This window comes from Schistocerca piceifrons, chromosome X (genome assembly GCF_021461385.2).
Source record: "Schistocerca piceifrons isolate TAMUIC-IGC-003096 chromosome X, iqSchPice1.1, whole genome shotgun sequence".
Classification (NCBI taxonomy): Eukaryota; Metazoa; Arthropoda; class Insecta; order Orthoptera; family Acrididae; genus Schistocerca; species Schistocerca piceifrons.
In genome coordinates, this window is record NC_060149.1 from 230,615,573 (window position 1) to 231,529,471 (window position 913,899).

The 913,899-nt window shown below is 42.4% G+C and overlaps 2 protein-coding genes and 3 non-coding genes across 7 annotated transcripts; 3 read left to right on the plus strand and 2 right to left on the minus strand.

Annotated features, from left to right (window-relative positions):
- The first annotated feature begins 91,886 nt into the window (after positions 1 to 91,886).
- Positions 91,887 to 618,754, plus strand: LOC124721210. 2 transcript variants are annotated; one of them, XM_047246062.1, is made up of 9 exons: positions 91,887 to 91,975; positions 297,380 to 297,523; positions 454,028 to 454,135; positions 529,980 to 530,096; positions 576,325 to 576,500; positions 583,571 to 583,724; positions 587,673 to 587,773; positions 613,039 to 613,270; positions 614,699 to 618,754. In XM_047246062.1, the coding sequence occupies exons 1-9, from the start codon at positions 91,921 to 91,923 to the stop codon at positions 617,188 to 617,190; spliced, it is 3,579 nt and encodes a 1,192-aa protein (XP_047102018.1). In that variant the 5' UTR covers positions 91,887 to 91,920; the 3' UTR covers positions 617,191 to 618,754. The 2 variants fall into 2 exon arrangements, with proteins under 2 accessions (XP_047102018.1, XP_047102017.1); XM_047246061.1 differs by lacking the exon at positions 91,887 to 91,975 and adding an exon at positions 234,133 to 234,350.
- On the plus strand, positions 265,358 to 265,432 carry Trnas-cga. The gene has a single exon. It is a non-coding gene; the product is annotated as a tRNA-Ser (tRNA).
- Trnas-cga lies at positions 493,897 to 493,971 on the minus strand. Its single transcript has one exon. It is a non-coding gene; the product is annotated as a tRNA-Ser (tRNA).
- On the minus strand, positions 590,891 to 590,965 carry Trnai-uau. Its single transcript has one exon. It is a non-coding gene; the product is annotated as a tRNA-Ile (tRNA).
- Positions 618,755 to 823,055: 204,301 nt separating the features above from the next.
- On the plus strand, positions 823,056 to 848,828 carry LOC124721443 (myosin-2 essential light chain). 2 transcript variants are annotated; one of them, XM_047246424.1, is made up of 5 exons: positions 823,056 to 823,184; positions 823,280 to 823,307; positions 837,001 to 837,141; positions 846,273 to 846,437; positions 847,407 to 848,828. In XM_047246424.1, the coding sequence occupies exons 1-5, from the start codon at positions 823,182 to 823,184 to the stop codon at positions 847,511 to 847,513; spliced, it is 444 nt and encodes a 147-aa protein (XP_047102380.1). In that variant the 5' UTR covers positions 823,056 to 823,181; the 3' UTR covers positions 847,514 to 848,828. The 2 variants fall into 2 exon arrangements, with proteins under 2 accessions (XP_047102380.1, XP_047102379.1); XM_047246423.1 differs by lacking the exons at positions 823,056 to 823,184; positions 823,280 to 823,307 and adding an exon at positions 823,427 to 823,584.
- The last annotated feature ends 65,071 nt before the right edge of the window (positions 848,829 to 913,899 follow it).

Below are 913,899 nucleotides of genomic sequence, written 5' to 3' on the forward strand. Positions count from 1 at the left end.
TACCACTGCCCCTCCCTGCTTCCTTTCTCCTTCCCCCCAATCATCCTCACTCCATTTCCCCCTTCTGGCCCTCTTCCCCCCTACTGCCCCTCTTCCCCCCTTTCATCCTCCCGTCTCGCTTACCTCCAGCAGATACTTGTTTAAAACATTGACTACAGGTGCAAAACACAGTACTCAGAAATCAGGATCTGAACAGAAAAGACGGTTTGCTGACGCAACTAATTAGGTAAAGCCTACATCTATGTACAGTTCTTTTCTACTTATTGTTAAATATTAGGCAGTACATATTTAGTTTTACTGCGTTTTAGATCTGAAGATGATCCAGAGTGATCGAAACATTTCCTGCAATTAAAAATGTGCAACTGAGACTGAAGAATAAAGAAGAGTCAATTTAAATATTCAGTATATTTAAAACATGTGACATATATTTCTGGAGGAGATAGTAAGTAGGTCACTGACATAACAATCTTATCTCCAGGTCGCTGATAAAGACTTCCAGTGTTAGGCTACATAATTGTGCCAGTTGTGTTTTGTGTTCAATATCGCCCCCCCCCCCTCCCCACACACACTCCACCATCTCCAAGCTCATCCTCCTGGGGAATCACTGGCAACTGATCAAGGTCACTCCCAAACCTCCACTCCTTCTCCTCTCATCCTCTCACCCCCCCCCCCCCTCCTCCTGGGCCAACAGAAAGACCGGACCAATAGGAGTCGAGTTCTCCCTTCCCCTCTCCTCTATTCTATTATGAATCCAGCCGCCTGAACTCCCCTTATTCGAGGTCTCATCTTCATAGTGACAGGATGAAGCGTCAGCCAACGCCCTCAGCCATGAGAAGAATAAGAGTGTTAAATTTGAAAGTAAGTATCTGTTAATATTATAATTTCTAATATTGTTATTAATAAATATATTCGATTATACTGTACTTGTGGTTTGTTATTTTTTTCCAGCAGCGTAACGCGCCCTCATCCGGTAGTAGCAGAAGTGCTGGACAAGGACATTCACATACTTTTGGGAAACGTTACAGCAGCAGCCCACTGGTGGTCTTCCTGGTCTGTCGTTCAACTAAACTGTACCGCAACCGCCGCAGCGGCGGTAGCAGTAGCTCCGTTGTAACTACCGCAGCTCACGGAGCCGCAGGCAAGACTGTCAAGAGTACTACTGTTCGCCAGCACTTACAACTTGACTGTGAGTGGATCTAAATTAAAGCATTAATGTGGGCCATCACTGGACTGTGATTTGATGTGGTGGCTGGAGCTAAACGCGTCAGTGTCAAAGTTCAGTATTCATGGTACGAGGGGAAATATCTGTGCAGTATCTAAACCTACATACCTATTCCGCAAGCCGCTGTACTGTGCGTGGCGGGGGGAACCACCTAACACTACTAATCATTTCCTTTTCTGTTCAAAAATGGTTCAAATGGCTCTGAGCACTATGCGACTTAACTTCTGAGGTCATCAGTCGCCTAGAACTTAGAACTAATTAAACCTAACTAACCTAAGGACATCACACATATCCATGCCCGAGGCAGGATTCGAACCTGCGACCGTAGCGGTCACGTGGTTCCAGACTGAAGCGCCTTTAACCGCACGGCCACACCGGCCGGCCCTTTTCTGTTCCACTCGTAAATAGACCGAGAGAAGAACGACTGTCTAGAAGCCTCCGTACGAGTCATAATTTCCAGCATATTATCTTCGTTGTCCTTACATTTTTCTACATTTACAATAAGCTGCCATTCATCACACCAACTAGAAGTTCTGTCTAAGTCTCGTGGCATCCTTCTACAGTCAGTGACGACACTTTCTTGTACACCACAGTGTCATCAGCAAACAGCCGTAAATTGCTCCTCACCCTGTCCATAAGATCATCTATGTATATAAAGAACAGAACGGTCCAATCCCTCTTTCCTGGAGCACTCCTGTCGATTCACTTGTCTCTGATGAACACACACCATCGAGAACAACATACTGGATTCTATTACTTAAAAAGTCTTCGAGCCACTCACATATCTGGGAACGTAATCAGTATGCCCGTCAACAGTCTGCAACAGGGCACCGGTCAACCGCTTTCTGGAAATGTAGGAATATGGAATCTGCCTGTTGCCCTCCATTCATGTTTCGTAAGCTATCATGTGAGTAAAAGGCTAGCTGAGTTTCGAACGAGGAAGCCTTTCTAAATCCGTGCTGATTTGTGGACAGAGCATTCTCTGTGTCAAGGAAATTAATTGTACCCTACTGGCCATTAAAATTTCTACACCAAGAAGAAATGCAGATGATAAACGGGTATTCATAAAACAAATATATTATACTAGAACTGACATGTGATTACATTTTCACGCAATTTGGGTGCATAGATCCTGAGAAATCAGTACTCAGAACAACCACCTCTGGCCGTAATAACGGCCTTGATACGCCTGGGCATTGAGTTAAACTGAGCTTGGTTGGGGTGTACAGGTACAGCTGCCCATACAGCTTCAACACACAGTTCATCAAGAGTAGTGACTGGCGTACTGTGACGAGCCAGTTGGTCGGCCACCATTGACCAGACGTTTTCAGTTGGTGAGAGATCTGGAGAATATGCTGGCCAGGGCAGCAGTCGAACATTTTCTGTATCCAGAATTTAGGGTTTCGCAGGGATCGAATGTAGGGTTTCGTAGGGATCGAATGAAGGGTAACGTCCGCTGTGCAAAGTGCCGTCAATGCGAACAAGAGGTGACCGAGACGTGTAACCAATGGCACCCCATGCCATCACGCCAGGTGATACGCCAGTATGGCGATGACGAATACACGCTTCCAATGTGCGTTCACCGCAATGCCGCCAAACACGGATGCGACCATCATGATGCTGTAAACAGAACCTGGATTCATCCGAAAAATTGACGTTTTACCATTCGTGCACCCAGGTTCATCATTGAGTACACCATCGCAGGCGCTCCTGTCTGTGATGCAGCGACAAGGGTAACCGCAGCCATGGTCTCCGAGCTGATAGTCCATGCTGCTGCAAACGTCGTCGAACTGTTCGTGCAGATAGTTGCTGTCTTGCAAACGTCTCCATCTGTTGACTCAGGGATCGAGACGTGGCTGCACGATCCGTTACAGCCATGCGGATAAGATGCCTGACATCTCGACTGCTAGTGATACGAGGCCGTTGGGATCCAGCACGGCGTTCCGTATTACCCTCCTGAACCCACCGATTCCATATTCTGCCAACAGTCATTGGATCTCGACCAACGAGAGCAGCAATGTCGCGATACGATGATCCGCAATCGCGATAGGCTACAATCCGACTTTTATCAAAGTCGGAAACGCGATGGTACGCATTTCTCCTCCGTACACGAGGCATCACAACAACGTTTCACTAGCCAACGCCGGTCTACAGCTGTTTGTGTATGAGAAATCGGTTGGAAACTTTCCTCATGTCAGCTCGTTGTAGGAGTCGCCACCGGCGCCGACCTTGTGTGAATGCTCTGAAAAGCAAATCATTTGCATATCACAGCATTTTCTTCCTGTCGGTTAAATTTCGCGGCTGTAGCACGTCATCTTCGTGGTATAGCAATTTAATGGCCAGTAGTGTATATTGTGATATATAATGAATAAGAAGGATGAAGATGAACCATCCCATAATCCGATACACGTTCATATGTAAGGGTGTAAAGTCTCCGTGGTTGATATGGATGGTGACGAAGTACTACAAGATCGCAACAGAGAGATTGTGCCGCTGACTCCGTTGTGTAAGAAGGACGTACTATGAGTTTGCTGACTGTCTGGGCAAAAAAGGTACAAGTATGTATGAGGGTTGGAACTTTAATAGTGGCAACTATTTATTTACAGCTCGTACAAAATAGATACGTGTTTCAAAGTTTTACTGACCTTCAAAGTAGTCACCAGCATTGTGTATAACCAGCTGCCAGCAACGTGGAAGTCATAGGATACTCTTAGCAGTGTCAGATGTGTTGAAAGTTCGAGCGGCGCGGTCTATTGCCCGACGAGTTTGTAGCAGTTCTGAAGCGAATGCCGTGAAGTATTTCCTTCAGTTTATATATCGAGCTGAACTTACAAGAATTTGAGTCAGGGGAGTGCAGTAGGTGGTACAATAAATCAGTAACTGCTTACACTGTACGTACTTGAGCATTGTCCTGCAAAATGATGGCCAGGTCCTGCAGAAAGTGTCATCGCTTCTGTCTCTATGCTGTTCATTTTTGGAACACAACCTACGACCAGCTTAGAGACAGAAGTAATGACACTTTCTGCAGGACCTGACCATCATTTTGCAGGACAATGCTCAAGCACGTACAGTGACTGATGGGGCTGCTAAGTGCTATACCACCTACTGCACTCCACTGACTTAAGCCCTCATAAGGTCAACTCGATTTCTAAACTGAAGGAAACACTTCACGGCATTCGCTTCAGAACTGCTACAAATTCGTCGGATAATAGACCGCTCCGCTCGAACTGTCAACACAAGTAGCACTGCTAAGCGTATCCGGAACCTCGCTGCTGCTACGGTCGCAGGTTCGAATCCTGCCCCGGGCATGGATGTGTGTGATGTCCTTAGGTTAGTTAAGTTTAAGTAGTTCTAAGTCTAGGGGACTGATGACCTCAAATGTTAAGTCCCGTAGTGCTTAGAGCCATTCGAATCATTTAAGAGTATCCTAAGACTTCCACTTCGCTGGTACGAGTTATACACAATGCTGGTGACAACTTTGAAGGTCAATAAAACTTTGAAACACATATCTATTTTGTACGAGCTGTAAATAAATAGTTATCACTATTAAAGTTCCAACCCTCGTATTAATTAGAACAGTACCAAAGTTTATAAGTGCAGAACTTGTCAAGTCTGTAGAGGCTGAGTTCACTGGAGTAATTCCTGCATATGAGGGGAGATCAAAAGTGTCTGTTCGAAGACCGTACAGTCCAGAATCAGTACGCCAATCCGGCGAAATCGCCTGTAATTCTTGCAGCCAATGTCTGTAATTCCTTTGTGTCCTTCTTGATATACTTTTCCGTACAGCTTCGCATATAGGGGTTCCATGGATATGAGAGATAATGGAGACACACAGCTTCTTTCAGTAGCTTTCGGGAAGTGCACTGCGACTCTGTGAACATAAACTGTTGTGTTCAGTGGTAGCAGGGGAACAGACCTGACAACAGCTGTGAAGACGCATCAGCAGGTGTGCTTCACAAGGCACTGTACAGTGCATGGAGGATGGGAACCCGTACTTACATTAGTCAGCCACTGTCGTATGACTATCTCCTTGCCCCCGTACTCGTCCTAATATTTTATTGCTAGTTATCACTATCTCTAGTATCTGTGTGACACATAGTATGGAGGTAGCGGAACTATTGCATATTCTATCTTGAATACCGGTTTTCTGAATTCACGTATAGGTTTTTGCGTGAAACGTCTCCTTTTTGTAGTGACATAAAGTAGAATGACCATATGAAACAAGTAGTAGGAAAAGCAGGTGCCAATTTGAGGTTCCGTGGGATAATATTAAGGCAATTTTATTCATCCAGGAAAGAAATGGCTTACAACGTACCCGTTCGACCAAAAGGACCCTTACCAAATAAGATTAACAGGAGAAAAAGAGAAAATACAAACAGGATCGTTTACTCTGCGAGAGAGCGTTGTGGAGGTACTAGAAAAACCCCAGTGACAGAAGCGGCAAGAGGGGCGTTGTGCACCATGGAGAAATTTCAAGAGGTTAGTTGGTTGATTGATTTGGGGGGAGGCAACCAAACAGCGAGATCATCGGTCCCATAGGATTTGGGAAGGATGGGGAATGACGTCGGTCGTGCCCTTTCAAAGGAACCGTCCTCGCATTTGCCTGAAGCGATTAAGCGAAAGCACGGAAAAACTATCAGGATGGCCGGATGCGGGTTTGAACCGTCGTCCTCATGAATGCGAGTCCATTTGAAGAGTTCATAAACCAAGAAAAGTCGGACAACATATTACTTCCTCCCACATACGTCTCGTGCAATGATCACGACGAGGAAATGAGAGAAATTAGATATCATACGGAGCTTTGCCGACAATTGCTCTTTCTGCGCGCCATTGGTGAGTGAAACAGGAAGGTGGGAAAATCTTATGGCACCAGAAGTACCCTCCATCGCGCCGGCCGCTGTGGCCGAGCGGTTCTAGTTGCTTCAGTCCGAAACCGCGCTACTGCTACGGTCGCAGGTTCGAATCCTGCCTCGGGCGTGGATGTGTGTGATGTCCTTAGGTTAGTTAGGTTTAAGTAGTTCTGAGTCTATTGGACTGATGACCTCAGATGTTAAGTCCCATAGTGCATAGAGCCATTTGAAACCATTTTTTTACCCTCCACCGCACACCCTAAAGTGGCTTGTGGAGCATAGCTGTAGATGCATAAAAGATTTTCAATCAAAATGGCTGTGCATTTCGGTTGCAAATTTAGCGTGTATCATACTAACCTTTTACAATACTATCACTAGCAACTCGCCACTGAATTCCTTCGCTGGCTGCTTCCAGGCCTGCGATTAGGACTTCATACACTGGAACAATGCTGCAGAATAGATTGCGCAAATGTGTATATTTGGTATTTTAGCACATGCACTGCTGTCATCCAGATTTCTTCCAATAAATTTAAGTCTTCCAGTCACATTGGTGTTCCTCCTCCTTAGCTGAATAGTCAGCGTGTCTGACTGTCATGCGGAGAACCCTGGATTGAATCCTGAAACTGCCAGGAAGTTTTTCTTGTTGGGAGCAATGGAGCAGGATGCACTCAGCCTGTTGACGGCATATGAACTACAGTGGCTTCAAGGTCTGGAAAGTTGACAAAAGCAGCGAAAGCGATGTGTTGACACTGTGCTGCATCATACCGCATTCAAATAAACCCATACGACAGAGGATGACACGACTTCTAGTCGTCGTAGAGCGGTCATCTACAGGTCAGTCAAATAGTGATTCTTAGAGTAAAATTTTGTAGAAGTTTTTTTTTACAATCTTTCTATATGTTTTAGGGGGTGCTGAATCTGAATTTTTGAATTCCAAACAAAATATCGGCCCGGAAGTGGGCCAAAAATGGAAAGAACCACGAAAAAATGGGACTTTTTGGGGTTTTCGAATATAACTGGGAAAGACTTATTTATGAAAATAAAGGGAATAAAATTTCCGATAAACTAGTTTCGAATGTCTCTTTTCGTCAGACCAACCGTATGGCATGTAGCGCATGTTGAAGCTAGCGTAAATCCAGACGCAACCACTAAAACCCAACTCGTCATCTCTCAGTATGCCACGATGTTCATTCAAACGTCAATTAAAAGGTGTTTAAATAATTTACATAATTTACATATTTATTATGCTTTAGTTTGCATTTGGTAACGACAATAACAATTATCATAATATTACATTATTAATATAATAATTTTAAGGAAATTCAGACATGTTTCATCCTCTTAATGCTTCGTGCACCGCTGCCTCTTTCTTTACTTGACTCAGTAGGAAAATGAGATAGTGAGCTGGGTGTAACAAAAATGTACTGTACAAATTGCAGGACACATTCCCCGCATGTAGACGAAGAAATTATGTTATATGAACATGGGTCTGGAAACGCTTTGTTTCAATGTTACAACTCATTTCCTCCAACTCATTAATCTTGGGTAACACACACGAACAGAACGCCGCGACCACAAGCAATACTTTTTCACAGGAGATGTCCAGTATGCCCTCCGTGGGCACTGATACATACATCAACCCACCGTCTTAGTGAATCTCGGATAAACTGATGTATCCCTGGGGTATTGTGTATGGTTTCACAGCCTTCCACAATACGGGCATGAATTAAAAAATGGTTCAAATGGCTCTGAGCACTATGGGACTTAACATTTGGGGTCATCAGTCCCCTAGACTTAGAACTACTTAAAACTAACTAACCTAAGGACATCACACACATCCATGCTCGAGGCAGGATTCGAACCGGCGACCGTAGCAGCAGCGCGGTTCCGGACTGAAGTGCCTAAACCGCTCGGCCACATCGGCCGGCACGGGCATGAAGATTCTAAAGATCTCACACTGGGGTTTCATACACAAGAACTCTCAAATACCTCCACTAATAAAAGTCTAGTGGGTTAAGGTCCGGAGAGCATGGAGGCCAGGCAATTGGCCCATCTCTACCTGGCCATCTGTCACCGAATCCGTTATTTAGAAGCCGACGAACATTAGTACTAAAACAAGGAGGGGCTCCATCGTGCACGAGGTGCATGATTTCTCCCACAGCTAAAGGCATACCTGCTAATAGATCAGGTAGAACAGTCTCTACGAAATTATGAGAGCCTTGTCCATTGAGCCTGGGTGGAAGAAAGTGAGGCCCTACCAAACAGTCCCCGCCGCGCGGGATTAGCCGAGTTGTCTAAGGCGCTGCAGTCATGGACTGTGCGGCTGGTCCCAGCGGAGGTTCGAGTCCTCCCTCGGGCATGGGTGTGTGTGTTCGTCCTTAGGATAATTTAGGTTAAGTTGTGTGTAAGCTTAGGAACTGATGACCTTAGCAGTTAAGTCCCATAAGATTTCACACACATTTGAACAAACAGTCCCCAACAATGCCGGCTCAAACATTGACAGAAAATTTTTGTTGATGACTTACTTCAACGGCTGCTTGAGGATTGCGTCTGTCCATACATGCCAACTGTGGAATTTTATAATCTGCTCTCGTTGAAACGACACCTCATCTGTGAACGGCACAGTTGCACTAAAATTAGGGTTGACACTTTGTTGAATATACCATTCGCAGAAGAGTAGCGCAGGAAAATCATCTGCTGATAGTGCCTATATTCTCTGTAAGTGGTATGGATGCAGCTGGTCCTCGTGCAACACTCGCCAGACAGTCGTGGTCAACATTCAGTGTAGCAGTTACATGTCTTATACTGACACTAGGATCGTCGTCAACTGTATGAAGAATTGTGGTGTCCCCGTCCCTTTTGGTCTCACCCAGTTGCGAGTATCATGATTAATTGTCTCATGTTCCCTAAGCCGATGATAATGGATTCAAACCTTTTTCTGTCAGGGCACCTTCGTCCTGGAAATCTCTCCTGGTGCAAACGCAGAGCGCGAGTGCTATTGCCGTCAGCTAAGCCGTACATCAATGGGCGTCTGGCATCTCTGCATCTGTGTACACTACCACTGCACGAGCCAGATGTCTGATCACCTCTACACAGTAACCCGTGTGTTTGTAACGGTGGTGCTGATCGCTGAACACTAACAGTTACAGGTAACATATCTGTTAGCAACCAATGACGAATCTCGCGTGGTAACATGGAAATGTGAAACAAAGCACTGGCGGTGCACAACGTAACCAGACGTCACCAAGAGTGCATGTTCCCCATGGTTCTGACGTTCTGTTTTTGTGTGTTTTCCATGATTAATGAGTAGGAGAAAATGACTTGTAACATGGAAACGAAGCGTTTCCAGACTGATGTTCATGTAACATAATTTCTTCAGGAATGTGTCCTGCAATTTGTGTCACACGTCTTTGTTACACCACGAATAGTTATGTTACAGCTAAGTAAGATAATAGATGGCTAATTTCATTTCATACCAGGTATTAGGTAAATAACTAGGGCTGATACCAATGTATGTCGTTTCTTACAATAATGACTCATGAGTTTCACAGTGGGATATTATAAGAGCAACCATGTGAAATATGGCTTACCTTCGTGTGGTGTGGTACACTGGATTCCCCCCATTACAGGGGAACTCTTGTTTCCACCAAGAGTTTGGGTGCTGTAGTCGGTACTGTCGAAGGAAAATTAAAATGATACAGATGGATCAAATTCCAATCCCTTTGCCGTCATTGCTGACACCTCAAAACGTACGACTTCTGTGTAGGAGGCACTATATCCTAAGGCAGTTTCTGAGAGTTGTACCTCTTACAGATGAATGTGGCCAGGCCAACAGGCAGTGGTGACAAAAGAGTTCAAGTTCCTCGCTTCTTCTTCGTCGCTAGTCGGTTATCGAATTTTGCACAGTATCAGGGATGAGGACGTCGTTCTCTGTAAGAATCTGGTGTGGAGGGAATATTTCGTTGTGTTGTAAACCTGCGATCGAATGTGTCTGCTGTTGTTTCAACCACATGCCGACGATCTTCCTCTGGAGATGACCATCTTGGGTGATACCAATTACATGTAAGAATTTTGTACCAAGCGTTTTTGAAACAAGCAACAGTTCATTTCTTCACAGATGAAGCAGTGACTACATTACTTTCACAGTTCAATAGTTGAACTTTCAGTCTTGACATCAGGACGGTAGTCACTGTGAATCTGGTCTGTTAACTACCGAAGGGAAAAATTGACTCTCCTCATCATTGTCACGGAGGTAGTTGAAAATTTTCTGCATAGCACCATCAATTTCTGTAGCATATGGACTTCACTGTTTTTTTTCTTTTTTTCCCTACCTGCTTACGATTACAGTGCAGAACCTTCATGCATTCGATATGTTACTGGACAATTTGCCGTATCTGTGTCAGGAAATGGTCCAATACGACGTATTATTGAGAGTCCTAATTCATTGTTTTGTCTCTCAGCAAGGTTCGGAACAACCTCTCACAGCCCCAGCTTACCCATACAATATATCGATTGGCGGGGAGTTGTTTTGTTGAGCCAGAAACTCTGGCCTAATAGCCGACTCACAAAAAAATAGTTGGTTTTGCAATCAAAATCCGGTTGAGCAGATCGAGTTTCTTTCTTGCTGCAACCAGCCGCAACCGTCCTAGCCTCCGCATCAATTAAATTTTCATCGACGTAGTTAAAGAATCTTCAACATGTAGAACACACGTTTCACTTGTACTCAATACATACAACAATTTTATATACTTAATTTACCAACCACAGATACGTTCTAAGCAGCCATCTGAGGGCGAACTCGTAAACAACTGCCAGCGCAGGATACCAAACACAAAGGACCGGCCTTCCCCCCTGTCAGGAGTGGGGACGTCATTGAATCTCACAAACATCTTACCCATCCACCACAGCAAGTATTAACTACTAACCACTCCAATAACATCGTGATACTACTGGAGGATGGAATTTGGCAATGGATGTGCCCATCTCCTCGGCAATAGAAGCGCACTAACGTCAAAACGCCCTACACGGCATATGGTTCATCTGACGAAAAAGTCACTGAGAACTATTTTGTGGGAAATTTAATGTTCTTTATTTTCATAAACTAAACTTTGCCGAAAATTACGTCGTTACGGAGTTGTAAGCGAAAAACCAAAAAAGTCCCATTTCTCGAGGTTTGTCCATTTTTGATCCAATTCCACTCCGATATTTTGGTGGGACTTCGAAAATTCTGATTCAGAACCCTCGAAAATATAGAAAGCTTGTCTTAAAGAAACTTATGCAAAACCTTCCGCTATTTGGTCTTTTTGAGCATTTGACTGACTACTACGTATGATCGCGGAGTTACTTTGTTTGTCTTCAGGATTACTAGTGTTATGTTCAGCTTCACATCATTTCGTAGGAATACTCTCACATATTTAAACGAAGTTTGCCGATAATCTTGTATTTCTTGTGATAAGTTAATATTGTGTCCTTTCTCTTTGTCATGCACATTATCATTTACTCACATTTAAAGAGAACTGCTATTTAATGCACGAAGTGAAAATAGTGTCCAAATTAGTTAACACTTCCTTCCAATCATTCATCGATGATACTCTCATCAGAAAAATAATCTGAGGGTGGCTTACACTATCAGTCATATTGTGACACTTTTAGGGTTCTATTATGCCTCTAGTGAACACCTGATGTAAGTTTCGTTTGTCTTGAACATCCGCTGCCTAGAATATCATATGGGGAAACAAAGTGTAGGTGCCACGTATGATCGTGTGTTATCTGGCAGCAACTTCCAAAAGTCTCAAGCATCTTTCGGAAATCCTAATGTTCATGGTAAAGTTTTTGTTATTAATTGTTCTGCACGATTATTTAATGTTTTTGCAATTAGTTGGTGCTATGTTATAAATATGGAAGAGAATCCTGCAGAACTGAACACCGTAACTCCTAGAATGACAATTTTATTTTATTTTAAGCTATGGCCGTTTTGTACAATCATCCTCTTTCAAGTGATAGGAACAAGTGCGTAATTATGAAAAAGCATATTCTTTGTGCCAATGAAATGAAATATGGACTTCGAAAACTTCGTTCGTCTTCCGATGGGGCCAGTAACGCATAAAAAGTAACAATCAAGCTTTCCTTAGATGCGAGATTAAAAATGTGTTGTCAATTTTAAATTCCGCCAAATGTGATTCGTTTTCTGTTCGCGAAGCGGGCAATAGTTCCTGCAATTTATTGCCAACGCTTTTCCAGCTATTGTGAAAACTTTATGAGGGGACGAGACAGGCCAAAGCGACCTTGACACTTTTAAGGGGAAGTAAGGGAAATTCAAGATGAATAAGAAGAGGGAGATTATATGTAGTTACTGATAAAATCATTGAATATTTTGACGAAACCATCCGATTGACATGCGTTTAACCATCAATGAACTCCACGAACGAGTCCATGAATTAGCGAGAGTTGTCTACTAACAGACTGGATTATGTGAAATTGTGAGTAAATGATAGAAATGAAATCGACTGATTGTGGTGCTGATATGAGTGTTATGAAGAACGAAGAACCGATTCACAGGACAGCGAAATACTTTTGTAGACGCCGACGACTTTCACAATGCGGTGGAGGTTTAATAAAGGAAAAAAAACCCTGTGCACAGCTAAAAAGTGTACATTATGACTGATTATGCAGAGAACTATCTAAATGTGTGTTTCAAAAGGATATCAAGCATATACAAAAATATCACTTTTCATAAATATTTTGCTTACTTGCATCGTTACTTACGAATAACCCTGAAATGATCCTGCAAATGGTATATGTCTACATCGATTCGCAGTGGAGACAGTCCGTAACTCAGATTTTCCGTTTGAGAAACTGCATTGGGCATCTCCTCTACCACAGGCGTGTCTTCCCTTTCGACGAACACAACAGCTCTGCCGGAATCAATAGCGATTTGCCTGCTGCGGTGCCCTGGGGATCTCCAGTCCGTGTAATACTTCCTTAAGTGGGGCCACACGTGCCCAAACGCCGCATAAATACTGCGAGTTTCGTGCTTCGTCTCTGTTTTAGTCGACTGCAGTATATCGTTGTACACTTTGGGCTCTCTCATTTACAAGGAGCCAATTCGTCGAGATAATTGAGGACCCCGGAAACGTTTTTATTCGCATGAAAAACGTCTTCTGCCGCGCTGGAGAATGGTTTCATGCAGTTTTCTCAATTGCAGCTCCAGATAAGACTTGTCACTACTCAGCAGTAGTATGACCACTAAAACCCCCAAAACTAACTTACAGAGGCTACATATTTTGTAACGAACTACTTTCACTCATCGTTACGATTTCACACATGGTCGGCGCTAGGCTTTTCGGGCCCCAGGTAAGCATTCTTAGGACTCTACATATATTTTTATGTTCTGCATATATTTTTATGTTCCAGAAGATTTTAATGCATAAAAATCACACAATGCCTTTTTAAGAAACTTTTTTAATGCTCGCAGTTGACATATATTGGAAATTTAACGCAGCTATACTTTCTTACTAGCGTTTTTAAATGTGAACTCTTTTATAATCCCGTTCTAAACTAATGAGGAGGTTAAGTGACTGTTGCAATCATAGACAATCCAAAAATCCGCTCTCACCCTGTTGTAGTTATCAAAAAATTCTTACCTCTTGTAAAAACGCTGAATGACCACTCTGCTTGAGCAACAGTAACATGCAAAGTGCAGAAAATTCGTAAGACTACCACTATATTTAGAAATGTGTTATTAAAATTCTACTTATGAAGAGCATTGAGAAGGCGTGGAGCGGGAAGTGTCTCGGACCCAAAATTAGCTTCATGAATCTTTTTTAACTGCAAATAGTCCGGCCCCGGTAGCTGAGTGGTCAGCGTGACCGAATGCCAATCCTAAGGTCACGGGTTCGATTCCCGGCTGGGTCGGAGATTTTCTCCTCTCAGGGACTGGGTGTTGTGTTGTCCTAATCATCATCATCATTTCATCTCTATCAACGCGCAGGTCGCCAAAGTGGCGACAAATCGAAAGACCTGCACCAGGCGAACGGTCTACGCGACGGGGGGCCTTAGCCACACGACATTTCATTTCAACTGCAAATATTTTTCTTTCAAATCCTGCTGATTAACGTCTACGCTGTACAAAGAATCATGTTTACTGATTGCTCTGATAGTGACGAATCGTCTAGGCTTAAATAGTTCCGAAAAATATCAAATTTGGCCATCATGTTGTCTATGGCAGCTTACGTTACAATGTCCGCTCCCGATAACTGAGTGGTCAGCGAGACAGAATGTCAATCCTAAGGGCCCGGGTTCGATTCTCGGCTGCGTCGGAGATTTTCTCCGCTCAGGGACTGGGTGTTGTGTTGTCCTAATCATCATCATCATTTCATCCCTATCGACGAGCAAGTTGCCGAAGTGGCGTAAAATCGAAAGACTTGCACCCAGCGAACGGTCTAACCGACGGGAGGCCCTAGTCACACGACATTTACATTTACCTTATAAATAAGTTACTTACAACTGTATCTAAAATAACATTGAACACATTTAGTTTAAAACGTCCTCTTGGCTCATCTTCTTCTAGTGTTCCATCTACAAAGCATTTTCTTTTGCGTTTCAGTTTTTCTGTTCCAAGAATCGTTATACGTAATAAGGCAGGGGATATTGCAATACTTTCTGATACCTTGCAACTTCTTGCGTAAACAATATCCCAACTATTTCTCAATTTATTTTATGCTTCCTCTAGACTCTTAATATTAGCATTTTCAGTATGCATTTCGGCTTTCCTTGTTTGAAGTATAACGTTGCTTATGTTTAGTGCAGCGCCACTATGAGTATGCAGATCAGGTTTTCTTTACATACATGCTATAACGGTGGTGAGTGTTAGTTAGCCTCGAGACTGGACTTGGTGAGACGAAGTTAGTCAAGAATGCCTTTACGGAGATAAAGACGCCACCAACACATCATTGAGTTTGAACGAGGTCGTGTAATAGGGCTACGAGAAGGTGGATTTTGCTTCTACGATATTGCAAAAGACTTGGCAGGAATGCGGGAATGTAGCCACTGCACATGATTGCTGGTAGCGGTGGTCGCGGTAATGTACGGCCGTAAGAAGACTGGGCTCCGGACAGCCATGTGGCACGCCATGTCGGCGTATGACTGACGCACCGTACTACATCTGCAACAGCAGTTTCAGCAGCAGTTGGCACTACTGTGACACAACGAACTGTTACAAATCGTTAACTTCAAGGACAGCTGCCAACGAGATGAGCTGTAGCGTACATTCCACTGGCCCCAAACCACCACCATATGCGACTGCAGGGGTGCCAAGCGAGAACCCACTGGAGTTAAGGGTGGAGGTCTACATCTATATCTACATCCATACTCCGCAAGCCCCCTGACGGTGTGTGGCGGAGGGTACTTTGAGAACCTCTATCGATTCTCCCTTCTATTCCAGTCTTGTATTGTTCGTGGGGGCTCTAATCTCTCTGATTTTATCCTCATGGTCTCTTCGCGAGATATACGTAGGAGGGAGCAATATACTGCTTGACTCTTCAGTGAAGGTATGTTCTCGAAACTTCAACAAAAGCCCGTACCGAGCTACTGAGCGTCTCTCTTGCAGAGTCTTCCATTGGATTATATCTATCATCTCCGTAACGCTTTCGCGATTACTAAATGATCCTGTAACGAAGCGCGCTGCTCTCCGTTGGATCTTCTCTATCTCTTCTATCAACCCTATCTGGTACGGATCCCACACCAGCGAGCATTATTCAGGATTCTTCCAATTAATCTGAGTCTGGCATCTGCTTTACCGACGATTAATTTTGTATGGTCATTCGATTTTAAATCACTTCTAATGCCTACTCCCAGATAATTAATGGAATTAACTGCTTCCAGTTGCTGACCTGCTATATTGTAGCTAAATGATAAAGGATCTTTCTTTCTATGTATTCGCAGCACAATACAATTGTCTAAATTGACATTCAATTGTCATTCCCTGCAACACTGCGTCAATTCGTTGCAGACCCTCCTGCATTTCAGTACAATTTTTCATTGTTACAACCTCTCGATATACTACAGCATCATCCGCAAAAAGCCTCAGTGAACTTCCGATGTTATCCACAAGGTCATTTATGTATATTGTGAATAGCAACGGTCCTACGACACTCCCTGCGGCACACCTGAAATCGCTCAAACTTCGGAAGAATGGCTCTGAGCACTACGGGACTTAACTTCTGAGGTCATCAGTCCCCTAGAACGTAGAACTACTTAAACCTAACTAACCTAAGGACATCACACACATCCATGCCCAAGGCAGGATTCGAACCTGCGGCCGTAGCGGTTGCGCGGTTCCAGACTGTAGCGCCTAGAACCGCTCGGCTACACCGGCCGGCACTTCGGAAGACTTCTCTCCATTGAGAATGTCATGCTGCGTTCTGTTGTTCATTCTGGTGAAAGCTAGTCCTGCCTTGGAGTCAGTGATGACCGTTCGTTGGTTGGAAGGAGGGCAGTCGAGGGCCTGCAACCAACTTGTCTGCATGTTAGACGCAATGGACCTGCACCTTGAATTATGGTCTGGGATGCGATTTCGTACGGCAGCAGGAATACTCTTGTTATCCACGCACCCTGACTGCAAATTTGCACATCAATCTGTTAAATCGACCTGTTGTGCTCCCATTCATGAAAATCATTCCACGGGGTGTTTTACAACAGATAACATTCTACCACATACCACTGTTGTAACCCAACATGCTTTACAGAGTGTCGACATGTTGGTTTGGATTGCTCGATCGACCCACTGACTTAACTGGTGATGAACTCACAGAACAGCTAAAGACTGCGAACAAATATTTTCTTTGGTTTTCCTTGGCAATTGATGAGAGTAGAGATAACGAAGACATTGCACAATTACTCATTTGTATCCGTCGAATGAATGAAAATTTCATCATCACAGAGGAACTACTTGGGCTAGAATGAGTTACAGATAGAAGCACTGGTCAAGAATTGCTTGGGTATGCTGTGAATTCTGTGTAGAAAAGTGGCTTGTCCTGGAATAACATGGCAATTCTGAGGTCAAAGTAATTTATAATTTTGTTACCTTCATTCTCTACTGCGAATTTTATATTTTTGTGGCTAGAATTGTATCTTTTGTGCCATCATATACTACTTAGCAATATACCATCACCATGACCCCAGTAATATACTTGTTTACTTTTGATCCTATTGTTATCTTTATAAAATTATTTTCTAAGTGTTTAAGAATAAATCTGCCAGGAAGCTTGATCTACTGCTGCCCATGGCAAGACCCTCTTTCTTCTGGTAAACCCTCCCATTAAAAGTAAAGTAATTATGTGATAACTCCAGTTGTGCTATTTCAAAGTACTGAATTATATTTTCCGAAACTGTTTCACTGAAGACGAATGAAGAATGGTTCGTCCTTTCGATCATCGTACGAGCGGTGAAATTACAAAGCGCTGAAGCGACAAACAATAGTGTCCGTTGATTTTTCTGTTATAGTGATAGACAATGTCGTGGCGGCTGCAGATGTTGCTGCTGGTCATTCAACCACCAAGGGCAAAACCGATTAAACTGTCCCGACAACCTCTCTCCTTCGACATTCATAGTGTACGTGTTGCGACCAAGCACTGAAGCCCCAGCTGCCGGTGTCTATCCCGGACACCAGTCGACATTCACGTCAGGACTGTAGCATGTAAGCTGGGCTTGTAAGCCAGTCCACACTGTAGGATGGGGCAGATTCACAAAGGATCAAGGTTGATGCATTTGCAGAAATTCTGCCGCTCTTTTCCCAATGACTAGTGTGGGTCTGCAATTAGTAGAAATAGTCTACGGAGGCTTTTCACGGAGATCGCACTAACGTTGTGTTTTATTTGAGTCTTGAACGTGCCGACTAATCAAAAATAATGACCGAAACGAGACTCATTTCAGTGGTTACCAGTCTCTTGGGCTTTATCTATTCTACACGTCATGGAGATGCTCGTAGACATGCACTTTTGTTTAAAAATTTGATTCCACCTGGAATCTAACCTAGCTCCCCCTCTCTCTCCAAACATACACACCCACAGCCAGCGAGCGAGAACTCTACTGCAGAGTCACACTGGTCGTCGAAAAATGTGTACCGTTTTCAAGCGTGTTTAACATGGTTGGAAAACTACAAAGCCTATTTTCTCGAGAAGTTTTTAGAGTACAATAAATATAAAAAATTACAAACATCCGGTTTCCTTGTGGTCATCTTCTAAGTCGATATCCATCCACTACACACGTAATGCCTGACATGACCCTTTATACAGATGATACCCAGTGACCCCTTTCTAAGAGTTTGTCTTTCATGACCCAGAGGCCATACAGAATGATTACGCGTTGGTCGTCGTTTTCGTTAGTTAGTCGTTAATTGTGGCCTGTCATCTGCTCTATTAATAGAAAGTGAACCACAATCTTCATTAAAACATTGTCTTTGAGATTTTAGGGTGTTTTATGTTTTTCTGTTGCAAGAAGAATAATCACTGATAATCACAATCTGACCAAAGCTATCAAGACAGTCCAATGTAATGTGGAATTCGCCGCAATGTGCCACGAGAGACAGACCCGCCAGTGTAAAAGAAGAAAGGGGATATTGTGCCGTCAGTAGTGTAGCGTTAACAGTAGAAACGGTCGGTCAGGAGACCTCAGTGATTTCTAACGTGCAATAATCATTAGATGTCACTTCAGAAATAAATCCACACTGGAAATATCAACCTTTCTAAAGCTTCCCAAGTCGGCTGTTGATGATGTGATTGTGAAGTGGAAATGCGAACGATCAGCCACGGATAAATCAAGACCAGGCTCACCTCATGCATTGGCGGACAGGAATTATCGAGCATTGCATTATAAAAAATCACATGAAATCAGCGGAAGGAATCACTCGTCAGTTTCAAAGTGCTACCACCAGTCCATCCAGCACAATGACGGTGCGCAGGGAGGTGTTAAGCGACGGCACTGGACAGTGGATGACTGGAAAGGAGTGATTTGAAGTGATGAATCACTGTGGCACTCGGATAGAGGGATATGGGTTTGGCGAATGCCTGGAGAACGTTACGTCATGCGTAGGGCCAACAGTGATGTACGGACGATGTGGGGTTACGGTCTGGGAATGGCCCGCTTATTGCGCTGAATAAAATGCTAAATTCAGGAAGATATGGACACATTTTGGAGCACTGTGTACTGCGTACAGTAGAGGAACAGTTCGGAGACACTGATTTCTGGTACCAGCATGACAATGCACCCCATCATAAAGCAGCATCTGTGGGGCAATTTTTTGTGGACAATAAAATTCTTGAAATGGGCTGGCCTGGCCATAGTCCCGACCTGAACCCAATGGAACAGCTTTGGGATGCGGTAGGACATCAACTTCGCTCTGCAGTCCAGGGTCCATCACTACCTTCCCTAGTTTCGGCTCTAGCGTAATTATGGGCTGCCATTCCGCCACAGACATGGAAACACCTCAATTAAGGTGTCCTCAGCAGAGTTCAAGCCGTTATAAAGGCGAAGGGTGAATTAGGTTAATAAAAATGGTTCAAATGGCTCTGAGGACTATGCGACTTAACTTCTGAGGTCATCAGTCGCCTAGAACTTAGAACTAATTAAACCTAACTAACCTAAGGACATCACACACATCCATGCCCGAGGCAGGATTCAAACCAGCGACCGTGGCGAACGCTCGGTTCCAGACTGTAGCGCCCAGAACCGCACGGCCACTCTGGACGGCGATTTGGTTAATACCGAGCTGGTGTCCACATCCCGTCTCAGTTACACGACTGCAAACATTTAGAAAAACGTTCGCACACTTTCACACGGGATAACATTATTAACATTAGGCGCAGACGGTTGGGGTACACAAAATATCCGTCCTGGGTGAGGGATGGGAGTAGGAGTGGGGGGCAGTGTAACTGTTTAGGGTTTTTATGTGTTCTTGTTGTTCTTAACTAAACTGAACTTTTTTCCTATTCTTAAAGTTACGAGTGTTGAATGTGAACCTGAACAATGTAAGGGGTGTGATTACATAAACGCTATCTGATAAAAAGAGCTCTCAGGTCCACTGAAACTGTGTACGCTGTGGCCGAGCTGTTCTAGGCGCTTCAGTCCGGAACCGCGCTGCTGCAACGGTCGCAGGTTCAAATCCTCCCTCGGGCGTGGATGTGTGTGATGTCCTTAGTTTAGTTCTAAGTCTAGGGAACTGATGACCTCAGATGTTAAGTCTCATAGTGCTTAGAGAATTATTTGAACCATTTTTGAAACTGTATAACTGTACCGCAATTAAATTTTACAAAGTAATTACAAAACGTAAAACTGTATCCTAATGCAGTTCCGATTCACAAAACTAGCAGAATAAAAACTCTACACAAAATCATAAACCGCGTTTTGAAAGAATAAATGACCACAATACTTCTATAAAATTCGCTGTAAATTTACGAGCCAAAATTGACTACATACAATTCCAAACATTAAATGATACACACGCTAATGTGACACTGCACTAGAAGAATAAAACTGACAAAGTAAATGAGACCTGAACTAAATTTTACCTAAACTGAACCCGATAACAATTTTGAAATGCGAAGCTTAACTATAAATGATCTCGTAGTGTCCTAACTGTGATACTGAGCTAGCCTTAACAAATTTTCATGTTACTTGTGGCAGCGGAAATTCGATACCTCTTGTAAATGATGAAAATAAGAATGCAGCGCATCAGGAAACCAGCTAAGGAAAAAATTGTCAAATGCAAAGCGAGGGAAGAACGGCTACTCTAAGCACATTGATTTAACTTTTGTGCAACTGTGTTCCGCTCAGTGCAATGCGGCGACAGACAATTAGAAAATAAAACTTTCTTGAGAAGACAGCGACAGAAACTCGACTTGTTAAATGATCGAAAGAGACTAACATTCAAAAACTGTATTTCGAAACTCTGATTCCTTAACAATTACAACCATCCTTATAAAAATTACTTCCTATTAGAAAAATATTGCTCCACCAAGAGACTAGTTACTGAAATAGTAAAGGAGTAGTGCATCTATAGCTCTGAGTGCAAGTCCTGTTTGGTTTGTGGGGCGCTCAACTGCGCGGTCATCAGTACCCGTACAAAGTCCCAATTATTACACAGTCCAATCTAGCCACTGTCACGAATGATGATGAAATGATGAGGACAAACACAAACACCCAGTTTCCGGCAAGCCATGTGAACAAATATTTTTACTTGGACTCGTCTCGACAGTCAAAGCGACTAATCTGAACTAAAGAGTATTTGTCTTTCTCAGAGTCATGATAAATTAACAGCGATCAAACACTTCACGCTTCTCAAATCGATCTTTACAAAATCATATTTACAAAATTCAACATCCTCTGTATTTGTATCGATGCGCTCAGACCGCACACTAGCGTATGCAACACCCGACTCCCTCACCTACTTCTCACCGAATGCTATTGGCAACGACAATGCTACTGACAATCAAAGATTAAACTGCCTGTAGTCAGAAACTCTGTGGCGTAATATGTTGACTACTCAAGACTTTCTGTTTGAAAAATATCCAGTGGACAGCTATCAAGTATGACGTATCGAATGAAACGAGAGCTCACATCACTTTCTTTGAATACCAAAAATAAGCTAGAAACCTTACAGCAGAAAGAGCATCTGACTACCTTCTATCACTCACATTGGCACAACCGGAAATTAACAAATTAACCTGCCAGTCCAGTGAAGATACGGGATAAAGGCCAGGAAAAATAAGAAAAAGATATGTATTTTTACGCATTTATGTGGTTTACTTTCAGTCGCATTCCTTATTAATGTGAACTGCAGTGCATCATAGCCTGAACTGGCGATTCCGGAATTTGATTTTCTTGAGTTAAGATGTTAGTCTTTCGTTAGTTCCGATAGGTATTTTCCGAAAAAGAGAGCGCTTAAATAACATATCTATGACGGACTTGTTTTTGCTGTCGAGCACTGAAATGTGCTTCTCAATTGCAGGCGCTGTCACATGTATGTACCCTATGGGCCAAGCATAGAGAACAGCAACTCCAAATAATACTTTTGTTGTAAATAGTCTTCACGGTTGTGCCGCCGGATGACGTTGTGCAAATCCCACAATATTTCTTCGGAGCAACTGTCCGACATCATCAGGTGGTTGAACCTCGCTGGTGGCTAGGTACGACTGACAAGATCCGCATGTCGCCGCCGCTATATATATATATATATATATATATATATATATATATATATATATATATATATATATATATACTTTTGTTTATAAAACTTCTTACGTGTGTTACTTTCCAAAGCAGTCTATTGCTGTTTTCTATTTTGTATACTGACAAGTAGGTAACGCATGGTGTTGTTAATTCAGTTGTAATACCAAATTTCCGATAGGAGGATGGTCACTCAGGAATAGGAAGGTTATCAGTCTGACGGAGTTTTCGCAGACGATTCTGCTGTTGATTTAACGGCACTTAAATCTCTTCACTTAATTCGGGATAAGACAAGATTAATACAATGACAAAATTTGTAACTGGACTCATTTCGTCGTAAGACAGAATAGGAATGGACGAGCAAATATAGCTGGTCAGCACGATGATTGGAGGTGTTTCTCACTCTACTTCGCATACGATACAGCCCTACGACGAGTGGTTTCTTGTACCAGCGAGAATACACTCTAAAGTGGAGTATCATAAGGGCTGTTGTACCTTTGAAAACTTCTCAGGCTCTCACCTCTATCCAACTCTGTAATAAAAGTTTACACTATTTCCTTATTTCATTTTAAAATGACAGCACTCATTTTGTGCATTCTGCAGACTCTTTCTGAAATTACAAAAATTACTTCGGAAAGGTAAGGTATTTCCAAATGCGAAAAAACATTCCAAGCTGCAACATGGTGATATACCTAGGAATAACTATTCTACTGAAATCTGAAAGTGCTGCAGTTGAGAAAAATCTTGTAAGAAGTATATTTAATAATGCATCTATTTAATTATTACTCTATTAGCCTACATACCAATGTAGATGTCGTGTTACTAGAGCCTCCCGTCGGGTAGACCGTTCGCCGGGTGCAAGTCTTTCGATTTGACGCCACTTCGCCGACTTGCGCGTCGATGGGGATGAAATGGTGATGATTAGAACAACACAAAACCCAGTCCCTGAGCGGAGGAAATCTCCGACCCAGCCAGGAGTCGAACCCGGGTCCTTAGGACTGACATTCTGTCGCACTGACCACTCAGCTACCGGGGGCGGACTACATACCAATAATCAGATAACTCGAAGCATTTATATTTTTATACATACTAGTTCACAATTTTTTCAGACAACTTTCAAAGAATAAAGTGGGCCTCGAAGGTGAGGAGTTCTAGAGCATTACTATTCTTCACACTGGAAACTGCCTGAAGTCTAGCTGACGCGGATGGGCTTCCCGTCTCACCCGCTAAGGGAAACGTTCCCGCCAGGTAACGGCGTCAACTCAAGGACTGCTGACAACAACAAATCCGTCACGGTTGTTAAGTCTACAGGTAGGCCCACAGGTCATAGAAGTAATTAGAAGGCCCTTACCCGTGGCGAAGAACCGGAGGCCGTGTACCCGATCCCCCACACCATGGGAAAGTACCGCTCCTAGCACAGCTTCAGTCACGCTACTGTTTTCCCTGTCTGCTTATTTACTCACTGCTTTATCTCGCCTTCTATCGGGTTTGCTTTAGATTTATTCGTTATCAAGTAATTGTCTACGGCAGAATTCGGAGGTAAACTTTCCTTACGTACAGGACGCCATTTTGTCATTGTTTGTGTATTAAAACCATTACAGTATTTGAGAATATATTACTTTAGTTCTGATTATTACATTTTACCAATTTCTCAAATGTCTCCTACCCCCCCCCCCCCCCCCCCGTGAAAAAAATCCGGCGTCCGCCTCTGCCACTAACGTATACGACGGAATTTGCTAAGTGCCTCTCCCTTATGGATTAATGAGTTTCACCTATCTTAACGTATACAGGGTGTTACAAAAAGGTACGGCCAAACTTTCAGGAAACATTCCTCACACACAAATAAAGAAAAGATGTTATGTGGACATGTGTCCGGAGTGTCCGGAAACGCTTAATTTCCATGTTAGAGCTCATTCTAGTTTCGTCAGTATGTACTGTACTTCCTCGATTCACCGCCAGTTGGCCCAATTGAAGGAAGGGAATGTTGACTTCGGTGCTTGTGTTGACATGCGACTCATTGCCCTACAGTACTAGCATCAAGCACATCAGTACGTAGCATCAACAGGTTAGTGTTCATCACGAACGTGGTTTTGCAGTCAGTGCAATGTTTACAAATGCGGAGTTGGCAGATGCCCATTTGATGTATTGATTAGCACGGGGCAATAGCCGTGGCGCGGTACGTTTGTATCGAGACAGATTTCCAGAACGAAGGTGTCCCGACAGGAAGACGTTCGAAGCAATTGATCGACGTCTTAGAGAGCACGGAACATTCCAGCCTATGACTCGCGACTGGGGAAGACCTAGAACGACGAGGACACCTACAATGGACGAGGCAATTCTTCGTGCAGTTGACGATAACCCTAATGTCATCGTCAGAGAAGTTGCTGCTGTACCAGGTGACGTTGACCACGTCACTGTATGGGGAGTGCTACGGGAGAACCAGTTGTTTCCGTACCATGTACAGCGTGTGCAGGCACTATCAGCAGCTGATTGGCCTCCACGGATACACTTCTGCGAATGGTTCATCCAAATGTGTCAATCCCCATTTCAGTGCAAATGTTCTCTTTACGGATGAGGCTTCATTCCAACGTGATCAAATTGTAAATTTTCACAATCAACATGTGTGGGCTGACGAGAATCCGCACGCAATTGTGCAATCACGTCATCAACACAGATTTTCTGTGAACGTTTGGGCAGGCATTGTTGGTGATGTCTTGATTGGGCCCCATGTTCTTCCACCTACGCTCAATGGAGCACGTTATCATGATTTCATACGGGATACTCTACCTATGCTGCTAGAACATGTGCCTTTACAAGTACGACACAACATGTGGTTCATGCACGATGGAGCTCCTGCACATTTCAGTCGAAGTGTTCGTACGCTTCACAACAACAGATTCGGTAACCGATGGATTGGTAGAGGCGGACCAATTCCATGGCCTCCACGCTCTCCTGACCTCAACCCTCTTGACTTTCATTTATGGGGGCATTTGAAAGCTCTTGCCTACGCAACCCCGGTACCAAATGTAGAGACTCTTCGTGCTCGTATTGTGGACGGCTGTGATACAATACGCCATTCTCCAGGGCTGCATCAGCGCATCAGGGATTCCATGCGACGGAGGGTGGATGCATGTATCCTCGCTAACGGAGGACATTTTGAACATTTCCTGTAACAAAGTGTTTGAAGTAACGCTGGTACGTTCTGTTGCTGTGTGTTTCCATTCCATGATTAATGTGATTGGAAGAGAAGTAATAAAATGAGCTGTAACATGGAAAGTAAGCGTTTCTGGACACATGTCCACATAACATATTTTCTTTCTTTGTGTGTGCGGAATGTTTCCTGAAAGTTCGGCCGTACCTTTTTGTAACACCATGTATATTGCGAATAGGAGTGAACCTAAGGTCTATCTAACTGCAGCAAATATTTTTTTTTCTATACACAGAGACTGCATCACTGTGCTCATTAGAAGCGAAAGAAATTTAAATGTGTTTGAAGACAGAAGCGATTACAAAATATAAAATAAGTTTTACGATAACGTTTCACCTGCACGTGGAAATATAAACAATTGCAGACCGAATACATTTTCTTCATAACTTATCAGCGGTTTGCTCGCTAAAGTAATGAATCAACATAATTCATTGTTTTACCCTTACATTAATTCTTACTTTGGCAGGTCGATTGCTTGAAGAAAATGTATGAGTTGAGACGTTATCCATTTGTCAGGACGACTGGACTTCTTTTATGTAAGAAGGTCAATTCGGAAAACGAGAGAGCAGAAGAATCGCCGTCTACACTTAGAGTTCCATCTCCCACTCGTAATGATTATCGTGTTTATTGTTGTGATGCTGCAGTTGAGAAACCAGGAAAAGTCGGGCCTAGCTTTGTTTCTACTAGTAGTAACGGAAACGTACTGCAGTAACAGTTTGATCTTCCAGATTCATCAGATACAGGATGTCACATGCATCAGTGTGACATACCCAAACGAACAAAACATGGAAATATGATGTGGGAAAACCGTTGGCATTCAGACAGCTTCCAGTCGTCTCGAACTGGATAAGTAAAAGTCCTGTATGTAATTCTTCATGCTTTCCCGGCGATCTGTTGACATCTTGGATATTCGGGAATCCAGCTGGGTGTTCGCGTCGTTCTCGCACGATATTTCAGCAGCAGCAGCGTGCCTCGCTGTCTTCTTCAGGTGCTACCTGAGACTGGTCCTTGGGTCGTTTTTTTTTTTTTTTTTTTTTTTTTTTTTTTTTTTTTTTTTTTTTTTGCACTTTTCATTCTCTGCCCAGAGGGGACAGAGCGGGCTGTTTTAGGGCTTGCTATTTGCCCTTTTCAGCCATGGGTTTGTACATTTTATTTTTAAACAATTTTTACATTTGTCTTGCTACATAGTGCAAGTTTCCTTTTGGTCTTTAACAGTTACAATGATCTTTAGATATTTTAACATTTACTTTGGGATTTTAACAATTTCAATGATATTTTAGCAGTTTTAGTGATATTTTAACGAATACAATGAGATTTGGACAACTACAATAGTATTTTAGCAATTTCAGTGGTATTTTAACAATTTGGTTAATATTACATTACAGTTTCGTTTTTCATCAGTTTATTTTACAATTCATTTATTCTTATTCGTTAATAGTTTATAATTACAGATATCTTGTAATATGGGCAACTGCTTATTCTACTATACATATGCATTTGTTTTGTATTTCTTATTTAGTGTACAGAGCGAGGGAGGGGGAGTAGAGGGAGTTGGGTTAGGTGTATTTTGGTGGTTCTTTGTGAGCCATGTTCGTGTGTGTTTGGTGGTGTTTGTGTTTTATGCTTGAGTCCTTTCGTCTAGGTGTGGGGGGATGGTGGTGTTTACTGTTAGTGGTGCTAGGATTGGGGCGAGATCGGGGTACATCTTAGCTGTGTTGTGGGCGATTGTGTGGGTGGGTGTTGTGTATTTGTATTTGGGTTTCCTTTTTGTTTTGTGGTTGACTGTGATTAGGTCCTCCATGTCCGATCTTTTGTTTAGGTTATGATTTCCGTATCTGGCTCTCATATTGGCTAATCTGGTTTGTAGTGGTTCCATTCTGGTTGTCTCATATACTTCATTGCTTGGTGTCTGATACGGCAGCCTTGCGATACTTCGTATTAGTCTGCGTTCTGTGCTGTACAGTCTTTTTGCAATCGGTGCATGTATGCCTCCCAGGGGGGCTGCCGCATACTCTAGAACTGGACGAATGAAGGTTTTGTAGGTATGTAGTGCCGTTTGAGTGTTGCAGCCATGGAAGCATCCTTGTCGTATTAGGTTTTGTCTGAGTCGGGTTTTGTTAAGGAGGTACGTCAGGTGGGTTTTCCAGTTGAGATGTTTGTCTAGGTATACTCCGAGGTATCTAGCTGTGTTGTTTAGTTGTAGGGGGCTGTTCCAGAGGGTTAGTCGGATGTCATGTTCGTTCTGTTGTTTCTTTTTTGTTAAGTGTGGGATGTCATACATTGGCCAGACCACCAGAACTGTGAACATCAGGTGTAAAGAACACCAGAGACATACCAGACTCAGGCAGGCAACTAAATCAGCCATAGCAGAGCATTGTCTGGAACTTGGTCATTCAATGGATTACAATGACACCAAGATTGTGACACAGAGCTCAAGATTTTGGGACAGTGTCATTAAGGAAGCCATTGAGATTAAGGTCTCAGACAATCTAATCAACCGTGACTCGGGATACCAAATCAGCACTGCCTGGAATCCAGCGCTTGAGCTTGTGGAAACTCAACGCAGGACACTCCGGGATTCTACAAGAAATAGAAGTGGAGACCGAGAGAACAGCCGTGAGACAAGGTGTCTGTCATTGGAGACCAGATCTGACACACCCCAGACCATGAACTCGACTTCAGAAGATGGCCAGGCCGGGCGCGGACGGCGGAGGGAACATCAGCGACCAGAGAGGGACAATGTAGCCGCGTCTGGCGGGCGCGGACCTCAGACGGAACACACGACGCGGCGCGGACCGATTAGGGAGCGCCCAGCTCGAAACAGAAGTGGAAATCATAGTAACAGTCAGGAGATAGAGTACCCAACATCTCAGACCGGGTCTGACACACCTCAGATGATAACCACATCCGTTGAGGACGGCCAGAACGGGCTCCGACGGCAGTCGGAACATCTGCGACTGGAGGGGTCCGTTGAAGCCGAGTCTGGCGGGCGCGGACCACAGATGGAACACTCGACCCTGCGCGGACCGATTAGGGAACGCCCAGCTCCTCCCAGGCATAAATACTGGACTCGATCGACCCAAGGACCAGTCTCAGGTAGCACCTGAAGAAGACAGCGAGGCACGCTGTTGAAATATCGTGCGAGAACGACGCGAACATCCAGCTGGATTCCCGAATATCCAAGATGTCAAAAGTCCTGTATGGTTGCCAAGGGATTCTTATACCATTCCTCCTGCAAAATGGTGGCAAGGTTAGGTAACTAGGATGGAGGATGAAGAGGAACACTCTAAAGTAGACCACAGGGGCTCAATATTGGTGGCATCTGGTGACTGTGTTGGCCAGAGGAGATGCGACAGTGCTCACAAAACCAGTTCTGGAAGATGTCAACTGCGTGAAGAAGAGCCCTGGCGTCTTGGAACACAGTATCACAACTGGTGAGCAAACGTTGTACCATACGATGGACCTGTTTAGTCAAAAGGGTCATATAATCCTTGACAGTAATGAGAGCTTGCAGCAACATTCATCTATTGCCTCATAGTTTTATGGTTTTGGTGCCACATTTTCCAGTTAAGGGCATTCGCATCACTGATTACTGGTTTTGGAATTCCAGCTATCCTGCAATTCCATGCAAATGGAGCTGTCTTCGTGTGCTTTCGGTGCTGACAGGGTTCGCGTGTGCGACAGTCAATTCTGATCTGACTTGCAGCTGTCATCCTCTTCTTTTTCGTCACAGTCCTCCTCAATGACCGTCCGCCAAGATCCCTGAACACACTCTTTCGATCGTGTTGTGGCTTAGCTACCTACGTCACGGAGTCACAGACCATATGAGCACCAAAAATTTGTCCACTTTTCAATGTAATGAGCTCCGACATAATACGCTCTCAGTTATACAGAACGCTGTTCTGACCATGCCAAACGGCCGCGGTGGCCGAGCGGTTCTAGGCGCTTCAGTCTGGAGCCGCGCGACTGCTACGGTCGCAGGTTCGAATCCTGCCTCGGGCATGGATGTGTGTGATGTCCTTAGGATAGTTAGGTTTAAGTAGTTCTAAGTTCTAGGGGACTGATGACCTCCGATGTTAAGTCCCATAGTCCTCAGAGCCATTTGAACCATTTCTTGACCATGACAGGCACTTGCAACGTACTGAGGACATCACACAGGTGCCATTCGTGGTCAGATACAACAGCGCAACCTCCACGATTGGCTAGCATCTGCATTTACGTTCAAGCATGCATTTCTCGCGGTGTTTCCATATTTTTATCCAACTCCTGTAGATGATTACCCTAAGGATACGCTACTAGAGCGACACCGGCCATCTCCTTCCGAATACGAATTTCCTTAGTATGTCGTTACACAAAGAGAGAAAAAAGTCAAAAGTATTTGTTAAGAGATCGCATTCGAAAAAATTCCAGTAGCTTGTAATGCCACATGATGATCAAGGGGTTTACTGCAAATACTGCACTGTTACAAACGCAAGTTCTAGCGGTGGTTTTCATACGAATACGCCTTTAAAGCAACTGATCGGAGAATCTCTGAAAATCTTGACGATTTGCGTGGAGAAAGGGAAATCGTTTTCACCAGAGGTACAAATATCACCAACTGGTTGTCGAGGCTATCAAGAACTCTCTCCTTAATTTTCATCTTCCTGACATCAACGTTACTAACCAGATTTGTTCACAGAGAGACGCTCAAGTTAAAGAGAGCAGGAAACGGTTGCGTCCAATTATCAGCAGCATAATCGTCTACGGCCATCAAAATATTTACGTTGCCGAAGAGATTACGGGATGTGTACAAAGAAATACAAAAAGTGATGCTCATGATTATAAGACAGAAGACGTTGTATTTAGCAATGATAGGAATTTCAGTGATGTGTTGCTCTTCGGAACTAATTCGAGTGATTCAAATCTATGTCTTCATTTAGAAAACAACTCTTCAAAAGACACAAACATTAGCCAAACGCGCCGGTCGGAGTGGCCGAGCGGTTCTAGGCGCTTCAGTTCGGAACCGCGCTGCTGCTACGGTCGCAGGTTCGAATCCTGCCTCGGGCATAGATGTGTGTGGTGTCCTTAGGTTAGTTAGGTTTAATTAGTTCTAAGTTCTAGGGGACTGATGACCTCAGAAGTTGAGTCCCATAGTGCTCAGAGCCATTTGAACCATTTGAACGATAAGCCAAACTTCGCAAGAACAACTCATTGACGTATGCACAGAAAAAATTCAAGACAAATTTTATCTAGAGTTAGAGAAGCAAAGTTTTTCCATTATGTTTGACGCAACCAGCTATATTTCTGATATTAAACAGCTCTGTTTATCTGTCCGTCACCTTCACAAAGAAATTCATGCGGAAGATATTATTATATTTTGTCATATTTGTGAAAAGATTAATCCCAAAGATAGAAATGAAGACCGTTGACCAACTGGATTCGCTCTTGCTCATATAGTGAAAGATCCTTCCAAGAAATTTAATACTGATACGAAGATTTGTACTGGAATTGACACGAGAGCTATTTACCGGTATTTATGGTTTATGAATCGAGGAGTGTCAGTCAAGAGCTTACGAAGACAGCAATTCACGCAAATCATTTCTCTTCTATCAATCATTTACTGAACAATTGTCTCGAAAATTCTTCCAAGATCACTATTTATCACAAAGCACCGATAACAATTATGAAGATCGTAGCGTTTGCTAAAACCTCTGCAAACAGATACAGCGTTTTTAAGCAAGTGTTTGGGAGAAAAGCAATGCAGGGAATCTGCAACACACATTGAATGGCAGGGAATCTGCGACACACATTGGGTGGAGAGACATGACGGTCATCTGCGGTTTGAATGTGGCAGTTTGGTGAAGATATGCTACGTCCTCTATAAGATATGACTGTGGCGTAATAGCAAAACGAAGTCCGAAGACCAGTCAGTGCCTTCTGCGGGGTTCACGCAGCCCTGAATTCGTTCTATCAGCTGTCTATTTGAGTGACGTATTAGGTATGCTAGGATGTATACTACTCTTTTTTTCTTTCCTTTTTCTCATTTATTAGTACACAAATTACTATCATTGTTATTGTCTTCAGTTTTTCGTGTTTATTTTCCTTATTCATACTATAAAGGTAACTGCGTCACTCAACCGTTTTCTTTAAATCATCAACTACAGATTTAAAGAGAGCAGTGAATGCTGTGAAGGACTCCATAAGCGTTCTAGAACAGAAGAGATATATGGATTTGGTTTTCCGGCAGCTGTTCCTAAAGCTCAAGAAGTCACTGGGCAATTGTAAGTGGAAATGAAAGTATCGCTTATGGTTTCTCGACATATATAACAAGGAAATCACTGAAGGGGAGCCTTTGCCCAGATGTGATGAATTTTTGAGGGTTTTCTGCTTATAGCGAAGAAAACATTGCTATTGCGAAAGAAACACCGGAGGTGTACAAGCCGCTTCTGGGTGCTTCTATTTCATTTTTAGTACAAGAAATCAGACCATTGGTCGTTAGGTGGAAGTGAATGTCGCGGCTGGTCTTAAAATTCCGGAGTCTCTGCTTGATATCAGGATGTGCGACAGTGAATTGCATCCTTGCATTGGAAGGATTCTAAAAATTTTATCAACGCTATCAGTTAGTGTAATAACAGCAGGAACGTACGTTCTCAACCCTTCGTCGCCTCAGTACTTGGCTTGGGGCAGAACGACTGACTGGTCTTGCTTTATTGCATATCCACTGGGTTATTAACATTGATGCAGTTATCACGAGATTTGCAAAGATTAAGAAGAGACGGCTTGAGTTTGTCCTATGAATTGTATACATTAGCGTCATAAAATGTCATATTCTCTGATACTATTTTTATAAATATTACAATCCTATGAAGCTGTGGCAAATTATATTTGCTCGGGGGGGGGGGGGGGGGGGGAGATGGAGAAGCATGAGAAACTAGAATAAGTGTAACCAATACGCTAAAAAGGCGTTATTTCATTCCCCCTTCGCCCACGTCTTACAGCGAAGAAAACCATCGTAATTGTGAAAGAAATGGCAGAGGTGTACAACAGCTTGTGGGTGTTTCTATTTCGTTTGTAATACAAGAATTCGAACTCCCTCTTCGCTTGAAAAGAGATGTCGATGGTCAAACGTTCAGAAAATCATCCTAAATCACGAACAATTTTGGACCTCTGTAATCGAAGCCTGGATTTGCTCCTGCTTCCGTTTCAAATTACAAGATGGTGTACGACCAACGAAGTGTGACTGACCGACATCGCATTGTACAACTAGTTTTAAAATTTTATAGTATTTTACTCGGCATAAAAGTCTGAAACTGAATAATTGACAATAGCAATAAACTGCCTTTAATGCGTTACACAGCACTTAAATGTGCAGAGTCAAAAATATTTACAAATGCTAAACTCAACCTCATGTCTCACAATAACAGGAGCAGCAGAAAATGCCAGAATCTGCTTATGGCAGTCTGTAGCACACACTCCTTATGATTCAAAGCTCGCTCACACCAACAAGGAAATATCATGGTTCCCTTGTTACACTATTCTCAAGGTGCAACACTCTCCCATGCAGAATACAGTGCGCCACATTTTACTTGACCGTGTTTTGTTTTCAGACAAGAGGGCAACTGCTCATTTGCTCAATTTCCCTAGTATTATAACAATGAGACGAATCTGGTACGACTTTTAAGATTCTGTGAAATATGCGAAATGCTCCTTAAAAAAATAGGGAGGATTTTTTGATGTGTTATTATCAGGGTTGCTGGCTTATCCTTGTTCTTTTAAAGTGTTCAGCTTGCCACACATCCGTTTGTGGCTATTTTAGCTTCTCTCTAGTGTTATATATGTTTTAATCGTACATTTTTGAAAATTTGACTGAATGTGCAGGAATTTAAAGCATGCGCAATAGTGCTAAGTGCAATTTTAAGTACTTATTATCTTTTACTTCTGTGTAATGTTTTATACGTTTTAACCACATTAATTTTTTCTTATTTTAGTCAGGGTGCTAATGATCTTGTCGTTACACACACACACACGCACACACACAGACGGTGGACGGGTGTCGTCCAAATGGATGGTGGAAGGATGAGTACTAGGCAGAGAAGAGCATTCAGTCCTTTCTGTAGCCCCTTGGCAAACAATATGCTTCAAAATGTGTCGTACAGAAAAGATACAATTCCTGGTACGGCAATTCTTTTTACCAGATACGCCAATTAAGATAAGTACAACTAGAGAGCAAAGGCGGCTCGCTAACAGTAGGAGGAGCCTGTGGTCGCGTGCTGTTTCGCCAAGCTGCCGCCAGAGTCCTCTGGCATGCAGAAGCACTGCACATTGCAAGGGACGAACACTTCCTGCTCGTTTAGAAAGAACGCGCAGTGTCGTGCCTGAGATCTACACCACCTTAAAACTAGAACAGCTGATACCTGGACATGCCTAGAGCCGCGCTTGGGTCACTAATGACCCGCGTATCTTTTCCCTTGTATTATCCTGCATCAGTGGCTTATGAATCCATTCTTTGTACTCCTGGAAATTTTATTATGAAATCAACAAAAATAAAGTAGATTTTTACAAATTATCTTTTATTATTTTAAAAAAGCACACGCATTTGCTGGGTGCCTTTACTGGCTACCATCACACAATGAGCACAAATAATAGTCTTCTGACGTACATTTGTTCAGACAATTTACTTGCACATATGACACTTTACAAATGATTTGTTTCGTTCACAATTAGACTTAACAAGGTAACGTGTCCGCTTTTCTTGTCTCTCAGGAATGTCTTCGGGTGTGACGGAGGTGGTAGTCTTCTTGGTAGCTATGTAATTTTCAGCAACCTCCTCCCCCTCTGCAGTATGAAGTCTCTGTGTTTTAACTTTCTCCCGTTTAGAGCATTGTACAATACGCAGGCATTTATACCAGCCAAAACCAGCAAGTTGTAAAATGTGTGAACAGGCCAACGTCTTGATGGAGTTTTGACAGCGTGTTTGTGAGCCATTTGATCGACCACGTCCACTCCATATTTAGAGCCGCTATGAGATGTAACTGTATTGACTTCTTCAATTTTAACATAACGGTGCACAGTGCTGAAAATCAGAACATTCTTGTGGCTCTTTCCATGTCAGTATGGTATCATTCTTCTTCAACAACACTTTGCTGTATAACACTTCTTTTGCCCTTTTGATACAGACTGGGATTTCCGTACGAGATCGATGTATGGTGCCCACTACACTTGCAGCATTTGCTTTCAAGATTTCCGGGAGAGCCAAGGAGATGAAAAAATTGTCACAGGTGACATTTCTTCCTTTATTGAGGTCAGGTTGCACAACAAAATCGCTAAGACGCTCGTCGCTAGGCCTAGTGTCATTCTTTTCTCTACAAGGGAAAGTATTCACAATATATTTGGAGTCTTTATCTACTGACATCCAACACCTTTGCCTGTTTTTGTTCAGTTGTGAGGCCATCAACTGTGTGAGTCTGCAACGGCAGTTTGAAGAAAAAAGCTGTATGTCGATTGTCATATACGGACCCGGCATGTACCTACATTGTGCGTTCGCAGTGAACTCATACCAGATTTCTGATACCAAAGCAAACTTGTCTTCTTTTGTCGTTCTGATTTTGTGGATCTAATGTCAAACCTGAGGTAACGCATTATCTCTCTGAACCTCCACGAACCATTGTTGACTTTACAAAATTATTTCTCCACTTTATTGACCACAATGTGTCTATTTCTAAGCTCTTCACTCATATAGCACCATGGGCGTTGAACATAGTTATAAAAGCTTCCAGTTCTTCAACGTTCGTAGTACAGTCATCTGAACCCTATACTCGACGTGCTTTGGTCTCAGTGCATTTTACAATGTGTTTCGGGTTTTGTCCCTTATCATAAGATGCCAACCACTGCAGCAGGTCTCATTCACGTTTCATTTTGCGAGCTGAGATGGTCCTGCATGATATTTGAAAACATTCCGTTGTTCACGTCTCCCAGTTGAACAGTGCCCGCCCCTTGTAGCTGAGTGGTCAGCGCGACGGAATGTCGTACCTAACGGCCCGGTTCCGATTCCCAGCTTGGTCGGAGACTTCCTCCGCTCAGGGACTGGGTGTTGTGTTGTCCTTATCATCATCTTTTCATCCCCATCGACACGCAAGTCGCCGAAGTGGCGTCAACTTCAGACTAGCACCAGGCGAACGGTCTACCCGACCGGAGGCCCCAGCCACACGGCATTTCCATTTCCATTTCAACAGTCACCTATAACTCCCATTTTCCAGGTCGTTCCATCTGGTGCTACAATATTTCTACCTGAAGGAAAATGAAATAGTCCACAACCTTCGTCATTTCGTTGTCCACGATGCCCACGGCCACGAGTTGACCCAGCCTTTTTGGCTGTAATACTACTAATTAGTATTAGAAAACGTATTGGTATCCAATTGTGGAATAATAGAAGAGATAACACGCCTTCATAAATGTAATGTAAGATTTCTAAAAACTCAAGAAAGCAACAACCTATAAACATAAGTGTTGCAATTAAAATGTGTCTCTGCAGCACATACATAAACAATAATTATTATAGAAACAAACACATAAACATGTATACCTTCCTCATCAGTATTCAGTAGAACATACTGAGATGTAACATCAGCTTCTGATGAAAAGTCTGGAACTACAGGCGAGGGTTATTCTTCCTCAGATGAAAACTCCAGCAGCTCGCCCTCAGACTGGTGATTCACAATCTCATTTAGCGCATTTATAATGCCCTCTTCTGTTCGTAGACGTTTGGCCATAATAAATTTGTATGTTGCACGCACTGTTTACATAGTATTTCATGAAACAAAACACTGGCTGCTCACTACTTGCATACACAGTCAGACGTGTTTTAATCTGCTCTCCCTCTCCTCCCCTGGGAAAACTGCAACATCGTCAGGCAGTGAGATAAATGGGAGTTTTGGGATTGTTGACAAAACACAATCTAACAATAAGCATGAAGCTACACGAATAATGCAGTTGTTATAGCGGCTACAGTAGAGGGGTCAGAGCTGACCCATCCGCGGTTCTAGGTGAATCTTCATATTTCTCTTTTAAGGTTTTCCCGTAAAGTGTAAAACTATTAACTACTTCATTTCATAAAAAGTGAATTCAACAATCTACGCGTTAATGCAAGAGAGTGACAAACGAAAGAATTAAGAAACATCGGCAGTTCTAGTGTTAAAATGCTACTACTACTGCTATTATTATTAGGGCGACCAACATCTAATCATGGTTTTAAAGGAAATGACCAACATCAGAACATTATTGTAAGGGAGATTTATTGTGACTAAAACTGCATTTTCTTGTAACGGGTGACACAGACAAACGTCCATATATTTTGAAGAGGAGTACTTCAATAGCTCCATTTAATGCATCACACGTATGATTTGTTGCTTTACGGAATATGTGATTTGAGCATTTGGTTTTACCAACTGTTTTTTGTTTTCTTGGCACGGTTTGAACACAGAATTATGCTTCCCGTAATTTACATTTGCGTTATCTGCACAGTATGCAGTGAGGTTATTTACAACTAAATTATGAAAATTCAGTAAAGAACTGATCAGACTGTGAACATCAATATTTGTCTCATCAACCTGTTCAGTGAAGTCTCTGAGCCTGTTTCTTATTATGTGTTCACTGTCAAAATACATTACAATTAGAGAGAACATCTTCCTGTTTTTGTGCTTAGAAGCATCATTTGAAATAGAGAAAAGTTGCTTGATTTCGCTGGATCTTTCACGATCTCTTTGAGGTTCTGAATACTTTTTGGAGCCAAAATGTTTTTCACGAGTACTTCTGCCTTAGTTCGACCACATGTCATCATCTTCACCAAATTAGAATCATGGAAGACATCCTACGATAGCGTACTTCCACAGTTCATACTTCTGTAGCTGATATTATGTTCGACAGTATAAAAAGCTTTTTCTAGCTAACCTGTAACGTTTTTTATATACTTACTGCCATTATCAAAATATCTGAGTAAATTTGAGGTTTCCTTTACTTCTTTTTCTTCCTGACTATAAAGCTGTATACAGGGTGTTACAAAAAGGTACGGCCAAACTTTCAGGAAACATTCCTCACACACAAGTAAAGAAAAGATGTTATGTGGACATGTGTCCGGAAACACTTAATTTCCATGTCAGAGCTCATTTTAGTTTCGTCAGTATGTGTTGTACTTCCTCGATTCACCGCCAGTTGGCCCAGATGAAGGAAGGTAATGTTGACTTCCGTGCTTGTGTTGACATGCGACTCATTGCTCTGCAGTACTAGCATCAAGCACATCAGTACGTAGGATCAACAGGTTAGTGTTCATCACGAACGTGGTTTTGCAGTCAGTGCAATGTTTACAAATGCGGAGTTGGCAGATGCACATTTGATGTATGGATTAGCACGGGGCAATAGCCGTGGCGCGGTACGTTTGTATCGAGACAGATTTCCAGAACGAAGGTGTCCCGACAGGAAGACGTTCGAAGCAATTGATCGGCGTCTTAGGGAGCACGGAACATTCCAGCCTATGACTCGCGACTGGGGAAGACCTAGAACGACGAGGACACCTGCAATGGACGAGGCAATTCTTCGTGCAGTTGACGATAACCCTAATGTCAGCGTCAGAGAAGTTGCTGCTGTACAAGGTAACGTTGACCACGTCACTGTATGGGGAGTGCTACGGGAGAACCAGTTGTTTCCGTACCATGTACAGCGTGTGCAGGCACTATCAGCAGCTGATTGGCCTCCACGGGTACACTTCTGCGAATGGTTCGTCCAACAATGTGTCAATCCTCATTTCAGTGCAAATGTTCTCTTTACGGATGAGGCTTCATTCCAACGTGATCAAATTGTAAATTTTCACAATCAACATGTGTGGGCTGACGAGAATCCGCACGCAATTGTGCAATCACGTCATCAACACAGATTTTCTGTGAACGTTTGGGCAGGCATTGTTGGTGATGTCTTGATTGGGCCCCATGTTCTTCCACCTACGCTCAATGGAGCACGTTATCATGATTTCATACGGGATACTCTACCTGTGCTGCTAGAACATGTGCCTTTACAAGTACGACACAACATGTGGTTCATGCACGATGGAGCTCCTGCACATTTCAGTCGAAGTGTTCGTACGCTTCTCAACAACAGATTCGGTAACCGATGGATTGGTAGAGGCGGACCAATTCCATGGCCTCCACGCTCTCCTGACCTCAACCCTCTTGACTTTCATTTATGGGGGCATTTGAAAGCTCTTGTCTACGCAACCCCGGTACCAAATGTAGGGACTCTTCGTGCTCCTATTGTGGACGGCCGTGATACAATGCGCCATTCTCCAGGGCTGCATCAGCGCATCAGGGATTCCATGCGACGGAGGGTGGATGCATGTATCCTCGTTAACGGAGGACATTTTGAACATTTCCTGTAACAAAGTGTTTGAAGTCACGCTGGTACGTTCTGTTGCTGTGTGTTTCCATTCCATGATTAATGTGATTTGAAGAGAAGTAATAAAATGAACTCTAACATGGAAAGTAAGCGTTTCCGGGCACATGTCTACATAACATATTTTCTTTCTTTGTGTGTGAGGAATGTTTCCTGAAAGTTTGGCCGTACCTTTTTGTAACATCCTGTAGAATAATGTTGGGTGTAGTCGGAATCACCCCTATGAACGATGCTGAAGTCACGCTTACAGAGCGGACAGTAAGCTTGTGCAAGGCAGTTGAGAAGTAAATAATCTAAAAAATGTGTTTAAATCTGAACTTCCCTATAAGCCACTTTCGCGAGCCCTTATTACTTCCATGCCTTATTTATACCATAGCTGCCGTCGGCACGAGGCAAGCGCATTTGTCGATTGCCAGTACTGACCGAGAAACAAGTAAACATACTCCTCTCAAGACCCCTCTAGACGCGTAGGCTACGTCATTTTTTCTCCGCTCCTCGATTTGCCTTGAGCCAAATCGTCATATTTCCGCAGAACCACGAACAGAAAAATAGACTCTATCGACAATAGTCTTCTTCTTTAACTAGTGCCTTTGTCCCGGATTTTGCGCAGGGTCGGGCATGGTTAAAGTCGGATTTGGCATGGTTAATTTTAAGGGGTGGCCGGATGCCCTTCCTGCCGCCACCTCATACCCCCAGGACAGAATGAGTGTACCCCAGCTGTCTGCGTCTAGCGTAAACCATGAAATGTCTGCGAGGCGTGTAACTGTCGATAGTAGTGTCGATTATTAAAGGAAAATATTTCGAGATTTTTCTGTAGGGGAATTTGAACTATAGATAGTACTTCACGGGGTTAATACTGATAACAGTGATCCTGGGCGGAACATACGGGAGAAAGAGGCGGTCAATAAGGGAGCCGAGAGGATTAAAGAAAAACTGCTGTGATTACGGAGACTCCGGGAAATACGGGAGAGTTTGCGACCCTAGCTACTGTACACTCGAAGCCTGAAAAGATCGCATTGTTTTAGCAACTTTTAGTGTTTTCCATTAGTAGAGTACTACCGCATTAACATGCTGCTAACTATAAAGGACCCACAATGAATTATATGCACTCACACTATCCTTTCTGAGTGTAACCAAGTCAGGTGGTACAGGGGTTAGCACATTGGACTCTCAATTGAGAGTACGATGGTTCAAATCAGTGTCCGGCCATACAGGTTACAGTTTTCTGTGATTTCTCTAAACCGCTCGAGGAAAGTGGAGGGTAGTTCCTTTGAAAGGGTACGGCCGATTTCCTTCCACATCCTTGAACCATCCCGAGCTTGTGCTCCGTCTCTAATGACCTCGATGTTCTACGGGACGTTACACCCCAATCTTCCTTCCCTTCTATGCGTGCAATAAAACGTGTTTACACTATCTGGCAGTGTAACGTTTAACAGAAATGCACATCATGTTGTAAATGTGTTCCTGTACAGTAAGTATAGCGAAAATGGGCACAAGCCCAGCATTCTAAAATATTTCCTGCCGGACGGTGTGACCGAGCGGTTCTAGGCGCTTCAGTCTGGAACCGCGCGACCACTACGGACACAGGTTCGAATCCTGCCTTGGGCATGGATGTGTGTGATGTCCTTAGGTTAGTTAGGTTTAAGTGGTTCTAAGTTCTAGGGGACTGATGACCTCAGGTGTTGAGTCCCATAGTGCTCGAAGCCATTTGAACCATAAAATATTTCCTGTAAGTTGTGTTCCATAGCTCCCAAACATTTGAAGAACGACATAATTAGCTACTGACACTGTGTTGAAAGTATATATTGTCGAAACTAATCTCACTGGGCAAAAATTTAGTCACACCTACAGAAATCATTACAAGCATAATTTAATACTGTCTAATGCCGCCGCTGGACTTGATAACCGCGTGTATTCGGTTAGGAAGTGCATCCACAAGGCTGTGGAGATACGTTGCTTCTAGGTTAAGCCACTCGTTAAGGATCTGGTAGGGCAATTCCACCAAATTGTGAGGATGCTGATGTCGACGTCTTACCCACTGTTTCAAGGTGTCCCACAGATTTTGTGTGGGGTTCAAGTCAGGTGATATTCCAGGCGAATCGAGATGTAATAGAGTGGGGCAGTCTTCATAAAACCAGTCACATATTCTTCCAGTCCGATGAACTCGGTTGCTGTCGCCTTTATGTACATGTGTGAGCAGTGGCCTCTTGCAAGGTGACCAACTCCAAACGTTCACTGCTTTCCGGTCACATCGCAGTGTTCTCTTGGACCGTTATTCACTGCCTGGAGCAGTTCCCGTCGGATTTGGATGCGATTTTGATTCCGTGAAACGCGTCTCCTGCCCCTCTCGGCCAGAACCTTATTTCGACCTCAAGTCTGACGTCGTGTACCATGGCGACGTGCATTACACGAGTGCTTGTAGACACGCTGAATAGCCAGTCGCGAAACACCAGCAAATCCAGCAACTTCATACACTGCATGGCCGTGAGCATGGCCAAACACGATTGCTCTTTTCTGCCACTCTGTTACGTCCTTACATCTATGTCTGCGTACGATGTCCGCTTGAAACACAAATGCGTCACACGTAGAGGCAGTGATCGCAAGGTTGAGCACGTGACTAGATCGCTGCGCCACCTGTAAAGGTTTAGCAATTCGTCTTTGCGTGATCTCTTGGGCGACTAATTTTTCTCCGGTGAGCTTAGTTTAGATCAAAGCATCAACTTCAGTCAGCCTATGCATACAGCGAAACACATGACTTAACATTATCCGGAAAGGTTGTAAGAATAAGTTTCTAATGTTAAGAACACACATGCAGGACTCCTCGTGTAAACAGACGTCAGCCGATTCAGCCGTTAGTTTCGGTGCGACTCTGGCCAACCGCCTTACACGTTTGACAGGCTTCTTACTATTATGTCGTTTGCAATTGCTAACGCTACGACTCAAATATGCAGGGAGTTACAAAAAGGTACGGCCAAACTTTCAGGAAACCTTCCTCAGACACAAAGAAAGAACATACGTTATGTGGACATGTGTCCGGAAACGCTTACTTTCCATGTTAGAGTTCATTTTATTACTTCTCTTCAAATCACATTAATCATGGAATGGAAACACACAGCAACAGAACGTACCAGCGTGACTTCAAACACTTTGTTACAGGAAATGTTCAAAATGTCCTCCGTTAGCGAGGATACATGCATCCACCCTCCGTCGCATGGAATCCCTGATGCGCTGATGCAGCCCTGGAGAATGGCGTATTGTATCACAGCCGTCCACAATACGAGCACAAAGAGTCTCTACATTTGGTACCGGGGTTGCGTAGACAAGAGCTTTCAAATGCCCCCATAAATGAAAGTGAAGAGGGTTGAGGTCAGGAGAGCGTGGAGGCCATGGAATTGGTCCGCCTCTACCAATCCATCGGTCACCGAATCTATTGTTGTGAAGCGTACGAACACTTCGACTGAAATGTGCAGGAGCTCCATCGTGCATAAACCACATGTTGTGTCGTACTTGTAAAGGCACATGTTCTAGCAGCGCAGGTAGAGTATCCCGTATGAAATCATGATAACGTGCTCCATTGAGCGTAGGCGGAAGAAGATACTGACGAAACTAAAATGAGCTCTAACATGGAAATTAAGCGTTTCCGGACACATGTCCACATAACATCTTTTCTTTATTTGTGTGTGAGGAATGTTTCCTGAAAGTTTGGCCGCCCATTTTTGTAACACACTGTATAAGACAACAGGCAGTACATCACCACGTGTTATGTTTCCACCTGCATGTTTTTTTACGTTTTTTTACTCATCTACAGCTACGTGCTTACTCTGCTATTCACAATAAAGTGCCTGGCATAGGGTTCAATGAACCACCTTCAAGCTGTCTCTCTACCGTTCCACTCTCGAACGTCACGCAGGAAAAACGAGGACTTAAAATTTTCTGTGCAAGCCCTGATTTCTCTTATTTTATCGTGATGATCATTTCTCCCTATGTAGGTGGGTGCCAACAGAAAGTTTTCGCAATCGAAGGAGAAAACTGGTGATTGAAATTTCATGGGAAGATCCCGTCGCAACGAAAAACGCCTTTGTTTTAATGATTGCCACTCCAATTCACGTATCATGTCTGTGACACTATCTCTCCTATTTCGCGATAATACAAAACGAGCTGCCCTTCTTTGTACTTTTTCGATGTCACCCGTCAGTCAAACCTGATGCGGATCCCACACCGCACAGCAATACTCCAGAATAGGGCGGGCAAGCGTGGTGTAAGCAGTCTCTTTAGTAGACTTGTAGCACCTTCTAAGTGTTCTGCCAATGAATCCCAGTCTTTGGTTTGCTCTACCCACAATATTATCTATGTGATCGTTCCAATTTAGGTTATTTGTGATTGTAATCCCTAAGTATTTAGTTGAATTTACAGCCTTCAGATCTGTGTGAGTTATCGCGTAATCGAAATTTAGCTGATTTCTTTTAGTACTCATGTAAATAACCTCACACTTTTCCTTATTCAGGGTCAATTGCCACTTATCGCACCATACAGATATCTTATCTAAATCATTTTGCAAGTCAAAGCAAACTTACTTGTAAACGAGTGACATAACGATAATTTTCATCTGTGTTTTTGACATCGCGAACTTACGTGTACAACTTTTCAGATAATGTCATTATTTCTTTATGGACCGACTAAAGATGCCCTTTTGCGAAACTAGTCTCGACACTAAAGAGTATATCCTTGCATCAGGTATTTTGTGGTTAATAGAGATGCTCTTACAAAATTGTTAAGGATTTCGTGTCCACTTGTTGACAAATTGTCTGTTGACTTCTGCCTCGTGTTCTTTGGCCGACGATTTTTGGATGATTTTTATGGTGTTTCGCCTGCTCGAGTGCCTAGCATTGTCGAAGTTTCACTCTTCGTTACTGGCGGTGGAGAAAATTCATCAAACAAACGTCACCCGAAGAACCCGAGACAGAATCCAACAGGCAATTAGTCAATGAGGTTCTTCTTGGCATTCTAGTTGAGAAAACTAAACAGTCAATAAAGAACGCTAGAATTAAGAGACGTGTTTATAGCATGTAATGTTGCTCAGGTCCCATCATATCCTACATGTACCTCAACTGCCCTAACTACTAATTGTTGCATAATTATTTAAGCAGGAAGTAAAATATATTGTTATACAAGAATAATTGGTAAAACTGTCATTGTGTTTCATATTTAATGTTGTTCTTGCTGTGGTCTTCAGTCAGAAAACTGGTTTGATGCAGTGCTCCAAGCTCGTTTATCCAGTTAAAACATCTTCACCTCTGCATAACTTACGGCATCATACATCCACCTGAACGTGCTTACTGTAGCTAAATGCGCCTCAGTAGTCGTGACAGTGTGGTGGTAATCCGTCCGTCGTGTGGACTCGATGGAACTTGCTGCCATTCGAGAGGAGTAGGCTATGTACCGGCACCATGTTTCACCCTCTCCTTTCCCTTCGTCCATAACAACACAAACGCGACACTAAACTATACAAGCACTCATCACAAGACACAGATACATACTCGACTCGTCATAACAAGTCCGAGGAAGGCAATGACAAACCACATCCGTCAGGGCGTTGCTACGAGCAGGATTTTTGCATCTGCTCCCCTCCACTCATTCTTTGAGTATGAGACCACTCTGATTTTTTCTTTGTACATCCATATTTAAATTGGATGAAGGTGGGACACAGCTGGTATAATTTTTTTTGTTAAAAATGAAACTCCTCCAGCTGTACTTAAGATTTTATATATACTTGGTTACTAGTTTTGACGTTGCATCAACGCAATCTTCAGGCCCTATATAAAAACACCATACATAAAACAAACAATGTGAGACATCAGTGGTCTGTGAGCTAGTGTACACAATAAATATATTATAAATATATTATATATATGATGAATTCATTAAAAGCAGTTACATTTCGTTCATTTTCACTAAGACACAATTTACCTTGACATTAACAATTTTTATGACACAAACAAGTACAAATGATCTTAAATATACACGGTTATTTCCGTTATAGATCAATACCAGACATTAGAATAAAAAATGTGGTATATATAAATCTAAGTGACATTCCATTGCTCAGAGATAATAATATAGGAATGAAACAGTACTAGAATTGTGTTAAAAACGAATAATAATACCCTAAAAACTCTTCTTTGTGTGTACAATTTAACTAACAGAAAGGAAAATATGCATTGCCAATCAGACCTTACATATGTACACTAGCTCACAGACTACTGATGTCTCACATTGTTTGTTTTATGTATGGTGTTGTTATATAGTGCCTTAAGATGGCGTTGATGCAACGTCGAAACTAGTAGCCAAGTAAATATAAAATCTTAAGTACAGCTGGAGGCGTTTCATTTTTAATAGAAAAAACTCTGATTTTTTGTCTGTAGACAAGCCTTATCTCCTTCATCAATTTTTACCCCCATACTTCACTCTATGGACAAACTGACTACTGATAGCAGAAATACTCCGACTGCTACACGCCTCTGACTAAAGATAAACACATCGGATAAAATGCTAGTCAGCGCAGAAAAAAACATAGTGATCGCTTTGAAGCTCCTTCAAAATTACATCCACAAACTTCGAAGTGTATCGTGAGGAACAACATGAGGATAGGAAGCGTGTCCGGAGACGCCATCCGACGATGCTACAGAGCGTCGAAACCCTACGCTGAGGTGACAAAAGTCATGGAGTACCTCCTTCCATCATGTCAGACCTCCTTTTTCCCAGTGTAATGCAGCAAATCGACGTAGTATGAACTCGACAAGTCGTTGGAAGTCCCCTGCAGAAATATTGAGCCATGCTTCCTCTATAGTCGTCCATAATTGCAAAAGGTGTTACTAGTGCAGGTGTTTGTGCACAAACTGACCTCTCGATTATGTCCCATATACACTCCTGGAAATGGAAAAAAGAACACATTGACACCGGTGTGTCAGACCCACCATACTTGCTCCGGACACTGCGAGAGGGCTGTACAAGCAATGATCACACGTACGGCACAGCGGACACACCAGGAACCGCGGTGTTGGCCGTCGAATGGCGCTAGCTGCGCAGCATTTGTGCACCGCCGCCGTCAGTGTCAGCCAGTTTGCCGTGGCATACGGAGCTCCATCGCAGTCTTTAACACTGGTAGCATGCCGCGACAGCGTGGACGTGAACCGTATGTGCAGTTGACGGACTTTGAGCGAGGGCGTATGGTGGGCATGCGGGAGGCCGGGTGGACGTACCGCCGAATTGCTCAACACGTGGGGCGTGAGGTCTCCACAGTACATCGATGTTGTCGCCAGTGGTCGGCGGAAGGTGCACGTGCCCGTCGACCTGGGACCGGACCGCAGCGGCGCACGGATGCACGCCAAGACCGTAGGATCCTACGCAGTGCCGTAGGGGACCGCACCGCCACTTCCCAGCAAATTAGGGACACTGTTGCTCCTGGGGTATCGGCGAGGACCATTCTCAACCGTCTCCATGAAGCTGGGCTACGGTCCCGCACACCGTTAGGCCGTCTTCCGCTCACGCCCCAACATCGTGCAGCCCGCCTCCAGTGGTGTCGCGACAGGCGTGAATGGAGGGACGAATGGAGACGTGTCGTCTTCAGCGATGAGAGTCGCTTCTGCCTTGGTGCCAATGATGGTCGTATGCGTGTTTGGCGCCGTGTAGGTGAGCGCGACAATCAGGACTGCATACGACCGAGGCACACAGGGCCAACACCCGGCATCATGGTGTGGGGAGCGATCTCCTACACTGGCCGTACACCACTGGTGATCGTCGAGGGGACACTGAATAGTTCACGGTACGTCCAAACCGTCATCGAACCCATCGTTCTACCATTCCTAGATCGGCAAGGGAACTTGCTGTTCCAACAGGACAATGCACGTCCGCATGTATCCCGTGCCACCCAACGTGCTCTAGAAGGTGTAAGTCAACTACCCTGGCCAGCAAGATCTCCGGATCTGTCCCCCATTGAGCATGTTTGGGACTGGATGAAGCGTCGTCTCACGCGGTCTGCACGTCCAGCACGAACGCTGGTCCAACTGAGGCGCCAGGTGGAAATGGCATGGCAAGCCGTTCCACAGGACTACATCCAGCATCTCTACGATCGTCTCCATGGGAGAATAGCAGCCTGCATTGCTGCGAAAGGTGGATATACACTGTACTAGTGCCGACATTGTGCATGCTCTGTTGCCTGTGTCTATGTGCCTGTGGTTCTGTCAGTGTGATCATGTGATGTATCTGACCCCAGGAATGTGTCAATAAAGTTTCCCCTTCCTGGGACAATGAATTCACGGTGTTCTTATTTCAATTTCCAGGAGTGTATGTTTGATGGGATTCATGTTGGGCAGCCTGGGTGGCCAAATAATTTGCTCGAACTGTCCAGAATGGTCTTCAGGTCAATCGCGAGCAATTGTGGTCCAGTGACATGGCGCATAAAAAATTGTTGTTTTGGAATATGAGGTCCATGAATGGCCGCAAACTGGAGTGGCCGCGCGGTTCTAGGCGCTGCAGTCTGGAACCGCACGACCGCTACGGTCGCAGGTTCGAATCCTGCCTCGGGCGTGGATGTGTGTGATGTCCTTAGGTTAGTTAGGTTTAAGTAGTTCTAAGTTCTAGGGGACTGATGACCACAGCAGTTAAGTCCCATAGTGCTCAAAGCCATTTGAACCAATGGCTGCAAATGGTCTCAAAATAGCGGAAAACAACCATTTCCAGTCAATGATAAATTCAGCTGGACCAGAGCACTCAGTCCATTGCATGTAAACACAGCCCACACCATTATGGAGCCACCACCAGCTTGCACGGTACCTTGTTGACAACTTGGGTCGACGGCTTCGTGGGGTCTGCACCTCATTCGGACCCTACTATTAGCTCTTACCAACTGAAATCGGGACTGATCTGAGCAGGCCACGGTTTTCCAGTCGTCAAGGGTCCAACCGATATGGTCGCAAGGCCAGGAGAGGTACTACAGGAGATGTTGTGCTATTAGGAAACACACTCACGTTTGTCGTTTGTTGCTATAGCCTATTAACGTCAAATTTCGCCGCATTGTCCTAACGGATACTTTCGTCGTACGTCCCACATTGATGTCTGCGTTTATTTCACGCGGTGTTGCGTATCTGTTAGCTCTGACAACTGTACACAAACGCCGCTGATCTCGGTCGTTACGTGAATGCCGTCGGCCGCAGCGTTGCTCGTGGTGAGAAGTAATGGCTGTTATTTGGTATTCTCAGCACATTCTTCACACTGTGGATCTGGGAATATTGACTTTCTTAACGATTTTCTAAATGGAGTGCCCCTTATATCTAGCGCCAACTACCATTCCAAATTCAAAGTATGGTAATTGCTGTCGTGCGGTCATAATCACGTCTGAAACTTTTTCACATGAATCACCTGAGTACAAATGAATGCACTACCGTTTTACACCTTTTGTCGGCGATACTACCGCCACCTGTGTATGTGCGCAAAGTTATCGCATGACTTTCGTCACATCAGTCTGTAATTCTTGCTATTCTTTACAAGCGTCAAGAGGAACATGAGACACAATGTCCACAGTAGTAACTATTGAAATTTTGGTATCACTGAAAACTGTGGAAGACATGGTTGTTGGTAAATTAGCAGTAAAATTTTTCAAAATGGCTCTGAGCACTATGGGACTTAACTGCTGAGGTCATCAGTCCCCTAGAACTTAGAACTACTAAAACCTAACTAACCTAAGGACATCACACACATCCATGCCCGAGGCAGGATTCGAACCTGCGACCGTAGCAGTCGCGCGGTTCCAGACTGTAGGGCCTAGAACCGCTCGGCCACCCCAGCCGGCAAAATTTTTCAGATGGGTGTATGTCTCCGAATGAGTAAAACTAGACGCTATTCAGGTTTTTTACCTTTTTAATCTTATTTTTTTTAACATTAGCTACTCAGTGGGTTCCAGATCCTCCTGTAACATCTACACTGAAAAGCCAAAGAAACTGGTACATAGTATCGTGTAGGGCCCCAGCGAGCACGCAGAAGTGCCGTAACACGATGTGGCATGGACTCAACTAATATCTGAAGTAGTACTGGAGGGAACTGACACCATGAATCTTGCAGGGCTGTCCATAAATCCGCAGGAGTACGAGGGGGTGGAGATCTCTTCTGAACAGCACGTTGCAAGCAATCCCAGATATGCTGATAATGCTCATGGCTGGGGAGTTTGGTGGCCAGAAGAAGTTTTTAAACTTATAAGAGTGTTCCTGGAGCATTTTTGAAACAATTCAGGACGTGTAGGATGTAGCATTGTCCTGCTGTAATTGCCCAAGTCCGTCGGAATGCACAATGGACATTAATGGATGCAGGTGATGAGAGAGGATGCTTACGTACCTGTCACCTACCAGAGTCGTATCTAGACGTATCAGGGGTCCCATATCTCTCTAACTGCACACGCTTCACACCTTTACAGAGCCTCCACCAGCTTGAACAGTTCCCTGCTGACATGTGAGGTCCATGGATTCATGAGGTTGTCTCCTTACCCGTACACTTCCATCCGCTCGATACAATTTGAAACGAGACTCGTCCGACCAGGCAACATATTCCCAGTCATCAACAGTCCAATGTCGGTATTGACGGGCCTAGGCGAGGCGTAAAACTTTGTGTCGTGCAATCATCAAGGGTACACGAGTGGGCCTTCGGCTCCGAAAGTCCATATCGATGATGTTTCGTTGAATGGTTCACACGCTGACACTTGTTGATGGCCCAGAATTGAAATCTGCAGCAATTTGCGGAAGGGTTGCACTTCTGTCACGTTGAACGATTATCTTCAGTCGTCGTGAGTCCCATTCTTGCAGGATCTTCTTCCGGCCGCAGCGATGTCGGAGATTTGACGTTTTACGGGATTCCTGATATTCACGGTACATTCGTGAAATGGTCGTACGATAAAATCCCCACTTCATCGCTACCTCGGAGATTCTGTGTCACATCGGTCGTGCGACGACTATAACACCACGTTCATACTCTCTTAAATCTTGATAACCTGCCATTGCAGCAGCAGTAACCGATTTAACAACAGCTCCAGACACTTGTTGTCTTATATAGGCGTTGCAGACCGCAGTTCTATATTCTGTTTGTTTACATATCTCTGTTATTGAATACGCATGCCTATACCAGTTTCTTTGGCGCTTCAGCGTAAATTTACAATTTCCTTAGATTTCCATATAGTCTTACCAAATTCTTCATAGACACTTCATGAAACATTGGACCGTTGAATTTTTTGTGAATTGCAGCGGATCGGTGTAAGCAGTCTGTTAGGTGATATAGTTAGGAGCTTTTTTTAATGAACAATCCAAGCCCTTTTATACGTGGTTTTGAATATAGTCCTTTTCCAATCGTCACAGGCGCAATCATCCTATTGAGTCTTTTCGCCTCATAAACTTTTCTTGAGCTCTTTTTGCATATTTCAGTTTTCACGCAATGACAGCTGCTCCACCAGTTAAAGACCTGATAGCCGGAAGTCCTACTAGTTTTGACATTATCTGTGGGGAAGGGATTCATGTCGGGTGATACAGGTGGCCAAATCATTCGCTCGAACTGTCTAAAATGTGCTTCAAACCAATCGCGAACAATCTTGTCCGGCGACATGGCGCATTGTCATCCATAAAACTTCCGTGGTCTTTTGGGAGCATGAAGTCCATGCATGGCTGCATATGGTCTCCAAGTAGCCGAACATAATTATTTTCAGTCAATGGTAGTTTAAGTTGAACCAGAGGACCCAGTCTATTCCATATAAACACAGCTTACACCATTATGGAGCCAGAACCAGCTTGCACAGAGCCTTGTTGAGGACTTGGGTTAATGGCATCGTGTAGTCTGTGTCACACTCGAACTCTACCATCAGCTCTTACCAGCTTAAATCCGGGCTAATCTGACAAAGCCATGGTTTCCCTCTGGTCTGGGGTCCAATTGATATGGACACAAGCCCAGTAGAGGCGCTGAAGGCGATGTCGTGCTGTTAGCTAAGGTACTCGCGTCGATCGTCTGCTGCCATAGCCAATTAAACACCACATTTCTCCGCACTGTCCTAACTGATACGTTCGTCTTACTTTTCATATTTATTTCTGCCGTTATTTGGCTCAGTGTTTCTAGTTTGGAAGGTAGGAGACGAGGTACTCGCGGAATTAAGGCTGTGAGGACGGGGCATGAGTAGTGCTTGGTTAGCTCAGTTGGTTGAGCACTTGCCCGCGAAAGGCAAAGGTCCCGAGTTCGAGTCTCGGTCCGGCACCCAGTTTTAATTTGCCAGGAAGTCTGACTCAATGTTGCTTGTCTGTTCGCACTGACAACTCTAGGGAAATGTTGCTGCTCGCGGTCGTTAAGTGAAGGCCGTCGGCCACTGCGTTGTCCGTGGTGAGAGGTAATGCCTAAAATTTGGTAAATTAGGCACACTCTCGAAACTGTGAATCTCGGAATATTGAATTTCCTGACGATTTCCGACATGGAATGTCCCTTATATCTAGCGCCAATTACCGTTCCACATTAAAAATCTGGTAATTCCTGTCTTGCGGCCATAATCGCGTCGGAAACCTTTTCACATGACGTACCTGACTACAAATGACGGCTCCGCTAATGCACTGCCATTTTATACCTTGAGAGCACCAGCCTCTAGGCCTCCTCTGCGCCTACAAGCCTGACGCTGAATGCGAAAAAATTGCGGCCAAGTCGAGATCTGTGATTTTTTATATTCGTTGATGGCGACCAATTGCCACGATCGCCAGTGGAGATAGTTGCACAGGCCCGCCTTGTCTCCAATGAATGTGATGCTCTGTTGCCGTGGTGGCTATCAGTGTCAGACACAGACTTCTATCAACATTGTGTTGTCCCACGGAGTGCCCTATACAGTCTCCGATATTTCGCGATGTGGTGTACTGGATGTCACAGACAGAGACCTCCAGCGTCGAAATTACATGGGCGAACGTCGACCTACGCGGCAGCCATCTCTGTCTACTAGGTTGGAGTATGCGGCAATCGGCCGCATTACGTGAATAGCGCCAGACATTCCGAGACCTCGGCGCCTTTATTGAATTTACAGGACAGGAACCATGAATGAAAGGAAACGGGGATGAAGCATACGTGTAGACACTGTTGGCAGATATCAGACAACAGGAGCCGAGGAATGTATATTAGCATATACTCCGCTGGCACAAGAAATTAAATACGCTGTACAAAGTAAGCAATATGTGAAATATTTTCTCCACTTGTTTAAATTAGTTTATCGGATCGCTGGTACTCCTAGGAACAATGCTTTCACCACTTCCGAATAAAATACAATTACAGTAGCTGCTCAAAATGCCTGTCTCCTGCGTCGCTTTTATCTACATATCATTGACTGCCGCACTCGCTCAAAGCTATCCGGCGTGGTGTGAACCTCACACAATGGATGTAGCCTCGCCACTAGGGCTTCCGCTGACTCCAATACGGTTTTGCATACCACGTTCTTCACGTGGACCCACAGGAAGAACTCCGAGGGGTTGAGGTCAGGCGTCTGATCCCCAAACATCCGTCCGATCTGGGTTCTGGCAGTTTGAGTGAAGTGTGTGGGTGACCCATCGTGCTGGGACCACATACATCGACGGACTACAAGTAACACCTCATCCAGTAATTGTGACAGCACTTCCCGGATGAACGTTGTACAGCTGTCGCCTGTAATTATGGAGGAGCGTTTCAAGTAAAGGTGGTCCACACCACCACAAACATCGATGGTTCAAGTGTTCAAATGTGTGTGAATTTCTAAGGGACCAAACTGCTGAGGTCATCGTTCCCTAGACTTACACACTACTTAACATAACTCAAACTAAGTTATGCTAAGAAGAACACGCACACCCATGCCCGAGGGAGAACTCGAACCTCCGACGGGAGGGGCTGCGCAATCCGTGACATGGCGCTTCAAACCGCGCGGACACTCCTCGCTGCCAAACATCGATGGTGAACTTTTCCTGATGACCTTGTTTGTGTGTGGCATAGGGGTTCGCCTCAACCCCTCCCCCGTTAAACACAGTTGCCCTGGCGAGTGAGGGACGCCTCGTACATGAACAACACATACACAGCGTAGTACGGCTGCGTTGCGCAACACAGCAGAAACCATTGCCCGAACTCCACACGCGGAGCAAAATCATGGGCCCACAGCCCCTCTGCCTTCTGGAGATGGAATGTATGCCTTCCCTCCTCATCCAGTACCCGCCAAACCGTTGTGTGAGAGCTTCGCATTGCGTGTGCCACAGTGCGGATGCTTATGGATGGGTTTGCGTCGAATCTCTCTAGTACGTCCTCCGCAAATCATGTCATGTGTACCCTTCCCGCGCGACCTCTGTCGTGTCGACGCCCTGTGAAACCACCAGTTTCACCAAGACGTTGATGGATTGCCGTAAACGTAGAATGGTGCTGCTGACACCTATTTGGATATACGAGGGTCACTCCAAAAGAAATGCATACTATTTTTGTAACAATACAGTTTTCATTCTGCATGTGTGAAAGTCTTACAGTGTGTAGATGCATCCTTCCCACTTGTTTTCAAACTTAGTTCAACCTGTTTCTGAGAGTGGCGCCGTCACAGCATGTCTTCAAGATGGCTGCTACACTTGACGTTCGTCAGAAGCAACGTGCTGTCATAGAATTCCTGTGCTGTGAAAACGAGACGGTGGGAAACATCCACAAGAGGTTGAGAAAAGTGTATGGAGATGCTGCTGTCGATCGCAGTACAGTTACTCGGTGGGCAAGCAAGTTACGTGATGAAAGCGGACACGGCAATATTGAGGATTGTCCTCGCAGCGGCAGGCCTCGTACTGCACACACTCCAGACAATGTGCTGAGAGTTAACGAAATAGTGACTGCTGACAGACGCATCACAGTGAACGAATTGTCACGCTACGTTGGGATAGGGGAAGGAAGTGTTTGCAGAATACTGAAAGTGTTGACGTTAAAAAAGGTTTGTGCAAGGTGGGTTCCCAGGATGTTGACAGTGGCTCACAAAGAAACAAGAACGAACTTTTGGAACAGTACGAGAATGGTGGAGATGAATTTCTTGGAAGAATTGTGACAGGTGATGAAAGATGGCTCCATCATTTTTCACCAGAGACGAAGAGGCAATCAATGGAGAGGCATCATGCAAATTCACACAAGAAAAAAAATTCAAAACCACACCTTCTGCTGGAAAAGTTATGGCTACGGTGTTTTTCGATTCCGAAGGACTCTTGCTTGTGGACGTCATGCCAAGTGGAACTACCATAAATTCTGATGCATATGTGACGACACTGAAGAAACTTCAAGCTCGATTGAGTCGTGTTCGACCACATCGGCAAAAGCAGGATTTTTTGCTGTTGCACGACAATGCACGGCCACATGTCAGTCAAAAAACCATGGAAGCTATCACAAAACTCGGATGGACAACACTGAAACACCCGCCTTACACTCCTGACCTGGCTCCATTTGACTATCATCTCTTTGGGAACCTGAAAGACTCTCTTCGTGGAACAAGATTTGAAGATGATGACTCCCTTGTGCACGCTGCCAAACAGTGGCTCCAACAGGTTGGTCCAGAATTTTACCATGCGGGTATACAGGCGCTAGTTCCAAGATGGTGTACGGCAGTTGAGAGGGATAGAAATTATGTGGAAAAATGAAAATATTGTTCCTAAAGGATATATCTACACACTGTAAAACTTTCAAACATGTAGAATAAAAGATGGATTTTAAAAAAAATAGTGTGTATTTCTTTTGGAGTGACCCTCGTAGCTGTCCACACATGCGTAACGTTGAGTGCCTATTGTCTCTCGCCCCACCATATAAGAAATGCACGTTGCGCTGCTCAACCCTGGTGAAAGCCTCCATGATGCTGCACACCAGCACGCGACAAACTACGACTGAGAGCTGTGTTTCTATTGCACATGTTTGTCGTTCCCTCTGCCGTTACTGCTGTTAGCGGTCTGTAAAGTGTTGGCGTGACAGGCGTGGCCGCGCTCAGCGCCATCTAACGTCCAGATTGCTGTCTGGTATATTGCGAGACGTTCTGCCCGCGACCTGCTCTCGTACAAAGTCACGCCTACTGCAGGTTCCTAGCCTCATTTTGTTCCTCGAAGACTGTCGGTGTAATTTCGAAACACCCTGAAGGTGTGGGTCATGTGACCCTCCACCGCTGATGTAAGACATTGAAGTGATATGTATGTGTCAGTCGGTTTGTATGGAATCAGCGCAGTGAGGTGGGTCGACGTGGAGACGTGGCAGAATGGCCCAAACGAGCTATTGTGTTTGGTTGGGACTATGACTACACCGTCAATAAAGCGGCCCGATTTGTTGGTGTATTAACATGTTTACAAGGAGATGGGTACCACTCGCAGCCATGTAACGTGGTGCAAGAACGGTGGTTGTAAAAAAATTCTGACCGACGGGCACATGAGATGAGTGTCACGCCTTGTCAATAGCAATTGGTTTCAAACCCAACAGGAATTGCTGCTGTCAGTGAATGTAGGTCCAATAAAACCAGTTTTCGAGAGGACACTGCGAAGAGACAGGTACAGCGCAAAAGTCCAGTCTTCACAGCAGCACATAAGGCTTTACGTTTTCAGTGTGCCATACACCACAGAAACTGGGCAGCAGCTGACTAGAGGCGCTTAGTGTTGTCCGAGCTGCCGCGATTTTGCCTCTTCTCAAATGGTGTCGGGAGTGGAGCGCACCGACTGCCCAGTGAGGAATTTGACGTGCAGTGTGTGGAGGGCGTAGTCCAGGATGAGGCGGTTCTGTGGTGAGTTGAGAGTGAGGCCACTCATTCAGGATATCGTTAACTTCAAGCAGCATGTTTATTACGACATACTTGGTGCCCACGTTTGCCCTTGATTTTACATCTTAATGATGAATAAGTTGTGGACACTCCTGTCTTCCGAGATGACAAAAGCTATCTTCACAGGGCTTTACGCATATCTTCCAGGTTTGACCAACACTCAGCCATCCTATCGCATCTCGAGTGGCCTTTCAAATCACACGTTCCTAATCCCATAGAAAATGTGTGGGACTATTTGGAACAATGGATGAAAAGGAGGAATCAGTACACCCGAAATATGGGAGCATCTCATAGCATAACCATCGATGAGTTGCTTCAGTGGTATGAGGCATACCTAAAGGAACCTGCGGGCACTCTCTCGTCGGATTGAGGCCGTTATCAGCGCTAGAGGCGGTGATGATTTCTAGGGGTGACTAATTTTTCTGTTCGGTGTGCTTATACCGTCCGCCTCTGTAGTTGAGTGGTAAATGCGGCTGACCGCCATGTGGAAGACACGTGTTCGATTGCCGGTGCTGCCAGGGATGTTCTCCTCGGTGAGAGGAGTTGTACAGTATGTTCTCCGCCCCGGAAGGCCACCTTCGAATCTGATAGAACGATTAATAGCGGTTCGAAGCACAAGAAACCCAACAAGGAACGGAAGAACGGTGTGCTGAGCACATGCCCCTCAATACCGCATCCGATGACGCCATTGGCAGAGGATGATACCACGGTCTGTCGGGCCCAACTGGCCCATCAAGGACCAGGGCGAGGAACTTTTAACATTTTGAGTATAGCGGGTGTCTTTCTTAAGAGTCATCAGGCATGATGATTTAGCATATACATGCACTGGCGTTTTTGCAAAGTGTAGCTGGAGTCAGCTCAAACAATACCGCTCGTTACGTATTTCGTGCGACGTCCAGTGTCGACGAAACGCGTCTGACTATTTCCCCGTTGCTAACAAAGTGATTTTTAAAGCGAAGTTTTAAATGTCCATACGATAGAGCGGTCTCAGATTAGTCCAGTGTGATAATCGTGATGCCGGCCAGTGTGGCCGAGCGGTTCTAGGCGCTTCAGTCTGGAACCGCGCGACCGCTACGGTCGCAGGTTGGAATCCTGCCTCGGGCATGGATGTGTGTGATGTCCTTAGGTTAGTTAGGTTTAAGTAGTTCTAAGTTCTAGGGGACTGATGACCTTTGATGTAAAGTCCCATAGTGCTCAGAGCCATTTGTACCATTTGATAATCGTGATATTAATGTGTATTAACAGTGACTAAAACACCAGCACTCCAGCAGAAACTGAGCAGCGCTGCTGCATGGCGGTAAGAGTCAGGGCGGGCCAGGGTGGTGCTACGGTTTCTTGAATACTTGTTGTTCATCATCTTTTAATGTCCCTGTTAAGACATATAGATAAAGCGAAAATCGCACTAGACCAGACGTGGGCAAATAGCGGCCCGCAGACCGCATGCGGCCCGCTAAAGATTTTTGTGTGGCCTGCCAAATCAGAATTTTTATGTAACAATTTATACCTTTCCTGAAATGCAAAATTGACTAATGCATGTAATCATTTTAAAAGGTGCGGCTCTTCGATAACCTCTGCTTCCACTAAGTGGCCCCCGAGCCAAAACTATTGCCCACCTCTGCACTAGACTAATTTGGGTCCGCTCTGTCGAATGGGCGCGTAAAATTCCGCTTTAAAATTATTTTGTTTGTAACTGCAAACGTACCGAGGCTTTTCGTCGTCTCTGGGCATCGCGTGAAAAACGTGTTGAGCAGTATTTGCCTGAGTTGATTCCAGCTGCACATTGCTATAACGAAATTGTAAATATCTGTCGAAACACTAGAGGAAATGCGCCTGGTGACTCTTAAGAGTGACCCCTTTACGTGACAGAATACTAGAATATGGCACCCTGCAAATAACATTAGTTTAAGAACAGCCATAAAATATCAACTATTTCTAACCCATTTAGCGATTAAATGCACTGATTTTCAAAGACGAAGCGAACTTCTAAAAGGAAGTCTATGTATGTTCCAAAAAAAAAGGAAACTTTTATGTTTTATAACACTACCATGGGACGTTAGACGGAAAAGCAGACAAAATACAAGAAGTAGAATCAAGCAAATTTTTGTAGTGATTTCGTCGTGAAATGTCTGTATCATTCCCGAGGTACTCTCGGAGATACCTGATATGTTTTAGGGTTTGGCTTATCTTCTGTCATTAGTTGGTGACCCTTAACTTCGGTTGCGCTACGAGACATTTCCCCATTTCCAGAAGCCAATTTAAAATTTATAATTTGTTAGCGAATATCTCATTTTTTAGTACAAAACACATTTTTTCCTGTATTGTTTGTTGTATTCAGCTATAGCTTGACAAAATGTGGTCTGTGAAATTGTTTTCGATATCCAGGCGCTAGTGTATGCTCATAGCATTATCCAGAATCCATCCTTTTCCTAAACGATGTCACGTTTCAACCGACAAATCTTCATTTTTAATGTAGTTGCGCCTCGCGTCTTGGGGTCCCTATGTCATTTATTTAAATACGTTTCTATTGTCTGAGTAATGAGCAAAAGACCTGTAATACTATTTCCTCGTGTGCAACTTTCACAAGGTCCCTTTCAAATGGGCGAAACTAGAGAAGTTGTACTAAGAAAATATTTATTGAAAAAAGAGCGGATTTTTTTCACTTGAATTGGTGTCACATTTCGACAAAGACGTGCAATTAATTTAAATACACCTTCACACTACTAAAATTCTTATAAAAGGTACATCTGCTGTAATGAATAACTGAGTTGTCAGTCCCCTTCATTATATTCTTGTACACTGAAAGACGTGAGTTGAACCATGGGTAAAGAAGTTTGTTTCCTGCAATAATATTCGCGAGGAAGTTGTACTTCGTAACTAGCGCAAATTATTTGATAAACAATGTCGTTAATGATCTGAAGTAGCTTGCGGATTGCGCCGTTGTTTATCCAAATCATTCTTGTTGTAAAACTTCTACAGATATGGGAACAGTCTAAATATTTTTGCGTTTGCTTGAAATGTGGTCAGAAATACGAAATGATTTTTAAAGCGAAGGTGGCGTATTCTAATATATCGGTTGAATGACATGTTAACTGTGAAGAGTGTTACAGTAACCAAAATGAAATTGAAACTGACCATCCAGAACATAAACACGCAGCCGTTACTAAATTTTATAGATATATCTTATAGTCTCATGAAAGAGACGCCGGAGTGAAATAGCATTCTTCTGACAATAGTTTTTACCTTTCCGTAAGTTTGAATCCTAATTTACAAGATCGACGCATGAGTAATACCGGCTCATAAAAAGTCATTTTCTCCGTTAAAAATTCATTTTCAGCGTAGAATAGAAACCGATCTATACTTGTATATAACTTTCTATGTGATGCTCTTGAAAGTAACTTTCGCTGTCCGAACGGAATATTTCGTATGACAGCGCAGACTGCTAAAGAATATTACGGTCACTGCCGCCAGGAATAACGAGGTTGGAGTTTACAACAGAAAACTAAAACATGGAACTCATAATCGTTTAGTTCTTTACGAGAATCAAAGTAGAATGAATACGGAAATAAACAAAACTGTTCTTTCTCCGACACCTTACACGCAGTTCAACTTCTAGGCGCTTCAGTCCGGAACCACGCGGCTGCTACGGTCGCAGGTTCGGATTCAGATGGCTCCAAGCACTATGGGACTTAACTTCTGAGGTCATCAGTCCCCTAGAACTTAGAACCACTTAAGACTAACTAACCTAAGGACATCACACACATCCATGCCCGAGGCAGGATTCGAACCTGCGACCGTAGCGGTCGCGCGGTTCCAGACTGAAGGACCTAGAACCGCTCGGCCACTCCGGCCGGCGGTCGCAGGTTCGAATGCTGCCTCGGACATGGATATGTGTGATGTCATTAGGTTAGTTAGGTTCACGTAGTTCTAAGTCTAGGGGACTGGTGACCTCAGATGTTAAGTCCCACAGTGTTTAGAGCCATCTGAACGCAGTTCAAAGTGGAGAAATGAGGCCAATGTTAGACGAATGCAGTATCTAGAAAGGTGACTTGGTAGCATTTGTCTATCACGTCACATGTTGGTTTATTCTTCAGCCGTTGACATTTGAAGTGAATTAGCATAGCTACGATTACTATTTTTGACTTATAGGAAACCAGTCAGAAGACTCGATAAAAAAGGACTGGATTACACCAGTTTTTCCAAAAAGGAAATTATTCTTAGTTTTCTTGCCCGAAAATGTCTCACTCCATCCGTGTCCGCCTCGATAGCTGAATAGTCGGCTCAGCAGAATACCATGCAAGGGGTGCGGGTTCTCCACTCAGGGACTGGATGTTGCGTTATCTTCGTCATCATATCATCTCCATCGACACGCAAATCGCCGAAGTGGCGTCAACTAAAAAGACTTGCACTAGGCGACAGGTCTACCCGACAGGAGGCTCTAGTCACACTACATTTCTTTTCACCACATCTGTGATTCTGTGATAGTAGCTTGTAGTCGAGGCTGTACATGATTGGACAGGAAACTGCCTTCGATTGGGCATAGTAACCAAAGACGTAAAAAATTAGATGTAGAATGAAAGTACTTACTGCCATACCCTGTTCACTCACATAAATGTAACTACCTGTCAAGAGCCTGAATAACCACCTTTCGCAGCGCTGATCGCTGCGGGACGTGCAGGAAGACAATGAGTAACATTCTGAAAAGTATCGGCAGGGATATGGGACGATACGGGCTTCAGTGCCGTGGCCAGCTGCATTACGTTTCTCGGTTGAGGATCTCCATGGCGCGAACGGCCCGATCAAGGTGGTCCTGCAGATTCTCGATCGGGTTTATATTCGACGAGTTTGGTGGCCAGGAGAGTACGCTAAACCCATCCTGGTGCTACCGACGGGCAAGTCGCCGAAGTGGCTTCAGGTCGAAAGAATTACACCCGGGCCGGCCGTTGTGGCCGAGCGGTTCTAGGCGCTTCAGTCCGGAACCGCGCGACTGCTACGGTCGCAGGTTCGAATCCTACCTTGGGCATGGATGTGTGTGATGTCCTTAGGTTAGTTAGGTTTAAGTAGTTCTAAGTTCTAGGGGACTGATGACCTCAGATGTTAAGTCCCATAGTGCTCAGAGCCATTTGAACCATTTGAATTACACCCGGCAAACTGTCTACCCGACGGGAGGCCCTAGTCACACGACATTTCATTTCATCCTGGTGCTCTTCGAACCACAAAAGTTCACTGTGAGCTGTTTGACATGTTGCATTGTCCTGCTGGTATATGCAAGGTGCCTAGGAAAAAGAAACTGCACGTAGGGGTGTGGTATAGTTTCACACTGGTGTTTGTCCATTGTGCCCTCCAGAATGACAATATCGCCCAGGGAATGCCACGAAAACATTCCCCAGCCCATAACGCACGCAGAGTGTTTGCTTCCAGACGTTTCACGCCGTACACTCCAACGGTCTTCTTTCCGATGAAGCATAAAACATGACTCGTCTGAAAAAGTCACATGTTACCACTCAGTGGACCTCCAGTTGAGGTACTGTCTTGTAAATTCAAGCCTTCGTCGCCTATGAACAGCAGTCAGCATGGAAGCATGAACAAAGGGCCTAATGCAGAGGCCCATACGCAGCAACGTTCGTGGAATGGTCGTTGAGGAAACACTGTTGGTAGCTCCTTGGTTCATTTAGGCGGTCAGTTGCCTCAACAGTTGCATGTCAATTCCGCAGCTGTCGTTCACCCCTGTCATCTACGGCCAATGGTGCACCACAGATGCCTAGGTGCCAGTTTCGGATAGCGCCATTTTGCCATGCACGGTGTACTGTAACCATGGCGGTATGCGAAGAATTTACAGTCTTAGCCGTTTCGGAAACGCTTCCACCCTTGACCTGAAAGCCAATGATCATGCCCTTTTGGACGTCAGATAAATGTCCCCGTTCCCTTATTACGACAACGACTGTACTATTCGCTGCATCCCCCGATATGCTTCATATATCCTCCACTGCTAGTGTTGTCACTTGCCGTTTGTGAGTGGTTATTGCACATTGACGTAGAACATAGACGATGGTCACATTATTGTGATTGGACCGTGTAAAATGGAAGTCGTACCACAAAATATATTAAAAATATCTAGAACTGTGTAAATACAGCATTAATATAGCGAGTCTTGTCTACTAGGTATCGTACTTTGCGTAATAACAACAATGAATAAAATGAATGTATGAGACTTGATATCACACATGCTTACTCTTTTCGATTAGTACAGGATCTCGTTAAATAGCTTAAAAATGGGTGGTAGCTAAATCCAGTGTCGTGAAGTGGCAGCGCATAATGTAGGGTGGCTACATATCTGCCATCTGTCTTGAGTTTGAGCAACATTTTGGAATAAATTTACAAGAGCGGTTAATTAATTGTTGGTAACATCTATTTAAGCTGAATGATTTATTTGTTAGTTTTGAACTATATACCGAATTTAAAACAATACATTTAGTATAAAGACAATTTGTAAATAGCAGACGGCATCGACTTGGAATAAGCATCATAGGGAAGACCCACTGTGAAGACAGATATGTTCGCAAGGAGGGCCAGATCCAGAGTTGTCTAGAAGCTGCAGCTACTCGTAACACTGACAGAGGCTGCTGGCACGGAGCCGCTGGCTTTGCAACTTGCTGAATGTGCAGTCGACGTAAATTCTTATTAGGACTGGAAGCCAAAATTAGCGACGGGTTCACTAGCTGTGATCATTTCCTTACTGACGACGAATGAACTACCCCAATCGAGCAGATACCAGTGAAAAGAGCCAAGATGTCTTAGTTTTGGCGATTCAAAGGAATGATTATTCGGGTTTAACGTCCCCTCCATGACGAGATAATTAGAGACGGAGTACAAGCTCAAGGAATGTGATGATATCGCTATATAGTCGTCGTTTATTATCAGAACACCTTTTAATCTCCTGCCTGTCAATCTGACTGATTTTGAAATTAAAGACTGTCAGCTTGAAGTTGTACTGGTGTGTAGTGTATTATTTTCTGCGATCAGTATCCACTTCTTTAGTTGATTGCCACATTCTCGTTATTATATTAGTAGGTTTACTTAAAAGTGCTTCAAATCCTTTGCAGTCATCAACGGTACCTGAGGACAGTGTTAAATATAAGAGGGTCGTTCAATAAGTAATGCCCCACATTTTTTTAAAAAAGCCATTAATATACATAGACAAACGTCCTTGTTGGTGCTTCACATTTGATGTTTGTTCTGTGCGCCGGTGAAGGTTCGAACCGTTGTGGCAGATGGCAGAGCCGTAGTACAGCGTCAAAATGGCGTCTGCATACGACTCACGTTACAAGCAGTGTGCTGTTATTGAATTCTTGTGTGCAGAAAAAGAAACCGTGATGAACAGCTATAAACATTTGCAGTGTATGGCGATGTTGCAGTCGATAGGCGTACAGTTGGGCGATGAGTAAAGGAAGTTACAGTCTCAGGCAATGCAGAAACAGAGCTCCATGATCAGCCACGCTTGGGATGTTCTAGCACAGCCTCTGCTCCAGACATGCTGAATCGTGCCGATCGGCGCATCACAATTCTACGAGGAACACACTTTGAAGATGACGAGAGTGTCCGTCATGCAGTGAAAACATGGCTAAGTCTACATGACAAGAGCTTTTACCAGCAGGGAACACACTCTCCTCCTCAATGTTGGCGTAAAGCCATAGAACATATTGATGTATATTGTCACCAAATTCTGACTCGTAACAATAAATATGTTCTGAAAAAATGTGGGGCATTACTTATTGAACGACCCTCCTATTTATATACCTTACTCCCCTTGCAATTAGAAACATTTCGAGTCGTTAAAGCACATAGTTTTATGGGTGTGTTGAAAGAGAGTGCTAATATGAAAGAATGCATAAATAATTATTTTACTTCAGAAGCTTCATGTCACGCTGAGTTGCATTATTATAAATTTAATTCCCCCACAGGCTCACTTCAGGAAGTACTGTAGCTACTCTGATATGGTTTTCACTAACAGATAGACTGATTCACAAGGAAGGTTTATGTATATAATTTATTGTTTATAGTAATGATGAGTGAGTAATATATGTATTGTTATCTGCTGAATATTTAATTCGCTTTTGAAGTGACATCTTGTAGTAGTGATGGGAGCTATGAGCTGGTCAGCTGTAGAGGAGGCTGTGTCTGGCGGGAAAAGCAGTAAAGTAAACAGCTGCCCAACTCCAAAGAGCAGTGAAGCTTGACCAGAATCGATACATACCATATCTACTATAAATTAAAATCTCCTGCTACATTTTTCTGTCCGTGTGTGAGGATAAACTCACGAAATACTGTAGGTGTAGTGCCGGACGAAAAAAAAACAATTGAGACATTCACGACGGCGCTGTAGTGGGCTCTAGTAAGTCGAGATTTACTTCTGGAGGAGGTCGAGCAGATTCCAAAACACACACAAAATACTAGACCACTTTATTAAAACTAGAACAGTCTGAAATACTTAACTTGGAAACAATCCATGTCCACAGAATGCCAAATGGACTTGCTACTGTCACTGTACACTACAGTTCATCACTTGATACTCTCAATGTGCAGAGCCGCGCGGAGTAGCCGTGCGGTCTAGGGCGTCTTGTCACGGTTCTCGCGGCTCCCTCCGTGGGAGGTTCGAGTCCTCCCTCGGGCATGGGTGTGTGCGTTGTTCTTGACCGATGACCTCAGCAGTCTGGTCCCATAGTCCTTACCACAAATTTCCAGTTTCTCAATGTGCAGTTGAGGACAGACAGTTCTGGCTTCTAATACAACTAGCGCTGCTAAATATGAAATAAGACGGTACTGTCGTCGAAGGGACGACTGCAGACTGGAATTTAAGCGGCGCTGCGCTCTGACGTAAGAACTCTTCCAGCAGCGGTGGCGTATGCGTATGGAGCCTCTTGAGCGTGTGTGTACGCCGACGTCTCTCATTCGTTGCTGCGTTAGGCAGCGACATTCCTTAGTTGTGGTTCCGTCGTGAGGCACCATATTTGCGATGAGACCACGTTCTTCGGATGACACCCAAGTAGGGATTTTGATATGATCTTCACCAATACTGATTCACGAAGAAGGTTTGTATGTATAACTTATCATCACTACGCCAGATAAACCGTCCAGCCGGCTTTCGAAGCCGGGCAGATCGCTAGTTTCGTATAACTTTCCAGTAGTGAGTTTCACTGCCTAAATTAATATTCTGGTTGTGATTTGACCAACAGTTGAGCTAGACAGGATAAGAATACAACCCTTGACTAAAGTGAAATTTAATGGAGATTTATTTAATGGGTGTACTGTGATTGTGGAACACGGAGAGTTCGATCGTACTTTCATTAATCTAGGTCGTACCAGTCCAATTGCCAGATTAAACCTACGATTACAGAGAGCTTACGCTATTTACGTGTCCTAGCGTATTTTATAATATTAAAACTGTGCGCCGGAAATATCATCACTTGCGTACTCGAAGAAAAAGATGGCCCTAGAAAATAATGGTTCAAATGGCTCTAAGCACTATGGGACTTAACATCTGAGGTCATCAGTCCCCTAGACTTAGAACTACCTACACCTAACTAACCTAAGGACATCACGCACATCCATGCCCGAGGCAGGATTCGAACCTGCGACCGTAGCAGCATCGTGGTTCCAGACTGAAGCGCCTAGAACCGCTCGGCCACAGCGGCTGGCAGAAAATAATAGTCTCTTGAGTAACTATAAGAGTCGCCCCATTTCAGTACCTCTCGGTACGTGTCCTGGGATGTCCTCTCTTGAAATTCTGATGTTAATACTTGCCATCCTAATACGATCACCCACTGGTGTTTTTTGAATATTTCTGTGACGCTTTCGCGCTGACTACACAGGTCGTGGTGAATCGCGCGGCTTTAGCTTGAAGCTTTTCTTTCGTTGATTTAACACTGGTCAGGATACCATTCTAGCTAATAATACTAGAGTAGAGAATCAGCCAGACTTTGATCCTGTAACACGGCCTCCTTTGTTGATGAATTAGACACTGGTCGGGATCCCATTTTAGCTAATAACACTAGAGTATCGACCATACTTGGATTCTGTAACACGGCCTCCTTCGTTGATGAATTGTAGCTCCTTGGGATTCTTCCAAGAAGAGGCACTACGCTGCAAATGATTAAAACTCAACATTCAAGCTCAACTGGGCCGAAAGAACCAAGAGAAGCTCATCACTAGTGTCACACAGAATTCAACCATAGCCTTTAAGAAGGAAAATGACAGAATAGCAACCTTCCACAAAATTAACTAAATTATTTAGAAGGTAATTGGAAAACCATTCCCAGCATACAAGAAAAGAGAAGAAGCCCTTACATGTACCATTAAGACTAAATTAAACATGAGTAACACAATAACTATAGGATCTGAGAAAGGTAATACAACTGTTGTAATGAACAGGGCAAAATATATAGAAAAAACTTTAGACTTCTTCCAAGCCAAGAACATAACAGAAATACCAAAAAATCCAAAAGCCAGAATATAAAAAGAGATTAAACACATTTCAAATATCATAAACTTCCTACTCATCATCCAAGAAGCAAGAAACATTGTAACAATCAGTCCACAAGCACCTTGTCTTAGATCTCAGCCAAAGATACACAAAAATAGTACGTACATCAGGCCTATAGAGAACTGTAGAAACATGTCAACATTCAAACTCAGCAAAATGCTCTTCAAAATTCTCAAAGAAGTATACACATTAGATAATAATAGAAAACTTAAAAACACAGTAGAATTCACACAATATGTTAAAAACCTAGAAGTTCCCGATGGAGCCACACTTGCCTCATTTGCCATACAAAACCTTTATTCCTCTGTGCCAATAGATCCCACACCACAGATAATTGATGCTAACCTACAAAAGCAACAAACAATCCCTTCAACTCACATTACTGAATTATGGAACTGCTCAAATTCACAGTTTTACACAACTATTTCAAATTTAACAGTAAACGCTACAAACAAACAGATGGCCTGGCAATGGGCTCAAACCTTTCCAGATTGTTTTCTGAAATATGTATAAGCAATTTAGAAGACAAAATCCGGAATTCCAGTCACTATCTCCCCAAAAATATCATCTACTACTAGAGATAAACAGATGATACCACCATTTTAATCAATGGTACATAAGATGACATTAGTGAGTTGAACCAGTTATTCAACAACTCTCAAGAAAACATAAAATTCCCAGTTGATGGTTCAAAATGGTTCAAATGGCTCTGAGAACTATGGGACTTAACATCTATGGTCATCAGTCCCCGAGAACTCAAAACTACTTAAACCTAACTAACTTAAGGACATCACACAACACCCAGTCATCACGAGGCAGAGAAAATCCCTGACCCCGAATTCGCAGTTGCACACCAGACAGGTGACAGTATAAATTTTTTGGACCTTACCACTAGAATAAAGAATAATAGACACCAGTTTGAAATTTATTGCAAGCCCACCACAACATGTAATACAATCCACAGCTCCTCCTTTCACCCCACAGCGCAAAAATGGCAACATTCCGGTACATGATCAATAGAGCGATACAACTACCATTCTCTGAAGAAAAGTGTGAACAGGAAATTGAAATAATAAAACAAACAGCCATTGCAAATTGTTATAACAGCTCCATAGCAGACACCCTAAAACACACAATAATGGCAAAGCAACCACATTACAAAAAACAAAAAGAAAACAACATCTTCCACACAATTCCATTTCTAGGTAATATTTCATATCAGACTGCCATTACCTTCAAACGGAAAGGCATAAACATATCCTTTATCACAGACAAGAAGATCTGAAAATATTTGCCTCACAACAGCGACACACGAAACCCACTTCACCACATAGGTCTGTATAAAATTGAGTGTTTGGTCTTTGACTGCTTCTACATAGGCCAGACAGGTAGCTAATTTGAGATAAGATTCAAAGAACACATGACAGCACCAAAAAACAAAAAAATTGCCACACCTTAGCAATAGCCACCCACCTGCACGAAACAAAACACCATGTTAACAACACTAACAACACAAGTATCAGCATCCTACACGTCGAATCTAAAGGCAAAAAACTAGGCATCCTTGAAACATTCCAAATATACAAACACCAATCAAAACAACCTGAATCCATCTTAAATGACACAAATGACAATATTTACAGGAGTATCATCTCTGTTTTCAGCAACTGCCTACATTAGTAACTTTGCAATGCACACACACACACACACACACACACACACACACACACACCTACCTTAATATCTACCATAAGGATTTAGTTATGATACCATGACATCCCTCAAATATCAATGGACTGACCTCATTTACAAATATACCATCACACCAACAGCGTATACCCCCTGTCAGCTAGAAAGTATACGTACATCAACTAATGACACAAATTGTACATCTATCTGCATGTTTTAAATCAATAACCAATGTATTACCCTAACCTTTAGTTAGTTATTACACGTAACAGATATAATCTTAGGAACCCCCCGCTTTGGAAAGTTTGATCTTTCCACTCTTTCTTTCACTCTATCTTTCCCTTTCTCTTCCCCTCCCTCGGCCACCAGCCGTTCATCCTTATCTCTGAACCCCAGCCAAAATTGATATTTAAGTATAATTTCACCACTGTAGCCATAATAATTATTGTACTTAAAGTTTGCAACATGTCAGCTGATTATACACTCCTGGAAATGGAAAAAAGAACACATTGACACCGGTGTGTCAGACCCACCATACTAGCTCCGGACACTGCGAGAGGGCTGTACAAGCAATGATCACACGCACGGCACAGCGGACACACCAGGAACCGCGGTGTTGGCCGTCGAATGGCGCTAGCTGCGCAGCATTTGTGCACCGCCGCCGTCAGTGTCAGCCAGTTTGCCGTGGCATACGGAGCTCCATCGCAGTCTTTAACACTGGTAGCATGCCGCGACAGCGTGGACGTGAACCGTATGTGCAGTTGACGGACTTTGAGCGAGGGCGTATAGTGGGCATGCGGGAGGCCGGGTGGACGTACCGCCGAATTGCTCAACACGTGGGGCGTGAGGTCTCCACAGTACATCGATGTTGTCGCCAGTGGTCGGCGGAAGGTGCACGTGCCCGTCGACCTGGGACCGGACCGCAGCGACGCACGGATGCACGCCAAGACCGTAGGATCCTACGCAGTGCCGTAGGGGACCGCACCGCCACTTCCCAGCAAATTAGGGACACTGTTGCTCCTGGGGTATCGGCGAGGACCATTCGCAACCGTCTCCATGAAGCTGGGCTACGGTCCCACACACCGTTAGGCCGTCTTCCGCTCACGCCCCAACATCGTGCAGCCCGCCTCCAGTGATGTCACGACAGGCGTGAATGGAGGGACGAATGGAGACGTGTCGTCTTCAGCGATGAGAGTCGCTTCTGCCTTGGTGCCAATGATGGTCGTATGCGTGTTTGGCGCCGTGCAGGTGAGCGCCACAATCATGACTGCATACGACCGAGGCACACAGGGCCAACACCCGGCATCATGGTGTGGGGAGCGATCTCCTACACTGGCCGTACACCACTGGTGATCGTCGAGGGGACACTGAATAGTGCACGGTACATCCAAACCGTCATCGAACCCATCGTTCTACCATTCTTAGACCGGCAAGGGAACTTGCTGTTCCAACAGGACAACGCACGTCCGCATGTATCCCGTGCCACCCAACGTGCTCTAGAAGGTGTAAGTCAACTACCCTGGCCAGCAAGATCCCCGGATCTGTCCCCCATTGAGCATGTTTGGGACTGGATGAAGCGTCGTCTCACACGGTCTGCACGTCCAGCACGAACGCTGGTCCAACTGAGGCGCCAGGTGGAAATGGCATGGCAAGTCGTTCCACAGGACTACATCCAGCATCTCTACGATCGTCTCCATGGGAGAATAGCAGCCTGCATTGCTGCGAAAGGTGGATATACACTGTACTAGTGCCGACATTGTGCATGCTCTGTTGCCTGTGTCTATGTGCCTGTGGTTCTGTCAGTGTGATCATGTGATGTATCTGACCCCAGGAATGTGTCAATAAAGTTTCCCCTTCCTGGGACAATGAATTGACGGTGTTCTTATTTCAATTTCCAGGAGTGTATAAACGAGTAGTAAATTTGAGCTGTATGAACTTGATAGAATCGGATTTGTGGAGGTATGTACCGTCTGTGCAACAAAATGTAGGCAGTTTGTTTATTGCCATACGCGTTCCGCTTCTTTTATTTGGGAAGAATCATCAGTGGCCTGAAATACATGTTTCCTTTTATACATACAATAAATGTATTATGTGGTAGATGTAATATGCTGCTATATTACATTTTGTCGTTTTTCTCTTGTCTTTTTAGGTTAGAAGCAACTTTTGCAGCACAAGTACCGTACTGTGAATGTATCGTCTGCGTATAATGGTAGCAAATTTAAGTTCATTTTCATGAGACGCTTACAGTGACATACAAGCTTAAAAGTAATTTACCATTCCAGTGTATATTCCAGGATTGTTATTCGTTCTGGACGTTCACCTGAAGATGTGGCTTTTAGTGCCACGAATCCGGTAGTGATCCAATAATTAAGGACTAAATACAGCTGAAAAGGTTTGCTAATACCCAAGATGACTAGTCATAGCTGTGATTGCCTACCTACAAGGTTGTCTGCAAAAATCACGTTGTTTGTGTTTAGAGCATTTTGATAGAAGACATTTGCACCCGATTTTTCCATTGTGTCTTAGATTCTATCTCTGCCTTAAAAAAGTAACCAAACTTCTGCCAGATCGTGAAGTACACACTTCAAACATCATAAATAACTTACAGCTACGTATATCTCCAGGTACATGCTCATAATTTTCATGAAAGATTTGGTCTCAGCAACACAATGTCGATGTTGCGGGAAACGAAGTTGTAACTTGGAGCTTAAGACGGAAGCAGACAGCTGCACTGTAACTGCAAACGCCGGCCGAAGTGGCCGTGCGGTTAAAGGCGCTGCAGTCTGGAACCGCAAGACCGCTACGGTCGCAGGTTCGAATCCTGCCTCGGGCATGGATGTTTGTGATGTCCTTAGGTTAGTTAGGTTTAACTAGTTCTAAGTTCTAGGGGACTAATGACCTCAGCAGTTGAGTCCCATAGTGCTCAGAGCCATTTGAACCATTTGTAACTGCAAACATTCAAACAATGAAACTTCCTCTTTGCGGGCAAGTGCTCTACCAACTGAGCTACCCAAGCATGACTCACGACCTGTCCTCACAGCTCTCCTGCCAGTACCTCGTCTCCTACCTTCCAAACTTTACAGAAGCTCTCCTGCGAACCTTGCAGAACTAGCACTCCTGAAAGAAAGGATATTGCGGAGACATGACTTAGCCACAGCCTGGGGGACGTTTCCAGAATGAGATTTTCACTTTGCAGCGGAGTGTGCGCTGATATGAAACTTCCTGGCAGATTAAAACTGTGTGCCTGCAAGTTTCGCAGGAGAGCTTCTGTAAAGTTTGGAAGGTAGGAGACGAGGTACTGGCAGAAGGAGAGCTGTGAGGAGGGAGCTCGAGTCGTGCTTGGGTAGCTCAGTTGGTAGAGCACTTGCCGCGAAAGGCAAAGGTCCCAAGTTCGAGTCTCGGCCCGGCACACAGTTTTAATCTGCCAGGAAGTTTCATATCAGCGCACTCTCCGCTGCGGAGTGAAAATCTCATTCTGGATTCAAACAATATCTGCAGATCGCATCTTTTCAACCGTCATTACAATCGAAATGCGCTGTGGTTTCATGTTAATCACGTCAATCGCATGTAATGTAAGTAAATGCAACTCGTATTGCTGAAGTCCTTTAACTTCAGGCACAAATGGCTGTCTCGTTCGAATAAAACACAGCCAGGGCAAAAGCACTACAGGCCCAAAGATGAGAGCTGTTGCCAGTGCCATAGACTCGCCACTTGCGCGAGTTCCACCATCGCCGCGGGCGGCGCTGAGGATGAAGATATCGACTTCGCCTCGGCCAGTTGCCGGTCGAGTACAATCCGCCAATGACCGGATGAAGATGGACAGAAGCCTAGTAAGAAGACAGAAGAGCAGCTCTCACCCTCTTTGTTATAGATCATCGTTTCGGGCTGACTTAGACAGGGATCGTCGTTTAGTGAACACTTAGAAGTGAACAGACAGTTGTTGTAAATTGCATTTGCTATGTACTGTAAAATATACCTACGATTATTTGCTCTTAGCCATGGAGGACCTTTTTGTGTTATATTACATGCAGTGTTGCAGACTTCATTATTCAACAACTCACAAAGATACGTAAACATTTTTAACTCATCTGGGTGACTTTGTTACTAATTTGTTGGAATGTTGTAGAACCTTCTTTCTCCTATGCTGTTACCTGACCCTGGGACATAGCGTTGTAATAGTGGCAGGGAGAAATTGTCTCAGCGCTGTACTGCACCAGAAGTCGTTTCACTAACTCAAAAACTTGGCCTACGGTAACAACAGTAGCTACTCGGGCTCCACAGTAGTAGCGACGAGGCGTATGTGGGTTTGCAAAACAAATCTCCATAATTAGATCTGTGTAATTCCACATTCCCGCAGATGTCTGTCCATCTGCCTTAGCAATTGCTGTATTTTCCTCGACGTTTTGGCTTTTATCAATAAATGACATAAGACCATTAAAAGAGTCTCCGATCACAATTGCGTCAGACATTGTAATACCCTGTCGTGGTCGCTGTTTCACTGCATAAACTTTACAATATTACGTCTTTCGGCTGTGAATCCATCTTCAGAATCTGTCAGGTATAATGACAACAATGGGAGGTAGTTATCTCGCAGCACATATTATATAAATAAACCATATCAATTGATAAACATTTTGTCCGGAAAAATTCCAGCGTACAAGAGTACTACGGACTAGTGCTACTGTTTACTGATATAAACTGTCTTGACCAAAACAAGCTGTGACCGTCAGCTGTAACAAATTATAATGTAATGAGATATTTACAGCGAGTAGCTTTTGATATAGGTAGGCACTGAAAACAACCAAGATGGCTGAACGATATGGGCAGCGGTTACTGAAGAGTAGATATTTCTAGCGACAAAGACCCTATTATTTGCGATGTAACTGATGCAAAGAGTCTGTAAGGGAAACATGAAGGTTTCGAAGTCCTCTTTGGGCAACGGAAGAAATACTCTGCCTGGCAAAAACGTGAAGTACCCAGAAGAGGGGGAGGTAACAAAATGAAACTTCGCGGATTGACGGTATATGTGGTGTTATTTCCGTGACTACTAAACAGAGCCAAATTTACAAAGAGCTTGGAAGTACGTCCACATATGAGTACGACGTTGCGTCCTCTCTGACGTGGATGCAAGGACTGATTCGGTTGAGAGGGGCCAAAGAGAACTATTGTGCCCTCTCTTGAGGCAAGCTGGCCCACAACTGATACAACTAGTCTTGAAATCCTGGATAATGGGATTGGGGCGGAGTTGACATCCGAACTGATCCCACACATGTCCCATAGGGGACAGATCTGGGGATGCTGCCGTCCACGGGAGTTCCTCATCACCACACAGACAGTTCATAGAGACACATGCCATGTGTGTACTAGCATTGTCCTGTGGAGAAATGGTATCTTGGCACCGCGATACTGTCGCATGAAAGGCACCTATGAGGACGCAGGGTATCCGTGACGTAGCGTTGTGCCGTCAGAGTTCTTCTAATCACTACCAGTCGTAATCTGAAGTCATACCAGATGGCTCTACACGCCATGACGTCAGGAGTAACACCGGTATGTTTCTCCAAAACATTAGAAGAATGAGATTTCTCACCAGTCTCCGCCATACTCGCCGACGACGGTTGTTAAGGCCTGTGCATCAGTAGACACACCGTGACTCCTTTCATCCGTATTCCATGCTTATCAGCCATAGACGATTCCAAACGCGGCCGTTTTCGTGTTGTGGTGTTAACAGCAGCCTACGCATGGCACGATAATTCCCTAGCACGGCCGCTGAAACTCTTCGATCAAAGTGGTGGGGATGACACAGATAGTTGGAGGATGTCCATTACTTGCTCTCTAATGGCTGGTGCAGATATGGAGGGGCTACAGTGAGCTTGACGTACAACACGGCCATTGTCCCTTGGGGTGTTCAGACGTGATCGACCGGGAAGTCGGCGACGGATATACACTACTGGCCATTAAAATTACTACACAAATAAGAAATGCAGATGATAAACGGGTACTCATTGGACAAATATATTATACTAGAACTGACATGTGATTACATTTTCACGCAATTTGGGTGCATAGATCCTGAGAAATCAGTACCCAGAACAACCACTTCTGGCCGTGATAACGGCCTTGATACGCCTGGGCATTGAGTCAAACAGAGCTTGGATGGCGTGTACAGGTACAGCTGCCCATGCAGCTTCAACACTATACCACAGTTCATCAAGAGTAGTGAATGGCGTATTGTGACAAGTCAGTTGCTCGGCCACCATTGACCAGACATTTTCAATTGGTGAGAGATCTGAAGAATGTGCTGGCCAGGGCAGCAGTCGAACGTTTTCTGTATCCAGAAAGGCCCGTGCAGGACCTGCAACATGCGGTCGTGCATTATCCTGCTGAAATGTAGGGTTTCGCAGGGATCGAATGAAGGGTAGAGCCACGGGTCGTAACACATCTGAAATATAACGTCCACTGTTCAAAGTGCCGTCAAAGCGAACAAGAGGTGACCGAGACGTGTAACCAATGGCACCCCATGCCATCACGCCCGGTGATACGCCAGTATGGCGATGACGAATACACGCTTCCAATGTGCGTTCACCGCGATGTTGCCAAACACCGATGCGATAATCATGATGCTGTTAACAGAACCTGGATTCATCCGAAGAAATGACGTTTTGCCATTCGTGCACTCAGGTTCGTCGTTGACTACACCATCACAGGCGCTCCTGTCTGTGATGCAGCGTCAAGGGTAACTGCAGCCATGGTCTCCGAGCTGATAATCCATGCTGCTGCAAGCGTCGTCGAACTGTTCGTGCAGATGGTTGTTGTCTTGCAAACGTCCCCATCTGTTGACTCAGGGATAGAGACGTTGCTGCACGATCCGTTTCAGCCATGCGGATAAGATACCTGTCATCTCGACTGCTATTGATACGAGGGCGTTGGGATCCAGCACGGCGTTCCGTATTACCCTCCTGAACCCACCGATTCCATATTCTGCTAACAATCATTGGATCTCGACCAACGCGAGTAGCAATGTCGCGATACGATAAACCGCAATCGCTATAGGCTACAATCCGACCTTTATCAAAGTCGGAAACGTGATGGTACGCATTTCTCCTCCTTACACGAGTCATCACAAGAACGTTTCACCAGGCAACGCCGGTCAACTGCTGTTTGTGTATGAGAAATCGGTTGGAAACTTTCCTCATGTCACCACGTTGTAGGTGTCGCCACCGGCGCCAACCTTGTGTGAATGCTCTGAAAAGCTAATCATTTACATATCACAGCATCTTCTTCCTGTCGGTTAAATTTCGCGTCTGTAACACGTCATCTTCGTGGTGTAGCAATTTTAATGGCCAGTAGTGTACCTGCCCTCACGTTCCCATACAGTCCAACATCGGGCCTCAGTCACATCCGAATGCCCCACAAATATGGATATTACAGGATTCGACAAGCCGGCCAAATAGAGACCCACAATGAGACTCCTCAAAACTTTGTCACGTGTTGATAACGTTGTCTCATACGAGTACGTGGCACCTCCGTGTCCCTCACAGCCCTCACGCAGCATCCGACGCTGTTTATGCACTTTGTAAATCCTATCAGGTCTGGTATCAACACTAAACATGAACGACACTAATGCACTCTGGTGGCAGTTCTACCTGTCACAGAGAATTGCAACTCTCATCATTTACGTACCGGCCGCTAGCGTACGTGGACGAAGTTACATTGTCATCTGACCATGTTTTCTGGATGTTACTTTTTTTTGTCAGGCAGTGTATATAGAGTGGCTGTGATCTCTATTAACAAATTTTTCCGTTCGTTAAGGAATATTTGCTGTACGGTTTGATTCATTGGGTAGTGGTACGCTATGAAAAATTTCAGGCGGCTGTGTTGAAATGTAATGACTATGGAGCAGTGGTTAATACATTTTGACATAAGAAATAAATTAATTTACAGATCACAATCTTTTGACAACCGTCTTATCATACTTACACGTAATTGTAACAAAAAATACATAAAATGAGTTACAGTGGTAACTCAACAACATATAATTTTGTTATACCACTGTTGAACATCTGGCATCTTTTTGTATAGCAGTGTGACAATAGTTTAGTACGTCCCTCGTTATTGCCACATTTGCGACCGAGTAAGTAATGTGGTGACTGTTTACAATGATAAGATACACACTAAGTGTACAGTATCCAGACGTCACATTACACATTTGGTGTTTTCATAGCACTGATGGTTGACAGGCAGTTCTACCATACATGGGCCGTTAGAGTTGCTACCAGCTTAGGTACTGAGACACCTAATATAGGACTGCTACGGTCGCAGGTTCGAATCCTGCCTCGGGCATGGATGTGTGTGATGTCCTTAGGTTAGTTAGGTTTAAGTAGTTCTAAGTTCTAGGGGACTGATGACCACAGATGTTAAAAAAGTCCCATAGTGCTCAGAGCCATTTGAACCAACCTAATATAGAACAGATGGAGAGATAAAATGCTGAAATGAACCTTATGAAATTTTGAGGTTAACATCGTATTGGGTTATTGCGTAGATATACGCCAATCCTAAACATACCTTGATAAAAAAAAAGTTGTGAGCTATACTTTTCTGTGACTCTGGAAACAATAAAACACTGTAAATAATTCTGAATGCTACCTGGAAAATGCTCAGTTTCTCGCACCATACACATCAGAAGTAATGTGAGTACCGTTTGGCTAATTTACGTCTTTAGAGAGTTTACTGGTGAATAAAGACTTAAAGGAGTTTATGTGCATGTGGGTGTGGCATGTAATTAGGTTAAATGGTAGTTTATCGACCAAGGAAGTGGATGTTTCCGAAAGTCATTGCCTTACGTCGCTCTGGACTATGGAAAAAATTAATGACTGCAATGATTTTTTTTTTTTTTTGATAATCCAAGAAGCTGATTTTACGGGCACCAAGAAGTCGAATCGGGTCCGCATTGTGACCCGACAAGCATTTTATGACGAGAAGTATGCCACAGCAGCAAATTAATTTGTACCTACGCAATCTGACAACCAGGAGAGCAATAGTTACTACTGCCGCTTATCAGGGAGCTGTTGAGTGCGTTTGATTTTGACTTTCTGGGATCTACAACTGCACACTTTTCAGGCACTATATCAGGCATTTTTTCGATAACACTTTTGTAAAGCAACGTGTTATCGCAGTTTAGGTATTTCCTTTGGGTAACGCAGGCAGCCACAACACAGTTTTGGAGATCCTAAATCTCGTGCTTGGCTGGTACGAACATTCTTTGTTTTTGATAGGGATTGTCATTAGAGGGTTTCAATGAAAGAGCTTACTTTCGGATCGCCGAACACGGAGAATCATAAGACTGTATTTCGTCGTTCTACCCGCCGTACCTGGCCACAGCAGCTTGGATGGAGACCAAGGATGTCGGCACGTGTTACAATGAGAAACAGGAACTCCTCTTAGATTATCGAGTTTCCCTAAATGACAGCTGTTTGAAAACACACTGTACGCGGCTGGTACAGATAGATTCGCGACTCTGTATCAGTTCAGTTACATTTCTTTCTTAAATTAAAGCGGGTGGACTGGTGGGTGGTGGCCGAAAGGTTCTTACACAAGGAAGTAGATTTCCGGGACTATTCGCGGTCGCTGTCTGGTATGACAGGAAAACTGGTTGGGGTGGTACCCAGGGCCTGCTGTGCTTATTCTGAATTTGCGGTTGCCTGGCCGGAAGATGCCTTATCAGCATGGATGTCCACAAAATTCCTGCCTTTCCGTTCCCATAAAATGTGAAAAATTTAGCTCAATCTCAACAGTATTTCAGTTTGTCCAATCCTGTGTATTGTCGCCCCTTCTAGACACTGTTTATGCTTCGTCAACCAATAGCAAAGGACCGTTCAAACTCGGTACAAATCTTAAATTCTTTATGCGTATTTGTACGCATACCAAGGAAACGTCTGCAGTGTTTCCCTATAGTTTCACGCTTCGAGGCACTTTCTCGTTCTTAATATTGGCTGCAAGACTGCTGCCGCACCTCCAAAGAAAGCGGTGGCTGAGTAGGGAGAACTTCGTAATCTTATCATTCGTTTTTACTGGGAGTCGTCACATGCCGACTATCTTTCGCTTCCTGGCTGTCGTCCCATATTGACTTTGTAGTTTGAAAATGTAAGTGTCACTTTTTGCTATAGTATGAGGTGTTTGTTTCATATCTCAGAGGCCGTACTCTGATCAGCGGTGCTTCTTGGATGCAAAGTTCATTGGGTTATTTCTGTTGTTTATTTGAAAATGTGACTTGCGAATATGAGGGACTCATATTTGTTGTTTCAGCCTTTCTAACGAAGTCAATCAAAGTCTCACATTATTAGCTTCATCTTTTCATGTTGATTTTAGTTGTGTTTGTTTCCTAACAACATTGGAGTAAGATTTCATGTGCTTTTTAAATATGAATAAAATTTTAGTAATTTGTGAAATCGACTTCAATTTATGAACCCTGCTTCCTACAACTTCGCCCACGATTAGCCGACTCATATTTATTAGATATGGTCAGGAGTACACTAAGATGTTGTATCAATGTGATGATATTTTAATTGTATGCAGTGGCCAAATTAATAACGTAATCTTGCATAACATGCAAAGCTGTTTCTTGTGGTGACGAGTGGGTAGTGCTCGCAGGTTTTCATATCATATCTCAAATCGTTACTAATGCCGATTAATTTCGAGACTCTTTGTAATACGAGGGCGTGCTGAAAAGTAAAGCCTCCGAATTTTTTATTCTATTCTCAATACCGGCTGGGGTATTACATGTCATGTGTATTACTCCCAACATTCCCGCTTCGCTGAAGCAAGTTACAGCCCTCTGCCGCTAGAGGGCACTGAGTTGTTGCGTGTAACGTGACGGTGTGTGACGCAATTTTGTCGGTGCGTAAGGGACGCTTAGAAAACAAAGCACGAATTCGAAGAGTTCGTCCACACATCGAGCACCGAATCCTTCAGCATGACAAGCCAGACCAAACACAAGCGCTGCGACATGTGCAACTATCCGATGCCCTGGGCTCACTGTCATCGATCATCCTCCACAGTGTCCCGACTTGGCCCCATCGGATTTTCATCCCTTTGCAAAACTTAAAGAACACTTTCAAGGACTTCACTTCAATTTTGATGAAGCGGTGAATGCACAGGTGAGGTTGTGACTCTGTCAACGAAGCCAAACATTCTACAGTGACGGTATCAACAAACTGGTTTCTCGTTTGGAGAAACTTGTTCGTTGCCAGGGGGTGACTACGTTGAGAAGTAAATACGTAGACATGAAGAATACAGATGTACAATGTTAATAAAGTATGTTTTATCTAAAAAGGTTTTAGGGTTTCCACATAAAAGTTCGGAGTCATTACTTTTCGGAACACCCTCGTACTTCATGGGCGTTGCCTACATTTAAGCTGTGTACATTATTCGGAGCCACGAACGCTTAACGCACGCATAGTCATAAAGAACACACAGAACATGGTCTGCAGCCCCATAGAGAGAGAATTACAGTTTCAAGTCCTGTCACCATCCAGGTCTTTAAGGACAGAGGACTAGTTAAGTTAGATAAGGAGATTAGAAGGAATCAGATGTGATTTTATTGAAGGACAATCATGGCATTTCGATGAAGCAATGTAGGCTAACTATGCCCCACCAGAATACGAATCCAATATCTTAACCACTGACTCCCATCGTTGGGTTGCACGAGGTTACTTCCTCGGTCCATCTTCCCACTTCCATCTGTATATCTTGCCTAGCCAGGTCCATTTTCTTTTGATCTTTTTCCAAGGTCTGAGCGAATATAAAGGCACACGTGATTTAGAAAAGGCTATAAATACAAAAAAAATATGTTCAAATGTGTGAGAAATCTTATGGGACTTAACTGCTAAGGTCGTCAGTCCCTAAGCTTACACACTACTTAACCTAAATTATCCTAAGGACAAACACATACACCCATGCCCGAGGGAGGTCTCGAACCTCCGCCGGGACCAGCCGCACAGTCCATGACTGCAGCGCCTCAGACCGCTCGGCTAATCCCGCGCGGCCACTACAAATACATACTCACCTTGTAAGGAGAGGATTTTCTGCTCACTGACGGTTAATGTCAAAATTCCTTGTTGACAAGTCTTGAAGACCACATGATAAATGCAAACATACAATCTGAATCCTTAAACAAGTCTCTGGCCATACCAAAATGAAACGAAGACTATGAGAATCACTGGTAAGTGTTGCTGCTCCTGGGAAGGAACTGCACGCGATCAGATAAACTGTTTCGTTCTTCTTTAGTGTGCTGTTGTCTTATCGAATAGGTACTATCATCGTTATGAAGAGGAATACTAGATACCATTCATGCCTCATAAAAGATTCCAGCTACTTTCATTGGATGTTTCAAGACTTATGAATGATATTTGGAACACAAAATTTCTTACTGCCTACTGCTCCACGATTATGACGGATTGGCTGAGTCAACTCTTTTGGATACAGTATTGGAATCGTCGTTTTGCAGGCCGGTGTGGCCGTGCGGTTCTAGGCGCTTCAGTCTGGAACAGGGTGACCGCTACGGTCGCCGGTTCGAATCCTGCCTCGGGCATGGATGTGTGTGATGTCCTTAGGTTAGTTCGGAAAAAGCCGGCCGCGGTGGTCTAGCGGTTCTAGGCGCTCGGTCCGGAACCGCGTGGCTGCTACGGTCGCAGGTTCGAATCCTGCCTCGGGCACGGATGTGTGTGATGTCCTTAGGTTAGTTAGGTTTAAGTAGTTCTAAGTTCTAGGGGACTGATGACCTCAGATGTTACGTCCCATAGTGCTAAGAGCCTCGTCGGTTTCTGATGAGGAGGTCGACGTGAATAAATAATATTGTGACAAACAGTGAAACACCAAACGTGTGGTCAAAGGCACTTATCTAGCAGTAGATCCTTACGCAGAGTGGGCAAAATACAACTGGCCCGAAAAATATTTCATGCACTTTGACATACGTAATCCAACTTAGATTATCCTTACCCAGACGGATGATGAAAGATGGAATGCTTATTTTAAAGTGCATGAAATACACTATCTGGTCAAAAATATACGGACAACCCTATTTAATACGGAACTGACCACTATATACTATGTGATCAAAAGTATCCGGCCACCTGACTGAAAATGAATGCGGCGCCCTCCATCGGTAATGCTGGAATTCAATATGGTGTTGGCCCACCCTTAGCCTTGATGACAGCTTCTACTGTCGCAGGCATACGTTCAATCAGGTGCTGGAAGGTTTCTTGGAGAATGGCAGCCCATTCTTCAAGGAGGGCTGCACTGAGAAGAGGTATCGATGTCGGTCGGTGAGGCCTAGCACGAAGTCGCCGTTCCAAAACACCCCCAAGCTGTTCTATGGGATTCAGGTCAAGACTCTATGCTGACCAGTCCATTACAGGGATGTTATTGTCGTGTAACAAAAATGGTTCAAATGGCTCTGAGCACTATGGGATTTAACAGCTAAGGTCATCAGTCGCCTAGAACTTAGAACTGCTTAAACCTAACTAACCTAAGGACATCACACACATCCATGCCCGAGGCAGGATTCGAACCTCCGACCGTAGCGGTCTCGTGGTTCCAGACTGACGCGCCTAGAACCGCACGGCCACACCGGCCGGCTATTGTTGTGTAACCACTCGGCCACAGACCGTGCATTATAAACAGGTGCTCGATCATGTTGATAGATGCAATCGCCATCCCCGAATTGCTCTTCAACAGTGGGAAGCAATAAGGTGCTTAAAACATCAGTGTAGACATGTGCTGTGATAGTGGCACGCAAAACAACAAGGGGTGCAAAGCCCCTCCATGAAAAACACTACCATACCATAATAGCATCGCCTCCGAAATTTACTGTTGGCACTACAGACGCAGGTAGATGACGTCCACCAGGCATTCGCCATACCCACATCCTGCCATCGGGTCGTCACATTTTGTACCGTGATTCGTCACTCCACACAACGTTCTTCCACTGTTCAGTCGTCCAATGTTTACGCTCCTTACACCATGCGAGGCGTCGTTTGGCATTTACTGACGTGATGTGTGGCTTATGAGCAGCCGCTCGACCATGAGATTCAAGTTTTCTCACCTCCCGCCTAACTGTCGTAGTACTTGCAGTGGATCCTGATGCAGTTTGGAATTCCTGTGTGATGGTCTGGATAGACGTCTGCCTATTACACATTACGACTCTCGTCAACAGCCGGCGGTCTCTGTCAGTCAACAGACGAGGTTGGCCTGTACGGTTTTATGCTGTACGTGTCCCTTCACGTTTCCACTTCACTATCACATAAGAAACAGTGGACCTAGGGATGTTTAGGAGTGTGGAAACATCGAGTACAGGCGTATGACAAAAGTGACAACCAATCACCTGATCACGTTCGAAGTCCGTGAGTTCCGCGGAGCGCCCCATTCTGCTCCCTCACGATGTGTAATGATAACTGAGGTCGCTGATATGGAGTACCTGGCAGTAGGTGGCGGCACAATGCACCTAATATGAAAAACGTGTGTTTTTGGGAGTGTCCGGAAACTTTTGATCACATAGTGTATGTGATGTGAGGCAGACCCACCGCTATAAAATGATGGGAGTAGTATCATGGGAGGAGTATCATCATTGTATCGGCTACCTGGTTGTGTCATACTTTAAGAGTTTTGAGCACTTGCCCTTCTTCACTACTGTGAAACACAGCTCTTCTACCGAAGAAGTACTCATAGCACATAAGTTATGCGTTTTAGAGCCCATGTTTACCAGACAGTTTTTTCTTCTTTGATCTACACTACTGCCCATCAAAATAGCTACACCAAGCAGAAATGCAGATGATAAACGGGTATTCATTTGACAAATATATTATACTAGAACTGACATGTGATTACATTTTCACGCAATTTGGGTGCATAGATTCTGAGAAATCAGTACCCAGAACAACCACTTCTGGCCGTAATAACGGCCTTGATACGCCTGGGCATTGAGTCAAACAGAGCTCGGATGGCGTGTACAGATATAGCTGCCCATGCAGCTTCAACACGATACCACAGTTCATCAAGAGTAGTGACTGGCGTATTGTGACAAGCCAGTTGCTCGGCCACCATTGACCAGACGTTTTCAATTGGTGAGAGATCTAGAGAATGTGCTGAAATGTAGGGTATCGCAGGGATCGAATGAAGGGTAGAGCCACGGGTCGTAACACATCTGAAATGTAACGTCCACTGTTCAAAGTGCCGTCAATGCGAACAAGAGGTGACCGAGTCGTGTAACCAATGACACCCCATACTATCACGCCGGGTGATACACCAGTATGGCGATGACGAATACACGCTTCTGTGCGTTCACCGCGATGTCGCCAAACACGGATGCGACAATCATGATGCTGTAAACAGAACCTGATTACATCCGAAAAAATGACGTTTTGCCATTCGTGCAGCCAGGTTCGTCGTTGAGTACACCATCGTAGGCGCTCCTGTCTGTGATGCAGCGTCAAGGTTAACCGCAGCCGTGATCTCCGACTGATAGTCATGCTGCTGCAAACGCCGCAGAACTGTTCGTGCTGACGGTTGTTGTCTTGCAAACGTCCCCATCTCTAGACTCAGGGATCGAGACGTGGCTGCACGATCCGTTACAGCCATGTGGATAAGATGCCTGTCATCTCGACTGCTAGTGATACGAGCCCGTTGGGATCCAGCACGGCGTTCCGTATTACCCTCCTGAACCTACGGATTCCATATTCTGCTAACAGTCATTGGATCTCGACCAACGCGAGCAGCAGTGTCGCGATACGATAAACCGCAATCGCGGTAGGCTACAATCCGGCCTTTATCAAAGTCGGAAACGTGATGGTACGCATTTCTTCTCCTTACACGAGGCATCACAACAACGTTTCACCAGGCAACGCCGGTCAACTGCTGTTTGTGTATGAGATATTAGTTGGAAACTTTCCTCATGCTTCGACCATAAATATAATAGACTGGGCCTGACGTCATTTTCGTGGCTGCAACAAAAAAATGGTTAAAATGGCTCTGAGCGCTATGGGACTTAACATCTACAGTCATTAGTCCCCTAGAACTTAGAACTACTTAAACCTAACTAACCTAAGGACAGCACACAACACCCAGCCATCACGAGGCAGAGAAAATCCCTGACCCCGCCGGGAATCGAACCTGGGAACCCGGGCGTGGAAAGCGAGAACGCTACCGCACGACCACGAGATGCAGGCTGGCTCCAACAGCTCTGGGCTGAAGTCACGTGAATGTTGGCAAAACATGGTTGTTTCGTGTTGCGCTTATGGCTGTACTCAGCGTTTTGTCGGGGGAAATGGCATTAAATTTCACGTGTAAGTGTTTCTATGTTAGTGCAGATGCGTTTATTGAAATCTGCTGAAGTGACTTTTATATGTTTTTTACGCTTGAAATAGAGTATCAGGTAAATTAAAGTGCGCCGGCCGAAGTGGCCGTGCGGTTAAAGGCGCTGCAGTCTGGAACCGCAAGACCGCTACGTTCGCGGGTTCGAATCTTGCCTCGGGCATGGATGTTTGTGATGTCCTTAGGTTAGTTAGGTTTAACTAGTTCTAAGTTCTAGGGGACTAATGACCTCAGCAGTTGAGTCCCATAGTGCTCAGAACCATTTAAACCATTTTGAAATTAAAGTGTTGAAAGTGATGCCTGTAAAGTCAGACTCGTATTACATTTTGGAAAGTATCTGTGATAATTCGGTTAAAGAAGTAAGTATAATTGTTTCTCGTTCCTACTCATAGGTTCCCTAAGGATGAAAACCGAAGGCAGCTTTGGATATAGGCCTTGAAACGGAAAAACTTTAAGCCATCTGCACATACGCGCCTTTGCTCAAAGCACTTCGCGGAGAAGTGTTTTGATAGGTTAGTTATTATTTACAATGTGTATTTATAATTTATGTTTACAGTGTCTGTCATTTTTAAACCTAGGCTGCAAAACTATTTTCTGAAACTCCAAAGTCTCACCTTTAATCTACAATATCATTTTTTTAAGCTGATAGTTTAAACGTTTGTAAAAATAGTGGGAACTGAACCTTTGAAGTGCACCTAAAATTGATACTCTAAAATGGGCCTGCTCCTAAAGTCGACAATTTTGGCACCTATAGTTGACATAATTCCCATATCTCATTTCCTTTTATAGGTGACTAGAGCTCAAAACACGGCGAATCCAATGTTTAAAGTTTTGACACGAGCCCACTCTTACTATTTAAAAGAATTTTAACGACATTTTACTTTAATTGATAGTTTATAGTCATTTCGTCCCGCTGCCCCCCAAAGTGGCGTTCGATGTATTTGTTAGATTTTATAAATGGTACTGTGAACAAATCCAGGTCAAATGTTGTTCTGGCATAATTTTTCGCAAATAAAAAAGTAATAATTGTTGGAAGCGTTTGTCAGTCAATTGAGTAATGTGGGGAAAATACGATACAAACATAGGATGGCAGACCGCTGATTTGAAATCCCGCCACGTTTTGCCAACAGTCACGTGGTTTATGTTGGGGCCACACCAGCCCTATAGCTTCTGCACAGCAAGGCTAATCTACTCGTATCTATGGTCGAAGTCCTCATGTCAGCACGTTGTAGGTGTCGCCACCGGCGTCAACCTTGTGTGAATGCTCTGAAAAGCTAATCATTTGCATATCACAGCATCTTCTTCCTGTCGATTAAATTTCGCGTCTGTAGCACGTCATCTTCGTGGTGTAGCAATTATAATAGTCAGTAGTGTATATTACCTCAATCCCGAATATGGAGAACAAAGAGCTTACACTAGAGGAGATGTGTTTCACACTTGCGAAGATGAACAAGAGCTCATAGCTCATAAGATATGCATTTTACTAGCCGTTTTTTGCTTCTAATGATCTTTTCTCTTGTATCCCAGAATACTGACCATTCCTTCTGAGACACCCTATATGGCACAGGTGAGATGTGTACCCTACACAGAGCAAGCACACTGTAAAGTACAATACTGGCCATTAAAACTGCTACACCAAGAAGAAATGCAGATAATAAACGGGTATTCATTGGACAGATATATTATACTATAACTGACATGTCATTACATTTTCACGCAATTTGGATGCATAGATCCTGAGAAATCAGTACCCAGAACAACCACCTCTGGCCGTAATAACGGCCTTGATACGCCTGGGCATTGAGTCAAACAGAGCTTGGATGGCGTGTACAGGTACAGCTTCCCATGCAGCTTCAACACGATACCATAGTTCATCAAGAGTAGTGACTGGCGTATTGTGGCGAGCCAGTTGCTCGGCCACCATTGACCAGACGTTTTCAATTGGTGAGAGATCTGGAGAATGTGCTGGCCAGGGCAGCAGTCGCACATTTTCTGTATCCAGAAAGGCCCGTACAGGACCTGCAACATGCTGTCGTGCATTATCCTGCTGAAATGTGGAGTTTCGCTGGGATCTAACGAAGGGTACAGGCACCGGTCGTAACACATCTGAAATGTAACGTCCACTGTTCAAAATGCGAACAAGAGGTGACCGAGACGTCTAAACAGTGGCACCCTATACCATCACGCCGGGTGATACGCCAGTATGGCGATGACGAATACACGCTTCCAATGTGCATTCACCACGATGTCGCCAAACACGGATGCGACCATCATGATGCTGTAAACAGAATCTGGATTCATCCGAAAAAATGACGTTTTGCCATTCGTGCACCCAGGTTCGTCGTTGAGTACACCATCGCAGGCGATCCTATCTGTGATGCAGCATCAAGGGTAACCGCAGACATGGTCTCCGAGCTGATAGTCCATGCTGCTGCAAACGTCATTGAACTGTTCGTGCAGATGGTTGTTGTCTTGCAAACGTCCCCATCTGTTGACTCTGGGATCGAGACGTGGCTGCACGATCAGTTGCAGCCATGTGGATAAGATGCCTGTCATTTCGACTTCTAGTGATACTAGACCGTTGGGATCCAGTACGGCGTTCCGTATTACCCTCCAGAACCCACCGATTCCACATTCTGCTAACAGTCATTGGATCTCGACCAACGCGAGCAGCAATATCGCGATACGATAAACCCCAATCGCGATAGGCTACAATCCGACCTTTATCAAAGTCGGAAACGTGATGGTACGCATTTCTCCTCCTTAGTCGAGGCATCACAACAACGTTTCACCAGGCAACGCCGGTCAACTGCTGTTTGTGTATGAGATATCAGTTGGAAACTTTCCTCTTGCTTCGACCATAAATATAATAGACTGGCCCTGACGTCATTTTCGTGGCTCCAACATCTCTGGGCTGAAGTCCCGTGAATGTTGGCAAAACATGGTTGTTTCGTGTTGCGCTTATGGCTGTACTCAGCGTATGGTCGGGAGAAATGGCATTACATTTCACGTGTAAGTGTTTCTATGATAGTGCAGATGCGTTTATTGAAATCTGCTGAAGTGACTTTTATATGTTTTCTACACTTGAAGTTGAGTATCACGTAAATTAAAGTGTTGAAAGTGATGCCTGTAAAGTCAGACTCATATTACATTTTGGAAAGTATCTGTGATAATTCGGTTACAGAAGTAAGTATAATTGTTTCTCGTTCCTACTCATAGGTTCCCTAAGGATGAAAACCGAAGGCAGCTTTGGATATAGGCCTTGAAACGGAAAAACTTTAAGCCATCTGCACATACGCGCCTTTGCTCGAAGCACTTCGCGGAGAAGTGTTTTGATAGGTTAGTTATTATTTATAATGTGTATTTATAATTTATGTTTACAGTGTCTGTCATTTTTAAACCTAGGCTCCAAAATTATCTTCTGAAACTTCAAATACTCACATTTCATCTACAATATCATTTTTTTAAACTGATAGTTTAAACTTTTGTAAAAATAGTGGGAACTGAACCTTTGAAGTGCACCTAACACTGATACTCTAAAATGGGCCTGCTCCTAAAGTCGACAATTTCGGCACCTATAGTTGACATAATTCCCATATCTCATTTTCTTTTATAATCCAATGTTTAAAGTTTTGACACGAGCCCACTCTTACTGTTTAAAAGAATTTCAACGACATTTTACTTTAATTGATAGTTTATAGTAATTTCGTCCCGCTGCCCACCAAAGTGGTGTTCGATGTATTTGTTAGATTTTATAAATGGTACTGTGAACAAATCCAGGTAGTTCTGGAATAATTTTTCGCAAATAAAAAAGTAATATTTGTTGGAAGCATTTGTCAGTCAATTGTGAAATGTGGGGAAAATACGAGCCGCGCGGGATTAGCTGAGCGGTCTAAGGCGCTGCACTTATGGACTGTGCGGCTGGTCCTGGCGGAGGTTCGAGTCCTCCCTCGGGCATTGTGTGTGTGTTTGTCCTTAGGATAATTTAGGTTAAGTAGTGTGTAAGCTTAGGGACTGATGACCTTAGCAGTTAAGTCCCATAAGATTTCACACACATTTGAACATTTTTGGAAAATACGATACAAACATAGGATGGCAGACCGCTGATTTGAAATCCCGCCACGTTTTGCCAACAGTCACGTGGTTTATGTATGGGCCACACCAGCCCTATAGCTTCTGCACAGCAAGGCTAATCTACTCGTATCTATGGTCGAAGTCCTCATGTCAGCATGTCGTAGGTGTCGCCACCGGCGCCAACCTTGTGTGAATGCTCTGAAAACCTAATCATTTGCATATCAAAGTATCTTCTTCCCGTCGGTTAAATTTCGCGTCTGTAGCACGTCATCTTCGTGGTGTAGCAATTATAATAGCCAGTAGTGTATATTACCTCAATCCCGAATATGGAGTGCAAAGAGCTTACAGTAGAAGCGATGTGTTTCACACTTGTGAAGATGAGCAAGTGCTCATAGCTCTTGATGTATTGTTGTTGTTGTGGTCTTCAGCCCAGAGACTGGTTTGATGCAGCTCTCCATGCTACCCCATCCTGTGCAAGTTTCTTCATCTCCCAGTACCTACTGCTACCTACATCCTTCTGAATCGGCTTAGAGTATTCATCTCTTGGTCTCCCTCTACGATTTTTACCCTCCACACTGCCCTCCAATGCTAAATTTGTGATCCCTTGATGCCTCAGAACATGTCCTACCAACCGGTCGCTTCTTCCCGTCAAATTGTGCCACAAACTCCTCTTCTCCCCAATTCTATTCAATACCTCATCATTAGTTATGTGATCTACCCATCTAATCTTCAGCATTCTTCTGTAGCACCACATTTCGAAAGCTTCTATTCTCTTCCTGTCCAAACTATTTATCGTCCATGTTTCACTTCCATACATGGCTACACTCAATACACATACTTTCAGAAACGACTTCCTGACATTTAAATCTATACTCGATGTAAACAAATTTCTCTTCTTCAGAAACGCTTTCCTTGCCATTGCCAGTCTACATTTTATATTCTCTCTACTTCGACCATCATCAGTTATTTTGCTCCTCAAATAGCAAAACTCCTTTACTACTTTAAGTGTCTCATTTCCTGATCTAATTCCCTCAGCATCGCCCGACTTAATTCGACTACATTCCATTATCCTCGTTTTGCTTTTGTTGATGTTCATCTTATATCCTCCTTTCAGGACACTGTCCATTCCGTTCAACTGCTCTTCTAAGTCCTTTGCTGTCTCTTACAGAATTACAATGTCATCGGCGAACCTCAAAGTTTTTATTTCTTCTCCATGGATTTTAATACCTACTCCGAATTTTTTCTTTTGTTTCCTTTACTACTTGCTCAATATACAGATTGAATAACATCGGGGAGAGGCTACAATCCTGTCTCACTCCCTTCCCAACCACTGCTTCCCTTTCATGCCCCTCGACTCTTATAACTGCCATGTGGTTTCTGTACAAATTGTAAATAGCCTTTTGCTCCCTGTATTTTACCCTTACCACCTTTAGAATTTGAAAGAGAGTTTTCCAGTCAACATTGTCAAAAGCTTTCTCTAAGTCTACAAATGCTAGAAACGTAGGTTTGCCTTTCTTTAATCTTTCTTCTAAGATAAATCGTAAGGTCAGTATTGCCTCACGTGTTCCAATATTTCTACGGAATCCAAACTGATCTTCCCCGAAGTCGGCTTCTACCAGTTTTTCCATTCGTCTGTAAAGCATTAGGTATGCATTTTACTAGCCCTTTTCTGCTTCTAATGATCTTTCCTGTTGTTTCCCTGAATACTGACCATTCCATCTGACAATGGGAAGGCCTCAGACACGGCCAAGCGATTCAGCTCAGATTTGGCAGGTCGCTTGTGTACAACTTAAAACGAAGGACTGTAAGATATTTTGGGTCAACACCCCCACGTTTTTGAGAAAATCACCCCTAAATGTTATGACGAGCAATCGACTCAAAATTGGCAGGATCGATAGATAATTGTAAATAGAGCATTTTTCATCATCAGGTATTGGGTCCGTAAACGCATACTTTTCCAGAAATCGAGGTAAGAAACTTTTACAACTGCCCTGTGTGTACCCACATGGTTAACGGCTGTCGCCGACAGCGCCGATAGCGCAACGGCCAAGGTAACCGGCTGAGAATCAGAAAACCCGAGTTCGAATCTCGAAGAAACCTAGCGGATGTTATTATTCTCGTTTGTATTTTTCCATATCTCAATTGATAGGGATAGGAGGCTTAACAAGGTAAGTAAATCAATAAGGAATGATAATAATAAGGTAGGCAAACTAATTTCCCAAACACCGTGAGTAAAGTATTAAACTAGTCACATGAAAACAGCTCCGAGTATAAGCGCTGCGACTTCCTCACGAGGGATCGCAGATTTACAGCGAGGCACGGGATAGAATGCACGCGGGGAGAGTTATGTTGTCCCGGTTGCCTCTTCGTCATATCATAGGGAAGGAACAGTGTAGCTGTCGAAAGATTGATTGCAATCATTAGATGCTCTTGGTACCGTGAGTATATTTGTTTCGAATGCTTATATGACAAGTACCATACATCTAGTTGTTCGAAGAAAAGTGAGGACACGTAATAGTGACTGGAAGAGACATTGTAAAGTGACCTGGAGTAACATTTTAGTTGTTTACTATCCCAAGAGGTTTGACAAATTTATATGCCTACCTTATTATCATTCCTTGTTGATTTACTTACCTTATTAATCGTCCTATCCCTGTCAATTGAGATATGGAAAAATACAAACCAAAAGAATAACAACCACTACGTTTCTTCGAGATTCGCAGCTAGTTACCTTGGCCGTTGCGCTATCGGTGCTGTCTGCGAAAAGCGTTGACAGACGCAGCAGTTGTAAAAGTTTCTTACCTCGATTTCTGAAAAAGTATGCGTTTTAGGACCACATACCTGGTGATGAAAAATGCTCTATTTACAATTATCTACCGATCCGGCCAACTTTGAGTCGATCGCTCGTCATAACCTTTAGGGGTGATTTTCTCACAAACGCGGGGGTGTTGACCCAAAATGTCTTAGATTCCTTCGTTTTAGGTTGTACACAAGCGACCTGCCAAATCTGAGCCGAATCGGTTGGCCGTGTCTGACGCCTTCCCCTTGTGAGACACCCTGTATGGTACTGGTGAGGTGTGTACCTTACAGAGAACAAGCTCACCGTAAAGTAGTTCGCAGAGCACAAATGTAAAGCCGACTTTATACGGCTGAGGAGAGACGAGAAGGCAGTGCCGGGGATGGCGTGCAGTGGTTGCCGCGTAGGACTCGTCAGAGGAAGGCCCGGCGGCGGAGTCGCGGACGGTGTGGCGACGGAGCGTCTGGGCGCGTGCAAGAAGAGACGGTGTCCGCGCCGCATGGCGCATGGCCAAAAGAATTGAGCGGGAAGCGGGAAGCGGCGCTGAAATTGCACGGGGGGGCGTCGGCGCCAGCGAGTGGTGTGCGCGTGCGCGGAGCGGCGGCCGCGGCCATGTGACTGCGCTGCGCTGGCGCCGCCGCCGCCGCCGCCGCCGCCGGCGCGCACCAGACGCGCCGCAGCCTCCGCCTCGCGCACACGAGCATGCCGGCAGGCCCATGGGCAAGAAGGGCAACAAGCGGAAGACGCGCTGGAGGGTGCTCCCCATCTGCGGTGAGTAGCGCGCGCCTCTATCGATCACCACCTTCCGGTGGTCCGCGGCCCGACACCTGACGTCCGACACCCGCCTCCTTCCGAAAACGCCGTCCGCGCCGACTCCGGTCCGTCCCCCCGTTGTGTAACCGCGCGCCTCTTTACCTGCCGCTTACGTAACGTGGCCCGCGATCAGTGCCGCCGCCACTGCCGCAATCGATCACCTCGTCTCTCCGATCCTTTTCTCGCACTAGCTTCCGTGCTCGACTCTGGCCGCTGCACTCACATTACAGACCGTACTGACCCCGACATGCGGATCGAAGGTTGGGACTCCTCTTCGTGGCGAGCACGAAGGATTCCTGGGCTACGAGACTCTCACTTGAGCACGCTCTTCGTATTCCAGTTTCCTCTTCTACAACAGAATGTTGTTCCACCACACGGCATGTTTTCGACTCTGTATCTCTTCGAGTCCCAGGAGACGGACCAATTTTCTCATTGTACGGATAAACGAAATCGCATAAGAAACCCTTTCGCGTGTCCGTGATAAACTGAGGCTGCAGTTCGGTAACACGCGTTCGTCTTCCGGGTACGACGCTGAAGAGAACGCTGCTCTAGTCTTCGGAATGTGTGTCACGTTTCCAGCATAAGCGCAGAGGGCGTTTGAAGAGCAAACCTCTGACGCCACTGTGGCTGCGCTCCGGTGCATCGTGAACAGCCGTCCGCAGATATTTTACTGCTTCTGTCGTTTGGCACGGTTACCGTACAACGTACAGAGACCGACGGCTCTGCATGTGGCGTTTTTGTGGTTTGTTTCAGTTCCACTTTGTAGACGTTTACAGTGCGTTAGGAAGCTATAATGGATTTAATGCGAGGCGTCGTGATGGACTAACCTCCGCCAGCGTTTCCTTCGCGTCGTTAAGTTGTTTACCTGTCCTAGATCATCTCTGTTCGCTGGAGCTGCTTATGTAACCCTTGGCAACTATAAACACTCGGTAATTCGGATAATGTGTTGCTAGTTGGTATGATGTTGGTCAGAGAATGCCACGGTCTGTAGCCATATCTCACGCCTCTTTTCTGCTGCCGCCACTATCGTAGAGTGTCCAGAGATCAATACCATTACACATTTTATGCTTGATTATTTGATAGTCTAATAATGGCCGTAAATTACTTTGCCTTGCTCTTCTTTTCAGTAATCAGAAGTTATAACCCATAGAATTTGAAATGCTGCTTCTTTCAATGAAAAACACACGTTTACGCTCCACAGTTCAACAATTTTTTCCAAATTTTACTACTGAATATGTACTAGGCGCCACATTCAGTGCTAGCGATTTTAATCATTGTTGTTTCTCGAATTAAACAGTTTTTAAAATCATTCTTGCTGAAAGCAGCGTGTTGGAAAGAATGGCTTGGTCCAACATCCTAAATTATTATCTTAAAACGGCGGTATAGCTTCAGAGTCAGTGGTAATGTACCAGTAGTTTTGCTTCTAGTGGCACTGCTAATATGCAGTATTTATCTTGCAAAAGACCTATCGAGACTAGGATTCTCAAATCTTTGCTCTCTCAGTCGAGACATTCTGTAGTTTCATGCTTTTAACCTCAAACATCTAAGCAATTTCAAGCTATTCTAAAGTGTTACTTACTGCTTACATCAGTCTGCTTGCATTTAAATGTTAAAATGCGTTCGTGTCCATCACGGCCCTTACGCAAGCTTCTGGTCGCAAGTAAACGATCTTGTGGCCGAGCGTCCGACGCTTCAGACACGTTGGTTCCAGTGCTCGATCGTGCGCGGCCATATTGATTTCAGACGCCAACGTGCCTATTCCTGTGCACACGGTGTGTGATCTTACGGTTCTGGAACAATATCTCTTTCTTACTCGCATCCGCCTCCCATTCTGCGCCCACCTACTTAACGGAACAGCTTTTAGTGCTTCGTCTGAATTCTCAACAGACTCCCGTGTCGCCATGTAGTCAATGTTGCTCCTCGTGTAGTCATTCATTAGGCGTCAAATCCGTTTCTTCTTGTTATGTAAGGAATCTATAAAGTGAGTTATTTAAAGACAATACACTGTTTCCGCTGGTCTTACCCAACAAACTTATCGGACAGTGTGTTTATTTTGTAGCCAAAAATGAGTTCGATCCGTAGTCGTCCTTAGGGCAAGGAAGTAATGTGCACTACTTTCACTATGTTAACAAACCTGGTGTGTTTCACACATAGATGTTATATACTTTCACCTTTTAAATCACTTAACCATAGAAACGTAGCGTCATAGAAAAACAGTTCCCTGGTTAATGCAGCTACTGCACAGTATTAGCACCCTGTATCTTCTTAAAAAGGGAGGCCTTTTTCTGAAAAGTCAGCGCTTACTTGAATATGTCTGTTTAGTTTACGTAACCGATGTTGACTTAGCAATCACGATATCTCGTTGGCGGTGACGATCGACGTATTGCTTCTTCCGCCCCTGGATTGATGCAGAGGTGTGTAACACACCTGCGAGTTGGTGGACCACACGAGGCAGAAGATACCGTTACTCTGCGCGCTCAGCCATAAAGTGGCCACAGACTGCGTCGCAGTGGCACAGGTCATATCCGATTTATGGCTCGCAGAGAAATCTTGCTGCCATTGACTGTATTAGATGATAACATCGAACTTTAAGCGTCAGAAAGAAAGCGAAGTGAAAGCAAGGTCTTATATCCGTGGGCAGGAACAACTTGACGACGTTTATGGCGCTGATACTAGTTATGTACATGAAGAAGGGTCTTTTTGAAAATACTTTCGTAGTTTTCAATGAGTTAGCTTCCAGAGAGTGATAAGGAATTTTTCTTTCTTTTTCCTTCTTCACTGCCACCTGTAAACAAACAAAAAAAAACGAAGATGTTTTGCTATGTCTCGAAAATTCCCATTCTCTTAGATTACTCGATAAAAGTAGCCACTTTCGCCTAGTAAATTTATTTTCTAGCTTTTCACTTCTTACCTTTTTGTAAGCTCCAGCTTGCACGAAACAGCTTTATGCTCATATTCATGGCTTTCCGACAATTTATTTATTTCTCTTTTAAAACTATGGCAGAGTGCAACCCTTTTATTTCTGCAAATGTTCTATAAGTTTATTGAAAAAACAAGGTCCGAGTAGTGCGAGCCAAGGTCACAGAATAGCGTCGGCTCTCCCCCTCCTCCATTGCTATCTCAAGGATCGCTCAACGACTTTCTCCAACACTCGCATCTCTCAATATTTGCTACATTTCTCCATGTTTTCCACGAAATATACTAGATGAATATTTTTGTTGTTGTTGTTCAATCGAATCACATCTGATTACTTCCACTACTGATGCATCAAAAGCAATAAAACCGTTTTTCCTGATCTTGAGGATGATGTTACTGACTTATTAAACTCTACGTGAGAAAGGATTCGTTTTAGAAAATTTACCTTTACATTCACCATGGTCGGGAGCATTAATTAGATACGAGTTTACTTATATGTCCCATTAGCTATTTCCTGAGGTAATCGGACCGTGTAAAATGATGAAATATTTTATTCATTGTACACGTTAGTGCGAAAAGGAATTCCTCATTTTCATGATATCATCATACCTGTTCTTTTTCTTGTGTTCTCTAAACCACCTTAGACCAATTCCATGATGAAAAAGTGACGAATAATTTCGCGTTCCATGTTCCTGCATCCTAGCTAATGCCGTCGATATCAGGCCACTAACCCCAATCTTCTTCTGTTGCAAGTTTGTTGGGAAAATTAACATTCTAATGGAATTCTGTGTGATACCATTCAAGCTTACTTGCACTAAGTTGAATATTCCTAATCGGGCAAGTCGCCATTTTCTTATCTATGATGTACCAATGAGTTTCATGTTTTGTGTTTAGTCATGATTAAGCTGAAAAGGTATTTTAATAAGAACACATGATGTTGGAGTCTCGTACGTTTAACACGAATATAACAACAGTGTTCACTTATAACACGTGGAACGCTTTATCACGTCCTCATGGTCGCTTGGTTCTTGAACAACTTAAATTATGGAACAGGATGTATCGCCCGTGTCTAGTATTATTAGATGTCCACCGCATTTCATCTACTATTTCTAAAGCGAAGTGGCTCGCTACTGTTTCCACCACTATCTCCTTGTAGATCTCTTATCGATCATACGAGGCGCAAAAATTGTTAAGAAACCACTGTAGTCAACGGAAGCAGCGGAGTTTAAGTCTCCGTCCAGTAATTGCGATTTAAGTTTTCCGTGGTCTCCATAAAAAAACTACCAACGAATGCCATGATGGTTTCTTCTAAGAGGCCACTACCGACCCCAGGCTCCATCCTTTTCCAGTCTGAACTTACATTTCGTTATAAATAACTTAAATGTCGATGAGACTATAGGTCTTCCCTCTCTATCCATCTCCTCTTGCCCCCTCTATCTTCTCCTGACCACCTGCATCTCCTCCTGCCCCTCTCTCTGTCCACTGCTTACTCCCCCTCTCTATGTCCATCTCCTCCTCTGCCTCTTTCTATCTCTCTCTTCGTCCCCCTTTTTCAGTCCATCACCTTCTCCTCTCTCTATCTATGCCCATCTCCTCTTCCTTTTCTCCGTCCAATTACTCTCTCTGTCCACCCCCTCCTCCTCACTCTCTCAATCTATCTCCTCCTCCAACTCCTCTCTGTCTATCTCCCCCCGCTCTCTTCCCTTTCTCTATCCAGTTAGTTCCTCCTTCATCTCTCTCTGTCCAACTCCTCCTCCCCCTTAGGTACTTACATTTCGTTCTTACCCCTCTTTCTCTGTTCCTCTCTTCTTCCCCCCGTTCTCTCTCCGCCTTATCACCCCCACTCCAAAACGAGGTTGCTAGTTCTTATCTCCACAGTATTTCTTTGCAGATAGCGAGTAATATGTGTACCAAGTGTGGCTGCAATCGATCCAGTGATTTAGGAGGAAATTTTTGTCTTCAGCTTTGTCCACATAAGCATATGTCACATATTTTACATATATTTAATATATTTCACAAATATCTGCACACATATTGCACCCGTATCTCTAGCGAATTTCGACCTGTAGTTTCGTTTTCGCAGTTCAATGTTTATGATGTAGTATCTCCTGAACTATGAGTCGTGCAATAGTAGAATTTTGTAGCTGCATTCGGCAGCGTATGTGACTGCTGTCTACGAAATACGCTGCGAACACAGTTAGTAGCAAAGCGGTAACAAAATTTAAACATCATGCATGATACGCCAGTTTTTCACGCATCTCAGTATTTATGACGTTGTATCTTCTGAAATATATGTCGTACAATGTTAAATTCAGTGGCATATGTGACTAATGTCTGTGAAACGTGTTGTGAATGGAGTTTATAGTAAAGAAGTAATAAATTAAAACGTCATTCCTGATGCGGCATTTTTACTGCAACAGCAGTAAAAATGTACTAACAGATAAACTTTTTTTCCTTCGTAATTTTGTCTAGGTTTTCAGCGAGAATAATTTTCTTTACTGTTTGAAGTCGTGTGTAAGATTCGTTGCAAGTCACTAAGTGCTTTCAGTCTCAAATAATGCATCAATATAGTCTGACTATTTGCGCGTCATGAGCTACAGTACTTTCCCACCGCCACCCCTTTGAAAGGTAGATGGTTCTTACCCCCACAGAGATTCATTCCAGACAGCAAGTAATATGTGTACCATGTTTGGTCAAAATCGATCAAGTGGTTTACGAAAAGATGTGGGGCATACATACATACATACTTACATTTTTAGATCTATGGGTACCTTTTTATGAATAGCATAGGAAAGACACAAGTCGCTAAATAAAGTAATAAATATACCTCCCCTAGGGATTCGAACACAATAACAGATTTGATGAGAATGGCACAGATCCTGTATCTGAGGGAGAATCTTGAATCGGTTGAGCGTAACGCCGGAACTGGTGCGGTAAATTACGTAAAAGTTATGTTTATCGGTATCACTCACCCTTGCGGAAGGAACACCAGAGTTTAATGTCTTGTCTATGGCGATATTATCAGAGAAGGAGCAGAAGCTCGGATTGAAGAATGATGCGCAACGAACCGTCCGCGTGTATTCCGGAGGTCGACACTTCAAATTCCCGTCTGGCTCAACAGATTTAGGTTTTTCCTTGTTTCCATAAACTGATTGAGGCTAAGCAGTTTATGGAAATAACGGAAAACCTAAACCAGTTTGGCCAGACGGCGATTTGAAGTGTCGACCTCTCGAATACAAGTTTCTTGTCTTACCATTGTGCCATCCCTCTCGGTGCTCACCCTATTGGTTGAAAATTTATACACATAAGTTAACATAAATGAGTTACTTAATAATAATCATGAGCGTATGGCATTGGTGGCCGGGAGACCCCTCGCGGGGTGGTTCGGCCGCCGCTCCACAAGTTCTTTAACGCCACTACGGCGACTTGCGAGTGAATGAGGATGAAATGATGATGAAATACACACAACACCCATTCGTCTCGGGAATCGAACCACGAGCCGCGGACAGTTACTTAATAATCCTGCCCCATCCTTTGATGGCACGAGTCGTAAGAAGCGTGCAAAATAAATTTTAATTTTCGTGTGTTAAGTAGAAACTACGCCATTATCGTATATGTTGTAGAAAAAGGGAATTACCTAAAGTTATGAATATTGCTTATGTGATACATGTAGACAGCGGAAGCGTAGCAGAGTGGTGCCAGAAAGTTCCTTGTGCGTGTCATCATCGAAACCTGTCAGCTGACACCAAACAGCTGTACGCAGTAAGAGTCTTCCTTGATACGTCACCAAAGGCTCAACACGTACGCTATTGGAGCTAGAAAGCAGTCCAAAAAACTGTTGAAGCTAACAAGGTGGAGGACAATGAGAGAAGGAAGAGTATTAAAAATAGCCTTATTCAAAGTTCTTCGGAAACGAAAGAAGTATCTGTTCTCAAGAATCGTTTAAAATCTGGCGATGTATTTGAAACGCGTGCCTGTTGCGCTTGCCAGTAATCCGTTATAATTAGGAGGAAGTTGCAGAACTCTCACCAAGAGTCCGTTTTGTTGTCACAGTCTTTTATTTTCTTTAGCACGTTAGTTGCATGGTCGCAACACGGGGAGCACTCACGCATCACGCGATCTGGCATGAATTTCTTTGGCCGAATGCCCTTCCTCGCGTCACAACGCCACCTTAAAATCGGCTTGGTGGAAACAGCCTGAGCTATCTCTCTGTGGATCTTGTAAACCCTTTATCTGAACGTAGGAACTTAAGTTTCGCACCTCTTGTAATATTGTCACGTAAATGGAGAAAGAGTCTGGCCTTCTCCTTAACGTTTGGGGAAGTGTATGAAGACGGTGCTCAGGTTACGTGTTATGTCAGACAGTGGGCCGTTAATAGTTGCTACTCATTATACTATCGGAGGCGTTCTTCCTGTTCCGTCACAAAAACTGGCAGACCGATATTGCTCCTATGTAATGTGACAAACAAGCCGTTAGTAACGATAAGAGATGACCTGGTTGTGGCGAAAACACTAGTTCCCTTACGGCGGTGGCATAGCACCTTTCTGGTAACAAGAAATCCTTTTAGTTGACAGCAGTACGGTTTTTACTTTAATCTATTTCATCGACTGTGAGGTACGTGAAACCAGCTCACATGCGCATTTTTATTTTATTTTTTCTATATAAAGAACTAACAAGTTTCTCATATATTTTACTCCATTAGTGACTTCTTAAAAGAGAAATATATCCGTAACGTGTTGGGCGACCAGTTTATAATTTTCTTTGTGTGTGTGTGTGTGTGTGTGTGTGTGTGTGTGCATGAGAGGGGGAGAGAGAGAGAGAGAGAAAGAGAGAGAGTTGATCACGCATTTATTTCGCCTTAGATCAACAATCCTTCTGCCAGACACTTAAATGTGATTTTCAGAGTATCCATGTAGATTTAGATGAATCCTTACAGTAAACTAACTGAGAACTGAGGTAATTAACCCCCTACAAGCTCATCTCCCTAGCCGATACAGCTAACTTACAATAAACAGGTGGCGATCGGCATGGGGGAAATCTGTTTAGTGAGACGGCATGTGGTACAGTTGATGAAACTCAAGGAGTTCGTTGTCGATATTAGAGAGGAATATGGCATATGGCGTAATTCAAAACTCATTCTTAACAAAACAGATCAGACGCTACAATACTACATTAGAACTCGCCTCACCATCCTCACGGTACACATACACAACTGACGGTTCGTATCAGATTAGCAATGGCAATCCATCTGCACTAGGACCTTTCCCAGAACAGGAATGTGGGACTTCCGCATTGCTTCCAACGTTCACTGCCTCACTTTACTTTTAGATACCTTCCAGATAAAGGGATTAACTACGAGTGTTGTGATTATCATGTGTTTTTATACCTGTGATTCTGATTGTACGGATGTAGTCGACAACTATCTGAATTCACTAGTGTGTGTAACATTGTCTAAAATCGTGGTAATGCTGATGGCTGCCCTTTTTTTGCACGATATTCTGCGTACCACGGATGATTGACAACAAGTAGATTCAATTTTTCTAGATCTCCGGAAAGCGTTTGACACAGTGTACCAATGCAGACTGTCAATGTAGGTTCGTACATACGGACTGGGTTCTCAGATATGTGTGTGACTCAACGACTTTAAGTAACAGAACCCATTATATTGCCCTGGACGGCGACTTTTCATCAGAGAAAAGAGTATCGTCAGGAGCGCCCCAGAGAAATGTGACATGACCGTTCTTGTTCTCTGTAAACAAAAACGATCTGACGGATAGTGTGAGTAGAAATTGGTGACTATTTGCTGATGACACTATAGTGTATGGGAAAGCGTCACCGTTGAATTACTGTAGGAAGCTACAGGATGACTTAGATCGATTTTATATTTGGTGGTGGTGGTGGTTAGTGTTTAACGTCCCGTCGACAACGAGGTCATTAGAGACGGAGCGCAAGTTCGGGTTAGGGAAGGATTGGGAAGGAAATCGGCCGTGCCCTTTCAAAGGAACCATCCCGGCATTTGCCTGAAACGATTTAGGGAAATCATGGAAAACCTAAATCAGGATGGCTGGAGACGGGATTGAACCGTCGTCCTCCCGAATGCGAGTCCAGTGTGCTAACCACCGCGCCACCTCGCTCGGTTATATTTGGTGTTATGAATGTCATCTTGCTCTAAATGAAATGTAGCGGTATGTACGTTGAAGTAGATTAGTAGGTAAAAGAATGCAGTAATTTTCGAATGAAATATTTGTGGTGTGCTGCTTGACACAGTCACTTCGATTAAATATCTATACGTTACATTGAAACGTAATATAAAATGGAACGAGCACATGACATGGCGAATGGTCGACTTCGGTTAACTGGGAGAATTTTGGAAAAAATGTGGCTCATTTGTAAGGGAGACCGCGTATAAAACACTTGCGCGACCCATTCTTGAGTACTGTTCGAGTGTCTGGGTTCCCCTGCAGATCGGGTTAAGGGAGGATTTTGAAATAATTCAGAGTCGAGCTGCTAGATTTGTTACCGGTAGGTTCGAGCAATACGCGAGTATTACGGAAATACTCCGTGAACTCAAATGGGAATTTCTGGAGGGAAGACGACGTTCTTTTCACGAAAGACTTTTGAGAAAGTTTAGAGAAAAGACATTTGGAACTGACTGCAGAACGGTTCTACTGCCACCAACATACATTTCGCCTAAACAGTGCGAAGACAAGGTAAGATAAATTTCGGCTCGTACGGTGGCATATAGACAGTCGTTTTTCCCTCGCACCATGCGGGAGTAGAACAGTAACGGGAATGATGGCTAGTGTGTGTGTGTGTGTGCGTATGTGTGTGTGTGTGTGTGTGTGTGTGCGTGTGTGCGTGTCAATTACTAAGTGACCAAACTGCTGAGGTCATAGATCCCTAGACTTAAACACTACTTAAACTAACTTACTGTAAGAACAACACACAGACCCATGTCCGAGGAAGGACTCGAACCTCCGGCGGGAGGAGCCGCGCAATCTGTGACATGGCGCTTCTAACCGCGCGGCCACTCCACGCGGCGGAATGGCTAGCGGTAGGACAAGGTATCCTCCGCCGTACACCGTATGTAAGTTTGCGGATTATGCTTGTAGACATCAGTACCACAGAATTTTTACGATCCCTGGACGCGATTCGAAACACTTCACTGATGTAATTTAGCTAAAGCACAGAAAACGTAAATCAGGGCTTTGTAACATGGATTTGAAGCTTACCAAATACAAATCCAGCATTTCAGTTGTTGAGATACGTAGTTAGTTTGCTTCTAGTCGACTATTACAGGTTTAATATGAATAGTTTATTATTGCTTTGTATAAAGAAATCCATGTAGGGTTCCCTTCGACCAGGAAAGCCACAGAAATTGTATTAAAAAATCAGTAAAGCATTCGTTGGATCCGTAACTCAAAGTTTACAATACCTATAGAGCAGAACAAATAGATTTGTAACCGAACCAGTTCTCAGCAAAGACGACTTGGGAGCGATAAAAAAATAAATCCATGTCGGTTTCCCTCCGACCAGGAAAGCCACAGAAATTATATTAAAAAATCAGTAAAGCATTCATCGGATCCGTATCTCAAAGTTTACAATACCTATAGAACAGAAGAAATAGATTTGTAAGCGGACCAGTTAACAGCAAAGACGACTTGGGAGCGATAAAAATAGGACAGTTTGTAAACGTATCAATTCTAGTTAACGGAAAACATCTCAATACCATATCACCGAAACACTTGTATCTTTATCGTCGTTACTAAATAGAAAATGAAATCATCATTTACCGACTTTTTATGGCTAAATTGTAACCAACAAGTTTTCTGTGGGTTCGGCACAAATTATTCTTGTTCTGTGCTATTAAACCATAGCTATACATTTGACTCTACTCTGCGTTATCTACAAACAGTGCTGTAATGGCAAAAAAGGTAACTGAATTCTACTGCACTGTGAAAACCTAGAACTTTCAAGTTTTATTGTAGATTCTAAGTCGAGCTCTCATTAAGAAAACTGGTGCTGCAAATGAGCACGTCAAAAGCGACTGATACCTTCTTAATTCGCACACGAACGTTTACAGTGAGGTATTAGTCACATTACTCTGAAGACAAGAAGAGAAGAAAATTATCGATACACGTTATCAATAGAAACGGAAGTGACCAATTTAGGTAACCACATCAGTTTTAAAAGCTAAACGTAAACATGAAATGACATTACATGTTCTGAATTGGATGCCGGGAGCGTTACACAACAAAGAAAATCTCCATCAGAAGATATTTGCCTCAAACAACGTCCATAACACGCAATAGTTGTTGAAACCGAAAATACACATTTTATAAATAACAAAAAATTGCTAAAACGTGCTCACTACATCAAAACTTAATAGGATATACGATGACCTGTAGCTATCATACACGCTTGGCAGGCCCAGGGCAGGCTCTCTGTGAGGCAGTTCCAGAACTGTGGTAGCAGTCTATCACATGCCTGATGAACATCTATATTGGGAGTGGTGGTCTTATTAAGTCCTTTGTGGTGTCTGAGCCGGCCGGAGTGGCCATGCGGTTCTAGGTGCTACAGTCTGGAATCGCGAGACCGCTACGGTCGCAGGTTCGAATCCTGCCTCGGGCATGAATGTGTATGATGACCTTAGGTTAGTTAGGTTTAAGTAGTTCTAAGTTCTATGGGACTGATGACCTCAGCAGTTGAGTCCCATACTGCTCAGAGCCATTTGAACCATTTGTGGTGTCTGACGGGATGCAGTTCAACTACCCACTGTAACCTAAATTTGAACCGTAGAATTCAGATCCGGAGGGCTCATTGGCCACTCCATGTTGCCGATAGTCTCAACTTGCCAGAAATTCATTCACCGCAGAGGCTCTTTGTAGAACGGCAGTTTCGTTCATGATGAGGAAATCTCAACTCTGTACTCTGGGCGTTAACAGTATTCTTCTGGGTTATATCGTGGATGGACATAGGAACTTCGTAAGCTCATCCAACATTATGCTTCTCCACGCTAGGACTGCTTGCCGATGATGCTGTAGTCTACAGGAAAGTAGTATCACACGAAAGTTGTGAACAAATTAATGAGGATTTGCAGAAAAAAATGCGTTGTGTAATGACTGGCAGTTATCTTTCAATATTAGTAAGTGTAACCTACTGCGTATACCAAGGCGAAAATCCCCATTAATGTACGAGTACAAAATAAATGCCCAGTCTCTGGAAGCGGTAACATCCGTCAAGTATCTGGGTGTGGCTATTCGAAATGATCTCAGATGGAATGATCAGATTACAAAAGTAACGGGTAAGGCAAACTCTAGATTGCGATTTAATGGTAGAATCCTGAAGCGATGCAGTCCTTCAACAAAGGAAATAGCTTACAATACGTTAGTTCGTCCAGTCTTAGAGTATTGTTCGTCTGTATGGGACCCTTACCACCTGGGTCTGATTCAAGAGATTGAGAAGGTTCAAAGAAGAGCGGTAAGATTCGTGAGTGGTACATTTAGCCATCGCAAGAGCTTTACAGATCTCATAGAAAGTTTGAAACGGGACACACTTGCAGATTGACGGCGCGCTAAACGGAAGGGGCTGCTCACTAAACTCCGAAATCCGATCTTCACCGAGGATGTAGAGCATATATTATTACCACAAACATTCAAAGCGCGCAATGATCACCATTCAAACATAGCGGATATTAGAGCTAGTACTGAGGCGTTCAGACAGTCATTTTTCCCTCCCGCGATCCGCGAGTGGAACAGAGGGTGGCAAATATGACTTTGGCGATAATTGTGCCCTCCGCCACACACCACTTGGTGGCTAGCGGAGTATATATCTAGATGTAGATCCACCATTACAGTGATCTCTCTGCATGGTGTTCATGTTATTGTGCTACCTACCGCTGCACCTTCAAACGAATGTGAGACGGAAGTCATTATGAAAACCACATGAAATTCATTTGTGAAGAACACATCCCTTCAGTCATCCAGGGTCCAGTCTCGATGTTGTAGACTCCACAATAAATAGGCTCGTATCAACACTGCAGAGAGCGATGCAAACGCTGTCTGTCTTCAGACCAAGTGCTCCGAGCGTCCGGAGCGAAGTTTTCTGGAAAACAAACTTAAGACAGCTGTAAGCTCTGCAGACAATTGCTTTGCTATTGTCACTGGATTTTGTTACCTACTCAAGGCCAAGAAACGACCCGGCTATGGAGTGGTTAGTGTTGGACGGCCTTGTACAAACCGGTGAAAACGTTTCCTGTGTTTCAAACGTAACCAAGGTTTTTAAATGACACTTCGTGGAACGTTCAGCGCTGCTAAAACTGCAATCGGTAGCTCACCTGCTTCTAGACGTATGAGGATTCTGTCCCACAAAATATAGCCCAGATGGACACTCTTCAACATGAGATTACTGACATCGAAAGTGCAAATGCCATGAAACATTAATGGTATAAAGCACTTACCTTTAAATGACTTCCTTATCTGTAGATAGAAATGCCTCTTGCCTGTAACTATTGGGTGCTTGAATTAATTCTTGATGTTTGTTGAGCGGGAAACATATGCTCTAGCCGGCCGCTGTGGCCGTGCGGTTCTAGGCGCTTCAGTCCGGAACCGCGCGACTGCTACGGTCGCAAGTTCGAATCCTGCCTCGGGCATGGATGTGTGTGATGTCCTTAGGTTAGTTAGGTTTAAGCAGTTCTAAGTTCTAGGGGACTGATGACCTCAGATGTTAAGTCCCATAGTGCTCAGAGCCATTTGAACCATTTGAGCCAAACATATGCTCATTTTAGCAGAATGGCATGAGATAATTTACTGAAAGTAATGTCCTTCGGCAGCTATAACCTTTTCGGGTAGCAAATAGATTCCACAACAAAAAGTGCAGGATTTTTTGAGGCGATCCACTCTTGGAGCCTGTTTTCGACATCGCTGAAAGATTGAAATTTATTCAGAAAGGCCATACTGCATGGATCGAAACAAATGGTAATCGGAAGGGGAGATGTCTCTTGAATACGAGTGACGAGGTAAGACATCCCATCGAAGTCCCTACAAAATGTCCTTTACGCGGTTTACAACATGTGGCTTGGCATTGTCATGAAAAATAATGGCTTCGTCATGTTTCTGAGCATACTGTGGGCGTTTTTCTGCAAGTTTGCCTTTCAAACTGAGTAATTGTCCTTCATAGTGATAAGCATTCACCGTCTGACCAGGTTGCAGCAGCTCATGTAACACCACACCAACCGGCACACATTTTGTCACTCCCCTCAAAATCGTTGTCTTTCAATCGTTGAAACCAGTCTCTACGCGTTGTTTCCGACCGAGCCCGTCCTCCATACACTTCCAATAGCAAATGAAGACTTTCCGCTGCAGACTTCTTGAGATGAAAGCAGGAGAGTCACACTTCCCGCGAATTCTGTTTGGCAAGGACCAAACTCGTTATGTTCAAGGTTCTAAATAGGTCTGTTCTTTTCATCTTACTCTGAAGTCACACACAGCTCTGAAAGCCTAGTGTTCCTACTGTTAAACTGGTCTCGTGTCGCGGTCCGCTATGATTTGGTACAACAAATGGCTCTGAGCACTATGGGACTTATCATCTGAGGCCATCAGTCCCCTATAACTTAGAACTACTTAAACCTAACTAACCTAAGGACATTACACACATCCATGCCAGAGGCAGGATTCGAACCTGCGACCGTAGCGGTCGCGCGGTTCCAGACTGAAGCGCCTAGAACCGCTTGGCCACACCGGCCGGTTCTTCGTCAACAGCGGGAAGGAATTCAAACTACCAACATTGCACAATTTCGGTTTCTGACGAAACGTTGAGAGTCATTTACAATGACTGCTCACTGCTACTTTCTTTTTGATTATTCATAGCTTCTGGTCATCAACCGACAGGCTGACAATTATTGAATTATATAAAATAAAATCGTCATAACTTCTGAACGGGTTTGCGTTAGGACGTTGAAACTGCACGGTCGGCCTCGGAGCATGACGGGAATTAGTATGCGCATGTATGGTTTGGTTTAACGACGAAGCCTACTTTTATTTGAATGGGTTCGTCAATAAGCAAAATTGGCGTATTTGGGGGACTGAGAATCCGCATTTCGTGATCGAGAAGTCTCTTCATCCTCAACGGGTGACTGTGTGGTGTGCAATGCCCTGGAGGAGCGCTTCGGGGACCGCATTCCGACTCTGCGGTACCCAGAGACCACTGACATGGGCCTCGATTGGCCGCCATATTCTCCGGATCTGAACAAATGCAATTCCTTTTTGTGGGACTATATTAAAAACAAAGTGTGCAGCCATAACCCCAAAACCATTGCTGGGCTGAAAACAGCCATTGAGGAGGTCCTCGACTGCATCTTTTTTCCGACACTTCAGCGGGTCATGCAGAATTTCGCTATTCGTATGCGCCACATCATTACTAATGATGGGAGGCATATTGAACGTGTCATAACTTAAATCCAAATATTTGTAGTGACGTTTATATGCTGAATAAAGTGTGTGGGCCGTGCGCGATTAGCCGAGCGGTCCATGGCGCCGCAGTCATGGACTGTGCGGCTGGACCAGGCGGAGGTACGAGTCCTCCCTCGGTGTGTGTGTTTGTCCTTAGAATAATTTAGGTTAAGTAGTGTGTAAGCTTAGAGACTGATGACCTTAGTAGTTAAGTCCCATAAGATTTCACACACATTTGAACATTTGAAAGTGTGTGGACGCCGTAGTTTGTACCTACGTTACGTTTTTTTCATATAGTTCAATAATTGTCACCCTGTCAGTACTCTTAGTATTTGGCCCTATAGCCACGACTTGTGAAACTCTGTACTTTGTGTCGGAAGAGCGAATCACTAATCGCCCTCTAGCTTTCGATGAACACACTATACCAGCACACAGCAGTGAAACGCAATAACAAGCGGAACAGGACTGTACTATTCAAGGACAAACTGCTCAAACATTTTTCAACATTTGTAGTAGACAGGTTAAGGGGAGTTCTGACTGTACATTTCAGAGAAACACAATTATAAGCCGCCGAAGAAAACGCGAGACAAGTTATTAAAACGTGGTTCTAGTATATTCAATGAATGCAAAGGGGAAAAGAATGTACTAAAGTATTCGTACAAAAAGAGAAGTTTGAGTCGTGTAAACTGTAAGTGCGACATTTACTAAAATAACGTTAAAGCAGAGTTCAGCAGTAACAGGAGGCCGCCCCTATTGTCGTCATTGCTGCTCTCTCTCTTCCAATGGGACCCAGAACGATATTCAATTGCAACTTGCCAATCTAACGACTTCGAGGGGCAACAAAAATTTTACCATCAACATTTCGAGTAATTATTGACCGAATTAAAAAGTTTAAAATGCTGTCATAATTTACTCGTTAAAAGTGTAGGACAATATCACAAGCAGTACAGTTAGTAACTATGTGTTTGTCTTTCAGCGTAACTGCCGGCGCAAGTATCCGGACTTGATTCATTCAGCGTTTTGAGAATTGGAGCACTTAACAACTTACACATAATATACTACTGATTTAACCTGCAAAATTATGCCTACAACACATATTTCAGGAGATATGGCGCCATAGACATTTAGATGTGTGAAAAACTAGTTTCTGCTTGTAATGGCGCACGGTGAAACTTTAACATAAGTCATGTCGCTGTACTTTACGTTGTCGCTACGAACTCTATTCGCAGCATACTTCGCAGAGAGTATCTACGTGTATCATTGAATGTGCCAGCAAAATTATATCATTGTACGACATACATTTCAGGAGATACGACGTCATAAACACTGAGATGCATGAAAGACTAGCTTTTGCTTAAAAAGGAGAGCTAATTACCCAGATCATATTCATCCGGTGTTTCGTAAGGAGAGCGTTTAGCGACGTCAAACAAACTTTAAGCATAGTTTCAAATCTTTCATAAACTTTTTGTCGCTTACGTGCTTGATGTCAAAGATTTAACACATTAACTCATTCGTAAAGCCGGCCGGAGTGGCCGAGAGGTTCTAGGTGCTACAGTCTGGAACCGCGCGACCGCTGCGGTCGCAGGCTCGAATCCTGCCTCGGGCATGGATGTGTGTGATGTCCCTAGGTTAGTTAGGTTTAAGTAGTTCTAAGTCCTAGGGGATTGATGACCTCAGAAGTTAAGTCCCATAGTGCTCAGAGCCATTTGAACCATTTCATTCGTAAAGTAATCAGACGTTTGAGGCTGTTTTACACATGGGAGCTAGATTCTTCAAAGAATCGGTGGTTACTCTTTATATCTATAACATATCGTTATAAAGTGTAAATGAGTCTGCTGAGCACATTTCAAGTATAATATATAGCCATTCAGGGTGTTAAAAAAACTCCCTTTCTTTCCCGTCCGCGTTCATAGGTAACATGAGAAGACTACTCTTCAAGAAAAAGATAGTCTCTACCCGAAAGGTTTGGAATGTAGCATAAGGCTTTGGTGCACAGTCTGGTGATCAGAAACTATGTACGTCTTCGAGACTACTCCTATTGTATCGGCGACAAAATGAAGCTAAAAATTCGTTCCTCCATCTTTTTCCGAGTCACCCAACTTCATGTCAAGAGCCTAGTCCATTAATATGAGTTACATGGCACATCTAGAATGCTTACTCATATGTCTTGAGTAAAGCAGTTGTAATAAAACGAACAAGGACGTTGCAGATGGACGAGTAAATATCTATAGAGGCGATAACAGGGACGACTGTAAGTAGAAGAAATGTGTATAAGCATGCGACTAATTCTCAAACGCAGTGTATATCTGTGTTCTTCAGCTCATTCTTTAGTACAGGAAGTCCGCCCCCGGTAGCTGAGTGGTCAGCGCGACAGAATGTCAATCCTAAGGGTCCGGGGTCGATTCCCGGCTGGGTCGGAGATTTTCTCCGCACAGGGACTGGGTGTCGTGTTGTCCTAATCATCATCATTTCATCCCCATCGACGCGCAAGTCGCCGAAGTGGCGTCAAATGGAAAGACTTGCACCCGGCAAACGGTCTACCCGGTGGGAGGCCCTAGTCACACGACATTATTAGTACAGGGGAAAGACATTATCTGTCAGTTCACATGGTTTTACATGCAATTTATTTCTGGAAGACATTTACTTGAAACACACCCTGTTGGCGTCAAGTTATTTCCGGAGTGGCAAGACACAATTTAAAGTATTCCACCTTAAGAACAAGGAGGCGAGGCAGAGTTAAATCTGTAATGACGAGACGAACCGCTGCAACACTGGTCGACACCGAAATACCTTGGAGTGACCTTTCACCGCATCTTGACTGTAAAACCACTCTGTGCAAGATAAGATACTAGAATTGTATTCGGGACAGGGTGGTTCATTTGGAAGGGCAGGGCTGATATCCTTAGTATCCTTCACCATTTCGATCCTGTGTTCCATCTCAAATTACCTCGTCGTCTACGGGACGTTAAACCCTAATTTATATATTTTATTAGTTCGCCCCATTAGCTGAGTGGTCAGTGCGTCTGACTGCTATTCAGCAGGCCCGAGTTCGATTCCCGGCCAGCTCGGAGATTTTCTCCGCTCGGGGACTGAGTGTTGTGTTGTCCTCCTCATCATCGACACGCAAGTACCTCAGTGTGGCGTCAACTGAAAAGACTTGCATCTGGGCGATCGAACTTTCCCAGGTGGGGGCTCTCAGCCATCAATGCCATACGGTTATCAGGGAATCAACAATTTACGAACAGGCAGTTAATAGACGAGAGGCGCTGCATGTCAGGTGCGGTAAATTGAGCATTTGGATTGTATGGGACGCTGAGCTTGTCGAGATATCCGAGGCGGTTAAGACAACTCTTCTGAAGAAGAGAAGCTCTGGGTTCGAGTCCCGGTCTGGCATAAATCTTCAAATTTTGCCATTGCATTAACACAATCTCCTGTGCGTGTGAAGTCACTAAATCCCACCCATCTTTTCCCTCTCTTTCCCCATCGTTTCGGGGTCAGGGGTTTTCTCTGCCTCGCGATGACTGGGTGTTGTGTGACGTCCTTAGGTTAGTTAGGTTTAAGTAGTTCAAGTTCTAGGGGACCGATGACCATAGATGTTAAGTCCCATAGTGCTCAGAGCCATTTGAACCATTTTTTTCCCCATCCTTTATTTCATCTGAACCCATATTTTCATTCCTTCTTTCCTTCATCCTTCCTTCCCACTGCTGAAATTATACTGCTAAGCTCTCCTCTAGTAATAACTTTACGACAAAGCTCACTAGTAGAACGTAGGCAACAGAGCCACGTTCTCTCATAACTTAAAAAATTGCCCTTTTTGTAACTGCTGCTGAGAATACTGCTCCAGGTTTCCTCGTGCGCAAGTAAGATGGACGTTGCCGTCTACAAAAAGGTGAGATAGCGACTGGCTCCCGGTGACAAACTATACTAGCTCATTGGCATTAACCCCTACGCACTTTTGTAGAACAATTACAGTCGACTTGAAAAAATATGCTATTGCATGCGGCGAGGAATGTAGGTTCCGGGACCAGCTTTCCGCTCAAGACCATCCTTATGGGACGAACAAGGGAAGAGCGAAGCTTTATGAAACGAGAGCGAACTGGGGAAGCTGGGCATTCTGCCGACTGGGTGACGACATGCAGTTTTCGGTGTTTGAAGAGTAATTTTCTGAAGGGTGGCTCAGAGCTGCGAGGTGTAGACTCCTGTGCGCCAACGTGACACTCAGCAGCGGCGTCACCTGCTCCTGCGCCGCACGGTGTAAAACCCGTGCTTGTAGGAAGAAATTTTTGCATCGCGACATATGAGTTATTGTGCAAAAATATTAGCTGGTTGTGCTAAACGGATCTGGATGTACATCTACGTCTGTATTCCACAAGCCACATTATGGTGTGTGAAGGAGGGGACTCAGTGTACCGCTGTCACTTCCCCCCTTTCCTGTTCGAGTCGCTAATAGTTCGCAGGAAAAACGATTACCGGTAAGCCTCCTTGTGGACTTGAGAATTTCTCTAGTTTTATCTTCATGGCTTTTTTGCGAGGTATACGTAGGAGGAACCAATATATTTGCTAACTCTTCTAGGAAAGCACGCTCTCGGAACTTTAACAATAAACTATAACGTGCTGCAGTATACTTCTCTTGCAACATCTGTCACTGGGGTTCTTTGATCACCTTTTTGACGCTTTCGTGCTTACTGAAAGAATGCGATGCTCTTTTTTGGATCTCCTCTATTTCCTCTATCAGGTCTGTCTGGTACGGATCCCATGTTCACGGGCAATGTTCAAGTATTGGTCGAACGAGTGTTTTGTAAGATGTTTCCTTTGTTGATGGACTACATTCCCTGAAGATTCTTCCAATAAATCTCAGGCTGGTATCTGCCTTACGCGCAGTTAGTTTTATGTGATCATTCCGCCTCACATCGCTCCGTATACATAATTCTAGATGTTTTATGGAAGTAACTGCATCTAGTGACTGTTATGTAATCGTGTCATCATATACACTACTGGCCATTAAAATTACTACACCAAGAAGGAATGCAGATGATAAACGGGTTTTAATTGGACAAATATATTATACTAGATCTGACATGTGATTACATTTTCACGCAATTTGGGTGCATAGATCCTCAGAAATCAGTACCCAGAGCAACCACCTCTGGCCGTAATAACGGCCTTGGTACGCCTGGGCATTGAGTCAAACAGAGCTTGAATGGCTTTTACAGGTACAGCTGCCCATGCAGCTTCAACACGATACCACAGTTCATCAAGAGTAGTGACTGGCGTATTGTGACGAGCCAGTTACTCGGCCACTATTGACCAGACGTTTTCAATTGGTGAGAGATCTGGAGAATGTGCTGGCCATGGCATCAGTCGAACATATTCTGTATCCAAAAAGGCCCGTAGAGGACCTGCAACAAGCGGTTGTGCATTATCCTTCTGAAATGTGGGGTTTCGCAGGGATCGAATGAAGGGTAGAGCCACGGGTCGTAACAAATCTGAAATGTAACGTCCACTGTTCAAAGTGCCGTCACTGCGAACAAGAGGTGACCAAGACGTGTAACCAATGGCACCCCATATCCTCACGCAGGGTGATACGCCAGTATGGCCACGACGAATACACGTTTCTAGTGTGCATTCACCGCGATATCACCAAACACGGATGCGACCATCATGATACTGTAAACAGAACCTGGATTCATCCGGAAAAATGATGTTTTGCCATTCGTGCACCCAGGTTCGTCGTTGAGTACACCATCACAGGCGCTCGTGTCTGTGATGCAGCGTCAAGGGTAACCGCAGCCATGGTCTCCGAGCTAATAGCCCATGCTGCCGCAAAAGTCGTCGAACTGTTCGTGCAGATGGTTGTTGTCTTGCAGACGTGCCCATCTGTTGACTCAGGGATCGAGACGTGACTGCACGATCCGTTATAACCATGCGGATAAGATGGCTGTCATCTTGACTGCTAGTGATACGAGGCCGTTGGGATCCAGCACGGCGTTCCATATTACTCTCCTAAACCCACCTATTCCATATTCTGCTAACAGTCATTGGATCTCGACCAACATGAGCAGCAGTGTCGCGATACGATAAACCGCAAACGCGATAGGCTACAATCCGACCTTTATCAAAGTCGGAAACATGATGGTACGCATATCCCCTCCTTACACGAGGCATCACAACAACGTTTCACCAGGCAACACCGGTCAACTGCTGTTTGTGTATGAGAAATCGGTTGGAGACTTTCCTCATGTGAGCACGTTGTAGGTGTCGCCACCGGCGCCAACCTTCTGTGTATGCTCTGAAAAGCTAATGATTTGCATATCACAGCATCTTCTTCCTGTCGATTAAATTTCGCATCTGTAGCACGTCATCTTCGTGGTGTAGCAATTTTAATGGCCAGTAGTGTAATAATGGATTCTTTCTGTTTATGTATTCGCAATATGCTACATTTGTTCATGTTGAGGGCCAGTTGTCACCCCCCCCCCCCCCCACCACCACCCCCCGTCGTTAGAATTTTGTAGCGTTGCAACTTCTCTGTATACAACAGCATCGTCTGCGAAAAGCCTCGTGTAACTTCAGATGTTATCCACAAGGTCATTTATATATACTGTGAAAAGCAATATGATTCTACAACACTCCCCTGGGGCATGCCCGAAGTTACTTTTCTGTCTGAAGACTGCTCTCCGTTAACAATGACATGCTGTGTTCTGTTTGCTACAAACTCTTCAATCCAATCATACAGTTTGTCTGATGTTCCGTATCCTTGTGTTTTGCTCATTAGAATGTATCTGCAGAAATATATCGAATGCCTTCCAGAAGTGAAGGAAAACGGCAGGTATCTACCGCCTTCTGGGTTTCACATGATCGTTCTTTTCGTGACCCATGATGGTTGATACAGAGGATATTTTCGGCCGCCGAAAATGACATAAAAAGCGAGCATAAATCATATTCCAAAATTCTACAACTGACGGACAAAAGAGATACAGGCATATAGTTTTGGGCGTCTGTTCGACGAATGGAATGGAGTAAAAATTACCGTAATCCTGGAAAACGTTTGGAGTGCAAATGCTTTAGCATTTTTTCACAAAAAAAAATTAGTCCTCTTATCGTTGATTGCTCAACAAGCTATTTTTAGTGTTTTTGTGTTGCTCCCACATTATTTGAAATGAAATATCATGAATTGATACACTTATCTCAAGTATATTTGAGTTTGTTTTCAGTGCAAAGCATCAGATCTACATTGGGATGACAGCTTGTAAGCGTGTTTGTGAACGTTTTCTATAACAGTAAAACTCCTCGTTATGAATTCCTTTTAAATTATTGGAACTTATGATATTGTGACCTTCTCAATTAATTAATAGTATGATGGTAGTTTGAAGTCTTCGTGCATCATGTTATTAGAAAAGATTGATTCGCGCGGAAAAGTTGGCCAGTAATCTTCAACCAAAACTTAAGCTCTGTCATGTGAAAATAAGGACAAAAATTCGCTTGTGGAAGCCATGAGAAAAGAAGTCTTGTTTCCCTCGGTGTAGCAATGCTATCAGTCTTCAACACAGGAATCGGTGTCCTCGGTAAAACCAGCCCGCAATACGGGAATACTGAAGCCAGTCTAAGAAAGAACAGCCTCTGTCACGCTATTTTCTGGCTAACCTCAATCAATACGCGGAGAGGAAATATTAAGAAATGTCAATAGAAGTGACAAGAACGAGCCGCAGAAGCGGAGTCAGACATATAAGACAGAAACCATGGCTGTTGAGAACTATATGAGTAATCTGAATAGAATTTAATATCCTCGCATAAAATGGAGAACAGTAACAGCGACAAATGATGAAAACAAGCTGAATCTTATACAGCTAAGTTATAGTCTAGGATGCCAATGTATTTTGTTCTCTTTGATACTGATACCTTGCTATTCCACTAAGTGAACCACGAAAGAGGTGAAGCATATCAGTGGAAAAATTGAACCACTATTAATATATGGGAGCCTTAGCCTTTCTAACGATCGTGAATTGTTTAGACTTAGAACTAGTAAACAAACTTATAGGCTGGGATACTTGTGATTTATGAGCTTATAGTGACGCAAGATGTTTGTGTATGTGTGTGTGTGTGTGTGTGTGTGTGTGTGTGTGTGTGTGTGTGTGTAGCCCTAAAGTGTCCTTCGAAGGAAGCCTACGGTAAACCTCCAGATGTGAGCCTACTAGTTGAGAGTAATGCGGCCGCAATGGAGGAGGAGAAAAAAAAGCACCATTACCGGTATTGTAACGGATAAACGACCTCAGAAAGTTAGCACTATAGAAACTTAAGAAAAGACAGTTTATGCAACCTTGTAAATATGAAGGATATTCTTAAATAACATGAGAAAGCTAGCCTAGAGCCATGCTAGATATGTCAGGAGCCAATCGTCGTTTGGAGTAACTGTATACCAATAAGGACTGTGCCTGAGTACATTTCCTACGAAGTTTTTCATATTAATTTGTCACATTTTTGAACAGGCGAGCACACTTTCACTACGGTGACAATAAGAATGCGATATGTCGTTCAAAACAGACACAACGGCGCTGCTCCTCTATGCACTGCAACTAAGTAATGGCGCCTAGGTCGCCCTATCACGGGAGTCTAATACTCTGCTTCTGAAAGCGGTTAACTGTGATCGGAGACAATTGTCCCAGATACTTGTTTGTTTGCCTCCTGTCATGTAATGTTTCAGTTAACACAAAAAATATGAAGTACTCCATGAGTGGCGAACAGCTTTAAACAGCGCTATCAAAGGTTCCTGTAAAGCTCTCGGTGTCAGTGGGTTGTATGACTAAGGAAATTTGTAATATTTTTGTTTTCTCCTTAATTTGCTCGGCTCGCATTCTTACGCGAGTATCATAATATTAAAAGTTTAATAAATATTGTTACATACTATGAAGAAAGTCTTCCCCTTAATCGAGTTTCCCAGCTGGAACGTAAGTTACGAATATGTCAATGCTGCGTAATAAACAAATATGCAGAGACAATAGTAAGAAGTTATCTGTGTTCCACATCAGTGAATAACAGGTGCAACATAGCCCATTGCTCGTGGTCTCGCGGTAGCGTTCTCGCTTCCCGAACACGGGGTCCTGGGTTCGATTCCCGGCGGGGTCAAGGATTTTCACCTGCCGCGAGATGACTGGATGTTGTTATGTCGTCTTCATCATCTTCCTTAATCCCCATTACGGTCGGAGGAAGGCAATGGCAAACCACCTCCGCTAGGACCTCGCTTAGTACGGCGGCGCGGGTCTCCCGCATCGTCCCCTACGCACTGTCGAGGAGTATTGGACTTCATCATCATCTAAGCAACATAATGTCACCTGCAAAGTGTGCTACACAATATCGGAGAACTTTAGGTTTATTGTAGGCCCAGCACAAGATTATGAGCGTATGGATCACACATAGACATGAAATACTCTGCAGGCTGGCATCTGACGATTTCGTATATCTGTCGGGAACCGAATACAGGACATAACAGCCCAGAAGCATGGAATTTTATCGTATTGAAACCTTGCGTCAACAGTCCTTAGGCACTCCTCTTTGCACATACTGTCATAGTGGCTTTTTGTTGCACTGTTTGCATCTTTTGTGCTCACTTTACTCTCGTAGATTTGCATGCATAAGAACCTTTGACGAGTTCATTAAGGGTAATAACTGATGCCTTTATCACTCTAGCTACCGGTATTTATTGTTTGGAACACACCATTGAATGAGTGGGCTCTGTTAACATTAGCTGCGCATATGTTCAAAAATGGTCAGCGATTGGCTAAATGTCATGTTCCTAACTGCGGATATATGTATCCATAAAGACCACACATAAGAGAACAACGCTGGAAGAGCGAGACAGAGCGAAGTCTCGCAGTGGTAAAGACACTGGGAGCTCATTCGCGAGGAGTGAGATTTAAGTGTCTGCCCAGCAGTTCAGATGTAGGTTTTCTGTGATTTTCCCAAATCACTTAAGACAAATGCCAGGTTCAGTCCTCTGAAAAGAAGAAACCGATTTCCTACCTCATCCTTGCTCAATTGGAACTTGTGCTCCATCTCTTACGGCCTAGCCGCCGATGAAACGTTAAACTCTATTTATCGTCTTCCTTCTTCGGTATAATAGTTGGTAAGCCGTTAACGGTAAGTAAAGAAGGTGGAAATGCTGCAGAGACGCTGTTTGTAGAGCCCGGATAAAATATGTTACATGGAAGGCAATGGAAATGCTCGCTCAGTCATTTAATCTCAAATATTATTTCGTTACAGCAGATCATGTTATAGTTAGGTGGCGACAGTCTGTTGTGATTGATCGAACAAGCAGCGAGTACAGGAATAAAGAGTAGGAAGACCTGGATCGAGGATCCCTCAGAAGATCACGAATGAGACTGTAAGTGCCGCAATAAATCATTTAGGGAAGCTGGTGCTCGATGAAGCGACACGAAAGGGATCATCGAAAGGCAGAAGTGGAGGTCAACAGTGACATTCGGAAATGCAAAGTAGCGAGTCGCTGCATGTATAGTGACCGTATGGTTCACATCGAAGATCTGCGTTCGCGTTTCGGTACGGTACATTGTCATTGTATGTGATGAATATTCAGTCTAAATACTAAAATAGTACTTAGATATTCACCGAAAAAAGAACCGTTTCTACGTAGATCAGAACATAGATTCATTACTGTACTGGGAGGATATTCTTTCCTAAGAACCTTTATCGTAGCGCGTCAGCAATCGTTGGTTAATATATTAAAAAACTAAAAACCCGCCTCGATTGCAAAAAAACACTAGGTGCTTATTTCGCAATCGAGGCGGGTTTTTAGTTTTTTAATATATTCTTTCCTTCTTAAAACTGTGAGAGTGTGTTTGTGTCTGATTATTTTAGCCGGCCGGTGTGGCCGAGCGGTTCTAGGCTCTTCAGTCTGGAACCGCGCGACCGCTACGGTCGCAGGTTCGAATCCTGCCTTGGGCATGGATGTGTGTGACGTCCTTAGGTTAGTTAGGTTTAAGATGTTCTAAGTTCTAGGGGACTGATGACCTGAGATGTTAAGTCCCATAGTGCTCAGAGCCATTTGAACCATTTTTGATTATTTTGCTTTCACTGATGCCAAAGTGATTAGCTCCGAAAAACTTATGTAGGTCGTTCACATACGTTATCAGTGTTCTGAAATATCCACCTATTTCAGAGACAGGGTACTGAATTCTTAGCGGTTGATTTTTTCTCACCTGTAAGCCGTAAAACACAGAAATGTCTGTTGGAATCTATTTTTTTTTAGGTTACATATACATTACGTTCTTATACAAATTGAAGTGTGTCTAAAGTAATGAAGGAATCCACGCTCTTTACTACTTCCCCGTAGGGAATAGAATGGGTATGTATGCAGAGGTGAGTACATGCAAAACGTTTTCAGACATTTAGTCAACATGTAAGACGCGGAGAAATAAAAATAAGATATGGATTACGGAAGATTTAAGAAATGAGGTAGAGATTTCTTGCAGTGGCTATTGTGCTTACTGAACGTGGAGAAACGTAAACGCTGCTCTTCACTCGAAAAATTACTCATAATAAGACACAAAAATTGTTATGTACTTTTCTTCAAAATTGGATTTATCAATAAATTTAAGCATTAATAATAGCAGCAGTCAGAACGGAGGCTGAAAGCTTTCATATTTAATAGAATGCGGAATCGTACGGAGCTCCTAAACATATATCAAATGATTCACTTAGGACTGGGAAATCGGTTCCTTGCCTGTAGAGCTAGATTCACCTGCTTGGACAAGCGTTCCAAGATGGCCGCCGAGTAAGTGACGCCAGAAACCATTTCCAGAAAGTTAAGTGATTTAGACAGGAATATAATTTAGTTTAACGCTGACAACAAATTAAATACGTGCATTAGTGTATCGTTTAGTCTTGCCGTTAAAGGTTTGACTTTTATTTGCGTATTTTTTCAGAAAGCACGAAAAGATCGTAACTTCGCGAAGTCGTGCTTAGGCTTAAATTTTGTAAACGTGTTTGTTTCTTGTTTCAAGGTAATTTAACTAGTTTCTCGGTAACAAATAAGTAAACTACCGTAAATAGCGTATAACTTCATTGTTTTAATACAGATTTCAGAAAAACAGCGTAACTTTATATCAGAAACTTGCCTATATACATTTGTTTATAGGCCTATTCTCGTAACGTTTTTGGAGAATCAAAGTTAAAGTATCTCGTTTAATTTGCCCTTTTTTCATTCCATCGAGTGAAATATATAATAAATAGCGTATACCTTCGTTGTTTTAATACAGATCTCAGAAAACCAGCGGAATTTTAAATCAGAAACTTGCTTATATACATTTGTGAATAGGCTTAATTCTTGTAACGTCTTTTTTGATTTTCGGTAATTTAATTGATTTATTCTAGCTAAAGTATTATTTTTGCCATGAGTGAGAAGTGCCTGACTTGCCGTAGAATTGTTAGTTCCGGGGTTTGGTGTGATGGATGCAGTAGTTTTTTTCACTAGGGGGACTGCAGTGGCGTGGGTGTTGGGAAAGTGGATCAGGCTCATCAGTGGTTATGTAGGATTTGCAGCAGAGATAGGAAGATAGTGGAACAGGAGGGGAAAATTGCTGCCCTTCAGGCTGAGCTAGATCAGGCTAGGGAAGATCTGGACAGGTTAAGGAGGGAGAAGGGCAAAGAGAGGTGGGAAGTGGCAACAGGTAGCAGAAGGAACAGGCCTAGAACTAAGTCTGACAGTTTTGTGGTGAATGTCAAAAATAAGTTTGACCTGTTGCTTCAGTTAGAAACTGATGAGCCTCAAGCAGAGGTAGGTGTAGACAGGACACAACAAACTTTCAATAGGAAATTGAAAAAGAATGTAGGAAAGTCATCGAAAAGGAAGAAAGTTTTGTTGTTAGGCAGTTCTCATGCCAGAGGTGTAGGCCAACTTCTGCAGGAGGAATTAGGACCAGAATACCAGGTCACAAATTTTTTCAAACCAAGTGCTAGTCTGGATCAGGTGACAGAGGATTTAGGTTCACTCTGTAAAGGATTTACCAGGGAAGACACCGTGGTTATTGTGGGAGGGCCAGGGAACAGCATCGACAGAGATCCTGGGTACAGTATAGAGTGTGACCTGGTAAAGATTGCGTCGGCATCGAGACACACCAATGTTGAATTTGTATCTGTCCTGAGACGCCATGACCGGCCTCATTTGAACTCTTCTGTTGGGAGAGTTAATTTGGAGTTGGAACGGCTGCTTGTGTCGGGTGCGGGGGCTCATATTGGTGTGGTTCCTGTTGATTATCTCAGTAGGTGGGACTATACCAGGCACGGCCTACATCTCAACAGGAAAGGGAAGGGGAAATTGGCTGGGGTAATAGCAGGAAATTTAAGGGGGGGAGGCACTGCCATGAATGGTAAAATACCAGTGGTTACAGGTGTTGGAGCAGCACCTTTTTTTAGGATAGGTAAGACAGAAAGATGTCAAGTTCTACGAGAGGTCAGGATTGAAACAAATCTTCAGTTTAGGAAAGAAATTCAACAGCACAATTCTAGCACATTGGATCACCAATCACAGCTATCAATTATAAATTTTCATCAATCACCAGAAATTTTATCTCCACCAAGTTGTATCTCAGTCCTAGGTAATTGCATTGATGAACTAAAGTCACCCAACCCAATTGACATAATCTGCCTCTCTGAACACCATGTGACCACTGGTATAGGAACTAGGCCTAAGCACAATGAGAAACTCAGACAGGAGAGTACTGCAAATGTTAGAATAAGGAAAGGTTTTCATAAAAGTATAATTAAAAATAATGTAAGTATATTTCATCAAAATATTGGGAGTTTAAAGAATAAAGTAGATGAGCTTCTGGTTTGTTTGGAAGATTTAGAAGCTGAGAATGAAATAGATATACTATGCCTGTCTGAGCATCACATTGTTACTGATATGGATAAGGTAAATGTAAGTGGTTATAAGCTCTCTGCACATGTAATGAGAGAAAATATGGAGAAAGGAGGAGTTGCCATATATGTCAAAAGTTATCATTGTGCAAAAAGTATAGAAACAAAAAAGTTTTGTGTAGAGAAACATATAGAAGCATGTGCCTGTGAGCTTAAATTAAATAAAGGCACATTTATAATTGTAACTGTATATAGGTCCCCATCAGGAAATTTTCACCTATTTCTGAAAAATTTGGACTCCTTGTTGTGCTATCTGTCAGACAGGGGGAAGCAAATTATTATTTGTGGGGACATCAATGTAGATTCTCTGAAAGAGGGTAATAGGAAAAATGACCTTGAAGTATTACTTGGTTCTTTCAATTTGACACCCGTTATTGATTTTCCTACTCGGGTGGTAAAGGATAGCAGCTCACTGATAGATAACTTCTTTATAGACCAAGATAAGTTTAACCAGATAAATGCTCAGCCTGTTGAGAATGGTCTTTCTGATCATGGTGCACAGCTAGTTACAATATATGACATAGCTCCATTCACCAATACTAAACAGTCCTCCAAAGTAGTACGTTCAGTCAACAATTTAACAATTGCAAATTTCAGGGAAAGCCTACAGCAGTTAGACTGGGATGAGGTGTACCATGAACCTGATGCCAATTTAAAATATAATTTATTTCATGACATTTTTGTAAATGCATTTGAAAACTGCTTCCCCAAGAAAATAGTTAAATATACTCGTAAGAAACCTTGTAACAAACCATGGCTTACTAAGGGTATAAAAATATCTTGTAACCGGCAAAGGGAAATGTATCTGACAGCAAGAAAGAGTAGTGACCCAGAAACTATCAAAAATTATAAAAACTACTGTGTTATATTAAGAAAAGTTATTAAAAAATCCAGGAGTATGTGTATCATGTCTGAAATCAGCAACTCTGATAATAAAATTAAAACAATTTGGAATATTATTAAAAGAGAAACAGGTCAACCAAGAGCAGAGGAAGACAGTATTACCATCAAATTGAATGAAAACTTTACGAACAAAAAGTCAGAAGTTGAAAATATTTTTAATAATCATTTTCTAAATGTTGTGGATATAGTAGGATCCAGGTGTTCATTAGAAGATGCTAGGCTGTTAATGGAAGAGGCCATACCTATGCAATTTGATACAATTGAAATCTCACCCACTTCTCCCTCTGAAATTAGGAAAATAATAAACTTGCTTAAAAGCAAAAACTCACATGGAATTGATGGCATTTCCAGCAAAATACTAAAAGCTTGTTCTCAACAGATAAGTAAGATTCTCAGCCACCTGTGTAATAGCTCTCTGGAACAGGGCATTTTCCCTGATAGACTGAAATATGCTATTGTTATACCTTTGCATAAAAAGGGGGATAGATCTGATGTCAACAATTACCGTCCAATCTCCCTTCTAACAGCTTTATCCAAAATTTTTGAGAAAGTAATGTATTCAAGAGTAGCTTCACATATCTGTAAAAATGAAGTACTAACAAAATGTCAGTTTGGCTTCCAGAAAGGTTTTTCAACAGAAAATGCCATATATGCTTTCACCAGTCAAATTTTGAATGATCTGAATAACCGAACACCACCCATTGGGATTTTTTGTAATCTCTCAAAGGCTTTTGATTGTGTAAATCATGAAATTCTGCTAGACAAGCTCAAGTATTGTGGCATGAGTGGGACAGTGCACAAATGGTTTAATTCGTACCTAACTGGAAGAGTGCAGAAAGTTGAAATAAGTAGTTCTCGTAACATGCAAAGATCAGCACATTCCTCAAACTGGGGAACTATCAAGAATGGGGTTCCACAAGGGTCAGTCTTGGGTCCTTTGTTGTTCTTATTATATATTAATGACTTGCCATTCTATATTCATGAAGAGGCAAAGTTAGTTCTCTTTGCTGATGATACAAGTATAGTAATCACACCTGAGAAACAAGAATTAACTGATGAAATTTTCAATACTGTCTTTCAGAAAATTACTAAGTGGTTCCTTGTAAACGGACTCTCACTGAATTTTGATAAGACACAGTACATACAGTTCCGTACAGTGAATGGTATGACGCCATTAATAAATATAGACCTTAATCAGAAGCATATAGCTAAGGTAGAATATTCCAAATTTTTAGGTATGTCCATTGATGAGAGATTAAATTGGAAGAAACACATTGATGATCTGCTGAAACGTTTGAGTTCAGCTACTTATGCAATAAGGGTCATTGCAAATTTTGGTGATAAACATCTTAGTAAATTAGCTTACTACGCCTATTTTCACTCATTGCTTTCATATGGCATCATATTTTGGGGTAATTCATCACTGAGGAATAAAGTATTTATTGCACAAAAGCGTGTAATCAGAATAATAGCTGGAGTCCACCCAAGATCATCCTGCAGACATTTATTTAAGGATCTAGGGATATTCACAGTAGCTTCTCAGTATATATACTCTCTTATGAAATTCGTTATTAACAACCAAACCCAATTCAAAAGTAATAGCAGTGTGCATAACTACAATACTAGGAGAAAGGACGATCTTCACTATTCAAGATTAAATCTAACTTTGGCACAGAAAGGGGTGAATTATACTAGCACTAAAGTCTTTGGTCACTTACCAAATAGTATCAAAAGTCTGACAGATAACCAACAAGTATTTAAGAAGAAATTAAAAGAATTTCTGAATGACAACTCCTTCTACTCCATAGAGGAATTTTTAGATGTAAATTAAGAAAAAAAAAGAAAAAAACAAAAATATTGAAAAAAAATAAAAAATAAAAATAAAAAATAAAGAAAAACAAAAAAACACAAAAAAATAAAGTTGTTATATTAACTTAAGTATGTTGTTAAATTAACCTAATTATGTCATGTATTGGAAAATTCGACTCGTTCCACATCATTACGAAATATCGTATTCATGATCCATGGAACTAGTATTAATCTAATCTAATCTAATCTAATCTAATCTGTCCAACGAAAGAGGTAAACTTCGCTGAGTAGGAAGGGTTATCAAAAACATTTTTTTAGGAAGTTTTGTCTGCCTCACTCTATTGATTAGTTTAGTCTGGAATTTCAGCAGTGTCGCTATTAAATCGCTGAACTGGCAAGCGGCCACCGGCGATGAATGCTAAGCACTGCAGAATATTGCTGCGAGAACCGTCTCATCGCGAAAGCTGCCTCAATCGTTACGACTGCTTTTCTTTGCTGCTTCTAGTGCTTTGTTTCGCAAAAGGAAAACAGATCTTTCATGTTTAGCTATACAGATACAGGGGTTGGACAGAAATACGGGAACATCAAAAACACGACGCATTATTATGCCTAACACGGTGTAGGAAACACATTCGCATTCAAAACAGCTTCCAGTCGTCCCGGAATGGATAAATAAAGGTCCTTATGGGGTTTTCAGGGGAATAGTATACTGCTCTTCCTGCGAAATAGTGGCAAGCTTAGGTAATGAAGATGAAGGTGGATAGGGATTACGCACCCTTTTCTCCAAAGTAGTCCACAAAGACTCAATAATATTGAGATCTCAACAAACATTGTATCTTGGGATGGACTTCATCAGCCAAAATGGTTGCATAATCCTTGGCAGTTATGCTGCAGAGTACCCATGGGTACCATGGAATACCATGATATGGGTGTACAGATCATCACTGAACCTCTGCCATGTTTCACTCTTGGGACGTAAACCTCGGCCAGAAGTTGGAATCAGTGTGAAACAAGACTCATCCGACCAAATGACTTTCTTCCAGTTTTTATGGCTTTGCTCCTCTCTTCCACAAAAATGGTTCAAATGGCTCAGAGCACTATGGGACTTAACATCTGAGGTCATCAGTCCCCTAGGACTTAGAACTAATTAAACCTAACTAACCTAAGGACACCGCATACATCGACGCCCGAGGCAGAATTCGAACCTACGACCGTAGCAGTTGCGCGGTTCCGGACTGAAGCGCCTAGAACCTATCGGCCACCGCGGGCGGCTCCTCTCTTCCATTTACAGGAATTTGCATCAGCGATGTGTTTTGAAATTCTTGCTCGCCCTGCAATTCCCAGCTTTTGGAGACCTCTTCGTGTTATTTTAGTGCTGACAAGGTCTGCGAGTGCGAATTTAGGTCTGCAGTGACTTTTGCAGCTATCGTCCTCATATTTTTCCTCACAATCCTGTTCAATGACCGTCTGTCGCCATCACTCAACGCGAAAGTACGGGTCGTGATTTAGCGGATGAGGTTTCTCCGCTTTCCTTGTACGGGGTATAAATCTTCGAAAGTGTGCCTCTTGAAACACCAGACATTTGGGTACGGAAGCTCGTTGTTTAGAAAATCACGGAAAAGCTATGCTGGAATGGCTGGACGACGAATTGGATTCCACTCTTCCTCTCGAATACGAGTCTGATGTCTTACACAACAGACTAGCCAACTCTCGTAAAAGAGTTGCAGTATTGTCTATGACAGGTTGAACAGCCACGGGAATGCGTTGCCGTCGTTCGTGCTTAGTGTTGTAACCAGGTCTGGTACGATGTATAAGGGGCTTGAACAGCGTAAGATCTGGAGTGATCATTGTGAAGGACACGGAAATGCCGCCTGCTTGTGTGAGACAACGTTACCAGCACCTGAAAAAGTTTGGTTCAAATGGCTCTGAGCACTATGGGACTTAAATTCTGAGGTCATCAGTCTCCTAGAACTTAGAACTACTAAAACCTAACTAACCTAAGGACATCACACACATCCATGCCCGAGGCAGGATTCGAACCTGCGACCGTAGCGGTCGCGCAGTTCCAGACTGTAGCCCCTAGAACCGCTCGGCCACTCCGGCCAGCGACAAAGTTTGAATGGGGCCACATCGTGGGTTTCCATTTGGCCTGCTGGACGAATCGTACAGTATCCAGATTTGTGGGGCATTGAGATGTGACAGAGGCTCGACGTTGGACTGTATGGCAATGAGGCGGCAGACATCCTCGTCCTCAAGGTTCCGGTCCACCACGCGGGGCCGCCACAAGGGAGGATCGCTGTATGGTGCACCAAGCATATCGTAACGCCTTCACATCTGCGGCAGCCATCTGAGAACAAGTGATGGATTCCCTGCAACATTCTGTGTCATCTCGCACCCTTGATCCAAGACTAACAGGAGCCGGACTGGGGTGTTGCCTTCCCGACCGTAAGCTGCCGTTAACACCACAAAACACTTATAACGAAGCTTGTAGCTCTTCTTTGAATCTTTTTCTATGTATCCTAGCAACCCATTCCCACAGGAATAGTAGCACACTGTTTAGCACATTGAAATCATATTAAAGATCAGTGGAACAAAATCTGTTTTCGACCATCAGGGCCTGTGTTTTCAGTGTTTCGGTTGTTTCATTCAATGACACTGCAGAGATCCTCTACCAGCCCTGTCCAACCCACAGATTCCCTCTATGTTGTTCTCATTGTTGATGGATAATTAAACTCTAACTCTCTTTCTTCCTAATGGTCTCTTTCCTTTCTCAGCGCCCGAAAAGAAATACAGCACACTAAATTCTGCAAGCATTGGCTAATCCGACACGCTTGAGACACATTTCACAATGGAAACATATTAATGTACGCGAAGAAAGGAAACGTTTGCTAAATACTGTCTAAACACGAGCATTAGCGACAAAATTTCAGGTGCTCGTGAGAGGTATTTTCTTAGTATTCTGGTATAAATGACCCGTGGTTTCTGGTGGCTCGTCACGGACTAATTGTATTTCGTTTGATTTCTTAGCTCGGTTTTGTGACCGTATTGCGGTAAAGTTTTTACACAAGGATTCAAATATAGACGGTGCGCGGTGTGTGACTTACGAAACAAACTTGTTCCATTCCACTCGTTATACTTTCTGTTGATAACAGCTTTGTCTGCTTTACTCTTCACCGTCAAGCTTGCATTCAGTAGTATTCGCTTCTGTCGCGGGGTTTATTTTTGTGGCAATCTTAGTTGTACCTTAACAGAAACACACAGCAGTATGGACAGATTTACTAGTGAAGAGTTGGCCGATGTGCATCTTGTGTGTGGTTCCCTGAATACAATGGAAGAGCGGCGGGACCACACAATGCTGAGATATTCCTACAGCGACGACAACCACATCACAGGAAACAAAAGTAATTAGGGCAAAAGAAAAACAAAATCATAATTACATTGGTGAAAAATGGAAAAATTGGCCCCTTTCCTTGCGGATATGTAAGATTTGTGACATATCGCGCCCTGGAAAGAACAGTGACACAACCCAAAAATGCAGTACTTGAGAAAACTGGACTTAAAGAATTAATTCTATAAAACTTGCACTGAACTAGTATCCGCTTTCTTAAAATTTCAAGTGAGTAATGTGGGCAGTAAATTCCATTGTATTCTGCGTGCACATTCGGGCACTTAATACGTATTTTTCAGTGACGTAAACTAAAAATGCCGTGTTTCACTTGTATCACTTTTCTTGCTGGGGTGCTATATGTGTATTTTTACAGTGTGGGTGAGTGAAACAAGTGTGTATAGTGTAGTGTTGCGTTTGTGTTGTATGAGATGATGAGGGCAGGGAGAGAGAGAAACCTGATGCCGGCACATAGCTTACCCTCTCCCGATGATATACAGCAGTATGGACAGATTTATCCATGAAGGGTCGGCCGCCGAACTTAACCTCCCCATCCAACGAACGAATCAGCCTCGAGAGTGTCACATGCCTTCCCTTCATGCGACACTGCGGAGAGGCTTGGAATTTAACCCGGACATTTCAGCAAAGTCTGGTGATCAGGAACTGTACGCCCCCAGCTCTTCTTCCCTTTCTGTCAAAATACTGTCATTACCTCCGAGTCGAGCGTCACCACACCGGCGAACGTTAGCGATCTCGGCTATGGAGGGGGTAGGGAGGGTGCAATTACATTGTTACCCTGTAACGAACTACCAGAGAACACAGGTCTCAGAAAATATCCAGCAACAATTTCCGAAATTTCTTCGGTTGAGTTCGGGTTTACCCTGCGTATCCCCTCAGGATATGTTTACTTGGGGACTGATGACCATAGATGTTAAGTCCCATAGTGCTCAGAGCCATTTTAACCATTTTTTTCTATGTTTACTTGCGTACTGAACGACAGACGATAAAATATTACTGGTCGTTCAGCGCTATATATCACATGTTTTCAAGATATTCCTCCGAAATTTAAAGTGTAAGAGAATAGGAATTTGAATTTAGGATCACTTCAACATTTCCTGCCTCTACGACGCACGATGCTTGCCAGAAGAGAACACGTTCGACGAGAGTGGCTGACATTTGCTTCTTCATACTTCACTTGTGTCGGTGCCGTGATCATTACCAAAGGCCTCGAACGGGTAATAAGTCGGTCCAGACGGCGACTGAAGTACGAGAAAAGGGATTTCCCGGAGGCAGGCGGGCAGGTCAGGCGCTGCCAAGGCCGGCGTTGCGACAGCGCGGCCCTCGCTCCCCGCTTATCAGCGTCTCCGCGCTCGTGCCTCTGTACCACGGCTTAGCGCCAACATTGTCACATCTCTCCCAGAACCCGCGCACGCCTCGCGCGTTCCAGGCAAACATCTGTGCTTAGTATCCTCATCACGACTGTGATGCCTAAGCGACTGATGTCGTGGACGTGCTAAATGGCTAGACCTGTATTCTGTTTCAAAGCCCCCCCTCCCCCACTTTCCCCCCAATCTTCATTAGTACTTGGACAGCTCAGTCAGTAGAGCAATTGTGTGCGAAAGGCAAAAGTGCTGGGTTCGACTCCTGGTCCGACAAACAGTTTTAATCTACCCGGAGGTTCCAAATCTTTATTGGTTTCCCGTGATTTCCCTAAACCACTACAAGCGCATAATTTCTTGAAGAGGTCTTGGTCGCTTCCTTCCTCCATCATTGTATGACGGAGTCATTTCTCTAGCTTTAATGTCGACGATGTCCACGGATTGTAAAAATGCACATCTTCCCTTTTTTGTAACATGTCAGACACAGGTCTTATTCAGATACATGCTCATAAATATTTTCCACCACAAATTACCTTTCTGGTATATTGTTAAAAGTTATATGTTTGAGATATGATCGTCCGATTTCTGTAGTTGCTACGTTGACATGTAAGAAATTAATGGGACATTACTCTAGACTGAAGAGATATGTGGTCCTTACAAATAATGAATTTCGAAGTGTGGTGGCTAAATTGTGAACAGCAGTAAAGGGTTGTGCTGACTATCTTTCGACAATGTGACAATCACTGGAAATAATCCAGATTTGAAGAGTTAGTCAATGGTCTTTAATAGAAAGGAAAGGAAACAAAAATAAAATAGAAATGAAGGAAAATGTACAGGGTGTCCCATTAATCACGATCATCCCGAAAAACCTTTTGTCCGGAAGCAAAATAAAAAATAATCTTTCAAGCATTATTTGCATAGCTACCAGGGGGACATTAAATGATTGAATTTATTCTGACTTTGTTCGTTACGACGATATGAACAGCAGAACGTCTTTCTTTTAAAAGCACTCTCTTCTTTTATTCGGTAATCCACTAACTCTCCAATTTCAACGCGGATCACAATGTACCATTCACATAACGATGATGTTATTAAAAACGTAACATAAAACTGACTTTGACTCAGCTAGCACACAGAGCAGGTATCTGAGGTTACGTAAGTTGTCCACTTGATTGAGTCGCAAATGGAAACGTAAGGGAAATGCAAGTCGGTCATCAATCAATCTCATTCAGTTGACGGTTAGTGTGAGTTCACCAATGAAGAGGAGGTAGAAATGCTACTCATCTGCGGAGAATTTAAGTTACCAGAAGCATAACTGCAAAAATGTTTTCTTATTTAAAATATGGGTACCTGAGAGCACTGTGTGCTAGTGCAAGAAAGTCGAAGTCAATTTTGTGCTACTTTTTTAATAACATCATGTTTACGTGAATGGTAGATTATGACCCGTTTTTGAGAAGAAAAGTGGATTACCGAATAGAAAACGTAGAGCGCTATTTAAAAAAAGATGTACTGATGTTATATATTTTTAACTAAAAAAGTTACATAATGGGCAGTCATGGTGATTGTTGTCCCCCTGGTAGCAAAACAAGATCTGCTTGATGCGGTTTTAATTTTGCTTCTGGACAAAAAGTTATTTGGGGTGGGCACGGTACATGGGACACTGTGTATGTAAAGTATCTACTGTAGTTAGCGAAGGAGACCTGTCTAAAAAATAGGTGTTCTCATCGAAAATGATACTAAAACGAAATGGACAACATTTTGGGACGTGTGTAAAGTACCTTCCCTCAGGATTTTACCATGCCTTACACAAGGAAGGGAGAGCCGAAAATGGTACATCAAGTACGATCTGCCACACACCGTAAGGTGTATAGATGTACATGTTGCGTACCAACGACAGACGTACTCGCTCGTAGATGCCTATTACGCTGCGAAATTCTTCATGCAGCCAATTAAGTCCTCGTCTGATCTCATTAGTGTTTCAAAAGCCGTACTCTCCAAATGTCTCCGGAGAAGGCTGTGTAGTTGGTTTACGTTAGACGATCGGAATGACCAAGTATACGGTTCCCATATTTTCGGTGCTCTGTTTCATCATAGAAAATGCATTTTTTTTGTCCTCAAATATTTCCTGCAAGCGCCCTTTACAGCACCTCGGAATTTTACTGTTGCATTCTAAAATACCATATGTATGAATGCAAGATTTTCTGTAACATGCATCTGCCGCAGATGTATGATTATTATTTAAGCGACTGTAATTTTGTAGTAGTTTAGACAGAGCCCCGTGGGAATGTTTTTTTTTTTTTTTTGTAAAGAATGTAATATTGGTTTATCTTTATTTCATCTGGTGATTAGTTTGGAGAGTGCAGAGGGAAAGTAACGGTCAGAACTCAGGAGGCTTGTAAATGGCTATTGTAGCACTAGAACGTTTTGGGGTGGCGCAGCAACTATTGTACAGATGTGTATTTGCGAAGAGTGTAAGTACTGGTGAGGGTATCCTACTTTCGATTTATTAACATATACCTATGTCACTTCAGGTGAACGAAGGACTGATTTCGTGAATGGCGCCACCCGTCTCCCCAGACTGAGCCACAGTTCTCACTATTGACCTCGCTGCTGCCGGGACTGAAAACACCGGTGATTAAAGAAGTAAAGCGTCGGGGGTGTAATGCAGAGTCCGAATCCTTACTGAGTTTCATTCGATCTGATAATCAAGTCATTACTTGTTGCAAAGTTAGAGATTAGTGCGAGATTAGTTCATAATTGAGAGACTTGAAGTCGAACTGCAAACGACATCATTGACCGTTCATTCGGAAGTTCGACTTTAGAAGAACAGCTTCTGCCACAACAGTCTTTGAGCAGGCAACAATGACAGCAGTATCACTTTATTAGTGGACAACCAAAAGAGGTATATACTCAGCTTCGAATTTTTTTTGGCTAGTGTTGCGATCGCGGTACGCCGAATGAATGGCGGCAGGAGAGGTCGCCCGTGGAACACAGCCAAATGCGATGCATCGTGGAGAAGAGGAACGTTTCTGTGTTGTTTACGGAAAGCGTCGTTTCTAAGACAGATGTCCGTGCCACCTCGTCGGCAGGCGTGGCCTGTACCATTGTTTGTACAGGAACAGAGCTGGTCTTAATTACTCGCCATCCCAGGGAGTAGCCTTGGCACCTGCACTCAAAAAGAAACAACAATGAAGGACGAACGCAGCACCAGGCCCAAGCATCAAGGCAGCGAAGGCTCCGCTGAGCGGGAGTGGAAGTGTAATTTACCATGACTGTCCATCAAGCGTTGTAGTATGTTAACGAGCTCCGAAAATTTACATCTTCGATAATACTTTCAAATAAATAACCAATTTTTTCATGCTCATCTACATACATGTTCTGTAAAACACTGTGAAGCGCGTGACACAGGTTAAATAGCATGGTACCGCATATTAGAGCGTCTTCCCATTCCTATTGCCTATGAAGCGTGGGAAGAAATGAAAAATGGTTCAAATGGCTCTGAGCACTATGGGACTTAACATCTGTGTTCATCAGTCCCCTAGAACTTAGAACTACTTAAAGCTAACTAACCTAAGGATATCACACTCATCCATGCCCGAGGCAGGATTCGAACCTGCGATCGTAGCGGTCGCGCGGTTCAAGACTAAAGCGCCTAGAACCGCTCAGACACTCCGGCCGGCGCATGGGAGGAATGACTGTTAAATGACTGTGTGCGCACAATAATTAGTCTAACTTTTTCTTCGCGGCCACCAACGGAGCGATACGCAGGGAGGCTGAATATTATTATATATTTAGATTATTCGCTTAATAGCGGTTCCAGAAACTTTGTAAGTAGGCTATCGCTTCATAGTTAGCGTCTAAATTGAAGCTTGTGCAAATTCAGGTTTTTCGGCCTTCCCGTGACGTTCCCCTGCGAGCCATACAGACGTGTGACCATTCATACTGCCCTTCTGCGTATATGTGCAACATCTACTGTTAGTTACCGGCCGGTGTGGCCGTGCGGTTCTAAGCGCTTCAGTGTGGAACCGCGTGACCGCTACGGTCGAAGGTTCGAATCCTGCCTCGGGCATGGATGTGTGTGATGTCCTTAGGTTAGTTAGGTTTAAGTAGTTCTAAGTTCTAGGGGACTGATGACCTCAGATGTTGAGTCCCATAGTGCTCAGAGCCATTTGAATCTACTGTTAGTTCTATTTGATGTGGGTCCCACACACTAGAGCAATGGACCAGCATGCGCTTTGGAGGCAATTTGTGACTCGCACGTTGTTTCATTGACATAGTATGCGTTCCGGAGGTTTACCATTTACTTTCTCCAACCAACATATAACCTTAGGTAAACAAATACGCAACGATGATATCCGTAATGAGTAGCTGAGAAGCGTAGTGTACCATAGCGTAGGGTAGTATTGTTGGGCTTGATTATGAAATAAAAGGCACAAGACGTACCACTTCTCCCGTAAGGCTCCAAGGCCGACGACCTACAGCCTTTAACGGTGTCGTGATGGAAAGAAGAAATCTGCTTCACCTCCATTTGACAGCAAAATATTACGAATTAGACTTCTCCCTTCACCGGGCAGCTTTCGAGAAACGACGCGCTGGCACATTACTAAAATTTAATGACTTCGGCCACTGAAGCATTTCCGTACTGAAATGTAAGATTTATGATTAGCGTGGTCAGTCAGCACTATATTGACAACTGATATGATGTAAATAATTGTACAAGCGTAGTAACAAAACGTAATGTTTTATTCAGTTGATCATAGGTGGTAATTTCTGTTTACTGCAGAAAGTTTAGCGCATTCTTGGTTAACGGTTTAATTTTATTTCACATACTGGACAGAAAAAAGGAAGTTTAGCGTTTAAAGTTTCGTCGACAGATGGGTAAATACAGGAGAAGCAGGAACTTAATTGGGAAGGGATAATGGAAGAAAACAACTGTGGGGTTTTTGGAGGACCCATCCCGGCATTCGCCTGATGTGATTTAAGGGATCTACAGAACAGTTAAAGTAATATGACTGTGCGCCGATTAATCTCCTTGCAAAAGATTCTGTTTACTGTGGGTTAGCAAGAGGTGCGATTGTAGCAGAGACGGAAACCTAAAGCAAGCATTTGCCTGAAGAGAAAAAACGTCTTAAAACCACAATTCACTTCCGGAGTACTAATTCAAATTGAATAACATCGCAAACTCTTACGTTTATGCAGCTCTAACGGGCAAAACTGGTGAATTATGGCACCTGATAGAAGAAGAAGTTTCCCAGTAGATGCATTCTAGTTAACAAGTGTACCAAAAGACGAGAATTTAATTGCAAAGTAAAAGACTTCCTGAACATCTGCATGGCTACTCTGCACATCATACTTAAGTGCCTGGCAGAGGGTTCATCGAACCACCTCCAGACTATTTCTCTAGCGTTCCACTTACGAACAGCGCGGGAAAAACGAACAAAAGTCTTTCAATGTTCTGACTTCACTCATTTTTTTACAAACGTGGACGCCAACAATATATTTTAGCATTCAGAGGAGTAAGCTGGTGATTGATATTTCGTGAAAAGATTTTGCCGCGACGAAAAACGCCTTTGTTTTAATGACTGCCATCCACTCTCGCGTATCATATCCATGACACGTTCTCTCCTATTTCGTGATGATACAAAACTAGTTGATGTTCTTTGATCTTTTTCGATATCCTCCGTCAACCCTATCTGATCAGGTTCCCATACAGCGCAGTGATACTCCAAAGACGACGGACAATCGTGGCGTTGCACCTTGGTAAGTATTCCGCCAATAAATCGCAGTCTATGGTTCGCCTTCCCCACAATATTATCTATGTGATAGTTCTAATTCAGATTGTTCCTTATTGCAATCCCTTGGTATTTACTTGAGTTTACAGCCTTTAGATTTGTGTGATTTATCGTATAGCCGAAATTTAACGTATACCTTTTAGTAGTCGTGCGAATGACATCACACGTTTCATTATTTAGAGCCAATTGACACTTTTCTCACTATACATATATCTTGTCTACATCATTTTGCATATTTGTTTTGATCTTCTGATGAACCTGCTAGAAGGTAAATGACAGCATCATCAGCAGACAGTCTAACAAGGGGAGGCCGCCAATTGTGAAATTCAGATTCGATTCATACTGCGCATAAGAAAAGCTCATGGCCAGAGGTGTAATGTGGCAAAGCACCAAGATGCACTTCTCAGCCGTTGTCGAGAAAATCGACAGTTAAAAGAAACCGTTGCGGTGAAATACTCTCTACGATTAATTATTTTCTACAGCGTCGTGGCGCAGCGGTAAGCCCTCGGGTTCGTAATCCGAAGGTCGCCGGATCGAATCTCGCGCCATGCAATTTTTTTATTATTAGTTTTTTGTAATTCAAATATATATATATATATATATATATATACTCCAATTGTACCGCCTCCATTTTTCCGTTTTTTTAACAGGATGTACCAAAGCTCTCCCGTCCGCACTGATTTTCGACGATGTTATAAGTTGCGCTAGGGACCGCGTCTACCTTCTTTCGAAGTTAGCAGGCAACTACGCTGTTATGCGGCGGCTCGTTTCGGCCCACTCAACATCTGTCCTTCAAGTGTAGCGAGCGAGTAACGGAGTTTATATTTCATACATGCCGCAGCAAATTTGTGTTCGTGGAGTCTCTATTCTAATTCGAACGTTTGACTTCCGCTACACGTATTCGTTTCGGAATACCGTTTCTACGTCTTCCGTTAACTATACGTGGTTAACATTATGAAGACAATTAATAACATTTGTGAAATACAACTTTGTTTGCGGAAAACATAATGATGTTCGAAGTCGCCAGTTTTTGCACGACAAACGACTTTCAACAACTTATTATATGCATAATTGTTGCAACTGATTGCCGGGAATTATATATATATATATATATATATATATATATATATATATATATATATATTTGAATTACAAAAAACAAATACAAAAAAAGGGTTGCATGGCGCGAGATTCGATCCGGCGACCTTCGAATTACGAACCCGAGCGCTTACCGCTGCGCCACGATGCTGTAGAAAATTATTAATCGTAGAGAGTATTTCACCGCAACGGTTTCTTTTAACTGTCGATTTTCTCGACAACGTCTGAGAAGTGCATCTTGGTGCTTTGCCACATTACACCTCTGGCCATGAGCTTTTATTATGCGCAGTATGAATCGAATCTGAATTTCACAATTGGCGGCCTCCCCTTGTAAGACTGCTACTCACACTGTCTCCTAAATCGTTGATATTTAAGTAGATTAGGGACAGTAGAGGGCCTCTAACACTTCCTTGGGGAACGCCATATTCACTTCTGTTTTACACGACGACTTCCCGTCAATTACTACGAACTTTAACCTTTCTGACAGGAAATCACAAATCCTGTCGCACAACTGAGACGACACACCATACGCACTATGACTACGTATTAATATATCGTTTCCTTCCAGGTAATCCATAATGTTCGAACACAGTATGTATTCCAGAATCCGACTGCAGATCGACGTCTGTGGTATGGATCGGTAATTCAGCGGATTACCCCTATTTCCTGTCTTGAGTGTTGGTGTGGTCTGTGAAACTTTCCAGTGTTTACGTACGGATCTTACGTCGAGCGAACGCTTGTTAAGTGTGGAGCTATTATATCAGACTTGCCTTTACTAAGTGATCTAAGCTCCTTTGCTGCACCTAGGAAATGTAATTCTAAGTTATTCATGTTGACAGCTGTTCTTGATTAGAATTCTGGAATATTTAGGCCTACTTCGTCTTATATGGGGAAGGCATTTGAGAAAAACGTATATAGTAACTCTGCTTTAGTGGTACTTTCATCGATAACATTACTGCTACTATTGCACACTGAAGGTATTGATTTTGTCTTGCTGCTGGTGTTCTCTGCATACGACCAGAAGCTTTTTGGAATTCCTGCCAGTTCAAGGAAGAGTTTCGTTGTGGCAACTATTAAAAGCATCTCGCTTTGAAGTACGCCCTAAACCTGGAGCTGCTGTAAAATATCACCAATCTTGGAGATTTTGCGTTCTTTGAACTTTGGCATCCCTTTTTCGTTGCTTCTGCAACAGTGTTCTGATCTGTTTTGTGCACCACGCGGGATCACTTCCGTCCCTTATTAATTAATTTGGCATAAACCTCTCAACTGCCGTCGATACTATTTCTTTGAATGCCAGCTACATCCGGTCTACGTTTACGTAGTTAGATTGGAAGGAGAGGAGACGGTCTCTTAGGAAGGCGTCAATCGAATTTATATTTGAGCTGTATATCTTGCGCTTACTTTTCGTGGTATTTGGATGTTACGATGTTCAGTCTTGCTACAACGACCTTGTGGTCACAATTGCTTAGGATTATTTGTTGCTTAGAGGTCCACTATGTTTTCGCAATCATTTACACTTCGGTTGGGTTCTTTAATTATTTGTTTAAAATCATTTTCGAAGAAAGTATTTCAGTAAGACTTCGGACAATGTTTTATTCCTACCACCGACTTTAAACCTGTTTCAAATGAGACTCATGTTTTCTTTGAACCTTTCAGCAACTGTATAATCTGAGTGGAGGGAGGGATGGGGTTTGCAAATATAACCTCTACCCATGCTGACTCTGTTTCACAACAAGACAAACTACTTCTAAGAGCAATAGGAGCACTCCCACCAACTGTATTTAAGCTCTCCCTTCTCAACACCGTTATGGCCTTTGTAAAAATTTCTGGTGAACTTATCTCCGGTTGTAGCCAGCTTTCGATATCTATAACGATTTGAGCTTCTGTGCTTCCTATTAGCGCTTGGAGCCCTGATTATTTCCTAACACAGTTACGACAATTTACAGCTGCTATATCTGTTCTTCCTAGGTCTATTCTCGTTCTATATGTGCCGTGAATCCTTTGATAGTGAAGAATTTTTGTTCTTTTTGAGACCTTTTAACCTACAAAGCCGCCCAGTTCATTCCACACGGCATTGCTACCCGTGTAGATACCTCCTGTGCATAAAGGACCCCTGACCCATTAAGTGGAATTCGAAACCCCACCAGCCTATGGCGCAAGTCGACAAACCCGCAGCCTACATTGTCGCAGAATTGTCTATGCCTCTGATTCAGCCGGCCGCGGTGGCCGAGCGGTTCTAGGCGCTTCAGTCCGGAACCGCGCGACTGCTACGGTCGCAGGTTCGAATCCTGCCTTGGGTATGTATGAGTGTGACGACCTTAGCTTAGTTAGGTTTAAGTAGTTCTACGTTCTAGGGGACTGATGACCTCAGATGTAAAGTACCATAGTGCTCAGAGCCATTTGAACCTCTGATTCAGACCTTGCACTAGGTTCTGTACTGAAGGTCCTCAATCGCACCTGTCGACGATGCTACAAATGGCGAGCTCTGCCTCCTTCTGGGCAGCAAGTGTATTAACCTTTGTCACTGGAGTTAGCCGTCTGAAACCAGAGAGAACCTCTTCTGATACAAAGCAACACATATCATTAGTACTGACATGAGGCACCACATGCAATTGGCTGCTACCTATGCTCTCCATGGCATCTGGAAGCACCCATTCCACATCTGGGATGAATCCGCCCCCAGTATGCACACACAGTGCAGCCATATCCCTAAAGGAGCCAATTACACGCTTGACATTGGAACTCCTGACTACCAGTAACCCTCCCTCTGTGAATGCACGGATCTTGCAGGCCGAGAGGTTTCCTCTAAGACAGGGCAAGTGACTGCCTGGCTCAGTATTTTTATCAGCTACATATAGCGACCAAAACTTGTTTTTTAAGCGAACCTGTGAAGCCTTTCAAATCTCCCTCCTGGAAGTCTTTTACTAACTACCACACCTTGAAATTACCTGCCACTCGGTCACAAGTGAGTAATCATCCTACAGTGGACCGATCATAGGACACATTGGATGTTCCTTAGATCCCCACGTCCAGACCCCACAGTGATGCCCATTGGCAACAGCTTCAAGCTGCGTGACTGAAGCCAGCACCACCTGGAGCTGTAAGCGAAGGTCACCAACTCAACTCGTATCTGCCGGCTGGAGTGGCCAAGCGGTTCTAGATGCTACAGTCTGGAACCGCGCGACCGCTACGGTCGCAGGTTCGAATACTGCCTTGGGCATGGATGTGTGTGATGTCCTTAGGTTAGTTAGGTTTAAGTAGTTCTAAGTTCTAGGGGACTGATGACCTCAGCAGTTAAGTCCCATAGTGCTCAGAGCCATCTGAGCCATTTCAACTCGCAACCAATCACAGAAATCACAGACCTTATCCATACAAAAGACGGTAGAACTCTATAATTTACTGTCATTAAAACGCAAGAGTGAGCCTAATAAATGCACAAACACGCAAGAAATGTATGAAATTAAACTACTAAGCACGCAGCTAAATCAGTCACTTCCAGTTAGAAGCTCGTAAAATAATTCACAAACGAACGATGTACTCTTCCTGTGCGCTGCTGGAGCGAAAGCTGTCGCCTTGCTGTTTCTCTCTTTATTTTCTTTGCTTGGAGTGCATCAAAGACTTCGCAGCAGAAAAATTTTAAGAACGTTTATGTTTTTATGTCTATAAATTTCTTGGACCGAGATGTCTGTTAAAGACTACGAAGCGGGAAGTGCGTGCGCAGCGGTTTGGTCCAGTTTCGGGTGTCGGGCAGCGTGATGAACTTTTGTTGAGGCGCTACCTGGCAGCGCGGCCAGTCTAATTGAGGCGAGCCATCAGCCGCACGTGACTATTCTTAACACACAAAGGACGCGCCAACTGTGGAAGCGCGCTGCGGCTTCGGCACCGCTGGCAGCGACTCCTTCCCATCTCATACAAATATTCCTGTTTACGCAGAAAATATTGCCAGCAACAAGGCGACTTTCGCATTGTGTATAAATTGAGTCAGCAACTGACATAGGACACATTCTAGATAAGACGCGGATCCCTCCGCCGATGGGAAGGCTCAGCCAGCTCCCACTTGAACTGCTGACGTTTCCGCCTGTCAGTCTACACGAGTGACTTTTATACGAGCTGATACGTAGGTTAAGCTTGCTGCTCAATTCGTGTCTGTAGGACCCAAAAACAGTTTCATTTTCTTCTTCTTTTCGTGTTGCCGACATGAGGACCAAGTTAAGTTTCCTCGGTTTTGTTTCTTCAGGTCTTTATCACTGTCCAGTATTCGAACTTCGCAATCTTCTTCGCTCTTCTGTCCATCATGATTTTTCCCTGGGTATAATTCTGTCTCTGAAATGTGTGACAGCCGAATTTTTTGTTTAAATGTCGCCATGTTGCAAATCTGTTTCCTGCTTTCCCATTTTTCCCGATCCCTTTGTACCTCTTGGATTCAGCATACTCTTTTCCCCTTGTTTGAAAAAAAAAAAAGAAGCTATGTTATTGATGTGTCAACTTCCCCTGATCCAATCAAAGAATGGCCCAAAGCACACAGTCCTTTTCCTAATGGTGTCAGAGACTCTCTCTGTCTGGCTGCATAATCCTTCGAGGTCTCAACATACTCCTGGGAATCCTTCGTTTCACAAGTTCTAGCGTCAGTATTCTTTTAGTATTATCATAAATTTTTGTAAAATAAGTTATGTTTGTGATGGTAACAGATTTCTTCCGTAATTGCAAAAGTAGTTTGTACTCAAAAATATTTTTTGAGTGTTAAAGTAATCCTGTCCCAAATGGCAACTGTTACGTGTGTGATGTTCAAATCAATATGACTCGATAAGACGTCCTTTTACCTTAGCCACTTCGGTGGAATCAACTGCCAAGTTACACTTGCCAAGAATAACTTACTTCTTGAATACTCACCTTAGTGAACAACTCTGTTACTGATGCTGAGACAGAAAGTGATCGTAAATCCTTCTGATTGTGACGAATCAGCTTCTGAATGTGATGATCGAATGAGTAAAGTTTCTGAAAGTGAGGGCTTCTTCCAGAAATTATGTTATGGAATCGTTGCTACGTCTGCTTCTGAAACATATCACGGATCGAACTTTGTGCTTGATCTCACCAGCGCTCTATTAGGTCTGAATGTAACGTGTGACAGCTATTCCACTTCTTACGCTTTGGGACAGCAGTTGCTAAAAGGGAAGTGAAACTACCAAGAATTATACGGAAAAAAGGTGAACCTCCATAGCAAATAGCAAACAGGAAATTTCATAGCTCATTTTACTTTGCAAATGATACTGCTGTGGTCAATTACATCCCAAAGAAAAGTAACTTAACTTGTGAGTAAGATGCTTCAGGATGGGAAATTCAGAAAAAGAGACAACAAAAAGTCAGAAATGTTCTTAGATCACATTAGAACTTTAGGCACTGTTGACACACTATCAAATTAAAAGTACTTACATCTTTAAAATAAAGACAAATCGCTGGCCAAAGGCCTTTTTCTATATCAGTCTATGCATTTCCGCGTACAGTGCATGTATTTTGTGGACTTCAGTTGATCTCTTCCCGACTGGAACGCAACAAATTAAGAAGAAGGAAAGTATACTTGGAACAGCTTCAACAGTCACTTTTAAAGCAACATACTACATCAACCACACACCTTAGAATATTCTATGGAACACTGAGCTTCACGAGAGTATCAAAAAAATCAGAAAATACTATCTCATTCCTGGGTGGCTCAACAATAGGGAAAACTGTAAAATGTGCTCGCTTGCTGAGGATTCTGCTCAAGCACTAACAATACGACGAAACTGTTGTGCGGAAACTGTAACAGACGTGTTTGTAAAGCCTACGTCACCTACGTCTGTCCACACTGTACGCAATGAAAAGCAAATTATGGTGGAAATTTAAACACATACATGTCTTTGTCACTGTGATGTTACAATACAGACGCTTTACGTAACAAAAACACTGTGGTACTGATAACTACGTTATTATCAAAATACTGTATGCAGCTAAACACAGAGATTACAAATTCTCTTATTTTCAATAACTAAATTTTCAAGTATTTATATTCCAGTTTATGCTTAATTTTAACAGAGCGGGTAACAGTGGCCCGAACAGTATATATGAACATGTAGTAAATTAGGACACAACACACCGGGAGAGGTGGCGCAATGGTTAGCACACAGGAATTGCATTCAGAGGACGATTGTGCAAGGCCTATCTATGTTTAGGTCTTCCGTGATTTTCCAAAATCGTTCCAGGCAAATGACGGGATAGTTCCTTTGAAATGGCACGGCCAACTTCGCTCCCCATCCTTGAACCAATCCGAGCTTGTGTTCCATCACTAATGACATCGCTGTCGACTGGACGTTAGTCGTAGGAGCCCAATCATCAGATCTACCTTTTCCCTAGTTTTACCTAATGCAGCCTAGGCGAATGTCGTGATGGTGCCGTTTAACAGGGCACAATCTATTTATTTTCCAGTTATTGTCCGTCTCAAGTGCACCGTCCATCCCTGATGGTTTTGATATCATGCCCACCTCCTCTTCTTTGCTCTGATTTTGGGTGGCTGTAGCAATACTAAATACATCTTGACTGCTTGTGCTGTTGATACCATCAGATCCTACGTACTGATATGAAGCAAACATATTCTGCTTCTTCAACTGCAACACAGCCGTTACATAGAACCCCAACAATTATCTGTTAATATTCTAATCAAAGGAAGGATTTGGATAACTATAAATATTATATTAGACTAACAATATTTTGATAACGGCTACGACGTAATCAAACTGGTTACTGTAAAATGACTAACTCAATTTACTGCTTTCATGACCATTAAGGATGAAAGAGATCATTTGTCTGCTAAGCAACGAAATGATAGGGCTGTTCCGAATTAATCGACGCCTTCAATAAAGAAGAAGCAATTTCGCTCTACAATTTGGAGAAGGTGCTGCAAATCTACGTAGAATACAAATACAGGATCAGATTCTAGTCATATTGATTCTTACTTGTAAGAACGTGCGTATATTCTTCCGAACCGACTCTTATAAAAACTAAAACGTCATAGCGTTATGATTTTCACGTGATCACAAGTTTGAGTGCCAGGGAGCTTTTAACAGGGAAGGCCGGCCAGTGTGGCCGAGCGGTTCTAGGCGCTACAGTCTGGAACCGCGCGACTGCTACGGTCGCAGATTCGAATCCTGCCTCGGGCATGGATGTGTGTGATGTCCTTAGGTTCGTTAGGTTTAAGTAGTTCTAAGTTCTAGGGAACTGATGACCTCAGAAGTTAAGTCCCATAGTGCTCAGAGCCATTTGAACCATTTTTTTTAACAGGGAGGGGGCCAAGTCACAACGTCAAATTTGGCTTATCTCTAATGAACTCTCTGTCGACGGGATGTACGCCTTCCTTAGTTTGTTGAACCTTGACATAATCTGATAATCGGTGTAAAGTCCCGATTAAATGCATGCCTGTGTACATACAGATAAGTGTGTGTCTGTGTGTATTGGAATTTAGACGCAAGTTTGTACATAAAATTTACGTCCACGATGCAAACTACGTAACGAACGTGAAAATATAGTAAAAAAGGGCACCAGTACGAATGGTGTCGAGACAAAACGTTGTTGTTGTTGTTGGTGTTGTGATCTTCAGTCCAAAGACTGGTTTGGTGCAGCTCTCCATGCTACTCTATCCTATGCAAGCCTCTTCATCTCCGAATAACTACTGCAACCTACATCGTTCTTAATCTGCTCACTGTATTCATCTCTTGGTCTCCCTCTACGATTTTAAACCCCTCCCCTCCCCCCCCCCCCCCCCCACGCTTCCCTCCACTACTAAAATGGTTATTCCTTGATGCCTCAGAATGTGTCCTACCAACCGATCCCTTCTTTTGGTCAGGTTGTACCTCAAATTTCTCTTCTCCCCAGTTCTATTCAGTACCTCCCCAATAGTTATATGATCTACCTATCTAATCTTCAGCATTCTTCTGTAGCACCACATCTCAAAAGCTTCTATGCTCTTCTTGTCAAAACTGTTTATCGTTCATGTGTCACTTCCATTCATGACAAAACCCGTACAAATACTTTCAGACAGGATTTCCTGACACTTAAATCTATACTCGATGTTAACAAATATCTCTACTGCAGAAACTCTTTTCTTGCTATTGCCAGTCTACAGTTTATATCCTCTCTACTTCTACCATCATCAGTTATTTTGCTTCTCAAATAGCAAAACTCATCTGCTACTTTAAGTGTCTCATGTCCTAATCAAGTTCCCTCAGCATCGCCTGATTCAATTCAACTACATTCAGATAAAACGTCTCAACCTAGATAGTACGGATCCAATCCTATCCCAGCCTTGTTGTATGTGGCTACATAAAAAATTCCATATGAATGCACAGGACAGGCACGTCCAAAATTCACGACAGGTGTAAACAGCACGTAACAACAAGCCGTGTCGCAAGCTAACGTTGATCAGCCAGCTCATTTATAAAGAAATTCAAATTAATTTATGTAAGTTTTCTAAGATTTTTCGCTGTTGCATTTCCACAATTTTATCATCATGGATTACCGAGTAAAGCTGCTGTTCACCTGAAGACGAGTTATTTTGTAATTACTACATCGTATTTTTTGTGTAATGTACCTATTTTTAAGTTGTGGACGAGAAATTATAACTACGAGTCAAACGTGGCGACATCAGATCACTCGAAAAGCACCGAGGTTTCTTAGGAATCGAATTGCGCACGTCTTATTCTAATGATGTAGCATGAAGGCTGTGCCACTGATGACTCTGTTCTTCGTTCATTTTTTGTGATTTATTGGTATACTGCTACTATTTAACCTAACGCAATTTGAGACATATTTTTAGAATTAAAACTATGAAATTACGGGATTAAAATTTAATTAAAGTCGTTTGAAACACAGGGAATTTATTGGAAAATACTGGTGATGGTGTGTGGGTCTTATTGAAGTGTGATTGCCGATGCTATTGGCGGAAACTGGTCGTTGTATGCAGTTAGCATTCAGTGAAGGTAGTAAAGGAGGAAGGAGGAGTGATGAACTATGTTGGAGAGTATGAGGGAGGAGCCGTGTTTTCAGTGTTGGGAATTATACAAACGGGATGTGGAATTTTGGCGTGGATGGTGCTGTGGTAAGCCTATGTGAATGAGAGGTGGAGTAGTGGAGCCTTGATCCATCAGGACGATTTATGGGAAGTGAGGGCCTAAGGCTGAAAGGATGAGTAAGTGTGATTATCATTCAAAAATAGGGATCCGCAGGGGAGGCGCGGTGTTATCGCGATCGCTTCGGGGATAGCGAGACATGCCGGTCCCGGATCGAAACCTCCTGGTGGGTTAACGACGAGGTGTAGATGTGCCGACCGGCGTCGACGTGGTTTCTCACATCCCAATAGGTGAACACTGGGCTGGTTTCCATGTTCTGCCTGAGACACATGCTACGAAAACTTTAAGAACGCTTCCTGACGCTTGTACACAGATTTTATCTGTACGCTGACAGACTGGGTGCACTACTTGGGGTGAATAGGAATTGATGACTTAAGCTGTTTAGTCTCCTCAAATGTTTAGTCAGCTACAGAATCAGCATCTACATCTACAACTACATACATACTCCGCAATCCACCATACGGTGCGTGGCGGAGGGTACATCGTACCTCAACTAGCATCTTCTCTCCCTGTTCCACTTCCAAACAGAACGAGGGAAAAATGACTGCCTATATGCCTCTGTACGAGCCCTAATCTCTCTTATTTTATCTTTGTGGTCTTTCCGCGAAATATAAGTTGGCGGCAGTAAAATTGTACTGCAGTCTTCCTCAAATGCTGGTTCACTAAATTTCCTCAGTAGCGATTCACGAAAAGAACGCCTCCTTTCCTCCAGAGACTGCCACCCGAGTTACTGAAACATTTCCGTAACACTCGCGTGATGATCACACCTACCAGTAGCAAATCTAGCAGCCCGCCTCTGAATTGCTTCTATGTCCTCCCTCAATCCGACCTGATAGGGATCCCAAACGCTCGAACAGTACTCAAGAATGGGTCGTACTAGTGTTTTATAAGCGGTCTCCTTTACAGATGAACCGCATCTTCCCAAAGTTCTATCAATGAACCGATGACGACTATCCGCCTTCCCCACAACTGCCATTACATTACATGGTTGTCCCACTTCATATCGCTGTGCAATGTTACGCCCAAATATTTAATCGACGTGACTTTGTCAAGCGCTACACTACTAATGGAGTATTCAAACATTACGGGATTCTTTTTCCTAGTCATCTGCATTAATGTACATTTATCTATATTTAGAGTTAGCTGCCATTCTTTACATCAATCACAAATCTTGTCCAAGTCATCTTGTATCCTCCTACAGTCACTCAACGACGACAGCTTCCCGTACACCACAGCATCATCAGCAAACAGCCGCACATTGCTATCCACCAGATCCAAAAGATCATTTATGTAGATAGAAAACAACAGCGGACCTTCCACACTTCCCTGGGGCACTACAGATGATACCCTCACCTCCGATGAACACTCACCATCGAGGACAACATACTGGGTTCTATTACTTACGAAGTCTTCGAGCCACTCACATATTTGGGAACCAATCCCATATGCTCGTACCTTAGTTAGGAGTCTGCAGTGGGGCACCGAGTCAAACGCTTTCCGGAAGTCAAGGAATATGGCACCCGTCTGGTACCCTTCATCCATGGTTCGCAAGATATCATGTGAAAAAAGGGCGAGTTGCGTTTCGTAGGAGCGATGCTTTCTAAAGCCGTGCTGATGCATGAACAGCAACTTCTCTGTCTCAAGGAAATTCATTATACTCGAACTGAGAATATGTTCTAGAATCAAAACAGGCAGTCTCTTATAGTGGTCCTGGAACAGAATACAGAGTGTAAGGAGTTGAAGAGGAGGTGGAATATGTAGGATTTATGGAGATAATCAAGGAATTTGGAAAAGGGATGGAATTTTTTTAACTAGCAGAGGAAGAGATTAACTGGACAGGGAAGTTAATACGAATTGCATTGTGTTCAATCGTGTGTAAGGAGTGGTAGAATTCATGAGAGGCGGAAAAAACTAAGTAGCACTGACAAAAATAGTGCTTTTGTTGTTGCGGAGAATGGAGGAAAACTCTCCTGTGGAAAGAGTGGTACTGTTATAAGAAGATTCGTGCGCAAGCTCATAAAGCGATCAACACCTACAGTGCACGGTGCATCTTAAGTATTCAGAACAGCGCCAAGTGCAAAACAGATACCCAAGTCGCGAGAGCGGCGCACCGAGCCGACGCGCCACATTCCGTACGTCTATTTCGGACATTGTGCATTGTCGCAAGGCTACGGAAACGTGTCGCCTTTCAACGAGCCTCGCCGACTTTCAGTACCAACGGCTGTGCACAGTGCTGCAGCGAACTGTGTACTCCGCACATAATGCAACAACTTTACAGCAGAAACAACGAGAAATACTTCTCAATCAGGGAAGACAGTTACGTAATGACAAGCCTAAGAAAACTGCACAAAGACAAGTCACAGGTAATATCTAGGTATTACACACATAAATCTGGAACCGAGAAAAAAATAAAGTTACGAATGTAAGAACTGTAAACGAGGATTGTACAAGATAGATTAGCGTGAAGACCACGCCAACAACAATGTGCGATATAGCAGGCTCGGGGAGAACTGTGTGAAATATGGTATTTGTATCCTTTGGAGCTACGCACGAGAAAAATTGTTAAAAATTTTGCTGTCAGTAATGCATTTATAATGCCTCAGTGCTGAATAATATCAAACTTGGCACCACAAATTTGTGCTGGTGTCAGTAGTAAAAAATTACACGCGTACAGCGTTAGATAAAAAGGTTAACGATAGGAAAAAAACATTACCTAGGCTTAAAACAAATATCTCTCTGTCCCAGAGCGATGGACACTTGCCTCGGCAAGGTTTTGCATTTGTTTTTCTCTCCGAGACTTATAGACGAGAGGGAAAGTTATGTAAATACTGTTGTGTATGGATTTTCACGTTTCATCTGTTAGTGTACTCTGTTCTTTAAGCTTCGACGTGCTTGCCAGTGAACCAGAATATCGGTCGTTACTCAAATACGAATTCAGTCCGGGTCAAGTTCACCTCACGACCTCGTAAGTATGTGCGTTAAGCTATAGAGCAGATAGTGTTAGTGCAGATGATACATCCAATATTTTTTACAATTGGTTTTAAATCTTGAGCTTCAACCACAGAGTCAGGTGTCGGTGTCTTGGGTTATTTTTAACGTATAGTTCTGCGTAAAAATTCTGATTAAGCAGCAACAGGTCGCTCAAAACTTAATTCAGTGTTACCGATTTCGATTGAGAGACGCGAGCTTCATCGTATATGTAGAAACTGCATTATTTAATATCAACATTAAATGGAATTAATCATTAAATGTTGGCTTTCAACATGATAACTTACAATCATTGCCGTTGTGATAACACGTTAGGGATTAGAGCGTAAGTTACGGTATTTTAAGCCAAATTTTAGTGATTAGCTTTATCTGATGTTGTTACATAATGTACAGATCAGATAATATTCGCTTCTGGCGAGTGAAACTGGTAATAGTGACAAATTCTGCGTTAACCTGTATTTGAATATTAATTACAAAGGCCGCTGTATCCCCAGCAGGTGATACCCACGTTTGCTAAGTTTAATGCTGTCGTTAAACAATGACATCGAAGGAAGTTTGTGTCATAATGATTGTGCCGATGCCATAACTTGCAGCTAAAATTGACTTCGTTTTATACGACTTTTACTAATAGGGGGAGCCAGATTTCCCTTGGTTCTCCCATCTCGTATGGCTTCCGGTGAAGAGATGCGACGGTAGTGATAAAATTGCAAGTTTATTCGTGCGGTGTGCGTGTGCAGACGGCCGTAGTAGCTAGGTGCGAGCCGCGACCTTATTGGCAGCTTATTTCTGGCCGCACGTTGCCACACGCAGAGCTCTGCTCGCGACAACTCTACGCTTTCTCTATTGTTAAAGGACGAAAAATGGAAAGGCTCGTTGCCAATTATCTGTGACTTCCAGTGCCCCGACAGTAAAACACGGCTCTGGGTCGTTCTTGGCGGAACGTGACGCCTAGCTGCTTTCTGACGCCATTCGCACGACGCTTTCGTGATCGCGCAGCTTACGTCATCCCAAACTGCTAATATCTTTACTTCCTACTTCACGCGTTGTGCTCCGTCTTTGAGACTACTTGGAGCGTTAATGGATGCAGTTATATCGGTAAATAATTCTTAAGCATCGACTCGCGTGACGTAACAGATTATAACTGTCACGACTAGTGCATCTTCCGTGCCTCTGAATGCGCCTTCACATCGAGCGAAACGCGTTCTTTCGTGTGGGGTGTGTGACAGAAGTAAATTGCCTTTGTGGTTTGTTGTTTAACATCCAGTTGACATCGAAATCATTATCCATAATCCAGCAATAGCTGTGCTCCACCACTTTGGAAGAAGGAATGGGAATGCCATTCTTTAAGGAAATTGGAAATTTGTGGTAAGTTTGGTGGGACCAAACTGCTGAGGTCATCGGTCCCTAGGCTTACACACTACTTAATCTAACTTAAACTAATTTACGCTAAGGACAACACACACACCCATGCTGGAGGGAGGACTCGAACCTCCGACGGGGGATGCCGCGCGAACCGTGGCAAGACGCCTGAGACAGCACGGCTCATTCTAAGGAACATATCAGGTCACACATTAATCTGACAAGCGTAGTGGTTGCGTATTTCTTATTTTTTATTCTCTTTGCTTTCATTTTGTTCCGTACCATTTTATTAGTAAAGGGAGGGGAACGAGTACGGATGTATGTCTGTACAAAAACAAGATTCTAAGGTGTTCTTTTATTATTTTTTATTTCCACTATAAACGACGTGAAGTGAAGCGAGTTCTGTGAACTCTGGGATGAAATAGAGAGCAAGAAACAGTTACAATGTTTGTTACCAGACTGCAGAGCCTGGCGATAAATGCTACACGCAGCTTCTGATCAAGAATCAATAAATCCCATCGGTGGACTTTTTGAAAGATTCACACTGTCTGAAAAATAAAAACCCCAAGACCATATATAAGTGGCAATGTGTTGTAGGTCGAAGTGCAATGAATTTTTGTGAGCCTTATGAACATATTATCTGAACTTACGAGACTGAGTTTTTATGGAATGCAAGGAAAGCTAATTATTAACATTATTAATTTCAAAGAGGGTCTTTGTAGATTAAGTAAAGGTGACTAACGGAAACCCAAATTTATCATAGTTTTAGTTATTTAATTACGAGAGTATCGTTACACCAATGTTTTAATGTAAAATGAATCATAACATTAAGCAACTGAAATCTACCTTTTCATTTTCCTTTACAGTATTTCCAGTTCTGTGCACGAGTATAATAATAAGTGTCTGATTCAACAGGCACATACGACAAGTACATGTGGACTACTAACGAATACAAGTAAATACTAGTGTGGCCGTGATTCCTGCCATAGACAACACAATAAGGGACCATGCTGAGTGGAAATAATATTAACTGCTGAGAGTGTCACCAAGCAGTTTTGACACAGTAGGCCCACTAGTTAAGGAACAGAAAGTTTATTATTTTATCGCGAAACTTGATAAACGGAAGTCGTTTGACAATATTTGTAAATGGCACACTACCGCAGTGGTTAGAAATAGTGACTCTGCTTACCATAAATGTGTAGTTGTGCAAATTAGTTTTGAGACATTCGTGTGATGAGTACCACACTGACACTGAGATTTCGCAGAGTCACCGCAGAAGACCCCTGTCCAGTTGACATTGGATTCTTTCTAAATGTGTAGAGTTTCAAAGTGAGCAAATTTTACATATCTTACAGGTGTGCCTGTGAATAATGTGTCTGCTTTGTATCGCCATGTATTACTCCGTTAACAAACGATATCAGAAAGTGGTTAAAACGTTGGATTATTATTCAAAAGAATTTGGATTCAAATTCCGATTTATATTTTCCGTAGTTTTCATAATCAGTTCAGTCGGATACCAGGACACGTTTCTCAAGTCATGCCCTATATATCCCGTCGCCGTTCAACTGGGCTTATGTTCAGTCCCCGATGAAGGGAAAGTCGACAGATGTTTAACTGTAACCTCTCTGACTTCGCACACGTTATTTGACGAAACTGCATGTATCGAAACATCAATACAAGAAGTATTGTGTCCAAGAATAAGAAATTTGCAAAAGTAGCTTCTGTGCTGTGTGTCGATACTGAAGAGAAATATAGGTAAGAAACAGATTAACGAATTACATTAAATATCTTTGTACCATACTGTGCAACATCTTTCCTTCGTCAGATACTTTTAAAGTTTTATCCAACCATCACATTCAAGTTACTGGCTGCCTTATTTACATGTGAAACGAAATGTGCGTATGGCATATTTGGCCGAGAGACTCGTTCTATGGAGTTTGGCTAACTGGTGCAAGTCTTTCTACACTCCTGGAAATTGAAATAAGAACACCGTGAATTCATTGTCCCAGGAAGGGGAAACTTTATTGACACATTCCTGGGGTCAGATAAATCACATGATCACACTGACAGAACCACAGGCACATAGACACAGGCAACAGAGCATGCACAATGTCGGCACTAGTACAGTGTATATCCACCTTTCGCAGCAATGCAGGCTGCTATTCTCCCATGGAGACGATCGTAGAGATGCTGGATGTAGTCCTGTGGAACGGCTTGTCATGCCATTTCCACCTGGCGCCTCAGTTGGACCAGCGTTCGTGCTGGACGTGCAGACCGCGTGAGACGACGCTTCATCCAGTCCCAAACATGCTCAATGGGGGACAGATCCGGAGATCTTGCTGGCCAGGGTAGTTGACTTACACCTTCTAGAGCACGTTGGGTGGCACGGGATACATGCGGACGTGCATTCTCCTGTTGGAACAGCAAGTTCCCTTTCCGGTCTAGGAATGGTAGAACGATGGGTTCGATGACGGTTTGGATGTACCGTGCACTATTCAGTGTCCCCTCGACGATCACCAGTGGTGTACGGCCAGTGTAGGAGATCGCTCCCCACACCATGATGCCAGGTGTTGGCCCTGTGTGCCTCGGTGGTATGCAGTCCTGATTGTGGCGCTCACCTGCACGGCGCCAAACACGCATACGACCATCATTGGCACCAAGGCAGAAGCGACTCTCATCGCTGAAGACAACACGTCTCCATTCGTCCCTCCATTCACGCCTGTCGCGACACCATTGGAGGCGGGCTGCATGATGTTGGGGCGTGAGCGGAAGACGGCCTAACGGTGTGCGGGACCGTAGCCCAGCTTCATGGAGACGGTTGCGAATGGTCCTCGCCGATACCCCAGGAGCAACAGTGTCCCTAATTTGCTGGGAAGTGGCGGTGCGGTCCCCTACGGCACTGCGTAGGATCCTACGGTGTTGGCGTGCATCCGTGCGTCGCTGCGGTCCGGTCCCAGGTCGACGGGAATGTGCACCTCCCGCCGACCACTGGCGACAACATCGATGTACTGTGGAGACCTCACGCCCCACGTGTTGAGCAATTCGGCGGTACGTCCACCCGGCCTCCCGCATGCCCACTATACGCCCTCGCTCAAAGTCCGTCAACTGCACATACGGTTCACGTCCACGCTGTCGTGGCATGCTACCAGTGTTAAAGACTACGATGGAGCTCCGTATGCCACGGCAAACTGGCTGACACTGACGGCGGCGGTGCACAAATGCTGCGCAGCTAGCGCCATTCGACGGCCAACACCGCGGTTCCTGGTGTGTCCGCTGTGCCGTGCGTGTGATCATTGCTTGTACAGCCCTCTCGCAGTGTCCGGAGCAAGTATGGTGGGTCTGACACACCGGTGTCAATGTGTTCTTTTTTCCATTTCCAGGAGTGTATTTCCGAAACGAACCAAAATATGAAAAATCCAGTGAACCAGGGGTGCACCTATATCAAAGGTTCACACAACAGGCAGAAATACACAATCAATAGATGTAAGCAAATATCACTTTCAACACAAAGTTACCTTTTTTTAAATGGCACATGTATGTTTTTCCTACGGGAATGAAAACTAGTGTTACAATTAGTGACGACAGACTTGTTTTCATTATTCTAAATCACATACCTTCTCAAATATGTAAGGGTTGCCTACACCAGGCTTCAGGACAGTGCAGACAACACGTATTACGGCATTACAGCAGGAATTGTGGCATCGTTTCCATTATTTAAAGTGTAAGCGTTCCAGGAGGTATAAGGCTTAGAGCAGTGAAACTAAGTCTGCCGTCACTAAATACACCTCCATTTTTCATTTCGGTGGAAAAAACATATGTGTGCCATTTGAAGAAAACTTAACTGTGTGCTGAACATGAAGTTTGTTTACTTGTAAGGATTATGCATGCCTGCCCATTGTGTGAGCACTTGACATAGGTGCGTTCCTGGTCAATTGCATTTTTCACATTTTTTTTGCATTCAGGAAATATACGAGGTGGCAATGTTAGATGGGACTCCAGATATATAAGAAGCAGTCAAACGAGAACGAGATAGGTAAAAGAAAAGTTGGTAAACTGTTCAGTATTTCGAAAGCAACCGCCATAAGAATTAATACACTCCTGGAAATGGAAAAAAGAACACATTGACACCGGTGTGTCAGACCCACCATACTTGCTCCAGACACTGCGAGAGGGCTGTACAAGCAATGATCACACGCACGGCACAGCGGACACACCAGGAACCGCGGTGTTGGCCGTCGAATGGCGCTAGCTGCGCAGCATTTGTGCACCGCCGCCGTCAGTGTCAGCCAGTTTGCCGTGGCATACGGAGTTCCATCGCAGTCTTTAACACTGGTAGCATGCCGCGACAGCGTGGACGTGAACCGTATGTGCAGTTGACGGACTTTGAGCGAGGGCGTATAGTGGGCATGCGGGAGGCCGGGTGGACGTACCGCCGAATTGCTCAACACGTGGGGCGTGAGGTCTCCACAGTACATCGATGTTGTCGCCAGTGGTCGGCGGAAGGTGCACGTGCCCGTCGACCCGGGACCGGACCGCAGCGACGCACGGATGCACGCCAAGACCGTAGGATCCTACGCAGTGCCGTAGGGGACCGCACCGCCACTTCCCAGCAAATTAGGGACACTGTTGCTCCTGGGGTATCGGCGAGGACCATTCGCAACCGTCTCCATGAAGCTGGGCTACGGTCCCGCACACCGTTAGGCCGTCTTCCGCTCACGCCCCAACATCGTGCAGCCCGCCTCCAGTGGTGTCGCGACAGGCGTGAATGGAGGGACGAATGGAGACGTGTCGTCTTCAGCGATGAGAGTCGCTTCTGCCTTGGTGCCAATGATGGTCGTATGCGTGTTTGGCGCCGCGCAGGTGAGCGCCACAATCAGGACTGCATACGACCGAGGCACACAGGGCCAACACCCGGCATCATGGTGTGGGGAGCGATCTCCTACACTGGCCGTACACCACTGGTGATCGTCGAGGGGACACTGAATAGTGCACGGTACATCCAAACCGTCATCGAACCCATCGTTCTACCATTCCTAGACCGGCAAGGGAACTTGCTGTTCCAACAGGAGAATGCACGTCCGCATGTATCCCGTGCCACCCAACGTGCTCTAGAAGGTGTAAGTCAACTACCCTGGCCAGCAAGATCTCCGGATCTGTCCCCCATTGAGCATGTTTGGGACTGGATGAAGCGTCGTCTCACGCGGTCTGCACGTCCAGCACGAATGCTGGTCCAACTGAGGCGCCAGGTGGAAATGGCATGACAAGCCGTTCCACAGGACTACATCCAGCATCTCTACGATCGTCTCCATGGGAGAATAGCAGCCTGCATTGCTGCGAAAGGTGGATATACACTGTACTAGTGCCGACATTGTGCATGCTCTGTTGCCTGTGTCTATGTGCCTGTGGGTCTGTCAGTGTGATCATGTGATGTATCTGACCCCAGGAATGTGTCAATAAAGTTTCCCCTTCCTGGGACAATGAATTCATGGTGTTCTTATTTCAATTTCCAGGAGTGTATTTGACGCTATTCAAGCGACTTGCGCGTCGATGATGATAACACGCGCACACACACACACACACACACACACACACACACACACACACACAGTCTCGAGCGGAACAAATCTCCGACAAGGCCAACGCCAATCGCAAGACCTCGATCTGCTGACGCTTATATGCCAAAATCCCGGATCTCACAGATCAGGATGGCCGTATGAGATTCGAGCCTAAAAAAAAAAAAAAAAAAAAAAATATGGTTCAAATGGCTCTGAGCACTATGGGACTTAACATCTGTGGTCATCAGTCCCCTAGAACTTAGAACTACTTAAACCTAACTAACCTAAGGACATCACACACATCCATGCCCGAGGCAGCATTCGAACCTGCGACCGTAGCGGTCGCGCGGCTCCAGACTGTAGCGCCTACAACCTCTCGGCCACATCGGCCGGCTTCGAGCCTAAAGTTGAGTCCAACATCTTAACCATTGGCGCACGTCACTCAGTCTTTCGCTTCTTATTTTCCGAGAAGCTGACTTTTGCTGTTCTGATGATTACTTGCCCATAGAGGTTTATTAGTAAAAATCAACATTTTTTCAGAATCCCATGTCTCAAAACTGTTACATATCTAGTCTTTCCCCGATCTTTTGGAGTTTCCGTAGGCACAAGATCTGCTGACAGTTTTAAGTCGCCTCACTTGCCCGAGCGTCGGCTGACAGTAACGTCAGCTGCCACGTGCTCGTGCAACCCGTCACCGAGACAACCCCACTTGGCAGTAAATATTCTGCGTCAGACTTGAGTATTTTCCTCTGAGAGACAGCATTCATAAAGAGGTTAATTACTGCTGTAAGTTAGGTTCATAGTGAAGTCCTTCTTTTTTACTTTTTGTGCTTCTTGTCTCATAATTGTTAGCTTCATTCCAAGGACAGTTGCTTCACCTCTTCAATAAAATTTGTAGAGATTTTTTTTCTGTCAGGTAATCAACTACTGTTGTTCTTGGTCACAAGGGGTGGACAACACTCTAACAGAATCACTATTACTATCTGATATTCCCTCTCGATAATTCTTGTAAATACAGGGTATGGACAAAATTATGGAAACTCCCCGAGAAATGGATGCTTGAACGTAAATGCAGGTTCCTGCCAAGCTGGCAGATTGAGCCGTTGTATTTGACCACGAACAGCACCTGAGCGATGTCCTCAACGCGCTGCAAGTCTCAGTCCTGTTCAGAACAGTGTTCTGTGCAGTTGTGAGAGCATTATGTCGGAGCCAAGCGGATTCGTACGTGGGAACACTGTGTTCGTATGTTGGGTGCCTCCATAACCAAAGGAGCAGAAGTGTTTGGTGTTTCAAGGGGCACTATATCTATACTGCATACAGGGAAAGCAGAAGAAAATCGCCCGCTAAGCCACAGCGCAGACGAAAGTAAATGTTGAATAATCGTGATAGACGGTCATTTAAAGGGATTGTGGCGAAAACAGAACTATATGTCGCACTCGCGAACCCTGTCAGCACCAAAACAACACGAATGGAGCCCCTTAAGCATGGAATTGTAGGGTTAACTGGAATTCCAAATCCACTCATCAGTGATGCAAATGCCCATAATAGGAAAATATTGTACCGAAGCCATAAAACCTGGGTTATGAACCAATGGAACAATTTCATATAGTCTGAAGAGTCATGTTTCATACTATTTCCAACTTCTGGCTGAGTTTAGGTCCCAAGAGTGAAACATGGCGGAGGTTCAGTGACGATTTGAGCAGCCATATCGTGGTATTCCGTGGGACCCACGGATATCCTGCAAGATCGCGTTACTGTCGAGGAATATGTGGCCATTTTGGTTGATCAGATAAATCCTACGGTAAAACATTTTGTTGCTGATTGGTGATTCTGTGTCCCGAGACGACAGGGCCCCTGTTCATACAGCTTGAATCGTCTATGATGTGTTTTTTGAACAGGAGGATAATGTGTCGCCTCTTCCCTGGTCACAACAGTCCCAAGATCTCTATCTTATTTAGCGAAATTGGAAATTTGTGGTAAGTTCCTATGGGACCTTCATATTAAAACCGAAAGCTAGACTAGACCCTTGGGTTTCCTTGGGTACACTGTACAAACAGTCAACTGAGGACAGCAGTTTATCTATCTCAAAGTTGCAATCTGCCCGCATCTCTGAGCATGAGACAGTCGGTAATGAGTTGCCCGGGAATGCAAAAGTCCGTGATAAAGTCCAGGTTTAGTGCCATGTACGCATGTGCCAGGAAGTTCCATTGCAAGCCGCCTCAAATTAAAAGGTTTATTCAGATTTATTGTTACTTTGGATCGTGAGTACGCTGGTTGGCTGTTCATGTGCTACTTTTGTAAGTATCTATGAACAGTGGTCGAAGGACAGTGAAATCACACGCCTCATCACAGAACGTGAAGGTACCTGTGAACCTCTCTAAATCAGGATAGGCGGCGATCTATGGCAGATCTGACGACACAGTACAATGTTGGTCGTGGCACAAATGTGTCGAAGTCGATTTTTCAGCGCACATTGTTAAACAGACGACCACTGTGTTCCCATGCTGACCCAAAGATGTCGTCAGTTGCACTGCAGTGGGCACGGCATCATCAAACTCCGACCGTGGAACAATGGAAACGTGCCGCTTGCTCGAATTAACCACGTTTCTTGTTACACTATGTGATTGTCGTGTCGGGATACGTTGACATCCACCAGAACGAGTGCTCGAAACATGCATCGCGTCACGGACACAGGCCAGTGGGGGGAACTGTTATGCCATGGGGACATTCATCTCGGTTTCCGTGAGACCTGTGGTAGTAATTGAAGGTACCATGAGAGCTGTGGGCTACGTGAACGTTATTGCGTATTACCTGCATCCGTTCATGCTTGCTGTCGTCCCCGAAGGCGATAGCATCTTCCAGCACGATTATTGTTCGTGACACAAGGCCAAAATCGTGCTGCAGTGGTTTGAGGAATGTAATAATGAAATCACTTTATGCCGTGGCCACCAGATTCGCCCGATCTGAAATCGAGGGAGTACATCTGGGACGCCATGTGCGCAAGCTTCACGCCCACAAATCACGGAATTTAAGGGAACTGGACGACTTGGGCGTATGCAAATGGTGCCACATGCCCCTGGAAACCTACCAAGGACTTGTCGAATCCAGGCCACGCAGAATTTCTGTTATATTGCTTTGCAAAACTATATAACAATCTGCTATTAAGCGGGTGATTGCAATGCTTTGGTTCACTGGTGAATGCCGGCCGGTGTGGCCGAGCGGTTCTATGCGCTTCAGTCTGGAACCGCGCGACCGCTACGGTCGCAGGTTCGAATCCTGCCTCATGGATGTGTGTGATGTCCTTAGGTTAGTTAGGTTTAAGTATTTCTAAGTTCCATGGGACTGATGACCTCAGATGTTAAGTCTCATAGTGCTCAGAGCCATTTCAACCGTTTGACCCTAAGTAATGAAAAGCTTGAGGTCATCCTCATGCGTGCTAAAAGAAATCCGTTGAACTTCGGTTACACGATATCAAATCATATCTAAAGGCCGTAAATTCAAATAAATACCTAGGAACTACAATTACGAACAATTTAAATTGGAAAGAACACAAAGAACATGTTGTGAGGAAGGTGAACCAAAAACTGCGATTCGTTGGCAGAAGACATAGAAGATGCTACAGATCTACTAAAGAGAGTGCCTACACTACGCTTGTCCGTCCTCTTTTGGAGTACTGCTGCTTAGTGTGGGATCCTTACCAGACAAGATTAACGGAGTACATTGAGAAAGTTCAAAGAAGAGCAGCACGTTTTGCATTATCGATAAATACCAGAGAAGGTGTCACGGTCATTATACAGGAGTTGGGATGGATATAATTAAAACAAAGGCGTTTCTCGTTGCGGTAGGATCTTCTTACGAAATTTCGGTCACCATCTTTCTCCTCCAAGTGTTAAAATATTTTGTTGACGTCAACCTACCTATGGAGAAACGATTATCATAATAAAATGATGGAAATCAGAGGTTGCACGGATAATTATAGGTGTTCGTTTCTTCCGCGCGCTGTTCGAGAGTGGAATAATAGGGAATTTTTGTGAAGTGGTTCGAAAAAAATGGTTCAAATGGCTCTGAGCACTATGGGACTTAACATCTATGGTCATCAGTCCCCTAGAACTTAGAACTACTTGAACCTAACTAACCTAAGGCCATCACACAACACCCAGTCATCACGAGGCAGAGAAGTGGTTCGATGAACCCTCTGCCAGACATTTAAGTGTGAATTGCAGAGTACCCATGTTGGTGTAGATGTAGATGAAATGACACTGGTAAAAGTGAGGGTGGGGGAGAGGAAGGCAAATGATAATAAGTTTAATAAGTTTCTTGTGGAAAGGTGTTGTCGAACCGGTCACAGGCCCTGGGTGCAACGTATTTCTCTTGGCTTTCAGTTTTCGCACAATATTCTAATGCTTAATTTATTCACCGAGTATCCACTTCCAAGCTTCTGCTGCAGTTGCTGTTGATACTACTATGCTGGTTCCATTTAACGGTTAGGCCAGTTTGAATTAGGATGTACGAAGTATTAGTCTCCAGTCGGAATAAAACTTTTTGATATGTAATTGTAAACAGAACTGGCACGTAAGCCGCCAAACAGAAAGAAAAACTTACTTCGCCGTCGTAGGGCACAAGGTCATGTCTTCCGTCGCTTGCCAGTACGGATGAGCTTGAAGAGGCAGTAAGCCAACACATGGTCGGCCTATCTCTATACTGTACTTTGTTGCATCAGCGTACTTGTTTGCTGCCAATGAGGTTTATTTTCACTTTAAGAGTTAACTACGATCACTATCTGCTGCTGAACATTATTTTTTTCTAGTACTGGAAGTATTACTTCCTTCAATGAGTTGACAGAAAACTAATAAAGTTGCATCATAGAACGAAATACATGGCTACTAGTATTGAGAAAATATCTGTTTATTATTAATTCCTAATCTTGAAATGAAAGATTATGAAAGCTCTGTGACTGGAATGAGAATGAAACAAACGGTAAGGCTCTCTGACGTTCGAATTTTGCGTCAGTAGTATCTATAGCAGGTGAACGAGTAATAGCTAAACTGCTGGTGTACGATTAAATATTGTTTCACTCGGAAACGTTGGAGTCAGAGGCTTGTGAGCTCTATAGAACACCATGCACAGTTGACAGCGGAGAACAATTCTGGGTGTGACAAAAGTGTTTGGAACGTGTTATTCCCTGCGCTGTTTTCACAAATGGACTTTTCCAGCAGGAGGAACAAACCGTAACAAATTCAACGATATCGTTAGTAACGATGTAGAATTTTTGGATCCCCTAGACGAAAAACACTTTCTTTTTCACCCGAACTACTTTCAGCGATATTCCATCGTCCTTGATGGATTTTAAACGTCTTGCCATTTCTTCCACCAAACTGTTCGTGGTGTGTATTTAATATTACACAGAACTGTAAAATTTCTCATGTTTGCTATGAAATCCATAAGAAATCCACTGCTGATGTCTAAATCTTTTTAGTTTGTGTAAAATAGGTAAGGTGTTTGTCAGCAAAGTGGACCTCCAAATTCCGCATTGTTTTTTGCTGACACCAAGAATGATTGTTAGATACGTTTGCAGATCCACGCTAAAATCGGCCTTGGATGACGCAGAAATAGCGAGAATTGGCTCCTCAGTTAACTGACACCTACCATTGTTTCAAGTCGATGGCAATTTCACCAAGCATCATCTTCTGGAAAGCACTTCCAAGATGCAAGCAACACAGGACGTGCAGTAAACTAACAGTAAGAGAAGTGTGTGCTTCGAGCTACGATGTACCTACGAACAACGTTTTGTCGCGCAGCAACTGCAGTCACTTAAGCGGACACTGTTATTCCATTTGAGAATCTGCCACGTACGACGCCCGATTTGGCGACTAGGTGCGGCGTTTGACGCGATTATAGATGCGATATCTGAGCCGTCTGTTACAGACATTGAACGGGGCATGGCAACTGGGGGGAAACGCATGAGTCATAGCATTTTGGAGAGTACAAAAGAATTCGGGTTTCTGGATCTAGGATGAATCTTTAATATCGCAGAGATGACGTTTCAACACGCGTGAACCGCCGCACAGTACGGCCAAAAGTGTTTGACGAACATCAACCATGTGGTCTCTGCTTAGTCTTATGGGCCAATCAACGGTCTGCTGAGAATCAGATGGCCGACGATTTGAATGAGGGGCATGAGAGACATACGCTGTCCAATCACATTAATGTCAGCACCTGTCAAAAACCTGAATGACCACCTTTGTCAGCACGGACCTCTGAAAGACGACCAGGAAGAGTCGGTGAGGTTGTGGAAGGTACCGACAGTGATGTGGAGCCATGCCGCCTCCCGTGACGTGGCCAGCTGAGCTAGGTTTCTCAGTTGAGAATCCATGGCACGTACAGCCCGATCGAAGTGCTTCCACTGATCCTCGATTGGGTTTGAATCTTGAAGTTTGGTGGCCAGGAGAGTGCGGTAAATTCATCCTGGTGCTCTTCGAACTCCGCACGTGTACTGTGGGCTGTGTGAAATGCTGCCTTGTCCTACTGGTAACCGCCACTGTGCCGAGGAAAAACAAACTGCATGGAGAAGTGGACAGGGTCCCCAAGGCTAGATGCGTAATAGATGCATACTTGTGCTGATCGTAAGTCTTCCAGACTGACGAGATCATACAGGGAATGCCAAGAAGACATTTCTCAGACTATAAAACACCCTCTTCTGGCGTGGACCCTTTCGACGATTGTTGTAACGTGTTTGCTTTCAGACGTTTCACGCCATACCCGCCAATGACCATCTGTCCAATGGAGCATATAACGTGATTCATCTGAAAAGACCGAGCCAGCCGCTGTGGCAGAGCGGTACTAGGCGATTCAGTCCGGAACCACGCTGCTGCTACGGTTGCAGGTTCGAATCCTACCTCGGGCTTGGATGTGTATGATGTCCTTAGGTTAGTTAGGTTTACGTAGTTCTAAGTCTAGGGGACTGATGACCTGAGATGTTAAGTCCCATAGTGCTTAGAGCCATCTGAAAAGACCACCTGTCACTACTCATTTGACGTCCAGTTGCAATACTGTCTTGCAAATTCCAGCCTTCGTCGTCGATGAACAGCAGTCAGCATGCGTGCATGAACCAGGCGCTTCCTGCGGAGGAGGCCTATACGCAGAAATTTTCGCAGAACGGTCATTGAGGAGATACTGCTGATAGACCCTTGGCTCATCTGGGTGGTCAGTTGGTGAACAGTAGCATGTCTGTCCGCCATTACGCATCTCTGCAACCGTCGTTCACCCCTGTCATCTATGGCACTTGGTGCACTCACGTTTTTCGTTTTAAATCTTACATGTACTGTCATAACTATTAACAGTCCAAAAGTACACATCTTAAGGACAGTTTGTAGGGAGGTTAGGAATCTGTATGGAGCTAGGAGAAACTATTTTATACTTTTTAGTCCAATTTAAAAACGTGTTACATTGAAAATTTGTTTTTATTTGCATAAATATTTCCTGTTTCTAGTCTTCAAAATGTGTAAAATCCATCGTGCAATAAGACTAGAAACAGGAAATATTTATGGAAATAAAAACAAATTTTTAATGTAACACGCTTTTAAATCGGACTAAAAAGTATAAAATAATTTCTCCTGGCTCCATACAGATTCTTAACCTCCCTACAAACTGTCCTTAAGATGTGTACTTTTGGACTGTTAATAGTTATGACAGTACTTGCAAGATTTATAACAAAAAACGTGAGTGCACCAAGGGCTATATGTACCACATGTGTACATGGGAAAATCTGCAGGTAAACAGATATATATATATATATATATATATATATATATATATATATATATATATATATATATATATTCCCATGTATACATGTGGCACATATGCTGCACACATATAATCCTCAAAAATGGCTCTGAGCACTATGGGACTTAACTTCTGAGGTCATCAGTCCCCTAGAACTTAGAACTACTTAAACCTAACTAACCTAAGGACATCACACACATCCATGCCCGAGGCAGGATTCGAACCTGCGACCGTAGCGGTCGCGCGGTTCCAGACTGTAGCGCCTAGAACCTCTCGGCCACACCGGCCGGCCATGTAATCCTCCACCTCTCTCTCTGCATCTCATCTTTCCTCCTGCCTCTGCTGAGCTGTGCCTGTCCACTAGCCTACCGCCTAGAATGCATTCTGATACTATCTGCACAACACACCAGTTCTGCAGAGGAGTCAAGATGTCAGTCATTACCATCACTTTCGCTGCTGCACCAACCCTTAGCGAACAGACCGACAAGACAGCGAGTTAACATTGCACTGTCATCCATTCTGAGCTACATTTACAATTTCAAGCCTCCATCTCACAGAGAAGTTTGTGCAAAATCAATTACAAAATTTGTGCTGAACAGACAGAGAAACAAGATAGCGACCCAATAAAAAGATCTATTTGGCTCTATACATACCCTAATCTCCGTTATCTTATACTCATTATCCCTAGACAAAAGACTCGATCGTGGCAGCACAATGGTTGCATATTCTTCATCGAATACAGGTCCTCTAAATTTACCCAACAGTGTTTCTTCGAAATCTTCCTACTTAAGTTTGTCGAGCACTGTCATATGTGCTGTACCTTCCTGTTATACATAGTCCACTCACATTACCGCCTATGTTCAACGTCAATCTTCAATACCCACTCACAGATGGCAGATGGCACACTAGCAGTGGAGGGTGTATAAAGCATGTCGAGGGAACACGGAAAAACAATGCAGTCGTTGCCGAAGTGCGACAACAGTGCGATTTATCTGCCGTCCAAAAGGGCATGATCATTGGCTTTTGGGCCAAGGGTGGATGCATTTCCCAAACGGCTAGGTTTGTAAACTGTATGTATACTCTGCATGGCAAAATGGCGTATCCTAAACCGGCGCCAAGGCAACTGTGGTGCGCTTCTGTCCATAACATAGATGACAGGGGTGAACGACGGCTCCGGAGATGTGTACTAGTGACAGACGAGCAAGTTTGAGCTACTGATCGCTCAGATGAACCATAGGGGCACCATAAATGGCTACCCACCCAGCTGAATCAAGTGACTATCAACAGTCTCTCCTCTTCGGCTGGCCGTGCTGTTCTAGGCGCTTCAGTTTGGAACCGCGTGATCGCTACAGTCGCAGGTTCGAATCCTGCCTCGGGTATGGATGTGTGTGTTGTCCTTAGGTTAGTTAGGTTTAAGTAGTTCTAAGTTCTAGGGGACTGATGACCACAGATGTTAAGTCCCATAGTGCTCAGAGCCATTTGAACCATTTTCTCGACGGCCGTTCAGCGAATGTTGCTGCGTATGGCCCTCCACACCAGGCAACTATTTCATGCATCCATGCTGACTGCTGTTCATCATCGACGAAGGCTGGAATTTGCACACCAATACCGCAACTGGACGGCAGGGGGGCTTTTCAGATGACAGACGGTTGCTGGCGTTTACGGGGTGAGACGTCTGACACCTAACACCCTGCAAAAGTCGTGGGAAGGGTCCAGGCCTGAGAAGGGAGCGTCAAGGTGCAGGGAGTGTTTTTGTGACATTCTTTGGATGATCTCGTCACTCTGTATGGCACAATGGATCAACAAAAGTATGCATCTATCCTTAGGGACCATGTTCTCCTCTCGTGCCGTCTGATTTTTCCTCGGCACGATGGCGTCTACCAGGAAGACAATGCTAAGTGTCACACAGTTCGCAGTTCTCGTGCATGATTTGAGGGGCAGTAGGATGAGCTTACCACACTCCTCTGGACACCTTGATCGGTCTGTTGGCACCATGGATCTTCAACCGAGAAACTCAGTGCAGCTGGCCAAGGCAATGGAGTCGGCATACCTCCATATTACTGTTAGTGCCTTCAAGAATCTAAGCCTGCACGTGTCGCTGCAAAGGGTGGCTGTTCAGGTTTTTAAAAGATGATCATATTAATGTGACTGAACAGTGTAGTCCTGGCAGCGCACCTCTGAATTCGCTCGATGTCTGTTGTCTTGGCTATTTTATAAGGATTCCAAAAACTGGAACAATACTCTGGAATTTTTCGCACTAGAGTTTTGTACTGATTTGTTTACAGAGGCATTGCATTTTCCCAGAACCTGTCCAATAAATCTACGTCTTTCATTCGCCTTCCTTACTACTGATTTTACGTCTTAGTATAACAGCTAAATTTTCATACGCTGTTGTGTGCTCATGATGTTCACCACTAATCATGTATTCAGATGCTATCGAGTTCTTTCTCTTCTTTTATTAAAAAGAGCGGCCATGCACTACATTAAGTGAAGATTTTCTCCAAGTCTTTCTACAATTTGCCCAACGACGATAATTCACTAAACACAATAGCGAACAATATAATAATGCTGCTAATCCTGTCTGATAAATATATTTTAGTATATCAAAAACAGAGGTCCTATTAAGCTTCCTAGGGTTACACCTAGTGTCAATTTCGTTTCTGTGGGATATTCGCCGTCTAGTATAACATATTAGATTAGTCATCGAAACAGTCACATATTTCCGAAGATACATCGTATGAACGTATCATGTTTAGTAGTCCACAGTGTGGTACAGTGTATTGAGGATAAAACTGATGTCGTACCCAAATATCTACCCAACATCGTACACTTCATAGACGTCATTAGACTGCAGCTCACAGTTTCCACATCACCTACGCCTTAGTATATGGTATCATTTTTGATCACATACTGACAGCTTATGGAAAACATTGCACGACGAGTAGCAATGATTTTGAGTACCAAGTTCAACCAGCACTCAATTAGATGACATATCGTAAAGTTGTGATTGATTAGTGTAGCCTACCTCGCTTTTCAACAATTAGGTACTGATCAGTTACGTTTCGAGAAGTAGTAAATAATCGTCAGACGAATTAGTTTGCAGTATAGTGCGACAACAGCTTTCATGTGTATAACGAAAAATGTACGATGATCTTGCAAGTTTACAAATATGTTATTGGAGCTCCCTTTATTAACTAGGTCGTTAGGACATGGAGAAGTTTGCTTATTTACTCCGCTCTGGTAGGAGTGAATTTGTAACCGAGACCTGTTTACCGCACCCTTGTCTAGAGTAGCGCTATCGATTGCCGCACCCCGTGTCTCTCATTAGTTCCTAATTGCGGAGATGCGAATAGCTCGGACACGGATAATATAATCCTGTTGAAGTAACTCCAAAGCGATGACATGGATTTACTAACCGCCATTCTTTTAACTGTGTCAATAACTGATCCGTGTTTTCCTCCACGAGTTGTCTGTTCTTGGTAGTTGCTTATTTTGAATGTACTACAGGTTTCTTCCGCTGGACGCGTCTACGGAAGAGAAAAGAAAATGTTAAACTGTGTGCAGAGGAAACTGTCAGACTTGTTACGTGCCAGCATTTGGGATGTGTCGCGCAACTGCCGGGATTGCGTCACGCACGCTAAGGTGTCGACTGGTGAGAAGGAAGACTTGTACACACACACACACACACACACACACACACATACGGGAGCGCGAGTTTCTCGTTCCCACTACGTCTTCCTGCATATCTGAATACATGTCGTAGAACGGTTTTTTTTTTATTTCAGGAACACGGAATTTATAAACGCTTACAAGTAAGTTAAATTCCACTACGCGATAGTGTAAACACAGCATGTGCATCCTTGACCCCAGAGTTTAGTCTTTTTTCATGAAAATCACTCTGACAGCGACATAGATTTCTTTCATTCACTAGCAAGCAAATTTTTCTTGGACGTAGTAGGTCCTACTGACGCCAGAAACAACAGTATGCTTCAGGATCTCACCACACAAACTTTGCTGAACAATAGATCGCAAACAGAGCATATATATATCATTATAACTAAACTGTCGTTAACGGATTACGCGTATGAGCCATTCGTAAGGTTCTGAGATTAAATAACTCCATTCCATAAAAGTTACCGACGAGGATTTAGACCACGTTCATTTCAAAAGCGACGGAGGGCTGCTGCGCAATGGTTAAGACAACGAACTCGCATTTAGCTGGATGATCCACTTCAGCCATTCAGATATAGGTGATCTGTCGTTTCCTTAAATCGCTTAAGGCAAACGCTGGACACAACACGGTTTATGTTACAAATATAAATCTTGTTGTGAGGGATCCGAAAAGGAAGGCTTTTCCTTACCAGTGGCACATCCACGAATTGTAAATCTATGAGACGACGTTACTGTAGAGCGAAGTTTGAAATTTTCTTTCTTGTGCTTGCTTATGGTTCCTGACTGATTATTAAAGGAAACTTTCGTATGCTTATAGTTATTTTCTTGCATACTTAGCAATCCATCTTACTGAGATCCGACGCTAACTCAGCTACTGGGAGAGCTCCATAAATTATCCGCATTAACAGTCCTTATTATAGCCCTGAAATGAAACAGTAGTCAATAACAATTTTCGGAATAGAATCTCTGTATACCTATTCTACATCTTGTAGAGTAATACAGCTACAAACTTACCTCATATGTTGAAGGAAAGAACACTTAGGTATGTGGTGTATGTAAGGAATATACAAGCAGCTCAGTCTATTAAAAGAAGGCGAGATTATAACCATGGGAAAAATAGGCTTTGGATTACGGAACTATTATATATATATATATATATATATATATATATATATATATATATATATATATATACAAAAAGATCAAACACAGTGGGAACTCCAATCACAATATAAGCGTACACATGACCGAACGCTAAAGGCACACGTTGCATGAGCACTTGTTGCCGAAAATAGAAGTCTCACGAACTCTATCAATGGTTACAATTATCAAAAGGCATTGAAAAATCACATAAAGAACGAGTAGGGGAGACAAGAACGTCTGTGTGGACCAGAAAACGTGTCGAAATACCGGTTTGACGTTATGCACGCTAAGACTCTAGAAAACCAACTAATCTAAATTCTGCCACTGTAATACACCCAGGATGTGTCTCCAGTATTTATGGGTGACCCAAATAATAGGAATAATTAAAAGCCTTTGGTGGTACATGTGTAAGAATAATGGAGCTTCGTTATTCACAGATTGCAGCGCAGCTCATCATAGGTCTTCGCTGTGTCCGTTCCCACCAGAATTGGTTCCTGTGTTTCCGCGCAACCGGAAATCATCGTTGTATTCTCTGACCATCCTGACAAAGACGCACGTATTCCTTGTGTCAAAAGAGTTCCTGCTTCAGGAATATCGATGCTGACACGGTATCTTTGCTTCAGCAAGTACTTTGTCTGCTGAAGACAGACGAATCACTAGAAGCGTGGTGAAAGTTAGTACGGTGAATGTTTATTTCCGTACATACAGGCAACACAGCCAACTTTCAAGTTGAGTCTAAGGAAAAGTGGCAGATGATTTGCAGATATCTGTGCTGATGAGGGAAACAGTATGTGGCACATCATGACATATACTGATCGCAGTTAGTCTTTTAACAGTTGAAGCGATTACAGGAATGTCCTCAGCGCGTCGTGATGCAACTGCCGTCAGTAATGTGTTGATGTAGACTTACTTCCACTCCTGTATTTGGTCTGTGTGTCACAAGTGAAGACATAAATGCAGAATTGTAGCTATTCCGTCATTTGTTAACTTATTTACAACTTTGTGTTCTAATGGATACGCTTCACAGCAGAAATATATTGTCTCTGATAAGAACAGACATGACGTCATTTGACAGTGAACTCACCAGTTTCAACATAAATAATTCTGTTTAAGAAGCAAACTGGTTAGGCACCTTCTTTCTTTTAAGCCAGCATCCAGAATTCATTTCCATCAATGAGAGGAACAATACAGCGGAGACGGCAAAATGGTTCAAATGGCTCTAAGCACTATGGGACCTAGTATCTGAGGTCATCAGTCCCCTACACTTAGAACTACTTAAACCTAACTAACCTAAGCACATCATACACATCCATGCCCGAGGCAGGATTCGAACATGGGACCGTAGCAGCAGCACTGTTCCGGACTGAAGCGCCTAAAACCACTCGGTCACAGCGGCCGGCGCGGAGACGACAGGAAGTTATAAACTAAACAGTTTCTTCTTTGCTGTTAATTTGGGTAGTGCAAGAACAAGCCATGTGTCAAAATTAATCAATTCTATAATCATAATAATAATAATAATTATTATTATTATTATTCGTGGTGTTATCCCGCTGTCGATACATGGTCTGTCGAGATAATTGCATGCTTGTCGTCTGCTTGGCACTGGTTTCTGTGACCGAATATCCTTTTTGTCGGCACTATGTCATATCAGTCCAAAAGAAGAAAACCGTTTACGGACACACCTGCAAGGACCCTACATTTTTTATTCGGTACTGCATGTAGTCTCCTCAAGACCTGCTCAAAAACGTATTACAGTGCACTATTCACGTGAACTGACTTTGATTCTACTAGCACACCGCGTTTGGATAACAAGCGCAGGTGACTCCTATATATAAAAAGGCAAAAGTACAGACCTGCAAAATTACACATCTATATCCCTAACAGTGGTTTACTACGGAATTCTTATACGTATTCTCAGAGACGGCCTCTGTGGGCGAGCGGTTCTAGGCGCTTCAGTCCGGAACCGCGCGACCGCTACGGTCGCTGGTTCGAATCCTGTCTCGGGCATGGATGTGTGTGATGCCCTTAGGCTAGTTAAGTTTAAGTAGTTCTAAGTCTAGGGGACTGACGACCTCAGATGTTAAGTCTCATAGTGCTCAGAGCCATTTGAACCTTTTCTCAGTTGGAATATAATAAAATTCATTGAGACGGAAAAGCTATTGTCCACGAATCAGTATTGTATTAGAAAGCATCGCTCCCAAATGATACCCTCGCAACAATAGATGACGGTCAGCAGAAGATTCCATATTCCTATATTTTCGAAAAGCGTTTGACACGGCTCCGTACTACAGACTACTAACGAAGGTATGGGCATACGGGATAGGGTGAGCAGCAGTCTGCGACTGTTCGCTAGTGATTCTATGTGTCGTCTACGAGTGACTGTAGAAAGATACAAGATGACTTAGACAAATTTCTAGTTGGTGTGATCAATGGCAGCTAGCTCTAAATGTAGAAAAACCTAAGTTAATGCTGATGAGAAACAAGCCCGTAATGTTCAGATACAGCATCAGTGGTGTTCTGCTTGACTCAGTCACGTCGATCAAATATCTGGGCGACCCGCGGCAAAGTGATCTGAAATGGAACGATCAAGTAAGGAGTGTAGTAGTGAAGGCGAATGGTCGACTTCGATTTATTGGGAGAATTTTAGGAAAGTGGTTCATCTGAAAAGGAAACAGCATGTAGGACACTAGTACGACCTATTCTTGAGTACTGCTCGAGCGTTTGGTATCCGCGGCAGGCCGGACTGAAGGGAGACGCCGAAGAAGTTCAGAGGCGGGCTGCTAGATTTTGTACCGGTAGGCTCGAACGACATACAAGTATTACGGGGATGCTTCGGGAATTCAAATGGGAACCCCTTGGGTGCAGACGACGTTCTTTTCGAGGAACACCACTGAGAAAATTTAGAGAACCAGCATTTGAAGCTGACTGCAGAACGGTTCTACTGCCGCCAGTGTACATTTCGCGTGAAGACCACAAAGACAAGGTAGGAGAAATTAGTGCTCGTACGCAGAATATAGATACTCGTTTTTCGGTCGCACTATTTGCGAGTTGAACAGGAAAGATAGTGACTTGTGGTGGTAAAGGATACTCTCCGGCACCCACTGTACGGTAACTTGCGGAGTATGTATGTAGATATAGAAGTCCCCGGGGATTACGTAAGCCATCCACTTGTAACAGTTGGCAGTAAACAAAATGGTACACAAGGGAAGCGCACACCGCTCATTCAGTGAACCGCCTTCAGCTGAAGGTTGTTTCTACCTTCTCGACGTTGGTGTACATCGTACTCACGCAAACCTTCAACTGAAGGTGGTTAACTGAATGACCACTGTGCATTTCCTTGGTGATTCGATTTATTTACTGTCGACTCCGACAAGTGGGTGTGTTTGGTACCCAGGATACTTGCACTGTGTGACAGGACGGGAAACTCAATGTCAGTTTTGTGTTACGTTTCTAATAACTCTTCCCATTCTAAAAGGATATTTTTGGCTCAGAAACGGGCGGTTCGGGCAATAAGTGGTGTAAGTTCAAAAACCTCTCATCGACCCCTGTTCACCATTCTGGGTATTTAGACATTAGCCTCTCAATATATATATTCCTTACTGTCATTTCTTGTTAACAATAGCCGCAGCTCGTGGTCGTGCGGTAGCGTTCTCGCTTCCCACGCCCGGGTTCCCGGGTTCGATTCCCGGCGGGGTCAGGGATTTTCTCTGCCTCGTGATGGCTGGGTGTTGTGTGATGTCCTTAGGTTAGTTAAGTTTAAGTAGTTTTAAGTTCTAGGGGACTGATGACCATAGATGTTAAGTCCCATAGTGCTCAGAGCCATTTGATAACAATATTAGCTTATTCCCAAGAATAAGCAGCTTTAACTCGGTTAATACTCGGCAGAAATCAAACCTGCATTTGGTGCGGACTTCCTTAACTCTTGTGCAAAAAGGTGTGCTGTATACTGCTGCATCCATTTTCAATAAGCTACCAGTCGAATTCAAAAATCTTAGCAGTAATCCACGCGCTTTCAAATCGAAACTGAAGAGTTTCCTCATGGGTCACTCCTTCTATTCTGTCGAGGAGTTCCTTGAAAAATTAAGCTGATTCTCATTGTATTGTTGATTGCGTTTACTTAAACTTACGGAGTGACTTTTTTTCTGGTTCATAAACATTTATTTTTATCTTTTATTACTTTTATGTTGTAATTTCATGTACTGACACGTTACATGACTTCGGAGATTTGCTCCTTAATTTGGTCCTACGGCACTTGACGTGTAAATAAAATAAAATAACACTATGTTCACGTGATCTGTTGTTGAATGGGTCTTGAGGAGAATGAGTGGATTACCGAACTAAACTAACGTACGCTAAGAACAACACACACACCCATGCCGGAGGGAGGACTCGAACCTCCGACGGGGGGGGGGGGGGAACTGCTCGACCCGTACGAGGTGCCCCAGACCACGCGGTTACCCCGAGCGGCCAATAGACACGTCTTTCTTTCCGGCAGTCTGGTTACCGTCAACATACACGAAAATATTAGCTTTATGCTTTACGGACCTGGGACGTGAAACCTAGCAGGAGATTACTCACACGACCATGTATCCCACTTCTTTCGTCAAAAACTGATAAATAAAATTACTGCCTTTACAAGGAGAAAAATCACTTTGCGAAGACTAAAGGACAGCGGCGGTACTAAGAGATGGCTAACTACCGTGGCCACAAAGAAGAAGAAATACTTATACAGTGAGGTGACAAAAAGTCATGGGATAGCGCTATGCACATATATAGATGACGGCGTTATCGTGTGCACAAGGTGTAAAAAGTGTACTGGCTTTGCTCTCGTTTGTCCTGAGGTGATTCATGTGAAAAGGTTACCGACTTGTTTATGGCGGCAGGATGGGAATTAATAGACTTCGAACGCAGAATGGTAATTGGAGCTCGACGCATGGGACATTCGATTTCGGAAAATCGTTAGGGAATTCAATATTCCGAGATCTATAGTGTCAAGAGTGTGCCGAGAGTACCAAATTTCAGGCATTACCTCTCATCACAGACAACGCATTGGCCGACAGCCTACACTTAACGTCCGAGAGCAGCGGCATTTGCGTAGAGTTGTCAGCGGTAACAGACAAGCAACATTGCGTAAATAACCGCAGAAATCAATGTGGGACGTGCGAAGAACGTATCCGTTAGGACAGTGCTGCGAAATCTGGCGCTAATGGGTTATGACAGTAGACGACTGACCCGAGTGCCTTTGCTAACAGTACGACATCGCCTGCGACTCCTCTCCTGGGGTTGTGACCATATCGGTTGGACCCTAGACGACTGGAAAACCGTGGCCTGGTTAGGTGAGTCTCGATTTCAACTGGTAAGAGCTGATAGTAGGTTTCGAGTGTGGTGAGAACCCTACGCAGCCATGGACCCAAGTAGTCAACGAGGCACTGTGCAGGCTGGTGGTGGCTCCATAATGGTCTGGGCTGTGTTTACATGTAATGGACTGGGTCCTCTGGCCTAACTGAACCGATCATTGACTGGAAATGGTTATGTTCAGGTACTTGGAGACCACTATAACCATTCATGGACTTGATGTTCCCAAACAACGGTGTAATTTTTATGGGTGACAATGCCTCATGTCGGAACATTCTGGACAATTCGAGGGAATGATTTGGCCACCCAGATCTCCGGACATGAATCCGATCGGACATTTATGGGACATAATCGAGAGATCAGTTCGTGCACAAAATCCTGCACTGGCAACACTTTAACAATTATGGGTGGCTATTGAGGAAGTATGACTCAGTGTTTGTGAATGGCACTTCAAACGACTTGTTGAGTCTATGCCATATCGAGATGCTGCACTACGGTGGGGAAGAAGAGGTACTAGACGAGGCTGAGAGGTTCCCATGACTTTTGCCACCTCTGTGTACAGAATACAGCAGACATGTTTAAGTCATTAACAACTCACAAATAACATTCACTTCGTTTTAAGAATCGGCACGTTACACAAAGTTCCATGTCAGGCCCCTCAGCTCACTACTGCTATTTTAAACATTTGGTTGTCAATCATTCAAATGCTTGTAAAAGGGAATATGATCTTAGTACCGTTTGACCGTGATTCAACATAAGTACAGACTCCCACAAGGGAAAAAGTCTTTCACTCTCTGCGAGGGTAGTCAAGGCTATAGAACTGACACCTTCTGTTACCTAGTTGTACCATTCTGGAGCATCATCTACCATTGACATCTTTCTCCAGCCTCTTTCTCGGGGACGTGCTATGTTTGATCTAATTTCGCAGTCACACACAACACAGTCAACCGTACAGAAGGCAGAAAGCTTATTGACATGCAAATCCTGCATTTCTGTGAAGTGCAGCAAGGAAGAGCGACGCTATCTCACATTAAGCAGTTGGCAGAATTCCGAGAACAACTCTCCGACGTTATTGCGGCTTTCATATATGACACTGGCAGATAACGGTCATGAGGAAGCATACAAACAGTCGAATTATCCACAGTTGTAATAGCTTCAGCAGCGAAGGATAATGGTTTTACATCCTTTGCCACGTAGTTATATTTCATTTGTGGAGTAGCCCGTAGTAGTAATGAAGAAGGAATTTATATGGACCTGAATTCGCCGGAAAATTTCACGGTAGCCACGAGTTATATGCCTATAGATATTCAGGTTTCTTCGTCCGTGGTCCCATCATATCCAAAACAAAACAAGTTTCTTCTTCATTCATTTGGCGCTCCGTTAGTCATCACACAAACCATAGCTGACGTTATTTCGTGTTATTATTTGGCGCTTTGTATTCGTACATAGAGGGAGGGCAAAATCAAATAGTATGTGTCTCTACATAGGCCCTAATCTCCCTACATTGTTTTTATAGTGGTTACAACAAATGTGTAATGGCGGATGAATAGTTTTATAAACTGTCTCGAATACTAATTTTATGTATTTACACTACAGCTTTTACGATATAGCAGTCATCTCTGACCGAAAGATTGGCTTATGACTTCTCTGAATATTTTCTTAACACATTTCTAGTGAATGTACTGATTCGTTGTAACTGTAGCAACTCGTTGTTGATATCTTCTAGGTCCTTCCTTGAATGCGACTTGGTAGTTATCTGCCACGTTGAACAACATTCAAGAGAAAACTTGAATCCTCGTGCGGTCATGCTGATTTAGTTTTCCTGTGGTTTCCATAAATGTTTTCTGGTGAATGACGAGCTGATTTCCTAAACAAGCCGCAATGGCTTCTCCAGCTTATGTTTGGCTCCGTCTCTAGCGACCTAACGTTTACGAAACATTAGCTCAAAGCTTCTTCTGAAGTATAGTGCAGACAGGTTTCCCCTATTGCCGTATGAGTAATAACACGTCTCCCAAGACAATCCAAAACATCCTCTGTTGGATTTATTTAGAAACTAGAGCCGGTCACGCTACGCGTTAAACTGTTAACTGTCGAGATATTAGACAAGGAGACTGGCCTATTGTTGTAGAGCGTTATTGCTTTCTTGAATTAAATCTTCCTGTTCTGTACTGCCATAAGGATGTGTGTAATCTCCACCGATGTGATCGCTCGAAGGCTGTGCAGCTATAGTTTACATGAACTTTGTTAGAGAACCTTATTGTTCCTTCAAAAATCAAAAATGGCTCTGAGCACTACGGGACTCAACTGCTGAGGTCATTAGTCCCCTAGAACTTAGAACTAGTTAAACCTAACTAACCTAAGGACATCACAAACATCCATGCCCGAGGCAGGATTCGAACCTGCGACCGTAGCGGTCTTGCGGTTCCAGACTGCAGCGCCTTTAACCGCACGGCCACTTCGGCCGGCTTATTGTTCCTTCTTGGTTCTTGTACATACTGTGTATTACCAGTCTTCCCCTATAGCTTACTCCTATTTTTATCAGAATTTTGAACATCTTGCAACATTTGGCATTGTCGAACGCTTTTTCCAGGTCGACAAATCCTATGAACGTGTCTTGATTTTTCTTCAACCACAATGCTTGAACTGCCCCTCACACCACTTTCACCTTTCGTGACGCCAAAATGATCGTCATCTAAAAGATCTTCATTTTTCTTTTCCATTCTTCTGTATAATGTTATGGTACAAACATATAGCAGATACGCTGGTTTACGTTTGGTAGTTTTGCGCATCACTTCTATGCAACAAAACACTCAATTTTTGTGCTGCTTGCTTTAAGTTTTTCTAGGAAGGTCTTCTCCGTTCCACTTTGTAAGTAGGAACGTTTAGAGCTTTACGCTTCGTTCGACAATAGCATGCGTGGGAACAGAGTCGTAAGACACTGGACTCATATACGGGGGAGGGGGGGGGGGCGAGGGGGGGGGGGATATTCTCGTCCGGCCATCCAGACTGAGGTTTCCCGTAATATTCATAAAAGTTCTGAAGTGGAATATCGGGACGGTTCCTTCGAAAGGGCAATAACGACTTGCTTTCGCCACCTTTCCCACCAAACAGTTCCTAATGACCTCGTCGCTGACGGGGCGTTAAACCTAATCCGTTTTCCTACCCTTCTTTATGAGACATAAAGAAGAAATATCTGTTCGCAACTATTTTAACTGCGTATTGTTCGTCCAAGTGTATGGAACGAGTGCCACCGCAAAAATAGTGACAAATAAAACGAAGTACTTGAAACTGTAGAAATTACGGAGATCATAAATGAAGAATAGTAGAATATGCATTATTGCTGCTGGCTGCGTCGGGATATAAAGGCACGTGCGGCGCTGGGCCATCTGGGAATGTTGCTGGCAAGAGTACTAACCAACAGAGTTAGCAGGCGGTCGCTGAACGCTACAGCACACACCACTTTCTCCGCCTCCCTCTGGTTTAAGTCCTGTGGTTAACGAGCCAGCAGTCGGCGCAGTAGGAGCAGCGGTAGTGAATACCAACATTGCTGTCTCACCCTTCCTCGGCTCATTTCGACCGTCTTATTATTTTATATTCATGCGGAAGAATTAACTGTTGTGCTGGCGACTTCGTAGAAAGTAGTGACCGCTGTAGATACTTGAGACTGCCTGGAAAAGGTGATAATCGGTGATGGAGTAGGCCGCGGGCATAATACGTTACGGGTAAAATATTTTAGGGATGAAATTAGTAACCTTGAAAGTACTACTGCAGAAGGTCAATCAACCACGTGAAATAGGATTTTGAAGTAAGAGAAGTATAACTGCACCAATTCGAGAGGGAATAAGTGTACCTGAAGAGAAAAAGGCGGAAAACGATCTTATACTGCCCACAGGCAACTAGAAATGGTTCATGGCTGATGACGAGGGGGGTGTCTGATCGTTGAATCTACAGTCCTTGCTACTCAAGTGTGTGTGTGTGTGTGTGTGTGCGCGGGGAGGGGGGGAGGGGAACTATGTAGAACACCTGAACCAATAAAACCACCATCACAAAATTTCTCTATTTTTTTATCAGTCCAGTTTCTAAACCTTTTGGACTGACGGGGTTTGTTTAATGGGTCCATCCACGACTATGTTTAGAGTAAAAAATGCAACTGATAATAAATTTCAGTCTGTAGAGTTCGGAATACGTATTCATTGAAGAATGCTTGCAGTTTTTGTTGTAGGACCATGGCTGGCATGTTGCTCAAATCCTGCCAGGGAGGAGCAATTAATTTACTGGGGGACCGAGCAACCGATCGGCACATTCATTAACGAATCTCCATTGTGTTTATCCTGAGAGAGCTTGTGTCAAATCTGAATCGTCGTCCTCCTTAGGCGTCCCATAACACAGATAGCAGCACCCCGCTGGCCAAGATTACACAACGCCCTTCCGTGTCAGTCGGCGCGGGAAAAAAAAGTTTCCTGGGGAAGTCACTCTTCTCTCACACGTCGCCGTCGCAATGGCTGCCGCTGCTGCTTTCTAGGTATAGTGACCGTAAAGACGTTCATTTAGTTCAGTTTGACACGCTATTGCAAACTATATTTACAAATTTTTGTCAATAAAATCATCAAAAAACCGAGAAGCCGTTTAGATTGAGAGCAACCTACAGCTAAATAAGCGAAATATACCTAAGAAAGAAACGAAAAACTGAAAAGAAATAAATGTAGGAAAAACTAAAAAAGAAACAGCAATACAAACACAGTGGAAAACCCCGTCAACGACAAATTCACATGTTCCCCTACATTAAACCATAAGTTTGGTGCGGGCTGTTTAATGTGATCCTCGACTCGTCCACTGGGCTGCCTGTTCTCAACTATTCTTTACCTACATCTCCATACTGTACATAGTCCGCAAGTCACTGTATGGTACATGGCGAAGGGTATCCTGCACGATTACTAGTCATTTCCTTTTCTGTTCCACTCGCAAACAGAGCGAGGGAAAAACGACTATCTACATGGCTCCATGCGAGCCCTATTTTCTCTTGTCTTCGTAGTTGTTGCGTGAAATGTACTTTGGCGGCAGTAGAACCGTTCTGCAGTCAGTGTCAAATGCTTCTCCTCTAAATTTTCTTAATAGTGTTCCTCGAAAAGAATGTTACCATCCCTCCAGGGATTCCTGTTTGTGTTCCCGAATCGTCTCAGTAATACTTGCATATTACTCGAACCTACCGGCAACAAATCTACCAGCCTGCCTCTGAATTGCTTCGACGCAGTATTCGAGAATGGGTCACACTAGTGTCCTGCGTGCGATCTCCATTACAGACGAACCACACTTTCCTAAAATTCTCCCAATAAACCGAAGTCGACCATTCGCCTTTCCTACTGCAATCCTTAGATGCTCGTTCCATTTCATATCGGCAAAGTTACGCTTAGATATTTAATCGACTTGACCGTGTCAAGCAGCACATTACTAATGCTGTATTCGAACATTGAGGCTTTGTTTTTTAATCATCTACATTAATTTACATTGTTCTACATTTAGTATCTGATTTTGAGCGTGAGTGCCGTTACAAGTAGGGGAATCTCTGTGGTATCACGTTTTTCACCGTAATTTCTGGTCAAGACACTTGGTGTTTACCGACCTACTTGGAGCTGACATGGTCGTAATCAGCCAACAACGGACTACGGTCCCTAAAGTGCATAGACTTGTATGAAAATCGTGTCCATAAAATGACCAATCTATGTCATTTTAAATACTTTATTTGTTAGTCATCATCACCACTGCTTGAATATTCTTTACTGTAGAAAATGCATCCTGAATCGTTCTGGACCGTTCGCTGTCGTCTGGGTTTCGGTGCTTCATCTGTTCGCTTCTGAATGCCTTCTCGACCACGCAGTTTTCATATGCCATGTTCGTATACATGCTGCGATCCGTTCTGATTGAAATGTATTTCGTGGCACAACAGCCTCTTCTGTGTCGTTCCTCACAAGCTTCGTCTAACCAAACTGCGTGCCTATGGAATTTCGCCTCAGTTGTGCGATTGGATTCGTGATTTCCTGTCAGAAAGGTCACAGTTCGTAGTAATAAGCGGAAAGTCATCGAATAAAACAGAAGTAATATCCGGTGTTCCCTAAGGAAGTGTTATGGCCCTCTATTTTCCAGATCTATATTAACGACGTAGGGAATGTTGTGGACTGACAAGACAGCCAGTCCACAGTGACGGTAACCGAAAGGCACGCGCTTAAACTCATGCAGGATGGCGTGAGGTCTGAAACAGGATACGTAATTAATGCTATAAAGAAAAGTACGTAGCTTCTGGAATACTTAACTTTAATCCATCATTTGTATATCGCTCTTGACAATACAAGTTAGACTCTTTAGATACATGCAATATAATGCTAATGGCGCCTTGCTAGGTCGTAGCCATTGACTTAGCTGAAGGCTATTCTATCTATCTTCTCTGCAAATATGCGAGGCTTCGTCAGTGTTGCATCGCTAGCTATGTCGTCCGTACAACTGGGGCGAGTGCTAGTAAGTCTCTCGAGACCTGCCATGTGGTGGCGTTCGGTCTGCGATCACTGACAGTGGCGACACGCGGGTCCGACATGTACTAATGGACCGCGGCCGATTTAAGGCTACCACCTAGCAAGTGTGGTGTCTGGCGGTGACACCACAGGGAACAATCTGAGTAGCCATCTTAGATTGTTTGCAGATGATGCTGTCATTTTTGTAAAGTCATCAGATGACCAAAACAAATTCCAAAATGATTTACATACGCTATCTGTATGGTGCGAAATGCGGCAATTGACCCTGAATAAAGAAAAGTGTGAAGTTATTCACATGAGTACTAAAAGAAATTCACCAAAGTTTAGATTACGTGATAAGTCACACTGAAGGCTGTAAATTTAACTAAATACTTAGGGATTACAACTACAAATAACCTAGCTTGGAACGATCACATTGATAGTGTTGTGGGTAGAGAAAACCAAAGACTGCGATTCATTGGCAGATCACTTAGGAGCAGCAACAAGTCTACTAAAGAGACTACTTACACCACGCTTGTCCGTCCTATTCTGGAGTACTGCTGTGCGGTGTGGGATCCGCATCAGGTGGGACTGACAGATGACATCGAAAAAGTTCAAAGAAGGGCAGCTTGTTTTGTATTATCGCGTAATAGGGGAGATAGTGCCACAGACATGATACGTGAATTGGAGTGGCATTGATTAAAACAAAGGCGTTTTTCGTTGCGAGAAATGTGGAACTGATAATTGCTTGGGAACGCTGGGCGATCCTCAATGATTGCACACTTGTCGTCAAGCATGAGCTCTCAAGCAAGGACAGAGCACACACCAGCTGCCCACTTAAACTAAATTAGAAGCTACATCTTAAGTAATCGTTTTTCTTGACGCATAAGAAAAAAGACTGAAGTGTTTCTTTTTCATACCGTTTTTCTTAACCAAGGACGCTCTTTTACACGTTTTGTTTTCAGAATTTCATTCGAGTGCAAGAATCTTGGGAGATAATGCACTTAAAAGAATAGCGGTAAAATATTGTTTATTTAGAAGTCGTTACGATCATACAAGTAGGTTCAATTCCACTTCTGCGGTCGATGCCAACAGATCGCAGTTACGTGATGGTAATCCACGAGAGGGTACTCACGTCATATTCCTGCTTTGCTGAAAACGTAATTTAGTCGTTACGGGGAAGAACAAGTAGCTGTGTGTTTATCCCTGATCTCTAGTAGTGTGCTACTTTTCACATTGAATTTTCATAGCTCTCTAATGTATTTTAAAGAATAAGCGCCGGCCGCTGTGGCCGAGCGCTTCTAGGTGCTTCAGTCCGGAACCACGCTGCTGCTACGGTCGCAGGTTCGAATCCTGCCTCGGGCATGGATATATGTGATGTCCTTAGGTTAGTTAGGTTTAAGTAGTTCTAAGTCTAGGGGACTGATGACGTCAGATGTGAAGTTGAAAATGGCTCTGAGCACTATGGGACTTAACTTCTGAGGTCATCAGTCCCCTAGACTTAGAACTACTTAAACCTAACTAACCTAAGGACATCACACACATCCATGCCCGAGGCAGGATTCGAACCTGCGACCGTAGCGGTCGCGCGGTTCCAGACTGTATAGCCTAGAACCGCTCGGCCACCCCGGCGGACAGATGTGAAGTCCCATAGTGCTTAGAGCCATTTGAACCAAAGAATAAGCTTAGATTTCACTGCCCTATCGAAATCATGGTGTCTAGAGACAGAGAAGTAACTTGTTTTGCAAGGCATCTGCCGTCAGCCTTTGAGGGAAACATCCCTGCAGGTGTTTTATGTGGACTGTGCGAGCAAGGAAAATCAGGGGGGCTCGATGGGGAATCGAAATCCGCATCTCCCGAAAACGGGGTCAATAGCGAATGTTCAAGCTTCCGTGTCAAATGAAACACATCTTTGTGACAAACACTGATAGATGAGTTGTATTATCGAGAAATAGGGGTTAGAGTGTCACAGATATGATACAGGATTTGGGGTGGAAATCATTAAAGCAAAGGCGTTTTTCGTTGCGGCGGGGTCTTATCAAGAAATTTCAGTCACCAATTTCCTCCTCCGAATGCGGAAATATGTTGTTGACACCGATCTACATAGGGAGAAACGATAATCATAATAAAACAGGGTAAAGCAGAGCTCACACGGAAAGATATAGGTGTTCTTATTTTTCTGAGCGCTGTTCAAGAGTGGGATAATAGAGAATTAGTATGATTATGGTTCTATGAAGCCTCCGCCAGGAACTTAAGTGTGATTTGCAGAGTAGCCATGTAGATGTAGTTGTAGACGGAAGAGATTTAACACCCCACCATGGTACAGATTGTGGTGCCACTTCTGTTAAAGGATGAAAAAGACGAAATTTATCTTGTAATTATTCATCTTGATCCATCGTGATACGTTGTGTCTGCTGATTCAGCTATGTTTTCTCTGGTTGTGGTCCTGGAGTCTCCAGAAATTTTTAACGCAACGTCTATATATGCTTAACTGTGTGTATTTGAAGAACACTAGATTGCTGCATGGTTTCGATTGTACAGAAAACTGTAGATGCTACCGTGACTGCTAGCTACCTTATTAAAGAATTTTTCTTCTATTAGAGCCACGCTTAAGACAACACCGTACATAACCAACAATCTTGAGGAATATTTTACTTAATTCCACTATTTTTCATTTCAAACTGTGGTGTTCGGGGGCAAAAGTGGTCAGTTTACAGTCTTTAAAAACACAGTATATATCGTGCTATATCATCTGTTAACATCTTATAAAGGGCACGTGTAAGTCTGTATCAGGGGCTGACTTCTTATGCATGCAAATAGACGAGGTACGGGTCGATGACGAAGCGGAGGTAGCTACGGTGCAACGACCTTACCCATGCTGTGATTGTCTGAGTCTCCGTTTCATTTGCTGTTACTGAAGAGATCAAGGTTACCCAGCTGTAATTTATCGCTAGGAAGCATGTTATACTCTGAGTGTGGCTTTGCGACAGATTTAAACTCCATTCTGACGTGCAACTGATCGCTGTATTTTGCGTTCTGTATTATTGAATCTGAGCTATTTGGGAACAACTCACGGAAGCTCGCAAAGATTGAGTATGGCACTCACCTACTCATTGAACTTCTACAGATACTCTAATCCAGAATGAGATTTTCACTCTGCAGCGGAGTGTGCGCTGATATGAAACTTCCTGGCAGATTAAAACTGTGTGCCCGACCGAGGCTCGAACTCGGGACCTTTGCCTTTCGCGGGCAAGTGCTCTACCAACTGAGCTACCGAAGCACGACTCACGCCCGGTACTCACAGCTTTACTTCTGCCAGTACCTCGTCTCCTACCTTCCAAACTTTACAGAAGCTCTCCTGCGAATCTTGCAGAACTAGCACTCCTGAAAGAAAGGATATTGCGGAGACATGGCTTAGCCACAGCCTGGGGGATGTTTCCAGAATGAGATTTTCATTCTGCAGCGGAGTGTGCGCTGATATGAAACTTCCTGGCGGATTAAAACAGTGTGCCCGACCGAGACTCGAACTCGGGACCTTTGCCTTTCGCGAGCAGGTGCTCTACCAAAGAGCACTTGCCCGCGAAAGGCAAAGGTCCCGAGTTGGTAGAGCACTTGCTCGCGAAAGGCAAAGGTCCCGAGTTCGAGTCTCGGTCGGGCACACTGTTTTAATCTGACAGGAAGTTTCATATCAGCGCACACTCCGCTGCAGAGTGAAAATCTCATTCTGGAAACATCCCCCAGGCTGTGGCTAAGCCATGTCTCCGCAATATCCTTTCTTTCAGGAGTGCTAGTTCTGCAAGATTCGCAGGAGAGCTTCTGTAAAGTTTGGAAGGTAGGAGACGAGGTACTGGCAGAAGTAAAGCTGTGAGTACCGGGCGTGAGTCGTGCTTCGGTAGCTCAGTTGGTAGAGCACTTGCCCGCGAAAGGCAAAGGTCCCGAGTTCGAGTCTCGGTCGGGCACACAGTTTTAATCTGCCAGGAAGTTTCAGATACTCTAATGTTCACAACACAGAATTGTCGGCAGTCGGCAACATTTGTTTGGGTATTGATACAACTGAAGAGCGAGCCCTTTCGCTGTGAACCTACCTCAGACTGTAGCTAAGCCTTTTTTGCTCTGAATCCTTCTTCCACAGATGTAGCTGTAGAATGAGTTGCTAGACAAATTTTAAGGTCTATAACATTAAGAGGGAAATAAGAAAAGAGTCGCTTTGGTTTGTTGAGTGGGCGGCTCTTAGAGGCAGTTCAGCACCTAATTCCTGTGGTTTCTTTTCCTCACGAATTGTGTTGTGTCTTAGGAGTGTTTGTTTGGTGTAGATTACTGATGAGATATGAAGAGCATAGTATTTGGACAACGTAAGAATAATGTGAAACCGGGCGCCAGCCCAGTACCTGCTTGTTTTATAAGCATATAGCAACAAGGGCTCAGCTGAACTTAGTCAACCATTCGACGGACGAATCACCATCAGCAGAGCCACTTTTCTCTTATTGATGTAGCACTAGGAAAAAGTTCGGACATTGGCACATAACCTGGTGATTAAATGAACGTCACTACTTCTCGTACATTTGCCGGTCAAATATTTGTGGTGAGAATTTATTCCATGAGTACGAACTGGCAACATTGTCACATATTCTCATATATCAGGCACAGTGTAGATGTTTAGGTTTCAACCCAATGCATTACTACCCAGTCTGGTGCTTAGGAACTGTAAATGACAACCCCACTTTCGCCATCACACACACACACACACACACACACACACACACACACACACACACACACGCACACGCACACAAACACAAAATAGTACAGCGCAATGCTTTCTCAGCGCAGTCTGCCCACATTTCGAGGGCCAAAGCACTAGGGTTCTAATACCAGAGCTACAAGGGGTGAAATCAGCAATTGCAGAGATGTGTTAAAAACCTGAAGCTTTATCTTTAGTTCCTGATTTGTTTTACAAGCTTGTCGCCTAGTTTCAAAGACATTATTTGCTTCGCTGACATGTTGCTTCTCAGAACATTAGATCAGTTCTTCAAATGTCAGCTGAAATATCTTAGTATTATATCTTTAAATTCTGTTACTTACTTAATCAATTGTGCGTAGTAATGAAAGGTGACGATCAGGCTGATACTGTGGTTTCAGACCCCTCTTATCTCCTGTCTCTGGCGCTGCTGATCCATCGGATGCTTCTGACCAGCTGGTCTGTCCCTAAAAGGAGGTGAACAGACGAATATCACGGGTCTGTGAACGGAAGATGTACGTGACACGTCTGAACTTATACGCTTTAACAACAGATACGAAACGTTGACTTACTGCCAACGTGTCTGATCCAGCACGACTCACACCTTGGATAGTTGCAGAGTTCCATGGAGGCTCCGATAAGTAAGAAGAAAGACGTCAGTGATTAAGGGGACCCCAAAGTTTGACAGATAATGGCCCGCCAGAGAAACAGAAATACATTGTGCGTTCAAAAAACTGACAGAAATGGAAAGCGTGGAGCACCAGTCCGATATTTATCAAAGCAAACTTTGAGAAATAGATGATCATAACAAGTATTAGACGATTAAATTTTCATTACATTCGGAAATGATGTCAATCATCAACATCAGTATGAGCTGTCATCCTCACGGGCATGATACACTCTTGTATTGATTGTAGCATGGAAGCAATGTCATCATGAGGAACTTTTAGCCATGCCTGCAACATATGCTGTATCAGTTCATTAAGATTGCTGTCTGGAAGTTTGTATGATAGCGTACGATAGTATACGTCTTCCCATCGCATCCCAGACATGTTCTATGAGTGAGAAATCAGCGGATTGGAAATGCAAGTCAAAGATCCATACATTGCACAAATGGTGTGAACTGCAATGTGAGGTGTTGCGTTATCCTGCTGGAATACGCCATTTCGTACCCTGGTGATAAAGGACATGACAAGAGTGTTTAACATTCTTTCCCTACACTATCGAGCATTCAATCTCCCTTGTGCAATTACCAAATAAGTCCTGTTATCATATGAAATAGCTTCTCATACCACGATTCCAGGACTTGGAGACCTTTGAGTCTCGAGAATCGCTGCTTCCTGTGATTTTTCTCCAGGCCGTCTCTACGGACACTTTGGCGTCGGACTAACTGACTGAAACAGTTGCGAAATACATCGCTGAACATCACATCAACTGACCCTGACCATACGAGTTCCTGTTATGGCGTCAGCATTAAAGGACATATGGTAACTCGAGATCTCAACCCAGCTTGCAGTACTCTGTTACCGATCGTTACTGATGAAATTCCTCCCGGTTTTCAGCTTTTGGCATCCTCCTGTCTGTCAGAACCAGTCGAAAAATCCTACGATCTTTTGGTGGCGTAGTCCTTCTGAAAGGACCCGTACCCACCCATCTAGTTATACTGTTATCTTGAGTCCATTTCGTAATCAGTCATTCCGCCGTCGGTGCACTACAATGAACTATCTGTTCGATCTGTTGGTATTTAGCTCCCATGTTCCTGATACCAATGTTTGAATTTTCTGAAAGTTCGAAGGATGGCTGTAAGTTGCATGTGCACGTTCTCTGGGCATGCTGTGTAGCGATATCCACCTGAAGAGTTCCTGTAACGTAGAACACACCCAGTAGCCAATACGTACTCATAACATTAATCGTCTGAAGGAAAGGCTATTGTCTGTACTGAAAATAAACTCGAATAACGATGAAATTTTGATCAACATATCCCACAACCACAGAAATACTGGAGTATCCGTTTAGTAGCGATCGGTCAAGGTGTTTATGGTGGAACACTTTCTGTTTGCTCCAGTGCACTAAAAATATTTGCTGACTGTAAAGATGTTCTAAATTCTTCTAATATAAGTTACATTGTTTAACATTTGTAGAATACCTCCGAGACTGTCTCCTTATTTTGCAAATGCACTTGGAGATCGCGCCGTAGTCCAGGTGAGGAGGAGTGAGCTGGTTGCGATAAAGCGTTGCCCTAGAAAGCTGTTGACCTTTCGGAAATCGCCAGCATCTGCCAGCTAAATACGTTAGCACGTGCGCGGATGATTGCGGATGGCGGCGCGTCGCAGCTCGGATGTTGCTGCGTATCCAGGCGGCGGCAGCGGCGTAAGCGCACCTTGGGAATGGGAACAGCGCGTACGACTGTGTCCACGGCCTACGCTGTTGGCTCAAGTCAGCGAGTGGAGTAAAGGCCGCTCAAGATAGCCAGACGCGCCAAAATTCCTGTGTGAACCTCTGACAGGGGACGCCAGACATAAACAAGCAAAGCTTAAAGGCAAACACACACGTTTATGAACTAGATAGGGTACCGTTCTTATCAAGCCCTCTAACTTCGTAGCACCATATTTTATTTTGCTTTGAACCTAAGTGTTCCGTGTCGCCACGGTGCAGAACCCATAATTGCAGTTTCTGTTCGAAAGCAGACAAATATTAAAACATTCTGTGTGCGCGTTTGGGGCCCACGCCGTAGATTTTTCGCGAAAACGTCTTGATAAAATCATAACGAGTACTTCTTATTAATGTTCAAATTAATTATCAATCTCTTTAAAATAATAGTTACACCAAGGAGTATGATGGTTATACAGGGTGTATCATAAAGAAACATCCGATTTGGAAAGTCTATATTTCTGAAACTAATAAACATATACAATGAATTTTGTTTTCTGATGAACGGGACACTCAAAAAGTTTTTTATACTTTTTCATTGGTGTTCAATATGTCCCCCTCGAGATGCACGGCATATATCAATGCGGTATTAAAATTGTTCCCACACTGCAGCGACCATGTCTTGAGTTACAGCTTCCACAGCTGCTTTTATGCGATGTCTCACTTCATTCATTGTTGTTGGTAACGGAGCCACATAAACAGAGTCCTTTATAAATCCCCACAAGAAATAATCACAGTCAGGTCGGGTGACCTTGGAGGCCAGTAATGTAAGGCTGCATCATTTGGTCCAGTGCGATACATCCATCGTTCAGTAATTCTTTGATTTAAAAATTCCCACACTTCCAGATGCAAGTATGGCGGTGCCCCATCCTGTTGGTAAATGAAATCATGAGAAAAAAAGTTCTCAAGCATATAGAGATATGTGCTTCCTGTAACAGAGTTCTCGGAAATCTAGAGGACTGCATTTAATACTCATGTGGATGACTTTACTTTTTCGTTATTTAGAGTCAACTGCCACTTTTCGCACTGCACAGATATCAAATGGCTCTGAGCACTATGGGACTTAACATCTGTGGTCATCAGTCCCCTAGAACTTAGAACTACTTAAACCTAACTAACCTAAGGACATCACACACATCCATGCCCGGGGCAGGATTCGAACCTGCGACCGTAGCGGTCAGGCGGTTCCAGACTGAAGTGCCTAGAACCGCACGGCCACAACGGCCGGCGCACAGATATCATTTCTAGAAAATTTTACAATCGGTTTTGATCATCTGCTGACTTTAAAGGACAGTAAATGACAGGATTATCTACAAACAATCTAAGAAGACTGTCCGTATTGTCTTCTACATCGTTTATACCGGTTGTAACAAAAATGCATAGCACAAATTGCGGGAGATATTCCTCATATGTAGACGAAGAAATTATATAGTATGAACATGGGCCTGGAAACGCTTTGTTTCCATGCTACAACTCATGTTCTCCAACTCATTAATCTTGTGAAATACAAACGAACAAAACGCACCAGCATACGACATGCAACTCTTTCTCACAGGAGATATTCAATTGCCCTCCGTGGGCACTGATAGATGCATCAATCCGCCGTTGTAGTGAATCTCGAACGCAGTTTTGTATCCCAGGAGTATTGCGTGTGGTTTCACAGGCTTCCCATAATACGGGCAAGGAGACTCTGAACTTCTTGTACTGGGGTTCCACACACACGAGCTTTCAGATGCCGCCACAAATAAAATTCCAGTGGATTTAGGTCCGGGGAGCGTGGAGGCCAGGCAATTGGCCCATCTCTACCTATCCATCTGTCACCGAACCTGTTATTTAGAAGCCGACGGACATTAACACTATAACGAGGAAGTGTTCCATTGTGTCACGAAATAGATGTTTTGTCGTACAGCTAAAAACACATCTGCTGACAGATCAGAAAGAATATTCTCTACGGAATTACGATAACTTTGTCCTTTGAGCCAGGACGGAAGAAAGTGAGGCCCTACCAAACAGTTACCAACAATGCCGGCCCAAACATTGACAGAAGATCTTTGTTGCTGACTCGCTTCAATAGTTGCATGAGGATTGACGTCTGCCCATACATGCCGACTGAGAAAATTCACAGCCTGATCTAGGCTGAAACGACGCCTCATCTGTGAACAGCACCGTTGTACTAAAACTTGGGTTGACACTTTGTTGAATAAACTATTCGCAGAAGAACAATGCAGGAAAATCAGCTGCTGATAGCGCCTTCACGCGCTGTAAATGGTATGGATACAGCTGGTCCACGTGTAACACTGGCCAGACAGTCATGTAGTCAACATTCAGTGTTGCAGCAGCTACATGTCTTATGCTGACACTAGGGTCATCGTCAACTACGTGAAGAACTGCCGCCTCCCGGCCTCCCGTTGCGGTGTCCTTGTCCTTCTAGCCCCCGCCCCCCCCCCTCCCCCCCTCCTGTCAGCAGTATCAGGCTTAGATGCCCTATGTTCCCTAAGTCGACGATTGATGACTTCAAACGTTTTTCTGTCTGGGCCCTTTCGTCCTGGTAGTCTCTCCCGCAACGAACGTTGAGCACGAGCGCAATTGTCGTCAGCTAAGCCACACATCAGATTGGCTAAAATCATCTCTGCATTTGCACGGGCCAAGTCTGTGATTAAATCTACGTAGTAACCCTGTGCTTGCAACGGTCGTACTGATCGCTGGAACAGTTGATGTTACCCGTAAACAAGCAATGAAGTACGTCGCACGGCCACAGGGACATTTAAAACAATACACGGGCGGTGTACAATGTAACCAGACGTCACCGTAAATGAGTGTTCCCCATGACTCTAACGTTCTGATCTTGTATGTTTCCCATGATTAATGAGTTGAAGAAAATGTAACGTGGAAACAAAGCGTTTCCATACCCACGTTCGTATGACATAATTTGTTTGTCTACGTGTAAGGAATGCGCCACGCAATTTGTGCCGTACATTTTTGTTACTCCTGTATCGATCAGGAACACTAGAGCACCATAGTACTTCCTTGGGGAATACCAGATATCACTTCTGTTTTATTCGATGACTTTCCCTCAGTTAATACGAACTACAACCTTTCTGACAGGAAATCACGATCCAGTCGTACAACTCAGACGATACTCCGTAGCCACGCAATTTTATTAAAATTACTTGTGAGGAATGATGTCAAAACACTTCCGGAAATCTAGAAATACAGGATCAATTTGAGACACCTTCTCAATAGCAGTCGCTACTTTGAGAGAATAAACAGCTAGCTGTGTTTCACAAAAACGATGTTTTCTGAATTGGTGTTGGCTGTTTGTCAATAAATTGTTTTCTTCACGGTAATTCATTATGTTTGGGCACAGTACATGTTCCAGAATCCACTGCAAATAGAAGTCAGCGACATGGGTCTGTAATTCAGCGAACTACCCCTATTTTCTTTTTTTGGTATTGGTGTGACCTGTGCAACTTTCCAGTCTTTAGTTATGGGCCATTCGACAATCGAGCGCTTGTATATGATAGCTAAATAAGAGTTACTGTTTCAGGATACTCTGAAAGGAAACTAACTGGTGTACAGTCTGGACCGCAGGCCTTGCCTTTAGTAAGTGATTTAAGTTGCTTCGATGCACCGATAGTAAAAACTTTTCTTTGCAAAGAAACGTAAATTTTCGCCTGTGATTGAGGAAACATCTCGATATGTTTGCTAAGAAGGGAAGGAAAAGGTGTGGCAGAAGCTTGCCTAAATTATGACGGTCGCGACAGAAGCAGTCGGCATGATTCGGCAGTACTGGGAAAGCAGCTGCACCTCATCCCATCCTCCAAGGCAGCCGCAGAGCCGCATGCTCGAGCGATGCGTGGCGTGCGTCGATATCTGCGTGACACGCGGATGATGTATGAGAGCGGCCACTTATCTGTGCACTTTACACCGATCCCGTCCTCCAGCCGCTATCTCCAGCCCGCCAGCAGCATCGCAATCCTTCTCTTTTCCCTGCCATGCGTCAGAACGGCTAGGGAGGCCTCTGACGAATCCTTCAATATACACCAGACCCTTGGGCGCCTCTAGTACTTGCTTGCTTTCAACAAAATAAATATGATGCTCACTTTTCTTCGCCAATAATGATGTTGAAGGTTTCGTTTGCACCAACTTCCATATTTTGGCAAATGCACACGTAAACGTATTTACCGATTTCTTTCTTTTTTCAGCTCTTGGAAATTACTTTCGTTAATCACTACTGGATACTCGATCACAGCCAAAGTTTGTGGAGGGAATAACAAAAACGAGCCACAAAACTTCAGTACACATTCATCATAGACAGAAGAACGATATATATTTCTTCGGCATGTTTCCGGAAACAGTATATTTCCATCTTAAAACTTATCTTCCACAACTCTTTATAAGACATGAACTGTAGGAAACACATTCTCCAGACTTAAACCCATTAAAGTGTCATATGTGGGGCGATTTGAAAGCCCTTGTGTGTTGAACCTTACTACATGAAGCAGATAGTCTGCATGCCTGTACTGAGCATGGGTGCGATACCATATTTTGATGCGGTGATACATTAATGCATCCGCTATTCAGTGCGACGGCAGCTTGATTTCTGTATTAATACTAAGGATTATATTATTTTAGACGTACGTTTTGTTCGAATAGATCTATAGTGAGAAGATCCCCCAGGATGTAGACCACATAAGGAAACAAGAATATAAAATAAATATTTACGAACAAAAAGAGATACGCTAATATACCTTCCACAGAGTCCAAATGAAGTGATTCTCATGGACATGGAATAAGAAAAAGTCTTAAATATATTTTCATTTAGAAGGTAATAAAAAACTTGTCACAAAATATGTAATGTGGCAAGTTATTGAAAATCCGTGCTTCTGAATAATGAACATCTTTCTATATCAGAGCACGTGACTTTAAATCTTTGTAAAGACTATTCTTATTTCTAGTACTGATTACATGAACACTTGGTTTGAAAAAGAGATATTTTTAATGATAAATATTGGAAAGCAAAAGTTTGGTCAATCCCTTAATCAAGCCCCTGCAGGACTTTCTTCAGTTCACATCACAAATAATTCGTTTTACATGTGTCTGCACTCTGAAAACTTTAGCTTGGATTCCGGAGGACGACGTTTCAAGTCCCTTTCCGGCCATCCAGATCTATGCTTTCCGTCATTTCTCTAAACCGCTTAATGGGTAGTCCTCTTTGAACGCGTGAGAAACAGATGATTCCGCCTTACATAGGGCTGTCCGGATACTTTTGATCAGGCAGCGTATAGAGGCTTGTAACCAAACTAGGATGTAACAGCAAATATGGCGGAGAATATAGGATGCCTCAGTCCTTAACAACCAGTCGCTCATTGTTTTTTCTTGAATAAAAGCTACCACATTTGGCTGTAATTGTTGCGGCACGCATACAGCACACGCGCTGGCTGGTAGTCTGTGGCTCCGGTGGAACACCGTGCGCTGTCATCTACCCTCCTATAGCTTCCAGGACTCTCTTTGTTTACAAATCGCAACAGTCTCATTCCGCATTCCTTTTTCACCTGAATTTTGTATCACACCTTCCACTGGAAGCTAAACTCCCCCAGGTTACGTGATTTCCCTGTCCTGAACCTTCGTGTGGTTCCACGGCCATCCGCCTGCTCATTGGAGTGTTTCAAAACTTTCTTACATGTTCGTTGTTTGCTGGAGACCAGATGAAGTTACACATAGCCTAGTCGTCAGATTAGGTCGTACTGGAGCACAGTACGAAGTCCTGTCAACATGGCACATCATGTGGCTCCTTTTGTAGCCTGTCTCGATGCGAGGCCGTCAAAGATGGCCTTTGTGCACGCTAGGAATTTGATCTGTGAGCAAGAAGCACGTCATAAGAAATGAGACCAGCGCTACCCTGAGAAAAAAAGACATCGGTTCCTCTCCACTTTTGATGCGCCGCGTTCAACGACAAGAACTCAAATCTGAGTTTTTTTTATGCGAATTTCTGTTAACACCTCAGTAACAGAGCTTGCTTTCTCAAAGGTAACACGCTTCACTCAAACGTAACCTTCAGCTTCACTAAAACGCGTTAAATGCAGGAAGTTTAACTTCAGTATTCCCTAAAACAAACATCTGCGTCTCTCAAGATAAAGTCTAGTCAATCAGTGCTCACAGTCACACTGCTAAAAAGCTTCTTTGTTTCATGTTATGGTGGAGCTTAAGTAGCAGCGAGAAATACCCAGCTCCATCATTCAGTTAGACAAATGCATAAAAAGACAAAAAAATCGAAGAATAAACGAGCAACAACCTCAGGCTCGAATCTCGCGACGCCTCCCTCAACGCAGACAACTAGTGCGATAGCTGTACGCCACCGTGTCCATGTTACAAGACGTTTTAGCTATTAAAAACTTGTATACAGTCACTACGTTGATACACAACTGACCACAGACTTTTAAGTAATCATAAAAGTCAACCACAGTCTTGTCATTTTCACTTAGTACGAAGTTGCAGCGTAGCCTGTTAACTTTATATGTAACAATTTGTCGCGCTCACTGGAAAGTTACTTACTGGGTGGGTGGTTCCAATATAACTGGAAATGTACCCAGAATCTTTGAATTTTTGTTCTATAGGGCTATTTTCTCTTGCAGCCTCCGATCGGTTGTGACATTATAATCACACAGAAAACCCGATGAAGCTTTGCACAGATATGTTGCGCAGCGTCTTAGTACGCCGCTCAGTCACGTCTCGTCGCATTTTTCAGTTCTGAGCGCACAGTGAGCACAAAAGATGCTTAGAACAGTAGAGCTTCCCGCCGAGTGTGAAGTGCCTGCTGAGTGGTTCCGCCTGCTTTTATGCAGGCCACATAACGTAACTGCCACGCATTTCCTGCTCAGCTGCAGACTACAGGTGCAACGACGCTCCTACAGCGTTTTCGATGGGAAGTGTTTGATTGCCCACCTTACATCCCGGACTTGGCTCCCTCTGATTTTCATCTCTTTGCTCACATGAATCGCTGCATATGACAGCATTTTGGCACAGAAAACGAGCTGCAGTCTAACCTACAGAATTGTAGGAAAGCACAAGTGGCCGCCTTCTATGACGAGGGTACCGGGAAGTTGGCTCCATGCTACGATAAACGTCGAAGTCGGAGCGGCGACTACATAGAGATATATCTGGAAAGTGTAGCTGAAGGTTGCTGGTAAAACATTTTTGATTTTCACTGTGGTTTCCATTTCACGACTGATCGGAGATTGAAAAAAAAGGCTCGTAATACTAAGTTGCAGATACAGATATTAAAATTTGAACCAAAATTATCAGATATTCAAGAGTGTCGTATTTGAAAGACACATAAAATTCGGAGAGAAATATATTACCGCTTTTTTTTTAATCAAATGAAATGTAGAGCAGCCATTATTAAAATTAAGTATGCTGGTGGCGTGTTGTATTGTACTCCGCAGGAAAAAAATCAGTTACTTTTAGATTCAAAATGTGATTTGAAACTTTTTTCGTATCTCCTATCTCTGGCCAGAATGACACAAGAATCACTCCATGTGTCAAACATTTTACATCGACATGTTGTTACAATCAGTGTTCGACGTTACCGTAATTCCAAAAGATGTTTTGGAACGATAATGGTATTAACATACAAATTAATCTGTAACCTCTACAAATCGTGATGACAGAAGTATGACGTAAACATTAGAGAGCGTTCTGTAAGATACTAAATCTTACACAATCCTGAAGCTATGCTTCACTTCATGTAGACATACCTTCACATCATACGCACTCCATGTTCCAAAAATAACCGGATATCTTTACATATGGTATCGATAAATTTCTGACGAGAGTAATACGGGATAAAGGTAATGACAAATCCTGCATTAAAAGCTGGCGTGGACAATAGCATAAAATTCGTAAAATCAACTAAATTCTGTAGCACTATAGTGCTGTATGGCACTGGGCTAGTATCGTTACACTGCTGTAATGAAAGAGCAGGTGCTTAGCACACCGCTCACTCAGCCACCGATGATCGCTTTCGGAACCGAGGCCACAAGTTCTCTATAAAACATCACCTCGTCTCCACGACACCGAATAGGCTTTGTTTCAGATCACAAACCAAGGAGAGAACGTTATCGCAGACCTTCCCAACGTGTGGTCCTTAGGAGTCCGCCTGCTCTTTCTAGGGGGTCCGCGGCCACCTTTCAGCAAATCGTGTAAAATAATGAGTAAAATTATTGAATAAAAATGTGAAAATCAAATTCATCACTATTTTCCGTGTGAAAAACATGTGTACTTTTACTTCAGGTCGTATTCCCAAGCAGCATTTGCGGTTTCTATTGAGAACGCATACACAGTTTAGTGCCGGAGAATGCGGCTTCTCTGATCGACTGTTTCGCAACAATACGGGGGTCGTTTGTGCCCCGGCTCACGGAGCTAGATGCGCTGAAACATTTTACGCATGCGCGGAGCGGGCTTTGTCGACCACTCACAGCGCTCGCTGGCACGTATGCGGTCCCAGGCATCATTAAATGTTAAACTTGCTTTGTCAGTGCACTACCTATTTCATAAGTCCATTTTTGATCAGTTTATTACTTCTAATATGGATCGGTGGCTGAAGTCAGGATCATTGAAGAAGGGTGAAGTTTCTCCATCGCCTTCACGAAAAGGGAAGTTTCCAGTTGAAATGAATGAGGAGGGAGGACGACCAAAGGAACAACAATCACAAGAAGCTCACAGCCGGATTTATTGTGTGAAAACGCTGCAAGTATTCCATTGGTTGCAATATCCTGTGGAATAACCAAGAAGCGTAAGTACAACAAAAGCTATTTAGAAATGGGCTTTATGGAGACAAAGGAGGGTAAAGCTCAATGAGTAATTTGTACGCGAGTCCTTCCGAACAGTTCAATGGCTCCAGTTAAATTGCGCCGTCATTTTGTGTGTGTGTGTGTGTGTGTGTGTGTGTGTGTGTGTGTGTGTGTTGTCCTTAGCGGAAGTTAAATTAGTTTAATAGTGTGTAATACTAGTGACTGATGACCTCAGCAGTTAAGTCCCATAGACTTTACATACATTTGAACATTTTTCTTCGGATTTCACGAAATACAACACACACACACACACACACACACACACACACACACACACACACACACGACTGTTATGATATATGCAAGCTCCTTACACAACAGTAGCCAAACAGTGGAAGTGAACAGACCACAAGCGGCAGCTTGTCAACAGCGAACAGTTTGGAAGTGACGTTGACTGCACTTGGAGGAAGCCAGCTCCAACGTGTGAAATGTCAATTACCAAGTAATTTTAATCAGGCTACAGTGTGTTGAACAAAGTGAGTAATTCCATTAGTCAGTGTCTGGATGCAGTGGGAATTCAAATTGGATCGTTAATTTCAAGTTGTTTTCATTCATCTCTAAACCAAAGACTATTGATACTTCGGGAAGGGGGAGAGGGGGGGAAGGGTGATTGGGAACATGGCACTTGCATTAAGAATCTTTCAGTTCCCATGGGTTTCGCTCTGAATTTTGAAGTTACTGTGCTCTTGACTGACTAGGGGTCCGCCATGGATTTTTGACTGAAGAAGGGGTCCGCCAGCTAAAAAGGTTGGGATGCCTGCGTTATCGTGTGCCAGAATAAGAACTCTGTGTCAAATAAGTAGTCTCGTAAGGAAAGCCGTTTTCCTGCGTAGCTTGTTTTTTTTTTTTTTTTTTTAAATGAACACTGTATTTCAGCAATTAACTGAATTGATCTCCTTGGGCATTATCAGACTAAATCACAATAACAATTGCTTTTTCTTTCGGAAATGTATATTATGAAACGAAGATCATCTCATCTGCAGAAAGTTAAAATGTGTCCCGGACCGACACCTGAATTTCGCAGGTAGCGCATTGTGAGCAGAGCTCGCACCGTGTGTGTATGTGAGTGAAAGAGAGAGAGAGAGAGAGTATGTGTGTGTGTGGTTAGAGAGAGACAGAAAGGAAGAGAACAGCTCATGGTGATTTATGGTGCGAGCGGTCTCTGCTGGGAGCACCGTTGTGTAGCGGCGATGTTTGGCTGTCGGGTGTCCGTGTGTATCCAAGTGGCCACGCCGTGACTGGCGCCTTAACGCTCCCGTGCTCCACACAGCCGCTCCCACTCTACTAACAGTTCAGCTACACTGACTTCGTCGCCAGGTCGTTTTCCGTGTCCAGTCTGAACGCTGTTCAGAGACATTCCTTGAAACGGGGAACTGGGCGGGAGGGGAAGGTGGTCGAGGTTCAGTAGCGTAATATCCAACGCTTGAAGTACGCGAACTTTCTTATCGGGAAATTCACCTCTTAAGCCGCTGTTAGTAAAGTAAAATGGTGTAGAATTACTGTCTCTGAAAACCCAATGAAATGTCTGACTGCCTAATCGGAACGGTTTTTCTTACTCGTTTTTTGCGATGTGCAACTGTTCTGTCTTACGCATAAATATGTATTCTAGGTGAATATGATAAGTGTGTGTCGTGTTTAGGGTTGTGTTGTTGTTGTTGTAGATGATGATGATGATATGATGATGATGATGATGATGATGGTGATGATGATAGGGAAGGAAAAGATTGAAACCAAGTGTTGGAACAAAGCTTATTCTTCCCTCGAGGGAAGTGCGTGACATCTGTCTCTCAGAACCGCACGAAAATGTGCTTAAAATATAAGCAGCTCATCCCAAAACTGTGGCATGAAACATCCACATGCTAAACTGAGCATTCGAACGATCTCCTATTTATGGTCAAAGAGAGGAACTTTGTTACCGGTAGTTTGATCATCATGCAAGTATTACGGAAATGCTTAGGGAACTTAGGAGGCTTGTCCAGAAAGTAAGTTACGATCAGTTGCGAAATGGACACCACAGTGAAAACCCGATGAAGCTTTGCACAGATGTGTTGTGTAGTGTCTCTAGTATGACCGCCGACCGCATGAAGACGCTCTTTTCAGTTGTGAGCGCACTGTGAGCGAGTAAAGGTGCCTAGAACAACGATGTCTCCCGCCAAGTAGGAGGCCCCGCTGAGACGCTTCGCCTTAATGAATGCAGCCCACCTAACACAATTGCCACGCACTTCTCAGCCGCACTCTGCAGGAGCAGTAAAGACGCTCCTGCAGCCTTTTCGATGGGAAGTGTTCGATCACCCACAACACAGCCCTAATTGGCTAGTCCTGACTATCATCTCTGTTCACATGAAACGCTGGATACGAAGACAACACTTGGGCGCAGGCTACGCTCTATAGACCAGCGTAGAGAATTATCATAAAGCGTAGGCGACTGCCCTTTATGATGATGGTGTTGGAAATTTGGTTTAACGCTCCGACAAATGTCTAAGTCGGAGCGGCGACTACGTAGAGAAGTATCTAGAAAGTGTAGCTAACTCTTGCACATAAAATGTTTCTGATTTTCACTGTGGTTTCCATTTAGCGACCGATCGGAACTTACTTCCTGGACAACCCTCATATATGCGAATCCCTGATGGGAAGGCGGCGTTCTTTTCGAGGAACGCTATTGAGAAAATTTAGAGAATCGACATTCGAAACCAACTGCTGAACGATTCTACTGCCGCCAGTGTACGTTTCGCGTAAGGACAACGAAGATAAAGAGACATTTGGGCTCGTACGGAGGCATACAGACAGTCGGTTTTCCCTCGCTCTATTTGCGAGTGTAACGGGAAAGTAATGACTAGTAGTGGTACAATGTACCCTCCGTCACGCACCATACGATACTTTACGGATGTTTATGTAGATGTAGATGCAGAGAACACACGTATTTCAAAGTCATGACTTATTGCTATACTTCTCTCTGTTTAAGATAATTACTCAATCTGAAAACCTTTTTCTGCTGACCTGGTACTGCACAGCCAGTCAGTCTTCAAAGTGCAGGGTGGGATTTCAATGAAGTGGTCAAAGCAAAGTGAAACAGAACAATAAGCACATCTGATTAAAACCATAGTTTCACATTCAACATGCAAACAGTCCAACATCAAACGCCACACTAATTACAATTTCGAACGATGATATTGATATTTAAATGTCATAGCGTGCTTTTTGCCAAGCATATTGTACATAGGCTTGTATTTTGGTGCAGAAGTTGATTATATAGCACAAAGTGCAAGTCCGATGATGAAATGACGATTGTGTAGCCGGCTAGTGTGGCCGAGCGGTTCTAGTCGCTTCAGTCTGGAACCGCGCGACCGCAACAGTCGCAGGTTCGAATCCTACCTAGGCCATGGATGTGTGTGATGTCCTTAGGTTAGTTAGGTTTAAGTAGTTCTAAGTTCAAGGGGACTGATGACCTCCGATGTTAAGTCCCATAGTCCTCAGAGCCATTTGAACCATTTGAACGATCGTGTAACTCTGATTTTGATTTTTTAACGTTGCAATAAACTAACGATTCTTCTCGTTTCGAGCTTATATAACCTATAGAAGTACACAACAGAAGTTAGCAATATTTTGCTGTCTTCTACCGAAATCCCTGATGATGATGATGATGATGTGGGCGCACAACAACAATATCTTTAGCATCCGTAAAAAAATTTAAGGAGATGGGTGTGGATAAAGGGCGAAAAATTATTAAAAATTGTAACTATAAGGAAAATATAAGCAACTTCGTAAAAAGAAGCGCGCGACAACACACACACACACACACACACACACACACACACACACACACACACACACACACGACATACAGATCGAAAACTTACAGGAAAAACGAAAAAACGGGGAATGGGAATAAAATAATACAGTAGATAGCTGTGGCTGGCTGATCACTGAAATAAAAAGGATGAGCTAGCCACTATGCAACACACTAACATCTCCAGCCCTAAAGCTTGGGACGCAGTCCAGACACTTCACAAAACCTTTACCACACTCGTCTCGTTATTGGCTAAAATAAAGGGCAGATCCCCACAGAAATTCACTTTCGCCCTCTCATCAAAAAATAAACTCCACTCTATTAAAATATGGCTTACAGTAATTTGCAGACCAGGTACATTGATACTCAGTCGAGAAAGCAGTAGTATCGTACAACCACTTCTGTTTCTCTAGCTTGTCAAGCACTACTGATGAAAATTTCATTCTCCAGCGATATTCGAAGCGGCTACTCGAAAACACCCGTACTATCGTGCGTCAGCGATTTCGTCTAGGGATTTTAGTACTGTGTACGTGTTACGAGTGGAGTTAAGAACTTTTTGTGACCTAATAACCGCAAAGTATGCACAAAAACTGCTGTTATGGCCAAAGATTTACAAAAATATGAACAATAACATCAATCTGGGACCTACATCTTGTCAAAATGGAAGATGACGGTAAGAAAAAATCTGGAGCTGACAACTTAACTGCTGCAACATTTGCAGGGCATTCAAAAATACCTTCTTGACACGCCCAATAAATTTGTCAACAGTACAGAATTTACTGCGAATCTCTTCTGCAACACAGTGTAAAGCGTGAGCTAAACAAGTCACCATTTTACTGTGTAATGCATTTAGTGAATCGGCAGCTTTCACCATATAAGGAACAGAATTCGTTATGGTGGGCAGTACATTGTAATGCTTAACACCTTCGGGCAACGTCGCACTCGTAGATCTGTCGAACAGTTTACTAATGGTGAAAAATTTTACTTAAACTGAATGTTCTCAGTTTATTAAAAACTCTTTTCCTGGACCATCTTCTTCCAAAGTCCTCACAATGAAATTCGCAATATACCTTCCCACAGAGTCCGTGGTTTCATCAGCTGATACCCATGTTTTTCATTTGCAACTCGTTGTCCGATTTGATGCATTGATTTTTCATAGTTTTGGCAGATTTCATCCTTCCTTAATGTGGAAGAATCTGAAGTTTTGCCTATGTACTTTATTCACGAAATTTTGGCTAGCTCAGTTTATTAATGGCATGTCACCACAAAGGAAACCTGTAAAAACTTCTTCACAGATTGATGAATCTTAAATGATTTCTCCGCAGTTACTCGTACGTCGCACAATTTACAATGCATTATTTTACCATCAGTCGAAAATATTTTCTCATCATATGGAGACACGAACTGTTGTAATTTTACTCTGATACTTTGCTTCACTTTAGGAATTTTTCCTGAACTATACAGCCCATACTTCCGACTTTAACAATATTGCGTTACACAGTACGACGCTTGTTTGGAATTCTGCGTCCAGAATGGCTTAAACAACTACCTGTACATAGAGTAGCAATAGGCTACACAAATTCGCTGTTGTTTAAGGGTGAATTCAAACGAAATGGAGGAGGAAGGTAGATATCTTCTGTTTTCCAGGAAACAAAATGAAATGCGCAATTTTGAGAATTGTAACACGGAAGAAAGAAATTGCGTGAGAAAATTCCTTTACGTCTTCTGCAAATAGTGAAAATGTAATGAATATGTCCATTTACTTACTAAAATATGCTGTAACAGAGAAAAATGGCCATGTATGCGTAAAAATGACTTGACAAATTACAGTAATCTATTATATTTTTTCATAACAATCATTGATATGTATTTAAGGAACACGTCAGTCTTACCGAGTATTGTCGTACAAAACCGAGCCCTAGTTGTGACCAATGATACAGCTAAACTTTCAGGACATGTTCCTCACACAAAGAAGAACAAATCATGTCTAGTGGAAATGGGGACTGCAAATATGGCTGCAATCTTTTTTTCAAGCAAATGAATTACATGAAAATGCATTCCTGAATGCAGTATTTAACGCGCAAGTCTATATATATGTAGATTTTCGACGTGTGTGCGCTAAGGACATCACAAACATCCATGCCCGAGGCAGGATTCGAACCCTAGAACTTAGAACTAGTTAAACCTAACTAACCTAAGGACATCACAAACATCCATGCCCGAGGCAGGATTCGAACCTGCGACCGTAGCGGTCTTGCGGTTCCAGACTGCAGCGCCTTTAACCGCACGGCCACTTCGGCCGGCGAAAACTGGTCAGTAATGCAATATATGAGCCAATAAAGGTCAGTATGTAGATATTTACAGTCATGTTATTCAAAAACTAACGTAGTACGTGACCGATGATTACACAAGCACTATGCAGTCTCGAAATTCGGAGGGAAACTCATTAACCTCCTGGTATAAAAATGGTTCAAATGGCCCTAGGTACTATGGGACTTAACATCTGAGGTCATCAGTCCCCGAGACTTAGAACTACTTAAACCTAACTAACTACGGACGTCACATACATCCATGCCCGAGGCAGGATTCGAACCTGCGACCGTAGCAGCAGCGCGGTTCCGGACTGAAGTGCCTAGAACCGCTCGTCCACAGCGGCCGGCCCTCCTGGTATACTCAAGGAGAATTAAAACTGCAAGCACAACTACAGCCTTGCACAGTTTTCGCTATACTCTCAAGGGAAAGCAATGCTAAAGGATTAAGAAGGCATGTACACATTGCTTCTCCAGTAGTTCCAAAAGCAGTTTAGTGTAGCCTTTTCAGCCATACGCTTCACTCGCCCAAGCTATATCAGTTGTAGTTGGAAGCTCCGTGCGTATTGACATTACGGCTATTTCCAGTCAGTGTCAAGCTGTCACGCGAGGTGCGCAACCCTCACTTTGGAGCATTTACATGCAATCGTTCTTTGGTGTATATATTCTGAATGGAAAATCTATTCTAAAAATATCGCCTGAAACATATCACTTTTCAAGTATTTTTCTGTTTTTGAACTTTATTATGGAATTCATGCAATGTAACATAACATTCGAAAGATTCTGGACATTTCGCTACGTTTCAAACAAGTCACCGAAGTTTTCAGAGTACTCCCCCTCCCCTCCCACAGCACGCAGATCAGTGACAGGATCTTTTATAATGTCTAATACAGTATTCACTGCTCCCTACTTCAACATATTTATCAGAAAGAATACGTTAGATTGTTTTTGGTTTGTTGAGGTTTAGTTTCCTACGCCAACGTTCGACAGCGTCCTGAGCCGTTAGTTGAACAGCTTCCACATTTCATTTGGCATACTAGGATTTTCTATCCACTGACTGACCATGTAGTCTGCGAATTGCAAGTACTTTTCTCTACTTGACATTTCCTCCGTTGTTACTATCCACGCTTCATCAAAACTGATTAGTGGAAGATGCGCCACTGCAACATATACGTGGCAAAACAATCGGACGTCTCCTCTTTCCATGTATTCCTCCGTTAACTCCAGTTCTTGTATTTTTTTCCACAGACTTTGCTTTATGTGAAAATTGTAACCATACAGGGACGTTTTGGGGAACACTGTTTTCATAGCTTTTATTGTAGCCATTTCTAAGTTTAACACTGAAGTTTTCGGTAACCACCGAGATACCTCTTTTTTTCAATCTGGAGAAAAAATTTTCATGTATATTTTGAATTTTGTCTGGGAGCAGAGCAAATTGTAGCTTTGTGGTAAGATATTATGGGACCAAACTGCTTAGGTCATCGGTCTCTAAGCTTACACACTACGTAATCTAAGTGAAACTAACTTACACTATGGACAACACACACACACACACACACACACACACACACACACACACACACACACACACACCCATGCCCGAGGGAGGACTCGAACCTCCGACGGGTGGAGCCGCGCGGACCGTGACAAGGCGCCTGAGAGCAAATAAAACAAGAAATACCTTCATCTCCTCTTCTGTGTTTCCAACATCGACGTGGGTTGCGTATAATTGTTTAAATTTTTTCAAGCAAGTACCCAATGTCCCGTTGGTAAAAACATGTTCCATTATCACACAGGATCTTCTCCGTTTCCTCACAGCCGAACACCAGGATTCTTATGCCAGGAGCGGACCCAACATCAGTCTTCAAAAAATTATTACCTTCAGTTAATTTCAAAATGTCTTCGCTCAGTTGAATCTCCGAACTAGTGCCAGGGTTCTGGGACGTCCCAGTAGTTTCCCCTCTTGCTATTCACAATCCAGTTCTGGAATTCTCATGATTTGGCGTATCTGATACGAAATCTAAACCTTGGTCTTTCAAATCTGGAAACTCCCTTTCAAAAATATGGGGAACAGGCACCCTTTCTAGCAGTTACGCTTTCATTTTTAACCTGCACATCTCGATCAGGAGAGCAAGACTGTTGCTGTTCAACAATTATTCTGCCATATGCAATTTAATTAAATGACCTCGGCACTTACTCCGCTTGGTATTCACGTACAATCAGCTCGTGTACGCGCCACATTTTCTGTGCACCAAGTGGCGATGACTATTCTTGAGAAGTCACGGCTTTCCTTTCGGCCGGCCGGAGTGGCCGAGTGGTTCTAGGCGCTACAGTCCGGAACCGCGCGACCGCTACGGTCGCAGGTTCGAATCCTGCCTCGGGCATGGATGTGTGTGATGTCCTTTGGTTAGTTAGGTTTAGGTAGTTTTAAGTTCTAGGGGACTGATGACCTCAGAAGTTAAGTCTCATCGTGCTCAGAGCCATTTGAACCATTTTTCCTTTCGTTGTTGTAATTATGTCCAGTACTCACAGTGTGTAGAAATCAAGTAGCATACGAATTTGCACGGAAACGAAGGCTGTCGGCGAGGGCACTGCCTCACTGACGTTGACACATCCGCTGCTGATGAACGACTGATGTAAAGCAGCAGTTTGGGAGGCTCTGGCGTAAAACTGGTCGGTCGGAAGTGCCACGCTACCTGTGGCACCTAAAGTAGGGTCGGAAACGCCACGGCCGAGACATCCACGTACTCCGTATACGCAGAGAGGCGGTTACACCTTGGTTAAGAGTGCACGCTCAACTAACGCGTTAGAAGAAGAACCCGAGCAGGAGAAAAAACGGAAAAAATGACGAGTTTTTTTTTCATTTATTACTGAATTTGTTTGGGTGCCACCAAGGCGCGGGAATGATCAGAACGCCTTGCGAGAACTAAAATCGCAAAACTTAAACATTATCGTTTGCTTTTAACAATATCCCGCGGTCTAGTTGAGTGAGATCCTTTTCAAACTCTGTCAGGAGCTGATAACGCTGTCTCACTCGTGTACGTGGGGTCCCCGTGTCCTTCCGAGTGTGACTCAAAATCTGACGCTAGTAACGCCCATTATATATCCTGCCAGGCCTCATACCAACTCTAAATATGTGTAGCACTAAAGCACTCCAGCGCCCCTTCTATCTGTCGGATACAATACAATCATTTACATACCCAGAAATAGTAAGTACGAGTCCAAAGTCATACTGACTTCAGACTATGTCTTCAGGGTACTTCACTTTTTTTATCAGGCAGTGTACACCGTCGTCGACACGTTAACAGATAACTTCTCTCTTTTCTAACCTGAGAACGTGTATTCTTCGGCTTCACATTGTGAGAGGATGTGAAATATTCTAGCCGCATGACGATGTCTTTCAAACCAACGAAACGAGTGTCTGCTAATTACTGACTGTTCGTGGCAGGGTATAATTTCACTGCCTGCAATCACCTTAAATGTACGCCACGTTAGTCAAGAAAGGAGAGCCGTCGCTGGATTGACCTCAAAAGAATAAGTAGCTAGTTAGCGCTATCGCTATCGTAGTGAGAGAGATAGCGGGACGGCAGCAAGCGTTTGTAGTAGCGCCGGCCGTAGCCACGTGTGCTTCGGTCCCGTTATCTTATCGCCGCTCGCGAGAAACTTTTGGACCAGACCAGAAATTTCTCACTTGCTGCTTTCCTAAGCCACGTCTGCTTTTAAAGAGGACCTATTTCACGCCATTTGCGTTGTGGCTTGTATCTCACATCCAGCCACAGATGAATAAGATAGCAACTCATACTATTTGGAAACTGCTTCCGATATTAGTAAAGGGTGATCAGGAAACAGTACAGTGACTCTGCATGTAATTTCCTACATAAAACGTGCACATGAGCGCAGAGAGAGTAGTGCTCTCTTTCTGTCATTGTGTCTAGTGCATCCATGTCCTCTCACCAAAAAGGGAAGCGTACGCCAATGGATTCTCAAATTTGTTCATCGATCGCACGGATGTAGCACATACTTCTGTGTAACAACCGATACTCTGGTGTGTACGATTCTCAAGCGTTTTTGCCAAAGCTAGATTGTAAGTCTTAAGAGCCTGTTGGATATCAAATGAGAGCACTAGCTGTCTAGCAACGGCTATATTGCAACGGACTGCGGCGCAGGCTGAATGTCTGCCCGTAATGCTTCCGAGTCTGTTCAATTACACTGCCTGACCAAAAAAAGGGGTGGGGGGGAGAATGTACTAACTGAAACTTCTCGAGTAGAGAGGATATTTGATATTATTGTAGTGACAACAAAATCGAGTCAAACTGACAAAGAACTTGACAACGTGAGCCCACTTATCAGTATGATGTTACAAGAACGCAGGCTTGGATGTATGCACTGATTCGGTTGGCAAAGGTGTCATAAGCCGTTGAATTCTCTCCTGATGCAAGTTGGCCCCCAACTGTCGTAACTGCACCTTGATATCCTGGATACTGGGTACTAGAACGGAGTTAACGTCCGAGCTGGACCCACACATGTTCTATCTGGAACAGATCTGGGATCTCGTTGGCTACAGACGTACCTCGGTATCACGCAGACGGTTAATAGAGACACATCCCATGTGTTGAGGGCATTGTCCTGTTGAAAAATGACACTGCAATACTGTTGCATGAGATGTAACACATGTGGACTCAGGATGCCGGCGATGCACCATTGTGCCGTTAGAGTTCCCTCAGTCACTACTAGACGTGATCTGAAGTAATACCCGGTGGCTCCCCACATCATGACGCCAGGAATAACACCGATGTGAATCTCCAAAACATTGGAACAACGGGATCTCTCCGTAGATCACCGCCATAATCGCTGACAATGATCGTCTGGGGTAGCGCACAACTCGATTCGTCGCTGAACACAGTGGGATGCCATTAATCAGCAGCCCATCCTTCCCGGAGACGCGATCACTCCAATCGCAACCGTTTGTGTGGTGGAGTTAATGGCAGCCTATATATGGGACGGTAGTTCTGTAGTGCAGCCGCTGCTAATCTCCGAGTAATGATGCGGGAAGACACGGAATATTACGGAGAGTTCATTACGTGTTCTCAGATGGCAAACCCAAACGTGAAGGAGTTATGATGTGCTTTGTGCAGAATACGGCTACCCCCCTTTGTGGTGGTCAGACGTGGTCGACTGGAACCTTGACGACGAATATACTTGCCTTCACGTTCCCAAGAAATCCAACATTGGGCTACTGTCATATCCAAACGTCACACAAATGAAGATATTACTAAATGGACATCCAGAATGAGGCCTTCTTTCAAACGGTCAGGTGCTGATAATGCTGTCTCATACGAGCACGCGGCATCTCGTTATCCTTCAAAGTAATCACTCAATATCTGGCGATGTTCTCACCCCTTGTATACTCAACCCGACAGAGAATCGCAACTCTAACCATTTGCATATCCGATGATGGTGCGTACATGTACAAAGTTACATTGACTTCGGCTCATGTATTCTGCGTGGTTCACTTTTTTGTCAGTGCATTGGTTTATATTTTTCTAATCTTCCGTCAAGCGCTCGAACGATGGTTGTTTGCTCACTGTTGAAGGATGAGCTAATGGGTCGATTTCTAAAACACAGTAAAAATATCTTCACAGTGTACAGAAACTAACGAGCGTCTGGAGCGTCTATAAACCGTTGACTTACAAGTAGATCACTTCTAGTATCGAAATGTAGCAAATAGGAGAACAGACAACTCTGCTCAATTACATGTACAGGATGACAATTATTAAACTATTGAAAAAAAACGTAAATTCATTACAAATTACGGCGTGCACACACTTTATCTAAAATGTAAATGTCACTACAGATATTGAATTTAGGTTATGGCATGTTCGATATGCCTGCCATCATTGGCGATGATGTGGCGCAGACGAATAGTGAAATTCTGCATGACCAGCTGAAGTGTCGGAACATCGATACATCAATACTTTCGATGACTTCATGAATGGCTGTTTTCGGCTCAGCAGTGGTTTTGGGATTATTGCTGTACACCTTGTCTTTAATATAGCCCCAGAAAAACGAGTCACACGTGTTCAGATCCGGGGAATATGGCGGCCGATCGAGGCCCATGCCAGTTGCCTCTGGGTACCCCAGAATGCGGTCCACAAAGTGCTCCTCCAGGACATCAAACACTCTCCTGCTTCGATCGGATCGAGCACTGTCTTGCATGAACCACCGTCTTGTCGAAATCAGGGTCACTTTTGATAATGGCGATGAAATTTATCTTCCAAAACCTTCACGTACCGTTCTGTAGTCACTGTGCCATCAAGGAATATCGCACCGATTATTCCGTGACTGGACACTGCACACCACACAGTCGCTCGTTGAGGGTGAAGAGGCTTCTCAGTCGCGAAATGCGGATTCTGTCCCACAAATGCGCCAATTTTGCTTATTGACGAACCCATCCAAATGAGACAGTGAACTTCGTCGCTGAACCAACCATATTCACATCAAAGTCCTGTTCGTCAGTTCTGTGGACAATAGCGTTGACGAAACACAACTGCTGTTTCATGGCCCTGAGTCTTAATGGCTGATGGATTTGAATTATGTATGAGAAGAGACGCAGCTTTTCAACAACAATTTGTCGCAGTGTCTCCCAGTTGATTCCCACCTATTGTGCAGCTCGTCTCATCGATTTTCTGGGGCTGGTTTGAAACACAGCGCGTATCTTCTCGATGTTTTCAAGCGTTTTCACGCTTTTTGGACGACCGACATTGCCAACACTGTCATCACGAACACTACCCGTTCTCTCAAACTTACGAATCGAATTCTTTATTGTTAGCACACTTGGACCGGTTGTCTTCAGCTCGAACTCGGTCGCAAACTTCCTTTGAGCTGTAGCTGGGCTCTTATTGTTCGCACAGTAGGCCTTCACAAGCGCTGTACGCTCAGGCACGCTGTACCGTGACATTTTCATGTGCAAATGGCCGACAGCAACAAGGCGCGTGCGCCAGAGCATACTAAATCCCATCATGCCCCGCTGCCAACCTTGTAGTTTGAACGTCCTAAAGCAAACTGTTCAGAAGTATGACGATTTTATTTCATATAATTCAATAATTGACACCCTGTATAAGAGGCATCTGTTTTTTACTGATCTTCCAAAAGAAATAGTGTACCTTATGTGAAAAAAAGGAAAGAGGGAAGGAATATTTGGGTTTAACGTGACGTCGACATCGAGCTTGGATAGATTCCACTATGGGGAAGGAAACAGGCCGTGTCCTCTTAAAGGAGCCATCCCGGCATTTATCAGGAGCGATTTAGGGAAATAATGGAAAACCGAAATCAGTATGGCCGAACGCTAAGATACGTGAACATCGTGACTAATATCAGTCCATCTTCGACCTGTGGCAGTCTCGAATTGCAACCAGTCTCTCCCTTCGAGGGATCGGGTCACGAGGTGGTAAAATAAGGAACCCCTACAAGGAAGGTAGCATACTTGGTGCAAAGAAAAGGTACTAGGTTCCCTATTAATGAAGCCCAGCATGTTTTTATTGGTATTTTGGCACTGAAATTACTCCACCGTGCAACGGAATCACATTCAGTCAAATGGTCAGTTCTTACTCATCAAGCTGAAAGCAAACGTCACACTTAACTTCAAAGTACTTAGCACACTCGTTCACACTTCAGTGTCAGACATCACCCACAGTTAAGAGGAAAAGAATAGTGAACCACTAAGCTAAAAACGTAATAAAATAATGCGGTATTCGGTGTTTTCCCTAAAGCTTATCAGTTCTCCAATAATCAACAATCGTTACTTTCTTACATCACGCGTGTCTTCATAGCTGACTTGATCGTCCTTTGAGCTGTTATCACACACACTGGTTTTGCATATAAGATTTTTAGCAACTTTGAGTGAAACGTCATGACAGATTAACTGTGTGCCGGACCGAGACTCGAACTCGGGAGTTCGAGTCTCGGTCCGGCACACAGTTTTAATCTGCCAGGAAGTTTAAAATCAGCGAACACTCCGCTGTAGGGTGAAAATTTCATTCTGGAAACTTTGAGTGAGGTGTACTTATACTGAATATTTTCTATGCGATACCACATAGCACAAGGCATCGCAGGAGATATTTCTTCACCTGAGGAAAGGCGTATGTCGTATGAGTACATCGGAATCTGTAATTTGAGTTTTGAAATACACTCCTGGAAATGGAAAAAAGAACACATTGACACCGGTGTGTCAGACCCACCATACTTGCTCCGGACACTGCGAGAGGGCTGTACAAGCAATGATCACACGCACGGCACAGCGGACACACCAGGAACCGCGGTGTTGGCCGTCGAATGGCGCTAGCTGCGCAGCATTTGTGCACCGCCGCCGTCAGTGTCAGCCAGTTTGCCGTGGCATACGGAGCTCCATCGCAGTCTTTAACACTGGTAGCATGCCGCGACAGCGTGGACGTGAACCGTATGTGCAGTTGACGGACTTTGAGCGAGGGCGTATAGTGGGCATGCGGGAGGCCGGGTGGACGTACCGCCGAATTGCTCAACACGTGGGGCGTGAGGTCTCCACAGTACATCGATGTTGTCGCCAGTGGTCGGCGGAAGGTGCACGTGCCCGTCGACCTGAGACCGGACCGCAGCGACGCACGGATGCACGCCAAGACCGTAGGATCCTACGCAGTGCCGTAGGGGACCACACCGCCACTTCCCAGCAAATTAGGGACACTGTTGCTCCTGGGATATCGGCGAGGACCATTCGCAACCGTCTCCATGAAGCTGGGCTACGGTCCCGCACACCTTAGGCCGTCTTCCGCTCACGCCCCAACATCGTGCAGCCCGCCTCCAGTGGTGTCGCGACAGGCGTGAATGGAGGGACAAATGGAGACGTGTCGTCTTCAGCGATGAGAGTCGCTTCTGCCTTGGTGCCAATGATGGTCGTATGCGTGTTTGGCGCCGTGCAGGTGAGCGCCACAATCAGGACTGCATACGACCGAGGCACACAGGGCCAAAACCCGGCATCATGGTGTGGGGAGCGATCTCCTACACTGGCCGTACACCACTGGTGATCGTCGAGGGGACACTGAATAGTGCACGGTACATCCAAACCGTCATCGAACCCATCGTTCTACCATTCCTAGACCGGCAAGGGAACTTGCTGTTCCAACAGGACAATGCACGTCCGCATGTATCCCGTGCCACCCAACGTGCTCTAGAAGGTGTAAGTCAACTACCCTGGCCAGCAAGATCTCCGGATCTGTCCCCCATTGAGCATGTTTGGGACTGGATGAAGCGTCGTCTCACGCGGTCTGCACGTCCAGCACGAACGCTGGTCCAACTGAGGCGCCAGGTGGAAATGGCATGGCAAGCCGTTCCACAGGACTACATCCAGCATCTCTACGATCGTCTCCATGGGAGAATAGCAGCCTGCATTGCTGCGAAAGGTGGATATACACTGTACTAGTGCCGACATTGTGCATGCTCTGTTGCCTGTGTCTATGTGCCTGTGGTTCTGTCAGTGTGATCATGTGATGTATCTGACCCCAGGAATGTGTCAATAAAGTTTCCCCTTCCTGGGACAATGAACTCACGGTGTTCTTATTTCAATTTCCAGGAGTGTAGATGCGATAATATGACAAGGCATGTGTAACTACGAGCAGTGACACTGATTTAGATGAAGAGCTGTTATGCAGATATCTCGGTATGTAACGAACATCAAGCAAGATTAAAATTAATTTACGAAGTGTTTGAACTTTAAGAGCCGAATGCCGACTGATATCAGGGGAATTCACTGTCTTGTTATCGCGTCCATGTTCTCGTTTCTGTGGATCAATGAAAGTCTGTTATGAAACTCGTAACGTGCGAGGTAGCGCCGAACTTAATCAGTTATTCCCTGAGGTATCAAACATTATGGGATACCTCCTATCATCGTGTAAGACATCCTTTTGCCCGGAATCATGCAGCAACTTCACATAGCATGGACTCAATAAGTCGTTGGAAGTTTTCTGCAGAAATACTGAGCCATGGTGCCTCTATAGTCGTCCATAATTGCGAAAGTGTTGGTGGTACAGGATTTTGCGCACGAACTGACCTCTCGATTATGTCCCGTAAAGGTTTGATGGGATTCATGTCGAGCGATCTGGGTGCCCAAATCGTTCGCTAGAACTGTCCAGAATGTTCTTCAAACCAATGGCAAACAATTGTGGCCCAGTGACATGGCAGATTATCATCCATAAAAATTCCATCGTTTTTTGGGAACATTAAGTCCATGAATGACTGTAAATGGCGAGGTAGGCGAACATAACCAGAGGACCCAGTCCATAAGATGTAAACACAGCCCACACCATTATGGGACCATCATCAGTTTGCACAGTGCCTTGTTGACAACTTGGATCCATGGCTGCGTGGGGTCTGTGCCACACTGGAACCCTACCATCAACTCTTACCAACTGAAATCGAGACTCATATGACGAGGCCACTGTTTTCCTATCGTCTAGGCCCAACCGATATGGTCACGAGCCCAGGAGAGCTGCTGCAGGCGATGTCGTGCGTTTCAGATTAGGCACTACCGCCGGTCGTCTACTGCCGTAGCCCTTTAACGCCAAATTTCGCCGCACTATCGTAAAGGGTACGTTCGTCATACTTTCCACATTGATTTCTAGGGTTATTTCACACGATGCTGCGTGTTCGTTAGCATAAAAAAAAAGTCGTGTGACTAGGACCTCCCGTCGGGTAGACCGTTCGCCGAGTGCAAGTCTTTCGATTTGACGCCACTTCGGCGACTTGCGCGTCGATGGGGATGAAATGATGATGGTTAGGACAACACAACATCCAGTCCCTGAGCGGAGAAAATTTCCGACCCAGCCGGGAATCGAACCCGGAGCGTTAGGATTGACATTCTGTCGCGCTGACCACTTTTTTTTAAAATCCCATTTTGTTCCTTTTAGTTCGTTGCATCTGCTCGGGGCGGACGTCGCAAGACACCCGTTTCATTTCGTCGTTGACCCATTAACTCAGTTTTTTTATTACAGAGGGCAGCTAATCCTCTGACCGAACACGCTAAGCTACCGTGCCGGCAACTACTCAGCTACCGGGGGCGGACTTTGTTAGCATTGAAAAACACTACACAAATGCAGCTGCTCTCGGTCGTTAAGTGAAGGCCCTAGGCCACTGCGATGCCCGTGGTGAGAGGTAATGCCTGAAATTTAGTATTGTCGGCACGCTCTTGACACAGTTGATCTCGGAACATTGAATTTCCTAACGATTTCCGAAATGGAATATCCCATGAGTATAGCTCCGCGTTGAAAGTCTGTTAATTCCAGTGGTGCGGTCATAATAACGTCGGACACCTGAGTCACCTCAGTACAACTGACGGCTCCGCCAATGCACTGACCTTTTATACCTTTCGTACGCGATACTACTGCCATCTGTAAATATACATATCGCTATCCGATGACTTTGTCACAGTGTAATCGAACCATTCAAATTTAGGTAAAATATTGTTACCCTAAACGTCCTACGGTGATGTCCGGGACGATTGCTTTAAAAAGGAACGACCGATTTCATACGGTATTTTGTTCATCGTGCTAATGCTCCGTCTCTATTTACCCTAGCCCTCCTTTTCTAGTCTTTAGGAAGTGTTGTCACAGTCGGTGGAAAATTGGGAACTGTTGACTTCATAAAAGAAAAGAAAACGTCTGTCGCGTATCTTCAGTAAACGACGCTACCGTCTATAATGAAGACAGTGGACTGATGACGAGGGGCCTGCTCTTTTCTACAGAATATGCAAAGAATTTTTCTCCACAATGTCATTATAAGCAACATTGAATCAAAGACACTGGATTTAATAATATAAAATGAAAACACTATAGAAACAGAACTACGGCTGATTAATTTCCGAACCGATACTTGCGCAGTTTACAGTAATACATGTAATCACGCCACTCTTCCCATACAAAAAAGTCAGTGGGAAACCTAGTCTAGCATTAGTATTTTGTTGTCTGTTATCTTTTGTTATTATCCAATACATTTTAGAACATGTACAGCACATTATACTAGTATCTGTTAGACATTAATTTCATTGCAGTGCGTTTACAAGTTTTGTAAAACATACGCAGAAACAAAAAATTATTTTTTTTTCAACATTTCGCGGCCCTTTCAATTTCGTTAGCCGCACCTGGTTATTCATAAAAAATTTTGAGTTGAGGAGTACATGTTGGTACCAGTGTTAACAAGTACGCATGACACACTATCGCGCATGCGCTCTCGAGGCTATATCCAGTTCCAGTACAACATCCGTTGCTGCCGTACTGCGGTCGCGGAGTGGGGCCGAGGCTGTTTCCCAGATAAGTTATTGCAATATGACGATGTATTGCTATATTATAGTTTTTAGTTTTTGACGTTGTCCATTTTGGACAAATCGTAGCTCCTTTTATTCTGAAGAAGGTTGGGCTATCCCAACTGAAACCTAGGTAAATCTAGGCAAACATTGCAGCTGAGGCTGTTGTTAATTTAAAATTCAAAAATTGAAAACACAGATCCATGTCCGAGTCGGAGCACGAACCCATGACCTTTGCTGTTGGAAGTAACGACGCTACTTCGATCCCACGGAGGTCGACGACTTGACGTTAAAACAGGTCAAAGGGGAAAGTAACAACCTCCAAGCCCCCACGTACGTGCTTCATGCTGCCTATTCAAACCTACTGAACGCGTAGGCGCATGAGCAGAAATACCCGTGTGGCCATCCAGATCTAGGCTTTCCATCTTCTTTGTCTCTTATTGGCGCAGCGTGGGCCTGATTGTCAACGGACTTGGCATGGTTAATTTAAGGGTTGGCCAAATGCCCTTCCAGTCGAGACCCCGTTACTTCTCGGAATGGAATGTGTGTATCCAAGCTGTCTGCGTATATTCATGTGAAAATGAGTGACAGTTTTCCAAATGTTGGCAAATCGAGTAACTGAGGCGGGACTTGGATAGCAACCAGAGGCTGGTACATTTAAGTTTTCCGTGTTTTTCCTAAGTCACTTAAGGCAAATGCCGAGATGGTTCTTTTAAAGAGTCTGCCCGATCTCCTTCTCCACCCTTCGACAATGCGAGCTTGTGCTCTGACTATATGGGATTTTAAACCTTGATCTTTCATCCTTTCTTAGACAATGATAAACGTGGGTGTTGTGAGAAGGAATATTAGAGTTTTACGTCTCATCGCCAGTGAGATCTCTGAAGACAGAGGACGAATTTGGTTGAAGAAGGTAGGGGAAGCAGTTGGTAGTGGCTTTCTTAAAGGGACCATCCCCGGAATTCGCTTGGGATGGTTTAGGGAAAGCAACGGAAAAATTCAGTCAGAATGACTGGTAGGGAATTTGAATCCCGAACTTTTCAAATGTGAGGCCATTACTGAACCATACAGCAACCTCGAGAGGTACGCGCACAATCATTTGCAGTTGGAACAGCACCTTAATCTGGATGTCTTTAACCTTCGTTCTGTGCATCTTTCGTGAATACTCAATTGTTTTCTATCTGGAGGAAAATTGGAAGACAAATCCAATGTGTGCCTAAAGACGTATACAACGTGAAGAAAAATTCGCGCACTCGGACCTGGCAGCGCGATTTCTCACATACTGGCAATACAAAAATGTCTCCCACAAAATTTCGTCCTGCGCATATTTCGGGCACTTAATGGACGTTAAAGATTGGCACTCTGGCAACACTGTAATCACACGTACGGTATCTACCTCTGTCAGTAAATAGAGCAGTGCTGTGCAGTTGGTGCAGTGGATAGTGTTTTGGGTTGGCATTATTTGCTAAAAGTAGTCTGCATGGTACTGTATCTGGAGTCTTTATCGCCATACAGCGATTACAGTGGGTCTTCTACAAAACATGTGCAATTACGTGCTATGAACACAGAAATGGAAATACAATCGTATCATTGGTCAGCTTTTATAGAAGCCTTTTGCACGTTGTGGACACGAATTGATTCACACCACTGCATCTACTAGATTCCAAACCTGCTTTCTGTGTACCCTCCCCCAATGGCCCCATCGAAATTATGTGCAAAGCACGTTGCTGGCGCTACTGCTGACGAAAAGTCTTAAGGGACTGTAATGGACCTGAACGTGGCAAGAATAATAGTTGGTATTAATCGATGGGACCATTGGGGGAAGTCACATAGAAAACAGGTTTAGAACCCAGTAGATGCAGTGGTGAGAAACAATTAGCGTCCACGACATGCAAAAGGTTTTTTTTTTCAAAGCTGACAAACGAAAATGATTATATTTCTCTTTCTTTGTTCTTAATGCGTAACTGCAAATGTTTTGTAGAAGATCCACTGTAATCGCTGTATGACGATTAAGACACCAGATACCATACCACGCAGACTACTTTTAGCAAATAAAAACAAATAACGTGAGACCTAGATTCGAACACTCTACCTCCTACATACTTTCTCAAAACGTTATCCACGTGATTACAGTGTTGCCAAATTGCCGATCTTTAACGTCCAATTACGCCCGAAATATGCGTTGGTCGAAATCTTGTAACAGACATTTTTGTATTGCCACTATGTGAGGAATTGCGCTGCGGAGTCAGAGTGGGCGAATTTTTCTTCACCCTATATAAATACAAAAGACGCCACATACCTGCTGTTCGCTGACTCAACAGGCAGTGATTAACACGACTGAGGATAAAATGTATGCATGCCTTCGAGTGCTTTAATCCGTGAAAGTTGTCTGAATGTCATTCTCTGACGAGTCCCAGACTGAGTGACTAGATATCGCCATCGAAGCTTTGCGTTCTTCGGTGAATAACGGTTTCGCTGGCAATATATTGTGTTGACACCATGGACAGTCATTGCAGAGACATCGAGATTTATGTCCTGGCACTTCCTTGCTTCAGCACTGCTCGCGGTGAACATGCCGCCTGTGTATTTGCCAACACGAGTAGCGGCATTAAGAGGGACTACTTGTTCTCTGGGGTGCGTTCACCAGAAGTCTGGCGCAGTTTGCCGGCAGAAACTGCCTGATTCCCCCAACATTCACAGACTAAAGACGTAAGGAAGGCGTCCAGACAAAATTTCGATGCGGAGAACAAAATCAAAGTGAAATGGTAAAGAAGTTCAGCTTCAATGTTAATAACGTCCTTCTGGATGACAACACACATTTACAAGCCAAACACATGATGGATGTAAAATATATATTTTGTCGTGTACTGCTATGAACTACAATATTCGTACTTACTACGGAGGAAACTATGTGATAAGTTGTAAAAGCTTCTGTCATTTCCCTTTTGTCGACTAAGGATTGCGCTTCTCCAAAAAGACAACAGGAAAGAGAGTCCTGTCGCGCTTCGAAGCGTGGAACGAAAAATAAGAAACAGCTTAGGTGTAGGTGAAACCAAAACGTAAATACAAAACTAGCGCTCCCCCGGGTTGCAGGAAAAAATGCCGTGTTACGCCAAGCAATTATCTTAAACGTCGACAGTTATATCATCTTGTTCTTATTTCGTTGCTGTGAATATTTCTATTTCTCAACCTCTGAGTTTCTTCTCACATAACTGAAGCACTTTTCTTTGTTCAGTTCTTTGTCTCTACAGTTAAGAATTAGCAGGCTGATGTAAAGGTGTTGTGACTCTATACGGTTCTCTGTAACGAGGACGAAGTCGAAGCACTACTTACACGTGGTATATCAATTTCCTACTATTAACGTAGCTATCTACTGATATTGAATAAGCTCTGTAACTTACTGAAAATTTAGATAACGTTTACAATGGAATACTGTATGGATTATATAACGAGTATCAGTAGATAAGCTCACGAATGTAACTTTTAATTTATGACAAGGAACACTGCCATCATTAGAGATATTTCTCAACAATGACAGACAAAAATTTGTAGAAATACGGGCTTCAACAGTCATTGATGCCGTTCAGTAACATGGATTTCCTTTGACGGCTGTTTGGATTTTAAGCGCTGTATCTGATCTAGGAAGTACGTTATAAGTCGTTCTAAATTTTTCAGGGTAGACAACTTTTCAAGCATGATGGATATTTGTATTGCTTTTAAGCTTTTTTTCTTCAGATTACGCTTTTCACAGTAAGAAAATTTTGCTTTGCTTCCATAAGTGTAGTTTGTGATCTCGCACATGGTGTATAGCCGGCCGGTGTGGCCGAGCGGTTCTAGGCGCTTCAGCCTGGAACCGCGTGGCCGCTATGGTCGCAGGTTCGAATCCTGCCTCGGGTATGGATGTGTGTGATGTCCTTAGTTTAGTTAGGTTTAAGTAGTTCTAAGTTCTAGAGGACTGATGACCTCAGAAGTTAAGTCCCATAGTGCTCAGAGCCATTTGAACCATTTGAACCATGGTGTATAGGAGCGATACAGTTACTGTTAGTAGCTTAACTTTTAACAACAGTAACATCAAATGGTTTATTTTGTTTGTCTTTTCATGTCACGGAAGACATGGACTAAAGAATTAACCCCTGGCAGAGATGAAAAACTGTATATGGCGGTTGTTTTTAAAGATTTTTTTTTTTAATCGAGAGCACTGATTTCAAAGAGAAGGCCTGTGTTATGGCATATACAATACATTTTCATTCTCGTGGAAACAGATTGTTTTGATACGTTGTCATCGTTTTGTCATATGGTATTGTTCAGAGAAAAGGATTTAAAACTTCAAGACATTACAAATAAGTTACCTGACCACATGGAATTTGATATTCAGCTAGGTATTTCAATTTTTCTCATAGTGGGCCAACGGTTGTAGTATTAAATTAGTCTTTCAGTGAAAGCATCGAACAATGATAGTGCCATCAAACGCTGCAAAAGTTGACGAGAATGTTCTGTCGGTAGTGATTGGTAATAATTGTACAAATCCCCTTACTTCACACCGAAGGAAAGGCTTTCTAAAATGTAGTGCAGTCTCTCTCTTTCATGGCTAAACCTAAAACAAATGTGTGGCTTGACCTTTTAGGCGACTGATTGTCTATTCTGTATGTAAATCCCAGTATAAATTGTTTCTACTTTTCGCGATATTTCTAAAAAAGGATGATGAGAAATTTGTGATAAGTTGTAAGCGCAACGCTTTCGCTTGTAATTTTTGAGAACAAAGATATGTAGCACTGAATCAAGGAATGAGTTAAACTTCGTTTGATTTGCCGAGGAGGTCGCAACTACATCGATGAGCAAAAACATTATGACCAGTTGTTTAATAGTGTGTTGGTCCACTATGCAAACACAATATAGCAGGGATTCCGCTTGGTATGGACTCTAGAAGTTCTTGACAGGATTTCAGAAGTATGCTGCACCAGGTGTCCGCGTACAGGTCAAGTAAGTTCCACAAATTACGGGGTGGCGATTTACTGGCACGCAGCTGGCGCCCGATATATGTTCCAATGGGTACAGATCAGGCACATTTGCGGCCATGACATCAATGTGAGTTCACTATAATGCCCGTCAAACCACTGTAGCACGATTGTGCCTTGCAACATCGGACAGTTATCCTGCTGAAAGATGTCATAGCCGTAGCGGGAGACTTCAAGTATGAAGCGTTGCAGGCGCGCTATAATGACTGCCCAATCGTCTCTCTTCCGCTTACATTCTTTCCTTGCTGCGTCACGTGACCAAAACACCACCAGGAGGTATTCAAGTTCGCGGTGAGCAGTGGTCATAATGTATTGGCTCATCAGCGTAGTATTGGTTGCTTGCTTCTGACGGTATAACACAATAAGAAAAAAAAAACTGCTTCAGTAAAGTTGTAATTGTGGTCAGTTTTCCCCGTACTTACATATAAATGCTATTAGACTGAGACCACATTTTGATGAATACAATTCCGCATCTTATAACTAAAGTACGTTTCACCACACAAACAACTAGGGAAACTAACGCGGTTTTAAGTCGCAATTCTGTGATGTGCATGGAACGACTTTCGATGGTACAGTAAGTAAGAACAATTTGAAAAGTATGTGAACAAACGCAAGTAGTGTAATAGTTCTAACGAACATTAGTTTCGGAATCAACAGTGACATATGCATGGTGGAAAGCGTTTGACGAAAAGAAAATTTTTACAGTAGGTGGACCTAGTTTCCAAAATTAAATATCGAAGAAATTTTCAGATATCAAATTTTAAATATCTGCCTATTAATGACATTCACAATTATGTCGTAGTGTTGTTCTCATCTCGTCGTTAAGTGAACAGTGACTTGCTTTTTCAACTAGGACAATCGTCAAATAGCTGTGCGATTTGAGACATTATTTTATTTTATTTTCACAACCAGTTTCGGCAACTCAATATGCCTTTCTCAGGCCCCATATACACCTCATGAATAGACATTCAAACGTGTCGATATTGGCATACTGGAGCCATCAGCACTAGAGCTGGAAGTGGGGCCTGAAGATAGCATATTATATTGCCGAAACTGGTTGTGAAAATAAAATAAAATAACGTCTCAAACAGCACAGCTGTTTGGCGACTTTCCTTGTTCAATATTTAACCAGCTTCTGTCCTGCGTCCACAACGGTTCAACTGAGAGTTACATGCTTTGTTTATTACAGACAGCCTTTTCCAGATAATATCCAAATAACGAGAAGCTTCACATTACCAGACGCTGTAAATGGTTCTTCAGTGTCGACAATAGCCTGCAAGAAAAAGGAAATTTCTTTTATGTAGGACTTAACTTCCTATAAAAATGGTAGCATTAGAGTCGAATTACCTCGCAAAGAAGGGAACTATTGGAGACTCCGTACGATCATTATCCTCGAGTGATGCAGTGGGCTGAAGCAGATTCACATTTCGAAATCCTGTGCTCTCGATTACGAATCTATATTTTATCTCAGCGTCGGGACGGGTTATATGGCACACCTACGATTGCTATGCTGCCGCTCCCACACGCTTCGAGACTCCTCAGATTTCTGCTTCGTTGGCGCCCATTTATCTGTGTTTGCTTTGTGTCTGCCGGCGGCAGTGCGAACCCGGCCACACTGACTTGCAAACGTGTATGCGCCGACTGTCGATGCTGGGTTGCTGTTTAACTCATCACTTTTCAGCCTGTAGACGTTTAAAGTCTTGCTGACCAGTGCTCTTTTGATACAGAAATTAAGCTCACGTTTGATGATAATATGGGAGAGAATAGGCTGAGACCTCCCATTATTCAGCTACATTAGTTTAGGAGAACTATGCAAAAGTGATTCAGGATGGCTTGTTGCTTACTATTAAGACCACGTTGTTATAAAAAATTCACTCGCTAGGAGAGAAGGAAGATTAGGGTTTAAAGTTATTGGAAACGGAGCACAAGCTCTGATTCGACAAAGACGAGAAAACGCACATCTGGGTAACTGGTAGGAAATTTGGATTTTGCTGCAATTGAGTGCTAGTCGATAGGTAGGACTTTCGCAGTTCAGCAACGCAGAGAAAGTTACTTTTTCCACAAGACATCTGTTTCTAACAAATGAAATGCTTTGCGTATGGAGTCACTGCAAAGGATTTGCCAGACGCTCTGCTACACCGATATAACTAAGAACTCAGTTTCAAAATGAACGGTATATCTTACGAGTCACAAAAGCGAATGAATTTAAAAATATTCGTTTTTTCTTGTATTGTTAGTCTGCATAATTTAGCACTTTAATGAGAATTTTCTAATAATCAAGAATACTACTCTACCCTGTGTGAATCAAATCAAGGTTTCATACATGAGTTATTAGTTGTCGACAGAATATTAAGGAATGCTGTTTCACAATGAAGCTAATAAAAGTTTCTCGTAGCATCTGCCTATGGAGTTTGATGAACATCACCGATTTGCTTAGCGGATCCATGATGGAATACACCACTCTTATTTGAATATTTTTCAGCTCCTCAATCCCACTTGGTAAGGGACTTACTCTGCCGAGCGGTACTCAAGAACTGGTAGAACGAGGGTTGTGTAAGCTCTCTTTTTCGGTTTGAACCACATTTATTTAGAATTCTTGCAGTGAATCTCAGTGAAGCATCTGGCTTTACTGCAAGAAGTTTTATATGGTCGTTCCACTTTACGTCACTCCAGAATCAACAGCTAGATATTATCAGTAGTGATTGTTTCTAGTAAGCGATCATCAATTTCAATATAAAAAAGTAACAAGTCTGTCGGCCTACTTATGTATGCACAATACACTACATCTGCTTACAGTTAGGGTCAACAGCGCGCTCTTGCGCCAAGCGCCGATCCTTTACAGATCTTCCTGCATTTCGTTACAATTTTAACAATTTTATTTTGCTGTTACTTTCCAGTATACAAAAGCATCATCCACGAACAGCCCCATGGATCTTCCCGTGTTATCCACCTAGTCTTTTACATGTAAATAGAGGACAGCACTGGTTGGGTTGTGTTATTTGGAAAAGGAGACCAGACAGGGAGGTCATCGGTCTCCGCAGCTCGTGGTCGTGCTGTAGCGTTCTCGCTTCCCACGCCCTGGTACCCGAGTTCGATTCCCGGCGGGGTCAGGGATTTTCTCTGCCTTGTGCTGACTGAGTGTTGTGTGCTGTCCTTAGGTTAGTTAGGTTTAAGTAGTTCTAGGGGACTGATGACCATAGATGTTAAGTCCCGTAGTGCTCAGAGCCATTTGAACCATTTTTTTCACCGGTCTCATCGGATTAGGGAAGGACGGGGAAGGAAGTCAGCCGTGCCCTTTCAAAGGAACCATCCCGGCATTTGCCTGGAGCCATTTAGGGAAATCACGGAAAACCTAAATCAGGATGGCCGGACGCGAGATTGAACCGTCGTCCTCCCGAATGCGAGTCCAGTGCGCTTGCCATTGCGCCACCTCGCTCGATGGACAGCAGTGGTCCTGTTACACCTTCGTGGACTCTGTTAAGATCACCGTGCTGTATTTCATTCTAAACCATGACAGCGAAACAGCATAAAAAACTTATTTCGACAGAGGCCCAATTTCCGTAAATCACGCTCGATGCGTGATTGGTGTGGTCAATAGGACTGAGGTCACGGGGATCACACCTGTGGCGTGCAATAGGCGAACAGAAACGGATGCAGATGACCGAGCAGTAGATACAGATCACGTGGTTGCTAACTACCGGATGGTAATTCTAACTCCATTCATGGATATTTTTCATAAATATGCATTATAATAATTCCAAGCTCTGGTCAGTAATTGCGTACATATTACTAAAGCTTTTAGAAAATTGTCGTCTTCCTACCAACTAAGCACAAAAATGACATAGGGTATGAACACGTTACTTTGTATTCATTTTTTGAAAGACCTAAATGAGAATAGATGTAATCATAAGCAATATAATGTTCTGGCGTATGTTTGCGCCACGCAGCACATACACTGAAGAGCCAAAGAAATTGGTACACCTTCCTAATATCGTGTAGGGCCCCCGCGAGCACGCAGAAGTGCCGCAACACGACGTGCCATGGACTCGACTAATGTCTGAAGTAATGCTGGAGGGAAATGACACAATGAATCTTTCAGAGTTGTCCATAAGTCCGTAAGAGTACGAGGGCGGGGGGGGGGGGGGGGGAGGGGGGAGCTCTCTTCTGAACAGCACTTTCATCACTGGGGAGTTTGGTGGCCACCGAAAGTCTTTAAACTCAGAAGAGTGCTCCTGGAGCTACTCTGTAGCAATTCTTGTTGTGTGGGATGTCGCATTGTCCTGCTGGAATTGCCCAAGTCCCTCGGAAAGCACAATGGATATAAATGGATGCAGGTGTTCAGACAGGATGCTTTCGTACGTGTCACCTGTCGTAATCGTATCTAGACGTATCAGGGATCTCATATAACTTCAACTGCACACGTCCCAAACCTTTACACAGCCTCCACCATCTTGAACAGTCCCCTGCTGACATGCGAGGTCCATGGGTTCATGAGTCTGTCTCCATACCCGCACACGTCCATCAGCTCGATACAATTTGAATCGAGACTCGTCCGACCAGGCAACATATTTGCAGTCATCTAGGGTACACGAGTGGGCCTTCGGCTCCGAAAGCCCACATCGATGATGTTTCGTTGAATGGTTTGCACGCTGACACTTGTTGATGGCCTAGCATTGAAATCTGCAGCAATTTTGCGGAAGGGTTGCACTTCTGTCACGTTAAACGATTCCCTTCATTTGTGTTGTTCCCGTTCTTGTAGGATCTTTTTCCGGCTGCAATGATGTCGGAGATTTGATGTTTTACCGGATTCCTGATATTCACGTTACACTCGTGAAATGGTCGTACGGGAAAATCCCCACTTCATCGCTACCTCGGAGATACTATTCCCATCGCTTTTGCGTGGACTATAATATCACGTTCAAACTCACTTAAATCTTGATAACCTGCCATTGTAGCAGCAGTTATCGATCTAATAACTGCGCCAGATACTTGTCTTATACAGGCGTTGCCGATTGCTGTGTACTTGAATAAGCATGCCTATACCAGTTTCTTTGGTGGCTTCAGTGTATTCACGCTCAACTAGTGTTAGGTAACGTTACCGACATGCTGTAACTATCGGATTGTATGAGCAACACAAACTCCTGAAAGCTTCTCGTGGCGGGTGACGACACTTAGCCTTACACCTGGTTGTACTGCGCAACTATTGCAAGTACTTTTCTACTTCTTATTTTTCTGTAAGCGACTCTGTTATTGATATCTTCTTTTCTCCTCTCTATTACGTTGTTACCGAAAGCAGACAGAAACTTTTCGTCGAGTTTTGACAGCGTATCTATTTTCTCCAAGGAAGGAGGGCTAAAGTATAAAATAACGTCGACATTGCAATACAGGCTCATATCGACAAGAGTGGGGAAAGAAATCGTCCTATGCGTTACTGAAGGAATAATTCTACGATTCATGTAATCCGCTTTAGGGAAACATGGAAGTTCAAAATCGTGATGACCGGACGGAGATTTGAATATCGCTCCATGAGTATACGAGGATAGAGCCTTTTCACCGTTCCATCTTACTCGGTTTCTCTAGTGTCTAGACAATATTTGAAACTAATCATAGCTGCCAGTTAAAGGTGTTCTCATTGGTCTCAATGAAAGAAACTGAATACTGACTACCGACCGACTACTGGCTGTGTGTATTCCATAATCGGGTTGACATAGTGGTTAAGACAATGAACTTGCACTGGTCTGGAGTAGATTCTAAATACCTGTCGGGCTATCCAGAATAGGAGTCTCTGAAAACCTTGCTGTTGAGACTTTTTGTACAAAGAATACTACTGCGTAATTGGAAAAGAGCACAGGCCACTGCTGTTTACAAAAATGCGAAGTAATGGAAGCACATTGTTGCAAACCAGTGCCACTGAATTCCATCTGCTACAGAATTATAGAGAATATTCTGAACTCAACCATTATGACGCTTCTGGAGGGAAAGAAGAGTCTCTCAAAAAATCAGCACGGATTCAGAAAACCACTGGTTTAGAACACAGGTTGCTTTATTCATATCAGATATCAGACACTGCAGCTAAACAGCTAGAGACCGTCTTCTTACATGTCCAAAAGGCGTTCGGCACTGTACCACATCGCCCACTACTACCACCCAATATATGATAATACGGAGTATCTTCGCAGATATATGATTGCATCGACTGAATATTTGAGTAATAGAACCCAGAACGTTAAACCTGACATGAAAGGTTCACGAAACGAATGTAATATCATGTGTACCGTAATAGTATCTCTCATGTTTGCAATATACACAGACGATTTGTCAGATATGATCACTAGCAGTATCAAATAGTTTGCTGACGACTCTGTTGTCTACAGGAAAGTATCGTCGTTGGAGACACGTGAGATCTAGAATTGCACTACTTTAGGGGTAGGATTGCCACTGGGCGGTTGCTAAGAAAACGCGGAGTGGTTGAAAGGACCGAGTGGACGACAGAAAAAATTGTACATAAATCCGAAGGACAAACCGAGAGGAATCTAAAACGTGAAAGGGTACAAACAAAATCACAATAACGAACCCTGATAAAAAACCGAGAGCAAGCGAATAACTGTGTACGACTAGTAACGTGGACGATCAGAGACTTTTTGATACATCGACACAAATGGACTAGGAAAGCGCACACGCTTTCGTCGTAGCTTATGCCACCACAGGACCTTGCCAACTGACGCGAAGTCCGTACCGCCGGCGTTACGGCCACGAAACTTAACAATTCAGGATGGCCAAAGCTGGTGCGTTTATCTCAATATCGATGTCAAAGTCCGGCAACGATACTAAATAAGGAAATGGAGACAAGCTTGAATAAAATTTCTGCTTAGTATAATGAACTTAAGCTCTGTTTAAACGTAGATGAATGCAAGATAATACTTATAACAAGGAAAAGGAAGTGAGTAGTACCCGATTACAAGATTAATGTCAATTTCATCAGCAAATCTACGGCCACGAATGCTTTCCTTCAGGGCTACAGAAATATAGAAATCGCATGGGGAGGTATCAGTATTGTATAGAGGATGTGTAATGGCTTCTCAGTCAAACTTCGGCAGCGTACTCATAACCACCTTGTAGCCCGCATCTCGTGGTCGTGCGGTAGCGTTCTCGCTTCCTACGCCCGGGTTCCCGGGTTCGATTCCCGGCGGGGTCAGGGATTTTCTCTGCCTCGTGATGGCTGGGTGTTGTGTGCTGTCCTTAGGTTAGTTAGGTTTAAGTAGTTCTAAGTTCTAGGGGACTGATGACCATAGATGTTAAGTCCCATAGTGCTCGGAGCCATTTGAACCACCTTGGCAACATGCGGGCCAACGGAGGTTTCGCTGGAAAGCCCTTACACATCTTCCGTATAGTCCCGATCTGCCCTAATGCGATAACCACATTTTTGGAGCCCTGAAGAAAGATATTCGTGGTTGTTAATTTACTTGGGACGAAGACGTGAACGCCTGGGTACAATCATTGTTCCGTGGGAAACTAAAAACATTTTTCCATGAAGGTGTTGACTGTCTTGTCTCACAGTGGGATATATATATTAACAATTATAGCGATTACTTTGGAAATAATACAAAATTTACTTACTTTTTATCCACGAGCCTCGTTTTCATTTGACTGTCCCGTATATTTAGGCCATTATGAAATGGGATGAATACGTAGAATCAGTATCAAGGAAGGCGATTGGAAGGCTTAGAGTTGTTTGAGAGCCGCACGGGGTAGCCGTGCAGTCTCAGGCGCCTTGTCACGGTTCGCGCGGCTTCCCCCGTCGGAGGTTCGAGTCCTCCCTCGGGCATGGGTGTGTGTCCTGTCCTTAGAGTAATTTAGTTTGAGTTAGATTAAGTAGTGTGTAAGCTTAGGGGGCGATGACCTCAGCAGTTTAGTCCCATAGGATCTAAAAAGACAAAAAAAAAGTTGTTTGAGAGGTTCTAGGAAAGTGCAGTCCATATGTAAAGGAAACTGCATAGTAGACGCAAGTGTAACAAATTCTGGAATTTTATTCGAGCGATTGTATTCCGCATCAGGTAGGTATGTCAATAATGGCAACAGATATCGCATGAATTCAAAGATGCACTACTGGAAACGTTACAAATGGCTCTGAGTACTATGCGACTCAACTGCTGAGGTCATCAGTCGCCTAGAACTTAGAACTAATTAAACCTAACTAACCTAAGGACATCACACACATCCATGCCCGAGGCAGGATTCGAACCTGCGACCGTAGCGGTCGCTCGGCTCCAGACTGTAGCGCCCAGAACCGCACGACCACTGCGGCCGGCTGAAACGTTACAGGACGGTATAGTACTTATGGAGGTGTAACACAAATGTTCGAGGAGCTTAAATTGGAATTTCTGGAAGGAATACCAATATTCTTTCCAAAGCCGTGTCCTAAGACCTTTTTGGAAGTGGTAGGGAGGAATGACAAGCAACTGTTCATTACAGTGTTTGCCTTCCAAGATTTATTAATCGAGTTTTACTCGCTGTTGCAATAATTTTAATGATGGAAAGAGAAAAGTGAACATGGAATTTTACCGCAAAACTTTTAGGCTTTCGCTATGGAATACTGGAGTCGCTAATGACACTCTAATGAGGGAGTTTGGCATGTATACGTCAGCGTCGGCTACAATGCGTAGAATTTGGCTTTGTGGCCCTAAACCACGCAGTAGTTGGTAACATATCACCACAGAACACCACATTTAAGTACTTGCTACGTGCGAGGTAGCCGTGCGGTCTATGGCGCCTTGCCACGGTTCGAGCGGCTCTCCACGTCGGTGGTCCGAGTCCTCCCTCGGGCATGGGTGTGTGTGTTGTCGTCAGTGTTAGTTTAAGTTAGATTAAGTAGTGCGTAAGCCGAGGGACCGATGATCTCAGCTGTTTGGTCCCACAGGAACTTACCACAAATTTCAAGTTTCCTAGTATTTGCTAGCAGAATATCAACTTGGAGCCGGCTGTATGTATGTGCATGTTCTGGAGGACAGCAGTTAAAATCCAGATCCTACCACCTAGGTCTGGATTTTCCTTAGTGTCCGTACTTCGTTTGACGCATATGCCGAAATAGTTATTTTGAAAAGAACAATTACTATTTCCTTCCACACCCTTCCTCAAACATTGACGGCATACCTAATCATCTCGTTACCGATGGGACGTGAAACACAAATTATTCTTATTTATACTAACAGAAAACCACAACAGTTGTAGTGATACACATGCATTATGTAACGGCCAGTTTCGTTCAAAAGAACATCATCACGATACACAGCCAACAGGCTTCATAAAAAATCCCCATAGGGTTGGGCCAGTACCATGACTTACGAAGTCTAGTAATCTTACATAGCGTTAAAGGCAAATTTTGCAACACGCCATCATCAAACATTCCGTCAGCAGTCTGGTAGAAGCACGCTGAGCAGTAAGTGGAGGAAACTTGGCAATCTATATACACCGGAATCGAGTCTAACGTAAACAACATGCCAAGCTGTCTGCAATGACTGCTCGCCATGCGTCTGTCACGCACTCGACGGAGTGTTTATGTGATCGTCCTCTTGCAGAATCTGACTTAAACACCACGCAAGGTAACTAGACTTCTTAAACAATGGTATTGGTTCAACTCTGTGGGGAATTGTTATGATGACCGTTGGCTGTAGAACATGATGATGTTCATTTGAACGAAAACGATCGTTACATACTAAATGTGAATTAATGCAGCTGTGGTAGTTTCTCATTGATATTCAAGGCTTAGTATCCTTTCTTAACAATCATATACAACCGTTCGTTCGACGAAATATCGGTGCCCAAAGACTGGAAAGTTGCACAGGTCACACCAATATTCAAGAAAGATAGTAGCCGTAATCCACTAAATTACAGGCCCATATCATTAACGTTGACATGCAGCAGGATTCTGGAACATATATTCTGTTCGAACATTATGAATTACACAAAGTCAACACGGATTTAGAAAACATCGTTCTTGTGAAACACAACTAGCTCTTTATTTACACGAACTCTTGAGTGCTATTGACAAGGGATTTCAAATTGATTCCGTATATTTAAGTTTCCAGAAGGCTTTTGACTCTGTGCCACACAAGAGGCTTGTAGTGAAATTGCGTGCTTATAGAAAATCGTCTCAGTTATGTGAGTGGATTCGTGATTTCCTGTCAGAGAGGTCACAGTTAGTAGTAATTGAGGGAAAGTCATCGAGTAAAACAGAAGTGATTTCTGACGTTCCGCAAGGTGGTGCTATAGACCCTTTGCTGTTCCTTATCTATATAAACGATTTAGGAGACAATCTCAGCAGCCGTCTTAGGTTGTTTGCAGATGATGCTGTCGTTTATAGACTATTAAAGTTATCATAAATTCAAAACAAATTGCAAAACAATTTAGAAAAGATACCTAATGGGACAAAAATTGGCAATTGATCCAAAGTAACGAAAAGTGTGAGGTCATCCACATGAGTGCTGAAAGGAATCCGTTAAACTTCGGTTATACGATAAATTAGTCAAATCTAAAGGACGTAAATTCAACTTAATACCTGGGAATTACAATTACGAACAATTTAAATTGGAAGTAACACATACAAAATGTTGTGGAGAACTAACCAAAGACTGCGTTTTATTGGTAGGACACTTAGAAAATATAACAGATCTACTAAAGAGACTGCCTACACTACGCTTGTCCGCCCTCTTTTAAAATACTAGTCGGCCGCGGTGGCCGAGTGGTTCTAGGAGCTTCAATCCGGAACCGTGTGACTGCTACGGTCGCAGGTTCGAGTCCTGCCTCGGGCATGGATGTGTGTGATGTCCTTAGGTTAGTTAGGTTTAAGTAGTTCGAAGTTCTAGGGGACTGATGACGTCAGATGTTAAGTTCCATAGTGCTCAGAGCCATATGAACCTTTTTTTTAAATACTGCTGCGTGGTGTGGGATCCTTACCAGGTAAGATTGAAGTTCAAAGAAGGGCAGCACGTTATGTATTATTGCGAAATAGGTCAGATGGTACCACTTAGATAATACAGGATTTCCGGTGGACATCATTAAAGCAAAGGCGTTTCTCGTTGCGGCGGAAACTTCTCACGAAATTTCAGTTACCAACTTTCTCCTCCGAATGCGGAAATGTTTTGTTTACGCAGACCTACATAGGGAGGAACGACCACCATAATAAAATAAGGGAAATTAGAGCTCGCACCGAAAGATATAGGTGTTTGTTTTTTCCGCGCGGTGTACGAGATTGAAATAATAGAGAATTATTGTGAAGGTGGTTCGATGAACCCTCTGCCATGCAGTTAAATGTGATTAGCAGAGTATCCATGTAGAGGAGGTATATGTAGTATTTCAACGGAAGCATTAGCGACATTACGTGAAACTGGGCGGCAGATTACAACAGAAGACGAATGGTAGCTTTGGGCGACGACACAGTGAAGCCTGCAGACGATGAAATAGGCAAAAATACAAGTCCTAGTGCAAATCATGGAATAGCACATGAGGTACTAAATGCAACAGACGAGAAATGAAAAGAAAAGGTGCAGAAAATGAACCACGCAACAGGAAATACAGACGTCTAAAATGAGACTGTCATAAAGTGCAAAATGACAAAGCTGGAATATCTACAGGAAAAAGTAAGGCTGTAGACGAATGTTTGACTGTGGGAAAGGTAGATGCCGCCCATAGGGACACAGCTACATAAATTTTAAGAGCTCAGATGGCTAGCCAATACTATAAAAAGAACAGAAAGCTGAAAGACGGAAGGAGTACAAAGATGTCAGTTCTTGAAGACAATAGTATAGAAATGGGAGGGGAAGAAGATCAAGATGAAATGATGCTGCCAGAAGTCGATAGAGGACTGAGAGATCTAGTCGAAAGAAGGCGCCTGGAGTATACGACATTCACTGAGAATTATAAAGATCCTTGGGAGAACATATTAGAAAACTATTCCACCTGGTGTGCGAGACATATGAGACAGGCGAAACACCCTCAGTCTTCAACGAAAATGTTATACTCGTAATTCCAATTCAAATGAAGGTCGGTGCTGATATATCTGATTATTACCAAACTATCGGCCTAATATCTCATTTTTATAAAATACTGACACAAATTGTTTAAAGAAGAATGGAAAAACTAGTAGAAACCGGCCTCGGGGAAGGTAATTTCTGATAACAGAAACAGGAACATGTAAGGCAGTACTGACTCAACGACGTATCTTAGGAGAAAGATTGAAGAAAGCCAAACGCCCATTGATATCATTTCGAATTCAGAGAATGCTCTGGGCGATGTTGATTGGAATACACTCTTTGAAATTCTGAAGATAGCAGAGATAAAATATATGGGTCGATCAAAAAGTTTTCGTTTGTGAGCATTGCTCCAGGGTATATGCAACCCTGCGCGACTATGATGCGGGTATATAAGCACCGACATGAAGGCACGGGTGTTGTGTGGCCTTCGAACGGAAACTTCGTCCTTTATATAGGGAGATAAAGATTATCCGCCACGTCTATAGAAACCAGATCACAGTTGTACGACTCGAAAGACGAGAAAGGAAAGCAGTAGTTGAGAAGGGAATGAGACAGGGGTGCATCCTAGCGCCTCTTTCATTCAGTCTGAACATTAGCAAGCTGTGAAGGAAACCGATGATAAATTTGGGAAATGAATTAAGGTTCAAGAAGAAGAAACAAAAACTTTTAGGTTTGCTGACAACATTATAATTCTGTTAGAGACAGTAAAGGACTTTGAAGAGCAGTTGAACGGAAAGGTTTATGTCTTAAAAATAGACTATAAGATGAAAATCAACAAAAGTAAACCAAGCAGAATGAAGTCGAATTAAATGAGATGATTCTGAGGGAATTTCGTTAGGAAATGAGACCTGGTAGTAGTAGATGAGCTAAATAACTCACAGTGGCTGTAGTAGAGAGGATATAAGACGCAAACTTCGCAATAGTAAGAAAAGTGTTTCTCAAACAGAGAAATATTTTCCCATCAAATATAATTTTCCATTATTTTTGAAGATATTTATTGGAGTGTAGCCTTGTACGGAACTGGAAATCTGACGATTAGCAGTGCACACAAGAGGAGCATTGAAATTTTTGAAATGTGGTGTTGCAGAAGAATGCTGAAAATTAGGTAGGTAGATCTAATAACTAGTGAGGAGGTACTGAATCGATTTGGGGAAAAAAGAAATACACAGCGCAATTTGTCCAAAGGGAGCGTTCGGTTGGCAGGGCACATCCTTAGGAATCAAGGAATAGTAAATCTGGTGTTTGTATCTTTTGAACGAATTGACTGAGAAGCTTCAATTTTGTACACTGCCAAGGGACCGTAGATCTTAAAACGTGATACAAAGGTGACTTGATACGTCCGTCCATTGCTGAGAAGAGCCGTTTTTAACGGTTGGACAGATAGACGGATGGACGACAAAGTGATCTTATAAGCCTATGAGGGTTCAGTTTTTAACGATTAAGATACGGAACCATAAAAAGAACTGAGCGAAGTACTCTTCGATGAAATTTTAACTCATTGCATCGCTTCCCGTAAATATTATGGGTGCGTTGTGATATCCCTAAAAGTCAGTGCTCGAAGAATCTCCGAGCGTGCCTTTCCTGATTGTTCTTCACAATGCATTATTTCCGAGCAGCGATGGCTTGAAGTGAGTTGTTCGCTCTTCAAGTACTTCGGCGAACAGCTTTATGGATGTTCGTGCTTCCACGAAGTGCTAGGTGACTTGCAAAACATATTACAGGCGTGATCAGTTCCTATACGTTCGTTGTTGCAATGTACTTCCGTAGTTGTCGTAATAGCGAAATGTTGTCGTAAGTTTGACTGATGAAGAAATGCTAGGTCTGTTTGAAGAATCTATTCCCGAAATAGAAGATTACGGTTTTGAAATCGCTGACAGTAATTCTGAAACGGACGGTTATCTACTTATGTCCATCATCTTATAAGTCCAGTTTTTGGAAGCGATAACGTCCATCAAGTATCTGGGTGAGACTATTCGAAATGATCTCAAATGGAATGATCAGATTACACAAGTAAGGGTAAGGCGAACTCTAGATTGCGGTTTATTGGTAGAATCCTGAGGCGGTGCAGTCCTTCAACAAAGGAAATAGCTTATAATACGTTAGTTCGTCCAGTCTTGGAGTATTGTTCGTCTGTATGGGTCCCTTACCTGTTGGGCCCGATTCAAGAGATTGAGAAGGTCAAAAGAAGAGCGGCAACATTCGTGACTGGTACATTTAACCATCGCGAGAGCGTTACGAATCTCCTAGGAAGTTTGAAGTCGGACACACTTGGCCGAGCGGTTCTAGGCGCTACAGCCTGGAACCGCGCGACCGCTACGGTCGTAGGTTCGAATCCTGCCTCGGGCATGGATGTGTGTGACGTCCTTAGGTTAGTTAGGTTTAAGTAGTTCTAAGTTCTAAGGGACTGATGACCTGAGAAGTTATGTCCCGTAGTGCTCAGAGCCATTTTGGGACACACTTGCAGATAGACGGCGCGCTAAACAGAAGGGGTTGCTCACTAAATTCCGAAATCCGATCTTCACCGAGGATGTAGAGCATATATTGTTACCACCAGCTTTCAAATCGCGCAATGATCACGATTCAAAGATAATTTGAAACAAGAGCTTGTACTGAGGCATTCAGGCAGTCGTTTTTCCCTCGCGCGATCCGCGAGTGGAACAGAGGGGGGGAAATATGACTTTGGAGCGAATTGTGCCCCCTCCCACACACTGCTTGGTGGCTAGCGGAGTATATATGTAGATATGTAGAAGCAGGAGCCACACAAAGAAGTCGAAAAAGCTTACATCAGGGGGACTGCAGCAGTCACTGTGGGTCGATTCGAATATGTTAGATGTCATGCGACTTCCGCACAGAAACACTGACGAATAAACATATAGAAAAAAAAGTGGTCACCGCAGCTGACAGGTATATGGAGGACCTGGGTTCGATTCCTGGTACTGTCAAGGATTTTTCTAGGTGGGAAGACTGGAGCGGAGAGCGGGCTGCCTCGTGAGGCCAATTAAGGAACTACTTGACGAGCAGTAGCTGTTCCAGGTCACGAAAGGGGCCAACGGCCGGGAGAGTGGTGTGCTGACCCCACGCTCCTCTGTACCACATCCATTGACGTCATTGGCAAAGGATGACAAGGTGGGAGGCAGCCACCGTTGAGCCCACTAGAGCCTGTGAGCGGAGTTTACGTTTACAATATAGATGCAGAGACGCAATGGCGGCTCAGAATAGTTCGAGAAGGCTAAAATGAAAGACGGCTGTGGGTTACAGATCAGCCTGAAAACCAGATCCGGAAATGTGATGTTTATACCGCGAAGGCGACGGATTGGGCGTTTTTGCAGGGCTAGATAGGCGCCGAGAGCTCGCAGAATTTGGGCAGACGGCGCGCGTCTGTGCGCATGAGCGGCGGCCGCTCGATGCGCCGCTAGAAGACGCCGCCGCCGCGCCGCCAGTCGGCCGGCGCTGCCCGCGACGCACCGCCACCGACGCCTACACCTCCCCTGCTGCCGGTGCTCACACAGTGACCGCCTCACGCCTCGCAGACACTCCCGCGCGCTATCTCTGAAACGTGTGTAGTGCTACCGACAGGATACTTTCCGCCACCGGAAGGGCAGCATGCAGTGGAGGAGGAAGCAGCGGGTGCTTTACGTCATCGGATCGGCCAACCACGCCCTGCTCATCAAGCAGTACAGTAAGTCTATTTCGGCGCGCGGCTGACGTCCCCGTGAGACAGAAAGGCCGGCGCAGCTATTTGCGTCGCGCTCGCCAGCGCCGGTAGCTCGGGTGCCCCCGCTCGCTGCTTTCCCTGAAAACTGCGCCTCTGCTAGTGCAGCTCTCCAGCTCTCCTGTCATGCCGGCTCCTCGCGCTGTCAGCGTCCCGCCTCTGACGTGTGCCGTGTTGCCGCCTCGTGCGTCTCATTCTGACAGGTACACTCCAGTCTGCCGTCCGCTTCACTTATTCCCTTAGAAGCCTGTTACCGGCGCTGCCGTCGCGACGGCGTCTGTAGCGTGAACCGGCAACGGTGGAAATATTCCGCTGATTCAGACTTATGCAGGCGTATTCTTCTAAAAGTGACACTACTACGGCTCAGCCGTTCGAGTTGGCGCTCCTTCAACCTGTTGGCCTGGCGCTCGCCGTCCTCTTGGCAGCGTCCTATCGGCCTCTAAAAGACGCACGAACCACACACGTGCTCGGAACAAAAGTTTTCTTAATATTAGCGCTTTGGTGTCTCGGTATTTAGTAATTTATGTCATTGACACATTAACAGTCCGTATGCAGTTAACAGCCCTATGCCAAGTAAATTAGCGGAACAGCTGTCAGACATCACGAACGAAATTGCTATAGTTACGCATTAGTTCAGGTAACAATTGCTCTTCGTCTTCTTGTTACGATAGGCTATGTTGCAATAGATTGTTTATTGAATCGTTTTAATTAATTGAAAAAGAAACCAACATCGTATGGTGACATAGTTTAGCCCTAATGACTTTTCATATAATGCCAGTCTTATTCTTGACATTGGTCGGAATCTGAGTCATCGAAAGTTTGGCTTCCAAATTCGATTTAACGCATATAGCCATCGAGATATTTTTGTCGTCGACGATAACAGTACTCTCAACTTACTCAGCATACCGCATTGGTTTCTTTTTTTATACAATTGGCGATAACAATATTAATCAAAACTCTGAGCTTCCCCCTTGTTGCTAATAATCTGTGCTTTGAAAGAAGAATTTGAAGTAGACGCAAACGTAACCTGTGAGTATTTGTGGTCCCATTTTAGTAAGGTGTATGAAGTAATGCTCTGGTACCATTAGCTGATGCTTACGTTTTATAAATGAGGCAAAAACAACACGTAAACGCAAGTGAACGGTTGTATACACCTCGACCAGCAAGTAAATTTCAGGTAATCAGAGGTATGAGATAGACAGCTGGTCTGTAGGTAATGAAATGTGACGTAACTTTAGCATATATAATGTATTAAAACAGGTTTCAGGCTTTGAATAAGTTACTATGAGCGTTTACAGTCACACTGTTTTGAGTGGAGTTTCCGACAGAACGCTTGTCATTAAAGAGGCATGAGTGGAAACTCTTCCACGTGATTGAGCTTCAGCCCTTTTGTTCAGTCTGTTAGTCAAGAAATAATGGATCAGTCTTTACTGTGCAATGCAGTTACTTCTGTTATGTTCCGAGGAGTACAGCAGACATGGTGCTACAGCATATGATACTGTTACTGGATACAATAGCGGAATATTTCCCATTTCTTTCAGACTGTACATATTTCTTCTTCTTCTGAAATTGATATTAAAAAATTACATTACGAAAACGAGTGATTAGGATTTTCCCAGTTGCATTATTGCTAGAATTTAATACTTATTTGATGTCTGTGTTTACCAAGCTATCCTTCACATTATTTTCGTCAGGTGTGGGGTCAAGTGCTGGTAGAAACTCTAGATTCAACTGATGAGTGCTTGCTTCGCAATCATGGTCTGTACTGGTGTATACACTGTTTGGAAACAATTCCCATCCTTATTCTGTTCTTCGCTGTGTTCCGTCTGTGCTCGTTATGATGGTTTGCACTTCATAGCGACCACGTAGAGAGCTCTGCCGACGAGGTGCCTCGCGCAAGCAATGACTTTACAAGACTGTCTCTAATACGTCTCTAAAACCTATAGCTTGAAAACTACCAATGGCATGAAATTATTTTATAATTTTAGAAGGCTATAAATGATATAAACTCACGCTCATAAATAAGGATAATTGCAGAATGGCAGAATGTGGTGCCACACAACGTGTCACTACACAAAACTGGCGCTAATAGCATAGGCACATAGGGAACACACACGACAGACATCTGCAAGTCCACGATATTGGTGATAAGTTGAGAAAACCGTTCCGAAATACAAGTGTTACAAAACGCCACTGTTTCCTGCGCATGTACCACGAATTCAATATGGGATATGATCACCATGAACACGTACACAGACCGCACAACGGGTTGGCATACTCTGGATCAGGTGGTCGAGCAGCTGCTGGGGTACAGCCTCCCATTCTAGCACCAGTGCCTGTCGGAGCTCCTGAAGTGTCCTAGGGGTTTGAAGACGGCTAGTGATACATCGACCGAGAGTATCGTAGACGTTCTCGATGGGGTTTAGGTCTGGAGAACAGGCAGGCCACTCCATTCGCCTGATAGCTTCTGTTTCAAAGTACTCCTCCACGATGGGGCCGTGCGTTATCACCCCATTGCACCCCTGAAAAGGCCGCAATACTGGTGTAAAATGACGTCCCGATACACCTGACCTGTTACAGTTCCTCTGTCAAAGACATGCAGGAGTGTATGTGCACCAGTCATAATCCCACCCCACACCATCAAACCACGACCTCCATACAGGTCCCTTTCGAGGACATTAAGGGATTGGTATCTGGTTCCTGGTTCACGCCAGATGAAAACCCGGCGAGAATCACTGTTCAGACTATACCTGGACTCGTCCTTGAACATAACCTGGGACCACTGTTCCAATGACCATGTACTGTGTTCTTGACACCAGGCTTTACGGGCTCTCCTGTGATCAGGGGTCAGTGGAATGCACCTTGCAGGTCTCTGGGCGAATAAACCATGTCTGTTCAGTCGTCTGTAGATTGTGTGTCTGTAGACAACTGTTCCAGTGGCTGTGGTAAGGTCCCGAGCAAGGCTACCTGCAGTACTCCGTGGCCGTCTGCCGGCACTGAAGGGGAGATATCGGTCTTCTTGTGGTGTTGTACACTGTGGACGTCCCGTACTGTAGCGCCTGGACACGTTTCCTGTCTACTGGAATCATTGCCATAATCTTGAGATCACACTTTGTGGCACACGGAGGGTCCATGCTACAACCTGCTGTATTTGACCAGCCTCCAGTTGCCCTAGTATTCTACCCCTCCTAACGTCATCAGTATGTGTTCTTTGAGCCATTTTCAATACTCAGTCACCATTAGCACGTCTGAAAACGTCTGCACACTTACTCGCTGCACCGTACTCTGACATGCACCAACACACCTCTGAGTATGTGGACTGCTGCCAGCGCCACCGTGCGACGACCGCAGGTCAAATGCACCGTATGATCATACCCCGAAGTGATTTAAGCCCGCAAACCGCCCACCAGAGCGTTGTTTCGCCCTGTATCAGCATTATCCTTAATTTATAAGCATTTACGTCATATGATCCTCTTCACAGAAGAATTTAATACTAGTTCTACAAGTTAAGAATGGAACGACTGGAAGAAGCCAATTTGCGGAATGATCAGTTTGGATTCAGGAGAAATGTATTATACGTGAAATAAAACTGACTCTGCGACTTATTTTAGAAGATAGTTTGGTAATTCTGTCAGAGGCAGCAGAGTACTTGGAAGATCAGATGAAAGGATATATACAGGGTCATTATAATTAAATTTAAACGTTCAAACTGCTATAGAAATAACACCATTGGTCAGAATGACGCCAAATAGCAACGGAATTATATCGGAGAAGGGGGAAAACTTATGGCAGAAGAAAAATAAATAGGTACAACATGAAGCAATAGATGGCGCTGTAAGCATCATAATAGTTGTCGACTACAAATGACAAATGAATCATACGACAATGCCTAAGGTGTACGTTTGACGTTAAAGAAACTGTACTACTCAGTGTGCATGGATGTACAGGTGTAATACTGTTTTAGTTACGTAAGCCCATCCACCACGGCAAGGTCATATTACATCGGATGGGAAAAATCGTTAATTGTCTTGAGGCCAAAAACCGCATAAAAAGCATCACTCGGTTTTTACTTGCCCTGAGTCGAAAAAAACGCAATAAATGCATCTATCACGTCGGTTTTTAATTGTCCTTAGGCCAAAAAACGCATAAAAAGCATCAATCAATATCAAATCATGTTAGATATACTATCCACCGTTTTCTGCAACAAGTTGAATTCGAGAAACAGCACCTTCCACATCTGATCGAAGTGTTTCCGGGGTCACGCTCAGAATGTGTTGCGTGGTGCGTGCCTTCAATGCAGCTAAGTATGCAATCGGAACACAGAACACAACATCTATGAGACAGCCCCAAAGCCAGAAGTCACATGGATTAAGATCAGGTGATCGGGACGTCCAGGCTGTAGGGAAATGGCGGCTGATAATTCTATCATTTCCGAAATGGCGCTTCAGCAGCTGATTAACTGGATTTGCAATGTGCGAAGGTGCGCCATTTTGCATAAAAATGATCCCATACCCATATCCACGCTGTTGGAGAGCTGGAATTACGTGGCTGCGCAAACACTCATAGTCCTTACCAGTGACGGTACAGGTAACAGGACCGGAAGCACCGGTCTCTTCGAAAAAAATGTGGCGCTATGATAAATGACGCCGCAAACCCGCACCACACAGTGACCTTTTCAGAATGAAGTGGTAATGGTTGCTTTGCATGTGATCATATTCGACAATTCTGTGTATTGACATATCCTCTCAGATGGAAGTGGTCTTCGTCTGTCCACAAAATCTTCCACAGCCGATCATTGTCCACTTCCGTGCGAGCAAGAAATTCCAGCCGGCCGCGGTGGCCGTGCAGTTCTAGGCGCTCCAGTCCGGAGCCGCGCTGCTGCTACGGTCGCAGGTTGGAATCCTGCCTCGGGCATGGGTGTGTGTGATGTCCTTAGGTTAGTTAGGTTTAAGTAGTTCTAAGTTCTAGGGGACTAATGACCACAGCAGTTGAGTCCCATAGTGCTCAGAGCCATTTGAACCATTTGAACCAAGAAATTCCAAAGCAAAGGTCTCTCTTGCTGGCAGGTCAACAGGAAGCAACTCGTGCACATGGGTAATTTTGAATGGATAACAAAGAAGGATATTTCCTAGGATTTTACGCACCGTGCTCACGGGTATGTCCAATGTTCGGGCAATTCTCCGTGCACTACACGTTTGCACAACACCACTCGTCTCTTCCTGCATTGCTGTTTCCACTGCTTCTACCGACGTCGAATCAATTCATTTGCTCCCTCTACCAGGTTGCACACCAAAAGAACCCGTCGTTTCGAATTTCCGAATCATTTTCTCCAGACTCACGACAGTCATGGGACCAACGCCTTTTTTCAAACCCTTCAGTGTCCGGAACTTCTGCAGAACGACGTGTCCACAGTCATCATTCTTGTAATACTGCTTTACAAGCAGAGCGCGGTCCTGCATTGAGACAGTCACGGCGAAAGTTGCAGACGCGAAAGGATGAAAACCCGTGTACCCGTGTACCCATTTCAATGGGTCGTGCGCATGACAAGTGTTGTCATTTACGTATTCTGACACATACAGCGACATATATTGATCAATTTTCATGCTATTTTTTTCCTTCTGCCATATGTTTTCCTCCTTCTCCGATAATATTCCGTTGCAATTTGACGTCATTCTGACCAGTGGTGTTATTTCCACAGCGTTTTGAACGTTTAACTTTAATTATAATCGTCGAATTAAATCAGGCGATGCTGAGGGAGTTAGATTAGAAACTTAACAGTAAAACAGCAGCAGACAAGCTTTGGATAGTAATTTATAAGAAGTTGCTGTTTTCGGCATACAGAGACTCAGTAATGAGAACAAGCTGAATCACCATTAGTATGATAGAGGAAGCACTGGTTTATTTCTGCAACTTCTCTAATGCTACGACGCAGCTTATTCTGCAGTCTCCTATTTACAGTACAGAACTTCGCGAAAAGACTTATGGTATGAGGCGAACAGGGACGAGGGGCTATTCGTTTATTTTAAGGCCGGTCGGTCTCAAAATGGAAACAATGTTGAAAATCAGAAATGCTAATTTACAACAGTTATCTGCAGCTTCCAGTTACTTCTCTACATAGTCGCCGCCCCGATATAGACATCTGTCGTTGCGTTGTACCTACTTTCCCATACCTTCGTCATAGAAAGCAGCCGCCTGTATTTCTCGCCAATTCTCTTCGCCGCCCTGCAGCCCGTTATCTATGCCAAAATGTCTTCACAGCCATGTGAGCAGAGACAGAACTCAGAGTGAGCCAAGTCTGTATGATGGGTGATCAAACATCTCTCAGCGGCAACACTGTACCAGCATCTTCATTATATATGCAGTGTGCGGCCGAGAATTGTCATGAAGAATGAAATACGTGACAATTCCGTTATATGGGCTGCACGAAATCAGGCGAAATCTCTCAGCAGGCTTTCATAGTTGGCGGGAGACACTATTTTTCTATGCATCTTTACGTGCTCACTATGCTCACAGAACTGAAAAGAGGAAGTGACTCGATCGAGCGGCATACTAGAGACACTACCAACACATCTGTGCAAAGCTTCATCGGATTTTCACTGTGGCTTCCGTTTCACAACCATTTAGACTTTAATAAACGAATGGTCCTCGTAATTTAGAACATATTTATCGACAGTGGCTTTGATATTGTTGATGTAGGTAAGCAAAGCTATAGAACGTATGTAGGAATTTGATTACCATCTAGACGAATGGGTTAACATCAATGTATGTCAAATCTGTCATCGGCCAGTAAATGGTTGGGGTAGTTCTGTGTAGTAACGGTTAATGGGATAACCGAATAGTCTGTTAGTTATGTATCTAAAACAGCAATTTAGGGTATGATTTAAGCACCAAGACTTGTTGCAGTTCGGACATTGTTGTAGAAAATCAGAATAGTGGCAGATAATGTACGCTAAACAATTTTCATTACATGTACTGGAAAACAACTGTTTTTTGAGTGATATGAAGTGACGAATATTTAAGCTGCCACATACGAATAGCGTTTTTACGAGAAGACCTGCTGGTACAGCTTGATGCGTGGCGTGCTAGCTTACACGAAACAGGAAGATGACTCAGACCGGGAACGACCGCGCTGGTTTAACGACGAGCGTTACCCTGGTTAGCGGCCAGTCTAGCTATGACTTTTAGGCGCTTTCCCATACCTGTCTCGCCAACTGCCTGTCTGGTTCCTCACATACGCCTCAGAAACAGCACATATGAGTACCTGAAACATGAAAATATGTACATTACAGCACCCCTGTCGTAAAGATGATGATAATGTGGCATCAGAAGCCGGCCGGTGTGGCCGAGCGGTTCTAGGCGCTACAGTCTGGAACTGCGCGACCGCCACGGTCGCAGGTTCGAATTCTGCCCCGGGCATGGATGTGTGTGATGTCCTTAGGTTAGTTAGGTTTAAGTAGTTCTGAGTTACAGGGGACTGATGACCTTAGAAGTAAAGTCCCATAGTGTTCAGAGCCATTTGAACCATTTTGGTATCAGAAAGAATACCTGACCAGATAATTTGATAATCCTTAAATCCAAGACGAGTAGTTGCCCTTCATTTGCGGACGCCATAAACATGACAGCACCAGGAAAGTCACAGAAGCTATACAGAATGAACCACCTAAAACTTGCATCGCAAATACTGCGGAAACGGAAAGCGTTATTGATGTGCTGTTTCCACAGAATGAATTGGTAGTCTGGAGCTCGTACTGTTAGCCAATAAACAGATTGCAGTATTACTTAGGAAGTGTATTTTTGTATAAATATACAATTTTTGAAACGAAACAATGCCTACTGACATTAACAAACTAAAAGTAGGGTAAATTAGAACGTCAGTGGTGTTTGTTACAGGATTCTTGCGCGAGTCATTTACGAAATACCTATTTTAAAAAGTTCCCACACCAACACCTGTGGTATACCTGTGATAACACACACTAAAGAAATAGAAGTACATACACTAGTTATGAGGATTCTGACCATTAACTAAACAACTGACCACCGAAGGTTATGTCCAAATGACCACCGGCAGCGGCAATACCCGCGGCCCGTCTGGTGTAGAACGACCGCTGTACACGTGCTAGCACTTCAGCACAGATGTCCGAACAGGCTGCAGTAACACATCGTTGCATATCATCGGCTGTAGTGTTCGCCCCCGGTAGCTGAGTGGTCGCGAGCGCGACAGACTGTCAATCCAAAGGGCCCGGGTTCGATTCCCGGCTGGGTGGGAGATTTTCTCCGCTCAGGGACTGGGTGTTGTGTTGTCCTAATCATCATCATTTCATCCCCATCGACGCACAAGTCGCCGAAGTGGCGTCAAATCGAAAGACTTGCACCAGGCGAACGGTCTACCCGACGGGAGGCCCTCGTCACACGACATTCCCATCGGCTGTAGTTCGTGTGTCCTTCTACAAAGCGTCTTTCAGCTTTTCCCACAGAAAAACGTTTACAAACATCAAATCCGGGGAACGGACCGGCCAGCATACAGGTCCTCTGCGTCCATTCCAACGATTTGGAAAAAAATCGTGAAGACATGATGCAGTACTTCGTGCACTATAGACTAGACAACCATCATGTTGGTACCACAAGTTCCTCCTAGCCTGCAGAGGAACGTGTTCTAGCATCAGTGTTAGATGGTCTGTTAGGTGGTTGCGATACTTGTGCTCGTTCAGTGCTCTGTCTATGAAAAGCGAGCATATGTGCTGATGGTTCACTACCCTACGTTTACACTCCATGGACGCTTAAGTTCCACTTGACACTGTCAACGGGACTGTAAACAGACCAACAGTGAACGTTTCGGCGGTTTAAGAAAATGGTTCAAATGGCTCTGAGCACTATGGGACTTAAGTTCTGAGGTCATCAGCCCCCTAGACTTAGAACTACTTAAACCTAACTAACCTAAGGACATCACACACATCCATGACCGAGGCAGAATTCGAACCTGCGACTGTAGCGGTCGCGCGGTTCCAGACTGAAGCGCCTAGAACCGCTCGGCCACAATGCCCGGCTCGGCGGTTTACCTGGCCATGATTGGTAAATGTGGCTTCATCACTAAACAAGGTACTTGATATATCTGGAGTCTCATGTCTTAATGCCCATGTACAGAAGTTAACACGATTCTCATAATCGTTTATGTTCAGCTTTTGGCGGAGAGAGATATGATAGGGGTGGAACTAATGTCGATGGAGAATGCGTAGGACATTTGCCTGACTCATGCCACATCCTCGTGCGATTGTGCGGGAGCTAACGTGAGGAACAACGGCAACAGCATCAAGAACATTAATCTCCCCCTCTTCTGCTTTATCTTGTTTCCTTGTGTTACATTGTCTAGGTGTTACACTACCACTTTCACGTAACTGGTTGTAGAGGCTGATAAATAATTGCGGAGCTGGTTGACTTCTGTTGGTCTATCTTGCCGCATACACTGTATAAATACGAACGGCATTCTTCCTACACTCTCCATACAACATGAGCAAAAAAAGTGGATCAAATGGCTCCAAGCACTATGGGACTTAACATCTGAGGTCATCAGTCTCCTAGACTTAGAACTACTTAAACGGACTAATCTAAGGACATCACACACATCCATGCCCGAGGCAGGATTCGAACCTGCGACCGTAGCAGCAGCGTGGTTCCGGACTGAAGCGCCTAGAACCGCTCGGTCACATCGGCCCGCTCAACATGAGCATGTCGGCTTTTTCTGCATTAGTGAATACCATCGTCCACTCACGATCTACTGCTAGGATTGTCGCACACTAAATGACTAGCAAATCGCAATGCACCCAAGGAACACACAAGCACACTAAGCAAACATATCAACATCGTACCTTGCAACTGCGCAAGTTGAATGGCACAGCCAAGTGTCCGTGTGGAAACTTTTCAAAACACGATATCTCATAAACAACTCGCAGTAGAATCCTGCAACAAACACCACTGGCATTCTAGTTTACCCTACTTTAAGTTTGTTACTGTCAACTGACACTGTTCCTTTTAAAAAAGTGTATGTTCGCACAAATACGCTTGATAAGTATTATTACAATCTGTTTATTCGCTAACAATATGAACTCCTGACTACCACTCCATTCTGTGAAAACACCACATCAATAGCAATTTCTGTTTCAGCAGTATTTGCGGAGCAAACTTTAGGGTATTCGCTCTGTATTTCCAGTCCTCGTCAAGTTTCAGTTTAGTATTGTTACCTAAATTTCCGCGTAAAAAACTGAAACGAACTTCTGCAGCACTTTGAACGACATGCGGAAGGAAATGGTTCGATGTTAGCTGATTATTTTTCAATGAACTACGATAACTTTTAAGCATCATCCTCAGCCCCATTTTGGTGGAAGTGTCAAAATAGGCTTGCAGGTCTTTTGCAACAGTTTGCAGTTGCCATTAGATTTTATGCTCTGAGACTCAGACGTAGTTGAATGTCGTCTGCGTAAGTATGGCATCAGTACTGAGAAACTACTGTCTTTTACATACTTATAGAAAATAAAAGAGAACCCAGTACAAATCATTCGTGACCCATTAAGTTATGCTCCTTAATAGCGTCTTTTGGGATTCAGTTAACGTATACTGTAAGTTGTTCTGCGACGGAATGTAGGATTTTTAATTTCCACAAACAATATGTAGGAATTCAATTACTGTTCTGTAATATTATTGTCTAGGTAGATTTCTACAGAGAAAAATAAATCTGGTCCGGAAACTGTGAATCAAACACCAATGTTAATACTATTCCACATCTGTCCAACTTACTGATGAGTCACATGTTGCATGACATGTGGACCATGTTTCATCTGAAGAAACGAAACACTGATGATCTAAATGTCCCCGTACTACCTGATTCAGAAACCACTTGCAAAGCTGAACGGCTGCAGGTTCGTCTGAAAGATTTAAATCATACACAGCAGAAACTTTGTAAGGATGAAGATGCAGATCGTGTCTGATAGTGTACAGGCCCGATGCTCTTATAATTCACAGTAGCACAGCTAATAGTCACAGCGGTGTTGTCGGACTTCCTGCAGGGTATTGTTTACTTGAGCAATGTTTTCTGTTGTCGGAACTCTTTTCGCATAGTTTTCTAATAATCTCTCTTCTGTTTACATTACGTTTGACTTATTTGAGTTACGCCTTCAACAGAGCAGAATTAGTGATGGTAGTAGTGTAGTTGCTGTAGAGTCTTCTTACAGCCAGCATCAGTCTTTTATGTTAGCTTAACAACATCACGACTTCTGAACACTACTGTGGTATTATTTTTACTTCTTTGGTTACTTTTAAGAAAACGTATTATAATGGTTTAGAAAGAAATCCTGTAAAACAGAGTTGCATAATAATTTGGGGCGCCATATTGAGCGTCTTCATTTTATAAATTCAAACTTATGTCATGTAGTACTCCTATCATTCTTATGTCAACCGACTAAATGGAACACTCGCCACATCTAATTTTTTCCTTGCTTCCACCCGTAAGGACAGTCTCTCTCCACACAACAGAACCGAAGTTTGGATCCTTTCTACGAATACAAATATCACTGTTATGGCTGGCAACAGGTTGAAAATACGCACGTTCATTTAATAAAAAAAAATTAACATTGAGGATAATATATACTCGAAAGTCAACAAAAGCTGCCCTATGTAACAATCGAAACAAAACTAAGGTTGCAAGAGAGTTTCATACTCAATGCTTTTACTTCTATTTTAACTTTTTGCGCTCTACAAGAGACTGAGAAGGTAGTTCTTGGTCTGATCTGTTTCGTAATTTCTAACAATTGTCTTTGGCTGATCGCGGCAAAAGGTAGCTATAGCAACAATGTTTCGACAAGTGATCATTAAAAACGTCAACATGCCAGGAGTTGAAGAGGACTGGAAAAGAAACAGTCCATGCCTGTGCTTAACGAATGATCCCGAGCTTCACCTCATGTGATTTAGGAAAGCCATGCGAAACCCAAGTCATGACGGCCACGCCCGGACAGACATCTGATCACCACATCTTCCGAAGTCTCAGTCACAGAGTTATGGTTCAGTCTATGTTTTTCCTCGGCAAAATAACTCTATAGAGTATTTTGAGAGAGTTAGTTATTTATATACGAGTGGCGTCCAGTAAGTTATGCAACACATTCTTTTTCTCGGACAGTTTCGGTTGAAAAAATGCGGAATTTGTTGTGGGACATCGTGGAATATTCCCGCTTCAGATCCTATAGTTTCATAAAGTTCCGATAGATGGCGGCGCTATACGTAGCCTTCAAAATGGCGTATGAAACGGAGGTGCGTTACAAGCAGAGAGCTTCCATTGAGTTTCTTTTGACGGTAAACTAGAGCAACGCAGATATTCATAGGCGTCTGTGGAGACCTGCCAGTCAACAGGAGCACGGTAAATCATTGGGCGAGGCGTCTGTCATCATTGCAGCAACGTCGCGCAAACTCTGTCCGATCTCCAGCGTGCCGGTCAGCCGCACACAGGCACAGTTATGGTTGGGGGGTTGGGTTATTTGGTGAAGGAGACCAGATAGCGAGGTCATCGGATTAGGAAAGGACAGGGAAGGAAGTCCGCCGTGCCCTTTCAAAGGAACCATCCCGGCATTTGCCTAGAGCGATTTAGGAAAATCACGGACCACCTAAAGTAGGATGGCTGGACGCGAGATTGAACCGTCGTCCACCCGAATGCGAGTCCAGTGTGCTAGGCACTGCGGCACCTCGCTCGGTGGCCGCACACAGCTGTGACTCCTGAAATGGTTAGAACGTGCGGACACTCCATTCGGGGTGACTGACGGATCACAGAGACCTCGCTGCTCAATTCCACGTCACTGTCGGTAGTGCTGACACACTCGTCCACCAGTTTGGTACTCAAAGGTGTCTTATCGCTGGGTTCGTTCCCACCTAACAGGAGACCGTAAAGAGCTACAGAGGGCCATCTCAGAGGAATAGCTTGCGCATTAGGAGGCTGATCTTGACAATTTTTTTGTCGAACATCGTCACTGGCGATAAAATATCCACGGAGTGGCACCACACCACATCTCCTCTGAAGAAAATGTTCAAAGTCGCTCCCCCATCCGGTAAATTCATGGCGACGGTCTTCTGTGACTGAATGGATTTTCTGTTTGATGTCTTCCTTCATGGTACAACGATCAAATCTGACATGTATTTTAGTACCCTACGGAAATTGGAGAAACGACTTCAGGGTGTCAGTCGCCACAAAATTGCAAATGAACTTCTCATTCTCCATGACAACGCAGCGCCTCACACAAGTCTGCTCATACCAGAGACGCTCATAAAACTTCATTGTGCTGTTCAGTCTCATCCACCCTAAAGTCCGGATCTCGCACCTTCCGACCATCTATTGGGCCAATTAAGGATACACTACGCTAGAGCACTATGTGGATGATGGGGACGTTATTAATGTAGCAATACGTTGGCTCCGTCGTAGACCAGTAGTGTAACACCATGCTGGCATACAGGCTCTGCACTTAAGCAGGCGTAACGCCGTCACACTGAACGAAGATTCTAGGGTTTTATAGCCAAAAGTGTGGGGAATAGCGTTGTGATAGGAATCTTGAATAAATCCAACCTGATTTCAGAAAAAAGTATGTTGCGTTACATATTGAACGCCCCTGGTGTATATAGATGTTATACAATGTTTAAGCTCCTTCTGTATTTTCCCATAATCAATTAAATGTTTAATACAGCAGTTAGTTCAAAAAATGGTTCAAATGGCTCTAAGCACTATGGGACTTAACATCTGAGGTCATCAGTCCCCTAGACTTAGAACTACTTAAGCCTAACTAACCTAAGGACATCACACACACCCATGCATGCCCGAGGCAGGATTCGAACCTGCGACCGTAGCAGCAGCGCGGTTCCGGACTGAAGCGCCTAGACCCGCTCTGCCACTCCGGCCTGCCGCTGCACCGCGGAAGGCTCGCGTGGCTGCCGATATGTCACAGCCCGGTCGCATCTGGCGCGGCTCTATATGGATGGCGATGGACAGCATCCTCTGATGGCTGATCTTAGAAGCGCTCTCGTCGAGCACGTGCGCCCAGCAGACTTGCTCTACAGACCAGCCTGTGGTACTCTTTGTCGCGTAGTTAGACCCGTAGCCTCCAGTTAGAAGACAGAGGCCAGCATCTTCAGTGTTTCCTGCAGGACGAGGCGAGCGGAAACAGTGGGTTCCCCTCACGATGGTGGATGGCGAACAGCTTTTTGGCTCTGCTGACGAAAACTCAAATACTCCAGCATAATGATGGGGGCCTCAGAAACCCGTCAGTGATGAATCTGAAATGATGACGCTGAAGCTTAAAGTGGCAGAGTCTCTCCAGCGAGATTTGCGACTCCATAGATGATTGTAGACCATTAAGAGCGCAGAGGGCCGGCCGCGGTGACCGTGCGGTTCTAGGCGCTTCAGCCCGGTTCAAATGGCTCTGAGCACTATGGGACTCAACTGCTGAGGTCATTAGTCCCCTAGAACTTAGAACTAGTTAAACCTAACTAACCTAAGGACATCACAAACATCCATGCCCGAGGCAGGATTCGAACCTGCGACCGTAGCGGTCTTGCGGTTCCAGACTGCAGCGCCTTTAACCGCACGGCCACATCGGCCGGCACTTCAGCCCGGAACCGCGTGACTGCTACGGTCGCAGGTTCGAATCCTGCCTCGGGCATGGATGTGTGTGATGTGCTTAGGTTAGTTAGGTTTAAGTAGTTCTAAGTTCTAGGGGACTGATGACCTAAGATGTTAAGTCCCATAGTGCTCAGATCCATTTGAACCAAGAGTGCAGAGGGCCGACTGACATAGCTTCCCTGTACCACGGGACGGCCCGCATCTCGTGGTCGTGCGGTAGCGTTCTCGCTTCCCACGCCCGGGTTCCCGGGTTCGATTCCCGGCGGGGTCAGGGATTTTCTCTGCCTCGTGATGGCTGGGTGTTGTGTGTTGTCCTTAGGTTAGTTAGGTTTAAGTAGTTCTTAGTTCTAGGGGACTGATGACCATCGATGTTAAGTCCCATAGTGCTCAGAGCCAGCCACCACGGGACGGCTGCAACTGGGAGTGAAATTAAGTACGGCGTAATACTAATGCTGGCGCTTTCCGTGTGCTCTGCTGCACTGGGGGTAGCACTGACATCATCATATGTACTAGTTTTCTTGCGCCATCAGCTCTCCTAGTGGTTTCAGACTTTCCTAAATTCGTCTTCCAGACGCTCTTTTTTGCTGCACCAGTGGCTGAATAGTTACTGTTGTGTTACAACTGGACTTTCTTGTAACACTCTGCTCTCTTAAAAGCATGACGATATCTGTTCGTTACCGTGATGTCATTGTGCTTCGTTGACGGACTGTGGCACTTGGCGGTCCTGCTTGTCGCAGTCGCTTCTGTGTTCACCTCTGCCTTCTCAGCACTGCCGCCTAGCTTTGACTGAGGCGCCTTGACGCCTTGTGTCGCCAGTGAATAAATTTAACAAATTTTTAGTGTTAGCCTGTGAGACTATTCCAGAGTGTAACAACGCTATTTTCCTAAGGGGATTCATAACGGCTTAACAATGGAGTACCAGCTAACCATCAGACCCCCTTCTCCCACGTGCTTGATTGGACCCTGCTGAAGGAGCGGCCACTTCTCCAATCCCAGGATGAAGTGGGCGAGGCCAGACGGCCAGTCCCCACACTGACTCTCCAACTCGAGCGACGCGAACATGGTACAATCCACCATTTCCACTGCGGTGAGGGCGGATTCTCCGCGTCAGGTACACTGCGAGGTGCCCCGGCAGCAGAGCCCGTGGGCGAAACAAGCGATAAATGGAGTGTCCCATATGACGCGCCAGATTCTTCACCACTACTACAATCCGAGGCAGCAGCTCACAGACGGCTCTTCGCGGATTACACAGTCTTCAGTTGTTCGAAGACTGCGGCCAGCTCCTCCTGCGTCCGCACACATCATGCACACACCCTATCCATCCAGCTGCTACTAATTTGAGATTTAAATTGTGAAATAATACAGAAAAAACTAGCTACGTAACTTGCTACTCTCCTCATGTATCCCAAGTGGCAGCTGGCGCCTGACTGCGCTGTCTGCAATGGTCGCTAGGTGCACAAAACAAATGACATCTGCATTGCAGACTGCATAAGTCTACACTACAAAGTTAACTAAAACTCGACAATAAACCTCTAAATATACATTCAGAGTTTTCCCAACGGGAGTAAGGAGTATTATTCTGAGTAGTCAAGTGGCGAAGTCGAAGTGAACAACATGAGAGTGCTATATGAATGGAGATGTTGACATAAAAATCAGCTTCACTAACTGACAAAATGTTACGTTACGTCCTGACCGCAGATACGACGTTGACTTTGCACCAAAGGTGTTCAAGTACCATTGCGCAGTGGAAAGCGTTCGGTGTTCTGCTAAAGTGTTTAATATACCTACACTAGAATCATTCCTGTTTCATTAGAGGATGTATACAGAAGATAGACTGTCGACACTACTCTGTATAATACCAAATTTATCGACCTTACTGTCACTATTACAAACGAGATGTATGATGGAGGAGCTAATGTGCTTCTCGACTCGCCGTGGAGCGTGGGCTGTCGAATCTTTGTGATTAGGTCTCTCCTTGATAAAAACACCTCTCTTGTTGTGGCTCCCACTGAATTTTATTTACGATTTATGAGATATTTTCACACTGACTGAATCTTAGTTGCACAATACAGGTAACAGATCTCAGATTGTTCTTTTATTTAGTTCTGGGGAGCATTAAGAAGGGAACATCAGTGTATTTATTCCAACAACGATTACTACTACTACTACTATTATTCTTCTTCTTCTTCTTCTTATTATTATTATTCATTCTTTCTTTACTTTCTCAGACGTTAAGTCTGGTTAAAAATGGAAAGTGACGCGGACCTTGATCAAGCGTCACTTCCTTTTAACTGTATGGTATGTGTTATATTGCATTTAGGAACTTTCGGGTAATTGAACATGTATCAATAATTACAGATTTCTGTAGTTGTATATATAAGTTTGGATGTAGCTGTATTGCATTGATGTACTGGTGGATATTGTGTGGTATGACTCCTGTAGTTGATAGTATAATTGGTATAATGTCAACTTTATCCTGATGCCACATGTCCTTGACTTCCTCAGCCAGTTGGATGTATTTTTCAATTTTTTCTCCTGTTTTCTTTTGTATATTTGTTGTATTGGGTATGGATATTTCGATTAGTTGCGTTAATTTCTTCTTTTTATTGGTGAGTAGGATGTCAGGTTTGTTATGTGGTGTTGTTTTATCTGTTATAATGGTTCTGTTCCAGTATAATTTGTATTCATCGTTCTCCAGTACATTTTGTGGTGCATACTTGTAGGTGGGAACATGTTGTTTTATAAGTTTATATTGTAAGACAAGCTGTTGATGTATTATTTTTGGTACATTGTCATGTCTTCTGGGGTATTCTGTATTTGCTAGTATTGTACATCCACTTGTGATGTGATCTACTGTTTCTATTTGTTGTTTGCAAAGTCTGCATTTATCTGTTGTGGTATTGGGATCTTTAATAATATGCTTGCTGTAATATCTGGTGTTTATTGTTTGATCCTGTATTGCAATCATGAATCCTTCCGTCTCACTGTATATATTGCCTTTTCTTAGCCATGTGTTGGATGCGTCTTGATCGATGTGTGGCTGTGTTAGATGATACGGGTGCTTGCCATGTAGTGTTTTCTTTTTCCAATTTACTTTCTTCGTATCTGTTGATGTTGTAGAAGTGGTTATGAAATTGCAGTGGTGTAGCCGATGTATTTATATGAGTGATTGCTTTGTGTATTTTGCTAGTTTCTGCTCGTTCTATAAAGAATTTTCTTAAATTGTCTACCTGTCCATAATGTAGGTTTTTTATGCCGATAAATCCCCTTCCTCCTTCCTTTCTGCTTAATGTGAAACTTTCAGTTGCTCAATGTATGTGATGTATTCTATATTTGTGGCATTGTGATCGTGTAAGTGTATTGAGTGCTTCTAGGTCTGTGTTACTCCATTTCACTACTCCAAATGAATAGGTCAATATTATTATTATTATTATTATTATTATTATTATTATTGTATTGTAATGATGATCATGATTATGATTGTCTTAGGATGTTAAATTGTTGTGTAATGAGCACCCTGTCGGCGATCGGAGTGGCCGAGCGGTTCTAGACGCTGCCGTCTGGAACCGCGCGACCGCTACAGTCGCAGGTTCGATTCCTGCCTCGGGCATGGATGTGAATGATGTCTTTAGGTTAGTTAGGTTTAAGTAGTTCTAAGTTATAGGGGACTGATGACCTCAGAAGTTAAGTCCCATAGTGCTCAGAGCCATTTGAACCATTTTGAGCACCCCGTTCAGCAACGAGCAGTATTAAGTGTAGAATTTACGTTGATTAACGTATCTACTTATACCTACGTTTGTTTGGGTAGCCATCTCGATCGACAGCTGTTATAACAATTATTATTATAGTTATTTCAGTCTCAAGCGTATCACAAATTAAAAGATACCTGGTTAAAGAGCTTTTCAGTTCTCACTACGCTTAAAGCAGTAACTATGAACAGCATGGGCATTACAGTGAAATGAGCGATCTAGGCATATGGATATGGATTTTGCTAATGACATCGTTCCTATGGCAGGAACAACACGAAGTTTCCAACTAATGACATCCAATGTGGATGGAATGGTCAGTTCTGTAGGGCTAAAAATAAATTGCGATAAAACCGAAATGACGTGCGTAAAAAGTGGAAACGTTTCTATTCAAATCGTAAGGCAACAGAAGGTACTACACGATGTTGACTGATTTCCATACATGTAATAACGGAGAACTAGATGCAGCCATCAGCAGCAGAATTCGGAAATCTCCTGCAGTCTTTCAATGAATATGATCCATGTGGCAATTAGGCTCTATAGGTATGTCCACAAAGCTTCGTCTGTATTCCTCTATCATCCTTCTGATGGCCACATACACATGTAATACCTCGGAAATGTCAGCGAAATCAGCACACAAACTCAATGTTTCTCACCAAAGGGATTTATGGTGGGTCCTGAAGATCGGTGATAGTAACCACGTTGCAAATAACGAAGTACTGAGAAGAAGTGGTCTATGCTGCCTGCGCAGAATCGTTGCTGGAAGAAGACTGGAACTTGGAAGGTATATTGTACGCCTAAAAGATGGGCGAATCCACAAATTAACACTGTTGCGGAAATTAACGGATGGACACAGAAGCAGAGGTAAACCTCGTAACATCTGGAAACGAATCTTTGCAAAGATCTTCAGTGGGAGGAAACTGAAAACACAGTAGCTGCTACAGTTCGCTGGAGAAAACTTCTTACCCGATATGCTGACTAGCACTGAAGGTACTAAGTCTAGGGCAGAACCAGCGAAAATAATAATAAGTTTCTATATAATTATAGCCTTAAGTTGCTAACGTTAAAGAGCGTGAATTCCGTTCAACAGAGCTCCTGTACATTTTCCACTGAGACCATCAACATTTCTTTGATGTAGTTGTATTTCTAGGAAATGAAAAGATATCTTCTAGATTCGTATTTTCTGTTGACAGTTGACAGAGTTTGTTGAGATACCATACATCATCACTTAGAAGTAGAGTCTGAGTATTCAAGACCGGCAACTACACGCAAGTTGTATAACGTACGCTATGTGACATTGGTCTGACTTCTCTGCATTATAAGACTTGATTAGTATTTTTAACAACGAAATCTTCAAAACTGCAAATAATGCATTCCTAAAACACTGCATATTTCCAACCAAAATAACCAGTAACCGATTGTGCTTTTACCTTGTTTTTCGGATTCAAGCTTTTAAGAGGCGTAAAATGTTCTCTGATTGCCGCCACCTAAGAATGAAGATTTTATGTTTTATTCTTTGCAGGTGGTGGCCCCACAGCTTGTAAATATTTGAAAATTGTCATATCCCAGAACTGCTAAGAGCTTATGATTAACTAAACCTTCATTCACTACCGGTTTTGATCATCTGATCATCTTACAATAGCATTACATTAACTACAAATGCCTGTATGGCAATTTTCTTACTATGGCGTCAAATAAAACGAAATCCATCCTGTATAATGTATTTATCCAATGAAGGATGTGGCACGGGATAGATTTTATTTTTATGAAATAATTTTAGCTGCTTCAGTCACTTTTTACTAATATTTATTAGCACGAAGCGTTTCGGCAGCATACTGCCATCATCAGCTGTACTATAGTTACACGTACATTACATTATTCTGAAGTATGATGGATATTGTTTTCTGGAGGAGCCAGTGAGGTTATGTATCGCAATTTAACCCAGTATGGAAAGATATATTAATTTTATTGTGTACTCAAGCAGTTAGTATGTTTAAATCATTTCAATAATGCATTTACTTAGCTTTTGCTGGTAATGTATTTGTTTGACATACAGAGCACAGCAATAAACACATCATCTTTCTTTGACGTTTTCACACTCAGATGTTTACATCATTTGAGAGACTGCTAAGATAAACTTATTTCAGTTCCTACGATAGAAGAAACAATGAAGATCGAATATTTTTATAGAAGTATATTTGACATGGCACAAATTAAACAGTTTGATTATTTAATCTGTCTTAGTTATTCAGTAATGTTTACATACACAGTGCTTGATTCGTAAAGAAAGAGGGTCCAGTACTGTGGCCTTCCGGGAAGATATTTCTGAGTTTTAGAATTCTTGAAACGTTATTTTGACGCGCTTCTGTGCATTTTAAAAGTGCGACTATAATATTTGTACTGGTAAAAAATAAAGTGCTGCCGTGCCACATTTCAAGATCTGCGGTTCTTTGTTTCTTTTTTCATCAGAGCTGCGAACCATCACAAATCAAGCACTATGTAAAACGTGCACTTCACAGTGGATAAATGTTTGAAGAAATTCACATTGTTATTTCATAACTTATCATAGTTCACCATTTAGCAACTTGTCACCATGTACTGTGCCACCAATTAAAATTTCTAATCTTTCGTAAGTCCATTTGTCCTTCCTTGTCCATTTTATGTAGTATATGAAGATCATCGTAGTATCATGGAATGGGTGGCCAGTGTTCTTTATGCATATATGTACTGCTAATTTAGTGTAATTTTTTGCGTGGAAGGCATTTATGTTTTCGTTGTACCTGTTTTTGGAAGTTTCTCCCAGGTTGGCCTGGGAAGAAGGTTTTGCATGTCTACACACTGTTTTGTAAATGACTGACTAAATCAGCCAGCCACATAAAGTGCACTGGTCTCCAATCCATGATATGGCAAATCTTTTTCCTATATTATTTAAAACAGACAAAAGACTGCAAATGAACTTACGTGAAGAATTAGAAATCTTCTTCATTCGACACAAGATATAAAGAGCACATTATGGGCATGGAAATACGGTACAAACCATTCAACATTTGCAGGCCACCTTAAACAGGAATACCCCAGACCAAGCACTGTAAAAGAAGATAAATAAATACTTCAATCCAGACACGGTACAAAATAACTGAAAAAAAAAAATCATATATAATGATTGCCTAACTTCATTCTCTCATTGTCTCTTCCCCCTCACCCCCCCCCCCCCATATCATTTCACCTCCTGCTCCTCACTCTTTCCTCCAACGCTCCAACGCACTCTCCATCCCACTACTGTACACTTACTGTTCACTCAACTTTGCCTTATCCCCTCCTCGACCTACTCCCACTACGATTTTCAATTCCACCACTACGCCATTTCTCTCTGTTCGCTAATTAAATACATAGCAACATAATTAAAAGGAATAACACACAACTGCCAGTATTACATCAAACGAAACTAGTGAGAAAGTTGGCAACACTACACAAAACACAAGATACATATCTAGCCGAAAGGCTGCAAATAAACAGTGGAGTACTACACTGTGTTGTGTTTAACATTAAAAAACGTATAGTCCTGCAAATCAGTACGGGAAAAGGCCGGAATAAACGGTGCCAAACGCAGAAATAACCCAAAAACGTTCAAGTAAACGGCGTTTCCTGATATGAGCGAAAATTCAGACATGAAATTCCATAAGTAAAAATCAACTTCTCGTAACAAACTGTTTCTTGATCTAGAAACTAAGTGAAATTGTAAGTCTCTTTCATTACAAACGACTGATGACGTTTCGTTTCAATAAAACGAAAAGCCTTTGGTGACGAAAAAAAGTTGGAAATTTGTGGTAAATTCCTATGGGACCAAACTGCTGAGGTCATCGGTGCCTAGGCTTTTCTAACTTAAATTAACTTACGCTATGGAAAACACACACACCCATGCCCGAGGGAGGTTCGAGCCTCCGACGGGGGAAGCCTCGCGAACTGTGGCAAAGCGCCTGAGACCACGCGGCTACCCCGCACAGCTTTGGTGACGTAACAAGCATTTTCTTTTAGTTGCAAAACAGAATTAAAATATCCTCAATAATTAGAAATTTTCGTTCATGGGACACTGCATGGTAACAAGTTGCCGAATGATAAGCTAGAAAGTAACAATGTAAATTTCTTAAAAATTTTCTCCATTGTTAAAAAAATCCTAATATTACTGTATAAACAAGACATACCAAATAATCATACTACTTAATTTGTGCCGTGAGATAAATACACTTATATAAAAAACATTCGATCTTCATTGTTTGTACTATTTTAGCAGCTGAAATAATTTTATCTTAGCCGTCTCTGAAATAATGTAAACATGTGAATATGTAAGCGTTAAGGAAAAACGGTGTATTTATTACTATGCTCTGAGAATCAGACAAACACATTTCCAGCAAAACTGTAAGTAAAAGACACTAACGAAGATTTAAACATTCAACTCGTTTAAGATACTTACTCAATCAAATATATCTTTCTGTAGATGGTTCAATTACTGGCATACCCAGAAAATAATACTCAACATACTTCAGATTAATGTAACGTACTGTAACTATATTGTACTTGATAATGGCAGCAAGCTGCTGAAACGAGTCGAGTTAATAAAAATATCAGTGAAAAGTGACTGAAGGATAAAACTTATTTTATGAACTTAAAGAAAAAGGGTTTTATTTTACTTGAAGCCGCAGTAGGAATGTTGCCAAACAGGCTGTAGTAAGTAATGTCATGGTATCGAAAAGTGAACAGATGATCGCAACCAGTCGTTAATAAAGATTTATTTTATCCGAAGCCCTTAGCGGTTCTGAAATATGACTTTTTTAAGAGGTTTTATACGTTCACAATATTTTACGTAACGGAGAGCGGAGAATCTGTAAGGAATTTGTGTTGTGCTATTTGTCTGTGCCTCTGTCACTGAAACCATCACGTTGTCAAGGAAAATGTTCGAATGCACTTCGTTCTGTCACCGTCCGGTATGTTTACTTCCAGGAACTTGATGACATAACAAATGTCAGTTTCTCGTTATATACTGTGTTAGAGTGCCCTACTGCTCTGACACACTTGGGCAAACAGTATGTACTGCAAAAGTAACTGAGCTCTCTTCCTCATGCACCTCTGTTTATATCTAATACTCATCCTCTGATGTAGCGAAGTTTACGTGCTGTATAGCACCAAACTTTTATGAAATGGTAATATAGCTATTCCCGACGACACACAAGAACAGAATTACTTTTCATGAAACGAAGAACTTGTCTGCTGCATCGACTAACTACAATTATGTTACAAGTGAAGGCGATAGAGATCCAACTGTGCAACAAGCATCTTGACCGAGTCAGCAGCTCTACAAACGTACGACGCATAAAAGCGGGAGCTAGGTGCTAAGGAATACGCCGAGTTGTTTACCTTCCAATGCTATCTGTGGCGCTACAAACATCACTCCACCGCAGGCAACGATATGATCTCTGGTAGTGTATGCTAATTCGTTGACTTTCACATGGCGTTACCACGACGTAATTCATCTAACTGTTAGATATAAAATCGCACGACGGCATCAGTTACTCTTGACGAACACGACGGAGGAAGTCGTAGTAAACGTGCGTTATCATTTAAATTTAAAACGTTAAGATGGAGGATTTGGAATTCTCTTGTCCATATTTGTGGATAACTCTCAAAATCAACCGTCGAAGCTAGAGCTGAGTCGTAACTTCGCGTCTCTTTGAGGCTCAGTCAAAAATTTTAGGGGTAAATCAAGTCTCTTTATGATGTTAATTGCTACTGCAGAGGAATACTAGAACGGTTTCCTGAGCCGTATGATTCTGCTGTTTCAGATCGTCAAAAAAATGGTTCAAATGGCTCTGAGCACTATGCGACTTAACTTCTGAGGTCATCAGTCGCCTAGAACTTAGAACTAATTAAACCTAACTAACCTAAGGACATCACACACATCCATGCCCGAGGCAGGAGTCGAACCTGCGACCGTAGTGGTCGCTCGGCTCCAGACTGTAGCGCCTAGAACCGCACGGCCACTACGGCCGGCTCAGATCGTCAAACATAACGTTGTCCACACGTTAACGAGGAAAACTTCAATACAAGATGGATCATCTGAATATAGGGAATCGTTTGTAGGCGCTCCGAGGGCATTATGCCTGAAATTCAAACAGTTTCGCTGACGCCATTACATGCCAAAGTTGTATTGTAATACGTGTTGTTATAACTATGCCGAATGTACATGACTACTTATAGCACACTGAAGATAGTTACGTTGTTAGCTGAAATCTGTATGTGCAATCAAATACAAAGGATGTTACGACTGATGCTGATCATCTTTCTGTCTTGGATTAGATCACGATGGTGGGGCGCAATTATTCCCATGACACCAAACCTGATGAGTTAACACATACTTTGGCGATGTACGTAACATTCCATATTATGGACAGCTTTAAACACTTGGCACATGCCACAGGTTGCGTTGTCCTTACATACTAACTACGTTGGGCAAGTCATTCATGGTAACCATTGTGCGTAGGGTTGGGGAATGTACGGAAGATCTTCGAGTCGAAGGTACCATGCCTTGAAATATTACAGCAGAAATGGAAAGCTGAAAGTCGCTATGATTACAGTCAAAGTTCAAGCTGCTCACTTCATCAAATTGCTGTATTTCTCACGGCAGTTGCGCCCGCATTACTCACTCTTTTTGGAATTCGTTAAATTCAAACGTCATTACCTCACGATAATTGATAACACACTATCTGAAATTAAATGTCTTATACACCGTCCAGTCACATTGACATGACAACTTATCAAAATCCTTAATTGCGACCTTCTGCAGCGCGAACCGCTGCGAGGCGTGCAGGAAAAGAGTCAATAAGGTTCTATATCAAATGGCTCTAAGCACTGTGGGACTTAACATCTGAGGTCATCACTCTCCTAGACTTCGAACTACTTAAATCTAACTAACCTAAGGAGATCATACACATCTATGCCCGACGCAGGATTCGAACCTGTGACCGTAGCAGCAGCGCAGTTCCGAACTGAAGCGCCTACAACCTCTCGGTCACAGCAGCCGGCAATAAGGTTAAGGAAGGTAGCGACGGGATAGGGAACCATGTCGACACCAGTGCAGGGTCCAGTTGCGCTAGGTTTCTCGGTCACCGTCCTGTATATTTACTTCCAGGAACTTGATGACATAACAAATGTCAGTTTCTCGTTATATACTGTGTCAGAGTGCCCTGCTGCTCTGACAAACTTGGGCAAACAGAGGGCTTCTAGAAACATAACTTAACTATCATCGCTGTAAAAGACAATATTCCTTTGACGACTCTGTTAAGATTTACGGGTGGGTAGTTAGGGTTTAACGTTCCAGAGATATAGATAGACAGATCACTAGCACGGTTATGGTCTGTGCAGACCGATCGAGGTGGTCCCACAGATTCTCCATTAAATACGCGTTTGGTGGGCAAGGGATTACGGTAAATTCATCCTGATGTTCTTCGAACCACACACGTGACCGGCGAGCTGTGTGACACGTTACATCGTCCTGCTGCTAGACGCCTTCGTGTAGAGGAAAATTAAACTACATGTAGCGGTGGACATGGTTCCCAAGGATAGATGCATGCTTGTGTTGATCCAGTGTGGCTTCTAGAATGACGAAATCATCCAGGGAATGTCGCAAAAGCATTGCCGACTATAAGGCTCCCTCCTCCGCCCTGGACCATTCCGACGATTGTTGCAGGGTGTTTGCTTTCAGACATTTCACGACGTACTCGCCAACGGCCATCTGTCCAGTGGAGCATAGAACTATATTCATCTGAAAATCCCACCTGTCGCCACTTAATGGAAGTCCAGTTGAGGTAATGGCGTGCACTTTCCAGCCTTCGTCGCCTATGAACAGCAGTCAGCATGCATGCATGAACCCTGCCCCTCATGAATGCAGGAGGGCTACTGTATGTAGAGCGACACTCTGCGGTGAGAAAATGTTCAGGGTTCGAGTCCCGGTCCGGTATACAATGTCAGTTACCAGAATATTTCAGATTAGAGCGGAAATTCATTCTTGAACGGATTAGTTTACAAAATAACTTTTGCTGCTACCAGTCAAGATATTTTTGTATTTATTTCTTGCACGACGTATTTTGGAAAATGGTTTCCATTTTCTGGTGCGTTGTTCCGTATATTATCACATTTTTGCGTGATGTTTTCAATGTATGTGGAGCTGCATTTTTTCAAAAACGAACACAATGTTTTTTACAGGAGCAGGCGTTTGCCAGCAATTTCTAATGCAGGAGATAAAAATTATTCAGAATCTTTCTCTCTCAACAGTTCGACGCACATTGTGAATGATAGACCGTGTCGTGTTACAGTTACACTCCATCTGATTGTATACAGATTCAGCATGACTCGATAGTTGGGCGCTCTTAATTGTGTGGATGTTGCTGCTGCCAGGTGGGGTAAGCAGACCGTTTTTATTTGAATTAATGAGCTTCATTGACGCCTCGCTAGAGTCTGAGGGAACTCAAGTTGACGTAGAGTTCATATGGGTGAGGAACCGTAATACAGTTAGAGTGCTGCGGGTGTGTCAGTGGTTTAACATTAACAACAGTTTCGTTTCTACATCCTTAAACCTCAATGAGCCGCGGTTCACTATGAGGTAAAGTTTTTAAGGAGGGTTATACCAACTTTGTGATTTAATCATTTAAGTCAATCTCGCCAGTCTCTGAAATTTCCCCCCATAACGCTTAAAAGTACTCACTGAAGCAAGCACAAATTTCTCGATACCAGATCAGTGGCGGAGAAGATGAGCTCCCGGGGATTGGGAACTAAAGTTTCGCAGAACACTATCCTAGTCAGTTCTGATTAGTATCATCCCCGTTTGAACTGGAAGTGTTGGATGCTGAATGCTTCTAGCAACATAACTTAACGACCATCGCTGTAAAATACAATATTTCTTTGGCGACTCTGTTAAGATTTACGGGTGGGTAGTTAGGGTTTAACGTTCCAGAGACATAGACAGACAGATCATTAGCACGGTTAGACAATGATGCGGAAAGTAGTAGTCACGAACCTTATCGAATGCTCTAACGTGCCATTAGCTTAAATTAATCTTGTGAAAAGTAAATGCTCCACAATGATTAAAATACGAGAATAATGGCTCAAATACTCCTTCACTTCATTCGGTAATTTATCAGGCAATGAGATATTACTGAAAACGTGACCCGACCAACGACTATCATTTACATTGCCTCAACCCATATATCAATACCGACTCCGCAGAATATATGGAAAAAATTTTGGAAATTTGTGGTAAGGTCTTATGGGACCAAATTGCTGAGGTCATCGGTCCCTAAGTTACACAGTACCTAATCTAACTTAAACTAACTTACGCTAAGGACAACACACACATACCCATGCCCGAGGGAGGAGTCGAACCTCCGACGGGGGGAGCCGCGCGGACCGTGATAAGGCGCCACAGACCGCTCGGCTACTCCGGGCGGTGTACAGAAAAAGGCAGAAGCAGAACAAAAAGATATACTACTCACAAAAAAAATCAGGAAGTATGCGGAGTATGTTTAAAGCTATCTCATTTGCGTTATTTATTTAGTGTTATGCGGCTACCAGGCATTTCGGTTGTAGTTAATCACAGAAATTTTAGCTAAGCGCATTATAAGTCCCCAGAAATGTATGGTGAGTCAAGCCCTGTTTCAGCCCACTGTTTGTATTTTCTCCGTATTATCTAGAACCTTGTTGGTAGTGGTTGGACTCTAAGTGAGAGACTGCATCTATCCAGTTGAATTCTAGATTAGTTCCAAGTGTAAGCATACGTCACAAGACGTATAAATCACAACAGTTAAATAACTACAACTAAGTGAATGAGATATATACATAAACGGCACACATTTCTTATACTAAGCATGCAGATAAAATGTCGTTAAGTTTCGGTTATCATTTAGAGTTGATCAGGAATCGGAAACGAACAAGGTTCGAAGAAAGAGAACTTATTTGACGAATAGAACAAGCAGGTAAACCGACTACTCAAAGGCATTGTACAGGCTGCGTCCAAAAAATAAATGCGTATCTTGTAAACCTTCTCTACTTGTTCTCTGATCTTCTCTGATAATCGTGATATTGAGTGTGCTTAATCTAAATCACCATCGCCATTGACAATTTAAAACTGCACTCTCTCGTTTTCACAACTCAAAATATCACTTCGTTTTATGGTATTCGCTTCACTGTACATAATTACTGTAGAAAACACACCGAATGTGAAACTACACACAAGAGTTATTAGATATATGAACGTTCCTTCAATCTCCACATGATCAATGTCCTTTCCAGCGGAATTTCGGTGGCCTTTTCCTCCCAGTTGTTGAAATCAGCTCTGATATTTACAATTTCTTCCAACCATGACACGCCTTGCACACCCCACTACATCTGAAATGAGGGTCCAACCCACCCTATCCATGCCACCTGGCGTACCCTTCATCGCCTAACACTGCTGTTGGACCGTCCCCAATGGGGAGCTAAGTGAGGTCGAACGTGAGCAAGTTGGTGCTTCTATGATGAGTGATTCGTAGCCAAGGTAGCCGAACGTTTTGGCGTTTCAAGAGGCACCGTGTGTGGAATTTATACCGCTTACAGGAAAGCGGAAAAACGTCATCCGCTGAGTCATAACGTGGGCGAAAGTATGTATTGAGTGATCATGACGGACAGACATTGGAAAGGAATGTGAAGAAAAATAAAAGGACGACATTTGCAAAAGCCACTGCAGAACTGAATACCGCCCTCGCGAACCCTGCAGCATAAAAACAACACGAAGAGAGCTGCAGAAGCAGGGAACTGTACAGCGAGCTGGAATTTCAAAGCAATTCTTCACTGACGCAAATGCCCGTAATAATTGTGCGGAAATCATAAAGCCGGAACTATGAAGCAATGGAAGGAAATCATTTCCTCGGAGAGTTTTGTTTCAGTGTTTCCAACTTCTGGCCGATTTTACGTCCCAGCAGTGACACATGGCGGGGACTCGGTGATGATTTGGGTAACCATATCCGGGTATTCCATGGGCCCTATGGTTACTGTGCAAGGTGATATTGCTGCCAAGGATTATGTGACCATTGTGGATGATCAGGTCCGTTCCATGGTACAATGTTTCTAACCTAGTGGTGATGTTGTGGTCCGAGACGACAGGACTCCTGTTACACATCTCGCATCGTCCTGAACTGGTTTTGTGAGCACGAGGATGAACTGTCTCCTCTCCCCTGGCCAGCACAGTCATCAGATTTCAATATTATTGAGTTTTTGTGGGCTACTTCTGAGAGAAGGGTTCGTGATCGCTATTCATCTCTATCATCGTTACCTGAACTTTCTACTATTTTGCAGGATGAGTGGTATAAGAGTCCCTTGTAAATCATACAGGACCTGCATTTATCTATTCCGAGCTGACTGGAGGCCGTTTTGTATGTCAACTGGTTTCCTACACCGTATTAGGCAAGTTGATTTGCTGTGCTTTTGGGGTTTCCACGTTTTTCTCAACACATTGTACTCATCGAGTAAAGACCGCGAAGACAAGACAACAGAAATGAAGGCTCGTATGCAATCATATAGACAATTGTTTTTCCGTCGCTCCATTTGCGAGTAGAACAGGAAAGTTAATGACTAACAGTGGCACAGAACATCTTCCTCCATGGACCGTATGGTGGCTTACGGAGTGTGTAAGTAGATATGGATATAATGGAAATGAAAACTGCGAGAAATTTGCTAAAGAGACTACTGTGGTGGAAGTGTTTGTCACTGCCTATTACCGTTTTTCTTGTTCATAAGTTACTCCATAGCTTAAGCTGTTGGTCTGACAGATTCGTGCTACTCAAGACTTCTACGACCACAACAAAATTGATCCAAGTATCTTTCTTTTCCTCCAGAAATTCTCGTGAACACGTTTTGCACCCGCCTCCTCGAAAAGAGTTTTTCTGTTCTGCAAAAACATTTCCCATCACTCAGATTCCGAAGACAAACGTCTAAAGCTATTCCGATAAATATGAATATAGCACCCCATCTCAAACCCTCATCTAGCTATACATCTCTACGGTAACGAATAAGAACATGTTCAACATGAGTAGGAACTATTGAAAGTCAAAAAGCTTTTGTTTTTTAGTGTAATGTATGTCTACTCTGCATTGCTGGAAGCTTTGGACCTAAATGAAACAAATATATGTCAGTAACTGTTGCTTTCTGAAAGTTTATGGGTGTTCTGATGCCTGACAGTTTCACGGAATTAGCTTTTGTGGTGAATAAGCTAGGAAGAATTTCACCGGAAACACGCTGAAGTTCCATAGTTCTGAAACCTCCTGGCAGATTGAAAGTGTGTGTCGGACAGAGACGCGAAGTCGGGACCTTTCTATTTCGCGAGCAAGTGCTCTACTAACTGAACTACCCTAGCACGACTCACGACCCGTCCTCACAATTTTACTTCCGTCAGTACCTCGTCTTCTACCTTCCAAATTTCACAGAAGCTCTCCTGTGAAATTTGGAAGGTAGGAGACGAGGTACTGGTGGAAGTGCAATTGTGAGGAGGGGTTTTGAATCGTGCTTGGGTAGCTCAGTTGGTAGAGCTTTTGCCCGCGAAAGGCAAAGGTCCCGAGTTCGAGTCTCGGTCCGACACACAGTTTTAATCTGCCGGGAAGTTTCAAATCAGCGCACGCTCCACTGCAGAGTGAAAATTTCATTCCGGTTCCATAGTTCTGTAAATTTTCTTTGATGGAACTCGGAATCACGGCGATCTAATAGATGAAAGAACACGTCTGTGAGCGGCGGACAACGCCTCAAGAGTCTGCAGCGCTGTGCGGAGTTTTTACATCAAGCTGAGGCTGGACTCGGCCGGTTTTCTCTGGCGGACGTTAAGCACGCGGCCGACAATTTGAACAGACGCTCCCACACGCAAGGCAGAAAGCCTGCGGGAGCAAAGGTTACGCCAAGTAGGAGAAATGTAGTTTTATAACTCCTTTAGATGGCAAATGTGCCTTCTGCATCTACACACATGCTCTACAAACCACTGAGGAGTGCATGGCAGACGGTACTAAACACTTAACCATATTTGTAATTATGAACATATGCAGACAGCCTTGTGATGGATAGGGCAACCATAGTTATGAGTAGTCTTCTTGGGTTTTAATAAACCGCTTCAGCTTATTTTATATCACTGGCGGTTTCATGGCACTAAGAGCCACATCTTCAGATGAACAGGGTAACTAAAACACTAGAGTCAAAAAGCTCTGAACTTCGTACCCAGTAAGAGACAACACGAGGTCACGTCCTCTGTTCCGTGATTGCGTATAGACCGGAGAAGCGGCCCCATCTAACATGTTGGACTGGAATCAATGCATCCAGCTGTTTTATTCGTTGACGTACCACCTCTTAGGGGTGTCATATTTTGACAGACAACGAATGCTTAGTACAAAGTTTCGAGCTCTCATGTTTTAGTTATATGTTAAACAGCTGAAGCAGTTTATTAATACCGAAGATATTGACATGTGGTTCTGTTTTGAGCAAACACAAATTCTTCTCATTTATCATCCACGGAATTTGTTGAAGAGCTTACTTGGAAACCTCTGGAATGGCGCTGACTGAGATATTCATCTTGTGGCTGAAACTCACTTCTGTCTGCGTTTCCTTTATAACGTATTACAAGGACCGTTCAACAAGTACTACAACACACTTTTTTGTCGGCCGGTTTAAAAATGCGGAATTTGTTACGGAACACCGTGGAATATTTCCACCTATAGTTTCATGTAGTTCCGATAGCTGGTAGCGCTATACTTAGCCTTCAAAATGGCGTCTGTAACGGAGGTGACTTACAAGCAGAGAGCTGTCATTGAGTTTCTTTTGATGGAAAAGTAGAGCATCTCAGATATTCATAGCACTCCGTCTTCAGGCCACAAGTGGCCCATCGGGACCATCCGATCTCCATGTCATCCTCAGTTGAGGATGCGGATAGGAGGGGCGTGTGGTCAGCACACCGCTCTCCCGGTCGTTATGATGGTTTTCTTTGACCGGAGCCGCTACTATTCGGTCGAGTAGCTCCTCAATTGGCATCACGAGGCTGAGTGCACCCCGAAAAATGGTAACAGCGCATGGCGGCTGGATAGTCACCAATCCAAGTGCCAGCCACGCCCGACAGCGCTTAACTTCGGTGATCTCACGGGAACAGGTGTATCCACTGCGGCGAGGCCGTTGCCACAGATATTCATAGGCGCTTGCAGAATGTTTACGGAGACGTGGTAGTGAATATGACCACTGTAAGTCGTTGGGCGAGGCTTCTGTCATCCTTGCAACAAGGTCGCGCAAACCTGTCCTATCTCCAGCGTGCCTGCCCGCGGCACACAGCTGTGCTACACTCACGAAATTGAAGAAACGACTTCAGGATGTTCGTAGACACAAAACTACAAACGAATTTCTCCTCCATGACAACGTAAGGCCTCACACATGTCTGCGCACCTGAGAGAAGCTCACAAAACTTCATTGGACTGTTCTTTCTCATCCACCATACAGTCCGGATTTGCCACCTTCCGATTTCCATCTGTTTGGGCCAATGAAGAATGCTCTTCGTGGGAAGCAGTACGTTGATGATGGGGAGGTTATTGATGTAACAAGACGTTGGCTCCGACGTCGACCAGTAGAGTGGAGCCGTGCGGGCATGCAGGCTGGGTGGTCACCCATCCAAGTGCCGGCCACGCTCGACAGCGCTTAACTTCGGTGATCTCACACAGTTTTAATCTGCCAGGAAGTTTCATATCAACGCCTACTCAGCTGCAGAGTGAAAATCTCATTCTGGAGGGGCTGGCTGGGCTGGCTCTGAGCACTATGGGACTTAACATCTGTGGTCATCAGTCCCCTAGAACTTAGAACTACTTAAACCTAACTAACCTAAGGACAGCACACAACACCCAGCCATCACGAGGCAGAGAAAATCCCTGACCCCGCCGGGAATCGAACCCGGGAGCCCGTGCGTGGGAAGCGAGAACGCTACCGCACGACCACGAGATGCGGGCCTCTGGAGGAAATATATGTTTGCTCAAGTTACAAATGTATTTCCATAACTATATAACCATTAAAAGGTGCCTTAAGGCCGCAACATTGAACGGAGATTATGTTAAAAACAGAGTTTCGTAGCCAAAAGAGTAGGGAATAACATGATGTATTGGAATCCTTAATAAAACCGAACTGCTTTCAGAAAAAAGTGATGCATTACTTACTGAACGTCCCTCGTAATGGAGGAAATACATGAAACTTCCTGGCAGATTAAAACTGTGTGCCGGATCGAGACTCGAACTCAGGACCTTTGCCTTTCGTGGGCGAGTGCTGTACCGTCTTTTTCTATTTTTTTCCCCGTAATTCGTTGCGTTTGGTCTAGGCGGACGTCACATGACATCCGTTAAAGTTGATCGTTGATTTCTTGACTCAGGATTTTTTATTACAGAGAGCACGCAGCCCTCTGTCTGAACATGCTGAGCTACCGTGCCGGCACCATCTGAGCTACCCAAGCACTACTCACGCCCCGTCCTCACAGCTGTACTTCTGCCACTATCTCGTCTCCTACCTTCCAGACTTCACAGAAGCTCCCTTGCGAAACTTGCAGAACTAGCACTCCTGGATGAAAGGATATTGCGGAGACATGGCTTAGCCACAGCCTGGAGGATGTTTTCAAAATGAGATTTTCACTCTGCAGCGGAGTGTGTGCTGATATGAAACATCCTGGCAGATTAAAGCTGTGTGCTGGACCGAGACTCGAACTCTGGAGCTATGCCTTTCGCGGTCAAGTGCTCTACCGCGAAAGGCAAAGGTCCCGACTTCGAGTCTCGGTCCGGCACACAGTTTTAATCTGCCAGGAAGTTTCATATCAACGCACACTCAGCTGCAGTGTGAAAATCTCATTCTGGAGGGAATATATGTTTGCTCGAAGTACAAATGTATTTCCATAATTATATATTTGGAAAGAAACACGGAAAAAAGTGCTCTTCAACCACAAGATGAGTACTACATGTTATGGTTTATCCCTGTTCCAACAGTGTACGGAGCACAGGAAGAATAACTACTTAAGTGTGTCTATGTGCGCTATCATTTAGTCTAATCTTGTCTTATATACACACGTCAATGAAACTTTTGCATCTTACAGATATGTCGTGCAGGTACGATGCTATTGTTACTGTTTCTGTACCTACAGGTAGGCTACCTTTGATGTTAATTGTAAACATATACTCAGTTATTATTCGACCACAATATTACTGCACCTGGGGATGAGAACGCCTCTGTCGGTTTACCGTGAGCCACCACGTAATTGAGGTTGATAGTAAAAGCACAACTCACCTGAAAGCATTGACAGTGGTTTGCGTTTTCCTTAGACCCCTCCGCTTGTTTAAAGTAACGTCCCGGCGTGTTTCCAATTACGGCTAAGTGCATTAATAGCGTGGTTGAGTAGTACCACGAGCATTTCCTATGGTTAGAACGACGCACTCGACTGAACTGCAGCATTTCAGTTGAAAGTTAGGCACCAGTAGAGTCACATTAGGGCCGTCCGTGGAACAGTCGTGCCACGAAGCGAAGTCGTAACCACTGATCGGGTCTGCATTACCACGTGACGCGCAGAAGGCTTGTAAATCAGCGAAGTTGTTCGAAGCGTGCACCGGAGTCAAAATGATGTTGTGGGGACATGGAATCGGTTGCAATTGACAGGTGCTGTTGAGGACTTAGCTGCACAGGCCATGCACGGCACACAGGCTGATCAATATCTACGACTTTTGAGTCAAAGGAACCGTGGACTGAGCGCTCGAGAACTGAAGTCGGCGTTCGAAGAGGTTACACGACATCATGTATGGCATCAAATTGGTAGGAGGCGATTACATGATTAGAATATCAATTTCCGATGACCATTGTGAACGTCATGTCGTATACCACATCACCATGGGCTCCGTTACAGACGGGCAAACAACTGTGCAGAACGGACGCCCGAGGATTGGCGTCGGGTATTGTTTACGGACGAAACTCGGGTCTGTTTGTACCCTGATAATCGCAGACAACGTCTTTGGAGACAACCCGGTAATATTTAACGCCCTCTGCACTGTGTTCCACATGTGGAAAAAGATGGTGGCGGAGTGATGTTTTGCGGTGGCATTATATGAGGCAAACATAGATCTGTTTCGGTTCTTGAGGCTCTATGGTACAGGGACAAGAATCTGCAACCAATACTGGGACCTTATCGCCAACATTTTGGTGACAGTTTCGTCTTGATGGATGATAACTCACATGCACGTCGTTCTGTCATCGTGAGCACATTCCTTCAGCATCACCAGGATGGAGTGACCTGCCTCTTCCCCGGACGTGAACACAAACCAGAATGTCTATAATCGATTGAAACGAACTATTTTTGAACGTCGACAACGACCACGTACTCTGCGCGACTTACGCAGAATCGTCATTGAAGAGTGGGCCAGTTTGGACACGGGCTGGCTTGATGATCTAATCGACGATATGCTACGGCGGATTCATGTACGCATCCAAGCAAGGGGACGTTTCATCACGTATTGTCGTTGCCCAGGAGTGCTGTGAGAAACAGACGACTTTGTCGGTACACAACTGTATTTCTTTTTATTTCATGGTCTGGACACATTGCAGATGAATGTACACACATGCCACAGCATCAGTTTTTGTTTTCTGTGCAATGAATTCCGAAATCAAGAGATGATACAAAACTTGTGTTGATACTAGCGCATCTGGCAATGCTTTGCAATTGCTAAATCTCTATAAGAATTGGATGTACGTCCTGATATCCTCTCTCTGTCCATTGCCCCTCCCTCTCTCTATCCATCTCCTCCCTTTCCAATCTATGTCCGGGACTTAACATCTGAGGTCATCAGTCCCCTAGACTTAGAACTACTTATATCTAACTAACCTAAGGACATCACACAAATCCATTCCCGAGGCAGGATTCGTACCTGCGACCGTAGCAGCAGCGCGGTTCCGGACTGAAGCTACTAGAATCGCTCGGCCACAGCGGCTGCCCTCTCTCTGTCCATCCTTCCTTATCCGCTCTCTCTGACTTCGAGTCTCGTTTATTGTTACTGTAAATTCAGATTCAGTAGCAGTATTCTAATCATAAGCCGATAAGCCATAAATACGCTTTCCTTGTTTTCTGTGAAAACCGACTCCGAGGAAGAAAACAAAACAGCTCATTGCTGTGCATACAATTTTTGTTTAAAATATATATGGTAGGAACAATTTGCCTATGGGTTAAATGTTCTGCAATCTTAATTAAAACTGATTGCGAGAAAGAAAACAAAATGACCCGTTTTTATAGCAGGGCATAGCGCAACATTTTCTTTCTCACTGTCGGTCTTAACAGAAAACCCTTGAAATGTTGAAAAAAAGTATGTGGTTCATTACTGTCTGAACGTTTATTACATTGTCACATAAAAATATGAAGTAAACAGGTCGAGAACATCTAGAGATTTTTGATAGCACTGTTTTACAACCGAACATGTAAAAATTTCGAATAAATCAGTCAAAAACTTTTCGAAATTTTTGGTAACGAAATTTCTCCTTTATATATTACATGTATATTTATACATGAGATATATTAAAAATGTATAGCCTATGACCTTCCGAACGTTCATTGCAGTATCGTGCAAAAGACATATCGAGATTATTTGTAACAACGTTTCCCCTAGATTCTTCACATAATGCTAGTTCTTGTAACTTTGTAAGTAGGCATTCGCGGGATAAATGGCATCTATCTTCAAGCCTGCTCTCCGGTGAATCATACAAACCTGTGACTATTTGTCACTGCCCGTCTTCGTGCACGTTCAATATTCCCTGTTAGTCTTTTACAGTATGGGTCACACACGCGTGAGCCTAAGATGGATAGCAAGTGTGTTTCCTATGCAGTCTGCGTTGTAGGCTACTCCATTTTCCCAGAATCCTGCCAATGAACCCAACTCTGCAACCTCCTTTACGTACGACTGAGCGTATGCGTTCGTTCTATTTTATATCCACTTCTCAGTAGCTAGGCATTTCCATTTGATGTTTGGAGGACGACGATGGACAAGAAGATACAGTAGCAGTAGCTTGAAGGACTAGATAAAACAACAGAGAAGCTGCTGTCAGCAGTAAGTGTCCAGTGTAGCGACGCGTCTCCCAATTTTGGCATAATGCAAATGAAATAAAGATTTTTGTTCTGGCCATCCTGGTCGATGTATCTCACGTACTACGACTTGGTTAAGTTTTTCTAATACGTCGAGAAGAATGTAATATTTCTAACAATTGGAAACTGACTACAAGAAATTGAAACCTGTCAGTAAACACGTCAAGAAAGCTGGTTATAATAATAGTAACAACTAAAATTAAAATCAATTCAGTAATATTATGCGAATTCAGTACAGTGAAACTAAACTAAGGAAAACACTGTTTGAATGCGTTAAAAGGAAAAGTATTTGTATATAGGGGAGACCGTGAGAATTTAACGAGCGGGGCAAGATGTCTGATCACTTGATTTAAGTTCATAATTACAGGTAGCGTACGGGTACTACAATAACTTCACAAGACGAGGCACTGCAAACTCGTACAGTGGGGCAGCTGCCGCCAGTTCAGTTGATTGCAGTTACATATCCTGGCGTGTTATGATTTTCAAAGACTTCAACACAAACTCCTTTGAAGTTTCAAGGTAGATATTTGATTTTTCTTATCTATACATGACTGCTTCACGCAATATGCTTTTCACAGTCACAATTCATTCATATCCTATTCTTGTTAAATTCAAAGACTTCTTTATACATTCAAAGACTTTCAATGTAGATAGCTTGGGGTAGGACGAATGGGGAAAGCTGAGGACATCTAATGTATTAAGCACTGGTTATTGCAAAACATCCACAGCCGGTAACGCAGTTATTGGTTTTTAAAGACGTAAGCACGAGTATGCTGCAGGGAAAAACACACAACGTGTTCTGGTGCCAAAACTGAAAATGTTCGTAACCAGGCTGCAGCACCTAAAAGGTAATTCACAGTAACTCCTAATTTATCTTCTGATCAACAGCGGGTACAGAAAAATAAAGAATCAGTACCTTCAACAAATTATGCTCCCAATGCGCCGAAGCAGCGCCGAAATATTTTTTATTTCAAACCACTGTACGCAAAGTGCAAGTATTTTAAAAATCTCACCTATGAAACAGATGTTGGTTGATAACGAAACACACAAGATGGGATAAGAACGTTTAAAGTGACAGACGAAAACCGGCAAAGAAAATAGAGCGTGGTGTCCAGCAAGTGCTGATATCTGCGTTGGCCCTCCAGCAAAAATTGCCAAAATGACTGTGATTATATTAAATAAAAAACTATGAGACTAGGTATAATAGAATAGAAGTTCGTTGTATTAATAAACACAAAGAAAATAAAGTTTGAAAAATGAATTAATTAAAAATGATTCACTGTTAACATCGCCAAGTTGCCCCAGTTTCAACTACTTCCACGAAAGAAGTGCATACAAAAATACTTGCGCGACCCATCCTAGGTGTTTGGTCAAATGTGTGGGATCCATACCAAGTAGGAATGACAGAGGACACTGAGCGTATACTAAGAATGGACGGTAGAGTGTCACAGAGATGCTGAAAGAACCGAATTGGCAAACCCTTGGAGATAAACGCAAACTATATCGTGAAAGCCTACTTAGAAAGTTTCTAAAATAAAGTTTCTCAATCTAGGAATATACTACGGTCTGCAATGTATCGCTCCCATTAAGATCTCAAAGACAAGATTACACAAATTACAGCGTGCACAGAGGGGTTGAAGCTTTTATTGTTCCCGCGCTCCATACGTGAATGGTACGGGAAATAGGCCTAATAACTTATACAATGCGCAGTACCCCCCGCCATGCAATTCATAGTAGTAATAAAACTACCAATAATATACATTTCAACAAAGTCAAGGTAGGTGACGCCATGTCCACTAACGAGCCGAAAGCTTTAGAAACTAGCGTAGAAACTTCAATTACGACTGGATGTAGAGAATAGTTTAAAGCGTTAGTGATCTTCACGAGTGTGCTACACACCTCGCCAGTAACATTAACTCTGTTCATGGCAGAAGGTACTTTTTCTGAAGAAGAAATTCGAGGGCTTGCAAGCATTCCCTTCGTTGAAGTTCAAAGTTTTGTAGAACACTAGAAAAAAGGGCACTTGCTGACATTAGACAAGCATCGTAACTAACATGTGATAAGAGCTTCCGATTTAGGTCATCGGTGAGCGCTTGCAGAAGAGCGCCTACCGGCGTTACGTCACGCGCTTACGCGATATCGCCGCGCCTCGTAATCCTCGACTGCTCGTTATCTGCCGTCTGGTATCTATTATGCAACGCGCTTCCCCGTTTCTTACATTCTTCCCACCGCTGTTACGTTTGAGTGGGAAACGTAGCGCACCATTATACGGTAGCTATAGAGTGACCTAACTAGAAGTCTCAAACAGTTGCCCACACAATGTCTTCTCTATTCCGCACCGACAATGGAACTCTTAATGAAATTTGAGGAAGGTATCTTTCATCAGAGAATTCGCAGTATTGTACGGTAGGTAGCATCCTGTGACTGGTCGTTCTCAGGAAACAAATAAGAAGTTAAGCAAACGCAAACAATAGCGTTTTCGCTATCACTTGGTCCAAACACGTTACTGATTTTGGTTTGCTGACAAACATGGCTATCCCAACCAGTTTAGGGGATATGAGGTCATAAAAACAGAGTAAAACTACGTACCTCATAGTAGAAATAAGTTGCCTGGCGCCAAGAAATATTTTAATTTATAACACTTTTAACATAAAGGAGACTGTCCCTCTCACATTAATGTGGTACAAATGCACACAAATGTGATAGCAACAAAATTTCCACGACTCTTTCTGCCATCTTAGCAAAATCAAAGAAAAGCAATTTATATGAATTTTAGGCAGACAGTGAACTGACGCGTGAACTGTCTCACCTTAAAGGAATTGTGCTGATTCCAAAACTGGTCTTAGATTATCGGTTAGAACCATATTTCCAAAATTATGGATAATTCAATATTGATATCAATATTTTCCTAATCTTAATACACTTGATGTATTTGGAATCCAGTTGTACGTGTACAAGATCTTTTTCTTCTGACTTTAGTTGATGACCTATATATCTGAAAACGTTGTTTAATGGGTTTTTGCTACTGCGCAGGAGATTCCTTTGTCCATACAGGATAAACTTCTGTAATTACCAGGAAGAGTATGGGAAACTCATTATCTTGTAGTGATCTCTAGTTGTTATTGGTCCTCAATTTATGGTAGCAAAACATGAGATAATGGATTTATCTGGTTTCAACATCTGAAATACAGATTTCTTGCAGAGATCTGAAAATACAATTTCGGAAGGTTTGTTTGGCAACTGCGTAGCGCCTAGAACCGCTCGGCCACCTCGGCCGGCTATTAGATCCTTCAGGCCCTCTCTTACATTAAGCCAGTGTTTCACACATAAGGTATTTTTTAAATATTATAGATACCTAATAAATAACTATACTCTAAAGTGTGACAAATAGTAATAAAATAGTATTAATGAAATTAAAATGACATGAACGTTTGCAGAGACAATGTGAATAAGTAGTACTAAGAATTAATAAGTTAATATTAGTGGTATTTCTACCACTACTGGTGTTACTGCTGTTGCTGTCATTAATAGTAATAGTAATACTATTAATAGTAATAGTAATAACAATAATAATAACAATAACAGTGATCATGGCAGATATAAAATGTATTTATAGGTGTACAAGAGTGAAATTTTCTCACATAAAGAGTCCTGAGTGAGGGAAACTTTGGTAGACTGCCCCGGCTAAGTGCGCTGGGAACTGAGGAAGATGTGGCTGGAAAGAAGGACGGACTGGGGTAACAAGTGTGTACAGGGACAAAGATAGACATTACCGTTGCTTCAGCGAACTAGTCATAGCTGTCTCTGGAAGCTGGAGATATTATTCAGTTTTCTAACATAGTGCAGAAGGTTATTCTCTTCTTGTCCGAACTGCCAATTGTCCACGTTCCATTTCTGTACAAGGTAACACTCTATAGAAATACTTTCTGAGAAGACTTTGTAACACTTAGATTTGTATTCGATGTTAATCTTTTTTTTCTTTTTTTTCTTTAGCAACGCTTTTCATTCTGTTTCCAGTCTGCATATTATGCGATCCAGTCACATGTCACATTAATGCGACACCGCCCGTGTTCAGCGTCAACGTTCAAATGGTTCAAATGGCTCTGAGCACTATGGGACTTAACATCCGAGGTCATCAGTCCCCTAAAACGTAGAAATACTTAAACTTAACTAACCTAAGAACATCACACACATCCATATTCCCGAGACAGGATTCGAACCTGAGACCGTAGCAGTCGCGCGGTTCCATACTGAAGCACTTGGAACCACTCGTCCACAGCGGCCGGCTCAGCGTCAACGTGCAACTGCAACAACCACTCACAGGCAGCAGGTGGTAGCACTACCAGTGGAGGGTATATAAAGCGTGATAGGGGGGGGGGGGGGGGCAGGAAAAACAGTGCAGTCGTTATAATGTGGAAAAAACGGAGCGATTTATCTGACATCCAGAAGGGTATAACCATTAGTTTTAAAGCCAAGGGTGGACACATTTCCAAAACGGCTAAGTTTGTTGACTTTTCCCGCGCCACTCTGGATAAAGTACACTGTGCGCGTCAAAATGGCGCTATCCAACACCGGTGCCGAGGAAACTGTGCTCTACCACGGGCCATGGGTGACAGGATGAACGACGGCTATGGAGACGTGCACGAGCGAATAGACGTGCAACTGTTGCGCAACTGACAGCCCAGATGAACCAAGAGGCTACCAACAGCGTCGCGTTAACGACTGTTCAGCGATCGTTGATCATTTTGGTCTCTGGAGCAGGCACTGATTCATGCACCCATGATGACTGCTGTTCATCGGCGATGAAGGTTGCAATTTGCATCCCAGTACCGCAGTTGGACGCCCACTGAGAGGCGACAGGTGGCGTTTTCAGATGAATCACGTTTTATGCTTCATCGCAGATCGACCCTGCATCAAGCATGGGAAAGGTCCAAGCAGAAGGAGAGAGTTTTATGGTCTGGGGATTGTTTTCGAGGCATTCACTGGGTGATCTCGTTAATCTGTGAGGCATAGTGGATCAACACTAGTATAAATCCATCCTTGGGGAAAATGTCTACCCCTACGTTCATTTCCGATAACATGTCACATAGGTCGTAATGTACGTACGTGGTTCGAAGAGCAGAGTAAACCCCTTTCCATAGTACTCCTCAGATTTAAACCAAGTCGAGAATGTGTGGACCATCTCGAGAAGGCTGTTAACGTCATGCATCCTCAACCGAGAAACCTGGAGCAATTACCCGCGGAACTAGGGTAAGCACGACCCCACATTCCTGTCCGTACCTTCCAGAACCTCATTCACGCTCTGTCTGTACGTCTCGCAGCGGTGCGCGCTGCAAAAGGTGGTAATTCAGACTACTCACAGGTGATCACATTAACCCTTTCGTGAGCCGTGGGAAACATTCTTCCCACTACAATGAACTCGCTCCTAGTCCCGTGGGACTCACAGTTCCCACATCTGTACGGTGCTACCACCTAGTGAACAGTATAGGGTACTACTTCCAATCGGAAGTACCCGCCGTTTTTGCAGTACCTTCGCGCAGAGGCATTGTATAGCTGAGTGTTGCTCTGTAGAGGAGCCTTTCAGTGCTGTTTGCGTGACATTTTGTGATGTTTTTCCTTAAAGGTATGGTATAAGGTAAATACTTTTGATTTACCCAAATTTATGAAGGAAAACGTAAAATTGGAACGAGGAGAATTCCAGTATGAAACAAAAAGAGACATTTCTGCAGCAAATTGGATGGATAATCGTCCAGTCACTTTCCTGTCCTCAATTCATGACCCGTGAGAAACAGCCACAGTGGAAACGAAAAACAAGGATGGTACTAGTACAGAGATTTCTTGTCCTGAAGTTGTGGCAGAATACAACAAAATAATCGGTGGTGTCGATAAGTTTGATCAATTACGAGAAAGGTATGCTATTGGCAGACGTTCTGTAAAATGGTGGCACAGGATATTTTATTTCCTAGTGGACGTTGCTACAGTGAACAGTTTTATCCTGTGGAAAATTAATAAAAGAGAAAGTGGACAGCATGATCAGCTCACATACAGGATCCATCTAGCCAGACTGATCGCTGGCTTCTCATCCCAAAAAAGGCGTGGACAAAAACCTGTCTTTCTGGCGAAAAGGGGTAAAGTACTTGAAGATTTTCGTCATGTGGCTGTAGGGGAGCATCAACCCATTTTAGGAGGAACCTACTGGACCTGCCGTCATTGTAGTATCAAAGCTGCGGAAAAGTGCACTCGCTGTGTTTGTACATATTGTCAAATACCACTTTGCATAGACCCATGTTTCAGGAAATTTCATGGCAAGTAATTGTGAACAATCATTGTAACAAGAGAAGTAAATTTATCAAATAAATATGACATATATTGAAAAAGTTGTTTTTGTCATTTAACTCCAAGGAAGGGCAGTGGGAAGAATACTTCCCACCTTGTTGTGTGACCTCACTTTCACAGTTGGAGCAAATTTGATATTCTGTATCATAAATATACATATCTGTTAACTACTATCTGCTCTCCATTCATTAAAAAAAACTGTTCAATAATTTTGCCCACGAAAGGGTTAATGTGACTGGACAGTATTTACTGAGGGAGATCATTCGAGAGTCTCATTCCTGCAACTGACAAAGATTTCGAAAAAGAGAATCCGTAATAGAATGGGACAGAAGGATTTCGCTCAGATGGGAACGACTGTTTCCGCTGTGTTGTTCGGACAAGAGCGCTAATGGACATTGTACGTTGATAAGACAGGAGAGGAGACAAGGTGTATGGCAATAACCGCAGGCTGCCATTTGCCTTGTGCTCCACCTCGTGTATCTGAACAGCGACGTTTCTGACTCTAGTGGTATATCGCTGACGCTACGGTAATCTGTTCCTCCTTATCTAATCACATAACTTGAAAAGCTCTTACTTCAAACAGTTTGTCTTGATTTTTCATGACATTGAGTGCCGAGTAAACGAGCGTAATTGATTCTGGTTTGACAATACCAGTTCCTTTACATCTGTAATTATGCAACTAGCTTTCTTACAAGTTGATCAAAAGAGTCAAGATGTATGTGTAGTTACATTAAGAAAGCTGCGTGGAAGTTTCACAAAAGCCTAGTGTGGCGCTCTCCGGGAGACGTTTTGGTCGTCCTAATAGAAATGAATGTTTTATTCGCGCTTCTTGGAAACATTCCCGCGAAGTATTAGTCCTACGCTTTAAGATAACTGTCTGATATAGTGTGCATAACTGTTGTGTGTTCTTGAAAAATGCAGCGTTCTACTGACGTTGTTGCACAGCAAGATATAACCGTACGCATCCTTTCAACTTAAGGGGAGGCTTACTATCTTTGGCCCGAAAAAAGCATGTTCCTTGAGAATTTTTTTCTCGGGATGTGTTATAGATATCATCTCAAATTTGGTCAAACTGTTTATTGATATTTCCTCTTCAAACTGGACTTTTTTCGAGTGGAAATGTCGAAGAGCAAAGGCGGAAGTGCCGTCGGAACGAAACAAAATTTCGATGTAGACCTCCACGCGCTGTATGTCACAGGTCAGCCGGCTCGTCTGAAATAAAAATTGAGTTGATGTTGGCGAACTATATAAGATTCTTTAGGAGTTGTACCTCGCTTAAGTTATTTGGACCATAGGAAACAAAATGGCGGCCATATGAAAAAATAGGGTTTTTTCATCGATTTTTCGACTTCTTCGTCCAAGTAAAAATATTTATAGTTGATGGATCGGAATAAAAGTGATACAACTCCTAGACAATTTAATTCGCTTCGTCGGAAACAAAGAATCATGCCTATCGGTTCAGTAGACTTGAAGTTACCACACCGCGCGATAAAAAAAAGTCATTTTGAGAAAAACGCGTTTGAAGTTTTGACTGCATATAAATGCAATATTATGCAACTTATGTTCAATCTGCTATTCCGGGTCCGTAAACTAGTCCTTCCTCTTCCTCATACAAGGCGTTCTGCTCGATCTGGGCCATCCTGCGTTGCTCCAGAGCCGACCGTACGGCCGGTGACAAGCTGTTTTCGGCCGCTTGAATCCGGTAGTTGTTCAGCCGGCCGAAGTGGCCGAGCTGTTCTAGGCGCTACAGTCTGGAGCAGCGCGACCACTACGGTCGCAGGTTCGAATCCTGCCTCGCGCATGGATGTTTGTGATGTCCTTAGGTTAGTTAGGTTTAAGTAGTTCTAAGTTCTAGGGGACTGATGACCTCAGAAGTTAAGTCCCATAGTGCTCAGAGCCATTTGAACCATTTTTTGAACCGGTAGTCGTTCGAATGCTTGGCGAACTGCGTTGAATAGAGTCTCGGGGATGACGTCCATCGTTGCCATGGTCTTCAGAATTGCTGAATACCCTTTGTTGAAGCTGCTCACTGCCAGGAAAGTCGCAGTCTTCGCACCAGAATGCTAATGCTTGGGGGCTAATTTCCAAACACACGCGTTCAAACTTTCATTTGAATTTTGTGTGTTTCCTCCCAAGTACCGGAACAATAACTCGTCCTCCGAAAGGGCCTCGTGGATCGGATGAATCACTTTTTGAACTTCTTTGGAGAGCGGCTGGTCGTATTGATATTCGTCCAAATGTCCGGTAGCCTCTGCAATGCGCCGTCGAACACTTGTGGAAATACGTTGCCCAAATTGCCTTCTTCATGTGTTCCACCGAAATGGGATGCCGTCGGACTGCCAAGCCGTAGTACGTCGTAAGCTCCTTGATCGCTTTATCAGTTTTAGCCATGGGCAAGCACATAGAATAATTTTTCGCTGCTACAAAGTCGAAATTCCAGAAAAATACTGGTGCGTGAAAAAGGCCGATTTCAGGCACGTGCATTTTTTTTTAACCGCTAATAACAAACATTTCCGTTCCGTATTCGGAAAAACCGTTTCAGGGGTGGATTCTAAACACTTTTATGGATCCAATAATGGAATTTTAAAAAAATCGATTTTTTTAACCAAAAGATAGTAAACCTCCCCTTAAGTTTACTTTCGCACTCACTAACTGATGCATGTGTGCATAAAAAACTTAAAATTTTACCAAGTGATTTTAATTTAGGAAAGCAATTAAAACGTGAATTTTCAGTGGGTAAGGAAAGAAAAGTGGGAGGAATCATACACTGGTGTTCAAAACTTAAGGACGAAAATAACTTTCGCTTTACATGTCTCTGTCAAGTAACGTAGCTCAATGAAGCCTGATCTATACATAGAAAGAAGTGCTACAGTGTCGTACAAAAGATAACAGATGTAAATACGCAATTAGACGAACAGAAGTAACATTTATATTTACGGACATTTTTTAAACCGAAGTCACCGCGATCTGAACATAAGAAACAGCTGGGCATGGTGGTTTATACGGCGTGTGATCACCACGGACTGCCGTGCATGCGCCGGCCGTTGTGGCCGAGCGGTTCTAGGCACTTCAGTTCGGAACCGCACTGCTGCTACGGTCGCAGGATCGAATCTTGCCTAGGGCATGGATGGTGTGATGTCCTTAGGATAGTTAGGTTTAAGTATTTCTAAGGTAGATACCATACAGACTTACTGGAAGGATTCTCAGGAGGTGTAGTCCACCCGTAAAAAAAGGTAGCTTACAAAACCATCGTTCGACCAATACTTGAATATTGCTTGTCCGTCTGGGATACATAGCAAATAAGATTGATAAAGGACATAGAGAACAGCCAGACAAGAGCAGCACGTTCCATTACAGGTTCATTTAGTAAGCGTGAAAGCGTCACGGAGATGGTCAGCCAACTTTAGTGACAGATGCCACAAGAGAGGCATTGAGCATCACAGTGTGGTGTACTGTTAAAATTCCAAGAGCATACGTTCTTAAGACAGTCAATCAATCTGTTGCGTCCTCCACGTAAATCTCACGAAAAGACTATGAAAGTAATCTGAGTAAGATTCGGGCTCACACGGGTACTTACTAACAATCGCTCTTCCCGTGAAGCATTAGAGAATGGAACAAAAGATGGAAGAAGTGATAGTGGTACACAGTATCGACCTCTGCAGTCCGTAAGGTGGCTTGTGGACTAAAGATGTAGATGTCAATTTTAGCAGACGATAGATTTAGGAAAAACAAGGAAATATACACCGTATTTGTAGATTTGGAGAAGGCTTCAGAATAGTGGAATGGAACGAAATATTTTACGCTTAAGCAGTGTTGTAATATCTACAGTAATGTAACAATAATCCAGTCTCATTATGAGAAACACATGGCGATAGTCAACTATGATGCTATGACATAATAGGTCGAATTCAGGAAAGAAGTAATGTAGGGTTATTCTCTGCCACCACTTATAATTAAATTGCGTGTTAGAGAAGTAATGAAAGGAGTAAAGAGCTATTTAATGGGAAATTGTTTGTCGCATATAGGAAATCAGCACGATTCGGTGAGGACATAGCAGTGATTGGTGATAGCGATCAGGACCAGAGTCGGCTGCTTAATGAAATGTGTGCTAGCTGATGGCTACGATATGCATAGAAACAAAAGACAAACTAAGCCAATGTTGCGCGTTGCAGGTAGGCATGCTGTGAGGGATAAAAGTTAGACTTGGACGAATCACACTTGAAGAGGTGGACCAATTATGCCAACTTGGAAGTACAAGGGAAGTTCGGAATGTGAGCTACACATTATTACGGTAAACCAAGTAACTGTTGTAATTCTTCATGCTTTCCCGGCGATCTGTTGACATCTTGGATATTCGGGAATTCAGCCGGATGTCCGCGTCGTTCTCGCACGATATTTCAACAGCGTGCCTCGCTGTTGGGGCGCGGACGGCAGTCGGAACATCCGCGACTGGAGGGATCCATTGAAGCCGAGTCTGGCGGGCGCGGACCACAGAACGAGCACTCGACTCGGCGCGGAACGATTAGGGAACGCCCAGCTCCTTCCAGGCATAAATACTGGACTCGATCGACCCAAGGACCAGTCTCAGGTAGCACCTGAAGAAAACAGCGAGGCATGCTGTTGAAATATCGTGCGAGAATGACGCGAACATCCGGCTGGATCCCGGAATATCCAAGATGTCAAGTAACTGTTGTCGAGTGATTCACTACGCATCAAAGTGACACAGATACATGACACTATTTTTCAATATAGCCACCAAGTCTCTGTAAACAACGGTCGGCTCTACCAATCGTTTAGTTGCTCGACGATAGAGATCCGCTTATGGTCACGGAGCCATTCGAGAACCACTGCGTGAACGTCCTCATCTTTGGAAAATCTTGTTCCCCCACATATTCTTTCAGGCTTCCGAAAAGACGGAAATCGCATGGCGCAAGATCTGAACTACCCGATCAGCTTCACCCACGACTGTGCGGCCTTGGCCAAATTATCAGCACCCTTCAGCTACGGCTGGACGCGACGGTGCATTTGGTACATAGACAGCCAGAATGTCACAATCAATCTGTATGCAAGTTAGAAGTTTTGCCCACAAAATCATACTGTCGCGAGTACTTCAAGTTTGTAGTATGTTTCTGGTTACAGCGCCTGTTACCCGTACCATGGCAGAACTGCGTCTGCAGGTGACATTGAACATGTAATCTCTTCTGACCATGCACCACTCTTGTTGCATAATGGTCTTAGCGTGGTACGACATGTATCACTTACCTTCTGAAGTCCGTACGTAGCATTTTTAAACAAGGATGATGCAAGAAAGACGTAGCAGCAGGGATTGAACAAAGCTAATGGGCTTTCTGTAAAAAGAAACAGCTTCTAACAATAAACTTTTTTTTGCATCACAGCTGTCTATGGGTGTGAAACACACTACGAAAAAAAATGAAACAAATAGAAGCTTTTGAGGCGTCGTGTTATAGGAGAGTGTTTAAAATTAGTTGGAGAGGTCGAGTAAGGAATAAAGAGGTTCTGCAACGAAAAAATGCCTTAGAATGGACACATGAATTGAAAAGCTAGAGTGCTTGTGGACAAATTATAATATGAGTTCACTGTAATTTTTGTCGAATGGGTGTTGGAAGTAAAGAATTCCAGGGACAGGCCGAGATACGTGGATAGAAGGCAGATCGTATGTATTGTGAGATGCCGGAATTATCACGAAATGATGAGAATAGCTGGCAAGTGTGAGGACTGAAAGATTGAATTAAACCAACGTTAATGTTAGTGATCAAAACAACAAACCTACTGTGTACAACAGTCATTTGTTCTGAATAACTTAATTAGTTGGAGTACATAAGAGGAGCAACTGATAGTGTCATTCTTGAAGGAAACATCAAGGCATTTGTCTGACGTTATTTATCCGACACATACGAAAGAACCCAAACAGGAAGTTGTAGTTAACTTCAAATGGTTACGAGACATTCTTGCTCGGCGCATAGTATTTTTACGTAGCAGAACAATAGATTAGAGTAATAATGTTAACTTCTGCTGTGTCTTAACCGCCAATGCAATGTTTACCTCGATGAAAAGAAAACACAGTATACTTGTTTTAAAGCACCATGCAGAAACCATGCTTGGCACGGAATAAAGCAGACTGCTTTCGCTGCACGCACCGAAGGTCTGGGCGCGCTGCTTCGAAACGCAGCAGCTGGCGCTACACATGCGTCCGTGTACAAATACTCGTACCCTGCGTATCGCTGATGACTGCTACTTGTTTATGCCAATGACAGTTGTTGCCGCTCCCTTCGCGTGCGGCACCGGAAAGAAGCCGCGTCTGCGCACTGCAGCGTACTGTAGAACTTATCACGCTCTGAAGTGACATATGAAATGCTTTTACAACATTGGGAAATTCATCTGAAAAGAAAACAGCTACAGCTGGAAGGTGTTCATACAGCAGTCTTTGGGACTGATACATGGAATTGGCACACTGATTACAAGGAGTAAAATCATGGACTACTCCATAAGTGAAATTTTTATGTTTCAAGAGGGTGACAGGATGGTCATGCGTTTAGAAAAAATAATATATTTGGCACAGGTCGGGAGAGAGATCAACAGTTTACGTTAGCGTAGTTTCCAGGCAATGGTTAGCGCAGCAGAAAGTGTAGAAAACGGTAATCTGAAGGTTGTATGATCGCATCCCTACGCGAAAACTATTTTTGTTTTCGACTTACGTTACTTACATTGCAACTAAACTGAAATAATGCCCATATATTGTGTTTATTAATATTTAACAAATATGAAAAGAAAAGTTAAAGGAAAATTTGGGATTGCGAAGAAATTTAGAGGAAATGATTGTAAGGAATACACAAGATCTTCGTGTATAAAATGGTTCAAATGGATCTGAGCACTATGGGACTTAACATCTGAGGTCATCAGTCCCCTAGAAATTAGAACTACTTAAACCTAACTAACCTAAGGACATCACATACGTCCATGCCCGAGGCAGTATTCGAACCTGCGACCGTAGCAGTCGCGCGGTTCCGAACTGGAGCGTCTAGAACCGCTCGGCCACCGCGACCGACCTCTTCGTGTATAAAATTGGATATTTTTATTATTTAACAGTTCATGATTTGCGTACAAACGCCACATTTTTACATTTACATGGTTCTTTTAAAGTTTCTATACAATAAATAAATAAATAAACCAAATTGGTTTACATTCATAAAAGTTTGCCCCTCATTGCACAGTTTGGCAGTGAACCACGTGTAACAACACATTTCGTCACTGACGACACTGTGAAGTACAGAGGCATTTATTTCGATGCAGTGTTCTTGTGATTTGATTTCTTTTACTCTGTCGACGAGATAAGACCAGCTTTGAAGCTGTTAGATCAAATTCTTTACCTGACGATAAAAAGTAGCCATCGCAGGGTTGCACTAACGGTGTGCATTTGGGGAGAATCACTTTAATACCGCATGATGGCAGTCCTTCTTCATCTTGAAAAATCTCATCGTATAATTGTGGATTTGTTTGTCCTCCCCATGAGTCGATTAACAGAAGAAATTTGTTCTCCTGCTAACAGCGTTTCATCACATCACGTACAATATACTTAGCATTATCTCGTTTTATTTGCAGTGTATGTAACGTAAAAATTGAAAATGAAAAAAAAATCAACGTAGGGCACAATCTCCCGATCCCCGGGTCACCATTCTCTAATCATTCCGCTGAGCCAACTGCTGCCCGGAAACTACGCTAACACTAGTGGCTCATGCCTCGCCCGACCAGCACAAAAAATGCTTTTTTTTCCCTAAACGCCTGGTCATATGGATTTTCCACTTCTGTCACTTTCATTTCTGGCCAAGTTGCGAATTATCTTAAATGTGGACGAAATCGGTGAAGACGAGTAAGCTCGGTCTCCTAGTTAGTAAACGGTAATACCTGAAAAAATTCCATACCTGTTTCATTGTGCGAGCTCTTTGACTGGAAGCCTCACACGAATACAAACGATTTAAATACGATGACTGTAGATTGAAATCTGTGAATGTTGTTTACAGGTGCTTTTCATAGTTTAAACCAAATTTCGTAGCGAAACTTACTATCATTTTAAAACTCTATACAGGCCCACGTCCGAACCGGGGTGCCTGTCCTTCGCGCAGCTACAATAGAGCATAGGCAGTGGCTGATAGTAACTTTGACTCGGTGGTGGTGGTGGTAGTATTCATATAGGGCGCTCAATGGCGTACTGCGTTGAGTCAATGCGGAGGGAATTACCATTGAAAGGCAAGTTTAGCATAGCTCCAGCAACTCATTTTTGAACTGTGATTCTCAGGCCAACCAATGTTTGCCAAGTAAAATGTCCGTCAAAATAGCAGTACACAAAGTGCGTACTTACGCATATTGTTCCAACGAACATAACTTACCATCTGACGTGGTAAGCTGACTAACATCAACTTACTACGTCAGATCTCAAATGTAACTAACGCTCACGACCCTTACAGAGTCTATTTGAAGGAAACGTGATTTGTGTCGTTATAGTGGCGCTACTTGAGCCACTCTTATGCGACAGCGCGAAATTTCAATAGGCATGTTTCCGATGCAGAAACACGACAACCAACTTTCGCTTATGTTGCACAACTCCTCCTTGGTGTTGCGATTTTTCTTTTACGGCAGCGCATATTCAGTCATTTTCTGGTATAACTTCGTTAAATCTACAACAATATTACCACTGACATGTAACTTTCCTACAGTATCATACGTATTAAATAGTAATATGCATATACAACACGAGGAATTTGATATGTGACTGTCCAACAGAGAAGCACAAATCATTCGTTTTAATGGATAACTAAAACTGTGCAGTGGCGGCTCATACGAGGATTGAAACTTTAATAGTGGCAACTATTTATTTATAGCTCGTACAAAACAGATGAGTGTCTCAAAGCTTTACTGACCTTCAAAGTAGTTACCACCATTGTGTTCAACCCGTTGCCAGCGATGTGGAAGTCGTAGGATACTATTAGTAGTGCCAGTTGTGTTGACAGTTCGAGCGGCGCGGTCTATCGCCCGACGAATTTGTAGCAGTTCTGAAGTGAATGCCGTGAAGTGTTTCCTTCAGTTTAGAAATCAAGTTGAACTGTTTATTTTTGGAACACAACCTACGACCAGCCTAGAGACAGAAGTGATGAGACTTTCTGCAGGACCTGACCATCAATTTGCAGGACAATGCTCAAGTACGTACAGTGCAAACTGCTACTGATTTGTTTGACTGATGGGGCTGCTGAGTGATATACCACATACTGCACTCTCCTGACTTAATCCCTCGTGAGTCCAACTCGATTTCTAAACTGAAGGAAACACTTCACAGCATTCGCTTCAGAACTACTACAAATTCGTCGGGCGATAGACTGCGCCGCTCGAACTCTCAACACAACTGGCACTGCTAAGAGTATCCTACGACTTCCAAATCGCTGGCAACGTGTTATACACAATGCTGGTGACTACTTTGAAGGTCAGTAAAACTTTGAGACACTCATCTGTTTTGTACGAGCTGTAAATAAATAGTTGCCACTATTAAAGTTCCAACCCTCGTATATACTGATAATTACTTCGTTCGCTACTTTACTTTAGTGAAGTGCCTTACGCCATATCGAGCATTTTCAGCCATACGATGTTAGTGATAGCACAGAGCTGCGTCGCGGGTTCCTTGTGTGGGGTAAATTTACACGTTCTTTGATCTTACGTGCTGTCAGTTCAGCGTACTGTATGTTTCAACACATGAACACTGGAGTTACAACGGTTTTTATCTACTCTGGTTTGCAGTTTTAGAATTTAGAATAGTGTGTTATTTTACTTTATCGGTGACCTCTCATAAATATATGGTGAAAGATCTTTGCTCTACAACAGAAGTGTGCAACACAGCCTCAGATAATTTACCACCCTCGGAATATTTGACTGCACACGAGAGCTAAAGCAGTTGCAATTAAAGGCAGATACTTGTGCTAACAGTGTAACATGTCGATGAAAAAGTCAAAATCTGTGTGACGTAACTCAAAGGAGAAAAGACCACAATAAAATGAGTGATGTATCATTGACTCAAAACTTCAGCAGTCCCAAGTCCGCTCATTGATATTCTAGAAGCAACGCGGATAGTTTTTGCGTTAACAACCTCTGCACATACGTGGAATTGCACGATTAACGTCAGTCGTCCCATACAAGAAAAGTTACAAAGGCAAATGAGCGTAGAGGGCCAGGATAAAGTGCAAAGCTTAGCAACTGATCGCACTAATAACGTGCTTTGTCGGGTAGATATTTTACACACACACACACACACACACACACACACACACACACACAAACTGTTTGGGTGCTATATCGGGATGTAAACCACTAAGCCGGCCGAAGTGGCCGTGCGGTTAAAGGCGCTGCAGTCTGGAACCGCAAGACCGCTACGGTCGCAGGTTCGAATCCTGCCTCGGGCATGGATGTTTGTGATGTCCTTAGGTTAGTTAGGTTTAACTAGTTCTAAGTTCTAGGGGACTAATGACCTCAGCAGTTGAGTCCCATAGTGCTCAGAGCCATTTGAACCATTTAAACCACTAAACCCTCTATATGGCTTTCATAAATCATTATCTATACACATTATAAACTAAAGTCCTCCGCTGCGTCTGTTTGTAGGTGAACAATTATCTCAGGAACTTATTTAAGGATTTTGACACGGTTTTCATTAATAGACGGACTGATTCACGAACGAGATTTGTGTACATACTTTTTTTACCGCTATGCCAGGCAGCTCCTCCGGTCGTAGGTACGAAGTACTACCCTGCGATAAGGCGCTGCAGTCGTGGACTGTGCGGCTGGTCCCAGCGGAGGTTCGAAGCCTCCCTCGGGCATGGGTGTGTGTGTTTGTCCTTAGGATAGTTTCGGTTAAGTAGTGTGTAGGCTTAGGGACTGATGACCTTAGCAGTTAAGTCCCATAAGATTTCACACACATTTGAATTTTTTGAACTACCCTGCGAAGCCGTGCGGATTGTTAGCCTTTTACACTTTATTTACTTCTATAGGATGGATTCTTATATGATTCCTGCAGAGACCGTACATACATAGGTGATTCATCATGTAATGAGCAATGAATACTTTCTGGACAGCCTTTGTTGTCAACTTTTTTGATTCACAAACAGGGTACAAATATGAGGATTTCTTGGATTTAGTAACATATTTATATGTCTCCAAGTAATCTAGTTCATTCATCAAGGTATGTAACAAAATTGCCAGAAAAGGTTTCCAATACTGTCTTTGAAGGCTCTTCGAAACTCTGTAAAATATCGCAGCAAAGATATCATTCTTCAAAGGCTGTGCATCAGGTTCTCATGTATCTGAAGAACCTAATTACAAGCAAATATTTTCCTCTCGTATTCAGGTGGAAAGAGGGACAGCCTTTCCACAATTACGTCCAGTTTAATAACTACTGCACACGAGTACTCACAACAAAAGCGCCGGCCGAAGTGGCCGTGCGGTTAAAGGCGCTGCAGTCTGGAACCGCAAGACCGCTACGGTCGCAGGTTCGAATCCTGCCTCGGGCATGGATGTTTGTGATGTCCGTAGGTTAGTTAGGTTTAACTAGGTATAAGTTCTAGGGGACTAATGACCTCAGCCGTTGAGTTCCATAGTGCTCAGAGCCAGCCACAACAAAAGCGGTGCTGGAACACACATGCCATCTTCGTAAGGTGAGGGCACATGCACTCTGTAATGAAGACGACATGTTTTCCCGTCCTCCACAGTAAATGAACCATTCAGGTTCTGGAGCCAAACATTCATTGCTTGCTTGCAGCAGCTATGCACTGAACAAGATTCTCGAAGTCGACCACATGTAAGAATTTAGCGCCAGTAGAAAAGAAGAGCAATGTTGCCACAGCTAGCGTAAAAAGAGAACTTTTTGACTTGTGGATACTATAATATACACTGAAGAGCCAAAGAAAGTGGTACACCAGCCTAATACCGTGTAGGTCCCCCCGAGCACGCCGAAGTGCTGCAATACGACGTGGCATGGACTCGACTAATGTCTGAAGTAGTGCTGGAGGGACCTGACACCATGAATCCTGCAGGGCTGTCCACAAATCCGTAAGAGTACAAGTGGGTGGAGATATCTTCTGGACAGCACGTTGTAAGCCACCCGAGATATGCTCAATAATGTTCATGTCTCGGGAGACTAGTGACCAGCGGAAGTTTTTAAACTCAGAAGAGTTTTATAGCCACACTGTTGCAATTCTGGACCTGTGGGGTGGCGCATTGTCCTGTTGGAATTGCCCAAGTCCGTCGGAATGCCCAATGGACATGAATGGATGCAGGTGATCAGACAGGATGCTTACGTACGTGTCACCTGTCAGAGTCGTATCTAGACGTATCAGGGATCCTATATCACTCCAGCTGCATACGCCCTACAGCACTGCAGAGCCTCCACCAGCTTGAACAGTCCCCTGCTGACGTGCAGGGTCCATGGAATCATGAGGTTGTCGCCATACCTGTACACGTCCATCCGCTCGATACAATCTGAAACGAGACTCGTCCGACCAGGCAACATGTTTACAGTCATCAACAATCAAATGTCGGTGTTGACGGGCCCAGGCGAGGCGTAAACCCTTGTGTCGTGCAGTCATCAAGGGTACACGAGTGGGTCTTCGGCTCCGAAAGCCCATATCGATGATGTTCCGTTGAATAGTTCGCACGGTGACACTTCTTGATGGCCGAGCATTGAACTCTGCAGCATTTGCGGAAGGTTTGCACTTCTGTCACGTTGAACGATTCTCTTCAGTCGTAGTTGGTCCCGTTCTTGCAGGATCTTTTTCCGGCCACAGCGATGTTGGAGACTTGATGTTTTACCGGATTCCTGATAATCACGGTACACTCGTGAAATGGTCGTACGGGAAATCCCCACATCATCGCTACCTCGGAGATGCTGTGTCCCCTCGCTCGTGCGCAGACTATAACACCACGTTCAAATTCACTCAAATCTTGATAACCTGGCCGGCCGCGGTGGTCTCGCGGTTCTAGGCGCGCAGTCCGGAACCGTGCGACTGCTGCGGTCGAGGGATCGAATCCTGCCTCGGGCATGGATGTGTGTGATGTCCTTAGGTTAGTTAGGTTTAAGTAGTTCTAAGTTCTAGGGGACTGATGACCACAGCAGTTGAGTCCCATAGTGCTCAGAGCCATTTGAACCATTTGATAACCTGCCAGGGTAGCAGCAGTAACCGATCTAACAAGTGCGCCAGACACTTGTTATCTTATACAGACGTTGCCTACAGCAGCGCCGTATTCTGCCTGCTTACATACCTCTGTATTTGAAAACGCATGCTTCTACCAGTTTCTTTGGCGCTTCAGTGTACGTTTCCCTACAAACTAGATTGAATAACCTCCAGGATCCGTCCTAGTATTTGTGCATTTGTACTTTAGGCTCTTTCAGTTAGAGATCTCAGCTTATCAATTGTTTACACTATGATATCCGGAAAGAGCAAACCATTTTATGCTCTGTTGTAGATTTGCCGATCATAGCTTAAAGATGACATTTCTTCTTAGTCTCTGCAGCAGTCTCATTTGCTGTCATGTAAGCTGCATCCAGTGAAAATTGTGCCCAAAGAAGTTCGAAAGAAGGTGCATTAATTCCTAAGTCCGAACTTCGCAACGCGGCCGGCAGGTAGAACAGCCGATGGTTCTTGAATGATGTTTTAATTTGTGATAACTACTGATGAAGAGGAACGAAGATGCTCGAACAATTACTGCAATATCAAATTTTTTACAAATAGAAATGATCGCAATTTATTTTATCAACTCCCTGACACAATCACAAAATCTTTAATTGTGACCAGATTTTCAGAAATTTCAGTCGAAATCCAAAAAAATCAAATTACAAAACGGAACTCAAATATCGCATAAATTACAATGTGGTCCATACCCGTGGATCAGCACATGTTACATGTAAAGCACGTAAGATACTTTATCTTTTTAACCAAAAGGCCACGAGTATGAACATATATAGGGGACATAAGCTGTACATAGCTTCTGCTCCAACTCCTAGAACCATATGCGCGCATTCTCTGTATGTGTCTTCAAAACATGGAAACAGTCCCGTTCATAATCGTGAATATTACCAAGTATAAGATATATGAGCATTATAAAATTTTATATAAGGTAAGATATACTTCAGAAGGATGCAACTTACGTAATAGCGAACAATACATTTTAACGTGATAATGTACATCATGATCTTTCATATATGGAAAGCGTTTACAACATAAAAGAAGGAAAATCAGGATTTCATCTTTAAACCACTAGGATCAGTGCTATTTGCAAATGTAATAGTGCTTGTCGTAGAATGTTATGTCGACTATTGGAGGCGCTCTTCTCCCCGTAGCAGGAAGTTTACGTAGCTGGTGAGTTGCAGGGAGGCACAGCACCTCACTGTGAGCACCAGCCGCCTCTAGCAGAAATAAATCTCACTCCCTGGCTGGGCTGAGCAGATTATCATAAACGTTAAAACGGGTGTTAGTAGCAAATTCAGTTTGGTCATTACGCAGTCTTTCAGGCTCCTTTCTTTTTGCAGCGTAGGTCTTCAGTTCTAACCGACGAGTTGCCTGCCTTTTCCTACTTTATGCTTCATTTCCATTTGTACTTTGGTGTGATCTATGATAAGTTTCTTATTATCAAATCCCAATATAATGCAATTTTGTTGTTCCACACTGATGCTCCTTTGAACTAAGAACCTTACGATATTTGGTCATAAACATTCCTCGGCAATACGTCAATTTCTGTTTTGATCAGCGCCAAATCACAGTCCTGTTTACTTTCTTTCTCTTTAGGATATACGAGTACTCTTCATCAAACCCACATGGCAGACCGTGGCTGGTCTTTGACACTTCTATATAGAACCTATAATCACACAAACACAAAAGACGGACGAACTGAACACTACGAAAATTAGAGTCGAACAAAGGGTAGTTGTTCAAGCGGTCATCCACTAAGATGAATTAGAAGTGTCCAAGGGCAGATAAATGGTGACACTCCCTTCCGCCGGAGGTTCGAGTCCTCTCTCTGGCATGGGCGTATGTGTTGTTCTTAGCATAACTTAGTTTAAGTAGTGTGTAAGTCTAGGAACCGATGACATCAGTAGTTTGGTCCCTTAGGAATTCACCCACACATTTTTGGATGGTGACACATAAATAGCATTCCTGTGGACGAAGACTATCGGGATGCAAGTACGATTTGACTTAGTAGCAGGTAGCTTCCAGAAATACTAAGCGCAAAGTTTACATATTTTTATATGGGTGCGGTTTTCATTATCCGTCACATTTATAGGAGTTATCAAAAAGAACCGTAAGTATGTTAACCTACGATTACTGCTAGGTTCTTCAAATTCATACCACCTGCTGGTCTCGTTAAGAAAAGTACAAACAAGGTATGTTGTTAATGATTTATTGCGGACAGATTCTCCTCTGGCCCTGATTTTCTTGACTACGACGTAATCCGCTGTTACAGAGCGAATCCGCTCTCACATGCAGCGATCCGATGCGCGGCTGTGTGGTGCATTCTAGCAGCTAGTATAAAGTGGACCCATTCGAATACTGATATTGAAGAGATATCTCAGGGAGCACGCGGAAACTCGAGGACGTCTCCAGTATTTTGATATATCAAAGTCATGTGGACTCAGACAAGGACGACCAGTGTGTGGGGGAGCAGAAAAGTTACGATCGCATCTTTTGTTCCGATTCCTGACTCGAATAGATCTGCTGCGAGAAAAAAGTCTCCTAAATCAACCAAATTGTGGGAGAATCGCCCGAGATTGGGAAAAAACATGTGGGTCCGATTTAATTCTTCCGATCATACGCTGGAGTAACAAAAGTGTACAGAACGAAACTGTTTGCGTAGACCAAGTGTGGCACCACAATGTGCAGTGGTTATTCTAACGGTTATCCCTAAACATGCCTAAACACTTTCGAGAATGCCAATAAGAATTATCTCAACGAGTTGGTAGGAAAACTGTTGGCCGAGCGGTTCTAGGCACTTCAGTCTGGAACCGCGCGACCGCTACGGTTGCAGGTTCGAATCCTGCCTCGGGCATGGATGTGTGTGATGTCCTTAGGTTAGTTAGGTTTAAGTAGTTCTAAGTTCTACGGGACTGATGACCTAAGATGTTAAGTCCCATAGTGCTCAGAGCCATTTGAACTATTTGAAGTAAAACTGTTCTGGGAAAAGGCAGGCTGATTTTTCTGAGGATTCCCTAAGTCTCGTTCGGTGAATGCTGGAAAGGCTCCTAAAAAAATTTAAAAAACTTCGCCTAACTGGCAGGTCAGAGCAAGTTTCGGTCTCCCACCGAAGTATGTGTGTATTCTTCGGGACTATCACTAATGTAACCTTTTTATGCTTTATGACTCGCATATTTTTGTGTTTCGACTACGTTATTTCAGTTTCTTTTATTTCCTTCTTTGCCCTTTCACATTTCTCTACGGGGTCGGCATTGTTACAGAACGGTTTTGGCAGTGTTAGTAGCAGTTGGTGACCGGATGCCCTTCTTGACGACGAGTTTGTGTACCCTATCTGTCTACGTCTGGTGTAATCTCGTATTCACGTGTGATAACGTTTTCTAAGTGTTTGCGTAGTCTGTATCCGAGGCGGCAGTCGCTAATCCGCGAGGCGGATTCGATCCGGGCCTGGTTTGCCTCTCCGAGTCCTGTAAGTTAGCTAAGGCGCTCTCAGCTATCTGGGCAGGTCATGTCATTTCATTGCATACTGTAATAAATGAAAATTTTACTTTCGATACGTAAATAGATGCGGAATTATAAGTGAAACACGAGCTGCAATGTTGTTTGGAAACTTAACTAGGATGCGAATACAACATCTAATTAAAGTCCATAAGTCATTCCTTATCACACAACTAATTTCGTGCCTTTCTACACTTTCATCACTGATTCGTTAGGCAGTTAAGAGCTGTCGGGTTTTCTTATGGACGTAAGATAATGAAAGTTTTAATTATCACTTCGAAAAAAATAAAGTTACGTAATTACCTTTTGTGTTTCTCCGGGTATATCTCATCAGCGGTGGTACACATTGAAATCTCCACGCCATCGTATCGTAGTATGCCACTAGAGGAGACAGAACAATGTGTCGCAGCCCACTGATAAAGTGGAGTATCGTGCGGTAATTCGTTTTCAACAGCAGAGGAAATCTCGCGTGTGTGCTGGGCCACTCCAGTGGGTTAAAGAAGTCATCTGAATTGACCTGACACAGGTGCAAGATTTCCGCTGCGGACAAAAAGAAATTACCGTACGTATCTGCTGAGGGTCGATAGCATATATTGCACAGACACTGCCCGAAAGATAAAGTAAAGCACCCAGAATGGAAGGAGCAAATGAAAGGGAACTTCACGGGTTGAGAGGGGGATTCCAATATCGAGTGAAACTGATAAAGAGCTTTGGCGTATGAGCCAACTTATCATAATTACTTTGCATCCTCTCTGGCCTGGATGTGTGCACTGATTCGATCTGGAAGAGTATTATGAAGCCGCTGTATTCCCTCTTGTGGCACGCCGGCCCACAACTGTTGTAACTGGTCCTTGATGACGTGGATTCTGGCAATGGGGCGGAGTTGACGTCCGCACTGATACCACATATTTTCTACGGGAGGCATATCTATGAATCTTTCTGACCATGGGAGTACCTCAAGATCGCCCAGACAGTTCATAGAAACACGTGCCATGTGTGGACGAGAATTGTCCTGTTGAAAACTGACAACACGATACTCTTGCATGAGAGGTAACACATGACGAAGTAGAATGAAAGTGACGCATCGTTGTGTCGGCCGCGCGGGATTAGCCGAGCGGCGTCGGGCGCTGCAGTCATGGACCGTGCGGCTGGTCCCGGCGGAGATTCGAGTCCTCCCTCGGGCATGGGTATGTGTGTTTGTCTTTAGGATAATTTAGGTTAAGTAGTGTGTAAGCTTAGGGACTGATGACCTTAGCAGTTAAGTCCCATAAGATTTCACACACATTTGAACATTTGAATCACTTTTTGAACTTCTTTGGAGAGTGGCTGGTCGTGTTTATATTCGTCCAGATGTCCGGTAGCCTCTGCAATGCGCCACTTGCACCAACTGGTTTCCCCTGCCGGACAAGTTTGGTGTTGTGGGTGGTCATCCGTCTAACACTTGTGGAAATACGTTGCCCAAATTGCCTTATTCATCTGTTCCACCGAAATGGAATGCCGTCGGATTGCCAAGCCGTAGTACGTCGTAAGCTCCTTGTTCACTTCATCAGTTTTAGTCATGGGCAAGCACATAGAATAATTTTTCGCGGCTACAAAGTCGAAATTCCCGAAAAAAAAAACTGGTGCGTGAGAATGGTCGATTTCAGACAGGTGCATTTTTTTGTTCAACCGCGAATAACAAACATTAGGATAGTTTAGGTTATGTAGTGTGTAAGCTTAGGGACTGATGACCTTAGCAGCTAAGTCCCATAAGATTTCACACACATTTGAACGTTCTTTTCTGCATCGTTGTGTCGTCAGAATTTCCTCATTCACTATCAGCAGTGGTCTGAAGTCGTACGGGATGGCTCTCTACACCACGAGTAACACCGCTGTGCCTGTCCAAAACATCGCAAGAAAGAGATCTCTCCCCAGGTCGCCGCCATGCTCGCCGACGATGGTCATTCAGAGCAGTGCAAGACCACAGCTAATGGGTGAACGTACTGTGACCACCATTCACGAACACTCCATGCTTCCCAAACGCAGTCGTTTGTCTTTTGGTGGTAACGGCAGCATATACCCACGTGCCTTTAATTCCCTCCAATCAATATTGCAGCGAGTGCACACGAATAATGCTGATGTACACTGGTGGTCTTCCTACCTTTCATAGAGAATCGTATCTGTAATCATTTAAGTACTCGCTGATGGTGTGTACGTAGGTAAAATTACATTGACATCCGACCATGTGTTCTGGGTGCTTAACTTTTCTTTCCGGCACTCTGCTTCAGCTTATTGTTATTGTGAACTTGTGTAGCTACTGTAAGAGCGTGGAGCGTGCAGGTGTGAGCATGTTGTGGTGGTGTTTGCAGAAGATGGCGAGGAGGCGACGCGTCCGCGTGCCGGAGGCGGCGGCGGCGGCTCGGCGGGGCGCGGCCACAGCCCGTACCGTCCCCATGCGCCGCAGTCGCAGCCGCAGCCTCCGCCCCCGAGCCGTACCATCTCCTTTAACGACGGTAAGTCACACAATACATTTTAGCGCACTTTACAAGGCACCGCTGGCCATCAACATTCTCTCTCTCTATTTGTTTAGTCGGTTCCGACTCTTCGTGACCCCATGAACCAAATCACGCCACTTTTTCCTGTCTTGCACTTTCTCCCGTAGACCTTCCAGGTTGGAACATATTGCTTCTGTGATGCCATCGATCCATCTCATCCTCTGACGTCCTCTTCTTCTAGTTCCATCGAGCTTCCTCAGCATTAATGATTTTTCCAGCGAGGCATGCCTTCGCATACAAACGTCTCAAAAATGAGATCGACAGGAAGTGCAAAATGCCTAAGCAGGCATGGCTAGAGGACAAATGTAAGGATGTAGAGGCTTATCTCACTAGGGGTAAAATAGATACAGCCTACAGGAAAATTAAAGAGACCTTTGGAGAAAAGAGAGCCACTTGTATGAATATCAAGAGCTCAGATGGAAACCCAGTTCTAAGCAAAGAGGGGAAAGCAGAAAGGTGGAAGGAGTATACAGAGGGTCTATACAAGGGCGATGTACTTGAGGACAATATTATGGAAATGGAAGAGGATGTAGATAAAGATGAAATGGGAGATACGATACTGCGTGAAGAGTTTGACAGAGACCTGAGTCGAAACAAGGCCCCGGGAGTAGACAACATTCCATTAGAACTACTGACGGCCTTGGGAGAGCCAGCCCTGACAAAAGTCTACCATCTGGTGAGCAAGATGTACGAGACAGGCGAAATACCCTCAGACTTCAAGAAGAATATAATAATTCCAATCCCAAAGAAAGCAGGTGTTGACAGATGTGAAAATTACCGGAAGATCAGTTTAGTAAGTCACAGCTGCAAAATACTAACGCGAATTATTTACAGACGAATGGAAAAACTGGTAGAAGCCGACCTCGGGGAAGATCAGTTTGGATTCCGTAGAAATGTTGGAACACGTGAGGCAATACTGACCTTACGACTTATCTTAGAAGGAAGATTAAGTAAAGACAAACCTACGTTTCTAGCATTTGTAGACTTAGAGAAAGCTTTTGACAATGTTGACTGAAATATTCTCTTTCAAATTCTAAAGGTGGCAGGGGTAAAATACAGGGAGCGAAAGGCTATTTACAATTTGTACAGAAACCAGATGGCAGTTATAAGAGTCGAGGGGCATGAAAGGGAAGCAGTGGTTGGGAAGGGAGTGAGACAGGGTTGTAGCCTCTCCCCGATGTTACTCAATCTGTATATTGAGCAAGCACTAAAGGAAACAAAAGAAAAATTTGGAGTAGATATTAAAATCCAGGGAGAAGAAATAAAAACTTTGAGGTTCGCCGATGACATTGTAATTCTGTCAGAGACAGCAAAGGATTTGCAAGAGCAGTTGAACGGAATGGACAGTATCTTGAAAGGAGGATATAAGATGAACATCAACAAAAGAGAAACGAGGATAATGGAATGTAGTCGAATTAAGTCGGGCGATGCTGAGGGAATTAGACCAGGAAATGAGACACTTAAAGTAGTAAAGGAGTTTATCTATTTGAGGAGCAAAATAACTGATGATGGTCGAAGTAGAGAGGATATAAAACGTGGACTGGCAATGGCAAAGAAAGCGTTTCTGAAGAAGAGAAATTTTTTAACATCGAGTATAGATTTAAGTGTCAGGATGTCGTTTCTGAAAGTATTTGTATGGAGTGTAGCCATGTATGGAAGTGAAACATGGACAATAAATAGTTTGGACAAGAAGAGAATAGAAGCTTTTGAAATGTGGTGCTACAGAAGAATGTTGAAGATTAGGTGGGTAGATCACGTAACTAATGAGGAGGTATTGAATAGGATCGGGGAGAACAGAATTTTGTGGCACAACTTGACCAGAAGAAGGGATCGGTTGGTAGGACATGTCCTGAGGCATCAAGGGATCACAAATTTAGCATTGGAGGGCAGTGTGGAGGGTAAAAATCGTAGAGGGAGACCAAGAGATGAATACACTAATCAGATTCAGGAGGATGTAGGTTGCAGTAGGTAATGGGAGATGAAGGAGCTTGCACAGGATAGATTAACATGGAGAGCTGCATCAAACCAGTCTCAGAACTGAAGACCACAACAACAACAACATGCCTTCGCATTGTGTGTCCAAAGTAGGTCAGCTTTTGTTTTAACATTAGACCTTCCAGGGAGAAATCTGGTTTTATTTGCTCCAATATTGATCTGTTGATTCTCTTTGCAGTCCATGGAACTCTATGAAGTTTCCCCCAACACCACAATTCGAAGGAGTCAATTCTTCGCCGTTCAGCCTTTCTAATGGTCCAGGCCTCACATCCATACATCACAACTGGAAAGACCATAGCCCTCACAATACGGATCTTTGTTGCTAGTGTTATATCTCTGGACCTTATAACCTTGTCAAGGTTTGACATCGCCTGTCTACCGAGCAACAGGCGTATCCGGATTTCATGGCTGCAGAGATCTGGGAACCGAGGTAACTGAATGTGGTCACTACCTCAATGGTTTCTCCTGCTATATCCCACGAATTGGTAGGTGTAGTTGCCATAATTTTCGTTTTCTTCACATTCAGCCTAAGACCGGCCTTTTCACTTTCGTCTTTCACCTTCAGCAAGAGTGTTGTCAATTCTTCTTCACTTTCTGCCAACAGGATCGTATCATCCGCGTACCTGAGGTTGTTTACATTTATTCCAGCTATTTTAATTCCTGTTTCTCCTTCATCTAGCCTCGCGTTCCACATAACATGTTCTGCATACAGATTGAATAAGTACGGTGACAGTATGCAGCCTTGGCAGACCCCTTTCTGAATCTTTATCCATTTCGTTGTTCCATACATAGTTCTCACCATGGCTTCTTTGTCAAGGTATAAACTCCGTATCAGATGAATGAGGTGATCTGGTACACCCATGTTTTTCAGTACGTTCCATAATTTGTTGTGATCGACGCAGTCAAAGGCTTTGGCGTAGTCAATAAAGCAGAGGTACACATCTCTCTGGAATTCTCTTGCTTTTTCCATAATCCACCGAATGTTAGCAATTTGATCTTTAGTTTCTCTTCCTTTCCTAAATTCATGTTGTTCTTCAGGTAGCTCTCGATCTAGATATTGGCGAAGTCTATTTTGTAAGATTTTCAACATGACGTTGCTAGCATGTGACATAAGTGCGATTGTTCGGTAATCTGAGGATTGTTCCACCTATACTGTCTACGCACAATAAGTAAAATTGAATTATTTTCTGTCGTTTAGGGTGTTGTAATGTTGATGGGTTTTCTGAACTATCCCAAGAAAACCCATCAATATTACAACACCCTAAACGACAGAAAATAATTCAGTTCTACTTATTGTGCGTAGACAGTATAGGAGGAACAATACGCCATTAAATTTGTAGTGGATTTGAGAGTATACGGGGTGCGAAATGTAACGGACATTGGTGCTACGTGTGGCAGCAACAATGGCTCTAAACAGGCTAAGTATCGAGTCGAACTGAGCTTGGAGGACAGATACAGGTGCGCCATTCCATACTGCTGCAACTCTGTGCCAGAATCCGACTGTGTTGGTTGGCGAGTGGTGGAGTGCCAGTCTCTCGGCAACCTACGGCCGCACGTTTTCAGTGGGCGAGAGAACTGGAGAACGTGCTGACCAGTGTAAAAGTCGAACACCCCGTGTATGTAGGTACGCCAGGAGTGCACAGGCAGCACACGGTCTTGCGTTATCATGTTGAAAGATAATGTCACGGAGACTTCTGAGATAGGGCACCGCCACCTGTCTCAACACATCAGAAATGTAATGCCTGCTATCCACATTACCGGAAATGCTAATCAGAAGTTCTAGCGGCACTCCATACCATCATGCAAAGTACTGGACCCGTATGTCGATTATGAATTCAATCTGACGATGTTTGATCTCCTCTAAGGCTTCACATGATTCCTCTGTCGTGTGCTGTACGCAGAACCGAGACAAGTCAGAAAAGACGATATTGTGCCACTGCTGTTTCCACTGTTCTCGTTGGGCGAATAAATGTTGGCGCACTTCTCTCTGCTTCTCCTTCAAAGGAAGCCGCAACAAAGGTCGCCTTGCTGTCAGTCCGCGGTGCTCTAGATATCATCGCACTGTCCGTGTGGAGACTTGTCATACTGTAAACAAGCTGATTTTCAGAAGCAAGATACCTGACATGGCTTTGCAACCCTGCGAGTTCGAGTGAACATTGTCTGTACTCTCGGGTGCTAGTCGCGGACGGACAAGTGTAGTGCAGGCAGTCTCCTTAGTTAATGGAGATTAATTGAAGGTCGTGTACCAAAAAAGCGAAAATCATTACTCAGTCACACACTACAGTAATAGTTCATGGAACTGAATAATATAAAGATTCTAAAAGCAGTTATCTGCATTGTGTAGCGTCTACTATACCTCAAGAGCATTCGCACTAGCAAGAATGAGTTAATGTGTAAGCACCTGTGATTGCAAACCCTCTTAACAATAAACATCGCAACTGAAAGAGTTAACATAGCTTAAGACAAAAAAAATAATCATTAGCTTCCCACAGTACTATAGACGTTGAGTAATATAACAAGCCTGGACAAAATACATAAACATCCAATAATCACTGAAATAGTGTTCAAATATTTGATTCATATACAGGGTGATCAAAAACAGTCTGAAACGCTTGTAAGAGTGTTAAAGGATAAGTTCTGCTGACAATTAATTACTAAGAAAAAAATTCGGTAGTTGTGCCGTTTCCGATTTAATTACCATTGACGTACGTCAATGAGGCCGTTCCGCGCGCACATTCAAACGGCCAGTCAGATACAGTCAGCCAGTTGTTCTCATAGTATAGATAATAGCGCAGGAGAATGTTCAGCCTCTGGCTCGGGTCCCATCCTTATTACCGTCCCATGTCCAATTTATGTATCGCTCTCTTATTCGGCTTTAGCAAACCAAACGATGTACACGTTTGGCAAAACCGTCTCTGGCGGGCCTCTTCAACTTGCGCGGCAACGGCCTGATTCCCTAAAATCAATGCTAATAAATCGGAAAAGGCCCAAAATCTCGAATTTCTTCCTACAAATTATTTCTCAGCACAATCTACCCTGCAACATCCTTACGAACTTTTCAGACTTAAATCTCGAATTTCTTCTCACAAATTATTTTTCAGCACAGCCTACCCTGCAACACCCCGAACTTTTCAGACTGTTTCTGACCGACATGTACGGTACTTAATGTAACGGGGTTCACTTTCTAGTTTGTTACACATATCATAGCACTAAAAACACATCAATTAAACAAAGCTTGTTTGACATTATGGAAAGTGCGTGTTAATTGTGTCAGTGTGATAACAAGCAGTATTAACCTCAGATTTGTTCTCACTCTGAAACATCCCCTTTAAAAATTATGAATGACAGTGCTGGAAAAACTCTTACGTTATTTGATTTTCAAACAGCTGAGAAAAACGGACCGTACTCAGACATTTCTCTCTTTACTTATTCTGATCATCACTAAACTGACACACAATATTCTTAGCGCAACGCAATCTTTCAATAATCCCTACAAAAGAATGTCCCTGACTAACAATAACCTATACCTTTCATGAATCACTTACTTCACAAAAATCTTTGTTACTCGAACTACTGCAATACAGCGAGCGCCAATACTGCCGGCTAAATAAAAGATTCTAACTACTGAAGGCACTAACTACTGATAGGCATATTTAGCAAATGAAAGATTTTAATGAAGAACAAACAATGAATTTACCTTAATAATGTTCAAAAGTCATCATATATATATATATATATATATATATATATATATATCTAAAAAGAAAGATGATGAAACTTACCAAACAAAAGCGCTGGCAGGTCGATAGACACACAAACAAACACAAACATACACACAAAATTCTAGCTTTCGCAACCAATGGTTGCCTCGTCAGGAAAGAGGGAAGGAGAAGGAAAGACAAAAGGATATGGGTTTTAAGGGAGAGGGTAAGGAGTCATTCCAATCCCGGGAGCGGAAAGACTTACCTTGGGGAAAAAAGGACAGGTATACACTCGCACACACACACATATCCATCCACACATACACAGACACAAGCAGACATTTGTAAAGGCAAAGAGTTTGGGCAGAGATGTCAGTCGGGGCGGATGTACAGAGGCAAAGATGAAGTTGAAAGACAGGTGGGGTATGAGCGGCGGCAAATTGAAATTAGAAATTAGCGGAGATTGAGGCCTGGCGGATAGCGAGAAGAAAGGATATGCTGAAGGGCAAGTTCCCATCTCCGGAGTTCTGACAGGTTGGTGTTAGTGGGAAGTATCCAGATAACCCGGACGGTGTAACACTGTGCCAAGATGTGCTGGCCGTGCACCAAGGCATGTTTAGCCACAGGGTGATCCTCATTACCAACAAACACTGTCTGCCTGTGTCCATTCATGCGAATGGACAGTTTGTTGCTGGTCATTCCCACATAGAACGCTTCACAGTGTAGGCAGGTCAGTTGGTAAATCACGTGGGTGCTTTCACACGTGGCTCTGCCTTTGATCGTGTACACCTTCCGGGTTACAGGACTGGAATAGGTGGTGGTGGGAGGGTGCATGGGACAGGTTTTACACCGGGGGCGGTTACAGGGGTAGGAGCCAGAGGGTAGGGAAGGTGGTTTGGGGATTTCATAGGGATGAACTAAGAGGTTGCGAAGGTTAGGTGGACGGCGGAAAGACACTCTTGGTGGAGTGGGGAGGATTTCATGAAGGATGGATCTCATTTCAGGGCAGGATTTGAGGAAGTCGTATCCCTGCTGGAGAGCCACATTCAGAATCTGATCCAGTCCCGGAAAGTATCCTGTCACAAGTGGGGCACTTTTGGGGTTCTTCTGTGGAAGGTTCCGGGTTTGAGGAGATGAGGATGTGGCTCTGGTTATTTGCTTCTGTACCAGGTCGGGAGGGTAGTTACGGGATGCAAAAGCTGTTTTTAGGTTGTTGGTGTAATGGTTCAAGGATTCCGGACTGGAGCAGATTCGTTTGCCACGAAGACCTAGGCTGTAGGGAAGGGACCGTTTGATGTGGAATGGGTGGCAGCTGTCATAATGGAGGTACTGTTGCTTGTTGGTGGGTTTAATGTGGACGGACGTGTGAAGCTGGCCATTGGACAGGTGGAGGTCAACGTCAAGGAAAGTGGCATGGGATTTGGAGTAGGACCAGGTGAATCTGATGGAACCAAAGGAGTTGAGGTTGGAGAGGAAATTCTGGAGTTCTTCTTCACTGTGAAGAAGAACTCCAGAATTTCCTCTCCAACCTCAACTCCTTTGGTTCCATCAGATTCACCTGGTCCTACTCCAAATCCCATGCCACTTTCCTTGACGTTGACCTCCACCTGTCCAATGGCCAGCTTCACACGTCCGTCCACATTAAACCCACCAACAAGCAACAGTACCTCCATTATGACAGCTGCCACCCATTCCACATCAAACGGTCCCTTCCCTACAGCCTAGGTCTTCGTGGCAAACGAATCTGCTCCAGTCCGGAATCCTTGAACCATTACACCAACAACCTAAAAACAGCTTTTGCATCCCGTAACTACCCTCCCGACCTGGTACAGAAGCAAATAACCAGAGCCACATCCTCATCTCCTCAAACCCGGAACCTTCCACAGAAGAACCCCAAAAGTGCCCCACTTGTGACAGGATACTTTCCGGGACTGGATCAGATTCTGAATGTGGCTCTCCAGCAGGGATACGACTTCCTCAAATCCTGCCCTGAAATGAGATCCATCCTTCATGAAATCCTCCCCACTCCACCAAGAGTGTCTTTCCGCCGTCCACCTAACCTTCGCAACCTCTTAGTTCATCCCTATGAAATCCCCAAACCACCTTCCCTACCCTCTGGCTCCTACCCCTGTAACCGCCCCCGGTGTAAAACCTGTCCCATGCACCCTCCCACCACCACCTATTCCAGTCCTGTAACCCGGAAGGTGTACACGATCAAAGGCAGAGCCACGTGTGAAAGCACCCACGTGATTTACCAACTGACCTGCCTACACTGTGAAGCGTTCTATGTGGGAATGACCAGCAACAAACTGTCCATTCGCATGAATGGACACAGGCAGACAGTGTTTGTTGGTAATGAGGATCACCCTGTGGCTAAACATGCCTTGGTGCACGACCAGCACATCTTGGCACAGTGTTACACCGTCCGGGTTATCTGGATACTTCCCACTAACACCAACCTGTCAGAACTCCGGAGATGGGAACTTGCCCTTCAGCATATCCTTTCTTCTCGCTATCCGCCAGGCCTCAATCTCCGCTAATTTCTAATTTCAATTTGCCGCCGCTCATACCCCACCTGTCTTTCAACTTCATCTTTGCCTCTGTACATCCGCCCCGACTGACATCTCTGCCCAAACTCTTTGCCTTTACAAATGTCTGCTTGTGTCTGTGTATGTGTGGATGGATATGTGTGTGTGTGCGAGTGTATACCTGTCCTTTTTTCCCCAAGGTAAGTCTTTCCGCTCCCGGGATTGGAATGACTCCTTACCCTCTCCCTTAAAACCCATATCCTTTTGTCTTTCCTTCTCCTTCCCTCTTTCCTGACGAGGCAACCATTGGTTGCGAAAGCTAGAATTTTGTGTGTATGTTTGTGTTTGTTTGTGTGTCTATCGACCTGCCAGCGCTTTTGTTTGGTAAGTTTCATCATCTTTCTTTTTAGATATATTTTTCCCACGTGGAATGTTTCCCTCTATTATATATATATATATATATATATATATATATATATATATATATATATATATATATATATATATATATATATATATAATTTTGTGACATCCAGTTAAACAGATTTCCTTTTTCTGACGGACACACATCCAGATCGTCCTCTCAAAACTCTGGCATCTCTCCCTCCACATCCACCACTGCTGGCGGCTCACCTCCAACTGCACAACGCTACGCACTGTTCACATCCAACTGTTCAACACTACTCAAGCGAAATTCCAACAATGAGTCCAACCAGCCACAGACTGCATACAGCGCAGTCAGCGAATTTCATACAGGGCACTACGTGGCGTTACCACCATAAAAACCTAAACAGCCTACTTACAACTCGAAATTAGTTACTACCTCCACCTACTAATTACATCTTGAGAACAATATCGTAACAGTAAACCCTTTTCTACTTCAGATTTCATTGAACGATTTTGAACCGTCCCTAGTGGTTCCACTCTGTACAACAGAACAAAAATTTATGTCACACTACACTCCAATGGGATCAAACCACATTCAATAGGGTTGAACCCACCCGATGTCCTTAGAGAAGGGCTGATTCGTTCAGGGTGTGTCATTAATGTCGTATGTTGTCAAGAACGTCGTTCTGTTGCACATAGCACTTTGAAATGCAGTTTTTCAACAGTAGTGAACGCGCCAACGGAAGCGGTGGTTTCATTGTTGTCCTTTATCGCACCTCCTGACTCTTTTTCGAGTCGATTCAGAGCGGCGATGTGTCTGAAATGTTTTCCTCGGCCACCCATGAGAAAATCGCGGGGTTTCAATTGTTTCAAAGCTGGGCGTCGCGATTGTGGCCTTCACCGCAGAAGCGTCAAGAGAAGGCACGAAATTGTAGGGGCGGGGGAAGGGGGAGGGAGTGCGACGATTTTCCCACCTTGTGTCGTGTGACACGTCTACGATGGCGTTGGGCAGAACTGTGGTGAGATTTGGTGCCAATATGACATCATTAACCCTTACCTTACCTTACATGAACTTCTTACCTCTGTCCTTTTCGCATGTGTTGACATCTTGACGTTTTGGCTCTGAGCCCTATGGGACTTAACATCTGAGGTCATCAGTCCCCTAGAACTTAGAACTATTTAAACCTAACTAACCTAAGGACATCACACACATCCATGCCCGAGGCAGGATTCGAACCTGCGACCGTAGCGGTCGGGCGGTTCCAGACTGAAGCGCCTAGAACCGCTCGGCCACACCAGCCGGCTCCTTGACGTTTTATAGCCGCCGAGTCCGAGGGTGAGGCCGCAGGGCACCACGCTTTTGTACCGTTACAGAAGAAAGTTTTAGACACATTAGAACCAAATTTCGAACTTCTGCAGCGCAGTGAATGAAAATGACAGGGTTTCAGAAAAGTGACCCTTTACTCTTTTGCACAGTATACTTCATTCTCATGAGCTTTAGGGCTATTATCACGATGTGCGAGCTAAACTTTCTGCAATTTCTGCCAATTTCATTTCGACCACAGTACGTAAGTACATCTCACCTAATACCTACATCCTTAGTTCCAGTTCGTAACAAGATGTACATTGTAGTCTCAATTCCTCCTGCATTGTGTCCACAGATTAGGTGCATCATCGTGACAACACAACCACAAGAGCGTGATTCTCGCAGTTGTTCGGTGTTGCACATCTTATGCATGGATCGTTCACTTTTTCCATTTTACTTCTTTTTTCACAGTTCAGTATATCTTCTTCTTGTCTTCATGCCAGATTTGTGTTCAGTTTTTGACGGGATATTCACTGGGCCACGTTAGTGCAAAATCTGAGGGGATGCGATGGGGAGTTTCCCTTGTAAGTATTTAGTCGAATTAACAACCTTTTGAGTTGTGTGATTTATCTTGTAACCGAAATTTAGTGGATTTCTTCTAATACTCAAGCGGATGACTTCACACTTTACACTATTTAGAGTCGATATTTTGCCAACCATTGTCTGACTGATCTTCTATGCCTTCTCTATTGATCTCAAGCTGTTCGGAAAATTAAACTCTAATCATTATTCCTTTTTCTAAAAAATGGCACTTCTTACAGTTAAGATGGCGGGCAGTTGTCTCGCTGAAATATTGTGCGGTTTCTACAATATTATCCGGCGTAATTCCCGGGAACCTATCAAGCAGATGCAGCGCCGGGAAAGCCTCAAACAGTACACATTTCCTATTACTGGTATTACCAGTGTAAATCTGTCGTCATCCAAGTACATTTTATGTCCAAATATTCGACTTACTCGGGCAGTCTGTCTCTAAGAGTCAACTTCATCAAAACTTCTCGTTGTTCAAGTGTCTCTGATACCTGGTCAGAATAATAGCTCCGAAAAGAGCGATACTTCAGCGAACAACACATCGCAGTTTGCAATTCAAAGGCAACAGGTTGCTAGTATTTTCGCACGTTTCCCTGCGTTCATTTTGTCGCAGCTGGCGCAAGAGTTTTACGGTGGTTTTGTTGTTCTCGACTCGTTTTATATGCTAACGAGCTTGCAGTCCTACTTCACCTTTTTAACGGCGTCCTTTTTGCCAAGAGGAGGCGCTGTGGCACGAGTATTTGTCAGCGACATACGTTTCTATTTCCATTTTTCTCAGAAATCTACGGTGCCAACCTTGGACTTGGGAATGACATCTTTAATGCTTTGCGGCCGGCGCTCTTCGTTAGATGCAGCCCAACAAACCAGTTCGCTCTTTTCCAACATCACTAGTGCATTCGTTGCTTTGTTGCAGAGCACTTATATGTTATCACGTATTGTCTCTATACGTCAAATGAACACTTTCCGAGTCTCGAACCTCTCAAATACTTGCATGGCAGCCCGCTTGCTAGGTACGTGTATATCTGTTAACAGGCAAGTGCCAGCGAGCTAGCACAATGTTGATAAACATGTATCCACGGTCTTCTGATCGAGATATTCTGAATCTGGTTTTCGCCTCTTCAAAGTGAACGACGCCCGCTAGTCAATCTACATACATATGTAAATTATAAGAAATATCTCCTAACTTGGCGAAAAAGACTGTATTCAATTAGAAAAAATGCAGGTATCGGAGAAATAGAGAACAAGTTGCTAATAAGACGACTATGACATTATCTGGACCTTAGGTGAATGGAAATTGCCACTACATGCTATCGAATTCCATATGCTACATTACACTTCCGTTCACAGCAGTCTCCAACACTACCCAGTGATTCGCTATATTCTTAAATACTCTGACGAAAATGGAAAGTTACACCATGAAGCACCAATACTATATTTATCAAGTAATTAAATAGAATTATTTTGATGCAGCACACATTTAACACATTTAAAAGCAGTCTTAAAGTAAAGTGTACATTGGATAACAGGCTGCTAGGTACGCTCGTTACTGCAAGTTTCGGAAACGGCTTGTTTCCAAGTTTAAGTTCTTTACATAGGAAAATGTTGTGGACTGGTTTAGGAGTGCAGAAAGGAAAAAGAAATGTTGTGTTTTAACGTCAGTCGACAGTACAGTCTTCACAGTAAGGGGAGCTAGCTCAGTTTTAAGACTGTGTTTTTGAAGAAAACACCGTCCTTATATTCGTCTGCAGTAATTTAGGGAAGCCGTGAAAAACCAAAATGAGATTGAATGAAAAGGGACCCTGTTAACTATGTCTTCAGTGGCAACTGTTGCACAACCTCTCACATTTGCCAATGTAACGTATCATATAATTTGTCATGAGACAAAGAAATACTCCTGTATCGGAAAAAAATTGTGCGCTAAATCAGCTAGTTGATTTTCAGTAATTTAATGAGCAAATAGAAGTGACGGTGCTGTTAAATTTGGTAGTATCTAAAAGACCTATGAAAACGGTTTGCGTTCCTTGATCCCAATTTTCGATTAAGATTATCTACGGTGGAGCCCGAATTCAGATTTCATACACAACATATTGGTTATATGAGTTTCTCGAAATATGTAATGGTATCATAAGAACTCTCCATCACACACCGAGAGGTGTCTTGCTGAGTACAGATGTAGATGTCAGGAAGAGTGAATGAAATTATAACAAAAAATAAAAAAAAATAAACATTTTGTACTGGGTGCTAGAAACCTTAATGAATATTTGATGGTACGCATACGAAACAGATTTCGTCGTTTTGACCCTGTTGAGATAGTCGCTTGAAAGCATAACTGAAAAATATTTGCGTAGCTTTTGATGATGGATTCTGACTAGATTATTTTCGGCAGTTTAATCCAGTAGTTACCGATTCAAGAGACCAACAGTCACAGTAAAATTTTACCGCAGTCGTACTTGAAGACCAGAGAAAACATTTATTTATTTATTGCTTATTTAAGATGACCAGGTTAGGGTCTTAAGGCCCTCTCATAAGTCTTATCACTACAAAAAATACAAAAAGCGTTATATAACAATAGTAATAATAGTTTACATTATTAATAAAAATAAATATTTACAATAATAATAATAATAATAGTAACACTAATAATGTTGTTAAAATAATGGAGTAATTAAGAATGATAGTAATTAGTTATTAAATAACAAACTCAATAATAATAATTTACATTATTAATAACAAGTAATAATTTGCGATAATAATAATAACAACGGTAACACTATTACAAACAATAATAATAAAATAATGGAGGCAATAATAATGGTATAGACTAGCTCAGCATTGTTGAAGCTTTGTTTGGTATTAAAAAAAGTGGAAGGGATAATGAAAGAGGAAAGGATTGAAATGAAAGTGAGAATGGTTGCTGGGAAAGAAGAGAATTTCAATAAAGAACTCTGTAGACAAGGAGAGAGAAAAGTGGTGAGGGAGGAAGGGCTGATGACAGTGAGCTGCAAGAAGAGATAGCTGTCTGACAGAATGTGGGCCATTAGCTGTCTTTTGAAGTTTGGAAGATGTTTAATTTCTCTAAATGTTGCAGGTATTCCCTCTGATTCACCAGTAAGACGACTGAATGACAAACATGGAATTACGTTTTATATCACAATAAAACAGTCAGTTATGCATAATAACCAATGGCGCTTATCGAAGAATTACTTCTTCATATTCGGATGATAATTATCTATGGTGAATGAACACGACGTTCTTGTACGCGAATTTCTAACTATTGTTAAGGAACGATATGATATTTCCCAAGTGTCGAGAGGTTAAAAAGGTGCTGTCTTCTGAAATTCAGCGGATTTGGTCTGCTTCGTTTGATTATAGTGATTAAGAGCTCCCGAATAAACATAGTATTCTGCGACATGTATATTATCCAAAAACGACAACCGAAGATAAAGAGATTCGGCATCGAAATGCGCCATTGAAACATTTTATTGTAAAAGTGACTCAAGACGTTTAATTGTGGTAGATTACGTGATGCAATGTCTAGTGAAAACCGTAATATTTACAAGTTGTAGCTCTTTCTGTGTGTGTTTATAAAATGAAAGATCGCGGCAGACATGGAGTTCGGCGAGGCGTTTACTTTCAAACGTGAGTAAGTCTGAGCAGATACCACAGGTTGAAGGCAGTTCATTTTTGCTGCTGTCGTCACGTCGTACCTTGCTTCCTGTACTGGTGTACTTTATTTCATAGTGCGAGGTAGCAGTTGTATTGCTACGTTTCACTCATTAGACGCTCGTCTCTGGTGTTAAAATTTCCACTGACAGTTGGTACTACCTCATTCTGACGTTTATGTTGGTGTCATCATACACGAAGAACCAGCTCACACTTGACATGGGTGGAGAAGTAATTTCCTGTCTCCTTGCGGGAGGATGCATGTTGGTATTCGCCAAGAGTTATTTACGGAATTCGCGAGAATAGGAACTGGAAGCGATGATGTAATTGAAGCTCTTTGCGGCTCTAAACGCACCGTAATTTTACCAATTCCTACTGGCTAGCAGCCTGATTCAAATACGTGTGGATCCCGTCAGTCATGCTGAAATACATCCTGGGTCGGAGAAGAACGAATAAAGGAGTCAACCGCAGCCTTATGTAGCGAATATAGCGAAAATCCGAACCGACTAAATTTCGGAGATTATTCAGGTATATTTTATGAGCATTGTGTTATAAGGGACGCTTGGACCCCAGTAGATCGTTTCAGAACAACTCCATTTCGTTTAATTTCTTACTCACATTTATCTAAGTAACTGTATTGCACTGAAAATATTTGCACAACAGCGCAGATACATCTGCACAACAGCGTAAATATCGAGACGGTATGCGCTGTGATTATTGTTTGGAAAGACACTTGTTCCATTTACTCACGTTACTTGTTGACAATAGTAATCCACACTTTACTCTTCTCTCTAAAGCTAGAAGTTAGTACTGCTCGGGTCTATCCTGCAGTAGTTTTTCCGGCAGTGTTGTACGTTAGTAGTGATACACGGCCGAATTGATAGGTCTACTGACAATGAGTTGTCCTGTGTACACCTCCTGTATGGATTCACTGACTGCAATGGAAAAGCGACAGGGCGCTGTGCGGAATTGTTATCACGACGACTGTAACCACATCACAGTACTTTTGTAACTGTACGTAGCATTTTGTATTGCAGGTTGCGACGGTACGAAACGGTTACTGCTGCATAGTTGCCCTTCAAAACAGCAATCCAAACGAGTAAACCAGTTGCGTCTTAACCTGCGGTTACTCGTACTGTAGGTACCGTGGCTATGCAAGGCTCTGTTTAAACAGAATAGCTCGATGTGGTCTACATCTACATCTACATTTATACTCCGCAAGCCACCCAACGGTGTGTGGCGGAGGGCACTTTACGTGCCACTGTCATTACCTCCCTTTCCTGTTCCAGTCACGTATGGTTCGCGGGAAGAACGACTGTCTGAAAGCCTCCGTGCGCGCTCTAATCTCTCTAATTTTACATTCGTGATCTCCTCGGGAGGTATAAGTAGGGGGAAGCAATATCTTCGATACCTCATCCAGAAACGCACCCTCTCGAAACCTGGACAGCAAGCTACACCGTGATGCAGAGCTCCTCTCTTGCAGAGTCTGCCACTTGAGTCTGTTAAACATCTCCGTAACGCTATCACGGTTACCAAATAACCCTGTGACGAAACGCGCCGCTCTTCTTTGGATCTTCTCTATCTCCTCCGTCAACCCGATCTGGTACGGATCCCACACTGATGAGCAATACTCAAGTATAGGTCGAACGAGTGTTTTGTAAGCCACCTCCTTTGTTAATGGACTACATTTTCTAAGGACTCTCCCAATGAATCTCAACCTGGTACCCGCCTTACCAACAATTAATTTTATATGATCATTCCACTTCAAATCGTTCCGCACGCATACTCCCAGATATTTTACAGAAGTAACTGCTACCAGTGTTTGTTCCGCTATCATATAATCATACAATAAAGGTTCCTTCTTTCTATGTGTTCGCAATACATTACATTTGTCTATGTCAAGGGTCAGTTGCCACTCCCTGCACCAAGTGCCTATCCGCTGCAGATCTTCCTGCATTTCGCTGCAATTTTCTAATGCTGAAACTTCTCCGTATACTACAGCATCATCCGCGAAAAGCCGCATGGGACTTCCGACACTATCTACTAGGTCATTTATATATATTGTGAAAAGCAATGGTCCCATAACACTCCCCTGTGGCACGCCAGAGGTTACTTTAACGTCTGTAGACGTCTCTCCATTGATAAGAACATGCTGTGTTCTGTTTGCTAAAAACTCTTCAATCCAGCCACACAGCTGGTCTGATATTCCGTAGGCTCTTACTTTGTTTATCAGGCGACAGTGCGGAACTGTATCGAACGCCTTCCGGAAGTCAAGAAAAATAGCATCTACCTAGGAGCCTGTATCTAACATTTTCTGGGTCTCATGAACAAATAAAGCGAGTTGGGTCTCACACGATCGCTGTTTCCGGAATCCATGTTGATTCCTACATAGAAGATTCTGGGTTTCCAAAAACGACATGATACTCGAGCAAAAAACATGTTCTAAAATTCTACAACAGATCGACGTCAGAGATATAGGTCTATAGTTTTGCGCATCTGCTCGACGACCCTTCTTGAAGACTGGGACTACCTGTGCTCTTTTCCACTCATTTGGAACCTTCCGTTCCTCTAGAGACTTGCGGTACACGGCTGTTAGAAGGGGGACAAGTTCTTTCGCGTACTCTGTGTAGAATCGAATTGGTATCCCGTCAGGTCCAGTGGACTTTCCTCTGTTGAGTGATTCCAGTTGCTTTTCTATTCCTTGGACACTTATTTCGATGTCAGCCATTTTTTCGTTTGTGCGAGGATTTAGAGAAGGAACTGCAGTGCGGTCTTCCTCTGTGAAACAGCTTTGGAAAAAGGTGTTTAGTATTTCAGCTTTACGCGTGTCATCCTCTGTTTCAATGCCATCATCATCCCGGAGTGTCTGGATATGCTGTTTCGAGCCACTTACTGATTTAACGTAAGACCAGAACTTCCTAGGATTTTCTGTCAAGTCGGTACATAGAATTTTACTTTCGAATTCACTGAACGCTTCACGCATAACCCTCCTTACGCTAACTTTGACATCGTTTAGCTTCTGTTTGTCTAAGAGGTTTTGGCTGCGTTTAAACTTAGAGTGAAGCTCTCTTTGCTTTCGCAGTAGTTTCCTAACTTTGTTGTTGTACCACGGTGGGTTTTTCCCGTCCCTCACAGTTTCACTCGGCGCGTACCTGTCTAAAACGCATTTTACGATTGCCTTGAACTTTTTCCATAAACACTCAACATTGTCAGTGTCGGAACAGAAATTTTCGTTTTGATCTGTTAGGTAGTCTGAAATCTGCCTTCTATTACTCTTGCTAAACAGATAAACCTTCCTCCCTTTTTTTATATTCCTACTAACTTCCATATTCAGGGATGCTGCAACGGCCTTATGATCACTGATTCCCTGTTCTGTACATACAGAGTCGAAAAGTTCGGGTCTATTTGTTATCAGTAGGTCCAAGATGTTATCTCTACGAGTCGGTTCTCTGTTTAATTGCTCGAGGTAATTTTCGGATAGTGCACTCAGTATAATGTCACTCGATGCTCTGTCCCTACCACCCGTCCTAAACATCTGAGTGTCCCAGTCTATATCTGGTAAATTGAAATCTCTACCTAAGACTATAACATGCTGAGAAAATTTATGTGAAATGTATTCCAAATTTTCTCTCAGTTGTTCTGCCACTAATGCTGCTGAGTCGGGAGGTCGGTAAAAGGAGCCAATTATTAACCTAGCTCGGTTGTTGAGTGTAACCTCCACCCATAATAATTCACAGGAACTATCTACTTCTATTTCACTACAGGATAAACTACTACTAACAGCGACGAACACTCCACCACCGGTTTCATGCAATCTATCCTTTCTAAACACCCTCTGTACCTTTGTAAAAATTTCGGCAGAATTTATCTCTGGCTTCAACCAGCTTTCTGTACCTATAACGACTTCGGCTTCGGTGCTTTCTATCAGCGCTTGAAGTTCCGGTACTTTACCAACGCAGCTTCGACAGTTTACAATTACAATACCGATTGCTGCTTGGTCCCCGCATGTCCTGACTTTGCCCTGCACCCGTTGAGGCTGTTGCCCTTTCTGTACTTGCCAAGGGTCGAGCCGCGCACGTCTGCTTTCGTGGCAGGCAGCTAATTCGCTGCAGATAATAACCTGTTGCCGTGATCCTGCAGTAACGTAATCTATGCATTGTGTAGAATTGTGAGTTAATAAAATACACAGAAATATAAAATAAAAGGAAAAATTTAATAAACAGGGTTGTACTCTAACGTCTGTGATTGACGAATTCGACACAGAGATTTACGTTGAATAATGTTTACTCAAGAAAGGACATCTCAAACAAACGAGAAATGGTCCTACAATATTCAGTTAAATTACACACAGCAAGTACTCAGCTCAAAACAGTTCGGAGTTCATCATGATGATTCACAAATTAACAAACACAAAGATTGTACATAGTCTTCACGGGCTTGCCGCCGGATCACGTTGTGCAAATTCCACAATATTACCTCGGAGCAACTGTCCGACATCTTCGGGTGGTTCAACCTTGCTCGTGGCTAGGTATGACTGACGGTATCCACACTCCTACGCCCCGGTTTAGGACGCGCGCTCTGGTTACACGTTTTTTAGAACACGAAGCGTCGGTGTGTGGATACCGTGAGTCGTACCTAGCCACGAGCAAGGTTGAACCACCTGAAGATGTCGGACAGTTGCTCCGAGGAAATGTTGTGGAATTTGCACAATGTGATCCGGCGGGAAACCAGTGAAGACGATTTACAATACATCCGCCGGGAAAGCTTGAAGAGTCACACACACAAAAATTAGTAACTCATATTCTGTCTATTCTCAGTTCCGTAAATCAAGCGGCAAAAGGTAGGGTCCTACTATGGAGCACGTTCAAAGATCTCGAAATGTAAGTCCCCTCAGAAGTTAAAGAATGGTAGCAGCTGTTCAACACCTAGAATCGAACACCACCACGACAGGATAATGCACGCTACTGCAGGTAGCTCCACCACCTTCAAGAACTTGACATAAATTGTCCAGAATCACTCTCTTGAGATCTTCACTCGAAAAGTCCCAGTCTTCATTTGACTCTCTTTGTGTTCAGCTATTGTCTGCTTCTCCATCGGCTGAAGGCCGTCCCCATCAAAAATACATCGTTCTTAAACTCTGAAGGCATGATTTGATTCAACAAGAACATTTTGCGTAGTATATTACAACTATATTTAAATAGAGGAATGTTATACACATTCTGTCACACTAAGATAATTTATAATAATTATAAGTAAGAGTTGGTTCATAAATAAATAATCCAGCATTCTTGCGCTAATGTGCTCATGTTTAATGACAATGGATTATCGTTAAATATTTAAACAAATATTTATGCCTACCTGATGGAAGCGATTTTTGGTTCTCTTTTCAATTGTGTTGTCCACTAGCACATGTGATTGACCACTTTTAAATTAGCACAGTTTTTTAATAGCACTTGGAATCAACATTTAAATAAAGTTACTGGCAAAATAGTAAACTGTTCATTAAATAAAAATACAAGTATGGCAAAACGTGAGGTACTGATGCTGTGTTCATTTGCAGCGTAAATGTGGAGAATACAATGTTCTGACTAACATTTGCATAATGAAAATGATATAAAAGACGTCGTAAACCAATACATAAAATATATTCAGATGTGTAGCTTTTGATGATGATAACTGTAATGCAATGCTGTCATCTGAGATATTGTATGCTGAAATCGCATGGAGCATTTATAAGTACTTACTTCAGAGGTCCATTGTGTAAATGTTTATTCGGTGTTAAATATCAACTTCTGAGGTTTCAAAAAATGCTTAAATATTGTTGTGTCATTGGATGCACCTCATTTTTCTGGGATTGCTCATGCATTCATATTTGCATTAATATTTGGTTATAAATTATTACAGCCTCTGAGAGAGCTGTAAGAGCCGTCTTTCAGTTTGCCGCGCGGGATTATCCGAGCGGTCTGAGGCGCTGCAGTCATGGAGTGTGCGGCTGGTCTCGGCGGAGGTTCGAGTCCTCCCTCGGGCATGGGTGTGTGTGTTTGTCCTTAGGATGATTTAGGTTACGTAGTGTGTAAGCTTAGGGACTGATGACCTTAGCAGTTAAGTCCCATAAGATTTCACACACATTTGAACATTTTTTTGTCTTTCAGTTTGTCTCAATGCCTGCCATTGCTGCGAGCATAGCCGGGCCTCATAAGCGATCGACGTGTCGTCGAAATTCCCCATACCGGGATTTTCCAATTTCCGGCCATATGCTCATTGTCTCATCCCCGGCTGACCTAGAGCATCCGCTGTGGCCTTCCCTGAGTCCCGTGCTCACCAGCGTACAGCTGTATATCAAACTTGTCTTACCTTGCAGCAATTCTAGGCGGCCGATTAGCTCGTCTACACACATGTTACAAGCTTTTCGTTATTCAATATTATAGGCTTAGGCACTGTTTTGAAGGTATTTTCATAGAAACAAATGCAAATGGGGTCACAGAAACAAATTTAATTGTGATAATAAATCTAATAAATCATAACTGCATTATTACTCTGCAGTGAGCCACTGGAAACCACAGGTCCCTGATACCAAAATACTTAGAATATATCCCTGAACCACCTCCGAAACATTGCAGATGATTCAGCTTCACCCTGTAGAAGTAATCTTTTCGAAATTTACTTGAAATTAATAGGAGAGGTCACGGGATATCCAAATCAAGATGGTGAGGCGGCGTTGTGAAACCTGCCCCTCCCGAATACAAGTTCAAGATATTAACCAAGACCTCATGTCTTTTCATATGGAGGGCAACGAGGGAACTGTAAACGCATTTAAGTTGCACATGTTGTTGATAATGTCTTTAGAGTGTGTGAAACAGAATTTGTATGCATTAAGAATAGCGGACAGCAGAATACATACCAAATGCGATGTTATGAGGTCGTTCCCATTGCTACCGATATCTGTGCGTAAGAACAGACATTACGTCACTCAAAGACATTATGAAATTGAGGGTAGAGAGCACAGAGATGGGATGCGAGTCAATGTAAGCAGGCGTAATGCTTTCATTATTGCTACCCAGGATAGTCTAAAATCTGCTTATGATAAGGCACCTGCTTTTTCGTACGCATGTAGGAGACATTCTGAATGACATGAAACACCTCGACAGTTCTTCTTTCCACTTCTTCCGCATTATCTAACGACATTATGAAATGGCATTGAAGTATAGAAGCTCTTGCCACTTTCAAACCACCCAAACATTACCTTACTTGACCTGGTGGTGGGAAACTGTCGCCTTCCACTGCACAGCTATACGTGATTTCGAGTGGCTGTGGAAACATTTTTATTGCATTATCTCTATTTCGACTCAGAATTCCTGAGGCGGGAACACTGAAACCTAATTTATTTTTTCTGGACGTCCTTTAGGAATTAACCTAAAAGTTTAAGATACTCTTACCAGTACTATTTTTCCCAACTCAGTTACACCCAGTGGCACAAGCTGCCGTGTTGTACCACTCATTGTGCTGTGGGAGTTTACGTTTCTTGTAGCTAAGCCGCTCAGGAAAATTATGTGAGCTTATTACCATATTTGGCGACAGTATCGGGTTCAACCTCTAAGCGGCAGTAGAGCGATCGTAACTACTGCACTTGCTTTTTTTTCTTTGTAATAATGAAACCTTTGCTTATCTTGCTAGTGTAATTTCAAGACAATTTATCTATGAAAGAGGTCTCATACCATCATACCTCGCTTCTATGGGGTCCCAATTACCAAGAATACAAAACCAGTCTCGTACAACAGCTGCTGCTAACTAGACCTAAGGCATGCTATAGGAACATGCGCCCTTAGAGGCGTTGGAGATTAAGTTCTTGAGATCTATGAAACAGAAAACAAAAATGGACAAGTTGAGAGATGGCTGGGATTAAGAAAACACTATTAGAGTAAGTCAGAATAACTAGACTCAAGTGATGTGGGGCACAGTAATGAAGGAACCAACGAGAATAGTTCAGGTAAATCTTGAGAGAGAATTTGAAGGGACTCGGCGGGTAGAAAGACAGAACACACGGGATTGGTAATACGGGCAATACAGACAGAGGAGGAACTCTAGACAATGTCATAAACAATAATATTTAGCTCTATAGGAAGATATGGACGAGGCCTGTATACAACACCCGCAAATGTGCTGTTAAACGATAACGATGATGATGATGGTGGTGGTGATTTTGTTCCTTCTGGTTTCTGTGAATCACTAAAATTAAATTTCTGTACAGTTGCTTACGCAAGGTCCTTCCCCCTAGACCAGGGGTTCTCAAACTTTTTGAGTCACGGAGCACCACTGAAATGTGGATTTCAGGGAGGAGCACTAAATTTTATGTTGCGGATACATACTGTATTTGCTAAATAAAATGACAATGTTATTGACGAAGCAAGATACTCTCACAATTTAAGCATACAAGACATTAAGTTCATTCACTGCAAATATTTATTTTATCCACCAACTCACATTACGCAGAACTTCACGCAAAAAATCGATTAAAACTGACGAATGAGCAAACGAATTCCAACCATTGGCAAAAAGTTGAAATAGCAAGTTTTCAAAACAAATATCTTAGGGTTGACGATAATTAGTAAAAATTGGGAGAAATAATGGATTAACCAGGAGGTGCGAAAGAAAGTGAAAAATAGGGAGGCTATAGCCTAAATTGGGAGAGTTGCAGGTATGTACAAGAATAACCTTTTTTTAAAATTAATCTGTCGATTCCCCTGTGACTGAACTGCAAGAAGAAACGAGGAGGGATTACTAACTTAAGAAGCAAGTGAAAAGCAGTTTCGTATGCAATGAAACACACTGAAAGCGGCTTTCGTCCCGCTTACGGAGTGTTTCTCAATGTTCAGCCTCTGTGTCTGCTGCCATACAGACACACAGGCGAGACACTGCTTCTGGCAGCGAGCGTATCTTGATGCACTGTACATTCTTCCAATATTTTAGTACTCAGAAGCCGACGGGCGAAAACGTTAAACGGAACGCCAGTTAGCCTCTGCACAGTTTCTGTTTCACGTGGAAGGGTCTAAATATTACTCTCTACTCTACTTTACTCTACCTTACACGCCATTCGACGGCGGAAAAGTTGCTGTATTGAGATCTTTGCCACATATATTTCTTAAAAATAAAAAAATATGCAATAAAAAAACTGGCCATGTGCAAACAGCACTCGCGTTCTGGGGGTTCCGTACAAACCTAATTGTGTATGTAGACAGTTTATCCATTCCTGGAATCTCGATGACTTTTGCCTTTTATCGGCATTGATACTAGTTAGTATCAGCCCCATGGATTCTAAGACTTTTGAAAATGTTTTAGTTTCAAATTTACAGTCAGATAGTAAATGACAAAATCTTTTTTCGTGTGATATAATTACAAATTAATAATTTGCGGATCTTTTTCTTTACTTTTACTGTTTTTTTATTATTTATCGTATGATGATACAGCGCTTGGACACTTTTACTGTGAAACCTTGCTTCTTGCCATTTTTCACGACTCTAGACCAGCGGAAAGTACCCTATAGGTTTTGATGAGTTAGTTTGCGAGTATAAGAACATATGACATAAATGGCCGTATCATTTGGTTGCAATGACTTAGAAGCTTAACTTTTTTACATTACCAAGGGACCTTAATATGTGACATTAATTTCGACTTGATATGTCGACCCGTTCCTGACAGAAAGGTTTTTAAACGGTCGGATAGACAGTTAGACAAGAAAGTGATCCTATAAGGGTCCTATTTTTACCAACTGAAGTATTGGACCCTAAAAAGCCCCTACCTTTCTGCGGAGCACTTGGAATTGTTTCACGGAACACTAAGCACTCCGCGGAGCGCAGTTTGAGCAATTACGACCTAGACCATGGAAACATGACCGGTGTTCATTTCCCCTCGACATATAATCTTCAGCACAGCGTGCGAGCAGGAAAGAGCTGTGCAGATACCTCGCCGTGTCATCACAGAGACGAGGTGTAGCGCAATCTGCGGCCAAGGTCTTCGTGAGTGAGCTCGCCTGGTCTCTTCCTGGAAGCCAGAAGGAAGTATTATTTGTAAGAAGTTTCAAGCAGGTTATACACAGTGGAACTCATAGACGGAACAGCGCTTGTCAAATGGTAATACAGATAATGAAACGAGCGAACGCCATTTCGTACTAATAGTTTATAGTCATAAAAATCATACAACGATACGAACTGAGGATTAGATAACGTGAATGAAAATCTTCATTTAAAAAGCCTGAAGGTGAAGTTCCGCTCAACTGCATTTGTTAAGTAACGGCAGCTATCGTTAGGCAGCGTTACCATCCTCAGCGACTGCTGCGTATTGGCTATTTTTTTGCAGTACAGCTAACTTTTCCTTCACACTTCTGTTGCTGAAGTGAACAGTAATACCAAGTTTCATTTTTCTTTTTCTCCTTAGTGCTGTTCATTTATGTTCTGTGTATTTGTAGTGTCCAAGTTTTCACTTTCATTACCCATAATAACAATTGGATCCACCCTATTACTTTGCGCCCTTAGATCGATTTACTTAATGAATGGTGATTTTCGCATGTTGATGGCTGAAGAGTGAAACTGCTGCCAGAAACGTCACCTACTCCTAATGAACACTGAGTGTATCATAATTAAACGCATACAGTTGAAAGTACACGATATTGGAAGCAAGAAAGATTGATAAGCATGGGCTCCAAAATGCATACCTTAAGAGGTACGAGCAATTTTTCATCTTCGATATTTTTAAATCTCTTCTATGGCAAGCTCTATATTTTGAAACGTGGTAGTTTGGACCAAAACAAGAAAAAATGTCCAGTAAACATGGAACCTAAAGAGCATACCTTAATAGCTATGAGCAATTTCGCATCTTCTCTATTGCGAAACATCTACTGGAAAAAAAATGCTCTTACCTCTTAAGGTATGCATTTTAGAGCCAGTTTTTCTAAATTGTATTGGTCCTTACTACCTTCTCTCAAAATCTGGAAAGCAAAGAGCTTGCAGTAGAAGAGATTTATTTCACAATATCGAAGAGGTAGAAGTGCTCATAGCTCTTAAGGTTTGTCTTTTAGAGCCCATGCTTGCTTCAGGTATCGTGTACTTTCAGCTGTACGCATTTACGCCATTAATTATGATACTCCCTGTGTACAAAGTTTCTTACTTAACGTGGACTGACTTAATGCTTCGTGAAATAATGGATTTCGGAGAGACGATAGAATACAGATAGGAGATTATGTTGATGCATGATTAATACTCGCAACGCTTTTTTACCTGTCGAGATATTGAAACAACTGCGAGTTTCTCAAACGTCCTGCGTTTTTTAACAGCGATTAACAGCTATTGTAAAGAACGTAATGATTTTAAAGTTGTTAAAATTTGCAATGAATCTTTTCGCAAAAGACACGGGAAATGCACTAAATTTGAACCTCAAGTCGCCTGTAGAGGGTAGTTTCTGCACAGTAATGCAATGAATATAAAACTGCTCTGAACCAGCTGTCTTGACTTCCTCATTTAGCACACTTTGCGTAGCATCTTTTGTTAATATTTTCACTGTAAACACTAATCAATGTGCCAGCCGGAGGGTCATGAATGTTTAACCGACACTTCCGAGACGGGGAGATGCGTCGGACCCGGATCGAATCCGCTCGGTGGATTAACGACGAAGGTCGGTGTGCCGTTCAGCCTGGGTGTGGCTTTTAGGCGATTTCCCACATTAAATTTGGTGAAAACAGGGTTGGTGCGCAAGTTCCGCGTCAGTTACACCATTCGCAAGCATTTGGAAAACTCTTGTTCACTTTCACACGAACAACACTACACCCAGACAGCTGGGACACACATATTCCGTCCCAGGGGATAACGGAGTAGCGACAGGAATGGCATCCAGCGACCTGTCGAACTAACCACGCCAAATCCATTAATAACCATGCCAGTTCTGCGCCGATGCGGGACAAAGACACACAAAAAAAGAAACAAATAAGAGTCATATCATGACATTCAAATTTCAAGAAGTGTAAAAGCTCCCGAAATATGTCAATAAATGTAGATCGTTTCACATAAAAAAGAATATACAGTGGTATCACAATCACAGTTACCTGAAGTAATCACACAGAAATATGCTAGACTACTTGCACATAAGTACTTGCTGAACTATCTTGAATCATTTATGAAATATTGTAAACCTGTGTACCTGAATGGTGAGCACATCTGGTTGTCCTGAAGGAGACTCGGTTTCAATTCACAGTACACTATATTTCAGGATGTCAATTGAGGAACGACTTGGGAGAGTAGTAGTTGCCACAGGCTTTCGAAAACTAACGACGGCTGAAGAAGTGGTGTGTTGACCACATACTCTTCCACACCGCAACCAAATGACGCCACTGGAATAGGATCATGCGCTGGCTGGTTGGCATTGCGTGGTCTACAGGACCGCGGAGATTTTTTATTTATTTTTTGATGACGTAGTACGGATGTCATCGTCGCGTAGGACTCCCTATACATGCAGAATTATTCAAAATTAGCCTCATTTTCTGTTCATCAGTTGTGAACACGTGGCACACAAACAAGCTTCTCAACACTTCTGACCAAATCCAGCTCTTCAAATTTTAGCAGAAATCAGTTTTAAATCGTTAAATGTGTTCCCTGTGATTAATGACTTGTTTTTAGCAACGAAAGATGATAGTGTGTGTGTGATGCTTTTGTATGGGTGCAAATGGTACGACCGCTGTCTGTGAACAGCTAGTAGCATCGTTGACTGTTGCCGACATGCTTCAGGCTGCTGCTCCGGTTTGGGGCCCCTGGCGTCCCTAGCCTCTGACGCTGCTGCTCCATCCCATGCGTCTCACCAGCTGGTCTGTCCCCCCGCTCTGGTCGGAAGATGCATGTGACACGTCTGCATCTGTACGCCTTAACGACAGATAGGAGACCTCGGCTCTCACTGCTGTCGCGATTGAACCAGTACTAAGCAGCCCTTGAATCGTTGCATACTTCCGTGCAATTATGAAGAGAAGCGTCAATTTGTTAATAGGGCCCGATAGTTGGGCAGATAATCAGCCCGCTAGAGAAAAATCGGTCAGGTCGAAAAATACAGTGTGCACCCAGCACACTGACGGAAATGGAAAACGCGAAGCACCAATCCAATCTTTATCCGACTTTATGAAGGTATTCATCACATAACGGATATTAAACTATAAAAATTTTCGTTCCATTCGGAACAGATGCTCATCAGCAATATCAAGATGAAGTGTTAACGCCACATACACAAATAAAACTTTGTGTTCGTTGTGACATGAAAACAAACAGCCTCTGAATGTCATGTTAAGGAATTGCTTGGCATGTCTGAAACACGTGCTGTTTTAGTTCATAAGATTGCTGCCTGGAGGCTAATATGACAACATATACCTTCCCACCGCATTCGTTGACATGCAATATGGGTGGCAAATCAGGGGATTGAGCAGGATAATCAAGGATCTGTACGTTCCCCAAGGCGATTGTGATGTGATCTGCATTATGTGGCGTTGCATTATCCTGCTGGAATGTGTGATTTTGCACCCTGGTCGTGAAAGATATGACAACAGGTTTTTCCATTCGTATTACACACTGACGATTTTTCAGCCTCCCCTCAACAGTTACCGAATCAGTCTACAAGTCAAATCTTATAGCTCCCCAGATCGTTATTCTATGAGTTGGGGAGGTGTGCATCTCAATAGTCGCTGCTTGCTGTGAGCTTTCACCAGGTCGTTTACAGACACTTCAGCGTCGATCTGACCCTCACAGACCACCACTGAACACCGAAGAATGCCCCTTGGCCGGCCAGTGTGGCCGAGTGGTTCTAGGCGCTACAGTCTGGAGCCGAGCGACCGCTACGGTCGCAGGTTCGATCCTGCCTCGGGCATGGATGTGTGTGATGTCCTTAGGTTAGTTAGGTTTACGTAGTTCTAAGTTCTAGGGGACTGATGACCTCAGATGTTAAGTCCCATAGTGCTCAGAGCCATTTGAACCATTTGAACCCAATGCCACTTGACTCTGTCTGTACAATATGCAAGTAGCTGTTCTCTGTGGCCTTGTGTCAGCAGTAATCGACGCATAGCAGCTCGAGAGCTCAACCCAACTTTAAGTAATCTGTTCCCATCGGTTGATGGTGGCACTCTGCCTCTATTCTCTGTCCTGATTTCAGCTGTTGTCATCCGTATATTCGTCACAACTTGTCGAAGATTCCCACAATCTCCTGGAGCCGTAGTTCTTGTGGAAGGACGCGTGTCTGCTCTTCTTGCTGTACTATTGCCCTATCGTTCATCTCGTTCTGCAGCCATTACACTACAGTCAACTGCCCGTGCAATCTGACGGTGTGTTGCTCCCATATCCCTCATGCCAAATTTGGACTTTTCTCAGAGTGCTAAAGATGGAGATAATCTGCACGTGCATGTCTTCTCGCCATACTATTATTCAAACTCCATCTGAAAATTTTTAGTAACTGTGGATCCTCCCAACAGCCATCACATAGTCCCAAAATTCATCAATAGGAAGGATCCTTTTTTTCCTGATACAAACTACTGACAATAAGCTAGCATAAGAATGAAATTTTAATCAACATATCCCATAGGCAAGGATAACTGGAGTATCACTTTGGTCATATTTCGTCAAGGTATTCACGGTGCAGACCCATTTCCGTCATTACATATTTGTCGGAAATGTTAGAAAGATTCTGTCTATGGCTACTGAACGCGCCGAGTTCAACTGGCTGCAAACGGTGGCTCATGACGTCACTAATGAAGTCCTTTGCAGTGGTTCAGTCATTAACATCGATGTCTTTCCACGACTGGTTGGACTGACAATCGCTAAAACATCTACATTTACACCACGTCCGCAAGCCACCTTATGGTGTGTGGCGGAGATGGAAACATAAATCAAGATTTGCAGCACCCTTTCAAGATACTATATGGTCCTCTCGTCTGGAGTCAAACGTGAATATATTACTGATATGTGAGGAAGCAAGACTAAGCTATCTGGAAGTGCAACGTCTTTGTTACTAACACCATCGTGTGAACCAGGCCTGTTCACCAATCTGCTCGTGCGAGCTGGCTGGCGCTCATACCTCAGCAGTGAGAAATCGGCCGGTCACGGCGAGTAATGGAAAGGGAAGAGGAGGGGAGGTGAGGGGAGGAGGAATCAGAACAAGGCAGCTCGGTGCGAGAAACTTCATCAACGAAACTATTCTATGGAAGCTAATAGTTATGCAGAGATGTATCACTTCACGGTGGCCAATTAATGCCATTTGTGGCAAATTTATTTCCTAAAACTGTTGCATTGATGAGACATGACAATGAAATAAAACTTAGATTTCTTTTAATTGATGAAGCAGAGAACGTGGGGCAACTAAGTACGAAACATGATGTTTGTTCCGGCTGATGCAGCCTGATGATGACTGTCATTTTCGAAGTTTAAATTGAGACCAACATGTATTACATGACTAGTTTATTCACACGCTAAACATATCAACACTGCACTATTTATTTTGCATTTCACTCCAGCATCAAACCTTGGTACCACCTCGTAAGCACTGTTAATTCGGAAGTAAACTTTTATGTAAACTGACGTCTGTTAGTGAGCTTCTGTGGTTGGATTTCGTTCTCTTTATCGCGAAAGAATTGCTCGCACAAATATGTAGGCTCAGAATCGACGTAATCGTAGTAAAAACTTGTGAAGTTGTGGGAATTTACGTTGAAGAAAATTTTTATACAAGCTTACAAGACTTACCTATTATGAAACTTATCACTCAACTGCCTGTCACACTGCATGTCTATAAATTCTAAGGGTAGTAAGACAGTCTGCACTGGCCTGTTTTAAATTGATACTGGCGTGTGTGACCTTCGCTTTGAAGTTCGCAACCTGGCCATAACGCTGCTTCTCATCGATTTTATAAGAGCCGCTCTCCAATTTAAGCACTGTGCCATTTGGTATGTACGCTTCTGTTTATAAATACTCCGAACTTAACATATTGTCATTCCTCTGAATCCATGCACAGTTTGCACTTCCCTTGCTCTGCCACTGGACTCGCATTCGGAAGGACGACGGTTCAATCCCGCGTCCGGCCATCCTGATTTAGGTTTTCCGTGATTTCCCTAAATCAGTCCAGGCAAATGCCGGGATGGTTCCTCTGAAAGGGCACGGCCGACTTCCTTCCCCATCCTTCCCTAATCCGATGAGACCGATGACCACGCTGTCTGGTCTCCTTCCCCAAAAACCATCCAACCAACCTTGCTCTGCACAATGACGTCTGGGAGCTACATTTTCCCGAGCGCTCACAACTCAGGTTCGCCTAGCCGCCTCCTGAACAGGCCTGGCGTAGAGCACAACAGACAGCGTTCCACTTTATTTTCCTAGGCCCGGAAATCTATCGCAGCGTGCTGCAGAATGCGCTCGCCTCTTCCGCTGTCCGGTGCGTGTCGCAAGGACGTTGCGTGAAACGTTTTCCTAGGTGTGGGTGCAGTGCCCGTCACAACGTAAAAATTGAAAGTTGTATTTTTTATAATGCGACAACCGTACATGACAAAGTGATGCGAGAACTGCCTTCTGACACCCGTTTTTAATTCAATGAAAATTTTGTGCAGTTGAAATAGAGAAAGATTTAAGCTTTTAACAAAAGTTTTTTTTCTCGCTGCTTAATATTTATCACGCCTTATCTCCTAAACTATGTGTTTTACAACAACATAAATTGAGGAGTGCCGGAACAAAACCCGATATATCCACTTTTGCTGTATTCACGTGTTTGAGCTGTACCGGGGAGATACGGGAGTAATAATACATGCTGCCACAAAATAATTGTCAGCACAACGAGACATCAAGTGTTTTATGGTGTGTTTCTTCTTTTTATAGCTTGTGGACCCATTTAGAGATCACTATTTGCTATTTTCTGTATTAACAGCAAATGCGGATTTATCGGTTTTTGTTCCGGCGCCGGCCGGTGTGGCCGTGCGGTTAAAGGCGCTTCAGTCTGGAACCGCGTGACCGCTACGGTCGCAGCTTCGAATCCTGCCTCGGGCGTGGATGTGTGTGATGTCCTTAGGTTAGTTAGGTTTAATTAGTTCTAAGTTCTAGGCGACTGATGACCTCAGAAGTTAAGTCGCATAGTGCTCAGAGCCATTTGAACCTTTTTTTTTTTTTTTTTTTTTTTTGTTCCGGCGCTCCTCAGTTTGTATTTGACTTCAGTAACACGTGTCGATAACGTGTGCAAACATTCTGGACAACAGAGACAGTAACATTGAAGGAATAAATTAAAATGTCACGTATGACAAGGAATTTTTAGTAAGCCAACACCCGTGCGCCCAGCTAGCCGCGCCGTCTAACGCGCCGCTTTCCAAGCGTAAAGGCTCCGCCCTGCGGATTAGTGTCGCGGTCTGATGTGCCGACCAGCCTGTGGATGGTTTTTAAGGCGGATTTCCATCTGCCGCAGCGAATGCGGGCTGGTTCCCCTTATTCCGCCTCAGTTACACTATGTCGGAGATTGCTGCGCAAGCACTGTCTCCACATGCGCGTACACCATAATTACTCTACCACGCAAACATAACATCGGGGTTACACTCGTCTGGTATGAGACGTTCCCAGGGGGGAGGGTGGGGGTGGGGGGGGGGGAGAGTCCACTGGGGCCGAACCGAACAATAGCCCTGGGTTCGGCGTGGGGCGGCAGTGAGGTGGGTGGACTGCTGTGGCCTGTTGTGAAGTTGTGAACCACTGAGGGCTACGGCGGGACGAAGCCTCTCCGTCGTTTCTAGGTCCCCGGTTCCATACACAATACACAGTACACAAGCCAACATCTGAAATGCAGAAAGCGAAAAACTTTTTCACTTTACACTTTTTGTGGAGGTCAAAGCGAGAAGAAGTTTCAGAAAGGTTTGAATTTATTTTCACAGTTTGTTGGAAGTCGGTGTATGCTTCAGTTTCCCCCAGACAAGGACAGTACTGTGTGGTTCATTGGCACGACGCGAGTTCCAGCGCGCTGCGAGGAGCATTTTGCTATTATAGGCACGGTGCAGCGCGGTGCGACAGTAGTAGCGGAAGCAGCAAAGGTAAAACATGCTGCACAGTGATCGATCTAAAAAGCCGTTAATTTTGGCAGTCAGAAAGTACATAGAAGTTAGAGGAGAAGAGGAAGACCGTACATTATTGGGAAGAGTACTCAGGAAGCGCAAAGCACTCACACAGATGTTCTTAGATCGTGAAGTAGAACGAGCCTAAAACATTTTAGTAACAAAACAGTTGCTCGACAATGCGGAGGAACGCCAGTTCCCACTGTCTTACAACGCAGACGTATCACAAATTAATGAACTGTGCAAAAATGGCTCTGAGCACTATGCGACTTAACTTCAGAGGTCATCAGTCGTCTAGAACTTAGAACTAATTAAACCTAACTAACCTAAGGCCATCACACACATCCATGCCCGAGGCAGGATTCGAACCTGCGACCTTAGCGGCAGCTCGGCTCCAGACTGTAGCGCCTAGAACCGCACGGCCACTCCGGCCGGCAATGAACTGTGCAGGGACCATATGATAGCCTTGACTGGTGTTAGCGGTTACGCCAAAGCTGAGGGCTTCGCTGTGAGGAGCTGATTCACTGATTATGTCAACAGGCCGAATTTTAATCGCCATTCACAGTATTGATCATAATAACATTCAACTCATTATGATTGTGGTTAAAATTTCAGTACAATTATATTTACAAATGTATTACATTGTATATAATCAAAGACATTTCTTCTTACATGTTTCATTCATTTTTCTTCCGATTTGTGCCCGGATTAACTCATTTTGCATTTAGTTTTGCAACTCGGCTTCTGCCATGTTCCACAAAATATGCTGGTCGGATACCAACACGATAAGCTGCTCATCCTCTGAGGCAGATAAGCGATCAGCCGACATTTCTGGTGAATGTTTCAATAATTAGATCGGAAGAATTAGCTTCTCTGATACTGCCCGTGTGCGCGAACAAATACTGTAGCTGTCACGTGGTAGTTTGCTGCTGCTCAGTTAGACTCCCCCACTCTTCCAACCAAGCAAATCATTGCGACGTGCGGAAGGCACACCTCCCGAAGCGCGCGAGCCTTTCCCGCTGGTAGGGCCCGCACCGGCTCTGCGTTGCCCACACCCCAGGGAAACTCTCTGGTATGTCTGCATTGAGTGAGTGGCGAGCGCGGCTTTGCACGCACTGTGCGTAGCACGTTGCGAGAAATTCCCGCAGCTAGGAAAACGTATCTTTAGGTTTAGCACTGATATCACTCGTGACATCTACAATTACTGGAGAAGCTGCAAGGAGTAAGATACCGTCGAGCGGGTAGAGTTCTGTCGATCGATCTTATACAGCGTGTACAATAGCGCTTTTTAAATATTTCTAGGTGGATCGCGACTCCACAGCAACGGAGTTATAAATCATCAACAAGTGCGCTGTTGGAGTGTGTATAATCGTCGTTGTGTGAGACGCACAACCTGAGAAACGATACATATGTCGCGTTGCTGCTACGGTCGCAGGTTCGAATCCTGCCTCGGACATGGATGTGTGTAATGTCTTTAGGGTAGTTAGGTCTAAGTAGCTCTAGGTCTAGGGGACTGATGACCTCAGTTGTTAAGTACCATAGTGCTTAGAGCCATTTTTGATACATATGTCTCATTTCAGCTCCACAAAGCAGAATTCGGAAGTGATTCGGCGTTCTTTACCTCTCCTAGGTGATAGACAACAGAAGAGAGGGAGAGAGAGAGAGAGACAGAGAGACAGAGAGGGAGAGAGAGAGAGAGAGAGAGAGAGAGAGAGAGAGAGAGAGAGAGAGAAATATTTAAACTCCAGGCTAGTGTTCTGTCCACTACAGATCGTTCGACTGCCTTCCCCTCCGCCCCCCCCCCCCTCCTCCCCCCCAAATAAAGACTTGTGAAGCCAGCTTTCTAGCGGTTCCTAGTAATAAAATGTTGTTCTCTAACCTATTAGACTTAAGGTGCTCAGCCGTGGGAGCTATATTTGTTGTACCGATATTTAAGCCTTATATCTTTTGCCCATCTTTCTGGTGACACGGTAGCCGGTCGGAAGATGACTGGAAGGCGTACTTCCGAAAAATCACTATCAGATATCGAGCTGTTACTGCCGCACGCACAAAATATGGGTCAGTGTATCGGGTAAGTACGAAGATGCACATATTTCCCTAGTTTCAGTGTACACTTCCCATTGTAAAGTATGTCTTGGCTCTGAGCACTATGGAACTTAACTTTTGAGGTCATCAGTCCCCTAGAACTTAGAACTACTTAAACCTATCTAAGCTAAGGACATCACACACATCCATGCCTGAGGCAGGATTCGAACCTGCGACCGTAGCGGTCGCGCGTTTCCAGACTGTAGCGCCTAGAACCTCTCGGCCACCCCGGCCGGCCAAAGTATGTCTTATTCGCATTTATAATAATTTCGAGAATTCTTTCTGTTTTCAGTATTGGTTTGAAACTGGTGTTCTCTATTTTTTGCTATCTTACAATGTTTAAACCCGTTCATCTCGTGCTAACTTCGTCCGTCGAAAGCGGCCGATGTTTAGTATGGCTATCAACTACGTCAACTAGAGTAATGAGGGCAGGTGCAACACTCGTATACTCCAAAGATAGGCTGGAGCATTGTGGTGCCGGCATTATTTTTCTTCCTCTCCCTTCATGGGTTGGGCGATTTCACCTGTTCCGGTCAACAAAGTCCAGCCGTCTCTTCCGTCGTCTTTCTTTCTCTTTTGTCCTAGGTTTGTAGTCGAGAATTTGTTTTATAGGTCTATTTCCATGAATTCTATTTAGTTGTTTCCTCCATCTATTTCTGTTTAGATCGATTTTCTTGTGAAACGCACCTGTAACTGATGGTATAATGCTGCCGCTGAACGCAAAATAATGTGGTTGGAGAAAGGCGTGGAAAGTGAGTGAAAAATAGTAGACAATTTACATTAATTGCTGGATTTCAGGTCCAACTGTTATATAGACAACTCCTTTCTACGTAAACCTAAACGTGTTTCAGCACCTGTGAGCCATCATCTGTGGGTATCCTTCATTCAGTTTTTAAAATGTAAACATATTTTAAGTAATAATTAACATAACGAAATAAGGCCTAAAACAGTTTCTGTCTGTTATTGTTACTATCTTAATTTTTTCGAGAGTGTTGGGTAACAGTTAACATCATTTACATGCAGATGACAAGCTACCAATATACAGTAATGTACTGAGGGTCATACATAACTTAAAATGAAGAAAAAATTAAACTAATAACAATTATAGGAAGAAATTGCTTTAGACCTAATTTCGTTAGATTAATTGTTACTTGAGACATGTTCACATTTTACAGAACTGAATATAAAGTATCCACTAACGATGGCAAAAATGTGTCGAAACAAGACCTGAAGTCCAGTAATTTTATGTGCAAACACGGGTACTATAAGAATTTCGACAACAATTGGTGAATAATTTACATTAGATATCGAAGTAGTTGAATGCTTCGGAAAAAATTCCTCATGTGCTGTTTCTGATACATAGAGTGATATTTTAATGAAGGTGACATTTTCCTGTTTGGCCGTATGCATTAAAATCTCGTCTTAGTTATACAACGATTTACGGCTTAGAAAACTATTCCAGAGTATTTACCAGCACAAGGGACCATTTCCATGAAAATGGCAGCGTACTCAAATTACGTGCTCTCTTTGCGATGACTTGATATTTATATTGTTCGTGATGGTTTGACCGTTCTTCGGCGCAATTAAGACGAAATAACATTTGTAAAGGATGGCTATCAGTCACAGGAATCAGTCACAGCTGTAAAGGTTTTGGAAGTGCCTTCCCAGACCAGATGGAACACTTGTGGAAGTCACATGTTAGGCCCTGATTTATAGGAATGATCCTAAATTAGAGTAAGTCGCACGTAAAGGAGGTCACTTGAAAAGAAAAAAAAAGAAAAAAACTTCGTTCTACTAATTCTGAAGTATTTTTCGACGGTCTGGATACCTTGCCAAGTTGGCTTAACGGGAGAGAAAGGAAAGATTCATAGTGAATCGCAATTCTCAGAGCTATGTTCGTTTAGTCAACGTGAGAATATCACAGAGACGTTCGACAAACTATAGTGAGAATCTGTGAAAGAACAGGGTTCCCTATCACAGAATTTCGAGAGTAAGATAACCATTGCGACTCAGGGAACTTATTACTGCCGGCCGGAGTCGCCGTGCGGTTCTAGGCGCTACAGTCTGGAGCCGAGCGACCGCTACGGTCGCAGGTTCGAATCCTGCCTCGGGCATGGATGTGTGTGATGTCCTTAGGTTAGTTGGGTTTAATTAGTTCTAAGTTCTAGGCGACTGATGACCTCAGAAGTTAAGTCGCATAGTGCTCAGAGACATTTTTTTTTGAACTTATTACTTCTTCCAACATCATGCCGCTTAATGAACATCACAGTAAAATTAATGTATATTCGAGCTTATGCGGAGAGGTCTTTCTTCTTGCGTATTTTTTTCTACTGGAATAGGATGAGTGAAGCCTTTCCGGTGCAGCATGTACTCTCCGCCACACACCATGTACGGCGGCTTGCGGAGTACAAATGTAGATGTCGGTGTATTCACAGGGTGGACTGGCCCCTCGGCGTCCCCAAGATGGATGTGAAATTTCACAGAACCGTGCCGAAACAGTATCCTCAATCTTTTCTGTCACTTCCTCATACAGCCCTTATCGAGCTGTCGGTTCCCTGGCGCATGGATTCCGACTCCAATTCCCAGAGCAACAAAAACACATTCACAGATACGTGCCCGTCATCTGTCATCCGTCCCCCAATTCCCATAAGGACGCCCAATCCTTTTGCTGCACCACGGAATCACATCAGAAGTCTACCGTTTTTTGCGGACGAAGAAGACGCGTCGTGGCCTGCTGAATATACTTTCAGTTTTACACGGCAGACTTATTGTAGTGCTCTCTGAAGAACACAGTTGTGCTGTGCTATTACATTTATACTTAATCTTCGGAGCTATACACACCAGTCTCAAAAAGATACCGTTTTCTATTACAAAAGAGAGGAAAAAAGCGTGAAGCTTAGACGTCACAAATATGTCCCCTCTGGGAATTACAACCTTCTCAAAATCTGTTGTGTGCAACACAGCACCCAGTGCAGTCACAGAGCTACGAATTCAGAATTCCAGTTGGCTTGATTGTACAGTAACGTGACAGACAGAAGAGGACTGCCCTGGTTCTACATCTACATGGATACTCTGCAAATCACATTTAAATGCCTGATTTATTAAAAGTCATTTCTACCGGCCATTTTAAGAGCGATTTCAGAGATTTTCACATTCATCCAGTCGAATGCTGGCCCTTGGTTACACTTTTTCCAACTAACACAAAAATGCAGCTTTCAAAACACGTTTTATTTAGCTTTATTTATTCCAGTCAACATTAAACAGAAAACGTGGAAGTGAGGCAATAAATCTACTAACGTGGTCAGATGCGAAGTTTCGTAGGCAAAGTGTTACAGGGGCCGCATCAGCTGTATTTAATCTTTTGTTATCAGATCACAACCGGTTTCGTGCTACTTAAAACCACATCCCCAGGTAACGTCTGCATGACAATGAATCATGAAAGATTAGCAGACCCTAAAATACCTCCCACTATGTAAAAATGTATGCTGGCTGTTTACTTTCGCGGTCAGTGTTTCCTGAAATGCGCATAGACCGGAGTTGTGATACTTCTTTACTTTATTCATATTTCTTTTTCCGTTAATAATCCACTTTCTTGACACATATTGTCCAGTTTTTCGGGGCTATTGCGCCATCTCGCTGTAAACTCTCCCTCTGTTCTTTAAGCTAGCCGCCCATCAGGTCTTTTATGATTTTTTTATGTATCTTTGCCTTACCAGAGGATTACCATGATATAATTTGTTTAGGCTCCACCGACGATTTGGACTTGGTTCCCTATGTCGGGCTGATTTGGATTCATTGACGTACCGCCATTTAGCGGTTTATTAGTTTGGACTGACAACGAATGGTAGATCCCACGTTCCGCGCAAGTTACCTCTTATGACTTAGTTACTTAGTACAGTTTTCTTATTTTACATGCTTCTAAAAGCTGTTAATATTGTTTTCATATTATAGCATATTTTGGGGTCTGTTACTCTTTCATGATTTATTTTTATGCAGATGTAACCTGAGGATGTGGTTTTTAGTGCCACGAAACCAATTGCGATCAGATACTTAAAAGATTAAATATTTCTGAAGCGGTTTCTTGATCCCCAGGATGATTAGTCACAACTGTTGTTGCCCTGTCTACAAGGTTTTCTGCGAAAGAGTTGTAAAAATGTCGAAGTTCAGTTCATGTTTTTAAAGTTTATTCTCTGTTTCTTGTTATTTTTGTTGCTCTCCAACAGTATTTTCTGACTCTTTTTATTTTGTATTTCACATTTTTAATTTCAGTGTCAGCCTAAAATAATTATCATATAATAAAATTTATGTGAATATTTTCTACCTGTGTTTCATAGTCCATTGGTTGCTCAACATGTAAGCACACCACAATTATAACGTTAGAATGTTGAATAAGAAAGGTAGCATCCATACTCAAATTAATAATTTCAAAAGATTTCGTACACTACTGATACATGCATACTGCTTAGGATTCAAAGTAACCTACCCATCGATCTTAAAAGTACTAAGTGGATAGTTATCGATAGTTTGACATACAATTAGTGTCGTATACTTCTCGACTAAATTAGTGCTTCGGACACGATACTCACAGAATCATTTATATACAAAATAGGAATTTTAGAATTTTGCCCCCTTTTGGAGAGATGTCTGTGTATACCTAAGCACTGGCCTAAAGATCTCCGGTCCTGAATCTTGTAGAAGGTGTGTGTGGGATACAATAGGTAAACGAACCGCATTAATGAAAGGCTGCCAAGGACTGAGCAAGACCTCCTCGGGAATGCAATCTACTGCCAATAGAACTGTTGAATCACTTCATAGGGGGCCTACAAAGGCGTTGCCAAGCTCGAGTCAGCACCCGTCTAACACATCTGTCGCCGTGGAAGTGATATACGGTTTTTTAATAATTTTTAAATCTGAATTTTCTGCTTCAGAATATTTGTAATTGCGTGCGTTGGATACAGTTTTACACTAAGTATCTTGGCTTTGCGCTTCGCCTTATTCTATGGCAATTCTGACAGCCCTTTAGTGATCTGTACTATTGTTTCTTGACTATGCATGGTTTTTGGACACTATCGAATAATATTTTCAAGAACGACGACGAGCAGCTACAACAACTATTCTCACGTTCTCTGTGATAATGCGTTGTTGCCTTTTTGATATGATGCGTGACCCTCATATAGACCGCGGCTCCAAAGATGATTAAATGTGATGCATAAGAAGCTGTTTTGTGTAAGCTTTCTGAAACCACGTTCTGTCAAAGAGATCAACACGTATTTCCGCTTTCACGACTGTCCGACATGACACTGTGGTGGAAACAAAACAACTAAACAAATTTTAAGTAGTGTGATTGGTTTTGATCAATCAAATGATCAGGGTCAAAATTATACAGATGACAGACGATGATAAACTGACTACTCTGAGATAAGATACTAATGATTGAAAATTAATATTTAATTTTTATCGCCAGAACATACGATACACACCTATTCATAGAACGGTCGCCATACGTCAAGGTCATCCTTGAGGGTTGCGCTAAATAGTTATGATCAGACTCTATCGAAGGCTCACACAACACGGCTTATATCACGCTTCCGCCTTACGTCACGCAATCAGTTCCCAGGTGAACAACCACTCGCTAAACGCCGGAAATAGAAGACACACAGCTCTACTCAGAAAGAGCGTATTAACAGTTAGTGCGACAATATCAACAGCGTGCATCGAGACACTACCAGGACTTAACTACCGTCGCCGCTCATAAGAGCCCATCTGGATATTCTACTAGCTATGTTAGTCATCGTCCACTTCATTCCGGACAAGACCAGTGTTCAAAGTAAATCAGTGCAAGTAAACTGCAAACTAGTGCCACGCATTATTTTCACACTAAAATTAAGTGTGTAGGCTGATATATTTGGTTTACTTATTCTAGGATTGAACACAACTGTGTGAGCTGTATTGACTTGTTTAATGTCGCAGTATTTGCATAGAAATACACGCTTTTACACAGTTTACAATGTGACAATGTTAAAATAGTTGTCACGATAACGCATCTAGTCAACATCAAAAAGTGAAATAATCTTAAACACAACAATATTAATTATTAACCCTCAGGAAGTTAAAAAATGGTTCTATGGCTCTGAGCACTATGGGACTTAACAGCTGAGGTCATCAGTCCCCTAGACTTAGAACTACTTAAACCTAACTAACCTAAGGACATCACACACATCCATGCTCGAGGCAGGATTCTAACTTGCGACCGTAGCAGCAGCTCGGTTCCGGACTGAAGCGCCTAGAACCGCTCGGCCACAGAAGCCGGCTCAGAAAGTTAAATTATCCTAAACACGACAATATTAAAGTTTAACTATAAGTTTATTTACAAAATTATTCTTACGATTTCGTTATGATGTTGGTTAGTACTATGAAAGATCATCCGATTCCGTTTCAAAGTTCGGTATTATTTTCATAATGACAATCAAGTCTACAGTGGATGGTTATTTATGTGACAAATTGAGAAAAAGATTACCCACGGTCGCTCGCTGGTGAACCAAGAAGTTTATACCTCTGGACGCGGTATTTACCTTAAGGTGCGATGAGCTGCCGTCTGCTTGGCCGCTCTCTCCTCTGAAGTTCCTAGAAAACTAATTAAAACCTTTGCTGACTTTTTTCATCATAAACTCTCCCTATGTTTCTCGTTATGTGAGAAAACCTGTACTCATACCTAGTCTTAGAATATGGCTATATACATGCACATGGTTGGAGCAGCGTGCAATTTACAATGCCCTGTCAGTTCTCGAAAGAATAACTAATTAGCTTAAAAGTGTTGCAGTATTTTTAATAAATTATCAAAATTTTTTGCATATGTATTGGCGACATTTCTGTTGTAGCGTTGCGTAACCCTATTTGGCCCTATGACGGAGCTGTATAGTTACTTTGTTCCAAGCAGTTCACCTCACAATGGAAACTACTTTCTCTGGTAGGGGGTTCTCTTCCTGTCACATTATGTTTTACGACAAGAATATTTGGTGAATACAACATAAAACACATCTTACTGCAATATCCTGAGTTCGCAGCAACATTTAAACCCATCATCAATGTAAAACATTAAAACATAACACACTGCCGAGCGGGGTAGCCGCGTGGTCGGGGGCCGCCTTGACACGGTTCGCGCGGCTCCCACCATCGAAGGTTTAAGTCCTCCCTCTGGCATGTGTGTGTGTGTGCGTGTGCGTGTGTGTGTGTGTGTGTGTGTGTGTGTGTGTGTATTCTCCTTAGCGTAAGTAGGTATAAGTGAGATTAAATACTGTCTAAGCTTAGGGACCGATGACCTCAGCAGTTTGGTCCCATAGGCTCTTACCACAAATTTCCAATTTTTTATCAACTATAAATAGTGGTAAACGTCAACGTGGGCACGAAATCGACGATTTATTTCTAAGGCCGCGTCACGAATGTTGGTGTTGCGGGTGTTTTGCGGACTCTTTAAGGTGGCAGTTTTAGTTGGGGGGGGGGGGGGGGGGCAGGTGGCAGGGGGAGTGTTATTAAACTATGATTGTGTAAGATACTGCTAGAGGTCGGGCCTGAAATACCACGTTTGCGACACCGCCATTCTAAGCATGTAATGGCGCGGTAGCCATTACCAAATGCTTTGAGTACTCTGATTTCCTTTGGGTTGCGCGTTATTTGTTGTTTCCTTTTATTATTTTGAAGAGACTGTAATAATAATTTTGCTTGGCTCAGTGGATGCCACTTCGGCGACTTGCGTGTCCCTACTCGACCCCGTTTATCCAACCAGCAGAAGAGGATCTGCAGTGTAACGTGGAATCCGAACCACGTGTCGCTCCTGGCGACTCTTCGCATCGTTGAGAGGTGAAGGCTTCATTAAAAGCAGACTGAAAATTTCCGTGGTCTGGCCGGCATTCGATCCCGCTACATCTCGGATTCCAGGCATGCGCTTCACCGCCGCCTCTCCCTCTCTCTCTCTCTCTCTCTCTCTCTCTCTCTCTCTCTCTTATAAGGTCGCCAGAAATAGTGCTCTTTTGGCACTATTTTAATAACACCATTCACACGACTCACATGCGAGAGTGCTGTTGAAGATAATGCCCATTGCTAAGCTTTCGTAGCTCTGGCTGGTACTTTCGAAATGGGCACCATGAGCAACTGCTTTTCAGAATGCATTTGCCACTTATGAGGTTCGAACTCACGACTCCTGGTTTACTAGACAAGCGCTCTTCCGCTTTATTTATGTTTTAGTTTCCACGCGTTTTTGCAAAACTCAAGGGCTCGCCCGTGATTCGAACTGTACGCAAAGCAGGACTCAAATCCCCTTTTTCTTATTTCTTTCCTTTAGCCATACTCGGAATTTCTTGAGTTAACTAAAATATTTTGCTGGAAATGAACTGTAACTTTTATTTCATCTTAAAACCAAATCTTTCTTCTTTTGAGCCGTCCGTGGTGGCCGAGCGGCTCTAGGCGCTACAGTCTGGAACCACGCGACTGCTACGGTCGCAGGTTCGAATCCTGCCTCGGGCATGGATGTGTGTGATGTCCTTAGGTTAGTTAGGTTTAAGTAGTTCTAAGTTTTAGGGGACTGATGACCTCAGATGTTAATCCCATAGTGCTCAGAGCCATTTGAACCATTTTTTCTTCTTTTGAAGTAGAGCTTACAATTAATTGGTACCTTTTTTTTTTTTTTTTTTTTTTTTTTTTACAAACTCACCTCTCTGACGAATGTAAAGGTCATCTTCTCAGAGGCATTTTGTCCGATTTAATGCACATCCCTGCGTTGATTCTCCATGGCTGGTTGTCTGATCCCGACTTCTCTTAATGCGCCACCAGTCGAAATCTCCGCACCGCCTTTTTTAATTTATTTCTTTAGCATTTTTTAAACTGACCTATAGGGCTTTTGCTGTTGCGTCGTTAAGACGTGGAAAACTAGGCCACCAGGGCCGACAGTACGACTGTCACAACACCAGAATGGATTGGCGATCCCTATGACAACAGGTCAGTTCTGCTTTCGCAGAAGCACAGAACACGGGTGTAGACTGCCAGTCCTGCGACAGGGAGGCGGGATTGTTGGCTCTCACAGCTCCTCACCCATTGGGCGTTCTAACTTTTCGTTTGTTGACGTTCGCGGCTGAGTGCCACACTGTACTGTCCGCACTATAGTTGTTTCTTATCAAACGTAATCAGTTTACAAATACGTACTTCAAATGCATTGTTCATCCAATACTTCGTACTGCCTGCAGTATTCATTTCCGACGTCAGTTCCTTATCTCAAAATTCTCAATTTATGGACTTCTGCAGTGTGTGTAATTTTTATCCTGATTGTTTGACAGACACTTAGACAGTACCAGTTGTTATCGGTCCGCAGTTAGAAGAGACTTTTACCGAAATACCCGCGTTAACTAACCAGACGAAAGAGTAAATAGTTTGAGGTAGCATCAAAGAAGCAGTTGACTGCGGCTTAGTGTAAGGTACACTTAAATCAATACATCCGAGGTGTCCTGGAGAATCAATTTATCCCTTTCTCAGCCAGGTAATAAATCACTGTAGTGGGGAAACGCCCGACTTAGAAATAGCCGTTTGGATTTGTGGCTGGAGAAGAAATTTTGATAACCGGAATGTTTTGGTACCCAGATTTGTTTCTCTCTCTCTTCTTCTGCCTCCATCGTCGACGACAAAAACAATTTTAAACTCTACACACACTCTGTCAGTCATATACGCTTAAGACACACAGAGTTATTTCTCTGGAAAGAAGCCAGTCGCGTGAGTTATGAAAATCGTTTCAGTCAGTGAGGTTCAGTTATGATAGGGAATTTCCCAAGTAACAGTTCCATTGGTCATGAAACTCGAGTTTCTCCTGGTGAAAAAATGTTCAATCAACTTACGGGAATGTAACCGTTGACGTCTTCGACAACCGCCGATATTTCGACAGGTGCACATACTGTCGTTTTCAAGACAGACGGAACGAGAAAGACAAAACACAACCAAAGAGGACTAAAATAAAAACTTATCGATAGTGAATATTAATTACCAACAGCAACTAGCGCTAACTCCGTCCATTCGAATTTGGAAATTCGTGGTAAGGTCTTATGGGACCAAACTGCTGAGGTAATCTGTCCTTAAGCTTACGCACTACTTAATCTAACTTAAACTGACGTACTCTAAGGAAAACATACACAACCATGCCGAGGGAGGACTCGAACCTCCGACGGGAGGAGCCGCGCTGACCGCGACAAGACGGCCGAGACCGAGCGGCTACCCCGCGCGGCTATTTCAAGCAGAATGTAAGCAAAAACCTCCCTCTCTATGTATGAGGCTACTTGCTAATTTAATCCCAACTTTTTTCTTAATAATTCTATCCAAATACAGGACAGAAAAAAATTCTACATCGGTCGTAATGTCATCTGTGATTTTTATTGCATTGCAGAACTAGATTTCAACTGACAGTACATCTACCACCAGAGCGTTATAAGTAGTCATGTAGACTGAACGCAATTATTCCAGCCTAACTCAGGAATGTACAAGCATTTGTCCAACTATTAGCCCAACTATTAGTTGGACTAATGCTTGTACACGCCTGAGTTAGATTGAAATTTGTGTCGTTATAATTAGGTTCAGTCTATTTGACTACTTATAACGCACTGATGATAGCTGCACTGTCAGTTGAAGTCTATATATGCAATGAAATAAAAAGGCAGATGACATTACGACCGATGATGACCTTCTTTCTGTCCTTGGTTACATCATGGAATCGAACATGTCTATCCTAGAAGTGTACGTCAGAATCTCCATGTTGTTATATTCCATATATTATATTCCATATATTATTTTCCATATATTATATTCCATAGAACGACCAATGCCAAGGCTATGTTCTGAAATAGCAGATTTGCTCGGCTTGTAAGCGTGTCTGACGCCTATGGTCAATACACAATTTCTCCATGGTTATGTCTGTCTGACCATGTATGACATGTCACAGCTGCATGGGATACATTAGACATCCGCCTTACGCAAACCAAGATCATTCTTTGCCAACCCTCAAAGTGCCCTAATCTTAGATGGTTGTCGAAAAATTCATTTCATTTATTGTTTCCGCAGAATATGACCAATGCTGTTGGAAATGCTACTGGTGTAAGCTAAAACTCCCGTACAGTTTGGTGAAAATAACGAGGGGATACCAAAGTAAGCAGTTGAGATTAAAATAGCATGTTACCTTACAAACAGAAATTGAAGTTTTTGCTTAAACTGTGCTTCGAATCCTGCACTTTCCTTGGTCAAACAACAGAGGGGCAGAGTTAATGCTACCTGACACATTGGTAATTGATATTCACTATCGATAACTTCTGACCTAGGTATTTCTTTCATTGAAGATACACCAGAACCCAATTCGTAATAATCGACTTTGAAACCATGCCGTAAAATTCCCACATGCGAGTCCAGTGCGTTAATGTGGCGCTGAAGTTTTCGACACATTCAAAGTAAGTAAATTTACTTATATTTCCTTTCCTGCTTGCGGACCGTTAAGATGTCATAAAGGAGACGGGACGGATAAAGACCGTGCTTTATATGAAAGAAGTGCTGACGTCCCCGCACGAGCGTGCTCTCGGACAGCTGACACGACGCCGTAGCTGTGACGACGACTCCACAGCAATTAGAGAGCTGCGCATAAATACTCGACTCTTCGTCGGGTCAGCTGTAAGTGCAAGCTGTGGTTGTGACACGTGTAACGCTTCGGGTGACACACGTGGCTCTCTATGTCAGCTTGTAAGGAATGTAGGAAGGAATGACTGGCGATCAGATATGAATGCTCCGTCCTTATCGACATCTCTAGAAACGGAAAACCTAAGCAAATCGAGCGTAGCCTTTATGAAGCAAATGCCTATTAGTGACTAGGAGAGACCACAGGAAAGCTACAGGGTGGCGCACGAAATGTGTTACCATTTTGTTTTTGAATATAAACTTTAGTGTCAATACAATCTGAAAAGAACATATACTACAATGAAGAGCCGTCCATCGAGATTTGTTCTAACTCAGCACATGCTCAATATGTCCACCATTTGTCCGCAGCTCGTGGTCGTGCGGTAGCGCTCTCGCTTCCCGCGCATGGGTTCCCGGGATCGATTCCCGGTGGGGTCAGGGATTTTCTCTGCCTCGTGATGACTGGGTGTTATGTGACGTCCTTAGGTTAGTAAGGTTTAAGTAGTTCTATGTTCTAGGGGACTGATGACCATAGATGTTAAGCCCCATAGTGCTCAGAGCCATTTGAACCATTTGTCCACCATTTCGTTTCCTAACTTCCTTCAAACGAACACTGAAGTTAGTGATTACCCTACGGCACATGTCTTCCGTAATTTCACTGCAAGCTTGAAGAATAAGTCTTCTGAGCTCCATTAAATGACGTGGACGTTTCGGGAAATTTTTTGTCTTTAGGTACCCCCAAAGAAAAAAGTCACATGGATTGAGGTCTGGACTATTGGGGGGCCAATTTTGTCCGTCATTGAAGCGACCTGGAAACCTGAGTGAAATGATCCGCATGTCGAAATGCTCGTGTAAAAACTCCAACACAGTGTTTGCAGTATGTGGCCTTGCTCCATCTTGCATGAACCACTGCGTGGTGAAGGGCAAGACAATAACAAGAAGCTGTGGAATGAAGCTATTGCGAAGCATGGTCAAATAACGCTCGCTGTTCAGAGTTTCTTCAAAGAAAAAGGGTCAAATAAGTTCGTGACTGGAAATTGCTGCCCACGCTGTAATCCTCGGAGCATAATGTTGTCGTTCATGAAGCACTTGTGGGTTTTCAGTGGCCCAAAAGCGTACATTTTGTTTGTTAACCACACCGTCTAAATGAAAATGCGCCTCGTCTGAAAACCAAACGTTGTTGAGAGTTTCTTCCTGGTCCTCCGCCCACTGAGCAAACAGTAGTCTCTGCTGTTTGTGTTCTTCAGTGAGTTTCTGTGCACAGGTCATCTTGCATGGGTACATATAGGGGTCACTTTTAAGAATGCGTTGAACGGAGCGTCTGAATATTCCCAGTTGCACTGCTGCCTTTCTACACGATTTCCCGGGACTTCTCTGTACAGCAGCTCGTACCGCTTCAATATTCTCCGGCGAACAAATAGGCTTAGGCCGAGGTCGCTTCGCTTCCAATACTGTTCCTTCCTGTACAAATTTATCGTACAACCTGTGGATGGTCTTCTTGCAAGGGACCCATCGTGTGTTAAACTGTTGTCGAAAACGACTTTGAGTCACAACAAGGCTTTTCGTTTCATGAAAAAGTAACACAATTGCCGATCGTTGCTGTGTCGTCAGTCTTCCATTGTCAGCCATTTGCTGCTTACTAGTCTCCTAGCGGCGGTATCGTGAATTACACGTCGTTTCGTAACTCATTTGTTTTTCCAAGCTCTGCTGGTACTGCTGTAGAGATCCCAGTAGGATATCTAATGTGCGTCGTAAATTGTGAAAGAAACAATTGGTAACACATTTCACGCGCCACGCTGTATATCAGTTGGTCTCGAGTGCACGACTCAAGACAGGAAAATACAGTAACTTCGAAGAAATTTCTCTTCGTGGTATATGAGCAACGTAATGTGAGAAGAAAATTTTTATATTTCCACTGGAGTGGGCCCTTTAATCAAATAGAACAAGCCTGTTAGTGGAACTGATGAGAAATATGCCAGCGACAACAGTCTCTAGCCGAGACTATAAAATCATATATATACATAGCAGACTTCACAGGCGCACACCTTACGCCATCGTGGTTTGTGATTTCCGTGTTTTCCCTTTATCACTTCTGGCAACTACCGGGACGGTTCCTTCAGCTATGTCACGGATAATTCCCTGTCCGTCACCCTATTCAACTGCGCTATCGCTTCGTCTTTAATATCCTTCATGTCGGGTGCGACATTCATTGCAGCCTATCTGTTTCTCTCTCAAGTTTGCTTCCCCCATCTTGCTGCCACCTCCATTTTACTGCCAGCCCCTTCTTGCTGCCACTCCCATCTTGCAGAGGCCCATCGTATATCTTCTCTAGCCTGTTATGTTGGGAAACGCGACCTGACAGTTTCTTGAAAGCTGAGCTGTAGCGTGTTTTCAATCACAGATTCTCTCTCCGCCTTCGGCGGCAAACACGTCAGCCTTCTTCAAGCTAACTTGCCGAGGATAGCTTAGAAAACGTCAGTGAGTTTTCCTGTTCATTGATGCAAACGTCCATGAAGTACAACCGGTTTCGTGGCCTAAAGACGCATCATCAGATGCAACCTACATGGTAAAGAGAAAAATACAGTGTCACCACATTTTGTGGCTATTAAAATTAATAAAGGAATGTCTAAAATACACTCAAGTTAAAAAAGGATGCCTATGCCCTTTAACGTTGTGAGCATATGTTAGACATTCCTTTATTAATTTTAACATCCACAACATGTGTTGATAGAGTACTTTGCTGTTTACCACGTAGGGTGCATCTGATGATGTGGCTTTAGGCCGCGAAACCAGTTGTGTTTCAATAAACAACAATTTTACCAGCTGTTAACGAAATTCTTCCTAACATCATGCCTTTCAACTGCTGCGGATGCCCAGCATATATAATAATTTGTGATCCAGGAAACGCCACGTAAAGCAACATGAACAGCCTCTCCACATATTGCTACCTAAGCTTAAATCACAACATTTCGCGTCGATTGTTTCATAATCGTATGCACAGTGCTCTCTTTTGGCGAAGACGAGCTCTCTAAACAGACGTATATGTGACTGCTTAGGGTTGGAATATATGTTACACACATGTGGGACTTTTCTTGAATTTTACAACTGCAGTGATATTTCAAGTAATCTTGAGATATCTGAGCATTCAGAGATACATTATTTTTCCAGCATACGGTATAACGGAGTATGCGTGGTGACACGTACAGAGCAACCCACAAATGAACCTCAATGGACATTAAAACCTTGGGAAATGAACGTCAAAGCTGTCGGTGCTTGGAACGCTCAGATCTTAGGTAATTAATACTACCTAAGATCTTTTTTGAAAATTCGTTGTCAGAATGTAATACTTTATTAATTTAAATTAGCTCAAATAACTGTACTTCAGGTGGATTTATATTATCTTCAAATTCGAGGCATTTAGTTGTTTATTTATGCAGACAGATTAATACTAAATATATCTATGTTCCGCCATCATTTCGCGGTGAACCCTATACTTTAACTGCAATTTTTTTCAAATCCAGAGAACCGCATGGATAATTGCACGCAAAGACGAAGTAATAGTATTGTTTGTACTCACCTCTGTGTCTAATGACTGAGAATAATTATTAAGCTGGCGCCTGAGTTAAGGATTTTCAGAATTATACTTTAGGAAGAAGGAAGAACACAGATAATAAATTATAACTTTTCGTATAGCGAAATTTATACGATTATTAAAAAGAAAATAATTGTGACTACAGAACTAGAATCAGAAACATGAGCTCTCTCTCTCTATCTCTCTCTCTCTCTCTCGCTCTGTGTGTGTGTGTGTGTGTGTGTGTGTGTGTGTGTGTGTGTGTGTGTGTGTGTGTGAGTGTGTGTGTGCGTGTCTCTCTGTCTGTCTCTCTCCTTCCCTCTCCACCTCAGTTCAGCAAAAAGAGCAGAGATTAAACTTCTAATGGAGACAGAGCCTGTTTTTTAATCTTGAAGACGAACTACTGAGCATCGATCTTTTCTCTACTACTGCTGCTTACACATGTAGTACAATACGTTCCTCCCCGTACGTTCTACTTTGCGTTCCTCTCAGTAACCATTTGCGACATTATCACAATTGCGTGTTGAGCTTTTAAGGCGTCTGCTGTGGTCTAAAAAATTTTATGACTTGTGCAAGGAAACCCAAATGCCTTGATTTGAACAAACTGTGCCCTATCACAGATAAAATTACGACCCTAGTGATTAAGTACTGAATGCAATCTGACTATAGTTAGGAATCAAGATTACTTGAGCAATACACACATAAACAGCGCACAATACAATAGTGAGTGTAGAAATATGAGAGTGGATAAAAATGACCATGAAAACCGTTTATAAAAGTCCTGCAGTAGTGAATGCATTGTAGCTACACGACTTATAGTCGATCACAGCGCCATTGGACTGTAGAGGCCGTTACGTAGCCATAACAGTCAAACTACAACATTGAATATATGTTCTGCTGTAGAAGCGAATACTGCATCTCTGGAAATTGAAACAGCGTCGCCTTTTTCCTTGTTTACTGTAAATGCATGTATAGAACGGGAATACATGAAGCTTAGAATAGTGGATGCTATCAATGATATGAAATAATAGTCAAGAATAACCAAATGTGCCGGTTATGAGAAAAAACGCTTACATTTCGCTACGCACAATGATGTAATGGCGGCAGAATAAAAGTAATGCATATACACTTAAATATCAAGTAAATGATCAGGGAAGTTGAAACGAAAGAGAAAATTAAAGTTCCACGCCATACAATTAATTCAAAAATCGAGCGTAAAGATTACCATACAACCTCATAGCAGCACAAAGACATATATCCAAACATCATATGAACCACATTATATGCACGACACAAAGTACTTAATTCGCTAAACTGAATGATAGTGTGTGTGTTTTTATACTGTCATTTTCAGTTACCTGGTGGCTACTAACGTCATATATCTGAGATGTCACAGTACTGTTTGAAGAGGCTGTTATGGAGGGGATGGGTATACGCTTCGCTGTTGCCTGTGCTACCTTGGTGGCTGATTGGAAGGCAAATCATATAGGTGACTGGTAGAAGATAGCGTAATAGGCTAGCTGTTGCCGGCGTCTTTCTGGTAAGTAATTCGTAGGCAGTCTCTCGTTGGTGATTGGAAGACAATAGAAAATCACTAACGAGAGGTTGCCTACCAATAAAAATGGTTCAAATGGCTCTGAGCACTATGGGACTTAACATCTGAGGTCATCAGTCCCCTAGAACTTAGAACTACTCAGACCTAACTAACCTAAGGACATCACACACATTAATGCCGGAGGCAGGATTCGAACCTGCGACTGTAGCGGTTGCGCGGTTCCAGACTGAAGTGCCTAGAACCGCTCGGCCACAACGGCCGGCGCCTACCAATCACTTACCAGAGTGGTAGAGGCAACAAACAACCGATACGCTACCTTCTATCAGTCACCTATTAGAGACGCATTCCAATCAGCCACTAGGATAATATAGACAACAGCTACCGTACAACCACCCGCTCTGTAACAACCTCTTCAAATTCTCCAATGACATCTCAGATATGTGACGTCGGTAGCCATCAGATATTCGAAAATGACATTATATAACGGAAAACATTCACCAATATACAGCGTGATTTTTTCCACCGTGTACAAGCTCTAGGGATTGATCGATGAGAGAATACTGAGTAAAAAAGGGTCTAATAGACTTACGTCCGGAAATGTATGGTTTCCATGCTAGAGACCACTTATTCACTCATATGTTGTTACAGAGACTGCGGTCTAATACGCGCTGTACCGTGCAGCCAAAGTTACAGTATGCATGGTTTCCTCATAGAGTATGGTACTGTTCTTCATACGTCACGTTCTAGCTTCCTCTCCTGTCATAGTAATTGGTAATGTTGTGTACGATTCGCTTCTCTTACTAAGTCATCTTGTAGCGGCTGTGATACAGAGTTGCACCCAATGGTTCCGTATTCGAACTGAGAGCTTTCCGACATGGTGTTTACTTACGGATAGGCAAATAGCAACGGACAGTTGGCCCACCCGTACAGGGTAACCCAGACGACCATGTGGAACATTCTTCATGTAAGTCGTTACTAATCTTATCACTTACAGTGTGTGCAGGGCTTACTAGCGACAGACTTTCCACACCGGGAGCAGTTTTGTCACTGGTTTCTTCCCGAGGCAACCACGATTCCGGGATTTGTGTTATCCATCCTATTCACAGATGAGGCCATCTTTACGCGTAGTGGTATCTTCAACTTTCATAACAGTCATCTTTGGGATAGTATGCAGAACCCCCCATGGTATGGTGACAGCGATTCATCAACATCAGTGCACCTGGAATGTGTGGGACGGGATAATTGGCGACCATATTTTGGGACCAGTCTACCTCACGTCGTCTAACAGGGTGGAACTATCAGCATCTCTTGGGGATGACTTTGCATCCCCTGCTGGGAGAAGTACCATTGATGATTGGAAGAGTCACCCTCGGGCTCGGCAACGCTTCAAGCAGCAAGGTGACAACATATACGAAAAAAGGCCAGAACTCAGAAATTCAAGTGAGATGTAGGGTAGTTTGATGACGTCACATTCGCGCCAAATTTCACCACAGTTCGGCCCTACGCCACCGTGCGCGTATCACTCGATGTGAAGGTCGCCATACTCCATTTTACCTACATTTCACCCCTTTGTTTTGACGCTTCTGTGATAGAAGTCAGAACCACGACGCCCATCGTGGAAATCACATGGTTTTCTTATAGCTGGCTGACAAAAACATTTCAGACACGCAGCTGCTCAGAATAGACACGAAAAGGCCTAAGAGGTCACATAAAGGGCGTCAGTGAAACCACTCCTTCCCTTTGGGAGTTGATTTCCACACATTTCGTGGTCGCAAACAACAGTCTACAGTACTCTGAGCAACAGGGCGACGATATTGATAGATTTTGCCACTGTTGACATTCCCCAGAACGACTCAGCCCTTTTAAAAAGACGTTACGGGGCTGCAACCCCATCGACGTGATCTCACCCCTCTGGAATGCAGCGAGAGCGCAAGTTTTGCTTTGGTTTACAGGCTGCGACCACTAGAGACCGTTCAAAACTTTCGACGAAATTTGAACCTGGTCCAAACTAGAAAACGGTGTTTATGCTTTTTCATCCCTCCTTTTTCACACCCTCCAGTGGCGTGTAAACGAGGGATGCGACATTGAAACGCATGTGAATAAAACGGCAAAGTGTTCCTCTAAGACCGCCCAGTTTGGCAACACCGTCGGTGCCACCTTAGCACTCTTTTTGGAAACTTTAAAATGTCTCTGCACCAAGTCACCCGTCTACTCGTTCATACCCGCCGTCCACACTGGCAACCCTTCGACGCCGGTCTGATTTTGTATGCGGCCAGCAGGTGCTAGTGTAGACCGGGTTACCTGTTCCGCCAGCGGGTAGGAATCAGTGAATGAGTAGCTCTGAACAGAGACATTTTAAAAGTGCGCAACAAAAGAGCTCGAGTGACACAGAGGCTGTTGGCCAACTGGGAGGTCTTAGAGGGATCGTTTGGCAGTTCACACAAATGTCCATGTTGCACTTACACGTGCACATGCCACAGGAGGGTGCGAAAATGGAGGTCTGAAAAAGCATTAACACGATTTTCTGCTTCCGATCCCGATCAAATTTCGTGAAACGGTTTTAAATAGTCCGTTGTGGTTACAGCCTGCATACAAGAGAAAATTGCTGCCACGCTGTACCCCAAAGGGATGAGGTCACCTTTATTCGGGTTGGACCCTCTCGATATCGCTAGAAAACGACTGAATCATCCGTAGGATGTCAGTAGTGGCAACGTTTGTCAAGAACGTCAACCTGTTGCTCTTCGCACTGCTAACTATCGTTTTCGCTGGCAAAATGCATGGAAATCAACGTCACAGGGAGAGGGTGGCTTCATTGACGCTCTTTATGTGATGTTATGAGGCCTTTTCGTGTCGATTCTGATCAGCAGTGGGGTCTGAAATGTTTTCATCGGTCACCCATAAGAAAACCTCATGATTTCAACGCTGTGCGTCGCGGTTCTGAGCTACATCATAATGGCGTCAAACGAAGGGGTGAAATGTGGTTAACAGGGGGAGTAACGACCTTCCCATCGTGTGACGCATCCACGGTGGCATGGGGCAATATTGCGGGAAATCTGGCGCCAGTGAGATGTCATTAACCCACCTTACAACTCCCATGAACTTCTGACATCTGACCTTTGTTTCGCATGTGTCGACACCTTGCTGTTAGAAGACCGAGAGTAATGTTGCAGGACACCACGCTTTTGCACCATTACAGAGGAAGGTTGTAGGCACATTTGAGCCATATTTCAAACTTATGCGTCTAAATGGATCACAATCCCGGAGTTTCAAAAAAGTAAACTTTTAGTTGTGTTGTACAGTGTATCTTCACTGGTAGCTGAAATAATTCCTTAATATCGTGACCCACAGACCACACAAGTGAGCGTGAGCACAAGTTTTGCTTTGGTTTACGGGTTGGGACCATTAGAGACCGTTCGAAACTATTCGCCGAAATTTGCACCTGGTCAAACTAGAAAACGGTGTTTATGCTTTTGCATCCCTTCTTTTTCACCCCTCCTGTGGCGTGTAAACTGGGGATGCGTGAGATACATGGATACGACGGTGAGATACATGGGAGATGAGGAAACATGGAACCAATACACAGCCAACGCCTAGCGTAACGTCCCCATCATATGGAAAGAAATTTGGGTCTGATGTGCAGTCGACAATCAGATTATTACTGACAAAGCACAAACTTGGTCTGGCGAAGTACAGGAAAGGAAATCGGCTGGGTCCTTTTCGAACGTGTCATTCCGGAATTTGATGTAGGTGATTTAGGGGAGACACGGAACACCTAAATGACGGTCTCAGGATGGGGATTTCAACCACTATCCTCCCAAAAGTGAGCCCAGTTTCTTAGCAGTGCCCTACCTCGCATGGTATTTGAATTATTGTCTGCCTTGGTATCTTCACAAGGTGAGAAGACAATAACTACACACAGAACATTGTGTGTGTGTTTATTTTTAATTGTGTAAGCAGAATGTTCTGAAAATGAAGCAGGTGGAGTCTTGAAGGAACTGGTAGCAGAATGACAAAACCTGCGTTATATCGTACAGAATGTCTTGTTCATGTCGCAGAGTGAAGAACGTCGTCTTCTTTACTTGCACTATTTACTATTGTTTATTCAGAAGAAAAGTGTTTCTAAGGGTTTTTTTTTTAGTCGCAAGAGATGTGCTGTATACGGGAGTAAGTAGTAATGAATGCAATACTATAGGACCAAGATGTCTAATTAAATTTTAGTATTGGAGAATAAGTATTCATACGCCTGGCTGTCCTGCCGTTATAGAATTATGCAGTCCGTCAGACTACTTAAACCTGTCATCTAACAAATCAGAGTAGAAAACTTTGTATCTATTTTCAGAAAAGAATCCCAGCTTCATCCTACATAGCTTGCTGAAAAAGAAACTGGGAATGCTGTTTCGTACGGAAGTACTTTTGTTCCAGCTGTGAGATTATCTAAATCCCCTGGTGATATAATGGTGCCTGGAAACAGAGAGGTCACGGTATCACATCGCGGCCGCTCTACTGAAAATTTCAGTCAGCCTTTACTCTAGGTTTCACCTGTCAACGATGCGACGAGTTGCCAGGAACTACACGTGGTTCGGATTCCACGTTAAACGGTAGGCCCTCTTTCTCCGGTTGGATAACTGAGGTAGATGAGAGACACTCAAGTCGCCGAAGTGTTATCCAAATGGTTCAAATGGCTCTGAGCACTACGGGACTTAACTTCTGAGGTCATCAGACCCTAGAACTTAGAACTACTTAAACCTAACTAACCTAAGGACATCACACACATCCATGCCCGAGGCGGGATTTGAACCTGCGACCGTAGTGGTCGCACGGTTCCAGACTGTAGCGCCTAGAACCTATCCAGATGGTCCAAATGGCTCTGAGCACTATGGGACTTAACTTCTGAGGTCATCAGTCCTCTAGAACTTAGAACTACTTAAACCTAACTAACCTAAGGACATCACACACATCCATGCCAGAGGCAGGATTCGAACCTGCGACCGTAGCGGTCGCGCGGTTCCAAACTGTAGCACCTAGAACCGCTCGGCCACACAGGCCAGCGGTGGTATCCAATTGAAAGATTTAAAACCGGTCACTTAATCACACGAAATATATAGATAGTGGTCAGAAACTGTCTGAAAAACTTGTAAAGATGTTGCAGGATAGGTTGTGCTGAGAAATAATTATTAAGGGAAAAATGGCGATACATTGTGCAGTATCCGACTTAATTAGCATTGCACTTATCTGAAACCAATTGTATCTGGCGGGCTGCTTTAATTTGCGCGGGAAACTGCCTGATTGGCAAACATCAATGCTAATTAACTTAGAAACGGCGCAACGTTTCGACAGTTTTTCTTAACGATTATTTCGCATTCCAACTACCATGCAACACCCTTACAAACTTTTCATAGTGTCCCTGGCCACCCTTTATATACATAATTTACGAAAGTGATGGATTAAATGATTTTTCCCAATGCAGAAGGTTGTTATCCCAAACTTCAGCAATAGTCACTGGCCAATGAGTTCCATCTTTTGCGTAATGCAGCGTTCGTACCATTTCTCTTAGTCTTACAGTGTTCTTTGTTCAACTCTGTACATAATCAACTTTAGGAGCACTGGAACTTCTTGAAAATTTCAAAATTTGGAAACATTCAAAATGTCTTGTACTTAGACTCGAATCTGGATATGTGCCTTTCGTGGGCAGCATTCATACCAGCTGAGTTGTACGAAAACGTCTGTCCCAGTGCTTCAGTCTAAGAAATTGTCCTACGTAGTTTGCATTAGTACCAATCCTAGAATAAAAGATATTGCAAGGAATTACTAACTACATTTCCTAAATGAGACTCTCTCTATACAGCGGAGTGCACTATACAGGTGTCTCAGGTGGAGCGATTAACATTCAGGGATATGACAGGAACAATCATTCAAAGCAAAAGAGTCTACTAAACATTGGCTCTAAAAGGTGGATCTTAAGAACTATGAGCATTTCTTCATCTTAGATGCTGTGAAACAAATCTCTTCTGCTGCAAGCTCTTTGCTTTCTATATTTTGAGAAGCGGTAGTATATTACTAACACCGGATCCCGTCAGATCACCGACGTCAAGCGCTGTCGGGCTTGTCTAACATTTGGATGGGTGACCGTCCGAGCCTGTCGAGAGCTGTTGGCAGGCGGGGTGTACTCAGCCCTTGTGAGGCCAATTGAGGAGCTACTTGACTGAGGAGTAGCGGCTCCGGTCACGAAAACTGACAACGTCCGGGAGAGCGACGGGCTGACCACATGCGGCTTTATATCCGCATCCAGTAATGCCTTACAACTGAGGAAGACACGGCTGTCGGTCGGTACCTGTTCGGATGCAGTTTAGTTTTCTTAGAAGTGGTGGTACTTGAAGAGCTACGAGCTCTTGTTCATATTCGCTAATGTGAAACATCTCTCCTACTTAAAATATCCACGGGTGTACTGCCGGTCTACAGTGTCCAACGGGCACAATATTTCGGCGATCATACATGTCGGCATCATCAGGTGAACTGACGGACTGAGCTCCTGTGAACGTGCCGGCACGGGGATCCGTACGCTATGGCTGCTCAGAGGGAACTGGGTTCGGTCGCGGCGGCGACCGATTTAAATACCCCCCGCCCGCTGCGCGCTCCTTCCGCCGTCCGCGCCCCGCGCCACGGTCGCACGGTGGAACAGATTGCGACGGCGTCTGAGATGACGTCGTAGTGATGGCTCTGTCCGCCGTGGTCGTCACAACTATACGTTTGCTCGATTTACTCTTGATTAACCCAGTCGCTGGTTCCCAAGCCTTGCTAAGATTATAGCCACAGTCACGGTTTATGAGGTCGTCATTAGTGCGAATTTCGATGGCCTCTCTAACAACGCTGTCCCAGTATCTCGACGTCTGTACCAGAATCCTCGTGCGTTCATACTCCATAGCGTGATTTTCCGACAATGTTCAGCGACCGTCGAGTGTGCCTCTGGTGTTCACGGCATCGATCCTCGACGGTACGCATCGTCTGACCAATATACCACTTGCCACATTGACACGGAATCTGGTACACGCCGGCCTTCCTCAAACCGAGGTCATCTTTGGCGCTCCCCACCAGTGCACGAGTTTTATTCGGAGGACAAAACACAGTTCCGACCCGGTGTTTCTTCAAAATGCGTTGTTAGAGAGGCCATCGAAATTCGCACCAATGACGACCTCATAAACCTTGACTGTGGCTATAATCTTAGCAAGGCTTTGGAACCAGCGATTGGGTTAATCAAGAGTAAATCGAGCAAACGCATAGTTGTGACGACCACGGCGGACAGAGCCGTCACTCCGACGTCATCTCAGACGCCGTCGCAATCTGTTCCAACGCGCGACCGTGGCGCGGGGCACGGACAGCGGAGGGAGCGCGCCGTGGGCGGAGGGTATTTAAATCGGCCGCCGCCGCGACCGAACCCAGTTCCCTCTGAGCAGCTATAGCGTACGGATCCCCGTGCCGGCACGTTCACAGGAGCTCAGTCCGTCAGTTCACCTGATGATGCCGACATGTATGATCGCCGAAATATTGTGCCCGTTGGACACTGTAGACCGGCAGTACACCCGTGGATATTTTGATTATCAAATACGCCGGGAGAAACTCAAAAATCACATCTCTCCTACTGTACAACTCCTAAGTTATGCTTGTTTACTGGACATTTTTACTTCGCGTGATCGTTCCTGTCAAATGCCTGAATTTTGACCATTCCTCCTGCGATACCCTGTATACTTAAACGTCCGCACAGAGTCACAATATTTTTCGTTGCTGCACTGTATGATTTGTTTAAACTTTTCTTCTTACGACTAGATACTAACGCAGTTGAGTGCGCTGGCAATGCACACACAAAAAAAGTGGAATTTTTCCTTAGCTTGTGACACCTAGAAAATTCCAAAATAATGAGCATTCTGCTTACCCCAAAACCTCATGAGTATGAGCCGGCATTAAGATTTAGCCGTTTTACTCAATCGTTGTTGGCAGTAACTCGCGAAGTTACACATAAGGGTGTATGGGTATTTAGTCTGACATGTCTACATAAATGTAACGGTATAGTGCTAGAAGAGCCTTTGTTAGGAAAAAGATACCGTCTGCAATGTACGTGGTGTAATTGGATTACCGCACGCAGAACGAAGCTGAGGCCACCGAAGGGCATGGCAAATTGAGTCGGTGCACGCAACACTCGCCGGTAATGGTAATTTGCTTAAGGCAGACCTGTGTTCACGAACAAAACCGTGTGGCTGGCCATCCCTAGTTAATATACAGTTTTTAAAAACTGTCTTGCGAGGAACTAAATAGAAACGACTAATCGCAATGGCAGAACGTCCTGCTATTCACCAAGAACTATCTGTCGTTGCTACACGAAATGTTTGGCTGCAGGTCGTTTCCGATGCTTGGCGATACACACATGTGATTAAAGTACAAAAATATTATTGAAAAACGTTTAATAACAATGTTATCTGCTAAATTCCTAAAGGAGTTTCTACTGCCTGTTTGGAAGGATTTTATGCTACTTGAATCGTTGATAATCCTGCTCAGCGAGTTATCAGGGATGTGCCTAAAGTGCAGGATGCAATGTTATGTTTGTGTTGCTGATTGATGGTGGCAGGAAATGATGGAGGACCAACCCCAATAAAAGCTACAGGCTAATCTTGTAGAATTAGCACTACGGAAGATTAGCAGTTTAACCCACGACATTGACGGACTGTCCCGCGATTAGGAGCTGCGCGCCGCCACCTCTCATCCCCTTGCGAGCCAATTTGTGTGGAAGGCACTTTCTGCCACCACCATCTCTAAATGAATCAGACTTCGCCAGATCGAAAGACATCATTTCAACGCGATTTAGCGGCCATATTTACGAGACTGTCACAAACATTAGGATCTCCACACGGAAAATCGTTGAGAATTGTGGGAAAAATATATAACAGCGGTTAATGGACGAGTTAAAAGGTGTACAACTTTGCTTCCGCCGTTTGCCGATATGTGGCGACAACGGTAAGTAGCGGTCGAAAGAAACAGATCGCAGATGTCAGGCTTGGACCTCGGTCAACATAACCTCATTCAAACATTAGTCGATTTGTGTCTGCATCATAAAGTTGTTCTTGATTGAAAATGTCAGTTTACTGGCCTAATTCTCGTCATTTGCGGGAGGTGTTACTGTTTTGTTTCAATATGAAGAAAACAGCGGCTGAGTCTCATCGAATGCTCTCAAGTACGTATGGTAAGAACGCTATTAGTGAAAGAACGCGTCGTGAGTGGTTTCAACGCTTCAAGAACGGTGATTTTATGATTTTAACGTCGTAGACCGGCATAGTGGTGGAAGAGAGAATGTTTTCGAAGATGCACAATTGGAGACGTTGCTGAATGAAGACTCGCGTCAAACTCAAGAAGAATTGGCACCATTAGTGGGAGTGACACAGCAAGCCATTTCAAAACATCTCAAGGCTATGGGCATGATTCAGAAAGAAGGAACTTGCGTCCCGTGTGAGCTGAAACCAAGAGACGTTGAACGCTGTTTGTGGCTTCAGAGGCAAAAACGGAAGGGATTCCTGCATCGCATTGTGACCGGGGACGAAAAATGGGTTCATTACGATAACCCTAAAAGCAAAAAAATCATGGCCATATCCCGGCCATGCTTCCACGTCGACGACCAAACCGAATATTCACGGCTCCAAGATCATGCTCTGCATTTGGTGGGATCAGCTCGGCATCGTGTACTATGAGGTGTTAAAATCAAGTGAAACAATTACAGGTGCTCGTTATCGAACGCAATTAATGCGTGTGAGCAGAGCATTAAAAGACTAACGGCCGCAATACAGCGAGAGGCACGGTAAAGTGATTTTGCAGCAGGACAACGCTCTCTCTACCCCACGTTGCAAAAGAGGTCAAAACGTACTTGAAAACGTTAAAATGGCAAGTCCTACCCCACCCGCCGTATTCTCCAGACATTGTTCCCTCTGACTATCATCTGATCAATGGCGCATGGCCTGGCTGACCAACACTTCCGATCTCATGAAGAAATCACAAATTGGATCGATTCGTGGATCGCTTCAAAAGATTAACAATTTTTTCGACGCGGGATTCGTACACTGCCCGAAAGATGGGAGAAAGTAAGGGCCAGCGATGGAAAATACTTTGAGTGATCCATGTGTAACGAATTTGTTTCATTAAAGCCTCAAATGTTGGGGAAAAACGGGGGAAGCAAAGTTGTACACCTTGTATTTTTACAATAACTTTCTATTTTGTCTGATGTTCTTGTCTAGTTTTGTGGCTGCACATCTGAGCTTCACTTTCGAATGTGCTTCAGTTCACTTTTGCTGATCTGTGGACTGCGTGGTTTGTTAGTCACACACATCACTGTCCTTATTCTTCCCTTGTTTGTGACATTTTATATACGGTTGTTGTACCTATTTTCTTTAGTTTCAGGCTCTATACAAGTTTAATAATTAGTCTTTATTAACTTGGAAGATGGCCTTTTGATGCTACAGTCACACGAATACACAGTTAACGTTAATCCGTTTTCGCATGTGTAAGCAGAACCCACCAATATTAGGAAGTATTTGCAGCGTTATTCAGTATGATTGTATTATTTAATATCTAGTTATAATCATTTTCTTATTTGTGTGCTTGTTAGTGTGTTTTCTAAACCACGGAACTATACGAAGTGCAAATCTAGAAGTAAGTTTATCAAAACTAAAGGCAATACAGAATAATTCAAAGTCCTTGCATCAAACTTCTAGGGGTGGTTAACAAAGTCACACGGAACAACGTCTGTTAGAGGCCAAATGTTTGCTGACGCTTCCCAATGACGCTAGTCCTATTTTTTTTTATTGGTTATGCCCTTGACAGACGGCAGGGTGTAGGCACTCTGCAGCGTGCATATACCTTGTGTGTTGTCTTCAAACCAGTCATCTGCTCTATACGAAAGGAGAAGGCCCAGTAAAATTAAATTTCTGGTTAGCTTCTAAAATATCATCCTCCGCTCAGTGACACTCAGAATTAAGGGTTTCTTTTTGAAAATCACTCTATCTATTTACTTTTGTAGGTAGAATGCAGCACACTTCGTTAACAGACCCTGCTACTACAGTGTATTCTCGTCGTTCCAGGACGGGTGAATACTAAGGGATGCCTAGCATCGCCGAGAAGTGTCAGCGAACATTTTGTCCAGGGGTGGATTTACAATATTTTTCTGGGGATGAGCACAATCTTTCTCGTCGACAATTATCCATGTCACAGCAGAGCACAGTGTATCTGTCTATGAAAGGGTACCTACATGTTAAGGTCAAGGTGGTCTTCACAAGAACTTTGTAATAAATTTAAATCAACTAAATTATTTTATTCAAGTTTTACTGGTTTAATTACAGCAAATCAAGTTAAATAAGCATTTAATATAGGCATAACATAAGATACAGTCTAAAAAAATACTGCACTCTCAAAAATACTGCTAATTCATTCTTAATATCAAAAGAAGACTTCTAGCACTTCTTCTGCTTTAAATGTGATGTTCCTGTTACTGTGCATCAAAGCTAAGTCATTCAGTCGGTTTTCTGCTATGGTGCTATGAAGACAACTTTTTATGCGTAGCAGCGCAGAAAATTATCTTTCAGTTGTGTCAGTAGTGATGACCAGAATCTGTATGAGCTGAAGGAAGACTGCGATACTTGGAACACAAAATGAAATCGTGAGGTTAGCGTGTGGTTTGTTTTTTCCATAACTTATTCCAGATCGTCAGTTCCCCTTCCAAAGCTGTGAAAGATAGCAAATCATTTTTGTATATTTCTGCGCTCTTCATCACTTCCCCAGGGGGCCCATCAGAAGTGTATTTTGGTATTACCTTCTTTAAATTACCAGTGGCTTCAGAATGTCCTTTGGGGAATCTATAGGCCAGTTAATTACACAGAAAATCTAGAAGAGGAGTCAAAATTGCCATTGTAAAGTATTTCTCGTGTGACTCAGCTGGCGCACTTGTTTGATTCTTCTGTAGGGCAATAGTTTTAGGAGTTTTTACCTCACTGCCAAATTTCTCAGCAAGTTCTTCTCCTGCCTTAAAAGCAGGATGGTGGTGTAAAATACTGTCCTGACGAAGTTCTTTCAAGCTGACGCACGCTGCTTCTACGAGTTTCCATGCTTGGAACAGATCGATTTCCTTGTCTTGCAGTTGTCGATTAAGTGGAAATGTTATACCAAGTACTTTGGCAAGTACACAGAAACGTACAGTAAATTCTGAGGATTGCACAGCATGAAGTAAGGAAAATGCAAAAGTTGCAGTACTGCTTCCACTGCGAATGTTACATAGTTTCTGCAGCACAGTAGTTAGTCTAGGAACGATGTCTCGAAATTGCAGGACAGCATCATGTCTCTCTACGCAAAGTATTTCACGCAGTTTCTTTATTGTGTGAATCTTTTCTGCTGGTAGAAATGACTGTATTTCGTCCTCTAGTAGGTGTCGTCGTTGAGCAGATTCCCTGATGAAGTTCGCTACTGAACGATTTATACACGTAGCATTTCGTAGTCGGCTCGGAGTACAGGTTTTGCTTAGCACAAGATTGAGCCTGTGACTAACACAGTGACTGTAAATTGCCAATGGCTTTTCCTGTGATAAAAGTGCTTGAACTCCTTTAAATTTAGCACTCATATTAGCTCCTCCGTCATAGGACTGTCGTCGGCAGTAAGCGACATCAATGCCATTTGCTTTTACTTCCTGCAGGATGGTGTTTGCTAAGTTGTCACTCGTCAGGTCAGTTACAAAAATTAATTTTAGAAATTCTTCTCTTACAACGCTACTCTGAACATCAAAGAAACGTATACATACAGATAATTGTTCAGAAATGCTTATATCAGTTGTCTCATCTGCTAATAAGGTGAAAACTTTGGATTCCTTTATGGATTCAACCATTTTTCCAGTGATCACATCAGCACAGCAATCTGTCAAATCATTTTGTGTTGTCTTACTGATATTGCTGGCATTTTTTGAGACGGGCTGCATGTGTTGTATTAATATTTCATCGCCTGAGTCCATTCAAAATATCAGTAAAACACGAAAGATTCGCTCATTAGTAAATCCCAATGATTCGCTATCCGTCTCCTGACTGCCCTCACCAAGCAATAATCCATCATCCCAATGCCCCCGCAAGGATATATTCTGCTATTCAACCATTGAAATATTTCCTCGTCGGTCAGTTGTCGACTTCTGTTCACCAAATGACCGATATCATGTTCATACACAATAGTTTCATCATCGCATAAATCACTCACATTACTTACAGAGGAATTACTAGTAGAAGCTGAATCCACAATCGCTGAAAAAAAATAGTGAAGTGTCTCGTCGTTTATACCCACTCATATCGTTTCCTGTTTAACGCACAGTAAGAATAAAAATAATAATGTATGCTTACAAACAATTACTGAAGTGATCACCTTCGCCACGTTTGTTCCATTGCCAACCTTGCTTGTTTAAATTATACCGAATAGAAACAGCAGTGCTTCTACTACAACCAACTACCAGCCATAGTTGCAAGTGCATACGTGCAAAATGCGTGGGTCATGAATACAATGTTCAAACAAGCGATGTTTTATTTGTACTAACCCCGTAGGTGGGAGACACGTGCTCCTGTAGCCCCCTCTAAGCCCCCTAATGATTTTGTCTCAAACAAAAGTTGTTCCCGTGACGGGATCAATCACCTCTAGACGTTTAATGCCAAAACTGTGAAATATGTATTTATTTTATTTCAGTGCTTGCGTTCCATAACTGGAAACTTTTTGTATATTTTTCGTATTTAAGAATCATTTACTATGATGAGACGTAGTCCACGTATTTGCTTCGTAATATTATGTATTATTATTGTTATTCTTTTTGACAGCATAGTATCATTAAGTACTGGACAGTTTTTTTCATGTTATGTACTTCCAGTTCAAAGCTGCTTCCAATTTATGGTGCTCTTAATCACACCATCATGTGTATACAGTGGACATGACTGTTCATTTAGACGTTTTTAAATTTTAGACTGCTCTCCAACTGAAAAATTAACAAATTTAGTACAGGTAGTTAACGGCTATACATGGCAAGGGACGAGACAAACTCAAAAAAAAAAAAAAAATTTAGATGCTGTAACCAAAACGACTAAATTGGGTATGTACTGCGAAGATCTTGTGTGACTGTATAAACTGAGTATAGTACACAGTAAGAATTCGTGGAAATAAATTTTACTGGTGCGAAAGAAGAAAGCGACTCATTTAATTCCCTCATATATGAATGTCTGAATTATTTTCAACAGCCCCTATCACGCCTTTGCACGTTAAGTACTTCATTTTTGGCCATGGAACTGAGCCAGATTCAGATCGAAGCTAAGCGTGGGGAGGCTTGGCGCGCAGCCAACAGCAGTGTGGTTTGTATGCCCATTTACGCAAATCCAGAGTCGGCTTCCTAGTTCCGCCTTAATGTACACAGATCACTACCAGAAAAAGCTTCGTGTACACCCAGAGCCAATACCTTTTCTGTCACGATTCGGTTTGGTTAATGAATGGCAGAGTTCGTCAGCAGGCTGTCAGTTCAAACATGGGAAAATAAAGTTAGCCGGCCGGTGTGGCCGAGCGGTTCTAGGCGCTTCAGTCAGGAACCGCACAACCACTACGGTCGCAGGTTCGAATCCTGCCTCGGGCATGGATGTGTGTGATGTCCTTAGGTTAGTTAGGTGTAAGTAGTTCTAAGTTCTAGGGGACTGATGACCTCAGATGTTAACTCCCATAGTGCTCAGAGCCATTTTTGAAGACTTAGGCGCTCTGTAAAGCAAGATGGGTTGCGACCTGTGGCAGAAATGATGAGAAAGTACAAGCTGGTGCAAGCACACTTTTTCTGTGTTTTTTCATCGTTTAATTCTTAAATTCTATGCTTTTTGTATTTAGGATGTGTAATCTCGTGTTTTAGTAACTGTAAAATGTAGGTTCGCGCTGTCTGTAGAACAGTTGTCATTTCTTTCGAGCGACCAGCTATGCAGCTCAGTAAGGCTTCAGTTTTGGTTCATGACACGTCAAGAAGTTAGAAAGCTACATACGTAACGTTCTCTGTGTGCAAGGACGGATAGGATGTGAGCATGCTCTGTGTGGGCTCAGCAAGAACTGGCAGTAGTCTGCGAACAGATGAAGACGCTTTTGGACACGGTTAGCCGTTTTGAGACTGCTGCCTCGAGGAGTAGCGATGGCGGAGAATATGGCGCGTCGCCTGGGGCACCTCAGGTGTCATGTATTATCCCACCAGGGGGTCTGCTGCCGAGGCATTTCGCAGTACCAGACAACACGAGGGTTTAGCACTCACAGCAGGATGAGTGGCACGCGGTTACCTGTTTTCCGTCGCTGGAGGCGGACAGTCAATGTGGAGGCTGGTCTCACGGCCTCGCCAATTCACCCTCTGAGTGGGAGGGGTTTGCTAGTTATTGGCAGTTCCAATATAAGGCGCGTTATGGAGCCCCTTAACGAATTAACGTCCGTAGCCACTAAGAAATCCAGTGAGCACTCGGTATGTCTGTCGGCGGGTCTCATCCGAGATGTGGAAGAGGTCCTGTCTGCGGCTATCGAGCGTGCAGGGTGTTGTCTTCTCCAAGTTGTGGCTCACATCGGTAACAATAACTCCTGTCGCTAGGATTCTTAGGCCATCCATAGTTATACGGGCGGCTGGCGGAAGTGGTGAAGGCTGCTGGCCTCGCTCGTGCGGTGCAAGCAGAGCTCATGTTTTGTAGCATCTTTGCATCTTTCACAGAGTTGATCGGGGTTTGGTTTGAAGCCGAATGAATGGTCCCAGTCAAAGGCTCCGTCGATTCCGTGATGGTCTTCGCTGCATATCTCTGGAACTGCGTTGTGGGGTGGTGAACTATAAGACTCCCGTTGATAGGCCAGGGATGCACTGCACAAAGGAAACAACTACTCGGGTGGTAGAGTATTTGTGGAGGCAACATGGAGTTTTTAGGCTAGACGATAGTTTGAGATCCTATGATGAATCCTCGCCAGTCGATACGCAGAGTGAGAAATCAGCCCGCGTACAAATTAAAGACCCTTCGAATGTAAAAATTTTAATAGTAGATTTTCGAAATGTTTGTAAGAAAGTTCTTGAATTTACTGACCTTCAGGTAAACTGTCACGCTCAAATTATTCTCTAAAACGGGAGCTGGCTGATACCAGAAGTAGGAAGCTCTGAGATATTTTGCGGGGCATCGAAAGTATATCAAAAAGACAGATTAGACGCTGTAGAAGGGGAAGCGTATATTACAGCCAACAAAAACTTTGTACCTGTCGACGTCGAAATTCATTCTGACTGTGAAGTTACCCACTCGTGCAACAGGTCTAGGTGAACTTAAATTAACTATCGGATATTTTTACAGGCCACTCGATTATGCCGTGACAATTTTAGAATCATTAAAAAAAAAGTCTATGCACAGTGCCGCGCAAATACACACGTAATGCAATATTAGTTGGATGTGACTTTAAGCTGTAACTTAATGCTGCCGAGCAGAAAAAAATCCTGTAGTGTTCGAATGTAGCATAAGTAGTGCGCTGTTTGACATATTCATATCGATTAAATATGTAGGCATAAAGATGCAAAGAGATATGAAATGGAACGAGCACGCAAAGACGGTAGCAGAAAAGGCGAATGGTCAATTTCGGTTTGTTGAGAGAGTTTTTGGAAGGTGTGGTTCATCTGTAAGAACACTGGTGCGACCCAATCTTGAGTATTACTCGGGTATTTGGGATCCCCACCAGCTCAGTTTAAAGGAAGCAATCTAATCAATTCAGATGTGGACTGCTAGATTTGTTACCAGTTGGTTCGATTAACTCAATGGGAATCCTTGGGGGGAGGGGGGGCGGGTGAGGGGGGGGGGGAGACGGAAGAGAGAATTTTTTCCTCAAACGCTCTTGAGAAAATTTAGAGAACCGGCGTATGATGCTGACTGCAGGACTTTTCTACAGCTGCCAACGTACATTTCACTTAAGGACCACGAAGATAAGAGAAGAGAAATTAGGGCTCGTATAGCGGCATATAGTCTATTATAGTTTTCCTCTCGCTCTATTTGCGAATGGAACAGGGAGGTAAATGACTACTAATAATACAAGGCATCCTCCGCCATACACTTACGGTGGACTGCGGAGTACGTATTAAGATGTAGATGCTGATTTGCGTCAGCCCACACGTCTTGGTTATGAAACACAAACTGGTTCGTTTAGAATTAATGTATGCGCTGCACTTACCCAGAACTGTGAATGCGGTTTACAATAACAACACTAACAAATGTTTACTGCACACTATATCCAGCGATATAACAAAGGAATGTATCCTCATTTGCCTCGCGGGGTAGCCGCGCGGTTGAAGGCGCCTTGTCACGGCTCGGGTGGCTTCCCCCCGTCGGAGGTTCGAGTCCTCCTTCGGGCATGGGTGTGTGTGTTGTCCTTAGCATTAGTTAGTATAAGATTAAGTAGTGTGTAAGCTTAGGGACCGATGATCTCAGGAGTTTGGTCCCATAAGACCTTACCACAAATTTCCAATTTGTGTCCTCATTTGTTTACTGCATTCTGTAGGTAGCTGTAATGGCAAAGAACTTGCAATAGAAAAAATGGTTCAGATTTTTGAAGAAGAACATGTACTCAAAAGTCTTAAGATATGTATTTTAGAGTTCATGTTTATGGGATACTTTTATCTTGTTTTGGTCCATACTAGCACCTCTCAAAGCATGGAATATTACTTTTTAACACCTTATATACACTGTCGCGCTGTCACTCTCGTGAAAGAGGACGGAAAACAAGTACGTATCAAGGAGAAATAGTGGCGAACGAAATAGGTAGAACTGGATCTCAAACAGGGAGGGAATTGTTTTCTGGGCGAGTGATTCATGTGACGAACAGGCCTCACAATCCTCTCATGTGACTTAAATTTAGCTTTTCGATTATTTCCCTAAATTACTTCAAGTGAATGCGAGATGGCTCCTTTGTATGAACGTCGGCCCATTTCCTTGCCCATCGTTATCCAAGTGAGTTAGCTTAGTTGATGAAATGTACAGTAGAATATGCGCTTCTGTTGATAATATAAATAACACTTCAAAGTGAGTCGCGGAAAATTGTTAACAAATTCCCGAACTATGTATTCTTGAAGACGACCCGCAACACAGGCTGGAAAACAGGTGAGGAGCCACGCAGCGGGCGACACTGGATTCCACAGAGCTGCGGATCGAAGCGCCTCCCTGTGCAAGAGTGCCAATCACGTCCAGCACCCGCCTCTCCAGCCGTAGCGTGCCCCAAGGACAGCCGAATAGCTAGTTAACTTTGCAGACGCTGCCACTGACAAAGATCCGGCGACGAAAGTTAGGGGGATTATTTTTCAGAAATACGAGGATTTCATATGAAATTATTCACTCTCTCGTGCTGTTGTAGCTTAGCTTTCTTAAGGAAGCTCCTTGACTCACGAGCAATTCGCACAAGTTCTTTCCTTTTTAATTTATAGTCCCTGCACTACGATAACTTTCCCGTCACCACCCTTCCACTTCCCCCCCCCCCCCCCTCTCTCTCTCTCTCTCTCTCTCTCTCTCTCTCTCTCTTTCTCTTTATTTCTTTCTTTTCTGCGCATTAGACACCAGTACAGTCATTATTGCCAGTAACCAGAATGTATTTATCGGACAGTTCCTATAAACACTATTATGTCACCTACAAGACTATCATAAATTTTTAAATTTCAGTCAAAAGAGGAAAAAATGTTTGACGGATTAAAGGCACGAGAATTGGAAGTTCTTAAGGAGAACAGCAAAGTGCATACGGAGAGAGAGAGAGAAAAGTTGCAGAAATGAGGATAATACTATAAATACAAAGTCTAACTCATCAAAATACTACACTACACTACAAAACTGATAGATCACGTAGAATGGACAGAATCGTTATTCTCAAAAATATATACCCGTGTCAATCAACGGGACGAAGATAAATTGGACGTCCAAGGAAAAGGTGGGAAATTCAACGACGTCAGATGAAGTACAAACCGGTTCAAATTCAAATGGCTCTGAGCACTATGGGACTTAACTTCTGAGATCACCAGTCCCCTAGAACTGAGAAATACTTAAACCTAACTAACCTAAGGACATCACACACATCCATGCCCGAGGCAGGATTCGAACTTGCGACCGTAGCGGTAGCGCGGTTCCAGACTGTAGCACCTAGAACCACTCGGCCGGCGTACAAACCCGAATTGGTTACTTTATCTAATAAGTGATAAAATGATAATGGAAAAGAAGGAGGAGGAGAAGACTGTCATGGAAGAGTTTGAATGATCCTGAATAAAAACCAGATAAATGCGCCTTAATTTTATAAACGAAGGGAGCGTAATGCCAACATGAACAGAACGAACACGATATGTGGCCTTTTATTCATGCTGGTGGCGTTTCTTGTTAATTAAATAATAGATAATTACATAATAGGTTACCTCTATGATGCCAAATATGCCATCAAAATGTACAGCTGTATGTAGAGTATCAATAGAAAAGATGTGAGCGCGCCTTATTTGTTGTAATGGCATTGTCGATCTCAGTCTGCGTTTTGGTAACTCAGTAGCAAGCAGCTATAATTTCGGGCTGATAGCATTTTACTCAGCCATTTACAATGAAATAGTGCTATGGAAAAATGAAACAAATGTCATTCAGTACTAACGCAAAGCCTACTAGTTTCTCGGGGCGGAGAGACTGTACCGTAATTAAGAGTACAAACTAGGTCAATTAATTCTATTCACTTCTCCAGAAAACGAAAATTGTATCCTACGAAGGAAAACGTAATTAAATATGTATGAGACGTTGCTCAGTGACAGTAGGATCATGAGTGTGCATTCATTATACAGACTGCATAACAGCAAGTCCATGTGGTGTTCCGACCGGTTGCTTGGTCAAACATCATAGGTAGTCGTTTCATGTCCCCTGCTCCCCAAAATCGTCGAATATATCTCCCATCTCTCGTCGTTTATGCGTCATGGGGCTCAGGCATGCACTGCGTGGGACATTTTGGGAATCCTGCATAACATGTATGGAAGCGGAATAAATGGTTCGAGTCGTCCAGCATTTCGGGAGAGGCTGCTGAAGTCAGCATTTAATTCATTCAAATGTTGTGCCGTATAAACTCTGGCTGCGTATTGAGGATATTTTGCAGATGTGCGATTTCTGACTCGTGCTCTATTGAGTTATGCAGTCCTTTTCATGGCTCGTGCTCTTGTTGGTAATAGAAGTATATCAGTTAGTGCGGAATCTACAGTGTCCGATCTTTTAGGGGAATGGCTGTTATAGTAACAACCTAATTGATCTGGATTCTAATTCTGCTGGTGGCTTACTTACATTTTGTATGGAAAGAGGTGACTGTAGCAGTATTCCCAAAGATTACTGTGTGGGAGGGGTTCCTGGAGTGACTTGTCTTAGCTCTGTGTTAAGCTGTTGAACTCACACATAGATGGAGAACACTTTGTTCAAAGCAACTGACTTGTGTAGGTTTGAATGAAGTGAATAAACTTCGTTAATGAAATCTTCTCGAACTTGCAGCTGTGTCAAGTGGTTAAATTCCCACTGACTTTCTGGCGAGTACTCCTCTCCCGTTTAAGGTATTAACTGGGTCAGTAACCACTTGACAATGGTCGAGGATCACTCGACCGCAAGATCGTGGGAATTTAACCACTTTACACGTCGAGAAGCTCCAGAAAATTTATTAATTCATATTGCTGCGAAACTCAGCGTTCGAGTAAATTATGTTGCATCTGTTGAAACAAGAGTGTTTGATGTTTGGTTGTTATTTAGACTCTAGAACGTTTAAACCGTTATTCTGGAAACTCTCTTCTCCGACCTCCAAGGACACTGTTAAATGAATACTGTTAGCGGTGCCAGCCGGGGTGGCCGAGCGGTTCTAGGCGCTACATTCTGGAACCTCGCGACCGCTACGGTCGCAGGTTTGAATCCTGCCTCGGGCATGGATGTGTGTGATGTCCTCAGGTTAGTTAGGTTTAAGTAGTTCTAAGTTCTAGGGGACTGATGAACTCAGAAGTTAAGTCCCATAGTGCTCAGAGCCATTTGAACCATTTAAGTCCCATAGTGCTCAGAGCCATTTTTTTTAACTGTTAGCGGTCTATAATTTCCGCTCCAATTGTCGGATCTCTGAGTTATTCTGAGTGTAATCAGATGGCAACAAGGCTAAATTAAGTGGCACAAAATTTGTACCAAATTAACTTTATCTCGCATATCAAAGAGTTTCATGGCTCTTATAAAAATAAGTTCAGCAGAACTGGCTTGTATAAAGCTGATCTAGGAGCGACAACAGAATATTTCCTTTCCGGAATTTACTATGCTATAACGAAATAACGAGCGCCACACCTCGTCCTGAAACTGCTACTGCATCAGGAGATGAGAAGAAACATTACAGGGTAACGTGCAAGTTTCTTTTATTTTTCGGAACTTAGCGTGCAAGTTAAGGTTACTCGAAAAATAAATTTGCTTCTGTGAGAAGTAGAAACGACAATTTTCCCTAATATAGCATCATGCTACGCCAGCAATTGTGATTAACTGCCGGCCGCTGTGGCCGAGCTGTTCTAGGCGCTTCAGTCCGGAACCGCGCTGTTGCTCCGGTCGCAGGTTCGAATCCTGCCTCGGGCATGGATGTGTGTAATGTTGTTAGGTTTAAGTAGTTCTAAGCCTAGGGGACTGAGGTCTCAGATGTTAAGTCCCATAGTGCTTAGAGCCATTTGAACCATTTTGTGATTAACTGCGAGGAATCAACAGACGTGAAATCACTTGCGGAGAAAGAAAATGCTTATGCCTGAGTTATCGTTCGGGGAGAATTGTCAGTGAATTGATTCTCAGTCGTCAAAAGCTCCAGGAAGTGCAATGCCTTGCAACTCCTCTAACCATTCAAAGTTCCTAGCAGATTAAAACTGTGTGCCGGACCGAGACCAACTCGGAACTTTTGCCTTTCCGGGGCAAGTGTTCTGCCGACTGAGCTACCTAAGCACGACTCACGAGCCTTCCTAACAGCTTTACTTCCGCCGGTATATCGTCTTATACCTTCCAAGTAAAACTGTGAGGTAGCTCAGTCAGTAGAGCATTTACCCGCGAAAAAAAAGGTTCCGATTTCGTGTCTCGGTCCAACACACAGTTTTAATATGCCAGAAAGTTTCATATCAGCGCACAATCCGCTGCAGAGTGAAAATGTCAGTCTCTAATCGTTGTTTAAATGTGCCTGAAAGATTTTTTTGCATTCCTTACAGCATGTTTCCAACCTAAGCTATTTTCCGATGATTTCGGGTGCCAAGAGCGATGGGTAGAGACTGGACGGCGCCAGGAGAAACCCAAGATGGCCACGCCCACGCGCCCTGTACAGGAACGTAGTTGGGTCTGGGTGGGTCTGCACTGCCTTGGTACCACTATGGTGCATTGGTGTTGCGGCTGCATACTGCAAGAATCGTACCGCCAGAATCGCAGCCGAGTTGCTTGAGTCAGATGACCGAACCTGCCGTTTCTCTCCTATGAACCAGGTTAGCTAATGGAATGATGCAGTATCCAATAGGGTAAAACTAGACTGATTCACAGTCTTGTATGTTTGATGCTCCAGGACTTGTGAGCATTTGATAAAGGTCGTACTGGAGTACAGCATGAGCTGCACTTTCAAACCATTTGTTAGACAGAAAGGTATTCAGGTATACACCATCCTTCAACAAAGTTCCGTGACTGATTTTATTCCTGGTGTACGAGCGACGCCAGCGGAATAACTACTGTGTCAGCTTGAACTAGTAAGTAACGGCTGCAGCGTACTGAATTCGTAAAAGTACCTCAGTGTATCACTAGATGTCTCTGTCTTGCAGTAGCATTGATGGTTTCATGCGAAAGGCACTCATACTTAAAAAAAAAGTCATAAAATGATGGTTTGAAGCAGAACCCATTCATACTCAAGTGCTTAACTAGTGGATTAGCAGTCATAGTGTGTCAACGTTTTTGTTTCACAAATCTCAAAGGAGCAACACCTCTAAAACAAGTGCTGAAGATATTCTCCAGAATGATTTGGAAACAAAAAGTGTGTACAAAATTTGTCCCGCAGAGTTTGATTTCCGAGCAAAAACGACAACGCCTGGACTCCTGCCGCAACTTGACTTAAATGTAAAATGTGGACAATTCTTTTCTGGAAAAAATTATCACGGGTGATGAGACTTGCTGTTATAAATACGAACATAGCACAGTCACATGAAGGTTCAATGCTTTTGATGACGTAACTGAGAGTCAAGACAATGTGACGCATGGGTTGAACAACATTCCAAAGAAGGGTTCTTCGAACAGTTTCACATGGTTGCATGAACGTTCTGTGTGTTGCACTGAAGTACGAGGAGACTGTGTAGATCACTGAAACATTAAAACCACCATCTTAACTGTCCTCTATTTCTTTTAGTAATCCAGTCTCGAAACTTCCTGAACTGACGGCGTACAGCCCATTATCAGTGGCATCTGATACAGAGGATAAACAAAGAAATGTATTCATACTGATTTCGATAACATAGAACATTTTGTATACACTGAAGTAGAAACGTAATATACGTGTTGCCTTCTTTCTTTTTTGGCCTCTTTCTTCCACGGTCACAGTTATATAGATCAACCACCGTCTTTTGCGACAGTAATAACTTGTAGAAACATAATATTACTCACATAATGTGCACGTCTACGTCAAACAACGGGTCTGTTGAGTATAAAATCTGCATGATGGTTCAAACTGATGTGGAGATAGAGAACAGAAAACCTATCGAATATTTACGAGTAAAATCTAATTATACTCCCGTACATAACCACACCTACATAATAACGATTGGATCCGTTATCAGTCTTACCCCTGCGGTACGCAGATCGTCGTGCGTACTAGTTATAACCTTGACACCCTCTATGGCCACAATTCCTAGTCGTATCAGACTCTACTGTCACAGTAAGAAAATATGGCACTGGTGGTGACGGCTAGTGCGTTCGGAAAGTCGCTGTGGACTAGAATATCGACGTACATTATGTTGGAAGTTCGAAACAAAGTTGGCACAACACAAGTTGACAGAACTGCTTTCTCATAGATATGCGATTGTTTTTTAATTTGTTCCCCTGTTGCGTACAGTTGAACTGTTTGGTTAAGTTGATAAAAGCTATTGAATGCGATGTGGGACGTTCAATTTGTTTTTAAATCGTGGTGCTTTGAAATGAAGAAGGTATTTTTATTGTTGAACATGTGTTTCGGGAAGGCGCTAAATACGCGGATTTAGTGCAGGAGGCATTTGCTCAAAACTTCTGCACTTTACCTCATCGTAATACAGTTCATCGTCCGCAGCTCGTGGTCGTGCGGTAGCGTTCTCGCTTCCCACGCCCGGGTTCCCGGGTTCGATTCCCGGCGGGGTTAGGGATTTTCTCTGCCTCGTGATGACTGGGTGTTGTGTGTTGTTCTTCGGTTAGTTAGGTTTAAGTAGTTCTAAGTTCTAGGGGACTGATGACCATAGATGTTAAGTCCCATAGTGCTCAGAGCCATTTGAACCATTTGAATACAGTTCATCGACTTACACAGAAACTTAGAGAGATGGGCTCAGTGTTAGACGCCGAACGAACTGGGGGATCACCTAAACTAAACGAACAAAAGTTATTGGACATTTATGACTCTACGCAGCAGAATCCAGTAAAATCGTTGCGTTAGTTGGCGCAAGAAAAAGATATCGGGGTTGCAACCGTGCATAAAGTGGTTTGGCAAGCATTGAAATTGTTTCCACACAAAGTGTCAGCAGTGAGGAATTGAAATATGTGGATCATGAAAAGCGAATCCGTTACTGCAAATGGTTTACATCTTCTATTGAGAGGGGTACCACAGATATTCTTGACGTCACCTTCTGCACAGGCGAGGCCAGGTTCCACTTCTGTCGTCATGTCAACGCACAAAACACATGCTTATGCTCAACGGATAATTGTCATGCTGTGCTTGAAACGTCATTGCGTGATCATAAAACTGAGGTAATGGGTAGCAACATTTGGACGCTACTGCAATATCTGTAGCGTATCGCAATCGCCCATGCACGCTTTGTAACTTAAAAACTGAAATAACAGAGTACGTGAGAAGCATATCACAATCAGAACTGCAGAAAGTATTTTCCAATACAATTAAGTGGGTTGGTTGGTTGGTTTGGGGAAGGAGACCAGACAGCGTGGTCATCGGTCTCATCGGATTAGGGAAGGCTGGGGAAGGAAGTCGGCCGTGCCCTTTCAGAGGAACCATCCCGGCATTTGCCTGGAGTGATTTAGGGAAATCACGGAAAACCTAAATCAGGATGGCCGGACGCGGGATTGAACCGTCGTCCTCCCGAATGCGAGTCCAGTGTCTAACCACTGCGCCACCTCGCTCGGTACAATTAAGCGGGTCCAGACATTGGAAGCCACCCGTGAACATCATTTCCAACACTGTTGTAATTGCACAATGATTTTCTGAACAGCCTGTTGTACATTTTACTTGTTACTTCTTAGACCATATGTAGACAAAATTGGTGGCATACACTCGCTATGAACATTGAATATAGCGTTTGGACAAATAGTATATAAGAGTAGAGTATATAAAAAAATAAAAACCGTTTCCAGTTGCTATGAACAACAGACTGAGCAAGACGGACGTACATGCAATATAATCTGTGTTGTTTAATGTGTGTGCGCGCAGTATGTGAGTAATTTTGCGTTTCTACTTTAATGTACACAAAATGTTCCGTGTTATCAACATCGACATGCATACATTTGTTTTTTATCCTCTGTGCGAGAAGCTAGTGATAATAAGCTATGTGCCCGAACATCGGTCTGGCAAATAAATAATGTTGCAGTGCAGCTCATCGTGTACAACAAGATGTACTTTATCTTACCTGATTCAAGGCAGACTTCGATTATACCCATATTAAATTATGTTTACTGCTCCGCTGAAATCATAATTGACAAATTAAAAGCAAGTTTGCTGAAGTCACCATCGCAGCACTGATCGTTAAGTGATTCAGGGAAAGATTAAATCATGATAGCCAATAGGGTATTTAAACTAAGTTAACTCCGTATACAAGTCGAGTGTTTTAGTCACTTCGTGTGACAGCTACAGAAACTGAGCGCATGGATTTGTTTGTTGTGGCTGCTGCGGGGTATCTGGGAGCAGCGACCCATCCTTGTACAGTTGACCTGGCCTCATGTGGTCGCGCTGTGATGACACGCTAAAATGACAACGAAGCCAAAAAGCAAAACAAAGATATCTGCAGAAAGAAAGCAAGAACCTGAAATGTCACACACACAGTTCTTGTGTGACCTACAGGCTTCCGAGAAATCGCAGGAAATATGACTAACAAGGGAATCCAGAAACATGCCGAGAGACTAGAATCGATGACACAAATACTTCTCACTATCGAATATACGTTTCTTAAGATACCATCCGTATGAAAAAGAGTCGTGTTGAAAAATATATTGATTAATTTCAGAATTAGTGAAAGTGTATATCGACTGTGAAATAACAGGTCATAGACGACTGTGAACCAGTAATATTCGTCAGCGTTGTATTTTTTTCCTCCTATGAGGAACATGTCATAGAAAAGAAACCGTTCGAAATAGCATAACATCCGACGATGTAAGTTCTGATCGGAAACCCTTCTTTATGCCTCGTGACTTACTTCCTCTAACATTTTATAGGATCAACACATTACATCTACTACATCTACATCTACACTCTGCAAGTGGCGGAAAGTACTTTGTGTACCATTATCACAAGCTTTCCTGTTCAATCGTGAATGGTTCGCGGGAAGAACGATTTCCGGCAAGTCTCCGCGTGAGCTCAAATCTCTCTAAGCAAGCAAACAAATGAAATAATCTTCAAAAGAATTATTAAAAGCATTATGACATATGGAACAGAAATATGAGGATTAAATCCCAATAAATTAAAAGATTGGTGGCAACTAAGGTGGATTTTTCGATACAGCCTGCAGGGATATCCAGGCTGGAAAGAGTCAGAAATGAACTTATCAGGAAGGAAATAGCTGTCACAAGTTGGATCATTGATTTTGTGGAAGAAAAACAACTCATACAGTATGAACACATGAAAAGAGTGTCACAGGAAAGATTGCCACGACGGATCATGGAATGGGAACCACTCGCAATTAAGAAAAGAGGGAGACCAACGGCTACCTGAATACAAGGAATTCGGATATTAATTAGAAGAAATATTGAAGAAAATTTATGTTCAGGTAAGCACAAATGGAAAATGGCAATTAAATTTGATGTATAATTTTGGGTTACTGGAAAATGTAAGTACATTGTAAAACCGGGAATAGTAGTAGTTTCTTCTTTGGTCTTTTGGCGTTCTGTTGGACTTCTCGGCTCATCGTTCCTGCCTTTTCCTGTATCTCGAAACTTCCACAAAGAAAAAAATGCCTGATACGAGAAAAAGTGAAAAAATAGGAATTTCGGTTTGGCCATGGCGAAATCCTTAATCAAATTTATTCTTTTTTGTACATACGGACGTAAATAACGAGAATTTTCAAAAATCCTGCGGATGAGTATCTCATTTTCAATGTTTCGCTATAGGCAAAACTGCCGGCCGCTGTGGCCGAGCGGTTCTAGGCGCTTCAGTCCGGAACCGTGCTGCTGCTACGGTCGCAGGTTCGAATCCTGCCTCGGGCATGGATGTGTGTGATGTTAGTTAGGTTTAAGTAGTTCTAAGTCTAGGGGACTGATGACCTCAGATGTTAAGTCCCACAGTGCTTAGAGCCATTTGAACCATCTAGGCAAAACTATTTATGTAAAATATGGATTGGTACTATGAGCCATCGGTTTCCTAGAGCTATTTAGTCCGCGCACATTCTCCACTTCAACCTCCCTCGACCTAAATGAATCTGATGAAACAGAAGCTGTCACTAGTGGTAGCACGTCGCTGTTAATTCAGGGTGCTGGCCGCTTGCTGTCTGGGTCAATTGGTCTGTATTTTAGCTGGAGCCACGCTATGACACTCAGACGCGTTAGTAATGGGCGCGGTTTGCCCTTTACCCTTTCGATCAGCAAAGTGGAGTGCTTCGAACGTTCGGGTGCCGTTAGTAGTGGTGGCCGCGGCGGCTACTGTTAATCGATAGCGCGCGACCTCCGCCGCCAGAGGCCTCCCGCGCCTGGGGCACCGCCGGCCCGACACGTGCAACACGCGCCATGTTTCAAACGCTGGTTTACCTATAACGTGCTACATGGTCAGTAGCACACGTCAACCTTGAGAAGGAATCGAGCATCTCGTCTACAGCTACAAAACGTAAAATTAAGGCACGTATTGCTCAGCTTCACTGATCAAATACACTATGCGTAAGAGACGACGGCAACGAGAGATTGAGTTTTGTGACGGCAGTGTGATCATATTAGTGTACTGTTCAGTTACCGGTCTTCACCTTCCATTCACTGTTGGAAGGTGGCAGGAGTGACTGATCATATACGTATGTTCGAAATAAACTTCTTGTAACTTTATCGATTCCTAAAGGAGAACGAGATGATGCCTTTCTAGATTATTTTCAGCAATAATGGCTATGTTTGTGCACCGTGACTGTGTGGGATAATTATTTATTTCAAGTTTCTGCTACCAGTCAATTTTTATTTTATGCTTAATCTAACATAATGCAACGCGTGTCGAACATGTTCTGTTCATCTTCAGGCGTTTGATCTGTTATATAAAAGCCTTTCACTACTATTTTCGTAACACATAACTGATGCAGATCTATCTGCATCCTGTACAGGCTGGGTGTTGTGTGCTGTCCTTAGGTTAGTTAGGTTTAAGTAGTTCTAAGTTCTAGGGGACTGATGACCATAGCTGTTAAGTCTCATAGCGCTCAGAGCCATTTTGAACCTATACAGGCTGTGATATACAGGGTGATCAAAAAGTTAGTATAAATTTGAAAACTTAATAAACCACGGAATAATGTAGAGAGAGAGGTAAAAATTGACACACATGATTGGAATGACATGGGGTTTTATTAGAACAAAAAAAAAAAAAAACAAAGTTCACAAAATGTCCGACAGATGGCGCCTGAAAGATCTCTTGCGCGCGTCGTTTGGTGATGATCGTGTGCTCAGCCTCCACTTTCGTCATGCTTGGCCTCCCAGGTCCCCAGACCTCAGTCCGTGCGATTATTGGCTTTGGGGTTACCTGAAGTCGCAAATGTATCGTGATCGACCGACATCTCTAGGGATGCTGAAAGACAACATCCGACGCCAATGCCTCACCATAACTCCGGACATGCTTTACAGTGCTGTCCACAACATTATTCCTCGACTACAGCTATTGTTGAGGAATGATGGTGGACATACTGAGCATTTCCTGTAAAGAACATCATCTTTGCTTTGTCTTACTTTTTTATGCTAATTACTGCTATTCTGATCAGATGAAGCGCCATCTGTCGGACATTTTTCGAACTTTTGGGATTTTTTTTTTGTTCTAATCAAACCCCATGTCATTCCAAGCATGTGTGTCAATTTGTACCTCTCTATCTACTTTATTCCGTGCTTTATTCAGTTTTCAAATTTATACTGACTTTTTGATCACCCGGTACATAGTCAACCACAAGGAAGAAAACCAGCAGAAGACATCACTGATTTCGATTTCTAGCCGTACACTGCCCCCCTCCTTCCCCCCAAATACCACACCAGCAGCTACAGTAAAAAAAAAAAATGCACAAAGAGTTCTAGATTAATCTAGTTTATCACTGTTTATTTACAAGTAACATTTCTCTATATGTATGTATGTATGTATAAGCGCCTGAAGATGAACAGAACATGTTCGAAACGCTTTGCATTATGTTAGATTAAGCATAAAATAAAGTGACTGGTAGCAGAAACTTGAAATAAATAATAAACCTTTCTAGATATCTTACTGCAAATTGTGCCTTGATAACTCTTTACGTAGAAGTTCCTGCCAAGGCTCAACGTCTTTTTTTTCGACCGTCTGCCAGCACAGACGTGGTACACTTGCCTGGATCAAACAAGGTTGTTGGTGTAGTTCCGGTGATGACAATAATTTCCTGGTCAGTGCTGGACACTGCTATCTATAGATCGAGAGAAAAAAAAATGGCTCTGAGCACTATGGGACTTAACATCTGAGGTCATCAGTCCCCTAGAACTTAGAACTACATAAACCTAACTAACCTAAGGACATCACACACATCCATTCCCGAGGCAGGATTAGAACCTGCGACCGTAGCAGTCCCGCGGTTCCTGACTGAGCACCTAGAACCGCTAGACCACCGCGGCCGGCTAGATCGAGAGAAACTATTATTATATTTCAATAGCCATCGCTACAGAGGCGTCTTAAAAACGTCGGTTTTAGACAGGTAGACTCACGTCCATAGTTTCGTTTGAAGAACCAGCATCTAATGTGTCATTTCCTCTGTCTTTTATGTGATGGAAGGTTCACTATGACTTATACGAGGGTGAGTCAAATGAAAACCTTAACTTTGTAATAACAAATCGAAATTTCGCGCCGTTATCCTGTAAGTTGGTAGGCGTACTTCAAACAGCGTGCAGAATGGCCTGTAGGTGGTAGCATAGTGCAGATGCACACATACCGTCGCAGTGTCAGTATAAAGATGGCCGCCCCACTTGCAACTTGAACCAGGGAAGAACAGCGTTCTGTTATTCGGTTTTTGCGTAGTGAAGGAGTGAAACCTGTTGAAATTCATCGACGAATGAAGGTTCAGTACGATGATGCATGTTTGTCACAGCAGCAACTCTCCGAATGGAGTAGGAAGTTCGCAAATGGTGTGACTTCAGTGGAAAATGCTCTTCGTCCACGTCAGGCACAACGAGTTGTGACTCCACAGAACATTGCAGTAGTTGAAGCCATAGTGAAGGAAATCCGCCGAGAGACACTGAATGATATTGGAGCATGTTTACAGATTAGTCATAGGTCAGCACACCACATTGTGCATGATGTGCTCCAGTTTCACAAAGTGTCTGCAAGATGGGTGCCACGGCAGCTGACTCCTGAAGTGAAAGAACGACGTGTTGATGCTTGTGAAGAACGTCATCGGCGCTTTGAACGAGAAGGTGATGGACTCCTTGCAAGAATCGTTATTGGCGACGAAACCTGGGTTCACTTCCACCAACCAGAAACGAAGAGAGCGAGCAAGGAATGGCGCCATTCCTCATCACCAAAACCAAAGAAGTTTCGAACAGAACCATCAGTAGGGAAGGTTATGCTGACTCTCTTTTGGGACGAAACAGGCGTCATTTTGAAGCATTACATTCTTACCGGGACCACTGTCACCAGAGCATCATACACAGATCTCCTAAAAAGTCATCTGCAATCAAATCAAAGCGACTTGGATTGCCGTCAGCAGGTGTCCTTTTGCAAGATGACAATGCAAGGCCCCACACTGCCTGTACAACAGTTGCAACAATCACAGACCTGCATTTTGAGTGTATTTCTCATCCACCATACTCACCAGACCTTGCCCCAAGTGATTTCCATATGTTTGGACCACTCAAAGACGCAATGGGAGGAAAGAAGTTCCGTTCTGATGAAGAGGTACGCCACGCGGTGCATGAGTGGTTGCGCGGATTACCAAAAGAATTTTTTTCTAAAGGAATTTATGCACTTTGTGAGCCCTGGAGGACTTGCATTGAGCGTGGGAGAGATTATGTTGGAAAGTGATACAGCTTTGTACTACTTTTGCACAATAAATAATATTTAAAAAAATATTTAAGTTTTTCATTTGGTTCACCCTCGTATATGCAAGTCGCACGCTCGTAACCTCTGGTCCAGGAAGCGACTCTTGTTAGCCTTAGCTTGACGGAACATTGAGATATTAAATACGTTGTGTAACATTATTCCAGACGCTACACAATGAATAGCGGAAATATTCTCAAATGGAATATTCGGTCCTTCTGCTACACATTTTTAGGTAGCCAAAACCACCTTCACTGGTTAGAAAGAGACACAGAGACAGGTTTGTGCTTTTGCAAATCGTAGGACTGTATATATTCCGTAGGGATGCTTGATTATATATAAGGAGCGATCAAAAAGATCCCGTTCTCCTGAGGGCGTTGCTGCGGCGTATATGCAACGTAGCGCGGCTCCGATGCGCAATTATTAGCACCGACAGGCAGTTAAGGGATTAGAGTGGCATTCGTGTCTTTCCGACGTGCGTGAGAATGAATAATGTGTATGGGGCAGCAGGTCTGTCGAAAATACCATAATGAAATAACACGCCATGTTCCGTGCGACAAGGTGTGCTGCTGCTTCATGATCACGCACGTCCCCATGTCGCAAATGTCGTAACGCAGTAGTAACGCCAGCGCAAGTGGGAAACACTCGAGCAGTGTCCTCATCTCTCCCCTTGCGATTATCATGCCTTCGGTTCCCTAAAACAGGCCTTGAAGATTCGACGATTAGTGTCGGACGAGGATGTGCAGCAGACAGTTATGGACTTCTTCACACAGCAGCACGCGGTGCTTTACCAAACAGGTAAAACCTGATGCATCGATTGGATGATAACCTCAATGCTCATGGCGATTTTTCCTGATTGGCATATCGATTCTGGAGTGTACGGCCACCGAACGGAAATTTTTTGATCGCCCCTTATAGCTTTTGCGTGACGTATTCAGCATGCTAACAGTTGCAAGCATGCAGAAATTTTTGTCAGTCCAGCGGCAAGAGTTAACTACACTCCTGGAAATTGAAATAAGAACACCGTGAATTCATTGTCCCAGGAAGGGGAAACTTTATTGACACATTCCTGGGGTCAGATACATCACATGATCACACTGACAGAACCACAGGCACATAGACACAGGCAACAGAGCATGTACAATGTCGGCACTAGTACAGTGTATATCCACCTTTCGCAGCAATGCAGGCTGCTATTCTCCCATGGAGACGATCGTAGAGATGCTGGATGTAGTCCTGTGGAACGGCTTGCCATGCCATTTCCACCTGGCGCCTCAGTTGGACCAGCGTTCGTGCTGGACGTGCAGACCGCGTGAGACAACGCTTCATCCAGTCCCAAACATGCTCAATGGGGGACAGATCCGGAGATCTTGCTGGCCAGGGTAGTTGACTTACACCTTCTAGAGCACGTTGGGTGGCACGGGATATATGCGGACGTGCATTGTCCTGTTGGAACAGCAAGTTCCCTTGCCGGTCTAGGAATGGTAGAACGATGGGTTCGATGACGGTTTGGATGTACCGTGCACTATTCAGTGTCCCCTCGACGATCACCAGTGGTGTACGGCCAGTGTAGGAGATCACTCCCCACACCATGATGCCGGGTGTTGGCCCTGTGTGCCTCGGTCGTATGCAGTCCTGATTGTGGCGCTCACCTGCACGGCGCCAAACACGCATACGACCATCATTGGCACCAAGGCAGAAGCGACTCTCATCGCTGAAGACGACACGTCTCCATTCGTCCCTCCATTCACGCCTGTCGCGACACCACTGGAGGCGGGTTGCACGATGTTGGGGCGTGAGCGGAAGACGGCCTAACGGTGTGCGGGACCGTAGCCCAGCTTCATGGAGACGGTTGCGAATGGTCCTCGCCGATACCCCAGGAGCAACAGTGTCCCTAATTTGCTGGGAAGTGGCGGTGCGTTCCCCTACGGCACTGCGTAGGATCCTACGGTCTTGGCGTGCATCCGTGCGTCGCTGCGGTCCGGTCCCAGGTCGACGGGCACGTGCACCTTCCGCCGACCACTGGCGACAACATCGATGTACTGTGTAGACCTCACACCCCACGTGTTGAGCAATTCGGCGGTACGTCCACCCGGCCTCCCGGATGCCCACTATACGCCCTCGCTCAAAGTCCGTCAACTGCACATACGGTTCACGTCCACGCTGTCGCGGCATGCTACCAGTGTTAAAGACTGCGATGGAGCTCCGTATGCCACGGCAAACTGGCTGACACTGACGGCGGCGGTGCACAAATGCTGCGCAGCTAGCGCCATTCGACGGCCAACACCGCGGTTCCTGGTGTGTCCGCTGTGCCGTGCATGTGATCATTGCTTGTACAGCCCTCTCGCAGTGTCCCGAGCAAGTGTTCTTTTTTCCATTTCCAGGAGTGTATATATAGGAGATCGACTACTATCAGTGTGCCTCATGTGACACCTCTGCATTCCTCGAAACGCGGGGAGACAACTATTTGATGTTAAGGTATACCGCTGTGAAACCTGAGTTCCTCCCAGTGTATAAAATGCTCAAACAACTTCTTCTGAGTGACTTCTTCGACAACCGTCGATATTTTGACGTCTGCATCTACATCTACGTGATTACTCTGCTATTCACAATAAAGTGCCTGGCAGAGGGTTACAATGCAAGGCGCTACGGTCGCAGGTTCGAATCCTGCCTCGGGCATGGATGTGTGTGATGTCCTTAGGTTAGTTAGGTTTAAGTTGTTCTAAGTCTAGGGGACTGATGACCTCAGATGTTAAGTCCCATAGTGCTCAGAGCCATTTGAACCATTTGAACAATGCAAGGAGAGAGCGCTGTACAAACAAATTTAAAACGTAGGTAGGCGGGGCTACGCAGACCAAGAACCGTAATCCGGCATATGTAGAAGGGCAACACACAAAACACACCGTAGACGACTAGCGAAAAGCCGGCCGCGGTGGACGAGCGGTTCTAGGCGCCTCATTACGGAACTGCGCGACCGTTACGGTCGCAGGTTCGAATCCTGTCTGGGGCATGGACGTGTGTGATGTCCTTAGGTTTAAGTGGTTCTAAGTGACTGATGACCTCAGATGTTAAGTCCCATAGTGCTCAGAACCATTTGAACCCTTTTTCGACTAGCGAAACCACACAAGCAAGGATGATCATGTCAGATGTTACCTATAGTGCTTAGTAATTACCAACGGGTCAGCAAGTAGCATTAACTTTGTCCGTCTGTTATTTGACCAGGTCGAGTGCAGGATTCCAAATAGAATTTAAGCAAAAACTTCCGTCTGTAATAATAATAATAATAATGATGTCGTGTAAGGAAGACCTCCCGTCGGGTAGACCGTTCGCCTGGTGCAAGTCTTTCGATTTGACGCCACTTCGGTGACTTGCGCGTCGATGGGGATGAAATGATGATGATTAGGACAACGCAACACCCAGTCCCTGAGCGGAGAAAAACTCCGGCCCAGCCGGGAATCGAACCCGGGCCCTTAGGACTGACATTCTGTCGCGCTGACCACTTTCTTTTTTTTGTTTTTTTTGTTTTGCAGAATGGTGTAACAATAACAAACATAAACCGCTTCTAGCATTTTTTAAATATATAAGACGATGACTTTATAAAATAAAATTTTTCCGGGAAGCGTAAATAAGTAGACTTTTTTTTACATAATAGTGAAAAAAAATATCCTGCTTCTGTCAGTACAAAACAAAAACGGTCTACGCTCCTCTTTTAGGCGCGTACCTCGCTAATCCCGTCATACCTCGCGTTGGTGTCGGGTACGTCTTCACGTGTATTTGTGGATCCTCTCCAGTCCTGGTCCTTTCTAGTTCTGATACTTATAGACAATAATTACATTCTCCTACCCTTGGACACCCCAACCGGGTGGGAGATCAAGCAAGGCACTCCCTAAAAAATTTGCGTAATATGTTCGATATCTCGGATGTTTCATAAGCTGTGAGTGATGTTCCTGTAGTAAGGCCCAAAAGTCAAGCACATTCTTACTGCCGTCTCGGAAAAGATAACGCACAGTCAAACCTCGAATCCAAGTCACTGCGTTTGTCTTCGTTCGGGGATAATATGTCCTATCTGGGAGAAGTAGTGTGCGTGGTTCTATTGTTTGCGGCCCCACTCGAAGGAGGAAGGCGATCATTTTTTTGATCAAACACCATACGTCCGCCGAAGGACCGCATATCAGGCGATGCTCCTCAGTGTCTATAACATTGCACTGCGGACACAGTGGCTCGTCCGCCATATGAATTGTATGCAACCTGGAACGAGTCACGTATTTCCCATTTACCACCTGATACGCGCGTTCCCGTATCAAGGTGTGGGTGGTGCACTGTACGCCATACCACTGACCACGTAACTGTTGGTTGGCGGCGCTCTACGGCACTATTCGGCCGTCGTCGAGTCAAGATGTGATATATATCACGTGCCGTTGCCGTCCTGGTAGTCAGTAGTTCCATATGTACATAACTGTGTTCCACAAAGAAGGTTCGCATATGGGCAAGCGATGGTGAGATGTGAGCCACCGCTACCGGAGCCGAACGAGAAGGTGGAGCGAGTTCGTCTATCAAGGTGCCCGTCTGACTTGTCTGGTGTCGTGTCCACATCTTTATCATTGTGGCTACATAAATAGCCACTGCTCGGTCGCGTACGTGGACTAGTCCAAGACCTCCACGACTACGAGGAAGGGTGAGGGTTTCGTATCCTACCTTAAAAAGCAGACCTGTGCTCACAAAATATCCTAGTGCCGCCAGGATTCGGCGGGCTAACACCACCGGCATAGGAAGAACTTGTGCCAGGTGGGGGATGCGAGAGGCTAGATAAGTGTTGGCAAAGGTGACCCGTTGTATCATATCCAGTGCCCTTAACCTGTGACTTCGAACACTCGCACGAATTGTTTGCAGAAGATGTCTGTAACTCAGTACCGCCGTGCGTCGAACGTCTGTAGTGAAGATAATTCCTAGGCATTTCATCTTGTTGATCGGCTGTAATGGTGCTACACTTCCTGTCGGGAGTCCTCTCCCGATGTTCATCGCTCCCGACTTTGCCATGTTCAGGCGACTTCCCGTAGCCATACAATACAAATTAATCCAATACAAGGCCGCTCTTGCCTCGTCGCCTGACCGTGCTAAAAACACTAGGTCATCTGCGTATGCTCGGCATATAAACTTGTTGTGCCTTATCGTCATTCCTTGGAGTCGATTCCGGAGCCCGCAAAGCAGCGGCTCGACAGCGATGGCATACAATACCGTTGACAGCGGGCACCCTTGTCTGACCGATCGTGAGATGGTGATGGGCCCCACCAAGCGTCCATTGATGAGCACTTTGGATGCGGCTCCGTGGAGTAGTCTCATGACGACGGTGACAAAACTTTCCGGAAACTTCATTTTCGTCATCACGTCCGTGAGATAAGCATGACTCAGCCTGTCAAATGCGCGATCAAAGTCTATCGATACCAATATTCCCCGGAGACGACATGTTGATGCCAGTGCGATAACATCGCGGTAGTCGCTGAGTGCCGTTTGTATATTGCTATCTCCTCCTAGCTGGGTTTGGTCGAGTGAAATCACTTGGCGTATTACGCGTTTAAAGCGTGCTGCAAGTATCCTGGCGTAGATCTTGTAGTCGCAATTAAGAAGGGTCAGTGGCCGGTAGGCCTGTATCCCTGTGCCGCAAGATGGTTTGTGGATGGGGATGATCATTCCTTTCACGAAGGAGGATGGAAGAGGCACGTTGGGAGACATCAATTCGCAGTACATGGCAGTCCATCGTGGAATCATGAGATCTTTAAATGTACGATAGAACTCTAACGGAAACCCGTCGGGCCCCGGCGATTTGTGCGACGCTCCCTTATCAATCGCTTCCATTACGTCGCCAACTGTGATTTCACCTGTTAACTCCCGGTTGGCCGACTCGTCGAGACACGCGGAGAGCGTTCGTCGGACCTCATGAAAGGCTGCCTGATCGTGTTCCGCTTCTTCATAGAGATGACCGTAGTGTTCCACAAAAGCGTTGGCAATATCTTTTTGCGTTGTCATGCGGCGACCATCTGGCAGTATGACCGTCTGTATTAAGGTTCTGCGGCTACGTTGCTTTTCTCTGATAACGTGATACATCGACGGTGATTCTCCACGGACTCCTTCAAAGGCCCTTGCACGGATTGCGACACCCTCCAGACGGCGGCGCGTTATGGAAATTATTCGGCCTGTGCTCGTTTTAGACCGGCACGACGCTCCTGTGAAGGTGCTTGTACAGAAAGTTCGCGGAGCATCTTGAAATAAAATTCAGTCGTGTATCGTCTCCACATCATCTGCTCTCTTCCGTATGCAATTAACGCTCGACGCAATGCAGGCTTAACGCATTCCAGCCACCACTGCAACGTCGTCGGATATGTCGGGAGGCGTCGTTCACACACGTGCCAAGTGTGTTCGACTAAGCGTCTGCACTCAGGTTCCCTGAGGTGTGCTGTATTCAGTTTCCAAACACTGCGACTCCTCCACACTTGTTGACGACTCAGGGAGACCGTGCATATATATGCTATGTGATCTGAAAAGGCGACAGGCCACAATTCCGCATCGAGAATCGCAGGTTCGAGACGACGTGTTACGTAAATGCGATCGAGACGACTTGCAGAGTGACTCGTGACGTAGGTGTATCCACGTCTGTCGCCATGTATCTTCTCCCATGTATCAATGAGATTCATGTCCTCTATGAGTTGCCGCAGCTCCGGGCATGAAGTATATCGTGGGTGTTGATCTTTTGGTGCGAGCACGCAATTGAAGTCGCCTCCAAATAAGACATGTTCATACCGACCTAAGAATAGTGTTGCGATCTCCTCTGCGTAGAATCGGGATCGGTCGCGCCCTCTGTCGGACCCCGACGGTGCGTAAATGTTAACGACCCGTACTCCCAGCACTGTGAGCGCCAGTCCTCGCGCTGACGGCAGGTGCACCACGTCCTCGGCTACTATGCCGCTACGGAGAAGTATCGCTGTTCCGCTGCCGCCGTCGGTAGTTGGTGTAATGTACGTATCGTACTCATAGAGGTCGGGGAAGCTCTCAACACATACTTCCTGCAGCAGATCGATGTCGACGTCTGACGCATGCAGCATGTCTCGTAGTAATTGCAATTTGACAGGCGTTCTGATCGTATTAATATTAATAGAGGCTGTTCGATATGCCTGCCGCTGTTCCTCAGTGCGTAAAGCGCACATGAACGCTTATGTTAATTTGTGTGCTGCTGCCCGGTGACATGCTGTCTGTGCGTCAGTCTGCATCTTCTGCGCGGTTAACATCCGGTGGACGCAGCACTCGCCATTGCGGGTGCGTCGTCGGTGTGTGGGTCAGTATCGGATTCGTCGGCCCAGTTCCTGTGCTGGAGGTCCAGCTCCCGTCGTGTCTCTCCGGCCGGGCTGACCGAAGGCGGTGGCGTTGCTGCGGTGGGTGGAGGGACTCCTTCCGTCGGCTTTCCGTCCGGTGTGTCTGTATGCAAACCCTGTCTAGCATGATTCGCGTCGTACTGCTGTGTGGGAGGTAGAACCTCCCCTTGCGCATCCGGATGCACTGTATCGACGTTACACCCACGTCCATCTGACGTGGACTGCAGTAAGCAGGTATCCGACGGCGCTAGCCGTCGTTTCTTGTGGCGCTTCGGCGATCGTTGTTTGCGTGTGTGCGCCTCCGTATCCGAGTGCGGAAGTGACTCCCGGTGCTCAGGGACGAAAGCAGCTGTCGGCACAACAGCAGGATCAATTTCCATAGCTCCTACCGATCCTTTCCGCTCGGTTAAGTGCGTCGTCGGCGCCGGAGCGGCAGAGGTGTGCGTCGTTTCGACACTGGAGGCGGTCTCTGCTGCAGTCGGTTGCCGTAAACTGTCAGGATTCTGTAGCTGGTCATTCTTCGGGATGGGATCTGTTCGAAATGCGTTCGCATACGTTAGTGGCAGCGGCGTCAACGTGGACGGAGGTACAGGTTCGCCGTTTGGAACTTGCACTATCCTCCGCTGCATACATTCGGAATGGACATGGCCCTCTTTCCCGCAGCCTGAGCATGTTTTGGGTTGTCCATCGTAGATGACTATAGCTCTTCATCCGCCGATGAACAAGTACGAGGGTACATGTTGTGTCAGTTCTATTCTGATTTGACGCACCCCATTGAGAACGGGGTAAGTCGTGAAGTTGGACCATTTTTCCTCAACACAGCTAAGCACTCTTCCACATGGGCGTAAGGCGTCAACGACCAAGTCAGACGGTACCTCGAAGGGAAGTTCGAAAATACGTATGTTTCGTAAGCCCAGTCCTGCATGATCAATAGTTATTTCTCCAACATGTCCATCAGAGTGACGAAATTTGAGTCCATGTTTAGTATCTCGGATGATTCTGTCACATACTGCATCGTTAATCAGCTTGACGTAAACGACACTGCTCACTATGGAGAGGTGGATTCCGATAAGTTCGTTGTAGTCAAGTTTAACTTCGTCTCGTAGGAACCTTTCTATTTCGTAGGCTTTCGGTCTCGCATATTCATTCGAAAAACTAATCTTGAGAGTCTACTTTCGGTAGGCATGTGCCATTCTATATCGAGTCGTCTGAACGCACGAGTACGCCGAAGAGGTAAACAACCGCGCGAGAGCGAACTTTTCCAGCAGGGACGTAAACAGACGTCTGCGCCGTAGCACCGCCGAAGGCAGACTGTGACCATTCAGCTACCGGGGGCGGACTCCGCCTGTAGTTAAATGGTCACTTACTAATTTAATCTCCATTGCTTCCTTAACAACACTATCCCATTTGCTGGAATTGCACGCCAGAAGCTCTGCGTTGACCGCTAACAAGACAATTCATTGCAGTAGCAGATTTGTTCGACTGTTGTAAGGGTGTGTGAGGCTTATGCTCAATACACCGGTCCTCCACGGTCCTGATGGTCTGACAAATCTATGACATGCAAGGGATACGTTAGACACCCGCCTTATGTAAACTATCACTGTTCATGTACAAACACTAAAAGAGCTCTAATCGTAGATAACGGTCGAAAAACACACTTCATACCGTATTTCTTGCTGGAAATGCTATCTGCTTAAGGTAAAAAGGCATTAGAACTTGGTGCCACTTCGTTATTTTCATCCCTCACCCAGTTCACGGTTGGTCGATAGCGCAACGCGTGTTTCCTTTGTCTTTCACTGTAACCATTCTGGCTAAAGTGACTTCAACGTGGGCTACCTCAGCTGGCTGTCTTCCAGGGTCTGAGATGACGTGGGCCTTATGAACCGAGATACGAAATTCGCCTTCACGTTGATTCGGAGGGTGATAAGTATCAGCCAGAAGATATAAATCATTGTGAATTGGTTTCCTATAAACGTCACGGTTAAACCTACCGTGACCCTTCCTCCAGAGCAACACATCAAGGAAGGAACAAATGGCTCTGAGCACTATGCGACTCAACTTCTGAGGTCATCAGTCGCCTAGAACTTAGAACTAATTAAACCTAACTAACCTAAGGACATCACACACATCCATGCCCGAGGCAGGATTCGAACCTGCGACTGTAGCGGTCACGCGGTTCCAGACTGAAGCGCCTTTAACCGCACGGCCACACCGGCCGGCAAGGAACGAACAGCAGTTATCCTTCCCCACCTCTGTAGTGAAACGAATATTCGCGTGGATTGAATTCAGGTGCTCCAAAAAGCTGTTTAAATTCTCACTGCCACGAGGCCAGAAAACGAAAGTATCATCTACATATTTAAAAGAAAAAAAAGAGGCACGCAGGATTCTATGCAGCCGACTTCAGGGCATGTTCCTCTAAATCTTCCATAAACATGTTGGTAATAACACGTGACAAAGGGGTCTACGTCGCAACTCCATCTGTCTGTTCACACAACTGCTTATTAAATAGAAAGTAAGCGGTAGTCAACACACGTCGAAATAGCCTTCTTAATTTGACACCAAACCTAAGCTCAATTAACTGTAAGGAATAAGAGAGACGAACCTACTAAAATATCAGTAATTCAAACGAACTCCCTAGAAACGACATAAGAAATCCAAAGGTGTTCTGCTACACTTCATGTCGGGCCACCGCTTCCTGGAATCTTCTAGGGGGAGCAGCACAGTGCGAGTTAACACTGTTGACAGTCTCTTGCGATAAGGAACTTTTCTTCAGGAGGCTGTTTAGTCTTCCTCTCAACCCGTTTAGTCGCCTGCGGAGGATTTACAAATTCCTTGCAAAGCCCTCTCTCATTCAATTTGCACCTTGGAAATGACAGGATGAGCACCTGTCGAAATACCGACTGTTGTCGAAGACGCAACCCGGCTGCATTTCCCCAAGTTGTTTGAGCAGGTATGCTGTTGTTTGCACCTTCATGTATTCATTGTACGGCGTGCAACGTCACCTCCAATATACCTTGCAGCAAGTTCTGCAGCAGAAAAGGTTAATAAAATTGTTTATTTATTTTGTTGCCTTTTTTTCCAAAGTTGAAGAGCCGCCGCAATGATTTCATACGGATTCCACCTGTCTTCTGCTCTCACAGGCGCGTTACGTGTCTGCAGTTCCCACCAAGGCAGGAGCAACAAGGCAGGCCGTTGCCTTCATGCCCTCGCTAAACCTTTTAGAACACACGTAATAATAACCGAAGGTCCTACTTTTTTTAACGTTCGCCGAAGTTACTGACTTGTATGATAATTCATATATTCAGCACTTGCTTCTGTCTTCGAGCTGTCGAAACACAACCTACGGTCTCTCTGTGTTCGGATTCTCAATCTTTTTTTAATGCACGGAAGCAACACACACACACACACACACACACACACACACACACACACACAGGAGTCTGTCTCAGCCAGATTAAATCGTTCAAAAATAAGCGCCTAAACAACTGGCTCCTTCCTTTTCCTAATGGTTTACATCATATGGAAAGTTATTGTAAACGTAAAATGCCAGGTGGTTATAATTAAAGTCCGTTACTCAAGGAGATCCAGTGTGGGTTGTAATTATCGTATGGCAGCGAGATTTGACAGATAAGCTAGTGTTTTAACATGGAACCGATTTACACTGACAACAATTAGTTCAAATTTTGGCCACCAGGTGCAAATCTGAGGTAGTACAGCATTTCGTCGACGTCTGTTGCTCATATTGAACAAATCTGAAAGCAGGGATTAATAATAAAATCTACATTATGCCTTTCTCATTTGTGTAACCTTTCTGTCCATGACCCGTTGCTAATCCATTACATGTGGAAACATTTTTGTACGTCTTTCTTGTATTCATAGCGCCAGATTTGCACCTAGTGGGCAAAATTGGAACAAATTTTTTCCGGTGTAAATCGGTTACGCATTAACGTATTAGAATATCTACGAAATTTCGCTGTCATACGTTAATTACAACACACACTGGATCTCTGTAAGTAGCTGCACTTTAATGATAACCACCCGGCATCTATTAAAACTCGCCTGCATAGCTGAGGGTAACACAGTCTGTGGTTCAAATGGCTCTGAGCACTATGGAACTTAACATCTATGGTCATCAGTCCCCTAGAACTTAGAACTACTTAAACCTAACTAACCTAAGGACATGACACAACACCCAGCCATTACGAGGCAGAGAAAATCCCTGACCCCGCCGGGAATCGAACCCGGGAACCCGGGCGCGGGAAGCGAGAACGCTACCGCACGACCACGAGCTGCGGACCACAGTCTGTGCGTAAAGTGTCAGACCCGTAGGCACTCAGTTCGAATCTTATGGTGGAGTATATTATCAGCACCAGAATTTCGCTGAAAAGGAGAGAGGAGCTGCTGGCGAACAGGTTTCTGTTCACCAGGCTGTCCACCAGTGTCCCGACCCTTGTGCAATATCTCTTAGCGTGAAGATATATGATACGGTTGATAGCGAACACTGGATTGTGGGCTTCATTTGCGTTGTACGACACACATCTCTATTATGAGATAACATTTAACTTTTGACTTTCTCGTTCCCGCCAAGAACCTGGGGACGGGGTGGGCATTGACGTGCGCAGAGAAGTACTGCCGATTTCTTCTACGCATCAGGGTGAACGAACAGAGATTGAATGTAGGATTTTCCCCGTAAGACTAACTTTTATCGGCGTACCCCATTATTCGGATTGAGATCAAATAGTAGGAAAAAAGCCCTGGTTTTGTTATACAAGTCTTTTCTGATACCGATATCTGCCGTTAGTTGTTTCAAAGTGGGATCCACACGCTATTATCGATGGTGTATACCTTGCTGCACACTATTAGTCTTCGATATCACTAAATCTGTATTCATTATATTTAAATATTTGTTAAATAGATACAGTCTGATAACCAGAAGACCATCCATAAGCGATTTGTTATCTGTGCATAAAGTCCTAGCAGTTTACAGTGTACGGTGTGATGTACCATCGGGTATGAGTTCATGTCACGGCTGGTAGTGATTGAGGGAACTTTGATGACACAAAGTTACGTCACGGCCATTCTGTGGCCACATCTGTTACTTCTCGCGCGACCGTATGGTGGTGCCATTTTTCAACAGGTCAATGCTCGTCTGCACATGGCATTTGTCTGTGTGAACGGTTTGCATGATGTTCAGGTACTTCCTTGGTCAGCAAGAATCCTAGATCTGTCCACGATAGAACATGTGTAGTACCAGTTCGGACATCAATTCCGTTCCAGTGTAAGTATCCAGGATATCAAGGATCAGTTGCAACAGCTGTGGGCCAGTTGCCTGAGGAAAGGACTCAGGTGGAGGGGGGGGGAGGGGGAGGAGAAGGGGATATTATCAACAGATCAGTAAGTTATGGATAAAAAGTGACGATGCATCCTCTGATATCCATTTTGTAAACAGTTCAAGAAATCACTTTTCGCTAAACTCTGGTCATTGAGTAACTCTATCTGCTTTTCTTTTCGTGTAAATGTAGATTTGCATTTCTTCTAAAATATTCTTCAGCGGACGCTTAACGGTAATATGGGACAGCACTTCCCATCCTCATCGATCGAACAAATCATTCAACTTGCGCTATACGCACGCGAGCACGGCCATGTTCGGCGTTACTTAACTTCGATGATCTGACCTGTGTACTCATCGTTCCATTGAGAGTGAGTGATGCTATTTAAACTTCACACTAGACTGCTGAGCCTTTTAATTTTTAAGTGGCTTTCGACAACGCGTAGCCATTCAGCCAGACTGGCGTATTTGAATCACAAACGAATATTTTTCGTCTGAACTTATGTCCGATCGAGGTGGCGCTGTTCTACATTGGACTCGCATTCTGGAGCTCGAAGATTCAAATCCCGTCCCATCAAGATTTAGGTTTTCTGTGGTTTCCTTAAATCGCTCAAGGCAAATGCCAATATGGTTCCTTTCAAGACACTGCAGATTTTCTGCCCCATCCTTTGTCAACCCGTGCTAGCGCTGCGTTGCTAATGATTCCGTTATCGACGGGTCGTTCAATCCGAATCTTCCTTCCTGAAGCTAGCGTTCGAAACGCGCGCGAGTTATAACACGTCAAGGATTTAGTCACTGAGAGTGATTTTAGCACGATTTCTTGAGGTAAAAGAATTTTATGGTATGAAGCAAGATACGCAAGCAACTTAAGTAGCTGTTATAGTCGTGTGAAACAAAACAGCAGCAGCCGCGGAGATGCCCTGGGCAATCAGAAAGGGCGTCAGCCGGAGAATTCCAGCTGCGACAAAAACTCGCTCCCTACTTAAACGCTACGAAACAGTGCAGAGATGATGGGATTTTACTGCTTAATTAGGCAGCTAAGAAGATTATTTCACAATTTTTTAATATTCTCAGTGTGCAGGACGCCTAATAACAGATGAATTTTCGCGCGAAAAGCTCTGTCTTCACGACTTCAGTAGCTCAGCTGTTGTTATGTCTAATTCGTTGCCCCTGTGAATACAGGAGAGTATCAGTTACCGAAATGAACACGATACGTAAATAATGTAGGAGTAATATCGATGCTTTGTATCTGCAAAGCTACGCTCGCGGCTGTTAGCGCTGTGTGAATGGCAGTATATACAGTGTTATAGCTGTATACACAGTACGAGTGAGATTTCTACTGCCGTGTTTGGTAACGAATTGAACATGCTAACAACGGACATTAGTAGACGACAGCCAATTAATCCTGTAAAAGCTGTTAAGCTGCATTTCAGAATGAATCTTCCAGTCTGCAGCGGAGTATGCACTGGTTTGGGTCTTCCAATCAGATTAAATCCATGCGCCGGACCGTGAAGCCAGGAATTTTCAAACAAGCGCACACTCCACTTAGAGGACAAAATTCGTTGCGGAAATTATTCCCTGGGCTGTGACTAAGCCATTTCTCTGCGATATCCTTCTTCCAGGAGTGCTACTCCATCGAAGTATGCTGGAGAGCTTCTGTGAAGTCTGGAAAGTACGAGTAAGGTACTGATAGGATTAAATTGTGAAGACGCATTGTTAGTCTTGTCTGGGTAGCTCAGTCGGCCATTGGGATAATCTATGGAAGAACTTTGGTACCAAAATCATAACTACAGAAGTACGATCGACAGGATATCAGGTTGTTAATTCCATTGTAGGCACAAACGAGAAGAGAAAGGAAGATTAGAGTTTAACATCTCGTCGAACAAATGAGACTCCTGTCTGAATACCCCTTGGGTTTCAAATAAATGAAAAGAGTTTGTAGCATTTTTCAGAAGAAATAGTGGCAGATTCACCACTACGGAAGTACTAACTGCTGCTGATGTGACGGACGATCCAGAAAAAATACAGCAATTACGTAGTTATGTGATTTTTTTTAAAAATTCCATCATTCGTAAAAGAAGTTCGGACAACACTGAAGATTACATACAAATGCTAAACTGCGATGGACTTCGATAAACGATTCAACAAAAATAACCACAGAAAAGAAGCTGGTAACATGTGACAAATAATATTTCGGAAGAAAGGCAGAAGGTGTTGCAGGAATCATTGCAGTACATAAAATGCAGCACAGAAGCATAAACAACGCGTATAAATATGTTCGTCAGTTTAATGTGTTATCGACGTACCCTCCAAAAACTGAAGAACTGATTGAAACACAGCAAGAATCAGTGAAATAAAATGTCAGTTCTGAACAAAGCTCTGATAAGGTACAAAACAAAAAGCTGATATACAGAAAAAGAAGACTGGTAAAAAGTGAAATGCCGATCCCCCTAAGCAGAGTACTAGTAGGAAGTCAGATATAGCTTCTAGCTCGGAAGAAGTAAAAAAAAAATAGTTTTTTGAGGATTTTTTAAACAATAACTTATGTAAGTAAATGCTGCACAGGCATGTAAAATGGTGGAAAATATTTTCCTCATTAAGGCATATAGGCTTATTTATGTTGATTTCTGGTGCTGTGGTCTCGTGAATATGAGAGATAACAGTTTTAATATCTAGCTCAGTTGGTTCTTGGTACTGAATGTATTCTCAGTCACTTCATAATTTAAGTGCTGTCTGTAATATGGTTTATCTTGTTAAGGATTTGTCGTAAGATGGTTTTGTTGTAACTGGATCAGTTTCTTTTAGATGCGATAATTTCTTAACTTTAAAACTGTTTGTGAAACAAATGATTGTTCTTATAGATTTTCTCTGTAGATTAAGCTTTCAATAGCCTCATAGCGCTTTTATAATTATAGGGACAAATATTCAAATGTAAATAAACAGTAAAAATTCTTGGCAAAAGTATAGGCAAAAGCATTGCCCGCGAAAGGCAAGTCCAGGTCCTGCACACAGTTTTAATCTGGAAGACTCAGAACACCTCACGGTTCGCTGCTATTTTGGAAGATTCATTCGGTAATAATACAGTTGATTTTGTGGGCTGATTTGGTACTGAAACGCAGGTTCACCACTACTCTCCAGAAACGAAATAGAAATCAAAACAGTAAGAGAGAGCGGTGGCTATTTCACTTGCAGAGAGGTTAATGCTGGTACAGTCGTGGGTGCAACAAGGATTCTTCTTATTTGATTAGGACGCAAATGATAAAATAATAACCAGATAAACTACACTACCCCCAGGCCCACTTGGATTAATAAAATATCGATGGAAAGAAGAAAATGTGAGAATGCACTTACCTACTAAGGTGGTTTTGTAATAGGTGAGTTGAGGAAGCATTTGAGCTGATTTATTCCAATCCAGATGAGTTCTTTGGCAGTTTAAATCGACTGATACAGATGCAACATTGCCGCGGCTGCCGAAAACGAATTACCTTGCGATACTTCACGTAATCAGTGAGCTGCGCAGTTCTTTTACTCCTCTGGTCGGGTACTATCGGTGCTGTTGCGCAGGAATTTCAAAGTGCTCCAGGACCGCAGAAATGTACTTGCAAACAAACACAAATTACGTAACTTTATTTTTTTCTAGTTTTTAATAAAACTTTATGACTATTCCGTCATCACACGGCAGAACGTGATTTCAAAAGTTACGCGGTAACTCATGAGGACGAGAAGAACAGATAAAGGTACGTTATTGCTTTTTTGACACCCGTAACGTGATAACGCACCCGATACCGCGTGCTGTTCCAAACACATATACGGATGTAGCATACGTTCCGACTCTCCTGTCGTAGCAGTATAGCGTAACTGTACAGAATTTTTTTATTGGATAATTTAACGGCTATTGCTCGTACTTTCGAACTGAAGATTTTGCGTCACGAGATAGGGACATTACAGTGTTAGGTGTCGTTAATACCTGAGTAAATTGATTAAAAAGCTCAATTCTGCCTGCTTTGCACACGGAAATCTTTCTCACTAAGTTGACCTGCAGACAGGATTGCTAGCATATCATGTGTTCTTTCACTCGATATTCTTCGGTGGTACATCTTCGGGAGCGATGCAGTTATGGTCAAGCAAATATTTATTTCACAGCATCGTACAGTAGAACGAAATACCTTGCAGTAGCATCTTCACGGGCCTTAGAATACGTCCAATCACGTGCCTGTATGTCCAGTTAGTTAGTTATTTTCGTTTTCCATCGATAATTTGTACGATTGATCGTAGTGATGTGGAACGAGTCATTTTACATCAACATTGCACATTCATATGTTAACATCGCTACATGCTGACTATTTGCAAGTGGTTTTATTTATCTATTTATTTTTAAATACAGATGTGAATTATTAATTCCTAGCCACCACCTTTCACATATTACTAAAACAGAAATTCTTCTGAGGAATAGAAGGAGTTGTCAGAGAGAAACGTTTTTGTTTGTTTTCAGTTTAACTTTGCCGTCTGGGGTTTGCTGGCTGCATTGTGCTCCCTTTTTGTGCTAAAGAAAACCTTAATGTGCAGAATGAATGTAATTTTTTTCTTCTAGTATTATAATTATGTACATCGGTTGTTCTTTTTGGACCGCAGTGGATTATTCACAACAAACTTCGTGAGGGAATAAATATATTGTGAAGCAATAATCAAATTGGCTAACTCGTTAAACATGTGCCTGCAAGTTGATAGCGGATGAGCACCTCATTATTCTTAGCTCAGAATAGTATCCCATACAATATGTGGAATATATATAATAATATAAAATACGCAAAGTAGGTCAACTTACTGATTTGTGTCTTCCCAAGTGCAAATGTGGCTGCCGAAGAAATTTTGTTTTGGGAATTCTGAAATGTGCTATTTTCCAGTTTAAATCCTCATCAATATGGACACCTAAAATTTTTGAAGTTTCCATCCTGGTTATTATATCCTCAACATGTGTTACTTATCACTGGTGTAGTACCCCTAGTTGTGCAAAACTGATTTTTTAATTTCTTAAATAAAGAGTGAGACTATTCACAGAAAGCCACGCAACTATACTTATAAGAACCTTGTTTACAATTTCATCTGTTGCTATCCCTACCTATATATGTATATTTGGATTGATTAGACTACTAGTGTCAACCACAAAAAGAAATAGTTCTGCCTGTTGTATATGGTATGGAAGGTCGTATATATATGAGAAACAATAGTGGTATTCACTTTCGAATTGCATATGTTGATAATAAAAGTGAATTGAGGATGAACTTTTGAGGATGAACTTTAAAATGCAAAACTACAATAGTAGAAGTAAAAATAATTTCCACATAAACTTTACATCCAATCATGGTACGCAGTCCTTAACAAGTGCCGAGGACATCAGGCAGGAAACTTTAAACCCCTAGATATGCGAACATAGAGTTAAAGTAAGTCGTAATAGCCACCAATTCAATGATGTACATGTGTATTTGTACTAGGGGATGTAAATTTTAGTTAACAGTAATGTTCATATTAAATAGGTTTTATATATCAAAGTTAAAAGACAACTGATAGTGTTCTGTAAAATCAGTAAAATTACATACATACTTTGTATGAAGAAGGACCTAGAAACAGCAGCTGAATAGCGTCAGATCCAGTGCATAGCCTATTTCAGAGTACACATGATTTCATGGTGTAGGCATCCATAGTTTAATTGATACATGTCAAAAAATTTCTTTAAAAATTTTTGTTAACTTCTTGTAAAAGAACTTCTCGAAACCGCATTGGCTGTTTATGTTCCTTTATTCAAAGATTACACCAGTTTCGCGATCATGTAATCATATCTTCAGGTGATAAAGTCCATCGCTCATTTTTGGTGTTATTTGTTTGTCCCTAATCCACATTCTATGATTTTGTAGATTCTTCACCTGAAGATGCGGTTACAAGATCGTGAAACTGGTCTTATATAATCTTGGAATAAAGGATTATCAACAGCTAATGCTCTTTGCAGAAGCTTTTTTTTACAAGATGTCAATAAAAAGATTTTAAATTTTTTTTAACATATTTGAAAGTAGCTGCTTTCCTGCAAATATTTGTAAGCCCCTGATTTACAACACATTTCTAGAAAGATAATCAATACGTACTCTTCGTAATTAACACTGCGACTAACACTATTTGTTAGTCGCTGTTGCCATCTTCTATAGCTATATTCGTTGCCAGCAATGACTGCTTTTGCTTGTTGATCTAAACAGACATTTCACTGAGGGCTGTCCTCCATCACTAGAGTTTTCGGAACACGGTGTGTGAGTAAACGAAAGAATGATGAATGAATTGTAGACTTTTTCAGGAGAAACTAAATGTAAATCTCCGTCAGTCCATTGTGAATTACATCTCCACTGGTCTTGTCGGTTTTTTCTCAGTATAGCTTCATGCAAAGGCTAGGATAATTCCTACCACAAGAAACGGCTAGCCCCTCCCAATCTTTTTGTGCAGATGAGACAGTGTCCCGCGTTCGATTACCTCAAGTCCACCGGGCCTGAAACCTTAACCATATTGCTGCATACTGTGATAAATATCAAAATCCATTTTACATTCGTATTGATCATTCACGAGGCTCATAAGCTACCGATCTCTTTCTATGCAATGAGGGAAAGCTTTTTTCTACGTGCAGGAAAGCCTCTTGTTTTATAATAACGTTGATGATGTTGCAGTTATCCTAGAGCCCAATCTTCCAAATTGAGAAAAGAGCATCCACATGTTACACGCATAGAAGGGATTTAAAATTTTGTCTATAACTTTAATGGACCTAGGATGTACAAATGTCAGCCATAGCGTTATAATCGTCCACCTAATACGTGTTAGAATCAACCTAATACAGTACTGGTCCACATGTGGGAAGCAAAACAGCTGTATTTTATCGTTGCACGGTTCTATAAGCCCTTGACATGTAGGCGGTGGCGAATGGCTCCAGCGCACGCAATTTCCATAGATCACGCTGACTTCGTTCTGAGTTCGAGCTGCTGCTCAGCGACATCCCAGGTGTGTTTGATAACGTTCACGCTCCTTGCTTGTGGGGGACCAGTGCCTTATATGGAACTCATCAACATGCTCCTCAATCCACTGGAGCACAATTTTGGCATTATATCATGCACTAAGGCTCCTCTAGAAAGTTCCAAGTCTGGTTTAAAAAGATATCAGCCACAGAGGGATACATGTGGGCAGCAATAATGTACACGTTGTCAGCAAATTTCATAATGCTTTCTACAAACACCACTTGTTCCAAGTGAACCAGGTGAATGTCTCTCACTACATAAATGACCAACTGCCTGTGTACATCCAACAATGATATACTGAGGAGATATTCTCCTGAAATATGTATGTGGTGTCTGTTCTTTCTGACGCGTCCGAGAGAACAGACACCACAGATATATAATTAAGTTAAGACTGCCAATGATCTCTTCAGTGCGCATGCACACCAGGCTTGAAATCTTATGGGAATCGGCGAAATGCCGCGAGTAATGAGGATAATGGACAAGGGACACTACAGTAGTAATGCGTGGATAAATTGAGAATTTGGGTCTGACGGGAGGAGTGCTAGGGTAGTTCGTGCAGTTGCGAAGACCATTGTGTCCCACGATAGCTCAGCGCTCAGCGTGTTCTTTCAGAGGGTTTAGCTATCCTCTGTACTTAAAAAAAAAAAAAAAAAAAAAAAAAAAAAAAACTGAGTGAACAGATCAACGAACAACCTGAACCGGTGTCATTGGACGTCCGCCACGAACAAATTCAACGAACAAGATAGAAAAAAATGAGATTTAAAAAAAAAACTACAAAGATGGTGCAGTGATGCGCATCTGCCTAGTAAGCAGGAGACCCGGGTTCAAATCCCGGTCCAGCACACATTTTCAACTTCCCCCATTTATTTCAATCAGTGCCTGCTCGCAGCCAATGTCTGCAATTTTTTTGCATCTTAACTCTCCTGAAAGCCAGTATATTCTAATACGACTGTCGGCATCAGTGATTCGTCAGACTAGGCAATTGTTTTCTTCGGTTCGTTGCCTATTCATCATTGCTCCTTTGTGTAAGATTTTTATGTCTGTCGTCAAACTATTTGTTGGGCCGAGAAAATGTAGCGGTATTTGGTGGAATTAGATTTTAATTTATTTTCATTTATCATGGTTAACGTTAGGATGGAAATATAATGCAGGATAGATTCCAAAACATCGACAGGTTCTTTGACTAAGAAAGATTTCCCGACACAGAAGGACTACTAAATAAATTTAATAGTTGATACCCACTTTCGAGGAAGACTGAAGAGTCCAACGCAGATCTTACGACCTTGTCATATGAATAAAGGTTGTCTCGGTGAGGAGGCGTTTTTGGAAATATAGGGGAGCAGGAACTGTTGTAGATTCTTAATATTCACAGGTCATTTCTGGTAACTTCTACAATTCATATGTTTATGTATTTTGTTGTGTGTGTGTGTGTGTGTGTGAGAGAGAGAGAGAGAGAGAGATAGAGAGAGAGAGAGAGAGAGAGAGAGAGAGAGTATGTGAGTACGTGTGCGGATAAACGAGACAACAGGACAAAAATACTGGAAGCTGGCGCGCACGCATGCCTCCAAAACAGCAATGATCCTTGCTAGAGTTTACGGAACTACCTAATGCACTGTTGACAACAAGTGTTAAAACATCCTGATCAAGTTGCAGCATTAGAAAATTGTAGCGAAATGCAGGAAGATCTGAAGCGGATAGGCACTTGGTGCAGGGAGTGGCAACTGACCCTTAACATAGACAAATGTAATGTATTGCGAATACATAGAAACAAGGATCCTTTATTGTATGATTATATGATAGCGGAACAAACACTGGTAGCAGTTACTTCTGTAAAATATCTGGGAGTATGCGTGCGGAACGATTTGAAGTGGAATGATCATATATAATCAATTGTTGGTAAGGCGGGTACCAGGTTGAGATTCATTGGGAGAGTCCTTAGAAAATGTAGTCCATCAACAAAGGAGGTGGCTTACAAAACACTCGTTCGACCTGTACTTGAGTATTGCTCATCAGTGTGGGATCCGTACCAGATCGGGTTGACGGAGGAGATAGAGAAGATCCAAAGAAGAGCGGCGCGTTTCGTCACAGGGTTAGTTGGTAACCGTGATAGCGTTACGGAGATGTTTAACAAACTCAAGTGGCAGACTCTGCAAGAGAGGCGCTCTGCATCGCGGTGTAGCTTGCTCGCCAGGTTTCGAGAGGGTGCGTTTCTGGATGGGGTATCGAATATATTGCTTCCCCCTACTTATACCTCCCCAGGAGATCACGAATGTAAAATTAGAGAGATTAGAGCGCGCACGGAGGATTTCAGACAGTCGTTCTTCCCGCGAACCATACGCGACTGGAACAGGAAAGAGAGGTAATGACAGTGGCACGTAAAATGCCCTCCGCCACACACCGTTGGGTGGCTTGCGGAGTATAAATGTAGATGTAGATGTACAAGAAAATTTGAGTAAGTGAGCTTGTAAACAACATTCTCTTTAAATCCACCGATTCAGATGAAAGAGAGTACTTCACAAACGTGTCAGGATTTTGAATACGGTGCACCATTAGTAACTTTCAAAATGTTCAAATGTGTGTGAATTTCTAAGGGACCAAACTGCTTAGGTCATCAGTCCCTAGACTTACACACTACTTCAACTAACTTATGCTAAGAACGACACGCACACCCCTGCCCGAGGGAGGACTCGAACCTCCAGGGGGAGGTTAGTAACTTTAATTGCTGTTATTATCTCTTTTTGTAAATATCTAATGCGGCATACAAAAGGCGGAAAACGTATAAATATATAACACGTATAAATATATAAATTTATAACACGTATAAATATAACGAATCTGAATACTAGTTTTAATACCGAAGCTGCCGTTATTTTAGTGCTCGGCCGTCTACAGTTTGGAGGAGAGGGGTTTCCTTTTTTTATCTTTTGAACGTGCGTGGAGAGGCGGTCTGTTCTGAATGGCGGTCCTGCAGCCGTGTGTACCCTCCTAAACAGGCGCCGTTGCGTAACGCTCCTTGGCCCGCATTCCAAGCCGCAGTAAACATCGGCGACCCCTTCCATGTCTTTTCTTCTGCCTTTAGTTCCACACCTGAAACGTGCCAAACACCATGTACAGTCGTTACCAGCTGCACCCAATACGTCACCTCCCTTACGCGTGTGCGGAAGCTGTTACCACTACTTATCACTGGGCAGAAGATCGTGGAGACGACGTTATTGCGAAAGTAATGGATACGGCGCTTAAAGCTAGACAGCGCAGACGAGTTGTTTACCTCTACATATTTGTCTCCATTTGTATCACCCGCATTCTGTGAGGTACGTATGCGCGATCGAAGCAACTAACAATCGTATGAAACCGATATTGTCTGCCGCCATTGGCTGAAATAAGTAAGTGCTCTAAAAGACTGACTATCGGAACTGTAGGCAGCATTTCAGCCAGCCTTAATAAGCGTGTGATTCATTTAATCTCTGCTCTTTACGCCTTAGCTGCGTGCTACGCGAGAAAGGTCAGAATACAGAGTAGTATTGTTTTACAGTAAACCGTTTTTTATTGGTAGGTAAATTGAAACTAGTTTCTAATGTTGGATTAAAATGTCTGCGTTTCCTTTTGATGAGATCCTTGCGTTGATGGTAAAAAATTCGTACTATACTACTACCATATTTTTATTATCGCTCTTAGTGTATTTACGGATGGTGGATGTAGGTATATTATAGATTTAGCAATTTTTTCAGACAGCAGTTACCTGCTTTCACGTTACCATACCTAACAGGATGATCATATATGTAATCTATCTGCCAACTGTAAAAATTGTGTCTTCGTATTTTCAGCGTCGGCGTATTTTTTACTGAAACAAAACGGGGGACCAGCCCAGTACTAATTTACATGGGGATAAAGAACACTTAAAAGTTACACCTAAGCTGGCATCTGTTCAGCACCACCGGTTGTTAATGTAATTAAATCGGGCGTTGCTTTCCCCGTGTCCAGTACCCTAATGTTCGGCATTGTAATGAGCAGAGGAAAATTAGTTAATAACTGTTTGGTGATCATCATAAATGACTGCATTGTTTAGAACTTTGTTGTGTACATGTCTGTTTTGTTCTACTATATACAGGGAGAGTCACCTAAAGTTACCGCTGGATGTATTTCGTAAACCACATCAAATACTGACGAACCGATTCCACAGACCGAACGTGAGGAGGGGGGCTAGTGTAATTGTTTATTACAAACCATACAAAAATGCACGGAAGTATGTTTTTTAACACAAAACTACGTTTTTTAAAATGGAACCACGTTAGTTTTGTTAGCACATCTGAACATATAAACAAATACGTAATCAGTGCCGTTTGTTGCATTGTAAAATGTTAGTTACATCCGGAGATATTGTAACCTAAAGTTGTCGCTTGAAACCTCCGACGTCGAGTTGCGTGTTGTAACGAACACGGGCCATGGTCGGCGAGCAGCATCTGCAGGGACATGTTTACGATGACGACCGTGTTTACCAGTGTGGCTGTAGTGCACTGTTGTGGTTTGGTCTAGCTGTCGCAGTGTCCGCATTAGCGCTTGCTGCTATTGTTATTCTGCATTCGTCTCCGCACGCAGACCAACTGTAGTACACCGTGTTACCAGACGTCTGTGATAGTGTAGTGTTGTAGGAACTGTGACCATGGTGTATTCGAACTCTGAAAAGGCGGAGATGATACTCATCTATGGTGAGTGTCGACGAAATGCAGCTGAAGCCTGCAGGGTGTATGCAGAACGGTACCCGGACAGAGAGCATCCAACGTGCCGCACATTGCAAAACATCTACCGCCAACTGTATGCAACAGGTATGGTCGTAGCACGCAAACGGGTCCGTAACAGGCCCGTCACAGGAGAAGCGGGTGCAGTTGGTGTGTTAGCTGCTGTTGCCATGAACCCACACATGGGTACACGGGACATTGCGAGAGCCGGTGGACTGAGTCAAAGTAGTGTCATGCGCATACTGCATCGTCACCGCTTTCACCCGTTTCATGTGTCGCTACATCAGCAATTACATGGTGATGACTTTAATCATCGAGTGCAATTCTGTCAATGGGCATTAACAGAGAATGCGTTGCAGTTCTACCTGTTTACCGTTGAAGCGGGTTTCACAAACCACGGGGCAGTGAATTTACGGAACATGCATTACTGGTCCGTGGACAATCCTCGCTGGCTCAGACAGGTAGAGCGACAGCGACCGTGGACTGTAAATGTCGGTGCGGAATCATTGGCGACCACTCATTGGTCCTCACTTCATTGCAGGGGCCCAAACAGCTGCAACATACATCGCGTTTCTACAGAATGATCTGCCAACGTTACTCGAAAATGTCCTACTGGAAACGCGTCGACGTATGTGGTATCAGCATGATGGTGCACCTGCACATTCCGCAATTAACAGTAGGCTGACACTTGACAGGATGTTCGACGGGCGTTTCATAGGACGTGGAGGACGCATAAATTGGTCAGCCCGTTCTCCTCCTCTTACACCTCTGGACTTCTTTCTGTGGGGTACGTTAAAGGAGAATGTGTACCGTGATGTGCCTACAACCCCAGAGGATATGGAACAACGTACTGTGGCAGCCTGCGGCGACATTACACCAGATGTACTGCGGCGTGTACGACATTCATTACGCCAGAGATTGCAATTGTGTGCAGTAAATGATGGCCACCACATTGAACATCTATTGGCCTGACATGTCGGGACACACTCTATTCCACTCCGTAATTGAAAACGGGAACCACGTGTGTACGTGTACCTCACCCCTCATGGGAATGTACATGTGCGTCAGTGAAAAAGACCAATAAAAAGCTGTTAGCATGTGGACGTAATGTGCTTTTCCAGTCTCTTCTGTACCTAAGGTCCATCACCGTTCCCTTTGGATCCCTACGTAATTCGGTGCTCTCCGATACACACAATCGAACAGCGGAGGAGTAGGTACTCAAGCGTCAAATTTAGGTTACAACATCTCCGGATATAATTAATATATTACAATATAACAAACGGTACTGATTACGTATTTGCTTATATGTTCAGATGTGCTAACAAAACTAACGGGGTTCCATATAAAAAAAACGTAGGTTTGTGTTAAAAAACATACTTCCGTGCATTTTTTTATGGTTTGTATTAACCAATTACACTAGCCCCTCTCCTCACGTTCGGTCTGTGGAATCGATTCGTCAGTATTTGATGTAGTTTACGAAATATATCCAGCGGTAATGTTAGGTGACTCACCCTGTATAACTGAAAAAGTTCTATGAAAAATATCTCGCTAAAGTTCGTGCATTATTACAGTTTGCTTCCGTTTGTTATTAAGTTTTTATATGCGCGATATTTGGTAAGCAATGCAGTCACATTAAAACATTCTTCTTCGGTCATCCCCGTTTATCCATCTGGCGACATTTGGGAAACTTTTCCTTTTATTTAACTCACTATGTCTGCGTCTTTACTCTTTGATAACTCAGTTGATTACCAACTCTTTTATATACGCTAAGTCCTTCTTTACCGTTTTAATTTACGATTCCAAAAGAAAATTAATTCTTGCGTGGCGAAAACTATCTATGAAAGCAAAAATTATTTCTCCATTGTGTTCCTATGGTCCTCCTTCTCTAATGGCTGACGTTATAGTTTAGCTGCTCAGGTTCATAGGCAGCTGTAGATATTCCACACTACGTAATAGAGCCCCACTGTAGGAAGTGTCAGTAATGACACACGCTGAATATTGCGTGGCAGCCAACAAACAGTCTCTCGTCTGTAAGCATGAGTTTCATTTTGAAACTGTTTCGCAGTAACAACAGGAAGGAATGCATGAAGATTATTGTTCTGTGTCCTGTTAAGAACGAGGGCCTTCAAGATGGCGCTCGCTCGGTCTGAACAAGGAAAAGACGTGAAACCGGCCGTGTACAGGATCATCCTGTCATTCACCTGAAGTGATTTAGGAAACCGATCAGTGCCAACCCTTCCGGCACTCAGCCTAATCTGTAGATAGAAAACGCAGATCGTCGTGATACATGAAACGGAAGAAAGAAACGTTTACTTCGTGCAACGTTTAAGAATTGCCCGCTAAGCAATTACTGAAAAAGGGTTTCCATTGCGTAGAATGTTCTTAAGATTCGAAACATTAATTGAAAATCTAGAAATAGGGCTAAATAGTACAAGTTACATACATGCAGAGAGACTCTATATTTTCTTCCCTCTTCATAGTAACTTTTAATGGGTTACAGGGAATAGCGGTAAACTGGAATACTGTTTCCTTTTTTTACTTCAGGAAAACATTAGGTTCGCTTTGTGTATGGAAATGTGGGTCAGCTTTACGAGGCACCCTCAGTGAATCAGCATTACTGCTTTGCTGTCTCATCTGCATGAATAAAAGCAGTAACAATTTTCTTAACAGAGATCAGTAATGTATTTGCTGCTAAAGATTCTTACCATTTAACTTTGGAGTCTGCCCTTTGGTTCACATCGCTAATTATAATAACACAATACAACAAAATTAAGAGTATTTTTTAAACTCCGTCATTTTCTCCCTTGCGGCGCAAAAGTTTGAAATTTGGCTCGAACGTGCCTACAACCTTTCACTGTAATAGTGCAAAAACGTGGAGCCCTGAAACGTCACTCTATGGCTCTGTTCATGTGAAGTGTAAGATATGTGAATGATGTCATATTAGGACAAAATGTGACCACAGCTCTGCCCAATACCACCGTGGACGTCTCACAACATGAGAAGGTCACCACCACTCTCCTTGTCCACATCTCACCCCTTCTCTTGACGCCTCTGCGACCGAGGTCAGAGGTGCGATGCTCAGTGTCGAAATCACGTGATTTTCTTTTTGGGTTTCGGAGGATAACATTACGGACACATCACTACTCAAAACTGATGACACGAAACGGCCTCAGGAGGTGCCGTAAAGGGCGTGATGTAACCACCGATTCCTTTGAGGCGTTCATTTTCACATATTTCACGCTCAACAACAGTTTGCAGTGCGATGTGCAACGGGACGGCGTTCTTGACAATGTTTGACAGTGCTGACACGCCACTATTCAACCTTTCTCTGAGGACATTGAACGTGATCTCACTCCTATGGAGTGTAGCGTGACCGCAATTTTTTTCTTTGGTCTACAGCGTGAAACCATTTGGAACCGTTCAAAACCATTCGACAAAATTCGATCTTGATCCGAAGCAGAAAAGGGTGTTTATGATTTCCATCCCTCCTTCTTCGCGCCCTCATGTGGCGTGTGCATGGGGGCTGCGACATTGACGCTTGTGTGAATAAAACGTCAAAGCGTGCTTCTAAGACTCCCCAGTTTGCCTCGCTGCCACCCACACACCGTTTTTGGACACTTTAAAAATGCGTGTGTACAGAGACACCCCTCCACTCATCCCTACTCGCCAGAGGGACAGCCAACCCTCTCGATATAGTGCCTGCTGGTCGCATGTTAAACCTGAAGTGTGTCGAAACGGTTGCCTATCTTTCTGAGGAAGGCAATGGAGTGACGTTTGAGCTCATGAAACATCATATAGTGAGCATTTCATGTCATAATGTCTGGCATCTACCGGCAACTGTATTCGCCACTTATCGTTTTATTGTTATGGAAGACATTTTACAGCTTTACTTCTTTTTCCGTTTTTAGGAAATATGTAATTGCTTTTGTGACTATTAATTACATATTTGGATCTGTTGTTGCCAGGTATCTTGTGATTAAGCCGATTTTAAACGAGAACGCATGTCTCTCGCGGCAATATGAATTAATAACTACTTCTCAAGCTTCCAACCATATCAAATAGTAAAATTAAACCACCTGATACCATTGAAATCCCAGGACTTCTTAAACCTTACGTTGCCCCATAAACCTTCCTGCTCATGGAATATACTCTTTTCCTTCATAGTGGGTAATACATGAAGAAATTTGTTAAAAGGAGATGGCATTTTTCACTTCTGCTTCATTTACTATATTGATACATCAAATAAATGCAGTAGAAGTGGAAAAATGCCATCTCCTTTTGATGCTCTTATGTGCTGATCATGCTTTAACTTTCAATATATTGGTGCATTATTTTGTGAGAAACTAATGACAAAATATGAAAAATTTTATTTCAACGAGGAATTTAGAAACTTATTTAGTAAACAAAGTTGTTTGTCCGCGTATGAGTTGCTACAAAAAGAAGCCTATACGCAAGTGTTTTTCCAACACGCCATACGTTAATCCAGTGATTCTCAATCAACTACAGAGGTGGACGCTACTACGGAGGCGTTGTGCATGACGGAGAGGTTTACTGTTCTAATTGAGTGAGTATGTTCCAAGGAAAGTCCGGCAACATACTACTTCCTCCTACATATGTCTCGCCATCTGACCACGACGAGAAAATTAGGGGAATTCCGAAGTTTGTCGACAGTCGATCTTCCCCGGTACAATTTATAAATCCAATAGTGGAGACGGGGAAAACTCCGTGGTACCAGAAGATCCCTCCGCCGCACACCGTGGTACTGCTTGCGGAGTGTAGATGTACGAGGGTCACTCCAAAAGAAATGCACACTATTTTTGTAAAAATACAGTTTTCATTCTGCATGTGTGAAAGTTTTACAGTGTGTAGATACATCCTCCCCACTTGGTTTCAAACTTAATTCAACCTGTTCCCGTGAGTGGCGCCGTCACAGCATGTCTTAAAAAAAGATGGCTGCTACAATTGACGTTCGTCAAAAGCAACGTGCTGTCATGGAATTCCTGTGCTGTGAAAACGAGACAGCGGGAAACATCCGCAAGAGGTTGAAAAAGGTGTATGGAGATGCTGCTGTCGATCGCAGTACAGTTAGTCAGTGGGCAAGCAGATTACGTGATGAAAGCTGGCACGGCAATATTGAGAACTGTCCTCGCAGCGGCAGGCCTCGTACTGCACACACTCCAGACAATGTCGAGAGAGTTAATGAATTGGTGACTGCTGACAGACGCATCACAGTGAACGAATTGTCACGCTACGCTGGGATAGGGGAAGGAAGTGTTTGCAGAATACTGAGAGTGTTGGCGTTAAAAAAGGTTTGTGCCTGGTGAGTTGTCAGGATGTCGACAGTGGCTCACAAAGAAACAAGAAAAACGGTATGCAGCGAACTTTTGGAACAGTACGAGAATGGTGGAGATGAATTTCTTGGAAGAGTTGTGACAGGTGATGAAACATGGCTCTATCATTTTTCACCAGAGACGAAGAGGCAATCAATGGAGTGGCATCATGCAAATTCACACAAGAAAAAAAAATCAAAACCACACCTTCTGCTGGAAAAGTTATGGCTACGGTGTTATTCGATTCCGAAGAACTCTTGCTTGTGGACATCATGCCAAGTGGAACCACCATAAATTCTGATGCATATGGGACGACACTGAAGAAACTTCAAGCTCGACTGAGTCGTGTTCGACCACATCGGCAAAAGCAGGATGTTTTGCTGTTGCACGATAATGCACGGCCCCATGTCAGTCAAAAAACCATGGAAGCGATCACAAAACTCGGATGGACAACACTGAAACACCCTACTTACAATCCTGAACTGGCTCCATGTGACTATCATCTCTTTCGGAAACTGAAAGACTCTCTTCGTGGAACAAGGTTTGAAGATGATGACTCCCTTGTGCACACTGCCAAACAGTGGCTCCAACAGGTTCGTCCAGAATTTTACCTTGCGGCTATACAGGCGCTGGTTCCAAGATGGCGTAAGGCAGTTGAGAGGGATGGAAATTATGTGGAGAAATGAAAATATTGTTCCTAAAGGATGTATCTATACACTGTAAAACTTTCAGACATGTAGAATAAAAGGTGGTTTAAAAAAAAAAATAGTGTGCATTTCTTTTGGAGTGACCCTCGTAGATCTTATGAGGAAAGCCTTTGTACATATTAAAATAATGCACTCGTTATGTACTTTATAGACTGTAGGTGTGTATGTAAACGCAGATGCTTCATTCTGAAGCTCTGCTGAAATTTTAAATGTCTTTTGTACAGCGACAATAAGCGTAGCTGTTTCAGGAGTTTCATCAGGAAGATTATCATTTCCATTGTTCTGTATCAAACTGGTATGTGAGTGACAGGACGATCTGGTTATTACCGATTGTTTGATGAAGAGTCTGTCTCTCTTGTCATATCGAACGTAGAGCGTAACTAAATTACGCATCATCGAACAATGGATATTGAAATATTGTGACTGCAACAGCCTACAGGTTCTACCTTCGTAACCTGGGACAACTTTGCGATGAAACATGTGGTTCAGATAGTTTTCATCGCCTCTAGTTGCCCAGTAAGGACAAGTGAATTGGTACCTTACAGTTTCTGAGTAGCGAGACAGCATGTCAGTTCCCTGTGTTACATTCCTAACCACCATCTTGTGCGTAATGGAGTGACTGACTGTTTATGATAATCCATCTGTTTCATTGAGACGTTAAGTTTGTAGGCCCATACGGCTCTACTCGAGAGCCAGGTTTCAACTATTCTCCTCGTCTCACTTTTATAAAATACTCGTAACAGAAAAAACACTACATTACACTGCATAAACACTTATCAGAATTATCCACACGATAAAATAGCTAACATATAATCGGATGACGGTAAAGGAATACCACTTTAACTTGCATTTTGTCATGAGACAAGAGCGCTATCTTTCAAAATGTCGTTATGCTCAAGTAAAGAGAACTTCGATTCAGTCAGTCAACCACACATGTTCCTGTTGCGTAAAATCCATAGCAAGACATTTGAAGTTCTGAAAATTAATGGACCTAGAGCTAAAGAAACTAAACCTACTTTGGTGCTATAGCGAGCTGTTTTTATATATTAATAAAATGGTGACATTGATTTTTATTCACTTAATCTAAGCAGTGTACTCAATAAATATTGATGTTGCGTTTTCCACACCACTGACGCACCGTTGTGTTGGTATGCTGTACAAAGTTCTGTTTTCATTTTAAGAGCTATTATTTGCCCTGAGTGTCTTACAAGGAGGCCACATGATAGTCAGATCTTTGTAATTTTTTTTATATTTATTGTACGTGAAGTTCAGTATTCAAATATCAGTCCACCATAGCATATCGATGCAACTCTAAAAACTTATGGACGTAATCTATTTTGAAGTTTTCCGCTCGTCGTTAACACCATAACGTAAGGTCGATTTTTTTTCGACAGGCAGATTGGCTCCATGGTAGAACACTCACTTGCCAGGTGAGAGGTCAGGTTTCGATTCCTGGTCGATGCAAGCTTTTAAATCAATGATGTATATCCTAAGAGCATGAACTATAAAATTCATATTGATGAAGAAAAATCGGTAGGACACGAGACTGGTACTCGCTAGTTCGAGTCTCGTGTTGGTCATTATGTTTTTCGTTTTTTTCGTTCACTTCGAATATCTACGTTATTTACATTTAAGATTCATCAAATACATGCTAATTAACACATAACTAATTGTCATTTTTATGAAAAATGCACGTCTTCTTATTTCTAACTACATATCGCACACAAATTTTATAAAAAATTGTTAATAAAGAAGCTTCGGTAACTTTGACTTGAGCTCTATTAGGATCCTGGAGTGTTGTAACGGCGTATGGATGTGGGACTCTTGATCGGACTGTTCACCTCTGTGCTTTGGACGAACTTTACTAGTGATTACGCACTTCAGTGGAAACCTTTGACTTCTTGCTTTGCTCTAGCCTGCGCTGCTCCACTGGCATTACGTTCGTTTTCATGTGTGAACTGATCTTGTTCCGTGTCATTAAACACTGTGCACTGCTGTGCCCAGCAAGAAAATCTACGAGTTTATCTTCTATTAAGACTCATAATACGATCTTAGTTCGAACAAAGTTTTGAAGTTTTAAAAACATTCAAATTCTAGAGCAGTCTGCGCAGTTTATATTTTCCAGAAATCAGCTTGGCCCTTACGTGGGTAAAACTCATTTTAGATACATTTCAAAATTAAAAGGTCAAAAACTAGCTTCTGTTACGATCAGTATTACACTTTCACTACCATTTGTTTTAAGTTGATCGATTTTGAAAATCAGTGTTTTAGGACATATGTGTCCCATGATCCTAACTACTTCCTTGTTTTCATTTGAATCTAGGATTTTAAAAGCTAAATATTTGTTTTTGGAGGGAAGTTATCAGGATAGTAAATACCGAAAAAAGAGTAGTCAGTACCAGAAGATATTCATTCTCATTATGTTGAAAAACATGATTTATCACACACGAATTTTTAACAAAATCTAAAAATTCCAGTGACATACGACATACCAGTTTCTCTAAAAAAATTTCTTTACACTTGATGGGGCGTATACGCTCCACTAATTAAAAAAAAAAAAAAAACAGGTTCGCTGAGGAGAGCAGTAACGTTTCAAAAACAAGTCTATGGTGTATGAGGGAACACAACGACACACTTCAGATACTCTTGGAATGGAGAAGATAGTGATCTGATTCGATTTTTGTGAAACGGGGGAACTGTGCCAGTTATACACACACGCCGCAAAACTTGATTTCCCACAGCCTTCCAACGCATCCACCATAGTATTTTTCTCCATGTTCCGTGAGCTTCTCGCTAGCTGGCAGGAGTAGACAGATGTGGGACACAGATAAGCCAACACTAAAAACTGTAGCGGGACATATGTGAAGCAGATACCACAGAGAATTCTGTGACTCTTCATTCATAAGTCTGAGCAGCTGCTCAATTTAGTAGCTGGCAGCACAGATCACTTTTCTACCCAGGAGACTGAAGATGTTACAAGGTATTAATATTACAAATAAACTCCAGGAAAAACTAAAAGACTCAAGCGAAATCGTGCTTTTTATTGAGGCCAGCCCGAAAAAGCTTCTACGGAAAGTCACGCGCCTTGGCAGCGTTTCTACAGAAACCTAGAGGAATGCTGTGCGTCGTAGTCTACTACCCGGCTGAATGAAGTGCGCATGGGAAGGCGACAAAGACGCGCAAGCGGCTGAAGGGAGAGAATAAAGAACGAACCTGCTACGCACGTGCCTCCGTAGGGCGAGCAGCCAAGCTGCCGGGGGCAACACCAAGGAGGATACGAGAAAGACACGCTTCCTGTCCAACGGCCAACAGCAGTGGAAGCACAAGAGCCGCACTTTCCACGACAGACGTAGTGAGAGGTTGGGGACCCGCTGAAGAACTCTGTCTGGCAAATGCCCAGGACTCGCCTGATTAATTTGCGGCAGAAAACGTAGCATCTGATGGACTGTGAGGAAATAACGAGCGCGCGTGTGTGTGTGTGTGTGTGTGTGTGTGTGACAGAGAGAGAGAGAGAGAGAGAGAGAGAGAGAGAGAGAGAGAGATGTGGCAACAATGAAGGCAACATAAGGAAGTCCGACTCCATTCGATGTTTCATCATCTCTAATGACCTCGTTGTTGTCGGGGCTTCTATCTTACTTCCATTCTTGCTTGGGTTTTCAAAAGCTGAGGCATTTATACACTTATTAATCTCTAAATACGTCTTATTGTGTTTTGCTGCGATACCTCTCATTGTGGAATACGTGTTGAAAACCTGAGAGGCAAAGCAATAGAAGAATAGGCAAAGGTGAATTGAAGACCTGAGCTGTAAACAGTGGTAAGGGACAATCTATGATAAACGGAGTTATTACATGTAACACATGGAACGTCATATGCTTTATCCACATTAATTGGCAGTTACACGATAGACCGAGAAATGGCTGCTCTATATCTAATTTCAGATTCTTGCTAGTGGCAACTTTGTTAGGATGTGTGCATGTTAACAGTAGTAAGAGACAAAAACATGGCTACCAGTAGTAGTACCATGTGCGGTGTTCCTACCAGGAAAATTCTGCTCAGTGATGATTTATACAAATCCGAGGACGATGCGGATAAATACGACTCAGGAAAAGATCCGGAATGTGCTCCTGGAATACGCTTCAGAAGCTCTTGCTAATGAGGTAAATGTAAAGAGTTATTTAAGTAAGTAAACAATACTGTGTCCCTTTCCATAGTTTACGTGAATTTACGTAACAGTGCTATGGCAGAATTTTTTAGAGCCATCCTTAATATTGCTTACGTGCTGTAGTAAGGCGACAGAAAAATTAATTTCATATTGTGCTGAATCATAGAGTAACTTCTGAGGCTGTTACACTATATTGCTGCAAAAATTCGTAATGTAGATCTTAGTATCGTAAACTGAAACTATTCGGAAGTTTTAAATTTGTATTTTTGAGTTGGTTCACAGTAATGTTTCGTTAACTATCCCCACACGTAAACAGCTAACTCGTGTTAATAGCAATCAGTTTGCAAGTAAACAATGTCAAGTATTCATTGTCGTATTTTTAGAATAAAATTCTGCATATAATTTGTTATTTTAAAAATATGTCATTCCTCTAGAAATATCTGAAAACAGAAAAAAAATAAAGTGAAGTGAAATGATCGAACGGCGTTGATGGCCGGAAGTTAGACGCCGTGTTGCAAGTCTTTTCAGCTGACGCCGTATTGGGTGACTTGAGGGTCGATGATGATGTAATGATGAGGACAACACAACACCAAGTCCCTGAGCGGAGGAACCCTTCGACTCGGTCGTGAATCGAACCTGGGCCCGCTGCATGGCAATCAGACGCGCTGACACTCAGCTAAAGGGGCGAACTTGAAAATAGAGACTTATCTGAATAAAAACACAGGATGGATGTACTTAAAACACCGTATGTATGAGATTTTATTGAAACTTTATTGCGCTGTTTCTCAAGACAGCCATCTTGTCCCTCACCATTGCCTATAGCCGAGGTCTTCAGTTGGGAAACTCATACGGAACCACATATATCCCAGACTGATTCATCAGCCCCGCGCTTGTTCCACCTTTAACAGCTAATTACGCTAGGAGAGCATTTGTATGCCAGGTCTCATTTGTTACACTATCTATTATTAGAGTTCTAGTAACCAAGTTTAGTAGGTCAAGACGCGAGACTGCCGTTCTGGAAAGAGTCTCTCCATCGATAAGATTTAAAATTTCTTGGTTTCTATAAGTTACTTCAAGTAAACCCTGACATATTCTCTCGAAGGATATCAAAACCTATTGCTTTTCCTTAGCATGTCCTCTGGAGCCCTACTTAGATTAAAGGAGCATCGTGATTGACTTCTGAATGAGACACTCAGATGGTGTAAGCATTCATCCAATAACAGTTGGCTCTCGCTCGAGGAATCTTAGGGACGTTGCCTGTTTCGCGGCACTGACAACGCTACACTGTTTCTATAATGCTGGTTATCTGGCAGTACAACTTTCTCGTCTTATTAAATGACAATTGTTAAAATTAGTAAAGGATTTTCAAATACGTATGCCCGACCATCATATCACAAAACTATACTCCCCTAAAAATGATAAACAGGAAGAAGTTTATTAGGAACTTACATTAGTTTGTAAGAAAACTTAGACGGAATTATTAACAATCTCTGAAGCCATCAGTAGGTCTGGTACGAACGCATTGTGAAACATAAGCTTGTCCAGTCGTAACTGTTCGTAAGAACCAGTTCATTTCAATATTTAAGTTTTAAAAACACGTGAACTACGGTTCCCTTGACGAAAACACAGATACAACTACCTAGGGAGTAGTTACCAGTTCTACTCCATTTCTGTCTAATCTTGACTTATCGTCCACAGAATCGGTAGTCCGCGTGCTTGGTAAGTCACTGGAATAAGAGAATCTCCATACATCCCCATACATTGTTGGCATCTAATAGGTCTCGTCTCTTGGTGTTGCTACGATCAGTGTTCATTCTGGCGGTGGCTGAATAATGACCAGCACTACCCAAAATCAATCTTGCCTGTGAAACTGCTCAATTGTGATCTCTATGCTGATGGGCAAAAAATATTTATCACAACAAATAACAAATTTTAACTTGCAGCTTCGGTCTAGATAATGCACAGCGTCTTGTGACATTGGTGTACACTGTTTTCATAGAAAACTGTGCAGTCGCATGTTGTAATTTATCAACAGAATTACTATGTTTTTCGTAGTGAAATTAATAAATTTCGTCAGTATATTTCAGGGAAAGCGAAGACCCTTTTTATACAATGAGGAGAAAAATGCTGATAAACGTTTGTTAGAATATAGAGACAGAGATAAAGGACGCCGTTGTATATCGATTGGTACGCAATATTAAAAGTTAAATATGCGGAAGAACAGTCACGGGTAGAGGATTTGCATACAATACCTCTTACGCTATAAGCGGTTTCAGATGAGGGCCTGGAGATTGGGACTACCTTTCTTAGACGTAACACATGAAGTCAATTACGCTACCAACTTTTTCTCTGTATAACGACATCTGGCTTTTAATTGTACCGATGCAAAATGGATATACGTGTTGGCATGCTTTTACTTTGAAGTTAAGCACTTGTCTTCCTTCTACGCGTTTGCCACATGTTGAACTAAAGGTAATTTGACGGTTTTTGTTTTCAATAAAGTCACTTTTGATGGGCCTGTTATACATACATTTGTTTAAAAGTGTCAGATGCTCAATAGTAATTATTAAGTTGTACGCCGATACAGACTTAGATGTAACCCGGCCGCTGAGGTCGAGCGGTTCTAGGCGCTTCAGTCCGGAGCCACGCGGCTGCTACAGTCGCAGGTTTGAATCCTGCCTCGCGCATGGATATATGTGATGTCCGTAGGTTAGTTAGGTTTACGTAGTTCTAAGTCTAGAGGACTAATGACCTCAGATGTTAAGTCCCATAGCGCTTAGAGCCATTTGAACCATTTGAACCTAGATGTAAACAAAGCAAATGGCAGGCTATGATCGATTGGTAGGGTACTGGGAAGCAACAGTCTTTCTGCTAAAGAGATTGCGTACATAATACTAGTACGGCCCGTAGTTGAACAGATCTTGTTGTCGACGGCACGTTAAGCTCTAATCTCTTTTCTTCCTCAAGACTTTGGACCAATATCAGTTCGGACTAGAATTTTAAAGCTATCCTAGGCTACCGCAGTCTTCCATAAGCAAGCGTAGACTACGGTTGTTAAATACTGCCTAGTTGTCAAAGATGGGGTGTCTAGGAAACATACTCCTCGGATCGCTAGACAACAATTCAAGCAAATTGTATTAATGAGTTTTACTACGAAAAGTACATGACAATATTTAACTTTGTGCTAAACAGATGTGTCGCAAGCAAAGAGAAATACAGCTTCACCGGTGGCTCGCGGTCTTACTGGCTTGGTGGATAGTAAAACTGTTCCATTCGACAATGATGTCATTCGAGAGACATTACTGGAGTGCACGCTGAAGGTGTGGTCGTGGGACTTGAAGTCCCATACCACCTACCAACGGTGGAAGTTCAGGTCGCTGGCAAATTTTAACTAACTACGAACTACATTATGTATCCACAGTGGTTGTTGACGATGGTCGATACCCACCGAGTGGTCAAGTCAACACTAATGCTTCATTAGTGGCCGTAATAGTGCTATCGTTAGCCATGGCCAGAATCGGCGTCCTCAAGGATGGCGAGAGGAACAAGGTGTCGGTGCCACTGTCGGGGGATGCGTTGTGCCAATGTTTTGTAAGCCAGCGACCGTGTCACATAGGGCATCTTCTTTGGCATAGAGACGCCTTGCCTTCTCTCGCATGGACGTTTTGAGCAAGCCCATGTCCGTTTCCTCGTGGAGGGTAACTACCCTCATGAGGGGAGGAGCATGCGGGCTCCATCGAAGCACCTTATTCTGCAGGCGCTGGAGGGTATGCGTCCGGGAGGCACTAACCATAGCCCACGTTTTGTAGCCATAGGTGATGGAAGGGTGGACAACCATCAGGTACAGCCGGAGCTTGGTGTCGAGGTTAAGTTCCCTGCTGGTGAACATTGGATACAAAGCTTTTATCAGCTTGAGTCCTTTTTGGGTTTCATATTCTGCATGGCGATGCAAGAGCAATACCTAGGTATTTGGTATCAGGGGAATATGGGACCTGGACGCCTGCAATAGTGATGTGGTGGGGTCCGTTACCAGTCGGCGCGGCGCTTACGTCCTCTTCGCATAGAGGCCGCTGCTGTCGCGTTGTCTTCCTGGAGAGGGGTCGGTCAGCGTGCAATTGGCTGACTTCTTCACAGCCCTCTGTGCTCTCTCGTTTCCGACTGGCGTGCCGGCGCTCGACTTTACACCATAACAACGGTAATTTTCCTCGTAGCCTTCGTCAGTTAAGATCTTAACCGCGTTTCCTGCGTCTTAGGTGTGCTGCATAACTTCGGGCATTACATCATTTCGATCGCTTTGTTTGCGTGTGCGATCAGTGTCTTACTAGATTCCCCTAGAAACTGGAAGCGGTGAACCGTCTAGAACCTGAGTGAGGATATCCAAAGGGCTGCGTAACCTACGGAAAATTTTTGTTCTGCACAGTTATCCTCCTGCCTGTCAGTTAAAAGTAAGTAGGATTTATAACAGAATTGAAATTTTCAGTGTTTAATTCAGGTTTTATTTGAAAATTGTTGATTTGTAGCGTGAAACAAAGGAATTCTGTAGTAAAAACAAAAACAAAAAATACATATTTATCATATAGCGATCTAAAACGCGATTCCCTCAAAAAAGGTCGAATTAAAAAAAATATATATCAAACATCGCTTCAATATTTCCTCGACGTTATATAAAACATATTTCTGTTATTCATAAACAACTTTCGCACTTATCAGTAACAACAGGAAAGTCTTGACTTTGATCATGATGAAGAACTTCTACTGAGTGCAAAACAACGACTATAACTGTACAGAGCTTTTTTATATTTGCAGCCCATGTAAACTGTATTTGCATCAAAATTAATACATAAAAGCGCAGAAGTTACTCAATCAACTAATTTTTATTGCATATAAATTGCAGTCTATATTTTGTAAGGATTTAAAATACACTATGGATTAACGGTGAACGATGTGTGGTTCTAATTGTGTGCAAAACAAACAAAAAAAAGCAAAGAGAAGCCCTCGGCTCCCAGTTTCTCTCACACATTCATTTACATATCTATCACTAGCGATGCTACCAATACTACCGATAGTCCTACCATTTGCTACGTCGCTTATGACCTGTACCAAAACTACCGAAACCTAATATTGGTACAGCGCAACTCTATTTCGGCCTAACAAGTGACACTGAGCCGTGCGAAATGGCACAAGCTTGATTGACTCCCGAGAGAATGCAACAGAAATGTTGAGAAAAATCTTGACTTCCGGACACTCGAAGGAAATGGTGTAAGACTCACTAAAATTTTCTTATAATACTTTATGAAGTGTCTTTCGAGACAGAAACTAATGATATTTTTCAGCTCCGTTCGTATATATCCCGAGGAGGTCGTGCTGAGAAAATCAGACATGCAACAGTTCGCACAGATGCATACAAGCAATCATTCTTCCTACGCTCGATCCGTGAATAAAACAGAAAGGAATCTTTGTATATGGTACGATAAAAAGTACCCTGTGCTACGCACTTCACAGTGATTCGCGGAGTATAGAAGTCGATGCAGAAAGAAAGAACTCCTGACCACATGTAAGCAGTGGACTGGGCTGCGGTTTTGTAAGAGGAGCAGTGACGCACAAGGGTTATTTTGGGACATGTGAAACAGTTAGAGTCCAACCATGGAGTCAGAAATATCGTTAATAAGCTAAGTTCCAAGTTAACATGATATTTTTAAAAAATGTGTGTTTCTTTTGTAGGTTTAGCTCATGTAGTTCCAGTGTCGCCCGGCATAAATGAAAGTGATACACTTTTGGATAAAGATTTCTTCGGTGTGTTATTAGTACCAGAAAATGAGATTTGGATGTGGGAGGAACTAGATTCAACAAGTTAGATAGTTAGAGTTTAATGTCATGTGGGCGTTGAGATGATTATGAATGAATCTCTAGATCAGGTGACACTATTAAAGCAATACTATTGTGATACAAGTAGGCATTTTAGTGTATCGTGTGTTTTTGCATTTTGTGAATCCGTAATGTAATCTTTCGATAAGAGTGAATACTGGTTGGCAGTACCCTTCAAAATCAACGAATGACAACACTGTGACCTGATGACGAGGACAAACATCTCCTTTCACATACTAGTGACGTAACATACGATTCGGTGGTAGGAATACGTGAAACCCGTGCAGGAAGTGAAACATTTTCAGTGTCAATTAACCTTTTCTTGCCGTACTAGACTGCTGATTGTTTGATAATCGGTTATTAAACTGGTGCCAAAAAGTGATCTTACAATACCAGACGCTGTTACCAAAATCGACCGTTATTTTCGTTGTGGTGCCGGCCTTGTGATTGGAAATTTGGTCACAAACAACGCAGAAGAAAAATTGCAAACCTGCATGTTCGTAACGGCTACGTTGTAGTAGTAAAATACACAAGGAAAAAACAGTCGTTCACGGTAGTACGTATGAAAAGAATATGGGGTCTTTACTTCACATCAGCTGGAAGAGAGCGTTGCTGTAAGAAAAGCGTCCACCGAAAAACTGAAATGTGATTTGTTGATCATTAGTCTCATAATTTAAATTTTTATGAGTGGTTCTCTTGTCCTACGAAATAAAATAATAATAATAAATATGGTATAATTGGATTCAACACGTTAGAATTTCCAAATGAACGTTACTCCCAATAAATAAGCTAAAATTTTATTTACCCAAGAGAAATGAATCAAAAATGGAACATTCATCCTAGACCTTCTACATTCTTCAGTCAGACTACGATCATCATAGTGATCTAATCCATATTTCTTTATGCATATCAGGTTTACAGTAAAAATAATAATCACAGAAACGGAGTTCTCCCCGCAATATATTGGTGCTATATAAAGGTAACAGCTATCGCATCTTATAAGGGAGCACATCTACAATCTCTTCTGCCTTGTCGCCGCCACTTTGCATGTCAGACCACTATTGGTTTTATACCCTTGGAAAAGAATGAATGAAAATTGAAGTGATTTGGGTCGTGCTACCAACTAGAAAATAAAATCTTACGGCCAACAGGTTCTCGAAATCGATCCGTTGAAATTATGGTCTGACGCTAATTTGTCCTGTTCCCAACCATCAACAGCGAACAGAACAGGAAAAAGGAGAAATCAGTAGAGGGGTGTCGTCTGCAAATTTACAATTATCCCTCCCTCGTACGGTCCAGGTCTGCAGCGAACGATGAAACGTGTAGCTGTAAGATTGGTCTTTCAGTCTTTAAATAAAATCCCTAGTTTTTGTGACTGATAGATCGAAACGTTGGAAAGAAAATTGAAAAATGCACGGAAGGTTATAGTTAAACGAACGGAAAATTTCATACATTTAATTCTCACTTGCGTGTTTATTTTGCAACGTTCATAAAGCAAGCGGACATTACTGCATTGCTGTGTGAGCGGGGTGTCTGCTAAGTGGCTGAGGTGGCTACAAAGGCTGTGAGACGGTGCGATTCCAGCTCGCACGATGTCATATCCAGTTTTAAGGTAGGAGGAACTGTCTATTGACTTAATTTGACTGACAGTGGGAGAAGACGTGGATAGCACAGTTCCTGGCCCCCAGAGTATGCACCGACTTTCACGGTTTAATTCTAAACCTCTCTGCAGTTTCGAACCAAGTGAATCATTGTAACATTGTTCATCAAACATTCGTATCAAACGTTTAGTTTTTGTTAGTTTTTGCGGCCATGTGTTTTTATAAAGTCGTATGATTGAGAAGTACTCTAGCAATGATTCTAGATTTATGAAATTTATGGTTTCAATATTAGGAACTTACTTATACTTACTTCTTAATTAACCATACTTTTACAAAATATGTTACAGATTTAGTTCAATGAATTAAATTTCGCAGCACCTGGAAGAAGAAACGTAATCGACGCCACCAAACCTTTAATATTCCTCTAACAAACAGTTTCGTCATAATAATGGGAAAATGCCAACAATTCAATAATTATTGATGGTGATGGGAAGCGATCTTACATATTTGTTAAAAGACACCTTGTTGTACACCATGAGCTACATGTAAAAATATTTCATTGCCGGACCGGTGTTCTGACGTACACTGATCAGCCAGAACGTTATGACCACCTGCCTAATATCTGGTACGTTCACCTTTGGCACGGATAGCAGCGGCAACGCGTCGTGGCATGGAGACAATGAGGCCTTGTTAGCTCGCTGGAGGGATTTGGCACCATACATGCACACACAAGTCACCTACTTCCCATAAATTCCGGGAGGGGGGCGATGACATCTTGACGCCACGTTCAGTCACCTCCCAGATGTGTTCGATCGGGTTCAGATCTGGCGAGATGGGGAGGAGGGAGCACATCAATTTGAACTAGCCACTGTGTTCTTCGCACCACTTCATCACACTCCTGGCCTTGAGACATGGCGCATTATCGTATTGAAAAATGCCACATCTGTCTGGAAACATGATCACCATGAAGGGATGTACGTGGTCTGAAACCAGTGTATGATACGCCTTGACCATCATGGTGCCTTGCACGAGCTCCACTGGACCCGTGGATGCCCACGTGAATGTTCTCCAGAACATAATGGAGTCGCTGCCAGCTTTTATCCGTCCTGCTGTACAGGTGTCAAGGAGCTGTTCCCCTGGAAGACGACGGATTCGCTCCCTCCCGTCGGCATGATGAAGAAGGTATCGGGAATCATCAGACCGTGCAACGCTCTGCCACAGTGCCAACTCCAATGCCGATGGCCACATGTCCATTTCAGTCGTAGTTGCCGATATCGTGGTGTTAACATAGGTTGTCGGCTGCGGAGGCCCATCGTTAGGAGTGTTCGGTGGACTGTGTGTTCAGACACACTTGTACTTTGCCCAGCATTAAAGTCTGATGTTAGTTCCACCACAGGTCGCCTCCTGTCCTGTTTTACCACTCCGCCCAGCCTACGAAATGGCTCTGAGCACTATGGGACTTAACTTCTAAGGTCATCAGTCCCCTAGAACTTAGAACTACTTAAACCTAACTAACCTAAGGACATCACACACATCCATGCCCAAGGCAGGATTCGAACCTGCGACCGTAGCGGCCGCGCGGTTCCAGACTGTAGCGCCTTTAACCGCTTGGCCACCGCGGCGGGCGCCCAGCCTACTACGTTACATCTGTGATGAGGGGTGGCCACTGAACCCCACGTCGTCTGGACGTGGTTTCACCTTATTTTGACCACGTGTTGAAGGCACTCACTAGAACACTCTTCGAACACACGACCAGCCGTGTAGTTTCTGAAATGCTCGTGCCGAGTCTCCGAGCCATCACAATCTGTCCTTGGTCAGACTCAGATAGATCGAGCGCCTTTCCCATTCTACACTCGAACAGCACGCTCACTGATACTACGTATGCCGTGAGTGTGTCTGACTAGCAGTCATTCCTCGCCAGGTGACGCTGCTATCGCCTAGATAGGTTTATATCGATATTAGGTCGGTGGTCATAATGTTCTGGCTGATCAGTATATAGCTCGTCATCATGGCACGTATTGCTTACTTCTGCATCAAGTGACGTGTGTGTCAGCTATAAGTTCTTTATGATTTTGAAATGAATGTGGACCTCTGTGGGACAAAGGTGGTCGTGCGTACATGTTAAAGCTGTCAAACTCTAAACAGCCGCACATCTTGGTCGTATTGGACACTACTGTCACGCGATGGAAACATGTCCTAACCTCCAGTTCCACGTTTTCGTCAGTCCGAGTTTCAGCTCCCTACAGCCATCATGTGATTTTTGGGAGCACCATCAGGGAAGTTATGTTTCTGTTGTGCGTTACGAAAATGGAACAGCGGAATTTAGAGCAACATTATGCAGTCAAGTTTTGTGTTAAGCTTGTAGAATCTGCGAGTGTGGCCGTTGAAATCTTGAAACAGGCCTATGGGGAACATCCCTTATCGAGAGCACAAGTTTTTCGCTGGCACAAATCAGTTTTGAAAGGTGGAGAACACATCGAAGACGAACCTCGCTCAGGAAGACCTTCAGCTTCAAAAACCGATGGAAACATCGATTGTGGCGTGGTCTTGTGCGATCAGACCAATGGTTAACAATAAGGATAATCGGTGAACTGTTAAAGTTAAACACTTTCACCGCACATCAAATTTTGACCAAGATTTGCACATGCGAAATGTTTGTGCCAAAATGATGCCGAAAAACCTCACAACTGAGAAGAATCACAGTCGTGTGAACCCTGGATTCTTGAGTACTATCCTGAGAAAAAGCGACAAAATGAGGTCCGGCACATTGGACATCTCCTCGACCGAAAAAAGCTCAACTGAGCAAATCAAAGATCAAAACAATGCTAATTTGCTGTTTTGACAGTAGGGTATCGTGCATAAATAATCTGTTCCTCCAAGGCAAACTGTGAATCGAGTTTTTTACAAAGACGTCCTTGAACTGTTCAGGAAAAGTATGAACCGAGTGAGACTGGACACTGCAGACAAGTGGGTACTGCATCATGACAATGCCCCATGTCACGCAGCCATCACGGAATTTTTGCCATGCACAGCTCCCCCCCCCCCCCCCCACCCCATCCTATTCGCCCGATCTGAGTCCTTGTGACTCTTGTCTTTTCCCGAAATTGAAAAATGTGTTAAAAGGACGTCAGTTTAGGATTCTGAAGAACATTCAAAAGAATGTGATCGATATGTTAAAGGCCCTACCAGTAGAACCATTTCAGCGCTGCTACCAGGACTGGATACGACGACTCCCTAGTCAGAGCCTCACCCTATCCGCATCAAAAATGCTATTTTCCCTAAACGCTTGGCTTTCAGAGGATCCCACTTCTGTCAGTTTTGTTTTTGCCCAAGCACTGCATGTACCATGCATTTTGACGAAATTGTTAATGATGAGTAAACTCTGTCCCCTTGTTAGAGCAAATTCCTCAGAGTTTCACACGTAGTCCACAGAACTCGGCTCGTCGTCTTGTCACTTCCTCTGGGCGTGGGGCTGGAAGGCAACTTCCTTTCATGAAATGAGTTCGCTGTTGTGGATATGGACAACCATCAGCTGCGTAGTGGAATGATGAAATTGAAAATTTGTGGTGGACTGGGACTCGAATCCGGATTTCCCGCTCATTGCGAGCGGTCGCTTTACCATTAGGCTATCCGAACACGACTCACGGCCAGGTCCAAACTCCAACATGTCGTCAACCACACGTCTACAACCTGTACTGATGCATACACAACGTATGTTCCCGTATAGGGGAGACATTTTAATTGAAAGTCGCCTGTCTGGTGTCGGCGGATAAATACGACACTACAGTGCCTGTGTTTTTCCAAAGCAACGTACTTCGGAACAACACAGTCACTGCAATATCGTAACTCCCTTTCACGTTTGGCGTTGAAAGAAGAGGTTAAATTCCATTCAAGTGGAAAAGTGAACCGCCGCAACTTAAGAATATGGAGAACACAGCAGTGACGTACCATAGCCGAGTACGAGAGAGATTATCCAAAGCTTCATGTGTTTTGAACCGTTTCTCGAGAAATAATGGTTCAAATGGCGCTGAGCACTATGGGACTCAACATCTCAGGTCATCAGTCTCCTAGAACTTAGAACTACTTATACCTAACTAACCTAAGGACATCACACACATCCATGCCCGAGGCAGGATTCGAACCTGCGACCGTAGCGGTCGAGCGGTTCCAGACTGAAGCGCCTAGAACCGCTAGGCCACAGCGGCCGGCCGAGAAATAATCTACAGTCCATTCTGACACCCGCATGTAAGAGCATTTCTTAATGAGCTGCCTCAACTGCGGATCACCCGTAGGGGGCGTACAGATGTGGCATTGCCTTGTCTCACGGTACGTGTGGTTTTTTGTTGGGGTTTGTGAAAGACAGTATATATATCTCAGCTTCCAACAACGTTGGGTGAAGTGCAACGCCGTGTAGCAGCAGTAGCTTCCGCGTCAGTAGCTGCGTTCGGCACAACTGGAAGCCATGCGTGGGACCCAGGTTCGATTCCCGGCCGGGTCGAAGCTTTTCTTCGATCGGGGAGTGGGTGTTTGTTGTCCTCCTCATTATTTCACCATCACTGGCACGCAGGCAGCCGAAGTGGTGTCAAATAAAAAAACTTGCACCAGGTGGTCGAACTCCCTAAAGGGGACTCCCTCCCAAATGTGCCGTACACATATTTCAACAGCAGTGAACGCAGTAGCTGTCGATACGCTTGCAAAAGCAAGGTGTGAGTTTGATATCGTAGTGATTTTTGTCGAGCCCCCAGTGGAGGACGCATTAAACTTTTGTGAAATGTAAATGAAAACTTTGATCCTAAAAGTAATTGTAGAAAGTACCGGAACGCTGTATGCATCAGAAAAAATTCACCAGATTCGTATAGAAGATATCGTCTTGTGAAATTGATTGAATCTTTACGAGTATTCAGCAAGCTGCTGGCTTTTAAATTTCTGTGCTAGTTTTGGGTCGCCTTGCGTTTACAGTGTTGCGGAGGATGAGTTAGACTGACGTGCAGCTATAAGAATAACGGAAGGAAGGCACGTGGTGAGCTCTGAAGGTGTCTGGGCGGCTGATAGTCCGCTGGCCGAGTGCCGAGAGCGGCTGACCTTTTCCCAGCCTCAGAGATATTCTTGCGGCGGCAGCGCGGCTTGCAGCTTCGCTAAGGGTCACCACTCTCCAGCCATCGACTGCTTCATTGTCCTCGATGCTCCCGTTCTCTACCTCTCAAACACTTCCTGAATCACATTCAAGACGCACTGGCGCATATGCAATTAATAAACACATTTTAACACATCAACACCAGGCTTGACTGCTGAGCTACTTGTGAAACTATCTTTGGCACACGTCATTAATTTTTCTGGTGTTTTGATGAACTCTGGCCTCAACCATCATTTCTTAATTTCTCCTGGAATGCTTTTAGATTTTACATCTGAAATTAACTTTCCTCCCAGAAAATCCTGTTTTCTGAGCACCTTCCATAACATTTCCACCGAAATAACAGTGCCACATTAATCCTCTTCCGTTTGCAATTCCAACTCTGTCCTATCTTTTCCTAAACTGTGGCTCATGAGTCTCTCTTTGCTGCATTAAATTATCTGAATAAAAGAAACTGTGCAAATTTATCCACACATGGATGATAATGCGGACAGTGAAGGCTTTAAGTTAGAACAGTTAAAATCGGATAAAATGACTTCCTATTTACTGTCTGAAAAATGTCTGTATGTCACAACCTTCCAGAAATTCTTTCACAGTGGAACTTATGTTCAACCAAGCAGGCTTACTAATAACATGTCAAACGCCCTGTCTACACAGTAATTAATGTGATAATGTGCTGCGACATGCACATCGACACTCCCACATCTTACGAATGCTACCGACCAGCTCTAACAACCACTTGCAACTACTGAAATTTGGCGCCAAGCGCTCACACAGCGTGAACAACAATAACAATTCACAGAACACTGTCGACAGGCGAAGACCATATTTTACCACTGGGCACAGCAACACCAGCTATTGCTGTGTGACCGTCGGTATACCACACTTCTACATGCAGCCACAGGAAGCATAAACTTAGTAAAAATGCCGAAAAAATAATAAATATAAATGATGTATGCGGATATAGGATCCTCAAACTCCAGTGCACGCTATTAGTTTCGTTAGGGAATATAGGATGGGTATAGAAAAACTAACTAATATAATTTTATGAATAGGATGCAATACCTCTTGAGTAGTTTGTTCCATAAAGTTATACATTTGGGCAAAGTGGCTTTTTTTTAAATTCCTTTGTCTAAGTATAACATGGGTCCCACAATTTACATGCACGACCACTAGCAAGAAACAGACATGTTTTTTTACCACACAAACTTAGGGGTCTTGAAGTGCAGCGATTATTCGAAGCAACTGTAAACGAACTGATAAGCAGTGATCTATGGCAAAACAGAAAATAAATCTACAAATACATTACTTCTAAGACTCAGATGTAATATTTCAACAGAAACTAAAGAAATATCAATCTACATTGATTGCAATAAATTAACTTCAGGGAAACTTGCTCCTCCAAAAAGGGTACGTGTACAGGAAATGGAATTTTATTTCTTGTACAATGTGTACAGAGTTATAAGTGTTATAAGTGTCTTCAGTGACTGGACGTAAATATATGTCATGAAGAAGTGCTGATGGCTCTTCAGCGAGTGGCGACATCGGTCCGTTTTGTCAGCGCTTCGGTCGCGTGCTGTACTGGCCGAACGTCCCACCAGACAGTGTGGTTCCACCTCGGTACTCTCGAAGGCAGCTCGTCGCGTGCTCAGATGGAGACTGCCAACTGTGCTCCAGGATGCTGGTTGTCGTGAAAACTAGGCTCTGGTTATGCACCATGGGTCGAAAAGCAGATGTTCAGGAGTCAGCCACGAGACTGCGCGGACGCACAACAATTGGTCGGTGTGGAGATGGCAGCTTGCAGACTTGCGATGGCTCGTAGTGTAGGAGAGCTGGCTGAGTAGTAGTCTTCTCATCAACGGTGACCCAACAGGCAGCAACGGCAGACCGCAGCTGTGGTATGCATCAGGTTGGCTGCATCTCGATGTTGAAGTCAGCCAGCAGGTAGCAGGCTGGCCATCATCGATCACCTTGTCATGGTTTCGCTGAAAGTCAATAGGCTGTCATTCTCTCTCGTTCTAGCGAGATGGGCAGAATGGCAGCACGACTGAATGTGTCTTTGAGCTCCGAAAGCCTCGTTATTTGAAGGGCGAGCCCAGTCCTATGACGTGGTGGCTCTGGGTGTATGAGCGCATTTACCCTCATTTATCAACCCGTCAGCGCTCGTTGCCTCGCTGTGGTTCTTTCTGCCTACTTTTGATTTTTGAGTGGTGCTCGTCTGGTGAAGTTACGTAGTGTTACCTCAGCGTGCCTTGTTATGTAGCATGGCAACGTTTGCATCTCTGCCCGCCTCTCTCTAAGATCTGTCGCATTCGTGATGTACTTTGTTGACATTCTAATTGGCACACCGGCCCAGAAGTAACCTTCTCTACTCCGAGCTCGCCTGGTAGAATTTTTGAAAAAATTAAACGTGTACTATAAAATTATTCTGCTGCACAACAGTGCATTCGATGCCTCGCATTGTTTAAAACGCGGCAAATCGTAACTTGTCGGATCACACTACGCTCCTACAGTCAGGAACTGTCCAGTTCCTCTGTTGTTTGGCCCACCGAAGACGTGGAGCATTATGTACTGCTGTGAGCAATGGCCTTTTGCGTGGTACCCATCTCCAACTGTTCATCGGATGCAGTTTTCTTTGAAAAGTTCTCTCGGTAACTGGTGTGATACTCATATCTGGTCCCTGTCGGTTTGAAACTCTTACGACTATTGTTTCTATGCTGTGTTCCACGACTGAGATTGGTGCGCCATTGCTTGGTGACACGTAGGAGAATTCGCGATGAAACATTTTCAAATCAGGCAACTTCATTCACAGTGTGGTCCTGGGCACATCCAAACGCAGTAATTTCTTTCTGCCATTCTGTCACGTCTTGATGTCGACCCAGCTTAATACGCTAAATACATACAACCGACTAACACATAAGCACCACTTCACTATCATGACTTACGTCAGCGATGGAGACCGAGCGAGGTGGCGCAGTGGCTAGCACACTCGACTCGCATTCGGGAGGACGACGGTTCAATCCCGTGTCCGGCCATCCTGATTTAGGTTTTCCGTGATTTTCCTAAATCACTCCAGGCAAATGCCGGGATGGTTCCTTTGAAAGGGCACGGCCGACTTCCTTCTCCGTCCTTCCCTAACCCGATGAGACCGATGACCTCGCTGTTTGGTCTCTTCCCTCAAACCAACCAACAACAACAAGCGATGGAGACGCACATCACACTCTGGTACCAATCTACACCATCTACAGTGTTCCAAAGTGGCCACTGTGATCTTTCAAGGGGGTGAACAATATTTTGTTTGACGAGCTTATTATCCACATTATGACATACCGATTTCCTAGAGGCCAATAGTTCTGGCTCGTTCAGACTCATTCACATACTGATATTGTGCCCTTTGATATTCCTCGAAGGTTATCTCTTCTAGAATAGCTTCGAGCACAGCTGTTTACCATAGCTATATAAAAAGGAAAGACTTATCCACTTACAAAGATTTATAAATGAAGTACTGATAGCAGAGAACGTTTCGAAACAGAGAAGTGTTCAGTTATTGAAATTCTCCAGTGTGTCCTAGTTTAATCTGATTTTTTATTCGAGTTACTGCCTGGTTTCCACAGCGTGATTTACTGGCACTGGCGGCTTCCTGTATCACTGAAAGGAAGATGCGTGCCAGTCACAGTAGGGCGATGCTGTTTGTAAGCTCAAATTGCGGTTTTATTTTCTGAAACAATACGAAGTTTTGAAGAGCAGGATGAGACTGTTTGTGAGTAACAAGAGCGGAGAATTATGTTACTTGTTGATAAGAAACCATCGTAAACAGAGGCGGAATGTTGCGTGGCATGCAACCAATGGCAGGATTTACAGCATTAGTTCGAGTTACACGTTTTTGCCTTCGAGAAGAGGCATCAACACACTTTGTTCCACGGTGTGGGTTAGCAGTAAAATCGATCTAAGCACTATGGAACTTAACATCTGAGGTCATCAGTCCCCTACACTGAGAACTACTTAAACCTAGCTAACCTAAGGACATCACACACATCTACGCCCGAGGCAGGATTCGAACCTGCGACCGTAGCTGCCTCGTGGTTCCGGACTGTAGCGCCTAGGACCGCTCGGCCACAGCGGCGGCCATTAGCAGCAGATCACCGTATTGCCACTGAGCTGAGTGACATGGTGGTTTTCTTGGTGGGGGAGGGGGAGTGGGGAGGGGAGCTGGAGAAGAGTATCACTCTGAATGCTGCAGTATTCTGTTCTCCAGTGAGAGTTGAGGGGGTTTTATATGCAGCGCACTTTTTCTCGGAAATATCACACTGACAAGATAATACTGTTGGCCAGAATCAGATCTGGTGGACACGCGAATCTCCATATAATCCGATATTCGTCTAAGACGCAAAGACGAAAGTCAACAATCCGATGTTTTGTTTGATATCGGTATCCTAGCTGATTCGTCCCCTAATGGGCATAGTGTCCGTAAATCACTTCAGGCTAATTCTAGGATGTTTCCTGGACATACCTTCATTAACAGTGAGGTGGGTATGCCTGAAAGAAGGGCTTGGGCCGACCAGCTACTCTCGCAACACTTCCAGAGTTGCAGTTTGCTCTTCTGGACGAGTGCCAGAATATTTCAGTGGAACGCAGAGAAACTCTCGACAAATGTATGCCACACAAGTGCAAAGTAGTTTTGGCAGCACCGAGCAATCACGTCCGTGTCATGGAGTACTTTGTTTTGAGCTTTGGCTATTTGTGAGTAATTCCACAAACACATAGTCTGCTCTGTCATATGATTCGTTATCCGAACTCGAATTACAAAACTTGGAACGAAGAAATAGTGGGGCTTAAAGCCTCGTTGACGTTGAAATCATTATATTAGAGACAAAGGCTCAGACTGTACAAGAAAGAGGCTGAAAATCGACAGTGGCCTTTCCAAACGAGCCATCCTGACAGTAGGAATAATTAACCTAGTTAAACCACAGAGTAAATATTACTGGATAACCAGACGGAGATTTCAGCCAAGCTCCTCCATAGTTCATGTAAATGACGTAATAAATGGGCCACCACACTCGACACGGATTACATACGCTGATGAGTCGAAACATTATGACCACTGCCTACCCGCAAGATTTAATGCAGTCTGGTAGCGTTGCGTGCTTGAGTCACAGACAGGAAATACTGAACCATACTACCTCTATAGCCGTCCAAAATTTTGCAAGTGTTGATGGTGCAGAAGCTTGTGCACGAACTGCCCTCTCGATTATGTCACATAAATGTTCGATGAGATTTATGTTGTGCGATCTGGATGGCAAATAATTCGCTCAAATTGTCCAGAATGCTCTTCATACCAGTCGCAAAAAGCTGTGGCCCGGTGATTTGACGATTGTCATCCATAAAAATTCCATCATTGTTTGGGACCATGAAGTCCATGAATGGTGAAAATGGTCATTTTCAGTCAGTTGGACTAAAGGACCCAGTCCATTGCATGTAAACACAGGACACACCTTTGTGGAGCAACCACCAGCTTACACAGTGCCTTGTTGACAACTTGGTTTCATGGCTTCGTGGGCTCAGTGTCACACTCGAACCATACCATCGCCTCTTAAAAAATGAAATCGGGACTCATATAACCAGACCACGGTTTCCCAGTTGTATAGGTTCCAGTCGATATGGTAACGAATCCAGTAAGGGCGCTGCCGGCGAAGTGCTGTCATCAAAGGCACTCGCGACGGTCATTTGCTGCCATAGCTCATTAACGCCAGATTTCGCCGCACTGTCCTAACGGATACGTTTGTTGTACATCTGATATTGATTTATACTGTTATTTCACGCGGTATTACTTGTCTGTTAGCACTGACAACTCTACACAAATGCCGGCCGGTGTTGACGAGCGGTTCTAGGCGCTACAGTCTCGAACCGCGCGACCGCTAGTTCCATAGTGCTCAGGGCCATTTCTACACAAATGCTGCTGCTCTCGGTCGTTAAGTGAAGGCTGTCGGCCACTGTGTTGTCTGTGGTGAGAGGTAGTGCCTGAAATTTGGTATTCTCAGCACACTCATGACACTGTGGATCTCGGAATATTGAGTTCCCTAACTATTTCCGAAATGGAGTGTCCCATTTGTGTAGCTCCAACTACCATACCGCGTTCAAATCCTGTTAACTCCCTTCGTGCGGCCATCATCACGTCGGAAACCTTTTCACATCAGTCATCTGAGAACAAATGTCAGCTCCGCCAATGCACTACTCTTTTATATCTTGTGTGCGCGGTACAGCCGCCATCGTTATCCCAAGACTTTTTGTCACCTCAGTGTAAATTACATCGTCAATGTAGGTATAAAAACTGTGCTAGACAGTGTACTCATTCAGGTTATAACTGTAATTATAGTTAATTTATAATACGATATGGTTTCAACATTTCACGAAATGATTTTGCGTTTAACCTAAAATCAAGCTGTAATACTTTTATGAACCTGATGATGGTCAGTCGATCCTAAGTGGTTGCCGAAATAAAGAATGTTACCAGCAGCTCAAGGCGGTAATATGACATTTTTCAACTACGCAGCTTACTTTCTTTCCCCCTATGAAACATTAATTATGTTTTCTTAATGGCCCAGGTGTTGTAGAATAGAATTAACTGGCTTCTGGCGGCGGTCTATCGGTTGTAGTGGTGGGTCTGCTTGGCGTCAACCGAGCGAAAGAGCGGCGTTTATATGGAGTGCAGTCCGGCGAAGCGTGCCGGGCCCGCGCTCGAGCCACGGCATGCCAGCTATTATTATAACCAGCACGAGATGCTGACAGAAAAAGAAGCGGCTAGCCGCTGGAAAAGAATAAATAAAATGCGAACGACGCCGACACTCACGGTGCCGCTCAGGCGATGGTAGCGCCTGCGGCGGCCGACTTCCAAGTTATGGACAGCTGAAGGAGGCGCTCACAATGAAATAACTCAGCTGGCTCAATGGCGCTGCATGGAAGTGCCGCAGCTGTTGAGGACACGCCTCCTTTGTTTAGTGTGGCCTTGGTTAGTAGCATCACATCTGGCAGAAGGAACGTACTGTGAACTCCTTTAACTACAACTGTTGATGGCTTTTCAATAATACCGGGCATTCAACCATCAGTTGAAAATGTCAGCGGGACAACAGAGTAACTAGTTTCATAGATATACAGGGCGTTAAAAAAGTGTTCCATAATTTGAGATGTTGTAGTATGGACCGAAACAAGACAAAAATATCTAGTAGGAAAGGGCACTAAAACACATACCTTAAGAGCTGTGAGGGATTGTTGATCTTTGCCCATTTCCTCCGAAATGTCCGAGAACACTTCACATTTAATGTGCAAGGTATTGGTCGGGGAGGTCCAGTACGTTGGCCAGCCCATTCCCCCGAGCTTAATCCCTTGGAATTTTGGTTGTGGTGACACTTGAAATCTTTGGTGTATACAGGCCCATTGATGTACAAACACTACAGGGACGGGTCATCAGTGCCTGCCAGGGCATCCGTGAAACATTGAGTTTTTCAGAGAATGCGTGATTCTCCAAGACTCCGGACAGAAGCATGCCTTAATATAAATGGACACCATACTCGCCGGCCGGTGTGACCGAGCGGTTCTAGGCGCTTCAGTCTGGAACCGCGCGACCGCTACGGCCGCAAGTTCGAATAATGCCTCGGGCATGCATGTGTGTGATGTCCTTAGGTTAGTTAGGTTTAAGTAGTTCTAAGTTCTAGTGAACTGATGACCTCCGATGTTAAGTCCCATAGTGCTCAGAGCCAATTGAACCAATTGACACCATATTCATCACCTCCTTCAGCGATGGCTCACAAGTGCAGGTCGTGTGTAATAGAAAATAGATCAGAATAATGTGGCTCATTAGTTACTCACTTGTTTACTGCATTGTCTAGGTTTTTCGTAATAGCAAAGAGCTTGCAGTACAAGAACGAAGATGTAAAAGCGCCCATAGTTCTTAAGATGCGCATTGTAGAGCCCATTTTTACTGGGCTATTTTCGTGTTTTGGACCGTACTATCATCTCTGAAAATATGGAAAACTTTTATTTTAACACCCTGTATTTCAGTGCCAACGGCCTTGCCGCAGTGGTAACATCGGTTTCCGTCAGATCACCGAAGTTTAGCGCTGTCGGGCTGGGCTAGCACTTGCATGGGTGACCATCCTGTCTGTCAAGTGCTGTTGGCAAGCAGGGTGCACTCATCCCTTGTGAGGCAAAATGAGGAGCTACTTGGTTGAGAAGTAGTGGCTCCGGTCTCGTAAACTGGCATACGGCCGGGAGAGCGGTGTGCTGACCACACGCCCCTCCATATCCGCATCCAGTGGCGCCTGTGTGCTGAGTATGACACGGCAGCCGATCGCTACGGTTGGGCCTTCCAAGGCCTGTTCGGACGGAGTTTAGTTTAGTTTAGTATTTCAGTAGAACTGGATAATCCACTACCTGGCGAGCTGCTGCTGAATTAAGAAGACCTGTGCTTGAATGCTGTTCCAGTTACTCCGAGTCACACCCGTAGAATATCGATAGAGATTCATCAACCATTCCAATGCCTCATCTTTACAAAGTTACAGAGACGTGCTGAAAAGTAATGCCTCAGAATTTTTTATTCTGTTCTCAATATCCGCTGAGGTATTAAATGACATGCATATTATTCGACTGACTTTCCCCCTTCGCTGACGCAAGGTGGAAACCTCTGCCGCTAGAGGGCTGCGAATGGAAGCGTCTAATATGGCGGTTTGTAACTTTACTATGTCGGTGACTGAGAAACAGCGTGCTGTAATCGAGTTTCGAATCCGAATAGTTCGTCCACACATCCGGGTTCGATTCCTGGCGAGGTCAGGGATTTTCACCTGCCTCGAGATGACTGGGTGTTTGTGTTGTCCTCATCATTTCATAATCATTCACAAAAGTGGCGAGATTGGACTGAGCAAAGGTTGGGAATTTGTACGGGCACTGATAACCGCGCAGTTGAGCGTCCCACAAACCAAACATCATAATCATTATCATCATCTTCGTCCACACATGGAACACTCTCTCCTTCAGCATAACACTGCCAGACCACATACGAGCGCTGAGACATGTGCAATAATCCGATGCGTTAGGTTCACTGTCATCGATCATCCTCTGTACAATCCCGACTTGGCCCCATCCAATTTTCATCTCTTTCCAAAACTTAAAGAACACCTTCGACGACTTCACTTTGATACTGATGAAGCGGTGCAAGCAGAGGTAACATGGCTCCGTCAACGAAGTCAGACATTGTACAGTGACCTATCAACAAACTGGTCTCTCGTGATGAGAAATGTATTCGTCGCCATTGTCACTATTTTGAGAAATAAACATGTAGACATGACAAGTTAAGATGTTGAATGTTAATAACATTGTTTTATTTAAAAAGGTTGAGCTTTTACGTAAAAAACTCGGTGGAGTTACTTAGCAGCATGTCCTCGTAGGTTTGTGTTCCTGTAGACTGGTTGTTTTCGGTAGGAGCCGGGTCCAAACCATCGTCTGACTATTCTGATTCAGATTTTCTGTCGTTTTCTCCTAATCAATTCAATCTAATGCTGGCATGGTTTCTAAGCGAGGCTATGGGCGAATTTCTTCACCCCTCTAGTCCGATTGAGCTAATGCTCGATTTATAGTGGCGTCGATGCAGAGTTGATGTCAAACTGAACTTCCCTTTTTTATTAAGTCAAAGTCGGTGAAACAAAGTACAAAATTAAAAACCATTATTCTTCTCGTCTAAGACAGTCCATGCTATATGATGGTAAAACCTGCGTATCTTAGATACGAAGACTTTAACCACATCAGAGGAAAGTAAGTTAAATTCCGTTTGACCACTCTTTATAATATGATGAAGACCCAGCAAGGTGGATAGGCAGAAGGATATTTCAATTGTACTTCCTCACAAATACGAGTCCACTGCTTTAACCGCTGGAACATTGTGCTTGGTAAGCGCTATTAACAAGGAAAACACAATAAGCGTCCGTTGGTGCTTATGCACAAAAATAAACTTCACTGAGTTATGTAGTCATCGAGTATCTAATGTTGGCAGAAAAAAACTGAAAATTTGTAAATATGAATTCCATATTATGTTCTGCGACTCGACACCTCAGTCGCAAACTTCCAGGCTATGGCTATAAGAGTCTATGTTATGATACTCAGTCTTAGGATTTTATCTGGTAATTATCACGTCTTTCACCTCTATAAATGATTTTGAAAATGAAAAATGTCGAGTGTTGACGTGTTTCTGAGACCACCTAAATTGTAGGTCCCACTACATTGGTCTGGGTAAGTCAGTTCAAAGCCGGAAGAATGCAGGAGCATCTCACCCCCAGTTATACATGGCTGGTAAATGACTACGGCGCTCAAGCCAGTCTTCGGGTTCGTGACAGTTTGACCTTACTTTATAGTGTACAGAAACAGAGCGTAAGATAGTGGACATCCGGCTCGCTATCTTGCAGAAGACACATGCAACTGAAGTCGATCCGGAAGAGAAAGCCGTTAAGAAATCATATTGTAGCCTTTTTCGTTCTTGGATCAATCATTCTGTTTACTGGTCATCTGTGAAATAGAGCACAAAAATACCTTTTCCTTTAATTTAAACGGCAGGCAAAATTTTTCCAGCATTAATCTTGATAGGTTACATGGGTTAGGCAAATATACAGAGGGTTCACTGACAACTCTCATTACTGTCCCTAATCCAAACTGTCATCCTCGACTCGAAAACTCTTCGATAATGGTAACTTGCAGTTCTCCAGCAATGAAGTTAATCGACCCCCAGAAGCATAGAGGTTGTTAAAAAGATTTTCAAATAACAAAAAATAAAGAATGTTATAAGTTTTTCCACATATTCACCAAAGATATAAACTCATTTTCTGCAGTATAGTTCAAATTCTTTTGAGCAACAACAAGTAAGAAACACTTCTGCGCACCGAAATATTTCCTGATGCTGTCATTATCGCTCGTAAGTAGCAAACTTGGGATGTGTTCTCAGATTTGGATAATGAGATGTAGTTAGTTAGGGTGGAAGATACGCACGCTCTTAAAGCACTTTCTCAAAACGTCTAGAGTCGCACAAGCCTTGGGAACGGAAGCATTGTGTCGCAATAAGAAGTCGGCTTCCGCAGGTTCCCTGGCCTTTCCACTTTCACCGCCTCTTCCAGTTTGAATAGCAGGTCACCACAGTAATTTGTGTTCGCCGTCCCCGTCCCCTCCCTCCTGGAGATAATCTGTCACCGAAATACTCTCTGAAACACAGAAGATTTTTCCCGTGACATTGCCTGCAGTCCTTTGGTTCTTGCCCACAAGAACCCATCCGTCGCAACTCCCTTGTAAGTTCTCCTCTTTCACTCACGATGATGAAAGTGCGTCTCGAAAACAGTGGACATTTCATGAAATTGTTTTTGATTGTTCTACACACGAAATACCATCTCGATTGCGTATATATTTTTGTGGACTTTGTCCGTAAGTACCTAAAGAATGGGAAACAGCGTTTGCAGACAATCACCGGATAGTGACGTATACGTAGTCCAGTTAAGCAGGTGAAGTCTATTTACACTTTAAAAAATCTGTATAAAATTCCATTAGACGATACAGTATATCAGTTACAACAATGTTTGTAAATTTAATAGCCTAATCTCAAGTACACTCATCAGCAAATTGAACTAGAAAATGAAATGATCGTGTGGCATTGATGGCCGGGAGGCCCCATCCGGGGAAGTTCGGCCGCCGAGTTGCAAGACAAGTCCACGAGCTGAGAAAATCTCCAGCCCGGCCGGTAATCGAACCTGGCCCCGTTGCATGGGAAGCAAGCACGTTACAACTTCTTTTAAAAAAACTTATTTTGTTCGTTGTATTTGTTCAGGGCTGAAGTCCCACGACACCCGTTCAAGTTTATAGTTGATCCGTTCGCTCGGTTTTATGTTACAGAGGGTAGCTAACCCTCTGACCGAACACGCTGAGCTACCGTGCCGGCGTACTCAGCTAAGCAGGCGGATAATGAACTAGATATACGTACCTAGTGGCGTGTGTGGCATGAGCGCAAGACACTGACGACCGTGGGGAACTATCATGATCCGTGACCGCTCAATCACCTGTCACAATTAAAGGAGATGTTGAGAGTTGATTCGCAGACGCGCATATCTTGCTGGGTGGCGACACAGATGTGCTCAATACGACTGAGGTCAGGTGACATGTCCCGTTAAGTCTTCCTCAAACTATTCAGACACAGTTAGAGAGGAATGGATTGTTACATTCAGTCTCTTTTGGTAAATCAAAACGGGTTGGGACATTGTCACACCAAGTGTAAATGTCACCTGGCTGGTGTTGCAGGCGAACAAACTAAAGCAAATAATTGGACAGCAGGTCCCTGTATTATCTAACCGTGACAGACAATTGTAGACGCAGCTGGGGATCCATTTTATCACATGTAAACATCCTCCATCCCAGGATACATTCACCACACTAAAAACATTGCACTACTTAGTACTTTAACCCGTGAGTTCATAATAGACTACTCCCAGGATTTTAATGTCCTGCAACATTACCCCTTCATATAGAATGTAACCCATATGTGAATAAATGCAGTCTGACTAACTTTGTTTTTAAATTTTGCAGTGGCAAGAACTTTTTCATTGCACAATGCAAAAATTAAAGTGGAATTTAACAGGAGATAAACAAGGACTAAACTGAAGCATATTCCTTGTAAAGACCTCATGCAGCTGCTCAGTAAATGTGCACCTTACAGATATAATTCGTGCAATACAAATTTGTTTACACTCTGTGTCCTACAACACCTTATAAATGGAACACGTCTGAGCTAGTGTAATAGTAGAAAGTTATCTTGAAGTCCCCGCAAGCACGTGCCTTGAAGTTTAACAGCAACACGAACTTACCGGGGTAGCTCAAAATGTCATTTAAATAAAAATCTCGTCACTGCTGAAAGCAGTCTGTTTCGCTTGGTTGTATATGTAGTTAAAGTGTACATAATACTTTCGAAAATATAGTGTGTAAATGAGCATCTGCAGACATTTGAATAAAGATCAGAGGAGAGAAAAATAAGTTCGTAAGAATCCTAAGTTTATGAGCACTTACTATATTGTTGAGGAACTGAATGCAAAAATCTCATGTTTCATACACAAATTCCGTTCACCATCTACGTACAAACGACAAAGAAAATCACCATATCACGCCCAAAATACACTGCGCAACAAAATTAAAAGTCCATCATTTTGAAACCTCGTCACTTTCTCCCATTACAGCACAGAAGTTCGAAATGAGGCTCGAACGTGCCTACAAATTTCCTTATAATGGTCAAAGAGCGTCAACCTCGGGCTCGGCGACACTTCAAACAGAAAAGTGTCGACGACACATGAAGTAACAGCATAAATCAATGTGCGACGTACGACGAACGTATGCGTCTGGGCAGTGCGGTGTAATATGGCGTTAATTGGCCATGGTGGCAGACGACCGACGCGAGTTCCTTCGCTAACAGCACATCGTCTGCAGCCCCTCTCCTAGGCTAGTGACCGTATCGATTGGACGCTAACCGACTGACCTGGTCAGAGGAGTCCCAATTTTAGTTTATAAGAGCTGATGGTATGGTTCGAGTCGTCAACAAGGCAATGTACAAGCCAGTGATGGCTCCATAATGGTTTGGACTGTTTTCACGTGCAATGGAGTGGGTCCTCTGGTATAACTGAACCTATCATTGACTACATGGCTACCATTTGCAGCCATTCAGGGATTTCATGTTCCCAAGCAACGATGGAATAGGTGGCAATTATCATCTCATCGGGTCACAATTGTTCGTAATAGGTTGGAAGAACATTCTACACACTTCGAACGAATGATTTGGCGACCCAGATCGCTCGACATGAATCCCATTAATCATTTATGGGACCTATCGAGAGGTCAGTTGGAGCACAAAACCATGCACCGGCAACACTTTCGCAGTCATGGATGGCTGTAGAGGCAGCATGGCTCAACATTTCTGCAGGGGACTTCTAATGACTTGTTGAGTCCGTGTCATTTCGAGCTGTTCCACTACGCGATTCAAAATGAGGCCCGACAAGATATTAGCAGGTATCTCATGACTTTTGTCACCTCAGTGTATGTGGTACTTTGATGACTAAGTTGGTCATTCGGAATTACTCGGCGACTCAAACATTGCACAGATGGTGCAATTAACTGTGAGGAAATTACATCCTACAAAACTTGCCCTAATATCTATTAACATGTTGACTACCGTGTGGCTGTCATCGTGTTCAGTGCTTAATAAAATACCAACCTCGTTAAATTTTGCAAGTATATACTACGAAAATCAAAGATAACATGACATACGGCATCTTTCATGATTCCATATATCAGTTTTTAGCAATTTTCATAAAGGATGGAATGTGGAAGATGTAGTCACTAACATGCTTCAGCGCGAAGTGTTTTTAGTCTTGTTTCCTTGACCTAGCATTCCCAGAACATAAAACTACGTATTGGTTCTACTTTAAATACAAGACAGTGGCGTTCTGTGAGTAAGTTTTCGCAAGATATTAGACAGCTTAGTTTAGATATTACTTCCACTGCATTCTCGCCTGGGCGAAAGCATTCTGATATCAGACGCGCTGCTCTTCTTCGTACACATTAGCTCTCCCCGTTGGTCAAACTAGGCACAAACTCACATACTTTAATTCTAGCCGGGTATAGAAAGAACAATTCTTTTATAAATAAACTTATTCGTAGAACTTTCGCAGTGTCAGTTACCGTATGAATGTGCCGAAGTCACTCATTTTATGAACCTATTTCAACTCGTATTTGTCACTCGTTAATCGTATGATCAAAATCTACCATGTTTCGTGAAGTATACAACTTTGTACTTGTCTACATTTAGAGCTGGTCCGTATTTAGTAGCTCGCCAGGTTCTCACTAGATGTTACTATAATACATCACAGCTGGCACTATCCTCTAAGTTCAAACATGACACGAAGCGCAGCAATACTATTACACTTCCTGCAACATGCCAGAAATTACTTCTGTCTGTAGACAACTATCCAGGACAAATGGTTCAAATGGCTCTGAGCACTGTGGGACTTAACTGGTGAGGTCATCAGTCCCCTAGAACTTAGAACTAATTAAACGTAACTAACCTAAGGACATCACACACATCAATGCCCGAGGCAGGATTCGAACCTGCGACCGTAGCGGGCGCGCGGTTCCAGACTGTAGCGCCTAGAACCGCTCGGCCACTCCGGCCGGCTCTCCAGGACAACGTGTTGTTTTGTTCCCACCAAGAAATGAAACCAGGGTTCTGGGCTATCTTCTGAAAGCGAATCTGGCTATATACCAAGTCCATCTGGATTCCATTTTGTTAGCAGTCCCTATGTAACATGATGTACTCTTTTCTTTCTGTCAGTTAGTTAGTCTTCTGGTCGTTTCTCGCTATTCTCAATGTTTGTTTTTCGACTTTAAGTCCGACAACTTCAAATTTCTGCGTAATTTGCTGATTCAGTGTCCTAGATTTTCTGTCCAGAAAAACTGCCAAAGTACTCTGAAAATGGTGTCCAACTTTTTTAACGATTTCCACGCCATTCGTATTTTTGTTTATTCTTTGAGAACTCATTCGCTTATTTATTTCGACTGACTTAAGTACTCGAATTCTTCAACTGGGTCAATAACATTATTGCCAGTCTTCGCTGTATTCATTTCAGAGTGCTGATTATTTCGTTTTGTATACTTTTCTGTTGAGTTTTTCCATTTCTTGTTGAAGTTTCTGTGCAGGTAAAGTAAATTCAAACGTTATCCGGAACTCGAAGATGCGTAAGACGGATCGATAATTATTCCTTCTTCATAACACTATAGTGATTCAGAAGATTCTTCATAGTTCACAGAAAATATATGGATCTCGTATCTGCAGCCGGATCACGTTGCGCAAATCTCACAATATTTCTTAAAGGCAGCTGTTCGATACCATCAGGTTACTACTGGCCACCTCACGGTTTTTAAAAGTTGCCTCCAAGAAATATTATGGGATTTACATAACGACATCCGGTGGCAGAGCCTGAAAAGTCACGTCATAAAAAACAGTTTTGACGAAAGAGAAGTCACTTTCTTCCTTTCTGAATTTTCTATTATCTCTTAATGTACTGCGGTTGACGTTACATGATTTACATGAAGTGATATTTGTAGACCCATTCTTTGGTTCTCAGTGGTCTCAGAATCGATTTTATCGAAACATTAATTTATTTTTTTCCTATAACATCGTTCATAACTTGAAGATGACCCTTTAACCCATACCCACTTTTAAAATCAGCTTGTTCTTTAGCAGTAAAAACTTAATAAAAGAAATGTGTGTAAAATCTTATGGGACTTAACTGCTAAGGTCGTCAGTCCCTAAGCTTACACACTACTTAACCTAAATTATCCTAAGGACAAACACACACACCCATGCCCGAGGGAGGACTCGAACCTCCGCCGGGACCAGCCGCACAGTCCATGACTGCAGTGCCCTAGACTGCTCGGCTAATCCCGCGCGGCAAAGCTTAATATTTTCCTCTTTTTAATTAGAGCAATTACAGTTTTTTTGAAATAAGCATCTTTTACACGGGCATTCTGTAAGTAATTCCGAAAGTTTCGCTTGCAACCCTTGCATTTGTACTTTTATCACGTCTATTTTTACGTCTTTACTGCTTAATTTTTTATGTTTTTCTATGCCTATAACAGTTTTATCAACTTCATCGGCAAATATTTCTGAAACATGTTCGTCCTCGCAATCTATTACTACGTTTGTGCTTCTCTGGGTGAACTACGCAGAAACAAAGAATTTTTCGAAAATCTATTCCTTGTTGGCCGTTATGGTGCCATTCAAAGACCTGATCGATCGGAGGTGATGCCTACCCAACGTAAGGAGCTATTTTGTTTCTCTTACTATTTTTTTTATCATCGCGAAAAAATAAAGAGAGTAAGTCGTTATGTTTGGAATCTACAGTCTATAAATGCCTTTGTGAGAAGATACTGTTTATCTTCCTTTTCAGCAGCTATTGTACTGCGAGGAACAACTGCTGACGCTTGTAGTCCGTACGGTTGGTTTAGGTGTGAAGACGGTAGCGGTACCGCCAAATAACAGCGACTCGTTAAAAACGTAGGCTAAGAAAGCAAACTTTAAGCAACAGAGCTGTTAGCGGGCTGCCAATATCTTCCAAGCCACCGCAAAACTGTTTAGTCTTCTCACGTACACTTGTTTCGAAGAATCGACCAAGTAGTGAATGCATGGGATTTCGAAATGATGGTTTTATTCTCATTCTATCGCCGCACCGTTAAAAAACTCACCAGTCTAAGAGAAACAAAAACAGACAAGGGTATGTAGCTAACTCAAAGATTTTTATTTCATATTCGTGTACAGATGCTTCACTGATCTACTATTACTCTTAAATTCTTTGAGTTTATCCATAATCTATGCGGTGACCAGTTGAATATCGGATTACTTTCAGGTTCTCTGCCGCCTTGCAAAACAACAGCGTAACTTGCCGAACACGAACTGCAGAAAAATTAAAACAGAATTGTACGCATGCTCTGCGAAATTAACCAAATTATAGTGAACATGTCGAACACAACGGGTAATTGCACTAGGATATAGGATGAAATGAGCCTGTATTTACCAAGTCACGGAAACCCTGAATGATGTTACAGACACTCTATACTAGTATGGTGCTCACTATGCCGGTTCTCATTTTCTAGTATTCTTTAGTAGTCAAGTCTTTTTGTTTCTTCAGCTATAACTTGTACGGCAGAGAATGTTTGTAAACGGAAGAATTTCGATTCTGACAGTTTCATTAGACACCGTGCACTGATCCAAAAACCACACAGTTCTTTTTTTACTATGAACATGGCTGGAAATGTTGACAGAAAAGGAAATATAATTGTTCTCTTTACTGTGAAACGTGCGTATCAGAATACAATGATTGTGTCACAGTTGCGATCAGCGCTAGTGAAAAGAAGTAACGACAAACGAATATGACATCGTCACACAGGGCTCTTAAGGTAATTTGTCGAAACATGTACATTAATTTACTTGTGAAATACTGCAAGGCTAGCTGAGAACACTCCCTTCAAAACGACCGTTTATTTTTGTAGGACAGATACAACGTGGATTGTTGCTGCTCCTTGATTTTTCAGACTGAATGCTGTAGCCACAACACTATTATTTTCCAATAATTTTACTAGACTGTAAACAGGCATCGACAAAAAAGAAACTTGTGTGAAAACATTTCACATCATTCGCGGATCTGATAACATGCTAGTACTTGCTTTCGGCTTATGGATGAAACAATCCACTGTACGTTCTGGAATCTCAGATGTTATAATAATGGGGTACAATTTTTTACAGACTTTTTACGTTTCCATCAATAGACATTGTTTCTAAGTAAGATGGTGAATCAAACAGAAATGTCTCCCGTGTCATAAAAAATTAATAATGAACGTATAACAGCGGAATTAGTACAGACCATAGCCTGAACTGTCCTTTTCACAACACTACCGTTCAAAATCACTATGCATCTGTACACATTTGCGCTATCGTCGAACCCAAGAAACAAAACCTGTTTGGAGAAATTCAAGGTTTTGCTTCTTGACCCCTGTTTTAACCTCATCCAAGTCATTGAATATGTAACCACCCAGGTTATCTTTCATAGGTCCAAACAGAAGTCATACGGGGCAAAATCATGACTTTAAGGTGTATGGGGCACCAGTGATCAGCCCCTTTTTTCAGTCGCTTTGGTTGTGAAAAATGAGGTACGGGGGCGTGCACTGACGTGATGGTATGGTCCCCTCGTTCTTATTGTCTCCTTAAGTTTGGTTACATAAATTTCGCTGTTGATGGGGAACTCTAACGGGTCCTTTCCCTCGAATCTTTTCCTCAACGCGTCCTCAACTGGCATCTGTGACAGATGCCGGCTGTCCGCTGCGCGGTTTATCTGGATTTCCATTTCTTCGTTACCAAACTTTTTCAGCCAACGCCACACATTGCTGATGTCTGTTACAGCGTACACTTACGCTTGCTTCATGAATGATGTTAAAACCGCTTTAAAAACATGGTTCAAGAAGCAAAACCCTGAATGGTTCCTAACTGGTTTTTATGCGTGTTTTTAGTGCGAGGCCCACGAGAAAGACAGGCCGCGACGCGTACGTTCCGAAGGTACGCCTGAACTCATTCGCTCGCTCAGCTCAGCAGACAAAATACGTTTTTAAACTGTTACCTCGCAGCTGGGCGTGTATGTACTAATCAGATTGACATCTTATACTGGAATCTGCTATTATGAAGCCTTACTGATTAACAGTGCTACAACAAAATTTAATTTAAGATCAGTACTCGATATACATGGTAGAAGGCTTGTTTATAGCATTTAGTCTCTTCTGTTTAACAGTCCTAATTTCATACAAGAAGTGGTGCCTTATGCCACTGATAATCATTTTGGCATAATTTTAATTTTATTGTACCCCAATACAGCCGTAACAAATTATAAGTGGGCCTGTGGACTTCCGATCATTGTATGACTAGTAACAGTAAGACCCCATAATAGCGGATTCCAGTAGAAGATGGAATTCTCGTTTGTACTTACACAGCTAGTTACGAATTAACAGGTACTGAAACGTAGTTTGTTTGCTGAGTTGAGCGAGCGAGCTCAGATCTGCCTTCGTGACGTACGCGCCGCGGCCTGTTTCTCTCATAACCTCGGTGTAGTGATGGCGCAAAAATGTAAAAATCCACGATGACTAAGCTGAACGGTAATTTTGAGTATAGGACACTTCAGGCTATCATCTGTGCTATTTCCCGCAGTTATATGTTCATTATTCAATTTTTTATGACACAGAAGGCATTATGTTTTGATCCATCCGCTCGTGCTACGGCGCGTGACAGACATAACCCTCTGGTAAACTGAGGAAGTTTGGAGACTTCGAAACCTGTATTATTTACTGGAAAGTACAGAGCTGTGTAGTCATCAGTTAGCAGATTTACTTTTGTACAACACACAAGATTGTAAAGAGGCGATAGAGGAAAATTTTCATTTCACTTTTCACTCAAGCGACCAGCATAAAAAACGGGAAATGAGTGCTCATATACGTAATAAAGTGCTGTAATTAACCTAATACTTCGTCCACCTCAGTAGCTCTGCAATCAGCGCGGCAGATTCCTAACCTAAGGGGCTCGGGTTCGATTGCCTGCCGTGTCGCAGATTTTCTCCGCTCGGGGACTGGGCGTTGTGTTGTACCTACGTTCGTACCGTCGCAACTGTCAAGAAAATCGTCTCCATTATGCTATCGTATCTTCTTTAAATTACTGAGATGGCTGAATAGATACGACCCGATAGCCAATAAAAGAGAAATACATAAACTCTCTTCGCGATCCCTGTATGGGCCATAATAATCTTCATGTCGTTAAACACCGCAACTTCCAGAAATTTTAATGGTTAATAAAAACAATCTCAGCTGTACTATCGCAAATTTATTGAGCTACGATTTTCATTCTTAGAACTTCTTCAGGTTACCGAGTTATGATATAATAGGCCTGACAGGGGTGTATAATGTTAAAGACGAAATTCAGAAAGAATGATCACAAACATTCTGCCGACCTCCTGTAGGAAGTATGTCGAGCAGTCACGGCAATCTGTGTTCAATAAACGTCATCTGTGGGTGTTCCATTGAGCGTCAAAGAAAACGTCTTGATGGTAAGTTTTCGCAAAATTATCTGTCTAACGCACACATTTTTTGAACTAACACCTGAATATCCGCGCTACCCAGAGATCTACACATTCAATATCGCGAGCTAATTGAACCTGATACATATCTAACTACGACAGTAACCCAAAATATATCCTATAATCAAATCGTTTTGTAAGCAAGTTCGTTCGTAGACAAATTGCGGTTTGTCAGTACCACGACTGATTTGAAGGTTGCCGCTCGCTTCACTAACAATTGAAATTTGGTTTATGCGAAAAATCTGAGATTATAGCTAGCGATATGAGCCAGTACACATACACAGGATAGTTGTTAATTGCAGCACTTAAATACTATCCTGATCCGTATTCGACGTAGCTTCTCTGTCTGCTGTCTCTATATCTAGCGCAAACCTTCTTTACAACTCGTTTTCCCTATATACACCAAACAAATATCGAGGGACTGTTAAGTACCCGTATAAAAGAAAGGAAGGAAAGTTTCATTGACACTGAAATTAGTTGGTAAAGGATGAGGAAAGGCATAGGACGTAGTGTTGTTGAATGAACCAAACCTGAAATTATTTAGAGGAACAATGTTACTGCATTGTAATGATATGTTTTTTTACTCATTGCTACTGTGGCTCATTTTCAAACGGTACCTAAATATAATCAAGCTATTACTAACACCAGGATCTGTGTGTGTGTGTGTGTGTGTGTGTGTGTGTAATATTTGATTGTATTATAATTTTTTACTTACGTAATAAGATCGTAAATGCTATTTTTCAAATATGATGTATTTTATTTTGTTATATTTGAGCATGTTTGTTACATTATCGATCTATGTATCAAAGGTATGGTTTGCGACTGAATTTCCATCTTTGATGAAAATCGATTTGTATCGTGCGTAAAATTTAGGACTGTCTTTTGTTCAAAAACAAAAGACAACAAATGTAGTAGCTGAGCATCAAGTGAAAGTATCGAAGAAAACTTTATACGAGGGCATGTCGAAAAGTAATGCTTCCGAATTTTTTATGTGAGACCTCTTAAAGCTTTTTAAACAAAAGTTATTCACATTGTAAATCTTAATTCTTCATTTTTACATGTTTGGTCAACCTGGTGACGAACACATTTCTCCCAACGAGCGACCAGTTTGTTGATACCGTCATTATAGATGGTTTGATTTTGTTGAGGGAGCCACAACCTTACCTCTGCTTGTACCGCTTCATCGCTATCAAATGAAAGTCCTCGAGGCGCTATTTAAATTTTGAAAACAGATACAAATCGGTTGGGGCCAAGTCGGGACTGTATGTAAGATAATCGATGACAGTGAACACAAGGCGCCGGACTGCTGCGGATGTCGCAGCCCTCGTGTGTGGTCTGGAATTGCCATGCTGAAATAGAGGATTCTCCAAGTGTGGACGAGCTCTTCGAATTCGAAACTCGATTACGGTAAGCTGTTTCTCAAGCACCGACATAGTTATATTACACACCGCCTTACTATACGCTACAATTCGGAGCCCTCCAAGAGCAGAGGATTGCAACTTATGTCAGCGTAACAGGAAAGCCGACAGAGTGAAATGCATGACATGTAATACCCGAACCGACAGTGAGTACAGAATAAAAAAATCGGATGTCTTACTTTTCAGCAGGCCCTCGTAGGAGCAGCGAAGATTTTCCAGTTGATTAGATTCCTAGAAGCCAGTTCATGCGCATCCAGTCAGTTAAGGCAGATCCGAGTGACGATCCGATTCATACTAATGAAAAACAATGATCATGTGTCGTGGTTCGACAGGGTGTCAAGTCACTATCAAGGGAAGAAAAAAGAAGGAAAACTGGGTTTAAGGTCGACATGGAGGTCATTAGAGGGGGAGCACAAGCTCGGATGGTGTCAAGGTTGCAGAAAGAAATCGGCCGTATTCTTTCAAAGGAACCATCCCGGCATTTGCCTGGAGCGATTTAGGGAAATCACGAAAAATCTAACTCTGGATGGCCGGACGCGGATTTGAATCGTCGTCCTCCCGAATGCAATTCCAGTGTGGTAACCACTACACCACCTCGTGTGGTCACTAGCAAGGCGAGTGTGCTGTTGTAAAATGATTAATCTAATCTACCGTCTGCTAAATCTTACCAAAGACGGACTGGATATTTGTGAAATTTTATCTGTATAACACGTTTCCATAGATAAACAATTTGAGAAAAATCGGAGCATTCATTCAGCTGATCTCTATTTTGTAACGGCTTTAACCCTGACATGTTTTACTCTAGCGATGAAGTCACAAGTCACCAAGCGGTGGACAGTGACGCTGTTGGCCTTGTCCTCGCCTGCCTCGTAATAAAGTGACTCCTTCCTGGTGGTCGATGCGCACCACGGCAGATGTTCCACCGTTTACATCTACATCTACATCTAAACTCCAGAAGACACTTTATGGTGTGTGACGGAGGATAGTTATTGTACCACGGCCACCTCCCCCCTTTCCTGTTACACTCGTAAATGGTGAGCGGGAAAAACGATTGTTGGTAACAATCCGTATGAGCTCGAAGTCTCTAATTTTACCTTTATGGTCTTTTCGTGGGATTTTCTTATGACGAAGCAATATCTTCTTGAAAAGTCCGCTCACGGAATCTTAACTGTAAACCACACCGTGATGCTCAACGCCTCTCTTGTAACGTCTGCCACTGGAGTTGGGTGAGCATCTCCGTTATTCCCTTGCTATTGCTTAACGAACCTGCATGGAAATGCTCTGTTTTCTACTTTACATACTCTATTTCTTCTGTTAACCCTTTCTGGTACGGATCCCAGGCCGACAAGCAATATTCAGGTATCTGTTGAACGAGACTCCCGTAAGCTACGTCCTTTTGGGGTGGATTACGCTTTCTAAGGAGAACCTTCCAATCAATCTCAGTTTGGCATCTGCCTTTCCTGCAATTCGTTCTGTGTGGGCGATCCTCTTTAAATCGCTCAGTAGGCGTACTTCCTGATATATAATGGATGTCACTGCTATGGTGTTATCGTACAATAGGTGTATTTCCGATTAACCGTACGCAATACTTTACGTATGTTATAATGAAGATCAACTGCCAATCACTGCAGTAAGCCCAAATCCCCTGGACATCTTCCTGCATTTCGCTGCAATTTTCTAGTGTTGCTACTTCTCTGTATACAACAGAATCATTCACGAAAACCAACATGGAAATTCCGACGTAATCCACTGGGTCGTTTATATATACTGTCGAGAGTAATGGTCCCGAACTCTAAAGATTTCTCTCCATTAAGAATAATGTTTTGTGTTCTATTTGATATGAACTCTTCATTTCAATAACAAATCTAATCAGTTAACCTCTACACTCGTATTTTGTTCACTAAGCGACAGTGCAGAACCATAATGAACGCCTGCTGGAGGTCAAGCAGCGCGTCATCAACCAGGGCGCTGGTATCTGCTGCCCTCTGGGTCTCATGAATGAATAAAGCGAGCTGAGTTTCAGACTGTTGATTCGTACAGAAGAGATTTCCGGTCTCCAGAAAGGACGTAATACACGAGCACAAAACGTGTTCTAGAATTCTACAGTAGACTGACGTCACTGAAATAGGCATATAGTTCTCTGCGTCTGAGAGACGACTCTTTTTGAAAACGGGAATGACCTGCCACTTTTTTCCCCAATCATTAGGAGAGCTTCGCTCCTCAAGGGACTCTCGGTGAACTGCTGCTAGAAGAGGAGTATGTTCTTTCGCATACTCTGTACAGAATCGTATCGGTATCCCATCATGCCCCTTTGCATTTCCTCCTTTGAGGATTCCTCTACGTTCCCATTACTGTTGATCCTCACCTGTCCACTACAAAATAATAGACAACTGAGTTCAGCGTCTATCCGGAGCAACAGTCTGCCACATTGAGTTTGTAACTGGTTTCTTGTAAACATTATAATTTGTTATCTTCAGTGCGAATCACGCTAACACTGACCACCTCGAGTTAAGTTGACTTATAGAACAGAAGGAGTAGATGAGAAGTCTAAAGTCTCATCGAATACGTGTGCACTAAATACAGAACAGCTTCTCAGGTGGACAAGTGGGGCAGCAAACCGACAGTTGTGTACTCAAAGGAAACAACCCGGCATCAATCTATAGTGATTTAGCGAAATCATGGGAAACATAAATCAGAATGGTCGGAAGAGGATTTGAAGTATGGCCCTCCCGAATAAGAGCCGCCTGTATGAACCACTCCGTCACCTCCCTCTGTAAATTTATCTAATGACATATGTAGATGAAAGATGTATTTAATACCAAGTAGAAGTGAAAATAGAAAATTATTTGGAATAAATATGTATAGGGACCATTCTATACAGGCCGGCCGGAGTGGCCGAGCGGTTCTAGGCCCTACAGTCTGAAAACGCGCGACCGCTGCGGTCGCAGGTTCGAATCCTGCCTCGGGCATGGATGTGTATGACGTCCTTAGGTTAGTTAGGTTCAAGTAGTTCTAAGTTCTAGGGGACTGATGACCTCAGAAGTTAAGTCTCATAGTGCTCAGAGCCATTTGAACCATTCTTTACATCCGTTTTTCTGCAAAGAATTTGTTGAGTGAATCAAGTATTTCCTGGACTTTATTAGGCTATCGTAGTGCATCTTGCTGTTAACGTAACATTAAATACTATCAACCTGACTGTAGTTTTTAATGCAATATTGGGAAACATGAAAATGTAGTTGTCGCGGTCTTCAGTCCGAAGACAGGTTTGAAGCATAACGCTATGCTGTTCTATCCTGTGCAGTTCTCTTCATCTTCTAATAACCACTGCAACCTACATTTATTTGAACCTGCTTGCTGTATTCATCCCTTGGTCTACTCTACAGTTTTCACCCTCCACATTTCCTTTCATTAACAAACTGACGATTCTGTCAAGCCACATGATGGGTTCTATCAACCAATCCCTTCTTCTAGTCAGGTTGTGCCTTCTTTTTTCCCAGTTCGATTCAATATCTCCTCATTAGTTACTCTATCTACTCATCTAATCTCCAGCATTTATCTGTGGCACCACGTTTCATACGTCTTCTTGTCTAACGATACAAGGTATCCCTTCAGGAAAGACTTCCTAACACTTGAATTTATGTTCGACATCAACAAATTCCTCTTTTTGACAAATGATTTTCATGTTATAGCCAGTCTTCATTTTATATCTTGTCTACTTAGGCTAGCTTCAGTTATATTGCCACCCGAATAGAAAAACTCCTGGTACTACCTTTAATGTCTCATTTCCTTCATCATCGCTTGACTTAATTCGACTACATTCCGTTAACCTTGTTTCATTTTCGTTTATGTTCATCTTATAATCTCTTTGCAAGACAGTATCCATCCCATTCAACTGACAATGCCATGAGCAAACCACAAAGTTTAGATTTCTTCTTCTTGATCTTCAATTACTCCTAGACATTTATCGTTGGTTTCGCGTTCAGTGTACGGATTGAATAACATCGAGGATTGGCTAAAAACGTGCTTCATTCACTTCTCAAGCAGTTTCCCTTTCATAAAAAACACTTAGCACCTTTAATGGACTTTACTTCTGAAATGGTCTTGACGGGCAGTAAGCGATATTCTGTTTCAAACCAGTGTCAGATACTGATCCCGCGCTTGGTTTTCTTTGTGTTCCAGATGAGTACACCAAGATAACGACGCCGCGGCAGGATGTGCTGTTCAAGAAGGGCTACTTGGGCCGCGCCCGGCCAGCCCCCGAGGTCGCCGAAGACGCCGCCGCCAAAGGTAAGTGTGCCTTTTCCAGGCTTTACTTATCTGCAGTGAAAGAAGAGCGCGCCCCTCTGCATTCACGGGTGGTCTGTTTTAAGATATATGGGCTCCTTTTTCAAACCCCTTTGAGTAAAGGTACCTTCTTTCTATCCCTGTCGTCGCACCCTCAAGACGTGGTTTCCATTACAACCAATTACAAGAGCTTCCATACCTAATAACAGCCGCCAGACAATGTTTACAGGATTTTCTGTACTAGAAGGCTGCAATTTCTTGACTACCAGAAAATATTAATTTCCCGAACTTTCTATCGGACCTTCATAGCCGCCGGCTGATTCTACTTTTACTCAGGACCACTCTACAGTCTCGTAAAACAAGAAGAGAAGTCCTGTAGTAACAATTAATACAAAAAAGTCTGTCCAGTTATGAATAAAGGAATCGAATGACCTAATATTTCAAGGTGTTACTCGCCACAACTTTTATTTAATTACTGGCGTTATACTTAGAAGTTTTAGGCATTTATCATAATTTCAGTTACAATATGTACGAAAAATGTTCACAATTTCGATTTTTCTCTTTAAAAAGCAACAGAAACTAATATGAGGGGCGATCAAAAAGAGAGCGTTACTGCGGCGAATATACACTGAAGGGCCACAGCAACTGGTGTAGGCATGCGTATTCAAATACAGGCAGAATACGGCGCTGCCGTCGGCAACGCCTATGTGAGACCATAAGCATCTGGCACAGTTGTTAGATCGGTTACTGCTGTTACAATGCCAGGTTATCAAGATTTAAGTGAGTTTGAACGTGGTGTTCCAATCGACGCACGAGCGATGGGACACAGCATCTCCGAGGGAGCGATGAAGTGGGTATTTTCCCGTACGACCATTTCACGAGTGTGCCGAGAATATCAGGAATCCGGTTAAACATCAAATCTCTGACATCGCTGCGGCCGGAAAAAGATCCTACAAGAACGGGACCAGCGACGACTGAAGAGAATAGTTAAACGTGACAGAAGTGCTACCCTTCCGCAAATTGATGAAGATGTCAGTGCTGGGCTATCAACAAGCGTCATTCAACGAAACATCGATATGGGCTTTCGGAGCCGCTGGCCCACTCGTGTACCCTTGATGACTGCACGACACGAAGCCTTAGGCCCCCCCCCCCCCCCCCCCCCCCTGAGCCCGTCAACACCTACACTGGACTGTTAATGCCTGGAAACATGTTACCAGGCCTCACGAGACTCGTTTCAGATTTTATCGAGCGGATGGACGTGTACGGGTATGGTGACAACCTCATGAACCCATGGACCCTGCATGTCAGCAGGGGACTATTCAAGCTTGTGGAGGCTCTGTAATGGTGTGGGGCGTGTGCAGTTGGAGTGATATGGGACCCCTGATCGTCTAGATACGGCTGTGACAGGTGACACGTACGAAAGTATGCTGTCTGAACACCTGCATCCATACATGTCCATTGTGCATTCCGACGGACTTGGGCAATTCCAGCAGGAAAATGCGACACCCCACACTTTCAGAATTACTACAGAGTGTCTCCAGGAACACTCCTCTTCGTTTAAGTACTTCCGCTGGCCACCGAAGTCCCCAGACATGAACGTTGTTGAGTATATCTGTAATGCCTTTCAAAGTGCTGTTGAGAAGAGATCTCCACCCCCTCGTACTCTTACGGATTTATGGACAGCCCTGCAGGATTCATGGTGCCATTTACCTCCAGCAATTCTTCAGACATTAGTCTAGTTCATGCCACATCGTGTTGCGGCACTTCTGCATGCTCGCGGGGGCACTACACGATATTAGGCAGGTGTACCAATTTCTTTGGCTCTTCGGTGTACAACGTAGCGCGACTCCGATGCGGGTATATAAGCATCGACATGTAGAAAAGGAATTAGTGTGGCATTCGTATCTTCCCTACGCAGTCCTTTTAGTAGACCTGTTGCACCTTCTAAGTGTTCTGCCAATGAATTGCAGTCTTTGGTTTGCTCTGCCCATAGCATTATCTATGTGATCGTTCCAATTTAGGTTGTTTGTAATTGCAATCCCTAAGTATTTAGTTGAATTTACAGCCTTCGGATTTGTATGACTTATCACGTAATCGAAATTTAGTGGATTTCTTTCAGTACTCACGTGAATAACTTCACACTTTTCTTTATTCAGGGTAAACTCCCACTTTTGGCATCATACATATATCTTATCTAAATCATTTTGCAATTCGTTTTGGTCACCTGACGACTTTAGAAGACGGTAAATGACAGCATCGCCTGCAAACAAACTAAGACGGCTACTAAGAGTGTCTCCTATATCGTTAATATAAAAACCAGGAACAATAGACGGCCTATAACACTTCCTTGGGAAACGCCGGATATTACTTCTGTTTTACTCGATAACTTCCGTCTATTACTACGAATTGTGACCTTTCTGACAGGAAATCACGAATCCAGTCGCACAACTGAGGCGATACTCCATAGGCACGCAGTTTGGTTAGAAGACGCTTGTGAGGAACGGTGTCGAAAGCCTTCTGGAAATCTAAAAATATGGAATCAATTTGACATGCTGAACATGCTGTACAGTAATGTAAATTTCGTTACGTGATATACATCCTGCTGTAGTTTTAATGCCTAACTGTGTATATGTCGCCACCAGTGTTCTCGTCTGAGGAAGCGTAATGTCAGGGGAACATTCACTGTTGCTTTTGTTGCCTAAGTGAACTGAGACGACTTCTGTCTATAGTGATGAAATTGTGTGTGAGTCGTATTTGTAGTTTCCATCTGATGGACGATAATGTAGGACCTCGCAGGGCCGGCCTGGTGGACGAATAACTGCAGTATGAAGGCACTGAGCGCCTAGAGTGGCGAACTAACTCTTTGCACTCACAAGCGACCGAATATCCGCCTGGAGACATCCGTCCGCACCACCGCCTCAGTCGACCACCGTTGACACCCAGACAGCGGTTATCTAGCAAGGGGGACGTAATGCCGTATAGCCAGATCTGTAGTAAGGGGAACCGCTGTGTATTTCCGTACGAGAGAACCACGTTATGTTTGCCACAGGAAGAGGCACGCCATACACGCCAAGTGTCACAAATGTTTTTTTTTCTGTTATACCTCGTATCTGCATCATTGTGTCTCATTTCTCACTGTTAAAGGGTGACTTTTACGATAGACATTATCACCGCGTTTCATACTGCTTTACAGATTTAGAAGATTCCTCAGTTATAGACATGAGTCCTCTAAGGATGTTGTCTCTTAGCTCAGCGGATAGTAGTGAATTCACTAGCGTCGCGTTTAAGCTTTGTTGTTATCTATATTTTACTTTTACGTGAATTTTATGGTACTTCAATTTCTTCTTCCAAATCATATGCTAAGTAAACATCGGGCATTTGCATTATTTATATATGATAAAACCTACGCATTTCATGGTTGGTTTCTTTAGTGGTAAGAATTGATTTACAATAGGTACAAAATGCCACGGCGACTTAATTTTTTATCTCCCATATTCCATCGACCATCGTCCATCGTTGATAGTTGATTTTCTGAGGCCGTGAGTAGAATTTACGAACATGTCGAATTTAGGTACTAAGTCTGGATTTACCAGAACAATGTATAATATAGACAGACTGTTACAGGAATTCAATTTGTGCCGTAAAAACATTGAGATTCTTGGCACATGAAATAATTGAATGTTATTTATAGTAAGCAAACGAGGCTGCGGTTATACACGACATAGATCTCTTCACATGTCTGTAGTAAACACAAGCAGCAGCATTTACGCTAATTAAGCATTATGTTATGATCGCTAACATTATAATTTCCTGGTTTACCTCTGTGGTCGGAAACAAGTGCAATCAGTCGCGGCATAGCTTTTTGAAATTCTAAGTACATGGCCGAACGCAAACATCGTCTGACGCCCACGCACATGCCACATTATCCCTGTGCATTACGAAAAGCTTGTTAGGGCTGATGATTGATGACAAACCTTGTGTGTGGGACAGGATAGAAAATAGACGAATTTGGAATTCGTTGGAAAACGTCATGTATGGTGACGTGGCAGTTGTGTGTCACACAGCTGCGGCCTATGTCTATCCCGCGCTGCATGTGTAGAGTAGCTATTAGACTGGAAAACGGAGTAGCCAGACTCGACTACGGACGTGCTGTCATCTCACCAGGCAGCTCATTTTTTTATATTTTAAGATCTAATTATGATGCTTCTCAAACCGCGGCATTCGTAACTGAAGATGCATTTGGTAAATAAATGGTACACGAGAAGAATATCTGTTGCGAAGCCTTAAACCTTTTCCAGTATTGCAGTATGGCGATTGTGTCACAAACTGACACTTATTTTGCTTTACAAAATGGTTGTGAATGATTCGTGGACGACCAATACCTCATTCTTCAGTAGCTGTCTCACGATAATTAGTATTTTTAGAAAGATAGTATTGACCATATGAACATCCCACGAGGTTCAGCGTTTCTAGGATACGCATTTATAGTTGCCGTAATGTCGCAATCTGACGTTAGTCGTAGCTCAAAGATTTATAGATCATCAGCTTTACCTATTTTCTACATATCGATTAACTCATGATGGTGTTACTGTCGCCTGTAACACACTTTTCACCTTCGTCACGAGCCTTCCATGTGGGCTGGGACGCTCATTCCCACAACACATAGGTGGTGATAATTTTACGCGTACTTAATGTAGGGTGCAAAACGTAAGGACGAAAGTAATTTTCGCATGGTGTCTCACTGCCAAGTAACATAGCTTGATGGAACTTGGACCATACATAGAAAGAGCTATTACAGTACAGTACAGAAGATAACAAGGAATACGTAGTGAGAGGAACAGAGCTGACACTTTTATTCACAGAAAATAATTACACTGAAATCACAGTGATTTATAATGGTTCCCTGGACATTGTTAAATTCGGGACATGGTTTTTCATCGGATGAGTGATCACTACGCACAGCTACTCATTTTATGCAACGTGCTCCCATGGTGGCCACAACGTTGGTAAGGATTTCTTTTGGTAGGGCGCTGTTTGACAGTCGTTGGTGCATGTAGACCTGTTGCAATACGTCTGTCCAACGCATCCCACACGTGCTCGATACAACTTAGGTCGGGCGAACTGGCAGGCCAATCCATTTGCTTAATATTCTCTTGTTCCAAGAGCTGCTCCCCCTGCGTCGTTCGATGCGGTCGCGCGTTGTCATTCATAAAAATGAAGTCACACCCGAATGCACCCTTCAAATTACGCACCTGGGAAAGGAGTACAGTGTCACAATTACACTGCCTGGCGAGTGAACCGTGTTCAAAAATTTGAAGGCAGTACGTCCATGCAACATTATGCCTTCCCACACCGTAATATGTGGACTACCAACATGAGATGTTAAACAATGCTGGACCCCTTATACGGCAAGAAGTGAGAACACATAATATGTCCAGGAACATTGTCGAACATGATCGTTTTGGTGGTCCAGGCTTTATGGTGGGGGTGACAATGTTGCCTGCCCATACCGACCTCCAAATCTTTGAACAAGGTTCACTCTCCAGTCACAATTTGTGTGACTCTGTACTCCTTCTCCATGTGCGTCATTTCTACCACAAATAACAGTATTTACATGTGTGGTGTGCGTACTGTAAGACCTTCGGTACACACACCATCAGATTATTTGACTTGTCGCTCTAACGAAGTAGGCGAGTGTCAGCAATATGTCTCGTGGTCTTATCGTGGCGTGTTTATCTTCTGCCGTTAGGTCAGACGATAGAAATGCCACTTGCACGCTTAGAGTAGCAGATTGACGGTGACCAACTTTAAACAGAACTTGATTAATTTTCACACACATTTATTAAAATAATAACAAGCATAAAATTACTTAACTTGGATCTGGATGCTATTTACAATTGACAATCTGAAGTTTCTTTGGTCTTGGTACGTTAATCTTATTCTCACATATCTCTGATACTTGACAAAATGTCTATACATTTATCTTCATGGCTATGTACAGGAATATGATAATCTTCTTAGGTGCAGACTGAAACTTGACTATAGACTGGTACAGACTAATGCAGACTGGTACAGACTGGTGCAGACAAATGCAGACTAATGCAGACTGACTAATCGGAGGTCTGTACACTCGTTATAATACCTCGCGCGTTCAGGTATCACTGCGCGAGTGTGATCCGCGAGGAGAGAAGGTTCTACGTTAGCAGCAATCTCATTGGCTGCGTGACATTAATACGCGGATCGGCGGCAGCAGAATTTGGTCCGTCTCTAAGATAGCGCCATCTCGTAGTGCGGAGACGGACGAGCGCTGCGCCTGCGCTGTTGTGCTTGGCGGGGCGCGCTCTAGTGGGAAAGTTGTGTTCGCGCTGACTACGCGGAACTATGTACACAACAACATGCCTGATGGTACATACATCATAAATATCGCTTCAAACCTCACTAGTTAAAAATGTTCAAATGTGCGTGAAATCTTTTGGGACTTAACTGCTAAGGTCATCAGTCCCTAAGCTTACACACTACTTAACCTAAATTATCCTAAGGACAAACACACACACACCCATGCCCGAGGTAGGACTCGAACCTCCGCCGGGACCAGCCGCACAGTCCATGACTGCAGCGCCTTAGACCTCTCGGCTAATCCCGCGCATCACTGGTTAATTAATGAGTGAGTAGAATAAGTAATTGCACTGTATTGTATTAATTCTGAATTGAGGCAAAATGAAACAACTTAGAGTTGACCATGTGTTAATTTAACGTGTAAAGCTGTATATTTACCTACTAAAATGTACTTTAAACAACGTCAATGATTAGCTGGACTGTTATATTTATGGATGCAGCGAATGTTATCGAGAGGTTTCTTATTGTTTATGTTTATGAGCAGGAAACTTCGTTGTATACTAAGATAAACAGGTTGGTTGGTTGTTTCGGGGAAGGAGACCAGACAGCGAGGTCATCGGTCTCATCGGATTAGGGAAGGACGGGGAAGGAAGTCGGCCGTGCCCTTTGAAAGGAACCATCCCGGCATTTGCCTGGAGCGATTTAGGGAAATCACGGAAAACCTAAATCAGGATGGTCGGGATTGAACCGTCTTCCTCCAGAATGCGAGTCCAGTGTCTAACCACTGCGCCACCTCGCTCGGTAGATAAACAGGTACTGCAAAGATGTAACAACTACCAAAGAAAATAAATTGCTCCTAATCTTTCCTATCCTACTGGATACTGATCCAAAGATTAAAAAAAACGTCACCTGCTTGTAACAGGAATTTCTTTGACCAAGACAATTTGACACTTAGCCAACTGTCATTCAGCTGAGATGTTATACTCAGTGATGAAACAAAGCAGTAGGCTCTGCCATACTCCATTGCAAGAAATAACACGGTTCCATAAATGTTCCATAAAAACCATCTAATAGAGTGCGAACCATATGAGTAAATCTTTATATACAAGGTTTATGGTCATCTAACAGCTGGGGAATGAATCATTTACCGACTTACAAGAGAATGAAAGAAAAGATTTAAACAGGGATATACAGGCTACTCTAATATTAGCCGATTTGCGCTTCAACTTCAATGGCGCTATCGTAGACATCGCACCGCTAGAGCTCTTACTGCTATAACTTCACACGAGAAACACGGAAAGAGAGTTTGATGTAAATCCTGATGTCCAGCACTTTAAACTTGGTGATTCGATCGTAGTAGTGGGAAAACCATGAGGAACGTGAAACTGATAATGGTTATGTATCAAGACAGTTTACTGGTCGTTACTAACTGCCTACAGAAACACGCAACAGATTGTGTTCAAAAATGGTTCAAATGGCTCTGAGCACTATGGGACTTAACATCTGTGGTCATCAGTCCCCTAGAACTTAGAACTACTTAAACCTAACTAACCTAAGGACATCACACACATCCATGCCCGAGGCAGGATTCGAACCTGCGACCGTAGCAGTCGCGCGGTTCCGGACTGAGCGCCTAGAACCGCTAGACCTAGATTGTGTTGAAATCTCTCTAAGCTATGCTATTGGTACATATTTTTACCTGTCTGGACCAATCTAAAAAGTCCAGTTATGTCTAGATGCTAACATGGCGGATTGTAAGGTTTTTCATGATAAAACCAATGTGGAGAGTATGGAAAAATCTAATCTGAATATTTTCAATGACAGTAAATCTGAGAATGGAAAGACACCTATACATCTCTACCACCAAAGGAAGTTTCACATTGGTCCTAGCAATCGACGTGCATAGGACATGAAAGATGGACAAAAAAAAACATACACACAGTTTCAGTAGATAGACGTATAGGTGAACTTTACCAATATGTGGAATGTTAACTACACTTTATTTCTGGAGAATATCCTCGAGAATTAGAGAGACATTTAACAAAGATAGATTAGTGTGTTTAATAGAACTTGCATTCTCCTTCACTGCAAAGTGCTTAAAGTCTGTGTTATCGCCTGGGTAGTAACTGATATGAGATCACCGTTGCTGCCTACGAATGGGCAGTTCCAGGCGTCCCATCGGCTACTATACCATTTTCATACGCACAGAGGTAGTTTTCTCTACATCTCTGTCTTTTGCACATTACTGTTGCTTCCCATCTATGGCTTACGTACCATGTGTGGCTATCTTAGGCATGTATGTACACCGAGGAGCCAAAGAAACTGGTACACCTGTCTAGTATCGTGTAGGGCCCCCGCGAGCACGTAGAAGTGCCGCAACACGAGGTGTCATGGACTTGACTAATGTCTGAAGTAGTGTTGGAGGGAATTGACGCCATGTATCCTGCAGGGCTGCCCGTAAATACGTAAGAGTACGAGAAGTGGATATTTCTTCTGAACAGCACTTTCCAAGGCATCCCATATATACTCAATAATGTTCATGTCCGGGAAGTCTGGTCACCAGTGGATGTGTTTAAATTCAGAAGAGTGTTCCTGGAGCCACTCTGGACGTGTAGGGTGTCTCATTGTCCTGCTGAAATTGCCCACGTCCGTCGGAATGCACAATGGACATGAATGGATGCAGTGATCAGACAGGAAACTTACGTACGTGTCACCTGTCAGACTTGTATCTAGACGTATGAGTGGTCCTATATCACTCCAACTGCACACGCCCCACACCATTACAGAGCCTCCACCAGCTTGAATATTATCATCCTGACGTGTGGGTTCCATGGATTTATGAGGTTGTCTCCATACCCGAACACGTCCATCCGCTTGATACAATTTGAAACAAGACTCGTACGACAAGGCAACATGTTTACAGTCATTAACAGTCCAATCTCGGTGTTGACGGGCCCAGGCGAGGCGTAAAGGTTTTTGTCGTGCAGTCATCAAGGTTGCACGAGTGGGCTTTCGGCTCCGAAAGCCCATATCGATGATGTTTCGTTGAATGACTCGCACGCTGACACTTGTTGATGGCCCAGCATTGAAGTCTGCAGCAATTTGCAAAAGGGCCTCACTTCTGTCTGAACGATTCTCTTCAGTCGCCATTGGTCCCGTTCTAGCAGATTTTTCCCTGCCGCAGTGATGTCATTTGATGTTTGATGTTTTACTAGATTTGATGTTTTACGAGATTCTTGATATTCACGGTACACTCATGAAATGGTCGTATGGGAAAATCCCCACTTCGTCACTACCTCGGAGATGCTATGTCCCATAACTCGTGCGCTAAATATAACACCACGTTCAAACTCACTTGAATCTTGATAAACTGCCATTGTAGTAGCAGTAACCGGTCTAACAACTACGCCAGACACTTGTTGTCTTATATAGGCGTTGCTGACCGCAGCGCCGTTTTCTGCCTGTTTACATATCACTGTATTTGAATACGCATGCCAGTACCAGTTTCTTTGGCGCTTCAGTGTATTTCATTGAGACCTGTGTAAACCTGCTTTGTTTGTGTGGCCTTTGCCAAACTCGTGCTTCCTGTTCTTTCATGTAGAAAAGTAGAGCTAAATGGGGATGTATGTAGGACATTTTCCTGTGACATCCATGTACTGTTGGTAAGCTTCCGTATTATATTAAGACGGCCGCAGACTGACTTGCGTGTTCTCTCTGTAAACTTTGAAAGTGAAAGTGCTGCCTAGTCTAAGTCCAAGGTACTCAGGGGAGTCATAATGTGACAGTTGTTTCCCTGTGCCGATTATATCCAGATTTCCGTAGCAATATTTTTGTCATGCGAAATGCACAGATCAGTGTTTTGGTTGCAATATGTACACGGCCTGACAATAAAAATGAAACACCCAGAAGATATGGTCGAATGTCAAGGTAACATCTTACACGTATACATCATCAGCGGATATGAGTTGTGTAAGTAAAGTGTGTAAATGAGTTACAAATCTCCGTGCCGTCTTGAACATCCACCAGTGTACATTAGAGTTGCGCGTGTTTAGTGTTATTAATAGGCATGGTAAGGTTGTAAGGGATGTGGACATTGTTAGGTGTCGAGTGATCACAGTGAGGACGTAGAAGTGCTGTGAACTCGTGTGGGATAGCGTCATCGGCACCTACCAAAGTTTGAAATGGGCAACAAAATGCTTCTCCATTTGGCCGGCTAGTAGAACCTCGCACTGTCTAGATTTGTGGGGCATTCGGGTGTAACAGCGGCCCGATGTTGGACTGCATGGGAACAGTCTTCCTCCAAACACGCCACATAATTTACTATCTGATGTTTTCTGCACAGTCGTAACTGCTCCACTAAGTGGGTCACACCTGTCAGCATAGACTAACTGTTCCTTGTCTATGCATCCGCACCTGGAGACACTAACCAACTTAAAATCATACTACTTCTAATAGCTATAATTATTAGTCTGCAAATGAAGTAAATATTGATCTTTCGTTGTTTAGTACACTGTTCTTAGTCATCAATAGAAATATCCACACTTATATCCCTAAAACACTGTGTATGAGGTTTTTTTCGGCTTTTCCCTGGCCCACATTACTTTCATTCTCTCAGGATGGGCTCTTTTCCACTCGTTAGGCCGATTAGTACCGGTCTACTTGGATTTTTCTGTCCCGCGCCAACCGACTGTTCAGTCATGAGTTTTCTGCCTGTAAATTTTTCTGTCAACAATCTCATGCTGTGTTATTCCTGCTTCCTTCAGATCTTCTTTTACAGCTCCAATCCATTTGATTGTTTCAATTTTAATTTATTGCCACTTCCTTAGAATTTCACAACCTTTCTAGTGAATCTGGTTGGTTCCATTCTTTTCATATCCACACAGAATTTCATATCCAAATAAATTTTGATATACTTTTCAATTTCTTTATTTGTTCTTAGTCTACATCTACATCTGCGTCAATACTCCGCAAGCCACCTGACAGTATGTAGCGGAAGGTACTTTCTGTACCACTAATTGATCCCTGCTTCCCTGTACCATTCGCGAATGGTGCGTGGGAGAGTGACTAACGGCAAGCCTCTGTATTAACTCTACGATCTTGAATTTTCTCGTTGTGGTCATTCCGCGAGACGTATGCGGGAAGAAGTAATACATAACCCGACTCTTCCTGGAAAGTGCTCTCTCGAGATTTCAATACTAAACAACTCTGTGCTGCACAATGCCTCTCTTGTAACGAGTTTGTTGAGCATAGAATAAATTTCTTTACTTCCGTCAATGATCACACGATTTTTGGTCCTCAGACTACCGTTGTCGGTCAGAAATGACCACATTCAGATCTGCAGTAAAACACAGGAAATGAAATACAAATAGTGGACAGATTACATCTTAAAACAATAAAACATGTCATAATGAATAATTATTACTTTTATGGATGTGTAAACATGCGCTTAAACTTCGTTGAGCCTCTGGTTAACGCTCTCGCGCCGACCATACAACCCCGTGACGAACCTCGCCGCTCTTCGCTGAATGTTCTCTATCTCTTCTATCATTTCAGATTGTTGAACAATACTCAAGAATCGGTCGAACAAGTGCCTTGTAAGCCACTTCTTTAACGGGTGAATTACATTTCCTTAAGGTTCTTCCTATGAATTTCCGTCTCTCGTCTGCTTCTCCTACTATTTGGTTTGTGTGGTCATTCCACATAAGGTCGCTCCGGATAGATACTCCTAGATACTTTACGGTTGTTACTGTTTCAAGAAATTTATCATCAGCAGTCTTGTTTTACAGCAGTGGATTTCTTTTCCTATGTACGTGCAATATGTTACATTTGTGTACGTTCAGTGCAACTGCCAGTCCCTGCACCGTTCATCAATCGTCTGTAGTCCCTTCTGCAAATCGTTACTGTCTTCTGGCGTAGCTACCGACTTATAGACAACCGCATCACACTGCGGATAGCCTTGGAGATTTTCCAACGCATCCTACCAGATTATTTACATACACTATAAATACACTCCTGGAAATTGAAATAAGAACACCGTGAATTCATTGTCCCAGGAAGGGGAAACTTTATTGACACATTCCTGGGGTCAGATACATCACATGATCACACTGACAGAACCACAGGCACATAGACACAGGCAACAGAGCATGCACAATGTCGGCACTAGTACAGTGTATATCCACCTTTCGCAGCAATGCAGGCTGCTATTCTCCCATGGAGACGATCGTAGAGATGCTGGATGTAGTCCTGTGGAACGGCTTGCCATGCCATTTCCACCTGGCGCCTCAGTTGGACCAGCGTTCGTGCTGGACGTGCAGACCGCGTGAGACGACGCTTCATCCAGTCCCAAACATGCTCAATGGGGGACAGATCCGGAGATCTTGCTGGCCAGGGTAGTTGACTTACACCTTCTAGAGCACGTTGGGTGGCACGGGATACATGCGGACGTGCATTGTCCTGTTGGAACAGCAAGTTCCCTTGCCGGTCTAGGAATGGTAGAACGATGGGTTCGATGACGGTTTGGATGTACCGTGCACTATTCAGTGTCCCCTCGACGATCACCAGTGGTGTACGGCCAGTGTAGGAGATCGCTCCCCACACCATGATGCCGGGTGTTGGCCCTGTGTGCCTCGGTCGTATGCAGTCCTGATTGTGGCACTCACCTGCACGGCGCCAAACACGCATACGACCATCATTGGCACCAAGGCAGAAGCGACTCTCATCGCTGAAGACGACACGTCTCCATTCGTCCCTCCATTCACGCCTGTCGCGACACCACTGGAGGCGGGGTGCACGATGTTGGGGCGTGAGCGGAAGACGGCCTAAAGGTGTGCGGGACCGTAGCCCAGCTTCATGGAGACGGTTGCGAATGGTCCTCGCCGATACCCCAGGAGCAACAGTGTCCCTAATTTGCTGGGAAGTGGCGGTGCGGTCCCCTACTTCAGTGCGTAGGATCCTACGGTCTTGGCGTGCATCCGTGCGTCGCTGCGGTCCGGTCCCAGGTCGACGGGCACGTGCACCTTCCGCCGACCACTGGCTACAACATCGATGTACTGTGGAGACCTCACGCCCCACGTGTTGAGCAATTCGGCGGTACGTCCACCCGGCCTCCCGCATGCCCACTATACGCCCTCGCTCAAAGTCCGTCAACTGCACATACGGTTCACGTCCACGCTGTCGCGGCATGCTACCAGTGTTAAAGACTGCGATGGAGCTCCGTATGCCACGGCAAACTGGCTGACACTGACGGCGGCGGTGCACAAATGCTGCGCAGCTAGCGCCATTCGACGGCCAACACCGCGGTCCCTGGTGTGTCCGCTGTGCCGTGCGTGTGATCATTGCTTGTACAGCCCTCTCGCAGTGTCCGGAGCTAGTATGGTGGGTCTGACACACCGGTGTCAATGTGTTCTTTTTTCCATTTCCAGGAGTGTAGTAACTGTCCTGTAACACTTCCTTCGGGTACCCCCGAAATTAGCTTTACATCTGTCGGTTTTGTTCCATGTTGAGTCTGTATGTTCCTTCTGCAGTATAATTTGAATTTAAAATTCTCCTGATTGCTTTTCATACCCTCTTTTGTATTTCTTGAGTGTCTCTCTTACTGTGTAAATTGAGAATCTTAGCCCCATAAAGACACTCTAATTTTGATGACCGTATAGTGTCTCAGTTTCGTGTAAAATTTATAGCTCAGTTCATCAGTTCAGTAAATTGGTAGGTTAAAGAAGACGAAGGCCAGGATATTCAACCAACCAAGGACACTATACGTACAGTTTGAGGACGAATGAACTACAGACAGTCTATCGTTAGTCATGGCACTCAGCACATAGCGGCTGACCATAAGTAATGTGAAGAAGAACAGCAGATATTTTTGTTGTTAACGTTCTGTCGACAGTGAGACCACTTTAGCAATCGCCTGAAGTCTTTCAAAGAACTGATCCCAGATGACCCATTGAGGATTTACACCCGCTTCTCGCGAATGCGAGTAAATTTTATTAGTTACTTACACTGAAGCATCTTAAAACAATATTCTAAGGGCTTGTAACACTCATGAAAACCATTCATTTCTGAAAAAGTACGAATACGTCGTCTACACATGTGCACGAGGAGATAACCAGAGATGAAGTGACAGAGAGCTAAGAAGAAAAAAGGCATTAAGCGTCACTAATGAGTCTTTTCAAAAAGAAAGGTGTAACACTATTCTGTACGCTTGTGTAGTGACTTCAGCGACAAGTAATAAACAGTTACCATATATAATATTGGCAATTATTCATTTAAAAAAGTTATTAATTAAAAAGGATTCACAAATATAATCATACCAAAGTAAAAAGTCATTGCAGAGGAAGTGTCAGAAGTACAAACAACTTCGCTACGCAACCAATCAATGTCGCTTTCACAAAATATGTATCAACTGTGAGGAACTAGGAGACACTAACGCATGTTATATAAGAGAAAGAAACAAAAGCTAACTGTTTAAACAGTCCAGACGTACATCTCCTGAAAGGCTGGCAACAATAGCCTCTAATCAAAAACTGCAGCCAACTGGCAGCCGAAGAACTATATTGAAATACAGCTATGAGGGCAACTGATACATGCTTAACTAAACAATAGCGTAACTCAGGGTGAATAAGGACAAATGGCAGATGCTGAATGGCGCTATCGTCAATAGAGTTCAGTCACCTAAATTAATAAGGAGAAGACTGTCGAGGAACAGTGAGGAGATGCCGACTAAAATTTAGGAAAGACGTCACTTTTAAACAAACTAGTGAACTTACTTCTTAAAAGCAAAACAGTGGTGGGAATAGGAACTTCGACAGACGCGGTGATCAAAATCTTAGCTGTGTTCGAAGAGGAAGTCGTGTTACTCAATAAAACGGAAAATAGTTGGGAATATCAGTATACGGATAAAAATATGGATTCAGGCAGCCAGTGAGTGATCTAATGAACGACCTGGATTTTTGTTAACTGGATGCAAAGTAAGTATTTATTTTGGTAATAGAAATTCAACTTCAGGACTCTGAATACTGAGAAACCTGATACATTTTAAAACAGACGAAATGGGAACCTCGTTCTCTGTCGCTCAGACGTCACGCTCCGACCGAGTTTTGAGTGATGGGACCCAGTTGTTAATGCCACTAAATGTTGCATAGACAGGATGTAATCCGAACTTGGAAAACAAATATATTCTCAAGCACCAATAGAAGTAGTCTGTAGATAACAAGTTCTAGGAACAAGTACTATTACAATTGAAAATAATGGGGGGATTCACGCACTCGTGCTGTTTATCGCAAGTACGTAGAATGCTCAGCTAACGGAGAAAAATATTAATGGTTAGGCCTCTGTAGGCGCTGTCTATCTGAATAAAACTCTTTTGATTAATAAACTGCATCATACTGTAAAACGAAGTAACAATTATTTGAAAAAAAGAGCAGCGTTTCGAGCGATTTGGAGGGATTCTCTTCGAAATGACAGCAGTCTCATCACAACTAAGAGGTCCGTTGTCCTATGACTTAAACATAGGCACTTGTTTTAAAAATCTCGTTTAATATTACAATATGACGCTGCTTAATATTCAAGCGGTTTTATTCAAGAACGTGGAGTAGGTCTAACAGCCTGTGTTTAACCTCTATGACTGTTTCTCGCCAGTGATTGAATGTCAAGCCCGTCTCAGAGAATTCAACAACAGCTGACAATAAGGGAAATTATTTAGTAGTTGGAAGGGATACTGTAAGACCGCTTTGTGATGAAAGGAACTGAATCTTATCCCTAGTATATGTAATCAGTGGCTGATACAGTATTCTTGCACGTAATTAACAACAGTGATGAACGTTGACTCTGTATTTTGCTCTTTAAACAGACAATTGGCTAGGGCAATGGCTTTGCCTGTTAATGGGATTGAAGGTAACAGAATCACTTTCGTACTTGTAATATTGTGTCGATGTAGAGTTTCCTTTATGAAATGATTAAGAATATGATAAAGTAGCTAAAATGGTTTCTTAGACGAACAAATTGGCTGTTTCACACAGAATACTCAATAGATGCAACAAGCCCTCATGCACTACTTCAAGAACTAAGTGAGAACACCTTAGTTTACACAAAAGTATGACGCACATTTCGAAAGTGACTGCCAGTTGGCACAAAGTAATCATGAGAGGCAGAACAATGGAAAAACAAAGCACCTGGTTAAATTCTTCGCTGACGTGTGGAATGGCAACTATTTTAAAACGTACTAGTAAAAATACTCCTCAAGGTGCTTGCGGGGCAACCTACGGGGACAAGAAAACGGTCTAATTATTAGAGCAAAAATAACAAAAATATTTTCAACGGTAAATAGGAAGCACTAAGCATCCAAGGACAGGTGGGAGTGAATGTCAGTACATCACATTCGACTAATTACACCGTCGCTAGTTACATTTTTAGTAAGAGGTCTGGGCACCGAAATAAGTTGTGTACCGACAGAATAAGTAGCGATACGATATTGCAGTGCCTGTGTTATACCCAATTACGATGCAATGTTCCTTCAGATATGCATGCATCGTAATTGGAAATAACACAGGCACTGAAATATCGTATTTATCCGCCGACACAGGACAAGAGACTTTCAAGTAAAATGTCTTCCTTGCACGGGAATAGCCGGCCGCTGTGGACGAGCGGTTCTAGGCGCTTCAGTCCGGAACCGCGCTGCTGCTACGGTCGTAGGTTCGAATCCTGCCTCGGGTATGGATGTGTGTGATGTCCTTAGGTTAGTTAGGTTAAGCAGGTCCAAGTCTAGGGGACTGATGACCTCAGATGCTAAGTCCCATAGTGCTTAGAGCCATTTGAACCATTTTTTGCACTGGAATATACATAATGAGTGTAAGAGCACAGGTTGTAGACACATGGTTGGCGACATATGGAAGTTTAGGTCGGTGTGAGTCTTGCTCAGATAGTTAAATGGTAAGGCGACAGCTCGCGATAAGTAGGAAATTCGAGTTCGAGTACCGGGCGTCCGCAGCTCGTGGTCTAGTGACGCCTGTACGGTAGCTCAGCGTGTTCGGTCAGAGGGTTAGCTACCCTCTGTAACAAAAAACTGCGTGAACAAACCAACGGAGAACCTAAATGGGTGTCATCGGACGTCCGCCCCGGACAAATTCTACGAACAATATAGAACAAAATGAGATTAAAAAAAGAAAAGTGGCTAGCGTTGCTACCTCTGGATCACAGGCTCCAGGGTTCGATTCCCGGCAGGGTTGGGGATTTTCTCTGTCTGGGGACTTGGTGTCTGTGTTGCCCTCATCATTTCATCATAATCATCATTCGTGATAGTGGTTCGATTTGATTGTGTAAAACCTGGACTGTGTAAAAATTGGGACTTCGTACAGGTGCTGAGGACCGTGCAGTTGAGTGCTCCACAAAGCAAACATCATCATCATCGAGTCCCGAGCGGCACAGATTTTCATTGTTGTCATTCTGTTATACTACTGATGGTAATCCATATTCGAAACTGCGAATACATTTAACGAATAAGTAGCGTGTGCCTCCATACCATTTATGTGGTGGGTTGGTTGAGGGAAGAGACCGAACAGCGAGGTCATCGGTCTCGTCGGATTAGGGAAGGACGGGGAGGGAATTCGGCCGTGCCCTTTCAAAGGAAGCATCCCAGCATTTGCCTGGAGCGATTTAGGGAAATCACGGAAAACCTAAGTCAGGATGGCCGAACACGGGACATACCATTTAGGGAAAGCGTTGGTACTATACAGGAACTGAATATTACACTCTTCTTTGCCAGCGTTAAAGGCCGTCCGCACTGGAAAAAATCAAGAACATTTCATTCAACATATGATTGTGGAAACGATATTATCCGATGACAGTGACGGCATAAGCACAATCCGGATTCGGGAAGAAATTTTCCGAGGAAGTCATCCTATCCAATTCACAGAGCAAATAAGCAATTATTTTGAATAATTGTTAGATCGCACTGAGCACCGTATGCAAAGTTCTATTAGGTTGCTTCTTTATTCGACAGTACATGCAACACGTGTAGATCTTCATGAATCCCATTAATAATTCCTGGAGCTACTTTGTGATAGGAAAAGCGTAAGTGACATATTAATCGGGCGTCATTCCAACTCACTAAGGCACAAACTATTCACACGCTCAAAACATTTGTGAAAAATGCAACACCAAGAAGGCCACATGAGACCTGAAATAAGCGTCACACCACAGTTGTATTTGTTCTGGGATTAAAGTCTCGTTGATTTTCTTATGCTGCATCATGTTCGCCATCGACTGTGCTATTTATTACAATTTCCACGATTATAATTTCGACCGTAAGTTATTTTCAGGTAGTAAGCTGCAATCAGTATCACTACATACTCCGAGGGGCATTCAATAAGTATTGCAACACTTTTTTTTCTCGGCTAATTTCGATTGAAAAAATTCGGAATTTGTTGTTGCACTTCGTGGAATATTCCCGCTTCAGCCACTATAGTTTCATTAAGTTCCGATAGGTGGCGGCGCTATACGTAGCCTTCAAAATGGCTCCTTAAACGGAGTGCTGTTATTGAGTCTCTTTTGGCGGAAAAGCAGAGCATCGCAGATATTCATAGGCGCTTACGGAACGTCTCCGGAGACCTGGTAGGGAACAAAAGGACGGTGAGTCGTTGGGCGAGGCGGCTGTCATCATCGCAAGAATGTCGCGCAAACCTGTCCGATCTCCCGGGTACCCGCCAGCTACGACACCTCCAATGCTGCAACATGCGGACACTCTCATTCAAGCTGATCGACGGATCACGATAAAATATCTCACTGCTCAACTGGAAGTCTCTGTTGGTAGTACTGAAACACCAGTTAGGATACTCAGAGGTGTGTTGCTACCAATACATCCTATAGCCCGGATCTCGAATCTCCCGACTTCCATCTGTTTGGTCCAATGAAGTATGCCCTCCACGGGAAGCAGTACGTGGATGATGGGGAAGTTATTGATGCAACAATATGTTTGCTCCAAACTCAACTAGTAGAGTGGTAACATGCGGGATCGAAAAAGAGGGATTTGTAGCCAAATGAGAGGGGAATAGTATGGCGTATTGGAATGCTGAATAAAACCAACTTACTTTCCGAAGAAGTGTGTTGTATTATTTATTGAACGCCCCTCGTATAAATTCATGTTTCTTGCTGTGTTTTTTGTCTTTATATGAAGGTTAATTTTAGGACATACCGTAATGATTTTGATAAGTTTGTCAGTAACCGATAAACTGATTCAGGAGGGAGGTTTGTATATACAGTTCATATGTATTTTGTGCAAATTGGCTGAATTATAATGAATTAAAGTCCCCCGCCGCCTTTTTTTGACTGTACGTGAGGGTTAACTGCAGGCACTGCTATAGTGGTTTTGATACAGATTTCACTAATAGATAGACTGATTCACGAGGAAGGTTTATGTACATAACATGCAAGTCGTTTACCATAGACACTTAGAGATACACGTGCGAAGCCGGGGCGGATTGCTAGTGCACACTGAAGTTAGACATCCTGCTGACAAAAAGGATACGTGTTTCATAATACATCAAAGAAAAGTGTGGATGGGGAATTAACAGAAATTACTCAGGTGCTGATTAGGTTTATGACAATGAAAAAAATTGCCTATGATTGCTGACAATGAGAATTCATCACCATGAGAAGGCACCGCCTATTGAATTCAGAGTCTCAAAGTCATTCCATGTATCAAAGAGAGCCAGGAATATTTCTCTACACAGCGCAAAGCACCCACACTGGTTCCTGGAAATTGTGACGAACGAGCTGCGAACCATTTATACCGCAGACAGGTCAGATAAGCACATTTTCATCCAAACGTGGGCAGCAGGAAAGGCATGAAATCTGTCGTTCTTAGAAGAGAAGTTGCACTTTCGTAGTTAAATGTGGCCCTTCTGAGACAGGGTATAAAGGGGTGCTTGAAAGAGGGCAAAACCTTTTAATCTTAAACATTTGTGATATAGTGGTTGCTGTTAACATTGCCCTGAATTCTTAGGAGTCTAAGTGTCACATTTAAACCATCGTCATTTTAAATCATTATCCGTGGCATTTATCCGCTATGCCACTCAACCGTCCTAGGCTGAGGGTACCACGATATCGTCCAAGATTCATACGACTAGCACTGAAAGACAGGATGAAATGGCCAGAAACACATTTTGTCTCTGAGCACACAAGCGACGTCATTCACGTGCCCACTGTAGTCTGTGGCATCTAGACAGTGCAAGCCGAAGCAATAGCATGCGTGCCAAAATTCCATCTCGCAGCGGACGTTGTAAAAATGTTGACGCAGTCAGGTAGTCATCCGTTGCTGTGCCCTAGTGTCAAGCCAGCATTGTGGGCGAAGCTGTGAAATCCTTTACGGTCGTGCAGACTAGGTGTCTGATAGCACTTGATTACAAGATTAGTGGCGAAAATTTTAAGCATGTCACGCCCTATTAGTATTTGAGGGTGCAATACTAAATGGGACGAAAACATAAAATCAATATATGCGAATTAAGGATTTACATTTGTTGCAAAGGTTCTCGGAAAGTGTAGTGAATCTGTGAAGGGAATCACGTACAAGACATAAGTGCGACCAATTCTAGAGTATCATTCCAAATTTTGGAGCCCTTATCAAGTAGGCATGACAACAGGCACCGAAAGAATTCAAAGATGGGCTGCTAGGCTCATCATGAGTCGGTATAGCCCATATGAAAGTGTAAAAGAAATACTCGGGGAACTTAAATGGAAATCTTTGAAAAGAAGGCCATATAGTTCTCACGAAACACTATAAGTAAAATTAGAGATCTGTATTCGAGGAAGACTGCGAGAATTCTGTTGCTACCATCGTATAACTCGGGTATAAATCAGGAGAATAACGTAAGTGGAACGAGGGCGCGATCATGTATACAGACAGTCACTTTCCCCTCGCTCAAAACCGCGAATGGAATAGGGCAGAAAACTGCTAATATTGACACGAAACACCCTTCTCCATGCACTGCACGTTTGCTTGATTGCTTGTGGAGTATTTATGTAGATGTAAATCCTGTACTGTGGTCACACTGCGATGTCCAGTACGGCATGTCGCAGCACACGGTCCCACTTTATCCACTGACTGAACACAGGTATCACTACTGAAGCACCACGCCCCTTCAGAGCCGAAATGTCTAGGAATACCGAACCCATTTCTCATTGAGTGGACATTCTCCTTTGTCGGGACTAATTCAGATTGCTGAGACTGCCCTTTTTTACGGTTTTGGGACTAGCGGTTTTTACTTTCACGTTTCCGTTTCGTTTGACACCTCTTAACTTACTGAACATGACGTTCAAACCTACATTTCTGATCACTGATCGCACAAGGAAAGCCTGCATGTATGCCATCTCCCTGCAGTGATTAATCACTTAGTGCTTGTCCACTTGTCTTCACATCATTTGACAGTGGATTTATGTGGGTACATTTTGTCTGGATGTTTGTTTTCACAAGCGGTACTACACGATAGAGCTACTTCCTAAGATCTAACACTTAACGCTGCAAGAGACAGAACTTGCATCAAGATGTGTAAAATTTTTGTTTCAGCAGTAGTTTACCTTTCGGGTGTGCAGAAATTTATTATTTAGTAAAACAAGAGTTTTCATGCCTAAATCTACTTGCTACAAGATGAAAAAAAAATGGGTCGTCCTTGAAGAGTGTACGATTCCATTGGTAGCTCTTTATTTTAGACGTCAGTCCCTGTTCATTTCACAATGGGTGTAGTTCTCGTAAGGAAGCTAGTGATGCCTAGGTTACAGTTTGTGACAACCTTGCACTGGAGCCGCTACGAGAGGCAAATCACCAGGACGTCTTTACAGGGTGGTCACAAACAGTATGAAACGCTTGGAAGGGTCTTAAGAGGTAGGTTGTGCTGAAAAATAATTGTTAGGAGAAAATTCGATACGTTGCGCAGTTTCCGATTTAATTAGAATTCAAATTACCCAATCAGGACGTTGCGTGTGCAAATTCAAGCAGCCCGCCAGATAAAATGAGTGTCAGTTGTTCTCATCGTGTAGATGGTAGCGCAAGGGACTGCTCAGTCCTTGACTCGAGTTCGATCCTTGCTACCGTCCAATGTCCAATTTTTGTAACACTCTCCAAACGAATCACATATTTGGTGACACTGTTGCTGTCGGGGGGAATCAACATGGATTCCGGAAACAGCGATCGTGTGAGACCCAACTCGCTTTATTTGTTCATGAGACCCAGAATATATTAGATACAGGCTCCCAGGTAAATGCCATTTTCCTTGACTTCCGTAAGGCGTTCGATACAGTTACGCACGGTCGCCTGATAAACAAAGAGCCTACGGAATATCAGACCAGCTGTGTGGCTGGATTGAAGAGTCTTTAGCAAACAGAACACAGCATGTTGTTCTCAATGGAGAGACGTCTACAGACGTTAAAGTTACCTCTGGCGTGCCACAGGGGAGTGTTATGGGGCCATTGCTTTTCACAATATACACTCCTGGAAATTGAAATAAGAACACCGTGAATTCATTGTCCCAGGAAGGGGAAACATTATTGACACATTCCTGGGGTCAGATACATCACATGATCACACTGACAGAACCACAGGCACATAGACACAGGCAACAGAGCATGCACAATGTCGGCACTAGTACAGTGTATATCCACCTTTCGCAGCAATGCAGGCTGCTATTCTCCCATGGAGACGATCGTAGAGATGCTGGATGTAGTCCTGTGGAACGGCTTGCCATGCCATTTCCACCTGGCGCCTCAGTTGGACCAGCGTTCGTGCTAGACGTGCAGACCGCGTGAGACGACGCTTCATCCAGTCCCAAACATGCTCAATGGGGGACAGATCCGTAGATCTTGCTGGCCAGGGTAGTTGACTTACACCTTCTAGAGCACGTTGGGTGGCACGGGATGCATGCGGACGTGCATTGTCCTGTTGGAACAGCAAGTTCCCTTGCCGGTCTAGGAATGGTAGAACGATGGGTTCGATGACGGTTTGGATGTACCGTGCACTATTCAGTGTCCCCTCGACGATCACTAGTGGTGTACGGCCAGTGTAGGAGATCGCTCCCCACACCATGATGCCGGGTGTTGGCCCAGTGTGCCTCGGTCATATGCAGTCCTGATTGTGGCGCTCACCTGCACGGTGCCAAACACGCATACGACCATCATTGGCACCAAGGCAGAAGCGACTCTCATCGCTGAAGACGACACGTCTCCATTCGTCCCTCCATTCACGCCTGTCGCGACACCACTGGAGGCGGGCTGCACGATGTTGGGGCGTGAGCGGAAGACGGCCTAACGGTGTGCGGGACCGTAGCCCAGCTTCATGGAGACGGTTGCGAATGGTCCTCGCCGATACCCCAGGAGCAACAGTGTCCCTAATTTGCTGGGAAGTGGCGGTGCGGTCCCCTACGGCAGTGCGTAGGATCCTACGGTCTTGGCGTGCATCCGTGCGTCGCTGCGGTCCGGTCCCAGGTCGACGGGCACGTGCACCTTCCGCCGACCACTGGCGACAACATCGATGTACTGTGGAGACCTCACGCCCCACGTGTTGAGCAATTCGGCGGTACGTCCACCCGGCCTCCCGCATGCCCACTATACGCCCTCGCTCAAAGTCCGACAACTGCACATACGGTTCACGTCCACGCTGTCGCGGCATGCTGCCAGTGTTAAAGACTGCGATGGAGCTCCGTATGCCACGACAAACTGGCTGACACTGACGGCGGCGGTGCACAAATGCTGCGCAGCTAGCGCCATTCGACGGCCAACACCGCGGTTCCTGGTGTGTCCGCTGTGCCGTGCGTGTGATCATTGCTTGTACAGCCCTCTCGCAGTGTCCGGAGCAAGTATGGTGGGGCTGACACACCGGTGTCAATGTGTTCTTTTTTCCATTTCCAGGAGTGTATATAAATGACCTAGTAGATAGTGTCGGAAGTTCCATGCGGCTTTTCGCGGATGATGCTGTAGTATACAGAGAAGTTGCAGCATTAGAAAATTGCAGCGAAATGCAGGAAGATCTGCAGCGGATAGGCACTTGGTGCAGCGAGTGGCAACTGACCCTTAACATAGACAAATGTAATGTATTGCGAACACATAGAAGGAAGGATCCTTTACTGTATGATTATACAATAGCGGAACAAACACTGTTACAGTTACTTCTGTAAAATATCTGGGAGTATGCATGCGGAATGATTTAAAGTGGAATGATAATATAAAATTAATTGTTGGTAAGGCGAGTGCCAGGTTGAGATTCATTGGGAGAATCCTTAGAAAATGTAGTCCATCAACAAAGGAGGTGGCTTACAAAACACTCGTTCGACCTATACTTGAGTATTGCCCATCAGTGTGGATCCGTACCAGGTCGGGTTGACAGAGGAGGTAGAGAAGATCCAAAGAAGAGCGGCGCGTTTCGTCACAGGGTTAATTGGTAAGCGTGATAGCGTTACGGAGATGTTTAGCAAACTCAAGTGGCAGACTCTGCAAGAGAGGCGCTCTGCATCGCGGTGTAGCTTGATGTCCGGGTTTCGAGAGGGTGCGTTTCTGGATGAGGTATCGAATATATTGCTTCCCTCTACTTATATCTCCCGAGGAGATCACGAATGTAAAATTAGAGAGATTCGAGCGCGCACGGAGGCTTTCCGGCAGTCGTTCTTCCCGCTAACCATACGCGACTGGAACAGGAAAGGGAGGTAATGACAGTGGCACGTAAAATGCCCTCCGCCACACACCGTTGGGTGGCTTGCGGAGAATAAATGTAGAAGTAGATGTAGATGAATCTGCACGCGCAACGGTCTGCTTGTCTAACATCAATGCTAATTAGCTCGGAAACGGCGCAAAGTATGATTTTTTTCTTAACAATTGTTTCTCAGCGCAACCGAGCCTACATTACCCTTACACACTTTTCAGACTGTTTCTGACCACTCCGCATCTTCTAAATGTCTTGTAGTTTCTCATGTTAACAAAGGTCGTTTCTCTCTTGTAGAAAAACATCTGACAAACACTTTTGTCTAACACAGGCATGAAGTGAAACCCTCGACTACAGTCTTGATCCTTGTCTTAGTTCCGCTTTCAGTGTCACTGAAGCTGAAACTGACATCTTATCATTGAAAACAATGGAAACCAGTACATCTCGGTTGAGCTCTCATAAATCCTCGAGAAAATCGAGTCTGAAGTTCTCCAAGCATCTTTAAGGCACTACAGTAGAATCGATATTTCGAGAGACAGCGTGGCTCCGTGGTAGATCGCTTGTCTGCCTGTGAGTGGCCTGCGTTCGATTTCTTGCCAACGCAAATTTTAAAAAATGGGTGCATGTTCATCGACCATTTCTGTGAAATATAAAAATGAAAACATCGGTATCACTCGAGTGTGTAATCGATGATTCGAGTCTCGTTTCGGTCATCATTTTTTCGACTTTTTTTCGTTCAGTTCGAATACCTACGTCATTTATTAATAAAATTCATCAAATATATGCCGATTAACACACATAATTATCGGTTTTTACGAAAAATGCTCATCTTATTTCTAATATTGCACACAAAAATCTACACTGATAAGGCAAAACATTATGACCACTGTGCACCGCGACGTTGGATGCCGTTTGTGTTGTTGTGGGCACGTGACGCCGTAACAGAAGTGTGCAAGCGGAGCAGACACGAACGGTGATCACCCTAGCGAAGATAGGGCTGCAAGTGCGGAAATCCGTTGAGATATGCAACTTTGACAAGGGGCAGATTATTATTACGCAGTATCTCGAAAACGGTGAATCTGATCGAATGTTCACGTGCTACTGTCGTGAGAATTTACGGAAAGCGGTAGAAGGGCAGTGAAAATGCCACTGCACTTTAAATGGTTGGACGTCCACGACTCTTCACAGAACGTGGGGTTTGGAGGCTTGTGTGCTCTGTAAAGTAGGATCTGTGGCATCTCTGCCGAAATAGCAAAGTGCTTGTGCACGCACAAGTGTTTCGGAGCACACCATTCATCGTACATTATTGAACATGGAGCTCCACAGCAGACCAACCCTACTTGTTCCCATGTTGACCCCATGACATCGTCAGTTACAATTGCAGTGGACTCGGGACCATCGGGATTCGACCGTCGATCAATGGAAGCGTGTCGGCTCTTTGGGTGAATCACATTTTTGCTACACTAGTTCGATGGTCATCTCCACAAACGTCGTCGTCGAGGTAAACGGCGTCTCGAAACGTGCAGCCCGCCACGGACGCAGGATGGTGGGAGCAGTATTATGCTACGGGTGACAGTCTCCTACACTTGCGTGGGACTTGTGGTAATAACCGAAGACACGCTGGGCAGCTGCGAACCACCTCCATCCCTTCGTGCTTGATGTCCTCTCCGACGGCGATGTCGTCTTTCAGCAGTATAATTGTCAGTGTCCCAGAGCCAGAACCGTGCTACAGTGGTTTGAGGAGCTTTATAGTGAACTCACTTTGACGTCTCAGCGACCAAACTCGCTTGATGTAAATCCTATGGAACCCGTGTGAGTTGCTATCGGCCACCATCACCGCGTACGCTAATGAGCGACCCGTTATTTAGGAGAATTACATGACCTGTGAGTAGACATCTAATGCCACACACCTCCACAAACCTACTAACAAACTGTCGGATCCCTAGTACGCAGAATCAGTGATGTATTTCGTTCCAAAGACGGACAAACAAGCTATTAAGCAGGTGGTCATAATGTTTTGGCTCATCGGTGTAGTTTTCATTGCAAATAAAAAACACGTTAAATATTGATATTTTATAAAAGTTAGTTAATAAAGATTGTTTGAATTAAAAAAACATTAAAAATTATTATTTCATCTATATTTATTTTACGCTTCACGGAAATGCTAGTTGGACTTGGGCAGTCAGGCATCTAACCTAGGGCGCGCAAATGGCAAACGAGCATTCTACCACGGAGCTACGCTGCCCCTTCGAAGTAGCGAACTTATGTCTCTATTAGCGTGCTAAAGAGACTCAGAAAATTTCAATATCGGTTTTCTCGAGAATTTTTGAGAGTTGCATTTAACAGCTTTTAGAGAGAACGAAATAATGTTGAGAGATCGGTGACAATGTGCTTTGCGAAGGTAAAACAAAACTGCAGATACTGCGATCGTCGTGTGACTATTGCCTCCCGTCGGGTAGACCGTTCGCCGGGTGCAAGTGTTTCGATTTGACGCCACTTTGGCGACTTGCGCGTCGATGGAGATGAAATGATGATGATTAGGACAACACAACGCCCAGTCCCTGAGCGGAGAAAATCTCCGCCCCAGCCGGGAATCGAACCCGGGCCCTTTGGCGACATTCCGTCGCGCTGACCACTCAGCTACCGGGGGCGGACAAATACTGCGGTAAGAAAACTTCTCACGTGAAAGTAGGTCGTGCAAAGGACTGATGTTATAATTAGGAGTTTCTGATTCCAGTACCGTTGGCGATGCATTATAACTATCCAGGTTGATGGTAATATTGAAAAGGCCATTAGCTAGTCGAAAGTAATCACATTGTCATATATTATGCTAAGGAATATCAATGTGGACTCATGCTGTCACCAATGGCTTCAGTATTTTACTCAACTTCACTGCCGTTCACCCCACACTGAGTGTTGAAATCTTGAGCCAATGTTAGACATATGGTGAACAATCCTAAACTGAATACTTTAGAGTAAGGAACCAAAATTTGGAAATTAATGTTTTAGGCTGTTTGAGGTCTCCAACTAAGTAAAGTCGAATGGCATGAATAGCTGAGAGACATCGAAGGTCATGGTAATCCGGCTTATTAAAAACGCTTTTCCCATTCGTCATGCTAGCAGGCCATTTCCGTCGTGAACAAATGAGATTTGCATGGGTATGTGTACCTGTTAAGTGTAGATGAGTGTAATGTGTGTGTGTGTGTGTGTGTGTGTGTGTGTGTGTGTGTGTGTGTTTGTTGCAGTATGGTCCGATGTAAGAAAGGATTTTTTTACCTTATTATTTGTTTTATAACGTTAAACAATTACGTTTAACAGAGAATTTGTGCCGGCCGAAGTGGCTGTGCGGTTAAAGGCGCTGCAGTCTGGAACCGCGAGACCGCTACGGTCGCAGGTTCGAATCCTGCCTCGGGCATGGATGTTCGTGATGTCCTCAGGTTAGTTAGGTTTAACTAGTTCTAAGTTCTAGGGGACTAATGACCTCAGCAAGAGTCCCATAGTGCTCAGAGCCATTTTTTTTTTTAGAGAATTTGTGTTGATATATTTCTGGTCGTTGACCATGTTTTTCTTCTGTGCACTGGCTTTCTGAATATAATATTTTTCCCGCACTGGTGCAAGGCATTTATTATGGTTGTTTATCCCGATGATTTTCATATCTTGTTCCTAGTTGGTTGGATGATGATTGATGTGTTTTAAGTGCTCTGCAAATGTGAATGGGGTTGTTTCATACTTCCAATCCCCGATGTGTTCTTTGTTCTGTGTTTTGAAATCCCTGCATGTCATGCCTCTGTTCGCTGTAGTGGTTTGCAACTTTGACCTTCAAGTCCGTATAATCCTGATCCAAAGAATTTGTCCCTATTTATTGTAGGATAGCCTAAGGTTCGAGAGTTTGTACAGCTGTATCTCATGTATGGTGGACCTTTTTCTTTAGTAAACTTGCCACTCTGAGAGTTAATTTACGTATGTAAAGTCATAGTGATCATATGCATTGTCTCTGTGTGATGTTGTCATTGTGTATATGTATTCTGTGTATACACAATGACAATTCTACAAAGAAACAAATACACATGGTACACTATGACTTAGACTCATAAGTTAACTCACAGAATGGCAAACTAATTAAAGAAATGGGGCCACCTTATATAAAACTCTCCAGACTTAAGCCAATCGACAATCAAGAAGGACAAATTCTTGGGATCAGGAATACAAAACTGAACGTCAAAGTTGCAATACGTGATAGCCTGCATAGGCATGAAGTGCACGAATTTTAAAACACACAACAAAGAATACATCAGAGGTTGGAAGTACGAAAGAAACTAATCCAAATTTGCAGAGCACTTAAAACACCATAACCATTATCCTGCCAACCAAGAACAAGATATGAAAATCATCAGGACAAACACCACAACAAATGCTTTATAACAATGCAGCAAAACTACCATATTCAGAATGCTAGTGCAGAGAAAAAACACCTGGTAAACGACCAGACACGTAAACAAAATCTTTCCTAAACCTGAAAAAACAAATGATAAGGTAAAAAATTCATTCATACATCCAACCACATTAAGACAAACACATATTCACTTCCGCCCAGTCACTAACCCACCCACACACACATACACACACACACACACACACACACACACACACACACACACAGGAAGAGAGAGAGAGAGAGAGAGAGAGAGGGAGGGAGACAGAGACAGACAGAGATAATTGATATATTGCCGCGCGGGATTAGCCGAGCGGTCTCAGACGCTGTAGTCATGGACTGTGCGGCTGGTCCCGGCGGAGGTTCGAGTCCACCCTCGGGCATGGGTGTGTGTGCTTGTCCTTAGTATAATTTAGGTTAAGTAGTGTGTAACCTTAGGGACTGATGACCTTAGCAGTTAAGTCCCATAAGATTTCACACACATTTGAACATTTTTAGATAATTGATATCACCAACACGCATTCAATAGCTGCCAGGAACATTTGACAGTCGGCAATACCATCCAAAACATAACAGCAAAACGAAAGTTCATTTCCTAGTGTTGCTAAAAAAAAAATGTCCTATGGCAGTAAGCAGAAGAATAACAGCTGTAAAACAGGATATGAGCAAATATACGAGAGGCGTTCAGTATGTAATGCAAAACACTTTTCTCTCGGCCAATTTCGGTTGAAAAAATGAGGAATTTGCTGTAGGACGTCATGGAATATTCCCGCTTCAGTCACTATAATTTCATGAATTTCCAATAGGTGGCGGCTCTATACGTATTCCTCAAAATAGCATTTGCAACGGAGATGCATTCGCAGCAGAGACTTGACTCTCAGTTTCTTTTGTCGGAAAACTAGAACATCGGATATACTCATAAGCGATCCCACAATGTCTACGGAGACCTGGCAGTGAACAAGAGCACGGCGAGTCGTTGGGCGAGGCGTTTGTCAGCATTGCAATAAGGTCGAGCAAACTTATCCGATATCCTGCGTGCCGACCGACAACACACAGCTATGACTCCTGCAGTATTGGAACGTGTGGACTCTCTCATTCAAAGTGATCGAAAGATCACAATCATATACTGCGCTGCACAACTGGACACGTCTGCACACTCGAGAGGAGCTCACAAAACCTCACTGGACTGTTTTTCCTCATCCATCGTGCAGCCCGGATCTCGCACCTTGTGACTTCCATTTGTTTAGCCCAACGAAGGATACACTCCGCAGGAATTAATACGTGGATGTGGGGAGGTTACTGATGCAGCAAGACGTTACCTCTGACGTCGACCAGTAGAGTGGTACCATGCGGTCGTACCGCCCTCCCATTAATGTGACGTATGGCCAGCCGGAGTGGCCGAGCGGTTCTAGGCGCTACAGTCTGGAACCACTCGACCGCTACGGTCGCAGGTTCGAATCCTGCCTCGGGCATGGATGTGTGTGATGTCCTTAGGTTAGTTAGGTTTAAGCAGTTCTAAGTTCTAGGGGACTGATGACCTCAAAAGTTAAGTTCCATAGTGCTCAGAGCCATTTGAACCATTTTTGTGACGTATGGCCGGTGCATTGAACGGAGATTATGTTCAAAAATAGTGTTTCGTAGCCAAAAGAGTGGGGAATAATGTGATGCATTGTACTCCTGAACAAAACCAACCTGCTTTCAGAACAAAATCTGTTACATTACTCACTGAAGGCGCCTCGTAGATCAACATCCACAAAATTTTAAGTAGAAATTTTAACTATTACTACATCAATGAAAAGCCGAATATACCAGAAGTATTTATAACCACAATATACAACGTAAGAAATGAAAAGAAAAATAGTATAAACAAAAGTACGTATATATATTTTAGGTCACTGAAGATACCTTGTAAATAAAAAATGTGTCGTACTCAGTTGGGATAAGGCAGACCCAAAGTAATAATTATCAACATAATATTATACGCAACTGACGTGGTACTCCTTCGTGATGCACTGTCTGTTGTTTGAGACTGTACCTCTTTTTGCCTACCAGTAGAGGTGAATTCAGCATGATGGTTCACCATCAAACTTCGATATTAAAATACATCAGTGCCTGAGCAACAGATACTCACCTCCTTCAATTGGAAAGGGAGTTCCTTTTCCAGCTCACGACGATAACGGGGTCTCACATCTTGTGTTTTATTTTGTTGTATAATTACTCTGTTTATACCGCTAGAATACCTTTCTCAAAGGTTCTAAGGAAAGAAGTCTCAGAAAACGAGAGAGAACAGCTAAATTGTTGCGGATGTGAACTTTCCTGCATTTTTTCCAACCCGTATGTAGTGCGGTACTGACCACCAGATGTTACGAGAGGGGGATCATAGTACAAAAGGAGGTGGGGAGTTCTGTGTAGGTAGTATAGAAGGGGTAGCAGCAGACTGGGTTGGTCACGAGAGCTCAGTCGCTTCTAACGTTAGCTAGTAACTGGATGTCACCTGAACAAATCCATCAGGGCTGTTGCATCTCCACTAAAGCTGCCCACGTTGACTATTGGTGAAATGATTGTGAACTGGAAATGCAATGGAACATCCAAAGTTACAATAAGACCGCCGAACAGTACGGTGGGTTGCCGTAAAAAAAATCCTTAAAATCAACGGAAGGAATCAGCAGTTCAGTCAGCACGATGACTGTACGTAGAGAATTTAAAAAAATTGGGTACGATAGTCAAGCAGCTCTTCACGAGCCTAACAGTTGTGCAGTCAGTGATAAGTAACACTTGACGCGATGTAAAGAGAGACGCCACTGGCCAATGAATGATCGGAAATGAGTTACTTGGAGGGATGAATCACGATATACTACGCAACAACCTGGAGAACGTTACATGCCGGCGTGTGTAGTGCCAACAACCAGAGAGGAGGAGGTGGTATTCTGGTATGCGTTTTTTTTCTGGTTAAGGTGTTGTCCCCTTCTTGTACTGAAGGAAACGTTAAATGCGACTGGATACGAACACATTTTACAGAATTGTGTACTGCGTACATTAGAGAAACAGTTTTTACACGTTAGTTGTTTGTATCAGCATGATAATGCATCCTGTCGTAATGCTGCAGCTGTGAGACAATGGTTTGTGGGCAATAACATCCCTGAAATGGACTGGCCTACCCAAAGTCCCGATCTGAACCTAATGGAATACCTTTGGGTTGAGTTAGAACGTCAACTTCGCTTCAGACCACAGCATCCAACATCACTACTTTCTCTGGTTTCGGCTCTGGAAGAAGATTCAAATGGTTCACATGGCTCTAAGCACTATGGGACTTAACATCTGAGGTCATCAGCCCCTAGACTTAGAACTACTTAAACCTAATTAACCTAAGTACATCACACACATCCATGTCCGAGGCAGATTTCGAACCTGCGACTGTAGCAGCAGCGCGGCTCCGGACTGAAGCGCCTAGAAGCGCTCAGTCACAGCGGCCGGCTTCTGGAGGAAGAACTGGCTGCCATTCCTCAACAGATATTCAGTCACATCACTGGACGTGCCCCAGGCAGAGTTCAAGCCGTCAGAGAGGCGAAGCATGGACACACCCATATTGATGAATACTAATTGGTGTCCATATACTTTTGATCAGACGGTGTAAAAAACACAGTATCAAATAAATCGAGAGTAATATTGATCAAGAGAAAAGAGATAAAACGATTCCGTCAGATGACTTATCTTTTACCAAATTTGTCTCACTAATGTTTGCACACCTGCAATTATAACTTAATACTGAAGCAACTTGCTACTAAAGTCCAGTCATTGACGCAAACGTTAAAGAATCTCAACCCTTTCCCTGTTTTACTGTAATTTGTACAAATATTAACTTTCCCGAAACATAGATTTTCTAAGGTGGTAACTCAGTACATAGCTTACCTGTGTGTGGCCATAGGCATAGGTCGTATTCGAATAATGTAACTATCACTTGGTGGTTCATTCTATAAACAACGGCAGTGAAAAACGAATAAGTTTAGAAAAGTTTTAATTATTATTTTAGAAAAGTGGAAGGGAGATATTTGCAGACAGCATGCAGGAAGGTGGGAAACGTCGACGCGCCATATCGACCTCAGTTGGCCCCGCGCCAGAGGAATCGTGCCGCCCAGTCCACCCCTCGCTGTCTGCAAATTCTCTCATCCTTCATAATCGCCCTTCTTCTGTGGACCATGATACTATTTGCTCTTATTAGTTCACCAATCTAAGAGATGTTTTTGGTAAATATAGACCACATTGAACCAAACAGCAATGTTCAGCGATTAATCGAGTCCGTTTAAGATGACCGTTTTAAACAAACGATGCCTCCTCGACCTCTCGAAGTATTTGCAGATCTAGTCAGATGTGCAAACACGAGTACTAACCCGCTCTTCTGTCATATTGTGCGGCGTATTTATCTTACCGAGCTACTCGTGTGGGCACACAGTCTCTGCTCTAACTAGAACCTAGGCAGCCATGAAAGCCTTCCGAGCGAAGCGCGATAGTCATTTTTTTATGAGGCTCAGTCAAATGAAAACGAGAGAGATGGAAAAAAGTACGTAAACTGTTTTTATTTCAAAATAACCATAATTGTTAAAACATTTACACATCTGTGAGACAAGGCGGTCAGTATCCTCATGGAAAAATGTTTGTGGTTGCCTACGAAAGCATGATTTTACCCAAATGTGCACCTCTTCTCAGAAACAAACCGACAGTCACGAATGTCTTTTTTCAGGGCTCCAAAAATGTGGAAATCACATGGGGAGAGATGAGTACTACTTTTGAAAGTTTTTCGAAACAACCTTGGCAACATGTGGGCGGGCAGAAGTTTCGCTGGGAAGCCCTTACACATCCTACATACATTTTCTATCTCTCCTCCTGCGATTTCCATATTTTTGGAGCCCTGAAGAAAGACATTCGTGGCCGTCGATTTGCTTCAGTCGAAGAGGTGCAGGTCTGAGGAACAGTAATGTTTCCGCAAGCAACCGCAAATATTTTTCCATGAAGGTACTGACTTTCTTGTTTCACAGTCTCATGCATTAAAGTGTAATAATAGGCAGTTTACTTAATTTTTCTTCATTTATCTCATTTTCATTCGCTTGCCCCTTATATGCCGATGATCTTGTTCCTTTCCGTGACTGCTGAGAAAAACTGGAGAAATATTCCGCCTTTTGCAAGGCGTAGTTACTACTATGGAGTCTCTTCTAAACTGGTACCACAAAAATTCATTATTCTAACGTTTATTTATTTAGCGGTTGTAACGTATATCCGTTACAAAGCAGTTACCTGTTCCAGTCAATAATTACTTTGTTACACATCTTTACTAATTTTTATACATCTCAGTAGTCACCTCGTTGAGTCAACGATGAAACGGTTTTTGAAAACTAGAAGTTGGTGTGAAACACTAGTGCAACCGAAACTAATGCTATTACGACTTCTGCTACCGCCACCTCCACTACTACTACTACTAGTACTACTACTACTACTACTACTACTGACGTCACTATTATTACTGCCCCTATTTCTGTTAAAATATGAGTTTCTGTCGATTAAATCATCCATCGTTTGTACTCGTCCCAGTAACTGACAGATTTGTCAGCAACCATCAATTACTCTCGATTTCTCCCAACAACATAGATTCTCCACCTAGGCCCAATAGTGCTAATTCTTATTGGCTGAATAACTCACACCCCTCCTGAGAAAATTATCTTCTTTCTGATTTTAATCGACACTGACTCTCTGTTTCGTAGTGAAATTCTATTACTAAGTAGAGTGTCCGCCCCCGGTAGCTGAATGGTCAGCGTGACGAATTGTCAATCCTCTCGGCCCGGGTTCGATTCCGGCTGGGTCGGGGAATTTTCTCCGCCCAGGGACTGGGTGTTGTGCTGTCCTCATCATCTTCCTATCAACCTCATCCACTGCAGGTCGCCGAAGTGGCATCAAATTGAAAGACCGGCACCAAGCGAACGGCTTGCCCGACGGGGGGCCCTAGCCATGCGATTAAATAAAACTTAGTAGAGCCGGTTTTGTTTTTCTACAGCGTGGTCTGAATGACTTTACAGTGTAATATGCTCTGATGAACAAGCACCCTTACGTCAGTGTACATGTATTAGTTCTTTGCCAATCTTCTACGGAGATGTTTTTCGTGTTATCCTCAGGTCCGTCGCCTCTGCATTGCTGCCAATTAATATTGCAACACTAGTGAGAATAGAAAATACCTACATTTTACTTAGCGCACGGAGCTGCCACCATTGACAGAAACAATGGCTATAGTCCGGCTGGGCATCGAGTTGAACTGTGCTTGGATGAAAGATATAGGTACATCATTTCATGCTGCTTTAACTCTATACCAGAGTTCATCAGTCGTAGTGACCGATGACGAGTGGCGAGACAGTCTCTCTGCGATTCACCGTCAAGTATTTTCAATAGGAGCCATATCTGGAGAACATGGTGACCGGGACATCAGTCGAAATACCTCTGCATCGAGATACGTCAGGACAGCAGAGCAACATGCGGTTTTGCGTTATCTTGTTGAAACATAATGTCACTGCGACCTCGAAAATAGGGCACAGTTTATTAACAGTGTTAAAAAACACACCCATATCGATAAACTATAAAATAAACTCTGAGACGAAACTATGATGTACCACGAAGGAATTATGCGATGAGACAGATATCGGTAGATGTGATGTACATATACAGACAAACAAATGATTACAGTTTCAGGAAAACTGGAGGATTTATTCAAGAGACGTAGTTTCACAAATTGAAGAAGTCAATAAGCATTGGTCCATCTATGGCCTTACGCAAGCAGTTATTCGGCTTGGCACTGATTAACAGAGTTGCTGGATGTCCTCCTTGGGGATATCGTGCCAAATTCTGTCCTATTGGTGCGTTAGATCGTCAAAATCCCGAGATGGTTGGAGGGCCCTGCCCGTAATGCTCCAGACGTTCTCAATTGGGGAGACACCAGGCGACCTCGCTGGCCAATGTAGGGTCTGAAAAACACGAAAATAAGCATTAGAAACTCTCGCCTTCGTTGGTTCAAATGGTTCAAATGGCTCTAAGCACTATGGTACGTAACATCTGAGGTCATCAGTCCCCTAAGCTTAGAACTAAGTAAACCGTAACCTGAGGACATCACACACATCCATGCCCGACGCAGGATTCGAACCTACGACCGCAGCAGCCGCGTGGTTCCGGACTGAAGCGCCTAGAACCGCTCGTCCACAGTGGCCGGCTCTTCATTGGTCGTCAGCGCTCAGTTCGAAGCGGCACTCACCACTGAAGACAATTCTACTTCAGTAATGAGATTCCAGGTTGAAAACGTGTCTGGAGACACCCCGGACTGTGGTGGGATATCAACCAGACTGCTAACCGCCAAACGGCTCGACAGGCAGGAGTGACGATAGTCTAGGATGACATTTCTTTTCATAGCAGGGCCCTTTGGTTGTCATCTAAGGCGGCCTTACAGCACGGTAGTATATCGACTATATTCTACGCCCCGTTTTGTTGCCCTTCATGGCAATCTATCTTGGGCTTACATTTCAGCAAGACAATGCCCACCCGTACACGGCGAGAGTTTCTATTGCTTACCTTCTTGCTCGCCAAACCCTGCCTTGGGCAACAAGGTATACAGATATATCCGAAATTGAGAACGTTTGGAGCATTGTAGGCAGGGTCCGCCTACCACGGGATTTAGACGATCGAACGCACCAATTGGACAGAATTGACACGATATTCCTCAGGAGGACATCCTACAGCCCTACCGATCGACGCCAAGCCGAATAACTGCTTTTATAAGCGTCAAAGATGAACCAATGCATTACTGACTTGCTCCATTTGTGAAGCTCTTTCTCTAGAATAAATGATCCAGTTTTTCTGAAATATAACCATTTGTTTGCATGTAAATGTGCATCACATCTACCGATTTCAGTCCGATTCGGATAATTCCTTTGTGGTCTTTCCTTTTCTTCCTTGGAGTGTATCGATAAACTAGAAAATACATTAAAATACTACATGGCCATGAAGATACATACAATAATATTTTATGGTTACAAAAATACTTGTATTACATGGTTGTCTGGACTGCACATAATATGTCATGTATTGTGTTACTTCAGGGGTGGGATGTAAAGTTTGCGGCTCATGCAGTATTCTTCTATTGTAATGCTTTAGGCAAAACCGGTACTCGCCTAAAAAGATGATGTGGTGCCGCTCCTGTGCCCATTGTTGTTGGATGAACATCTATTGCGCTCCTCTCTATGCTGCCGCCTCAAGGGAAACCTCTGACAGCCCATGCTTTTCCAGACGTCGTCACACTGTGTACACTTGTTTTTCTACTAACAAAACCCTTCTCTGACTCGAGGTACGTGATGTGGATGAGGGATCAATATGTTCGTGTTCTTGGGCGCTATTCGCGCGAGGCCCTCAAGCAGCCGCATGGCGTCGAGTATGGACCTCCTGAACCTATCGATTCCACTTACGGATGCCAGTCGTGGGGTCGGGACTAATGTGGACAACAACATCGCTGAACGATAAACGGCAGTATAGATAGGCCACGATCCTGCCCCTCTCGTTTTCCTAAACGTGCTGGTACATGTTTCTCTTTCTTACACACGGTATAACAGTTGGTGCAATCTCCTTCTTACACACGATATTAACAGTTGATACAATATTATGAAGGTAGCGGTAGCGCATAAGTTTAATCCCTCTATTGCCGATTTTTTACGAAATTCCGACACTTGTTTCCTTTCTGTAAAAATATGCGTTTCGAAGTAACTTTCAGTATATAAGTAGACTCATAATGCAGTCCCATGTTGTCAGAGGAGTGAACTTTTCCATTTTCCACGCGATTTCCTTGTTCTGGTGAGACTGACGTTCAGAAAGATTCAAGCTGTCTAATTTTATGACGATTTTTAATTTATTAACTGATCATACAATGAAGGACTCGTGCATTTTTTCTATTTGGTTTGACAATAATTAGATTGTCTTTCTCTAGGCTTCACTTCCATACAAAAACTCAGTGTATTCGATGAAGCTATTAAGATACGTTTAAAGTAACACCCCATAGATAAAATCTTCGAAGATTTTTTTGTATGTTCATCTTATGATCTCCATGGTACCTCTCTGTCGTTGCAATAGCTCAGAAATGGTCATACAGGCATTTAGGTGTTACAAGCTCAAACATTAACGTCAACGGCTTATTTGATCATAACGTTGGATATTCCATTTTCCTGATCAAATAAGACTGATTTTAATTTAGCACGTGCAGCTTTGTGTGGAATTACAATCATTTACAGAGGCACTGTCCTCGTAATCTTGCTTTACTTTGCATGTTAGTCAACACTGTATCGAAATATCGATGGTTATGAGCAGAGGAAATCAGTGGGAGAAAAAGAAAATTCAATGCTTTTGATTACTGAAGGTAGAAAACCGTCAATATCCATATTTCGGCTTCTATACTCGTTAGCTAACCTTGAGTTAACATGTGTATCGTGATATACGTAACGTAAAATACGTAGAACGCCTGGTTCGATGAAAGAGAGGGCCTGAGAGCCCTAATCCTTTCATGTTAAATAAATTAATAACTAAACGTAAATTAACTCAGAGATCCTACAAATGGGTACATGGCGTGTTTCTATTTGGTCCCTCGCAGAAAACAAGGCACGCTAAAAAGGAACATAATATGACATTCTTGATACTGATATCTATCTCCCTATAGTTTATAACACAGTTTTTAGATAACGTACTTACAATTCGTTCTGAAATTTGGTTGTTATCTCTAGTACTCAACATTCACTCCTGTCGAATGCCTGGATTGGTTCACGTTTCTTTTCTTTCTTTTATCCTTCTCTTCTTTTATGCAGTACTCGGACTTGATAAGTCTTCACCTTTTGTAGATCTGACGCTTGTTCACTGGTTTCTGTGACCTGTTACCTCCACAACAGGAGGGAAGTAATGCACACTCAAAGACAAAAAAAACGACCCACCACGAAGGAGTTAGGCAAACTGGTCACAAGTTGATATTCATACAGGTATCAAAGGAAAATGCAAAACTGTAAACTCTGGCTGCCGATGAATGAATACGTGACGCTGCAGCGCAGTTTCACCGTGCAGCTGTCAAAGATAGTAAACAGGGGACATGTCGATACAAGGGCATAAAGTCTTTGCGAATTTCATTCCGTTTACTCAGTTCGACAGTAACTATTCCTCAGACAGGCATATGAACCATATACGAAGATCCCAGAATGAGATTTTCACTCTGCAGCGGAGTGTGCGCTGATATGAAACTTCCTGGCAGATTAAAACTGTGTGCCGGGCCGAGACTCGAACTCGGGACCTTTGCCTTTCGCGGGCAAGTGCTCTACCAACTGAGCTACCCAAGCACGACTCACGCCCCGTCCTCACAGCTTTACTTCTGCCAGTGCCTCGTCTCCTACCTTCCAAACTTTACAGAAGCTCGCAGGAGATGCTCTGTATGCTCCAATGGAGCGTAGAAGTATGTTGCGTTGCACCCTCCTCACAGACATAGCGGGCACGACCCTCGTGAGCCTGTGTGCCCACACTCCGGATCCGTAACCCACGATGGAAACAAGAATGGTATTATGGTACAACTTTATGAGTTCTGCTGGAAGATGAAATCTGCTGTGTCCTATCATGATCAAACTGTTTAGGGCTTCTAGTGATCTTTGTGTTGCTGTTTCAATATGTTTGGCAAAGTTCCACCTTTCATCAATTATTACTCCTAGATACCGGGCCTCACGACGCCGAATCACCGGTGAGCCCTCGATTCTTACCGTTGGATTCCTGGCCAATTGGCCTTTCAGTAATAGATATGTCGACTTGTTAGGCGCAGTAGTCATTCTCGTGTTCTGGCACCACTGTGTGAGAATTGCTAGTGTTCTATTGATTTTGGGTTCAAGATCTGCGCGACTTCGGCCGCCAACCAGCAGAAGGAGGTCGTCAGCGTAAGCTATCGCCTCTAGCACATGCACACTGTTCTCCAAGCTCTCCAGGAGAGGCTCCATATTTATATCCCAAAAGAGTGGCCCCAGGACAGAGCCCTGTGGACACCCCTTCGTGATTTTCTTACCAATTCGCCCGCTAGGGGACGATAGCCAGACCTCTCTTTCCATACAATAGCTCCTAAGACAGCCGTATAGCGGCCCTGGACACTCCTTCTCCGGCAGGCAGGAGAAGAGCGAAGGCCACCACAGGTTGTCAAAGGCGCCACTGATGTCCACCATGATGCCAACTATGTACTTGTGCGGAGACGACCCACAGACCTCGGACGCAAGGGCAACTGCGTCACACGCAGATCGCCCCTGCCGAAAACCGAATTGTCTGTCACTCATCCCGCACAACACTCGGTGTGCTGTCAGTCTATCAGCTAGTAACTTCCCCAGCAATTTGCCTAACAGGTCCAACAGACAGATAGGTCTATAGGACTTTGCTTCTTTAAGGTCTTTGTCCTGCGCTTTTTTGATAATTACGACGTTGGCCTGTTTCCAGATTGTGGGGAATGTTCTGAGGCGCAGGGCCTCATTGTAAATTCTTGCTAAAGGTGTCACCAGTTGAGGAGCGAGGTATTGCACCACCTCCGCGATGATGCCGTCTGGTCCCGGGGCCTTTCCTTTCTTTAGTGATTTTATGTGTGCTGCCACTTCCTCTTCTGAGAAAGGGTACATCTTCTGTGTCCTCTTCCACTTTATCATCAGGGAGGAGTGAGTGGATGAGGACCTCAGCAGTTTCCTGCCAAGACCCAGTCATCCGGTTTCCGTCCCTGATAGTGGAGAGCACCATTGGCGACCTGATTTTCTCTCTTACTATTTTGTAAGGAGTGCCCCAGGGATCCATAGCCAATTGGCTGCGCACGTATTTTTTCCAACTTTCCAACCTGACTGCTCGCAGTTCCTTCTGAAACTGCTCTTTGGCTTCCCTGTATGTTTGTAGCCATCTTTGTTTTTCTTCCCAGACGACACTCCGCTGGTAATACCTCCTCGCCCTCCTGACAGACTGACGCATCTGCCCTAGCTCCGCAGACCATGGTGATGGAGAAGCCGCAACGGCTCTCCTCCTGGTTGGTACAGCAGCCTTTACCGCCCTAGTAAGAGCGCCCACCAAATCTTCGGCGTGTTTGTTGATGTCATCGTCATCTTCTGGCCATGTCGGAGGGTCAAACTCTCTTGCAAGGCGCTCCCAGTTGGTCCTGTTATAGTTTAGTTGTACTTCCCACCCTATGTCCCAGTGGCATTCCAGATCTGAGATTGTGAATGTGATCAAGTTGTGATCGCTGGTTGTGTCTCCGTCAGTAACAATCCAGTTTTGTACATTGGCAGCGATGTTGGCTGTCATCATCGTAATGTCAATGTTGGTTCCATCTCCTCCCCCTCCTGTGTAGGTGGGGGGGGGGGGGTTTCCTGGTCTATTGGCAATGAGAAGTTGTAGAGACATGATAGTCTCATCCAGCTAGACTTAGAACTACTTAACCCTAACTAACCTAAGAACATCACACACATCCATGCCCGTGGCAGGATTCGAACCTGCCACCGTAGCAGCAGCGCGATTCCGGAGTGAAGCGCCTAGAACCGTTCGGCTACAGCGGCCGGCGGTGACGTAATGGTTTAGACACTAGACACGTATTCGAGAAGAGCAAGGCTCAAATCCCCGTCCGGAACCCAGATTTATGTTTCCCGTGGATTCCATGAATCGATTAAAGCGGAAATCATATGACCATTTCATTTCCATAAACTATTTCCACCCGAGGATGAGCTACGTCTCTAATGATATCGATGTCGGTAGGTCGTTAAACACTAAATATCTCTTCCTTCCTTCAGGATCTGGTAAACTTTTCTATCGTCTCCTCCACTTCAATTCGAGTTACCTGTTTGATTAGTAATAACTTTATGCTTTTAGGCTAACACTGTCGGCATGATTCTCATTTGCTCAATAATAACTATGTGCATGTACAGTCAGATACTCTACGTTAGCTCGCATATTAACTGGGAAATCGCAGCCCTCAAAATTACTGAGATAACTAAAGACTCTGGTTTAACTATAGATTCTAACACAGTAAACAACATGCATTTTCGTCAGCATTTCATTGCGGTAGCTCATTTGACCAACAGGCTGGTGCAGTGGTAGTTAACTTGAGACAGCATGTTTGTGTATTGCCTGTGCTGGCGTATTGCATAAGTGGAACTGTGTGCTGCTGCAAACACGGTTTTCCTTTAGACATGTTTAACCAGAACGAACACAGTCCATTTACTCAATACGTGGTTTCTTCTTCGTGACTATTTAAACATCTCATATTTGATTCGGACCGTTACAGTTCGTAAAAACTGTTTTTGCTTTACGTTTTCGTAACTCACATCTCATCAGTAAACACAACCAGCTACTTTTTTTAATAGATGGCTCCTGCTCAATACCTCAGCTTCGCTTGCAACTTTAGACACGTACCTAGCCTACTATACGACTTGTTCTACTAACAGTCTTTTCTATGTAGAACTTTTCTGTTGTCTTATTCAACCGTCGATGCTCCTGCGCCTTCTAATTTTAGATTCTGAACTGGTTCATGACTTTATTAAAATTTCAAGCAGCACTGCGCAGAGAAAATTGAGGCAATCTAGTTAAAAGACTTCAGCAATTTTACAAGATTTACAGCCATTTAAACTTCGTCACACGCTACAGGTGTCTCAACTAATCAGCGGCTGGCGCGTCCCGGCTTCCCTAAAGTGCTGACGCAAGAGGGCTGATGCAACCACCTCAACGTTTTGCTTCGAAGGAATAGAGACTGAGCGCTCTCTTTCTGTGCACCCGATAAACGTTACAGTTTTATTTACAAAACATTCGATCGATCGATTATTCGGTTATTGCGTGTTATTCATAATTATGGAATCCCTGTATTGTTGGATTAACGGATGAGAGAGAGAGAGAGAGCGAGACGCAGAAGAAAAAGAAGAAGAAGAAAAAGATTGAAAGAAGAGCCCTATAACTCGTCGTAGGTTTGCTTAATCATGGTGAGAAAGTTACAGAAACGATTAACAGTCTTTGGTGGTAGAGCTACACAGTAGGCGTCCGTTACATAAAGGTTTGCTCATAAAATCCGTGCAGAGTACGTTCCCTGTATGTAAGAAACCAAAAAGCGCATCTGACGTAATGATTATAACAATAAAATTAGACGCATCCCAGCTTATATGGAGGTTCAGGAGACGTCGTTCTTCTAGCACAGCATCCATATTAAAATAAGGGAGCTGTTAAATAATGCTTGTATTCTAAGTATCCCCTGCCACGTAGCGACTAACAGCTTGAGGTCTGCTGATGACATTGTAATTTTGCCACTTTCAATTGCCTATAGTGATGAAACTGCTATGTAACGGATGTATCGCGTCTATGATGCGTTTTTATGTTTTCTCCCTTTTGTTGGTTGTTCGTCGGTACGGTAACCCTCTAAAGGGATTGGGAGAGCAGGTGGCGAGGTGTCTGCAATCAGCAACAAAGTTTTTCTTTCCAAGTTATAGATTAAAATGGATTCTAAGCGTTCGCTGTTGATTTCATGAGTATTGCGTAACATAAATGTCGTCGTGTGGTGTTTTCCCATGTAAAGATGTTGAAATGACGATACAAACATTTAATAGATGAAAATTACTGGCAGATTAAAACTGTGTGCCGGACCGGGACTCGAACCTGGGACCTTCGCCTTTTGCGGGGAAAGTGTTTTAGCAACTGAGCTACCCGAGCTTTACTTCCGCCAGTACCTCATGTTTCGGGTACCTAAGATGGCAGAGCACGTGCTCGTTAAAGGCAAAGGTCCGGGGTTCGAGTCCCAATCCGGCACACAGTATTAATCTGCCAGGAAGTTTCACGTCAACGCTCATAGCGCTGCAGATTGAAAATTCGTTCTGGATTCAATAAGTGGCTATTTTCTTGTTGTCGGTGGATGTCAACTCCTGATATTAATGGATGGTTTGTCTGATGGGATGGGAAGGACTCATGGGTCTGAACGTATTGTAAATGTAGCGTTTGTGGCATTTTAAGGCTCTCCGCTCTTTATTAACAGAGCCGATCATTTTTTAACGTGCCGAAAATTATAGACCATTGGAAATGCAGCTGTTCATATCCCCTTGGTTACAAATATGTAAAAAAAATACCGTCCCGATAGAAAAATAGGTTGTGAATTATTAACCTTCGTCTTTAATGAGTGGACGACAGTCTCTGTCCTAACATCTAAGACATATTGAATGTATATGGAAGGAACGAAGATTAAGGTTTAACGCCCCGTTATCAAATGATTCAAATGGCTCTGAACACTATACGACTTAACTTCTGAGGTCATCAGTCGCCTAGAACATAGAACTAATTAAACCTAACTAACCTAAGGACATCACACACATCCATGCCCGAGGCAGGATTCGAACCTGCGACCGTAGCGGTCGCACGGTTCCAGACTGTAGCGCCAGAACCGCACGGCCACTCCGGCCGGCTCCCGTTATCACCTAGGTCACTAGAGACGAAGAACAAGCTTATGTTAAAGAAGAATGGAAAAGGAAATGGGCTAGATTCTTTTCAAAGTAATTATTCCGGCATTTGCCATGAGCAGTTTAGACAACCTGTGGATAACCCAGACTTGGATGGCCGGACATTTAAACTGCCGTCCTCGTGATGCGAATCCATTATCTTCAGCCGGTGCCATCTCACGCTGTCTGAAAACATGTAGATATTAGGGTTATGAATACTCAGAGACATATAGTAGAACGTCTTTTCCTTTGCATCACTGTTCCGTGTTTGTCCATAAATGACGATGAAAATGTGGGTACACAACGTTACTATCTTCAACAGAGTGCTAATTGCAGGTCTTCCCTTAGATGTGCCTAATATTTAAGTATAGAGTGCAGTGGACTATAAATACTGAATATTAATGTTTGTGTTGATGTGGATCCAACGAAATGGAGACAACGAAATACATAGTTGGTGCATAATCTACTTTGGCTGCGATATTTCACTGTCGTAGCTGACGAACATCTCACTCTTCACACTTCAGCACAACACTGTAAAGAGACTCTGAATTTAACCAGCCAGATTGAGAACTGGTATTCTATACCTGTGTCCAAAATCCTGCGATTTTAATACTACCACCATGGCTTGAAGTGGCAACTTCCTTGTGTAGCGAAACGTTTCATCGTACATGAAAGTCTTTTTTTCCTTTCTAGACAAAAATCTTACAAAATGTACTCCGTGGAAAATACTATGCAAGATATCACATTAGAGATATAAATTTTTAGCCGACTGAAATGAATGCAGAGCCCATGTGAAACCCCATTCCGCGAACGCATCCCTAACGCAACCATCAGATTATCAAATAGCGCAAACAATGGAAGGTTAGCGTTTAACGTCCCGTCGACCACGAGGTCGTTATAGTCTGAACGCAAGTTCGGATTGGGAAAGAGAGGCGATGGAAATCGGCTATGCTCTTTCAAAGGAATCATCCCGGCCTTCACTTTAAGTGATTTAGGGAACTCAAGAAGAAACTCGATCTGAATGGTCGGACGGGAAATTGAACCGCCTTCTTCGGAATGCGAGTCCAGTATTCTAACAACTGTCCCACTCTGCTCGGTGAAGCAGCGAACTAAAAACTGGAACTAGCATTTTTCTGCAGTGTCTCTCTACCGGGGATGATATTTATTTCCAGCAGCGAGGTTTCTCAGTGAGAGACTGTAGTCAAGCCGACTAACCTGAGCTTAAGTAACTGGAGAAAGTTGCTGTTGCTGTCTTCTGTAAAACATGTAAGATTCCATAAGACAGTTGCTGTAAGTTGGACAAAGCATAATATTGCGTAAGTGTATGAAGCAAGAGTGTGTGAAATGAGGAAAGGCTCTTGCGGCATTCATTTCGAAGACATGTATGATGCAACTCTCCACTCTACTTTATTCTATCCAATCCTCATCAACTCTGCATAACTACTGCAACCTAAAAGTATTTTAACCTGCTTACTGTATTCAGGCCTAAGTCTCTCACTACAATTTGTACTCTCCAAACTTTCCTCCATTACTATTCCTCCACTCAGTTAGTTACATGTTTCGTAGATCATTTGGACGATTCTTCTGTTGAAATGATTTGGAACGTGTCAACTTACAGGATATGTATATGTGACTAGTGTTAACATTAATAAAGACATTATTATTTTTAATCATGTTCATGCAACTTCACATTTTTTAAATTTTTTTTAATATACTGGCTATCAGTTTTAAGTAGAAACTCATCAACGGAATAGAAGGACGTAGCCAGGAGAAATGATTTTAAATTAGACTTAGAACTTGCTTCGCTACCTGTCAGCCATTTTATGTTATTGAGCAAATAATCAAAAATTGTTGTTGCTGAATATTGAAATCCGTTCTCAGCCGCTGACAGCTTTAACAATGGATAAGAAAGATAATCTTTTCCTCTGTTGTTGTAAGCACGGACATCAGTGTTCTGAAATTGTGATGTATTATTTATGACGAATTTCATTAGCGAATATGTGTATTGTAACGGCGCAGTTAAAATGCCTAACTCCTTGAAGAGATACTTACGTGACGTCCTTGGTTGAACTCCACATTTCTTATTACTGCTCGCTGCTTTTGTGCAATCAGTTCTTTCTTTCTGAGTGATGAGTTAAAATTATTTCATAAGACATTACGAAATGGAAATATGCAAAATGTGACAGGACGTTAATTAGTTTCTTTTTTTTTTCAAATAAGCAACTATACGAAGTGCAAAAGTAGCTGAACCTAATTATTAGAGAAGCTAAGTAATACGCTTCTTCCAGTTCAAGTTTGCCTCAGTATGTACACCCAAAAATTTAATCAAGTTCTGCTGTTAATTTTTTCCCCACTTCGATTCGGTACTTCCTTATTCTACATCTACATCAACGTGGATTCTCTGAAAATCACATTTAAGTGCCTGGCAGAGGGTTCATCGAACCACCATTAACTATTCGAACTACCCATCTTATCTTCAGTATTCTACATCTTCCTAGATACTCCGCAGTCTTCCGTACAGGGCGTGGCGGAAGTTACCCCGTACACTACTAGTCACTTCCTTCCAGTTCTACTCGCAAATATGCGAGCGAAATAGACTGTCTATATGCAGTCGTATGATCCCTAATTACTCGTGTCTTATCTTCATGGTCCTTATGCGCAGCGTATGTTCAAATGGCTCTGAGCACTATGGGACTTAACTCCTGAGGTCATCAGTCCCCTAGAACTTAGACATCACACACATCCATTCCCGAGGCAGGATTCGAACCTACCCGTAGCGGTCGCGCGGTTCCAGATTGTAGCGCCTAGAACCGCTCGGCCACCCTGGCCGGCGCAGTGTATGTTGGAGGTAAGAGAATCGTTCGGCATTCAGCTTCAAATGCCGGTTTTCCAATTTTTTTTTCAATAGTCTTCCTTGAAAGAAACGTCGCCTTCCATCCAGCGATTCCCATTTGAGTTCCCGAAGCATGTTCGTAACACTTGCATGTTGTTCGAACCCATCAATAACAAAACTAGCAAATTACTACGATGTCTTCCTTTAATCTGACATGGTACGGATCCGAAACACTCGAGAAATACTCAAGAGTAGGTCGCACTAATGTCCTGTATGCGGTCTCCTTTACAGATGAACCACACTTTCCTAGAATTCTTCCAATAAACCGAAGTCGACCATTGTTCTGTAGTATCAAAGATCAAAAGCATCTATTCTCTTATTGCCTGAATTGCTTATCGTCCAAGTTTCATTTCCCTCCAAGATTACACTCCAGTCAAATATTATAGTGTTGTCGGCAAACTTCAAAGTATCTAGGTGATCAGAACTGCGAGAAGCAACTTAAAAATGACGTTCATATAATCGTGATTTCGAAGTTCATTGGAATGATGGCATACTTTTTTCCTTCGGTGTCATTCAGACTCCACAAATCAATCTATCCTCCCAGATTTATGTTTTCTATTGATTCATTGGCTTACACAACTAGTGACTGACAATATTCTGGACCGCCACTGTTGACAGATAACGTATTACGGAGTAAGCACTAGCTAAATTTAGATAAAGACAGTAATAGAAACCACCGGCATTCTTACGTAGTGAAGTGGTTTGCATTAGGACAGGAAGCTCTAAATCAATAGGAAAATCAAGCCACAATACACGCAAGTATGAAGTCGTACTTTTCAGTCTTGTTCCATCCTGCTCTCTGATTCCTGAGTAACTCATTACTCAGCATTCCTTGTAATTACTATTTCATTTTGACGAATACCACTGACCAACACTGTCAACTGGAACCAAGTCTCTGCACAGTGTGGACAATACATTTTCTTGTTCTCCAAATGTGTCCATAGTGTTATTCTATAATGAGGCCGTTTATAATGCCTGATGGCCTGGTTACAAACTTCCACTTCTTGTCACTAGCTTCCATCACATACCTCTGAAGTACGAGTCGGTACGTAAGCGAGCTAATTGTAATCAACGTCCACTTCTCGTTAAAAATTCCGGATTTGCGTGTAACGCTGATTCAGACAGTCTAGGTGGAGAGGCACAAGCTGGTGGATTTTAGTACTCGGGAGCCGTGGCTGCGATAAGCAATGAAGTCAGCAACAAGCGCGGGGTTCGAGTGTAGTCATTTTACAGAACACTGTCGTGTTGTTTCAGAGCAGTCAGCCTTCGGCGCCTTCTAGTATGAAACATTAACGGCGATCCAGATCTGTGTGATCTTTTTGTCCGCAATACTGTGATTTATCGTCACATAGACATTACACGAAGGACTTTTTAATTCTTGTAATGGGAACAATGACAGCACCCGTTTCCTGTTTTAGATATTTATGGGAAAATAACAAGACTGCGTTAATATTATCTTTTGTGCTTGATTAACAAACCTCTTAGGAAATTACTGATCTTCATCTATCCTGGAAGCATTACTTATTGCGCAGAAATGACCACTGCTTATGTTTCACCTCTCTGCAGATGACAATTTCCTTCCATTTGACCCGTTAAGTCCTCTTATACCATTTATTCCGATTTTCTTTGAATTATATAAAGCGTAAACTGCATTATAACTGAGGCTATTTATTTTAACATCTTCATAGTCTACAGTTATACCTGCTCCACTATAATAATTTGCATTTTATAAGAGTATTGTTCTATTCAAAACCAGCTCATGTTATCTTGACTCCTACTAAGAGCATGATTATATTTATGGGTTAGATGTTGTAGTATTATCACCTTTATCTTCGTTCAAAACCTGACACACAGATGAATCAAGTCAGATCGAACACGTAATACATGAACCATCTCAACCATAAACGGAAGGAAGTCCAGTTATCCCTAAATTGACAAAATTTTCATCCTTAGTGGCAGATGTTGTCAGAGAGATGACGCAAAAACCTCACCATCAGATAAATCCGGTAACCTCTCATCTAAACAACCAAAGCATATCCTTTTGTACTTAAGAACTCAAGCTAATTGTTAAGGCCTGTTACCGAAATGTTTAGGCTTGTATAATTTTATGTTAAGTAATTCTATGACTGAGTCCACTCAAAATACTCAATGTCGACGGGAATATAAATTGCAGCGTTCCTTTCTACTATGCTTCTTTGTGACTGAGTATAGAGACATGTTCTGGTGCAACAGCATGAATGTAAATATGATGGAGAACCGGACGTGACTCGGATCCGAGACCCCCATGCCGTGTCCTAGGCTTTATTGTGTATTGTGTGGATGACTGTGAAGTGTGTGCTTGAGCAGTGTTGTGTTGTTTTGGTATTGTTATGGAAGAGTATGGAATAAAAATAATTTCTACAATATTGCTATTGTTACAAGTACCATTACCTAACTTGCTAAACTAACTACTTGTGGCCATTAAACAATAATTTTTGCTTCGGAGATTCCTTACAGCCAATGGCACTCTGGTCCACAGACGCATCCAGTCAGATTAGGCTCAATTAGATTATCCTTTGTTCCATAGATCCATAGTGCAGGGATCCTAGAGGATGTAGAACATGTTTTAAAACAAGAATACATAGTAGGTATAAGCAAACAAAGAGATGAGCTGATATACCTTACACAGACTTAAATGAAATGGGCTTCATGGATGCTGAATTAAAAAAAAAATCTTAAGCATATTTTCATTTAAGAGGTAACAACAAACTTCTCCAAAACATGTATATGTACAGTACAATGACATGCATACGATAATTCTTAGGCTATTGTAACTAAGCATCATCAAACGGAAACTCTATTTATGACACTTATTTAAATTGTTCACACTCCTGCATTGCAGTTGCGCAGAAGTCAGATTTTACGTACTACTGACGTTATATGATAATATTAATATGATATTCATCAACTGATTACATTAAAAAATAGTCATCGCAGGGGACTTTGTGAGAGAGACTGCTTGTGATGTCGCCTTTTGCGTATAGATAGCGCTATCTGTGTCGACACCCTTTTCTCGTCGTCTCACTAGCCGCTGGGGACGTAGCCCTGGTACAAGGGTGTATCGCCATATCGCTGCACGACGACTGGCGTCAATCCAGGTCCCCGAATCTATTAGGCGATTCAGATGCGCTAGCATTACTACAGTCCAGAGAGTATCAGTTGAGTCACAAGATGGTGTGCTCCTTTCTAGCCACTACATGGCTAATATTGTCTAATATCATGTTGTCTCATGATATAAACTCTCCTTCATATCCGGTCTTCTAGGATGAGTCAATTTTTTTGATCAACTCTAGTCATTTACTCTTACAGAAGGGGCTCCCATATAATGCTCGCTGGAGAACCTTCTTTTCTACATTCACGTTCGTTTGTTTCGTTTCTTCTTGTTCATTGTATGTATATGACTTTGGACCAGCCTTTGTCTCATTTACAGACACATGTTCCGTTTATTAGCATTAACACCGCGTTTTTTCACTGCAACAGAATCCGATTCCGTATTTATATTTTGTCTGTTGTCTGTATTCTTATGAGATTCCAGATTTTATTACAGTTACTTCTCTTCAGCTAATAAATCACAGCTTTCTTTCGTATTTGAAGGTGAAGCGAGCAGACTCTGAATATTAACTGAAGCACATCCACAGGCACTGTGCTAAAACCTCCTCTCAGCCCATAGAGTAATGGTCGTATTCTGATCATTGCTAAAGCTGTTAAAATAGCTTCATGATGTAATGCATTGATTCTACTAATAGCCTTTTAATTTTGTCTGGCCAAGTTTATTATTTTTTTCGTTATCTCTTTTTCCTATTTCTTCGGTATGCACGCTCATCTAAAAAGACGCCTAAATTTATTGATATAATTTTTGTTTCTGTGGTTTCGTTACCCTGTCTCCCTAATGGATCTCTTAACAGGTGGTCTTCTTAACAAAGTGTATTTAAGTTTTTGAGCAACTTCTGATAACTTTGCTGCTTAGTGACACTCGAGGACCTCTTAAATATGACATGCTACCTGTTTCCTGATTGCTTGTAGAGCCTAATTTCAAGAACATCATAATGTTACCTGCGTATAACACCAGAGTTATGACTACATCTACACCTACATCCATACTCCGCAGGCCACCTGACGGTGTGTGGCGGAGGGTACTTTGAGTACCTCTATCGGTTCTCCCTTCTATTCCAGTCTCGTATTGTTCGTGGAAAGAAAGATTGTCGGTATGCCTCTGTGTGGGCTCTAATCTCTCTGATTTTATCCTCATGGTCTCTTAGCGAGATATACGTAGGAGGGAGCAATATACTGCTTGACTCCTCGGTGAAGGTATGTTCTAGAAACTTCAACAAAAGCCCGTACCGAGCTACTGAGCGTCTCTCCCGCAAAGTCTTCCACTGGAGTTTATCTATCATCGCCGTAACGCTATCGCGATTACTAAATGATCCTGTAACGAAGCGCGCTGCTCTCAGTTTGATCTTCTCTATCTCTTCTATCAACCCTATCTGGTACGGATCCCACACTGGTGAGCAATATTCAAGCAGTGGGCGAACAAGTGTACTGTAACCTACTTCCTTTGTTTTCGGATTGCATTTCCTTAGGATTCTTCCAGTGAATCGCGCTACACTCGCGAAATGATCGCACGGAAAAATCCCCACTTCATCGCTACCTCGGAGATGCTGTGTCCCATCGCTCGCGCGCCGACTACAACACCACGATCAGACTCCCTTAAATCTTGTAGCAATAGTAACCGATCTAACAACTGCGCCATACACTTATTGTCTTATACAGGTGTTGCCGACCGCAGCGCCGTATTGTGTCTGTTTACATATATATCTATTTCAATACGCATAATGGATGTGTGTGATGTCCTTAGGATAGTTAGGTTTAAGTAGTTCTAAGTTCTAGGGGACTTATGACCACAGCAGTTGAGTCCCATAGTGCTCAGAGCCATTTGAGCCAATACGCATGCCTATACCAGTTTCTTTGGTGCTTCAGTGTATAAGGGCGGAAACATGATCCATAAATTACAGAAAAAAGGTAATGCGCCTTGTAACATATCTTTTCATGTCTGTCCATGTGTGATATCCCTGTCCACTTTTGATGATGATAGTGTTTGGTTTGTGGGGCGCTCAACTGCACGGTCATCAGCGCCTGTACAAATTTCAAATTTTGTACACAGTCCAATTGTTTTTACAGAGTCCAATCGAGCCACAGTTACGAATGATGATGGTGATGATGAAATGATGAGGACAACATAAACACCCAGCCCCGGGCAGAGAGAATCCCCGATCCGGCCGGAAATCGAACCTGAGACCCCTTGATCCAGAGGCAGAAACGCTAGCCAAAAGACCACGAGCTGTGGACCTGTCCACTTTTGTAGTCGCCTCAGCCAGTTTTCAGCTGCAGGGGAGTTGGACGTTTTTCCCTAATCCTCCTAAATGAGTAATGTCCGAAGCTGACTATGCGGATTTTTCTGGAGAATATTTCTCCGGCGTGGATGGTGTCTCCAACACTGCTTTCAGAGAGATAAGGACTTACCAGAAAGCAGCACCTTACAGAAGCTTTAAGTGGGAACAGGAAACGGCCAATGAAAGGCTGCATTCTGCTCCTGATTCTGATATGGTGAAATACCTAAAGATAAATCAATTTCGTGGAGCGGTCTGCGTTTTACGGAAGTCGAAGAGTCCTTGTGAGATTGAGAGGTTGTGTGCCCTCTGGGATGTAGGTAGTGTTTTCGATGTTTATACCTCAAGTCTGGAGTTCAAATGGTTCAAATGGCTCTGAGCACTATGGGACTTAACTGCTGAGGTCATCAGTCCCCTAGAACTTAGAACTACTTAAACCTAACTAACCTAAGGACATCACACACATCCATGCCCGAGGCAGGATTCGAACCTGCGACCGTAATGGTCGCGCGGTTCCAGACTGTGGCGCCTAGAACCGCTCGGCCACATCGGCCGGCAAGTCTGGAGTAGATAACCTTTCGTGATCAACGAAATTAGTTAGGACAGTAGGGAAGACTGAGAGAATCGTAAGTGCATTCCCGAGGGTAGGCATGGAACAGTATTTAGCACCTTTTTGTTTTTTCGGTGAGTGTCGTTAGGGAGAGTGGACTTATTCGGTAAAATGAGGCATCAGAGCAGAATGTGGAGCTAAAACCTAGCCGGATGTGGTGTCGGATAAAAGTGACAGACTTCTCTGGGGTTATTTCATGCCAATAAATTTAATTTATTTCAGTACAAACTTGAAAGTGAGGTTTTTGTGTGACTTTTTCAAAAATGGCTCTGAGCACTGTGGGACTTAACTGCTGTGGTCATCAGTCGTGACCTTTTCCCTACTGATTTGGAACTACGAGGTCGTCCTGAGAAGTAATCCCTCCGAATATTTTAGGTGAAAACTCTTAAAACCTTTAAAATAAAACAGACGTTACCAACATTCTACATTTTCATTCTTCATGTCTAAATATTTGCAGCCCTCTGCCACAACAGGGCTCAGAATTGTTGCACATAATATGTCGGTGTGTGATAAATAGTGTGCTGTAATCGATTTTAGATTTAGAAGAGTTCGTCCACACATGCACACATGAAGAACCCTGTCCTTCAGCCTCGTGTTCACTGTCATCGACCATTCTCCATACAGTTCGTATTTGGCCCCCGCCGATTTTCATTTTTTTTCTCCAGAACTTAAAGAACACCATTAAGGACTTCACTTTGATGTTGATGAAGCCGGCGAGACAGTATCAAAAAACTGTTTTCCCGTTGGGAAAAATGTGTTCGTCTCCAGGGTGACTATGCTTATAAATAAATATGTATACATGGAGAATAAAGATGTAGAATGTTAATAACGTTTGTTTTATATATGAAGATAGTAACTGTTCTCGAAACAACAGAGCCGGCCGGAGTGGCCGTGCCGTTCTAGGCGCTACAGTTTGGAACCGCGTGACCGCTACGGTCGCAGGTTCGAATCCTGCCTCGGTCATGGATGTGTGTGATGTCCTTAGGTTAGTTAGGTTTAAGTAGTTCTAAGTTCTAGGGGACTGATGACCACAGCAGTTAAGTCCCATAGTGCTCAGAACCATTTGAACCATTTTTTTTTTTAAACAACAGATGCCACTGATGACCGTGCAGCTACTCTAGAATAAATGATAATTAATTGAAACCCTCTGCTGCCGACAGGTGTTGTTGATATACCTTGATGGGGACAGCTGACAATGTGTGCCCTGACCGGGACTCGAACCCGGGCTCTCCTGGTTACATGGCAGACGCTCTATCAATCTGGGTCACTGAGAACACAGATGAAAAATGGTTCAAATGGCTCTGAGCACTATGGGACTCAACTGCTGTGGTCATAAGTCCCCTAGAACTTAGAACTACTTAAACCTAACGAACCTAAGGACATCACACACATCCATGCCCGAGGCAGGATTCGAACCTGCGACCGTAGCGGTCACGCGGTTCCGCTCGGCCACTCCGGCCGGCCAACACAGATGAACAGGACGACTGCAGGGACTTATCCCTTGCACGCTCCCCGTGAGACCCACATTCCCAACTGCCCACAATTTATATACGTAATATACCTAATAGATATTTGCCCTTCCACTCGTTACTCGCGCAACTTTCAGCTGTCCCCGTCAAAGTACGATCAACAACACCTGTCGACAGCTGATGGTTTCAATTAATTATCATTTATTCTAGAGAAAGCAGCACGGCCATCGATGGTATCTGTTCTTTCGAGAACAGTTACTATCTTCATATATATAGTTAAAGGCTACCCAGCCACTGACCTCCGTCTGTGCGAATGCGCACAGGTTGCCCGAACTCTTACGGAAATCGACACCTTAGTGTGCGCGATGTCTTTCTTCAGGGCTGCATAAATATGGAAATCGCCTGGGAAAGATGGAAACCGAGTGGCGGATGTGTAAGGCCTTCCCCGGGGAAACAACCTTGGCAACATGTGGATAACCTATCTCTTTTTCATTTCACTGCCGCTTATATTACGCAAGTTGAAGATGAGTGACAGCCCAAAACGCGTTCTAGCTTAAAATGAAGCTACAAAAACGAAGTGTCTGGCTGCTGTATTTCTACAAGCAATTCAATCTACCACCACGGCGCTCATCCGCCATTAATATAGATGAATTAATTGTGCGCACTATTTAAGTAAGAAATAGTACAATTCAAAAATCTCAGTAGTGTACGATACAGGCTTTCCCAATCACTATTCATGCGGAAGTCGCCTGCAGTGGTGTAGAGGCATACTTCAGCTTCGAAACACCAGTACAATTGTAGCTCATGCGTTTGGCAATCTCAGACCGCTCAGTAACTACCACCTTCTGCCGAAACAGCTTCTGCTTGTTATTTGATTGTGCAAACACTGCCGCTAAGGCGGGTAGAATGCTCTACAGGGGATCACTGTTCAGTTGCTCCTGTCTTTATCTTCATAGCTTTAAGTGTATTAAGGTGCAGACAAAACCACAGTGCAATTATTCTCTAATACTCAATATAGAGTATCTTCACTGAAAACAGTATCTGATGCGTCACCGAACCTCTCCGTCGTATATAACAATATTTTCTACATTTACGTACATACTCCGTAAGCCACTGTGCGGTGGGTGGCGGAGGGTAGCCTGTACCATTACTTGATTCCTTTGTCAGAATAAAAGTTAAGAGATTTAGTAATTCCACCGGCAGTGCTGTGTTACAGCAATAATGTACGTGTAGTACATTACAAGCAAATGGCGAAGGATGGCGTTTCCACTACAAAACCGAAACGGAATTGACCTAACAGTTAATAAATTCATTTGTTTCACACATGAGATTTACCGTAAAGAATTAAAATACAGGGTGATTCACTAACTATTGCCACCAAGAATAACTCCGATAGTATGATAGGAGCTGAAAAGTTTGTGGGACAAAAGTTGCATGGGTCGATGAGGGTCATAATATGACGTTGGTTTTTTGTTACTAGATGGGGTCGCTTTAGAGATATGAGGGTCAACTTTGTTTTTTTAAATGATGATGTGTAACACTAAGGTCTTTTAAGGTCAACGAAAGTTTCGAAGGTGGCATGAACGTCCATTTACAGAAGGTGTTCGAAGAGATGACCATTGGTATCAATGCAGTGCTGCAATATTCTTATCATGTATTGAGTGGTATTCCTTACCACTTCGGCACTTATCGAAGCACATGCCTTGACAATTCTCTCTCTCTCATACCTTCAGGTGTAGTTGGAACGTATTTATAAAAAATGTCTTTTACGAATCCCCACAAGAAAAAAACCAGAGGCGTCAAGTCTGGCGAATGATCCGGCCACGACACATCCCCTCCGCGTCCAATCCAACGATTTGGGAATTGTCTCTGCAACTCATTTCTAGCCATCATCGAAAAATGTGCCGTACACCCATCGTGTTGATACCACATTCTGTTCCTTGTTACTAAAGGTATTTCTTCCAATAACAGACCTAATGTTTCTTGCAAGAAAGTGGTGTACTTCCTACCATTAAGATTTCCTTCGATGAAATGAGGGTCTATAATTCTGTCCTCCAGAATCCCAGACCATACATTCACCGACCACGGTTTTTGGTGTGCTACTTGCCGCAGCTAACATGCATTTTCAGTTGCCCAGTAATTCATGTTGTGCAAATTAACATTTTCGTGGTTCGTGAATGTAGCTTCGTCGGTAAATAAAATCAAATTAATAAATGTGTCATCTCTCTGAATCTGAAGTTGAGCCCATCGGCAGAATTCAATGCGACGCATACTATCCATACCAGTTAATTCTTGGTCGAGACTGATATGGTAAGGAAGATATTTATGGCAATGCACAACACGAACAACACTGCTCTGGCTCATGCCAGATTCCCTTGCGATTTGACGCGAATTAACACAAGGGCCTCAAACCACAGTGACAAAAGTATCAAAAATGTTCAAATGTGTGTGAATTCCTAAGGGACCAAACTGCTGAGGTCATCGGTCCCTAGACTTACACACTACTTTAAACTAACTTAAACTGACTTATCCTAAGAAGAACACACACACCCATGCCCGAGGGAGGACTCGAACATCCGGCGGGAGGGGCCACGCAGTCCGTGACATGGCGCCTCAAACCGCACGGCCACTCCGCGCGGCTACAAATCTACCAATTTCCGTTTCCTCGTTTGTAACTTTCCTTTTCCGGATATGTTTCCGATGCGTTAAAGATCCAGTTGCTTTCAATTTATCATACACATATTTAAATGTACGACGTGAAGGGTGAGTACGTTCAGGATATCTTTCAGCGTATAAGTCTATAGCTCTCACTGAATTTCATTGGCATTCTCCGTAAATGAGAAGAATATCGACTTGTTCTTCGAAGGAATATATCATTCACATTCGCTTGATTCGAAGATACTAGTCTTACCGTTCATATTAGTGTTGTATTGCGAAACTGTCGAATGGTGTTTACATGTAAATGGCACGTTAGGTGGATACGCCATATTCGGCGAATATTTACTATTTACACGATATACGAGAGAGAATTGTCAAAGCATGTGCTTCGGTAAGAGCCGAAGTGATAAGGAATACCACTCAATCCATGATAAGAAGATTGCAGCACTGCATTGATACCAATGGTCATCACTTCGAACCACCTGTTTGACCTTCGTTGACCTTAAAAGACCTTACTGTTACACATCATTGGATTCGTTTCGATAGCCGCTATCAGAAAATAAGTACCAAACTATAGCATCCTATTAAAAAAAAAAAACAAAGTTGACCTTCATATCTCTGACGCGACCTCACCAAGCAACAAAAAACCAACGTCATATTATGGCCTCCATTGTTCCATGCAACATTTGTCCCACAAACTTTTTAGCTACTATCATACTTTCTAGGTGGCAATAGTTGGTGAGTCACCTTGTATATGTTCCCCTTTTTTTTCCTTGTTGCCACGACAATAACATTTCAAAATGCAACTTCTAATTTCGCCAGAAATACGCTAGTTTCTCGATTGCAGCATTTATAAATATTGTGGTATGTGTGAGAACACTATTTCATGTCGATCTACGTCTGAGATCAAATGTGTGCGTACGAGGATCGCTTTCTTTGATTGAGAGACATCATTCTGATGATGGTTACATTACGTTCTATGTCCATTTGCGTAGAAGATAAATGAGACACCGGTGGTTACGAAGAACGTCTACCCACATTACAGAACTTCAAACATTGTAAGAGTTGTAACAGTTCAGGAAAATACAACGACATCCTTTGCCTAACCTTCACAGTTGAGGAAGCCGCGCACCTCGTATAAATAGCAGCGCCAAAAACAAACAAAACACGAAGGGAGGATGATGCAGGGAGCGATGATGTTCAGTGGTCGTGCAGACCTGACACAAGAAAGCAGCCTTGGCATTCGTCCACATAGAATATCGCCGTGAATTACCACGACTGTTTTATGCCATTTCTGCTGTCTAGGATTTAAATTTTGTGTGCGACTGAATTATAGGCAGACGATCTGTGTTCAGGGCCTCATAGACTAGTCAGGTTGGTTTATTTCTTGTCATTAACAGAGCCGACGCGAAACATATTTTAATTCTTTATGCTCTTCTCTTGCAGTGGTAATCACGAATTTGCTACTATTTTTCGTTTGTGACCTCACTTTCTGATATTTGCTGAAGATGTTTAAGATGTATCTAAGTTTCCACTTCAAGAGCTTCTACGAGAGCTGTTCCCTGAGTGTAAAAATACGAAAGTTACTTGACTGCAAGTGATTACAATCCTTCGCTATAACCTACTGCTGATGGAAGAACACGTGTCTGTTCCCTTAGTGTACAAATACGAAAGCTACTAAACCGTAAACCTACTGCTGATGGAAGGACGAGTGTGTAAGCAAGCGGCAAACGGAGTATGCACAATAGAGCCTCTTTTGTTGTTATATGTTTTAAAAGAGTGTACTAAGGCATAGTCAGAGAAGTTTATTACTGTTATCAGTTCTTTCGCTTCAGGAAAGATATCATTATGACAATGACTGATTTCAGGTAAATCGGAGGAATGTTCCAGTACACCCTCCTCCGTCTCCCAGTCGTAAAGTTGCGGGATGTTTGAATGTCGTATTATGATGGTGCACACGGCATTGTGGTGTGGGAAAATTCCACCCGAACAGGCCATGAAAGCTCAACGGTACCGACCGGCTGGCGTGTCATCCTCATCCCACAGGTGTCAAAGGACGCGGATAGCACACCGCTGTCCCGGCAGTACGTCAGTTTACGAGACCGGAGCCATTACTTCTCAATCAAGAAGCTCCTCAGTTTGCCTCACAAGAACTGATTGCACCCCGCTTTCCAACAACGCTCGACAGACAGAATGGTCATCCCTCCAAGTGTTAGCCCAGCCGGACAGCGTTTAACTTCAGTGTTCTGACGAGAACCGGTGTCACCACTGCGGCGAGGCCGTTGGCTTGTGAATTTATTGCTGGTTACTAAAACTTTGTCATTAGTTTAGTCATCTACGACATCTGCTAATTTCGTACTACATAAAACACGGCTGGCCGTGCGGTTCTAGGCGCTACAGTCTGGAGCCGCGTGACCGCTACGGTCGCAGGTTCGAATCCTGCCTCGGGCATGGATGTGTGTGATGTCCTTAGGTTAGTTAGATTTAAGTAGTTCTAAGTTCTAGGGGACTGATGACCACAGCAGTTAAGTCCCGTAGTGCTCAGAGCCATTTAAAACAAGGAAATGTGAATATCAATGTTTCAAGTTCACGCACTGGAACACCGGAACGACCCAGTCATTATAACACACGCTCGAATAATTTCGGCTGCGAAGATGTTTGTAGATAAGCATACTGTTTCACAAGATTTTAAGTGGCTCCTCCTTGTTATTAAACCAACTCGCGTATTTTTGGCTGTCTAAGTTTTGGTACGCATTCGTACTTGGTGATTAGGACATGTTCGAATCCTGCCTCGGGCATGGATGTGTGTGATGTCCTTAGATTCTTTAGGTTTAAGTAGTTCTAAGTTCTAGGGGACTGATGACCTCAGATGTTAAGTCCCATAGTGCTCAGAGCCATTTTGAACTCGCTCCAGTTCGAGAAAGTTCTTAACCGTGTTGTCACTGAGACGTGCACTGTCTATCATGAATATGATGAAGTTCAATGAAGTTCACACAGATTTGACAGCAACTGATTTATTATACTTTAAACATAAGCAAAGTTATTGCTAAGAGCTTAGTCACACTCCCTCTGCAACCGCATCATGCGCTTGGCACCGTTTGAATCGAGTTTGCCACTGCCAAAACAGTCTTTAGAATATGTTTCAATTCAAGTGACATTCTCTGACTTTAGTTCTATAAATTAAGAAGTTTTACACGCGATCGCCACAACCCGCACACTCGCATTACTACTTTCCTGAAGGCTTATTCGCAACTGCTTCACTTACGCGCCAAAACGAACGGATGGCGCCAAGCCGTATCCTTTGAGCACAGTGGGGCTTCCCGTGAGCGTTACTAATTCGCTGTATCACTCCCTGAGGGTTGATTCTATCTGCCTTGATATCTGTGTTCTTACAAGGTGAAAGAAAGAGTTGTTTAAAGTGTATGTTAGTTCGAAAAACAAATGCTCGCTACATTTTGAAAGGACACATGAAATGGTTTCTTTTTTTCCCTCTGTTTCCTATCAATATTTTGGAAGACCAAAGTTATATGCAAGGAATATTCTCCTACCTGATGACATATCTGAGTTGCGACTGATGCTACCATCTCTGTTCCGACTGTCTGTCTCTGCGCTGCTGTGTCCAGCGGTTGACTCTTGTTTTTGAATACCACAAAATTCACTGCTAAAATTCTTGAAGGTTGTTAACGAGTGATGAATCGCTATAATCTGGGGGTTTCTAAAAATGAAATCTATGTACTACAGTTTATGGCAGGAAGTTCAGACAAGCTGAATACGAAATTCATACAGGGTTCGTTTTCATTTCTGTAGACTGCACATTCAGATTTTAGTGGAATAAAATGGGCGATCGTATATTGATTATTACTTTCATGGAATTAGACGTACTATGTCCTCACATTTCACGACTTGTATCTGTTTTCCCTTCCACAGCACTATTTACGTAAATGACCAAACTGTAGCACATCAGATACACACACTCTGCATCAGTTCCTTTTAAACGTTATGCTTTGAAGTTCGACAGACTAGTCTCAAATTTAATCTTCCTTCCACTCAGATGATTCAGTACCTTTTCATTAGTTATCCGTTCTATCCATTTAATTTTCAAATGGTTCAAACAGCTCTGAGCACTATGGAACTTAACTTCTGAGGTCATCAGTCCCTTAGAACTTAGAACTACTTAAACCTAACTAACCTAAGGACATCACACACATCCATGCCCAAGGCAGGATTCGAACTTGCGACCGTAGCGGTCGCTCGGTTCCAGACTGAAGCGCCTAGAACCGCTCCGCCACATCGGCCGGCCATTTAATTTCCAGCTTTCCTCTGTAGCATCCCATTTCGAAAACATCTATTCTCTTTTTGTCTCAACTACTCATTGTCCACGTTTCACTTGCATACAGTCCACCCCCGGTAGCTGAGTGGTGCCGGCACGGTAGCTCAGCGTGTTCGGTCAGAGTGTTTAAATATCGCCTGTAAAAAAAAAAAAAAAAAAAAAAAAAAAAAAACTGAGTGAACGGATCAATGAACAACCTGAACTGGTGTCATAAGACGTCCGCCCCGATCATATACAACGAACAAAATAGAACAAAATGAGATCAACGAAGAATTAAAAAAAAAAGTGGTCAGCGTGGTAGAATGTCAATCCTAAGGGCCCGGGTTCGATTCCCGGCTGGGTCGGAGATTTTCTCCGCTCAGAGACTGGGTGTTGTGTTGTCCTAATCATTATCATTTCATCCCGAACGAGGCGCAAGTCGCCGAAGTGGCATCCAATCGGAAGACTTGCACCCGGCGAACGGCCTACGCGACGGGAGGCCCTGGTCACACGACGTTATTATACTTGCATACAAGGCAACACTCAACACAAATATTTTCAGAAAAGACTACCCATCACCTAAATTTTATTCAATGATTCAGATTTCTCTTTTTTTAGAAACGCTTTTTTTGCTGTTGCCAGTCTGCATTTAATGTCCCCTCTACTTCTGTCATTTTCAGTTATTTTGTTGCCTTACTCGCAAACACGCCTAATCCTTTTAGTGTCTCAACCGATGCCTTCTTCTAGTCAATTTTTGAGGTTCCCTCAGAATCGCCTGATTCGACTACATTCTGTTACTCTTTGGTTGATATTCACATTACACGGTCCAGTAATATTAATGTCACTACCGCCTATTTTCGACGTCAACGTGCAATCACTCACAGACAGCAAGTGGCAGCACTAACAGTGGATGGTGTACGAAGTGTGCCGGGGGGACGCCGAAAACAGTGATGTCGTGGTCGTAATGCGGAAACGGAGCGATTTATCTGACGTTCAAATAGGTATGATAAGTGGCTTTCGGGCCACGAATGGAAGTATTTCCGAAACGGGTAAGTCTGTAGACTGTTCGCGTGCCGCAGCGGTTAAAGTATTCCGTGCATGGCAAAACTGCACTATCCAAAACTGGTGGCGAGGGAAATGTAGTGCATAATGGGCCAGAGATGACAGGTGTGAACGACGGCTGCGGAGATGTGTACGGGAGAATAGACACGCAACTAGTGAGCAACTGACCATGCAGATGAACGAAGGGGCTGCCGACAGTGTATCACCAACGACCGATCAACGGAAGTTGCTGCAAATAGTTCAAATGGCTCTGAGCACTATGGGACTTAACTTCTGAGGTCATCAGTCCCCTAGAACTTAGAACTACTTAAACCTAACTAACCTAAGGACATCACACACATCCATGAACGAGACAGGATTCGAACCTGCGACCGTAGCGATCGCGCGGTTCCAGACTGTAGCGCTTAGAACCGCTCGGTCACCCCGGCCGGCGAAGTTGCTGCGTAGAGGCCTCTGCAGCGGGCTCCTAGTTCATGCACGCACGCTGACTGCTGTTCATCCGCGACGAAGGCCGGTATTTGCACTCCTGTATCGCAAGTGGACGTCCACTGAGTGGCGACAGGTAGCCTTTTCAGATGAATCACGTCTTACGCTCCATCGAACGGGAAGCAAACACGCTGCAACAATAGTCGGAAGGGCCCAAGCCGGAGGACGGAGCGTTTGGATCTGGGGGATGTGTTCTTGGTACTCTCTGAGTGATCTCGTCATTCTGGAAGTCACTATGATTCAACACAAGTATTTATCTATCTGTGGGTACCATGTCCACCCCTACATGTAGTTTATTTTTCCTCGGCAAGATGGCATCTACCAGCACAACAATGCAACGTGTCACACAGCTCCCAGTTTATGTGCGTGGTTCGCATAGCATCAAGATGATCTTACTGTACTTCCCTGGCCGGTAAGGTTTCCGCAATTAAACCCAATCGAAAAGCTGCGGAATCACCTCGATCGGGCTGTTCGCTCCATGGATCCTCAACGGTGAAATCTAGGGCAGCTGCCCACGGCACTGGAGTCGGCATGGTTCCACAAAAAAAAAGGTTCAAATGTCTCTGAGCACTATGGGACTTAACATCTGAGGTCATCAGTCCCCCAGCCTTAGAACTACTTACACCTAACTAACCTAAGGACATCACACACACACGACCATGCCAGAGGCAGGATTCGAACCTGCGACCGTAGCAGCTGCGTGGTTCCGGACTGAAGCGCCTAGAACCGCTCGGCCACAGCGGACGGCCGTATGGTTCCTCATCCTCGTCGATACCTTACATAATCTCACTGACTCTCTTCCTGTACGTGCCACAGCGGTCCTCACGGCAGAAGGTGGAAATTCAGGCTTTTGTCGGGCGGCCATATCAATGTGTCTGGACAGCGTCTAACTTCTGTTGACGACACCACCCATTCTGTTGAACTGATCTTCCATCTTCTTAACCATACTGACAGAATTACAATATGATCGGCAAACCTCCAAGTTTGCATTTCTTATCTCTGAACCTAAATTTCCTTTCCAAATTCCTCCTATCTTTTCTTTACTACTAGCTCAATGAACGTATTGAATAATATTGGGGATAAGCTACAACCGTATCTCACTCGCTTCCCAATTATTGCTTCTCTTTCATGCCCTTCAACTCTTGCAACCGCAACTTGGTTTCTGTACAATCTTTCGAACCAAAAACAAAAAAGAAGTTTCCCTATGTAAATTTTCTTTATTTATGTTCCATAGATCTACCCCGCCGGCCGCTGTGGCCGAGCGGTTTTAAGCGCTTCAGTCTGGAACCGCGCTGCTGCTACGGTCGCAGGTTCGAATCCTGCCTCGGGCTTGGGTGTGTGTGATGTCCTTAGGTTAGTTAGGTTTAAGTAGTTCTAAGTCTAGGGGACTGATGACCTCAGATGTAAAGTTCCATAGTGCTTAGAGCCATTTGAACCATTTTTAGATCTACCTCGTAAGGGTATAAACTGGTAATCAAAAAATTCCGGTCTCATTACTATGGGCTAGCATCCTGTGTTAAATTCTAGTACTATCACGGTCACGGTTTTCCAGGGGGATCATATCATATTAAAAGAAATATTAAAGGCAACTGTGGAGAGTTTTGGTATTCACGCCAAGACATTGGGGTGGCACCTGCATTCCTGTTACCCGCCAAATACATGTAATGAAACTGTTTTCCACCATTAGGATTCAAACTGTGTATCTCCGGGTCGAGTACAAACGAATGTGCCTGCATTTAGCGACATTGTGATTAGTACAGTGTAAATTAGTACTGTGTATATTCCTTAGAAGCCCAACAACATCACAATTCAACAACTTTTAAGATGCATCCAAGTGATACTGATATTTTGTAATAAGTCTTTCCACCACTACGATATTCAGTAATACACTTTGAAACGCTTTCCTCAATTTTTCATCGTCGCATTATGCTATAACCTCCTCCATACCGTTATAAATTTGACATCCGTTTCTTACGCCATCGACTTGTTTCCGTGAAGTTAACGTTTTTGGGATGGTTAAACACGTAGACCAGCGCTCACAATGAAATTTTTTGGCAGAGATCCAATGGAGAAAAGTTCCCTAATAATGTTGGAGCTCCGAGAAAAATGGTCCTTAACATGTTGCGTTTATAAAGAGACAAGAGTAATGCGGCCACGTTGACATCGAGCCAACAAATGTATACAACACTCTGCGTTTTTCTATTTTTGTCCTGACAACGTGGTAATGGCTGCATAAATTTGTCACATGTATACTCCGTCCCACATCAGTGCCTCATACTTTTCGTATTAAAACTAATTTATCGCTTCTGTAGATAGGGACCGGAAGTCAAGATTTCCCTAGTTAGGCTTGAGGTATTAGATGTTAGGCCGTTAACAGTAAGAAGCTTCGAATAATGTAAATTTCTTTAGGGATGTGCCTGGAACTGGCTCGCTCGATATTTCAAGAACCGTTACGTAATTCTAGGTGAATATGATGCAGTTAAAGTGCCTCGCGGATCTACTCCATTGTATTCATCGAAAAGACAAAGTTCACGTTCTGCGTTATCTCTTTGAGTTAATAAAGATGGTGATTCACCTGTCACTAGCGATGTCGTTTTCTGCAAACTGCAATGTTATGTCTACCTCTTCAAAAAACGTGCGAGATTTTCATATTCTCTCGCTCGCTACGCGCAATCTGTTATTACTATAGACAAAAAAATGAACGGGACCTTTTTGAAAAAAATTCAACGTAGTTAATTTTTTTACTGGGATACGATATCGCTAGAGGCTGTAGTTCTCGAGCTATTCAAGAGAAACGTACAAAAGTGACCTTCAAACGCACCTCCACCCCCACCTCAGCGCCACCGGTCAGAATTTCTAGTGTGTCGTTCATGGCACTCCCTTCTGTCACTGTCACTGTACCTAAACGTGCAACTGTACGGATTATTTCCCACATTCGACCTTTTTTGGTCTTCACTGACTGGCCTTATTACGCCACCGGGTTAATCGAACGCTTACAAGTTGTAAGACTGACGTTTGTGTAAATTTTATTTAACATTTTTTTGAATTTTAACAACGTAAAATACACGATGACAGTGTTGTATTAGAACCTTCGGATTACGAAACTGATGTGCTTGTAAGGGTTAATGCCGGCCGCTGTGGCCGAACGGTTCTAGGCGCTTCGGAACTGCGCTGCTGGTACGGTCGCAGGTTCGAATCCTGCCTCGGGCATGGATGTGTGTGATGTCCTTAGGTTAGTTTGGTTTAAGTAGTTCTAAGTTCTAGGGGCAGATGACCTCAGATGTTAAGTTCCATAGTGCTTAGAGCCCTTTGAACCATTTGTAAGGGTTAAGTCTGGATCGAATTGGTAACATAATTAGTTTTAGGGTAACGTTTCCAAAAGAAGCTCTTTTTTCTTTCATTGCCCTCACGGACACGTTTAAATTAATAATGTTAACGAAATAACTAGCTATGCTGGTGGCGTAAAATCCCAATCAACAGAGACCAAAAAAGATCAAATATCGGGATTAGTTCGTGTAGTCGGAAATTCATGTACAGTATTAGAAGGTAGTGCCACGAACAACATACTAGAAATCCTGACTGATGAGGGATGAGTGGGGATGGAAGTGCGTTTTTCTTGATTCACTCGAAAAACCGTGGCCTCCAGCGAAAACATATCCAAGTACAAAATTTAACTACATTAAATTTCCTATAAAACGGTCTTGTACATTTTTTCTATAGGACTAAACACGAAGCGAGCGAGAGAATAAGGCCGGCCGCGGTGGTCTCGCGGTTCTAGGCGCGCAGTCCGGAACCGTGCGACTGCTACGGTCGCAGGTTCGAATCCTGCCTCGGACATGGATGTGTGTGATGTCCTTAGGTTAGTTAGGTTTAAGTAGTTCTAAGTTCTAGGGGACTGATAACCACAGCAGTTGAGTCCCATAGTGCTCAGAGCCATTTGAACCATTTTGAGAGAATAAGAAAATCTTGCGCGTGGTTCTTCAAGGCCAGATAAAATATTGCGGGTTGCATAAAACGACATCGGTAGGAGCAGCTAAATCACACTGTAAGACTGAAGTACAATTTTTATCTCACACTCCACGTCTGCTACCAAACCATCAATTCAAGAACTTCTAGATTTTTTATTTGACAATACTAACAATTTTCTAGTTGTGTGAACCAATGTCAACAAATTCTGCCATTCAACATCTTGAGATTGTTTCCATAGAGACAGCAGGTAAAAGAATTAAACCTTATTTAAATAAATCTGGCCGCCAGGCTTACGTACTAAAGAAGTTTACGACTGTGGAGTCATATTATTTCCCACTTCAAGTGGGGGAACACTTAATCTCCGCGATGAATGTAGTACAGCGAAACAAAAAATTTACCGTGAGAGGTGACACAGTAATTCAGGTATTGTGCTAGCATTTGGGAGGAGTGGGATTCATGATCTCTTCCATAATATGGATTTTAGGTTTTAGATGGTTCCCCTAAATCACTTCAGGTAAGCACCTTCCAGAAGATAACGACCAATGTGCGTTCCCATCCTCGTGCAGCCTATGATGATCTCGTCGTCGACGGGACATGAAACATGAAGCCCTAATCTTCCCCCCTTCGAAACAGAGCACCGTATTGTGAGCTGGGATTATATCACGGTGACACGAAATGACTACGTCACGGAAAGTCCAGATGCTCTCTAGTGGTTGCGAATATTGGGCTAAATATAGTAAAACATTGTAGTTACACCTTATACATTGACGAAAATAAAACTAAATCATACACTGCCGGAGAAAATGCAACACCCACAAATTTAAAGTCATTTTATTGACAAATGATGTGCCAGAAATAGTTCATCATTGTAGGAGTACGTGATAAATTCAGACCAAATGAAATTAACATGTCACTATAATGGATACCCAAACAGTCGCATCAGTATACCACGTATCCACCTCTGGCAGCAACCTAGGAGTGTGTTCTCGCATGCAAATGATTATACGCTGAATGACAGCCTGCAACAGACTGTCCCAAGCATCTTGTAACCTTTGTTGCAATTCGGCAGTGGTTCTCGCAGACTCTGGGGAACGAGTAAGTTCCCACTTCACCATGACTTCTGTGTGTCCCACTGACGATAGATCTGGAGCCTTTTCTGGCCAGAGCAGTTGTTGTATACGTACAAGAGCACAATCCATACCAGCAGCCGGCCGCGGTGGCCGTGCGGTTCTAGGCGCTTCAGTCCGGAACCGCGGGACTGCTACGGTCGCAGGTTCGAATCCTGCCTCGGGCATGGATGCGTGTGATGTCCTTAGGTTAGTTAGGTTTAAGTAGTTCTAAGTTCTAGGGGACTGATGATCTAAGATGTTAAGTCCCATAGTGCTCAGAGCCATACCAGCAGCCGCATATGGACGTGCTTTGTCCTGCTGAAAAACCACACCACCTCACAGTCGAAGAAATGGCAGTATCACGGGCATAACAACGCATGCAATGTAGCAGGCAATGGCTACTTTACCATGTAGAAACACAAAATGTGACAGCGAGTTGTAACTGGTGTCCTCCCACACCATGAGATCTGGGGCGGGATCTGCGTGTTGTGAAGGCATGCAACTCACTAGTCCGCTCACCAGCTCTACGCCATACGCCTGTACGTCCAATACTCGCAAAAAGACGAAACCTACCCTCATCACTGAAGACGACAGAGCGTCATTCCATCCTCTAGTCGAATCTTTCACGACACCAGAGTAGCCATGTTTAAGAGTGTCGTGGTGTCGGTGGCTGCCTGGCCAGAGACGCAGGTGACATTAGTCCTACTGCAAGCAGACGGATTCCAGTGTTCCTCGGCATCACAATAGGTGCAACATGTGCCCGAATTTCTTCCATGGCTGATGTTCGGTCGGCCACCGCTGCTCGAAATATGCGTCAGATAAAATTTTCTAGTGTGTATGAATTACTAAGGGACCAAGAAGCTGAGGACATCGGTCCCTAGACTTACATACTACTTAACCTAACTTAAACTAACTTATGCTAAGAACAACACACGCACCCATGCCCGAGGGAGGAGTCGAACCTCCGGCGAGAGGGGCCGCGCAATCCGTGACATGGCGCCTGAGACCACGTGGCAGCTATACGCGTCAGACTCGGCCTAATTCTGTGCTACGCAGAAGTCCAGAACCTGGTCTGCAGGTGTGCGAATGTTCCATAGACCACTGATGGAAACAACCACACATAAGCAACACTGTGCCCAATATGTACAGCAGTCCGTCGATGTGTCCATATGGCTTACCGCAGACCCACAATGCGATCTCGTTCAAATGGCTGCAGTTGCTCAACAGGAATACGTATTCGTCGGTGGGGCATATTTGTACCGTATAATTGAAGTTCTAATCAATGTTCACTTCTAAACTCGTCGCAGTTATTGTATGCAGGGAAGAAACAGAGGGTGCACAGACAAGCTCCTGCGCGCCATGGGAATGCCAGTAACCGTGGCAAATGAATTACTAACAGTACAACATCTCAACGTGCACCAATCCTAGAGGGTATTACAGTATTTTTCGGCACTGCATAACGTGTTGGGATGTAGTTACACTACTGGCCATTAAAATTGCTACAGCAAGAAGAAATGCATATGATAAACGGGTATTCATTGGACAAATATATTATACTAGAACTGACATGTGATTACATTTTCACGCAATTTGGGTGCATGGATCCAGAAAAATCAGTATCGAGAACAACCAACTCTGGCCGTAATAATGGCCTTGATACGCCTGGGCATTGAGCCAAACAGAGCTCGGATGGCGTGTACAGGTACAGCTGCCCATGCAGCTTCAACACGATACCACAGTTCGTCAAGAGTACTGACTGGTGTATTGTGACGAGCCAGTTGTTCGGCCACCATTGACCAGAAGTTTTCAGTTGGTGAGGGATCTGGAGAATGTGCTGGCCAGGGCAGCAGTCGAACATTTTCTGTATCCAGAAAGGCCCGTACAGGAACTGCAACATGCGGTCGTGCATTGTTCTGCTGAAATGCAGGGTTTCGCAGGGATCGAATGAAGGGTAGAGCCACGGATCGTAACACATCTGAAATGTAACGTCCACTGTTCAAAGTGCCGTCAATGCGAACAAGAGGTGGTCGTGACGTGTAACTGTGTGATACGCCAGTATGGCGATGACGAATACATGCTTCCAATGTGTGTTCACCGCGATGTCGCCAAACACGGATGCGACCATCATGATGCTGTAAACAGAACCTGGATTCATCCGAAAAAATGACGTTTCGTCATTCGTGCACCCAGGTTCGACGTTGAGTAAACCATCGTTGACGTTCCTGTCTGTGATGCAGCGTCAAGGGTAACCGCAGCCATGGTTTCCGAGCTAATAGTCCATGCTGCTGCAAACGTCGTCTAACTGATCGTGCAGATGGTTGTTATCCTGCGAACGTCACCATCTGTTGACTCAGAGATCGAGACGTGGCTGCACGATCCATTACAGCCATGCGGATAAGATGCCTGTCATCTCGACTGCTAGTGATACGAGGCCGTTGGGATCCATCACGGCGTTCCGTATTACCCTCCCGAAACCACCGATTCCATATTCTGCTAACAGTCATTGGATCTCGACCAACGCGAGTAGCAATGTCGCGATACGATAAACCGCAATCGCGATAGGCTACAATCCGACCTTTATCAAAGCCGGAAGCGTGATTGTACGCATTTCTCCTCCTTACACGAGGCATCACAACAACGTTTGACCAGGCAACGCCGGTCAACTGCTGTTTGTGTATAAGAAATCGGTTGGAAACTTTCCTCATGTCAGCACGTTGTAGGTGTTGCCACCGGCTCCAGCCTTGTGTCAATGCTCCGAAAAGCTAATAATTTACATATCCTGTCGGTTAAATTTCGCGTCTGTAGCACCTCATCTTCGTGGTGTAGCAATTTTAATGGCCAGTAGTGTAGTTAGTTTCGTGTTTCATGGATCATTTGTATGATTGCTCGTAACGGTGTGGAATAAGTCACTTTACACATTCACGTTACATATTCATATGCAAATATGGTTACATGCTGACCATTTATAATTATTTTTTTTAAATTCAGTTATGAGTTATTATTTGCTAGCCACCACCTTTTGCACATTGCATAAATAGAAATAGAAAGAGTTGTGAATGAGAAACTTTTTCAGTTTGTTTTCAAATTTAACTTTCTTGTATATCACACATTTTATATCATTCGGTAAGTGATCAAAAATTTTGGGAGCAGCATTGTGAATCCCTTTTTCTTCTCAAGACAACGTTAATGTGGAGTAATAACTGTCATTTTCTTTCTGGAATTGTTATTACGTATATTATTGTTCATTTTGAACCGCAGTAGATTATATACAACCAATTTATTGAGGGAATAAATATACTGTGGGGTAGTAGTCAAAATGCCTAATTCCTTAAACAGATATTCACAAGGTGATTGTGCTTGAGAACTACATATTATTCATACAGCACGTTTTTGGGCTATCTTAAAGATGAGTTACCTCAGAACATTATTCCACATGACATTACTGAATGAAATTACGGAATATATTTCAACTTACTGATATGTGCTTCCCATATTTGCATTGGTTGGAAATGAAAATGGAGCTGAACTAAGTTGTTTCGGAGTTCCAAATGTATTTCTTCCTGTTTAAATGTTCATCAATGTGGTGACTCGAGTTGACTACGTCACGGAAATGCCTGATACACTTTAGTAATTGTGAATGTTGGACTAAACATTGTAAGTACACCTCCTACATGGACGTAAATAAAAATAAATCATATACAATGTTGATAAACCGAATTTTGACTGGTTTGTTTACATCCAGTATAGATTAAGCTGTTTACGTGAGAGCTTAAATTACGGGGATCGAATTTGGACTAATAATGTCGCAAACTGTTGGACATTCAGTGTTCCTCCATGCACTATTGATCTTTTGTGTCAGAAATACACCATTGAAAACTTCGCGACCCACTTTGTGTAGAATGCTGGTCATACGCAGATGCTGTCGTCGCTAACGATAATTGGACGGTTTTGTATGAAGGCTCTATCAAGCCACTAACAATGGTTCTCACACCACTAGAAATTAAAGTTAGCTTCTATGGGATATGTAAGCTGAAAACTCATCAGAGTGGTTCTAGGAATACTACAGCGGAGCAGGCAGTTGTACTCGTGAAGCCGTCCTGTCGACTTTAGAGGATGGGATTCTTCAAGGGTTGTTTCGATATTACAAGTGTTATGGTATCGGACAAACGTCATGAGGCCATAATCCTGATAGTTAGTACGGTATTGTGTAAATTGTCGCTGATACTGTAAATATAAGTCATATTGCGTTGCAACTTGCAAGTGGTTCACTAGTTTTCCTATAAATGTCAGTCGATAGTGAGTTCCTTTAACACGTTCACGCCGGCGTGTAGCGTCGGTGGCCCCGCTAGACCCTGTCACCGGGCGGCGTGTACCACTGGTGGCTCACGCTCGACTCTACACATTATGCTACCAGCTGTATGACAACCTACGATGTATTACCTATAAGCCAGGCACAACGAACAGCTCTGAATACAATTTTGTGTGCCCCTTCAACGAGAGAGCATTCTCATAATTTGTGGTTAATTTTGGGCCAAATTATTTTAGGTGCTTTTTCGTTGTTTTAAAAGGCTGGACTTTTACCAGTTTCAAAATAAAAGGTCGATATATTAAAATAGCAGCCTAGAGCGTTTGAATATGATGATTGTCCTACATTAGCCGAACGGTCTAAGGCGCTGCAGTCATGGATTGTGCGGCTGGTCCCGGCGGAGGTTCGAGTCCTCCCTCGGGCATGGATGTGTGTGTTTGTCCTTCGGATAATTTAGGTTAAGTAATGTGTAAGCTTTGGGACTGATGACCTCAGCAGTTAAGTCCCATACGATTTCACACATATTTGAACATTTTGATTGTCCTACGACGAGAAACAGAAAAAGCAGCTCAGCCAGCTGAAGTAAAGCATGAATATGCCCGCTGCCCCACAGCGAGAAACACAATTCTCAGCGCCGGCGTGAACATGTTAAAGGTGCAAAGGAGCCAATCTTTAATCAAAAATGGCTCTGAGCACTATGGGACTTAACAGCTGAGGTCATCAGTGCCTTAGAACTACTTAAACCTAACTAACCTAAGGACATCACACACATCCATGCCCGAGGCAGGATTCGAACCTGCGACCGTGGCGGTCGCACGGTTCCAGACTGTAGCGAGTAGAACCGCTCGGCCACCCCGGCCGGCTAATCTTTAATCCTTAAGCGTCCATTCCAAGTGGTGGAATACTACAACAGGGTAACTGTCCATTCATATGACAAGAACTGTCCAAACTTAGATGGGAACACTATTGGATTTCAAACAACGGCCTGGTCATTACGTTCAACCGAAATGAACTCTTTCGCTATGTAAGCTCGCGTGAATAGTTTCACGAGCAAGTTACTTTGACTCAAACATTCGGAACCAACCTGTGAAAATAAAGAGAACAATAAACAAATATGTGGTGGATCATTCATCAGGTGGGGACATTACAAAATGGTTCAAATGGCTCTAAGCACTATGGAACTTAACATCTGAGGTCATCAGTCCCCTTCACTTAGAACTACTTAAACCTAACTAACCTAAAGACATAACACACATCCAAGCCCGAGGCAGGATTCGATCCTGCGACCGTAGCAGCATCGCGGTTCTAGACTGAAGCGCCTAGAACCACCCGGCCACAGCGGTCGGCGGAGACATTACATTTGTTAGTATTTTAGAGGATTACTTTATGCAGGAGCTCTTGCCCTTGTTTAATTTGCATAAACACCACTAACAATTGAAATAAAATCCTTCAGTACATTACATAAACACTCACTGAAGTCATAAATAGCGCGGAGCAACAAGCTTGGCACATTGCGCTGAGGTAATAAGAGGAACCCCACCTCGGTTCAAACGGTTCAAATGGCTCTGAGCACTATGGGACTCAACTGCTGTGGTCATAAGTCCCCTAGAACTTAGAACTACTTAAACCTAACATCCATGCCCGAGGCAGGATTCGAACCTGCGACCGTAGCGGTCGTGCGGTTCCAGACTGTAGCTCCTTTAACCGCTCGGCTGATTTACCTCCTAGCTGTGCAGTTAGCTTTGGTGGCAAGCAATATCACAGTACAGCTGAGTAATGTATGAAAACTGCAACCAGAGCTTAGTAAAAGATAAGAGTATCACGAAGGCAACACAATTAAATTAAGAAGTAACATTTGTTACGCAGCGGTGTAGCATTTTATCCGTCCTGATAGTGTTATGTATGTGGGATGCAGCCTCTCCCAATAGCGAACGATTCATCATATTAATCTGCACTGTTCTTTACTGTTGGTGGACTTGCATTTATTGGTAAATAAAACAACTAACTTCTGCAGCTGCTGATGCCTTGAATAATACCTCGTCGCTGAGGCGAGGAGATGTTTTATTTTCTGAAGTTAGTCTTCTCCCTTTGCAACAGGTGCTGCCACCTGGACCGAGGCAGTAAATAAACACGGTAACGAGTACATAAGTAAACGTTTAAAAGAAAGGAAAGAAAACAGGGAAATAAGCGAACTGAAAGCTACGCCCACTTAAAATTACGATTTTTTTGGTTCAGAGAAGTTCACGTTGTATTATTTTGCTTTGTCTTGTAAATGACTATTTCTTTTTAAACTGGTGTTGGCCTTAGTTCTGTCTTCAAGATCCTCCACGACAAGCTTGTAGTAAAACTTTCGTTCTCCGTAGAATGTATCTAGCTGAAAAGTTCTTTTTCAGGATGTGTAATGCTGTATTTCTTCCTTGTTTAGTATTTTTGTATACTTACGTACAAAACCATTGCTGTTTCATCGCTCGATGGGGACATAGAAACCTAAAGGTTATTTTGCATAATTTTAAATCATAGAATGGTATTTAATATTATAGGAATCTCTGTGTTCCGCTAACGGTGGTTTTTCGTTCTTGCAGCGCAGATTGGCGAAGAAGTAATTCCAAATGAGCGGTGCGGTTTGGTGAATGTTCCTGAAGAGCAATACGTGTACACGAACGGCTACGTGGACCATGGGAACATGTATTACATGAATGGTGAGTACCTAAATTAACATTACTATTAGTTACGTCTACATGTATTGTGTGTGTATTATTGTGTATTAAACTGGGGACCGTACACGACGGAGAGGATTCGTCCTGCCGTAGCCCTCAGTGGTTCACAACCTCACAACAGACCACAGCAGTCCACCCACCCCAACGCCGCCCCACACCGAACCCAGGGTTATTGTGCGGATCGGACAGCAGTGAAACCCCCTGCCCACTCCCCGGGAACGTCTCATACCGGACGAGTGTAATCCCAAATGTCTGAATGGTAGAGTAATGATGGTGTACGCGCATTCAAATACAGAGATATGCGAACATGCAGAATACGGCGCTGCGGTCGGCAGCACCTATATAAGAATGGCTCTGAGCACTATGGGACTTAACATCTATGGTCATCAGTCCCCTAGAACTTAGAACTACTTAAACCTAACTAACCTAAGGACAGCACACAACACCCAGTCATCACGAGGCAGAGAAAATCCCTGAACCCGCCGGGAATCGAACCCGGGAACCCGGGCGCGGGAAGCGAGAACGCTACCGCACGACCACGAGCTGCGGACCCCTATATAAGACGAAAGTGTCTGGCACAGTTGTTAGATCGGTTACTGCTGCTACAATGGCAGGTTAGCAACATCTGAGTGAGTTTGAACGAGGCGTTGTAGTAGGCGCATGAGCGATGGGACACAGCATCTCCGAGGACGAGGGGATTTTCCCGTACGACCATTTCACGAGTGCACCGTGAATATCAGGAATCCGGTAAAACATCAAATCTCCGACATCACTGTGGCCGGAAAACGATCCTGCAAGAACAGGACCAGCGATGACTGAAGAGAGTCGTTCAACGTGACAGAAGTGCAACCCTTCCGAAAATTGCTGCAGATTTCAAAGCTGGGCCATCAACAAGTGTCAGCGTGCGAACCATTCAACGAAAAATCATCGATATGGGTTTTCGGAGCCGAAGGCTCACTCGTGTATCCTTGATGACTGCACGACACAAAGCCTTAGCCTCACCTGGTCCGTCAACACCGACATTGGACTGTTGATGACTGGATATATGTTGCCTGGTCGGACGAGTTTCGTTTCATATTGTATCGAGTGGATGGACGTGTACGGGTACGGAGACAACCTCATGAATCCATGGACCCTGCATGTCAGCTGGTGGATGTTCTGTAATAATGTGCAGTTGGAATGATATGGGACCCTTGATACGTCTAGATACGACTGTGACAGGTGTCACGTACGTAAGAATCCTGTGTTATCACCTGCATCCTTTTATGTCCATTGTGCATTCCGACGGACTTGGACAATTCCAGCAGGACAATGCGACACCCACACGTCCAGAATTGCTACAGAGTGGCTCCAGGAACACTCTTTTGAGTTTAAACACTTCCGCTGGCCACCATATTCCCCAGACATGAACTTTATTGAGCATATTTCGAATGCCTAGCAACGCGTTGTTCAGAAAGGATCTCCACCCCATCGTACTCTTACGGATTTATGGATTCATCGTGTCAGTTGCTTCCAGCACTACTTCAGATATTAGTCGAGTCCATGCTACGTCGTGTTGCGGCACTTCTGCGTGCTAGCGGGGGCGCTACACGGATATCAGGCAGGAGTAACAGTTTCTTTCACTCTTCAGTGGATATTGACGCCATCGCATGTAATCTTGAAGAGCTCCGTCAGGTTTAGTGGTTGTAGCACGTGGATACAACTGACAGCGGAACCAAGCAGAGACTGCCATTTGTGATATTTTTTTCAACTCCGTGGCGCATCGATTAAGAGTACGTTGTGACAGCGGGAAAGACTAGGCGCGTACTCTTAACACCCCTCCCTCTTCGTTTCTAGCGGTTACTAATACGAGAAGAGCCATTAGGCAGACAGATGTGAGTGCCTTGTTTCGAGCTGCATTTTCTAGAGCAGCCTGTCCGCAGCTTGTGGTGCAGTGGCTAGCGTTGCTGCCTCTGGATCACGGGGTGCCGGGTTCGATTCCCTACTGGGTTGGGGATTTTCTCTGCCTGGGGATTGGGTGTTTGTGTTGTCCTCATCATTTCGTCGTCATCATCATCATTCGTGACAGTGACTAGATTGGATTGTGCAAAAAAATTGAACTATGTAAAACTTGGGACTTTGTACGGGCGCTGATGACCGCGCAGTTGAGCGCCCCAGAAATCAAATGTCATCATCATCATCTAAAGCAGCCGCAATCCAAACAGCTGAGAAATCTTTCGACTGAACTGGAGTATTCCCGTTCAAATCTGATGTCTCCACAGCAGAAGACTTTGCTCTATCAGAAATCACTGAGAGAGCCGAATTTCTAACAACTCAAGAAAGCAAAGGAGATTAACAGGAGCCCACGAACAACTGCTGCTCCTCAGTGACAGATGATTTACTGTGCAGTCACCAAGGAAAAACCAAGAACGTAACTCAAATGAAGTTCAGAGGGCTGATATACGAAAAGGCGTAGGCCTATCCAGTATTTACCCACTGCCAAAATATAATCGATCCACAACAAAGAAGAAAGTGTCAAAAAATCCGAGAAAAATGCATTCTGAGATGAACAAGCTAAATCTGACAAAACCAAGAAGAGACAAAACAACAGTACCAACAACGCAGAATCTCTAGGGCTAATCTGGAGTTCATCTTCAGGAACAACCTGGTCCAAATCCAAGGTGGGATCTGATGTTTTGAATTACGCAGGGTGTGGTGAAGTCTACAGGGAGACTATCGTGGAAGACTGGATGAAGTGTGATAATGACTCCCAAAGGTGACATGAAGAATTCACCGGTTATGAAAGACAAGGTGAATTTTCTTGTGATATATGTTAGTGCACACGCTTTGACTAAGTGTCTTCTACTCTTACCAGACGATGCGGCTAGGAGTACGAACATCTTACATATGTTGATATTTAAGGTTTGTGTAAAAGGTTTGGCAGCTGAAACTGATGTGTGTTGTTCCCAAATAGCAATAATTTCTTATACGAAAAGTTCGTTTTAATCTTCTCATCTACTGGGTATGAGCGGTTAAATTCTAAGTGCGTACTCTTTCCCGACTTTCCCCTACTTCTGGAACCATTGAGACCTGCCCCCCCCCCCCCCCCCCCCCCCCGACCCAACCTGTTCAATTGCAAATGACGCCTGAGCAGAGCGATAGTAAGTAAAGCTTTATATTAGCTCGAGTGAGCATCTCTATAATGCACTCGAGCCGACCAAACGATCATGTTACGAAACGCGCCTCTCTTCGTAGCATGTTCTCTCAGTCCTCTGCTAGTCTTACATGTAAGGGTCCCAGAAAGATAAGCAATACTCAAGAATCGGTCGGACAGGTGTTTTGTAAACCACTTCTTTCGGTACATTTTCTTAAGTTTCTCCCTACCAATATAAGTTTGACATCTGGTTTTCCTAACATTTAACTTTCTTGGCAAATTCACCAGCAATGCTCAAAAATGATTGTTAAATTCTGTGCATATATCTGATTTACCAGTAACAGAAATATTGTTACTACGAACTGACTTTATATCGTCGACCTTGTGCTGCTAACCAGACATTTCCTTCACAACTGATCATATGGTTTTAATTTTATCCTTTGAATTAGCTTTTCTATTTGCAAATCACATACTCTTTACCTTCATAATAACATTTTTAAGCACCTTACAATACTGTTTGTAATGGGCTACTGTAGCTTGTTGTGACTACTTCTAACATTTTGATTTAATTCCCGCTTTGTCCTACATGATAGCCTTATCCCATTAATCAGCCACCCGGGCTTCCTATAACTGGTAGTAGCCCATTTAGAATGTTCTAATGGAAAGCAACTCTATAAGAGCATGAGAAATGTGTTAAGGAAAGCATTATATTTGTCATCTATGTTAACGGCACTCTTGTTCCTTGACAAGGGTTAAAAAACTCTCTATTGCTGTTGGATTAACTTCCCAATACAGTTTGTAACTATATGTGACATTTGTTTGAGTACAAAAGCATTTTAGTGTTAAAATTTGTGCATCATGGTCTGAAAAACCATTCACCCTTTTGCTAACAAATGCCCATCTAGTAATGAAGAATGATTAAAAATATTGTCTATGGCTGTGCTACTGTTCCCCTGCACCCTAGTTGGAAAAAAGACAATCTGCATCAGATCATATGAATTTAGGAGATCTACCAACATCCGTTTTCTCGCACCATCATATACAAAATTTATATTGAAGTCACCACATATAACTAATTTCTGGTACTTCCTATGAAGTGAATCAAGAACACTCTCTAGCTTCAGCAGAAATGCTCTGAAATCAGAGTTAGATGATCAATAAGCGACAATAATTCGAAGTTTAGTTTCATTAAATTCAACTGCCCCTGCACAACATTCAAATATCTGTTCAGTGCAGTGCCGTGATACATCTATGGACTCAGACGGAACACTGTTTTTTACATACATGGCCATTCCTCCACCCCTCAAGGAACTCCTTGAAAAACAGCCAGCCAATCTGTATCCTGGTAAAGAACGCCTCTGAATTGTCAAATTATTTAAGTGGTACTCCGAAATAACAATAATTTCAGTGTCAACATCTATAAGCACTAACATTGAAGTATGCTTCTGAATTTTTTTCCGTTTGCAGTCAACATCTTCGTCCTCAGCACTGAATATTTAATGTTGACTACGCAGATACTCAACAGTGTTTGCCCTATCACTCTTGATAAGCAAAAATTACCCGTCGTCATAGATGCTATCACTGCCTTAGGGGCCGAGCGGTTCTAGGCGCTTCAGTCCGGAACCGCGCTGCTGCTACGGTCGCAGGTTCGAATCCTGCCTCGGGCATGTATGTGTGTGATGTCCATAGGTTAGTTAGGTTTAAGTAGTTCTAAGTCTAGGGGACTGATGACCTCAGATGTTAAGTCTCATTGTGCTTGGAGCCATTTTTGAACTGCCTTGTGACCACTGATACCTTTCTCTACGTTAACAATTCACGAATTGATTTTCTATCCGATCGAAGCAGTTTTCGGAGAGGACATTCAAAATAATGTCACGAGACCACTTTTCTGTACCTAATACTATCTAGGTATTATTACCTTTAGGAAGCGGTACTAATTATGAGACTTTACCAAGGATGTTCCTGCAGTTTAGTGACGTCATAGTAACTTTCTTTCCCGATGTGCGAGAACGAGTATTCTTTGAGAAGGGCTGATGTATGATCTGTTTCGGCAGGCAATTCGTGACGCGGCGGCCGGTCGGTACCGTTGAGCCTTCAGAGCCTTATCGCGCGGAGTTTAGTTTTAATTCATCTCTGATCGCAAGGGACGGGGAGGCGTGGAGGTCCAGTAACCTAAAAAGAACCATGTGCACTCCACACGCACGACCGCCACCCTAATAGCCGTTTCCGCGTTAGAGCACTCCTGACCTCTTATCAGCAACCCTACATTTTTCCACACGATAACGGAGGTCGAGAAATTCGAACTTAGACTGACAAGGGAAACTCCTCATCGCTTTATTGGTAATGTGGCTCACTGGATAGCCCGTCGTAACCTAAACATAAATCAAGCATGAAAACAGGAAGAAGGTGCACTGAACTAACCGCGCGACTGCTACGGTCGCAGGTTCGAATCCTGCCTTGGGCATGGCTGTGTGTGATGTCCTTAGGTTAGTCAGGTTTAAGTAGTTCTAAGTTCTAGGGGACTGATGACCGCAGATGTTAAGTCCCATAGTGCTCAGAGCCATTTGAACCATTGCACTGAACTGTGCAACAAGAAAAAAATAGAAACAGTGAACGCTCTAAGCTAAAGATATGCAACATTGACTTCGCAGAGGCACGGTGTCGCGGTCATGTGGTCACGGTGTTCGACTGCGAATCGGGAGATCTATGTACAAATCAACGTCGTGTCCCCCTCATTTTTATTCACAAATTATTAAGTGTCTGTCCGGTCATTGACGTGTCTGTTAGCTGTTTGCAACATTATATCTGGGTCGTAGCCTAACGTCTACTCCCCCAGAAAAATTTTACAGCGCCTGATCCTTCTGTCCTGTATTACTGACAAGGAGCACAGCAAAATCTTTGTTCGCGTAGGGAGCAATCACACGTTCATTAAAATCTTTCACTAGTCTTTTCTTCATTTTGCCTGACGCACTACAATTCACAATGACATTGGGGGTTTGCGCAAGTACCCTATTCACCTGTTCCTGAAAAAAAAAAAAAAAAAAAAAAAGGTTCAGATGGCTCTGAGCACTATGGGACTTAACATCTGAGGTCATCAGTCCCCTAGAACTACTTAAACCTAACTAACCGAAGGACATCATACACATCCATGCCTGAGGCAGGATTCGAACCTACGACCGTAGCGGTCACGCGGTTCCAGTCTGAAGCGCCTAGAACCGCTCGGCCACAGCAGCCGGCACAGTTCCTGAACTTGCGGTCCGAATACACCATTTTCTTCCTGCAAACATAAGAGAAATGTAGGTAAAAGAAATCCTGCTTTGTTAAGGGCATATTTTATGGTTTAACTGTGGGAAGTGGCATACAGATGGTCTACATTACATTTAGTGTCATCTTCTCCACCTAACGATAACTTGTGGGTCGAGTTCATTTTGTAGTTAAAACAGGATTACTCTGTGTTGATGACATATGCTTCTTCATATTGTTGGCATATGACATTAGTTGCTGTAACAAACACCTTCAAACAGTCTACAAGTTCTTCCAGTTTATTGACATAGTTTTTACTTACATTTTTGGTAATTTTTCTGCTCGTAATTTTGTATTCCCTCTTGAAAACGAATAGCCAATCAGATGAAGCCTTTAAGTGCAGAGCTATTAGTGTAGCATAATACAATTCCAGAATTTGTAAATCTGTATCATGCACTGCACTTAACTCATTTCAGGCTTGAATAAATTGTTGGGCCGTACGGTTCTAGGCGCTACAGTCTGGAGCCGAGCGACCGCTACGGTCGCAGGTTCGAATCCTGCCTCGGGCATGGATGTGTGTGATGTCCTTAGGTTAGTAAGGTTTAATTAGTTCTAAGTTCTAGGCGACTGATGACCTCAGAAGTTAAGTCGCATAGTGCTCAGAGCCATTTTTTTTAAATTGTTGGTATACAAGGGTTTCTAATTCACTAAACTTCTGTCTTCGGGTTCCACACCGTTCAACGACTTCTTTACAGTATTTAACTGTGTTTCTTTTTCATTCATCCTTTCAAAATTCTTGAATTTATTTGTAATCTCACTCCATAATCCACATTTGCGTCTTTTAATTGGTTTGGACACTGCCCTATATTGGACCGTTTCCTTTATGTAACCTAAGAAATGCCGTCATAATGTGCTGTATGATACATGGTTTAAACCACCACCAACATTGACTTGCATTCTTGTAGATACAGACAGACAAGGATTACCTGGGCAGTAACCTCCGTTCGCTTGTAAATGTAATAGTGGAATAAATAAAGAAAATGTATTAGAAAAATCTAATTTACTCATTTTTATTACTGTCCTACATAACAGTAGTTAGTAAATAAAATTGTGAAGTAGACGCAAGTAGCATACAACTTCCCTTTACAGCATGCTTCGCTAGATGCGGCCATCTTCAGAAATTTTGTAGCCAACGGCCATACGATAAATTTTTCTGGATATGAAGAGCGCCGACGTCAGACATCTGTCCTCCAGATTTTTTGTGTTCATCTCACTTCATTTAGCTTCTTTAACACTACCCCTAAACATTTACGATATCATGTGCTCCAAACGTTCACCACTAATAAATTATTATTGGTTTTTCCGTCTTAATCTTACTGAAAGTTATTAAAGCGTATTTTTCAACGGGAACGGTTCGCTTTTATTTATAAAGCGTCATCTGTAGTCATTAGGAAAACATTAATACATAAATGTCTACACATTTTGGTATTTATAGATTAGAAGTATTATTTCCCTTATAAAAGTGGCGTACATTTTACTCATCGTGTTCTTGCCTCTAGTTGCATATACTGAAAAACCACTGCTCTTTCTTTCGTTGTTAGCGGAGGTTAAGATCGAAAGAAAATTGGTTGCACGTTTAATTTTGGCAAATTTCGCCTTTTTAACACACGTTCTCTTATCCAGTATTGGTGTTTTCCCACTTCAACTTACTTTAAATAAAACTGTCTAAATTCAGTCTTCAGATCGTTTTTCATTATTTCCACAAGAACGGTTTCGCGCCAACTGCCCGTCTTAGGATCTTTTACAGAAAAAAATTTAAGTTACAGTTGGTTCAAATTACAAATTATTTAAGATTTATATTTAGGAAGCTTCACAATCTGTAAGAAATTCGTCACAATACAACAGTTGAGCAACATACCATTTTTTACAGTTATAGAGAAACCTGTCGAATGTGGAACTGGAAGTACACTGTCGTAACTAGCCATACACCAGCCTGCTGCGGCCTTAGAGAAATGTTTTAAGAAACCTCTTTGGTGCAACACATACAACGCTGAAAAGCACTCTCTATTTGTAGAGCATGAGCTGATATAATTCATAAAAAATGCTCCTAAGTACAGCATGGAAAACTGATGTGGAATTTAATAGCATTAAAATATTTTAAAAGAACTTTAAATGTTTGGTACAGCGACCTACACTATCCCAAAGTAAGGCTATAGCATGTGTTTAAAAATTTCGCAACAGCTACTATGCATGAAGTCACTTTGTTCATTAAGTACTTTCTCTCGGCCTTTCACTTGGGCCCAAATTTCCAGTTGCTACTGCTCATTCATATAAAAACTTTTCGGAGCTGTATGTAGCACTTCCATTTTTTCACTTATTGTGCAAACTTTACGCTTGCTATCGTTTAGCATAAGGTTAGCACAGTAAGTTAACAAATGGAAATGCGGCTAGATCTACGAAAAGGTTTTATACGAATGTGCTGGAGGAACAATAAATTTACGCCCACCAACTGAAAGGCCGAAAGAAACTACTTAATGAGCAAAGTGACTTCATGCATAGCAGCTATTACGAAATTTTTGAATACATGTTGTAGCCTTACTTTGCAGCTGCGGCGGCCCTCAGCACACTGGCAGCGGCAAACTGGACACGGCCGGGGAAACTTCATCGTGGCGTGGGGCTTTCGGCCTGCCACAGTAGAAACTCCTCTACGATCGCCGAATAGAAGGAAGAGGAGATTTTTTTTTTGAATTTTCTAATGTAGCTCGTTTAGTGATGATATTAAATGCCTCATTTATGTTAGGCTTAGGAACATCTTTATATATGAATTATTTATGGCTATAGAGGGCTCTTTCGAACGCTACTGGCTCTAAGAAAGCCAGATGGCAAGAGGAGAAGAGTTTATGGACTTTTTTAAGGTTTTATAAAACTTTTTAATAATAATCCCCTCATCTGCGTTTCATTTGTCACATTTAGGAAAATCTTTCATATTTCTGTCAGGCGATGGAAGGCACTTTTGAGTGTTACAAATTTTGCTTCAGTTAGGATCCTTGTAAAAAATTTAGAAAATTTTTGTAGGTGTTTTATAATGTTCTTTTAAAATATTTTAATATTATTAAATTCCACATCAGTGTCTGTAATGCTATACTTAAGATAATTATTTGGATTACGTCAGTTCACTCACTACAGATAAAGGCCGCTTTTCAGCGCTGTATGTGTTGCACCAGTCAGGTTTCTCAAAGAATTTTCCAAACCTGCAGCAGGCTAGTTATGATAGTGAACTTTCTTTCCCAAATTCCACACGTTACTCTGTCACTGTAAAAAATAATACTTGCTCAACTGTTGTATTCTAACTAATTTCTTAAAGATTTAAAAACTTTCTTAACAAAATATGGCACTAAGTACTATGGGACTTAACATCTGAGGTCATCAGTCCCCTAGACTTAGAATTACTTAAACCTAACTAACCTAAGGACAACACACACATCCACACCCGAGGCAGGATTCGAACCTGCGACCGTAGCAGCAGCGCGGTTTCGGACTGAAGCGCCTAGAACCTCTCTGTCACAGAGGCCGGCTCTTAACACAAGTTTGAAACTTCTTATAATTTGAACCAATTGTAATTTAAATTTTTTTAATAGAGCTAAAAATGGACAGCTCGAACGAAACCGGTATGTGGAAACAGAGAAAAGCGATCTGTAGACTGAATTTGGACAGTTTTGTATCAGTAACAATCGCGTACAATCCCTTATGACGAATACATCCAGATCTGAGTACTTTCTTAAAACTTCACGAGATAAATAGCACTGTACTTCCGCGTGCAGCACTCAGCAAAGTGGTTATGTTTATTCATTTGTTTTCTGTGTATGTTGTGTTACCAACATGTGAATGTATGTTCTTTTCTCTTCTCCGTAGTCGTGTGTGTGTTTGTGTGTGTGTGTGTGTGTGTGTTTGTGTGTGTGTTTGTGTGTGTGTGTGTGAAAGAGAACATTCTTCAAAACTAATCTTGTAGTAGGGTACTATTGCGTTTATTCTCGTTGTTATGGGCACTGCTTGATATTATTTGCGTTTAACGAGAGACACCATTCATCACAACAAGTGGTACTTGGTTCTAAATTTGTCTGCATTTCCTTACGACACGTTCCTACAGACAACTGCATTATTAGCGGAAAATCTGATAGTGCTGCTGGTCTTATTGGATAAGTCGTTTATGCTGTAATGATGTAATTTTTAAGCTCCACGTTGAGTGCCAATTAGGTGGTGACTAATGTTTTGGACTCCACTTTGACGTTAATTAAAGTTGATTATATCCATTAATAATAAGATAACTGTACTAGAGAGCGTTGTTAGTGATCGGCGGAAGCGCAAATCTTCTCCATTTTCAAAAAGGGTCGTCGAACAGTCGCACAAAGCTATAGCACTATATCGCTAACGTCCGTTTGTTGTAGGATTTTGGAACATGTTTTATGCTTGCGTATTATGAATTTCTTGAGACCGAAAATCTCCTGTGCAGCAGTCACCATACGACGGGCGTTCAATAAGTAATGCAACACTTTTTTCTGAAAGCAGGCTGGTTTTAGTCAGGATTCAAGTACACCGTATTTTCCTCACTCTTTGGGCTACAAAGCCCTATTTTTCAATATAATGTCCGTTCAATGCGACGGCCTCACGCCACCTTACTGGGAGCGCCTGTATAGCCTCATGTACTGCTCGACGTTGGAGCCGACGTCTCGGTGCATCAATAACCTCGCCACCATTCACGTACCGCTTCCTGCGAAGTGCATCCTTCATTGAGCCAAACAGATGGAAGTCGGAAGGTGCGACATCCGGGCTGTAGGGTGGGTGAGGGAGAACAGTCCAATGAAGTTTTACGAGATTATCTCGGGTGTGCAGACTTGTGCGTGGCCTTACGTTGTCATGGAGAAGGAGAAACTCGTTTGCGTTTTTGTGGCGACGACCACGCTGAAGTCGTTTCTTCAGTTTTCTTGGGTATAATTTTTTTATTGTTTATTGCCAAATTATAGACCTGTTACCTAATGTTTAAAACAAGTCGTACATCTTACAATTTTCGTTTTTCATCTTTTTACAACTTTCTTTTGTTTTATCTACAACATTTACAAAGAATGATACTTTTCAAAATAACAATAATTTAAGGTTGAAATATAAATAAAATTTTGTTGTTTTTTAAGAAGAATATAAAAGAAGATAGGATAGAGGAGAGATTTTGTTAGTACCATCACCGAATGTGACTGACGGTGAGTACCTCGGAATGGTTTCTTCGAGCCGTTGACCGCCAGTCTCTCTCTCTCTCTCTCTCTCTGTCTCTCTCTCTCTCTCTCTCTCTCTCTCTCTCTCTCTCTCTCTCTCTCTCACACACACACACACACACACACACACACACACACACACACACAAATGGTTATTAGTAGAGAAATAATGTTGCTTATCCTATTTATTACTAATCCTAAGTATTAACTACTTTAGGTGCCCATACGTGTACAGCATTTGGTGATTTCTTGGCTAGATCGCCAGCACCTTATGCTTATTTACTGTCACATCTCAGCTACCTCCTCCTGTTCCTCCTCATTGTCACTATTTTCGCTGTCACTGTAGGTATCGCTGTCCATCCTCTGGAGATTGTTGTTACGCTGCACATAGGGATGTCTGTAATGTCGTGTCCGCATGTACTCTTCATGTGTTGTTTTTGACATACTGTTTGTCAGTTCGTTTAATTGTGCCCATTGTTCTTCGTCTCTTATTGCTGTGTATATATCTATGTCAGTATCTGTGTAGCCTAAGTGTAGTGTGTGTCTATCGTTCGCGTATTGCCCGCAGAAAAAGAGAGTGTGTATTGGGGAACCTTCTTCCCCCAATGTGCATATAGGTGTCTGCCTCAGACTCACGCGGTTTGCCTCAGACTCACGCGGTTTAAGTGCGTGGGATAGCATAATACGCTTCAGAGTTGATGGTTGCACCATGAGGCAGGACATCAAACAGAATAATGCCTTCAGAGTTCCACAGGAACGTCGCCCAGTCTTTATCGGCTGCGGCGCGACTTCAAACTTTTTCTTGGGAGGAGAGGTGGTGTGGTGCCTTTCCGTGGATTGCCAGTGTGTTTCCAGTTCGAAGTGATGAACCTATGTTTCATCGCCTGCGCCGATGTTCGACAAAAAATTGTCACCATCAGCATTGTAAAGTGCAAGCAATTTCGCACGGATAGTCCTTCTTTAGTTTTTAAGGTCTCCTGTTAGGCGGAGAAGAACTCAGCGGGCGCACACCTTTGTGTACCCCAACTGGTGGACGACTCTGTCAGCACTACCCACAAAGATGTCCAGTTGCGAAGCGAGGTGTTTGTGATCCGTCGATCACCACGAATAAGAGTGTCAGCACGATCTAACATTGCAGGAGCCGCAGTTGTGCGCGGCCGGCCTACATGCGGGAGTTCGGACAGGTTTGCGCCACATTGTTGCGATGATGACAGACGCCTCGCTCAACGACTCGCCGTGTTTTTGTTCACTGTCAGATCTCCTAAACATTCTGCAAGCGCCAATGACTATCTGTGATACTCTGGCTTTCCGCCAAAAGAGACTCTCTTCTCGGAACGTACCTCCGTTACAGACGCCATTTTGCAGGCTACGTATAGCGCCGCCACGGGGGCTGAAGTGGGAATAGTCCGCAATGTCGCACAACTATTGGCTGAGAAAAAAATATGTTCAATCACTTATCGAACGCCCCTTGTAGATTCCGAAAAAACCGTCGTCTGAAACCCAACTCGCTTTACTCGTACACGAGACGCAGAAAGCAGTAGACACCGGCGCCCAGGCTGATGCTGTGTTCCGAGACTTCCACAACGCGCTTAATAGTTCCTGACTGTTGCCTACTGAAAAAAATACGAGTCTACGGAATATCAGACTAGCTGTGGGATTGGACTGAAGACGGCCTAGTAAACCGAACACAGCGTGTCATTCTTAACGGAGAGAAATCTCCCGACGTTGAAGTATCTTCGGGCGCACCCCAAGTGAGTGTTACGGAGCCATCTTTTCACAATGTATATAAATGACCTAGCAGATAAATTTTTAAGTTATATGAGCCCTTTCGCGGTTGATGTTGGATAAAGAGAAGTCGGAGCGGTAGAAAACTGTATTGAAATGCAGGAAGAGCTTCAGAGGATTTACGCTTCGTACAGGGATTGACAGCTGATCCTCAATACAAACAAATCTAATATATTGTGCATATCTAGACGGAAGGACCCATTATTATATGCTTGTATTGTATTGTATGTTAACCGGGGACCCAGAAAGGACGGAGAGGCTCCGTCCCCGCTGCAGCCGCAGTGGTCCACAACCCCACGACGACTACCGTAGGCCAGTTCACCCCTCCGCCGCCCCACGCCGAACCCAGGGTTATTGTGCGGTTCGGCCCACGGTGGACCTCCCCAGGGAACGTCTCACACCAGACGAGTGTAACCCCTATGTTTGCGTGGTAGAGTAATGGTGGTGTACGCGTACGTAGAGAACTTGTTTGTGCAGCAATCGCCGACATAGTGTAGCTGAGTCGGAATAAGGGGAACCAGCCCGCATTCGCCGATGGAAAACCGCCTAAAAACCATCCACAGACTGGCCGGCTCACCGGACCTCGACACGAATCCGCCGGGCGGATTCGTGCCAGGGACCGGCGCTCCTTCCCGCCCGGAAAGCCGTGCGTTAGACCGCACGGCAAACCGGGCGGGCGAGTACATTGGTACTTGTACAACATAACTTCAGACGAAAACAAGTTAATTAGCTAGAAATCTTTATGGCAGAATTGATAATTGAAGTAATGAAATATTTAATTCAGTCGGAGATCTTTAAGGCAATTGCAAATAAAATTATTTAAATTTAATGGTGCGGAAACAGACTAACATCTTGAAACACAATTGGCAATGGAACTTCCTGGCAGATTAAAACTGTGTGCCGGACCGAGACTCGAAGTCGGAACCTTTGCCTTTCGCAGGCAAGTGGTAGAGTACTTGTCTGCGAAAGGCAAAGGTCCCGAGTTCGAGTCTCGGTCCGGCACACAGTTTTAATCTGCCAGGAAGTTTCATATCAGCGTACACTCCGCTGCAGAGTGAAAATTTCAATCTGACAATTGACAGTACTACAATAGCTTTTAAATTCAAGGAAAGTGGACTAATTAAAATCTTTAACGCAACAGATAATTGGAATAAAACATTTTAAAATTCAAAATGCAGGTAGATACAAAACTTATAACCACGACGTTACTGTAACAATCTTTAAGGAAAACGTAGCGGTTGCAGTATCTCGTGAAGAAGGCGTACCAGGTCGTAGTCAACTTTAATTGCCAGCACGCAAGTAAAACATGCCCGTGAGCCTCACCTTGCGCCGGGATGCCTTTTGATACGGTGTATACCATTTAATTTCTGTAACAGAGAAAAACAAAATAAACTTACATGTCATGATAAAGCAGTCGTATACACCAAAATCTTCCTCTAACGCGCCTCACAAGAAATGGCACATAAATACCGAAAATGATTTAGGAACAGTGCGCAGATTAATACTGAAGCAAATCATGTACATAAAAAATTCTTCTGACATGTATCACAAACAGTGGAACATAAATATCAAAAATATTTAGTTTTAGCAAATGTAACAAGGTAATAGTGTATTATTTAGTATTGAAGCAAGTCACTCACCAGCCTCGCGCGTACTTTTTCCAGTCTGCTGCTATCAGAATCTCCACCCGCGATTGCGCACGGCATAATAAGCGCCTCTGTATTGGCGCGCGCGCGCCCTCTCGCGACGACAGACTGTCCAAAGAGTCTCAGCGAGGCTGACAATCGATACATCGAAATCGGACTTATCAACTCTTAAAAGACAAACGGAACATTGACAGGAGGACTATGGCGGGAGTGTATTAGAGCGTGTCATTACCGGGCGGTGTGTGGTGGGGAGCTGAAGTGAGAGTTTTGACGGCTGTCAGCCGTCGGTAGCAGTCCCGGGCGGTGGCTGTTGCGTGCTTTGCGGGTACGCCAGAAGGCGTGTTAACCTGGAACAGACTGCTACCGCCTACAGCTCGCTGATAATTATTGTGCTTGCAACCGAAGTAGAGACCAACCTCTAAGTTGCAGTAAAATTTAATGAATTCTCGCACCGAAGTTTCTACGCTGAATTTTTACTTTTCCTTGCACGATTTAACTCGAGTGACACCACAGCCGACCGCGCTTCCTACACAAATGTTCCTGACACAGACTGAACAGTGCCACTTCAACTTGTCTATGTTAACAGCCAAAGGCGCAGACGGAAACAGTGAAGTCTCTGACTAGGAGGTTTTGTCTCAAAGGTCGTACCTTGGAGTTATCTACATCTACATTTATACTCCGCAAGCCACCCAACGGTGTGTGGCGGAGGGCACTTTACGTGCCACTGTCATCACCTCCCTTTCCTGTTCCAGTCGCGTATGGTTCGCGGGAAGAACGACTGCCGGAAAGCCTCCGTGCGCGCTCTATTCTCTCTAATTTTACATTCGTGATCTTCTCGGGAGGTATAAGTAGGGGGAAGCAATATATTCGATACCTCATCCAGAAACGCACCCTCTCGAAACCTGGCGAGCAAGCTACACCGCAATGCAGAGCGCCTCTCTTGCAGAGTCTGCCACTTGAGTTTGTTAAACATCTCTGTAACGCTATCACGGTTACGAAATAACCCTGTGACGAAACGCGCCGCTCTTCTTTGGATCTTCTCTATCTCCTCCGTCAACCCGATCTGGTACGGATCCCACACTGATGAGCAATACTCAAGTATAGGTCGAACGAGTGTTTTGTAAGCCACCTCCTTTGTTGATGGAATACATTTTCTAAGGACTCTCCCAATGAATCTCAACCTGGCACCCGCCTTACCAACAATTAATTTTATATGATCATTCCACTTCAAATCGTTCCGCACGCATACTCCCAGATATTTTACAGAAGTAACTGCTACCAGTGTTTGTTCCGCTATCATATAATCATACAATAAAGGATCCTTCTTTCTATGTATTCGCAAAACATTACATTTGTCTATGTTAAGGGTCAGTTGCCACTCCCTGCACCAAGTGCCTATCCGCTGCAGATCTTCCTGCATTTCGCTACAATTTTCTAATGCTGCAACGTCTCTGTATACTACAGCATCATCCGCGAAAAGCCGCATGGGACTTCCGACACTATCTACTAGGTCATTTATATATATTGTGAAAAGCAATGGTCCCATAACACTCCCCTGTGGCACGCCAGAGGTTACTTTAACGTCAGTAGACGTCTCTCCATTGATAACAACATGCTGTGTTCTGTTTGCTAAAAACTCTTCAATCCAGCCACACAGCTGGTCTGATATTCCGTAGGCTCTTACTTTGTTTATCAGGCGACAGTGCGGAACTGTATCGAACGCCTTCCGGAAGTCAAGAAAAATAGCATCTACCTGGGAGCCTGTATCTAATATTTTCTGGGTCTCATGAACAAATAAAGCGAGTTGGGTCTCACACGATCGCTGTTTCCGGAATCCATGTTGATTCCTACATAGTAGATTCTGGGTTTCCAAAAACGACATGATACTCGAGCAAAAAACATGTTCTAAAATTCTACAACAGATCGACGTCAGAGATATAGGTCTATAGTTTTGCGCATCTGCTCGACGACCCTTCTTGAAGACTGGGACTCCCTTTGCTCTTTTCCACTCATTTGGAACCTTCCGTTCCTCTAGAGACTTGCGGTACACGGCTGTTAGAAGGGGGGCAAGTTCTTTCGCGTACTCTGTGTAGAATCGAATTGGTATCCCGTCAGGTCCAGTGGACTTTCCTCTGTTGAGTGATTCCAGTTGCTTTTCTATTCCTTGGACACTTATTTCGATGTCAGCCATTTTTTCGTTTGTGCGAGGATTTAGAGAAGGAACTGCAGTGCGGTCTTCCTCTGTGAAACAGCTTTGGAAAAAGGTGTTTAGTATTTCAGCTTTACGAGTGTCATCCTCTGTTTCAATGCCATCATCATCCCGGAGTGTCTGGATATGCTGTTTCGAGCCACTTACTGATTTAACGTAAGACCAGAACTTCCTAGGATTTTCTGTCAAGTCGGTATATAGAATTTTACTTTCGAATTCACTGAACGCTTCACGCATAGCCCTCCTTACGCCAACTTTGACATCGTTTAGCTTCTGTTTGTCTGAGAGGTTTTGGCTGCGTTTAAACTTAGAGTGAAGCTCTCTTTGCTTTCGCAGTAGTTTCCTAACTTTTTTGTTGTACCACGGTGGGTTTTTCCCGTCCCTCACAGTTTTACTCGGCACGTACCTGTCTAAAACGCATTTTACGATTGCCTTGAACTTTTTCCATAAACACTCAACATTGTCAGTGTCGGAACAGAAATTTTCGTTTTGATCTTTTAGGTAGTCTGAAATCTGCCTTCTATTACTCTTGCTAAACAGATAAACCTTCCTCCCTTTTTTTATATTCCTACTAACTTCCATATTCAGGGATGCTGCAACGGCCTTATGATCACTGATTCCCTGTTCTGTACATACAGAGTCGAAAAGTTCGGGTCTGTTTGTTATCAGTAGGTCCAAGATGTTATCTCCACGAGTCGGTTCTCTGTTTAATTGCTCGAGGTAATTTTCGGATGTGCACTCAGTATAATGTCACTCGATGCTCTGTCCCTACCACCCGTCCTAAACATCTGAGTGTCCCAGTCTATATCTGGTAAATTGAAATCTCCACCTAAGACTATAACATGCTGAGAAAATTTATGTGAAATGTATTCCAAATTTTCTCTCAGTTGTTCTGCCACTAATGCTGCTGAGTCGGGAGGTCGGTAAAAGGAGCCAATTATTAACCCAGCTCGATTGTTGAGCGTAACCTCCACCCATAATAATTCACAGGAACTATCCACCTCTACTTCACTACAGGATAAGCTACTACTAACAGCGACGAACACTCCACCACCGGTTGCATGCAATCTATCCTTTCTAAACACCGTCTGTACCTTTGTAAAAATTTCGGCAGAATTTATCTCTGGCTTCAGCCAGCTTTCTGTACCTATAACGATTTCAGCTTCGGTGGTTTCTATCAGCGCTTGAAGTTCCGGTACTTTACCAACGCAGCTTCGACAGTTGACAATTACAATACCGATTGCTGCTTGGTACCCGCATGTCCTGACTTTGCCCCGCACCCTTTGAGGCTGTACTTGCCCGAGGCCATCTAACCTAAAAATCCGCCCAGTCCACGCCACACAACCCCTGCTACCCGTGTCGCCGCTTGATGCGTGTAATGGACTCCTGACCTATCCAGCGGAACCCGAAACCCCACCACCCTATGGCGCAAGTCGAGGAATCTGCAGCCCACACGGTCGCAGAACCGTCTCAGCCTCTGATTCAGACCCTCCACTCGGCTCTGTACCAAAGGTCCGCAGTCAGTCCTGTCGACGATGCTGCAGATGGTGAGCTCTGCTTTCATCCCGCTAGCGAGACTGGCAGTCTTCATCAAATCAGATAGCGGCCGGAAGCCAGAGAGGATTTCCTCGGATCCATAGCGACACACATCATGGGTGCCGAGATGAGCGACCACCTGCAGATGGTTATGTGAGGTAGGACCCCGTCAAGAGCGCATACGAAGAGGAGATCCAATAACTGACTGAAATAAATAAGAAAAACAGTTTAAGAAATAACCGGGAGAGGACGAAGTTTCTCCTACCCCTCGTGTTACTATATTCTGCCTGTGAGAAGAAGCCTTTCCCCCGGCTGGCGGCTGTAAACGCACGCTATTGTCCCAGTGTCCATTTCTACAGTGTCACTGCGTCCAATTAGCATAATATAGAAACTATTAATACCGAACAGAAGTCTATCGCTATATGGCTTATGTGTCAACAGCGCACATGGTGAGCACAGCTGCTGCCTACACAGTTCGTTCGTGTTTAAGAGTGGAGTTCTTGGTGCTGTTTCACTACGGTACTGTACGATCTCAAAGGCCGGTGAGCGGGTACTGAAGGAAAAATGCTGTTATGATGTTTGACCGCAGGCTTCCGGTTGCTGTCGACTGGAGCGAGATACGACGATGGAGGGAGGAAGGGGAAAAAAAGAGGTGTAGACGATATGAAATATACTTGTCCCTCCAGCCAGTACTTTTGCTGCTCCCAAGTTTCGGTTGATGCGATCTGCTGTGTGGATAAAAAGGAATTCACGAATAAGCCTTCTGTGGCTGATTAATGACATTACAGGAGTTATTAGTCGTTGTATCTATAGACGTCCTTACCCTGTCCATGTATAATTAACCCTTGTATAAATAAACTGATGTATGCTGTGACGTTGGTCATCAGCTGCATTGCTCAAGTATCTGGTGTCGTAAGGCCACCGAAAATAGGCCTTACTTATAGTGTTGTGACTATTACAGCGTCATCTATCACAAAGCGAAAAAAGTGATCCAACTGAAACATTCATATTTCTTTACGTACGACACGAATAGGTAATAAAAAATGGAGGTTTCTATTAAAAAAAAAACGCAGTTGATATTCGTTTGACCTATGGCAGCACCATTTAGCGGGCCAACCATAGCCCCATCTGGTTTCGCCCTTCAAGCTAGACGAGTTTCGTTCTTTGTAGTTTTTTCGTTTGATGCTTATTTCGTGAGATATTTGGCCTGGTCACTATCAATGGACCACCCTGTATATAAACAGGCAGAATACGACGTTGCGGTCGGCAACCCCTATATAAGACAACAAGTGTGTGGCACGGTAGTTAGATCGGTTACTGCTGCTACAATGGCTTGTTATCAAGATTTAAGTGAGTTTGAACGTGGTGTTATAGTCGACGCACCAGCTATGGAACACAGCATCTCCGAGGTAGCGACGAAGTGGGAATTTCCCATATGAACATTTGACAAGTGTACTGTGGATATCAGGAATCCGGTAAAACATCAAATCTCCGACATCGCTGCGGCCGGAAAACGATTCTCCAAGAACGGGACCAACGGCGACTGAAGAGAATCGTTCAACGTGACAGAAGTGCAGCCCTTCCGCAAATTGCAACAGATTTTAATGCTGGGCTATCAACAAGTGTCAGCGTGCGAACCATTCAACGAAACATAATCGATATGGACTTTCGGAGCCGAAGGCCCACTCGTGTACCTTTCATGACTGCATGACACAAAGCTTTACGCCTCGCCTAGGCCCGTCAACACCGACACTGGACTGTTGATGACTGGAAACATGTTGCCTGGCCTGACGAGACTCGTTTCAGATTGTATCGAGCGGATGAACGTGTACGGGTATGGAGACCACCTCATGAATTCATGGACCCTGCGTGTCAGCAGGAGACTGTTCAAGCTGTTGGATGCTCTGTAATAATGTGGGGCGTGTGCATTGGAGTGAAAATGGACCCCTAATACGTCTAGATACGATCCTGAAAGGTGACATGCACGTAAGAATCCTGTCTGATCACCCGCTTCCATTCATGTCTATTGTGCACTCCGACGAACTTGGAGGACAATGATACACTCCACACGTCCAGGGTGGCTACAGGAACACTCTTGTGAGTTTAAACACTTTCGCTGGTTAACAAACTCCTCAGACATGGACATTATTGAGCAAATCTGTGATGCCTTGCAACGTGCTGTTCAGAAGAGCCCTGTCTTACTCTTACGGATTTATGGACAGTCCTGCGGGATTCATGGTGTCAGTTCCCTCCAGAACCACTTCAGATATTAGTCGAGGACATACCAAATCGTAATGCGGCACTTCTGCATGCAAGCGGGGGTCCTACGCGATACAGACAGGTGTACCAGTTTCTTTGGCTCTTCAATGTGCATATGCCAACAGCTTGACTGCACCTAGGTACCGCTTGAGAATGGCCCTTGGCTCGAAAGCAGTAGCGGTAAATTATAAGTGGTGGATTATTATGACAACAGTATGAAATTGCTGGTGGGCAGTTTTTCCGGCGGTGGGAGGGGCAGGGTAGTGTGCGCAGCCTAAGCTATTCTGCCAGGGGCGCAGGGTCTCTTTTGGTACGGTTCATTCTGTCTCCCAACGCTAGCAAAGTTTTGTATGGATATGTCCATGTATCTGCTTGACGAGCTCCGGTTCTTCTCCTTGCCAGTAGAATTCTTTAACAACAATTTCGTAGCTGTTCCGTAACGTCTTCTTTCTCCACGTTAAAAAGACCCTCACTATGGCCAGTTGCGTTTTCTCAGATACCTACAAACGTCATGTGTCTCGTGGACGGTTAGTACAGTGTTGCTGCTTTTCTGGGTATGGGGGAGTGTGCCACGACTCTCATGAAAGCCTTTCCTCTCTTTCTGAATACGCACCTGGTGATAACCACCAGACTCTGATCTGGAGGTAGTTCGCACGGAACCGGAATCGACCACAATTTTAACGCCATGCGCTACATGTATGGATAATAAAACCTGTTGCACAACCACTGTATCGGTTTTTGTCTAAAAAAGACACAAAGTCAGTTATTGAAACTAAAGTGAACTGTATTTCACTTGTTTTTTTTTCGGAGTCTTTGCTAACACTTTCAGAGGCTTCTTTTCATCTAGGATCGTCATACACTGAGGTGTAAAAAGTCATGGGATACCTCCTAATAGCGTGTCGGTCTTCCAGCAACTCGACGTGGCATGGACTCAGCAAGTCGTTGGAAGTCCCCTGCGGAAATATTGGGGCATGCTGCCTCTATAGCCGTCCATAATTGCGATGGTATTGACGGTGCAGGATTCTGTACACGACCTGATCTCTCAATTAAGTCCCACAAATGTTCGATGGGATTCATGTCGGACGATCTGATTGGCCATATCATTGGCTCGAATTGTCCAGAATGTGTTTCAAACCGGTCGCAAACAATTGTGCCCCAGTGACGTGACATCGTTGTATGGGGACAATAAGTCCATGAATTGTTCCAAATGATCTCCAAGTAGCCGAACATAACCGTTTCCAGTCAGTGATTGATTCAGCTCGACCAGCGGTCCCAGTCCATTCCATGTAAACACATGGGTCCATGGATTTCTGGTATCTGCGCCACACTCGAACCCTACCATCAACTCTTACCAACGGAAATCGGGACTCATCTGACTAGGCCACGGTTTTCCAGTCATCTAGCGTCCAACCAATGTGATCACGATCCGAGGAGAAGCGCCGAGGTGACGTCGTGCTGTTAGCAGAGGCAGTCGCATCGGTCGTCTGTGGCCATAGCCCATTAACGCCAAACTTCGATACCCTGTCCTAACGCATACGTTCGTGTGACGTGCCACATTGATTTCTGCGGTTATTTGACGCAGAATTGCTTGTCTATTAGCACTGGAAACTCTACGCAAACGCCGCTGCTCTGGGTTGTTAAGCGAAGCCGACGGCCACTGTGTTGTCTGTGGTGAGAAGTAACGCCTGAAATTTGGTGTTCTCGCCACATTCTTGACAGTGTGGATCTCACAATAATGAAGTGGCTAACTATTTCCGAAATTGGATGTTCCATGGGTCTAGCTCCAATTAGCATTCCGCATTCAAAGTCCTTTTCGCCTGAATTACCTGAGTACAAATGACAGCTCCGTCATTGCTCTGCCCATTCATACCTTGTGTAGGCTACACTACCGCCATCTGTATAGGTGCATATCGTTACCCGATGACTTACGTCTCCCCATTGTAATGTTTAAGTTTAGAAGGTACTCTAGGATCCTGCTGCAGATGCACGTTAGCGATATTATGTGGCTCCGCTCTTTTACTTTTTTTAAAAAAAAAGAGTAGTAAACTGCGCTTTTTTTCAGTCTCGCTAGCCTGTTCGCTGCGCAAGAGATTTCAAGTTTATGTGAGCTATGAAGGGGCTAATCCCATAGCGTATTTAGTTTTTTTAATAATTTTTCTTTGAACCGTAAGTCAAGAAACGTCCTTTTGTAGCGTGTTCTATTACCATAAAACAGCGTCGCTAGCTGGTTTGGTATATACTTTGTTACTAATGACGTGAATATTTTCTTAACTGTAACGGCGACGTTCAAATACGAAACACATAGCGTCAGTGCTCCTCATGCTCACCGAAAAAAAATGGTTCAAATGGCTCTGAGCACTATGGGACTTAACATCTGTGGTCATCAGTCCCCTAGAACTTAGAACTACTTAAAGCTAACTAACCTAAGGACATCACACACATCCATGCCCGACGCAGGATTCGAACCTGCGACCGTAGCAGTCGCGCGGTTCCGCATGCTCACCGAGCAGGGTGACAAAATGAACCAGCATTTTGGAGGTTAGCAGGCAGATTTAGGTTTTCCGCGAGTCCCTTAAAGCGCTTGCAACAAATTCTGGCACGGTTACTTCGAAAAAGACGTGGCTGATTTCCTTCCCCAAGCCGAGCTAGTGCTTCTTCTCCAATGACCTCGTCATCGACGAGACATTAAACGCTTAATTTCTTTTTTTTTTTTCTTCATAGTCTTAATCATTTTTCGTCAAAGAGGTTATCTGAGTTGGAGCACAAGCTCACGCCCAGCAGAGGTAGGGAAGAAAGCGGCATTTGTCGTAAGTGAGACCCTAAATCTGGGTAGTCGGACGTGGAATTGAACCCTGGCCCTCACTAATACGGGTCTCGTGTCTTAAGCACTGCGCCACCTCGATCAGTGTAGTGACTGTTTGATATCTTTCCCTCCTCACACACACACACACACACACACACACACACACACACACACACACACATACAACTTCCTTCAGTATATAAAGCATAGTTTATTCTACCAACAGTTCTCTCAGTATGCCCTACAAACACCGATTTTCCCCCAATTTCACAGAGTTGGCGAGATGCTCGTTTCATTACTGTTTTTACAGTAGGTCGCTTGAGATCTGAGAACTCAGTTATTGTATTTCCTTTTACTTACACAATGGAACGGATGCATGCTCATTTATCCTTCAAAATCTTTACCTACCTAATACTATCAATTGTGTGCCAGTTGTAGATTAAATGACTGCCTTTAGATAAAACGTTAACTAATTAAACTGAATCAGCCATACGGCTGTCACCTCTTTAAGCTGTATCTGACTGTTTATCCCAACATACTGATCGTAAAACAACTTTTCGACACACAAACTGTGATGCAGCTACTGACGTAAATTAGAGGGTTGTTACCCCAGCGCTGTCCGGGGCGTCTCTAGACATGTCTTCGGCCTGGAATCTCATTTATTGGAGTAAAAATTGTCTTCAGTGATGAGTCCCTCTTCAAACTGAGCCCGATGACCAACAAAGACGTGTATGGAGACGCCTAGGACAGTGGTGGATTACCAACCTGTCACCCTCCATACGGCCTGACAACGAGGAATGATGGTCTGAGGTGCCATTTATTTTCATGACCCTTAGACTGTTATCCGCAGCACCCTTACACGAAAGCGGTATGTCGACAATATTCTACGCCCTGTTTTGCTGACCGAGCGAGGTGGCGCCGGCACGGTAGCTCAGCGTGTTCGGTCAGAGGGTTAGCTGCCCTCTGTAATAAAACAACTGAGTTAACAGATCAACAACGAACTTAAATGGATGTCTTACGACGTCCGCCCCGAGCAGATGCAACGAACTAAAGCGAACAAAATGAAAATAATAATAATAAAAAAAAAAAAAAAGGTGACGCAGTGGTTAGCACACTGGACTCGCATTCGGGAGGACGACGGTTCAATCCCGTCTCCGGCCATCCTGATCTAGGTTTTCCGTGATTTCCCTAAATCGTTTCAGGCAAATGCCGGGATGGTTCCTTTGACAGGGCACGGCCGATTTCCTTCCCAATCCTTCCCTAACCCGAGCTTGCGCTCCGTCTCTAATGACCTCGTTGTCGACGGGACGTTAAACACTAACCATCACCACCACCTGTTTTGCTGACCTTCACGGCAAGCCATCCTGGGCTTAAATTTCAGTAAGATAATGGTTTAAATGGCTCTGAGCACTATGGGACTTAACATCTTAGGTCATCAGTCCCCTAGAACTTAGAACTACTTAAACCTAACTATCCTAAGGACATCACACACATCCATACCCGAGGCAGGATTCGAACCTGCGACCGTAGCAGTCGCGCGGTTCCAGAGTGAGGCGCCTAGAGCCGCTCGGCCACAGCGGCCGGCAGTAAGATAATGCCTGCCCGCACGCGGTGAGGGTTTCGACTACTTGTCTTGGTGCTTGCCAAACCCTATCTAGGCCAGCAAGGTCGCCGGATCTTTCCGCAGTTGAGGATTGTTGTAGGAGCCCTAAGCCAACTCGTTTGACGATCTAACGTACCAATTGGACAGAATTTGGCACGATACCCCTCAGGAAGACGTCCAGCAAATCTGTCAATGGCAAGCCGAATAACTGTTTGCGTAAAGGCCAGAGATGGTGCAATGCGTTACTCACTTACTCAATTTGCAATCATTTTTTGTCCGTAGATGTACATCACATATGTAAATTAAGGTCTTTATAAATTTTGTAACTAATAGAAGAATGCGATGGGTTACAATTATACAGATATGAAAATAGACAGTTTTAGATGTAGACATAGCTCGGACAGTAAAAATGAGACAGACAAGGGCACACACATGGATAATTTTACATATAAATGATAAGTAATGCTAGTAGCCTTACAGCCGGCCGCGGTGGTCTCGCGGTTCTAGGCGCGCAGTCCGGAACCGTGCGACTGCTACGGTCGCAGGTTCGAATCCTGCCTCGGGCATGGATGTGTGTGATGTCCTTAGGTTAGTTAGGTTTAAGTAGTTCTAAGTTCTAGGGGACTGATGACCACAGCAGTTGAGTCCCATAGTGCTCACAGCCATTTGAACCATTTATTAGCCTTACACATTTAATGAGTACCAATTGGCGTCAGCCATTTCTAACAAATACGTTGGAGAACCCGCAAATGCGCTAATGCTTTTGTATATAAGGTGATACCTTGATGATGTTATAAACTTTCTGGGATGACGGAAATGATAAATGTATCAATTTGAGGTATGGGACTCCGGTCCGGACACGACCGAGTCAAAATGTTGTAAGCGAAAATCGTTCTCATACTTCTGACAGTGGAATACATGTACCGATATTGTTGTTGCTAAGACTGTAGTTTAATCAACTTCCTGATATGGTAATATGAACTAAAATAAGGAAAATAATCTAGTAAACGTGGGTTCTAAAACACATACCTTAAGAGCTATGAGCACTGATTCATCTTTGATATTGTGATACAGCTCTCTTCTACTGCAGGCTCTTTGGTCTCCATGTTCTTGAAGGAGGTAGTACGGACGGAAACCAGAAAAAAATTCCAGTAACTAGCGGGTGTAAAATGCATACCTTAGAGCTATGGGCAGTTGTTCGGTTGAAAAGAAGTGTTGCACAGTAGCTAGGTCAGAGATATCAGAACTATTTGAGCCTATAACTTTCGACTCGGTCGTTTCCGGACCAGGGTCGCTTATCTCAAATGGATACATTTATCCTTTTTCATCAACCCAGAAAGTTTGTAACATCACAGAATCACCCTCTTTGTGGATTTACAGGCTACTTCCAAGTATTTGTTAGAAATGATTGACTCCAGTTATTACTCATTAACCGTGTAGTCAAAAGCTAGTTACATTTGTATTTTTAGTAAAGTTCACATGTTTTCATTCCTCTACATTTTCAGTGTTAACACTATACTGATAATATGCAGCTGGTTATAACTACAGGTTAACCCCTAGGGCCACATGCTGCCTAGGCGCTCGCACCACAAAAATATAAAATAATTAAGTTTCTTCGTTTTAATACTGTGGGTCATACGTTCGTAAAAGACATAGACGTTATTACTTTGTATGGGCTTGTTTCGCTGAATGGTTTGGTGAAGAGCTGGTATGAATTAAGACAACATGAACGTCTCAAACCTCGAGATCCATCGCGTCAAATTCTCAGTGGTGCCTGATCAGACACATGGCACTTTAGTTGGCAAAAACGGTGTCATTTCATCCAAACCAGGGCCCATAACTGTCTTTTACTTCCTGCCACAAGAAGCGGATTCTTGAGATCTTTAGGCGGGAGAACCCTTTTCGAATAACTTACCTCGTCAATGAAAAGTTATGGAAACATATTGTATTTCATCGTTATAAATATTTTAGCATGCAGCCATTAATATTAGGAACCTAATCCACAGCAACGCGTTTCGGGAGTCAGGCTCCCACCATCCGGCTACCTAAGTTAATCCTACACAAAATGCACTTAGAAAGCTCTCAAGGTCACATTATAAAAACAAATAAAATTATTCTAACATGAATCCCTCGTCTTACTTTAAAAACAGTAGCACCAGACTCCCTAATCCGCTTATCCATGTTACCGTACATTTTCCAAAGCGTTGCTTCGGTAATGCGGTAAACGCCGGTCACATCAACTGCACCTCCGTGCATCACTAGTCTATAAACACATGTTCGGCACTGAGGGAATGCACCGAGCCATCACACGTTCCATAACTTTCTAAACATGTTTCATACTGTATGGAGAGACACCATACTAATAGATACCTATGCCAAATCGTTCAGATTTCTCATACTAATGCCAAGCTTTAAAAAATTAAAAAAAAACATTGAAGAAGCCATTAACATTTTCGCTAGTTTATATATTAAGTTCATTGTCAAACTTAATCAAGTGGATTCCTATTTCAAGTTCCTTAAGCAGGTCGAATTTCTTTCCTTTCTTATCCATTAGTATCACCTCTAAGTCCTCTTCCATTCATTTCAGGGTTTGAGTAGTCTCACATACACTATGTGATCAAAAGTATCCGGACACACCAAAAACATACGTTTTTCATAGTAGGTGCATTGTGCTGCCACCTACTGCCAGGTACTTCATATCAGCGACCTCAGTAGTCATTAGACATCGTGAGAGAGCAGAATGGGGCGCTCCGCGGAACTCACGGACTTCGAACGTGGTCAGGTGACTGGGTGTCACTTGTGTCATACGTCTGTACGCGAGATTTCCACACTCCTACACATACCTAGGTTCACTGTTTCCGATGTGATAGTGAAGTGGAAACGTGAAGGGACCCGTACAGAACAAAAGCGTACTGGCCGATCTCGTCTGTTGACTGACAGAGACCGGCGACAGTTTAAGAGGGTCGTAATGTGTAATTGACAGACATATATCCAGACCATCACACGGGAAATCCAAACTATATGAGGATCCACTGCAAGTACTATGACAGTTTGGCGGGATGCGAGAAAACTTGGATTTCATGGCCGAGCGGCTTCTCATAAGCCACACATCACGCCGATAAATGCCAAACGACGCCTCGCTTGGTGTAAGAAGCGTAAACAGCGGACGATTGAACAGTGGAAAACCGTTGTGTGGAGTGACGAATCATGGTACACAATGTGGTGCTCCAATGGCAGGGTGTGGGTATGGCGAATGCCCGATGAACGTCATCTTCCAGCGTGTGTAGTGCCAACAGTAAAATTCGGAGGCGGTGATGTTATGGTGTGGTCGTGTTTCTCATGGAGGGGGCTTGCACCCCTTGTTGTTTTGCTTGGCACTATCACAGCACAGGCCTGCAGTGATGTGTTAAGCACCCTCTTGCTTCCCACTGTTGAAGAGCAATTCGGGGATGTCAATTGCATCTTCCAACATGATCGAGCACCTGTTCATAATGCATAGCCTGTGGCGGAGTGGTTACACAATAACATCCCTATAATAGACTGGCCTGCACAGAGCCCTGACCTGAATCCTATAGAACGCCTTTGGGATGTTTTGGAACGCCGACTTTGTGCCAGTGCAGCACTTCGTGAAGAATGGGCTGCCATTCTCCAAGAAACCTTCCAGCACCTGATTGAACGTATGCCTACGAGAGTGGGAGCTATCATCAAGGATAAGGGTAGGCCAACACCATATTGAATTCCAGCATTACCGATGGAGGGCGCCACGAACTTATAAGTCATTTTCAGCCGGTGTTCGGATACTTTTGATCACAGTGTATATGTTTGACAACTTCTTCAATGTTTTTTTTAGATTTTTTTAGGTTGGCGTCAGTATGGTAAATGTCAACAATTAGGCAAAATAACAGTTTTATGGTGTCTCTCCATGTCATTTGTAACATTTTTAGAAAGTTACGGAACGGCAGATGGCTCAGTGCAGTATGTCGGATCCGTACATATGTTTACGAGCTAGTGGTGCACGGAGAGGCAGGTGTGATGTCCGGAATTTACCGCCTTACGGAAGCAACGATTTGGAGAATGTGCGGTAACGTGGAAAACGGCTTAGGGAATCTCGTGCTACCATTTTTAAAGTATGACCAGGACTTCTTGTCCGATTAATTCTATTTGTTTTGATGTTTTGAGCCTGAGTGCTTTTGAAGTGTATTTTATGTAAGATTAAGTTAGTAAACCAGATGATGAGAGCTTGACTCTCGAAACAGGTTGCTGTGGATTATGTTCCTAATAGTAGTGGCTGTATGCTAAAATATTTACAACTATTGTCTTAACAAGCGCCACCTCCGGTCTTTAAGATGGACAAAATTAGAATGTTGTATTTGAATTTTACAAAAGTAAAATATTGCTTGACTGTTGCATTCCTTTTGTTATCTTGTATTTTGCTAACAAACGTGTTTGCTTATAGTTACAATATGTTATTTTCAGATTTGAAATATCTGGATTTCAACTTTCCGTTCTTTTTTAAAAAAATACATGTTTCTTCATAGCGACGTTAATGAACACAGTTATATACTTTCAGTATTCAATTTTTGTTCATATTTTTTGATATAAAAAATTCTGTAAATTATGAATTGTACAGCATATTTGTTACAGAATTAAATAATAATTATGTATTATATATAATTAAGATTGTAAAATTTTTCTGGAATTCTACTGTTTTCGTTTTTTAGTTACTACAGAATGTTTCTTGTTAGGGTCTGCACCACAGATTCAGCACAGGGCTCTATAGATACTAAATAGAGCCATGTTAATACCTCCTTATAAATTATTACATTTTCTGTTATAATTCTGAGGTTTAGAAGGCTAAGCCATTAATCAGAAACTTTTCAAAACTCCGAAATGGTATAGATTTCATCGGGGACTCCATCGTGTCCGGGAAACTTGTTACATTCTACGAACAAGGGCCATTCCATTAAACAACTAAACATTCAGCGACATACAATTCAGTCTTTGTCTGAAACGTGTAGGCCTATTGTTGCAAATATTTTCACTTCCCTTTTTTTTAACGAACCTGAACGTCAAATTTATCTTCAGATGTTCCTTGCATCAGCCAGTTCATACTCCCAGATGTCCGAGATCATTGGCGCTATACGAACTAACTAAAAGTTCAGTGGGCTGCCAGATATCGGTGTGAGCACAGTCGGCCAGAACAGGAGAACCATTCAGGAAGCGCAGTCAGTGGAACACGTGACGCAGCTATATTGAGAATGCTGAGAGAAACGGGAACTGATGAAGCCGTGCTCCTGGACGCGAGGCGGTGGTGGCGGCGCTGGCGCATTGATCGGTGTCTGCAGCACGCCACCTGCTTCTCCCCATGTGCGGCCGGCGCCTTCGTCTGGTCACCTTGCTACCAAGACACTCGACCGCCCTCACATGTGCATCTCCGCAAATGGTGATTACAACCGGCTGGTGAACGGAGACATACTTCGTCCTTGCAGCAAATGCTGATCATTTAGTTATTTCGTCCATAAAGAACGGCATCATGAGAATTGCGACTGATGGTTAAATATAAACAAAATAGTTTTCTGTGCCAGTCACTTTGTTATAGAATCAACACGCGTTTATATGGTCTACATCGTTATCTTCAGATACAGAATTACGTACTTACTTTCTTAATATTGAAGGAGAGCAGAGACGCATTTTCACATCAGCAAGCGAATTGTTAAACAGATTGTTTCCTCTTGTAAGCAAAAGTAGAACCAAAAAGTTTCTACATACAATAAATAGCAGTACGCAGCATCTTTTTGGTTCTGCTTTACCTCAAAAGTAGAAACATAGCCTGTTACGCATTTTGACTACAGCTGTGTAAAGGCATTGGTGCCCTGCACTAACACCATGTGTGTAGCTACGTAATTCTCTACCTGAAAATAACGGTGGGAACCATCGACACACATAGTGCTATGATAAAGAAATGACTAATGCTGAAAAATGTTTTACATATATCTGTAAGCGTTGGTCATTTGTAGGCTTTACTGTACTTGGTACATTCTTTGAAAAGTCCAATCATGAGTTTCCTCTCTTTTTTTTGCCGACACCTACAGTACGAAACATTACGACAAAACACGTCGGTTCTTTAACAGTGTCACAGAATTTTCATCTTAAAACTTTGACAGCAGTAGTAAAAAACTGTAAATATGAGCCAATTTTCCTCCAGCAACAACAGAATGTATACGGGGCAGTCAAATGAAACAGAGGAAGATGGAAAGCAGTAAGTAAACTGTTTATTGTTTCAAAAGTAATCGCCGTAACTGTTAATACGTTTATCCCAATGTGAGACAAGATGATCAATCCCTTCATGGAAAATTGTTTGTGGTTGCCTACGAAACCATGGTTGTTCTAGGCATGTGCCTCTTCGTCAGAAGCAAATCGACATCCACGAATGTCTTTCTTCAGGGTTCCAAAAATATTGCAATCGAATGGGGTGAGATGAGGAATGTATAGCGAAACATCCGTCGCTTAGTCGAAACAACAGGTACCCAAGCTCCGTGAAAGTCCAGATGACCTTTTTCTTTGACGGCAAGGGCCCGCCGTTCATTGAATTCCTGGAAAACGGCACCACAATTAACGCACATCAAGTCCAAAAGCGCAGAAATGTTGACGGAAGGCATGATCCTGTTGTAGGGTAATCTCCGCTCCCATGTTACCAAGGCTATTTTGACGACGCGGCAGAAGTTTCGCCGGGAAACTCTTCCACATCCTCCACACATTCCCGATCTCTCCCCATGCGATTTCCATATTTCTGGTGCGGTGAAGAAACACATTCGTGGCCGTCGAGTTGCTTCGCACGAAAAGGTAGGCACCTGGGCACAATCATGGTTGCGCAGGCAACCACAAACATTTTTTCATGACGGCATTGACTGACTTGTTTCACGATGGTATAAATTTATTAACAGTTATGGCGATTACTTTTGAAATAATAAACAGTTTACTTACTTTTCTCCCTCCTACATAGTTTTCACTCGACTGCCGCTAATAAGTTAGACGTGACTGCCTTATTCATTGTACAACTCTCCGTGACTATTTTATAAATTTGTTACGTACTTTAAATGAAAACATTAAAGTTATTAGCTCATCACCAGTATATGTATGTCTTACTTAATCTGTCACGTGACACGTTCCTTTCGTCCGTGCCTCGGGGCTTCCGTAGTGGCCGGCCGGTGTGGCCGTGCGGTTAAAGGCGCTTCAGTCTGGAACCGCGTGACCGCTACGGTCGCAGGTTCGAATCCTGCCTCGGGCATGGATGTGTGTGATGTCCTTAGGTTAGTTAGGTTTAATTAGTTCTAAATTCTAGGCGACTGATGACCTCAGAAGTTAAGTCGCATAGTGCTCAGAGCCATTTGAACCAAGCCAGCTTCCGTAGTGTCGTGCGAAACAACACTAGCGGCCTCGGCCAGAATTCACAAACTCTTGGCGATATGCGGCGCGTGAAACTAATTACTCAACGCATTGTTCAGTGGATTTAAGTGGAAACGTTTATTAGCGGAACTGGATTAATTTTCTGCACTGCTACACGTGTAAAATTAGTATAAATTAGGGTCGCCAGCCTCGCTTTGAGCCACGAGATGGGGTTAAATTTTCATCACTCCGAAGTCAATAATTAAACCCTGCAGTAATACGAGGTGTGGCTAAAGTTGCAAAATATTTATTTCAAAAACGTACATAATTAGTTATTGTCACCCTCAATACCCTCCAATTCTCTGTTCCTACAACATTTCATGCGAATTTTCCATTAATGGAAACTGTGCTGGATGTCTCCCTCTGTGAGCTCTTTGATGAAGCGTGTCGCTTTTCCTTTCACTGCTTCAACGGGCCGAAATATTGTCCCTTTTATTGCAAATTTTACCTTGGGGAATAGATGAAAGTCACATGGCGCTAGGTCAGTGGAATCAGGTGGATGATCTAACAATAGGATGCTGTACTTTGCTAGATACTTCTTAATAGACAATGTGGTATGAGGCAGTGAGTTTTCTTGATGCAAAATTCGTGACAGGTTCTTCCACAATTCATGTGTTTTATTACTTATTTTCACATGGAGTTGCGCAAGAACCTCAAGGTAGTAACGTTAATTAATGGTTTGATCTTCAGGAGTCCAGTGAAAATACACAATTCCACGAATATCGAAAAATAAAACAATCACCATCGCTTTGAACCTTGATTTGCTCTTTCGAGCTTTTTTCACTTCGGGTGAAGTTAGCCCCTTCCAGTACATGGACTGACGCTTAGTTTCTGGATCATAAGTGTTAAGCCCGAGATTCGTTACGTATTATCACTTTTTGCTAGAAATTACAGTCAATTTCAGTGGTATTCAAAGTGTCGCTACAAACATTTTCAAGAGCTGCTTCTTGTTCGATCGTGAAAATTTTCAGCACTAATTTTGCACCCACTTTCCTCGAGTTACAGTGATTATGTAAAATTTGTCTTACGCATTCTTCGTCAGCTACGACAGTTTCAGCAATCGATCGAATACTCAAGTGATGGTCATATCGAATCAGATTTCCTACTTTTTCGCTTTTTCATCCGTTTTTGATGTTGAAGGGCGTTCCAGGCGTGTATCATCGTCAACATCTTCTCCGCCATATTGGATACGCTTGAACCATTCAGAAACTTAGAAACTCGCGTACGTGATAAACGGTATTTGCCATAGACTTCTTTTAACTTAAGTATAGGATTCAGTAGCAGTTTTTTTTCCAAATTTCGTGTGAAACTTCTCAAGAATTCGTTGCTCTATTACTATAAGTATCATTTTTGCGGCAGAACAAAGTAACAACTCTTACACAAACGAAGGCTATTGCCACACTGACTTCCCTACAGACATCAGAGATGCCGCATTCGACTGAGGAGGCTTCACACTTCTCAGCTATTGGTCGCTCATCTTTGGCGCATACGTACTTACTCTGTGACAGCATCAATCCCGCTGCTTCATAGCCACACCTCGTATAACCACTTTTAGGAAAGATTTCGAGATCCGAACATTGGACTGGAATACCACCAGTAATTCATACACTGGCCCCAACTGACCACTAACAGTTCCTGTCGATAATCTCCACAAAGCAAAACAACAATACAGTTCAATGTCAATAACGGGAAATGCCTCACAAAATCTCCACACTCATATTTATCCAGTAACAAACGACATTTTTTGGCGTGAATCAATTTTAGCCAACTCCGTAAGTTTTATCCAATACCACCTCTAGCTAATAACTATACGCTCTGCTCTTGGGCCTTTTACCGAACAAGTCCACGCTCATTAAACAGCAACACACATCGAGAAAGTGCCCAAGTGAAATTCGACGCGCGCACGGGAACACAATTTCGTTTAGTAGGCTTTATGTAGCGGAAAAATAACCTCGTTGACCAAGTAAGATCACTAACAACAGGCTTCCAAATGATAACCACTTTATAACGCAAAACTCCGGCCCAGAGGGCCCACGGCCTGCCACCTAAACACCACGGCAGTTGCCGACTGACTCGTCACTTTCATGAGCTCCAGACTACACCTCGAAATTATTTAACGTTCAGGCCTTCCAGCCAATGCAAATCAGAAATTTAAAGTAGGCACTCGCGCTCTTGTCATGTGTTGGGAGTGGATGACTGCCAGACCTCGTGGTAAATATCTAGTGCAGCGAGGAGTATACCTACAGTACATGTGGTTATGCTGTCTGTCTTCGCGATAAATGTGCGAGTGTCTGGCAGCTGATGCTGTAGGAATGACGTAAAAGTGGCGATTTTGCATGGTGCAGGACACGAATTGTATGTTTACTACACTGACACGGTACACGGTGATATATTGCTGGGTTGGAGACCGGTTTCATGATCTAATATTCAAGCCCCTGTCCTTAGTGGCAGAGCAGTGTAACTGAGTAAGAATCTTTCCATATTTGACGATCTGTATGCCACTTTGCAAGGTTTAATTGTCGGTGCAATTTGGTGATCAGTACAAAATACTTTTTGTCGCTGAAAGTTTCGTCTGCAGAAAGAAAAAAAAGGTGGACAGTGCTTCCACACCAGCGTGTCAGTAATTTGGCAAGTAAAGCCCATAAGAACCAATCATAATGCTCCATTCATTCACAATACATCCTGTGTGCCGGGACGTTGGAGCCTCTACGTAGCTGTGAGAACATTTGCATTTTGAAGATGTTTGTTGAAAGCAGGACTTAACACGTGATGGACGGGGTGTCACATTAGGACCATCAGCAGGAATGCATTCGGCGCTATTCTGTACTATTTCGCTAAACAGGTTCTGTTAGGACAAGTTTTTCCATGCAAACAACTTGAGACATCACAAATGCTCCTACAAAAGCGACCATTAACTATTTCTGGGATACTATACAATTTCCGAGAGGTCGACTTGACTCTTAATTTACATAGTCATGTGACGTCAATATAGCATTGAGAACCTTTTAGATGGTGAGTCGCCATGTGGACATTTTGCGGTGATGCATCAGCCACGTTGGGGAGGTAAGCAAGCGTGCATGGCTAGATGCACCTCATATGTCCTGTTAGGATCGCTAGAGAAAAAGCAGTTGATGTTATTCTGGAACAGATTTCTATAGTACGACCTGTGATGTCAGTGTCCACAGGCATCGTGTCAGCAATGGTAAACACACATGGCCAGAGGCCATGGCCAGTTCGCTGATACGTCGCGTTTTTTATGTGCACTGAGTGTTTCTGCAGTGCATTATTTTCGGCTGTTTAAGCGTTGTGAGCGTGTTGGCAGAGCGTTATATTTGCATTATTTCAGTGATTTACGTGTTGTTGTCGTGTCTGTCGCATTATTTTGTGAACAAGTCTGGGTGCTGTGCAATGCATGATTTCGACAGTTGACGATTAGCAAGCGTGTTTGCAGAGCCTTTTACATGAATTATTTTGACAATTTACGAGTTGTTTGCGTCTCCACACCAGTGTACTGCATAATTTCGGTGATTTACGAGTCGTTTGCAGGTGAAATCTATCCCTAAATAAATTGTATTTCTTTATTTCGACAGTTTATAATTAGTGGGCATGTCTGCACATCAGTGAACTGCATTATTTTGGTGATTTGCGATTTGTTTGCGTGTCTGCGCAACAGTGTACTGCATTATTTACGAGTAGTTTGCAGGTATGCAGACTACTTACTGTGACCCAAAGCACGTCGGGGCGAGTGTTTTGTATCAGTGTAATAAATAAACTTTGTGAAATTCGTCTCTAAATAAATTGTTCCAAAAATAAAGTAACTCCTTCCTCTCTCCAGCAGCCCAGAACAGGCTGAGTCCTTTTCTTGACGTTTTTCCCCCTCAAGACCGCCATCTTGGATTATGTCACACGAGGGATAACAGTGCCCTCTTGTGGCAGTACAGTGTACTAGGTCAGTTGGACTCCAGACCTCATGGTGAACACTCTGGATGGAGGTACTACCTCAAATTGTTTAAGTGAAGACTGAAAATAAAGACATACATCCATCCTATCCAGCATAGGCTTAATCCTTTTCCCGCCAATTCCTAGGGAAAGGTGGCGGTCAGATGACTTAGGTTTTTGGAGGTAGCCCCAGTGACCTATTTTCTGGCCATTTTCTTGTATTAGATCGGATGCCAATTACAGTTTTAGCGCTGCAAAATAAACTTAGGAAACTACGAACTGAATACTCAATCAACAATCAAACTACAAACAAAAAATATAATCCATAGAAACCTTTAATGTGCGGCAGAGTCCTCTTCTGTACCTACGCTCTTCAGCACGTACGCACATCTGTCGAGAGGTGGAAACACGTAATGCACACAGGAAAAAATTGGTGGTCCAGGTGTTTTGGTTGGAGAAGCACAATGTAGCATGGATACACTGACCTCCAAATCTTTTAATATGGCCCACTCCGTGCTCATTGTTATTGTGACACTGTACTCCTTCCCCATTTGCGTCTTTTCAGATGAACATTCGGCCCCGACATCATTTTTATGGATGACAAGGCGACCGCATGGAACTGCACAGGTGGGGCAGCTCTTGGAACGAGAGGATAGTCGTCGAAGGGCCTGGCCTACCTGTTCCTCCGATTTAAATCCCGTCAAGCACGTGTGGTATGCGCTGGGGAGTCGCTCTGCATTACGCCCACATGTACAAATGATCACCTAGCAGTGGCCAAACACGCCGGTGGATGAATGGAACGCCATTACCACACCAACTCCTTACCAACCTTGTGGCGAGCAGGTTGCAATGCATCTACACTACTGGCCATTAAAATTGCTACACCAAGAAGAAATGCAGATGATAAACGGGTATTCATTGGACAAATATATTATACTAGAACTGCACGCAATTTGTGTGCATAGATCCTAAGAAATCAGTACCCGGAACAACCACCTTTGGCCGTAATAACGGCCTTGATACGCCTGGGCATTGAGTCATACAGAGCTTGGATGGCGTGTACAGGTACAGCTGCCCATGCAGCTTCAACACGATACCACAGTTCATCAAGAGTAGTCACTGGCGTATTGTGACGAGCTAGTTGCTTGGCCACCATTGACCAGACGTTTTCAATTGGTGAGAGATCTGGAAAATGTGCTGGCCAGGGCAGCAGTCGAACATTTTCTGTATCCAGAAAGGCCCGCACAGGACCTGCAACGTGCGGTCGTGCATTATCATGCTGAAATGTAGGGTTTCGCAGGGATCAAATGAAGGGTAGAGCCACGGCTCGTAACACATCTGAAATGTAACGTCCACTGTTCAAAGTGCCGTCAATGCGAACAAGAGGTGACTGAGACGTGTAACCAATGGCACCCCATACCATCAGTCGGGTGATACGCCAGTATGGCGATGACGAATACACACTTCCAATGTATGTTCACAGCGATGTTGCCAAACACGGATGCGACCATCATGATGCTGTAAACAGAACCTGGATTCATCAGAAAAAAATGTCGTTTTGTCATTCGTGCACCCAGGTTCGTCGTTGAGTACACCATCACAGGCGCCCCGGTCTGTGATGCTGCGTCAGGGGTAACCGCAGCCATGGTCTCCGAGCTGATAGTCCATGCTGCTGCAAACGTCGTCGAACTGTTCGTACAGATGGTTGTTGTCGTACTAACGTCCCCATCTGTTGATTCAGGGATCGACACGTGGCTGCACGATCCGTTACAGGCATGCGGATAAGATGCCTGTCTTCTCGACTGCTAGTGATTCGAGGCCGTTGGGATCCAGCACGGCGTTCCGTATTACCCTCCTGAACCCACCGATTCCGTATTCTGCTAACAGTCATTGGATCTCGACCAACGCGAGCAGCAATGCCGCGATGCGATAAACCGCATTCGCGATAGGCTACAATCCGACCTTTATCAAAGTCGGAAACGTGATGGTACGCATTTCTCCTCCTTACACGAGGCATCACAACAACGTTTGACCAGGCAACGCCAATCAACTGCTGTTTGTGTATGAGAAATCGGTTGGAAACTTTCCTCATGTCAGCACGTTGTAGGTGTCACCACCGGCGCAAATCTTGTGTGAATGCTCTGAAAAGCTGATCATTTGTGTATCACAACATCTTCTTCCTGTCGGTTATATTTCGCGTCTGTAGCACGTCATCTTCGTGGTGTAGCAATCTTAGTGGCCAGTAGTGTATTCCCCACCGTGGTGATCACACATCCTGTTACGAAATATCTCCTGCCTTTTATAATGTCCAAGAGACCTTCATAAATCGCGATGAGTTCAGTGTAATTATTGTTTTTGAATGAAAGTGTCGTTTCTGTTCGTCTCACAGCGTATTTCTTTCACTTACGTACTGTACTGTAATTTTTCAATTTATGGTCCGAATTTCATCGGGCTATATTACTTGGCACACACACCATGCGAAAATTACTGTCATCCTTTAAATTTTGCCCACCAAGAGAAAGACAGGAAAACGAATAGTCAGGGGTCTTCCACCTCTGGGCGAGGCCTTCATGGCACACAACAAGATAATCCATTCAATCAGAGAAGTCATCGCCATAAACAGTAGGCTAATGACGATGTGCCTACAGTGCGCAAACAAGAAATATACCATGATCAATCTACACACACAATGAATGGGGTAGCAAAAAATACCGCAAATCAACAGAGAAATTCTGGGCAACGTTAGAGACAGTGATGACCAAGATCCCCAAAGATGACATAAGAATTTTGCTACGTGATTTCAGAGCACAAATCGGCAGAGAAAAAAAGTCACCGGAGAACTGTGGGAAAGTTTCCCGTGCACAAATATACAACAGAACAACCTGAAGTTTATGTCAACATCCCTCACAAAATCCACAATAAAAAAGAAAACATGGAGGTCACCTAAACGGCGGATGGGAGAGTTCCAAATAGACAATACAGCTAAAGAGATCCACGACATTCAAGTTCGCAGATGCGCGAATGTTGAGTCAGACCACTACCGTACTCGAATCAAAATCAAATTTACACAAAAGATAATTCATCAGAAAAGGACACACATAGCGAAGTTTGACACGAAAAAGATAATAGAATCCAACATAAAGCAGGAATGGGAAAGACAACAAGAAAATATATGGGAAGAATTCCATAGAAAGATCACACAAAAAACAAAAGAACTAAATGTAAATGTCGCGTGACTAGGACCTCCCGTCGGGCAAACCGTTCGCCGGGTGCAAGTCTTTCGATTTGACGCCACGTCGGCGACTTACGCGTCGATGGGGACGAAGTGATAGTGATTAAGACATCACAACACCCAGTCCCTTAGCGGAAAAAATCTGCGACCTAACCGGGAATCGAACCCGGCCGCTTAGGATTGACATTCTGTCGCGCTGACCACTTTTTTTATCTCGTTTTGTCGTATAGTGTTCGTTAAATTTGTTCGTGGCGGACGTCCGATGACACCCGGTCAGGTTGTTCGTTATTCCGTTCACTAGTTCTTTATTACAGAGGATAGATAAACCCTCTGACCGAACACGCTGAGCTACCGTGCCGGCGACCACTCAGCTACCGGGGGCGGACTAGAAAAGAACGGATACAACGGAAAAAGAACACTGAACACCCATGTTGGGACTCAGAATGTGAAAATACACTAGCAAGGCGCAAACAGGCCGTCCATGAATAGAACAGTAAAAAAGCCTCGAAGAGCCTATATCGTTTTAACGAATCCAGAAAACAAACTGCAAAACTCATCGACATGCCAAGAGAATGTACATCAAGGAGCAACTGGACGCTATAGAGAGAAATTTCCGCAAGCACAATACGAGAGAATTCTGCAGGACTTTCGCAAGGAAGGTCCGTGGGTACATACTTCATACCTTGTACCAGAAAACAAGATGGAAAACTCGTATTAACTAGTAAAGAAAATTGTCAGGGATTGGCACGTTATTTCTCTGATCTCCATAACTGCCCTGAACCTTAAACAAGATTCCCAACACAGGACAGCATCTCCACTCACCCAGAAATACTCTCACCGACACATGAAAAGATCCACAATCATGTTAAATTAAAAAACAACAGGACATCCGTTGAAGACTGTATCATCGAAGAACTACTAAAGAACCTCGGGCCAAAGTGTTTAGTTAGACTGTTGTTAATCGCCAGTGGCAACTAACAGGCACTAGTAAATATATCTTCTCACTGGTACTTCTGTCAAGGTGAAAGGTGTCAATGCAATGGGATTCATTCTCTCCGTAAAGGGTGCAAACCGAATATTTCAATAGTGTGTCGTCGAATTGATTATGTGATTTGAAAAAGATAATAAATGAATGTGAAATACACTGTGTGCGAATTACGAGCATTCAATTCTCCACTTGCTAAAGCCGACACGTGTTCCTAAATTTTCCGCCAAGTAGTTATTGATGAAGACTTGATTATGTGTGTTAAGATGGATGATATGCAAATGAAAATAGTGGGCCAGACAGATCTTTCAGTGAAAAGCTGACGTCGGGAATAGTTGAAGTGGAATACTTGAAGATACACATAAAAGTTTACCTGTGTACTGTAGTGAAAAAAAAATATATCCGGTTTGTGAATCCACTATTGTTAAACATTTGGTAAAAGCTACTTAGGCGAAGCGCCTCCTTGCAGTTTTCGTAGTTTACATGCGATTTAAGTGTATAATATGCATCACTATCTAGTATACGTATTCTGAATTTACCTTGCAGCTTTAGTTTTTACTACGATAAGTGCGTTCAGTAGGTTTAAATATGACGCAGACGTAAACATTAGGCTGGACTAGAGGACAATCTGTTACAACGACTTCTATTTGGCATTCTCATCAGTGGTTTCGCTGATTCTCAATCGAATTATCACCTCTCTACCTAACTGTTGTGTACATAGTTCCGCGTAGTCAGCGCGTACACAACTTTCCCACTAGAGCGCGCCCCGCTAAGCATAACAGCGCAGGCGCAGCGCTCGTCCGTCTCCGCACTACGAGATGGCACTACCTAAGAGACGGACCAAATTATGCTTCCGCCGATCCGCGTATTAATATGTAACGCAGCCAATGAGATTGCTGCTAACGTAGAACATTTTCTCCTCGCGGATCACACTCGCGCAGTGATACCTGAACGCGCGAGGTATTATAACGAGTGTACAGACCTCCGATTAGTCAGTCTGCATTTGTCTGCACCAGTCTATAGTCAAGTTTTAGTCTGCACCTAATAAGATTATCATATTCCTGTACATAGCCATGAAGAGAAATGTATAGACACTTTGTCAAGTATCAGAGATATGTGAGAATAAGATTAACGTACCAAGACCAAAGGAACTTCAGATTGTCAATTGTAAACAGCATCCAGTATCAAGTTACGTAATGTTTACGCTTTTTATTATTTTAATAAATGTGTGTGAAAATTATTCAAGTTCTATTTAAAGTTGGTCACCGTCAATCTGCTGCTCTAAGCGTGCAAGTGGCATTTCTATCGTCTGACCTAACGGCAGAAGATAAACACGCCACAATAAGACCACGAGACATATTGCTGACACTCGCCTACTTCGTTAGAGCGACAAGTCAAATAATCTGATGGTGTGTGTACCGAAGGTCTTACAGTATGGACACCACACTAACCTAGACCTCCGTATATGCAACACAACCACAATTTCAGGGGACGGAGAGGGTGGGGGCGGCGTCCAATATCACTCTCTAGGCAAACACATCAGTGCTTCCAGATAAAACACCAAGCGTAAAATTTTTCTCAGAGCAAATTAGCTTCTTCGTCCATTTTTTTGGATACAGCTGGGTTATCCATGAGACACTAAGTTCTTAGAACGAAGTACAAATGTCGGTCTGCAGGTGACACACGGCACTGAATGTTAAATGCTGCTTTTAATCCTCCTCGCGACTTGACACTGAAATCATAGCCAGACTCGATAGCGTCACACAAGGTTCGTAGAAAGAATGACGAACTTCGGCCAATATATGGCTCACTACGTTGAATGTTAAATACTACTTTTAGTTGTTACTTATGACTTCTAGTTGTGACTGAAACTATAACCAGACACTGTAAAACTGTTATTGTGAAAACGGTGACTTTTCAGTCACTGTGATTTATAATAGATAGGGGCCTACATGATTGCTTGCTCACCGCTAACCACCACACATGATATTTAATTTTGCACTTGACAGTGGTGTAACAACTGAAAATCGGTTTGTAAACAATAAACACTGTAGAATATTACACCAGTGCCGTGTGTTTCTTCATTCATAATACACGGCCTATTTAAATGTGTGTTTGGGAGTTTACGGGCGCTCAGAGCCAAGATTACCAACACGCACCTACATAAATGAAGTAGTGGATAACTTTGGAAGCTCCATAAAGTTGTTCGCATATGACATGATTGTCCATACGAAGGTAGAAAAGTCAGCAGACCAGTGAATTGCAGGATGACCTGCAGGGATCGATGATTGGCGCAGCGACAGGCAGTTGAAACAACGTTACGTAGCGTGCATAAATAGGCGAAGAAAACCAACAGTGTATGATTACTGTATTGGCAATAAATCACTGGAACAGTATAAAATGTAAAATGCCTAGGAGTAAATGTACATAGCAACACAAAGTTGAATAACCTCATAAAACTAATTGTAGGGAAATCTGGTGCCAGGCTGAGAGTCACTGGAAAAATATTAAGGAAATGTAAGTCACCCACGAAAGACGTAGCTAACAAAACACTTCTACGACTGATTCCTGTTAGTACACATTTTCCGGGACCCTTGCCAGTCTGGATTAATAGAAGAAATAGACAAGATTCAACGAAGATCGACACGTTTCGTCAAGAAATCATTTAGTCGGAGCGTGATCGTTACGGAGATGTTCAAGAAACTCCACTGGCAGACGCTACAAGAGTGGTGTTGTACAACAAAGAGAGTTTCGCTATTTGAAATTTCGAGAGAATACGTTCCGGCACGAGTCAGGCCACGTACCACTTCCTCCAGCGAACATGTTGCGTAATGACCAAGACGAGAAAATTCGAGAAATAAAGCTTATGCATATGTTTACCGATAATCATTCATCCCCTGCACCATTGCTACCAATAATACTGTTTGGCCACAATAACTTGACGATCGCGCTAGTGCTGCCAGAAGCGTAGAAGATCGGCACCACTTGAAACATATTCATTTTTCTCCGCACGCTGCCAACGTCAAGCTGCCCCTAGACACGACTCATTACGAAAGGCTGTTTACTACTAAGCAAGTTCTGTAAGCATTTGCTAAGGTGTTTACATTAGAACAAAATGTTACACAAGTTTACTTGTTCGTGTCAGTTGTGTAAGTTTATGTCAGAAACTATCTGCAAGTACTTGCTGTAGAAGTGCAGTTGTTCTTAAAAACCAAAGCAGTGTTCACTGTTGTTTCATTATTATTAATGAATAAAAATCGTGACGAAGTACAAAATAAAACGTGTTGGAGGATGTTACCAAGAAACACTATTCAATTTTCACTCAGATTAAAAACTTTGAGTATGTCATATGCAAAGTGCGAACATCTCTTGTCTACTATATAATCAAATATTCGCTAACAGGAAACAAAAATTCGGTGTGGTATCTCACCAAGAGACTGCCTTTTAATTACTCTCCGATTTTTGAAAGCTGTATTTACTACTTTTATGGCAAATGAAATGCGTTTATGTTTACAGTAACATTTAAGAAAAAGTCGGCTAAAATTTAAAGACGTCTGTACTGTCATTCTGCTTTCCTTTCTGGTGAAACAAATTGTTTAATAAACTCATTTCGCACTTTCTTGACTGGTGGTGCCAATTATAAGTGTTTAGGGGTTCCACTGGTACATTTTTTTCTGCCCATCTGTCTTTGTGCCGTTCTCATTTTCAACACTGACATTTTCGCAGCGCTACTGAACATACGCAAATTCCGTAAGCTTGAGAAAAACTTATACAAAATGACAAATTCGGTAAGTACTTGCTGCAAACTGCAAGAAACTAGAGTCAGTTTTCAGCCTGCACAGGGGTGTGTGCTGGTTTGAAACTTCCAGACAAGTTGGAACTGTGTGCCAGACCGAGACTCGAATCTGGGAACCCTGTCGGACACACATTTTTAGTTTGTCAGGAAGTTTCATGCAAGAAACTGTTTTCACTAACTAGCGAATTTGTTGAAGATGACGAAACTACCGGACGTCGACTGAGGGTGTTGGCAGATATGGTGCGGTTTCTATATTTCATTCAATTCTGTGATTGTGCACAATACCGCAGCAAGATGTTAGACAGAATCACTAATAAATATGATTTCAGGATTACGATGTTAGAGTGGTAGCGAGACAGGCAAATAAACTGCAACGACTCAATGAGGAAGACTGAACTGTTGTCTAAAAAGCAAAACAAACCAGCCGTGAAAGTGTGCGCCGTGGATAAAATCGCTGAGAGCAGAGCCTACAAAATGACCGTTTACCGCCCCACAACTGCGATCTAAATCCGACAGAGATGGCATGAGTCAAAATAAAACACAATTTCAGGGAGAACAATTTCACGGGTGGTATGTCGAAGGAAAGATAGCAGAATTTTGTTACCGATAATGCTGTTTTCCTTTCAATTACTGCTCATGACTGGCAAGGTTACTCCAAGAAAGTGCAGTAGCTAGGGGAAAGGTATTGGACATGAGATGGAATAATGGAAATGGTCATCGATTAAACTATCATCAGTGCCACGCCCTCAAGCTACGATGATGATGATGATGATCTTCAATCAAACAGAAATGACAGTGATCTTTAGTGAACATCATTTTGACAATTTTTTCAGACGCAGTTAAGTTGTAGATTCATCTACTTTCATTTTTCATTATTTGCGATGGATAAATAATACATAAGTTGTACGTAAAAATCTCGAGCATGATTATGTCCACAAATTAGGTGATTTCCGATATGACGGAAGTGTCACTTCAGCGCCCAGTCTTTCCGCGAGTGCCGCCTCCGATTTCCTGCTAAGTACAAAACGCGGGTAAGTAGCCGACACTACCTTCCTCTCACCGCTCATCGGCGCTCGGCAGCCGTAGTGAATCGTCAACTTATCGTGGACAAACAGTATAAATGTAGATTTAGATGTTTGTATTGTGTCTGAATTTAAGCTAACAATCAAATTTTCTCAAATGTGGAATGTATTTTATCACCAAGTTCTAGAAGAAACAGAGTTGCTATCACAATGTACAATTCATAATCAATTACACAGCTGTTTATTTGACAGTAATGTCACTTGAACTTTTCTGTAGTGACATTTTGCCTATGTTTACTCTTATTGCAGGAGATGGTTATGAGCTGTGCAACTTTACAGTGCTGGTGGGACCCGCCCCAGCACCTGCGCCTGTGCTGGCTGCCATTCCTTGTCAACCACTGCCACTGCAACCACTGGAATGGTTCAATCCACCCACTGCCTTTGTTCATTGCCTGCCACATATGCACAGTTCCTCAGAGTCACAGGTACGGCTTTATTACTGGGCAAAAGTCTTTGTTGTGTGACACCTGACATCTATTCCAGGAGTCTCTCCTAAGAGTTTCACACCCATTTTATCTCATGAATTTGGCTGATATTGGCAACTGTGCCTTCATGATGTGCAGATGGAATCAGCTTAAACAAATACTACCCATCATGTCTTTCACGTAATGTCCATGTAATATCGACGGAAAATTTCAGTGTTTTTTCACAACACAATCAAAATGTTTTTAAAATGAATTTATATTTTACTGGTTAATAGAGCAGTCCCAAATTAGTCAACTGTGATATTCAGTGTACTAACAAATTTTCATTTTAAAGGACATTTTATTTGTAATGAGAAATAAAACAACATTTCCAATCGACACTGGATGTTGCATGAAAAATGTGATGAGAGAAATTTATTTGGTCTGACACCACCTGCACATTGCAAAAATAAAACTGCAGATGTCTTCCAGAACCCCAGAGGAAATTTACCTGATGAGTCTTATGAAACATCTCATGTCTCATAAGAGTTGTCAGGTATGTGAGTAAAGTATAGACATAAGTAAAATTTAAAAAAATAATAAAAAAATATGCAAATTTTTGAGCAGATAAGCCATAAAACAAAAACATAAGGATATCAAAATTTTAACGAATCAGAAGCATTACATTTTACACATATAAGCAGTAACATAGAGCAACAAAACTCAAATTATACAGATAATCACAGATATTAAAAAAATATGAAAATTGTTACACATTTAATTGACAATACAAGAACAAAATAACAGTTTTGATCAAAATTAAAAGTATTACTGATCAAAGATGTAATCAGTAACAGATGCCATCAAAATGTATTTTTTTTTCAAAAATTCGTCTCTCAGTAAGATATTGATTCCAACAGACACATATGAAAGATAAAATTAGAATAGATACAAAAAAATTATTCTCTTAAAGAACAAATTAATATAATGAACGGAATAAAAAGTTTCATTTATGAATTGTCCTTTTTTATTAATTCATTTAAAGATTATAATACTTACTGTAGTACGGGGTAAAATAGGACACCTTTTTTCATTGATGCTTTCTCCAATGAAACTCAAGTATACCTATAAATGTTTATGTTCAAAATCCTGGTGCCTTTGTAGCCTGTACATTTTGTGAACATTTTCAGTTTAGTTTCCCATCTTACAGCCGTTTTAAATGAAATTTCATGTGTTCTATGTTATCCTACAGAAAGGGGTAACACAGGACATTGAGATTTTATTTTGCAACAGAAACGTAATGAAAGCTATTCAAAATCAAGTAATATGGAAGAAAATAGAAATTTGTTTTATTTTAATATCAAGCATTGGCCATAATTTCAAATTTACATTGATGTGTGTGTGTGTGTGTGTGTGTGTGTGTGTGTGTGTGTGTGTGTGGTCTTCAGTCCCGAGACAAGTTTGATGCTGCTCTCCATGCTACTCTATCCTGTGCAAGCTTCATGATCCTTCTGAATCTGTTTAGTATCTTCATGTCTTGGTCTGTTGCCCTCTACGCTGCCCTCCAATACTAAATTGGTGATCCCTTGATGCCTCAGAAAATGCCCTACCAACTGATCCCTTCTTCTAGTCAAGTTGTGCCACAAATTTCTCTTCTCTCCAAATCTATTCAATACCTCCTCATTAGTTATGTGATCTACCCATCTAATCTTCAGCATTCTTCTGTAGCACCACATTTCAAAAGCTTCTATTCTCTCCTTGTCTAAACTATTTATCATCCACGTTTCACTTCCATACATGGCTACACTCCATACAAATACTTTCAGAAATGACTTCCTGAAACTTAAATCTATACTCAATGTTAACAAATGTTTCTTCTTCAGAAACGCTTTCCTTGCCAGAACCAGTCTACATTTTATATCCTCTCTGCTTCGACCATCCTCAGTTATTTTGCTGCCCATATAGCAAAACTCATCTACTACTTTAGTGTCTCATTGCCTATTCTAATTCCCTCAGCATGACCTGATTTAATTTTACTACATCCCATTATCCTCATTTTGATTTTGTTGGTGTTTGTCTTATATTCTCTTTTCAAGACACTGTCCTTTCCATTCAACTCTTCTTCCAAGTCCTTTGCTGCCTCTGACAGAATTACAGTGTCATCAGCAAACCTTGAAGTTTTTATTTCTTCTCCCTGGATTTTAATTCCTACTCCAAATTTTTCTTTGATTTCCTTTGCTGCTTGTTCAATGTACAGATGGAATAACATCACGGATAGGCTACAACCCTGTCTCACTCCCTTCTCAACCACTGTCTCCCTTTCCTGCCCATCAACTCTTATAACTGCCTTTGGTTTCTGTAAATATCCTTTTGCTCCCTGTATTTTACCCCTGCCATCTTCAGAATTTGAAAGAGAGTATTCCAGCCAATATCGTCAAAAGCTTTCTCTAAGTCTACAAGTGCTATAAATATGGGTTTGGCTTTCCTTAACCTAGCTTCCTCGAGATCAGCTTCAACCAGTTTTTCCATTCATCTGTCAAGAATTTGCGTTAGTATTTTGCAACTGTGACTTATTAAACTGATAGTTCGGTAATTCTCACACCTTTCAGCACTTGCTTTCTTTGGAATTGGAATTATTATATTCCACTTTAAGTCTACATCTACGTCTACATCCACACTCCGCAAGCCACCTGACGGTGTGTGGCGGAGGGTACCTTGAGTACCTCTATCGGTTCTCCCTTCTATTCCAGTCTCATACTGTTCGTGAAAAGAAGGATTGTCGGTATGCCTCTGTGTGGGCTCTAATCTCTCTGATTTTATCCTCATGGTCTCTTCGTGAGATATACGTAGGAGGGAGCAATATACTGCTTGACTCCTCGGTGAAGGTATGTTCTCGAAACTTCAACAAAAGTCCGTACTGAGCTACTGAGCGTCTCTCCTGCAGAGTCTTCCACTGGAGTTTATCTATCGCCTCCGTAACGCTTTCATGATTACTAAATGATCCTGTAACGAAGCACGCTGCTCTCCGTTGGATCTTCTCTATCTCTTCTATCAACCCTATCTGGTACGGACCCCACACTGCTGAGCAGTATTCAAGCAGTGCGCGAAAAAGTGTACTGTAGCATACTTCCTTGGTTTTCGGATTGCATTTCCTTAGGACTCTTCCAGTGAATCTCAGTCTGGCATCTGCTTTACCGACGATCAACTTTATATGATCATTCCATTTTAAATCACTCCTAATGCCTACTCCCAGATAATTTATGGAATTAACTGCTTCCAGTTGCTGACCTGCTATATTGTAGCTAAATGATAAGGGATCTTTCTTTCTATGTATTCGCAGCACATTACACTTGTCTACATTGAGATTCAATTGCCATCCCCTGCACCATGCGTCAATTCGCTGCAGATCCTCCTGCATTTCAGTACAATTTTCCATTGTTACAACCTCTCGATATACCACAGCATCATCCGCAAAAAGCCTCAGTGAATTTCTGATGCCATCCACAAGGTCATTTATGTATATTGTGAATAGCAACGGTCCTACGACACTTCCCTGTGGCACACCTGAAATCACTCTTACTTCGGAAGACTTCTCTCCATTGAGAATGACATGCTGCGTTCTGTTACCTAGGAACTCTTCAATCCAATCACACAATTGGTCTGATAGTCCATATGCTCTTACTTTGTTCATTAAATGACTGTGGGGAACTGTATCGAACGCCTTGCGGAAGTCAAGAAACATGGCATCTATCTGGGAACCCGTGTCTATGGCTCTCTGACTCTCTTGGACTCTGGGTTTCACACGATCGTCTTTTTCGAAACCCATGCTGAGTCCTACAGAGTAGATTTCTAGTCTCCAAAAAAGTCATTATACTCGAACATAATACGTGTTCCAAAATTCTACAACTGATCGACGTTAGAGATATAGGTCTATAGTTCTGCACATCTGTTCGACGTCCGTTCTTGAAAATGGGGATGACCTGTGCCCTTTTCCAATCCTTTGGAGTGCTACTCTCTTCTAGAGACCTACGTTACACCGCTGGAAGAAGGGGGGCAAGTTCCTTCGCGTACTCTGTATAAAATCGAACTGGTATCCCATCAGGTCCAGCGGCCTTTCCTCTTTTGAGCGATTTTAATTGTTTCTCTATACCTCTGCCGTCTATTTTGATATCTACCATTTTGTCATCTGTGCAACAATCTAGAGAAGGAACTACAGTGCAGTCTTCCTCTGTGAAACAGCTTTGGAAAAAGACATTTAGTATTTCGGCCTTCAGTCTGTCATCCTCTGTTTCAGTACGATTTTGGTCACAGAGTGTCTGAACATTTTTTTTTGATTCACCTACTGCTTTGACATAAGACCAAAATTTCTTAGGATTTTGTGCCAAGTCAGTACATAGAACATTACTTTCGAATTGATTGAATGCCTCTCGCATAGCCCTCCTCACACTACATTTCGCTTCGCGTAATTTTTGTTTGTCTACAAGGCTTTGGCTATGTTTATGTTTGCTGTGAAGTTCCCTTTGCTTCCGCAGCAGTTTTCTAACTCAGTTGTTGTACCACGGTGGCTCTTTTCCGCCTCTTACGATCTTGCTTGGCACATACTCATGTAACGCATATTGTACGATGGTTTTGAACTTTGTCCACTGATCGTCAACACTATCTGTACTCGAGACAAAACTTTTGTGTTGAGCCGTCAGGTAGTCTGAAATCTGCTTTTTGTCACTTTTGCTAAACAGAAAAATCTTCCTACCTTTTTTAATATTTCTATTTACGGCTGAAATCATCGATGCAGTAACCGCTTTATGATCGCTGATTCCTTGTTCTGCGTTAACTGTTTCAAATATTTCAGGTCTGTTCTTCACCAGAAGGTCTAATATGTTATTGCCACGAGTCGGTTCCCTGTTTAACTGCTCAAGGTAGTTTTTAGATAAAGCACTTAAAATAATGGTGGTAAATCTACTCGAAATATTTTCCAAATTATCCTTCAGGTGCTCAGCCACAACAGCTGCTGAACCAGGGGGCCTATAGAGACATCCAGTTACCATGTCTGAGCCTGCTTTAACCGTGACCTTCACCCAAATTATTTCACATTTCGGATCTCCGTCAATTTTCTTCGATACTGTTGCACTTCTTACCGCTATAAACACACCTCCCCCTTCACTGTCCAGCCTGTCTCTGTGGTATACATTCCAATCTGAGTTTAGAATTTCATTACTGTTTACATCTGGTTTCAGCCAGTCTGAGGGTATTTCACCTGTCTCATACATCTTGCACACCAGACTGAAGAATTTGGTCATGGCTGGCTCCCCCTAGTCCATCAGTAGTTCTAACAGAATGTTGTATACTCCTGGGGACTTGATATAATGTGTGAATTTTGATGTAAAATTACTAGTGATTTGCCATCCTGAGAATCTGTCACATTGCTCACCTCGTTGATTGATTACTGCCATCACCAATAATAAATCCTTGAAATGGCCTGGTGGTGACACTCTTCTTTTCCTTAAGATGTGGTTGATCCTTACAGCTTCTGCTGGTTTAATTGATACTATTGTTGATGGTACCAGTGGTGTAGGCTGTTCTGCTTCCGATGAAGGTGATGATTTCTGTGCTGCAGAAGACACATTTGAATCAGATATCAGATGAAGGAGGCAAAAAGGCTCAGTATTCTTGAATCTGCCTAATTAACTGAGGAAGTCTCACGTCTTACCGCCTAATGGTCTTTCCCTTGCTATTTAGATGTTGTCCAGGGAATCTACACACAATGAATGTGAGTTCTTGAATGCTCAGCAAATCTTTTCAAACTGTCTATTGGCCTTAGTGATTTCTTCATTCACAATAGAAGTGCTTTTAAGATCATGTCTGTGGGGAATCCGAATGACAGTTACTGGCATTCTTACTGTAGAGCTCAAAAGTTCTTTCTAATTGTTAATGGCTTTGGATAATTCATTCTTGTAAACATCTTTAGTGCCTCCAATCATTACTGTATGTTGTAATCAACCCAAACATACATTCAGCAACAGAAGAAGTGGTAAATAATGTTCTTGAAAGCATTATTGAGCTGTTTTCTGTGAATGGCCTCACTCTCAATTTCAAAAAGATACAACATATTCAGTTCTGCATATCTAGAGGTACTACCCCAATGATATGTCTAACACATGGTGCAGAAATGATAACTATAGTTGAAACACCAAAATTTTTAGGTGTCCTTATTTATGGAATTTAAACTGGAAAAACAGTTATTGGAACTCCTAAAACAACTAACTTCAGCCACATCTGCACTTTGACTCATTGCAAATCTTGGCAAGAGACAAATCAGTAACTTGACATATTCAGTGCTTTTTCATTCAATAATTTCATATGAAATAATGTTCTGGGGTAGCTCAACTTTAAGAAGTAAAGTGTTCATTGCTCAGAAATGTGATGTAAGAATAATATGTGGTGCTCACCCTTGATCATTATGTACACATCTGATTAAGGAGTTAGGCATTTTTCCCACTGCTTAAAAGAGTATTTATTCCCTCATGAAATTTGTTGTAAATAATTCTCTGCAGTTCAAAAGGAACAGTTATGTACATAATTGCAATACCAGAAGAAAAAATAACGTTCATTAGTCCACAATAAGTTTGTCATTGGCACAAAAAGGGATGTACAACACAGCCACCAATATTTTTGAACACCTACACATGACATGAAATGTTTAATAGACAATAAAGATAAATTTGGAGTCAAACTGGAAAAATTTCTTCTTGACAACTACTCCTCTTCTGTAGATGAATTTCTAATTTCGTGATGTGTAAAAGATAATGAGTAGGAATTATTAACTCATAAAACTATGGTAATATTATTTTAATGTAGATGATCAGCACGTATCCATATTTACATATGAATGAGTAATATTAATGTTAATGTGAATATGATTAATCACGCAAATAAAAGTAACAAACTAACTAACTCTGATTTATTGGCACTTATATATGACCAGTTGCTTAGATGAAGTGCCAATATTAGTAAGTACCTTACCATAAATTAGTCTCTAAATATGACAAGAAAGTGTTTATACATAAAATTTATAACTATTATTTTGTTACTAGAACTCTGGACCACAGAGCTCAGAATCTCCTGGAAGTCCTGAGGAATGTGAAGAAGTTATAGCTTGTGAGGAAGAGCCAACTTTTTACCCACCCCATCCTCCTGCATATGTCTATCCAGGCTATATGTTTGGGCCCCCTGTGTTCAGTATGAATGGTAAGCTTTTTATCATATTCTGTATTTGTACTGAAATTACAGTTCTTAAAATGTCAAAGGTCCAGACTATTTTTTAAGAAAAGTCTTCTCTATTGAAAAATGCATTAGTGTGTTGTGTGATAATAAGTCAGATTTGAATTTATGTACAGTAAACTTGAGATAAGAAGTTATTGTTACAAGACTATGGTGTAATGAGAGGTAATAACTAGTATCATTGTAATGCCACTCATAAATGTAAGCCATTAAGACTGACAGAAATATTTATTCTCTTTCCCTTGTTCAAGGTTAAGAAGAACATTCTATAACAATTATCTCATGGCTAGACTTCAGGTATTCCACCATAAATACATATGCATACAAATATTTTCTGAATTTATTGGTGCTAGTTTCAGCAATACACTCCTTCTAGTGTGATGTTCAGCCAGTGGGAAGGAAAAGGAAAACAGAACTACTAAGGAAGGAAAGAGCAAACATTACCAACAAAACATTGCAGTAGGTCATGTAAAAGATTCAGAAAGACGTAATAACAACTTGAAAGAACATAAGTTATATTTCCTACATCATTAAATTTTATTACTTTGAGATATAAAAACACATGATAACATAGAAAACAATGAAATCCAACAAAAACTGTAAAAATACCAATAATTGAAGTTAACTTGTGTCACTTTCATGGGCATACAAGTGATTGATACCTTAATTTGCAAGCAAGATTATAATGGTAAGTTTCCCCATGCCTACAGCATCTTCATGACAATGAGTCATTACAGAAAAGCACAGAGCACTGTACCAAAGTCATATGAAACCACAAGCCATAGGTGAAAAAGGAGGCATTGTTATCTTCTTTGCATGTTAGACACTAGTAATATTGTCTAGTTTTTATTAATTCATGTTTTTAGTGCCTGTCACAAAAAAAATCTTCAAGGGTGTAGAACAAGTCAGATTATATGATGACTATTCTTAAATTAATCTCTGACTGGCTATCAAAAAAGAAAAAATAAATTATTTTTCTATATTTCATCTGTACTTACATGTTGACATTACTTCTTCATTTAGTCACTACCTGAATTCTAACTTGTGTCGTACCATGACACCAGGTGCTTCATCCCTTCATCAAAGAGTTATGCCAGCTAGTGCTTTAGACAGTTATTGACAGCATCCTTGAGTTTATTATCAGTTTAATGAAGAGATGAAAGTTGGTTGGTGATAAGTCTGGACTATAGCAAGGATGCTGAAAAATCTCCCACCTATAATGTCACAGTTTTTCCTTTTATTAGTTTGCAGTATTTGGTCAGGTATCATTGTGAAGCAGAATGGTTCCTCCATTAATCATCCGATCCTGTTTGTTTTGGGCTGACCTTCAGAATTTCAAAAGAGTCTCACAGTAAACCTCTGCATGATAATTCTTTCAGTTTTGTGAATATCAGTAATACATCTTGTTGCCCACCTGGTTAGTCATGCTGTCTAACGCACTGCTTTCTGGGTGAGAAGGCATGCCAGTTCCTGGCATGAATACGCCCTGTGGATTAGTGTCAAGGTCTGGTGTGCCAGCTAGTTTGTGGATGGTTTTTAAGGCGGTTTTCCTTCTGCCTTGGCAAATGCAGGCTGGTTCCCCTTATTCTGCCTCAGTTACTCTATGTCAGCGATTGCTGCACAAACACTTTCTCCATGTAAGCATACACCATAATTACTCTGCCACACAAACATTTGGGTTACACTCATCTGGTGTGAGACATTCCTAGGGAGGTCCACAGGGGGCTGAACTGCACAATAACCCTGAGATGAGTGTGGGGCAGTGGTGGGGTGAGTGGACTGCTGTAGCCTGTTGTGGTGTTATAAACCACTGAGGGCTACAGTGGGGCTGAAGCCTCTCCATCATTTCTAGGTCCCCAGTTCCATACAATACAATTCATTTTGGTACACACTGTGTGCAGCACTTATGGTTAGCTAACATCTCAGTGACAACGTTATTAGGGTTGTGCTTGAAATCTGAGGAACACCATCAGAAAATTCAGGAACTGCATCACAACATTTCATACGCACAATTTTGGCGACATGTTGCATGAGTTCGTCAGTCATAACTGATTGTGTTTCTTGATGACTTTTATCATGCACATCTGTGCAACAAACCATAAATTTTCTGCTCCACTTCTTCACAACATCATCACTGACAATCTCATCCTTATCCCTACTCACAACACAGTCAATGATGAATGTTGGTGGCCCTGATTCCTGCTTGCAGGAAACAAATGACAGAACATATCTCACAACTAGTGGGAGACACAATAATACTCTTCTTTTCAGTCTGATTGCTGCTTACACATTTGAGAATGCAACAGAGAGCTGACTAACGCAATGTGACCTTCAAAGTCTCCTTTTCCAACCCCATAATCACCCTGAAACTAGAGTCATTTGTTTATTTTAAATAGCCAATCCAAAGTTAATTTATGAATAGCTCTCATAAATTAATAAAATAGAAGCAGTTATCAAAATCTTAATCTGTACATGACATGCTCCCACATCAGTACTGTTTACAACTTGTGCTTACATGAGTTGAGTTTCACAAAACAAAATTAGTAGGAAAAATTCTGCTTTGCAGGAAGAAAGGCTGCTGCTTCTACATTTATAATAAATAGCTTCTATTTGTTGTTTCTGTTTGTTAAATATTTACATTAATGCAGTAACACTCATTAAATAATTAAATCACTCTTGTGGAAACAAAATAAAAAATTAAGACTGTGCACCTAGTTCACTTCTTTCCCTGCAGCTGATTGAAATTTGCAGATTGAAATATAATGATGTGATACTCGAATATGAACAGAAATATGGAAAAGTAGTCCACAAATAAGGTACACATGATTGGCTTCCTTACTCATGAAATACCAACTAAAGACTGTAATATTTTACAGTCATACACATGTTGTGACCTCAATGCTCTGCTGTTTATGGAATTGTTTATATCAGGCACATACATTTTCATTTCTGATAGTTGCTTATGGAGAGAATGAGATTTTCACTCTGCCGCAGAGTGTGCACTGACATGAAACTTCCTGGCAGATTAAAACTGTGTGCCCGACCGAGACTCGAACTCGGGACCTTTGCCTTTCGCAGGCATGTGCTCTACCAACTGAGCTACCCAAGCATGACTCACGCCCCATCCTCACAGCTTTACTTCTGCCAGTATCTCGTCTCCTACCATCCAAACTTTACAGAATCTCTCCTGCAAACCCTACAGAACTAGCACTCCTGAAAGAAAGGATATTGCGGGGACATGGCTTAGCCACAGCCTGGGGGATGTTTCCAGAATGAGATTTTCACTGTTCAGTGGAGTGTGCGCTGATATGAAACTTCCTGGCAAATTAAAACTGTGTGCCAGACCGAGACTCAAACTCGGGACTTTTGCCTTTCGCTGGCAAGTGCTCTACCAACTGAACTACCCAAGCACGACTCGCTTTCTTTCAGGAGTGCTAGTTCTGCAGGGTTCACAGAAGAGCATCTCTAAAGTTTTCAAGGTACGAGACGAGATACTGGCAGAAGTAAAGCTGTGAGGATGGGGCGTGAGCTGTGCTTGGGTAGCTCAGTTGGTAGAGCACTTGCCCATGAAAGGCAAAGGTCCCGAGTTCGAGTCTTGGTCCGGCACACAGTTTTAATCTGCCAGGAAGTTTCAGATCCTTATGGAACTTTCTATTTATTTTTATTATTAGATATGTTACTTATTAAATTGAAGAAATTTTATGTACTGCTGCTTATTACTGTTTACCACTATTGTTGCACCATGTACAGTTTTGTTATTTTTCTGATGCAGCTTCATTTGAACTAATCATATTTCATCCTTTTCATTACCTTTTGTGTACCACTGACTACAGGTTTCAACAGAACTTAAATCCTTATTACTGTTTGTCAGTTAAAGATGTACAAATGAAGGAGGGTTATGTAAAATTGTTTCAGGTCTCACAATTCAAGGAGGTCCTCCACAGCCTCCACCTACAGAAGTAATTTCTGTGAAGCATCACAAAAAAAAGCGCCGAAGGAGAAGACATCAAGGAACTGTAAGAAATATTTTAAATCATTACAGTGGAAGTCCCTTGCATTTTAGCTTAAAGTGGCATTGAATTATAGGAGCACTCGTACTACAAAAATAACGTGTCCTCAGATACTGTTCAGCAAACATTGACTTTACTAGCACAACCAATACAGAAGCACATGTGAATCATCAGCAGTTGCCAACCATAAACAAAGTCAAAGAAGGGGTTTTATACAGATGCACTGCAAAGAGTGCACTATCTGAATTACTGATTGTATCACTCTCACACAACCCCCGTCCTAAAGTGCAGAGCAACAGAGATATCAGGGTACTTGAATTTGACCTTGTGGTCTGCACATGTGTGGATAGCCAGTCAAGGTAGACAATGCCTACAGTCCCATGGTAGAGCTGACCAGAGATGCTGGGCTCACAGTTCCTGTCACAGGAGCACTTGAGGACATTGGGGAAGTGTTGAAAGATGTCAAAAACACCCAAGCAGATTTATCCACTTGATGGAAACATTGGTTCATTTTCCATGGAGAAGAATGTCCATTCTGTGTGTGTCACATTGTTAAATGGGGTACAGGCCATCATATGGAGGCTGTAGATTGCCCACAAGGAGCATGAAATAATCTTTGCAGTGTGTTTACAGAGCTGTTGCATATGGTTGGATAAATTTACCTTGTCAGAAAGTGGAGCGGGTGCTAGAAATTCTGCTGGGATGTATAGTGGTTCTCTGCTGACAAGCAAGTTCAGTACAGTACATGGACCTAACAACACCAGTGGCAATGTGTGCTTCCAGAAATCTTGTTTGCAGATCAGTGTGACTTTAAGGTCTGCTGCCGCCTTTCCACCACACCATTACTTGCCGGCTGGTAGCTTGTGGTTCAATGGTGCTGAAAGCCACATGACTTCAACAGTTCCTGGAAAAGTGATGATTCATATTGATGCTCCTGGCCAGTGGTAATGGAAAAGGGCCACCTGAACTATGCCACTCAAGTTCCAGTAAATGCCCATGTCATTGTCTCCATGGAAATATTATTGATCGGGATGGCCTCTGCGGACTGAGTGCTGTGGTCCAGTGCTATAAATAAGTGCCTATAACCCTCATAAGGGGAAGGGGCCTGACCAAATCAATGTGGAAATACCTGAATCACTCTGTTGATGTTGGGAATTGTCCCACTTTGCTGCATTGGCACTGGGTACAAGTGCACGCCCAAGCCTGTGAGCCTTTCTTGATTGAAGGCCACACACAAAACAGTCCATCACCAGTTTCACTGTGGAGTCCGTTCTGGGATATTCTAGGTTGTGGATGCAATGGAAACTTGGGTGTAATGTATAGTCATACTCCAGTAGTAGAGGCATCACACTATATTTTAGCTGTGCTGCATGATGCTTCCAGTAGTTGGTAAAGACAGGCTGGATGAGTCAGTTAAAATTCTCTGCAGCTGTGAGTCAGAAAGCTGGGCACTGGCAGTTTCTATACATTTCAATGTGAGGTTCAGTCCACTAATGTGTGAGAAATAGTCTGCCACAACATTGTCAGCTCTGTGGGTGTGATGGATGACCATAATAAAGTGGCATATGTACTCAATTTGGTGAGGAGCACTTGTCATTGACTTTCTGGGAAGCTGCTGCAATGGGTTTGTGGTGAGTGAAAATAGTGACAGGTCTGGCCTCTATAAAGGGGTGGAAATGTTTGATGCTCTCATACATTGTGAGGAGTTCCAGCAAATTTGAGTGAACTGTAGTCCCTGTCAGAAAAAAACTCAATGGCTACCGATGTCTGTTCACTTTTTGATGGAGTGCTGTGCTGATCATGCACTGGCTGGCATCCAATGTTATGGCCAAATGTGCTTCAGGGCAGCAGTTCAGGGAAGATGGCAATGATAAAGTTTACCTTTCTGAGAAACTTCTTGAGTTCTTTGTAGTTCTGAGGTTGAGAGAAAGAACGCAAAATCTCCAACTTCTCCAGTAGCCAAGGAAAGTTAAAACTGGTTCACTGAGCATGCAGTTTCCTTCATTCAGCATGCCTCCATGGGTACTTAGCCTGCTTTGCACTTCATTCAGATGTTTGTCACTGTCTTTGGCATTTTTTGATAATACCAAAATGTCATCAAGAGAAGCAAATCAGTGAGCTGGCCTACACCAGACAGAAAACACTGCCAAGTCTGGGCAGCATTTTTAAACCCAAACAGCCTAATCAAAAATTCAAAGTTGGGTAATCATTGCAGTCTTTGATATGTCTGGCTTTGCCATAGATACCTGATTGTAACTTTTATGAAAATCTGACTCACTGAAAACTTTTCTGCTGATCAGTGAATTTGTGAAATCCTGGATGTATGGCATGGGGTATCTGTCTGGAATGGTTCTGGCATTCAATGCCTGATAGTTGCCACAAGGATATGATGAGCCTTTTTTTTATGCATGAGGTGTAGAGTAGAGGACAATAGGTTTCAGATGGGTGCATGACACCTTTTTGTAATATCTTGTAGAAGACAGCCTTGGTCTCATGTAGATGGTCAGGCACTATTTTGTGATCACATGAAGAAACTGGCAGATTTGCCATATGTGGTGTACCATTTTGTGTCTTACCACACCCCTATCTGTCATAGGTCATAGTGGCTTGGAGGCTATAGCAGAGGGTGAAGAAATAACTCCTCTCTGTTCTGCTGTGATCCATTCTGTCAAGTTTTGAGCAGCCTGAAGGTTGGACACAATTTCAAAAATAGTAGCTTCCACAACTTTGTTCTGTCGATATAATTCATTCGTTTCACAACTATTTGCTTCAGCCTTCTCCTCCAAGTTAAGGATAACTGATTCCAGGTTCTTGTGATACTGCTCCCACCAGATTTTGTCATCTGCAGGATAGGCTTGTGAGGTTGTCTTTCCTGCTGTCGATGCAGGATGTCAATTGTCCTTTGACTCTGGGAATAATCAGTCCATTGGCTGTATGAACAAGGCGGGCATTGTGCAGTGCAAGTCCACAATCAAAACGTTTTTCATAAGGATATTGGCACTTAGAATGGGTTGGTCAGTGTTGGTGAGCACAAAGGTAGGGAAACAAAATTATATTTATATATTAATACCTTCAGCTGCTGACGGGCATTGATATATATTAAAGGGGACAGGTAAAAATATGTGCCCTGACTGGGGCTTGAACCCGGGATCTCCTGCTTATATGGCAGACGCTCTACCCATCTGAGCCACCAAGGGCACAGAGGACAGCGCGACTGCAGGGAATATCTCATGCATGCCTCCCACAAGACCCACATTCTCACCTTGTGTGTCCACACACTACATTCGTAGTGTCCCTACCCAACACACTCATTACTCATGGAAGACATTATTACCAAGTCCCGTAAGAGTTCAGGTAATATGTGTGCATCCGCACAAAAGAGGTCATGACTGGTATTGCCAGGACTACACTCATGCTCATAAATTAGGGATAATTGCAGAATGTGGTGCCACACAATGTGGCACTACACAAAACTGGTGCTAATAGCATAGGCATATAGGAAACAAACATGACACAGATCTGTATGTCCACGGTATTGGTGATAAGTTCAGAAAACCATCCCAAGACGCATGTGCTACAAAACGCCACTGTTTCCTGTGCATGTATGGGATATGATCACCATGCACTCGTACACTGGCTGCACAATGGGTTGGCATACTCTGGATCAGATGGTTGTGCAGCTGCTGGGGTATAGCCTCCCATTCTCGCACCAGTACTTGTCGGAGCTCCTGAAGTGTCTGTACTCCTCCATGATGGGAGTTCGGAGGGGCCGTGCATTATCATCCATCGGGAGGAAGGTGGGACCCACTGCACCCCTGAAAAGGTGGACATACTGGTGCAAAATGACATCCCGATACACCTGACCTGTTACAGCTCCTCTGTCAAAGACATGCAGGGGTGTAAGTGCACCAATCATAATCCCACCCCACACCATCAAACCACGACCTCCATACAGCTCCCTTTCAAGGGCATTAAAGGGTTGGTATCTGGTTCCTGGTTCATGCTAGATGAAAACCCAGCGAGAATCACTGTTCAGACTATACCTGGACTTGTCCGTGAACATAACCTGGGACCACTGTTCCAATGACCATGTACCGTGTTCTTGACACCAGGCTTTAAGGGCTCTCTTTTGACCAGGGGTCAGTGGAATGCATCTTGCAGGTCTCCCGGTGAATAAACCATGTTCATTCGGTCATCTGTAGACTGTGTGTCTGGAGACAACTGTTCCAGTGGCTGTGTAAGGTCTCAAGCAAGGTTACCTGCAGTACTCCATGGCCATCTGCAGGCACTGATGGTGATATATCAGTCTTCTTGTGGTGTTGTACACTGTGGGTGTCCCATACTGTAGCGTCTGGACACGTTTCCTGTCTGCTGGAATCATTGCCATAATCATGAGATCACACTTTGTGGCACACGGAGGGCCCATGCTACTACCTGCTGTGTTTGACCAGCCTCCAGTCACCCTAGTATTCTACCCCTCATAACGTCATCAATATGTGTTCTTTGAGCCATTCTCAACACACAGTCACCAATAGCACGGCTGAAAATGTCTGCACACTTACTTGCTGCACCATCCTCTGACATGCACCAACACACCTCTGCATATGGGGACTGCTGCCAGCACCACAGTGCGATGACCACAGGTCAGTTGCACTGCATGGGCATACCTCGAGGTGATTTAAACCCACAAACTGTCCACCAGAGCATTGTTTCACCATGTATCAGCATTATCCTTAATTTATGAGCATGAGTGTACATACTTATATGGATATGGTGTCGGAAGGTATTAATATGTAATTCTAATTTCGTTCTAGACAGCTACATGTCATCAATGGTGTCTGTCCTTTTGGACATGTCCGAAAGAACAGACACCATATCCATATAAGTATATAGTTCTGGAAATACCAGCCATGACCTTCCTCTTCTGTGCGGATGCTCACATATTGCCCAAACTCATACGGGACTTGGTAAGAATGTCTTCCATGAGTAATGAGTGTGTTGGGTAGGGACACTTCGAATGTAGTGTGTGGACATATAAGGTGAGAATGTGGATCTCGCTGGAGATGTGCATGAGATAGTCCCTGCAGTCGCACTGTCCTGTGTGCCCTCTGTGGCTCAGATGGATAGAGCATCTGCCATGTAAGCAGGATATCTCGTGTTCGAGTCCTGGTCAGGACACACATTTTCACCTGTCCCTGTTGATACATATCAATGCCCATCAGCAGTTGAAGGTATTAATATATAATTCTAGTTTCATTCTAGATGGCTGCAGGTCATCAATGGTGTCTATTTTTTGGACATGTCTAAAAGAACAGATACCATATCCATATAAGTACAAAGGTAGAGAGTTCATTGTCAAACACCATTGTTTTTAGTCCATATGTTTGTATGGCAGTGTGACTGACTGCTTTCAAGGGAGCAGTGCCAGTGTATTTGGCATCCGGGAAGTCTCTAACAGGCACTGTGCTGACATCTGACCCAGTGTTGACTATAAACATCAGCCCTGTAGAGTGATCATAAATAAACAGTTTTCATGATGCTGCACATCTGACAGTTGCTGGGGAAGTCAGCTGGCATACTGTAGCATCATTTTTAGTTGTTCACAGCTCGCGTCTTCCAACACCAACCCATGGAGGTAGACGCTGCTTGTACACTGCTGGGGAAAAAAATTAGTACACCCTTTTACAGGTTTCCATTTCACTTAAGATTTATTGTTGCAGCAGTGCATATGGAATATGTGAAATGATTGAATTTACAGATCAATAGCACAAGCACTTCTTGGGCATCAGGTGTTGACCCAGGCTGAAACACCCATATTAGCGCATAGTGTAGCATTCATGGGCAGCAATGCAGGCACTGACTCTGGCATCCACTGAAGCATGTACATAGCAAATTCTGTCCTGGGATACATTATAACACACCTGCTCAACCTCTTCCTGTAATTCTATAAGAGCTAAGGACTGAAGAGTCACATGAATCACTTCTTGTCCCATCAGCACTCACCAGGTCTATTTCATAATGGCAAACGACCATCACTTGCATGCAGGCAGAATCTGCTTTCATTGCTGAAGGCCTCAACGTGCCATTACATCTTCCAAGTGATCCCCTGACAACACCAGTCAAGCTGTGCACATCGATGCTGTGGTATGAGTGGAAGATGAGCTAGATATGTGCATGCCCATAGTCTCACTACTAATAACCAGTTCACAGCTGTTCATGTTGATATATCTGGGATCGCAAGCCCTTAGATCTAAGCTGTGAAAGCTATATGATCTGCCATTGCTGCCCCAACAATGCTACAATCCTGGTGGGCATCTGTGCTGTGTAGATGTCAAGAACTTTGTCTACAGGTGTGAGAATGTTGCCACGACCAGTGATACCAGCATCATTGCACAAGTGATGCAGCACATCCAATGTTTGTGGCAACTCTCCAAAAGGACCATCTTACCATGCAGAAGGCCACAATTTGACCTCTTTTAAACTCACTCAGGTGGCTGTAGGAAGCATGAGAGCATATCTGTGGCATAGTTGTCTGCTTGCTTGTCACATTTTCACCACACAAAGCCTTCTGGCTATGACCATTCCCTGTTAAAGGGGAGTCACAGATGGCACTCTGGTAGTTATTCCACTATGCTATCTGTTGGTGGATGATGTTGAAACCATTGTCAGTGGCATATGCTGTCATCAGAATAAAATCAACATCGTCTTTCCAGGTGTACTATTTTTTTCCACTTGGCAGCATAGTTGCCGTGATCTGTTGCGTCTAAAATAGATCTTGAGAGTCATTTGGAGGAGAACATGTAACTTTACAGTTCAAAGCCTGTGGAATCAGCAAAATCCTGTTGGGTTGGTTTCATGACATCCTAGTTGTGGTGGGTGGTCAGTTTGTATGGTCAAGCCATCTGCAATTGTGTTTCACAGTTCCAATATCTGAGTTGTTTAGTCAGCTTCTTCATGGCAGCATAGAGAGATCAGAAATCCTCAGTGAAGCTTGGTGGTTGATGGTCAGTTGTAACTGTGCTTCTTGGCAGCTCCATGTCAGCTGCGTCTGGCAACACTCAGTGCTCTTCATGGTTGTGGCAGCATTTGAGTCCATCAGGCCATGTGCTCTATCAGCCACTTGCAGAAACTTACATAATGGCTGACTTTCATGTGCAGTTAAGGTTGAATGCACATGCAGAGGCTGTGTGGTTAAAGGCGCTGCAGTCTGGAACAACAAGACCGCTACAGTCGCAGGTTCGAATCCTGCCTCGGGCATGGATGTTTGTGATGTCCTTAGGTTGGTTAGGTTTAACTAGTTCTAAGTTCTACGGGACTAATGACCTCAGTAGTTGAGTCCCATAGTGCTCAGAGCCATTTCAACCATTGCACATGCAGAAGTAAATATTGCTGCTAAATGTGTAACAGCAGAACATCCAAAAGAATGCTGTAATCAATGATAGCACATAAGTGTCACCAAAAGCAACCAGTTAATGCACTGCTAGTGGTAAAGAAGCTGTGTTAGTCACTGACCTGATGGCTTCTTGCAGAGAGAGGTCAACACAACTTTGAGGGTGCTGTAGTCTTGCAGTGGGGGAGAGAGAGGACAGCAGGTATGTTAAACAATGTGTAAAATAATGTCCAACACCACCATAGAAGCACATTGATCAAAGCTGTAGATCAACAACATAAATTATTCAAATTCATCATATATTTGCTGTTGTATAAAAATATTCTCCACAATAGCAAACCAAATATTTGGCTGTTTGAATATGAATAGTGGTACCTGGATTTGTAATTGCCACATTGGTAGGGCGGGAGAGCTGTTGAGTGGAAAGTTTATAGCTCATGTGATTGGTACCAGCACACATGATTGAACTGGGAGTATGTTCACCTTTGGTTTGATGTCACACTATCCTGCTGTCTTGTTGTGCAAAACAACAACCTATGGCAGTGGCACCAAGTCTGATGGCACAACTGGCATGAGTGATCCCATGATATCACAACTGATATGAGCATGAGGTGCATAATTCCATGGCAGCAGTGACATAGAGGGGTGTTGTAGAATGTCAGTCTCATTCTTGATGCCATGGATTGCACTGTCAGTAGTGCACAATGGGTTATGCATGGGTGACATGCCAATATGTAACAAAGTGACCTATGGATTAATGAACTATTGACTACCACATCACTTTAGTTCCAGGGTCACTGCTTATGAAGGACAACATAAACAACATGTACATGGATACTGTACACAAAAAAATTGACTTTATTAGTGCAATTAATACAAAGCACATGTGAATCATCAGTGAAGACCACAGAAAATGAAATCAAAGAATGTAATTTTATAAAGATATGAGGGTTGTAACCTTAATAGTGGCAACTATTTATTTACAGTTTGTACAAAATAGATATGTGTTTCAAAGTTTTACTGACCTCCAAAGTAGTCATCAACATTGTGTATAACCCATTGCCAGTGATGTGGAAGTCATAGGATACTCTTAGCAGTGCCAGTTGTGTTGATACCTCGAGCGGCGTGGTCTATTGCCTGACGAATTTGTAGCAGTTCTGAAGCGAATGTCATGAAGTGTTTCCTTCAGTTTAGAAATCGAGTTGAACTCACGAGAGTTTAAGTCAGGACAGTGCAGTAGGTGGTATAGCACTCAGCAGCCTCATCAGTCAAACAAATCAGTAACAGCTTGCACTGTTTGTGCTTGAGCATTGTCCTGGAAAATGATAGTCAGGTCCTGCAGAAAGTGTCATCATTTCTGTCTCTAAGCTGGTTGTAGGTTGTGTTCCAAAAATGAACAGCATAGAGATAGAAGTGATGACAGTTTTTGCAGGACCTGACTGTCATTTTGCAGGACAGTGCTCAAGCACATACAGTGCAAGCTGTTACTGAAGTGTTTGACTGATGGGGCTGCACTCCCCTAACTTAAGCCCTAATACGTTCAACATCATTTCTAAACTGAAGGAAACACTTCATGGCATTCACTTCAGAACTGCTACAAATTTGTTGGACAATAGACCGCGCTGCTCGAACTCTCAACACAACTGGCACTGCTAAGAGTATCCTACGACTTACATATCACTGTTGACAGGCCATACACAATGCTGGTGACTACTCTGAAGGTCAGTAAAACTTGAAACATGTTCTGCTTTGTACAAGCTGTAAATAAATAGTTGCCACTATTAAAGTTCCAACTCTCGTATGCTGTGAACAGTGCACTGTTGATTATCAGTTGTGTTACTCCCACAGAATAAATTTTCTCATAAAATTTTATTACTATCCCATACAAATTTTACACAATAAAGAAATAAAAACATATTTTTACTAAAGAACATGGAATGAGGGCTAATAATGGCGAAGGAAAAGTTGCAAATAAATTATTTTACTTTCATTCAAAAATGCTTCTTAAACTGAAAACAAGTCTCTACTTCTGTGTAGCCTTCTTCTGTTGCATAAAAGTAGTGTTGTAAGCAGTGCACCTCACTTCTACTGTTGAGGTTCCTGTTATAGGCAGACTAAACTTGAAAGCTGATGTGGTGAGCAAATATTAAAAAAAAATGTCTACATCTTGGACCAAGTCCAAGATACTCTTGTCACAATCTACATGTATTGCCACACTCTGAAAACCACATGAAATACATGGCAGAAGGTGCTTGTCATTGTACTAGTTATCAGGGCTTCTTCCCATTCCATTCATATATGGAACCAAAATGAATTCCCCTGTGTATGCTGTAATTAATCTGGTCTTGTCCTTACAACACCATGGGAGTGATGCAGAGATGTTGTAGTTCATTCCTAGAGTCATCATGTAAAGCTAGTTCTAGAAACTTTGTAAGTAGACTTTCTTGGGATACTTTGCTTCTGTCTTCAGGCATATTCCAATTCAGTATCTTCAGCGTATCTGTGACACTCTCCCATGGATCAGACTAACCTATACCCTGTGTGCTGCCCTTTTTTGTATTCATTCGATATCTCCTGTTAGTCCTACTTGGTATGAGTCCCATACACTTCAGCAGTATTCTAAGATAGGTCACACAAGGGACTTCCAAGCAATTTCTTTTGTAGACTGATTGTATCTCCCTACTCTTCTATCAATAAACCAAAATTTTCCACCTGCTTTATCTACGACTGAGCCTATGTTGTCATTCCACTGCATATCCCCACAAGGTGTTACACCCAGGTATTTGCATGAGTTGGCTACTGTAGCAATAGAATACTATGTTTCCAGTTACAAAACTGCTTATTATTACTTTGATCATAAAATATGAGAGAAACATGAGACTCAGAAGGTTAAACACTATAGACAAGCATTTTCTGGAATGAAAGCTTAGCAAAATATGTGTTTTGAAAGCATATCAGTTTCATTCCTTCCCATATCATAATTGTATTCAGTGCAGACTATTCATATGCTGCATTAATGGCAGAAAGCAACTCTACCCTGACACAGTTGATGTTTCATAAATGTCATTACTTCTACATGTAAGCACTATGAACAATTAATAGTGTGTAGTGAGACTAGCAAGTACCTATAACAAGTCATGTGATTCATTGGCCATTAATGGAGTGAATGGTTATTGAGGGATCATCTGTTTGCTACAATGTATTTGTCCCTTCCCCCCTCCCCTGTACCATGGACCTTGTCATGGTGGGGTGGCTTTTGTGCCTCAACAATACGGACAACCATACCATAGGTGCAACCACAGTGGAGGGGATATCTGTTGAGAAGCCAGACAAATGTGTGGTTCCTGAAGAGGGCAGCAGCCTTCTCAGTAGTTGCAGGGGAAACAGTCTAGTTGATTGACTGATCTACCCTTGTAACAGCACAGTCTGGATGATTGGACATGCTAATAACTGAAAGCAAGAGGAAACTACTACCGTAATTTTCCACTATATGGTTAGATGTTGATTGCCTCCTCTTGGGTAAAATAGTCCAGATGTAAAATAGTCCTTTATATGGATCTCTTGGTGGGAACAACTCAGGAGTATGTTATCAGGAGAAACAAAACAGACATTTTATGGGTTGGAGCATGGAATTTTAGATCCCATAATTTGGCAGATAGGTTAGAAAATTTAAAAAGGGAAATGAACAGGCTGAAGTTACAACAATACTATGAAAAGGACAGAGTGCTACTCACAGAGGAGACACTGAGTCACAGACAGGCATAACAAAAAGGCTGCCAGATATTTTAGCTCTTGGCCAAAAGGCGTTCTTCTGCAGCAAAAAACACAAATTCTCTCAAGCACAACTTACATGCACATGACCACCGTCTCTGGCTACTGTAGCTGGACTGTGCCTTAACTATGCTTGATGGGAGCGGCAATCCAGTGGTGGGGGTAAGGAGAAGGCATGGGCTGGTGATGGGGAAATTACAGGGTGGGGAGGGCGAAGGCATAGTGCTGTTTGGCTGTTTGTGGGAGTACTCAGAGATGCAGTGGTGACAGGATAGGGGCTGCTAGGTTGCAGTCTTGAGGGGGGGGGGGATGGGGGAGGGGAGGCAGGTGGAGCAGAAAAGGGAGAAATCGGGAACGGAAAAAGAACTAGTGGTTGTATTGGTGGAACAGTAGGCTGTGTTATGCTGGAGTGGGAGCAGAGAAGGGGTTAGACAAGTGGAAGACAGGGACTAGCGAAGGTTGAAGCCAAGGGGTTAAGGGAATGTAGGATATATTGCGACAGAAATTCCACCTGTGCTGGTGTTGGTAGGAAGGATCCTGAAGGTGCAAGTTGTGAATCAGTCATTGAAGAAAAGCACATTATGTTGGGCAGCATCTTCAGCAACTGGATAGTCCAGGTATCACTCAGTCACAGTTTGTTGGTGACCATTCATGCAGACAGCCAGCTTGTTAGTGATCATTCCTACATAGAATGCAATACAGTGGTTGGAGCTTACTTTGTAGATCACACAGCTGCTTTCACAAGTAGTCCTGCCTTTGATGGGACAGGAGATGCCAGTGATTGGACTGGAGTAGGTGGTAGTGGGAGGATGTATGGAACAGGTCTTGCACCTAGGTCTATTGCAGAGATATGAGCCACAAAACAAGAGGGTTGTGAGCAGGGGTGGAGTAGGAATGTACAGAATATTCTGCAGCTTTAGTGAGCAGTGGAATGCCACTGTGGGAGGTTTGCAAAGGACAGAAGGTAGGACATTCTTCATTTCAGAGCATAAAAAGAGGTAGTCAGAACTCTGTTGGAGAATGTGATTCAGTAGCTCCAGTCCTGAGCAGTACTAAGTTACAATGGGAGTGCTCCGTTGTGGCCAGATGATGGGTATGTGGGAGGTGGTAGTTGGCTGGAGAGACAAGGCAAAGGAGAACTGTTTCTGTACAAGTTTGGGTGGTTAATTTTGGTCTGTGAAGGTCTCAGGGAGACCCTTGGTATAGACTCTAAGGGGAGGGGGGGAAATCGCATACCATGGAGGATTTATCCTTATGGGATGGAAATTGATAGATGTGGTGTACATGTACAGACAACAAATGACTACAATTTCAGACAAACTGGCTGATTTATTCAAGAGAAAAGAGCTTCACAAATTGAGCAAGTCAGTAGCCCATTGGTCCACTTCTGGCCCTCATGCAAGCCGTTATTCATCTTGAAACTGATTAATAGAGTTGTTGGGTGTCCTCCTGAGGGATATTGTGCCAAATTCTGTCCAGTTGGTGTTTAGGTTGTCAAATCCAGCAACCTCACTGGCCTAAGTAGAATTTGGCAAGCACAAAGGCAAGCAGCAGGAGGGCATTATCTTGCTGAAATGTAAGCCCAGGAGAGCTTGCTATGAAGGGCAACAAAATGAGATGTAGAATATTGTCATCATGCCACTGTGCTGTAAGGGTGCCATGGGTGACAACCAAAGGAATCCTGCTATGAAGTGGAATGGCCCCCCAGACCATCACTCCTGACTGTTGTGCCGTACATCCCACCACTGTTTGGGATGTTTCCAGACACATCTTGGCTGGTCATTGGGCTCAGCTCAAAGCAAGCCTCATCACTGAATGCAATTTTACTCCAGTCAATGAGATACCAGGCCATACACCACTGCAAACAGGCACTTTGGTGTATAGAAGTCAGTGGTAGTCAGTGCAAGGGGCACTGGGAGCTGGGAGCTCACCCCCCCCCCCCCCCCCCCTTTCTGTGAGCTGCCTATTAATAGTACTACTGGTTGCTGAAGCACCAGCTGAATGTTTGATGATGATGATGATGATGATGAATCTGGGGCTCTGAGTGCCCCCATAACAACTACTCAGTCCTCACAATCTATTGTCTCCCTTTGTCGACTGCTACCTCCTTGAAGCTATGTTCAGGCATGGTTGATGCAACTGCTGCTGACATCATTGAATAGTGGCATCACTCCTATTCATGTTGAATAATTCAATGATTACTCGAACCAGCTTCTCGAAGCCCAACTACACATCCTCCTGCAATGCTGACAACTGTGTATATTCTTCATGCTCCTGTCCGTGAGGTATAGTTACTATCCAACTGAGTACATGGACTGAAATTCACAAACACTTGGTGCCTTGATATCAAACAGTCCCCTGTTTACTATCCTTGCCAGCTGTGCAGTGAAACTGTGCTGCAGCATCACACATTCATCCAACAGCCACCAATTTGCAATTTTGCATTTTCCTTGTGTGAACATAACTTTGTGCCCTATCTCCATAACTTCTTTGAGGTGCATATTCTTTTTTTATTTATTGTCTTATAGCATATTTGCAGAGGGACTGTTCATTACTGTAGATGTGATGACCATGGGTGGCTTCGTTGTATGGAAGGGACTTCTCAGCACGGAAGATGGCAGCTGTCAAAGTGGACATATTTCTGGTGTTTGGTAGCTTTGATTTGGGCAGAGGTACTGATGTAACCATCCTTGAAGTGCAGGTCATCATCAAGGAAGCTGGCTTGTTGGGCTCATGAGTACCACGTGAAGTAAGTGGTGGAGATGATGTTGAGGTTATGGAGCAATGTGGACAGGGTTTCCTCACCCTCAGTCCAGATCATGAAGGTGTCATCAGTGAACCTGAACCAGGTGAGGGGCTTGGGATTTTTGGGTGGCTAGGAAGAATTAGGTACCCATTGCTGTACAATGTATTTGTTTGTTAGTGATATCTTCGAAGAAGTAACTGTGGGTGAGGACATAGTTGGTCATGCTTACCAGGAAGGAGGTCATAGGTTTGGAGTCAGTTTGGCACTGGAAAGTGTAGTGTTCAATAGCAGCAAGTCCATGGGCATTTGGGATGTCAGTGTAGAGGGAGCTGGCACCAACAGTAATCAGCAGGGCCAATGTCCATTCCTTGCTACTATTGAACCCTACCTTTCTCAGTGCTCATATGTCTCAAAACCTGCAATGCCCTTCCTCCTCAGCAAGACCAACTATATTCTCATCCACAATTCTTCTCCTTTGAATGCAACACCCACAAACAAATCCATTTTAGAGTGATGGCCATCTGCACGGCACTATCATATGCCATTCTATTCTGGGAGATCTAGATGAATCCTTCCCAACCACCCAGAATCCCAAAACCCTCACCTCATTCAGATTCATTGATGATATCTTCATAACTGGGAGTGAGGATGGGGACAGCCTGTCTACATTCCTCCAGAACCTCAACACCTTCTCCACCTCTCACTTCCCCTGGTCCTTCTCAACCCAACAAGCCACCTTCCTTGATGCTAACCTCCACCTCAAGGATGGCTACATTAGTACCTCTGTCCAAATCAAACTTGTCAACCACTAGCAATACCTCTGCAATGACAGCTGTCATCCTCTCCACACCAATAAGTCCGTACCACACAGCCTAGCCACCTGTGGTCATCCCATCTGCAGACATATGCAGTCCCTCTCCTAATGTACCATGGGTCTCATGGAGGCCCCCACAAACTGATTTTTTTTAACCACCCAAACTTGTACAGAAACTGATCTCCTGTGCTTTGTCTCTCCAGTAATCTACCACCTCCCACATACTCACTGCCCAGCCACAAAGGAGTACTCCCCTCATGGCTTATTACCACTCAGGACTGGAATAACTGAATTGCACACTTCACCAGGAACTCAATTACTTCTTGCCATGCACTGAAATGAGGAATATCCTACCCAGTATCCTTCCCAATACTTCCACAGTGGTATTGCTCCACCAACCAAACCTACACAATATCCTTGTCCATCCCCGCTCCACCCCTGTCCCCAACCTCTTGTCTCAGTACTCATCTACTTGCACTAGACCTAGAAGCAGTACTTGTCCCATTCATCCTCCCACACCACTTACTCCACTTACAGGCAGGCATCTCCTATCCCATCAACGGCTTGGCTACCTGTGAAAGCCATCATGTGATCTACAGATTAAGCTCCAACCACTATGCTGCTTTCTGTATGGGCATGACAACCAATAAGCTGTCTCTCTGCATGAATGGCCACCAACAAACAGTGGCCAAGAGACACCTGGATCACACAGTTGCTGAACGTGCTGCCCAACACAACTTGCTTCTCTTCAATGACTGTTTGACAGTGTGTGACATTAGGGTCCTTCTTACCAATACCAGCACAAGTGGGAAATCTGCTTGCAGTATATTCCATGTTCCCCTAACCTCCATGGCTTCAAACTTTCCTAGTCCCTGTCCTCTACTTACCTGTCCCCTTCCCTGCTCCTACTCCAGCACAACACAGCCTTCTATTCCACCAGTGCACTCACTAGTCCTTTTCCCCTTCTCTATTTCTCTTTATTCACATCTGTATGCCCCCACCCTCAAACCTACCCTGTCCTGACCATGTCCCTGCAGGGTCCCACATACAGAACTAAGCCTTCTTTTACGCCACTCTGCTGTACCTCATCCCTGCCCCATGGCTCCTCCTTACCCCACCACCAGATTGCTGCTCCCATTGGGTACAGTTATGACTCAGTCCAGCAACAGTGGCCAGACACAGTGGTCATGTGACTGTGAGTGAGTTGTGCTTATGTGAATATGTCTGTGTTCTACTATAAAAGAAGGCCTTTTTCTGAAAGCTAAAATGTATAGCAGTCTTTTCATTGTGGCTGTCTGTGAATCAGTGTCTCTTCTACATGATGAATAGCAATCCATCCTTTTCATTATGCTGTTGTTTTTCCATCCTGGATTTTCCATTAATTGATAGGTTTTGAATTGGATATAGTGGGAATTAGGGAAGTATAATGACAGGAGGAACAGACCTTCTGGTTAGGTCAGTACAGGATTATATATACAAAATCAAGCAGGAGTAATCAAGGAGTATATCTAATAATGAATAATAAAATAGGAATGCAGCTAAGCTACTGTGAACAGCTTAGTGAATGCATTTTCAAAGCCAACACTTACTGCAGTAGCACAAGTTTATATGCCAACTAGCTGTGTAGATGATGAAGAAACTGAAGAAAAGTATAATGAGATAAAATAAATTATTCATGTAATTAAGAGAGATGAAAGCTTAATTATGTTGGGGACTGGAATTCAATAGTGTGAAAAGCAGGATGGAGAAAATGTTGGGTGGATATGGATTGGGGGAAAGGAATGAAAGAGGAAGCCACTTGTTAAAATTTTGCACAGATTTTAGTTTAATCATCACAAACACTTGCTTCAAGAATCATGAAAGTGGGTTGTCTATGTGGAAGAGACCTGCAGAGACCAGAAGGTTACTGATTTATTGGTGAGACTTAGAGTTTGGAACCAGATTTCAAACTGCTGTATTAGCTTTAACCAGCAGAACTTTTGTCCTTCAATGTCAAGGATCCATTGTATGCAACTATGTTATTTCTTTCTTGTCCTGCTGCTATTGCTCCTGCTCTGGTGGTGGTAGCTCAACGTGTGCATTTCACATTCTTGGAAACTTTGTAGCTTAAATAAGTATGCAATGCAAACTAAAATTATTTACTAACAATGGATATAAAAATCATTACTACAGCCTTAAAGAACTAAGTGAAAGGTGCTAAAACATTGCAAAAGAATACAGTTGGAAAGTAGCTTTGTAACAGAGAGCTTAATTTCATATTTCATAATTCTACAGTGAATATTACAATGTGATATCTTACCATTGATTCAGTTTTGTTGTTTTAGTCAAAACAGGGTTTCTAAATCATAATGTTTAATTTACAAAACTTTTTAGTAAATGTAAACATAAAAAGACAGCTGTTTTAACCAAAGGCATTCTGAGATACGTTTTCTCTGATTCTGAGTGGCCTGCATGCCATTTTTTCATCTTGCAGCACTTCTTGTCTGCCATTTTCTACAACAGAAGAAACCCCTGACTGCTGCTGCAACACTAAGGTACTCAGTCCTCTTTATAAAAGGTTCTGTCATTCTTGGCATATTTTTATAAGTACAACCATTCTATTTCTTGTTATTCATTTGGAGTCTTCTTTTTGCAACTTTATTTATTTTATCATGTGGTTTTGCCAGAAGGCAATTCCTATAAAGTCATTTCTCTTTTATTCCACAAGAAAGTGAATTGAAGTTAATACATGTAATTACAGAATTTGTGAGTATCAGTAATTATTCTCGTTTTACTATATTCTGTCCTTTTCAATATTTTTATCTGCCTGTGAACAAGGTAATGCCAAAGATCACTGCCTCTGTTTCTCAACCATTATTGCACAGAATTTTGCAAACTATTTGCATCTTCAAAGTAATGCTTCACTTAGTAGCCTGAACAGTTGGTAATTTAATGACATTAGAAGTGGATTGTAAGGTGGATGAGGTAAGATTTCCCTTCCAAATTTCAGTGTCTCAGCAATGGTTTGTGCATTGTTCTGCATTAATATGCTCATGGGATGGAGCTTTTAATAGGCCAGCTCAATGAAGACAAGCTTAAATTTGTATATGGACTGCTTATGTATTGCACCGGATTGACTGTTTTCCTTTTCTCCATAAAATCCGCCAGGAATGCACCATTCTCATCCTAAAAGACACTTTCCATGTCCTATCCTGTGGTGTGCACATTTTAAAATGTTTTTATTGTTCTCTTGCATCATGTAATGCCATTTCATTGACTGCTCTTTCCATTCACATAGAAGGATGTGAACAGTCATCTCATTCTCCTCCCCATTCCAACATGAATTTTATTAAGCACTTCCCAAGTTTTGCAATGAAATCTGTCTCTTGGCACTCAACTGCCTAATCATACTGAGTTAAGATTGCAAATAAAGTATGGTTTATGTAATTGGCAGTTGGATGGAACTTCACACAGTCATTTGGATTGTGTATGTGTTTCATACAAATATTGTTGTACTGCAATGTCTGTAACTTGTTATGTTAACAGAAATTATGATTTCACTCTAAGTGACTTTTGATAATGATATTTGATATACTAACTTTGGTAATGTCTTAGAAAATGGCTTTTAGTGGTTAATGTTGGATAAATTGTCCTGGCTTTCAAAGTTTGCTGTTGGATAAATGGCCCATATCAACTGTCAATCTCAAAGACATGATGTATCTGGATTACAGGATATATCCAGTTAACAAACCTGAAAATAAATGTCTCACTTACGTGCTGCATTCCATAGAGACCATCATCTAGGAGGGCCCTCCACAATGTTGAATAAATTAAAAGTATAAGAACAAGAAACTGTTATTAATTTCATATGTACACAACACTAAAAACTACCCTTCGTTAGATTTTCTCATCATATTTTGCTAGTAAAGAATATTCTGCCTATGCTTCATTTAGTAATGAATAGAATAAACAATCATTTTTAGCTTTTGGTCATTTAAGTAGGAAATAGGCTTTGCCATTGATACAGATATACATTTCATTAGAGTACAGTAGATTACAATGAATTTTCATAGAAAAAACTTCATCACTATGCACATCAAATAACTAAGTAATGTTGTAGGCTGCAATTTGTTGTCTGACTGCCAGCTGCACTATTTTATTTTGAAACTTTTTAGTGATATAGACTGGAATGAGTGTACTAACTTACCATTGAGTCTGAGTAGTTTCACTTTCTGAGAATTCATGTTATTAGTAATCTGTGTCATTGTACATTCAAATTAGCCTTTTTTCCATTGTTGTTATGGTGAACCTCTTCCCTCATTACAAGTTAAGAAATATTATTTTTAATACAGTGTAACAAAATATAAATGTTTAAATTCACAATTGTAAGTACTTTGGTCCTCATAATAAAATATGACACTACCTCCTTGATCAATCATACAAATTACATGACCATTTTATTTTTTATTTTTATTTATTCTGGTGGTGCCATCTAGGCCCACATTAAGTCTTATTACATCTTGCAGTGAACTTTGCTTTCTTTGTCACCCAGATATACTTCAGTCTTTGCGAGTGGGCTTGCTTATTCTCCTCCATGCAAGGGGCAGTGTTTCTTCTTTCTGGCTGCTTATATTAGTGTAACCTGTTTATCACCATCTTCTTGTGGAGGAAATCCCTGTTACAAGAATTTTTAGGTTTGATTTGTAGGAGTCAGAGGTCTTCATTAGTATATCTAAACTTGGGAATTGTGGTTTGGGGTTTGAATATATAATTGGAAGATCTCCTTGTTAAACTCTTTCGTGGCCATTTATTTGAGGTGACCATAAAATAATACATCTTTTGCAAGTCTGTAATTTTTTTCTATTCTTCCATAAATATCCTTATTGTATCTTTTTTGGTGAACACCATTCTTATAATTAGATCCCATGATTTCTCTAATTATTCTATGCTCTTTTCTCTATAGTCGTTCAAGGAGGCTTTCATTTGCATTTAGAGATACAGTTTCAGTTGCATACATGACTACTGGCTTCGGAACTGTTTCATAGTGATGTATCTTAGTGTTATATGAATGGCTCTTTTTTTTTTTTTTTTTATTAATGACTTCTCCTGGCTACTTAAACATTTTTAGTCTGTTGGTGTCTCCATATTTCATCTGGGGTTTTAGGAGTGACATCTTCCATGTTAGTTATTATTTCTGGTGTTTTTTCAAATTATATTTGCAGATCAGTTTGTTTGTTGGTTTGCTTTTACATTTCGATCTGAACCCTAGTAGTGTCTACATAATTTGACAAAACAGCTATATTATCAGCAAAAGCTAGACAGACCACCATGATTCCCTACAATTTAATTCTCATTCTGATCAGGCTGTAGTCGGTTTTTATTAATCTTGCTCACTGGATCCTGATGATATTTTTCTTTTTTTCAAGAACACAGTTGAAGACCATCAGTGACATTTCATCATGTTGTCTGGCTCCTGTTTTGATCCCAAATGAATCTGAGAAGCATCCTAGGAACTTTATTATGGAGTTTGTATCTGTCAGAATGGCTGTAATTATTGCCAGCACTTTAAAGTCAATCTCAAATTAACAGGACTTTATGGTCTATTGAAATGTGGATTTCCTTATGTCCATAAAAAAAATATTGCTTAGGACATAGAGTACAATATCTAATAATCCTTTTGAGGTTACAGATCTGTTCAGCTGTTGGACGACCTTTCCTGAAACCCCTTTTTGATGCTCAACTTCTTTTAAAAATTGTTTTTTTTTTCATGTTGGTAATGTGATGGAATGTCCCTACAGTGACTGGAATATCCCAAAGTATGTCACACAGTGATAGTAATTGTTGACTATCTCTCTTTGTTTCTGCACTAGGTAGCCAATATGCACATCTAAAGGTTTTAGTGATTCAGTTTCTATGGCCCTTCACACTTCAAACAGAAGATGATGTGTTTTGTCTTGTTACATAGAATTTTATTAGCAGTATGCCAGCTGAAAGAAGAATCAAGATATTCATTGTTTTCTGATAGAGAGCAGATGTGTTCTAATTTTAATTTCAACTAAGACATGTTCAGTTTTGATTGAAAGATATCATTTTCTGATGTTAAAATGAGAAGTAATTACAGTCAAGTGTGATTATGTATTCCATAAAAATCCAATTTACCAAATAAAATATCACTAGGAATTCACTCAATGGCTTTTCAATGGTCACAGAAAACAAGTGATGCCACATTCCTGTATTAAAAAAGATATTAATATTTTCCATTAATTTCCAAAAGAACTGCAGTTGTATTTGTTCCTAGTGAAAATCAGGTTCTTTGTTATAAAGGAGGTCACTTTCCCAAGGTTACTATGACAATGAGTGTATATTATGGCCTCAACTACCTTACAAAGTACTAAAATTACTAATAATGATCTGTAACTAATCTGTGGCAGCTGTTTACCACCCTTTTTAATGCTGGAAACACTTTTAATATTGTTTGTTAACCAGAGGAAAACTGGAACTTTAAACATTTATTAAAATAAAAGTTAGATGTGTGCTGTGTTTTAAATAACATAACTGGATAGGCAGAAGCATTCCATCGATTCATAATTAGCAAATATGGACACTGTTTTTGCAGTCTCAGTTGATGTGATAGTACAAAAACAGATAATATCAAATTACAGTGCAGCATCAGACAGATCCTTAGAAGAAAAGCTGCTACACAGGAAGAAACTCTTGCTATTCATCTACAATATATTGTACACTATTCATTTGCTATATACCTGTCATATTTCACTTCACATTGATATATGATTACTTACAGTTGTTGAAATAAGACACCAACTAAAAAGGCTTGCAACATGCAGTGAGCCACACAAATAAATAAATAGATTTACTAAAAGAATGAAGTTTTATTTTTGCATGAACATTATCCTTTAATGCAAACAGATGTTGGAGAACCAGAATCCTCATATCTTTATTCTACATAGAATGAATGGCTCATCTGATTCCCCTTCAACTTATTTGTGAACTTCTGTAGAATCACAATTTTTTATATTCTCTCTTTGGGCAGCATACTGAAGATTTTTATAATAAAATGCCAATATTACAGTTCAGATCATAAACAAGGATACACATGATAACTAATTTTGTCTTGTTATTACTTAAGTGATCCACTGTTCATTTAAAACTTCACTTTGCTATCAGTAGTAAATACTGTTAAAGTATAAATGCACTGGGATTCAAAGGTTGGTTTTTCTGCTTGTTTCTAGAAATGTTTTGAAAACATGGCTATACATTTTTAGTTCAATTTATTCTAAATTAAAACTGCTTTATGTAAAAAGTGTAATGATTTTAATGAATAATAGTTTCCAATTAATGAGGCTGCAGCAATACAGTTGAATATGCAAAAGAGTAAATTAATAATAATGTCAGTGTACGGATCACCATGTGGTGATCCTGAAGTTTTTTGAAATAAGTTAGAGGCATTGCTCAAAATATTACATCATAAAAAATCAACAATAATTATAAGTGGAGATTTTAATGTCAACTTATTGACTGAAGGTGCATCCAAAGATCAGTTCCTGAATGTTTTACATAGCTTCAATTTGTATCCACATATAACTAACCCTACAAGAATAACAAACTCTTCAAAAAGTCTCATAGATAATATCTTTACAAATATAGATGCCATAGATATAGATGTAATAAATGTTGACCTAGGAATATCCTTAAATTTCCCATAGCCCCTGTGACCAAAAATAGTTCATACCAAATATACAAAAGAACCTTCTACACAAATAGTTGCAGTCACTTCATAAATACACTGACTAACCAATCATGGGCAGAAGTACTGTTACAAACTGGCACAAACACTGCATATAATGTTTTTTCTTCCCTGTTTATGTTGAATTTTGAAATGTGTTTTCCTAAGAAACTTGTCAAAACAAACACATATGGGCATACACATGCTAACTCCAGGATCACAACAGGTATTAGAAATTCCTCCAGGACCATGAAAATGCTTAACTATAGACTGAAAAGTTGGACTGACCCCAAGTTTAAAGAATATGTAACAAATTACAAAAAAATATATATAAAAATAATTGCAAAAGCAAAATTACTAACTAATGATAAATTAATAAGAAAATCAGGCAATAAATCAAAAACTATTTGGGAAATTGTAAAAAGGGAAACAGGTAAGGGCCTCAACGATCAGGAAATAGTACTCAAAAATAGTGAAAATATTGAATTAAAGGATGAAACTCTGGCAAATTACATTAATAATTACTTTTTAAGTGTACCAGTAAAAACTTTACTAAACATGCGAAATTAACAGCCCCAAAAGTAGACAGTAGTATGTTGTTAACTCCCACAAATGATAATGAAATATTAAAGGTGATAAAGAGTCTAAAATCAAAAATGTCTGCAGGTGTGGATGAAGTGACTGTGTCAATAATAAAAAAGGTTGCCCAACAAATTATAAAGCCCCTGGTACATATTGCCAATTTGTCTTTCAGTGAAGGTGTGTTTCTTGAGAGGTTGAAAATCTCTAAGGTTAGACCTCTGTTTAAAAAAGGAGATCCATACAAGGTAGAAAATTATAGACCAATATCCCTTCTCTAATCATTTTCAAAAATTCTAGAGAAATTAATGAAAACCAGACTCATAAATTACTTAGATGCTCACAAACTTCTAAACTGCAATCAACATGGCTTTCGCTCAGGCCACAGCACAGAATCAGCTATCCATGCCTATACCAAAGAGATTGTCAGGAGTCTCGATACTAAAAAATGTGTAGTGGGAATTAACTTAGATTTATCTAAAGATTTTGATACAGTAAATCACAAAATTCTGTTAAACAAGATGGCAGCAATAGTTGTAAGGGGAGTTGTGAAGCAGTGGTTTGAATCTTACCTTCAAGATAGAACTCAGGTGGTAGAAATCATCGCAGAACATAAAAATCAGAAAATCAAGTGGGTCTCAGATGCAAAGAAATTGGAAATAGGTGTCCCACAGGGCAGTGTTCTTCGTCCCTTATTATTCTTGCTTTATATAAATGACATAAAAAATCCTAATATTTCTACCAAAATAATGTTGTTCGCAGATGACACTAGCATAATTATAAGTGATGATAAAAAATCATTAACCACCACAACTGATATAGTCCTGAAATATATTCAACATTGGTTTAATAGTAATGAGTTAACACTTAATCTAAGTAAAACAAATTATATACATATAATAGAGGGAAACATTCCACGTGGGAAAAATTTATCAAAAAACATAGATGATGTGACTTACCAAACGAAAGCGCTGGCAGGTCGAAAGACACGCAAACAAACACAAACATACACACAAAATTCAAGCTTTCGCAACAAACTGTTGCCTCATCAGGAAAGAGGGAAGGAGAGGGAAAGACGAAAGGATGTGGGTCTTAAGGGAGAGGGTAAGGAGTCATTCCAATCCCGGGAGCGGAAAGACTTACCTTAAGGGGAAAAAAGGACGGGTATACACTCGCACACACACACATATCCATCCACACATATACAGACACAAGCAGACATATTTATATACAGTATGGCAAAGCAACTCAAGATATGGACCTCCAGTTAAAACTAATGGATAAGAAGATAGAGAGTGTACAATCCACAAAGTTTTTGGGCATGCACATTGATCAAAACTTAAGCTGGAAAGACCATCTCAAGTACTTATCCCACAGGCTCAATTTGGCATGTTTTGCATTGAGGATATTATCTAGAGTATGCAGCACAGACTGTACTAGACTAGTGTATTTTGCTTACTTTCAGTCCATCGTGTCTTACGGCATAGTGTTCTGGGGTAAAACTAAATCATGCTTAACAGATATCTTCAAATTTCAGAAAAGAGCTATACGAATCATAACACATAACTCTCCAAGAACTCATTGTAGGCCCCTTTTCAAAGAACTGCAAATACTCACAATACCATCACTGTATATTTTTAAAAGCATTATGTGTACAAGAGCACATATGAAAAATCTATGTACAAATGAGGACTGCCATAATTATAATACTAGAACTCGTAAGAATTTGTATGTAGAAAGGGTAAGGACAACACAAACCCAAAAGCATGTAAGTTATTTTGGAATAAAACTCTACAATGCTCTGCCAGTGTACATGAAGGCAATAATAGATTAAGTAAAATTTAAGACTGAGCTTAAAAATTACCTTTTAAGCAAAACTTTCTATGACGTAGATGAGTACTTTGATTGTGTGTAAATTTATTGCCAAAAATTTTAATTTATATGTCTAAATTTGTACTTTTAAAAATGCCTTGAAAGTGATATTCCATTATTATGTCTGTAGTACTTGTACTAGTATGATAACTTTGTTGTGAAAATTCCTACATCATGTAAATGATATACAGGAAGATAATAAAAAGAAATGAAATGAAATGAAATGATGTGTTTTTATGTGCATGAAGTAACAAATTTTGCTTTAATTGCAAATATCTTTCTTTAAAAAACTTTAAATAATGTAATGTAAAGAAAAATCAAATATGACAAAGAAAACAGTATATATTATAACTGCATTATCAAATTTACATTCCAGGTAGATGATGGTTCTGAAGGATCTAGCTCATATGAGAAAGAAGCAGAGAAACCTTTAAGCCAACTTGGGCCTGATGCATCAAAAGACTGTGAATTAGCTGTTGTAGCCCAAGTGGGAAGTACAAATACATCTGCCCTAGGTATGGAAGTGGAATTCAATACCACCTCAGTAACTAATAACATAGTTACTTCAGAAAATATACCCGAGCCAGCTACTCAAGCTTCATGTAAAGGTTTGTGCTGTTACAGTGCCTCTTTTCTTATTTTGTATCTTGAAATTGTGGGGTGATGTTGCATTTTTGTGGCTTTTCATATCAAAAATGCCTAAAATATATTTAGTATTTACACTATACATACAACTTCATGTAAAAGCTAATACACCATTCATAATTGATAACCTTCAACTGGATCATAGCAGCAGACAGAAATTATCTGGATATAAAGGAAATCTGACCCATAAGAAAATGTTAGAGTTGACGTACAGTAACGAAACTAGGCAAACTAACAATATCTAGCTGTAACTTCCTTATATTTTCATGAGTACTTATGTAGATGTATGATTTTGTGAGTAAACAACATCTAAAGAGTACAGAAAACGTGGTAACAAAATACATTAAGAATATGGATATATCTCCTAAATGTTAAAACTGTCTTTCTCCTCCATGTGCACTTCATTGTTATTTTTTATTCTGAGCAATCCAAGGGCTTCTGAGAAGACACGGTTGGAGAGGGGAACTGGACAAACTGAATCATTGATTCAGTTTATAATGCATAATGTCCTTTTCTTGATGCTGTAATAATTTAATGTACCATGCCTTCACCTACATGACACTGGTAATTGAAGCTTACATGGATCAGTTTAGGGAAGTGCCACAACTGTGTCATTAACAAACTCATAATTTGCACTGTCTCCTGTCTGTCTTCATCTGAACTATTGCTCCATCTCTACTGACATCAACGTTTATTGAATGTTGAACCAACTCATTCTTTGGCCTTGCAGTTAACCATTCACTGAGAATAATATAATACTCAGCTGGTTGTTCCACAACCTCACCAAGTGCTGTGGCACAGTGATTAAGTAAAGCTGAAGGAGAAGGTTTTGAAATCCAGTCAGTCATCCTGATTTAAGTTTTCCAAGTGTTATGTAAATCATTCTTGGAAAATACTGGAGTTGCTCTTTTAAAACGTCATGGCCAGTTTTTGCATCACATTTCTACAGCTGAAATGGTGCAATTTCTCTTTTAATAAAAATTAATTGTGACTGAACCAGTAAGCTATAATAACCCTTCTAATCTAGAACACTTTTTTCTTCTGTTCTTTTAAAGAACCCAGTACATGCAAATCTTACATATACATTCAGAGGACACTTAAAATGCCATGTAAAAATATTTCATGCTTATAAACATCTGCAAGTCCTACCCCATACTGTGTTTTTGTAAGGTGCATTGCATTCTAGTCATTCTTTCATCATATTACAGTTTTCATTCAAATAAGTGTGTGTTCATTCAAGTAGAATATACATATTCATGTTCTTATTAGTTGATAATTAAAATAACAGTAATTATTATAATAATAGCATGTTGTTCTTGTTGTTGTAGTAACAGTAGTTTCACTAATAATCGTTAGATGATAGAAGCCATTCGTTATTTTATATGTTTCAGATGTACAAGCCAGTGAGGATATTGCAGGGATATCTGAAGAGCACCTCCTTGACAACAACAAATCAGTCAAGATGTACAGTTCACAGAACTGCAGTTGTGTAGCTGACAGTTCTTTGGATGTGGAAACAAGTTTACGGACAGAATCATGCTACAATGCTGTCAAGAAGGCTGATGTACCCTTGTCAAAAAGTGAAAGCAGAGGTCACAAAAAACATCTGTCAGAATCAAAAGCGAAAAAGGTGAAACACACTGAAAAGAAAGTGGTGTCAGAAAGTAGTGATGTATTAACTGCACATGAGAATACTGTGAGTAGACGATCAAAGAAAGGAAATAAGGGAATCACACAAAATGCAGCAGACTCTACTAAAAAAGGGTCTATTTCAGCAGTTGAAAAAGGAGATAATGTCCCTTACAATAGTAGCACTGTATGTTTTGAAGAAAATTCCATCAAGAGAATAGCTCATGACGATAGGTCTTGCAAAAGCAATTCAAAGGATGAACATGCAGGACATGATGGACAAACTGAACCAAGAAGTGTATTTGAAGAAGCTGGTGCTGACCATAGCTTGCAAAATGGTATGCCAGATGACCATGGCATATTGTCGCCTGTGAAACAGACAATGCCTTCAGAACATCCCACCAGTCAGGAAACTCTCACAATAGTAGATCATGACTCTGAGTTGAACTGCATTCCAGATACAATAAATATGAATAAATCACAATTAAAAGACACTGTTTCCATATGCAACAATCAAGATGCATTTACAGTATCATCATCTGACTATTTTTCTGATGAGTCAAGCAGAATACAACACACACAAAATGACTCCAAAACAACAGCATTAGAGTCAAATGAGACTGCATCAAAGAATTTCCTCAGTTCAACTGATGACACTGAGTTACCTCATGAGGAGACAAATCAAACAGGTAATCTGAGCTGTTCTACCTTAAATACTGGGGCTATCTCTGAATCTCTCAAAGAAACACACACCCTACTGGCAGAGAATGTCTCAGGAGGGCTACAGTGTCCAAATGACCGTGCAGGCCATAGTGAACATGATCAAAGCAACAAAGATAAATTTGAAAGTGAAATACAGAGCAGCCAAAGCACTGAAGAAAATTTTGAACAAGGGCACAAAGAACTTCAATTGAAACCTACTTCCACATCAACTGAAAGTGATCAAATTGTTACCAGTCAAATGACATGCCATGATTCCAATGACCAGGAAACTAAAGTAACTCCAAGCACTAGCTTAATTCAGTATGCAGAAAATATGTCAGCCATTATTGTAAAAGAGGCATTAGATGAAGTGCAGTTAAGGCACTTTAAGAACTTGAAAATTAAAGAGGCTGTTGAAAAATGGCTTCACTCACAAAAAGGAAAGGAAGTTATATGTCTTACAAGTGCTGCTTCAAGCTATATGTGTGGGAGTGATGAAGAGAGTGAAAGTCCAGAAACAGATGAAGAATTAGCAAAACCTATTTTATCCGGTCCAAAAAACGTGCTACGCAACCCTTTGCTTGCATCATCTCTTAATTTTTTGTACATGGATGATGCAAGTATAAGGGTTGCAATAAAATTTTGTGAAGGGTGTGTGTCTTTAGCTAATTTAATTCCTCATATGAAACTGCTCAAGTTTAATTCCAATATGAAATGTGATAATAATACTGAAAAAAATATCTGCTCAATAATTAAGATCCATGGCCTTAACACTGACTGCGGATTTACTCTTTCCCTGCAGGATAAGGAGCCTTGTAGGATAGTGAAAAAATCACCTCATAAAAATCACATCCATAACTCCATTATTAATGAATTTTATAAATCATCAGACAAACATCATGAAAGTGAAGAATATGAAACTAAAGGTGCTTTAAGTGAAGTGGTAAATATGGATAATTCATTATCAGAGCAAATAGATACTTCTGATATGATTGACTGCGAAGCTGAATTTTACATTTGGGATTCTGAGCTGTTGAAAAAACAGTTGAACAGTCAAGTTGAAACTGAGCTTAAGCTGGAATCATCAGATAATGTATCATGCATGTGTGACCCATCATTATTTGTGGGGAAATATTACAGTCTGGGTCTTCCAGTGGAGAGAAATAATTATGATTCACAGACTGACACTGAATCAGAAGAAGAAGTAATGATACAAAGTGATTCATCACAAAGCTGGTTGTCAGAAACATCTAACAGCACTGTTAATATGGCAGAAGATGATGTCAAAAGTGAAGAAGCAATAGACGTCATAGCAGCAATGAATCAAAATATTGATATTTTCAAATTCGGTTATGCTAATTTTTCAAAGCTGAATTCAGAGATTTCGTCTGCTGCACATTCACATCAGAAAGATATTAATTTTGTAACATCATCAGGTGTAAATATAACAAAGGCATCAAATGGATTACATCATGAATCTGCTATTTTAATGAGGCACCTAAAGGACAAGGGACCATTTCCAGTTGGAGGTATCTGCTGCATGATACAGTAGACATGTTCCCTTGAAGATTTCTTTCACAAGTGTTTACAGCAAAGTTATCGAATATTATACATCAGACATAATACATTGTTGTTTCTGTGTATGCTGTACATAACAAAAACAAATGTGAATGAGATACTTTGATGAGTTACAAACATCATCTCAGCAACAGCTGTGTTGTTCAAAGTGCAACAAGACTGAAATTTCAACAAGTATTTTTACTTAAAGCTGAGTGTTTTATCCTGAACATTTCTGTTTAAGCTGTTTCAATCACACATCCTGCAATGAATGAACAATTTAAAAATAAAATGTGAAAAATTTATAAGCATGTCACTTAAAGACAAAATGTATAGAAATTGTTAAAACATGATTCAAACAAATATTGGGTGAATGCTTTATTTTTTTAGTGTTATATATTTTGGATGCCAAATATATGAACTGTTGTTTTTTTGCAGGAGTATGTTATCAAAGATTTTAAATATTAAGTAATCTGTATACATTGCACTTAAATATTGTGATATTCTTCATAATATGTGTTTGTGCCTTGCCTAATTTTGTGACTGATAATTCATATGAAAGTCCTACTGAAATAAACAGATCCATAACTGCTATGTATATGGGGTATTTCAAGCCTATCACTTTCCTTTAGAAGAATGCAGTTTTGGTGACTGGTTGTACGTGTACAGTGACAAAATTATGAAATTATTTTATTTTATTTTTTGTCATTGATCAAAATGATGCAGGCTATTAAACAGAGCTGTTATTAAATATGTTTTCATTGTTGTACTCTGTTAATAATATGAGCAAAATTAAGTTTTGATACATGCTGTTATGTGTGAGAATATGCTCGATCATTTTTTCCCTTTTTTTACTCTATATGGTTTAAGTAAAACAAAGAAACAAATTTTTGTATGTAAATGAACAGGTACCACTGTAAAATAATCAGGTCATTTGTTTATTTAAATTTCCAAATCTTAATTGGTGGGTGTGATGTAGTTACTAGGTCATCTTAGATCTCAGTCAAATAACAGTAACAGCATATTCAATAAATAGAATTAGCCATAATCATAGACATTCTCTTTGTAATAAGTATGATCAGTGATATTCATAAACATTATTTATTTAGAATGATGAGTGATGAGAGTTTTGTTACTGCACAAAATTTGATAAGCTTTTAATGTTTTGTCGCTTGGGATAATTGCTTGTAGTTTCAGGCATATCTGCATATGTTTTGCTACAATTTTGTACTTAAAATGATTGTGTGTAAATTAAACCTATTCAGTTCTGCTTATCATTGATTTCAAGCATCTGAGATAATATAAAGTCAAAGGAAATGTCTCCTTATTTTTATGTTGTTAATGTATGGTAGCCCCATTTTCCCCATACTCATCTGCATATTCTGTGTTATATTTTGTAACAAAATGATTGGAACGTATCACCAGTTTGGAACTGATATTAAAGTGTGTTGATTTTGGTAAATGAAGGGAGAGTATACATCCTTTCTTTGGTGTCTGGAATAAATGTGTCTATATAATTGAAAGAAGTATTTTGGTATTTTGAGACATTATATTCTCTTTTGATTGAATGTAATTCACTGGTTTTCCCTCTTTTCTGATATACACTGCTCTCCTTCCTTTGAAAATCACTTCATCAAGATAGAATTATAACATACATTCCATGGCATGTGGGATATGTTACTTGAAGGTCTTTTACTTCTTTAATTTAGAACTATATTTTTATTCAACTGCAGCTAATGTTCATGGCAAAAAATCAAATTTTCCTTTAAAGAAGTTTAACAGTATCTTTCAATTACTGGTGATAAACAATTTCTTAGTGTTTAGGTAACACCTGACAACTTTTTATTGTATTAGTTAAAATTGTCAGCAATTGATAGATGTGATCTTACTTCATATTTTACTTTACATTTTTTTATTTTTAAATGCCCCTTTTTCATTTAATTTCATCACTAATTTCAAATTCACAGTTGTCTACAAAAATAAACCATATTCATTACATTAAAAATCAGTTACCAGTAGAATTTTGTAACTACTTCAAATCCTTTAAGGTGCAGTTATGAATTCATTTATTGAGTATTATTTAATAAATAAGTAAACAGCTGGCTGATGCAAGTAGATTGTAAACTGCATATAAATTGCCTAGATATTTTGTTCTGTAGCACTGTCACCAATGTACTCGATCATTGGGACTGCCTTCTCTTCTGTGAGATCAGCTTGAATTAGTCTTCATCCAGCAGTCATAATATAAATTCACATGTGTTTTTGTATTTTCAGAGATTAGTGACCTTTTAAACATTTGAATGCACTTTTAATTAAAACACTAAAAATAGTCTAATAAGTTTAGGTGATTTTATTCTGTATGCATTACATCGACTAATAGACTGTTAAAATTTTACACAGGAAAATAAAGTTGTAGCTGCTAGACACTGTAACAAAATGTCACTGATTAGGTTGCATGAAATATACCATATATGTAGATCTATAATATAAACAGAAATTAGTTAATAATTTGGTACTCAGCACTTGGAGGAGTGCAGCTTTTTCAGATATATCTATATTAAATGACCCAAAAAATCTCAGAATTACTCATTGTCATCAGAAAGTGTGATACACCACATTACTGCAGGACATTTGTCACCAACTGACATACAATATTCAGATATCATATGTGATAGTAAATCATTTCCCCATAGAATTAAATTTGGGCTTCATGTTAGTGTACTATAAAACTGTAGGAAAACAGCAACCAGTGGTTGTTATAGAAAGCCTGTCATTCACTGAAACAGGAAATATAACACCACATCATTGGAAAATGACATACATATATGCTGTAGCAGGAATTTATACTTAGAATTTTTTATGAAGGTGATAGCTCATCTTATATGCCTCATTTAGACACTCCTTACATCCCAACCATAGTGTAAAATGTTTTATCTGTACTAAGTGTACACTGCTATTGTGCTAGTTACACTGTCCACTTTATGTCTAAATCAACATATTTTTGAGAGCATCTGATCATTGTAGCATAAAATAATAATATTTTTTTTTGTCTGTAAGAAAATCATTACAGCCCTTCACATTGTTTCAGTTTGTTGATTATGTTATCTTTGCAAAGTTTTGAATAGTTGTCTCATTCTGGATGTCATCAATGAACTGGATTCTCATCCCACAAAATCTCAGAATGTCTCTCATTCTTGAATTTCTCTCTGACTCCCTTCCTCTTCATTTAGTTCTTCCTTTCCTTGTTCTTTTTACTCTCTTTTTCCGTCCACCTCCATCTTTCCTTCTTACTTTTCATTGGATTTGCTAAACCATCATCAATTGCAAAGATCCTCTGAGTTCAAACATCATCTTGAAAAAAATAATATATGCTATTTTAGGACACAAGATTTTAATTTTGTATCATGTCATAAAGACCGCTTTGAAAGTAACTAAACAGAGTGTCACCTTTATCACAATATTTTATAATACTCAAACAAGTTTAGATGTCTCCATTTGGTTATGAAACATGTACCAGTAAGCTGCTTAATGTCATCACTGTTCCCTATCATGTGAAAGCACTTGATGCTTTAAAGTCATATTTATCTTTTGTTCATTTCTCAGTCTTCATGACATTTAAAAATTTTTATCAAGCTCACATGGTGCCAGATCTAATATTCTGTCATATTATGCACTATTGTGACGAATAATTTCACTTAGTATTTTCAAAGTGTAAATGATGGTTATTTTAATGTTTTATTAATTAATTTTTATCAGGCAATTATTTTGTATCATTTAATGTCAAAAAATACAAATAATTTGTTTCATATAACTGTACATACAACCTGCAGTGACTCTAAAGTACATTAAAATGTAGTATGTCATCATGTTGTTCCCATTTGTTGGTCTGAACATATTGACACCATAGCAGGTGTCTTTCTGGAAGAAGGAACCTGTTATGACACTGAACTCTGGGATCAAGAACAGAAGATAATGCAATACGATACCATTTTTTTAAGGTACAATTTATTTCACATCCTGACTTCACTGGGTGCTATAACTGTGTAGGCTTCACACCCAGGGCAACTGGAATGAATAAGAAAGTATAAAGCTGAATTATTTTGGAACACTAAAACGACTATAAAACCAATTTTTTGACCATGTTTCAAGTCATCCTGAAGACAGACGCTGAAAAGACAGTGAAAATGATGGTTTTCTGGTTGTTTGTAATGTTTCAAAAAACACTCATATTCAAACTGACTGAGTGCTGTTCATTGGGCTTTGCAAATGCAGAGGGGAACAACAATAATTCTACATGCAATATCAGATAAGTTAAATGTAGTTTGACAGTGTACAATATCAGATAACATATGGATAATATTTATAGAAAAATATTACCTTTCCATGTAGTGAGGAAGTGATTACTATTAAAATATTGTTAATTTTCTGTAGAAGAGTACACATATTTAAGGAACATGTGAAGACTATGTGCACATTCTGAAAAAAATTACTTGTTTGGCTGTGTCTATCCTCTCTTTCTAAGGTTGTTAATATTGTATTGTTTCCATCAAATCTGCTTGGGAGATTGATTAATTTTGTTTCTCATTGTACTAACACAACAGGAGTACTTGGAAAATGTATTTTATTTTATTTCTGTTTATCATTATCATATGTGCAATCGAGAAAAAAATGCTACTCTCTTCCAGTCATTTTTTTAAGATGAATTCCTAAAAACTGAAAAGTCACCACCCAAAATTAAATATAATGTATACTCATTTGTGTACTCACACAAATGAGAACGTTAAAAGTGAATAATTCAGATGGTGTAAAAGGAAAAACCTACACCTCCCATTAATGTTCTGCAAAATTTTCATGGGTACTTCAAACATTGTAATAGAAATAAGTAAACTGCCTTTTATGGCTAGACTGTACCCATTTCTGCTTCCTAGTTGTAAGTTAAAAGCAAAAATAAACAGAAGACTCCAGAAATTTCCAAGATGAAAATTAGCTAGAGCATTATTACAATAAACTTTGGTTCAGAAGTGTGAAACACTTGTGGCAAAATTTAATTTAGTATCACACAGTATGAAAACAAGAGCATGTTTAAAATTTATATTTGTATTCAGTACTATACATAAAATTTAGATATGTTATCTTTTTGGGGGGTAGGGGGGATGATAAATTAAGCCAAATTTTCAGTCTGTGTCCTAATTTTACTATGTACATTGTAAGAATATGCCTGATATTGAGATCTGTATTGTTCTCAGACTTTGTTGCAAGAGTCTCATGTTATTTCTTGTACTGACAGAGTATTGTAACCAAAAAACAGTTTCATTGAGAATGGGTCTCTGCAAAACTTTCATAAATTCAGTAATTGTGTACTAGTTATGCATGTTAGTGAAATTCCTTCACATTATCGATGTACAAAAGAAGACATTACACTTTAAAGTAGTTATCCTTGTTGGCTAAATATATGCACTGTTACTTTACAGAGATCAATTTTAAATATAGCCATAATAACATAGCCTTATCATTATCACCAGCAAGTGGCTTTTTCCTTAGCAAACATGTCATGTCCAGAGTTTGAACAATTCATTAAGTGTGCCTTAAACTTGACGATCAAATAATTAGACTGCAATATGAATAATAATAGAAATTTGTGATATTGTTATAGATACAAATAAGGAAACGATATCATGATGCCATTGCTATGACTTGACTGATATTCTCATACAACACATAAACTCGCTGTATGGGAAAGAGCGGGGAGTGATAAGGTGAAATTATTTTACTTTAATAAAATGTAAGTATATGAAGGACTTTTGGTCATGGACTTATAATTGAAACACTGCTAGTAAGAACTGTTGTTACTGAGAACAAAACAGACCAGCAACAGCCACTGTTCTACAGCAGCATGTGCTCAAGGGCAGAAAATGTCAGGAAAACAAGAAACTGAAATAGTTTCCTGTAACTATTTCTATCTAACACACTTCAAAATATCACAAGGGAAGATGATATGCTTGGATGATAGGAATTTATCACACAGACAACAGTGTATATAAACAGAGATATAGATATCATGTTGGAATGAAAACTGTAACAAGCAATATTCTAGGGATAGTGAACAAAATGCTCAGTTGGATATCAACTAATTACATATTAAATCATAAAGAATTTGTGTAGTGACAAATAAAGGGAAACCAATATAACATTGAAATTCCCTGTGAAGAAATTCAGAAGGCAATCATTGCAGATAAAATAATGGCATTTGGGAAAAATAATCTTTCGGAGTAGAAGCTACTATTAAGTGCTGGAGACAGTGGAAACAACTTTGGAAGTCCTAAACAAGAGGCAAACAGACACATCCAACCACCTCCCAAAGCATTGAGATAGGGAAACAGAAGAGTGAGTTTAGTAACTTCATTGTAAAAAAGTTTAATTAATTGTGGCCTCAAATATTTGCAAAGAAATGCATGAAATACTCTCAGAGTTATAAAAATCTGTACAAGAAATAGGTACAATAAGGTCACTGAACCCATGTACACAGCCTATACAAAAGAATAAGTGGGCACAGCAAAAAAATGTAACCTGATAAGTATAATTACTACTTGGAAATGTGTTTTAATTCCAGTTGAAGATTAAACCAATAAAATGTAAGCTGATACGTGTAAATACTACTGAGAAGTGTATTTTAATCCAGGATTAAATTTCCAGTCTAGTTGAGGATAAGATGGATTTAGAGAAATTAGCTTGAATAATGAAGAGGAGATTCAATGAGTAATTTGGCTTAAATAGATAATTTAAAATAATCAGGTTCTACAGGAACTAAAAAAATGACAAATAACAATAAAATAAACAGCACACAAGTGTCAATGAAGAAGACAGAAAAATTGAAATATATAAATTCTATTGTCTTGCATCTCATTTTTTAAAAAAATAATGGAATATAAATGTAATTTCCATTGTGGCATGGAGTGGTGTCTTCGGATAAGGAGAAGTGAGCTTATATGTTTATTTACAGATTCCTAAGTCAGTCTTATATGGAACTGTTACAGCACAATGATTTTGTGCACACAGAAATAAAAAGAGTTGGAAGATAATTATGTTATAACCTGCTTACTTGGCTAATAATCATAAAAAAGCAAGGAAAAACTGAGATATTATTTTCATTAAAGTCCACATGATAAATTAATGCTCTAGAATACTCCAAAAACACACAACTCCAGAAAAATAAGTTGACATCCCTTACTGCAAGTATCTGGAAACAGTTCTCTGATTAGCAAATCATCTTCCTTGCACCTGACGACTCCTAACATTGTAAAGATCCAGAAAAGAATTTCATTGTTGGCTTGCAATTTTGTGTGATTGGTTTCCATATTATAGAACTATATTTGTCATGGCTCAGTTGGTTCAGTTACCAAAGAATCATCTATCACAGAATATTATATGTGTCCATCATTTCATATGAAAAATCTGTTTGTATTGCATACTGATGTGTCAATTTAACTGAAGCCTGCAACTACCCTGAGTGCTGTTTGGTTCCTTCCAGCTCCTGTCCAAAAAGTAACAATACAGCATATAGTTCTGTTCACGCATGTCACTCTTATATAACAGAACATGGTATTACTCTTCATCACCCCACGTTCTTTTTATTTTCTTTTTTGCATTTTTCTTACAAATGGAAGACTAATTTCAAATGATTTACTCCACAGTACAATAAATTTTCCATTGTGGGAATAATTCACAAGTTAGTGGTAATCAGAAACAAATTAATAATAATGGCGTTAGTGGGTTTCCTTCATGTAACTTATTAATAATTATTTTCTAAAATACTTAAATTACTCTTCCCTGTTTTCTAGTACACCTCACAGGCTTACTTGAGTATGATATTGGATGGCAGTATACATTTCAATCACACTGTTCTAATGAACTGTCATATCTTTGCTCTCTCTCCACTGAAAAGCATCATTTTTTCAGGCGAGTGTGAACAGCATTGATATACTTGGAGAAATGTGTGGTACACATTGTGTTGTCTTACAGTATATTTATTCACAACTGGTTTCAGTCACTGATCATCTTCACACTGGAAAAATATCTAGTGTGACAACTTCACATGCCATACATGCTATTTAACCAAAGAAGTATATGCCATAGCTGACTTGAGACCATCAGTAAAAGATACTTAACGGCATAATACTGGCTTACACAAGCAGAAAACATTGAAAACATGAAGCCATCTAACAGCAATTAGTGCACAGCACTATTACTTAGACACAACAACCAATGTGCCTGAACAATGATGCTGTGCACTTACCACTGTTACATGGTTTCATGTTTTCAATGTTTTCTGAATGCTTAAGCTAGCATTATGGCATTAAGTGTCATTTTCTGATGTTTGCAAGTCAGATATGTTTTATACTTTTCTGGTTAGAAAGCATGTATGACACGTGAAGTTGTCACAATAGATGTTTTTCCACTGTGAAGATGATCAATGATCAAAACCAGTTGTGAATAAATATATTCTAAGACAGCACAATGTGTACCAGGCATTTCTCCAACTGCACTGATAAAGACATTTATGTATTTACTCCTTTCATCAAAGTCTTTTAATGCTTCCGAGATGGTGCTCGAGTCTCACTCAGGTGCCTGAATGAGACTCGGGCACCATATTAAAAGTGTTAACTCAGTTTTCATTCACATTGGCTTGGTGCTATTTATTTAATACAAGAATGTGAAACTGAGAATATAGCACATCTTTATGATTTAGGAATCAGTGAAAGCTTTGACTGATTTCTGAAACACAATAATGTTCTTCAAATCTATACAAGCTAAAGAGCATAAGACATACAGTTGGAGGCTATACAAACATTCCACAATACATAACCATGCTTCTAAAAATTACAGTCATAATCCTCCTTTCAGATATTAATGTAATTCTTCTGGCATTTCATATCAGGATAACTTTCATGTCTTGAAAAATTTATATTCATAGTTCCTGCTGAAGTCAGTGTGTACAGAAATTTATATTTTGCAGAGAATGCTTGTGAGTATATGAGTATATGAATGTTTTCAGGAAAATAGTTCATAAAATGACAAAGCAATAATTATATTTCTGAAACATACTAACAGCAACACACATTGTATATTTTGAAATTGTCATTGTGTTTCATCTGAATTTCACATTGCAAAACAGTGATACTCTAATCTGTACTTTTCTTTTATGTATGTAACTTAACTGTTAAACTCATGTTTAGGTAAACATTGTAACAATTTAATTAGAGACACAACTTTCCACTTATGCTACCAGTATTCAAAACCAATTTTGAATGTCCAACAATAATTTTGAAAATTCTACTATAATATTTTACAGCTACAGGAGTTTGTGTCATATGTTTTGAATTAGTGTGTTATTTAAAGTAAGATGCAATTTAATGTGCATAATTGGAATCATCAACATCACTTCAGGAATGGAATTAAAGGAAACTGTATGATGAAGGTGATATCATGTAAGATATTAGCAGAAAAGTTCATTACTTCTGTAATTTGTCTTAGCTTGAAATGGATTAGTGTTACATTGTACATGGCTTTTGTGAGGAAAAGGTGTCTTTGGATTACAAGATAGAGACTTTATGGCTGCATAAAAACAGTTCTCTGAGTTCAAGAAGTATGAAATAAAAGACAATTGTTACTACATAGAAATGCTTTGTTCAATTTTTGTTTGTTTAAAGAGTGTGGAATACAGTGAACATTTGTTTTTGGGATTCAATAGCTCACTTACTAATTTGTTGAAAGTTTGTGATCTGCATTTATTGAGCAGGAAATATCTCTCAATAATAACTACTTTAACTTCCAAGTTCAATGTTATTTTGTACAGAAAACTGTTTTATATTTGACTGATTTATTCTTCAGCTTCATGAATGTCTATATTTCCTATTGTTGTTTATGCATAAAGAGTGTTTGGGCAGTGTTGTTTTAATATATATTGATTGAAGTAAAAATATATTGTTACATTATAGTATTTGTGCATTTGTTATTCTACAACACCAAAAAAAAAATGGTTTTAGATAAGGCATACTTGTAAGGAATCTGCTGTGCTTTCTTTGACACTCCCACTTTGTGGATAATAACCACCTTCCTTATCAAGATATAATTGCCTGATGGTGCAGTTATTTTTTGATGTGACTCACCCTAGCTTTTGAGTTTTGCTCTGAATTTTTTCTGACCTGCTTATTTTTATGAATTCAAGTTATACAAAACAATTAACAAAATAAATAAGAATCAATTACACAACTTTCAGTCATACAATACTCTGCAAATAATGTAATTTCAGGAAAACTTTCAAGATAATTTGAAAATAAACATAGTATTACTATACATTAAGAGTATAATTTCCTTAGAATTATTTCAGGAATTAAGCTTAGAAAATTGTGGAAGATAGCAAAAAGAAGAAAATATAACAGAATAAAGAGATATCAGATAGTGCTAGAAATTGTTTTTTAGTTGCTCTATGATTATATGAGAAGTGTTTCCTAACATTACAAATAATCCATTATAGGAAGTTGAACCTCATTTTTCATACAGTGTGCACACCCACCCACCCACCAACATGACAACATACATTTCGTAACTTATGTGTCTCCATCATAAGTCATTCTGAGAGAACCATTCTAAATTTTTTACTCCTGAAGGAGTAATAATTTAAAATAACATGTTTTAAATCCAAGTAGGCTGCCACTTGTGATTATTTATCTATGTAGTGTATTATGTTTCAGAAAAATCAACATCATTTATTTTAAAAACAGTTGTACTTTCAAGTAAAACCTTGTAACTTCTCAGTTTGAATAATGTATTTTGCGAGGTACAATCTTACCTGTCAGGGTGCCAAAAACAGAGAATTAAGGGTTCTTAATGTTAATTTTTAACTATCTGTCAGACAAATTAGAAGTCTAAAATCAAAGGCAATATGATGATGATGATGATGACGACAATGATAATAACAATAATAATAATAATTTTATTGCAGTGGAACATTACAGCAATAGACAACATCACACACATAGTACAATGCAACTGATAATTTAAAAGAAACAATGGACTTGTTATTAACAGTACAATTGATAAATTCCTTTATAATGTAGAATGGATGGGCAGTTAACCAGTCATGCAATATTTGTTTGAATGCTTGCTCACACTGTGGCAGGTTGTTAAATAATTTGTGTGCTGTGAATTCATGGCTACTAAATGATTTGACAGTTTTTGGAGTGAAGTGTAAATGCAGCTACTGCTTCTTTTGTTGTAACAATATACATTTTCTCTGCATTTTGCTTCCAGTAAATTCTTCTTTGTATAAATTAATTTTATTACAGTCAAGATTTTTTTCATGAAGGTTTACAATATGTCTTATAGAAATAACCAGTAACGACCCTAATAGCTTTCTTCTGCAATATTAAGATGTCATGAACACAACTAGTGTTTCTCCACAACATGATATCATATGTTACTATGCTTTAAAAAAATGAAGAATAGGATGTTATAACATATATTTCAGGTATACAATCCCTAAGTCACCTTAATAAATAAATTACTCATGATAGCTTACCACGAATATATTGTACATGTTGGTCCCAAGATAATTTATGATCTAAATATACCCCAAACACATAACACAACTTACGTCGTCTGACAAAAGCTTGCCTTTTAGACTAAATACCATTCATACAGCAAGAATCCATTTGCTTTAAATCAATAGGGTGCTTGATCAATTGTCTTTGCAACACAAGTTCTAAGACTACTAAAATCATTGTTACTATGGAGAAATGTTGTATCATCTGTGTACAGCAGTGAACTGGACTTAATAAATAATGACAGATGATTAACCTTTATAAGAAACAAGAAAGGGCCCAGTATGAGTTATGAGCACTTGTTCATCTTCGATACTGTGAAATAAATCTTTTCCACTGCAAGCTCTTTGCTTACTGTATTTTGGGAGGAAGTAGTGTGGACCAAAACAAGAAAAAAAGTCCAGTAAACAGGGGTGGTAAAATGCATACATATGGTCAATGAGCACTTGTTCATCCCTGTTATTGTGATACACATCTCCTCTATTGAACAAGTGTTCATAGCTCCTAAGGTATGCATTTTAGAACCCATACATGTCACACATGTGAATATCAGGGGTACTATACTAAAGATAAAATTGCATGTTGGACAGTGACTCAGACTCAGGACACTGCAGTTCACAGTTGATGCACTAACAGTTACACTGTCCATACATGTCTGGTAAATTGACTCAAGGTTTCATTTTGTCACATTATGCTACTTACCTTCCAAGTTCCATATATTGTAGACCTACTGCTGAGTGGGTAAGGAAACAATACAGAGTTTTAATTAACTGTGTTTGCGGCTTGGTGTGGCAACCAATTCTAACTTGTCATGAAAGTGTTAGTATGGACCTAATTATAGTCTGGTTTTGACACATATTCAGCTGAATCATGAGTTTTCTTTTGATTTATACTGCAAAAATATCCAATTTATTTAATGTAGTTTACATGATATGCAGGATAACAGAATAGATGGATTTTACCATTTGGAATAAGTTAAGAAGGCATAATGGCATTGTATATTGCATCTGGCACCAGGCAACACTATCAGAGGCTGAGACAGAAAAGAACACCTTATTATATAGTAACTATATATATATATATATATGGGAAATCAAGGAAGCAGATGAGTTCACTGCAAATTCAGAGAACAATATCCCATTAAACTGAAATTAGAATATCTGAAAATAAAAGTTTGCAGAAGAGAGGGATCTTTAATAAATGCATTATTATTCAGAAGTTTTCATAAACAAATTTCATGAGTTAAACAAAGACATTTATACCATCAGAATTATCATAACTTTGATAAAACACTTAAATCTAGAAAAAGGAAACATAAGATTTAGCAAAATTCATTCATCCCTCACTCTTTCCTAACCTTTACTAAGATAGACAAGTAATATCTGTGATGCACTTTAAAAAATAAATGCAAATTATATGAATTTTATCATGAAGAACCTGAACTCAACTATAGACAGAGGTTCAATAATATCAGATCAAGCAATTAAATGATTTAGAACTCATGATATAGTTGTAAACCATGCAAAATACATCTCATGTGTAAATGATAGAGGAGGTTAACAGGGCCTAAATACTGGCACTGGTAATGGGACACCAATTAAAACTACATAATATGCATTCACTGTTGTTCAGATGAGTAACAAACAAAAAATGGAATTGTATTATAATAAACTGTTCAAGCTTGCATCACTGGTAGTCTCATTCACTACTTTATTTTGTTAACAAAGGCAGTAACACATTTTGATGTCTTCTTACACAGATTCTTATATAATTTTATAGAAGAAAAGAAAACAGTTGGAAAAACATTTGTTGTGCTGATGAATTCTTCTCGGGTTATCAGCCGAGTGGTGGCGTCATCTTGTCGCAATGTTTCAGTGAGTTTTGTACCCATCATCTTCTGACCAGAAGATGATGGGTATGAAACTGATTGAAACATTGTGACAAGATGACGCCACCACTAGGCTGATAACCTGAGAAGAATTCATCAGTGGAATACACCGAGAAAGACTGCAATTGCAAACATTTGTTGTGCAACAGCCTGCTACCAAAGTATAGTACTGAGCCAATAGTGTTTTTGCCTTCTGTCAAATTACGTAGCTATAACTTTCTTGTTGGATACAATTTTAGTACTGAATTGGCAGTGAGACTTCCAGAATAATATTTTTGGCATAGAGTATTGTTAAATCTTTGTGCATAGATTTTTCAGTAATTCTAATACTGAAGAAGTTTTTAAGCAATCATCATGCATAGGTGTGTTGTGAAATTACTTCCAGTTTAAAATAAAAAATTAGGAAAAGGTATTAATATCGGCACTTAAGATGCAAAATAGGTGACTATGAAAACTCAGCCATCAACATGTTACAGTTATTTCTGCTGTAAAAATTCTTGACATCATATTCAGTTTACAGTTCTAAACATCTGGAGGAAATCTAAAGACCAGATGAATGATCACTGCACCTGTGTTAGCAAGCACAAAAATAAATCAAAATCAGAATAAGCTGTTCAGTCCTCTATCTAAATTTACCCTCTCAAAAAGTTTGTTTCTATACAATCAAGAGCTTTAGCTTGTAAGTTGCATGTTGAACATAATTGCATTAGCACAAAAGTGGAGAATATAAAAGAATAATTGTCAAAAACCACCTCAATTACAATCATACAGATTGTTTTACTGCCATTACAGGCTACACTCTTAGATCATCATCAGGAGGTATGTGTACAGCATTTTGTTATAGAGAGCTTTGAAATATTGGCACTAACCACAGCATACATGTAAAGGTATCATATTATTACACTGTGTTTAGTGCTGTATCTTTTTTTTTTTTTTAATCCAGAAGTACTTACAGGTTCTGGGTATCAGTAGCAAGATAAAGACACACATACACACTGTAATACATGCAATTTTTTCTATTAGTTGATACATGCAGGTCAGAGACCAGACTAAAATGTGAGGCTGCTTCACTATGCATTCAGTCAAGTGGGGTTAGTGTTGTCAACCTTGGTAGGGATCCAGACATGATGAAACAGAGGAGGTTGTTAGATGGTGGTGCACTCTCTATGACACAGCCTTGATCAGATGAGATGGAGACTGACTAAGACTTGCGTCCTTCCACGTTACTTTTGATGCTCCATAGAGGGTCAGTCCACAGAGGTTCTTCATTTTCCTCTGAGCCAGCCTCAGTGTGACTGGGGAGTACATGAAATGGCTTGAGCTGATTAATGAAACAGAGACAGGCTTAATATGGTGGAGGATTTTGTAGATGTTGTCCCCATGGTCAGGCACTCAGAAAGGGCCTGTACCTTCATGTCAAAGTCAAGGTTGTCAACAATTGCTGACACTCTAAAATGGATAGTCTGCAATAAAGTTTTCAGCCCCATTTAAATGTTGGACATTGGTAGTGAATTGAAAAACATTGTCCAAATGCCTGAAACTCTACATTGGGCAGCTGGGGGACAAGTTGGCATTTCAATGTGTCCTGTAAGAATTTACTGGCCTCATAGGTTACCAGGATCTACCAGTCATATGCTGACCTCTTCTTCTGAGAATTCAGGAGTTTTTTCGACAATAAACAGAGGGAGCAGAGGTCTCTGTCAACTTGTTGCTAAAGGATGGCTCTCATGGTGGTATCTCTCATATCAGATGCAGTAATAACGTGGGCGCAATGATCTGGTAATGTAAGAGTGACAGCCTTTGGGAAGCACTGTTTCAGGTCACTGAAAGTGTGAAGCATGTGGGGTGTCCATGTGACTATCTTTTTCCCACATTTGTCTCTGTTGGTCTGAGTTAGCGGAAGCAGAATGTTAGCAGCATGTAATAGGTGTCTGTGACAGAAATGTACCATTCCCGAGAACCTACAGAGTTCTCAATACATTTGAGGAGGAAACACTGAACTGATAAGAGCAGTGTGATCATCAGTTGGCTTGTAACCATCAGCACTGAGTAAATGCCCAAAGGAAGTCACAGTATGTTTGCATAACTGGCACTTATTTTCATTAACAGTTACTCCCCCCTGGTCCAAAGACTCATAAACTCATTTGGGATGTAGTTCGTCTTCGTCTGGGGAAGGCAAACATACCAGTATGTTGTCCAAGTAGGCATAACACTGATCAATATGGCAAAGTGTGCCATTGGTGCATCTCTGCCAGACCTGAGTAGTGTTTTTAAACCATACAGCATTTGTAACAATTCAAAGAGTTCTAAGCATGTAATTATAGCAGTCTTGATGATGCCCTCAAGGTGCATCAGTATCTACAGGTATGTGGTCCTGAAATCTACTACACTAAAGATGGTAGCAACCATCAGGACATGTGCAATGACTTAAAGATTTGGAGAGGGTAAGAGTCTGGAATGGTCCATACATTAAGATATCGATAATCACTGCATGGCCAAAAAGTTACATTGTCTTTACATACGAGATGGATTGGTGACATACAGGAGCTGTCAGGTGGCTGGACTATTTGAGTAGCTAACATTTTGTCCACCATCTATTTCGCAACCCTGAGGTAATCAGGAGCTAAGCGGTGCACATTCTGCTCTGTTGTGGTCTAGGAGTGGTTATAATGCAGTGGAGTGTACTGTTATTAATAACAAAGTGGTACAGATTCAAAGAAGGTGGAATGTTACATGCAGCTGATGCAGGGACACCCATTGTTCTGAACACTGTGCTATACTCCGACCAATCTAGTGTGGCTATGTATGTAGCAGCGTGTGTGGAGCTGTAGCTTGCAATGATCTCACAGTCAGTGGCAAGCAATACTTCCACTGTGGCTATGTGGTTTTGCAAGGTGAGTCCACTGCAAATAGGTGGCGAAATAGTGGGTAGTCTTTCCATGACTGTAGGCAGCGAAAATCCCTGGATAACTGATCCAATGGGGATGTGCTTGACCAAGTGTCAGGCGAGGTCAGAAACCAACTCATGGTGAGAAATGTAGTCAGCCTCAATGACCAGTTTAACAACTGTGGCACAAATGAAGTCACAGTGCAGTTGTAGATTGGGTGCCAAGTCAATAGTTGCAGTAGTAGATCTGTGAACCTCAATTGTGGAATTATTAGAAGCTCATAAGGCAGTCAACAGTGTCCCAGAAGGCAGAGAAGCCAGTGTATGAGGGAGTACACTAATATCAAAACCTGTGTCCACATGAAAAAATCTTCCTATTGTGCAATCCATAAGATACAACCTGCATGAGAGAGGCAGGTGAGTCACATTCAAGGCAGTGGCATACAACATGGAGGTTGGGCAGCTTGATATGTCACAACAGCCTGGTGCAAACTTGTCAGGCTGATATATTAGTCCAGGTAATGACAGGTAGCTTGTAGCTCTGAACTTGCACTCTGAAACATTTAAGAAACCAGCAGTGGCATGTGGATGATGGGCTGCTTTTTGCACTATCAGTTGGTTTGCTATGTGCATTGCTGATGAGCATGGCAGTCTGCCAGTTGGACGCAGACTGAGGGAGTGTTGAAGGTAGTTGGCTGTGGTCAGCTGCAGTCAGTGAACGTGCTGGTAGGGGCAGCTAGTTTTCAGCTGGTGCCATGTGCAGCAATGCGTTGCATGTGCATTGACTCTACAGATTGGTGTCTGGTTTATACCGTTGTTGTCCATCCTTATCCTGTGAGGTGTGTCAGAGAAGATGATGTGTTTGGTCATGAGATTATACTCACCAACCGGGAGTGATGACCGGATGTGTGGTGGAAGCTTAAGTAGCCAGAGAGATCATAATATGGCATCAGACAATACAGTATGGTTCGCGATTGCCTGGAGTCTATGTCACAACTGCGATGGTGTCCATGAGACTAGTTCATTGTAACAGTTGACCTGTGTCAGCTACTGTTCTGCTGAAAGAGATAGGCACTCTAATATGGGGCACTTCACTGTTGCATACTTGTCACAGGCTGGAGGGCAGAGAATGATGTCGTTCATTAAACTGTCATTGCTGCTTACGTGTGCAGTCAGTGTCACGAACTTCACCTGATATCAAGGACAAAGTTATGCTGCATTATTAGCTCTGCTGTAGCAAACCATGGCTTGACATGGAGGAGGTTGAACCCTGATATGTTGATACTATGATTGAGTGTGTGAATCATAGGATCCTCATTGCAAAGTTGCAGCATACAATACCAAAGTCTGGTATTCTGTCCTGCACTAGAATGTCATCCCTATGGAGGCATAGTGACAGCTTCGGGGATGCAAACCATAGCAGTGTGTCATTCACATGCAGGAATGTCCTGCCAGGTTGTAAGCATGCTTTGTTATATAGCATCTTGTATCCAGTGTCTAGTGCTGATGGCTGTAGAGGGGTGTATCAGCAGTGGGCGCCACTTGACAGAACGGCACATGGCATATGGCAACTGGTGTAGAGGGGGAGAGGGGGCTGGGAATGGCCAATCCTGTGCTTGGTGGAAGTCATGTGAGGTTGGTAGCCATCAGCACAAGCTTTGCTTGCTGTGGGAAGCAATATGGCTGGCATTGAATTCTGGCCAGAGCAAATGGATCTGAATATGGCATGAAATACAAATATGTTCTGAGATTCGCAGGTGCAAGACAGTCATAAAAAAATGGATTTGACATGATCAGACTTTCCAAGAAGTGATTGCCCAAAGTCATTGCATTCAGTATGAACTCAGTCTTAACATAGTCCAATAATAGGGAATGATGTGGTTATTGTTGTGATGTACCCTGCACAATGTCACAACAGGCACTTGTGAGTCACTAAAGTTTGCACACTCGTGGAAGAAGAAATTTTCAAGCATGTTTAGAATGTTTTGCATAAACATGTAGGCAGTGGGTATTGGTAGCAAGATAAAGGCACACATACATTCTGTAATACATACAGTTTATTCTATCACTTGACACATGTGCCTACATGCATTGAGGTCAGAGACCAGACTAAAAAGTTAACAATGCTGCTTCACTATGCCTTCTCTCCAGAAGGGTTAGTGTTGCTATAGGGCAGTGTCCAAATGCACTCTATAATGTCCCTGATAATGTTCTAAGAACATAACTGATAGTGGCAATAAAGCACTACACGGAATAAAATTTAAGATGATCATTCAAGTGTTCTGTTACTTCCATATGTTGCTTCCATTGATAATACTGACTGGCCAAATAGCAATGGCAAAAACGTATATTTATTACATAGTAGAGAAGTAGGTTATTTACCAAAATGTGTAACAGTTTTTATAACCAAGGATTGTATCATGAGAAGAATTGTCCTCTAGTATTTTGAGACTAAAAAGTTTTGATTGTGGCCAAGAATCCTGAATTTGTGGTTATGAATTAAGCTAGTGACATAACTGTAGCTTGTGAAGGATATAATTTGAAACTAATTTGCTGAAAGTGAATTCCTTGACATCAGCTGTATTACATATAGATCTACTACGGAATAGTGACACATGAAAATTTGTTCCAGACTGGGACTCAACCCCAGATTTTATGTTTATCATCAGGGGTCACCCTGAAAACTTCAGCTACCTGTGAATACTCCCCAGACTAAGTCAAACTTCTGTGTCTCACACTGTCTACAAGCTTATGTCACATGTAGTGTAAAAGGAGTTTTTATCAAATCCTCTGGTTCACTATGAGGATTCCCTCCAGCTAAAACATCATGGTAGTGTATATTTGTTAAGTACTGTATAAGAAAATAGCAGAAAGAGTTTCATCTCCCACACCACCACATAGTCTACTCTTAGGGTTTTTTTTTCACTATATCCATCATCATAGGTATTGGTGTGCTCATGGAGTATGCTGAAAAAAAAATTGTTTTGTTTTCTGCCACCAGGTGAAAATACGGCACTTTAAGCAGTCAAAATGTGGTGTGGGTATGGGAAAAGGGGAGCAATAATCAAATACATGATAACAGTTGTTGTGGCATGTTTATTGGGACATGGTCAAAAGTTACAAAATGTGTACAAGATGGTCTCTGCATCCATTACCCAGCATGGTTGACTGTTCTTCACAACATATCCAGTGTAATCAGAGCAATAAGTCATTGTATGCCATCCTTCAGATCAGCAAGAGTATGGATTAGAGTTGTGCTCTACCAAAACTATGGTTCAGTACATAAAGGATTTGGAAAATGGGAGGACTACCAGTAGTATTGGTAGCATTGGTAGGGACAGAAACATAAAGGAATGTGTGAGAGAGAAAATGTTTTTGGTTTGTTTTGCACATGATTAGCACTGCACATCATTTAGTGTTAGTCCGTAGTGTATTTTATATTCTTATAAAATATAAATCGCATTTTATAAGAAAAAAACAAAACAAAAAAAAATTAGCCACTTGCATAACTTCTGCACTTTCATGTAACCAAAACAGCTGCTTTTGATGCAAGTACAATTTACATGCACAAACACGAAAACATCAATATAATTATTGTTGTTATTTTCTACTTAACAGAATTGTCTTTTTACTGATCAATGGTAAGAGTTTCCCATTATAGCTGATAAGTGGGAAAGTTGTTTAGCAATGACAGAAACATGTTTTACATAAGCTCAATGAAGTACTGAAGCAGTGTTTGGTATGTTTCTGTTTTGCATTTTTTTAGTTTTATTTCTTTTTGAGGAAGTTGCATTTTCTAGCACTATATGATAACTCTATATTTTTTTTTTAATTTTTGCTACAAGTTCCATGTTTCACATTACAAATTAACAATTTTCTAATAAAACCTGAACTGAATACTGATAATTTCAATTTTCCTACAAATATTGTTTATTTTTAAGCAACAGACAGGAGGATAACTATGTAGAACAAAAATGTTCTGTAGGTTACACAGGCTATATCCACGCTCAGTTTTCAAACAGTTCATGGCTTTCATTTTATAGGAGAATCGAGAGAGACACTTACTGTATATGCAAAGTAACAAGGTTATGTTCTTAACTGACCAAAGCTACTAGGAAAACTATCATAATCTACTCTCACTTATGATAGTCTATGGTAGCCCACAGTAATTTTACAGCTCTAGTGTGGATAAATCACTGATAGGCATGGTCTTTCAGCTATCCCCATAACCAGAAGTCACATGGATTTAGTTCAGCAGATCTGGAAGGCCACACATCTTGAAATTGCCTGGAGATGATGCAGTCATTACTGAAGGTTTTGTGGAGGAAGTCTTTCATCTGGCAAGTAGCATGCGGTGTCACCCCCATCTCACATGAAAATAGCAGTGTGGACATAACTGTGTTCTTGCAAAGCTGGGATTACATGTTGCACAAGGAGGTCCTTATAATGTGCAGATGTCACTGCACATGTAAAATGCCTGCAAGGTGTGATCTCCTCAAGGAAAAATGGACCGAGACTGAAGGAGCTTGTAAATCCACACCAAGCAGTCACATAAGCTGAGAGGAGTGAATGTTCCTGAGCAATATGTAGTAGAGTAGAACATCTCATGCAACAGTTCTGTGGATTCAGAGAACCATGGAGGGTAAAATGTTTCTTGTCTGTCCAAAGAATACCCCTCAGCCACATGTCATCCATTTCTGTATGTATAAAAAAAATAAAGCACTGCTAAATGTTCTGAACTTTAGACCAGGGGAGAGACAATTCCCATGACACAGCTCAAGCACTGCCTGCAGCATCTGAGGCATGACCTACTTGATCAGCTATAGCTACGGCAACCTCATCAACAACTGTCTCACAACTGCCTCACTCTCCCTGTTACATCACTTAACTCGCCTGTTTCTTTAAATTTCTTGATCATATTCTTTAGCCCATTTATTGAGATGGGGCCCTTTGCAGCTGTTTCTGTTGGTTTTATTCCCACAATGCAGCATTGTTATTGCTGTCATTCTGATAAAACAACTTTACCAGCAGTGCACACTCTTTGTTCTCAATAGTCATTGTGTTTCATACAGAAAAATCAGCATTCTTAACCCTTTACACCAACAGTCACTTCACAAATAAATCAACATGCATTCCCAAGCAACAAAGAGCATACTGATGTCAAAACAGGAAACATTTCACTTTCTGACTGTGCCACATTTTTACTTGGCAGCCGTTATTGGAATTATTATTACTTTCATTGTATTCTACAAGTACACCAATTAATGAACATACCTATGAATTTTTAGCATATTGCAATATACATAGCCTGCACTCCAGCACTCGAAACGTGATCAGTTTAAATATAACCAACCAGTACCTGAGGGATAAGGGACTCACAGTAGATTTACTCTGTTGCTTTCACCTAACTACACAAGGGATTCATGGCATTCTGTGATGATATTTGATCTCATGGCTCAATAGAAATTTCTTGGCTGCCTGTGTGAATGTAGATGCTACAATCCATGTAGTTTCTACACAAATTCTCCTCCATGCACACTCTGATAGATAATATCTCAACCAGAAATTCCATAGCCAGCATGCCTGGAGAAATTCCACTCTCTGGTCTGGGTAGTGTCCCACATGCAATGGCCTCAGCACCATCATTAAACCATACTTTGTCACCTGAACAGCACCATGGTTCATTCTTCCTCTGCTCCCTACCTTGAACTGCTACATTGAAAGGTGTGTTGAAGAACATGGAAGCTAATGTATAGTCTTCTTGCATATCCCTGATCATTTCTATAGTTACACATTCAGTACATTAATATGAGATTCTGAATATCCTAATGATTTCCAGGTTTTTCCAGTTTTTAATCTGTATGCCCCTGTAGCAGCCTGTATTGCAACACAGAGATGTAATGAAGTGATGTTCAGCCTGGTCACTATCCCAGCAGTGGGCGTGCTACTGATTCCATTTGTTGTGGCCAGGCAGGCCAGTCTCTGTACATTCTCAAGCTCTGTAGCAGCCACATTTTGTTCTTATTTATTCCAACATACTGCAGCCCTGTAATTAATCATAGGTCTTATTACAGAGATGTACATCCAGCACATGCTCCTATGACTTAGACCCTTCTATTGCACATGAAAGCACCTTTTGCCTTGTAACTTAATCTCCTTATCTAAGGAGTCCATGTCAGTCCAGGGTTATCCCTGCATACTTTGCCAAACTGCTACTGGTAGAATTTATTCAAAGAGCTTAAACTTCCAGTAATCTCCTGGATATGCTTCCTCATGAACAGTAATACAACAGTTTTTTTCTGGGACTGACACTTAGATCCTGTTCCTTACACCAGCTTTTCACAATGTTCAGAGTACATTGTGCCAGTGTTCTAACAGTATCTGCAATTTTGCCAAGTATTATGATGACTAAAACATCTGTGTATCCTCAGCAAAAGCACTCTTTGGCATTTAACTCTTTAATGAGTCCATTTACCACTAGGTTCCACAGTAGAGGTGACAAGACCCTCCCCCCCCCCAAACCCTTATGAACATGCATTGGTGGTGTTGATCACCATTTTCACATTCAACTTAATGGCTTTCATCTTTTGTATACTCAGCATTGTCTTAATCCACCTACGTAAAATAGTATTAACATCATGCTCTTCTGTGGCTCTAGTTGGGGATTCAAAGGTCATATTTCTCATAGTCTCCTAAATACCCAGGAAGGTGAAGCAAGCAATGTCCTGAAAATGTAGAGCTTTCCCTACCTTCCCAACAAGTTGAGGAACTCCTCCTTTGCATGGTTTGCCTTGTTGATACACAGGTCCATTTTCGTGTATAGGAACCTCAGTTAACCTCCTTTCTATAGTAGACACATTAACCAGTTTTCTAATGTCTTTAATAAAAGGAGGACAGACTGATTGGTCTCATATACTAAGCCTTTGTATGATCAGGTCTTGCTGGCTTTAGAATGAAAATGACCTTCACTGTCTTCCAAGCATTAGGAATGACTCCTGATGCTAGACTGACTCTAAACAGTCTGCAGAGGCCTCTTATCAATCAGTCATCTGCTTGTTGCAGCAGAGCTGTTAAAATTCCAAGTGGGCCTGGTGACTTAAAAGTTGAAATGTTCCCATCACCCACTGGATTTTCTCGAAGTCACTACATACTTTGGCAGATTTCCAGATCTCCCATTGGTTATCTGTAAATCAGTACCTAACAGGGATTGGATTTTGGTCTGCGTCATCTGTCAGAGAGCACTGGAGGAAATGTCTTGAGAATCATATCCTTGTATACTCTAACACTGCTGTTCTGTAATTCCTATTAAAGGTCTTCGTTACATAAACTGTTATTGATATATTTGTGTTGTACCTATGTAGTACACAAGACTGGTCCAAATTAACTTAAACATAGCTTTATTCATGAAGCAAACAACTACAAGGGAAAAATGGACCCTTGTAAATTCCCACGTAACAAGACACAGTAAACTGACGTGAATGTCACATTGAAAAGATACACAAGAAAGCCAGTTAACACTGCTCCACAAATATATATGCATCTATCGCCAGTAGACGAAATTGTGGAGACCTTGCTCTGTGTACACCTCCATGGCCTTCAGCGAACTGCCCGTGTTGATACAGTCGGTGGCCAATTGAAACATGCACGCATGGCTACATCACACACGGTGCACAGTGGTCTGACGAGAGACACATTCATCGAGGCCCGAGTGTTGGCAGCCAGTGGCGATGGAAGGGCTGGGATGATGTGTTGGGCAGGCACTGGAACATAAGGCCAGAATGCACAGGGACACAGGCTCGCCTGGGGGTAGTGGGCCTGTGCAGTGCCCCATGACAGCGCCAGAGGTGAGGGTGACATCGCCATCTCAGTGTCGTCCAAGCAGGTCTGAGTGAGGGGACAGCAGGGCTGGCCCACCGGTGACAACGGCTGACGTTTATGGAAGAGGGGCCCGTGGAGGTGACCCGACCAAAACATCAGCCTGTAGCAACGGACTCATGGTGAGACAGACTGGCACTCAGCACTCGGAAGCTGGAACCCGAGGGCGCTGCACGTCCAGGAGGCAGCCAATGGGACAGGATTGCCACTACAGCAGGTGACGATGGGCTCAGGGTGGAAGGCAGCAGTGTGGATTGCGGCAATGGGGACCACCGCTGCAAACCGGTAGCTTCCGGCAGCGAGCAGGGGCGCAGCTGATCGAGGTGACGTGTCACCAGCTCATCAGCCATACAGATGTTGTACAGACAGCGTTCCTGGCAGTGGACAACAGTAGCCGGTATCCACTTGGGTTGGTGACCAAAGCCTTGTGTCCACACCAGTGATCTGAGAGCGAAGCAGCCATATTAACCTTACCGTAGTTGGTGTGTTAAAGGCTGCAGAAGGTGGAGGAGCATGCATGGCTGCCGTTCATAAAGCAACTCAGATGGGCTCCGCTCCCCAAAGGCGTGAAGTGGTAGGTGCTCAGAAAATGGAGAAGGCGTTGTATTGTAAAGAACTCACAACAGACTCTTTCATTTAGGACTTGAATGTACGCACTAGTCATTCTTGTGTAGTCCTAAAGCATCGACTGCACACTGACCAGTGCAGCAATGCGAAACGGCGTTAAGAAGCTGCTCGCCCACGCTCCATTGGAAATAGTGGCAGCACCACATCTCCAGGAAGACAGAGTTCAGAGCCCCACGTCAACGCTGACTTAACTAGCTGCCCACCGATGGTCGGGTCTAGTTTGGTCGCAGATTGCGAGAGCGTCAGCACTGAGTGATAGGAAAACGATACTTAGCCTGCATTCTACGAGAAGTAATAGTGCGTAAAGTACTTGCGTGTAGGAGGCACAGGAAGCACATCAAGCCACTTTTTAACGAGAAGTTATGATTCTTGCCTTTTTAGAAATAAAGTGTTCCATTAATCTGTTAGTGTTCTGTGCACATCATTTTGGATTCCTGCCACCAGCCATCGCAACTTCTTTCCTTCCTTGTTTGCGGCGGTGCTGACCCCCACAGCAGCTGAAACAACATCTGGCGCCACAGATTATAGAACAAACGCTGCCTTCGCTTTTCACCACTCCGTCACAGTCCGTTACTAATATTTCTCTCTTATTTTTCAGTGGAGCATTGCTACTAATTGTGTTCTTTCTTGCAGACTAGCCGCAACGCTACCGCTATTTGTGTATTTGCCTTGCTTCTAACTATTTTGTTGGGGTGCTCCTCTGATTAAAATGATCTCTAACCCAACTCCTATACCACCTATCCCTACGCCTCAGGTTGCTGCTGGCTTTGATCTAATGCAGGTTATTCAGTTTCAGAATCACAAAATGCTGCAGTTTGTGACGGCAGTCCAGCGGCCCATTACTGTACAAGATGCTGCTGCATCAACTCCACCACAACAGCCAGCTACATCCACGCCACCGCCTCCGTGTATTCCACTATGCCGAGCTTTCAATGAATAACAAGAGGAATGGAATGAGAGTTACGCTCGGTTCAACGCCCATTGTGCTACACATCAAGTGCAAAGTATTGTGAAACTTTCTTATTTTTTGTCAACGACCAGCACAGGAGTTTTTTGCCTTTCTCAGAAGTTATGCCGGTCTAGTAGGTCGGGGATGCTAGTTTTTGAAGATTTTGTTTCAGCCCTCACTATGAATTATGATGATCAGGTACAAGTTGCTGCTGATCAAAAAAATGTGTGTGAAATCTTATGGGACTTAACTGCTAAGGTCATCAGTCCCTAAGCTTACAGCCGGCCGGTGTGGCCGAGCGGTTCTAGGCGCTTCAGTCTGGAACCGCGCGTCCGCTACGGTCGCAGGTTCGAATCCTGCCTCGGGCATGGATGTGTGTGATGTCCTTAGGTTAGTTAGGTTTAAGTAGTTCTAAGTTCTAGGGGACTGATGACCTCAGATGTTAAGTCCCATAGTGCTCAGAGCCATTTGAACCATTTGAACCTAAGCTTACACACTACTTAACCTAAATTATCCTAAGGACAAACACACACACCCATGCCCGAGGGAGGACTCGAACCTCCGCCGGGGCCAGCCGCACAGTCCATGACTGCAGCGCCTTAGAACGGTTTTTTCTTTTCTTTTTTTTTCATTTTGTTCGTCATGGTTCGATGTATTTCGTTGTAGCGGACGTCACATGACATCCGTCGAAGATCGTTGTTGATCTTTTCACTCAGTTTTTTTTTATTACAGAGGGCAGCCAGCTGTCTGACCGAACACGCTGATCTACCGTGCCGGCGTAAGAACTTCCTGGCAGATTAAAACTGTGTGCCGGACCGAGACTCGAACTCGGGAACCGCTCGGCTAATCCCGCGCGGCTGCTGCTGATCGTCACAAGTTATTTCAATTGCGGAAAAAGCCAGAACAGACATACTGTCAGTGGGTCACTGAACGTCAGGGTTTGATAAGACCGTGTCGTTTTGATTGTAGCTGTGGACAGTACTATAGTGACGCAATTACTCACGATGCAGCTACGTACAATGTGCCAGACGGTAGGAGTAGTGAAAAAAAATTCTCAAACGTTCTGACCTTACTTTGGAACAAGTGTTATAAATTATTGAACATCAGGACTCGTGTGGAAGTGTCATGAAAACTTCGAGGTAGCTCCCATCTGCAGTGTAACATAAAGAAATAAACGGCCTTGCGACCAACCACCGCAAACAGGCCATGCGCCTGGACAGAGTAAACAAGTGTCAACGCGTGTCTGCTGTGAAATCATGTTCGCGCTGCTTTACCACACATAAAAGACAAAACTGCCGTTCTCCGAATGTGACTTTCTTTGCTTTTGGAAAGCCAGGTCATGTACAGTCTTTGTACTTGCAACAGAAAAAGAATTCTACCCACGTCCACTCTCGTAAGCGCGGAGCATCTTGTCATTCAGTGAATGTAGTTTTTTTCGAAACCGACTACCGGTACTAGTAATGATCAAATCCAGGATGTGCCGTCACCTCCGCTCAAGTGCTGTATAATGACAGTCAGACAAACTGTTTGTGAACTTAGTCATTGCCGGACGCTGTCTGCGACTTCGCTTAGACACCGACGCTTCCATTACATTGCTTAATCTCGCCACTTACATTCCAGTCTCACATCAGACCAGTGACAATTACAATGCGTTTGTGAGACTCTGAAAATATTTTTGGGTTACGTTCATTTGATTTGTTTGGTCTTCGTATTCAGGGCAATATACACTACTGGCCATTAAAATTGCTACACCAAGAACAAATGCAGATGATCAACGGGTATTCATTGGACAAATATATTATATTAGAACTGACATGTGATTACATTTTCACGCAATTTGGGTGCATTGATCCTGAGAAATCAGTACCCAGAACAACCACCTCTGGCGGTAACAACGGCTTTGATACGGCTGGGCATTGAGTCAAACAGAGCTTGGATGGCGTGTACAGGTACAGCTGCCAATGCAGCTTCAACACGATACCACAGTTCATCAAGAGTAGTGACTGGCGCATTGTGACGAGCCAGTTTCTCGGCCACCATTGATCAGACGTTTTCAATTGGTGAGAGATCTGGAGATTATGCTGAAATGTAGGGTTTCGCAGGGATCAAATGAAGGGTAGAGCCACGGGTCGTAACACATCTGAAATGTAACGTCCACTGTTCAAAAAGCCGTTAATGCGAACAAGAGGTGACCGAGACGTGTAACCAATGGCACCCCATACCATCACGCCGGGTGATACGCCAGTATGGCGATGACGAATACACGCTTCCAATGTGCGTTCACCGCGATGTCGCCAAACACGGATGCGACCATCATGATGCTGTAAACAGAACCTGGATTCATCCGAAAAAATGGCGTTTTGCCATTCGTGCACTCAGGATCGTTGTTGAGTGCACCATCGCAGGCGCTCCTGTCTGTGATGCAGCGTCAAGGGTAACCGCAGCCGTGGTCTCCGAGCTGATAGTCCATGCTGCTGCAAACGTTGTCGAACTGTTCGTGCAGATGGTTGTTGTCTTGCAAACGTCCCCATCTGTTCATTCAGGGATCGAGACGTGGCTGCACGATCCGTTACAGCCATGCGGATAAGATGCCTTTCATCTCGACTGCTAGTGATACGAGTCCGCTGGGATCCAGCACGGCGTTCCGCATTACCCTCCTTAACCCATCGATTCCATATTCTGCTAACAGTCATTGGATCTCGACCAACGCGAGCAGCAATGTCGCAATACGATAAACCGCAATCGCGATAGGCTACAACCCGACCTTTATCAAAGTCGGAAACGTGATGGTACGCATTTCTCCTCCTTACACGAGGCATCACAACAACATTTCACCAGGCAACGCCGGTCAACTGCTGTTTGTGTATGAGAAATCGGCTGGAAACTTTCCTCATGTCAGCACGTTGTAGGTGTTGCCACCGGCGCCAACCTTGTGTGAATGCTCTGAAAAGCTAATAATTTGCATATCACAGCATCTTCTTCCTGTCGGTTAAATTTCGCATCTGTAGCACGTCATCTTCGTGGTGTAGCAATTTTAATGGCCAGTAGTGTACTTTCTGTTTCTCCTTTCGACCCAAGAAACAGTTTTACTCAACTGCTTGTGACTTTCCTGACTTATTTTCTGAAGAACTTGGCAGAGTAAATAATTTTGTGGTGCACGTTACAACGAAGAATGTGCAGCCTAAGTTTTTTCGGGCACATCCCGATCCTCCTGCACTTAGCGTAAAGTTGTAACTGAACTTCAAGAATGGAGAGATACTGGTGTTATTGCTCCTATCCAGGCCAGTCAATGGACTTTGTTATTGTCACCGTATCAGTACGGAATACTGCACCGACTTACGTCTAAGCACGCAAATGCTGACGCCCTTTATCGCCTTCCTGTTGGTTCTTGTTCTGAATTGGATGCTACTACCACGTCTTGTTGTCAGATCGATGCGCAGGACAGTGAACTTCTACAGACTGAGCTATAGGAAAATTGCACAGGCCACAGAAGCAGACCCCGTCTTGCACCTTTTGTTGCACTACATCCGTACTGCTTGACCTCGTTTGGTGAAAAACACTCAGAATTCTTTTGTACGCCGAGATTTTGCTCGTTGGCATAGCCTCGTGTCCATCACAGTGTGATTTTATTGGAAAATGACTCTGGACAATCACGTATGCTTATTCCTAAAGTGTTGCAAAAAGATGTGTTGATTGCCCCATCAAGGACATTGGGGAATTGTATACACAAAACACGTAGCATATCGGCACTGTACTTGACCGGGCATGGACGCCCACATTGAACAGATGATGTCACAGTGTCGCGCTTGTGCTGAAAATCTATCGGCCCTACCGTACAAGTTTTCAGCTTGGCCAGAGTCTCAACAGCCGCGGAAATGAATGCATATTGACTTTTCTGGTCCCCTTTGGAATACTCGTTGGCTTTTTGTTGTGGACTCTTTTAGCAAATATCCGTTTGCAGTGATCACGAACTAAAGTACATCGTATAGTGCTATCAGGCTTTGTCATCTATTTTTTGCTTGGGAGGGTTTGCCTGATGTGTTGGTAACGGACTACAGTTTATGACTCAGGACTTTGAACAACTTTGTACGGTCAATGGTATCAGTCACCTTATCAGTGCTTCGTTTCATCCCAAAACGAACAGAGAAGCTGAACAATTTTTGTGTATGTTCAAGAAACATATTAACAAACTACATGCCTCCCACACACAGGAGCAAGTGCTGCTTCTCTTCCTCGCAACGCACCGCTCCCAGCCCCGCGACGGTCTGTCGCCGGCGGAGCTTCTGCATGACCGGCGCCCACCGCACGCTGCTGCAGTTGCTACAAACACCGCAGCACACGGCGCCTCCCACGCTCTGCAAGTATCACTTTGAGCCTAATGATTCGATTCTTTTCAGAGTTTTTGTTCGCACCAGGCTGTGGAAGAGAGGAACGAAGTGTGGGTGCTTGCACGTATTTAATTCAAGGTCCTGCTCACCCCGATAGCTGAATGGTCAGCGTGACGGATTGCCGTCCTACGGGCCAGGGCTCGATTCCCGGCTGGGTCGGGGATTTTCTTCGCTCATAGACTGGGTGTTGTGTTGTCTTCATCATCATTTCATCCCCAACCGGCGCGCAGGTCGCCCATTGTGGCGTCGAATGTAATAAGACCTGCACCAAGGCGGCCGGACCTGGTGGGGGCCTTTCGGCCAATGACGCCAAACGCTCATTTCCATTTTCCAGTTGGTCCTGCTTGGTTCCTGCTCCGCCATCAGAACCAGATTTGTGCTTATCGATTGCGATATTCTTTCGCAGATTTTCTGTCCCCAGGTTCACTTCCTACAGGGAGCCCGCAGCTGGCGTAGCCGCCCCCGGGGTCCTCTTTGGCACCGTCTGTGGAACCGATAGAGCTGCTGCTTCAGCTGAACTTCCCGGCGCTCGTCCCGGCGCCCGCCGTGGACCGGTCACCGCCGTCGTCGTCTTTTATTTATTTATTTATTGTTCCGTGGAACCAAATTAAGGAGAAGTCTCCATGGTCATGGAACGTCTCAATACATGAAATTATAACATGATAGTAGAAACAGATAAAATGAAATATAAGAAACATATTCAGGCGACAAGAAGTAAGTTTAAATAAAGAAAATCAACAATATAACACTGGAATTTGCTTAATTTTTCAGCTCTTCCAGGAGCTGCTCGACAGAATAGAAGGAGTGAGCCATGAGGAAACTCTCCAGTTTAGACTTAAAAGTGTTTGGGCTACTGCTAAGATTTTTGAGTTCTTGTGGTAGCTTATTGAAAATAGATGCAGCAGAATACTGTACTCCTTTCTGCACAAGAGTCAAGGAAGTGCATTCCACATGCAGATTTGATTTGTACCTAGTATTACTTATTTATTTATTTATTTATTGTTCCGTGGGACCACATTTAGAAGAAGTCTCCATGGTCATGGAACGAGTCAATACATGAAATTATAACACGGTTGTAGAAACAGATAAAATGAAATATAAGAAACATATTCAGGCGACAAGTCGTTAGTTTAAATAAAGAAAATCAAGAATGTAACACTGGAATTTGCTTAATTTTTTAGCTCTTCCAGGAGCTCCTCGACAGAATAGAAGGAGTGAGCCATGAGGAAACTCTTCAGTTTAGACTTAAAAGTGTTTGGGCTACTGCTAAGATTTTTGAGTTCTTGTGGTAGCTTACTGAAAATGGATGCAGCAGAATACTGCACTCCTTTCTGCACAAGAGTCAAGGAAGTGCATTCCACATGCAGATTTGATTTCTGCCTAGTATTAACTGAGTGAAAGCTGCTAACTCTTGGGAATAAGCTAATGTTGCTAACAACAAACGACATTAAAGAAAATACATACTGTGAGGGCAATGTCAAAATTCCCGGACTATTGAATAGGGGTCGACAAGAGGTTTTCGAACTTACACCATACATAGCTCGAACAGCCCTTTTTTGAGCCAAAAATACCCTTTTTGAATCAGAAGAATTACCCCAAAAAATAATACCATATGACATAAGCGTATGAAAATATGCGAAGTATACTACTTTTCGTGTTGAAATGTCACTTATTTCAGATACTGCTCTAATGGTAAATAAAGCAGCATTTAGTTTCTGAACAAGATCCTGAACATGGGCTTTCCACAACAGCTTACTATCTATCCGTACGCCTAGGAACTTGAACTGTTCCGTCTCGCTTATAACATGCCCATTCTGTCTGATTAAAATGTCAGTTCTTGTTGAATTGTGGGTTAGAAACTGTAAAAACTGAGTCTTACTGTGATTTAGCACCAAATTATTTTCCACAAGCCACGAACTTATATCATGAACTACATTATTTGATAATGTTTCAATATTACACACAAGATCCTTCACTACCAAGTTGGTGTCATCAGCAAACAGACATATTTTTGAATCACCTGTAATACTAGATGGCATATCATTTACATAAATAAGAAACAGCAGTGGCCCCAGCACCGACCCTTGGGGAGCGCCCCACTTAACAGTGCCCCATTGGGACTGAACATCATTACCACTCTCAGTATTGCGGAGAATTACCTTCTGCTTTCTGTTCTTAAAGTAAGATGCGAACCAATTGTAAGCTACTCCTCTTACTCCACAATGGTCCAACTTCTGCAGTAATATTTTGTGGTCAACACAGTCAAATGCCTTCGTTAAATCAAAGACAACACCTAGCGTTCGCAACCTCTTATTTAATGCGACTTATCAGTAACACGGACATCCCCACTACGCACTGATTCTATATTCTCGACCTGTCTCTGCAGACCAGCCACTTCCTTTACGACTGACCATATGATTTTAATTTTATCCTGAGACTTAGCTATTCTATCTGCTTTCCACATACTTTTTGCCTTCCTAATAACTTTTTTAAGCACCTTACAATACTGATTGTAATGGGCTGCTGCATTTAGATTTTGACTGTTTCTAACGTTTTGATATAATTGCCACTTTGTTCTACAAGATATTCTTATCCCTTTAGTCAGCCACCCAGGCTGCCTGTTTGTGCTAGTACCCTGTTTTGAACGTTCTAACGGAAAGCAACTTTCAAAGAGCACGAGAAAAGTCTTGAGGAAAGCATTATATTTATCGTCTACTGTATCAGCACTATAAACATCTTGCCACTCTTGTTCCTTGATAAGGTTTACAAAAGTCTGTACAGCAACTGGATCAGCTTTCCTAAAATGTCGGTAACTATATTTAACATGTGTTGCAGCATAAAAATCTTTTAGACTTAAAATTTGTGCATCATGATCGGAAAGGCCATTCACCTTTTTGCTAACAGAATGCCCTTCTAATAATGACGAATGAACAAAAATATTGTCTATGGTTGTTCTACTGTTCCCTTGCACTCTCGTTGGAAAGAATACGTTTTGCATAAGATTATATGAATTAAGGAGGTCTACCAGCATCCTTTTCCTTGCACAATCACTTATACAATTAATATTGAAGTCACCACATATAACTAACTTTTTGTATTTCCTATAAAGTGAACCAAGAACCTCCTCTAGCTTTAGCAAAAATGTTGTGAAATCGGAGTCTGGGGATCTATAAATAACAACAGTAAGAAGTTTAGCTCCACTAAATTTAACCACACCTGCACAACATTCAAACACCTTTTCACTGCAGTACTTTGAAACATCAATTGACTCAAATGGGATACCGTTTTTCACATACATGGCTACTCCCCCACACCGCAAAGAGCTCCTAGAAAAGCTGCCAGCCAACCTGTATCCTGGTAAAGGAAGCCTCTGAATTATCTCCTTATTTAAGAAGTGTTCAGATATACCAATAATTTCAGAGTCAACATCTATAAGCAGTTCACTAACTTTATCTCTAATACCTTGTATATTTTGATGAAATATACTAATTCCCTCGTTAATCGGATACCCAAGCTTTGTAGAAAGTGGTTTCTTTGTTAGAGAGACTTCACTTAAGCAGGAATACCTATCAGCTGACTTCAATCTAAAAAAGGTACAGCTCTAACACCCACAACTAACGGAATTTTCCCATGAGTGATCCCACCACCCCCACCTATGCTGTCACCTATAAGTTTTGCCAACCTCCCCTTCCCATACCTGTTGAGGTGCAGGCCATGTCTAGTGAAACCCGTCCTACTGATAGACTCCACCGACACCACTGAAATGTGACTCATGCCTTCTGTCATCAGCGCACCCCCACGTCTCATGTTATTACGCCTGACGGCTATATTAAGATGAGGCCGATCGTGACGCTGAAACAGTTCCACGAAATGCACATTCGTGTTGCCAGTCTGAGTGGCTATCTTTTCCAGGTCACCATCTATGTCATACTCCCCATCCCTATCAATACTATTACCAGCCCCACCCACAATCACTACCTGATCCTCTTTAGTAAAATCCCTACATAACCCCCCTATGTTAAATGTCACCTGAGCCAATCCTGCATTAGGCTTCACAATGCTGGTGACCTGGTACTCACTCCCCAAAACTTCCTGCAACTGCTGGCCTACACCTCTACCATGAGAACTACCTAACAGCAGAACCTTCTTCTTTCTCTTAGACTTTGCAACTGTCCTAGCCACCGTAACTGCTGAGGTCTGCTGCATACTTCCTACATCTACAGCTACTAGAGATTCCTCTGCACTAGACTCTGACAGTTGGTCATATCTATTACAAACACCAATAGTAAAACTATCTGAAAATCTCCTTCTCCTAGCAGATCTCTTGCCAACAGCGAGCTAACTGAGTGGAAGCTGCTAACTCTTGGGAATAAGCTAATATTGCTAACAACAAACGACATTAAAGAAAATATATACTGTGAGGGCAATTGCAGAATTCCCGGACTATTGAATAGGAGGTTCTCGAACTTACACCACATATAGCTCGAACAGCCTGTTTTTGAGCCAAAAATACCCTTTTTGAATCAAAAGAATTACCCCAAAAAATAATACCATACGACATGAGCGTATGAAAATATGCAAAGTAGACTACTTTTCAGATACTGTTCTAATGGTAAATAAAGCAGCATTTAGTTTCTGAACAAGATCCTGAACATGGGCTTTCCACAACAGCTTACTATCTATCTGAACGCCTGGGAACTTGAACTGTTCCGTCTCGCTTATAATGTACCCATTCTGTCTGATCAAAATATCGGTTCTTGTTGAATTGTGAGTTAGAAACTGTAAAAACTGAGTCTTACTGTGATTTAGCACCAAATTATTTTCCACTAGCCACGAACTTATTTCATGAACTACATTACTTGATACTGTTTCAATATTATACACAAGATCCTTCACTACCAAGTTGGTGTCATCAGCAAACAGAAATATTTTTGAATCACCTGTAATACTAGAAGGCATATCATTTATATAAATAAGAAACAGCAGTGGCCCCAGCACCGACCCTTGTGGAGCGCCCCACTTAACAGTGCCCCATTGGGACTGAACATCATTACCACTCTCAGTATTGCGGAGAATTACCTTCTGCTTTCTGTTCTTAAAGTAAGATGCGAACCAATTGTAAGCTACTCCTCTTACTCCACAATGGTCCAACTTCTGCAGTAATATTTTGTGGTCAACACAGTCAAATGCCTTCGTTAAATCAAAGACAACACCTAGCGTTCGCAACCTCTTATTTAATCTGTCCAAAACCTCACAGAGAAAAGAGAATATAGCATTTTCAGTTGTTAAGCCATTTCTAAAACCAAACTGTACATTTGACAGCAAATTATGTGAATTTAAATGCTCCAGTAACCTTGTATAAACAACCTTCTCGATAACTTTAGCAAACACCGATGGCGTAGAAATAGGTCTAAAATTGTCAAAACATTATCCCTGTCTCCCTTTTTATAAAGTGGCTTCACTACCGAGTACTTTAATCGGTCAGGAAACCGACCACTCCTAAAATAAAAGTTACATCGTCGTCGTCACCCTTCCCGTTTTCCGTCGGACTGGTTAGGAAGCCGGTGGACGCCTTTTCAGGTATCATACGACCGACGCTATCCCCTCGGAGCGCAGGATGGATGTCGGGGCGCGTCAGGACCTTGGCGTCGGTCCCAGTTGCAGTTCCCGGCTCCTTACTCCGCCCAGCTTCCTGACTTCTCCCGCCCTCCCCCCTCGTTGTCGTAAGATGCCTTCCTACAGAGCAACGGTGCTTCATTTGGGGGGGGGGGGGGGGAGGGGGGGAGGAATGGGAGGGATATGCATTCCTAAAGCATCTACTGGGAAAATGCATCCATAATCAAAAGCCTGTAGGAATTCAAGTATGGTTTCGAAAAGTCTACATGAATGCATTCCCGTGGCTGGCGTAGAGCTGGCCTGAGGGACAGAGACGCCCTGGCAGCCGCTTATTGTCGAGCACACTGTTCACAAGCTGCGACAAAACGGGCAGTTTCACAATCAATCCCAGGACAAAATACATGTCACCTAGCTAATAGTTTAGTGCGCGAAACTCCCCAAATGCCCTCGTGGAGAAGGCAGGAATGACTACTGTGGGAGATAGATCTTCCGTGGACAACAGCAAAACACCGTCAAAAACAGAGAGGAGATGTCGTAAGGAAAGTAGTTGCGCAGAGGGTGCGAAGGCCGACCCGGCGGTTTATATGGCCACCCCTGTTGAACAAATCGAACCACTTGGCGGAGAACCCGGTCAGTAGCAAAGGCAGCTGCTATGCGCGAGGTCGTAATTGGGAAACCCTCCGATAATGGGCCCCGTTTCAGTATCAAGACGGAAGCAAAGCAGTTCTTCACGATAAAGGTCGTGATCTGGACCCAAAGGAAGATGGGACAAGGCGTCCACTTTGGTGTTTTTTTGACGTGAGTCGAAAATGGATTTCGTAAGTTTAACGAAACAAGAACAGTGCCCAGCGTTGGAGGCGATTTCCTCTCGTGTCAGGCAAGGAAGTGTGAGGGTTAAACAAGGAAATCAATGTGGCCGACGTCGGCAGTAATTTATGGTAGTAAGCTATCTTCCTTAGAAAGGCCTGAATCTCCTTCCCAGATAAGAAGGCCATGCATAGACCTACCAGCAAAGATGAGGTTTGGCAGAGGGCGAACCCCATCCCGTGAGACCTTGAACCCCAAATAAACAAAAGAAAGTTGGAAAAACTGAGATTTCGTTAGGTTACATCATAAGCTTGCGGACTGTAAGACAGAAAACAAAGTGCACAAATTCTTCAGATGATCAGTGGTGGAGGAAGCCATGAAAACAGTATCATCCAGTTAATTAATGCAACCCGGGATAGGCATAGTCAGTTGCTCTAAAAATCATTGGAAAATAGCAGGAAGGCGCAAAAATTGATGGCGACCGAGAGGAGTATTCCAAACTAGAACTCGTCGAGACTGTTCGTTCACAGGAAACTGCAGAAAAAAATGGTTCAAATGGCTCCGAGCACTATGGGACTTAACATCTGAGGTCATCAGTCCACTAGACTTAGAACTACTTAAACCTAACTAAGCCAAGGACATCACACACATCCATGCCCGAGGCAGGATTCGAACCTGCGACTGTAGCAGCAGCGCGGTTCCGGACTGAAGTGCCTAGATCCGCTCGGTCACAACGGCCGGCGAACCTGCAGAGAAATCAGTTTTAGAAATCAATTTTAGAAAAGTAATGGTCACCTGATAATTGCGTCGTCAGTTCCCCCTGACGCGGGAGAGGATAAGTATCCACATTCGATTGTGCGTTGACAATAGTACTTAAGTCGTCATAGAAGCAACGTTTCTAGCCATAACAGGTTATACCATCCCTAGAGAGTGGAGTCCAATTCGGCTTTCACTTGATCTTGTTGGGTGACAGGAAGAGGAGGAACACGACAAAAACGAGGCCGAGCCGTGGATTTCAAAGAAATATGAGTAGAAAAATTCATAGCACATTCTATACCTTCCGAAAACAACTCCGAAAACTCCGCACACAGTGTTTCCAACTGAGAATACGGTACCTGATCGTACACGAGGTGAACTGCGTCGGTGATAGAAAATCCAAATGCCTGAAATGCATCCAGTCCGAAAAAGTTCTCAGCACTAGTAACCACCGAAAACGTAATGGTGCGAACCACTGGCTTATAAGAGGCAGATACCGTAAATTGTCCCAACAGTGCAGTGTTTTGTTTGTTATAATGACGAGCTTTCGCGTGACAGGTGTCGACGGCGGCCTGCCTAAATTCACAAACGTTTGAGAGTTCTATAACGTTACTGTAGCACCTGCATCAACCTGTAGCCAGATCACTTGCCGAAAAACACGTAACTCGATAAACAACTTAGGAGAAGTTACAAGCATTGGAGTCACACTTTTTACGTCCATGTCCATATCCTGAGCAACCGTCGGTGAATGACACAAAAATGGTTCAAATGTCTCTGAGCACTATGGGACTTAACATCTTAGGTCATCAGTCCCCTAGAACTTAGAACTACTTAAACCTAACTAACCTAAGGACATCACATACATCCATGCCCGAGGCAGGATTCGAACCTGCGACCGTAGCAGTCCCGCGGTTCCGGACTGCAGCGCCAGAACCGCACGGCCACCGCGGCCGGCCTGAATGACACGCACAGGTGATGTGGTCATTATTCTGGCAAGCATTGCAAGTAGCCCAGCTCCTAGGGCACGCCGAACGTTTGTGCTGGACAAAACAGAAAGGACAAGAACCGAGCGAGGTGGCGCAGTGGCTAGCACACTGGACTCGCATTCGGGAGGACGACGGTTCAATCCCGCGTCCGGCCATCCTGATTTAGGTTTTCCGTGATTTCCCTAAATCGCTCCAGGCAAATGCCGGGATGGTTCCTTTGAAAGGGCACGGCCGACTTCCTTCCCCATCCTTCCCTAATCCAAAGAGACCGTTGACCTCGCTGTCTGGTTCCCCACCCCCCCCCCCCCCAAAAAAAAGAAAAGGACAAGAAGGGAACATAGAACGCTGACGCCGGCTTTGCGGCGGTTGTAGTTGCGGCTGCTTTACCCGGCCTTGGTCAGCTCGGTGCTGATCCCGCATGTTTATCGCCACCACTGCCGCTTCTTCGTGCAAGCTATCTGTCGTTCTAGGGGGCACATGGTGTGACACTACTGCCCCATCACTTCACTCTTGCATTTGGTCACCCGCTGCCAGAGAACTTCAAAAGATTGCGCTATTTTCAGAACTCAAGCCAACAAGCGTTTTTCGCAGAGTAAAGCCTTCTTGGAGCTAAGCACACAATTGCATCGTGCATCATAGAGTCTGCATAAGAGTCACTATGACTATCAGTAACGAAATGACACTTACTCCTAATGCAGTGAAGTTCGACGCTCCCTGCCCTGTATGACTGGTTTGCTTTCTTGCGGCATCGGTAAAGCTCAACTCGCGTCGCTATGACATGCGTTCGTTTGCGAGAGTAGTTCGGCAATAAGCTGCACATGCGATCAAATGTAAGAGCTGTCGGTTTTTGTAAAGGGGCAAGTTGACAGAATAAGTGATACACCTTAGGTGGAAACCACGAGAGGAGGAAGTGTTTGCACATATCCGAGCCCGTTACGTCGAAAGCCAAAGTATGCTGCCTGAATCTTTTTTCGTAAGCGTCCCAGTTCAAAAGTAGTTCAAATGGCTCTGAGCTCTATGGGACTTAACTTCTGAGGTCATCAGTCCCCTAGAACTTAGAACTACTTAAACCTAACTAACCTAAGGGCACCACACACATCCATGCCCGAGGCAGGATTCGACCTGCGACCGTAGCGGTCGCGTGGCTCCAGACTGTAGCGCCTAGAACCACTCGGCCACCTCGGCCGGCTAAGCGTCCCAGTCCTCGGCTAAATCATCATACGCAGGCAACGTGGGTAGATGAACCGGTGAAACGGTACCCTGTCTATTAATGGAAGCCAACAAGGAGGTCACAGCCGAAGTGCGCTGTTCAGTCAGGGCCGATACCACGGCACCTATAATAAATAAACTTACTTCGGATTCCACTAACAAACAGGGTACCATTCCACCGGTTCATTCACCCACATAGCCTGCGTATGATGATTTAGCCGAGGACTGGGGCACTTAAGAAAAAAGACTCAGATACCATTCTTTGGCTTTCCGTGTGACAAGACTCGAATCTGTGCAAAGCCTTCCTCTTCTCGTGGTTTCCACATAAAGTGTATCGCTTATTCTGTCAACATGCCACTTTACAAGAACCGGCAGCCCTTCCTTTTGATCACATGTGCAGTTTATTGTCCAACTACTATCGCAAAGGAATGCATGCCAAAGCGATGCAAGCTGAGTTCTACCGATTCCGCAAGGAACCAAACCAGTCATACACGGCATGGGCAGTCGAAATTCACTGCCTTAGACGTAAATGTCAATTCGTTAGTGATACCTGTAATGACTCTGTAGGCTCTATGGTGCACGACGCAGAAAAAAACCGTTGGTTGAAGTTTTGAGAATAGCACAATCTTTGCACTGGGTGACCCACCTCAAGCGTGGGGTGCTGTGGCAGTAGTGACACACCAATTGCCAACTAGAACGACAGATAGCTTGTACGTAGAAGCGGCACTGGTGCTGGTAAACATGCAGGGCCACTGCCGAGTTGACAAGGCAGGGAAAAGTAGACGCAACTGCAAACGTAGCAGCGTCGGCGTCAGCGTTCTACACTCCTGGAAATTGAAATAAGAACACCGTGAATTCATTGTCCCAGGAAGGGGAAACTTTATTGACACATTCCTGGGGTCAGATACATCACATGATCACACTGACAGAACCACAGGCACATAGACACAGGCAACAGAGCATGCACAATGTCGGCACTAGTACAGTGTATATCCACCTTTCGCAGCAATGCAGGCTGCTATTCTCCCATGGAGACGATCGTAGAGATGTTGGATGTAGTCCTGTGGAACGGCTTGCCATGCCATTTCCACCTGGCGCCTCGGTTGGACCAGCGTTCGTGCTGGACGTGCAGACCGCGTGAGACGACGCTTCATCCAGTCCCAAACATGCTCAATGGGGGACAGATCCGGAGATCTTGCTGGCCAGGGTAGTTGACTTACACCTTCTAGAGCACGTTGGGTGGCACGGGATACATGCGGACGTACATTGTCCTGTTGGAACAGCATGTTCCCTTGCCGGTCTAGGAATGGTAGAACGATGGGTTCGATGACGGTTTGGATGTACCGTGCACTATTCAGTGTCCCCTCGACGATCACCAGTGGTGTACGGCCAGTGTAGGAGATCGCTCCCCACACCATGATGCCGGGTGTTGGCCCAGTGTGCCTCGGTCGTATGCAGTCCTGATTGTGGCGCTCACCTGCACGGTGCCAAACACGCATACGACCATCATTGGCACCAAGGCAGAAGCGACTCTCATCGCTGAAGACGACACGTCTCCATTCGTCCCTCCATTCACGCCTGTCGCGACACCATTGGAGGCGGGCTGCACGATGTTGGGGCGTGAGCGGAAGACGGCCTAACGGTGTGCGGGACCGTAGCCCAGCTTCATGGAGACGGTTGCGAATGGTCCTCGCCGATACCCCAGGAGCAACAGTGTCCCTAATTTGCTGGGAAGTGGCGGTGCGGTCCCCTACGGCACTGCGTAGGATCCTACGGTCTTGGCGTGCATCCGTGCGTCGCTGCGGTCCGGTCCCAGTTCGACGGGCACGTGCACCTTCCGCCGACCACTGGCGACAACATCGATGTACTGTGGAGACCTCACGCCCCACGTGTTGAGCAATTCGGCGGTACGTCCACCCGGCCTCCCGCATGCCCACTATACGCCCTCGCTCAAAGTCCGTCAACTGCACATACGGTTCACGTCCACGCTGTCGCGGCATGCTACCAGTGTTAAAGACTGCGATGGAGCTCCGTATGCCACGGCAAACTGGCTGACAACGACGGCGGCGGTGCACAAATGCTGCGCAGCTAGCGCCATTCGACGGCCAACACCGCGGTTCCTGGTGTGTCCGCTGTGCCGTGCGTGTGATCATTGCTTGTACAGCCCTCTCGCAGTGTCCGGAGCAAGTATGGTGGGTCTGACACACCGGTGTCAATGTGTTCTTTTTTCCATTTCCAGGAGTGTATGTTCTCGTCTCACCCTCCTTGTTTTGTCCAGCACCAACGTTCGGCGTGCTCTAACGCTGGGCTACTTGTAACGCTAAATTAGAGTTATATTAATACCTTCATCTGCTGACGGGCGTTGATATATATCAACGGGGACAGGTGAAAATGTGTGCCCCGTCCGGAATTCGAGCCCGGGATCTCCTGCTTACTTGGCAGATGCTCTATCCCTCTGAACCACCGAGGGCACAGAGGATAGTGCGACTGCAGGGACTATCTCACGCACGCCTCCCGCGAGACCCCAATTCTCACCTTGTATGTCCATACACTACATTCGTAGTGTCCCACCCCAACACACTCATTACTCGTGGAAGACATTCTTACCAAGTCCCGTAAGAGTTTGGGTAAGATGTGTGCATCTGCACAGAAGAGGAAGGTCATGGCCGGTACTGCCAGAACTATGGATATGGTGTCTGTTCTTTCGGACATGTCCGAAAGAACATAGTTCTGGCATACCGGCCATGACCTTCCTCTTCTGTGCAGATGCACACATATTACCCGAACTCTTACGGGACTTGGTAAGAATGTCCTCCACGAGTAATGAGTGTGTTGGGGGTGGGACACTACGAATGTAGTGTGTGGACATACAAGGTGAGAATGTGGGTCTCGCGGGAGGCGTGCGCGAGATAGTCCCTGCAGTCGCCCTAGCCTCTGTGCCCTCGGTGGCTCAGATGGATAGAGCGTCTGCCATATAAGCAGGAGATCCCGGGTTCGAGTCTCGCTCGGGGCACACATTTTCACCTGTCCACTTTGATATATATCAACGCCCGTCAGCAGCTGAAGGTATTAATATAATTCTAATTTAGTTCTAGACGGTTGCAGGTCATCAAGTCATATAAGTATACTTGTAATGCTTGTCGGAAGATAGGCCGCATCGCCTCGCTTGTTAGTTTTCCCAAGTTGTTTATCGAGTTAAATGTTTTTCGCCAAGTGATCCGGCTACAGGTCGACACAGGTGATGCAGTGACGTTATGTAATTCTAAAATCTATGTGAGTTTAGGGTCAAAGTCGTCGACACCTGCCACACGGAAGTTATAAGAAACAGAACACTGCACTGTTGGCACAAAAAGAAATGGCTCTAAGCACTATGGGACTTAACATCTGAGACCATCAGTTCCCTAGAGTTAGAACTACTTACCGGCCGAAGTGGCCAAGCGGTTCTAGGCGCTTCGGTCTGGAACCGCGCGACCGCAACGGTCGCAGGTTCGAATTCTGCCTCGAGCATGGATGTGTGTGATGTCCTTAGGTTAGTTAGGTTTAAGTAGTTCTAAGTTATAGGGGACTGATGACCTAAGATGTTAAGTCCCATAGTGCTCAGAGCCATTTGAACCATTTTTTTAGAACTACTGAAACCGAACTAACCTAAGGACATCACACACATAAATGCCTGAGGCAGGATTCGAACCTGCGACTGTAGCAGCAGCGCGGTTCCGGACTGAAGTGCCTAGATCCGCTCGGCCACAACGGCCGGCCTGTTGGCACAATTTACGACACCTGCAAAAAGAAAAAAAAAAAATTGAAATTTTTGGTAAGGTCTTATGGGACCATTTTGCTGAGGTCATCGGTCTCTAAGCTTACGTTCTACTTAATCTAACTTACGCTAAGGACAACACACACACCCATGCTAGTGGGAGGACTCGAACCTCCGACGGGGGAGCCGCGCGCACCGTGACAAGACGTCCAAGACCGCGCGGCACGAGTTCTGCCTCTTAGGAGACAGTGGTTCGGTCCATTGCGTTTTTGGTGGTTAGTGATGCCGGTGTTGAGAACTTGTTCTGGATCGACGCATTTCAGGCCAACTCTCTATCACCGTCGCAGTTCACCTCGTGTCCGATCATGTAGCGTATCCTCAGTTGGAAACACTGTGTGAGGATTTTTCTGACTTGTCTTTGGAAGCTATTGGTTGTGCTATGAACTTTTCTGCTCATTTTTCTTTTAAATCTATGGCTTTGCCTCTTTTTTTGTTGTCGTGTGCGTCGTTTTCCTGTCGCCCTGAAAGATCAAGTGCAAGCAGAATTGGACATATTCTAATCTCTAGGGATGGTAAACCTATTTGGCTAGTGTATGGCCGTTTCCGCTGGTTGTAATTAAAAAACAGTCGGGGAAACTACTACTATCAACGCACAGAAGATTGCGGTCACGTATCCTCTCCTGTGTCAGGAGGAACTGTCGGAAAAATGATCGGGTGGCCTGTACTTTTCGAAACGGATTTGTCTGATGCGTATATCCAGGTTCCTGTGGACGAAGAGCCTCGGCGAGTTCTGGTTTGGAATACTCCGTTTGGTTACTATCAATATTTGCGCCCCTGCAATTTTCCAGCGATTTTTGTTACAACAGATTTTGCCTGTTTCAGATAGCATTAATTATTTGGATGATATTGTTCTCACGGCCTCCTCCGCGGTCGACCACTCGAAAAATTTTTGCACTATGTTTTCTGTCTTAAAGTTGCAGGCTTAAGGTGTAACTTCACGAAATCTCAGTTTTTTCAACGTTCTGTTGTTTAATTGAGGTTCGAGGTCCCGCGGGATGATGTTTACTCTCAGCCGGACCATATCTCTGTTCTGACGTCTACGTCTCGCCCCTTGTGTGCGAAGGAGATTCAGGCCTTTCTAGGGAAGATAGCCTACTAGCATGAATTCCGGCGTGGATGGCCATCTTTGCTCGCTCTTTGAATGTCTGTTACATAAGAATGTACAGTCGTCCACAATAGTATCCGAACGACCTGAATTGCATTTCGCCTTATTCGCATGCATCCCGCATGCCGCAGCTGTCTAGCAGGTCTTCTAATGGCTCCTTGGTACAGTAGTTTGACTATTTAAAATAGTTCAAACAAGTCACCACTAGAAAACACTGCTCTGTATCGCAACAAAAAAAAAAAAAAATGCTCCAATGGCTCTGAGCACTATAGGACTTAACTTCTGAGGTCATCAGTCCCCTAGAACTTAGAACTGCTTAAACCTAACTAACCTAAGGACATCGCACACATCCCTGCCCGAGGCAGGATTCGAACCTGCGACCGTAGAGGTCGCGCGGTTCCGGACTGTAGCGCCTAGAGCCGCTCGGCCACTCCGGCCGGTATATCGCAATAACTCAAGATGTAAAGTAATACCACGATACTACAAATATCAGAGAACACCTTATCACAGAGAAGACTGTCCTTAAGGCTTGTAAGCTCACATTTATTACAATAAATGACATACCTGAAATGTTACCACTCTCATTATTAAGTCAGACACGAAATGCACGTAGTAAGTTCGTCGTATTCATGATTTCCTCTTCAAAGTAACATACCATACTTATTATTTAACACAAAATGATATTAAATATTTAAGTTATTCACGAGCAGCTAGTAGAGAATATGTATGAACTTCAAACGACACGACGAACCCTCTCGTTCTGCATATGGATTCAAACCCAGGTCATGCATACTAAGCAAAGATTTCGTGACTGACGGAAACTAACAGTCATTCCCGACTAGGCATACACAGAGTGATATACCTGGATTTTAGACAGTATCAGTTAGCAAATATCAACTTTAAATCACATAACATAAACATTTTTAACAGACGCGAATTCCTACCCAGCATCTATTGTCCCTGTTAACGAACTGCGAGAGATGTTAAACATTGCTTATTCACAAGTAACTTACTTGAAATGCCGTGAGGTAAAGCTTTGTGTTGGACAAGGTTCGAACCCAGAACCTAAGCGTATTAATATCGAAACACAGTCAACTGTGACATATCGGATTTTGTCGGCAGTAGCAAGATGTTTTAACTGAAATGACGAGACGAAACATTAATTTTTTCCTTCCCAGGACTCCAACCCGGCAGCTATCGCTGTTATATTCTACAGAAAACGAACGTTAAATATGGATTTGTTACACCAGCAGAGACATGTGAGCATGTTTGAAGTAGAAATAATATGACGAAGAGTTCAGTGCTGACTGGGAATCGAACCGCACACATATCCCTGTTGACTGCACACAAAGAGACGTCAGCTACCGAATTTTTCTCTACCAGCAGCTCGGAATAACATCCTTGAACTTACAGTGATCTCGCAAATAGTTCAATGTCTCACTGGGAGTCAACAACGTCAGATATCGTTAGTGTTGACAACGAATGAAAATACATTAAAAATCAAAATTATTATCTACCAGCAGGTGGGTGTTCTCATGCTAGAACTTGATAATACATAATGAAAACTTTAGTGCCGGGCCAGGATTCGAACCCATTCAAGTGCAATATGTGGAGATGTTGAGGAATCTGCAGTTTTGAACAAACAACAAATTGTAGTGGAGCTGCATTGTCACGAAGGGATCAAATTCCGCGTTAAGGGCGGTCTGAGTTGCATTCCCAGTTCAGAACCAATTTTATCGACATACAGAAGCTCAAATAAAAGATGGAATAAGTGTCCTGTGACCCTACACAGCGTTTGTTTCGTCACTAGAAATAAATAACTAGTATAAGAAAGGTTACTGGTGATAGAGTTTCTACATGTCTCCACTCTTGACTTTATTGTGTTCAACCTAATGTCTACTTCATAGAGAAGGAATATCATGTTTAATGTGAATTTCAGACCACAATGCGATTATACCTTCTTCACTTGACGTAGCCAGAAGAGAATAGAATCTGTCTCACACTATCAAAAATCATCAGCAGAAGTTGGAATCGAACCCAGACCATAACTATATAAACCTATCATCAATCCAACAGACCTCCAAGTCGTCCTCTCTGTGACGCATTTTTCTATCGTAACGCCGTTGCGCCACACTGGATGAGAATTCTGGCACACAGGCTCCCTGTAGTGGTTTGCAGCATGTTCAGTACTTTCATTTACTTGGTTGACCGAATCGCCATGAACTAGCTGCCTCGGCTACCCAGTGCATTCATTCGAGTCTATTTTGTAATCACCGAAATTAAATCACGTAACTGGCACCTACACAGAACCGCCAACAGTGTAGGATGCAGAAGTTTAAATAGGAAGTGTTCCTTTCCACTTTAGCTACTCTATTGCGCTATCTATTTGTTGAAAACGTCGTGCAGTGCAAAAGAAAACCTGTAACTATCTGTCTCTCAGAAGTCTAGATCCGGCCATATGCATTATCTCACAGCACTGTGGAATGCGGAAGTTCTGGGGCAATTGTTGTTGACTTCTGGAGCTGCTGTACCCATGTGTCAGTCAATAGCGTAAGGGTAAGCGCCGCGCACGGTAGCTAAAATGTAGCGAGATAGAGTATAATCACTGCTACATTTTTTATAACGCAATTCTGCTGTCTGCTGAGATTATCAATCTAATCGAACTTTGAACATAATTCCCTTCACTTCTCAACCCAAAATAGTCGCATGTGGAAAAAGGGCTAACTTCTGCGACATTTTGTTCTTTTCAGGTTTAATAGACAGCGAGGCAGCGGATCCATCTCGAAACTTTTGTATTATGTATGGGGAGAGCGCATCATGCCAAAATATGTCAGAAAAGTATTTTCTAAATTTGCTGTCGTGTGGTAGTGGCATTTTATTCTTCTTCAAACCTTGTTTGACAGCTTTAAGTCAGAACAAGTTTTCTACATGCATGTAACCAATAACCTGCATAAGCATTGTCAGACTGTTATAGATAACATCAGAGAATTCGCATATATCGTTGATGATTAATTTCTCTCTCACGTTTACTAATTATTTTAAAATTTTTATAAATTTATATTTTATTATATTTTATTTATTTTTATTTTTTATTTATTTTTATTTATATTATATTATATTATTATTATATTTTATTATAAATTTATATTTTATATTTAAATTTTTATAAATTTAATTTCTCTCTCATGTTTACTATTGTTCTAACAACACTAAAAGAAACTTCAGGAAAATTGTGCACTGTATTATAAGAAATGAAATAAAACTACCCACGATAACCTTAAGACAAAAGTCAATTTTAATAAACTGAGTATCTGCACACAAGCGTGCCTCTATCAGCATGGATTAGTAAAATACTACTCACTTAGATGCCGATTGGGTCTGTGTTTAATTGGTGTGCTGAGTCATACTCAAGAGGTATGCAAATGTGGCATTTCATAAATAAAGTTATGTATTCCTAGAAAACAAAAATTTGCTTGTCAGCAGTGGAAAGAGGCGTTACCTGTTATGCAGCATTGTAAGTTTTTAACCATTGCACTATGAGTCGAAAGTATTTTCTTGCGATTTCCTTACCGATGTTTGGTCTAACTGCTTGTAGCTCTTTCACGCTTTATTACAGGTCAGCACGTTACCAAAGAGCTAGCGAAGAGGTACGTATCTTGGCTTCCTCTTACGATGCCAGTAGTGGCTAGAACTCGCAAACGGCTATTTAAAGGACGAGATTGGTTGCTATTTCCACGTGCAACGACTTTCCTGGGCTGAAAACCGTAAATATACAAACTTTCGTTACACCTCAAGCGATAATAACTCAGATTATTCAATGGAAATGACAGGATAAATCAAATGAACTTTGAGGCTTAATTCCGGGCACACCAGAAAGTAACTCGTCGATCACAGAGTTGTGAAACATACCTTGCCTTGTTGCCAAATCTCAGTTGCAGTACCAGCACGCAGAAGACGAACCGATGTGATCCTACAGCGGACTGGGAAGTGACCATAGCTGGCGTCTCAAAGACGCGGCTGCTACGGCCTGGAATAAATAATGCGTCTGATTCGCATTTCTGTAAATGGGTTTAGGGACTGGTCCGTAGTTACTAATAATACTCAGAACTGACTGCAAACTAAGCATCATAAATGAGTAACTCTCGTAGTTGTTTTTGTATTTCTTTCGTAAGCGTACTCAAAACTAAGAAACTCATTCACGGACATTTTCGTGCCCCACCGATAAGTGTGTGTGTGTGTGTGTGTGTGAGAGAGAGAGAGAGAGAGAGAGAGAGAGAGAGAAGAGAGGGAGAGATAAAAATAAAAAAGAATGAGGGAGAGAGTAAAAAATTGTAAAGAAATTGAGTCATGGTATGTAAAGCAATCTTTCATTAAAATGACACGTTCCACATCATTACGAAATGTCATATTCATGATCTATGGAACAAGTATTAATTTAATCAAATCTAATCTAATCTAATCATATCATATTGCTGACTAGCCATGAAGAGTCATGAATTACCGAAATTTGAAAATAAAAGACAACAGTTTTTGTAATAAACCGGGACTCCTATCAAGTCCCTTTCGTCCCTGTTAACTAACCACGAAAGATGTCTGATATACCTCCATTCAGAAGTAACAAAGTGTGCATGCATTTAAAGATGAAGTGCATGATGTGAAGTTCTGTGACGGAGATACGAACCCAACACGTAATCGGATTGTTAACTAAGTAAAATCAAATGTTACGTATCGATTTTTCTTGCCAGCTACTAGATGTTTGAATCTAAAATAAGGATACAAATTTTTGCGGCTGAGCGACAATCGAACCGCACACCTACCGTCCTTCCTTATCATCCATAAATATAGGTTAAGTATCAATTGCTTACTCACCAACAGTAAGATGTGTGAGTGTTTGATCAGAAACAACGATACCTATTGCGATTGTTGGCAACGCATGAACAGACATTAAAAATGCACGTTAATTTTCACTAGTAGGCCGGTGTGCACGTGATAGGGCTTGAAATGAAATTATGAATATTTTTGTAATGGATCAGAATTCAGACCCACATACTTACCTTTGGAGGAGACCTAGAGAAGATTGCAGTCTTGGGAAAAGGAACGAAATGATTGAACTATACTGTTATGAGAGATTCAGATCCTCGAAAGAGGAGATACGAATTCGAATCACAGTCCAGCACCAAATTTTTCACGTCTCTAGTTCAATCAAGTACAAGTAAAATAAGAGCCCTCTTCCTTTAAATGGCTATCGGTTAATCAAATAAAATAAAATTTTCTAATATAAGTAAGTTTACTGGCGACAGTATTTCTGTTTACTATGACTTCCGCCCATGTCATTCCCCAACATAAACCGGCTCTGCCCAGTTGGTAACGAAGGAACGTGATGTTTAATGCGGTTTCTGGATTATAACGTATTTCTCTTGAGGTTACCAGAGGTACAGTAAATCTGTTTGTGCCTCTTAAAAGTAAATGCCTGAAACCCACCCATTGCACGTGTGATAGTTCGTTCCACCAGACCATTGTGGCCACATTTCCCAGTCCCAGGAGTGTGCTGTAACGGATGATGTGCTTAGCTTACAAAATTAGTCACGGTGGAAAAAATGCGAGTCTATTAAATGGTTAAGTAGAAGCAAGCTTCTGACGCGGAGATTATGCTACTCTCATGTCAGCAGGATGTAAAGATTCTTCTAGGCATAATAGCCTCGATGTGAAGCCATTTTGAAATTTTCACTAATTCAGCAAATTTCTTAGTTCGAAAAAATCCACTGTGAAGTTTGAAGTTACCAGATAATTCGATTATTACCGTCATTATTACTATCGTTTTCTTCATGCTGCTGCTGGGACACATGTGCTAGGAGATCATTTAACGCCTTTTGGTCATTATAGAAGTAGTTGCCCAAGAACAGGTTCTTTCCGTGTCTACGGAATCCTTTTCATGTTAATATCAAACATCACCAATTACTCGTAGATTACATTAAAACTAAAGTAATTGATGGATACGTTACTTGACAACAAAAACGCGCTGCCTTTCTTCATTTACTTGCGCCTAGAAATCGCTGTCGAATACTGGCAAACCAAAAGGGAAGAGATCTTACTGCTTTCCGATATACGTCGCTATCAATTCTTCCACATGATTTGGTCGACGTGACCTGTTTCAAGTTGTGTGCGAGAAAGAATGTTTTAGAAAATCAATTGTTTTCCTTTGCAATAAACAGAAAGATTTTCATTGTAAGCTATCCAAGTTCAAAATTTTCGCAATATTAGTTCAAATTTAATATTCGCTTCTATAATGTAGGAAACATTATAACATTGTAACAATAACCAAAACGGCCTTGCTGTGCTGGTACTGCGAACGGCTGAAAGCAAGGGGAAACTACAGCCGTAATTTTTCCCGAGGGCATGCAGCTTTACTGTATGATTACATGATGATGGCGTCCTCTTGGGTAAAATATTCCGGAGGTAAAATAGTCCCCCATTCGGATCTCCGGGCGGGGACTATTCAAGAGGATGTCGTTATCAGGAGAAAGAAAACTGGCGTTCTACGGATCGGAGCGTGGAATGTCAGATCCCTTAATCGGGCAGGTAGGTTAGAAAATTTAAAAAGGGAAATGGATAGGTTGAACTTAGTTATAGTGGGAATTAGTGAAGTTCGGTAGCAGGAGGAACAAGACTTCTGGTCAGGTGACTACAGGGTTATAAACACAAAATCAAATAGGGGTAATGCAGGAGTAGGTTTAATAATGAATAGGAAAATAGGAATGCGGGTAAGCTACTACAAACAGCATAGTGAACGCATTATTGTGGCCAAGATAGATACGAAGCCCACACCTACTACAGTAGTACAAGTTTATATGCCAACTAGCTCTGCAGATGACGAAGAAATTGAAGAAATGTATGATGAAATAAAAGAAATTATTCAGATTGTGAAGGGAGACGAAAATTTAATAGTCATGGGTGACTCGAATTCGAGTGTAGGAAAAGGGAGAGAAGGAAACATAGTAGGTGAATATGGATTGGGGGACAGAAATGAAAGAGGAAGCCGCCTGGTAGAATTTTGCACAGAGCACAACATAATCATAACTAACACTTGGTTTAAGAATCATGAAAGAAGGTTGTATACATGGAAGAACCTTGGAGATACAAAAAGGTATCAGATAGATTATATAATGGTAAGACAGAGATTTAGAAACCAGGTTTTAAATTGTAAGACATTTCGAGGGGCAGATGTGGACTCTAACCACAATCTATTGGTTATGACCTGTAGATTAAAACTGAAGAAACTGCAAAAAGGTGGGAATTTAAGGAGATGGGACCTGGATAAACTAAAAGAACCAGAGGTTGTACAGAGATTCAGGGAGAGCATAAGGGAGCAATTGACAGGAATGGGGGAAATAAATACAGTAGAAGAAGAATGGGTAGCTTTGAGGGATGAAGTAGTGAAGGCAGCAGAGGATCAAGTAGGTAAAAAGACAAGGGCTAGTACAAATCCTTGGGTAACAGAAGAAATATTGAATTTAATTGATGAAAGGAGAAAATATAAAAATGCAGTAAGTGAAACAGGCAAAAAGGAATACAAACGTCTCAAAAATGAGATCGACAGGAAGTGCAAAATGGCTAAGCAGGGATGGCTAGAGGACAAATGTAAGGATGTAGAGGCCTATCTCACTAGGGGTAAGATAGATACCGCCTACAGGAAAATTAAAGAGACCTTTGGAGATAAGAGAACGACTTGTATGAATATCAAGAACTCAGATGGAAACCCAGTTCTAAGCAAAGAAGGGAAAGCAGAAAGGTGGAAGGAGTATATAGAGGGTCTATACAAGGGCGATGTACTTGAGGACAATATTATGGAAATGGAAGAGGATGTAGATGAAGATGAAATGGGAGATACGATACTGCGTGAAGAGTTTGACAGAGCACTGAAAGACCTGAGTCGAAACAAGGCCCCCGGAGTAGACAATATTCCATTGGAACTACTGACGGCCGTGGGAGAGCCAGTCCTGACAAAACTCTACCAGCTGGTGAGCAAGATGTATGAAACAGGCGAAATACCCTCAGACTTCAAGAAGAATATAATAATTCCAATCCCAAAGAAAGCAGGTGTTGACAGATGTGAAAATTACCGAACTATCAGCTTAATAAGTCACAGCTGCAAAATACTAACACGAATTCTTTACAGACGAATGGAAAAACTAGTAGAAGCCAACCTCGGGGAAGATCAGTTTGGATTCCGTAGAAACACTGGAACACGTGAGGCAATACTGACCTTACGACTTATCTTAGAAGAAAGATTAAGGAAAGGCAAACCTACGTTTCTAGTATTCGTAGACTCAGAGAAAGCTTTTGACAATGTTGACTGGAATACTCTCTTTCAAATTCTAAAGGTGGCAGGGGTAAAATACAGGGAGCGAAAGGCTATTTACAATTTGTACAGAAACCAGATAGCAGTTATAAGAGTCGAGGGACATGAAAGGGAAGCAGTGGTTGGGAAGGGAGTAAGACAGGGTTGTAGCCTCTCCCCGATGTTGTTCAATCTGTATATTGAGCAAGCAGTAAAGGAAACAAAAGAAAAATTCGGAGTAGGTATTAAAATTCATGGAGAAGAAATAAAAACTTTGAGGTTCGCCGATGACACTGTAATTCTGTCAGAGACAGCAAAGGACTTGGAAGAGCAGTTGAATGGAATGGACAGTGTCTTGAAAGGAGGATATAAGATGAACATCAACAAAAGCAAAACAAGGATAATGGAATGTAGTCTAATTAAGTCGGGTGATGCTGAGGGAATTAGATTAGGAAATGAGGCACTTAAAGTAGTAAAGGAGTTTAGCTATTTGGGGAGCAAAATAACTGATGATGGTCGAAGTAGAGAGGATATAAAATGTAGGCTGGCAATAGCAAGGAAAGCGTTTCTGAAGAAGAGAAATTTGTTAACATCCAGTATTGATTTAAGTGTCAGGAAGTCATTTCTGAAAGTATTCGTATGGAGTGTAGCTATGTATGGATGTGAAACATGGACGATAAATAGTTTAGACAAGAATAGAATAGAAGCTTTGGAAATGTGGTGCTACAGAAGAATGCAGAAGATTAGATGGGTAGATCACATAACTAATGAGGAAGTATTGAATAGGATTGGGGAGAAGAGAAGTTTGTGGCACAACTTGACCAGAAGAAGGGATCGGTTGGTAGGACATGTTCTGAGGCATCAAGGGATCACCAATTTAGTATTGGAGGGCAGCGTGGAGGGTAAAAATCGTAGAGGGAGACCAAGAGATGAATACACTAAGCAGATTCAGAAGGATGTAGGTTGCAGTAGGTACTGGGAGATGAAAAAGCTTGCACAGGATAGAGTAGCATGGAGAGCTGCATCAAACCAGTCTCAGGACTGAAGACCACAACAACAACAACAAATGTAGGAAAGTATTTCACAGTTGGAAAAGCCGCAACCGACTCATTGACCTTACACTTAGTTGTTGACCATAAATTCTATCACAGAGGACACCAGTTTAAGTAACCTAATGTAGCGAAGACTGTTTGCCAGTGCTCTTTCTCACTGGATAATACGCAATTCACTCATTGGGCTCCATAAGTACACTGCAACAGTAATTTATGTGTGTATGCAATGCATACGGATTGTAGAATTTAGTGGTGCTCTCTTTTCCATTTCTGTATACAACATGCCTGACCTAAACGGGCATTTTATCATTACAGGCCCTGGGCAGTGCAACATCATACTGACAACAGTAACGTGCTTATACTGACAACCTCATTTTTCGTTTTACATGATTTTGTAACCATTTAAATAAAACATCATGACATTCCAGTGAGAGACATTTCGCCCCCCTTTTCCTTCTGTGAAATTTGTCAGGAAGCTTTTTGCCTTCCAACCAGCGAAATGCGGCAGAGACGGCCGGTAAACGATTCACAAACAGCGATTTAGTGCCGCTAAGACGATTTCTTTAAATATTGTCGTAGCTGGAGGAATTTTGTTTCTTCTTAAATCGTCTTATGCAGCAACGTTCACAGATATCTCAAATAGGAAAAGCTCTTTATCCAGTTGAAGGTTGTAAAACAAACTTCCCACAGTTTGTCAGGTTGATCTTTCCGTCTGATAGCACTGCGTAAGTATTTTGTCTAAGAGGTATAACAAGTAGTGTTCCTGTAGCTGTGGGAATCATTGGTTGAAAACGAGTTAAACACCAATGGCTACAGTATTGCTAAATATCCGAAATGATTATCAACTAAGTCTGAGTTCATCCACAAACTGAGGAGTATTTATAATATTGAAGCTAGACTGTGTATTCTTGTCTTCCTTGAGCGGGCATTGGAAGATGTTTACACACACGCATACAATACTGTGAATACTTCGAACGCTATAGTTAACGTTGCTCTCATAAACTAATTTTTTTTTAATTCTTCTGGGTCTTCAGCGTGCAATATGTGTTGTAGATACAGTCCTAAGAAAAAAAAAATTGACCGCCGATTCGTTCACATAAGGTGGACAACACAGTTGTGCTCCCCTCAGAATTCTATGTCCGTCAATAAGCTCGATCTGGCAACATTGTAGACTGTGGCACTTCCCGGAGGAAGTCTTCACTGCAGTCTGAGTACATTACTCTTGACTACGAACGTAGTCTTGAGGTAAAACGCGAGACTAGCTAATACGACGTCTGGCAACCGAAAGCACAGGTTGACAAAACTTTTATCGCCCCTTTCCTCTCGGTGCTGAAGCTATGAGTGTAATTAAAGCGAATCTACAATATATTTCGCTTTCTGTCACATTCGTAATAACAGTTTGGTTCAACAATATTTTAGCGAGAGATTTCTTGGCTGACCATCTGCCTCTGAACACCGCATGCGTCTGAGTTCTCTGGGACCCGTTTGCTGCCTACACATGGGGGCTGAGGCACTGCCTGAAGCTGAATGGAAGCCCGCGAGGTTGATCTTCGGAGACTTCTCAAGAGCTGTTGCATATGTGTGGAATTTCAGGTTGTTCTGTGAACAGAAGTTCACCATCCTGTGATCGTCTTCTGTTGTTGACAGGTGGATCTTGTACAGACCTTTGCCCGTAGGCTTGGCCTCCAAGGCGTGGCCGCCGAAGAAGTACTTTACTTTGTGGAACAGTTCGCGCCAATCACTCGCGTGCTGCATCACCACAACATGAGGTTTCGAAGTTTTGGGCGCTGTCGGCGTCATCCGTTTCCCTCATTCGTCTTCTTCAGCCACAGCTCCGAAGGGATTTGACACCTGCAATGGCGTTACTTCCAACGGTCAACGAGCTTTAATGGTTCGTTTAAGTTTCCAAAAGCCACGTGCTTCCGTGTTGAAGTCAGTGCTGGTTGCGGATTGCTGCGGCAGTTGCAGTGCTGGATGTCCAGTATTGATCTTCTGTACCCGCACTATGAGGGAGGCAAGCCCCTGTGGCGCAGGTTCCATAAAGTTTTTCCACACAAGTGACATATCATTTGTTGTCCCAACCCCGTACACATGCATCAAATTATCTGGCGCCCTCCCAACCCCCTTTCCAAACGCCACCCCCATCCCACATACATTACTTGATGTTCATTGGGCTCTTGGTAAGACCTGTAAAAATAACACTAAATCTAGTGAACGTGCAAACACGTTGTTTTCAGCACTAGTTACGATACACACCGTGTGCAAATTCTACACTGCGTGCGCCTTTAGCGCCCTTCACAGCTTGGCGCCCCAAGCAGCTGTTTGTGCCACTTGGGCCTTAAACCGATTCTGTTCGTAATCCACGTCTGTCGCCAGGCATATTTTTAGTTCGTTGTCCTCTTCCACAGCCTGAGTCACGTAATGAGGCAGTCGACTGACGCTTCCTATAGGCGAGTATCTTAAGTCTTCGACTGATAGATTTCCGAGCCATCCTCGACCGAAGCCAAGACCGCGTCACTTACGTCCTCTATGATCGACGTCTTACACTCGACGGAAAACCAAAACGACTAGGAAACAATTGGCTAGATTCTGTGGATGGTATTCCCTATATATACTCTCATGTTTCGGTTGACCCGTGACTACTGACGCCACATTCTGGTGTACCACTTGACAGTTTGAAATAAAGGTGCCTATGTAGAGTTGGCTGCATGGTAGGCTATTGCTTGTGCTACCCCTGCAGTTGATTGGCAGCCAACAGCCAATGGGCAGCTTGTACTCAGGGCTAGTTCTCCTGCAGGGTGACGTCGATGCCGCACAGTGGCCTCTTGTTTATACTGTTGAAGCCGGGTCTTGTGGATCAGCTGGCTGACGAATACACGCGGTCCATTGGACTGGAGTCTCAAAGATCTCAAGAAAACTGCCGTGCGGCATGGAAGTCTCGCTGCAAAAAACACTATCTCTGGGTTCAAGCTGTCGACTCGCTGATACCAGTCAATCATCTGCCAGACTAGCATAGACAATATCCCACCGCAGAGCCACCCATCAATATGCATCTTTACTTCAGACTGCCCAATGGTACACCAGAACGTGATGTCAGTAATCGCCTGACAACCGAAACAGTTTGGTACAGATGCATTGAGGTAACAATAGTCATGGGATTGCTCCTAATACCGTTCGGCAGGATTCATGTCGGGCGATGCAGGTGGCAAAACTATTCGTTCGAATTGTCCAGAATGTTCTTCAGACCAATCACCAACAGTTGTGTCCTGGAGACATGACGCGTTGTCATCCATAAAAATTTTATGAAGCCCATGAATGGCTGCAAATGGTCTCTAAGTAGCCGAACATCCAGAGTACTAAGTCCATTCAACGTAAACACAGCCCACACTATTATGAAGCCGCCATAAGTTAGGAGTGACTTGTTGACAAGTTTATTCCACGGCTTCGTGGAGTCTGCGCCATACTCGAAACCTGCTATCAGTTCTAACCAACTGAAATCGGGCGTCACCTGAGAAAGCCGCGGTTTTCCAATCTTCTGCGGTCCAAACGATATGGTCACGAGCGCAGGAAAGGCGCTGCAGGCGATGTCATGCTGTTAGCAAAGGCACTCGCGACGATCGTCTGCTGCCATAGCCTATTAACGCCCAATTGCGACGCACTGTCCTAACGGATACGTTCGTCGTACGTCCCACATTGATTTCTGCGATTATTTCACGTAATGTTGCTTGTCTGTTAGCACTGACATCTCTACGCAAACACCTCTGTTCTCGGTCATTAAGTGAAGGCCGTCGGTCACTACGTTGTCCGTGGTGAGAGTAGTGCCTGAAACGTGGTATTCTCGACGCACTACTGACACTGTAGATCGTGAAATCTATGATTTCCGGAATGGAATGTCCCATGCATCTGGCTGCAACTACGTTCTGCGTTCAAAACCTGTTAATTCCCGTAGTGCGGCCATCATCACGCAGGAAACCGTTTCACTCCGCCAACGTACTGCCCTTTTGTACTTCGTGTACGCGATGCTACCGCCATCTGTATACGTGCATATCGCTATACCATGACTTCCGTTACCAAAGTGCACACTACGTTTACATGTGACACAACCTCTGGAATACAAAAACCGAATTTCGGAAACCGGTTTTCGCTGTCGTGTTAAGGCCTGACGTCGATCTGTTCGAGTGTCAGATGTAGGGTACTGAAATTGCTGTTTCTCATCAATTAAATATTAGACGAAGACAACTTCATATTTAGTCTAATGTTTCTACTTCTTCACTCGATAAAAAGTTATTCCGTCCAGATTAGCCCAAATTTTTATAAAAACAACACTTTATCTGACAACCCAAATACATTTCAAGAAAGGTTTTGCATTTGATGGAAGGGAAAATCGATTGTGGAAACAGAATCCGGCAGTTATACCCACATTTCCAGAATACTACTCAGGAGGATGTCGTCATCTTGAGAAACATTCCTCGATCGAGAAGGTAGGTTAGAGAATTTAAAACGGAAATAGATAGGTCGAAGTTAGATATCGTGAACTTTAGTGGCATTGGGAACAGAACTTCTCGTCAGGTGAATAGAGGGTTAGAAATACAAAATAGAATAGGGGTAATGCAGGGGTAGTTTAGTAAGGAACAAGAAAATAGGAATGAGGGTAAGCTACCATTAGAAGCGTCATTGTAGCCGATATAGACACAGAGCCAGCACCCACCACAGTGGTATAAGTTTATATGCCAGTTACCTCCGCAGATGATGAAGATATTGAAGAAATGTCTGATGAGATAACAGAAATTATTCGAATAGTTAAGAGAGGCTGGGCTGTTTTGAGGGAAGAGACCAAACTGCTAAGTCATCGGTCTCGGGAAGGACGGGGAAGGAAGTCGGCCGTGCCCTTTCAAAGGAACCATCCCGGCATTTGCCTGGAGCGATTTAGGGAAATCACGGAAAACCTAAATCAGGATTGCCAGACGCGGGATTGAACCGTCGTCCTCCCGAATGCGAGTCCAGTGTGCTAACCACTGCGCCACCTCGCTCGGTAGTTAAGAGAGATGAAAATTTAACTGTGATGGGGACTGAATGTCAATACTAGGAAAAGAAAGAGAAGGAAAAATTGTAGGTAAATGTGGACTGGGAGTATGGAATGAAAGAGGAAGGCGCCTGGTAGAATTTTGAACAGAGCATCATTTAATCATAGGTAACAGTTAGTTTAATAATAATCTACATCTACATCTACATCTATACTCCGCGAGCCACCTTACGGTGTGTGGCGGAGGGTACTTATTGTACCACTATCTGATCCCCCCTTCCCTGTTCCATTCACGAATTGTGCGTGGGAAGAACGACTGCTTGTAAGTCTCCGTATTTGCTCTAATTTCTCGGATCTTTTCGTTGTGATCATTACGCGAGATATATGTGGGCGGTAGTAATATGTTGCCCATCTCTTCCCGGAATGTGCTCTCTCGTAATTTCGATAATAAACCTCTCCGTATTGCGTAACGCCTTTCTTGAAGTGTCCGCCACTGGAGCTTGTTCAGCATCTCCGTAACGCTCTCGCGCTGACTAAATGTCCCCATGACGAATCGCGCTGCTTTTCGCTGGATCATGTCTATCTCTTCTATTAATCCAACCTGGTAAGGGTCCCATACTGATGAGCAATACTCAAGAATCATGAAAGAAGGTTTCAGATTGATTATAGAATGGTAAGTCAGAGACTACGGAATCAGATTTTAAATTGGAAGACATTACCAGGGACAGATGTGGACTCTAACCACAATTTATTGGTTATGAACTGTAGATTAAAACTAAAGAAATAGCAAAAAAACAAAGGAAATTAAGAAGATGGGATCTGGGTATGTTGAAAGAACCAGAGGTTGTTGAGAGTTTCAGACGGAGCGTCAGGCAACGATTGACCTGAACAGAGGAAAGGAATACAGTAGAAGACCAATCAGTAGCTTTGAGGGATGAAACAGTGAAGGCAGCAGAGGTTCAAATAGGTAAAAAGAAAAGGTCTAATAGAAATCCTTGGATAACACAGGAGGTATTTAATATAACTGATGAAACGAGAAAATGTAAAAATGCAGCAAATGAAGCAAGTGAAAGGGAATACAAACGTCTAAAAAATGAGAGTGACAGGAAGTGCAAAATGGCTACGCAGGAATGGCTAGAGGAAAAAGGCAAAGATTTAGAAGCATATTTCAGCAGGGGAAAGATACACTGAAGCGCCAAAGACACTGGTATAGGAATGCGTATTCAAATACAGAGTATGTAAACAGGCGGAATACGGCGCTGCGTCCAGCAACGCCTATAAAAGACAACAAGTGACTGGCGCAGTTGTTAGATCGGTTACTGCTGCTACAATGGCAGGTTATCAAGATTTAAGTGAGTATTAATATGGTGTTATAGTCGGCGCACGAGCGATGGGACACAGCATCACCGAGGCAGCTATGAAGTGGGGATTTTCCCGTACGACCATTTCACGGGTGTAAAATGAATATCAGAAATCCGGTAAAACATCGAATCTCCGACATCACTGCGGCCGGAGAAAGATACTGCAAGAACGGGCCTAACGGCGACTGAAGAGAATCGTTCAACACTACATAAGTGCAACCCTTCCGCAAATTGCTGCAGATTTCAATGATGAACTATCAAAAAGTGTCAGCGTGCGAACCATTCAATGAAACATCATCGCTATGAGCTCTCGGAGCCGAAGGCCCACTCGTGTACGCTTGATGACTGCATGACACAAAACTTTACGCCCTACTTGGCCCCGTCAATACCGACATTGGACTGATGGTGACTGGAAACATGTTGCCTGGTTAGACAAGTCTCGTTTCAAGATGCATCGAGCTGATGGAAGTGTACAGGTATGGAGACAACCTCATGTATCCATGGAACCTGCATGTCAGCAAGAGGACTGTTTAAGCTGTTAGGGTCTCTGTAATAGTGTGGGGCGTGTGCAGTTGGAGTGATATGGGACCCCTGAAACGTCTAGATATGACTCTGACAAGTGGTATCCACGTAAGCATCTTGTCTGATCACTGTGCGTTCCGACGGACTTGGGCATTTCCAACAGGACCCCACACGTCCAGGAACACTCATCTGAGTTTAAACACTTCCGCTGGCCACCGAACTCCCCAGACATGAACGTTATTAAGCATATCCGGGACGCCTTGCAACGTACTGTTAAGAAAAGACCTCCACCCCCTCGTACTCTTACAGATTTATGGATATCGTTGCAGGTTCATGGTGTCAGTTCCCTCCAGCATTACTTCAGACGTTACTCGAGTCCACGCCACGTCGTGTTGCCGTACTCCTGCGTGCTCGCGGGGCCTCACGCAATATTAGGCAGGCTTACCAGTTCCTTTGGCTCTTCAGTGTAGATACCGCCTACAGAAAAATTAAATAGCCCTGTGGAGAAGAGAGAAGCAGACGTGTTAATATCAAAAGCTCAGATGGAAAACCAGCAAAGAAGGGAGAGCTGAAAGGTGGAGGGAGTATGTAGAGGGTCTATACAAAGGAGATGAACTTGAAGGCAATATGATAGAAATGGAGGAGGATGTAGATGAAGATGAGATAGAAGATACGATACTGTGCACAGAATTTGACAGAGCACTAGCGGACCTACGTCGAAACAAGGAGCCAGGCGTGGAAGACATTCCATCACACTTACTGACAGTCTTGGGAGAGCCAACCATGACAAAACTCTTCCGTCTGGTGTGCAACATGTAAGAGGCAGGCGAAATACCCTTTAACTTCAAGAAAAATACAATAAATCCAATTACAAAGACAGCAGGTGCTAAGAGATGTGAATATTACCGAGTTATCAGTTTAATATGCAAAATACTCACACGAATCCTTTAAAGAAGAATGGGTAAACCAGTAGAAGCCGACCTCAGGGAAGATCAGTTAGGATTCCGGAGAAATGCAGGAACACACGAGACAGTACAGACCCTACGACTTATCTTACACGGAAGCCTACGTTTATAGTACTTGTAGACTTAGAGAAAGCTTTTTTGACAATGTTGACTGGAGTTCTCTCTTTGAAATTCTGAGGGTAGCAGGGCTAAAATGCAGGGAACGAAACGCTATTTACAGCTTGTACAGGAACCAGACGGCAGTTAGAAGAGTCGAGAGGCATGAAAGGGAAACAGTGGTAGAAAAGGGAATAAGACAGGGTTCTAGGCTGTCGTGAGCGTTATTCAACCTGTACACTGAGCAAGCAGTAGAGGAAACAAAAGAAAAGTTTGGACTAGGAATGAAAGTTCAGGGAGAAGAAGTAAAACCTTTGAGAATGAAATTTTTCACTCTGCAGCGGAGTGTGCGCTGATATGAAACTCCCTGGCAGATTAAAACTGTGTGCCAGACCGAGACTCGAACTCGGGACCTTTTCCTTAAGTAGGCAAGTGCTATGCCAACTTTTTTTTTAATTTTTCTTTTTTTTCTTTTTTTCATTGTGTTTGATACTGTTCGTTGTCCTTGGTCAGGGCGGATGTCGCATGGCATCCGTTCAAGTTGATCACTGGTTCCTTTACTCAATTTTTTTTTTATTACGGAGGACAAGTATCTCTCTGACTGAACACGCTGAGCTACCGTGCTGGCTGCCAACTGAGCTACCGAAGCAAAATGGCTACGCAGGAATGGCTAGAGGAAAAGGCAAAGATTTAGAAGCATAATTCAGCAGGGGAAAGATACACTGAAGCGCCAAAGACACTGGTATAGGAATGCGTATTCGTCTCCTACCTTCCAAACTTCACAGAAGCTCTTCTGCGAACCCTGCAGAACACGAAAGACAAAGGTCCCGATTTCGAGTCTCTGTCCGACACACAATTTTAATCTGACAGGAAGTTTCATATCAACGCACACTCCGCTGCAGAGCGAAAATCTCATTCTGGAAACATACCCCAGGCTGTGGCTAAGCCATGTCTGCGCAATATCCTTCCTTCCAGGAGTGCTAGTTCTGCAAGGTTCGCAGAAGAGCTTCTGTGAAGTTTGGAAGGTATGAGACGAGCTACTGGCAGAACTGAAGCTGTGAGGTTGGGTTGTGAGTCGTGCTTGGGTAGCTTAGTTGATGCCCTCACAGCAGCTCAGCGTGTTTGGTCAGAGGGTTAGCTACCCTCTGTAATAAAAAAACTGAATAAATGGATCAACGATGAACTTGAACGGATGTCATGGGACAAACAAATTGAGATTCTTCAAAAACAAAAGTTTTAATCTGGCAGGAAGTTTCAAAAACTTTGAATTGTAATTCTGTCAAGGACTTGGAAGAGCAACTGAACGGAATGGGCAGTGTCTTGAAAGGAAGATCCAAGAAGAACACTTAAAAAGAGAAAGCAAAGGTAATGGGATATAGCAAAATTAAATCAGGGGATGCTGAGGGAATTTGATTGGGAAATGAGGCACTTGAAGTAGCAGACGGGTTTTGCTACTTGGCCAGCAAAATCACTGATGATGGCCGAAGTAGAAAGGATATAAAATGTAGACTGGCAATGGCGAGGAAAGCATTTCTGGAGAAGAGAAATTAGTTAACATCATGTACAGATATAACTGTCAGGAAGCCTTTTCTGAAAGTTTTTGTGTGGAGTGCAGCCATGTGTGGAAGTGAAACATGGACGATAAGCAGTTTAGACAAGAAGAGAATAGAAGCTTTTGAAACGCGTTGCTGCAGAAGTATGCTGAAGATTAGACGGGTAGATTCCATAACTAATGAGGAGCTACTTAACTGAATTGGGGGGGGGGGGAGGTGGAGTAAATTAGTGTTTAACGTCCCGTCGACAACGAGGCCATTAGAGATGGAGCACTGGCTCGGATTAGGGAATGATGGGCAAGGAAATCGGCTGTGCCCTTTCCAAAGGAACCATCGTGGCATTTGCCTGAAGCGATTTAGAAAAATGACGGAAAACCTAAATCAGGATGGCCGGACATGGGTTTGAACCTTCCTCCTGCCGAATGCGAATCCATTGTGCTAACCACTGCGCCACCTCCTTCAGTGATTGGGGAGAAAACAAATTTGTGGCACAACTTGACCAGAAGAAGGGATCAGTTGATAGGACACATTCTGAGACATCAAGGGATCACTAATTTAGTAATGGAGGGAAGTGTTGGAGGCAAAAATTGTAGAGGCAGACTAAGAGATGGATACAGTAAGGAGATTAAGTATGTAAATGTCAGTCGTTATTTGGAGACGAAAAGGCATGCACGTGTGGTGTGCATACTGTAAGACCTTCCGTACACACACCATCAGATTATTTGACTTGTCGCTCTAACGAAGTAGTCGAGTGTCAGCAATATGTCTCGTGGTCTTATCATGGTGTGTTTATCTTCTGCCGTTAGGTCAGACGATAGAAATGCCACTTGCACGCTTAGAGCAGCAGATTGACAGTCACCAACTTTAAATAGACTTGAATAATTTTCACACACATTTATTAAAATAATAAAAAGCGTAGACATTACGTAACTTGATTCTGGATGCTGTTTACAATTGACAATCTGAAGTTCCTTTGGTTTCGGTACGTTAATCTTATTCTCACATATCTCTGATACTTGACAAAGTGTCTATTCATTTATCTTCATGGCTACGTACAGGAATATGATAATCTCATTAGGCGCAGACTGAAACTTGACTATAGACTGGTACAGACTAATGCAGACTGGTACAGACTGGTGCAGACAAATGCAGACTGACTAATTGGAGGTCTGTACACTCGTTATAATACCTCGCGCATTCATTTATCACTGCGCGAGTGTGATCCGCGAGGAGAAAAGGTTCTACGTTAGCAGCAATCTCATTGGCTGCGTTACATATTAATACGCGGATCGGCAGAAGCAGAATTTGGTCCGTTTCTAAGGCAGCGCCATCTCGTAGTGCGAAGATGGGCGACCGCTGCGCCTGCGTTGTGGTGCTTAGCGGGGCGCGCTCTAGTGGGATGTTGTCTACGCGCTGACTACGCGGAACTATGTACACAACAGCACGGGATCGAGTAGCGTGAAGAGCTACGTCAAACCAGTCTTTGGGCTTAAGACCACAACAACAGTTGAACATAAATGCCCAGGGTTTTTTAATCCCTCAAATCCACTTTTTATATAACTTGTGTTCTTAACATGCAGGTGAGAGTGTTGTACCTTGGAACACTTTTCAGACTTTCACGTCTAGCTAGTCCTGTTGTAAAAACAAAATATATTTACTTTTTTCATTATGGAATGATTGCTCTAAGTTTTTACTCTGGAAAATTAAGGTTATTCCAAATGTGAAATACTGTTCCCAGGTACAACATGGTGACGTACCTTGGAACAAATATTCTATTGAAATTTAAATATGTATTTAGCAGTGTGTTACATTATTATTCTGCTAAAATTAAATCTAAACTCCACCCAAACAGGCCATGAAGGCCCAACAGTACCGACCGGCCTCGTGTGATCTTCAGCCCACAGGCGTTTCTGGATGCGAATATTGAGGGTCATGTGGTCAGCACACCGCTCTCACAGCCGTATATCAGATTACAAGACCGGAGCCGCTTCTTTTCAATCAAGCAGCTCCTCAGTTTGCCTCAGAAGGGGTGATTATTACTCGGCTACACAACAATAACACAGGCCAACGAAAAAAATATTTTTGAAAAATTTTTTTCTTTGATAGTTGATCTTTATAGATTTTTATGAGCTGAATACAAATCCAACCTTAGTTTTTTTTGTATCATCCATAGTTTTAGAGCAATATGCTTTTTACTATATAATATAAGAATCCTATGCTGTACGGTAAATGGGGAAATTAATGAAACGCTTTGTTACAACGTAAACATGGTTTGTATTTACAGAAAGCTACTTAAAACAATGATATGTGTTAATGGAGGTTTGACTTCTCAGCTGGAAATGGTTTGTATTTTCTTTCTCTTTTTTCTTTGAGCTTCTTGTGTAACTTTTTGTACGATGGGTCCCTTGCTGAATTTCTCGGTGAAGTGACCAACAGTAGTCCACCATCATGTTGGTGTTCCAGCGGCCTTGGTAGCGTGTTTCCATCACTTTAATGTCCTAGTGAAAACGCTCTCCTTGCTCCTCACTAACATCTCCCATACTGTCCGCAAAGTAATCAAGGTGACTGTTCAAAAAGTGAACTTTCAAGCTCATTAAACATCCTAAAGTTTTAAACTTCTTTTACATTGTAGCTATAATAGAAACATAGTTTGGGTCTTTTTCATGTTCTAAGAACTTTGTAACGACATGCTTGAATGATACCCATACTTCTTTCTCATTTAAGGTCATTGTGGATCGAAAGTTAACATCAAACATCAATTTTCTAATGTCAGGTCCGACAAAGATGCCTTCTTTTAGTTTATCTTCTGAAAGGAGTGGAGACTTTTGGCAGAGATACTTAAAACATGGTCCATCTTTAGGCAAAGCCTTTACAAACTGTTTCATTAGGCCTAACTTTATATGTAGAGATGGTAGGAGTACCCTTTTAGGATCTATAAGGTTTTTGCGTAGAATGTTCTTCTCATCAGGTTTTAAAGACTCCCTCACAGGCCAGTTCTTTCTGCACCAGTGTTGATCCCTAGCCCTACTGTCCCATTCACACAAGAAACATGGAAATTTGGTAAAATCACCTTGCTGATCAAGAAGCATGCATGTTACTTTTAGATCGCCACATATCATCCAACCATGAGCAGAACAGCCTATTTTATTTAGCACTCTTTCTAGGTTTTCATAGCTTTCTTTCATATGTACAGAATGTCCAACAGGTATAGATGCATACATGTTATCAATGCCTAATAAAACAGCCTTTAAACTAGTTTTGGATGAGTCAATAAACAGCCTCCAGTCTTCCTTTTTGTATTCAATACCAAATTCATTCATCAGACAGGGAATGTCTGAGCAGTACACTAAATCCCCTTCTTGTTGAAAAAACTTTGAAAATTGCTGCTCTCTCTTTCTATACATGTATATGCTGGTTCCAACTGGCAATAAGTTCTTTTCTTTTAATCTAGAGCCAAGCAATTCAGGTTTTTCTTTCGTTACGCCCAGATCCCTAACCAAATCGTTAAGCTCGGTCTGAGTAAACAATTTGGGCTGTAGACTTTCTGTATTACAATGGACTTCATCATCATCTGGTTCATCTCAATAAGATTGTACATCAGCAAATACTTCTCTTTGAATAGAATTTAAATCATCTGGTGGTTCAGGAATCAGCGGACGGAAGATTAGGGTAGCTTATTACCTTCTTGTTTTTCGAATTATGACCAGTAATACCAACACTGCAAAAAGTAGTAATCATAGGAATGATTTCTTGGCTCCCTCCATATCATAGGAATAGCAAATCTAAAGGCTTTTTTCTGCTTTTAGGACCATTTTCTCAGATCTTCAACACACACATAACATACCTTATGTGGCGCCCAAGATTTATCTTGATCACCAAGTTTATATCAAAAAGTTGATAAACATTTTTCTGAAAGTCTGTAATGTCCCTTTGGTGTTTTTTAATCACAAATTCACCACAAATATAACAAAAGCTGTCACCAGACTTTTTACAACCGCTGTTAAACATCGTACTGAGCACATGTACAGGAAACGGGAAAGTGAGGATAGATTGACAGTAAACAAAACGCCATGTGTTAACACAAAAATAGAATCGACCTTTTTTTGTCAGCAATTGTTTTTCAGCAATCCTACCAACGTCAGTTACATTCATTACACCTCCTTTTTAAATTGTTTCAACTATATAAAAGCTGTTAATCCTTTAAAAATCGCTTAATTTAATAAATTTAACTGTAAAATGTGAAGAAATGGTGGGTGACAAATTGGAAATTTGTGGTAAGTTCCTATGAGACCAAACTGCTGAGGTCATCAGTCCCTAAGCTTACACACTACTTTATCCACCTTAAACTAACTTACGCCACGGACAACACACACACCCATGCCCAAGGGAGGACTCGAACCTCCGACGGGGGTAGCCGCGCGAACTGTGACTAGACGCCCTAGACCGCACAGCGGTGGGTGACACAGTTTTTTAAGTATCATATTTGGATTTCCCACCCTAAGAAACATAAGAATTAGGTATTTTCAGCAAACAAGTTTTTCCATCGTTGGCCTGTGTAATCAATAAATGACATCAGATTAAGTATAGTACTATCGAAAACCAATTAACCATACATCTACGTCTATAGCTACATGTATGTATGTATTGTGTATTTAAACCGTGGACCTAGAAACGACGGAGAGGCTTCGTCACGCCATAGCCCTCAGTGGTTCACAACCTCACAACATGCCACAGTAGTCCACCCACCCCACCGCCGCCCCACACCGAACCCAGGGTTGTAGTGCGTTTCAGCCCTCAGTGGAGGCCCCCCAGGAACGTCTCATACCAGACGAGTGTAACCCCAAATGTTTGCGTGGTAGAATAATTATTGTGTACGCGTACATGGAAACGGTGTTTGCGCAGCAATCGCCGACATAGTGTAACTGAGGCGGAATAAGGGGAACCAGACAGTATTCGCCAAGGTAGATGGAAAATCATCCACAGGCTGGCCGGCACAACGGACCTCGACACTAATCCGTGGGGCGGATTCGTGCTGGGGACCGGCATGTCTTCCTACCCGGGAAGCAGATCGTTACACAGCGCGGCTAGCTAGGCGGGCTATATCTACATGACTGCCCTGCAATTCACAATTAAGTAGCTGCCAGATTGTTCATCGAACAACCTTCAAGCTGTTTCTCTACCGTTCCACTCTCAAAGAGTGCGCAAGAAAAACAGACACTTAAATATTTCCGTGCGAGCTCTGATTTATTTTGTTACAATGATCATTTCTCTCTATGTAGCTGGTCGCTAACAGAATGCTTTCGTATTCGGAGTAGAAAGATGGTGATTGAAATTTCGTGAAAAGATAGCGCCGCAACGAAAAACGACTTTGTTTTAATGATTGCCACTCCAACTCGCGTATCATATTTATGATACTATCTGCCCTGTGATAATACAAAACTAGTTGCCCTTCTTTGAACTTTTTCGATGTTCGCCGTCAGTCCTATCTGATGCGGATACCACATCACGTAGCAGTACTCCAGAAGAGGCCGGACAAGCGTAGTGTAGGCAGTCTCTTTTAGTAGACATGTTACATCTTTTAAGTGTTCTACCAATAAATCGCAGTCTTGGGTTCGCTTTCCCCACAACGTTATCTATGTGATCGTTCCAATTTAAGTTATTTGCAACTGTAATCTTTAAGTATTTAGTTGAATTCACAGCCTTTAGATTTGTTTGATTTTTCGTATAACTGAAACTTAGCGGATTCATTTTAGTACTCACGTGGATGAGTTAACACTTTTCATTATTTAGCGTCAATTGCCACTTTTCTCACCATATGGCTCTCTTGTCAAAAACATTTTGCAATTGTTTTGATAATCTGATGACTTTACAAGATGGTAAATGAGAGCGTAATCCGCAAACAACCTAAGAGGGCTGCTCAGATTGTCTCTTAAATCGTGTATGTATTAGGAACACCAGAGAGCCTATAACACTTCTTTGGGGAACGCCAGATATCACTTCCGTTCTACTCAACGAGTTTTCGTCGATTACTACATAAACGGGGCGTAGAATATCATCGACTTACCGCTGTGCTGTAAGGGTGCCGTGGCTGCCGACCAAAGATTCTATGAAATGAAATGGCACTCCAGACCATCACTCCTGGTTGTCGGGCCCTATTGCAGTCTACACTCAAGTTAGTATCTCACCGCCGCCAAGGACTTCTCCGGACAAAGTCTTCAGTCTAAGAGACATTGACTGGAGTAGAACTGTCTTTAGTGATGATCAGCGAAAACATGTCTGAAGATGCATTACAGAGTGGTGACAACCTGACTGTTTCCCGCCATACGGTCCGATAGCCAGGAGTGCTGCTCTGGGGTGTCGCCTCTTTTCACAGTAGGATCCGTTTGGTTGCCATCCGCGGCACGGCAGTAAGACGACGGTACTGTACGCCCCGTTTAGCTGCCCTTCATGGTAAGCCATCCTGGGCTTACATTTGTGAGGTAACGGACGAGTTGTGGCATCCTGGAAATATTATATGTTCGAAGTTGAGAGACACGCCGGGAGTGTCAAAGGTGGCGGACTTTGTGAAACCTTAATGGCAGACATTTCTCAGTTCGTATAGACATTAATAGTAGCCAGATTAATCATGATAACTAAAAAAGAAACATGCACGTTACTATTATTCGCAGGACGATTCTGATGATGTACTCAGATTTTCAATATATTTATTAGTTTAAAGTTTAGTATCTGATGGTAAATTATACAAGTAACACACAGCAACGAATTTCCAAAATACACTCCTGGAAATTGAAATAAGAACACCGTGAATTCATTGTCCCAGGAAGGGGAAACTTTATTGACACATTCCTGGGGCCAGATACATCACATGATCACACTGACAGAACCACAGGCACATAGACACAGGCAACAGAGCATGCACAATGTCGGCACTAGTACAGTGTATATCCACCTTTCGCAGCAATGCAGGCTGCTATTCTCCCATGGAGACGATCGTAGAGATGCTGGATGTAGTCCTGTGGAACGGCTTGCCATGCCATTTCCACCTGGCGCCTCAGTTGGACCAGCGTTCGTGCTGGACGTGCAGACCGCGTGAGACGACGCTTCATCCAGTCCCAAACATGCTCAATGGGGGACAGATCCGGAGATCTTGCTGGCCAGGGTAGTTGACTTACACCTTCTAGAGCACGTTGGGTGGCACGGGATACATGCGGACGTGCATTGTCCTGTTGGAACAACAAGTTCCCTTGCCGGTCTAGGAATGGTAGAACGATGGGTTCGATGACGATTTGGATGTACCGTGCACTATTCAGTGTCCCTTCGACGATCACCAGTGGTGTACGGCCAGTGTAGGAGATCGCTCCCCACACCATGATGCCGGGTGTTGGCCCTGTGTGCCTCGGTCGTATGCAGTCCTGATTGTGGCACTCACCTGCACGGCGCCAAACACGCATACGACCATCATTGGCACCGAGGCAGAAGCGACTCTCATCGCTGAAGACGACACGTCTCCATTCGTCCCTCCATTCACGCCTGTCGCGACACCACTGGAGGCGGGCTGCACGATGTTGGGGCGTGAGCGGAAGACGGCCTAACGGTGTGCGGGACCGTAGCCCAGCTTCATGGAGACGGTTGCGAATGGTCCTCGCCGATACCCCAGGAGCAACAGTGTCCCTAATTTGCTGGGAAGTGGCGGTGCGGTCCCCTACGGCACTGCGTAGGATCCTACGGTCTTGGCGTGCATCCGTGCGTCGCTGCGGTCCGGTCCCAGGTCGACGGGCACGTGCACCTTCCGCCGACCACTGGCGACAACATCGATGTACTGTGGAGACCTCACGCCCCACGTGTTGAGCACTTCGGCGGTACGTCCACCCGGCCTCCCGCATGCCCACTATACGCCCTCGCTCAAAGTCCGTCAACTGCACATACGGTTCACGTCCACGCTGTCGCGGCATGCTACCAGTGTTAAAGACTGCGATGGAGCTCCGTATGCCACGGCAAACTGGCTGACACTGACGGCGGCGGTGCACAAATGCTGCGCAGCTAGCGCCATTCGACGGCCAATACCGCGGTTCCTGGTGTGTCCGCTGTGCCGTGCGTGTGATCATTGCTTGTACAGCCCTCTCGCAGTGTCCGGAGCAAGTATGGTGGGTCTGACACACCGGTGTCAATGTGTTCTTTTTTCCATTTCCAGGAGTGTATAAACGCTTCATCCGATTTTGTCGATCTACGTGTCTTTAGAAAGCTATTAGTGTAAACCAAAATTGGGATAAATTACAGACATGTAACTTGAATAGTACATGAGTTATTGGAGGTCAAAGTGGCCGATTACTATCGATCGCGTCAGGCCATAAACACGAAAAAACGGTAGCAGCATGCTTATAAATATATTTCTTCGTCTATGTCTTTGTTTATATCCGATATACATTATTCACGAAGAAATTGGTCAAATATTTACTGTGTTATAGGAAGCACAGAGACATTATGCTACTGGCCTACCTTTTGTTCTATTTCTTTGATATATGTTTATTTAATTTGTTTATGTATCTAATAATGTGTGTTATAGCGTGTTTACGGTCCAGCTGTAGGAACATTTATATAATTTCAAGTTATTTAACTGTAAATCCATTACTTCGAATGTGATTCATTATGTTTGTGTGGGTGCGTTGGCATAAAGACATGGCGCGAACGCTCTAGCCAATCACAGCGCTCGTGAATGAGGAGACTGGATGGAAGGGAGTTCGGGTGGGGAGTTCTGGAGGGTACGACACACGACACGGGAAGTGCTGGACGCGACGGCGTGACGGATGCGGAGTCGGCAGAAGGACTTGGAGAATGGAGCGGTTTGCGCGTGGTCGCGAGAGATAGAAATACTTCGGAGTGCCGACTTCTGAACTTGTGAGATTTCCGTGGTTTCTACAGTGAAGATGTAGTACGCGATTGGAAGTGAATATCTCGCTAGCTATGTTGTTGTTCCTAACTAATTACGTGAAGTAGGAATCTATTGTTTCCCTGTTATTCAACTAATAATTTATTTAATTGTTGGACCACCGACACCAATAAGTGTTTTGCAGAAATAAACTGCATTCTCAGAAGTACTTCTACTATGGTACTCATCATTTAAAGTCGTTAAGATAGTACCTGCAGATTTTATTTAATTGCAATCTTTCATTTATAAATTTATATGTTACATTCATAATTCGCAATTGCCGAGTGATAGAAACCTTCGACCATTCGATTCATGCGTGTATTGTTATCGTCTACTGTAGACTCAGGAGTATTTGACCTGTAATGCGGCAACTACGTATCCCAGCCCCTAGACAACGAAACCAGCCAAAAATTTTAATATTACAACACTGAGTCGGAGGGTACGTAGTTGAGGGCCGCCACCCACGCCTTTTCCTTTTATGAAAGCCCGCACATTTCAGCAAGATAATGCCCGTCCGCGCACGGCGAGAGTTTCTATAGCTTGTCTTCGTGTTTGCCAAATCATACCTGGGCCAGCAAGGTTACCGCAACTCTCCGCAACTGAGAACGTTTAGAGCCATATGGGCAGGCCCACCAACCAGCTCGAGATTCTGACCATCTAATGCGCCAGTCGGACAGAATTTGGCACGATATCCCTCAAGAGGACATCCGACAACTCTTTCTGTAATGCCAAACCGAATGACTGCTTATACAGAGCCATAGGTGGACCAATGCGTTATTGTCTTGCTCATTTTGTGAAGCTCTTTCTCTTGAATAAATCATCCAGTTTTTCTGAAACTGTCATCATTTGCTTGTCTGTACATGTACCTCACATCTACTGATTTTCCCATTCGGATAATTCCTTCGTGGTGTGTCGCTATTTTGTCTTAGAGTGTATAAGCTTTTGGACAGTAACACAGATTTTCATTTTCTAGACTGATAAATCTGTTAAGACATTAAAGAAACTCAGATCATTTGCAAGTATCACATGGTCCGTGATAAACGACCTTCTTTTCCAAGGTACAAGATGGCGCAGAACGACGAAGCATGGAACCGAGCGAGGTGACGCAGTGGTTAGCACACTGGACTCACAATCGGGAGGATGACGGTTAGACCCGCATCCTGTCATCCCAATTTAGCTTTTTCGTGATTTACCTAAATCACTCCAGTGAAATGCCGGGATGTTTTCTTCGAAAGCGCACGGTCGATTTCCTTCCCCATCCTCAGTAACTGAAAAATGAACGATATCTTCCAAATAGCTTTAATATATTATACAACATTTAATTGTGTAGAACTTAAAATATCTACAATTGTTGCATAAAACTAAACAAAAGTTCATGCTCGGCCCATAGCTGTCCTCTTATGGCTTGAAAATGGATTGGAAAACAATCGCCTCATTCCGTTGTAGTTATACACATCGGTTGAATGATTCATTCATTCTTGTGAGTGACATTTGTCTGTGGGAGAAACCGAATGAAAACAATCGGTTCAGTCGGTTGGAATACTCATTCATCGTTTCGAGTGAAATCAGTCTGGGGGAGCAACCGAATGAAAATAGTCGTTTAGCAGGCTGGGATACTCATCCACTCTTTTGAATGAAATTAGTATGCAGGAGCAACTGAATAAAAACAGTTGCGTTAGTCGGCTGTAGTTTTACCTTTCGGTTGGATTATTATCCATTTATTTTTTCTAGTGAAAGCAGTCGAATTAAAAGATTGGACACCGTTGTAGATTTGCATATTGACTGATTTATTCATTCTTTCTTTTCAAGTGAAAACAATTGGTAGTTTTTCTTTCGGTCGAACCATGTACACATCCTTTTAATTGAAACCGATCTTTAGTGTTCTAGCTGATTGAGCTACCCATTCATTCTTATGAGTGAAACCAGCCTGCAATACTTTAATTAGCTGAATTAAAGCAGTGCTACATTATACTGACAGAGCGTGGTCCTAAGTGAGACATATCCCAGGGGTAAGCCGAAGTTAACATACGCAGTATACAAGTCCATTACATTATGAACTGAGTGGAGTAATTTCTCTTTTCATAATTTAAAACTGTTTCATGTACTGTTGTGGATTAAATTGTTAAATAATTAACCTGATGTATCTTTGGGGCAAGCCTGTCATCACTTAAATTGCCGACCCCAGACAAAAACTTCAAAAATCCCTAACATGTGGGTCGAATCGGATTATTTTCCCGGACACAAACAGTCTGTAGGCGATAAGCTGGTCAATGGCCACGATGTTCCGCAGGGGGCGGGGACATGAGAGGGGGAATGTTCCCTCGTTTGCGTTTCAGTGCTGACACTGCCAGCGGGAGCACGCTTCCTACCGATCAGCAGATACAAATTACACGTGAGACTAACAAGGAGTTGGGAAAGCGCATTATAGAAACGTTCATATTCAGAGGTAGTACTAACCTGCAGTATGGAAAATGAAAGTAAATGAAATTAGTTTTATACAGATCAATGAGCAGAAGGCAAATGACATTTAAGACCTACAGTTGTCTGGTGGGTAAGGCGGCGTCGCTGTGTATGCGGTAGCCCATTATCGGTGACTTCTCACTGTCTCAATAAAGAAGTAAGGTGTTCCAAATTTTTCTTTGCAACTTTGATCACATATATTTTAGAAATGGGGATACATAGAAAAGCGCTGTTTATTGCGTAATGTTTATATGCACCAAAGGTTCCAGTAGCCGATTAACAGAGTTCAGTGTGTTAAGCTGACATATTTCCTAGAGCCAAATTCGGGACTCATTAAAAAATTTTAATATTACAAAAGAAGTCTGAATTGATCCTAATGAATGCAAACTATAACTTTAATTCGTTATAAAAATTATATTAATTTATATTTCATTATATCTTCTAAGACGAAGTAGTGTGAGCAGACATACAGTGTTTATCAGTACTATAAATTTTCTTCAGTATGTCTGTATTCTTCAACAGTCTTATGAAAACATTTAACTCAAGTTTCAAAATAATTCACTCTAGTCACTAACATTGCTTTCGTAGTTTCTACAACAAACTGTGTTTTGTCATTGCTCCATACATTACTTATTTGGGAAAATACCGTTTCAGTAACATCTTACCGATACGGGTGAAATGAACATACAATTCGGGATAAATCGTTTCATAATTGTTAAGCCGGAGACAAATGGGTCTCCCGAATTACCCATGAAAAATTCGAGAAAGAGCTACAAAAATCATAACTGTCACGATAAAATGGGGGACGGGGGAAACGGATGGTCCCCTTAAATGCGTGCGCCGTCTGTAGAACACAGGTTATCTAAGTGATTTTCCAGTTCCATGTCCGACCTAGCATGTCGTCATTAAAGTACTATTTCTGCTCTGATGCGAGCTCACAGTTCGTGCAAGTCCCACCCGAATAAAAAAATATAATGGGGCTCCGCAGCATCCGGGTATCAGATCTGGTCTGTAAAAACCATCCCACACACTTTGCCAACTGATGCAGGGTGGTCAGGCAATAATTAATATGGGAACTAAGGAAAAACAGATTCAGATGTGTGTGAGTACATCACCTTTCCACCTATTCCCATTTCAAGAATACACGTCACCAAAGTTTTAGATAAAATTTTGGAACATACTGTATGTGCATAGGAGAGTAGCTAACCGTGTTCGCCCCTGCGTTTTTAGTAGACTAAGACGAGGAAATTATATATAGTTACGGCCTCCTTTAATGAACTTTACCTAATGTTTATTGCACTCTATTTCCAGTCCAACGAATTTCCACAGGCACGAAAAAAGGTCCAGGCTTAGCCCGGAGAGTTGTATAAAAATCCCCCCAGAATGTCTCTGTACGCCTTCAAAACTAGGACCAATCCGTGGGAATCCGTACGTAACGCAGCCCTATTTGGGGTCCAAGGTGAGTGCAATGGTTCCCTTCAGGATATATGAAGAAGAAAGGAACTTTACCTCGTTTTAGCGACAGTTTGCATTTCGTTTTATAGGCAATGTGTGATGATGTCCACAAATACAAAATCATTTGAATAATCAGCCATTTATTTGTGTGGAAGCTAAATATTTCGTACAGAGAACGTCATCAGCTATATACATACGCCCCCCGTTTTAAGTTTTACAGGTAGTGTCATAACAATTAAAAATTCACAAGCACTGATTTTCAGGACTATCTCTATGGCGTTAGGAATCTGTATGGGGCTAGGAGAGATTATTTAATATTCATTCGTCTGTTTTAAAACCGTCTGACATTAAAAAGTTTTTGTTTAAATAGTTATTTGCTGCTTTTTAGTATTATGTTTGTGAAATTTTTCAGCTGAATTCGTGCATTTTGATGCGGTTACAACAGGACATGTGGTAAACTTCAGCTTTATTTCAGTTTCTTCTCAAATCAGTCAACCAAATATGTTGGTTCCTCATAGGCATATCTCGCGAGAGGGCCGTGAATGTAGAAACTAGAGAGAATTGAGCTGACAGGGAAGCTTAGCAGCAATCATTCTTAAGTGAATAACGCGACTGGAACAATAAAACAGGGAAACAGCCGTGGTACACCAAGTGCCTACTCTCCGTCACTCACCAGGAAAAGAAAGCGGGTTAATATTGCATTGTCATCCAGTTCTAAGCTAAGAGGAAAGTTTCAGGTCTATAGCTTATCGGGAAATTAGTTTAAAATCAGCTGTAAAATTTGTACCGAACAGACAGACCGACAGAAAAACAAAGCACCCTCCGCTACACACCAGACCCGAAAGCGAACTGATATTGCAGTGTCATTCAGTTCTTACACCAAGTACCTACTCTTCACCACACACCAGAAAAGAAAGCGGTTTAACACTGCATTGTTATCCAGCTCTGAGTTAAGCGGAAAGTTTCAAGTCTTAAGTTTATTAGGAAGTTGGTTTAAAATCAATTACAAAATTAGCACCGAACAGACAGACCGACAGACCGAAAAACAAAGTACCCTCCACCACAAACCAGACTGGAAAGCGAGTTAATATTACAGTATCATCCAGTTCTGAGCTATGTTGAAAATTACAAGTCTCTAGCTTATCGGGAAACTAGTTTAAAATAAATTGCAAAATTTGTACCAAAAAAGCAGACAAGAAACCGACCTAATAAAATGGTTCAAATGGCTCTGAGCACTATGGGACTTAACACCTGAGGTCATCATCTCCTAGAACTTAGAACTACTTAAACCTATCTAATCTGAGGACATCACACACATCCATGCCCGAGGCAGGATTCGAACCTGCGACCATAGCAGTTGCGCGGTTCCGGACGGAAGCGCCTAGAACCGCTCGGCCACTGCGGTCAGCAAAACCCACCTAATAAAAACGTGTTAAAAAGTGATTGTTCATTTGTATATACACAAATTTACAGTGCAGCACCAGATATTAAATTATTAAAAGCAACCAAAAATTGATATTTAATGTCACAAGTACGAAGATTCGCATTTCATTAAGTAAATCCATACATTTTGAATGTACTATATTTTTAGAAATATACTTTTTATTCACAATTCCTTGAAATAAGATACTATTTTATCTCTAAGAAGTTGTCACCCCTAGTCATGTATCATGTATAACTGAAAAGCCTGAAAAAGTAAAGTGAAAACATTCATATAGCGGCCGCAACCGACGGAGACGTGTTTCGTCAGTTATCTCACACTGAATTATACAACTCAAGCACGGTGAGTGAAAAAATTCGTATAGCTGACATGGTCGCTGAGACTTGTTTCGTTCGGTTCTTTCATTCGACTCACAAGCAAGGTAGACACTGAACTAGCATTTTGCAGCAGTCCCAAAACCGATTGCGGTCCTCTGCTTTAGAGCCGAATGAAGGCACATTTATTGATGTGGGTTTATCGAAGATTGCTGTTGGGTGGAGAACTGTGGGATGCCCCTTAATTACTCAGACATGCACTAAACGCAGGAACTGTTTGCTAGCGTAGCAGAGTATGTGTAGCTTGGGCGAGTTGGCAATATTATCCTGATACAGGATCGCCACATGAAAGGTTACTGTACCTGCCCGGAGATTAAACTGCACACTTAAATCTGTGATATTTACTATATTTGTTGCCAGGACCGCCTTAGATCGCTCACTTTCGATCTGCACATGCCAAAATCACTTTCCACACATACCCTGCAGAGATTTTGGCCCAGAAACCAGAGGCTTGCCCCGATGGAAAATATGAAATGGTCATTAATAAATTATTTAAATACACAACTGATAATGCGGATGTTAATCTGCGCGAATAGTTACAAGTATGTAAGGACTGGTGAAAGTGGCGTCATAAACATGCAAGGTTCTCTGAGTGTTCTATATACACGTAACTATATATGCACATTAACATACATATAATCTGTTGCATAATTAAATAATTTATTAATGATCATTCCACATTTTTTATTGGGGCAAGCCTTTCGTTTCTGGGCTAAAATATCTGCAAGGTATGTCTGAAAAGTGTATTTGGCATGTGTAGATCCAAACTGAGCGATCTCAGGTGGTTCTAGCAACAAATATAGTAAATATCACAGATTTGAGGGTGCAGTTTAATCTCAGGGCAGGCGCAGCAACCGTTCATGTGAAGACCCCGTACCAACATAATATTGCTACCACTCATGTGGCGACCATACCAGGATTCCAACCTGGAATCTTCTGACGTGAACATGTGATTCTGTCCACAGAGAATCCCCTCCAGATTCTCGATAAAAAATTACTCTTACGGAACTGGAAAGTGTTACACCACAAACACCTTGACTGGACGCTACCAAACTGATACACCAGTACTTCATGCCTCTGGGAGACATTGATGGAAATTTCATCCCAATGCGAGCTTATTTTACAGAAAAAATCAGTCCTACAAATGAAGAATGGAGTGAGTGCATAAGTGTGTCTAATGCTGCTGGAACTTTTCAGGTGGGGATCGTAACACAGCATGACCACAGAACGTGCACGTGAAGCTTATCGCCATCTGTCAGACTCTGAGAAAGGGTAAACCATTAGCATCAAAACATGGTAGTATCATGCTGTAGTACAATGGCTGCAGGACGATTAGTGATAAGATGGTCTCACGACAACGGCATGTCAAGAAGAGTAGACAGAGATCCTGCCAGAAGGGTTACAGCGCTAGAAAATCGTAGGATTGTTCGACTTGCTCTGACGAACAGACGGATGACAACAGCTGAAAAACAGGCGCAGTGTTACAACGAACCGGCGGCAGCAGATTACTAGAAGCTGCTGGGTTGAGATCTCGATTTACCCTGTGTCGCTTACCATTGACCCCACACCACAGACGAAAGAGACTTCCACGCTGCAGAATCAGAGTAAACTTGAAGGTTTAGTAGCATTCTATGGTGTTTGGCGATGATTCTCGATTATGTTTTCGATGGTGAGATCAAAGTCAACGTGTCCGCAAACGACGCAGTGAAAAGTCAGAGGAAGCAGCGATTTTCGAGGCCCTTTCTTCTCCAGCTCCTGGAAGCATGGAAAGCTATTGGACATGATAACAGCACTGATTTGCGAAATGGATCACCACATGCTGAAAGGTCCATAGTCATTCCGAACTAGTTTCAAGGAAGGTAATAAAAACGTAATTACACTTAAATCATTTCTCTTTTCTCTCCAAAAAACAAAATTATCAGTAATACATAATATTCGTGAATATCAGCGTTCGTTTCACACTGTGAAAAAAAATTGTGCGCACAAAAAAGTTTAAACTTCGATAGCTGAGGACCTTTTAGCAAGTAGCAGGATTTCCTATATTAGATACTGTTTTTCTCTTATTAAACGCATTCAGCAGTGGTTTTAATTTAAAAAAAGCACTCCGTCTTCAGGCCACAAGTTGCCCATCGGGACCATCCGACCGCCATGTCAACCTCAGCTGAGGATGAGGATAGGAGGGGTGTGTGGTCAGCACATCGTTCTCCCTGTCATTATGATGGTTTTCTTTGACCGGAGCCGCTACTATTCGGTCGAGTAGCTCCTCAATTGGCATTACGAGGTTGAATGAACCCCAAAAATTGGCAACAGCTCATGGCAGCCCGGATGGTCACCCATTAAAGTGTCGTCCACGCCCGACAGTGCTTGTCTTCGGTGATCTGACGGGAACTCTTCGGTGATCTGACGGGAACCGGTGTATGCACTGTGGTAAGGCCGTTGCAAGTGGCTTTAATAATAAGGAATAATTAAAAATTTCTGCCACAATAAATTTTTGAACTTCGCTGGAATTTATGATGAGCATTGCTAGTTCCTGTATCGTATAGAACCTGTCGTAGTTTCTAAGTTCTCTTTTGATTCTGCTGAAATCCCAGTCACAAGGGAGAAAGAATTGTCATGTGACAGGGGAATAATGTTGACTTTTCTCAAACCAATTGCAGTCAGTCAATAACAATAACAATAACATTCCTGATACAACATAATTTTTGTTGTCCTCCACAGTTCACGGAATATAAGTGTAATTCAGTGACTGCTGGCGGAACGCTCTGCAGATACTTGCAGAGGAAAGCGCATACTTTGTTAGGGATCTGCTTTCCAATGCCTCCATGACGTATAAACAGACGTGCATTATTTTTTGGGTTCCGTACGTCAATTGTTAAAGGCGGAAACCGTACAGGATCGCTCTGTTATCCGTCCATCCGACTGTCTGACTTTCAGACTGTTAAAAACCCTTTTTCTCGGGAACGTGTAGACGTTACGAGTTGAAATTTATGTCACATGCTGAGGCCTATGGTCCCTTGGCGATGTAAAAAAACTGAAGCTTCTAAGTCAGTGCAGCCAAAAGATATTGCCATTTGTGTCACATATATTGATACTCGCACACTCACTCAGCAAAACCCATAGTCTACTTCCTGTTGACCTATAATCATGAAATTTGCCAAGAAGCAAGGTCGCACACTACAGCTAAAGGAAAAAATTCGAAAATTGTTATTTTGTAGTCATATTACACACAAAAAAAGTTTCGTATCATTTGTTATCAGACTGTCTGTCTGTAAGATCCATCTTTCTGTAGACCGGGTGGACGGATCAAGTTGAAATTTATGTCACATTCCTAGGTCTGTGATTCTTTGGTGCTATAATAAACGTTAGCTTTTAAGTTAATGAAATCAAAAGGTACGGCCATTTATGTCGCAAATTTTGATTCCCGCAAACTCACTCATCAAATCTATATCGTACTTCCCGTTGATCTACAATGATGAAATTTGACAATATGTAAGGTTTCAGAGTACAAGTAAAGGAAAATCGCTGAAAATTGTTAATTTGTAATTATATCACACGAAAGAAATATATACAAAATTGTTAAGGCTTTCGTGAACACTTGTTGACAAACGGCTTGTTGACTTCTGTCTCGGGTTCTTCAGACGACGTTTGTCTGACGATTTTTCTGACGTTTCGCCAGCACTAGTGTCGGGCATTGTCAAAGCTTCACCCTCCATTTCCAGTCCACCATCAGAAATGAAGGGTGAAGCTTTGAAAATGCCAGGCTCTCATGCTGGCGAAACGTCAGAAAAATCACCAGACAAACGTTGGCCGAAGAACCCGAGACAGAAGCCGACAGGCAGTTGCCAAAAAAACATTTCTTTTGTCGTTTGTTATCCGACGTCAGTTGTTCTGCATTAAGGCTGACTGGGTCGCAATGTTTAAAATTCAGTCATCAGACAAGGAATGACTTTTTTCTCATCAAAAGCAAAAATGGTCTAGATTCTCGATTCCCAGAATGGATGAGCTGTTTATATGCATAATTAAGTTTGTACGGAACCCTCAATACACGAATCATACTCGAACCTAGCCTTTTTCTTTAATTTTATGAATACAAAATATATAAGCTGTCAACTGTAGCAGACATAATGTATCCTGGACAGAAATCTCTGGATTTGGGACATTCCGCATGTAGTCAAAAGTCATAGCAAGTACATGGTACTCGTATGTACGTTTAGCTACTTCTGTATGCTTAGTATAAATTTTTTTCGTCCTTCTCTTGCGAATCATTAGCTCTCCAGTGGTACATAGCTCTGCAACATCGTTAAGGTGAAGGCTTCCCATAGTCACATTCAGCTTGTATGGAATATGTTTCTCCTTAACCAACTTATACATCACTAGGATGTTAAGTCAGGCATCTAAATAATTTACACCCTTGCTAGTGTAATGACTTTCTTTTAGTGGAAACCTTCCAATGTGTTACCGGATAACTTCGCTTGTTTCTGCTGGAAGTGCTCCCTTGATATGCTCGGAGACTTCAGTTACTGACTGAAGTCCTTATAGCACCTAACATGATTTCTGTAGCATCTTTCCTACCATAACCAAGCACCTGACAGAGTGCCTTCTAGCATTAAGAGATGTGGCTACGCCTCAGCAGCCCTTCAATGGCTTTACTACATTTTGGATATTTCGTGATTATGGCCCTTTTAGCATGTGGCGATTCAAATGTTGAAGGGAGGCTGAATCCTCGCCTTTATGTAGCAACAATGTTAAACGTTGTCGTCATGCACTTCATGACCAGGGTACCATATGGGATATTTCAGCAGTGTAACGCAAGACCCCACACAATAGTTTACATTACAAACGCCTTGTGGAACGTACGGATCCTTGTCTGGTTTGCTCGGTATACTGATTTGTTACCCACAGAGCGTGTCTAGGATGCGATGGGAAAATATATATACTTCATACTGGTGTTGGTGATGGATACTGATTTTGAAGAGGGAAAAATATCAGCCCTATTACGTACAGAGTGTGGCAGTCGGTATTGCAAATCGGATAAAGAAAATACTGATATAAAATTAGGTAACTGCATGAGCATCTGTGGACGTATCCCAAAACCAGTCTCTCTTATAAACGGTAATAATGCCCACATATTACTTGGGATAGAAAGCTGGCTGAAACCAGATTTTGATAGCAATGAAATTTCATATTACAATGAGAGTGAATGTCACAAAGATGAACTGGACGCCGGTGGTGGAGGAGTATTTATAATCACTAATAATACTATAGTATCCAGTGAGGTAATACAGATTCCAAATTCGAAATCGTTTGGTGATGATAAGCTTTAAATGTGGATCACACATCACAACTGGGGCTTTGATAGACCCTCTGCCTCAGGAGCCGTAGTGGCGGCACCTTTAGGGGAAAACTTGTAGAAGTTGGCGAACAATTTACCATACCATTTCATTGTATTATGAGGAAATTTCAACCCACCTGTTACAAAATTTTAGACTCTAGTGATTAGTGGAGTCTTAGGGAAGGATTTCATGTAATATTATTGTAAATGCCTTATTCGATAATCATGCTGAGCAATTAATCAGTGAACCGACTCATGAAGGTAATATCAAAGATCTCTTGGTTACAAACGGGTCCGAACTTTCAACTCAGTTAACGTGGGACAGGGAATCATTGATCACAAGGCCCTTGTAACATCATTGAAAACGTATGAAATAGGGACGTAAAGAAAGGTAGGAAGAAACTGCTGCTCAGCAAGCATGACAAGAGGAGATTCCAGATTACCTGAACGGTCGACATAACGTTTATGTCTCAGATTAGGAATTTTGACGAGAAATGGATAAAATTTAGGATGATTATACTATTTGCCTTAAACAGGTATGTGCCGAGGAAAGTTCTGAGGGATGGAAAAGACAAGCTGTGCTTCGACAGTCGTGTTAAACAGTTGCTCCGAAAGAAAAGAGAACTTCACCAAACATTTAACGATCAGAGTCTTGATGACGAAGAAAAACTGAATTAAGCCAACTGAGCATAAGGAGAACCATGCATTAAGCAATTCGAACAAAAAATCGTACGAAACTGCGGTGTTCAGTTACTAACTGAAACGAAGTCATTTCATCAAGTCACACAATGACCACACTGGCACCTAAACGGAGGGTGCCAGGAAGAAGACCGAAGTGGTAAATTCCGTTTTCCGGAATTTGTTCACTACGGTTGATCGTACTACGGTTCCTCATTTCAATCGTCGAACGAACTCGAAAAAGATGCATCGAAAAATGAGACTGCATATGCATACAGTAAAGTCCCTCGCCACGCTTTTCTATATATATGTGAAGACTAATCCCAGGAACTACTGTAGGGATTGTAATACGGTTTTCATTAATAAATAGACTGATTCACGAAGAAGGCTTGTGTGTACAATTTATTACCTCTACGCCACGTCATCCTGCGGTAGATACTTAGTACTACTCTTGCGAAGTCGATGCGCGAGGTAGCCGCGTGGTCTTGCCGCCTTGTCACGGTTGGCGCGGGTCCCCCCCAGTCCTCCTTCGGGCATGGATGTGTGTGTTGCCCTTAGCGTAAGTTAGTTTAAGTTAGATTAATTAGTGTGTAAGCATAGGGTCCGATGACCTCAACAGTTTAGTCCCATAGAACTTGTCACAAATTTCCAATTTTCTTGCGAAGTCGGGGCGGCTCACTGGTATATTCTAACATCGCTCTAGAATGGAACAGTCGACAGAACCTTACGGGGTACCTATACAACTATACATCCATTATATGAAAAAACTTGCTCCACTTCTAGCCTCAGTTTATTGCAATTCGATGGAGAGATTTAGCGTTCCAAGTGATTGGAAAAATGTACAAAAATGGTTCAAATGGCTCTGAGCACTATGGGACTTAATATCTGTGGTCATCAGTCCCCTAGAACTTAGAACTACTTAAACCTAACTAACCTAAGGACATCACACATATCCATGCCCGAGGCAGGATTCGAACCTGCGACCGTAGTAGTCGCGCGGTTCCGGACTGAGCGCCTAGAACCGCTCGGCCACCACTATCGACGAATACTACGAGTGAAAAGGATCGTTATTTGCAGCAGTGAACTGTCTATGGTCAGGTTTAGTATGCTTAAAACTTCATCAGAATCTGTGTGAGGACCCATCTCCTAAACAGTTTAGCCGGCCAGAGTGGACGAGCGGTTCTAGGCGCTACAGTCTGAAACCGCGCGACCGCTACGGTCGCACGTTCGAATCCTGCCTCGGGCATGGATGTGTGTGATGTCCTTAGGTTAGTTAGGTTTAAGTAGTTCTAAGTTCTAGGGGACTGATGACCTCAGAAGTTAAGTCCGATAGTGCTCAGAGCCATTTGAACCATCCTAAACAGTTTAAGTTTGGTGATGTGAAAAATAAACGGGCGTACTGGAGGTCAAGCTTGGTATTCGGCCAGCCGTCCACTGTTGTTTGTAATAATCTACGATCTTAATATTGAATTAACTCGACTGACACTATTCCGTATGGCTTTTGAACCAGTGAAAGTTTATTTGTGGTGTATTCTGACAGACCAGCGATTGGCGACAACGGAGCCTTGGCAACAGACATCTTGTAGCAGTCGTCTCACGCAGGATGCTGCAGAACGCACGTCTCTGCAATCATGCTGTCAACTGCCAACCGACATTTCATTGCTGCAGTGCATCAAAACAAACAAACTCCGATAGGCAAACATTGAAGTGTCTTACATGAGTTCAAGTCAGTTTTCGAATTACTTTCCACGAGAACTCCTCCAGTAACATCCCAAGTTAAAATTACGTTTCAATCGACACGTGCTAAAACTGCCTTATAAAATATCCAAAATATAGATAGGCACATAAATATGTCGATGAAGGGTAGCCACACGTTCGAGTACTAGAAGGCACTCTGTCAGATACTTGGTTATAGTAGGAAAGATGCTACAGAAATCATGTTATGTCAGTGACTGGAGCTCTTCTAGTACGTAAAGGGCGCCCTTCCAGCAGAAACAAAAGAAGCTATGCGACTACACCCTAAAAGTTTTCCACTAAAAGAAAGTCATTATGCCGGCAAGGATGTAAAATACTTAGATGCCAGACTTAATAGTCTAGTGATGTATGGGTTGGTTAACGAAAAACATCTCCACATACACTGAGGTGACAGAAATCATGTGATAGCGATATGCAAATATACAGATGGCGGTAGTATCGCGTAAAAGAGCAGTGCCTTTCTACTTAGGCGATTCATGTGAAAAGGTTTCCGACGTGATTATGGCCAAAAGACGGGAATTAACAGACTCTGAACGCGGAATGATAGTTGGAGCTAGACGCATGGGACATTCCATTTCGGAAGTCGCTAGAGAATTCAATATTCAGTGATTCACAGTGTCAAGAGTGTGCCGAAAATACCAAATTTCAGACATTACCTATCAACACGGACAACACACCTGCCGATGGCCTTCGCTTAACGACCGAGAGGAGCGGGGTTTGCGCAGAGTTGTCAGTGCTAACAGAAAGCATCACTGCATGAAATAACTGCAGAAATTAATGTGGAACGTACGACGAGCGTATCCGTTAGGACATTGTGGCGAGATATGGCGTCAATTGGCTGTGGCAGCGGACAACCGATGTGAGTGCCTTTGCTAACAGCGCGAAATTGCCTACAGCCCCTCTCCTGGGCTCGTGACCGTATTGATTGGACTCTAGACTATTGGAAAACCGTGGCCTGATCAGATGAGTCCCAGTTTCAATTGATAAGAGCTGATGGTAGGGTTCGAGTGTGATGTAGACCTCCGAAGTCGCAGAGCCAAGTTTTCAACAAGGCGCTGTTCAAGGAAACCGACCTAATAAAATGGTTCAAATGGCTCTGAGCACTATGGGACTTAACACCTGAGGTCATCAGTCCCCTAGATCTTAGAACTACTTTAACCTGAGGACATCACACACATCCATGCCCGAGGCAGGATTCGAACCTGCGACCGTAGCGGTCGCGCGGTTCCAGACTGAAGCGCCTAGAACAGCTCGGCCACACCGGCCGGGTTTTGAACACTAACAAATGTAAACTCCTAAAAGCCAATACGCATCAGATTTACTAGTTTTGTGAAAGACGTTTCCGGATAACAAAGTTGCTCTGCCTGTCCACATATCCACTGTCATTAACAAACAGTAACGTAAAAGTTGTTTATTGTTACGGTAACACTTACACAAATAATACTTCTGTGTATTTTATCTGTTTATTTGTCACACTTATACGTATTTATATTGTATGTGATTGATGTGTGCTTGTGAGCCGTATCAACGTTCTCAATCTTTCGTAGAAATGGAAGCTATCCACCAGAACCTATCAGAGACAAATTAGTCCACGAAAGAAACAGTTTGTTTAGCGTTAGATTAAATAGGCAGGTAGGAGGTGCTTTAATAACAGCTTATGAGATGTTTTAGTGAACGTTTTGCTGCAGAATTTTTACGGATTATGAGTCATGCGGACCTTTCAGATAGTACGTACTAATTGACAAGGTGGAGGAAAGTATCAACTGCGTATTTACTTCACTTACTTGTAGAACACTGTGGTAAACGTTATAAACACGTACTCGAAAGACAGTCCCTTCAGCTACTCATAAAACAGTGTTAACCGAATAGCAGTGGTAAATCGGTATCAGTCAAAGTAAAGAAGAATAAGTTAGGACCGCTTTATTGTGAACTTTCTGGAGGTCACCAACCTCCCATGCAGTAATCAACATGGATTCCGCGAAGATCGACCTTCCGCAACCCAGCTGACTTTGTTCGTACAAGAGAAGCAGAAGCCAGTAGATACAGTTCCCCCAGTGATGCCTTGTTCTTTGACTTCTGGTAGTCATTGGAGACAGGTTTACAATGGCACCTAACGAACGAAATGTTTGTGTACTAAATATCATGCCAGCTTTATGATAAGCTGGAAGCGTTCCTGACAAATTGAAGACAGCATATCGTTCATAATGGGGCGAAATCTTCAGACGTCAAAGTCGCTTTGGTCGTGATGGAGTGCTATAGGACCATTACTCTTCACTGCATTGTAAATACAAAGTGGATAACATAGCGAAATCTTCAGATGTAAAAGTAGCTTCAAACGTTCTTCGATGAAGTATTAGAGAACCACCAGCTGACAAACCTGGCATTACCTGAGTATCCATTTCGCCAATTTTCAAAGAAATTAAAACGAAAAATGAACTGCATTTGTAGTGTAAAATCGAAAAAATTTCGTTTCCAGGTTTTCGTGAAAATAAGTTTGAAATTATGAGACAATCGTACAAAGAAATGTGCATAATGTACGAATGTGTGAGTACAGTATACCGAACAGTCTCTGTAAGCAGGACGCCGCCGCTTCGCGTGTCTATAACGCTATTTTCAAGACGTCTTTATGTCAACGCCTCTTCATAGCTTTATAGATGGCTATTGTTGTCTCCTACAACCGTTTGTGCTTCGCAGTTTAAAGCTGTCGAAAGTACTGCCACGTGAACAAGGATTTCCTTCAGATGACTTGACTGTATGAATGTCTTAGTGGTAAAGAATAAATGTATTAAAACTTCATACATAATACGACATTTTTCATGCGTAGGTAAACTCAGCGGCATACGTTGATACTGTCTGTGAAACATATTGTGAACAGAGTTAGTAGCAAAGAAGTAATAAATTTAAACACTATCCATGATACAGCAGTGTTTCAGTTCGTAGTACAGAAGCAACAAATTCAAACGTCATGCATGAAGCAACAACTTTTCTCGCGTCTTACATTTTATGACGTCATACGTTCTGAACGGTGACAGGCAGGTGGTTGTAAGTAGGCTGTTTATGTTTTCTTATTGGCAACGTTATGTAGCGCTCTGTATGAAAATCACTGGCTGCGCTGTGTGCAGTCTGTGGCTAGTTTGCATTGTTGTCTGGCATTGTAGTGTTGGGCAGCTGGATGTGAACAGCGCGTAGCGTTGCGCAGTTGGAGGTGAGCTGCCAGCAGTGGTGGATTTGGGGAGAGAGATGATGGAGTTTTGAAATTTGTAAGACTGGATGTCATGAACTGCTATATATATTATGACTATTAAGGTAAATACATTGTTTGTTCTCTATCAAAATCTTTCATTTGCTAACTATGCCTATCAGTAGTTAGTGCCTCCAGTAGTTTGAATCTTTTATTTAGCTGGCAGTAGTGGCGTTCGCTGTATTGCAGTAGTGCGAGTAACGAAGATTTTTGGTGAGGTAAGTGATTTGTGAAAGGTACAGGTTTGTTAGTAAGGGTCATTCTTTTGTAGAGATTTTTGAAAGTCAGATTGCATTGTGCTAAAAAATATTGTGTGTCAGTTTAAGCACAGTCATGTGTATAATTATTCAAAGGGGACGTTTCATATGGCGACCCTGTCAGGATACCTCACTGGAATCTTCTGATTTTTTCTTGTAGTTTGTGTAATTAGTGTAGCTTTTGTTTATTGCTAGCGCGTAATTGTAGAGAGAATCTCCTTTGTAGTTGCAGTCTTTCATTGTTGTACAGTAAAACAGTTGTGGCATGCATGTAAATTTGCACCAAGTATTTCGCAGCTGTGCTTGCAACTAACTAGATATTATTTTCAGTGCTATGTTAATGTGTTCTCTTATTTTTGCTCTTCAAATTGTGCTTTTCTGTGTTATCGTGTGAAATATTGTGACAATAATGGCGTGTGAAAAACGTAACACTAGGCTCCAAAGTAAACTGAGAAATAATAGTGACGACGAGCGTAGCTTATCAGCACCACTGAGTAATGAATTAACAGACATTCAAAGTAGTAATTTGGTAATTGTGCATAGGGAAATGGAGCAGGCGGCAAATAATGGTGTAGACAGTGAAACAATTAGTGAACAGGGAAGCATTATCGATCGATCGGTCGGCAACAGCTCGTCTCAGGATTCCGAAATGACGGGACACAATCTTGCAAATACTGTAGATTCAGGTTTTGCGTCCTCACCGTTTTCTCAAATAAATCAAGACACATTTTCTGCTTTTCAAAATGCAAATATTGCCGGTTCAAATGCACTGTCGAATAGCACTGAGAAACATGTTTCAGGCACCAGTGCATTGTTATTACAGTTAATGTAACAAATAGGACAAAGGCTACAAAAGTTAGACACAATGGAACAAAATCTTCAAAAGTTAGACACAATGGAACAACACCAGAGACAAACACAGCAACAGTTAGACGCAATGGAACAAAATCTTCACACCACGCTTGAACAAACACGTGAAGATTTAACTACTGAGTTACATAAAATCGAATCGAAATGTCAAAAAGTCTGTGACGACGTAAAAACACAAATTTGTGAGCATTTCCAACCTATTTCTTCGCGTCATGAAACTGCATTACAGAATCACGAAGCAGCCATAAAAGAACTGCAAACTATTGTTCATGAAAATCACGACACCTTGCAAGCTAAAATTTACTCAGTTGCATCTACCGATTCGGTTATGCAACTTGCAAAACCTCAGGAAAACTTAAAAGACACAGTAGATACGATTTCAACACAAATTGACACTCTGAAACTTGGTTCAGAAAAACACACAGAGGAAATAATTTCACTAACAGATAAAGTAGACGAACTTTCAGATCAGTTCACTAACTTATCTACAAAGGTAGATGATGATCTGAATGACACAAGACCTGTGGCCTTCACGGACACTGAAGAGTATGAACAAATTAGAAAATTCAAACAAAATCAAAATCAAATCAATACACAGTACAAAAGAGAAATCCGGGAAGTACAAGATCAGCTGGCACAAGTAATACAAGAATTACATATTTCAGAGGACACTCGCGCTCCAGTATGGGAAGAGGGACATAGAAATACGGAACAACCACAGAATAGTAACACAGGTCACTTCGGAAATTATGAAAGAAATTGGCAAGGCGCATTGAATTTTGAGATGGAACCGCCGAAACGAAGTAACAATGAGCGATGTGCGAATCGCCGACACGATGATTTTGACTATAAGCTGTTCATTACTACACGTAAATTAAAAACATTTAAGAATTCTGGCAACGACATTCATCCACAAGCATGGCTCCATCAATTCTCTCATTGTTTTCCTCCCAACTGGTCGTTAGAGCACAGATTAGAATTTATCTGTGGCTATTTAGAAAATGAACCAGCTGTGAGAATGTGATCGGTCATTCACGATTGCCACAGTGAAGGAGAATTTTATCATGCCTTCCTCTCAGCATATTGGTCTCAAGCTACACAAGACCTAGTAAAACATAGCATCATAATGATGAAACATTTCGAACAATCTGAATTCTCCAGTCTTGTGAAATATTTTGAAGACATGTTGCACAAGAATCAGTACCTGTCAAACCCATACAGCCCCTCAGAACTCATCCGCATTTGCTTAATCAAATTACCTGAACATTTACGACATATTATTTTGGCAGGACGTTGCAAAGACGACACTGAAGTTTTTCAGGGACTCTTACAAGAATTAGAAATTGACACTGACAATCGCGGAACGCGTAAACAGGAGCACAACAATTACAGGTCACATCCGTCACAATTCCGCAATGACAGAAATAATAAATGGACACGACAAGGCTATTCTTACAACGTAAATCGTGACCAAAACAGACACCACCCGTATGACAACCGTTGGCAGAGTAGTAATAGTTACAGAGAAAGATCGTACTTCCGTAGTAATGAATATGACAGAGATTACCATAGAAACAGACAATATGGGAAACAAAACAGTTACTATCAAGGGAGACAGAATAACTTCAGACACAACAGTTCAGCGCACAGTTACGATCCAGGGAGAAATTCTCCACCACTCAACCGACAAGAAAGAAACTACAGAAACTACCGACAAAACGACAGACCTGAATTCCATCAGAACTGGCAAGCTTCAAACAGGGCAGGGCCTTCTCGTTAAGGTGAATTTGTAGAAGTTAGGTCTCCTAATCCTAATAACGATGCGCGCCAACAAAGAAACAGACAATGACTCGCACCGGTAGGCAGCCACGTGCGCCAGCTGGGCTTGAGAAAAATAACATAAGCTAACCTTGAGAAAAATTCCAGTGTTCCTTACCGACGTAACCACATGATAATTGCATTGAAACTGAAACTCTGCATACTAGGAAGAGTAACAGATTGCACCACATTTAACATGTAAAACCGCTTTTTAACTTAATCTTTGCTATAAAATTTTTCACTTTACATTACTAGTATGCTTCGTCAGACTTAGAATCTGTTAACATGCAACAATGTTTGAAGTTAAATATCCAGTCAAGAACCAAGAGAACTTATTTAAACAGAAATTACGAATGCATTGTTATTGCGAACAGACGACACAGTGTTATTATGTGTGTACATTCTTGCTTGTTAGTTGCACGATTACGTAACGACTATAAGGCTCACATACTTAGAACATTTACCAGTACTGCTAATGAGATTTTAATGCAACATTTTGGTTTACTTGAAAATACATTCTGGATTTAAAGTACTTTCTGTGAGATACCAGATGACACAGTGGTTAGTTTATTTGACAGCTACACGATTATATCATGACGCTACTAATGAGTGACACAATTTATATTATTGCTTTTGCGGTGTATCTGTTTTATATCTGCACAGTTTTTCTGAATTCTTCTGGAAAGTAAAACATGTTTTAGTAGTAACTTTTGTGGTATAGCTACAATGAGACAGCCTTTTTCGTAGCACAACAATGTTACATTATAGTACTTTCTTCATCACGGCAATAAGCATAATAACTACGATATCTATACGCAAAGCATCTCACTTTTGTTTATGATGAGGTGAGTACATTGATTTCAGCAAAACTTTTCTTACAGAGGACGATAACTACGACACTTCAACAGAATTATCTTACAGCAAGACGCACATTTAGCGCTACAGGACACGCATTTCAGTGATTAATTTTGTACTTAAGCCATTTATTTTTCAAGATTTTTGAATTACAAAGAAAGTTTTCCGTGATACATTTCATTCCATTGCTGTAATCTGTAAAAGCTGAGGGTATAATTACATTAATCCTCAGGGGGGGTACACGCTTACTTTGTGTACCATGTGTGTGGCAAGCACAAGGAGCCCTAGCTAATATGGTATTTGCTTATACAACTTTACACATCGGTACCATATTTCTCCAACACAGAATTACACAGCTATCTGATTATTTACGAGAGAAACAATTTTTTTTTTTATGTCAGTGACACATGTTTACGCAATTAAACAGTTGGATAATTTCACACTTATGAAATTGTGTTTTGTCTGTACTTTGTGAACTGTTCATATTTTTTCTGAACCATTGTGATACTATGAGAGCTTTGAATGGTATGGGATCATGATTTTTAAAGTACGTTTGAGGTAGATGACACTATTGAAATGAGCAGAGAATTTTTTTTAGGTTTTGACATTATTGCAGAAAGCTACGACATTTTTGAGATTTGATTGAGGTGTTATGATGTTATTTTTATGACGACGATGTGTATTATGCTGCTGAGGTATGTTTATGATCAATAAGATGATGCTACCGTATATGAGGAATTTGATTATGCTACGTATTTCTTATGATGAAATATTGAAGAAGTGTCGACGAATATGTATATGTGTAATAAAGTAAGGAGTAACGAACAGTGGTTAGGGTCTCTGATATGTGATAAAGGATGTTGGAAACCAAGAATCGTACTTTAAGAATTATGAAATGTGTGTACATGCGTGAATGTATTACAATGCTGTCGAAAATTTTTTGGACACTGTTATATTTATAGGATTTTGTTTCTACACTTTTCTACTGTAATTTCTCGACTTGCGAAATTTTATTTGTATATGAGACTGTCACTGTAGTGCAAACTGGTGTCATAAATATTTCGGTAAGAAAGTTAAGTAACCACCTGCACGTAATGCGTCGTGGGCACCCAGCTGCGCGACAATCCCCTGGAGAAAAGCCATTTGTGTGTGCCTTTCAGAGGCACAGGTGAAAAAAAAATAGGGGCCATTATCCTCGCTATTGACATTCCTTTGTACAAAGCATCGCAAATACGACACGCTCAAACTTGAAATCATGTGATAACACTGTGGAGCTCTTAATTTATGATATTTACTGAAATGTCTAATGAAATGACGAGAAATATTTTATGTCTATACACCTGATTATGACTACTGTCTTTCTAGTTGAGAGATTTTTTTTACTACCTTATGAAATGCCATATGGCTAATGAATGATGTTTCATGCCTTCCTTTGTACATATTTGCTCATTTTCTTTAATATCTAGTTTCTAGCTGCACTGCAGCATTGGTTATTATAAAATTTAATAGATGTACTAATATCACTATTTTCTGTCTACAGACCCAGTAAAGAATACGTTTCTCATATACTTTCTTAGAAAAGAGAGCACAAATAGACATTTCCCATCACAGGAATTGCATAAATAATTTTTTAATGACTTGGTAACTTTCTTGCAGAGTAAGTTTTTGTGATGCATCACTCTAGTGTCAAGATGTGACATAGGTATTAGACATGGCCATTTTTAGTGTAATATTTTTTCTGCTTGAGCTATGTCATGTTTAGATATAAGTTATTGCATTTGCTGCTGCTGTTTGCCAGGCATAGTGCTACTAAATTTCACTTTACATTACTCTGTTAAGCCAGTTTTACTACGAATTTATTTTTCTTGTTTGCTGCGCATTGCCTTATATTAGTTGTAATATTGCATTTGCTTTGCTAATTTATGCTGCTTGCTTTGCCAATTTCCAGTTTTCTGTCATTGCTGTTTGTGTTAATTGTTTTGTGCTGCTGCATTGCCTCGTCCCTTAGTTTAGCATCTGAGCTCAGTAGATTTAAGTTAGCTTAAGATGGGGTAGACTATATAAGAGAACGAGTTGTGATGAATTGGAAGAAATGCATTGAGAAGCTATAAGAAAATGGTTTGGCCAAAAAGGATTTTGAAAGAGGATATGAACAAAAAAGTAGGGTTTAGGGACAACAGGTTTAGGTAGGATTTTCTTGGAAATAAATGACGAGATAAGATAATGGAAAATAAATAATGAGGTAAGAAATATGTGAATATATAAACACAGAAAGCAAGCTTGGATTGGATTTTTTTGGTGGAAACAAATGTTGAAATAAGACGAAAGATCTATGGAATGAAGTTTTGGTTTGGACTGCAGTACCAAATGTTACCCTGAAAACGAACCCTGTCTTTCCTTTTGTATTATTCCGCTATGTGTTTATGTATCCTTGTGTATTTGTCTTTTTCCTATCTTTATGTGTTTAGCTAATAAGATTTACGTTGTAGAGTTTTTCAAATACTATTTTTTTTTTTGTAAAGATGTTTAGACATTGTTTATTCTGTTCTGTTTTAATGCTCATGTGTGAAGTTGATGTTTCGAAAGTTATTCTGATCTTTTATGTATGTACTCATGTCATAATTCCTGTAACACTGATGTATATGTTATTTCGATTCTTTTGTAAAGCCTGTACTACAAATGTTATCTGTACTGTTATGTTCTTTAATGATGTATTTTGTACCTTTGTTACTGTATTCTTATATTATAAAATTGTAATTGATACCAGTTCATCAAATTAAGTAACTTGTAAGTTACATTTCACTGCACATATTTCTGTTGGTCATAGTATATGCTCAATATGTGAGAAGTAGGGACTGATAGTGCTCCCACGTGTGTTGATAAGTCAGCAAGGGATTGGTTAACAGCATTGCTGGTTCTAAGGACAATTCCAAAAATTTTGTGAGTGCACAAGTGGTGGTTATGGACTTGCTATATTCTCCGCAAGACTCTTCGATGGTGACTGTGCACCTGCACAGTCGCAACAGTTGGCTGCTGGCCGTCTCTACAAGGACTACAGTGGGTCTGCATCTTTGATGACCGACCAATACCATTATTTCTACAAGGACTGCAGTGGGTCTGCACCTCTGGTGGCCCACCAATACCGTAATCTCTACCAGGACTACAGTGGGTCTACTCTGTGATGACCTACCTACCAATATTCTTCAAAACTTCGACTGACTCTGCTGTGGGTTTGCTCTGTTGTGGCCCATTACCTGTCTGCATGTCGAGAGTCAACACTGTCTTTCCGTTGGAAGGACAACACTACTTCTTCAAGACTGCATGGAAATCCACTACTTCCGTGTGCATTCTCTTTTACTGCTCAGACTTTGAAAAAAACACCGCAATTTTACTGTGATGAATGATCAGGACTGTCTTTATGGACTGTGAGAAAATTTTAGCTTTTGACCAACATTGCATCAATAAGTGTGTGCATTTGATATCTTTGTTATTGTAATTATGAAAAATTTTATCAAATCATTATTGGCCACTGCCCAAAACAATTTGTAAAATTATTTGTGGGGTGCATGGGGGCTATGTAAGTAGGCTGTTTATGTTTTCTTATTGGCAACGTTATGTAGCGCTCTGTATGAAAATCACTGGCTGTGCTGTGTGCAGTCTGTGGCTAGTTTGCATTGTTGTCTGGCATTGTAGTGTTGGGCAGCTGGATGTGAACAGTGCGTAGCGTTGCGCAGTTGGAGGTGAGCTGCCAGCAGTGGTGGATGTGGGGAGAGAGATGACGGAGTTTTGAAATTTGTAAGACTGGATGTCATGAACTGCTATATATATTACGACTATTAAGGTAAATACATTGTTTGTTCTCTATCAAAATCTTTCATTTGCTAACTATGCCTATCAGTAGTTAGTGCCTTCAGTAGTTTGAATCTTTTATTTAGCTGGCAGTAGTGGCGTTCGCTGTATTGCAGTAGTGCGAGTAACGAAGATTTTTGGTGAGGTAAGTGATTTGTGAAAGGTATAGGTTAATGTTAGTAAGGGCCATTCTTTAGAAGAGATTTTTGAAAGCCAGATTGCGTTGCGCTAAAAAATATTGTGTGTCAGTTTAAGCACAGTCATGTGTATAATTATTCAAAGGGGACGTTTCATGATTCTTACCCCACAGCGATTGCTACCTGACGGTAAGGAATGTGTGCTCCACGTTTGGTTGAAATAGGTCCAGTGGTTTAGGAGTAGATGTGGAACATATACTGATCAGGCAGAACATTACGACTACCGACCTGTTATCGATATAAACCCGTCTAGGCGATAGCAGCGTTACTTGGCGAGAAAAGGCTGCTAGTCAGACGCATACACGGCGCATGTAGTATCAGTGAGCGTGCTGTCCGTGTGTCGAACGCGGAAGGCACGCGATCTATCTTAGCTTGACCGACGGCAGATTGTGTTGGTCTGCTGGAGGCTCGGCATGAGCATTTCGGAAACTGCAAGGCTTGTCGGGTGTTCGAGGAGTGCTGGGGTGAGTGCCTTCAGCACGTGACGAAAACAAGGTGAAACCACGTCCAGACGGCGTGGGGTTGGGTGTCCGCCCCACATTACAGATGTCGGACGTCGTAGGCTGGGCAGACTCCACAGGACAGGCGACGAACTGTGGCGGAATTAAAATCAGACTTTAATGCTGGGCAGTATACAAGTGTATGTGAACACAAAGTGCACCAATCCCTCTTAACGATTTGCCTCCGCAGCCGACGATCCGTGCATGTGCCAATGTTAACGCGGCGACATCGGAAACTACGACTGAAATGGGCACGTGACCATTCGTACTGGACGTTTACACCGTGATAGAGCGTTGCATAGTCTGATGAATCACGAAACATTCTTCATCATGCCAATGGGGGAACGGGAATCCGTCGTCTTCCAGGGGAATAGCTCCTTGATACCTGTAGTGCGAAACGGAGACAAACTGGAGGAGGAACCGTTATGCTCTGTGGAACATTCACGTGGGCATCCATGGGTCTGGTAGAGATCATACAAGTCACCATGACGGCCAAGGAGTATCGTACTCTGGTTGCAGACCACGTACACCCGTTCATGACGATCATGTTTCCCGACGGCAGTAGCATTTTTCAGCAAGATAATGCGCCATGTCACAAGGCTATGAGTGTGATGGAGTGGTTCGAGGAACACAGTGGCGGGTTCCAATTGATGTGTTGGCCTCCCAACTCGCCAGATCTGAACCCGATCGAACACATCTGGGATTTGATTGAACGTGGTGTTAGAGGTCATCTTCCCCACCCCAGAATTCATGGAAACTAGGCGACTTGTGTGTGCAGATGTGGTGTCAATTCCCTCCAGTGACCTACCAAGGCCCCATTGCTTCCATGACACGAGGCGTCGCCGCTGTTACCCGAACAGAAGGTGCGCAACCAACTGTTAGGTAGGTGGTCGTAAAGTTCTGGCTGATCGGTGTACACACATACGAGAAGCGTTCAATATGTAATGCAACACATTTTTTTCTCAGCCATTTTCGGTTGAAAAAAATGCAAAATTTGTTGTGGGACATTGTGGAATATTCCCGGTTCAGCCTATATTGTTTCATGAAGTTTCGATAAGTGGCGGCGCTGTACACAGCCTTCAAAATGGCGTCTGTAACGGGGTTGAGCTCCAAACAGAATGCTGTCATTGAGATTCTTTTGGTGAAAAAACAGAGCGTCGCAGATATTCACAGGCGCCTGCAGAATGTTTACGGAGACCTGGCAGTGGATAAAAGCACGGTGACTCGTTCTGCGAGGCGTTTATCATCATCACAACAAGGTAGCGCAGACGTGCACGTCATCCGGCCGCACACAGCTGTGACTCCTGCACTGTTGAAGCGCGCAGACATTCTCATTCGAGGTGATCGACGGATCACAGTCAAACACCTCGCTGCACAACCAGACAGCTCTGTTGGTAGTGTTGACACTCTCTTACTCCAGTTGGGATACTCAAAGGTGTGTGCCTGCCGGTTTCCTCGCCTCCTAACAGAAGACTAAAAAAGGTAACTAACGACCATCTATGCGGAATTGCTTGCGCGTTATGAGGCTGATCGTTACATTTTTTGTCGAACACCGTCACAGTCGATGAAACACGGGATCTTCAGTTCGAACGGGAAACAAAACGGCAATCCATGTAGTGATGCATCACCACCTCTCCACCGAAGAAAAAGTTCAAAGCCGCACCCTCAGCCGGTAAAGTCAAGGCGACAGTCTTCCGGGATTCGGAAGGGGTTATTCGGTTCGATATCCTAACTCACACTGCAACGATCAACTCTGAAGTGTATTGTGCTACCCTCAGGAAATATAAGAAACGACATCAGCGTGCTCGTCGCCACAAAAATGCAAACGAACTTCTCCTCCATGACAACGCAAGGCCTCACGTAAGTCTGTGCATCCGAGAGGAGCTCGCAAAGCTTCAATGGATTTTCTTTCTCGTCCAGCCTACAGCACAGAACTCGTACCTTCTGATTTCCATCTGTTTGACGCAATGAAGAATTCACTCCGCGGGAAGCAGTACGTGGATGATGAAGAAGTTATTGACACAGCAAGATGGTGGCTCCGACGTCGACCAATCAAGTGGTACCATGTGGACGTACAGGCCTTCCCAGTAAGGTGGCCTAAGGCCATCGCATTGAACGGAAGCTACGTTGAAAATGCGGATTTGTAGATAAAAGAGTGGGGAATAATACGGTTTATCGGAACTCCTAATAAAACCAACCTACATCAAAAAAAATATGTTCAACTACTTATTGAACATCCCTTGTACATACATCCACTTTTATAATACACTATTTGATCAAAAGTATCCGAACATCCACAAAAACATACGTTTTTCATATTAGGTGCATTGCGTTGCCACCTGCTGCAAGGTACTCCATATCAGCGACCTCAGTAGTCATTAGACATCGTGAGAGAGCAGAATGGGGCGCTCCGCGGAACTCACGAACTTCGAACGTGGGCGGATCATTGCGTGTCCCTGTGTCATACATCTGTACGTGTGATTTACACATTCCTAAGCATCCTTAGTTCCACTGTTTCCGATGTGATAGTGAAGTGGAAACGTGAAGGGACACGTACAGAACAAAAGCGTACTGGCCGACAGTTGAAGAGGGTCGTAATGTGTAATTGATATCTATCCAGACCATCACACAGGAATTCCAAACTGCATCATAATTCACTGCGGGTACTATGATAGTTAGGCGGGAGGTGAAAAAACTTGGGTTTTATGGTCGAGCGGCTGCTTGTAAGCCACACATCACGCCGATAAATGCCAAACGACGCCTCGCTTGGTGTAAGGAGTGTAAACATTGGACGATTGAACAGTGGAAAAACGTTGTGTGGAGTGACGAATCACGGTACACAATGTGGCGATTCGATGGCAGGGTGTGGGTATGGCTAATGCCCAGTGCATGTCATCTTCAAAAAATGGCTCTGAGAACTATGGGACTTAACTACGCAGGTCATCAGTCCCCTAGAACGTAGAACTACTTAAACCTAACTAACCTAAGGACATCACACACATCCATGCCCGAGGCAGGACTCGAACCTGCGACCGTAGCGGTCACGCGGTTCCAGACTGTAGCGCCTAGAACCGCTTGGCCACATCGGCCGGCGAATGTCATCTGTCAGCGTTCGTATTGCCAACAGTAAAATTCGGAGGGGGTGATGTTATGGTGTGGTCGTGTTTCTCATGGAGGGGGCTTGCACCCCTTGTTGTTTTACGTGGCACTATCACAGCACAGGCCTACACTGATGTTTTAAGCACCTTCTTGTTTCCCACTATTGAAGAGCAATTCGAGGATGGCAATTGCATCTTTCAACACGATCGAGCACCTGTTCATAATGCCTGTGGCAGAGTGGTTACACAAGAATAACATTCCTGTAATTGATTGGCCTGCACAGAATCCTGACCTGAATCCTATAGAACACCTCTGGGATGTTTTAGGAAGCCGATTTAGTGCCAGGCGTCACCGACCGAGATCGATACCTCTCCTCAGTGCAGTACTCCGTGAAGAATGGGCTACCATTCCCCAAGAAACCTTCCAGCATCTGACTGAACGTACGCCTGTGAAAGTAAAAGGTGTCATCAAGGCTAAGGGTGGGCTAACACCACACTAAAATCCAGCATTACCGATGGAGGGCGTCACGAACTTGTAAGTCATTTTCAGCCAGGTGTCCGGATACTTTTTATCACATAGTGTATGTATGGATTACTGTTCACAGTATTATAAATTACAAAGTGGATAACGTTGGAAGTTCCATGACACGGTTGGCGGATGATACTGTTGAATATTAACAAGGATCAAGTCTAGAAAATTGTGGAGAAATGCAGAAGGATCTGTAGGGTATCGATGATTTGTGCAGAGATTGGAAAAAACCCTCAACCTAAGCAAGTGTAGTGTGTTGCTCATAAATAGGCGGAAAGATACGTTATTGTATGATCACATGTTTACCGAACAGTCAGTGAAACACAGTAAAAGCCTACAAATATCTCATAGTACGTGACGGAACGACCTCAAGTGGAAGGACTACATAAAACTAATCATGGAAAGGCAGATTCCAGACAGATTCGTTGAAAGAATACTTAGGAAGTGCGGTCCACCCACGAAGGAGGTATCTTCTAAAACTCTCGTTGAACTAATACTTGAATATGCTCGTAAGTCTGGGATTCGTAGCACATAGTGCTGATAAAGGAAAGACCCAAAGGAAAGCAGCCCGTTTCGTTAAGGGTTCGTTCAGAAACAACGAAAGCACAACTGAGATGCTCATTCGACTCCAGTGGCTGCAAGATTGGGCTTTAAAGTACCGACGACGACGAGGTCGTTAGGGACGGAGAAGAAGTTCGCATTGGGGAAAGATGAGTAAGGAAATGGGCCATTTCCTTTCAAATGAACGATTACAGCGTTCACCTCAACTGATTGAGGGAAATGACAAACTTCATGATAGGCTTTGTGAATCTCAGATTGGTTCACTGTGAAAACTTCGAAATCTTATGTTCCTAGAAGAGTCGAGGAACATATTGTTCCCACCTACATACACGGAGTTGGCAAAAATACAGAAACACCACACATACAACGCATTACTACGCCTAATACGGTGTAGGAAAACCGCTGCCATTCAAAACAGCTTCCAGTCGTCTTATAGGAAACAAATACATGTCCTGTATGATTTTAATTGGAGTCTTGTACCATTATTATTGAAAAATAGCGGTAATATTAGGTAACGATGATGTAAGTGGATAGTGTTCACGCACCCTTTCGTTCAAAGTAGAGCTCAAAAGCATAATAATATTGATATCTCGTGACTGTAGTGGACAGGGGAGGTGCGACAATTCATTGTGGTGCTCACAAAACAAGTCCTGGACGACGCGAGCTATGTCGATAGGAATCCTTCGTCTTGGAACACGGCATCACCATAGTTGAACAAACGTTATAGCATGGGATGAACCTGATCAGACAAAATGGACACATAATCCTTGACAATAGTGCGACGCAGAGTAATTATGGGGCCAGTGAAATACCACAATATGGCTTCCCAAATCTTCACTTAACCCCCGCCATGTTTCTGCTCTTGTAACGTAAACTTGGCCAGTAGTAGGAAACCATGAGCAACAAGACTCATCCGACCAAATGACTTTCTTCCACTGCCCCATAGTCCAGGTTTTATGGCTTCGGCACCACGTTTCCCTGTTACACGCATTTGCAATACTGGTTTTGGAAGCCAGCTCGCCCTCCAACTCCCTGAGTGTGGGGGTCCCTTCGTGTTCTTTTTTTTTTGTGCTTGTAGGGTTCGTGGGTGCGAAATTCTGTCCTGTAGTGGCTTTTGGAGCTGTCGTCCTCTTACCTTTCGTCCCTCTTATCTTTCGTCACTCTTATCTTTCGTCAAATCACTTCAGTGACCATCTGTCACGATCACTCAACACACACTTTCGTCCGCGTTGTGACTTAGCCGATGATGTTTTCCGTCTTTCCTTGTACAAGGTGCGTTCCATAAGAAATCGACCTAATTCATAAAAAAAATCATTTATTGAATATATTCGTACAAATAATCAAAAATTTGCAAAATAGCACGCTCTTGCGTCGATACACTCCTGGAGGCGGTGTTTCCATGCCTGTAAGGCATCCTGGAATGCCTTTTCCGGAATGTCCTTTAGAGCTGATGTAACATGTGCCTGGATGTTTTCAATCGTGTCCCAGTGTTTTCCTTTCATGACTCCTTTTAACCGAGGAAACAAAAAAAAAAAAAAAAAAAAAGACAGCGAGAGCCAGGTCAGGACTGTAGGGAGGCTGGAGAACCAATGGGGTCTTGGTCCAGGCCAGGAAGTCGTTGACAATGAAGGCGCTGTGACTCGGCGCGTTGTCGTGGTGAACTTTCCACGTGTGCTTGATGTCGCTTCGGCAGCGCGAGACCCTCCTTTTCAGTCTTTTGAGCACTTCCAAGTAGAAAGCTGAGTTCAATGTAGTCCCAGTAGGTACGAATTCGTAGTGGACGATGCCTCTGACGTAAAAGAAGAGAATGAGCATGGTTTTGATCCTGGCCTTGCTCATGCGTGCCTTCTTGGGACGGGGCGACGATGGGGTGTGCCACTCTGAACTCTGCCTTTTGGTCTCAGGGTCGTACTCAAAAATCCACGACTCAGCACCAATGAAAACTGAGTTTAAAAAATAAGGATCATTTTCACACATTTCCAACATTTCTCGGCTCCGAAGCACTCGCGTGTGCTTGTGTTCGTCGGTCAACAATTTTGGGACGAGTTTGGCACACACCTTTCTCATGTTCAAATCTTCGGTCACAATGCGGAAAACGGTTGTTTTGGACATGTTTAGAGTTTGTGCTATCAATTGAAGGCTCAGCCGTCTGAACAGAGTTCAAACAATCGCGCATACGTGTCACATTTTCGTCGACGTGTGCGGTTGATGGCCGTCCACTGCGAGGTTCGCCGGTGATGTCCTCTCGGCCCCTCCATGAACGACTTGTGTCATCGGAAAACTTGTGATTTGGACAAGCAATCAGTGCCAAAGGCAAGCTGAAGTAATGGAAACGTTTCGGCTGCGTACTTCCCAAGTTTAACGCAAAAAATTTGATAGCGTACCGTTGCTCTACAGAATGATCCATTGTGCCGTGTTACATAAACTCAAAACGGGATTGACGGAAACGCACGTCCTTACTCTCCGGCAGCTCGCAGCCGAATGAGACAAAGAGCGTTTTGAAGCTAACACCCCCCCCCCCCCCCCCCCCCACCACCACCACCACTTAGCCCAGCCGGTTACAACACGCTGTGGTGTACCATTGCGTCAGAAAAAAAATTGGTCGCATTACTTATGGAACGCACTCTGTATGCGATAAAATCTTCGATACGGCGCCAGTTGAAATACGGAATACTTCGGCTATCTTGGTTACGGAAGCACCCACCCTACGAGTCCAGCAATTTGTCCCCGTTCCAAACTTAACGAACGTGCAACTTCATAGGACACTGTTCTGACCACGAATGAGACTTGCAACATATCGAGTACATAGCACAGGTGCAGTTCGTGGTCAAATACAACAGCGCAACCTGCAGACTTGGCTAGCATCTGCATATACTGGGTGGTTATAATTAAACTTTTTCTATTTAACACGTTGTAACACGGATATTAACTACCGTACGGGTACCAAACCTGAACGTGAGGAAGAGAAATAATGCAGAATCGGTTCAATAGAAAAGCTTTTAATGTGCTGCTACGGTACATCATACCATTACATACCGGTACAATTGCTTCTACAAAAGGGGCTCAATATGGCTCCCATTAGTGTCCAGAAAAGTCTGAAAGCGCAGGATTGCATTCTGCACAGCAGAACGAAGCATGTGTATAGGTATGCTGGCTACCTCTCTTGATATGCTGCGCTTCGGATCAGCACATGTTTTAATATCCCCCTGGTAAACCCCGTCCTTCAGGTAGACTCACAACCAGAAATCGAAGGGAAAGAGATCAGCTGATTGTGCCGGCCAAGTATCTGGAAACGATCGGCTGATAATTCGATCGTTTCCAAATGTGTTGCGGAGAAGCATGTGAACTTCACGAGCGATGTGCGGTGGGGCCCCAACTTGCATAACTGTTGAGTTCAGTGCGCCTCTCTCCTGTAGGGAGGATATGACATGCAGGCGAAGCATACTACAATAATGCTGGCTAGTCACACTGCACGTCTTTGGTCCTTGACCGCCAACATGTTCAAAAAAAGAATGGGCCAATGATGAACGTAGCCGTGAAGCCACACCATACGGTGACACGTTCACCGTACAGAGGACTTCATGCACAATGACTGGTAGTGAATCCCATACTCGGCTATTCTGTGTGTTCACCTCAGCCGTCATAGAAAAATGAGCTTCGTCCACCCACAGGATAGTCTACGGCCAGCCCTCGTCAACTTCAATCCTTGTGTGAAGATGAAGAGCGACGTCAACACGTCGTTGTGCGTCCTGTGGTGCAAGCTGCTGTACTATGTGGATCTTGCACAGATACCATTTGAGAATGGTTCGAAGGACCTTCCGTACAGTGGACCACGGGATGTTCAACTGAAGTGACACAGCATGCGCACTGCCTGACGATCGGATTTGCACGCAGCAATGTTCAAGCATGTATTCCTTGCAGTGTTTCTATGAGATAGTGAAGGAAAAGTGAAAATGATTCAAAATCATGTAGCGACATATCAGCATCTGTTATTCCCGCATACCATTCGCTCCTGGAACGGAAAAGGGAACGAGTAACTGTGATGCACCACATACCTTCCGCCACACGCTGTAAGTTTACTTGCGGTGTATTGATATAGGAGCGGTTTTTTCCGATTATTTTGAGTCAGTTTGCAGCCCGTAAAAACCGTCCAGCTGGATTTCTGGCATGGAAACGTAAATATGCTGGAGATCAGACAGAGAGGTGTTACAACAAATGACCAGAAATCTTTCAAGGCGAGAGAATATTCGTAAAAAGAGCAGGATAACATGCGTAACTGCATATTAATATTGGGTATTTTTCAAGAGTCTCGTTTCTTCTTTCTTGAAATGCAGAAGTAGGTTAGTATAAGTGGAACTGAATTATATATTTGAAAACGAGGTTAAATTTCATTGAAATGACAAATAGTCCTTGAAGAAACAATATTGCGTAACTAATTTTTCTGATTTTTTGGATTTTAGTCAATGTTTCTGCTACTATCGCAGAAATGATAAATTTTCAGTTCTATACAATGAAACTGAAAGAACACCGCATAAGTCAAGCAACCTAAAAAAAAGAGTCAAAATTACGCGTAACTAGAAAAGAGTGAAATATCGCGTGACTGGAAGTTCGGAAGCTCCGTGAAGCTGTTCGTGAACGATGTTGTTGTCTATAGAGAGTCTGCAGCGCCAGAAGGCTGTAGTGATATGTAGGAGGACCTGGAGAGAATCGATGATTAGAGCAGTGTCTGATTGCTGTCAGTCACTCTCAAAAACAGATCTCCGTTTTCACACGTTACTGTCAAGTGAGCAACAGGTTTTCTCATTGTCAAGAGCGTCTTATGAAACGCTGTCTTGACTCAAGAACTGCTTTCCAAAATGGGGAGATACGTAACAAGCAATAACAATATGCTGTGAGTGTGCGCCCTTTTGCATTTACGAGGAAAATTCACACAGAGGCCACGACGAAATGACTTAATGTGAAAATATTTACATAAAGACTTTTTTTTAATTTTTATTTTGCAAAATTATCTATTATCTGATCAGGATCAATAAGTTGACGTAAACTTTATCTCAAAAACTAAACAAGAGTAAATTCATGTTTTGCGTTTTTACCTGCGAGAGATGCGGTCGTGGTCGCGCTATTGTCTCAAGGGAATCCTGAAAGGCGCATATTTATCCGGCATACCCTTCATTCAGCGACCTGTGATATCGCTGCTTCGCTCGATTCCAAGAGAAGAGTACCATCAGTTCGCCGAAAGGTAATGCTGGCCCATCGAGAATATACTGATGGTTAAAATATATTATGTTTGTATCTTCTCCACGTGTATAAGTGGCCAACATCACTCTGCATTACCGTTTCATCTACATTTACATTGTGCCTACAAAATTATCATATATTGTACTAATGAGGAGAACTTACCGTAATTATCTTAACACTGCTTAATTTACGATGAGCAAAATTTTCGTCTCATATGTTGAGTACTTAATGGGTATATCATATGCTGCTGCACTTTTTCGTGGTATCTTTCTTCATTATCTCTAGGCTAATTAATATATTTTCCTTTTTTCTCAGCTTCTGGATCGGCTTTTATAGTTACAAACTAAATGATTACTCCATATGAGAGCAATTCTAAATGGCTGTCACATAAATCTTGTTTGCTACCTTCGTACTGAAGTTAAGTAGTGTATTCTTTATTTTAATAAATTATTATAAACTGCTGCTAATCTGTGTTGCTACATATTTTTGTTTAGCTGCTGTCTAACCCTGTCTGGCCGTGTGACGAGGCTGTAAAATTTCTGCGTGTATGCAAGCAACTTCAATAATAGCAACTACTTTCAGTAACAAGGTTTCTCTTCCTGCCACCTATTTATGTTGGATAGCAAGCGTATTTGGTGAACACAGGAATGTGACGTGTAACATCCTATGTAGGACTGTATACTTAATTCATTCTGAGATGTTTCTATTTTACTTTCGTGTTCATGAACAGGCCCTAAATACCTAATAAACACTTGTTCATAAGATGTTTATACACAAAAAAACTTACTGCTGCTAAACCTTCTGTATAGAGACTGTCTGAAACTTACTTAAACGATTGATTGTGGTTGTTGTTTGTTGCAAAGAAAAATATGTAGCAGGTGCACAATTTCCATTATGTTTCGAGAAAGGTACAGCGAGTGGTAAACCTTTTCCAGCGTATTTCCAGAAGCAAAGCAAAGCTCCACGTTCTGGTACAGATGGTAAATCGGATGGATCCTACCTACCGCAGTGTAATTCTCTGCCAGTGGCTTCATTAGGATGTGATATGGAGGGGCATTGCTTCACTTCGGAGCCGCTACTTTCGCCTCAAGTAGCTCCTAACTGCCATCATGAGTCTGAGTGCACCCCCCTCCAGTCCTCCAGTAGATGATCCAGAAGATGGTCCATTCAGCCAAGGTCTCAATCATCTTCTGGAGGACTGGAGCGGGGCGCACTCAGCCTTGAGATGCCAATTGAGGGAGAAATAGCGGCTCCAAAGTGAAGATACACACACATGTAGGTACGTATGTTCCATATCTCCTCCTAAACCACTGGGCCGATTTCATCGAAACTTGGTATACATACCCCTTACTGTCTAGAAAGAATTGCTGTGCGGATAGGAGCCACCTTCCTAGCAAAAAGGGGGGGGGGGGGAGCGTCAAAAATAGTGTGGCCCACGACACGTGACTACACGGATTTATTCATCCAGAATTTGAGAATGAGAGCACTTAGTGACTTGCGACAAACTTTACACATAATTTCAGACCTTCACGAAACTCGTTCTCGCTGACAACCCCCACAAAATGACGCAAGGAGAAAAGTTTATCGCTTACCACAGTTTCGTTGTTCATGCAATAAAACTGCCGCATCACGTATGAAATTGCTTATTTACTACTAATCGTATCCGTGTCACATTTTGTACACAGTATTCATACGTACCACTAAATGTACCTGCAAAACTATTTCATTGTACGACACACAGTTCAGGAGATATGACACTATAGACGGTGAGCTGCGTGAGAACGAAACTGCAGGGCGAAATTCGCTAGAGATGCAGATGAACTACGTGTGCAAATATCTTTGATATATGTTAAATATATGTGGCATACGTGGACAAAGCCACGGGTATAAACCTCCTCCCAAGACCTAGTATCTATTTCAACCGAACTTGATACACATACTCCTTACTACCTGGAAAGAAATATTATAGGGTTAAGAACCAGCAACCTCGTAATGGGACAGGGGTAATAATGTGGAGAGAGAAAGGGTAGGAAGCAATGGACAGACAGACAGAGGGAAGGAAGAGATGGGCACAGATAGGGTGTAGGGTGATGGTGGAGTTGGACAGAGAGAGGGGGAGGGGGAAATTGACAGAAAGGGAAAAAATGAGGAGATAGACAGAGAGGGGAGAGAAGGGGATGGACACATAAAGGAAGGAAGATGAGAAGGAAAAAGAAAGGGAAGAGGAGGAGATGGACAGAGAGAGGCCGCGGTGGTCTAGCGGTTCTAGGCGCGCAGTCGGGAACCGCGCGACTGCTAAGGTCGCAGGTTCGAATCCTGCCTCGGGCATGGATGTGTGTGATGTCCTTAGGTTAGTTCGGTTTAAGTAGTTCTAAGTTCTAGGGGACTGATGACCACAGATGTTAAGCCCCATAGGGCTCAGAGTCATTTGAACCATTTTGAGAAAGAGATAGACAGAGAGAGTAGGCAGGAGGAGATGGACAAAGAGAGGGAGAGGAAAAGATGGACAGAGAGAAGTGGTGGAGAGCCACAGGGAGAGGGGAAAGGAGGAGATGGAATAATAGAAGACTTCAGTTTGGAACCGCGTGACCGCTACGGTCGCAGGTTCGAATCCTGCCTCGGGCATGGATGCGTGTGATGTCCTTAGGTTAGTTAGGTTTAAGTAGTTCTAAGTTCTAGGGGACTGATGACCTCAGTAGTTAAGTCCCATAGTGCTCAGAGCCATTTGAACCATTTAATAGAAGATTGGAATAAATACATGCCGAATACACAGCTAATTGTAAGAAATAAAAGAACTCTACTTGTTACTACTTCCCATACCGTCAGATTAAAGTGGCCCCACTTGATAATCTCTGCTCCCTGGACCGTGGTAGTATTGGCTTTCTTCTTATACGGGAGAGAATTCAGTTGCCGAAATAAGTAAATAAACGACTAATAAAATGAACAAGGAGAGTCTAGAGATCACTATCAGACGGACAGTGGCAATTAAATCGGATATGTTATTAACGAAACACAGAAGTGCGATGCAGTGTCGTTACATAAAGTGTGACTTTCCCAGCCCACAATTCTGGACTGTACAGCGATCCACAGGCTTGCTGTGTATCAATCCAAATGTACGAGAAAAGATACAGAACCACATTCTAAATAATGATTACCGTCCAGTCGCTAGAGGGAGTATGAATCAGAAAATCAGAGAAAGTCCTGGCCACGAAATGAGAGCACGCAGACAGGGCAGCGCGATGGCTCTGTAGATAGCGTGAAGTTAATTCCTTGCGGTGCCAATTGCGTATTTGCAACTTAACCACGGACTGCTGTGCTACGAGCATTCTACCGTGGACATCTTGACGAAAGCTGAACATAAGTGTGTGCAATTGCTTCCAAGGTCGTGGAAAAAAACACATGCATCGTTAAAAAGGCGACAAATACCACACTGGAATTGGTCATGAAGTGATACCTACCATGAACAGTAACATAATGAGACCGAGAGGGCGTCTTCAGCAGTTTTGTTACATCGGACGTCGCACAACTGCTTGCTTCCTCCAAGAGCAAAAGGTTCCTGTAGTCAATTTAATTAGGGGTGGACATGCTGATGGTCCCTTAGGCTTTCTCCAGAAGGGCAGTTCGGCCTAAACAATCTGAATCGGTGACTGGAAATGCTGCCACAATTTTATTGTCCTCTCTCACTTTGTAATGGGTCTGGACTGGCCAGCAACTGCGACTTCGCCATGTACTTTAAAAGTCTTCGAAAAGTCTGAGGGCTACATTCGTACCAAGGAAAAATCCCTGGAAGTACCAGAATTCGAACGTGGGCCTCAGCATAGTAGCCAGACATGCTGATCACTAAGCTATGGAGACGGGCGTGTAGATGCAATGTGATAAATTTTTCAAGTTATGAATAGTGGCATCATCAACACTGTGTAGTGGTTCTAGCAACCTATCTCAGAGGCAATTAGTTTTAGGAGAACTAACGTTCAAAATATCCCACCACGAAGTAACAATCTGAATAAATCCTGCTCTACCAACTAAATACTGCTATTGAAAAAAGAGTGCGAATCTGACACTTTTTTCTTTACCAAAAATACATACTGCCCATGTGATATTTAACTTCTGAATATTTGAGATATGCAATACTGCCTTGGACGGGATTAGGTCTTGGCTGGAACCCAAGTGATTTGTAAGATTGCAGCGAAATTTCACGTAGGAGTCTTCCTGCTATTCCACCGGTTTCGTGGAGTCATGTGGGCTACCTGTTAATTGTTGCAGGCTCTATATCCCGTAGACTACGGCCGCGCGGGGTACCCAAAGCATGCAATAACAGCTGAAAGCGACTTTGACTTACAGAGTATAGAGTGGGATTCCTATGGTTTATTGGAGGTGGAAAGGAGAGAAAGTCTTGTGAAGCAGTTTTAAACAGATTTCCAGAAAACTGTCTTGAGCGGCTGGTTCGACAGCCCACACGCAGTGGAAATATTTTAGTCCTTGTAGCTACAAACAGGCCTGATCTTAAGGACAGTGTCAGTATGGAGACTGGGATTAGCGTTGATGAACGAAGCCATTTTCCTGCGGGTGAGAGGGAGCATATTAAGCTTGACTGGGGAGGGGGATAATGGTGTAGGCTTCAAATTTTAATGACACCGCGCTAAAAATAGCAACGGTTAATACTTCAGACTTCAAATTTTAGTGATACCGTGCTAAAGATAGCAGCGGTTAATACTTACATCTTTGATATTTAATTAAATTATGTGTAGGTAATAAACAGGTATAGCCTAAATTAATTAATTATCTTAAACAATAAAATAATGAGAATCAATAAAATAATATAATTGCGTGCAATAATTTACATCCGGAATAAAATAATAATTGGATCCTTTTACCGACCTCTCATCTCAGATGATGCAATTACTGAAAGGTTCAAAGAAAACTTTAGTTTAATCTCAAACATGTACCCGACTCATACTGTGACTTTGGTGACTTTAATTTACCCTCGGTATATTGGTGAAAATACATGTTTAAATCCGGAGGTACTCATAAAACTGTGCTAAATGCATTCTCTGAAAATTATTTCGAGCTGTTAGTTCATAAGCACACACGAATAGTACATGGTTGTGAAAACACACTTGACCTCTTAGCAACAAATAATCCTGAGCTACTAACAAGCATCAAAACGGACACAGGGATTAGTGAACACAGGGTTGTCGTAGCGAGACTGAATACTGCAACCTCCAAATCCTCCAAAAATAAACGAAAAATATGCCTCTTCAAAAAATCAGATAAAGGTTCATTTGACGCCTTCCTGAGAGAAAATCACCACTCCTTCCAAATTAACAGTGTAAGTGTAGTCCAGATGTGTGTTGAATTCAAAGAAATAATATCGGCAGCAATTGAAAGATTTATACCAAAAAAATTTATAAACGACGGAGCTGATTCTCCTTGTTACGCAAAACGAGTCAGAACACTCTTGCAGAAACAACGAAAAAAACATGCCAAATTTGAACGGGAGCAAAATCTCCAAGATTGGCGATGTTTTACAGACGCTCGAAATTTAGTGCGGACTTCATTGCGAGACGCTTATAATAGTTTCCACAACGAAACTTTGTGTTGCAAGCTGCCAGAAAATCCAAAGAGATTTTGATCGTACGTAAAGTATGTTAGCGCCAAGACACAATCAATGCCTTCTCTTCGCGACAGCAAGGGAAATACTATCGACAACAGTGCTGCCAAACCCGAGTTACTAAACACAGCCTTCCGAAATTCCTTCACCAAAGAAGACGAAGTAAATACAGAATTCGAATCAAGAATAGCTGCAAACATAAGTAATTTAAAAACAGATAGCCTCGGCGTAGTGAAGCAACTTAAATCACATAACAAAAGGAAGTCTTGCGGTCCAGACTGTACACCAGTTATGTCCCTTTCAGGGTTTGCTGATACAATAGCTCCATACTTAACTATCATACACAACCGTTCCCTCGACGAAAGATCCGCACCCAAAAGCTGGAAAGTTGCACAGTTCACACCAATATTCAAGAAAGGTAGTGGGAGTAATCCACTAAATTACAGACCCATATCATTAACGTCGATATGGAGCGGGATTTCGGAACATATATTGTATTCGAACTTTATGCATTACTTCGAAGACAACGGTCTATTGACACACAGTCAACACGGATTTACAAAACATCGTTCTTGTGAAACACAACAAATTCTTTACTCGCACGAAGTGGTGAGTGCTATTGACAGGAGATTTCAAATTGATTCCATATTTCTGGATTTCCAGGAGGCTTTTGACACTGTACCACGCAAGTGGCTTGTAGTAGAATTCTGTGCTTATGGAATATCGTCTCAGTTATGTGACTCAATTCATGATTTCTTGTTGGAGAGGTCACAGTTCGTAGTAACTGATGGAAAGTCATTGAGTAAAACAGAAACGATTTCTGTACGGTTCAACCCCTAAACGAGTTTGGGCCAAGACATTTCGATGAAGGGGAAGCGCATGTGAGCCCAAACATCTTTGGGAAGCTAGCTCGCAATAAATTATAACTCATCATTTCTAACAAGATTCCTAATGCACAACTTGCGCCGCGCGGGTTTAGCCGAGCGGTCTAAAAGCGCTGCAGTCATGGACTGTGCGGCTGGTCCCGGCGGAGGTTCGAGTCCTCCCTCGGGCATGGGTGTGCGTGTTTTTCCTTAGGATAATTTAAGTTAAGTAGTGTGTAAGCTTAGGACTGATGACCTTAGCAGTTAAGTCCCATAAGATTTCGCACACCTTTGAACATTTTTTTGCACAATTTGCTAAATCCGCACCGTCCTCGTGTATATGTTCACATGCCATCATAATGGCATGTGGCATGTTAATAGAGCATGAACTGTGTGATAGGTTCTCAACCAGCGGCTGTCAACAGCTTCGGATTTTTTAAAAAAGGTTGTTCTAAAGCACAATGAATTTCATGCAATAAATTTCCTCTTTTAAGAGAAGCATGAAAAAGTCTGCAAATGTCCTTATCAATATGTAATGTGCGTTTTATTATAGGGTGTATATTTCAACAGTTAGTAGCAGCAATTGACAAAACATGTGCTCTTCAGTGAATGTATAGCAACTCGTGCCCCGTTTTGTCTGATAATTGAGCATGGACTCCACTGACAGAATAACTAAAATTAGCAGCACCATCGAAAGAGCATGTTACTAATTTTAATTAGAGAGTTTTCGTTTCTTTAGTTCACTGTCAATTTATTGTAGTACTCTTCAGTTCAACAAGACATAAAAAAAACTTTCCTCCACTTAAAAAGACGCAGACAGCGCAACATAACGAACTAGCAAAGACAATTCGCTTTGGTTTGAAACACGTGTGCATTCGTTTACCGTTAAGGATAAGTATTTATCGCGGAGAATTCTTTTCATTTTGATTGTCTAAAATCGAATTTTTAATTTTCGCGGGAAATTCTTCTCTCCCCGGGCCACCCTCTGAATTCATCGCTGGGGATTAGTGATCATGATTTCATCATTCCGACAATGGTTACCGAAGTTAAATCCATGAAAAAGGCTAGGAGAGTAGTTTTGCTAGCAAGAGCAGATAATCAGTTGCTAGCATTCCACTTAGACAATGAAAAGGCATTATTTATTTCTAATATGACGGATATAGAGATATTATGGGGAAAGTTTAAACTGACTGTAAATCACGATCTGGAGTAGTGTGTGCCGAGTGAGTGGATTACGGACGCAAAAGACTCTCCGTGGTTTAATAGCAAAATTCGGAAATGCTGTAGAAGCACAGCCTGTTCGCCTCTCGCTTTAAAAAAGCTCCATTGACGACAGGCAAAAGTTAGTAGAAATTCGGGCGTATGTAAACAGATCGTCATGCGAAGTGTACAACAACTGCAAGCGTCAAACCTCAGCAAAAGATCTCGCCACGAACATAGAAAATTCTGGTCCTACATACAATCGCTAAGCTGTTCGAACACGTCTGTATAGTCACTCGTTGACCACACTAGTGTGGAACAAGAAGACAGCAAAACAAAAGCTGTTATTGGAAATTTCGCGTTTAAGAAACCATTCACGCAAGAGGATTGTACAAACATACAGTTGTTCGAGCGTCGCGCTGACCCCAGTATGAAGGACAGAACTTGGCATCCATGGCGTGGAGAAGCAGCAGAAAGAGTTAAAAACTAACAAGTCGCCAGGTCGGTATGGAATCCCAATTCGGTTTTACAGAGTGTACTCTATGGCACTGACTCCTTACTTAGTTTGCATTTATCGCGAATCTCTCGCCCAGCATAAAGTCCCAAGAGATTGGAAAAAATCACAGGTTACACAATGAGGCTAAAAGAAAGGACCCGCAGAATTACCGACCGATATCCTTTACATTCGTTTGCATTCTTGAACATATGTTCAATATGAAAATTTTCCTTGAGATGGAAAAGCTTCCATCTACAAATCAGCACGGATTTAGAAAGCATCACTTTTTCGAAATTCAGTTCATGATATCCTGCGAAGCATGAATGTAGGACAACAGGCAGATTCCACGCCCAAAATTTCCGGAAACCTCTTGACACGGTGCCCCACTGCAGATGGTGTGAACATACGCATTAGGTTCCCAGATTTGTGAATGGCTCGAAGACCCCTTATGTAATGGAACCCAGTACGTTGTCAGAGACAATGATATCGTCGGAAGAACCCTAGGGAAGTGTGAGAGAACCGCTCTTATTCTTTACATACATAAATGATATGACTGGCAGAGTGGCAAGCAATCTGCTGCTGTTTGCTGATGACGCTGTGGTGTACAGGAAGTTATGGTCGTTGAATGACTGTAGGAGGATAAAGGCTTACTTAGATAAAATTTCTAGTTGGTGCGATGTATGGCAGCTGGTTCTAAATGCAGAAAAATGTAAGTAAATGTAGATGAGGAGGAAAACAATCCCATAATGTGCAAATATAGCGTTCTTAGTGTGCTGCTTGATACAGTCACGTCGATTAAATGTCTGTGCATAACGTTTCAAAGCGATATGAAATGGAGCTAGCACGTGAGAGCGGTAGTATAGAGGTCTAATGGTCGGATTCGGTTTCTTTTGAGAATTTTAGGAAAGTGTAGCTCATTTATAAAGGAGACAGCGACCCATTCTTCAATACTGCTCGAGTATTTGGGATCCCTACGATGTCGAATTGAAGGAAAAAATCGAACAAATTCAGAGGCGAGTTGCTGGATTTGTTACCGGTAGGTTCGATCAACACTCGAGTATTACGGAGGTGCTTTGTGAACTCAAATGGGATTCGCCGGAAGGAAGGTGACGTTCTTTTCGCGAAACACTACCGAGAAAATTTAGAGAACCGGCATTTGAAGCTGACCACAGAATGATGCTACTGCCGCCAGCGTACATCTCGCGTAAGGACCACGAAGATAAGAGAAACTGGGGCTCGTACGGAGGTTTATAGATATGCGTTCTTCCCTCGTCGTACTTACAAGTGGAACAACATGACTGGTAGTGGTACAACGGACCCACCACCATGCATCAAACGGTTGCTTTCGGAGTATGTATATACATGCAGGTATATGGTAAGCACTGGCAGGTATAACCAAGCAGGTCTCGCGTGCACAGAACGCACACAATGATGTCGTCTGACGGGTAGCCTATACTACGTGCTCCTGTCTGTGGGAGAGCTGGCGGGCGCATGCGGGGGCGGTGTCCTAGGGATGGCAGTTATTGCTGAAACAACCGGTTTTCGATTATATCGTTTTTTTCAACACTATTGTATCCTGATTGTTAAAACTGCTCAAAATAACCGCTTTCCGAAATAACCTATTTTTAGTTTTCTGTTCCTATTAGTCACTGCAATGAGCACAGAAATCGAACAAAGATTGAAAAATTTTGACTCCCTTACTTTCTAGATAAATGAAATAAAAATATTACACAATTGCTACACCACGAAGATGACGTGCAACAGACGCGAAATTTAACCGACAGAAGGAAGATGCTGTGATATGCAAATGATTACATTTTCAGAGCATTCACACAAGGTTGGCGCCGGTGGCGACACCTACAACGTGCTGACATGAGGATAAAGTTTCCAACCGATTTCTCATACACAAACAGCAGTTGACCGGCGTTGCCTGGTTAAACGTTGTTGTGATGCCTCGTGTAAGGAGGAGAAATGCGTACCATCACGTTTCCGACTTTAATAAAGGTCGGATTGTAGCCTATCGCTATTGCGGTTTATCGTATGGCGACATTGCTGCTCGCTTTGGTCGAGATCCAATTACTGTTATCAGAATATGGACTCGGTGGGTTCAGGAGGATAATACGGAACGCCGTGCTGGATCCCAACGGCCTCGTATCACAAGCAGTCGAGATGACAGGCATCTTATCCGCATGGCTGTAACGGATCGTGCAGCCACGTCTCGATCCCTTAGTCAACAGATGAGGACGTTTGCAAGACAACAACCATCTGCACGAACAGTTCGACGACGTTTGCAGCAGCATGGACTATCAGCTCGGAGACCATGGCCGCGGTTACCATTGACACTCCATCACAGACAGGAGCCCCTGCGATGGTGTACTCAACGACGAACCTGGGTGCACGAATGGCAAAACGTCATTTTTTCGGATGAATCCAGGTTCTGTTTACAGCATCATGACGGTAGCATCCGTGTTTGGCGACATCGCGGTGAACGCACATTGGAAGCGTGTATTCGTCATCGCCATACTGGCGTATCACCTGGCGTGATGGTATGGGGCGACATTGGTTACACGTATCGATCACCTCTTGTTCGTATTGACGGCACTTTGAACAGTGGACGTTACATTTCAGATGTGTTACGACCCGTGGCTCTACGCTTCATTCGATCCCTGCGAAAGCCTACATTTCAGCAGGATGATGCACGACCGCATGTTGCAGGTCCTGTACAGGCCGTTCTGGATACAGAAAATGTTCGACTGCTGCCCTGACCAGCACATTCTCCAGATCTTTCACCAATTGAAAACATCTGGTCAATGGTGGCCGAGCAACTGGCTCGTCACAATACGCCAGTCACTACTCTTGATGAACTGTGGTATCGTGTTGAAGCTGCATGGGCAGCTGTACCTGTACACGCCATCCAAGCTCTGTTTGACTCAAGGCCCAGGCGTACCAAGGCCGTTATTACGGCCAGAGGTGGTTGTTCTAGGTACTGATTTCTCAGGATCTATGCACCCAAATTGCGTGAACATGTAATCACATTTTAGTTCTAGTATAATATATTTCTCCAATGAATACCCGTTTATCATCTACATTTCTTCTTGGTGTAGCAATTTTAATGGCCAGTAGTGTAAAATAAATAGGCAAATAACAGAAAACGTAGTCCGACCACCGTTCGCTGCTTTTCTCTAAAAAGTGAAAAGTGGTTGAATGCTACAGTGGTTGAATGCTTAAGAAAAATTTCTCTTATTGGTTCTAATTTTCTGAAACTCTGCTCAAAAATCACATTGTAATCGAGGATCATACCACTATTTGGCCATTACGAATAGTCAGCGCTAAAGGCTGAAAACTGAGACTGAAGAACTCTATTTTTCTTGTTAATTTGTCCGTTTCCAGATAAAGACATATTAGGTAGACACAGGTAGCAGATCAGCTACTTTCTGTTTTTCTCGTAAACTATGAATTAATTATGAACTTTTAAGTTTTCTCCCCATATGACGTCATAAGTTTGATGTGACTCTCCCCGTTTTAAAATCTCTTAGAACAAATGAAGCATTATACTTCACTGAAAACACAATTCTTAAAATACTCCCAGACTGGGGATGGTGCCATTCTGTAATACAACTGTGTCCGATGACGACAGATGGAGGAAATATTACACATTGCATATACGTGTGTACCATCTAGCAGGCCCTGCTGTTCCAATTCTTACGCCATGTGTTTGTTGCTCTTTTCTGTCAGCATTGTTATTATCGCTTATCCCCATTTTCTATTGAAGCGCAATATTTTAAAGCAATGGAAGGAATCGTTAGGGATGAACAAGAATATCAGATTTTGAGTGATGTGAAATGTCCTACATCGGCAGGAATGACGAGAAAGGAAGATAGAAGAGTGAACTGTACACTGCTGCAAATCAGCTTCAGAGTTGACCACTAAAGAGTAGAGGCAGATACGAGGCGTATTCCGAAAGTAGGGTCCGATCGGTCGCGAAACGGAAACCACAGTGACAATCCAGTAAATCTTTTAATAGATGTGTTGGACGGTGTTTCTCGTGTGCCCGTTGATTGCGGTACGTCTGTCTTTTCTGTTCTGAGCGCACAGTGAGCACATTAAGATGCGTAGAAAATAGTGTCTCCCGCGAAGTATGAGTGCCCGTGAAAGATTTCGCCTGATTTGATGCAACCCACACTACATAACAGTCATGCATTTCCTTCTTCTTGACAGTTCTCGGCCGCATTTTCATCATCATCATGAGTAACATTGGCTAGATTAGATTGTGTAAAAACTAGACTGTGTAAAAATTGGACTATGTAAAAATTGGGACCTCGTACGGGCGCTGAAGGCCGCACTGTTGAGCGCTCCACACACCGAACATCATCGTCATCATCATCATTATCGGCCTCACTCTGCAGGGGCAATGAGGACGCCCCTGCATCGCTTTCGATGGGAAGTGTTTGATCGCCCTCCATACAGCCCGAACTTCGCTCTCTGATTTTCGTCTCTGCTGACATGAACCGCTGGCTATGGAGTCAACGTTTTGGCACAGACAGCGAACTGCAGATCAGCGTGGAGAATCGTCAAAAAGTGCTGGCGACCACCTTTTATGACGAGGGTATTGGAAAGTTGGTACAACGCTACGACAAATGTCTCAGACGGAGCGGCGACTATGTAGAGATGGTTCAAATGGTTCTAAGCACTATGGGGCTTAACATCTGAGGTCATCAGTCCCCTATACTTAGAACTACGTAAACCTAACTAACCTATGGACATCACACACATCCATACCTGAGGCAGGATTCGAACCTACGACCGTAGCAGCAGCTCGGTTCCGGACTGAAGCGCCTAGGACCGCTCGGCCACAGCGGCCGGCGACTATGTAGAGACGTCGCTGGAAGGTGCGGCTAACTATTGCACAATAAACACTTTTGATTTTTACTGTGGTTTCCATTTCGTGACCGATCGGACGTTACTTTCGAAATACGCCACGTAGCATAACGCTCCATTTGACTTTTGTGGAGGAAGAAGCAAAATAAGACACGCTTGGTATCATCAGAGGTACAAAATACGGTGAGCGGTTTTTGGCTCATATGGCTCTGAGCACTATGGGACTCAACTTCTGAGGTCATCAGTCCCCTAGAACTTAGAACTACTGAAACATAACTAACCTAAGGACATCACACACATCCATGCCCGAGGCAGGATTCGAACCTGCGACCGTAGCGGTCGCTCGGTTCCAGACTGTAGCGCCTAGAACCACTCGGCCACCCCGGCCGGCTGAGCGGTTTTTGTCTTTAATATTTTTCACAATGACCATTTGCTTCACTGTTTAGTAGTAACGACGAATTTCTCATTTCCGGTTCACATCATGGAACCTTAACAATCTAATCTAACATTTTTATATACATTGAATCTCTATCCCTTAAGACTGAAAATGCTCCAATCGGAGCACAAAGACTCTGAAAATTGAGTTACCAGCTGCCTCAGTACCTTTAAAAATTTTCCCAAAAATTTAGGAATTTTAACAGGTTCGCGCTCTTTTCAACATGTAACTACCCCTCTCACTTGCACAAGCTCCCCTAAATGTAACTTGCTCACACCTACTACTCCATCGCTGTAAGTCGCCCGTACACATCCACTCCCACTTCCGCGTTCTCACTAATTCAGCCCAATTCGTTGTCGTTATCTCACTGTGTCTCTCTAACTTTCGGTGTCTCCTATCTCACAATCATACTCTCCCTCGTTCTGTCCTACTAATAATGTCTCCTCCAGCTGTCACTTTCTCGCTCTTGCTCGCTTACTGCTACTATGTCATTCATTCCTTCCCACTGCTACGGTCTCTTCTCACTGTCACTTTCTCTTTCTTCCTCGTTGTGAATGTCATGGACTCTGTCTCTGATTATCACTGGCTCTCACCCACTTTCATTTTTTCCTTATCGTTATTCCTCTCCCACTGGCACTGTCTTCTATACTCTTTTCCACGCGCTGTTCTGTCACTGTCAACTACGTTCCACTGCAACTGTGTCCCTCTCTTTCTCACACACTGCCACTGTCTCCATGACTTTTTTCATACCACAACCACTGTCTAGTATCATCTACTATTTATTACTTTTCCATCTCCTTCCCACTGCCACTGTTTCCTTCCCTCTCCGAATAAAAGAAAACTGCGAATATGTTCACATCGAAAGACCAGACAAACGTGTGGTTCCTGAAGAGGGGCAGCAGCCTCTTCAGTAGTTGCAGGGGCAACAGTCTGGATGATTGACTGATCTGCCCTTGTAACAATAACCAAAACGGCCTTACTGTGCTGGTACTGCGAACGGCTGAAAGCAAGGGGAAACTACAGCCGTAATTTTTCCCGAGGTCATGCAGCTTTACTGTATGGTTAAATGATGATAGCGTCCTCTTGGGTAAAATATTCCGGAGGTAAAATAGTCCCCCATTCGGATCTCCGGGCGGGGACTACTCAAGAGGACGTCGTTATCAGGAGAAAGAAAACTGGCGTTCTACGGATCGGAGCGTGGAATGTCAGATCCCTTAATCGGGCAGGGAGGTTAGAAAATTTAAAAAGGGAAATGGATAAGTTAAAGTTAGATATAGTGGGAATTAGTGAAGTTCGGTGGCAGGAGGAACAAGACTTTTGGTCAGGTGAATACAGGGTTATAAATACAAAATCAAATAGGGGTAATGCAGGAGTAGATTTAATAATGAATAAAAAAAATAGGAGCGCGGATAAGCTACTACAAACAGCTTAGTGAACGCATTATTGTGGCCAAGATAGACACGAAGCCCATGCCTACTACAGTAGTACAAGTTTATATGCCAACTGGGTCTGCAGATGATGAAGAAATTGATGAAATGTATGATGACATAAAAGAAATTATTCAGGTAGTGAAGGGAGACGAAAATTTAATAGTCATGGGTGACTGGAATTCGAGAGTAGGAAAAGGGAGAGAAGGAAACATAGTAGGTGAATATGGATTGGGGGAAAGAAATGAAAGAAGAAGCCGTCTGGTAGAATTTTGCACAGAGCACAACTTAATCATAGCTAACACTTGGTTCAAGAATTATAAAAGAAGGTTGTACACATGGAAGACTCCTGGAAATACTAGAAGGTATCAGATAGATTATATAATGGTAAGACAGAGATTTAGGAACCAGGTATTAAACTGTAAAACATTTCCTGGGGCAGATGTGGCCTCTGACCACAATCTATTGGTTATGATCAGTAGATTAAAACTGAAGAAACTGCAAAAAGGTGGGAATTTAAGGAGATGGGATCTGGACAAACTGATTAAACCAGAGGTTGTACAGAGTTTCAGGGAGAGCATAAGGGAACAATTGTCACAAATGGGGGAAAGAAATACAGTAGAAGAAGAATGGGTAGCTTTGAGGAATGAAATAGTGAAGGCAGCAGAGGATCAAGTAGGTAAAAAGACGAGGGCTAGTGGAAATCCTTGGGTAACAGAAGAAATATTGAATTTAATTGATGAAAGGAGAAAATATAAAAACGCAGTAAATGAAGCAGGCAAAAAGGAATATAAACGTCTCAAAAATGAGATTCACAGGAAGTGCAAAATGGCTAAGCAGGGATGGCTAGAGGACAAATGTAAGGATGTAGAGGCTTATCTCACTAGGGGTAAGATAGATACTGCCTACAAGAAAATTAAAGAGACCTTTGGAGAAAAGAGAGCCACTTGTATGAATATCAAGAGCTCAGATGGAAACCCAGTTCTAAGCAAAGAAGGGAAAAGGTGGAAGGAGTATATAGAGGGTCTATACAAGGGCGATGTACTTGAGGACAGTATTATGGAAATTGAAGAGGATGTAGATGAAGATGAAATGGGAGACACGATACTGCGTGAAGAGTTTGACAGAGCACTGAAAGACCTGAGTCGAAACAAGGCCCCGAGAGTAGACAACATTCCATTGGAACTACTGACGGCCTTGGGAGAGTCAGTCCTGACAAAACTCTACCATCTGGTGAGCAAGATGTATGAGACAGGTGAAATACCCTCAGGCTTCAAGACTAATACAGTAATTCCAATCCCAAAGAAAGCAGGTGTTGACAGATGTGAAAATTACTAAACTATCAGTTTAATAAGTCACTGCTGCAAAATACTAACCCGAATTCTTTACAGACGAATGGAAAAACTGGTAGAAGCCGACCTCGGGGAAGATCAGTTTGGATTCCGTAGAAATGTTGGAACACGTGAGGCAATACTGACCATACGACTTACCTTAGAAAATAGATTAAGGAAAGGTAAACCTACGTTTCTAGCATTTGTAGACTTAGAGAAAGCTTTCGACAATGTTGACTGGAATACTCTCTATCAAATTCTAAAGATGGCAAGAGCAAAATACAGGGAGCGAAAGGCTATTTACAATTTGTACAGAAACCAGATGGCAGTTGTAAGAGTCGAGGGGCATGAAAGGGAAGCAGTGGTTGGGAAGGGAGTGAGACAGGGTTGCAGCCTGTCCCAGATGTTATTCAATCTGTATATTGAGCAAGCAATAAGGGAAACAAAAGAAAAATTCGGAGTAGGTATTAAAATCCATGGAGAAAAAATAAAAACTTTGAGGTTCGCCGATGACATTGTAATTCTGTCAGAGACAGGAAATGACTTGGAAGAGCAATTGAACGGAATGGAGAGTGTCTTGAAAGGAGGATATAAGATGAAAAAGCAAAACGAGGATAATGGAATGTAGTCGAATAAAGTCGGGTGATGCTGAGGGAATTAGATTAGGAAATGAGACACTTAAAGTAGTAAAGAGTTTTGCTATCTGGGGAGCAAAATAACTGATGATGGTCGAATTAGAGAGGATATAAAATGTAGACTGGCAATGTCAAGGAAAGCGTTTCTGAAGAAGAGAAATTTGTTAACATCGAGTTTAGATTTAAGTGTCAGGAAGTCGTTTCTGAAAGTATTTGTATGGAGTGTAGCCATGTATGGAAGCGAAACACGGACGATAAATAGTTTGGACAAGAAGAGAATGGAGGCTTTTGAAGTGTGGCGCTGCGGAGGAATGCTGAAGATTAGATGGGTAGATCACGTAACTAATGAGGAGGTATTGAATAGAATTGGGGAGAAGAGAAGTTTGTGGCACAACTTGACAGGAAGAAGGGATCGGTTGGTAGGACATGTTCTGAGGCATCAAGGGATCACATGTTTAGCATTGGAGGGCAGCGTGGACGGTAAAAATCGTAGAGGGAGACCAAGAGATGAATACACTAAGCAGATTCAGAAGGATGTAGGTTGCAGTAAGTACTGGGAGATGAAGAAGCTTGCACAGGATAGAGTAGCATGGAGAGCTGCATCAAACCAGTCTCAAGACTGAAGACAACAACAACAACAACATGTTCACATGCCAGTTTTTTTTTTTTTTTTGAAAAATTTTAAACGCGTTGGGGAAGGTAGAATTAGGCAGCTAGAACCCCACTCTTCAGTCGGAGTCTTTTAAACAGAAGCATATTCGCCTTTTTGTTCTCCGATAGCAGTATTTTTCTGCTTGGTTTCTTCTTTGCCTTGATAGAGCAGGGTATGTCAGTCAAGAACTTTTATGGTTCAGTAAAATGTTGATAGTTTATTTTCGTGAAACTGAAATAATGCGAAACTATATAATTTCTCACCTCATGCCGGATTTTATATGCACAAAAATTTTGCACTTGCTTCAGTACTACAACAACATAGGATTCCCAGAACCCTTCTAATGATAACGAAGAAACTTAGCAGCATATTTCTCCGTGCTATGTCACTTTAAAAACTACGTTTTCGCCTCACACCGGAATTTATGTGCGTATTTACATGTACAAGTAGGGTAGCTTTGATCCTCTGTATCGCAGAAACGGATAAATGCATCAAGCAGATTTTCAGGGTTGTTCGAAATCTGAATCTTATGAATATTGCGCAAAAATTACAGTCATTTACTGTGTAGCCGTCTTGGAATTCGCTGCTTTGTTTTGGTACTCAAAAACCATGTTTCTGTGGCGTATCTCGACGACAGGTAGGGTGTTTTGAGAACGGGAAGATGGCACTTACACATAAACGCCTAGATAATATACTGGTACAATCTGATCAATTTGCTGTGGTTATTTATTATTTGAATTTCGTCTCACACCGAATTATCCGTGCGTATTTTATGTTTATAAGTAGGGTAACTTTGAGCCTCTATATCTCGGATAGATAAAGATATCAGTAAAATTTTTAACACTTTATGAGATTTGAATGTTAGGAATATATTTTAAAACTTTCAGTCATTTGCTGTGCATAACCGGCTTGGAATCCATGACTCGGTTTTTATGCACAAACACCATTTTTTACGAGTTTTCTCAGGAACCGTCCATGAACTAAATGGTGCCTCCATTAGCCCCTTAAGGCGCACCATAGACCAAGTCTAATGTCGAAAGATCAACTGATCTATTGCATTTGCCTAAGCTAAAGGAAATGTGTAACATTCAAATTTTGACCTTGCACTGTTTAAGCAAGGAGGTAGAGTGCTGGAACGAAGCCTTCTGAAAATGGTCACCAGACTATGGGAAGAGGAAAAAAATGCCCCAACAATGGGAAGAGGGTATCATATGTCCCAAATATAAGAAAGGTGATAAGATGGAGTGTGGAAATTACAGAGGGATCACACTACTTAATTTGGGATATAAAATATTCTCTAATATACTATTCGACAGAATACTCCCGTTCATACAGAGGGAGACGGGGCCGTACCAATGCGGATTCCTTCCCGGGAATCAAATATTAACCTTAAGACAAATCCTGGCCGGCCGTAGTGGCCGAGTGGTTCTAGAGGCTTCAGTCAGGAACCGCGCGACCGCTACGGTCGCAGGTTCGAATCCTGCCTCGGGCATGGGTGTGTGTGATGTCCTTAGGTTCGTTAGGTTTAAGTAGTTCTAAGCTCTAGGGGACTGATGACCTCAGATGTTAAGTCCCATAGTGCTCAGAGCCATTTGAACCATTTGAACAAATCCTGGAAAAAACAAATCAATATGGGGTTGGCACGCATCACCTCTTTATAGATTTCAAAGCAGCTTATGATAGCATAAATAGAGAGCAGTTATATCAAGTTCTAGATGAACTGAGAATCTCGAGAAAGTTGGTAAGGCTGGTGAGAATGACAATGAGCGAAACACAAGGTAGTGTAAGAATGGAAGGAATGATGTCCAATACACTGAGTATTAAAAACGGAGTGCGACAAGGGGATGCATTTGCATGTCTTCTCTTTAATGCCGCCCTGGAGAAGGTGATGGGAAACGCAAACCTTCTGAATAGGGGAACGATCTTCTATAAATCAGTGCAGATACTAGCCTACGCAGATAACATGCTCTTGAAAAGGCTAGTAGGAACATGGGGTTAATTACTAATGAACAAAAAACAAAATATATGGCAGCTGGAAAAGAACATAGAGAAAATATGCCAAATGCAATAACAATGGGAATTATACGTTTGAGAGAGTTGAACATTTCAAGTATCTGGGCTCGACAGTTACGCATCTAAATGATACCTCCTATGAAATTAAACAGAGATTAATACTAGCCAATAGAGCCTACTTTGCCCTAACAAGACCTCTATCCCCAAGGCTACTGACTCGTACCAGACCAGAGCCTCTGAAGCCTGGACATTAACAACTTAAGATATTGAAACACAGGATGCATTTGAAAGAAAAGTACTTAGACGAATTATCGGCCCAATCTGTGAAAGAGGAAGATGGAGGAGATACAACCATGAGTTGTATATCATATACAGAGACCATCCCATCAGAAGGATAGTGAAATCATCGAGACTGAGGTGGGCAGGACACGGGGCTCGCGTGAATGATACAGAAGTACCAAAAATAATATTACAAGGAAAGCTAGGATGGCAGAGAGGACGTGGTCGACTAAGAGCCAGATGGGAAGATGGAGTAATCGAAGATCTTAGGAAGATGGGCTGTGGAAACTGGAGAGTATTGGCAAGGGACCGAGAGAAATGGAAGAAAATTGTAGAAGAGGCCAAGGCTCATCATGAGCTGTGGAATCAAGAAAGAAGAAGAAGACTGTAGGATGGCTACAATAATATCATTCTTCTGTTGGGTGTACAAATGATCTTAAGCACAAGGGCAATCCAAAAAACTTGACCCTACCTTTCAGTCGCCAATAGAACCCGAGGTATGACCTCCGAAAAAATCCCTTTTCAATGCGTGGCGTTTTTGGACATACGTAGCGCATGCTGTCACGTGTACCGACGAACTGAACTGCATTGTATCTGATCGTTCTCAGAATGTTGGGGTTACCTCATCTTACAAAAAAAAATCATGTTTGTTAGTAATCTGAGCTAAGTATAGACGAAAACTCAGGATGATAAGCGAAGAAAAAAGATTACCGACTGACTAGTTAAGCTGCACTGTATATAATCAGCTGAAACAGATAACTGGGTTCCTTGTCATTAACGAGAATACGTTTCATATATTAATACACGAGTTGATTGTAGTACAGACTGCTACTGAACATGTTCATATTTATAACATGGACCTATACAGAAAATATTAAAACCGTAATTCACAAAATGATATGAATAGGTTTCCGTTCAGTGGAATTGCAAATCAGACTGGAATATGAGGTTTCAAAAGCTTGAATTACAATTGTAATGGAAAGCCATAAGACACTGGTAATCGAAATTTTCAGGTTTCTTATTTTAAGATATTCATAATTGCAGAATTTTATCAAAAATGGCTCTTAGAACTATGGGACTCAACTTCTGAGGTCATTAGTCCCCTAGAACTTAAAACTAATTAAACCTAACTAACCTAAGGACATCACAAACATCCATGCCCGAGGCAGGATTCGAACCTGTGACCGTAGCGGTCTTGCGGTTCCAGACTGCAGCGCCTCTAACCGCACGGCCACTTCGGCCGGCTGCAGAATTTTATCTCTACAGTACCTTGCGGCTGGAAGAGCTTTCTCTTTGTATATGAGATCTATGTTTCATTCCGTCGCTCATATCGTGTAAAAGAAGATCAATCAAATGCACAAATGCTAAATCCTATTCTCTGCAATGAACAACAATCAATATGTCTGTAGCGTCAAGCAGGTTGTTAGCATTGCCGAAATGCCAAAACACAAAAAAGACTGCTCAAGGATTTACTACTATTTCTTGTGCTATTCTTGAGCGTTGGGCTCTCTAGTTCTTAATCAGTACAAATAGGAAGACTTCGGGATGATAGTGTTTTACGTAGGACCACTGCCATCGTTACATATTTCACATTAGAAATTTGGTGTTTAGCGTTGTAGCAGGTATTGCGTAGTTTACTTCTGAGAACTGTCACATAGCTTGTAACAATTATCATCGGCGTCCGCAAAGGAAAGGAGGGAGGAGGGCAAGATGGGGCACTAGTCTCCCCTCCCCCCCCCCCCCCCCTCTCACTTGGAATCTGAAGTCCAGAGTTTTTATTCACTACAGAATTCTTATACACTTCTAGAAATGATTTCCCCTGATGCCACCAAACTTCTCTTTGAGGCAATAATAGCACTGTACGGCTCATCACACTGATTTACCACTATGGATTTAACAGTTGCTGTGTAACTTACGTTTGTGTGGTTGTCAAAATGTGCATTTAAATAAAAAATGGCAATTTAAGAGATTTTCCCGACCCCTCTCCCCCTTGGAAAATTTCTGTGGACGCCCATGATGGCTGGTACCAATTTTGAAAACGAGTATGTCAATAAGCAACTTCCATGAAATATTCCAATTTTCTTTACTTCCATGTGTCACTTCTTTTGTACTGTTGCTCGGTACGAAAGACAAAGTATAAGTATATGTGTTATATCAGCAACATAGGAGGGAAGTGTAAATTGCTACCTCTGCATCTCTCTTAACCCTGTGGCAGTCAAATGCTGGGCTGAATTTGCTTTCTCTGCTCCCCACATCCCCAAAGTTCTACAAACAGTAATTACCATCATCGTATTTCTTAGAACGATGCAGTGCTTTCATACAACGACATGCCACAGTTACTGAGAAAATTTGACCACGTTAAATGCAACAGTGTTTGTTCAAGGCATCGAAAAATTTGTGTGGTTGCAAGTGTTTCTATCCGTCATAATAATGAACATGAAAGATTATGGGTCTTTATAACAAAATCATCTGAAGGGGAAGAGCCAAGGAAAACGATAAGCATTCACCTCTTGTTTAAATCACAAGTAAAATTGTGTGTAAAATATCAGTACATATTTACTATTACGAAATGCACGAAAGAATTTCATGTAATATATAGGGGGAGGAAGAGATGGACAGGGAGATGGGGGCTGGAGATGAATAGGGAGAGGTTGGAGGAGGAGATGGACAGAGAGAGGGGGCAGGAGGATATAAACAGAGAGAGAGGGTGGAGGAGCATATGGACAAAGAGGGAGAGAGAGGAGGAGGCGATGGACAGAGAGAGAATGGGAAGGAGGAGTAGATGGACAGAAACTGGAAGAAGAGAGGGGGGACGAGTAGATGGACAGTGAGGGGGATAGGAGGAGATTCTCAAAAGAGGGGAGGAGGAGGCGGACAGAAGGACGGGCAGGAGGAGATGATGGAGAGATGGAGGAGGTGATTGACAGAGAGACAGGATGAGAGTAATAGACACAGGGAGAGGTGGAAGATGAGATGGACAGAGAGAGAGCGGGGAGGAGGAGATGAACAGAGCGAATTTGCAGGAGGATGAGACAGACTAAGAGTGGGGGGCAGAGAAGATGGACAGAGAGAAAAGCGAGAAGGGAATGGACAAACAGGACATGAAGAGCAGATATATGGAGAGATGGGGGAGGAGATGGTCAGAGAGAGTAGGAGGAGGAGACAGATAGCGACAGAGGTGGAGTGGGAAATGAAGGAGGCAGGTGGAAGATACAGTGGGGGAGAGGGCAAGTGGGAAAGGACGAAGGGGAGGAGGAGATAGGCAGAGAGATCGGGAGGAGAATATGGACAGATGGATGGGGGCAGAAAAATGTGGTCGGAAAGTGGAGGCAGCGGATATGAACAAAGAGAGAGGGAGGAGGAGATGGAGAGACAGAGAGAGTAAGAAAGAGGAGATGGAAAGGTAGAGGTGAGAGAATGAGTTGGACAGAGAGACAGGCAGAGGAAGAGGTGGACACAGAGAGGTGGGGGGAGAAGATTTGTGCAATATATGTGTCAAACACGTACATGAGCGAATCTAAATGTAAAAGGCTAGAAAATAAATAAAAATACATCATTGGAAAACTGGGTTCCCCCTCGCCAATATAAACGTATTCTTTGGGAAAACCAAAGCACCCTATGCCATCCTTCCCCTCCCACCCCCTTCCACTTCCTCCTTCCAATCTTCCTTCCTGAAAAAGTAGTATAGAGCAGTGCCTGTACAGTTAATCAGCGAATGCATGTAACACATATCTACAAAAGTGGAGCTGGCTTAATGGCAGGTATGTTGACTTTGCTACAGTCAGTTAGACACCTGGAATGAAATCAAAGTACCTTCTGTATCACTATTTGTGTGTGTGTGTGTGTGTATGAGAGAGAGAGAGAGAGAGAGAGAGAGAGAGAGAGAGAGAGAGAGAGAGCCTCCTGAAGCTCAGTGCTGAATATATACATTTTTCCCTTTTTTTGATAGATCATGATCTTAATCTCATCTTCACTGCTACCGTTGCTGCCACGCTATACGGTGTTATCGATAGGCCGGTAAAATGTGTGCTACCCAGCCAGTCACTACACCACGAACGAGAGCTATTCAGCAATAGAGGAATAACACTCGAACGAATCGAAGTAACTGGAAGTTACAGTAAGAAATACTTTTTAAAATTTTGTGTGTGTGTGTGTGTGTGTTTTAAGGTCCTGTAGGCAGCCTTGTTTATACACTTATGATTTTTTCTTGTGAGATGATAATTTGTATTTTGTCACCGTGCTCTCGCCACGACCAAATATGGTGGAGAACGTACCTGTCGATGCCTCACAGTTACGATGACTAGGGATTTTGATGGGTATTGATTTGGATGGGGAGCATAAACTGGAATACATATTGGTTTTTTGGTTATCCAATATACTTCTATACCATTTTTATATGAGGTGTATTGAAAGATCCACTGTTTAATACTGAGCTTGTCGACTAGACAGGTCCGCAGCTCGTGGTCTACTGTCTAGCATTGCTACCTCTGGATCACAGGGTCCCGTGTTCGATTCCTGACGTTGGGGATTTTCTCTGTCCGGGGACTGGGTGTTTGTGTTGTCCTCATCAATTCATCATCATCCTCATCATTCGTGACAGTGGGTGGATATGACCATGAAAAAAATTGGACTGTGAAAAAATTGGGACTTTGTATGGGCGCTGATGACCGTGCAGTTGAGTGCCCCGCAAACCAAACATCATCACCATCATCATCATCATTATCGAGTAGACAGGAAAATTGGAGTAATGTAGTGACACCGCCAAAGAGGTACTGTATAATGACTTATCGACTCTCTCCGCCAGTAGCTATTTCTCTACCCTATTTGATAACATTAATGATGAGATAACCAGACTTGTTGAACATAATGACTATTTCTCTTTATGCAATGGGCATTTTAAAGTAGGATTTTTCTCTGTTGTGTAAATAATTTCCACAGAAGTAAAGCTCCCATCTATTTTGTTAAGGTATGCAAGCGTGTTTGGAAAGTTGGATTTTCAAAACTTCTTGAGGTCTGGACACACTCTCCACGAGGAGCAAATTTTGCTATACTGAAATTTTGTCATTACAAAAGATTTGGAGTTTCAGACCCACCAGTGTAACATCTGGAGGCAGCTCTGTGTGATTACATTGGCCTATCTCGTTGGAGGAATGATTAGAAAATCGTTTGTTAGGAGGAAGGAGGAAAGACTAGGACTGCAAGCTACGGTTGGGAAACGATTGAGAAGGAAACAGACTGTCTTTTTCAAAGCAAATATCCAAGCACAATTCTTAGAGTTTAAGGAATATGATCTTGGAGAGGCTTCAGCGAAGATCCTGTGGTTAAATATTCACTAGTATGTTTCAGATCTGCCAACGGGAGGGTGGTCTTATACTTCACTACTTGCTGACATAATGTCGACGTGGTGCAGAAACACACCCTAGCACTGTATTCAGAACTCATATGAGTTTGTAACCCCCACATAATATATTTGCATTAAATTTTGGTTCTTGAATACTGAATTCTTTAGATTGCTGTCGTATTCGTATGGCTCCAGACTCCTGATTTTGACAGCATTGGTTGGTGGCTTTATTCCCAAAGTACAAGTATCAAAATGGTTCAAATGGCTCTGAGCACTATGGGACTCAACTGCTGTGGTCATCAGTCCCCTAGAACTAAGAACTACTTAAACCTAACTAACCTAAGGACATCACACACATCCATGCCCGGGGCAGGATTCGAACCTGCGACCGTAGCAGTCGCACGGTTCCGGACTGCGCGCCTAGAACCGCGAGACCACCGCGGCCGGCTGTTGTGTCGGTAGCTGGACCGACACCGTGAAGTGGATTGCTGAAAAGGAATGCTAGACTAACGCTGTAGCCGATAGTGCACGCACGGCATAAAGCAGACGGGCGTGAAGTCTGGAACATGAGAACTTATAAATGAATAAGAAGAAAAGTATGTAGATGCTTAGTACTTATCTTTTATTTAGTTCGTGGAATACATCTCTCTTGAATACTCGTAAGCTATAGGCACTGATACAAATGGCTCCTTGCTAGTTCGTAGCCATTAACTTAGCTGATGGCTATTCTGTCTCTCGGCTAATGAGAGAGAAAGGCTTAGTACAACTGGGCGATAGCTAGGTTCGCGTACAACTGGGGTCGAGTCCACTCTCGTATCACGAGACCTGCCTTGGTGGTGGCGCTAGGTCTGCGATCACAGTGGCGACACGCGGGTCCGACATGTACTACATGGACCGCGGCCGATTTAAACTACCACCTAGCAAGTGTGGTGTCTGGCGGTGACACCACACCGGCAGTACAAGTATCACAACGACAAAGTTTCTAAACATGTGCCTAAGTGACACACACACTATCAAACACCTACTTTCAGTTTTCCATATAACTCATAAAAATGGCGTGAAAGGTCTATTGAAATCAGAAGCAGTTTATATTAAACACTGGCTTCATTACATTTTAAGTTCATAGAAAACGTCCCTACAATGTCCAAAGTTCATCCATCCACAATGCATTAGCATTCACACGATTTTATAATTTCACTTGAGTTATTCATTGCTTTACAGATTCAGCACGCTCACCGTAAAATTATTATGTGTGTTCTCCTTTTCACACAAAAATAACGTGAACTGATAAATATTTCTTTCAGCACCTACTTTTCACACAAGGATGCGCGTTTGTGCGCGTCTTGCTATCCTGCTATTCGCTTTGCTTGCTGGCCCACATCAGACAGCCACGCGCCAAATCGGCTGGTGCCAGAACGCGTCTGCAGGGTACACCAGGAGAAATCATCAATATTCAGAGATACGACAGGAAACGATCATTCGAAGCATATAAGGCCAGTAATCATGGGCTCTAAAATGCGTACATTAAGAGCTATGAGCATTTCTTCGTCTGCGACACTGTGAAACAAATCTCTTCTACTGCAAGCTCTTTGGTTTCCATATTTTGAGAGGTAGTGATGCGGATCAAAATAAGCAAAAATGTCCAGTAAACATAGGCTCTAAAGTGCAAATCTTAAAATGTAAAATGTAGAATCGATATGTAGGAACTAAAAGCAAGAGGAAGGAAGTTTAGCTTTTAACATCGACAACGAGGTCCTTAGAAATCGAGAACAAGCTCGGATGGTTTCAAGGATGAGGAAGGATATCGGCAGTGCCATTTCAAAGTAACCATCCCGACATTTGTCTGGAGCCATTTAGAAAAATCACAGAAAACCGAAATCAGGATGGTCGGACGAGAATTGGAACCGTCGTCCTCCCAAATGCGACTCTAGTGTGCTAACTGGCGTGCCACATGAAGAAAATGTACGTGGGGACCAGCCCGATATTCACCTAGCGGGATGTGGAAAACCGCCTAAAAACCACATCCAGGCTGTTCGGGGTACCGGTCATCGTCGTGAATCCGACGGACGGATTCGATCTGCGGCCGGCGTGCCTACCCGAGTCCAGGAAGCAGCGCGTTTGCGTTCTTGGCTACCCTCGTGGGTATCTGATATCTGCACCATTACAAGTAAACTATCAAGATTGGTGGCACTGGTACGTGTGCACTTAGCGAACCGAACTGACGAGCTACTCGACCGATTAATGGCGGTTCCAAGGTCAAGAGACCCGACAACGTCCAGGTGAGCAGTGTGGTGATCACATGCCTCCCTATACTGCATCCAGTGACACTATTGTCAGAGGCTGACATGGCGGTCAGTCGGGTCCTACTGTCCCGTCTATGACCAGAACGCGGAACTTTACCTTTTTTAATGACAACACTTGTAAGATTTATAACGAAAAACGTGGGTCGTATGCACCAGATAATTGCCAGGAGCTGAACTATCAATGCATCAATTATGTATTGTATGCACCCAACGTTTTTCATTGTAAATTTTATAAGTATTGTCATACCTATTAAAAATTTACAAGCACAAATTTTCTGGACCGCCTGTATGGGGTTAGGAAACTGAGGCTAGGATAAATCATTTTATAGTTTTTAGTCATTAAAACTTTAGTTTTAGTTAAATAATTATATTCTGCTTTTAGTCGTGAATGAGTGAAATTCCTTAATGGATTTTAAACCTTTTTGTTGAAATTATATTTTTTATTTAAATAATTAGTTATACAGCGTGGTCAGGAGGAGTGTGAGAAGCTTGTAGATTTAAGGGTGTTGCCGACGAGGGTGTGCTGAGAAATAACTGTTAAGAAAAAATTAGATACGTTGCGCCCTTTCCGAGTTATTTAGCATTGAAGTTAGGCAATCAGGTCGCCCGCGCGCAAAATCGAGCACTCGTACGCACAGAAAATGCCATAATGCACAGCCGTCTCTGAGTTTGTTAGTTGCCATTTGTTCAAATGCTCATTACTAGTTTAAATGGCCTTTTTCGGAAGCGAAAATTTTAAGTTAGGAAACCAAACGAAGAACGCGTTTGGTGACACTTTTTCTGTGAAGCCGCTTAAAGTTACGCGCGCAATGACCTGATTGGTTAACTTCAATGTTAATTAAATCGGAAAGGGCGCAGCGTATCGAATTTTTTCCTTAACAATTCTTTCTGAGCACTACCTACCCTCCAACACCCTTACAAGCTTTTTACCCATAGTTCCGCCCGTGTATACATACGTCACATATATTGCTGACGTCTCCTCCTCCCCCTCAATCCTCCGCCTCCTAACCCCCCACCCCCCCCCCCCCCCCCGTGTCTGCCAATACGTGCCCTTCCATTCGCATACAGCCTGGAACAGATTAATTTCAAGTCTCTAGCTCATCAGGAGGATAGTTTAAAGTTAAATGCAGACTTTGTACCGAACAGATAGGTAGATAGACAAGGAAGCGACCTAATAAAAACGCGATGATAAAAGGGCATTTCTCATTGTGGCGAGATCATTTCACGAAATTTCAGTCACCAACCTTGGCCTCTGAATGCTAAAATATTTTGTTGGCTCCCATATATACAGGGAAAAAAGATAATCGTAATAGAACAACAGAAATCGGAACTCACACAGAAAGATTTATTTGTTCGTCTGTCCCACGTGCTATTCGATAGCAGAACAGAAGGGTAACAGTCTGCAAGTGGATCGATGAACCCTCTGTCCCACACTTTCAGTTTGAATTTCAGAGCAGTCACTTATTCGTAGGGAACAATTCTGATGCCCTCGTTTTATACCTCGTCTATGGATCATAAGAATAAGACTAGAGAGATTAAGGCACATAGACATATAGACTCGCTCCATACAGGAATGTAATAGGACAAAAAATCGCTAATATTGGTAAGAAGTTTCACGCGCCATGCACAGTACCTTGGCTTTCGGATACGCATATTGCTGTAAATGTATATGATTTCTATATTTTGTTGTTCTAGTGTCTGCTCCTGCTTTTGCATAAAAATTGATGCAGACCGCTAATTAAAAGTATTGCACAACTTTTGTATTTGCTATTACGTAAGGTCTTGAATCTGAATACACAAAAAATATATTACCTTACGTTTCTCTTATTTAATAAGAAGAAACCTTCAATTTATTACCTTTCATTATCACAGTTCCATATCTAATAGTCATATTGAGAAACAAATTGAGCAAGTAATGTTTGAACCTTATCAAGGAAAACGAACGAAAAGTATGAGAATTATAGCGTTCATAGGGAGGTGTCTTTTTTAGAGGAGGAGGATATTATTACTGTTACCGTGTACACTTCTACAGCTTCGTGCAAACCATCAATGTGTGAGTTATTATTGTGTGTAAACTCTGAATTCATTATTTGCTCAAATTCCTACAAGCTGTCACCCTCACGCTCTAGAAGAATTTTCCGGTCCCTCTTGCACAACAGCTCTTTTTTGTTGTCGGAAAGGTGTTACGCATTCATATCAAAGCTGTATTTTATTATTGCTTAGCTAAACTAGATTAGAGCTAGCCTGATCTTCATACGGCCGCCGCGTGTCTGTCATTCAATTTAGGAAGGATGTGACTCAGCACTGGCGTGACTCTCAAGGGACGCATCATGAATTCCAAACGCGACGAACATGCACTCAGCTCTGATAAGCGTTTGTCCTAGGTAGCGAGCGAACTGCAGTGACTCACGCTGCGTGAGAGCGTCTGGAGTTGATGTGTTACTCGACGGGCCCGTGACTAATGAGGTGAATCTCCTTCCCAAGCCGCATTACATATTCACGGCAGTCGATAAGATATTCTTGTTGCGCAGACGTTTATTACGTGTCGCATTAAAACGCTGTCGGGCGTGGTCGGCACTTGGATGGGTGACCATCCAGGCCGTCATGCGCTGTTGCCACTTTTCGGGGTGCACTCAGCCTCGTGATGCAATTGAGGAGCTACTCGACCTAATAGTAGCGGCTTCGGTCAAGAACACCATCATAACGACCGGGAGAGCGGTGTACTGACCCCACGCCCCTCCTATCCGCATCCTCCACTAAGGATGACACGGCGGTCAGATGGTCCCGGTAGGCCACTCGTGGCCTGAAGACAGAGTGCTTTTAATTAACATGAATCACGCTCGAAACTAGTCCAGTAATATCACTAAAATGCAACTTTGATATAAATGCATAAATACTTCCTTACAACCTTGTACAGTTGTTGGGAAAAAATATTACGAATCCTTTCCTCAACCCACCCTTACACACAACCATTTATAATACTTTGAGCCGTGATGACTTGAAACCGGAAGGTGAAGAAACTGCCACTTACGCAATATTTGCAATGTGCGAAAACAATACAATTATAAAAATTGCGAGAAAATGGCAAGTCGAACCGCATGATGAAGTGTGTACACTCAAGGCTTTCCCCCAGTGGACAACAGGACTTCTGAACTGTTTATGATACTTGCGTTTTCACCCCGTGGAGAAGGTTGGTTGATTTGGGGGAAGGGACCAAACAGCGAGGTCATCGGTCCCACCGTATTAGGGAAGGAAGTCGGCCGTGTCCTTTCAAAGGAACCATCCCGGCATTTGCCTGAAGCGATTTAGGGAAATCACGGAAAACCTAAATCAGGATGGCCGGGCGCAGGTTTGAACCGTCATCCTTCCGAATGCGAGTCCAGTGTGCTTACCACTGCGCCACCTCATTCGGTAGTGGAGAAGGGGGATAAATCTTACCTCTTCAGGGTAATTCTTATTAACGTTTAAAAAACCCCGAAGCAATGTAGATGATGATAGGAAAATAAATTTAATATACGACACATTGGGTCGCAAATGTCGGGAAATACCCTAGAAATGGATCAGAAATGTTGAACACGTGACTTACCTCGCCGCACGTGCAACGGTTAGGCTTGAGAGTGAAGTGATGATTGAGCAATGCAATACTTGCTTTCGAGCAAACGGTGCAAATTTCGAACACCTTTTGTATATGCGATCTGTTATAAACGTAAAAGTTACAAAATTATTGTCCTCGCTCTAACCAAATAAAAGCTGTTCTTGTTTTGTGTTTCTTTTCTTTTGCCCCTTCTATTTCGTTTACAGACATTATTTAGTAAAGAAAACGTAGGTCATTTACTGGTAACGGTGCAGTTCGGAACGTTATACTCATTTAATTGTGACGCAGTACGATAGGCTTTTCTTTTTTGTACTGTACTTTGCAGTAAACTAGCGGAGACCGTAATACCGGTAAATAAAATAATAAATCTTACCTCAATGTAAACACATAATTGCTCATCGCGATGAAAAAAAAAAAAGAGAACTTCCTACCAGACACAAGACTCGAACCCTGAGTTCCACACATTTAAGTCGAGCACTTGGGTCCAGAGCCACACCGACGTGGATACTTGGGTTGGGATGGTAAGATGCGACACACCGAAAGGCTCAACCGCTGCATGTGGGCAAGAGGCACGCTACCTAGTGACCTAGTGACGTCATATGTTCAATACTTGTCATCCATTTTTTGGAGATTTCCCAACATTTGGGATCCCATGTGTCTTCTATAAAATTACTTGCCTCAGTGCCATCTACATCCTTCGGAGGTTTTTAAGCTTTAACAAGAATTATCATGAATACTCGTATTTATTTAGCAGAAGTGGGCATATACAACAAATTTTCCTGATATTTCCCTCCAAAATTTTTAATTTCATGTCGTATTTACTTAGCACTAGTGGGTATCGCAAAATGTTAACACTGTTGATGTCATCGATGGAAATACGGAAAGACAGGAAGTGACGCAACTTTAAGTAACTTCACCAGGAGACAGAGGGAGAAGGGAGGGGAAACCCGGTAACGAAGCGTGACGTGTAGGCCAGCTGCCGAGAAAAAGTTAAGAGGAGCTCCTACAAGAAAATACACAGGTACATACACTGAAGGGCCAAAGAAACTGGTACAGCTGCCTAATGTCGTGTAGGTCCCCGCGAGCACGCAGAAGTGCCGCAACACGACGTAGCATGGACTCGAGTAATGTCTGAAGTAGTGCTGGATGGAACTGACACCACGAATCCTGCAGGGCTGTTCATAAATCAGTAAGAGTAAGGAGGGGTGGAGATCGCTTCTGAACAGCACGTTGCAAGGCATCCCAAAAATGCTCAATAATGTTCATTTCTGGGAATCTGGTGGTCAGCGGAAGTGTTTAAACTCAGAAGAGTGTTCCTGGAGCCACTCTGTAGCAATTCTGGACGTGTTTGGTATCGCATTGTCCTGTTGGACCTGTCCAAGTCTGTCGGAAAGCACAATGGGCATGAATGGATGCAGGTGATCAGACAGGATGCTTATGTACGCGTCACCTGTCAGAGTCGTGTCTAGACGTGTCAGGGGTCCCATATCACTCCAACTCCACACGCCCCACACCATTACAGAGCCTCCACCAGCTTGAACAGTCCCCTACTGACGTGCAGGGTCCATGGATTCATGAGGTTGTCCTCATACCCGTACACGTCCATCCGCTCGATACCATTTGAAACGAGACTCGTCCGCCCAGGCAAGATGTTTCCAGTTATCAACAGTCCAATGTCGGTGTTGACGGGCCCAGGCGAGGCGTATAGCTTTGTGCCGCGCAGTCATCACTGGTACACGAGTAGGACTTCGTCTCCGAAAGCCCATATCGATGATGTTTCGTTGAATTTGAATGGTTCGTACACTGACACTTGTTGATGGCCCAGCATTGAAATATGCAGCAATTTGCGAAAGGATTACACTCCTGTCACGTTGAACGATTCTCTTACGTCGTCGTTGGTCCCGTTCTTAAAGGACACTGGTGAAATGGTAGTACGGAAAAATCCCCACTTCATCGCTACCTCGGAGATGCTGTGCCCCATCGCTCGTGTGCCGAGTATAGCACCATGTTCAAACTCACTTAAGTCTTGATAACCTGCCATTGTAGCAGCAGTAACCCATCTAACAATTGCACCAGACACTTGTTGTCTTATATAGGCGTTGCCGAACGCAGCGGCGTATTCTGCCTGTTTACATATCTCTGTATTTGAAAACACATGCCTATACCAGTTTTTTGGCGCTTCAGTGTATAAGCTAATGTAACTTTTGCTGTTTGATAGACAACTGAATCAGATATGATGTCAGTATTTTGCTGGCTACAATATGGATTTTTTTCAATTTTTCGTGTCATATAATTTGATTAGGAGATTGCTGGATACTTTTAGTATACATACTATGACATGAGGAACATTTTATCAAAAATTACTTATCACTTTCACAATGCGGTAGGTTATTCTTAGTGATCAGATAAACAAATCTGAGTACTAATTTCTATATATCCTTCTCAGTACACTCGCAGCAGTTTTTTAAATTTATGTATATGATGAAAACGAATGTTTATCCCACAAAAGTTTTAATAAATCGGGCAGTAACTCACTTTGAAAAATCTTGTACCACAGGAAGTAGTGTTACAGTGTTTACAAAGTCTGTAGCAAATTTCACCTTTTTATATGCAATGTTCCAACGGGAAACGTCCCTTACGCGCTGGAAAATGGAAGTTGCGGGTAAAAGAAGATTTTATTAGCAATTATGCCATAAACAAGTACGTTAGTGTTCGCAATAAACATACATTTGGTCTTCTTGGTCTCGAAGTGACGCTTCTCTTCTAGTCTGACCCGGATGACGTGATCTTTTGGCTACATCCTTGGTTCAAATGGCTCTGAGCACTATGGGACTCAACTGCTGAGGTCATTAGTCCCCTAGAACTTAGAACTAGTTAAACCTAACTAACCTAAGGACATCACAAACATCCATGCCCGAGGCAGGATTCGAACCTGCGACCGTAGCGGTCTTGCGGTTCCAGACTGCAGCGCCTTTAACCGCACGGTCAGGCTACATCCTTCACTGACATTTCAAAACTAGCACTACGCGCATTATCAATCTTCTTCAACTGGTTTTCAGAGAAGCAACGTCGTCAAATCCCAGTTTCATAGGGGTCAAATGAGGTTATTAAAACTTTCATTTTAGTTTTTTGTTGCACCATGCGTGCATGTTCAAATAAATCTGGATGAGTTAAATACTGAAATGTTCGCTTTGACATTTAAGACTTCTTCAGATGCTTCTCTGACGGCAAGAAATAATAAAACGTCTCAAACAATTACAGAGTCGTGTAGAAAACGGAACGCGTCACTGCACATTGGTTGAAACAAGATGGTTTTTTTCATCATTTGTTGCATGAGCTGAACTTTAAAAATTGGAGGCAGTGTTTCTAACATGCTATAGAACTGTCTACATCTACATCTACATCCATACTCCGCAAGCCACCTGACGGTGTGTGGTGGTGGGTTCCCGGAGTACCTCTATCGGTTCTCCCTTCTATTCCAGTCTCGTATTGTTCGTGGAAAGAAGGATTGTCGGTATGCTTCTGTGTGGGCTTTAATCTCTCTGATTTTATCCTCATGGTCTCTTCGCGAGATATATGTAGGAGGGAGCAATATACTGCTTGACTCTTCGGTGAAGGTATGTTCTCGAAACTTTAACAAAAGCCCGTACCTAGCTACTGAGCGTCTCTCCTGCAGAGTCTTCAACTGGAGTTTATCTATCATCTCCGTAACGCTTTCGCGATTACTAAATGATCCTGTAACGAAGCGCGCTGCTCTCCGTTGGATCTTCTCTATCTCATCCTTCAACCCTATCTGGTACGGATCCCACACTGCTGAGCAGTATTCAAGCAGTGGGCGAACAAGCGTACTGTAACCTACTTCCTTTGTTTTCGGATTGCATTTCCTTAGGATTCTTCCAATGACTCTCAGTCTGGCATCTGCTTTACCGACGATCAACTTTATATGATCATTCCATTTTAAATCACTCCTAATGCCTACTCCCAGATAATTTATAGAATTAACTGCTTCCAGTTGCTGACCTGCTATTTTGTAGCTAAATGATAAGGGATCTTTCTTTCTATGTATTCGCAGCACTTTACACTTGTCTACATTGAGATTGAATTGCCATTCCCTGCACCATGCGTCAATTCGCTGCAGATCCTCCTGCATTTCAGTACAATTTTCCATTGTTACAACCTCTCGATACACCACAGCATCATCTGCAAAAAGCCTCAGTGAACTTCCGATGTCATCCACAAGGTCATTTATGTATATTGTGAATAGCAACGGTCCTATGACACTCCCCTGCGGCACACCTGAAATCACTCTTACTTCGGAAGACTTCTCTCCATTGAGAATGACATGCTGCGTTCTGTTATCTAGAAACTCTTCAATCCAATCACACAATTGGTCTGATAGTCCATATGCCCTTACTTTGTTCATTAAACGACTGTGGGGAACTGTATCGAACGCCTTGCGGAAGCCAAGAAACACGGCATCTACCTGTGAACCCGTGTCTATGGCCCTCTGAGTCTCGGGGACGAATAGCGCGAGCTGGGTTTCATACGACCGTCTTTTTCGAAACCCATGCTGATTCCTACAGAGTAGATTTCTACACTCCAGAAAAGTCATTATACTTGAACATAATACGTGTCCCAAGATTCTACAACTGATCGACGTTAGAGATATAGGTCTATAGTTCTGCACATCTGTTCGACGTCCCTTCTTGAAAACTGGGATGACCTGTGCCCTTTTCCAATCCTTTGGAACGCTATGCTCTTCTAGAGACCTAAGGTACACCGCTGCAAGAAGGGGGGCAAGTTCCTTCGCGTACTCTGTGTAAAATCGAACTGGCATCCCATTAGGTCCAGCGGCCTTTCCTCTTTTGAGCGATTTTAATTGTTTCTCCATCCCTCTGTCGTCTATTTCGATATATACCATTTTGTCATCTGTGCGACAATCTAGAGAAGGAACTACAGTGCAGTCTTCCTCTGTGAAACCGCTTTGGAAAAAGACATTTAGTATTTCGGCCTTCAGTCTGTCATCCTCTGTTTCAGTACCATTTTGGTCACAGAGTGTCTGGACATTTTGTTTTGACCCACCTACCGCTTTGACATAAGACCAAAATTTCTTAGGATTTTCTGCCAAGTCAGTACATAGAACTTTACTTTCGAATTCATTGAACGCCTCTCGCATAGCCCTCCTCACACTACATTTCGCTTCGCGTAATTTTTGTTTGTCTACAAGGCTTTGGCTATGTTTATGTTTGCTGTGAAGTTCCCTTTGCTTCGGCAGCAGTTTTCTAACTCGGTTGCTGTACCACGGTGGTTCTTTTCCATCTGTTACGATCTTGCTTGGCACATATTCATCTAACGCATACTGTACGATGGTTTAGAACTTTGTCCACTGATCCTCGACACTATCTGTACTTGAGACAAAACTTTTGTGTTGAGCCCTCAGGTACCCTGTAATCTGCTTTTTGTCACTTTTGCTAAACAGAAAAATCTTCCTACCTTTTTTAATATTTCTATTTACGGCTGAAATCATCGATGCAGTAACCGCTTTATGATCGCTGATTCCCTGTTCTGCGTTAACTGTTTCAAATAGTTCGGGTCTCACCAGAAGGTCTAATATGTTATCGCCACGAGTGGGTTCTCTGTTTAACTGCTCAAGGTAGTTTTCAAATAAAGCACTTATAAAAAATTCACTGGATTCTTTGTCCCTGCCACCCGTTATGAACGTTTGAGTCTCCCAGTCTATATCCGGCAAATTAAAGTCTCTACCCAGAACTAGAACATGGTGGGGAAATCTACTCGAAATATTTTCCAAATTATCCTTCGGGTGCTCAGCCACAACAACTACTGAGCCAGGGGGCCTATAGAGACATCCAATTACCATGTCTGAGCCGGCTTTAACCGTGACCTTCACCCAAATTATTTCACATTTCGGATCTCCGTCAATTTCCTTCGATACTATTGCACTTCTTATCGCTATAAACACGCCTCCCCCTTCACTGTCCAGCCTCTCTCTGCGGTATACATTCCAATCTGAGTTTAGGATTTCATTACTGTTTACGTCTGGTTTCAGCCGACTTTCTGTCCCTAGTACTATATGGGCGTTGTGACCGTTTATTATTGAGAGCAGCGTGTGTGTGTGGGGGGGGGGGGGGGGGGATTGAACATATTTGACTAATTTTATTTACATCCCCTAAAGCTCCGATTTCCAGGTGACAAGCATTACGAAACCAAGTGCGAAACTTGACTGGGTCGTACAGAATATTGAGGACTTAACTGGGGAATTTGTGAGGAGGATAAGGTACTGATGTTTGAGGGCGTTGATTAGAACCTGATCAGGAATGTGAGCAGTAGTATTAAGGATAACGTGGACAGGCTAGGAGCAGCAACTGTACGCACAAACGTCAGTCTTCCCGAGGTTTTGCATGATGTGCTTTGGCTTAACAAAGCTGTACAGCTGAGGATTGGTAACTCGGGCGGTTTCTGTTCCCTTCGGATAGGGCTCACTTGAGAAATGTGCCTCTTAGTGCTACTGAGAGTTGGAAATACATAAAGCTTCTTAGAACTTAAAATGAAGAGGAAACATTGCTCAGAAGACAGTTTAGTTGAGTAAAGTGATGGAAGTGGGGTGCAGTCACACGCGACAAAATTCTTTTAGTTACTAGTGTGGCTAGGATTGCTTCACTTACGTTATCCTGTCCATTCAGAAAGGCAGTACTGAAAAACAGTAAAATAATTGACTTTCCAAATACTGTAAATAAAGATAAAATGATGAGGATATTTTGTGTCATGAACCAAAACATCAAAGGTTTGAAAAATAAAGTTAATAAACGTACTGTTTGCTTAATCAATGAGGAAGTGAATACGCTGTTGATGCATTATGCCTGTCTAAGCACCATTTAAATAGAGGAATAGAAATGCTAAACTACAAGAATTATAAATTAGCAGTTTCTTCTTTGCAAATTAAACATGGAGAAAGAAAAAGTTGCCACATATGCAAGAAAAGCATGTGCATGTGGATTGTTGCTGACTATTAGCGCACTTATAATTATATTTCCAGAATGCATGCGTGAAAACATTTGCATGTGAGGAGTGGTAGTACCTATCGGTACACTTATTAGTATTATTACTATTTTTAGAATTCCCAACCAGGAAAGTTTTAGAAGTTTCTAGGGTACTGCGGAGCACTGTTTAGTCACCTGCCAGATAGATAAATATCGATAATAATTTGTGCTGATTTCAGTAATAATTGTTTGAAGAAGCCAGAGCAAAATCATGATATGAAAATAATACTCAACAATTACAAACTGCCGCACGAGGTAGCCGCGCGGTCTTGGACGCCTTCTCACGGTTCGCATGGGTCCCCCCGTCGGAGGTTCGAGTCCTCCCTCGGGCAGGGGTGTGCGTGTTGTCCTTAGTGTAAGTTAGTTTACGTTGATTAAGTAGTGTGTAAGCCTAGGGACCGATGACCTCCGCAGTTTGGTCCCATAGGAACTTACCTCAGATTTCCAAAATTTCCAATTACAAAGTAACGTGTAGCGATTTTATTCTCCTGTGACAGAACTCTTATGTGGGTACCAAACGTAGTAGCTAAGTGACTTAATATGGCGTGATCTGATTCCATAAACTGACGTAGGCACTGTGAAGAGTTCAATTCACAACGGCAGATCGTGGGAGCGCAGTGTACGCGCTACTACAAGAAAAGGTTTTCCTGGAAAATACCTGTTAGCTTCTTGTCGGCAGACGGTTTGCCGTACCTCTCTAAACCCTGACACGTCCAACTGGACAAAGAAAACTTTCTGGAAACCTGACTGTCGTAGAAGGAACTTCCCCGTGGCCAGCAGCATGTGGCAGCCAAATATGGAAATTTTTGACGCAAAGTGTTTCGGGGAGATTTGTTCGGCGGGTGAGCAAACTGGCGCCAAGACGACTTAATACAAGAAACGAGTTTGTAATACCAAACGACAATGATCAATCTTAAAAACATGTTCTTCTGGAACAACTACTGCACTCAGCCGTGTATGTAATGCATTACTTTCATATGAAGGGCTGATTTCAATAGTGCTACGAGTTCATTTTTGTTCATTGTGAGATACAGAGTCCTAAAATTAAATTAACGCTGAAAAATGCGCAGTTGAGATACCAGAAATATCCAAGCATATGGCTTCTTGCTAGAGATGAACCTTTCTTTCTGCTTGTTTGGATCATTAATTGTAGAAGCATTATAGTCAGAAAAGTGAAGGTAATAGACCTGTACCAATATTGAAATAAGCCCTTCGTATGACAGCTATCCAGGTAGACTAAAACGTGCCACTACTAGAGTTCTCTTTAAAAATTGTATTGGAACGAATATTAAAGAACAACTTCACTATTAACTTCCATCTGAAAAGCTTAGTAAAACTGAATGTGGCTAGGAATGATTGATAGTATATGTTTGTCATAAATTGTATTCCAGAATGAGCCCTCGACAGAATGTGTCAGCAGCCATTTCACCGACCGTGTATTAAATAACGGAATTCTACCATCCGAAATTTTTATGATATGTCTAAGATATTCGACTGTGGCATTCTACAGAGTTTTAGGATAAATTTAAAGTGCACGATTTTCAAGGTAGAATGAATAACTGGTTCACTTAACATTTGTCTCGTATGAAACAGGTATTTTTAGACAGCTCGTGCATTTATCACGATGAATCAGCTTTAGAGTGGCGACAAATTACTACGCGTGCTCTTTGCGTCTAAGATACGTACTGCAGTCACATTAATGTGACCACAGCCTTGTTTGACGTCAACGTGCAATAACCCAATAACCACATATAGACGGCACGTGGCAGCGTCAGCAGAGATGGATATATCAAGCATGTCAGAAGAAAGGGGGGAGAAGCGAGGTGCTGACAACAGTGCAGTCGTTGTAATGCGGAAACGGACCGATCTTACGTCAAAAACGACATGATCATTGGCTTTCGTGCCGAGGGTGGAAGCACTTCCGAATAGGCTGAGTTTGTAAACTGTTCGTGAACCGTCGCGGCTACGATATGTCTTGCATGGCAAAATGACATTCTTCAAAACCAGCGACGAGGCAACTGTGTTACTCTTCGGGCCATTGATGACAGGTGTAAACGACGGGTGTGGAGATGTGTACGAGCAAACGGACGTGTCCTGTTGAGCAACCTCTCCCTGAACGTAGTGTTCAAATGGTTCAAAATTGGTTCAAATGGCTCTGAGCACTATGGGAAATAACATCTGAGGTTATCAGTCCCCTAGAACTTAGAACTACTTAAACCTAACTAACCTTAGGACATCACACAGATTCATTCCCGAGGCAGGATTCGAACCTGCGACCGTAGCGGTCGCGCGGTTCTAGACTGAAGCGCCTAGAACTGCTCGGCCGCTCCGACCGGCGAACGTGGAGTGTCATTAATGTCAAATCGATAGTCCTTTAAACGAGTTAACAATTTTCTTGCTGTGCTGTGTCTAATAGCATTATTCCCATACACGGCGCAAATGTTTCCGGCTGCATCCGCGGCTGTCACCTCTCTATTGAACGCAAACAGAAGAATACGTCGGAAATGTTTCCATTTCTCCACTTCGTACTCCATTTTCTAGCGTCCACAGCTCCATTCACTATCTCCAAATGACAGAATCACAATACCTAAAATCAGATAACAACAGCGAACTACAAATAAAAAAAAAATTACAATCGATAAATAAACCCACAGAACCCGGAATACCAACACGCAAAAAAAAAAAAAAAAATCGCTACGAAGTTATGAACCAACCCATTATTACGTAGGAGCTAAGTGAATTCGAGTGTGGTCAAATTGATGGTGCTCGTGTGGTGGTGTGTTTCCGTAACCGAGGTAGCCAAAGTGTTTCGTGTTTCAAGAGGCACCGTACCGAAGATTCATACCGCATAATGGAAACCGCCCCCCCCCCCCCCCTCCCATGAACCATGGACCTTGCCGTTGGTGGGGAGGCTTGCATGCCTCAGCGGTATAGATAGCCGTACCGTAGGTGCAACCACAACGGAGGAGTATCTGTTGAGAGGTCAGACAAACATGTGGTTCCTGAAGTGGGGCAGCAGCCTTTTCAGTAGTTGCAGGGGCAACAGTCTGGATGATTGGCTGATCTGGCCTTGTAACACTAACCAAAACGGCCTTGCTGTGCTGGTACTGCGAACGGCTGAAAGCAAGGGGAAACTACAGCCGTAATTTTTTCCCGAGAGCATACAGCTTTACTATATGGACTAGCATGGAGAGCTGCATCAAACCAGTCTCTGGACTGAAGACCACAACAACAACAACAATGGAAAGCGTAAAAGTCGCAACGTGGACGAAAGTACGTGTTGAGTGATAGTCACGGAGGGTCATTGAAGAGGATTGTTACGAAAAATAAGTGTATAATAGCTGTAAAAGTCACTGCAATATCGAATGTTACACCCGCGAACCTTGTCAGCATCAAAACAACACTAAGGGAGCTCCAAAAACTGGGAGTGCAGGGCGAACCGGAATTCAAAAACCACTGACCAGTGATGCAAATGCCCTCAACATGAAAACTTGTTGCCGAAGTCATAAAACCCGGACTGTGGAACAATGCAAGAAAGTCATACGGTCGGATGAGTCCTGTTTCACAAATGCCCAGCTTGTGCCGAGTTTACGTATCAAGAGTGAACATGGCGAGAGTTCCGTGATGATTAGGGCAGCCATATCGTGGTATTCCAGGGGCCCTAGGCTTACTCTGCAAGCTCGCATTACTGCCAGGGTTTTTGTGACCAATTTAGTTGATCAGGTCCATTCTACGGTACAATGTTTGTTCCTCAATGGCGATGCTGTGTTCCCACACGACAGGGCCCTGTTCACAAAGTTCGCATAGTCAAGCACTAGTTTTGTGAGCACGATGGTGTATTGTCGCGTCTTCCCTGGCCACTACAGCCATCAGATCTCGTTATTACGGAGTGTTGGTGGTCTACACTGGAGAGGAGGTTGTGATCGCTATTCAGCTCCATAATGGTTAGCTGAACTCGCCACTATGTTGCAGGTAAAATGGAATAAGATTCCCTTGAAAACCATACAGGACCTGTATTTTTCCATTCCTAGGCGATTGGAAGGTGTTTTCAATGCCAAAGGTACTTTTCACAGATTTGGCTTGGTACAAATGGCTCTAAGCACTATGGGACTTAACATCTGAGATCATCAGTCCCCTAGAACTTAGAACTACTTAAACCTAACTAACCTAAGGACGTCACACACAGACATTCCCGAGGCAGGATTCGAACCTGTAACCGTAGCGGTCGCGCGGTTCCAGACTGAAGCGCCCAGAACCGCTCGGCCACTCCGCCGGCACCGATTAGGCAACGTAATGTACACTGAGGCGATATAAGTAATGGAATACCTCCAATATCGCGTAGGACCTCCTTTTGCCCCGCGCAGTGCAGCAGCTCAACGTGGAATGGATTTTACAAATCGTTGGAAGTCCACTGCACAGATATTGAGCCATGCTGCTTCTACAGCGGTCCAAAACTGCGAAAGTGTTGCCGATGCAGGATTTTGTGCACGATCTGACACTCTCTATTATGCCCCATCTTTTTATTTTTATTTACACGTCAAGTACCGCAGGGCCAAATTGAGGAGCAAATCTCCAAGGTCATGGAATGTGTCAGTACATGAAATTACAACACAAAAGTAATAACAGATAAAAATAAAATGTTTATGAACCCGAAAAACGTCTATCCATATGTTTAAGTAAACACAATCAACAAACACAACAAGAAACAGCATAATTTTTCCAGGACCTCCTCGACAGAATAGAAGAAGTGTCTCATGAGGAAACTCTTCTGTTTCGATTTGAAAGCTCGTGGATTACTGCTAAGAAGTTTGAATTCGAGTGGTAGCTTATTGTGAATGGATGTAGCAGTATACTGCACGCCTTTCTGCACAAGAGTTAAGGAACTCCTATCCAAACGCAGGGTTGATTTCTGCCGAGTGTTAACTGAGTGACAGCTGTTTATTCTTGGGAACAAGCTAATATTGTTAACAAGAAATGACAGTTAGGAATATGTACATTGAGAGGCCAATGTCAAAATACCCACACTCGTGAACAGGGTTCGACAAGAGGTTCGTGAACCTACACCAGTTATTGCTCGAACCGGCCGTTTCTGAGCCAAAAATATCCTTTTAGAATGGGTAGAGTTGTCCCAAAATATAGTACCATACAACATAAGCGAATGAAAATAAGCAAAGTAGACTAATTTTCGTGTCGAACGATCGCTCACTTCAGATATCGTTCGAATAGTAAAAATGGCAGCATTAAGTCTTTGAACAAGATCCTGAATGTGGGCTTTCCACAACAATTTACTATCTATCTGAACACCTAGAAATTTGCACTGTTCAGTTTCACTAATCGTATGCCCATTCTTTGAAATTAAAACGTCAGGTTTTGTTGAACTGTATGTTAAAAACTGTAAAAATTGAGTCTTACTGTGATTTAGCGTTAGTTTATTTTCTATAAGCCATGAACTTATGTCACGAACCGAGCCAATGTTGCACACAACATCCTTTACTGCCAAGCTAGTATCAGCAGCAAACAGAAATATTTTAGAGCTACCCAGTAATACCAAAGGGCATATCATTTATATAAATAAGGAACAGGAGTGGCCCCAACACTGATCCCTAGGGCACCCCCCACTTGACAGTACCCCACTGAGACCCCACATAACAGCCATTATCAACAATGTGAATAATGACGATTTGCTGTCTGTTGCTAAAGTAAGAGGTGAGCCAATTATGAGCGACTCCCAGTATTGCATAATGGCCCAAATTCTGAGCAATATTTGGTGATTAACAAAATCAAATGCCTTAGTTAAATCAAAATATATGCCTAGCGTTCGAAACCTTTTGTTTAATCCAACCAGTATCTCACAAAGAAAAGACAATATAGAATTTTCAGTTTTTAAACGACTTCTAAAGCCGAAGTGTATATTTGATAGCAAATCGTGTGATATAAAATGATCAATTGTTCTCACATACAGTCTTTTCAATAACTTTAGCAAACACTGATGGCATAGAAATAGGTCTAAAATTGTCTACATTACCCCTTTTCTCCGTTTTTATAAAGCAGCCTTACTACTAATTATTTTAGTAGTTCACGAAACTGACCATTCTTAATGGAAAAATTACAGATATGGCTAAATACAGGGCTAACATGTGCAGCACAGTACTTTAATATTCCTGCTAGGCACTCCATCGTATCCATGAGAGTCCTTAGTCTTCAGTGATTTAATTATTGACTCAATCTCCCCCTTGTTTGTATCACAGAGGAGTATTTCAGACATCAATCTCGGAAAGGCATTTGCCAAGAAAGTTATATGATTCCCTGTAAAACCTAAATTTTTATTTAATCCACCAGAAATGATCAGAAAATGATTGTTAAACACTGTACATATATCTGATTTATCAGAAGCAGAAATATTTTTACTATGAACTGACTTTATATCGTCGACCTTCTGCTGCTGACCCAGACACTTCCCTCACAACTGACCATATGGTTTTAATTTTAACCTGTGAATTAATTATTCTGTCTGCTTACCACATACTCTTTGCCTTCCTAATAACATTTGTAAGCACCTTACAATACTGTTTGTAATGGACTACTGTAGCTTGATGGTGACCACTTGTAACATTTTCATATAATTCCTGCTTTATTCTACATTGTATCCTTATCCCACTAGTCAACCACCTGCGCTGCCTATTGCTGCTAGTACCCTGTTCAGAACGTTCTAATGGAAAGCGGCTCTCGAAGAGCATGAGAAATGTGTTAAGGAAAGCATTATGTTCATCATCTATGTTATCGGCACTATAAACATCCTGCCACTCTTTTTCCTTGTCAAGGTTTAAAAAAAACCCTCTATTGCTGTTGGATTAACTTTCCTATACAGTTTGGAATTACATGTGACATTTGTTTGAGTACAAAAGCTTTATAGTGTTAAAATTTGTGCATTATGGTCTGAAAGACCATTCAACCTTTTACTAACAGAATGCCCCTCTAGTAATGAAGAATGAATAAAAATATTGTCTGTGGCTGTGCTACTGTTCCCCTGCACGCTAGCTGGGAAAAACAGTCTGCATCAGATCATATGAATTTAAGAGATCTTCCAACATCCTCTTTCTGGCACCACCATACACAAAATTTATATTGAAGTCACCACATATAACTAACTTCTGGTACTTCCTACAAAGTGAATCAATAACCCTCTCTACCTTGAGCAGAAATGCTCTGAAGTCAGAATTAGGGGACCTATAAATAACAACAGTTAGAAGTTTAGTTTCATTAAATTCAACTGCCCCTGCACAACATTCAAATATCTGTTCACTGCAGTGCCGTAACACGTCTATGGACTGAAATGGAATACTGAATACTGTTTTTTATGTACATAGCCACTCCCGCACCCCCGCATGGAACTCCTTGAAAAACAGCCATCTAATCTGTATCCTGTAAAGGATGCCTCTGAATTGTCAAATTATTTAAGTGGCGCTCAGATATACCAATAATTTCAGAGTCAACATCTATAAGCAATTCATTAACTTTATCTCTAATACCTCTTTTATTTTGATGAAATATGCTCATTCCTGCCGACCGTAGTGGCCGAGCGGTTCTAGGCGCTACAGTCTGGAACCGATCGACCGCTACGGTCGCCGGTTCGAATCCTGCCTCGGGCATGGATTTGTGTGATGTCCTTAGGTTAGTTAGGTTTAAGTAGTTCAAAGTTCTAGGGGACTGATGACCTCAGAAGTTAAGTCCCATAGTGCTCAGAGCCATTTAAACCATTTTTTGCTAATTACTTCCCTACTTGGAAGCAGGAGTTCCTCTGAATGGTTCTTCAGACCAGTCGCGAACAACTGTGTGCTGATGACATGGCGCATTGTCGTCCACAAAAATTTCATCTTTTTTTGGGAACATGAAGTTCAAATGTGTGTGAATTCCTAAGGGACCAAACTGCTGAGGTCATCGATCCCCTAGACTTACACACTACTTAAACTAACTTATGCTAAGAAACAACACACACACCCATGCTCGAGGGAGGACTCGAACCTCGGGCGGAGTAGCCGCACCATCAGTGATATGTCGCCTCTAACCACGCGGCCACTCCACGCGGCGAAAATTAAGTCCACGAATGACTGCAAATCGTCCCCATGTAGCCAGACACAACCATTTCCAGGCAGTGATCGGTTCTGTTAGACAAAGGACCCTGTCCATTCCATGTAAACACAGCCCACACCATTTTGGAACCACCACCGGCTTGTACAGTGCCTTGTTGACAACTTGGGGCCATAGCTTTGCAGGGTCTGGACCGTATTCTAATCCTACCATTAACTCTTAAAAACTGAAGTCGTGACTCATATGACCAGGCCACGGTTTTCCAGTCATCTAGGGTCTAAGTGACATGGTCAAGAGCCCGTGAGAAGAGCTGCAGGCGATGTCGTGCTGTTAGCAAAGGCACTCACTTCTATCGTCTGCTGCCATAGCCCATTAACGGCAAATTTAGTCACACTATCCTAACAGATAAGTTCCCCGTACGTTCCACATTGATTTCTGCGGTTATTTCACACAGTACTGCTTGTCTATTAGCACTGACAAGTCTACACAAACGCCGCTGCTCTCAATCGTTAAGTGAAGGCCGTCGCGCCCAGCGTTGTTCCCTCGTGAGAGGTAACGCCGGAAATTTTGTATTCTCGCCACACTCTTGACACTGTGGATCTCGGGATATTGAATTCGCTAACGATATCCGAAACGGAATATCCCATGTGTCTAGCTCCACCCACCATTCCGCGTTCAAAGTCTGGTAATTTTCGTCGTGCGGCCATAATCACGCCGAAAACTTTTCACAGGAATCACCTAAGTAGAAATGACAACTTCGCCAATGCACTGCCCTTTTATACCTTGTGTACGCAATACTGCCGTCATCTGTTCAAAAATGGCTCTGAGCACTATGGGACTTAACATCTGAGGTCATCAGTCCCATAGAAATTAGAACTACTTCAACCTAACTAACCTAAGGACATCACACACATCCATGTCCGAGGCAGGATTCGAACCTGCGCCGTAGCGGTCGCGCGGTTCCAGACTGTAGCGCCAAGAACCGCTCGGCCATTTTTGTCGCGTCGGTGTATTGTGTTTTTGGTGTTTCCATATTTTCGTTCACCCCCCCCCCCCCCCCCATTTTTACTGCGGGAACTGCGTTCTGAACGCAACAACCATGAAAGTTGTTGTAAAGTGCTAACAAACCAGAGCAGAACACTCGAATGAAGGGATATACGAAGAGAAATATTTGAAGAATGCTAGAAGAGAGATCGTCCCAGTGTGGGACTGCACGGCGAGACTTCGGAGAAGCCACACCACTGCTAGATTTCGAGGTAGACGCTTCAGCTGTAGCCCTCAGTTGAGTTACTTCTGTGATGCACACTTCTGAGAATCACTGCCGCTAACGCAGAAAGGCATTCACTACCAGCCGTGTCCCGTAGATGCTCCCAGCCGACACTCGCCTGTAATCAGCCAAGAGACAGATCACTACCCGGTAAAAAACTTGCACCTCAGCATTCCCATCTATGTCCACCTGTCAACATCCAGTTTGCGTATTAGCAACAATAACTACAAACCCTGACAACCACGCTGAAGGAAAATTTTTATTTCATTAGCAATTTTGAAGAGGCGTTAATTATTTTGTAACTGTAATTTGAAAATGGTAACTGAGATTAATAGCCGTTGTCCTGAACATTTCCTTTTCTGTAAATAAATACTTATAGCATAATTCATTCACGTTCTTGCAGCTGGTCTACCCAGATCCTTTGTTTAATACTATTTTGCTATACCTGCTCTCAAATTCAGTTGAGATATAATTAATAAATTTAACCTTGATTAAATAAGAAATCCAGCACTACATAACGTTAGCGCAGCGCGGGGTGTGAAGCTAAATTTGTCACTACAGTATTGCGACTTAAAAGACAGTGACAAGAATTTATTCGTAAATGTCCAGTGTTTTCAAGTCTTTTACCTCAAAAAAAAGAAAAAAAAAGAACACGAAGCTGAACATAATTTTTAACCGGGTTTTAATCCTCTCAACAAAAATCCCTTTGTTGGGTGTTACTCGCTTCTGTTCTTAAAGATAACTTATAATCCTTACAGCATAGAAGATCCAGAAATTTAAAGAGACTCAGAGCGAGCTTAACTGAAAGCTATGTTTTTACAGTTGTATGGAATATTGCTCCAGCCAAAATTTAACCTCACCGTCAACAGTGTTCTCGGTCACCGGATGACTTAGTTGTTGTTCATAAGCAGCTAGAAATTAGCCTGACTGCTGTCAAGCGGATGGAATCTGCTGCTAATCAGTATGTTGGAAGAGCTACCGAGATACATATACCAGAGACACCAAAGTGACTTCAAGCTCTATATTCTCCAATGGATACTGTATTCTCTACAGGAGGTGCAAGATCTGTCACCAGTCGTCAACTTGACTGTGATTGACACGTCAGTGGTAAATCTAGAACCTTGTACAGGGGAGAGAGGGAGAACTCAGGGTATTGCACCTGTCCCACTAACTAACAAGTTCGAGGTGTCGTCTCCCACTTAAAGTGAGTCAGAGCCAGTGAGAAATATTTCACCTGATGGGAAATATGTTGAGTCTGATGTCAGTAATCCTGTAATCTAGTGTCACAATCCTGTAATGTTCGAATATTGCATTAGTAGTGTGATGCTGGACACAGTAACATCTATTAAATACTTGGGCGTATCATTGCAAAGCGATATGAAATGGAATGAGCACATCAGGTTCGTAGCAGGGAAGGCAAGTCCTCGACTTCGTTTTACTGGGCGAATTTTAGGAAAGTGTAACGCATCTATGTAAGAGACGGCGTATAGAATGCTAGAACGACCCATTCTTGAGAACTACTTGAATATTTGGGATCCCCACCTGCACGGATTAAAGACAGACACCGAAGCAATTCAGAGGGGTGCTGTAGATATGTCACCGGTAGGTTCGATCAGCAAGCAAGTGTTACAGAGTTGTTTCTTAAACTGAAACAGGAATTCCTGAATTGTAGACGGCGCTCTATTCGCGAGGCACTATTTCGGACATTTAGAGGATCACCATCTGCCGCCGCCAACGTACCTTTCGCGTAAGTACCAAGAACATGAGACAAATTAGGACTCATACAGAGGCTTATAGACAGTCGTTTTTCCCTCGCTTTCTTTGCGAGTGGAGAAGGAAAGGAAATGACTACTAGTAGTAAATGGTACTCTCCGCTATGCACCGTACCATGGCTCTCAAAGTGTTTGTATGTAGACGTAGGAGTAGTACGATGGGACGTACCCACCGCCATGCGCTTCATAGTGGTTGCAGAATATGTGTGAAGATGTAGATTTGGATTCTTGGAGACATTTTATTTGAAACTGTATCATGAGATGCCTTGATAATAAGGATGAAATCACGAGTCTTTTCAGCATCAACTCTCCGTAAGAAACTCTTCTTGCACTCTACTGTAGCTTCAAGATAGGTTTCGCTACACTGGCAGAAGTCCAGCAGACACTGTGTAATATATGCACAACGCATTCCCTTTTTTTAATTTCAAGTAACCCGACATGAACAGATCATTGTTAAAATTGATTAGACTCGCAACATGATTGCCTAAATTGACAAAAAATACATTTTTTGTCCAAGCTTTGAGCTAAGTGTAGTGTAAGACTTGAAGTTATTTGTGAACGAAATATTCCTTTAAAATACGACTGCTACTTCATCCGCAGCTATTTGAAACAGCTGATAGGTTTGCTTGAAGACGTGAAACAAATTTTTGTCACACAACAGTTGCTTCTAGTACAGAGCAACATTGACATACCAAAGGCATATGTGCATACTTTCAACAGTTGTCAAAACCAGAAAATAATAAATCCATAATTGATCAAACAGCTTGTTTAGTAGTAAAACAAGTAACTTAAGCAAGTAACACCATCGTATTTCTTTGGAAAGTGCAGAAATGGTGAAAATTAGGTAATTTTCGGATAACTGCTGTTGTCAGGACCCAAACTCATGACTTCTTGGGCGTAAATACGCGTACGAGGATTATACGCTCAATCTGCAGGAAGGGCATTGTGAGGACACTATAGCAATTTTTCTACCATTTCCACTGTTAGGGTTGTGCTATTTTCCGATTTTCCGTCATAAATTTGGTTGTACTTAGGATTAGTGTGCTTAAACCAGTCAGAGAGCTGAGGGGGACGGAATGTTACCTCTGACTTCTCCTATCTGAAGTAGTGGGAAGGCTCGCTACCATCTTTGTTTTGAGCCTTGCACTCTACCCTACTACTAGGTTAGATCTTCAACAGGTGGAGTATTTGAATTTGCGAGAAAAAATATTAGCTCTAGTGAGGTCGAAAGCGAACCTGGCTGCGAAGCTATAGTGAAAAGTGTAACTGGCTCATGCGAACTTGGATTAATAATCGAATGTTTCTGCGAGCTATCGAATGAAGGCATGTCGATCGCAGAGTCTTTCAAAGACAGCCCAAACTCAGTAACATAGAAATACCTCGCCAGAGTGTAATTAATTTGCTTGCTGTTGAACGGGATTATATGGGTGTATTATTAGCGGTAAAAATCAACAGTGCTGTGAAATAATATTTAACTCATGATCATACCATTATATCAGGGAATCAGATCGACATCCAACATAAACAGAAATATTTTAAACCTTGCAACTCCAAAACAGAGTTTATTTCATTGACATTAAAATAGCCAAGGAGTTGGCGCTATGACGCTAAAAGTTTTGTTTAGTAGAACAGGCCACTAACACCTTTTCTAAAAGACGAAAATAAAAATAATTAAGAACATCTAGCTCTAATTCGATAAACATAAATAAATTTTCCGAGTCGATTAGCCACCCTCAAATCCAAATCTCGATCTCTGCCCAAACTGGCAACACTGTAGCATGCGTCAGTGTCAGGAGGAGGCTTTGTCGTCTGCTCGTGCTGTTACAGCGCTGTATATAGTAGTAGTCGTCTGGTGGTCTAGTGCCTAGAGCTCAACTCCCTGTGCTGTAGACGCACTTGAGGTCACTCTTCTCTTACCGGTAAATATTTTAAACTGCATTTATTCTAGTTGGTAAAATTATCTGCCCGATAGAAGTACTATGCTAATTTATTTCACTTTCTGTGAAGGAGTTCGTGGTTACTCAGAACACTTTCTGCTCGGGAGTATGGCTTCCAGGCGTCGGAAGACCACGAGCCGGTTCGTCGCAGCCGGCGCCCGCCCAGGTAAGTGATCGCACCTACGCCTATGATCTACAGTGCATGTAGCTGCTCTCGCTTTTGTAAGCGTAAAAATATTTGTTTTTATAACGCGAGTTTCAGCGTGAAATGTCTACGATAAACCAAGTGACCACCGTGCACAGCGATGTAACAACTGCTCGTGCTGCATTCGACATGAGGACTATTAAAATATGTAGTGTACCGTCGCGGTTAAATTCATTTGAAAAATTATGATGGTGCGTAAATTCGTACCGTCGTTGTTTGATGCTGTTGCGTGAAGGTTGTTACGAGCGCACTTATCAATTACTATTTTTATTTGAAGCTCTGGTATTGTGCTTGCGGGTAGATATTGATTTTTGTATTTTGAAATGCAGTTATGGACATCAGGAAATGGAGTTTCAAGTAGGAAAAAGCTAACATTTTAATAGCAGAGTGTTGGTAGCTGAGGCATTCCGAAACTTTTGTGCCACGGAACAGCGCCATCGGAAATATCTCATCAGAAAATAGTTTTCTTGTTTCATGGACAGTCGTTCTGAAACAATTAGATGAACACTAATCGACGATGGTTGACGACATTTTACCCGACGTATGACAGTTCTGATGAACAGCAACCATTTAACCTTGATGAGACATTTATTTTCATAGCTTAGGCTGTAAAGTGCAGTGTATGGTAGTGCATGCGCTTGTTCAAACCAACAAAAACCAATGGATTGCCATGTTTGCACTTTTGCTTGAACGTTATCGGTTGGCTTGTGAACAACACGGAGTATTCACACTAAATATCGCTATTGGTGACAACATGCGAAGCCTTTACGTTAACTTATAAAATGTAAGTGATGGCTGAGCCCTAACGAATACGTCTCCCTCAAACAAAGGTCAGTTTGCAGGCACAAAGTGGCGCAAAGATAGTGTTGTGTTTTACGAAATGCTTCCGTAGGGTGTGGCCATCGCAGCTGACATTTGTTGCCAACTACCAGAGTGGCTGTTGGCTTTAATGAATGAAAAACTACCAAGAAGGCTAAATCGGGTATTACTACTGAACAATAACCAACGCCAGCACTTTGCTGAATTAATCTATCATCTTGCTTAGGAAGGTGACGCACTCATCCTGAAGATTCACCCTCAGCTGTTTACCTCTTTCGTGTACTATCGAACAACCTTCGAGAACACTGCTTCCCGGATGAAAATGCGCTTCAAATTTGGCTTGGCGATTTATTTAACCACAAATCAAAGGCATATAGAAGCGTAGAATCGAAAAACTACACGAACGCCATCAAGAGTTTTTGTAGATAGCATATAGAAGCGTAGAATCGAAAAACTACACGAACGCCATCAAGAGTGTCGTAGATAATGATAAAGTATTGTTGAATATTAATTTTTCTCTAATGTTCCTCGGTAATGTGCAATAAAACAGCAGAGGAACGCAACGAAAATATGTACAATACTAATACACATGAATTGAAACTTATCATGATAATTTTACTACGAAGGTTTATTTTAATGAAACAAAAAGGGTCTGTAACATATGCCTCCCCAAAGCTTTACTAACTCTGAACCTTTGACTTCCAAATGGTATGTGTCTAGGTTCAATCTCGTGTCATACACAAGTAGCATTTCAGCAATACCAGGGAAGCATGGAAATTTGGCAATGGGAGTACGTACAAAGAAACACAGTCAGCAAATTATTCAGTACCGCACAATAATTCAACAGACTGTGTATTCACAAAGAAACATAAAATTACAGAGCATGCCGTTAGTATTCGATTACTTCCCTGTCTCACTGTTTCTGGTAGTATATAATTTATTTTCACATGGAGTTATAACACACAAATGAAATATCACTAAATGAAAAATGCATTTCCTTAAAAAAATTTAAATTACGACATACAGTTTTTAAGTAAATAAGACAGTATTTACTGAAATAATACTTTAATGTCCTGATCGACTGACTCATCATCGCCCAGCCCAAATCGCGAAGAATCGAACATTGAAATTTGGAGAGACTATTATTCTTATACCATAGGTGACAGTTTAAGAAGGAATTTTTCGAAATTCCATCCCTAAGAGGGCGATATAGAGTAAGATTGGCTCACTGACTGATCATCGTTCATCCCAAACTGCTAAGGATAGAAACTTCAGATTTGGATGAGGTGTTTATTTTTTAGTGTAGGCATCGTTTAAGAAGGGAGTTATTCGAAATACCACTCATAAAAAGGTGAAATAAGGGATGAAAGGTTTTTTGGAACTATATCGCTATGCAGGCGACTTTGAAGCTACACCTACGAAAACTGGTTCAGTGGTCAGAAATAAAGAAACGTGTTTTTCTGCAGTATAGTAAATTTAACCGCTATAGTGGTGTAATAGTGGGAATAAAGTTTATTTGGAGATAAATCATTATTAGAGAGCTACTGAAATATTTTCAAAACTAAAACTATGAGAATAGGTATTTGACTTCTCGGATATCAGTGTTTTTTGAAATTAATCCCTTAAGAGGGTGGAAAAGAGGATGAAAAGTTTTATGATACTATTTCATTATGTGTGAGCATTTCTAAAGCTAAATCTATGAAATTTTGAATTTGGCTTCTCCGTTGGAAATGAAATATAAACATTTCACTTTTTGGAAATTCAATTTCTAAAAGTAGGGCAAGACTGATCCACTGACTCACCATCGCCCTCCCAAAACTGTTAAGGGTGGGAGTTGGAATTCGGACAGAATGTTGATCATCTACTGCAGGCATCGCTTAAGAAGGAGTTGTTGGAAATACCGCTCATACAGGGGTGAAATAAGGGATGAAAGGTTTTCTGGAACTATGTAGCTATTAAGGCGATTTTCAAGCTAGACCTACGAAAACTGGTATTTGGTTCTGTGGTTAGAAATAAAGAAACAGGTGTTTCATCAGTTTCGGAAATTTAACCCCTATGTTGCTGCAATAGAAGACAAAAGGTTTATTTGGAAATAAATCGTTATTAGAGAGCTACTAAAGTATTTCTAAGCTACAACTATTAGAATAGGTATTTGACTTCTCGCATATCAGTGTTTTCGGAAATTCATCTATTAAGAGAATGGAAAAGGAGATGAAATGTTTCATGATACTATTTCATAATGTGAGCATTTTTAAAGGTAAATCTATGAACTTCTGAATTTGGATTCTCGGCTGGAAATGAAAATATAAGCATTTCACTTTTTTGGAAATTCAATCCCTAAAAGGATGATATAGGGGAAGACTCATCCACTGACTCATCGTCGCCCTCCCCAAACTGCTAAGGATGGAAGATGGAATTTGGACAGGGCGTTGATCTTCTACTGTAAGCATCGTTTAAAAAGGGGTTGTTCGAAATACTACTCATACCCACTCATGGTGGTGTAATAGTGGGCATTAAGTTTATTTAGAGATAAATCATTATTAGAGAGCTACTAGAGTTTTCTTAAAGCTACAACTATGAAAATAGGTTATTGACTTCTCGGATATGAGTGTTTTCGGAAAATCCATTAAGAGGGTGGAAAACGGGATGAAATGTTTTATGAAACTATTTCTTTATGTGAGCATCTTTAAAGCTAAATCTATGAAATTTTGAATTTGGCTTCTCGGTTGGAAATGAAACATAAACATTTCACTTTTTTGGAAATTCAGTCCCTAGCAGGTAGGCAAGACTGATCCACTGACTCACCATCCCCCTCCCAAAACTGCTAAGGATTGAATATGGAACATGGACAGGGTGTTGATCTTCTACTTTATGCATCGATTAAGAAGGGGTTGTTCGAAATACCACTCATACAGGGGTGAAATAAGGGATGAGAAGTTTTTTGGAATTACATTGCTATTAAGGAGATTTTGAAGCTAGACCTACGAAAACTGGTATTGGGTTTACCGGTCAGAAATAAAGAAACGTGTTTCAGCAGTTTCGGAAATTTAACCTCTCTGGTGTTGTAATAGTGGGCCAATGGTTTTCTTGGAAATGAATCATTATTAGAGAGCTATTAAAGTATTGTCAAAGCTACAACTACGAGTGTAGGTATTTGACTTCTCGGATATCAGTGTTTTTGGAAATTCATCCCTTAGGAGAATGGAAATGGAAATGAAGTGTTTTATGAAACTGCTTTATTATGTTAGAACTTTTAAAGCTAAATCTATGAAATTTGAATTTGGCTTCTCGGTTGGACATGAAATGTAAGCATTTCACTTTTTTTTCGAAATCCAGTCAATAAAAGTAGGGCAAGACTAATCCACTGACTCACCATCGCCCTCCACAAACTGCTAAGGATGGAAGATGGAATTTGGACAGGGCGTTGCTCTTCTACTGTAGGCATCGTTTAAGAAGGGGTTGTTCGAAACACCACTCATACCCACTCATGGTGGTATGATAGTGGGCATAAAGTTTATTTGGAAATAAATCGTTATTACAGAACTACCAAATTATTTTCAAGACTACAACTATGAGAATAGGTATTTGACTTCTCGGATATCACGTTTTTGGAGTTCATCCCCTAAGTGGATGGAAAAGGAGATGAGGTGTTTTATGAAACTATTTCATTATGTTAGCATTTTTGAAGCTAAATTTATGAAATTTTGAATTTGGCTTCTCGGTTGGTAATTAAATACAAGCATTTTCCTTTTTTGGTAATTCAGACCCTAAAAGGGTGATTAGGGTAAGACTGATCCACTGACTCATCGTCACCCTCCCCAAACTGCTAAGGATACACAGATGAAATGTGGACAGGGTGTAGATCTTTCACTGTAGGCACTGTCTGAAGAGGTATTGTTCGAAATACCACTCACAAAAAGCTGAAATAAGGAATGAAAGATTTCTTGGAACTATATTGGTATTAAGGCGATTTTGAATCTAGACCTACGAAAACTGGTATTTTGTTTCGCAGTGAGAAATAAAGAATCGTGTTTCAGCAGTTTCGGAAATTTAACCCCTATGGTGGTGTAATAATGGGCATAAAGTTTAATTGGAAATAAATCATTATTAGAGAGCTATTAAAGTATTTTGAAAGCTACAACTATGAGAATAGGTATTTACTCTCCGATATCAGTGCTTTTGGAAATTAATCCCTTAAGAGGGTGGAAAGGGAATGAAAAGTTTTATGAAACTATTTCATTATGTGACCATTTCTAAAGCTAAATCTATGAATTTTGAATTTGGTTTCTCGGTTGGAAATGAAACGTAAGAATTTCACTTTCTTGGAAATTAAATCCCTCGAAAGAGGGCAAGACTGATCCACTGACTCATCGTCGCCCTCCCCAAACTGCTAAGGATAAACAGATGAAATGTGGACAGGGTGTGGATCGTTTACTGTAGGCACTGTTTGAAAAGGGATTGTTCGCAATACCTATCATAAAGAGCTGAAACAAGGAATGAAAGGTTTTTTGGAATTATATCGCTATTAAGGCGATTTTGAAGCAAGACCTACGAAAACTGGTATTTTGTTTTTATCAGAAATAAAGATACGTGTTTCAGCAGTTTTGGAAATTTAACTCTTATGGTGGTGCAATAATAGGCATAAAGTTTATTTGGAAATAAATCATTATTAGAGAGCTATTAAAGTATTTTTAAAGCTACAACTATTAGAATAGGTATTTCACTTCTCGGATATCACTGTTTTTGGAAATTCATCCATTAGGAGGATGGAAAAGGGGATGAAGTGTTTTATGATACAATTTCATTTCGGGAGCATTTTTAAAGCTAAATCTATGAAATTTGGAATTTGGCTTCTCGGTTGGAAATGAAAATCAAGTATTTCACTTTTTTGGAAATTCAGTCCCTAGCAGGTGGGCAGGACTGATCCACTGACTCACCATCACCCTCCCCAAACTGCTATGGACGAAATATGGAATTTGGACAGGGTGTTGATCTTCTACTGTAGGCATCGTTTAAGAAGCGGTTGTACGAAATACCACCCATACAGTGGGGAAATAATGGATAATGGGTTTTTGGAACTATATTCTGATAAGGCCTTTTTGAAGCTACACCAACGAAAACAGGTATTTGGTACTGCTGTCAGAAATAAAGAAACATGTGTTTCAGCAATTTCGGAAATGTAACCCCTACGGTGGTGTAATAGTGGGCATAATATTTATTTGGAAATAAGTAATTATTGAAGAGCTATTAAAGTATTTTCAAAGCTACAACTATGTGAATAGGTATTTGACTTCTCCGATATCAGTGTTTTTGCAAATTCATCCCTTAAGAGGATGGAAGAGGAGATAAAGTGTTTTACGAAACTATCTCATAATGTTGGAGTTTTTAAAGCTAAATCTATGAAATTTTGAATTTGGCTTCTTGGTTGGAAATCAAATATAAGCATTTCACTTTTTTTGAAATTCAGTCACTAACAGGGTGATGTAGGGCAAGACTGATCCACTGACTCATCGTCGCCCTCCTCAAACTGCTAAGGATGGACAGCTGAAATGTGGACTGGGTGTAGATCTTTTACTGTAGGCACTGTTTGAAAAGGGATTGTTCGAAATACCACTCACGAAGAGCTGAAATAAAGAATGAAAGGTTTTTTGGAACTATATCGCCATTAAGGCGATTTTGAAGCAAGATCTAAGATAACTGGTATTCTCATACGCAATCACAAATAAAGAAATGTGTTTCAGCTGTTGCTCAAATTTAACCCCAATGGTAGTGTAATAGTGGGCAAAAGGTTTGTTTAGAAATAAATCATTATTAGAGAGCTACTAGAGTTTTCTTAAAGTTACAACTATGAAAATAGGTATTTGACTTCTTGGATATCAGTGGTTTTGGAAAATCATCCCTTAAGAGGGTGGAAAATGGGATGAAATGTCTTGTGAAACTATTTCATTATGTTAGCATTTTTAAAACTAAATCTATGAAGTTTTGAATTGGCTTCTTGGTTGGAAACGAGATATAAGCATTCAACTTTTTTGGAAATTCAGTCCCTAAAAGAGTGATATAGGGTGACACTGATCCACTGACTCATCGTCGCCCTCACCAAACTGCTAAGGATAGAAAGTTGAAATGTGGACAGGGTGTAGATCTTTTAGTGCAGGCACTGTTTAAAAAGGGATTGTTCGAATTACCACTCATGAAGAGGCGAAATAGGGGATGAACGTTTTTTTGGAACTATGCCGCTATTAAGGCGATTTTGAAGCTAGGCCAACGAAAAATGGTATTTGGTTTCGCTGTCAGAAACAGAGAAACATGTGTTTCAGCAGTTTCGGAAATTAAACTCCTATGGTGGTGTAATAGTGGTCGAAAAGGTTTATTTGGAAATAAATCATTATTAGAGAGCTACTAAACCATTTTTAAAGCTAAAACTGTTAAATCACGTATTTGACTTCTCAGATATCAGCGTTCTTGGAAAATCATCCCTTAAGAGGGTGGAAAAGGGAATGAAAAGTATGTCACAGGGCAGCCATCTCGTCTGATATCTAAACTGAGTTGACGTTAGCGAATTATATACGATTATTTAGGCCTTGTATCTCTTTTAAGGTATTTGGACTTTAGGAAACAAGATGACGGCCATTTGAAAAAAATAGGTTTTTTTTCTTCGATTTTCCAACTTCGTCGGCCAAGTAAAAATATTTATAGTTGATGGATCGGAATAAAAGTGGTACAACTCCTAGACAATTTAGTTAGCTTCGTCGGGAACAAAGAATCGTGCCATTCGGTTCAGTAGATATGAAGTTACCATACCGCGCGATAAAAAAAAAGTCATTTCGAGAGAAACGGGTTTAAAGTTTTGACCACATATAAATGCAACATTATGCAACGTAAGTTCAATTTGCTATCCCGGGTCCTTAAACTAGTCCTTCGTCTTCCTCATAGAGGGCGTTGTGCTCGATCTGGGTCATAATCCGCTGCTCCAGATCTGCTCGTACTTCCGACGACAAGCGGTTTTCGGCCGCTTGAATGCTGTGGTCGTCCGAATGCTTGGCGAACTGCGTCGAATAGAGTCCCAGGGTGACGTCCATCGTTATCATGGTCTTCAGAATTGCTGAATACAATTCGTTGAAGCTGCTCACTGCTAGGAAAGTCGCAATCACCACAGTCTTCGCACAAGAATGCAAATGCATGGGAGTTAACTTCCAAACTTTCATTTGAATTTTGTGTGTTTCCTTCAGGGCACTGGTACAATAACTCGTCCTCTGAAAGAAAAAAAAAACTTGTGCTTAAAAAAGGCCGATTTCAGGCAGGTGCATTTTTTTGTTCCGCAGCGAATAACAAAAATTTCCGTCCCGAATTCGGGAAAACCGTTTCAGAGGTGAATTCTAAGCACTTTTATGGATCCAAAAATGCAATTTAAAAAAGTCATTTTTTTAACCAAAAGATACTAAACCATCTCTTAAGGCGATTTTGAAGCTAGACCTACGAGAACTGGTATTTGGCTTCGCAGTCAGAAATAAAGAAAAAAGTGTTTCAGCAGCTTCGGAAATTTAACCCCTATAGTGGTCTAACAGTGGGCAAAAGGTTTATTTGGAAATAAATTATTATTGGAGAGCTACTAAACCAGTTTTAAAGCTACAACTGTTAAAATCGGTAATCTATTCCTAGTATATCAGTGTTTTTGTAAATTCATCTCTTAAGAGCGTGGAAAAAGGGATGAAATGTTTTATGAAATTATTTCATTATGGAAACATTTTTAAAGCTAAATCTACAAAATTTGCAATTCGGCTTCTCCTTTGGAAATGAAATATAAGCATTTCACTATTTGGAAATTCAATCCCTAAAAGGGTGATATAGGGCAAGACTGATCAACTGACTCACCATCGCCCTTCTCAAAGTGCTAAGGATGAAAGTTGAAATTTGGACAGGATGTTGATCGTCTACTATAATCATCGTATAAGGAGGGGATGTTCGAAATACCACTCATACAGGGCTGATATAAGGGATGAAAGGTTTTTTTGAACTATATCGGTATTAAAGCGATTTTAAAGCTAGACCAACGAAAAAAGGTATTGTGTTCCGCTATCAGAAATAAAGAAACGTGTTTCAGCAGCTGCGTGAATATAATCCCTTTGGTGGTGTAATAGTGGACAAAAGGTATTTCTTTTTAAATAAATCATTATAAGCGAGCTACTAAAGTATTTTTAAAGCTACATTTATGAGAATAGGTATTTGACTTCTCGCATATCAGTGTTTTTGGTAAATCATCCCTTAAGAGGGTGGAAAAGGGGATGAAATGTTTTATGAAGCTATTGGATTACGTGACAATTTTTAAAGCTAAATCTATGAAATCCTGAATTTGGTTTCACGGTTGGAAATGAAATATAAGCATTTCACTTTTCTAGATATTCAATCTCCGAAACAGTGATATAGGGCAAGACTGATCCATTGACTCATCATCGCCCTCCACGAACTGCTAAGGATAGAAAGTTGAAATGTGGACAGTGTGTAGATCTTTTACTGTAGACACTGTTTAAAAAGGGATTGTTCGAACTACCACTCATAAAAAGGTGTAATAAGGGATGACCGGTTTTTTGGTACTATACCGTTTTTAATGCGACTATGAAGCTAGTCCAACGAAAAGAGGTATTTGATTCCGCTGTCGGGAAATAGAGAAACCTCTGTTTCAGCAGTTCGGAAATTTAACTCCTATGGTGGTGTAATAGTGGGCAAAAGGTTATTTTTTTTTTTGGAGATAAGTCATTATTAGAGAGCTCCTAAATTATTTTCAAAGCTGCAACTATGAAATAGGTATTTGACTTCTCGGATATCAGTGTTTTTGCAAATTAATCCCTTAAGATGTTGGAAAAGGGGATTAAATGTTTTATGAAACTATTTCATTACGTGAGATTTTTTATGCTAAATAAATGAAGTTTTGAATTTGGCTTACCGGTTGAAAATGAAATATAATGATTTCACTTTTTTGGAAATTCAATTCCTAAAAGTGTGATATAGGGCAAGACTGATCCACTGACTCATCAACACCCTCCCCAAACTGCAAAAGATAAAAACTTGAAATGTGGACAGGGAGTAGATCCTTTACTGTAGGCACTGTTTAAAAACGGTTTGTTCGAATCACCACTCATAAACACAGGTGAAATAGGGGATGAACGGTGTTTTGAAACTATACCGCTATTACGGCTATTTTGAAGCTAGTCCAACGAAACATGGTATTTGGTTTCGCTGTCAGAAATAGATAAACATGTGTTTCAGTAGTTTCGGAAATTTAACCCCTATGGTGGTGTAATAGTGGGCAAAAGGTTTATTTGGAAATAAATCATTATTAGAGAGCTACTATATCATTTTTAAAGCTACAACTGTTAAAACAGGTGTTTGTCGCCTTGCATATCGGTGCTTTTGGAAATTTATCCCTCAAGAGCGTGGAAAAGGGAATGAAATGTTTTATGAAACTATTTTATTATGAAAACATTATTAAAGCTAAATCCACGAAATTTTGAATTTGGCTTCTCGGTTGGAAATGAAATATACGCATTTCACTGTTTTTGGAAATTCAGTCCCTAAAAGAGTGATATAGGGCAAGAATGATGCACTGACTCACCATCGCCCTCCCCAAACTGCTAAGGATGAAAGTTTAAATTTGGACAGGATGTTGATTTTCTACTATAGACATCGTTTAAGAATGGGTGTTCGAAATTCCGCTCATACTGGGGTGATACAAGGAGTGAAAGGTTTTATGGAACTATACTGCTATGAAGGCGATTTTGAGGCTAGAACAACGTTAAAAGGTATTGGGTTCCGCTGTCAGAAATAAAGAAACATGAGTTTCAGCAATTTCGTGAATTTAAGTCCTATGATGGTGGTGTGATAGTGGGCAAAGTTTTTTTTTTAATAAATCATTATTAGAGAGCTACTCAAGTACTTTTACAGCTACATCTATGAGGATATTTATTTGACTTTTCGCGTATCAGTGTTTTTGGTATTTCATCCCTTAAGAGGGTGGAAAAGGGAATGAAATGTTTTATGAAGCTATTTCATTACGTGAGGATTTTTAAAGTTAAATCTATGAAATTTTGAATTTGGCTTCTCGGTTGGATATGAAATATAAGTATTTCACTTTTTTGGAAATTCAACCCCTAAAAGGGTGATATAGGGCGAGACTGATCCAGTGACTCATCATCGCCCTCGCCGAATTGCTAAGGATAGGAAGTTGAAATGTGGGCAGCGTTTAGATCTTTTGCTTTAGGCACTGTTTAAAAAGGGATTGTTCGAAATACCACCCATAAAGATATGAAAAAGGGATGAAAGGCTTTTTGGAACTATATCGCTACTAAGGGGACGTTTATTATCTTTAACCCGAAAAAAGCATGTTCTTTGAGAGTTTTTTTCTCGGGATTTGTTATAGGTATCAATGTCAAATTTGGTCAAAATGTTTATTGATATTTCCTCTATAAAACGGAAATTTTTCGACCAGAAATGTCGATGAGCAAAGGCGGAAGTGGCGTCGGAACGAAACAAAATTTCGGTGTAGACCTCCTCCAAACGGAGTATGTCAGATGGCAGCCGGCCCGTGTGATATCTAAATTGAGTTGAAGTTAGCGAAGTATATACGATTATTTAGGCTTTGTACCTCGCTTAAGGTATTTGGATCTTAGGAAACAAGATGGCGGCCATTTGAAAAAAATAGGGTTTTGTTTCTTTGTTTTTCCGACTTCGTCGGCCAAGTAAAAATATTTATAGTTGATGGCTCGGAATAAAAGAGGTACAGTTCATAGACAATTTAGTTAACTTCGTCGCAAACAAGGAATCATGCCAATCGGTTCAGTAGATTTGAAGTTAGCATACAGCGATAAAAAAAGTCATTTCGAGAAAAACGGGTTTGTAGTTTTGACTACATATAAATGCAATATTATACAACGTACGTTCAATCTGCTATCCCGGGTCCATTAACTAGTCCTTCGTCTTCCTCATAGAGGGCGTTCTGCTCGATCTGGGCCATCCTGCGTTGTTCCAGAGCTGCTCGTACGGCTGATGGCAAGCGGTTTTCGGCCGCTTGAATCCGGTAGTCGTCCGAATGCTTGGCGAACTGCGTCGAATTGAGTCCCAGGGTGACGTCCATCGTTGTCATGGTCTTCAGAATTGCTGAAAACCCTTCGTTGAAGCTGCTCACTGCCAGGAAAGTCGCAATCTCCACATTTTTCGCACCCGAATGCAAATGCTTGGGGGCAAACTTCCAAACACATGCGTTCTAACTTTGATTTGAATTTTGTGAAGTCCTCTGAAAGAAAGAAACTCGTGCCTGAAAAAGGCCGCTTTCAGGCAGGTGCATTTTTTTGTTCCACCGCGAATAACAAACATTTCCGTTCCGTATTCGGAAAAATCGTATCAGGGATGGATTGTAAGCACTTTTATGGATCCAAAACTGCAATTTAAAGAAATCGTTTTTGAAACCAAAAGATAGTAAACCTCCTCTTAAGGCGACTTTGAAGCTAGACCTACGAGAACTGGTATTTTGCTTCGCAGTCAGAAATAAAGAAACATGTGTTTCAGTAGCTTCGGAAATTTAACCCCTGTAATGGTGTAACAGTGAGCAAAAGCTTTTTGGAAATAAATCATTATTAGAGAATTACTAAACTAGTTTTAAAGCTACAACTATGAAAATAGGTATTTGACTCCTTGCATATCAGTGTTTTTGGAAATTCATCCCTTAAGAGCGTGGAAAAAGGGAGAACGGTTTTATGAAACTATTTCATTATGGAAACATTTTTAAAGCTAAATCTAGGAAATTTTGAATTTGACTTCTCGGTTGGAAATGAACTATACGCATTTCATTGTTTTTGGATATTCAGTCCCTAAAAGGGTGATATAGGGCAAGACTGAGCCACTGACTGATCATCGCCCTCCCCAAGCTGCTAAGGATAGATAGTTGAAATGTGTACAGGGTGTAGATATTTTACTGTAGGCACTGTTTAAAAAAGGATTGTCCGAAATACCACTTATAAAGAGGTGAAATAAGGGATGAAAAATTTTTTGGAGCTATATCGCTATTCAGTCTATTTTGAAGCTAGACCTAAAAAAACTGGTATTTGGGTTCACAGTCAGAAATAAAGAAACGTGTGCAGTTTCGGAAATTTATCGCTTATGGTGGTGTAATAGTGGGCAAAAGTTTTTTGGAAATAAATCGTTATTAGAGTGCTGCTTAAGTAGTTTTAAAGCTACAACTATGAAAATAGGTATTTGACTTCTCGGATATCAGTGTTTTTGGAAATTCATCCCTTCAGAGGGTGGAAAAGGGGATGAAATGTTTTGTGAAACTATTTCATTATGTGAGGATTTTTAAAGCTAAATCTACGAAATTTTGAATTTGGCTTCTTGGTTGGTAATGGAATATACACATTTCACTGTTTTTGGATATTCAACCCCTGAGAGGGTGATATAGGGCAAAATGTATTCACTGACTCATCATCGCTCTCCTCAATCTGCTAAGAATAAAAGTTGAAATTTGGACTGGATGTTGATCTTTTACTGTAGGCACTGTTTGAAATACCACTCATAATGGCGTGAAATAAAGTATGAAACCTTTTTTGAAAATATGCCGCTATTAAGCCAATTTTCAAGCTACAACTACGGAAATTGGTGTTTGGGATCTCAATCAGATATAAAAACCATTTGTGTTTCACCATATTTGGAAATTCAATCGCTAACGAAGTAAAATAGTAGTTGTAGACCTTTTAACCCCCCTACGTGAGTGAAATAGGTGATGAAAGATTTTTATGGAACTATTTTATTACGAAAACATTTTCAAATCTAAATCTATGAAAAGTTGTATTTGGCTTCTCTGCTAGAAATAAAAAAGGATATGTGTTTCACTGATTTTAGAAATTCATTCCCTAAGGGGATGAAATAACGGTTGAAAATTGTTAAGAAAGTATTTCGTTGTATTAAAAAGTTATTAAAGCCAGATCTATGAAAATGGCTTTTTCTCTTCTCTGTTATATATAAAGAAATATGTGTTAAGGGATAACGTTTCCATGGAAATATCACCGCAAGAATACAAAATGCATGATTAACAAAAACTTTGGACCCCAGCTACCAGAATCGCATTTTAGTCAGCAGTACATTTCGAAAATATAATACTTCTAGGGTCTTAATTAGCATGAAAAGTGTAGTAGGTGTTACCATTTGTGAAAAACATAAACACTCGATTAAAGAAAAACAAGAAGATCTGTGCAGACCATACGCAAGCCGAGCAGCGGGCAATAAGCTAGACATTTATACTGTCAAAATAAAATGGTTCTTGACTACAGCAGTAATGTTCGAGCTCAGAACTTGGAAGGATATCCCCGCTGCTTTACAACCTCTTTGAAAACGCTCTTGCATGGTACCACTGATTTTAGAGGTAAATGCAAAAATCCTGCCTTCAGTTTATTTTCCAGTTGTTATTTCTAGTTAATTGTAGTTCTCTTTCTATCGAGATTGTCCCATAAGTTCTCTATGAGGTTAAAGTGTGCATACTGAAATGGTGTCTGAATAGTTCTGGGGCTGTTATAAAGAAGTCATTCTTTTACAGGGTATGATATGTCCTTTCAGGTCATTGCATTTGAAAAATTTGAATATAGATCTAATCTCTAACTTCTCTGCGCTCTTCTGAGTAGTTTCCATCTGGTAGCTGAGGTGCCCCTCCTTTTTTAACGTGCTGTCTTCCACACCAGATGACGAAACACAGCACCATACGAAAGAACTTCGCCTCCATGTTTTATTCTAGGTTGCAAATGTTAAGCCTGCAGCTCATGATTAGGCTTTTGCGACACTATAGTTTCTCCATCTGTTGGATTTGCTCTCATCAGCAAGCATAACATCATTTTACCATTCTGGCCCTTTGTTAATGTGGTCCATTGCGGACTGGTACCTTTTGCTTCAGTTCAATTTTTGACGTGATTTCTTTGTTGCTGTTTTCTCGTTGTACCCTTATTCTCTTATAATCCTCTGGACTGATGATTCACTTACTTGCTTACCACAGTCTTACAGCAGATGGATTGCACTCTTAAGAGCACTTAATCGAAGATTACGCATAATGTTTGTTATGATTAATCACGTTTCTCTTTCGTTTAGCTCACTTTGCTGTCCGTTTTGAGGGACAGACGGTATGGAATCCTTAACCTCAAATCATCTTCTAATATCCCCAACCATACTTATGGGTATACTCATCAAATTAGCAGTATCTCTTTGACTGTGACTCTCCCCGTGGTGAAAGAGGTTAGTTATCTCTAGTCAGACGTTGTATTGGTTTCTTCCGTCCCATTGCAACCCACTGCACGGCTGAACGGAACAAGTTAGCAGATAGGATCATGCCGGTATACAATACGCATTTACACAAAATAACTCAAGAAATTTTCTTACGTAACGAATATTAAAGGCTGATTCCCGTAGGACCCTTTCAAATTAATTAAATTCAAAGAAAGATTTATTAACATTTCGCAGTGATCACATAACTCAGTTATTTAACAGCTACCTCTATACTGACCTGAAAATTTTTTGTGTACTATTGGTGTGTAATTACTCAACTGACTCTGAAAATTATTAAAAACAATTTTTGACCAGATATTAGTGACAGAATCAGCGTATTCTCAGAAGCAGGAAAATACAAGGTATTAACGTGTAGTTTTACAATTTCATAAGTTTTTCATCTTCAAATCAATGGTTTACTGAATTGAAGCTGAGAGAATAATTGTGGCTGTAGAATTTTCGTAGCCGTTGGACGCCGTGGAAGGCAGCAAGGTGTGACCGACCTCACGTGATACGGAGTGGTCCCGCGGGCGAGCTCCTCTGCGCACGGAAATGTGTCAGCGGAGGCATGACCCGAAACTACACTACACGCGAAGGAACAAACTAGATATTTCCGACCCTTCTTTTGCGTCCAACCTTAGAATCGGCATTGGTGATACTAGAAATACATATTTCTGTTGGTTGTTATATTTTAGCTTATAAATTACTGCATATTATTACTTTTTTACATGAAATATAGATTATACGAATGCGTGACGCCTGTTCTGTCGGACATGTCCGAAAGAACAGACACCACGCGGAAACCGTATCTGTGATATATTACATGTGGATTGAAAGTGGAGGGCGAAGAAGGAGAAGGAAAGGGGAAGGAAAGGGAAGGGTCTATTGATGTCAGCTGGATCGGAACTTTACGTAGAATCAGCCGAGATATCCGCACAGTTGCGATAAACAGTGTCCGGGTGGCGCAGTGGTTAAAGCAGCTGCCTAGTAAGCAGGAGATCCCCTGTTCGAATCCCGACCCGACACACGTTTTCGCTCGCCGCCACTGATTGCGGGTAAAGTCCCTATGGAGTAGATATCAATAGATCCTCTACTTTCTCCCCCCTCAACCTCAATTTACATACAGTGTATCACAGCTGTGAATTCCACGTGGTGTCTATTCTTTCGGACATGTCCGAAAGAACAGACAAAACCAATTCATATAATTGATTCGTCTAGGTGAGCAAGGGATCCACTTTTTCAGTGTCGATGCACAAGTACATCCGACTTCCTGCGGGAATCTCGGAATAGTGAGCATGGAGGAAATGGACGGGCCTGCGGATAAGTGGCGGTCGGTGAGAATGTGGGTCGGCCGTGAGGTGTGTCAAGATAGTCCACGCAGTTGCGATCACACTGTGTCTGGATGACGCAGTGGTTAAAGCACTTGCCTAGGACGCAGGAGATCCTAGGTTCGAACCCTGGTCTGGTACACGTTTTCACTTATCGCCGCCAATTCCGCGTAATGTCCCGATGCAGCTGACATCAGTAATCCCTTCCCCTTCCCCTCCCCATCCTTTCCTTTCTCCCCCCTCCACCTTCAATTTACATGTGATGAAATATAGAATTAATTGCACGTTACAATGGTGACTACATGTTACTACACCTCCGTTTTGAAAAGCATCATCCAGCTAATCTCAACAAAGAAATGCTTTTCCATATGATGTGACTGGTGGCCCAGTCGCTATTTCTTCCTGCGTTATTACTGCATTTCAGTTTTATTTTTTACTAGCTTAGCGCCCACTCCTTCGATCGTGTAGACTGATGTTCTGCAAAGATTTGTTTTGTTGTTCTTTAATCGAATTTTTATGTTCTTTACACACTGCAACACCTTCTAAGCTTTTCACTCTAGTAAGGCCGTAGAAGCATGTACTTTTGACCATAAAGAGATTCTGGTAGCTGAAGTCCAAGGTTTTTGTTAAACATGCCTATGCGTTCTTGTGGTGATATTTCCATAGAAACATTCATACCTTAACACGCATTTCTTTATATCTAACCGAAAAGTGAAATACAAGTTTTTCATTGATATAGTTTTAAAGCAAAATAAATTCATAAAACTTTTCATCCCGTATTTCATTCCTTTAGGGGATAGAATTTCCAAAAACACTGAAACACATTTTTTTTTATTGCTAACCGAGAATTCAAATACCAGTTTTCACAGACGTAGCTTTAAAAATGTTTTAGTAGGTCTTTAATAATGCTTTGTTTTCAAAAGAAAGTTTCACCCACCATTTTATCACCTGAACTTCCAAAAAATTATTTTATTCCCTGAACTTCCAAAAACGCTGAAACACGAATTTCTTTATTTCTTACCGATGAACCAAATACAAATTTTCGTTGGTATAGCTTCAAAATTGCCTTAATATCGACATATTTTCTCCTCTTAGGGGTGGGATTCCGAAAAATTCCTGCTTAAACAACACCTAAGTATACGATCAACACTCTCTCCAAATTTCAATTTTCTTTCCTCAAGGATTTGGACTGGGCGTTGATGAGTCAGCGAATGAGTCAGTCAGTCTGGATATTACCCTTCACATACAGAGATTTGTCATTAAGCTGCTGTACGATGTACTCCAGTTATAATTTCGTTATTTCAATACACTACCAATCGTCACTTCAGAAACAGAAAACAAACAGCAATATGACCAGAATTAAGCATTTCAATAAAGATGTGTTTACTTATTACTACAGTCAAAAGACATCAGAAAATGAAGACCTAAAACCAAGAAGGAACTGAAATTTTTGTCTGCATTTAAGTTTATAACTCTACAGTGATAATTTTGAATGACTTTAAAATTTGTTTTGTATTGTATATTTCGAAGCACAGCTCGTTGCATAATCCCATACCACGTACTTTACATATGAAACTAGTATATTTCCCAATTTTTTCCGTTTCGAACACATAAGGCATATGCTTTATTGTTTTCACCATCTTTTGGGATTGTAATATCGCGTTGATTGAAGGGATGACACATCTAGCCACGGGTTCTATGTGACACTTTTCAGTTTTGCGCCGGCCGAAGTGGCCGTGCGGTTCTAGGCGCTGCAGTCTGGAACCGCGAGACCGCTACGGTCGCAGGTTCGAATCCTGCCTCGGGCATGGATGTGTGTGATGTCCTTAGTTTAGTTAGGTTTAAGTAGTTCTAAGTTCTAGGGGACTAATGACCTCAGAAGTTGAGTCCCATAGTGCTCAGAGCCATTTGAACCATCAGTTTTGCTTTGCAATATGTCTCCAAAATTTATCTTACAAGAAAATTGTGGAATTTCACTAGTGAATCAATTTCGGTTTGGGTATTATGTGCACATTTAAGACAGACATGTGCAAAACACGAAAAATACTTCATTTACGATTTAACTATTATCCAAATAGATTTATCGGACTTTGAATCACATCCGATACGTCCACTGTCTCCAATAACTCAGTGTAGTCAAGAGTACACTTCGGTTTCTGGACCGTTTTCTGTTTTTTTTTTTTTTTTTTTTTTTTTTTTTTTTTTTAACTCCGCTGTGCTCCAAATGGTCAGGACCCAAACTGATCTTTCATCACATCGTTTAACTGCTAGCAAAAATATCAGCTGACCTAAAATCTAAACTAGACTTCATCTTCCTTAGCCCAGCGGTCTTAGACGCTACAGTCACGGACTGTGCGGCTGGTCCCGGCGGAGGTTCGAGTCCTCCCTCGGGCATGGGTGTGTGTGTTTGTCCTTAGGATAATTTGGGTTAAGTAGTGTGTAAGCGTAGGGACTGATGACCTTAGCAGTTAAGTCCCATAAGATTTCACACACATTTGAACATTTTTTTCATCTTTCTTCTGCTGTTCTGCCAGTTTGGGCGTACCTCGCATTTTGTCGCGGACAAGAAGGAAGATTGGAGTTAAACGTCCCGTCGACAGCGAGGTCATTAGAGACAGAGCACAAGCTCTGATTATGAAAGGATGAGTCGAGAAATTGGCCGTTCCTTTTGCATTTGGGCGTACCTCGCATTTTGTCGCGGACAAGAAGGAAGATTGGAGTTAAACGTCCCGTCGACAGCGAGGTCATTAGAGACAGAGCACAAGCTCTGATTATGAAAGGATGAGTAGAGAAATTGGCCGTTCCTTTTGCAAAGGAATCATCCTGGCATTTAACTGGAGCGATTTAGCGAAATCACGGAAACCGTAAGTCTTGATGGCCAGACCAAGATTTGAGACGTCTCCTCGCGAATGTGAGACCAGTGTGCTAACGTCTGTGCTACCTTGTTAGGTTTGTTGCAGACGGTGCCACGCTCATTTGTATCTCTGTCGTGCAACCATGCAAATAACGCTCGAATGGAGTGCAAGTTATACAAAATCGTGCCCTCTCTGAAGGTATGGTCTTAGAAGAGTGACCACTATATCCACCGATTTCCCCAGGCCATATTATTTGATGTCGTTGGCGGCTCCCGTATAAACAGTGAATTCCAGTACGTAACCAGTCTCATAATCACATGTCAGGAACAACGTTGACACGTTCACGCCGGCCTTGAGAATTGTGTTTCTCACTGTGTGGCGGCGCGTATTCATCCTTTCCTGAATCTGACGGCGTTGCTCTTTCCGTTTCGTAACACGGGGTGACGGTCGTATTTAGACGCCCCGGGCTACTATTTTACTATATTAATCTTTTATTTTAAAAAATCCGTTCTTTTGAAACAACGAGATATCACATAAAATAATTGTACACTAAATTGATTATTATATGTTATGAAAGCTCTGTCGTTGAACAGTCCAATAAAATTGTATTCACAGCTGTTCGTTGCACCTCGCTGATAGGTAAAACGTCATACATTAGTGTACTGCTGGCGCCATAATTGGTAAACTCGTGCATGCGCCACCGGTGGTACACGGCGTCCGGTTGGGGGATCTAGCGTGAGCCTTCAGTGGTACACGCCGGCGTGAACGTGTTAAACCAATCTTTTTTCTTAGGAGTGCACTGCTTGAAGAGCGTTAATTGACTGTTCCGTTGGTTCTTTTGATGCATTATGAATGTAAAAACACACGACGCTGGTGCAATATTCTACAATATTTTGTGGTCCCGGCGGAGGTTCGAGTCCTCCCTCGGGCATGGGTGTGTGTGTTTGTCCTTAGGATAAATTAGGTTAAGTAGTGTGTAAGCTTAGGGACTGATGACCTTAGCAGTTAAGTCCCATAAGATTTCACACACATTTGAACACTTTTTGAACAATATTTTGTGCCGTCGTCAGGTACAGTCAGTCATTTTAAACTAGTGCATCTACAGAGTATCTCGGTTCGTTTCCAGCGATGATATTTATTAATGGTGAATTTAGGACTAAAACGAGAGGAATTATTTCAGTAAAATATATTCTAAAACTATTTAATTTAGATAAAGTATATGACACATTAAATAATGAACCACATGAACAATTACAACAATTGTTCTGAGAATAAAAAGACGTGAACAGTATACAGTAAACTTCGATGTCATGTTCCAAGTGGGTGGCTGAACATGATACAGTAATCTTGTACTTAACAAGACCACTATTACAGGCCAAACAGGTAAGTGAAACAACTCTAATTATACAAAGTAAATTTTTGTTAATATTGCAAGAGAAACTACAGCATCTGAAAAATTATACATATAAGCAGGACGGCCAATTTACAAAGTGTTCTCGGTGGCATTATGAGCAGTATCTGCAGCTAGAAGCGACAGGAAAGGGAACTATTAATCATGCAGTACTAAGCATCGTTAAGTAGACATATGTTTATTAATTTCCATCATTTCAGAGTAGTTCATCTTCCTTCAGTTGTCGATGTTAGGTAAGACTTCGTATTGTACCTTGTAACTATGTCCTTATTTAAGAAGGTTATCTGCAAAAGTAGAGACTCCTTTTGTAAGTCAGTGAGGTTGACTGATTTGGGGGAGGGTACCAAACAGCGAGGGCATCGGTCCCATCGGATCTGGGAAGGCTGGAGAAGTCAGTCGGCCGTGCCCTTTCAAAGGGAGCATCCCGGCATTTGCCTGAAGCTATTTAGGGAAATCACAGAAAATATTACTTAGGATGGTCGGACGCGGGTCTGAACAGTCGTCCTCCCGAATGGGAGTCCAGTGTGTTAACCACTGCGCCACCTCGCTCGGTCCGTTTCTAACTATCCAACTTGCGTGGTGTTCCTTCTAGCAGGTAGATACTGCCCTGCTAGACTGGCCTAAATAGAATTTGCCATAATTACAAATGGCTTAGTACATTACACTCTTTTCCACAGCCGATGTGCTGTCTCTACCATTGGACAAAAGTGTCCAGTGGATTTGTGCACATGACATGGCATTTTAAAGTTCCTGTATTTAAGCTTTCTGACCACATTGAAAGAAACTGTGCACCATTTTTAAGGTGTTGACGCGGCAGGTCGGGCACAGGGCAAGGAAGAAAGGAGGATTGTTATTTTTGTTATTTATGCATCACAGATTCCACCAAGGTAGAAGTGTATCTGTTGCTTGACGCTATTTATTTGATAGTATTTAATTCAGTTTGAAAGTTATTATCAATCATGATGACGGATATTAGCCGATGCATCATCGAACAAAAGGCAGCGTTTTTATATGGCGCTGAGTGTTGAGAATCACAGGTGCAACAATGCCAGTGGTTGTGGGCTTCCTGTAAATATTGAAAGTATGAATGCAGCCACTGTTATCTTTGGTTGGTTCTAAATTATTTATGGCGTTACCCTAATACACTGTTGTGAATTTAATATTGTTGTGCTTAGAATTTATCTGTTTGAGTCATGTTTGAAGTTATTTATTAGCACCCGTCCACAAGCAGAGCACATCATAAACATACACAAACGAATGTCCGTCCATGGATGAGAATTGGCTACTTTCCAAGAAATGTTTTTCAAAATTTTCCATGAAAATTTCTACTGGGATTGGAATGAAGGGGAATCCCACCGCTATACCATCTAATTGCTTGTTATCTTGCCACGGAAACGGAAATAATTTTATTTTAGGCAAGTGTATGTTCCTAAACTTATATCAGCTATGTCAACTGGATTAACTCCTGGTTTATCAAGCAAGTCTCTAAGATTGTTTAGCCACTCCTGAACGGATATATTAGTGAATAATTGGAACTACAGGATCCATGTTGAAGAGGAAATAGTTGGAGCAAAATATGATACTTCTACACAGTTTGTCAATACTTTTTACGTTAACATTATAAGACTGTGTGGGGTCTTTCTTCACCTCCTGGAAGTTGGCAGAGTTTAAGAAATCTTCCACTTTGATTTCGTCACTTTTGTCTGATTTGATTGCTATGATATTATAACTCATTTTTCTCCTGAAATTGTTTGAAAATTTTTTTCTTTATATGCTGAGGCAGTAGAAACAATGTTACATCTTTTTCAGTTCGTGGGCTACGAGATTTCTAGATTCTAAGTCTTTTTTATTGCTTCTAGTTGTTTTTCTGAAACTTTTGTGAAGGCGGGTATTTGAAGTCTTCTAGTACAATGAGGTCATGACTGGTTGTTTCTAAAACCGGCAGATTAGTCAAAATTTCTGTTAACTTTATCTTTTTAATCGGTTCTGAAAGTTATTTACTACTGAACAGCTTACCCATTTTGGACTTCTGCTTTTAGTGCGTGGTATTCACGATTTCATTAACGTCTTGTCTCTCTTCACTGTCCAATATATCAAACTCTACAGGCTGTAAGAGGGCTGACATGCGCATCTGCATTAATTTCAGATGTGTAATCACGTGATCACATATTCTCTACCAAAATTCATTTCTGATTTAAATTACGTTTCCTGTGCAGCTAATATTGCCCTCCTAGAAGCAACAGTCCTTGATTTTAGTCTTACGTACGCACATTTCGGAACGAGAACTTTCTGATTGCTCTGGCTGCTGAACCATATATGCTGAAATGCGGAGGTATCACGAAGCATCACGAAGCAGTGAGAACACACCTGGCTGTCTCCGGGTTTGGCCGTATGTGTGGAACATACGCTCTTGTATCTCGTGCACGTTGTCGATAGTTGTGTCAAACACCCAGCTCCCTATTTATGTAATGTTAGGCTCATGGGCCCAATAATTGATTTCGCCTCCCCCCCCCCTCGCCCAACAGCAAACTTAGGCAATTCTGAAAAACATTTAGCAGCAAAACTGTAAACAAGTTTTTTAAAATAAATATACGAGGATTGGAACTTAAATAGTGGTAACTATTTATTGGCAACCGATACAAAAGAGTTACATGTTTGCACCTGTTACTGTCCTTCAAAGTAGTCACCACTGTTGTGTAGAACGCGTTGCCTGCGATGTGGAAGGCGTAGTATACCGTTAGCTGAGCCTGTTCTGTTGATGGTGCGAATGGAACTGTCTACTGCCTGTCGAATCTCTGGAACAGTTCTGACGCGAATGTCACGAAGTGGTTCCTTCATCTTCGGAATCAAATCAAAGTCACAAGGACTTAAGTCTGGGGAGTATGGTGGATGGTACAGTACTTTCCAGTCCCATCGACCGAACGGAGCAGCCACATCTTGCGCTGAATGCGCCCACACATTGTCGTGCAAATGATGGGTGGGTTGCGCAGAAAGTGTCGCCGCTTCTTTCGCAAAGCTGGTCGCAGGTGATGCTCCATAAACGAACAGTAATACTGTGCATTGACGGTCTGCCATGGAGGAACGTAATGCGTTATGATAACACCATCAGCCGGCCGGAGTGGCCGTGCGGTTCTAGGCGCTACAGTCTGGAACCGAGCGACCGCTACGGTCGCAAGTTCGAATCCTGCCTCGGGCATGGATGTGTGTGATGTCCTTAGGTTAGTTAGGTTTAATTAGTTCTAAGTTCTAGGCGACTGATGAATGACCTCAGAAGGTAAGTCGCATAGTGCTCAGAGCAATTTGAACCTTTTTTTTTTTTTTTTTTTTTTTTTATAACACCATCACAATAGTACACGAGAATCACCATAACTTTCACCATACTGGGACAATGCCGATTCCCCACGCGCCTCTTGAAGACCTTGATGACACTGTCGTGCTGTACGACCTCTGGCACATTCAATCTTGATCCAATTCCGTTGTTCCTGTTTCGAAAACATAGTGACATCGTTACGTCAGGCCCCTCGCTCACAAGTGACTGTGTTTCCCTCGATTGCGCGCACGCCGGTGCCGTGGGACGGGCGAGTTCCTTTGCTCGTAGGTAAGGTAGGTTTGTCAACAACTAGTGCTATCAGCGACAATAGTAGATTCCATTGCATAGTGTCTCCACAGCAGTGTTGCCACTATTTAAGTTCCAACCTGCGTATATTATTTACAGAAGAAATTGTCGAAAAAGGACAATATTGTGCGCAATTATGATAACTAATCTTGAGTTCAGAATAATAAGATGTAGCGTGTACAAAATTCAGGATGGAGACCCCAAACACACTATTACTAATTACACACGCAAACAAACAAAGGATAACTCAATAGAAACAAAAAAAGTATTATTATATCAACAAAGAATGTCAGTAGCACAATGGCTTTTTCTTGCCCTGTTATCAGCAAACTCATTTATCACATTCTCAAAGTCCAGTTTCTCAGTTATATCATTTTCAATTGGTAGTACAGCCAGATATCTCAAACGCTCCCGAGTCTAAGGAGCGCAAAAGTAGTTCTTAACTCTTCCAAGAGCTGGGAACGATTGTTCAGCAGAGCAGTTTGTTGCTGGTGTGCTCAAATAAATTTGAAGAGCGATTCTGATGTTTGGATAAATATCAAAGAGATAATTTTCTCTTAGCCTTTTATTTAGGACCGGTAAAGAAAAACCGTTCTCATGCCCAGAACTAAATGAAGCTTTTGAGATGGACACATTCTGTTCCAAAAGACTCCTATATATCCTCTGAATAAACATGCTACAGCTGTTTTGCAACGGTATAGAGTTCGTCAAGGTCCATTTTCGTCAAACTTATATAATTAAATGATTTATCTTCAGTTTGTCAGCATCAGATTTACAAACCACTGTTTCATTTTCTGGCTCAGAGCTAGAGTCGTCAAAGAACTTTTTTCGTTTCTTCATGTGTTTTTCTTTAGATTCATTGACTTGAAGAAAGTGTTGTGGAGTCTCCTGTTCTCTCTCCCCCAACTTTTTGTGCACTTCAAAAGACTTTGTCATCTCATCTATGAAAGCTAGAAGCGAGGCATAAAGTTTCGCTACTGCAGATATGTTAACTTCTACTGACTGTGGTGTTGGACTCACCACATGGAAACGATCCAGAATACTCCCCCACGTTGTAGCCCTGAATTCAATATCTTTAGAGTTAAACCTTAGCAATATCCCTCTTGCTTCCGATTTAATCACAACTTCCTCGCTTTTCTCTTCAGAAAAGCACTTCAGAAGTTTTTTGACTGGATCCCGATTAGCCTTTATGCTCTTGCAGGCATCTTCTCGAGCTCACCATCTTGTAATCCAGAGAGACTTTAAACTTAAGTTTGCATCTTCAGAAAGTGACTGTAGAGCTTTCCAGTATTTTGCAGCTGAAAAAGTTGCAAATGGTTTGTAGCAGGTCAAAAAATGGTGGCTACACTTGATCCTAACAGATTCAGGGAATGAGTGGAGCAAGAAATGAAAAATGCCAAGTTTACATAAACGCTACAAACCGCTAGTGTGGTACACCATCTTTATTCCTAAATCGTATAATGAAACTTAACTGATTACTATGTGAAACATCAGGGGTAGTTCCACAATAATGGAGAAATACTTTGCATCAGCTATCTCTTCTATGGCAGTCTTCCCCAGAATATCTATAATTCCTGCATAAGTACTAAATGATACATATGAGGTATTTGCTTTACCCAGCTTTCATTATTTAGCTGTATGACCTGCTAAGAATGGATCAAATTTAGCTGCCGGCTCTAAAAAATCACAAAATTAGGATTCCTTGAGGAATCACAGTTCCTCATCTTCACGAATTGGCAATCCCCTTGAAGAAAATTTCACTATAGCCACTACCCTCTGCAGTACATTTCTCCTATAATTTACTTCTTCTTTAGAGTCTTTCCGCTTTATTTCGAACTTACAACACAATCATGATGTGCACTGGAATTTTCACGTTCAGTTACTCTTCGATTAGCGTGTTTCCAGTCACTAAAGCCACTTGTGCCGATCTGGGATGAACCCCCAAACACATTACATGGTACACAGCAAAGCGATCCCTGACTGGAAGAGTAAATGAAGTAATCACGTTGCACGATTACTTTTCGTAAAGTGTGATCTCATGCTTTCTCACTGATTTCATACAAGAGGGATCTTCAGCAACTGTAATATCTGACGTACCTTTCCCCAGGCCTAACTCTGGTTCACTTGCCGTGGAATTGTTTGTATGTTGGTTATCATTTTCAGATTCACTAAGGTCGACCTTTTCACCACAATCGTCGCTGCACAGTGAATCATTTGTAGGTTTCATGTTCTCAGGAGAGGAAGAACTTGCAGTTACAGAATCTAGTCTGTTGTTAACGAAATATGCGTGTAACTTCAGCGTTTGATCGAACTCTTCTTATCCCCTCCTCCTCTTTTGTTCAACTAATTTTCTGTAGCCTGCGCCGATGAGACGTTTCCTACCGCCCATATTGACGTTTACTGTATATCAAAATTTCACCACATTGATAAAACAGATGGAAATACACAAAAACGATAATAAAAGCATCAAGCTGACACACCAAAGCTTCTGTTGCTAAATTTGATGCGTTCGTGCCTAGCCTCACAAAAACATAGCAGAGGCAGTGTTGCCAGTTGCATGAAGCGTACATGGTACATATTTCAACAACTATTTGTTTCCAGATATAAACACCCTGTATAAACATTTTATTTTCTATACTGCCTGACAAACAAAGTGAAGGACCCAAAACACATGTCGAATATCAATATAACTTCGTGTATGTACACACCATTGGCAGGCATGTAAATGATTAGAGGTGAGATTCTCGATCGCCTCTGTACACGAACAGGGTATCGTCACTGACTTTTGTATGGCAGGGCGCGGATGCGATTACTGGTACCTACTAAGATTCTTTTTCTGAAGTTGGAAGGTCTGGCATAGGGTCCACCTATCCCTTTTGACGCCAAATGAGGAGCTGCTTGAATAGAGAAGTGACAGTATCATCAGCATTCGTCTCCATAACGGCTGGAGGGAGGATGGGCGACATGCTAATCATATGGCCCGTGATCATACATCGCTCCCCCTACAGTCTTGCAAGCCACAGTCGGCCAGTCGGAACAAACATATCGCCTAACCCGTGAGTGGTGTTTACGTTTGCTTACGTTTAGTTGCAATTCATTTCTCCGTGATGGGCACAACGGCCACTAGAGTGCATTAGTGTTGTTTGTGTTTAGTGTAGATAACTGGCCAGGTAGTGTGTACAAATATACAAGATGATCAGAAACAGTCAGAAAAGATTTTAAGGGTGCTGCAGGCGAGACTGAGCTAAGAAATAACTGTTAAGAAAAAAATCTATACGCTCCGTTTTCGAGTTGTTTAGCACTGCAGTTAGACAATCAGGTCGCAGCTTGCGCAAGCTTAAGCACTTGCACTCGTTAAAATGCGGTAATGCATAGACGTTTGTGCCTTCGTGAGTTACCACTTGTTCGAATGTTCATTACCAGTTAAATCATGCATTTCCTGAAGTGACAAAATTAAGGTAGGTGAACAAAAGCTACGTTTTTTGGGTTTGAGGAAGCCAAACGAAGGACACGTTTGGCAACATTGTCTCTGGCAGGCTGCTTAAATTAGCGCGCGTGGTGACGTAATTAGCTAACTTCAGTACTAAATAACTCGAAAACGGCCTCAAGTATCGACTTTTTCTTGACAATGATTTCTCAGCACAACCTCTCCTGCAACAACCTCACAAGCTTTTCAGACTGTTTCTGACCACCCTGTATAAGGCGTGTGTAAAGCATCGGATGTTGAGTGATCACAGTCCAAGTCAAGGCGATACCGCAAACTTGTGTGAGACAGCGATATCAGAACCTGATGAAGTTTGAAAGGGCTTTACTGTTGGTCTCCATTTGGGCGGTAAATAAAATTGTGCAACATCCAGTGTTGTGAGGCATTTGGGCGTGGCAGCGGCCTATGTTGGATTACATGGGTACGTAAGAGCACGCATATTCGTCGTCACGTTTCCAGTCGATCACGTCTGACCACTAGAAAAGAGGAGCGTCGTATTGTGCACCAAAGACATTGTAATCCATTCACCTTTGCACCTGCCATCCGAAAACAAGTAACAAATTCCCTGACACATCCTGTGTCATCCTGCACCACTGGTCAGAGACTAGCAGCAACCAGACTAGGCAACTGCGCCCTGTGCGGAGTCTGTTGTTAACAAGACAACAAAAACGGTTGCTGGAGTGGTGTGATGACTGGAAAGCATGGGCTGCTGATGAATGGCGAAGCATTGTGTTCAACGATGAAATATGGTTCTACATAACCCCAAATGGCCATTGTCAACGTCTACGGCGCCAACCTGGAGAGTGGTAACATTCTTCCAATGTTTTGAAGAGGCACAGCGATGTTACTCCTAGCCTCATGATGTGGGGAACCATCGGGTATTACTTCAGGTGGTGACTGGTAGTGACTGAAGGGATTCTGATCGCACAACGGTAAGTCACGGACATTCTACGTCCTCTTGTGTTACCTTCCATGCGACGATATTATGGTGCTAGTTTTCAACAGGACAATGCTCATACACACATGACACATGTCTCTATGAACTATCTACGTGATGTTGAGGCACTTCCATGGCCATCAAGATTCCCTATCTGTTCCTGGTTAAATATGTGTGGTGCCAGCTCGAACGTCATCTCCGGTGCCGGTATCCAGGAATATTCAAGAAAGGTAGTAGGAGTAATCCACTAAATTACAGGCCCATGTCGTTTACGTCGATATGCAGCGGGATTTTGGAACATATATTGTGTTCGAACATTATGAATCATCTCGAAGAAAACGGTCTATTTACACACGGTCAACATGGGTTTAGAAAACATCGTTCCTGTGAAACACAACTAGCTCTTTATTCACGTGAAGTACTGAGTGCTATTGACAAAGGATTTCAGATCGATTCCGTATTTCTGGATTTCCGGAAGGCTTTTGACACAGTACCACACAAGCGGCTTGTAGTGAAATTGCGTGCTTATGGAATATCGTCTCAGTTATGTGACTGGATTTGTGATTTCCTGTCAGAGAAGTCACAGTTCGTAGTAACTGACGGAAAGTCATCGAGTAAAACAGAAGTGATTTCTGGCGTTCCCCAAGGTAGTGTTATAGGCCCTTTGCTGTTCCTTATCTATACAAACGATTTGGGAGACAATCTGAGCAGCAGTCTTAGGTTGTTGGCAGATGATGCTGTCGTTTATTGACTAATAAAGTCATCAGAAGATCAAAACAAATTGCAAAACGATTTATAAAAGATATCTGAATGGTGCGAAAAGTGGCAATTGACCCTAAATAACGAAAAGTGTGAGGTCATCCACATGAGTGCTAAATTAATTCGTTAAACTTCGGTTACACGATAAATCAGTCTAATCTAAAAGCCGTAAACGCAACTAAATATCTAGGTATTACAATTACGAACAATTTAAATTGGAAGGAACACACAGAAAATGTTGTGGAGAAAGCTAACCAAAGACTGCGTTTTATTAGAAAATGTAACAGATCTACTAAGGCGACTGGCTACACTACATTTGTCCGTCCTCTTTTAGATTACTGCTGCGGGGTGTGGGATCCTTACTAGATAGGACTGACGGAGTACATCGAAGAAGTTCAAAGAAAGGCAGCACGTTTTGTATATACGCGAAATATGGGAGAGAGTGTCCCAGAAATGATACAGGATTTGGGCTGGACATCATTAAAAGAAAGGCGTTTTTCGTTGCGACGGAATCTTCTCACGAAATTCCAATCACCAACTTTCTCCTCCGAATGCGAAAATATTTTGTTGACACAGACCCACATAGCGAGGAACGATCACCACGATAAAATAAGGGAAATCTTTCCGCGCGGAAAAAAATTGATCAAATAGATCTGAGCACTATGGGACTTAACTTCTGAGGTCATCAGTCCCCTAGAACTTAGAACTTCTTAAACCTAACTAACTTAAGGACATTACACACATCCATGCCCGAGGCAGGATTCGAAGCTGCGACCGTAGCGGTCGCGCAGTTCCAGACTGTAGGGCCTAGAACCGCTCGGCCACTCCGGCCGGCGCGCTATACGAGATTGGAATAATAGAGAATTGTGAAGGTGGTTCGATGAACCCTCTGCCAGGCACTTAAATGTGATTTGCAGAGTAGATGCAGATGTAGAAGGGCTAGTTACAACAGGTGTGGACCAGTTTGCCTCAGGAGAGGATTCAACGTCTTTATGACATCCTTCCCAACCGATTCAGTGTGTACCTCCAGGCAAGAGGGACTTCAACGTCATAGAGATAAGGGGCTCTTACTGCCGAGTTCTCTGTAAATTTTACTCGAATTTGTAACGACTGAAATAACATCACATAGCCTGTCAAACCGCGAAGTTTCATTTCGTTTCCTCTGTCCTGGATACACGCTCTAATTCGGTTGGGAAGGTGATCACAAAACAATTGTATTCTCTCCTGATGCAAGCTGTCCCACAACTGTTGTAACTGGTCCTTGATATCCTGGATACTGACACACAAACAGATTTGATGTTCTAACTGGTGCCACACGTGTTCTATTGGAGACAGATCTGGGGATCTTAATGGCCGTGGGAGTACCTCAGCATCACGCAAACAGTTCACAGAGACACGTGGCATGTATGAACGAGCATAAACCTTCCGAAAAATGGCACCACCATACTGTCGCATGAGAGGTAAAACATGAGGATGCTGGATGCCTGTGACACACCGTTGTGCCGTCAGAGTTTCCTCAGTCATTACCACTTGTGACCTGTAGTCTTCCCACACTACGACTGCAGGGATAACACCGCTGTGCCCCTCCAAAACATTGGAAGAAAGGGACCTCTCCCTAGGTCGCCACCATACAAGCCCACGATGGTTATACAGATTAATGCAGAACTGTGATTCATCGCCGAACACAGTGCGACCTCATTCATCAGCATTCCATGCTTCCTGGACACGGCACAACTCCAAATGCAGCCGTTTGTGCTGTTGTGTTTGCAGCAGTCTACGTTTGCGACGGTAATTTTCTAGACTGTCTGCTACTAGTCTCTGACCAATGGTTCAAGATGACACAGAATGTCGCAGAGAGTCCATTACTTGTTCTCAGGTGACAGGCTCAATCGTGAAGGGGTTAAAGGTGGGTTTGGTGCACAATATGGCATTCCTTCCTTGTGGTGGCCAGACGTGGTCGACCAGAACCTTGACGACGAATATGCCTGTCCTTACGTTCCCACGTAATCCAACATCGGGCGACTGTCACATCCGATGCCCTACAAATATGGTTATTGACGATTCTACCAACTCATCAAATGAAGACCCACAATTAGGCCCCTTTCAAACTTTGTCAGGTGCTGATAACGCTGTCTTACACAAGTACGCGGTATCTTCGTGTTCTTAACAGTGTTCACTCAATGTCTAACGCTATTCAGGCCCCTTATACATCCTACCAGACATGGTAATAGCGTTAAACTCAAACGACACTGATAACTTCTGGTGCCACTTAGATATCGGCCAGTGGTGTGTACATGTACTAAGTTACACTGACGTCCGAATATGTTTTCTGTGTGGTTAAGTTTTTTTTGTCAGGCAGTGGTACATAAGATACTCGAGATCCAGTCTCCCTCCGTATTTCTGCTACGCACCTGAAGACAAGTTGACAATTTACTTAAGCTATGTGCTTACATTCAGCTACTTAACCCCTATCCTTCCTCCGCAGCACGTCGTGTCCTGCTGCCACGAGTATGCATTAGTTAATCAGCGGGCACTATTTTTGTTTGCCTCTGAGAAAATTGCAACTATTGTGTTCTTAAAGCTGCATTTCGCTTCATTGCACAATGCCTCCTAAACAAGAAAGTACCGCAGTTACTGTCTCCCTTCCGCCATCGATGTTTCATATACTGGACATTCCGGTAGCAGTCAGAGGTACCTGTTGTTCCACAGTTTAATTCAAAGCAGATATTCTAGATAGGGATAGTGTCCTGCCGAATAGTGAGCAAGGACAGTGTTTGGTCCAGTGTGAACCATTTGGAGTTCCTTTGTGACGTATCGCAAAAAAAATGCGTTCGTCTTCCAAGGGTAGAGACGTGCCATCTCTGTTACCTTTAATCTAATATATACCCCGTAATGGAGATGCGATTACCTGCTCGGTTCCCAAGAGTTTCATTTACTTTATGTAGCTGGCCTTTCTTCCACGATCAGATGTCTGTTTTTCTCTGAAATGTACGCAAGCAGCGGCAATCCAAAGGTAACGTGCAGTGCTTCAGTTGATATTGTGCCAAAATTTGGTAGCCCAGATGAAAAAGCCGCTAAATACACTAGTGGGCATTAAAATGCTACACCAAGAACAAATGCAGATGAATAAACGGGTATTTATTGGGCAAATATATTATACTAGAACTGACAGGTGATTACATTTTCACGCAATTTGGGTGCATAGATCCTGAGAAATCAGTACCCAAAACAATCACCTCTGGCCGTAATAACGGCCTTGATACGCCTGGGCATTGAGTCAAACAGAGCGCGGATGGCGTGTACAGGTACAGCTGCCAATGCAGCTTCAACACGATACCACAGTTCATCAAGAGTAGTGACTGGCGTATTGTGACGAGCCAGTTGCTCGGCCACCATTGACGAGACGTTTTCACTTGGTGAAAGATCTGGAGAATGTGCTGCCAGGGTAGCAGCCGAACATTTTCTGTATCCAGAAAGGCCCGTACAGGACCTGCAACATGCGGTCGTGCATTCTCCTGCTGAAATGTAGGGTTTCGCAGGGATCGTATGAAGGGTAGAGCCACGGGTCGTAACACGTCTGAAGTGTAACATTCATTGTTCAAAGTGCCGTCAATGCGAACAAGAGGTGACCGAGACGTATAACCAATGGCACCCCATACCCTCATGCCGGGTGATACGCCACTATGGCGATGACGAATACACGCTTCCAATGTGTGTTCACCGCTATGTCGCCAAACACTGATGCGACCATCATGATGCTGTAAACAGAACCTGGATTCATCCGAAAAAATGACGTTTTGCCATTCGTGCACCCAGGTTCGTCGTTGAGTACACCATCGCAGGCGCTCCTGTCTGTGATGCAGCTTCAAGGGTAACCGCAGCCACGGTCTCCGAGCTGATAGTCCATGCTGCTGCAAACGTCGTCGAACTGTTCGTGCAGATGGTTGTTGTCTTACAAACGTCCCCATCTGTCGACTCAGGGATCGAGACGTGGCTGCACGATCCGTTACAGCCATACGGATAAGATGCCTGTCATCTCGACTGCTAGTGATACGAGGCTGTTGGGATCCAGCACGGCGTTCCGTATTACCCTCCTGAACCCACCGATTCCATATTCTGCTAACAGTCATTGGATCTCGACCAACGCGAGCAGCAATGTCGCGATACGATGAACCTCAATCGCGATAGGCTACAATCCGACCTTAATCAAAGTCGGAAACGTAATGGTATGCATTTCTTCTCCTTACACGAGGCATCACAAGAACGTTTCACCAGGCAACGCCGGTCATCTGCTGTTTGTGTATGAGAAATCGGTTGGAAACTTTCTTCATGTCGGTATGTTGTAGGTGTCGCCACCGGCGCCAACCTTGTGTGAATGCTCTGAAAAGCTAATCATTTGCATGTCACAGCATCTTCTTCCTGTCTGTTAAATTTCGCGTCTGTATCACGTCATCTTCGTGGTGTAGCAATTGTAATAGCCAGTAGTGTACATTTTTGTCGATTTTGACTTGGCCACACTGCCGTATAGATTTTTTCAGCGCCTACACGATGGAATACGTTTCTGGGTGCAAAACCCGCTAAAAGCCGTTGAAAATGGTCGTATAAAATCGTGTTCGGTTGCAAAAGGTGCTAACTGTACGTTGTCTTCGGATGCAAAGTCCGCCAGATGTCCAAAGGGTGCAAAACCTGTTAAGTTCAACAGCTATGGCAGTCCTTGTGCCATGGCCGGATGCAAAGCACGCCAACTCATATCAGACTTACCAGTCGAGACATTCAAAGTGACCTTTCAGATTCTTACGATTAAAAGGGATATTTTTCTTATTCAGCGTTAGGTTGGCTGCGCTGTAGCGAACGCGTACGCAACAATGAAGCTCTCGCTGCCCACGCATTGTCGAAATATAGGCTGATAAGCACAATTCAGCTGATCAGTATGGTATTTGCTGACGTATTTGTGTGAGTGTTTTGAAGAAAATGAGTGATTTCGCGGGCGGTTTAAATGCAGAAGATGGTATAAACGAAGTGGGAGTAATTGAAACAGTAAGAATTCTGCAAGAAGTCGAACCCGTTGTAGTAGTTGCAAATGACAAGGGTGACGGTCCCTCCAGGAAAAGGAAGTGGCATCCTGATCAGTGGAAGAGAAACTTTTCCGAAACAGAAAAGTAAGAAAACTAAAAGTATTACTAAAACAATGTTACACAATGAAAACTGTGTTGACACTAATTATTATGACATAGCGTCAACAAATTCGTGGTACGATCTGTGCTCTCTCCTACACAGTGGCGTAGTTCGATCAATTTAATGGTCAATTCCTGCGAAACTGAAACGAATAATTATCCGCCAGCAAAGCAAAAGTGTACTGCATAACAAAACTAAACAAAATGTGTGTTAAATGCAGTATCTCTCGCAGGGAGCAGCAAGGAGTGCGCGTGATGCAACTTAGTTGTGCTATGCACTACACTTACACTGGTGCCAGATTGCTCCCAGTTTCAGTTTCGCAGGAATTGTCCATTGTAGAGGATTTTAAGCAACAACTGGGGGAGAGGATGGTGGCAGTAACGAATGAAATTTTCCACCGGTCATGTGGTTTAATCCCTCTTTTTATTTATGCTCCTTGATTTTTTAACTTAGCTCGTCGTACTTACTATCCCTTTTAATTTCTCTACATGTACAGACTACTGCCTACTTTTCAAGACCCGGGCTGTGGTTCCCCCTCCGCCCACCCCCTCGTCACCGTCTGTTGCTTCTACGTACTTAAGCATGAGATTTTGTGTCACATACATACCCAAGGCGTTCCCAAAGATGTCTGATTGTAAACATCCCTTCGGAAAACTAAGATGTAACGAACATATCATGCAAGACATAAGAAAAATTTACCAAACGTTTTACCAGAAAAGTAACCAAGAGTGGCAGAGCAAGTACGAAGCTCGATGAGTATCTACCTCAGGAGGAGGATCTGGCTAGGATGAAAGAAGGAAACGAACGATCACCACCAGCTTTTCTTTACCTAAAAAGAGAGGCGAGGAGATCGAAAATGTTGCTGTTTGAAAAGCGGCGTTGTTGTCGATTTTACAAATTAAAAAAGGTGGGGTTACCGGATTGTGTCACAAAATTCTGGACCAAGATGCAGTTCCCAGTGAGGCGAGAGGAGGAGACAGAAGCACCAAGTTGTATGAAGCGAGAAAAGAGTGCGTGAAAAATAACGTTCGGAAGTTCATCACCTTCGTCCAAACGCCAATCACGAAGTTATTCCATCAAGGTATAGCTTTCATTGTATTTTGTGTGAGACGGTTCGACATGCAAGTTTGAGTTTGAATAGCTGCGTTCTACATCCACATACATATTCCGCAACCCACCATACGGTGCATGGTGGAGGGTATCACATATCATTGTTAGGCATTTCCTTTCATGTTCCACTCGCAAGAAATTTCGTCAATAGCGCCTCACGAAAAGACTATTGTCTTTCTTCCAGGTACTCCCATTTGAGTTCACGAAGCATCTCCATAATAAATGTGTGCTGATCAGTCCTAACAAGGACAAATCTAGCAGCATCTATCTCAATTGCTTCGATGTCTTCCTTTAACACGAACTGGTGTGGACCCCAAACACTCGAGAAGTATCCAACAATGTGTCGCACTAATAAACTATGCACCCTCTCCTTTATAGATGAGCTACATTTTCCCAAAATTCTTCTTCCTACTACCAGTCTGATGTGATCGTTCCATTTCATATCACTTTACAACGTTTTGCCTAGATATTTAATTAATGTAGCTGTGTCAAGCAGCACACTACTCCTTCTGTATTCTAACGTTCCATGATTGTTTTTCTTACTCATGTGCAGTAACTTACATTTTTCTACATTTAGAGTAAGTTACCATTCATCACACCCACCAGAAATTCTAAGTCATCGTGTATCCTCCTTCACTCACTCAACGACAACTTCCCATGTACCACAGTGTTGCCTGGAAACAGCTATGCACTGAAGTGACAAAAGTCATGGGATACCTCCTAATATTGGGTTGGACCTCCTTTTGCCTGGTGTAGCGCAGCAGCTCACCGTGGAATGGATTCTACAAGTCGTTGGAAGTCCACTACACAAATATTGAGCCATGCTACCTCTGCACTGATCCATAATTGCTAAAGTGTTGCCGGTGCAAGATGTTGTGTATGAGCTGACCTCTCTATTATGTCCCATAAACGTTCGACAGATTCATGTCGGGCGATCAGCATGGCAAAATCATTTTATTGAATTGTCCAGACTGTTCTTCAAACCAATCGTGAACAACCGTGGCCTGGTGACAGGACATCATCGTTGGGGAATATAGAGTCCATGAATCGCTGTGAATAGTCTTCAAGTGACCAAGCATAATCGTTTCCAGTCCATGATTGATTCAGTTGACCATAGGACCCAGTCTATTGCATGTAAACAAAGCCCACACCAATAAGGAGCCACCACCAGCTTGTAACAGTGCCTTGTTGACTAATTGGGTCCAAGGATTCGTGGAGTATGCGCCAGACTCGAACCCTAGCATCAGCTCTTATCAACTAAAATCTGGACTCATCTGACCAGGTCACGGTTTTCCAGTTGTCTAGCGTCCATCCGATATGGCCCTGCAGGCGATGTCATGCTGTTAGCAAAGGCACTCACATCAGTCTTCTGCTGCCGTAGCCTATTAACGCCAAATTGCGCCACACTGTCATAACAGGTACGTTCGTCGTAAGGTCCCACATTTATTTCTATGGTTATTTCATACAGTGTTGCTTTTGTTTGCACTGACAACTCTATGCAAATGTCCCTGCTCTCGGTCGGTAAGTGATGGACGTCGGCAGACCGCACGGTTAGCCGTGCACTCCTTTCTCGATTGGGAAGGAGCGCCTGGTCCCCGGCACCAATCTGCCTGACGGACTTGTGTTGAGGCCCAGCGAGCCGGCCAGTCTGTGGATGGTTTTTAAGCAGTTTTCTATCTGCCTCGGCGAATGCGGTCTGGTTCCTTTTATTTCGCCTCAGCTACACTATGTCAGCGATTGCCTGTGCAAACAACTTCTCCACGTATGCATACACCATCATTACTCTACCATGCAAACATAGGGGTTACACTCGTCTGGTGTGAGACATTCCGGGGGGGGGGGGGGGGGGGGGGGGGGTTTTCACTGGGGGCCAAACCGCACAATAACCCTGAAAGAGTGGTTCGGTTGGGGCGGTAGAGGGGTGAAGTGGACTGCGGTATCCATCATGGATCATGGGGTTGTGGACCACTGCAGCTGCGGTGGGGACAGAGGCTCTCCATCGTTTCTAGGCCCCCGGTTAACATACAATACAATACAATAGCTGTCGGCCACTGCGTTGCCCATGGTGAGAGCTAATGCCTGAAATTTTGTATTCCCAGCAAACTCTTGACTCTATGGATTTCGAAATGTTGAATTTTCTAACGATTTACAAAATGGAATGACCTGTGTGTCTAGCTCCAGCTACCATTTCACGTTAAAAGTCTGTTAATTCCCGTTGCGTCGCTGTAATCATGACAGACACCTATTCACATAAGTCACCTGACTACAAATCACAGCTCTGCCAATGCACTGTCCTTTTATACCTTTTATATGGGATACATCTGCCCTCTATATATTGTGCATCTCTATCTTATAACTTTTGTCACCTCAGTCTAAATTACTGCTCACCCTGTGCATCAGATCATTTATTTATACAGAGAAGAACAGTGGCCCTAACGCATTTCCCTATGGTACTTGTGGCGATACGCTTGTTGGTGATAAACACTCAGCATCGAGGACAGTATACTGGATTCTGCTACTTAAGAAGTCTTTGCGCCACTTGTTCATTTGGGAACCTAATCTGTATGCTTGGCCCATCGTTCCAAGGTGGGCAGTCTCTACTAATGTGTGAATTTAACAGTTGGCACACAGTTAAAGTTTATTTCGTTGCTATGTTGTTCATAGGAAATATGTTATTTCCACGATGCAGTGCTGGCTTCAGTGCTGCCTTGCATTCAAAGAGAATGCGAATTTTATAGAACATTGCCAAAATAGAGTTCCAAGTTTTTTTTTCATCGCTTGCTTGTAGAGCCCTTATTGAGCTATAAAAAAGGAATGGTCAGAAGCTGAAAGCTGAGTCTGATGCTAATTACCAGACACTCTTTCCTCCCTCAATAGCAGAACATGAATGTGCCTGTAACATACTTGGGCGACATCCATCTTAAAATCTTGCAAAGCCTCTCCCTTCCTATCTTGCACAACCTAGATCTATGAGGGCTTTCCAGGACTACATTGAGTGCAGGAATTGTAGCAGACCCTGAAAAAATGGACACACTATATTGTAGATGCGCCCATCTATGATTTGGCTGTGGATTCAAATGCAAAGTCACAAGACAAAATGCTATTTTCTGTGCTACAAAAGAGACAAATGATGTCAAATTGTAATGTCGAAAAGATATCCTCTTGAGAAGTGCAAACTTCTTTAGTCTCTACAGTCAGCAACTCAATGCAACATGCTGTCAAAAAGTTACAGGTTTCTCAGTTCAGATGGAAAGGCTGCATAATAAGGTGTCTGGCAAGTGAGGTGAAGAAATTCTTGTTTCTGTCCTAGGCTGCTAAGGGTCATTTCTAGAAGCCAGTTTGGTAGTAGTTTTGTGAAGTGTATGACATTCATCTAGGCGTGGAAAGAATTTTATGCAAACAACACGAAAAATGTGGCTTCCATAACGCATTTGGACAAGTTTTAATTATGTCAGTTGACATTCAAAAATAGAAGAAATGATGCTAGAAATTCGTTAACGCAATCGAATGTGAAACTTTGTAGGCACACAGGGTTACAGATGTGATCAAAGTTGAATAGACTAGGGGTTTTTAAAGTTTGGTTCCTCTGTCTCCATAATCTGGAATATTTATTGGTGGTATTCATTCGCTGCTTGTTTTTGTTTGATATCCAACAGGATTTCTGGGTGTAAGTTAATTTTTACAATTTTACATCTCTAATATTCAGTGTCGACTTAATATTATTGTTATATACTAGCTTTACTAGCTTTATTTCATAACTCTTGAATGTACTTCATTTGAGTCATATGCAGATGTAGTTTTTGATCATTAACTCAAAAAAGATGGTATCCATAATCATATTAATAAACTAAAGAGATGTAACTTATGCATGCTAATGAAATATACCTACCTTTTAAATACTAAAGTAATCTACCAAAAACTTATTGAGTGGACACCTATCATTTTTGAGATGTGGTCTGATTTTCGTATCTCTGTAAATGTTAGTGGTGTGACATACCTTCAAACTTATCAAACAAATTACACCAGAAACAGCAATTTTAGAATATTGCCCTCTCTTGGATAAATTTCTGAGTATGCTCATTTTCTGTACTCATGAATTTTCAGCTATTTATGTTATTCATTGGGCACTATAATATAAATGTTAATTGTTAATCGTCAATGTTTGAAAGGGCAGTGCCCAAAAAATTATACTATGCTTTCATAGTTGGAGGTGTGTGTAAAATCATTATCAACATCAAATGTTGGTGTCTACTCTGCCTCATTGCAAACTGTATACATGCATTTAGGTTATATGTAGTAAATGGGTAACCTTATTCTGCTGTACGATAGTAACTCTACAGAAAATTTAAGCATTGCTTCATTATGTTTAGATATTAAAAATCTTGCACGAGTAACCAGGATTCTTTCATGATTTCTGTGGTACTGTAGAACAGATGTACTACAGCGCCACTGTCATGCAATATCAACCCATATTTTTTAACATATTTTACTTCCATATAAAATACAAAGGTAAGTTTTATTAATATTTTATTCAGCTAATTAATATCAAAAGATAATGTATACTTTTATTTTGAAACCATATGTGAGCAACAAGCTAAACATTACTCAGCACAGTAAAACTAACTCTTTCAGTTGGATTTTATTAGCTCATTGATATGTCATTGAAAAACAAATTTTTAGACAGTTAAATAGTTAAATTAAAACCCTTGGTTTTGAAACCCTTTCCAGAAATAAACTATAATCTTCTGGATTGGCTGTGTCTCAGTGTGACATATCTCTCGGGTTATGAAGGAATATGCTGTCTCAATTCAACCCCTCACATCATATTGCATTGAACCCACTAATCAGCATCATTGTGATTCTTGGGTGTTTATCAGCACCCATATAGGTACATGTAGTTCGCTGGATAAAGCACGATTCACAGAGGACATCATGGCACAGCACAGACTTGAACATCATAATGGTCCACATTACATTTCAAATGATGGAATAAACACTGACCATCAACAAAGAGGGATGAAATGGAATGTCAACATCAGGGAATCTCAGGAAGAAAGTTTTGACATTGACAGCGGAGGAGGGTACAGTGGTGTCGTCTATTAACATGGAAAGTTAACCTATTATCGCCGCACTCATTTAATGTATGGTAGTGGATTATGTGCTTATGTGTCTTCTTAGTCTTTATTTTTAATTATTTGCTTTGGTTTTTTGTAAAATATTGCAAAATACGCAGGATTTGTGTATTTTCCCTATGAGTGTTCTTCCACAAAAGAGACCAAACTTCCAAAAGTGAAGAAATATTTAGGTTTTAGAGTATCTGGAAAAAGAAAGAAAACTATAGTGTGCATAAATAAGCATACAAATAAATGAAACTCTTTTCATTAAAGGACCTTTCTTAGCATGGAAGGAGGAAAATACAGTCTCTTTGACATTATTTGAGACTGAGAAAGAAGGCAAAACACAGTAAATAGAGTAAAAGGGCGCTATTCTTTGCCCATTAAATATTGATTCACATGTTTGTATGAATATATTTTGTCATAGAAATAAATGTTGATTTTTCAAACTTTTGAACATGACTTTTCCTATTCTTTCACTTCTCATCAGTGCAAAAAGCCTACTAAGCCATCATTGTTGAGAATATCCATAACGAATTTTGCTCTGGCCATTAATGAACTCTACTGCTAGTGCTAGTTTCTTTAGTAATGTCTGCGAGTGATTAATTAATGCCACGATCTTTGTTGTTCTGTATCACCTGACTCTCAGTGAGGCAGATGGTTTCTCATAACATCCCTTTCACCATTCAGCACAGAGCTAAGCAATATGACATTATACTGATGTTTCATCCAGTATGAACACACTGCCATTTGCTGGTAACATTACCTTCTGTTCCGTTGATGGCCAGTATCACTCACCAATAAATTTAACGATTAATCATCCTATTTAGACAAAACATGCACAGAAGGCCAGTCACACAAAAAAGTTGGAGACTATGTCGGATTTTGCATATCTGCAATTTGTATTGTATTGTGCCACTCAAAGCTTTTATAAGAAATTTGTCCCTACCTCATAATGCAGTACCATATTCTGCTACCATGTCCTGAAATCCCTTGTTTAAAGTTTTTAAGTCAAATGTTGATAAGTCACCTCATCATTCTTATAATAACTGACAAAGACTCAGATTACAGTTTATTACCAGTTTCTTCGGCAAAGAGTGTAAACAGACTGAGGTTAATATGCTATAAGTGATCTGTCCTTTATTGCATACGATACTCATAGTTTTCATAACACTGACATCGTATGACTGTATGTTTTTTTATTGTTTTCACTATAACAGTAGCACCTTTTGAACCATGATCAAGTGTAACTGGGAAAGATATCAATACATGTCAGTCATGTCTGCATAACATTTTGTGATCTAAATACGCTCCTGGAAATTGAAATAAGAACACCGTGAATTCATTGTCCCAGGAAGGGGAAACTTTATTGACACATTCCTGGGGTCAGATACATCACATGATCACACTGACAGAACCACAGGCACATAGACACAGGCAACAGAGCATGCACAATGTCGGCACTAGTACAGTGTATATCCACCTTTTGCAGCAATGCAGGCTGCTATTCTCCCATGGAGACGATCGTAGAGATGCTGGATGTAATCCTGTGGAACGGCTTGCCATGCCATTTCCACCTGGCGCCTCAGTTGGACCAGCGTTCGTGCTGGACGTGCAGACCTCGTGAGACGACGCTTCATCCAGTCCCAAACATGCTCAATGGGGGACAGATCCGGAGATCTTGCTGGCCAGGGTAGTTGACTTACACCTTCTAGAGCACGTTGGGTGGCACGGGATACATGCGGACGTGCATTGTCCTGTTGGAACAGCAAGTTCCCTTGCCGGTCTAGGAATGGTAGAACGATGGGTTCGAAGACGGTTTGGATGTACCGTGCACTATTCAGTGTCCCCTCGACGATCACCAGTGGTGTACGGCCAGTGTAGGAGATCGCTCCCCACACCATGATGCCGGGTGTTGGCCCTGTGTGCCTCGGTCGTATGCAGTCCTGATTGTGGCGCTCACCTGCACGGCGCCAAACACGCATACGACCATCATTGGCACCAAGGCAGAAGCGACTCTCATCGCTGAAGACGACACGTCTCCATTCGTCCCTCCATTCACGCCTGTCGCGACACCACTGGAGGCGGGCTGCACGATGTTGGGGCGTGAGCAAAAGACGGCCTAACGGTGTGCGGGACCGTAGCCCAGCTTCATGGAGACGGTTGCGAATGGTCCTCGCCGATACCCCAGGAGCAACAGTGTCCCTAATTTGCTGGGAAGTGGCGGTGCGGTCCCCTACGGCACTGCGTAGGATCCTACGGTCTTGGCATGCATCCGTGCGTCGCTGCGGTCCGGTCCCAGGTCGACGGGCACGTGCACCTTCCGCCGACCACTGGCGACAACATCGATGTACTGTGGAGACCTCACGCCCCACGTGTTGAGCAATTCGGCGGTACGTCCACCCGGCCTCCCGCATGCCCACTATACGCCCTCGCTCAAAGTCCGTCAACTGCACATACGGTTCACGTCCACGCTGTCGCAGCATGCTACCAATGTTAGAGACTGCGATGGAGCTCCGTATGCCACGGCAAACTGGCTGACACTGACGGCGGCGGTGCTCAAATGCTGCGCAGCTAGCGCCATTCGACGGCCAACACCGCGGTTCCTGGTGTGTCCGCTGTGCCGTGCGTGTGATCATTGCTTGTACAGCCCTCTCGCAGTGTCCGGAGCAAGTATGGTGGGTCTGACACACTGGTGTCCATGTGTTCTTTTTTCCATTTCCAGGAGTGTATTACAGTTTATATCTGTATATAGGAATCAGATGGCTGAACGTAAAATATGACATGACTAGTCTGCAGTTCATAATTAAGTGCTTATCAGAGGTTTTGTCAAACCATCTTCAAACTATTGAATTTTACTGTATTCAGTCTGCAACGCCCTTGTGGTCAGTAATTCCTGTATTCTTCATAATACTTCCTGTATGTTCGGGATTATTTGTTGCTAAGACGTCAAATACGACTTTGGAACCATTTACACTTCAAGAGGGCTCCTGAACTAACAGTTCAAAATAGTTTTCAGAAAAAGCACTCAGTATGACTTTGGATGACGTTTTACGCCTACCACCGACTTTAAACATGTAATTCTACCAACAAAGCGAGGGTAGATTGAAATCACCACCAACTATATTCGTATGAGTGAGGTACCTGTTTGGGATGAGACTCAAGTTTCGTTATCATCTGAGTCAGGGTGATCAGTAAAAGGAACCAATTATTAATTTATTCTGGTTCTCTCCATCCTAATTCACAGCACCTATCTACTTCAATTTCACTATAAGGCAAATTACTTATGATCACGATGAACACTCCACCACCAGTTGTATTTAATCTATCCTTTCTGAGCAGGTTAGGTCCTTTGTAAAAATTTCTGCTAAACTTATATCTGGTTTTATCCTGCTTTCAGTACCTATAACGATTTGAGCTTTAGTGCTTCCTATTAGCACTTGAAACTCTGGTTATTTTCCACCACAGCTACGACACTATACAACTACAATACTGAATATTGTTAAATCTACCCTCATCCTGTGTTTCCCTGCACCCTTTTAGACTGACGCTCTTTGTGTAGTTTCCTTTGACCCTTTAATTTGAAAAACCTCCAGGTCCTCTACACACAGCCCCCACTACTTGTGTAGCCGCTTCCTATGTGTAATGGACCACTGAACCATTAAGTGGAAACCAAAAACCCACCACCCGATGGCGCAAGTCGAGGAATCTGCAGGCTACACATTTGCAAAACGGTCTGAGCCTTTGATTCAGACCCTCCAGCTGGCTCTTTACCAAAGGTCTGCAGTAGTTCCTGTTGATGATACTACAAAGGGTGAGCTCCACCTTTATCTCACAAGCAAGACTGGCCATCTTTACCACTTAAGATAGCTGCCCAAAATCAGAGAGACTCTCTTCCGATCCAAACTCGACACATATTGTATGTACTGACATAAGCTGACTGCAGTTGGCTGCACCAAGTGCCCTTCATGGCATCTGAAAGCACCGTTTCACATATGGCATGACTCCTCCCAGTATACACACAGAATACACACTGGATTTCTTATCCTCCCTGGCAGCCATATCTCTAAGGGGCCTCATGAAACACATAATGATGGAGCTCCCAACTGCCAGGAATCTCACTCTCTGTGACTGCCCAGATGTTGTAGGCCAAAAGACTTGCCTTGGAACAGGGATTTCCTGAAACTTGTTCATCGGATATACCGAAGATGTCCTTCACTCGGCGCCACAGGAAGCCTTCCTATGGCTGCCACACCTTGGAATGACTTTCCACTCGTCCACAGGTTATGTGTCAACATCAGTGCAGGCAGTACCTTGGATGGCCACAGTAGTGGACCAATTGGGGGACACCTGGGACGTGCTGGAAAACCCTTAGATCCCCACTTCTGGCCGCCCATACTGATACTCACTGGCAACAGTCTCAAGCGGCATGACCGAAGCCACGACTTTATGGAGCTGAGAGCGAGGATCACCAACTCAGCTCACATCTGAACACAATAGTCACAGTGCCTATCCATACTAAAGATGGCGGAAATATACTTTAGACAGCCATTAAAACGCAGAACTGTCCCTTATAAATATACAGATACACAAGGGTTACATTAACATTGTACACAGCAGACATATTTTTTATAAGCTGTGCTGTATTAATATTAGCAGACACAGTGCTGTAGTATCCACAAAACATGTCCATACAAGTGGCATCTCAAAGGGAGTCATGCACAAAGAATAGAAAACTATCATACTGCCACGAATACACTCGATATCAAGTGAATTGTTGTTTCGGCAAAATCAGCTTCTGCAACTGCTGTGACGTCTGTGCCTGGTGTGCTCCACCAAAAGTTATAAATGTGTAACCTTGTGAAGCATGTGAAGCGTGCAACAGTTTGTCAGAAATAGAAATGCATTTCACTAGCAAGTGATATGATTCATTTAATGACTTGAGAAGCTGCTCAGGATTTTTTTAAAATTTTGGCAGTATTTAATGATACTTTATAAATGTTTGTTGGCAACATTGATGTATTACGCAAAAAGCTCCATACAGAAGGCATATGGAGTTCATTATGTAGATCTTCATCCTAATTGCAACAATTTTGAAAATGGTGAACTATACTATTTAAATAGATGAAAACTTAATATATACTCCAAAAATATTTGAGGCGAAGTCGTATGACATTCAGAGTTTGAGTTGGGCCTGTCTGGTGCGAGAAATTGGTAAAAATCGGTCACTTTTGACAAGTGGGAGATCTGGTTTCGTATTTTATGTGTATAAAATATGTCACATTGGGATACAAATGTTAAGCACTGTATTAAATTGTATAGCATGTTCGCCTAAAAGCTGAAGAGAGCTACAATTTTCGCTCGTGATATTCGTCGCTTGAATGCCACTATCAAAAGTCTGAAACAGTTACTCAGTTTGTCCTTTACGAAAAATAAGCCTCTCTAACATAGAATCAGAATAATGTATTTCCAACAGCAGTACTTAGGCCATGTGTACACTTAAACTGATAAAGTGATCAGAGGGTTCCTGATCTTATATGCACAAGGTGAGATGTAAGCACTGTTACAAGATTTTTACCATCGCTCGAGTTACTGATAATTGAAATGGATAACTACTCGCCAGTGCAGATGTTATGGTGTACAAAATGCCTAGAATTTGATTTTAAACTTCAAAGATCACTTGTGAAGTAAAACGTGTCGTATATAAATTCATAAAGTTTAGTCTTCTCAACTGGACAAAATTTCGTAACATACTATACTGTACAGTAAAATGTCAGAACACACTACTTGGGAAAGCTTGGTTTACGTTGTGTTTAACTGTGGACGCTGGAAACTCAACACTACATGATTCAACGGGATAGAACGAGTACACTGGCGTACCTGAACAGATTAAACACTAAAACTTAAAACATTTACAGAAATATGTTGAAAAATGATAGACAAACTTGCCATATAGGCACACTGTGACGGAATTTAAAATTCACACACTAGCTGGGAAAGCTTAGTCTGCATTTTGCTTAACAGTGAAAGCTGAAAACTCAAAAGTTCAACACTACATCATTCAACGGAATAGAACGAATACACACATGTGGCAGTCTGTTTCTCGAGATCTAGCCAACAGGAACTGGATGTCAAACCATAGGTAGTCATCCGATTACAATCTGCATTCCAAACTCAGCTTATTAAATCATATTCTAAAAGACATCATACTATCCATATGGTTATTAGATACAGACATCCAACCAAATCACATGTTCATTCGTTTTGTTATCATTTGAGATTTTACAGGCAAATTACAGATATTCCATTTTTATCAATTAAAAGGTACGTTACCTCAAAGAAGAAAAACAAAAATAAAGAACGATAACGTTTCACACTAGACAAAAATTTTGAGCATTTGTTTCATGTTAGTATCGTTTCTTATGGATTAACTTTCGGGATCCTACGCACTTTTCATCATTTATAGGTTACGTTAAGTTAAGTAACGAAATCGTGACCGATGTTGGATACATTTATATTTTTATATTTTTACGGAATACCGTTGTGATTACATTTGAAAACTTTGCGAGCGTCAAACAGATATGTAACACCAGTTGCACTCTTCCATTAAAAAGAACCCTTGGGATGACAATAGAAAAATACTTACCAATTGCGAAGTGAAGAACGTTTAATTCCAACGTATTGTTATAGGTTGTTCATGAATGACCTACATCCTGGACGTCATTATTGTGGTACACCTCTGTCTAAACCAAAGAGTGGCGCTAAGGTGCAGTTGCACTTCTACAGGTGTCATAATCTATGGTACATTCCATTCTTGAAAGAAGCTGTGATAGGAGATAGGCGGAATGGTAGATTTCGATATTCTTTTAATTAGTCGATTATTTCAGATTTTTGAATTACTGTTGTTGTTCTGAAATTGAAATCCTTCTGTTAATATTTGCAGGTTTCTTATACAGAGGACCAGCTGGCCGGTAAGTGCTGAAAGGCATTGTAAAAGGAGGTCAACTTTTACATCATGATTCATTCTGGGCACGCCCCGCGCCAAACTTTTCCTTATTAGGCAGTACTTTGAAAGCTAAATAACTGGTTGCGGTGTGCTTGCTTTTTGTGGATTATGTGCAGAAGTACCTCGCATCAGTACGTTTGAGACTGTCTTCGAGCTCTGTTCATATTCCGTGTGCACTGCGTTACACTGCATCAAAATGTACGGTTACGAAGTGTCAAATAAGATAATGACATCCGTTGAGGGTACGTAATGTATTGTTGTTTTGGTGCGAGCATTAATTGTCGTATGTAGGCGTATGGCAGTTGGGATGGTGTAGCATATAAACTTAAACGAGCTTTGATCTAATGTTGTGTTAGAGATGTGCTTTGTGTAAGGCACCGAATGTATCAGAATGTATATTAGAACCACGCCCCCCCCGCCCCCCCCCCCCCCCAAAGTAAGAAACCATACGTCAGCGAAACAAAAACTTGAGAAAATACACTGAATACGCACCATACAAACTGTGAACGTTTCAGAGATTTTGTTAAGGTTTCGTCTTTGTATGCGTGCACAGTTTAAAGATACAGAAGAGGAGCAATTAATACTGTATGAAATTCATGCGAATATGTCAGTTTTGATGCACTAAGAAGTTTGTTTCGATTTTTGTGTTTGCACTAGTTCAATGTAAGTAAGTTTGTTACTACTGTTCTGTTTGAATGAAGTTAGAACGCAAATGTTAATTAAATTGGAGCAGGTATTAAAACTGTTGTACACAGTGGGGATCTGAACGAGCAACACCTCGCTCCTTATCGTGGTAATTCTGTAGATTTGGGAACAATCATGATTTGTTACAGTAATAATTGGTTAAATGATCCCAACTACTTAACCTGATATTTTACGGGTGCTAGTTTCTCATGTAATTTATTTACTAGGTGATTGCATATTCGCCTACATCCGCTGTAATTTATTTCACTATATTAATTTGTATGTGGTGTTCCACAATGTGTGTGAGATCTCTAATTGCTATTGGCTACTGCTGTCACTTAAGGATATAATTTCCCTGTGGCACTTCACTTCATTGTGTGGAATCAGAGATTAGTTATTTCTGTATGCTAGAAGAATTGTTTGTAGTGGGTTGGAATAAAATGGGGAACTGGAAGTGACTAAAACCTTCTCACATTCAACTAGAATGAATACTTTTGTCAGTGGGCCAGGTGATCAAAATCTCAGTATAGTGAATTTTTGCCCCCCTCCCCTTTCCACCCATACAGCATTTTTTTTCTCTCTCCATGAGTTCTTGCTGTTTTTGCGCATATATTTCTTTTGACTACATGATGTGTTGGTGGCAAGTTTCTAATAAAACCTGTGTAAGTTCACCCCCCCCCCCCCCCCCACACACAGTGTAATTTGGATTGTGGTTAACTCCTTAATTATGTAGTTATTGATGAAGTTCCTGTGTGCAAGACGATTCATAATGTACCACTGTACTGCACATATTTAGTGCCTGGAGGGACATCTGTTAACCTTTCTTCATTGGCAGTAACATAAATTAATAGACAATAATGACTGTGCCCATTTGCCAAGGGCAGTTACCTCTCTGTGTACTATGTTAACATTCTAAAAATGCATTGTGAATTGTTTTGTTTGTCTCACAACGTACATAATCTAAATCCTTTGATTCAGGTACAGGAGACACGTCAAATTGTGGTAAAATTTCACCATAAACAAAGAACAGCTGATGTTAACAAACAGCATCACAGTAATAAAATTTTGTCATAAAACACACAATAAAATTTAACATTTGTTTACCCCTTGCTCAAGTTATTTTCATCCTGTATGAATTGTCAGAGCAATTACACTTTAAGACCTTATCTAATAGATCTTTATTGGTCCTAGTAATAAAATATTACACAAATGGTCTATGCTGATTAGGGGAAGTAAGGGTATAACAAAATATATTGATTTAATTTACATTGTAATTTTACATTAAATGCGCATATAGTTATACATACAGACCATTATATTGTACAGGTGGAGAGATTGCATATACTGTATAGGTAAAGCGATATTTGTATTACAGTAACATTTATAGAAATCACTAAGGGACAAAGATAAATATTTTGTGTACTTCCTGTAGGAACTTGTGCAAGTCACAGTAGTAGCAAGTCAATTATGCCTTGGTGGGTAACTTGTCACAGTACTGGGGGAGGGTGATCTCCATCTTTCAAATATATCATGTAGTTGTATACTTCATATTTTAAAATTTTGGAAATATTTGTAAACCTTTTTTTACCAGATTCAGTAATTGTTCACATTTTCAGTAAAATTTAATCCAAAACATTAGCAGTGAATAAAACATTTTCCCAACAAATGTCATTCCTGTTTCCCCATGCAGGATCTATCTTCCATATAGGCCTGTGGATCTCTTTAAAAAAAGTGTGTTGCAAGTAAAAGTAAATGAGTTTCAGAAGTTTGTTTAAAAAAATAGTGTGGATCCTAAAGTAACCTTCCCATTGGTGTACACATTTCAAAAAATGTGTTGGCATTGCAAAGATTGTGCTAAAAGATAATTTTGGGTCCATTATGGTACTATTTAAATAGTATTTTATTAAATTAACAACAAATAGTGGAATTGTATTTATTTTGTGGTGGGCACAAAAGATGCCCCTCCTTGGTAGTCCACATTATGGAGAATGTGTTGCTTTTGCTAGTGTTAAATTTTGACATGCCGTTATTTAGGCTAGTCTTTATTGGCTCTGTGTGAAAGTTTTTGCATGGCGTTATGGGAGTGAACATTTTCATTTTTTGGGAAGAGCTGGATTTCCCATTGCATTTTTTCTCCACGAAACAGTTCTCATGCACATAAATACATGGAAGTGGGAGAATTTCCAGCTTTTTAAATAATGGTTTACAGGTTTTGTTCTGTTTCATTTCTTCCATTATTACAATGCCATTTTGTAGTCTAAAGAGCTTCTGACTGAGAGAATTATCCCAAAAAATAATTCCGTATTTCAGTTGTGAGTGCAGGTAGGCGTAGTATACAGTTCTCAATCTCTTTGTTACAGCATCCTTCTAATATTCCCATTAAAGTAGCATGCAATGTATAATTTATTCTCCAATATGCCTCCCCCTGTCCTATTTAAGATTATGTTGGGACCACAAACCAAAGAACATTGTCGACTCTGCGAAGTTCCTTGTCATACATTTGTACAGTACAGAAATGGAAAAGAGTAATGCTTTGAGAGTACAGATTGAATTTTTTCCCATCTGTTCTCTTGGAATATAGAATTTACTATGTGAGAGCAATTTGGCAGTGGATTAGGGCCTACTAATATTAAAGTAGGTTGGCTTTTTTTTTTTAACATTAGCTGTCTTTTGAGAAATTCCAGATTTACAGTTTGACAAATCACCAGCATGTTTGTGTAAAACCTGTCAGGTTACAGTTATCTAATATTCTGTTGGAATAGATTTTTTGTGACCACTGCATGTGAAGCATTTGACATGTACATTATTTTAAAGAAATTCACATGTTGTAAATACTGAATCAGAATCTGTGTAGTATCTGTTTCAAACAGCAGAATAAATGCATGCAACTACACTACACAGGTTTTGACTCTGGACTTTGTACACAGGTTAAGCAGCTTTTGGCGTATTTTGTCACACCCCTGCTTAATTTGTCAAAATAGTCAGGGTTGTCATGGTGTACCAAAGCTTAACTTCCTCACATCCTTTCTCTTATAGAAAAGTTCAAAATTATATTAGCAGGGTGTATATGACCCAAGAGATCAGGGAAAAACCCGGGAATTTTTTCATCTGGAAGAAAACTGCGAGGAACTCGCAAATTGTTTAGAATTCTAGGAATTTTTCATTGTTTTAGTTTTCAATTACATTGTTTTAGTTTTCAGTTAATTTTCTGTAATTTTGACTGGTAAGAATTGAAACTGTAACAGAGGATATAATACTGTGGTAATAATACATGAACAAGAGAAAAAACGAAAATAACTGAAATTGCAAAGGAAATTTGCCATATACAACAACAAAACACAGTGCTCATACAAGCGTCTGCCTACAGCAAAATTTGCCAAAGGCTTTAGGAAGACTATGCAATGCTTCGTAACAACAAATTGCCTCCGATGAGTGTGACGTCACAACTGTTTATGATAATTTGTTTTAGCACTTACGAGTGGGCTGATGCGCATGCACAGTTGAGTCGCGTATGAGTAGTACCTTCTCCCACTTATGGCTATTGCAGTGTGGCTGTTAGTTGTGTAAGCAGTCACAGCAAGCAGCTAGATGCTACCGGGAAGAATTTTACTGGCACACCCAAGCTGTCAGATTCACACATGCGCAGCAGACCCAGACCTTGGAGGTGGGCCCCCCCCAAACTGAGATATCTGACATGGGTAGCAATAAGGGGGGGGGGGGTGCCATATTCATACTCTTGAGGGGGGGAGACATTGTTTCAAAAAGCGCCTAGCCTCCGGTGCATGTTGGTCTATAGATTATTCATATGATTTTGAAATGCATCCCTGTTGATTTTCGAACATTTTTGAACACACCATCGGTTGATTTCTGAACAAATAATAAGCTGGTTTCCGAATGCGTGCATAGTGTACATGTCGTCTCTATCAGGGGAATCCTCGTCACATCTAGAAATAAACTTTCTTGCAGACGAAAGAGGACAGGGCTATAGCTGAGTGGAGTAAAGCCGAATGGGTGAACGCCAATCGTTGTTTGCGTATGTGTTTATTGGGTTTGTGAATGATCAATGTTGTTATAATTACTAGCGAAATCCATAGATTCAGACTACCAGAGTGGAAATAAACTACTAACAGGAATAACAGGTAAGAAAGATTATGCATTATCTTCTCGGTATATCCAAGAAAATGAAATTTTGACAAATTTTTTGCCAGATAGCTACACCACTAGGGTCCAGTGGTACAGTTCCCGGCTAGCAGCCGCTTAAGTTCTATTCTGGAAGCAGCAATGCGTTGTAAAAACATGTAAAAACTCCCTAACCGGAGAATAATCGCAGGATAACTGAACTGAACTGAACAGAACAGCGAATAAGTTACGGCAATGGCAGGAATAGTTACAGAATTAGTGATAACAGGATTGTTTGTTACAATGAGGAAGGAGAAGTGGGGACATCACACAAATTATGGAAGAATATGACAATTTCAAATTTATTTAAAAATTTCCTACTACTACTTTTGAATCTCATGCTTGAGAAACTGGAGCATATGAGTGAAATGTGAAACTATTTCCTAACATAAAGCTTTTTGCTTGTAGTAGGCATAATAGGCATTTGATATTGGTGCTCTGGAGCCCAGAAGAAGAGACATTTATGTCATTGTTAAAAATTTTACTGGCACGTATGCGATAAATCTTAAAGTGTAAAATGTGCAAAAATGGTCAACATTATATGTGAAAAGCTTAGCTTTTCTTGCAGCTTATTAACCTTAGAGACCAATATTGTATGTGAAAGCTTTGCTTTTTTGTAACACTATGTATATTAATTTAAACCATTTACTTTTCTTGTTTTTGTGTTCACACTACTTAACAGTGATCTTGCTATTGGCTGACTACATCATGTGTCCTATGCTCTGAATAACTGATGTCATCAACTGGCAAGACGTGTGACATGAGCTATGATGGGCTTAAAAAAAGCACATCCCAACCTTGATTTCAATGCTTTGGAAAGTACCATGCAGTGTTTGGTGGAATTAGAATTTATACTTTCGTAATATGAAAATATGCAGTGTCCATGTTGCTGCACATCAAAGATCTTTCCTAAACGTGATTTTCCCCTGAGTTTTGTTTTCTGAAGTGCTGGGAAATTGTACGCTTATGTATAAAAGCACATCCATTCCCAGGATTGATAAGTTCTACAGTTCTGAGGGAAAATATTCTGTCACTTAACACAAAAAAGTGTGTTTTCATATAGGAAAGTGTATTTTTAACCAGGAAATCTGGGAAAAATCTGGGAATTTTTTCCTTGTCCCTATACACACCCTGATTAAACATAAATGTTCACCTTTGTTAGACTACCTATTGAAATCTGTGGAAAAGATTTGTCTATAATAAAGGCCTTACGAAGATGCTGTTACTGTGTGGTATGGCTATGGTACAAATGGAATTACTCTATCTTGATATTTTTCATTTGTATCTTAACACAAAATGAAGAAATTAGTACCCTATGAATATAATATTAGTGAGTCACAGTTCGAATCTATAAACTTGCACAAATATTTGGGTGTAAGACAATAGTCAAACAATAACATAGGCTGTTGTTGGTAAATCAGGTAGCAGTCTTTGGTTTATTAGTAGAATTCTAGGGAAGTGCAGTCAATCTACAAAGGGGATTGCTTACAAAGCACATGTGTGACCCATCCTAGAATATTGCTAGTGTGTGGGTCTCCTACCAAATAGGATTAGCAGGGGATATTGAATGTATAAGGGGCATTCAAAAAGAAAGGAGCCGAAGGCGTAATTACAGAAACCAGTACCTGTATGTTTGAAGTATTGACCTTGGCTGTTGAGACACTTGCCCCACTGTGACACAAGGCAGTGAATGGCTGTCTCATAAAATTCCCAGGGCTGCAATGTTCACCAGTTGTGCACGTATAGCTGGATGTCATCGTCAGAGGTGAATCGTTATGCTGACGTTCTTCTTTAACCAAGATGGCCTCTTTCTGATTCACTTCCTGCAGCACAGAACAACAGTGAATGCCCCTGTGTTACCTGCGAATCTTGACCACCCTCTACAAGTGACCAAATAAAAATGACCAGGCAATCTCACCCTTGGGGTCATTCCGCTCCACGGCAATACAAAGCCTCATACGGTCAGCAGTCACGGCACTACTGCAGAAATTCAGATAGGAGGTTCTTGGCCTCCCTCCATACAGTCCGAACCTCTCTCTCCCTGTGATTATGCCATTTTTTGTCCCCTTAAAAAGGCTCTGAGGGCAAACGATTCACCTCGGACGATGACATCTAGCTGTACATGTGCAACTGATTAACATCACAGCCTCAGGAATTTTGAGAGACAACCGTTCACCGCCTTGTTGTAGTGAGACAAGTGTCACAACAGCCAGGGTCAATACTTCTAACATACAGGTACTGGTTTCTGTAATTATCCCCCTGCTCATTTTTACATGCCCTTTATATACAGAGAAAGGCAGCATGAATGGTCACAAGTTTGTCTGACCCACAGTCATTGAGATGCTGGCATCTTTAAGATAGATGGAAACTATCCCAAGAAAGTCTGCTGACAAAGTTTCAAGCATTGGTTTTAAATGGTGACTAGGAATTTACTAAACATCCCTATGTTACTAACATAGGGATCATGAGAATAAGAGTAGATTAATTACAGCACACACAGAGGTGTTCAAACAATCATTGTTCATGAATGGACTGGAGAAAATCCCTAATAATGGGTTTAGTGAACATACCCTCTGCCATGCACTTGAAGTGTTGATGTAGCTCTAAAACGTTGTAAGGGATATCTTTATTTGTGGTTGCATAAAGTTTTATTCATAATATTTAGGAATTTAATGATAACTTGTTTTGTATTGCTGGTTCTATTGTAGGTGTTAAATTTTGTAATCACTTTGGAGTGCACAAATTAACCTCAGAGTGGGTTGCTTGTCGATAAGGTGGATGGCTGTTGTGGCGAAACATTGACCGAGAAACCTTCGATGGTTCTGTCTGGATTCACCTTTATTTCCTTAGCTGCTTGTTAGAATACCATGATCTCTAATTTGAAATTCCTCATAGTTGTCAGTGTAATATTTCTCCTCTTCATCCATAATAAAATGAATAGGTCTCTTGTTCTAGTGAGAACTTCTACTCATTCCTCCTCTTACTGGCTTACTGTTAAAGGTAAAGGGATCAATAATACCATTGAGTCTGTTGGAAACTCCCATTCATCCAATTCTAAAAGCAAAAACACTCCATCTGGATGGGTGTACTTTCAGGGAGCAATAATAAAATATTAAGTGCTCTTAATTGTAACAAGTGGATATTTTTGAGTGACATTTTGACTAATGACAGGATGGATGGGTGATTTGAGAAGGTGTCTCCCCGCCCTGTGCAAAAGCCTCTTGAGGGCAAAGCACACACACTAAAAGTTATTGAATCATCTTAAAAATGGAATACATAGCATAGTTAGCTACCACCATCAGACTAGGAAAATACTAACAGCAAATTATGAGTGAACATCAAATAGCTATGAAACTTACCCAAATATAGTAAAGTTTTTGTGTAATGGATAAATACTGACGAGCCACTGTGAGATCAAATGCCACATGGTGTTACTGCAGGCACGTCAAGTAAGGAAAGTCTATAACCAGATCAGAGATGGAAAATCATCCTAGCAGCAATGTAGGGCAAATTATGGCCTGGTACCTGGAAAATAGAATATAGGAAACAATGGAACTAATTGACTGTTCGTGTGCTGGTGTCATGAGCATCTACGGAAAGTGGTTGAAGGTCAGTGAAACCATGAGTAGGTGAAATAGACATCAACACATCACATAACATGGAGGTTGGAGGCTTACCTGCTCTCTAAAGCAGCATAGGCAGTGATCTGTGGTGACAGTCCTGGAGTCTTGTTGCTCCAGATAACAGTTGTCCGGGTACACCATCATCCGGGTGAAGGGCTTCTCAAAACCATCTCTCTCCAAATGACACACGTCGATGGAGACAGTGTTATGCTGTGCAGGATAATCATGTGGGCATCCATGGGACCTGCGGTAGTAATCGAAGGCACGGTGATAGATGTTTCACATGAACATTATTGAAGATAACATTCGTCCTTTCATATTTGATACATTACCCTATGGCTGTCTCTCCTAGCAGGAAAAGTGTCTTCGCCAAAGGCAAGAAATATTGTGTAGTGATTTGTGGAGTGTGGTAGTGAACTTGTTTTGATGTCTTAGTCACCAAATTCATCTGATTTGAACTTTGTGGGACATGTCTGGAATGGTGTTGAGCTTCAGACTTTCACAGAGAGATTTTGTGCCACAAATCTCTGGAAACCTAACAAAGAACTGTCAAGACTTCTGCCATGTAAAATTGCTACTGTTTTGCACTCTAAAGGTGGACACACAGTATTAAGCAGTGAGTCATATATTTTGGCTTATCAGTAAAATACAAGAGATGCTACTCATAAGTGATAATCACATTTTCTGCGGTGTTCTGGTAGATAACTGCAGTTCAGTTTCTGCAGTATGTAGCTAGTCAGCCCAAACACACTGCTCATTATGTCTTTTGTGTGATGCCTAATGTTGATGGAAGGTATTGGTTTGTTTCCCATTACAAACAAAACCATTTTTAATTAGTGAAATTTTACATGCACTCTCAATAGAACTGTCTCAAATTAGTCTAGTGTGATTAATTTCGTGAGTGTGTATTAACAGAGAAGCACCACTCTGGCCAGTGCTGACTACTGCTGTCATGCAGCTGCGCTGCTCAGTCGGTGCAGGAGTACTGGTTATTTTTAAAGGTTTTAATGTCCTTGTTAATACATATTAATGAAATAATCACACTATACTAATTAGGGACCACTCTATCAAATGGGTATGTGGAATTCTGCTTTAAAAATAATTTTTTTTCGTAACTTTCTGTCGACACTGGGCATTGCATGAAAAGTGTGATGAACAGTATTTGTTTGGGCTGACTGCAGTACACAGTACAAAAATTAAATTGCAATTATCCGCCAAAACATCAGAAAATACATGTAGCAACTCTTAGGAGGGACACCCACTATATAGCAATTAGTTAGTGGATGAATTCAAAGAGGAAGATTTAACGAATTTGAAGAATATACGGAAGAGGTGCAATGGTGAGCTGTAGATTCCAGTTGAACTATTGTAAGTAATGGACAAACCACCCCTTGTCCCTCCCCCTCACTATAGTCTGTTGCTAAAACATTGACTGTGCATTGTAGCATACACATATGCCCCCTTGATGTGGCCTCACCATGAATCGGCAGACAGATGCTCTCTCTAACTTCACCACTTATCATATTGTACCTTTCCTCTATGGAGATTTCAGTGCACATTGTTTATGGGACTTGACCACATCCCAGTGGGGGATCAAGCTGTTGAGCCTATTTTTCCACAGGAACGTTGTCTCTTGAACTTGGGGTAAATGCACTAGTATGGAGTTGTTTTTCGACATTGCTCTCATGCTTTCAATCCTACTGCATAGTTGGAAATGTTAAGACTCCCCGGTGACCATTTTAAAACCTGCATACAATTATCAGACAGAGCAGTGCTTGAGAGAAAACTGCCATAATAGTTGCTTACAAGGGAACTCCCCATCGCACCTCCTTCAGAGTTAGTGGTAAGATGTCACAATGGGTAGCCTGTCAAAAACTGAACACAGATCAAACATGAAAACAGGAAGATGATGTACTGAACTGTGAAAAGAAGGAAAATAGAAACAGTGAATGGTCCAAGAAGCAGTAGTGCAATAAAGAGCAGCCTGAAACAGCATCTGTGCCGTAGGTAATTGGTCATTGTGTTGGACGGAGAAGGGGGCGAGCTGTGTTCAAAACTCCCTCGCCCAATTTTTTCCACAGCATTATGAACTGTCTGTCCGGTAATTGAAATGTTGGTTCTCTTTCTGTAGTCGTGGCAGTTGTCACGCTATATACTGGCTGTAGAATGAGTCATGTGGTAAGAATATTATCATCGCAAGTAAACGTGATGACTATTGAGAGCAGGCAAGATATAACATAGACATCTCACAGAAGTGAAAACAACAAATAAACAAGTGTGAACTATGGTACAACAAAGGAATTCAAGAATCAAGACTTCCAAAACAGAATGCAACTTCAAAAATGTTAAAAACATGTTTTGACAGAGCACAGAGAAACTTTGTGATTGTGAAACTGGTGCATTCATTTGTTGCAGTGTATGTGACACTGTTATGTTCACATATCCTTGGGAGTGATCACATTCATATGAACATCTATATCAGCCAAGGTGGCATATTTCACTTACCAGTCATACAAGTTAGGTGTGTCGACAGGAATCTCTTCTCATATGACACACGTACTGTCTTTAATCTGTGTGTAGACAGGAATCTCTTCTCATATGACACACGTACTGTCTTTAATCCTGTGTATGACACATCAGACGTGTTTTCAGGTGGAGGGTTTGGTTGACCTGCCACACTGTCATCAAACGTTTATGGTTCCCATTCGAAAGCCACTTCCTTTCTGCTGCTAATAGTGGTTGTGCAGAATCAGCTATCATTATAGGTCCCTACCTTACACCTTGCTGTTGCAAATGGACTTTACACCACGACACACACACACACACACACACACACACACACACACACACACACACAAATTTGAATAACAAAAAAAGGATTGGCATCGGGAGGTTTGAATATGGCTCGCCCTCTTGGCAGTCCAACACCATAACCACTTAACCGCAATGCTATTTTTCTCTGTGTTCAGTTTTTTTACAGACAGTCCACTGGGCCCTCTTACCACTAAATCTACCAGGGTGCAATGGGGAGTTCCCCTTGTTACTAAGGCAAATGGGACTCCTTATACCTAACTGGCTTTGGTTGAGTGTGCACAGTGTCTAGTGATAATCATACAAATATCATGAACAATCTTGCTGCTGACATATCTGTAGCATAATCTTCTGGACAGCTTAGAAGACCTTGGAAGGGATTCTGCAGAAGTTGGACTATATATCAAATTTTTGAAAGGTTACTACCTTTAGGGTAGCATGGGTAAAATGCTGTAACTTCATCATATTGTTTCACCAAATCTTCAGTTGTTTGAGTGTCCATGGTTATTTCCTGTATGCACACAAGTACCTTACAAGTTTTGAATTGAGAAATGGTGTTCCATAGACTAGACATTGTCGAGGTCATACTGGAGGGGCTATGAAAACACATTCACAGTGGCCAAGGACACCTGCTGGGGATGCAGTGTGACTGTTTCCATTCCCTTAAAAATGGCTGATGTTGAGGAATGGTAATCAGATGTTACTGACAAGGGAACCTCCCCATCGCACCCCCCTCAGATTTAGTTATAATTTGGCACAGTGGATAGGCCTTGAAAAACTGAACACAGATCAATCGAGAAAACAGGAAGAAGTTGTGTGGAACTATGGAAAAATAAACAAAATATACAAACAGAGTAGTCCATGGGCGACATAGCTCACATCAATGATGTGAGCACAGGAGCGCAGTGGTCCGGTGGTTAGCGTGAGCAGCTGTGGAGCGAGAGGTCTTTGGTTTGAGTCTTCCCTCGAGCGAAAACTTTACTTACTTTATTTTTGCAAAGTTATGATCTGTCCGTTCGTTCGTTGACGTCTCTGTTCACCGTAATAAGTTTAGTGTATGTGTTTTGCGACCGCACCGCAAAACTGTGCAATTAGTAGACGCAAGGACGTGCCTCTCCAATGGGAAACGGAAACATTTGATCCAGGAAAACACGTCTGATGTATTCTATACGACACTGGTGACGGCATGTGCGTCACGTGACAGGAATATGTTATCGACCCACCTAACTTGCACACTTGGTGAATGGGTAAAAAGAGTCTTCTACCTTGCCCGGTTTATATTTTCTTGTGGATGTGATAATCACTCCCAAAAAAGTGATGAAAACATAAGAGTGTGTCACATAAACTGCAACAAATGAATGCAACAGTTTCACAGTCGCACAGTTTTCTCTGTGCTCTGTCAAAACATATGTTTTTAACATTTTCAAATTTTTCCGTGTGTAGACCGTCAAATCCTGCATATGTCCAAGCAAATCTGAACATGTCCTGGAATTTTGGGGAGCGAAGTTGATTATGTGTGAGTGCCTGAACTCTGATAATTGTCTGAAAATAAAAATTTAAAATTTTCTGTGGAGGGAAGACTTGAACCAAGGACCTCTCGTTCCGCAGCTGCTCACGCTAACCATTGGACCATGGCGCTCCTGAGCGCACATTATCCTTGATGTGGCCTTTGTTGCCCATGGACTACTTAGTTTGTATATTTTGCTTATTTTTTCATAGTTGCACACAACTTCTTCCTGTTTTCTCGATTGATCTGTGTTCAGTTTTTCAAGGCCTATCCACTGTGCCAACTTATAACTAAATCTGAAGGGGTTGCGATGGGGAGGTTCCCTTGTGAGGAATTAAAAATATGTTTGGACATGGCACACATCTCACTGCTGGCCACAGTTGGTACAAATTTACCTTGATCATTCACTGAAGGTCCATTGATGCAAGGTTTCATCCTCTATGATGGAGGGCCTATACTGTGTTTTGCTTGTGGCATTCAGCTCACAGTATGCCACCTTCTATCAGTTAATTTTTTGTTTTAGGACAAGTGTACAATCAGACTTAGGTAGGGAGCTTACCTTCTAGTTTGACAGAAAAGTGAGACAAAACCTAGATCTTAATACTGTCTAGACTCTAGACAAAGCATTGCTGTCTTGCCAGTAACTGTTTGTAAATGGAAAAGTTTGTATTGTTACTTTAAGAAATGTCACCAAAATTTATTACTGGTGCTACTGATATTTCCCGAACTAGCAAATGACAGCAGAACAAACATAAACCTTGACACTGATGCAGTAGGGAAGTGTATGTGTAAAACTTTTCCTCAGTGCTTCTCTGTGTCATATTTATCAGTTTATATTTTGTGTAATTTTACAGAATTTCAAGAGGCATTCCAGCTGTTTGACTCCCGTGGTGATGGCAAAATCCACGTGACTCAGATAGGTGATGTTCTGCGTGCTTTGGGACAGAATCCAACAGAATCAGACGTCAAGAAATTCACCCAGCAACATAAGCCAGGTAATTGTCACATATTTAGAATTACAGGTTCCAAAAATTATCTGAAAGATTTGCATAAGCACTGTAGATTCTTTGGAGATGAAACTTAATTTTAATGATTCATTGGAGTTCTCTAGTTTCATAATTATGTAGGACTGAGTCTCTTATTACATTTTCTTGGATAAAACTTCAGTCATCTGTCAGAATAAGGAACACTGTTGTCAAACATGATGTATGTATCGGAAAAAGTCATGTATTTCATTGATCAGGAAAGCTTTAGAGAAGCTGTGGGTTATGGTTGAGATCCTGAAGACAATCTTAGTGTAACAGAATTTGCATGTTTAATTCTGCTAGACCATTTGTTGTTGTCAGCCACAGATAGATTGTGTAATGGTCGAGAGGTTAGCATCAGTAGCTTGTATAGAAGACCCCAGGGTACAATCCTGGTGACAGTCTCAAATTTTTCTTTGTTGGTACAATGTTTATGGTACCTCATAAAGCCAAAAATGTTTGAATAAATGAGCCACATAGTGTCAAAGAAGTGCACCTGAAAGCCAAATGATATTTTTAATACAAAAAGATGCATATTTTCCTAAGCTGCTGACACTTTGCAGAAATGTTAATCAGTGGACAGCTCAGCAGCACTTAAGCATTCGAATTGATCTGATAGTGACAAATTTCTCTTTGTACCACAGTATGAACCTTTCTGGCAATGCAGCTGTAAAAAACAATAATCAGGAGTGTAACTGGGTGTGAATTATTGAGGCACAGCTGCATGATAGTGAATTGGTTTTGCAGTTAGTGGGGAAAACTGTGTGTGTACTTACCTAGTTTGCTTCAGGAGGTAAAAAATTATATAAAGCACAATCAGTGGAACAGTATAATGAAAGGGTGGAACTGTTCACTTATTTTTAGTATTGTACAAATGTTATTGTGGGATTTTACTGCCAGTTTGCAGCTGTCCCACTGTAGAAAGCATTTATGACTGGTTTGTTTTATGTAAAGTGTCTGATATATTTACCATTTTGAAATACTGTAGTTTTTGTGTGGCAAACAACAGTGCAGTGCTGTGTAAGATTGTGAAATTACTTGGTACACAGCGTGTGACACTTATGTAGAAGTTCTCTCTCTCTCTCTCTCTCTCTCTCTCTCTCTCTCTCTCTCTCTCTCTCTCTGTCGTTGCTTCCCAGCTGTACCAAATGTACAGGAAAAATTCATTCTCAGGCTGTTTGTCTGAAACACAGTTTAGTTCATTGTCAATTAACTCAATTTCTCTCCTTCAAAGTTATCAAACAAGACATAAAAAATGAATTACTTGCTTATATTTCACATGACTGTTGTAACATTGTATATTATCATTTGGCAGGAATGTATTTCCATTATTTTTTGAAAACATGCAACACAATGCAAAATATTGCACCATTGGATGTTTCATTTTCTTTCCGCTCTTCTATGTGGATCATTACATACTGACAAACAGAAGCCTAAATTTAATTTTTAGGCTTCTGTATCTGTCAATAAAAAACATAACGCTTATAAGATCACTTTGTCTGCCTGCCAAGATCCCTCTTTCTCAGGAATGGGTTGAGATATAAAGTTCAAATTTATCAGGTGCTAAGGTCTGTCATCCCTTGGCAGTGTAAAAAAAGTTAAGCATCTAAGTCACTATAGTCAAAACCTATTTACATACATGTTGGGCCTGGTGGTCTAGGAATAAAGCACTTACAAAATTGTTAAGGCTTTTGCGGCCACTTGTTGACAAACTGCCTATTGGCTTCTGTCTTGGGTTCTTCGGCCGATGTTCATCTAATGATTTTACTGCTGTTTCACCAGCACAAGTGGTTGGCATTTTCAAAGCTTCACCCTCCATTGCTGGTGGTGAATTGTTCACCATCGGCAATGGAGGGTGAAGCTTTGACAATGCCAAGCACTCGTGCTGGCAAAAGTCTGTAAAATCATTAGACATCAGCCGAAAAACCAGAGACAGAAGCCAATAGGCAGTTTAATAAAGCACTTGCGTGGAAACAGATCGGGGGATCAAATGTTGGTTGAACAACAGATTTTTAATCTGTTTTAACATAGCCTTAACTCAGCTATGTGAGGAGTCTCCAGAAAAGACACATGGTTTGAATAGCTGTGGTAGGTAAGGGCCAAAGTGATGTCCAATAGACATGCACCAGGCTACTGAGCCACATGAAATAATAATAATAATAATAATAATAATAACCCCGTGGAAGCCCGGGAAAAGAATAGGCCTCCGGTATGTTCTGCCAGTCGTAAAAGGCGATGAAAAGAACAAACCACTAATAGGGCTAACCCCCCTTTTAGTGTGATTAGTTGGTTCAGGACAGAACTAAAGAAGCCTCGGACAAGCGCAGTCATGGTCGGGGACGACACTTGAACCCTATGCCCGCCCACAATGGTAATGACACTGCTAGCCAACTGGAAAAGATTCAAATCCAAATAGAGGTGTTTTGCAGGATATGCTTCCTGCAACCACCCTAGAAGGAAATCAAAGACAGAGGATGAGATGGTCAGATCAAGTTAATCTACACCTCATGTTCTGTTATTACCAAGCAACAAACCTAGGAACCAACACAACTGGATACAGATCACAAGTATACACAACATTTATTACCAGATACCCAGAATTAAAATTTTTAACAGAACAACGACTAGCTGATCAGATCCGTGTAATAATCAAAAATAACAGGATACCCCAGTCAGAATTAGAAAACATCAAACAACAAGTACAACAAATACTGGAACAAAATAATGTGCAATCAGAAGAAGAAGAAGAAGAAGGAAATACAGTAATGGACTCAAACATCCCAGAGCAAACAAAGAAAGACAAACACGCATCAATTAAACAATCAGAGGAAAACGAAATCTTAAGACAGCCACCAGAACAAGCACAAATAGAACACGAAGTGACACACATGTTAGATACAGAAGAAAAATTTCAGCTGAAATATATAGAATACAAAGACACAAATACAGACATTAGACCATTCTTGCATAGACCGTCAAATAACCCACAAGTCGAAACAACAATAAAAACTATCAACACAATCATACACAACAAAATAAATGAAAACACAACTATGGAAGAGTTACAACTACTGGTTTATATAGGAGCACTCACTACACTAAATATACACACTGGGCAGAGATCAGAACCAACCAACACACAGAAGAAACCCACAAAACCAGCATGGCAACACAGGCTACGGATCAGAATAGAAAAACTGAGAAAAGACATCAGACAGCTAACACAATTTATAAGAAATGAAATATCAGACAAAAACGAAAAAGGTTAGGTAAAATCTCACAACGAGAAGTGATGGAGCAATTAGATGAAAGGAAGCAGAAATTACAAGCATTGGCCAAACGACTTAGAAGATACAAAAAAGTGAAAATAGAAGGAAAAAAAACCAAACATTCAACTCAAACCAAAAGAAATTTTACCAGACAATAGATAACACACACATTAAAATAGACAATCCACCAAGCATAACAGACATGGAACACTTCTGGAGCAACATATGGTCAAACCCGGTACAACATAACAGGCATGCACGGTGGATACAAGCAGAAACAGATACATTCAAGATAATACCACAAATGCCTGAAGTGATAATTTTCCAACATGAAGTCACCCGAGCAATTAATTCTACTCTCAATTGGAAAGCCCCTGGAAAAGATAAAATAGCAAATTTCTGGCTAAAGAAGTTCACCTCAACACATTCACATCTAACTAAATTATTTAACAGTTACATTGCAGACCCATACACATTCCCTGATACACTTACACATGGAATAACTTATCTGAAACCTAAAGATCAAGCAGACAGAGCAAACCCAGCTAAATATCGCCCCATAACATGCCTACCAACAATATACAAAATATTAACTTCAGTCATTACACAGAAATTAATGACACATACAACACAGAACAAAATTATAAATGAAGAACAAAAAGGCTGTTGCAAAGGAGCACGGGGATGTAAAGAGCAACTGATAATAGATGCAGAGATGACATATCAAGCTAAAACTAAACAAAGCTCGCTACACTACGCATACATTGATTACCAAACAGCTTTTGATAGTGTACCCCACTCATGGTTACTACAAATATTGGAAATATACAAAGTAGATCCTAAATTGATACAGTTCCTAAACATAGTAATGAAAAATTGGAAAACCACACTTAATATCCAAACAAATTCAAATAATATCACATCACAGCCAATACAGATTAAGCGTGGAATATACCAAGGAGACTCGTTAAGTCCTTTCTGGTTCTGCCTTGCTCTGAACCCACTATCCAACATGATAAATCATACAAATTATGGATACAATATTACCGGAACATACCAACACAAAATCACACTCAAAAACTCAACCAATTACTAAAGATAACAGAAGTATTCAGCAATGATATAAATATGGCTTTTGGAACAGACAAATGTAAGAAAAATAGCATAGTCAAGGGAAAACACACTAAACAAGAAGATTACATATTGGATGACCACAGCGACTGCATAAAAGTGATGGAAAAAACAGATGCCTATAAATATCTAGGATACAGACAAAAAGTAGGAGTAGATAACACAAATATTAAAGAAGAACTAAAAGAAAAATATAGACGAAGACTAACAAAAATACTGAAAACAAATTGACAGCAAGAAACAAGACAAAAGCTATAAATACTTATGCTATACCAATATTGACCTACTCATTCGGAGTAGTGAAATGGAGTAACACAGACCTAGAAGCACTCAATACACTTACACGATCACAATGCCACAAATATAGAATACATCACATACATTCAGCAACCGAAAGATTTACATTAAGCAGAAAGGAAGGAGGAAGGGGATTTATTGACATAAAAAACCTACATTATGGACAGGTAGACAATTTAAGAAAATTCTTTATAGAACGAGCAGAAACTAGCAAAATACACAAAGCAATCACTCATATAAATACATCGGCTACACCACTGCAATTTCATAACCACTTCTACAACCCTTTAGATCACATAACATCAACAGATACGAAGAAAGTAAATTGGAAAAAGAAAACACTACATGGCAAGCACCCGTATCATCTAACACAGCCACACATCGATCAAGACGCATCCAACACATGGCTAAGAAAAGGCAATATATACAGTGAGATGGAAGGATTCGTGATTGCAATACAGGATCAAACAATAAACACCAGATATTACAGCAAGCATATTATTACAGATCCCAGTACCACAACAGATAAATGCAGACTTTGCAAACAACAAATAGAAACAGTAGATCACATCACAAGCGGATGTACAATACTAGCAAATACAGAATACCCCAGAAGATATGACAATGTAGCAAAAATAATACATCAAAAACTTGCCATACAACATAAACTAATAAAACAACACATTCCCACGTACAAGTATGCACCACAAAATGTACTGGAGAATGATGAATACAAATTATACTGGAACAGAACCATTATGACAGATAAAACAACACCACATAACAAACCTGACATACTCACCAATAAAAAGAAGAAATTAACACAACTAATCGAATATCCATACCCAATACAACAAATATACAAAAGAAAACAGGAGAAAAAATTGAAAAATACATCCAACTGGCTGAGGAAGTCAAGGACATGGGGCATCAGGATAAAGTTGACATTATACCAATTATACTATCAACTACAGGAGTCATACCACACAATATCCACCAGTACATCAATGCAATGCAGCTACATCCAAACTTATATATACAACTACAGAAATCCGTAATTATTGATACATGTTCAATCACCCGAAAGTTCCTAAATGCAATGTAACATATACCATACAGTTAAAAGGAAGTCACGCTTGATCAAGGTCCTCGTCACTTTCCATTTTTGACCAGACATAACGTCTGAGAAAAGAAAGAAAAGAATAATAATAATAAAACAACCCCCAGAGTGAGAGTTCAACTTGTACTTGTCTGGTTAGGTTTCTTGTTATTGCCTTGAGATAACGCCCCGACGACCAAAATTAATTGCCAGTGAAGTAGTGGTAATTTCAAGAAATTACAACGAATCCACCTGACATTAAAATATAAAAAGATATTTCACAGTTATTAAAGAGATTTATGTTACACCATAAATACACATTCCATTGTTTCTATCTTCTATTTAAAACACTTAACTGGAAATATACGTTGACATAAGCCTACTTGTTAATATTTATAATGTTGTGCAATGATTTTGTTATTGTTCTTTTAATTTTCAGGGGAAGTAATATGATCAGTGTCGCTAAATTTACTTAGAATTTCTGTTTTGGCTTGGTTTTTGCATACAACACTACATTTGATTCGATAGAATTCTTTTTAACTGTTTCTTAAAAAAACTTAGTGTTTATTTCTACTGTCAGTGTGCTTATTTTTCATAGAAGTTGGTTTAGCTTTCACAAGCATCATTCTAAAGTTGTCAATTACCATTTACTCTGTACAGGTTAAAACAGCAGTTGTCAGTTTCTGCACAGCAAAACTAATTGCAAAATGTTGCTGTAAGAATCAGAATGGGTTTCGAAAAAGACGATCGTGTGAAACCCAACTCGTGCTATTCGTCCACGAGACTCAGAGGGCCATAGACACAGGTTTCCAGGTAGATGCCGTGTTTCTTGACTTCCGTAAGGCATTTGATACAGTTCCCCACAGTCGTTTAATGAACAAAGTAAGAGCATATGGACTATCAAACCAATTGTGTGATTGGATTAGTGTGTTCCTAGATAACAGAACACAGTATGTCATTCTCGATGGAGAGAAGTCTTCTGAAGTAAGAGATTACAGGTGTGCCGCAGGGGAGTGTCGTAGGACCATTGCTATGCTTTTTGTGGATGATGCTGTAGTATATCGAGAGGTTGTAACATTGGAAAATTGTACTGAAGTGCAGGAGGATCTGCAACAAATTGACGCATGGCGCAGGGAATGGCAATTAAATCTCAATGTAGACAAGTGTAATGTGCTGCGAATACATAGAAAGAAAGATCCTTTATCATTTAGCTACAATATAGCAGGTCAGCAACTGGAAGCAGTTAATTCCATAATTTATGTGGGAGTAGGCATTAGGAGTGATTTAAAATGGAATGCCAGACTGTGATTCTATGAAGAATCCTAAGGAAATGCAGTCTGAAAACAAAGGAAGTAGGTTACAGTACACTTGTTCGCCCACTGCTTGAATACTGCTCACCGGTGTGGGATCCGTACCAGATAGGGTTGATAGATGAGATAGAAAAGATCCAACGGAGAGCAGTGCGCTTTGTTACAGGATCATTTAGTGATCGTGAAAGTGTTACGGAGATGATAGATAAATTCCAGTGGAAGACTCTGCAAGAGAGACGCTCAGTAGCTTGGTACGGGCTTTTGTTGAAGTTTCGAGAACATATTTTCACCGAGGAGTCAAGCAGTATATTGCTCCCTCCTACATATATCTCGAGAAGAGGCCATGAGGATAAAATCAGAGAGATTAGAGCCCACACAGAGGCATACCGACAATCTTTCTTTCCACGAACAATAGGAGACTGGAATAGAAGGGAGAGCCAATAGAGGTACTAAGGGTACCCTCCGCCACACACCATCAGGTGGCTTGCGAAGTATGGATGTAGATGTAGAAACCTGTACTCCACTACTTGACATGGAATTTCGTTATTGTATTATTAAAGTGAGGATAATTATATATATATATATATATATATATATATATATATATATATATATATATATATATATATATATATATATATATAAGGGGAGGGAAGTAATGTTCATCAATCAGTTGGTCTGGTTTTTTCCCCACTGATAGCTTGCAGTATTTTACCAATAATACTGCATGTATATGAAAAACCGTATAGCCCCAGTATGAATCAGATTATTTTAAAATTGTAAGCCCAGGATCAACTCAGTTTGCAGAGGCTCCCATCTTAAAGGAAAAGTGCCGAAGTATATTGCATTCTGTAAGTGAGTTGCTGCTTAGTTACTACTTGGACAGAAATCGTGTTGAAACTGGCATCTGCCTTAAAGGAGTATGATTTTTTCATAGATTGGAAAGTTGTCAGCTTTGTGTTGTTCATGCATTACATTTCCAACGCTAGTTCTTAGACAGATTCATGGGGTTCACTGAAAACCCGTGTAGGTCATAAGCCGTATTACTTGTGTTAGCAAAAGACCTGCATTTCAAAAAATTTGACCTTCATTTTTATTGGAATTCTTGAGTTTAGTAAAAAATTACCTTCCTAATGTCAAAATCACAGCACCATAAAAGTTGCGCGTAACAGTTACAGTGGATTAAATCTAAAGTTTAAAATCGGGTACATCTTGTTGCAGTTAGACTTCAATGCAAGAACAATGATTTTTCAACTTTCACTGATGTGTAACCAACTTTCAGACACATTCTAACTAACTCTATCTTGAGGCCAGGTCATAACGAGTTGCAAATACACCAAACACAAATTGTAGCATTGTAATTGAAACTTAGTATTCATTTCATGGATAAGTGACTTCATATAAGACAGTGTGTGGCTTTCTTGTTGCCAGAAGCTCTGATGCATCACAGTAAAATTCAAACAGCAGTGTAAAATAAGACAAGTTTCTTCACAGATCTGCAGTGTTGTTATATTGGTGCAGCTTTTGGTTTTGTCACCTTGTATCGCACTTCATGTAATGATGCAAACGTCCTCTGTGTAAAATGTAGTTACTGCTGTATGATAGTGTAGGTCTTTCAGGGAGGTGTGCATATTAATTTTACTGTTGTAGTTGATAGCAACAGTGATACCTTTGTTTGCTTTGTGATATTTTACTTTTCTGATAGTAGAACTTAAAACAGAGAATATATTACAGTAAGATTAAATATTTTTTCCATCGTTGCTGATTGTAGAAAATAATGCTTCCTGTGGTGATATTCATAGAATTCCAACTGAATAACTCATGTTCTGTTTCCTAGGATCTCCTGAGTAGGAAATTATTTTTGTATGCGAATCTGATGACATTTGAGAAGACTAGCCAACATTTTATTTGCTGGATGTGAAACTGCTGTTCATAAACTTTGCAGTCATTTACAGGTTTCATATACTTTACATCACTTTTGTTTTTCTTTTGCAGATGAAAGAATAAGTTTTGAGGTATTTCTGCCAATTTACCAAGCTATTTCAAAGAACCGCACTTCAGACACTGCAGATGATTTCATCGAAGGGTTGAGGCATTTTGATAAAGATGGGAATGGATATATTTCATCAGCTGAATTGCGTCATTTATTGTCAACTTTAGGTATGCTAACAGTACAACATACTGTTAATGTAAAGTTGTTTCTTGTGTAAATACTTAACATTGTGTTTAGCTTCAGGAGAGTCTCTTATGTTTTGTTTCTCTCTCTCTCTCTCTCTCTCTCTCTCTCTCTCTCTCTCTCTCTCTCTCTCTCTCTCTCGACAGCAGCACACCAACTTCAAATAAATTTGTGTGTGCAATTCAAATGTGGTGGTATATTAATACACACACACACACACACACACACACACACACACACACACACACACACACACACACACTAAGAAGATGCATAGGAGGAGGTTAATGGGGTTAGCTGAATCTGTAGAAACTGACACTGACTGGTGTTGGCCAATTTTTCGTCGTTACCAACCAACTTTAGCTGACAAGCAACCCTTTCATGCATCTGCTTACAAAAACAAAATTAATGATCCCTTAATGAGATATTGCATGGTAAGGTGGCTGGTGCGTGTAAATAGTTACTGATGGAAATCTGATGTAAGCTGTTATTGACTCTTGTTGGGGCACTGCCAATGTTAGTTAGCAGGCTACACTTAAAATGTCAATAAATTAATTACTCAATTACATATGACATTAAGTGACCATTAATTTTGTTTCACTTCTGCTTTTGTAGACAGTTGCACGAAAAGGTTGCTTGACATCTAAAGATGGTTGGTAATGACCAGAACTTGATCAGTACGTCAGTGTCAGATTCTGTAGACCAAACTAATCACATCAACCTTCTTGCTGTGCGTCTTCTTAATGTGTATGTAATACACTACCACCACTGCATGTGAATTGCCCATAAAAATTTGAGGTTTATGTGCTGCTGTGGAGACAAGTAATACTTCCGTTAAGTTGAAGATTACTTGAAACTTTCTGTTGACTTCAGCTTCTCTTCAGATTTTTTAGTAGTGATATGTTCACTTACTGTTTGTGAAATTATACTGAGACAATCGTACTATTTTACAGGTGAAAAACTGACAGACGAAGAAGTTGAGCAACTACTTGCTGGTCAGGAAGATTCTCAAGGAAATATTAATTATGAAGAATTTGTTCGTATGGTTATGTGCGGTTGAGATATAACACCAGTTGCTTATTCGGTTAACTACTTCAAGTGTGAATCATAACAATAACCTTAATAATAATTATAACATCAATAGTATTAATACCTTGAGTAATAAGTTTTGGAGCATCAGCTGAGGTGCATATTCCACACTAAACTCTTGGATCTTACTGCCATCCCGCTATAAGTCATTCCACTTACCCTTGCAACCATCATGAAGTGCTAACAGCGTTTTAGTAATCAGTATTTCTCACCTTGCATGCCTTGTAAGCCAAGGAAAATCATATCTGTTGTTGCAAGTGGTTATATTAGATACACATTGAGTTGTGTAAAGAGGCCGTATACGTGGGCAGATAAAAACATTTTGCCAAAAGTAGTATTAAATGTTAATGTAAAAGATAGCTTATCAGGATTTGTGGAAAAAATTTTGAGAAAATATTTTGAAGTAGTTATGAAATTCGAATGGGTGGGTCACTGGTGAAATAAGATCGACTGCTTTATTTAGTTCAACTGATGCAAATAAGTAACATAAGAAAATCTGCAAATATCAAACAGTTAAATTGATACTATGTCGTGTGGAAGGCATAGTATATTAAAGAAATGACGTATTTCAAGGTGTTGATTGATTTCCACCCAAGTCAGTATGCTGAAAACAAACAATTTGAGCTAACCCGTTGCTGCCACAGGTTAAGTTCAAATTATAAAAATGGCAGTGATACATAATTTGAATCATGTTATCTGTTGTAACTTATTTGCATTTAAATACTACTATGGACGTACTTTTGTATTCTTTTTTCAGTGTAATTTGAGATTACTTTATTTACTTTGTTTATATATAGTCCCTTCTTTTAATTTCATATGTAATTATGTATACTTGAGAATATATTGCAATTTTTGTGAACAGTATAATAATTTGTTAATAAGAAGTAACAGTCCTTGATGTTCCTGTTACTTGTGAAATGAGCTGTTTCTAACTATTGATTATAATGAATTTGTATAAATTTGGTGGGTATTTACAACCTGGCCTTTATCTCCTGCCCTTTCACAACCCCCCCCCCCCCCCTCCCCCATACTTTATTTCGTTCTTTTATGAAGATTGCCATGAAATATGGTGTTGGTATTTTATGAATGTTGTTGTTGCAAGGATTTTTAGCATTCTATGAATTTGGAAACTATATTTTAGATGTTATATATATATCTGGTCCCTTTGCTGTGCTTGGCTTCAGTTTGTACTTAATATATTGTTTCAATCATATATAGAAATTTCATTGCAGAAGTGCAATAAAATATATTGTATCAGAATCATAATAAAATCATGTTTAATGCTTTTTTGTGTCATATTTATAAAAAGCACACCATCTCCTTGCAACTAAACTCTTGGGTAAAAGGTGGAGAGAGAATTTCTTGGGATAAAGAATTTCAAATATTTAAGTGACTGTGGAGAATGGTGGGATCTGATTTGAAATTTCATCCAGAGTGCAAGAACAATATGCACAATGACCAAACGAAGTAAGAAGAGTGCTAGATTTAGCAATGAAGAAATTTATTGTAATAAATTTTAAATGGCATGATCTAAACTGTGAATAAAATTTTGCTCTTATTAAAGTTCGTGCTACTGCTCCAAGCTGTTTTTAGCAATGTATTGTGATGGGAGCTGAAAACTTAGTCCCCCGAATAAATGTGGGTTACTTGTGTACTTCACATGAAGCAAGCATCCACTTGTAAGATGCCCTTCACTGTTATGAGAAAGTTAAGAGGTAAGAACATTGTGTATAGTGTCGTCAAAAAATAGTTTGTCTTGTGCAGTGAGGTAAGAAAAATTGTGGGTAAGGTGTGAAGGGGGAAGATGGTTGTCATGGGCTGAAAAAGCTTCTGTGGGGTAATTAGAGAATTGTATTAAGCATTTCAGCAAACTGCTGTTTGTGCTATTGTTGAGAGAGACAAAAATTGAGTTAACTTAGTTATCAAATGCGAACTTGTGGTTTGTCACTTGCAGGTTCAAAACATGTGAAACAGGAGTCTCAATAGTAGTAGTTCAGTTATGTAGGCAACTCCAGAAGGTAATGCAGCGCACACATGCGTGGGGGGTGCGCGCGTGCGTGCGTGGGGGAAGAGGTTGAGTTCTGCATTTCTGTCGTGTAAAATGAAGGGGACCAAGTTCACTGTCAAAAGTTTGTGTGTATTTTAGAAGACAAGAGGAAGCAGTTAAACTATTTTGAGTTAAGGTTTCTTTGCATCAGTTGATGTGATTGCCACAAGGGTCTGTAGTGTACCAGATTAATTCCTGTTTGCAAAATATGGTTAGTGTTACTGCCAGTGGAACGTGAAACCTTGGAAAGGTTAAGTTGCCTGTAGTATTCATATCGTGGAGTAGTTTCCTAAAAGTGTAGTGTTTGGTATATGGAGTCTCCACAGGTTGTTAGCTGAGTAGCGTCGTCGTCTCGTAGCAAAGTTTCGATGGAATGTCTCTCCATCATCTTCAGGTGAAGTGTCGGGATATCGTCGGCCGTGGGCTGATACCTCTGCTGGACCGCTCTTCGCTTCCCGCCGCCGGATAATCGCCCGCGGAATTGCCCGATGCACCTGGAGTGGCCGGTGGTGGGAGGGACGTGTATGCGGGGTTAGTGTCCCGGCATCCGTCTATCTGCTCTGTCCATGGCCCTTGGTGGAATGGAATGTTTGATTTTCTTGATTGCAGGCTCCCAGGCTATGCTGAGATGGTAGCAACTGTCACGGTTGATTAGGTTGTCGTGTAACCGTATTTCTATGGACTCTTTACGTACTGAGTCCCAAAATCCATTTGTACTGCATTTTCTTTGTGTCCTCGAAATCGAAGGTGTGCTTCTTGTTAATACTACGAGGGCAGTTCAATAAGTAATGCAACACATTTTTTTTCTCGGCCAATTTTGGTTGAAAAAACCGGAAATTTCTTGTGGAATATTTTCAAACATTCCCGCTTCGTCTCGTATAGTTTCATTGACTTCCGACAGGTGGCAGCGTTGTACGGAGCTGTTAAAATGGCGTCTGTAACGGATGTGCGTTGCAAACAACGGGCAGTGATCGAGTTTCTTTTGGCGGAAAACCAGGGCATCTCAGATATTCATAGGCGCTTGCAGAATGTCTACGGTGATCTGGCAGTGGACAAAAGCACGGTGAGTCGTTGGGCAAAGCGTGTGTCATCATCGCCGCAAGGTCAAGCAAGACTGTCTGATCTCCCGCGTGCGGGCCGGCCGTGCACAGCTGTGACTCCTGCAATGGCGAAGCGTGCGAACACACTCGTTCGAGATGATCGGCGGATCACCATCAAACAACTCAGTGCTCAACTTGACATCTCTGTTGGTAGTGCTGTCACAATTGTTCACCAGTTGGGATATTCAAAGGTTTGTTCCCGCTGGGTCCCTCGTTGTCTAACCGAACACCATAAAGAGCAAAGGAGAAGCATCTGTGCGGAATTGCTTGCTCGTCATGTGGCTGAGGGTGACAATTTCTTGTCAAAGATTGTTACAGGCGATGAAACATGGGTTCATCACTTCGAACCTGAAACAAAATGGCAATCAATGGAGTGGCGCCACACCCACTCCCCTACCAAGAAAAAGTTTAAAGCCATACCCTCAGCCGGTAAAGTCATGGTTACAGTCTTCTGGGACGCTGAAGGGGTTATTCTGTTCGATGTCCTTCCCCATGGTCAAACGATCAACTCTGAAGTGTATTGTGCTACTCTTCAGAAATTGAAGAAACGACTTCAGCGTGTTCGTAGGCACAAAAATCTGAACGAACTTCTCCTTCTTCATGACAACCCAAGACCTCACACAAGTCTTCGCACCCGAGAGGAGCTCACAAAACTTCAGTGGACTGTTCTTCCTCATGCACCCTACAGCCCCGATCTCGCACCGTCGGATTTCCATATGTTTGGCCCAATGAAGGACGCAATCCGTGGGAGGCACTACGCGGATGATGAAGTTATTGATGCAGTACGACGTTGACTCCGACATCGACCAGTGGAATGGTACCGTGCAGGCATACAGGCCCTCATTTCAAGGTGGCGTAAGGCCGTAGCATTGAATGGAGATTACGTTGAAAGATAGTGTTGTGTAGCTAAAAGATTGGGGAATAACCTGGTGTATGTCAATGCTGAATAAAACAACCCCTGTTTCAGAAAAAAAATGTGTTGCATTACTTATTGAACTGCCCTCGTATGTTCTGGCACAGCAGATATGTTGCTCTGACCCAAGCGTATATGCCTGATGTGTTCATTGCGGCGCTGTGAGATGCAACGCTGCATCTGTCATGTATATTGCATCCCACATTTGCATCCGATCTGGTACACACCAGGTGCCGTCAGACCTAGTGGACCATTGGTTGAACTTAGAAGGTCTTTGATTTTTCCCTCTGCACGGAAAACTGTCTTCACTTTGTTTTTTGAGCATTCTCGTGATCTTGGCCGTTGGAGGACACGCATATGGCAAGAACGCACAGCCCATTGCTTCGTCTTCATCTGGTCTCTTCTCTCTCCTCGTGGTCGGTCCTCAGAGCTCTCCTTATTTGTGTTTCACTGTATCCATTTTTCTTGAAGGTGTCCTTGAGGTGTTGCAATTCTCCTGGCAAACTTGCCTTATCGCAGATGGACCTCGCCCTGTACACTAAGGTGCTGAGTACAGAATTGGGTTGCGCAGAGTGGTGGCAGCTATTGGCATTAAGATAAAGGTCTGTGTGTGTTTTTTTTCTGTACACTGTGTGTCCCAGTGTGCTGTCCATATTTCTTGTGATGAGGATATCCAGAAAGGGTAAGCTTCTGTTCTCTTGTATCTCCATGGTAAATTTGATATTTCCATGCATCCCATTGAGGTGTTGATGGAACTCTAGCAGTTTGTCCCTGCCATGTGGCCTAACTACAAAAGTATCGGCAACGTACCTGTAGAAGGCTTTTGGCTTGTGTTTAACAGTGTCCAGTGCTAGCTTTTCGAAGTGCTCCATGTATAGGTTGGCCATGCCTGGTGCTATGGGGATCCCATAGCTACACCATCTATCTGTTTGTAGAACTTCCGACCACATTTGAAATAGGTGGTTATTAGCACATGGCGAAAGACCTTGATGATATCCTCCTCAAAGTGTTCTTTGAGTAAAGCCAGGTAGTCTCCTATTGGTACTCATGTGAATAAGGATGCCACATCAAAGGTCTTCATTTTCCAGCCGCGTTCCCTGTAGTACCTTCACAAACTCAGCCGCATTTTTCATATGGTTTTTCACAGGGTTTTAGCATCTGTGATAAATGATTTGCAATACCGTATGTTGGCGAGTTAATAGTGTTCAAAATAGGTCGTAATGGGATGCCTTCTTTGTGGACCTTCAGGAGGCCATAGAGATGACGTGGTTGGTGCCCTCGGGTACAGATTCTTGATGATATTCTTCTTGAGTCCCGAGTTGTTTAGCATCTCAACGGTCTTGTGAGTCACTGTTGTGGTGGGATCCTTCCCTAGTCATTTGTAGGCAGGATCCTGCAGGAGGGCGTCGATTTTTTGCCAATAGTCTTCTGATTTAAGCAACACCATCGCGTTCCCTTTGTCCGCTGCCAAGACCACTGTGTCCTGGTCCTCCCTGAGTGCCCGTAGTGCCTTGTGTTCTGCTGCCGAAATGTTGTTCTTTGGCATCTTTCCTTTGTCTAGTACTTTGCAGATGTCTCTTTGTACTTCATCTGCAGCCTCTTCAGGTAGTCTCCTTATGGCTTGCTCTACCCCACTTATGATGTCCTGTTTCGGCAGGGCCCTCAGAACAGGGGCGAAGTTTAGGCCCTTGGACAGCACCTCTTGTGTTGGCCCATCCAGTTCCTTGTTTGATTAGATTAGTGACCACATTGTGGGGAGATGGTTTTTCTTTCTGTTGTCAGACTTCGGAAGTGGAAGGAATTTCTTGCACTGTCTTTCGGTGGCTTTTTTCTTGGACTATTCACCATTGGTAAAGGTATTGCCTTCTGTCCAATCCCAGGTGTGTTCCGGGAGACAGGAAGCCAATCAGAGGATTAGAGAAAGCAGGCTTCTAGCGTTCTTCTTGAGTTCCAGTCTTACGACCCTGATGTGTTCTCGTACCAGGGCCATGCTCGCCCGTCATAAGATGTCTCGTCCTGTTGGTATTGACAGGATGCTTTAAGTTGGCGAACTTAGGCATCATTTTGTTATCCCGACATTGGAGTAAGAAGGCCAACCTGCTAAGCAGCTCCCCCTTTTTGCTCTGTAGCTTCCGCAGTATCTTGTAACGGCCAAGATCGCGAGAATTCTCAAAAACATAAAGTGAAGTCCGTTTTCCGTGCAGCGGGAAAAATCAGACCTTCTCGGTTCAACCAAGGATCCACTAGGTCTGACTGCACCTGGTGTGTACAAGATTGGATGCGAATGTGGTATGCAATATACAGGGCAGATGCAGCGTTGCATCTCACAGTGCCGCAATGAACACATCAGGCATGTATGCTTGGGTCAGAGCAGCAAATCTGCTGTGATGCATTCCATCGAAACGTTGCTACGAGATGACGAAGCTACTCGGCTGACAACCCGTGAAGACTTCATATATGAAATTTGCCGAGAAAACCTGCACTCACATGTAGTGTTTAGTGTTTCCCTGCAGTTATTTTCACTAATGAAGCATGTAAGTCACCAAACGTAATGTGTAGGTATGTGATCAGCTACAGCAAGTTGAAATAGATCTTAAATGTGTGATGTGATTTGTTGGCAACTTAACTCATGCTAAAGCTGCCATAAATGGCATTATCAATATTTCATTCAACAGGCAGTTAAATCCATGCCCTAATTGCTAACAACGTTGACTGCTTCGAGGCTGCCAGCTAACATAGCAGAAGATTAACAATTGAATGCTTGGTACTCTGCAGCTTTAATATAGCTATGAAATTACATATTCAAAACAACATGAACTGCACTTGAAATGTGTCAAACCAGTGCATAGGTGTATGATCCATTGGCAATGGTACTTGATACAGAGTAACAAACTGATGAATGTACATAAATGTTTCCAGTCCATTTAACAGTGTAAATATCAATAAGTAAAGCATTTGTTGCATCATAGTACGAAAGTTACATTGCGATTATGAGCAATATGTTCACATAGCATTTCCTAATGTGCAATAGAGGGGCGTTTTATTTATTTCAAGCATCGTTAATACTTTGCAATTTCTCTGGATGTAACTGACATATTGTGATGCAACCAAAACCTTTTTTGTGATTTTTCATATTAACTGTGTAAGAAACATTGTGTGTCCATTTAACACTTTCGCTGCGGCACCGGTGCAGGCGCGCAGCTCTCCAGTGCGATGTCGGGCCGGTAACACTGAAACGGCAGGTACCGCTTGGAGCTGACGCCCCTAAGCACACCTGAGCTACAGGCTGACGTCAAGACCTTGTAAGATCTGTAGGATCATGTTCTATACTGACTTAATGATGCCACCTTAGATGCATTACTTCAGATAAGCTTCGACTGTATTGTGGTCATGTTTTAAAGTCTGTCTGCTGTCTGACACCTATAGGGGTCACAGGTGTCATTCAAATGCTCGTGATTTGTTGATAATGTAACAAAAAATACAAACAAGCAACAAATCCACTGCATTCAGGAAAATTTTGGATTCCATGTATATCTTAATGCCATTTTATTACATTTGCGTTTTGTGTATTGTCTAAATGACAATCTTCCCCTCCAAAGAGTCATTGATTCATCTACTGTTAAATGTCTTCCCAGGTAATACACTTGAGACATTCTTGTGTTAAAATAATCCAATATAGGTCGTATATTATATAAACGGTCGTTTGGTTTCGGGTTTTGTGGAAGTGGATTTTTGCAAAATGCAGAGAGCATAATATGATCAAATACCGGTCTCATCGCTGTTCCTCTATTCTAAAACAACAGTTCTCTCTTCCAGTAGTCTTGTAATCACGGATATTTATGTTACGCATATGTAACGAAACACCCAGGAAAACTAGTAATTTGCCTATATTTAGGGGTTTCCATTTACAGATCCTAGATCCCTCTTTTGTATTTTAGGTCAGCAATATGTTGACTGCGTTATTGTTTGTTTCGTCAACTACAATTTGCAACACTTTGTCTGTTACCAATAATCTGAAGAAATCTATAGGAGAATTGCCAGGAGGATGAATTTGCGGAACTTCTTCCTTTGTAAATGTGTGATACTACATATTATGTGGTTCTTTTTACCAGGACTCACCTGGATTATCTCCATGTGACAAGTCAGGCTCTTTTTCGTCGTCGATTTCCACACAATCGTGATCCGTATCGTCAGATTCGGAACTGTCACGAAACGGATTCGAAAGCTGTGCTTCCGTGCTATCATCACTCTGCAATTCTTCTGCAGCCTCTAAATGACAATCTCCATGGTATGCCTCGTCCTCACTACACAGAAAATCACTGTCGTCTAGTACACTAAGTAACTGTTCCTCTGTCAATTTAACACTTTTCCTGCTCCTCTTCGCATTGGATGGTCAAGGTGTCGGTTCATTAGCCGCCATTACGAACAATATACATTAGATAACTGATCACACAAAACAAAAGTTTACACACATTAATGCTAGCTTAGACACTGCAACTAGACAGTAATCCGATAATGAGCGCAAATGCTTATAAGCGTCAGCCGCACTGGCTCGTGGCCGGTTGTGATGCTTATAAGTGTCAGCCGCAGCGAAAGTGTTAAAAAACATAATTTTCTGTTAAAAATAATAATTCTTGAAGTTTTAGGATGTCTCTTAGTATTTGCTTTCATGAGCCCTTGCCGTACATTCCCAGCTGTTAAAAGTTGTTTTTCAGTTTCTATTAATCTATTATTTCAGAGATATTTGCAAGGAAATATGTAAATGGACCACTGTGTATAACAGAAATATAAATTTAATTATCTCTGTAATAATGACGTGTCAGTATGATAGAATGGATTTCATATCCTATCACATAGTACACAGCAAAGGTTGTCATATATATTATTGCTGTCATATCTTCCATATTATATTAAAATTATGTAGAAATTGATTTAGTTACAGTTGGTTGTTCCTCTGTATCAGATGCCATTGATGATGGGTTATACACCCTAATACCGGTTTGTCAAGTAATCATTTCATATGCAGGTCATGGTATTTTGAAGATGCTTTTCAATAAACAGCACAGAGTTGTGTCTGACGATGTGTGCCCACTGGCTGTCGCATGGTCCACTCTGTTCGGTTCAGTATGTGTGTGGATGGTCTGTAAAGTTTAAAAAACAAAAAAAAAGTTCAAAACAAAGTATGGTACGTGATTTCCTGTACTCAGGCATAAACTCAAGAAATACAAATTAATGCATAGTATTGCTGTATATACTGTATAAAAGCTGTTACTTGGCATAGGAAAACTGGATGTGAAAGAGGCTTTCACAGGAACATTAGACAAGCTGCTTGCAGTCCTCAGTTGCACTTGTGAGATTAAGTATGTTCAGAATTTGAGGGTCCGTGCCTAAGTGGTGCTGACTGTAAATGTGAAGTGTATGTCTCGTGCTCTTGTTCTAAGGATATGAAGATTCCTGTCAAAGAACTACAGCAACAAATGTCAAAGAGAGAAAGATGGATCTGTTGGACAGAATCAAATTGGGTTACCAGAGCTACTTGAGCAAAGATACAATTTAAAAAACGGAGGAGGCAAGAAGACGAGCCCAGAATAATTTCTGAATATAAGCCAAAAAGGAAAGAAGAGTTAACATTGCAATCAAATTAAATTCTTTTCTCCAAAGAAGATGAAGAGACAACTGATGTTAAAGATGAAGAATCTGGAGATCCTTTTGGAGATACTGTGTTATGATTTTGATGTGCCTTCTGCTTCACGTATATATTAATATAACACATTATAACTCTGCTATGTTGCATTGCAAAGTATTATTTACAGTGTTGGTCTACATGGTACAGCTGCCATTACAACAGCTGTACATTTGGATGCTGAATTAATTAGTGAAGGAGAATTGTGGTTGATCACAACAAAGTAAAAAGAGCCCAAGAAAAAGTCAGGAAATCACTTGATGAATAATTCATGCTCAACATAGGATAAGTGAGCATGAATGTATGTTCTCTGATTGATGTCAAGATTCCATTAAAGTTATGTTAGAAGCAGATAACTTAAGTCATCAATTTCCCAGTATTGTTTGCAGTGAGCCAGGTGGAAGGCATCTTTGATATTTTACTCCAGAGAAAGAGTTAACTAAAAGGAAACCTGCTGAAGTTATTGCTAACAATCTTTTGGAGTTTTTAAATAAAACCAGCGTTGATAAAAGTTCGGAGGCTATTGGTGACTCAGTGAATTTGAACACTTGTTGGGAAGGAGGAGTCATGCATTGGATTGATACAAAGTTGAATTGTAAACTCATCTGGTTTGTTTGTGCTCTTCATACCAATGAGCTACTTTTGTGCCACTTGATCAAACAGTTGGATGGGAAAACTGTCTAACAACAAGTGGAGTGGTAAGTTTGGCAACATGCTTGATAGTGCAAGAGAACTTGAAATCAAACCCTCATTTGTCAAAATATCCTTTCCAGAGCCTTTGGTTCCATTGAGTGACACTGTTGTCACAGATATCTCTGCAGATCAGGCTTATGATTACAGGATAACTCAGGTTTTAGGGACAAGTTCACTTCGAACTGATCTGGCATCATTAGAAGTTGGACCTATAATCCACTGTCTGTAATAAACAACTGGAAATAGGATTTGTCACAGATTGATTTCAAAACATGGCCTTAAAGGCAACAACTTGATGTTACAACTGCTTGCGAAATACATTGTTCGCATTTCCTGTCGCTACTGGTTTACAATCAACTCATCTAAAATATGAGAGGTTTTTATGCTCAGAAGACTAAGAAGAAAGGTAAGTGGTCCAGAACACAATTGAAATGAGGAATAAAGATGACGACACATTAGGAGACATCTGTTTGGCCTAGGAAGATACCTGCAGTAAATCCAAATGCAACTTCACTCTTGGAACTGATAGGCCACTCAGAATATGTGTGTGAACCTCCACTTACTTGTGTACTCAAACTATCAGAAATATGAAAGTTTTTGAAGAGTCAATGCAAGTTTCAAAGTGTCCATGTCATGGACAGTTCATAGAGAGTTGTGCAAAAGAAGTAACAGAGAATTCTGGTAAAGTGTATACTCACGCAAAACGAAAAGAATATATTAGAGGCCAGCAAGCAAGCAGAAGATTGATTTCTAGGAATGAATCAAAGCAAGACTTGATGAATATTGTTGGCTGAAGCTTTTTGCATTTTTCCAGTGTTTTTTTCAGTGTTTTATAAGAGAAACAGAATATAAAGAAAACTCTTTGGGTTCATTAAACCACTTTTTGAGCAAATTTTGGCGGACTTTGTACCAATTTATGCTCTCGTGTCAGAAATTTCAATATACGTTATAATCAAGAGGAAATTTACCAAGCTAAACGTTTATCCACAAAGAAAATCCTTTTCAATTAGGATATTACACATCAAAAGGCATATTTTTGAGCCCCCTAAGCCACAAAAATCACGAAATTTTATTTTTACTCTCTAAAATGACATGATAGTCACAAAATATTCCAAAATCTATGATTTCCTCTAGTTATTCATCTCAGTCAGGAAATCTTTCCATTTTATACCCTTTTGGCAGTTTACATATCAGTTTTATCACTTATTTTCAAAAGAATCTTCTCATTTGGTCTCACAAGATAAATCTAAGGTTAGTGAGAACTTCGGCATCTATGTATCTTTCCAGTGAGATATGCATCTCTGTCCAGCAATGTGAAACAACTATTCTACACAAGCACTTGTTGGATTAAAGGCAGGTCTTGGTAATAATTGCTATGTTTGCACAGAATAACAGCAACCGGTCGGAACATAGTGTGTAGTATACAGTATCACTTTCACATTCCAATTTATGGACAACTGGTTTTGGATGACAAGCATCCATTATCAAGTCATCTAAAAAAAGCTAAAATCTATGGCTAATGACAATGTTCAAAATCTACAAGAAATCTACTTACAATATCGATTTGCCAAAAGGCTTGCAAATAGTGATGGAAGTATCACTTTCTCAGGGGCTTTACAAAAAGTTTATACTATATTATGTTGTGAATTACTTATGTGATGTTCAGTTAATAGAATTTGAACATTTTCAGTAATTTTAGATTTTTGTAGGAAACTTGATAATAGATGCTTGCCATTGAAAGCTGTACGTCAATAAACTGTAATGTGTAAGTGTAACTATGTGTTATGTGCTTGGTACAGATCCACATTAAATATATTCTCAATTGTGAATACATCTACATCTACATGATTACTCTGCATTTCACATTTAAGTGCTTGGCAGAGGGTTCATCGAACCACAATCATACTGTCTCTCTACCATTCCACAACCGAACAGCACGCGGGAAAAACGAACACCTAAACCTTTCTGTTCGAGCTCTGGTTTCTCTTATTTTATTTTGATGATCATTCCTACCTATGTAGGTTGGGCTCAACAAAATATTTTTGCATTCGGAAGAGAAATTTGGTGACTGAAATTTCGTAAATAGATCTCGCCGCGACGAAAAACGTCTTTGCTTTAATGACTTCCATCCCAACTCGTGTATCATATCTGCCACACTCTCTCCCCTATTACCGACAACCATCGGTTGTAAAATGGAATGACCACAATGAAAACTTGTGCCACACTGGAAATTGAACCCAGATTTCCTGCTTATTGTGAGTAGTTGCCTTAATGTTTGGCAATCCAAGCATGACTCACAGCCAGATCCAAACTTCCATATGTCATCAACTATGGATTTACAACCTGTACTCATACATCCATTATTTATATTCCTGTACAGGTGAGACATTTTACTTGAAAGTCATTTTCCCTGTGTAGGTGGATAAATACATTATTGCAGTGCCTGTGTTGTTCTGAATATGGTGTAAAGTTCCTTGAACATTCATGCATGTCCAAAGGAACAAGCACTGCAATGAATACAGACATTATGGAACACATTAAATGTATTCACAATTGCGAAAATGGACAACCATCAGCTCTAGAATGGAATGACGACAATGGAAATTTGCGCTGGACTGGGACTTGTTCTTGGATTTCCTGCTTTTTGCGAATAGTCAACTTACCATTTGGCTATCTGTGTGTGACTCACGGCCAGACCCAAAGTTCCGTATGCCATCAAGCATGTCCCTCAACCTGTACACATACATCCATTATGTATATTCCCATACAGGTGTTAGTTGTCGTCAATCCGTATTCACAATTGCAAGTACATTATATGTATTTCCCAGTGGCTGTAGCCACCACAGTGCCTGTTCCTTTGGACATACATGCATGTCTCAAGGAACTTTGCACTTTATTCAAAATAACACAGGCACTGCAACATTGTATTTATCCACTGAAACTGGCAAGCGACTCTCAAGTAAAATGTCTCATCTGGATGGGAATATACATAATGGATGTACGAGTACAGGTTGTAGATGCCTGGTTGACAATGAATGGAAGTTTATGTCTGGCCATGAGTCATGCACAGATAGCCGAGAGGTGAGGCGACTGCTCTCGATAAGTGGGAAATCTAGGTTTGAGTCTCAGTCTGGCACAAATTATCTTGGTTGTCATTCCTTTCTACAGCTGATGGTTGTACATATTTGCAATTGCAAATAATTTTGTGTATTCCATAATGGCTGTAGTCGCTACAGTGCCTGTTCCTGTGGATGTGCATGCATGCAGCGCATTCAGAATAACACAGGCACTGTAATATTATATGGTACAGATTTTTCTTGTTGCTGTTGTGATGCTGTTCTGTGTGCTCAGGCTCAGAGGAAATGGAAATTTATGTTTTCCTTTCATTCATTGTACTGTGTTGCAGACCTACTACTAGTTGGCTCAAATACTACTTTAAGAGTGCATAGAATGCAAGACATTAGTGTCTCCATTACTGCAGGCTGTTCCAGCAATCCACCATAAGGTAAAGACAACTCTGGGCATCCTCAGCTCATGCTGAGGCAGACACAGCTAGTATAGGTTACCATGTGGCAGACCAATTGCACTCATTCTGTTCATGTGTAAGCACTTGACCACACCTGTATACATGTTTTCAGCTGATGCCATAGATTTTCTAGGCTATGGCCCAGCTGCCTCACTGCCCATATGTTAGCTGTTTGCCAGCCTGTGCCCATAGGCACCTTGCTGCCCAGTAGTGGATACATGAGCTGGAACAGTGTGCATTATTCCATTGGATGAGAAGTCAAAGCTTCTTGTCCCTATGTGTATGTAAGAAATGTTCTCATTATTTTGAGATTTTAATTAAAAGCGCCTAACGAGAAAAGCATTGAGAAGTTGTTGATCTCAAATCCCATCCCTACCAGCAAATGGGACATTTCTCAAATTTTGGAGTGCCAGTAGCTGTCAGTGCCTACTTCAACAGAATTGCAGTGTCTCATCTGCAGGATTTACTTGAACACATAACTAACCTTCTAAATTTTATTTCAGTGTTAAAAAGTGTAATTTCATGGAAGCTGAAATGAAACATCAGCAGGTATTGGAAGATCAAGTTATGGCTCCTACAAGTAACTATACTAGTGAAAAATGGTATACAGGGTGCCCACAAAGTCCCTTTACAACATCAAAATTTTATTACAACGGCAGTTGTTGAAATATTTTAACAACATTCTTTTATTGGGATCAGTGTTTATAAAAGTTTTTTGACAGTCTTTAAAAGACCTCTATATGGGCGCCTTTAGTTGCATGAAGCACATCAAGACAGTACTTGATTTCTTGCCATGTTCGCTGTAGCATAGCATCATCAGTGGTGGAAATAGCATTACGGATCCTTCACTTCAAGTCAATGTCCATAAAGTCCCTTTACAACTTCAAAATTTTATTACAACAGCAGTTGTTGAAATATTTTAACGACATTTCTTTTATTGGAATCAATGTATATAAAAGTTTTTTGACAGTGTTTAAAAGATCTGTATATGAGCGCCTTTAGTTGCACGAAGCACATCAAGACAGTACTTGATTTCTTTCCATGTTCGCTGTAGCATAGCATCATCAATGGTGGCAATTGCATTACGGATCCTTTGCTTCATGTCAGCAATGTCCCATATCTCTGTTTGATACAAACTTTATTTTACATACCCCCATAAAAAAGTTCAAGGGAGTGATATCTGGCAAACGTGGTGGCCAAGGAAGTGGCCCATCCCTACTAATCCATCTGCCTGGAAATGTTTCATTGAGGAACTGACGAACATGCAGTTCGCAATGTTGAAGTGCACCATCTTGCTGGAAAATGATAGTTGGTTGTAAGTCAATCAATTGTGGTGCTACATATTTGGTCAGAAGGTTGAGGTAAACATCTGCAGTAATTGTTGACTCGTTGAAGAAAAATGGACCAATTATTCAGCTGCACATGATTCCACACCACACATTCAGTTTTGGACTATCCGGTGAAGCTCCATAGTCACATGGAGGTGTTCAGATCCCCACATTCTCACATTGTGTCTGTTTAATGTCCCAGAAACATGAAAGCTGCCTCGTCACTGAAACAAACTCGCTTGAGGAACGCTTCATTCACCGAAAGGCATTCCAGCATGTTGAGTGCAAACTCTGTCCATTTTGGCTTGTCATTTGGCTCAAGTGTCAGTAACAGTTGCACTTTGTAAGCACACAACCATATGTTCTTGTGGAAGACCTTATGCACAGCTGAATGTGGTAGTCACAACTGTCTGGCAGCAGTGCGGATGGACTATGTAGGTGAATGAATGAAGAGGATTAAAATGCAATCGATGTTTTCCTCGGATGTTCTTGGTCGCTCGCTCCTCCCTTTATCCAACATTGTCCCTGTCTCCATAAATTTTTTGAGCCATGCACGGATTGAAGGGCGCGATGATGGATTTCTTCCATACTTTATTCTGAAGTTTCATTGAGTCTGAACATCCAATTTTGCCTCAATAAACCAGGACACACATTGTGCCTTCTCTTGAGGAGTTGCCATTTTATAAAGGTTCTGTTCCTTCCATCAACAGAGTATGTGAAACACAAAATTTTAGTATACAGGGTGTTACAAAAAGGTACGGCCAAACTTTCAGGAAACATTCCTCACACACAAATAAAGAAAAGATGTTATGTGGACATGTGTCCGGAAACACTTAATTTCCATGTTAGAGCTCATTTTAGTTTCGTCAGTATGTACTGTACTTCCTCAATTCACCGCCAGTTGGCCCAATTGAAGGAAGGTAATGTTGACCTCGGTGCTTGTGTTGACATGCGACTCATTGCTCTACAGTACTAGCTTCAAGCACATCAGTACGTAGCATCAACAGGTTAGTGTTCATCACGAACGTGGTTTGGCAGTCTGTGCAATTTTTACAAATGCGGAGTTGGCAGATGCCCATTTGATGTATGGATTAGCACGGGTCAATAGCCGTGGCGCGGTACGTTTGTACCGAGTCAGATTTCCAGAATGAAGGTGTCCCAACAGGAAGATGTTCTAAGCAATTGATCGGCGTCTTAGGGAGCACGGAACATTCAAGCATATGACTCGCGACTGGGGAAGACCTAGAATGACGAGGACACCTGCAATGGATGAGGCAATTCTTCGTGCAGTTGACGATAACCCTAATGTCAGCATCAGAGAAGTTGCTGCTGTACAAGGTAACGTTGACCACGTCACTGTGCGGAGAGTGCTACGGGAGAACCAGTTGTTTGCGTACCATGTACAGCATGTGCAGGCACTATCAGCAGCTGATTGGCCTCCACGGGTACACTTCTGTGAATGGTTCATCCAACAATGTGTCAATCCTCATTTCAGTGCAAATGTTCTCTTTACGGATGAGGCTTCATTCCAACGTGATCAAATTGTAAATTTTCACACTCAACATATGTGGGCTGACGAGAATCCGCACACAATTGTGTCATCACTTCATCAACACAGATTTTCTGTGAACGTTTGGGCAGGCATTGTTGGTGATGTCTTGATTGGGTCCCATGTTCTTCCACCTACGCTCAATGGAGCACGTAATCATGATTTCATACGGGATACTCTACCTGTGCTGCTAGAACGTGCCTTTACAAGTACAACACAACATGTGGTTCATGCACGATGGAGCTCCTGTACATTTCAGTCGAAGTGTTTGTACGCTTCTCAACAACAGAATCCTGTTCTGTAAGTATGATTCTATCCAAGTCAAAGATTTGTCTTTAATGCATAATGTGGAAGCTCTTTTAAGAGTGTGTTGCGATCTGGAGTTTGATTTTGGCATATGTTTTGTTATTAGCTACTGTAACTAACACAGTTTTCATTCTGTGGTACATACAAATTTCTCACTGAGGTTTATAATTTATGGTAAAATAATTTAGTCAGATGGCCATGAACGATATACTTCAGCAGCTGAAGTACTGATTGACTTATAATTCTTTAAGGTCTCTGGGGTCATCAAATTAAGTGCAGATTACACACATTTCACAGGAGAAGAAATAGTTAACATTTTCTTAGAAGATGTGAGTAACTGAGAAGAAATATTGTGATACCAAAAGCCAGCCAGATTAGTTTTTTCCACAGAGAAGTGAGGCAGATGTTGCTGTGGGAAATTAAATCTGCTTCCCTGCATGATTGAATCCTGAGTGTTCTTCCCTTTACTGTTATTTTGAGTCTTTCACCATGCTATTACAGTTTGTGGTACAAATTTATAAAAAATTCCTAGGTGATCAGTAAGAATATAAATTATATGATTATTTTCTGAGGAATTTACAGAAGCACATAATGCTTTCTTTGCAAATTAAAAACAGAGGAACTAACAATAAAAATTATGTGGGTATAATGATGTGGCACCTCATTTTATTTTGTAGTCATTAAGTACTACTTAATTTCTTTACACAAATTACATGGGACTACAAATTAAGTTCTGTGCCTTAAGTTACAACATGTTTTGTACACATTCACATTTATAGTTAAAGATCATACTTTTTTCTTTATCTATGAAATCATTTATGTTATAGAATGCTTTTTCTTTTATGCATGACTCTACCATTTTCAAGCAATTCTGTGTGTCATGTGAAAAACATTTTGTTAACATGTATAAAATTATTTTTGGCTTTACTCAACCTAGCCCGAGAAATGTCCAGGAAGTTCTTCTTTGTGAATCCATATGAATGTACATCTGGACCTTCTGTCTGGCATGTGTAAGTACTTTGAGTATGCATAGACTGGGGACTGCAAGCATTTTATGCTCAACAAAAGGAATTAAGTTACTTAAATTAAAAGTATATCTAATTACTTTCTTCTGCCAGCAGACAACTTCTGTCCAATGACATCATGTCCCCATGTAACACATCACTCTCTATCCCTTCACCTCCCCTCTCCCATCTACAACATTTACAGTTCATGTGAGCCTTCACTGTGATGAACTCTCCATTGAGGTACGAGATGGTACAGCCTCCACTTTCCTTGTCTCTCTGACAGTACAACTTGAAACATTCACAACCCACATTCCATATGCTGGCAGATGCAGATGAGGACCACTTCATGGCTAAAATTTCAGGTGATGGTGCACTCTTCATTATCGTCCCTCTATGGCTGCCATTTGTGGACCACATTTCCATCGATGAACCTCCTCCCTCTCATGCAGGATTTTGCCTTCGTGCTCCTACATGGCTAGAGGACTTTGTTGTGATAAGCATATCCTGTCCAGTTTCTCCACTGTGCTCTGAACTACAGGTGTGTGAGGTCTATGTGCTGGCTATTGACCACTCAAACAGCACCTTTGGGCTTTGGTTGAAGAGACTCTTTGGTTTAACTTCACTTTCATTTTTTGTGTGCTGGTTGTTTAGCATACTGTGTTCTTGTGTATTTGATATTCACAAATAAAACTGTGTTCAGTAAGTTAATGAGTTTTGCTGTTGCTATTTCCTCATCTACTGCAAGGGGTCAGAAGTTACCACGTCTCTGTGGCTGCACGACTTTGCTGGTTTAGAGGCAATTAATTATATATACAAACCTTTCTTGTGAATCATTCTATCTGTTAGTGAAAACTATATTTAAATCTCTACAGCAGTTTCTGAGACTACATTCACATACAGACAGAAAAACATGGCAGCAGACTTTTATTTATAATATGTATTGATATTTTGTAAATGTAAGTATTGTAATACTATATTGCCATTTGTGGAAAGAGCAACACTTAGAAGGAGTTACCCGAATAGTGCCACACTTCGTGGAAGTGGCCACAGGTATGCAAGCAATACGTGATGCATTTTGCAGCGAGATGGGGTACATGTAGGCCAAGCAACGCCCTATCGTGTCAGTCCGATAGGGTCGGTGTTGCGTCCAGTGTAGTTGGTGCAGAGCTGTCACACAAGGTGTAAACAATACAGTGAGTGCCAGTATGCCTTGTAAATGTCAAAGGGAGCCATATCGGCATGTGAGCGATTTCTAACAGGGCAGAATGATCGGTCTCTGGGAAACGAGGTTGTCATACTGTGACATTTTGGCTCACACAGGGCATGTTGCTACAACAGTGATGTGTGTGTGGAAGCAGTGGATAGAGGAAGGTCGAATGCAGTGACACATGGGTACTGGACTATGGAACATGACCACAGCATGTGATGACCATCATCTTGTCTGCATGGCCATTACAGACCATACAGCGTCATCCACACTGTTGGCTCATTGGTGGAGCACTGCAACAGGTGTGAACTTGTCTGCATCGATGGTCTGTCACCATCTGCTACAGGTTGGACTGGTTGCACACATTCCATTACATTGGCTTCCTTTGTCCAGAAACCACAAGCACCTCTGACTGCAATGGGCATGTGAACACTATCACTGGGGTGCTGAGTGGCAACATGTAATCTTTTCAGATGAGTCCCACTACAACATGTCATACAGTGATGGCTGCACACATGTCTGGTGGTACCGTAGTGAGCGCAACCTGGTAGGTTGCATTGTGGAGCGGCATAGTGGACAAACACCAGGCATGATGATTTGGGACGCCATTGGTTACAACAACCAATCTCGCTTCATATGTATTGCAGGCACTTTGAACAGCAACCAGTACCTAACAGAGGTTGTGGAGCCTGAGGTACTCCCCCTGCTTCAGGCATCTCCACAGGCCACATTTCAACAGGACAAAGCCTGGTCACATATTCCAAAGAATGTACAGGCTTTCTTCGAAGAGTGACAGGTATCATTGCTTCTCTGGCCTGCACATTTGCCAGACATGTTGCCCATGGAACATGTCTGGCATAAGGTTGGTCAGCACATAGTGCATCACAGTCCTCCAGTAACTGGTGTCACGGATTTGTGGGCTCTGATACAAACTGTGTGGAGGGAAATCTCTCAGGGATGTATTCAGAACCCTATTGGTTCAATGTCATGGTGTACAGCACCTCTAATTGTAGTGCTTGGTGGCCACATGACATACTGAATAGCAGGGCTCAAAGGACATGTACAGATTTGAAAAGGTAATCATTTGTTACTTGTCATGTACCTAACCTGTGGTATTGAATTCATGCATTCCCTTCTTGATGTTGCAATTTCCACAAACAGTAGTGTATAATTCCTGTTTGCAAAAGTCATATTGTGATGGCTCCATGCAAAGAAAATGTAAATAAAGAATTAAATATGGCATTACCTAGTAGGCTGATTTGATGCAAGACTATAATTCATAGTCACTGTCCGGCAGTGTTCATAAGTTTGTGTGTTTGCTTCAGAACACATATGGTAAACAGGCATTCCAGACAAGAAATAATTTTTGGCAGGGTGCAAAAAGATGTGTCTAATTACAGGTCAATCAGAGGTGTTCTGAAGAAAGGTATGACTATGGCCTCCATAGCTTTCTAGAGGTATTTATTCCTGCGGCCAATAATTTCAGTTCACATAAACCAAGATTAATTATGATGCCTAATGGCACCCGACTTCATTCTTCTTGCTACTCATGCTGCATACTGAAACAAAACTTGTGTTGGAAGTTGTAGTGCACAGAAATATTGTTTAATTGCCTTTGTGGAAGCCACTGTCACCCAAAAGGCAAAACATATAAAATATTTACTTTAATCATAAGTCAGTTGTAAATTGATATATTTCAGACTCAATGTAACAAATTTCAGAATAAAAATCATAATAATTCATAAAATTTGATTTATTCATTCTCAGTACACAAATGTTTTTACATTTAAAAATATTTCATGTGGCTTAATTGGGTGATCTATGCCAGTTTTATTTACAATTAATATTACAATTTCTTACAATATGCAGCAAGACAGTTGTGTGTACTTTATATACAAAGTCCCACATTATGTGTACTAATTTGATTGTACCTTATGTAATACAATGTGTTTACTGATGTGTTCACTTTTGGGCAACACATAGTGTTCTGTCACTTAATGTGCTTGGACAAACACAGATATAATAGCTCTTTTGCTGTTAGTGACTCTCTTTCTAGCAGCCAGTAATAAAGGATAGACCAACAAAGGTACCGTATAGTCAAAGCTATTTTCATAGTAGTGGTTATAAGTATGCACATTTGTTTGTGTATATTGAATGGGGAGAATCATGGTTGAATGGTAAAAAGTGTCACTATGAGTAACCACAGTGTCATCACATTTCATCAAGGAATTCCAAATGTGAATTGGACTGAACAGACTTCAATGGAAACTGCTTTTGACCTGAAACACGTCAACTGTTATCTTATACCTCATGTAATAGTGACGTTTCCATGCCCTATGATGAAGGCAATGTCAGTTAAATAGCACATAAACTGATAGAAGTGTTATAATGTCTGTTAACTATGGAGTACAAAATTAAAAACCAGAACACCGTGGAGTGGAGAACTGATCAATTTAAGAACAATGATATGAACCACGAAGAGTTTACCATTGATCAATTCCAACACAAGAACATAATCTAAGTTTGGAGAATAGCCACAATTAAAGGGGGAGTACAAGAGAAAACTATTAATCATAAACTTGTGCATTGTGAACATTATCTATATAATCATTTAATGTTCATTACATATTCACAGCAATACATATTCCTGGCTGAAAAAGTTAAATCACTTGCAATTATTTCACATCTACGAAGAAATAACAGGAGTTTTCCTAGGAGCTTTGTGGACTCAGTAGAACACCTTCTCTGGACATTTATTGCTAATGAGCATGCTGCTACACAGACAGTGAGAATCACAGTCACCTTCAAAATGAAATGCATATTAACTATCTTAACAGTGGTGTGGTACCTTCTTTTCCAAAGAAGGGTTCAACCTCAGTCATGTATAAGATGATGAAAGGTAAAGCTTCATGTTCTGACAACATTTATTCAGAGATCTTGCAGGATACTGCTCCACAAATAGTGCTTTCTTTAACATCTGTTCTTAAGTCTACATCTACATATATACTCTGCAAGTCACCATACACTGCATGACATAGGGTACCTTGCACTATGGTGACCAACTCTCCAGTATTTCTAAGGATCACCCACAGTAAAGCTATTTGTTTTAAATTGCTGATTTCTCCAACACGTTTCACCAGTGTTCACTGTCATAAATATTAATCCTGCGGAGTTCAAATTCCATGGCTGACAGAACTCAAAAAGTTTTCATATAATGATCAATATTGTTGTCAACATGTAGTCCTTTTCCTGTTCATGCTCCCACAGAAGGAAGACAGTTTGGTTCAAAGAAATGCAAAAAGATACATATTACTTGCTAAGGAATAGATATATCAAGAAGCAGAAATTAGTATATCTAGATGTTTGAATAGGGTTCATCATGCTATTCTTTTCTATTTACAGCACAAATGAGGCTTATTACGTGCTTTGTACCCTAAAACTCTATTGGTTAGTGGATCTATCCCAAAATATGATACTGCATGATCTAATAGAGTAAAAGTAAGCAGAGCATGCTTCATTTATTACAAATAAATCTCCCTTAAACCCCTTGTATAATCCTGGTCAGATGTTGTTCACATCCAGTTAAACCATGATCCAACGTTGTTCACATTACCTGCACCACTGTTAATCATTCCAATTAATTTTCCATACACAAATGGAGTGAGGGAACAATTACTGTCTGTATGCTTTCATACAAGCTGATTACTCTTCCCTTAATAGTCCTTATGCAAGATTTATGTTGATGCTAGTTGGATTGTTTTGTAGTCTATCACAAATGACAGTTTTCTAAATTTTCTCATCTGCATTTTGTGAAAAGGAGGTCTTCTTCCCTCCAGGGATACCCATCTAAGTTCATGGAGCATTACTATAATACCTAGTAGCATATCTCTGAATTGCTTTAATGTCTTCCTTTAATTTGACCATTTGGAGACCCCCATCATTTGAACAGTACTGAAGAATGGGTTCCAAAAGTGTTCTGTATGTGGTCAACTTTATAGATGAGCTATACTTTCCCAGAATTTTATCAATAAACCAAAGTCAACCATTTGTCTTCCCTACAACAGACCTTACATGCTTATTCCATTTGATGTCACTTTGCAATGTTGCACCCAGATATTTAATAGCTGTGACTATGTCAAGCAGCACACCATTAATGCTGTAGTCAAACACTACAGGAATGTTTTTTCTAACCATATTGATTAACTTTGATTTTCCCACAATTAGAGCAAGCTGCCATTTATCACAGAAAACAGAAATTAGCCCATGTCACCCAGTATCCTCCTATAGTCGTTCAAAGGCAATACTTTCCTGTACACTACAGGATCATCAGAAAACAGTCCTGTCTGGGCACCCTTGATGATGTCTTTGTCTCTGGTGAACTCTCACCATCCAGGACAACGAATTGGCTTCTATTAGTTAAAAAGTCTTCAAGACACTCACATATCTGAGAACATATTCTGTATACCTGGACCTTTGTTAAGGGCCTGCAGCATGACAGGATGTCAAACACTTTCTGGAAATCTATGAATATGGACTTTGCATATTACCCTTCATCCATGCTTTACAGGATACTGTGTGAGCAGTTGAGTTTTACATGAGCAATGCTTTCTAGATCCATGTAGACTTGTGGATATAAGTTCTCTCAAGCAAATTTATTATATTAGAATTTAGAATATGCTCCATCTGGACCTGGCAACTTATTTCCTCTCAAATCTTTCAGTTGCTTTCCCATACCAATGATGCCTATTCCTAAATTGTCCATATAGTAATTTGTGTGGAAGTCAAACTATTGCACTTCTCTATGACCCTCCTATGTCAATGATTTTGTAAATATGATATTTAAAGCTTCAGTGTTAGTGTTGGTGTTAGTGTTTTTTTTTTAACGTCCCATCGACAACGAGGTCATTACAGACGGAGCGCAAGCTCGGGTTAGGGAAGGATTGGGAAGGAAATCGGCCGTGCCCTTTCAAAGGAACCATCCCGGCATTTGCCTGAAACGATTTAGGGAAATCACAGAAAACCTAAATCAGGATGGCTGGAGACGGGATTGAACCGTCATCCTCCTGAATGCGAGTCCAGTGTGCTAACCACTGCGCCACCTCGCTCGGTTTTAAAGCTTCAGCTTTCCTTTTAAAAGCTTCAGCTTTCCTTTTAATGCCTTATATGGTCACATGTGACTGGTCTACAAGTGTCTGAATAGAAGCCCTCAACTCACTTAGTCATTTTATGTAGAACCAGAATTTTCTAGGATTCTTGGCAAGAGATTTTGCTAATGTATTATGGAAGCTCTATCCTCAGTCCACTTACATGGCACATACAGGGGGTAGGCAAAATAATGTGAACAGTGGTAGTGATGGGATGGTTGTGTTTGATGGTCAAGAAAGCAGGTAAGGCACATGGTGTGCTGGACTGTGCGTGTTAAGCACAGGTGCAGGCATCAGTGCAGATTGCTTACGAGTAGTGCACACTTCATATTTGCATTCAGAGGCTGAAGTCGATGCACAATGAAAGACCTAACAGAGTTCCAAAGAGGGCAAACTGTGGGAGCCTGATCAGCTGTAGTATCAGTAATCAAGACAGCTGACTTATTGAATGTTTCAAGTGCAACTGTTTCAACAGTCATGACAGCCTACACAAAACATGAAAAGACATCATTGTGTAAATGTAATAGTGGGTGGAAATCTAAACTAAATGACAGAAATTGTCATATGCTAACATGAATTGAATCAAAACAACACAAAACTATGGTGGCTTAAAGACCCCGTATCTATCGACACTGTCCACTGAGAACTTCATAAAGTGAATATTCATGGACAAGCTGCTATACGAAAGACATTAGTGATGACAACCAACACAAATAAGCATAAAAATGGTATCAGGAACATAAACCCTGGATGGTTGACCAGTGGAAACATGTCATATGCTCTGACGAGTCAACATTTTCATTATTTCCAACTTCGGGCTGAGTTTACATTTGGAGAACACCAAAACAAGCCTACAATCCTGAGTCCTTGATTCCAACAGTTGAGCATGGAGGTGGAAGTGTGATGATGTGGGTAGCCATATCATGGTATTCTACTCGTCCCATCATTACCCTCAAAGGCAGTGTTAGAGCCAACGACTATGTGAACACTTTAGGTGATCAGGTGCACCCCATGATCCAAATATTTTTCCCAACAATGACACTGTATCTCAGGATGATAATGCACCCATTCACACAGCCAGGACAGTACAATCATGGTATGAGGAGCAAGCAACTGAATTGGAGTCTCTTCCTTGGCCAGCACTGTCCCTGGACTTTAACATTATCGAACCCTTGTGGGCGGTATTGGAGCACAGACTCTAGAGCAGATTTCCACCTCCCTTGTCTCTACAAGAGTTAGAAGAGTGGCATAACATTTCACTGGAGACTATACAGTCATTATATGCCAGTATTCCAAGAAGAATTGCAGCTGTATTACAGACAAATGGGGGTCCAGTCCGTTATTAATAAACCATTCCCAAGAAAGTACAGGTGTTCACATTATTTTGCCTATCCCCTGTACCTCAATATAGTACAATTTACTATCAATTTAAACTATGCACATAATTCTGCTTTCATTTTTATAGGTTGTGTTCTGCAGATCTGGAAAACACTAAGGGAAATAATTATTAAAAAAGGAGAAGATAAAGACACTTCACTTCTGAAGAGTTATAGACCCAGATATATCAAGATTACTCTGTATAAATCGAGGAGAGGCTCCTGTGTAACCATTTGGAAGCTCACAGTAAGCTTAATAGTGTGAGTCATTTTGGATTCATAAGAAGAAATCTATTGGTGAAGTCACTGATAGGTCAATACACATAGTGGGAGGCATCACTAGGAAATATGTTATGGCTCTAATGGTGGTGACTGTAAATGCATTCAACAGCTTTTGGTGGCCTGGAATATTTGTCCAGTTAAGAGATCTGCATACACAATAGTATGGTTAATTACTGTAGAGGACAAATTGTTTACTGGCAAAATTGATAGGTTAAGGTCATCAAACACACTTACAAAGGATGCCCACTAATTTTTATCTGCAGCCCAATTTTTTGATGTTTAATTATCAGCCACTTAATAGCCATGGTGTATGGAGAGGATGATGTAAACAGTGTCATCACATACACAGATCACAGGCAGGTAGTTGTCTCAAAAGATCTGAGGGCAAATCTTGAGGCAAAAGTAACAAGTGTTGTATTGCTGATGCAGCAGTAGTGTGTAAACAATAAACCCACAACAGCTGTCCATAAGACAAGCTTTTTATTATGAAACATTGATTGTCCCTAACTAGAAATCCTATCCATAAATCATGAGGAATTTTCATTCACAAGAGGCAAATATGAAAATATTTAGGATTATGTTTAGGTGAAAAAGTCTCTGAGAAAACTAACAAAATTATGTGAAATATATTTTGAGTTGGAATTGTGGCTATAGGTAATACTGTTTACAGTAATGGGTAATATCATAGTGCCATCTCCACTGCCATTGTTAGATTTTCACAAGTGTGTGGGCAAAGCAGTGAGCTGTAATTCTAAGATTAACAGAGCACAAGCAGAAGAATTGTAAGGAAGTATGTGACTGTATTATGCCAATGGAACAGCCAGGTATGGGAGAGCATTTTACTGATTGTACACTGAGAGTGTGAAAGAGATCAGTGGGAACAAAATCATGAAAAAATGCAATTAAATTTCTGGAGAATCAGTACATGTAATAAAATCAACAAAAGGCAGTGTGACATATATGAATGTGGAGAGGTCATGACACTCGAACATGTTGTGTTACAATGTCCTCCAAATTGTAATATTACGTGTAACAACACTGTACATATGCATGCTCACCGTGCATGAATGGGCACTGATTTCTGCACAGCTACAAATAATATTGCCAATCAAATAGCCTACTGGGAACTGATAAAGTCCAGGGTACAAAGGAATAATAATAACTAAAGCATGAAGTACTTCTCAGATTGTCTCTGTTACATTACCTAAAATATGTAAATGCATGTTTAAAAGTTGTTTCTATTTTCCTTTTCCATCTCATACAATTGTTATTAATTGGAATTTATATGTTATTTACTGCTTTTATAGGCATACTATGTATCATCAAACTTAACAATTAGCAGCCCGTATGAGACCTAATGACTGAGGAGTTACCTAGTTCCATAAAACCGTTGGGTAGTATCAGTGCTATGACTTGAGTTTTACCAAGGATAATGCAGAACCACTGCGTGGTACAGTTCTGCTTTAGAATTATTTTGAGAACTGGCAAAAGCTTGCATATGATTTACAGCTGGTATTTTCATGTTTCCATTCCTTGCTACATTCTTGTTCTTTTATTGTTAGCATTATTATTATTGCTATTATTATTTCATTAAGCTGAAAAATTATATAAATTTCTAAACATAATATTACTGTCATTTTAATGAAGATGAATTTATATGATCCATTCTAGACAACTGGGAACAGTTAATGTAAATTTATAAACACCATTTCTTATTCATTGTGGTAATTTCATACACTTTGGTCAACTTTATCATCTGATCCCATGTTGACACTGTAGTCATTTACAATTGATAGACATTATTCGTTGAGCAGTGCCTTCGTTTATTTTGCTCAAGGGGAAAAAGGGAGATTAGGATTTGACATCCTGTCAATGGCAAGGTCATTAGAGCCAGAGAATAAGCTCAGGGTAGAAAAGGATGGAGAAGGAAACTGACCGTACCCTTTGAAAGGAACTGTTTTGACATTTAGCTTAAGTGATTTTGGGACATCACAGGAAACCTAAATCTGTGTGGTAAGACAGAGATTTGAATTGACGTTCTTCTGAATACAAGTGCAATGCCACAGCGCTACACCACTTCACTCAGTCTCAAGGGGAAAGTATATGTCAAATACAGGGTTGTATATAAAGTCTGGGAACACTTTCAATTATTTATTGCACAAGAACCAAACATTGTACAGATAACATACATATGTCATTTTGAAGAGAAACCCTGAATTATTTTTTCATGTATACCACCACAGCATAGTTTGGTAATCTGCCGACAGTCAGTGCTAGTCGCAAATATGGCAAGTTCAGGAGTGGAGCTAGCTTTCTGTGCATTGGAGTTCGACAAAAATAAATGTGCTACAGTTGTTCAACAGATGTTTAGAACCAAGTACAGTAAGAAGCCACCAACAAGGAAGGCCGTTTACCACTGGCACAAAAAAATTGTTATGACAGGTTGCTTATGCCCGGCAAAGAGAAACCTACATCCCAGTTTGAGTGAAGTGAGTGTGGAGTGCATACGAGAGTCATTCATAAGGAGTCCAAAGAAACTGGTGCATCGTGCATATCAAATGTTTGTAAAAAAATCTTTCAGAGTTTCTCTTCAAAATGCAATATGTATGACATCTGTACATTGTTTAGTTCTTGTGTAATAAATAATTGAATGTGTTCCCAGACTTTATGTACACACTGTATTGGTAGCAATTCTGAAGCAAAAACCTTTCTGTAGTCAAATAACATGTTATTGCAGAACATTTAATGAAATAGTAATTAATATTTCTGTTTTGCAATCTCTCTCTCACACACACACACACACACACACACACACACACACACACACACACACACACACACACCACCCAACCACCCAATCTTAATCCTTTCCAGCTGCAGCAGTGAGACTAACAATGGAATCTTGTTTGAAGTCAAGGAAGATTGGTGCTATTTAAGTGCACCCTTGAAAATACAATGGTGATGCAAGATTTAGGCCCCTTGATATTCTGATCTTTAGCACCCACTCCTGAGAAGATACAGACTTGATAGATCAGGTAAATGAGAACCCCAAAGAACTGGGCGACTCTGCCAGTCCTGTTACAGAAATATACAGTTTCCAGGCATTATCTGATACGTGCAGAAAACTGCAGACACTCCACTCATTTAAAGACACATAAGTTACTGAATAAACAAAGGTACAGTGACCAGATATTATCGTTGTGTCTCTCGTATGTGAGCCAATTTGAGTGGCAAAATAAGATATGTGATCCAAAAATATAATTGTGAACGATATCCAAACACACGTTAAACAATTATTAATAGGCATGTGGGCATGGCACATGAAGATTATTATGTTCCCACACATGTGAATTGTGATGTTGACAGTTCCATCTATGTTAATTCAACTGTGTTTTGAATAACTAGTTTTAGGATAGTTTCCATTCTGAAAGTTTTTACCCAATGTAAACCTTCATCATTTAAAACCTTTTACATGAGTGAATGTCTTATACCAAACCTACAGGCATTAACTTTTGTGTCCATATATAGATAAGGTCAACAGCATGCACGTCATCTTCCACTCAAACAGTTAAGAAATTCTCACAAGTTATGTGCAGCCCACATCATATGTACTTTTGTTAAAGACCCTACTATATTGAAACTTCTGGTAGACAAATTTGAAACTTTATTATTTCAGTAGCTTTCTTTATGTGGTCCACTCCTCTCCATACACATCAAACAGTTTGTCTATTTCCATTTGCACTCCATTATTTCAAAAAAATACCCTTCCACTTCTGCTAATGTTTACTATCTGTACAACTGACTTGCATTCTCTAATATGTAAATGTAACTTTTATGGCTCAGTTTTCTTTGTCAATAATTGCTCAATTTTTGTGCCTTTCACAACCCATCTTACTTTGGAGAGAGAATTTCAGAACATTTTGTAAGTAAAAATATATTACAGATTCTTTCTATGTGACAAAACTTCAGTAACTGCAGTGAGCTTCTGTGTCTGACTAATAAAGTAACACGCTGATTTTTAGCTCAGATTGAAGAACTACATGGAGCAGATGTTGAAAAAATTAAGTATGGATTATGATTTTCCAGAATTCAAAATGCACCAGTAGATAATTTTGTTTGACTCTATTACTACAGTTAAGAAATGAAAGTTTAAAAGTATGTAGTTGACGTTACAAACAGGAGTGACAAATTGGACATAAAGATAAAACTGAATAATGACTTCTGTTATTATAGGTTATCTGTCTTATGTTGACTGCAATGAAATTAAAAAGAATTACACCAGACGTTTTTCATTTCTATTTATACGGCATCTTCTGTGGCATTCTCTAAATTGAATACACACATTTGTACATTTATTTTTGGAATCTTTTAGGTTAAAAACAGTGTTTTCTTTACGAAGTTAGTCTGTAAGCTACTTACAGTGTTTCTTTACATAGTCTGCACCTTCCTCTCTTGCTAGTTGTGGCTGATGTCAACAGGCTTCATTTCACATCTGCTGTTTTTGGCATTTTGCGTTATTACCTGCTCTGCACTGTTTACAATTGATTTTCTTAACTGTTCTTCATTCATCACTGCTGTAGTGTTTATGCCTATTTGTTTGTTTTCATTTATGTTTTTGAGTGTTACCAACCTTTGTGTGTGTGTGTGTGTGTGAAAATATAGAAATGTTCATCAATAAAATCAGCCTCATATCATTGCCATTTGCTGCTAAGTCCTAAGTAAATGAAAATTCCAATAACTTGCTGGAGGCCTTCTTGATGGTATTCAATGAATGCTTTCCTTTTATAACTATAAAAACTGACACACCTAAGACGGGCTCATGGATAACAAGAGGTATTCAGATTTCAAGCATGAAGAAAAGATACCCAGAATTATTAAATTATGTAAGGCAATATAAGAAAATCTTTGATAAAGTTGTCAGACAAGCAATGAAATAGGTATCAAAAAGGGCAGACAATCAAAACTTGAAACGGTAGTTGAAGGTGAGACTCTTCATGACCCTACACAAATCTGTGAAGCATTTAACAGCCACTTCATAAATCCACGAACTTTCACTGCCAAACGTCTACCCTGTTTCCAGTTTATGTAACCCCACTAAATTTAAATTCACCTATATATCCTATTGTGAAGTAGCTGATAGTCAGTTAGTTGGCTGCATGTTCCAGTGATAAGTCGCATGGTATGGAAGCCGTTATGATGTGGAACATTTCAAGTGCCCAAGAAATGCACATATTATTTACCCCAGTCCCTTAAATGGCACAACATGCATATACACTACTAGCTATTAAAATTGCTACACCAAGAAGAAATGCAGATGATAAACGGGTATTCATTGGACAAATATATTACACTAGAACTGACATGTGATTACATTTTCATGTAATTTGGGTGCATAGATCCTGAGAAATTAATACCCAGAACAACCACCTCTGTCCGTAATAACGGCCTTGATACACCTGGGCATTGACCCAAACAGAGCTTGGTTGGTATGTACAAGTACAGCTACCCATGCAGCTTCAACACGATACCACAGTTCATCAAGAGTAGTGACTGGCGTATTGTGACGAGCCAGTTGCTCGGCCACCATTGACCAGACGTTTTCTATTGGTGAGAGATCTGGAGGATGTGCTGGCCAGGGCAGCAGTTGAAAATTTTCTGTACTCAGAAAGGCCTGTACAGGACCTGAAATATGTGGTCGTGAATTATCCTGCTGAAATGTAGGGTTTCACAGGGATCAAATGAAGGGTAGAGCCACGGGTCGTAACACATCTGAAATGTAACGTCCACTGTTCGAAGGGCCATCAATGCAAACAAGAGGTGACTGAGACGTGTAGCCAATGGCACCCCATACCATCATGGCGGGTGATACTCCAGTATGGTGATGACAAATACACGCTTCCAATGTGTGTTCACTGCAATGTCGCCAAAAATGGATGCGACCATCATGTTGCTGTAAACAGAACCTGGATTCACCCAAAAAAATGATGTTTTGCCATTCGTGCACCCAGGTTTGCCATTGAGTACACCATCGCAGGTCAACAGCATGCACGTCATCTTCCACTCAAACAGTTAAGAAGTTCTCACCAGTCATGTGCAGCCCACATCATGTGTACTTTTGTTAAAGACCCTACTATATTGAAACTTCGTGTAGACAAATTTGAAACTTTATTATTTCAGTAGCTTTCTTTATGTGGTCCACGCCTCTCCATACACATCAAACAGTAACTGCAACCATGGTCTCTGGGCTGATAGTCCATGCTGCTGCAAACGTTGTCAAACTGTTCGTGTAGATAGTTGTTGTCTTGCAAATGTCCCCATCTGTTGACTCAGGGATTGAGACATGGCTGCACGGTCCGTTATAGCCATATGGATAAGATGCCTATCATCTCGATTGCTAGTGATACGAGGCCATTGGGATCCAGCACGGCATTCTGTATTACCCTCTTGAACCCACCGATTCTGTATTCTGCTAACAGTCATTGGATCTCGACCAACGCGAGCAGTAATGTCGCGATACGATAAACCGCAATCACGATAAGCTACAATCCGACCTTTATCAAAGTCAGAAACGTTATGGTGCACATTTATCCTCCTTACACGAGGCATCACAACAACATTTCACCAGGCAACACCGGTCAACTGCTGTTTGTGTGTGATAAATTGGTTGGAAACTTTCCTCATGTCAGCATGTTGTAGGTGCTGCCACCGGCGCCAACCTTGTGTGAATGCTCTGAAAAGCTAATCATTTGCAAATCACAGCATCTTCTTCTTGTCGGTTAAATTTCGCGCCTGTAGCACATCATATTCGTGGTGTAGCAATTTTAATGTCCAGTAGTGTACTATATCAATAGATTTATCATCTATGGTACAGAAGGAGTTATTAAGGAGATATGATTTCAATTTATTTTTGAAGCTATTACTGCTGTCTGTCAGACATTTTATTCCATGTGGTAATCCATCAAAAATTTTATAGCAGCATATTTTACCCCTTTCTGTGCCAAAGATAGGTTGAGTAAAGGATAGTGTAAGTCTTTCTTTTTCTGGTATTATAATCATGAATATCACTGTTGTTTTTAAACTGGTCCATGTTGTTGAGAACAAATTTCATTAGTGAGTAAATGTACTGTGAGGCTGTTGTAAGAATTCCCAATCTTTTAAAAATATGCCTACAAGACACGCGACTTTGAATCCCAAGCATTATTCTAACCACTTTCTTTTGAGGAGTGAATACTTGTTGTCTAAGTGTTGAGTTACCCCAAAATGTTATTCCATATGGCATCACAGAGCGAAAGTATCCAAAGTATGTTGGCTTACTAATTTCTGTATCCCCAAAATTGGCTATTATTCTGATTGCAAAAGTTGCTGAACCTAGTTGCTTTAGAAGATCAAAAATATGAATTTTCCAATTAAGATTCTCATCTATACGTACAACCAAAAAACTTAGTATGCTCTACTCTGTCTACTGACTTCTATTGATGTGTTATATTTATTGAAGGAACTGTACTTTCTGCAGCAGAAATTTGGATGTACTGTGTTCTTTTCAAAGTTTAGAGCCAGCCTATTTGCAGAAAACCAATTAATGACTTTTCCAAGGCCTTATTTGTATCATTTTCAATTGCAGTTTTTTTTACCAGATTAATAATTATGCTTGTATCACCAGCAAACAGTATCAGTTCAGCTTCTTGTTTCAGATAAGAAGGGAGGTCGTTCACATATATCAAGAACAGAAGGGGACCTATGATTGAACCCTGTGGAACACCTAATGTAATTTCACTCCAGTTAGATGAAATGGCAAACTTACTTGAATCACTTGACCCATTTAAAGAAACTTTTTGTTTCCTGTTCTGTAGGTATGACTTGAACCACTCATATGCTATTCCATTTATACATAGAAGTGTAATTTCTTTAACATAATGTCATGGTTCACACAATCAAATGCTTTGGACAAATCACAGAAAATTCCTATTGGTGATATTTTACTATTTAAAGACTCTATTATGTGGACAGTGAAACTGTATATTGCCGTCTCAGTGGAACAGCATATTTGAAATCCGAACTGTGATTTACTAAGTATCCCATTACTGTTTGGATGGATAACTACTCTTGAATACATTATTTTGTCAAAGATTTTTGAAAATGCAGTAAGCATGGATACTGGCCAATAGTTAATGACATCTGTGGTGTCCCCCTTTTTGCAGAGAGGCCTGACAATGGCATATTTTAACCAATCTGGGAAAATATCTTGAGTTAGTGATGCATTACATATGTGACTCAGAACATCAGCTATAATTGCTCCACATTATTTTAATACATTATTAGAGATGTCATCTACTCGAACAGAACATTTATTTTTCAAATATTTAATAATTTTACTTATTTCACAAGAGGTTGTTAGGTGAAACTTAATATGACTAAAAGTTTTCAAAACTGACTCTTCCATGAAATGACTGGCTTTTTCTTTTGAACTATTCTCACCAATTTTGTCTCCTACACTTAAGAAATGGTTGTTAAATACGTTAGCTACTTGTGTACTATTGGTTTGGATGGTCTCATTCTTTTTAATAGTAGGACTACCTACCCCAGTGGTTACTTTTCCTGTCTCCCTTCTAACAACATTCCATATTAATTTGATTTTTTTGCTGGAGTTGTTAATTTCTTCTCTAACATACATATTTCTTGATTTCCTTAAAACTTTTCTCAGTGTGTTACAATAATTTTTATAGTTTAAAACTACTTCTGGGTCTTTACTAGCTCTTGCTGTGTCATACAGTTTTCTTTTTCTTTCTGAAGACACTTTAATACCTGTGGTAGTCCAATGTTTCTTTGAAAAGTATGTGGTGTTACATTTAGTAATTTTCTTTGGGAAACAATGTTATAAAAGGGATCTAAATTTATCAAGAAATACGTTGCATTTATCATTAGCATTTGGCTCATTATATACAGGGTGTTTCAAAAATGACCGGTATATTTGAAAGGGCAATAAAAACTAAACGAGCAGCGATAGAAATACACCGTTTGTTGCAATATGCTTGGGACAACAGTACATTTTCAGGCGGACAAACTTTCGAAATTACAGTAGTTACAATTTTCAACAACAGATGGCGCTGCAAGTGATGTGAAAGATATAGAAGACAACGCAGTCTGTGGGTGCGCCATTCTGTACGTCGTCTTTCTGCTGTAAGCGTGTGCTGTTCACAACGTGCAAGTGTGCTGTAGACAACATGGTTTATTCCTTAGAACAGAGGATTTTTCTGGTGTTGGAATTGCACCGCCTAGAACACAGTGTTGTTGCAACAAGACGAAGTTTTCAGCGGAGGTTTAATGTAACCAAAGGACCGAAAAGCGATACAATAAAGGATCTGTTTGAAAAATTTCAACGGACTGGGAATGTGACGGATGAATGTGCTGGAAAGGTAGGGCAACTGCGTATGGCAACCACAGAGGGCAACGCGCAGCTAGTGCAGCAGGTGATCCAACAGCGGCCTCTGGTTTCCGTTCGCCGTGTTGCATCTGCGGTCCAAATGACGCCAACGTCCACGTATCGTCTCATGCGCCAGAGTTTACACCTCTATCCATACAAAATTCAAACACGGCAACCCCTCAGCGCTGCTACCATTGCTGCACGAGAGACATTCGCTAACGATATAGTGCACAGGATTGATGACGGCGATATGCATGTGGGCAGCATTTGGTTTACTGACGAAGCTTATTTTTACCTGGATGGCTTCGTCAATAAACAGAACTGGCACATATGGGGAACCGAAAAGCCCCATGTTGCAGTCCCATCGTCCCTGCATCCTCAAAACGTACTGGTCTGGGCCGCCATTTCTTCCAAAGGAATCATTGGCCCATTTTTCAGATCCGAAACGATTACTGCATCACGCTATCTGCACATTCTTCATGAATTTGTGGCGGTACAAACTGCCTTAGACGACACTGCGAACACCTCGTGGTTTATGCAAGATGGTGCCCGGCCACATCACGTGGCCGATGTCTTTAATTTCCTGAATGAATATTTCGATGATCGTGTGAGTGCTTTGGGCTGTTCGAAACATACAGGAGGCGGCGTGGATTGGCCTCCCTATTCGCCAGACATGAACCCCTGTGACTTCTTTCTGTGGGGACACTTGAAAGACCAGGTGTACCGCCAGAATCCAGAAACAATTGAACAGCTGAAGCAGTACATCTCATCTGCATGTGAAGCCATTCCGCCAGACACGTTGTCAAAGGTTTCGGGTAATTTCATTCAGAGACTACGCCATATTATTGCTACGCATGGTGGATATGTGGAAAATATCGTACTATAGAGTTTCCCAGACCGCAGCGCCATCTGTTGTTGAAAATTGTAACTACTGTAATTTCGAAAGTTTGTCTGCCTGAAAATGTACTGTTGTCCCAAGCATATTGCAACAAACGGTGTATTTCTATCGCTGCTCGTTTAGTTTTTATTGCCATTTCAAATATACCGGTCATTTTTGAAACACCCTGTACATCTCCCCAATTAACATTTCTTAAACTTTCTGTGAAGTGCTCTATAGATACTGGATAGAGCAGCCTTACATTTTTACTTAATGATTTCTGAACTGTACACCCTATTAGGTTTTGTAAGTTAATCAGTTGTTCATCATGGTCTGACAATCCATTTACCACATGCAAAGCATGTGTTTGTTTTACATCCTCTTTCTGTAGAAATACATTATCTATTAGAGTGCTACTGTCTTGAGGTATACATGTAGGGAAATTGACTACTGAATCTAAGTTGTATGTTGTTAATAACACTTCTAGTTCACTTTTCCTATCAGAATTGCCTAGAAAGTTTACACTGAAGTCACTACAGATTAATAACTTCTTCTTTTTGTCTGACAGACAGCATAATAGGGAGTCAAACTTTTTTATGAATAGCTCCCAGTCTCCTAATGGGGACCTTTACAATGTTGCTAATATCAATACTACATTATCTAGCTGAAGTTCACATGCACAAACCTCAAAGTGCTGATCAACACAAAATTTGCTTACTTCTACAGTTTGTAATTATACCCTTGTGTTATGAAAATGGCAACTCATCCTTTATCCATCCTAGGTCTACAAGTGTAAGACGCTAAATTATGCCCATTTATACTGACGCTATCCATCCCCACAGTTACATTGTGTTCAGACAGACAGAGTATATCAATCTCATTTTTATTTCTGAGATCATCTAAACACACTAATAGCTCATCTACTTTATTTTTTATTCCCCTTATATTTTGATGATGTATGTTGATACTGCCCTTAGCTTTGCCCCTATTTACTGTATATGAAGTTTCATTTGGCCCTCTGATTCTGAGTCAAGTCAAAGGATTGAACCAGAGACTTTGAAGGTTCTGTCGCAAGCTAGGGCGTTATTTTCTGGACTTGTGCTATATTGTTGAGAACTGAAGGGTCCCCCTAAATGGATCAGCTGTGCACTACACATCAGAGACTGCTACCCAAGTAGTTGACTGTGTGTGGCATGCACACTAGGGTCTTTTTATTAGGCGATCCAAAACAGGTAATGACAACTGTAGGAGACCCAAAAGTATTAGTGTAAGATCCAAAAGAATGCACCCCACAGACAAGAGCATTAAAATCATAGTATTTAACTACTGAAGCATTCACAACAAAGTGCCAGAGCTTGCAGCATTCATGACAAGGAGTGAACGTCACATAATACTGGGTGCAGAAAGTTGATAGCAATGCGATTTTTGGAGAAAATTTGAAAGGGTAAGGATCAAACGGCTAAGCTAATGGGAAACTGAAGTGGTGTATTTGTCACAGGAGACAAGAAACTCAAATCCACCATGAAAGAGACTGAAACTGCAAGTGAAATCCTTTGGGCAAGACTCAGTATCATTGGTTGGCTTAAAACTGTAATTACATCATTCCATTGACCACCAGACTCACCTCCTCATGTAACCAAAAACTTAAGAGAAAACTCAGTTTGCTTGTTCTTAAGTTGCCTAGTCCTACTGTAACTGCTGGAGGAGACTTGAATCACCTAATAATCAACTGGGAAAATTACAGTTTTGTTAGTGATGGGCATGACAAGACAGCCTCTCTTTGAAAACGAGGGTATCTAGAACCAATAGTTTGGAACCCCTTTCATGATGGAAATATTTCAAATATAGTGACAACAAACAGACCTAACCTCTTTGAGGATGTCGACTTCGAAACTAGTATTAATGACCACAATATGGTTGTGGCAACAATTATTATCAAGTACAATGGGCAGCTAAAATATTAGAAAGATATGCATGTTTAGTAAACTAGATAAAAAGCAGTAGTGTCATATATTAATGAGGATCTTGAAACTTTTAGCACAGGACTGGAGAATGTAGGGCAGGGCTTAACAACTGGCCAGTTTTGAGCGCGAGTACTCGCGTCTGCTCAGGCACGTGCTCGCGAGCAGGTGCAAGGTCGCGGAGTAGGGTGGGAGGGGAGGGAGGGGAAATGCGCGCGCACGTTTGAATGTGATCTCGCATTCTTAGCAGATTTAACTAGCCATCTGAATGTTTTGAACATTTTACTACAAGGTAAAGATCTGCTAATTACTCATTTCATAGATCGAATACGAGCTTTTAAAATGAAATTGACACTTTGGGTGAGTCTTCTGGAAACAGGAAACCTAGCTCATTTTCCTAAATTATCATCCATGCAAGATGTTCACAAAGACTATGAACGTTATTCACATAGTTTAGTTGATCAGCGCTTTCAAGATCTGACAGCACTAGACAGTGATTTTGATCTGTTCTCCCCATATTCAACGAATATTTAAGAGATTCGTCCTGAGCTGCAGCAAGAAATTATTGACCTGCAGTGTGACAGAGAATACAGAGACAAATTTCAGAACAAGAAAAACATTTTGGAATTCTACAGACACTTCCCTCAGGATAGATTTCCTCGTTTGCACAAACTGGCTGCTACAATAATATCAATGTTCGGTTCCACGTATGTTTGTGAACAACTGTTCTTTGCAATGAAATGTAACAAGACACGCCTGAGGAACGCATTGTCTGATCGAAATTTAAACTGCACGCTGCGCCTAAAATGCACAAGAACAATTACTCTGAACATAGACGCAATTGTAAAGGGCAAAAAGTACAAGATAACCAAGAATCCCACACTTCAGTGACACCTTTTATTGTGTAACAGTTCACAAATTAATGCGAATGTAGAGGCATACACTAAGCTAATAAAATTATGTGGCATGTGTACATTCTCCTTTATTTGTTTCATTTGTCACAGTAATAATTCGCGAGTGATATCCCTGCAGATGGCCGCGGATTTACGTTGACTGGCGGCAGCTGTTGTGTGCCCCACGTGACTTTCCCCACTCTCCGCTCTGGTCCGGTAGCGTGCTCGCGCTGCTCCGTGCTTGCGCCTTGCTGCTCACAGCTTGCTCCGCGAGCACGTATGTTGTGAAGCCCTGATGTAGAGGGACTGTGGCTCAAGTTTAGAAGAACAGTTGATCATGCATCCAGTAGAACAGTTCATTATGGGAGGGACACTTCATGGTATACAGTCATTGCAAAGAAACTTTTAAATAAACAGAGATAGTTGCATAATATGTGTAAAACAAAGCATAGTGCTATAATAATAATAATTTTATTGTCTTTAAGCCATTACAGCAATGGACAAAGTCATACACATAATACAATACAGTACAGTACATGCTATAAAAGAACAGAATTGTTAAGAACGTTACAGTTTAACATCACAGGTCATGAAATCCTTTATATTGTAGAATGGGTTTACAACTAACCAGTCATAAAGTGTTTGTTTGTATTGTTGCTCTGGTAAATTTTGTATAGCTTGTGGAAGTTTATTAATTAATTTGTGGCCCATAGGTTCATAACTGTTAACTGATTTTGACAGTCTGTGGCAGGGCGTATAGATAGAGCTGTTTGTCCTAGTGCTGTAACAATATATATTTGCCCTGCGTTTTACTTTAGGTAAATTCTTTTTTGTGTAGATTAAAACATAATGAATATATAGGTTTATTACTGTCATGATTTTTTGTTGAGTAAACAAAGGTTTACAATGAGCCTTCTATGGTGAGCCTGTAATTATCCTAATAGCTTTCTTTTGCAGCAGTAGTATATCATGCACACAAGTGGAGTTTCCCCATAAAATAATACCATAGGATATGATGCTTTGGAAAAATGAGTAGTAAGATACTCAGATCCTGAATGAAACACATTTGGTTGTCAAGAGAGCAGTGTGTGAAGCCTTCAGTGACTACTATACCAGAATTTTATCTAATGACTTTTAATAAAACCCAAAGAAATTCTGGTCACATATAAAGGCTATTAGAGGCACCAAAGTTAGTGTCCAGTCACTCACAGATGAGACAAGAACTAAAATTAAGGGCAGCAAAGCAAAATTAGAAACGGCTAACTCAGTTTCATAATGTTCCTTTACAAAGGAAGAGAATGAAGAGTGACATGGATATGGTATGTACACTGAGGTGGCAATCATTAAAACAAAGGTGTTGATTGTTGTGGCAGGGTTTTATCACGAAATTTAAATCATGAACTTTCTCCTCCAGATGCTAAAATATTTTGTTGGAACCAACCTACATAGCAGGACATGATCATCATAATAAAATACGAGAAATCAGAACTCACAGGGAAAGCTTTAAGTGTTCATTCTTGCTGCATGCTGTTTGAAAGTGGAGTGGTTAGATGAACCCTTTGCCAAGCACTTAATTGTGAGTTCCTGAGTAATCATGTCCCTGTAGATGTAGATGCAATGCAGGAAAATGCAATAGAACTCTCCCAATTTAATTCCATGCCTCTGAAAAACTGAGTGAAACACAGCACATATAACTGCCAATGGTGTAGAGAAATAGCTGAAGTCATTAAAATTGAACAAAGCTCCAGGGCCTGATGGAATCCCTATAATTCTGTACTTATTGTGTGACTAAGTTAGCCCATTTTTTAATGTAATCTGTCACAGATTCCTTGAACAAAAAACCATGCCCAGTTGTTGGAAGAAAGTACATGTCATTCCTGTTTGCAAGAAGGGTGGTAGAAGTAATCCACAAAACTATTCAGTATTCTTGACATCAATTTCTTGTAGAATCTTACAATATATTCTGAGCTCCAACATAATGAGGTACCTCAAACAGAATGACTTCCTCCATGCCAACCAACAAGGATTCCAAAAACATTGGTCATGTGAGATTCAACTCACACTTTTCTCACATGATATCCTGAAAGCTTTGGATCAAGGCAGTCAAGTAGATGCAGTAAACCTTGATTTAGAGAAAGCATTTCACTCACCACATGTATGTTCATTATCAAAAGTATGACTGTATGGGGTATAAAGTGAAATTTGTGACTAAACTGAGCATTTTTTGGTAGGGAGCATGCAGCAAGTTATTTTGGAAGGAGAGTCATCAACAGATGTAGAAGTAACTTTGGGTGTGCTTCAAAGAAGCATGTTGGTACTCTTGCTGTTCATGTTGCATATAATGAACTTGTGGACAATATTAATAGAAACCTCAATTTTATTTTTTTATTTTTTTTTTTCGGATGATGCAGTCATCTATAATGAAGTACTGTCTAAGAGAAGCTGCATAAATATTCAGTCAGTCTTGGTAACATTCTGAAGTGGTGCAAAGATTGACAACTTGCTTTAAATGTTCAGAAATGTAAAATTGTGCTATTGACAAAGCTAACAAAGTGTTATATCCTATGAATATGATATTGGTGAGGCACAGTTGGAATCACTTAACTTATACAAATACCTGGGTGTAACACTTTGTAGGGATATGAAATGGAATGATCACATAGACTCAGTTGTAGAAAAAGCAGGTAGTGATTTCAGTTGAATGGTAGAATACTGGGGAAATGCAATCAGCCTACAAAGGAGATTGTTTACAAATCATTCTTGTGACCCATCCTAGAACAACGCTCAAGTGTGTGGGACCTTTACCAAATAAGGCTAACAGAAATATTGAACATATATAAAGAAGGGCAGCATGAGTGGTCACAAGTTTGTTTGATCTATGGGAGTGTCACAGATGTGCTAAAGAAACTGAACTGGCAGACTTTAGAAGACATATGTAAACTATCCCAATAAACCCTACTTATGACAATTTTGGAGCCAGCTTTAAATGATGACTTTAGGAAAACATTGCAGCTCCCCATGTAACACTCCCATAGTGCTTGTGGGGACAAGGTTAGATTAATTGTAGCACACACAAAGGCATTCAAACAATTATTCTTCCAGTGCTCCATGCGTGAATGAAATGGGAAGGAACCCTAGTAACTGGTACAGCGAGACTTACTCTCTACCATGTTCTTCAAAGTGGTTTGAACACTATAGATTTAAATCTAGATGTAGTCAGGGAGCACATTAAGTATGATCTGATGTGAGCCAGTGCAATCTACAGATGAAAAAATGAGGAGATTAATGTTATTTCATGCAGACCATTATACTTAAAACAATGTTTATTACCCATGAAATAGTTTAGTACTGAGACAGCACTATATATTCTGGAAACAAAGAAGCATTATTGTGAAGCTAATTAAATGTATTTTAGAGAGGAGAGAGAGAGAGAGAGAGAGAGAGAGAGAGAGAGAGAGAGAGAGAGAGAGAGAGAGAGCAGCTTTGATAGGTTGGTAGGGGCAGTAGATAGGCAAAAGATGTATATTAATTAGGTGAATCCACAAAGACAATAAGCATCTGACTGGCTGGCCTTCTCTAGAAGGAGTTTTTTTGTGAGTATACATGGTAAGCAGTCACAGAGATGGTTTGTGAAGGAATCCTCTCATATGCAGTCATGTTAAAACACTACTTTGATACCAACAAAAATGTTGCAGGATGACACTATTGCTATGTAAAATTGTGGCTAATTATTTACTAGCCAATTTTGGCTTGGCATGGTTAATGATTAACAGCACAAGGGAACTAGTGATTCGTCTGGAAACACAAATTCTGGGCATTAATACATGTTGAAGTTGCTACAGTGGGTAGAATTGGTTGTAAACAACTGTGAGGGCATGAGATTGCAAGATAACAATGCAATTAGATTTGGGCATTATTATAACAAGTTCAGTGGTGAATGATGAAAGTGTTCATTAGACATTATTACATGCAGTTAAGTACTTCTGATTTATAGGCACAAAGCCACAAACTCTGCCTCGCATATGTGATATTGATATAAATAATCATTTCACATAAAACAGCCATTCACATGTTCTTATTCTTCAATCAGTCCTCTCACTCCTCCCTCTGTTTAATGTGCTAAAATCTGTTCATATTTACAGTCCAGCATGACAGTGCTCGTATGAGGTAAATTGCAATATTCAGTGTCAGGTAATGGCCTTCAATCAAATCTATATAAATCCAGCTTTCTGTCAATGTTTGTTTGGTGTGCAATTAAATAGAACAATAGTTCTGTTGACTACAGATAACAGTTCAGATTAATAAATACTCAGAGTATGTGAGTTGATGAAGCTAATAACAGTGAACAGTCTTATTAGTTATATGTGCAGGTCAAATTATTTAGTGCTTGAAATTTGCTTTTCAGTGAATGATTTTATTTAACTTCTGGTTAATACAATAGATTTCAGGAATCTGCTAAAGTCAAAAGCATTATTAATGAATCTAAATGTTGTTTATTCTGTTACACTAGTAACCTGCAACCACATTGTACACTGTACCTTTTGTACTGGGTAGATTAACATCATACATTAACTTAACGTGCTTTCTACTGCATAATTTCTGTTTTTTGGTGCTGTATTTGTATGCTGATAAGGGGTGTGTGTGTGTGTGTGTGTGTGTGTGTGTGTGTGTGTGTGTGTGTGTGTGTGTGTGTGTGTGTGTGTGTGTGTGTGTGTGTCTGGTAACAGTGGATGCTAGAATTCTGTATAAATTTCATAAGTTTAGTAACATGTAGCTTGAATTCATCATGTTACCAATAAATACATACTACAGAATGGCAATTCAAGTAGTCACTTCATACAATTGCTATCATTTCTGCCCAGTGCCTACTGGTTGAGTCATGGTCATTCCTAATTAGTGATAGACAGTGTGAGTGGAACAGCAGTAGCATAGCAAATGTCCAAAATTATTAGGTATCCCAGATTTTTAACTGTATAGTTTTGCTGAATGGTTTGTTCTTTATCATGATGGTGCCATTAGTCTACCACCACATTACAGATATTGAGGTTTCTGTATGTTTAAGCTCAGATTGTTATTGTCCAAATGGAAGAATCACTATGACTGATAAAGATGTTAGAAACAAAAGACCTCTGTTAATGAGCAACTATGAGGGCATGCTGAAGAGCAATGGTTCAGAATTTTTTAATTTGTTCTCAACATTGGTTGATATCATGCTTATTTCTTGGTTTAGTTCCCACTTTACTGATGCAAGGTGCAATCCTCTGCCACTGGAAGACCCTAATTTGTATTGTGTAACATGGTGGAATGTACCTTAACTATGTCCATGCATGTGAAACAGTGTGCTGCAATCGAGTTTTTGAAAGCACAAATTCAAAGTGTTCATCCTCGCATGGAGCAACTCTCCTTCAACATCACAATGCCACACCACACATGACGGTTGCAACACTGCAACTATTTGACACCTTGGGTTCCCTGTCATCGATCATACGCAATACAGTTGCAACGTGGCCCTATCCGATTTTTGTCAGTTTTCAGGACTTAAAAAACATCTTTGAGAACTTCACTTTGATAGTGATAAAGTGATGCCAGCAGAGTTGAGGTTGTGGCTCTGTTATCAAAGTCAAACATTCCACAGTGATGATATCAACAAAATGGTCTCTTGTTGGGAGAAATGTGTTCATTACCTGGGTGACTGTTGAGAAATAAATAAGTAGACAAGAAGAATGAAGCTGCAGAATGTTGATAATGTTTGTTACACTTAAAAAGCTTGAAGTTCTTTCAGATAAAAAATGTTTGTGGCATTACCTTTCAGCATGCCCTCATACATGTTACAGAAATAGGAAATATATTTGTTAAGACAATTGTTGAGGGTACTCCAAGTCATCTGACTAACATTAAAACTCTAGGGGAACATGAAATAAAGCAGTTACAAGCAATATATACGTGAATATTGTAAAGAGTGATAAAAAATATGGTGCTGGCTGAAAAGAAAACCCTTGAGCACAATTAGTACAAGAAATTGATGCGTATCCTTTTCTGTGACAACTTCTTACACATCAGCTTCAAAGGAAAGGTTCTGAGGTACTCCCACACTATCAGCACTACAGAATATGATTAGACGATGGAATAGGAGATGTTATAAAATAGAAGAGTTTATAAGAAAGAGAGATGATAATATATGAAGAGCATGATAAAGCCCAAGGTCCTACTGATCAAGCTATTAAAATTTATGGCAAGAGTTTGTTTATTTAATATGAATTTTGAGGCATAAAAATTATGACTACAAAAATAACAATAATATACACTTACATGTCCAGGGTAATTTTTCAGGCGTAATGTTTAGATATGAGGAAATGGAAGTCCACATTGTGAGACACTCAAAATTCTGTATGAAGTCTACTGTGAAAGCAAGATTGGAACAGTAAGTGTAGATCTCTTTGGAAATACATGTGTAGAAAAACAAGAACAGTCTGAGGCTAATTACAAGTAGACAAAAGGAGAAGATGTAAAAGTGCTTCTAACAGTAATGACCAAATACCAGTCATGGTATTTTCACTTTCTAACAATATTATAAAAGATGAATGTTGGGAAGACTTGAAGTTGAATAACAAAATTTTAATTGCTGAGCTTTTGCAAATTATAATCATACTGACAGTATAACCAGTAAACTCATGACAACAAACAGACTGTGTATGTATGTGGTGTCAACCAAGTATTGAAAACTGATCCATTTTATTATGCAGTAAGACACAGCAGAAGAAAGAGATGAGTTAAATGATGGTATATCACTGAATAAATTTACAGTGACCTGTAGAAAAAGAGTGATTGCAAAAGAGGAACACAAAATTAATTTTCTGTATGTATGTGCCTCTACAGACTACAAACAGTGGATGTTGAACCTGTTGGTAATGAAGTGGGGGGGGGGGTGAAGACCATTTCAGTTAATTAAGTTGACAGTCTCATGATTGGACATTCATTTAGTATGTAAAACAAGGAACTGACAGATTCTCAGGTGCTAAAACATACTATTCATAGAGACAAATCTGTGGATCAGAAACAGTGTTTACACTAGAGGTACTAACTCAACAGAAAAGTGTCACTTTATCTTTGAAACTTTTGGAAAAATGCTTCACAAGTGAGTTTCAGAAACTGAGTTGCCTTAGGTGGTTTTTAACTGAAAGACCATTCCTCAGAAATGAAAGAAGTGAATGCAAAAAATTTTGACAGAGTCGACAACTTAAGACCTACTGCTGGTAAACTTTTGCAGTGTCGTAGGACAATTGGAAAGTTTCTAGCAGCTGTTAGAAATATATGAGCACCATGTTGTAATTGTTATTGGGTCTTGATTAATAGTAATATACTTCTCTGTGAAGTCTTTACACTTGAGCAAGGAGTTTTCTTGTGGAAGCTTATAAACATTAAGACAGAGTAAGTAAACATGACTGGGGTAAATAGAGAGGATTTACAAAGATGAGCACTAAAAAGCAACAGATAACAAATTGACAGGTGAGGGTTGTTAAGTAAGTGCTGATGGTCAGCAAAAGCGAAAAACAAATTCTGAATGTATTTTTGGCAAGACCGCATAGTTTATCTCACAGAACAAATGTAATGGGTGACATTAGTGACAAACAAGCAGCTATAATTGGAGCCAGTGTACTATAACCAAAAAGTAAAAGATTTTTTATAAGGATAATGCATAACAGAACATAAGAAGGTCAAAAAGGGGTTAGTCACACAGAAAACTTAAGAGGAAGAAAGAGAGAACTTTCTGGCTGCTATATAGGGAGCAAGATATGGTTTCATGTTGAATGTGGTAGGGAATACAATAACAAATAAGGGAAAGATAAGAAGACTGTATGATTCAAATACCTTAGCAGTAATGGAGACATCTCACTGAAAAGCAGAAGCATTGCGTCGTTGACAGGGACATACAGAAAAAAAAGAAAACATGCTAGCTTTTGGAGTAAGTGCTTTCTCAAGCTACAATACAATCTCACCCACCCACCCATCCAAACATACCCTCCCACACACACACACACCTGTGCCCCTATGCCCCTACACAGTGCCAGTTGGATGCGCAATGCCAGGATTGCAGTTGAGCAGGTGGACTAGGGTGGATTGGGTGAGGTGTGTGGAAGGTGACAGAGGTGGGAGAAAGGAAGAGGGGTTGAGGTGGTTAGCTGGAAGGGTGAAGAGAGTGGAGACAGTGGGTTAAAAGATATTGAGGTCAGAAGGATTATGGGAGGGAAGGATGTGTTGCAAGGATAACTTCCGTATTCCAACATCCGTAACACCCCTGGCCTTGCCACTATTGAATGGTACCTCTCTCAACATCCTTCAGACATCACACACACTACCTCATTCCTCATACATCTTACCACCTATACCCTGGAACACAACTATTTCTCCTTTGAGGAGAAGTTACAGATCCACAGCACAGTAATTGGCAAAAGCATGGCACACATTTATGGAAGCCTTTTTATGGCCCTCTACAGGAAACATTCCTAGCCTCCTAAAATTCCAAACTCCTCATCTGGTTCAAGTTCATTGACGATACCTTCATTATCTGGACTCAAGGCCAAGACACCTTATCCTCATTCCATCACAGTCTCCCCAACATACCCCCTTCCTGAATGTTGACCTCCACTGCTCAGATGGTTCCATCCACACCTCTGGCCATGTCAGACCCACTAATCAACAGTAGCTCCATTTCGACAGCTGTTATCCCTTCCATTCCAAAAATATTGCTCTGATACTACCTGGCCACCCATGGTCAGTGTATCTGTAGTGGTGAGATTTCCTTTCCCAATATGCGAACAGTCTCACGAGGGCCTTCACAGACAGGCACTACCTCCCAAACGTAGTGTGCCAACTGATTTCCCATGCTATCCATTCAGACCCTCCCTAATCCTTCCAGCATCCACAAGAATCATCCACAAAGGGGCACCCTACTTGTCACCCAGTATCACCCTGGACTGGCACATTTGCCCTGAAATGATGGACATTCTACCCAAGATCTTTCCCACCCTCCTACACTGGTGTTCCATTGTCCACCCAACCTACACAACCCAGATCATCTGGATCCTTCCCTCCACCAGCAGCTTTTTCGAACTGCACAGCTGGGAGTTATCGTTGCAACACATCCTTTGCCCATTTAAAGTTCCTGGCCTCAATCTCCATTAATCCACTTTCCCTATATCCTCCACACAACAGTTACCCCTTCCTCTGTCCTATCACTCTTTCTCAATTCACATCTCCATGTCCCCTTCATTGTGCCCTGTTCCCCACCAGCGTTGACACCCATTTCCACATACCTAACTAGTGCACCTACCACCCCTTCATCCCACATCCCAGCCGACAAACTGGTTGCCTTTATCTAAGTTTCCAGCTACCCACACACCCCCCCTACCCCACCCTAGTCCACCTGTCAAACTACAATCCTAGCATTATGTGTCCAGCAGTACATTTATACATGTGCATGTGTGCATGTGTTTGTGGTTTTCTATCTTTTTGTGTACCCCTGTTGATGACACAACACTTCTACTTTTCAGTGAGTGGTCTCCTTTACTCTGGAAGTATTTACATTATACCAGAACTATTTTACTATACAGAAGTTTGTATAATTATGTATCAATTGTAAAATGAAATGAAAGAATTCAGTATCTGAGAAGGGTGTAGACAGAACCAATTTTACCTGACAAGACAAATACAGACACATTTAGTCATCTATTAGGGGAGACAGTGTGTAAACTGTGGTGCACAAACCATATACAAATGGAAGAGTTAGATGGGATGATAGCAATAGCTGGCTCAAAGAATTTTCAAATATAAGTAAAGGACATAGCAAAAGTAGTTACAAAGAGCAATGCTGGCAAGGCATGTGGGCCTGCTGGTCTTCTGAGGCAGGCTGACTCACACATTGTACCTTAAATGGTGGCAATTGGTTAAACTCAGTTGGAGAGAGAGGAATCACAAGAAAACTGATGGGTAGCCACTGTGATTCCTATGATGCTGGAAATTATTGGCCAGTCTCTATAACATCTGCATCAGCAAATAATGGAAATGTTAATAGCCAACTACTGTATATATATACAAGATCCAAGTCAGTGCAATGGCTTAAAGATTTTCAGCATGGTTTCAGGGAATAACACTCTTTAAATTAAACTTGTAGGATTATCACAGAAATTGATAGTCACACCTATTTAGAGGGGGAGAGGGGTGGGGGGCAGCTAGGTTCTTTCAGTGAGGGCCTACAAAATTTATAGGACACAGTACGCCATGGGCTCTTAATACAAAAATTAAGAACTACTGGAATTGAAGACAGAATGGTAGCTCCTACAAAGACATTTCTAATTGGCAGAATCCAAAGGGTAAGAGTAAGAAAAGGAATTTCAGAGAAAGTAAAAATAATTGTCCATTGCACCAAAGGGAAGTGTGCTGATGACTGGTGTAGGCACTAATATTCACTCTATCATTAGAATGTTTGCATATGTGCTGATGTTTTATTACAAAGTTAGAAGATCTCTTTACAGCAATGGTGTGGATGCAAGAAAATAGAATTGAGTGTCAAGAGTCAGTTGGTCAGTCAGATCTGAGACAACGTATGAGCATATACTATGGGGAGGGGGCAGAGTATTGAGTGGTGACATTTAATATACAGCAACATTCTGATATTCATGCAAGAGGTATACTTTAATAACATTAATGATAATAACAATAATAATGTGTGCTTGCATATTTATGGTAGTCATTGGTGAGGTTGTTAACATCCATGGTCAGTTAATTTGAGACAATATGTTTTAAATGTGTCAAACTATAAAATGTATCAAACACAAACTTAGTTATCATTGCACTCACTGTCCTTCATTTTCAGTTGTGTTCACCCTCCCTGTCACTCAGATTATAAAATCTTTAAATACTGTATTATTGCTGATCTAAGCCTTCTAAACACTTAGGGACACTAACAGAATAGCTGCTAAAATAACAAATCAAGAATGTGTGGTTCATTAATCACTTATAAATAACATGGATGATTCATCCACCCTGAAAAAAAAAAAAACATTAAAATCTGCCACCACCTAATAATTTTGGTGCAGTTTGAACTATTCTGAAAACTTCACAGGTTTTACTACATCAGGTCAGTAATATGCTAAAATTGACTGCAGGTCAGCTGATAACCTGGACTTTGCTTTATTGTCTCAATATACACATACAATCTGTCAGATTGTGGCATACATAAATCCTTACACCACAAGCACTTACCAGACCAGCAAGACATGTGTCACTGGACTTTTTCCTACCTGTAAACAATTTGGGATGGCTCCACCTCATCTAAATGGCTGAAGCAAGGTACATCACAACCAAACAGTTGACTTGCCAGGTGCTGTGTGCTGCCCATCACTTTCAGCCAATCCTTTTTCCACTGATGCATGACTCTACATATCGGGAATTAGGTAATAGCATGATACAAAATCTCACATTACTTGGCAAACAGCAGAATGATACATCCTTACCCAATCTATGTAGGTGGAGAAGGGTATCATAGACAGTATGGACTAATTAACCTGCTGTGTACAGGGACTGTGTAGCCTAAAGGGCACCCAGATTGTCGGAGCAGACAAGGAAGCTTTGTTGCAGAAATAATCATCTATTTGATGTTGTAGCTCTTTTTATTTTCATTGCTTGCTAATAAAAGTTGGAGAGAAATTTCACCTTGTGCAAGACACTGTTTTATTAGTTTTGTTTTACCAAAACATGTTTCAGCACTTTCTGTGCTATCTTCAGTGGGTTTATATTTACTTTCTTTCTCATATGACACTATCAGTTATTTATGTTGATACATACATAACTAATAGTGTCACATGAGAAACAAAGTAAATAAGAAAAACCACTGAAGATAGCAGAGAAAGTGCTGGAACATGTTTGGGTAAAACAAACCTAATCAGATGGTGTACTGCATATGGAGAAATCTTTCTCTGATTATTTTTTATTATTTATTTCATTTTTTACAATGAGTTCGCTTGGTAAATGAGTATTGAAGACACACTCAGGGAAAATTACAGAGCAGGCAAAGGGTTCCCTCTGCTTTGACCCATTTTTGAATACTGGTTTGTATTTTCAGTGTGCTCTTAAAATTTCATGAAGCATAGAGGTAAAAACATGTTCAGGAGTACCAAGTCTTCTGTGCCTCTAAAAATCTGAAATAATTCTGAGCCTCTTTGACAAACAGACCAGCAGTAATCTGCAACCCTCAGTTAGCATTGGTACTGGTACCACAATACAGTATGTCAATGATTCTGGACAAGCGAAGAATCTGGATTCCTGAGGCATCACTAGTAGCTGCCAGTGCATGCCAAATGACAGAGCCCCATTCTCAGTGTAGAGGCTAGGTGTTAGGTTAGTCTTGAAGAAACATGTGGGGCTGATAGATAGTATTGATAGTGTAAAGATAAACAGTCCTCACTGATCCTTATAGCCTCACTTGCAAAATATGTAAATTAAAAACACAATGAGAATAGTTAAAAATGAAAGCAAACAGATGAAACAACTCTGTCTCTCTCTCTAACTGTGAGTTGTATCTGGTAATTTGGGGTCCCAGTACTGGAGGAGAAAGTAACAATGAATAAGAAGCATTGCACTTGATACCCTAACATATATGTTACAGTAATTATGGCAACAAGGGTTAAATTTAAGCCACTTCCATAAGGGATGACATTCACCTGTCCAAATCTATCCAATGTAAGATCACATGGTTGGTACACAAACTCCATTTTACAATGGAGGGAAGACATAACACCTGAATCCCATGAAGACTGGCTGATGAAATTCCTGGTCTCTAGGGTCCAGACCAAATGATGGTTACAAAATGATGGCTTACCATTTGCTACAAGATTATTTGTATGTACCTTGATAACAACTGATACTGGGGCACCAACATCCTTCAACTGTTTGAGAAGGATGACTAATATTGCTTCCCTCCTAGAAATGGAAACTGACTTGTCACTCGAATTTTATTAAAAAGTTCTATGAAGATTTCCATTGGTTCATTTTCATTATGCCTGGATATGTTATGCTTTTTCAGGCATAGTAAGGTGCTGTACCATGATACTCCAAGAGAGCTGAATTCATGTCAAGCACAGGTAGACACAGGCTTCATCACTGTTGAATCTTAATTCCGACACAGGCAGCTACTTTATGAGACAGTAATGACAGAATGCACAATGCAGGCTGAGAGCAGTGGCGGTTTTAGTGAAGTTCTTTGCTATTGTGTAGGTGAAGCATCCAGGTGTCATTTGAAGCTATCTCTTCTTCAGTAAGGCTACAGTTGCTATAGGTGGCTTACTATGTTTTTCAAAAATAGTTCTAATGATTTTACATATTTGAATGGAACTAGCAGAACAGTTTATATGGTCTAGCAATACTCTGCATGACCCAATATTGTTCTTCACAATAAGCTGCTCAAAAAAGGTTTGCATCACTTTCATCCGTGCCTTAGATTCAAGGGTAGTAAGGAATGAAAAAATAAACCTTGTGACTGTACAGCACATGGGTTGTTTGCTGATCTCTTATTTTGGTGGCTTTCTTTTTGATGTGTTTTTCTTTGTCTCTTGCTTTGCACTGAGCAGGTGAACCTGTGGCGATTGGCGGCTCCTTTGAGGGTCTTTATGGTTTCCCTCTTGCTTACTCCCGAGGTCATACATACTGCTGGAGATGGCCAGGTAGAGAACATTTTTCCACAAAACTGATGGATCATTCACCTCCAGTCAGACACTAGTTGTGTATCCTTGGACTCTTGGCAGGACCTTTAAAAATAAGTCTAACTCTAGTGACTCTGGAAATGGGTTACAGAAAGTGCAATACCTGCTTCTATAGGCAAGAGTTCCAAAAAAATTGTGACATGTCAAGTGCTGAAGTATGTACTGTTTCTTGTTAAGGTAGCCTTGGGTGAAATTTGATCCCAATTAGATGGGAACGTAATCAAATAATTTAATAAATTCATGGTAACTAGGACAATATTTGACACTGAATTCAAGGACTGCTTGCAACCACACATTCGCAGTCACCTCACAAATGATTCGTTTGTGGATCCATGTTTACCGTTATGTTTTTTTAATTATTATATACTTTGACCCCTGCCAGTTTTCGACACCTATTGTTTTATGCCCTGTGAACATGTTTTTCCTCTGGGGCCCCTCTCATCTTGGTGCTCCACGTGGACACTAGGCTAACTTTTCCGGCGCTGACTGGTGATTCTTCTTCTGATTCTTCAGGCAGAACCCTTTTGGAGTGGTCTGACGATTTTAAACAGATTTTTTGAGGTCTATTGCCTTCGTAAATGTTTATCTGTCATCCATAAAGGAAAGGCAAGATTATAGATAAAATATTAAATTTTTCGTATTCGTGTGTTGTGACGACATTGTGAATCTGTGTGCACTTTTATTGTTTGTATCTTCTGACGTCCTGGCAGAGACAATTGACTTTAAGAAAACGAATCTTTGCAGGATCACTTACAACAACATGGGTTTATTCCAATTTCTGTTGTTACAACTGACTTAAAGTGATTTTTGCATTACACATTTGTTTGGTTACTGATGCCAATGTCGATGTAAATATAGTAGCTTTATAGCTTGGTGGACATTTTTCGCGCCGGCCGCAGTGGCAGAGCGGTTCTAGGCGCTTCAGTCTGGAACCGAGCGACCGCTACGGTTGCAGGTTCGAATCCTGTCTCGGGCTTGGATGTGTGTGATGTCCTTAGGTTAATAAGGTTTAAGTAGTTCTAAGTTCTAGGGGACTGAGCACCTCAGATGTTAAGTCCCATAGTGCTCAGAGCCATTTGAACCATTTGAACATTTTTCGCTTCAGTACAAGAACTCAGATTCTCGACCTTCATTTCCGAAATATTTTCCTCCTAAGTGAAAACTAGCAAGGTGGTGCACTGATTAGCACACTGCACTCCTGATTCAAATTCTCGTACAGCCATCCCGATTTTGGTTTTCCGTGAGTTTCCTAAATCACTCCAGGCAGATGTCGGGATGGTTCCTTTGGAAGGACACTACCGATTTCCTTCTCTATCCTTGAACCATTCCGCGTGTGTGCTCCGTCTCTAATGACCTCGATATCGACAGGTCATTAAACATTAATCTTCCATCCTTCCTCCCTTTTTCCCTGTAAAAGCTGCAAACCCGCAACTTTCGTCTATATGATTTACGGAGCAGTTTACACTTAATTGCGGTAATTAAGACGGTGGTTTGGATTGGAGTGCAGTTTTCCCAAATTTTGTGTTGGTCCGTTGGACATTGCAAGATCCTAAGTCTATGATACAGAAATTAAAAGCATGTCATCGAAATAGTCGGGTCATAGCCTACTTCAAGTCTGAGGAAGCCAACGTCAAAGCATTCTGGAAACACCAGTGAGTTAACAGTATATTTATCCCATACCGGGTAAAGAAAAATTCGGGCACTCGGACTTCGCAGCGCGATTCCTTACATACTGACAAAAATGTCTCTCATAAAATTTCGTCTGGCGCATATTTCCGGCAATAACTGGACATTAAAGACTGGCAATCTGGCACACATGTACGGCAACTACCTCTTTTCGAATACACGAATAGTGCTGTGCAATTGGTGCAATGTCTAGCGCCTTGGCTTGGCATGCAGAAGGTCGGGGCTTCGATTCTCGGTCGAAGGGTATTTGTTTTTATTCGCTAAATGAAGTCTGCGTGGTATGGTGTCAGGCGTCGTAGTCGTCATGCAGCGATTACAGTGGGTATTCTACAAAAAATTTGTACTTACGCGCATGGAAGTACAATCGTTTTGATTAATAAGGTTTTAAAGAAGTCTTTTTCACGTGTGGATCCGAATCGTTTCGTACACTGCGTCTACTAGATTTCAAACCTGCTTTCTGCGTACACTCCCCCAATGATCTCATCTATTAGTACCAATTATTATTCTAGCCACGTTCACGTCCATTACATTTCGTTAGGAATTTACGTCTCCAATATGGCTAGCAACGTGCTTTGCTAATAATTTCCAAACTCGGTTAACATTTGTATGTATTATCACCATGGAACCACAAATTATACCCTTCAGCATTGAGTCTGAAAAGTGGATGCTGTTTAGTAACATCTCCATGCGTTACTATTATTGTTATTATTGTTATTATTATTATTATTATTATTATTATTATTATTACTGTCGATGGAAATGTGGAAAAATCTCGTCCATTACCATTAGGGAAACGGTGTAATTCCAAAACGGACATTTCACAATTAGCAATTCAGGATGAATCGTGCAGAACAAAAGCTACAAGAGAGATGACGCGTGTTGGATGGAACAGCCCGTTGCGACTAATGACGTCTTTAAACTGTATGCGCTGTTCACCAGACAGGGACCAGTTGCTAACGGAGTAACGCGCCCGTGACAGACTCCACGTACATTCGTACACATATTGTATTTTCTCCTTTTGTTATTCTAAAACTGTGCGGCAGAAGTAAGGCGCACACAAACGATGAACCAACTTTGATTCCTGCAGCAAAGTGCGAATATGCGTCTGTTCCATGGCGCACCCGATAACTGGGCTGGTGTTGCTGCTCTTGATTGTGCTGCTGGATATTCTGGTAGACTCATCCAGATAAAAATGTGTTCCGTCGTCAGGAGCTTCGCCTGTGGCAGACAGATTCTCTCCTTCCACCACCATGTGACAGAGGTCGTCCATGGACTGGCCGTACTTCAGTTACTGAGAAACTATTCTGGTCATACACCAAGAACCCCAGCGAAGTACACTTACGGTAGCAAGGCAGCTGCCCACGGTCGTTTACGTGCTGCATGAACGTGGGCTGCACTCCAGTCATTATACTTTAACAAAACACCTGTGTCCTTCAGTCTGCCATCTGCGGATACTATTCTGTGAATGGTTCCAACAACAACACGAAGCCAACGACGACTTCGTAAACTGTGTAATACGGTCGGATGAAGCACCGTTCGCTGGTGAGGGTGTTTTCAATATGCACTACGCCCACCATTGGTGTGACGTTAGCCCACATGTCACCCGCGACCGTAGATACCACTTTGGCATCAACATTCTAGGTCGGAATATTGGGAGATAGCAGTTTGTGTCTGTGCTTGTTGGCTGACTGATTGATTACACGAAGGTGTCATGCATTTCTCTCAAACTATTTGGCTGACGCACTGGAAGATGTCCACTTCATGTCCGGCGAAAGTTATGTTTCCAACATGATGGTGCGCCTCCATACTTCGAAATTAATGTGCGACGGTATTTAGACAGAACATTTCCAGGGAAATGGCTCAGACGGGGGGGATCCAGTTGTATGGCCTCTGCGTTCATCTGACCTAAATTCCATAGATTTCTTCCTGCTACGCCGACACATGTGGAAGAACTGATAGCATGTGTTCATGCTGCTCTCGTATCTGTGGATGCGGCCATGTTGCGAAGTGTCCAAAGCTGTATGATACAGTGGCTCGCGCAACGTTTGGACGTGCAGGAGGGTCGCTTTAGGTATCAGCTCTGAGAGCAACGTATTTCTTTGTAAACGTCATAAGGTCATTAATATGGAAATTATTATTGTCACTGGTTGCTTATGTGTTACATCTGAGCTGACGTATTGCATGTGATATAAATGACTAGCAGATGTTGAGTTATTTAACTGTGCAATCTTCTTTAGCATCTTGAAATCGATATTGATTTTGTAATTACTCTGTCATATAACAGGTAATTTGTTTCAGCTACCTATTTGTGACTTGTCTGACCACATCTTTATTATGTTCAGCGCTGCAAAACACTGTACTATGTAAATGTGGGATACGTGTGGCTTAAGAAATGGTGTATACTACAGCGTTATACGGCAGAATGCAACTGGCAAATAAGAACAAATACACCTCGACCTGCAGCATGCTAACCCAAATCGCTGTCCACTGCACCAACTGCACAGCACTAGTTCTATACGCCGCCAGAGGTAGGTACGGTACATGTGATTACAGTGTTGCCAGACTGTCAATCTTTAACGATCATGTACTGCCACGAATATGCGCAGGATGAAATTTTGTGAAAACATTTTTGTATTGTTATTATGTAAGGAATCGCATTGCCAAGTCCGAACACGCGAATTTTTCTTCACTCTGTATATGCCCAAGGGGTCGAAAACGACACTGCTGCGACCTGAGAAGGTCGCCTGGACATAGGTTGACCCGGATAACACATGTGTCAGTTGGGTAGCACGGAGAATTCGGCAGGTCTCCAGAAACGTGGCAATGCTATAAAACTCAGCCTGACCATGACGGCGAATAAGGACGCCTGTACCTTTTTCTGTAAGAGACATTAAGCTCAACATATTTTTCTCACTGGCCAGGTCAGAAGAAAATATGCGCTTTGTAAAAATAAAATTGTCATCTCTCACCGCAAGTGTAACGTACACTTCTGGAAATGGAAAAAAGAACACATTGACCCCGGTGTGTCAGACCCACCATACTTGCTCCGGACACTGCGAGAGGGCTGTACAAGCAATGATCACACGCACGGCACAGCGGACACACCAGGAACCGCGGTGTTGGCCGTCGAATGGCGCTAGCTGCGCAGCATTTGTGCACCGCCGCCGTCAGTGTCAGCCAGTTTGCCGTGGCATACGGAGCTCCATCGCAGTCTTTAACACTGGTAGCATGCCGCGACAGCGTGGACGTGAACCGTATGTGCAGTTGACGGATTTTGAGCGAGGGCGTATAGTGGGCATGCGGGAGGCCGGGTGGACGTACCGCCGAATTGCTCAACACGTGGGGCGTGAGGTCTCCACAGTACATCGATGTTGTCGCCAGTGGTCGGCGGAAGGTGCACGTGCCCGTCGACCTGGGACCGGACCGCAGCGACGCACGGATGCACGCCAAGACCGTAGGATCCTACGCAGTGCCGTAGGGGACCGCACCGCCACTTCCCAGCAAATTAGGGACACTGTTGCTCCTGGGGTATCGGCGAGGACCATTCGCAACCGTCTCCATGAAGCTGGGCTACGGTCCCGCACACCGTTAGGCCGTCTTCCGCTCACGCCCCAACATCGTGCAGCCCGCCTCCAGTGGTGTCGCGACAGGCGTGAATGGAGGGACGAATGGAGACGTGTCGTCTTCAGCGATGAGAGTCGCTTCTGCCTTGGTGCCAATGATGGTCGTATGCGTGTTCGGCGCCGTGCAGGTGAGCGCCACAATCAGGACTGCATACGACCGAGGCACACAGGGCCAACACCCGGCATCATGGTGTGGGGAGCGATCTCCTACACTGGCCGTACACCACTGGTGATCGTCGAGGGGACACTGAATAGTGCACGGTACATCCAAACCGTCTTCGAACCCATCGTTCTACCATTCCTAGACCGGCAAGGGAACTTGCTGTTCCAACAGGACAATGCACGTCCGCATGTATCCCGTGCCACCCAACGTGCTCTAGAAGGTGTAAGTCAACTACCCTGGCCAGCAAGATCTCCGGATCTGTCCCCCATTGAGCATGTTTTGGACTGGATGAAGCGTCGTCTCACGCGGTCTGCACGTCCAGCACGAACGCTGGTCCAACTGAGGCGCCAGGTGGAAATGGCATGGCAAGCCGTTCCACAGGACTACATCCAGCATCTCTACGATCGTCTCCATGGGAGAATAGCAGCCTGCATTGCTGCGAAAGGTGGATATACACTGTACTAGTGCCGACATTGTGCATGCTCTGTTGCCTGTGTCTATGTGCCTGTGGTTCTGTCAGTGTGATCATGTGATGTATCTGACCCCAGGAATGTGTCAATAAAGTTTCCCCTTTCTGGGACAATGAATTCACGGTGTTCTTATTTCAATTTCCAGGAGTGTATATTTGCAAGACAAATGCTTTGCAGAGTTTCATGCACTATGATATTATATTTTATGTTCCTTACCTATCTAGTATGTTTAATTAATAGTTCATAACTTTTAATAATAAAGTCCGACCTTATGTGCTCATGGGGTCATTGTTGGCTCACTGTAAACCTTCCTTTCGGAGCTGACAGCTACAAATTACTGCCATAGTTTGTTATCTATGGTCACTAATAAATGATGTATGTGAAAATGATACAACTCCGTGACAAGAAAGGTTCTGAGCATATATGGGTTAAAACAGCTGTTGTTTCTAGCTTGAAACTTACCCTCTTCATAATATTTTCACTTATGTTACACGTCCTCTCATTCTTACTTGAGTACTTGGAAGTAAATTCACTTCATGTTTCTACTGGAAATAACACCATTGCTGAAGTTTAAGGTGTTTGTGAAGCTCCGTCACGATAATCGCCAAGCTCGTTTTCTCTTTTCATAATGATAAAAACATCGTGTGACACGTATAATTCTCCGTTACTGTTCATGGTTATCTTAAGACTTGTAGTTCCTGGACGACTACTCATTCAAGATTATTTGGCTGCTTAGGTAAGAATACTGCTCAGCAGACGATTCGAGTAGTGAGAGTGTTTTGTTACCGTTAGAAGGCTTCATAGTCGCTCCACGAGTAGCTGGGGAAATGAAGGGCAATTCAGATAGAGCCAGCTTATTTCGATAAGCCTGATACAACGGAGGTGCAGCGAGTGGTCCAAAGGCTGCCTGATAATGAGAATTTTCTCTCAAGAGCCATCAGCTCCATGCAAAAAGCAATCGCTGAAGTTGCGGTTTTCTTTCATGTAGAGGTTTTTACTGTCCTCATAATGTGCGTGGTTAAACCAAAAATCCCTTTTCCCTGTGAGATTCAACAATCCACTGCCCTCTGTATGGTTGATAAAACTTTAGGCAACTAATAGAGGACAACGCTGGTGGAACATATCCCAGTCAGGAAAGTTTGACCATGTTTATTCCACACAATACATTATCTACTAGCTTGTGGAAATCGCCGGCCGCGGTGGCCGTGCGGTTCTAGGCGCTCCAGTCCGGAGCCGCGCTGCTGCTACGGTCGCAGGTTCGAATCCTGCCTCGGGCATGGGTGTGTGTGATGTCCTTAGGTTAGTTAGGTTTAAGTAGTTCTAAGTTCTAGGGGACTGATGACCACAGCAGTTGAGTCCCATAGTGCTCAGAGCCATTTAGCTTGTGGAAGACAAGTATGTTCATGATGCACAAAAAATATAAATATGCAAAAATACATCAATACTTCGTATTTCTGTAAGTGTTACAAGATATAAAAATAATACTGAAATGCTGGAAGCCTTAATGGTTACAAAGGGCTGGTGACGATCACCACTCTCCAGTATGAGAAACCCACGTTCGCCAAACTCATACCTAGACGAAACTTTCAAAGCTAGAGTTTGTGCAGAATAAGATGGCAGCTGCACAGAAACGCAATTTCGCCCTCAGCACTCGGCGAATCCAACCTGTTGTTCCGAAGGGGTGATCGGCTTTGTTGACTGTCTACTGCCGACCAGGTCATTTCGAGCTTTCTCGTTGCTCTGTCTTCACTATCTGGCACAGAATCACTGTCTTTGCGCACTAGTTCTTCATAATCATGCATGTGTGATTAAATTCAATGCCTTTATATTTACGTCTGAAGAGGCAAAAGGGGAAGCAAATATTTCATTAAAACCCCTATGCTGGAGGGGATTATAGGAAACGCTATCTGTTCCAAAAGCACAGTAAAGAGAATAAAGGAAGGAGAAAACATAGCTGCAAGTACTTCCCAAGTTTTAACTTCCAAAATATGTGGAAGAAGGAGAATAAAATTTAATTTGTAGGTGATATTACCGAACAGGTTGTCAGGGAATTGACCCATATGAATGATCCCTGTTCTAAATTTTACTTTTCCAGTATTGTAGTATGGGACATTTTCTCTTATGCTACATTTTTACCCCTTCCTTGTTTTATCAGATTTCCTGTTGGTTGCATATCAACGGACTTGTTTTGCTTTGGTTGATCGTTTCTTTATGCGATCATTTCTTTTTCGGTACTATAGTGAGGAACTATTGACTTTGACGACCTTTATATGTGGAATTAATCGCCATAATGACAATCTATTAATAAGATCATTTGCAGACACACTATCTGTAGCTTTTAAGTCACATGAGATGTGTTTGTACCCGTATGCTTTAGCACCTTTATATGTGGAATTAATCGCCATAATGACAATCTATTAATAAGATCATTTGCAGACACTCTATCTGTAGCTTTTAAGTCACATGAGATGTGTTTGTACCCGTATGCTTTAGCTGCCAAACTGTACCTCCCCTGCTGCACAGCTGAGTCTCACCGTTGTGAGCTTGTGTTTAAATGTTTGTGGTAGAAACTGTACTGATTTGGTAGTGTCACTTTCGTCGCATGCTCTGCTTACTCAGAAGTGACATCAAAATGATGTGTCACTTGATAGGAGCATGGCACTTGACAACTTTGGAGAAGCGATATTGGTTTCATAGCATTTCATTATTTTTGTATTATAACTTTGTGTTATGGTAGTATGCTATTCAAGGCACCGGTGCAGTGTAGATTATCACACACATACCGCCCTTGGTACGATTTCTTATAATACAGTGTCAGCTAATGATACATCAACGGTGAAAACCTTTAGGAGATCCTAACATGGAAGATAAAATTGTGCAGAATAATTAACAGATTGAATTCCATTAGAACCTTTGCGCTCCATGACAGTGATGTAATCCAAAATAGGAAGGAAGTCAGCAATTATTTGCAATTCAATCCGTACGTTACTGCAGATATAGATTTCAACTACAGAATAGCTATCATCAGTGCATTTGAAGTGAAAACGACTCACTCAAATGCTCTGATGATATCTATTCTGTAGCTGAAACCTAGATCCGAAATAAAGCACAGATTGAACTACAGATGATTGTTGACTTACTTCCTGTTTTGGATTGTGCAGAGTAGCAGGTGTTCAGCATGGTTCTGCGGTTAGAGATGTTGAGTTATGGAGTCGAATGAAGTAGATTTGAGTCCTGTTATATGCTAACTTTTGTTTCATCTTTGCATTTGAAACGGATTCTGGGGCTTCCTTATTAATGTCATACAATAATGTTCTGAATATTCGATGTTACTTACACATTAGAGCGCACTCTCTCAGGAATGACTTTCTTAGATTTTGTCACTTCTATCTTATTAAAAACCGAAGTAAGAAACTGCTGAAAGTAAAATTTGGTTGTGTGTTAGGGTGATGGGTGTACACAGTGTATAATTAAAGTAAAATAGCGTATTGGTCGCTTCCCCCAAATCAACCAACCAACCAAATTAACATATAGCTATGCGACCACGCATTGACCATATTCCACTCACTTACCAGATTGTGAAGTACATGTCCTAAACAATTATATCGTGATCTTAATGCCACACTGTCCGAAAATAAAGTATCTATAAATGACTCTGAGCTGTGAGGAAGTGTAGATGGCAGTATACTCGTCAGTTTTCTGATTCAGCTGATAACCCAGACCACAGTCGTGCTACCAGTCAGCTTCATACTATTCCAGTCAAATTTATAACTCCACTACAGGTTAGTCTGTTACATTAAATGGCTTCAGACTATTCCAGTCAAATTTATAGCTCCACTACAGATTAGTCAGCCACCACATTCTAGGTTCATCACACTCAAACCTTGTTTCTTAACATATTTCAGTCACACATAGCCAACGCTCCATGCAGCACTCTAATGAGTATTGATAGGTCTTAACAATTTACAAACCTCGTGCCAGTAGGTGAGTCACGTCACTTGCGTCAAAAGACGAATTACTGACTAACATCCTCGCTGTTTGGTCCCTTCCCCCAAATCACCCAACCAACCGACTAACGTCACCAGATGGTGTTAGTTACAAACCAGATGCCTTCTTTACCTCACCGACGTTAACCAATAAGCACACCTCCGAAAACAGAGCAACAGCAACAGCAAGACTCACCTCTACGAATGGTGGTCGCTCAGCCTGGATACCCCGGTACTATTGGTGTCCTTCTACCTACCCCAGCATCTGTCTGGATGCAGAAAAACTGATTTTGCTTGTGCACCGTCTACTTGAGATCTTTGCCCTTTAGGTTGTGAAATGCTACAGGCGTCTGCCAGTCCCCCCCCCCCCCCCCCCCACCGCTCTCCACACTCACGCCACCCACTCACATGGGTGTGTACGTTCCTTAAATACCAATTCCTGCCCATACCATCAGTTAAACACCATTGTATGCGAAGTATCACATGCAGTTGTAAGGTTTTCCACTTTCTTTGTACATGTAAGCACATAATTAGAGGGTAAAATACCACTTAATTTAATGTTTTCGTAACCATAATGTTTCGCTCCTCGTAGTCCTCGTATATAAATGTGTAGTGTTGCTCAATGGACGTACATTAATCGAGATCATCTTCTCAAAAACAATGCGGGAAGTTTTGGTTGATGTTCTGCGTCCTATAGCTGCCTGCAACGTTTTTCACATGTGAACTGCATTCTGTTGCTTACTCTCGTAAGCTGTGAGTATGATTTATCGACCGTTTTTGGCTGTAATTCCACTCACAAGAGAATGGTCAGACTTTTCACGTCCAAACCTGTGCTGATTTTGTTGCCAGTCGTAGTTAACGTCAGTTGAAATCCAATGCTAAATTTCAGCTGGCGCCATGAACTGGAAGAAACTGGAAAACGATCATGGCTAGTTACATTTTTCACATGGTTTCCGTGCTTGAAACTGACTGGTGCAGAGCCTTGAATGCTCGTGCTGCGTGACGCGGCGTTCTCGTTTCATCACTTCCATTGGCTTCTGAGGCGAGCGGTAAATCGGCGATGGAAAGTGATAGTAACATAATAAAATATCTGTAGAAGTATACAAGTCTGTAAAGTTTCTTCCAAATTTGTGTACAGTACACACAAATAAATGAAAGGCTTCCAGCCGGCCGTAGTGGCCGTGCGGTTCTAGGCGCTGCAGTCTGGAACCGCGAGACTGCTACGGTCGCAGGTTCGAATCCTGCCTCGGGGATGGATGTGTGTGATGTCCTTAGGTTAGTTAGGTTTAACTAGTTCTAAGCTCTAGGGGACTAATGACCTCAGCAGTTGAGTCCCATAGTGCTCAGAGCCATTTTTGAAAGGCTTCCAGTACGTCAACTATTGCAAAAATACGAAATACTAATGCAGTGTTCCAAATTTATATTTTTTGTGCACCATGAACATACAACTGAGGACGAAACTTGACAGCCCTGCGAGTCGCAGACAGACACAATCGCTTTTAGACAAAGCTGGGCCAGCATTAGGAATAAATCTGCACTAATATTGATATACAGGGTGTTTCCATGATGATGATGCAGACTTTCAAGGATGATGGAGTAGGGTAAATGTGTCAGTTTGATGTAAGGGAGCCTGGTCCGTAAACGACCGAATCGAAAGTTACAAGTGAAAATCGTTCTGATACCCCCGACACCAGAAATGTACCGGTACTATTTTCACTAAGATTGTAAAGTAATCTACTTTCAAAGATGATTGTAGGAATCAAAACGAGAAAAACTGTCTAATAAACACCAACTGTAAAATGCATACCGGAAGAGATATGAGCACTTGTTCAACATCAGTACTTTTGAAACACATCTCTTCTACTGAAGAAGTGCCCATAACCCTTAAGGAATGTATTTAGAGCACATATGTACGGAACTTTTTTCCTTGTGTTGATTCATAGTACCACCTCTGAAAGTTGCCTACCCTACAGTCTCAGCAACAACACTACCTTACATGGTTTCTACAGTTAGAGGTATCAGAACGATTTTCGCTTATAACTTTCTATACGGTCGTTACCAGACCAGCGTCTCTTACCTCAAATTGATATGCTTACCCCTTTTCATCATCCCTGAAAGTTTGTATCGTCATCACGGAATCACCCTTTATGTTGAGGAGGGCCACGCATATTTAATCGGATTTTGAAACGCGGAAGAAGTAAACTGGTTGTGTACTAGCGACTGCAATTTGAGAATACTGTCATGGCGGTGGACTGGAAACTGTAGTGATCTATCTGTAACAATTTTCTCTGTAAATGTTTTTTAAATGCCTTCCACGGATGGAAAAATTCTGTGTCTAATGATCAGTACGTTCTCCTTACTAGATGAAATGTGAAGTTTCTCTGCTTCGTTATCATGGTAAGCTTGAAATCTGCTAATTAATGATGCAGAACTTTAAAACCTGAATCTAGAATGAGAAAAGACTTTTATCCACAAACCGGAAGAGAAGGTGATGCAAGGAAAACATAACGTTTTCATTTACATTTTTCCAGACTTCGATGAGTCTACCACAAGATTGTCTGTTTAGGACATTGATTATTTCAGATGTGATCCAAAATTTACGGTCGATTCTTGCAGACAAACATGTTACACGGACAAGGTGCCTATACGGTAGTTTGCAAGGGGGGAGGGGGAGGGTGATCTAGATTTGGCGAGACAGGTTACTTTTAGTAGTTTGGAAGTATCCAAAAAAAAGTTCCGTTTCCGACCTTGTTAAGAACCTACGTAATACCGTCTTTTAAACCATGTTCCTGAAAGAAAAAACACCTAACTCCACTGTATATTTTCCTCTCCCTGCGAGCTGAGGGGGGTCGGTGCAACCCCTGCCCCTCCCTCCCCCTCCCCCTACCCCCTTGACCTTGGGCATGGGCGCCTTGTACACAGATAACAATGAACCATCCAGATTGATTACGGACATTATTGTGTATGAATGTTTGAGTGTAGTGGTGAACTGCGCAGTTGCCTGTACCGCTTTTCTTTTCTTTTTCCTCCAGAAATGTGATCTAGAAGGAAGCTTTCATTAAGCGTCCCTCTAGATCGCATCTCTGTTTCACAACTGGACAAAAAAATGGCTCTGAGCACTATGGGACTTAACTTCTGAGGTCATCAATCCCCTAGAACCTAGAACTACTTAAACCTAACGAACCTAAGGACATCACACACATCCATGCCCGAGGCAGGATTCGAACCTGCGACCGTAGCGGTCGCGCGGTTCCAGACTGTAGCGCCTAGAACCGCTCGGCCACTCCGGCCGGCCCACAACTAGACATTTCTATGCTGTAAACTCAAGATTTACCGAAACTAGAGGGGGTATGTTTTGC

Excerpts from the sequence above, each read along its gene's own strand:
- LOC124721210 (XM_047246061.1), top strand. The coding sequence starts at position 234,275 with ATGCAGTGGAGGAGGAAGCAGCGGGTGCTTTACGTCATCGGATCGGCC. Across the intron at positions 530,097-576,324 it reads GAACATGTATTACATGAATG|GAGATGGTTATGAGCTGTGC; the intron begins GTGAGTACCTAA and ends CTCTTATTGCAG. Across the intron at positions 587,774-613,038 it reads GGAGAAGACATCAAGGAACT|GTAGATGATGGTTCTGAAGG; the intron begins GTAAGAAATATT and ends TTTACATTCCAG.
- LOC124721443 (XM_047246423.1), top strand. The coding sequence starts at position 823,539 with ATGTACGGTTACGAAGTGTCAAATAAGATAATGACATCCGTTGAGG. Across the intron at positions 823,585-837,000 it reads GATAATGACATCCGTTGAGG|AATTTCAAGAGGCATTCCAG; the intron begins GTACGTAATGTA and ends GTAATTTTACAG. Across the intron at positions 837,142-846,272 it reads CACCCAGCAACATAAGCCAG|ATGAAAGAATAAGTTTTGAG; the intron begins GTAATTGTCACA and ends TTTCTTTTGCAG.